This window comes from Prionailurus bengalensis, chromosome B2 (assembly GCF_016509475.1).
Source record: "Prionailurus bengalensis isolate Pbe53 chromosome B2, Fcat_Pben_1.1_paternal_pri, whole genome shotgun sequence".
Lineage (NCBI taxonomy): Eukaryota > Metazoa > Chordata > Mammalia > Carnivora > Felidae > Prionailurus > Prionailurus bengalensis.
In genome coordinates this window covers 12,241,527-13,394,959 of record NC_057349.1, presented here as the reverse complement: position 1 = coordinate 13,394,959, position 1,153,433 = coordinate 12,241,527, and the positions used below count along the sequence as shown (strand labels likewise).

The following is a 1,153,433-nucleotide window of genomic DNA, read 5'->3' as shown; positions in this document are numbered from 1 at the left end:
CAGAGCCTGGAGCCTGTTTCCGATTCTGTGTCTCCCTCTCTCTCTGCCCCTCCCCCGTTCATGCTCTGTCTCTCTCTGTCGCAAAAATAAATAAAAACGTGGAAAAAAAAGAAAAAAAAATTCGCATTGACCAACTAGGGGCAGGGGTGGATGGAACGAGGCCTGGCCTTACCACAACCTGTTATTACTACCTCATGTTTATAGCAAACGAACTCCACCTTTGGACCAACTGCAAATTGCACCTATGTCATGCTTATTCAGTGATGTTCACGCGAGATTTTTCTGACCAGGCATGCGGTCCCATCATGACTTCTCATTCCATGCAAAGAATGGAGTCTAAGTTGCTTTGCCGACCTTAGTTCTCAATATCCTGGCCCTTCGGTCAAATTATGCACTTTTAGCGAGCATTCATATAATTGTCTCATTGAAAATCCTAGAAGCTGATTTGCTACATCACTGAAGCCTGTACTGATGTCTAATAAGTATTTGAAAAGGATCATCAGGAAAGAATCTCTCTTCCGGTCTACCTGCCTGCCAGGAGAAACAGGCAAATTGTCTTGTTTTTTGTTAAGCCAAGCCAACGGAAACAATTCTTTCTGATTCAGATTCCCTCCAGAGCATTCCTTTTGCAAGTTTACAGATGAATAAACCTCACGTTCTAATTAGGACCCATCGACCTCCTAATCAGCTCGTGAGGTACTGAAAAGCAACCCTCTATTAGTCGTTTCTGGCAAGGGCACTAACTTTCTGGAAAGAACCTGTTTTCTCCCGGTTCAGAGCTGTCCTCTGGATTTAGGGATGTTTGCATGTTTGCGGGAGCTTGGTAAACAGTCTATTTTGACACACTTCAGCTGCTGGCAGCTTCACACCAGGATCCTCACCAGGTCTGCAGACTGAGAAGTGAATTCATTAACGCCTGTCAGGCAGGGTCCTCCACTGGTCCAGAGATATCAGGAACTGGGACCCCTAGAACATGCTGGAACACGTCCTGGAAGCCTCAATGTTGGATGGCTTGGAAAACAAGCCCTTATTCTTCTCGTTGACAGGAATATTGTTGTGGGGTCGTGGAGCCCAAAGGTCAAGAAAGAATTTTTGAGACTTGTGCGGTGCAACTTAGTAAGTTTACTTAAGTAGCACAGGGACAGGACCTTTGGCAGAAGTGGCTGCATTTTTGCTGTATGAAGCTTGCGGTTATATGCAAGGGGGAGGGGACGTGCAGGGAGTATTAAGTCATAAATGTCTTCTTCACATTTCTACCCATAAAACCACTTTCAGGAGATTTCTCTGTTGTTTATCATTCAGTTCGATATTAACTATCAGTGAGATATACAGGCAGTCATGAGACCCTTTAAGAATGTCGAAACCAGCATGTGGTTGATCCGTATTGGAACTAGGCAGTCTATCGGTCAACCATCTGGGCTAAAGGTGAACATTGTTTCTGCTTCTGTCCCTCATCAATATCTCTCTTTACACAGTGTCTGTTGAACTTCATGTTTCATAAAGAGGCCCAGCAATTTTGCCTGTAAAAAGTCCCCCATAGCTGCCTCTCTCTCCATTTCTATCTCACCATCAGGTTTAATATTCTACTAGGTTGTGTGGGTAAAGCCATCCCACCTGGCAAATAGCTACTGGTGACTTCCCCCAGCCCGTGCCAGCCCTTGGCCACTCACTGGGACCCAGCACACCATGGGTTAATACCCCAGTGGTTGGGAGCTCTAGGACTGCTCTATCTGGGTCCTTACTACCTGTGGTGGGGTGAAAAGTATCCCCCAGAGGGAGATAGCTTACTTTAAGAGGCAGAGCTGTGACTGGCAAAGGACGTAATCCTTTGTGATCGGGAGATTTGGTTGGATTATCTGGGTGGGCACTAAGAGCGATCACATCTACCCCTATCAAAGGGAGACAGAAGGAGATTCGACAGACGTCGCAGGAGGAGACTATCAGAAGGCAACGGAGAGATTTGAAGATGCTGGCCTCGACATTTGGTCTGAGGTAGCCCCAAGCCAGAGCAGGCCAAGCCACCGGAAGTGGAGAGACAAGGAACGGATCTTCCCCTAAAGCCTCTGGATGGTGTGTGGTCCTCCTGGCACCTTGATTTCAGACCTCTAGTCCCAAGAACTTTGAGATAGTAAGTTACTCTTGTTTTAAGCCACCCAGTTTGCGGTCATTTGTTACAGCAGCTTTAGGAAAGGGGAAACACCACCTCTCACCTGATTCGTGTCATCCTGGCACTGACTTCTCGGGGTCTAGTTCTTGCATGGTTTTCGAAAGCTTTTGCTTTGTTTTTTTTGTTTTTTTTTTAGAGAGAGAGCGAGAGAACAAGTGTGAGCGGGGGAGAGGGAGAAAGAGAGAGACCCCTAAGCAGGCTCCACGCTCAGCACAGAGCCCGACGTGAGGCTCGATCCCACGACCCTAGAATTGCAAACTGAGTCGAAATCAAGAGTCAGATGCTCGACCGACAGAGCCACCCAGGCGCCCCTCGAAACTTTCTATAAAAGTTTGGTCCTCTCTAATTGAAACAGCTTTCGTTTCCATTCGCAATAAAAATAGTAATGCTAGTCTGTGGAGTGCTTTTTTGTGCGTGCTGAGCACTTTACAGAAAGTATTACATTTCCTCCTTCCGACAGCACCTTTGCTTTATAGACGAGGAAACCAGGACACAAAGAAGTTAAATGTCTCTCTGTGTGAGTGGCAGTAAGGCAGGCACATTTGTGTTCTCAGCCACCTGCTCTAGTGCTCTGTCCATGTCCCCTGCCCAGGACACTAGTGGGGCTGAGACTCTTGTTCCCCCATTTCTTTGTCAAATACTCACCATCCTTCCAGATTCAGTGTATGTTCCACCATGTCCTGGGACCTCTCTTAAACACCCGTCCATTGCCCAGCTCTGAACTCTCTGGAACTTGTAGGTAGAGTCTCTTTCAGAAACTATGGAAATTAGATTCTGCTTTGTAGTTTTTAAAAGCCAAAACACCATTGTGTAAAACAATATACCATGTAGACAAAGATTTTATTTTATTTTAAGTTTATTTACTCATTTTGAGGGTGGGGAAGAAAGAGAGGGAGAGAGAGAATTGTTAGCGGGTTCCATGCTGTCAGCACAGAGCCCAGTTCGGGGCTCGAACTCACAAACCCTGATATCATGCTCTGAGCCAAAATCAAGAGTCAGACGCTCAATCGAATGAGCCAACCAGGTACCCCCAAGTAGAGAAAGATTTCAACGTTTATTTATTTTTGGGACAGAGAGAGACAGAGCATGAACGGGGGAGGGGCAGAGAGAGAGGGAGACACAGAATCAGAAACAGGCTCCAGGCTCTGAGCCATCAGCCCAGAGCCCGATGCGGGGCTCGAACTCATGGACCGCGAGATGGTGACCTGGCTGAAGTCGGATGCTTAACCGACTGCGCCACCCAGGCGCCCCGAGAAAGATTTCAAAAATACAAACCCAGGCCTGGCTGGCTCAGGGGAAGGGTGATATTTAACAAATCAGTTCCATGTGGTGTATTGTTTAATCGATTCTGTGTGGGGTACTCCTGAAGTCTCATGTGATTGTTGAGGACCTGAGTAGGGGAGGGCGGGACCATGGCAACATGGTTTATTCACAGCTTTTCTTGATAGGCCTCGTACAATCTTGGGGACAGGGTTGCTGTGTAATGAAGGTTGGACACTAGCTCTTAGCCTTGACTATGTTAGGTAGTTATGCTATACATTTTTTTATTGGTCTACCTTGTTGGATTTGTCCCTGATATCTGTGGAGGTTCTCTCAGAAACATAGCAATAATACAGCATCAACTTATTCAAACACATTTTAAGCCTTAAAATTTTTTTTTCCAGTGATCACATTTAAAAAGTAAAAAGAAACAAGTGAGATTAATGTTATTTAATCCGGTAAATCCAAAATACAATCATTTCAACATGGGATCAATATAAAAATTGTTGAGACATCTTACTTTTTTTTCTTATGTCAAGTCTTCAAAATACAGAGTGAAATACTTCCACTCCATGGAAATTGGGATGAGCCGAATTTCAGGGGTTCAACAGCCACATATCAGCGAATGCAGTTCCAGAATTACTTAAAACTTTTTTTTAGAATGCCATATTTCGAAGTTCTGTTCTTTTATAAAATGCTTTTTTAAAGACAGAACAAGATACATGCATTTTTTCTTTTCTTTTCTTTTCTTTTCTTTTCTTTTCTTTCTTTTTTTTCAAATTCTCAGGTTAGTTAACATACAGTGTAGTCTTGGCTTCAGGAGTAGAACCCAGTGATTCATCTCTGAGCTATGACACCCAGCACTCATCCCAACAGGTGCCCTCCTTAATGCCCATCCCCCATCTAGTCCTCCCCTCCAGCAACCCTCAGTTCGTTCTCTGCATTTAAGAGTCTCCTATGGTTTACCTTTTATTGATGTGCATTTTCTATTCACTGTAAAAACCTTGGAAAATGCAGAAAATCACAAAAAATAAAACAAAACTTCACAGTATTCTACTTCCAGGGTTTTATTTCTAAACATAACTAAAAATATATAAATTAGGGGTGCCTGGGTAGCTCAGTCAGTTAAGCATCTGACTTAGGCTCAGGTCATGATCCTGTGGTCTGTGGGTTCCAGCCCCACTTGGGGCTCTGTGCTGACAGCTCAGAGCCTGGAGCCTGCTTTGGATTCTGTGTCTCCTTCTCTCTCTGCCCCTCCTCTACTCATGCTCTGTCTCTGTCTCTCTCAAAAATAAATGTTAAAAAAAAATTAAATATATATATATATATATATCTTTTTAAAATTTAGAATCATTCTGTTAGTACTGTTTTGTAATGCTTTGGCTCAGAAATACAGTTCTTCCCTGAAGTTTTGAGGTTGCCACACATGTGTTGGTTTTTTTCTCTAAGTAGATTTTAAGCCTAGCAGACAGAGGTCATATTTCATACTATGTCTACATACCTCAGAGAATATGGCTGGATATATGGAACTAACTCAATAAACACCTGAATGGACCAGAACAATGTTTATTAATCAACAAATATTTATCAAGTGGGATTGGCTTCTCATACCTCTTGGTTAACAATAAGCTGGATTTGAGATTTGACTAACTCCAACAGAGCATCTCATTTCAGCTTGGAATAACCCTCTGAACTTGGAGGTAAGAGCTTGCTGCTTACTCAGTAGTAACTAAACATGGGGTGATCCATTAAAGCTCTCTGGGCCTTGTTTTCTTTTTTGTTGTTGTTTATTTATTTTGAGAGTGACAGAGAGAGAGGGAGAGTGCAAGCAGGGGAGGGGCAGAGAGAGAGGGAGAGAGAGAGAATCTGAAGCAAGCTCTGTGCTGTCATCACAGAGCCCGACACAGGGCTCGATCCCACAGACTGTGAGATCACGACCTAAAGCGAAATTAAGAGTCAGACACGTAACTGACTGAGTTACGCGTGCCCCTCACAGCCTCATTTTCCAACTGTGTAGGTGAGACATGTGTGCTTGTCTGCCTTATTAATTCTCTCAGCTCTCCCAGGGCTCGGGGTGAATGAAATGGCATGGTACATGCAATAACACTCTACAAAATAAGGAGGTGTGTTCTCATTCATCTTTCTAACCTTGTGACGCTGTGTGAAATGTGCTCTTGAAGATGCAGAAAATTTGTCCCCAGCCACTGGCTGCATCCAAAATGCAAGATTATAGACTCCAAATTTGTGAGTATTTCTATTACTTTTAAATGATTATGGTTGAATAATATGTGGTTCCTAGGAGAAATTTAGAATCAACGTTTAGAAATTTTAACCATATTTACATTAATTTCTTAAATGCAGTTTGCTCACTGCTCATCCTTAGCCCCCTAAATCATGACTTTCATTTTCAAATTTTTAAATTTCTTACTTTGTGACTATCTTAGATAAGATTGTTCTAGAAAACCATGGGGTGTGGTAAAATCTTATAGGTCTTTCATGTCTGAAATACAAATGTTTTTTATATTGCAGTTGACAGATAAAATACAGGATCTCAGTTACATTTGAATTTCAGATAAACAATGAATATATTTTTTAGGATAAGTAGTACCAAATATTACACGGAGCATACTTATCCTAAAAACATATACACTGTTTATCTGAAATTCAAATGTAACTGAGTGTCATATCAATGTTTTTATTTACTAATTGAGTATAGAATTCTTGAACCCAAGAATTCTGTTGAACCCAAGAATTCTAGGCTTTGCCTCTCAAAATTGAGAATAATGCACCATTATTTTCTAAATGGCACTGCAGAATCTGATTTTTGTATTTATTTGGTCAACTTGTCCTTTTTTCCCCTTCCGAACACCTTTAGGGAACTTTCTCTATTTTTGTAGCATAAAATATTTTTACGGACATTTAGGCACTTCAGGCCTTTCATCGAGGCTCTCATAAAGTTTCTACAGCTCCTGAAATTATATTGCCTGGCTTGTAGCTAATCTTCCTGACTTATTTTAAACTTTTCTGCCCCCACTCTTTCTGTATGAGTCTGAACTCTTTGAAGATATCCATGGTATATTTGTAGCTCTGAATCTGTAAGCCATAGAATAGTGAGAGAGAGCTGTAGAAATGTTGGCTGAAAGAACAGATGAATAAATAAGGGCTGACCGTTAGGACTGGCCACACATTTTTCAAAGTCCTACACGCAGGGTAGCTAAGTCAATGCACACTAGTTATTGAACAATATGAAGATACACCCTTACAACCGTCCTCTGACATAAGGAACACTCTTGAGAATGAAGGAATGGATGCTGGTTTCAAGGAAAGGGGCAATTAAAATAGTCTCCATTCCTGGTAGGGAGATAAGATGTAGAAAAAAAAAATCTAATTAAGAATTGCAGACTAAGGGCTTTTATTTATTCCAGAGCAGAGGGAAACTCGTGTTTCATGTTATCACCCTTGCTGAGAGGCCCAGGAATTTGAGAAAATAATGTTTCCCACTTGACAGTGAATGACGTTGCCCCCACAACACCCCAGCTCTTGAGAGTCCTGGGATTAAGGGCCAGACTGTCCCAAAAGAGGGGTGTGAAAGATGACTGACTTAGGAGGCCATCAGCATGTTGGGAGAGAACAAAATGCCCTTTGATGTGTGACTGAAGCCCTGAGTCAGAGATCTCATACCCAGTCTTAGACCCCTGAAGCCAAAGCGTAGGTGGGTTTTGCTGTGTCGATCCGCTCTGAGGTTCTACATCCTGTGAAGAGTGAAGTGCTCAGCTTCATCCACCTTGTTCAAATAGTTCTGTTAAGTTCTGTGAATAAGACTTTTCTTGACTGCTTACATTTTAGCACAAACTGATTTCCTTTCGGGCCATAAAAAGAAATATTCTTTAAATGATCGAATCTTAGCTGTTAACCTCGGTCAGATTTAGGGCGATCGTGATTTGGTTCCCAACTGCCTCACATTCCTTCATCAGCTTATCATGTTTTCAGTCATGTGAATATCCCACGGCATCTGATTTCCCACGAGATGCTATCCTTTAAGAACTAAGCAACTATAGAAACAATGGTCAAGTTCCCAGTTTTCTAGAATTCCAACCTAGAGTTGTCTTCTTATTTTTTAAAATATATTTTTAATGTTTATTTTTGAGAGCGGGGGAGGGGCAGAGAGAGAGGGAGACACAGAATCTGAAGCAGGCTCCAGGCTCTGAGCACACAGCCTGATGCGGGGCTCAAACTCACAAACCGCGAGATCATGACCTGAGCCCAAGTCGGACACTTAACCGACTGAGACACCCAGGCACCCCTGGAGTTGTCTTCTGAAACCGAACTTGAGCTCAGGGCCATCTTGTATGCAAACCCTTAAATGTTGGTTGCTACCGTGAGAAGGTCCTCTTATGATTGAAAAGATTGAGTGATTTCAAGGACCCAGGAGGAAAGCTCTCCCACCCCTAGCCCTGTGCCACTATTCTTCCTGATCAAGTAAGAGAAGGTCAAGTCCTTGAGCAGCACCACTGCCAGTTTGTGTATTTGGGGATGGGAATGTCATACTAAGGGCTTTTAGTAGGCATGCGTGTGTATGTATGTGTACATACAGGCATAGAACACAACATTGATAACAAATCACAGGAATGAGTTACACAACTAGAGAAACTGGATCAGACCCAAGGTGGCATCTTTTATTTTACCTCTAGAGATGTGCCTCGATCAGAACCAAAGTCTTGGCATATCTGACCATTTATTGAACCGCTGCCTGTTTTGTTGAATTGAGAGATTTGTTCTGGAGAGGACAAGAAGGAAGGTGCTGGGATCTGCCAGCTTGAAGGTGTTTGGCAACACTGAGGAGAACATATAGTGTTGTAGGGCAAAGAAGTTATTTCTGACTCATAGGACTAAGTCTTGCTTGTGTGGAACATCATGTAAAGTGTGATATTTTACCATGCACTTCCGGGTCATGGAGGACCCATTGTTCTATGCTTGCTATCTTGAGGGGCATGGTCTAGCTGTTAATGACACCATGAATATGCATGAAGGGAGGTCAAGCAGATGGGTCTGACATTTAAGAAGAAATAAAAGTCATCTTTAATGGATTTGACTATAGCTACTGTAAGCAGGCACCCCAAAGTAACATAAATACACAGGATAAAATATGTATAGATGGGTTTTGTGATTCCCTCACCTTGTTAAGCAGAAAAAGTAATTTGCTTCTTGATCAGAAGTGGGAGAGAATGTGTGCATTATCGCATGGCCCCAGACCACCCAAGCACTGACTGTTCCCTCTCTTCCCATTCCATTCCCCATGATTGATCTATTGAGTACAAAGTAGTCGAGGAGCTGAAAACTGCTGAATTTGGGGGAAATGTCATTTGGTTTTTTAATCTAGGAATTATTGTATATGGTACTGAGGACTCCTTTCAAGGCCGGGAAGGTGGATGATTCCAGCCAAGTTAATTCTTTTTTTTCTTTTTTTAATTTTTTTTTAAACGTGTATTCATTTTTGAGACAGAGAGAGACAGAGCATGAACGGGGGAAAGTCAGAGAGAGAGGGAGACACAGAATCTGAAACAGGCTCCAGGCTCTGAGCCGTCAGCACAGAGCCCGACGCGGGGCTCGAACTCACGGACTGTGAGATCATGACCTGAGCCGAAGTCGGACGCCCAGCCGACTGAGCCACCCAGGCGCCCCCAGCCAAGTCAATTCTTGAAAGCACGACTTGAACAGAGAAGAGATCAGACAGGCTAAGAGAAAAAAAAGCTGGGCCTGGTGTTGTCCAGAAAGGTCGTCGAGTTTTGGAAAATCACAGGATACCACAGTGGTTGGAAGAGAAGGGTTGGCTAAAGGGAAACGCTGTGCAGTATCTGATGTCTGGGCCTCCGGAGGGCTCGTATGCAAAGCCAGTTCAGGATGTCCCGGTCAGGTTTGGGGTAATGAGATATGACTGGGCACAAGGGGAAACCAAACCTCCTCGACTTGTTTCCGTGGCGCAGGACAGCCGACAACGCGAGGGGAAGGTCTGGTGAGGAAGAGCAAGGCCCTGCAAGGGACCAAAAGACACTTGGGTGAGAAGCCAGGCATGCAAGGTGCGTTGGGAACCCAGACAATGAATGACTGGGTACCAGAGAGTCACAGTCAGGACAGGAAGACAGGAAGTGCCTGCACTCCAGGAACAGCGTGCAGACGTGGCATGCCCAGGTCGGGGGCGGAACCCATGACACAAGAAGTGAGAAGTCTCAGCGGCAAGTTGACAATAGGACCAATAGCGACAACGCGAATAACCACAGCTAACACGTACTGAGTCGTAACCATGTACTGGGGAACTGCTCGACCCTTCCGCTAGGCCTTACGGAGGCCTAGAGGGACAAAGTGTATGGTCAAGGTGACACAGGACCAAGTGGCAGAGCTGGGATTTGAACTCAGGTTCGCCTCACTCCTGAGCTCATGAGCCTCTCCGTCTTCAGGATGGCTCCTCGTAGAAGCTCCCTCCCTGAGGTTCTGTGACGGCCTGGGCCCACAGCAGAGATGGCATACAGGTAGATGGCAAAAGATCAGTGCTGCTCCCCAAATTAACCTAAGTATCCCCAAATGCTTATGGAAAAAACACTCTAATCTGGGGCGCCTGGGTGGCTCAGTCGGTTAAGCGGCCGACTTCGGCTCAGGTCACGATCTCGCGGTCTGTGAATTTGAGCCCCGCATTGGGCTCTGGGCTGACGGTTTAGAGCCCGGAGCCTGCTTCCGATTCTGTGTCTCCCTCTCTCTCTGCCCCTCCCCCGTTCATGCTCTGTCTCTGTCTCAAAATCAATAAAAACGTTAAAAAAAAAAGTTAAAGACTCTAACCTAAAAAATCCCTGAAAAGTAATCACTCCACCATACTCAACATTGGTGAAAATATGTTTAGAACTCTATCTCTGTCTGCAGGGTAGACATAAAACAATTAAAATATGAAGCGATATATTGCTGGGGACCACGTGATGTGGGTTATGGGTTGAACTGTGTCCTCCCAGAAGATATGTTGAGGTGCCATCCTCCAAGAATGTGATCTGGTTTGGAAATGGGGTTTTTGCAGACGCAGGCAAGTTAAGAGGAGGTGCCAATGAATTAGAGCAGGCCCCAAATCCAAAGACTGTTGTCCTTTCCAGAGAGGGTTGGGAACACAGAGGAAGGCTGTGCGAAGTGGGGGCTGAGACTGCACTTATGCTTCCAAAAACCAAGGAACCCCAAGGATTGCCAGCAACCAGCAGAAGCTGGAAGACTCAAGGATGCGTTTCTGCCCTGGAGACGTCGGAGGAAACACGGCCCTGCCGACACCCTGATTTGGGACTTCTTGCCTCCTGTGCTGTGAGAGAATATATTTCTGTTGTTTTTAAGGCACCGAGTTCGTCGTCATCTTACCGCATCCCTGACGGGCAGAGGCGAATTGATAAAATCTTCTTGAAAGCAACTCACCAAATGTATCAAAGCCTTGAAAGTTTATCTTCTCAGGATCCCTAACAATCTATCCTAAAATGTTGTTTATAGATGGAGATGCAGAAAAGCTTTATTTATAATTTGTGGTTGCATTCTGTATATTTTTCCGAAGGAAACAACCTAGTAGCTGATAAGAAGGAATGCTTGAGGAGACCATGGTATGTTCATAGGATAAGATGTTATACAACCATTAACACATTTTATTTATTTATACATTAAAATTTTCTTCAATTTTTTAAATGTTTTTTAGAATTTATCCTTGAGAGAGAGAGAGAGAGAGAACAAGCAGGGGAGGGGCAGAGAGAGAGGGAGACACAGAATCCAAAGCAGGCTCCCGGCTCTGAGCTGTCAGCATAGAGCCTGACACGGGGCACGAACTCAAGAACCACGAGGATCAGGACCAGAGCCAAAGTCAGACGCTTAACCGACTGAGCCACCCAGATACCCCAAGACATTTTAAAAACAGATTTTAGTGATATGGGAAAATATATTTTATTTTATTTTATTTTTATTTTATTTTTTAAATTAACGTTTATTTATTTTTGAGACAGAGAGGGACAGAGCATGAACAGGAGAGGGGCAGAGAGAGAGGGAGACACAGAATCGGAAGCAGGCTCCAGGCTCTGAGCCGTCAGCCCAGAGCCCGACGCGGGGCTCGAACTCACAGACCGTGAGATCGTGACCTGAGCTGAAGTCGGACACTTAACCGACTGAGCCACCCAGACGCCCCTGGGAAAATATATTTTAAATGAAAATAAAAATCAAGAAATAGAATATTCCATTCAATATGATTTAACTTTGTTAAAATATGCAAGGGGGAAAAACTGGAAGGAAATCTGTCAAAAGATTAATGGTTATTATCTTTGGGTTTGGGGACTATGGGTGACAATTTTTTCCTTATGTCCTTTGGTATTTTGAAAATTATCTGTAACAAGTGTATATTTGTATAATGAGAAAAAGAGCTTGGAGCTTGTAAGGAAAACGTACAGGAATTGTTATTAGAGGCTTCAAAAGGAAATGTCAGGGCGCCTGGGTGGCTCAGTCAGTTAAGCATCCGACTTCGGCTCAGGTCATGATCTCACAGTTCGTGAGTTCAAGCCCTGCGTCGGGTTCTGTGCTGACAGCTCAGAGCCCGGAGCCTGCTTTGGATTCTGTGTCTCCCTCTCTCTCTGCCCCTCCCCTGCTCACGCTGTGTCTCCTTCTCTCTCAAAAAATAAATAATAAAACACTTCAAAAAATTAAAAAGACAAAGGAAATGTCAACTGAAAACTCACCTGTGAAGAGTGGAAATGTGTCATTGTTATCTACACTGATGGTATAATGGGGGGTAACTGGTTTTTAATATCAACAATGGTAATGATGCTTATGGTTACCCAGAGGTTTACAGCACCTTATGGGGCTTATAACCTGCAAAACATTTTCATCTGACATCCGTTATCTCATTTGATGAGTTAAAAGGACTTGGTATCGTTGTACTTTTTTAAAGTGTTTATGCATTTTTGAGACGGAGATTTGGGGAAAGACGGGGGGGGGGGGCGCAGAGGATCCTAAGTGGGCTCTGAGCAGCGAACCCGATGTGGGGCTTGAGCTCACAATCCGTGAGATCACGATTTGCACCGAAGTTAGATGCTCGATAGATTGAGCCACCCAGTTGCCCCTCATTATACTTACCCTATGGAGGACGCTGAATCTGGAGAGCATGGTCGAACCTGGCTCTTCAGGTGCAGCTGGTCTCACATGACCCGGATGTGGCCTGGGCTCTGCTTCCCACTGGTGCAAGCATGAGCCCAGTGGGTCCCAGCTCCATCATCTACAAAATAGGAGAGATGCACAAAAGGTCCCTTCTGGCTCTCAAATCCTTATGATTTTTAAAACCCTAAAACCTTTAAAATCCTAAAACCCACGAGGTCTTGACCAATGGAGATCTGCCTTGGCAGCCTTTAGCTTTTGGATTCTCCTGATTTCTTCCCAGAGATAAGATAATGGTATAAATTTAAAATGTTCTCTCTCTCTCTCTCTCTCTCTCTCTCTTTCCTCCCTTCTGCTTCAAGCAGAAATTCCTGAAATATCCTTTTTATCTCTCTGTGAATGCTAAATAAGCAAAGCTTCGTGGATGTGAATTTCATACTTTTCCAGCTGACCCTTCTTATGCACAGAGGCTGTGGAAACATCAATACCTTCACAGGCAGTGATTTATTGATTGCAGTGTCTCAGTGACAGGGCGCAGGGCCACTACGAAATAGACTCCCAGCCTTACTGTGCTGTCTCTGGGACCTGACAGCTTCTCATCGGACAGGCGGTCCCCCAGTCTGGCTGCCTCCTCTCTCTTGTCTCCTATTACTCAAATAATAGCATCATAAAGTTGAAAGACTGGTGGGGAGCTTGAGAAGTGGGCTCACCTAGCCCTGGGACGGGGGTGAGGCTTGCTCCTAAATCATCCCCAGCTTTCTTCCCTTATGGAAGCCCTTGTCATTTGATAACTAGCTTCAGGGCCAGAGGAGAAGGCGTCAGAATATAAAGCAAGGCTCCCACTTCCCACATGCCATTTGTGTCTGAGTATAAATTATAAAGGGCACTTTAATTCCGCGTCCCGGTTTCCAGCAGTCCAGGGACTCGGCTCTAATGGATTCATCTGAAATTGCATTAGCTTCAGCCCCATTATTCCTGCTCTGTTTCGCTAGCTTGCCTGGAGGAGGCTGATAAATTGAGTCCTGCCAATCAGATCACTTGGGTTGCCTCAGGGGAGGGTTTCGAGGGCTTCTCTCAAACTTTGGTATTCATTCATAAGCATCTATTAAGTGCTTACTAAGTGCGAGGCAAAATCCAGGACCTTTACTTTCCCTTCGTTCTTTCCTCCTTCCCTTCCATCTTTCCTTAGAAAATGTTGTTTGAGCCCCTACTTAGCGTGTGACAGATGCAATGGAGATACAATGACAAATTATAGACAGTCACTGCCAAGGAGGAGCTCACAGTAGGTGGGGGCAGAGCGGGGGAGGTAGACATGAATAAATATGAGGCGGCATGGCGGAGAGGGGAGAATCCCCCGTCAGTCAGACCCACTGGGTGTGAATTCCTGCTCTGGCCCTCGTTAGCCCTGTGGTCTTGTGACAGGACATGTCACTTCTCAGAGCTATTTCCTTATGTGTAAAAGAGAGAGAGTTATACCCCTCTCAGAAGGTGGGCATTGAGCTTAAATAGTATCATGTATATAAAGCATGTAATACAGAAATCTGGGTCATACTAGGTATCAGTAAATATTGGTTTCCTTCTCTCTCAGATAATTATAATAATGTAACATGGCGAGTGTTAGGATAATCAGAGTTGTATGTCCCTGAAGCAAGAGAGAGGCCTTGGGCTCTGAGCACCCACTTAGTCAGGGTCACAATGGGGGTTGGTGGTGAGGTAGGTGTGCCATAGGGGGCTAATGTCATGGCCACGGGAGTTTGATGAGCTTCCTGGGCTCAGACAATGAGTCCGTGGAGAAACTGACTGATGCTTCAACCTCGCGCTAAGATTTATAAGCAATTCACTTGCTAGGTAGTGTCCTCAAAGGAGGAGGAGCTCACCTTGAGGAGAGAGAGAGTGGAAAGGCACGGTCTGGTTTGGGATACTGGCTAGGGATGACAAGGAAGAAAGCTTCTGAGGGTGGTGGTCAAAGTGTTCCCTGGTCTCACCTCCTGAATGTGTCAGGTTCCTCCAGCGTGGCTGAGCTGTGAGGAGGCAAACAAGGAACTTAAAGGAAAAAACTTAAATCACAAGAGGTGCTGCTGGAAGCTCCCTTTTGTGGTCCAAGAGGGTTTAGCAAGAGCCAGAGGAGGACAATTGTGCTCTGACACAAGCACGGTTGCAGACTAAGCTAACAACAGTGAGGTTATAAGCTGCCTTCAGGATGGTGAAGGTGGGGCCACGGGCACACCACCTGTGTAACAGCAGTGCCATCTATCTATGCAGTGACCAGGGGGCCAGGGATCGAGCATCTGGGTTACAGGGGAAAAGAGCAAATGGCATAAAATGCAGAAGCAGAAGACCGTCATGGCGGTTCAGGGATACATGGTAGACACCCTAGGGATTTCTCCAAACAAAATGAAGGTACTTGAACTTGACAAGCCATTGGAGTACTTGTCAAGGCTCCAGTCACTGCTGAGGCCTCTGCCCTTAGAACTCCTATGACCATAACTGTGTGGCCTCGGTGAGAGTACCTGACCTGAGGAAATCATTTTAAAAGCCTTCCAGAGGCCTCCAAGGTGGCCTGGGCTTGACAATTGGAATCTCAGTTGCTGAGAGTATGAATGTGGGCGAGGGAGATATTTGGCAGTTGGTAGAGCTGCAGATAGGGATAGATCTGGAGAGAAACACACATAGAAAGAATGACTGAGCTCTAGAATGAGCTTCATGACCTCTAGGTGCTGATGGGACAACAAGACAACTCCATCCCCATTTCCCATTGGTTCCTAAACAAACTCTCAGCTCTAGTCTCCATAAGTCTCTGCTGTACTACTCCTCAGTCCTCTATGGATTTGGTTCTTTGTCTGGAATGTTGGGAGTCATTGTTACCAGTGTTAATAGCCTTAAAAACATTCACCTACAGAGTGTTTGTCTCAACCCCCAATGCCTAAATTTGTTGGTAGGTGTAAGAGCAAGTGACTCTCATCCAGACGATCCATAGCCTTCCAGTGTATCTCCAGGATGCCAAGGCCCAGGAAAACCTGTGTTAATATAAAGGTTCTAGGTACCAGAGAGATCTGGCTGCTTGAGACGTCCAGAAGGAAGTCTCTCAAAGGAGGTTTCATTTTCTAGAAGTCCAACAAGGGATGCTAGTTTGGGTAGTGGTGAAGTGAGGTGGGACTCCAGCTTGTGCAAAGGTATGGAGGTAGGAGAGCTCATGTCATGTGGAGAAAGAACTGTTCTGTGTGTGTTGGGGGTGTGGTGGGAGGTGAGGTGGGGAAGGTGGGTTGGGCTGAGCCACGAAAGGCCCTGAGCTCATGGGCTTTATTCTGGAGGCAAGGAGACACTGGGGCGGCTTTTAGTCAGAGGAGTTTTCCATATGGCAAGGCAACTCTGGCTGTTGGTTGTTGGTCGTGGCCCCATATGGAAGGCAGGAGGACCACTTGGAAGCTCATGAGACAATTCCAGTAAAACAGGATGAGCCCCTTGATCTTGCCCGCAGCAATTGCTTACTCAACACGTCTCCGGAGGCAAGGGAAACAAAAGCAAAAATGAACTACTGGGACCTCATCAAAATAAAAAGCTTCTGCACAGCGAAGGAAATAATCAGCAAAACTAAAAGGCAACCGATGGAATGGGAGAAGGTATTTGCAAATGACATATCAGATAAAGGGTTAGTATCCAAAATCTACAAAGAACTTACCAAACTCAACACCCAAAAAACAAATAATCCAGTGAAGAAATGGGCAAAAGACATGAATAGACACTTCTCCAAAGAAGACATCCAGATGACCAACCGACACATGGACAAATGCTCAACATCACTCATCATCAGGGAAATACAAACCAAAATCACAATGAGATACCACCTTACACCTGTCAGAATAGCTAACATTAACAACTAAGGCAACAACAGATATTGGCGAGGATGCGGAGAAAGAGGATCTCTTTTGCATTGTTGGTGGGAATGCAAGCTGGTGCAGCCACTCTGGAAAACAGTATGGAGGTTTCTCCAAAAACTAGAAATAGAACTACTCTCCAACCCAGCAATTGCACTACTAGGCATTTATCCACGGGATATAGGTGTGCTGTTTCGAAGGGACACATGCACCCCGATGTTTATAGCAGCACTATCGACAATAGCCAAAGTATGGAAAGAGCCCAAATATCCATCGATGGATGAATGGATAAAGATGTGGTATTTATATACAATGGAGTATTACTCGGCAATCAAAAAGAATGAAATCTTGCCATTTGCAACTACGTGGATGGAGCTGGAGGGTATTATGCTAAGTGAAATTAGTCAGTCAGAGAAAGACAAAAATCATAGGACTTTACTCCTATGAGGACTTTATGAGACAAAACAGATGAACATAAGGGAAGGGAAACAAAAATAATATAAAAACGGGGCGGGGGGGACAAAACAGAAGAGACGCTTAAATTCAGAGAACAAACTGAGGGTTGCTGGAAGGGTTGTGGGAGGGGGGGATGGGCTAAATGAGTAAGGGGCACTAAGGAATCTACTGAAATCATTGCTTCACTATATACTAACTAATTTGGATGTAAATTTTTAAAAAATAAAAAATAAAGTTAAAAAACAAAAACACCAGGATGAGCCCCTGAACTGAGGGAATGTCAGTGGAGGGTGAAGAGGAACAAGCCCGGGTAGGATTCAGAAAGTAGCAATGACATGACCTGATGAATGGCTGCAAGTTGGGGGTCTGGGGAGGGGGGTGGGAGGCAGATGGAGGCACTGAGGTCAGGATGACAGGGATGAAGTGAGGTGAGACTGAGGTGAGGATGACTCCAGGTTTCTCTGTAGGGCAGCAGGAGCACAGTGGTGCTGTAAACCCAAAGAAACATTTCAGGAGGAAGAACAAGATTTGAGGAAAAGTTTTCCCTCAGTTTGGGAAACGTCGAGTTGGCGATATGCCTAGGACACCACAGTACAGATGCTGATAGCAGTAGGGAATACCATCCCGGGATTCAAGAGAGCTGGGAGCAGGGGGTGTGGATTTGGGGGTCATTGGTGTGTATGTGGTTTAAGTCACGGGAAAACATGGGATCATTAGGGAAGAGGTCTGAGATGGTGACAGGACAAGAGGTCCCAGCCAAACCCCATCAACATGAATAAAATCAGGTGGTGACTCAGGTGATGGCCGGAATCTGTAAGACCCTATTGCCCTGAACAAATGGAATGGAGAGAGGCACGTTGAACTGTTTCAGCCTGGGCTTTGTGAGCTTGAGCCCTTTGCTCTGCAGGTTTAGAAACTTGACTTTATTACTTCACCCAAGGGGTGAACTGATCGAGATCTTAGTGTTTAATTTATTTAAAAAATTTTTTTAATGTTTATTTATTTTTGAGACAGAGAGAGACAGGGCATGAACGGGGTAGGGTCAGAGAGAGAGGGAGACACAGAATCCGAAGCAGGCTCCAGGCCCTGAGCTGTCAGCACAGAGCCCGACGTGGGGCTCGAACCCATGAACTGCGAGATCATGACCTGAGTCGAAGTCGGATGCTTAACTGGCTGAGCCACCCAGGCACCCCTCTTAGTGTTTAATTTAAATAACCAAACTCGAGGGGCACCTGGATGGCTCAGTTGGTTAAGTGTCCTACTCTTGATTTCAGCCTGGGTCATAATCTCATGGTTTGTGAGTCTGAGCGAGCCCCACATTGGGCTCTGCGCTGGTGATCTAGAGCCTGCTTGGGATTCTGTCTCTCTCTCGCTCTCTGCTCCTTCCCCACTTGCTATCTTTCTCTCAAAATAAATAATAAACAACTTAAAATAAATAAACAACCAAACTCAAACTGGGGTTCCACACTGGAATGGGGTTCTATTAATTCACAAGGGGAAGTGCAAAGAGGCACAAAAGTCTTCAAGTACTGATTAAAAGGATATAAATTCTAAACTCATTGCTCGGTGTGCTACCTTGGTTCAAGGTGGAGAGAGTTCTGGTAAAAAAAAAACTAGTATTTTCAGTCTTCAGCGAAGGGAATTCTATACACTAATAGTGTATCTGGAGGCTCCCCCAAATAAGAGTGATAAAACTTAGTAAGTTAAATAGATTTGCTAAAATCTTGTGGAGATTCACAAGACACGTTTGCATTAAAAACTAAGAAGTCCTGGAGTCAAGTGACCTGTTACGTCTAACCCATCATTTCCAAATCCTTTGTCCATAGAACTCTCTCCCTGTGACACAGACCCTCATTTCTGGCCTGGAACTATCTGTCTGTATGATTGGTAGCCCCTCTTGGATGTGTAAGATGTGTCAGACTTAACATACTCAGAAACAGACCCTTGATGTTTGCCTATCCAAGCCTACTTTCATCTTCCTTATCTTAGTGGCAACTCCCTTCTCCAGTTTCTTGGTTCCTAAGTCTTGGGAGCTCCTTGCTTGTTTCTAATTGGTTATATGCAAAAACTCAGCACATCCTATTGGCTCCATGAAAACATATCCCAAATCTGATCACTGCTCACCTGTTCTGTTTCAGCCATCCTAGTCCGACTGTCACCATCTTCTTCCTGGATTATTGTATCAGCCACTTAACTCATCTACTTCCGTCCTTGCTTCCCCTAGTCTGCTCTCTATACATCAGCTTTTATTTTTTTATGAACTTTTTTTAAAATTTAAATTTAAGTGAGTTAACATACAGTGAAATATTGGTTTCAGGGGTAGAATTCAGTGCGTCATCACTTACATTCAACATGCAGTGCTCATCACAAGTGCCCTCCTTAATACCATTACCCTAAAACGTGACATGACTATGTCATTCCTCTCCTCAAAATCTTCCAATGGCAGTCACAATAAAAGCCAGAACCCTTACAGTGGCCTTTGAGACCCTATCTGATCTGGCCCTCTGTTACCTCTCTGACCTCATCTCCTACCACTTACTTCTTTGGTCATTGTGTTCCAGTCACCCTGATCTCCTGCCCCAGGGCCTTTGCTCTTGCTGTTTCCTCTGCCTTAAAATGTTCTTCCTCAGACATCAGCATGGCTCACTCCCTCACTTCATTAGGGCCTTTGTTCAAATGAGCACTCGTTAGATAAGCATTTCCTCACCATCTTATTTAAAAAATTTTTTTTAATGTTTATTTATTTCTGAGACAGAGCATGAGTGGGGAAGGGGCAGAGAGAGAGAGGGAGACACAGAATCCGAAGCAGGCTCCAGGCTCTCAGCTGTCAGCACAGAGCCCAACACGGGGCTCAAACTCACAAACTGTGAGATCATGACCTAAGCCAAAGTCGGTCGCTCAACCCACTGAGCCACCCAGGCGCCCCATCTTCACCATCTTATTTAAAATATATCTCCTTTGTGTTTCTTCACATCATTTATCAGTATGTCAGTGTGTGTGTGTGTGTGTGTGTGTGTGTGTGTATGTGTGTGTGTATCTGCCTGCCCCCTTCCCCAGGATATAAGCTCCATGAGAAGAGACTGTTGTATCCCCAATACTAGTATTTAGAAAGGTGTATGGTATGCAATAAATGTTTTGTTGAATAACTGATTAAGGAACAACTCCCATTTTTAGGTCTGCAGAACACACATTGGGAAACTGGTTTAGACGTTTGGTGCCTGCTCTGAGCTGTGGTATAGAGTTGGAGAAGGCCTTCCTAAAATGGTGCCTCTAAACGTTGGTTTGCAGACATGGGTCTCTTCCATTTAAAACATGCTGCACTGTGAAAGATTAAAACTGGGGTGGGGGGATTTAAAATAAGGCATCAAAAAGGACCAGAGTCAGTTGATCTGGACGTTAACCAACACTTACAATTGGTTTGGGGTGAATGTCTACAGGCATCTCAAGTGGAGCTCCTAACCTTGCCATATATTGGTTTCTTTGTTTATTGTCTTTCCCCCCTCGCTGGAGCGAGGGTCCAACAAGGGTTTGTGTTGCTCGGTGCATTCCCAGTGCCTAAAAAGTGCCCAACATGTAATAGGTGCCTTTAGATACTGACCACTTTTTGGTACTCTTTCTGTGCTACCTGGTAAAGACTTATTCTTTGCTTCATGACTTACTCACTGTATGGTTTTTACTTATGATGCTCAATATGTACATTTGAACATACTCATTCAGTAGCCAGTTAATATTTATTGAAGTACCTATGGTAGTGCTGGGAATTTGTGAAGTAGTAATTCTGTCCCATAAGGAGCCACTTAGTCTCCAGGATGTCTTGTACTTAAAAGCAGGAAAGGTCTATATAAGTTTTTTTCCTGAAGAAATAATTAAAACTAGGTAAAAGTTCTATCTGATGCTTTCTTGACTCTCATGGAAGAGAAAAACAGCATGTACCAAATATGTGGGGAAAAATGAGCAAAAGGAGAGAGTCTGACTTGTTAGAAAGAAGCCCATCGACCCAATCAAAGGAGGGATGTGAGACTTGGAGCACAGTGAAGCGAAGCTCTAATCAACGTTCTTGCAAGAGCAGGTGTCTGAGAGACAGGCACACTTGAGACAGTTACAGCAGACAATTTATTTCCTAGCAGGCAAGTTCCTCCCCTGGTTCCTTACCGGCTGAGTACTACAGAGGTTACAGCCTTACCCAGAACTCATCTACACCCATGTAAGGCAAAAAGTAGTCTGATTTGAAAAATGGACATTCCCTGAGGTGATGCAGAGGCTTTCAGTCCCTCCTCCCTTTGTTGTTTGGCACATGCTCATTGCAAAGCCCGTGAAAATAAGCCTATGAAACAGAGAGGGGAAGAAGAACCAGGAAGTGAAGTGTCTAAGGGTTTGGGACTCCATTGTGGGGGGCGGGGAGGGGTTGTACATATTTCCAATAGATTGTAAACCTATTGTTAACTTGACAGCACGGCTTTTATGTGGTATTTCTGAAAATGAATCATGTCCCTTACTTCCCACAGACTTAAAGTGAAATATGACTTACCAAAGGAATTATAAAACCAGCCAAGGAACTCATACTCATCACATAAAAGATGCTCGCTCTGTCCCCTCCCAACCTCCCCTGCCTGGTGATGATTTGAAAGCCCATTAACCTCATTTGAACTGAGATGTAAGACAATCGCCCCAAACTCTGATCTTAATAAAAGCACAGGTACCACAGGTACCCCACTGCTGCTCAAAGTTCCAAATCACCTTTAATACCTGTTTACGTTCAATTTGAATATTTTGTTCTTGATGTGCTCTGAACTTCCGGTTATACTACACCCCTGGGAAAAAGGGAAATTGTTTTTTTATGAGAAAGCTGATTTTCAGTTATTAGAGTTAAGAAGAAAATCTTATAAACTTTTCTTCCTAAGCACATAGCTATACCTTTGAGAGAAACTTTGCTCCTTTGCGAAGCCGGGAAAAGAACACAATATCCTGAATGAATCCAACCCGAAGATGCCAAACGGTGATCTACGGACTTTAAAAAGGAGATCAGAGGGTGGAGCCAACATTCTACTTTCGTTATTTAAATGTAGGGGGTTATCAGTGTCGTAAGTTATGCAAGAGGGAGTGATGGAGTCATCGAGTGTCTTCATTATCCTTGTTGACCAGATTTGGGCTGGTTGTGGGATGGGGATAGGAAGTCACTCTCTGGTAATAATATCAAGTGCATGGATAATCAGGGCTCCCCAGGACCATCAACACTGACATGCAAGGGTATAAAGGCCAATGCTTTCTTTAAATGTGGTTTCTCCTCTTATTTCTCCATAGTACTCAGGGGACACCTTTGGTGATTAAAAATGGAATGACTTAATATGATTTTAGTGTGCTGAGAAACTCTTCCATTAGCCTTGACTGCCAGTGTTTTGGTAAGAACCTTGTTACAAAAATGCCAAGAGTAGGGACTTCTCTGCCTTCTCTGTATCAAGGCTAAACAGTAACGGTTTGGGGCGCCTGGGTGGCTCAGTCGGTTAAGCATCCAACTTTGGCTCAGGTCATTATCTCGCAGTCCGTGGGTTCGGGCCCCGCGTCGGGCTCTGTGCTGACAGCTCAGAGCCTGGAGCCTGTTTCAGATTCTGTGTCTCCCTCTTTCTCTGACCCTCCCCTGTTCATGCTCTCTCTCTGTCTCAAAAATAAATAAATGTTAAAAAAAAATTTTTTTTAAATTAAACAGCAATGGTTTAAATGGTTAAAGCCAATCTCTTTCTCTCTCTCTCTACACACACACACACACACACACACACACACACACACACGTTATTGTTAGAGCAGTTTTACGTTTATCACAAAATGGAAAGGAAGGAAATCTGTATTCAATAATAAGAATAGCACCATGTAGTAGGTTCCCGGGGCTGCTGTACCAAGGTCCCATACATTTGGTGACTTCAAACAAGAGACATTTACTCCTTCAGTTTGGAGACTAGAAGTTCCAAATCTAGCAGGGCTGTGCTCCCTCTGGGAACTCTCGGGAGAATCTGTCCTTTGTCTCCTCTAATTTCTGGTGATTGTCAACATTCTTTGACTTGTGGCCACATACTCCAATCTCTGCCTCCATGGTCATATTACTTGCTCCTCTTCTGTGTTATCTGCCCATCTGCCTCATTCTTATAAGGACACATGACTGCATAATTCAGGATGAAGTGAGAGAATCTCCTCATTTCAAGATTCTGAAGTTCATTATTGCATCTGCAAAGACTTTTCTTCCAAATATAGTCACATTCAGAGGTTCTTGGGATTAGGGCATGCACATAATTTTGTGGAGGACCACTTATTCAACCCAGTACACATCAAATATTTATTGATCTCTGTGTGTTCCTTAAGTCAGTCTTGCTAGCAGCTTTTAAATTAGCATTCATTCCGAGCCTTCATAAATCATAACTCCTTTGGGGAGAGCTGCCAAAGATAAGACTAGATTAAAATTCTGAAAAGGAGAATAGTTTATAGAGGGAGTTAGAAACTCATAATCAATAGTCAGATCAGAGGCAGGAAATTAACATTGGTTAAGTATCTTCTGTCATTCACTTTCAAATGTGGTCTCATTCAATTGTCATTACAAATCTATGATGTACTTATTTTAACCCACACTCTGTAAATGAGGACATGGATGCTCGAGGAGCTGGGTAACATTCCCAAGTCCCACCAACTACAAGGGGAAGCACCAGGATTCAAGGTGAAACCCTGGCTCTTATCTTGGCAAATGTGTTTCCTCATGTTGGGGGAGTTTTGGGGTACATCTGAGACCCCTGAGCCAGCTGTCACTGGCACATGCCTGTGTGCTCCCTCTGCTGGGGTCCCTAGTGAGGAGAAGAGGGCAGGGCTCTTAGGGCCTTCACAAAAAGTTGGGTCCTTGGTCTAGGCTAATACTTCCCAGATTTTGTATTAGGATAGGAGAGGAAAGAAATAATTATAAACAGTATTCCTCCCTGCCATCCATGTATCATCCATGCATGATTACTATCATTGTATCTCCATAACTAGGCAACTGAACAGGAAGAACAGGCATGGAATATCCAAATATGATTTTTCAGGGCAGGTGATTGAGTGAAGATGTATAAAGGTATTAGCATGACAATTTTGTAATCCGTTTCTTTCTCAATAAATCAAAAACAAAACACAACAAAGCCCAAAAGGCAATACATTGTGCGTGTGTGTGTGTGTGTGTGTGTGTGTGTATGAAAACTAATCATGACACTTTGGATTTTAAAATGAGTATACATACTTTGGTGGGTTAAAAAGAAAAACAAATACAACACACTAGAAGATACACAATTTTGTTTTTTAGAATGAACATGTAAGCATGAAACTTGAACATATTTTGTTGGGCAAGAAAAGTTTTTCATTTCAACTGCAAAACAATGGAGAGAGCCTCCTCCCTTCAAAAAACCTTTTTTTTTAATGTTTACTTATTTTTGAGAGAGGGAGAGACAGTGCAAGCTGGGGATGGGCAGAGAGAGAGAGGGAGACACAGAATCCAAAGCAGACTCCAGGCTCTGAGCTGTCTGCACGGAGCCCAATGCGGGGCTTGAACTCCCAAACCATGAGATCATGACCTAAGCCAAAGTCAGATGCGTAACCCCCTGAGCCATCCAGGTGCCCCTAAAGCCTCCTCACTTTTAGAGATAATTGAATAACATCAACATCTAGCATTTGAAGGTAGAGTCCTTAACAATAGGAAGATAGTGCAACCTGCCTGAGAGGGACTTGTGTTTAATGAGAAAGTCCTTGGTGGCCCAGCCTTTAGTAAAGCCACATTTCCTGCTAGATGGAGGTTAAATCTTTGGAATTACTGAACAGTTTTCTCTTTTCAACAATCATTAAGCAGAGTAGTCCGTTTTTTAATTAGACTTAAATGTATGAATCACTAATGGCTTAATGACAGACATGTTTAATCATCAGTCCCCTCATTTGTTCTAGAAAGCCTTAGACTATTCCTGGGGTCCTTGGTGAGAGCATGTAAAGACTGTGGGAGTTAGAGAATTGAGTTTTTCCACATCATCTTGTAGATAAAGGCACAATCTTATTGAATGTCTCTTTATAGGCAAGACATACTGTTGATACCTTAAGGGACTTGGATACCTACAAAAGGACAACATCCAATAGGTTGGCTTCATTACCTGCTCCCTCACCCTCCTGGGTCCAGTCCCTAGAAGTATTTCACTTTTCATCTGGATGCTTGCGGAAGCTATCAACCAATGAACCAATCAAGGTGGGTTCCGATAAAGCTTGGACCCTTCTGAGCATATTTAAATCCTATTAGTGGATTTTTCAGGAGAAGAGGCTTTTCGGAGCTGGAGAGAAGAAGACGTAATGGTGCAATGACAGATGTGGGGGTCATGCTTTCTGACAGGAGAGCTAACGTGGGGAGCTTTCTCTAACTAGAAGCTGACTGAGCTGGCTCTTCTGAAAACAGTAGCTGTGGCCACGACTGAAATGTCAGTTTCATACTTGGTCCATGAGAAAAGGACGCTGGTCATTTTAGTCATCTTTACACAATGTATGATCCTTGATGTCCATAAGCCCAGAGGGGAAAAAATACTTCACAAATAGAGTCTCTCTCTATTCCTGATGGCTTAAGGTGCTCTAAAACCATTGTGCATAGAGCTGGGGCAAGATCAGTCCCCTGGAATCTATGGCTATCAGCTAGGTTGATGGTGTCTTCCCAAGTTGGAAAAAGGTCCTAAGACATGACTATACTTTTAACATATATTGTGTAGATAAGTATGTCACTGAGAGGCTATTTACATTTAAGATATAGGTTCATGTAGTAATAGTAATAGGTAACACTTACAGAGAAGTTATCTGGAATTATTTTTTCCTTCCAACAACCCTATGATAAGGTATTAGTATCCTCATTTTACAGACAAGGAAACAGAAACAGAGAGGTTAAATAACTTGTGGAAGGTCACACAACTGGCGAGTAGAAGAGTTGGTCCCCAAGCCCATTCTCTTAACAATACATAGTCCTAAAAATTCACATACATAATCTATGTGATTCTTACCTTTAGTTGCATAATTGATTTTGCCAAATGGACAGAGGCGTTGAACAGGGGTAAGGTGGACAGCAGGGAGGTACCAAAGGATGGCCTCCTGGGCCAGATAGATATTTGCTGATATCCTGGGTCCAACACATACAATTTCTGGAGCTTCAGCAAACTACCTAATGTCTTGATCTCAGTTTGCTTGTCCATAAAACGGGGACAATAAGAGTACATAACTCATAGGTTTGTACTGGTTATATGTGCTGTGATGATACTTAATGTTTATTGAATGCTTATTTTTGTGTCAACTATAAGATGCATGGAAGTGATTGGCCTCTCCCTTGGCGGGAGATAAGCATTTACATAAGTTGCTATTATTCATATTTTCTTATTACATATTAAACCCATTTTTTAAAATTTTTAAATGTTTTTAATTTTTTTTTTATTTTTGAGAGAGAGAGAGAGAGAGAGAGAGAGAGAGAACATGAGTGGGGAAGGGGCAGAGAGAGAGGGAGACACAGAATCCAAAGCAGGCTCCAGGCTCCGAGCTGTCAGCACAGAGCCTGACGCAGGGTCCGAACCCATGAGCCCTGAGATCATGACCTGAGCTGAAGTCAGATGCTCAAGGGATGAACCACCCAGGCACCACCCTCCCCATGTTAAACCCATTTGGACAAACTTCAAGGGATCCTATGATACTTTTGGTATATTGGACTTCTGACTCATTGGGTATGGTTTTTAATAAGTGGGCCAGGGATAGAGTGTAGAAATCTCTTTTGTTATGTGCAATTTCACCTGTAATTTATTTTCCATTTTAATCTAATGCATAATTGAACACACTTTTTAGAGTCTCACATTCCACATTGCCTCTATTATTCTCAGAAATACTTTGTCTTTGTCATAGGGTATTACGAAATCTAGCTAAATCTACAGCTCCCTGAGAACTTGATAAACAGGCTCATTTTTCTTCACAGATTAGTAAGAAGGAGGGAATCCGCTTTGAACCCTGATTCTTATCTACCGTTTAGGGGAAAAACTACAGTTAAAGTAACTTGAAACCATACCCATAGTTCCCTCTTGGGCAAAATGATGGGGTAACACTACTGTCTTCAGGGATACTCAAGAGCTACAATAAAAGACTTTATTCTCTAATCCACTTTATGATCCATTCTTGGCAAGAAGTACTTTCTACCTTTTGAACTGTCGGATTCTTGGGTTGAGCAACTTGGGTACAGCTTTTTGATTATGTATTCGGTTCCTTCCCAGCTTACAGAGTGATTTCACATTAGCGGCGTGATTCATCAAGGGGAGAGCCATCCTAAGGCACAAGCCTAAATTATAGAGGCAGCCCTGAGGTATAAACGAAATCATGGCAGAATTACAGATGTAATGAAGTTGGGTGAGCCCGCTATTACCTGTAGGAAAGATCCTCATCTGATAGCTTGGGAAAGCTGGCTCCAGCACCCCATTATATTAAGGGGGCTTCTGTTTCTATACTTCTAGGTCAGGGAGCCCCATTTCTTAGTAAGCATCACAGTAGCTAGAACTGTACCCCCTAAAGAAGTAACCAAGTTTGGGTCACTATCATTAAGCGTCAAGCCTAGTCGGGGTCACCCTGAAACCAACTAGTTGGGTAATGTTTGCCCTCTTCTTTCTGGTTAGCGCTTCTAAGCCCTATTTTCTTGTCCCTCCCTACCCGCCCCGAGACACTTGATACTTAAATATTCTTCCTAAGTCCTTCAGCAAAGCCAGCTCTTGACCCCTTTAATCAAACATCAGGAATGTGCTAGTATCTTCTTAAGGCTTTGCTTCTTTCTGTCCTGACTCTTTACTCTGCAGAGACCACATCCTTGAAGAAAAGGCTGGGAGAAAAGTGATGGAGAAGCAACTGGACCAGAAGACTGGACTTTAGATCTGCTATCTAGCAGGCATGGCACTCACTTGTCCATTCAGCCTCAGTTTCCTTATCTGTCAAATGGCTAGATTGGAGAATCTGCATTAAAAATTTTTTCAAATGTTTATTTTATTTTTGAGAGAGAGAGAGTGAGAACAGGAGAGGGGCAGAGAGAGAGGGAGACACAGAATCTGAAGCAGGATCCAGGCTCCAAGCTGTCAGCACAGAGCCCGATGCGGGGCTCGAACCCATGAACCGCGAGATCATGACCTGAGCTGAAGTCAGATGCTTAACTGACAGCCACCCAGGTGCCCCAGAGAATCTGGATTTTTATAACTCACAGGCTCATGGATCATTAGTAACATTCATTCTAGAGAAGAGGAAATCAAAACATGAAAAAAAAAATTCCAACTCTGATGTTTTGTGATCCTAACAGTGAGAGTTAGACTCTCAACTCATGAGGGAACATTTAGAGGCATCGTTACACCATCCCTAAATATACATCTCATCACGGGCAAGGGGATGGGGGAGAAGAACGGGCTTCTAAGTTCATGTCTTCTAAGTGTCTTCTAAGTTTATGCTTGTTACCTCCAGGATTCTTACCACTGTTCTATGAAAGAGATATTATCACTGATGCACAGGTGAGGAAATTGATACTTAGGACTTGCCCAAGGCTAGCAAAGGGCGGAGTCTATCCACACTCCCTTTCTGTGTCCACCGCAGGACTAGTCCTGAGCATCAAACTTGATTGAAAGATAATTCCGAGCAAATTCCCATCATTCCGGAAGCAGGAAGTCCCAGCTGTCTTGTTTACCATTCCCAATCATTGTGTAGTGTTCAAAGAGCCTGGGTATCTCTACCCTTTGGCATACAAGTGCAGCAAGCATGTGCTAGTACCTGAGATGGTGGTCAGGGGCACGTCTTACCTGAGCCAGCTTCACCCATAAGGGGCTGGTGGGTGACCAGCCAGTGCTGTTGAAAGTGAGGGGGAAGGTCTCCTCTTCACCCCATTCTTTCCCTGCTAGGATGGCCAACGTGTCCCAATTTGCCTAGGATGGCCTTGATTTTTTTAAGTTTGAGATTTTGAGAGACAGAGAGACAGAGCACATGAGTGGAGAAGGGAGAGAGAGAGAATCCCAAGCAGGCTCCGCACCGCCAGCACAGAGCCCGATGTAGGACTCGAACCCACCAACTGTGAGATCGTGACCTGAGCGGATGCTTAACCAACGGAGCCACCCAGTCACCTCCGAGCTGCTTATTTAACCAGGAACTACGGTTAGTGGTTCTCCTCAGCCAAGCCGGGAAAGTCAGGGAGTTAAAATTATAAAGTACAAACTCTAACGTAACTGTGCACACACAGAGAATGCTTTGCTGTGCCCTTTCTAACAGAAAGAAGGAACAGGGATTTCCAGAATTCACGCAACAGAAACGAGGACCTCCTAGAGAGAAGAAAAGAGATTTGGCATTTGTTAAATACTATGCCAGGCATTTAACATATTCTATTTAATTTGGTTCCTGCCCCCCTCCTGTGTCTTTTGTACAGGTGGGGAAACTGAGGCTCAGACCCAAGGAGAGGTTACAGGCTTGGTCAGGTTCATATGGCTGTCAGACTCCATGCTTTATCCCCTATACTAACTGGAGGTTGGGACACAGAGAAGGGGCTTCACTAGTTGGCCTGAGGGAGGCCCTGGGTTTAAAGGAATAACCTGTTAATTTTTGTGACTAGGGAAGCCTACCCAAGGGACAGTTTGTTAGCGCAGCTTTGTTCACCAGGAGGCAACACCAACCCACATGTGGATGCCAAAGACCAAATGTGTTCAGACAGCACTGGGTAGTGCTGGAAGATCAGGAATTAGTGCTTAGAGATGGCCAAGCAAAGTTCCCCAGGAAGCCCGTAACGGGGGTCCCAACTGTGACTGAGCGTCGGAAAAGGTGGGGTGGGGCTTCAGCCAACACCAGGCTATTCTTACCCTCTGGAGATTCTGACTCAGTGGATCGCAGGCAGAAAAGAAGGGTGAAGTTTAACAAGCTGGTTCAGCCACTGCCTAAAGCCTACTGCTTTACAAGACAAACCATCGATTCAGAAAACGAGGCTTGCATCCGATTTTTCTCGGCCGCAGGCTAACTTCTGAAGGACAATTTTAAGTCTTAAACGTCTTCTGTGATGGCGAGAAAGGATACGTTGCCCCACGGGTGGCGAAGACATAGTTCAGCACTCATTTAGAACCTCTGTGCCTTAGTTTCCCCAAATGCACAATAAAGGGATGTCTGAAAGTGCTTTTCTGACATTGCATGAAATTAAACACGTACACACGGTACTATGAGCTCTTGGGAGGAGAGAAGCTGCGGCTATTCTTTTTAAAACAGCACTTTACCGTAGCCGTTACATGAAGTGCCACTGTTTTGTTCTTGACTATCTTGAAGAGAAGATACAGCTCTTGAGTCATGAAGCTCATAAAAAATCTCTTTAATTATTCATGTGACCATTACTTTGAACCATGTGCATCATTCTCCTGCGCTCTCAGAGGAAAAGAGGCCGGCAAGACTCCTCCCCGACCCCACACACGTGTTAGGTAGCCCTGACTCTGTCCTCGTGGTTAGAGGGACCAATTATCAACCAGTCCTAATTCTCAGGAAGCGGATACAGGAAGTCGTAACAGAGTCCCTGGTGTGGAAGTGGACATTGTCTCAAGTTCATTTAGAACTTGGGAAACTACAGTGTATTTAAACTGGGAAGGGCACCGGCATGGCTCAGTCGGTTAAGTGTCCGACTTTGGCTCAGGTCACGATCTCGCAGTTCGTGGGTTCGGGCCCCGTGTCGGGCTCTGAGCAGAGAGTGTGGAGCCTGAAGCCTGTTTCGGATTCTGTGTCTCCTTCTCTCTCTGCCCCTCCCCCGCTTGTGCTCTCTCTTTCTTCCTCAAAAATAAATATCAATAAAAATAAAATAAACAGATCAGTTTCCCTCTTCTCCCCCACATCCGTAAAATACCATTTATCCAGAGAGATGCCCAAAGTCCTGAACAAAGAAGGTGATAGAATTTAGTGATGCAGTTTAGTAATGGGTGTTTGGGGAAATACACCCAGCGAAGAAAAATTATTTCCCTGTTTCAGTGAGACCTGGGGTCTGGAAAAAGAACAGTCTCCCTTATCAACTGGCTTGGTGGGGAAAAGGGGACACTCAGCTTTAAGTCAGATTGGTGGCTGTTGGGACCTAGTAAGGCTGGGGCTGGTGGAAAGGTGGCAGGGATAGGATTGCTGGCTCTCCAGTTTTGGGTTGGAGACTTTCGGGTAAGAGGAAACGGGAAATGGGAAGACGCAGTGAGTTGCCCGGTGGGTGAAGATACATCCATCGGAACCCGTGAATGTGAATTTACTTGAAAAAGAGAGTCTTTACAGATGTACTTTATGTTAAGCATCTCTAGGAGAGATCCTCCTGGATTAGAACAGGACCTAAGTCCAACGGCAAATGTTCTTAGTAGAGGAGGAGGGAAAACCCAGGGAAAACTGTGTGATCATAGAAGCAGAGATTGGATTCAGCATCCAGAAGCTGGAAGCATTAAGGAAGGAGTCCTGCCTCGAGCTTTTGGAGGGAGCGTGGCAATATGGACACCTTGATTTTGGACTTCCAGCCTCTAGAACTCTGAGAATAAACTTCTGTTGTGTGAAGGCACCCAGTGTGTGGTAATTGATCATGGAGCCCGAGGAAATCAACACATTGGGTGAGAAGATGTGGGGAACCAGCTTTGCATAGACCCTCCTCTCTCTCATCCACGTACACAAGTTATCTACAAGTCTCCAATCTGATGAATTCTATGTCATTAAAGAACACACTTTTTTTTTCTTCCTATAAGAGCAAATTCAAGAAAAACACATGTTTGAGGCCATGTACTTTTCATCCCAAAACAATTTTTTTTGTTGTTGTAAAATGCTATAATGATCTAGGAAGATGCTCATGAGATACTGTTAGGAGAAAATAGCAGGTTTTGAAGATAGTATTTATAGAACTATACCATTTTTGTCAAAAAAGTACACAAACTTAGGAGGATATACTTAAAACATCAGTGGCTATCTATAGATCCTAGGTGATTTTTCTTTTTTTTTTTTTAGCTCATAAATATGTTTTTAAATTTATTTTTTAAGTTTTTTTTTTAAGTTTATGTCTTTATTTTGAGAGAGAGAAAGAGCATGCACAACTGGGGGAGGGACAGAGAGAGAGGGAGAGAGAGAGAATCCCAAGCAGGCTCCACACGGTCAGCGAGGAGCCCGACACAGGGCTCGATCTCACAAACCGTGAAATCATGACCTGAGTTGAAATCAAGAGTTGGACACTCAACTGAATGAGCCACCCACGTGCCCCTTAATTATGTTTTCTTTAACACATGTACTACTTCTGAAATCAAAATACTTTTTGAAGTAAAACAGATAGCTCCTAAATCTGTATCTACAACTAAATGTTCCTAAGATGTTCCTAAACTTTAGTCCTTTGCCTTCAGTGATCTCTCTATAGAAATGAGTTCTGTTCCTTCCTTCTGTCATTAATATAATTATTTCTCCCCCGTCACCCAGACCTAAAAACTTATAGTCTGAATAAGCACCCTTTATAACTTTAGCATACCTAAGTGTTCAAAATTGTAGAATAGTAAATAGTCTCAGAAGCAAAAAAAATCTATATATCTATATCTATATATCTATATCTATCTTTTCTTTTACAATCAGAAAACTTATTGTTTTTATTTCTTACCAAGATCATGGTGACTCTTGTACTCATGGCTTTAATCAACTTCACGCAAATGACTCTCAGATTTCCACCTCAAATCTTTGCCTCTCCTCTGACTGCTTGCCCACCTTCCTCCTGCAGATTTTCGCTTGGATATCCCAAAGGCAGCTGAACTCAACATGCCCCAACCCACACTCATCACCCCTTATCCCCCCAACCTGGGGATTTGCCATCTTGGTGAATGGTTCTGCAAGTTACACGAGCTAGAAATGTAGATACCATCCTTCGTCGCTAACTCTCTCTACCCTTTTATTTCCAATTTGTCGCCAGGTCCAATGACTTTCTTCCTTCTAAATATCTCTCAGATCTGGTCATTATGGTTTAAACTCCCATCTCTCACCTGTACTATTGCAATGGTCTCTTAACTGGTCTTCCACGTCAATCTTGCCCCGTGTTCCATTCTTTATACTGTAGCCAGAGAGACTGTCTCAAAAGGCAAGCCTGTTAATGCCATCCTTCTGCTTTTCAGGACGTGCCCCTCCCCCCTCCCCCCAATTGCTTGAATGATAGAAAACAAAGACACAAGCCAACAAAGGGCAAGTCCTGAACATGGGCTGCAAGGTTCTGCGTTGACCTTGAGAACTTGGTCCCAAAACTCTCTACCTCCTAACCTTCTCTATCCCAGTCACACTAACTTCTTCCAATCTCTCCTACTTGCCCATGGTCCTTTCTACCACAGGGCCTTTGCACATACTTTCCTCTCCCTCTCTGCTTAATTGACTTCTATTTATCCCTCAGATCTGAGGTCAATCCTTCCCTGACCTTCCTCATCCCCACATCCTCTGCCGGGTTTTGTATACTCCTCTCCTCCTTAGCACGGGCCACATGAAAGCTTCAACTAGTGGCTCAGTAAAGCACTTCAAAGTCCTGGCATGAAAGTTTGGAGGCCGTGATATTTGGAAACAGGATGCCAAAGCGGGGGTGTGAAGTTGGTTTTTCTGGACCCAAAGTATCTCTTTCTCCCTGTTTCACAAATGGGAGAGTGCTTCAGGCTGGCAGGCCACTCCTGGGAAGAGAAAGATCCTCCCGGGGGCAAACTCAGACTCTTCGGCAATTTCACGAGAATTACTGTCATCAAGGAAACAACTTCTAGGTGGCACCCTGGAAGTTGGAAGATTTGAAGCCTGATGGAAGATTTTGTTCTAATTTTATGTTTCTGACGATCCATGTGCACATAGGATGTGGTGGTGTCTTTTTGTCTTCAACAAAAGCTATTTTTAACTGACAATGCAGTTTTGCTTTGATAGAATCTCAGCACCCTGTCAAGCAAGGATGAGAGGCTAGCAGGCCCAGGAGGTGTTGTCGGGCCTGCCGAGGGGCAGAGGCCGTCAGGAGGGTACTGATCTCCTGGTGCCAGACACGGGGTGCCCGGGGAGGTGAGCCGGGCTCTGGAAGGAAGGCCCTGGTGCTTGTATTATCATGCGAACAAATCCCACCTTTGCATCTCATCCGGAAGTGTCTTTTCCAGTCTTACGTGACTTCCTGGTTTGATCAGCAGTTGTCCCCTGGGTGTCCTTTCTCCTGCTTCCAACACTGCACATTTTCAACCGTCTGGCATGTCGCGTGCTAAAGGGCCTTGCGAGTGACACGATCATTCTGGGTGTGCCAGTCCCTCTCCATTTGCCCTGTTCCCACACCCATTCTCTGCCCCGCTCTGCTTCGCTCTGGGCCTGGGAAGGCCAGCCCCTAAGAACTGCCTCGCCTGGGCTGCCCCGCCTTCCAAATCCCCGTTGTGTTCAGCCAATGGGAAGCATGCAGGGGCGGGGCAGTGGGGCAGAAGACAGAGGTCCGCATGCTTCCATCCTTGTGCTGTGACGTGACCGTCCTCTCTGTGACCACAGCCCTCTCCTCAGGCCACCATGTTGCTCCTGTCTGTGCTTGCTTGTCCCTGTAGACAGGTTTCTTTAGCTCTGGCCACACCTCCCTCAAAGTCTCTCCAGCTAAACCGCCTGAATGGAATTCTGTCTCCTTCTGCGAGCTCAACTGATGGTGTGGAATATGCTGTATTCAAGAAGGTTCCACATACCCGAGTTCATGACGTTCCCCCCAGAAATTTCACTGTCTCCGTGCAGATCGTTTAGTCACAGCTGCCCCTCGGCCTTCACACCTCATCTCCGGTGGTCTTTCCCTCTTGCCTCACGGCCTCCCAACCTGCCCTGCTTCTCACGCTCCCAGGGCTTTTCTCTCCCACTGAGCTCTCTCCTTGGAAAGTAGATTTTCAGTGAACCGCAGAAGGGTCTTGTCACCCTACCCGCTCTTTTTTCTCTAGGTTCTGTTATGGGGTGAGGCCCAGCATAAGGAAGTTCCATCAGCCCCTGGGGTTGGTGTCTGTCTCTCACGTCTGTTCCTTTCCTTCATGATCAGCCAGTTCCCCATCGTGGCTTTTTGATCTCCCCCCCACCCGCTGCACCCCCACTGCCTCCCCTTTCCCGCTACCTGGTCTCCGACCCGTGTCCTCGTCCACTTCGGTCCGTGCCCCGTTGCTTCTGAAGCTGTCATTCCTCACAGAACACAGTGACCGTGGCCCTACTGCCTGTGGATCAGAGTACAGCCCCCTCAGACGGTGCACTGGCTTGTCTTCCCGGTCTTGTCTCTTGTAACTTCTCGAGATGATGCAGACCACACCCTATGTTCCCAGAACAAATCTCCCCTCTTCCTGCCTTTGCTGACACTCTTTCATTTAAAAAAAAAAATTAATGTTTATTTATTTTTGAGGGAGAGAGAGAGACAGAGTGCGAGCAGGGGAGGGGCGGAGAGAGAGGGAGACACGGAATCCGAAGCAGGATCCAGGCTCGGAGCTGTCAGCACAGAGCCCGATGCGGGGCTAGAACTCACAAACCACGAGATCATGATCTGAGCTGAAATCAGATGCTTAACCGACTGAGCCACCCAGGCGCCTGTCTTTTTTTTTTCTTAAGTGAATTTATTTATTTTGAGAGGGAGAGAATCCCAAGCAGGCTCCACACTGTCAGTGCAGAGCCTGACACGGGGCTCAAACTCCTGAACCGTGAGATCATGACCTGAGGGGAAACCAAGAGCCGGATGCTTAATTGACTGAGCCACCCAGGTGCCCCTTTGCTGACACTCTTCCCTCCCTATGGCATGTTCCTTCTTTCAGCTCAGCAGACAGAAAGCCTACCTGATTTTTGGCTCATGTCGAAAGCCTCTTCTGCCATGACGTTCTGCCCAATCTCACCAGCCACAAGCAAGCAAGCCCCTTCCTGCCCTGAGCTCCCGGCTTACAACTCACATTTACCAAGTTCGAGCTCACCTGGCTTGTGCACGTGTTTCCTCTCTACTAGCTGACCAATAGGAAATTAAATCATGCAGGGAAAAGTCACCTCACCTGGAACTGGGAGATGGCACTCCAAAGTCAACCTGCTTATTAACCTCGGAGAGGATTTCATCTTTCTGGATTTATGTTTCCTCATCGCTAAAGTGAAGTGGTTGAACTGAGTCTCCTTGGAGGTTTCCACCAGCACTGAGACTCTACAAACTTTCCCTCTGACCTCCAAAGTATAGCCTTTGAGGTCCATTTATCTTCTGTCCTTGCTTCTGCCTCTTCTGTGAAGGGGATGAGAATTGGACAACCGGGCATCATTTTAGTAGCCGGAGGGCTACCCAGTGATGGGGAGGGCGCTACAATCCAGGGTAACAGCCTTGGTTTGGGTGAGCAGGTTGGAGTTTGCATCCAGCTCCGTGTTTTTTAGCTGTGCAAACTGGGGCGACTATTTAAGCTTTGTATATTTCAGTTGCCTCATTTACCAAACGGGGATGAAATGGCATCTACCCCACAGGGTTGCTGACCGATGAAGACAGATAACTGAATGGAAGTCCTCAGTCTGCTGCTTCATGACAAACGCTCAATAAATAGAAGCATGGGCAGTGCAGACCTGCCTCCTACCAGACAACCTGTGGAAACTGTTTAACTAGGAGAGAGACTCAAGCATATGGTTCTCCATGCTGGATGCACTTTAGACTCATCTGGGGGGCTTTGAAAACCTTCCATTGCCTGGGCCCCAGGTGAAATGGATAGAATCAGAGTGTCAGGAGAGTGGGGAGCTCTGGCATCAGTATTGTTTGAGAAGCTCTCCAGGTTATTCTAACTTGTGGTCAAGGCTGTGAACCATTGTTCTAATGAGTATTTCATTGACCCCAGGAGAGGAAAATCCACGTGTTGAATAAATCATTCTTAAGTCATGCTTCAGAAAAGTTTGAGTTACTTGGGAAAAGAAAAGTTCTACTTCCCCAGTTCAGGGTCAGTAATAAAACTCATGTCCACTTCTTCGGCTCTTCCTGGTAGGTATAGTTATAGAGCCAGCTGCCTGGCTAGAAATGGCACTTATGTAATAACTAGGGTGACTCATCCCCTCCAACATTTGAAGTCGTTGTAAAGGTGTCCAAGTCCCCCAACATTCTAATGGGTGGTAGGGGTTTCAAATTCAACAGCTCTAGTCAACTACTTTCTTCAGGTCCCCGTTCTGAACTGTCCCTTAACAGAGCATCACCATGGAAAACAGGTTTTTCTGCTTGAGGGCCAACCCTTCTTGTGAAAATTTGTACCTGTTATCTTTTGATTACGATCAATGGGAGAGGTGGTGAACAATTGAGATTTGTATCCATGGAAAATGTGTATAGGATCTGGATTTCGATCCATCTTAGGGGAGGCACAGCACTTTCTCTGAATCTGTTAAAGTTTTCTGGTGATATTAAGATACTTGCCCCCTTTTGGGAAGAAGGGAAGAAACCACCTCCATTTCCGGAATATTTGTTCAATGCTGAGTAAGCAGGTGTCCAAATATGAGAAAGTAAAATTATTATCTTTCATTTTGGGGGTGCTCCAGAGGAAGGAAACAAAGAGCAGTTCAAGCCTATTCAAGACTGGAGTAGGAAGGTACAGAGCCCTGGGTGCGGGGTCTGCACCCTGGGTTTCTATCCCACCGAAGAGCAGGGGTCCCCACAACCCAGTTGGGTGTCTACGGTGTCCCTCTTCTCGATCCTAACGATTTCTGAGACACTCCCACCATCTGGCACTATGGCCTTCAGAGAATATGGAGAAAATGGAGAGGAAGCGAGAGGGAGCCAGATGGGAGAGGAATGTGGGAACACAAGGACACGGGGGTTGCCTCTGCTGGAGACCCACCTAGTCCTGCAGGGAGGAGCTGCTCTCAGCAAGTGTGGTGGCTTTGTCGTGTGTTAGGTTGGCTGGGCTGTACTACCTGTCCCAGAATTCCCTTCCTTGCATGTTTCCAGTTAGGGTGGGCCCCAGAGACATTTTACATAAGACTGGGGGGCATCCATATCGTCTTTGTACTTGGCAGTCAATGCCACGACAACCCCTCCACATGATCAGTTACCTGCTGGCTCATCTCACTGTGGCCAGCAGACACTTCACTCAGTTTTTCCAACACCGGGACGGGTGGGTGTGTGGCTCCATGAAAAAGGGGCCTCGCTTCTGAGTCCTGTGGGATACCCCATCCTCATGGAGGTTGCGTTTCAAGCTGTCCTGTGGGTTCTGGCTTGTCCTCAATGTCCCCCACTGTCGTCATTCAGGCTACTATGACAGAATGCCATCGACTGGGGGCTTTAAGCTACAGACATGTATTTCTTACAGCTCTGGAGGCTGGAAGTCCAAGATCAGGGGACCAGCATTGCTGGGTTCTGGTGAGAACCTCTATCTGGCCCATAGCCAGCCACCTCCTTGTTGTGTCCTCACATCTTCCTTGTGCCCTTTCTTACAAGGGCACTAATCACATTCACGAGGGCTCCACCCTCCTGACACAATTACCTTCCAAAGGGGAAGCATTGGGGATTAGGTTTCCACATACGCATTTTGAGGGATACACACATTCGGTCCATAGCACTCTGCATCGTCTCTCCCTCCCAGGCTCTCTGAGCTGCAAGCTGCAATTTCCAGCATCAGATGCAGAGGAACAGCTTTACAGAGACTATCTCACCAACAGCTACAATTGCGTAAGGTCAGATTCCTATAACTAATGTACGTGTGTGTGCGTGTATGCATGTGTCGATAGTCTGGGGGCTCTGCTCTGACTGAGCCCTGAATCAGCAGGAATGAATGGAGGGGACTGTGGCATAAAGGGCCAGCACCCTTCCCCTGCACTGGCAGATCTGGCTCCTGCAAGGTCTAAGGGTGGACTGGACTCTAAGCCACGCCAGTCCTCCCAGGGTGTCTTAAGAACTAGAACTGGGAGGGTCACTCTCTGCCTGTGTAGTAGCTGTGGGAAGCACAGCTTACACCTTAGAGTCAAGGTCAAAGCATAATTTTAGCTCTGATTCAGCCCCCGGCCAGAGGGGCAGAAGTCCCGAATGGGGACAGCCGTGTGCAAGCATTGAAATAGCTTGGGTTTGTCTCTAGGAGACCCTGGCCAGCTGGGCAAGTCCTTAGCTTTTGCTCTCCCAGTGTTTACATCTTCCAGTGCTTCTGATAAATTCCAAAACAATCTGGGGATGTCACAGAAACGGGAGTCTCAAATCTTTGTTTGCTATCGTACTTTGTTTTCGAACAAGTCATTTGGGGTTCTCTTTCTATGTGGGCCCTGGGTGGCCTCTCAGTTTTGTCTGTGGCTGATAGTGCTCTGTGGTTGTACAAATATTCCGAAGGAGCCAAAAAGAGCTACGGCCGCAGCGAGTGGAACCTGTCTGGCGGGTTGAGCATTGATATGTCTGGTTACCGCTTCGAACATTTAGGCTGACGTGAAATGCAGCCTGCTGCATGAAGATCACTTCACGGAGTTGTAAAGAAGAAGGACACCAGGCTATTGTTATGGGCCCCTAAAGTCTAGCCCTATAAATGTGAACAATTGAGTTTGGCTGCATACCGCGGAAAAATTAAAAGAAAAACAGGGACATCAGCGTTCAGACATTTTTGTGTCTCGTAATGAGAAATCTGGAAATAGGCGGTTGAAGGCTCTATGAAGCATCAGAAACCTAGACCCTTTCTAGCTTCTTTTTTTTTTTTTAATTTTTTTTTCAACGTTTATTTATTTTTGGGACAGAGAGAGACAGAGCATGAACGGGGGAGGGGCAGAGAGAGAGGGAGACACAGAATCGGAAACAGGCTCCAGGCTCTGAGCCATCAGCCCAGAGCCCGACGCGGGGCTCGAACTCATGGACCGCGAGATCGTGACCTGGCTGAAGTCGGGCGCTCAACCGACTGCGCCACCCAGGCGCCCCCTTTCTAGCTTCTTAATCCATTATTCTTAGAGCTTTGGTTCTCAGGCTTATAAAATAGTTGCAGAAGCTTAGATGCAGGAAGAAGGAGGGGCTAAGGGGAAGAGAATTCTTGGCAGCTGATTAAACCTTCTCCTCCCCGATGGTTAATTGCAGGTGTCAACTCGAAAGAGCCATGGGCGCCTAGATCAGGGCTCCCCTGCTGTCTGAAAGTACAGCATTCCTCTAAAGCCGTTCATAAGCTGAAGTGGCACAAAGTGAAGGACATCCTGGGACGCCCAGGTGGCTCCGTCGGTTAAGCATCTGACTTCAGCTCAGGTCATGATCTCACGGTTCCAGGATTCAAGCCCTGCAACGGGCTCTCTGCTGACAGTTCGGAGCCTGGAGCCTGCTTCGGATTCTGTGTCTCCTTCTCTCTCTCCCCTGCTCGTGCTCTGTCTCTCTCTCTCTCTCTCTCTCAAAAATAAATAGACATTAAAAAAAAAAAAGTGAAGGGCATCCTGTTTTTGAAAATTTCCATTACGCCTCTTCATTCTAAAACTTTTTTTTTTAACGTTTTTATTTACTTTTCAGAGACAGAGAAGGAGCATGAGTGGGGGAGGGGCAGAGAGAGAGATGGAGACACAGAATCTGAAGCTGACTCCAGGCTCTGAGCCGTCAACATGGGGCTTGAACTCACGAACCATGAGATCCTGACCTGAGCTGAAGTCGGGCGCTCCCCTCTTCACTTTAATGGAAGACCTACATTATTAGTACAATAACGTGGGGGTTTTTTGGGTCTTTTTTGTTTGTTTTTGTTTTGTTTCTTCTTTTTCTTTTTCTTTCTTTCTTTCTTTCTTTCTTTCTTTCTTTCTTCCTTCCTTCCTTCCTTTTCTTTCTTTCTTTCTTTCTTTCTTTCTTTCTTTCTTTCTTTCTTTCTTTCTTTCTTTCTTTCTTGAAAAAGCGAAAATCCTCTTGGGATATCTTTCAGCAAGTGAAAACAGATGCTAAACAGGTACTTGCTTAGTACCTGCAAAAAGGTAGCCATCTGCAAGACAAAGTGTTCTCACCAGCCCCTGACCGTGCTGGCACCCTGATCTCAGACTTTCAGCCTCCAGAACTGTGAGAAAATAAGTATGTGTCGTGTAAGCCACCCAGTCCGTGGTATTTTTTTGTTATGGCAGCCTGAGTGGACTCATATACACTCCCAATACTAAATACAAGCATCAACAAAAATGAATACACGTAGAATAAATAAGTAGTGGTGAGGGCAAGAGGATAGCAGATGCTAGGGGTGTTGTCTGCTCTTGAGGAAGGAGTGTCAACGTTTGGAGAGGTGACTTTGCGGAGACTTGAGTGGGGGAAGGGAGTGAGACATTGTCGAGGTGCAGAAGTGCTCCCGGCAGAAGGAACAGCGAGCCCAGAGTCCACGAGGGAGGAGTCTGCGGTGTGGCTGGAGCAGGAGGAGCACAGGGCAGAGTATTAGGCTATGAGGATGGAGACAGAGGCAGCGGGCCAGGTCCAGTGGTGGAAGGACTTGGGGTTCTAAGTATGATGTGAAATCATAGGAAAGTTAGGGCAGGAGAGTGGTGGTGTGGTCTGAACTCCATTTTAGAAAGATCACTCTGGCTGCCCTGTGGAAAACAGAGCCATGTGCAGCCAAGTCTAATAGGATGACTCAGGATGGGGGTTGGCCATGCTTGGAAGGCCAACCATGTGATCAGAAGTCGGGGCTTTGAGCCACGTGGTACCAACCCAATCGCCTGACCTTGGGGAGTGGAGAGTGGCTGGAGATTGAGTTCAATCGTGTGGCCAGTGATTCAATCAACCCTGCTTACCACGGAAGCTCAGCAGAATTTCCTGGTTGGCGAATGCATCGACGCACTGGGAAGCCGACCTACCCTGATTCTATAGGCGAGGGCTCACAAGCTTGCTTTCAGGGCCCTCCCAGGCCTGGCTCTACGTGTCTCTTCATTTGGCTTGTCTGACTTGGATCCTTTGCAATAAAACTGGAATCAGAAGTATAGTGCTTTCTAGAGTTCTGTGAGTCCTAGTGAATTATCAACACCGAGTACTGTGGAACATCTGAATTTGTAGCAAATTGGTCAGAAAGGGGTCCTGGGGATCCCTGGACCTGCAGCCGTCATGTGGGGGACTGAGCCCTTAACTGGTGGGGTCTGCACTAACTCCATGTGGTTAGCTTCAGAATTGATTGCAATAGTGCAGGGGCCCCTTAGTAGCACAGGTGAGTGGGAGTTTGGTGGTGTGGTAGGGGGGGAAGCTTGATTGTAAAAGGTTTAGAAGGAGAATATGAAGAAGAAAGTGGAGAGCCAAATATAGACAACTGCCCTGGGACATTTTATTAGGAAGAGGAACAGAATTATAGTGAACCCCCTCAAATGTTGATTATTAATTTACAAGAATTAAAATCGTAGACCAGCATTCAGAAGAGTTGTTTTGAAAGAGGCAGGTACGTGTTGGGTGGTCACGATTAACAAGTTGTATGGGTACCGAATGGAAGAGAGGCAGAGGAAGAATATTGGGAAAGGCACAAGAGTTGGGATTTTTGAATGGCACAGTTGATCTGAGGACAAAGGAAGGAGAGGTACAGGGCAGGGGAGAGCAGTGAGAAGAAACAGATCCCAAGGTAGGGGGGGAAGGTGGAGGATGGGGAGGAGGAAGTCCAGACAGCAGATGGGCTCTGAGGGTTCCAGGCACCAGAAAAACCCGAGCAAAAGAACCAGTTTACAAGTGATCAGCTGGGCTTCTCAGCTTTAACTGGCTCTGGGGTGACCAAGAGTGAGGAGTTTGTACTAAGTGAACTATGAGTTTGTGCCTCTCACATAGTGTTCCCAGCACAGTACTCGGCCTAGCCTGGATGTTCACTAAATGCTTGTCGAAGGAATGAAGCTTTACTATGCTACCTACTTTGTTTACCCCCTACACCATGCCTTCAGAACATCTATGTGGGAATTTAAATATCAGGACAATTTCCATTGGGTGGAGAAAGTGCTTGAAAGTCAAAACCAGATCATTTGCCCGGGATTTTTAAAAAGCCAATTCCCGAACGTGGATGACCCCTCAAGTCTTTGCCAACACAAGATTCTCTGGTTTTGTGATCTCTAGAGAGGCCAAGAGAAATCATAAGGATGATGATAATTAGAATGTCAATAATCAACACACGCTGCCTACTTAATAGTGCTTGGCACCTTGGTAAACTACAGGCATGCATTCTTTCACTTAATCATACCTATGAGGTAGGTGCCATTATCACACCCATTTTACAGATTAGGAGACTGAAGTACAGAAAGAATAAGTGACTTGCTCAAAGTGGTCCACCTGTAAGTGGTAAAGCCTTGACATGGAGGCTTCTTTTTTTTTTTTCTAAGTTTATTTATTTTGAGAGAGAGAGAGCACAATCAGGGGAAGGGCAGAGAGAGAAGGAAAGAGAATCCCAAGCAGGCTCCATGTTGTCAGCCTGGAGCCCAACTTGGGCTCAAACTCACGACTGTAAGATCATGACCTGAACTGAAATCAAGAGCTGAACACGCAGCTGACTGAGCCACGCAGGCGCACCAACATGAAGGCTATCTGAACGACCAGGCCAGTGGTTCCACTCGACTGCACATTGGAGTCACTTGGGAACTTTGAAACCCCCTGGTCCAGCGTTACACTCAGATCGATGAAATCAGCGTGTCTTGGCGTTAGTTCAAAACCTACTTAGGAGTTTTCAGGTGTCGTCTGAAACCAGCCCCTTCCTGGGAGACTAGGGAGAAACCACAGAAAAAGGCAGACACTCCAGATTGGTAGGTGGCCGGTTGAATGAGCAAGGAAACTTACATTTGAGGCTTGTCCGGGGCGTCCTGCCGAGGAGATCTCCACATCCGCCAGCCGAGTCCTTAAAGTTTCTAGACAGGCCTTAACTGGGTTCAGTCATATATATCATCCAGATGGTCTCAGCAACATCATACTCTCTCAAGGTTATGTCCTTGGAACAGCCCCCACCATGGGAGTGGTAAGCATAGCGTACTGTTACCAGGACAGGATAATGTGTTAGGGAGCCTCTGATGGCCCAGGTCCAGCTCAAGGATCAGCTGGTGGTCATACCCTCTTGATTATCTCCTCAAATACTTGGGTGGGAGCCAGGTGCCGGTTTTGTTTAAAGGTTCCCAGGTGATTCCAGTGTGCAACAAAATTTGGGAACGACTTCTTAGATTATATTGCTTTTCACAAGTAGGGGCCAATGGAAGTCACCCAAGTGTCCATCAATAGATGGATGGATAAAGAAGATGTTGTCTATACACAGTGGAATATTACTCGGCCATAAAAGAGAATGAGACAACATGGATGGACCCTGAGGGAATTATGCTAAGTGAAATAAATCAGAGGAAAACAAATCCCATATGATTTCACTTAGAGGAGGAATCTAAAAGACAAAGCAAACAAAAAGCAGAAATGGCCCCATAGATACAGAGAATAAACTGATGGTTTCCAGAGTGGGGGAGGGCAAGGAGAGTGGGAGGGACAGGCTTACAGTTATGCCATGAAGAAGTCACGGGAATAAAAGGCACAGCATAGGGAATATTGTCAATGGTATTATAATAGCATTGCATGGCGACAGATGGTGGCTATACTTGTGAGTGTTGTATCGAGAAAGTGAATTACTATATTGCACACCTGCGAATAATGTAGCATTGCGGGTCAACTCTACTTCAATTAAAAAAAAAATAGAGGCCAAGTGCTTGACTGGGGGATGCAGAGGGGAATACTAACCTTTTCCTGCTCCTTAGGTACAGGGCAGAGCATCCCGGGTGGGAGATATCCTGAGCTGAGAGAAGGCATTCCTTGGGTGGGGTGCCAGGTGTCCCTTCCAGTTACAAGTTCTCGTCCCTATTCTGCAGGATCCATGGAGGACAAGCTGAAATATTACAGAAGAGAGGCTGAGGTGGATATATGATTTATTATCGTTGTTATTTTTGTCATCATTCTACAATTTAGATGAGCCAGAACAGTTGTGTTCATTTTAATAAGCTAATGAGTACAGCGGGAGAGCCTCCCCCAGCGACTCACGGTGATGTATTGCATTAAATGTTAACTGCCGAGACCAGAAAGTTAAAAAGAAAAAAAAAAAAAAGATACCACGCTCACTTTCCCTGTAATCGCCCCTGCAGGGAAATGGCTCAGCTTGAGCTGAATATTCCTGCTGAACATTTAGCCTATAAACTCGGCCTTGTAGTTTACGAAGAGTCCAGCCAGAGAGACCAGGAATGGCTCTCCATCAGTGTGCCCGTGAAGAAATTTGAAGGATAGGGCTTGTCTGGGTTGCGGTGGGGTAGCAAGTTCAGGCCATCTATTATGGCCAATAAAACAAAGCAGACAGCTGGAGGGTCATGGAAATCACAAGGTGGTTGGCACCATCTGTGAGATTTCAGGGCACTGAGTACAGAATGGCTTTGCGGTGAGGGTGAGAGGTTATGTGCTAGACGACGTGAGACATACAAATAATGGTTTCCAAAAAGCACGTGATATCCACACTCAGGGGCGAGGCACGTACACACTGGCTTGTGGGTACCTTGTGGGGAACACTGCCTGTCACAGAACAGCCTGGCCTCTTCCTGTCCTCACACATGTGTTTGCCCTCTGTTCTAATGGGGGGAGTGTTCTATTTCTGGAACCTTCTCTGGCAATGGCAGTGGGGCTGAGAGGTAGGCATGGAGTACCTGGGCTATCTACATGGTAGGGCAGACTTACCTTTTAGGGTAAAGGAGGGGGCGTTATCTATTAGCATCTGTGTTAGTTTCTTATTGTTGTCTAGCAATAACCATACGTTTAACAGCTTAAAACAACACGCATTGATGAATTCAGTCTATAGGTCAGAAATTTGGGTGCAGCATATGTGGGTTCTCTGCTCAGGGTTTCTTTCACAAAGCTAAAATCAAGGTACCAGCCAGGCTGTGGTCTCAACAGGAGGCTCGACTAAGGAAGAATCTCTTCCAATGCCCATTCAGGTTGTTGGTAGAATGCCTCCCAGCTGGTGGCCACCTGCATCCTTTACCTTGTGGCCCTCTCTATCTTCAAAAGCAGCAGTGGAGAATGTCCTTCACAGTTCAACTCTGTCTTGCCGAGAGTAGTCCTGTCACTTTTAAGGTTACCTGATAAGGTCTGGCCCACCAAAGATAATCTCCCTTTCTTAGGGTCAGTTGATTTGGGACCTAAATTCCATCTGCAAAAATCCCTTCACAGAAGTACTTAGATTATCGTTTGGTCAAATGACTGGGAGGTGTGTGTCCACCCAGGGGCAACAGAATTTTGGGAGCCATCTAAGAATTCTGCCTACATAGCGTCTTAGACAAAGTTCCTGAAAGTGTGTTAGAGAGTGTGGGCAGCGTATGGGTGCGATAGTGGGGCCATTCCTGGGCACATCCCCATCCCTGAGGTTTCTTCTTGCACAATCCTTGAACCCTACTGCTTGGTCTATGAAGAGAGTCTCAGCATTAGCGATAACATCTTCACACACTTGTATTTGTTTTATGCGTGGATCACGGAAATGCTAAAAACACCTCACTAAGGAGACCTAAGGCCAAGCTTTCCAATCCCTCTCCCGAGGGGCAATTAGTGAGGGAGAAGAGCTGTTGCCTTTGCAGGAGGAGAAATACGGAAACATTTTAATGGAAATGGCTTTATTATACCCCCCACTTAGCAATTGTACATCACACAGTGAAACAATGAGCTTCAAAATACATCAGAGGGCAGGTTTTTAAAAAAAAAATTTTTTTTTTCAACGTTTATTTATTTTTGGGACAGAGAGAGACAGAGCACGAACGGGGGAGGGGCAGAGAGAGAGGGAGACACAGAATCGGAAACAGGCTCCAGGCTCTGAGCCGTCAGCCCAGAGCCCGACGCGGGGCTCGAACTCACGGACCGCGAGATGGTGACCTGGCTGAAGTCGGACGCTTAACCGACTGCGCCACCCAGGCGCCCCACGCTTATTCATCTTTGATTCACTCATGTATTTCTTTTATTTTTTTTTAATTTTATTTTGAGAGAGAGAGACAGAGAGACGGAGAGAGAGAGAGAGAGAGAGAGAGAGAGAGACAGCTAGGATAAGAGGAGCAGAGAGAGAGAATTTCCAAGCAGGGTCTGCACTGTCAGCACAGAGCCTGACGTGGGGCTTGAACTCACAAACTGGGAGGTCATGACCTGGGCTGAAACCAAGAGCTGGACACCTAACCGACTGAGCCAGCCAGGTGCCCCTTGATTCACTCACTCAGTAAACGTCAGACATTGGGCTAGATGCTGGTGTACAAACATGTTTCCTCCCCTCGAAGAGCTTGCATTAGTGGGAGGAGCCACCACCGCCCAGTGGTGGGAGCTCGAAGCAATACCCACGGGAGGTGGTGAGGTCTGACGCTCGCACCTGATTCCAACTGGGAAGGTGGGTCAGGATGGCCACGCTGAACCTCAGAGGGGACGAGAACCCTGTGACACTTATCTGCCCACTTTTAGGTGCAAAACAAAGCGACCCAACCAAAGGCGGGGGAGGGCGCGTCCTCACCGGCGTCGCGGGCAGTCCTGTTTCCCTCCCGGAGCACTTTCTGCAGTGGCTCTCAAACTCCAGTGTGCTTCAGGCACCCAGGGAGAGCTTGATCAAACAGACTGCGGTGTCCCACCCAAGGTCCTGATTGTTCCGTCGGTCCTGGTGGGGCCTGAGACTTTGCATTTGTAACGAGAGCCAGGCCATGCTAACGCTGCCGGGTCTGATAGAACTACTGCTCTGTAGCTTGCTGTCATTCACCTCTGTGGATGGTGCGGGCCGAGGGTTCACAAAGCATCGGCTGGTTGGTAATTTTACAACGGACGTTGATGAATTTGGCCTTGGAAGCAACTCACTAGGGTGAAGAATGGCTACCCAGAGGAGAGGGCCAGAAGTTTTCCTCCAGGGTCATGAGTGGTTAGGATTTGGGGAAGCTTGTGATCGAAGAGGAGGCCGTTTGCCTGCCTGCGACCTCCCGTATGCCTATGTTGGCGACGGAGCAAAAGATAAAGCGCTCGGCATTACCCCACGTGACCCGGAGGTGATTAATACTCGGAGCTCCTCGAGCAGGAAAGGTGGGCATGCAAGATGCAATTAAGATGATAAAGAACCCCTAGAAGCAATGCTTAGCAGCAAGCTGGGGACGCTAAGCTGACGAAGGGGAGAGCTACTGCCTGTCTCTGGCTCTGCCGAGACCGCTTAGGAGATACGGAGATGAGGCTCGTGATTCTGCCGGGCTCATCAGGACAGAGAAAAAAATGTACCTGGAAAGGTTATTTTCAAGACGTGGGCATTTCTTCGTCTGTCTCCCTGGAAGGATGGAGCCCCGGCAGTCACCGATAACGATGATGAGGGTTGCAGCGCGTGGGGGGTGGAAAAAGCGATTTGGTTTAAGTTCAGGCTGTGGCTGGCTTGGCTCGTAATTGATGGAGGGAAGTAAATGACCCGAAGGAGGTACTCAGGGTGATTCATAAGTCTTGTGTGAAAGTCTATGGCAGCACAGGTTACACACACAGGGCCAGCCCTGCCGAGCGGGAGGAAATCATTTCTGGTGCCGCTTCGCGTCCCCTTTCGGTCCTCCTTCTGCTATTCGGCCCCCCTGACCTCTCTCCAGGGCCACGTAGAGGCTCCTCTGCCCCATAAAAATCCTCATTCCTTCGGCAAACTGTTGCATAATAATTAATTAGACACCAGATGACCAAACGGTGATTTAATGCATCTATTAGGTAAATGTCTTCGCTCCAATAAATAACCCTATAATGGTGACAGGGAAGCAGAGGGGTGGAACAGGTAGTGCCTTTGGCCCTTCTGGGGTCCCCTGGCAGATTAACGAGTCAGATTTTCAGGGCAAATGAGCCCTCTGAGCGTATGTCTACTGATGGTGTTGATGGTTGCAGGAGCTGTGCTTATGTTGATAGGAATAACAGCCAGCCCGCACCGTGTCAAGCACTATTTATTTTCTTCTTAAATTTTCCTAGCAACCCTTTGAAGAAGATATGTATTATTATCCCCATTTTGTAAAAGAGAGGAAACAGGAGGCACAGACATGTTCAGGAACTTTCCCAAGGTCATTTGGCCGGTAAGTGGTCAAGGCAGGGTCCGAAACCAGATGCCCTCCATGTAGCCCCTGCTCTACCTGCCTAACGTCGCCTCACACACCTCTCTTCCCTGCTGCAAGTCTGTGAATATGCCAGTTCCCCATCCCTTGTTCCCCCGTCCTTCCCTCTATGAGTGCTGTGACTTTATTTGTCTTATTATGTCCTGTCTCTGAAGGATCTAGAAAAGTATTGGGCACCGAGTGGAAAATGATGTATGTTGAATAAATGAAGGAACTGGTGAAAATTTCAATCGGGAATTTTTCTATCATTGAATCGCTTAACATTTCCCACTTGAGCCAGCAAGACTTTAACAAATGTTACCACCACGAATGCCTGATGTTAAAAAGAGTTGGCCTATAAGTGTTTGACTATAGAAGCATCGAACAGACGCTTATGTTTATAAGAGGGAAAAGATTTTGCATCATCTAGAACTCTGTCACTGTTCTTTCCCAAACATTTTAGGATCTGGAAAGGATAGAGTGTCAACGAGGGCCAACAGAGCAGGTGCAGGGCTGGGACATAGTAAGGAAAGCGCCATGAATTTGCATATAGAAAGCATGCGTGAGTCTGTATCTACACAAATGCCCATGAACAGTGTTTGGACATTAGCGTGTCGTGTTGTGTGCGTGTGCGTGTGTGTGTGTGTGTGTGTATGTGTGTGTATTATCTCTCAGGGTCTGGTCAGGAAATGGAATCCACATGAGTGACTTTTTTGTTTTTAGGTTTACTTATTTATTTTGAGAATGAGAGAGAGTGAGCAGGGGAGGGGCAGAGAGAGAGGGAGAGACAGAGATGCAGAGAGAGAGAGAGAGAGAGAGAATCCCAAGCAGGCTCCACATGGAGCCCAATGTGGGGCTTGAACTCAAGAACCATGAGATCATGACCTGAGCTGAAACCAAGAGTTAGATGCTTAACTGACTGAGCCACCCAGGTGCCCCTACATGAGTTACTTTAATAGACAGAATTTGCTATAAGGAATTGATCCAACAGCTGTTGGTTAGGCAGAAAAAGTGAAAAGAGAACACACATGTAACCCAATATTAGCACAGAACACACATGTAACCCAATACTAGCAGGAGGTGGCTGGAAGCTCTTGGGCTGGGAGAATAAGGGGAGATGGTAAGGTCTCCAGAACCTGGAAGCTTGGATGGGGACCACGTAAGTGACAGACTCCTGAGGAGGAAACACTGCCTGACTGCTGCTGGTACCACAAGAGGTGGGAGTTGGGACTCAGGTCTCTGGGGAGGGTTCTTCCCAGCAGGTTCGGGCTCCTGAGAGCAGAGGTGAGGGTTTTGTGAGCCAGATTCTGGGAGAGGGAAAGCAAGCTGGTAAGTGGAGCCACCTGCTTCTAGAATCGACCTGCTGGTGCCAGGATGAAGGGCAGGAAGAGAAAGTCCTTCTTCTCCCATGGTCTTGCAGCCTTCACTCAATCCCACCAACTGCTAGAGCCTAACAGGAAGGAAGCTGGCAGGGGACAGAGTTGGTCAAGTTCTGGCCCCCGTATTCCTGCACAAATTGTAGAAGGGAGTTTAGAGTTGAACGTCAACACTTTATAACAGCCAGACAAAGGCTCTTTGCCATGGCCATGGTCCTCGTGCACCCTTTTCAGGAGAGTAAGCATGTCTTTGGACCTGCCTTGTGCACCAAGATGCTTATCACCAACCTCACTTGAAGGTTCCATGTCAAAGAACACCTTTCTGTAGTCCAGTCCTCACCGAACAGAAGATGTGTCTATCTATCCTTTACTCTCAACGACACAACATTTATCCAGTTAAATAACAGTAAAATAGCTAACAATTATTGATTACAGAGGCCACCGTCCTCTGTTGGACACTGGGAAGAAGTATCGCTGAACTCTGCTGCCCGAGGTCGGCTGCGTGTTGACGTCCATCTTCCCAGCACGTGTGAATTCATTACCCAGTTCAAAGGACTTGCAGACATGATTAAGTGAAGAGTCTTGAGACGAAGAGGTGATCCTGGGTGGCTGGGGGAGCCCACTGTAATCACAATGCTGTTTATGAGAGGTGGCAGGCAATCAGGTGGTCATGGACCCGGAGACAGGAGTGACGGGGCCACGGGGTAGGGAACAGTAGCTAAAACAATAGCTAAATAAAATAGCTAACAATTATTGATAGGTAGTTTTCCACATACCTAATATTTACAAATATTATCCCATGTAATTCCCATGGTAATTCTCTCAAAGGGTAATGTTATTATCTCCTATTTCTGGATGGGAAACTGAGGTACACAGGAATTAAGCAATTGACCCAATTTTCTAACTTTATATGTGGCTAAGGTCCAAGACCTGTGCTCTTATCTTTTCTACTTTATTGCTTCTAATCGTTTAGTGAATAGACGTCTAGACTGGCACTTAGCTGACGTAGGCACTAGAACAGAGTCGTGGTTGGAGCAAGGACTTCAGAGCCACAGGAAGATGGGATCAAGTCTGAGGTACAGTTTCTTGCTAAATGAGTGGCACTGGACAAATGGATGAACCTTACTACACCTTAGTTTCCTCATCCTGAACAGGGGAGAAAGATAGTATTTGCCGCCAAGGTTATTTTTAAGGATTAAGTGAGATAACTCACAGAAATCACTCAGTATCTCTTGTGACTAACAAGTTTTAATAGCAGATAGCTACTTAAAAATTATTCTCTTGCCCCATGTTCATCTGTTTTGTTTCTTAAACTCCACATTTGAGAGAAATCATGTATCTGTCTTTCTCTGACTGACTTATTTCGCTTCACATAATACCCTCTAGTTTCATCCACATTGTTGCAAATGGCAAGATTTCATTCTTTTTGATCGCCGAGTAATACTCCATTGTGTGTGTGTGTGTGTGTGTATATATATATATATATATATATATATATATATATACCACGTCTTCTTTATCCACTTATCAGTCAATAGATATTTGGGCTCCTTCCATAATTTGGCTATTGCTGATAGTGCTGCTAAAAACATTGGGGTGCATGTGCCCCTTCGAATCAGCATTTGTGTAACCTTTGGATAAATACCTAGTAGTGCAATTGCTGGGCCGTAGGGTAGTTCTATTTTTAACTTTTTGAGGAACCTCCACACTGTTTTCCAGAGTGGCTGCACCAGTTTGCATCCATCCCCACCAGCGGTGCAAAAGCTTTCTGCTTTCTCTGCATCCTCGCCAATGTCTGTCCTTTCCGGAGTTGTTAGTTTTAGCCATTTCGACAAGCGCGAGGCGTCATCTCATTGTGGTTTTGATTTGTAATTCCCTGATGACGAGTGACACGGAGCATCTTGTTATGTGTCTGTTGGCCATTCGGATGTCTTCTTCGGAAAACTGTCTGTTCACGTCTTCTGCCCGTTTCTTCACTGGATTATTTGTTTTTTAAGGGGAAGAAAAATAATATAAGATAAAAACAGAGAGGGAGGCAAACCATAAGAGACTCTTAAAGACAGAGAACAAACTGAGGGTTGCTGGAGGGGAGGTGGGTGGGGGATGGGCTAGATGGGGGATGGGCATTAAGGAGGACGCTTGTCGGGACGAGCACTGGGTGTCACAGGTAAGTGGTGAATCACTAAATTCTACTCCTGAAACCAATACTACACTCTATGTTAAATACATTGAATTTAAATTGAAAAAATAAGAATAAGTAGAAAAAGTATTCTCGTTATTTTCCACTGTAGAAGGGAAACCCTTTGTACTTCGGCCGTAGTGCCTGAGAAAGGTGGTGGTTGGTGGTCAACTTCTGAGGTGGACTGCTGGCCAATGGTTGGACCATTGGGCAGGTCCAGCCTCACGGGCCCCTGTGATCTTGGAGGAGCTGGAGGCTGAAGCCTCTTCCAGAAGGAAGAAGGGCAGAAGCTGATGGGTGGGTATCTGCAACAGGTCACATTTGCAATACGCAGAGGGCAGGACACAGCAAATGGCACCACCGTCCTCTGTTGGACACTGGGAAGAAGTGTCGCTGAACTCTGCTGCCCGAGGTCGGCTGCGTGTTGACGTCCATCTTCCCAGCACGTGTGAATTCATTACCCAGTTCAAAGGACTTGCAGACATGATTAAGTGAAGAGTCTTGAGACGAAGAGGTGATCCTGGGTGGCTGGGGGAGCCCACTGTAATCACAGTGCTGTTTATGAGAGGTGGCAGGCAATCAGGTGGTCATGGACCCGGAGACAGGAGTGACGGGGCCACGGGGTAGGGAACACGGGTGGCCTCTAGCATACGTGAGAGGCACACGGACGGATGCTCCCCCTGCCGGGGTCCTCAGAAAGACCCAGTCCTGCCAACGCTTTGTGTTTAGCTCCGTAAGACTCATTTGGGACTTCTCACCTTTGGAGCTTCAAGACAATAAATTTGTGTTGTGTGAAGTCACTACGTTTGTGGTAACTTGTCACTGCGGCAACGGGAAATGAATACGCTCTCCGGCTGACTCAATCACCCCTTCTCGATTGCTTTCAACCTCTGCGCTCTGTCTGCACCTGTATCACTGCCCATATCAGACCCGACTGTGTTTGTCTGCTTTCCCGTTTCTCTCTCTATGAGACAGATAGTGAAAATTCTTTGAGGGAAGGCGCCTCGAAAGCCTCCCCTATCAGAGGCCTTAGTACATAACAGGCTACATAAATGTGGGTGACCTGCATAAATGTGGATGGACAGGCATGGCCACCCATCTCTCTCTTAAGTCATTTTTTTTAATGTTTATTTATTTTTGAGACACACACACACACACAGAGCATGAGCAGGGGAGGGGCAGAGAGAGAGGGAGACACAGAATCCGAAGCACGCTCCAAGCTCTGTGCTGACAGCAGAGAGCCCGATGCGGGACTCGAACTCACAAACTGCGAGATCATGACCTGAACTGAAGTCGGACGCTTAACCAACTGAGCCACCCAGGCACACCCCCCCCCCCATCACCCTTAAGCCATCTTAAGTCTGTGACTCTCTTATAGGACCTTCCTAAGTTACCCTCATTGACTTAAAGCACTAAAGACAGTGTCAAGAATAAAAAAAACTATACTCTGGGGGCACCTGGGTGGCTTCGTCGGTTGAGCATCCAAATATTGATTTCAGCTCAGGTCATGATCTCATGGTTTATGATTTCGAGTCCCACATCGGGCTCTGCGCTGACAGTGTGAAGGCTGCTTGGGATTCTCTCTCTGCCCCTCCCCTGCTCTCAGGCTCTCTCAAAATAAATAAACTAAAAAAGAAAAAAAGAAAAACTATACTCTGAACTTATACCCAAGAAAACAACAGCATCCTTACTCCCTTTGCTATTTTGCTGGCCATGGTCAACTTAAAGTTCAAAGCAATAATCCTTCACTGATAGAGCTAGACTACAGAGGAGAGTAGGAAGAGAGAGAAAACGCGCAGAGCTACTTAGAAGAGGAGTATTAAACCAAATATAAGTGAAGCAAGAAGTGATCAGAATATGCAGCACCTGTTATTTTAAGGAAAATAAATTCATGAGATTCAGATTTCAGCATGACAGAGGAAAAAAAGGGATGTTTTTCGCATTCGCCACGAGATGTTCAGCAAGACAAATCTGTCACAGGATGGGGGAAGAGGTCACACGGGAGCCAACGGAAAGTCGTGGATGGAATTCGCTCTGTCACACGGCATCATCTCAATTAAAATATTACCGGGGGACTGTCATTTAGACTCATCTTTCCAGGGTCTTTTCTATAGAACATTGACAGGGCTGATTTATTCAGTAGGAGAACCTCTGAAATCTTCCCATTAGGTTTGCAGTCTGAGATAATTAATGTGTGAAATGGTCTATTGCCTCTGTTTTGACAGGAGCTGTCTCAGATGGACGGGGCTGGATAGTAAACAAAGCAAGGAGTCCTCTGGGATGTCCAGAGTTTGTGTTATTCTACTGGATGGCGCCACATCTGGGATTCTTTTTATGCCACATGGGGGTCACAAGCGCCTGGAGCCCTTGAATCCAGTCCTCTGTTGAGTCCTCCCTACGACGAGGTGTTAGTGATGGGCCATGAGCTGGTGGAAGGAGTGTGGTCTGGGGGGGAATGGCAGGGACAAATCATGCTTAAGAGCGAGTGCTGGGTAGAGGGTGGGCTCATATACCAGCAATGGGGGGCATGAGGCAGGGGGGGAAACCAGATTTATTTGTAATGACTGCCAATTTCCATGGTGTAAATATTCCTACCATGGCTGATTTCAACTGGCTAGCAACATTCCCGGAAATTTAATGGCCAGCTCTTGCTAGCCAGTACAAACAGCTGTGGCATACCACTGCGGGGGGGGGGGGGGTGTTGCTAATGGTAGGCGTCACGGGGAGCACGTGACAGGCAGAAATCCAAATTGAGAAGTTACAGGGATAGCCTATACAGGCAGGCGTAAAGCCTGAGCTTGTCTGGCAGAGTGTGTGTATGGACACCTGACCCACGATTTGTGGTCATTGCCATGTTTTTGCATCTGGCCGGCAAGTGGACATATGGCTAGAGTCTCCAGAACTTCTGGGAAGAGCCAGGAGAGGATATACTGAAGCTGGGTAATAACAGCAGTGACCTTGTTTTGCTCGTCTACTACGTGCCCAATGCCATACTTGCCTAAGTTACTTTTAACCTCCCTGACACTGGACAAAGCCGGTGTCGTTATTGGCATTTCTTTGTTGAGGCAGGTGAGGTGGAAAGGGGTTAAGTACCTGCCTGACATTGTACTGCTAATAAGTAGCAAAGACTAGGATTGGCATCTGGGTCTGTCTGAAGTCAGCTGCTCCCCTCAAATGAGGTGCGAATGGGGTAGAAGTTAGACAAAGTATCCCAGCTACTGGACTTCCTTTCCTAAGGGGTGGTGTCTCAAGCTTGCATCAAAGGAAGGTGAGATTCTCGGGCTCTAATTCACTGGGTTTGGCGTGGGGGGCAGCACCCGGGGCCATAGATGATCCGGCAGTCAGGTGCCAGTCAGCTAAAGTTTTCGGGACTGACCCCATTTGTAGCAAGGCTGTGAACCCCACCGGTGGGGTTTTAGGGAGCTGGATATGGCCACAAAGGGGAGGGGGCTGGCAGGAATGAGGCAGAGTGTCAGAAGCACAGCTGGGAAGAGTGGGGTTCAGGACAGAGTTCCCAGCCAGGAAGGAAGTGGACAGTGGGAGGGAGTTTCAGGTATGTGAGAGGTGTGGCCCCCCAAGTGGAGAGTGACCTGTGACCACACGGAGCTGTGATCCCCCAACCCTCTTTCCCAAGTTACAGAGGCTGTTGTCAGGGAATTGTTAATGAACCAAAAGAATAATCATGGATAATGATTATGGATCATTATGGATAATCAATATGGATAAACATCAGCTCCAGGGTCCTTGAGGGACTGAGCTTCTAATCTAATAGCACGGTTGACCTTGATCTCTTGTAGCTGATCAAATCGCCACTACATAATAGTCATTGTGTGTGTGGAGCTTCCCGGAGCTTTCCTGGGCTCTGGGAAGAGTGGAGACAGAATGATTCTGTCCTGGCTCCCAGCAAAGGTCTGACCCCTGTGCCTTGGTGGTGGCCGTGGAGGGGTTGGAGGTACAGTGAAGATTCTGGAAATCCCTATGGGTTATAGGTGCTCTCAATCCGTGGTTCCCCGAGGTATAACTACTATCCTGTGGGCATTTTATTAATATTTGAAAAACAAAGAATTTTGTACTTAAAAGGAGAACTGGAAGTAGAAGGCAATAACTGAGACAATCAAACACTTTAAAAGCAAACGGTTTTCATTAATTGATAATGGGCAACTTGGGACTTCTTCCCAAAGCCCTGGTGTACGTGTGTGCATGTACGCACGTGTCTGCCTGTATGTATGTGTGCATGCATCTATATGCATACAGGTGTATGCATCTATGTGCCTATACATATATGTGCATATGTATGCATGTGCACGCGTGTATGTGTGTATGCATGTGTATGCATCTGTGTATATACATGTATGTGTATGTATGTGCATGCACGTGTGTATTTATGTATGCTTGTGTGTCCATGTGTGAAAGGGGAGAGAGAGAAGGAAGGGGAGGGAGAGGAGAAGAGATGTGACACAGGACTTGGCCATGGGGCTGTGTGGAAGGCCTAGCAGGGAGAACATTGGCAAGACAGTAGGGAAAGAGCAAGATGCAGGCAAAACAGAGTGACAATTCAGTGTGGGGTCGGAAGAACTGTTGGTTGGTCCCGTGTTTCTTGTGTTTCTCAATGGCCTTCTGGTCCCCAGAGGGCCTGGCTCTTTGGGGACCATCAGGAATCCATACCAGGTCCAGACATCCAGAAGGGAATGGAGAAGGCTTTGGGGTTGAAGGTCTTTACTCATAGACAGTAGGGTTAAGGGGACGCCAGGAGGCCCCCAAGCTCTGGCAGACTTGAATTGCTCTCTGCTGGACGGACATGGGCTTAGCTCAGTGGCAGGCAGTCTCGGGGCAGAAAGGAGGGGATAGGGCACTCTCTGCAGCCTCTGGGCCATCACCCCACAGAGACTGCCTGGCCCGCGCCCAGCGGAGCCGAGGGTCAGGATGGATCAGAGGATCCAAGGCAACTCCATCAACTCCACTCTTCCAACAGATCTTCATTGCCACGCCGCATTCAAGCCCCACACATTTCATTTGTTCTTGCGAGGTGGGAATGTCAAAAACTGGAAGCTAGTCCCTTCCTTAAATATTTTTATTTAGTTTTAGCATTTTAAAAATATTTCTCAAAATCTAGTTTTACATGCATTACGTGAAAAGAGGTTCATTTAAACGCTGTATTTACATGAATGACGGCAAATGAAAGATTGTAAGAGAAATAATATTTCAATTTCACATGAAAACTGAATATCCTAATTCTGGGGAAAATTTTATGACAAAACAAGACATCCAGCATAGAACAAATCATTTCTTTCAAGTCCTAGAGAAATGTACCAAATGCGTGCAAAGAAAGATAGCTTTAAAATAGCCTGCTTCAGAGTGCAATCATCTTAAGTATTGTCTTGCAGGTTGATTAACAGAAAAGAACTGGGTGGTGAATCTGTTCTCTGTCTGAACAGGGCACTTTATCACCATTCTATTTTTTTTTCTTTTAAAATGATAGGCTTTGAACCACTGGGTATTTACGCAAAGAATATGAAAACACCCATTTGAAAAGCTATAGGCACCCCTATGTTTATTGCAGCATTATCTGTAATAGTCAAATTATGGAAGCAACCCATGTGTCCATTGATTGATGAATGGGTAAAGAAGAGAATTAAACACGTAATGGAATATTACTCAGCCGCAAAGAAGAAGGAAATCTTGCCATTTACAACAACATGGATGGAGCTAGAGAGTATAACGCCAAGGGAAATAAGTCAGAGAAGACAAATGCCATGTGATTTCACTCACATGTGGAATTTAAGAAACAAAACATATGGACAAAGGAGAGAAAAAGAGGCAACCCCAAACAACTGACTCTTAACTACAGAGAACAAACAGATGGTTACAAACAGACGGAAGGGGGGATAAGTGACACAGGGGAAGGAGATGAAGAAGAAGATGAGCACTGGGTCATGTATTGAATTGTTGAATCACTATATCGTACACTTGAAACAAATATGGCACTGTTATATTATACTGTTATACTACAGTTAACGCTGCTAACTAGACAGGAATTAAAATTACAAAAATAAACGAAGTATCAGATTTTTGAATAGACGTTTTCAAATCATTAACACAGTGTTCTCATAGCTTTATTATAATTTCATTGGTCACAAGAGCTATTTGCATTCATGGTAAAGCAATTGCAAAACATAAAAATGAAAAATAAACTCTCCCTCAAAAGAATGAAAAGTAAAACCCTACATAATCTCCGCACCCTGAGTTAATTACTGTGCAAAATTGCTTACCTTCCAGTCTTTTTTCCATTATTATTTTTTAAACAAAATGAGGGTCATGACCCACACTGAGTTCTTTGTATTAGTTGTTCCTTGGATAATCTGTAACATTTCCCTCGGTGTTAAATACTTTTTATAAATATAATTTTTGAAGGTGATATAAATTACTTAGCCGTTCTCTAATTCTTTTTTTGGCTAAAATTTTTTTAAATGTTTATTTACTTTTGAGAGACAGAGACAGAGCAAGAGTGGGGAGGGGCAGAGAGACAGGGAGATGCAGAAGTCAAAGCAGGCTCCAGGCTCTGAGCTGTCAGCCCAGAGCCCGATGTGGGGCTCGAACTCAAGGACCACGAGATCATGACCTGAGCCGAAGTGAGATGCTTAACCGACTGAGCCACTCAGGTGCCCCAGCCCTTCCCTAATTCTTAACCATTTTTTGTTTCATATTTTGCAATCATGAAAATGCTATGATAAATATTCTTGTCCAAAGATCTTTGAGTGAATCTTGGTTATCAGGATACATTTCTCGAGGAACAGCTGGGTCATATGGAATGAAGAAAGACCTGGCGAATGTCACTCAGGTCTTTCTAGACCTGTGAAGCCACAGACTTAAAATCCTCAGTGTGCTTTGAGAATTAAACGGCTCGAGTAAGATATCCAACTGTCCTGGCCAAAGGGATCATCTCTTGTGGAGGAGCACTGCAGATCAACGCCCCTTTGACTTAGCTTAAAGCAAAGCAGTGCCTGCAACTGGGTTGAACAAGGAGGTTGCCTTGGAGCACTCTAGAGGCGAGTCCTCCCAGGGCCATTGAGAGACTCACCTGTTGCTGATCTCACAGGTGCTCCTGCACCTTTTCAAGAAGCCGCCAGAATTCACAAGCCAGGAGGAGGTCGACTCAGTGGGCAAAGGGTCTGTAAAGTGGGAGGCGGTTTGCCTTGGGCTCACCCACCATAGTCCTGAAGACCTGTATGTTTTAAGGTTTATTTATTTTTGAGACAGAGAGAGAGAGAGGGAGGGAGGGAGAGAGAGAATGAGAGAGTGCGAGCAGGGGAGAGGCAGAGAGAGAGGGAGACAGAGGATCCGAAGCAAGCTCTGTGCTGACAGCAGTGAGTCTGACGTGAGGCTCGAACTCACAAATTGTGAAATCATGACTTGAGCCGAAGTCCGACGCTTAACCAACTGAGCCACCCAGGCACCCCCCGAAGATTTGTACTGGGGTGCATTTTCAAAATATAAAAGGCAATAAAATCAGCATTCAGCATCCAAAAAAAAAATAAATAAATAAATAAAGGGCTTTTACTGGCCTGGCCTGAGGACCCCTTCTCTTACCTGAGTAGCTGAGTTACTAGAGTTCCCCGTACAGCTTCCTTTTCCTCTCTAGCAAATTAAGGAGGTTTCAGAGGGTGCCTCACTTTGGTTGGGTCCCTCAGACACGTGGGCACCCTGACTACCAATGTGCCCTGGGGGTGCTGCTAAGCGGCTCTTTTCTGCTCCGGGTTTCTGGGGCTTGCTTTCCCACCCATCTAACCTCTACTGACTGAGGGGCCCCCTTGCAGAGAACCTTGGGGAGTGAGCTATCACCGCCTTTGTGCTGAGGATCTCTGGTTTCAAATGAAGCATCCCCCCTCCCACCCCCAGAACATCCCAGGTGGCTGGATCTGGACAGGGCCGCATGCTTGCATACTTATGATGTGCTCAGAATTGTTGTCTCCTCCATTTGGAGACCCTGTTGCCTGACCAGTCTGGTTTTTCTTCCTTGTGGGAGATTTCCTTCCAAGGACACTGTGTTTGCTGTGAAAACTCAATTTCAGACGGCCCCATGGAAGTTTGCCAGACATGTCTGAACTTCGGATGAGGACATATTCTGGATATTTCCAAGATAGCTTCTAGCCTCCCCAGTAAATCAGAGAATACAAACAAATATTAGGGGAGAAAGGTGTTGCCAGGGATATTCCAATCTCTGACCCCGTCAGCAGTACTTGTCTCTGTTATCTGTGTCACTAAATTGTTTTTTGGAAAGGATGCACACATGCACATCTCTCACAGAAACACCTGCTTCTCTAAGCCATCAAAAGTATTAAACACCATTGCTGAAAAATGGAATTTGTCAATTTGGAGGCAACAAATAGTATCTGGTTATTCTTATTGGCATTCAGTTAGTTACTGGTCAATTCGAATGCTTCTTCAAATGTTTACGGTGTCACTGTTTTTCTTCATTTGGCAATGATTTGCTCTTTTCTTTTGCTTAGTTTTTAAAATCCTGAAATAGACATCTTTGCCTCGTTAACTTTTATGTTGTCAGGATGTTAATTAACCATCTGTTCATCAGGTGGGATACTTTCAGTTGCAAACCAACAGAGAAATGAAGGGATTCGTAATTTCATCAATAAGAAGACCCAAGTAGGGCAGCTCGAAATTGGTTACTTCGGGGACTTTGGCAGCATGAAGGACCCAGGTTCTTTCTGTCTTTCCACCGTTCTATCCATGACAAATCGCCTTGGTCTCAGCTTCGTGCCTTCACGAACTGGAGATAATGGCTTGAAACTCTAGAAATCACCTCCTCATCACAACACCCAGAGGCAGAGAGAGTCTCTTTTCCTCCATGAGTCTCTTTTCAAGGCAAGCAGACATCCCTTTCTATCCCATTGGCCAGAACCGCATCACATGCCCGGGATGACAGTTATGCACCAAGGTGACCACTGTGATGGGCTGAGATCAGTCAGCACTTGACCGTGAAGCTCACTGCTGGAGGACTGGATACTTCAACGAAACAAAGGGACCCTTAGCCGGGAAGATTGGGGGAACGACCTTTGGATTTACTTCTAACAGTATCTGCCACACCACTACTTTCGTACGTCAAATTCTGGTTTTGAAACAAAAGAGTGGCACATCTGAGACCTTTCTCAGAGCAGAGGTCACGACGTCACAAAGTCTCTTCGTTGTGAACATGCGATCCTTAGCCGAGGTGCCTGCACCTTATTGGAGGTCAGAAGGTTGATTCCTGAGCTCCATTAGAGTGGTCCCTCCACGTGGCTCAGACTCCCTCAGCTTACTAGTCAAGGTACTAAGATCAAGGAATCTGAAAACGTTTCCTTTTCTCCTAACAACTGCTTGGCATTTCTCAAAAACTTCGTGCCCTGTGGGAAGCATGACGTATATACCCAGCGCTCACTGAGACCAACTCAGACACCTGTAATGATCCTCGACTTGCTTGGCAGGTGTGTGTTTCCTTTAGCTGCTGAACCAATGGGCCATAAACTTACTGGCTAAAGATGACAAGGATTTGTCGTCTCACAGTTCTGAGGGTCAGGTTAATCCTATCAGGTTAAGATATGGGTGTTCACAGGGCTGCGCTCCTTTTGGAGGCCCTTTGAAAAACCTATACCTTTGCCTTTTCCAGCTTTTTCCAGCTACTCGAGGTTGCCTACATTCTTCAGCTCACGGCTCCTTCATTTTTCTTTAAATTACCAACGGTAGGTTGAGCCTTCCCCACACTCTGACCTTCTCTTCTGCTCTCCATCCTCCACATTCAAGACCATGGTGGTGACTTTGGGCCCATCCAGATAACCCAAGATATCTGATTAGCAGGTCAAGGTCACTTGATTAGCAGTCTTAATTTCATCTGCAATGTGAATCCCCCTCTGCTGTGTAAGCCAATAAGTTCACAGGTTCCGGGGTAAGAAACATGGAAATCTTTGGGGGGAGTCATTGTTCTGTAGGTAGGAAAACAATTTCCTTTCCTTCTCTATAATATTTGCTTCTTGTTATGGCGGTATTTGTTTAAAAAAATTTTTTTAATATTTATTCATTTTTGAGAGAGAGAGAGAGAGAGAGAGAGACAGAGCATGAGCAGGGGAGGGACAGAGAGAGAAGGAGACGCAGAATCCGAAGCGGGCTCCAGGCTCTGAGCCGTCAGCACAGAGCCCCACTCGAGGCTCGAACTCACGGACCGCGAGATCATGACCTGAGCCGAAGTCGGACGCTTCACCGACTGAGCCACCCAGGCACCCCGTTCCTGTGGTATTTGTAATTCTCAGAGTTTCATAGGATCCTTCTGGCCTCAAACTAGTGCAGCTTCAGTGTTCTAGAGGCCATTTCATTAAATGTCCTCTGGGCCCATAAGGGCTGTGCCGCTGGTTTTTCGCTGAAGACACAAAATTTGAAATCAGATCAGAGAGCAGAAGCATCTCTTCTTTCTGCTTTCTAAGCCTCTGCTCCTCATAGCGTCAATATTTCTGTGCAGTTGCCCGTTATAGAATCCTCATCCCACGGTGCTCCTATTTAGGGCTGTACTATATGCATTCATTCCTTTTTCGTATGGCCTCCTTGTCGGAATAAATCCATCTGGGAGCAGAGAGTGTACTTTCTCCTTTTTGGCTTCCTTTTTTCGAGAGTCTGTGGAAACTGCTTAAACTGCTTAACTGTTAGCCCAGCTCCTGGCTGGGACAGATCACCCAAGCTGCCTTCATATTAGAAACTGTCTTAGGCTATTTCAACAGGTGAGAAACGATCCCCTTTCTCTCTTTTCCTCTGTCCTTCCCAATCTCATTGGCTATGACAACATGCTTTCTCATCACTCCATCATCCAAACTGATCATGCTGGAAAACAGAATACTTACACGAGAAGGGCCATGGCAACTGAGAATTCATAAAGAAACAGAAAACAGATGTAAATCGTGCACAGTCTGCCATCGTGCACACTTTGCACTTGACCTGTATTGATTGTCAGTGGTCCAGGAAGCCCTGACGATGGAAGTTAATTCCCTATTTTGGACTCTTCGGTGTTAGCATTTGGGTCCCAGTCACCAAAAGATGTCCACATAGAAAGCTCAATGAGCTGTGACCTCATAACTCAGACCAAAACCTCTGCTCTTTTAGTGATCTAAATTTAGCTGAGTGTAGATTCTTTTGTGACTGGGTTAGAGGAGGTCAGAACCTCATGTCTGAAACATGGCTCAGTATCACATCAGAAAGAATCACCATGTTCGAATCATGCTGATTTCATGACTTTTACAAAAGGATGTGGAGTCATTGCTGCAGAATCTATTTGGGGTTCCTATAACCCAGCGGTGGGGGTGGGCATCTGACTCCCCCTGGATGCATTTGAATAATGAGTCACTGGCTTCTGAAGATGCTCTGTTTGGTGCTTAGTGCCTACATATTTTTTGAAAATCTAAATCCAACAAAGGTTTCTTTCTTTCTTTTTTTTTTTGGTAAGCATCTCTGCTTCTTAAACCAAACAACTGGTTTTCATGAACTCCCAGGCCTCTAAGAATCCTTTCCAGCTAAATAGTGCAAAAGGCACCTGAAGTTCCTTCCACAGTCAACAAGAAGCCTGAACATGAGCTAGAAAGGGTAGGTCTAGAATGGGACAAGGCCTGGCCTCTTTCTTTGCCTCTCTCCCCCTGGCCTGACAGGCGTGGTGGGTCAGCTCTGTGCGATCAGTCAGCGCTGTTCCCAGACATTATTTTCTGACCATTTATTCAACTCTCTTCCCATCATGTCATCTCTTGGTTCCCTGTAATTACCCAGCAGTGTGCATCTGGGCTGTCAACAGGATCTTCTGAGTGAAATATAGCTAAATAAATTTCCGTAATGAGGAAGGACCACAGTAGAAGGGGAAGCTCTACCAATCCCTTTAACGGTTCTGCTTGGCCTCACTCTCACAAGACGGCTTGTTTATTCATCGCTATACTAATAAGATGGTGTTCCAACGAGGGTGAGATTCTCACCTGGCGTTTCAAATCAAGCCCACACTCCCAGCCAGGAACCCCTGTGTTAATGTAAGATGTGGAAACCAGCATCGAGAATATGGAGAAGACTCTATTCTTGATCAGATATTTATGAGAAGGGGCTTTGCCAGCTTGATTCCTTCCTGTTCCAGGCATTTAAAATGTGTCTCTCTGTTGGCTGACATATGATTTTGTGGGTATTAGGAGAGCTCAGCCTACTATGCTGTCCTTAGGGGAGGACCTCTTGTTCCCCGTGGGAGGCAGAAAAACGGTCCTCCATGGATGTCCGTGTCCTAATTCCTAGAACCTACGACTATGTTACTTTGCATGGCGAAGGGAATTTCACAAATATAATTTAGGTTAAAGACCTTGAGATGGGAATGTTATCCTGGATCACCTGGGAGGGCCCGGTGTAATCATGAGGGTTCTTGTAAGGGAAAGAAGGAGGTAGAAGAATAGAAGTTGGTACGATGCAGTTGTAGGCTGGTGGCCACGAGCCCAGGTGGACAGGCAACCTCTAGAAATCAGAAAAGGCAAGGGAACAGATTCTCTCCTATAGCTTCCAGAAGGAACACAGCCCTTCTGACATCTTGATTTTGGCCCAGTGAAAGCCCTTTGCGAATTCGGACCTCCAGAACCGGAAGCTCATAAATTTGTTTTGCTTTAGGCCCCTAAATTTATGGTGTTTTGTAACAGTGGCAAGAGGAAACAAATGCATTCCCCTCCCCCCCTCCCCCGCATTGACACGGGTTGTAATTAGGCTCGTTTAGTGGCAACACCTGAACACCTGAAACAAGGAGATGTTTATGCTCAGGAGACCAGTGCCCAGAAGCCCACCCACCAGGAAGAGCAGGATTGGAGATGGTTCCGGGACCTCAGCAGGAGACCCGGTGGCTCCTGGCCTGACTGGGCTACTGGGTGAGTCTGGTTCTCCTTTCTAGCTGGCTTATTCTCCCCTCCCCCCATGTTTTCTGTGTTCTGTTTTTTTTTTCCTGGTCTCTGTTGCTTTTCAGCTTTTTCTCCCTCATAATTTGGCCCTGAGAATGATGCATCGTGGCTGCAACTCTATTCCCTTAGCTTCAGGTTCCCTGTTATCTGCTCCACTCTTTTATTTTTTAACGTTTATTTATTTATTTTGAGAAAGACAGTGAGCACACGGGGCAGGGGCAGAGAGAGAGGGAGAGAGAGAGAGAATCCCAAGCAGGATCCATGCCGTCAGTGCAGAGCCCAAGCATGGGGCTGGATCTCATGAATGGAGAGATCGTGAGCTGAGCTGAAATCAAGAGTCGGACGCTTAACCGGCTGAGCCATCCAGGTGCCCCTGAACCATTCTTTCAGTATGCCTTAGTTCACATTCCCGAGGACAACCTGACTGACCCAGCCCAATTACCGTACTGGACCATATCATGGGTCAGCCTACATGTGGGCTGTCCTTAGATAGAGTACCACTCCTATTCAGAGTGATGCTGAGACATGGGGCTGCCTGAGAGCTATGTCTTTACTGGGGCATGGCTGGCCAGAAGGGGCAGCGGGTGGGTGGAAGGAGGGGGTGCTGATGATAGTTACTGAAGCCAATTTAGGGCACAAATAATGACGTGGGACATTGATTTTCTTTCTGAATCAATAGTGGAGAGGCAAGTTTATATGGAATTTGTCGCTGATTAATTGTAAGGAGCCTTGGAAGGCATCTGGGTCAGCCACCTCCCCTTCTCCCTCTCTTGCTGACTCTCGAAGCAAGAATGAATATTCATTTTCCGTCCCCATGAAGCTGTGGATTTCAAAGGCAATTAGCAAGGTAATACTAAGGCAGTGCTGGTTGTAGAGTTCGGTCAATGGCATAAAAGACCAAATCAGGAAGGATCATGGCCAAGGAACAAAAGAAAACCAACAACTAATATCTGTGAAGCTGCTGCTCTATGCCAGATACTGTTATAGGTACTTGAGCTATACCTGTGAGCAAAACAGCTCCCTCCTGGGGCTGGCATTCTAGAAAGAAGAGGGGAATACCATCATCATCATCGTCAAAATCCCCTCAGTAAAGCTGGCCGTTCGCTCAGTACCCAGTCCCAGGCACCAGCAGGAGATCTGGACAAGCTTGTGGAAGATCCGAGGAGACAAGCAGTTGCTAGTGGGCCAGGAGGTCAAGGCAGGTGTCAAGGGCAGCGAGCCCCAGTGCTGGGGGCATTGCTGCCACCAGGTAATGGAGCACCTTCCGGAAGGCATGAGGTCATGGGCATTGTGGAGAGGACCTGGACGGCTGGAGGATGATGGTAAAAGAGATGTGGTGGTGAGGAATAAGATTCAGAAATAAAGTCTCTGTTTCCCAAAAACTCTTATTCTGAGAATCTCTGTTGTAGTACCGGGGAGCTTAGGAAGCTCAGGCAGGTGGGAAGGATGCAGAAACGAGGGCATAAATTCGGAGGCTCGGTTTCTGAAGGATAAGATGAGAACCCAGCCTAGGGTCAGAGCAGAATCAGCAGCACGACCCGCTTAGCCACGGAACCCTGAGCTGCTGCCCTCAGGGACTCCCCAATCTACCCCCAGGGGAGTCTGGAGCGGACAGAGCTTGAAACACACAAGCCAGGCGCGTAGGCCTCGTGGTCCCGGCTGTGCCAACGGGAACAGGGCAGGAATCTGGACAGGTGCTTGCCATCGGCCTGGTCCTCGGGTGCCCTTTCCTTGTGTTCCCAGTTCAGATTGCCAGAGAGCAACAAACAGCAAGTCTAATACTTCTTCCTTACAGCCAGACCTCCAAATATTTGATTTTTTTAAATGTTTATTTATTTTTGAGAGAGACAGAGCACAAGCAGGGGAGGGGTAGAAAGTGAGGGAGACACAGAATCGGAAGCAGGCTCCGGGCTCTGAGCTGTCAGCACAGAGCCCAACACGGGGCTCGAACCCATGGACCACGAGATCATGACCTGGGCCAAAGTCGGATGCCCCACCGACTGAGCCACCCAGGTGTCCTTGAATATCCAAATATTTAAGGGCCCTTATCATAGTACCCTGGGCTGTGGTTTTCCAGTCGTGGCAGGGGGGCCTGCGTACCCTCCCTGATGTGAATCCTACCGTCCGCTATGGAAAGGAGAGGAAAGCAGACTTCCTCCTTCTGAGGCTGGTTTAGGGCCCGCCGTTCTGCGCACTCCCTTTCTGTTCTCTGTTGGCAGCCCTTTCGGGCATCTCTGTAAAATTATCCATGCAATTTGCAAACCCTCCTTGAGACTTCTCTTTTTCAGGCTGCATACGTCTAGTGCCCTCCCTGACTCCTCAGGTGCACTTAGAAGCTTCCAGAACCTTCACGAATCTAGATCCCTTTCCCCAGATAAACTGTGTTTTGTCAGTGTGTGCTCTGTGCCTGTAAGTGGTCTGACCAGGACAGACCGTCACCTATCACCTTGTCTGGTCTGGAGTCCTGGGGGTACCCTGGGTATCACTCCTCAGTGGCTGCCCACCCTCCTATCTACATGTTTGGCATTCATCAGCTCATTCTCTAAATACTTACTGACTCCTAACTATGAGCATCAATGGGAAGCCTTTTATTTTAAGGCCTGGGTTAAAAGGGAAAAGTGAAGCACAGTCTTCATCCCGAAGGCCGCTGGGGAACGTGGGAGAGATGGAAAAGAAGGCATGATGGGCTTTACTTGGTTACAATTTGGTAAATGCTGAGGTAGGGGTATATATAGAAGGGGAGGGGCAGGTAATTCTCCCAAGAGAGGTTGGAGAGGACTTTTTCCTGACGAATTTGTTCAACCAGCCCTGCACTCTGGTCCCTCCTGTGAGACCTGAGGGTAAGGACTTGCCTCTACCCATCCTCCTCCATTTTCTCTCGTTGAACATGATGGAGTCAGACCCAAATGTTTCCAAGGTCCCCTCGTGTTTCAGCCCAGGTTCCGATCATGGTTTTCCATTGCTTCTGATTTTGTACCCTTCTCCTGGGGCTCAGGATGCATTTTTTTTTTTGTGAAAGCACATTTTCCAGATGGAGATAAAGGATGCTTTGTTGGGTGCACAACAGCACTTTGAAGTCTGAGAGTACCATTTCTCAGAGGAATGCGTATGGTCTTTGGGATCAAATCTTTATTCTTCTAGGATTCAGAAAAATCTGCCCCCCCAAAACACCTTTGCTTTGCAGCTTCTTCTTTTTTATTTTGAAAGATAGAGAGAGAGAATGTGAGCGGGGAGGGACAGAGGATCTACAGCAGGGTCTGAAGGGGGCTTTGTGTTGACAGCAGAAAGCCCAACAAGGGGCTTGAACTCACGAACCATGAGATCGTGACCTGAGCCAAAGTTGGAGGTTTAGCCGACTGAGCCACCCAGGTGCCCCTGCTTTATGGCTTCTATTTCACAGTGGGATCCTTAAGCCTGGCCACTAATTCTGGCAACACCCTACTCTCTCATCCTGGAGTAGCACAGGTGTTTGCTTCCATCTGGCCTACATTTTCATCTCATCGACATGTCCGGGTTTTGTTTTGTTTTGTTTTAACTTTTCAAACCTCACCCAGTGTGGTGTGTTTATGTGCTCTGGGTGCTGCATGGGAAGTAGAAGCTAAGTGCTATTTAAAACACACCCTAGAGCTTGTGGTCTAGGACAGTGGATTTGGAACATGGCCTCTTGGGAAGTCGAGAACGTTCTATTAACTTTTCCATGAACTTTTACTTATGTTCCCCTCATAATATATTTCCATTCTGGCCAGACATCCACAGCTCACCTAGATAAAAATTAATGTGGAAGATTTCCAAAGTTGAAAATGCCACGTTAATTTTTTTTTTTATTTTTAGAGAATTTGTTTTCTTCTCCTGTTCCCCTAAACTGTTTATCATTTCCTCTTCTTTTTGGTAAAGGGGATTGATCTCTCTTTCCTTAATGCCGTAGATCTAAATTTCCCATCAGTGAAACATTGCTTGATCTTTAAAAATTTGAACATATACTCTAAAGAGTCTTTTAAAAAGTTTTTAATGTTTATTATATTTGAGAGAGAAAGAGAATGACAGAATGTGAGTGGGGGAAGGGCAGCGAGAGAGGGAGACACAGAATCTGAAGCAGGCTCCAGGCTCCGAGCTGTCAGCATAGAGCCCGATGTGGGGCTCGAACCGACAAACCATAAGATCATGACCTGAACTGAAGTCAGACGCTTAACCGACTGAGCCACTCAGGTGCCCCTGAAGAGTCTTAATTACTGTTGCTAATGTCTTTTGACCCAGATTCCCTCCACTCGTCCTCTTTGACATGATGTGTATCCTTCCAGGACACTTGGATTTCTAGATCTTACTCAAGGCATCACTGAGACTCTGGTTATTGGGCACCCACCCCTCTCTGATTCTAGATATTTCAGAGTGTCTAGATATTTCTTCCTTCTACATTTAGGAATTTTGAGAGCGTGGTTTGTTATTTCAGATTTTTCTTAAATTATAGTAATTTCCAATTTGGGAGCTTTAACTGTTTTTCCTAGCACCCCCAGCTCTCCCTTGAACGTGCTCTTTGACATATGGAGAATTTCAGGTTTTTGAGAGAAAGCAAAGGAAGGATTCCAGTCGGCTCTGGAGCGCTCCCTGTGATCCTTTTGATTACGTCTTTGTCTTTTAAGCCTTTTATCCTTATCCTCCAAAAGGTTATTGTGACCTTCAGTTAACAACTTCAAGTGGAATCAAAGAAATATCGCATTACTTTACTTGCCATTCTCTCTGTCTGAACGGGAGCCTGAGTACATTAATATGCTGTGCTGGCCGCTGTTCTGTAAAAATAAACAACAATGGAAAACCCAGACTCGGTAGAGATAGTTTGTAATTGTCTAGAGCTGGACGTAATGTGCATTTCTTGTCAAAAGGAACTAGAAAGTTTTTGAAAGGTCGAGTCTGTTCCGTAGATGCTAAACTGCTCTGCTCTGGGGGCCCACCTACTTGCTCTCTTCCTTATTTTCTTTATTTATTATTGAGAGACAGAGACAGAGACAGAGACAGAGAGAGCACGCGAGCTAGTGGGGGAGGGGCAGAAAGAGAGGAAGACAGAGAATCCGAAGCAGGCTTCTCGCTATCAGCGCAAATGGAACTGCAGGCAGTACGAAGTGGGGCTCAAACTCACCACCTGAGCCAAAGTCGGACATTCCCTTCCTTCTTGTTGTGTTATCTCTTACTGCTACGTATGCTGCTGGACTTTCGATGGCTTCCTTTTCTATTTTTAGATAACTACTTTGACACCCTTTCCTACCCTGAGAACTGTGCGCATTGGAAAAGTGACTTGGGATTCCAGAGAGGGCTCTGTTTGGGGTACAGATTTTCCACTTTGCTCCTCTTCCTGGAGATCGGGGGAGAGGACCCCACCAGCTAATGGCCCCACCACGAATGTCCCCTTATCTTCTCAAGTCTGACATTTCATGGAGGAGGAAATTCTTACTCTGCTGGTTTGGGCAGAGCTGAACTCACCAAGGAGTAGAAAACTATTAAAGTGACACGTGGAAGAGGGTACAGAGCAGTGTCATGGTGTACCCGGGATGGCGACATGATGCGTATTTGCCAGTGCAGTGCTCTCTGTGAGTGTTTTCTTCTCATTTTCTTACGGTTTAGGACTCTGAGACTACTCAACTTGACCTCAGAAGACTCCATGTTATATTAGGAAGAACACAAAAGGAGACCCAGGTGCTAATCCTGGCTTCATAAACCGTAGCATGCCGTGTCGATGCTGGTGGTCATTGTTACTTTTAACAACATTAGCTACCAGCGTAGTGAGTGCCTACTATGGGTTAAGCTTCCTTACGTGCATTAGCTCATGTAATCCTCGTGGCAGCCCTTTAAAGGAATTGTTTTATTATCCTCGTATAGTAGGAGAGGAAACCGAGTTTGGGGAGGTTGAGTGACTTATCCAACACCACATGTCTCAGTGGTATTTGAACCCAGCGTTGTCTGAGTAATTGTTTTATATATTTGGGGGCTCCGGTATTCGGCGCATAGACATTTATAATTGTTAGCTCTTCCTGATGGATAGACCCTGTAACTGTTATATAATGTCCTTCTTCATCTCTTGTTACAGCCTTTAATTTAAAGTCTAGTTTGTCTGATATAAGTATGGCTACTCCAGCTTTCTTTTGGCTTCCAGTCGCATGATAAATAGTTCTCCATCCCCTCACTCTCAATCTAAAGGTGTCCTCCGGTCTAAAATGAGTCTCTTGTAGACGGCAAATAGATGGGTCTTGTTTTTTTATCCATTCTGATACCCTATGTCTTTTGGTTGGCGCATTTAATCCATTTACATTCAGTGTTACTATAGAAAGATACGGGTTTAGAGTCATTGTGATGTCTGTATGTTTTATGCTTGTAGTGATGTCTCTGGGACTTTGTCTCACAGGGTCCCCCTTAGGATCTCTTGTAGGGCTGGTTTAGTGGTGACAAATTCCTTCAGTTTTTGTTTGTTTGGGAAGACCTTTATCTCTCCTTCTATTCTAAATGACAGACTTGCTGGATAAAGGATTCTCGGCTGCATATTTTTTCTGTCTAGCACCCTGAAAATCTTGTGCCAATTCTTTCTGGCCTGCCAAGTTTCAAAAGAGAGATCAGTCACGAGTCTTATAGGTCTCCCTTTATATGTGAGGGCACGTTTACCCCTTGCTGCTTTCAGAATTTTCTCTTTATCCTTGTATTTTGCCAGTTTCACTATGATATGTTGTGCAGAAGATCGATTCAAGTTACGTCTGAAGGGAGTTCTCTGTGCCTCTTGGATTTCAATGCCTTTTTCCTTCCCCAGTTCAGGGAAGTTCTCAGCTATTATTTCTTCAAGTACCCCTTCAGCACCTTTCCCTCGCTCTTCCTCCTCTGGGATACCAATTATGCGTATATTATTTCTTTTTAGTGTATCACTGAATTCTCTAATTTTCCCCTCATACTCCTGGATTTTTTTATCTCTCTTTTTCTCAGCTTCCTCTTTTTCCATAACTTTATCTTCTAGTTCAGCTATTCTCTCCTCTGCCTCTTCAAGCCGAGCTGTGGTGGTTTCCATTTTGTTATGCATTTCGTTTAAAGCGTTTTTCAGCTCCTCGTGACTGTTCCTTAGTCCCTTGATCTCTGTAGCAAGAGATTCTCTGCTGTCCTGTATACTGTTTTCAAGCCCAGCGATTAATTTTATGACTATTATTCTAAATTCACTTTCTGTTATATTATTTAAATCCTTTTTGATCAGCTCATTAGCTGTTGTTATTTCCTGGAGATTCTTCTGAGGGGAATTCTTCTGCTTGGTCATTTTGGATAGTCCCTGGCATGGTGAGGACCTGCAGGGCACTTCCCCGGTGCTGTGGCGTATAACTGGAGTTGGTGGGCGGGGCCGCAATCGGACCTGATGTCTGCCCCCAGCCCACCGCTGGGGCCACAGTCAGACTGGTGTGTGCCTTCTCTTCCCCTCTCCTAGGGGCGGGATTCACTGTGGGGTGGCGTGGCCCGTGTGGGCCACTTGCACACTGCCAGGCTTGTGATGCTGGGGATCTGGCGTATTAGCTGGGGTGGGTAGGCAAGGTGCTCGGGGGCAGGAGGGGCAGGCTTAGATCGCTTCTCCTTAGGTGATCCACTTCAGGAGGGGCCCTGTGGCAGCGGGAGGGAGTCAGATCCGCTGCCGGAGGTTTGGCTCCGCAGAAGCGCAGAGTTGGGTGTTTGCGCGGAGCGAGCAAGTTCCCTGGCAGGAACCGGTTCTCTTTGGGATTTTGGCTGGGGGATGGGCGGGGGAGATGGCGCTGGCGAGCGCCTTTGTTCCCCACCAAACTGAGCTCTGTCGTCAGGGGGCTCAGCAGCTCTCCCTCCCTTTGTCCTCCAGCCTTCCCGCTTTCCGAGCAGAGCTGTTCACTTATGACCTCCCAGACGCTAAGTCGCGCTTGTTGTGGGAACACAGTCCGCCCGGCCCCTCCGCTTTTGCCAGCCAGACTCGGGGGCTCTGCTTGGCCGGCGAGCCGCCCCTCCGCCCCGGCTCCCTCCCGCCAGTCCGTGGAGCGCGCACCGCCTCGCCGCCCTTCCTACCCTCTTCCGTGGGCCTCTCGTCTGCGTTTGGCTCCGGCGACTCCGTTCTGCTAATCCTCTGGCGGTTTTCTGGGTTATTTAGGCAGGTGTAGATGGAATCTAAGTGATCAGCGGGACGCGCGGTGAGCCCAGCGTCCTCCTAAGCCGCCATCTTGCCGCCCCTCGAACCCAGCGTTGTCTGATCACAGAGGATCCACCCGTTACCACCCAACCTCGCACTTTCTCTAGTGTTAGTGATACCTCTAATAAGAATAAGAGTAACCCGTATCAGTAAACGCTGCGTGGTCATCTATTTTCTCCCTCTCAACATTGGTAGAACCCATCATTTAACTTTGGAGCTAAAATGAATCTGAATGATCACTTAGGGCAGCCTCCTCTATTTACAATCGAGGAAACTAAGACCCCTAGAGAGGTAGCACCTTTCCTAAGCTGACAGTAAACCCCAGAGCTGACACCTGACCTCTGAATGATCTTGACTATGTGTGTGTGAGCTCTATTTCCTCGTCTCTTCTCATTCACTGGGAGATTCCACTTGGCCCCTCTTCTTGGAATTCTCTGCTTATTCCATTCCTTTTACAGGGATCACAGATTTCACACCTTGGATGGAGGCTAGGGACTCATGCTGTTTTAAGAAGGAAATCACTCCTGGTCTTGTCCAGTCTTCTTATGACTCAGGTTTGCCAGGTAGGTGACTTGTACCTGACCTTTGCAAATTATGGTTTCTCAAAAGGAGTGCACTCACTCCATATTGTATCATTTGATTGCCCTCTGGGGCCTCTTGTGTTGCTCTGGCAGTTTCCACTACAGTCTTCATGATGGGCCAGAACTGACCCTTGAGACATGATAGTCCAACATATGGAAGGCCTCTGACTGTGAATCCTCGCATCAGATGGGGTACCATCTGCTGCAAAGAACAGGAAAGAATCAGAAAGCCCAGACCCAACAGGCTTAAACAATAAGATATTTGCTATCAAATCAATCAAGAGGTCTACACAGAGGGGCATTCTGCTGATGGCCAGTTCAGTGGTTCTATAACATCGTTAAGGACCCATGTTCTTCCCATCTTTCTGATCTGCCGATCTGTGTGCCATGCAGCTTCCTTCATGCTTTCAAAATAGCAACGGTAGCTCCAGGCTTCCTATCATGTTGGCTCATGTTGGCTAATGTCCACTGGCAGAAATGGGGACAGTGGCAAGGAAGCCATTCCCCAGAATCATTCCCTGCTCACTGGCCAGAATAGGGTCATGTGTCGTTTCCCAAGTCCATCCCTAGTAAGGGAAGGGCATTACCATGAGTGGGTTAAGCTAATTAAGATTTACCCCATGGAGTTTAGATGGGTCCAGAGGTCTTCCAGAGGAATGTGGATGCTTGATTAACATTGGGGTTCTGATGGCAAAGAAGAAGGGGATATGGAGACCGATTGGGTCTCTTGAAATGTTACCGTACTGGAATCATTTGAAAACTAAAAAGTCAAGCATTTTTGCATTATGTAATTTGTCATTTCTCTTTGCCCAATTATATCAAAAAACTCTGCCAGAAAATTAAGAAATTTTACTATTAAATTAAGAAAACCGTTCAGAGCACCTGGTGGCTCAGTCAGTTAAACGTCTGACTTCGCCTCAGGTCATGATCTCACGGTTCGTGGGTTCAAGCCCCATGTCGGACTCTGTGCTGACAGCTCAGAGCCTGGAGCCCACTTCTGATTCTGTGTCTCCCTCTCTCTTTGCCCCTCTCCTGCTCACAGTCTGTCTCTCTCTCAAAAATAAATAAACATTAAACAAATTTTTTTAAAAATTCGAAAAAATGATTAATGCATGGCAAGGATGTACTGAAACACTCTTACTCATTAGGGACAGCACTATAAACGACATTCAACCTTTTGGAAAGCCACTTGGCAAGATGTGTCAAGATGCGAAAATAACTTTTTGACCTAATAATTCTGTTTCTGGGTAGCTATTCTTGGGAGTCAGTTCAGACGAAGGGGAGAACTATCAACATGTGGATACTAATCCCAATGTAATTCAGGGTAACACAAATTTGGCAACAACTACCCGGGAAGTTTCATGGTGGAAAAGTCTTGGACTTGGAATTGGACAAATGTGGCTGCATATCTGGCTTTACTGCCTCCTTGTGGCAGACCTCTGAACTTGTTAATGGTGGTCATGTATTTGACGAATGGCGTTGAGGATTAAAGAAAATGCATGCAGAGCCCTAATTCCATAGTAAGCACATGATAAGGGCTACACACACAAACACACACACACACACACACACACACACACACACACACACACCCCTTCTGAAATCAAGGTTATCTCCTTTATAGATTATGCAGCCATTAAAATTTATATTAAAGAAGATTTTCAGAGCCAGCAGATAAACTGTTGATACCATAATAAAAAAATGAAAAATCAGGATACAAAATTACTACCAAGTTAAAAGAAAATCGAATGCAGTAAAAACAGAGCACTGGCCAGCATGCTAATAAGGTTATGTCAGGCTTATTAGGATGATAGACAATTTCCCCTCATTTTTTCCTGATATTCCAGTATTATATTTACAGTGGACGTGATTATTTTTAACACAAAGGTACAAAAATTTACCCAGAAGCCTCTTTAATGTTTCCTTCTTCCTCATTCTTTTCTATGAACACATCTGAGTAAATTCTTCCACCGTGTTTTGGTGAACTAGTCTGGATTTATCCAGACCCTTTCTGCATCGGTAGATACATTTTCATCTTTTTCGAAGAAAGTTCTCTTCTTCTGTTTCCTCTTTTCTGGCCTTCTCTGTGCTCCTTGGCCTCGTGTTGTTGGTGGGCCTGCCCCTCCCCCAGCATCCCTCTGTCAATATTTTCTGTGGGCTCCTCATTGGTCCCCCATACAGATTTTGTCTTTTAAATCGTCTCGCATTGATTCTACTTCTCACCGCTGGCTTCACGTCTTTTTCCCCACAACTGCCCATCAATCGTGTCTATCTGGAAGGCTGAGAAGGTCTTTCTGTTCATTAATTACGTGGCTTACCTTCACCTGTTCTCTCCTGTCTAGAAAATTACTTATCTCTACACACCCTTCACGAGAATATTGAGACATGCACAGATTGATGGGAGAGCCGAAGGACAAGGTCAGAATGCAGTTAGGAGCCAGGGGAAGCTGAGCGGCTTCAAGGTCATGCCACAGAGACAGTCCGGTTGGGGGAACACTCCTGCTGGCGATCGTCACTGCTGCACACTGTCACTGAAAGCGGGATTCGAGCTGCCCCCTGGGCTTCTTGCGCTTGACTGAGAGTCAGAATCGGAGGTTGGAGAATCAGGCGAGCTGCGCCTAGGTCTGGTGTCCACAGCCTTGCTGCCGTGGGTGGGGAGAAGGGTGCGGGAGGGGGCTGCCAAGACTCACATAAAGCGGTGGGGAGAGGGGGTCCCCCACATGGAAAGCAAGCCCAGATCCTGGGCAGAAAACAAATAAATAGACAAAACCAGCCACCCTCTCTGCCCTTGTTAGAATCGTAACATCCATAAGACCTACGTCTGACTTTAGCATTGTTAGATACCTTTCAAGCAGAATCCGTCCATGCAGGATTTTCTTTCTGCCTCTTCACCAGCGATTCTCTAGCTCTGGCATTGTAGTATGAGGAGAAATGATGTCTTTGACCTCCTTATTACAATGACCTTGCTTCACAGAGGGCTTTGTTTTTATCTCTGTCCACAGAAGCAGCTTTTTCCGTGATGGCTTTCTCCATGCCTGATTCTTAACCAGCCTGTCTGTCTCCTCGTCTGTTCGGGCCACCCAACACACACCATGAAGCATGTGTGGTAACTGTTTTACCTGTTCACTGCGTGTTGCCTTTTCCCTGTTACACTGTAAGCTCCTTGAGGGCAGATACTGCCCCTCATTGTTTTAGCCTCAGCACCTGTGACAGAGCCTGGCATGTAGAATGCATCGAATAAATGCCAGTTGAGTGAATGGAAACATAAATCTCCCTTCCCTTTGTATCTTTTTTTTTTTCTTGGTAACCATTTTATTTTTAAGTCATCTCTACACCCAACGCGGGGCTCAAACTCACAACCCCAGGATCAAGAGTCACGTGCTCCAGTGACTGAGACAGCCGGGCACACCATCCCTCTGTATCTTTTGTTCAGGGTTGTCAAGTGAGCATGTCCTAGATTTCCTGCAAACATCGGCAGTGAAATTTCCTTTCTTTCTTTCTTTCTTTCTTTCTTTCTTTCTTTCTTTCTTTCTTTCTTTCTTTCTTTCTGAAGAATCCTCATTAATCAACTCACTAGAGATGGTTCATTTGCGTACCATTGTGAACCTTTCTTGATAATTCCTTCTTAAATCATAGATGACTCATTGTCAAGCCGCCTCCCAATTTGGGTTCAGAGAAAGATAATTCTAGTACTGCCTTCAGAGCTATCACATGCTTCTTGAAATGCCATTAAAAAAAGAAAGAAAGAAAGAAAGAAAGAAAGAAAGAAAGAAAAGAAAGAGAAAGAAAGAAAGAAAGAAAGAAAAGAAAAGAAAAGAAAAAGAAAGAAACAAAGAAAGAAACAAAGAAAGAAGGAAGGAAGGAAGGAAGGAAGGAAAGAAAGAAAGGCACCACGGTGCAAATTTCTTCTCGCAAAGACCAAAGCAAATCCTCACATAAAACTTTTTGGGTCTTAAATATCTGTCTCTTGGTAACTTTTCTATTTTCAAGTGCAAACATAAGGGAGTGGAGATTTAAGCTTCTGCCGAGGCCAGATCTACTGCTGGCATCAGCTTCTCTGCTGACTGTGGGGCGGCTCCCTGGTGGATGGCCCCCTTTTCCGGCTGCCACGGGGTTTCTGTCAAACGCTTAGTGGAGAAAAACTATGCGTGTCTGCTTTGCCCCGGAGGATGTGTGCTATGGCCTTTTCTCAGTCAAGCAATTCTCCGCCCTGTCTTTCTAGAACAAAGCTTTATAAGGACTCCATTTACTGTTCTCAGATGGAGATCTTGCGACACATAGGCTACCCACACATACGATTTTTAAAAACATCAAAATATTATTTTCACTGGAATCTAAGGAAGACAGAAAAGGAGATTAATTTATAACACACGTGTATTTCAACCAGAAGTATTGAGTGTTTGGCACAACCACTGTGGAAGGCAGAATGAAGCAGTCAGATGCGTCACCTGTCAGCGTGACCGTGTGACAACTATCGGAACAGGTGGGTGGGGGTGTGTTGTGTATGGACTGGTGCATAACTCTTGGTTAAAGTCCAAACAAAACTAAGAGCTCCTCTTGATTCATAGAGTCGGTGCATTCTTCGAAAATGCACTGATTAAAAACCATGCCAAAAAAATATTTGGGGCTTTTATGTGAAACAGAGTAGAAGTCTCTGCTCAGAAAATTAGAAATGTTTCTCCCATTGTTTTTAATTATGAAAAATTTGAAACATGTAAAAGAGTTAAAAGAATAGCAAAAAATACTGATGTATATACCCTCCAACCAAGTTCAGCCTTTTTTTTTTTTTTTTTTTTTCTCTCTCTCTAGATTCATTTGAAAGTGGTTGCAGAGGAGCGCCTGGGTGGCTCAGTCGGGTAAGTGTCCAACTTTGGCTCAGGTCACGATCTCCCGGTTCATGAGCTTGAGCCCCCCGTCGGGCTCTGTGCTGACCGCTTGGAGCCTGGAGCCTGCTTCCGATTCTGTGTCTCCTTCTCTCTCTGCCCCTCCCCTGCTCACACTCTGTCTCTCTGTCTCTCAAAAATAAATAAATATTAAAAAATTTTTTTAGAAAGTGGTTTTAGAAACATTAGAAAATTTTTTTAGAAAGCAGATATCACAATTTATTGCCGTATGCAACTTGTAAGAGTAAGGGCATTTTCTCTCATATGTGTAATTCTGTTATCACACCTAAGCAATTAACAACAGTTTCGTAATCTTATCTAAGATCGAGTCTAGGTGCAAAATTCTCTGGTTGACTAGAAAATTACTTTCAAAGCTGTGATTTAAAAAAATCAGGATCCAACCAACATTAATCTGTTGTATTTGTTTATATGTTTTACTAGTTTCTTTTAGTCTAGAACAATCCCTCTACCTTTTTCTCCCCCCATGAGATACATACATTTGGAAGAATCCAAGCCATTTGTCTTGTAGAACGTGCCACATTCTGAGTCTTGTAACTTTCTGACATAACTCTGCCATTAATCTTTGGAGCAACTTTGCTTTTCTCTCCCTAGAATTGGGATTTTCCATTTATCCAAAGATCTCTATTTTTTTTTAGTGGGGTACACATTTTAGAAACCAAAATCTGGGAAGCAGGTGTGATCATCGTTTTGAGGGTGTCCCTGTCAGTGGATAGAGCTAGGGTTACGTCAGCATTTTTCATAATTGAGTTCATATGCTATTTTCAGTTCAAATGAAATATTCCCAAGATTTTCCCTTTATTGTATATATTTGTATCTCTTTTATTAAGCTGAAAATTTTTATTTCTAATAGCTTTTATTTTTAATAGCTTTAACTTATTTACTGTCTTCTATAATATTTGAAAAAATCCTTAAAAATATGATATCAATAGTACTACTGACAATAAATCTTCTCAATCAAGTTTAAGATCTTTACAATTAATTTTGCCTTTAGAGGGGTGCCTGGATGGCTAAGTTGGTTGAGCGTCTGACTCTTGATTTCGGCTCAGGTCATGATCTCATGGTTCGTGAGATCGAGCCCTGAAAGGGGCTTTGTGCTGGAGGCGTGGAGCCTTTTGGGATTCTCTCTCTCCCTCTTTCTCTGTCCCCCCGCCCCCCCCAGCCCCCTGCAAAGTAAATAAACATTTAAAAATTTTTTACATGACCCTAAGAATGAATGAATTGTCAGAGAAATTTGTTCAAAAGTTACCAGGAAAAAAAAAAGTTACTAGAAAGAATTGTCTTTGCCATTAGTTTTATGTTATGGTGATGGTTGTGTTCATTGTTTCTCCTTGTATTCAGTTTTGATTTTTACTTTTGATTTATTTTTTTTAAAAATAGAGAGAGAAAGCGAGTGCACGAGAGGGGGAGGGACAGAGAGAGAAAGGGACAGAGGATCCAAAGCAGGCTCTGAGCACAGAGTTCGACGTGGAGCTCAAACTCCTGAACCATGAGATCATGACCTGAGCCGAAGGTGGACACTTAACCAACCAAGCCACCCAGGTGCCCCCAAACTATAACTATTTAAAAGTTATTCTCAGAGAAGCCTTGCCCCCTTTCCCACACATTGCACGCTGTTTTCCACCTACAACTACCCATGAGTAATGATGTTCCTTTTTGGCAAATCCTTCTCTCTTTATCCCTCTTAATATGAAAATGTATTGTACCAAATGACGTAGATATTCATAGATAACTTGAAGTCACTCTGTGTCAATCTTCTTACATGTTTTTTTATGGCCGTATCGCGCTCTATTATATAGATGTACCTTAGCGTTCTGACCAGTTTGAAACATTTGTATGGTTTCCAACCTTTTAAAAAAAATTTTTTTTTAACATTTATTTATTTTCGAGACAGAGAGAGACAGAGCATGAACGGGGGAGGGTCAGAGAGGGAGACACAGAATCTGAAACAGGCTCCAGGCTCTGAGCTGTCAGCACAGGGTCCGACGCGGGGCTCGAACTCACGGACTGCGAGATCATGACCTGAGCTGAAGTCGGCCGCTTAACCGACTGAGCCACCCAGGCGCCCCCCAACCTTTTTTAAAAAAGTTACAACTAACGCTACAACACATTACCCTGCGCACATGTTGATCTGCATCGGTATGGTTGTAACTTGAGAGTGCTTGTTTACAAGTAGGATTGCTTGGGTCGAAGGTGTAGCATTTTAGATGTTGTCATGTTCTTCCCCATAGAAATGTCACCATTTTGCCTTCTCACGAGCTATGTGTGACAGAATGTGATAAACAACTTTTCCATCTACACAAACATCCACCACTATACTTTAAAAGCCACAAGGGATGTGGGATGGTTCTTTATCGGGTCCTGTGTCTCCACCTGCTAACTGCCAGGAGCCACCCTCACATTGTGCCAACCCAAGACTCCAGCATACGTTTGCAAAATGTCCCGGTGAGAACCTTGCTCCAGATTACACTAAAAAATTACCCTTTGGATTAAGGCAGGTCTCCAGAGAGCTGTGTACCTGGACAACGTGTTTTTTGTTTGTTTGTTTGTTTGTTTGTTTGTTTGTTATTACTAAATGGCACCTGGCGTTATTCTATTTGCCCACATGGATGGACGTGATGTGAAGCGACCATATGATGCTTCTCCTTGTAACTTCTGTAGAGATTCTCTTGCTCTCATCATCCCCCGGGCAATGTCTCCAAGGATGCTTTGAGGAGTTTTATTTCTCTTATTTCTCCTGCCATTGTCTTCTGATCATGAGGCACAAACTTGACCTTGCTCTCTGGTTTGTAATAGATGCTAGACCAATCCGTGTTCTACTTCTAGCTATGATTTACGTTTTGGAGATGAACCTCTCACCCTGGATTCATCTAATTTTCCTGTGCACTTAATTTCTCTTGGTTCTCCTGATTTATCAATTTTAAAATCAGTGGGATTATATGATGTTTTAAGTGGCACTAAAGAAATAAAAATTAAACACCACCCCCCTCCCGGGATTATTGTTAGGATTTTGCATGTAGAGGACCTAGCCCATGCCTGGCTGGGAGTAGGAGAACATTACATTTTTGTCCCTATGTCTTGCCATTCTCTTTCCCCCGCAGCACACCCCAACCCCCTCCCCCATCAAAGACCTGCTCCCTGTGACTAAAGACAATGTTTGTGAATTATCTGGGTCCTCTGCCTGCCTGTTTATTCAGGTCTCCAGACAGGCTTTTGAATGTGAGCAAAATAGATTAAATAAGTGCTTCTGTACTACAGGCTACATAGGATGTTACTTTCTCTGCAATAATCTTTTTTTTTCCCTTTAAAGAATGGATAGATGTTCTTATATCTGACTTCATATGTAAGTATCAGTGTATTAGACAGGATTCTCCAGGGAAACAGAACCAATAGAATGTATATATAAAGAGACTTGTTATAAGGAATTAGCTCATGCAATTATGGAGGCTGACAAGTCCCAGGATCTTCAGTCGGCAGACCCAGGGGAGTGGATGATATCAGCTCCTATCTGAGTCTGAAGGTCTGAAGACTAAGAGAACCTATGGCAGATTTCTAGGTAAAGTTTGTAGGTTCAAGACCCAGGAAGGGTAGATGTTTCAGTTCGAGTCTGAAGACAGTAAAAGCTGATACCCCAGCCCAACATAATTCAGGTAGGAGGAGTTTCCTCTTATTCAGCCTTTCTGTTCCATCCAGGCCTTCAACTGATTGAGTGAGGCCCATCCTTGTAGGGAGGGCAATCTTCTCTACTCAGTTTACCAATTCAAATGTTAATCTCATCTGGAAGCATCTTCCCAGATCCCCTCAGACTAATGTTTGTCCATGTGTTTGGGCAACCTGGGGCCCAGTCAAGTTGATGTAAAATTAACCATGACGATGAAGATCTCTGTGGGTCCAGAGTATAGCAGCTGCAATCTTAGGAAAGAACACCTTGCAGGTGGTTTATTGTAGCTGACCGCTCCCCCCCCCCCCCCATCCTTCTTTACCCTAGGCTTTGTCTTTTTACCCCCTCCTGCTGTCGTCTGGCTCGGATGACTTAGAACACTGCAGCCCCTATTTAGCCACAACACGACTTGGTTGGCTTCGTTACAATCATGATATTTTCTGGGAATGTACGCCCTTTTCACTCTGCTTGGTAATTTTACCGTAAACTCAAGCCAGCAGTTTCCTCTTATTTTTTATCCTAGAGATTTCTGTCCAAATGCATCATTTATTACCTTGTGTCCAAGATACGTTTCACACTCTTCAATCTCAGAAATCTGAAATCCCGGAGAATTTCTTGCAGAGAGCCCCGGGAGTCCTTGCTGATGCTGTCACTGGATTTTTCCCCTGACACGGAGCCCTCCAAGTAAAAAATGCTTCCTGCCTTCAAGCAACAGACACACTCCTTGTGGGCGTCCAGGAGGGGATGGGATCTTCACATTCAAAAGCTTTTTTCGACTGAGCACCACGCACAAATAACAGCTTCTGGTGCTCATGCCATTCAGGCATTGTAAATTATCTTCTTGTCATGGATAAATGATGCTTGTGGTACATTAGTAGTTTCTATGAATTAAAAAAAAACACATTTTATGGTCTTGCATTTGTTAAAAGTCTAAAGTCCCCTTGCTTCACATTATAGATTTTTCTTTTTTTTAAGGGCAGAAAGGACCTTGTAGTTTTTCTGGTAACTCAGGCTGCAGAGCGAAGTGACTAAAGCCACATGGCTGGTTACGGACAACGCTGGGAACGGCACTCGGGTATTCTGGTTTTCACCACATTGCACGGTCTGCCAAATGACTTACTGATGGTTGGTGGTGTTCGAAAATACCTCTTTTCCCACCTTCCTTCCTTGCAGAATTTATTTCTTTTGATGATCTGAGACAGGGAGACAGAGAGAGAGAGAGAGAGAGAGAGGGTGGGAGAGAGAGAGAGAGAATGAGTGAGCACAAGTGGGAGGGGCAGAGAAAGAGGGAGACACAGAATCCGAAGCAGGCTCCAGGGTCCAAGCTGTCAGAGCAGAGCCAGACGCGGGGCTGAACCCACGAACCGTGAGATCATGACCTGAACTGAAGTTGTATGCTTAACCCACTGAGCCACCCAGGCGCCCCTCTTCTGACAATCTTGAAGTGGCAGACTGGCATTGGTTTTGCATTTTTTTGAAAGCCAAAAGTAGGGTTTGGGTATACCGGAGATGGAATCATGAGCTTCTGAAATACAGGAGCCATATAAAGTTAAATAAACAAACAAACAAATACACATAGTGTGAAGTAAAGAAGTGTCGGCAGACGAGCTAGCCTTGCAGTTCAAGACCTCCCCCTGAAATTGCACTGAAACCTGAGGAAGGGATTGCGTAAGACTAGGACCCATCAATTGGCTGCTGTCCCAGAAACATTTTACTTTTGTTGACGTTAAGAGATAGTGACCAAACTGGTGATTTAGCTCCCTTTCTCTTCGTTGGGCGGGATGCATGGAGAGGGTCCTGGGGTTCTTGTTTTGTGAGGGGGAGAGCTGTAGAAGATAGCAGAAGCTCAGAACTACCTTCTCCTCCTGGTCTGCACACTTCAAGATGTCTCTATCCACATTTGTTGGAGGACCTTAGGATAGAGATTGCTTCCCAGCAGCCATGGTACCTGTCCAACCACTGGGGATCTCCTAAGAAAGGTGACATATGGGCATATATGTCACAAATGGGTAGACATTTGTTACTAGTTCTGCAAACTATACAGTCTAATAGAGGAGCATGTCCGAAACCCATGTTGACCTGGGATTTAGCGGACTCTCACAGATGTCTGGTTTTCTTTTTTGAACTTGGGACTTCATAATTTTCTTGCAGTGTTTTTTTTCCCCCCATGTGCTTTAAAGTATTTTGTTTTTCGAGTACATCCAATTAACTTATTTTCCAAAATAATAGGAGGAACTCGCCATGCAAGCAATAAGAAAATGTTTTCTGAAAATGAATAATTCCAGGACTGTTTCTAGGACAACCAGGAGGATAAAATAAAATGATACAGCAGCAGCTGGGAAAATGGAATTAGTGTAATTCTAGAAAGAACTAGTATGTTTTAAAATTACAAGTTACCAAACTGGTATCTTGGGAACTTAATAATTCCAGTCACATTTAAATAAGTGCCCTGGGTCATTTATTGTTGCCAGTTCTATATGATAGGCATCGTGCAAGTATAAAATGGAATGTTATAGAAATAGAATATGAATTCCTTCTTTTTCTAAGATTAATTCAGTGTTTCCTGAGATCACGGGTTTATGCACAAGCTATTCTTTCTTTGGTAGTGTGTTAGAAAATTATCATATGGGTGACACAATGTCCTTTCTGTGGTTTATATATACAATGGAATACTACTTGGCAACGAGAAAGAATGAAATCCTGCCATTTGCAGCAACGTGGACGGAACTGGAAGGTATTATGCTGAGTGAAATAAGTCAACCAGAGAAAGACAGATATCATATGTTTTCACTCATATGTGGATCTTGAGAAACTTAACAGAGACCATGGGGGAAGGGAAGAGGGGAAAAAATAGCTACAAAGAGAGAGGGAGGGAGGCAAACCATAAAAGACTCTTAAATACAGAGAACAAACTGAGGGTGGATGGGGGATGGGGGAGAGTGGAAAGTGGGTGATGGGCATTGAAGAGCGCACTTGTTGGGATGAGCACTGGGTGTTGTATGTAAACGATGAATCACGGGAATCTACCCCCAAAACCAAGGGCACACGGTCCACACTGTATGTTAGCCAACTTGAGGATAAATTATATTTAGAAAAATAAAAAATAAATCCCTCAAAAAAAAGTCCTTTCTGAGGTATTTTGCTGAAGCAGTATTATCAGTATTATTTTGCTAGCAGGAGTCTTAAAACACACAAACATCATAATTAAGTGGGAAATGTAGTAGAGGGCTACACAGAGCTAATTTTTGAAAACTAGCAAGTTGTCGATAGATTGTAACAGGCAAAAATCCCAAAACGTAATGAATCTCCACACTGTGCGCCTTAAACTTGCACAACGTTGTGTGTCAGTTACATCTCAATAAAACTGGGGGTGGGGTGGGGAAGTCGTGACCCATGAAAAATGGGCAGAATTTGGAGCGCCAGGGCGGATCAGTTGGTTCAGCGCCTGACTTCGGCTCAGGTCGTGATCTCACATTTTGTGGGTTCGAGCCCCGCACGGTGGATTTGAGCCCACGTCAGGTTCTGTGCTGACAGCTCAGAGCCTGGAGCCTGCTTTGGATTCTGTCTCCTTCTATCTCTGCTCCTCCCCCACCATTCTCTCAAAATAAATAAATGTTGAAAACATTTTTTTAAATGGGCAGAATTCTTTCTTACATTTAGAGATAAGTTTCACGCTCAAACTAAATGTTATCTTTTCTGTTATGTTACATGTATCCGGCTTATCAGACCAGCTTAATAGAGTGCAAGCAGCAATTTGCTTTACAATGTTCTACCTCTGCTTCTGCAAACTGATGCTCTCGACTGGTTCCTTCCTGCCACCGAATACAAACTTGGGCGGGTCCGAGAACTTTTCCAGTCCTTTTCATGACAGGTCACATTCAGGAAAGAAATCCAGTTCTGTGCAAAGTCTCATTCGATAATCTGCTGTTCCAGCTGGGACCTGGCTGGGGGTGGGAAGGCAGGGAGAGCGAGGTGGGTCAGCTGCTCTGTGTCCTTTCCCTGCGCCTCATTCCTGCTCACCAGGCAGCATCGGGCCCCTCCAGGGCTGCGGGAGGGGGAAGGGCTAAGTGGCATGAGGGTTTTGCTCCCCTGGTACAGTTCTAGAATGTTGGGCCCCTGGATGGCACAGTCCAGATGCTGACTTCCCTCACTCGCGGGCTCCTGAGGGACTCTTTCGGAGGATCTCCAAATGCCACTCCTTGATGTGGGCAGTGCCTCCCTGGCTGGCCGCCTAGGAGCTCCCTCAGTGCCTGCCTTCAAGGGCCCACCCTCTCCTGTGGCCACCTGGCCTCTCCAGACCCTTCTCATAGGAGTCACCCCCCCAAGGTGACCCAGCTTCTTCTGCAGGGTCCATCTTGGCCCCACGGGATCTCAAGCATCTTGGGCTCTCCAGTTTGGAAATGCAGGCCACTCTCAGCTCAACAATTTCCTCCCCAGGCAGGAGACAAGTACTAGACCTGTGCTTCTCCAATTCTAGGAACAGACCAGCTCTCAGAATGGCTCACTTAAGGCTCTCAGAACGACTTACTCTAAAAATAGCTCAGGAAAGATTTCTTTGTACTATATTGGTAATTTTTCCATACATTTGAAATTGTTTCAAAACTCAAAAAGAAGCACATACATACAACACACATGCAAATACATATTCTAAAAACATAATGAGGATATACATCATACACAAGCCTTTAACCTGGGTTTGTCAATTAATAGTATGTTTAAAAATTACAACATTAATACATGAAATACGTATGATCATTTAAAAAGCATATACAGTTCATTGTAGGCAGATAACATCATCTAAGTAATTAAACTTCGTGTACTTTTATATCATCTATATTCTTTTAATATAACAAATTGTGCTACAATAAAAAGTAGATTTGGACAAAGATACCATTGTTACACATAATAAAATTCAGGGGGAATTCAGGGGTCTGATTTCTCTGCAAATTTGCTAAGCTATAAGGAGCCCATAGTGTAGTGTTAGTTATGGACTATTATCCATGAAAGCTGGAGAGGACTGGCTTTTCTTTGCTTCAGAGTTCTTTCCGACAAGTCTCGCTTACTTTGCAAGTGACATCTCAACGCTGTGAATTTTCTCCCACTTAAAAACCTAACACAAAATTCCTTTAAACGCTGTCAGAAGGCATTAGATCCTGAATACAGTCATTGGGTCCATGATCAGAATGTTGTCGGTGCCAATGGGTTATAATAAGAAAACAGAAGTGACCTTGGACATGGAACACGCCAGGCGCTCAGCTTTCTTCTACGAATGTGTTCAAGAAAAGCATCCTCATGTGCCAGGTCTTTTAGAATACATCGCTGACTATGTCAGTAGAATTCTCTCAATGCCCCATGTTCAACGACTAAGCTGTTGGGCCCCAGATCGGCTGAAAATTGTGATAATGATACTCTACACTTATGTGGTGGCTTATATGTTTCAAAGCCTTTTGTTTTTATTGCCTAATCCAATCCTTACAAACTCCCTGAGAGGGGATGGGGGAAGATATTATCTTTCTCATTTCATTGATGAGGGAAGCGACAATGACAATGCTCCAACTAAGTCACAGTGCTAAGAAGAGATGTACTCCTCACCCCACAAGCTGCCCCCACCTCACGTTTTCATCCGGGACTGCTGTCACCCAGGTGTGCAAAGATTTCCTTCCTCCCTGCCTCCTTCCCTCCTTCTTTCCTTCCTTCCTTCCTTCCTTTTTTTTTTCATTTTTGTTTATCCCTTTTCACACCCTATATATTATCATCACCTGCCCATCCTATTTCCAAACCATATTCCAAATCTATTCTGTCTTCTCTATCTCTACCACATGGACCTCTGTCCAAACCGGCATCATCTCTCAGCTGAATGACAGCAACAGCTTGCCCACCTGGCCCCTGTTTCCACTTTCTCCACCCCATGGTCGATTTTTCATATGGCAGCCAGGTGACCTTCCCAACTCACATCAGCTTCTATTCCTTCTCTGCTCAGAACCCTTTAATTGCCCTTTGAATAAACTCTAAAGAGATCTTTACCCAGGCTGACCATACGCAAACCCAACATGGCCTCTGTCTGTCTCTGACCTTGTCTCCCCATCTGACCCTCTCCCCATCTCCCCTCTGACCTGCTCCCCATCTGTATCTCCCATCATTTCCCACCTGCCCTAGTCATGCTTATCTGTCTCTGTTACTAGAACAAACCAAACTCACTCCTGTTGCAGAGTCTTTCCTGACCTGAAATTCTCTGGCCTCAGTCCTTCCTCTAGCTTTTTCTCATCATCCAAGTCTCTGCTTGAAGGCTGCTTCTTTAGAGAAGTCCTCCCTGACCACCTCATCTGAAGGGGGCCTTGTCACTTTTGGTCATATTACTCTGCAGGACCCATACTTTGTTTATTCGTTTATTGTCTATTTTGATTGACTAAATATACTCCTATTTATTTAACAAGCATTTATATTCACTACTATGAGCCTGGGATTATCTAGATGTTTTAGCAACATTAGCTATTTAATCTTCGTAATGGCCCTTATATACTTTTCTCAGATGAGGAAATGAAGGCACAGAAACTTCTTCAAGGTCACCTAGCTCACAAGTGACAAAACGAAGACTAGATCCAAACAGTTTGGCTTGAGAGTCCTTGCTCTTGGCTGGGGGTCTTGTCTATCGTGTTTATGAATGCCCATCATGGAGAACAGTGCTTGGCTCAGAGTAGGCACTCAGCAAGTATTCGTTGAACATCTGAACGATTTCCTGGTTCATCTGGAGGCCCTGACACCAGATCCCCATGAGTATATCTTGGGTGTACCCTACCATCTGTCTGATCCTCAGACCCCTGGTGTTATGCGGCAACTGGACTAGCTAACATTTTGTGCAATATTTGGACATAACTTCATCTTCAGCCAGAGTCATGTTTGAAACTAAAGTAATCATCTGCCTGAAATCTATCTACACAATGACAACTAACATTCACATGGTGATGTAATTTCTATAGTGCTCTACACATGCATCTTCTCATTTAACAGTGGTCAAAGGTAAGACACCATACCAAACCCCTTCGGAGGATGAAATGAGACCGAAACACTCATTACTATCAGCTCAGCAGGTTAATGTAATAGCTTTTCACCTGCAGTTAAATCCAGACGAGAGCAACTACGTGCTGTGACTTTGCCTGTGTCTGTAAGATCCCTGAGGAACATTTACCTGGATTAGTAACACTACTTTTGAGTTTGCAGGTTAGATCTTACTGAGAATGTCCAGTTGTGGCTAACAACAATGCAAACAGTGGAGGGAATTAGATCTTATCGCAAGGCCAGGTCAAGCCAATTTATCAAATAATGGTATATTTCTACCATTCTATACTTCCCTCTTGTTTTCACAGAGCACTCCCATCATTACACCGCCATTGAACAACCCTGGAGCATTCTCCCTGTCTCTTCAGCCTGCCGTCTCCTAGTTAGCCTGTGCTCTGACCATTTCTAACTGCACCCCTTCCCCTAACACTTCCCTTTCCTGTGGATTTACTAACTGAGCGACTAGTTCTGGTAACGGTCAGTTCCAGACACAAAAGTCACCTCCCTCCTTGATCACTTCAATCCATGGTGTTTTCATTTTACGCTATCGTCACAGTCTGCCTCACTGGGTGACAGGCACCAGGAACCCAGCCTAGTTCAGTGTTAAGAACAGGGGCTTTGATGGCAAACGGCCTTGGTTCAGCTCTTTGCTCAACCACTTACTAGAAGCACAAACTTTGGCATAGTACTTTGTGTTTTCTTTAAAAAAATTTTTTTTAAATGTTTATTTTTGAGAGAGAGAGAGAGAGAGAGAGAGAGAGCACGAGTGGGGGAGGGGAAGAGAGAAGGAGACACAGAATCTGAAGTAGGTTCCAGGCTCCGGATTGTCAGCACAGAGCCCGATGTGGGGCTCAAACTCACAAACTGCAAGAGCATGACCTGAGTTGAAGTCGGATGTTTAACCGATAGAGCCACCCAGGCGCCCCAGAACTTTGCCTTTTCTGTGCCACCATGTCGTCTCTAAAATGGGGATAACATAGCACCTGCCTCAACAACTAATCTGTTGTTAGTACATAGAAAGCACTTAGAGCACTGCCCAGCCCAATGTAAGTTACATATCAGTATCATTGTTGGTAACAGTGATAGGTCTGGTACCCATTGCGTCTCTTGCATATATAATCAGCATCCAATAAACATGTGTTGGGGACATTGGTTTCCTTCATTACAGTTCTCAATGGATTAAAGAATTATTCATCTCAGACAATCCTATACCACAAAGCACTTAACAGACCCTTAAAGCAAATTTGTAGAAGAATCACAATTTTTGCAATAATAGAAATAAAGCATGGTATTGTGAAATTTAATAACTGGTTTTTTTTTTTTCAGTGAGAGAGATGAAATTGTTCATAATCTTTTAATAAGATGTCTCTGTCTACCTGTTTAGAGTTGTGGGCTGGTGCCCACATCCAAATATCACCCATTACCTTGAAGGTCATCAGGACTGGTGGTAAGGTTTGGTGACTTTCTTAGATGATACCAGAAATGAAGGAGAATTGACTCATCCATCCAGTTAGGTTGGTTAAGTCTAGCTGATATCAGATGAACTGCAGATTACCTAAATACCTGAGTGTGAAATTAAATGTTTATTATTTTATACACTGAGATGTTGGAGTTTCTGTTGGGCAGAAGTGTTATAGTAAAAAAGTGCCTAGTATGGAAATCGGTACTAGGAGTGGAGTATCGCCTAAGACAAAGGTCAGCGGCTTTAAGTTCAACCAACACATAGTAAGGAGACAATAACAGAGGTTACGTATTGGTGAGCCATATTATGTGGTGGCAAAACACTTGGCAACATTGTCACCTGTCAAAATTGGAAAGACAAAAACAAAAACAACAAGAAGAAAACCTGACGAATTTGTGAGGAGGGTAAAGGTGGTTTTGAGGCAGAATGTAGATCATGTGAGCCGGTGGTTATAATTTGTACATGATAAAATACTAAAAGAAAGAGATCAGAAGATAACTGGTTGATTTGAAAACAGAATAGAGAAGAAAGAGAGAGTCCAGGAATTTTGAAACTCTTAGGCCTAACTAACAAACCTGTTTCTCATCTCCAACTGTTATACAGCCCAGAATTTGTGATCCCCAAAGACCGCCAGGGAGCTGAGTCCGATGCAAAAGCAAAGAGCCTTTATTCGAGCTAGCTCGAGCTCAGTCCCCTACCTGCACTGAGGCAGAGGTGAGATACCAGAGAGAGAGGGAGTTTCAAAAGCACAAAGGTTTTATAGGGGTCTAGGGGCAGTTGGTGAGGCTGTGGCCTCAGCCGATTGGCTGGGGAAGGGTTGTGGCCTCAGCCGATTGGCTGGGGAAGGGTCGGAGTCCCATTACACAGGTCGCCGGGTGTGTTTTGATGGGGAAGTTTGAACGGGTGAGTGGGAGGTTACTCAAGGGGAGGAGGCGTGGTCTGAGGTTTCTGTGATTTTCCGGAAAGGGGCCATGTCGGGGACATAGTCACTCAAGATGGAGGACTCAACAAGATGGAGTCAGCCGGTGTAGGTCTACTCTTTCACAACCAGCAAAAGAGAAAATTGAGAAGTCCTTTTGAGTTTGAAAAACCTGCTAAGTTTCAACCTCCAGGAAAAGACCAAATCAAGCTTTTAAAAGATCCTGGAAAGGATTAAAAATTAAAAAAAAAATTGACCTAATAGAATTTTGTCCAGTGGGATACAATGGACCCATAGAAGCTTGATATATCAAAGTGACTCTTAAGAATATTGGATGTCTCACAACAAATTGTGGGTATAACTTTTGTTGCATGCAAAAGTCTAGAGTAAAATACAAAAAAAAAAAAAACCAAAAAAAAACCCCAAAAAACAAAAACCAAAAAAACCAAAAAACAAAAAAACCAAAACTGAAAACAACAAAACTTTTGAGTGAGCTATCTTGCACAAAGCACCCTAGGCTGTTCTAAAAGACACGGTGACTTTTCAAGACATAAAAAGATCTAAAGAAGCATCCAGGAAGGTAGGGTAACCAACTCATTATAGTCTGCTTGGGACTTTCATAGCTTTGGTACTGAAAATCTTGCAATCCAGGAACACTCTCAGTCCCAGAAAAACTTGGATAGCTGGTCAACCTCCAAAGAGGGCACATTCTACCATGCTATCTCTATGTAGCCAAGGAAAACAATGAAGGAAGGAAGGAACACCAGACAGAGAGAAGCCTCAAGAGCCATGGAGAACAGTGGAGGTGGAACTTATTCCCAGGAAGCAGAATCAAAGCTTAATGAAAGACCATTTCCTATCCGTTAAGGTAGAGGGACCTGATGTCAGAATTGCTGCGGACTCCTGACTATTCACGTCCTTCCTTGACCCACCTTGCTCAAGAGCAATGGTTTCATTCACTCCCCACTCTGTGTTGGAAAAATGGCAGACCCCATTTGGAATTCTGCCAGAGATCTGTCATGAGCTAAACGATAGGCCCAGACAAACTATAAAATGGGGGTTATTGTAGTGGCACATGGTTACCACGTGTCCTACTTTTATTTCTGTAGCAGTATTAACAACCTGGAGCTGAAGACCCGATTCCTCTTTGTTCCCTTGATATTTATGATTCACAAAAGAGAGCATTAGAGCAGGCTGTCCGGAGCAATTTGGTATGAATCATGTCTATTTGAATTGTTTGTACCAGTCAGCTGATGTGTCTGAGTTGCCTCATGCCTGATCTGTGTAGGGTGTCTCTCACTTATGCACAGCCCCCCTGGGCTAATCTGCTGTGGTTCAGGTGGTAAGTAGCTGACTCTACCTCCCTAAGATGCTAAGAACACCTAAGACCTGGGGTGCCTGGGGGGCTCAATTGGTTAAGTGTCCAACTTCAGCTCAGGTCATGATCTCACAGCTTGTGAGTTCGAGCCCCACATCGGGCTCTGTGCTGACAGCTCAGAGCCTGGAGTCTGCTTTAGATTCTATGTCTCCCTCTCTTTCTGCCCCTCCCCTGCTCATGCTCTGTCTCTCTCTGTCTCAAAAATAAATAAAAACATTAAAAAAAAAAAAGAACACCTAAGACAGGAAGAAATATTGGGATATATTCCTCAAGAGGAGACTCTGTTTTTAGTATACACTTTTTGACCCCTTCAATATAGTCTTTGAATAAATCCCTTAAAGAAAGGGATAGTGACATAGACATTTTATGCATCCAACAAGATCGAGAGGTGAAGAAAGAAAGTTTTGGGTCACTGGGGCCTTGCACTGGTTGTGTCATTCATATGAGTAAAACCAACTGAGATGTGGGAGGGACAGTGCTATGTTATAAAATTTCATTCCATTTTCTTCTTCCTGGGTGTGTGTGTGTGTGTGTGTGTGTATACATATATACATATTTTCTTCCTGGGTGTGTGTGTGTGTATATATATATATATATATATATATATTTCCTTGTCTCTTTTATAATTAGACCTGGCCATCTGACTGGGTTTTGGGCAATAGCTGTTAAGACCCCCATGTCTTCTTCCACCTCCTCCATATTCTCTCTCCACTTCCAGAGCTCCTTTCCATGACAGCTGCCCGCCATGTTTTAGGTAGCAGCTCTGCATGATGAAAGGCACTCAGACCCCTGATTTACTGCCTGAAGGAGAGACTCCCAGGAGAGCTGTCTGGCCGGCCTTGGACCACCATGTGGGAGGGGATAAACCTGTATTGCGTTAAGCCACGGAGATTTGGGGGCGGTTTGTCACACCTACAAGCATTGGTTATCTTGACTATTATAAAAGGCCAAGGGAACGAAAATGGAGATGCCACCATACAGTTTCCTCTTACTTCAGATCCAACAACTGGTTTAAGGTGACGTTACTCCACTGACATCAGGATTTGTCACACATGTGTAAGCGATTGGCTTCACAGCTCTTGGTTTGCAGTTGGGTAATTCAGAGAAGGAAAGTGTACCTGATATGAGCAGCCGAGGTCAAGAATATAAAAATATTTACATATAAGAATCTAAAAACAATGACAGCAGCGGTATAGGTTGTTTCATACTCTTCTAGGCTTTGGGGCAGCTATTCACACCCAGCCCCTGAGATCTCCCTCCACATTCTTGTTCCTGTTCTTTGTTGGTCCCCAGAGGACCCATTCTCAAAGTATGATGCATTTATTTCTCTCTTGTCAGAAACAAACATTAAACAGCCCCTACTGGCGTGCTGAGAGCTTAAACGAGTCTGGAAGTCTTGCTGAGGCAAAGATTTTAAATGTATCTTAAAGCCCTAATAAGGCCCTTAACAAGCAACAAAAAGAAACCCACTCTCCAAAGCATTGACCTGGAAGTGTGTTTTTGTTGCTTAAATTATGATTACAACCTTCCGAGCTACGTCTTATTAATGAGTTCTAAATGGAAGTATTTATCTCAGGAGGAAGTAGTGTTTCTTCCTCTCATCCCTGGTGACAAACGAAACATACTAATTGATATGAAGCTGATTTTTTTAAGAGACAGGAAAGCCCTGAGGCCTTTGTCACAATGACAGTTGTCGCTGGAGCCATTACAGGACTGTCAGATCAGGGCTGAAAACAGGCTACTCTCTTTTTACAGCGTCCCTAGAGTACATGATTTTGCCATGCTTTCGTGGATCACACACGCACGAGGAAGAGTTTTCCTTCTTTACTGGGCCTTATTACCTGCATGGGGACCTTGGGGAGCTCTGGGGAATGCCCTTCTCCTTTATGTTTTATGGGAAATTTCATATTACTTAATGACGTTGCCTCCAATTTCATCAATTAGACATTGGATATAGGAGATCAGGTAATCTCCTCAAAAATGGGATAAACTAGCACAAAAGGAAGACAAAGGTCTATCGTTAATGCATACAGAGAATATACAAATCAAAGAGGGACAAATAGATCAATTGGAAGACAAAAAGAAAAAAAGAGAGGGACATGAAAATTTGAAAATACCAAGGGCCAATGAAAATCTTTTTTTTTTTTTTCCTTTATGCTGTGCCTTTTATCGCTGTGACTTGTACGTTCCGTAACTGGAAGCCTGTGTCTCTCTCTCCCCTACACTTATTTTGCTCATCTCCTTACCCCCGTTCCCTCTGACAACCATCAGTGTGTTCTCTGTATTTACAGGTCTGATTCTGCTCTTTGTTTGTTTATTCTTTTTTTTTTTTAAGATTCCGCATATGCGTAGAATCACATGATACTTGTCTTTCTCCCTCTGACTTATTTCGCTTAGCATGATATCCTCTAGGTCCATCCATGTTGTCACAAATGGCACAGTCTCATCCTTTTTATGGCTGAGTAATATTCCACTGAGTGTGTGTGTATGCGTGTATCACCAAAGATCTCCAAAGATCTTTTATGAAAAAGAAAATAAATGAGCTGTAACGTAAATGACAAGAAGGGAAATAGTCCCTTATCTCCAATCAAATTGGAAGAAATTTTCTTTTTTACAGTAACAACTTAGTGATATTGAAGGTGTGGGAAAGTAAGCATTTTCCACACACTGCTTGTTCCAGAGCAGAGTAAATTAGAGGATTCTTTGGAAATATTTATCCAAGATCGTAAAAATGGAATATCCAACTCTCCCCCCGCCATAGAAATTTATCCTAAGGAATAAATGTGAATGTTTATAAAGATTTATCTAAGAGATGTTTATTGTGGAATTATCTAAAATAATAGTATTGGGAAACAACCAAAAAAGTCAACAATGGGGAATTGGTAAGATAAATTATATTGTATCCACATGATAGAATGCAAGAGTCATTAAAAATGATATTCAAGGGGCACCTGGGTGGCTCAGTCAGTTAAGCATCGGACTCTTGGTTTCGGCTCAGGTCATGATCTCACAGCTCTTGAGTTCGAGCCCTGCATCAGGCTCTGCACTGATAACATGGGTCTGCTTGGGATTCTGTCTCCCTCTCTCTCTCTCTCTCTCTGTCCCTCCTGTGCTCTCTCTTTCTTTCTCTCTCTCCCAAAATAAATAAGTAAACTTAAAAAAAAATGTTATCCTAATGATATTTTAAGATACCAATGATCTGAGAAAATGTTTCTGACATATCGTTAAGTGAAAATGTCAAGTGGCAAAACAATGTTACCACAATTTAGAAAAAGAAAAAGAAAAAGAAAAAGAAAGCATATTTATTTACATAGAAAACATATTGAAAGAATACACACCAAAATGTTAGTAGTTAGTAGTTTTAATTTCAGTGTGATGGAGTTTTTCTCTCCCTGTGTGTGTACGTGTGTGTGTTGTGGTTTTTTTGTATCTTTTGGCATTTCCAACATGGGACTTGTATTTCTCTAATAATCAGATAAAAAGCTTCCCCACCCCATGTTTTAAATGTGACAACTTCTCTGAGAAGGCTCAGGTGGAAAGTCACTTGTGTAGCCACTTGTAATGGGGTTGGCTGGCTTGTTTTTTGCCAACGCTTCATGTTTAAGAGTTGAGAAAGAGAGAGAAGAGAATAAAAGAAGTCATTCAGGAACATTTGGGAAGAAGCAGGCCAGAAGCTCCAGGGGGCCGTGGGTCTAGGGTTCAAAGAGGGAGAAAGACCCACAGGTGGGAAAGGAGTAGAGACAAGATGGTGGGAAAGGCCAAAGAAACCTTGTCTGCAGTAGATACAATGCTCCCCCTCTAAGGCCAGCTTTTAATGCTTCATTTATATTCCCAGTGCCCATCGGGGATATGCAGGTAACGTGTTCTCTCTTTTTTAAAAGGTATGCATAAAAAATAGGTATTACCTTGGGCTACTGCTGAACAAGGGTATGTCTGTAGGTGCCTTTTTCTTTCCCTCATATCTTAAGTTTTATAAAAGGTTAATTAGGAATTGGACGTAAGCAGGAGCAGTGAACTATTTTAGTTGGAAACAAGAGAGAACTAATAGAAAGGGAAATTCCTTGTTCTCTGCTGTGGCAAATTGAGTTGCCAGCCAGGGGAACGGGTGAACTGACCTGACAGGATCTTTTTCAGCTCTGGGGCGATTTGCTTTCTTAGCGCTCAACTTGTCAGTGTCCCCGATTCATTCTGATTCATTCCATACGAAGGTCATATTACAAAGTAAATGCTGGGGCCTCACTAGGCCTGGATTTCTGATATTACCTACAGTATACCTTGGCAAGTAAAGAAATCATGTTCTTTACTTATTGGGAAAAGGTGTCTTTCAATATACAGATCTTTCTTGACTCATGATGGGGTTATGTTCCAATAAACACAAAAACATTGTAAGTTGAAAATATTGTTAAGTTGAAAAGTATTGGGAAAGTATGGGAAAATCATCTAACACAGAGCCCATTTGATAAGAAAGTACTGAGCATCTCACGTAATTTATTGAATGCTGTACTGAAAGTGAACAACAGAGTGGCTGCATGGGACGGAGTGATTGTCAGTGTATTGGTCCTTCACCCTCATGATTGCAAGGCTTTCTGGGAGCTACGGCTGTCCAGACTCATGCAAGAGTTGTAACACATATCACTAGTCCAGGAAAGGATCCAAATTCAAAATTCAAAGTACAGTTTCTACTGAATGTGGTCACTTTCACACGATTATAAAGTCCAAAAATTATAAGTTGAACCATCCCAAGTCAGTTATTGAGTAATAGAGAAAGTGATGGAGAAGCTGGAGGGGTCAACAAGCATGTATACAAGTCTGAAAACCCTGTCTCATATGGAACAATGGAAGGAACGAGGCTCTTTTGCCCAGGAAACGAAGCTTTAGTGGGCACGTGATCGTTGTGCTCTGTTCATTTAAGAGACGTTGTGAGAAAGAGAGGGTAGGTTTGCCCGGTTCAGTTTCAAAGAGCAGAAAGGAGGACCAGAGGCTATTAGGATGCTGGCTGTGTTTCAAGAATAAGAAAATTCTAACAGCAGCAATTGCCCAACAACGGGATTTGTGATCAGGAGTAGAAACCAGGAGTTTCTATCTTGACCCTTGTTGTGGGTTGGCTTCCATGGAGGCAGACTGAGAGACAGAGATTCTGAAGAAGGTTATTGGGGGTATTCTTGGGATCAGTAATCGTGGGAGGGAGGAAGCAGGATTAAGCAAAGGAAGATGAACAGAGGTGTTGGACAATGCAAAGCTTAACTGATACTACAGAGAGCTCTGAACATAACAGGGTCTTTGAGAGTCGTCCTGAGTTTGAGTGAAAGGGCCCAGCCTTTATGCCAGCAGCCATGAGCTTGGATATGGGGGCTCTTTTCAGCTGAAGACTGTTTTATGTTTGTATGGGTATCTAAGTAGCTCATCACAGCATTTGTCATGATGTGGGAAAGGTTAGGAATTTTAAACAAGACATAACAAGTGATACATAGTAAAGAAAATATTGATTTGGCCATATTAAAATAAGAACGTTTAGTTTTCAAAAGATGCCAGTACAGAAAATACAAAGAATACTTACAATCTGGGGGAAGATTTTAACACGTACAACCAAGAAAGGATTAATGTCAAGAATATATATATATATATATATATATATATATATATATAAAATGAAAGAATAAACAATACAGTAAGAAAATGGGCCAGTCATGAACAGCCATATTATATAAGGAAAACCATATTTGGCCAATAAACACATAAAAAGATGTTTAATTTTATTAGTGACTAGAGAAATGTAAGTCAAGTTCACAGTGAGAAACAATTTTATATGCATTCGGTTGGTAAACATTAAGAAAGCTGATGATGCAGGCATTGGAGGGTATGTGGATAGACAGAATTTCTTATATGTTGTTGGTAGGAGTGAAAATTGTTATAATAATCACTTTGGAAGAACAGTTTGGCATTACCTTGAAAATTAAATATTCACATGTTATATTACTCAGCAATTCTGCCTATAGGTATACTCCTGCACATGTACAAGAATAGACATAGGGGCACTATTTGTAATAGCAAAATCCTAGAAACAACCCAAATTCCCACTAAATAAAGTACATGTACACAATGGAATATTACAGAGCAGTGAAATTAAATGAACTACACCCAGCAGTATGGATGAGTCTAAGCAATTTGATATTCAGTGAAAAAACTAAATCCTAGAATATTAATTACAGTGTGGCACTCTTTTTATGAAGTCAAAAGGCAAACTAATATATTTGGGGAGCACATATATATGTGAAATATGTAAACACGAGAGAACAATAAATAATATTGTGCCTCTGGGTCCAAAAAAGGAGGAAGTGAAGCAGGAGAAATAGGAAGGGAAAATAAACCCAAGCTATTGTTGGAGTGGTTCAAGGAGAGGCCAAAGGTTCCATGTCAGGGGCGTGATGCTAGTAATTTCCTTTAAAAACCACGCAGAGCTATAAGGGGCTGCTTACTAACCTTTATCGTTATTCTCTTCTCCACGTGGAGACCCTGGAACCCCAAAGGCAACTTACAGTGCATATCTCCCGTTCCTCAAATTAGTCTATTGTCCTCCACTAAATGACCTGCTGAGTGACATTTAAGCCACCTTCCAGATGGAGACACTTGTCTGTGTTTTGATTATTCCCAGTGACTTCACAATAGTAACGGAAAGGTCCTTGAGAGTTTTGTTCTTGGTTTTTTTTTTTTTATTATTATGGGAGAGTGCGCTCTGCTGCCCTGTGTTTACTTCTGGGTAACAGACCCAGCTGTGTTGTAATTTCAAGTCTTGGGACGTCAGAATGTCTTCCAAGTGGAATGGGTGCTTCAAAAACTGGGGCATTTTCTTATACTTGGAGGTATTCAAAAGAATAAAAAGGAGCATTTGGAGGATGTTACTGAGAACATTTGAAGCAGGCAAGCTTTTTAAAAAATGTTTATTTATTTATTTTTTATTTATTTATTGCGGGGGGTGGGGGATGGGCAGAGAGAGAAGGAGAAAGAGAATCCCAAGCAGGCTCCGCATTGTCAGTGCAAAGCCGGACGTGAGGCTTGATCCCACAAGCCATGAGATCATGACCCGAGCTGAAATTAAGAGTCCGATGATGCTTAACCGACTGAGCCATCCAGACACCCCTGAAATAGATAACTTTTTTTTATTAAAAAATTTTTTTTAATGTTTATGTATTTTTGAGAGAGAGAAAAAGACAGAGCGTGAGTGGGTGAGGGGCAGAGAGAGAGGGAGGCACAGAATCTGAAGCAGGCTCTAGGCTCTGAGCTGTCAGCACAGAACCCAGTGAGGGGCTCGAACCCACGAACCGGAAGACCTGAGCCGAAGTCGGATGCTTAATTGACTGAGCCACCCAGGTGCCCCTGAAACAGATAACCTCTAAGGCACCTTCTAACTCAGGAAATGAGCCCAGGTCAACTGTCTTCCAGAGGACAGTCAGAGCAGTGTGCCTTTCGATTGAGTGGCATTTGAAGCTCTACCCATCCCCCATTCTCCAGTTAGCAATTCTGTCATAAGTTAATAGCCTGTCCCATTAGCTTAGATTATAGCAGTAATTAGATATCTGGCATATGGGTATTTATGAGCCTTCAAAGTAAGGGCCAAGAAATCACAAGACCAAACCGTTTTTATCAGCTTCTCCCCTCCCCTGCAACAAAATCCCATAGTCACGGAGGTAAAGACAAAATAAGAAATGTGTTTGGTACCCTTCATGCATGTGACTATTTCTTAAGGTAACAAGCACCCTTAATTGATCTTGACAGCTAGAAAGTCGTTCATTCAGGTTATTCTTTCTCACAGTTTTTATTGGGCATCTTTTTTGGATTCCAGGCTTCTCTGGATGAGCTTGTGATTTGATTGTCTTATCGGGGAACATTACTCATTAAAAATAAATGTACAGAGAGCTTTAGAGATTGAAATTTCATGTTTTATTTGTTGAAAAGAAAGAGGTCATGTCAACTAATCAACCTCAACATCCGTAAATGCAATTCCCAAGCCTCTGAAAGCGGGGTGTAAAAAAGAGATTACAAAACCCAACTCATTAACGAGTCCTGAGGGAGACTCCTTGAATGTGTGGGTAAGGTAGGGTTCCACTGAATACAGACTGACCATCCTGGTGGTCCCACTATGCATGCCTGGGTGCATCCAACAAGATGACTGATTTTGAAAAATTTTACGCTGGGAGCCAAGATAGTTTAGTTGCATTTATGTAAACATTCTGTTTGTACAGCAAAAATAGGAAATGACTCCTTCTAGGGAGATCACGACTTTCTATGATCTCCTTTGTTATCTTTTTCTCCTCTAGCATGGTGTTCAGTAGGGAAGGAAAGGCAGGGGTTTTGAATTAAGAACAAAAAAGAAAGTGAGCTTCTGATTAGTTCTGTTACTTATTAGTTTCATGACTTTAATAAGATATTTTAGGGGCATCTGGGTGGCTCAGTCGGTTGAGTGTCTGACTTCGGCTCAGGTCGTGATCTTGTGGTTTGTGAGTTTGAGCCCCACGTCAAGCTCTGTGCTGACAGTTCAGAGCCTGGAGCTTGCTTCTGAGTCTGTGTCTCTTTCTGTCTCTCTCTACCCCTCCTCCATTTGTACTTTGTCTATTTCAAAAATAAATAAACATTAAAAAAACTAAAAAAAAAAGATTTTACAGCTTTGAGCCTTATTCGTTTTTAAAATCAGAAAAATAATTATGGTCATCCAATAGATTTATATGAGAAATAAAATCAGTTATCTATGTTGTTTAGAATTCACTTTGCTCTAGAAATTATTTAAGGTAACTTATAAACAAGCCTCTATTCAACACACACACACACACACACACACACATACAACCATACATGTCACATATGGATGCCTATGACTTATACATATACTGTATGTGAATGTGGCACACATTAAAAACACAGATAAAATATGAAAGGAAAACAAAGGTGGAAACATATACTGAAGACAGAAATGAGAATAAAAATATGAGTGGAATACAAATTTGGTTCTCATCTTTAGAGCAGGTAGCAAAAAAATAAAATAAAATAAAAGGAATCTAGTCTGTAGAACACTTCACAGTGTCCATAATATAAAAAGAAACCAGTTGTCCAAGAAAACTACCAAACATCATTGGCTCCAAAACCAGGAAGAACATTTTTCCATATAAAGAAGACAGTGCATGAGGTGATGGGCAAAATCTTTGACAATGATCTTACAGTAAATACAATGATGGGCTTCATAGGGTTGTTTGCTATATTGATGTTTTGATGGCATTACACCAAAGTAAAATACAACTAGAAAAATAAATCAAAACATGTAAAAGTTGCATAGAATGTATTTCTAGATATCCTGCACCTTGATGATGTAGCTTGTCCATCTGGGAGAATGGATGAATAGTATATATATTTCAAGTAATCTTCTTAAACTAAGTAAGACAACGTATGTTGATAAGCCTATAAACAACAAAGGCCTGCAGAACGATGCATGATCATTCTTCTGGAACAATGCTTACCAGAAATCTAGCTTTTCCCCCTACTTGTGGACCTGCCATGATTGTAAAACGACTCGATAGACTTACCTCTGATAAAGTTGGCTCATAAAAACTTAAAGTATTATCCTTCTTAGAAATATCTGCATTTAAATAAGCAACTCTTGAACATCCCAAACCCCTAAAGGTCCAAAGGAATGAGTATTTTTTTTAAGTTTATTTATACTTTTGAGAGAGAGAGAGAGCATTGGGGAGGGGCAGAGAGGGAGAGGGAGAGAGAGAGAATCCCAAACAGGCTCTGAACTGTCAGTACAGAGCCCAATCTGGAGCTTAAACTCACAAACCATGAGACCATGACCTGAGCTGAAATCAAGAGTTGGACACTTAACCAACTGAGTCACCCAGGTGCCTCAAAAGGGATGAGTCTTTAATGGGAATGCTTTTTTCACAATGACAGGAGGAATAGGAGGGAGGTATTTTTTTTTCTGGCATTTTGCTATCCCCATACATGATCATTGGCTCCACTACCTATAAACTGTGTGTATTTTTAATTTTCAAAGTTTTAGAAACACTTTCCATTTTCTAAGGCAAAAGCTTTCATTGGCTGCATCTTCTAAGACAACTGTTGCTAATGGAATGCAGTTACTAGTAGGTCCTTAATGATTCCAGGGTGATTTTGCCTTGAATACATCTTATTTTGTTTCCAATGGCAATGTCCCGTTCAGAGTAAGGTCTGATGGGAACAAGCTGTTTTCAAATGAATTTCCTCTCTGTAAACAGCTCTTACCATTCATTTCACTAAAAGGTTTCTTCTAATTAAAGCTCATTATTTAAAAAAATTCACTGTCAATCTATGTATTAGGTAGGAAAACGCTCTGAAAATGAAATACCTGGCTGTGTCACAAAAGAAAACGAATTCTTCAAACTGTGACTGGCTTTAGAAAGAGATTGCTATCTGGAAAGCTGACCAATACTGTCTGTGTATCCATCCATGAATGTATGATCATCAGTCTGGAGTGGGAGCTGTCATTCCAACCGGTTTCATGAAAAAGATCGCAATAAGCAAGCTGACATCTTTTATGATGACCCCTGCACTCACAATATCTTCAGCTGACAATTACTCACCTGTCAGTCTCAGAACCCTTCCTATTAAAAAAATACACCAACCACTTAGTTATGTTAGACTGAGAGTCTACGTGTTCAGCTGAAATTCATCAATGTTAACAGCAGCACAAACCAGACCATAGATTGGCTCTGTACGTCCTTCTAAATAAAGAAGAGCTTCTTAGAGGCTGAAATAGTGTCTCTTTCAAGGAAAAGTGTTGTTTTTAACCAATCTGTCTGTATCCATTTTACCCAGAGAAATCGTTATTCACGGGGTCGGTGGGGGGGTGGGGTGGGGAGAAAGGGGGCATCGCTGAGTGAAAGGCTGAAAATCGTTAAGAAGAAACATTCACTCCAATTCCCTGGGGCCCTGGTGAATACAGAATGAGTCCAGGAAAAGAGTGAGAGTGTGAATGGTCATCAAATTAATGGCCAGTTGGGAAGCTCCTGTATCCTAGGTGGGAAGGGGGTGTGTTAATTGGGTTCCAATCAGGACACAGAAAGCACATGGTAACTCAAACAGGGAGAATCTGATATAAGGTATGATTAAATCATGATGGAGTAACTATAAGGATCTAAAGATAACTGCAAAGGGTACCACAGGGCTAAGGAAGAGTATCCAAGGAAGGATAAATCCAGGAGGGTGCCCTTCCCCAAGCTTGAGGTTCAGATCTTACTAGAGAAGGTATAGTTGAAACTTATTGGGAAAAAAAAAAAAAAAGGTATGCAGGGTGCAAGTGAGTTGGGCGGGGGCACAGAGAGAGTTTGGACGCCATCGTGAGCATAAAACTGGATTGCTTGGTGTCCACACTAGGAGGGCCATGGGAAGGGGGTCACAGCCCCAGGCAGGACTGCAGTCATGGAGAGATTGTAGACGTGCAGCTGGGGCAGAACACCACCGGGTGTCCCCGCACACAAGCCCCATAACAGACCATACAAGAAGAGCAAGAAAAGTAAACAACGGAAACCAGAACCAGGAAGAGAAACCTCCTTCCTCCCGCAGCTTCCTTGCGGTGCTCTCTACTGACAAGGCTTATATCACATGCAGTGTAAAGGAGGAAAGCTCGCCAAGTCCAATCTATTCTGGCAGAGCAGGTACTGGAGGGCGAATTTGGAGCAGAGAAGCAATGCATGAGAACTGGCTCATTTGTGACGATACAGAACATCTCCCGAAAGCCATGAGAAGGTAGGGAGGGGGAGGGAGACAGCAGTCCCACCCACCTCATATGCCAAAGGAATTGGCCTTGGTGCTGTTGTATAAACGCAGAGGTTGGCGGAAGCTGGTCTGTATGGATCATGCGATACACAGCACTGATGGTCTGCACGGGCCAAGTTGAGCAGCCAGTCTATACACTGAAGTAATTGCTCATCAAATGGATTAATTTTGTTCCCGATTGCATACGTGAGGTCCCACTCTGTGTATTGCCATTGCCCAAAAATATCGATCAGATCGGCCAAGTCAGGGAAGAAGTCAGCGGGTTGCTACGGGTCAGATCAACAATGGGTTGATCTTTCATCTTTCAGAGAGCCGATGCAGAACTGATCAGACGGCTTACCTCTGCAACAGTTAAATAGGCCTCTGCACTTGGGGAGGGCTGTGAGGGAAGTGAAGGGGGGCACAGAGATGGCTTTGACAAATGGTACTAAAACAGTCCGAGCCTCAAAAAATGGTAGCTTATAATGCCCCCTCCCTGCCTTCCCATTACCATGGCAACATGAGACCACTCCACAGGTTGTCCATTTGTAGACTCTCCTTGACATTCGTCTCAACCCGATTTCAACCCGGATGGCAATGCTAGAGGGGAGGGAGTGGCGGGGGGGGGAGGGAGGAGGTTGGGGGGGTGAGTCAGACCTGGGTCCTCACGCTTAGGCATTGTGGAGCCCTTCACCCTTCCGTGTGTGCCAGGCTCCAAGTCTCCAGAGGCTCTTTCTGCTCCCCAGGAGCACTCAGAGCTGTGTGGTACTGAGCCATCAAGATGTGCTCCAAATTGGAAATGCATTTTTTTTAAATTAAAATAAAGAGAAAAAGCACCAAGGGGGATAATAATGGGAACAGCACGTGGGAACACACGGTTGCTTAGACAGCAGCGTGACTGCCTTTGGTTGGGAACAGAGAAACAGTCAAAAACATCTTTCATTGATCCTAACAGGCTGCAGCCAATTTGTTGAAAAATATTACACCTCGTGAGTGTGGGTCTTTTCAGTTTTACAGACAGAAAAATTCATACCAAAATTAAAAAAAAAAAATATGTTGGGTCTCAGTGACTTAGTTTGGGTCTATAAAGCTATAGAGTGATGGAGAGTGGTGGTAAGTAATTATTTGTTTAATATAATCAGCTTAGGTAAATCATTTTAAAGTATCAAACTGTGTGTGTGTGTACATATGCATATATACATGTATATATACCTGCATATCTGTATCTATATAATACATGCACGGCTTAGGCTTTCTAAATAATTACCCAAGTGACAAAGTAAATGTAATCTCAGTGAATTAAAACATTAAAGTTTGGTTTTACCAGAGGTTATTCACAAGGAATGGTTAAAAATTGTTAAAGCATAAGAGACTGTTAAAAACTGAGAACAAACTGAGGGTTGATGGGGGGTGGGAGGGAGGAGAGGGTGGGCGATGGGTATTGAGGAGGGCACCTTTTGGGATGAGCACTGGGTGTTGTATGGAAACCAATTTGACAATAAATTTCATATATTAAAAAAATAAATAAATAAAATAAAAAAAATACTCCAAAAAAAATTGTTAAAGGAATCCATTATTCAACCATTAATAGTTACCAGCAGAAGGAAGTTTTTTGCTGTTTTTTTTTTTTTTTTTTTGTATGTGTGGGTGACATTCTAGAAAATGACTTTTGTGGTGACATTCTGTTGAATCACAGACTGAACTGATTGATAACAGGACTTAGTAGGAGCACGGGGTTTTTTCATAAGTGAATTATATTTAGAAGATAATTATGTTCGGAAGCCTTTTCTGTTTTCAGATTTCATTAAGCCCCGTGGGGTCTTGCAGAATTACTTGTCTAGAATCATCAATGAAGAAGAATAAATGGTAGGTCCGTGACAGGCCTGAGTATTTTTCTCTCAAGACAAGTGGATCACTCATGGGTGAGCCCGGCTGTTGAACCGTGGCGCATGTGGGGGCCGTGGAGGCCCGGCTGGAGAGAGGTGTGAAGAGGCTTGTGGAATGTGCTGGAACTGTCACGGTCCTCCCGCATGCCACACCACGTTCCTGCCTCATAACGACGCTGTGACACAAATGAAAGTCAATGTTTTGACTTTCGGTGAAAGTCAATGAAAGAAATGTTTTCATTTTGTGGACGAGGAAAACCCAGAAAGGTCGAGGGATTTTGATGCCCAAGGCCACACAGCTGACATGTGACAGAGCCGGGATCAGAAGCCCCATCTTCAAACTACAAATGCTGCCTTCTTTCCGCTTCACCGCAGTCACCCGGAGTCCCTGAGTTCCTTCTCAAGTTGTAAATTTTTTTTTTCAACGTTTATTTATTTTTGGGACAGAGAGAGACAGAGCATGATCAAGTTGTAAATTTTTATTATTATTTTTAAATCCGTGGACGAATGCATGGGAATTCATGGTAAATGGGTGGTGTAGTTCATTTTATGAGGATGAATGCCTTCCTTCATCGCTAAATAATAAGAAGAAACTCCAGATGTTTTCATTAAAAAGTATTTAGTAAAAATGCCTGAAGAGTTCTTTATAAATCAGAGTTAAATGAAAGAGATTAAATATCAATAAAGAGGGCATTCGATCAGGTCTCATGGACGGATGAGGTTTGGTTCTATTTCTAAGGACATGCTAGGTAAATGAAAGAGACCTTGACTTGCCCTAGTAAGTCAGCATGCAATATCAACCTTTAGCTAAAAGTGTGCCTGGAAAATCAAGTGGCCATGTCCTGAATGTGAGATGTATTTGGCTTGAGCCCTCATGGGATGGAGAGGGAATGGAGAAAGAGAAAACCATTTGTTCATGCTTCTTAGCTTTTTCCTTGCAAAGAAACAAGGGCCAATGGCTTTAGGAGTCATGGTAGGAAACAACGCCCTGGGCATAAATAAAAAATGTTGTTTGGGGTTGTAAGTGGAAATGACTCCCCGCTTTACTAGCTAATGATTGACTTCTCAGCAACCTGGATAAAAGTGATTTGGGGGGTGCCTGGGCGGCTCAGTCGGTTGAGCCTCCAACTTCAGTTCAGCTCACAATCTTGGGGTTCGTGGATTGGGGGACCTGTATCGGGTGGTCTGGAGCCTGCTTGGGATTCTTTCTCTCCCTCTCTCTCTCTCTCTACCCCTTCCCCACTTGTGCCCTCTCTCTCTCTCTTTCTCTCTCTCAAAATAAATGAATAAACTTAAATTTTAAAGTGATTCGAAATGGACTGTTACACTGGGTGAGAAGAAAACCCAAAGCCTTGGCCCCACAGCCAACCAATAATGGCACAGACCAAAGTGTATGTACTTAGTGTTTCCTGTACCCCAGGCTGTGCCAATCTTGTTACATGGGAGAACCCATTTAAGACTCCAGAACAATGCTATGAGGGAGTTAATATTATTTTCTCCATTCCGTAGAGGGGATGGTTGAGGCTTAGAACTGGCTTATGATTTCATTTACTGAAGCAGCTGGCTTATGATTTTGTCACCCTCCTCCTTTTCTTCCCCCTCCTCCCCCCTGCCCCTTCATCTCTGTCCTTCCCCTTCCTCCCCCTTCTCTCCCTCCTTCCCCCCTCCCTCCTTCTCCCTCCTCCCCTTCCCCATCTCTCCCCCTTCTCCCCCCTCTGCCGCCTCCTTCCCCTCCTCTCCCTCCTCCCTCCTCCTCCTCCTCCCACTCCTCTTCCTCCTCCTTCTTCATCATTGTCTTCATTGTCATCGTTTGAAATGCCAGCTTTTCTCTGTTCCTTTAAAGACCTGTTGTGCTATGATTCCATATTGTTGTCTTCAGGATTAAAACCTAGACGGAAAGGTGCTTCTGTTTTGGTGTAGTAGATCAACTCTGAGCCTTTTTCCTTTGATGACCTCAGATATAATAAGGGTTTGGGAGCTGAGGCTGGTTGTGAAGAGAGGTTGGCGAAACGGATACAGCTGTGGAGTCTTAAGTGAGGGCACCGGGGACCCCAATGCCAGGGGGAAATAGCAGGTCAGGAGGCGGCAGTCAGGATGACTTGAGATGCTCTCAGAAGCCAGTGACAAAAGGGAGGGAATGAGCCATACTTAGAGTTCCTGTAGCTTCACCTGAGGACAAAGAGGGAGCTGATTGGGTGCTCAGGCAGCCAAATACAGGTGTTTAAAGTGAGTTCCTCCCTCTTGCACTGTTGGTGGGAATGCAAATTGGTGCAGCCGCCCTGGAAAGCAGTGTGGAGGTTCCTCAGAAAATTAAAAATAGACCTACCCTATGACCCAGCAATAGCACTGCTAGGAATTTATCCAAGGGATACAGGAGTACTGATGCATAGGGCCACTTGTACCCCAATGTTCATAACAGCACTCTCAACAATAGCCAAATTATGGAAAGAGCCTAAATGTCCATCAACTGATGAATGGGTAAAGAAATTGTGGTTTATATACACAATGGAATATTACGTGGCAATGAGAAAAAATGAAATATGGCCTTTTGTAGCAACGTGGATGGAACTGGAGAGTGTGATGCTAAGTGAAATAAGCCATACAGAGAAAGACAGATACCATATGGTTTCACTCTTATGTGGATCCTGAGAAACTTAACAGGAACCCATGGGGGAGGGGAAGGAAAAAAAAAAAGAGGTTAGAATGGGAGAGAGCCAAAGCATAAGAGACTGTTAAAAACTGAGAACAAACTGAGGGTTGATGGGGGGTGGGAGGGAGGAGAGGGTGGGTGATGGGTATTGAGGAGGGCACCTTTTGGGATGAGCACTGGGTGTTGTATGGAAACCAATTTGTCAATAAATTTCATAAAAAAATAAAAATAAAAATAAAAAATAAAAAAATAAAATAAATAAATAAAGTGAGTTCCTTGTCACAACCCTGCCCGGTTTATGTGGGACCCCATTGCTTCTTGTTTTTTGACGTCTTCATACTCCTCCCAAAAGTATGCCGTCATTTTTTGTAAAAAGAAGTTGAAGTGATTTAAACTTGTTTTGAGATGCCTTCTGGGAATTTCAATACACCTTCCTAGGCACCTAGAGACACACTACAGGTGGATTTAAAGTGATAGTCTGCCATCAGTGTTTTGTTCTCGGTGACCTTAGCTGAACTTAGGAAGAATCTCAGCCTTTGAAACTGTTTACTGCTCTGTCTGAAGCGAGTCGAAGCATTAAACACAACATGTGCTGTTACCACCCCAGACTCCTTGGAGACCCCTGGGGCACTTCCTAGGAACCCCTAGAGTTCTGGAGAGCAAAGTTTGAGAACTATTTCCTTGAAGAAAGAACATCTGTTTGTTGGTAGCCACTGGAAAGATGTCTGAAAGCTTGTCTGTTACCTTGCCCTTGAAAGCTGTAGAAAATTGTCTCACATTTCATATGCCCAAAGGTATAATACGTGCATAATTATGGATGAACTGTCTTTGCATAAATTTTCAACTATTAAAGCAATTAATGATTAATGACTAGATTAGGGAAGATGCTCAGTCTCTTCTGGAATCTTAAACCCATCACCCTTTACTGAAAACAGTAGATCAAAAGGACATTCAGGAAGTATCTGGTTGAGGGTAGAAGACTGTTAGAAAGAAGGAATTCTAGGGGCACCTGGGTGACTCAGTCGGTTAAGCATCCAACTTTGGCTCGGGTCATGATCTCACAGTTCATGAGCTCGAGCCCCACGTTGGGCTCTGTGCTGACAGCTCAGAGCCTGGAGCCTTCTTTGGATTCTGTATCTCCCTCTCTCTCTGCCCCTCCCCTGCTCATGCTCTGTTTCTCTCTCTCTCAAAATTAAATTAATATTAAAAAAATTTTTTTAAAAAGAAAGGAGGAATTCTGGTGCCAACAGTTTTATTGTGAGATATGTGACATTAACAGAGCACAACTGAAATGAAAAAAGGACAGATTAAAAAACATTCACACTTAGGGGCTCCTGGGTGGCTCAGCTGGTTAAGCGTCCAACTCTTGGTTTTGGCTCAGGTCGTGATCTCATGGTTTGTGAGTTCAAGCCCCACATTGGGCTCCATGCTGACAGCACAGAGCCTGCTTGGGATTCTCTCTTTCCCTCTCTCTGCCCCTCCCTTGCTCATGCTCATGCTCTCTCTCCCAGAAAAAATACTTACGCTTAATATCAGGGCAAAAATAAGAGTATCTTAGAGATAACCATTTTTAAACGTCCACATATTAGCCATATTAGCCTTGAATACAAAGGTTTTAAAAATCTTGAGCAGGATTTGACTGGGCTTAGTGTCTAATCTTGGAGTGTGTAGTTAGTAATTTTTACATAATCTATATGTGTCTACAGAAGATGTGTCAATATACAAGTTATTTAATTTAGTAACCAATCCACTTGAATCAAAATGTTCCAAAATGTTCATTTTTGAGATGGATAATCCACAGATTGGCCATAAATACAAATGTGAACATACTTCCCTGAACTGTAGCCAAATTGCAGGTCTCTAGGGAATATTTAGGAAAACTCTCTTTGACTCTTAATTATTTAACTGGAAAATGGTGCTGGTTCGCTTTTAAATTTGCCCTCTTTACTATCTTGTTATCCCCACCACATCAATAGTGTGGATACAATTTTCACATTCATCAATGTGGCTGCATTCGACTCTTTGTCCTGATTTAAATTTCTACTTTCTTTCCCACATTGTGACCAGTGCAATAATATAGTTGTAAGGGGCTATTAATGCTAGCCAATGGCCGTATCGCGTATATCATGGCATACGGCGACATTTGAAAATCCCTAATCATATCACACACACAGAAAGTTTTTTCTATTATCATTAGACTCAGAAAGACTGGCCAGAGATTGTTCTTCTCTCTGCATAACTTACAAATTCATGGAGCGTCAGCTCCGTGATAACCATAAAATGAGGGTTAGGAACATCTACCTTCTACAGTTATCCTGAGGATAAATGAAGTAAGGTAAGAAAAAGTACCATCGTAAACCCCAAGGACGATCAAAATGAATCGTGGAAATGGAAAGACAGAAACACGGGAGACAAGTGAGGCTGTAGCCACACAAAAAAGCCCCTCCCGCTCCTGCTGTCACAGAGCTCCCCTTTGATGGCTCAGGCTCACGTGCCCTAATGAGAACGTGTGTAAAGTTGCCATGGTTTCCAGGTTTCGAAGGCAGCTCTTGTGTCTCCTGCAAGCCCGGAGGAGCAGCCTGGGGAAGCACTACAAATACCTGAAGACTAAAACACAGTTCTGGGCAAAGCACCTGAAGTTTTACAAGCTTTGTAGGATAACTTTGTTCAGTTCTGACACAAATAGAATGCACCACGATCGAATTTCTCTTAACGCTTCCTAAGGAAATGCAGGAAGTCACCTCATGAGGTTGCTTAGAAGTTGTCGGTCAGCCTTGCTGTCTCTTCCTCTCCTTTTGTCTGGCAAAAACAATGCCGCGAAGCAAAAACCTACCAGTGACTCAAGGCCAAGAATTCTGGCTTTTAAGGTTGAAGGTGTTTTCGAGTGACCCTGGTCGAATAGGTTGGGCTTTGGGGAAGAGGAGGGTATGGAAATGGCCGGAAGCAGAAACAGAATGAAGCCAGTGTAATATTATAGATAAACTGAATATCAAGGGTTTTAAAAACCCAAATTGTCACTTGGGTGATTATGGTGATTTGTTTCCAAAAGAGTAAGTGGTCAGAAGAGAAGGTTGACCAGTCACCTTCTAGCCACTGTTGCCACTTCTGAGCCTGTGTTCCTCCCAGGAGAGCTTTCTCGTGATCTTTCTACCTGGCCAACTCCTACTCATGCTTCAAGACCCAATTCCAGTTTCATCTGGTAGGGCCACATGAGCATAGCATGACCTCTTGCTCCTTGGGATCCCTGTCATACCTATCTAAGTCACCCAGGTGACTCTTAGTCATGTGACATCTTTAATTACTATTTTACTTTTCACGTGCACATCTCTTAACTGCTCAGTTAGGCACACGCTTCTTGAGCGCTGGAAAAGAACATGGTCTTTCAAGACTATGTGCACAGGAAATGCTTTTAAATTAACACGGGTTGAGTTGACAGAAAAGTTTCAAAGGTGGCTGGATAACATTTTCCCAGCAGGTAAACATAAAATTCCAATCAGAATTCTACTATTTGGGATGCCAGAATATGATTTAAATGGCTGACTTGGTCATGGGAACACAGGTCTCCCAAAAAGGACAGAGGCTGCTGTTAAGTATCAGAAGGTCAGAGAAGGAGAGGATTGATTTCCTTTGGTTTCAGAAAAGGAACCGAGAAACCAGCCTGTTTTGCTCACATGTCAAAGAACTGCATTTCTAACTTCTACGTGCGGATCGACTTCTACCCTGGATTTGGACGTACGTCGAATTTAGAGACATCTGAAGCAAACTACTTAATTATTTCCACTCTGGTTCATAAGGAAAGAAGAATTTGGGGGCTACACATGAAGCCCCGATCAGTTTTCCATGGAAAATCTTTGAAGAGCATTGTTTTTATCAAGGATCCCTGGAAGAACTTGTACATTTGTGGGGACGAGATTGGCTGAAAGAGGGCTTGAAATCAGAAACCTCGATTCAAACCTCTGGCTTTTCAGTATGAGATTACCCCTCTCTCTCTGATTCATTCTCTGGTTCCTTCCTACATTTACTCTGTTTTCTAGAGACTGCCCAGTTCCTGTTTTAACCCAGTTTACTTGCATTTTGGGGTAACTGTGACAATTTATTCAGTTCTCTAATTTGGGAGCATCAGTTGACTTTTTAAGTCGTGTCTTTCACGTGTGATTTGGGAAACTTCTTCTTTAGAAGGTCTTTCCTCAATTATCCCAGAATCTGCGAGTTGGAAGGGATTGGTTTTATAACCAATCATGCTTGATTCAGGCAGCTCTCTGCCTGGCAGGAATCCCGTGAGCCTTGAGCCCATGGGGGAAAAAAACAAAAACAAAAACAAAAACAAAAAAACACACCAATTATATTTAGAATTACAAATCTTCTCAAACCCAGAAAAATGTCTAGTAGACACACAGCATTCTACAGGCATATAAGAATGAGAATCCTGGAAGAGATTGAGATCCTTCAAGGATTATTTTTTTTCTTAAACATGACTTTTTATCCTAGCTCATTCCTAATTTATTCTGAAAAATTTCCAGGGACGAAAAATTCACTACCTCCTCCAGCCTTGTTCTAATCTCGACAGCCCTTGAAATCAGAAAATTATGTGAAGCCTAAACTCTTACCGCAGTCTCTGCCTGACCTCCCTTGTTTTGTCTTCACTGGAGCCTAGAATGTTCAGTTACCCATGCATCAGAGGCAACCCATTGTGGGCAGCTCTGGGGGTTTAAAAATTCTGGCATGGGCCATTTTGTTTGATCTCTTCTCTCGGAATGAAGACGACTTTCTCCTGGTATCTCCTGAGCTGTGTTATACAGGCCACCTGCTCTGGTCTGTTTTGTCTCCCGCTGTTCCCTGAACATTTCTATCCCGCGTGTTCCTCTCTCTGTGTTTTCTTCATGCTGTGTCCCCATCCGGTGCGCCTTGCTTCTTTGTCTCACCACTAGGGTATAAACGCCAGGAGTTTATAAGCAGGGACTTTGTCTCTTTGCTCACAGCTGTATCGTTAAGTGGTTCCAACTGTGGGGCATTCCACACCTACTGGTTAAGCGACATTTAAAAACTGATACTCAAGTTCTACCCAAACATCCACACCCTTCTCTAGGGAAAGAGAAGAGCATAGCCCTTCATTCAACACAATTAAATGCGTGCCTGTGACATATCCAATATTGTGCTCCTATATTTGCACTCACACATTTGTTTAGTTGTTCCCTCCTTCAAATTGCAGGCTTCCTTCATGTGATGAATGAGCTTCCCGCTATTGTGGGTGAGTGAAAATATTGGTCTCAATAACACATCAAGGTAATGTTCTCCAATTCCAGACCCAGGTCACAAAGAGGTAATAGAGACTTGGCATTTCTTTTTTTTTTTTTTTTTAATTTTTTTTTTTCAACGTTTATTTATTTTTGGGACAGAGAGAGACAGAGCATGAACGGGGGAGGGGCAGAGAGCGAGGGAGACACAGAATCGGAAACAGGCTCCAGGCTCCGAGCCATCAGCCCAGAGCCCGATGCGGGGCTCGAACTTCCGGACCACGAGATCGTGACCTGGCTGAAGTCGGACGCTTAACCGACTGCGCCACCCAGGCGCCCCGAGACTTGGCATTTCTTGAAGGTTTGGCATATTTATGTAATGAGCACTCATATACGACTTACCGTTCTAAGGGCTTTGTAAATCGTAGCTCATTTAATTCTTGCATCCCATGAGTCAGATACAATCACTCTTGTTGTCTTACAAGTAAGACTACTGAGGCACAGAGACATTAAGTAACTTGCCCCAAATCCCACAGCTAGCAGAGCCAGGATTCAAAGTCCAGCAGCGTGGCTTTCAAGCCTGGGCTTTAACCACTATACCACACTGCCTTCTTGGTGTGCTGCTAATTCAGGCCTTACATTCCTACCTCTGCTGGGTGGGACCACCTTCTGTGTTCTGGAACGCTACCCTCTGTCCGTGCACGCACTGGTATTAAGATTCAAAAGCCCCCGGTCGCCTTTTTTCTTTCTCAACCCACAATCAGCAGTTTCCAGACTGGCTTTCGCCTACTCCTGTTATCTTGCGACCGTGAACGCAGCAAATATAGCTTGTTCATCTCCCCTCCCTCCCTCCGTGGTCCAGACCCAGTGCAGTGCTCTGGGCATCGTAGGTGTTTAATGGGTATTTATTAAATAAATACACGTGTTTAAAGAATTGTTCCTGTTCTTTTTAAAAGCAAATTGATCATAAAAGTTTAAAAAAAACACTGAAGTTCGAGGCGCCCGGGTGGCTCGGGTGGTTGAGTGTTCGACTTCGGCTCAGGTCATGATCTCACGGTTTGTGGGTTCACGCCTCACGTCAGGGTCTGTGCTGACAGCTCAGAGCCTGGAGCCTGCTTTGGGTTCTGTCTCCCTCTCTCTCTGCCATCTCCTCCCATCTCCTCTTGTGCTCTCTCTCTCTCTCAAAAATAAATAAACATTAAAAAAAAAAAAACCACTGAAGTTCACCTGTCACTTCTAAGATGGAGTCCAGAGAAAGTAAATAAATGATCCACTCCAGCTGTGGGAACAGGCCAGGGTAGGCACCCAGAGAGTCCTCAAACCTGGAGACTGAGCCGTCTTTAACATACGAGGGAGGTGGTTGTTCAGTGGCACAGTGGCCAATGGATAAAAAGTTGTGTTTAAGGAGAAGGATAGAATATAACATAAGAGGAGAGTTTCCTCTGTGGCGACTTTGATAACATGGTAAACCTTTATGGCATTTTTTTGATAATTTGCATTTGAGAATGTCTGTGGTAGATTAAAAATGGCCCCAAATCCTTGCCTACTCTCATTCAGCGGTGGGGTCTAATTTCCCTTGTCTTGAGTCTGGGCTGGACTTTAGTGGCATGTGTGACTGATCGCATGCAGGGGAGGTGATGCCATGTGACTTCCCTGCCTAGGTCGGCAGGAGCCTTTTGGCTTCCATATTGGCCTCTGGGAACACTGGCTCTTGGAGCCCAGCCACCATGCTGTGAGGAAGCCTGAGCAGCCCACAGAGAGGCCAACACAGAGAGGGGCCAAGGTCCACAGCCAGCACCGACTTGCCAGTCATGTGGACAAGTCATCCCGGAGCGGACCCTGCAGCCCCACTGGAGACACCCCCGTGGACCAGAGATGCCCTGGCCTGGCAGGGCCTTCCCCAACTCCTGACTGAAAAACATTGTGAGCATAATGAAAGAGTTGTTTGAGCCACAAGCTTAAAAGGCAACCAAGAAAAATGGCAGCAATATCATAAAGATCACAGTGAGAAGCAGCTACAAACAGCCCATCAAAGAGTTTTTCACTGCGTGTGTTATTTCCCCCAAGCATGCCCACTAACACTACATATTTAACTTGCCCTCACCGCCGGAGTCGTGTGGAACTTTGGAAAGAAACGGTTCGTTTCTAGGTCATAGTTCAAATCTGTCAAAGGAAGGCAAAAAACAAAAACCAAACAACAACAACAACAACAACAAAACAACAAACAAAAAACCCCACAAAAAACCAAAACCACCCACGACTCTTTTCCTAGCTTCAAATTGTGAGGAGATTAAAATGTGACAGTGTGCCCTTAAAAAATTCAACACACAATCCCACAGTTCCTTTAAACCCAGATCTATGACATCTAGAGAAACCTAGGCCTTTTAGATCAATGATTTCAGAGGAATGTTATGCAGCCGACGTAGGGCAACCCCCTGATCTAAGAGGCAGAACAAGACTGTTTTTCCACTTGTAACCCTCAAAGCCTATGATTAAGAGTTGATTCATTTGTCTTTGTAAGATCCTCTTTTAAAATGCAAATATCCCGGGAGAGTTAGCACAGTAACAGTTACTATAGCTCTCAGCCATTCATACGTTAGACCCAGTAAGTAAAATTCTAGTTCACTGTGTAAGCATAGGGGGACAAAGGGTGACTCTTTCTGAGGAACATCCAGAGGACACAGGGAGGCAGAGGAGAAAGTTTGGGACACAGCAAGGTGTACAAAAAGTGAGGTGGGAAGTGTCTGAGAGTTTCTCCTACTTTAATGGCGTCTTTCGACTGATCAAAGCTTCTGGGACTTATAAGAACCTTGGCTAGATATAGGCTCAGAAAGGGTTAAACAGGACGCCAAGAGGACTGGGTTGTTTCCTCCAATTATTACCTCTGTAGGGTCTCATCACATTCTTCCTCCTCCCAATTTCATCTCCTTTCTGGCCCCTTTAAAGTGGGAAGATTCCACTAATGCTCTTTGAAATTGGATTTTCTTGACCTCTTGGTGACTGTTATTATCAGCTAAACAGAACATTCCTGTCTTTGCTCTCCTCACATGGCCACAAATGCTCCTGGCCTTATAGCTTGTCCGCTCATTATCAGGATATTCACAGAATAGTCAGAAACCCTAAAAGAGATAGTTAAACAGATTTTTTCCTTGAGGCTTGCACAAGATGTCTTCTGACTGACTAGGGACGCTCCATCACTTCCCAAATCCTTTGGGGACACAGAAGGAAAAGTATTTTTGCACCGTGGTTCAGATGATACATGTTCATAGATTTATTTTTATATTTTACTTATATATGTATATAAAATATTTATTTTATAATATGTATTCATTTATTTTTATTATAATTGAATTCTTATTATGAATATTATATTATGAATATTAATAATGTTATTGTTATTTATTATGTTTATTTATTATGAATATAAATTTACATGGTTCTTTTTTTCTTTTTTAAGTGTTTATTTATTTTTGAGAGAGAGAGAGAGAGAGAGAGAGAGAGTGCGAGTGGGGGAGGGGCAGAGAAAGTGGGAGACACAGAATGGGAAGCAGGCTCCAGGCTCTGAACTGTCAGCACAGAGCCCAGTGCGGGGCTTAAGCTCACGAACCATGAAATCATGACCTGAGCTGAAGTTGGACACTTAACCGACTGAGCCACCCAGGCGTCCCCAAATTTACATGGTTCTAATTCTTTCCTCATTGATTGTTTCATTTCCCCTTATGGCTAATTAGTCACAAAGCAAAGACTATTCTGAGAAACAGGGGGTATTTCCCCTCGCAGTGCCTCACCCCACACGCTTCGCGAAGGTCCTTCCGTAAAGAGGAGCCTATTATATTGGTGTTCATCTCTTTGAAGGGAGGGAGGCAGGACACGTGGAGTTTGAGGCTGCCCTTTTATCAGGGTACTTTCCTTCCTTTTATTTTTCTCCAGCCTTACGCACTCTGGCGGAGACTACAATATCTGAGCTCTCCTTGGGGCACACAGTTAGACCACATTTCCCACCCTGCGGTGTCCATGCCAGGACATGGGACTGATTCTTGCCAATGTGGCTCCTCCCGCAGAGGAGAAATATGTGGCTTGCCTGCCCAGGTCTGTCTTCGACATGCTTTCCATCTTTCCTTATGCATCTGATGAATGGAGAGAACTCAGGCAGGGCCACAGTTTCACAGGCGCCTGGGTTCCCAAAAGATCGCACGGAACAGACCTCTCCATTGACCACACTGGAATGTGACTCGACTGAGAAACTTTACGGTACTAAATCACCTTGTGTTGGCAATGAAGCCTATCCTTACTAATAACTGTCAACCTTTCCCTCCTCTCCTCACCTATTCTCCCTGGCCAGGTGCTTGTGTGATCCTCCAGTGCTGAGGCCATTGCGTCTCCTAATGACTAACACCCAAAATTATTTGTTCATGGCTCTCCAAGCTGTTAGTTCCTTAAAGGCAGGAGACATGTACTGTTCTTCTTTGTATCTTTACTGTCTTTTATGCAGCGAGCTACATAAATGAATATGTAAGGTGCTATGAATAAGTGTGCTATTAAGATAGATCCTTCTTGATATATTCACCATCAAGCTGGGGAGGCAAGATGTATATATATGTATATATGTGTGTGTATATATATATATGTAAGTGAGTATAAGGGAAATGCCAGGGGTGTGCACGGAAAATAATTGCAGTAGTAGATCAGAGGAAGGAGCAAATATACAGCCTGGCGTGGTTGGGGATGTTTTCACACCAGAGAGTAGAGGTGAGCTACTCTTTGCAGGGTGGGTAGAATTCTAAGAGGTGGAGAAGATTGGAGAAATCCTAGAAAAGGTCAAAGAGTCACCCAGTGACATTAAAATAATTCCGACAGGCGTAAGGACACCTGACATCTAGGTGTGCATCATTCTTCCAGAAGTGAGGCCCAAGGCCAGTCAACTCATCAGCAAGATGATACTTCTCTTTGCCTCCTGGTGTGTCACGCTTTTATGTAAGTTTTTGAAACAACTCTCTTGATTTGTGTCTCCATAAGATACACCAATATCGTTACTGATAGTATTGTCCATACCCTGCATGTCATTGTCTTTTCCATGGATCAGCGGAGTTTTACCTGGCTTTCGCCCCTCTTTGTCCATCTATGAGTACTTTAAATTTGCAGTCTTGGTCCCATTTGGAACAAAGAGCTTAAGTGTAAAAAATATCGGCTGTCTACAACCAAGAGAGAGCTGTTGGTTCATTAGGGGAGAAGGGGCTAGTGGTTCATTGGTAGTTTTCAGATGAAGACTATACTAGGAATGCAAATGAAACAAGGCCAAGTTGATTGTCGTCCAGGAAGAAGCCTAGACAGAGAGACAGCTGGAGAGAGGGACAGTCATCAGGAAGGGAGTGGACGGAAGAGAATGCTGGGACTCCAACGAGGACTTTGGAGGGATCATCTCTGAGAGCCTCTTTCCATGTTTTTTTTTTTAACTGGATCCATCCTTTTTTTTTTATGCCCAGCATCCCGGCCCCCACCCTTCACCTTGCCCAAAGCCACTGGAGTGCTCCACGTCGGGTTCCAGGGGCTTTATTTCTGTATTGGACATGGTGGTGACTGTGGGGCCCAGGCAAGAGAAATGGAATATTTATATACAAATGTAGTTATGAAATTCTTTTACATTTTCTATTTTATTCTTCGGTGCCCTTGGAAACTCAATACGGTCTGTTCCAGATGTGCAGTCACAGCTTTCTCTGTCTCCTAGAGCACTGTGGTTCCCACCATCCATCTGGCCCACAGCAAAGTCTGACTTGCTCCGAGGTTTACTTCCTGCAAGAACTTTTTCCTTCCTCTGTGACACCCATGGCCCTGCTCCTGCATCTATATGATGTGGCATAGTTTTTACCCATTTCTCTTCCCAACAGACTCTGACCCTTTGATCCTCTTTGATGGAGGGGAGTTTGGTTGTTGTTGCTGTTGTTGTTGTTGTTGTTGTTGTTGTTGTTGTTGTTGTTTTATGACTGTCATATCCCTGGTGAATGGGACCATGTCTGGCATATGCTATAGATCTTCAACAACCACTTGCTGCCTGAGTGGCTGGTGATGCTATGAACTGACAAATAAATGGCATTCCCTTCAAGGCAAGGCTTGTGTCCCTGGCAGTCCACATGTTCTCTGAACAGAGTTTAAACTTGGTGGATCCTCTTAAAAAAATTTTTTTTAATGTGTATTTATTTTTGAGAGAAAGAGAGAGACAGAGTGTGAGCAGGGGAGGGGCAGAGAAAGAGGGAGACACAGAATCCGAAGCAGGCTCCAGGCTCCAAGCTGTCAGCACAGAGCCCAACGCGGGGCTCAAACCCACGGACTGGGAGATCACGACCTGAGCTGAAGGTAGACGCTTAACTGAGCCACCCAGGCGCCCCGAAATTCAGTGGATATGCTTAACAATGATCTTTGGAACTAGTGCTTAGGGGACGAGTTGTGTGTTCTCTCCTTATTTCTTTATTCGTTGTGTCCAACTTACCCCCCAAAAGGACTTAAAGTAGCTGAACATTAGGAGTAAAGTTTGTTCCTCAACTATTCTACAGCTTGCAGGATGGCTCTTTTGAGTTTTTAGGAGCCAGCTGGTGTGACTGCCACTTTTATGAGGGAGCCAGAAACCATCAGCCCTTCAGCGATGCGCTCTTGGGTTGGGGCGTTTGCATGATTTAGCCCACACACATTCCCCATGCTGAGTGGGGCAGCCCATTTACGTGGGAGGGAACACACAGTTAAATGATGCTTTTTCATATCCTGTCACAACTACATGTTTAGCAGGACACTCAATACCAAATAACAGACGGGCCCTAAAAGTCACTCATCAGCTTTAGACCCATTTCTAGCAGCATTCGAACCTTTTTAAAAAAAGATCTCGTGCCCCTTAAAAGCAGAAGCCATGCTTTGAAGCTCCGTGTACGGTCAATGCCTGTAGTCATGTTCAAATTTATGGGATTATAAGGCCAGGTCTTTGCCCGCCCTAAAAGTTGGAGTCCAGCTTAAATCACCATGGTTTGCCGATTTAAATCACAAGAGCTCTGACTAATAAGCTCACAACTTCCCTTTTGTACACGGGCTGAAATGTTCCTTTCCTCATTTATGCCCTTCCCCCGCCCTTGTTTTTCTCTTCACATCAACACAATTGTCGAGTTGCTATATTTTACCTTAAATATCATCCACCCAGGGCATCCAGGGAGCACCAGTGGATGCGGTTTCCCTGGCTGATGGCCAGCCTCTGAGGAGCCATCGTTCCTGAGGGAACACGTCCACCTCTGTGGGTTTATTGTGTGAAAAGTTGCTCTTTCCATTAAGTCCTCTTAATGACGGAAAACGAATCTATCTTGCTTTGTGCTTTAAACCGGCTGCCCCGTGTGCTTGGGCCACATGTGCACGGTTGTCTATACAGCCAAACAATGGGCCTCTGTGGTGTTTTGTGCTACATAGAAAGTAATGTTTTCATTTTCTCTCCTGATAGAATGGATCCAGGCAACCCCGGGCACCACTGTAAGTGGGTTCAAATCAGATGGTTCAGCCTCCCCAATCCCTCTCCTGTTTTGAGCCATCACATCTCCTCACCCATCCAGGGTTCCCCCAACCATCTCCTGTCCCCTCCAAAAGAAGAAGATGTTGAACTCCTAACCCCCAGGACCTCAGAATATGACCTTATTTGGACACAGGATCCTTAGAGAGGTAATCAAGTTAAAATGAGGTCAATGGGGTGGGTCCTTATCCAGTACGACTGGTGTCCTTACTAGAAGGGGCTATTGGACACAGAGACAGACACGCACAGAGGGAAGATGATGTGAAAACACACAGGGAGAAGACCGGCATGTGACCAGGGCCGTGCATCTACAAGCCAAGGGACGCCAAGGATCGCCAGCAAATGGTAGAAGCTAGTACACACAAGGATGGGTGCTCCCTTGGAGAGGTCAGAGGGATCATGGCCCTGCTGACACCTTGAATTCCGACTTCCAGCCTCAGAACTGCGAGAGGATAAATTTATGTTGTCTTAAACCGTTCAGTGTGTGGTACCTTGTTATACCAGTTCATAGAAATGAATACTTTCTCTTCCCCTCCCTCAGAGTCTGCAGAGGCCCCACAGTTAGGCTCCACTGTGGCCTTATAAGTGGCAATCTTTCTTTGCCCTCCAGGCTCAATGCATGCCAGTCTTTCTTTCTTTCTTTCTTTCTTTCTTTCTTTCTTTCTTTCTTTCTTTCTTTTTAAATATTTATTTCTTTATTTTGAGATAGAGAGTGTGACTGGGGTAGGGACAGAGAGAGAGAGAGAGAGAGAGAGAATCCCAGGCAGGCTCTGTGGAGCTGTCAGCACAGAACCTGAGGCAGGGCTCGATCCCATGACCGTGGGATCGTGACCTGAACTGAAATCACGAGTCAGACGCTTAACGTACTGAGCCATCCAGCTGCTCCAAAGCTCGCCAGTCTTAAGTCCCGCTTGCCCATGGCCTTGTCCTTTTGGGGATGATGACGTAATAATGAAGCAACTATCTATAGCAAATGCACAGGAGAGCGTGAATGGTGGTTCATGACAGATTAACGCTACCTTTCCCAGGTTGTATGTAGCAATTACCAGAGGTTTCTTAGGAAGAACGACTTACACTGACGTTTCTCAAACTGAAGTCAGAGGTCCCTCTGAGCGTTCCGTAATCTTGCGTTTTTATCTTCAAGACGATCCAAAAAAATGTTGATTAGTTTTCTAGCTATAACATAAAACTTGTTTTGCTGTAGTCCTTACAGTGGGATGTAATTTTTATAGAAGACATTTTTTATTTCTTACTTTTACTTTTTCCAGCTTTACTGAGGTACAACTGATGAATAAAAGTTGCACTCATTTACAGAGCATGACGTGATGTTTTGATGTATACGTACATTGGGAAATGATTACTGCCCTCGAGCTAATGGACATAACCATATCCTCACATAGTTACCTTTTATTTTTCTTAAAGTTAGGTTTTGATGAAAAAGAATGAAATCTGAACATTGGCAACAACATGGATGGGACTAGAGGCTGTCATGCTGAGCGAAATAAATCAGTCAGAGAACGATAAATATCATATGATTTCACTCCATATGTGGAACTTGAGAAACTCAACAGATGACCATAGGGGAAGGGAAGGAAAAATAAGATACAGAGAGGGAGGCGAACCATAAGAGACTCTTAAATACAGAGAACAAACTGAGGGTTGCTGGAGGGATGGTGGGTGGGGGATGGGCGAGATGGGTGATGGGTATTAAAGAGGGCTTAATGAGCACTGGGTGCTGTTAGATGAATCATGGGGTTCTAATCCTGGAGCTAAGACCACACTGTATGGAACCAACTTCAATCTGAATTAAAGCGAACAAACAAACAAAAAAAGGATCAATTTTTCCCAGACCGGAGTTTGCAAGACACTTGGCTTTCCTTTACAAAGGGGCCGTTTGGGGCGCCTGGGTGGCTCAGTCGGTTAAGCATCCGACTTCGGCTTGGGTCACGATCTTGCAGTCCGTGAGTTCGAGCCCCGCGTCGGGCTCTGGGCTGATGGCTCAGAGCCTGGAGCCTGCTTCCGATTCTGTGTCTCTCTCTCTCTCTGCCCCTTCCCCGTTCATGCTCTGTCTCTCTCTGTCTCAAAAATAAATAAAACGTTAAAAAAAAAAAACTAAAAAGGGGCGGTTTATGTCTCAAAATTGAGAAATACTGCACTCCACGAGGGATCTAGTCAGAGGGGAAGTGAGCTGACAGGTGGAACTTCCCTCTTAACCACTTGCCTGTTCTGATGCTGAGCTGGACCTCATTTGGTGCTGAGCCAAATTTTCTAGCTCATTATTAGCTATTACATGGACGTAGGCATTCGCTTGAGGTTTTTAGAACCTAAGAAGATTGTTCACTTGTCTCTCTGCCCACTTCAGCTGCCTTTCTAAATGACATTCTCTTCTCCCTGACCGCCCCTCATGGAGCAGATAGGCCGCGAGCTACTTTTAAAATCGATCATTCAGGGTCTTGGAGGCGGCAAGACGGGGCAGAAGTTCCCTGGAGTATTTTGAAGTAAACTTCAAATTACAAATGAAGAGACCGAAGGAGTGGGAGCAGGGACATACGTGGATGGGCTGTATTCCAGCCCTGCTTCACCTTTAGGAAAATTACTTCCCCGGCAGAAGACTTGAGTTCACCTGCTGGGAAAGCTCTTGGGAATGAGGGTGAGTCCTCATTGGGGGGTGAGTCCCCTGACTCCGAGTCTGGTGGGAAGGTTCCCCGAGGCACCCTGCGTGTGTGGGTGTGTTGGGCAAGAACCCCCTTCTCCAGGCCTCGTCCCCTCCCTCTGGGCATCACAGGCCACGAATGAAGATGCACAGCCTCTGTTAGCAGGGAGGGAAGGACCCAGGTGGGCGGGGTGGCCTTGGGCTCACGGGAAGCCCTCTGAAGGCCTCCTTCCCACGGCCCATCCAGGGCAGAGAGCTTCAGGAGGTGCCAGGAGCAAGTCTGCGTGAGCAGGCTACACTCTGTCAGGGTGTGGACGCTTGACCCGGATGTTTGTGGAACAAAACGATAAACCGCATAAAGGCTTATCGTGAGATTCCTAACTATTCTACATTTTCAAAGAAGGCCAGGCAGTTGCTAGGCATTAGGCCTTCAGAAGGGCTTTGTAGGAGCCGTAGGTCATTTTTGCTTTCTCTTCTTCTCATCATGGAAAACAGCGATGCACGCAGGCCACCTTGGAAAGGCCCTCTTCCCGGACCTCTTAGGCCTCAGCCGAGGAATGATAATAAATTATGTCATCTTTTGCCACGTCCTGGAAAATCTGTCTTAAGCACACACACACACACACACACACACACGCACACACGCACACAATCCCCACAGTGTTTCATTAAAACACAATATTTACACATATTCTCATACGCTTTTTGTGATGTGATTTTTTTCATCACGTGTATTAGGTTTTGATTAAACGCTGATCAGGGGACACAGAGTTTCAGTGAGGCAAGATGAGTAAATTATAGAGATCTGCTGTACAACATGGTACCCATAGTCAATACTACTGGATTATAGGGGCGCCTGGGTGGCTCAGTCGGTTGAGTGTCTGACTTCGACTCAGGTTATGATCTCACGGTTTGTGAGTTCGAGCCCCGCGTCGGGCTCTGTGCTGACCGCTCAGAGCCTGGAGCCTGCTTGGGATTCTGCGTCTCCCTCTCTCTCTGTCCCTCCCCTACTCGTGCTCTGTCTCTCACTAATAAATTCACGTTACGAGAATGCTGTATTATATACTCAAAAAGTCGTTAAGAAGGTAGATCTCACGTGAAGTTTCTTACCACAATTGCATGACAAAGCATAACAGCATAACATAACAACATAACATACCACAGCAAACATAATACAACAACATAGCATAACATAAAACATAACAACACAATGTAACATACTGTAATGTAACAAGTATATTCAACAAAAAGTTAGCTTTCTCCTTTCCCAGTTTTTCAGGATTTCTCTTCAGAAGCAACCAATATATCCTTCCAGATATGTTTTCATGCTCCGACAGATATACATATGTGTCAGTGAATGTATGTGTAGTTTTTACATACATGGGAGAATACTTTGCTTTATTCACTTAAGAACACATCTAAGAGCTCTTTTCATGCGTGCACAGAATGATCTCCTTTTTAAAATTTTTATACTATGGGTCGTGCAGTGAACATCTCGTACACACATCTCTTATCAGCTGTGAGGATTTGTTTGCGTGGTATGTTTCTAGCAGTGAAAGTGTTACATCAAAGGCTTTTTTATTTTGATAGCTATTGACAAATATCTATTGATAGCTATTGACAAATATCTCCCTCTAAAGAGAGTATGTCAATTTATATTCCCTGCCGCTCTGCTGTCTTACCAGTGCTGTACGTTTTCAACTTCTTGATCTTTGTAAAATATACAGTAAACAAATATATCTCAAGCAATTTTCTTGCTTCTAGGTCACTATTCACTTTGAAGCTAGAGTGGTCTTTCTCAGATGTAAGTCCAATCTTGTAAGTCAGCTGTATGGAACTCTTCCGTGGCTCCTTAGTGTCCTTGGGATAAAATTTCATTTCCTTAACTGGTTCACAAGGTCCTCAGGGTTTGGGCGCCTGCTCAGGTCTCCACTATCATTCCTTACCTCTTCCCACTCTGCGCTCCATGTTTCAGCCTCGCTAGAATGCAACGGCTTCCTCAGACAGATCTCACTCTCTCCCTCACCTCATCCAAGCCTCTTCTCCATGCTCCTCCCTCCTGAGGACACTCTTCCCTTCCTGTCTCCCCTCCTCTGGCTCACTCCTACTCATCATTCTAGCTTAGATGTGGCACCCACAGTGTTATAATGGGGAATCCCTTAGCTGTCTGAACTTCAGTTTTTAACTTATGGAACATTTGGTACGCACATAAAATAACGTATGCAATTTTTATGTAAGTTATGAAGCGTAATCATAAAAACAAACATCTATGCATCTACCAACTCACCTTAAGAACCAGATGGCTGCTACCATTGTACTGTGTGCTACTTTCCTGTCCAACACTGCTCTTACCACACTGCATCATAACGGGCTCTATACTTGTCTGTATTTCCCACTGTAGCGTCAGTCCTGGGCCACAGTTCTCTGTCTGACTTGTGCATAGTGATATCCTAGGGTCAAGTGTAGGAGTTGATAAACTGCAGTCACTTGACAACATTTAAAAATGAATTTTATTAATATCTAAAGAACCTGTCTTCCTTATGTACGATGGAATTTTATTCCGCCGTAAATAATGAGGAAATCACACCATTGCGAGAATGTGGATGAATCTTGAAGATATGCCAAGTGAAATAAATTAGACAGAGAAAGACAAGATCTCATTTATATATAAAATCCAAAAAAAAACCCCTCTCAAAACTCCGCAACAAAACCTTCCCAAACCAAACTTACAGAAAAAGAATTCAGACTTGTGGTTACCAGAAGAGGCGAGTAGGGTGGAGGAGTATTGGAGAAAGGTGGCCAAAAGGTACAAACTTCCAGTTATAAGTTGAAGAAGTAATAGGGATGTAACGTCCAACTTGATGACTAGTTAACGTTACTGTGTGATTTGTAGGGAATTTGATAAGAGAATAAATCCTACGAGTCCCTGTGACAAGGAAAATAATTTTCTTGTATCCATGCGAGATGACGGATGTTAGCTGAACCTCTTTGGTAACTACTTCACAATATATGCAAAGCAAACCCTCATGCTGTATGTGCCTTAAACTGGTACAGTGATACATGTCAACTATTTCTCAACAAAACTGGAAAAATCCTATCTGGAAAGGGGACTACTAAAAAAAAAAAGTAGAAAAAGAACCTGGCTCCTAGAAAACTGGTCAGTTACGAAAACCTACCGTTCATTCGTTCTGTACTTTGGGTCATTTTCCCAAGGTTGGGGATCAGTTTGTACAGCTTACGCCTTCTTCTCTGGCTCCTTTTGTGAACTAGCCTGCTAGGACATATTTCTTTTCTTTTTTTTTTTCTGGTTACTATTGTTCATTTAAAATTTCTTTTTTTTTTTTTTTTTTTTAATTTTTTTTTTCAACATTTATTTATTTTTGGGACAGAGAGAGACAGAGCATGAACGGGGGAGGGGCAGAGAGAGAGGGAGACACAGAATCGGAAGCAGGCTCCAGGCTCCGAGCCATCAGCCCAGAGCCTGACGCGGGGCTCGAACTCGCGGACCGGGAGATCGTGACCTGGCTGAAGTCGGACGCTTAACCGACTGCGCCACCCAGGCGCCCCTCATTTAAAATTTCAAATCATGTGTCAACAAGGGAAAATAGTTCCTGACTTACCAGTGATCTACATTAATGTTGTAATTCCAGAGCGAATGAGCTGACCCGTCGATGGTAATAAGCAGATTCAGTTACTGTCCAAAGCTAAAAATGTCACTCTTGATGCTGATTTTACAAATTAAATGCTACCAAGTACGTGAATTAAATAAGGAAATGTATCACTCATGAAAGTTAGATCAAGATAATAATAGTAACTCAATTTAAGGAGGGCCGACCGCGTGTCAGGCACACTGTAGATTTCATTGCTGACCTTCACCAGAATCCTGCAAAGGTAGGAAGGGTTGAGTTTTCATTTGCAGATGAGATGCTAAGCATGGACGTGACAGAGCTGGAATTTAGATCCAGGTCTTTGATTTCCCAGACCCAACACCAACCTCTTTCCCCCATATCATGTTGCATCTCAGACAACAGCATAACTAGAAGAACACAAAGCCATTTTAAAGTATTTTATTTATTCTTTAAAGTGACCCTGGTCTATCATTTACTTTTATTTTTTTATTTTTTTTAATGTTTATTCATTTTTGAGAGAGAGAGAGAGAGAGAGAGACAGAGTGTGAATGGACGAGGGGAAGAGAGAGAGGGAGACACAGAATCTGAAGCAGACTCCAGGCTCTGAGCTATCAGACCAGAGCCTGACTCGGGGCTTGAACTCACAAACTGTGAGATCATGACCTGAGTTGAAGTCGGATGCTTAGCTGACTGAGCCACCCAGGTGCCCCTGGTCTTTAATTTTGTAAAAATTATTTTTTTGTTTTTGAATGATTATCTTCACTACTTTCTACAAGGTACTGAATATTTACTAAAAGGAACAGAAAAAAAGGAGAGAAAAATCACTTTGCTTTTAATGATTCTTGGTTCTATGTGGGCATTCATTGCTTCTTTTTTTTTTAACTTTATTTTTTATTTTTTAAAATTTACATCCAAATTAGTCAGCATATAGTGAAGCAATGATTTCAGGAGTAGATTCCTTAGTGCCCCTTCCCCATTTAGCCCATCCCCCTTCCCACCACCCCTCCAGCAACCCTCAGTTTGTTCTCCATATTTATCAGTCTCTTCTGTTTTGTCCCCTTCCCTGTTTTTATATTATTTTTGTTTCCCTTCCTTTATGTTCATCTGTTTTGTCTCTTAAAGTCCTCATATGAGTGAAGTCATATGATTTTTCTTCCTCTGACTAATTTCACTTAGCATAATACCCTCCAGTTCCATCCACGTAGTTGCAAATGGCAAGATTTCATGCTTTTTGATTGCCGAGTAATACTCCGTTGTATATATATACCACATCTTCTTTATCCATTCATCCATCGATGGACATTTGGACTCTTTCCATACTTTGGCTATTGTCGATAGTGCTGCTATAAACATGGGGGTGCATGTGTCCCTTTGAAACAGCACAACTGTATCCCGTGGATAAATGCCTAGTAGTGCAATTGCTGGGTCATAGGGTAGTTCTATTTTCAGTTTTTTGAGGAGCCTCCATACTGTTTTCCAGAGTGTCTGCACCAGTTTGCATTCCCATAAGCAGGGCAAAAGAGATCCTCTTTCTCCTCATCCTCACCAACATCTGTTGTTGCCTGAGTTGTTAATGTTAGCCGTTCTGACAGGGGTGAGATGGTGTCTCACTGTGGTTTGGATTTGTATTTCCCTGATGATGAGCGATGTTGAGCATTTTTTCATGTGTCGGTCGGCCATCTGGATGTCTTCCTTGGAGAAGTATCTATTCCTGTCTTTGGGCATTCATTGCTTCTTTCACCCAAAAGATATATGAGTGCCTACTATATGCAAGGGAGTAAAACAGACAAAAAAAGTCTCTGCTCTCATGGAACTTACATTCCAACAAGGGGACACTGACCACATGTGTAGTAATAGGTGCTAGATGGAAAAGCAAAGCAAGATAAGGCAATGAGAAAGGGCAAGTCTAGATGTTTCCTAAAAAGACGAGTTCTCATGAGCTCTCCTCGATAAGATGATATTTGAGTAGTGTCTTCAGTGAAGGGAAGGAAAGAATCAATGAAGATATTGGGGGTGGAAGGTAGGGAGGGGGGAGTGTTCCCAGGCAAGGTGCGCTTGGCTCCATGTACAATTTATGCTTAATTTGTAGAATACCCCAAGCTCTAATCCTGCTGTTTACATGGAATAATAGGTTCTCTTCTATTTTATAGAGCTTATGGGTTGACAATATTACCTTAAGTCCTCAAAGCAATTACAGTAGTTTCTCTGTACTTCAAGGCTTCCACTGGCTCTTGGCACTTCAACAAAAATGAAGATTCACCCTTGCCTGTTTCCTGTTGACTTTGAATGAGGAGAAGATTGTTCAACCACCCGCTTCTCGCTTAACAAGGTCCAGCAGAGGTGGAGGGTGGGAAGCTTAATGCGATGGCATCTATCTATGGCATGGAAATAGGGCTATTTTGGTTATTGTTAAGGGCTTGGAAGTCAGGGGAACTCAGCACAGTTGTATTTATCAGGCAGAAAGATGAAATTCTCATAGGTATTAGGAGTAAAGCCATTCAAAGCATTTGTGTATTTCTATCCCTTCAAGCAAGCTGGGGTATATCAGACCAATACCGCATGGGGTAGTCTAAGCAAAATGAAAAACTCCAAGGGGTTTTCTCTGTGGGGGCAGCCCATCAAAGACAGAAGGTCATCCAGGGCCAGGTGTCAAGTATTCTGGAAGAGGCACCAGAGAAAGAAAGAGAGGGTTTCCACACAAGGTGGGTGGAAGGGAAGGGAGGGAAGCTGCTTAGTGGGAAACAAATCAAGCATATCTAATAGAAAATTGCACAATAAAAAGAACAGAGAACCAAGAGTGCCAAGTAGAAAGCAAGTTAAGTGCGTACACTGGGAAACCGGCAAATGGAATGGGATGGGACCCGGTGGATTAAGAAGGCTTATTCATGAAAAGAACCATGACTTAAAATGTAGCTAGACTCTAGCTTCAGACTCTAGTCACAGGACTACAGAGCTCTGGTTAAGGTGGGTGGAAACCACCTCCCAGCCACGTTCACTGGCGTGTCTGCAAAAACAGAATTGGGACAACGAGGAAAATCTGGAGAGGAACAAGCTGCTGTTTGTATTCCGCCAGCTCATGTGCGTTGCTCCAATTTAGTCTTGCTGAACAAGTGCCGACCCGTAGGAAGATGAGTGGTGTTTTCTACTCAATTAATCATTAAGGCGCTCTCCCAAAGGAACCATCTGTCAATAAGATGCATTGGAAATCATGGTAGGAGACAACGCACTATTAAACAGTGGAATGAGGTGAACTTTCAGCTCACTTTCAAGGTCTCGGAGGAGAACAAGTAAAACAGAATGCTTCTGAAGACCCTTGGAGCCCCATGTTGTTGAATTTCTCTTTCTCTCTCTCTCTCTCTCCCTCCCTCTCTCTTCCTCTCTCCCTCTCTCTCTCCCTTTCTCTTTCTCTCTCCCTCCCTCTCTCTCCGTTTTGTCTTTCACCCCCCCTTTCTTCCTCCCTCTGCAACTAGCAACATTTATGAAGAGCTAGTGAAAAAATTTTGCAGGTTATGCCTTCTCAAATCAAGTTTCCCCTGGGTTATTAATCAGATAGACTCAGTGAGAGAATCCTATTGATGATAATGACCATGATAATAAAAGTAATTGCCAACATTTGCATGGATCATTATGGTTCTGTATAGTCCTTTCATCTACGCGGTCATATTTAATCTCCACGAGGACATTTAGGTATTATATATCCCCGTTTTAGGCACAACAAAGCTGGCTTAGGTCATGCTGCCAGACTTTGGTAGAGGTCAGAAGAGCAGAACTGTTGCATCGGTGTGGGACCATAGCCTCTATCTCCGGCTTTCCTCTCTGTCCTGGCCAAGAAAGAGCTCCTGACACCGACGTTGATCTTCTCTCTCTCTTCATGGGAACGCTTAGTGTCCCAGATCTCCACTTACAGTTCCCACATAACTTCTTTATGATCCCAGGGGTTGGGAGACAAAGACATAGCTCACCCAGTTTTGGGTGGAGCTGAACATCCCCAGCGTCCTGCTGCCAGGCACAACAGGCAACAGTAAAAAAGGACCCATCAATTTCTCAGGCTGGCTTCCCGGAAGTTGGGACCCTTGCTCCCAAAGCAGACTCAGGTCCTGTGGGTGACAGCTCTGTGTCCTGTACTTCCGTCAGCCCTCACATCCCATCCTTTTCCTCTTGCCAGAACACAAACCCTTTGAATCAGTGTTTCTCAAAGTACTCAGTAGAATATTCTAGAAGATATTATGAGGCGGTGGAATGGTGGAGGGGGTGATGGGAGGACTCTGTGATGAAACGAGCTTGGGAAATGCTCTGGAAGATTTATATGTCCATTAGTATATGCAAGGTTCTGAGAAATCCTCAGTAAATAACTTTAATTTCATTTATTTCTGTGATTCTGAACCTCTTTCTTTCCTATAACCACAGTTAATATCAAATGGAACATTTCTTTACCCATTCCTAAGTTGCATGATTATGGAACATTCTAAAATATGCCAGAGCCCAGGCTGTTTTGGAAATGCATGGCTCCCTGTACACCATTTGATGTAGAGTAGAGCCGACAGTTGAGGTATTTTGTTTTTTAGGAGTCAAGGTGCACTATATGTATAAAAGAATGAAACTATGAGCAATTAAACAACCATGTTCATTAACCATTTGAGAACAGTAGTTTCCTTACAATTAGAATCACCAAAGAAGCTTTAAAAATTGTGATGTACCCAGACCCATTAAATCAGAAACTGCGTGGGGCGCCTGGGTGGCTCAGTCGGTTGAGCGTCCGACTTCGGCTCAGGTCACGATCTCATGGTCCGTGAGTTCGAGTCCCATGTCGGGCTCTGTGCTGACAGCTCAGACCCTGGAGCCTGCTTCCGATTCTGTGTCTCCCTCTCTCTCTGCTCCTCCCCTGCTCATGCTCTGTCTCAAAAATAAATAAACATTTAAAAAAAAAATCAGAAACTGGGTATGTGACCTGGGCTTTAGTATTTTTTTTTTAAGTGTATTTATTTATTTTGAGAGAGAGGGAGAGGGAGGGGCGGAAAGAGAGGGAGAGAGAATCCCAAGCGTGCTCTGCTCAGCAGAACCCAATGTGGGCCTCGAGCCCATGAACCGCGAGATCATGACCTGAGCCGAAATCAAGAGTCGGATGCTTAACCAACTGAGCCACCCAGGTGCCGCCCGGGCTTTAGTAATTTTAAAAGTGCTCCAGATGATTTCAATGTGCAGCCAGAGTTGAGAACCGAGGGTATAAACAATTATTCGAAAGCAAAGAGCATATGTCGTGCTAGCAGTTTCTGGGGGCTTACCTGTGCCACTTGAAAATTGTTCATGGCTTTACAAACTATCCCCCCTCCTGCCAAGAGTAACACAAATGCTAGAGACTTGGCTTATCATTTTACCATTCTAATTGGTAAACATGCGTTTCTAATATGCCTGTGATTGGTTTGATTATACATAAATAGGTTTGGCTATGTATATTGCAGAAGGCTCCAGATGTGAAGTTTTAATGATCCCATCATGTGGCAATTTAGTTCAAGGTGGACAAAGACAGGTTATAATGAAAGACCCTGAAAGAGCGGGCATGTGAAATGGGTTTGGGGTTATGTACAACGTAATTGGCCTACGAACCAACTACTCAGAGTGCTGAGTACTTCGTGGGAAATAGCACCCTTCAAGAATGACTTGTATGAACGTACAGATCAGTGGCTGTGAACTAAAACTCAGGTTATTTTGATCACCCAAGAGAGCCATGAGGAAAGAGTTGACACTCAAGGTGGGATGAGGTCAGGAATTGTACGGAGCTTAGAATTCTCAAGAAACGGTAGACCTGAGGGAGAGCATACAGTGAGTTCTGAGTAATCAGGAATAAAAATAATGACATTTCCTACATGCCAGGCTATATTCTAAGTGTTCTATCTGTATTTCATTTCACCCTCCATTTTGAGGGCGGTACAGTTACTATCCTCATTTTCCTGATGAGGACACTACGGAGATGAGCTGAGCTAATGTATGCAAAGTGCTTTGCACTGAAGCTGGGACATGACCAACATCCAATAGTGCTAGCTCCTATATTTTGGATCGTGGAATCATAGAAGGTTAGGATTGAGAAGGACTTCAGAGATCATTAGTGAGACTCATCATTTTGTTCCCCAAAAAGAAAGTAGGCAAAGGAAACACCACTGTGACCATCAGAGAATTCAATGCCCGAGACTTGGCTGGGATGCCATGTCAAGGGTGCCGAGGAAAACCCATTTACCAAATCGCGCGCTGAAGATATCCCCACTCTTTGCCCCTCATGGCTCGCATCCTGCAATTAGATTTGCCACAAGTCCTTGAAGCTGTGGCCATAAAGCACCGCCTCGACTGTCTGCTTGGGCTCACCCTGGAATGAAGGTACCGATGAGCGTGGAAGACGGGGAAGGAACGGTCTCTCCTTCCCCACCCGTCCACAGGGCCAAGAAGAACGATTTAGAATGATGAAACATACACAGGTATGGCACACAGGTTACCGGTGGTACAGGAGTTGCTCCCTGTGTTTATTCATTCCCTGGGCAACTATTTATAGGACAGGGCTAACATTTTTTGAGCAAGCACCATATGGTAGCTGCTGTACTGTGCTTCCCACATCGCTTTTTCAGGAATGAAGGCATCCCCTGCTGTTGGGAGTGCCCTTGGTAAGCAGCTGTCAACTGGATTGCTCCAATTCTCTCTGAGGAATGCCTTAAAGAGAACAACCTTGCCTGAGGCTACTTTACTAATCCTTTCTAGGATTGCCCTCAGCCAATGACTAATGGGAGTGGGGGGAGGGCACAGAGAGGTGGGGGTGGGGTGGGAGGAGGCAATAAGGGCATTTCTCTCTTACCCACACAGGTCAGTTCTGCAAGGTTGTCCCATGCTTAGAACTCCCTGCGGGACAGACCCTTGCTTTCAACCCTTGCCAATCCCTGTTCTCAGCACATTCATTCATTAATTCAACAAATACTTATAGAGCACTTTTTTTCAAAGTTTATTTATTTATTTTGAAAGAGAGAGCAAGAGAGAACATGTGTAGAAGTTTGGGGAGAGAGAGAATCCCAAGCAGGCTCTGTGCTATTAGTGTGGAGCCCCCCCCCCCCCCCCCCCCCGCAGGGCTCGATCTCATGAACCGTGAGATCACAACCTGAGCCCATGCCAAGAGTTGGACACTTAACCAACTGAGCCTCCCAGGCGCCCCTGTCGAGTACTTTCTACGTGCCAGAATGTGCAAGCAACAGTACACAGGAAACATATTCCAGAATGGACTCTGCACCACATTCATGATGCAAAATATGTCCCCGGGGCTGAAAGGAATCTAGCAGAATATTAATATAAATTCCTTGCCAAGGTCCCTGCTGAGAAAAAAATGTAGAGACTCCATTTAATCACTACTTGAAGGAGACAAATAACAGGAACTGATCCACATCATATTAAATGCATTAATTCCCCCAGAACCAATTGAAAAAGGAGTTGTCAATAGATAACATCATTTGAACACAATGGTTTACTTTGGTGGAAGTCCCAGGTAACATCTGAAGTCTATCTGTGTGGAATAAACCTTGTTGCCTTATCCTACAAGAATCAGTAACATGGGTATTCCAAGTTCAAAGGGAGGGTCAGCTGAGTGTTATGCACACTGTGTTTTGTGGGAAGTTATGGCAGGATTAATAATAACAGAAGTCTCTATATAAATAATACATAAAACATGTTATGTGTATGCCAGTGTTTTAGTAAAATAACATTATTCTACAATTAAAAAATAAGCTCTATGAGAACTGAAATGTTGATCCATTGCTATTATGATTTTTACATATGTTTTCCTAATTATGATACAAAGGCAAACTGATTTTTAAGTTTTTATTTCTTTATTCATTTAAGCAATCTCTACACCCAATGCAGGGCTCAAACTCACGACCCTGAGATCAAGAGTCGCTCGCTTTTCCAACTGGGCCAGCCAGGCGCCCCTAGACAAACTGACTTTTGTTCTTCGGCCCAGTTTTATTTCCATGGTGAGGAAGCAAGAAGATTCAATTTATTCAAGGTGAAGAGGGAGAAAATGGTCACTTCATTTGGTGCTCTGCGGAAAGATTTCTATAATCAATCACAAAATTTAATAGTGTCTGCTCTTAGAGATGGTATTGCAAAGATTATACCACCTGATGTTTGTCTCGTGGTTTAAGAATTGTTCCTGTGGGGCACCTGGGTGGCTCAGTCGGTTAGGTGTCCCACCTTGGGTCAGGTCGTGATCTCGCAGTTGGTGGGTTCGAGCCCGGCATCGGGCTCTGTGCTGATAGCTCAGAGCCTGGAGCCTGCTTCGGATTCGGTGTCTCCCTCTCTCTGCCCCTTCCCCGCTCACGCTCTGTCTCTTTCTCTCAAAAATAAATAACCATTAACAAAACAAAACGAAACCAAGAATTGTTCCGGCAATTGAGGCACATTGCCACCAGGGGAGACAGGTGGGTCAGTTGAATCAAGCCCCAAAATATTTCGTTTTTTCTGTGATTCAAGATCATGGCTCTCTGATTAATTCACTCTCCCTCTAAACAGTAATAATACAATCTCAAATTTTAAGTAACCTATATATTTTTGAAACCATAAAAATAAGCTCTCTTTAAGCAACACGCTCCGCTCCTGAAAGCAGGATTTGGCCAACGTTTTCCATGAAGGGCCAGAGAATCCATATTTTAGGCCTTGGGAGCCACGTGGGCTCCATTGGAACCATTCAACTGGGCTCTTACAACCTCAAGGTAGCCACGGGCAATATGTCAACGAATGAGTGTGGCTATATTCCAATAAAACTTTATTTACAAAACCAGCAGTGGGCTGGGTTGGGCCCATGGACATGGTTTGCTGATCCTTACCTTAAAATAAGCACCACAGGGGCGCCTGGGTGGCGCAGTCGGTTAAGCGCCCGACTTCAGCCAGGTCAAGATCTCTCGGTCCTGGAGTTCGAGCCCCGCGTCAGGCTCCGGGCTGATGGCTCAGAGCCTGGAGCCTGTTTCCGATTCTGTGTCTCCCTCTCTCTCTGCCCCTCCCCCGTTCATGCTCTGTCTCTCTCTGTCCCAAAAATAAATAAACGTTGAAAAAAAAAATAAGCACCACAAATTCAATTGCCTCTGGTGAATCAGGTGCCGGGATGGGGGCTGGGGCGGGGTCTGTGACAAATCAGGGACCACACATTCCATTTCAGAGCTGACCCCACTCAGCCAGGCAGAATGTGTGAATCTGGCCACGCAGAATGTGAGCCTAGTGAGGCCAGGTCTTTGTATTTCCAAACAGCTGGAAATCCAGGTTTTTATGTGATAGTTTCCAATTTTTAAAATTTGTCAGTTTATTCAGACAAGCACCACCTTGGGGACCCAGAAGGACAGCTCGGCAGACGGCATCTGGCCCTGTGGCGTAGCTTCCGGTGCAGAGTAATTTAAAAAAATTTTTTTTCAACGTTTATTTTTATTTTTGGGACAGAGAGAGACAGAGCATGAATGGGGGAGGGGCAGAGAGAGAGGGAGACACAGAATCGGAAACAGGCTCCAGGCTCTGAGCCATCAGCCCAGAGCCTGACGCGGGGCTCGAACTCACGGACCGCGAGATCGTGACCTGAGCTGAAGTCGGACGCTTAACCGACTGCGCCACCCAGGCGCCCCCAGAGTAATTTTTAAAATTAAGCAACATGCTCGGGGCGCCTGGGTGGCTCAGTCGGTTGAGCGGCCAGGTTCGGCTCAGGTCATGATCTCTCCGTCGGTGAGTTCGAGCCCTGTGACACGCTGGCTGCCGTCAGCAGAGCCGCTTTGGATCCTCTGCACCCCCCCCCCCCCCCCCCCCCCCCCGCCTCTCTCTGCACCTCCCTGCTTGTACTTTCACTCTCTCAAAAGTAAATAAACATTAAAACAAAAAAAAAATAATAAAATCAGGCAATGTGCTCAAGATACAGATATAGGGGCGCCTGGGTGGCGCAGTCGGTTAAGCGTCCGACTTCAGCCAGGTCACGATCTCGCGGTCTGTGAGTTCGAGCCCCGCGTCGGGCTCTGGGCTGATGGCTCAGAGCCTGGAGCCTGTTTCCGATTCTGTGTCTCCCTCTCTCTCTGCCCCTCCCCCGTTCATGCTCTGTCTCTCTCTGTCTCAAAAATAAATAAACGTTAAAAAAAAAATTTAAAAAAAAGATACAGATACAGAGATTTCTACCATTTTTAAAAAATGGAATTAATTTGACGCGTAACGTTGTGTACGTTTAAGGTGTGCAGAACGTTACTTTGCTACATTCGTGTATTATAATATGACTGCCCAGGTAGTGATATTGATCATATTATGCAATTAAAGTACAATATTATTGTCTCTATTCATTATACTGTGCATCAGATCTCTGGCTTATTTACCGCTCGTTAACAGTGTCCTTCTAACTGTAAGCAGACAGTTACACAACGCTGATTAAGCGTCACGCCCTGTTATAAGTGCTCTATACATATCCGCTTACAAATTAAAGGATCGCTGGACCCTCCTAACAACAACCTTGTAGGGTAAATGCTACTACGATTTTACCTCCAGCAAAGAGAGGTTCAGTAACTTGACCCAGGTCACACAGCAAGCCCACGGCAGAGATGGGATTTGAACCTCAGACAGCGTGAAGGTGGCATCCGTGCATGGAAAGTTCTGTGCAGTAACTGCCTCCCTTCTGGGGCTCCCATCCTCTTCCCCCCCCCATCCTCCCCCCCCCCCGCCCCCCCACACTAAGCTTCAGCAGTAGCAATTGAAAGAGAGAGAGAGACCCTTGTTTCTCTTCTAACTGAACTCAGGCCTCTAAAGTCAGGGTCCCCAGGCAGGCACCTGTGCAATGGTGGCTTTGGGGAAAAGTCACGTCTGAGTTGTCTTCTTCATTGGCCATCTTGAGGCGAACTCCCCAGCCAGTGTCGACTCAGGGACCCAGGTCATTCCATTACTTGTGTTTATATTGTATTATTATGCAATAATAATATATATAATATATATAATATATTATATATATAATATTATATTATATATAATAATATATATAATTAATATAATATAATTATATATTATATATAATATTATATTATATATAATAATATATATTATATATATAATAATAAATAATAATTATTTTTTTTTGTAAAGCCCTACTCTGCTCTGGAATTTGGATTCATCTACATACAATATTTGGTTTAATTATTTATTCATCTTGCTTTTTAAATTTGGCCTTCTATGACTCAAGCACATGACTTCAGATCTGTGTGGAAAGATTTTTTTTTTTCCCTTAATGTCACAGTACCGAATTTAGGAAAAGAAAATTAAATAGAAATTGAAAATAATTTTAAAAGGACAAGAGGGGCACCTGGGTGGCTCAGTCAGTTAAGCATCCAACTTCAGCTCAGATCATGATCTTGAGGTTCGTGGGTTCGAGCCCCATGTCGGGCTCTGTGCTGACAGCTCGGAGCCTGGAGCCTGCTTCAGATTCTGTGTCTCCCTCTCTCTCTGCTCCTCTCCCACTCGTGTTCTGTGTCTCTCTCTCTCTCTCAAAAATAAAAATAAACATTAAAAAAAAAAGGACAACAAGAATTCATATATGAGTTTGGTGGAGAGCAGTTTTGAGAGAGAAGTGTGAATTCTTATTTCCTCTAGCAAATAAAAGGAAAGTGTAAATTAGGTCCACGTATCACTTTTCTGAGATGCAGCTAGAAGTTTTACTGCTGATTTTTGAAGGTATTCTGTAATTTCAGCTGCAAAGGAAGGAGGCCAAACAAATAATAGTCCCTCTTTTTAAATGCAAATACCTCTGGGAGGCCGGTGGAGCTTTCTCCCATACACGATTCAAGATGTAATGCGGTATTCTGCAAGGCTTTCCTTCCAGCCCAGGGAAGCAGGATCTTAATGGGAAAGGAAAATAGTTTTAGTATTCTGGGGTTACGTCAGGCTGATGGCAAGAATGGATGTGGTTTTATGATAGAAGTGGGGTTTTCCTGGAACTCTCCCAGTTTTAAAAACGGCAAGTCCCAGATCCCAGGAATCTTCTCAATCCCAGGCAAACTGGGACACTTGGCGACCCAAAAATCTTTGGATAATATTCCTGATTTCCTGTACTTAACTTTTGCTTGCAGTGTGGCCCCCAGGCTCTGAATCATCCCCTTTGGTGTTTTGCAAACTTCCTGGATGGCCAGAATCACCTAGGCGCTCATTCAGAGATTTGGGGGAGGTGCTGGGAATCTGGGGATTCACCAAGGACACAGGGGAAGTTTGGAAAACACAGGTTAGGCCACACTCAGGGGCAGCACAAAGGCCATCCCTCCAATAATCAGGAGACCGAGAAGTGATCCCCACATGTTGTGGCCTGACTTGGACTTTGCTGGTAACCAGGTTTCTTGGGGGTTCCACACTCACAAATATCAGGGACTGTCTCTGAATCTTTGTCCAGAGGCTGACCCTCCCTGCCGGCTGACGAAGGTCTCGTATTTCCTGTCTTTCTGAGTCTCTGAAGTGCCTCTTTCTGGGAGCTCTATATTCTGTCCTTACATTCTAACATCACCTGCCTGCCGTCAGCCTCTGTGCATAACTGCCGATGGGACATCATCCTACCTCCACCTGCAGATGCCGTCTCCTTCCTGGAAGTCTCCACAGGTGGCCTCTTCTGGTTTTTTCCACAGTGTTTAAACTGTTTCTGTGTGCACATTTTAAGGAATTCAATACCATGAGAAGGATGCAAAAGACACAGGGTACTATTGAAGGGTGTGAGGCCCTGAGCTGACTGCTGAACTTGAATTCCAGCCGTATGACCTTGGGTCTCCATGGCTAACCTGTTAAGTGGGGATAATAATGGTACTAACTTGATTACGTTGCTGGCAGGGTTAAATGAGATGATACCTGTAAAGCATTTAGCACAGTGCCTAACATTACACTTTCTGTAAATATTAGTTTTCATCCTCATTGTATTATTATTACTCGTGTTGTCAACATCATTATTGTCACAATTATTTTTACTAGGAGGCCGGAGAAAGGTACAGAAGATAAGATAGGAGGAGGTCCTTTATCTTTTTAAAGAATTGGTGAGGGCTTCCTCTACACCTTGGAATTTAAAAATTTTTTTAATGTTTATTTATTTTTGAGAGAGACAGAGACAGAATGCGAGTGGGTTAGGGGCAGACAGAGAGGGAGACACAGAAGCAGAAGCAGGCTCCGGGCTCTGAGCTGTCAGCCCAGAGCTCAACGCGGGGCTCGATCTCACCGGCTGTGAGATGATGACCTGAGCCGATGTCGGACACTCAACCGACGGAGCCACCCAGGCGCCCCTACACCTTGGAATTTTAAAGGAGCATTCTTCTTCTTCATCTTGTCACCCCTCCATACCATACTCAAAGATTATAGCCGACGTATTTTTGAAAGGAATACCAGGATATATGAACCGGCCATTTGGTGGGAAGGAGTTAGTATCCAAACCCTTCTAGGAAATTCTGGCTATCTCATCACTGTATGTTTGACCTCTGCGTAGAGGACCAAGAATTTGGGCTAAGATTACTAGGTACAGTAAAGATATAATGGATGTATGGAGGTGGGCCGATCCTCCATACATCTATGGTGGCAGATGTATGAACCCAGGGTGGTTCATATGGTGGGCCGATCTATGAACCCAGGCCCTGTGGCACCGTGAGGTCCACAGAGCCACTCACACCTGTATTTTGAGGATATAACCCACTGCTAGGTAGCCACTGACTGTATCATGTTGTGCCCTAACTCTGTGCACTGGAGAATTCTTCAAAGAGAAAACACTAAACTCCAGTCAACTCATCTTTCATTTCATATCAAAGAAACCCAATCAGATTATTTTTTCCCAGGGAAACCTATTATGAGAGGAATAATCTTGCCTTTTAGCCCCTTCTCGAGGATGAATAGGATTCATCTTATTTATAACACTAACATGAAAGGCAAGGCCCGCTGCAGATGAAAGAAAGACAATTGCCTCAGCAGAACACTTCAGAAGCGTGCAGCATGGCTGATGGTGTGGCTGGTTTTCCAACTTCTCTCCAGATGTGAGGGCTACAAGTACCAATTATACTGGCAAGTTCAAGAAGCACCGAGTGCTCCCAAGAGTGATTTTCACAACATACACTCTTGACTTCTGGTCTTTTCCATTGCTACGATCCTCACCAGCACTTCAGGCTTTCCAGCACGGGTAAGTAGCATTCACATACCATGTTCTACAGATTCCACGGTGCAGATTGCATGGGTGTTACACATTTAGAAGGGATGAGCCCAAGGGGCGCCTGGGTGGCCCAGTCGGCTGAGCGACCGACTTCACCTCAGGTCATGATCTCACGGTTTGTGAGTTCGAGCCCCATGTCGGGCTCTGTGCTGACAACTCTGAGCCGGGAGCCTGCTTCAGATTCTGTGTCTCCCTCCCTCTCTGCCCCTCCCCTACTCGTGCTCTGGCTCTCTCGGTCTCAGAAATAAACATTTAAAAATTAAAAAAAAAAAAAAAAAAGAAGGGATGAGCCCTACCCATTGTGTGCCTGAGGTTCTCGGTCGGAATTTTGAGGTAAGTAAAGGAGGTCAGGGGATTCCACCTCCCGGGGACCCCAAATATCAAAGACCTTTCGCCAGAATGACACATGGTGTTATTTTCATCAGAGGTGTGCTTTTCCAAGGCAGAGGTGAAAGCCCCTCAGCGTCACCAACGGTAAGACCGTGTGTCCTTGGCCAGGTTCCATGGTTTGGGAACGAAGAGGTGCTCCCCTTGAGGCATAGATAGCAGCTCTGGAGGGGTCCGTGTTGCTCCCTGAAGGTCCTCTAAGCTCACCGACAGGTGGCGCCTTCTGTGTTGTCTGTTAAACCCACGCGTCCACACGGCCTTGTCTTCCTCTGCGGCGCCAACGGGTCCCTAGAGTTTAACGTTTAGTACGCACGAGGTGTTTGTAGCCTCCACAGCTAGACTGTAGACTCCTTGGGGGCAGAGACCGTGTGCGGCCCTTCTTGGCGTCTCCCCCAGACCCTATCACTCCAGTGGGTGAAGATGAAGATGATGATGTCGCTGAGGCACAGCAGTGGCTAACATTCACGGATCGCCAAACGGGGCGCTGAGTGCCTTTGGTGGGTCTTTTCACTTCATCCCCACAGGACCCCTTTGACGTACAGATGAAGAATCTGGAGCTGAAAAGGGTTACGTGACTCGCTAAGGCCACTGTGCTGGGTTTGCCTAGTGTCCTCCGAAGTTCATGTCCCCGTGGGACCTGTGAACGTGAGCTTATGCGGAAGCAGGGGCTCTGCAGACTTGATTAGTTCAGTGGAGGTGAAGTTGTAGAGGGGGGAAAAAGGGCTTTCCTCTACCCTGCTAAGTTCTCAGCTGGGGACCCCATGACGAAAGACAGATAAATAAAGACGAGCAGAAGTTTATTAACATGTACCTGTCGTGTGTCCAGGGGAGAGACTGAGGGAAAAATAAGGAACTCTCAGAGGTGGCTTAGAACTTAGGCGTAAATACTGCCTTCTGCAGAAACAAAAGACAGAAGGGGCTGGTTACGGGGAGGTGACCAGGAAAAGCTTTAGGGTGGGCCCTAAATCCAATGGCTGGTGTCCTTATAAAAGGAGGGAACTTTGGACACAGACATATGAGGACACACACAGGTATAAAGAGACACACCGAAGTTATGCTATCACAACCGAGGCATGCCAGGATTGCTGGCCTCCACTAGAAGCTGAGAGAGAGCCCGGGACAGCTCCCTCAGAGCTCCCAAAGGTACCGACCCTGCCGACACCTCGATTTCAGACCTCTGGGCTCCAGAACTCCTCGTGAATAAACTTCTGTTGCTGTCAGGCACCTGGGTTGTGGCAATTTGCTATGGCGGCCTTTGCAAACGAATTCAGTCTCATCGGCATCCAATAAAGACTTGGCTGCTGACGTGGGCGGTGACCTAAACCAGCCTGTCACCCAGCTCCCTCCTCTGAGGGAGCTGCCTGGTGTTGACTGCCATGAGAATACGATACCGTAACGTTTTTGCCACAGCACGATCCTTGGCAGTCTCCATGCTCTGTTGTTTGTGTTAAAGCTTTTCACGAAGTGCAGAGACGCAAGTGTACCGTCTGTGTGGAACACCTCTGGAAGCCTCGACAAAGCACTGGTCATTGAGATCGTCTCTGGGGATGGGGGTGGGGGGGACCTACCCTGCCCTGTATACTTTTTGTATTGCTGAATTGAGTCCCCAGTGCACGCAGTACCTAGTTTTTAAAGTAACCTTTGTAAGTCATGACGAGCCGTGTGATAGCTATTGCTCATGACCCCCGTTCCTCTTCCTCTCTCCATGTCTCGTGCTTGCTGTAGTCCTTGGTAAAGCAGAGCGTAGGGCACACCAGGCATCAGGCGCTGGAGGCCCCGGGACGAGGAGATTATTCCAGCTCAAGCGTTCGGTACGTATCTCTCGCACATACTGTGCCCTCCTGATCCGTGCTTCGGTGCCATTTCTTGCCGGTGTCTTTGTTTCGTGTGTAAAGCGAAGCAAGATGGGTCCATGTTCCATAGGGTCAGAACCTCCACTCGTGTGTCAAATAGCTCATAAGGTGCAAAGATGCTGAGTGCCCAGGGTGGTGCCGACCCAACAGCAGGTCTCAGCTGAGATGCACTGACTCGGAGAGCTGGAGCCCTGCCCCAATTCCTGTTGGATTCAGGCTTCCCCACCCTCCCCTTTACTCAGCTGGGCTAAGCTCCAGGCAGCTTCCCTGGGTGGCTTGGTAACCCCAGAGGGAGTGTGAGCATGTGGGGACAGCAGCACCCAGAAAGCATTCCGCCCACTCCCCCACTCCCCATCCCTCTTCGGCCAATCCTCCAGAACGTACGAAATATCAAGCAGGGTGATCGGATCAGGAATGGGTGTGCTCATGGTGGCTGGAAATGCCGAAGGCAGCACACGCAGGAGCATAAAGGAGGAGCGAAAAGTATTTCCAGCACGTTGAGGTGGAATCGTGCTCGCTTCGGCCTCCTCACCCTCTTTCCCACTTAGCCTTTCAGCGAGCGAATTGTGCTGCCCCCACCAGCCCGGCCCCTCTAATGTGCTGTAATGTATGGCATTGGCAATGGATGAAAAGGTCGTGCAAGCAGTTTTGGATGCTGGTCTCTGAGGAAGCAGATGTTTCCATGAGGAGGTCAGTGCAAAGTTATCGGGAGGCCTGCCAGCGTCCCCCACCCAGACTGGCTCCCGCTTGGATCTCCCTTGCTCTGGCCTCGTACCAGACATGAACCACTAACCCGGTTTTAACTCACCAAATTGTATGTTTTTCTGCTCTCGGCCTTTCCTTTGGCAATCATCTTTCCCCCCACGTACCCATGTTGGCTCGAAAGGAAATTTGAATAGGGAAGAAATCAAATCTCCGCTCCACTACAAAGCAGACAGGAGTTGGAGAGGTTGGAAAGTGTTCCCAATTAGAGGACAGAGGGAAAAAAAAAACAAACGTGTGAGAGGCAGGCTATTGGGAAATGGTTTTCATTGATTCAGAAAGTCACCTAATAGAAAGAACCAGTCCGTCAGACATGCTAAACGGGCATCGGTGTGGGTTCAGAACAAAGATGGCAGCTAGGAGCCGGAAAGCGCACACTTGTGCGGGTCTGAGCCAGAAAGTAGGTCTGCTTACAGAGGGCTGGGTCCGCCCGGGAGCAGAGGTGAGGGCCAGTGAGACCGGATTGAGCATCGCTCTTCTGGAATCCATTGTGCCTGGGACACCTGTCTGTTTGAGATAAGAGAGAGGCCCGGGAAGGTGGAGGAATCAGCGTTTTCCCTGGTTAGGCCAGATTTCGGGTTGGCTTTTCCTAACAAACAGCTGCGTGGCTTTCGTCCCCAGTGTAATGACTGATAACGTTATTTGTTTAAGTACTAATGTGCGTCGTGTTACATACGTGTAAAACCCCACTGAATCGTCTCAGCCAGCCGGGAACTCGTCACAATGACAGCTTCACTTCATAGATTGGCAAACGGGTCCGAAGTTAAGGCGTCAGCTTCTAATGATTCGTGGCTGGCTCCCGAGAGTCCGGAATCAGAAGGCTGTGCGGCTTCCATTTGCCTAGTGGGTTCTTTATCACAGAAACGGCAGCACCCACTCATCGGTTGCGGAAACCAGTTCTACTCAGATTCTACCCCGTGCTGAGTGCAGGGTGCTGGCGGGGGGAGGCGGGGGACCCACACGCGAATGGAAAGGTTCGGGCTGCCATGAGCCCACCTGCTGCTGGAGAAGACAGACTCAGACCCGGGAGTGATGGGAAGGCCGGGGGGAGCTGTATGGGATCCCCGGAGATCCTCCCGAGTTAGCCTGGCAGGAGCGGTGTCAGGAAGGGGGTCCCTGAAGAAGGGAGATCTCAGGAAGGGGAAACGAGGGGGCAGAACTCTGGGGACAGCCTGCGTGTCGTGGGTGACGTGTGTGTGGCGTGTGTAGCCTGGGAGGCGGGGGTGGGTGTATATTTGTGTGATGTGAGGGGTGTGTGTGTGTGTGTGAGTGTATGTGTGTGTGAAGCGGATACGTGTTTAGTACGTTCAGTATATGTATGTTTTTATGTGTGTGTTAATATACAGCATGTGAAAATATACAGGTAATACACAGGTAAATGTACAGCATGTGAAATATAGCGGGTGGGTGTTTGAGGGTGGTGTGAGATGTGTGTGTGCGTGGGGGGCGTCTTTAAGATGTATGTAAAAGGCGGTCAGAATAGATCACCCCAAAATATGCCACTTTGGCATAAGGATTAATTTGAACCAAAGGCACTTGGGAAGAAACAGCCACCAGAAAAACTCTCCGCCGTCTTCCTCTCTGTCTGAAGGCAGAGCATAAAATTCCCTTTGTGAAGGGGTCTCCCCTCCTCCCTCCCGTACGAGGAAGGGGACAATGAATCTTAGCGCGGGAGACAGCACTGAGATGGGTCCGCGTGAACGGAACCTTACTAAACAACCCTTATCTCCCATTAGTTCCCCCCCCTCCCCATTTATTCGCTTTCCCTCAATTTACTGCCCCTAAAAGCCTAGACCCCTTTTCCTTTGTCCTGTCACTCTTACACAAATTTATTGCTCTTTGTTAAAATGATATATAAACCCTGGGGTCTAACTGCTTCTTTGGATCTTCACTATTTTTCCGTGAAGGTCTCTGTACGCATACATAATAAACCGTTTCTCCTGTTAACCTGTCTTTTATCGGTTTATTCATAGATCTCAACTGCTGAACCTGAGAGTGGAGACAAAGTGTTTCCTGCATATGGGTGGGGGTGTGTGTGAGGAATGTGTATGTGTCAAGTGGGTATGTATGTGTGTGGTACGTGAGGTAAGGTATATGCGGGGTGTGTATGTGTGTGTGTGTGTGTGTGTGTGTGGTATGATGTGTGTGTATGTGAGGGGGGGATGTGAAGAATGCGAGGTGTATGTGGGTCTCTGAGGTATAAATGTGGGGGAGGGTGTATGAGATACAGATGGGTGTGTGTATCGTCTGAGGGGTGTGCCTGTGAGGTGTAGGTGCATGGGAGGGGGGTATATCTGTGTATGTGAGGTATGTGTGAGGTATGTGTGTGTCTCTGAGGTATAGGTGTGAGGGGGAGGTGTGTCTGAGATGTCGATGCGTGTACGTTTGTGTATGGTGTGAGGTACATGTGTTTGAGGGGCGTGTGTACGTGAGGAGGCTACGCAAGCACAGTGTGTGAGGGGGGTGTGTCTCTGGCAGGTACATGTGGAGTGTGTGTACATGTGTGTGTGTGGCAGAGAGAGAAGTCTACAAGCGGATCCACACAGCCAGAGTCAAGCGGGGTCAGGAAGTGAGAAGACGTGGGGTCGGAAGGTGAAGGCTACGTGAGGAGAAGCGAACCGCGTGGTGATGCCAGCTTTGGCGTGAAACACGCTCGTGAGACGGAGGGGTTATTTTTCTCCCTGGAGCACCTCAAGAGAGGAAGGCCATAAAGGAAGACCTAAAACTAAGTGGAGAACCCAGTGAGAGGGGCAGGGAGGGCTGGGGAGCGTTTAGTTTCTGGGCGGCGCCAAGTTCTACAGGCCTCCATCGCGCACTGACGTCAGCAGATGTCAGCCAGGGAGAGCTCCTCCGGGCCCCAGGGCCATAGGCAGCAGGCAAGATGGCGCTGGTGGCTACAGTCTTGAGTTCAAAACCACTTCCTCCGCCCATTGACTGTGTGGTTTGGGGCAAACAGGCTCACATTTCTGAGCCTCACTTTCTTCACCTGGGAAGTGGAGATAAAGGCGGGCCTTGAAGGGGTGTTGTCAACCCTGGGGGCACCGGAATGGTCTCCACCGATCTCAATGGGTGTTAGGAAATTCTCAAAGGACATAAATTTCAATTAAATTTAATTCAAGTATTTGTAGAAGTTACAAGGGATGGATGAGTCCAATGGCACATTCTAAATTTTAATACATATTAAAAAGTAGTCAAGGCACACCCTGTCTCCCTCCCCACAGCTTCAACAATGATACTTTAAAAATCACTATTATGAAGTTTTGAAGTAATGAAGTTTGGGGTGTTTTATGCAGAAAATGAATGAGAATACTAATCATTTGGCCCAGAGAGGTTTACAGGTTTCTTTAAGGAAAATGGCGTTTCTTCTAACCATTGATAAGGTTATTTTTATTTTTTTAATTAATTTATTTAATATTTTGAGAGAGAGAGAGAGAGAGAGAGAGAGAGCAAGTGGGGGAGAGGGGCAGAGGGGAGAAAGAGAGAGAGAAAGAGAGAGAATCCCAAGCAGAACCCATGCTCAGTGTGGAACCCCATGCAGGGTTCCATCCCACAAACCCGGGATCATGACCTGAACCGAATGAATCAAGAGTCAGATGCTTAACCAACTGAACCACGCAGGTGCCCCGCGGTAGGGTTATTTTGAAGGAAGATAGGGAGCTATGCTTTCTGGGGTAAGAGGCTGAAATGGGAATTTCATTCTTTTTTTATTTTTTTTAATTTTGTTAACGTTTATTTTATTTTTGAGACAGAGAGAGACAGAGCGTGAACAGGGGAGGGTCAGAGAGAGGGAGACACAGAATCCGAAACAGGCTCCAGGCTCTGAGCTGTCAGCACAGAGCCCGCCCGACGCGGGGCTCACAGACCGCGAGATCATGACCTGAGCTGAAGTCCACCGCTTAACTGACTGAGCCACCTAGGCCCCCCTTCATTGTTTTTTTAAAAGGCCAATTTGAAAATGAATGACTTTTATTCCCAGAGAAGGAACCCTCCGAGCGTCTTAGGACTGTAGCGTGGCCCCACTGTAATCACAGAGGTCAGGCTTACTTTAGAAGAGTTGCATCGTTTAAGACGGAATACGTGTGACCATTGATTTCGTAGAGAATCCAACTGAGGTACGGGGAAGAGTTTGGCATGCCTGGTCATCAAGCCTGGATAAAATGATAAATTGGATTAAAAAAATACCAAGAGGCTGTATTACTTATCTATTGCTGTGTCACAAATTATCCCCAAATCTAGCAGCTTAAGACAACACACATTTATTGTTTCACACAAATTTTGACGGTCAGGAATCTGGGAGCAGTGTAGCTGGGTTCTAGCCCAGGGTCTGTTTTGAGATTGTGGTCAGGATGTCGATACAAGGCAGGGCTGCAGTCATCTGAAGGCTTGCGGGGGCTGCAAGACCCACTCCCCAACTCATTCGATTGGCCGCAGGCCTCACTTCCCCACCACATGGCTCTGTCCGTAGGACTGCGCCTGACCTGGCCGCTGGCTTCCTCGAAGGACGCAGAAGCTACAGTGTCTTTAACAAGCTAATCTTAGAAGCCACACAGCACGACTTCTGCTGTGTTCTCTTGGTCACACAGACCAGCCCTCCTACAATGTCATCGGGGGGCTGCACAAGGGTGTAAGTACCAAGAGGTCGGGCTGTTCTGCCTCTTGGGAGCATGATGACACTTCCCGACGCTAGACCACTTTGAAGCCTGACTCAGCCACTTATTAGCTGAGTGACCTGAGGCAAGTTACTTACATGCCTCGTGCCTCCGTTTTTCTCATTTCTAAAATAGAAATGCTTGCGCCCATCTCAAGTGAACCACCGGGAACGATGCCTGGCGCCATATAAACACCACATTTGCGCGTGAGCTCTTACTCTCGCTTTCCATCCTCATGGCCTTAGCCTTCGGTTCTTCCTCAACTCCATGTTCATGCCTTGCTTCCTTCCTTCTCCCTTGCAAAAAACTTCCTTTACGATGCCTCATTTATACTGATGGATAACAGCGTTGAAATCTTACCCCTTCCGGGCATGTTTTCATATTAAGTGGGAATAATGTCTTGAGCTTAAGGGGGAAGCTGCCAACTGTGTACGCAAGAAGGACTTTGGAGAGGTGGTTGGGCTTTTCTATTCTCTGGAATCTCCCCTCTGAAAACAATACACATATTGGCGTATGTCCCAGAGTATATATGAATAGAGTCCTAGTAACTAATAATCTGTGGCTAACAGATATTTCAGAAATGTCTTAGAAAGACTAGCACTGAGGTTTCTTAAGTCAGTATATGTTAAGCTAGAATTGTGTGTGTGTGTGTGTGTGTGTGTGTGTGTAGTCAGTGTATCTTTAACTGGAAATACACACACACACACACACCCTTCAAAAGGAATATGTGGGGGGTGCCTGGGTGGCGCAGTCGGTTAAGCGTCCGACTTCAGCCAGGTCACGATCTCGCGGTCCGTGAGTTCGAGCCCCTCGTCGGGCTCTGGGCTGATGGCTCGGAGCCTGGAGCCTGTTTCCAATTCTGTGTCTCCCTCTCCCTCTGCCCCTCCCCCGTTCATGCTCTGTCTCTCTCTGTCCCAAAAATAAATAAATGTTGAAAAAAAAATTAAAAAAAAAAAAAGGAATATGTGGGGGATGGTTGAAATAGGTGAAAGGGATTAAGAGTACACTGACCTTGGGGCGCCTGGGTGGCTCAGTTGGTTGAGCGTCCACCTTCAGCTCAGGTCATGATCTCGCAGTTCGTGGGTTCGAGCCCCTCATCGGGCTCTGTGCTGACAGCTCAGAGCCTGGAGCCTGCTTTCAATTCTGTGTCTCCCTCTCTCACTGCCCCTTCCCTATTCACGTTCTGTCCCTCTCTCTCTCTCAAAAATAAACAAACATTAAAAAAAAATTAAGAGTCCACTTACCTTGATGAGCAATGAGTAGGTGTACAGAATTGTTGAATCACTATATTTTACGCTAGAAACTAATATAACACATGTATGTTAATTATACTGGAATTTAAAAAATAAATAAAAATTTGAGAAGACATGTGTCTGTCTACAAGGGCAAAATCTTTTTTTAAGTTTATTTATTTTGAGAGAGAGAGCATGCATGCATGAGGGGGGGAGGAGCAGAGAGAGAGAGAGAGAGAGAGAGAGAGAATCCCAAGCAGGCTCTGCACCATCAACGCTGAGACCAATGTAGTGCCAGGGCTCGAACTCATGAACCATGAGATCGTGATCTGAGCCCCAATCAGTCGTTGGACGCTTAACCTACTGAGCCACCCAGGTGCCCCTATTTCTGATTTTTAAATGAACACTAAGAAATGAGATTCGCACACAACATGTGCTGATATATAAATGCGTATTTTCTCCAGCTCTCCGTTATGACAAAAGATGGAGAAAGAATGAGAAAATAAGGAAGAAAAGCAGGAAAGTGCCACTGAAAGTAGGTGACATGAAAACAGAGGGTTCTGAGGGGCTGCGTGAGCCTTTCTTCACACCTCTTATCAACGTGCAGAATTTGACCAGTGCCCTAGCCCCGAACAATAAAAGCCACAAAGATTTGTGAGTTCATGTATCCCCTGGCAACACCTTATCTTTCTTGGCCTCTCTTCAGGTCCTTGGGGCACGCAGCAATTATCTAAAACTTCAAAGCAAGAACATTTCTCTCCTTTGCTCTACCTTCTTTTTTTTTTGCATGTTCTGGGTTAGGATAATATTCCGTGTGTGTGTGTGTGTGTGTGTGCACACGCACGTGTGTGTGCCAGGCATGACCTATTGTTTCCTGGCCTCAGAATGGAAACCAGCGACTTGATCAGGTTTGAAAAGTGATCTGGTTTCACTGCAGTGAGTAATTACTTCAATATGCCCTACTGAGGTCTAATTTGGTGATTTCTTAGACAGGTTTTTATGGGGAGGAAGGCAGTTGTTTAGTCCCCTGGCCGTTCCAGGGGGCCGTGCCAGAGTGGGCTGGGTTCTTCTGCCTGTGAAACTGTGTTAGCCTTGATAAGGCCTTGGACCAAGCTGTCCCGGGCTCTTGTTAGGAAGAACCAAATGTTAAAAAAACACAAGGCCTTTCGGTTCTGACAGGCAGCCCACCCCACCTCCACCCTAACTGGTCTTTCCTGTTATACACAGGACTGAGCAAACTTTGGAAATCACCAAGGGGCAGTGATAACAACCCCACCTTGTGCCCATGTGATGTGGGCATGTGCGATCCTACAGTCGTAACATTTTATATCCTCATACCCAATCTCATTTGAAAACATCAGCCGTACAAGTTTGATAAGGTCAGTGCCACTCCCATTTTGGGGATCAAGACTGTGAAAAAAGGCTCAAGGAGGGTCAGAAAATGCCCACCCAGTGAGTTAGTTGCCGATCAGGGGCTAGACTCTACCGAAAATCTAACTGGAAGCAGGGCAGGAGCCTAAGAAAGTTCTGTGGCATTCCCTTACCAATGTCAAAACAGAGTGCCTGAGAAGAAGGTTCCATATCATGAAAAGACCACTCGGCCGCTGGACTTTAAGACCACGAGGACTTAATCCTTACTTCTACCCTGCATGAGACTGGATATGGGGTCTTTAGTTGCTACAAGTTTTCAGGCTCCTGTTTTGTGCTGAGGAACCAACAGACGAGACCTGGGCTGGGACTTTTTATCCCTCAGACAGGCCCCGTCGTTCCTGAGTGGCATCTCTCCTTTTTCTCCCAGTGGAGGGAGACCCCCCTAATGGTTTATGGAGTATCAGACGGTCAATAAGTGTCTCATAAGTAGGGCTGCCCTGTTTAGCGACTAGAAATACAGATTGCCTACTTAAATTTGAATTTTAAATAAACTACAAAAAGTGTCTTCATAGGAGTACGTCCTAAATGTTGTGTTGTATCTGGCAACAACTCAAAACTGGATAAATACAAGATAAATTTTGAGTTGTCTGCAAGTAAGTGTTGTTATGGTAGGCATCTAATATTCTTTAGATTCTATACCTAAAATTTTTAAAAAGTATATTTTAAAAAGTATGCTTTTTGTTTTAAAAAGTATATTTATTATTATTATTATTTTAAGTTTATTGTTTATTTTGAGAGAGAGGGAGAGACAGGGAGAGAGAATCCCAAGCAGGCTGCACGCTGTCAGCACAGACCCGACATAGGACTCAACTGTGAGATCATGACCTGAGCTGAAGTCAAGAGTCAGACGCTTAACGGACCGAGCTACCCAGGTGCCCCAGTATATTTACTTTAAATATTATTTTGTATTAAAAAGTATTTTTTTTTTGCCATCTTCTGATAACACAGTTCTGAGCTTCAAATAATTAAATTGAAATTGTAAATCTCTGCTTGTGAATTCAAGTTCTAATTTGTTAACGACTGTCTCTTCTGCATCTGAATTTATTGGATATCAGGAGTCTAATTAACTCATCAAGAGAAATTGAATTTCATTGTTGACTTGAAACACCTGAGTCCTTAAACATGGTGCTCTAAATTCGCTAACGCTAAAATCAAAACTTACAGCAGAAAGGGGAAAAATGATACCGCCTATTGGTGAGATGAAGACATACCGTTTACACAATTAAATGAGGTGTATGTGATCATTTCCATGGCAACAAGTCATATGGAGGCATTCAGAGTAGGAGGAGATCAAAGGTTTGGTTTAATGGAAGGTTTGCATATGGAGATTTCAAAAAATTGAACAAAATTGTAATGTTTATAACAGAAGGTATGAAAGCTAATACATATCCAGAGTTGTTATAGCCTGCCCTCAATATGGCTCATCAATTGAAACCTACATTTTGCTTGAAAAACAAGGTCGAAAAAAAGTGCAAAAGTATCCTGGCAGGCTCTGAGAAGTGCCTGTAAGCCTGGAGAACGGCTTTAAAGCCTGGTGTTTTATGTCAGGTACGGTTGTCAACTCTGGTTCAATTGCACACATCCTCACTGCACTATGATTCATGTAGACGGCCATAGTTTATTGCTTTGTACCGGCTACAACCTCACACGGTATTCGGACTTCAAATTCAAGTCCACCTCACTCAAGAGCGGGAAAGTACAGTGGATATTTATGAACAATAATAGAACTCCACTCCTGGGAAGTGAATCGATGATCACCATAACCGTGGAGGTAGAGTGCTGTGGTTAAGCCATCTCCACGGCCACGGGGATTCATCGATTCATCAAGTCAACAACTGTTCAGTGAGAGTCCTCCGGGTGTCAGGTACTCTTACAGACACTGCGATTTGTTAAGAAAGATTTAAAAAATCCCTACGTGATGGGAGGATTATAGTCTAGTGAGGGGAGGTTAACAGTCAAAGCCACTCATTAGTTCATTCCATAGACAGTATTCATTGAGCCCCTGGCTCAACAGGTCCCAGGCCCTGTTGTAGACACTGAGCTATAGTAATCAACAACACAGACAATGCTCCTTGCCTCATGGAACTTATATCATAGTGGGAGGACCCAGACAACAAACTTAACGAGTCAGTAAATATATGTTAGGAGGTGATATATGGTATGGGAAAACCAGAGCAGGATAAGGAAAAAGACAGATTTTGGGGGTGGGAGGGTGAGGCGTATGATTATAGATGGGATAGCCAGGGAAGGCCTCACTGACAGTGGAACATTTGAGTACAGGCCTGACAAAGTAAGACAGGGAATCTCGGGACGTGAGCCTTCTTTGGTCAGGACAGGCATATGATCGAAGGCAGGCAGATCACAGTCTCTTTCAGGGACTTTTCAACCAAAGCTGACCCACGCCCACCATTTTTTCTCTGCCTCCCAAACTGTAGAGAGGGAAGCCTGGATCTGCTAAAAACTGTGCCCCCTACCTCGTGAGCAAATGGTGATGGAGTACGGAGGAAGAAGAGATAGGAAATGAGAAGGTCGTTCTAAGGAGTTGGAAACCCTGGGTCATGCAGGCCCCAGGGGCCAGCTCTGCTCCTGTCTCTTCAGCAGCTGGGCTACGTGAGCCAACATTTTCCTTGTTTTTACTTCAGTTAACTCCAGCTGAGTCTCTGTAACAGACGAGCAGAGGGTGACCACATGGAGGTGAACCCCTCGCCATTCTGGAGCAGAGGTATCAGCATCTGCTGGAGATAACTGACCTGAGAGCACCGGCTCTCCATCGCTGGCCCCTCATGCAAGAAAGCAGGTGTATCAGAGGTCCTGCCCAGAGCAACGTTCCCTGGACATTTCATATGTAGGGGTTGTGAGTTTTCAGGCAAAAAAAAAAAAAAAAATCGGACTGACCACTTTTTATTTAGTCCAATGAGGGCACAAGAAAATAAATAAATAAACCAGCTACCAACCACTTGCGCCATCATTTCCTACAAGATGGGGGCATTTTCAAACCCCACAGCGGGAGGGCGTAGTCCAGAATAAAGGGTAGTATTGTGAATGGAAGAAAATAGTGTTACAAAAGACTCACTTTATTTTTGTTTCACCAAGGACCGGGGTAAGTTCCTCGGAAGCCAGTCCCGGTATTCAGAACTGATGCTCTAAAGCACATGCACAGAGACCTTCGGGGAAGAAACCAAGACAAAAGAGCCTGGTTACTCTTTCCTAGTTGGGTGACTTGTTTCATTCAACATTAAATCTCATAGGCACAAGCGTTTTGCCGCTGGCCAAGAATCGCTTTGCCTTGTGGGGGGCGGGGGGGCAGATAGAATATTGACCTTCTATTGTTGGGGAAAAGAGAGGGAACAGAGTGTTTTGCTGGCCTGGGATATTTGTTCCTCTAGGACTGTCCTGTTAAGAATTTGCTCAACCTGCTGGAGAGATGGTCCAATTTGATGAACTTGATATATGACCTTTCATATGGGTCCCCAGATCCCAAATAATCTCTAATTGCTCACCTGTGTTACCTCCTGAGAACTTCCTTTTTCCCGAGGACTCTTGTTTTCTGAGTGCTGCATTGTGCTATCCCAGATGTTGGCAAATATTTTTTGTCAAGGGCTTTTTTTAAGATTTTTTTTTTTTTTTAGTGTTTATTTATTTTTGAGAGACAGAGACAGAGACAAAGCATGAGTGGGGAAGGGGCAGAGAGAGAGAGAGAGAGAGAGACATAGAATCTGAAGCAGGCTCCAGACTCTCAGCTGTCAGCACAGAGCTCAAAACGGGGCTTGAACTCAGGAGCTGTGAGATCATGACCTGAGGTGAAGCCGGCCGCTCAACCGACTGGGCCCCCCAGGCGCCCCCAGATAGTACACGTTTTAAGCTTTGGGGGCCACACCATCGCTATTGCAACTACATAACTCTGTTGATGTGGTTCAAAAGCAGCCATAGTTGGCACGTGTTCCGATAAAAATTCATTTACAAAAACAAATGGAAGGCCAGACTTGGCCTACAGGCCATAGTTGGCCAACTTGTGCGTATACCTTGTTTTAAATGTACAATTTAACCTTTCTCTTCCTGCTAAAGATGTTGATGAAAATTGTTACCTTTACACAGGGACGGAGAGAGGGCGGATGAAGTCGTTCTCTTATTAATACCTTAGAATCTGGGGGCTTCCCCTATAATCTGACTATAAGGACCTCATGCCACATTTATTCTCTATAAAATAGAACCCCAATATTTTCATTAGGTGGGTTTATCTTGTGAACTTTAAAGGATTTTTCAAACCAGGTAATCAATTCAGCGTTCTTGTGATGAACTGACTATATCACCTCTTAAATTTATATGTTGAAGTCCTAACCCTCAGGGCCTCAGAATGTGACCTTATTTGGAAATAGGGCTGCTGCGGATGTAATCAATTAAGTTAAAATGAGGTGATACCAGAGTAGGTTGGGCCCTAACCCAATATGACAGGTGCCTTATAAAAAGGGGACATTTTGACACATATGTGCACAGGGGAATGCCAGTGAAGCCTGGAGCTACGCTACCACAAGCCAAGGAACTACCAAAAACTTGAAGAAAGGCCTAGAGTGATCCTTTTCTGGTGCCTTCAGAGGGAACATGACCTTGCCGAGCCCTTGACTTCCACCTCGGACTTCCAGTTTCTAGAACTGTAAGGGAATCAATGTCTGTGGTTTGAAGCATTCAGTGTGTAGTACTTTGTTATAGCAGCCCTAAGAAATGAATTTAAGTCTCATGAAAAAGGCAGACCCAATGTAGACCCATCATGGAGCTCACCTCTCACAATGGACATGTCAGTAACAACAAGATAGAAGGTTGGGCATTTTCTAAAGCACATGATCTGGGATTACAGAATGAAAAAGGGTTGTCGGTCTCCTCCTGGGTTGATCCAGTTTTACTAGAAGATGCTGTTAATGCCTTACTGGGAAGGAGGGCTTTCTTTCCAAGTACAAAGCTCGAGGCCAGCGCACTTGGAAGGCCCCCTGGTCAGAGGTGAGGTGACACTAAGGTGTCTCCCTCATGTGTTCTGGTCACCTTATTTCCATCAGTGCCTCTGCCTTGCTGTTGGGCTTTGTTCTTTAATCCTTAAGGTAGTTTTTGATCATTTAAAAAATTTCTAATTTCTCTGATACCAAGATACACAGAAGTAGCAAAAAATATGGTAGAGTAAACTTAAATGTGATTCACACAGTCAAATCTATTTTAAAAATCTAACAGATTCTTGGTCTCTCTCGGCTGTAAGTATGCGTTCTTCAAACGAGCCTTCTGCCCAGACCATGGGAAGAAGAGGTTTGCTCAGATTTATCTTTCCCTTAATACATGTACCAGGGACACACCCTTCAGGGCAAAATTCTGCCTGTCTTTAAGCCTCACTGGACAATTTCAAACACCAGCAACTCTTCCAAAATAAGAATACAAGATGGCCCTCTAGATAGCTAAGCTGGCACAACCCGGGTACCGTTATCATTCTTCCGTTCCACAAACGTTGACTGGACTTTGAATACAGATCCTACTGTTCCCATCACCATTTTGCAAGCATTCCAAAGGGAGTATTTGCTGAAGTTTACATGGCCAATTATAAAAGAGGCCTATAATTCAACAGACACCTAGCATCAATCCTTTTAGATGTCACCTCAACTCAGCACGGTCCACTAGGATCTTCATAAAAGGATGCTCTGTCACAAGTTCAGCATCGTGAGCTCAGTCTCACCTCACTTTGCCATTTCCCCATTTTTCCCTCTTGGTTTCACCAGATTCTCTGGCCTGACACGTGCCAATCTCAAGGCTTGACTGGGAAGCACAGGGAGTTGCCCATTAATGTTCCCCCATCAATATTATTTCTGTGCCCCTTGGTCCCATCCTGGCTTCCCTTCACAGCACACAGCTGAAGTCCATCCCACTTAGGCATCATTATTTGTATGTTATAATATGTTCTTTTTTTAAGTTTTTTTTTTTTAATATTTTATTCATTTTGAGAGGTGGAGGATGAGGAACAGAGAGAGAGGAGAGAGAGAGAGAGAGAGAGAGAGAGAGAATCTCAAGCAAGTTATTTGCACTGTCAGCACAGAGCCCAACATGGGGCTTGAATGTGAGATCATGATCTGAGCCAAAATTAAGAGTTGGACACTTAACCAACTGAGCCTACCCAGGCACCCCTGTTATAATATGTTCTTATCCCTCCTTCTTCTCACCTTCTGAACACTCCAAACTCGTGGCCCATTTTTGTAGACACATGTTCCTTGACAGCTGCAAGAAAGGAAGTATGAGACAAATGGAAGTTACAGCTGGTGGCTTGGAAGTTGGGCAAAGATGGTCCTCTGTCTGTGTGAATGCATTTGTTCTATGAGCAGAAAGGTCTGGTAGAATTTGTGTTGCCCATCAACAGAGGGCATATGTTTTACACATGCTTTTATCGCTGTACATGTCACAAGTGAACTAAATTACTCGTTCTCATGCCTGCTTTCCCTATTACAGAATGTCAATGACTTCATTTTCCCCCCCTTAACTTAAAGGCCTTGAAGGGTCTTTGCTGGAGGAAAGCTAGAACAGTAGATGGTTAAAGCTTTGAGAAGATCTGATACATTTTTCTCATTCTCCTACAAGGAAACTGAGGCTTAGTTGAGTCAGTGGCAAATCTAGAACTTAAATATTCTGACCTTGCTCAGCAGAGATTAGGGAATGTCTGATGGCTTTGGAATCATATTCATCTGTGCTCAAAGCCTGATAACTGGATGACCTTGGGAAAATTATCTCTTTCAATCTTTGTTTTCTCATCTGTAGAAAGAGAATCCTACAGTGATAGTTACTTCAAAAAGTTGTTATGAGAAATAAATGATATAATACATGTAAAGTGTCTAGTACAACCCTCATTCACTTTTTGCCAATTCTCTCTATCCTGTGCCCATCCACTCCCATGTGAGTACTGAAAAGAATTCTATGCTCATCTCACTATTTTATATGGGCTTCTTAACATTTGATTGCTTAAACCAGTGGTAAAAGCTTTTGCTCTGGAGTCAGCATTTTCCAGACAGCACATGGATTAGCTGCATGGCTACCTCCCAGGAAACAATGGAAGTTTCCATGCATTAAAAAAAAAGTAATAGGTTCTGGGCCATATTAGGAAACCTGGAATCAAATCTTCTTCCTGAGTGGGAATTGAAGGTTCTTTTCCATGGGAATCAGTACAGTGCAGTGGTTTGGAACATGGCTTCAAGCCAAACAAACATGACCTTGAATCCCAGCTCTGCCCCTTATTAATTGTATGGAGTTGGATAAGTTATTTAGTCTCTGCATGTCTAAATCTATTCTTCTAAAAATGAGAATACAGTAATATCTTCTTTGAAGTTGGCTGTAAAGATTAAATGAGATCAGGTACATGGAAGACCTGGAATTTGGTGAGCACTCAGTAATGGTGAGTGTAGTGTTATCATGATTTCTGTTAGAAGCTGATTCATAAACCAAGTCATGTGCACGCTAAATCTCAGTGGGAAAAAAATCCCATCTTAATACTCTTAACTCTTTGGATTTGCCACTGGTTTTAAAGACCTTGAAGTCAATATTTTTTCATCACAATTATTTTGAACTGGGCCAGGTATTATGATTAGAGAGAAAATTGAGACCAGAATCTCTGTCCCCAAATGCCGTAATCCATTTGGACAGAAGATAGATGATGTTTTACTTGACAAAAGGCTGAATTTGGAGTCAGGGAACTAGGGTTCTAATCTCAAAGCTACCATTAACAAATTATGTGTTATCAAACAAATTGCTATTGGTTTTGCTTCAGTGTTCTTAAATATACTATGAGGTGGTTGGACTAGATGTTCTCTGAAGAATTTTCCAGCACCAACAATCATTTTTATATTCATCCAATAATTTAATCTGTTTGGGGTGCTGGAGATACAGAAGTAAACAAAATAGACAAATCCCTGACCTCATGGGGGTTACATTCTGGTGTTAAAGACAGAAAGTAAACAGAACATGGGAGAAAACATCTAATACGTCATATGATGACAAAGGCCATGGGGAAAACACAGCTGAGGTGGGAGAGAGAAAGTGCTGGTACAGGTTGGGAGCTGGCTGTAATTTTAAATAGCATGGCCAGCAAACATCTCACACAGAAGGTGATATTTCATCAAAGCCTCAAAAGGCTGCAAAGACCTATGTGTCTACTGGGGGAAACGCCTTCCAGATAGATGAAACAGTAGAAGAGTATAGAAGGAGCACACCTGGCATAGGTAGAGAAATAAAGAGGTTAGTGTGAATGGAACAGAGTGAGGGAAGTGGAGGAAAGAAGAGAGAGGACAGTGGTGAGGGGAGGCCAAATCCTGTAGGGTCTTGAAGTCATTGTACAGATGCTGGTTTTGCTCTCAGTAAAATGGCAGCTATTGATGGGTGGAACAGAGGAATGATTTAATTTGACTTGTGTCCTAAACGGAAGCCTCCAGCTACTGTGTAGAGAATAGTTTATAGGGGAGCAAAGAACAACAGTCAAGATGAAACATGATGATAACTTGGATCAGGATGTGGGCAGAAGACGAATTGAGAAGGGTAACTGAGTCTCGGGATATGTTTTGAAGGTAGAGCTGACAGGATTTGCTGTTGGGTTGGATTGGGAGTTGAATATGAAATAAAGAGACGAGTCAAGGACACATCAAGAGTTCTGGGCTTTGACTGGGGCAACTGGAAGGATGTAGTTGACATTGATTGAGATAGAGCAAGTTTGTGGTGGGGTGGGGGGACCAGGAGTTGGATTTTGGGAGAGCTACATTTCAGATGTCAATTAGCTATTCACATAGGCAGCTTGACATATGAGCCTGGAGTTCAGGGGGAGAGAGCTAAATCTAGATGTCATCAACTTATAGAAGGCATTTATAACCATGAGACTGGATGCAAATACTGAGGAAGTGACTGTAGATAGAGAAGAAAAGAAGTCCAAGTCCAACACCCAGGGTCTCCACTAGTAAAGGGGCAAGAAGATGAAGAGAAAACAGCAAAGGTGATGGGTGAGAAGTGGTGGTTGACCAATGGGTAGAAGGAAATGCAAGAGAGTATGATGTCCTAGAAGCCAGAACTACAAAGTGTCCCCAGGAGTCTATAATTCTAGTATCTAAAAGAATCTGAAGAGATGAGATGGCCATCACGAATTCATGCATAGGCAATTAGAACCCATTGTTGCCTGAAGTTCCTGAGAGCTTAAGGTGGGGCTGGTATTAGTCTTAGGTAGGGGGGAAGGATCAAAAGGAACCGTTTATGGATTTATCCTTCATCGTTTTCTAAGCAGGTTATACCTGGAACTGACAAACAGACTGTGGTCCTACAATGAGGTATGAATCAGAGACCAGAATAGAATTTGATGAAAGAAAACAGAAATTAACATTCTGGATCAAAATTCCTCTCAACTACAAGCTGTTAATTTTTATTCCTGTGCTTCTTTACACACACTGTTAATTATTTCTTGGTCAAAAACTCACTGCCGGGTAATGCCTAAGAGGCTTAGCTGTTCCTCAAATTCTTTTGAAATGCTGAGTTCCAAGTTATGAAAGTTTTGTCTCCTAGAAGGGCATCTGAAGATGAAAGTCAGCCTCTCTCCCCTTTGGCAATGAATTATGTTGGCCTCTCTTATTATTCCCTCAATTTTAAGAAATGGAAACTCTTTCACAATGTTTAATGGGCTCTTCACATGTTATTTCACGCACCATTAACATAACTGGATAATAAAATTGATGTTTAAAATACCCTATTTATTCCATGCAAGGTGTGAATATGCAGTGACCACGATTAACCAAAGACAAAAGAAGAGGGCAGGAGGAAAGCCATCTAATGTGACCCAAGAACCGCCCTGGAGCACAGGAAGTGGGTGCCTTGACATTTGTTTGGGAAAAATGCAGTTATAATAATTACTATTTATGTTCTACGCCCATCCCCTTACTCATCCTTCACATAAATCATAAGAGACAATATTGCCCTCATTTTCTTGAAGAGACCCTTCAGATTGAGTGGACTACTTACATCCCTTGTTGGAAGTGGTGTATTATGGACTGAATTACGTCCACCACCACCCCCCAACCAAAGTCATATGTTGAAGTCTTAACCTCCCAAGTGCCTTAGAATGTAACTGTGTTGAGAAGTACAGTTTGCAGAGCAACCCGGCCTCCCATCGGAGAGCAGAGAAGATACGCAGGAAGAGAGAGTGACTGTGTGGCTCCAAACCAGAGACATGACAGATAAATTACCTGGTACTATCTGCTCCATGTCCTGCCCTCGGGTTCTGGGAAGGTCTCTGTATTCGTCCAACTGGTGTCCTTTGCTGTCTCTTGAGTGAGTGGATTCTCTTCCCTGCAACCAAACAGTTGCTTGCTGAATCAGCCTTTCTTTGAGATCCAGTGCACCAGAGGGCTTCTGAGTGAATCTCGCACAGCCCAGAAGCCTCCTGAATGTACAGGATGTCACTTGTTCACAACAGCTTTGTTAACCCTACAGATGTGTATTAGACACTATTAGTCAGGGTTCTCCAGAGAAACAGGAACAGCAGGGAATCGGGCCACAGTGCCTAGGAGGCAAGATTTGGGATTAACTATCATGGCATCCTGGACAGTGCTAGTGATGGGGCCGGAAAGGAGGAAGCATGGACGAAAACCGTGGCTGGGCTAGAATCCACTCCACTGGTTATTAAAGGAGGGGCCCTTGTGACCATGGGTTCTGAGACCAGACCGAATGAATAATGGTGCCAGTCACAGGCACACACAACCAGGAGGAGAAATGTCTGGTTTTGAAGGGGAGAAGGAGGAACCTGCAGACTTGCACCTCACACAGGGCATTCTGCCACATGTCCACCACGACACTGAACTTTGTTCTATGTCCCCTGTCCCTGGTTCCTTCTTCACCAATACCGTCGCCATTTTCCATCTCACTCGCTCCTCTGATAATATGCCGGGGGCAGATCTAAGTTTTGTGCAGACTGAAGCTTATACAACTTGAAGGGTCCTTTTTGAGGCAAAGAACACAAAATTAGAAGCAGGGTCTTAGAAGGGGTCTGTGCAAGTGAGGAGCCCTGAAGTTGAAGCTTTATAGTTGCATTATTCATTTTATGGCGAGTCTAACTTCGAACACCACGTCAGCTATGAAACATGCTCACTCACATAAGCTCTTATTTATTTGGAGAACTCTCTTTGCTTTTCTCTTGTGGAGAAACTCCTAGAAAACAAAGAGGATGCTTCTTCCATGTGCTATGTGGCAGGTTCATGGCTAATATTGTGATCTAATAGCATACAGTATCCCTGCTTAAAGCCAGACTTTGAGGCATGCTTTTGGAATTTAAAAGTTCTTGAGCCAGGGTGCCTGGGTGGCTCAGTTGGTTAAGTGTCCGGCTTTGGCTCAGATCACGATCTCACAGTTTGTGGGTTTGAGCCCCAGGTCGGGCTCTGGGCTGACAGCTCAGAGCCTGGAGCCTGCTTCGGATTCTGTGTCTCCCTCTCTCTCTGCCCCTCCCCTGATCACGCTCTGTCTCTGTCTGTCTCTCAAAAATAAATAAGCATTAAATATTATTTTTAAAAAATTCTTGAGCCTTACAAGTGGATTAAGGAATGGCTAAAAAAGGACCCCTGGATATTGGGGGTCCAAGAGGAGGATGCAGTGTGGGACTGCCAATGGGGAAGGTTGATAAAAGGAGGGGAAAGAGGAGGGGAATCCTAAAATGGCAGAGAAACCCAGAAGTAATTGGGTTCACCCAAATGTGGTTAAGATAATGTTTTCTGCAATCAGGCAGAAAGTAAAGCTTGAAATGATGACTAAATTTAGTTGTAGGAATGAAAAACAGGTTCAATTTCTTGCTCACCCAAATATAAGGCTTGCAAATTTGTACCCACTCTGTATATCAAGACCATGACCACTTCCTATAAGTGGTGAGATGGTAAGGATGCCTGAACTGGTACTTTTGCCCAAGGCTCTGGTTCTCTTACTGGAAACTTCTCTGGGCTCTCTCAAATGACGTGTTCACTTTTCAGAACACTTTTTTTGGAGCCTACTTTGCTTAGCATGTGCTGCATGGCATTGCATGCTGAGGTGACAGATGCATCTCAGAGAAGATTCCTTCCTTTAGGATCTCATAATCAGGGAGACTAACTTGCATGAAACAGGAAACAATACAAGACTGAAATACTAAAGGGAATAGAGTGTAAGTGTCGTTAGAATTCAGAAGAGGATGGGGTGCCTGGGTAGCTCAGTTGGTTAAGTATCTGACTCTTTTATTTATTTATTTTTTTTATTAAAAAAATTTTTTTTAACGTTTATTTATTTTTGAGACAGAGAAAGACAGAGCATGAATGGGGGAGGGTCAGAGAGAGGGAGACACAGAATCTGAAACAGGCTCCAGGCTCTGAGCTGTCAGCACAGAGCCCGACGCGGGGCTCGAACTCACGGACCGTGAGATCATGACCTGAGCTGAAGTCGGCCGCTTAACCGACTGAGCCACCCAGGCGCCCCCCTTTTTTTTTTAAATTTTTTTCAGCATGATGGGGAAATTGTTAGAAATGCTGAAGGGCACCTGGGTGGCTCAGTCCCTTGAGCGTCCGACTTCGGCTCAGGTCATGATCTCGCGGTCCGTGAGTTCAAGCCCTGCATCGGGCTCTGTGCTGACAGCTCAGAGCCTGGAGCCTGTTTCAGATTCTGTGTCTCCCTCTCTCTGACCCTCCCCCATTCATGTTCTGTCTCTCTGTCTCAAAAATAAATAAACGTTTAAAAAAAAAAAAGAAATGCTGAATCTCAGGTACCACTCCAGACCTAATGGATCAGAGTCTACGTTTTCACAATCTCTTCAGCCTCTTATAAATACTTTAAAGTTTGAGAAGCACTACTCCAGGAGATTTGGTTCACAAGCTAAGTTTTAGAGAATGAGTGAAGTTTGTAGAAGCTTCATATTTATTGACCTTAGACTTCTTTATGCTCAGTATTTACCTTTCAGTAAATGCAATACTCCATCTAGCCTTGGTATCAAAATCTCTTTTAATTTGTAAAGGGAAGCCTGGATAAGGTTGGGGGGGTTTCATACAGAATGAGGATGGAATTCCAAAGAGGAAGGCCATTTGGAACAACTAGTGAGCTGAATTGGAAGACTTGAAAATACAAGAATAAAACTTAACCTGTTCTTCTGAATGCAGACACTTATTTGAAAACTTATATATATTTTTTAAGATTTATTTTTCCATTTTTTAATTAAAAATAGAACTACTTTATGACCCAGCAATTGCACTACTAAGCATTGATCCACGGGATACAGGTGTGCTGTTTCGAAGGGACACATGCATCCCAATGTGTATAGCAGCACTATCGACAACAGCCAAAGTATGGAAAGAGCCCAAATGTCCATCGATGGATGAATGGATAGAGAAGACGTGGCTTATATATACAATGGAGTGTTACTCAGCAATCAGAAAGGATGAAATCTTGCCATTTGCAACTACGTGGATGGAACTAGAGGGTATTATGCTAAGCGAGATTAGTCAGTCAGAGAAAGACAAATATCATATGACTAAATTCATATGAGAACTTTAAGAGACAAAACAGATGAACATAAGGGAAGGGAAGCAAAAATAATATAAAAACAAGGAGAAGGACAAAACATAAGAGACTCTTAAATATAGAGAACAAACAGAGGGTTACTGGAGGGCTTGTGGGAGGAGGGATGGGCTAAATGCATAAGGGGCATTAAGGAATCTACTCCTGAAATCATTGTTGCACCTTGTGCAACTTGGATGTAAATTACAAAAATAAATAAGTAAATTATAGAAAGAAAAAAAAGATTTATTTTTCCATTTTTATTGTACTTATTTATTTTTAAATTTATTTATTTATTTTAGAGACAGAGAAAGTGCAAACATGGGAGAGGAGCAGAGGGAGAGAGAGAGAATTCCAAGCAGGCTCTATGCTTAGCATGGAGCCTGATTTGGGCCTGATCCCATGACCCTGGCATCATGACCTGAGCCCAAATTAAGAGTCGAATGTTCAACGGACTAAGCCACCCAGGAATCCTAATTCATTTTCATTTTTAGAAAGAGAGAGAGAGTGAACATATGTGAACAAGGAAGAGGGGCATGGGGGAAGAGAGAGAGAGAGAGAGAGAGAGAGAGAGAGAGAATCTTAAGTAGGCTTCATGCTCAGCACAGAACATGATGTGGGGCTTGATCTCAAGATCCTGGGATCATGACTTGAGCTGAAATCAAGAGTTGGATGCTCAACCGACTGAGTCACCCAGGCGCCCTGAAAAAATTTATATTTGTAACCACCCTGTCCTGCATTTGGTAACCCCAAAAGCACTTCTGCTAGGATAGATGTAAGAAGTCCTCTTGGAAACATCCAGACTTCTCAAATTTAATCTTGTTTCTGATGGAATGTAGCAGTCCATATCAAAGGCTTGCATGAGAAGTTTCCTTTCCCGGTTAACTGGTTGGCATCTCTAAGTGCTGGAGTTTTATAGAGCATGCCTTCTTCCCTTTGGTAGAAGAACTTAAAAATTTTAATCTGTTTTGTCTGTGTTTGGCCAAAGAGAAATAAAAATATTAATGATTCTGGTAGATACTTGGAGGTTTTGGTTTTCTTTCAGATTTGTATCCTGTTGTCTCCCTCCACGGGTGTCTCAATTTGACCCCAAACTACTCGTCCCTCCCCTTCTCCCCTTCATTACCTCCCACTCCTTCCCTCCTTCTAGATCTCCCTCCTCTGTCTTATCTCCCACTGGAGATCTTAAGTCATCTCTACTGCAGCCACATTGTTCCCCCCACACACTAGCTGGGTGCCATGCTGTAGTTGTTTTTTCTATGAGATTGCCATTCCATTCCCTTCTCTGAAGTTCAGATGTCACGTTCCAGCTGGCAGGACTTATCACACATCTGGACCTCAAGGCATTTCTTCTGTGCCCCTCTAATGCCCCATAGGACTTTCACACCTCTGACACTGCAATATGTGCTTTTGTCTTCAGTGTCTTGTTAGACTGTAAACTCCTTGCACACAAGGATTTTTACCTCATTTAGCTTTGTATCCATACAATGTCTGGCGAGAGCAGGTACTTAGCAAAGAGCAGATGTTTCATAAATCATGGTTGAATAAATTAATAATGATAGTTAGAAAGATGACCAAAAGAGATTTCTGACAGTGGGGAAAAAAAGGCAACATGGACATGAATCCTGAGGGGCAGGAGAGGTGCCTTGAAGTATATTTAGAACAGGGGCCCGCAGGTGTTTTCTGTAAATAATTTAGGATTTATGTGCCATCCTGTCTCTGTCCCAACTATTCAACTCTGCCATTGTATTGTGAAAGCAGCCATAGACTCTGGGTAAACGAATGGATATTGTTGTGTTTTAATAAACTTTGTTTATGGACACTGAATTTTGAATTTTATATAATGTTCATGTGTCACTAAATATTCTTCTTTAAAAATTTTTTCCAGCCGTTTAAAACCTTAAAAACTGGGGCGCCTGGGTGGCTCAGTCGGTTAAGCAGCCGGCTTCGGCTCAGGTCATGATCTCGCGGTCCGTGAGTTCGAGCCCCGCGTCGGGCTCCGTGCTGACAGCTCCGAGCCTGGAGCCTGTTTCAGATTCTGTGTCTCCCTCTCTCTGACCCTCCCCTGTTCATGCTCTGTCTCTCCCTGTCTCAAAAATAAATAAAACGTTAAAAAAAAAACCTTAAAAACTATCACTAGCTGGCAGGCAGTGGAAAATTGGGGTGAGTAGATTTGGCTGTCAGGCCATAGTTTGCTGATCCCTGATTTAGAACAATAATTAAAATGTTGCAATTAAAGAAGATTCACATCAAAGTTTTTATGTCGGCCAAAAGGACAATGATTGAGTAAACTGTAGTATAATCACTTATGAAATTCTTTGCAGCCAATTAAAATAAAGACTATGTTGCAATAGGGAAAATACTATGATAAATGGCAAGTTGAATAAAGCAGGCCTGAAAATTATGTCTACTCTGATTATGACTATGTTGAATGAATCTTGAATAAACTATCTGCAAATTATGTATGCACAGGGATTGAAAGGGAAAATGAAGGCTGTTTGATTTGTATGAAGTTGGGATTGCGGGTAATTTGTTTTTGTTTCTGCTTCAATGTGAGCATCAAGCTGCCTTCCAATTCTCGGCTTCTATGATGCCATTGAGATTTAGCTCAAATTAGTTCATCAGGAGAGTTCCCTGTGCAGACAAAGAAGGAAGAGAACCTAATTTAGGCTTATCAGAGGCGAGAAGAGTTTTCAGTAGTGTTCCAGTTAACTACAGCTGCATAACAAACACCCCCACACTTAGTAGCCTTAACCATTTTTTTTATACTCATGTATTCTGTGGGTCAGAAACTCAAGGGAGACCCAGTAACAATGGCGTGTCTCTACCTTATGATGTATGTGACCCCACTGGGAAGACCAGAATGTCTGCAGGTGACTTGAATGGCTGGGGGCCGGAGGATCCACTTCTGGGATGGCTTCTTCACTACCCACCTGGAGCCCTGGCAGGAATGGCTCTGAGGATAGTATATTAGTTTGTTAGGCTGCCATAATAAAGTACCAAACTTGGGTGGCTTCAACAACGGAAATTTATTGCCTCATGGTCCTGGAGGCTAACAGTACAAGCCCAAGGAGTAGGCAGGTCTTGTTCTTTCTGAGGGCTGTGAACAAAAATCCATTTCATGCCTTCCTCCCAGCCGCTGGTGGTTCTCTGGCCATCTTTGGCATTCCTTGGCCTATAGATGCACATGCTGATCTCTGCTTTCGTATTCACGTGGTGTTCTCCTGTGCACATGTATGTCTCCAAATTGCCCCCTTTTGTAAGAACACCAGCATTATTGGTGTAAGGCCCACCTAATGACCTCATCTTGAATGGATCATCTGCAAAAACTTCGTTTTTAAATAAGGTCACACTCACCAGTATTGGGACCTAGGACTTCAACGTCTTTGCGGGGATATAGGTCAACCCATAACGGAGAGGCTCAGCTAGCACTGTCCACAGCAGTGCCTACACATGACCCGTCCATGAGGCATGAAGCTGGGTTTTGAGAGGGACCATTCCTAAAGCGAACGTTTCAGATGAACCAGATAGAAGTAAATGGTCTTTGATGGACTAGCTGGGGGTGCCATCCTCTATTGGTAAAGCAGTCATAAGCTTGCCCAAATTCAAGAAGAGGGACATTAGACCTCACTCCAGAGGGAAAGAGTAACAAAGAATTTGCAGTTATTAACAAAAAATAGTCTAAGTAGGGATTGTTAACAGAGGGTTTATGGACCCAGCAGGAATCCACAGATGGTTTCCAAAGGTCTGAGAAGCCACGGAAGTTATGCAATGTATGTATCAGCCTGCATTCTATTTTTCTGCGACATGGGTCTGCAGTGCTCATTCTATGTTCAAGAGGGTCTATGACCTCCAAAATGACTAGAAAGTTCTGGAATATTGGACCCATCTGCTGCTTCTATTCAGAAAAGGACACTCTTCCCTCTCTCTAACTCAGAAAATGTTTTCTCTCTCTGGCTTGGCATTAGCACCAGCCTTTCTCCTTCCCTGAGGCAGCTTCTGCCATCTGCCAAATGATGTCGCTTTGTGACCCTGGTGTCCTTGACACTGTTCAGAAGCCTTAGAGGGAGGTCCTCAGCAATCCCAGCATGCTCAGAGATGGATCGAAAAGCAGCCTGTCTCCTAAGTTCCCGGACCTGGGAGGTGGGACATCTCCCACTGGCAGCCTAGACAACCGTACAGGGGTGGCTGTTTCTGTTCTCCCAACCTGGTTCATGCCTCTGTGCTATTTGTATACCTGCCTAGCTCCTCCCCTAGCTAACAAACTCCTTTGCGAGCAAAAAACTGTCTTATCTCTCTTTTATTAAAAAATATTTAGTACCGTGTTTTGGATATGATCATGCTCACAATGATTGGTAGTTTTAAAATCATCAAAATTGAGCTGTAGAAAGTAGAACAGGCCCCCAGGGACTCTGATGCCAGCTTTGGGCATAAGGGTGCTGGGTCAATTCGTGTTAGGACACAGAGCATCAAGGGCTCACCCTGCTTAGGAAGGTCTCCTTTAAAGGAAGATGTCAGCTGTAAACAGTGGGTTTGAAAAGGGGTATTTGGGGAGTTGGCTTGCTTCCCAATCCTAGCTCTGTCACCAACAATCTGCGGGACACTGGCCAAGGCATGTCTGTATGGCACAGTGCAACCTGGGGTGAAGCTTGGCTCTCCGACGTAGTAGCTGTGAGAAAGACAGCTGGTGTATCCGGTAAGTGGCTAAATGTCTGGCCCCTAAAGCCAGGCTACCTGGGTTTGTGTCCTAGCTCCTCCCCGGATCGCCTGTGACCTTGGGCATCAACAAACCTCCTGAGGCCTCAGCTGTCTCATCTGTAAAATGCCAATGTCACGAGCTCACCAGCCTCCATGAGCGCCCCCCTACCCCCATGCCCTAGGCACGCTACCAAGTGCTTCACATGTATTCCCCCCTTTGCTCCTCAGGAACAACCCAATAGCTAGGTGGTGTTGCTACCCCACTTACCCACGGTACAACGGAAGCCCAGAGGGGGTAGCCAGCCTACAGTCACACCACCGTCGAAGGGCCCAGCTGGCATTTGAACCGGGCAGTCGGGTTCCCCATGTCTCTCCCCTTAACTATGTTACCACCCAGCTTCCTTAAGTTGTTTTGCACGTAGTAACGACTCAAGCAGTGTTGGCTGTTGGTAATGATCATCCTCATCTGTAGGGTGGGGATGATCCTATCCAATTTGTCAGTAGACAGGACACAGATAAAGCACTAAGCTGTACACGTGAGACTGGGGCGGTTGTGTTTGTTGTCTCTGGTGCCGGCCACGTGGCAAGTGGAGGGGCCACCGTCCCGACAACATAGACTCGGGGACCAGGACCTCACATTGGGTGCTAAGCCTGTATTGCTTGGTGTTTTCTAGCTTGCATGGTGTTTTGCTCATGGCAGATGCTCAAAAATATGGCTTAGGGGCGCCTGGGTGGCTTAGTCCGTTAAGCATCCAACTCTTGATTTCTGCTCTGCTCATGATCTTGTGGTTCATGAGTTCGAGCCCCACATCGGGCTCTGCACTGACAGCGTGGAGCCTGCGTGGGGTTCTCTCTCTCCCTCTTTTTCTGCCCCTCCCCTACTTGCTGTCTTTCTTTCTCTCAAAATAAATACATAAACATTAAAAAATTTTAAATATGGTTTATTCATTTCTCCAAGAATTAGAGAATTCCTCCCACTCTTGTCTAGGCTACATTGGAAGAAGGTGTGAGAGAAAATGTAGTAAGTCCTGGGGCAGAAATAATATTGATTCCACCCCTGATTCTAGTCCCTGCTCCAGGTAGAAACTCACTCTTTATGCAATATATAAGCCTCCCAGACACCCACTTAATGCCAATTTCTATTTAATCGGTGCATGGATGTTGCTGCCCCTTATTAACGCATGACAGCTGTTGCCCTGTTCTTCTGTTGCCTGTGTAGACCGATACTGTCTGCCTTACACTTCTGGCCGTGACAGGCTTGGGACCATGTCTTTTTACCTACAGTCAGTGGCGTAATGCCAAGTATCAGGCTGAAAAACATTTCTTGGCTGATTCAGCAGCTGCCCATCCTGTTGGAGGTAAAGTCAGTCCCGGTTAGTTCCCACCTCGATTTCTGACTTGTGGCAAGTCACCTGGACACGATACTATTATGGTCTTCTTACCAGAGTATCTTTTTTTTAATTATTTGGTGGCCAGGGCCCCTGTATAGAAGACATGACTGCTTATATGATAGAGCAAGGGGATCTGGTTCATAGCAGACCTTGGCGGAGCGGGCTTATCAGGGAGTCGAGGCAAGTGGTGTTAAATAAGCACTCGCCGTAGTCAAGTATCAGGCTGAGAGCTTTCCAAATGCAATGTGAATGGCAGGCCGGCTCTTGGAGGACCAGTGGTCTGTGGGAGGTGGGGCACTGCCCGTTCCTGCTTTCAGGGACATGCACTAGATCGACAAGTTACTGCCCCGGCCTTTAGCCCCTGGCCTTTTTCACCCTTTCCCCTGGAGGAGAAATGAGGGGTCTGATGGTGGGCTCAGTCACTGGTTCATGGTTTTTAGCGTAGACCGCCTAAGAGCAATCGTAAAATATCAAGTCATAAGCCCTATAACTTGTAAATGTTAATGTATTTGGGAAAGCGGCGGGGGGAGGGGGTCTCTGCAGACACAATTAAGTTAAGGATTCTGAAGTAATGGATGGAACTGTCGGATCAGTATGTCGTAGACCAGAAACGAATATAACCTTGTACGTCAATTATACTTAAATGATAACAATAATGATAAAAGTTAAGGATTCTGAGCTACAGGGTATTAGTATCCGTCAGCTTGGATGCCATCATCATGGCAGCTTGGCATCATGGCAGCTTGGATGCCATAACATCATACCACATCCGGGTAGCTTAAACAACAGAACTTTAGTCCTCATGGTTCTGGAGAACACAAGTCCACAATCAACGTGCTGGTGGGGCTCCTTGCTCCCCAGGTCCTCCTCCTTGGCTTGGGTATGGCCGGCTCCTCCCTGTGTCCTCACGTGGACTTCCCTCTGTGGGCATGCATCCCCGGTGTCCCTTCCTCTTCTTGTAAGGACACAAGTCCCACTGGATTAGGGCCCCACCCGTAAGACGTTATTTACCCTTAATGACTTATTCTTAAAGCCCTTATCTTCAAATAGAGTCACGTTGGGTGCTAGAGGTTCAACAAAATACTTTTACAAGGGGTACTATTCAGTCATAACAGGAGATGATCCTGGATTTTCGAGGTGGGCACGAAATGCCATCTCGAGTGTCCTTGTAAGATAGAGGCGGGGGGATTTGAGGCAAACACAGCGGAGAAGGCACAGGAAGAGGCGACAGCAATGTGGCCATGGTAGGGAACATGGGCCTGCTGACACCTTGAGTTTGGACTCTGGCATCCAAAGCTGTGAGAGAATACATTTCTGTAGTTTTATTTTTTTTTAATTTTTTTTTCAACGTTTATTTATTTTTGGGACAGAGAGAGACAGAGCATGAACGGGGGAGGGGCAGAGAGAGAGAGGGAGACACAGAATCGGAAACAGGCTCCAGGCTCTGAGCCATCAGCCCAGAGCCTGACGCGGGGCTCGAACTCACGGACCGCGAGATCGTGACCTGGCTGAAGTCGGACGCTTAACCGACTGCGCCACCCAGGCGCCCCTTCTTTTTTTTTTTTTTTTTTAATTTTTTTTTTTCAACGTTTATTTATTTTACATTTCTGTAGTTTTAAGCCACCCGGTTCTGTGACCGCAGCCTCAAGAAACGAGTACCGTCGGGTAGTGTTGTTCACAGCCTGAGACCTGGAGCTTTGGCCTTTTGTTTCTGTCTCTGTCCTTGTCCAGAGGGAGGTGTCAGTTCTCGATACACGTGCCTACTCTATAGACCAGAATTTTCTCTCATGTGGGTTGTCCCAGAGTCTAGGCTGGGGGGTGGGAGCGGAAGCTGCAGGGCTGAGAGCCATCACAGGCCCCTTTGGTCCCTTACCGTGGCCACATCCTGCAACCTGGCTTCATCAGGATAAAGCTCAAATTCTGAGCTTCATTGGTCTGATCCTATGCAATTCTCAATTGGTACCAAGGAGGGGGATGTTTTTCTGAATCCCCTTAAAAGTCCTAACAGAATGCATGGGATATGGGTCTGTGGACTGGCTCTTTTTTTTTTTTTTTAATTTTTTTTTAATGTTTATTTATTTTTGAGACAGAGAGAGACAGAGCATGAACAGGGGAGGGGCAGAGAGAGAGGGAGACACAGAATCTGAAACAGGCTCCAGGCTCTGAGCTGTCAGCACAGAGGCCAACGCGGGGCTCGAACTCATGGACCGCGAGACCGTGACCTGAGCCGAAGTCGGCCGCTTAACCGACTGAGCCACCCAGGCGCCCCAGACTGGCTCTTTTGTAGACAGAAAGTGGCCTCCCAGGACCCCTGCCTGATGAAAGGCAGGGGTGGAAATTGATAAGGGGCTCTCCGGCCCAATACCCCTTGGATTCAGATCTGGTCTCTGACCTTTTCTAGCCGTGCCACTGTGAGCAGATTCATTTTTCTCCCTACTCACTTCTCCCATCTTATGAAACCGGGACAAATAAGAACCCCTACCCTCCTAGGTGTGAGCATTAAACAAAGTAATTCATATAAAGCACTTTGCACAGCTTGGGGACTAAGATCCATAGCAAGCCCCCAGTAGCTGGGAGCTATTATGCTCTGGAAAAATAGTCTAGAGAAATGGAAAAAAAAGAAGTTGCTTTCAGATGCAGATTTAAAATCTCATTCCCTAGACGTGCTTGGATAAAACTCGGCAGCATTTAAATGTCTGGCCTGAGACGTTGCTGAGGTGACCGGTAATGACTCAAGGCCTTGGGAGGGTGAGGAGAAAGGACATCACAGGGATATGCAGGGGGGAAGCCTCACTAATAAGACTCCTGTTTCAGCCATTAAGGGAGACGGTGAAGCTTGGGCATCGGCCGCGAAGCAAAGAGGTCTTTGCCGGCTTCTTATCCCCGTGTTTGAGTTAACGTTATGTTAAACTTATCAAGACAGCATCAGACGGGAGTCACATTCCTCCATTTCCAATATTCAGAAGTTCTAGGAAAGAGGGGAGGATCGTTTATTCAGTAACTCAACACATATTTATCAAGTGCCTGCTGGGTGGCTTTTATCAATGTACTCTTACAGCAGAGCACCTGGTAGGTACCCAGTGCAGTGAACAAATGAAATTCTGAGCGAGCGGGTGAATAAACTTCCTCAGCAAGCGAGTAGGCGTGTCCCAGCTACGCAAAACATCTCAAACCACAGCACATATCATTAAAAAGGAGAGAGGGGCTCCTGGGTAGCTCAGTTGCCTAAGCGTCCGACTTTTGGCTTTGGTCATGATCTCAAGGTTCGTGAGATCGAGCCCCACATCAGGTTCTGCGCTGACAGCACAGAGCCTGCTTGGGATTCTCTCTCCTTCTCTCTCTGCCCCTCCCCTACTTTCTCTCTCAAAGTAAATAAATAAACATTAAAGTAAATAAAGGGGATAGATCTAGGACATAAAAAAATGGGCTCACAGCTCTGCTCACTGTCCAAGGTTTCCTGCTACAGGAAGTGGAGTGAGGGAGTAGTAAGGGCCAGGATGTCCCTCCTCAGCAGCGTCCCTCTCAGACATGAGAGCATCCATTTTGCAGAGAGATGATATGCACAGGAACAGGTAACAGAAGCTTCAGGGTCACTCAACATCCTTAACTTGTGTGCTTGCTCTCAGCTCCTCCTGGGGCAGGATCCAACCCAAAGTCCGAGAGATGGCATTACAAAGCCACAGGCAGTGATTCCATACAGGAAGTGATGAAGATGACTTCCGGAGTAGAGGGCAACATCTCAGGACCCCTCCCTCGGGCGGGCTGTGGTCCGCGTGACTGTGCGCTTCCTCTCCTGAGGCTGACATGGTAACGTTTGATGTAAGTGAAATTGAGAAGTACCTTGAATAAAATTGCTGTTTTCTTCTGAGGTCCGTTTGCAGCTTGTTTATCCCTCCAGGGACTTGCTGAATTTGGCTCCAAGACTGTGTTTTGAGACTATTAAAAGACTTTCTTAAAAACACTGGCAAAAACACGTAACTGCATAGACTGTCTTAAAAACGCTGGCAAAAACACGTAACTGCATGGGGCTGGCAGAATCCTGGCTATCAGCGAAATCTTGAGGTGTGGGGCAAAGTTTCCAGAAGAAGAGCGCTTCTGGGAGGGGAGAGCACCTTACAGAGGAAGCACTCACGGAGCGCGAGTGTGACGCAGAAGTGCGCGGCTTATGGGGGATCGAGGCCAAGGAAGGCCCTGGAAGTTTCCATTAGGCTTGCAAGGAAGTAGATATTAAATGAGAAGGATGGGGTTGAGTAGAGAAAAGAGGCCGAGTGAAAAAGGAAAAACAATAGGAAGGGAGGGTAGAAAGAGAGAATAAGAAGCAGAGCAAGAGGAGACATAGCGGCAAGAAGACAAGTTGAATCCTCTATCTCCTTCAAACTTAATTTTTTTAAATTTTCACTTTATTTTCTTTTTCTTTTTGTCTTTTGTTTTGTTTTTATTTATTTTATTAAAAAAATTTTTTTTGAAGTTTTGAGGGGGGGAGGGGCAGAGAGAGAGGGAGACGCAGAATCCGAAGCTGGCTCTGGGCTCCGAGCCTGACGCGGGGCTCGAACCCACGAACGGTGAGATCGTGACCTGAGCCGAAGTCGGACGCTCAACCAACTGAGCCACCGGGGTGCCTCCCCTCAAAACTTTTTAAAGCACAGCATTGGCATCTCCAAGAGCCCATCTGATCCCGAGGGATTGACTTCGAGCCCAAGGAAGCACATATCGCTGCTGACTCCTGACGTTCAATGCTGTGTTCCTCTCACCAAATTATGGCGTGTGACCAGGCGGCAAGAAACCTTGCTGATTACCACATGAGGGTGGGATCGTTTAGATTACCGCACGAGGAAGAGCGAGGTCAAGTAGTGACCTTTGCCGCAGCGGCAATAGCATTTATTCTGCGCCAGGCGCCGTGCAAGGGATGCAAGGGCACCATTCTGGGGATGCCCGTGGCTGTCAGGAAGACCCAGGACTTGCCTTCAGCGAGATCACCGGCCAGAGAGCATGATGCACGTGGAATGAACCACTGAGATTTGAAACCGAGAAGTGTCACATTCGTATTTGTATTTTACTAAGTGCGCTGGCTATGTTGCGAGGAATGCAAGAAAAGGTGCAGAGACCCTGACTGGGGTGAGAATAGCAGTGATGGTTCAGGTGAGAGACGAGTGCCACATGGGAGAGAGAGTAGTGGATGGAATTAAAATATATTTGGGGCGGAACTGGCATGAATTGGGTACAGACTGGAGGAGAACGGCTCAGGGGCGTTACTCCTCATTTCAGACTTGGCCAGCTGGGTAGAGGGAGCGCTATTGGCAGAAACACGGGATATTAGGAGAGAAGTAGCCTGCTGGGGAAGCAACGAGCTCCGGGATATTGGCTCACTTGACCTCTATTCTACACTCCTTCTAGCGGCCCATCCAGCCCTCCAGAGTCTCAACAGCCCAAACCACCTTTCCCACACTCCCTCGCAGTTAAGTCTTCAAATGTGGTTTAGGTCCATTGATACAGTCATCGATGTAATATAGGGAAGCTATACCCACGTGGGTCTTGAATTCAAAATGGAGACCGCAGATCCCAAAGCGTCCCTCCTGCTCGCGCAAATCAAGCGGGTATAAGAGGCCCTGGGTCAAGTGATTCCAGCCACAGCTGCTTCACAGCTATGCCAGAACTAAGCCCTTTGGGGGGCAGAGGATTTCTAATTCCTCAGCTTCCTGCTGTGGCGAAGATGACATTTCTCCTGGAGGGTTAGTTCTGTAGTGTTATTCCGGGTGTCATTCCTGGACACCTTGCCCAGAGCCTTTTCCAGTTTCTCCCACAAGTTTTAAGCACGCAGTTCCTTATAGAAGTCCCCGTTGGCTTGAAAGGTATAGAATGGCTCATGCTATCAGCAGCTGAAACTTAACGGACGTAGAAGAAATAAGTCTGAACCTGCAAGACAGCCAGATATAAACATGTGGAATGACCTCCAATGCATGCATGGGTCTGCGGTTTAGGAGAAAAGACTGGACTGGCTTTTCTGAATTGTTGGCATATGGATTGTAATGGGTGAGGTCATTCAGGGAGGCATTGCCAAGAAAGAGTTTGAGCGGTGAGAAGAAAGGAGGGCCTAGGACAGGACCTTTGAAAATACCAGTTTTTAAGGGATAGTTAGAAATGTAAGTTGGCCATTGGAAGAAGATGGTGGGACGAAAATCAGGGGGTACTGGTGTCAGAAGCCAGAGGTGGAAAGTGGGTCTACAGGAACGGAGCAGCTTGGCAGATGCTTCCAGAAGGTCAAGCAAAGTGAGGGCTAAACATGTCTGCTGAATCCGGTCTTTGGTGACCTTGGCAAGATCAGTTTTGATGGCAGTGTTGGGAATAGTGTTCAAATTAAAAGCATTCAGGAATGAGGGAGAGAGAAGAAAATAGATACCATGGGGGTAGGCAGTCTTTTAAAGAGCGTTGACCATCCTTAGAGGTGATGTGAGTTCAAAGGCAGGCAGCCATTTTTTAAATCCGCCGTCAAGCTAACCACTCGCCATGGTGGAGCATTAGTGAGACCTTATGGGACATTGTATTGCATATTTCATCCAAACAGTGGATCTCTCGTGTTGGAGAAAGAAGTACATGTTTTCTGGTTATGAGATGCAGTTAGGAGAGAGCTGGAAGAGAGGTAAGGTGGAGCAGAGGGGATATATATGCACTTTAATAGCAGAGACCATAGGCAAGGTGGGATCCTGATGGTTTTCCACAGAGGTAGGACGGGGTTGATACATCTGATTCCACAGAGGTAGGACGGGGGGTAGATACATCAAGAATTAGCTGTCGTGGGCGGGAAGTCCCAGGACATAGGGTCTGATAATATTTACTCTCTGTGCAATAATAGACAAAATTCTCTTCTACGGTTTGTGGAGGCTGAGGATAAGAGATTTTAAGAGAGTGGAGGGGTCTTTTTTGTTTAAGTTTATTTATTTATTTTGAGAGCAGTGGGGGGCGGGGAATGAGTGGGGGAAGGAAGGGCAGAGAAAGAAGGAGAGAGAGAGAGAGAGAGAGAGAGAGAGAGAGAGAATCCCGTGCAAGCTCTGCAACTGTCAGCACAGAGCCTGACGTGGGGCTCAAACCCGTGAACCACGAGATCATGCCCTGAGCTGAAACCGAGTCAGACGCTGAAGGGACTGAGCGACCCCGCTGCCCCTAGGAGAGTGAAGAAGGTCTTCATGGTCAACTTGTAGAATGCCAGAGTGAGCTCACTAGCTTGCCGTCAGGGTCAGCAGCCTGTTTGGGTTTAATGACGAGGAACTGACAGCAAGATCGATCCGTCCAAGTGTGAGATTGTTCCCAGCAGCACCCAGATCCCTGCTCCTGGCAGAAAGCAGAGGGTCAGCCCTAGTCATCCAGGCCTGGGGTGTTCTCAGGCAGACGTGATGGAGGGACAACGGCAAGGAAACTGCTGAGAGGACAAACCAGAGATTCTCAGTGGAGGGGAGGGGGTACCACCCTGGCCTGGTGTCTGAAGCAGGTAGAGATGTTTTTGATTGTCACGATGAAGGAGAAGACCATCGGAATTTAGTGGGCAGGAGCCGAGGGTGCCACATGTCCTGCGGTGCTTTAACAAATACTTGTCTTCCCAAACGACCAACGTCCACGTTGATAAACACAGAAACTGAGGGATCGTGGACTCTGATCAATCCAAATAGATAGGGAGGTAAAGACAAGAGACGGAAAGAAGGCAGGTCAAAGAACAGGAAGGTGTGAGCAGGAGATCAGACCTAGGGGGGAGAGTCTGAGCGTGCAAACCCGCAGGATTCGAGGGTGCAGTCAGACCGTGGGGCGTCTGAACCCCTGATGTCAGTGGCGGGACGGTTCCCAGTGACGCATCATAAATGGTGCATCAGGACGTCTTCAAGAGATACCTGAGCCGTGCGTCTCTGGGGCCACCACACAGGGCTGGCGGACATCATGTGGCCATGGAAGCTCCGAGAGGACAAGGGTGCAGAGGCATACATTTGCTTTGTGTAATATTTTATTCCTAACGCCTCGGCACATTCATGCTTTCACGCAAAAGTTTGCCAAATGGACGAATGAACGAATGTCACGAACCCGAGAGAGTAGCGTACAGGGTTTAAGCCTCATTGTAAAGGTTACGTTCCAAATCCATCACTTACTAAGTTATCTTAGGACAATTATCATTAGATGGGGATGGTGATAAATAGCTCCTATTTTAGGGGTCTTGGTGAGGATTCAGAGACACTTCGGGAAGAAGGTGCAGCACAGCGTCTGGAAAACGGCATCCCATAAATGTTCACTATTAATAGTATGATGATTTCTTCCCGTGATCCTTTGCAAGAAAGTCTTTTACTGTAGCAACAAATAGAAACGTGTTCAGACAGTTGGACTCTGGGGACTTCTTTTACCTTCCACGTTAGACTCTGCTCCCGGAAAGCGATGAGTCCATGCTTCTGTTGCTTTGTAAATCTTAGTACTTAGGACAATGTTCTCAGTACAGTCATTATATCCATCCTACAGAGAGAATAAAGGCAAAACGAAGGGACAGTCACTTAGCAGACATCATTATAGACTCGGCTGAGCGGGTTTTTGAATGAGGGGAATAAGAACATGCATGTATCACGGCTGGAGCAGGGTGGATTTCACCAATCAGAGATAAACATCACCCTGGAGCCACGTTTTCTCTGCCAGGAAGAGGAAGCAGCTTGCTGTCCCTGGTGAACAAAAGCTGTGCTTGCGTGAATATCTCTAGAGGGAAATGTTTGTCCATTAAGACTGGTAATTAAAGGCTCCCAATAAACCAAGTCCCGTTACTCAGCCTAAGGAGCTGCCTCGATAGCGTCTGGCACAGTGTCAAATGTCTGCTTAGCACAGAGCTGGGATTGAAGTTGTCCCATCCCTGGGGGCGGGACCTGAGCTGGGCATCCACGGAGATCTGTGTGCAGGGTTCCCCCGCACAGGGTCTGACCGGAAAGACGCAGGTCCTTACCTTTCCCAAGTTTCATTGGTCTCTTCTCCAAATACGTACACAGGCTTAAGAACAGGGTTGTGTCAATTGCATGACTCAGTCAACGTTATAACAGTTCATTGTTGGGATCTCCGCGGACAACATGAGCCCCACGCAGGTTAAAATCTCTCAAGCCTGAGGACGTCTGATGACAGCCATCCTTCACTAGACTGCAGGAGAGTCTGTTAGAGTCAAAGTTCACGTAGTGGCGCCTGGGTGGCTCAGTCGGTTACGTGTCCCAACTTCGGCTCAGGTCATGATCTCGCGGTTGGCGAGTTCGAGCCCCACATCGGGCTCTGTGCTGACCGCTCAGAGCCTGGAGCCTGTTTCGGATTCTGTGCCTCCCTCTCTCTCTCTGCCCCTCCCCGGCTCACACTCTGTGTCTCTCTGTCTCTCTCTCTCTCAAAATAAATAAACATTAAAAAAATTGTTAAAGAATCAAAGTTCACGTAAAGTAACACCGATCATTTCCTCCTGCATGAGATAGAGCCTGTGTTTGGTGCTTCACAGCTATTTGGCTGCTCAGTTGTGCTCACTGGGCAGGCGAATAACACTTAACCACCTTAGCTTTGTAAAACGCCTTCCACTTTGCAAAGCACGTTCACCCACAGCATCTAATTTGCGTTTTACCGTAAGGTGTTGTTTCTTAGGGATAGTATACATATTAAAAGCAGCCATTAGTTGCTAACTTATTGACTGCTCTCTGTGCACCGGGCTCTGTTTTAAGCGCGTGGCAAGCAGGGTGATCAGTGGAAATAGAGAACCCAAAAGAATGAAAAGATCCTGGCTTGGCTTTGCACATACTCCATTTTATGTGTTAGCCAGGGGGACCTCGGGGCGACCTCAGGGTGGCATTTTTACACATTCTCTTGCTAAGAAAAAAAAATCTTGCTTCCTACAGCTAATTTCAATATTCTCTATCACACTTTGCATGGTTTTCAAGGCTTTCCATGATCTAGGTCCTTTACTGTGTTATTCCGGATGAGCCAAATCACTGTCAGGAAGAAGAGCTGCTGACATTTACGGGACACGTGCACGTGGCTGGCCTGGCGGGATGCCGTTTCTAGACGTCGTCTCGTTTAATCCTCACAACTCCCTACATGAGGTGGGTAGAATTACTATCTGTGTTTGAGGCATAAGGAGGTTAAGTGACGTGCCCAAGGTCGCTCAGCTGGCATGTGGCAGGCTGGGAATCTAATCCGGGTGGCGTGGCTCTCAGTCCCCACCCTGGGCTGTGTGGCTGATGGACCACGGCATTCTTTCCTGTCCAACATGGACCCAACTTGAGAGGTGTGGGTGGGCGAACCAAAGCAACACCTGTTTGCTCTAGGGAGACATCGGTGACCTCTTGAGGAAGCCACTCCTCAGTCATCACTGTCCAAGATCAGCGCTGTTTTCATTATAGCGTTTTGTCATGACAAGTGTGGCCTCCCAAGCCAGACTACCAACGCATGTCGGAAGATGCAGGGGTCAATGCTCTGGGTTTTTTTTTTTTTTGAAATTAAACTTTTTGGGGGTTGGTTAGCCACTAATTAAAACCCATTTTTTACTGTCTTCTATGAAAATGCTTATTCTCTTATCCAGAGGGGAAGAACCCCCCAGAAGCCATAATGTGGTTGGACCTCCTGCCCTACCAGCTGGACATTAGTGGGTTAAACACCTGGGGGCAGAGCTCGCTTTTCCGCATTCCACTGTCCTGGCGCTGGCCGTCAGCCCTTCGGCTGCCCCATATTCCCACTGGTTTGGCCTTCCTGGGGAGGCTGGTTTGGGGAGCGGTCAGCCTTAGAGTGGGGCCACGCACCTGCTCCTGTCCTTCACCTAGGAGCTTCCTCACATGCTTATCATTCATCATGAAAGGCAGGACCCTTTAATTCTGGACAATGGAATAAAACGCGCTGTCCCGCATGTTGGACAACTGGGCAAACGTTCTTTCTCTAGGAGAGTACGAGATATTTCTCACACTGAGGAAAAGCTACTCAGCCTGAGGCCTCCTGATTTCCTCCCATGGAAATGAAATTACTGGCTTATAAAAGAACATTCCTGAAATTATCCCTGAAAAAGCATCATTCACTGTCTTGTGGGCTACGAGTCTTGTCCTGCCTGCCTGATTATCTCTGTCGCCTTATTTGTTTTTAGGTTTAAAAAATTTTCAGGGGGAGCGCCTGGGTGGCTCAATCGGTTAAGTGTCTGACTTCGGCTCAGGTCATGATCTCGTAGTTCTTGGGTTCGAGCCCCACGTCTGGCTCTGTGCTGACAGCTCAGAACCTGGAGCCTGCTTCAGATTCTGTGTCTCCCTCTCTCTGCCCCTCTTCCGGTCAATAAATAAACGTTAAAAAGATTAAGCATTTTTTAAAAAAAATTATAGCTTATCACTAGTTTTAAAAGCTTCATGGAGGTGGGAAGTGGTTTTTCTGTAGGAGAGACTGTTAACATTGCCGAGGGTGACCTCCACTGACCCTGAGAACAGAACTGAAAAAGCTGGCCTCCCCACTTCTGACCACTTTCAAAGCGCTTAGTTAGTTAGACTGTAGGAACCTGTTAGTGCCCTGCACCACAAAGCCAAACACTAATCCAGATGATCACATCTGATGTGGTTGCTGAAGACGCAGCCTCTCTGAGACTTGAAATCTCTCTTGTTTAAACGACCCTAGAAAATGACGCTTGGGGCCCCCGGGTAGCTCACTCACTTAAATGTCTGACTCTTTTTTTTTTTTTAATGTTTTTATTTATTTTCGAGACAGAGAGAGACAGAGCACGAGCAGGGGAGGGGCAGAGAGAGAAAGAGACTCCAGGCTCCGAGCTGTCAGCACAGAGCCTGACACGGGGCTCGAACTCACAAGCCTTGAGATCATGACCTGAACTGAAGTCGGATGCTTAACTTACTGAGCCACCCAGGCGCCCCCAAACATCTGACCTTTGATTTGCGCTCTGGTCATGATCTCACGGTTTGTGAGTTTGAACTCCACATCGAGCTCTGTGCTGGCAGAGTAGAGCCTGCTTGGGATTCTCTCTCCCAGTCTCTCTGCCCCACCTTCTCTCTCTCTCTCTCTCTCTCTCTGTCTCTCTCTCTGTCTCGCTCTCTCAAAAGTAGGAAACATTAAAAAAAGGAAAATGACCCTAAAAACATGCATATACACACATGTAGACATACACACACAACTAATACACCCCGACCTAATCAGAGCTCCAAAAAGCACCAAAACCCTGCACTGCACACAAATTCATTTACTCTAAAACCCAGCAGTTCTCAACCTTGGCTGCACATTACAATTCCCTGGGGGGCTTTTGAAATACTGATGCCCAGGACCCACCTTAGAGGTTCCAATTTAACAGTTCTGGGTGGAACAGGGTGACCAGCCATCCCTGTTTGCTGGGGATGGAGTGCTCCTGGGATGTGGGAATTTCAGTGCTGAAACAAAGGACATCACAGGGATCCAGGACAAATTGGTCCCCCTGGGTGGATATGGGTTCCCTTTGTAAGTGTCCCTTGTGATTGTAATGTGCAGTCAGTGTTGAGAGTCACTGGGCTAAATCCTTAAACTTAGTCCATACCCCAGGTTAGGTAACTTAAGACTTGAAAATACCTCGGGGCGCCTGGGTGGCTCAGCTGGTTAAGCGTCTGACTTCACCTCAGGTCACGATCTTGCGGTCACGTGAGTTCGAGCCCCGAGTCGGGCTCTGTGCTGACAGCTCAGAGCCTGGAGCTGCTTCAGGTTTCTGTGTCTCCCTCTCTCTCTCTCTCTGCCCCTCCCCTGCTTGCACTCTGTCTCTCTCTCAATAATAAACATAAAAAGATTTTGTTAAAAAAAGGCTTGAAAATATTTTACTCTTTTCTAGAGGATTCTTTTTAAATACTACTGCTACTAACGAGGCCCTTTGTAAATGAGAAGTCCTGGCCAAATGGCACCCTTCCCTCCCCCTGGAGAGTCCCAAGGGAATCACCATGCGCAGAGAGCAGCTCGCCTATTTTCTCCTCTCACTGGGCTCAAATCCACACACTAAGCCCCTCTGTGGAGGTGGGGAGCCACTACAGAGTTGATTATTTTACAATTTAAGAAGACTCTGGGGGGGGGCATGTTTGCCCAGGAGACCAGCATTCCAAACTGGGTCACTGCAAGCTGGAGTCGTCAGCCCCAACCAGTGGGAAATGCCAGGCGGCTCTTCCTCCTCTACTTTCCAGTTACTTGGCTTACAAATGACTGGTTTCCATCCAACACGGCTTACAATAATGGCTTGTTTGTATCATCCATTCTCCTTCCCCCAGTATCCTATTCAGTCACTTGGGAAGCTTTTAAAACTGCCAAAAATGGGCTTAGATGCCCCAGCCCAGCCCCAGAGCAAATCAGTCGGAAGCTCAGAGGGTTGGGACCCAGGCCGCACTGTCTGAAAGCTCCCACAAGTGACTGTGATGTGATCACGACGTTGGGGCCCTGGTTCTCAAAGTATGTTCCCTAGCCAGCTGCGTCAGCAACCCCTGGGACTCGTTAGACATGCAAATTCTCGGGCCCCATGCTGGACAGGTTGAATCAGAAACTCTGGGGATGGGTCCCAGCAGTTTGAATGAGACTTCGAGGTGATTCTCATGCATGATAAAGCTTGAGAACCAGTTTAGATGACAAAGTGGTGTTTTTAAAAACATTTTTTTTAAGTTTTTGAATTTATGTATTTGGAGAGTGAGAGAGGAAGAGAGAGCATGAGCGGGGAGGGGGGGCAGAGAGAGGGAGAGAGAGGATCCCAAGCGGGCTCTGGGCTCTCAGCGCAGATCTCGATGCGGGGCTCACACTCACGAACTGGGAGATCATGACCTGAACCACAAACAAGAATTGGACGCTTAACTGACCGAGCCACCCAGACGCCAAAGTGGTACTTGAAAAAAATTGGCCGAGGTACTTAAGCTATTAACTGTTGCAATGAAGCAAAGGAGACAAATTATTTGGTCACTAATAATTAAGTCTTCTGCTTTCCTATCGTTTTATATAGGGAGCAGATTTCTGGACTTAACCTACTGTGACTTCATCTTACAAGCCTGGAGCTGCCAGGAGAAAATTATGCCCCAAACAGGTTTAACTAGAGAGTTACTGGGTTGGAGTTCCCCAGGGAAATCTTCGATATTACAGGATGGGGTGTTTATGATATAGAATTGAGGGCAGATGACCTAAATTCTTTCTAAGCGGGCAAGGTCAAGGGAAACAGTGGAGGGTGGAGAAGTAGGAAGGTGAAGGAAACAGGGTGGTCAGCAGCGATCTGACCCAAAAGGAAAGAAAGCAAACATGACTTGTTCTCCATTCGGGAGAATTACTAGAATTTTAGAATCTGAGATCTTCTGGCCCAAGAGGGACTGAAAGGCACCAATGAGTATTTTTGAACTGGGGAGGTTCAAAGGCCTGTCCCCTCCTGTCTTCCCACCCCCTCTAATTTATAGACCCAAATCACAGAAGATAGATGACTTTGTACATGCATTAGTCAGTTCTTGCAAGTTGGGTATCCAGAATGTCATTTTTTTTTTCTAAATAAAAATCAAAGACTATCAGGTGGTGAATTAATGCTTATTTGGACATGGATTCACTTATATATATTTTACTTCAACGTTTTTTTTTTTTTTTATTTATTTTTGGGACAGAGAGAGACAGAGCATGAACGGGGGAGGGGCAGAGAGAGAGGGAGACACAGAATCGGAAACAGGCTCCAGGCTCCGAGCCATCAGCCCAGAGCCTGACGCGGGGCTCGAACTCACGGACCGCGAGATCGTGACCTGGCTGAAGTCGGACGCTCAACCGACTGCGCCACCCAGGCGCCCCCACTTATATATATTTTAATTCTCATAACAGTGCTAAGTACCATTGACCCGTGTTCCAAATGAAAACCCAAAGGTCAGAGACATGAAGCAAACAATTTACCCAGTAGTTAAACGACAGAGCTAAGATTCTAACTGAGGTCTGTCCAACCCCAAGAACTATGTTTACTTCCTTGGTCCAGAAAGATGTAAACTGGGGCCCAGAGTGTTATAGCCAGCTGGCAGTTGTACACCCAAATACAACACAAGACGATGAGTCAGAAGCTTCACTCCTATAGGGAGACGTTGTTGAGGGGCAGTTCTGTACGGTATGGGTATGTCTACGCTATGTGTGACAGTCTTCTGTCCCAGACTCTGCTTTCGAGGATGTTTGTTTAGCAAAGATAGAGGTCTCTTCAGCAAAGAGGGCAAATTTGTTTCCTGACCAGGATAAAAAAGAGATAATATCTCCCTCAAGGGCAAAGGCTGGGCAAGTTTGCTAGTTCCCCACTCTGTAAAATTCGGGCTTTCAACTTGAACTCCCCACTGAGTGCACAGCGGCCATCCAGCTAGGCCCACCTCCACACTGGGAATTGGGGGACAGGGAGAATGGGCGTGGCCCTGAGTAATAAAGTCTTTTATCTCTGACCCCGGAGTCTCCTGTCTCTACCAGCATCTGTGAAACGAGGGCAGGTTAACTTGTTAGCGTGCAAACAGGGTAGACCCACAGAGGGTTGAAAGTTCTTGATGGTGATGCCAACACCTCAGTATAGATACGTAGCAATACATTGTACTCCACCCCCTTAGGGCTGAGCAAACGCAGCCAGCTGATTCGAGTGTACCTCTTAGAGCTTCCCACTTATTCTCACGCTCCTGTCCCCCGCCTCCCTGTGGTTACTGAGTCTGAGCAGTGACTGGAATTGACAGGTGGGAATTAGGAAGACAGCGGTGGCAGACGTTGACTTCAAAGGGACCCAAGGCTCACATGGGTACCAAACTGAAGCCCCATGGTCACCGAATCAGAGTGAGAGCGACTTCAGTTGTTGAGACCAGTTTCCACTCAACTTTTTTAGAACCGCTTGTCATCCACACGATGGAAGCTCAGACCTAAAAGGAAAAGTGAAAGCGACACAATATTCGCCCGCTCACGATTTCTTCTCTCTCGTCCCAGTCTTGTCCTCTGAAAACACGGAGACTGCGACACTACCCCGCTTCCACAACCCCACCGCGCCTCATTCCAGGCACGCCTTCTTGGACATCGTGATCAGACCCCTTACGATTCTAATCCTTCTCCCCTGAAGAGGCCCCATTTTGTCTGTCTCTTTGTCTAGGTCCTTAAAGAAAAAGTTATTTGGTTTTTTTTGTTTTTTTTTTTTAATTTTTTTTCAACGTTTTAAATTTATTTTTGGGACAGAGAGAGACAGAGCATGAACGGGGGAGGGGCAGAGAGAGAGGGAGACACAGAATCGGAAACAGGCTCCAGGCTCTGAGCCATCAGCCCAGAGCCTGATGCGGGGCTCGCACTCCCGGACCGCAAGATCATGACCTAGCTGAAGTCGGACGCTTTACTGACTGCGCCACCCAGGCGCCCCTAGTTATTTGGTTTTTGAGGTAATGCCTGCATACAGTACAAGACTCAAAAGATACAAATACGTTTTCTTTCCACTCAGTCCTCAGTCACCTGCTCTCCTCCACCAACCACTCTTACGAGTTTCTTGTTCTTTTCTTCTAAAGATACTCTCTGTAGATTCAATGGTCATTGGATGGGCTGAACACAGAGAACACAACCAGAAAACAGCCTTCCCTTTTTTCCTCCGTTACTACCTTTAAACACATTCGGAAGAAGTTTGTCTTCTTCCTTCTTGCTGGCTGATCAGTCCCAATTCTCTAGGCATTTAAAGCCCTTTTTTCAAGTATAAGATTGACATTTCAGTCGTACATTGAAAACAAGATTCCCCCTTCCCTCCAGCTCAGACTGCACCTTCAGAGGAGGGGCCAGAGGCAGGGGAGTAGAGTATGGGTTGTTACCTCCGCTGCTTCTGGTTCCTCCAGGATCGGGGTAGAGTAGTGGGGATAGAGTCTGCTTCATGAGTGCTGTCCTATTGGTCATTGATACCCTCTGTGCCTGTGGGCTATGCATCTATGTAGGCTCATAGCAGGGCACATAGTAAGCGCTCTACAAGTATGAAATGCATGAATACATTTGTCAGCGGGTGAATAAACCCAGCAACTTGACGGATGTATTGAGATTGACAAAAAATTGCAAAAAGGACCCAAAATGTGCATGCACAGTTCTGGTCGCTGCAGCAAGTTCCAGGGAGGAAAAAAAAAATGATTGATATCACGTTCAAGCTATCACACGAAACCCACAATGACCTTCTAGAAAATGGGACATCCAGGACTGTGTTAACATAACAGTAGGGCAGAGGATACTGGAACTCTGTATTAATACTCCTTATTTTGAAATTTATAGTTTTCAGTCAAGTTCTCTCATCTTGCACATAAATAGGTATCTTTCAGCCCAAAACCAGACTTTATGTTCATTCTTACTAAATTTATCCTTTTTAGTTTTGACTAAAACTAATGGTTTTAGTCAAACTGATGGTTTGTGAGTTCAAGCCCCGCATCGGGCGCTCTGCCGTTAGCACAGAGCCTGCTTTCTATCCTCTGTCCCCACCCCCCTCTCTCTCTGCCCCTCCCCTGCTGGTGCTCTCTATCTCCCTCCCTCCTTCTCTCTCTCTCTAAAATAAATAAAGATTAAAAATATTCTCCTTTTCTGTGGTTTATGATAAAATCCAAGATGGTGGTATTGTCCTAATACTTCTCTTTATTGTCCCACACTTCTTTTACTTGAGAGAGAGAAGTAAGTCTCATCTGGGAACTCTCCTTCTTTCTCAACAATGGGGTCACCAAGGCCATGTAACAGGACAGCCCTTCTCACCCTCTAAAACATCCCCTTCTGTTTGTCTACTGTATCTCCATGAATGTTTTTCCTTTGAGGCTGCTCTTTACGCAATTTATTATAATCTGGACAAAACCCTGTGTGTGTGCATGGGCGTGTGTGTGTGTGTGTGTGTGTGTGTGTCTATAGAGTATAATTTTCCCTGTAAGGCAGGCCTTCTCCACCACCGTGCCCCCCGCCCCCACCTCATGTGACTAATTTGGAGCAGTTTGTGGGTATGGAGAGGGTGGAGTGGGGCACAGAGGCTCTAAATAATCTGGACAGTTTGGAGCAAACCAAGGCTGATTTTGGGTCCCCGTGAGACGTAGAACGAGAGAGAGAGAGAGAGAGAGAGAGAGAGAGAGAGCGCTTCATTCTCCGGAACTTTGGATGGAGGACTCTGTGAGAAGCCAAGTGCAGATCCCTGGAGCAGAACTGCTGTAGGCAAGTTCATTCCGCAGCAGGTGAATTTCGTCCTTGAGGTCTGCATTCCAACCAGACCTTCTTTCTAGACATCTGAGATGACCTTTTCTTTCATTGCAGGGGAAATAGCCTAAAATTCTTATTCGCCTAAGGTGTTCATCCTTCTCTGTGCTTTTAAATCTCAAGGGACAAAGAGAAAAGACTCTTTGATGGCAGGATTTCAGGCATCCATACCAGATGGGAGCGTTTGGGCATGTGGGTGAGTCTTCCTGGAGTGTTTCCCATGTCACACTAGAGTTCACTGCCCAACCCTTCGTGGCTTTCATTACCGACGAGAAAACTAAACTCCTAAAGAGATGTAATGTATGACACCTTTCCTGGAGCAACAGTTGTGACAAGACAAATGGAAGGCACTGTAGCCCTGTTCTATTGTTCGCATATACCCTCAATTTTTTTTAATGTTTATTTATTTTGAGAAAGAGAGAGAGAGAGCAGATACGTGTGAGAGCAGGAGAGGAACAGAGAGAGAGAGAGAAAGGGAGGGAGAGAGAGAATCCCAAGCAGGCTCCATGATCAGCTCAGAGCCTGACTCGGGGCTCAATCCTACGTACCGTGAGATCATGACCTAAGCCCAAATCAAGAGTCAGGCACTTAACCGATTGAACCACCCAGGCACGCCAACCCTGATTTTTTTAAAGCGTCAGCCAACCTCCAGAGTCAGGGCCAGCTGCCTTCACTCACCACAGTTTCATCACTGGAGCTTGTAGGTCTGTGAAAGTGCCCTCATCTTGACACTGGCCTTTTCAGGTCCTCCTGGGCCCCGAGGGAACCTCTGAGCTCCAGATTCTTGCTCAGCCAGTGGGAATGGACTGAAAGGTGAGGTAAGGTTTCTCACGAGTGCTTATTGCTTGCTGGCTCAAAAGTGATCTTGACTGTTTTTCTTAGGAAAAATCCTTGGTAGCTAAGGGAAAGGGGGGGGGGTGCGGATGCTAAGGAGGACTGAGTTGGTGGGAATATAGTCACTCTGGACTTCTGAGTCTTGACTCCTCAACTCAACAGCCAGCAGATTCGACCCTTGTGAACTGCCGGGTAAACAAGTTGACTCTTCCCTGACATCCGGGAACCGGGTGTGGGGGAGGTAGGACTAGCTATTTTGCAAACTAATCTGCTAAAATATCTAAGAATTAGCCAAGTTGCTAGACGTGAGGAAAGCCCATTACAGAGTACCACATACACTAACGTAAGCACCAGCCACAAGATCTTGTTAAAATGCCGTGTTCGGTGGTCTGGTTGGATTGAGATGCAAGGTTTTTAATTTCCAACAAGCTTCCAGGGGACTCGGAAGCTGCTGGTCCACGAACCACACCATGAGTAGCAAGGACATATGACCCCTGAGCAATCTGTTTTTGCTAGACAGTCTGTTAGGGCCGTGGCCACTGGTATGGGCTAAATGTGTCCGAATTCATATGTTGAAGCCTTGACCCCTCAGAGGTGGGACCTCTAAGGGAGTAATTAAGGTGAAATGAGTCAGAAGGGTGGGATTCTGATGCAACAGAATTAGTGTTTTCATGAGAAGAGAGACAGAGAGCTTTTCGCCCACCTTCCACGGCCCTTGTCTCCAGCATGAGCACAGAGGAAAGGCCATTTCAGATGTAAAGGAAAAACTCAATGGTCTGCCAGCGGGTCCCTTTTACTTTTATATAGAACGCTCACACAGTGCTCTGGTCACCAAATGTGTAGAGGTTTTCCCCACACCAAGCAATTCTCTGCAATACCAGCTGAGCATCCTACGATTTAACTAAACTCTGACACTATCTACCTGGTAGTGTCCGATCCCACAGCCTAAGGGCTCATTCTCATAAGATCCTTCCATCCTACTTAAGATGCCATTTGCAAGGAGTTACCCTCAGGTTACCCACAACTTCTGTTTGGCTACAGATTGGAGGTTCCCATGACCCCCCCCCCCCTCAGTTTTGATTAATTTGCTAAAGAGGCTCACAAGAACTCAGGAAGCACTTAACTTACGTTTACCAGTTCATTAAAGGTGACGGTAAAGGACACCAACGGACAGCCACATGAAGAGATACAAAGGACAAGGCCTGGGAAGGTCCCGAGCTCAGGAGCTTGAAGCCACCTTAGAGTCGGGGTATGTCACCTCCCAGTGTGGATATGTTCATCCGCCTGAAAGCTCCCTAAACCTTGTACTATTGGATTTTTTTTTTCCTGAGGCTTTCCATGTAGGCGTGATCAATTATTAACTCCACTTCCAGCCCCTCTCCCCTCTTTGGAGGATGGGGTGTGGGGTTGAAAATTCTAGGATTCTTGGGGCGCCTGGGTGGCGCAGTCGGTTAAGTGTCCGGCTTCAGCCAGGTCACGATCTTGCAGTCCGTGAGTTCGAGCCCTGCATCAGGCTCTGGGCTGATGGCTCAGAGCCTGGAGCCTGTTTCCAATTCTGTGTCTCCCTCTCTCTCTGCCCCTCCCCCATTCATGCTCTGTCTCTCTCTGTCCCAAAAATAAATAAACGTTAAAAAAAAATTTTATTTAAAAGAAAATTCTAGGATTCTAATCATGGCTTAGTCTTTCTGTTGACCAGCCCCCAACTAGGAGCCACCTAGGATCCCACCCAAGGCCATCTCAATAGAACAAAACATGATTCTGGTGCTCTTATCATTCAGGAAATTACAAGGGTTTTAGGAGCCGTGTGTCAAAAACTGTGGTCAGAGGCAAATATTAGAACAGTAGATTCTCCTAGTGTTCTCATCACTTAGGCAATCACAAGGGTTTCAGGAGCTTCTGTGCCAGGAACTGAGGGCAGAGACCAGTTTATATTTTCTACTACCTCACAGGAAGACATGGCAAGAAGCTAGCCATCTGTAATTAGGAAGAGAGCTCTCGCCAGGAAGTGAACGTGATGCCGCCGTGATCTTGGACTGCCAGCTTCCCCAACTGTGATCAAATAAATATCTGCCATATAACCTACCCAGTCCATGGTATTTCATTACGGCAGCCTGAGCAGGCTAATATAGCCACTATGTGCCCACCTCGGATGTTCTGGCCTTATACCATTTGGGGAGTTCTGTGGAAGCAGAAAGACTCCTGTGCTCTATGACCTGACAAGTAACAATCTCTAAGCCCGGACAGGCTGGAGGCTCCCTGCAATTTATCACAGCGTTATGCACCAATTCACTCTCTCATTAAAGTCGGTGGATCTCAACCGTGGCTGCACGTTAGAATAAACTGAGCTTTAATAAAATACCCACGCCTGAATCCCACCCCCCAAGACTCTGATTTAATTCGTCTGGTGTACGGCCTGGGCATCAGGATTTTTATTTAAGTCTCCAAAGTGATTCTAAGGTGGAGAGCCACTGCTCCAAGTGAACAAGTTAGGAGCAAGAAATGGGTTGCGGTCAGCGTGTACTCTCTGCGAGGCAAAGAGTACAGCTGTCTGTCTGTAGGTGTGGGTATAAGAAGGGGTTGGCAGAGCAGGATGGATAGGCTGTGGGAACAAAGGCCATCACCCCAGAGTCCCAAAAGGAACAAGAAGCGGTCAGGTTAGTTTCCTGCAAAAAGTTCTGCCTGCCACAGATGTCCTGTCTCCTTTGTGATAAAAGGTTAAAGAGCCTTCAGGGGCGCCTGAGTGGCTCAGTGGGTTAAGCGTCTGACTCTTGGTTTAGGCTCAGGTTATGATCTCGTGATTTTGTGGGTTCTAGCCCCGAGTCGGGCTCTGTGCTGACATCACGGAGCTGCCTGGATTTCTCGCTTTCTCTCCTCTCTTTCTGCCCCTCCCCTACTCACACTGTCTCTGTCTCTCTCGAAATAAATACATAAGCTTAAAAAAATCAAAAGGCTAAAGAACCTGCAAAACCAGGTGGAATGTGTCCTTTTAGTTAGTAAGAAGTAAGGCCTTGCTGGGTAATTCCAAACCTTGACAATTAAAGAACCCTAGCTCCCCCAAACTGTCGGAGCCAGCCTCCCGCTCAATACAACGCTCCACATCCACTTTCTTCTGACATAAGACCAAATTTCTCCTAAAAACACCAACTTGCAGTTACTATTTCAGTAGACAGTGCCTCACAGGGGATAAGACTGTCTGTTCTACTTCTTCTTGGACCTAACTCTCTGAGTCCCTCCCCTACGCTGAATCACCAGAGTTCGGACGGTCCTCGAAGAGAAAGTTTCAATCGGGCACCAAAGGAAAAGCGATAGCAAAAGGAATGATCCTCTCTTCCTCCCTTTGTTTGTTTCCTTTGTATCTCCATTTACCGAGGTTGAACCATGTTGCTCCTACCGTATCATGTTATCCTTCGGTGAGCTCTGGGATGGGGTTACGTGCTCTGAAACTGGGCCACATTTTTTTATCCGTAACTAAGGAACAAGAGAATGCCAGCACCCGTCCAACTTACGCGTGGCGTAAACTGATCCCACTTGGCAAGCTTCGATGCACAATGCCCGGGTTTATTGTGGTAGCTGACGCAGCATGCCCAGGTAGCAGGCGTGTCTGTGAGCTGGACTGAAGACCCGACAGACGCAAACATCGCTAATTCAGAAGCGATTTGTCTTCTGCTTAGCGGGAGCAGCGAATTGGATATCCAGCATCTGGTCTATAGCAAACGTTTAACATACCGTACCCCATTTCATTCCTACAGCAACCTATGAGAATGAATATTATTATGATTTTATTTTGCAGCTGGGGGAACTGAGGTTCTGAGATGTTAAATAATTTCTTGGCCCAAGGTCTTGGCAATATATGGCTGGGCCATTACACTCCAGTGCTCTTGGAAAAAGCCTGATCTTCGCCATTTTAGGGGAGAAGGAGTTAGGCTCCAAGTCTAACCTGTGGGATGTTTCTGAACAGGAACAGTTTCCAGCTTGCCCAGCTGCTGTATGTCTCTCCATGATCTTTGCTGTTGTTTTTTTTTAATTTTTTTTTAATTTTTTTTAATGTTTATTCATCTTTGAGAGACAGAAGGAGACAGAGCATGAGTGGGGAAGGGGCAGAGAGAGGGAGACACAGAATCCGAAGCAGGCTCCAGGCTCCGAGCTGTCAGCACGGAGCCCGATACGGGGCTCAAACTCGCGAACTGAGAGATCATGACCTGAGTCGAAGTCGGATGCTCAACCAACTGAGCCACCCAGACACCCCTCAGTGATCTTTGTTTTTAATTGTTTTTTTCCAAGACGGTCATGAGCCTCATCGTTATTGGGCATCATGGGATCCCATGTATGGGATCTGATAGGTCTGATCAATCAGGTCTCAGAATTTACAGTCATTGCCAGGCTTTGGGATAGAACCCTTCTTTTCCTTTAACCTTTCGAAGCCCTTTTCAGGAAGCAGTTAAGCAGACCTAAAATTACACGTGAAATCAGAGGACTTAAAAAAAAAATCACCTCTATTTTTTTTTTCTCTTTTTCTTCTCACAACAAAATATACATGTGAGTACTTTTCCCTTTCCTGAAATAAACAGCCCCCTCTCATCAACCTCTGGTGCCAACTTCACCAGGATGTGTATTAACACACGGCTGGCTGGAGTTCTGCAATAGCTTATCATCATTTCTATTTAAGAACATAATGAAAATGCAGCGATCTTAAAGTCACACTGCTTGGAATAAGGTGGGATCCTCGATCGGCATGGAGGCCTCTGTGACCCGGTTCATCGGAAGGTGCTTGGTTGGAATGGGTTTTGCACTGGCGCCTCTGACCGGTCTCCTCTGGACCACTGTTCTTGGTATCTCTATGACAAGGTCAGTGAGGGTTAGGCTTGTAGTTTGGAAATAATAGCTCCGGATCAGGATCAAATCTTATGCTCTGTGCAACTGAAGGAGGTAATTAATGGAGTGTGCCCCAAAGTAGGTGAAGTTGATACCTTCCATTTGAGAGGCCCCACTAAGGCCCCAGAGACCTCAAGATACCTTTCTTGTTGACTTACTTTGGCTCATCTTGCCCCCTTCTTACCTGGGCTGAAGTTATTCTGATTACCTGTTTATACAATCCCAGTACCTGTGAATGTGACCTTATTTGGGAATGCAGGTGTAATCAAGTTAAGATGAGGTCATACTGGAGTAGCATGGGTCCTAATCTAATATGACTAGTGTCCGTATAAGAAGAGAAGAGACACAGAGGCACACAGGGAGGATATCAGGTGCTGATAGAGGCAGAGACTGGAGTGATGTGTGTATAAGCCAAGCTATGTCAAGAATGGCCGGCAATACCAGAGGCTAAGAGAAAGGCATGGAACAGATTCTCCCCTAGAGCCTTCAGAGAGAGGATGGCCCTGCTGATACTTGGGTCTCACACTTCCTGAACTATGAGGGAACACACTTCTGTTGTGTGGAGCCGTGAGGTTGTGGTCATTTAAGGCAATATTAGGGAACCAATACAGGCAGGCAGGAGAGGCTGGCTTGACGTAGGTGTGGTGAGTTTCCATGGAAATAGGAAGCGGGGTGCTGTCTCCTCTGGTTGTAGGTCAGGGTCGGAGCCACCAACAGCTCCGTGTGGGTAATTTTCAGGCCTGGGGTTTGTTCCAACCTGGGAGAAGCTGCTGCAAGCTATGCAGGAATCTGCCAAGGCTCTGGGGCATTACCTTCAGGAGGAGCCAGAGATCAATGAGCAGAACTGAACAATTTGCAGTGTTCAGGATCATGTGCTTGGGTGGATGCCTCCAAAAAAGAAAGATGGCCTCTCGTTGTCTATTGCACAACTGTGCCTCGGCCCATTTGCCTGCCAAGAGACAGAACAGGTCAACTCTTCCTCCTGTGAAATCTAGGACTTAACTGACCCAACGTCTATCCCTTGTCTACTTGGTCTTGTGCCACTTTCCTTAGGGTTAACCTACATTTTCCATTTTGGTTTTTCCACCACAGGCACTGCCTACCTTTCTGTGTATGGCCTGCTGGGAAGATAGTTCAGGGAGCTGGTTTAGCTCCCTTTTGTCTACTCTTTCCATGAGGTGCCCAGTAAATGTTGGTTAATAGATTCTTATTTTTCATCCAGAAACAGACGTGTTTTTTTTTTTTTAATTTTTTTTTTTTAATTTTTTTTTCAATGTTTTTATTTTATTTTTGGGACAGAGAGAGATAGAGCATGAATGGGGGAGGGGCAGAGAGAGAGGGAGACACAGAATCGGAAACAGGCTCCAGGCTCCGAGCCATCAGCCCAGAGCCTGACGCGGGGCTCGAACTCCCGGACCGCGAGATCGTGACCTGGCTGAAGTCGGACGCTTAACCGACTGCGCCACCCAGGCGCCCCGAAACAGACGTGTTTGGAAGCGAATGCTGTGGTGCGTTATCCAGAATGTCTTTCAGGACGGAGGCATTTATTCTCCCAGTTGGCCAGGTGTGTGGAGCAAGGTGAGTCCTTCCCCAGGATTGCCTTTACCTGAAGCAAGCAAGTTATTTAATGAGTGGTCAGTCTAGGAGTGCAAAGGCCCACCCCCTCGCCTCAAATCTGAAGGGTCATCCCAGTTCCCAGGCTCCCCACAGGACTGGCTGAGGCCTTCGCTACAGTCACATCAACGTTTGACTCCTCCTTTGCCCAGTCCTGCTCTCCTGGCTTTCATACGGGTCTTGTTCCTGAGAACACCCCCCTGAAACACCTCCTGCCCCCAAATCACAGAGTCTGTTTTCCAGGAAACCTGAACTAACAGATCTTTCAATTTGATAATATGGGAGGAAGAAATATATTAACCATACTTATACATATAGATATAAAATCTGAAATGCATAGACCTGTAGGCGGTAAAATAAAATGGCACCGTGTCTCTGCATTGTCTCCATTCTTGGCCTAATGGCTGGATCTTCAAGGTTCTACTGCTCCCCAGGGGCCCATGAGTTCTGAGCCCAGTGTGGCTGGTCAGTAAACACTCACTGAATACCGTAATGGCTGAGTGTTCATGGAGTTCAGCTTAGGCCTAGGATGGGCTAAATATCTTTGCAAGAGGTTTTTGTTGTTGTTGTTGTGGTTGTGGTTGTGGTTGTTGTTGTTGTTTTGCCTCTTTGTAATCTGGAGGAGAGTCTTTGGAGGGCTATTAATTTCCTAGGGCTGCTGTAATAAAGTATCGCAAACTGAGTGGCCCAAACAGCAGACATTTATCGTTTCACAGTTCTGGAGAATGGAGGTCTGAAATCCAGGTGTCAGTTAGGGAAGGATCCGTTCCGTGTTTCTCCCCTAGCTTCCGGCTGGTTTGTTGGCAATCTTTGGCATTCTTCAGTTAATGGACACATCACCCTGGTTTCCAGTTTAATGTTCACATGGCATTCTCCCCATGTGTGTTTCTTTTTTTTTTTTTTTTTTAATTTTTTTTAACGTTTATTTATTTTTGGGACAGAGAGAGACAGAGCATGAACGGGGGAGGGGCAGAGAGAGAGGGAGACACAGAATCAGAAACAGGCTCCAGGCTCCGAGCCATCAGCCCAGAGCCTGACGCGGGGCTCGAACTCACGGACCGCGAGATCGTGACCTGGCTGAAGTCGGACGCTCAACCGACTGCGCCACCCAGGCGCCCCCCCATGTGTGTTTCTATGTCCAAAGTTTCCCTTTTCATACACCAGATATTGGATTAAGGGCCCACTTTACGTCAGTATGACCCCATCCTAACATAACTAACTATATCTTCAATGGCCCTATTTCCAAATAAGGTCACTTTCTGAGCTATTAATGGTTAGGACTTCAATGTATAAATTTGGGGGGCAGGAGAACACACAATCTAACCCATAACAAGGCTCCTCTCTATAACCATTTCTATGGAGGTTCTAGTTTTTGGTTCTGAAATCCCAGATTTTCTGCCATGCTCCACGGTAGACATTTAAAAAGTAAGATCCTTTGATTACTTTCTCTGGCACTGATAGTTCAATCGTGTGCCGCAAAGTTTCACCTTTGCTTTCACTGGGCTTCCTCTGCTTCTTTTGAGCACATTCCTAATCACCTACCAGAATGTAATTGTTGAAAAGTCACCCATGTCTATGTCACCAGCCTTTGTCCCTAAGTTTTTGCTGTCTATATAATTGCGATTTCTCCCACCAGGCGTGTCCTTCTCCCTCCAAGAATCCTCAATCTGCCCTCCTCCCCAGTATCTCCGCAGAGTGGTCCTCCACCTTGACTGCTTATGGAATCACCTACCTGGGAAGGTTTTGCAAATCCCGTTGCCCAGGCTCCGCCCAGCACCGTCCCCTCCACCGCCCACTTCCCCAGGTCATCCAATGCGCAGCCCAGGTTGAGAACCACCGCTCTGTGCCTCTCTGCCATGGGTGTTATCTGTGTTATAGATAGTTTCCTACCTGTCCCATGAACTACAATTCTGATTATATCCCTACTTTAGAAAACTAGGTAGTTTTGCATTTCAAAAATTTTAGTAAAGCCTTTCTGTATTTTTTTCTTTGCTCTTCACAAACAGTTTTATGTCACAGCTACTCAAGAGCAGAAGGCAGAGTGGCCTCCATAAAAGGTTGTTTGTTCCCAGGAGTGATATTGACAAATATGTAACAAGCAGAGGCACTGACCAATCAGATCACTGGCAGCACTAAACTGGGGAGGGGAAAGGAGGATGACTCATCATTCTTATCGTTCTTGGCTTGCTTAAGAGTAATGGGGGACGGAGGTCCCCAAGAGATGAAACCAGAGGTCCCCAAAGCTATTCTGCCGCCTGAGCAGAGGGGGACCACAGGTATGGCCCCCAGAACTCTGAGAACCAAGCAAGATAGAAACCGTCCACCTTGAATTAATTTACTTAAGGTTTTACCCCCTAAAATTATGACTCATACCCTTTTCTGATGCTTTTGTGGTGTTGTTGCCTGGGAAAACATGTCCCAGGCTTACCTTCACTCTATAGCATAACCAAGGCTGGGTTCAGAGGTTTACTTTGTTTCCTTCTCCAGCATGACACATGAATAGAGAGGTTCAGAGTCTAGATCTTTTATTTTTTTAACCTGGACCTTGGGAAGTGAAAGACAGGTTTATCCTCCTTCATTGCTGGTCAATTGCTTTGACCTCTTGACTTTGCATCTAGCCAAGAATTCCTCCATGGGCAGGTTCGGGATTGCCCCATTGAGCAAATGTTGATTTAACCTTTTGGGTCTCCTGACATTATTACGGAGTCCATTCCACTGGGGACTAAGTTGTGAAAAGAGGGAGAATCTCATTTTTGTTTCTTGTTTGTTATTCAAAGAGTATTTACAGGAAATTGCAATATTGCTTTTCTATATGAATCAGTCACTGTATGGCCACTTTCAGAAGCTACAAGTAGAGAAAAGATATTCTTGGTTTTAGAAAGATGGTTCTAATGCCCTATTTCTGTTTTTCAATTTCCTGTTTCATGCTTAAGGAGATTATTTTTGCTGTCTGTTAATTTTGCTACAAAATGTTATTTACATTAAATAACAAAGACCAAAAATTAATTCAGTCAGCATTGTGCCTTTCCTCTCATGACTTCCAATGATTTTTAAAATAAATCACATAGACGGGGTTTATTTTTTTGCTTATTTTCTTTTTCTTTCCAGTTTTTGAAAAAAAAAACTTCTTGATAAAATAAAAACACACATTTGGGGCTCCTGGGTGGCTCAGTCGGTCGAGTGTCCAACTTCAGCTCAGGTCATGATCTCGCAGTTCGCGAGTTCGAGCCCCACATCGGGCTCTGTGCTGACAGCTCGGAGTCTGGAGCCTGATTTGGATTCTGTGTCTCCCACTCTCTGCTCCTCCCCCACTCGTGCTCTCTCTCTCTCTCTCTCTCTCTCTCTCACAGAAATAAAGAAACTTAAAAAGTAAAATAAAATCAAAATAAATAAAAACACACATCTAACATTAAATGTCCTTAAAACCTTAAAAGTCCAGAACAGGATATGATCACACAATAAATAAAAACCGTTCGGTCCAAAGAAACACATTCTCCTTTTACAAAGTTGATGTGGTTTCCACCGTGATCCGCACAACTTGTCTGTTGCATTTCCAACATTTCTGCTGCCAGAACGTATCTGCTGACTGAAGTTAATTCTGTTAAATGGTATTTTCCGAAAGTTTTCCTTTTGTACTTTCCAATTTGGTTTAATTTGGAGAAAGAACATTCACTGCAGATAGAACGACAACGAAAGAGCATATTTTAGTAAAACTCGTATACATGCCACTCTGTTTTATAATAAATGTTTCAGCAAATTTCCAGATATTCATCAGCTTTTGACTATCACTTGTTAATGAGTTTACGCAAAGCAATAATACTTTGGTGAGTGATTCATTACTCACTTGAATTTTTTTGTGCCTTCTGAGTGTTTATCATAATGCATCTTTTATTTTTTATTTTTTTTAACATTTATTTATTTTTGAGACAGAGAGAGACAGGGCGTGAATAGGGGAGGGTCAGAGAGAGAGGGAGACACAGAAGCTGAAACAGGCTCCAGGCTCTGAGCAGTCAGCACAGAGCCCGACGCGGGGCTTGAACTCACAGACCGCGAGATCATGACCTGAGCCGAAGTCGGTTGCTTAACCGACTGAGCCACCCAGGCGCCCCCGTAATGAATCTTTTAAATAATGATTTTATTAAAGGCAACTTCAACCAAAGAATAGTTTTGCTGATTTTGAGCTGCATATCACAATATTGCCATGATATTGACTTGATGAGGTTTTGTGTTTCGGATTCCTTTTCAAATTAGGAAGGTAATATTTGCTCAGGTTTTTTGGGAGGTTCAGATGGCTCCCCAGCCACTCTCTTTGATTAAAGTTTTTTTAAAGTGTCTTTTTAAATATAACACATACATGAAACGGCATAAATCCTAAGTGTACAACTCAGTGATTTATACCAAAGTGAACACCTCAGTGAACAACAATGTTTTTGGAACTGCTTTTTGACAAACACTGAGGCTTTTGTATTTATATTCAAATACATATTCACTTAATTTTTCTCTTATATTAGTCAGGCCTTCTGGGAGATATGCTTTGCTTTGATTCACTATGTCCCTAATTTTGTCTTCAACTGCTTCTATCCCATCATTTAACCCCTTTATTGAATTTTTTTTTAAGTTCTGATAAACATTTTCAATTTCTAACCATTCTTTCTTTTCTCCATTTGATCCCCTTTGCCCCCATAGCAGCCAGTACTTGCTTTAAAGAGACAATAGCCAGTGAAATCGCTCTGAGGATGACAAGGTATCTCTCATGATTTCTTTTTGTCTGTTTCGCCAGAGGCCACCCTGTGTTCAAAACAGTCTTTATTTTGCCTCTTGTTCCTTTCCCTTAAATGTCTAGCGATCCTTTGTTGACTGCGTATGTGAGCGATTCAACATAGGTTGACAGAGTGGATTTCGCTCATAGCTGTGCTTCCTGAGAAGGCAATTTCCCGAATCGGAAAGTGGGTGACAGCTCTGTGGGAGGGCAGGTTCACCATGGGCAAGCTCCCAGTTTGCAGGCACGTCTGTGCGTGGAGCCAGGAGGGAGGCCCTGAGCGGCCCAGCCATTCTGTGGTTTGTTGATGATGGGTTACCTACCCTGTTCCCTGCCCTACCCACGTTCATTCTTTTTACCCGCTGGCTGCAAACTTGGAGCCTCTGTAGGTGGGGATCACCATCACATCTTTTCACTTGCGTGTTTTGCCTTGTGTACCCCTCTCCTCTGATACCCTGCTGTGGTCCTGCTTGCTTCCTGGCTCCCAGACGTTTCTCCAAATCCCTGAAATTTCTGCTGATGACATCCTATTCGTGTCCAGCATTCTAATGGACATAGCCATCCTTTAAATGTCTTTGTCGACATCGCGATAGGAACTTGGGAGGAAGGGTAGACAAATACACATGCGCCATCAGCCATTTTGATCTGGATTGTACTTACAGGCCTCAAAATATTTTATTCGGTCAATAAGGCATTTCTATGTTTCCCTAAGACAGAAAGAAAAGATAGAATTATGTTCGTTTTTCTAGTGGAAAAACTGCCAGTCCAAAATGTCGGAACGAATGATGCATTATCACCTTACCCTTCTATGAGAGTAGCATAATTATAAGATGCTTAGTCTTTGAGTCGGGCGACCTAGGGTAGACTCTTGGTCCACCACTTACTAACTAGGTGACACTTACTAACAAGGTGACAACGTGCAATTACTTACGCTCTCTGCACCTCAGTTTTCTTGTCTGTAAAGTAGAGATAATGATACCTTCTTTTCAGGATGTTAGGAAGATCTGAGTACTTAGCCTAGTACCACATGGGGTACTAATCTATAAACAGTAACCAGAAGAACAGCAGCTATAGTAACATTGCTATCATCCCAGTCAAAAGAGACATTCTCCCTGCTATTCTATCTTTTCTAGCCATTATTGTTCTAATTACTCAGAATTATTAGACCTTTATGGGTTTGAGTTTTGTTTGGATGACCTTCGACCTCCGACTCTGGTTTAATCTCCAGATTGCAGGGAGCGTGGTGAAGATAAGAGAGAACAAATTAAACACAGGTGACGGAACAGCATGAACATAATAATAATGCTTTATGTTTTTATAGCAAATGTTTTCTAGCCCTTATCTCATTTCTTCCTTCAAAACATTACGATGTGTGTAGTTTAGGTATTTATTGGACATTTATGCAATTCTCCCCCCCCTTTTTTTTTTGAGCAAGTGAACTTGCTGAGCCTCTGTTGTGGAGGAGAGCAATCATTTCCCTAACTAACATGGGATTTGCAAATGACCCATTGAAATCCAGCGTATTTCTCTTGATACTGGGGTCTTTGTCCTAAATGACCGAACGCTTCATTTTAAGAACTAAGACAGATGTGCTTCGGTAAGTATCTTGTGGAAAGCACTGTCCTATGCTAAGAGTGTACATGTTTTTGGACTCTTAGTTTTTTCCTATTGGGGCAATCTTCCACGGAACTTTACTATCGAAAACAGGTGGAAATGGGAGCTGCCTTCCTTAAGGAGAGTCTGGGAGGCTGAACTCTGCCCGGCAGGTGCCACGTTTGCCTCCACTCACCGCCAGCATAGTGGCTACAGGGTCACATCTTCACACTTGTAGGGCTCTAGGGAACAGTTAGAAAACCACTGATCTGATTTATCCTAAAGATGAGTTTTCTGGTTAATATGAAAAAGCTACCATTTTTGAGTGCCACGTGTAAATGCCCAACCAACATGCCCAATAGTTTTCATCCTCCCAGTAACCACTCCTGGAAGACGTTTACTCTGTCATTATACAGTTAAGGACACCACGGTTCAAAGAGATGACTAAGGTAACCAACATCCCACAGCTAGTAAACGGAGGTGTTGGCTTTTTACTCACAACTGGCTGCAAATACTAGGTCTTTCTCCTGCCTCAGAATAAATGAGGAAATCTCTAAGTCCTCTCTGGCAATATAATTTTATGATTTTAAGATTCTTTTAAAAATAAAAGTATAGGGGCGCCTGGGTGGCTGAGTCAGTTAAGCGTTCGACTTCGGCTCAGGTCATGATCAACTTTGGCTCAGGTCATGATCTCACAGCTCGTGGGTTGGAGCCCCACGTCCAGCTCTGTGCTGACAGCTCAGAGCCTGGAACCTGTTTCAGATCCTGTGTCTGCCTCTCTCTCTGTGCCCCTCCCCTGCTCACACTCGGTCTCTCGCCATCTCCCTCAAAAAAATAAGAGTATAAAACATTGATCAAAACAATAAATGTGGAGCTAAAGAAGGCATTAGTAGAACAAACAAAAATGAAACTTGAGCGGAGACAGACGGATCCATCATAACTAGCTAGCCTGTTTTCTCTGACCAATGGGCCTTTCTAGATTTATTGTAGTGAGAAGCATCGTTTTAGATGTCTCCTTTCCAAGCAGTTTTGCTTGATTTCATCTTTTTCAACACGAACCCTTGTGTCTCACGTTTCTGCTCACGGCCATTGGGTCCTGTTTCATTTGTAATTGATGGTCTTTCAGACCCATTCTGTCCATTTCTTAATTTTCAGGACTCTCTGCAAAAGCATCGCGCTAAGTGTGCAGAGGCATCACCGCTGCCTCTCCGGTGAAAATGAGGGAGACGTGCAGGGAAGAGGTCGCAGGGAGGGCTGTGTCTATAGCACCATTACCTATTGGCAAGAGTGAAGGTACATTCTGCCGACCCGATTTCACTGTGGGAACATAGACCTAGTAACAGCACCTCATTGCATAGGAGCCTGTCTTGAGTGTTTATGGAAATAATAAACAGTGTTTCACAAAAAGAGGGGAAAGGCCCCTTCTACCCACAATCTTTCCCCTTTTGTCTGCACCTTGGACCGGGAGTCGTGTGGGTCAAAATCCTCCTGAGACAAAACTCTGGGGCTGTGTTGGTTTCCTAAGGCTGCCATGAAGAAGTACTTAAAACAACAGAACTTTATTCCCTCACAGGTCTAGAGGCCGGAAGTCTGAAATCAAGATGCTGGCAGGGCTCCCTCTGAAAGCTGTAGGTGAGGATCCTTCCTCCCTTGTCCCAGCTTCTGACAGGTTGTTGGCAATCCTTGGCATTCCTTGTTTTTTTAGCTACGGCACTCCCGTCTCTGCCTCCATTGTCACATGGCCATTTCCTTGTTTCTCTCACTTCTTTTAAGGACCCCAGTCATATTGGACTAAGGGCCCATTTTACTCCAGTATGACGTCATCTCAACTAATTGCATCTGCAACGACCCTATTTCCAAACGAGGTCACCTTCTGAGGTACAAGAGGTTAGGGCTTCAACATATCCTTCGGGGGGACATAAGTCAACCCATAACAAGGATGGACAGGACAATTGTGGCACTCTAGGAGAAGAGTTTTGGCTGAAGAGGACAGGTGAAACAAAGAGAGGACTTTCCTCACAAGTCTCTGTGAAAAGTTGGGGTTGTAAGGCAGTGAATGAAGTACAAAAGCTGGGAGAGGAGAGGGAAGGGGAGAGAGGCGGACGCTCCAGTGGCTAAGGGAACTTGCTTACTATGACTCTGTGCCCATCGAACAAGATGGAGACATGACGCAGACCTTGATCCCACATCACTTCAATCCCCATGATACATGGCCCAGGCAAGTGGGAAGAATAGGGCAAGGGTAGATAATTCAGTTGGTTGGAAAAAGAATATTTGAAAGTAGCTGCCACTTGGGGTAAAAGTAACAGACTTCGGCTACCATGTCTGATGACATCATTGGATACTGGTGCAGTTAAACCCAGAAGCCAAGTTGCAAAACCGGCGCGTACAGGGTGATGCCTTATGGTCAGGGTGTTCGTAAAAGGACTTAGGAGGAAAATCATCCAGAAAAAGCACAGGCACATGTGTCCTGATCACACATTTCTGTTAGATAAAGAACCCCAATTCAAGACACAATCTAAGAGCTTTCAGAATAACTAAGGCAGCTTTGGGGGAAAGTCCCATAATCAATATGTAGAGATAAGCCTAAGAAGACATGCTGTGTATCTCCTTCCTTCGGACACTGAGTGGCTCAAGAAGTCTCTGTTTCCCATCCCCGCCTTGGTATTTGGATGATGATGGGTCCTCGCTGGCTGTCAAATACACAAAATCTGACTTCACTAAAAATAAGGCAGGGTATATACTGAGAAGTAACAATAAGGAGAGAAATCAGTAAAGGGGAGCATTTCACCTACAAACGTAGATACTATTGTCCTCACATTAAAAATGTGATAAGAATCAATAGAAAGACAAACAGAGCAGAATTAAGAGTGCAGACAGAGACACAGGAATACATTTAAGATATGATAAAAATGGTATCTCAAACATATGGGGAAAGTTTGACTTCTTAACAAAGGTTCTTTATTATCAGACAACTTGACTATCAGACAACTGAAGAGTCTCTTGGAAAACTATATAAATGGATCTCTACATCACATGAAATACCAGGGAAAACTCCAAATGAGTTTAGAGGTAGCAGTGCAAAATATAAACCCATTTGTTTTTCTGAGAAAATTTGGGGAATTTCCGATGTAGCAGCTGGGAAGCCTTTCTGTGACTCAGTATTCAGAAGAAGTAAAGGAAAAGATCGGCAAACCTACCCAAGTACAAATACACTCCTTGGTGTGGCAAAAACCAAAAGACAAATGACAACCTGGGGAAAATATTTGCAATTTAATAATGGACTAAGCGCCTCATAGTTGGAACATTCTTAAATCATCATCAACTCTAAAAGAAAACTGACAGAAAAATGGCAAAATGCACAAGCAGATAATTCATAGGAAAATACCAGGCAATAGCATATGAAAAAACATTCAACGGGACTTCTAATAAAAGAAATTCAGATTAAAATTATACTGAGGTATTTCTCACCTGTGGGATTGGTAAAAAATTGAACAATACATTCAAGTTGGAGCTTCTGACACTTCGCGTATTGTAGACGAGAGTATAAAATGATACAACCTCTATGGGCAGGGGCATAGCAACATTTAACAAAATTCCAAATGCATTTATCCTTTGGCTCTGCTTCTCAGGAGACTCCCAAAATACACCTCCAGCCATACAAAGCAAGTTTGCACAAAGCCGTTAATTGCAGAATTATCTGTGATAGCAAAGGATTGGCAGTGCACAGGGCCATTAGTGAGGTTTTGGATAATAAACTAGTAAAAGGGACGAGAACACAGTGGACTACTTGAGAGCCACATAAAAAGAATGAAAAAGAGTCCTACAGACAGAGAGCGTTCTCCAGGATACATTGCTACGTGAAAAAAGGTGCAAAACAGTGCTGTGCTATGCTGTATTTGTCTATGAAGTCAGAGGAAATCAGAATATAAATATACACGTATAAATATATTATTTATGCATTCGTGCACGTGTGTATGTTTATGTGTTCTGGTTCTTTGGCAGAAAGAAACCCAGGAGCTGTAGTCACCTACAACAGATGTGGGGAGGGGCCTGAGGTAGAGGAGATGGGAATACAAGGGAGACATCTCTGCGAAAGCCTTTTTATATGGATTTGATCTTGAACCATTCAAATGTGTTATACAGTGAAAAGCAAAATGAAGCAAAAAAGAAAACAAATGAACATGTCAACTAGGCTATTGAAGCAATCATCAGAACCAGAGAGATTCTTTTTTGTGTTCTTGGGTTGTTGTTTTTTTTTTTTTAAATCTTCTTAGAACAGAGAGATTCTTGGGTTGAAATTGGCTCCATAAAATGATAAGTACCAGATAATACCTCTGGTACTCACCGACCTCTGGAAATGTCAGTAAATACAGAGAACGAGAGCTCAGTTCAGGTGCCCAATGACGGGCATTCGGCCAGCTCTGGAATTGTCTGGAAGGATGGAGGATAAAGACTGCTGACTCTGGAGACGGGGTAGACTTGGGTTTGAATCTGCCGTTTCCCACTTCCCAGGAGAGCAGTGGGGTCTCTCTGAGCCTGTTTCCTCATCTGTAAAGGAACTGTAGTAACACCTTTCCCACAGGTACTGTAAGGCTTACGTGAAATAGCGCACAGTGAGCTCCCTGGTCCACACAGATTAGCCTCTCCCTCCTCTTTGAGGAAGGACAGACAGAGCACAGAAAGAAGAGATGACCATGAGGTCCGGTGACCTCTAGCCTAGGAAGGAGAGGGTCTGAAGAAGAAAGTGCACTTTTTTTTTTTACGGTGTATCTATAAAATTTAGGTTCCATTCCCCCAGACTCTGTGAACACGGCAGACAGAAGGTTCTTGTAGGGGGCAGGCAGAGGCATTTGTAGAGCAATACACTGTGTAGAGAGACGAGACTGAGAACACCTGCTCAGGGACCCAGAGTTAAAGCCAGTCCCTTCTGGCCTCCTCTGTCTGCTTCCTTCTTCCTCTACAGTAGGGTTTCCCTTCTTCTCTGGAATTCTCCAGAAACAGCTGGAAAGGAATTCAGATCCCTTTGTTTTCTTTTGACCTCCGACTCATACAAGTGACTCGGTGTCTGCAACTGGGGAAGGAATGAGCTTTGAAAAGTGCCCGCAGATTTTTAAGTCTTTGAGCTCAGTCTGGATGCTACCGGGGACTAGACCTGGGGTTATTTTTTTCACTGATATAATTTTGTCTCAGGAAGAGGCTGAGACACAGAAGTCCCAGTTCCTGGGGCTGTCAAAGGTGTCTGCAGCCTAGGGACAAAGTACGGCTGGGGATGCCAACTGGAAGCAAATGTAGCTCCTGGTTTTGGTTGCAAAGTTGCTGCCCGTAGAAGCTGATGGCAGGTGGACAATTACTTTTTGAGTTCGACCGATTAAGGAAAAATTTTTTAAAATCTCTAGAACATTTAGGTAAATTAATCTTAAAGTCAGACTCATTCATTCACTCACTCACTCATTCATTCATCAAAGAAACCTGTATTGTGTATCTATTCTATCGGCTTGCATTCGGGTTGGGAAGATAGAAACTAAGGAACCTACCTGATTAAGGTATTTGTCCCAGTCGAGAGGAGAGTTCACTTCAAGGGGGATGTCAGATTCTTAGGTTTGGAAGGACTCTTCGATATCATCCCACCTCACCCCTTGTGCTACAGACCGAGATGCTGAAACCCAGAGCAATTCTACCCAAGCAATACAGCTAAGTAAGGGCAGAGCCTAGGATAGGCTCGGGGCCCTCAGCCCTGTTTCCATCACGATCTTTTCAACGAGTGCGTGAGAAGGAATAAAAAAAGGCTGGGAAGTACATATGTATTTGGTATGGTGGAAAAGGTAAATCGATGACTTCGTGTTTTCTTCCTTAAAATTCTGGAAGAAGAGAATTCTTTGAGGCCAGGTGCCGGGTGGGTAGGGAAAACGCATTGAATTAATCATTTCATGATTCACTCACAAGTATGGGCTTCTTGGGAGAACATCCACTAAGATCGCGAAGGAAGGCTTCAATGTACTCTGCCACGCTAAGGAAAAATGAGTCACCTCACTCTCTCACATACTGGTTTCCTTTTCAAAATATGTCTCTCTGAATAAAAAGGCCCAGCTCTCATGGTTGAACTTGGATTCACTTGGTCTCTATGGCAACCACAGCAAATCCCCACAAGTCACAGGAAAAGGGCACTTGACATCCTGAAGCATAATAGACAAACCCTTTCTATCGTAGCCACCCCTCTCCCCGCTAGAAGGGAAGGCGACACTATCAGATACACATTCCAGTGCGGCCAAATCAAAACCCTCCTGCCCCCAGCCGGATCCTTGAATCTGTTGCCGAGTCATCAGAAAACCACCACTTGTGAAAACAACCACTTGCGAAAACCACCACTTGCGACAGCTTCCGATGGCCCTCTGACGCTCTCCCCTACCACCCTCACCCCCAGCCCAAACAGAATCGGATGTAGTTACAGTGTAGATGTATCAGAAATTGGTTTGACCGGATCAGACAGACAGTGCAAATGAGCAGTGGCTGTAACGCATGAGGTTTGATTCTTTCCCATGAAGAGTCTGGAGGAAGGCAGCCTAGCACATCCACAGCTGCTCAACAAAGCCGTTAGGGAAACGAGGCTCCTTCCGGTACACTGAGCCACTGCCCGTCCGTAGGGATGACTCCTCATAGTGCACAAGCTATCACGGCCTCAACCCAGGTGGATGGCGCGAAGGGTGGGTGCCTCCTGTCTCTTAGGGAGGTTTTACTACAATCGCCACACGACGTTTGCACCGACATCTCGTGAACCGGCACTTAACTACTTGGTTACACCTGGCTTCAGGGGAGGAAGGGCCATACGTCTCGATTTCTGAGAGCCTTGCGCCCATTTCCAAAGCAGGAGTTGTATCATGAGGACAGAGGGGAGCCAGCGTGAGCTGCGGTCCCTGGCATCAGGTGTGATCTGCGTTCTTGAAGAGCTGCGTGAACACTTCCTTGCATCTCAGTCCAAACCGAGGCTCAGTTTTAGCTCCTGGCTCTGGTTCACAAGCCTGCTGCTTAAGATTGTCTTCGTAGAGGGGCACCTGGGTGGCTCAGTCGGTTGAGCGTCCGACTTCGGCTCGGGTCATGATCTCACGGTCTGTGAGTTCGAGCCCTGCATCGGGCTCTGGGCTGATGGCTCAGAGCCTGGAGCCTGCTTCCGATTCTGTGTCTCCCTCTCTCTCTGCCCCTTCCCTGCTCATGCTCTGTCTCTCTCTGTCTCAAAAATAAATAAAAACATTAAGAAAAAAATTAAAAGAAAAAAGATCGTCTTCGTATAATGACGGGCTAGTGACCTCGGGTCACAGTACTGGTGGGGAGATTACCTCTCAGTGTAGAGGCAGCAGTATGATGAAGTGGAGGGAAGCTCCCCCTGCCCCCGTGGACCACTGGCGAACGGCACCAGAGTTGGAGCTTGGGTGCCAGCCGCTGATGGGGAGGTGGCAAAACCGAGACTTCAGAACCTGGTGGCCCAGATACCAGGGGCCTCAGGGACACGGAGACAGCATTTTCTACTGGGTTATTTATGGGCTAATCCCATTTATCTCTCCCCCAGGTGAGAGAGGGTCATATTTTCGGGCACTCTGGGATTTACAGCTTCCAGGAAGGCCCTAGCAAAACAACTTAGAATATCACTTTTCAGCTTTGAAGTTTCAAAAGGGAGTTTCGAACTTTTAGCAGAAATGATAGGTGGTCACGGGGCCCTTGGGGACCCAGTCGCTGAAGCATCTTTCGGCCCAGGGTGTGAACTCACGGTACCTGAGACGGAGCCCCACGTCGGGCTCTGTGCCGACAGCGTGGAGCCTACTTGAAATTCTCTCTTCCTCTCTCTCTGCCCCTCCCCTGTTTGTACTCTCCCTCTCCCAAAATAAATAAATAAACTTAAAAAAAAAAAAGAAATAATAGGTTGTCAGAGAGAGTTTTTGTGCCTCTATGTCTGCCTCCCAGGTGCTGAAAGAAAATGCTTCTGTCTTAGCAACAGCTCTGGGGAAAATGTTTGATCCTGAAGACACAAAAGCCAGCGGGCTCAGCTCTTAGCTGTCAAGTCCGTCCGGGGACAGGAAGGAGTGTCAGGGAGGAGGATAGCAGAGGAGCAGGGACAGAGGGCTGCACCCTGCTGCCCTTGGCCCAGTCTGCAAGGCAGGGGGCCGCGGAGCCCCCACGTCAGTGTGGGAAATGTGTCCTGAGTTTCCCCTGGGGCTCTGAGGGGCGGTAGGCACCTGTGATGTCTCCTGATGTAGGAGAGGAGATGTGACAGCATGGAACAGCTGGGGAGGTGGGCCGGAGGTGGTCTCATAGACGTCCCTGCAGAGTGATGGGGCACAGGGAAGGCAGGGTTTTCTCAAGGGGCTGAATGACAGGGGACTTGAGGTCAGTGCCCTAAGGACAAGGCGATCCATGCAGCACAAACCCAGTCCAACGGACGCCCCCCCCCCACCCCCATGCCTCTCCTCTTCATGATCTTCCCTGGATTTAGATGCAATCTCCACCCCGACCCCAAGGGGAGTTGGGGCAAGTTCCGAACTGATTCAGTTTAAAGCTAAAATGACTCAAAACTCTGAATCGCCAAGTCATTTCTACCACCAGGAAGTATCGAGCTCAATCCAAAAACCAAGGACACTGATGATAAAACAAAGAATGTCCCATATTTGGCACTCCTGAGTTTATGGCCGGAGAAATTTGAACCGGCTACCAAACTATATATCAACCAGCTTATTAAAAAAAAATTGGACTTTCCTTCATAAATCTTTATGAATAATTGGGGTTTTTTGCTAATGGATAAATTTTAGCAAATACTGTTTAGTCAGGCGTTATTCACATTTGTGGATAAACAACTGTGGAAAGAAAGAAACCTAACCAGGCGAGGATCTTCCAAGGCGGGGGAAACAATCAGCTCATCAAGGATCCCCGGAGGAGATCCCGCCCCGGGCCTCCACGGGGTCCCAGTTATCCCTAAACCGTTGCTGGTTGAGCCCCAGGATTGCATTTCGTTTTCCTGTCATGAAGAAACCTCAGACTCTGTGTAACTGGAGGGAACCGGGGGATCTTCCCCAGGTCTGGGGGCTCCTGCTTCTGTCACTTAATTGGGGTGACTCCCTTCATCCGCTGGCCGCGACACTCAGACCCTTGCATCACCTCTCTTTTTTTGTATTTTAAAAAAATTTTTTTAATGTCTTATTTATTTTTGAGAGAGCACAAGTGGGAGAGGGGCAGCGAGAGAGGGACGGAGGATCTGAAGTGGGCTCCGTGCTGACAGCAGAAAGCCCGACGCGGGGCTCGAACTCACGAACCACGAGATCATGACCCGAGCTGAAGTCGGACACTCAAGTGACTGAGCCACCCAGGCGCCCCTCATGCGTCACCTCTCTTAACCTCTGTTCTCTTGGGATATGTGTCCTTTCTGCATGGACATGTTGTAGGAATTAACATCATTCTCAGCACGTGGCACATAGTGGGTGCCCGTTAGTGTCTCCCTCCTTTCTCTGCGTCTCTTCTGGAGTGGAGAGGGCTGAGAGTTTCCTCCACCCCCAATTCCTACTGGAATCTGTGAATAGAATTTGCTAAAGATCTGACACACTTTGGGGCCTCCACAAAACGGTATATTCACACATCACTTTCGGTTTTTAAAAGATCTGAATGTCAGGCTTCTCTTTAGGGGGAATCCTGGGGACCCTTGATTTTTCTCAAAGGGAACAGTGATTTGTCAGTCAGATAAGTGTGTCCAAGCTAATTGACGTTCAAGAGCCCATTGTTTCTACGGTAAGTATCGAATTATGTGAGACAAAGATCAGAACACGGCTTCTAACTTCCCAATGGATGCTAAAATTAGCTGGGATACTATGGTTTCATTATCTGGAGCAGGGGTGAGGAGACTTAAAAAAATCTAGCTGGGGGCTACTCAAAGTCAAGCCAGGTCTGTTTAAATAAATAGCAACTAAATGTAGTGGGTCTCTACAAAGAAGGAAAAATAAAACCCATAGAAATCATTACTATACTGGCTATTAAAATAAAGGACACAGAACATAAAGCCCTATTCAACAAATCCGGCAAAACGTAAAACCATATACCGTAAGATTTTGATTATCCGGAGTCCTTGAGAAAGAAGCTGAGAGCAGACTTTTCTATATAGCTCAGGATTTATATCTTCAAGTAATGATTTTTTTTTTTAAGATTTTGAATGGAAAGCCTTGAAAATAGATCACACTTTTGCACACATTATTTTATTTACGTATTTATGTATGTATTTATTTATTCTTCTATTTTGATTCTTTTGTTTATTTATTTATTTTTATTTTGAGAGAGAGCACGTGTTGCGGGGATGGGAGGGGCAGAGGGAGAGAGAGAGAATCCCAGGCAGGTTCCACGCTGGCAGTGCAGAGCCTGACTCGGGGCTCGACCTTACGAGTCATGAGATCGTGACCTGAGCCAAAGTCAAGAGACGGAGGTGTACCAGAGCGAGCCACCCGGGCAGCCTTCTTGCCCACATTATTAAACAGAGTATGAATAGCATAACCTCTTCCTGACTTGAGTTGTCAGTTGTTATTAGCATCAACCATTGTGCGGTCCTGTGTTAATACCACGACGCCCTCGACATCAGTTTGCGTACGTGGGACCGTTTGGCTCCTTATTAGTCGCAGATTTCCGTGTGTTTGTTCGTATCTTCTCTCGCTGGCCGCTGTCACTTCTCACTGCTGTCCTATGTCATCTCGAATACCCTCGTCTCCCTCCTTATCCCTTTCAGTGATTGGCGAGTCAGATTCCAGTTCGTTGAAGCTATTTGTAAACTGGGAGTAAGTTGATTCCGAACGATGGCACAGGTAGTGCAGGAAAAGATTATACCTGGGTCACGGATTTTATATTTAGGAGTCACGGTTGGCTAAAGGCTACTTTTTGCAATAAGCACGGCAGGGCGTGCTGGTGTCCAGGTTGTCCCAGGCCCGGGCTTGCCAGATGGTTGCAAATGTGCTTCCTGGCCGAGCTCTGCAGTCATCCGGAGGCGCCTGGAGCTCTCAGGCCAGCCTCTCTGCCGTGAGCAGCCTTAGTGGTTTGCTCCAGTTTGCTGCACAAATATTACCATTTTTCTGTGTACCTCCTGGTGTGAAAAAAGAAAAATACTGACAAGCACTGCTGTTCGGTGGCAATTCTGGACCACAAAGGGGCCGTGTTCAGGGATACGGATGGTTTACGCTTCTCCCGATCTGTGATCTCCCAGCATGCTTTGCTGAGAGCACACTCTATGTTCTTGTCGCAGTAAACGGGCACATCTATGTGACTGGGTGGTCGGAGAGGTCACTCTCGCCAAGCGACTCACCTAGTCCTCTGTGAGACAACCCAGCTGGTCCTGATATATGGGAATTGGAAAAAAACTACATTCATGCATTCAACCTGTAATTATTGACCACACTGTACTACACTCCAGAGACACCAAAGTGGATCATAGGATACCTCCCCCGGTGAACTTGACAGAGAGATGAATGTGTACAGGAATAATCACAATAGGACGTGCCGAAGGAAAGCCCTGCACAATTCTGGCCTGCGTAAGGGGACACCTGTCCAGCCCTTGATCTCCCCCCCCCAAAATGGGAGGTGAACACAGTGTGGCAACAAGACCTTCAGTCTTGTTTGAGCTCCTGAGCTCACAGTTCCAGTGGTACAACCACTTCTTATGGAATCAGAGGTTCATTAAATAGCTAATCCTGACATCCTACCTGCAGGCCTCCAGTCCAAGTCTCCGGAGGCCCCCACAGCGTCTGACACATTTTGCCACAGCAGGAGAGCAAGTTTAATGCTGGTTCCTATCACACCACAGTTGCAGGCATGAAATCAGAGAGAAAACAGGGCACCACAGTGCAGTTTTCCCCTGAGCCAGGCACCGATCTCCGTTCTTCCTTTCCCTGAAACAGCTCCTTAAGCCTGAAAACTTTCCGCTCTGACTTAGGTTGAGATTTTTGTTGAGCAAGGTCTAGGATGGGACAGATGGACCCGGTCAGGTTAAAAAAAAAAAATCTTAGGCACCCACTGGAATAATAACTCTTGATCTACAAGAATGGGAAGAAATCAAATGGGGGGGGAAGAAGCCAAAGCCAGCGGTGGTGACATCCTCAGTGCCTTGTTTGTGAAAATTCAGAGACATTTTGGGCTTCGAAAGGAAATGTGTTTATGCACAATCTGAAGGTTGTGGTTTCCTTCTTAAAATGATTGGAGATTTCGTTTGGATATAACGGAAGAGGGCTTTGTCCTTTGAATACCTAAACTCTTTAGGTTTAAGCTGGGGGTTTATCCTTTCTGTCCTACACTGATAACAACTGACATTAGTCGAGCATTTGCCAGGAAGTGTGCTGTTTACGTGAATGATCTCTTATTAATCTGAAATACAGGGCGTTATGGATGAGCCACCCTTTATATCGCCTTAGTGTTTCTCGCACTTTGTTGCATGATGAAAGATTCGAGAGATACAAAATAAAGAAAAACAGGGTCTTAATGCAGTATGTGGCATCACTGTTGTCCTGGGGGCTATCTGAAGTCCCAGGTCACTTGCCAACATGAGCACTACTCCTTGAAGTGTGTTTCTCATCCATTCGGATTCTACTTTGTCCCTTATGGAACCTGATAATGTGCAAGCGATGAACTCTGGTCTCTCAGGCTTAGAGAAATTTACTTTGGCTGTAAGGAAGTTTCGTGAGGCAAACATTTTCCAACACTGTGAGCATAATTTTGCGGGTTTTTGCCAGGAAAGGTTGATATTGGAGTCCGGAACATCTGAAGTGCAGGCACTCTTGGGTTAATAAATATTCCACCCATTCAAGCAGCTCAAGGGAATTGTATCGAAAATAGAAGGCTCCTCAGAGGCCTGGAGACCAGAAAGAAATTGCCGAGCTCAGCCTTTCCTTTTCCCGGGGCAACCAGCTCACCTGGAGTGCTCTCTGTCCTCCAAATCACACACCAGCCTTCTCTTGCCTCAGGGCCTTTGCACCTGCTTGACCCTCTGCCTGGAAGACTTTGCCACTTCAGCTCTTTTTAAGCCTAGTTATCCTCATTCTCCATGCCTGGCTCAAAAATCTAGATGCTTCTCCTGACTGCCTGATCTAAAGTAGACCTCCCCTTTAAGTTATCACATTTATTCCAATCTGTAATTATCTGCATAACTCATTTGTTATCTGATCCCCTTGACCCCCACGCAAGACCCATGACAGCAGGGCCTGGGTCCCTCTTGCTCACCGTGTACCCCAACTTCCCAGCACTGTGTGCATCGCTCGATGCTTATTTACCGAGGGAGTGGATGGATTAGTAAATTCATTAGGGTATAAATGGATAATGTTGAATTTAGCTATACTAGCAAAATGGGGTATTAACAGATAGCCCATAAGCCTTACCACATTTATATTATTTATCTGAAGAATGTGCCCCCTATGAATGCAACGTGTGAGTGAGTGGGAGACTACATATAAGAGCAAAGACGGGCTTGCCATAAAGAGAGGAAGAAGCAATATGGAGATATTGGATTTGTCTCTGAAGAAATAGAGTGAAAGTCTGTTCGCCTCGAATAATCTTTAAGCCTGAAAGTATTTCGTCTATCAAAACGTTGTCACTCATCCTTTTTTCCCACTCTCAATATGACTTCTCTGGAGAAAATCGAAATGTCCACCCACATTCCGATTGCCTCATGCATCCCGTAGAAATTGGTGAATTGCACTGCAGGAATTGCACTGCAGGAGGTGTTTAAAAACCTCCCTTTGGAGACCCCTGATTCCGTGGGCTGTTTTAAGGGGGGGCTACTCCTGTCATTAAGTCTTAGGCTTTTGAGTGCACACCAATCTGCGGCTCACACTATAAGCTGTTGGCTACCAGGAAACAAAGCAAACAAATGTAATGTTAATTTGAAAAGCAGGGCTAGGAGGATACTTGTTATGAGTGGTCCAGAATTGTCTGCAGGCTGTGAGAGATTGCCGGAATATGGGCAGATGAGGAAGAGAAGATTGGAGACGTCTGAAAGAAAAAAACAAATAATGTCCTTGGTTCGGAGACCCAGGAGGCTGAGGCCAAGGCCAGGGGGTGGAGAGAAGGGACAAGAGCTACAGTTTTGGAGGTCCTGGAATCTGTGCTTGAAACCCCACTTGTAGCAAGTCACTGGAATTCTCCATAATTTAGGGGCAGGAGATGTGCTATGCTCAGAGTTGAAAGTGGCCTCAGCTGTGTAGGGAGAAAGATGTCCATGATGCCTAAAGTTCTTTTTTTTTAATTTTTAATGTTTGTTTATTTTTGAGAGACAGAGCACGAGCAGGAGAGGGGCAGAGAGAGAGGGAGACACAGAATCGGAGGCAGGCTCCAGGCTCTGAGCTATCAGCGCAGAGCCCAACACGGGGCTCAAACCCACAAACCATGAGATCATGACCTGAGCCCAAGTTGGACATTTAACTGACTGAGCCACCCAGATGCTCCGTGATGCTTAAAGTTTCTTGTGTCAACCTAAGAGTGAGCTGGCAACTAACTCCTTGCCACTGAGCACCCTCTCGGCTCTCAGGGAGCACATTCTTGGGTTACATTCTTACCAACAAAGAGTCAGCCGTCTCTTCTAATGCGACCTAAGTACCATTAAAGAGGTACCAGGTCCAGTAGAGATTCAGAGGGCAAATGCACTTCCAGCTATGGGTCAAAAAGGCTTCAGGAAAGAGCTGGTTCTGAGCGATATGTGGGCCTTTGGTGAAAGGGAAAGGAAGGCATTGGGATTGAGGTGGGGAGCGAAAGGGCAAGAGCAGAGATGCAACATACAGGCAATTGTTAGAGGCTGATGTGAAAACCTGCTCTGTTTGGTTGGGAAGAGAAGACACCAATGGGCCATTGGGGACCATGGGGGGAGGCAGCAATCTCTCCAAGGAGAGGAAAGTGAAAACACAGAGGCTGATGACAAAGGAGACACACTTGAAAAACACCACATTCGCCAACAAGTGATTGGCCTTACCTTCTTTTGAGTGAGGGATTCATTAATTTTCCAACAGATACGTATTGAATTCCCACAACGTTGCTAGGTATTGTCCTTGCTTTGGGGGAGAAGGCCGGGGTTACTATGGACAAAAAAAGTCCCTTCCTTCATGGAGTGGGGAAGATAGGAAGTAAACAAATAGCAAAGTAAGTCAGAAGGTTGTGAACATTAGAGGGGAGAACAGAGCCCGGCCAGGGAATGAGGTATTGGGTAGAGTCCCTGGCATGGGAGCCATTTTGTCTTGCAAAAGCAGACAGGTTCCACTCACTCACTCATTCATTTATTTATTCCTTCACTTTGCTCTTATTTGTTTTTGGCAGACACTGTTCTGGGCACTGGAGCAGAGCTAGAAACAAGACAAGCAAACTCCAGTCCTTAGGGAACTCTTGGGCTAGTGAACAAGCAACAGATACATAAATAATATAAGTTTAAGTAGAAGTGATCATTGTGTGGGACGCCTGGGTGGCTCAGTCGGTTAAGCGTCAGACATCAGCTCAGGTCATAATCTCGTGGTTCATGAGATCGAGCCCCATGTCAGGCTCTGTGCTGACAGCTCAGAGCCTGGAGCCTGCTTCGGATTCTGTGTCTCCCTCTCTCTCTGCCCCTCCCCTGCTCACACTCTGTCTCTCTCTCAAAAACAAATAAACATTAAAAAAAAACAACTTAAAAAAAAAAAGTGATCATTGTGATGGACGAGCAAGTAAGGAATGAGGGAGGTAGTGAGGTGGTGCCTGAACAGAGAAGGAATGAGTCATATGCTCATGGGTGGAGAGTATTCTAGAGAAGACAGAAGAAGGGCAAATGCCCTGAGAGGGACTGAGCTTCAAGTGTCACAGCACAGCAGATTCATGGCTTATGATGTTTTTCCTCCCCTCTCTTTTCTCTCCCTTCTCTTCTTTCAAATACACTCTGCTTCTCAGTAAAGGACCTGAGTAAACCAAGGCACCGTCTTGCTTCAGGTAGAGAGGCAGCGTGACATCAGGGAAGGTGTGACATCCCATAACTCAACTGGCTCACCACGGCGGGACACGTAGCCTGTACTGATGGAGTACCTGAGGCTCAGGTGGATGGAAGGACTGGCCCAGGGTCGCAAAGTGGTGGGGCAAGGACTTGAGCCCAGCTTTTCTGACTTATGATGGCATCTTACAGGGAGACGGTTATGCTGAGAGAGGATACGGACAGATTCTAGATCCCGAAGATGGCCTTGCTACCACAGTGTTGCCCATGGTGGTGACTTGTCCTCCCTGACTGTACATAAAAATCACCTGGCGAGCTTTCAAAACTCCCGATGCCAAGTCTTCCCCCGGGACCAAGGAGAGGTCAACCCGGGCATCAGAACCCCAGATGGTGCCACTGTGCAACCAAGTTTGAGAACCACTCTTTAATGGCAAGGTCAGTTCCAATTGTTAAAAAAGAAAAATCTAATAATTAAGGAACACTCTCTTCCAAAAATGACTGGTAATCGGCTACTTTCTCTCTCTCTCTGGTCACTCTACAGCACTCATTTTTCAAGATAAGGACCTGGGTTAAGTGGGTGCAAACGAATGAATAAAATGTAAAATACATTACTAAGTGAGAAATAAAAGTCATGAATAATGTAAAAGGGGGAAGAGCTAGGGCAGAAAGCAAAGCCAAGAAAATATAAGAAGAGGGTCGCTTGGGGAAGGCTCTGTGGACCTGAATACAAATGGCGAAAGAAAGCTAGTGTGGAAATCTGTCTTGTTGAGACTTCGGAGAAAAAAGGGACTTGGATACCTGAAGGCTATCAGCTCTTAGGAGTGATTGACACGCTCTAGCCATAGGCTATCAGCGCCTCCCCGGGAAAGGAGGTCACAGCCTGGGTCTGCGCAGCGGATCTAGGACTGAGCAGGGACGCTCCATTCTGAGGTGGGGGATGGGGAGAAGGGTTGGGTGTGAGAATCAGAATCTAGGGTGGATGGAGAGGAGAGAGGGGCCTTGGTCAGTTTCAAGCTCTCTGGTGGCTGGACACACTCCCCCTCACTTCCTTCTCTTACTCCCGTCCATCCCTCCACCGAGAATTACTGTCCTGACAAGGGCTCACCCATGGGACCAGCTCCCCTCCAAGCCCCAGCCATCAGACACTTCGCGATTAACACACGGCTTGTGCCATCCAGGCAGCTACCTGGAAGGGCGGCCGGTACTGACCCCACATCGTTGTCACTCAGTGACGGATTCATTCTCATAGTTGCTACCGAAACCTCCCAAAGGGAGGGACATCCGTCCGTGTCCTTTGATCGACAAACCATAAATTCTCTGAGACATTTGCTTCTGGCAGTTTCCCAGCAAGCTCAGGGGTGAGCGAAGAAGTTTTGTAAACCTGAGACATTTTATCAGATGGTAGCCAGTTATTTGCGTCGTGGTTTCAGGACAATACATTGTCCGCTGAGGAGAGGACTTCACTCTGAAAGGTTCATGCGTTTGAACTGGCAATCCTTTATCATCAAATTAATTATGGTTGAAAAGTTGCAAAGGTACATGCAACTTCCGGGTGTTTGGGGAGGTAATTGGAAGCCATTGAGTTTCATAAATGTCCTCTATAAGGTTGTAGTTGAGCTGGGGGGAAGACAGCCAGGTGCATATTTGGATGGATTTTATTCTCAGGTATCGCAAGAGCGATGTGTGTGTGGTTTCCTACTTCAACCTATTTGACCCACAAAAGCCTCCTGAAAGAGAGTTTAGATTAAGAATTTCTCATTATACTCTCTGAAAACCCTGTCTGCAAGTCTAAAATATCGATCTATCTATCTATCTAGTTACTACACAAACCTAGCTGAAAAGGAAAAGTTGGCATAAAAGATCCTTCGGCCTTCTTGGTGTACATTTGTTCATTCTCCGGCAGCGTCCTTCCTTTATAAAATGATATTGTTATGGAATGAATGTTAATGCCCCCACAAGCTCCTCTGTGGAAACCTGACTACCAAATGGGATGGTATTAGGAGATGGGTCCTGTGGGAGGTAATTAGGGCAAGATGAGGCGTGGAGCCTTCAGGGATGGGATCAGCACCCTTATACGAGTCATGAGACAGCTTGCTTCCTGCCTCTGCTCCCTACCGTGTGAGGACACAATGAGAAGTCGGCAGTCTACACCCCAGCAAAGGGCCCTTACCAGAACCTGACCACGCTGGTACCCCAATCTCAGGCTTCCAGGCTCCAGAACTTTGAGAAACAAGCTTCCATTGTTTATAAGCCACCCAGTCTGTGTCGTTTTGTTATAACATCCTGAACTAGAACAGGTATATTTCAGGATGTTCTCAAAGCATTGACTGGAAAGGCAGACGTTATTATCAGAGTGTGGCTAAACAGATACCAACACCCTCAATGATTTACAGTGTTACTATGGTTTCCTGAAAGAAGAAAAAAAAAAGTTCCAAATTGGCAGATTGGCATAAATGGTGCATAATGAGAGATCCTTTTGAGTGCCTAGGATAGCAAATGGGTGCCTTTGATGTGAATGTCTGTAAATGTGCTTTCGACACCTGTGTCTAAATGCGTAAGGCAAATATTGTGGTGCCAAGCCCAGCAGAAATTGCCATAGACACAGAAATTCCCAAACAAACACTTAGCATAACAACTCAACCAAACTAATCATAATGTTCCCATTGAATCATCTAAAATAAGATGAGCTCTCTCTTGCCCGCGCAGAATTAGCCAAGCTCCTTTTCTGCATGATTACATCTCTGGCAGAGATGGGCTTATAACCCGCTTAGTTAAGCATGGCCAATGCCGTGTACTCCTTAATGGGAAAGGAATACCTTGTATCTCTTAAAAACATGACAAGATTGGGAAAAGGGAAAAGGGAGAAGTCACAAGCCACTCGATTGGCAACTAGGAGAAGAGTAAGCCACAGGCTCAGCATTTGGGTACGTGAGTGATCCCTGGATTCAGCCAGAAGAGCCTAGCAAGAAACATGCTTACCGATTAGACATTTGGAACCCCGACGCTACCCAGCCCAAAGTCAAGCCATGCTGTGGGAGTCCCACTGACAGCTGCTACATAGGTTTTAGCTGGGAAAGATCATGCCTTAAGGAGAAATAGTATGGATCTGCAACCTTTTTGATAAAGGGCTAAACACAGTAAACATTTTAGACCTTGCAGGCTATACGCTCTCCATCAGTCCTATCTACTCGGTTCCATTGCAGTGCAAAAGCAGCCATGGACTATATGTAAACTATATGTAAACCGGACGTGTTGTGTTCCAATAAGACTTTATTTACAAAAATAGTCCATGCACCAGGTTTTACTGAAGGCCATACTTTGCCAAACCCCTCTCCCCCATTTATATAATTGAGAATGATATGGATAAGTGGAAGGTGGGTGTGTTCACCAAATTATAGAGCATGATTTGTAGAGGCAGCCTAGGATAGTAGTTAAGAACACAGACTCTGAAGCCTAAATCCAGACCACTTACTAGCTGGATGACCTTGAGCAAGTTCTTAAACTGCTCTATGCCTCACCTCATTTACTTATAAAATGAAGATAACAATAGAAACTTAACCTCGTAGTTTGGGTACATACCAAGGGGACCCTGGGGAAAGAACTCAGGTGCAAGCAATTTATTTGAGAGGCGACCCCAAGAAGGGCAAGTACAGAAGAGGCCAGGGGATGAGATTATGCTGAGGATCCTTGGAGGTATTGTGTAGGTTGGGGAAACCAGCACGTGGTTCTTCGTCCACCAGTAGTCCTCACAGAACTCTCTGCTGTGACCCCAGGGGCCATCAGGATGGACTGAGGACACACGAGTGAGGCAGTCGGGTGTGCCACGCTACCTGCTGGGGTTGTTGCAAAGATGATGTGAATTGGGGGCGCCTGGGTGGCTCCGTCGGTTAAGAGTCCGACTTCAGCTCAGGTCATGATCTCACGGTTTGTGACCTAGAGCCCCACATCAGGCTCTGTGCTGACGGTTCAGAGTCTGGAGCCTGCTTCGGATTCTGTGTCTCCCTCTTTCTCTCTCTGCCCCTCCCCTGCTCGCACTCTGTTTCTCTCTCTCTCTCTCTCTCTGAAAAATAAATAAACCTTTAAAAAATATTAAAAAAAAACAAGAATGATGTGAATTCATATGTGTGAAGTACTTAGAAAAACATGACTGGTATTTGGTTAGTGCCATTTAAGCGATTGCCAGATAAGGATTGGCCTCCTTTGAAGCTGTAGGAAAGAGTCTATGGCACAAGAAAAAGTAAGTTGTTGAAATCATATGTCTCTAAAGATAACACTGGTTGAAAATTTAGCTAAGTTCCACGGTGGATTCTGAAGAAACCCTCGAAATTTTAGGACACATGTAGGTAACTTAGAGGCAGTGACCTTGTGAACTTCGTAAGGTTGAGTTAACACCATATAATTCATATAATGCATAATAATGCATTAGCTGATAATGGTGAATCAGTGTGACCCTAGGAAGGCTGGAGACACGGGAGATCACATAAAACTTACGCCATATTTAATGTATGCGTAGTTGTTACAGTGGCGTGCTCATTAGGTACAGATGATATGCTGTTGCATAAATTACTATAATTTGTAATACTTAAAAAAATTTTAATCCCAGAGTAGTTAACGTACAGCATTATGTTAGTTTAAGATGTACTCTATAATGATTCAACAATTCTGTAAATTACTCAGTGCCCAACATGGTAAGTGTACTCTTGATCCCCATCACCCACTTCACCCATCCCTCTACCCACCTCCCCTCTGGGAGCCATCTGTTTCTTCTCTGCAGTTACAAGTCTGGTTTTCTCAGTTTTTTTCTCCCCCCCCCTCCTTTGTTCATTTGCTCTGTTCCTTAAATTCCACATATGAGTGAAATCAAATGGGAAATGTCTTTCCCTGACTGACTCATTTCGCTTAGCATTGTGCTTTCTAGATCCATGCATGGCATTGCAAACTGCAAGATTTCATCTGGGTTATATGTGCCCCTACATTTATTACAGTATTATTATTTACAATAGCCAAATGAGGGAAGTAGCCCAAGTGTCCACCAATAGATGAACGGAGAAAGGAGATGTGATATATATATACACAGTGGAATCTTGTATTACTCTTATACAAATAAATAAAAATTGTTCGTTTCTCATTCTGTGATCCTCTTGCATCTAAAACTAGGAAACTGGTGATTTTCGCTAATATGGTTTAATCATCATAACCACCTGTGTTCAAGGATGAAGGTTTTGAATTGAATTCCGTGTCGTTTGGGCTTCCCCTGTTTACAACCTTTCTGATCTCAATTCCATTCATTTTCACCTTGCCAGATGTCTCCCACATGCTGTTATCCCTCCTCCCCACTTCTTCATGGAGTTTTGGAGCATGTACACATACATACCCCCTTGCCTTTTCCTGAGTGATCTGTCTGGGGAGGGAGCCACAGCCTTAGTACCATGTTGTGGCAGGCTGGAGAGAAGAATTCCTTGCCAAGAGTGCCTGGGAGAAGCTAGGCAGTGGCAATGAGCCCTGCATCTTTAGGTTCCGGAGTCAAGGTGGATGGGAGGTGAAGCATTGGTCTTCACGGGAAGTAAAGCAGTGAAAAGACAGTCGCCACGTAAGTTGGTTCTTGTTTCCAGGATTCATCAGCAAAAGCTTGGGCAACAATCCTTGGCACGGATCAGGAGCTGTAAGAATAAGCCTTCAACCACGTCCGGAGGCAAGAGGAGTAATCTAGAATGGGAAGAGGAGGAAACAACTACACCTCCTACATGACCTCACCAGGCACCCACGTGACTGAAGTAGAATAATCTTCTGAGACATTTGTAGACAATAACATGTGTCTTAGTCAAAATGCTTTTGGCTGCAAACCAAGACAAAACCAACTGAAAGTTGGAAGTTTTGTATTCTGCAAAAGAAAACATCGAAGACTGCTAAATTCACTGGTTCGAAAAGTGTTCGTCAAGGATCTAGATCCTATTTGCCAATAGGATGTACCATCCCAGCTCTTGGCTTAGCTCTCTCCATGGTTGAAGATGGTGCTACCTCTTCACACATCACGCACGGACATAACCGTATCCGGAGGAAGGAGACCTTGTCTTCAAGGATCTCTCTTTTAAAGTGAGGAAATCTTTCCCAGAAGTCCCCCAGAAGATTTTCTCTCCAATCTCACTGGTCACAATGGACCACAGCTCAGTCTTAAACAATCCACAATCTGATTCATGTGAAAGAAAAGTAGATGCCAAACCAAATTTGGAGCTCTGCCAACAAGGAAGCAAGTGGATTGAATGTTGCCTGACAACCAACAGTAGGATTTTAGAGATACCATGAAGGCTCACCTCATATTTTCCTACTTCTCCCAACCTTTCCTACCTTCCTACAGAGGGATAACACTCCTTTAAACAACAAGAGACATTTTATTCCACAGTTTCAAATGAAAATCACAACAATATAAATATGGCTGGAGACAGAGTGTGAGTTGGATGATTTTCCCTTAAATTGAGAAAGTCTCAGATGCCACCTTTTCCTCTTTGGGAAAAGAAAGAATTTTATTTTTTTTTAATGTTTATTTATTTTTGAGGGAGACAGAGACAGAACGCGAGTGGGTTAGGGGCAGAGACAGAGGGAGACACAGAATCCGAAGCACGCTCCAGGCTCCGAGCTGTGAGCACAGAGCCCGACGCGGGGCTTGAACTCACGAGCTGTGAAATCATGACCTGAGCCAAAGTCAGACACTCAACCGACAGAGCCACCCAGGCACCCCAAAAGAAAGAATTTTAGAAACCAGAAGGGTAGTAGATGCCTGAAGAGGCTGGCATAATTCTCTGCATGAGTATATTTTAAAATACTTACCTTATATAGTGATTATGTAAGTACTTGTGTCTCCCCCATTTTCTGAGCCATTGTGGGCAGGAAAGTACTATTTTTCATTGTACCCCAGCAAGTGCCACAGGCTGGCACATATTTCCTGTCTTGGTGAGCTGCTCACGTGCCATTCTTGGTAGGAACTATGATGAGGAACACTCAGCTCAGTCATGCATCCCAGACATAATTCTCTCTTGTCCTAGTCTGCATGGTTCCACCTCAGGCTGATTCGGCACTTTTTCTTGGTCCCAGTTCTTGATGACATTTTTTTTTCAAGGAGATTTATCCAAATCTAGCGACCCTGCCCCACACATATAGCTGCCCCTTAGACTTGAGTTATTGCTTTATCGCCTCTCCATTCTTCTCATGTCTAACTCCCAACCAGCACCAAGTTCCAGAAGACATCCCTCTGCTTTCTCTTTAACCATCACAGGCTACAGATTAGTTTAGTATCTATGAACTGTTGTCATACTACTATGGTTTTTGTTTTTGTTTGAATGGATCATTTTCTCTTTTCTCCCCCTTTTTTTTTTTCAGGTTCACATTTCCTGCTTTCTCCATCAATCTTCTCCTCTCCAGAGACTCCTGATCCCCATTGTTCTGTTTTTGTCCCTTGCCATTTTATCTATTGTGAAGGAGCCTCCGCCCATTGTGCATTTCCATCAACATGTTAGGGATAATTTGTGTATGCACAAACACAAAATAGACAATGCCGTACTGACAAAAATTATATGTACACTCTGCCCCCGCTCTCACCACCCACGTTAGCGCATATAAACTAGGATCTGCAACAATCATAAATTCAGCAAGTTCTACCAGGTAGAACCCTAATGGTCTTTTCCCTTCTCCTGCTGATCCTGTTTTGTTCCCATGCAAATGGGTGCTGATACTTATGTAAGTTTAAAGGGCTTATCAAGTCCACAAAGGAATCTGACACCCAAGATAAAGTTGTATCCTTAGCTCACCTCGCTGTGCAAAAGCATTGCAAACTCCTCAGTGACGTTAATTCCCATCTGGCCACCCCCACGATAGCTAACCACAGCAGGAGAAATTAGGGAAATGAATTCCAGGCATGCCTTAGGATTTATTTTCTGTGTGAGTTTAAACTGAAGCTTTCACTTTCAATATATATTTGATTTTCAAAATAGGCTGCAGAAGAACCAAATGAATATGACTAACTGTTCCTTTATGGTGTAATAGACCGTTTCAGGCTTCTTGGAGTCTGCTGTGGTTGTTGTTGAATTCATGAGGTTAGGTTATACTTTGCAAAGTTTCTTTAATAGCCTGTATGTGTATTGTGTATATGTTACGGGTTCTTCTCTAGTAGGCTGTGGAGATCAATGTATTAGCAGTGAGTGTATATTCCCAGGGGTGCACGCTTTCTATTCTGGAACCAACGAGAGAACGAGGTGATCAGAGAGGAGGCGTTAGAGCTTACCTAAGGGCATGGAAACCAGTGGTAAGAACATGAGTTTATGGGAACACTTAGTGCCAGTCCCTAAGGGAGTAATTCTATAGACTTTGAAGTTGCGAAGGAACTGGCAGCATCATAGATTTTTCTAATCACCGCAGTGGCTGTGCTAGACTTGCCCAATGCAGTTCTGGGCACAAAAGGATGTACAAACACCCCCTTGTTGAATTGAGCTGAAGCTTAAGGAGAAGGAACAAAGCTCCGTACGTACAGGAGAGGAGGGAGCCTCTGCCCCCTTTCAGAAATGAATTAAATCTCAGTGTTCTGTCTTCCATCCTCTTTGGAGTTGGAAGTCAATTTTCCTAAGGCCAGGGCTTAAAGAGGAAGGAGTGAATTGGGGAGGAAGATTAAGGAAGAGGTTATGAAGATAACAGCTCACATTTACTGGGAACTTACTACAGACTGAATTCTATGATGATGCTTTATGAGGACATCAGGGGAATAAAAAGAAACTCTGGACCCATAAGCTTTTAACTAACCCTGTTCTTTAACTATGAAATTAATTTCTAATGTGTTTTTAGTGTGTTCCAATCTACCCTGGAATTTTAATATAAAGTAGAGGCATTTTAGTTGACTCTTATGCTTAAAAACTCACAGTGAAACAACAGTGAGGGATTTCATTACGCCAAATGGACCGCAGTTATAGCCAGCCTGATGTTGATTTATAAAGCAAAAAAAAAAAATTGACCAGCTAAGTTTTAGCATGGTCTTGGATATTAATCATAGTTGTCCTGAAAATGACTTATTCCAACTAGCCTGCCTTCCATTCTCCTCTGTGGCAGGAAGTACTTCTTGCCCCCCTGCGTGGGGCTGAGCAGCAGAGAGAGACTTGCTCATTCATTCAAGAAAGATTTCCTGGGTCTTATTAAGCACCATGCAGTATGCTAAGCACAGAGGGTACAACATGAATACAATTAACTCCCTTCTCCTCGGGAGCTTGTGTCTGGAAAGGAACACAGATATGCAAACAAGTAACGTCAACGCAGGTGAAAAATTTTCAAATAGAGGAATTATCAAGTGTCAGAAGCATGTAAGAGGAGCATTTAATCCAGACTTTGAGAGAGGAAAGGAAGAGAAGGCGGCGGGGCGAGCATCCTCAGCAAAGAACCGACAGATGAATTAGCAGGAAGCCAGGAGTGGGAGCCGGGACATTCCAAGGCCCCAAGGTCATGGCTGTAGACAGGAAGGAACAAAAAACAATGGCAGAGTCCCACAGTGAAATGGGATGTTGGTGTGGCCATTCGGGCCATGTTCCTAAGGGCAATACGACAATCACCATGAATCCAGGTGGTGGATTGAATAATTGAAAAGGCTGTCCAAGGAATGAGGGCACTGGGCCTGTGAAATGTGTCTCCTGTGTCTGCGGCACGAGTCTCACTACTTCAGGCTCACGACACACACTTGCACATAGTCGACTATGTGAATCAAAGAAAACGCACCCCTGAACCTAACATTTAGTACTATGTGCACATGTCCATAAGTGTGGGCCTAGTTACTAGTGAGCTCCTGGGTAACTGAGCATAAACTATAATCAATAGTATTCCTACGGAGTGAAGCCAATTTGCTTTTCGCGTCTCACTCTGTTATGTCCCAAATATCTATAATCAATGAAATGTCATCAACCCTTCCTCACCTCATGCTCAAGTGATTATATGCAGATTAAAACTCAAAACCCCAATATCTTGTTTCCTAGAACCCAGGGTTCCTCCGCCATCACTTCTCGTGCTCTGTGTTGACGTAACTTACACGTGAGAGAATCAAAAAGTGAAGTATGGCCAAACAACAACAGTCTAATAAGGTGGAAAGTAGACAGATTTTGGAACCCTAATTGCTTTGGGACGTAGCATTTTTTTTAATGTTTATTTTTTATTTTTGAGAGTGCGAGAGAGTGAACACAAGCAGGGGAGGGGTAGAGAGTGAGAGGGAGACCCAGAATCCGAAGCAGGCTCCAGGCTCCAAGCTGTCAGCGCAGAGCCCGGTGCGGGGCTCGAACTCACAAACCGTGAGATCGTGACCTGAGCCGAAGTCAGATGCTCAACGGACCGAGCTACCCAGGCGCTCCTGGGACGTAGCAGTTTTATGTTGAGGGATGGGAAATAACCACGTTGTAAAAGGCTTCTCAGGGAAGGCCAGAGACCGTCCTGACACCTAGAAACAGGAGGGCTTGTGTGGTCATGAATGGGCCTTTTGCGCAGTCATTCTCTATCAGGCTTTTCTCTTCTCTTTTAGTGCGTGCTTTTACACTACAGGAGAGTCGTGCCTTCAACGATGGCATCGATGGTCCCGTTCATAACAATTATGGGCAAGAAACCCCAAATCAATGGAAATGCAGTGAGCGAAGGCTTGATTTCAAAGATTGCGATCCCAACGGTGGCAAATATGGAAGATGAGATTTGTGGCATTTGCATGTGGACTCGAATACAGGCTTGATTAGGCAGAGCTGGTGTAGGGCTCACGGAAGGCAGGGTACCAGAGGAACTAGCCCCAGACAGGCTGTGGAAGCACAGGGCCCAGCATCAAAGCAGGACGGGCTTTCTGCCCCCGCTCTGAGTGATGAGTTTCATGCTTACACCACCGGTCAGGGAAGCACCGTTAGCAGGAGAACAACACAGCAGTTGAACCTGAACATTACTTCACGTTGGCTGTGTCTCTCCCTGCATACGGCGGGATGCTGTGGCCAGTCTTCTTCATCGCTTTTGCTCCTTTTGTCCCCTGGCGGTCTGAAGTTATGCTACACATGGCAATCGACGTCAGCAAGAGAAACAATTTTGTCGTCTTTTGGATCCTTTTTGCTCCAAGTGTGGACTACAGATTAGCATCACTTGAACGCTTGTCAGAAATGCAGAATCTCAGGCCCTACCCACAGCTACTGACTCCAAATCTCTATTGTAGGGGCACCTGGGCGGCCCGGTGCGCCCAGACTCTTGACTTCAGTTTATGATCCCAGGGTTGTGGGATCAACCCCCACGGTGGGCTCTGCGCTGGGCGTGAAGCTTGTTCAAGATTCTCTCCCTCTGCCCTCTCCCCGACTTGTGCATTCTCTCCCTCTCTTTCAAAAAAAAAATCTCTATTTTAACAAGAAACCAGGTGGTTCCTATGCTGTGGATGAGCCCCTTGAAAGAAACTGGAGCACCTTGTGTGGCTCTGAGAAGTCACCGTTACCGTCATCCTCCAGAACAGAGCCAGGCATGAAATCCTCGCAACCTTCATGGCAAAGGGCACCTGCCAGATGGAACCAGGACACTGAGAGGAGGGAAGTGGGGCAGGAAGAGGGAAACACGGGGAGAGGAATGTGAAGGGTCTTCCAGGAGCACCCTGAGGCTGACTCTGAATGAACTAGAGGTAAGTCAGTGTGATAGGTAAGGATCTGAACCATTCTCCGGACCCTTCTTTATTTGTAATCGGCCTCTTGTAGAACTGCCTTTTCCTGTGTGTGCGCCATTTTACCTTCTCTTGAGGCATGACAACTTTCAAGTTGTCTGAGGCTAACTTAGCCCTTTTCCAGAAAAGAAAAAAAAAGGTAGCTTCGCAGTAAGAACCCATATTTTGCGGACTCTCGCTGCTCCCTGCTGCTGCAGGGTCTAAGCCCTCTACAGTCTTTTCTCTAAAACTGCCTGACAGGGTTTCCCAAAGGGGCTGCACAGGTGCTTCCAAACTGTTACCGTGTGACAGCTGTAGAACCTCCTGGCATCACCTGGGTAGAGCCACTGTTCCTAGGGAGAGTTGCCTATGTGGACATGGCTGCCACTTCTGTGGATTTCACTGTGTCTGGAGATGCTCTGGACCCCTCGACCCCCATTGCTAGAAGCTGAAGTCCCTAAGGGGCAGGAGCCAAGTGAAGAGGGCATACGCTTTGTAGGAGAGTGACCGAACCCCTTACCATGATGTGCTATAAAATCTTTAGTTTTTACCCCAATCCCATCCCTTCCTAAGATTCAGACCATCTCCATTAGACCCAGCCCGGGGAGGTCCTTGTTACGTTGAGACTTTATGAGTGGGTCGGGTTTATTGGGTGAGATCGAGTCCACAAGTTCTTTGCTTACTCCCACACGCAAGTAGGCTCTCGGGGGGGCCTCCCCACCAATCCACCACAAATGCTCAGACATTTCTTAATCCTGGTGATTCCACAAAGCTGAAGCTGAAGCTGGGACTCCCATTACCTACAAACTACTATCTTAGAGAAGAATCCCTTCCACAGCATGGATTCAGTTCTCTTAACTGAAGTGTTTTTAAGATGCACTAAACATTTTTTACATGTCTATTTATTTATTTATTTCGAGAGGGGAAGGGAAAGGCAGAGAGAGAGAGAGAGTCCCAAGCAGGCTCTGTGCTGTTAGCACAGACCCCAATGTGGGGCTCGATCTCATGAACTATGAGATCATGACCTGAGTCGAAATCAAGAGCCAGATGCTTAACCAACTGAGCCACCCAGTTGCCCCAAGATTTTTTAAAACATTTAAAGGCATCAGGGAATTCTCAAGAGTTTCTCATTGCTGCAACACCACCAGGTCCACCTCTCATTCTGTGGTCTTCTCCTTACCCACGCTCTCCCGTCCCAGCCCCGGGTGCAGGGCCTCAGCGGGCTTCTGTCTCTTCCTGCTGGCGGCCAGTGGCCGCTCTGTCCCTGCGTGTTCTCTTTCTCCCAAGACTGACTGCCTAAAGGGAAGGTGTTCACACAAATATTCCAACTTCTTGCTGTACCTGAAGACTACCACACAGATGGTGCACACTTTAAGAGTTTTATTGTGAATCCCTTTGAGGAAACAGACATGGGGAAACAAAACTAAAAGTGTAGGAAAGTTATAAGATCTTACAATCTTCTTACCGTTTTACCACCTGGATAATAAGATGATACTAATAATATTTATTGAGCTCTTGCTACATGCTCATTTCTCCTGAGCATTATCTAAAGGAAACGTTGCAGTTGAATCAGGGTCTATGATTATCCCCATTTTGCAAAGCAGACAACTGAGTTTCCTAGAGACGAAAATCCTTGCCTGACATCACCTGGCAGGTGCATGATTGTGCCGTTACCCTTCACGCTGTAATGCTTTTGTACCTTCGGTCTTCCTTTTAATTCGCTTCTGAAATGGCATCTGGATGCCCCCATAGACCTCTTCCCCTGTTTCTATCCTCAGAGTTGTGCACAACCAAAATCTTCACCATCCATCGGCACCCCCATCAACTTCTAGCGGGAGATCTCTCCCGGGAACCAACAGTAGTGTCCCGCGAGATGTCCATACGTCTTTCATCTACTAAAACAAAGGAAGTCTGTGTTAAATACTTTTGGAAAGTACTGGGTTAAGCATAGTTTGAGAGATTTCTTTTTCTTTAAGTTTATTTATTTTTGAGACAGCGAGGGAACGAGTGGGGGGAAGGGGTAGAGAGGGAGAGAGACAGAGAGAATACCAAGCGAGCTCCATGCCATCAGCACAGAGCCTGGTGCAGGGTTTGAAGCCACGAACCAGGTTGGAACCCATGAACCATGAGATTGTGACCTGAGCTGAGATCAAGAGTCGGACACTCAACTGACTGAGCCACCCGGGCACCCCGAGAGATTTCGTTTCTGATGGCAACTATTGTGTGTAGATCTAGCCATTGCAACCATGTTTTGTTTTTCTTCCTGACCTCTTGCTCACACGGGGCAGACCCCCAGCGACCAATAGGCCCATGCTTCGAGAACCTCATGATGCAGACGCAAGCACCTGGCAGCGTGTGAAAGTGAAGATTCTGGTTCAGCGGGTCTGGGATAGGGCTGAATTTCTGCATTTTAACAAGTTCCCAGATGCTGCAGATGCTGCTGGTCTGAGGGCCACACTTTGAACGGTGAGGCCGTAGAAATCAGGTTGGTCAGTGATGCTCATGGAAAGCATGCCAGCAAAAGTCTTCTCAATGGAACCTCATTGGGTAAATTGGGTAAAATTGGGTAAAAACAGGTTTTAAGCAGGTGTTTTGCATCTGTGAGGTCTTCGGGTGCCCCTCCTCATTCCTCCCTGTGGATAATTCTCCACTATCCCTCTGTTACTGTTTAGAAGAGATACCCGAATACAGGTAGCTGGGAGGCCAGGCATAGCCATGGCCGACATTTTCACTGTGGGCCTCAAACGGGCTCCCTGGGTTGGTGGCCTCCTTTATAAATTGGCTCCTGACCAGAACGCAGTCCAGCTTGGATGGGTTGCCCCAGGCCGTAGCTCTCAGCATATGCAGCCCTGCCTCATCCTCCTGAGGGCCGCCAAAGCCCTCTTGAGAATCAGCAAATGGCTGCTTCCTTTTTGGTCCAGTCCCATCTGGTCAGCTGAACTTTGCCAAAGCAGGTTTCCCTGCAGAATCAACCACCAGCGCAGTATCCTTTTAGAGGCAAGGAGAACCCTCACTTGATCATACCCACACACCTCCTTCTCCATTACTTTCCCCTCCTATCCGCTGATTTTTTATTCAGGCCGCAGAAGAACCAGATGCTCACCTCTGGTCCAGCAAAACGCTTTTCCGGAAATGGAATATTGATGTTTTCTGCCTGTATCAGCATGTGTTCCCACAGACTCTGCTTTTGGGGAGACCCAATTTGGACATGATTTCTCATCTGTAAACCTCTCAGTGAGCTCTAAGTTTGGAGTGAAAGAGAACGAGTTAGCCTGCAGACCCAGTGTCCCCTCTGCTCCTGCTCTAGCCCGAAACCGCTCTGTGGCCAAGATCGTGTCCCTTCCCTTCTTTGACACTTTGCCACCCCGCATGAGGAACAGTGAGTCCTACCTTGCAGGGTAGGTACGTGGATGACCAAAGGACCTGGCACAGAGTGGGCTATCCCGCCAGACGGCATCCAGCTACCGTCGGCCATGATTTTTACTTCGACTACATTTCATTGGCTTATGTTTGACGAGACTCTAGGAAGCTGTCCCAGGGCCCTCTTTGCTGTCAAGAGAATGTGACTTTCTGACGGCCTGGCAGACATAGGCTGAGGACAGTCTGAGTGTGACCCCGTCATCCCCACTGGTCACCAGGATCAACGTATCTCATCCAGTTGACTTCCTCCTCAAGCGTCCTTGAGACCATTCCTACCTGTGAAGCGAAGGCAGCAAAGGAAACTGAGGGCCTCACCCTGGCTGTCCCTTACTGAGCTTTCTGGGTCCCCTTCGCCGTGTGCCAACTGTCCTCCTTAATTTGTTGCCTGGCTTTTGAAGTTCGGGGTTGCCACCAGCCACCTCCCAAGGAACCATCTGACTACCTCCTTCCCTGAGGGCCAAGTATCCCCAACACATCAGACACAGGCAGGTACACACATACACACACACCCCCACACACCAGTCCCACACAGACACAGATACGCACATGTATATACCACACACACTCTCTCACACAACATACACACACACACCACACTCACACATACAGACCCACGTGTATATGGCACACCACACCCCCCCACGCACGCATACCACAGGCACACAAACCACCCTCACAAGACACACACACATGGGCAAACAGAATTGCCCACCACCGATGCATTCGTCCTCCTTTTATTCTTAACCAGTTAGCCCTGGAAATTTGCATGCAGTGTTTCAGAAAGCTCATAAACAAAAGTAACGTAGTTTTCTCCAAGTTTCAAATCCCAATGTCCAAATCTCCTATCAGAACTTTAAAGAAAAGTAATCAGTCTCACGATCAAATACAAAACAAATGTGTTTAGTTAAACAGGCTAGCTCCGAGCTTAAAGGAGACCCAAATATGAATGCGTTGAGAATAATGTTACATTATGGAATATTTCCCTCCCACATTCCCAGGGCCGTTCTCGAGACCTCTCCACCTTCTCGCTAGCTTCTGTTTAGCTCTGCCACTGGTCAGAGAAAACACAATTATCTGTCTACACATAATGTGTCCCGAGTTCCTCCACCATATCCACACAAGAAGGGCAGAAGAAAACTCAGAAGAAAATGCAGAGTTTATTTCATGTAAGCCATGCCACCCAGAATCTGAGGCCTCGGGTTTGAGGTCCTGATCTGTTACATACCAACTGGGAGATTTGGAAAATCGGCTTAATCTCTCTGAGCCTCAGCAAAGGAGGATAACAATACTTACTTGATAGTGTTTGTGTGAAGAAAAAACTAAAATAATATTTCTAAAGGCACTTGAAGGACTCGAATATTGCCTGACCTAGTGATATGTTATTTATGAGAGTCCCTTGGCATCTCTAGTGTATATATGTACATATTTACTTATACACAAAAAACTTATGTATCTATATTTTATATAAGTTTTTCAAACACTCTGATTTCTCTAACATGCTAAGACCACGGTCTCATAATCACCCACACTTTGTAAGGCATAGAACAAATAACAGCATTTTATTTCAACTGCCATTTTGCTTTTCATCACTGGAAACTGAACAGTGTTGAAATGGAAAATTTGGGATAGCCTGCTCAGACCATTTGATTCTCAAATATAATAAAACACTTCTTAAAAAAAAAAAACACCCTTAAACTAATGCCACTAGAAAAAAAAAAAAACCTGCAGCTAAAAGTGATTCCTGCTCCTGAACATTCTTCCAATCAAGTCAACTAACAGATTGTCTTCAGATAGGTGCCATGTGAATAAATGAGACATTACAAAAAGATCAGCACATCTTTTGTCTTAGCTTTTGCAATCAGATGGTTACTTGAACTTCATCGAATCATAAGTGATTTCCTTTTCCCCAAGTTTAAGCGTAAGCACATCCTTCTTCTGTCTTGTTTTTGATTTTCCTTTGGAGCATCCCATGGAAGTAACATCAAAGTGATATAAAGTTTATCCTTTCTGCCACCATGCTCTTATGTGATAGTCTGATGGACGAGACATACGTTTCTGTTCTCAGTTCTAACAATATTGAGCCCCCATAGCCAAGAATTGATTATAAATAGTTAATTAAGAATTCTAGGAGGAAACATCTCATAGAATCGGTGATTGGCTTTAAAATTAAGTAGGAGAACATGTGCTCGGATGCTCACCCTTGATGAGGCACCTCCTTTGTAAGGGGTCCCTATGCTTTCCTGGGAGCAAAACACCCTTAGATCCCTGGCCAGCTAAGAGATGAGCCTCGGTGCCATGATCTTTTTCTAGGACGCGTACCTGGAGGGCGAGGGTGGCGTGGGTTTTTCAATCACGTAAACACTTAGGTGAAGTCAGAGTTCCTTGGCTGTAACACAAAGCGGGTCTTCACTACATTTAAGGATGGTTGGCTGACCTTCTTCCATTTTTCTATGCCAAGTGCAGAGCAGTAACTCAATTAACATTTTCATTTCGATCGAATTAGTGATCTTGCTCTTGACCTTGTACTCGGAGACCTGAATCATGGGGGGTTAATTTAGCTGAGAATATAGCCTTTTGCCATATTCATAACTAATGTATGAGCAGACTTAGGGGAAAAACATGAAAAACTAAAAGACTATAAGATCCATGTCTGGTCCTAGAGAAAGCTAGAATTAAAAATAATTAAAAATAATTCAGGGGATGGGCTTAGGTCTTATTCCTCCTCCTTTTCCACCTCCCCTTCCTCTTCTTCTCTTTCTCTTTCTCCTTCTCCTCCTCCCTCTCTGCTCCCCCTCCCTGTCCTCCTCCTCCTCCTCCTCCTCCTCCTTCTCCTTCTCTTTCTTCTTCTTCTTCAGAACTTTTAAGATCTACTCTCTTAGCAAGGTTCAAGTACACAATACAGTATTGTTAGCTATCGTCCCCATGCAGTATGTTAGATCTCCAAAACTTATTCGTCTTGCAGCTGGATGTCTGTATCACGTTATATTTTATATGGATTTTCCAATGTTGTAAGAGATCTTTTTGAAGATTCCCTTAAATTTTTTTTGACATACAAAACATTGAAATTTTCTTTGAAATACTAAAAGGCTAGAGGTGAAATGCTACACTGTATCCATGGTATAACAACGGTGCTATTGTTTTTTGCACGATGAAGGGAGATGTAAGGTAGATAGGAGAACGGGATGTTAGTTCTAGAAGGGACTTCGGAGGTCACCTGAACGCTCCCATTGTACAGGTGAGAAGCTGAGGCCTGGAGAGCATTTATAACTTGCCAGGATCACGTCCAGTTCTCCTATATAATTCAAAAATTTTTATGAACCATAGTTATATCATATAATAATTATATAACATTGTTTTTAATACATTTATTTTTTTAAATTTTTTTTCAACATTTATTTATTTTTGGGACAGAGAGAGACAGAGCATGAACGGGGGAGGGGCAGAGAGAGAGGGAGACACAGAATTGGAAACAGGCTCCAGGCTCTGAGCCATCAGCCCAGAGCCTGCCGCGGGGCTCGAACTCACGGACCGCGAGCTCGTGACCTGGCTGAAGTCGGACGCTTAACCGACTGCACCACCCAGGTGCCCCTGTTTTTAATACATTTAAACAAATTTACTGTAATTGACATTTATTAAATTATATGATTTGCCTTATATGCTTTGACAAAGCTAAAGACTGAAAAATGGATTATCACACAGAGGCCCCTTCCTCTGCCCAGGAATCGCACTTGACGTGATGGATCCTGACTTGTTGATTTCCCTCCAGTGTTCAAAGCATTGGGCTATGTCTCACTGCTTGGGATAACAAAGCATCTCATTTGTCTTCCGAACACAATTTACTTAAGAAGCTTGCTAGAAACTGTTCCCAAACTGAGATATAAAAGATTTTGCTAGAAAATAAATATTTAAAATAGGAGGTTGTTGGATTTCCATTTCTCAGGATTCTGGAAAAATACAACATGTATCCTACTTCCCGAATCCGGAGATAAAACTTCACTGGTTCTTTTCACGTAAGAAAGTTCATGGAAAGAAAGATTCAAAGCAATCATAAGCCCAAGAGGGTGTGTTTGATTGCCTTTTGTTTTTATTTTCTCTTAAACACACACTGATTCTAAAATATATTTGTTCATCTCGAAAGTCACAAGCAGTCAAGAACAGTCTAAAGAACAAAGTGGGAGGATTCTCCCTACCAGTCATCAAAACTTACATAGAATGACAAGAGCAGGTGTGGGACTGTTGCAGTGACAGACAATCCGATGGAACAGAACCGAACCCTAAAACAGTTCACCTGGATACGAGCACCAGATTTTGACAAAACCGACAGGGCAGAATGGAGAAGGCTGAGTGTTTCAGTGAGTGGTGCTGGGTCAGTTAACGTCCACTTGGAAAAGCAAATGTGACCCCTCTCTCGTGTCAGAGACAAAAATCCATTCCAGGTAGCTTATTAACTAAAATGAAATATGGTAACAAAGGTTTCAGAAGATGAGGCAGAGATTTCCTGAGTGAAATGCAAATAGCCTATCTGGGAAAAAGTGACAAAGATTAAGTTGGATTACGGCAAAAAATAGGAGCGTATGTTCATCAAAACACACAACTGAGAAAATGAAAGGCAAGCAGAAAAATAGAAGATATGTGCTATATTCAGAATATATCCAGAATTTCTACAACTAAATAAGGCAAAGACAAGCAACTCTGTGTGCATATTCAGCGAGATGCTTTTCCTGTGGAGAGTAAGTCCATTCCTGCTCGGAATAGTTGGAGCTCATTTTGGGGGAGGATTGTGTTTCCCAGTCCTGGGATACTGTCTATTTCTGAATGTAAGCTGTAGATTCAAAATAAAGGATGTAATAGCCCCGTGATGGTAAAGACAAAGAAACAGGTCTCGTATGTGATTCTGGTGTTTTGATTTGTGTTCAAAACTGAAAACAAGAAAACAGCACAAACGGCAAGGTGTACTTTTGTTTGGAGAAGGGCAAACTTTACCTCATAAGTGAACTATTTTATGGAATTTGAACACGATTATTTTTATTTTTTTTTAACATTCATTTATTTTTGGGAGAGAGAGAGAGAGAGAGAGAGAGAGACAGCAGGGGAGAGGCAGGGGAGACACAGAATCTGAAACAGGCTCCAGGCTCTGAGCGGTCAGCACAGAGCCCGACGTGGGGCTCGAACTCACAGACCGTGAGATCATGACCTGAATGGAAGTCGGACGCTTAACCGACTGAGCCACCCAGGCACCCCGAATTTGAACACTAGTTTTGAAATGCAAAGTTATTATTTTTAATTGTTCGTTGATTTTTAAACTAAAGAACAAATCGGTTAGATTATTAGTGCTGATAATTTTGTAATCACTTCTGAAATTAATCTTGTCACGTAGAGAAAGTATCAGAGATATTGTCCAGGTGTCCAATACTCTACATATTCCATGGCCTTAGGCTCAAAAGATGTGCAAGACCTCTACCCAAAAAGCTATACAATGTGTTGGGAGTTATTAAAGATGTAGAGAGGTGGAGGGATGTATTCTGGTGAAGGATTGAAAGATAATTACTGTCATCTGTTAACTCTCCCCAAATCGTTTATTATAAAGTCAAATCAAAATCCCCTTAATTTTTTTTAATTCTCGAGTTAGTTAACATACAGTGTGATCTCAGGAGGAGAACCCAGTGATTTATCGCTTACCTATGACACCCAGTGCTCATCTCGAAAAGTGCCCTCCTTAATGCCCATCCCCCATTTAACCCATCCCCGCACCTGCCTTCTCTCCAGTAACACTCAGCTTGTTCTCTGTATTTAAGAGTCTGTTATGGTTCCCCCCACCTCTGTTTTTATATTATTTTTCCTTCCCTTCCCTTCCCTTATGTTCGTCTGTGAAGTTTCTCAAGTTCCACATGAGTGAAGTCACATGATATCTGCCTTTCTCTGACCTGTTTCGCTTAGCATAATACCCTCCAGTTCCATCCAGGTTGCTGCAAATGGCAAGATTTCATTCCTTTTCATCGCCAAGTAGTATTCCACTGTCTCCACACACCACATCCTCTTAATCTGTTCATCAGTTGATGGACATTTGGGATCTTTCCATAATTTGGCTGTTGTTGATAGCACTGCTCTAAACATGGGGGTGCATGTGCCCCTTCGAATCAGCATTTTTGTATCCTTTGGATAAATTCCTAGCAATGCAGTTGCTGGGTCAAGTTTGTAATGGACTATAAAAGAATATAAATAAATTTTAACACAATAAATTTTAACACAAAATTGAAACGATGTGCTTACCAAAAGTCACTATTAACAGACTAAAAAGATAAGCCAAGGAATGGGCGAGGTATTTGAAATACATGTAATTGACAACTAACTCATATCCAGAATACATAAACCTTGAACCAACGAATCCAAAAAGCCAGACACAATATAATGCATTCTGAGTGATTCTCGCTGGAGCATTCTAGAGATTGATTCCCGTTTCCAGCAGTGAATGTATAACTTAGTGTTCATTAGGTGTATGATCTAATGTTATTATTTATGTTCTGGAAGGGTCAAGAATAGGTAGGGTAAGCCATAGCTTTACCCAAAGTGGGCATGCTATGATAAAAGCCTGTATAAATCATCTTAAATATTGCATATTAGGTTTTAGTTCATTTCACTGGAAAGCTTTGCCTTTTTCTATAAATAAGAAAGGTATCCTGCTTTTTTTCTGTACCAAAATGCACTTGCTCTGCATGAATAGAATGACTTTTTTCCAGAACAGAGACTTTAAGATTCTGAAATCATTAATGCTGATGTTTTCATAAATGACAAACGACCCCAGTGTTGTAGGCAGGTATAACTTACCGTTTGATGTTTCGGTTTAATCCAGCTTTCGTTGATACAAACTCTTTTTGATATAACATAAGGAGGGGGGGAATGAAAGATACTTTCTCCTTGGAAAGTCAAATATTTAGTCAAGTTTAAAAAGTATGTGCACGAGCCCCATAGCAATAGTAATGAATGATAAAAGCCATTCTCCAAGGATTTAGTATAGCACGGTCATTTTTCATCTCTATTATTTTTTTGTCATTTCTTTTAAAAATCCAGCCCATTGCCTTTTCATGTTATTACGTATGGCTTCTTTTTCCCCCCTCAAGATTTCTGGGCTGTTGCTATAGCAAAAATAATGATGAAATTTTGCCTAATGTTCTTTTGCTCTTGAGCTTCAAACGAACAACTGTGTGGTGCATCCTGCATTTGCCATATTGACCACGGTAGGTCTTATTTATGTAAGAGAGGAAGGTCTCCTCAGCGCTTCGCCAATCCATTTATTTTGAGGAAGAGTAACTGTACCCGGTGAGCACCCGTTTCCCCATTCCTACAGTCCATATTCACTGGGAAGAAGAATAAAGTTTTAAGCTGAATTCATAGGGTGCCATTTCCATATGTTTCTCCTAAATTTAGTCAGTGATCCCGGCAGAGTGCTTAGGGATGCTTTAACATAACTAGACGGTATCTTGTGCTCATTTATTCTATAAATATTTATCATCGCCTACCATCAGCCAGGAGTAGGCCAGGTACCACGGATGCAATGTGGAAAAGACAGACATGGTCTCTGCCCTCATAGGAAACATGAGCTCCTATCAGACACAGAAAAGTTCACCGTAGTGACCCAAATGTTACAAAGGCACGGGGAATTATTGAAGCATCGGGAGGGTCACCTGATCCAATCTTAGAGAATCGGGGAAGGCTTCCTGAAAGAGGCAGTAGCTAAACACAGACACGACGAGTAGAAATTAAGCGGGCAAGAATGAATCAAAGGGAGAACGTCAGGTCTTCAACTGGAGTGTGGCTTTCAGAGGTGTGGGGGCGGGGGCTGTGTGCCAGGATGGGGCCAGAGAGCACGCAGGGCCAGATTTTGAAGGATCTTGCAAGCGGAGACGAAAACTTTGGGTTTGACGATCGGTGCAATAGGAAGCCACCGAAACTGCTGGGTGTGTGAGCTGTATCTGGCACCAGAAGGGGCTCCGGAGGGACAGAATCTTAAGGCTGATTCTCTGTGTCAGTGGCTGATCCATTTCAATGCCACTGGGGAGTGACAGGCCCCTCCGGGGCTGTCATTTGAGCGCAAGTGGATGAATTTTCGTGCTTGGAGAATTGCGTGGCACCGTCTGAATCGCTGAACGGCACAAAGAGCGGGTAGGGTGGTGGTTGACACAGCTTTGGAATGAACCCTGTTTCACTCAGCTGGGAATTTTCCTCTCGTGCACTCAGCTTTAGAGTGAATTTAGAGGGAGGAAACTAATGAGTAGGCTGGGTCCGCACGGGGAGAGTTCAGGACGTTGGTCACCGTGGTCTTTCCAGAGTCTCTCTGGCAGTTGCCGGGAATAATATCATCATGGCTGCACAGAGAAAGGATCGTTTGTAAGGCGCGTTGTCTCCTGGCCTCCTGGTCTCCTGTGCTGGGGGCAGTTGGGAGGCAGGTCACGGTTCCGGAAGCAGGGTGCAGCACCACTCTGGGGTGCTCAGAGAATTGTGTTCTTCACCACAGTGTAGGCTTAGATGGAACACAAACTTCAGTGCAGACCCTCCATCAAATCCTTGGGGCTGTTCCATTGAGGGAGACTCCAATATGGCGTCCTCCCTCCAGGCTGCCCCCACTCCAGGGCAGTGGCTTCCTAGAGCGCCGGTGCTCCCACGTTTCTCCACGCCTCAAACACTACCCATGACACCGGTGACAGTGCCTCTCAGCTTTAACTGCATGTTAGGGTCACCTGGACAGAATTCTAAATCCCAGTGCTCGCAACCATTGAATCCCCAAAAGGAACTAGAATCATGATTGACCCCTTGACCGACTTTTGGGAATGTGGCTCTCAGAGTACCCTTTATGTAATGACTGGTGGTTTTGTTACCTACACCTACAGCGATGAGACATGCCACACTAGCCTGTCAGGTTGCTCTTCACAAGCATCAAGATTCCTGGGGCGCCTGGGTGGTGTTTAAGCGTCTGACTTCGGCTCAGGTCACGATCTCGCAGGTCGTAAATTCGAGCCCTGCATTGGGCTCTGTGCTGACAGCTTGGAACCTGAAGCCTGCTTCGGATCCCATGTCTTCCTCTTTCTCTACCCCTCTCTGACTCTTACTCTGTCTCTCTTTCTCTCAAAAATAAATACACATTAAAAAAAAGATTGATGACATATACCTGATTTTCTGTTTACGGCCTTGAGTTTCTGTCGTCATGGCTGGATACATAGCAGGAGATGCCTATGAGACCAGCCCCCAGACTCACAGGGGCCTCCCCGGACAGAGACATATCACATATGTCCCCATATTTCTATGTGTACCCATCTAGTTCCAGAAGGGAAATGACGCAGAAGCCCATGCCTGAACTCTCTGGACTCCACTGATGCAAACCTTTTCCCTGCTGCTTTTGCTCGGTATCAACGCTATGATAAACCAGAGCCATGAGTATAAGATGCTTTTCATGAATGAATACATGAATGCAACGAACAATGAAATGAAATGGCCATCAGACACATGCGTTGTCTCTTTTCCAGTGACGAAGGAGTAAATCTGTATTAAGGTGACTTTACTATAAACTGTAAAACCCCTCTAACAAAGATGGCCTCCTCTCAGGGAAACATTTAACATATATGATCAGAGAGAACTTAAGGAATGCCTGAGTGTTTCCAATCTTGGATACCTCTTTTCTTACTTGGCTCCAAAGAAACACTTCTTGGAGACCAGAATCTTCCCATCAGATTGCTGGCCAAACAGGCATACTTCCCTAGTGCCTGTTCTACTCACCTGTGGTGGTGTGACGGGGACAGTTTCCTGCCCAGGAAGAAAAAAATGCTGCAGTCTCGTGCCACATCCCCCATCACAGAGCAAGTCAGACATCTACAGCAGGTGAGTTACCTGACTGCACGTGCAGGTGGTGGAGAAGGGCTTAGAAATGGACGGAAATGATTTCCACCGGGTCCGCTGACGGAGGCTAGAGTCACTGGGAACGGGAAAAGACAAGGTAGCCGTGCTTCTGAATCTGTGCAACTATGTCCCGGACCCTGTTCACACGTTTCACAGGGAGGATGTGGCAGGAGGGGAGATGGAATCGGTGAGTTTTTGATGGGTATGACCTTCAGGCGTAAAGAAGGTGAGAGCGGCGAAGGAGAGCAGATGTTATAAAGTGTATAGCCCTTTGCAAGATCCTTACTGATGCTCATACTCAATGATCTTGAGTTAAAGTTTTTAAAGACCTTTCACCAGATTCCTCCGTCCTCTGTGTTTCAAGAAGCTCGGCAGATATTTCTTCCCGAGGTTGACATTTTCATCAGAAGAGAAAGCCTGGGGAGTTTGATGATAGCTGATCACATGACTCCTGGATAACCAGCATGGGCTTTCCCCTCTTGGTTCTCCTCTAATTAAGTGATCACAGCCACCTCTCTTGATATGTCTGCAAGGGGCCGGAGACAGTTGGCAACTAATCTGTCGGTCGTGCAGAGGACACAAATGGGCTGGGTCAAAGTAGTGGCCAGGAGTCTTCTCTTCACTTCACATTATTCATCCGGGGTTCGGTCCGCAGGCTTGAAAAGGAGGGTACAAGACATTGTAAATATATACTATCTAGGAGACTTACCATGTTCTATTCTAGGCAAAAGATCTGAAATTCGAGTTGTTCGGTAGTAATGAAAATGAATCTTCACACAGGCCCAGAAATACTAAGGAAAGCTATGAATAATAAATTTGGGTGAGTCAATATTATTTTGATTGTGCTAGAATAACTCATTACATAAAGGAATTCTGTGATGAATATTTCTGCGGAATGAGAAAACATCCTGTTGGGTTTCTCCACATTTTATTTTTAAAATTTTTTTTAAAGTTTATTTATTTATTTTGGGAGACAGAGAGAGCAGGGGAGGAGCAGAGAAAGAGGGGGAGAGAGAGAAAATGCCAAGCAGGCTCCACGCTGCCAGTGGAAAGCCGGATGTGGGGCTCGAACTCATGAACCGTGAGATCATGACCTGAGCCGAAATCAAGGGTTTGGCTCCCTGCATTTCAAACTGTTTTACAATTTTTCAGAAGGTTGTGTGTACCACTAAGCACACTATTAGACAAAAGATGTTGAATGTTCGGTTGTCGTTGTTGTCCCTTTGTCTATCTCCTCTGGGATACTGAAGGCATGATGACAGACCTGAGTGACTGCAAATCAGAGAATTATTTTTTGTGCTTATCTATAATGGCATGGAACACAGTTATGCCACAGAAGTTCCCTATGCAGGTAACAAACAAATCAATCGAAAATCATCCGAGCATTCCCGTCCAGAGCTGTCAAGTGTAGAAAGCAGTTAGGTGACCCTGCCAGGTGGTCAAGCATCAGTGACTCCTCTCCTCTTCCTGTGTCCTGTTCAACCTAAGGCATGTTTATTTCAGACCTCCGGGGACGGGTACCAAAACGGGATCTTCACCGGACGCCGTGCTGGGAAGTACAAAGACACCTTTGGCCTTAAAGCACACATGCTGTAATTAGATCGACTCTTTGCAGAAATCCAGGTGGAGGGCACACAGGTACAAACCTAAACCGTGCACAGCTTGAGCTTTCCAAAGTAAAACAGAGAATAGGGAACAAGCCAGCAAAGTGCTGTGGGTGACCCTCCTGGAGTCCGTGGAGCGTCACTATGGCCAGATGTTACTGCTTTGTCCTTGTTATAGACAAGGAAACAGAGGGCGTCCAAGGTTAAACCACTTGTCCACAGGCATAGCTGGGAAGTGACAGTGTTGGGAGTTGAAGCCAGAGGATCCGCTTCCAGAGTCAGTGTTCTACCCAGGATGACCTCGCTGGAGCGGCCACATCGATTTCAGCTCAGCACTAAGCTCTGATTTCCTTTCGGATCCCCTTGTAGGTGTGGATCCTTTGTATGTAAGGATTTTTCAGCGTCTAGGCTTGCTGATTATATATGCATGTAAAATATCTCTCATCTGTGCATATGTGCCCTTTCATCCTTCTCAAATGCCTTGCAAAAGAAAGGTGATGGGTGTCTCTTGTTTCACTACCTATTCATTACCCCTGATATCAGACAATATTTTTAGTCCCGAGACAGTCTTCATTTCATCGGTCTTGAGGCAATGAGTTGGAGAGAGGAGAGTCCCCGCTGATCCCTGTCATAACTGATAAGTTCCACTGGGACAGAAAGCCCTGGCTGGCTTCTCAGACTTCTAAATTAGGTTCATAAAAGGGCACTGGGTTCCAACAGCAAACAGCGCATCTTCCTTCTAATTCCATTTTTAGACCAAACAATTGTACCAGAGCCCTGCAATGCCCAAACCTAAATCTTATTCTTAATTTTGATCGCCTCAGTGAGTATTATGGTTCCAGCGGCAAAGAACCAGGTTTGCCACTGGAGCCAAAACTTAGGTGAAAATAACCTGCAAGTAGTCTCTGAATGCCTATTATGTGTTTATCGCTAGCGATGGAAATACGGATGGGATATTGACCCTCTCAACGCAGGGGAGAAATCAGATAGTGACTATTACAACACCAACCACGTGTGCAGAAGAAATTCCCAAGGATTTTTCTCAGTCCTTTCTTCGCTATGTTTTCCCTCTCCCGTGACTTCCTACCACTCATCCCCCTATATCACGTTATGCACCCTGAAACTTTATGCTCGCCACTGGCTTTCCTGGGCCACCTGGCATGATTTCCTTTGAAGACCTCAATTTTTCCATAGCAGCCAGGTTCCTGACCTGCCCCAATCCTACTCAACAAAACCCAGTTTTCCTGTGTTCTACTTCCTCAAGCAGTCAGTAAGCTGGTCCAAAGATGTTAATTTCTAACAAAGGTCAAACAATCATTTATGCATTAACAGTCATTTATTAAATCTTGAGCAAATGCTGACAAAGACAATCGTCTCTGAAAGACATGAACATATGGGTAAGGAGCTGGAGTTTGAAAAGTGTCTACTGGGCTTTTTCACATGAGATTCCCAATCCTATCACAATGTCCAATTTGAAATACTCACCATTTATTCTGGACCTTCCGGAGACTTCTCTGATCTGTATGCACTTTCATTGGAGAATTTTATTTTCCTCTCCAAAGATGGATTTTGTTAGTCAAGGCATCAGCAGCAAGTTTAAATTTGCATTTTAAATTTAGAATGATTTATTTTCAATGAAAGGTGCATCGCTGCTGCAGTCAGTCTAGCAGGGACAATAGGACAAAAGATTTATGAGAGAATATTAGACATGTGAGCTTCCCAACAAAGGAAGAGATTGGCACATTCGATTTTATCATATAAAATCTCTGTCTGACAAAAGATTCCATAAACAAAATTAAGTGACAAACAACAGATCTAGAAACAGTACTTGAAACGTACATAATCAGAGGGTTAGCAGTCAGACTTTACGAGAAGCTCCCTGCATTCAATAAACGAAGAACGAACAACCTAATTTATATGTGGCAAAAAATAGCACTCAGAGAAAAACACAAGTGATTCATAAGCACATGAGAAGAAGCCTGACTTAACTAAGCAAAGCCACGTGAGCTTTCTGAGTATCGGATCGGCAAAATGAGATTAACACTGAGTGTTATCATTGGTGAACAGCACATCAGTTGTCACTATAAAGTGGGAGAGTCAACTGGCCCCACTTCTCTGTAGAGCAATTTGGCAACCTTTATCAGAAATGTAAGTCAAAAATGTAAGTCAGCAAACCCTCCAAGGATCTATCTGGCATAAATACTTGCCAAAGTGGACTAACGGTAGCCTCATCATAGTGAAGTCTTGAGAGGCGCCTGGATGGCTCAGTTGGTTAAGCATCTGACTGTTGATTTCGACTCAGGTCATGATTTTGTGGTTCGTGAGTTCACGCCCTGCATCAGGCTCTGTGCTGACAGTACGTAACCTGCTTGAGATTGCCTCTCTCCCTCTCTCTCTGCCCCTCCCCTGTTCATGCTCTCTCTCTCTCTCTCTCTCTCTCTTTCAACATAAATAAATGATTTCTTAAAAAGGATAAAAATAATGAAGTCTTGAAAACAATCTCAATGTTGGCCAACAGTTACGCATAACATCCACGCCATGCATGCAAAGAAGCTGAAAAATGAGTAAGGGTATACTTACATGGAAGAATGTCCCTTTCTTTATTTTTTAAAGGGCAACATGTCCACGATTTATATTTTTGTAAATAACAACACTATTATATATGTGGACGTAAGTATGGGCGTGTGTTCATAGAAAAAGTGTCTAGATGAGGCAAACTATTGGCAGGGACCTTTCGGGAGGAACCTGAGATAGTGACAAGGCAGTATTTTCTTCCAAATTAATCTCCAAGTTGGATTTTTAAAAATTACTTTCATTTTTAACATACTTTAAGAAAACAGATTCTAGAATGTTCTTACAAAGTGGTATACCAAAATACACCGACTCCATTATAGTGTTGTTATGTTCTAGAATTCCTATATTTCTTTAAATACCCCCACTGATAATGCACATTTACCCACCATTCTCACTGAGTATTTAAAATGCTGGAAAGCACACTGCGCTGTAAGTCAGGACATGAGTTCGAGCTTGTGTTCCGTCATGACCCAGCTGTCTGATTGCAGACCACTCGCTCCACCCCTTCTGAATCTCTTAGAGTTCAAAGTTGACCAAGATGAGTTGTTTTCTAATTTTGGTCCCCACAGACACAAGGGTTTTTCTCCACACACAGCCCCCCATCACTCTGCTTTACAGCTCTGTTTCTCTCTCCTAACGTTTTGTCTGATTTCTGAGCAAAAGTCATTTGAAAATATCCAGTAGAAATTACGTTAAGGCTCCTTGAAGAGCAAATAGTTCTTGAGTCTATGAAATCCAGGCTCTGTTCAGGGGATGCGGACTCTTCAGTCAGTCCTTAGATCACTCCGGCTAAGAAGCTGCTTGTTTTCCCCTTACATCAGGCCAGAAGCACAGACCTCCTTTGTTTTCTCCAGAACATAAAGTTGGACTGTTGAGGCTCTAACAGAGATGCATGAGAAGAAACAAAGTACATGCATCAGAAAGGAAAGGGGCAGAGTGGGCTGCTGGGGAAAGGGAAAATTCTGATCCCCCCTTTCTTCCAACAGCCATTGGGCCAGTTGGCATTACCCCTGGCATGATGATTTTGCTTTGCTCATGAACATACTCTGTTCAGAAATAATAGTTGGTGGCGAGCCCCAAGGATCCATTCATCGGGGAGCTGTATTTCATGCTGTACAGTTAAAGGTCAGACCAGAAACCAGCAGTAGCTCTTAATCGGGAGCTGTGGGGGGAGACAACCCAATCTTCCCTCTCAACGCCAATGAAATCGAGGGCCTGCATTCAGGGTCAGCCCCATGCATCCCAGCAAGCTGGGTAAAATTTAACATCGGGGGTCCTTTTCTTTGACTTAGGTGAAGAGACCAAACTAAGAATTTCTAGGGAGTCCTAAATGGATATAGACGTAGCAGACTTAGAGCAGATGTTATTGTACCTTTTCTGCCCATCCCATCCTTTAAAGGATGTTACAAACGCCACTAACCTCACCGCTGTAGCACCACGGTCTGCATCACGAGGTAAAAAGCCATGAAACTGCTCACGAGGTGAAGGAGAATGCCAAGACTCAGCACACACTGGTCATACTCCCCTTTCACAACCCAGGGACGATCTACAAGGCCACGTTACAGGTGAAACAGGCACAATGTATGAGACCACGTTAGAGGTAAAACAGCCAGATGGGTTATTTATTTTGTCATCCTATGTTTTCCCTCAGGTAAGTCTTCAGACCCAGTTTAAAAATCACAGACTAAATCTACTCAGCTTCAACTCTTTGAATTTCCCCGTTGCCTTTCAACACTTCGATATACACTGCATTTTGCCGGAATTAGCTCTTACTCTGTGGCTTTGTGTAATTGAAAGAGGGGTCTGTCTCCTATCCTCTTGTATCCCGTCAGAGACCCAAATGAAATGCTAACAGCCAATAGATTGAGTCTAAAATGGTTTTTGCCATTGAAAAGACAAGCTACAGTTTAGAAGCAATCTAACATATGTTATATCATTAAATACGCATATTAAATAGGACAGTGTAAATAGGTGAGTCAGACACTTTATAGCGCGATCTACAAAGGAAGGGGAGAGTAGATAGATGGGAACTACCCCCGTGATTAAAATAAAAATAAATTTGCATCGCCACATGGCTACCACGTAAACAAATTAAAAACTTTTTTTTAACATTTATTTATTTTTGAGAGACAGAGAGATAGACTGCGAGCAGGGGAGGGGCAGAGAGAGAGAGAGGGAGACACAGAATCTGAAACAGGCTCCAGGCTCCGAGCTGTCAGCACAGAGCCCAACGCGAGGCTCGAACCCACGAACCGTAAGATCATGATCTGATGCAGAAGTCGGACGCTTAACTGACTGAGCCACCCAGCTGCCCCAACAATTTTTAAGCACCTCCAATGTATCCGGTTTGGTATAATTTTTTTACTGACACAATAATGCTGAGAAACAAACCACCCCAGAACTCAGTGGCTTGAAAGGCTAAATATGTAGCTCAATGGTCTATTGATTAGTGACTTGGATTGGGCTCAGTTGGGTGGTTCTTCTCATCCAGGCTCAGCCCACTCACTTGTCTGGGGGCTGTGTGGTTATCAGGTGTCAGCCAGGGTAGAGTTACCTGGGTCATGGGTCACTCATCCTCCGGGAGGCTAGCCTCGGCATGTTTCCGTGGTTGTGGCAGAAAGCAAGAGCCAGAGCGAGTTCTAACATCCAGCTGCTTTAACAGGCTTCTGCTGGTAGCATGTTTGCTAACTGGCCATGTTTCCTACTGGCCAAAGAGCATTGTGTGACTGAGCCCAGAGGCAGGGCGGGAGAGCACTACAAAGTTATAGGGTAAAGAATTTGCATACTTGAAGAAATAATGATCGAGGCCATAAATGCCATCTCCCCACAGATTCTGTTCTAGTTTAATTGATTCCATCTTATTTGACTTCACAGTAAGTTCTACTATCCCCATTTAGCAGATTTGAATACTAAGGAGGAGAGAGAAAGGCTATCCTTCTGTAACTGATAGAGGCACTACTTCTGCTCTGATATATGATCTTCTGTCTCCACACATTTTGGAGTGTCTTGAACCTTGCCTATTTACAAAAAATTTTTTGAAAAATTATGGCAAGGAAAAAGAGAGAGAAAGAGAGACAGGGAAGACTTACAAATAGAGAATGGCAACGTTACGAACGAAGAATTTCGTTTCCTTATCCCACTGGGTTGTGATTCCTTTCCGAAAGGGATGAGCCAAGAATATGTAAGTCATACCCAAAGAAAAGATCAAAGAAAAGAAAACAAAGTGCTGAGAGTTAATGATCCAAGAATTCTGGATAAATAATGTGGCTGAGAAAAGAAAAGGGAAAGAAAAGAAAAGAAAAGAAAAGAAAAGAAAAGAAAAGAAAAGGGAAAGAAAAGAAGAAAGAAAGAAAGAAAAGAGAAAAGAAGAGAAAAAGAAAACAAATCTTACTGAGTTCATTGACACCCAAAAAGAATACCAATTGGGTTTTTTTGAGTGGGAACTAGTCAAAATGACTCTAAACATGTGTAAAACTAATAAGAATAGCCAAGAACATCCTGAAACATCAGAGTATTGGAAAGTCATTTGCCTTTCCATATATTGTAACACATTATAAAGTTACAGCAATTTTTAAAGTGGCACTGCCACATGAACTGACAGAGCAACAGATAGACCTAGAAAGGATGAAAGGAGACCGGAATCCAATATAGGAATTTGGAACACAATAAAGGTGACAATTCAAATCAGTGAGGAAATGACGGATTACTTAATAAGTGATTCTGTGATAACTGAATAGTCGTCTCAAAATTTTATTGTCTTTCTGCGACACCTTATACTAAAAATTTTTTTACATCTGTCAAAGTGTCAAAAGTGAAATGAAACGGTAATAGTATGAGAACAAAACATGAGTATATTTTAAAGTTAATTTCAGTGGGGAGGTCTTTTTAGGTTCGACACAAAACTCCAATCCCACCAGACACCAGCTGAGGGACTGTGGAATATACCTCAGAATTATCCCATTGGGGTATGAGGAAACCGAGTGATTAATCCAGAACTCCTGGGGCATTAACTCCCAGCACTTATGGCTATTGCAAGAAACCTTCACAGTAGGCCAAGTAGTAGGAGAGGACACCAAGGGCATCTGGTAAGTTTGGGAAGCAAACATTGCGTGTGAATGTCATTCGTTAGGTGAAATGGTGGTGCTCGTGAAATCTTATTTTGGGAAGAATAGCACCATATGTCTCTTGCTTGTTCAAAGCACATGGAACATCTTATAAGATGGCCCTCCAAATTGGGAAAGCTGTGGTCTCTCAGCTTCCCTCATAATTGGATCTTCCAAAGACTGTTCTACCATTTTTAAGGTCAGCTTTTCCTCGGTGATAGGACTCATGGTAGGACCAGTAAATCCCACACGTATGAGGTCATTGACTCTCTCTCTCTCTCTCTCTCTCTCTCTCTCTTTTTGCAGGAAAATGACTTCCTTGTTCAGAAACAATACCACGTGGGACACCCTACCTCCTTTAGATCACCTGTCTGGCTTGGGGCCACACTTATGACCAGCAGCTTGAAGCCTCACTTGGCACTAGGTTGGAGCATTGTGCCTCTTTCTTTCTTTCTTTTTTTTTTTAATTTTTTTAACATTTATTTATTTTTGAGACAGAGAGAGACAGAGCATGAACGGGGGAGGGGCAGAGAGAGAGGGAGACACAGAATCGGAAGCAGGCTCCAGGCTCTGAGCCATCAGCCCAGAGCCCGACGCGGGGCTTGAACTCACGGACCGCGAGATCACGACCTGAGCTGAAGTCGGACGCTTAACCGACTGAGCCACCCAGGTGCCCCATGTGCCTCTTTCTTAATGGCAGAAAGTGCAAGATGATGCCAGTTGTGTTTCACTTTGGGGCATATCTTGGATGCCTCACATCACTAAGCCTCAAGACTCTTTACTGAGACTCATTTTGAGGTTTCTAAGTGTTCATGGGATTTATCACCCGCCCTCTGGCACATACATGTTTTATCAAGACATCCACAAGACATGAGGCTTTTTTTTTTCTCAATTAGCATGATCTGATCAATATAGTGGAACAGAGTGATGTCGTATGGGACAGTAAGGTGATCAAGGTCCCTACAAAGTAGATCAAAGCAACCAGCTAGATGCCAGTGAGGATGCATTGCTGTTGGATAAAAGCAAACTATATTGAGTGGTATCTGTTTACCGGTTAGGAAAAAAGTGTTTGCCAGATTGACATCCGTATATCAGACTCCAGAGACTGGGTTGATTTGCTCCATAAAAACAGATCACATCTGTAACAGCTTCTGCAAGGAAAGCTACTACCCAGCTAAGTTCCCTAGGTCTCCAGCACTTCTGCACAGGCCAGAGAGATGAGGTCAAATCAATTCCCACGTATTCTCCAGGACCTTGGTGTGGGCGATAATTCTGCAGCTTCTCCTAGAACGTGGTAGTTCACAACGGGAGGGGGGCGGGTTCCCTTCAGCCCCCCTTTTCCCTCATTCCATGAGTCAGAGGACAAATGAGGAATTCCTTTGATTGCCGAATTCTTCATTCGTGAACTGGGGAAATAAACACAGGGTGCGTTTGACCAGTAGACTTGTCCCCAGGGTCTCCGAGAAACTCTGGGATGCTTGTGGTACCCACACAACATTGCTTCTGATCAAGGGACCCATTTTACCGCGAGAAAAATAATGAGCTTGCGAGCATGGGTATCCAGACAGCGTCCAGAATTGCCCCCAAATCCGGTAACCCTCTTCCCCCAGGGCACATGCACCCTGGTAAGTAGCTGCAGAAATGTTTAAGGAAGGCTCGGGGGTTGATAGATACATATATGTGGGAATGTTACAGGTCCTTTTTTATTTTTTTTTTAATTTTTTTTTCAACGTTTTTATTTATTTCTGGGACAGAGAGAGACAGAGCATGAATGGGGGAGGGGCAGAGAGAGAGGGAGACACAGAATCGGAAACAGGCTCCAGGCTCTGAGCCATCAGCCCAGAGCCCGAGGCGGGGCTCGAACTCCCGGACCGCGAGATCGTGACCTGGCTGAAGTCGGACGCTTAACCGACTGCGCCACTCAGGCGCCCCTACAGGTCCTTTTTTAAATAGAACCCCCTTTTTAAAGGAACACAGCCTCCTGTGTGTTTCGGTTTCTAAAGTCTGTGAACTGGCTCAGGGAAATTAGGTGGAGAACCTGAGTGTCTTCTGGTAGAAGTCACCAGACCAAAGGTTTCATCAGCTATACAAACCAAATCAGACTTTGGTGGGTTTCCCATCTATTTCCATCTTAAGGATACATGATCAATTGTCCACCACAAAAGGCCTCTGAAGGCAAAACCCTTCAGATCACGGTTCTGGCCCTGCTGCCTGTTGCGGTGACCACATTCACCTTAGCTTTCATGGTTACCTTGGCCTCTGTCACTCTGGGATCTCGCCATCCCGGCCGTGATCAGGAATCTTATTCCAATGGCAGCCCCTCCTACGTTCACCCCCCAGCCTCGCTGTCAGAGCCACTTTTATGTCTAGAATGCTGCAAGGGAGTCTGGGACATCCGTTTTTAGTGCTCTAACTCCTGTGATACAGGAAGCGGCCGGGATAAGTGCAGAGTCCAGTGGGCCAGACCCTGACAAAGAGAGAAGGGGCATTTTCTGTGTGAATTGGGAGAAAAGACTGAGCTTGTGTTTATGAATAAGGTGACGAATGGATTACGAGCGCGTGTGGGATGTACAAAGCTTCGCGAGTCTGAACAGGCTGGGAACATGCCCTTTTGTAAAAATGGCCTTTTGAGCGCCTCAAAAATAAGTATAAGAAAACACGCATGGTCCCATAAAGCAGAGACCTATCACATATGAACCTTTGCAGCTGGCAAAATTCATGTTTGTAAGGAACATTTCCTGGTGTGAGGAAGTGCTGATTACGTCGCAGAGTGAAAACAGCAGTTTTCAATTCATGTGTCTGAGTGTGCGTATGCACGCATATACTGTATACACGTGCCTTACACACTCAAATACTGGTAGGCAGGACTTCAAACTGCCAAAAACAGTAGTGTAACTACAAATGATAAATGGTTTCTTTTTTCTTTTTTCAAAAATCTTTGGCAATTCCTTACATCATTCTGAAAGTTAGCATCACTTTCACACAAAATATTATACACAAATGTTATACAACAAGATGTGGGATAGCTAATGGACGAGTTCTGGCGCAAGTCTAAAAAAGGCGAGTGTCATCATCCTTCTGGAGCCCTAGAATTTGTTTGCTTGCATAGTGTTTAAAAAAAAAGAGAGAAAGAAAGAAACACCTTAAGAACTAGGCTCAGGGTTAGGTGAATTCTATGGAAATCCATTTGCAACCCACTGACCCAGTCCAGCCCATCATTTGCCAGATGAAGAGATCTCGGGAGGTAAGGGGCTGATCGTTCTTCTCTATAACCGAGGGTCAGATGAGAGGACGTCCCCACAATACCATCCAGTACAGGGCCAGGTGCTTCTCATCACCATTCAAGACATGAAGTCAAAGGTAGAGGGGAGAACTCTGTCCCAAAGGACGGTGAAAGGACAAAGCCAGAGGTCAAAGCTACATCGTCCCCTCGAAAGGCCGGAAGGCAGATACAGAGTGTGAGGGTCAGGTGTGGATTTTCTGAGGCTCCCACAATAGCTTGCGAAAGTGTCACAGGTTAGTTTGGGGAGTTGGAACGGGGCAGGCGTACGATAGCTGGCTGAAGGTCACATGATCCTTAGGACGGGAAAGCAGGTGCCTTGACTCAATAGGATGGCCTGGTTAAAACACACGCATACACACACACACACACACACACACACACAGAGGCCTGCCCGCAAGCAAACCACATATGCTTCATGTCCGATATCCACTTTATTGGAACTGTCCTTACTCGGGCCCTAAGTGACAATGTCACTGCCAGTCCAGTGGACAACTGCATTCAGCTCCCCACTCCGTCTCTCCTTAGACCTTTCTTTTGGTCATCCTCTCTGAGCTTGACCACCCTCTCCCATAGCATCTAGGTAGCATGTAGCTCGGGCGATCAAACTTTCGTGGGCCGATAGGGACCCCTTCCTGGACGACTTGGGGGAGGGGAGGGTGGAATTGTACACAGATGGCCCTTAAATTACAGATTGAGAAGCAACGAACAATACAGCAAAGGTTCTCATGGTCTCCAGCTCAGATCTTTCTCCTGAGCTCAAGGCCTAAACTCTCAACCACCTGATTAATTCGGACACATCCTGTCACCTTGAATTCACATGCTCTTACCCACTCGCCCCTCTTAAGCTTTCTTTGTCTCCTCCACATTCACCCCGAGACTCCCAACTCAGTGACCACTGGTCCTGCAAAGCAGCTGAGCTGTTCCTTTATGTCACCTGAGCCCCTGCCAGCCTGGCCCAAGAGCAACCTCCCCAACTAGAATGACTGTCACTGCATTTTTAAACATGGAGATGTTTCTTCTTCAAAATATTCTGCTGCCAGCTCTTAAACCAACAGTTTTTTCCACCTGTGGCATCTCATTACCTGGCTTTTCTGAAATTGCTTTAACATCAGCCACAGTCTGACCACAATACTATTTTCCCTTCCTCTAGTGAGGGCGGTTGAACACAGTAACACTCTAGTACTAATGAGGCCGGGTTCCGTTCAATCCTCCTGAGTGTTGGTTAGCTTTGTACTGGTCCCAGGTGGCAACTCTGCCTCCTCCCTTGGGCTAGCTATCTTGCCAAGGCGTGTTGTTTGTTACAAGGGAGGCCAGTGTGGGGGGAAGGAAGACAGAAAGAGAGGGGGTGGAGAGACCTTTTTCTCATTAACCCTAACACATCCCCAAACTAGCAACTAGAACCCATCATCCACCGAGAGTTCTGGTGAGTGGATGTTATGATAATAGGCAGTGGCTCCTGGTGTCCTGGGGATGTGGGGCGGGGGGTGGGGTTGGGGAGGCTCCTTGGTAAAATTGGGTTGGTTCCTTGTGAAATCTCCTTTTAGACAAGACAGCAGTCTGTGCTTGTCCTTGGCTATGAGTAGCACTTTCTGCTGATGATAGCCTCAGAGTAATTATGCTTTCCACTTTAAAATTCAGAATCTAAGACCTTACATGTATCACAAATGGACAGATCAAAGGCAGAACAGAGCACTTGCTTCACTCGGAAACAGGTAAGGGCAGCATATTGATTTCTACATAAAAATTTTTATTTCTATTTATTTGTTTATTTTAATGTTTATTTATTTTGAGAGAGAGAAAAAGAGAGGTAACGCTGAGCAGGGGAGGGGCAGAGAGAGAGAATCCCGAGCAGGCTCCACACTGTCAGCACAAAGCCTGACTTGGGGCTCAAACCCACAAACTGTGAGATCATGACCTGAGCTGAGATCAAGAGTCAGACGCTTAACCAACTGAGCCACCCAGGCACCCCCTAAATAAAACCATTTGAAAAGTCATTCAGCCATCATTTAGTTATGGGTAGCGATCAGTAAGGCTGCTGCTCTAACGGCCATTCCCTGGCCAACAGGGAATGAACGAATTACTGAAAATATTTTATTGATATGATTTGTGGAAATCATTTTTTTAAATTAAAAAAAATTTTGTTTATTTTTTGAGAGACAGAGAGAGAGAGAGACAGAGAGAGCACAAACAGGGGAGAGGCAGAGAAAGAGGAGGCACAGAATCTGAAGCAGGTTCCAGGCTCTGAGCTGTCAGCACAGAGCCCGACGTGGGGCTCAAACTCACCAACCGTGAGATCATGACCCGAGCCAAAGTTGGATGTTCAACCGACTGAGCTACCCAGGAGCCCCCATTTTGAAGATAATTACAAACTTTGGGAACTTACGTTTTTATGATCAGGTACAGAAACCAGGAATTTGGTGTTTTAAATATCTCCAACAGTACCTTTAACAGTAATTAAATTACATTAATTATTACATATTACTATGATCTTATAGTAATACTTTCTAGTAAATTCAGTTTTGCTAACGACATCAGTGCAAGAGAAAAGGCCTGTATATTTCTCTAGGAGTTTCCTCACCTCTAGAGATATCTGGGTGATTTTGAGGAACAAACTACCAGTAGGGTCCCTGGTTTTAGCTTCCATTAAATGAAAGAATTCATATTTCTAGACCCCTCCATTGCTAACACTTTATGACCCCTTTGACAAAAAATAATTTTTTTTTCAGTAGAACTAGCAATACAACTTGTTCCAATGAATATGACATATACCTTAAAGCTTCCCTGCCATCCTTATGTTGGGTGAATTCAAAACTGCTCATTAAGCATCAAGCAGTGGTCCTCTTTTGCATTGTGGATCCTTTTGAGAAGCTGATAGAAGCTGTAAAACTTCTCCTCAGCTTGGAAAACAAGGAGTCTAATGTACAAACACACCACACGGTACCTATGATTGTAGAAAATCCGTTGACCTCCTGAGGCCCGATGGACTTTGTAAAGGATCACAGACTCCAGTTTTAAACACGTTTCTCCCTGGCCCAAACTCTCTGTGGCCCCACCGGCCCTGGAACGGAGAGCACATTGTTCAGCACGGCCTGCGGGTCCCCACCTACTCTCCTACCTCATTGCTTAGGACTCCCCAAAGGCCACTTCTGTCCAAATAGACACGGGCTATTCCCCTGTGATTCCCACCTCCGAGCCTTTCCATCGGTTTCCCCATTGCCTGGATGTCTGCCTTCCCCCCAGTCTCCTCTGTTCTCTCTGCACTGTCCGCACGTAAGATCCAATGTTACCTCCTCCACGAAGCCTTCTCTGAGCCTTTTTGCCAGATGCGATCAGGCCTTTCTTATAGCTCCACGGCACCTTATTATCATACGTTCACTTAGTTCCTTAACCTGTATTTACAATGACGCATTGTATTTGCAATGATGTATTTTGCAGTGATGCCCTGTACAAGTCCCTAATGAAAGATTATTGAATGAATGAATGAATGAATGATTGAATGATAATGGTGAAAGTCTAACTGGATAGGAAGGAATAGACCTGAGACACTATGAAGTGATCTGAACAATCAGATGCAAATGATCAGCCCTGGCCCGGGGGCCAGGACTCCAGAGTTCCAGCCCCTGTCCAACCACCCCTTTACTGTGTGACCTCAAGTGAGCCGTTTAATGCTCATTTCAATGCTCACTTTGCTTGTGTAAATTACATGGAATATATATTGTGTCCCTTTAAACTGTTAAGTAATACGCAATGTCAAATTATATATTCCTATCATCATTCTCCACGTGACAATCCAAAAGGAAATGGAGACACCGATTGATCCAAATATAGGTAGCTCAACTATTTTAGCTACCTTGACTTTTGCCAAGCTTTATAGGCATTCGCAAATTTAGGCTAATGTCAAGTGTTTCAGAATGTGACCACCTTTGCTTTCCCGTGAAATTGGTTTTTAAGTTTATTTTTATTTATTTTGAGAAAGATACAGAGAGCAAGCGGGGGGGGGGGGGGTAGTGGTGGGGGCAGAGAGAGAAGGACACAGAATCCCAAGCAGGCTCCACGCTGTCAGCTTTCAGCACAGAGCCCGACGCGGGGCTTGAACTCATGAACCGTGAGATCACGGCCTGAGCCAAAATCAAGAGTCAGACACCTAACCAACTGAGCCCCCCAGGCGCCCCCCTCCGTGAATTTTTTTTAATCCAAGTATCTAAACGCAGTCAAAGCCTGTTACAAATCAGTGGATCCAATCAGGCTTTATTGCAGCCATCCTTAACACGGAGTCCTCGCACTGAAGGTCCGTCAACGTGCTACAGAAAGTTCCAAAAAGTCTCTGGAATTCTATGCTAAATGATATGGATCTGCGTTTCAGTGTTCAAGAAAGGAGTCAGTAGCTCTCATCAATCCCTCAGAGGGGCCCATGACCGCAAAAAGTTTAAGAATTACGATTCAAGTTTAAGTGAAGCTAGAAAGTTCATTGGATTCCCACTTGCCTAACATAACGCTAGGACTAGGGCCCAACGGTTTGTGTGAATGGACATCTAGCCAGAAGGATGTTAACAGTTGTTCAGGGAAGCGTTTAAAAGGGCCTGAGTCGGGGGTGGCAGTGGAAACAGAAAGCAAAGAGGGAATGTAAGAGGCATCTCTAGACAGCGAATCCCACCCCCCATGTGCTCTGTCACGGACGGACTGTCACAGATACGGCAGCCTCTTCTGTCACTGGGCATTTTTAGCTCTGTCATGTCTCTCTAGGTGCAGGGGTTCCATTTTCCTTCTGGCCTCATATCTTTCTGAAGCTTAATACATAAATATTTCGGGGCGCCTGGGTGGCGCAGTCAGTTAAGCGTTCCGACTTCAGCCAGGTCACGATCTCGCGGTCCGTGAGTTCGAGCCCCGCGTCAGGCTCTGGGCTGATGGCTCAGAGCCTGGGGCCTGTTTCCGATTCTGTGTCTCCCTCTCTCTCTGCCCCTTGCCCGTTCATGCTCTGTCTCTCTCTGTCCCAAAAATAAATAAACGTTGAAAAAAAAATATTTCATTCCTCATTTTGGAAGGATATCTTGAGACTTCTGATGTACGAGTGAAGAGTAAAAAAATGCTCTGCCGAGTCTGGTTGGGGAAGAAGTTATGGAGAAAAGAAGACCCAACTCTGGGAGAAAGTGGCCTGAGAAGCTACCGAGGGAAAAGACTTCTGGGAGAGAGAGAAAGGAGAGAGATGAAGCTTCAGGAAAACAAAACTCTGGAGAAGGGCAAGTATGTTAAAAGAAAAGGAAGACGCTCTGCCCTGGGTATGCAGTGCCACCCTTTACATGCTTTGGTAGAATCCACATCACGCAGATTGGCATAAATCCATGGGCTAGACTACTGGTTTTCAGTCTTGCCTACTCATTATCGTCACTTGAGGAACTTGGAATAAATACCCAGCGTGTTGGTCCCATCCCGGAGACGCCGATATAGTTGGTCTCAAGCGGGGCCTCAGCATCAGTATTTTGTAAAAGTTCCGCAGGTGATCTGATGGGATTTGAAAACTGATGGATTTAGGGTCCAGGGCCTGGGATAGCATTTTTCAGTCCTACTCTGACTCCACTCCTCAGAATCATCTGGGGAGCTTTGAAATAATACAAATGCACCGCTCCACCTCAGACTGATTAAATCAGCATCCTTGTGCCTTAGAGTTTTTTTTTCCAAAATTCCCAGGAGATCCTGATGCAACATGAGGTTGGAGAACCACTGACTCTAGAAGAAAATCATACCAGGGCCTTAAATGCAGGATGAATCCATCAAGACACCATATAACTAATTCCATGTCCTTGGTGTCTCACTCTCAAAAGGCATTTATTGGCATTTTATTTCCATGCCAAGTAAATGAAAAAGACAGAGCCAACCCAATGTTGGCTGGATGAAAAAGAAGCGAAGTGTTTGGGATGAGAGAAAATAGCCAGCAGTCTTTGCTCTGCTTAAAGAATAGTGCTTTAGGATTGGCTTCCTATTCAAAAGATTTCAGGGGTGTCTGGGTGGCTCCGTCAGTTAAGCTTCTGACTCTTGATTTTGACTCAGGTTGTTATCTCTCAGTTCGTGAGCTTGAGCCCCACAACGGGCTCTGTGCTGACAACACGGAGCCTGCTTGGGATCCTCTCTCTCCCCCTCTCTGCCCCTCCCCTGCTCACCCATGCTGTCTCTCTCTCTCTCTCTTTCTCAAAATAAATAAATGCACACACAAAAAAGAGATTTCCAAGTGGTAATAGAGCTCTGGTTTTACAGGGTAAAAAGAAACAAAAAACCATCTTCAGAAGAGCTGAGAACCTTCCCATATTGGTGCGGTATAAAATCCGAAGGCTGTTGTTCCCCAGCAAGAAGGCCTCCCCATAACTCACCACACTGTAGCCAGGGACATTTTTCACTCCTTCTGTATTTGGGGCTCAGATTCATACACAAGCATGCATACACACACACACACACACACACACGCACACATGCACACACATCATTTCTTGGATATACTCACAAGCCCGCACACACACATGCACACGTTCACAAACACGATTTCTTTCAGCTGATTCTGCATTTTCTGCTCTTGTCCATAATCTATGGAAGCAGTTGACTGTTAACCACAGTGACTGTTCCATTTAATAGGGCAATGAAACAGGTTGCCGGCAAGCCATAAAGGCTCTTTGGTTCAAAGAAAATGCCAGCGTTTGGGGTTTTGGCGGAATTAGCTCCTTTCTTGCAGAGCACAGAACTATAATTACATAATGCACCTTCATTTTGCCACCCTGAAAGCTGCCGGTGGACCATGTGTTTAAGACAGCGACACCATGATTATCCTCAAAGTACCCGAATTCTAATCATAAATTTCCAGTGCTGTGGCTCCAGCATGAAAAAGAAAACAGGAAGAAAGAGGTACGAATCAACAGTCCAACCCTGAGAACTGAATAGAGCCAGTGAGAGCCCGTGGGCCATTCTAGAAACAAGGAAGATGGTCTTTATTCTAAAACAGCTTGGACTTAGCCCCAAAGCCAAGAGACCGATGCCACGGAGTTAAGATCAGGTTGATTATCAATATATTCACGTAGCAGGAAGTATATGGATAGGAAAAATGCCTTTCTTCTGACACATGGAAGATAATTCAGTCAGGATTTGTTTTGTTTTGTTTTGCCATAGCAAAGTAATAAGTAAAATGAAAACCTTAATCACAAAGCCAACTGCCTTGAGAGAAGTTTTTTTTAAATTGAGTATGAATACAACGGCAGAGTTTTACACTGCTTTCGAAAAACACTACCTACTTTGATTCAGTAATGAAAATGAGTATGTTTCCCGGACCGTGGTTACTTTTGCTCTGCTTCTGTGAGTCAGGACGAGAGGGCAATTCAATCAGCGGGAATTTATCGACCGGGTTGGGGGGAGAGCAGAAACCATGCAGCGGGGGACCATGTGGTGAAAGGCACGGGGGCAGGAAGGAGCAGAGCAGTGTGGCAGGACTCTAGTGAGACTCCTCCAACAGCCACGCAGCCCTGGAGAAGCGGTGTCATCTCTGTGCCTCAGTTTACTCATCCATAAAATGGGAAATACTGACTGTCGCTACTTCATGCAGCTGTTAGGATCCCGTGAGTAAATGCACGTAAAGGGCCTCGCGGTCCTCAATAAACGTTAGGATCTGTGAGTCGTCTGTGACCAGCCTTCTTCTATCTCCTGCATCCACCCAGGCTCATCACCAAGAATGAGGGCCATCGTCACAATCTCTCTCACTTCCCCTCTGCCTTTTAAATTTCCGCGGCTGCTTTCCTAGTTCAGGCAGGTCCTCACTACTTCTGATCTGAAACCCGGTAGAAAAACCTCCACGCTGACGTCCTCCCCCCTGCAGCCCGCTGCGTGCACGGAGGCCAAGTGGAGCTTTAGGATCCCCAGTCGCCGCCCTCCCTCATGCAAAAAGCTGTGAGCGCCCAGCGCCCACAGAATGAAGCTCCTGGCGCAACGCTGTCCATCTTTCGGCTCCGACAGGCTTCCCAGCCCTGTCTCCCCCTGCACTCCCTCCTGTCCTCTGTACTCCAAGACTGAGCACCAGGCGGGTATCTGAACGAAGCGCTGGGCGTGTCTCTCCACACTGTCTCCTGTCCTCCCCCTGGGCCACCTCCTGGCTGCCCCTGCCCCCCTTCTCTCCGCCCCACTTCCCCCCCACTACCCCACCTGGGCGCCTCCCCTGGCTCAAATCAGACCCATTCTTTAGGTTGGAGCTTAGATGCCACGTATCTATGAATGGGCTTTGTTCCATCTCAGCAAACAGATCGTGTTTCCTCCTTGAATCATTACAGCTATTTCTCTAAAATGATTTTCTCCCCGCCGCAGACAGCCACCTGTGTTTATGCAACCCTCCCCTCGCGGCCGTGAGCTTCCTCAGGGCCTGGCCCGGTGCCTCATTTACCTTTGTCTCAGCTCCAATACCTGACCTCCACTGGAACGCCTAGCCTATCTCGAGAGCTCAGTAAATAATTATGGAATGAAAGATGTTCATCACCACCAGAAGTTACTGATTTTGCAATGACGAAACACACACACACACACACACACACACACACAAATGATTGGAATAACCAGCCTTGAGAGGCCAAGACTAAGAATTTGAGAATATATTTCCAGCCCCGAAATGAGGCCCCTTGGCCTGTAGATAATCATTTCGAGGGGGGTGGGCAGACAGTGCCAGGTAGCCTCTTAAAGCACATGGAAGATATTCCTGAAGAAATTCTTTGCCCTTTGTCCTAATTTTTAATGAGTTTTCCCAGGCTCCGGGTTCCTAGCAGAGAGTAGAATATTCAGCGATAAACACCCTGGTCTTGACGACATGTATGTTTTCCATAGAAAAAGTAACAAATTGGTAGTTTGGTCTGCAGGTCAGTCCCGTGTGGAATCTCCACCCAAGGACCTGATCACTGCTGGCAAAGTGCCAATGGGTTCTAGACATACAGGCAGCTAAGGCTTTGTCCCATACTTGGATGTCCTACTCGGGTCCTAGAAGAAAGAATGAAGGACCAAAACAAACAACAGATGACAAAAGAAAAAACCCTTGGGGCACCTGGGTGGCGCAGTCGGTTAAGCGTCCGACTTCAGCCAGGTCACGATCTCGCGGTCCGGGAGTTCGAGCCTCGCGTCAGGCTCTGGGCTGATGGCTCGGAGCCTGGAGCCTGTTTCCGATTCTGTGTCTCCCTCTCTCTCTGCCCCTCCCCCGTTCATGCTCTGTCTCTCTCTGCCCCAAAAATAAATAAACGTTGAAAAAAAAAATAAAGAAAGAAATAAATAAAAAAGAAAAAAAAAAAGAAAAAACCCTTTAAGAGCCTACTTATTTTATTAAAATAAATCCAAATTCTCCTTTGGGCCTCAGACTACTTCTGGATCTTCTGATTCACTCCCAGGCTCTGCAAATCATCAATCCTGCTCTTTCCACACTCCACGCAGCCCTGAGTCTAAAGACTGAAAGAGAGTACGGGCCTGGGGCAGGGAGGTTACTTAGAGCAACCTAGCGACCTAGCAAGTGCCTTCTGCCATCCCAGGCCCTCCGTCTTTCCCTCAGAACCCTCTGTGCTCTGGCCGGTCTTCCCGGCTTTCATTGACCCACCTCCACGCTTTTCATGGGCTCCGTTTGTCTCTAGATGGGAGTCTCTGAATGTCAGCCTGTGTGTGTCTGCGTGCATCTGTCTCTGCTAATCTGCGACGCTATTAAAATCTTGGGATTGTATAGATCAATATGCAAATTTATGCAACAACTAATGCGCAATTTAGCATTTTACTTTTGAGCCAAAAGATGACACGGGACTACCTACAATGGTTTTCTTTCCCCCAGAAAACTTTTGCTTATGACAAAAATCGTCTCTGCAGCTTCTTGGTGTAGCCATTGTCCCTGGTGCTGTTTTAGCCAGGCACACGGAATGATACGGGCACAACATCTTGGAGTTGCCCCTCAAAATTAAAGCATAAAAGAAAAGTGTACAAACTGCTAGCATACGGAAGCCAGGAAGGGAAACTTTAAACTGAAGACACTGAGTGTAATCATTTTTAAATGGCACTATGTGAGCTGGGAAATATTTTGCTAACCAGCCCTTAGAGAATTGAGCTCTATACTAGAGAAGGAGAAATCAATAATCTTAAATGACCTGAAAAGAAAGCAAATATGTGGCAACGCTCATACACACCACAGAATTAATGAGCAAAGCAGCTGAAGGTTGGTACCTGGGCCCGTGTATCTATAAGAATAGATTTTTCGTGAATGTGAGGTCCTTTTATTTCCTATTTATTTTATTGCACAATAAATCAAGAGATTTAAAGGAGCTGGGTATTTTGTGAACTTCATTGTCTAGAAAAGCATCAAAAGAGGTTTTCTATTCCCAGTTTTCTGCATTTACCCTTCAAGGAGGATCAAGGTCATTTCTCACTGCTGGGACACCCCCACTCTGCCTGGACAGACACTTAAGTTAATGGCTCAGAGACTGTGGTTCTTTGTCAACTAGTTTCAAATTCATGATGTGTAAGCTATTCTCAAGGAAAGTCTGACCCATCCAAGCAGGAAGCTCCAAGCCCCTAGGGGAAGTGAAAAGAGACTTGAGGTGCCTTTTGATGCAAGGGAGGTTGATGACCAGGAGTGGAAGGTAAATGGGACAGGAAGTGACAGCCTCTGCTCTGCATTTACCTCCAGAGATTTTTGCCATGCAATTGGCTCTGTAACACATCCAATTTCTTTTCTCTGCCTCTTTTTCTCTCCTTAGGCTCAGTTGGTTCTAGATTCCCATTAGTCAGGGCTGTCAGGGCTTTCACAAAGTGTCAGTTAGATCCCTTTGGGTGATATGGACCAAAAAGCCAACCATTATAAGTTTAACCAAGTCAGACTTTATTAGCTGAGTGAACGATGCAGACATCAACAGAGCTGGCTGGGCAGAGACTTGAGGAAGACATCAAGGGCCCAGGGTCCTTCTAGTTTCTTGCTCCACTGTCCGTCCTGTGTGCTTTTGTCCCAAGGACTGCAAGATACGTACTCCACATGCAGACTTGGTGTCTTCGTCATATGCAGGAGGAAGGGGAATGAGAAGAAGGGAAGGGGCAGGTGCCAGCTGAGACTGTTCCTCTTGATCAGAGACACAGCAGCTGTCCTAGAGGCCCTGCCCCATAGACTTCAATTATGCTCATTCAATCTGGCTCAACGTGGCCACTCCTAGCCTAAGGGAGTGAGCGTTTTGAACCGGGTACATCATTAGTCTAAATAAATGTACATTTCTCTCCATAAAAAGAGAAGAAATGGGTTTGAGTAAGTAACTGGTTCATCCAGAATCCTTGGGGTACACTTGTCACATGCAGGTAGTGGTACAGGACGTTATATGAAATGGAGAGGTTTTAAAACCACCGGATTGCTTATTGCATAAGCACCACAGGAATTGGGGAGAGGGCAGGAAGCCTGTAGACTTGGTACTTTCCGCAATAGAGATCTACAAGGTGAAAAGTATTTCCCGTACAGAAGGATATCCAACAGCATCGTCTCTAGGTAAATGTAAATCAAAACCACCATGAGATACCATTTTGCACCCCCTAGGATGGCTGCGATCAAAAAAAAAAAATGCAGAAAATGACCAGTTGTTGGTAAGGACGTGCAGGAATTGCACTGTCGGTGGGAATGTAAGTGACACAGCCACCATGCAAAGAGTTGGGTGGTTTCTCAAAAGGTTAAACATACGACCCAGCCAGGTGACGCAGCAATTCCGCTCCTCAGTATAGACCCCAAAGAATTGAAAATGGGAACTCGAACAGATACTGTATGCCAATATTCAGGGCAGCATTATTTCCAGTAGCCAAAACTTGGAACTATCCCAGTGTTCGCCAACAAATGAATGCATAAACTAAATGTGTTACATAGGTACAATGGGATATTATTATGCCATAAAAAAGAACGAAGTTCTGATGCATGAAAGGAAACACGTTGAAAACGTTATGCTAACGGAAATAAACCTGACACAAAAAGACAAATAGTGTATGATTCCACTTATGTGAAATATCGAGAATAGGCAAATTTATAGAGACAGAAAGTAGGTTAGAGGTTAGCAGGGCTGGGGAGATGGGGAACGGGTGCATGGTTAGTTATTGCGTGATGATTGCAGTCTATGTTTTGGGTGGTGAAAATGATTTGGACTAGAGAGTGGTGACAGTTGCACAATATTGTGAATGTAATTAATGCCACTGAATTGTGCACTTAAAAAATGATTAAAATTGGGGCGCCTGGGTGGCGCAGTCGGTTAAGCATCCGACTTCAGCCAGGTCACCATCTCGCGGTCCGTGAGTTCGAGCCCCGCGTCAGGCTCTGGGCTGATGGCTCGGAGCCTGGAGCCTGTTTCCGATTCTGTGTCTCCCTCTCTCTCTGCCCCTCCCCCGTTCATGCTCTGTCTCTCTCTGTCCCAAAAATAAATAAATGTTGAAAAAAAAATTTAAAAAAATGATTAAAATGGCAGTTTTTGTTACATGTATTTTATATAACACAAATTTAAATTTTTTTAATGTTTTATATTTATTTTTGAGACAGAGAGAGACTGAGCATGAGCCGGGGGGGGGGGGGCCTGGGGGGCAGAGAGAGAGGAAGGCACAGAATCTGAAGCTGGTTAACCAACTGAGCCACCCAGGTGCCCTGAAATCTCTCATTTTCTTAAAGTTTAACTTTGAGGAATACAAACAGAGACAGAAATTCTTCTTTTTTAAAGTCTATTTATTTTGAGAGAGAGAGAAAGAGAGAGCATGAGTGGGGGAGGGACAGAAAGAGAGGGAAAGAGAGAGAGAATCCCAAGCCGACTCCACACTCAGCACAGAGCCCAGTGTGGGGCTTGATCTCATGACCGTGAGATCATGACCTGAGCCAAAACCAAGAGTCAGGCATTTAACCGACTGAGCCACCCAGGCGCCCTAAGACAGGAATTCTTATAAATATTATTTCGGATAATAAACATAATGGTTTCTTGGAAACTGACCAATATGAACAACTGGGCCAGGATGGATGGTGAAAGGGGATCCAAGGCCATGAAGGAGCAGACAGGGAGAGAAAATCAAGAACAGAAGCAGGATAGGGGTGTGGGGGGTGCTCAGTCGGTTAAGTGCCAGACTTCAGCTCAGGTCATGATCTCATGGTTCATGAGTTCGAGCCCTGCGTCAGTGCTGACAGCTCAGAGCCTGGAGCCTACTTTAATTTCTGTGTCTCCCTCTCTCTCTGCCCCTCCCCCACTTGTTCTCTCTCTCTCTCTCTCTCTCTCTCTCTCTCTCTCTCTCTCTCTCAAAAATAAATAAACATTTTAAAAAATTAAAAAAAGAAGAACAGAAGCAGGATAGAGGCATTGCTCTCAGCCATGCCTGGGGAAGGTCTCCCCTTCTCCCTGCTGGGGGATTGCCAGAAAGCACCAGGAACACTGTACCCCATTCTGTGCATGCTGTATGGTGGGTTTTGCATTATAAACCATTCGGAAAACTCCATGCAGTTCTAGAGTGGGAATCTGCTCTGCTCAAGGTATAATTAAGATCTGAACCACAACCCAAACTGGCCACCACCACTAACATTCTGGTGTCCAGGCTGGTAGGGTAGGCAAGCAACAGCCTTTATAGAATGGATTCTCAGTGGGGCTCCTGGGCGGCTCCGTTGGTTAAGTGTCTGAGTCTTGATTCGGGCTCAGGTCATTATCTCACCATTGTGACATGGGGTGGCTCATGGGGTGGGGCTCTGCATTGGACTGGAGACTGTTTGAGATGCTTTCTCTCCCGCTCCCTCTGCCTCTCCCCCAGTTGTAGGCACGCGCTCTCTCTCCCTTAAAAAAAAAAAAAAATGGATTCTTAGCAATGAGTGCCAAATGACCAAAGAGAAAGCAAAGGAAGAAATTAAATAGAAAGAAGGAAAGAGAGAGCCACATGCAATGTTGAAGTACTATTTATACCATTTGATGCTTTTGTAGGGCCTCCGGAAAACCTCCACCTTTAACATAAAAGACAAGCCCCGTGGGCAAATTGTCGATTTGCGGGTTGTTTAAAATATAACTTCAAAACCAAAATACAAGAAAGCGGATTTTGAATCGTTTACTGAACAAAAATAAAAGAAACCATGAAGTGAGTATTATTTAACGTTGTAAAGGCAATATCCTTGAAACAGGGATAATTAGATGTTCACAATAGAAATCTCAACCCAATGTGCTAATGCAGTCTCCACAGTAAAATCTCAATAATTTAAATCCCACTAAAGCATGCAAGAACTGAGCTAAACTTTACCTTTGTGCCATCTACAAAGAAACAGATTGCTTAGCAAATTAAATATGAATAAGGTTTTGGGAGGGTTATTTAACTTATCGGGAAAGCAAAACACCCTTCCTAGCACTATTTGCCTTTAATGTACTAATTACGGTAAAAATTGAAAGCTGTGTTAGTATATTACTGGCTAAAACTTGACTTATTTTAAAATGCAGTGTTGAGTAATTCAGATCATGCTTCTTTATTATTTTTTTTAATGTTTTATTATTTATTTTTGGGAGACAGAGAGATAGAGTGTGAGCAGGGGAGGGGCAGAGAGAGAAGGAGACACAGAATCCGAAGCAGGCTCCAGGCTCTGAGCTGTCAGCACAGAGCCCGATGGGGGACTCGAACTCACGGACCGCGAGATTATGACCTGAGCCGAAGTCCTATGCTTGCAACACACCAAGGCTCCTTTCCTCTACAGTGACACCTGTGTGTGCACACTCCGCGACATGGCCTCCTGGAGCAGAGCTCTGGGGTCACCTACCTGTCCTCAGAAGCTGCTCGGCCCCTCTCACACTGCTTTTCTGGGAGGGCTGAGCGAGGAGGACGCCCACCCCAAAAGCAGCGCCTAAAGACAAAAGAACGAAGGGAAGGAGATGTCTGGCTCTGGCGCATTGTTTTCTTTGGGAATTAAAGAAATTGAGACGATGTATCCAGAAGTTAGTTGTCTCCTCCAATCTGGATAATCGAGCTGCACTGAATCCCCCTGGGGAAAGCAAAATGGGAAAGCTTGAGCTCTAGCTGCTTCCCCAAATCAAAAGTACTCCCTGGCAGGTGAGTCTCTCCCCAAGACAAACAGATATGGGGAAACACATCAGAAACATAAAAACAAAAACAGGAGCACCTGGGTGGCTCAGTCGGTTGAGCGGTTGAGCGTCTGACTTCGGCTCAGGTCATGATCTCACGGTTTGTGGGTTTGAACCCAGCGTCGGGCTCTGTGCTGACAGCTTGGAGCCCGGAGCCCTGCTTTGGATTCTGTGTCTCCCCCTCTCTGCCCCCTACCCCCACTCACACTCTGTCTCTCTCTCCTTCAAAAATAAATAAACATCAAAAAAAATTTTTTTAACATAAAACAAACAAAAAACAACAAAAAAACCCAAACAAAAAACTAAAAAACAAAAACAAAAACAAACAAAACAAAAAAAACGGGGCACCTGGGTGGCTCAGTTGGTTAAGCGTCCAACTCTTGGTTTCAGCTCAGGTCCTGATCTCATGGTTCATGAGTTTGAGCCCTGCATCGGGCTCTGCACTGTTGTTTGAGACTCTCTCGCTCTCTCTCTCTCTGCCCCTACCCCACTCATGCTGTCTCTGTCTCTCTCAAATAAATAAACTTAAAAAAAAATTTTTTAAAAACATAAAAAAATCCCCACAACATCACTAATCATTAGGAAAAGGCAAATCAAAAGCACAGTGAGATAACCACTCTCATCCATTAAAATGGCTATCATTAAAAAAAAAAAACAAAACAAACACACACACACACAACAACAACAACAACCCAAATATTGGTGAGGATGCGGAGACACTGAGTCCTCAGTGCCAGGTCGGAATGTAAAATAGTGCAGCAGCTGTGGAAAACAGTATGGTGGCTCTTCAAAAAATTACACACAGAACTACCGTATGATCCAGAAATACCCCTTCTGGGCAAGTACCCAAAGGAATTGAAAGCAGGGCCTCAACCGATATGTGCGCGCTGGGCTCATAGCCACACTATTCTCACTGGCCGAAAGGTAGAAACAACCGATTGTTGCATGGATAGACAAGATGTGATCTAGCCATACAATGCAATAGTATTCAGCCATGAAAAGGAAAGAAATTCTGACACCTGCTACAACGTGGCGAAACTTGGAAGACACTGTGCTGAGGGAAAGAAGCCCGACACAAAAGGACAAATGTTACATGATTCCATTTCTATGAGGCACCTAGAGCAGTCGAATTCATAGAGACGAAAGGTAAGAATGATGGTTTCAGGGGCCAGGGGAAGGGGGTAATCAGAAGGGATTGTTTAATAGATGCTTCTATTGGGATGATAGAAGGGTTCTAGAGAGGGATAGCTATGATGATTCCACAATCATGCCAACGTACTCAGGGCCACCGAATTGTACACTTAACTAGGGTTAGAATCATAAACTTTATGTTATGTATGTTTCACCATCCGGTCCATTTGCAAAGGAGAAAATCACACTGAGAATTGTTTCGACTTCTTCCGTACAATCAAAAGTTAACTCCTCTTCATTTTTACTGGCTGAAATGTCTGTCAAAGAATGTATTTGGGGTATCATATCTTATCATAAAATCAGTTTGGGAATTCGGAACATCAAAGGAAATGATATAACTTACGGCTAATCTGGGTAAAACATTTTTTTTTGTTTTATTCGCAGCGACCATGTCAGCTCTTGCCCCGAGGAGGATAATGCCTGGGGGAGTGTTCTATGTCAAGGCTATGTGGGGTAAAGGAACCTCGCAGGAAGGTGAGCCAACACAGAGCATGCCAACAAGAATGCCAAACGGGCAGGGGAGGAGAATAGAGCCGTGACAGGGTCAACACGTATGTGGGCCACAGTGCAGGCTCAGGTGAACATTCCTGGGATGGGCCTGCTGTTTTGCACACCACTTGTGCCCTGACTTCTTTATAACTGCGTTTTGTCACCTTTCAGGAGGCCAATCTAGTCAGTGTTTGTCAAATCCAGTTTAAAATAGACTTACCTCTTATCCTTCTTATCTACACAGAATCAATAATTTCAAAAACTGGAAAAAAATAAAGCCTGGGTGGCCACTCTTGTCGAAAACTCCAGACGTGGCATTCAGGCGGAAAGGAAACGCTTTCAAGTAGGGTGATTCATGTATTTTATGCAGACAACCGTGGCGTGTTACCTAACGCGGTTCGAGAACGTCTTTGACCTTGTTTGAAGAACCGGTAGTTCTAATCTTTTGAGGCTGAAATATGGGCCATTTCTGACACTGCCGTAGACTCTCTGTGGCCAGTTGGGTAACGGAGATGACAGATTTTAAATAGTCATGTGTGGGCCCAAGAAACGAAGGGACTTAACAAATACACTGGGATCATAATACCTAACGAGATGATGTTTATGGGAGCCATTATTTTTGGTGAGTGCTATTGCTGTCCTCTATTCGACGGTTTTTCGAGTCTTCATTAGAAGCCTCAACGAAGGTAAATGATTTTTCATCCTTGGGATGTGCCACAGAGTTTCCCGCTCAGCCTTCTGTCAACATCTAAATCGGCATCAGGATAGGATTATCACTTCGGTTTTCGTGTGGCTCTCTGGCTCAGGGAGATTTTTGCTGCTTTTGCAAAAATTTAAATAACCAACACTCTTCAAAGAGCCAAGAACTTCCCACAATTTCACTTTGTCTCTTTTATTCCTGCAACATGACTTTGGCAAATGGTGACGAGGAGCATAAGTTTAAGTGTTGGTCCTCGGAACCAGGCCTTATTGTTCTGAAAGACGTCTACATTTCTTTTTTTTTAATTTTTTTAATTTTTAATTTTTAATTGTTAATTGTTAATATTTAATTTATTATTATTTTTTTAATTTACATCCAAGTTAGTTAGCATATAGTGCAACAATGATTTCAGGAGTAGATTCCTTAATGCCCCTTATATTTAGCCCATCCCCCACTCCCACAACCTCTCCAGTAACCCTCAGATTCTTTTCTATATTTAAGAGTCTCTTATGTTTTGTCCCCCTCCCTGTTTTTATATTATTTTTGTTTCCCTTCCTTTACGTTCATCTTTTTTGTCTCTTAAAGTCCTCATATGAGTGAAGTCATACGATATTTGTCTTTCTCTGACTAATTTCACTTAGCATAATACCCTCCAGTTCTGTCCATGTAGTTGCAAATGGCAAGGTTTCATTCTTTTTGATTGCCGAGTAATACTCCATTGTGTATATATACCACATCTTCTTTATCCATTCATCCATCGAGGGGCATTTGGGCTCTTTCCATACTTTGGCTATTGTCGATAGTGCTGCTATAAACATGGGGGTGCTTGTGTCCCTTCGAAACAGCACACCTGTATCCTTGGATAACTACCTAGTAGTGCAATTGCTGGGTCGTAGGGTAGATCTATTTTTAATTTTTTGAGGAACCTCCATACTGTTTTCCAGAGTGGCCGCACCAGTTTGCATTCCCATCAGCAGTGCAAAAGAGATCCTCTTTCTCCACATCCTTGCCAACATCTGTTGTTGCCTGAGTTGTTAATGTTCGCCATTCTGACAGGTGTCAGGTGGTATCTCATTGTGGTTTGGATTTGTATTTCCCTGATGATGAGCGATGTTGAGCATCTTTTCATGTGTCAGTTGGCCATCTGGATGTCTTCCTTGGAGAAGTGTCTATGCATGTCTTTCGCCCATTTCTTCACTGGATTATTTCTTTTTTGGGTGTTGAGTTTGATAAGTTCTTTATGGATTTTGGATACTAACCCTTTATCTGACATGTCTTTTGCAAATATCTTCTCCCATTCTGTCGGTTGCCTTTTAGTTTTGCTGATTGTTTCCTTCGCTGTGCAGAAGCCTTTTATTTTGATGAGGTCCCAATAGTTCTTTTTGCTTTTGTTTCCCTTGCCTCTGGAGACGTGTTGAGTAAGAAGTTGCTGGGGCCAAGATCAAAGAGGTTTTTGCCTGCTTTCTCCTCGAGGATTTTGATGGCTTCCTGTCTACATCCATTTTGAGTTTATTTTTGTGGATCATGTAAGAAAGTGGTCCAGGTTCATTCTTCTGCATGTTGCTGTACAGTTTTCCCAGCACCACTTGCTGAAGAGACTGTCTTTATTCCATTAGATATTCTTTCCTGCTTTGTCAAAGATCAGTTGGCCATACGTTTGTGGGTCCATGTCTGGGTTCTCTATTTCTGTTTCATTGTTCTGAGTGTCTGTTTTTGTGCCAAGATATCTACATTTCTTGCAGCTTCTCTTCCTGAGCCTTGAAAGCTGGCCAAAAAAAAAAAAGTGTGTGTGTGTGTGTGCGTGTTTTTTGTTGTTATTGCTGGTGGTGGTGGTGGTTTGTTTTGTTTTGTTTTTTTGCTAGGACAGAAATTACTAAGAGGTTTTCCATGTCTGGCAATATTGTAGGTATGTTACTCCAGGAAAGCTTCCCTGTGAAGCAACTGAAAATGTTGGATAAGGTTCTTTAAAAAAAAAAATTACTGAAAAGATGCATTATTGAGCTGGCAATAAAGAAAGGGCTCTACCGGAGGCCAAGCAGAAAGCAAAAGCAGAAATGTAGGGAGGTAAGCATGCACGTAAACTGGCTGTCTCCTTGGGAGCAGGGGCCGACCCTGGGGACTTGAAGCTTCTGCTTTGACAGCTGCATGGGGCGCAGGGACAAACAGAGAAAGGCAAGAGCTCACCTAAAGTGGGAATCTAATAATAGAGACCATGCATAAAACTGGGATGTCAAGGGACTGCTCTCATTGTAAAGGTCTACCAGAAATACACTTACCTTGCAGATGGAGGCAGTAAGGAAAAATGCTACTTCCAGCTTGGCTTTGGGTAGAAGGGAGACAAGTTTGACTCCAAGTAGAAAGGTGAATCTTTTGCAGATTTGCTGCTCAAATTCACTATACTTGTGTTGTCCTACAGACTTCAAGCTAATAAGTTTTCTTCAAGTGTCATGGGTTGGTAATGCCTACTGCAGCCTAGAAGAAGCCAATATAAATACTTGCTGGGTAAGCCAAAAGGAATTACCTACAGAAGCTCAAAGGATTTCTACAAATAATGCATGAACTTATAGACACTCACACATGCCCAAATACACACACACACACACACACACTACAAAGATGAGCTTCCACTTACAATGTGCAAGAGCCAGCAGAAACAACACACAGCGAAATCAAGCTCCCAATAATGTTTGATGTTGGACAAAGACTACAAATGGAGTATGATTTAATTGTTTGAGGGTATAAAACAGGGATTCAAAGTATAAATAAATAATAAAATAATAGAAACAAGGAAAGGAAAGAAATATTTATTTTATTCATAGGAATAGAATAAAATATAAAGCTTAAAGGACTCACTGCCAGGAGGATTGGCCTAATTTAAGAAAAAATTCATGAAGTAAAAACTAGATTTGAAGAAATTACTCAAAATGCAGCATGGAGAGTCAGAGCTGAAATATGGCAGATTGGTTAGGGTCATGAAGAATGGCATGAGAAGACCTGATATACATCTAATCACAGGTTATTGATGGAGAGAATGAAAGAGAGGGAACATTGAAAGAGATGGCTTCTAAAATTGTTGCAAGATACCCATCTCCACATTCAGAAACCAAAGGAGGTATAGTGGCTACGTATTAGCTGCTTAAAAACAATAACCATTCATTGAGGAAGTACTACGTGCCAGGCACCGTGACAGCACTGGATAGATGGAGTGATTTCACAATCACAGGTTGCCCTTGCAAAAATGTGTCCTTATCTTTATAAGACTCAGTACAATGATGTGTCGCTAAGCCAGATTCTAACGGGTGCAAATACTCAATCCGGTTGCCTCCACGTGAACTCAATCTGTTTCAATGACTTCTAAGTCAATTCAGGCTTGCCAGTAGGTCACATTCACGTTGAAATGCCCCTCTGGCCCATTCCCTCCCTTCTCTCCTGGAGGTGCCTATAGGAAAGGAGCTGTCAGCTTCTGGGTCTTAGTCAGCAGGTCTCAACCCTGGCCACCCATTAACATCAACCCAGGTGGTTTTGAAATATGCCAAAGCCAATTCTCCGCCATTCAGACCTTCAGATCTCAAAGGGCTGGAATAAAGCCCAGGCATCTGTATTTTTAAACATTCCACAAGGCTGGAAATCACGGATGTAACCCTACGTGGGCCTTCTACTGTTGATAAGGTCAACCTTATCTCATCCGGCTGTCACCCCTGACTGAGCACCAGCCTTCTCAAACTGTAATGTGTATAGGAGCCCCCGGGGGGAGGGTTTTAAATCATGGATTCTGAATAGAAGGTCTGGGATGGGACCCGAGGGTTTGCATTTCTAACACATACCCGGGTGTTGCTGATGTTGCTGGTCTGCAGACCGCACTTTGAGTGAGCGGCAAGGGTGTGCAGAACAAACTGGATCAGCGGGTTCCCCACCTTGATTCCACGCTGAAATTATACGGGTAGATTGAAAACATAGTGATGCCTGCATTATCATCCTCAGAGATGGTGATTAACTGGAACGGGCCATGGGCCAGGCACTGGGAACTTTAGAAGCCCCCAGAGGCTCCGCTCTAAATAATGAGGTGGTGTAATAGTTAATTTCATGTGTCAACTTGACTGGATCACAGGATGCCCAGATAGCTCGTTAAACATTATTTCAGGACGTGCCTATGGGGGTGTTTGGGAAAGAGATCAGCATTTGAACCGGGAAGAAGAGTAAAGTGCATTGCCCTCCCCAGTGTGGGCGGCATCATCTAATGTGTTGGGGCCTGGATGGAACAAAGAGGTGGGAGAAGGGAGGATTTGCCCTCTCTGCCTCACTGCTGCACTGAGCCATCAGTCTCCCCAGCGCTCAGGCCCTTCCACTCAGACCGGAATCTACACCATCTCTGGCTCTTGAGCTTTCAAACTACAGCACCAGCCGTCCTGGGGCTTCCGCCTGAAGGTGGAACGTCATGGGACTTCTCAGCCTCTGTAATCATGTGAGCCAATACTTTGTAATAAATCTCTTTCCCAATACCACTACCTATCTCCTGTTGGTTCTGTTTCTCCGGAGAACCGTAATGCACCCAGGCAATCCGCGGATGCTCACTCTGTCCCCCTTGGCTCTTGGCCACCTGCCCCACCTCATCCTTGCTCCCCCTCTAAGACCCTCGGCAGGCCCGGTGGCCCGTCATTACCGTTTCTCTCTCTCCCACTCAGGTAGTGCTTTCCTCCCACTTGGGACCCTGGAAACGCTGGGATGGGCCACAACCCCCGCCTCCTCGTGTGGAACATACCCATTCTTCACCAGCCTTCAGCCAAAGGACGCTGGGACTTCTCGAAGAATCTATAGGGAAGGGGAATTCTCTACTCTCAGATCCCCGAACTTCTCTTGGAACCTTTTCCTGCCTCTCACGCTTCCTCCTGGCAAGAGGCAGAGACCCGTCCCTGAGTTTTCTCGATTTGTTTGCCCTTCCACTCTTGCCTTCCACTTCAGTCCAGAGAGAGCGCCTTTCATCTAGCTGAGCGTGGAAAGCAGGGAATATCTTTTCTTCCTGTTGACATCCCCCGTCACACCTGTTTTATGTTACAACGTCCAGGTGCCTTTTCAACGTAAGAGCAAGGTTAGTACCAAAACACAGAGAATGTGTGTAACCTAGTCAAGGACACGCAGGCAACTCACGCTCATGTCTCCACGCCTGAGTTGTCACACCCGCCTTCCTGTCGCTATGCCCTGGGTTTCCTCAGTTGGCAGTGGGTACCTTGAAACTACACAGAGACTCTCCACACGTACCTCAAAATGCTTCTGGGAGCCAAGGCTGGGGAGGAGAATAGATCCAACAATCAGAGGAAAGAAAACGTTCTCTTTCCCTTTGTTTTCAGCCGTTCTTACACAACCGTTGCATGCATGAGCGCAAAAGGTATGACTCCCCAGAACCTTCTAGGACTTTAGTTCCGGCAGTGAACTGAAAAAAAAAATTTTGGAACATCTTTTCAAAAGACTAAGGAGTTAATTGTAGTCTACACATCAAACCTCAGTTCAAAGCCTCTCTTCTTTTTTTTTTTTTTAAAGTGTATTTATTTATTTTGGGAGAGAGAGAGAGAGCACAAATGGGGGAGGGGCAGAGAGAGAGAGGGAATCCCAAGCAGGCTCCGCACTGTTAGCACAGAGCCTGACGTGGGGCCTGAACTCACGAACCGCAGGTCATGACCTGAGCCGAAGTTGGACGCTTCACCTACTGAGCCATTCAGGTGCCCCCAAAACCTCTCTTCTGACGCTAAGTGTTCCTGGTGCTGTATTATATATGAAAAATATGACATAAAATTGTCGATGTTCTAATGAAGATTACAGGGGAAATAAAGCTTTGTGGCCACATTAGAAGTAACTACTTAGCATCATAAATTCTTTTTCCCTTAACAGTCATTAGATTGTCAGGCTCTAATCAACAGTGATTTGAACTCAGCTATGAGTCAAAGATACTCCTATAACTTATTTTATATATATTCTGGTTTACTTGAGACAAAGAATGATGTTGGCTAATTCCAGCCGTGTCTACGCGCGGCAACTGTTTTCGGGCGAACAATACAGGATAGCTGGGGAAAAAATGTGCTTTTTTTCTTTGGCTATTCTACAAATCCTGAGTACAAGGAAAGACACAATATGAGCATATTTGGAAACAGATAAAATTCACATCTTTATGAAACCTCTTGGGAGTCAAAACGCAAGTCCTTAAAAACAGCAAATTCTGGAACAAATCTTTTCAGAACCAGAAGTGTTGTTTTGCAGGAAGCTTTGTTACCCTCACTTCTTTCCCAGAAGCTGGGGGACGTTACGGATGGCAGGGCGAGGAGTAATCCGGTAATGAACGTCTTGTCGACTCAGGGGCTCCCGCAGTGACAGCAGCTAATGAAGCTAAGAAAACCCCTGGGTCCGTGAAGGGTTCACCTCATTGTTAACCAGAGGAAGAGAGCGAGATTATTTTCTATACGTTCATGTGTCAGAGAAATAATTGGGTCATAAGCCTCTCCTTACTACAATGTATAACATGCTATCTTCAGTGTTCGATGTGAACAGTTAATGTTCTCCTTGTAATAACTATACGCATCCAGGTGCCTGAGTCTGTATCTTTTCAGTGGCTAACATTTCAGGTACCTCTCTTTGTGGCATGATCAAGAAATATTAACACGGTGCCAGTGAAAAAAAAGCCATTCTTTATATTTATGACGCTTTTGACAGGTTCAAAGCATGTCCCCTTCATCTGTACATGGCCCTTAAACATACACGTATATTTTTCCTGCTTCAGACATTTTCTTATCAGGAATTAAGTGACTTCAGGGCGCCTGAGTGGCTCAGTCAGTTAAACATCCCAACTCTTCATCCCAGCTTGGGTCACGATCTCGCCACTTGTGAGATCGAGCCCCGCACTGGGCTCTGTGCTGACCATGGAGAGCCTGCTTGGGCTTCTCTCCTCCTCTCTCTGCCCCTCCCCTGCTCACATTCTCTCTCTCTCTCTCTCAAAATAATAAATAAATACACAAATAAGTAAGTAAACTTAAGAGTGTTGAAAGAGAAAGGAAATGAGAGTCAACGTGTTCACGTGCTAACGAGAAATTATGGGTACTTAGATCCTATTGCCAAATTTGGGGTGACAACGTCATGGGACAGCAGGACTGAGAACTACCTGCATATAATGGTGTTCTAGGGGATTTTCTGCAGGCCTCTGCTTTCTCCCCCCACAGTAACACCTGGAAGGAAATGGATTGATCCGTGTTATGGTGGGCGAACCTCTCCTAGGCCCTGCTGTGAGAATCCATTACTCCTCTGACACTTCTGAAGCCCTGTATCCCCAGCACCTTCAATTTAGGGCTGCCTGCTCAATCGCAGTGGCTCAGCCCCAGCCGACATGGTCTTATTCGTATCTTCTACTTACGTTTATTGCAGTGGATTATAATCACCTACTAGAATACGAGCTCAGGAATTCCGTGAGCTCAGGAGCTGTGTCTAATTTGTGATTATATCCTTAATACTTAGAACTGAGCCTGGCGCACAATAGACGCTCTGAGAATGAATCTCTGTAAATTCATTTGTAAATGCATGAATGAGTAGATGGCCACGACGGAAAGATCGGGAGGCGGTGGATACGCCAAATCTGTCTCTTAGGATGCTTTCAGCTTCAGGCAACAGAGAGCCTGACCAAAGCCGTTTCTGAGCTCACCGACTCAGCAGTTCCATCACAGCAGCCAGGCCGGGGGCCCTTCTCATCTCTTGGTCCGCCCTCCATGGTGTCTTCTTCATTCTGGTTCCTTCACGGGTGCTGGGTGGTTTCCTGGAAGAAGAAAGTCTCCATGAGTCTCTGTTCAAGTTTGGAAAAAGAGCGAAAGAGAGAGAGAGTGCCAAGAGTCCTTCCCGTCTGCCTGATTGGGCCCAACATGCCACGTGCCCACCTGTCAATCCGTATCTGATAACTGGGGCCTGGGTTCCTGAGTCCAGGGGTGGGGATTACCATGACCGATTGAAACTGATCAGATTCTGGCGACGCCTGGGTGGTTCAGTCAGCGGAGTGTCCAACTTTGGCTCCAGTCGTGATCTCACGGATCACGGGTTCGAGCCCCACGTCGGGCTCTGTGCTGACAGCTCAGAGCCTGGAGCCTGCTTCGGGTTCTGTCTCCCTCTCTCTCTGTCCCTCCCCAGCTCGCTCTTTCTCTCTCTCTCTCTCAAAAATAAATAAGCATTGAAAAAAACTTTTAACTGATTGGGTTCTGGGATGCCTGGGTGGCTCAGTTGGTCAGTTGTCCGACTCTTGATTACAGCTCCGGTCATGGTTTCATGGTTCGTAAGATTGAGCCCCACATCAGGAGCTTTGTCAGCACAGAACCTGCTTGGGATTCCCTCCCTCTCTCTGTGCCCCTCCCCCGCTTGTGTTCTCTCTCTCTCTCTCTCTCTCTCTCTCTCTCAAAATAAAGAAATAAACTTAAAAAATATATAAGATAAAAAATAAAATGATCACGTTCTGTGCTGAGACAGAGAGCAATTCTCCAAACCTCTTTGCTCTTCCTCAGTGGCTGGAGACTGGGGGGTGTTGAGGGATCAGTCACAACATCTGCCCTTAGGGGTGCAGGTGCCAGTAAAGATTTAGATACATCATTGGTTTCTGAATAAAGTGATAGTTGTCACATTTTTCCAATCAGTGCTGACTTTTCACAAGTATGAAAAATTCTACATCAAATGTTCCTGCGACATCTTTGTAATGCCCCTCAACGTGTGAACAAGTCTGGAGCTTGGGGGTCCAGAAGGCACGATCTACTTTCTTAATAGATACAGACGAGCTCAAACCCAACACAAAATGGGGATCTCCCGCTTCTACTCCCCCACCTCCCACCAGATCTGAAATCTCAGGCAGAGAACATGGGGGTGAGGAAGTCAGGGAGCAGCGTGAAGACAGCAGAGAGAGTTATCTGCATGGAAGGAAGAGATAGAAAATGAAATGAACAGACAGGGCGGGACTGCCACCAGGACCCAGCCCGCGCCCCCCACCCCCCAACCAAGTCTGAGACAAGAAACACAAGGAGGAGCTTGGACACCTGTCTTTGGGACACAAAACCTCACCCACCGGTAAAAACACAGAGAATGAACCAAATAAATGTACCGAACACAGCCGGTAGTAACAATTTCACTTCGTTATGGGTGGGCCACTGAGGTCCTGGGATTAAAAGTTCCCCCTGTCACTGTATCTGGGAGATAGTACAGGTTAACTAATGATTACAAGGCACTTGAGGGTTTCTACTCACAAACACTTTCTTGTTTCTTGTCTGCCTTATTCTGCGTGCAGGGACTGTTACCGCCCATTTTAGAGCAGATGAGACCGACATCCGGGACTAACCCAGAGCTGTTGGTGCCACAGCTCATGCTCCTGTGTCACCAGGCTCTGAAGAAGAAAAACAAATTATCCGAATTTGGGGTAAATGTTTAATAGTAGTGAAGGGAGGAAATGCTCAAAAGTTTAGCTTGTCTAGAAGCTTTTGTCCCTCCAAATGTGTTCCATGGACCAGCAGTATCAGTGTCACCTGAGTCCTTGCTAGACATGAATTTCAGGGGCACCCAGGCGGCTCAGTCGGTTAAGCGTCTGACTTCAGCTCGGGTCATGATCTCACGGTTCGTGGGTTCGAGCCCTGTGTTGGGCTCTGTGCTGACGGCTCAGAGCCTGGAGCCTGCTTCGGAGTCTGTGTCCCCCTCTCTTTTTGCCCACCCTACTGCCTGTGCTCTGTCTCTCAGAAATGAATAAACCTTAAAAAAGAAAAGTTAAAGAAAAATAAATAAATGAATTTCATGGGCACCTGGGTGGCTCAGTTGGTGAAGCGTCCTACTCTTGATTTTGGCTCGGGTCACGATCTCCCAGTTCATGGGATCGAGCCCCACGTCAGGCTCTGTGCTGACAGGGTGGAACCTGCTTGGGATTCTCTCTCTGTCCCTCTCGCTCTCTGCCCCTCCCCCACTCACATGCATGCTTTCTCTCTCAAAATAAATAAACATAAAAAATTTTAAATAAAAAAAGAAAGAAAGAAATTTCAGACCCTGCCCCAGACCTAGCTGAACAGAATCTGAATTTTGACAACGTCCCAGGAGCTGGGAAAGCACATGCAAGTGTGAGAGTGCTTGCCCTCAGGGGCGTCTGGAATACCAGAGACGAGGAGTGGGAGACTAAGGGGCAGGGCAGACCACGAAGATAATGCGTGGGTGGACCTGGGGGTTGGGGTGTAACAGGATGCTTTCCGGGGACAGGGGTCAGTGATGAGAACTAGACAGTCTCACAGCCCAGACTGAGGTCTCACATATTAGCATCTGCCTCTGTGTCCGGAAACTTCTATGCTGTCTACACTAATAAAGCACTCCCTGGGAGATGCCTCTTGACATATTTCTGTTGGTGCAAGGTTGGCAGGTCACTTTTTCAGGGCTTCCCTGGTCTGCACTTTGCTCGTGCAAAGCCTGTTACCGTGACTGGAAAAACATTCGCGGGACGCCTGGGTGGCGCAGTCGGTTAAGCGTCCGACTTCAGCCAGGTCACGATCTCGCGGTCCGTGGGTTCGAGCCCCGCGTCGGGCTCTGGGCTGATGGCTCAAAGCCTGGAGCCTGTTTCCGATTCTGTGTCTCCCTCTCTCTCTGCCCCTCCCCCGTTCATGCTCTGTCTCTCTCTGTCCCAAAAATAAATAAACATTGAAAAAAAAATTAAAAAAAAAAAAAAAACATTCGCAAACTGCAGGATAAACCCCAGGCAACAGCTAAAGAGACTTTTAGATTTTCTTCTTTCCTGTCTTACATAAAAGGAGACGCAGGACTGTTTCCTTCTACGGAAATGGTAACGAATGTGACCCAACATCACCACTTCCCAAAGCAAGTTGAGCACCACCACGTCTTTCCAAGAACTCAAAGGTGATCGGATCCCAGCATGCAAAGCACGCAAAACTCAACACTAACCGTGGAAATGAAAGCTTCCAAGAAAATTGGACGTTAATCACAGCTCTGTAAAGCTGGCAGAGAGAAATCCGTGGTCAGGGAGGGGCCCGTCGTATACCAGAGAACCAAAGACTCTAAGCAGTGGTCCTTTTCCGAGTTCACACAACGAATGAGGTTTCACTTCTGTGCTTTGCCAAAACTCTCCCGAAAAGACAGATTTCTAAAAAACAAAGTCTCCTCCATAAAGAGCCCTTTCACCTAAGCAAAACTTTCATTTCTGCTTTTGCAACCCTCTTTTGCCCTTTTGTGCTTTGTCCTGAAATCTTATAAACCAAGATTTGGCCCTTCTTTAATGCATGGCCTGTGATGTTTTTGGCCCCCGAATTTCCTTTAGAAAAATAAAGTGACTATGCAGCCCAGTTCTATCGCACAGGGCGGAGAGACTATTTTTCTATGAAGGCCTAGGATGTAGACTTTTCCCGATAAAGGCAGGTACCTGTGCACAGCTGTGTCCGAGCAAAGTCTAACAAAGGAAGACAATGGAGTGCCACGCTGCTTTTTTTTAACTAACTGCTTGAGAGACCACAGTTTGAGGGTATAGACTCCACTCTAAAGAGATACAATTTTGATTGCCTTTGAGCACACATGAACTCAAGTTTGGCTGATCAAATGGTGTCTGATAAAGGGTCTTCAAGGACTTGTTTTAGTAAATAAATAAGGATGAAGTGTAATCATCACAGTTCACTGACTAATATTCTGCAACATGCCTGATTTCTTTCCTAATAATCCTGCCTCTACAGGAGCACGTTTCTCAAGCTTATTCACCTAAGTAATTTAACAATTCTCCATTTAATTTTTTTATACTGTTAATTTGCTTACTAAAGCATGCTTTCAACCTCACCACGTTAGAGTCAGGGTTTAAATTTTTTTTAATGTTTTTATTTATTTTTGAAGGAGAGAGAGAGAGAGAGAGAGAGAGAGAGAATGAGCAGGGGAGGGGCAGAGAGAGAGGGAGACACAGAATCCAAAGGTGGCTCCAGGCTCTGAGCTGTCAGCACAGGGCCCCACGCGGGGCTCGAACCCACGAACGGTGAGATCGTGACCTGAGCCGAAGTCGGACGCTTAAGGGACTGAGCCCCCCCGGGTGCCCCTACAGTCAAGGTTTAGAGAGAATTTATGCATAGGCTGGATCTGCAGCTTGGTGCTAACTCGGCCTTTAGTCAAGTTGTGCTTTTGTGGAGGAAAAAATGAAAAGACCCAGGTTGCAGACAAATTGTTTACCCTGACTGATTTTATTTGTACCTCGGTTTGGGATTGATACATCCCCCAAAAGACTGTGCTAGGCTAAAGTAGGTTTTAAGTGTGTGAAATTGCTTTTCATAAACAGAAAGCACTATTCAAATGTTGGTTATTATTGCTATTTTGAAATCTGGATTGCTGAAGCCCAAGTTAATGAGATTTTTCTTTTTTTTTTTAACGTATGAAAAGAACTTGTTTTGTCAGATTTTTTTCCAGGGTGAATCATTCCTTGTGGGTAAGGAAGCCAGTCCCAATTCCGAGTTCTCTACCTTTTTCAGGTCTCAAGAGTGGCACCCTGTTTGCAACGTGGGGGTTCATTCAGGGGGTTTAGAAAAACAAACTCACCTCTCCTGGGGGACCCAACTAATGTCTGGTGTGATTCCTTCATCTCAAGTGTTTCTCTGCCTCTTCTGATCGACCAGAGCCTGCATTTAGATTAAATTCAACAATTACTGAAAACCCCTCAGAGAAAAGACCGCTTTGGGGGGCCTGGGGGGAAGGAGTGACAAGGTGGTGGGATCCCAGGAGGAGAAAGAGCCGAAGGGCAGATCCCACAGGGCACCTACCCCGTGTCCGGGAATTCACAGTCTGGGAAAACAGACACACCCTGGATAGTCACATCCTAGGAGGCAAGTAATGGTAAGTGCAAAATAGAGATATGGAATGTTGAATGTGCAGAAAGGAGAGATTAATTCTGACTAGAAGAGTCTAGGAGAGCGTTTTGGAGCAGATGGGAGTCTAGCTGAGTCCTGAAAATGTACAGTGTGGGGGGGAGAGATTAGATTTGTAACTAGATCCAGGCTGGTGAGTCTGGGGTGGATTGGGAGGATACAAGCCAGGCCAAGGAAGTTGCAACATGGGATGGACTATTAAAGAAGTAGAAATATGCATCCCTAAGCTGAGGTGTGCAAAATATCATACTTTTTTGCTCTGTGGAAATCCACTCAACCCAGACTCGGAGCCGCTGTGCCACCAAGCAGGTGGGAAACCCCATGGGTGGGTGCCCTCCCCTCTCTTGGGTTACCTAGAAGTGTCGGGTGCTTGTGAGGTCCACAGATAATAGGGCAGAAAGACCACAATCATCACTGAGGTCTTCACGGTCAAAGCCTGAGTGGTCATGTCAACAATTGCTACTTCCACTTGGAGAGTGAGAAGCCTCTGGGCACCTGACGGGCCAGCTTCTCTGGAGGTGCCATGCGGCCACGTATCCCCGAGGCCCCTCACCTTCCTGGAACCCACCCGAGGAGCAGTCGCTCCAAGAGCTCTGCCACCGCTCCCCGTTGGGGAAATAACTCCCTCTCCCCGCTTGCTACCTTCAAAGGCAGTACTTTCACCCTTGTCCTGCCTCAGGGACCCCTCGTATCATTATATTTGTCAGCACAGGCTGATATAGACAAAGCATCTTAAACAACAGACATTTGCATTCTTGGGATTCTAGAGGCTGGGAAGTCCAAGATTGAGGTCCGGGCAAATTAGGTTCCTAGCGGGAGCCCTCCTCCTGGCTTGTGGACAGCCGCCTTCTCACTGTGTCCTTACACGGACTTTCCTCAGTGTGTGCACTTAGAAAGAGAGAGAGCTCTCTATCTCTTCCTCTTCTTACAAGGGCACTAATCCCATCATGAGGGCCCCATCCTGGCAACGGCATCTAAATCTAACCATCCCCCCAAGGCCCTACCTCTAAACACAATCATATTGGGGATTGGGTCTTCGACATATGAATTTTGGAGGGATACAGACATTCAGTCCATATGAAGAATGTATCCAAGAAGCCCAGGCTTTTGCAAATGGCAGGAGTGCTGTTGGCTCTGCCCTGAAAGGAATAGTAATTCCCCCATTGGAAACAGGGGTGGACGGGTGGAAATACAGAGAACAAAACTCAAGGTAATAATGTCTCAGGAAAGAAATCAGCCGTGTGATTATAGCTTTGTTCACATGGCTGTATTTCGTTGTTTTTCCAATTCTTCATTTGGATCAATGTATGACGTGTGCCATAAGGCCTATAAACAGGCTTTACATCTTTTCATCCTCGGTGGCGCTTCGGCAAGTTATATGATCAGAGAAAGCACTTATGAATATTTGCTGAATGACCAGTAATGAATATTCTCCCTGCCTGCCCGGCACATGACCAATGGCTAACCCACTATGGAGAAGAGTCTGATTCTCACGAACATAAACATGACCAGCCGTTGTCCCAACACACACGCGCACACACACACGCACACACACCAAAGAACACATACGTAAGAAATTCAAAGTCACAGGAGAGTTTCTTATTTTGTATGCGATTTCCTTTTCAGTGTCACAGGATGCTGAACTTCATACTTATTATCACTGCAGAAAGGTTCTAATTTGCTCCGCGGCCTTCACCCAGGAAACTGACCCAACAGGAAAGTTATCGGATGCGGCAGAAAGACCGTGCTCCCTTGAAGCCACATTTCCAAAGACGGCTGTGATTGGGAGTCTAGAAGGGCAGTAAAAAGGACTCTCAGATCCTTATAGCCAAGCACAACTATAAGAGCCCCTTCTCTCTCACATAGGCACACCCAGATATATAGCTACCTACAGGGGCTGACTAAACGCTTAGGTGGAGTTTGGTTGCATTTCCTGACCAATTGCTGCAAACTTGGTGAATTAAACCAACAGAGTTGTATTCTCTCACACGTTTGGGGGCCAGAAATCTGAAACTAATGGGCTAAAATCAAAGTGTCATAGGGCCCACTCATTCCAGAGGTTCTAGGCTCTGTCCCTTGCCCCTTTTAGTTTTTGCTGGCTCTGGCATTCTGTGGTGTGACCGAATCACTCTCATCCTCAAGGAGCAGAAATCTCACCCTACTCTGCCTTCACATCACTTTATCCTCCGTGGGTGTCAAATCTGGTTCTGTCTCCCTCTTAGAAAAATACAGATGACTGCATTTAGGACTACCTGGATAATAGAGGGTAATCTCCCTATCTCAAGATCCTTAACTTAATCACACCTGCAAGGCCCCCTTTCGTGCCACGTAAGGTAATACAGGTTCCACAGATTAGGGTATGGATATTCTGTGGCAGCCCCTTTCCAGTCTACCATCGAGGTGTCCTTATGACTCCCTATCATAATTATTAATGGGATGATTATCTAGTATGTAGACTATTTCAGCTTCTGCTTTTCTTTCTCCATTTGGTTTTTTTTTTTTTTTTTTTTTTGGCCCTTTTTTGGCCACATGATCCTAGGAGTTGGGAGATGAAACTCAAAGAAGTCAATCTAGCAATGACCAGCTCTGATAAAAGATTGATGAAGAATTTCATCAATTGACTAAATGAAAATAACATTACCTGGGATGTGTTTATTCTTTGCCCAATTGAGCTCAGAGAATCAAAGATCAATGATATGCACAGAGCAGAGAACCCAGAGGTAGAGCAAATAAACCCTTCATTTCCTTTTTGTATCTTCTGTAGGCTTTTATACTGGTAGTTTAGCAAATTGCAAATTAATGATCCATGAAAAAGGAGATTGTGAAATTCTGACCTGAGGGGCAGTTTCTGTTTCTGACTGTTTACTCTGGATTTACTTCAACCAGTCACTTAACTCCATGGCGAGAAGTTTGAAAAATGAAAAGAGTGATTATATTTATCTTCTTTTTATTACATCAGGATCCTTTAAAGGTAACAGATAACATGGATTCCGATTCTTTTTGTAGAAAAGCTCCAGAAAATAAAATATGCAAAGTGCTTTTGTGCTTCCAATGGAATATTTAAAACCGCGGGCTTAAATATTTGTAAATTCATTCATTCCATTTATCTGTTTATTCAGCAGCCATTTACCCAGTGCCAGCCACGTACCTGCTGCTGTTCCGATTGCTGGGTACCTTGAAAGCCTGAGTGTGCCTTGTAGTACTCTTAAAGCATAGTTTAAATACCGGGAGAATCTAATTTAATTCATGTAAGTTGGTTTGCACTTCTAAGAAGAAAGGTGTTAGAGAGATCTGAGTCAATATCGGCCGTCACTTGCCCCTCTGAATTTCAGGCAGCATTAACAAGCATGTACCGAGGATAACAGTGCTTCTTTCCAGTTCCTTCCAGCCCGGCTGCACCAGAAAATAGCTCTGGAGCTGCCACGCTCAATCAACTAGGATGGGGACTGGAAGGCATGCCTCTGGAGGGTTTAAAGTTAGGTTTCAACAGGCCTATGTGAAATAAAGATCTGGTCAATTAACCAGTTGATTGAATCAATGACGATGGCCAATCAAAATTACCCTAAGCCTGGAAAATGCCTTTTTGCCCAAATAATCCACCTTATTGGACTTATACATCAATCAAGCGAGTAATGATGATTATCAGGTTATCAGTTTAACTAAGTGCATGTGATTTAGGGCTGGGTAGACACAAACTCAAATTTTGCCTAGATGTAGACTCGCTTTCTTTTGTGACTCCATCATGACCCCACTCTGCGTGCTTATAATTTTTATTAGAAACAAGTTTCTATTATGATGATAAGCTTATTTCCTTCTTTTTAAAGTTATTTATTTATTTTGAGAGAGAGAGAGAGAGAAAGCAAGAGTGCAAGTGTGCATGAGCTCATCGGTCGGGGATGGACAGAGAGAGAGGGAGAGACAGAATCCCAAGCAGATTCCTGGCTGTCAGTGCAGAGCCCTGGCAGGGCTCGATCTCGCCAACTGTGACATCACGATGTGAGCCGAAATCAAGAGTCAGACGCTTAACCGGCCGAGCCACCCAGGCACCCCTGTTTCTTTCTTTATTGAAAGTCTTTGTTTACTTTCAGTCAGTACTAGGACGGTTGAATTTCATAATTGCTTTGGTACGTACAAAAAACAAGAAGCAAATGAATGTAACTTTCAAAATCAAGCTAGCAATTGAGAGGAGGTGTTAGGAATGACATTTCGGCATCCTGCCATTGAGAGTGTGTGTGACCAGAAGACGGGAATTCTCTCCTGTTTAGTATGACTGATTATTTTGGGGGGAGGCAAGGTGACCTACTGATTCCCTCATTTCTTCTGTTTTTTAAAAAAAAAATTTTTTTAGGTCTATTTCTTTTGAGAGAGAGATCAAGTGAGAGAGTACAGGGGAGGGGCAGAGCAAGAGAGAGAGAGAGAGAGAGAGAGAGAGAGAGAGAGAATCCCTCCAGGGTCCATGCTGTCAGCACAAAACCTGACTCAGGGCTGGAACTCGTGCACTGTGAGATGACCTGAGCCGAGATCAAGAGTCAGACGCTTACCTGACTGAGCCACCCAGGCGCCTGTCTTCTCTTTCTGTTTAAAAAAGTGTGAAGTGACTATCAATCTAACTCGAGCATAGTTTTTAAATATCGAGACAAAAATACTAAGGCACCACCTTGATTCAAACATCTTCTCTACTTTTTACTAAGAATTTTATATTCTCGAAATCGGACGATTCGGTGCTACCTATTTGCTCACAGGGTTTGAGAAAACCGTTGAGTACCAATATGTACTCGCTGGGACACAGTCCTCAGTTCCCATTCTTTGATGGTCTTCCTTTCCTTCCTCCCCAGGTGATAGTTTTATTATTTAGCTCTAATATGCTGGATGGAGGCCGCCCAGATGACCTGGCAGGGCTGGGAAGGATTAGGTCCTGCATGGATGTAACCGTGGGGGCAGCGGGGAGGGCGGTAAGGACTCTGGGACGGAGCAGAAATGAGCAGAAACTGGTCCTGCCCGTTGCTAGCTACATGGCCAGGGCCAACAGATGTGCCCTTTCTGCTTCCAATTTCTCCACCGTAAAACATAGATAGTAGTAAGTACAGCGATCACTGAGCAGGTGTAGTGGGTCAGACGAGAGTACAGTAAAACCGTAGATTGTGAGTACCTTGTTCTGCAAGTGTTCTGCAAGGCGAGCAAAGACTTCTAATAAATGTTAACTTGATAAATGAGCCACGTCGTGCAACATGAGTCATACGTGATGCCAGATGTCACATGCTCACGACCGAGCCAGTGGTTCTTGGGATGCACTTTGATATACGAGTGCTTTGGATTGCAAGCATGTTTCTGGAATGAGTCATGCTCGCAAACCAAGGTTGTACTGTATTTCCCTGAGGTGCACGGTAAGTGCTGACTTTATAGGGCTTGTCTGTGCCCTGCGTCTTCAGCCTCAACCAGCCCTCCACACCTTGAGAAGAAGTAAGTAGAAGCAGGCTATCCAATTGGACAGAAACCCTTTCTCTATCAGTCCTATACTTTGTCTCTGGTTAACATGCGTTGGGTTAATGGAGCTCAGGTTTCACCTTTTCCACTTGAGCGTGAATTCCTTAAGGGTGCGGATTTTGCCATGTGGGTCTTCGTACGGCCACCACCTTACACTTTACGTTTGTTCCACAAGTGTGTGTTAAAATGAGATGAAACAAAATGGATGCAGTACCCACCAGAAGCTGTTTCTTTTTCAGATATGAGGATAGATGAATTTATGCATTCATGTGCGCATCAGATTATATTGAGGATTTTTTATGTGAAAGATCCCAAGCCCCTTTCACGGACAGCAAGGCACTTCAGATACACAGAAACTTCCTACTGAGCCCACGAGGAAAAAGAAACAGCATTTTTAATGACCTGTCTAAGGGAAGTCAGCTGTTTAAATGCCTTCACCCTGTAGAACGCTATCTAGGTATGTATCTTACCAGGACCTTGTCTTCCATTTAGGGCTTGGGGCAAAGCACCGGTCAGCTCCAGCTGAGGTTTCCATTGTGTTGAAGAACTTATTCCCAATTTGCATTGCCTTGAGGAACTCAGAAAACTTCTCTGTTGTTTTTATCACTCTGGTTGGCCACATCCCTTACCTGTCTTCTCTGCTATCTTGCTTTGTATCTCTTGGCAGACTATTTACTCCAGACTGTCTTTGCACTGGGTCCTCTGAGAAAGGAACTCACTTGATAGGGAAGAAGCACTTACTAGGCCCTAGTTGTTATTCGAAGCACTTTGCACTTAGTAACCCACATTCACCCTCTGAAGGAGGTATTAACGCCCCCATTTTGCAAACGAGAAAACTAAGGCTAAGCAACTTGCTGGAAGCCCCATATCTGGTAAACAGAGAACCTGGAGTCGGAACCCAGGCTTTCTAGTAGAGTCAATGCCTGTATCACCAACACGCTCCTGCCACGGCGGATCTGCTACATTTAGAGCGTAATCTATAGGCAGACAAGGCCTGCAAATGCTAGTGGGGAAGTTCTCTGAACACCACCAGGACTCTATGAGAACCTTCTAGATAATCTGCAAGCCTAGGGGGAGCCCATGCCTCTGCTGTGCACCATGATGCCTACATCAGTACCATGGGTACTTGCAAAATATGGACCTATGATTTGACTCAAAAGAGAGAGAGAGTCACGTCTTCGTGGTTGCAACCAGCAGACCTCCCTCTATGAGATAAGGCATTCCTTTATAGTGTCAGTGTTGTTTTTCTATATATCCTCCTATTCAACATAATATGGTGATATTCTCAAACAGAGTACATGTGTTTGCCGCACAAAGTGTATTACTCATGGCCCCTTTATTTATACTGGTTTATTGTAATTTAAATTGGCTGCTGTTTTAGCTTGACATTCAGCTGCTTGCAATCCTAGTTAGCCAATATAAACTAAGGAGTCTGAAGACAAAACCCAGATTCTTGTTTCCGATACGTATGTTGATAGAGTGATTTGGTATGGGGGTGTCAGTTGGATTACTTCAATTTCTGTTACCTAAATATCTCAAGAAGAAATAGAGTCTGTTTCAGTCTTATCTTGTAGACTGTTATAAAACCAGATGAGATCATGTCTGTAAACTGCTTTGAGTCCTTTGGCGGAAAATACATTGTAAACAATGTATCCTCATGTTATACATAATAACTCTGCCCTGTAAGGAGCTCGAAAGCACCTTACACGAAATGGGATTTGGAAATTAATGTCAGTCTCCTTTGCACTTGTCTCTGAAAATAGCAAATCTTCTAAATCAAGAAATGGAAAGTTCCAGGGACAAGTGTAGACTGTTAGAATAATTTCCTTTATTTGAAGTTCTTCCCCAAACTAAACAAATAAAACCAACTGTGTGTGTGTGTGTGTGTATGTGACTCCCTCATGGAACATAACTGGATCCACTGATTTCAGGAACTCTTCAATTGCTGTATAATCAGGAAGGGGGAAGCTTCCTTCTGTTACCTTTCTGGGGTTGCTGTGTTTGACCTACCTGCTATATTGTATTCCTATCAAGCACATCAGGATGTGCCCTGAGACTCATTCTACGTTTGCAGAATGAACTGATGAGCAAGCCAATATTCAAGATAATCTGACTGGCAATAATGTCACAAATATGTGACAACCTTTTAACCGTATTAGATCCTGGCATGGTGGGAATTTGCAGAGGCCTATTCTGGGCCTGTTGGGTCCGTACCTGGGATCCGGTCATTGTCTGCGCCCCTGGAGGCAATGTCAACAAGCAGCACCATTGCCACGACTGGGTGGCAAGGCAGGCTCTGGGAATCCTGCCAGAACCTTCTCAGAGGTCACAGTTCAGATGTAAAGTGGGGGTGAGAACCAAAGGAACAACCAAGGACCTGGCACGCAGAAGCCCACACAGACTTAGCAGAACATTCTACGCCCACTTCAAAGGACTTCTTCACCTACCTGCTTGGCCAGAGGCTTTCACTGCTAGGCAACTTACAGGCACCAGGCAAACTCTGGCCAAATATTTTGGGCAAATAGAAGCCACTGTACAAATTAGTATGGGAACTATTTGCTTTATGCAGTGGAATGAAACCTGGGACCAGTACTTTCTTTAATAGTGATGTTATTCCCTCTAGGACTTTCTAAATTTGTGTCTCGGTAGATTTCGTTAAAACGGAGCAAAGTCACTCAACAGGACAGATACGAGGGGCAGGCTGATATGAACGGAAAACTACCTGCAGGGCCATCTGGGAGATGTTGATAACACCAACGAGGCAATCCAAGGTAGGCCAAAGTTCTGTGTGTGTCGGGGAGGAGCGGGGAGGGGATGTGCTCAACACAAGGTCAGAGTAGGGGGAGCCTGGCCAGTAGGAAAGATCATTGTTGTCCATTTCACAATTCGACCTTGGGACCTGGATGGGGATGGCCCTGAAGAGGCTTGCATTTCCTCTACTTTCAGGCAAAAGTGGACTCTCCCATTTAAATTCTAAGGCTGAAAACAAAGGCCTTAACCATCCCATTCAAAATATGCCACCTTATAAAATAAATGTATTTGATCGAGCCAGGTGAGATTGCCACTGCTTAACTCTGTAACCTTTAAAAGTTTGAAGTTCAAACTGACATTCCTGCTAACTTTTGCTATTTAATCATATGGGTGTTGCTGGTTTATTTATGTATCAGTGGAAGAAACAAGAAACTAGCAAATGCAAACACATCTGTTCGATGACATGTCTGACATGGGAACTATCAGTAGAATGACTCTGTAAGTTGTGACCTCAAGTCAAGCCAAGCCATGTAAAGAATCCAACATTCAATTGAATTTAATTTTAACGTCTTTAAGTGTTGCGTGGTCTTAAAAATGGGAAAGGATGAAGGGCTCGTCAAGTTCCAAGTCTTTAAAAATGGCGTCTCTTAGGATCCCATCAGGTTCAAAGGCGTAGAGGTAGAAAGAGAATGATGTTTATGTATCTTGGGGGCCTATGAACCTGCCGCAGGCTCCTGGTGGTAGACAGAAGAACAGGTCCTGTGTTTAACTGGAATCCAGCAGAGGAGAAAGTGATCACTCTGCTCTTGAACTTGAAGAACCATGGACAAAACAACTATAAATAGGGTAAGCCCCACCTTGAAGTCACAAAGGAGAACGCAGGCAGCTTCCCACCTAACTGTCTACTACAAGAGATCAGTATGGAACAAAATCAGTCACAAGTGGCCTTGAGGCCCTTCAAGGTGCGATGACGAAAATGCAGGCTACTTTTCAAAGGGCTCTAGAGGTCAGATCAGGCTTTAGTTCTCTCTCACCTCTTGTTGTCCAGCACCTGGAAGGTCCTTGCTGTCATCGTCAATGATCACATATATTCCAAGTCCTTTCCATGCCCAAGGGTGGGCTTCCAGGCCAATGCTGGACTCTCCCTAACATAGCCATACTGGCCAGGAAACTGTGGCTACAGAGATTCTGGAAAAAGGCCACCTTGGTCCCAGTGGACTGTGCCCTATGAAATTCTCTTGACCATCCTCAGAGACACAGGAATCTCGTTGTGAATCAACCCCCACTACTTTCAGAGACCCTGGGATAACAAGCCACAACCACAACCGAACTGCTATTGAAATAAGATGAGGCTAGTATTCCAAAATATTAAAAAAAAAAAACAAAAACAGTCTGGCCATTGGTATAAATAGACTTATTTATTATCCTCCTGCTGGGGAGATAAACTCACGCACAAACCACCATTAAGGGGTTGACAAACCGTATTAAAATGTAATATGGACTCAGAACAATTTTTAGTAATCTGTGAGATCACTATCAATTGGTTTATGATGTCCTATACATCAGATATTGACACGGAAATACATGTAAAATAACTTCATTAAAGTTTTTCTTCATTGTTCCTTTTGAAAATAAAAGTTGAGGCTGACTTGTGCAAATTTGGAGTATCACTTAGGACCTCAGAAAGCCTAGAGGCGCCTGGGTGGCTCAGTCGGTTAAGCCTCCGACTCTTGGTTTCGGCTCAGGTCATGATCTCATGGTTTGTGAGATCGAGGCCCGTGTCCAGCTTAAGACTCTCTCTCTATCTCTCTCTCTGCTCCTTCCATGCTAGCACATGGTCTCTCATTCAAAATAAACAAATAAACATTTAAAAAAGAAGAAGAAGAAAGCCTAGAGGCCTCTCCCCACCCCCACAGCCTTGTGGCAGTTCAGACTAAGAGGTAAGGTGGCATGCACCCATGACTGAACCCAAAGCACAACCAAGCAATGAAGGGCTGTGTAGGAGGCAGAACACATAACCTCAGGGTTTCCCCAGGAACCAAGAAATCGCCCCGCTAACACCCATTGCAGGGTGCCTAAGTTTTTCTTACAGCTGTAGTTTGCTGCTCCCTTAATGGAAGGTCCTTTTCCCTTTCCTCACCTTGACCACATTCCTCAAGTGTCTCTTCCACTTGATGGAGAATAATTACAATCCTGGAAAGGTATGATCAGAGCTCCATGACTCTACAGATATAAGTGTGTAAATTTGCACACCCAGGGGTAGGGTGATGAGGGAAACCGGCCCCTCCATGATCAAAATAACTTGATAACACCTATCCTGTAGCCTAAATGTTGACAACACAATTACCAAAAATATTTCTGATATTTTACTTTCTCAGGGTCATCTTTGTTCTTCCGCAAATGCCTCTACACGTTGCTGTCCAGTTCTCCCAGCACCATTTGTAAAAAAAAAAAAAGTCTTTTTTCCATTGGATACTCTTTCCTGTTTTGTCAAAGATTAGTTGGCCATACATTTGTGGGTCCAATTCTGGGTCCTCTATTCTATTCCATCGGTCTATGTGTCTGTTTTTGTGCCAACACCATACTGTCTTGATGATTACAGCTTTGTAGTAGAGGCTAAAGTCTGGGATTGTGATGCCTCATACTTTGGTTTTCTTCTTCAGTATTACTTTGGCCATTCAGGGTCTTTTGTGGTTCCATACAAATTTTAGGATTATTTGCTTGAGAAACTTAACAGAAGACCATGGGGAAAGAGAAGGTGAAAAAAATTAGTTAAAAACAGAGAGGGAGGGAGGCAAACCATAAGAGACTCTTAAATACAGAGAACAAACTGAGGGTTGATGGGGGGCTGGGGAGAGGGGAAAGTGGGTGATGGGCACTGAGGAGGGCACCTGTTGGGACGAGCCCTGGATGTTGTATGGAACCAAATTTGACTATAAATTATATGAAAACAACCCCCACCATGGCCCCCTTTCTCTTAAAATGTATACCTGAGTCTTTTTACAGATATAGATCTCACCTTGCTTATCACCCTGGATTTCAAAATGTAGGCTTGACTCTGGTTTCAAAATTTGTGCTAGAGTTTTTTTAATATGTTTGTTAACCTGTGATTACAAAGACCTGAGTAACTTCCCTTGTGAGCTGCAGAACAATTTCCAGAAAGGAGGTGAGGAAGGCATCGTAGGTTGTATTTGAAATAGAACCCTTGCAACACCAAGGTGCTGAGAATCGAGTTGAAATTGTGACCTGGCTCCCAACTGTAGATGCCCCCTCGCTTATTCCTACATGCAGATTTTTTTTTCTTAGAGAAAGGCAAAAGCCATATATATACTTTTAAATTCACTAGTAGCAGTAGTGTTTGCTAGCATAGAGCTTTAAAAGACCTTCAAAGCTTACTTAACGTGCTCACAAATCCAAAGCATGAAGGTGTGAATAAAAGTGGTGTGGAGAGCCATTCCCCTTGGGAAGTTACATTCACATTACAAGTTGGTAAAAGTCGATGTCAGACGGGCTCAAAAGGTTTTTCAATAGCCAGAGTGAGGGCAACGGGCAAAATCACTTAATAAGTCCGGTTGTTTATGACATCATTCAGTCATTCATTCATTCGACATTGACAGGTTGCCTTCCGTGGGCCAGACCCCAGTCCCAGCACCATAGCTGGTAAGGCGAAACACGGAATAACTTTTGAAAGTTCTAAATGACAAGTGAAATAATGGAAAGATATATGAAACATGACTAGCGCCAGGGGCGTCTGGGTGGCTCAGTCAGCTGAACGTCTGACTTCGGCTCAGGTGGTGATCCCCCGGTTCTTGAGTTTGAGCTGGAGCCCCCCATTGGGTTCTCTGCTATTAGCACAGAGCCTGCCTGTCTCGGATCCTCTGTCCACACCCCCCCCCCTCTCTGCCCCTCCCTCACTTGCACGTGCGTGCGTTCTGCTCTGTCTCAAAAATAAACAAACTTTTTTTTTTTAAGAGTAGCACAGAGAAAAGATTGCTTAATTCCACTCGGGAGAAATTACTCAGAGAAGACCTTTGGCTACTTCAACTGATTTAAAGAATGAGAAATTTTTTCCCCTGGATTTTAGAGGGAGGGAAAGAAGAGATTCTCGACAGAGACAGGTGCATGCTTCCGTGCATGGACACAAGGTTCAGCGTGGCACATTTATGAAATTTTCCACTATCCCTGGAACAAAGTGTGCAAAGGAGAGAGTAGCAATAGATCAGGCTGAAGTTTTAGTTAATATCCAACCTTAAGTCAAAGGTACTTTCGAAGCAATGGAAGCTGTGGAAGGTTTTCAAATAGGCATGCTCCGGTCAGATTTTCGTTCAGAAACTTCAGTCTGGTGACGTTCTGGGGTGCCGGGTTAGAAGGGGGAAGAAACAGAGAGACAATCAGTGTCAAAGAGGTTGAGGCCTAAGCTAAGGCTGGGGAAGGAAGAATATGCATTCAGTAAATATTTGGGAGTGAGGATTGACAGGCTTTGCAACAATCGAGGACTAATGCAGTTTGCCAAGCAGACAGTCAGGGTAACCTGCCAGTGTTTCAGATAGTGGCTCGCACCCACCATGATAGGCAAGGCTGGTGTTTCTCGCACAGTTGTAGGGAAGAACGAGTTTTTCCTTTTTTATTTCCAGCGTGTGAAACACAATTTGGGATTCCGCCCACTGCACGGGACACTATGTTGCTTGTACCATATGCAACTCACCACGTGATTTTGTAAGTACTCAAATGGGTTATACTCTGTTCAGTGCAATGAATCCACTTAAATATAATGGTGTCAGATTGGTGTGAGAGCTGGTATTAACAAGCAAATTCCCTCTCAAATTTCTGTACGTCTTTTCTTGTTCACCAACAATAACAGGGTTCATCAATCAGCTCGTTCGTGGACTACACTTGAAGCAGCTACATTATGATCAAGATAAATTTTAAACAGTCCCCAAATGTCAGTGGCTTAACACAATAGATGTGTGTTCCCCACTCACTGCCCACTTGACTGTCTGAGGTGGGTTCTCCCGTTTGGTGCACGGTTGTCCTCTACCTGGTGACTCAGGGACCCAGGTTCCTTCCATATTTAGGCCCACCATCTTCTAGGGCATCTTCTTGGACTAGATCCATCTGGGAAAAAGGAAAGAAGTTGGAAGGCAAACATGCACTTCTCAAAAACTGTGGCTGGAATGGCACCTATCACTTCCGCCCACACCCCAAGGGTGAGAACTCAGTCACACGACCCCCCCCCCAACAGCAAGGGAGGCTGGGAAATGTAGTCCAGCAGTACACCCAGGAAGAGGAGGAAGTGGACTTGGGAGGAACAGCCCAAAGACTTCCGCGTGGCTACTCCGGATGATACTCTGATGAATGCTAACAAACCACTCAATTCCTTCCACAGAATGTGTTTGGCCGCGATTACAGTGAGACCGAAGAGACGTAACTCAGAGTAGCTCAAGGTTTCCCCACCGTTCTGCGCTTTAACAAATTTCACAGCTTTGTTCAGATCGTGGGCACTTCTAATATAAGTAAAAGCTCATCTATGACTTGTGCACAAGGCTTAAGTACATGCTTAATTAAATACACAGGAGGTACCACATGCATCCGCATGGAAACTCAGAGGTATAATCTACCGGCTCTCACCGTGCGGGGCTAGATGCTTTTTATATGAGCTCCTAGATGTACTATCTTTATATCACTACGCATGGCTTTTATTTCACGTCTTTATTTGGCCATCTTACAAATCAAAAGCCTATCTCGAGCATGGATCACGTTGATCGCTCCTTCAGGACATATCAGGGACTTCACGAGAGGAACAAGGCCATTTCACTACAGCAAATCAGAGCCTCCCAAATTGTTCAAGGTGGTTTTAGGCTTATTTGTCCTACACGCAGTCACTGACTAGATAGCCTCCTGGCTCATCGGTTTTATTGGTTTTAGTTTTTACAGCTAAATCCTTCATGTTTCACAGCAAACTTAATGTATCATTTAAAATGTCACCAAAATAAGGAAATGTAGAAATGTCACCACTGCTGTCTGTCTTCTCCTTACTCCTTTCCTTAATTCCACAATTAGTTTCGTGTGTTACCTTTCCATTTTCTCTGTAGTTCCCTAAAAAATGGAGTGAAGGCCAATTTTTTTTTAATTTTCTTTTATTTAAATCCAAGCTAGTTAACATAGAGTGTAATAATGGTTTCAGGAGTAGAATTTAGTGATTCGCCACTTACCTGTGACACCCAGTGCTCCTCCCGACAAGCGCCCTCCTTAATGCCCATCCCCCATCTAGCCCATCCCCCACCCACCTCCCTTCCAGCAACCCTCAGTTTGTTCTCTGTATTTAAGAGCCTCTTGTCGTTCGCCTCCCTCTGTGTTTTTATCTTATTTTTACTTCCCTTCCCCTATGTTCATCTGTTGTGTTTCTCAAATTCCACATATGAGTAAAATCATGTGGTACTGGTCTTTGTCTGACTGACTTATTTCGCTCAGCACCATACCCTCCAGTTCCATCCACATGATTGCAAATGGCAAGATTGCGTTCTCTTTGGTCACAGACTGCTGCCCTCCGAAACCACCTCCTTGTGCCTCTCAGTGACAAGCCATCGAATGTTCTGGTATGATCGCTCAGAAGAGGGCAGAGCTCGCTGGAGGAGCTCTCCATCTCCCCCCTTCCCCACGCGTGAGCTCTGTGACGTGGTCGAGTCACTGAATCTGAGCCCGGATTCCTCTTCTGTCAGATGCGGGCCGCCTCACAGGGCTGTTGACTTAAATAACCCTTCACAGGGAGCCAGGCATGTGGCGAGCACTCAATGGGAGGTGGCCCTGCCACTGTGGTGGCGACTCATGCCCACGCACTCGAGAGCCCAAGCCCCGCTCTGCTCTCTTTAAGCAGCAGAGGGGCCCTGTAGCTCCCTTTCCTCCAGCTGCTGCTCTGAGGAAGTGATGGGAGAAAGCTGAAGCGGTTACCCTCTCGCCATGTGGTGGGGTGTATCCGTTTCCTGTGGCACCTGTCACAACACCACAAACCGGGTGGCTAAAAATAACAGACGTGCATTCTCTCTCGGTTTTGGAAGCTAGAAGTCTGAAATCAAGGTGTCTGACAGGGTTGGTTTCCACCAAAGGCTCTGGAGAGACTCTGTTTCATGCTTCTCGCCTACTTTCTGGCGGTTGCTGAGGTCCTCAGCTGTCCTTGGTTTGTAGGCCCATCACTCCACTCTCGGTCTCCATCTTTAGAAGGCGTTCTCTTCTGTGTGTGTGTGTGTCTGTCTGTCTGTCAGTCTGTCCGTGTGCTCTTCTTTTAAAGACCCCAGTCACTGGAATCGAACCCTCCCCAGTCGAGGACGAACTCAACCCAGTTACATTTGCAAGAACCCTTTTCCCAAGTGAGGTCACATTCACAGGTTCTGGGGATGAGGACTTCAGTGCATCTTCCTGTATCTACTAGTCTATCTACCACCCAAACCGTAACAGAGACGGGCAAAGAAACAGTTATTGTTTCGGTTCAGTGTCTGATGTCCTTTGGTGGAATGTCCTCCACCCTTTGCCTTGGCAAAGGCATAGTGGAGACGAGAGAGCACGTCCCATAGAAAAGTTGAGCTCAGTTCATCTATCCTAAGAACCACTCAGACCAGTTCCTCTGAAATCAGAGCAGTGCTTGGCAGGATCTTGGGTAAGAGTTTATTTCCCTGTTTGTTTTTTTCCTCAACAAGTTCTGAAGGAGAGGACCCAGTGCTGTCCACCAGCAACCTCTATATCTTCTTCCCTTGGTTCTGTCTTGACTCACAGCATGAAAATAAAAGAGCATATGGAAATCCCTGCTGCCCTGTGGGGTAGGAAATTGTCCCCGTGAAAGATGCTGTCTTCTTCCAATGCTGCCCCGTTCCAGTAGGGAGAAGGTCAAGGGGTTCACCACATGGTGTCTTTATTAAAGCCTAATCAAGTATCTGAATTAACACTCTAGCTTTAGGTCAGAATGGGTAAGACTTCCTGGTTATGCTCGTCAACACCCAAAGGTTGATGTCCATTGCCACACCTCAATTATTTGATTTTCCTCTTCTCCGTAAAACTCTTCTATGTTCAGGGGTGCCTGCGTGGCTCAGTTGGTTAAGTGCCGGACTTCAGCTCAGTCCATGAGTTCGAGCCCCACATCAGGCTCTGTGCTGGCAGCTCGGAGCCTAGACCCAGCTTTGGAGTCTGTGTCTCTTGCCCTCTGCCCCTCCCCCGTGCTCACTGTCTGTCTCTCTCTCTCTCAAAAATAAATAAAAGTATTAAAAACATTTAAAAAAATATCTTCTTTGCCCGTCATGAGAAATAACATGTGGAAAGAAAGACACCCAGGGCATTAAAAATATCAAAATATTTGCACGCGTAATTTTCAGTCTTTCTGATTATTTAAAATAAAAAGAATCACTTTGAGATTCTGAAATCTGAAGTCTGAATTGTGAGCACACGTCAAGATTTGGGGATGGAGACCAGGTGCCTGTAGCAGCTGTACCCATTTTATCCAGATCAGCAACAACCCAAAAGCCTTTGGTAGTAACCCTCGCTGGCAAGTCGTCTTAAAATCTATGAAAATAAAGGGACTCGCCTCTCCAAATTCACTTTAGGCACTAGTATAATCGCTGTGAAAATGATCTTATCTTGCAGATAATCAAAGGAAAGGGAGCCCCGGTGTCTGTATCGCTGGCTTGAATATAACTGTTCAGCCTTTCTTTGTAAATGGCAGGAGAAGAATAAAAGGCGAACAGCACGGGTTTCTTTGCAAGGAGTAATGCACTTGTATTTCCCATCCGTAGCTCACTGGGTACTTTCAAATTGCTTAGGACCTTTCCGAAGGGCCATATTCACATCAAAACACTTTGACCAAATGAAGGTGTAATCAATACCAACCTTTCAGCCCAGTTGGGCAACAATATCTGATCTCAAGTACAAGTGTGAAGTCATCCTACCAAAGATTAAAGCCGATAGACGGTAGAGTTGTAGGTCAATCTCGCTTCAAAGCTGAGACTGAAAGTCCAACGAAAGACCAAGAGGTGTGTGAAGTCTAGCAGGTTAAAGGTCTCACCACCGCTATCGAATGAAAGAAGAAAGTCCGAGCCAAAGCTTTGGCGGACATATGTCAACCATGACAGTAAGAGGTAAGAGATAAATTTTGATGTTGCTCTACTTAGTCCCTTCCTGCTGCTACAAGAAAAATACAGTAGATGAAGAGTCTTACAAAGAACAGACACATATTTCTTACAATTCTAAAGGCTGGGAAGTCCACGGTCAAGGTGCTGGCAGAATCAGTGTCTGGTGAGGACTCACATCCCAGGTCAGATGCCTGTTTTCATTGCAATTTCACATAGTGGAAGGGACGGAAGCCTCTGGGATCTTTTAAAAGAGCCTTAATACCATTCATGAGGGCTCCGCCTTCGAGACCTAAATACCTCTCAGAGGCTCCGCTTCCTAATACCATTTTGTTGGGGCTTAAGATTTCAAAACATGAATTTTGGAGGAGACGCAAACATTCAGTCTATAACATGTCCCGAATCTATTCCAAGAAATTCTTAGTTTTCCCTAACGTTCAGAGATCTTTCAGATGGCATCAGCACGATTAACACACAAACATTAGACTAAGCAAGAAAATGTTGTGTCCGTTGAAAATATAACATTTTAGCTTTTCTTAGATCCTTCGAAAGATTGTTAATGTATTTATGGTCACATGAAATGTCCAAAGGAAGACAGTTACTTATACAGGAAGCCAACTTATTATTGGTACTTTTTTCATATGATAAAACTTACCAAAAAACAAAACCATGACTCTTGTAAGAACAAATAATAAAACATCTGAAAGCACAGAATACCTCCCCTTTTAAAAACATCGTTCTAAATTAGGAGACTAGAATTGTCTTAAAACTGAGTTGTTTTCTGTTGAATCACTATATTGTACACCTGAAACTAATATTACACTGTATGTTAACTAACTGGAATTTAAATAAAAACTTTCTTAAGAAGAAAAAAGACCTGCATTGTTTTCTCTTTAAAACATTTTTTTTCTAATGTTTATTTATTTTTGAGAGAGAGACAGAGTGCAAGCAGGAGAGGGGCAGAGAGAGAGAGAGAGAGAGAGAGGGAGACACAGAATCCAAAGCAGGCTCCAGGTTCTGAGCTGTCAGCACAGAGCCCGACATGGGGCTCGAACTCACAGACCACGAGATCACGACCTGAGCCGAATTCGAATGCTTAACCGACTGAGCCACCCAGGCATCCTGTGTTTTCTCTTTTAATCTAATATATTGCTGACATTTATGGCTAAGGGAGAACTGACTAAAATTTACCATGTAGAGAAAGAATAAAGATTGTAAATAAGCATTTTATTAAGCATTTAAAGCCTAGGCATTGACAAGCCCCTCTCTCTCTCTCTCTCTCTCTATATATATATATATATATACACACACATATATATATATAGTTTTTATATTATATATAGTTTATATATATTATAGTTTATATATATGCATATATATGTGTATATGTATATACATGTATATATATGTGTATATGTGTGTATGTGTATATGCATATATATGTGTATATATGTGTATGTGTATATGCATATATATGTGTATATGTGTGTATGTGTATATGCATATATATGTGTATATGTGTGTATGTGTATATGCATATATATGTGTATATGTGTGTATGTGTATATGCATATATATGTGTATATGTGTGTATGTGTATATGCATATATATGTGTATATGTGTGTATGTGTATATGCATATTTATGTGTATATATGTATATATGCATATATATGTATGCATATATATATGTATGTATATATATGCATGCATACATACACACACACACACACACACACACACATATATATTATAGTCAGGTAGATGGTAGCTAATGAGGGGAACCATTCCAAGGTGAGTTTTAGATGATATCTTAATTCATCATTGCCTTCAGGCTACCATGTGATATATGGAGATGAATTATTTATTTCTATTTATTTACCATGAGAATGTTTTCCATTATAGTGCTTTAAAGGGCGGGAGAATATTTTTCTTTGGCAGGCATAAAAAGCCAAACATTATCAGTCAAAACTTGTTGTGGTACAAGCATACAGATCACAGAAACATACTGTGCGGTCATTTCTATTCTTATTTTCTGTAGAGTAAATGGAAAAGAACAGACTAAATGGTCACCTCGCTGGCCTCCTCCCCAACAGATGTTCTGGCAGATGTCTGAGGAAGCACATGGTAAGTCTGTTACCTGGGCATCTTTCTGACGTTTGGTGTTTCTGATGCTCTGATGTTCAGGGTTCGCTATTGGTCCTGGGTCTCTGGAGCATGGGACAAGGGGTCTGATCACACTGTGACCTGATTTCAATCAGTGCACGTTGGGGTGTCCCAGCTGGAGGTTTTGTGAATTGTCATTCCAGCTTGCAAATGACAGTCTTTTCCAATGAGGACTGAGTTTTATTGCTGGCAAATTCAAAGCAGTGACTGATACAATCATAGCTGGCAAGAAGTTTCTCTTTTATTCAGGCCACTGTTTATTTTAGCATTTAGGAATGTTAATTTCCTGAAGTAGACTGGGAATCGTTGGTTATGGGTGCAGCAACAATGATAGTGAGAATTTTGTTGAGCCCTTCGGGTTTTGGTAAGGAAACCCAATAAGAGAACGATCTTCTCGTGTCCTGCAAGGTGATTTGGTCTCACTCTGCCTGAAGAAGCAAAATTCTGCATGCTAATTTCTGTCTTAATTGCTGCCCCTAGATGAACATCAAGTTAATGAAGTATTGTATTATGACAATCATGTGTTGCAAATGTACTAACCTGATCTGACAGGGGAAGGAGGAGGGTAGGAGTGATCCTTACGTGAATTCAGGGGTTTATTTGTAAACCACGTAGACTGTGCCTGTGTCATTAAAGACTAACGGCCTCATTCCAAGGTAGAGTTAAGAGTAGGTTTACTTACCGCTAAGCTGCTAAGGTTGTACTCAGAGAGTAGGCTTGCTCTAGGAGAGACACCAAGCAGGCCGAGGGTGGGAGGGGGGGCCATCCTGAAGGCCAGCAGGCACATCTCAGCACCCCTGCAACAGGTCTCGGCAGGTGCCTCACAGCGGCTCAGACTGGGTGACAGCTTTATCACCTCAGTCTGTCCTGGAGAGAGAGGGCCACTAATTCTCCCTATTTACGAAGTCATTTGTCACTGAGAATCCCCAGGCATAAGCAATCCACCAGTCTTTTATGAATATATTGCTATACGCTAAACACACTCTTCAGGTTTTAATATAGCATTTGCAACTAAATTTAAACTGTTGCCCTAGATTCAAGCTGCCCCGGCAGGCTGTAGGCTGTATACGTTAGGCTTCCCAGCTTCAGCTAAATCAGGATAGTCTCCCCACCAAAGGAAAGAAGTCTGTCACAAAGTGGTATTTGTTTGAGAAAAATGCAGGCCCCCCACGGCCAACTCTCGGGACTCTTCCGCCAAGACACAGAGTTAACATCAAAGTTTTTAGAGTCGCAACGGACTTTTCGAGAGTGCAGTAAAACCTTGCATCGTGCGTAACTTGTTCTGTGATTATTCTGCAAGACGAGCAAATATTTCTAATGAATTTTAACTTGATAAACGAGTGATGTCTTGCAACACCAGTCATACCTGATGCCGAACGTCCCATGATCACAACTGAGCCAATGGTTCTTGAAATTTGCTTTGATATACGAGTGCTTTGGATTACAAGCACGTTTCTGGAATGAATTATGCTCGCACACTGGGGTCTTACTATACCAGTTCCCGTGGCAAGACCAATGAAGGCGCACCTTCCCCAGCTGTTTCCACTGAGTACAACCTAATAGTGGCATCATGTAGGAAAGCTTGACCACTTCAGCTTAAGAGGCATTAAAATCACTTTCGGATGAAAGCCGTGTTAATTCAGAAACTCCCATACAGTTGCATATATGGTAGGTGATTAAGGCCTGAATTCCTTCTGAGGAGATGGAAGGAAGCAGTCGGATATGCTGGAGACAATTCTAGACTTGGGAGCCATGGTTCTTCGGGTGGTCCCAAACTCATGGATCTTAGCCAAGTGCATCTCAATTCGTAGGCCTGGCTTCCCGGTCTGAACAATGAGAAATTATGTCTGGGCCCCTTAAGATGAGACTCTGCTCTAAAACTCTAGGAATACCTAATTATACTGTAGCCTGGAAAAAATGTATGGCATTTCATTTTCAAGTCTTACATCTAGAAATAGACTCTCCAAGTTCCTGTTGCTTGTTGAGTCAATTTTCGCATAGAGGAACTTCCACAGTAATATTGTAGAGGGACAGTCCCTCGGGGCAGAAATGCAGAACTCTACATTTTTGCGTGTTTGCACTGTCTTTTTCATAAGACTGTTTCTTCTTCCTTTTACTTTTGAACATTAAAATATTGTTAAGGTACGTGGCTCGGGTGAGTGTCCAACTCTTGATTTCAGCTCAGGTCATGATCCTTGGTTCGTGGGATCGAACTCCGTGTCAGAGTCTGCACTGACTATGGAGCCTGCTTAATATTTTCTCTCTCTCTTTCTCTCTCTCTCTCTCAAACAAAATAAAAATAACAAATAACAAAATAAAACATTGTTAACAGCTATGTCAGCCAGCGGGCAACAATGGTGACCCAGGGTAGGGTTTGACTGCGTGAGAAAGACAACCCTTCTGGAATGTTTCTCCCTCCTGTCGTAAATTTTGGATTTTACAACAAGGTTAGTGGTAAGTAGACATTTTTAACCAATCACAGGAGGTTAATACACACACACATATGGATGTATGAACATGTGCATATGTGCATATGTATGTGTATGTATAAAAGCCACTCTAATTTTCATCAGAAGTTAGAGCAAATTGGGCACCTGGGTAGCTCAGTCAGTTAAGCATCTGACTTCGGCTCAGGTCACGATCTCATAGTTCTTGGGTTCGAGCCCCGCATCGAGCTCTGTGCCAACAGCTCAGAGCCTGGAGCCTGCTTTGGATTCTGTGTCTCCCTCTCTCTGCCCCTCCCCTGCTCGTGCTATGTCTCTCTCTGTCTGTCAAAAATGAATAAACGTTAAAAATATTTTTTTACAAGAAGTTAGAGCAAATTACCACGCCCCACTTAAATAAAGCTCTAAACAATGTGTCAGGCAAAGCATATCATATTTATATAACAGAAGCGTCAACGGGCAAAGGTCTAAAACCACAAGATACCGTATTGCAATCAAGACATTAAACCCTCTTCTTAAATCTCTACCCGTTTCATTTCAGACCCCAGTAAACCAGCCTTGCTTTTACCGGTCTTATAAGCTGTGAAAAGATTTGGCCTGGGGCGCCTGGGTGGCGCAGTCGGTTAAGCGTCCGACTTCAGCCAGGTCACGATCTCGCGGTCCAGGAGTTCGAGCCCCGCGTCAGGCTGGGCTGATGGCTCAGAGCCTGGAGCCTGTTTCCGATTCTGTGTCTCCCTCTCTCTCTGCCCCTCCCCCGTTCATGCTCTGTCTCTCTCTGTCCCAAAAATAAATAAACGTTGAAAAAAAAAAATTTAAAAAAAAAGAAAAGATTTGGCCTGAGTTTCCTAGGAGATTTTGTCCTGAGAAGGTTCCCCACGGTCTCCGTATCATTGGGGAAATCTCACATTTAAGAAGGCTGCTGTAAAGCAAGTGTAGATTTGGAGAAGCAGGGACTCTCTTCCCCCAACCCTACACAACTCCAGACTTTTCTTGGGGGGGGGGGGAGGGAGGTGTGCACACACACGTGTGTGTTTCCCCCTCTTTTTTTTTAGCTTAAGCCAACAAAAGCAGTACGTGCCAACTATTTAGTTACAATTCCAACGTACCCAGATAAGATTCAATAAAAATAGCGTAACCTGTCCTCTCACAGTAGCTATAACGCCAGCCTCGAAGTTATACTCAGCGCCTGCCGGAAGTCACAATTATTCCTAATCTGAGTGGAATCCTACTCCCGTGCCTATAAAATGGAACCACTTTTCACATCGATAGTAGTATTGTGCATGCCGCATGCCAATATTCATGTCATTCTTTGAATGCGCTAGATACTTTGTGGAGCGTTCAGTACTGCAACACCAAAACCCCAAATAAATGAATAAATGAATGAATTATGGCAACGGCTGTCACAGGCACCCTCTCATACACATTAGCTTCATCTACACTTGGCTTCTTTGCATTCCCTTCGGAAGCCGACCCTGCAATGTGTAGAGTCCAAACACTATGCGAGCCTCTAGCCATATTTCCTTTCCGTGCCAAGCTACGGGAAAAATGGGCAGACCGTGGGGGGTGCCTGGGTGGCTCAGTCAGTTAGTTGAGCATCCGACTCTTGATTTCAGCTCAGGTCATGATCCCAGGGTCGTGGGATTGAGCCCCGCCTTGGGCTCCACGCTGAGTGTGGAACCAGCTTGATATTCTTTCTTCATCCCTTTGCCCCTCTTCCCCCACTTACATGCTCTCTCTCTTTCTAAAAAAAAAATTTTTTTTTTGTAGACTGTGTTAATGTGTATAAATAGGGTCAAAATTTATACAGCAGGAATCCAACGTGCACACAAAGAAACATTTTCTTTAATTGATCTTATCTTGCTCGTGAGCTCCAACGTGCATCATTTCTGTCAATTAAAAAGTGACTTTTTTTTTTTTTAACATACTGTGCACAAGAGGTTTACTGTAGCAGGCCTGAGGCTGCTATCTTTAGAAAGGCCTGCTTGCAAGGTGGGTCTTTGGCTGACATCTGGGAATTTGGATTTGGAAAGGGTTTCCCACCATTCTCGGCTCTAGTAAGAACGACTCTGTGCCCATATCTCTTATGCAGACAATATGGTTTATGCTGAACACCTGCTTTCCTTTGGGGAGACTGAAATTTTGGTACCTGCCAGGCAGAGGGTGCCCAGGGGACCAAAGCACAATAAAAAGCCTGGGCACCGTATCTGTAGTGAAATTTCCTGGGAGACAACATTACACGTGTGCTGTGACATCTCACTGCTGGAGGAATTTAGCACAGCCTGTGCGTCTACACCGGGAGAAGATCCCGCGAAGCTTGTGTCTGGCTTCCCCCGACTTTGTCCCACGTCCCAGGAATCCCTTCACTGCTGTGGTCGGTCTCAGCGGTGAGTACTCACTGTCTGCTGAGCTCTCCCAGTCATCCTAGTGAATCACCAAACCCGGGAGCGGTCTTGGGAACCCCCAACACACACGTGATCACTGAGTGTGTCCCGTGTGCCAAGCACTTTTTCTAGCAGCAGAGGATATATAGGCAAGCAAAACTGCCCCCATGGAGTTTCCACTCTCTTTGGAGGGTCTGTTATTTTATACAAATAAACAAGCAACGTAGACGGTGTGTTGATTGTAGGAAGTTCAGGAAAGGAGTATGGGATGTCAACTTTGGGGCCTTCTGCTTTGAAGAGGGAATCAGAGAAGGCTTTCAGAGAAGAACTGAAGGAGATAAGGAAGTGAGTCATGGGAAAATCTAATGCCAGAACTCTCTAGGCAGAAGGCATGGCTGGTGCAAAGGTCCTGAGGTGCACGACTGTCCAGTTCAGGAACAGCAAGGAAACCAGCACGGCTACAGGGCTGTGAACCCTAGCAAGAGTGGTAGGAGGTGGGTCAGGGAGCACTGGGGACTGCCAGCACTCTGGCTTTTTTTCTCAGGGAGACAGAGAGCCATTAAAGGGTTAGGAGCAGGAGAGTGATTCTAAAAGATTTGCTTTTCAAAGCACGATTGTGGCTATTTATGGAGGGTACAGTGGGGGGCAGCAAACGCAGCAGGCAAGATGGTTAGAAAGCCAGCTACAGCCCAGGACTTGCAGATGGATTAGGTGCGGGTGTGACAAAGAGTCGGTGATGACTCCAGGGCTCCCCCCAAGCACTCGATGACGTTGCCAATCACTGGGCTGGGGAAACTGAGGAAGGAGCAGGAACGGTCGGGGAGCGGGAACACGAGAGAATCGGGAATTTTGCTCCTGGATGCGTTAAGTCTGAGATGCCTAACAGTCTAGTGGAGATGGACAATCATTATGTCCACTTTGTAGATGAGGAAACTGAGGCACGGAGAGGTTAAGTGACTTCCTCAGGGTCCCACTCGCCGTCAGCAAAACTAAAATTACTTGCCCTTGGTGACAGCATAAACACATGTTAATCATAAATATATCAACGTCATTTAAGGAAGAGCGATAGAATATGACAAATACAGTCTCATCAAAACAAATACTGCTGTCGTTGACACGCTGTGGTTTATCAGTATACGGTTGGCAGCTGAGTGGTCTCCTAAAGCCCGATTTTCCCCAGAGAGTTGTCTGTTGGGAACAGAAATCCTGGGACTGTGCACTGCCATTTGACATGCCCTAAAGCCTCGGCTCCAGGAATGATAAGCCAATAATACAATCAGGAGAATGAATGGAGGGGAGAAAAGACAAAAGACACTTACTTAAATTTTTTAATGTTTTATTTTATATCTGAGAGAGAGAGAGAGAGAGAGAGAGAGAGAGAGAGACAGGACAGGACAAGCAGGGGAAGGGCAGAGAGACGGAGACAGAATCTGAAGCAGGCTCCAGGCGGTCAGCACAGAGCCCGTTTCGGGCAGTGACACCATGACCTGACACTTAACCGACTGAGCCGCCCAGGCACCCCAAAAGATGCGTATTTAAAAACCTCAGAAGGCTTCCCCATTAGGAGAGGACATAGGCGGTGCTGTTTCTGTTTGCAAAATGTTGGAGACATCCTGCAGGCCCAGATAGGAAGGTGATAAAATTAACTTTGGTATATCTGTGCAAGAAAGAATTATGTTGTGCAAAAAAGAATGGAGAAGACCTTTATGGGTTGACAAAGAGGGATATGCAGAATATGTTTTTTAGCAAAAGCAGCAAAGTGTAAAACAATGTCCTACAGCACGTTACTTTTTATGTAGGAAACAAGGAAAATAAAAATAAATGTAAGAACTTGTTTGATTTGCAAAAATAACACGGAAAAGATATACGGGGAAAATGAATCATATTAGGGAAAGCCCTAAAAAAAAGGAAAACACAAAGGAACATACGTGCATTTCAAATGAATAGCAAACCACCCTGAGGGGGGTGGGAGGAGGGAACTTTTGAACACAGTGTTTCAATTATACACGCTCCATCTAAAGACAGAGGGAGCTCTAAACAAATTTTGGGCTCTAGGGGCGCCTGGATGGCTCAGTCGGTTAAGCGCTGGACTCTTGGTTTGGGCTCAGGTCAGGATCTCACAGTTGGTGAATTCAAGTCCCGCATGAGGCTCTGCCCTGACAGCGTGGAGCCTACTTGGGATTCTCTCTCTCCCCCCCCCCCACCTCTCTCTGCCCGCCCCCTGCTTGTTCCCTCTCACTCTCCCCCAAAAGAAATATATACACTTAAAAAAATGTTTTTGAACTCGGGTTAGTAGGTTTGCTTTTGCAGTGGAATTGGGACTGAGCAGAGGGGAAGAACCAGACATGGTCGCTCCGCCCTTTTGCAGAGAAAAAGATACGTTGCAAGGCGCCAAGCCAGAAGAGGAGAGACAGTTTCTCAAAGCCACCTCCCCTAAGGGTTGGGGCTGGGTGGATTTAAGCATAAGGGTCATGATGTCATTGGGTACGTAGGTAGAATGGAATACGCTGATTGGATATGGAGGAAAGGGCGGAGCCTCCTTTCTGAGCATGTGCATTCAAGAATCATGGCTCTTCACGGGATACAGGTTGGTCAAATGGCAATGTAAGCGTGACCAGGGCAGTGGAGCTCAGGGCGTGTTGTCACTGAGGTCACTTTCCTTCACTCCTGGTCCTTTCTGCTCAACTGCAAGAATTCTTCCCCGTTTGCTCTAGTCACAGCTAGTCCTGTTGCTGATGGGTCAACTATGCAAAAAAAAAAAAAAAAAAAGCCTCGTGAATCAATCAGGTTAACCAGAGTTTCCTTGGGGGGCAGAACAGTCAAACATTTGTTAACTTAAGCAGCCAGTTTCATAGTGGTTCGGCCATACTTCCAGTGAATTCCAGGACTGAGCCTAGATTGACAGTGGGTGCTGGGCTTCCCATTATCAGAAGTGGGAGTTACAAATAAAGAAGGGAAATTACAGACTGAGACTTGTGGTGCTGGGTTGAAATTGGAGGTATCACTATAAACTTTAAGATAGGTAAGTAGATGGATGGATGGATGGATGAATGGATGGATGGCAGACCGATAGAGATAAGCACGTATGTGGATTTGGCATGAACACTCCATGCTGCCCAGACTCCTCTCAGGACTGTGGGATTTATTGCCAAAAATGCAAGGGAATGCTGTTGACTAACAGCTCTCAGCTGTCAGCCCTCTTCAGAATTGCCTGGCTTCGTGACCTCTTCTCTTGGCAGCCTGTGTCCAGTGAATGATGGATGGAAGGATATAAAGGCTGAACCTCTCACCCCCGCCCAGAACAACTCTGAAGGACTCTCCAGCATCAGCGCTCCCCTGGGGTCAGCTGAGGCCTTGTAGATACCACATCAGAGCCTGTTTCTCCCTTTGCACAATCCTGCTTCCCTTGCAATACAGAGGATTTCCTCCCTAGAGTGCTCCCTGTTAACCTTTCTGCTCACTAATGTCTGTCTCGGGGTTTTTTCTTTTATTTTTTTTTTGATGTTTATTTATTTTTGAGAGAGAGAGAGTGTGTGAGCAGGAGAGGGACAGAGAGAGGGAGACACAGAATCCAAAGCAGGCTCCAGGCTCCGAGCTGTCAGCACTGAGCCTGACGCAGGGCTCGAACTCATGAACCGCAAGTTCATGACCTGAGCCAAAGTCAGACGCTTAACCTACTGAGCCACCTAGGCACCCGTCTGAGGGTTTGATTCTCAGGGAACTCGACCTGCAACACATACACACACACACACACACACACACACACACACATCCTAGCTCTGTCTGCTGAAATGGCTAAGAAGAAAAGACACCCAGTAACAGTGAGCACACCTCGTGACCATTTATTTTTAGCTGTTATTCTCCACTAAAACGAATAAGGACTCCTTGAAGAAATGGCCAATTCCAGGGTTGGAAAAGAAAATAAAAGATGAGCCTGAAATATCTTGCATCAGACAGAAGTGTTTGTTCAAAGAAGGATAAGACCACATCAAAAGGACACATGAAACAGCTTGAGGGATTGCCACTGGCCAATTCTGGCATAATTTTAATGTTGAAATAAATAATATTAATAACAAATCGTGAACCGCTGAATGAGATAGGAATCTACAAGTCTCCACCGTTATAAGTAAGTAAATGAATGAATGAATGAATGAATGAGAAGGAAAATCTCTTCACTGTAGTAGAATGCCAACAAATAAATGTAGAAGAAATGATGGAAGTAGAAAAGTCATTGGACAAACAGCAAAGCAATGAGTGGTTAATTCAAGCAAGAATCATTGATGGATGCTAAAAATTACCGGCGAGAGTTTGGTGACGAATAGGATATCTACATAATTTCGCAATATCCTCCCATAAGATACTTACTGATTACAAAGGGGAAATAGTAGCTTTATAGAGGGAAACTGGGTAGACGCCACCTCAACAAAGTGACCAATATTAACATCACCCATAATGGGACAGGTTGACATCCTGCCCTCTGAATGAATGCATCGAGAACGTGACATCATTTTAGTGGTATCCTAAAAAATGCACAACCTCAATCTAATCTGAAGAAACATTAGATATGCCCAATTGAGAGCCATTCTGCAAAGTAACCGGCCTGTACTTGTCAACAATATCAAGGTCATAGAATGTACAGAGTGGGGATCTACTCCAGATTAAAGAAAAGCTGAAGCTATTTGCCAGTCTATGATCCCAGATTTCACCCTGGACCAGATTCTTTTCTTCTATTTTATCTTATTTTTGCTCTAAAGGACATTATGGGGATCATTGGCAAGGTTTTAATAAAGTGTGCTGATTAGGTAATATTTATTAATTTCAGTTCCTGATTTTAATGAGTTATGCTGTGGTTATTTAAGACAATGCCCTTGTTCTTGGGAAATATATACTGAATGAAGTGTTGAAGGATAAGGGGACATGCCTGCAATCTATTCTCAAATAGTATAAAAAAAATCACATGCACACACACACACACACACACACAGACTAATGAAGCAAATACAGTAAAATGCTGACAACTGGGTAATTTGGCTGAAGGGCAAATGGAACAGTTTTTGTATAAGGAGCTCTTTGTATTGTTTTTGCAACTTCCTGCATTTCTGAAATTATTTCAAGCTAAAAAAAATTAAAACTTGGGGGAAACTTTTGAATATCCTACTTGATAGCCTACAAAACTGAGGAGATTGGCCATTGGGGAAAATGAAGTGCTTAAGACAAAATGTTTAAAAGCTTGAGGATGTATTACTCATTAAGATAACAAATCTGAATGAGCTGAATCAGAAAATTAAATGAGTATGCTGGACCAAATTTTCAGTATTTCACTCTATACAAAGGTGCCATTTCAGGGGTGTTTGGTTGGCTCCGTTGGTTAGGCGTCTGATTCTTGGTTTCGACTCAGGTTGTGATCTCACGGTTCATGGGTTCAAGCCCCGTGTCAGGCTCTGTGCTGTCAATGTGGAGCCTGCTTGGGATTCTCTCTCTCCCTCTCTCTCTCTCTCTCTCTGCCCCTCTCCTGCTCGTACTTTCTCTCTTTCTCAAAATAAATAAATAAACATGAAAAGAACAAGCAAAAAACCCAACCAAGGTGCCATTTCAGATTGCATGCCATATAGCCTATGGTGTGATGCCAAAAACATTTTAAAATATTGTCTTTGGAAATGCAGAGGATAATTATACATATCCACTAAATTATTGCAACTGAAGTGACTTGCTATAGTCTGGGGATTCTTAATATATTTCTTCAACATTATTGTGAAGGTGATTTGACATTTTTATTTGTATGAAGTTTTTTACTTCAATATGGAAAAGGACACGCAGAAATAATCTTAATAGACATTCTCACGCAGTCTCTGCACAGACATTTTAAGATAAGTAATACATTTAATAATTCATTTAAAGGAGAGAAGGAAATATCACTGAAATAAGGGCGCAGCGTTATCTGAATGTTTTATGCAATTATTGTAATTAATATTTAATTCTTTGTATGTGTGAAGTTCATTTTGGCAAATATGTAACTTTGCTATCTCTGGAGTCTGTGTTGATAGTCTTATTTTTTTTTCCACTAAAAATAATTACATTAACTTGGTATACATGATCATAGTCAAGGGATTAAGGTTATCAGTAAGCCACGTTGGTATCTTGTATCTCCTGATATGATACAATGAGATTGGCACTTCACCTCTGTACATCAGACAAACTCCCACTGAGGGGCATTCGACAAAATACCCAACCAGCACCCTTCAAAACTGTCAAGGTCATGAAAAATGAAGAGAGTCAGAAAAACTTTCACAGATCAGGGGAGACTAAGGGTACCTGACTACTAAATGCAATGTGGCATTGTAAAGGCATTCCTGGCAGAGAAAAAGAACGTTAGTGGGAAAACTGGTGGAAAAAAAAAATGTCTACAGTTTCATGAATAGAAATGTACCAATGTCAGTTTCTTAGTTGTGACAAACATACCATGCTAACATTGGGTAAAGAGTATACGGAAACCCTCTGTACTATCTTTGCAAATTATTCTAAAATAACAAGTTTATGGGGCGCCTGGGTGGCGCAGTCGGTTAAGCGTCCGACTTCAGCCAGGTCACGATCTTGCAGTCCGTGAGTTCGAGCCCCGCGTCAGGCTCTGGGCTGATGGCTCAGAACCTGGAGCCTGTTTCCGATTCTGTGTCTCCTTCTCTCTCTGCCCCTCCCCCGTTCATGCTCTGTCTCTCTCTGTCCCAAAAATAAATAAACGTTGAAAAAAAAAATTTTTTTTTAAAAAATAAAAAATAAAAATAAAATAACAAGTTTATTTTAAAATGATTCCATTAATAGGAATCTATTCATGAGGTTGCTAGAATACAACTTGCTTTGCAAATTGAACATTTAATAACTCAAAAATAATTTAATGTACCCCTACTATTTGTCGAATAGTTCTGAAAGGACTAATTTAGCCTGCTGAATGCATTACGAAACAATGAGAACTCAGATTACATTAGCCCAGATGACATCCCATTCTCTACATTCTAGACCAGAGGAGAAAAATTTTTGTAAGCTTTGGTTGGAGGTGGAGGAAACCAGATAATGAAACTACAGATGTAAAATAACAATCAGTAATGATTCTATTCACTAAGAGTTTTGAAGAATATCAACTATTCAGAGTTGGATTGGTGGCCCAGAAAATAACCTCTGATTGAGGGGGAAAAGGCCAGGCTATTAGATTCTTTTTCACAAAGAGAGGGGAAAGCTGTTCTTTTTTTTTAACCACACGTAAAGGTCACAAAGATAAGATGCTTTGCTTCCTCACATCTGTATAACTTTAGAATGTGCATCAGCTCACCCTTTAGAAAACCTGTATAATGTACGATTTAAGTCACAATCAGGACTGAAAAAGGAATGACGGGCTTTTACTGATAGGAAAAGATAAAATAGGAGGGGAAAATTCTGGGAATGGAATAATTTTAAAGAATTATGTAATTATAGAACCCTGCATTTACCCTTAAGGTCCGTAGTGCTAGCTCAAAGAAACCATTTAGCCTACGTCTATCTTGCTATAGGTCCTTTTTTTGTTTGTTAAAGTTAAAAGTCTAGCTGGGTCCCCAAATAATGAGACTGCCATCATAACGGTTTAGTGATTTCTTTTAAGTAATTATATAGTAGAAATAGCCTTGATATAGAACTACAGTCCATGTTTGATCATCTAGATTTATCTAGATTGAGTTATAGTTTCTACATATGGCCTGAAAGTGCTTTTCTGCTGTTTAGCTAACATGCCACCTCCTTGGATTACATTAGTAGCCGTGACTTTGCTGAATGAACTGGGGTCCCCATGGAGGATACCTTTGACAGACCCCCTTTCCAAGAGCCCAAGGCAGAAGTTCTTTAGGACAGATGCATCACATTCAATAAAATGACAAATCAAATCCAATAAGAACAAATGTAGCCCAGGTTTAATGTTGTCTCACATGGTAATAGAAAAAGAAACGAAAATATGACAACACCACAGCCCCAAACCTCTGGGACGCAGCAAAGGCGGTCATAAGAGGAAAGTATATAGCAATCCAGGCCTTCCTAAAGAAGGAAGAAAGGTCTCAGATACACAACCTAACCTTACACCTTAAAGAGCTGGAAAAAGAACAGCAAATAAAACCCCACACGAGCAGAAGACAGGAAATAATAAAGATTAGAACAGAAATCAATGCTACCGAAACAAAACAAAACAAAACAAAACAAAACGGTAGAACAGATCAATGACACCAGGAGCTGGTTCTTTGAAAGAATTAACAAAATGGATCAACCCCTAGTCAGTTTGATCAAAAAGAAAAAGGAAAGGACCCAAATAAATAAAATCAAGAATGAAAGAGGAGAGATCACCACCAACACTGCAGAAACACAAACAACAATGAGGGAATATTATGAGCAATTATATGTCAATAAATTGGGCAATCTGGAAGAAATGGACAAATTCCTAGAAACATATAAACTACAAAAGCTGAAGCAGGAAGAAAGCTGGATGGCTCTCCAAGGGAATTCTACCAAACAGATGAGGAAGAGTTAACACTCATTCTTTTGAAGCTGTTTCAAAAACTAGAAATGCAAGGAAAATGGGCTAAACGGGCAAGGGGCATTAAGGAGGACACTTGCTGGGATGCGCACTGGGCGTGATATGCAGGGGATGAATTACTGGATTGTACTCCTGAAAGCATTATTGCACCATACATTAACTAACTTGGATATAAATTTTAAAATAAGTAAATATATAAATGATTTTTAAAAACGAAAGGAAAATATAAATGTGAAACCAGCAGAGTTGAAGGGAAGGGAACACAGCGTGAGATCGGAAAATTAGGGTCTAACCATAGCCCGCTAGGAAGACGGGCCTGAAGATCCCCGACATCTAGAAAGATCTGCTGTGCTCTGGAGTAGCTCCTTTCTTGAAAAGAAGCCATTGCTGTGTGCTCACCCCACTCTGCGAGCAGGCCAGAAGTTGGCTGTAATGAAATGTAGGAAGACTTGGGACCTTGGCCTTGGTTAGGGAAGAAATTAGCGCTCCACTGGTGACTGCTAGCAAACATTTAGGGAAGAATTAACACCAATTCTACCAAGGGGAGGGGACAATACTCATCTCGTTCTATGAGGCCAAGGTCATCCTGATGCCAAAACCAGACAAAGACATTACAAGAAAAGACAACTGTAAACCAATCTTCCTGATGAGCATAGACGCAAAAATCTTTTACATGACATTATAAAATCAAATCCAGCAATATGGAAAAGAGAATTAGGTCTGTTTGTAATTCCTTTAAAATTACAAAAAAAAAAAAGATGGTAATTTATTTCCAACATCAAAACAAGTCTTATTTATGCCTCGTACAATGTTATGTAATTCATTCTTCTGAAAGGAAATATTGTCACTTTTCCTTTGTGCGGGATGGTGGAGCTTCCTTTAAAGGCCACCGATGCCTCTATGGTGGTCACTCAGAGACTTGGCAGAAAGAACCTGGCATCCTTTATGACTCTTAAAGAGGATATGCACATGGCATATGCTATCATCCAGAGCATATTTTATAATTTTATATCATTTTATCACATTCCGTTATGTACTTTAATCCTCTGAACTTTTAGTGGGTGCCCGGGTGGCTCAGTCGGTGAAGCATCCAACTCTGGATCTCGGCTCAGGTCATGATCTCATGGTTCATGAGTTTGAGCCCTGCGTCCGGCCCCTCGCTGACAGCATGGAGCCTGCTTGGGACTCTCTCTCCCTCTCTCCCTGACCCTTCCCTGCTTGCGCTCTTACTCTCTCTCTCTCTCTCTCTCAAAATAAATAAATACACTTAAAAATAAAAGAAACAGGGGCGCCTGGGTGGCGCAGTCGGTTAAGCGTCCGACTTCAGCCAGGTCACGATCTCGCGGTCCGGGAGTTCGAGCCCCGCGTCAGGCTCTGGGCTGACGGCTCGGAGCCTGGAGCCTGTTTCGATTCTGTGTCTCCCTCTCTCTCTGCCCCTCCCCCGTTCATGCTCTGTCTCTCTCTGTCCCAAAAATAAATAAACGTTGAAAAAAATTTTTTTAAAAATAAAAGAAACAGAACCTTAAGCATATCTTCTGCTGTACCTTAAGGAAAACATGTCTGCTTTATATTCCAATAGCGCTTTCATGTAACTTATCTCATTTAAATCTTATAACAACCCAGTATCAACAGAGGACAGGTATGACTCCATTTACAGCTCTGAAAACTGAGCCTCAGGTTGTGACATTGGTACCTCTTGCAGGGTCAGCACTAAAATCCACATGAGTGCATCGTCCTCGCCCATCAAGCTGAAAGTTAGCAATCTACGCTGACCATGTTTCCATTTTACCTGTGTGGGTGTTGCGTAAAAGACTCTAAGTGAGAACTTGCCGCAGAATGATCTTCCAGTCAAGGAACAGGAACTATAGCAGGCTAGATTACAAATGACCTACTGCTTATCTTAGCTCATAAGTCCTTAGAGAAAGCATCGTTTTATTTCTCTCCGAAGAAATGGGAGGCATTGCCATATCAAGATATACACTTGGTGTATGTGTATATATAAAGACACATCCTTCAGGGCGCCTGGGTGGCGCAGTCAGTTAAGCGTCCGACTTCAGCCGGGTCACGATCTCGCGGTCCGTGAGTTTGAGCCCCGCGTGGGGCTCTGGGCTGATGGCTCGGAGCCTGGAGCCTGTTTCCGATTCTGTGTCTCCCTCTCTCTCTGCCCCTCCCCCGTTCATGCTCTGTCTCTCTCTGTCCCAAAAATAAATAAACGTTGAAAAAAAAAAAAAAAAGACACATCCTTCAACATGAAAATCTCTTTGGCCTGATCGAGCTTGCTCCTGCTTTTTTACCTGAAACTACATGTGGGTGTTATAGGAATAACCCCCAAATGTCCTGCTTTAATATCTGTCCTGGGGCACTGAGATGATATTATTATAATTAACAGGGTTCAAAGGATTTTCAGGTAATTAGAATGTATGGTGCTTAAAAAAAAAAAAAAAAAAAGAAACCTGAGTTTAGTAGAGTTTAAAGACTGTAAGAACTCCCTAGTACTTTTTCAGTAACCTACTTGTCCAAGTATAAGTACCTGTTAGGCATTATTTGGGGAAATAACCTGAATACTTAATTAGTACCTTTAGTTGACAGATCAGGTAGAATAATATTAATATTTATCCTTTGAAGTGCAAGTCGTGGAGTTTGAGTCTATGCATAGTGGAGGCCCACATCCAAGTTTTATTTCTTTGGTTCGTTTAAAATACCTCATTAAGAGGCACCTGGGTGGCTCAGTCGGCTGGGCGTCCAGCTTCGGCTCAGGTCATGGTCTGGCTGTTCGTGAGTTCCAGCCCCGCATTGGGCTCTGTGCTGACAGCTCGGAGCCTGGAGCCTGCTTCGGATTCTGTGTCTCCCTCTCTCGGCCCCTCCCCTGCTCACACTCTGTCTCTCTCTTTCTCTGTGTGTGTGTGTCTCTCTCAAAGATAAATAAACACTAAAAAGGAAAAAAAATTTAAAAACCTCATTAATTATTTAAGTAATGCTATGGAAGTATAACACTCCACTATTTTTAAGTATTATTTCTAGATAACGGAGGCAATGGCCACTCATTTAAATCAAGTTCTAAAATAAAGACTATTAGGTAGCTCTTTTCTATTATAATTTCTTCTTATAAATTCCTGCCAGTCAAGACAATCACAGCCCACATTTGGGTGTATTTCCTCCCGGGTTATGTTCCTGCGTGGATTTGGTGTGTGTTTTACATTCTACTGATATTATTGGTTCTTGACCTTGGATGCGCAGTGAAGAAAGGAGGGAGAAAGGAGCATCCTAAAGAAAGAGTCCTAAAGAGAAAGGTCATCCTAAAAGACTCTGTCGGCTCCATTGGCAACTCGGAGCCAGTCCTGTCTGGGCATCCTGTCTGTTCTCTTCTTACGTTACTCTGGTTGACTCTGGAGGTTGCTGAGCCCCCCACCCCGTACTGTTGACTCTCGAGAGGCTTGCAGGAGAATCTTCGTCTTTGTGCAACATGGAAGCAAAGGCTGAGAGCGCCTGAGAGTCAGCCCGGGCTGAGGTTTTCAAAACCACCTACACAGGACTTGCCTACTCTGGGCCAGTGATGCTGGCAAACTTTTCCCGCTTCTGAGGCAGACGTGACACTTCCTTTTCCATAACCACAATGAGGGGAAGGAGAGCTGAAGACAGGAACGCAAGCAGATTGCCGAAGGGCAGCAAAGCATTGCTATCAACTGGCCACCGTCTCGTGAGCAGGGAAGGTGGAAAAGTTCCTGAGACCACAGGATCTGTATTGTCCCAATGATGAGAGAAGCAACGGTGAGCAATGAAGTCTTTTCCTGGTTGATTTCTTTTTTTTTTTTTTCTTTAATTTTTTTTAATGCTTATTTATTTTTGAGAGAGAGAGACAGACAGACAGAATGTGAGCAGGGGAGGGGCAGAGAGAGAGAGAGAGGGAGACACAGAATCCGAAGCAGGCTCCAGGCTCCGAGCCGTCAGCACAGAGCCCAACGCAAGGGCTGGAACTCACAAACCTTGAGATCGGACTTGAGTGGAAGTCGGATGCTTAACCCACTGAGCCACCCAGGCGCTCCTGGTTGGATTTCGTTTAATCACAGTATCCAGTGAGGGCTTGTGTAGCTCTGAAAATGCTGCGTCTTGAAGGTTAGGCCAGTGAGGAATGGCCAACCCCAACAACGTTGACTTTCAACCCGTCTGATTGGAATTTGATCACAGCCATCAAATTGTCACTGCAATGAAAGGCACAAATCTTAACCTCTTTCCTTAGGGCCTCCAAGTAAGAGTCCAAGCCTGAAAGCCTCTTACATGACAAGTGATTTAGAAAACAGCAAAAGCATGTAAAACACCATGGGCTTTTATAAAATGTTTACCCTTCTTTTGAATGCATGTTATATGGTGTTGCATACGTTACATGGTGTTATATGGTTACATGCTGGGTTTTGTTGTTTGTTTGTTGTTTGGAATTTTTTTTTTTTTTTGCTTTTACCTAAAAAATGATCATTCTTAAATTGAGGGATATTCTACAAGATCTGTACTCTTCACAATGCCCATGAGACACTGACAAACTGTTCCAGGTCAAAGGAAGGTAAGGAGACTTGATATCTGAACCCAATGCATTATCCGGAGTTTTTCTTTTGCCAGAAAAGACAGTAATGGAACAATTGCTGAAATATGAATAAGGTCTGGGTGTTAAACCATAGATATGCACCCATGTGAACTTCCTGGTTAGGATAATCACATGTGATTCTGTAGGATAATATCCTTATTTGGGGATATAGATAAAAATTTTCCAGTAATAAAACCTAATTTTTAAAACCTTAAAAAATGTGTTAAAGGGTCTTGTTAACATTACCTATGAATTGCAAGGCACCGCTGTGAATAAAGATAGTTTTAATTATTGATAATATATGTTTTGCTATCCATGACATACACCAAAATCCTAATGGCAAAACAATTTTCCATTTTTAATATGTAACAATCTAACTCGTCTGACTCTATGAATATCTCCAATCTGCTCAGTGATCCGGTAGCAGGAATTATACCCCAAGAGAACTGATTTACACATCAGGACACCAAATGGATGCTAAAGACACACAACATAGGTGAGAATTTAAAGGGATATCATTTTACCGCTGTACATCTGAATATCACTTTTTCTCTTCTGAGTATTTTTGCCTATATTATTTCATTTTATACCTTGCATTCATGTTCTATCTTAGGTTTGCAGTTTTTCTAGTAAGTGTTTTTACAGCTGGATGAAATTTAAAAAATAAAATAAAATATATAGATATAGATATATGAAGCTGCTTAAAAATAACTACAGATGAGATTATACACACACACACACACACTCACACACACATACGTATATTTAAAGTTGGTTAAAAATAACTACAATCTGAGAAAGACCTCTGACTGATGGGGGCTGGCAAAGGGAGAGGAGAATTGTATGATTCTCAAAGCACCCAGAAGTACTCCTGATTCTTCATCTATCACAATCCTCAGATCTGACACCTGCCTTGGGCAATCTGTCTATGATAAATCAAAATGTCTTTTAGCCACAACAAGAACAGCGATATCAACCCAAGTGGAATCTTGTTTTTATGAGTACTATTTGCCCTAATCTATTACAATGAAGCTAATTAGAGTTTTGTATTACAAGTCTTTCCATCTAAATTATACCCTGAGATAAAGAGATTTGGTGTTTAAACATTTTCTTCATTGTATTTACCATTGGTGGCCAGATTCTGAGCAAAAGGTGGGGAAAAAAAAGATTTTTTTAGGTTGATAGAAAAGAAAAAAAGTAACAATGGATTTTAATTTTCAGTATATGGAAGGGAAAATGGTTCAAATGTAAGGATTTCGAACTGAGATAATCCGACAATTATTTGTATTTTAAGTCTCCTGGACTTTATTTTTAAAATCTGAGGGAAATACGTGCAGTGATTTTTAATAATGGATGTGATTCAGATTCCGATGTCACTTGTCTGGTTAACTCCCTCCTTACCCCCAAGTTCATCTCCTCTCCCCCTGCTGTGGCCACACCCCCTTCAAAGGCTTTTGTGCTGACACTTCCTTTTCCAGGAAGGCTTTCCCCACAGATAGTCTGTCCATCTGACCATCCCTGGGATTCTTTTTTTTTTTTCAAGTAATCTCTACAACCCAAAGTGGGGCTCAAACTCACAACCCCCAGATCAAGAGATGAACCCACTATACTGACTAAGCCAGACGGGCACCCCTTGCATTCTTTAAGTTTTGTTTCTGTAACTTACTCCATGAGCCTTTCATGGCCAATCTATCCAAAATTGCAAACCATACCCCATCCTTCACCTTCCTGTTTCCTGTCTCCCTTCCCTGCTTCACTTTTTTATTCAGCATTTACAGTTTACTTGCTTATCCTGTTTATGGCCTGTTTCCTGGAATGTAAGTTTCACGAGGCAGCTTTGTTCTTTGCTCTATCACCAATGCCTGGCATATCATTCATTTGTTGAATACATGAGTGAATGTTGAAGACCAAATGAAGATTTGTAGCAGTGAGTAGTAATAATAATAATAATAATAACAATAAGCAAATTTATGAACCTGGCACTGCCCAAGCTATCAGTTATAGGTATCTTGTTGGCTGGTTTGTTTATCTTGACCCTTTTACTGCTCTTAGTGTGGACAAATACAATTCACAGTAGTGAATTCCAGAGCATACTTGCCCCTCGACACTTGCACATCCTGTAAACATGTGCTAGAGAGAACTGTACTTTAGCTAACAAGTTACTACACTGCTCAGTGAAAATCTGAACCAAACCCCCATTGATGAGCTCTTCATAGCTGGTTCCCCAAGTCAACATTAATAGACATATATTTGAGTTTACTCATTATATGCAAATAGATTAAGATGGGAAATGCATGTGGGGATATACAGAGTTGCTGTATTTCTGAATGCTATGGATTTTAATCCACACTAGTTATAGTGTCCCCCAAATTTCACATGTTGAAGCCCTACACCTCAATGTGACGGTATTTGGAGGTGAGGCCTTTGGAGGTGATTAGATTTACATGAGGTCAGATGGGTGCGACCCTCATCATGGGATTAGTGTCTTTATGAGAAGACACATCAGAAAGCTTGCTTCTCTCTCTCTCTCTCTCTCTCTCTCTCTCTCTCTCTCTCTCTCTCTACCATGTGGATACAGGAAGAGAGCAAACCAGAAACTGACCATGCTGTCACCTTGACCTTGGACTTCCCAGCCTCCAGAACTGTGAGAGGATGCATTTCTGTCACTTAAACCACCCAGTCTACAGTGTGTTGTTATGGCCTGAGGGGACTAAGACATTGACCAAAATTACAAACAACACCGTGCAAGATGAGAAATAAGGAGTAAACATCCCACGTAGTGAGGGCAGCTGGAATTTTCACCTTTGTCTAGAATTATTCCCTTATAATTACTATTATTGCCACCACACTGGCCCTGTGGGCGTCCTATTTACTTTAGAACTCAGACCCAAGTGAAGTCCTGAGGCCATTCTCACCATAATCTGCATAAAGCTAGCACAGGGCTGGGCTGGCTGTTTGGGCAAGTTTTACAAATGAGCAAGAGATAACCAAGCATGACTATGCAAAAACTAGGTAGGTCAGTTCAAGGCCTGGTTTGCTCTCTGGGCCTCACGGTACCCATTAGGCATAGCTCTTGGTGACACCAAGCATCAGACCAACCACTGAGGAGCACACGCGTGGATGCCTCTTCTCCCAGAAGCCTGGAAGCAAGGAAGGGCAGGATCTCCAGCTTGCACCGGTCTGGGCAATGCTTACAACACCCACCTAATCACTGCTGGGTTTCTGAGCTCCTGTACTGAAATGTCTGTTGTGGAGGGAAACGTAGGGCGAGGGACTGAAGTCCAGATCCCTTGTGGGAGAAGCAGGACTTCTTCCCCTCACTCTGGCCTGCCATGGCTTCCCGTTCCCAGGAATTCTGAACAGAGAAGAGAGGAGAAGGCCATGCTGGAGCGTGCTTGTTACTTATAGCCAGCCACTGAGGGGCCGCCAGGGAGGAATTAGACCTGTTTTCAGGTCATTTTCAAAGAATCACCATCTCTGAGGGCACCGCAAGAACAAAATATTGAATAACTGACAGGGGGGGAAGATTTGCATATCAAGCGATATAAACAATGCAAATGTCCTGGGAGGAGCTGGTGGAATTGAGGTTTCCTAAGAAGTTGCCTCTTTCCAAAGCACTCATCGTTTTCATTACCTTGTTTTCAATGTTGTTGTTTCCTCCGACAGATGTAGCTGATTTTCCTGTTCTTCTGGAGTTCCTATAGCATTTCTAACAGTCGTCACTTTTTCTCTGGAAAGTTGGTGCTCTCTAAACGTGCCGCCGAATCTTGGGAACGGCCACCCCCACCAAGTTCTGTGTCACATCCACGCACACAATGCATCATGGTGACCCTTCTGTCTTTTACAGCAAGGCATGCCCGGATGGTACGAGGGACAGAGGAGAGGTGTCATTACGGATCAGCTGGTTAGAACGCCACCAGTTGGGATAGCTTTGCGAGTTTAAGCCTTGGGCTGATTGGGTCTGTTCTGTGTTTCCTGGCTCCCAACTGCGTCCCCAGTATCCACCCAGTTTCATTCAAGGTCAGAATGATGGCGAACCCTCCTGTTGTGGGGAACCAGCACCTGCGTGTCACCGGACTTGAGAGGCAACTGTAAAAGCACACTTCTAACCATTGACCGTCCCCATCAATAAGAGTTAGGTATTAAAATATTAAACAAAACATTTTTGTGGTTACCCAAATTGTACCGGGTTGGAAATGATTTCCCAACTCTGAGCATCTCTCAGCTAAATGATCCATGCCACAGAAGTAAGCATGATCACAAAACGTGACATTTCAGGGCACACCAGCAGTGAGAAGGAAAACACATAGAAGAAGGAGTATTTTCAGCTGAGACACGTTAATAGTTGGAATCTTTTCCACGAAGTTTTTTCTTTCTGTTTATGATTGTCGTGACATTCATAATATTAGCTTTAGATGGGGAACTTCCCATCCCACGCATCCCTTGCTCTCTTGATACACCCAGGAGTCCATGGGCAGTATTTGATGACATCATAATCAAGATTTAAAGCACATTGCATGCAGAGAATGAAGGTAAAACATCAAGGGGTGCCTGGGTGGCTCAGTCGGTTGAGCGCCGGACTCCGGCTCAGGTCATGATCTCACAGCTCGTGAGTTCGAGCCCCGAGTCGGGCTCTGTGCTGACAGCTCGGAGCCTGGAGCCTGTTTAGGATTCTGTGTCTCCCTCTCTCTCTGCCCCTTTCCTTCTCATGCTCTCTCTCTCTCTCTCTCTCTCTCTCTCTCCTTCAAAAATAAACATTAAAAAAAAGAAAGAAAGTGAAACATCAGTACCAACCGGAAATGCCTGACAAAGTTATAGGCGCCTCATTTCTTTTCTCCCTTCTATTCTTCTGTCTTTTCCAAGTAGTCTTCCATGAACATGAACTATTCTCACAACTAAAATAAAATCATTTAAACTGCACGGTAACGAAGACGGAACCATTATATATGTTCCAGATTTTGTAATACAGGGCGTTGCCTCTTCTGTCTCCGGTTTTTCCTCTACTCAAACAGACAGTTTTGGAAACGAGACGCTCCGCTTTGATGGTAGGCCAGGATCAAATTAAACCACTCCTGATTTTACAAGCCTAATATTTCAAATGGGAGAGACTTCAGCTCACTCAACACATTCTAACCCACTTGTGCTTGACGAAGCATTGCTTATGAGAATAATCAGCTTGAATAATGTGCGAGAGCAGAAAGACAGCTTTTTAGGAAGCCACTAATTGTTCTTCCCTCGACGCTCCCGCAGATGAAGGTGGAAAGGTAAAGAGAAGGGCCTTTCCTCTGACCCAGCGGAGGGTGTCTGCAGCTGCATGGGCAGTGTTGGGGTAGAAATAAGCACAGGTATCCAGTGGGCCAGGTCAGACCTCGCGCCCAACCAGAAGAAAAATTTTGCAGCCAGTCAACCATCACATCACATCCTTCAAATGTTATCTAGTGTTCAGTCTTGAGCCCTAGTGTAGGAGACAGAAAAACTGTAGTGCTTAGGTGTGTTCCAACAGCCAGGGTTCCACTGCTTTAGCCAACTCTACCACTGAGTTACAGTTTCTATTTCAAAATTCTAGGGGCGCCTGGGTGGCTCAGTCCGTTAAGCGTCCAACTTCGGCTCAGGTCATGATCTCGCAGTTCATGAGTTCGAGCCCCGCATCGGGCTCTGTGCTGACAGCTCGGAACCTGGAACCTGTTTCAGATTCTGTGTCTCCCTCTCTCTCTGTCCCTCCTCTCTGTCTCAAAAATAAATAAACATTAAAAAAAATCAAAATTCTACCTTCGTGCAGATGATCCTTTTACTTGGCTGGTTAATTTTAATCCTTTAAAAGGTGATAGCCAATTGCTAGCAAAAGAAAGCAGACACAGATAAGAGGTAGCACCTCTCTGGGTAATTCAGATCGGCTTCGGTCACTGCATCACCCAATGCAGTTACCACCCCCAGGCGAAGGTATTCAGCGTCTCTTATTTTGCAGTTAGACCCAGCTGGGGCTTGAAACTGGCTCCAGACGTTTAGTAGCATTACCAGATGGTGGGATCCTCTTAGGAAGTAATTCTGTAGGCTTTCTATTCCCTAACCAGGTCTTTGAACATAATGTGCGTTCCCACCCAGTCACCAGCAAACTCCAGCCTTCTTGTTCCCTAACTAACCAGTCTGTCCCTATCTCTACTCTAGGAAGAAATTAGGAAAGAAAGAGAGGGACCAGAGACAGAGAAAAGAGAAGGGGGGAGGGAGAGAGGAAAAGAGAGAGGGGAAATTATGGTCTCATATTTTCTGTGTATACTAGTAGACTATATTATTTTTCTTCTCAGTCGTCAGGATTTCTTCCACCTCCTCAAGTACATTTTCATGTTTTTAGCTTTGTTTAGTTCTAAGAAATATTTCTCTTCCTCAGTCTTACCTGGTGATTCTTTTATTATTATTGAAATATAATTAGCATACAGTGTTATATTTGTTTCAAGAGTACAATATAGTGATTCAACAATTCTATACATTACGCAGTGCTCGTCACGACAAAAGTGCCCTTAATCCCCTTTATCTATTTCACCCATGCCCCCACCCACCTTCCTGATGATTCTTTTTTTTTTTTTTTAACGTTTATTTATTTTTGAGACAGAGAGAGACAGAGCATGGACGGGGGAGGGGCAGAGAGAGAGGGAGACACAGAATCGGAAACAGGCTCCAGGCTCTGAGCCATCAGCCCAGAGCCTGACGCGGGGCTCGAACTCAAGGACCGCGAGATTGTGACCTGGCTGAAGTCGGACGCTTAACCGACTGCGCCCCCCAGGCGCCCCAATGATTCTTAATTTCAAAAACAATTGGAATCTTTATCAACCATCCACTGCAGGACATAAGCTGGGTTTGGATTAGATATATCCCTGCCAAAACCAAAAATATAAGTTATTTTTAAACTAGTTTCTCAACAAAACAAGTATTTGGCTTTGGTTTTTGCTTACTTGGGTTTTGTTTGTTGTTGTTGTTTTTATTTTATTTTTGTTTTTTTTAATTTTTTGTTGTTTTGTATCTTTGTTTTCGACCAATATTTCTCCCTTTCTATTCATTTCCGCACCTTGTCCGCATTGATTTTGTGAGCTTCCAAAATCTGTGCACTCGATTGCCTTTTGCTTAAGTGAGCCAACTTTTGGTTAGCTGGCTTTGGGTGAGCCAGCTAATTGCCTATAAATAAAACTATTACCCAATACACCTGGATCCCATCTTGGTCCTCACTCTTCTTCCTGTCCTAAAGTTGGTAGTGATTAAGCATAGATGAGATAACAATGATCCAGATATGGTCTCTCTTATAAATTTCCCAGTCAGTAAACTGGAATTAAGGAAATGAGGAACAGGAGTTGACACAAGAGGAGAATATTTCAACAGCACAGTGTAGCGAAGTGTATTCGAAAGACACAAAGAAAGCAGCGTCAGTGCACCTGTCTGCCTGCCGCACTGGTGGGGGTACTGGGGGTAACCTTTGACTCCTTACAGGTTTACCCATAGTTGGTGTGTGTTAGTGAAAGACTGTGATAGGATCCTTCCCTGGAGCCTTCTGCTATGATGCCCTTCCTATTTCTTTAGCAATTAAGGCCACTGGGACAGAGATCATTGAGACTCAGGAAAAGAGGTAAGGACAGAAGCCACTGGCAGGCAATAACAGCTGACATTATAGATCTCCCTGCAAATACAGGGTCATTCAAATGCCCTCCTGGACATGTCTCTTACAGTTCTTCATAGCAATGCTGGGCAGGGGAGGGCAGAGCAGATATTGGGGTTTCTACTTTACTGTTGAAAACACTGAACTTCAGAGAGATGAAGTAGGTTTTTCAAGGGTCCGGGGCTGAAACCCCATCTTTTCATTTCTCCTATGAAGAAACCAAAGAGGTAGGCTAACTAATGTACTGAGAAAGAGGAACCAGTGAAGAGCTGTAGGCCTTAAATTGTTAATAGCTACTACTGAGGTTATACCACCTGTTCGGTTCTGAGATAAGTCCCTAACCTTCAAGATGGGGATAACATCTGGTTGCCTGAGAAAAGGGACTGGCAGCACAGCAAGTGATCAATTAACGTTTAATGAATGAATAACACATGAGACAAGATGCGCTACCCCGAGAGAGGGCCTTAGAGCCCTGTAAGGTGTTTTGATTGAGCACAACCAGTAAATAGAAGCCTCCAGGGAGGATTTATACAGAAGCACTAGATCAAGTTCCCTGGCTCATTGGTCCACTGCAAAAACTTTCATGCTCAGGTTTTGTTTTTCCACGGACGAGGTCTAAAATGAGGAGCAGCCATTCCGCCTTCCAACAACCCACCGTGGCAAACCCCAGGGGAAGACGGTTTGCTTTTGGCGTTGGGGTTGCTCGCTTTCCTTTTTATGTTCACCTCCCGAAATGCGTTCCGCGATCGACCCAAGGCTGCTGAAAAACAGCGGCAGCTCGGGGGCGGCGCATCGCCATACATTCCAGCCCGAAAGAGAGGCGCCCCCGCCTCCGCGCGCCGGGCGGCCGCCCGCTCCGAGCAGCGTCGCCCAGCGGGCAGAGGCGGCGGGTACGTCCCTTCCCGTCCCGGGGCCGCCCTCCTCCCGCAAGCCCTTGGCGTCCGCAAGCTGCCACCTCCCCAGGCGGCCCGGGGAAACTCGGCCGGCGCTGGCAGGTCGGGCCGCGGCCGAGCGGACGCCGCTATTGGCCGGCGGGGCGGCGGAGGAGGGGCGGGGCCGCCGTGATTGGCGGGAGCCCCAGCCGGAGGGGGCGGGGCCACTATATCAGAGGAGTCCCTGTAGCGCCGCAGGCAGTCGGGCTGCTGGAGTGCGGCGCCGCCGCGGAGACCCGGGCAGCCGGCGGGCGGGCGGGCTGGCGAGGGGGTGGCGGGGAGGGCGCGGGGGGCGCGGAGCACGGGTCTGCGGCGCTGCAGCCTCCCGAGGGCCAGCCTCGCCGAGCCCGGGGCTGGGTCTGAGCGGTGGCGAGGCGGCAGCCCCGCGCACACCAAAGAGGAGGCGGCTGTGGCGGCAGCGGCGGCCCCAGCCATGCTGTGCTATGTGACGAGGCCGGACGCGGTGCTGATGGAGGTGGAGGTGGAGGCGAAAGCCAACGGCGAGGACTGCCTCAACCAGGTGACGACGAGGGGCCAGGCGGGGGCCCCGGCCGGTCCCCCGAGGCGGAGGGGCCTCGCGGCGGCGCCGGGCTCCGGAGCTCGCCGCCTGCCAGGGGGCGGGAGGCGCTGCGGCGGCGGCCGGGGGGGGGGGCGGTTTGGGGGGGGGGGAGCGCGCCCCAGGCGCCCGGCCCACCCCCCCCCCGTTCCTCCCCGTGGCCGTGGGGCACGCGGTCCCCGCACGCTGGGAGCGCGTGGTTGGGGGGGGGGAAGCTCCCACCCTGCCCCCCACCCCACTCCCAGTCCCGCACTTTCCCGGAAGAAGGCGGTCCAGCCCACCTGCCGCAGGTGTGTGCCTGATGCCGCCTTTCGGGTCCCCGCGGGGCCTGGCAGCGCCACCCGAGTCCCGAGATGAGGTGGCTGCTGGCCGGCGCTGGTCCCTGGGGTTGCTTGGCAGACAAGCCCGGCCCTTGTCTCTTGCTGCTTCTGAAATGGACCGTTCACCTGCACCTGCCGGTTTGCGGGGCTCGAGAGGACCTTGGGTTTTTGGTCATCCACCCCTCCGTTGTCTTTAAAGCTCGTGTTTCCTAAGGAGTAAAGAAGAATGGTTCCAAACAGTGCATATGGGTATGACAGACAGCAAATTTGATCTCCAGTGGGACGCCATGCCCTGAAAACCCCCCAGACCTGAGATGTTTGGAAAACCTCTTTTAACAAGCTTCGCTGACACTTGTGGCGTGTTTCCTCGGCGTGTTTGTTTTTTTGGAGTCCAGATGGTTAAAATTGTCCAGATAATCTGCCAGATCAGCTGTGCAGATTGTGCTGGTGGAGGGAATTCCCGTGATGGGAATAAGAGGGAAAATACCCCGTAGCTTCCTTTCCTCAGCCTTTCTGGAAGGCTGGTTTTAAGGACTCCTTTTTCTCTACTGCAATCGACCATCTCCTCGGTGTTAACCGAAGCACAAGCTCACTATTGGTGTAGGAACACTGGAAGCTTAGAACTTTGTTGTTACAGCTTTAAGGCAAGAATTGTAACACCTTCCTTGAACTTTGCAAAAAGTAGGCAGGGATCTTAGACCCAGATGGAGTCCTTGAGTTTTGCTTTGACTACATGGACTGTTTGCTCATCCATGCTGCATTCATTTTTGTTTTAGGTGTGCAGGCGGTTGGGAATTATAGAAGTTGATTATTTTGGACTGCAGTTTACGGGTAGCAAAGGTGAAAGTTTATGGCTAAATCTGAGAAATCGGATCTCCCAGCAGATGGATGGGCTAGCCCCTTACCGGCTCAAACTGAGAGTCAAGTTCTTCGTGGAACCTCATCTCATCTTACAGGAGCAGACTAGGTAAAGTGATGCTGAACTAAACCAATGTCAACCAGACCTTTGATTCCGTTGAGAAAGGGCCGTTGCACCTCCCCAGAGATGTTCACAGGCAAATTTGTTCGCTGCAGAGTGAGTTGGTTCATAACTGAGAAGTTTTGCACGGCACAGCCCTTTTGTCGAGGTGAACAGGGAGCCGCCTAGTTGGCCTGGGGTACATTTTCTAGCTCTTCCTGTGGTTTTTCTTGTCTTTATAAACAACGAGGGAGCAGGGTTGAAGTCTTACTAACACTCAGGATCAGTGCCACGGCACAGGAGGGAAAAAAAATTAGAAACCCAACTGACTTCCTGATAGCAGCATCTAATGCCCGATAGTAACCTCTGTCTCGGCAGTGTTAATACAGGTCATTGTAGACTGTTCTAACAGAAAGCAGGAAACAGTTCCTCTTGGGTTACTTAAACTTAGTCAACTTCAGCCTAGTGTCAGATTACAATATGCAGCAAAGAGCTCTGTCCCACTTAATGCAGATTTCTTTTTTTAACTTTTTACGTTTCTTGAAAACTTAGTAAGAACACTTTGTAAGGTGTAGCCAATCTCCAGCCCACAAACATGTTTACGCGTGATTGTTTAGACTGTTAAATTTATCTTCTAGAAAACCACCAGTAGCGGTAGGCAACTAGGGCATGCGGTTTCCTTTTTCCAACAGAAATGTTTTCTCTCCTGGACTGACTGTAATACTTCTCAAGGATGAGCCAGATTAGGAAAGTAGTGTCCAGTATTTATTGCTGAAATGCAAGAGACCTAAATCTTAGAGTGGCATGTAAACAAACAAACAAACAATGACCAAAAAGAAAAAAAAAATGACTTTTAAACACAACAAACTCTGGGTCTAAATTCTAGTATTTTCCATAATCCTTTGGTTTGGAAAGTTGCCCTTACACATGAGAAATGTGAGTGTGACAATCTTGAGAAATGGTAAGTGAGCAAAACCCTTTAAGAGTTGTTAGCATGTGGTTTGTTTGTTTACTTAAGAACTGATAGAAACATCTTTTGAGATACTGTTTGAATTGGAAATCTCTCCTTGTTGCTGCATTTTCAAAGCTGAAGGAGATGTTCAATTTTTTTTTTTGTTTTCTGAGACAAGCTAGTATATTGAATTCTCAGTGCTCCTGAAAATGTCTTGAAAAATATTCACATGATTGCATGTTTAAGGATGTCTTAGCTGTGTATGTTAATCAGAATAAGTTGGTTTGGGGGGGGGTGGTTTGGTTTTGGGTATTTGTCTGACTTAAAGCTGATTTGTGAAAGTTTCCACTGTGCCCTTCAGTGTGATAAATTGGAATAGAGTAAAAGGATACAGAAACACACGTATATATTATAACATATTGGAGTTTTCATTGTGTGGTTCTGTCATGATTTCGCAATAATTTCTGGGCCTCCAGAGGCAAATCCATTTTGATGATACAAATTTATTTTTTAAACCTGCAGAGGCTTAGAGGACCAAATACATCATTTAAACAAAGGCTGAGGTCATAATAGTATGATACATTTATATTATGAATGGTTACAGACTTTAAAATTTGCCACTAGATGGTCTTTACCTGTGCTTTTTTTTTGCAAGTGAGTTAATAACCATTATCAAGTCCATTTTATTTATGCAAGATATTCTGTGAATTAGAATTGAAATAAAATTTCCTGTTACATTGACTCAATTGACTTTAACTCCTGAGACTCATGCCTCATAGCACTCTGAGAAGGCACATACCTAGTTAGCCCAGGTAATTTTAATTGATCTTAGTTCCTTTTGAAATCTTATTGAAAAATCAGTGTGATCTAAGCATTTGACTTGCTTTTAAAATATTGGCGAATATTACTTGTTTTCAGGAGGCTTGCCCAAAATGCAGAATTTGAAGAAAATGCCTCCTCAAGTTTATACAGCATTCTGCTTTTAATAGCTAAAGCAATTTGTAATTAGCATTTGTGCCTTTTCATTAGGATGAGAAGTTGTCCTGGGTCCAAAAAAGTCACAATTAGCGTTGTTTTTATGTACATGATACGACAGAGCACAATTACTTATTTTCCCTAGCGTCATGTTAGCCAGATAAAGCTGGCTGGTAAACTTTTTGATGTTTAACAGTTCATTATAAAATATTTATGTAAGATGCCGTGAAAATAAAATAGATCTGCGTGTGTTGTCCGTAAGCCCAGCTTTGCCAGTTCGGTTATGAGTGGTGATTTTGTACCATCTCGAAGTCAAGTCATGAGGGTACGTTTAGTATATATACTGAAAAGTGTCTGGACAGTTTATTAAATGGGGCTGAAATATCCTGGCCAAATTGGCCTCTGTGGAGAATTAAAGCAATGTACTCACAGTAGAGCTGGTCTAAGTGGGGGCAGTGAATCTGTTAGTTTGCAAGAGACTAGGGAGGCTGCTGGGGAATAGGCTGGAGGGCCTGTTTGTAACTGGAGACTGGGGGGGAGGGCGGCGGTGGAGTGGGGAGCCGAGGTGGGGGGTGGCAGAGGCCCTGCATTCTCAGTGCAGCCCAGCCCCCAACTACCAGGGTATACAGACTTCCAAGACTGAGTACCCCCCCCCCCCAACCCCACTTCATTTCTCTTAAAAGGCCAAGAAGAGCTTGTCTCTAAATTTTTTTTTTTTCAACGTTTTTATTTTTATTTTTGGGACAGAGAGAGACAGAGCATGAACGGGGGAGGGGCAGAGAGAGAGGGAGACACAGAATCGGAAACAGGCTCCAGGCTCTGAGCCATCAGCCCAGAGCCCGACGCGGGGCTCGAACTCACGGACCGCAAGATCGTGACCTGGCTGAAGTCAGACGCTTAACCGACTGCACCACCCAGGCGCCCCAAGAGCTTGTCTCTAAAATCCCCTCTAGCAGTAATTTTTTTTTTCCTTTGCTTCTGCTTCCCCTCTATTTTCCTTCATGTTTCCCTAAGTATATTTTTCCGAAAACAAAAAACAAAAAACACCCAACTGTATCACATGTCTGCTTAGATTGATACAGTTAATCTGGGCTCTGATTTGGCCTAATTTTAGATTCTTTACCCAGATTATTACGTTTGCCTTTGAATGAGGGTCTGGAAAGTAACCAGAGAGTCTTGTCCAGACTCAGCTGGCACATTTGAGAGACAGAGGCAAGCAGGTATATCCAGCAGATGTTTGCCGTGCTGTGCATTGAAACAAAAAGTGAAACTAATGTATTTTGGAAGTAGATCTGAAATAATTATGATCTTTGAAATTCTTGCCTTTCAGAGGCTCTCAGTTAGTCACAGCAATTCAGACCAGATTTTGTCAACATTTTCACAGCCAGAGGTTAGAGAATTATATGCTTCATCTTCAGAGATGGTGATCATACCATCCACGGCCAATAAAATCTGTTTCTCCGGAACTTTGCCGCATTTTAGCAGAGTTCTGTGGTCTTTGTACTCGGGCTTCGTTAAGACTCAATGACACCCGAATTCTTTCCCAGAAAACAGCCTCAATACAAGGGTTCCATGAGTCCTGAACTAACTGTTCAGGGAGATGCTGTAATGCTGAGCGTTGAGTCTCATCAAGATTTCAGTGATGCGAGCGAGGGGTGTTGAGTTTGACTTGTCCCTTGTTAAATCCTGCCGTCTCCCAGGCTCCACTCATTCATCACTCCTTTGAAAAGCATCCGCTGGGCCCTGCTCAGGAGACTGAAGTGTCCCAAGGCATCACGTAGCTTTCCTTTATAGCATCTAATGAGCGTATAATGCTACCGTTTACCTATGTGACAATTTGTTTATTGTCAGCTACTCTAATAATTTAAATTCATGAAGCAGGGGACTGATCAACATCGTATCTCCAGAGTCTAGCAAGTGCCTGGTGCATAAACATTTGGTGAAACAATGAATTAAGAAATTAGAGATAAATAGAGGTGGAGTTAACGGACACAGATAATATGAGTTTCCTTAGTGAACTGATGTTCGCCAGTTTGCTCCTATGAACTGAAAAGTTTAAGACTGTCTGAGAGACGTCTCACCATTAAAAAATGTATTGTAGGGATTATTCTCTGTTGAGGATTTGCTCAGTGCTTGGCATTCGTTTGCTTCCTTCCTTCGGCCTCTCCACTTCACCCCAAGCCATTTGTTTCTTGTGGCTGTTAGTTCTCATCTAAAATAAGCTACCACTTGCCTGGACCTTCTGTGAAGTTCAGATAGTTTTCAAGCTAGAGGCTCTCTTAAATCTAATTTTCAACCAATTTATAGGTTCTAAGCACTTCCTAAACCCAATTTTTCCCTTTCTCGCAACAAAAATCACTTAGATGTCAAGATCTAGAGAAGATAGCACCGTTGAAATCCACAGAGCAAATGCCACATGCAACCATGGGCAGATTTGAGGTGGTAATCTTGAACGTGTTCCGACCGAATCATACGGATCTCAGCCAGGGCCTGCAATGATGTTCGAGATCTTTCAACACATTGTCACTGTTGGTAAAGGTTGCTTAACATAATTTACCTTTTAGGATTCACGATGGGTAGGATGTCACAACAATATTTATCTGCTATAAAGGTGTCACTGTGTTTTACATATCAACTCTGTGCCTAAGAGTAGAATGGCACATTCCCTTTGTGTTTTTTTTTGTTTTTTTTTAATGACCAAACTCAAAATAGGCCCCAGGAAAGTAAGACAAACTTGTATATTGTTTCCAGAAAGAATTGATTAGATTTCTGAATTCTAATTTATCTATTAACTCTTTCTTTTTGCTCAGAGTGTAGGCTGTTTGCATTATTGTCTGTTTATGTTAGCCACAGATCTCCCATCTGGGCACATTCAGTATCTTCATCAGTGTCTCGTGCTTGTATATTTGTATGAAGGATCCAAAGAACATTATTGATTTTTCATGCAACCCAAGTGAACTTTTAATTTTAAATATGTAGTTTTAAATAAAACTTGACTCTTTAGATGGCACATAGGGTCAGACTCCAGGGGCACCAGGCACACTTAATTCTCTGAGTCCTGCCCCCACTATAGCCTGCCTCCAGACCTCTCCTCAATCTAGAATGGCATTCACTACAATCTAGACCCTTGGGAGAGATTGTAGCTAACACTTTTAAACTACAGGATTGCTGGATTGTTGCTTGCCTGGGTCAGGTATCTGTTGTGAGCGAGTAATCCTGTTTTTTCCAAGTGCTTCTGGTGTGGGTTGTCATCGCTTTTGATGTTGGGGATTTCCCTCACCACCCCCCCCCCCCCCCCCGTATCTTTTAAATGCTTTGGAACCTTAGGAAAAGCGAATTTGTCCATGGTTCCCATTTTGCATTTGGGGCTTTGAGAAGGATTCCCTTAAGCTGAATAGAGACTTGGCTTGGTCATTACTTGGCCATGACTTTTTCTCAGTTGCAAGCCTTCTATGGAGTGGAAGAGATCTGATAGTTCATTTGAGGTGTAAGAAGCTATTCATTTGAATTCTTAACCTTGACCCTAAGGATTTTCACTAGTGTTATTTCCTCAACCTCTTATGAAAATTTCCAAACATGCAGGTAAGTTGAAGATTTTCGCAGTGAACACCAATACCCCCATCTAGATTCTACTGTTAACCACTTAATCAGTTTAATATGCTTGCTTTATTACACGTTTATTTCTGATGCTTTTCAAAATAAGTTGTGGATACATACACTTCCCCCTAAATACTTCAGTATGCATATCATTAAGTAGAGCTCCATATTTGTCTACAGTTCTTTTTTTTTTCTTTTGATAAAATATTTACATATGATGAAATGCACAGAATCCTAATTATACCGTTTGCTGAGTTGTAACAAACAGATGTGTCTGTTTAAACAAAATCCTTATTAAGATGTAGAATATTACCGGCACTGCAGAAAGTTCCCTCAGGCCCATCTGCAGTCAGTCCTCGCCCCCCGCCTTCCCTCCCGCCCCTCCACAAACAGGATTTGTTTTTCCAGCATAGATCTACTTCACACACATGGCATCACGCAGTGTCTGGCTTCTTTTGTTCATTATGTATTTTTTAGAGATTCATCATACTGATATATATCGATGGCTTGTTCATTGCTAGATAGTATTTCACCCTACGAATATACTACTGCTTGTTGACCCGTCCTTCTATTGATGAACACCTGTTTTCCAGCTATTGTGAGTAAAGCTGCTGTGAACATTGCAAGTACAATCTTTTGTAGACCTGTGTCTTCATTTCTCTTGAGTAAATCTAAGAATGGGAAAGCTGGATCGCAGAGGAGGTGGTGGTTTAGTTTTGTTTTTAACTTTTTTTTAATGTTTATTTTTGAGAGAGAGAGTGAGTGCAAGAGTGTGAGTGGGGGAGGAGCAGAGAGAGGGGGAGACACAGAATCCAAAGCAGACCCCAGTCTCTGAGCTGTCAGCACAGAGTCTGACACAGGGCTCAAACCCATGAACCATGAGCTCATGACCTGAGCTGAAGTCGGACGCTTAACCGACTGAGCCACCCAGGTGCCCTGGATTTGTCTCTCTTGATCAATAATGTTAAACACTTTTGTCATGTGCTTATTGACCTTTCCTACATCTTCTTTTGTGAAGTATCTATTCAGGTCATTTACCCGTTTTTACCGAGTTGTTACCTTTGTTTTTGAGCCATACCTATTCTTTTTTTTTTTTTTTTTTTCCCAACGTTTATTTTATTTTTGGGACAGAGAGAGACAGAGCACGAACGGGGGAGGGGCAGAGAGAGAGGGAGACACAGAATCGGAAACAGGCTCCAGGCTCTGAGCCATCAGCCCAGAGCCTGCCGCGGGGCTCGAACTCACGGACCGCGAGATCGTGACCTGGCTGAAGTCGGACGCTTAACCGACTGCGCCATCCAGGCGCCCCTACCTATTCTTTATATATACCAGTTCTTTGTCAGAGATACGTCTTGTAAATGTATTTTCTCCTGGGGCTTGCCTGTTTTCTTAATGCCTTTTGATGAGTAGAAATGTTTGATGTTGGTCAAGTCTAATGTATCAGTTTTTCTCCCTTATGATTCTTGCTGTGTCCTGAGAAACCTTGGCCTACCTTCCTCCCCCCAAGTCATGGAGCTGTTCTCCAATGTGTCCTTCTAAAAGTGTTACGGTTTTAACTTTTACGTTTAGGCCTACAGGCCATCAGGAACTGCTTTTTGTTTCGGTGGAATTTAAGATCCAAAACAAAAACATGTATAGTAATTTTTTCTTATTTGATAGGGTTTTTTTAGGTTTTTATCCAGTAATCTCTACACCCAGTGTAGGGCTCGGATTCATGATCCCAAGATCAAGAGTCACATGCTCTACCAACTGAGCCAGCCAGGTGTCCCCTTTTTCTATTCGATAGTTTTTAAGTGTGATTTGGCAGTTAGTTTGGTTTAAAACAAACTGATATGGTTAAATGGCTCATTGGACTGAGGCAGACACACTCTGGGATGATCTCAGAGGGGGTCTAACTGGGTGGGGAACACACCAGCCATCACCAACGGATGGGATGGCCAGGTTCAGTGAGTCAGGTCTCGGGAAGAAATGCTGTTCATAGATTCTTAGCCATTTGAAAGATGTTTTAGGTCAGTTACTTAAATGCGGAGTCTAATAGTGAATGTGGATATAGTTGATTTACATTTGTGTCACAAGAAAGTTCTTCAAAATGATGTCACTGGGAAGATACTGGAGGGCAGTGATTGGGCATAACTGCCTATGGTGGACAGGTCAGTGACTCCCGTTGGTTTGCAGAAGGTTCTGCTTTGATTATCAGATGATTTCTTTATGAGACAAATCAGTGTTCAGGGGACAGTTCTCTGCTTACAGTCGTTAAAACATAAATGACCTAACTGTATTCCTTAAAACTGTGGAAAGGAATTAATTTTTACAGTAGAGGAAATTTGAGGTACTCTGAAACAAATGTATTAAGGATATGTGACTTTTTTTTTTTTTAATGAGACTGGGGCGTTTCCGTCATACTGTTTGTTTTCAAATCTTCCATAAGGCTACAACACGGAGTTCATCTCTACCCATGATGCAAAGTTAGCCAGAATGTTTCACTTTGGGCCTCCAACCAATCCACTCGTCCACCGACCTTATCCACCTTCTTAGTAACTGAGTAAAACCTTGAACAACCAGGCAGCCAGAAGAATAGAAAATGCAGTTTGAGCCTATGTCTGCAGGACATATTCACATTTACTTAAGACAAAGAAGTTTTTTTTTTTTTTCCCAAAGGCTTTCTGTTTGTGATTCTAGCCTCAAGTGAATTAGATAGGTCTACCGCTTTTGATCTTTAGATAAAAAAAACTAAAAAAAATTCACTGCAGGCAAGACCTCTTTGTCCACATCTGCTTGTTTTGATATTATCAGTAACCTTTCACCCACTTTACAAAATAAAAAAAGGGATGGGGAAGAATCCATGAACCAGAAAGTTACAGAGCAGATGGTTCAAGAGAAAATGATTGGGGGAAAAAATACTTGTTTAAAAATCACCCCAGGGGCCCCTGGGTGGCTCAGTCGGTTAAGCGTCTGACTTCAGCTCAGGTCATGATCTCACAGTTCATGAGATTTAGCCCCGCGTCGGGCTCTGTGCTGATGGCTCAGAGCCTGGATCCTGCTTCGGATTCTGTGTCTCCCTCTCTCTGTCTGCCCCCCGCCCCATGGTGTCTCTGTCTCTCAAAAATAAATAAACATTAAAAAAAAAAAATCACCCCACTAACTGTTGAGCCATCCCTGGATTTCTTATCAGAATGTCTCCAAGCTCTGTCATCTTCCCTGTTAGAAAGAGCATGTTAAATAGAGTCTGCTGATGGCTCACTACAGCTGGTGACCTTTGCTGTCACTGCTCCATGGTGCCGTTCTCCTAGAGAACATAAAAATTTGTCACCCCAAAACCAGTTTGTGTCTGGAGTTAACTGTGATAGGGATATGCACCTTCACAGGAAAAAGCTGTAAGTTCCATCTAAAATAGGATCTATCAGATATGTTCATACTGTAACCCCAGGGTAGGGCTTGGCACAGAGGCAATGAATGACAAATATTTGTTGACTCAAAACGAAAAGGTTGTTTTATAGCCATGAAATTGGCAAAATGCAGGAAGAACCGTATCGGAGACTTGACGTAAATAGTAAAGGGGAGGATTCTTCCACTCACAGGGTATCGATTGCATTTCGGCCTAGAATGTGGAGTACGTACAAAAGGCCGGTTGTTCTCCTCCGTTTAAAAAATTCTGACCCACAGGCCTAGAAAAGATTGGCGTTCGGTCTCACCCTGCTGACCACCTGTTAATACTCTGTTACTGCTTTTTTGCCTGATTTCGGCAGCTGCCTCTCCAGAAGCGGGTGTGGACAGTTTGGAAAAAGAAATCGGATAGACTTAGCAAGTCTTCTGTTGCAGGCTACACACAACTCTTTCATAAAGCAGAAGACTAGTCTCTAGGTTGATCGTGGGGCAATACGTGAAAAGACCTTTCCACACGAGCAGAGATCAGATTTAGAAGACTTGTTTTTTGGATTCCCCCTTAAAATCCTACAGCACACCATTTCTTCTTTAAGCACGTATTCAGATTTGTGTCTCCTACAAACACAGCCCCAGCGAAGAGAGACAGATCCGTTCACCAAGATGAAGTTTACCAAATGGTCATCTAAAAAAGGCTTTCGAAGGCCAAAGCCGCATCGTGACGCCGACATCCCGTGGGGAATGCCCGCCCTCCGCTGCTCAGATAGCTGTCTCAGGACGAGTTATTTTCGTGCTTATTTCTTTGCCCCGGTAGGGACCCCCTCCTCAGTTTAGCAGCGTGTCAGAAATACTTTAAAGACTAACAGATGTTTGGGTTAATAAAAACCATGCTTCTCTCCTTTCAGTGCTGTTATGCATTCTTACTGTGATTTCTTCATCGGGGCTCTCGGTAAAGACAACCCTGCAGTATTTGGCGGAGTGTGATCATTTTAAATATTTCTTTATCATTCTAGAACACACAAAACATTGAATTCAAACATCTCTTCAAGGAAGATTAACGGCTCTTGCCTGCCTGACATCGTGAGACTGTCCGTAGAGCGCCTCCTTGTGTGTCTCAGCCCCTCTTCCCTTGGCTTTTCTTTCACTGCGCATGTTGTTCCCTCCACCGGGGACGTCAGACGTAAGACGAGAGTATAAATAAAAGCATAAAAGCAGTGTTAAGGATACCCAGCTCAAGCGGGAAGCTGGGCTTACGAGCCCTATTCAGAGCAGTGTTAGAGCTTTACTGCTGGTCGTAATTCAGTTGTTAGTGGAAGGAATATTGTGGCATTTAAGCAAGTTTGAGAGGCTATAACAAGTCATCAAAGGAAGGTTATACCTGTACGTTTGCCAGAGACCAATTTTATCATCTAGACTGGCCTGTCGCAGTTTGGATGCTCCGTTGAGAATCTTGGCGGAGCTGGATTGGCAGGCAACCTACGTGGAGTTTCCTAGGAGTTTCTAAGTCTGACGTACCTCACAGTGAACGGAGCGTAGTGTCCTATGCGACTGGGGCAGGCACACAAGGACTGCAACTTAGGTAGGGAAAGAAACTGACTACAGGCAATGTGCAGTTTTACATCCATTCGTAGAGCTCTGTGGTGCCAGGGACACTTAAGACATCCACTTATGTGCAGCTAACTGGTAGAAAATCAGAATATGTCAAATACTGTAAGAGAGGAATAAACAGCTTGCAGGTGATGTGGACAAAAAGGTATCTAAGTGAGGGGACAAAAAGAATACCCCGCAGGACACAGGGAACAGCCAAGACGAGAGTCGTGGAGACGTGAGCGTGCTTGGCCTTTCCAGGAAGAGGAATTGTCCCTTTCCCAGGGCACAGTGGCTGGAGGGAATGGTGGGTTGTGTGGCTGGACATCGGGGGCCACACCCACAGAAGCGTGGGTACACGCCAACAGCACGCTTCCTCGGCAAACAGTCGGGATCCCTCGAAGGATTATTTATTTACTTTAATGTTTATTTTTGAGAGAGATGGCACGAGCAGGGGAGGAGCAGAGAGAGGGGGAGACACAGAATGGGAAGCAGGCTTCAGGCTCCGAGCTGTCGGCACAGAGCCCGACGCGGGGCTGGAACTCACGAACCGTGAGATCATGACCTGAGCTGAAGTGGGGCGCTTAACCCAGGCACCCCTCCCTTGAAGGATTTTGAGCGGAGAGATAGCAAGCTTATCCCAGAAGCAAGTAGCTTGGAAGGTAGATTAGCAGAGTCGAGAGAGATCAGCTTTGGGGAGATTGTAAATTCTCTGACAGTTGAGAGCCACAAGTAGGACATCTGAGGTAAAAATGGGAAGAGTACAACTGGATTTAAGGAGTTTTCAGAGACAGAAAGTAGGTGGGAATAAAATGAAGAATCAAAAGTGGGTCTTGGGGTAAGATAATAAACGAGTCTCTGGTTTTCACTGGGAGAAAAGTGGGTTTGGGAAGGAAAACAGGGAGTTTGGTTTTGAACAGTGAAATCAGGATACTGAACATCCAAGTGGAGACGTCTGTAAGCAGTTGGACATCTGACTATGATGCTTACAGTGGTTGGGGCAAAGACTAGAGATTTGGGGGTCATTTGAATAAAGGTGAGGATCTAAGATACCGAGTCCATGTCAAGATCAAGTTTATGTGAACAGAATTTCTTTTAAAAAAAATGAAATGCGGAAACCTCTGTGAGATTATTTTGTATGTGCTAAATTGAATATTCCTGAGCTTGTCTCAGATTTGTTTTGTCTGAGTTACGCTTTTTATTCCGGAGAAACGAAAGTCCTTAGATTTATTTTGCCTTCATACTAAAAACAAAACAAAACAAAAAAAAATGTTTTTTAGTGGTGAGCGTTTTCAGGGTGGCTTTTTAAGTGACTGTGTGTTCCTTACCGAAAAGGGATTGTGAGATTGCACATCAAGCTAGTCCCCCGGTTGACCTTGACATCAGGCTAGTCCCCAGGGTAACCTCATTGTCACGTTGCTTTGCAGGCATATCTTTTTCTTGCATATCAAGGAGACCCTCCTGGCCGGCCACCTCCAGTGTTCCCCGGAGCAGGCAGTGGAACTCAGCGCCCTCCTGGCCCAAACCAAGTTCGGAGACTATAATCAGAACACTGCCAAGTACAGCTACGAGGAGCTCTGTGCAAAGGAACTCTCCAGTGCCACCTTGAACAGGTGAGGCCGCTGTGGAGGTGACTGTTTACATTCATAGATCTAGTGAATTTATACATGTTTCCCAAAGAATATGAATCTACGGTATATATACAGATATTTGGTAAGGTTAAGACTAGGCCATTACCCAGTTTAGCCAAGTTGTTTTCTAAAGAGTCTCAGCCTTCCTTCTGAGAGATTTACAGGCACAAAACAATGCACCTAAATCTATGCCCTTATATAAAATGCTATGGAATGGGAATTTTTTAAATCTCTGAACTCTTAAGAATGCAAATCTCTGGGTGGCTCAGTCGGTTAAGTGGCCGACTTCTGCTCAGGTCATGATCTCACGGTTCGTGGGTTCGAGCCCCAAGTTGGGCTTTGTGCTGACAGCTCAGAGCCTGGAGCCTGCTTCCCATTCTGTGTCTCCCTCTCTCTCTGCCCCTCCCCTGCTCCTGCTCTCTCTCCCAAAAATAAACATTAAAAAAAAAATCTAAAAATGCAGGTCTCTTCAAAAGTCTGTCATGTCTATTAGTATTTTCTTCACCCAGCAAAGACTAAACAAAGAGGCCAAAATAGGTGTTATCTCAGTTATCTGTTCTTGGGGGACAAGTTACCCCAAAACTTAGTGGCTTAATAACTATATATCACACTCCTGTGGGTCAGGAATCTGGCCATGGCTTGACTGGGTTCTCTGGATCAAGACCTTTCACGAGGCTGCAGGCAGGCTGTTGGTAGAGTTCAGTGTCATCTGAAGGCTCAGCCGAAGGAGGGGTCCCCTTCCGCGTTGACTCTTGTGGCGTGTTGGCAGGGCCTTATTCCCTCACCGCATGGGCCTCTCGAAGGGGCTGTTTCGTAACGAGGTGGCTGGCTCCCCCCAGGACCAGCAGTCCAAGTCAGAGCAAGAGAGAACACCCAAGACAGAGGTCAGTGTCTTTTTAGAACTTATCTCAGAAGTGACATCTCACCACTTTTGCCATATTCTGTTCATTAGAAGCAAGTTATGAATCCAGCCAGTGATCAACACAACAGGCACTCAGCACTCAGGTGAAGGGATTCGCACAAGAGTGTGAATACCAGGAGGTGGGGATCTTCAAGGACTATGTTAGAGGCTGTCTGCCGCAGTAGACAGAATAAATCCTGCCGATGATCTGATCAACCTCTTAGAATGCTATATATTTTTTTTTAATGTTTGTTTATTTTTGAGGAGGGTGGGGAGAATGAGTGGGGGAGGGACAGAGAGAAAGAAGGAGACACAGAATTAGAAGCAGGTTCCAGGCTCTGAGCGATCAGCACAGAGCCCGGTACAGGGCTTGAACTTACAAACCACGAGATCATGACCTGAACCAAAGCTGGACACTTAACTGACCCGACTGTGCCTCCCAGACACCCCTATAATGCTATATTATAATGAAACTTACAAAGTAGACCCTTGCCTGAGAAGTACCTACATACAAAACGTCTCATGTATATTTTTAGAGATTTTCCATAATTCTTCCAATTCACCTCTATCCGGCCTCTCTACTTGCTTTTTTACTAAAATGTCTAATAGTTGAGATCTGGAGCAGTGTCTTAGAAGTATATTATTACAAATTTGCTAAACAAATGAAACGTCATTGCTATATCGCTTTAAGTGTTACACATAAACGGCAGCGTCTGTATGATTCACTAGGGAAAATGATACAGATTTCCTCTCTAAGGACCACGGGCGTTAATCTGCCCACGCCTCTCTGCCCTTTTGGCATCCTGCAGCATTGTGGCAAAGCATAAGGAGCTGGAGGGGACCGGCCAGGCTTCTGCCGAATACCAGGTGTTACAAATCGTGTCCACGATGGAAAACTATGGCATAGAGTGGCATTCCGTGAGGGACAGCGAAGGGCAGAAGCTCCTCATCGGGGTCGGACCTGAAGGAATCTCCATTTGCAAAGACGACTTTTGCCCAATTAATAGGTAACGTACCTACGTCTTCCATTTTGTTTCAGCCCCGAATGTGCATATATCCCTTTGTAGCTCTGATTATTAAAATAGATAAAGCTGGAAAGGGATTTGCTAGACAGTTAGCTATGCTTTGGGGATGAAATGTTTCCTTTTGGGTACGTATATTAATTTGAGTCAGGCCTCGATAACCATTGAATTACTCTTTAAACTACAAACTCAAGTGTATTGATGTGGCAGTTCATATTTTTTAAGTACGTTCACTGCTGTAAAACTCGCGTTTCCACCTACACACACGTACGCACACACGCGCGCATCACTCCCAACACTTCTGTCCACAACTGGTTTCCAACGCGCCTCCACGACTAGCGAGCCAAGTGCTTACTAGGAGTCCTAGAGAGATCTCATTCTCCTGCGGGGTCCTGAGCACAGGAGAGTCCTACGAAAGGGCACACACCCTGACGGGCCTCTCCTTCCGGACTTGCTCACCTTCTCGTCCCGTGTTTCAGGATTGCTTACCCGGTGGTCCAGATGGCCACCCAGTCGGGGAAGAACGTGTACTTGACCGTCACCAAGGAGTCCGGAAACAGCGTCGTGCTCTTGTTCAAGATGATCAGCACCAGGGCCGCCAGCGGGCTCTACCGGGCGATAACGGAGACACACGCTTTCTACAGGCACGTAGCGCTCCGTCCCCACAGCCCAAGCGTCTGTCTGCAGCTCTAAGTTTTCGGGTGCCACCAAGGGGCCTACGGTTTCTGGGATCGCCGTGTCCACGAATCTTGTTCAGAATTCAAGAAATCCACCGCTCTCGAACATTTTGTTCGTTCTATTCTGCGTGGCGGTGGGGGCCTTCTCAACGTGGTGCTGCTTTTACCACAGAACGTGCGTGGGAGTGAGCTGCACCGACCCCTTCCCCCCGCTTCTCTTGCCTTCTTTCCTCACGGCAGCTCCTCTCCCGGGAGCTCTGAGTGGTCGGACCCGTCCCACGACGGCTTTAACGCATCCCCACAGGATGACCTAACCGTCCTTGTGGGGGAGCCGCTATCCCGATTCCTCACTCCATAGTACAAGGATTTTTTTTTTTTTTTTTTTTTTTTACTGACAGTAGCAATACCCTCGTTTCAGAAGGTGCTTTAAGGTAGACTTGTGATTTGACCCAAATATTTGAGAAATTGAAGCTAAGAAATTTAATTGCCATCTTAACCTTTTTTTATGTTAAGGTAGACACACACATCTTGGAGCAGAACAGAAAATTGGTAGAAATTTTTAACATAAAAGCCAGGACTCGAAAGAAGAAAATGTCCTTTTTTCCTCGCCACAAGCTGTTTTTGACGACTGCTTGTGTCCCCGGAGGTGAGGGTGCGCGCTCACTGTTTCTGCGTGTATCACTCCTTCGTCAAGGTCCTTTGGGGACACTGGAGAAACCCGGAGGTAGAATCATGAAAATGTTTAGCACAGATACCACTGGAAGAATTTACTTGCAGGCATGCGCACAAGAATATAAATGTCTGCTGCCACAGAATATTCTCATTCACGGCAGCATTTGAAGGTCTGAGTCACAGAAGTGCCCGGGCTTGTAGGTATTGACGTGCCGCGTCTCCCTGCAGGTGCGACACGGTGACCAGCGCCGTCATGATGCAGTACAGCCGAGACCTGAAGGGCCACTTGGCGTCTCTGTTTCTGAATGAGAATATCAACCTCGGCAAGAAGTACGTCTTCGATATCAAAAGAACGTCTAAGGAGGTGTACGACCACGCCAGGAGAGCCCTGTACAACGCCGGCGTCGTGGACCTCGTTTCGAGAAGCGACCCCAGCCCTCCGAACTCCCCGCTCCAGTCCTCGGACAGCGGCCTGACCTGCACCAGCTGTGAGGGCCTCAGCTGCCAGCAGACCAGGGCGCTCCAGGAGAAGCTGCGGAAGCTGAAGGAGGCCATGCTGTGCATGGTGTGCTGCGAGGAGGAGATCAACTCCGCCTTCTGCCCCTGCGGCCACACTGTGTGCTGTGAGGGCTGCGCCGCCCAGCTGCAGGTGAGGGGTGCTCGGCGGCCCTCCCCCGGCGGGCGGGCTCTCTCCCCGCTGTGAGCGGGGCTCCTGAGCCCCTGCCGCGTGCCAGGTGCAAGCCGGAGGGCCCCGCCACGCCCGGCTAGGGTCCCCGCGTCCGGGGACCCCAGAGGTGTTGCTCTAAGGGGACATCTTGGATCGCCGTAGTATTTGCCACAGTGTAACTGCCGTAAACCGTAGGCTTTTTTCAGGTTCTGGGAACGAGGCTCAGATTCACAGGGCAGCGCGTCTCAGTCAGTGGGGTGACCGGGGGCTAGAACCCAGGCCTCCCGAGCACTGGGTCAGGACTTGCAGCTTCCATTTGTGTCTCTTCCCGCTTCCCAACGCTTAGGATGATGGTTTTTGTTTTGTTTCGTTTTTTAAGTTTGTTTATTCTCATTTTTTTAATTAAAAAAAATTTTTTTTAAGTTCATTTATTTATTTTGAGAGAGGGAGAGTTGAGGGGCGGAGAGAGGGAGAGAGAGAATCCCAAGCGGGCTCTGTGCTGTCAGCCCAGGGCCCAACACAGGGCTCCAACCCACAAACTGTGAGATCATGACCTGAGCCGAAATCCAGAGTCAGAAGCTTAACCGACTGGGCCACCCAGCCTCCTCAGGAGGATGGTCTTTATTATTTACTTAAAATACTTGAAAAAGAATACTTAAGAGGTTTTAGTTACAGCTACCTTGTCGTTATCCATGGGTGGATTGTTTGCTCTGTGATTATCTGTGATTAATTTTCTTTGATGGCTCCATATGCCTCTAGGGGGCATCTTGGATTGGCCTTTAGTAAGTCAAACTAATTTTATTATCAGTACAAAAAATAAAAGTCATGCATGTTTTCCTTTCTTGCACCTTACATTTCCTCTTACAATAATTTTTTCTGTTCGTTTTCATTTCTAAGAACTGTTTGCTTAATGTCAGTGTGGTTTTATTTAACAGAAGCCCTCAATACATTTAAAAATTTTTAAATAGTAGGAGGGGAGGCGCCTGGGTGGCTCAGTCAGTTAAGCGTCTGACTTCATCTCACGTCACGATCTCACAGTTCACGGGTTCAAGCCCCGCATCAGGCTCTGTGCTGACAGCTCGGAGCCTGGAGCCTGCTTCGGATTCTGTGTCTCCCTCTCTCTCTGCCCCTCCCTGACTCATGCTCTGTCTCCCTCTCAAAAATAAATAAAACATTTTTAAAAATAAATTTAAAAAAGCCCTAAATATCCAGTCCTTCAAAAGCTGCTAATTTCAGAACTATTTTTAGGGTCCTATAATGAGCCATCAGGATGCCTTTGTCTTTCTGAAGAGTAGATCATTCTACTACAAGGAGTTATTTCTCCAGAAGCAGTCACGGATTTGCCTTTTTTCCACCTACTTGGTCTGATCCCCATGCCTAAGGCTCCCCTGTGGGGGGGGGGGGGGCCCGGGCCGGAGGTGGGGGGAAAGGTGGGGGAGGGACAGTGCTTGCTGAGAAGCCAGCCGGGGATGTGGCGCTGTGACCTGCGACTTGGAGCAGAGCCATGTTCACTGGCCACGTGGCATTAACCCAGTGACGCTGGTCTGAGTCAGCCAGCCGCCCAGACTCCGGAAGGGTCTCCGATTTCCTGCCTCACTGCCAGAAGGGGTTACAGTCGGCCCCTGGAGGGACCACAGCCTTCTTGCACGGCAGTAGTTCTTCAGCAGCCACTCGTTGTGCCTGGTTTAGCGCGTGACTGCAAACCTAACTAATTGCCTGCACTTCATACTTTTCCCCAATATTCTGAGCCCCTTGTAAGGTATAGAATTTCAAGCCCGTTAGAAAACAAAGACCTCTACCAGTGGAGAGCTAGAAATAATTGTGACCACCACTTAACTAGCAAACGGAACAGAGTAGGCGCCACACGTGAAACTGAAGACCCATCCTTGAAGGTGTCCTAACAAATACTGTTGGCTTCTCTTTTCCAGTCCTGTCCGGTCTGCAGGTCGCGGGTGGAACACGTGCAACACGTCTACCTACCGACCCACACCAGTCTCCTCAACCTCACCGTGATCTGACGTGTCGTGCACTTAACTGGACAAGCCACGCTTCCGTGAACTGCACTATTACTTAAACTAAAAAACGATCGTGGAGAAAATAAGTACTCTGACACCCATCTGCCATGCAGTGTTTAAAAAAGAAAAGAAAAAAAAAAAGGAAGACTCAAAAGAATATTCCTCCCCATCAAAACAAACCATGCGTAGAATCCGCACCTGCAGTGGTGGGGACCAGGAAGGGTTCTGGGACACAGACATGTTCCTTGGGCTCATTCTTCTTATGATCAAGTAAAGGAATAAGTCAAATCTTTGATGTCAGTTAAGTGGCAGCATAGCCAAAAAGTTGGGTACCCTTTAGGAAAGGATATTGTTAAGTCTCCTTAATGTATCCCAAGGTAAGTTTCCTACTTGCAGCAAATTTTGTAAGAATTCGTTTTAAGAATTTACTTGGTTCTTTTTGTACGGTCATGGAGCTCTGAACATTTTAATAGGAAATTTTTCTTAAGGAAACCGTCATTTTAATGTCATTTCTGTTTTTATAACTTGGTCGAGAATGATTGGAAGGCAAACAGGCGCAAAGATCAATTCTGCGACTTGTAAAAGGTTGATCACCAGGTTGCCCGAGGTAAACCGGTCTGGCTGGTGGAAAACCGGTCACTCCGTGTGCACGGCTTCCTCTTCCCTCCCCGTCTCCTCACCCCCACGTCTTGCGATTTATAAGACGCTACCGGTCTGGTAAGAAGATTTCTGTGGAGCAGTCCTCACTCCTTGGGCTCTTGAGTTGGTGGAGTAGATCATTGAAGTTGAAGAGGGAACCCGCGTTCCTCGGAAAGCCAAGTGTTGCTCGCGGAGATGAAGCTTCCCAGTGTACAAACCGGGGGGTTCTCCACTTCTCCCCAAAACTCCAGCTTCATCCGGTGGGGTCGCTTTTGCTTGAGCCATCGAGCCTTTACAGCCTTATCATAGGTATCTTAGAGATTGTATGCTTTTTGTTTCTGTTTTTTTTTTTTTTTCGTAAGTGCTTACGTATTAACGTTCAGTTGTCCCCTCCCTACGTCTCAGAGGGGTTTGGAGCTTCTTCGTTTCTTTGTTCTTAATCAAGTTATCCACTCCCACTTGGGCATTTTGGACGCTGGTCAGCTTGTGGGTTTTCTAGGACGTCGGGACACCTAGATGACCTTATTGGGTGCAATACTAGCTAAGTTAAAGCTAGGAACCTACACTGTCACTTTACTGAGATTTCCGAGTATACTTTTCATATTGCCTTAATGTAGCAGTAATGTGTTTATGCATTTGTTTCTTTGCACAGACATTTTGTCAAATATTAAAACTCTACTTTTTTATGGCACATATTAGCACATAAGCCTTTATTCCAAGAGGTATTTATTTTTTCACTTGTAAAAAAAAAAATAATGTTTCCACATAAAGAACTCTGTTATATCCTCAAGGACTTCTGTCTTTTGTATTCAGGATAATAAAGACTTTAAAGCAAACATGGCTGTTGGAGTCATCACAGTTTTTGTCATTGAAGCCAGTTGTCTTCACTAAAAAAAAAAAAAGCATTGGTGACATCACGCTTGGTATCTATTGTGGTCATATATGGAAAACTTGAAAACGTTGGGGGTATCGGCTCTAATCGAGAACATTCATCCACTTATTCACTCCTCTGCTTTCTGGTCTAGGATTGAAATGTAGGCGAAAACGGAGTTATCTCTGTAAGCAGATGCAAAGTAAAAATTGGGGATGGGACCAGAAGGTGTTGGAGGAGAGGAATGGCAGAAGTGGGAGGTAACAATTTAATTTTTTAATGTTTATTTTTGAGAGAGAGCACGAGTGGGGGAGGGGCAGAGAGCGAGGGAGACACAGAATCCGAAGCAGGCTCCAGGCTCCGAGCTCTCAGCACAGAGCCCGAGGCGGGGCTCAAACCCAAGAATTGTGAGATCATGACCTGAGCCAAAGTCGGACGATTAACCGACTGAGCCACCCAGGCGCCCCTGGAAGGTAACGATTTAGACCCAGATGATGCAGCTAGTTAGTTGCCTGGACAGATGAGTACCTGTCGGGGTCTGAACAGTAACGGTCTCAGGGGACAGACTCTGGGAATATACTTTGTGGGATGCCTCGCTGCTGCTGCTGGGATCTGCTGTAAGCATGCCCGGGTGTGCTCATTTGTGCTGCTGGGTGTCGTCTAGAACGCGGCACGTTATATATGTAACCGATAATTAGCTGTAGCAGTTGAAGGATGTGATTTCAACTGCAACAGAAGTTCAGTCCGGCACAAGTACGATCATTGCCAGAAAATAACCTTTTAAAAGTTGAGAGATGGGCATTTATTTTCTACGATTCCTGTACCTGATTCAGTCTTCCGTCGATTTCTAGCCATCCTTCGTTCATTGAGTACGTAAGTCATCCTTGCATGCTGGAAATTTAACGAGGATCAAGACGTGATTCGTCTGTCACTGCTTCACATAGAGAGGTTAAATACTCAAAATCATAAGACTATGAGGAGGAGCTGTGGCGGGGTCAAGGAGCTGGATAGCTAGAAGGGGGCGTAAAACGTGGCAGTCCATAGGAGGTCCAGGTTCTGGGAAAGAGTGGGTCTATTTTGAGAAGTGAGGAGATGCTACAAGTTCCCAGACCATAGTGAGCCGTGGGCACGTGTGAGACAAGCATGTGGACCTTATAGGTGGAGGCCAACGCACGTTGGGTGGCGTGTGAAATAACAGGATGGTGCTGGAGGAGGAGGCTGGGTCAGAGACGCGTTGTGGTCTTGCATTTTCAGTGGGAGGGCATGGGTAGGCATAGAGGAGACGGCCATGGAGAGGCTGAGTTAAACAATATGGCAGAAGGGCGTCGCTGTGGCTCAGTTGGTTGAGCGTCCACCTCTTGATTTCGGCTCAGATCACAGTCTCACAGTCGTGGGATCGAGTCTCACGTTGGGCTCTGCACTGAGCATGAAGCCTGCTTAAGATTCTCTCTCTCAAATAAAAATGAAATGGCAGAGAGGAATAAATGGAGAGACTGAAGCCTCAAGAGGCTGTTCTGTCAAAAGACACAAGTTACAAGGGTTACAAGTCCACCCAGTACTGTCAGTGAGGAGCCCAAGGCAGGTCCTGAACCCACGAACCACGAGATCATGACCTGAGCTGAAACCAAGAGGCAATCACTTAACCGCCTGAGCCACCCAGGCACCTCAGGCCAAAGCTTTAGTACAGTTCTCCCAAGCAGTGGAAGAAAGCCTCGATGGAGTTTGAGTATAATCACCATCTAAGACAAAAGGCAGCCGTTTTTGTCTTTCTCCTTGCTCATCACGAGTGCCTTCTCGCAGAACTTCTAAAACACCACAGATGACTTTTATTCATGTTTGCAGAGTCTCTTTGAAATGGGTTTGCTTAAAAACTGCAAGATATTGGGGCGCCTGGGTGGCACAGTCGGTTAAGCGTCCGACTTCAGCCAGGTCATGATCTCGCGGTCCGTGAGTTTGAGCCCCATATCAGGCTCTGGGCTGATGGCTCAGAGCCTGGAGCCTGTTTCCGATTCTGTGTCTCCCTCTCTCTCTGCCCCTCCCCCGTTCATGCTCTGTCTCTGTCCCAAAACTAAACGTTGAAAAAAATAAATAAATAAATAAAATAAATAAAAACTGCAAGATATTAAAGAGTTAGCCCTATGCCTTTTAAAACCGAAACTGCGTCAGGAGCACCCAAACGATGCACATTTGACACACGTGCTCGTGGCTTAAAGAAAAAATTCATTCCAAGCAAACGCTGAACACCCGCTGTTCATAAAGCTTGCGCGAACGCTGAGGAGGAGAAAAACCTTGAAGGCGTGAGGACGCTATCAGGGAGCGATTCTTCTAGTTGAGAAGAAAATTCCTACACGTGTTTATGAAACAGATGAATGGTTCTAAGACCAAAAATAATAATCCGTAGGCATATGTGTGTATAGACCTCTATTACACGTATATTACATATATATGTATTCTTAACCATTTTTCCTCCCTGATCCTGTTCCTGAATACTTAGATCGTTGTAGGCTGGGTGAGTTGGGGAAGGCTTTTTGAAGTAGGTAAGTTGTTCTTTGTGTTGAAGTGGGTACAGAATTTAGGTTGGCGGGAAGGAAAATAAAGCTCAAGAATGGGGAAGAGCCCGTGGGCGAGAAGCACAGGATAGAAGGAACAGAGAGGGAGAAGTGGAGCCAGTTCATGAAGAGTCTTGACTTGCTGGAATAAAGGTGATTTGGTAAGTGTGTAAAAGCTGTAGTGAGGTCTTTCTTCCTCTGTTGATTCGCCCAGCTTTTTATTCATTAACTTGGACATCGATTTATCAGCTCGGCAAATATTTATTAAGCACCGAGGATAGATCAAGCTCTCTCTTACAGGTCCGGAGCGGTGGTTCTCAACCAGGGGCCGTTTTCTCCCCCCCCCCCCCAGGAGGCCACGGGCAATGTCTGGAGATGGTTTTAATTGTCACACTGGGGATGGGGTGCTACTTGCATTTAGGGAGTGGGGGTCAGGGATGATTCCCACAACAAGGAATGTTCCAGCCCCGGATGTCAATGGTGCTGCTGTTGAGAAACCCTGGGCTAGAAGGTACAAATGTCAGAGAGAAAGTCCTTGCCCTCTAGGGTTACCGGGGGGAGGGGACACCGTAAGCTAATAATTCCAGCACACTAAGGTCCACAGTGAAAAGAGTACTGGGTTATTTTGAAAGGGCAGGACACTATGCCATCAATTCTGTTTGGGGTTGGAAAGATTTCTGGAAGAAAGTCACATTGGAGATGAACCTTCAAAGATGAGTACAAGGTTGGTTTCCCGGATGGGGAAGGTGGGTGGGAGGAGGTTGTTCAAAAAGGTGGCCTGTTTGGGACCTAGCGGGTGGCTGGGTGTAATTGGAGTTCCAGGTCTGTGGTGGGATGGATTGAGGCCCAATGGTGAGAGATGACGTTAGGTTGGGGCATAACACATCCAGGAGGGTGCTATGGGCCCCGCCCATCCCTACCCCAGCCCTACTTGATAAGAAGGTCAATGTCCACAAAGGTCACACAAAGGAACCTAAAAGTAGCTGGGTTCTGGGATTCTGTTCACACCACTCTCGTCTGCAGATTTTATTTCCGCATCTGGGCTCTGGTAAGTGTGCGTCCTCTGAGCTTTGAGTAAAGGTAATAGCAAAATAGAGCTCTCGCTAATAATTTGCCCTAGAGATGGAAGCTGTCAGATAATCATTCAGAATTTAAAACCTCATTTCAATATTCCTTCAGATGAAGAAAATGGTAAGATAAAAATATAGCAGGGCTTATTAGCACCGCCTTACCCATTTTCCCCCTAAATGGTTAGAACATGCTGCCTTTCCCTGCTCTTTACCTCAGCGTTTCCGTTATTAAAGCTGTCTATTTCTCAGTTCTAAATCCTAGGAGGATTTCCCCCCATGAATTTAACATGACTGACGAAGCCTGCTCCAGGGTAAAACTTTACTGCAAATTATCTAACTCAGACGAGGCCTCGTAATAAAGAGACCGAAAAGGAATCACGGCCCTTTTGTGGCTTCAAATGTGGAGTTACCTTTCTCCTTCACCCCCAATTTCATGATTATGCATAATGGAAGTAGGCCGGCTTTGTAAAAAGATTACACGCAACAAATGTCCTTTGTGTTCAAAACCAGGGCTCCGCTGCTGCATATGGCCAGGAGAGCGTGCGAGTGAGCGGTACGGGGTGGAGGAGAGCGACAAGGCCACCATTTGTAAGCTTCTTCAAGGGCCGTCCCTACACGTGTGGAACGATGCTCACGCGCGCTGGGCAGGTACGGCCCTTAGAGTCAAGGCAGCACCTTCCGGAATGGTACTCAGGTTATCTATTCGAGTCCAACTCCCTACCGTGTCTGACCATGGCCTTCCTGGGTTTTAGGTATTCTATAAGCTCTACCAAAGCAAGTGTAACCTCCACAAATGAACCAGTTACACTGGAAAAGGAAACTGGAAGCAGCATTATAAACCTCAGTGCCTCCTCTTTCCCCTCTTTGTAGGAGAACGTGTAAGGTGTACGTACGTAAGGTATAAAACGTAGTATCTAGTCTGGGGGAGCCATGACCTCCCCTCACCTGGGTTTGGTTCCAGACCACCTCACAATAAATGGAATATCACAATCAAGTGAGTCAGATGAATGTTTTTGGTTTCCCATATAGAAGTTCTATTAACACCCTACTGTGGTCTATTAAGTGTACAATAGCACATGTCTAAAAAAAAAACAACGTACCTACCTTCATTTTAAAACACCACTAGGGGCGCCTGGGTGGCTCAGGTTCCAACTCTTGATCTCACCGTTCCCACGCTCCAGCCCGGAGTTGGGCTCTGCGCAGGCAGCATGGAGCCTGCTTGGAATTCTCTCCCTCCCTCTCTCTGTCTGCCCCTTCCCCACATGCTCTCATGCTCTCTCAAAATATGTAAACACTAAAAAAAATTTACCACTAAAATTTGCTAGCTATTATCTGAGCTTTTGGCGAGATGCAGTCTTTTTGCTGGTGGTGGGTCTGGACTTCACATTGATGGCTGCTGACAGATGGGGTGGCTGTGGCCATTTCTTAATATAGCTGTGAAGTTTGCCATGTCGGTTCTTTTTTTCAGTAGTGAGTTCTCTGTAGCATGCGATGCTATTTGATAGCATTTGACCCACAAGTAGAACTTCGTTCAGAATTGGACTCCATCCCTGCTTTCAAACCCTGACGCCGCTTTCTCAACTACATTTATATAATATTCAAAACCTTTTGTTGCCATTTCAACCGTCTTCACAGCATCGTCACCAGGAGTCGCTCCATCTCCAGAAGCCACTTTCTTTGCTCGTCCCTAACACACACTTCCTCATCTGTTCGGGTTTTGTTATGAGATTGCAGCCATTCAAACATAAGAATGATGATGGGGCGCCTGGGTGGCGCAGTCGGTTAAGCGTCCGACTTCAGCCAGGTCACGATCTCGCGGTCTGTGAGTTCGAGCCCCACGTCAGGCTCTGGGCTGATGGCTCGGAGCCTGGAGCCTGTTTCCGATTCTGTGTCTCCCTCTCTCTCTGCCCCTCCCCCGTTCATGCTCTGTCTCTCTCTGTCCCAAAAATAAATAAAAAATGTTGAAAAAAAAATTAAAAAAAAAAACATAAGAATGATGAGAAGTTGGAAATATTGTGAGAGACTTGCCAGAATGTGACGGAGACAAAGTGAGCAAATGCTGTCGGCAAGTGATGTCGATAGACTGGTTGCCACAAACGTTCCATTTGTAAAAAACGCGATACCTGTGATGCGCAATAAAGCAAAGCAAAAAAAAACCAAAAAACCAAAACAAAACGAGGTATGCCTGTAACTGATTCTAGAAAGCCTTTCCTGTCTCCCTATCACCGTGATGTTTGAAAGCTCTTTTCCTTTGGAGAAGAAGCCAAGCCTCCCGACAGCTTTCTAATATTTACGGACAGAACCTGAGAATCTTCGGTAGGGTCCCGCTCAGCACGCACAAGGGGAATAAAGGCCCAATGCTAGATGCTAGGCAGTTCCCCTACCCTTCCAGGAATCGGCCTTTTCCATCCCCACCCCATACCTGTGAAGCAGGTGCTCTTTGGGACCTTCTTTATACATAAGGACCAGAAAGATGAAGCGACTTCTCAAGGCCACGGAGCTAGGAAAAGGGAGAACCAGGAGTGTAATTGTGAGGCTGTGATTTATCATAAGAAATATATATATGGTCTTCGTCCTGTTTCTGCCACAGGGCTCCTAAAGCCCTTGGAATTTCCTGAGAGATGAGACTGACCAGGGTGTCTTCTGTCATGTTAATGGCGACCTTTGGAAAGCACCTAAGAATGGGGGGCTGGTTGCCAGGTGACCCAAGCTTGTGATTCCTACACCCTGAACTCCGGGGAGTGGGAGGGGGTGGAAAAAGAGTAGGACCAGAGGGTGAATCAATCACCAATAGCCAATGAGTTAATCAATGACGCCTATTATAATGAAGTCTCTATAGAATCCCAGAAGGACAGGGTTTACAGAGCTGCTGGGCTGATGAAAACAGGCAGACGTGGGGAGCATGGTGTGCTTGGGAGGGCTTGGAGGCTCTGCGTCCTTCCCCACACCTTGCCCTAAGCATCTGAGTTCTATCCTTTTATAATAAACCACTAATCTAGTAAGTAGAATGCTCCTCTGAGTTCTGTGAGCTGCTGTAGCAAATTAAACCTGAAGAAGGAGTTACAGGAACCACTGGTTTACAGCCAGTCACGCAGAAGCACAGTCACAGCCTGGGCTCGCAATTGGCATCCCTAATTGGAGGGGGTCATTGGAACCGCCAGTTTGTAGCTGGCCATCAGAAGCACAGGGAACAGCCTGGGCTTATGACTGGCGTCTGAAGGGGTGGGTGAGGGTCGTCTTGCAGGACTGAACCCTCAACCTGTGGGATCTGAGGTTGTCCCCAGGTGGTTAAGTGTCAGAATTGACTCGAATTCCTGGTGTTTTGTGGGAAGCACCCTCCCGCTCAACACCCACGTTGGAATTGGCGCCGGAACCAATTTACAAATGCAGGCCACTGGACGGCTTAAGCCCCACCCAACGCTGTTGCAAAATGACACATGGCCTCGGATGGTTTCACACGGAACATCTGAAGCCACAGAATGGCCATAAACTGTTCAGCTTGTTTCGGTTGGCTTTGTTTTTTTCTAAGGAGTGTAACTAACAGCCCCCGTTTTCTCCACCCCCGTGAGCTGGAAGGTCTAGTTCTTGAGTGTGATCTTCCTCATTTTTGGTTCTCACACTTTCCCTTTGTAGCAGCCCAGTGCCGCCGGGGAAGCAATTTCACAGCCATATTTTTTAGCAACTCCCGTGTTTTTGTAGGGGGAAGAAAATCCTTCGACAGCAAGAAGGCGTACAGGTAGAGCCAAATGGGATTAGGATTCTGGGATTTCCAGCCCTGTGTTTTTGAAAGCGTCCTGAAAACAACTGAAGGATTTAAGCCTTGGCAAGCCTTTGCACTTCCAAAGTATCAATGCTAATACCCATTTCTTTGCCAGCCCTCTTCAACTGGCTTCAAATTTCCACCACTAATCCCTGGGGAGAGAACCAGAGCATGGGCTGGTAGGGGCTTTGAGTCAGAGGGGGGACCCTACGTGCCTCACAAGCTCTTTCTGCAACCACAGTGAGCCGCCCCCCGCCAAGGGTACCCCCTGTTCCAGTCCCACACCCCCTGGGAAAAAGGCCAAATTATTAGAGCCAACTCCACAAAACATTCCTGAGAAATGGATACTTCACTCAAGACTTGAAGGAGAGTTGGGGAAAGAGTACATCATACTTACAGCGTGGCCAAAATGTCTAAAATTGCCCACGGAGGCATCTCTGTTCTTCCTTTCATTATAAACACCCACAAAGAGAGGAGAAAAGACAATGAGCCTCAATAAATACAGGGAAGGAAAGGGGCGCCTGGGTGGCTCAGTCAGTTAAGCGTCCGACTCTTGGTTTCGGCTCAGGTCATGATCTCAGGGTTTGTGAGTTCAAGTCCCACGTGGGGCTCTGCACTGACAGTGCAGAGTCTGCTTGGGATTTCTCTCTCTCTCTCTGCCCCTCCCCAGCTTGCTCTCTCTCTCTCTCTCAAAAAACAAGCGTATTTTTTTTCATAAGGAAAGGAAAATGGGGAAGAAGAGAAAGCACAAGGAGATAGAAGACATCTTTCTTTAAATTCAGATGAACCAAATACCTTCGTTGGCTGAGTTAGCAAAAGGGGAGTAAACGGGGGGATAATAATTAAATGATTTTGTGAAATGGAAGTATTTGCTTCTGCTCTTCTCTGTGGCGCTCTCTGTTATAAATCATGATGGCAAATTGCAACGTCAGGGGAGTGAAGATGGTAGGATTCATTCCTTTCTGTAGTTCTCTGACCATCTGTAGGCAATTTGTCCAGAGAAGACACAAGCCGCACCTCTCAACGCGAGCGTCCACTGAGGCTTGGTGCAAGAAATCCCTACGAGTTGCCAGTAGATCTCAAGCTTTGCAGCTCCCAGGTTGCTCAGCCACAGTGTCAAAGAAGAAGCTGTGAATCTGCCTGGCCTGGCCCCAGTTTACTGCCCTTGCCCTTGAATATCCGTGGCTGGGGAATGAAAGATCACGTTTGCATATAAATGTCCACTTTTATCCTGAATCGTCTGAGTAATAAGACCGTGCCGCCTGTTGTTTAAGGGAAACCAAAGACTTTTCCTGTCTCGATATGCCACTAGGGGTCAGCCACCAGGGCCAGCGCCCCTCCAGGTGTGTCCCTGTCCCCTGAGGAGACATCCCGCTGGCACACCATCACCTGTAAACACGTCTGCTGAGGGCACTGCCTGCATAAAACACTCAGTACACACACCCCCGCCCCCACTGCATGCAGAGCTCAACCCATAGCCCTTTGCTATCAAAACCGCCCATCACTTGGCCTCTCTATACCTTTCCAGACTGTTCCTGTTCTACCTGTTATCCCAGCCCACTGTTGAGACTGGAGCAAGCCGTTCAGTGCCCTTGAATGTGCTTAGACCCCTTCTTTCCTCACTCCTGGACCTCTAATGTCTCCTAATGCCCAAGGAACTTCGTGTCCCCACAGTGTGGCCAGTCCGTTCACCTGGCCTCACTTCTCTCCAGGGCCAGATTAACGCTCACCACTTGTTTTCCACGAATCTCTCCTCCTCTGTTAAAAAGAATTTCTTCTCGGGGCGCCTGGGTGGCTCAATCAGTTAAGTGTCCGACTCTTGATTTCAGCTCAGATCATGATCCCAGGGCCATGAGACTGAGCCCTGTGTCAGACTCTACACCGGGCATGGAGCCTGCCTAAGGTTCTCTCTCCCTCTCGGGGCGCCTGGGTGGCTCAGTCGGTTGAGGGGCCGACTCGGTTTTGGCTCTCGTGATCTCACGGTTCATGAGTTTGAGTCCTGTGTTCGGTCGGCTCTGTGCTGACAGCCTAGAGCCTGCTTGGGACTCTCTCTCTCCCCCTCTCTCTGTCCCTCTTCCACTCACGTTCTCTCTCTCAAAATAAATAAACTTAAAAATAATTCTCTGTCCCTCTCTCTCTGCCCTTCCCCTGCTCATACTTGCACTCCCACTCTCTCTCTCTCTCTCTCTCTCTCTCTCTCTCTCTCTCAAAAAAAAAAAAAAAAAAGAAAAATTCTTCTTCCATAGTAAACCCAGAGCACTTTGGACCGACACACAGCACCAGAAAGGTTTCGTCCTTTAATACACATGCCTAGATCACAAGAGCTGCTCTGTTGTGCCCTTATGTAGCACACCGCACATTTGCTTATTTACTTCTTTATCGTCTGTCTCCCCCACCAGAAAGTACAGACATTTTGTCTCATCTCTTTACCGCTGTATCTCCAATGCCTAGGACAGTGCCTGGCAGATAGTAAGTGTTCCATCAGCATTTGGTGACTGAACGTGTGAATGACTCACGGGAGCCCTGCGGTCCCAGTCTGTCCTCATCTCTCCATTGCCCGGGAGGGGCCGGCACAGGGCTTTGCCCACGCTTCTTGGATCCCACCGGATTGAAGAGCCAGCCACCTGCACCTGGCCGTGAACATCTCCTCGACTTGCAGGAGGGGACGTGGGTTTAACCGCAAGTACAAAGCTGGGGTGCAGCGAGGCGGGCAGGTGCAATGGAGGGCAAGGCTTCCGCTGGAAAACTTGGGGTTCATGGGGAGCCCTAACCGCCAGCTCTCACTGCGAAGGGGAAGCCAGTCACGCGAAGAACCCCCTCATGGAAGAGAACCAAGGAAGAAGGTGCTGGACAACATTTTCCTTCCTCGTTCACTTCGATCAGCTCCCTCAGAGACGGTGGCAAGGCGGCCAGACCCAGCACCCGTGCGCTGTCAGACCAGTGGCTGTGCTCCCACGCCCACGGAACCCAGAAAGAAAGAGAAACCTGGTCTCCGGCCACAAGGCTCCTCTCCGCATGGGCCATCACGTCGCCTCTCCAAGGATCTTCAGGATTACCGCTTAGGAACGCTCAGCGTCGCAGGCCTGACTCCTGGCCAACGCTCCCAATTTGGAAGGCTGATCCTCCTGATGGAGCAAAAGTACAGCCATTCCCCCCACCTCGGAGCGAGGGCCACGGAAGAGCCAAGCAATTTCACCTCCACCGCTGCCTGGCTGCTTGTGTCCAATTCAGCCACTTGATCCGGAGAAGACAGACCTTTCCCCCTACACACTTGCAACTTTCAGGGTGGTTACATCATCGTCTCCTGCCACACCTCAGGTAGCGTGGGGGGCCCCCTCCTTTCTTCCTGAGGAATCCAGCAAAAATATATTCAAATAGAGCATGTTTATAAGAATCACCAACATCACTTCCAACAGAATTGTCCTATTTAAACGTATATATTTATTATCTATTTATATATGTCAACTCCCTTCTAGTTACAGGGCTATTTAAATTATCCCTGAGGTGCTCTTCCTCCCCTCCTCCTTTTTCTTTTTCTCTTTTTTCTTCTTCTCGCTCTTCCTCTTCCCCCTCCACACCCCCTCTCCCTCCCCACCCCCGTCCTCCTCCTCCTCCTCGTCTGCAGTTATTCTGCAAAGATTAAATGAGATAACACTCGTACGGCACTTAGCACAGCACCTAGAATATAATATTCTGTCCATGCGCAGTGAATAAATTCATAAACTGACATCTATCCTCCAAACCATTGGTCTAGACCTGCTGCATTTCTGAGACAGTGGGTCTTCTTCTTCTTCTTCTTCTTTTAATGTTTATTTATTTATTTTGAGAGACAGAGGGAGGGGCAGAGAGAGAGAGGGAGAGAGAACCCCAAGCCTGACCCGGGACTCGAACTCCAGAACCGTGAGATCACCACCTGAGCCGAAATCGAGAGTCGGGTGCTTAACCGACTGAGCCACCCAGGCGCCCTGTCACGCTTCAAGGACTTGTACATTGACTGTTAACGATTTTCCTGCACATTCCTGTGATTCTCCAATCGACGTAAGTAAAGCATCATGAGGCAGGAGAGATGTTTGCTACTTTTCCCAAAGGTACTCTACGGGCAAGCACCGATCCCCAGCAGCAAAGACAAGTGCTTGGAGCCCAGCTCCCTGGGAGAAAGCGATCCGGGATAGATGACAGTGGCTGTAGCCAGAGCTGGGCTCATTCCTGGGACACTAAACGCTGTGAGTTTTGTTGCACAAGGCTGAAAAGCTGCTCTCGCCAGGCAGTCTTGGTGTGTCAATTTTAGCTACTGTGTTTGCTGTCGTACTGTAATCAGGTGATCTTACAATTGTATTTACTGTGTTCGAACTCATCACAGAGGCCCCGCCCATCTCCTGAAACAGTTGGTCACGATCATCCGCCTGCCATGATAAAGATCAAAAAGCAAACCCCAGCTAGCCCCGTGCCATCCTGAGGCCAGCTCGTCCTCTCTGGAACACCGCCCCCCTGCAGACTCCGCTTTCCTCTTTGGACTGGAAGCAGGTCCTGAATCTGCAGAGATGACTCAGACGACCCCAGCTGGCTAGCGGAGGGGTGACAAGAAGGAGGGATAAAACAAATCCAGGGTTGTGAGTCCTGGGGAGCGAAGTGAGCCATCAGCTCAACCCCGGGGCAGCAATCAGAAATGGCTCTTTGGGTGACATACACAGTCACAAGGACGAGATCAGCTATGGGTCCAGAGCGGGGGTCCCTCCCTGGTGCAAGCCCCCCAAACCAGCTGTGAACCTCCCTCTGCACATTGCCTGGTTGCCCTCCTGGAAGGAGGTTCAGAGAAGGGGAAGGCTGTGAGAACCATGAGTCTCTCCCGCTTGTTTATACCACGAGAGTAAGTCCATGCTGGCGGATCATAAACCTACCTCCTGCTTTCTAGGTCTTGATGGTAGAGGTGGTGGTTACACATCTCTCTACACCTGCCAAAACCCACAGAACCGCGCGCCCTGGAGAGTGACTGCTATCATGTGTGAGATAAGAGAGAGGGAGCATGGCACGCGCCAGTGTTGCCTAGACAACGCCTTTCTCCCACACCCACCTGGCTTCGTTACTAACAAAATCCTGATTTTATTCAGGCATCTATTTGGTTTCGGGGAGACTGGACCCTCCTTGCCTCTTAAAGATACATCTTGATTACTCTAAACCATTTGATAAGCCAATTCCTCTTGTCACTGATTGGCTAAGAATGGCATTTCAAAAAGTGTTGTTAATGTCTATTTACTTTTGAGAGTGAGAGAGAGACAGAGTGCGAGCGGGGGAGGGGCAGAGAGAGAGAGAGAGACCCAGAAGCTGAAGCAGGCTCCAGGCTCCGAGCGGTCAGCACAGAGCCCGACGCGGGGGTCGAACTCACGAGCCGTGAGATCATGACCCGAGCCAAGGTCGGACGCTTAACCCAAGCCCAAGTTGGACAGAGCCACCCGGGGGGGCCCCTGCTAAGAATGGCATTTGATAGAATTCTTGGTAATCCAAAATGGGAAGGTCTGGAAGTTTCTGCCCAGATTCTGTTTCCTCTTTAAGTAGGGGCTGAAGGGACAGTCATGTGCCTTTTGGTACTTACTGTCCTTTTCTGGCTTTTGACATGATGTAAAGATGTGATGCTCCGAGCAGCTACACAATTTTGTGACAATCGGGGGAGCAGGACGTACAGAGAGATTGGCAGACCACACGGGTGGAAAGAATCTAGGTCAGCCTGACAGCACCGGGCAGCTGAGCTCACTGATCCCGAGACCAGCCTCGCCTACCACCTCCGGACTTCCTGTCACCGGTGGTGATCCGTTTTTTTCTTATTCTTGAAGCTGCTTTATTTGGTTTTCCCATTCCCTACAGCCCAACGCATCATGATTAACACCCTGGTCCCATGCTGTGAGAAATGGCTCAGGCGTCCTCCTGTAAGAGTGTATCCAAAAACCAACACATGGAACACAGGGCAGGAACCTGTTAAACCATTGCCAAGATAGACTGTGTTTGTTTCGCTGAAGACACGGGCTCTCACTTACAAGTTGGCTTTTGCTACCTGTGGAACCACTGGTACCTCATTCAGCCCATAATAAATGCTAGAAACTTCAGCCAACAATACCTTTAAAGCTGAGAATTTTATCTTGGTTTCTACTTAGACAATTTGTTGTGATCGTCTGACAAATGTCCTTTTTCTCCTCTTTTTTTGGCCTCTTTCCTGTTGGATGCGGAACACCCTATGTTAGTTCCTCGGACGATCAGCCTCTTGTGAGGCGGCTCTCAGCGGGCCCTTCGGATTCTGCCTTTGTGTTGTATTTACCTGTCTGGAGCTTCGTCTTTCTTTGGTATTTGTTTTCATCTGAAGACTCTATATTCTTCCTTTCCTTCTCGGCTTGACCTTACATGAAACCAAGGTTGTTCACCGAAAGCTGTGTTTAAGAATAAATGTTAAGAAAGGGTGCCTGGGTGGCTCAGTCGGTTGAGCGTCCGACTTCAGCTCAGGTCACGATCTCGGTCCGTGAGTTCGAGCCCCGCGTCGGGCTCTGGGCTGATGGCTCGGAGCCTGGAGCCTGCTTCCGATTCTGTGTCTCCATCTCTCTCTGCCCCTCCCCCGTTCATGCTCTGTCTCTCTCTGTCTCAAAAATAAATAAACGTAAAAAAAAAAATTAAAAAAAAAAGCGTAAATGTTAAGAAAGGGCGCCTGGGTGGCTCCGTCGGTTAAGCGTCTGTTGGGCTCCAGTCGTGACCTTGAAGTTCGTGAGTTCCAGCCCTGTATTGGGATCTCTGCTGTCAGCGCGGGGCCCTCTAGGATCCTCTGTTCCCCTCAGAGCCAGCTTCACATCCTCTCTCTCCCTCTCTCTGCACCTCCTCCGCTCTTGCGTATGTGCTCTCTCTCTCAAAAATAAACATTTTTTCTGAAAAAGAATAAATGTTTAAAAAAATAATCTTTACATTTTTTTTACCTTTAAAAAAGCCATTTCATTCATTGCCTGATCATTTCCTTTTTATTTTTCATGGTTTTCTCTTGACTGAAAACGTTTCTTATCTAGGGTCATTGGAAGTCTCTTTATTGCCATTGAACTTATTTCGGATTAGACATCTTTGTCCTCAGATTTGATTGTCTCCTTATTAATCTGGCAGGACAGGCTCCTCCCCTGGCCTTCCTTCCTAACTGTAAGATGAACAATTATCTGCCACCCGTGTCCTGCAGGCAATGTGCCAAGGGGGCAATACATCAAGCAGCCACCGTTTTGCAGAACCGGACCTTTTCCCTAATCTCTCCCCCAAAGGCCTCCTGTAATAATTTGTTGCGTGGATGCTCAAGAATTGAAATCGTTTTGAATTAAATCAAACTGGACTTTTATAGTCACGACGAGATAGCAGGTGACATGGGGCTGTTTTGGAACACACGGATAAAGGACACCAACGCTAGCCACACCTTGAGACCCCAGGAGCTATACTCAAGCAACCTGGGACGGTCAAGGGCTGAACGTTTATTATGTGGGTCACCTAGTTCTAGTTCACTGCTTCACCCTTGTCTTGCTGACACCACTGGTGTTTTCATTGCGATATCTGAAATGTCATCGTAAAAAATCTAGCCGGCATAAATTAATTAGTTAAACGCCAGGCGTTTGACCCTAATGAGTCAAGGTTTGGCGATGTTGAAAAGATTTGCAATATCTAGTGTCTTCTTAGCCTTCCTGGGGCAGGAGGGAGGATGGAATTTGTAGGGAAATTCTCACAAGGTCCGCTCAGTATATTATTACCTTTTAAATTTGTTTGATATTTATTTATGTTTGAGAGACAGACAGAGCATGAGGGGGGAGGGGCAGAGAGCGAGGGAGACACAGAATCCGAAGCGGGCTCCAGGCTCCGAGCTGTCAGCACAGAGCCTGATGCGGGGCTCGAACTCAGGGACCGTGAGATCACAGCCTCAGCTGAAGTCGGGCTCTCAACCAACTGAGCCACCCAGGTGCCCCTGTTAATTATTAGTTTTTGACTGCAGTATGAGAGCATTATAACACTTTGTGAAAGTCATTGGCACTTTATAATATTAATATATGATGATTATATTATAATAATATGTTTTTAGAACTTTATAATGTTTAATAACATTACAAAATGTTATTATGAGAACACGTGTTCTACAGAATGCACATCAGAAATCCTTCTAGCTGTGATTTGACTTTTCCAACCTTTCACTTTTCTTTTTCTTTCTTTCAGCAAGCCAGGTGGTCAATACTCCTTTGCAATGAATTTGTCACTTGGATCGCTTTGTTTTGTAAATTCTTTAAAGAGGAAATTGGTAGGATCCTAGCATTTCTATGAATCAGGGAACACGATTCAGGCATGTTGACAAGATATAAAATAACTGAAGATCTGTCTTGCGTCGGGTTTTGGATCGTCCACAGCTTAAACCGGAGAGGCGTTTCTAAAGGGATGCTGATCTAGTCAATCTCTCCTCTTTTGTTTTAAGGAGTGAAACGATCAGGGTGGTCAGGAGAGAAATACGTAAGGGAATAAATACCACCACCTCTCACGGCAGGTGGGCCTGACCAGGAAAAACAAGCATTAAAATGCTCCATCAGGGCAAAGGGGACGCAGAGAACAGTCTGGATAGTTCCAGACCTCTGGTGCTTGGTTCACCTCGGGGAACCTCACGGACAGAAGATGCGGGTTCTCACAACAGTTGAGGGCTGCCTGGTTAAGAGTCAGGTCTCGTGATCTCGTGCGTAGCAATTCCTGTTTTAAAACGGAAGACCCAGACGCCAATGTGATCCTGTCTTCAGGCTCGAAGAGAAGTAAAATGCTGGTTTAATCTAATACATAAGTAAAAGGAAGAAAATCCTCTCCAGAGAGTAGGAGATGTTCATGGCTCCATTGTACTTCCCGACTGTAAATGTGTGAAAGAAACTTCCAGAGGAAAAGCCTGCCCCAGAGTAGCCTTTTAAAAATGTTAAACCACTCTACTTTGGAAACCCAGATAAAAGGCTCTGTACCCCAAGCTATTTCTCTGTTCCTTTTCCCTGAGCTATACCCCCTGGGTAATAGTTTCTTCCGTCGGCTTTGTCCAACAGAACGTTTCATGTGGCTACTGCCTCGTCACGGTAATCAGAAGGGCACGGAGTTAAATTTGGCCTTTGGAAAACAACCCGGATGATGACTGCCTGTAATTGCATAAATGTTTAAATCACAACTGTATTTTAATTTACTCTAAGGGAAGTGAAACTTAGCACAGCGCTTACGCAATGCCTCTCCTTGTAAGTGGCCGCCCTGTCCTCCAGACAACCTCAGATCCTGCAACCATGATCAGGAACATAGCAGGTGCTTTAAAAAATATTTAATAGATGAATGAATGAATGCATGAATGTTTAAGAATGTGCTTGGTCTGATCCTAAAACAACTTTATTTTTTTTCCTGTTTAGAAAGTCACCCTTTTAAGTCGGCTTCTTTTTGAAGTGTTTATTTGAAAAGCATGTTAATACTGAAGAATAATTAATAACAGAAGATAATGAGCGATGTGACTTCTTTAACACTGCTCTCCTTTCTCAAATAAATGCCTGGTATATGGCTCTCCAGAGACCGATAGAACAAAGCCAGCTGCCATGAAAGTATCTGGTGACTTTTTTTCCTCCTTAAACTCCCTGGGATTCAGAGCGAGGCCACAGTTTTCATGGCCTCAGGGTCCCCACGCCAGTGTCCGTGGAGAATCTTTCCTCCTGAGTCTAGATTCCTTGACCAAAGCCTGAAGTCCCAGCTCACCTTTCTAGCCTTCATGATAAATCCCTTCCTCCCCATCCCCCCACAGTCCCCAGGTTTATCTCCAATCCCGTTTATGAAAATAAAAAAGTGTGCTTGGTCTTTACCACTTGACGCAAAATGTTTTAACTGTATGCTTTGCGCTGCCTCCAGGAATACAACCTCTGCACACTTTACCAGATCTTACTTTGAAGTGCTCTCTGGAGTCAGCCAAGCAAATGGGAAAAGTCTAAGTAAACCGGGATTCAAGAACTTGAGCCAGTCAATGACTGGGTGACCCTCAGGGCTAGAATTTGCCTGACCCAGGGGAGAAGGTGGCTCCGAGAGATAGGCTTTTAGATCAAGGCAGGGGGAGGTTGCTGACCACCATTGTGGGGGGGGGGGTTGGAAAGGAGTGTCTTAGGCACCCACTGAAGGAGAGGAGGAAACCCTTAACCCCTGAGGTAGCACTTCCTCGTATTTATTTGTTTATTGGCCATGTGGAGGGCCCCTGCACATTCTGGGGAGGCTCAGAGTCTGGGAAGGTGTGCAGTGGGGTGCAGGGGTGCGGGAGGACCCCATTCCCCACTCACCACCTCCCTGTCTTTTCCCATCCACACTTCTCACTGTTACAAAATCACACTCTGTTCTAACCTTTGGTCTTCTGGACCTCCTTCTTCCCGCATGGAGAATCTGGAATCCCCAAATGGCAAGAACGCTAGAATTCAAATATAATATAATTATTCATTTGCTTTATCTCAGAAAACACACACAACCAGTTCAGAATAATCATGCCAACACAGTCCCCAACAATATGACTCTTGCAAACAGTTTAAGATACTTTGTTTGTTGGCATGTTTGTTTGTGGGCTTTGGAAGATCTTCTTTTTCTTAGCGTGTATTTCACTAGGGACGTACTATCAAACTCTCGTGTGCAAAATCCCTAAGAATAATTTCCACCGTGTAATTTTGCCACCACATGAATGGATATACATTCGTGCTTTTTTTTTTTTATTATTTCAATTCTTAGGGATTGTTACTTTCAATTTAAAAGTTTTCAATAACTTTCAGATTTTGCAATCGTGGAAAATACTTACAGGGTTCCGAAGTCTGTTGTTTCGGAGAAATCTAGCGTCTATCCTTCTAACCCTTCCCTAGCAAAAATGCCATGATGTTTTTAATGTCTCACCCTCCATTTTGTGTTTGTGTTTAAATATCAACAGATGATGTGTACATGCGTCTGTGTGTGGATGTGTGTCCTAGTTCTTAAACAATATCAGACCCTACATCATTCGTCCATCTGGATTTTCTCACCTAAAATGCGTCCTGGAGATGACTCCCTACTGGCGTAGAGAGGTGTACCTCTGTACTTTGTAAAGCCGCATAGCACTCTGTTACGTGGGCACGCCCTGGCTTATTCAACCACTTTCCCAATGATCAACCTTTGGTTTCTTTCCAGCCTTTAGCTATTGAAAGTAGCCCAGCAATGACAAGCCTGTCCATATGTCTTTTTACGTTTTCTGGGTAATCTTTGGCCGGGGGTGGGGAGGTGGGAGCAATTGCTGGGTCAAAGAATGAATGTGCATGTCATTTTGCCAGACATTACCAATTTCCCCTCTATATGGGTTCGCTCTCTCTCTGTTTTTTACATCTAATCTTCCAGACTCTGCATGCTTCCCCACAGCATTACCGATATAGTATGTTGTTAGATTTTCGATTTTTGCTAATCTTTTAGGGAGCAAGGGATCCCAGCCGACTTGTGATATGCATTCCTCTTTTGGGTAAGTTTGGGCAGCATTTCATACAATTAAAAGCCATTTTCATTTCTTTTTCAGTGAACTCTCTATTTCTCTAGTACCTTTTGTCCATAGCAGGTTGTCCAGGATAATCACGATCATGGAAACACTCTACACCTGTGTTATCTAATTCAGGAGCCACGAATCTCATGTGCTGTAGAATATTTGACATGTGGCTGGTGCAGCTGAGGAACTGAATTTTTTGTTTTATGTCCCTTTCATGAATTTTAATTCAAATAACCACACGTGACTATTGACAGCTGCGTTAGATAACACAGGGTTTTGGTCTAGTCTGTCTTCTTAGAAGCTCTTGCAATCTGGGCACCTGGGCACGAAATCTGGGCACGAAAACTCTTGTTTTCGACTCAAGTCATGATCTCACAGTTTTGTGAGTTCAAGTCCCGCGTTGGGCTCTGAGCTGACAATGTGGAACCTGCTTAGGATTCTCTCTCTCTCTCTCTCTCTCTCTCTGCCCCTCCCCCACTCGGGCTGTCTCAGTCTCTCTCAAAAATAAATAAGTAAACTTAAAAAAAAAAAAAAGAGGCTCTTGGTCTATTAGTGGGTGTTAGCTCCCAGCATCTGAGAAGTAGCCTGCACGGCTGGACCTCAGCACTGCCCGAAGTTTGCCCAGTACTGACGGCTAGACCTGACTGTTCTGTTGGCCATTAACAAGCTCAAAGAGCACCAACATCAGACAAGGCCACTCTGCAGCCATGATGAAGTGAGACCCAGCCAAACAAAATACCACCAGCGGAGGATTTTGTCTAAGCACAGACAAAAAGAAGTTTACCGTGCAAACCACAAAAATGCCACCCATCTTCGTGTCCCGGCTGACAATAGTCCCTGCTGCTCTCCTACCAATTGTAGCTTTTGCCTTGATTCATTTTCCCATCTTAAAGATAAGGTTTATTAAAAAAAAAATTCCAGGGGCGCCTGGGTGGCGCAGTCGGCTAAGCGTCCGACTTCAGCCAGGTCACGATCTCGCGGTCCGGGAGTTCGAGCCCCGCGTCGGGCTCTGGGCTGACGGCTCAGAGCCTGGAGCCTGTTTCCGATTCTGTGTCTCCCTCTCTCTCTGCCCCTCCCCCGTTCATGCTCTGTCTCTCTCTGTCCCAGAAATAAATAAACGTTGAAAAAAAAATTTAAAAAAAAATTCCAGTGATAGATTTGCTCCTTTTTTTCCTGAAAACGTCTAGGGCAGAGCAACACCCCACTTCCTCAAACCCCTCCCAAGGTGCTTCACCAAGGCTCAATCCTATCCTCTAGCTTGCCTCTCACCTCAGTGTCGGGTTTTGTTGCAAGGAGCCTAACTTTTTTTTTTAATGTTTATTTATTTTTGAGAGAGAGAGACAGAGACAGAGAGAGACAGAGCATGAGCAGGGGAGGGGCAGAGGGAGGGGGAGACAGAATCCAAAGCAGGCTCCAGGCTCTGAGCTGTCAGCACAGAGCCCAACGCGGGGCTCGAACCCACGAACCGTGAGATCATGGCCTGAGCCGAAGTTGGATGCTTAACCGACTGAGCCACCCAGGCGTCCCGCAAGAAGCCTAAAGTATCCACAGACGTGAATTTGGTGGTCTTTGGGTAGGAGGCACTGACAGTGCTTTGTGACATGAGGTGCTGATAATCTTTCCCAGCTTGTCATTTTCTGCTTTACATCATGGAAGGGGTCTTTTACTATGCACATTTGTATTTTGACGACACTTTTAAATTTCTAAAATTGTTCTGGATTCTGAATCACAATAAAAGAAATGTCTCCCCCTCCCAGGCTATAAAGAAATGCATTCCTATTTAGTACCGGTATGGTTTCATTTTTTAAAATTTTGATCTTTGATTCCTTTGGAATATACACAGATTTACAGTGTGAAAAAGACGTAACTTTTTCTATATGGTCACTTAATTATCCCAACACCACTAATAAAAAGCTGGGGTGCCTGGGTTGGCTCAGTCAGTTAAGCATTAGACTTCAGCTCACGTCATGATCTCACAGTTCATGGGTTGAAGGCCCCATCAGGCTCTGTGCTGACTGCTCAGAGCCTGGAGCCTGCTTCAGATTCTGTCTCTCTCTCTCTCTCTCCCCATTCCCCTCTCTCTCTCTCTCTCTCAAAAATAAATAAACATTAAAAACTTTTTTTTAAATCCAAGTTTTCCTCTCTGATTTGAGATTCCCCTTTCATTGCATCCTATATTTGTGTATTAATTAAGTCTATTTCTGTATTTTCTCTTTTCTTCCATTAGTCTATCTGTCTGTTCACGTGCAGTACCACACTGTTTCAATGTAGAAGCTTCATGATATGTTACTTCTGGAAGGGCTTAGCCCTCATCTGCTTTTTTGTTGGGTTCGGAGCGGGGTCCTGACTTTTTTTTTTTTTTTTTGCCTTTCTAGATGAATGTACAATCAAATTGTATTGCTCTAGTGCAAGCTCCAATGTTAATTTTATTGGGGTTGCATTGAATTTATAAAGCAACTTAGCGAGAATGGCATATTTCTAATGCTGAGCCCTTTTACCCAAGAACACAGTATGTCTTTACACTCGTTCAGGCCCTCCTTTGTATATTTAACAATATTTTATAGTTGGCCTCATATAAATTCAAAGTATTTAGGCTCATGCCTGGGTTTTTGTTTTTGATTTTGCCCTCTTACTCTCGAAAACAGTGTCTTCTCTTTTATTATTATCTCCTGTATGCTTTTAGTTAATATATAAGAAGGTTATTGGTTTTTATATGTTAATTTTAGAGTCTGAAACTCTATTAAATTTTTATCATTTAAAGGAGTTTTTCATTAGTTCTTGGGATATGTCTGTGCAAAATCATGTGCCTGCAGAGTTTTGCCTCCTCCTCCTCCTTTCCAATTTTAAAAAAAAAAAATTTTTTTTAACGTTTATTTATTTTTGAGACAGAGAGAGACAGAGCATGAATGGGGGAGGGTCAGAGAGAGGGAGACACAGAATCGGAAACAGGCTCCAGGCTCCGAGCTGTCAGCACAGAGCCCGACGCGGGGCTCGAACTCACAGACTGTGAGATCATGACCTGAGCCGAAGTTGGACGCTTAACTGACCGAGCCACCCAGGTGCCCCTCTCCTTTCCAATTTTTATCCTTCTAATCACTTTTTCTTGTCTAAGTGTATTGGCCAGTACCTCCAGCTCGGTATTAAACAGTAGTCAAGATAATGGGCATCCTTGTCTTGTTCCTTACTATACTGGAAAATTCTTGGTGTTACCACATTAATTAAGATGCTGGTTTTTGAGCTAAAGCATGCACACACACACACACACGCACACATGCACACACGCGCACACACACAAAATCGTATAAAGGAAGTAGTCAATTTCTATTTTATTAAATATTTTTAACCTGAATAAAAGTTAACTTTATCAAATGCCATCTCTCTGGAGATGACATGAGAAGATACAAATCTTTCTCATTAGCTCTCTCTCTCTCTCTTTTTAATGTTTATTTGTTTATTTTGAGGGGGAGAGAGAGGAGAGTGGGAGAGAAACTGAGAGAGAGAGAGAGAGAGAGAGAGAGAGAGAGAATCTCAAGCAGGTTCCATGCTGTCAGCGCAGAGCCTGACATGGGGCTCAATCCCACGAACAGCGAGATCATGACCTGAACCAAAATCAAGAGTCTGATGCTTCACTGACTGAAGCACCCAGGCGTCCCTCTTTAGTTCTCTTAATATACAGAATTATATTAAATTTTCCAATGATGATGGAATTTTCCAATGATGAATTTTCCAAAGATGGCTTCCTTAGAAGAAATCTCGCTGGTCTGTGATGTTATTTTTCATGAGCTGCTATACTATGTGTTTTACTATTGTACTTAAGATTTATGCAATGATATTCAACAGTGATATTGGTCGAGGGTTCTCTTTCTGATGCAACCTAGTGTACTTTTTAGTACAGTCTTTCCAAATTTCAGTTCTGCTGGAAGGTATGGAAACAGCACCATATTAAAGATAAACCTGATTCCTGTAGCAACTACAATTAAGAATAGAAAGGGCACAAATTATTTCAGGAAAAAAAAAAACCAACAGATCCCCAGTTTCACAGGGAAAGAGAATTTATATGCCATTTGTGTTTGTGACTAAAATAATCCGCTGCTATTGTTTAATGTCTTAACTCTGCACAGCGGCTATAATTAGAAGTGAGTTCTACACACACCTTTCCTTCCAGCAGATAGTGCCAAGCACATCTGCAGCGTCTAAAAACGCTTTTATTCTTTTGCAGAGTAAACAGCAAAAGGTGCTTGAAGGCAAATAATAATAACCGTGCGGGGCACGGGAGCGACACGTGCCCAGAGAGAGTTTCTTGCTGCCTAAAGCCATGTACTTGACTTTGAAGAGAGCTAAAGATAGGACTATCTGATGTTCAGAAGTCAAGATGAAACAGTTAAGGAGCTTCCTCCTCATAATCCATAACCCTAGTCGAATCTTGAGGAAAACACCCGCTGAATCCTAACTGAAGAACATTCTGCAGGATTCCTGACCAGTCCCCCTCAAAAACTGTCAAGGTCATCGAAAACGTGGAAGGCCTGAGAAACTCTCACAGCCAAGAGAGATAAAGACTAAATGTAATGTGGTTTCCTGGACGACTTACTAGAACAGAAAAAGGACTTTAGGTAAAAACTGAGAAAATACCAATAAATGATGGGCTCTAGTTAATAAGAAGAACACTGGTTCATTAATTGGGCCAAATGTACCCTACAAATGTGTGATGTTAATAATAGAGGAAGATGGGTATGGGGCATATGGCGACTCTCTACTATCTTCACAATTTTTCTGTAAACTTAAAACTCTTCTAAAATTAAGAGTATATATTTAAAAATTAAGGAAGCATACAACACAACATGGGCACACTTTTCCTCTAGATGCCAAAAAAAATGGGGAACCGGGCCAACAGGCGTGTGAAAAGGTGCCCAACGTCACTCATCATCGGGGAAATGCCAATCAAAGCCACGATGGGCTATCGCTGCCCACCTGTCCGAACCCTGCTGTCAAAAACACGAGGGACAACAGTGGTGAGGAAGATGTGGGGGGGAACGAACCGTTGAGCACTGTCGGTGGGGACGTCGGGGGGGGGCAACCACTGTGGACACCAGTATGGAGGTTCCTCAAAAACCTGAAACGAGAGCTCACGTATGATCCCAGCAGTTCTGTTTCCGGGCAGACAGTCAGAGGAAATTAAAACAGGATTTCCAGTTAATATCTGCACCCAACCCCCCTTCACTGCAGCATTATTCACCACAGCCAAGACGTGGAAACAACCTCAGGGTGTGTCAGTGGACGCGTGGATAAAGAAGACGTGCGTGTGTGTATATGCACAACGCAACATTTTCGGGCCACGAGAAAGAAGGGAATTCTGCCATTTGCCAAAACACGGATGGACCTTCGGGGTAACAGGCTGACAGAGAAAGACAAAACGCCGTGTGGAATCTTAGAACACCAAACAGCGGGGAAACAGATCGGTGGTTTCCAGAGGCAGGAGATGGGCGGAGGGGCGAACGGGTGAAGGTGGTCAAAAGGTACAAACTTCCAGTCGTACGTGAAATAAATCCTGGGTCTATAACAGACGGCATGGTGACCCTGGGTACCAATGCTGGGTGCACTTTGAAAGCTACCGAGGCGGTAGATCTTAGAAGTTCTCACCGCACAAGAAAGTGGGCAAGTATGTGAGGCGACGGGCGTTCAGTGAAGTTATGATAGTAATCGTTTTGCGATATACGCATATATCAAATCCTTGTGTTGTATAACCTTAAAGTAATGCAAAGTTACAGGTCCGTTATACCTCAATAAAACTGGAAAGATGTAAAATTATGTTCTTGAATTCCCCGTCGGTGTTTACAAACCACCCACTAGTGTCAGCTCCGAGAGCAGTCTGGTTTGCATTTACAGGTACATTTAGGGTTCTTTTGGAGAAGGAGAGTAGCAGGGGGAGTGAAATGGGGAAGCAGCTTGGAAGAAAACCAAGATGCAGAATCAGAGTCCCACAAGGGTCCTGTCCTGAGCACTCGCCGTGCTCTTTGTGTTTCTCTGTTCCTTTTCTGTCTCTCCTTTTCTTTATTATCTTGGGGACTTGCTGGGTCAAGCGTGCTAGGCAGAAGTCTGCGGGAGGCTGCCTTCTGGTCCGTCTGTGGCGGCCCCAGGTCATGACCACACTCCTCAGGTTCCTGTTTATCATTGGCCCCTGTTTTCCAGTCTGTCCCAGAAAACATCTCGGTTCAAACCTGCCCCCTGGCTTCTGAGCCGGTATTTTCCAAGAGCCTTAGCTTTTATTGCCCTGTTGGTCTGCTTGCCCGACGACACCGAGATAAAGCCCTCTTGTCCTTCGGTGAGCAGCCTGGAGTCACCACCCAGAAGATGTCACTGACACGTCCCCAAGATGTCTTTAAAGAGAAAGCAGGCCCAAATCCTCACATGGGTCTCAAAACGTGTTTGCCCTGTTCTCGGGGGCCTTTTCCGGATGTGGTGCTCGTTCAGAAAAACCACAACAAAATCCATTGCAGAAGAAATACTCATTTCAACCAGGAAGCACAACTATCCTGAGTTTTGTGACATGTCATGGCACTCAAGTCAAAAGACCCCAACGTCATCAGGGCCTAGACGTCTCGAACAGTAGCTATTGTCACAACTGCTGCGGGGCCTGGGGCGTAGAGATTCCTGGTGCCGGCTGAATGTTTCAGTTCACCAGACACCTTCACCTTGGCTGTGGAAGGTCCTCAAGACCCTTGAGTGCCCTTTCATCGTGCCTTCTGATTCCATTCAGTGCTTTCCGGTCACATTTTTGGTGAGTTGAATGAAAAAAGGACAGTTTGTGGTTTGATGCTGTGCAAGACCATGAGTCTGTGTGGATAACACAAAAATGATTTAAAAAAAATTTTTTTAATGTTTATTTATTTGTGAGAGAGACAGCGTGTGAGTGGGGGAGGGACAGAGAGAGAGGGAGACACAGAATCCGAAGCAGGCTCCAGACTCCGAGCTGTCAGCACAGAGCCCGACGCGGGGCTCGAACCCACGAACCGCGAGATCATGACCGGAGCTGAAGTCAGACGCTTCACCGACTGAACCACCCAGGCGCCCCGAAAATGTTTTTAAAAGGAGGAAATTCTCTCACTCTTTTGGGGATACTGACCCAGGGCTGCCAGGCTTTTACAGAGAGTAACTCTCTCCGGTGTTCAAACGGTCGCAGCATGACCTAATGGGTTTTTGCCGTTAACATTTTATTAAGGAATATTTCAAATTTGTCTATACGAAAGTAGAAAGAATAGTCTAATGGACCTCTGGCCACAACAATTGTCCCCTTGAGGCCAGTTGCACTGGACATGTTCTTCCAACCACTCCCTGCACACTCCCACCCCCCTTATTCTGAAACAAATCCAAGAATCTAACCTCATCTAGAAATATTTCATACGCATCTCCAAAGGATTAGGATTCTTTTTTTAAAAATAAGGTACAAACAGGGGCGCCTGGGTGGCGCAGTCGGTTAAGCCTCCGACTTCAGCCAGGTCACGATCTCACGGTCCGTGAGTTCGAGCCCCGCGTCAGGCTCTGGGCTGATGGCTCGGAGCCTGGAGCCTGTTTCCGATTCTGTGTCTCCCTCTCTCTCTGCCCCTCCCCCGTTCATGCTCTGTCTCTCTCTGTCCCAAAAATAAAATAAAAAAACGTTGAAAAAAAAATAAGGTACAAACAGAGAGGGAGGCAAACCAGAAGAGACTCTTAAATACAGGGAACACACTGAGGGTTGCTGGAGGGGAGGAGGGTGGGGGATGGGCTAGATGGGGGATGGGCCTTAAGGAGGGCACTTGTCGGGATGAGCGCTGGGTGTCATAGGTCAGAGACGAATCACTGGGTTCTACTCCTGAAGCCCAGACTACACTGTATGTTAACCCACTTGAATTTAAATACATAAATTAAAAAAAGAATACAACCACTGTTCTGTTATCACATCTAACCGGGAGACAGAAAATCCTTAATATGTTCAAATATCCAGTCAGTGTCCAAATTTGCCCATTACCTCATAACTATTTTTCTTTGTCGTAGTTAACATACATTTTGTTTTAGTCTGGATCAAAATTAGATCCATACATTACAACAGGTTGTCATGTCTCTTAAGTCTCTTTGTAAAGTTCTCTTTATCTCTCCGGCAGGTGTGTGTGAGGTTTTTTTTGTTTCTTTGTTGTTTGGTTTTTTCAAGGGAAACTATTTTCTCCACTGTCTGGAAAGACTGGAATTTTTCCGCAGTCTAGCTTTTGCTGTCTATGTCCTCTTGACGTTGTTCAACATTTTATTCCATCGCCCTACTTTTATCCCTCCTTGGAAAAGGAGGTAGATGAGGTGAAGGAAAGATCTAGAACTGGCCCTCAAGGACAGCAGATTATATTGAATATGTTCTCCCTTTGAAAAGACAGCTGTCCCTGGTGTTGGGAGGTGTTTCACTTCTTTTTTTTTTTTTTTCCACCACGACTCTGGCCGCCTACCGGGTCACTCCCTAATTTGTCTGGACGGTTGGAAGGATGGCAGTAAATTCCAGAACACAAGCAAACCTGCCTATTTATTTTCCAGAGTGTTAAATACAAACACTCAGACCTTGAGTTTCAAGCAACCAGCATTTGCCCATGCAATGTGCACTTTTCTTTGCAATACCATTGGTTTATTTTAAATAACCTATTCGGACTCGCTCACCCAACCCCCACCCCTGCTGGCCATTAACCCAGCTACAGGAAACAAAAAAAAAAAAGGACAAGAAAAACTGAGATACTTAGTCCATTGCCACATGAGTCCGTTTAGGCTACTTTACAGAATCTCAATGCAAACAACCTGCAACGTTGACCCTGAAATGACACAACACAGAAGGCACACCCTCCTGTACCAGGCGTCCCCTCAATTTCCCCTCAATTTCCAAATGGTTTCATTAAAAAGAAATGGACCAGAATTGTTGAGAAGGAGATGCTGGTCTGATTCCCTGTTTGGGATTTGGTTCAGACCCGTGGGCCACACCCTTTAACAATGAGCCGATAGAACATTGAAGTCAAAAAATTCGGACTGTTGTCCAAACACCCTAGATTTCCTATCCTATTGTCGGCCTGTTATCAGTTCAGTTCTATAAAGTCCTAGGGAGTTATTTTTTCCTCTCTCCTTAAGCAAGGTCTGGCCATTGAGAGCCTGGAGCGGCATCTGGAAGAGGAGCTTCTCGGAGCACTTCCTAGAAGCTTTTGTTCTGCCCACATCGTGCAGGCTTAACTAAGTCCTCTCCAAGGACCCCATCCTCGGGGCTTCTGGGTCACCCCATAGGACACTGCTCTTTTTCACCGCCTTCCTCAACACACAGGGTCTCTATTCTCTCTCCTCACTGGGTTGCACTTGGGCTATGGAGTCTTGGTTAGTCAAAGGAAAATAATAGCAGGTCAAGGAACCTGCCCTCATTGTGTTACTTCTAAAACACAGGGCATCTCTTGAATTAGAACACGAGAAAGGGCTGCCTGGGTGGCTCAGTCGGTTGGGCGGCCGACTTCGGCTCAGGTCATGATCTCACTGGTCGTGGGTTCGAGCCCCACGTCGGGCTTTGCGCTGGCAGCTCGGAGCCCGGAGCCTGCTTCGGATTCGGTGGCTCCCTCTCTCTCTACCCCTCCCCTGCTCATGCTCTGTCTCTCTCTGTCTCTCAATAATAAATAAACGTTAAAGAATTTTTTTTTCAAAATTAAAAAAAAATAATAATAACGCAAGAGAAATGAAAAGAAATGGATTTCTACCAGGATCCAGCTCCTCAGGGGAAGCTGGCTCTGTGAGGAATGTGAGCCCTACCCCAGCCTACCATTGTGCTGGGGACTCATGACCTCTGTGCTCAAGGCCTCCACTCCAGGCAAAATGTACTAACTCAGTACAGTGGTGAATAGTGGTCATGTTCTGAGATTTTATTTTTTTAATTTTTTTAATGTTTATGTATTTTTGAGAGAGAGAGAGAGAGAGAGAGAGAGTGTGCGTGTGTAAGTGGGGGAGGGGAAGAGAGAGAGGGAGACACAGAATCTGACACAGGCTCCAGGCTCCGAGCTGTCAGCACAGAGCCCGACGCGGGGCTCGAACTCACCAACCGCGAGAACCTGAAGTCAGACACTTCACCAACCGAGCCACCCAAACACCCTGATGTTCTGAGATTTTAAAAACCTGGAATGAAATTCTACTTCTGCCATTTATGGCCTTTCCGACTTTGGGCAACGTTGCCTCTCAAAATCTCCATGTTCTCACCTGCAAATAAGGAAATTGAGATGTATACTTTACACATATGTAAAAAAAAACAAACTATAGTTTGGGGGATAAACATGAAATAGCAAATCCAGCCTACATCAGTAATATTAGATCCGAAATTTCCTCCCTTCCCCCACTCCCAAAAGGTAATAAAGAAAACTATTTATGAGTCCGTAAGATGAATTAGTCTGCCATAGCTTTTCCAAGTGTAGCAGAGCAGAAATGCAACAAATAATAGGTTTGTTGAGCGGGGAGAGGCTGGGGCGCAGAACTGTAGGATCAACCCTCCCTGAGTCTATGGGGATTTTTAAGTTAGAGGATGACAAGAAGGGACTAAAATGGCAAAAACAGAGAGAAAGCCGTAGAAAGTGAGGCAGGTAGGGGTGCCTGGGTGGGTCAGTCGGTGAAGCGTCCGACTTCGGCTCAGGTCATGATCTTTCCAGTCCATGAGTTTGAGCCCTGCCTCGGGCTCTGTGCTGACAGCTCGGAGCCTGGACCCGGCTTCGGATTCTGTGTCCCCGCGTCTCTCTGCCCCTCCCTCACTCGTGTTCTGTGTTGCTCTGTCTCTCAAAAATAAATAAATGTTAAAATTTTTTTTTTTTTTTTTTTTAAAAACAGAAAGTGAGGCAGGTAGACTTCAAAGGCAAACATGCTCTGTGTTTTCCAAGCTACTCGCCCCTGCTAGTCTTGGTTCCGTCCCTCGGGTCTACCTTTTGGGAGACGTTCAAAACTACACATGAGTGAGGAAGAAAAAAATACTCTGGTTGATGTATTATTGCCATTTTGAAGACAATTTAAGATAGAGGTTTCAAAGCTTTCAGCTAGTTTTCCTTGGCCAATGAATCTTTTATATATAACAAGTGAGAACATCAAAATATTATAGGATGAATTGGAACAGCTAGACCTGGTTTCTCTGGGGAAAACAAGCCAGCTCTTCCGAACGATCCAGCCAAACATCTTCGAGAATGAGTCATTCCACCCTGAGAGTACGTAAAGTTGCACCCCTCAGGCAAGTACAGGAGAAGAGAATTAACCTAAATTTATTTCCGTGGAAGTAGAAATATGTTGGAATCCAGTTTTACTGAAATGTTTGAAATACGCCACTTAGTGTGGGTAGTCTCCTTAGAGCTATAGATTGGCTTTATAAAACATCCCACTCTTTATTTTTTATTTTATTTTTTTTAAGTTTTTTATTTAGACTCCAGTTAGTTAACATACAGTATAATATTATTTTCAGGTGTACAAGACAGTGATTCAACACTTCCAAACAGCACCGTGTGCCCATCGCAAGTGCCCTCCCTAGCTCCCATCACCCGTTTAACTCATCTCCCTACCCACCTGCCCTGCGGTAACCATCAGTTTATTCTCTATAGTTAAGAGTCTTGTTTCTTGGTTTGCCTCTCCCTCGCTCATTTTTTTCTCATTTGTTTTGTTTCTTAAATTCCACATGTGAGTGAAATCACACGGTACTTGTCTTTCTCTGAGTAATTTATTTCACTTAGCATAGCACTCTCTAGCTTCATCCATGTGCTGTAAATGGCAAGATTTTGTTCTTTTTTACAGCTGAGTAATATTCCATTATATATTGATATAGATATAGATATAGATGTAGATGTAGATGTAGATGTAGATATAGATGTAGATGTAGATATAGATAGATATAGATATAGATATAGATATAGATATAGATTCTTTTTCCATTCGTCACTCAATGGACACTTGGGCTGTTTCCATAACTGGTGAATGTAAATAATGCTGCTATGCACATCAGGGTGCATGTATCCCTTTGAATTAGTATTTTTGTATTCTTTGGGTAAATATCTAGTAGCATGATTGCTGGGTCTAGGGTGGTTTTATTTTTAACTTTTTGAGGAAACTCCATACTGTTTTCCACAGTGGATGTACCAGTTTGCACTCCCACCAACAACACATGAAGGTTCCTTTTTCTCCATATCCTCACCAACCCCTATTGTTCCTTGCGTTGTTGATTTTAGCCATTCTGACAGGTGTGAGATGATATGTCATTTTAGTTTTGATTTGCATTTCCGTGATGATGAGTCACGTTGAGCATCTTTTCATGTGTCTCTTGGCCATCTTAATGTCTTCTTTGGAGAAATGTCTGCTCAAGTCTTCTGCTCATTTTTCAATGGCATTACTCATCTTTGGGTGTTGGGTCGTATCAGTTCTTCATGTATTTTGGGGACTAACCTTTTAACAGATAATGTCATTTGCACTTTTTAGCTGAGGACTCTTCTGTCCATCAACAACTTGTGCAAGGTCAATAGGTCAGCAGGTAGCTTAACCACGAGTCCACCTGTAGCCTGCCAGTTCCAAAATCCGTGCTCTTTATATTGCAGTGCTCTGCCTGGCCGTGACAACCAATGAACAGCATGTGAAAAAGTGCTCAGTTGGCACTTCCATTCTTTTGTCACAACTTGTAATGCAGCTCGTCATTTTAGTGACTGGTCCCGCCCATCATTTAAGGGTCAGAGGTTCTAAAAGCATCCCCTGCGAGGGTAGAGTTAGAGAGGGACACAGCAGTTTCTGAAAGTAACGCCCACACTCACACACTCACATTTAAATACACAATAAATAGAACACGCATAGGATTCAGGATTCAAGGCTATATGGGAAAGGAAACTATATCTAATAGTTCTACATTAAATGGGGAGATAAGTATTATAGGAGTAAACTACATCTAAAAGGTCTATGTTAAAGAGGGGACAGGGGCACCTGGGTGGCTCAGTCAGTTGAGCATCCAACTTCGGCTCAGGTCATGATCTCACAGTTCATGAGTTCAAGTCCCAAATTGGGTTCTCTGCTCTCAATACAGAGCTTGCTTTGCATCCTCTGACCCCCTTTCTCTCTGCCCCTCCCCCACTTGCATTTCTCTCTCTCTCTCTCTCTCTTTCTCAAAAATAAGCAAAACATTTTAAAAAATAAAGAGGGGACAAGTATTATAGGTCCTCCCTCCCCAAATAGTAAGGAGATGTAGTGAGAGAACTGAAATTACAGAAACAGAAGATTGGGAGAAAGAAGTGAAATCGGGAAGAGTTGTTGTATCCGTAAGCAGAGAACAGAAGCCTGGTTAGCAAATTCCAGCTGAGCGTTTTGCACACAGTAGGTACTCAACAAACCTCTGTAGAATGACTGATTCAACTTGGCCATCCGATAAGCAGTCTTAGTTTACCATGCATGCAATTGACTTGGCTACAGCGGTTGTTTTTTTAGAAGAAAGTTGGCTGACCCGAATGTATACTACTGTGGTCTAGTTAAGGCAACAAGTAAGAATAGTAGGTGGAGCCTGCCTGTCAGTGTAGGGTGTTCCGTGTCCCCATTCCTGAGGTGAACTGGAGTCTTTATCAGAGCCCTGAGCCAAGTCCATCCAAAGACATAGCTCAGGACACATCGAGAAGTGTTTTTCAGAGCCTGGCTGCTCGCACCACCAAAGTAATGTGAAAAATAATCTGTAGATCTTCAAAATCTATCCAGGGTTCGTGTCTGGGAATTGGCATTCTAGGATGGGTTGACTGCCAGAAAGACAAGATCTAGTACGTCCACTCCTTGGGACACCAGTGCTTGTAGACTACTGTTGTCCTCCTTTTTTCTCTTTTTTCTTTTGCAGATCTTTTTTTTTTAACTTCAGTTTTTCTTTTTTAAAATTTACATCCAAATTAGTTAGTATATAGCGAAGCAATGATTTCAGCAGATTCCTTAATGCCCCTTCCCCATTTAACCCATCCCCCCTCCCACCACCCCTCCAGCAACCCTCAGTTTGTTCTCCATATTTGTGAGTCTCTTTTCTTTTGTCCCTCTCCCTGTTTTTATGTCATTTTTGTTTCCCTTCCCTTATGTTCATCTGTTTTGTCTCGTAAAGTCCTCACAGGAGTGAAGTCATATGATTTTTGTCTTTCTCTAACTAATTTCACTTAGCATAATACCCTCCAGTTCCATCCATGTAGCTGCAAATGGCAAGATTTCATTCTTTTTGATTGCCGAGTAATACTCCATTGTATATGTATATACCACATCTTCTTTATCCATTCATCCATCGATGGACATTTGGGCTCTTTCCATACTTTGGCTATTGTGGATAGTGCTGCTATAAACATGGGGGGGCATGTGTCCCTTCGAAACAGCACACCTGTATCCCTTGGATAAATACCTAGTAGTGCAATTGCTGGGTCGTAGGGTAGTTCTATTTTTAGCTTTTTGGGAAACCTCCATCCTGTTTCCTAGAGTGGCTGCACCAGCTTGCATTCCCACCGACAATGCAAAAGAGATCCTCTTTCTCCGCATCCTCGCCAACATCTGTTGTTGCCTGAGTTGTTAATGTTATCCATTCTGACAGGTGTCAGGTGGTATCTCATTGTGTTTTTGATTTGTATTTCCCTGATGATGAATGATGTTGAGCATTTTTTCATGTGTCAGTTGGCCATCTGGATGTCTTCCTTGGAGAAGTGTCTATTCATGTCTTTTGCCCATTTCTTCACTGGATTATTTGTTTTTTGGATGTTGAGTTTGATAAGTTCTTTGTAGATTTTGGATATTAACCCTTTATCTGACATGTCATTTGCAAATATCTTCTCCCATTCTGTCGGTTGCCTTTTAGTTTTGCTGATTGTTTCCTTCGCTGTGCAGAAGCTTTTTATTGTGATGAGGTCCCAGTAGTTCATTTTTGCTTTTGTTTCCCTTGCCTCCGGAGATGTGTTGAGTAAGAAATTGCTGCACCCAAGATCAAAGAGGTTTTTGCCTGCTTTCTCCTCGAGGATTTTGATGGCTTCCTGTCTTACATTGAGGTCTTTCATCCACTTTGAGTTTATTTTTGTGTCTGGTGTAAGAAAGTGGTCCAGGTTCATTCTTCTGCATGTCACTGTCCAGTTTTCCCAGCACCACTTGCTGAAGAGATCGTCTTTATTCCATTGGAGATTCTTTCTTGCTTTGTGAAAGATTAGTTGGCCATACGTTTGTGGGCCCATTTCTGGGTTCTCTATTCTATTCCATCGATCTGAGTTTCTGTTCTTGTGCCAGTACCATACTGTCTTGATGACTACAGCTTTGTAGTGTAGCTTGAAGTCTGGGATTGTGATGTCTTCTGCTTTGGTTTTCTTCTTCAAAATTGCTTTGGCTATTCAGGGTCTTTCCTGGTTCCATACAAATGTTAGGATTATTTGTTCTAGCTCTGTGAAGAATGATGGTGTTACTTTGATAGGGATCGTGTTGAATATGTAGATTGCTTTGGGTAGTATTGACATTTTAACAACATTTTTTCTTCCTATCCAGGAGCATGGAATCTTTTTCCATTACTTTGTGTTTTCTTCAATTTCTTTCATCAGCTTTCTATAGTTTTCAGTGTATAGATTTTTTACCTCTTTAGTTAGATTTATTCCTAGGTATTTTATGGTTTTTTGTGCAACTGTAAATGGGATTGATTCCTTGATTTCTCTTTCTGTTGCTTCATTGTTGGTGTATAGGAATGCAACCGATTTCTGTGCATTGATATTATATCCTGCAACTTTGATGAATTCGTGAATCAGTTCTAGCAGCTTTTTGGTGGAATCTTTTGGGTTTTCCATATAGAGTATCATGTCATCTGCGAAGAGTGAAAGTTTGACCTCCTTCTGGCTGATTTGGATGCCTTTTATTTCTTTGTGTTGTCTGATTACAGAGGCTAAGACTTCCAATACTATGTTGAATGACAGTGGTGAGAGTGGACATCCCTGTCTTGTTCCTGACCTTAGGGGGAAAGCTCTCAGTTTTTCCCCATTGAGGATGATATTAGCATTGGGTTGCTCGTATATGGCTTTTATCATCTCGAGGTATGATCCTTCTCTCTCTACTTTCTTGAGGGTTTTTATCAAGAAAGGATGTTGTATTTTGTCAAATGCTTTCTCTACATCTATTGGGAGGATCATATGGTTCTTGTCCTTTCTTTTATTGATGTGATGAATCATGTTAATTGTTTTGCAGATATTGAACCAGCCCTGCATCCCAGGTATAAATCCCACTTGGTCGTGGTGAATCATTTTTTTAATGTATTGTTGGATCCGGTTGGCTAATATCCTGTTGAGGATTTTTGCATCCATGTTTATCAGGGAAATTGGTCTATAGTTCTTTTTAGTGGGGTCTCTGTCTGGTTTTGGAATCAGGGTAATGCTGGGTTCATAGAAAGAGTTTGGAAATTTTCCCTCCATTATTATTTTTTTGGAACAGTTTCAAGAGAATAGGTGTTAACTCTTCCTTAAATGTTTGGTAGAAGTCCCCTGGAAAGCCATCTGGCCCTGGACTCTTGTTTTTTGGCAGATTTTTTTTGTTGCTAATTCGATTTCCTTACTGGTTACGGGCCTGTTCAAATTTTGTATTTCTCCCTGTTTCAGTTTTGGTAGTGTATATGTTTCTAGGAACTTGTCCATTTCTTCCAGATTGGCATATTCCATTTTATTGGCATAAAATTGCTCATAATATTCTCTTATTATTGTTTTATTTCTGTTGTGTTGGTTGTGATTTCTCCTCTTTCATTCTTGATTTTACTTATTTGGGTCTTTTCCTTTTTCTTCTTGATCAAACTGGCTAGTGGTTTATCAATTTTGTTAATTCTTTCAAAGAACCAGCTTCTGGTTTCATTGATGCAAAACTTATTTTTAAGCAAGAGATGCTTCCCAAACACGTTTTTCTCTTAAATTAAAAAAAAAGGTATATACTATAAGAAATCTAATCTATATGCTTGTTTACTCATCAAACTGATGCCTGGTTGATGGCAGTTGATACTCTACCATCTTCTCATTAAAAACAGGAAATTCTATTTTTCTCACGGTGCACAAATTAAAACTTGAAGACATTTGAATTTGGTTTGAAATGTGTTTACCTAAACTTTCAAGTTAGGTCTAAACTAAAATAAGCATTCTGTAAGCCTTGCTTTCAATCTCATGCTTGGTCTTCAGAGCTCCTTGACATACACAATACACCTTTTACTGAAAATCAGGGAAAAGGTGCTACTGAAACCACAAAGAAACAGTCAACTTCCTTTGAGTTCTGTCAATTAACTCTTTAAGACCCTACAAGGGTAACTTGAAGACTAGTTGTCATTCCTGTCGTAAAAACTGGTTGGAACTTTTACCACTGCCTAGAGGCCATTGAACTGAACTGCAAAAACAGGAAAAAAATGTTTATTAAAGTGGCTGTGAACTCCCAGCCTTATCATTTGTTTTCCATTACTGAATGTTATCGACATAATATTAGATTCTTGGAAGAAACAAATGATTCGCAGAAAGTAAGTAGTTTCCAACCTCCCACAGAATGGAGAAGACCACCTGGAAAAATAGGTTGTTCTGAGCACGTTCGTGACTTGAATTAAAGTTGTCATGTCCTGTACCAGCAACTATGTTTTGAAGATGTGCGTTCAACATCTGCTCCAAAGTGGCAGTCCTCAATACCATCGTCTCACATCCTGGTGGAGGATAGCTTGGGAGACAAACAGAAATGAGTATGTTGGGATTCAACCTTTTTATGGCTGTAGACTCCTACCACATCATTCTTTATAGGCGAGAACCTAGATCAGGTCCATTCTTGATGTATTTAGGCAAGAGCAGAAGGTGAGGCACAAGACGCAGATTTAATGTTTCCCATGATTTTATTTCCTTGAAAAAAAAACCCTATTTTTAACGGTTTAGGGAGCAGATAAAAAACCTTCCATCTGAGACCTTCTCTCCCATCTGAGACTTTTGAGGGGAGGAAAAGGAAAAAAAAGGAATAAGTTTCTTCTGTGAGCTACTTTAAAAGAATTGTGTCATCTATGATTTATTCTTTGCCTCTGACTCAGGGTTTCGGTTCGTTTGGCATCGGCACAGGCATTAGTCTTAACTAAGGTTGCTGGCGACTCTGGAGCCACCTCAAGTTTACTGGGGGTTTGATGCCCATCCTCTCTGTGGAACACTGGCAAAAAATTGTTCTGAGCCGTTGGATACCAAGATTCTTCCCACGATCAGATAAGCCTTCTTTGTTTAAGTTCGTTTACTTATTTATTTTAGTAATCTTCACACTCCGCACAGGGCTTGAACTCAAGATCTGAAGATCAAGAGTTGTACACTCTTCAAACCGAGCCAGCCAGGTATCCCTCAGATAAAACTTCTGATGGAGGTTCTGGAATTGACTCCTCTCTGCATTTGAGTTTTAGAATCTGTGGCTTATGGAAAAGACTGTTTTTTAAGCTGGAGGAAATGTCACCAGTCCATAAGTACTTAATAAATAACCATTAGGATCCTCTATGGAGACCAGAGAATCCTGCGGACACCTATTCTCTCTCTCTCTCGCTCTTGCTCACTCTCTCTCTCTAGCCTTCTCTTATTTGTCTGTATCTTCTTGGAAAGAGCTTGTACACATGTCTGGTCCTCCAGGTTTTGCACCTGCTGCCCAAGGGATGGGCCCCTGGATCACCTAGCTCTGAGAGCCAATGGGGCTTGCGTTCATGAGTCCCACAGGACTGTAGCACAGAAGCAAGCTGTTATTAATGAGCACAAGAACAACTCCCCTCCCCCATGGATATAAACCTGGGCCAAGTATAGATAGAACAAGCAAAAATACCCATCTCCAAATTTCTCCTTGGAAGGGGCCTGACTACATATTTTCTTAGATACTGTCTATGGGCTTGGGTTCCAATAATTTTGCACATAGATACTCACTGTGATGCTGTCCCTTTGGGACACTGATAGGTCTTGGCATACCCTCAACTACTGGGAAGTACCAAGAACAAAGAAGGCAGTTTGAACAATCACTATCATGAAAGTGAGACAACCAAGAGCTCAGACCAGGCTAATTGCCAGGGTTCGTCTCCTACACAAGACCAAACTGTCAGGACCAGAAGAGATAACTGTTTTCTCTAATGCACAAAAACCAATGGAGAGTTAAAGAAAATGAAGAAACAGAGGAATATGTTCCAAATAAAGAACATGACAAAACTCCAGAACAGACCTTAATGAAACATAGATGAGTGATAGACAATTCAAAATAATAATCATAAGGTGCTCACTAAGCTCCAGAGAACAAGGTATGGACAAAGTGAGATTACAACCGAGAGATATAAAATATAAAAATGTACCAAACACTAACCAAATAAGTCAATCAGAGAAAGACAAATACCATATGATCTCACTCACTTGTGGAATTTAAGAAACAAAACAAATAAGCAAAGAAAAAAAGGGGAGAGACAAACCAAGAAATAGATTCTTAACAATAGAGAACAGATGGTTACCAGAGGGGAGGTGGATGGAGGAATGAGTGAAATAGGGGATGGGGATTCAAAAGTATGTTTATCATGATGAAAAATAAAATAAAATAAAATTGATTTTAAAATGTACCAAATGGAAATCACAGAGCTGATTTATAGAAAATCTCAACAGAGGGGTGCTTGGGTGGCTCAGTTGGTTAAGCATCTGATTTCAGCTCAGGTCATGATCTCACAGTTTGTGGGGTTGAGCCCCATGTTGGGATCTGTGCTGACAGCTCAGAGCCTGAAGACTGCTTCGGATTCTGGGTCTCCCTCTCTCTATGCCCCTCCCCTGTCATGCTCTGTCTCTCAAAAATAAGTTAAACATTAAGAAATTAAAAAAAAAATCAATAGAGAGTTTCAACATCAGACTAGATCAAGCAAAGAAAGTATCACTGAACTTAATACAGGGCAGTGGGATTCATCTACTCAAAGGAGAGGAAAAGAGAGTTAAAACAGCTTAAGGGGTTTATGATACATTATCAACCAGACAAATATATATATTATAGGGGTCCCAAAGAAGAAGAGAGAAAGAGGTAGAAAGTTTATTCAAAGATATAATAGTTGAAAACTTCCCTAGCCTGGGGGAAAGAAACAGATATTCAAATCCAGGGAGCCCAGAGGGTTCCAAATAAAATGAATCCTAACAAACCCACACAAAGACACATTAAGAGTAAATTTGCAAAAATGTGTTACATATATGGGAACCCCATATTTTATTTTTATTTCATAAAAATATCAGCAGAGTGTTCAACAGAAACTTCACAAACCAGAAGGGAGTGGCATGATATATTCAAAGTGCTGAAAGAAAAAAGTTGCCAGCCAAGAGTACTCTATCCAGTAAAGTTATCCCTCAGAATTGAAGGAGAGATAAAGAGTTTTTCAGAGAAGCAAAATCTGAAGCTTGTCACCGTTAGAGCAGTCTGACGATAAATGTTATGGGGGGGTGGTTAAGCTGAAACAAAAAGATACAAATTTTAACAAGAAAATACACAAAAGGATATATCTCACTGGTAAAAGCTAATATATACTGTTAGTCAATTACATCTCAATAGAACTAAGGAAAAAGTAAATATATGATTAAATTCAGAATATTCAAATGTAATGGTGGTGGGTAAATCACTTACAACTCCAATGTGAAGGTTAAAAGACAAGAGAATTAAAAATAACTATAACTACAATAATTTGTTAATGGATACACCATGTAAAAAGATGTATGTTGTGACCTCAAAGCTATAAAGTGGAGGTGGGAACGTATAAGTGTAGAGTTCTGTATTCATTTGAAGTCAAGTTATCAGCTTAAAATAGACTGTTATTAATATAAAATGTCTTAGTAAAATAAAATAAACGGCCATCAGAGGACCATTACAGTGCCAGCTGGTGGTCCAGCCCCTCGCCCAGAAAAGCCTATTCTGAACGTTGTTGAGAGTAGCTATGTGCATAGGCTATGTAGAGAGTGAGAATGGAGAGGGCACATATAACTTTTTGTGTCTTACAGATGCTGTGTGTGGTATAATGAAATGACTGTTCCACATCCCATGTGATTTGAGGCTAGTGAGCAAAACTGACAAGTAGACTTTGCAAGAAGCACTTTTCTTCCCAATTGGATGATTTCAAAATAAACTGCTTACAGATGGTTTTCATTGCACGTAACCGGAAAGTGTCAACTCTTGGCAGATTTGCCCACTTTTGTGTCTGGGACTTAGTGGGCTATTGAATGGTCTTCTGTGGTTAGAAGCTCTCTCCTTTTATAGCAATGCCAGGGGCAGAGTTGGCTCTAGGGATAGGAGAACATTTCTTCTTTCCACTCAAGAAAAATGTCTTCTACCCAATGTGCTTCTTTGAAATACAAGGACAATACAGTTCACTGAGACATTCTGCTAGTAATTAACTGCCTTGGGGGCCTGGGGAACTCAGATGGGAGCTCAGCATCCTTCTTTCATTTACAGGGAAACCGTTCAGACCCCCTTAGATAAAAGCACCAAGAGTGGCCCCTGGAAAGAATTAGTATTCTTCAGAAACAAGAGCTGAAAGAAACAGTCAGGAGGTGTGAGGCATCTCTTTCAAATTAATCAAAATGGGAACAGCAAGGAAGATGCAGTGGGAGAGATTTAGACATGTTCTATGATCACAAGGAACCCTCAGTAAGTTATATCCAGATAAAAGGAGGGGAAAAAAGAGAGAAAGAATACCACAAGAATGTCAGAGTGTCAAGTGAGTCTCAATTGGGTAAGACTTACATTGATTGGGTTGGAATTACGTGAGGGGGAGGGTGTCTTGAGTCACCCTTAATGATTCTAAGCCTAGACTAGGACAAAACAGAAGGGCCAATGTTATTACGGAAAGAGAGATTCTCAGAGAGGTCTCCTCAACCATGGAAAAGCCGGGACAAGCCGGCTTGGGCAGGTCATTTGACTCAAAGGAAACTTTGCAATCCATGAGGGAAGCCAGAAAGGACAAGGTAGGAGATAAGAAGTCTCCCAGAGAATCCAATGCCTTGGTGCCAATCTCAAGATGCACAGCCTAATTTAGAAACCCCCTTCCATTTTTTAAAGAGGTGGACTAAAACCCACGGGGGCTTTTGAACAGAAATGCCCAAAAAACTTCATTTTTTTTTTTTTGGTTGATCTGAGGATAGGAGGAAGAAGAAAAAAACTCTGTAAAAGTACCTTGGACTTTATTACATGAGGAGTTAATATTTCTCTAGGGTTCAAATGAAGTGTTTGTTCCTCTGTGATGATGGTGATTGGTGGTCAGGATTATTACAACTAATTGGTAACCACTGCAGACATGAAGCATCCAAACCAAGGGCTCTGAGGAATTTTGTGTTTTCATCTTATAGGGTTATAGTACTTCAAACTGCACCAGTCCCTAGACACCCCCTTAAAACACACGGTCAGATTCTCTTAAATACTGAGAACAAACTGAGGGTTGATGTGGGGTGGGAGGGAGGGGTGGGTGGGTGATGGGCATTGAGGAGGGCACCTGTTGGGATGAGCACTGGGTGTTGTATGGAAACCAATTTGACAATAAATTATATTTAATTAAAAAAAACAGAAATGCTGTTTGCATATGCAGAAACAAAGACACACATTGTTAAGTGAGAGATACAGGGACACCCAGAGTGCCATTTGCCTGAGGACGTTGTCTCATGACTTGTCCTGTTAAAATCACCCCTGAATACAGCCCTCCCAACCCTCCTCCTTCTGGTAGTTATGTGTTAATGAGGCCCAGCTGTCCTGCGGACTTTTAATGCTGTTTGTTTGGGCCTATGCTAACCTCACATTAGTGAAATGGCCTGGTCTTAAGTGTATAGAGGACAGGAATGTCACTGGGCAGGGGGGACGTGCCTGGATAGACGGCCACCTATGTCCATGAGTTCCTATGTCACTGAGAAGACTGGATTCCCTGCCTGGTTTTCCATCTTTAGTATTTAACTGTCCTTTCTAAAAGATCAGCCTCCCTTTTCATGTCCCACCACAGAAACCACGAAGAGTTATAGATTCTTTCAGTTGAAAAAGTGATATGGAATTAAGCGTTCTCAGCTTGACAGCTGTCCTGTCTTCCCCGTAGCCCAGATGCTTGGCCAATAATAGTGACCCAAAACTGCACCTCTGTCAGAACTTTCCAACAGGTCCTGACCCTTGGGGAGCCCAAGAAAAGTGTGGTCACTCTGTCCAGTTTCCCATTCTTTTCTGGATTCGTAAAAATTAAATTTTAATTGAATTTAGGTGAAATACATTGAATTGAAATATTTAAAATGATGGCTGATTCATGCTTGGGTAACGTTTATTCGTGCAACAAAACCCTGCTGCCATGAAGCTCATGGTCAAGTAAAGGTCCCTCAGAAAAGATGCCCAAGGGGGTGGAGAAAGCATTTAGAAACCCAAGGAAAATAATGCCCAAACTTCGCAAATACGAATGACGGGGTCAACCTTATCAGAGCAATAGAGAGGGAGCCATATTGGAGCCAACAAAAAAATTACATCTAAAATTCAGCAACTTGAAATTGTTTAAATTTTATTTACTGAGGCTTATGTTTCTACACAACCAAAGGCTTTCCAAAAAGAGCTACATCAAAGGGATCTTGGGCAAATGCTTGAAAATAAGGAGGCTTTGAAAGCAAAGCACGTATTATGCGGTAGGCTGTTCATTTTGGTTTTGGGTGGAATCATTTCCAGACACACAGACCATCTGAGTTCATAAAATAAATGCTTGAGCTCCAGCGGTACGGCCTTTGAGCAGATGTCACTATTTTATTCAGTCCAGAACATCAACTTGCAAGGACACAAACAAGCCTGGAGGCCCAACTTCCGGCTTCCTAAGTAAGGCTTTTGGTGGACTCAGAGGTCTCGGATAGGAAACGGGGCGGAATACCCCTCTGGCCTCAACCTGCCAGCTTGATTCGGAGCCTTTGGCAGCATTGACTGAATCCCGGCACCATCACAAAGCCCAAAGGAACAGCGGCTCATTCGGAGCAGACGGCAGAAAGACCAGACGGGAGACCTGCTCTGATACTCTGCTGACTTTCCCCAGCAGAATTTCTGCCACAGTTAAAACAAAAACGCTTTCCTTTTGCTTGGTGGAAGCGATGTCAGCTTCTGGGAGTCTGACACGTGTGTGTATTTTGGAGATGGGGGAGGAATGACCCTGCACTAATAGTCTTAGAATATTTGGAAACTCAAAGACACAGACAAATTGAGTCCAAAAGGTCTAGGGCATTTCGTTGGATGTGGTAATCACTTTGGTCTCTTTTTATGAACTCTAGACTCCAGTTCATACACTGCCCTCTATCTAATCTAAGAACATTCAGACCCAATGAATGAGCTCAATAAATGTTTGATGAAGGAATGAATGAATGAATGAATGAACGAATGTTGGCCTTTATTTGGTAGAAACCAGCCAATATCATACGTGCTCAGTGAACGTTTCAGGGGTGTTTTGAGCCATTCTCCTTTTGAAGCTCCATAAGTAATAATCCTAAAATAAACTTATCTTCAAACCCAGCTTGAAGGACCAGTGAAATGAGCCCCAAATAGAAGCACAAGGTCTAGATTAAGTCGCAAACTGAGTAATAAGTTCAGCCGCTACCACTTGTGGGCCATAGCTTGGCAATAAACAGATTGGGCTCTTCTGAGAAACAGGGGTAGCTTGACGACCAGAAGCCTGGGGTCAAGAACCAAAAAGAGTCTGTGTCCTTTCTGCTCAGTCGAAAAGCCCTGCCCCGCTTTCTCCGGAAAACATGTGCCTCTTCTCGTTTCCATTGCTTTCCTCTTGCTATTTCAAACCCTTGGAGCGCCCTCCCCTAGAATCTCTGCCTGCTGAAACCCGACTCACGCTTCACTGTCCAGCTTTCTCAGAAGCTGCTTCCTTCACGGGTCCTTTCCAGCCTGAAGTGATTTTCGTCTTTTGAGCCTTTGTGATGCCTTTATATCTTAGGATACTTAGGTATTTCTCCACACTGATGTTAGGAAGCTTGCCTTATCCATCCTGCTAGATTGTAAAATCCTGGAGAAAAAAAATACACATATTTTTTTACATATGTGTGTGCATAAACCTTCTTAATATGTATCAATAATAGTGCAAACCATTATTACAATTATTCAAACCTCCCTTGCCTGCTATAGTCTCAGGAACACAATGGATGTCAAGTTGTCAATGGATATGAATTCGATAAACTAAGCACCCATGGCTGGCACAGGGAAAGACCCAGCCATAGAAGGGCCAGTCAACGTTCCTCTAAGGATGTCATTTCTTGGAGCCCACTCATGCAATCAGGATGCTAACAGCCTCCCTGCCCACTGCTGCCCAGAGACCCGATAAACTTCATTCTATGGCCTGAGAGAATCCAAAGGTCTGCACAATTTCTGCAAATCCCTTTCTTCCCCCCAAGTTTATTTATTTATTTTGAGAGAGAGTGACAGGGAGAAGCAGGCAGGGAGGGGCAGAGAGAGAGGGAGAGAGAATCCCAAGCAGGCTCGGTGCCGTCAGCACAGAGCCCAACGCGGGGCTTGAACCCACAAACGGCCAGATCGTGACCCGGGCTGACACGAAGAGCCGGAAGCTTAACCGACTGAGCCACCCAGGCGCCCCAACTCCTGCACATCCTTGCACCTCATTTCCTCCTGCCCTTCTCAGTTTCAATGCTCTCACCTGCAGGACTGCGTCCTCTGTGCGCATCAGTTTGTCAAGCCGTCTCTTCTCTCGGTTCGACATGAAGTTTCACCCAAGCACGGATCTCTGATTCTTCCGTAGACTTTATTCACATTGCAGTCCAGGGGCATTCTGGCAAATTCGGACTTCTCTGCCACCCCGTCTCCCCTCAGCCATCATGCTGGATCATAAAGCCATCCCTCCTCCCTTGCCTTATCCAGACAACTGCCCGTGCCAGGTCCCATGGGGGGTCTCACCTACCACCTCAGAGGGCTTATTAAAGTATTTCTTCTAGACCTACACAATACTCTTGCAAAAAGAATTCCAGGGATGTTTTCTCCATTCATTGCCTGCCAATATGCCAAGATCGTATTGGACTATGGTATAAAGAACCTGCTTGGTGGCTTCTGCTTTTCCATTTGCCTAGAACCAGATCAATCTGCCTTGCTGTTTCCGCTTTTTCAGTCTGGTCTTTGTTGTTTCCAATTCTCAGCTCCTAGCTCTTGCTTCATTCATTCATTTATCTGAGATACATTTATCGCCAGCCTATGGCGTGCCAAGTATTTATCTCACAAAAACCGACAACACAGCTTCCCTGTCTCTGGGAACCTGATTAAAACTGAGCCTGACTTACCCATTGGCTCACCTGGTCCAAGGGAAAGAGTTCTAGGTGTTTCCTCTTGCACGGTGATTGTCCCCTACTCCAACCTGAGACTCAGTGGCCAAGTTCCAAATTCCTTATGCGTTCGGTAGGCACTTGGGCAACTTGGGGCTTCAGTGTCTCATGTCATAGAAGAAATGAGGCTTAACACCAGCTGAATATTAGCCCAGAGGAAATAGCTGAATCCCAACAGAACTAGTTGAAAGGAAAAGAAAAGGCTAATTTATTCGATCCTTTTGGAATAGATGAAAATACTCTGAAAACAGCCTTCCTTTCGTGACCTTTGAAGCGTTCCTATTAAGATCAAATATTTCTCTTCCTTGAAGATAAATCCTTTCCTTCAAATATCCTTGAAATGTTTGGTCAACATCTAGACCTAAAACACTGTGTACCTTCGGTGGTTATCAAAGAAGGAGCCAAATGTTTTGAAATGCTTATAATATTTTTTATTGCAGCACAATTGACATACACTATTGTTTCATTTCCAGGTATGCGACATAACGATTGGGCATTTATAGGCATTACAAAATGATCGCCATGATTAGTCACCATCTGTTACTACATGAAATTATTATAGTATTACTGACTATATTCCCTATGCTGTACTTTACAGCCCTGTGACTGATTTATTTTCTAACTGCAAGTTTATAATCCCCTTCACCTCTTTCGCCCATCCCCCCCCCCCGCCCCTTCCCCTCTGGCAATGACCTGTAATATTTTTAAATCACCTGATCAAGATCAAACTTTCCTCCTGATTTCCTGCGTTGGTTGAAAGAAGAAAACACGCTTATGTTTAGAAATAGAGTCCTGGCACTGTGGACGAAAGAACGCGTGGGAATTACTAGGTAAGTATTTCCTTTGTACCAAGAGCCATGGTAGGCAGTTGATGGGCTATTTCATTTACTCCCGAGGGAATGTCCCTTCCAAGTAGCTCGTGTTGCTTTGCTGTCCCCACTTCGGGGATAAGGAGACTGAGGGGGAGAGTGAGTCAGACCCAAAGATCATTCTCTTTACTGATGGTTCATTTTATTTATTTGTTTATTTTTAAAGTTTATTTATTTATTTTGAGAGAGAGAGAGAGTGCAGGTGAATGGGGGAGGGGCTGAGAGAGAGAGAGAGAGAGAGAGAGCGCCCAAGCAGGCTCCGTGCTGTCAGCGCAGAGCCCTGTGCAGGGCTCGAACTCAGAAGCCCAGAGATCATGACTTGAGCCAAAACCAAGAATCGGTCGCTGAACCGATTGAGCCACCCAGGCGCCACATGCTGTAACTCATTTGAAACAGGGAGTTTATTTCTCTCCTTACAGAATTAACTTCTGAGATCGTGAACCCCCAACCCCCACCCTCAAATGCCGAATTCCAAAGATGCTTTGTCTGCAAATTTTTAACTGTAACTCATAATTTTACACGTCGCTTCCTTTGTCTGAGGATTATAGTTAAGACACATGCAGTTGTAGAAGAAAATATAATTCTCACATTTCCTTAGGTAGGGTCAAAGAACTGTAGATGGGGTTGTTGACAGTCCTTTACTATCCAACTCTTACTCTATTTCGTGTTAAATGACATCGCTAACCTACAGCTGAAAAAATGCATCATTTCAAAATTCAAAGAGTTTCTAGAGGTTGTCTGCTTCAGCGTTTCTCAAATGTTGGTTTGTACACAGGCTACATCAGAATCATTTGGTGAGTGTTTTGAAAACACAGATTCCTGGGGGTGCCTGGGTGGCTCGATCAGTTAAGCATCCGACTTCAGCTCAGGTCATGATCTCACCGCATCGGGCTCTGTGCTGACAGCTCAGAGCCTGGAGCCTGCTTCAGATTCTGTCTCCGACTCTCTCTCTGCTCCTCCCCTGCTCTCTCTCTCTCTCTCTCAAATATAATTAAACATTAAAAAAAAAATTTAAATACAGATCCCTGGGCCTTTGCCTTAGGCCTTCTTTTAAAAGCTTCAAGGCAGGATGACGGGAATCTGAATTTAAAATTTTTTAAATTGATCCTCAGGCATATCTAAATCAGAAGAATCCCTTCCAGCACACCCCCTAACACGTCAGCGGGCAGCCTCATGGCAGACACATGCAGGAGAGAATTTACAGCCTCAGAGGAAACTTGTTTTTTAATGGGATCACACTATTGCTTTCTTTCTTTTTTTTTTTTTTAATTTTTTTTTTTAACGTTTATTTATTTTTGAGACAGAGAGAGACAGAGCATGAACGGGGGAGGGTCAGAGAGAGAGGGAGACATAGAATCCGAAACAGGCTCCAGGCTCTGGGCGGTCAGCACAGAGCCCGACGCAGGGCTCGAACTCACGGACCGCGAGATTGTGACCTGAGCCGAAGTCGGCCGCTTAACCGACTGAGCCACCCAGGCGCCCCACACTATTGCTTTCTTAACTTAAAATATGACACCTTAAAACTTTCATTCATTAGTTCCCATTTCTGCCCTCTAAAGATACACAGAGCACATGAAATCCCTTAGAACGTGAGCATTCAAATATTCCAAGACAGCTAATACAGTTCCCGTTAGGCTTTTTCTTCTCTGGGCTAACGTCATTCTTTAATCTTTTTCTTTTTTTTTTTTTAAGTTGATTTATTTTGAGAGGGGGAGGGGCAGAGAGAGAGAGAAAGAGAGAGAGGGAGAGAGAGAATCCCAAGCAGGCTCCACACTGTCAGCACAGAGCCCAATGCGGGGCTCTGTCCCACAACTATGAGACTGTGACCTGAGCCGAAACCAGGAGTCAGACGCTTAAATGGCTGAGCTACCCAGGCGCCCCGTAATCTTTTCTTATAAGTCACAAATTCCATAACCTTTTTCCTATCACAAAGACAGTTCATAGAAGATCAAATCTGAGTGACCGATGTATATAAAAATTAACTAATATCAGAGCGTGCAAATTAAAATAACAGTGTCGTATTTTTTACACCCATCAGAATGGCAAAACTTAAAGAGAAATCCTATTTATTGTTTGTAGCGATGGAGGGAGAAGAGTATTCTTTTATATTTCTGGTGAAAATGTGCAGGCAAACAGACTTTTTTGGAAAACAATCTGGCCACCTGTGCCGAAGTGAAAATATATATACACTTCGCCCCAAGAATCCCACTCCTGACAACGTATCCCATAGAAATAAACTTATGTACCAAAAAAAGAAAAAAAAAAAGCCAAGTTTTGGCAAGAGCGTGGAACAATTCGAAACTATTATATACTCCTGGTAGATGTGTAAATGGATGTAGCCACCTTGAAAACCTGTTTGCCAGTGTCTTGTAAATCTGAACGTACTTATGCCCTGTGAGGTGGCAATACTATATTCTGTACGTGCCCACAGAAGCGTGTCATACGTTCACCGGAAGAAATGTATAAGAATGTTGTCTGCGGCACCATTCATATAAACCCAAGGCCAGAAGCTGCCCCAACAGTCATGAGGTGTAGACTGAAGAGGCTAATTGTCATATTCATTTAATAGTATGCTGCACAAGATAAGGATGAGCACATTATAACTCCAGACATCAATGTGCATGGATCTCACAAAAGAAGCCAGGCATGCTAGAGCACGCATGCCTAACCCCATTTGTATATAGTTAAAAATAACACAGAATTCAGAGAAATCAGGAGGGTAGATGTTAATGACCACAAGAAAGTATGATGAATGCTTCCTACGAGCAGGCAAGATTCTGTTTCTTGACCTGGGTGCTGGTTATATGCGTATGTTAGTTTTTAAAAATGCATAGGATGTTTAAAACATCGTTATTAGAGAAGAGTTATAAATAAAAGAGTCAGTAAAATGATCCGTAGAAGGATAGTGAGTAAATTATTATATATCTGCATTATAGATATTATGCAGTCACTAGAATGAGTGAATTGGTGCCATACCAAATGATTTTAAAAGATTTTCATGAGATAATATTGGATACGAAAAGGAAGATGAAAATAATTATCTATTTCTCATCCCCTTTTCGCAAAGCAAAAAGTAACCAAAGCAAGAAGAGCATCGTATACATTAAACATTTCATCCTCGACAATCCCGTAGTCTTGGTAGGATTATTATTCTCATTTGTAGATGAAGAAACAGAAGCAAGAAAGACTAAGTGGGTCACTCAAAGTTGCAATGCTGGTACATGGCAGAAATTGTAGAAGCTAGAAATTCCTCCCATTTCAATATGGAGACACGTGGAGAACTCTTGCCTTCCATATTGACCCATGAACCAAAATTCTTTCGAAACGGATGCTCCGTAAGGTGCAAAGCCAGCTAATATTACATCCGGTGAATGTTTAAATGTCTTTCCACATGACTAATCATAGCTAATGGATGTGGGGCACTTAGCATGAGTCAAGCACAGGCCTAAGTCTTTTACTTACCTTTCCATTAGACAGCCTGACCGCACATGAATAGTTCTGATCACCTCCATCCTAGAGATCAGCACTGAAGCCTGGGCCTTGTCTTCCCCAGCCGGTCCCCTCACCCGCTAGGTGCACCTGTGCTCCTATCCAGGACTTCAGGGAAATCACGTCTTCTAAAGTCAACTGATCTCAGTCCATGTCCCATTGTCTTACCAGCTGTGGGACCTTCAGCAAGTTAGTTAGCTTCCGTGTCAAATTCTATAAATGGGAACCTAGTGGAGTTGTGAGGAAAAGCGAGATGAGGAATTTGAATCAGGAGCATCCTATCGGGCACATTTCTAGGCCACCAATAAATGTTAGTGTCCGCTTCAACAAGAAATAGCCTTCCACTGTCCTATTCCAGTTTCATGAGAGTCCGTCATGATGGAGAACTCATCGTTTTCTTTAATTCTTAAACCTGTAGCCGTATGACAGGTTTGCAGCACAAAGATGACTGTTCAAGTTCTTTAGAGTCAATATGAACGCCACTTACTGAGAAGTGCTGTGCACGAGACGTTGTACTATGTGCTCGATAAGTCTCATCTAAGTCTCCTGGCTGTAAAAGGCAGTTGATACTCATATAGGTACCCTGTATTCACCCCAGCTGCCTTCCGGTGTGCTTTCCTCCGCTTTGGAGGCTGGAAAGCTAAACACTGCATTTTCCAGACGGCCTTGTGTCTGGGGTTCTGTCCGGGATTTTGGATTCCCCGGTCGGATGAGATTTGGAAACTGGGAATGAGATGGGAGGCTCCCACCTGCTGGTTCCATAGGCCGTAGGGTGGTGGAGGCAGGCACTTCCCACGGGCAGCATCGGCAGAGGCCCCTGTATCCAGTCTTAGCTACCTGGTGCTAAGAAGCAGGACGCACAGCATTCATTTTACTGGTAGTCATCGTAGCAAGCATGGTGAGACAGCAACGGCCAGCCTCCTAACCTTGGGTGGCTTCCTAACTGCAAGGTCCCCTGGCTCATGAAGGTGGTGTAGCTCAGGGGCTCAGGGCTTCCTGATCCAAGAAGAGGAAGTAGTTCCCTTAGACTTGTTTGTGAGGCGTGGCTTTGGGGCGTCTGCTCCTTCGGGTGTCTCGATCAATCGGTAAGCCTCTTGCTATTTCTTCCTGTGCAAATACGCTAGCATGGATTCTTTTCTCTGCAACTAAACCCTGGCCAACATAGTAGGTGTTGTTCTGGTTATTCTGTAAGTGTGAGGACAGGCCCAGAAGGGCGAACTTGCTCAACTGATCTTCGGCCTGGTGTATTTATACTCTCTGAAGCTGGAATCGTGACATGGCGCCAACTTTGGTGAGGACTTTTTGTAGACTTGAAATCCAAGGGGACTCAACTGGGTCTGGTGGTGTGAGGCGTGGAAACTCCTCGCTCTGGACTTCTCACTGGGAACACGTAGGAAACATGCCCTCAGGGGCAGAAATAATACTCGGTACCTATGTGTTTCAGATGTATCTCCACGGTATTTCCCTTCTGAGAATGTGTCTATCTTACCGCTAACGTGGGAAAATTAACCCACTGGTAAATAACTGTGCCTAGATTAGTGCTCTTGGCTCAGATTTCAGATGTGTCTGATCAATAAATCCTAATTATATTGAATGTCTGTTTCTTTTCATTTCATCCAGGTCAAGCTCAGATCCCGTCTGCTCATTCATTCATTCCGTGAGTATTGAAAGCCTACAACAGAGCCAGAGCTGTTGGGGGTAATAAACAGGCGAGTAAGCCATGTTCCCTACCCTCTAGGAACTCAGCCTTTGGAGAGATAGCCATATCAATAAACATGCAAAATATGCAAGATGAAGTGGGCTGTCCCGCGGTTACTTCCCGAGTCAGAGGAAGAGAAAACAACGCGTTCTCTCTGGAGGAATCACGGAAGACCTTCCACCCTTAACGGGAGGTAAATACAAAAACGCAAGAACCATTAAGGAGAAGAGTGCTTTCTGCTGCATCAGTTACAGAAGGGAGCATCTGAGGCAAGGCTTGGTCGGTAGCAGGTCGGTTTTCTTTTTTAATACAAAGCAGATTTATTTGCATGTCCAGCAACGAGGATTAGAATACTAGATAAAAAGGAAAGCAGTCTTCTGACCAAGGGAGAAGATCAAGATTCTTAAGGAGCTGACTTTGGGACCTGCTGTAATGAGAAGGACTTGCTACGTTGCCTTCAGAGGTTAAGTCTCTTCCCCTGACATTTCCACAGGCTTTTCAAATACTGGGCCAGCTCTGCTAATTCCTTCTAATAGCCAAGATGGTCTTAGTATTAGTATTTGTATTCGTATTCGTATTAGTGTTAGTATTAACATTAGTACTCCAGGCAATCTGTGTTCTTCATCTGTTATTCCAGGTATCGCGAGAATCGAGGCTTGCATTGTTGGTTTTAATTCATGCTTAGCTCAGACAATGACCTATAAATGTGCCTGCTTCAGTAACCCACGTCTCTATAGGCTGATAATTCATTCTAATGGACTTAACTTTTGGGCCTGGGTTTGTGAAGTCACCTACAGGTCTCTTAAATTATTTCTTAAAACGTTTTATTCTGGAAAAATTTAAACTTACAGAAGAATTTCAAGAATAATATAAAGAACTCCCCTGTCCCTTTGACCCACATTCACCTGTTATCACCAATTTTTAATTTTCACCGCGGACGCGCACTGGCGTGGACTCTCGTTCTGTCTCTGCGTGCACACGCGCACACACACACATCAATTTTTTCCTGGCTCATTTGGGAACGCTTTGCAGACATCGTGTCCTTTTACCACTTTTACTGAGTGTGTCTTTTCTAAGGGCAAAGCAGTTATCAAACCGGGAAATTGAATATTGACGTAATACTTTAACCTACAATCTTATGACAATTTCACCGAGTGTGTTAATAACGTCTTCCAAAGTAATTTTGGTGTGCTATACGGTCCAACAACACACTGATATTCTTTAGAGGCTCTAGGAAACCAATACATTATTTCTGAAAACATTTAGCTGTCACGAATTAATTTATTTTTCATGTGGGCTTTACATAAACTTTATTCAAGGGTAGACTTTTTTTTTTTTTTTATAGAGATCAGGCCGGTCTTAAAAGGACCAGGCGTGCGAAGGTGATTTCCCTTATCCATTCACTGCAATGTCAAATTGTTCTTTCGAATGGGGAAAAAAAAGGGGGTGGGGGAAGATTTGGAAAGATTTCTGTTTGTTGTATGCCAGCGGCTCTTTAATAAGTAAAAGAAAACAAACTTGTTTCCCACTTGTCTGTCAAGTTCCTGGCCTGTGGGCCCTCTGTTTTCTCAATTAGGTGCAGAATCTTGACTGCTGAATGGACATTCTTCAACCTGAGCTGACCATTTGAAATTTAAAATTAGCAATGTAATTATATTTACTGGGCCACTGATTGAAGGGAAATTGCACTCAGCTGATGAATTTGCACGTTGTAAAATGGGTCACGGCAGCAGATGGCCTTCCAAGAAGCAAAAAATAACTTTGGAGTTGGTTGCTCTTCCCCTGGCTTCCTTAGTTGAACCCTGCTGCATGAGAGTTTGAATGCTCAAATCAGGTCAGGGAAATTTGGGGTGTCAGGACACATCATCAAGAGGAGCTATGAGTTGTAGAAGAATAACATTTTGATCTTAAAATCAATCTCCATATATTGAATTCTGAATATTAAATTAATGCTAGGCAGGACACCATAAGTAGCTTTTATTTGTTAGGTGCTCACTATCGCAGACACTATTCTAGATCATTCTAGATCATTTACGTGCATTGATTTGTTCAATCGGTACCATAAACCTGTGAGTAATGATTAGTATAGGCTGCGTTTTGCAAATGAGAAAACAGATTCACAGGGTAGACTGGCCACGTTCAAAATAAATGCTTTTCTCTCTTGTCAAATGAAATATTGAATTAAAACCCTAGGAGATTGTGTCTATATGAAGCTCTGAAAGTCCAGATTTAGATCATGTTTTCTAAATTCCATCTGCCACTTTTAAAAAAAGAGGGGGAGACACCTTAAAGAAATGACCCATTCCAGGTCTGGTGCTGGAAATGTACAAGACGAGCCTAGAATATCTCGTGATACCAAATACCAAGAAGTGTATCAAAAACTGTGGAGATTGTGTCACATGGAATTGGAAGCTCTTACTGGACAAAGAGGGACACGTTTGAGCAACAATAAGAATGATAATTAAAATAGATTTAAACATGTAGAGTATGTTTATTTAAACACACCCAAAATATCTAAACCGATCAGTTCCTAATAATACCTAATAATACCCAAACAGCAATCCACTGATACTCTTTTTTTTTAAGTTTATTTATTTATTTTGAAAGAGAGACAAAGTGCGAGTGGGGGAGGAGCAGAGGGAGAGGGAGAGAAAATCCCCAGCAGGCTCTGCACTGTCACTGCAGTGTCCAACTTGGAGGTCGAACTCCGGAATCGTGAGGGCCTGAGCCGAAGTCAGCCGCTTAACCACCTGAGGCACCCAGGCAGCCCAATACGCTGATATTTTTTCAAGGCAATAGGGAACCAATGCACTATTTTTGAAAACTGATGAGTAGAGAGAAAAACATCAAACCTTTCTTCCTGCCTTTCCCATAGGAACTGTATCTTAGTGTAACCAGGTATTTAACAAGAGGAAGTTTCTTTTTACAGCAGTAATCTAGCTGATAAATGAAGAAGAAATACTAGAAACATATCACAGTTTGAAACTTCTGATGAATTACTGTCTTTAGGCAATGATCAACCGTGGCCAATGGCAGCAAAGGACATTATCTGCCCCTCGGTGGGAGTATCCACACTACCTGTATAATAGTCCTGCCAGAAAAACCAAACAGAAACTGTTCAAACTCCTGTATTTTATAAGAAATAGAGGGCAGAGGAACATGCCTACTGACACCATGAGGGTGCCATCCAAACTAGAGGAAATTCAGGACCAATGAGCCTTGTTGTTGTTGTTGTTTTAAACAACATTAAGCATTAAAAGTGAGCCTTCATAAAAAGGCTTGAGAAATGATTAATCAATGAGGGGTGTCTGGCTGGCTCAGTCTGTGGAGCATGTGACTCTTGATCTTGGGGTTGTGGGTTTAAGACCCATGTTGGGTGTAGGGTTGCTTAAAACTAAGATCTTAAAAAAAAAATTATTCACCAATGATAATATATAGACCTTATTTTAAACAAACTATAAAACAAAAATCAGAACATTTATAGGCAATCAGGAAAATAGGAACACTGATGATATTATGGATTTATAGGTGGATTTTTCAGGATATGATGATGATATTGTAATTATGTTTAAAAAGGAGAGTCCTTATCTTTAGAGATACATATTGAAATATTTTCAGATGAAATCATATGATGTCTGAGATTAGCTTCAAAATATTTGTGACTGGTTGGGGAAATGGGTGGTGATATCAACAGAAAAGATAACTAATGACAGTTGTTGAGCTGGGTGAGAAGTACAAGGAATTCACTACATTTTTTCTCTACTTTTCATATGTTTGAAATATTCAATAATAGAAGGATATTTTTAAGGTAGCTCATACATATAAAAATGGGCATTTATTTGTGGCAAACAGCCCAAATATTCACCAACTGATGAATGAATAAAGAAAATGTGGGGGCACCTGGCTGGCTCAGTCAGTGGAACATGCAACTCTTGATCTCAAGGTTGTGAGTTTGAGTCCCACGTTGGGTGTAGAGATTCCTTAAAAATAAATCTTTAAGGGGTACCTGGGTGGCTCAGTCACTCAAGCTTCAGACTTCGGCTCAGGTCATGATCTCGCAGTCCGTGAGTTCGAGCCCTGCATCGGGCTCGGTGCGGACAGCTCAGAACCTAGAGCCTGCTTCAGATTCTGTCTCCCTCTCTCTGCCCCTCCCCTGCTTGTGCTCTCTCTCTCTCTCTCTCTCTCTCACTCAAAAATTAATAAACATTAAAAAAAATAAAAATAAAAAAATAAATCTTTAAAAAAGAAAACGTGGTCTAGCCATGCAATGGGATATTATTAAGCCATATTAAGCCATGAAAAGGAGTGAGGTAATGATTGAGGTCGCAACAGGGATGAATCTTGAAAGCACCATGCTAAGTGAAAGAAACCAGTCATAAATAATGACATACATCATGATTCCATTTATACAAAATGCGCCTGACAGACAAATCCATTAAAGCAGAAAGAGCTGGGATGAGGGCAAGGAAGGGGGAATAACTGAGAATGGGGATTCAAAAAGTGTTTCTTTTGAGGGTGATGAAACATTTTACATTAATTGTTGTGATGGGTGCATGACTGTTGATATGCTAAAAATGGCTGAACTGTGCATTTCAAGTGGGTACATTGCATGGGGTGTGAGTGGTAACTCAATAACGCTATCTTAAAAAGTCTGACCTGGAGATTCTAGAGAACAACTCTCTTTTACAGGCATTTGAGGAGATAGAGGAACACGTTAAATGACACCAGCAAGCTCACAGGCGAGTACAGAGTATAAGACGTTCTGCAAGACAACTAACCCAGATTCTGCAGGAAAGAAAAAAAGAAGGTACACGACTCTGGGTTACAGGAGACATAAAAGGTGTAATAATCCAATGTGCTGTGCGACCTCGCCTGAACGCTAACAAGAATTTTTTTCAACATTATTGGGCAACGATGATTATGAGCTTGGGATTGGGTGACACGAGAAAAGTGACTGTAAATTTTGTGGGGAGCGATAATGACACTGGGTCTTTTGGAAAATATCCTTATCTTTAGAGAGGTAGAAGAAATATGCAAGGTGTTAGCAATTTGGTTTAAAAGTTGGTTTTGAAAATATTTTAGCCAATAAAAGGGGACAAAGAAGTGAAACAAAAGGGTAAACATTTTTTTGAATTATAGCTGAATCTGGGTGATAGGTATTCTATTCTTTCTTGCTTGCTCATGTTTGAAGTAGAACATGTAAAAACAATAGAAGAAAAACAGGAAGAGGAGGAGGAGGAGAAGAGAAATTATGATTATCAACATACATTTGGTATTTTATGTATTGGAGACTTTTTTTAAAGTTCAGTTTTGCAATATTTTTTAAAAAAAAATTTTTTTAACGTTTATTTATTTTTGAGACAGAGAGAGACAGAGCATGAACAGGGGAGGGTCAGAAAGAGAGGGAGACACAGAATCCGAAGCAGGCTCCAGGCTTTGAGCTGTCAGCACAGAGCCCGATGCGAGTCTCGAACCCACGGACCTGAGATCATGACCTGAGCCGAAGTCGGACACTTAACCGACTGAGCCACCCAGGCGCCCCAATTTTGCAATATTTTTAAGTTCAATTCAATATACTTATTTCTTAAGAGGTACTTAAGTACTTGAGACAGTTTTGTGTAACTCTAACCATCAAAGTACCTAGAAAGGAAATAAAATACAAGACATTTAAAAATGGTGGCCTATTAGAATGATGTATTCGATTGAAATGTTTTAAGTTTCTAGGAGAAAACAAATATTACTGAACGTTCTCTCAAAAGTTATTAGAAATATGAGTTTCGCATAAATAAAATGATAGAATTTCTAAAATAAACTATGATTTTGAAGTTACAATGTTAATAATTGAATATGAATTCTTAGAGGACAAACCAACCTGAACAATCATTTCTGCACACAAAAGCTACCCTTGAGGGCACTAAAAACTCACATCAGTGGTGCCGTTTAAAGAAGAAGAAGAAAATAACAGTGCACCCATCCTTCCTCGTGTTTTTATATTGCTGGATTGAATCTTCATATTTAAAATTTTTTAATGTGTATTTATTTTTGAGAGAGAGAGGGACAGAGACAGGGCGCAAGCAGGGGAGGGGCAGAGAGAGAGGGAGACACAGAATCCAAGGCAGGCTCCGGGCTCCGAGCTGTCAGCACAGAGCCTGACACGGGGCTCAAGCTCACAGAAAAGGAGATCATGACCTGAGCCAAGGTCAGATGCTCAGCTGACTAAGCCACCCAGGTGCCCCGAATCTTCTTCTTTTTTTTTTTTTAATGTTAGTTATTTTTAAGACAGAGACAAAGAGCCAAATGCGGAGGGGCAGAGAGAGAGAGAAGACAGAGGATCCAAGGCGGGTTCCGGGCTCTGAGCGGTCAGCACAGAGCCTTATGTGGGGCTCAAACTCGTCAACCACGAGATCATGACCTGAGCCAAAGTCCAACGCTCAACCGACTGAGCCGCCCAGGTGCCCCCTGAATCTTTATATTTTCAATGTATCTTCGTACATGTTGGATGTACAAAGGCCAAAAGAACAGAGACTTCACTGTGACAGAGCTGTATTTCTCTCTCTCCCCTCATGGTTTAAACAGTCCAGGCGGATGTGGGGCCTTCGTGATGTCATGAGCCAGGGTCGATCTTGTCCTACCGACCTCCGTTCATGGCTTCCATCCACGATGTCAGATGGCTCACACACGTCTCACCACTGCCTCCATACTCGGGCCAGCAGAAAGAAGGAATATTAAAGGTGTGACCTGATGGGAGAAGACATTCCCTCTCCCAGCATCCTCTTCCTCATTATTTGTTTTTTCCCCTACCAGTTCTAGGTTTGCCCTATTCTTGTTTTTCTAGGCTCTAGAGTTGAATCTTTATTTTCAGTCTCTCCTGACTTCTAATGGATAGATTTTTTTTTTTCAACGTTTATTTATTTTTGGGACAGAGAGAGACAGAGCATGAACGGGGGAGGGGCAGAGAGAGAGGGAGACACAGAATCGGAAACAGGCTCCAGGCTCCGAGGCATCAGCCCAGAGCCCGACGCGGGGCTCGAACTCACGGACCGCGAGATCGTGACCTGGCTGAAGTCGGACGCTTAATCGACTGCGCCACCCAGGCACCCCATAATGGATAGATTTATATCTACCACTTAAACAGTATCCTGTTCTTAATATGCAGCAATTTTCACTTTGTAAAGAACTCCCAATATTTTAAAATTTCCAGTGATAGTGTTTGTTTAAAGGAATGTGTTTCATTTCTAAGATTTTTAATTGATTCTTTTTCGTATCTTCCCGTATTATTTATATTTGCCTGATTTTTAGAAATAGCATTTCTTTTTTAATGTGTGTGGTTAGTACAACTTTATATGGATATGAATGTATATATACATACTACATGCAACGCAAATTATAGCAAATCCAGACAGAACTTAAAGCAATCTTAGTGTCTAATATTAATAGAATTGTTTAAATTATTGTTCTCAAATGATAACACAGCATGCAACCGTTTAAAAATAACTGTAAAGTAACCACATTATATATAGTCCTAATAAAATATTTGGCAGACTTTTACTAAAATAATAAGTGAAATAATGTGAAAATAATTCACATTAGAAATATAATTTCTTGGGACACCTGGCTGGCTCATTGGTTAAGCGTCTGACTTGGCTCAGGTCATGGTCTCACGGTCTGTGAGGTCAAGCCCCTTGTCCGGCTCTGTGCTGACAACTTGGAGCCTGGAGCTTGCTTCCGGTTCTATGTCTCCCTGTCTCTCTCTGCCCCTCCCCTGCTCGCACCCTGTCTCTCTTTCAAAAATGAACATTTAGAGAAAAGAAATATAATTTCTTATTCTGCTTCATCAATATAATTTATTTATCTCTCTGAGCGTTCCCGGCATATCTTCTTCAGGACATCCTTTACAAATTTATCCAGGATCAATTTACTTTCTGATTGTTAATTTTGGAAGCTATTTTTGTGGTTGTGTTTTTCACACAGTTCGGGATGTTTTGGAATTTTGATTTGCAGGCTAATCTTGTCTTTGACTTTTTTTCTCACGTTGTTCTTTCTGGGCCGACCCCGCTGTGTCTAAGGAGTTGGCGATTGCCTTCATTATAGTCTGAATGGGTCTGGCTCGCCCTTTGATGATATTGTTGAAATAGACACAGATGGAAGCTCTCCCTAGTGTCTAGTTAAGAGGCTGCGTCTATGCCCATCCACCTCCCAGACATACCATATTTTATACATCATTCCATTGGGCAGCATTTTTCAATACAATTGACCCCTGAATAACATAACAATTAGACGCACCAACTGCCGTCACCACCCCCAGCACAGTAGAAAATTCGCCTATAGCTTTTGACTTCCCCCAAACTTAACTGCTAACAGCCGACTGTTGACTGGAAGCTTACATAAACAGTCCATTAGCACATACTTTATAATTTATATGTATTATATACTGTATTCTTACAATAATGTGAGCTAGAGAAAATAAAAGCTGAAGAAAATCATAAGGAAGAGAAAATACATTTACGGGACTGTACTGTATTTATTTTTTTAAAAAATCCATGTATAAGTGGACCTGTGAAGTTCAAACCCATGTTGTTCAAGAGTCAACTGTAGGTTCTTTTCTTGAGTCAGAGCCCTAGCCTGACTTCAAGCAATGAGTCTATCCCTAGCCTCCCAATTTATGGGAATCATCGACAGAACCACTTACCTTTCAGGAGCCGAGCCTTTTTGCTACCCTTTAAGCTTGCATTCCTGCAGGGCAGTGGCCAGTGACTGCACTTCCTGTTTATTGTTCTGTGTTTTTGTTCTGCCATTGGTCTATGGAAATGTGTATCTCCATGGAGATGTTGGGACCATAAACATGGCTGACTAAGTAAACAGAAATTTTGTGTCTGCCAAAATCTATTTTCTCAGTTTTCAAGGCACAAAACTAGACTACATTTTTTAACATCCTTTGCAATGAGGTATGGCCATATGACTGAGTTGTGGCTAAGGAATGTGGGCAGAAGTGATACATGACATTTTTAGGCCTGTCTCAAAAAAGCTCCCACATCACGTTCTACGTTCCCCTTTTCGCCTGGTCATTGGCTGGAAGTGAAAGACTCCTAAGAGACGGGGGAGCCACAAAACAGAAGGAGCATGGGTGCCCGAATCACTGCATGGAAGGCAGCTCCCCGATCATCCGGTTGAAATTTACACGAGTGAGAAAGAAATTCTTACCGTACTACCCCATTGAGATCTCAGAGTTTGTCAGGTACAGTGGTCAGCGTTACCCTTCACCATGCACAATGCCTTTCTAATTTTGTTTTTATATTTACATATTTTCAATTTTCTATAGCATCATTACATGTTTGGAAAAGACAAGAGACCTCACAGAGTGAATATACAATGCCGTGTGGGCCGGATTTCCGATCATTCACTTCGAATCAACTCCACATACAACTTTCTGCTGCAGATCAAGACAAGGATCGGTCATACGGAAACGTGAAATGGTATTGTCTTTGAAAACTCATCGCAACGTTTCTCGGGGCGCCTGGGTGGCTCAGTCGGTTAAGCGTCCGACTTCAGCTCAGGTCACGATCTCATGGTCCGTGAGTTCAAGCCCCACGTGGGGCTCTGGGCTGATGGCTCAGAGGCTGGAGCCTGCTTCCGATTCTGTGTCTCCCTCTCTCCCTGCCCCTCCCCATTCATGCTCTGTCTCTCTCTGTCTCAAAAATAAATAAAAACGTTAAAAACAATTTTAAGAAAACTCATCGCAACATTTCTGTGAGTTTCATCTTCACCACTATAACAATGACACTGCACTTGGACAAAGACATAGCTGTTAGCAGCCTTTGATTCCTTTACTGTTATCTTAGGAAGTATCAAGTCACAGACTCTTCGACACAACTCTTAACCAGTTTCAAACTAAATCTACCAGTTTCATGGCCAAAGACGTGTTTTTGCCAACCCCCTTTAAATATATGCTGTGGCAGGCCCCCAAGGTACAATCTGCCTGAATACAGTGGACACTCTGAATGCACACTGAGAATTGTGCTGTTCCATAGTGGAGGAGAGCTGCGCTGGTTTATTAAGAATATAAAAGGAGTCATGAATCACCTTGACCACTCTGACGGTAAGTTCTTCTTGGCGGCTTGAACATAGGCCTGCCCTTCCGTTGACGCCCTGTGGCATCTCAGGAGCATACCAACTATGTCGTCTTGAGACTTCTGTTTAGACATGACAGCAGAAGTAAATGCCTCTCTGCCTGTCAAGTCCGATGCTGTCACAGAGCATCTCCCCCGGGGGTCTTTCGAATTCAGACTCTCTCCTCCCAGCCATCCTCTCACGTGTTTGCTTCAAATTGTTTTTGGCATCACCGCACGGTTTCCTAACAGCAATTTTGCGGACCATTGTACTCTGGGGCGCGACTCCCTTTGTGGGTGCGTCGGCAGTTAAAAGAGAAGATTCTCCCACGCGGTGTTACCGTAGGGAGTTTCCGCGATCTCTTTGCGTTTTTCTCAATAAATTTTGTTTTTTACTTGTTGCACTTCTGTTTCTGTAGAGCTCCCCACGGCCTTCCTGGCCTAATTTTTGGGGCAATCCTTTGTTGTTTTGTTTTGTTTTGTTTTGTTTTGTTTCTGCTAGAGACTCTAACCAGGGCCAGATAGCTTTAAGGAATCTGTGCTTTCGTGTTCATGTAGACTTTTCTGGGAAGGAGGCCTATACATTTTATTTGAATCTCAAAGGCAACTGGGACCAAAGAGGTTTAAGGACTGTTATTATTGTCAAACAATTTTTTTTTTCTCCCTGTAACATCCCAGGGGTGTGGAGGGGAAGAGGCCCTCAGGATCAGTTATGTGAGTTTACGACAAACCTTGTGTTTGGTGGGTGTTTCTGTCGACCTTAACAGTGAAAATGTAGCTAGCTCTTTGAACCTCGAGTTTTCTTCAATTTGATAACAATGAGAAAAAGCAAGAGCAAGCTTAAAGACTTAAGACTGAAATACGACTCCTGTTCTGTTTTCATCGCAATTAAGCTCTTTGATGTTGAATTAAGTGGGGGTATTAGAGGAATAGACAAGGGTCTTGGCCTGGGGAAGTGCTATCTGTGAAAAGCCCAGTTGCAACTCTTTACGAATCCTAATTACAAATTTATTTAAAAATTTTTTTTTCAACATTTATTTATTTTTTGGGGGACAGAGAGAGACAGAGCATGAACGGGGGAGGGGCAGAGAGAGAGGGAGACACAGAATCGGAAACTGGCTCCAGGCTCCGAGCCATCAGCCCAGAGCCTGACGCGGGGCTCGAACTCCCGGACCGCGAGATCGTGACCTGGCTGAAGTCGGACGCTTAACCGACTGCGCCACCCAGGCGCCCCCCTAATTACAAATTTAAAGTAGAATTGCCATAATTTTATTACATGCATTGTATAAACTTAAAAAGATATAAGTGGTCACTAATAAAGGAAAGTGAGAGAAGTTAACGAAGAGATTACAATTCAAAGTAATGGTCTTAATCAGCCCTAAGCCTAAGTGTATTAATAGAAAAGAGTTCGTTCCCTTCAAGGAACCTTAACTCGAGATTTTTTTTTTAACTCAGAGCCCTCTTCTGCCACTAACGTTAGGAGAGGTCACCCCCACTTTCCTCTCCGATGGTTATGCCAGCTTCTCCCGTGGAGTGATATGTTCTCTTGCCATTTCCATGACTTCCTTAGGGTTTGGCCTCCCCAAACGTCCTCACGCCTCCGTATTTTTACTTCTTCTCTCTGGGCATTTGTAATCGACCCCCTTAAGTCATCATTACAAAGCCTTTGATCATGTTCGGAGGCCCAGCAGCTGGCTGGGGCTTCCATCCCGCTGCCCACACACCAGCAGCCCTGGGCGAGGCCTCACGGAGCCCAGATGTTTCTTCAAGGTCCGCGTCCTCGCTGGACTCTCCTTGCGGTCAACATCCCTGCAGCTGGCTGCTCTCGCTCCCTGTCTCCTCCTCGCGAGCACTGCCACATGGAGATTCCCTGAGTAAATGTGCCGGGGAGACCTCATGGCGGTAGTCGTCCAAGATACTGCGCACCTAGAACGGAGAAGGAAATCCCTCTCAATGAGCCCCAGATTCTATTTTAACCACGCAGTTGGCTCCCTTTCCCCGATCAGATAGTTTATGGGACCTGTTAACCTGTAGTAAGATTGTTTTCCTCTCCTTCCATTCTTTCTACTGGTTGGTCTCAGCAGAGCAGCAACATCACCAAAAATCAGGCAACTTGGAAAGAGGAGGAGAGGCACCAGGCCAGGGAATCCGTGAGGTGGATAGTCAGCCCCTGAATAATCAGGGTCATGTTGTGCAGTAAACAGCCACCCCCGCCCCCACCTCCCTGGGAGCCAACAGCAAGGCCCCCCGCCGAAAACTCTCCCGGCTGGAGACCTGAGAGATTCCCTTCTGCACACATCCTGCCCCTCCCCCCAGCCCCACTGAGCATTCAGGACTCCAGACCATTCTCCTTCGGCTCAGACCAACCTCTCCTCACCGTGAGCGGATTTTCTGGGCTGGGATGTGAACACGGCTCACCGGCTCAGACTTTGCCAAAGCACCGCCTCTTGTCCCTCTTGTCGCTCTGAGTTTGCTCCAGTGAGCGGGCTTGACATGTGCTGGCAAAGCCAGGCGGTGGCACTCAGAGACAGGGGCATTTGAAACCACATTTTTTGCCTCATTAGAGCCATTCTACCAATGTTGCTCCCCATGCCATTCAACCTATTTTCAAGCCATTTTCTCAATGGTGCACTTCAGCGAGATCGGGGTGGATTTTGCTAAGAACTGGATCATGTCCAGAAGCCCCGTGAAAGCCAGTTTATTCTCAGGCTCCGGCAAGCCTCTGAATGGCCTCTGCACCCTCGCGGTCTCCCACACAAAGCCGGCCCCGCACGGTTTGCCCACGAAGCAAGATGTTTATTTCATCTTGTTTCTGAAGTTGCTGAAGCCGCAGCGTTGGCCCCAGGGAGGGAGAGGGCTCTGTTTCCCCCCTCACGGCAAACAGCCACCACAAATATGTACAAACTCAGAGATCTCTTTCGATGTCTTTCCCAGCCCAGCCACTCAGAGGAGTGCTGAAGGCACAGAAAGGCGGAAAGGGCCCAGCAAAACACGTCTGACTGGGAGCTTTCCTCGTTAATTAGGTTGGCTCCAGAATTTGTCGACTCCGAGTCTGAAGAGAAAATAGCTCAGTTGCTTGGCACACTGAAAAAGCAGTGATTTTCTTCTCTGTTTCAGCCTGCAGAAGGGGGCAGGGTGGATGGTGGGAAGGAGCCGGGAGGCTTGTCCAGGTTGTAGATTCCTCTGCAGCCAGAACTGCAGCCTGCCCCCTGCATCCACAGATTCCTCTGTGGCTGGCCTAGCCCCGGCTAGACATTAGCCCCGGCAGAAAGGGTTCCATGTTGAAAGTTGCTCACTTGTCTTTCTTTCCTGGTGTCCCAACCCCCCATCGGGAACAGGGTAGTGACCTGGCCTAGCACATGCCTGTTTAGTGCCTGATACGTTTTGTTACTCTGCTGAAATATATTCTGGGAAGTGCGTATCTCTCGATTTGGGTGGTGGGCTGAATACTAAGCATTTAACCGCACAGTTAAAGGAGTCGGAGCACCTAATTCAGCCTCCTGTGATGGCAAATAACAGAAATCCAGCTCCTTAGACGGCTGAGGCAAAGCTAAGGCCTTAGCCAAGGCAGTTAGGCAAAAATGAAATAAAGGAATGCAGATTAGAAAGGAAGAAGATAAACTATCTCTATTTTCAGATGATACAATCTGGAAAATAGAACATCCTAAGAAATCCACTGAAAACTTTTTAAATTAAAAAGTGAATTCAACAAATCTGCAGAATAAAAGATCAATATAAAAATCTATTGTATTTCTATGCTGCATCAATGGACAAACCAAAAGTGAAATTAAGAAAAGAATTTCATTTATAATAGCATGAAACAGAATAAAATACTTAGGAAGAAATTTAACAACAACAGCAGCAACAAGAAAAGGATAAAACCTATACTCTGAAGACTAAAAAATGCTGTTGAAAGAAATTAAGAAAGAAAGAAAAATGTGGAGAGACCCTTCATGTTCATGGGTCAAAAGACAACATTGTAAAGATGGCCGTTTTTCCCAAATTGATGTATAGGTTCAGTGTGATTCCCATCATATCCCAGCTGACTTCTTTGTAGAAATTGGCAAGCTGGTTCTAAAATTCATATTGAAATCCGAGGAGCCAGAGTAGCCAAAGTGATCTTGAAAAAAAGGACAAAGTTGGAGGAGACACCAACTTCAACGTTTATCACAAAGCTACAGTAATCAAGACAGTATGGTACTGGCATAAGGACAGATGTATAGATCAATAGAATTGAGAGTCCAGAAATAAACCCTCATATTTATAGTCGAATGACTTTCATCAAGAGTGCCAAGATCATCCAAGACCATTCATTAGGGGAAAAAAGTCTTTTCAACATATGATGCTGGGACAATGGATGTACATGTGTGAAAACTTTTTTAATAATTTGGACCCTGACCTCACACCATATACAAATCAGACCAGATCAAAAACCTATCTGTGATAACTAAAATTATAAAACTCTTAGAAGAAAACATCCGTGTAAATTTTTGTGACCTTGGGTTAGGCAATGGTTTCTTTGATGTGACACCAAAAGCATAAGCAATTAAAGAAAAAATAGATAAACTGGACATAATTAAATTTGAAAACTTTTGTGTCCCAAAATATACTAGTGAGAAAGTAAAGAGATAAACCCACAGGATGAAAGAAAATTTTTATAAATCTTGTATCTGGTAGGGGGCTTATATCTAATAACATAAAAAGAATGAATACAACTCAACAACAAAAAGACCAATAACCCAATTTAAAAAGCAGACAAAGGATGTGAAGAGACATTTCTTCAAAGAAGATATATGAAGAGCCAATAGGCACATGAAAATATGCTCAACACTATCAACCATCAGGAAATACAGACCAAAATCAAAACCACAGTTAAATAGCACTTAACACCCACCAAGATGGCTAAGGAAAGAAAGAAAGAAAGAAAGAAAGAAAGAGAAAAGTTCTCAACAAAGTGGGAAAAATTGGATCCCTCATACATTTCTGGCTGGAGTATGAAATAGTACAATTGCTTTGGCAACAGTCTGGCAGTTCCTCAAACATAGAGTTGCCATATGACCCAGCAACTCCACTCTCAGGGAAATACCCAAGAGAGGTGAAAACACATGTGCACATAAAATTTTATACACCAATATTCACAGCAACATGGTTCATAATAGCAGAAAGGTAGAAACAGCCCAAATGTTCATCAACAACTGTATTAGTCAGGGTTCTCCAGGGAACAGAACCAAAAGGATGGATGGATGGATAGATAGATGATAGATAGATAGAAGATAAAGAGGAGATTTACTGTAGAAATTGGCTGAGATGGTTCTGGAGCTAGAAAAATCCCATAACATGCTGCTTGCAGAGGCTGGAGAACCAGGAAAGCCAGAGGTATCATTCAGTCCAGGGCCAAAGGCTTGAGATCCATGAGGCCTCCAGTGTAAGTCCCAGGGTTTGAAGGCCCAAGAACCAGGCACTCTGATGTCCTAAGCAAGAAGATGGGGGGGGCCCAGCTCAGGAAGAAAGGGAAAATTCGTCTTCCTCTGCCTTTTTGTTCTATTCAGACTCCCAATGAGCTACATGATGGCTGCCCACACTGGTAAGGGCAGATCTTCTTGACCCAGTCTACTGACTTCAAATGCTAACATCTTCTGGAAACACTTTGACGCACCCAGAAACGACGCCTCACCGGCCATTTGGCCCTCCCTTAGTCCAGTCATGTTGACACAAAATTAAGCATCAAACGGATAAATAATATAGTATTTCTATATAATAGAATATCTTTCAGCCTCAAGAAGTCAGAAAAAGAAAGAAAAGTGCTACAACATTGATGATTCTTGAAAACCATACACTCAGTGAAAGAAGTCAGTAAGAAAGGTCCATATATTGTATGACTCCATTTATATCAAATGCATAGAAGAAACAAATCAATCGACACAGAAAGTCAATTATTGGTTGCTTAGGGCTGGAAGGGATGGAGTAGGGGAACGGGGAGTGGTGGCTAAGGAGTGAGGGATTTCTTTTTCGGGTAATGAAAATCGCTTAAAATTGATTGTGATGATGGATGCAAAACTCTGTGAATATACCAAAAGCCATTAAATTATATACTTTGAGGGGCGCCTGGGCGGCGCAGTCGGTTAAGCGTCCGACTTCAGCCAGGTCACGATCTCGCGGTCCGTGAGTTCGAGCCCCGCGTCAGGCTCTGGGCTGATGGCTCAGAGCCTGGAGCCTGTTTCCGATTCTGTGTCTCCCTCTCTCTCTGCCCCTCCCCCGTTCATGCTCTGTCTCTCTCTGTCCCAAAAATAAATAAACGTTGAAAAAAAAATTATATACTTTGAATGGGTGAACTGTATGGTATGTGGATTATATCCCAATAAAAATATCAAAAAAGAAAGAAAAGAAATCAACATATGTTTTGCACATGAAACTAATGTATTGTTGTATGTCAACTGTACTTCAATAAAAATAAAAATTAGAAGGAAAAAAAAAAAAGAAACCAACAAACAATAGCCGGAGTCTCTGCCCTGTGATTTTTTTTTTTCAACATTTATTTATTTTTGGGACAGAGAGAGACAGAGCATGAACGGGGGAGGGGCGGAGAGAGAGGGAGACACAGAATCGGAAACAGGCTCCAGGCTCCGAGCCATCAGCCCAGAGCCCGACGCGGGGCTCGAACTCAGGGACCGCGAGATCGTGACCTGGCTGAAGTCGGACGCTTAACCGACTGCGCCACCCAGGCGCCCCTGCCCTGTGATTTTTTTAAGTTTGTTTATTTATTTTGAGAGAGAGAGAGAGAAAGAGAGAGGAGAGGGGCAGAGAGAGAGAGGAAATCAATAATCCCAGTCAGACTCTGCGCAGTTAGCAGAGTCCGATGCGGGGCTCGAACCCACAAACCCTGAGATCATAACCTGAGCTGAAGTCAAGAGTCTGACACTTAACTGACTGAGCCACCCAGGCGCCCCGCTGCCCTATGATTCACACTAGAGAGTTAGAGTCCATAGACCATCCCCGCAGGCTTGCATATTTAATGTTTTTATAGGGCTCTCTTTTCCTTCAAGAAAACTCTAGAAAGGGCATCTAGAAACCTAAGGGACTAAGCAGAGTGGTGGTAAAGGAACCTCAATCAGTTCAGAAATCCGAAGGCCTCAGATTCTCTGGAGCTCAGGGGAGAGGGACAGGGACCCCAGTGCAGGGCAGTCATTTTAAAGTCCAGAACCTTACAGTATAACTGGGAAAATGATGAGCTGGTGTTTTAAAATGGAATTGAAGTTTCCAACAGAAAAGCACCACATCACCTCGATCGTCTAACATCAACCTGTCCTTGCAAGGGCTGTGAAGGATGGGGCCACGGGCTGCAAGTATTTGGGTGAACCAATGAGGTTGTCGTGTTTGGAGGTCAAAAATGGCTGCATGTCAGCAATGTCATGGTTCAACCATGGTGTTGTCGATGAGAACACAGGTGCTAACGGGACGCCCCTGCACCTGAGCCTTTCTGCGCGAGGGCCTGTCATTAGACAGTTCTAGCTCACACTTTTGGGTTTGTGCAAGATTCCGGTAGCTCTGGCATGGCAGAAAGCTGACCACAGGTAAAGACACCTGCAAGCTTACCCCCGTTCCCAGCCAGAATATCTTCAGCGTTTACAACACTAACAGTACATTCCGGCATAGCCTGGACTCCAAAGGATTAGCTCAACCTCGTGGACAATGTATCCATAACGATCACCCTGACAATGTTCCACGTGGGCGATGGCATTTCTAGAGTTGAAAGAAACCTCGGGATTATGGCCTCATGTCATTAAGAAGGCAACTGGACAGGTGAGAAGGGCTGCACAGGTGAAGGTCAAGGATGTCGTAAGACCTGTGTAGGCCCCCTCCCACATCACGTGATCAAACATATTAAAGTGTGCTCTCTTCAGATTTAATTCTTACTCTAAAAAGTTGACACGATTTTCATCATTTTGCTTTAAAAGTCATTTGGTTGTCGGGGCGCCTGGGTGGCTCAGTTGGTTGAGTGCCTGACTCCTGATTTCAGCTCAGGCTGTGATCTCACAATTTTGTGAGTTCAAGCCCTGCATGGGGCTCGGCACCGACAGTATAGAGCCTGCTTGGGATTCTCCCTCTCTCCCTCTCTATCTGCCCCTCCCCGGCTTGCACTCTCTCTGCTTCTCTCAAAATAGATAAATAAACTTAAAAAAAAAACCCACTTGGCTATGAATAACACATCATGTATAATTAACAGTGATTTCTCAGTGATTATTGAGGCTACTTGGGAATTCTTCTAAACTGAGAAACTCTAGCCCAAGAAACTCTTCTCAAATTATGGATTCAAAGGGGCACCTGGGTGGCAGTTGTTTAAGCAACCAACTTTAGCTCAGGTAATGATCTCACTGTTCGTGGGTTCGAGCCCCAAGTCGGGCTCTGTGCTGACAGCTCAGAGTCTGAAGCCTTCTTCAGATTCTGTGTCTCCCTCTCTCTCCGCTCCTCCCTCGCTCAAGGTCTGTCTCTCAAAAATAAAATAAACATTTAAAATTTTTTTTAAATCATGGATTTAAAAAATATATCATCTAGGTTATCTGGGTAGCTCATACTGTTAAGCATCTGACTTCCTCTGGCTTAGGCTCAGGTCATGACCTCACGGTTCATGAGTTCGAGTCCTGCATGGGGTGAGCTGGTGCTCCTCTTTGGGTGAGCCCTGCTTCTCTCTCCCTCTCTCTGTCCCTCACTCACTTGCACCCTCTCTCTCTCTCTTTCCAAAAAAAAATATACATATCTAAAAATTAATGAATCAGACACAACAACATATTTTTTAGAGACAAATGTTTTTCTGCTTGGCAATGTTTTCTTTTGAATTTGAGGGTGGTATTCTTTTTTCCAGTTCCATCTTGTTTAGATGTTTTTAAAAAGCTCATGGGCTCCAAAACTGCCCTTCTCTTGCATGAAAGAGAACGTGCGTGAGTGAGTTGACTTGCCCAGGAGGCCGCAGTTAGGAGGGGGAGAGCCACAGCTGGACCTCAGCCCTTGACTTCCAAGAAGTTTTCCCTTCCAACACTTCTGTGTGCACCGTGCGTGCTTTGTGTGTATAAGGTCAATGGCACCCATGTCTTATTGGAATATTCTTATTCTCCTCTGTGCCTTGAAAACTCTCCTGGGTTCGTAGAGAGAGTGGTCTCATTTGGAGCTCATGAAAGCCAAAGTTGATTTTGTGTTGTTGTTGTCCTTTGTTCTCAAGGCTCAGGCTAGCGGACGTGGACAAAATGCTTGCCGGACCTTACTTCCTGCATGGTTCCCCAGCTCCCCGGAGACTTGAATCTCAAATAAATGTTTCTGTCAGGAGGCTGAGCTCCCAGCTGCGCAAATTGGTCACAGATGTAATTGCATTTGCCCTCTGCCCTGGAGGAAAACACGCCTGTGGTTGGGGGTGTAGACGTCTCAGAATGAAAGACATGACTCCTGACTCTGGGTAATAGCCATGAAGCCCAAAATAAGCTACCATAGAGACAAGGCCACAGTGTTCCAGATGTACAGGACTGTTGCTAGCCAGACTCCTGGCGTGGACAGCCAGTCACCAAACTGGGGCTGTTTCATTGGCCAGCCGGACGTAATTAAGAGCCAAGCTTTTCCATTGGCAGCTCATGCTTCCAAGCATGACTCCAACCTCCCTTGACCCCCTCCCCGATGCCCACAGGACCTCTGCGAACAGCTCCGATTCCAAAGTCCTTGAATGGTGGGCAACGACAGCCCAGGACACGAACACTGCCATGTTGCAACTGCTGGAATTGAATGAAAATGAACAGCAGCAAGTACTGAGCCCCCCGCCCCCCCGCCCCAGTACCTGAAGATCTTAACACCGATTTGATTTAACCCCACATCAGTTCAGGAGTGTCCGGCACAGAAATCGGACCCGGGAGACCACAGCAGGAGGCAATATGGCCGCGTCAGACCATCTGTTTGGAAATTTGAAGCCCTGGACATGGAAGGCTGTCCGGGTCGGGGGCGCGCCTGGGTGGCTCAGTCGATTAAGCATCTGACCCTTGATTTGGCTCAAGTCACGATCTCACAGTTCGTGGGTTTGAGCCCCATGTTGGGCTCCGCGCTCTCCCCCGCTCACACACTCTCTCTCTCTGTCTCTCAAAATAAATAAATATTAAAAAGAAAAAGAAAAGAAAAAAGAAGGTTGTCCAGGATGGAGAGGCAGGGCCAGTCTGTACTTCACTGGGATAGAAAGCAGGAAAAACAGTGCCCGACAATCCCTGGAAATACTGGAAAAGGGTCTTACGTCATGCCGATCTCCCCAGCTAGTTTTCTAGGGATCACGGACCAGACAATTGAGACTTTTGTTCGGGAGCTGCTGGCTAGAAAACCTCCAGGAGACCAAAGATTGGTTTGAATGAACTTTTGAACAAAGTTCAAGGAAGCTTCCTATTTCTGGAGTTTTCACTCATTAGAGAACTGGCCAGTAGATAGGTACTCCAAGCACTGGAACAGAATAGGGTTCTCTGTGCCACCATTGTGAGGGGTCGTGGCTAAGGGTGCTGGGTCTGGGGTCAGTCTGTCTGGGTTTGAATTCCTTCTCTACCATTTATTAAGCTTGTGGCTTTGAGGTTTTAATCTCCTTGGCATCTCAATCTCTTCATTTGTAAAACGGGAATAATAGAAGTCCATACTTCATAGAGATGCCAGGAGCCAACATAAAATAATCCATGCAAAGTGCTTTGAAGGGAACCTTGCACAGAGGGGAGGAGCAGGAAGAGGGGCTCAGGAAAGGACGGGGGAGAGGGAGGGGAAGAGAGAAACAAGAAATTATTTTTTAAGTTTTATTTATTTATTTAGGTGTTGAGAGAGAGTGTGCACAAGCGGGGAAGGGGCAGAGAGAGAGGGAGAAAATTCCAAGCAGGCTCTGCACTGTCAGTACAGAACCCCATGCGGGGCTCAAACCCGCAAACTGTAAGATCATAGCCTGAGCTAAAATCAAGAGTCGGACACTTAACCAACTGAGCCCCCCAGGCGTCCCAAGAAAACTTTGTTGAGTGCCCATGCTTTTTATGTTCCAAGCACTTTGCTTTTGCACCACTGACCTCACCCTCACAACAACACTGAGTACGTTGTTATCCCTGTTACAGAAGAGGAAACTGAGATTCAGCAAGATGGTATTAATGTGTCCAATGTCACACTGGCAGTTACGGCAGAGTCCGTATTCAGACTTCTGTCTGTCTGACTCCATAACCCCAACTCTATGATGTGCTCTCCATGCCTTCTGCCTCCCAACTGGGGTACAGCTCACCTTGGGGGAAAATAACACAGGTCAGGATCATTTAGGAGAATCTGTTCTGGGTCCCGAACATCCACGAGTACTCTTAAGAGCAAGCCGAGGTCAAGGCCTCCCTTTTGACCCTGACGCTTTTCTCTCTTTGCCAAAGAAAGGCTTCCCTCTTTCGCATGCAGAATCCTATCTAGGGTTGTGGTGCTGAGGCGTAAAACTTGCTGGGGAGGCCAAAAGGAAAGGGACAATTTGAATAATTGAATAACTGGGTAATAAATGTTTTACAGTTCCATTTGCAATTCGTTTTCAGCGAAAGTGAAGGGGTATCTACCAGACATGTTAGCTGAGAAGGAGATCACTGAAAGGAATTTCTGGCAAGAGATCACCATGTGATTCTTAGCATATAACTCGGAGTTCAAGAAATGAAGTAATTTGCTATAACAAAAACATATCAGTTCTCATCCAATTAGGTCTACGAACTAGTCTTTTTCAGTGTTTGCACTTACTTATAAAAGTAGGAATAGGAATAGAATGAATGCTTAACCATGGCTCAGAGTTCAAAAATAGGTAAGTAATATTCACTCATAGATCTATGAATTGATTGCGGGGCGGGGGGGGGGGGACACTCATGCATACATGAACTTGCAATGAAATTTTACTTTTTCTGTATAGTTATCACTTTCCAAGCACACAAAATGTATAGGTTGATCAATAATATAATAGTAAGTTAATAGCAGCCAAGCCAGATTCATTTTTCACATCTTAACCTTTAGTTACAGAAACGTAAAAAATTAATTTTATATTTTTGTGGGGAAAAAAATGTAATAGTGTGATTAGTAAAATATCCTGAAGTATAAAACGTATGATTATAACAGATATAATTCTATGAGGAAGTGAAATTGAGAAAGTGAGAATTTCCAGGAGAAGAAGCAGTGATTTAAAATTTATTTTAAGGGGCGCCTGGGTGGCGCAGTCGGTTAAGCGTCCGACTTCAGCCAGGTCACGATCTCGCGGTCTGGGAGTTCGAGCCCCGCGTCGGGCTCTGGGCTGATGGCTCAGAGCCTGGAGCCTGTTTCGGATTCTGTGTCTCCCTCTCTCTCTGCCCCTCCCCCGTTCATGCTCTGTCTCTCTCTGTCCCAAAAATAAACGTTGAAAAAAAAATTAAATTTATTTTAAAATTTCAGTAGTCTGAATACAGCAGACTGGACATTTCTCTTTTTTTTTGCAACAATTTAAAATTTACAATGAAAATTTTTAGATGTCAGTCTAATGCAAGGAATCAGCTAGTATGTCAAAATTGTGATATGTGAGCAGAAATGTTTGAAAATGACTGATCTATATTCTGTGTGTGTGTGTGTGTGTGTGTGTGTGTGATTATTCCATTGAGCCAAATATAGAAGAATCCAAGTCTTATTTTCTAGATTTTGTTCTCTATGGCAGGAATCCCCAGTCTTTTCTTAGTGTTAGGGACTGAATTGTGTTCCCCTGAAATGCACACATTGAACCCCTAAACCCCTATGTGATGATATTTTGAGATAGGGTCTCCAGGAAGGCAATTAAGGTTAAATAAGGTCACACAGATGGCATCTTAACCTGATGGGACTGCTGTCATTAGAAGAAGAAGAAGAGATTCTGTGTCTCCCCCTCTCTATACCCCTCCCCTGCTCACGCTCTGTGCCTCTCAGTCTCTCAATAATAAATCAACGTTAAAAAAAATTTTTTTAAAAAGACGAGGAAGTGATGCCAAAGATCTCTCTCTCCACATGCACACAGAGGAAAGGCCAGGTGAGGACACAGCGGGAAGGTGGCCAACAGCACGACAGGAGGTGGGACCTCACTAGAAACCTAGCCTGTCAGCCCCTTGATCTGAGATGTCCAGCCTCCGAACTTGAGAAAATAAATGTCTGTTGTTTAAGCCACTCAGTCTGTGGTGTTTTGTTAAAGTGGCCCCAGCAGACAGGTCCACCCAAGGGATCACTTGGAAGGAAATACTGATGATGCAAGCTGCTGGCAGCTACAGGTGAGGCAGGGTTATTCATTGGGCTTTAAGGTCAAGATTCCCCAGCAGCAGGTGATCAGACTGCTGGCAAACACGGGACTCCTGCATCATAAGGTTCCCCTGAAGACACCAGGGCATCTAGAGAGCTTGTTGTGGGCAGGATCGCTGGGGAACACTGCACAGAGGACGCGGGGTGGGAAATGAAGAACGGGAGGGGTCTAGGAATGCATTCGGGATGGCAAGACAGTATGAGCCACGGCTCAGGAGAGGCGAGGCCGGGGCTGTGCCAACAACAGACCTGCTGGCCTGGGGCAAGCTTTGCCAGCTGAGCAGTGACAGCCTGTGTCCCTAACTCCCTCCTTCCGAGTTTCACCAGTGCAGCCACGTTGAAAGGGCCCGCAGTTGCTTTGTGCGCGACGCTTTGCCCTCCTATTGGATTTAAACTCTACCAGGACGAGGTAGAGTTTTACCTGCTGGGATCTTCTGCTCCTCTGCATTTCTGTCTGAGTGTGGAGGCGATCCCACCCTCTCGTGACTTTATTTGTCAGCTCGGCACACTCTCTTTTATTTCTATATCCTTTAGGACAGCGTGGGCATCTGCCCACTACCTCAAATTCCATCCTGTAAGTCCTTCCCTCACCAACTCTCTCAGTCGCTTTGTGGGCATCACGCAGCCTGTGAATATTCTAGAAGCCATTGGACTGTACACCTTAAAATGGGAGGTTTTATGGATATGAATGATATCTCAATAAAACAATTAGGTTATATTGAAACAAAATCATCCTTATGAAAGACACAGCTAAGAAATAGATTAAAGTACAGAATAATTATTGTCCTGTCGGGATCAAATTTTAATGTTTAGGTAATCAGTGTAAAGAAGTTTTACTATATTTTTTGTCATGTAAAAGGAAAACCCATTAGTAAATAATTAAACGAAGATCGTAGGAACATGGAGGAAATGAAAGGAACAAAGAGTAGGGTGCCTGGATGGCTCCCTTGGTGGAGCACGTGAATTCTTGATCTTGGAGTCGTAAGTTCGAGCCCCATGTGGAGCATAGAGATTACCTACAAAAATAAATAAATAAAAAGAAAGGAATGAAGGACATTCCTGTAGGGACATGTCTGGGTAAAGGGAAAAAGGGTAGAAGGGTGGAGGAAGAGTGTGAGGGAGCCAGGAGGAAGCTCTCTATCTGGGAGGAAAATAAATGCTAGCCAAATGAATAAAGTTTCCCATTTCTGTATCACAGTAAATGGGAAGTTAACAGCAATTGCTTGCATTAACATTTGAACAAATTTTCGCACTGCTGTTCCTGCCAGTGTAGCCAATTTTAAAGACTAAACCATCTTGTTTGGGATAGGAGCTTGCAAAGGGAACGAAGAAGAATTCTGAAAACACACGCGGAAGGCATGTGAGGATGAGTGGGCACGTTATAAAGTTGGAACCAGAAAACACGTTGATGGTGTAGTGATTACAATCCCTGAGTAAGCACAAAAAACGCACACAAGGATTTAATACACCATGGATTAACAGAATTTTTTGAGCTGAAAAATTCTTGAGAGAACATTATTGATTAATTTCCTCAGTTAAGAGATGGGAAAATCAAACTCCTCTGCTGGGAAGAGGAAGAACATATACTTTTCCCTATTCCTTCTGCTGAGTACAATGGAAACCTCTGGACATTATATATAAGACAAACATAAGCAAACTCTGAAAGGTGGAGAGAGGAAGGCAGGCCGGGAGGAACCTCAGGACCAAAGGAAGGACACAGTGGTGGCTTCCCTGGGGTGTCTTTCTTCCTCGTGTATCCCACACTCAGAGCTGAAGAAGTCAGAAAACTCTGAAACTTCAACAAAGAGAAGAGAAGGCAGAACAAAAGCCTGCTCTCCCTGGCAAAAGGACCAGGAAGGGGGTAGCCTAGAAAGTCAGAAAACATTTAGATAATAATGGTCTTCTCCAGCCAAACGCCACAGAAAACTCCGTGACCACACCCCCACCATGCCAACAAAGGCCAAGAGGAGACCCTAGACTTCCACGTCCCCCAGACTGTAACGAGGCACCCCCAAGCCCCCTTCCAACACATAGGGGTGGTCAGAAAAGGGCAAGTATGGAGCCAGGACTTTCATCCCCACCCATCCGCCAACACTGTGTCCATGGACATATGGAGAGCATTCTACCCCAGCCAGCACTGATGAAGTACCCCTCTCCCTTCCCACTGGGATGGTATCAGAGGAGGCTCAGTGGAGAGCCAGGACTGTCACCACTACCCAGAGGTAATGAGGCCACCACACCCTCACCCCACCTCCACTATGAGCCAACACAATTAAATCTTAGAAGTTCTCGTCACAAGAAAAAAGATTTTTTTTTGCTACTTATGGTAACAGATGTTAACTAGACTTATTGTGGTGATCGTTTCACAATGTATACAAATAACAAGTCATTCTATTGTGTCCTGGAAACTAATATACCATTATACGTCAGTTATACAGTCATAAAAGGAATAAAAAAAAGAAATTATCCACCTTGAACAAGAGAGAGGAAAGAGACTAAAGAGGTAGGAGGAGGAGGAGAAGGAGGAGGGGGAGGGGTCGGAGGGAGAGGGAGTGTGGAGGGGGGAGAGGAAGAGGGAGAAGAAGAAAAAAAAGAAAAAGAGAAAGGAGGAAGAGAGAAGAGCACCTCAGGGATAATTTAAATGCCCCTGTAACTAGAAGAGAGTCGAATTTGTAATTTAAAAACTCTAAAAGAACAAATCTCCAGGCCCAGAAACGTTCACTGGAGAATTCGTTCAAACAAGAGCCAACAGTAATTCTATACAATCTGTTCCAGAAAATAGAAGAGGAGGGATCACTTCCCAATTCATTTTATGAAACAAGTATTACCCTGTCAACAAAAGCAAAGACAGTGTAAAAAGAAAAAAAACTACAGATAAGTATCCCTCACGAACAGAGATGCAAAAAATTTTAACAAAATACAGGCTTCGCAAATGGAATTTAGCAACATATAAACAGAGCTGTAGGACAAGCGGGGCTTAGTCCAAGGATGTCAGGCTTGATTCAATATTCAAAAATTAACCAGTGTCCACCATATTAGCAGGCTAACAAATAAAAACCACATGATTGTGCCAGTCTACGTAGGAAAAAAAATTTAACAAGACTCAACACACTCATGATAAAAATACTTGGAAAAATACGAATGCAGAGGAACTTCCTCAACTTAACTTTTTCAATCTACCAGAAGCTACAGCAAACCTTACACTTAATGATGAAAGACTGCTTTCCCCTTTTTTGGATGTCTGCTCTCTCACTTTTATTCAACATAGTGCTGCAAGTTGCAGCCAGTATAATAAAGCGAGAAAAGAAAAGGAATACAGTTTGGAAAGGAAGTAATAAAACATTCCCTATTTGCAGATGACATAATTATCTGTAGAAAATTCCAAGGAATCCACAAAAACATCCCTAGAAGTAATAAGTGAGTTCAGCAAGATTCCAGAATACAAGATAAACATGCAAAAAATCACATTTCCATATACTAGCAATGAACACATGGACATCAAAATTAAAATACAATACTGTTTATAATCACTCAAAGAACTGAAATACTTAGGCATAAATGTAACAAAATATGTATAGGATTTGTATGCTGAAAACTACAAAATGCTGATTAAAAAAATAAAGATCTAACTAAATTCAGAGATATACCATGCTCATGGATTGGAAAACTCACTAAAGTAGCAAAGTCATTTCTCCCAAATTCATATATAGACTTAACACATTTCCTATCAAAATGCAAGCAAGAATCTTTATAGATATAAGACAAGATTATTCTAAAATTTATATGAAAAGGCAAATAAATTAAAATAGCTAAAACAATCTGGAAAAAGAAGAAAGTAGGAGGAACCAGTAACTGATCTCAAGACATTATATAGTTACAGTAATCAAGACCATGTGGTTTTGGGGTGACTACAGTTGAGAATACTGTATCCTATACTTGAAAGTTGCCAAGTGAGTAAATCTTAAAAGTTCTCATCCTAGACACACACACACACACACACACACACACACAAGTAACTAGGTGAGGTGATGGATGTGTTACCCAAATTTAACACAGTAATCATTTCATAATACATACTTCTATCAAATCATCGCGTCATACACTTTAAACTTACACAGTGTTATATGTCAATATCTCAGTATAGTTGGAGGAAAAAAGGAGAAAAGAATAATATGAAAAAGCTAAATAAATTATGGTTTATTAAAAAAAAGACTATATGGTATTGGTGAAATATGGGCACATAGATCAATGACACAATAAACAACCCAGAAATAGACTCAAACAAATATGTCCAAGTGATTTTTGACAAATGCAGAAGAGCAATTCAATGTAAGAAAAAGTTTTTTCAACAAACGGTGCTGGAGAAATTGGATATCCATGGGCAAACAAACTGATCTTTAACCTAAGTCTCCGCACTTTGTATGAAATTAACTCAAAACGGATCTTTGATTTACATGTAAAACATCAAATCATAAAACTTTTAGTTAAAAAACATCGGAGAGGGGTGCCTGGGTGGTTCAGTCGGTTGAGCATCCGACTTCGGCTCAGGTCATGATCTCGCGGTCTGTGAGTTCGAGCCCCGCGTCGGACTCTGTGCTGACAGCTCGGAGCCTGGAACCTGCTTCGGATGCTGTGTCTCCCTCTCTCTCTGCCCCTCCCCCACTCATGCTCTGTCTCTCTCTCTCTCCATCAAAAATAAATGAACATTAAAAAAAAAGATATTAAAAAAAATCAGAGAAAGTCTTCAGGATGTACAGCTAGGTAGAGTGTTCTCAGACTCAACACCAAAAGCATGATTCATAAAAGGAAAAATTGACAAATTGGACTTCATCAAAATTAAAAATTTTGCTCCATGAAGGACCTTGTTATGAGGATGAAGAGACAAACTAGAGACAGGGAGTAAATATTGGCAAACCACATATTTGACAAAGGATTTATATAGAAAGTACGCAAAGAACTCTCCACATTCAGGGCGCCTGGGTAGCTCAGTTGGTTAAGCATCCAGCTCTTGGTTTCGGCTCAGGTCATGATCTCACAGCTTCATAGATTTGAGCCCCACATCAGGCTCCACACTAACAGTGCAGAGCCTGCTTGGGATCCTCTCTCTCCCTCTCTCTGTGCCCTTCCCCCACTTGCACTGTCTCTGTCTCTCTCAAAATAAAGAAATGAACTTAAAAAACAAAAAAGAACCTTCCACGTTCAACAGTGAAAAAGAAGAAGACACATAGATGGCCCATAAGCACATGAAAGTGTGTTTGACATCATTAGCCGTTAGGGAAATGCAAAGTAAAACCACAGTGAGATCACTCCACACCCATCAGAATAACTAAAATAACAAATAGTGGCAACAGGAAATGCTGTTGAGGATGCAGAGAAACTTGACTGCTCGTACGTCGCTGGTGGGAACGCAAAATGGTCCAGTCACTCTGGAAAACAGTCCGGCTGCCTCTTAAAAAATTAAACATGCAACTATCATATGACCCAGCAACTGTACTCCTGGACATTTGTCCCAGAGAAATGAAAACTTATGTTCATGCACAAACCTACCTACAAATGTTTTTCGTAGTTTTATTGTAAACATCTCACGAGCAAAGGAAGTTTAAAAGGCTGATAGGATCTCAATAGCCATAGAGCACTCAACATTAACCGTCTACACGGAGGGTAGACTAGTTGACCGGTAGGCAGGACTTCAAATTTACAATATTATGATTTTGGGTAAAGAGCTCTCTTCCAGGCCTATGGGAGAATATAAAAAACAAGTGGCCTTGACTTCCAAAAGTCTCACTTGAAAGGCCGGAGCAAACAAGGCTGGAGTTCGGCATACCACTGCAACCGAAGCCCTCTGTGGGAATGGTGATATAGATCAAAATGAATCGAGAGGAGGTCGCCTGAAAATTAGCCGTGTGTCACAGATAACAAGTAGAGTTTCTGTCAAGGAAAATGCAAGTTGAGACTTTAAGTGAAGTGATCATTTCTGGAACCTAGGGATCAAGGATGAGGCTTGTGTTCTGGAGGTGGAAAGGGATGGACAGATCAGACTGAGACGGGCAGAGAGGACAGGCTGGCTGCCTCAAAGTCACCGGGCCATCACCAGGTGGGGTTTCCCTTTTTTGCAGAGCTTGATAGCGCTTTATGGTCATTCTCCAAAATTTCCAACTCCCAGTTCTTTCTTTTGCTTGTGTTGGGAGTTTGTTCAAGTTTCTCAGGAAGTATGTATGTAGTGACAATTCCCCACCCGCTGTCCCTTCAAATATTCCTGTCTGAAGGAAGGATCATAACCCACCTCTACTTCTGACCCTCGTCTGGTCCTTGTTTCAGATGTTTTCAATGCAATAATCTCTAGAACACTGGGACACGAGGCGAGGGTAAGAGAATGTCAGTGACCTTTAACCCTTTAAAACCTATTTCCCTTCTTTTCTTCCCTACAGTATTCAGTAGATCTATTTCACCAAAGTTCTTTTGGTCCTTTTACTCCTACAGAGTTTATTTATTTTGTTTCTTTTTCTTTTTTTAGATCAGCGTTTGCCTTTCCTCCTCAGTAGAATCTGCATTTCCTTGATGACTGCCAGCCATGAGCACGGGGTGGGGCTCACCCTATATGTCTGCCCTATTTGTCTAGTAAATCATATTGGGATTCTGGGTGCTTTCCTACTAAGGCAGCTCATCTAGGGCATTGGCTCTACTGAGTCCTTTTCTGATCCTTGCTTGCATTTAGACTTCTGCCCACTGCCCAGCCGTAACAACCTTCATCAATATCCCGTTAATTTACTAGCATGAACCCGTCATCAATTCTGTTAAGGATCACACGGTGCCACTCTTGTACAAAGAGAGCACTTCACTAAAACGACCACAAAATATTACTAACATGTGGACACAACAGACGCAGATGATTGCAACTTGGAGCTTCTAAAATACGGTAGTTGGGGAGGTTTTTTTTGTTTGTTTTTTTCAAGTGTCAAAGTGCCCTCTAGTGGTGTATACGGTACACTAACCCACAGTGTCTGTTCTCCAGAGCAAAGGGAAGTCAAGTTGCAAAGATACCACTTTGGGAGATACCCATTGGAAGCCTGGCTATCTGAATCCTATTTTCAATTTCTTCCAGAAACCCTAAGGTTCAGGCAGAATGTGATACATCAAGATTTAAGGTAATTAAAAGAAGCCTCTGGCATCCAAGACCAGGAAGAAATAATGAATACCGAGAGGCTATGTAAAATGAAATCGCTTCCATTGTATGCTAAGGATAAGCAATCTTGGCATTTCTTGCCAGCCTGCTCAGAAAAATTGAGCTCTGGTAGCAGTTTTTCAGCCAGGAGTGACACGGCTTGATTGGTTAATGATTTATTGCTTTATTACACACTGACCTAGAGGGAGCATCTCCACTAAGCCACTTTTTCAATTTGGTGACAGATAACCAACCAGGAAGAAATATTCCTGCCTGAATTCTTTGAGAAACATGGGTATTCAAGTTCTTCTTGTACAGGGAACAAGATTGTGCCCTGTTCATTAATACCCTAAAAGCCAGTATAATTTATCTATGGTTGATTAGGAACTTTAAATATGGTAATTGAGTTCTTACAAAAGGGCAGCACAGTCTTCTGGAAATCATACTGGCCTGAAAGCACAGAGGTACGAACTATTGTATGACCTCTGCCACAAACCAGGTGACTTAAGTCCTATAACATCTCTGGGCCTCAGTTTCTCCTCCAATAAATGAAAGAACCACATGAAATTTGTTACTTTTTCCCGCTATAAAGTGATCTCATTTATAAAAATCATTTGGCAGAATTTTGAAGTAATATGTTTGTGTTTTGGGTGTGTATTTCTCTCATCAACCCCAGGACGCCCTTCCCTGGCCCATTCCTGAACAGAAACCAAGATTCAAAGAACCAGCTAAACTAAGGAGGAGACTAGGACGCTAACCCTGAAGGCCTGCTTTCCTCTCGCTGAATCTAGAATACATAGGGGCTGCGGGAAGAGGAAATGAAGGGGTGAGTTACTCTAATGAGAAAGAAACAGCCAGGATGGGTGGGGCTAGGAGATAGCAAAGGGGTGGCAAAAGAGCTTTCCAGCTTTTGCATATTAGGACCCAAAGAGGAAGGGACTCGAAAACTCAAGTCTCCTTGCCTGGGGACCCATGCTGACTCACTGCCCATGAACAGCCCAGTCCCCCACACAGTACTCTGTCCTGAATAGAGGTGAGGCATGAGGGGTCACTTTCTCCACCTCTATCCCTGACCATGGAAGGGCTAAAGAGAATGAGCCGGGCACGTCTCCAAGAAGAGGGGTAGCAGGGTCATTTCACGGGCTTGGGAACCCCAATCTTCTGTGTGCAGGTGTACTCAGTAATACTAACAATGGAACCAGAGATCCCGACTGTTGTCAAGCAATCATGTTTCTTTTTTCAGATGGGAAGTGTCTTTGGTTAGGGAATGAGTTTCTGCTCCCGATTAAGTGAATCATCGCCTAAGAATCTCAGGCTCCGTTCATCCCTGAGAACTCTTCCAGATGTGAAATAAAATTATTCTAAGACTCTTTGAAAGCTCAGGTTATTACATGTCAGGCCTGAAATCAAGCTTAATTGTATCAGAATTTTTACTACGCGAGATAGGACGTGAGATGGAGAGCTGGCCACCCGAAACGTGGAACTCACTTTTTTCTATGACCGGGCTGCCTGTAGTGAGTGTTTATGGTTTAAGTTGCTCGATGTCGCTGTAGAGACAGGGCGGATGACACGAAATAATGTTAATACTAATATAAACATACTAAAAGACTATATTCAATCAAACACACCAGACGCTACAAAAAAATTCGAGGTATCTTGAATTCGATTAGAGATAGAAGACATAATGCATCAACAACCCACCCCCAAAAGGGAGGTTGACTCATCACCAAAGAAAAAGTGAGTAAATACACATATTTGTAAATGTTCAAGGTGTTCAAGGAAGACTTCCTACAAGGCAGAATTTTCATTTGACGACGTTGTCTTTATGTTTTAAGAGAGGTTGAAAGAAGGCAGAGGAATCAATAGAATCTTCCTGGGGCGGGGGGGAGGGGGGGGGACAGGGAAGAGGAGCCGTTTCCAGGGCAACAAGGGAGAAGAAATGGTATGATGAAGGGAGGCAGCGTTTGGCCGATGCAGTGATAGAGGCGAGAGAAAACAGTTGCAGGCCAGACCCTCGGCCCAACTGAGACACTGGAAACACGTGACTCAGGTCTCTACAGCTTCTGCTCAAGGCTCCAGACTCCCCTCCTCTCGGAGACAAGAGACTGAGACCTGGGAAGAGTAAAATGTATATGAAAGTCTATATTTAATCTTTAACATGTGTGGACATTTCACACTGCTCATTAATTCACCTGAGTTCATTTTCATATAAAACAATATTAACGATAATGTATTATGATAGCTGCCATTTTTTAAATGCTGTGTTCCAGGCACAATGATAAAGACCTTATATATATAAATATAATATAATATAAAAATAAATATATGAATAATATACAAATAAATATTATATAAATATTATATTATAATATATATTAATATAAAGATTAAGTAATATATTATATAATATATATTATATAATTATATTATATATTATAATATATAATATATAATATGATTATATAATTATTATATCATATATAATTATATTATATTATATTATATTATATATAATAAGATTGAAAAATAAAATTATATATATTATATATAATTATATAATTATATTATATATTAATATAAGGATTAAATAATATAATATATATTATATATTATATATAAATATATATTTTTTATATGTATATATAAAAATATATTTTTTTAATTTCTAAGAAAATTTGGCTCTGTAACATATATATTATATTATTTAATCCTCCCAGTAAACCCCTTGATAGAAATGTAAGTATTATCTACATTTTCATATGAGAAAAGAGAGGCTCAGACAGGATGTGGAACTTGCTTAGCATCCCACAGCTAGCAAGTGACAAAGCTGAGTTTCAGACCCACGTGTGTCCTGCCAGCACAATGACCTTGAAAATTGGGACCTTCAGTCAGATAAAGCTGTGAGAGTAATCCAAAATTCAATTAGCTACCATTTTGGTGTCTGTTAAGAGTAGCATGGTCTTAAGAGGCAGGAAGTTTGTGAGAACAATTTTAAGACTCTATCAAGTTCAAAGGTCTCTCAAGTTGGGCAGAAAAGACGTTTAAAAGTCTTAAGAGAAAAATAATCAGACCGAGGAAGTAGTCTGGATGCAGATGGCAGGCTTCCATGGGTACACCCAGATATCCCCAGGCATGGGAACATATGAGCTACTGACAAGTTCTTGTGTGCCCGTTATAGACCATGATTAGAGCTCAGTACATTCCATCACAGTCACCCACAGAAATGCTAACAATTGCTGGCTGTTTTACAACCTCGGGCAAGTTGAGGCGCTATCCAAAAAGTTACATGGGGGGCGCCTGGGTGGCGCAGTCGGTTAAGCGTCCGACTTCAGCCAGGTCACGATCTCGCGGTTTGTGAGTTCGAGCCCCGCGTCAGGCTCTGGGCTGATGGCTCAGAGCCTGGAGCCTGTTTCCGATTCTGTGTCTCCCTCTCTCTCTGCCCCTCCCCCGTTCATGCTCTGTCTCTCTCTGTCCCAAAAATAAAAAATAAAAACGTTGGAAAAAAAAATTAAAAAAAAAAAAGTTACATGGGAAGTTAACCCTTGACATTGTGTAGGAACATAAAGTTCTCCTAGGAACCATGGCAAGCAAACATATTTAGAAATAATTATTACAGAAGTAATTGCTAAGTTTAAGTGCATTAAAACGTGTTACCTGCCAATATTTAAAATGACTGAGGGAATCAAAACTGTAGTATTAATGTTCTGAGCTAAGCAAAAACGTGTGGATATTTAGTATTTAGGTATTTTTAATTTCTAAAGAAAATTTGGCTCTGTAATTCCAACTTGAAATAGATACCGGAGTATATTTGTTAAGGTGACGTTTATGAAAAATAAAAACGTCAAAAAGAGCACTAACTTAAACAAGAAACAAGTTGATTTCTCTCTTATAATCAAGAAGTCCAGAAGCCACGCTCCCAGGGCTGGGATGGGCTCCACGGTGAATGACAGAGACACTGCTCCTTCTGTCTTGTTGCTCCACTGAAGTCACACGGGGAGCGAGACAGGCACCATGACATCCTAATTGCAGCCAGCAGGAAACAGGAAGGAAGGAGGACATGTGTCTTACCTTCAGGAACGCTTCCTGGACTTTCAAAAACAACTTTCTTTTTACATATTGTATAAGTCAGCTAGGACCGCCATAACAAAGGAATAGCCTCATAGTTCCGCAGGCTGAAATTCCAAGACCACAGTGTCAGCAGGATTGTTGCTTCTGAGGCTTCTGCCCTTGACTCACAGGGGGTCCTCTCTTCTCTGCACCTCCAAATCGACCCACTTTCTCGTAAGGACACCAGCACATTGGATTGGAGCCCACCCTGATGACCTCATTGAACCACAATTACCTCCTTAAAACCCTGTCTCCAAATAAAGGCACTTTCTAAGGTGCTGGGGCTGGGATTTCACCATACGAATCCGTGGGGCAGGGACACGAGTTAGCCCAAAACGGTACTTATAGAAAGGACTTGGTCACATGGCCACATCTCTGTACAAGAGAGGCCGGAAACTGCAGTCTATTTTGTAGCCCATGACACGTAGCCAGATGAAAGTCAAGGACTCTAGACCCGTGGGGAAAAGAGACAAAATAAATGTTGGGGAACAAGCAGCCTTCATCATACCTGGATTTGTAACTTTGGGTTGAACACTTACTGTGTTTATAGACGATGGTTTAAGAGAACTTCAGATTCACTATGTTTATAAGGTTTGCTGTATATATATTAGCTCTATTGGAGTAATTTAAGTACTTGGGAAGGTTGTATTTGCTATGATAGAAAACTATAATACTTGAAAAGGAAGTCACCTTTTTGATTTAATAGATCAAAGGTTAAACTGCTCGTGGGTGTTGAAGTTTGCAGATGGGACCAAGTATAAGTCAAAGTCTCGTGGGGAAATCGGGCCTCCACAATCAACAAAACTTCTTGTCACATACTCTAAAAGTTAAAAGTCTCAGCCAATGAGGAAATTAGTAGGGTTTTACTCCCCCAGATAATATCATAACCCCTGTATCAAAACTCAGTATTCCTCTCCCAAGGAACCGTTAAAATCTCATATAGATCCTAGATACTTTGCTGATGAATACCATATTTCAAATGGATGTTGAAAGTACCCTTTTCAATAATAGCCTTTCTGAAGCTTGCTAACTTATGTCTGAAAAAATCACCTGCTGGGGATCAGTACCTTGTTTTCGTTATCTGAACCTCATAAGACACTTCCACCTCCGCTCATCAAAAAGAGGACCTACGTAGGGGTGCCCGGGTGGCTCAGTTGGTTGAATGTCCCACTTTGGCTCAGGTCACGATCTCTCGGTCTGTGAGTTTGAGCCCCGTGTTGGGCTCTGTGCTGACAGCTCAGAGCCTGGAGCCTGCTTTGGATTCTGTGCCTCCCACTCTCGCTGCCCTCCCCTGCTCATGCTCTCCCTCAATAAATAAATAATAAACATTAAAAACACTTTTTTTTTTAATGAAATTTATTGACAATTTGGTTTCCATACAACACCAGTGCTCATCCCAAAAGGTGCCCTCCTCAATACCCATCACCCACCCTCTCCTCCCTCCCACCCCCCATCAACCCTCAGTTTGTTCTCAGTTTTTAACAGTCTCTTATGCTTTGGCTCTCTCCCATTCTAACCTCTTTTTTTTTTTTTCCTTCCCCTCCCCCATGGGTTCCTGTTAAGTTTCTCAGGATCCACATAAGAGTGAAACCATATGGTATCTGTCTTTCTCTGTATGGCTTATTTCACTTAGCATCACACTCTCCAGTTCCATCCACGTTGCTACAAAAGGCCATATTTCATTTTTTCTCATTGCCACGTAATATTCCATTGTGTATATAAACCACAATTTCTTTATCCATTCATCAGTTGATGGACCTAAAAACACTTTTTTAAAAGAGGACCTAAGAAGGATATGGAATGCTTACTTGTTTAAGAAGGACAGTTCCCTACCAGTTAATTGACATTCTCTACTGAAGAAGATTTAGGCGAAACAGATTCTGGAACAACTCAGATAATCCAGAAATTAAGCTATACAAAAGGTTTCACATGAAATTTCTGGGTCTGGTTTGGCAGGGTGACACCTGGCATTGTCTAGTAATTGAACAAAATTTTGTGTTTTACTTTTACATTCTCTGATTATATTGTATAGCATTCTTAATTGACTGTGGGAATTTTATATTTGTATATCCCTAAGTCAGTAGATATTTCTATAAACCCAAATGCCTCTGGAGAGATTGGAGTTCTGCACGAGGTTTGTGTAGTTCAAAGAAGGGCACAGATCGGGTGCCCGGGTGGCTCAGTCGGTTGGGTGTCTGACTCTAGATTTCAGATCATGTCATGATCTCATGGTCATGGAATCAAGCCCCACATTGGACTCTGAGCTGAGCACAGAGCCTGCTTAAGATTTTCTCCCTCTGCCCCTTTTCCCTGCTTATCCACTCTCTCTTTCTCTCTAAAGTTAAAAAAAAAAAAAGATAATAATAAGGGCATAGATAAATCTGGACACAGGTAAAATCTGACCTATTGGTCAAAGGAGGATTTCAGTCCAAACTTCAAGAACTGAATTTTTACATATTATTCTTTGCTAATTATGTGCAGTTTAATACTTCTAGGTATGTCCTTCTTAGCCCTGCAGGAAATTTTAAAAATTGACTAGGACCAGATAACACTAATTGGGAGAATCATTTAGATATGTCCATTGTAAACCTTGGCAGGACATGATATATTAACTTAATAGGACAATGTTGTATTTTATAAAATGAAGAAAACCCAGTAGCTCAGAAAAGAGTGTGGGGTGAATTTTAAATATTTATGAATGGGACTGGCTTTAGTAGAATTTACAAAATAATATTAAATAGGTAGAAATACTGGGGTTTTTTTAAAATTTTTTTAAATGTTTATTTCTGAGACAGAGAGAGACAGAGCATGAGTGGGGGAGGCGCAGAGAGAGAGGGAGACACAGAATCCGAAGCAGGTTCCAGGCTCCGAGCTGTCAGCACAGAAGCCCCCGACTCAGGGCTCAAACTCACAAACCGTGAGATCACGACCTGAGCCGAAGTCGGACGCTTAACCAACTGAGCCACCCAGGCGCCCCTCTAGAAATGTTTTAAATAGGTTGTAGATTTGGTTTGTTGAAATGGAAGTCACGCATATATAAATCAAGTCTTGTATTTATAATTATGTATTCTATCATCGTAGCACAAACAAACGATAGTGAGCCGTAACCCTTCTGGATATCTCCAGGGGGTCTGGTGGAGCGGACTCTTCTCTTGAATCTGGTAGCTGATTATCTCCAGCCAGAAAAGAACCGTGAGCGTAGGAGCCAAAAGACTCCACCTCCTAGGAAATAGAACTATGCCCTGTTTGGGTGCTGACTCCCTAACATCCGAAGGGAGCTAAAGTAGCTGGACTGAACTGTCTACCAGATGAGTAATTACAGAGCCATCTAGAATGAGTGATTATCTGTGACTCCAGAACAAAATAATTTAATGGAATGTCTTGCACAGGATACACTCTAAAGACAAAAGAATGGTGTAAAAATTCTTGAACGTCAGCCAGCAATGTTATTCTTGTCTTGTGTTTTTAATTGACACTATTGTTTGTATTTTTTTCAAAACAAATAAGAAATTGTCTTTGTTTTTTTAGGAATAAACGTCTTTTTTTTTTTTAACGTTTATTTATGTTTGAGAGAGAGAGAAGGGGACAAAGCACGAGTGGGGGAGGGAATGAGAGAGAGAGGGAGACACAGAATCCGAAGCAGGATCCAGGTTCTGAGCTGTCAGCACAGAGCCCGATACGGGGCTCTAACCCACAAACCGTGAGATCATGACCTGAGCTGAAGTCAGAAGGTTAACCGACTGAACCACCCAGGTGTCCCTGGAATAAACATTTTCTATACAAGAGAAAAGAGTGAATAATTTTAAAAGCAAGAATTTAAGAAGAATCAATATGAAAATATGCCTGTATATACAGTATATACCTACACATATAATTGTATGATGAATAATATGTGTAACTTTTATATAATACATAATATCAATATAAGATACAACATAGTATTCATATGTAATTAAAAATTTTTTTTTAATTTTTGAGATAGAGACAGAGCATGAGTGGAGGAGGGACAGAGAGAGAGGGAGGCACAGAATCCAAAGCGGGCTCCAGGCTCTGAGCTGTCAGCACAGAGTTGGACGTGGAGCTCGAATTCACAGACAGCAAGATCATGACCTGAGCTGAAGTCAGATGCTTAAGCGACTGAGCCACCCGGTGCCCCCTATGTAATTGTTTTAGGTGTCTGAACAGTCCATGAAAAAGATGCTCCACAATGCAAAATTGTACTTAAGATTCATGACCATGTAACACTCTGTTCTACTACAAAGGCTCTTTGGAGAAATGCTTGATTCCATCTCTGGGGCAGAGATACAGAAATAGGGCTGGAAGATCTCGTATGGGCAAACAGGACAGTTTTCGAAGATAAATGGTCGTATGAAAAGGTCCCACTTGCCAAAGCTGATAGAGTACAAGCTTCAAAAAGAGGATAATGCCTGTGCCCTCTGGTATTCATTAATTTGAATTTCATTCATTTGAAAAACTACCAGCTCTATGCGGATATGCAAAAAGTGAGAATTGAAAGAAATTTAAAAAAAATTTTTTTAATGTTTATTTGTTCTTGAGAGAGAAAGCATAAGCAGAGGAGGGGCAGAGAGAGAGAGGGAGGGACACCGAATCTGAGAGCCTCCTCTCTGTCAGCACAGAGCCCAACGCGGGGCTCGAACTCACAAGCCGTGAGGTCAATGACCTGAGTCGAAGTTGGATGCTTAACTGACTGAGCCACCCAGGCGCCTGAAAAGAAAAATTTTTTTAACTTGTAAAAGCAAGTGAATAGAATAGAATACACTTTTCCTGAGCCTGGTCATCGACTTATTTATTATACCAAGGAAGAATACAGGAAGTAGAAAATATAAATATTTCTATTAAAAAGCTTTGTCTGACTGAAAGAGAACATCACTTGACCAGCTGCATAAATCATAACCTCAAGTCAGTGAAAATCACATAAAAACACAAAATTTAATTGTATATAATGTTCAATGTCTGAAAGGGCTATCTATGTCTTCTCTTTTCTTAAAAAAGGAGAGAATGGGAGGTTCCAGGAGGCCTGGAGGTCTTTAAACTTGGTAGGAACCCATCAAGTTCAAAGGTCTTCCAGTTTACAGGAAAGTACGTTCACATGTCTTAAATGTATTAAGACGGTCGGGGCTGGAGCCCCCTTCCTATGCCTCCTGAAGGAGACAGAAGAATCAGGTCATGTGTATAACTAAAATCCAGAGTAGAGGAATGAGTGACCACTGTCCTCTTTGGTATAGAACCATCCAGCAACAACAAGAATCAGCACGTTCCATCGGGGTCACCAATGAGAAATTGGCCTTCAGACTTAAATCTCTCTCAGTAGAGAATGTCAGTTAACCAGTAGAGTCACCATCTTCCTTAAATAAGGTTTGTCTGGTTTTGTTTTTCTGCCCTGGGGATAGTTAGAGTTAAGTATAGTGATGCCTAAGAGAATCAGAACATTAGTCTCAGTATATTTGTGTTGAGAAGGCATATATCTGCATATTTGGTATTTTATGTGCATGTAGTGTGTGAGAGGATTTTTTGCCTAGATGCTAGCCTTTTCAATACAATGTAAAGCCTGTATTTGTGCGATTGATTTAGCCATGTGGGTTGTTTTTGTTTTTGTTTTTTAGTTTACTTATTTTGTGTGCGAGCAGGGGAGGGGCAGAGAGAGAGGGAGAGAGAGAATCCCAAGTAGGATCCATGCTGTCAGCACAGAGCCTCATACGGGGCTGGATTTCACGAAGTGGGAGATCATGACCTGAGCCAAAACCAAGAGTCGGGTGCTTAACCGGCTGAGCCACCCAGGCATCCCAAGCCATAGGGTTTTAAGGTGAAATCGTCCCAAGTCATGCTCAGTATTAAAACATCTAAAAGAACTTCAGGTTTACTTCAGTTTGTTGGATTTATAACAATTACTGTGTACTTGGGAAGGCTTTGTCTGGTAAGCCATGTCAACGATGGCTCAAAAGGAAAATGCTTCGGGTGATACAGCTGCTGAAGACATTTCCCCCACCCAACGTCAGCCCTCAACCTCAGCACCTGGAGATATCCGCATCCAGCCCCTACCTCCCATTTGCAAGACAGGGCCTGTTCTAGAAAAGGCTTCTTGAGCTCCAGCAGGCTGCTTCCTCCATCTGTTCACGAATTCTAGGAATAGCCAGGTAGGATTTTCACGGCCCCTCTGTCCTCCTCCCTGTCCAAGACAATGAAAAACACTCAGTGGCATGCTTGAGCAAAAAGGTGACAAGGGAACAGATCAAAAATGCTTCCTTGTGTGTAGTTTTTCCAATCCAGCAACTTCTCATTACGTGCTTGGCCCTCTTTATGCCCCCTTTAATTCAAGGCAGCCAGTCCAATCACCACATGGCACTCAACTGTGAGATTACGATACCTGACCCCCTCCCCACCTTGCAAATTGACTCTCTTAACCTTCCTTGGTCAATAAGATAGTCTCCTGTCTTAGCTGTAATACTTCTAGTCTCTGGATAGCCCGAGGCTTTCCCCTGCAGGAAGGAAGGCAACTACTTATTATTACAGCAAAAAATGCTCCAGGAATAGTCTCGCCTGGGAATTACCTTGCTAGGAAATGTCTGTTAACGTGGACTTGGCCCAGAATTCTCATTCTAAAGCACCTATTTTCCCACATGTATGCAGTATTGACCGTGTAACTTGTAACATCCTCAGAGTCCTAACAAGGTAGAAAGGAAAAACAAAAAACGAAGAGCTCAATGCAAAGATTAAGTAAATCTGCTGTAAGTGACCCGAGTCCCTTCTGATGACCATGATGAACAGGGAGCCACAATTCAGCAGACGGGTTGTCATGGATGAGCCATCGCGACTTCGGCCCATAGTCCAGTCTAGCACCCAGAGGGACACGCTGATGTCATGATCAAAAGTCCCCTTCTCGGGGCGCCTGGGTGGCTCAGTTGGTTAAGCGTCGGACTCTTGGTTTCAGCTCAGGTCGTGATCTCACAGTGTGTGAGTTCGAGTCCCACCCTGGGCAATGCGGAACCTGCTTGGGATTCTGTCTCCCTCTCTCTGCCCCTCTGCTCACCACCACCCCCCCCCCAAAAAATTCACTTCTGGAGCGCCTGGGTGGCTCCTTGGTTAAGCATCCAACTTCAGCTCAAGTCATGATCTCACAGTTTGTGAGTTGGAGCCCTGCGTTGGGCTCTGTGCTGACAGCTCTGAGCCGGGAGCCTGCTTCGGATTCTGTGTCTCCCTTACTCTGTCCCTCCCCTACTCACACACTCTCTCTCTCTCTCAAAAGTAAGTAAACCTGAAAAAAAGTTAAAAAAAAATTTTTTTTAATTAAAACAATTCCAAAAAAAATTCACTTCTCCTCTAAGTTCCTTTGCAGTAAGGGTGTGGGTGCCCAAACATGGTTGTTCCTGCTGGGATGCTGATTCTATGTAAAGGAATTTTGTTTGGAGGGTAGGGACCAGAGGATAACTGCCTCTCTCCAGATAAGCAGAGGCCTATAGATTTTTCTTAATCACCCTTCGGGGCTATGTAGTCAACCTCAGCACCCCTGGGGATGGAGGCATCTCATTGCAAGTCTGCTCCGTGATGGAGACCAGAGACCAGCACAACCCCAACCGTGTCATCACCAACACTACAAAAGGTGGGTTCCACTGGTCCGCAAATCACATAAGGGAGGTGGGTTTCCACACCTTGAGGCACCTTCAGCCTAGAAGGTAAAGAGAGCCATCCTGTTCCCTCCTGGCTGAGGGAAGTCCACGGTGAACACTGAAAGCCTTGCACGGAGGCTTCAGGACAAGTGGCACAAACTAGAAAGCCACTGGACAAATATTGGTTAGGAGTCCTATCATCTCCACCTCGTAATTTGCTGCTGGGGACCAGGGCGAAGTGCAAAATTAAAGAAGCACTCGCTCTCAGGGGCCGGGGTGCTGACCACACAGATCTCCTCCTTCCCCACCTCTCTCCATGTCTACTGCCTGCAGAGATCCCTGCATTCGGTCCCCAGGGCCGCCGTAGCAGGTGCCACAAACTGAAGGTGGCTTCGGACAACTGACATTTATTCTCTCACAGCTCTGGAGGCTGGAAGTTCAAGATCAAGGGGTCAGTGAGGTTGGTTCCTTCTGAAGCCTCCGAGGGAGAATCTGTGTCGTGGTCCTCCATAGCTCCTGGGGACCGCGGGCAATGCGTCGTACTCTTCGGCTGTAGACGTGTCACTCCCATCTCTGCCTTCGTCCTCACCTGGCCCTCTCCTTCTGTCTCTGTCTCGTCTTACAAGTTCACCAGCTACACTGGATGAAGCCCACCCTCATGACCTTGTCTTAACCTGACCACATCTGCAAAGACCCTATTCCCAAAAAAGGTCACATTTATTCACAGCTCCTGGGGGGTTGGGACTTCAACGTATCTTATTAGGGGGACAGAATTCAGCGTGTAACAATCTCTTACAGGTGAACAAGTCTAATCCTTGGGAAGGCACATCAGTGGCCAATTTCAGTTCTCCATCAGTGAGCGGCAAATCACCCCAAAACTTACTTGTCTAAACCTTTTTGTTTGCCCACAGTTCTGCATCTGGGCTGGGTTCCGCTCAGAAGTCCTTCTTCTGTCTTGTCAGTGGTCACTCACACGGCCGCACCCAGCTGGTAGGTCAGACGGGAGCTGGACTCAGCTGGGAAGGCTGGGCTTCCGTCTGTCCATTTACTCTCAGGGCTTTGCTTTCTTCGAGTGACCTCCCTGTGGTCTCTGCAGCAGGGGAGTGGACTTTTTAACAGTCCCGAGAGGACTAAAGAGAAACTGCCACACCTCCTTGAGGCTTAGATCCGGAGGTGGGCACAGCATCATTTCTGTCGCATTCTATGGATTAAAGCAATTCCCAGGGCCAGCCCAGGTTCCAGGAGAAGGGGAAACTCAAGGGCATGAAACCAAGAGGAGTGAGTTATTTGAGGCCACCAGGATTAGCTTGTGGTAGCGTGACAAATTATAGGTATAAATCCTATGCACTTCTACATCCAAAAGAGGGACACGTGATAGGGAGATTAACCCCTTCCCTTTGGATCAGCGAACTTCCACATTAAATAGTCTAAAAATCAAAAATGCAGCTAATGGAGAGACATCCTTAATGTTTTCCTCCTCCAGGAAAATAGCTTAACTAAAGGTACCAGATCCAATCCCAATGTCTATATGGTGAGGTGGAGAGGGAGGTGGGGGCGGTTTGCGCCCCACCAGGCAATTCCCATAGGTTAAGGGCAACATCCTACAAGGCCACTTCAGACACCAGTCACAAGAGAGGTTAACACCTGTGCTCTGACCGACCAGTTCTAGAGATTCCGACAACAACCTTCCTTGGATTGGAATGCTATTCTAGAGCGACTCACAGAACTCTGAGAAACATTTCACTTACTAGGTTACCAGTTCTTACCAAAGTTATGAGAAGAGGATATTACTCTAACAGCAGAGGGTTTTTTCCCACATATTTTTCAAATGAATGCTGGTGGGCCAAGTTGTCGTGGTGTTAGTTTTCATTTGATAAACTTTTTAAATGATATAACAGTTTCACTTGAAATAAGCCAGGAATGACACCTTTTGCAGCTAAACTGATGATTAAAATTTTTAGATATCAGTTACAAACATGCAGAAGGAGGGGTGCCTGGCTGGCTCGGTCGGTAGAACACTTGACTCTTGATCTTGAAGCTGTGAGTTGGAACCCCCGCGCTGGGTGTAGAGATTACTCAAAACAATACACAGGAGGATACACAGCTTTATAAAATTTTGGAGCCATGCTTGAAACAAAATTTGAAGGTGACAGTTTGTATCTAGCTAGGGCACGGTTTCTATACCCGACGCTATTGAAATTTGGGGTCAGATGCTTCTTTGTGGCGAGGGGCGTCCTTTGCATTCCAAGGTATTCAGCAACATCCCTGGCCTCTACCTTCCAGATACAACTAGCATTCCACGTTCCCAGTTGCGACAACCACAAATGTCTCTAGACTTTGTCAAATATCCCAGAGGAAGCACAGTTGTTCCCGGTAGAGAACCACTGATCTGGGGGTAAATCTACCCCCAAAATGCTTTTCTTGTCTTTCTGCTTCCACTCTGTTCAAAGTTATGAGTTGTCTAGAAAACATTTGCAGCAGCCCTAGAATCTCCTCAGTCCTATGTCCAAGCATAAGGGAAGTGGCCAAGAAACGACAACTGATACCAGAACCCGTTGACTAATTTATTTTTTCCGCCTGCCCCTGATATGCATGTGTGTTCATGACCCCTGATAAAATTGAATTCAATTCTGATAAAGAATGAGAAACTTGAGTTAGCAGTACTCAGGGCTCTTTCGTGCCTAACTACTTTATGCCAGATATTATAATCGCTACATGAACACACACACACACACACACACACACACACACAAACAATCCGACATGTCCAGAAGAATAGAAATTGAGATTTCTCGGAGATCAAATCTTACTGGTTCTTAAACAAATGGGACACTTTTAGTTCTTGAGAAGTGAGAGGTAAAGGGGGAAAGATTTCATGAATCACTAGAAGCAAAGATAAAGGCAACTTATTATGGAATGGCCCAGAAGTCAGTCAGCTGGGTAGGAAAAAAAATAAAAAAGGCAACCATCTTGTTTTACACATTCTGCGCCTGGACCAGCTTGAGCTGAGTGGTGAGGTCTTCCTTCATTAACACCAGACAGGCGACATCATAGTCTCGTTCAATGTCTGCAGAGGCCAGATGCTATGTGGCTATTTAGCTGCTTTTTGTCTGACTTTGGGCCTGTTTTTCTTGCTGCCTGTTTAACAACTGCAGCCCTGCAAAGACAAGAACACAGGGCAGAAAGTAAGCTCTTGATCTGGAAAGTGTAGAGAAGCTAATTATTCAGATACCCATAGGATTATGTGAGGAGTCAGGAGACCAGATTTGATTTGAGTTTGTCCCCTCTGGTACTGGAAGGAAAAAACAAACAAACAAACAACTCTGTTCCTTGGGAAACCCGGAGGAGTTCACTGCTTGGTTTCTTACTGTGCTCTGCTTTCGGAAAAGGACCCCTTCCCTCTTAAAACGATAATAAATGGAAAGCAGGTCGAGAAAAGATGACAACAACGTTGAAATCCTCCCTCCTGCTTGCGTTCTTGCTCCTTTTTGTCCTCCAAATGTTCGTAACCTCCAAGGAATAAAAAGCAAATTAGTTGTTGAGCTGCACAAGAGCTGGAAGGAAAGCTTAAGTCTCCCTGCTGGAGACCCAGGCCACCTTGTGGGTGAGGGGCAAGAACGCAACGGGCCTCGCATCCAGCCGATAGCAGACTTTAGAAACCTGAGCAGGGGATCTCCTTTTGCCAAAGCCGTCAAGAACACCAGGCGATGCTTTAGAATGGGGAGAGACAGGGTAAACCATGAGACACAGCACTGAAGAAGACTGAGCTAATGGCATAAACCAGTCTCCCTGCAGTTCAGGCGAGAATTATCACCCAGAGACGAGAGGCATCTTTTATACGAAAAGATCCTAATATTTTACATAGTTTACCAAACATGCCCCCACATACTCCGAGCCTTTGTCATTCTGTTTGCTCCCTCTCCAAGACACCCTTCTGCCTAAAATGGGTCTTCAGTGCTCCTGGCTTCTGTTAACAAGTCCCAGAGACCCAGTCTAGAAGTAGGAATTCGATTGGGTTGTTTTTTGTTTCAAGTTTCTTCGTGGCATTGGAGAGCGTCGCTATGTGAATCAATGAATCAGTAAATGCAGAACGAGATTGTCATCATCAACGATGTGGAGTTAAACGGGGACAGAGGCCTTTAGGGAAAAAGGGAGGGGACACTGATTTATGCCCAACCTCGTATAGTAAAGGTCAGTGTGGTCTGGAAAAAAAGAAAAGCATTTCTCCTATGAAAAGCTCTTAAGTTCTGTAACACTTAACCTTAACCGGCTGAGTAATATTAACAGTCAGGGGGGCGCCTGGGTGGCTCGGTCAGTTAAGCGTCCAACTTCGGCTCAGGTCATGATCTCACGGTCCGTGAGTTCGAGCCCCGCGTCGGGCTCTGTGCTGACGGCTCAGAGCCTGGAGCCTGTTACAGATTCTGTGTCTCCCTCTCTCTCTGCCCCTCCCCTGTTCATGCTCTGTCTCTCTCTGTCTCAAAAATAAATAAACGTTAAAAAAAAAAAAAGTCAGGGTAGAAGTTGATCATACAGCCATAATTAAGAGCTAGGGAATCATTCAGAAGTTGTAAGTAAGTGTCTGTAGAGACCAGGCAAGCAAAATAAATGTGTAAATCAGGCTGGGGGGTAATAACACTGGGAACTTGGGGAGCCTACTCTGAACGGGAAAATATATGATCTGTCGCCTGCAGGTGCTTTCTTTCTTTTTTATTTTTAATGTTTATTTATTTCTGAGACAGAGAGAAACAGAGCAAGGGGGTGGGGGGGGGTGGAGAGGGAGACACAGAATCCCAAGCAGGCTCCAGGCTCTGAGCTGTCAGCACAGAGCCTGACGCGGGGCTCGAATTCACAAACTGTGAAATCATGACCTGAGCAGAAGTTGGTCACTCAACCGACTGAGCCACCCAGCGCCCCCTGCAGGCACCTTCAATTACAGAAAGAAAGAAAGGGGGGAAAGGTGGGAAAACAAACAAACAAACAAACAAACAAAACACAGCGTGGACTAAACAAGATAGGTCTGGTTTAGGTTAAGAGGGTGAGTTTGTAACACTGGCTCTTTCTTAGTCCCTGGAGGGTTCCACCCTAAAATTAGTACCTGAATGAAATCTTTGAGGACAGGTTAAGAATTTGTCCCATTGATGGAAACTGCTTGGTGACTCAAGTGAAGAACTATTTGCTGAGTTATATTATTGAGTCTTTTATCCTACTGAATTGTTCTCCCTGCTGTGGGTTAGCTTACAGATGATTGTTATCAGAAAGGGTCCTGCAAAATTCTTCATGTTTCCATCTCTGGGATGGTGACCATTCGTTCCGTCCCACAGTGCTTTTTATGTGTGGATATTGGATCCTCCTCCCACTGTTTTGGTCCCTCGAAATCTGAGCGCCAAACCTGTAGGACTTTTTCAGCTTCTTGCGAGGAGCAGGTGATACAGTTCTCTGTGGAAAATTAACCCCTGGCTTTTACTTATTCTCCTAATATGATTTTCCCGTCTCCTTAATCCCCTGATCTATTTATCCTTTTGATAAGATTTTTTTTTTTTTTTTTTAATTTGCTGTGCCATTTCAAATCCATCGGGAGTTAAGCATAGATTCACTGCATTGGATGGAAACTTCTAAAACCTACCTGGACTATTTCTCAGGAAATGGCCATGGCCTTGTGACCACGTTCTTCCACATCCCAAACTGCTGCTTTTGAAGAACAGGGTCAAGGGCACCCGGGTGGCTCAGTCAGTTAAGTGTCCAACTCTTGGTTTTGACTCAGCTCATGAGCTCATGGTTCGTGGGTTCAAGCCCCATGTCAGGCTCTGTGCTGACAGAGCAGAGCCTGCTTGGGATTCTCCCTCTCCCTTTCTCTCTGCCCCGCCCCTGCTCACTCATGTGCTGTCTCTCAAATAAACTTTTTAAAAAAAATTTTTTTAAAGAAGAGGGTCAATGTGGGGTGTCAGGAATGAAGTGTTTTATATCAATGAGATGCGTTTTTTAAAACAAATTATTTACGGCATTTGTTTTGTTTTGGTGGTAATTTTTGTTGTAGTAAAATACACACTACAATTTTCAAGTTTACAATTCAGCAACATTATGGACATTTACAATGTCATGCAACCGTCACTATTTCCTCCAGAAAATTTTCCTCATCCCCAGCAGAACTCAGTACCCTTAAAACAACGACTGCCCATTCCTCTCTCCTCCTAGCCCCTACCAACCCCTATTCTCCCTTCTGTCTCTATGAAGTTGCCTATTCTGGTTTCCTCATGTAAGTGGAATCACATATTAGTCCTTTTGTGACTGGTTTATTTCACTTAGCACAAGGTTCCTAAGGTTCATCGTATTGTAGCCTGTGTCAGACTTTCCTTTCCTTCTTTTTAAAAGAACGTATATACCGCTTTGTGTTTATCCATTTGTTCTGCTGGTGGACTTTGGGGATGTTTCCGGCTTTTGGCTGTTGTGAATAATGCTATAAGGAACATTCCCAATACTTTTGGTTCTTTAGGGTTGTGGCAGAAGATTCAAAATGAAGAAAGCATGGCTCAACGTGTCATTTAAAAAAAATTGTAATGTCTATTTATTTGAGAGAGAGAGAGAGAGCGAGAGAGCAGGGCAGGGGCAGAGAGTGAGGGAGACACAGAGTCCGGGCTCCGGGCTATGAGCTGTCAGCACAGAGCCTGACGCAGGGCTTGAACTCTGAATGGCAAGATCATGACCTGGGCTGCAGTCAGACGCTTAACCGACTGAGCCACCCAGGCACCCCTTAAAGTGTCACTTTTAGGAGTTAGGGGCACAGGGAGGTGGGATTTAGGCGTACCTTCTATCCCAAATTCTTCAAGTTGCTGCTGACTTCAGCTAAAAGCCAAGGCATCCGCTGCATGTTATAATCAACAGAAGTGGACTTTCTGCCCGGCACTAGCCCTAGCAACCAATCACGTAGCGAGTACTGTAACGGTAGCTACACCAGCACCAATCACATGTCATTCAAAACAGCTTATGCAAATTCCCTCTGTCCTCTTTTAAAAGCTCGAAAGCCCTTTCTCCGGAGCTTGCTTTCAATTTCAGTCGCCGCTGTGTCTGCCCGATCACAATCCCTAAGCCCCCAAATAAAGGCACCCGTTTTATTTTGCAGCTTCCAGTTTTGCCTTTTGTTGGTCGACAGAGTATTTACTGGAACTACTGGATCGTATGGTTATTCTAGGTTTACCTTTTGAGGAACCACCACAAATATTTTCCATAGCGACTGAACCATGTTACAGTCCTTCCCACAAGCGATATACGTCTTCTGATTTTTTGACATCCTCACCATCATTTTCCGTTTTTCAAATAATAGGCATCCTAATAGGTGTGGCATGCTATGTCCAAGATAATTAATTGAAGGGGTCTCTCTACCCAATTCAACATGACCTTTTGTCTTAATTTGGGAGGCACTACAGGTAAGAGTATTTGCCTGGAGGTAGTCTGAAATCAGGCAAAGACCTGGTTTGAGTAGCTTTCTTTTCCCCCTTTGGTTCTCCATCTGTTGAATGGGAGTAAAAATAGGCTGTAGCTCATAGATAGGTTTTTATAATCAAAGGAGGCAGTGCACCTCAAAGGTTTAGTACAGGGGCAGATAGAGAGAATCACTCAAGAAAGAGAAAGGGCTAGCAGCCATACTTAATCAAATGTGACTTTCCTTCAAACGTGTATGTGACAAATGACCCAGATGGCCCAGTCACTGTTCATCTGTAAATTTTACTGATTAAGTGATCATTGTCAAGTTCTAGCCTCTGGTTGATGACGGACCAGGTCATATGGATCAACCCTTCCTCGAAAAATCATGAAAAACACGAAATTACTAACCACAACCTTAAGTTTGTTTGGCATGGTAGAGCCCAAGAGACAGTGGGAAGTTCGTGAGCCAATTTTTGGCTGTACCTAGAGGAAGAGACACATTATTGGAGCACCAAGCCTCTCATGTGCCTGAGAGCATCTGCTGACACCCTTCACCTTGGCTTCAGTTCAGCAGCTATAGGTGAAAGAATGCAGTCAAGGCCCAGGTCCCACACGAGGAAGAGGGTCTGACAGATGACCCTGCCCATGCTAAATTGGGACCCCAAAGGACCACACCATCAGAATTAGGATGAAGGGGGTGTACACGAAGTCTTAAAGTCTCCCTACTTCTCTGATGAGTACCAAGATGGCTGTCTGACCACCGAGCAGAATGGAGGACCAGAAAGGAAAGAGGGGGGAGATCCCTGAGACGTCCCTTAAAGCAAGAACAGAGAGATGTGCACGTGAATCCTTTGCAGACGCAACAGAGACCAGAAGGCAGTGAAGAAAGATTTTCAATACGCTGAGAAAATAACTACCAAGCCAGAATTCTACACCTGGGAAAAATATCTTTCAAACAATGAGGACAAAATAAAGACGTGTTCAGATAAACAAAAATTGAGAGTTCACATCTAGCAAACGCTCACTCAAGAAAATTCTGAAGAATATTCTTCAGAATAAGAGAGGCGAGAAGGAATAAAGTGGTAAATATGTGAGCCAAGGTAACTAGAGGGTAACTTCAAACACACACACACACACACACACACACACACACACACACAATGATATTACCTACTGAGCTGTTGGGGTAAAATATGTAAATGAAAAAGACTCAAAATATCACACAAAAGCAGCGGATAAGTCAGGAATGGGATAGATGGACTTCAGAGGTTCTGAGCTCCTTGTATTATTTGGAGATGGGGTAGAAAGTTTTTAACAAAACATGGATGTTAACAAGTTCATCACACATGTTATAATTTTTAGTAACTGAATTCTAGAAGCACTACATGACATCCAGATCAGCACAGGAGGGAAGAAACAAATCGCTAAAATTTCTCAGTCCTGAGTGCTAAAATTAGTAGGAGAGGGGTGCCTGGCTGGCTCTGTCACACGGTAGACCCTGTGACCCTTGATCTTGGGGTCATGAGTTTGAGCCCCACATTGGGTGTAGAGATTACTAAAAATGACATATACACCTTAAAAAATTCGTAGAAGAAACTTAAATGAGTAGAATGGATAGTTGTATAGCTTCCAAATATATCTCCCCCAAATTATTTACTGATTACTGTGGCAATTTTCACATATATTTACAAATACTTTGGCACTCTTTCCGCCAAGAGATCGAGCTAAATCCCCTCTCCTTGAGTATGGGCTGGACTCAGAGACTCGCTTCTAGTAGATATGGTGTGGAAAAGAGAAAACGATCACCTCCCAGTGGGAAAACCTGGAAGACATCACCTGAACCATGTCTACAAAGTTCACATTGCCAGTAACAAGTTATATTGATATTATGAGCCCCTGATAGAGCGCCATGATTGCAGGTTGCCTCTGTGGTATTCTTCACAAGAAACCCATAACCCAAGTCTAATATTAAGAAAATACCAGGTTGGGGCGCCTGGGGGGCTCAGTCTGTTAAGCATCCGACTTTAGCTCAAGCCATGATCTTGCCGTTCACGGGCTTGAGCCCTGTGTCTGGCTCTGTGCTGACAGCTCGGAGCCTGGAGCCCGTTTCAGATTCTATGTCTCCCTCTCTCTCTGCCCCTCCCCAGCTCATGTTCTGTCTCTCTTTCTCTCTCTCTCTCTGTCAAAAATAAAGATTAAAAAAATTAAAAAATAATAAAAAAAATTTAAAAAGCTTAAAAAATTCTCAACTGAGTTCCAAAGGAAAGCAAAAAAAGAACACAGAATAGGTAGACTAAGAAAGTACAATAAAATGGAAGATTATAATGAAAATGAACCAGTAACTTCTTTAAACGCAAGTGGAAAAAGATTACCCATCTGGGGGGAAAAAAAAAAACCAGCATCCAAAAAATGTTATCTAAAGAGACAAATCTAAAATATAGAAATACAAAAAGATCGAAAGTAAAACAGCGGAGAAATGTTATATATTGTGTGTTTTATATAATATATAATATGTATTGTTATATATTGTTATATATAATATAATATATAAAACATATAACACGAATGCAAATTTTATTTTATTTGTAAGTTTATTTATTTTGAGAGAGACAGAGACAGCAAGAGTGGGGAGGGGCAGAGAGAGAGAGAACCCCAAGCAGGCTGAGCTGCCAGTGCAGAGCCTGACTTGGGGCTCAAACTCACAAAACTGTGAGATCATGACCTGAGCGGAAACCAAGAGTTGAGCCTTAACTGACCGAGCCACCCAGGTGCCCCAAACAAATACAAAAATTTTTAAAGCTATTATAGCTATATTAACATCAAACTAAATGATCGTGAAGGCAAAAAATATTAGTAGAGATTTCTTGTAATGTTTTATTTATTTATTTTGAGAGAGAGAGAGAGAGAGAGAGAGAGCATGAGCAGGGGAGGGGCGGAGAGAGAGAGGGAGAGAGAGAATCCAAAGCAGGCACCTTGCTGTCAGCACAGAGCCAGATACAGAGCTCAATCTCATGAACGTGACATCATGACCTGAGCCGAAATCAAGAGTCAGACCCTTAACTGATTGAGCCACCCAGGCGCTTCAGTAGAGAATTTTTTAAGTTGCTTCCTAATGATAAAGGTTCAATTCAGCAGCTGGACATTACAATTTAAAATGTCATATATGGAATAACAGAGCCTCAAAAAATATAAAGCAAACATTAACAGAACAGAAAAGAGAACAAGACAAATCCACAAGTACTAAATATGATTTTAATATACTTCTCAGTAACTAATAGAACAGGCTTTTTAAAAACCAGCAAACATGTAAGAGATTTGAATAAAACATATTCTTCATCTAATCAGCATATTTCTTTTTTTTAATGTTTATTCATTTATTTTGAGAGAGAGAGAGAGAGAGAGCATGTGTAAGCGAGTGAGTGAGTGAAGGAGGGCGGGGGGGGGGGGGTCGTAGAGAGAGAATCCCAAGCAGGCTCTGTGCTGTCAGCACAGAGCCCCGTGGGGGTTCGATCAGTGAGATCGTGATCTAAGCCAAAATCAAGTAAACTGCTTAACCAACTGAGCCACCCAGTCACCTTTAATCAGTATTTTTTAAAACACTGCACTGAAGAGATCCAGAATTACACACTTTTTAGGCAAATATTTGAGCATTGTTCAAAATTTCAAATTCGATTATGTTCTAGACCATAAAGCAAGTTTCAACAAACTTCAAAATGTTGACCTCATAGTGTATTTTCTTTCTTTCTTTCTTTCTTTCTTTCTTTCTTTCAACATTCATTCATTTTAGAGACAGCTTCAGCAGGCAGAGGGACAGAGAGAGGAAGACAGAAACCGAAGCACGCTCCAGTCTCTGAGCTGTCCGCACAGAGCCCGACGTGGGGCTCCAACTCATGAACCGAAACGTGAGATCATGATTTGAGCCGAAGTCAGACACTCAACTGACTGAGCCACCCGGGCACCCCTGTAGTGCATTTTCTTAACATACAGCAATTAAGCTCTAGATAAATTAAAAAAAAAAAAATTAATCCCTATAAGTGAGAAATCTAGAAACTTTTGTTTGTTTTTAATATTTTTAAATAATTTAAAATTTTTAAAATTATTATTAAATAATTCATGGGTCAATAAAGATATATTAGAGAATAGAAGACTAGAAAGTTTGAACTAGAAATTCATGAAAGTATTACAAATCAGATTCACAGGTTGCAGATAAAGCAGCCTTTGGTGGGAAATTTTTAACATCAAAAGCAAATATTAGAAAAGAAGAAAGACAAAATGAATAAGCTAAGCGTGTACCACAAGAACTCAAAATAAGAACCAAACAGGGGTGCTGGCTGGCTCAGTCGGCAGAGTGTGAAAATCTTGATCTCGGGGTCATGAGTTCAAGCCCCATATTGGGGGGTAGAGATTACATTAAAAAATAAAATATTGAAAAAAGGAAAAAAAGAGAAAAAAACAAAACAAGCCCAAATAGAAGGAAAGATTAAGGCTGGTATGGACATCCTGTTTCCTTACAATGGTAACAAATTTACAAGACGCTGATGCTTCCTGGCTTCTCAGCTGTTAATAGAGACATTATCTTGCAGTGCCCTGGCTTATAGCAAAAGGTTGGGTGGGAAATACATATTTAAAATACAATAGGATCTCACTCTCTGTATTTCGAATTATGTTTAAAAATTTAAATCTTGGGGCGCCTGGGTGGCTCAGTCGGTTAAGCTCCTGACTCTTGATTTCAGCGCAGGTCATGACCTCACACCTCGTGAGATCGAGGCCCGGGTTGGGCTCCTCCCTGACAGTGCGGAGCCCCCTTGGAATTCTCATTCTCTCCCTCTCTCCCTGCCCCTCCCCCACTCACACGGTCCCTGCCTCTCTCAAAATAAGTAAATAAACTTAAAAAAAAATTTTTTTTAATCTTGTGACAAGTGTTGATTAAGATATGGATCAATGGAAATGTTCATCCGCTGCTGGGAGGCGCGGTGATTGTCCTAACCGCCTAGAAAAAGAGTTTGAGGGGCACCTGGGTGGCTCAGTCGGTTAAGCTTCCGACTTCGGCTCAGGTCATGATCTCACAGCTCGTGAGTTCAAGCCCCGCATCAGACTCTGTGCTGACAGCTCAGAGCCTGGAGCCTGTTTCAGATTCTGTGTCTCCCTCTTTCTGTGACCCTCCCCTGTTCATGCTCTGTCTCTCTCTGTCTCAAAAATAAATAAACGTTAAAAAAAAATTTTTTTTTAAAAAAAGAAAAAGAGTTTGGTATTATCCAGCGATACATAAATAAATATATCCAGCAAAACATAAATATATTTTACAGTGGTCCCCCTTTACCTGTAGGGGATACGCTCCAAGACCCCTACAGGATGCCTGAAACCGTGGGTAGCACCGAACCCCATACCCAGTACGTTTTTCTTACATAGACATACCTACGATAAAGTTTCACGGATAAATTAGGCCCAGGAAGAGATCGACCACCGTAACGAGTAATAAAATAGAACACCTGCACAATATACTGCAATAAAAGTCACGTGAACGTGGTCTCTCTCGAAATGGCTTATTGGGCTGTACTCCCCTTTCTTCTTGTGATGTGAGGTGCTAAAATGCCTACGTGCTGAGAGGCAGTGAGGTGAATGGCGTAGGCGTCGTGATGTCGCCTTATGCTGCCACCGCCCAGGTGCCATATCAGAGGGAAGATCGCCTGCTTCCAAACCACAGTTGACCGCGTGTGACTGAAACGGCAGAAAGCAAGACCGCCAATACGGGGCAGTGGCTCTACCACAAATTCAGTTTAATTGGAGAACTCAAGTTTGGCTTTGTAGGCAAAGCTCAGATTAAAACAATTCACCGCCTTAACTGAAAGGAAGAGGAAAATCATATAATCGTCTCAAAGAAAAAGCCTTTGATGAAATTCTAGATCCATTCAAGATACGTCTTTCAACACACAGAAATAAAGTTTTCTTTTTCCTTTTTTTAAAGTTCATTTATTTATCTTGAGGGAGAGAGGAAGCACAAGCCGGGGAGCGACAGAGAGAGAGAGAGAGAGAAGGAGAGAGAGAGAATCCCAAGCAGGCTCCATGCCTCGGGTGCAGAGCCTGCTGTGGGGCTCGAACTCACCAACTGTGAGATTATGATCTGAGCAGAAACCAAGAGTCGAACGCTCAACTGACTGAGCCACCCAGGCGCCCCAGAAATAAAATTTTCTTAATCTGAGAAGTATGTGCATACGTATATCGAGTATGATATTTAATGCTGATTTATCGAAGCTCCCCCTGCAATCAGAAATAAGGATGAGAATATCCACTGTCACCATTTTTTTTCTTATCATTTCCCTGGAGTTCTTGGCCCAGATCCCCCTTCGAGAATGCAGGACGCATTCCCCAGCTCCTGGGAGTGGGGTCAACAGACAACCTTCAGCCATCTGCCTCCTGTGGATGTTGCCTTGGTTGAAGAGAGACACCTCCCTCAAAATCACGCCTCCTTCCGGGCAGTTCTGCAGGCAATGACTGGTCAAGGTGGGGCTAAAAGAACCAACCCCCATGCCCCAAGTTTGGACACACCTGAAGGGTTATCCTTGCTTTAGAACTTTCCATAAACCCGGTGTGGCCTCCGCTAAGGCTGCCTCACAGCTCAACTTCTCAATCTCATTTCCTCCCCTTCCAGCCCCTTGCGTGCTGCTGTCCCCCTCAGAGTCTGCTTCCCAGGGAGCCAAGTACAACTGAGTCACAGTCAGGGCAAGATGGAAGGAGGGAGGTAAGGGAGAGTGGGAGGGAGGGAGGAAGGGAGACAAGGTAGAAGGTTGGGTGCTGTAAATATTTTCTTTCTTGGCCTGGATGTTGGTTACACATGTGTTTACTTCATGCTATTGAAGCTGCATACTTAAGTGAATGACCGTTGACCTGGCTCATCTTTGCCTTTTTATTTAATCCTGGAAACTTCTTATATCTGTTTAGCTCTGATTTGGGATGCAGTTGTCCAGGCATGACAACATGTTATGAAAAGCACATTCTTCATAATTATTATTAGTTGGACACACAAAGAAAGCAAAAAAGAGAATGATTTCAGCCCATTTCTGAAGTTTACCCACTTAGGATCATGTGAGGTTACAAAGCGTACTTATTTTTTTAGGGGCGCCTGGGTGGCTCGGTCGGTTAAGTGTCCGACTGGGCTCAGGTCATGATCTCACGGGTCATGAGTTCGAGCCCCACATCAGGCTCTGTGCTGACAGCTCAGAGCCTGGAGCCTGCTTCAGATTTTGTGTCTCCCTCTCTCTCTGTCCCTCCCCTACTTGCATTCTGTCTCTCTCTCTCAAAAATAAATATTTAAAAAAAATTTGAGTATATTTGTTATTGAAAGAGAGAGTGCACCCATGTCTGTGTGAGTGGAAGAAGGGCAGATAAAGAGGAAAGGAAAGGATCCCAGGCAGGCTCTGCACTGTCAGGGCAAAGCATGACGGGGGCTCAAACTTACGAACTGTGAGTTCTTGACCTGAGTCAAAGTCAGGAGTCAGACGCTTCACCAACTGAGCCACCCAGGTGCCACACGGATCATGTGAGGTCGAACTGAATAGTATAGCAGAAGGAATATTTAACCTTTGGTGCCAGAAACCTGAGTTCAAATCCTGGTAGGATGTTCATTCCTTCACCTTAATGAGCCTCAGTTTCCTCATCTATAAAATGGATACAACCATATCTTTATCAAGAGATAACTGACATTAAATAAGTTAAATCTGAGGGCTTTTTTTTTTTTTCTGGTGCCCTGAGTGTAGTTTTTGTGTGCAGGAGAAAAAAAAAAATCTTCAAATGACTATATTGATTTGACAACTAATATACAATTTGTTAAATTAATAACATTTTTTAAATCTTAAATGCTTTAAGCTTTCAAATTCCACTTCCTAATCATATTATTCTATTTATAAGTTTAGCAAATTTTACCGTGAAGAAGCTTTTGAAAATGTTTAGTCCTATTTATAAATTTAATTAAATTTCTTCAAACATGTTACACCGCATATTTAAATTTAATATATTCAATTTCCTTTTAGTACTTCAATTGTTTGACTTAACAGATAAAAACGTCCTATGTATTTAAATAACTCATAAATCTAATAAATTAAAATTCTCAATAGGTTGAGCCTCATGTTCTCGTGAATATTCTAGCTGTGCACACAAACTTGGTAAGATTATAACTTAAAATAGCAAATTATATGGGAGAAAATATAATTCTCTACTTTTTAGCTGAGATCCTTGTAATAAAAGTCAGATTAGCAAGAGAAAAACAAACAGAAGTTTATTAACATTTATACCTCACATATACGTGGGGGATCCCAGGGAAAAGTGAGTGCCTCTCCGAGGGGGCTTTAGAGTTCAGGCTTAAGTACCATATTAATAGGGAAAGGGGAGGGGAGGTGCAGGTGTCTTAGTAAATGATTTTTAGGAAAGATGAGTGGGCCCGTAGAAGAATAGGTAGGAGTTTTGTGACAAAGTCTGTCTGGGTGTGGTATGGACTTCTAGTCTCCTTCTCTGGTAAGACACAATCTTCACTGTTTAATTAAACTCCAGGGGAAGGAGGCTTAGGGACTTAGGACGGTTGAATTCCTGTTGGAGGGTCTTTAAGAGAAAGACCTCTCCCTGTATTTGTTGTTTCAGGTGTCTATACTTCAAAATCATCAGGATGCCTAGTTGACACATTTGGGATAGAAATGTTCTAACGTCTATGTTCATATATTGGGGTGGCATATTCTGTTACCCTTCAAAATCTAATTCATTTATTCAATTTCACATTTTATTTATTTTTTTTTAATGTTTATTTATTTTTAAGAGAGAGACAGAGTGCCAGCCGAGGAGGGGCAGAGAGAGAGGGGGACACAGAATCCGAAGCAGGCTCCAGGCTCTGAGCTGTCAGCACAGAGCCCAACGCGGGGCTTGAAGTCACGGACCGCGAGATCATGACCTGAGCCGAAGTCGGACGCTTAACCGACTGAGCCACCCAGGCACCCCAATTGCACATTTTAAATTGAAGTCACCAGGTCGACCCATTGTTCTCAAAGGTCAAATTCTCCTAAATGTAAATACTTAAAATACACTATGTACAAATGCTCAAAAGAAAAATACTAATACGGGTTTGATACTCTGAAATATTTCTGTATTTAATTCTAAATCCTCCTGGGGTGGCAAGATGCTTGTCTAGAAAGAAAGCTATAATCTCATGCAACTACTTGGGCCACATTCCCACAGAGCTTAGCACTTTCCTTCTCAGCTTGCTAAAATGTCTAAGAACCACAGTTCATGGCCAGGGCATGAATGGATCCTTGTTTGTAACCCTGAGAGAACATACTCGATTCTCTGCCTAGTTGCTGGGGAGGGCCTGTAACTCCAAGGGAAGCTTAGAAGCCCAGGTTTCTGGATGTAAGGACTTCATGCAGATGGGTAATAGAATAGTGTTTCTAGGGGCAAAAGAGATGGGCAGCCATCCAGGGAATCATTTAGTATCAAAAGACATTAAGAGAGGGGGCAGGAGAGACAGGCAAAGAGACAGATATCAAGAATGGAGACATGCCCAGTCACAATCGCCTGCCCAGGTTCTAGAGCTGGACCAGTTTTTACATCCAGAATCCACTGAGAAAGGCTATGTCCCAGGGAGGGAGGACCTTGCAACCCCAAAGCAAATGTTTACAGTGGTGATGCCCCAGGCCTTGTCCTAAGGGATCTACAGTCATTGACTTAAGTAGCAATACACTGGGAAAAGTGGAAAACCCAGATCTTTCAGGGCACCAGGATGGCTCAGTCAGTTAAGTGTTGGACTCTTGATTTTGGCTCAGGTCGTGATCTTACGGTTTGTGAGATCAAGTCCCGCGTGGGGCTCTGTGCTGACAGCATGGAGGCTGCTTGGGATTCTCTGTCTCTGTCTCTCTCTCTCTCAAAATAGATAAATAGATGTTAAAAAAAAGAAAGAAAGAAAGAAAGAAAGAAAGAAAGAAAGAAAGAAAGAAAGAAAATAAAGAAAAGAAAAGAAAACCCAGAACTTTCAAGGTCAGTGGGATACAGAGTTTGAACTAACACTCATAGGAGCCCTATCATATCATCGTTTCCTGTTTGAGTGGGTGGGGTGGGGGTGTGGTTAAGAATCGGCAGCATCACACATTGGGTCCACCCAGAGACACTTAACTCAAAGAACGCATAATCCAAACTGTGCAAACCCTAGGGAATGGAGTACGAGAATAAAATAAGATATAAAGGCAAAACAAGAATCTTGTATTTAAAAAAATATATAACTAGGGGCGCCTTGGAGGCTCAGTCGGTTAAGTGTCCGACTTCAGCTCAGGTCATGATTTCATGGTTCGTGGGTTCGGGCCCCATGTCAGGCTCTGTGCTGACAGCTCGGAGTCTGGGGCCTGTTTCGGATTCTGTGCCTCCCTCTTTCTCACTCTCTCTCTCTCAAAAATAAAAATAAACATTAAAAAAATTTAAAATATATATTATATATATCATATATATTTATAATATTATAATATTATATATTATAATTTTATAATTATAATAAATTAAAATTAATAAATTATAATGATAATTATATTATATATATTAAATATTATATAATATATATAACTAAAAAATATATATATATATATAAAACTAAAGGTGTAAAAGACTGAGAGTCTATATAATAGTGATGTGGATGTGGGAAGGTTGTTTCATGGCTAAAGTTTGATATGGACACATTGTGTTTGGGAGAAAGATAAAGATAGTAATTTCAGACCGTCTCCAACAACTATATTTATGCGTGCATGTCAAAATTTGTACGTGATAAAAATATCTTGATGTTAACTTAATTATGTAGTTTTAACAACTAATGTTTTCATATAGCCCCAAACTCCAAATGACATTAAAAAACTCTCTTCTTTTCTCTAATCTCTCTCAATCCTCACAGTGTCTTATAGATGAGCATTTTTATCAATTTCTGTCTTAGTTAATTTTGTTTTAACGTAGCCTGGTCTTTATTCTATTTTCATAAGGTTGTTAATCTAGTTAGATCCATTGCTGTTACTGATCTATACTGGGTTTTTAAATACTGTCTTATTTGTTCTTTTTTTTATGTCTATCCTTTTTCTTTTTGTAAATATAGCAAAACGTGAATATGTATGCTCACTTTTGCCTCTTCATTTCTCGAAGATAGCATACTATACAGATTGTTTTGCCTTTGACATTTTTTTGCTTTATGTGTCAAAAATTTCAAGAACAATCACCAAAGATTAGAGCTACTATCTGTAGCTTCCACACAAATGGCAAAAAAGTGGGAAGGGGCTGAGAATAGGAAAAATTTCAAAACAAAAGTGAAAAACAGTCAGGAAGACAAGGGGGGCAGTGAGATGAAGGAAAAATAGGGCCATAAACAAAACCCATAAAATAAGACAGTTTTAAAAAAAACAAATCCAACGTAGAGGAGTGCTCCTAACATATCTAAGTTGTTTTCCTAACAGCACATGTGTGAAATTTTCCACTTCATACCCTCCGACTCCATTGCAGATTGAAATTGTTTCACAACTAAAAAGAGCTTAAAAACAATGAAAGGCGGGGGCGCCTGGGTGGCTCAGTTGGTTCAGCGGCTGACTTTTGCTCAGGTCATGATCTTGCGGTTCGTGAGTTTGAGCCCCACATCGGGCTGTCTGCGGTCCGTGCAGAGCCTGCTTTGGATCCTCTGTCTCCTTTCTCTGCCCCTCCCTGCTTGTGCTCTCTCTCTCCCTCTCTCTCAAAAACAAATAAACATTAAAAAACAAAACAGAACAATGAAAGGTGGAGCTACCCCAGAAGGGTACATGAGAGAGAATACTTAGTGACCCTTGGTTTAATCCTTTGTTGTTGGTTTTGATCAATTTAAAGTCTTCCTCAATTTTTCCTGGCCAAAGAAAGCAACCCAAAACAAAACTTAAAGGAGGCGTCCGAGGCAAAACGAACAGATAAAATTATAGGCTCTGGTATAGTTTCAAAACATAAGGAAGAACAAAAATGAGTTAAAATTTCAGCACAACAGGTAAAACTCAAGAGGCATTCTGACTGTAGGAGACCCTGCTCTAAAACTTGCCCTGAGCACTGCCCAGAGCTACATGGACGTTGTTTAAGGGGGCCCATACTCTGGAGAGAATGCGGAAGGGAAGAAGAGGTCGACAGATTTGAAGCAAAATCTCTGCCCATCAGAGAGGATATGGGACAGTCCCTGGTTGTGCTGACACGCAGAGGTGGGTCTCTGATTTTACTGTGTATTGGGCTGGAAATAAGAAGCCTTCGCCGTGGTCATTTCCCTGAGCAGCTCTCCTGGTGGTCGTCGACAGGCAAAGCAAATAAAGAAATACATGCGTTTTCTGGTTGAAATCCAGACGCGAAGCTGGAGCCTTTGACTTGAGAATCCTAAGGGAGAGAGGGAAATGGAAATAAAAACAACGTAAAAAAGATTCCACTATGACCAGGATTTGCATCTTAATCTTGATGTGCTGAGCCAAAGTCACTATCTACATTTGGGGGAGAAATAAAAAGAAATGAAGAGCATCTCACCTTGCCGTCTCCCCCAAGTTTTCGTTGCCGTGATGGTGATGGTAACTGTCCTTCATGGAAAACCATAATTACAGTCCAATGAATGTAAGGAGTGTAGGTAAGGAAACGATAAAGTTCATTCATGTATTGAGACCCACAAAGTGGAGGCCCAGTGACCTGGCCCTCATCACAAATTTAAACCTAAGTCATGGGGCGCCTGGGTGGCTCAGTCGAAATCAAGCATCCGAGTCTTGATTTCAGTTCAGGTCATGATCTCACAGTTTGTGAGTTCGAGCCCTGCGGTGAGCTCTGCACTGCCAGCGTGGAGCCTGCTTGGTATTCTCTCTCTCTCTCTCTCTCTCTCTCTCTCTCTCTCTCCCTGCTCCTGCCCCGCTCATGCACATGTGAGTGCACTCTCTCTCTTAAAATAAATAAATAAATACTTAAAAATAATAAACCTAAGTCAGCCTGATCTTACGGGAAACACCTGTCAAGGACACTTCGTGTAAACCAGTCACCATCCTCTAACTCCACTTTAGTGAGCTCACCTGAGGAAATTGGGCCTCATAAGGAAATCTCCGACCTCCCAGCCAATCATGCCCTGTTCCCTGAGTTCCCTCTTCTAAAGCTCCATAAACCTCTGATGTGCTCCAGATCCCTCGGGAATAGTGCTCCACTTGCACAGGAAGCACTGAACTCCCTCAACCCACGGGTTATTTTCCTTTGAGTAAAGGACATTCAGCTCCTTCCTAAAATTGTTTAAGCTTTATCATTTGGCAGAATGATGGTTAAGAGTGCTTGAGTGCGTGTGTCCACGGAGAATCGAATGGTGAAGGAGATTAGTTCTATCCCATCTTGATAAAAATCACATCATCTTTTCAAAAAGGTAGACTCTTGGAAATAATGCTGTGAGTCCCCTTTTCAAAGACTCATCTGAATGTCTTTTCAGAGATATACTTCACCTTTGGTTCTCAAATGTGTTCTTTAATTGCTTTTCAAATGTGCACCGTAAGTCTCTTCACCCGTGGATGGAAGGGCCTTCCTCCTTTCTGCACCCCCCCCCCAAAATTTCTGGAACCGTGTATGTTTGCATGTGTGAGGGAGAAAGGCGGTATTGTGTAGTTTTCAACTCTACAAGGGAAGTCATATGTTGATACGTTGATTAACTAAAGTGAAGTTGTCAGCCAACTTCGGGAGAGTGGTTGGTCCTTTTATTTCTTGCCTCTTGAAGATTTTTGTTGTTGTTAACAGCAAAAACCATATTAAACTATACTCACCCTATGATTCAACTTAGAGGACACTCTGGAAGTGGGTGGGAAGAGTATGAAGGGGGAGCACAAGGGAGATCTTGGCGGTGATGGAACAGTTCTGTCTCTTGACTGTGGTGCTGGTGACAGGCATCTACATATGCGATAAAGTGACACAGAACTATCCAAACAATGTTAACTTCCAGGTTTTGATACTACCCTATGGCTTTTAAAAAATGTTTATTTATTTATTTGAAAGGGAGATAGAGAGACAGGGAGAGAGTGTGGGTGAGCAGGGGAGAGGCAGAGAGAGGGGAAAAAAAAAAGAGAATCTCAGGCAGGCTCCACTCTGTTAGCGCAGAGCCCAACTTGGGGCTGGATCCGCGTGACCCGTTGTGAGATCATGACCTGAGCAAGGGATCGAGAGTTGGGCCCTTTATCCACTGAGCTACCCAGGTGCCCCGATATTACGCTATAGTTACATGGAATGTAACCAGTGGGGGAAACTGGGTAAAGGGTAGATGTGATCTCTGTATTGTGATCTCTGTCTTGTAACTTTCTGTGAATCCATAACTGTTAGAAAATAAAACTTAACACCTACACACAGTAAATGAAGACACTTAACATGACCAGTAATGAAAAGACCTGTCTATGTCTTCTGATATGAGGTAAGAGACGTATGTAAGGCATAACCTATGTTGCAATCTTGTCAAAAAAATTTAACCTGAACCTGATGATGAGGCAACAAGCAGACAAATCCTGAACATGAGACATTCTTCAAAACCTGGCTCATCCTCTTCCCCAAACTCAGGGTCATGAAAGACAACAACAAAGACATAGGGACTCTTCTAAATTAATAGAGACTAAAGAAATGTGATCAGCAACCATAATTCATAAACTTTGATCAGACCTTGAAGCAAGAAAGGAAAACAAAACATTGCTGTAAAAGATAGTTTGAGACGATGGGGGAAATTTAATATAGAAAGTATATTAGATGCGGTTCTTAATTTAAATTTAAATTTTCTTAAACATGATAAGGGTGTTTTGGTTATGTAAGAGAATGATCTTATCCTCAGATCCTTGAATGTTGAAATACTTAGGATAAACTATCGTGATGCCTGCAATCTATTTTTAAATGGTTATTTATATGTTTGTATGCATCTATATGTATGTGTATATCTGTGTGCGTGTGTGTGTGTGTGTGTGTGTGTAAGTTTTCTAGGGTTTCAGAACAAAATACCACAGACTGGGTGGTTTAAACAACAGCAATTTATGTTCTCATAGTCTGGAGGCTTTAAGTCCAAGATCAAGGCGTTGTTGGTGTTAGTTTTGTTAGGGAGGAAAAATTCCTCCTCTACCCTTCTTGGTTCTCTGGCTGGTTTAATAATCAAGTTAACATTAGAGAGGTTAACTGGAGAAAACAAACAATTTCATACCTATGGGAGCCCCATATACATGAGAGGTTCAAAGACGGAAAGTTAAAATGAGGTTTATATGCCATTGTGAGCTAACAAATGGGGTAGGGGCCTGTGGCTCCAAAGGGGCGGGGGGGGGGGCGGGCGGTGGGAATTCACAGGACAACAGGAAGAACAGATGTTTGGTAATTAAATGTCTGCCCTGCCAGGTAAAGTTCATCTCTGGTAAGAACATTATTCTGGGAAAGACCCCCAAGTTAAATTCTTCTAGGTACTTATGGGAGGGGAAAAAGGTTTTCTTAAGCCTGCCAGGCCTTGATTGTCTTCAGCTCAAAAATAGTCCACATGTCAAAGTGGCACACTTTGGGGACACTTGTTCTGAACCCCTTCAGTTTCTTCTGAGGCCTCTCTTCTTGGCTTGGAGATGGCCGTCTTCTCCCTGTGTCTTCACATCATTTTTCCTCTGTATGTGCCTTGGTCTAATTTCCTCCTATTAAGGACAACAGTGCTGTTGGATTGGGGCCTACCCTACTGGCCTCATTTTAACTTGATGACTTCTTTAAAGATTCTATGCTTAAATACAATCATATTCTGAGGTGCCAGGGGCTAGGACTTCCACATATGAATTTTAGAGACATATAATTCAGCCCAGAACAATATATATTAGAGATAAATACAATAAAAAAAAAATACCAATTGTTAACAAGTAGTGAATCTAAATGAGGCTTATACAGGTAGTCCCTACACTATTCTTCGACTTCTCTGCAGCTTTATAATTTTTCAAAATAAAAAATAAAAATTAAAGCAAAATAAATAAAAGAAGCATTTGGAAAAGAACCAAACTTGTCATAGACACTATTACTTAAAAATACTTTGCCCCTCCCCTGAGGGGGAATTGTCCTTTCTGGCCCCATCGGTTGATATGGGGAACTCTAGACCTGTCCTGTGGACAGAAAAGGCAAGAAGGAAAGAAAACACTGTAGGATACTGTCAGCTGAAAAGGAGAAGTGAGCCGTGACAAGCTCAAAACTGTCAAAAAAAAGATGAGTTTATTCATGAATATCAGGGGAATTGGGATCAGGACACGCAAACTATACAGGAAGCTAGAGTCGGGTCCGTTGAGGGCTTGAGGTGGGCAGTAGGTAAGGATAGGGGGTGTAAAGAGAAAAGAATTCAGTTGGAGTCTGATAAAATCAAAAACAAATGGAGACCAGCTTTGAAAATTCCTTGGGCAAACAAAACCGGTCCAGTCACACAAACAACGCTCAATTCAGCTTCTTTGCTGAGATCAACCTGACCTAAGTCGTTTCTTGTTTTCTGTAAACGGGACATTTATGGAAAACCAGTCTTCCAACCCTTAAGTCTTGTTGTCCTGACAGCACATGTGTGAGATTTTCCGCTTTATATCCCCCAACTCCATTGCAGGTTGAAGCTCTTTCACAGTACTGGGAATACCGTAAATACCTTTTACTTGAAGCTCTGCTGTCCGTGGGTACCTGTCGTACGAATACACGCACATGAACTTTGGAACAGTGACTGCTTTGGAGCAAGAGGAAGAGGAAGGGCAAGTGGGGTGCACAGTGGAGTCCGTTTTTCACTTCTTTTAAAAAAGTAACCTTCCTTGGGGCGCCTGGGTGGCACAGACGGTTAAGCGTCCGACTTCAGCCAGGTCAAGATCTCGCGGTCCGGGAGTTCGAGCCCCAGGTCGGGCTCTGGGCTGATGGCTCGGAGCCTGGAGCCTACTTCCGATTCTGTGTCTCCCTCTCTCTCTGCCCCTCCCCCGTTCATGCTCTGTCTCTCTCTGTCCCAAAAATAAATAAAAGACGTTGAAAAAAAAAAAACTTTAAAAAATAAATAAATAAAATAAAAAAGTAACCTTCCAGGGGCACCTGGGTGGCTCAGTCGGTTGAGCGTCCGACTTCAGCTCAGGTCATGATTTCACAATCTGTGAGTTCGAGCCCCACATCAGACTCTGTGCTGACAGCTCGGAGCCTGGAGCCTGCTTCGGATTCTGTGTCTCCCTCCCTCTCTGCCCCTCCCCTGCTCATGCTCTGTCTCTCTCTGTCTCAAAAATAAATAAAAACATTAAAGAGAAAATAAAAATAAATAAAAAAATAAAAAATAACTTTCCGAAACAGAGGTGGCAAAATGCTAAGATTTGTTAAAGTAAAATAATTAAGAACAGATTTATCCACAGGTCGGGTGAAATCGCCACCTCCGTGCAGATGTAATGTAATAAGGTGCATGTAGTAAGGTGATACTCACGGTGCCGTCCGGCAGACACACAGTCAATCCTCAACTATTCACAGATTCTGTATTTACAGCATGTGTTTGTAACTCCTAGATCAATACTCCCTGCAGTTCTTGGTCGTCTGGGGACGTGCAGAGAGGCAAAAAATTTGCTTTGCACAACTCACAAGTTCCCGGCTGAGGCTGAACAAGGTGATGTTTCGCCTTCTTGCTTCAGCTCTCAAACGGTGAGCGAGTGTCTTTTTTGCGGTCTACTTAATGCCACATTTTCGACATTTTTATGCCCTTTCTTGGTAATGTGGTTGTGTAAAATGGCTTCAAGCATAATGCTGAGCACCGTCGAGTGTCTGTAAGCGTGACGGGGCTGCAATGTGTCTTGTGGAGCAAATATGTGCGTTTCCGTAAGTTTCTTTTGGGCATGAGATCCAGCGCCGTTGCTTGTGAGTCCAATGGTGATGCATCAGCACTAGATATTAAACGAGGCATTTTTAAACAGAAACACGAATAAAGCAAGGCTATGTATCGATTTGCTCATAAAAATGTGGTGGCCACAGAGGTCTTCGAGAAGCTAACCCTGTATTTCCTCTGGGGGTAGCAGGTCAGTGTTTGGAAATTCGGGGTCTGAGGTGACTTTAGAGAACATGACTACCGTAAATAATGAGAAGCGACTACCGAGAAGTCCTAATTTGGAAGTGATGGTGGCCGGTGCCCGGAGAGTTCTTGCACAGGATTTGTAATTGATAGGACGCAATTAGGGTAGTACTTGGTTTCCTAACACAGGATCTAAATTGGGCACAGTAGGAAAGGAGAAGGATAATGCAGAGATGGGGCTTCATGGCTAACACGGCATTCTGAGCCAATACTTTAAGAATAACAATGGCCCCAGAATAAACCTGGCTGTGCGTTGGCACCCCATTTGACTTTTTAAAAAAAATCTGTAGATTACAGAGGAAAGAAAAAAAAATAGTGGAATAGCATTTTAAAGAAATATTAAGATACACAATAGCAAACATCTGCCGTCCACAGGGACTTAAGATCAGTGATGAGTCCAAACTGGAAACCAGTGAAAGGAATCTGTCCTCTATTTCTTAAAATTGTCTAGTTCAGCAATTCTGAGTAAGAACACGGGTGCTGGTCCCTGGTGGGTGTTCAGTAAATACCAGTAATGTGAAAATGCTATTGTCTAGCCCTTTTTTACTTTTGCTACTTTGATCTTGTTTTAATAAGACATTTCTGGGGGCACCCGGCTCAGTTAGTTAAGCGTCTGACTTCAGCTCAGGTCATGATCTCGCAGTCTGTGAGTTCAAGCTCCGCATCAAGCTCTGTGCTGACAGCTCAGAGCCTGGAACCTGCTTCCAATTCTGTGTCTCCCTTTCTCTCTGCACCTCTCCCACTCACGCTCTGTCTGTTTCTCTCAAAAATAAATAAGCATTAAGAAAATTAAAAAAAAACTATAAAGCATTTCCGCACCCGGGCAACTATATGGATACTGGTTAGGATTTGGGTCTCTGGGAGCAGATATATCTTTCCCTTCATCTTGAAGCCAATTAAATAATTGATCCACATGCCTCAGTTTCCACATTTGTAAACTTAATGCATAAGATTTTTTGCAGATTAAATGATATAATATACGACAAATACTTACTTAGGATGCCTAGAGCATAGTAATTATTCAACAAAAGCTAGCTAGTATTATCGTAAGTTTTTACAACTGTCATGGGCTTTCTCATTCAAGAATATGGCATCTGGGGGCACCTGGGTGGTTCAGCCGGTTAAGTGGCTGACTCTGGCTCAGGTCATGATCTCACCGGTTGGTGGGTTCGAGGCCCAGGTCGGGCTCTTTGCTGCTAGCCTGGAGCCTGCTTCAGATTCTGTGTCTTCAGTTTCTCTCTGCCCCTCCCCCACTTGTACTCTGTCTCTCTCAAAAATAAATAAACATTAAAAAAATTAAATGAATGTGACATCTGGCCTGTATACAGCAGCTGTTCATATTTAAAGAACTTTATAGACAATAACTCTGCTTTAAAAAAATAACTTTGCACTCACTTGCTTTGATATGTTCAAACAGGCTAACTAGAACAGTCAGCAGGCTCAAGGTTGGTCAAAGAACTTCCTGAAGGAATAGAAGAAATGACTTCCTTTTTGTTTCTTTCCTTCTTTCCTTTTTCCTTTCAAGGAAAATGCACTTAAATGTCACCTTTATTAGCTGTATTTTGGTAATCCGATACCTTGCAGGCAGGTACCTTTCCTGAACTACTAATTTTTTTTGTTCTCTATATAGTGTTGATTCTCATTTCAAGCACACATTAAAGCTCTTCATAGTTTCTTCGTTTTTTATTTTGGTTTTTTAGTTTATTTATTTATTTAGAGAGAGAGAGACAGAATTCCAAGCAGGCTCTGCACTGACAATGTGGAGCCTGATGTGGGGCTTGATCTCACCAACTGTGAGATCATGACCTGAGCCGAAATCAAGAGTTGGACGCTTAACCGCCTGAGCCACCCAGGCGCCCCTATATGTTCTTACCTAGAGAATTTGTGCAGAGCTGAAAGTAAAAACCCACAACACTTCCTGCCTTTTGTGAAGGCCTAAACACATGGAGGAGATTGTGTTGGGTGTCCCCAGGGTAGGCGGGGCGGGGGTGGGGAGTGGGAGAGAAAGTCAGCATGTTACCGAGGACATGGGTGAGGCAGAAAAGGGCACTATTCTTCTGGATTCGGGGAAGAAGTGTGGGTTTTCTGCAAACCTGCTCCTTCCCTATTCAGCAGCTGGGAGATGTGGCACAGAGAGCAAGGAGGGAGCCCCTGGCATAGGTTCCTAGTCTCAGCAAAATGCCTTTGCCCACAAGGAGCAAAGAAGCATCAGAGCCACAGGACCATAGGGACCTTGGGAACTGAGACAATGGGACCACTAGTGTGGCCAATGACGGATGCAGAGTCAGCTTCCATCCTTTGTCGCTGCAAGACCCACACACCTGGTGTAGAGGAGGCCCCGGTGACGAGTGGAAACGAAACCCTGCCTTCATCTCAGCAAGACAGGAAGCTAGAAACCAAGTCCAAGTTATCTGAAAGAAAGTAAAGAGGAACAGATTTCTGACACACGGAGTTTGTGGTCTGAGATTTACAAGGACCGCACGCCCAAAGGAGGGGCGGGATGGCCTCCTACATGGCTCTGGAAGCAGAGAGAAACTGTCACCTGTGGGCATGTGGCTGTATTTATCTGAAAATGTAATTATTTTGGCGTGTTACTAAATATTTCAAGGTATTTGACTTTGTTAGAAAAAAAAAAGGGGGGACTTCAGGGGTGCCCAGGTGGCTCCATTGGTTGAGTGTCTGACTTCGGCTCGGGTCATGATCTCATGGTTCGTGAGTTCGAGCCCCACATTGGGCTCCATGCTGACAGCTGTCAGCCTGGAGCCTGCTTCGGATTCTGTGTCTTCCTCTTTCTCTGTCCGTCCTCCGCTCCTGCTCTGTCTCTGTCTCTCAAAAATAAATAAACGTTAAAAAAAAAAAAGGTGTCTTCAGTGGTAGAAATTATGGCAATATCAAGAAAGGCAAAGTCAAAGTAATCTTTCAGATAACATTGCCTAGGCTGGAAACAAAATTTAGTTAAGAAATGGAGACCTTACCTCAGAGAAAAATGTGCAAGAAAACATTTCCAATAAACTGGCCGAACTGGCCGAACGCCATGTTAACATGTAAAGGCAAACTCTTCAGGGGATTTTAATTTGCAGATTATTTTCTTCCCTTCTACGTGATGGTCAACACTGAAATTTTTTTTTTGTTTTCTTTTTTTAATTTTCTTTTTTATGTTTACATAAAATTTACATCCAAATTAGTTAGTATATGGTGCAACATGGTTTCAGGATTTTTTTTTTCTTTTCTTTTTTTTTAATTCTAGTTTTTATTTTTTAAAATTTACATGCAAATTAGTTAACACTGACGATTTTAATCAAAAGAAATGAGATCAATAGGGCACCTGGGTGGCTTCGTCGGCTAAGCGTCCAACTCTTGATTTTGGCTCCGGTCATGATCTCATGGTCAGTGAGATTGTGCCTCATGCTGGGCTCTGTGCTGACAGGGCGGAGCCTGATTGAGATTCTATCTCTCCCTCTCTCTCTGCCCCTCTCTCCCATTCATGTACAAACACCCTTTCTCTCTTTCTCAAAATAAATAAATAAACTTAAAAAAAAAAAAAAAGAAATGAGATCACCAGGATGATGATTATACCAGACTAATTTTGACTCATTGTAATAATAACAACCTTTAGAATAATACAATGATAAGTTTTAATTTCTAGTGTTATCTTAAAGGTAGAATCATATCCTACAGGCAATTCCTTTCGTTGTGGTGTTGTATCTAGTAGTCTAAATGCTGTTGTGATGCCATTGGCTTGTCTAATTAAATCAGTTAAATAAGCACGCACACACGTGTACATGCAAATCTCCGTGCCCCCAAAAGACAAGCAAATTAAATTTATATTTAGTTTCTCTGTACAAAGCGAGGCACTGTTCTCAGCATATATTATCAATCAGGGGCCGAGAACTTACATGACTATGAATGTGCCAGGAAGGTTGAGTTAATTGTCATCAGAGCCATTAGAGACCCTCTGCCCCATCTAAGGAGACAACATTGGTGACCTCTAGCAGACGGTGTTTTTCTGAGGGGATGATGACCCAATTAGGACAGGCCTCCCAATTTCTAAAAGTGAGCTAGTCATTCAGATTTTCAGTGTAAAAATTCTCAGTGTTTAGCTGTTGGCAGCTAGTTCAAAAATGTTGGGGTGCCTGGGTGGCTCGGTTGGTTAGGCGTCCAACTCTTAGTTTTGACTCAGGTCATGATCTCACAGTTCGTGAGTTTGAGCCCGGCGTCGGGCTTTGCACTGACCGTGTGGAGCCTGCTTGGGATTCTCTCTCCCTCCCTCTCTGTCCCTCCCACGTTCATGCTCTCAAAGTAAATAAATAAACATTTTTGAAAACGTTAAAAAGTTCTCTGTTCGTTGGCCAAACCAAGCGTACCTTCCGTGGGCTGTCAGCTGCGGCCTCTGCTATGAATTACATTATATTAATGTTATTGACAATTCACAAGGTTTAGATAGCCATGTGCTTCAAGTGTGTGTGTGTGTCTGTGTGTGTGTGTGTGTGTGTGTGTGTGTGTAGGAGGGAAGTCTGTAGTGTGTTGAAGGGTCAAGAAATAGAGGGAAGAAGACAGAAGCTGTGGTTTTGCTTTTATACCCTAAGACCTTCAGAATTTATATGCAGCCCTGCTCTATGTCTGCTTAGCCCTTAATCAAAGACCCCCTGAGAAGCCCAGCACATAGATGGTATCTGGAACGCAAGGTTGGATGGGACCCCATGCCTGGCCCCTGTGGAGTGTGGATCAGTGTTCGATACCAATCTGCAAAGCTCTTCATAAGGTGCGCAGTCCCCCAGAATCTCAGCTCCAGAAACTTCCGATACTGTCATGGAGGTATGTCATCCTCCTCCAGAAATCTCTTTCCTGGGAAATCAGAAGAACCTTTTATCAGTACTTCATGACTGGTGTTACATGTCTGGGGCTAGGGTGAAGCAAACGAGGCATCCGGGGTTCAAAACGTAAGAGGACTGGTAGGATATTCTTTGGCCACAGAAAGGAATGGAATAGGGTGTGTGCTACCATGTAGACGACCCTGGAAAATATGCTAAATGAAAGAAGCCAATGACAAAGGCCATACAGTATATATTCCATTCATATGAAATGTTCAGAATAGGAAAATCCAGAGAGACAGAAAGTTAATGGGTGGCTGCCTGAAATTATGGGGGTGGGGGCAAAGTGCGTAAATGGGCAGTGGCCGCGAGTGGGTGTTGCATTTCTTTTTGGGGTGATGCGAAAGTTCTGAAACGTATCATGGTGATCGAAGCACAGCTCTGAATAGACTAAAAAGGACTGACGTGTGCACTTTAGAAAAGTGAATTGTCTGGTGTGTGAACTCTATCTCAATAAGGCCTTTATAAAAATAATAAACAAGCAATAGAGACACAGATCCCACTCTTGGGAAGACGCAGTTTTGGGGCCGGAAAAGGAAAATTTAAGGATGCATCGTTCCTTGTGTGATCCTGAGAGAGGCCCCCCTCAGCTCCTGGCTTGTCTGGACCTCCTGTGGTCCTGAGCAGTTATCTTAATTCTGAGTTCAGATTCAAATTGAACTAGTGTTTCTCCAAGCAGCTACCATTTCTCCACCTCTGGGTTCTACTTCATTTTTCTTTTTCCTGCAAACGTGCAGTCACTGATTCACTCTCCAGAGGATCACACACTTTATGCCAGATCTCAGCTATGCAATACAAATAAGATGTTTGACCTTGGGAAACTTAGAATCTGGGTGGGGAGTGGGGAGGGGCTCTTAGCCTTTTTCTTGTGACAAGAGATACGTTTGGAGGACTTCTCGGATTCTTTTCTTTAATCGTGCAAAAACAATCGAATACGGTCTCTTAGTACAAAATTTTTCAAAAAAAAAAAAAAAAGAAACAGAAATTTTCTTAAAAAGCTAACTAAAATTGCAAACCTGAGAATAATATATATATTTTTTATTGTGTGTGAGAGAGAAAGCAAGCACGTGGGAGGGGCAAAGAGAAAGGGAGAAAGAGAATCCCATGCAGGCTCCTTACTGTCATCTACCCTGACATGGGACTTGAACCCACTAACTGTGAGATCATGAGCCGAAATCCAGAGTAGGACACTTAACCAACTGAGCCACCGAGGCGCCCCCTGAGAGTAATATTTTTAAGTGCATCACGTAAAACACACAAGACTGCCAAGGAAACTAATTATATTGCAATACAGGTATTAAATACAAACAAACTGGGCTGTAGTATTTGTGAGAAGTAATGAAGATGATTCATTTTCAGAAATACAAAATAAAAGCTGTGCTGTCTAGTTAACAGTAGGTTTAAAACCTATTGGAATCCCCACCCAACAATGGGGTCCCAAACCCTTAGACGCTTCGCTCCCTGATTCTTCTTCCCCTCTCCGTTTTGCACGCAGGCTTATTTTCAGGGGCTTTGCAACCAGCATGCGCCAAAGAACAAACGGAGGAGGGACTGAAAGTCTCTGTGTCACCTCAGGGAATGTACGTTTGTTTCAATCAGACTACCTTTTGCCTTACATGGGCATAAGCGACATCTGGGTAAGGCTGTAACCACTGTAGTACTCAGCCAATGAGGAACCAGGGGAGGGACTTACCTCTATAGTATTCAGCCAATGAGGAACCAGGGGAGGGACTTGCCTGCTAGGAGATACACTGTCTGCTGTAACTGCCTCCAGTGTGCCTGTCCATCAGACACCTGCTCTTGCAAGAATGTTGATTAAAGCCTGGCTTCGCTGTGCTCTGAGTCTCGGCATCCTTCCTCTGATTGGGTGGATGAGCTTACTTCTAACAGTATTTTACATACTCCTTTAGTAATGCATTAAATGACAAGATCTGATGGCATATTTAATAGCTACCATACTTTTGAAGTAGAGAGGAGAGGTCTCAATGATTATAAAGAGGGATGAAAATATCTGTGACATGATGAGAGAGTCATAGGTGGTGTTAGTAAACTATTGTCCGTTGCCCACATTCACAATTGTAGGCAATGCTAAATTTCAATGAGAAGTTAGTGACAATACAGACATAACTTTTTTCCCACTCAAGTTCTCAGATCCCTTGAACTTAGAGACCTCTTGGGGTTTTAGACCCAAGGTGAAGAACCTTTGGGGGGTAGTGGGGACACTCTGTGACATGTTGTGACAATGTAGCCTGGGGGAAGCATGGAAGTGAAGAGTCAGCTTTGGGTTTGAGTGCTGATTTACCCCAGCTAACTTTACAATCTGCGCTTTTGTAGCCTCAGCACCCTCACCTGTAAAGAGGAGATAGTGATAGCGACCATCTCCTAGTGTCATCGAGTGGAAGAACTAAAAAATAACACACATAGAACACTTGGTACAATGTCTGGCCTGGGGAACAACCGGTGTTATATATGAGTTATTTGCATCCCTGTGGGCAGATCTCAGAAATAGCCATTCAGGTATTTTGACTCAAAACAAACAAACAAACAAACAAACAAAACCATTGAATTTAGCCAAAGTGCAAATTTAAAAACTTGTTTCTTTGTTGAGTTTATATAGTCTACTTAAAAATGTTATTCTACATCTACCAAATGGTAACAATCACCTTTAAAAGTCTTTGAATATCTATTACTCAGTCCATTTACAACTTTAAGTACTTTCATTTATTATACTTTTTTTTAAAGATTTTATTTTTAAGTAATCTCTACACACCACGTGGGGCTTGAACTCACAATCCCGAGATTAAGAGTCACATGCTCTTCCGACTGAGCCAGTCAGGCATTCCCCCCCCCCCCTTACTTTGGTTTTTGATTAGAAACTCATAATCAGATTAGGCTTTTTTTATTATTTTATTATTTTTAAGCTTATTTATTTATTTTGAGAGACAGAGAGAGAGAATGAGAGAGAGAGAGAGAGAGAGAGAGAGAGAGAGAATGAGTGGGGGAGGGGCAGAGTCAGGGGGAGAGAATTCCAAGCAGGCTCCATGCTGACGCAGCACAGAGCCCGACTCAGGGCTTGAACTCACAAACTGTGAGATCATGACCTGAGAGTCGAATGCTTAACTGACTGAGTCACCCAGGAGCCCCCAGATTAGGTTCTTAGATTAGGTTCCTCTTTACCATTTTGGAATAAGTAGCACATCTGCCTGGCTCCCAGCGGTTTGACAAGGGCCATAAAAATTTCACTGACCCAACTAATTATGGTAACTTTCATTCTCTCCCTGATAACTTTCATTTCCTTCCCTGAAACTTTAAGAACCTCCCATGGGGCGAGGACAGTGAGAGCAAGCAGATTGAGAGCAAGTGGGATGGGCGAAGGCCTCTGTAATTTGCAGACATTTGTGCTAAATGAAGGCTGTGATGTATCTTTCCGGTGAGCCATACCGAATATGAGTTCACTGAGAACAGCCAGAGGCTGCGGTCGTCTGCAAGAAAGTGAAAGACGATTCCTGCCTTTAGCAACGTACTTAGAGGCTAGAAAGTAGAAGGCACATAACGTAACATGCGACCCTTATTAGTTATCGTTTACTGAGCAACTAGGGGACATACATTTCTTTTTGCCTGTGTATGCACACTTTATTTTTTTTAAGTTTTTATTTTGATTCCAGTTAGTTAACAGTGTTATATTAGCTTCAGGCGATTCAATAATTCAGGGTACATAAATTGTGTGTGTGTGCGTGTGTGTGTGTGTGTGCCTGTGCGTGCAAATACACACACACACCCCCCTTTAGTCTCACAAAAGCCTGGGAGATGACATTAAGCCTTTTTCTTCTTTCTCTTTTAACCTATGAAAAAACTGAGGTTTAAAAGAGTAAAGCGACTCCCCGGAAGTTCACCCAGCTAGCAAGCAGTGGGAGTCAGCTTTTGAACCCCCACAGGGGGTTTTTGCCTCAGGGCAAAAGCGGCCTTAGTTAAGGTTGCAGTAAGTTCTAACGACCGAGCAATTTATATTTAACTTTAAGGCCACCATGGGCAAGTCATTTCCTTAATGTGATCCTCATTTGCCTTATCTGCAAAGTGGTTCCCTCTTCAGTGGGTTGTTCTGAATGACTCAGAAGGTGCAGGCCTAGCATTTAAGCACATCCTTAATGTATAATAAAGGCTCCCGGCTGTCAAGTCAACAAGTGAGTTAAAAATAAACTGACATGACAGGCAACCCTCAGAGGGGAGTCGGGTCCCTCAAAGTCCAGGATCTGCACTGACTAGCCACTTCACCGCTTTTATTCTAACAAACATACCCCTGACATCCAAAGGGGATACAAAAAATGGCCTCATCCCCGGGGTCGCCAAATAGATTTACCTGCCCACAATCTTCTCCTTAATTCTATCCAACTTCCCCAGGATTTATTCTTTTGGCATGCCAGAGGTCTGACTCAGCACTTGATGGGCACACAGGGCTTGAAATTAGAGAAAGAAGCAAAACCTCCCAGGAGCGGCCTTTTCCCTCAAGGGAGGCAGGCACAGGCCAAGTCTCCTCCCTATGGGGGTGGGGGGAGGGGAGACCTCGGTGACCCACGTGACGATGCGCATTCCCCCGGCCTCCCCGACCGACCCCAGCCAGTTCGGTCACCGCAACCAACAAGTCTGTAAGCGGGAGCGAGGAAGGTTTGTTAAAAATGTCACGCTGAGCCACGGGTCTGTCCCTACCCCGCCATCCCCCTCCCCCCCGCCCCCACCACTGCCCAGAGCGGGAGCGGGGCGGGCCCAGGGAGCGCGCGGGCGGGTGGGGCGCGACTGCCGCTTCGCGGGGCCTTAAGGGCGCAAGGTGCGCGCCCCTTGGTCGGCTAGCGGCCACACGCGGGAAGCCCCGCCCCCTCCCCGCCCCTCCCTTCGCCCCGCCCACAGCCCATGCCCCACCTCCCGCCCCGCCCCCGCGCCCCGCCCCGCCCCCCTCCCCCCGCCCGGGCCGCCCCCCCCCCCGCCGCCCGGCGCCCGAGCTGCAGGAAGGAGCTGCCAGCTCTAGCCGGGCTTGCCTCAGCGCGCGGATCTGCACCATGCCCCGCATAGATGCAGATCTGAAGCTGGACTTTAAGGATGTCCTGCTCCGACCCAAGCGAAGCAGCCTCAGGAGCCGAGCCGAGGTGGGCCCCTTCGAGAGCCGCAGTGAGGGTGGGATTTGTTTTCCGCGTAGCTGGGGTGGGGGAGGACGGTGGGAGGAGGAGGGATGTGCTTAACCCAGCCGGCTTTTCCGTGTGTCTCTTGGTGGATGGGAGGCTGACCCCCTTGGCCCTCCCCATCTGCTGAGAGAGGGGAAAGCCGGCTGGTTCCCCGCCAGGACTTGAGGTGTCTTTAAGGGACCCAGCTCCGGCGTAAAATTCTAGATACGTCCGGCTGAGTGGGCTGGGGGAAGTACACGGTAGGCTAGACCACAGAGGAACAAAGATCAAGTGGCCGGCAGATTTAGAAAGAATGGGAGGGTGGCTGGAGGGGTGCACGTAGGGCAGAAATGACAAGAGTGGAGCCCAAGTGTAAAGGAGAGGACGACAGCGACGAAGAGCTTTGTGATTTTGGCATTGTCTCTTAGTGCGGAGAACCGACTGCCGCGTTAGTATCAGCTCCGGCAATGGAATTTTTTAAAAAAACCACTGAAAAACAGGCGGATTCCAGAGCGGCAAAAGTTCAGGGTTTACTTTCCACGTTTCAGTGACCTTGCTGGGAGTGAGGCTGGGGACGCGTGCCTGGCGCCACTCGACTTACTGGACAGCTGTAGGGAGGCAGAAAACACCCCAGCACAGGTGCGAGGGTGAGAGGCAGATTGGACCCCCTGGGCAGTTTGGCTGGTTCTGTGTCCATGAGGTCGAAGACTGGCTATGGCTCCGAGTGAGAGGGGAAGGTGCTGCCCCGGCTGGGGCTGAGGAAGGTCACAGCCTGAAGGATAAACTAGTTGCACGGAAGGAGTCCCCTGGAGGAGGGTGTGCTGGTGACCGGGGCGCTGCCTGGCTTCTGAGAGCTGGAGAAGGAGGTGAGGAAGTGACTCCGTGTGGAGGTGGGGTCCGTCCGCAGGAGTAAACAGGAGGAGGCCAAGCCAGCACACTCTTCCAAAGGCTCCGCTCCACGAGACCATAAATAAATCCTCTTGCAAGAACTCTGCTGCCCGCCTGTGCCTGTGCCCGGGCCCAACCGCAGTGCCTGGGGTTGCCAGCCGAGGGCTTGTTTGGATTAAAGACGTGTCCTGTTTTAGCCGGTGACCAGAACAAGACACCTCAAGCAGGAGGGTTGGCAGCCGGACCCAGAGACCCGTAGAGGGTGGGTCTGGACAGGACTTCAGGAGGCCGGGAATGGCTAGCCCTTATCACCCTAGATGGGACGACCCTCTTCCTGTCCTTCCTCGTGTCCTTAAAGGTGCTAAAAGAGTGGCCGACTTTTGAAAGAAAAACAAATGGTTTGGGTGATAGGTAGCCACTGCCTAAGGCCAGAACAAGACAGGAGGTGGGGCTTCTGGGCAGACAGATAAAGTGGTGGCCTCAACATTCTTTCAGTATTTGTTCGGAATCCACTTAGGAGAGAGAAACTTACTAAGCCAAATGGGTGTTTAAAACAAGGATATATTGTACGTATTTTCTGAGCCAGAAAGGATCTGGAGAAGGTAGAACATGTAGAATTTAGGTAATAGAATGAATTACTCTTTTCCAGAGAATAGTATGATGTCCTGCATCATTTGGTTTCATACTTTGAGCCGATTGAAACTGTTAATGTCCCAGCTTCCAATGGCACCTTGCAATCTACGTGTCCACATTGCAGTGAGAACTCTGTGCCCTTGGGAAATGTTTTCACAGTTCCATTTCTGTGGGAGTTTGCCAGCTCTGGGCATGGAAACCTAAGTTAACTGGCTTGCCTTTCCAGTTGGTTCCCCTAATAGCGTAGGTGCCTGGCTGATTGTGTCCCACAATCTGCCTGCTTTAGTTGATGTTGAGGGATCTAGTTAGCCCTAGACCTAAGCAGGCTTCCAGTCCCCTCTCAGTGTTTTCTCAGTTTGCTTGTGGATGCCTGAAATGTCTTACAGGGAGTTAAAAACTTTTCGTTGTGCCATCAGATATAAGCCTAAAATGTGTGCCCCCCTGCATGCAAATTGAAAACAAATTTGAAAGTGGCAAATGACAGTCTTTGAGCCTAACCAGAGAGCAGAGCTGAGTGGAGCCAGGAGAGAAAACATACCCTGTAAGAGCAGAGTCTGGCTCTGGGAAGGGAGTTTCGACTCTTGACAAGATTTATCACAGCGACGGTTTTTTGCTAAGAGCCAGGCCTGGTGTTGGATATCAGCCAGTGAGCAGAAAATGGAGAGAGAGGCAGAATGATCACCCACTTAGATGTTCTAGTATTCCGGTAAGGGCATTTCCGCAAATGTAAACATAAAATGAAGTTGAGGTCAGCTCCCAGCGGCAAAGGGTCCAGGTGGAGGTGGCCCAGGTGGCCTTCCTGTGATTGTGCCAGACGGGCAGTCGTCTCTCAGCTGTCCACTCTTTGCATTTACACACATCTTCACAAGCCCCTGGTACAGGAGAATAAAGTCCCACAGGGCTCCTTGGGGACGGTTGGGTAATCCATTCAAAGGAAGTCACGTGTAAGCACAAACTTTGGCTTTATCTGATGCACGGGGGACATCCAGACATTCCTTGACTCCCCGAGCAGTTCTTCCTGAGAACCCATTTCTGGCTCTGATGTCCCACCTGAGCCCTTAAGCTAGGGTAAGATTTAAAAAAAAAAAAAGAACAAAAAACAAATTTACTAACACAGCCATAGCTTTGGAAGTCAGGCCACGAGGAAATTTGCAGTAGAGAATTGGCCACTTGTCCTAGGACAGAGAAGACACGACACAGTGAGAAGAATTCAGTCTTCTTTTAAAACTCTCTAGTGATTTTTTTTCACCAGTGGTCCAGGGAGAGGCAGATCGGCTCCAGAAAGGTCTGGTCAACCCTCAGGGGTCCACTGCACGTTGGCCTGCAGGGGATCAGAGCACGGCAGTGGAGAGGATATTTGGCTGGGAGCAAGCTGACCTGAATTTTAGCTCAGGCTGTGCACTACTTTGTCTTCAGTACCTTGGCGCTATGTTAGTTTCACAGGGCAGCTGTAACAAAGTACCAGAAAACGAGGTGGCTTACACAATAGAAATGTATTGTCTCCCGCTCCAGGAGGCGAGGAGCCGCAGATCAGAATGTCCATGGGCTGGATCCTTCTGAGTGCGGTGAAGGAGAGTCTGTGACATTTCTCTCTCCTATTTTTCTGGTTGTTTACACACAATCTTGGGTGTTCCTTGGCTCATAGATGCATAGTTCCTATCTCTGCCTTCATCTTTACATGATGTTCTCCCTCTCTGTGTGTGTCTGTGTCCAGATTTTCCCATTTTGAGAACACCAGTCATGTTGGGATGGGGACCCTGTTGTGCTGACCTCGTCTTACCTTGATTGTCGGCGAAGACCTTATTACGGATCTTTTATCCTTTCGGGAGACACAGCTCAAACCATAGCAGCCTCTATGAAATTAGAGGGTGTGAGTAGAATTGTTCTTAATGGATGCTTCAGAATCACCTAAGGAGACACTCCAAAATACACACACTGTCTCCAGCACAAAGGTTCTCAGTAAGTTTGGAGCGGCTTGAGCATATGTGTTTTGGAAATCCTCCTGTGCTGATTCTCATGTGCACACAGACGCTGGGCTAACCGCTGGGGTCTTTTCCATTTGGAGAAGCCCGCGGCTGTCTGGTAATGTACAGCCGCCCGAGCTTCCCGAAATCCTGGCAGCTGGTGGCGAGGCCTGCAAGGGACAGAACTCATGCACAGAGCTGGGCTGGGGCTCACCAAGCATTGCCCTGAGAAAGGCTGGGGGCCGAGCTACAATAACATTCTTACTTCTTGGTCAGACGTTAATTTATTCCACACTTTTGAAGCCACTCTCTAGAACTATAAAGATAAGAGGGGGGTGTGCCTGGGTGGCTCTGTCGGTTAAGCATCCGACTTCAGCTCAGGTCACGTTCCTGTGGTTCATGAGTTCGAGCCCCGCGTCGGGCTCTGTGCTTCAGCTCAGGGCCTGGAGCCTGCTTCGGATTCTCTCTCTCTCTCTCTCTCTCTCTGCCCCTTCCCCGCTCGCACTCTGTCTCTCTGTCTCTCAAAAATGAATAAACGTTAAAAAAAAAAAAGATAAGAGGGATTGTCCCTGTAGACTTACCATTTATAGGTGAGATGGGTAATGGATCCTTTATTTATTTATTTTTTTTTAAATTTTTTTTTTTCCAACGTTTATTTATTTTTGGGACAGAGAGAGACAGAGCATGAATGGGGGAGGGGCAGAGAGAGAGGGAGACACAGAATCGGAAACAGGCTCCAGGCTCCGAGCCATCAGCCCAGAGCCCGACGCGGGGCTCGAACTCCCGGACCGCGAGATCGTGACCTGGCTGAAGTCGGACGCTTAACCGACTGCGCCACCCAGGCGCCCCTGGATCCTTTATTTAATAAGAGCATTGCTTAAACAGTGCCACCTATAGATCTAGGCAAAAGGGGCCCTGCCCCACACCCCACCTCTGCTCCCTTATACCCTCCTCACTGGACAGGGCCAGAGGGCCATGCCTTTTCATGAAGGCCGTGTTCCAGGGACTCAGAGTCCTGGATTTCCTTGCCCAGATGACTGCAGGCTAATTCCAAGGCTTGCAAGGAAGGGCCCCTTCCCAGGCTGTGTTTTCCCAGGGACCTGCCGTGATGCAGGTGTGCTCAACTCCAACCTCAGGCAGTGGCCAGGCAGCAGCTGTTTGGGAGAATGGATGTGTGTGTGCATGGAGCTTCGTGTGCAGACTGGGGGGTCTGTGTGTGCACATCAAGATTTGGGTGGGACGAGAAGAGGGTGTGGACCGGAGGCCAGGGGCTCGCTCCCCATGACACGATGTTCTGGTACTTTCCAGGTCATTAATGTTTGTCAAGGTTTGACACAATGTAGAAGGCTTATGCTTATGTAGAAGCCTGTTAGCTCGATCATAACGTTGAGATATTTAGGAATGTGGTAGGTGGGTCTCCATTCATGCCTTTTTTTTTTTTAATTTTTTTTAACGTTTATTCATTTTTGAGAGTGAGAGACACAGAGCATGAGCAGGGGAGGGGGAGAGAGAGAGGGAGACACAGAATCCGAAGCAGGCCCCAGGCTCTGAGTTGTCAGCACGGAGCCCGATGCGGGGCTCGAACTCAAGAACCACGAGAACCTGACCTGAGCTGAAGTCGGATGCTTAACCGACGGAGCCACCCAGGCGCCCCTCCATTTGTGCTTTTGGCCCCCAAATGTTGGGCTGTGGGACTGACTTTGATGAAGGTGTGTTTAAAGGGCAGGAGAAACATGCATTTTTGAGGTGGGGGAGGGATAGTGCATTACTTTGTGTTCCCTTGCAAATCAGGCTTAGCACAGTGGGAATTTGGAGGTGCTGTAGTTGGTACATTGACCAGCTGTGGCAGATTAAATACCAAGTTTTGTTCCCAGGAGGCTGGAATATTTAAAATATCTATTTCTTTTAGTGAACAACAGGTGTATTTGGGGGGCGGGTGTGTGTCTTTGTGTGGGTAAGATCAGGGAAGATTAGTTAAAACATTTTTTAGGGGTGCCTGGGTAGCTCAGTCAGTTGAGCACCTGACTTCAGCTCAGGTCATGGTCTCGTGGTTTGTGAGTTTGAGCCTTGCCTTGGGCGCTGTGCTGACAGTTCTCTCTCTCAAAAATAAAATAAACATTAAAAAAATTTTTAAAAATGCATAATATTAGTTTCAGATGTACAATATGGTAATTCAACAATCCCATACATCACCTGCTGCTCATCATAGCAAGTGCACTCTTAATCCCCATCACCTGTTTAACCCATCCCCCCCTCCCACCTCCCCTCTGGGAACCATCAGTTTGTTCTCCAGAGTTAAGAGTCTGTTTCTTGGTTTGCTGCTCTCTCTCGCTCGCTCTCTCTCCCATTTTCCTTTGTTCATTTGTTTTGTTTCTTAAATTCCTCGTATGAGTGAAATCGTGTCTTTCTCTTACTGTCTTATTTACTCAGCGTGACACATGTTGTTGCACGTGGCAAGATTTCGCTCTTTTATAAGGCTGAATAATATTCCCTTGTGTATATAAACCACGTCTTCTTTGTCCATTCATCAGCTGAGGGGCAGTCGGGCTGTTTCCATAGTTTGGCTGTTGTAAATACCGCTGTTGCAAACACTGGGGCGCGGGTATCCCTTTGAATTAGTGTTTTTGTATTTCTTTGGGTACATACTCAACAGTGCAATTGCTGAATCTTTGGTGGTTCTGTTTTTAGCTTTTTGAGGCAGCTCCTCACTGTTTTCCAGAGTGGCTGCACCCGTTCACATTCCCACCAGCAGTGCAGGAGGGTTCCTTTTTCTCCACATCCTCACCAACATCTGTTGTTTCTTGTCTTTTTCAGTGTAGCCTTTCTGACAGGTGTGAGGCGATATCTCATTGTAGTTCTGATGTGTATTTCCCTGATAGTGAGCGATGATGAGCATCTTTTCATGTGTCTCTCGGCCATCCGCATGTCTTCTTTAGGAAAATGTCTGTTCGGGGGCTCTGCCCATTTTTAATTGGATTATTCATCGTATGGGTGTCGGGGTGTATAAGTTCTTTATGGATTTTGGATACTAACCCTTTATCGAATATGTCACTTGCAAATCTCTTCTTCCATTCCCTAGGTCGCCTTTTAGTTTTGTCGATTGTTTCCTTCGCTCTGCAGAGGCTTTTTATTTTGTACTCTCCATATGTACTCCCAATAGTTTATTTTTACTTGGGGAAGACAATTTTATTTCTCATTCTTAGAATTAAGGATTGCATGGAATCTACCATAGGAAGACGAAAAATAAGGGCAGGAGTTCACCGTCAAGGCTGATCTTTTTCCAGGGAGGGCTCTGTTTTTTCCATACTGCTGATAGGTTTTGGGGTGCCGGGAAAAGCCCATTGCGAGCTCAGCTGGGTTCAGAATGTGGCTGCCCTCCCCGTGCGTCTTGGGAGGAGTATGAATGATTTGAGACCAAGAAATTCAGATTATTTGAAGCCTGCCAAGCCAGAATGGTGGAGTGCCATTAGCACAGAGGGTTGCAATTAATAGACCCCTTCGGTTATCTCTCAGAATGTAGATCTAACTTGCTTCGCTGAAGTCCAGCCAAGGGTCATAATGAAGGAAGTAGAGAAAGCCATAAGCTGCCTCACCTGTCAGGAAGTTCCTGCGTCTCATTTCCCCTCGGCTTTGCTGTTTAAGGCCGGTGCAGACATAGGACACCATTCACCCAGGAAGCCTGCTGGGAGCTGTGTAGAGAGCAAGCACGGAAGGCCAAGTGACGTGTCCCATGGTGTTTTTTGACATGTTGATTGCAAAGTGAAAGTTGCCTTAGGGACGGACACCTGGGGGGCTCTGTCGGTTAAGCAGTTAAGCGTCAGACTCTTGGTTTCAGCGCAGGTCATGATCTCCTGGTTTGTGAGTTCGAGCCCCACACTGGACTCTGTGCTGACAATGCAGAGCCTGCTTAGGATTCTGTCTCCCCTCTCTCTTCCCCTCCCCTACTTGTTCTCTCTCTCTCTCTCTCTCTCAGTAAATGGGTAAACTTAAAAAAAAGTTGCCTCAAATGAAAAGAGAAGGAACTAGACCAACAGTGGTAAGGAATGATTATTGCTGATCTATTCAGTGATTAATGGCTGATATATTCATATATGTATATATTATTGGTGATCTGTCCAGGATTAATGTAGGTTGAAATCACTTCAGAGACCAGAGATCCACCCCTGTGTGTCTCCTGCCAGTTCTCCTGGGGAAGCACCTGCTTTCAGGATGATCCTGGGTCCCTCACGGTCCAGCCCAGGGGACAAACAGTGCTGAGTAGGTACGACAGGAAATATAACACAAGATATCCGAACTCAGCTGAGATGCCACGTGAGGTGTGGAGGCACCCTAGGGATTCGCAACAGTGAAAAGGGGCTTCGGAAGGGGAGGAGGTGATGTTCCTGAGATCACTCCCTGACAGCTGGAACCGAGGCCACGCAGGCCGAGGCAGAGGCGAGGCGTTCTGGGAGAACGGCGCTGACTGCATACAGGCCCTCCTCCCTTGTTCCGCACGGTCCTGCACTTTCCCACTCACTTTCTCCATTGGCTGAACCCGGCCAGAAACCAACCTGGGCATCGGAGCCTGCAGGGGCAGGGGGTGACCTTCCTGTGGTAAGGGGGGGGCGGGAAAAGGGTGAAGAATAAACCTGTGAGTAGGCAGGTCTCGGATCTGCCTGGGACAAAGAAGGGGTTCTGACTCTGTTAGCTCTTGGCGCGTGCCTAGCAGACTTTTGCTGCGCCCACCATCCTGGCTTACCTGTCCTGGATCCCCGACCGCTGGGGCTGGGTTAGACACGACGAAGTTGGAGTGACAGGAGAATTGGAGGGCCCTCCCTCCACCATTTGCGCGTCAAAGGAACAAGTGTGTGTTTGCTTAGACACCTGGCTCCCTGTACTTCCTCTCAGCTCTTTGAAGGATGCTCAGAATTACAAAGCAAGCTGAGAAGGTTGACAGGTTAAGGGATTCATGGTTTGCAGCTCGCTGTGGGTGAATTTGGAGTGTCTGCTTCTCTCGGTGGGTGAGAATTAAAGGGAAAGTCATGCCTTTGAAGGGATGGAGGTGAAGGGTGGAGCGGATTTTCCCAGGAGGGGAATGGTCCCTCCGGTGCCTGGAAGTGGGGAAATGTAGCATGCGTGTGGGTGTTTAGGGCCAGGATGGATGGGGCTGGGGGCGGAAGGTGGCAGGCAGTGGGTTGGGAGCACAGCTGAAGGAGAGAGCTTCCGATTCTGAGGTTTGGATCGATGGTGGGCCACCAGTGCCTTGTACTGCGTTGGCTTTGTCCCTGGATGACCACCTGTTACTCTGACTCCTCAGGAGCTCTCCTGTTTTGGGGCCACGTGGCTCAGCCCCTAAGAGACCAACGGACCGAGGGACACGCACTTGCTTTTTGTTGTTCGCCCTTGCTCCAAACTCTAGAAGTTCTTCACGGATCACTTGAAGAGCACTTCGTTTCTGTTTCCCTTTTTGCCAATTAGGTGGATCTTGAGCGTACCTTCACGTTTCGGAACTCGAAGCAGACCTACTCGGGGATCCCCATCATTGTGGCCAACATGGACACCGTGGGGACATTCGAGATGGCAGCAGTGATGTCACAGGTAGGATGACTCTACTGCTCACCCTGGACAGGTGGTCAGGAGCCCAGCCCGGACTCGCTCAGACACAAAGAAGAGGAGAAAACTGAGACATTCCGGATCATTTACTGTGGCCGAACTATTCGGTTCTGAGTCTGATGGCTGCCGGGAGGTACTTCTTTTCTTTTCCGTCAGAAGACAGAGTCTGGACTTGGCGTTCAAGGAGATGGCTTAGGTCTGCACCCGTTTCTTCCTTGAAAATGCTCCTGGTAGTTTTAGAAACTAGAGATATTGTCAAGTGAGGCTAGTGTCGTGTTATAGAAGAGTGACCTTGCCTTTAAAATTAAGGCAGGGGGCACCTGGGTGGCTCAGTTGGTTGAGAGTGTTGACTTCGGCTCAGGTCACAATCTCACAGTTCATGAGTTCAAGCCCCACATGGGGCTCTCTGCTGTCAGCCTGTCAGCGCAGAGCCCGCTTAGGATCCTCTGTCCCATCTCCCTCGGCCCCTCCCCAGCTTGCGCTCTCCCAAAAATAAGTAAATATTTACAAAAATAAAATAAATTAGGGCAGACCCGCCTTTGTATGCAGTCTGTGCAATAGCGTTTATTACCTAATTATGTACGAAACACTTATGGGGCACTGATGTGCCAGCCAGTGGATACAACGTGTGTAATGTTGTGACAGCTCCTCCCTGTGTGTTCCTTTTCCTGACGGGGAAACTGAGGCAGAGAGGAAGAGGAGAAGTCACTTGGCTCAGGGCATCCAGTCGGGTAGAGACAGAGCCAAGATTCAAACCCAGACTGACTCCTAAATAAGGGATTTGCCTCCCAACTCACACGGACAGGTAACAACCTAACAGACCTAACCACACAAGGTCCATTTTAGCCAGTTAACTAGTCTCATCTCCTATAAGGGGAAGAGTTAGTAGCCAGGCCTTGGGAAAAATAAAAGAAAAGCCATTTGTGGGCAGGACCTTTGTCCCACACGGCTACGTCCGAGATGCAACACACCTTATTCATCTGAGATGTGAAATGTTTGCTTCCGACGTGCACAGAGTGTGTGTGTCTATTTCCATTGATAATGCCTGCCAAGGGAAAAGATAAATCCAATTAGTTGAAAGAGCTTCTCGCTGTGGGCAGCAAGCCAAACCTCAGGAGGTGTTAGGATTCATTATTAGCCAGTGATTAGAAGGAAGATTTTGAAACAAATTATGAATTCGCAAAGTGGAATCGGGGGTGGTCTGTCTGACTCCGTGATCAGTTCTATTCAGTCCCCACCGAGTTTCGACCCGGAGGCTAGTGAATTCATTGCTAAAGGAATTTGTTTTTGTTTTTTGGTTTTTTTTCCTCCTTGTCTTTTCCTTGCCCTGCTCTGTGATCAGCCATTGCTACTAATGAATTCTGTATTAGTATAAGAGTGGGTGGGATCAGGGAGCAATGAGTAATCCTGATTAATTATCAGATTACTAGTCCTTGAAGAATATAGAGCTTGCTGTGCCCTGCCCATTTTGACAGGAAGGAAGGACTCACCATTCTTGAGACAAGGTACGCTGAGAATACAGTGAAATAGCATACGCTGAAACCATGTGTGGACACTGTGAGCTTTCTCTTTCTAGGATCCACTGAGACAGTGTGCGTTAATAAAGCCATGGAATTTTAGAATGGGAAATTGTAGATGGGGAAGTCAACCCAGGGAAGTTAGGAGAGGGTCCTGACAGAGAAGGAACCCGAGCTCTGCAGTCAGATAGACGTTTGATTCGGGCCTTTGCCCTCCTTTGGCCAAGCAGCTGTTAAATTCCTTAAGCTCCGTTTCTGTCCGTGAAGCCAGAGTTACTGTATGAGGTTGCTTGAGGGGGTAAATGGCACGAAATGGTGTGCAGGGTGCTTGGGAGCAAAGTGTCGATGTTGGATCGGGTTGATAGTCCTAGATTGGGGATTGTAAGTTACAGAATTTCCTCCCTCCCGCCCTCACTCAAAAATACCAACAACCGCCCGTGTTTAGCAAGACATGTTTAGATCATGAACGCAAAGAAAAGCTTTCAGGTGTCAGTTGAGGTTCTTTTGGATTGGCTTAAGCAGCAGGTGGCCCTCGGGCGACCCTTAGGGGCAGGGCAGCTGCTGTCCTCAGCTCTGTGCCTGACTCAGGTGGTGGGCCTGGACAGGGTTCTGAGAACTCTTCCCTTTCCCTCCCTCCCCGGCCTCCGGGCAGGGCCTCCTGAGTCCGGAAGGCAGTGTTGTCCCATCGGATTAGAATGGAAAACGCGGTTTTGTGATTTCACTGGTCACACCTTGTCTGTTTTTGGTTCTTAGCATATTTAAAGCAAATCAAGCGTGAACATCAGGAACGCCTAATGCTTCTGTGTCGTGGGGTCACCCCTGCCACACGGAGGCAGGAGAGCTGACTCATTTGACTTCTTGCGCTGATGGTGCTGTTTTGTTCCCTAGCACTCCATGTTTACGGCAATTCATAAGCACTACGCCCTGGATGAATGGAAGCTCTTTGCTGCTAATCACCCAGAATGTCTGCCGGTAAGACTACACCCTGGTTATAAATTCCACTGCTTGCAGGGGTGGGGAGACAGACTTCAGGGTAGTCGAGAGGATTTGACCTGCAGACAGACATGCGGAGTCCTTAGAGCTCTGGGGAGAGGCGGTAGTGGGCCCCTGACCCTCCAGAACATTCCGCCGAGGGAAAAAGCCGGGCACGAAAATCTGTGTCTGTTTACATGAAATGGCAAACCAGGCCAGCCTACAGAGACAAAGTAGATTTTGGTGGTTGCCTAAGGCGGGCAGGGGGCGGGAATTTGAGGGTGAGGGCTAAAGCGTGTGGGAGCGACCGAGGTTCTGGGGTGACACGTGTTTTAAAATCGTGAGGGCGGATGCGTGACTCTGAATATGCCAGAAACTCTTGGACTGCACTCTCTAACGGGGTGAGCTGTGAGGTGTGTAATTATATCCCAATAAAGCTGTTATTAAAAAAAAAAAAAGGCAGTTTGAAAATAAGGAAAATCCCTATTATTATGTAACGCACCTGACTTGGCACCTGGCACATCCCGAGCCAGTGCCAGCAGAGAAGTCTCTTGGCATTGGAGTCGCTCTCCCCTGTGATCAGATCATGTGTGATTGGAAAATGACTTCATACGGTGCTGCTTTTGAGCTTATTACACTGCTCTCTTTTTCCCGTCCCCGGCTGTGCTGCGTGGAGATTGTGGGTTCGCGAGAAGGTGGTTTGGGCGATACAAAATTCCGGCTTGCTGCCAGATCTTTTCATTTTTTTTCCCCACGTTGTGTTTGAATGAATTATAATTGTGCCACCTTCTTCCCTTCTCTGTAAGGAGTTCGGAGAGCAATGATTTTTTTTTTTTTTTTTTTTTTTTGGTCATACCTCTGACTCCTGTATGGGAGTTTCTGGCAACGTGTTCTAAGCTGGCAGCCTGACCTTCGTGACCAACTGTGATCGTTTGACTTCCTACTCTGCCTCCGTGCCCCCCCCCCCCCACCAAATTAAAAGGCGAATTGAAAAGGGGAAAATGTCAAATGCTCGGTGACACGGAGACAAATGAACCAATGTTGAGTTTCACTTGCCAGACTTTAACAGCAACGAAAGGGAAAATGGGAAAGGCAGCCTTGCTCTCGTGGGAGGGAGGGATGGGGCCGGAGCTGGTCAGAATGTCAGCGGGAGCAGTGAAAACGGGTGTCGACGCAAAGAACGAGAATACACGCGTATCGAGTGACTGGGCTGTTTACGCTCAGTATCTGGGTTGTCACTACATTGTTGTGATTTGGGGGGAGCCACAAAGGATACTCAGATAGGTCCCCCATCTGTGACTTCTGGCTTTAGAGAAGTGACATAAAATATAAAAGGAGAGATGCCGACTCCTGGGCACAATCCCATGGCTTAGTGGCACCAAGGCACAAATGACTAAAAACAAATTTTTTTTTTCCCCAGGGAGCAGATTTTCACAGGAGCAGGGGGGGTGGGTTGGAGAGCGTCGGTGCTGTGGAGGTTGGGGAAGAGGGTGTTTTCCCCGAGGGGCGGGCGGTGGCTCCAGATGTGAACAGGGACAGGTGCGGCTGGGAAGGATCGTTTTAGGCTCGTGGGTTCTTGCACCGTTTGGACGTTTTCCCCTTTTAATAGGAACCCCGAGTCTTGGAGCTCTTTGTGTAGGTTACGACTTGCATGTTGTGAAATTATCGTATTGGGAGTAAAAATGAAAATAAGAAGGATGGGGCGCCTGGGTGGCTCAGTCGGGAAAGCGTCCAACGTCGGCTCTCATGGTTTGCGAGTTCGAGCCCCACGTCGGGCTCTGGGCTGGCAGCGTAGAGCCTGCTTGGGATTCTCTCTCTTCATCTGTCTGCCCCACCCTCCCCCCCACCTCTCTAAAAATAAATACGTAAACTTGAGAAAAAGACAGAGGAAGGAGTTCTGTCCGAGGAGTTTGAGACATCTTCCCCTCCCTCCCTTGCTATACGAGATGCTCAGTGACGGCCGCAGCTTCAGCAGGAGGAAGCCTGTGTTGACTGGCCACGTCTTAGTCTTCTGCTTCTCCTCATCTCCTAGAAGAGAGTTCACACCAGCAGCTCCACGGTTCAGAGTTCCACATGGCTTGAAGAAACCAAGGAAAAGCCAAGGACTAGGTTTCCTGAATAATTAGAGATGTAGTTACCCGAGGGGCGCCTGGGTGGCTCAGTAGGGTGGGCGCCCGACTTTGATCTCAGCTCAGACCGTGATCTCGCAGTTTGTGAGTTTGAGCCCCGAATCAGGCTCTCTGCTGTAGGCGCAGAGCCCGCTTTGGCTCCTCTGCCCCCCTCTCTCTGTGCTTCTCCCCCACTGGCGCTTTCTCTCTCAAAAATAAACATTAAAAAAAACAATGTACTTACTGGAAGATTCTGTGGCCGAGGTTCAAGGTTAAGGATATATGCACTTTAATGGGGGGAAAGGTAACTGAAGCAAAGTGTAGTTAACCTAATGAATGGATCACGAGTCTCCCTTACCTCTGCTGTTGTGTTTCTTTTTTTTTTTTTTTTGAAACATTTATTCATTATTGAGAGGGAGAGACTGAGCATGATCAGGGGAGGGGCAGAGAGTGGGGAGACACAGAATCCGAAGCAGGCTCCAGGCTCTGAGCGGTCAGCACAGAGCCTGAGGCGGGGCTCGAGCTCACCAACCGGGAGATCATGACCTGAGCCGAAGTTGGACGCCCAGCCGACTGAGCCACCCAGGCGCCCCTGCTGTTGTGTTTCTTGAGCAGATCTGCCGTGTGTGTATTTGACCTGGGTACACCTCAAAGAATCACTGCACCGTCCTCAGCATAGGCGAGTGGGGGGGGGTGGGGGGCAGGGTCTGCCTTTGAATGCTACTTACTCCTCAGGCCTTGCTCTTCCCCGTGTGTTTTGGTACAGCACGTAGCCGTGAGTTCGGGCAGCGGGAAGAGCGATCTGGAAAAGATGAGCAGCATCTTGGAAGCCGTGCCGCAGGTCAAGTTTATCTGCCTGGACGTGGCCAATGGGTACTCAGAACATTTTGTGGAATTCGTGAAGCTGGTGCGTGCCAGATTTCCAGAACACACTATCATGGTAGGTATGGCGGAGGGCTCTCCGGGAGGGGGGGGGGGGCGGAGGGGAGCAGAGAGAGGCTTGCTCCGTGTGCGGGGCGGGGGGGGCTGTGTCGGTGCTTTCTTGTTGAGACGAGTGGAGAATCCTCATGAAGAGGCGGCGATGGAAGGTCTGCAGACTGGCTCCCCATAAAAACTAGAATCCAGATCAACGTTACAGGGTGTTGGCTTTTTATCTCTGCTAAATGTTATCAAATGTTTCTTACCGTGTGTGCCCCTTGAACAAAGGTCTTCTGTGACCCTCTTTACTTAAGGAGTTTATTTTTAAAAAATGAGAACAATGAGAGGTGCCCGAGCGGCTCAGTCGGTGAAGCGTCCGACTCTTGATTTTAGCTCAGGCCGTGATCTCGTGGTTCGTGAGCTCGAGCCCCGCATCAGGCTCCACGCTAACAGTGCGGAGCCTGCTTAAGAGTCTCTCTCTACCCTTCCTTGCTTGCGTGGGCATGCTCTCCCTTTCTCTAAATAACATTAAAAAAAAAAAAAAAGAAAACAATGAAACTGGGGTTAGGTTGCCACCTTTTTAGGTCATCTGTACCCCTCTCCTAATTTTCCAGTGGAAAATTCTACCAGAGCAGTTGAAGTGCCTCATGGGAACGGTAGCCGGCCGGTTGGAGTATTGCTTTGTCTACGACCCTTATTCTCGACTTTGCCTGTCTTTTGTGTCCCTTCCTAATTAGGAGCACCTTCGCCGGTCAGAAAGTGTGTTTGTGGTTGCCAGCAAAGGTGGATTGACCGAAAAAGGGACCGGAGGCTCTTGAGTTAAAATTGGGCTTTTGGAAAATCTGTGTCGTAATTGTGCGTGTCTTTACTGTCTTAGGTACCGTGACGATTACAGAGCGGCCACTAGGTAATTTCCCTGTGTCTCCGTTGTTTTAAACTCTGAATTTTATTTCTCCTCGTATCTCGGCATCGTAAGGAAGTTGGCACCCAGGAATTATTTCTGTTAGTGGAGTTAAATCTGTTAAGAATTGACAAGGATTTTTGAGTGTGTATTTTCATGCTTTCCAATTACAGGAGAAGAAAGAATCAAGAGTTGCCCCAAGGTCGATCAGCAGTACAGTAGGAGAAGTTGGGTGGGAGACTGAAAAATTCATTTTACCCTCCCTAATAGTGCTGCGGTGTCATTGCTTTCATCCGTAACGGTAATACTGCTTATTGAATACCTAGTAGGTTTTAGAAAGTTCGCATCTGTTCTTTCTCTTCTGTTAAGAGTGGGAACCGCTATCCCAGATGTATCCCAGATGAGGAATCTTAGGCTCTGATCTGCTCATACACTTGGAGTTTTCACAAGGTCATACCGATGTGGAACAGCTAAGCTGGGGTTTGAAGCCGGGTCTGTTGGTGTCTAATATCTGGTGTCCTGAGGCTCTTCTGTGGTGACCGCCATCGGTGGTAACTTTTGCTCACGCCAGAGCGAGTAAAAGGCTGGACTCCCGGGACTGCGGAAGCCCCAGCCCTTCAGCTGAGACCTGTAGCCCTAAACAGTATGGGGTATTAAATGTAGATTGTGTGAAACACTGCCTGCGTGGCAGGAGAAAGAGCGTGACAAATATGTCTTGAGGAGACCTTTGTTCATTCCTTGTGGAGAGAAGAAGATCGGGCATTCCTTAGGTTTCTGCTTGGAGGTGGTGGCGTGGTCTAGATCATTCCAGATCTTTCCAGGTTACCTCCAGTGTGTCAGTTGTGCTGGGGATAGAAGCGACTGATAAACCTGGGACGTCGTCCTTTACCTCCACTGGCAGGAGAGTTCCGAAGGGTCAGGCATGAGAAATGACACGGATTTAGTAAGGCGACTCAGTGGTTCCCCTTTCTTTCTCTTTAGTAATCCTTGCCTTAAGTTGTGAAATATGACATACCTACAGAAAAGTGCTTAGAACCTGAGTGTTTCATAAATAGTCCTAGCCTAAGCAAGCCTTCCAGTGTACCTACGTCCAGAAGCCCCTACTCCCACCCAAGAGGGCTGTCCCCCTCCGGACTCTAGTGATCTCTTCCTTCCTTGCATGTCTCTGGTCTCACCACCACTGATCTCTTCTTAACACTGTTTAATCGTGCCTGGTTTTGCCCCTTGTGTAAACGGTAACCCCGCCCGCATGGCTCTTGTGTCGTCTTTTGCTCCGTAGCATATGGAGACGCAGCCGCATGGTTTTATGGAAGCCGCAGGGCAGGTATGCTGTTCCTGCTGGAACAAATCCGTAATTCTGTCTCCCACACGTCTCCCTTGCCCCTCCCCCTTGCTCTACTTTGCCACCGGTTGGAACACCCTGAGAATCGCTAACTGAGTGCCCCTGGAGTTGGTGGGAGCTCAGCCACCCGGGGGAAGTCACCTCACCTTCTGAGTCTCATTTTCCGCACCGACAGAAAGGAGGTCGAGGATAATAACAGGCAGACAATGACGGAGGGGGTCACACGGCGTGGGGTTCACACACAGTTGTTTGTCGGTTGTGAGGACCGTTGGGGGCATATGCCCTGAGCACTGAGGTAGACGTGGAAGGTTGATAGGGAAGAAAATGGAAGGTGGGATGGGAAGATTATTCGTTTTTGTTTTAAGAAGGCAGAGAAAACACGGGCCCCTTCTTTCAAAAGGATAAGTGATCGCAGAAATCAGTTGGGGGCTCCTGGGTGGCTCGGTCAGTTAAGTGTCCGACTTCGGCTCAGCTCACGATCTCAAGGTTCTTGAGTTCGAGCCCCATGTTGGGCTCTGTGTTGGTGGTTCGGAGCCTGGAACCTCCTTCAGATTCTGTGTCTCCCTCTCTCTCTCTCTCTCTCTCTCTGCCCCTCCCCTGCCCGCACTCTGTCTCTGTCTCTCTCTCTGTCGAAAATAAATAAACATTAAAAAAAATGTGCTGTGCTCCAGTGGGCTATGAGTTTTAGCTCACAGCTGGTCCTGCCGACAGCTGAGGCAAGCTGCCCGCTGTGGAGCCCAGGGAGCCTGTGTTCCAGCCCTCAGGGTTGCAGACAAGGGGACAGGGGCAGTGCAGGAGGAGGGAGGCTGCCAATACAAGGGAAGGGGCAGTGTCATGAGTACAGAGCCCCAGGGTTGCTATGGGGATGAGGCTGGGGCGGGGGGGGGGGGGGGGAGAGACTGGCGCAGAGTTCCCACGGCCCTGTGGGCACCCACCACAAGCAAGTGCCCCTTTAGCGTCTGCTGGTTGGCTCTGGGATGTGTTTTTATTGTTCTTGTTGGTTTCCCCAGCAATGAACGGGGGACGTTGGCAAGGTAGGTGGTTATTTCTAAGGCCTTCTTTGCTTGCGCTGACCCTTGAAATCTGCCATTCGTTTGGAAACCTCCAGGACTCTTAACACCCTTGGTTTGGGGAAGTGTAATTTCTCTCATGGCTTTTGGATGCATTACCATTTGTCCAGGGTTTTGGAACTGAAGAGTCTGTAATATGGATGCTGAGTGTCATGATCGTTCCAATGCGGTGAACAGAAGAGGTACTCAGAAACGGTCTTGGTAGGGGTGCCTGGGTGGCTCGGTTGGTTAAGTGTCCGACTCTTGACTTCAGCTCAGGTCACGACACTTCATGAGAGCGAGCCCCGTGTTGGGCTGTGCACTCATAGCACGGAGCCTGTCTGGAATTCTCTCTCCCTCTCTCTCTGCCCCTCCCCTGCTTGTGCTCTCTCTCTCTCAAAACAAAGATTAAAAAAGAAAAGAAGAAGAAATGGTCTTGGTAGGGGCGCCTGGGTGGCTCAGTCGGTTAAGTGTCTGGCTCTTGATTTCAGCTCAGGTCATGATCTCACCCTTCGTGAGATCGAGCCCCATGTCAGGCTTTGTGCTCACAGCACAGAGCCTGCTTGGGATTCTCTCTCCCTCTCTCTCTCTCTCTCTCTGCCCCTCCCCTGCTTGCACTCTCCCTCTCTCAAAATAAATAAATAAAGATTAGAAAAACAAAAGAAAAGAAATGGTCTTGGTAGCAGCTGGCAGTTCAGGATGTGTGCATTCGGAGCAAGGGCTTATCTGTTGCTCCCTGTTTCCTGTGCGTTCCGGATTTATGTGCACACCCCTTTTCCTTGCCTTTCAGCTAAGGCACTCCCTGCCACTTGTAAGGAGGGAAAAAGCAGGGATTTTTAGAACACTTTGGCAGAGAAGGGTCCTGTAGAAGTGCTGGCTGTTAGAACGGTGTGGTAAGTCCTAGAGCCATTTATTTGCCTGGTGGCTTCCAGAGAGGAAAGAGAATGATGCCTACCGGGTGCTGTAGAAAAAGGCACTGAGTGTGGATGAGACCCTGCTCTTGGAATCCTGTCAAATCTTGGAGCATGGTTACGAGCACCTGCTCTTACTGACGTGAAACTCCATTTCAGAGAGCTTAGGGAACTTTCTGAGGATCTCACAGCCAGCGCGAGGTGAGCCCGGGGTCCAGAGCCAAGCGGTCTGCCTCCGGGACCTGAGATCTTCCGGTTGTACCACACTGCCCACCGGAAACCAAGCCCGCTGAAAAAATGCTTTTGTGATGGTGCTTCTTTCTGACTTTGTCCGGAGGAGGTAGGTCTGTGACACCTGACCCGTTCAGAGTAGACTGGAGACCTAGCTGCACGCCCCGGGGCAATGCCACGTTAGCCACCGTTGACCGGTGCCCAGGTAGCCGTGGGCACAGCCTCCTGGTTTCTGTGCATGGCCAGTGGCCCAGTTACCTGTCTGCATTCTTGCGGTGGCACTCACGGTCACCTCCTGAGCTGTCCTTCTTCCCGAAGAGGCGGACGCTCTTTAGAATTCCCTGCGGGTTGTCAGCCGTGGGCAGTCTTACTCGTTGAAGTAGCAGAAGTGGTCATGGCTGACGGACCATAACCTCTCAGGCCGAGTTGCCTGGATGTCCTGTTTTCGCCGTCTTTCCGGAACCGTGGCGGAAACCCACGCAGGGCCTCGGATCCAGGTGATGCCTGAGAGCCCCATAGCAAACTCAGTTTAATGTGCCGTGAAAGATGGTTATTGCCTTGATAGCGTCTCCTATTCCTGCTTCCGCGGGTAGGTGTAGAGACACATGCGAGTGCTTGGGAGAAGGTACTGGCATCAGCATTCCATCACCTTCTACGGGAAGTTGGCAGGCCGTGGCCTACGGCTCTTTGCAGGCCCCTGCCTTATCTCCTCCTAGAGAAAGGACTTTTCTTGGCAGAGGGACTCAGAAGAGCCAGTCAAAACTGGGTAGAGAAGTTATTGTTTCATTTACTTCAAAAAAATTTTTAACGTTTATTTTTGAGAGAGCGAGCACGAGAGTGGGGAGGGGCAGAGAGAGAGGGAGACCCAGAACCAGAAGCAGGTTCCAGGCTCCGAGCTGTCAGCACAGAGCCCGATGCGGGGCTCGAGCTCACCAACTGTGAGATCGTGACCTGAGCCGAAGTTGGACGCTTAACCGACGGAGCCACCCAGGCGCCCCGAGAAGTTATTTTCTAGTAGGTACGCACCTTCAGTTTGGGATGATGAAAAGTTGTAGGAACAGATGGTGGTGATGTCTGCACAGCAGTGTGAATGTATTCAGTGCCACTGAATTGTCTGCTTAAAAATAGCTAAAATTAAAAATAGCTAAAAACAGTATTTTAGGTTATGTACATTTGACCACATTGAAGTCTTAAAAAGTAACAATATACAGAAACCATTCTTTTTTTTTTAATGTTATTTATTTATTTATTTATTTTTTTAAAATTTTTTCAACGTTTATTTATTTTGGGACAGAGAGAGACAGAGCATGAACGGGGGAGGGGCAGAGAGAGAGGGAGACACAGAATCGGAAACAGGCTCCAGGCTCTGAGCCATCGGCCCAGAGCCTGACGCGGGGCTCGAACTCACGGACCGCGAGATCGTGACCTGGCTGAAGTTGGACGCTTAACCGACTGCGCCACCCAGGGGCCCCTAATGTTGTTTATTTTTGAGAGAGAGAGAGAGAGAGAGAGAGAGAAAGAGATCGCGCATAGGGGAGGGGGAGAAAGAGAGAGTCCCAAACAGGCTTCGGGCCGTCAGTGCAGAGCCTGACACAGGGCTCGATTTCATGACTGTTGAAATCATGACCTGAGCGCAAGTCAAGAGTCGGACACTCAACCGACTGAGCCATCCAGGCACCCCAATACAGAAACCATTCTTATTTTGTTTTATTTTATTTTATTTTATTTTATTTTATTTTATTTATTTTTATTTTATCTTATTTTAATAATAATTTATTTTATTTAATTTTAATTTATTTTATTTAATTTTAATTTATTTTATTTTATTTTAATGTATTTTATTTTATTTTAATGTATTTTATTTTAATGTATTTTATTTATTTATTTATTTATTTATTTATTTATTTATTTATTTTAAGAAACCATTCTTAAGTGGAGGGACCAACATTTTACTGAGCACCAACTGAGAGCTGGGCTCTGTCTAGGAATTGAATAGAACTTTCTTTGTAAACCTTATCGTGACAGCACCAAGTGGGTGTGGTTAGTCCCGCTTCATAGCAGGATAAAGGGAGACTCAGAGTTACTTCTTAGTTACTTGGTAAGTGTGGGGCCCTAGTCTACCCCAGGTCTTTCTGAACTCATGCTGCCTTAGATCTCTGGGTCTGCAGGGAAGCTGGAAACATTAGGGCAAAACAGTCCTGGTTTGGGTTTTTGCCTGAGGATCTCTCTAATCTTGTTGCTTTTTGCAGCCTTTTCTCTGGGCCCCCATGCTTCTCCTTGACCCGGAGGGGCGGTGGTTGCTGGCAGAGCAGGGGTGGGGTCCTGGACGTGCTCAGCCTCCCCTAGGAGAGAGGTGCCTGGCGGCAATGGCCTGCCTGGTTTGGTGCCCCCTCCCCCGCCCCCCCCCCCCACCTCCCCGGGAAGGTCCGGAACCTGTGCTTTGTCTCGAGTGCCAGGAGATGAGCATGTGCTGTGGACGCAGCCATGTCCAGTCACGCTATCTGTGCCACATAGGCGGTGGGCTGGACCCTCGCTAATCACCCTGGCCCGTGCCACACCCCTGCATCATCCCCACATCACCCCTGAGTCACCCCCATGCACAGCTTCCTGGGCGGGGACTGTGGCCATTCCTGGGCTAGAGGGTGTCTCGTTGCCATTTTCATTTCTGATTTTGTCTTTCTCCTTTTCCCCTTAGTTTTGCCTTTCTTGGTTTCCAATTTGATGGGCCAGCTTTAGGCACCTGCAAGTGGAAACTCACCTGTCCTCCTTTTTTTTTAAATTTTTTTTCAGTATGTTTTTTATGGTTATTTATTTATTTTGAGAGGGTGAGCGTGAGCAGAGGAGGGGCAGAGAGAGAGAGAGAAAGAGAGAGAGAATCCCAAGGAGGCTCCATGCTGTTTGCGCAGAGCCCAATGTGGGGCTTGAACCCACAAACCATGAGATCATGACCTGAGCCAAAACCAACAGTCGGATGCTTAACTGACTGAGCCACCCAGGGGCCCCTTGTTGATTTTAACAAAATTGAGATCTTACTATTTCCTTCTCTTCCCCCTAACATCATACTGAAATCGGTTAAGCATTTTCCAATGCCATCTAAGCAACCTTAAAAACATCACGTAGGTGGGAAAACACCAGGTTGTTGAACGATTCCCATTTTGGGTAGTAGATTTGCAGTTTTGTACTGTTACAAATAAATAATATACATCCTTGTCGTTAAATCTTTGACGTCAGCTATGATTACTCCCTCGGGAGAGAATTTTGGGAGTACACTTACTAGATCAGAGGATGTATGTAGTTCTGCATTTGTTCCATATGGACAATTGCTTTCCGGGAAAACTTGTACGAAAGTAGACATTGCACCAGCAGAGAAAGATGATATCTGTTTCCTCCTTAGTATTTAATGTTTATAGTCGTTGATATTTTAAGTGAAAGGTAGTACCTCGCTGGCATCTGAATCTAAATTGGATTCTGCGTGAGAGTGAGCGCTTTCCCTGTGTTTATTGGCCACTTTAATGTATTTATTTATTTATTTATTTATTTATTTATTTATTTAATAAATAATGTCCTTTGTCAGTTCTTCTGTGAGCTGTTAGCATTTTTTTTTTTTTTTGAAGACTTGGGAGAGCTTTTATAATGTTAGTTCACCCTTTGTCCTGCATAAGGGATTATTTTTCTCTGCTATGTTATTTGCCTCTTAGTTTTGTCGGTTGTATGAAATGTGTGTGTTTGTAGGCACACATGTATCTTTCACTTTTATGCTTCTTACAGGTATTCAAGGCATTCTAAATCTGGGAGGATTCCACTTATAATTTAACTCTTAAATCCGTCAGAAGCTGGTTTTGGGGGCAAGCGTGAACATTAATCTATATCTCGTTTCCGGAAGATCCCTTTCCCCAGTTCTGTCTGTGGGAACCTGGTTCTGTCCCTCAGTGACGTGCAATGCCCCCCACCCTGTTATTGTACCTGGTATTCTCAATGCTCTGGTCCTGTTTCTGGAGCATCCAGCGTTTTCCATTGTCAGATGTTGTTGGATCAGAGCAGCTTTGAGCCTTCCTCATTAACCTTTCCAAGATATTTTATACAGAGTTAAAAGTCACTCTGTCTAGGTTAAAAAAAGAAAACCTGCTCCCCCACCTCCCCCCCCCCCCCCCCCCCCCCACTGCCGGGAATGAATTCACTGAAAAGATACTGGGGCTTCAAAGCAAAAAAAAAAAAAAAAAAAAGAGTAACATGAGTGGGGATGCATTTCCCAAAATAAGACTTTGTACAGTTGTGAAAATTCAGTCAGGCATCTTGCCAAGTATCCTGTGTACCAGCTGAAGAATCCGCAGGGCAGTGAGTCGTAATGAAAAGGGCTATTTTCGTGCTCCCAGGCCCCTGCGGTGAAAGAACTTGTACAATGTCCAAACCAGATGCATCTTTCTGGTTTTTAGCTTCCGCCGCGTCCTGGTGTGCATGTTTATTGTGGGGGCCGCGGCCTCATGTGAAGTCGGAGCATGCTCCAGGCCTGTGGTCGCTAAAGTCTCATCTGCCCTTTCATATCCGGGTGGGAAGCACCGGCCTTGGGGCGGACCCCCAGGCGTCTTCCCATCCGTGAGCCGGTGAGACGATCGCGGGGTTTCCTAAGCCTGAGCCCCTAGAGTTCCTTAAAGGTCCTTCAGGGGTTTTTTATAGTCTCCAAAACATGTTATTCCCAACAGCAAATATTATGATCATCTGAAAGAGCCTCTCCTTGCTTATTTTATGCATTTGGGTTCTCCGTGAGATTTTGTTTTGTCCACCCTGGGCACGTTCAGAAGCTCTGACCTGGATCATCTCGGGTCTTTTGTGGTTCTAACGTGACAGCTTGCGTACCTTCTCCTGCTGTTAGCAAACCCAAATGTGGTATGAGGTGTTGAGAGTCTGTGTTCCTAGTCATCAGAGAAGGGAACCAGGGGAACATCCCTTCCCGCCGACTTGAGATTTCATCTAGAATCAGGAATTGAGTCCATTGTTTCCCCTCCCCCCCTCTTTTGGGCCCCAGGCGGTGTTGTGGCTTCGGGGCATGCGCCGCTGTGTGTCCAGGTACGGGGTTCTTCATTCGCGCATCTTTGTATCACCAGGAGTAGCTTGTGACTGCGGGCTGTGTGCTTTTCTGTCTCAGGCCGGGAACGTGGTGACAGGGGAGATGGTGGAAGAGCTTATTCTTTCTGGAGCAGACATAATCAAAGTGGGCGTCGGACCAGGTAAGGCTTGCTGGGAAGGCCAGCAGAGGCTGTGTGCAGGGCACTGGGATGGGGGGCTTAGGGACACTGGAGATGGCCAGAAGGGAGCCCGTGGGTGACCCCGCCACTAGGGTGAAGCACATGGCTTCTGGAAGTATCCCACCTGAGCTTCCAGAAGGTCTTGTAGGAAATGTCACTGGGCTGCCACCGGGGAACGTCCCGAAGGAGCCGGGATGTGGGTTGAACGTGAGGTCCTGGCTTCAGAGCGTTAACGCGGAAGAAGAGGATGCAGATTTCGTTAATGATCCTATATTCCTTGAGGAGGAAGGTGAGGGGGCGAAGAATCGTGGGGACGGTTAATGGACATGAACGCCTCCAGTTTACATGAAGGTCTGAGGGACCCCAGACATTGCACATAGTAGGCATGCAGCTCTGAGGCCGCATTTGAACTTGACCCATGGCCCGGTCAGTTACTACTCCCGGCTCCTCACCTGATACATAATGCATCTTGGATTTTGCCCATATTCTCTTAGGCATTTTCTCCTAGAACCACCCATTGGCATCTTGAGTGGAGGAACAAGGCAGAGCCTTTCTGTCCTTCTATTGGGTGGTGCCATTTTCTCTTGGGGCCAGTTGGTGTTCGCCTTCCCCTTTGGCTACGCGTGAACACGAACTTTCATGTTTTCATATTCTTCCTTGCACATCCATTCCTAAACAAACACTAACATTGGAGAGAAGGAAAGAACATATACATTTTCAGCTGGGAATAAAAAATAGCAAAGATTTTTTTTAAAAAATATCACCCATTCAAACAAACACTACCCAAAAAGGAAACAAACCATAAAGCAATGCGAGAAGAGTGTGGGAACTCACAGAAGGCATCGTTGGGTTGTGACTTGGCACAGTTACAGCCTTGCGGGAACGGGATGTGTATGAAGAGTCCTGTAGGCTCATCAAAGTACTTGAGTGTTTAACGTACAGGGAAATGGTCAACATTGGGCTTTTGATGGTGCCACACAAGCCAATTGATAACGTCTTCTGAGCAAGAGGAAAGCACCTTTGGTCTTTACTGAGTGTTGGTCATTGAAAAGTCAAAGAGAGGATAAGACCCAGTTCTTAGTTATAAGGAGCTCCCCACTTAGGATGTCATTGACTGGGCTAATAATAGAATTGGTTCCCAGTAGCCCAGGGCACTCACCAGTCACCTGCTTAATCAGAAATCCGTATTCCCGGATGTGTGCTAGCCGCCATTGTGCTGGGCAGGTGCTGTCCAGGATATGAAGGTGTGTGAGAAGTCTACTCGGCTCTCAAAGAGCCTTTTTTGATGTAATCTTGAGCGTTCAGCTGCATTTGTTTCCTTCATGCACATCCTCTGTGTATACATGCTGTTTCCCCAGAAGATTTATTGTCTTTCCGTTATCCCTGTGTGGGCCGCCCTCCCCGCCCTCCCAGCCCTGGCAGGGCTGTCTATAAAAGCAGAAAGGACTCTCTGAACAGAGTAGGGAGCTTTTCCAGAATGGCTTCTTTAAATTCGTTGCAGATGATTGTTCAATTTCATGAATTCTTTAGCGTAAAAACACTGGGTTTTCTCTAAGTGAATGACAGCATTAACAATGAGCACCCTGGCCCTGTACCTGGGAGGAGAAACATGTCTCCAGCTTCTCCTTTTGACCTGAGCATTAATCAAGACCATTCCCATGCCTTGTTTGACGGCCATTTCCAAGAAAGGTGATCGGCCTACCCTCTGTAGGTCTCTCACTGGGCAGAGCTCTGGGCCCCTGCAGCACGTCCCTGCCTTCCCGCAAGGATCTAGCAGTGGAGTGGGAGAGAAGGCGAGAAGCCAGTTATGAAGCAGAAATTACGAAATGAATTCCGCCTTGCACAATGCAGGGCTGGTGGCTGGGGCAGCGTGTGCCTGGTGGGGAGAAGAGCTCACTGGCTTCGGGATTGCGGCAGCACCTGTTGTAAGGATAGACGTCAAGAGATGTATTCTGCCCTGGATGGGTGCAGGAGGAAAGGGGGACCCCCCGCGCCTCTGGCTTTCTTGCTGAATCCAGTCCTGGAAGTATAAACACAGTTCTCTGTCTGATCCTGTCCTTGAGGATGCCGGGAGAGATTTGGGAGGGGGGGGGGGGCGGTGCATGAAAGGACTGGTGGTGGTGGAGAGTCAGGACAGGAGGAAGGCGTTCTAGGCACCTTGTCCCCAAGCGTCATGGCAGTGGAGTTCAAGCCCCGTCCACTGAGCTGTGAAGCATGCGGGTGACTCATCTATCTGAAGTTCACGCATTCTTTCGGCGACTATTTATAGCCCCCTTGCTATGTACAAGGCTCTGTTCTCAGCGCTGGATCTGCAACAATGAATATCCATGGAGCTTACCATCCAGCAGAGAAAACAGATCCCCTGCATTCTTACACAAATCATTATTTAAATGCTTCTTTTGAAGCGAGTGCTGTGTCAGAACAACAACTCCCCTGAGGTGGTGACATTTAAGATGAAGCCTGAAAGATGAGAAGGGCTGGCAGGACCGGGGGCTTGGTTCACAGGGAGCGCTGGACGGAGAGAACATCGCGTACAGAGGATCCCCGAGGTGGGGAGAAACTCGTTCTGCCGGAGGAGCTGGAAGGTCGGCGTGGCCGGCGTCTGGGGAGCAGGAGGGACGGAGAGGTGGCAGGGGAGGGCGGCAGGTGGACATTCGGGAGTTCAGTCCGGGTGATCTTGGGGTGTAGGGGGTGCTAACTTGTTGGGAGGGAGGGACGGGACTTGAGCAGGGGTACGTGTGCTCGAGATGGTGGTGCTCTTGGCATGACTCGGCCTGGGCATAGCTGGATAATACCCGGCTGACCCCCGTCAGCCAGGACTGGGGTTGACGGTGGGAAAGGCAGAGGGCAGAGGTCAAAGGGGGCAGAGGGCTTCAGGAGGCTTCCTGACACGGAAGCGGACCCCACAGGCCAGGCTGGACGGGAGCTCTGGAGAGGGTGGGCCATCGCGAAGCCCAAGAGGCCGGGGCCGGTCGACAGACCTGGGTGGGAGAGGGTGCAGGAATGGGGTGGGTGCGGCTCCCTCTTCTCCAGGGCTGCCTGCTAGCCCCGCGGGCCCCGTGGCATCCCATTGCAACCTCAGGCTGCTGATTTCGTAGGCGAGGCTGTGAGGCTCGGAGAAGTTAGAGATTGACCAACGGTGCAGGTAGAGAGGCCATGGGAGGAGACTGAGGGGTCCCTGGAAGTATACTGTGGCTGTGAGGGGAAGTGAGGGACGTGGGAAGGGTCGGAGCGTACACAGGGACGGTCTGTGGCCATGCGGTGGGGGCTGATGGCACAGGTGAGTGACAGCGACAGGGGGTGGGGAGAGGGCGTCCCCGGCAGCCGCAGTTGACGGCGGTGAGGACCGGAAGGGACGAGGCCAGATGGTGTGGTTCTAACCACCCGCCCCGCCTCCACGGAAAGAAAGTTCACCGCCACCCCCTCCCCGCCGGCACTGCCGGTGTTGGAGGCTCGTTCTTAACCGTCTCTCTTTGGGCCCCGCTCCTCCCACCATCCAGGCTCTGTGTGTACCACCCGCACCAAGACCGGGGTGGGCTACCCCCAACTGAGTGCCGTGATCGAGTGTGCGGACTCCGCCCACGGCCTGAAGGGGCACATCATCTCCGTAAGTGCCCGGCGGGGCAGGGGGGGTGCACGTGGGAACACCTCGGGGCTTCGGGGAGGCCCCTGCTCCTTGACCCTTCATCCACTTGGCATCCCGTGGGCTTGGCAGTGAGCCGGGCACCTTGGTCACAGCGGTGACATCTGGCGGAGACCCAGGCCCTGCTCCCCAGGCACATTAGTCACTAACAACTCAAGGCCGTAGGCAGCAGGATGGGGGCTACGCGGGGAGCTTTGAGAGAACGAGGGAGCCGCAAATTAGTTGGCTACAAAGCACCCCAACCTGGGTGGATCAAACGAGAGAAAAACTCCCCGTCTCCCCGTCGGGGAGGCCAGAGGTCTGAGATCGAGGTATCCGCGGGGTCACGAGGGCCGTGGGGGAGCCTCTGTTCCCAGCCTCTGGAGCTTCTGGTGGTTTCTCGGCTGGTGGCACCATAGCCTCGTGTTCCTGTGGCGTCTGCCCCGTGTGCATGCGTGTGTCCATGTTTCCCCTTTGTGGGAGGACTCCAGTTGTGTCGGATTAGGGACGCACCCTCCTCCAGGACGACTTCATGTTAGCTAGTCCCACCTGCAGTGCTGTGAAATGCTGCCAGTGACAGGTCACCGGAGTGAGGGCCGATGCAGTGGCTTGGTGGGGGCAGAAGTTACATTTCTGTGGGCTCAGAAAAGACGGGAAGGGGTGAGGGGAGGCAGGGAGCGTGATCTAGCAGCTCTTCCAGGAAGCTCCCGGGAGGACTGCGGCGTGGTGCTCAGCCTCTAAACATCAAGGATCGAGTGAGTGAATGAATGCCGAGTTAAAAGCTGTCCTCACCTCAGCTGTGGTTCTACACTACCTTTACTGCTGTGGTGACTGCCATGCAGACAGTCACAGAGACGGTCCCCTGCTCTTCCCTTCCAGATAAGATGCTCGAGGGGCGCCTGGGTGGCTCAGTCGGTTAAGCGTCCGACATGGGCTCGGGTCATGATCTCGCAGTTTGTGAGTTCGAGCCCCGAGTCGGGCTCTGTGCTGACACTTGCTCAGAGCCTGGAGGCTGCTCCAGATTCTGTCTCTCCCTTTCTCTCTGCCCCTTCCCCACTCTGTCCCTCCAAAATAAATAGACATTAAAAAAAATTAAAAAAAAAAGATGCTCGGAACAGGACAACATGTGGGATATAATCTGAAAGACAACCACAGTTTCCACTTATGTGGATGTTTTTATAAATACGTGTATATACACACACACGTATAAATTTGTACGTACGTATAAAATAAATATAAACGTATAAAATATATTACATACTTACATAAAAATATATGTAATGTATAATTACCATATAATTAAATATATAATCAAGAATATATAATGTAAATATAAAAATACACGTTCCCTTAGTATACATTCATTACATTATATACAGTTAGGTACATACTCCACTTATGTGCATGTTTTATATACGTAACATGTTTATTTTGCATTTATGTTTATAAAAATCACATATGTGTAATTTTCTTTACAAATTCTGAATTAGTGGCATGATTTTAGTGGTCCTGTAACACTGTTGACTCTTTTCAGTGTTCGGTTGCTCAGCTGGGCTCCCACGTTAAATAATTGATAGGTGATTTAAAAACAACACACAAATGCGTCAAACAAATTACATATCCCTGCAGAATGATGTCGTGTTGGTTTCAGCTCAGCACTTCGGCATGTTGATGTTTGATTTCCGGACTTGCTTTGGGGACATAATAACACTCTTTAAAAACCCCTACGTGCATACTCCCTCGTGTCGAGCCTCACCGTGGCAATTGGGTTGCTGTCGCTGTTGCTTCCCCAGAGCTGGGGTCCTGTCCTTACCTTGCAGTCCAGTGCAGTGTCCTCCTCCTAATTCTTCGTGCAAGTTTTTCGTCCATCCGTCCATCCGATCAGCAAGTGTTTATGGAACATCTACTGTGTGGAATAAATGACAGGTTTATTGGTTGCTGACAGTTGTAAGGACCTCCATTCATTACCCCTTCCCTGAGCGCTTGTCCCGGGGCCCAGATGAACACCCGTTCACTGTGACGTAAAGCCCTTTGCTGAATGCGGTGACCCAGCTCCCTGAGATCCTCAAACTGCGTCAGTCTCCAGTATGATGTAGGGCAGTGGTCCTTAGGTCCCCACTTTGGCCTTGTTTTGGGCTGGCTACGTGAGAGTCACCACAGAAGCTTTCTTAAAAAGATATCCCTGGACCCCATCTTAGCAAATTCGACTCTTCAGAAGTTGGCCACAAAAGCACCATGTGTAATTTAGTCGTGAATCTCTATTACATGATAATTTTCACCATTAAGAGTCTTCATCAAAATACGGACCCCGGGGGCACCTGGGTGGTCCAGTTAGTTGAGCATCCAGCTTCAGCTCAGGTCATGATCTCACGGGTCATGAGTTCGAGCCCCACATCAGGCTCTGTGCTGACAGCTCAGAGCCTGGAGCCTGCTTCGGGTTCTGTGTCTCCCTCTCTCTCTGCCCTCCCCCACTCGCACTCTGACTCTCTCTCTCTCTCTCTCTCTCAGAAATAAATAAACTTTTATGGACCCCGTATCATATATATTTCTTGAATGGCCACCATATCCAAGGTCAGTGAATGTCCAATGAATGGTTCCGCTATGAACGTGTTCTGAGTTCCCCATACTTGTGTCCTTCTGGAAACTTCACACCTGCTTAGTTGATGGCTCATTTTTGCTCTGTTTGCACACCAGCCACTGAAAATCAACTTGGGGTCTGTTTATACAGCACCACCTCATTGACAGTTCACCTTAGCGGTTTCCTCAGTGTAGTGCCCAGACAAGCAGCATCAGTATCAACTGAGAACTTGTTAGAAATTCTCGGGCCTGGCTCAGACCTACAGCATCGGCAGCTCTGAAGGCGAGGCCCAGGTGTCCGTCTTAAGAAGCCCTCCAGGAAACTGTGATGCGCTCTCAACTTTGAGAACCACTGGTTTCTGTAGTGGAGGCTCCGCTACCCTGCTTGGGTCAGGTTTTATCGGCCGGTCCCCAGGGAACAGCTTCTCTGACTTTTGTCAGTTAGTGATAGTGACAGCCCAGGCTTGTGGTCCTGGTGCTTCGAGGCTCTCAGTAATGGTGGGAGATTTCTCAGATGGGGTCAGAAGTTCCGTTTGTGGCCAGAAAACCAGGTGAAGTTCACAGACTCGCGTGGGGTCGGTACCCTTGAGCTGAGCTCATTCCTCCTGGCTAGCTGAGTGTCTTGGGGTTCAGCAGCCATTTCTTCCACTGTCCCTTTGATAGGGTTTCACAAGTAGGTTTCTCTCGCTTGCCAGCCATCCCTAAACCCCCTGCAAACCCATCAGATATTTTGGATCTGCTACTCTGTCCGGTTTCCTTCCAGCTGTCTCATTCTACACTTTAGTTGCTGAACTTGCACATCCACGCCGTTGAAATTCAGAACAGGAAGCCACAGCATGGGGCTCTTAGCAGGCGCGTACACTCAAGAGGCTGGACTTGAATTAGGTTTCTATTTATTATGGCCCACATGGGGTTCTAAGAGGCAGAGAGCATAAATTCAGGACGCCCCCTGCGTAGGTGAAGATTAAAGTGTGACTGAGTTTTGTCTTGCCACTGTCAGCTAGGGACATCACACAAAAGAGGATTTTAATGGTGGAAACAGACCTAGAGGAAGGAATGGCTCTTATTTATTGAGCATCTATTACCTTCCTGGCACAAATCACTTATAATTTCTAATCTTTGGAACAGCCTGGAGAACTAGCTGTTATTGTCACGTGACAGGTGTATTGGTCAGAGTTCTCTAGAGAACCAGAACCAATAGGGTGTGTGTGTGTGTGTGTGTGTGTGTGTGTGTGGCAAGAGAGGAGGGGGAGGGAGTATTCATTATAAGGAACTGGTTCATGTGATTATGGGGGAGTGAGAAGCCCCAAGATCTACAGGGTGAGTTGCTAAGCCAGGCATCTAGGAAAGCTGATGGTCTAGTGATAGTCTGAGTGGGAGTCTGAAGGCCTGAGAACCAGGAAGAGCTGACGGTTTCATTTCAGTTGGGAGTTAAAAGGTAGGAAAAAGCCCCTGTCCCAGTTCAGAGGCAGTCACTCAGGAAAAATCCACTTGAGGAGGGTCGGCCCTTTTGTTCCATTCAAATCTTCAACTGATGAGATGGGGCCCACCCACTTCCTTTTCTCCATCTACCAATTGAAATGTTAATCTCATTAAAAAAAAAACAAAACAAAACCCTCCTGGGGCCCCTGGGTGGTTCCATCAGTTAAGTGTCTGTCTTTGGCCCAGGTCATGATTTCACAGTTTGTGAGTTCGAGCCCCACATTGGGCTGTCTGCTGTCAGCACAGAGCCTGCTTCCGATCCTCTGTCCCCCTCTCTCGCCCACCCCCACCCCACACACTCTTGCATGCTCTCTCTTTCGAAAATAAACACATACACACAAAACAACTCTTCCAGAAACACCCAGACTTTTCTAGGCACTCCGTGGCCCAGTCTAGCTGATACATAAAGTTAGCCATCAGAACCAGGGGAGGAACGAAAGCCTCGGGATCTTAAGTGACTTGTTCAACATCACTGCTGGCAATGGCAGAGCCAGCACTCACACAGAGGTCTGTTATCTCCAGTACTCCATCCAATCTTCCCTTGACTATCCCCCGCCCCCTGCCCCACTCAGCTTGGAAAATGAAGGAGGCTCAAGGAGAGTGGAAAAAAAAGACTTGCTGAAGTCACAGAAGATGCAGGGTGGGGACAGGACCCCGTCGGTTTTCCATTCCAGTGTGCGGGGAGACATCACCTTCCTCTGTTCTTCCAGCTAGTCCTTCCCCACACAGCCCCCACGCATGCCTTCCGGTGGGGAGAGGACAGTCCCCGGAGCACTAAGGTTAGAAGGGGAGCTTCGAACAACCACTGAGTTCGCTTCCCCCCCCCCCCCCCCCCCCCCGATAACCCAGCAAACCTGGACTGGTGCTTCACAGGACCTAGAAAGAAGTCCTGGGATTAAGTTGACTGGGATCATGGTTGTTTCTTCTAACTCAAGCTCCAGCATTTTCTTTTTCTTTTTCTTTTTCTTTTTCTTTTTCTTTTTCTTTTTCTTTTTAATGTTTATTTTTGAGAGAGAGTGAGTGTGAGCGGGGTGGCAAAGCAGAGAGAGAGGGAGACAGAGGATCTAAAGCAGGCTCTGTGCTGAGCAGAGAGCCCAGTGTGGGGCTCGAACGCACAAACTGTGAGATCATGACCTGAGCCAAAATCAAGAGTTGGATGCTTAACCAGCTGAGCCAGCCAGGGGCTCCCCAAAAGCTCCAGTGGTTTTTTGTTTGTTTGTTTGTTTGTTTCAATTTTTTTTAACGTTTTATTTATTTTTGAGACAGAGAGAGACAGCATGAACGGGGGAGGGGCAAAGAGAGAGGGAGACACAGAATCAGAAGCAGGCTCCAGGCTCTGAGCCATCAGGCCAGAGCCCGACGCGGGGCTCGAACCCACGGACCGCGAGATCGTGACCTGAGCTGAAGTCGGACGCTTAACCGACTGAGCCACCCAGGCGCCCCAAAGCTCCAGCGTTCTAATGAGCACATTTTATGAAGACCGAGAGAGCATGCTTATCAAGACTCAGGAGGCCCTGCATCAGGAAGGGCCGGTAACAGTAAGGATCCAGATGGTTCGGAGTAGTCCCCAACCCTCTCCTTCTCTGTACTCGGTCACTAGTACTCACATTCACCCACGGACCGTCTGCGGGGATGAAAAGATGGTTCAGCAAATCTCCGATAATCTTAATGGTTTAATATAGCACTTTAGGAGCAGTTAGACCATTCTTTAGAAAGACCTAAACAGAGTGGGGCACCTGGGTGGCTCAGTCGGTTAAGCATCCGACTCTTGATTTTGGGTCAGGTCGTGATCCGGTTTGTGAGTTTGAGCCCCACATTGGGCTCTGCACTGGCAGCACAGGGCCTGCTTTGGGATTCTATCTCCCTCTCTCTCTCTCTCTGCCCTCCTCTCCCTGCTCTCTCTCTCTTTCAAAATAAATAAATAAACATTTAAAAATTAAAAAGACAAAGATCTAAACAAAGAAATGTCAGGTAATTGAATTTTTTTGACGCCTGAAAAATTCCTCCCCCCCCCCCCAAACAGGTTTAGCCTACAAAAAGTGAGAAAATACAGATAAACATGAAGATTACTAGAAGTGCTGTCCTCTTAAGATAACCACCACCACTGCTCCTGTTCTGATAAGGGTGATTCTAGACGTTTTTAGAGTGTACTCAACCGGGGCTCTAACCTTGTTCTTCCATTGGTAGAGCTGTGTGACCTGGGGCAAGTCACCCAACCTTCCTGAGCCCCCCTCATGCTTCCCTCCACCCACAAAATATCAACTTTATGTTCTTGTGGTGTTCGAATAGAAAAATGAAGGTTGTAGCACCCCCCTGGCCCATAGTAGGTGCTTGATTTGCATTCCCTCTGTGTCTTCCTTACTTGCTTCACCAGCCTCCACTTGAGAGAAGAGCCAGGTTTTTTTTTATTTTAATTTTTTTAGTGTTAATTTGTTTTTGAGAGGCAGAAAGTGCGAGTGGGGTAGGGGCAGAGAGAGAGGGAGACACAGAATCCAAAGCAGGCTCCAGGCTCCGAGCTGTCAGCACAGAGCCCGACGCGGGGCTCGAACTCACAGACCGCGAGATCATGACCTGAGCCGAAGTCGGACCCTCACCCGACCGAGCCACCCAGGCGCCCCCAGGGAAGAGCAGGTATTTTTAAGAAGAAGAGGTAGGCTGACGCTTCACAGATCAAGTTCCTACCGCTTATGTCATGTGATGCTTTTTCTACTAAAGTGTAATGTTAACACTCTGGAACAACAAAAACAAGAGGCTCTTCCAATATTGGCACCTTGTTTCTGATAACCTCCCAGCAGCTGTGAATGTTTATAAGTGAAAGCGAATGCGTGTTTTAGATTGTAGAGATTTGCCCCGGCTCCCCTACCTCCCGGGTACATGAAAGGGTGCTTTGAAAAACTTTTGCAAATTACCTGGAAATGATAGCAGGGAGCAGCCTCCTTTGCCCTAAAGCATTATGTGACGTTGGATTGCACTGGGTTAAATGCACAGTCTGGCTTGTTTGGGCTGCGTTGTCTCTTTACAAACGCGCCGAACAGAAGATGCCGTAAGTGTGATTTCCCCTCCGTGACACGTCATGGAGCCCTCTTTTTTTCTACAGAATTTTTTTTTAATGTTTACTTATTTTAGAGAGGGAGAGAGAAAGAGAGGAAATGCACAAGCGGGGGAGGGGCAGAGAGAGAGGGAGACACAGAATCCGAAGCAGGCCCCAGGCTCTGAGCCATCAGCACAGAGCCCGATGCAGGGCTGGAACTCACGGACCGTGAGATCGTGACCTGAGCCGAAGTTGGACGCTTCACCGACTGAGCCCCCCAGGTGCCCCATCACGAAGTCCTCTCAACTGTGGGCATCTTGTCTTGGCCCATCCTGGGGAGAGAAGAGCTCCTTTTCGAGGGTCCCAGTAGCCCAGGGCCTCATCACTAACCACAAAAATGCAGAAGTGTGGGGCCCCACTCGAGACACCCTGGCAGTCCATGGCGACTCACAAGCAAGTGAGTACAAGACTTGGGGAGTGTGTGTGTGTGTGTGTGTGTGTGTGTGTGTGGTGCTGTAAGTCAGATAACGTCCAGCTTCATGGGAACATGAATTTGTTTACTCTTCTGAGGTCATAAGTTTGAAACCCTGTCATGTGAAACTGGTTTTGATAACGAGATAAAGCACTTAAAAATCGGCAGGACGAGCGAAGGGCATACAGGGGGCTTGTACCTTTGATAGAGAAAGTAGACATGCTGAAGTTTGGAAGCACCGACACGAGGTACAATCCCAAGTCCTGTCACTGTCTTCGCACAGACGGCTTGGCCACGTCACTTCCACGGAGACACTACTTCTGAAATGACCGTTCGTTCCTCAGCACCCTGTGGCCCTCTGGGATCTGAGAAGCTGCTCGTGAATACAGGCATACCTTGTTTATTGCACCAAGCTTCGGTGCTCTTCTTAGATACCACGCTTGTTTATTTGTTTTTTGTTTTGTTTTGTTTTTACAAATTGAAGGTTTATGGCAACCCGCCAATGGGCGAGTATGTTGGCACCATTTTTCCAATGGCATCTGCCTGCTTGGCGTCTCTGTGCCGCCTTTTGGTTCATTCTCCCCGAATGTCAAACTTTTTCATTATTATATTGGTGTCTGATCTGTGATCAGCGGTCCCGGCTTGCCGAGAAAGCTCAGGGGATGTTTAGCGTTTTTTAGCAATAAAGTACATTTTAATGAAGGTGTGCACCTTTTTTTGAGAATGTAAGGCTGTTGCACAGTTGGTAGACTACAGGGCACCGTACGTGTAGCTGTTCTACGCGCTGAGAAACCAGAAAACTCACTGGACTTGCTTTGTTGGGGTATTCGCTTTACTGCAGCGGTCTGGAACTCAAAGCAGCAATGTTCCCGAGGTGTGCCTGTAACAGACTTGACTGAGGAAGCATTTGTACTCGGTAAAGATTCGTAAAGAAAGAAGACAAGCTTTCCACACCTACCTTTTGATCCAACTGCAAAGAAGTAATGAAGCAGAAATGGAGTTCTAGTTCCTAGAGGGAACTTAAAAAAGGGGGGAATTCAGGGGCGCCTGGGTGGCTCAGTCGGTGAAGCGTCCGACTTCGGCTCAGGTCATGATCTCGCGGTTGGTGAGTTCGAGCCCCACGTCGGGCTCTGTGCTGACAGCTCAGAGCCTGGAGCCTGCTTCGGATTCTGTGTCTCCCTCTCTCCCTGCCCCTCCTCTGCTCACACTGTGTGTGTGTGTGTGTGTGTGTGTGTGTGTGTGTCAAAAAAAAAATAAGAATAATAAAACATTAAAAAAAAGGGGGGTGGGAATTGAGTCACAGAGACACCATGCTCTCCGTCGGAGGAGCTGTTCATGAAGCGGTTCATCTCCGTTCACTAGATGCCCCCCAAATCCAGGGGCGCACACACCTTCCCGCCAGTTGTGACCTAAGGTGGCCTGGGCAGCCTGTGTTTTCTGTGTCCTTCCCAAGGCTGGCGTGACGCCTTTGCGGGCGGGTCCCGCCTCCCGGCTCTGACCTCAGGGCTCGGCTGTCACGCCAGCCCTCGGCACGGGCCTGCCCCTGCTGCCCCTGGGCCTTTGCTTCTTTGCCTCTCTGTCTGTGGGGTCTGGCTGCAACTCCCGGCCACCGTCGCCGTCCTCCTTGGACTCCTGCATCGAAGAGCAGGCAGCAGCCTGTGTCTGTAGGGACGCGCCTTGGGCTCTGCGTCCTGGAAGCCTCGCACCGCGTTGCTGGTGTGTAAACATAACCCCCGTGGCTGGACCTGCCGGGCGGCCCTAGGTGACCGTCCCGCAGGCATTAGCCCCAGGCGTGTGCCCTCCGTGGGTGGCGAGGGGGATCCAGGGTGCATGTTTGATTGTAAGTTAACTGGGCACGATTCGTGAAGATGAGCGGGAGGTGCGTGGAGCGGCTGGAATCACGCAGGAGCTAACTCAGTGTCCTTTCCCTGGCTCTTCAAATAATCCCGCTCTTGTCCTAAATAAACCTCACCTCCCGCCAGGCAGGAGGGAAAGGTGACTGCTTGGATGAGCAATGAATTCGGAAGGCCCAGGCCCGGCGTGTTGTGTGAGGGGCTGGCGGGGGGCGAGGTCTCAGAGCGGCTCCTGCCCCGGGCTTCCAGGGCAAGGCAGACCCCGAGGGGGAACACGGCAGGGTTTTGAGGGGGGCGACGGAAGGTGCAAACAGAAGGTGCAAACGGGAGCAAACTGAGTCAGAACACGGTAACCCGGGAGTGCTGGGTCGGGCTCTGAGGGTCGCTGTTTTTGGCTGGGGGCTTGCCCTTGGCTGGGGGTGCGCCCGGATAGCACCTCCGGATGACCGAGGCACCCCAGGGGAGGGGACATCCTGGCTGAGCACCCCGCTGACGCCCTCTCCTTGCTTTTTCCTCTTCGAAGGACGGAGGCTGCACTTGTCCAGGAGATGTCGCCAAAGCCTTTGGTAAGGGGACAGGGAGGGAGGGCAGGGAGCTCCCCCAGAGCTTTGATGGGAATCTGAATGAAGAGGCGGGGCGTGTTGGGGAAATTCTGAGCCTGTGCTGAGTTTCCTATCCCTGGATTTCGGCCCCGATTGGCCACAATCCCCATGTGGGCTTGGTTCTGGTTGGTGGCTGAGCAGACCCAGCCGGCATCCTGGGGTATAGACGCGGGTGACATCCTTACAAGCCAGGTGTAGAAGGCTCAGGGTGTCGGGGAAGAAGCCAGTATCGGGCCCAGAGTGACCTCAGGGAGGGTCTCCAGGACTGAAGTAGGGGGAATCTTTTGGGAGGGACCAGAGCCCCCACCCCCGCCCCCACCCCAGCACTTTGTCCCCAGAGGCCGAGGCCCCTGTTTCCCAGCAGGGGACAGCCGGGGCCACCTGGCTTTTCCTTGGGAAAGCAATAGGCAGGCAGCGCCTCCCCGTGCTGTGCCCTCCGTTCGCCACTCGCCCGTGGCCAACTGCGTCCGTCAGTCAGAGCTGGTTCATCAAGCATGTTGGTTATGGAAGGGAACCTAGGGGGCATCTCTGTGTAATCCAGGGTGCCTACTTGATAGTTGAGGCCGAGGCCCTGAGAAGTGAGTGACGAGGTCGGGGTCCCACAGGCCGCTGCAGAGCAGGGAGAGTCAGGACCCCCCCTACACTACTGGGCTCACCCCCGTTAGCCAAAGACGTTTTTGTTACTGATTTTTACACTCAGTGTACTTGCTGCCTGGGTGCTCCGGCTTGGGCTCCCCACACAGAGTAGGAGCTGGCACTCCTGGTCGGTAAGTGACTGGTCGTTAAGATGCCCGGTAGATAACAGTTCCTGGTTTGGGGGATCCCCTCTGGTGGTCAGTGGGAGGCCTGGCTGGATGCTAGTTTTCCTCTGCCCCCTTAAGGTCATGGCAGGAGGGGCCAAGGATCCAGCATTCAAGTTAGGGACCCTGGAGTGAAGGACCTGTAAGTCTTGCCACCAGGTAGAAGGGGCCCGTTGTGTGTGGCTTGTCTGATGTCAGGCCAGGGGGCCAGCCCCACAGGGCCTGGTTCTCTGAGACGCTGAACAGAAGGCCCCGGCCTGCCTAATGCAGATCCCACAGTCCTCCCGTAAGTGTGCCCATGACCTGATGGAAGAGGTCAGGACCACTTTTCAGGGGTTCCTATGCTTGCTGCTCCTCCTTGCCCTTTATCCTAATTACTGAATCCATCTGAACCCTGATGTCGTCATGTTCTGGATGTAAACCCTCCATAGGCCTCAGAAGTTCATAGTCAGTGGAGATACTGCACAGCCATCCGGGAACGGGATGGGGAACGGTGAGATTTCTAGTTCTTCGGCATACGCCTTTTCCTTTCTTGACAACTAGTTACTCTAGGTCGACCGTGTGCCGTGCCCTGTGATAAACACTGGAGAGGCAGCTTCGGTGCCATATGTGTGTAGTATTTAGGTTTCTTTTTTTTTTTTTCTTTTAATTTTTTTTTTAAACATTTATTTATTATTGAGAGACAGGGAGAGACAGAGCATGAGCAGGGGAGGGGCCGAGAGACGGGGAGACACAGAATCCAAAGCAGGTTCCAGGCTCTGAGCTGTCAGCACAGAGCCCGACGCGGGGCTCGAACCCACAACCGCGAGATCATGACCTAAGCCAAAGTCGGACACTTAACTGACAGAGCCACCCAGGAGCCCCAGGTTTCTCTTCTTAATACCCCGTCTCCAGGGTAGGAGTTTCAGTCTGTTCTGAGGTCTTTCGTGATCGACACAGGCAGAGTGTGAGAGTGCTGATGGCCCAAGGTAGACCAGATGTCTGTTGGGAACACCAGAGGAGTGACTGTGGAGGAGATTAGGCAACACGCTGGAGAAAATGCTGCCCCATTCTCAAGGCTGCTCTGATGACCAGACTTAGACCTCTGCTTGGAAGGTGGTCAAGTTGACCGTCAGTTACCATCAAGGATTTTCTAGTGCGTTAGCCCCCGATCATCAGTGGTGGGCAGCATTTCTCTCTCTGGGTGTCCAGTGCCCATCTTCACTTCTTAACTTTCTCCAAAAAGGGAGAGGTTGAACTCTCCACTTGATTATCGCTAGGAGCAAAGGAAGGGTGAGTTGGAGCGGCACATAGATCCTTCTAGAGCCGATTTTCTCTGAGTGGTTTTCTCTGAGCTCTTCTGCCTTCTTCTTGTCCTCACTGTTGGGAGTTTAGGGGCCGGAGCCGATTTTGTCATGCTGGGAGGGATGTTTTCGGGCCACACTGAGTGTGCCGGAGAGGTGATTGAGAAGAACGGGCAGAAACTCAAGCTCTTCTACGGGATGAGCTCCGAAACCGCGATGAAGAAACACGCAGGAGGGGTCGCCGAATACAGGTAAGGGGAAGCGCCAGCGCCCTGCCCTCTGTGGCTGAGGCCTCACATTTACAGAAACAGGACGGAAGCAGGTCTCGAATATCAGTTCTGTTGATACCGATGGGCCGTGGGAGGGAGCTAGAGAACGTACCCTGCTTCTTTCTAAGCAGTCCCAGTTTTTATCCAGCCAGCATTTGCTGTGTTGGGGGCCCTCCAAAGGACGTGCAGAGCAGAAGTCTCTTGGCACGGGGGGCGGGAAATGTGACGAGGGGGCGACCAGTCTGGGAGGTGACACTCCAGATTTCCAGGGGATGGGCAGGAATGTGTTTGCCCTGTCCTTCCGATTGGGCCTTTGCTCGGCCAGCCCTGTAACTGCCAGTCTCTCGCCTGGAATAAGTTCAGGCTGCAAGCACTGGGCTGAAGAATGGGTTTCCCGTTGCTTGTGAAACAGGTGTGGTGCACGGCGTTGCGTGGAGGTCAGGCCTTTCCGGAAGGGTGCCGTGTTTCCCCTGCAGTGGGACCGTCCACAGCCTCCACGCTCTGATGGTTGACACAGGCAGCATTTTTAGCCATTTAATTGTGTCACTCCCCGCAGAAGGCACGCTGACTCCTGCCTTTTTGTTTTACAAACCCACGATCCCAAGAGATAGATAACCTGGCTATTTTCTGTGTCGCCTCCATTTTACGTGTCTGCATGTGTGTTTTAAGAGCCTTAGGACAGCACATAATCATTGCCTGGCCCTGTTCCATAGAAGCTGCTATTACTTCTCGTTGGCATTAGCCTGATGACAAGTCCCACTAAGCGGACAGGACAGAAGGTCTTGCGTCCATGGAAACTCAAGCCCTCGCTGCTGGACACCCTCCATTTCTTACGTTCAGCCCATACTTGAAAGCTTCTCTAGAGAATCTGGGATGCAGAGGTGTTGTGGGAGAGTGCGATCGAGCCAGAGGGAAGATCCCAGAACCCCGCTGAGATTCATGGGCGGGCAGGTGGGAGGTGTGGGGGACTCCGCCAGAGTTCCGCGCTTCTGTGGGATCCGTTCTCTCCAGTCTTTTTCTCCTTTGGAAGAGGAAACTCCGTCACGATGATGTTGCAGCCTAGGGAAGGCAGGGTGGGGAACAGGAATAGGGGACCACGCTTCTACCATCATCCTGGAAACTTGGGTTAGAACAGGAGGACGCTGTCCCTCCCACGTGGTGCCCGATGGGAGAGGTGGCATGGTTCGTGAGGGTGGGCAGGGTGAGGATTACTGCCTCGGTGGCACCCCGGACCTCTGGCCCAGAAGCTTCACGCTTTACCAGCAACCACCCTCCCTACCCAGGGGCCTGTGCGGTGTCTGCTGGGTGCTGGTACGTTAAGCGGAGCCATTGTGGTTCGGCAACAGCTAGACGCTTCGCCTGGAGTACATTTATTGCCCTCTAGCTGTTGCATCCGTTTTGGGTTCCAAGGAAAGTAGACAGGGAAGGGCAGACCAGGTTATAGCACACACGGAAGCCAAGGAGCCGAAAGAAAAACCCATCTGTAATTTCAGCAGGGTTTAGGCAAAACGAAAATAGAAGACTCCAGCATATCAAGACTGTTCTGGAAGCCGATTAGACAAGAAAGGGAAGTGCCGAAGGAATTAGAACCTCAATCTGGAGGCAGCCTGGGCCCTGCGGGCTGCATCTGTTTTTTTTTCCGTCTCTCTCTGTCTCTCTGCCTCCCTCCCTCTTTCTTTCTCTTTTTTTCCCTGGCAGTTTACAGTCTTCTCACAAGAATGGTCCCCCTTTGACGTTGTATTTAATTAAGGTAGCGCTGTTTATGCCTTGCTGCTTCCTTCCCAGCCATTAACCATTTAGTCCTCACGCTGTCCCTGGGAGACAGATCAAAGTACCTTCGTTTTACGGATGAGAAGACTTGGGCTTCAGCAATAAGTGACTTGCACGAGGTGCCATCACCAGGTAGCAGAGAAGCAACGATGAGAGTCTGGATGATTTCCAACAAGCCCCGGGCAGGCCATGCAAATCTCTTGTAAAAAGCAAAATGGCAGTCACTGTGGGCGCATGGGCAGAGATGTTGGTCCCTGGTCACAGAGCGTGGTGATGTGAATCGTCTTGGGAGTGGCCAGTGACGGGCTCCGTGAGCTTGGTGCTCTGAACCAGCCCTGAGGCCAGCTTGGTCTAGTCAGTGGTTTAAGCGGGTAGATTTCATTGCACTTAAGGGTAGCCTTCGATGTGTGGATTTCAGCGCAACAAGAGTTAATGCTGTTTTGAAATCCTAGGTAATGAATTTCTGATTGAGAGATGCTATCTTTTCTTGTTGAAGAGACCAGGAAAGAAGAGTCCACCGTTTGGTTAATTGTCAGAATTTCCAGATTGCCCGAGCCTTAGATGAAGGCTAGAGTTTTGCATAGATTGGAGATTTCCTTCTTGTATTGTATAGTCCAGAAGCAAGTCTGGACTGTATGTCCATGCAGCCTAACAGGGCTTGAGTTGTCCATTTTGTGGATCTTCCTTGACTTACGGGGCTATGTCCTGATAAACCCCTCTTAAGGTAAAAATATCGTAAACTGAAACCCATTTAATACACCTAGCCCATCGGACGTCATAGCTCAGCCTAGCCCACCTTACGTGTGCTCAGAACACTCACGTTAGCGTTCGGTTGGGTAGAATCTTCTAACACGATGCCTTTTTAATAAGGAAGTGTTGAATGTCTCGTGTCATTTGTCAAATACCCTAGTGCAAAACAGTATATACAGGTCGTACGGGTGCAGGGTGGCTGGTCACTGTATTGGGACCGTTCACCCCTCACGATCCCGGGGCTGACGTAGCTGCGGCCATCAGTGGCCTGCATCACAGGTGAGGATTGTCCAAGTCCGGAATGTGATGTATGGTTTCTGCTGAATGCGCATTGCTTTCACACCACGGCGGAGTCAAACCGTGGTACGTGGGAGACTGTCTGCATGGATATCTCCTTCACCTCTTAATTGTAGGCAGTTGGCGGGGAGGCTGTTCAGGAGGTAATCTGCCACGTCTGTTCTTCCCCTTGGGCATGTGGGGCTCGGGGTCAACTGGGCACCGGTGTAGGGATTAAGGAGGAGTAGCAAGGAGCAGAGTGGAGGCTACTGCCGAGAAGGTCACTTCTTCCAAGGCTGCTGATGAGGACTTCCTTTTCCAGACGCTCCCGGTGGCCAGCAGCGAGGCTGTGCGTTTCGCATGGGAGGCACGCATTCATCTGAGATGCTGGTGTGGCCGGCTCGGCATTTGTAGCAAATGTGGGACTGGGGTCAGAGGGTGTGGCACGGAGCTACCTGAGTGCCTTGGGGGCTGTGTCAAGGGCTAAAGCTGGGAGTCATTACAGCTGGGTTCTTACGGGGGGAGGAAACAACCGATAAGAAAGAAAAGCTTCCTTTTTCTTCCAGAGCTTCCGAGGGCAAGACCGTGGAAGTGCCTTACAAAGGGGACGTAGAAAACACTATTCTGGATATTCTTGGGGGACTGAGGTCCACGTGCACTTACGTGGGGGCCGCCAAACTCAAGGAGCTCAGCAGGAGGGCGACGTTCATCCGGGTGACGCAACAGCACAACACGGTGTTCAGCTAACCTTGAGGATGCGGTGACTTCTGGCTCACGGGAGCTTCCACGCACACCTGCTCTCCCACTTCCTCCTGTGACATCAGAGATTCTGGCTGCTCCTGAATGTTGGACTCCTGCCTCCTGCTCCCCCACCTGCCGTCCGGAGGCTTTGGGGCTCCCCTAGTGCCTTCCGGGGCCCCGGAAGCAGGGCGCTGACCGGGTCTGTGGTCAGAGCCCAGCTGCCTGGAACTCACAACCTCATTGTTCAACTCCCCTTTTCCTTCCTTCCTTCCTTCCTTCCTTTTTTAAAGAAAAATGGTTTTACTTTAATATAATGCAATTATCTTAAGACTTGGAGTGCTGGAGTTTGCCTTTGCAGGAAGCAGGTTGTCAAGGGAGCTGGGGGTTTTCTACCTACTTCCCATGCTTAGCTCTTAGCACAGAGGGGAGGCGAGGGGAGGGGAGAGGAGGGGATGGGAGGGGAGGGCGGCCAGGCCTGTCAGGGTAACCCTCCAACCCCCCTCTGCTTTCGGTTGCTGGAAAAGAACCAAAAGCACCCGACCGGAACTTGGAGACTTGGCTTCGTGCAGATACTCATGAGGCATGGCGGCATGTTTTCACCACCTGCGTTACACGTGCCTTCTGGGAACAGGTATCTGTCACCATAAGGTCGATGCTGCTTTGAGGACACTGTCCCTGTCCCGGTTTTTCATTGCGTTTTGTTTTCCCTTCATCTCCTCCCTCCTCCGTCTCGACCTGTCAGGCTGGCCTCTCTCTTAGATCGTAAGTTATTTTGGAGCTCCGTGGGATGTTTGGTGGAAAGGTCACCCACCAAAACCTGGGCAAGTGGAATCCCGCTGAAAGACCACAAACACCTTGACCTGTGGCTGCCCGAAAGTCATTGACTTCAATGAGGAGTGAGAATTATTCCCTTCTCGGGGCCATCGATATTCTCAAGAAAGGTATTCTTGTAAAGTGGTCAGTTCACTGGTGACAATGGTATTTTCTGGGAGAAAGGACCCGGGCCTTGGAGGAGTGTCCCACTATGGCACTTCTTGAAACCGTGAACGTGGATTTGTTAACAGTGGCCACTTCTTTTGAGGCATTGCTTGAGGATTAAGACTGGACAATATATGCAGACCAGGATGTTTCACTTTCTTTTCTTTTAAACAAGGTTTAGAGAAGCAGATGCGAGAGTGCATTTTCCTTTAAAAAATTAAGTGACTCTCCTGGAATAGAGAAGGATCACACAGTGCTACCGTGGTAAGGACCCCGATGTCCACGGTGACGGACACCATACAAAGAATCCATCGAAACCATCATGTTCCAGGAAACTATCCATCCGTTTGTAGTTTTCTAAGAACGCATTTATGGGTTCAGCACCTTCAAGGCTGTTGTAAACTTTTCGCCCCTGACTCCATTAGGAATAGTTATTGTACTTGTGGAAACGTGAATTGGCTACACGTTTGAGAGATGAGGAGGGTCCGGAGGCTGTTTCAACATAGAGCAAGATGTGGGGTTTTGCTGGAGGCACCCCATGTTTTCCGTTTGCTTGTCTGAGGTTTGAGTCCCACACTGTTCCTGTGGAAGATGGTTTCTACTCAAGCTCGTGAGTTTAAGAGCTTCTCTGTTGCAATAAGGGAGAGAAGTAAAAGGGAGATCTTAAAGAAATCCATGCAAAATGTACTAGCGGTAGTAAGGGAACTTTCTGGGCACCCCTTGCTTAGCCTGGGCTCACCACTGTCCCCCTCTTACATCCGGCTGTGGTGCTACACACAGAGGGGTCTGGGACGGGGATGCCCATCAACCCAGTAGGGGCTGTGGTCTTTGCAGAGGCCTGTGCCTGCCTTATCCATCTTGTGTAAAGATTTTGTACCCTCTCTGCTCTTGGTTTCCACCTGCTGGAGGCAGGTCCCTTGCTGAGCTAGTGTTGAGGGAAGCGAATCACCCGGAAGCAGAGATTTTGCAAAAAGCTCCTCGAAGGCCCCGTCGTGCTTTGCCTTCATACGTGCATCTCTGCCTCCAGTAGCGTTGGGCCCCGGGGAGCCCCGGATGGGGTATCAGGTGCGGCGCTGGGTGCCCGAGTGCTCAACCGCCAGCCCCCAGGCCCTCCGGTGCAGGAGTGGGTGCCGGAAGGTGTCCGCGAGTGAGACGCCGTTCACCAAGGGCCGTTCCTGCTATGCATCTGGTGGTTTCGAGGCCCGTCCCACTGCCGCACGTGAAACCGCTTTTCCCCTCGTGTGAACATTTGAGCCAAGTCTGTAGCCACTGGGCCTCAACCTCTCAGAACCGTAAGCATCGAGTATTACATCAGCGGGGAAGGCGGTGATTCAGGCTTTCCCCAGACTTGCCCGTAGCACGTGGCACGTCCGTCCAGACCGCCCTGGAGGGAGGGGCAGGACCCCCTCGCGGGTTGCAAGGTCCCCCGGATCCCCCCCCCCCCCCCCGGTGCCGTGAGCACCGTGAGCACTAATGCTCACAGCTCATCGGGGCCTCAATGCCAAGTCCCCAGAGGAGAGTCTTGGCGAGCTCCCCGCCCCCACCTAACCAGGAAGACAGCAAGAGGAAAGGGGTCACCCGCTCCTCCCTGGGCTCAGTGAGAACCCTGAATTTAGCAACTGAGAACTCCCTTCCGTCTCTGCAGAAGGATTTGATAGCCACACGTGCAGATGGGGGCCGGGGGGGGGGGGCGCCGCCGCCGGCATGGGTCCCCGGGGAATTAGTTTCTGGGGTAACTAAGCCGCCATCTCCTTCAGAGCGGACACAGGGGAAACCTACCGAGCAGCGCTCTTGAGACAAATGGGGGCTCCTTTTCCGCATGCCAGGAGGTCCCCCTGGCTTGCTGCGTTTTTTTTTTAACAGGCATGAGCTAAAGGAAATCCGAAGGAACTTTCCACCTTGGGACCACTAACCAGTGTGTAGCAAGGCCACTGGAGTCCCGTGAAGCTGCCAAATGCTGTCCAGAAACAAAGATCTCTTGTAAACAGCATTGTTCAGCTAGCAGGAAATAAACGTGAACTGAATAAGCCCAAAGCGGGTGTTGAAACGTGCCTTTTATCTCAGGCTCTCATCTCCTGCATGGCCAAGCCTTCCTCCCCACCTCCCCGAAAAGCATTCCTAGGAAGGGCAATGCCTTGCATCCACTCCCCACTGCAACGGGACCCGGCGATCACAGCGGGGCTAATTCTGGCGAGGGGGCGGGGGTTACCATGCTTTTCTCAACCTTTGTCTTGAAACACCTGACAGAGGCAAGGACACACGTTTGCAATTGGCACTGTTATTTTTATTAGTACGAGTATACTGAAACAATAAACTTGTACTGGTATACAGACAATTTGTTTAAAACAATTTTGTTCAAATTTTGAATCAAACATTGTTTTCTTATAATAATGAAATAATTTCTACCTAGAAAACCTGCAAGCACCATCAAAGAAAGGGACCATAAAATTCAATAAACAGACTCGAGTGTATCCTACAAATAGACACACCACGATTAGAAAATAGAATATGAATTCTTCCATTTTTTTTTTAATATTTGTTTTAAAAAAGCTAGTGCAAGTACAATATTTTACACTGGAATTACAGAGAGTATGCACGCATATGGAAAAAAGTTCTGTCACAATAAAAGCTCTTAACTATGTATGCACTTAAAAGTTTTCTTTTCAGTAAGGTGCAAAACATTCCTTCCCTAGTTCTCTGTACTGGCCGTGTCAGTCTGATATTGCCCCAAAGTTCTGGTGTCTCTTTTCCCTTGGCCGGTGGGAGGCATACGATTGGAAGTTTGGTGGGTAATGATCTGATAGTAAAACAGTGATACGAATCTCAGAGATGGCTCTGGGGCCAGGGCCCCACTGGCCAGAAGTTGGGACTGTCTTAAACCAAGGCCACCACGAACACTGGCAGGGCTCTCCCGAGACCTCCATTCACTTGACCCTAAATGGGTTTACAGGTGAACACCGAGCCGGAAGAAACCACCCCAAAAGGGCAGTATTCGCGGGACCGAATGTATAGGTGTCAACCTAAATGTTCACGGACTGAACAGTTGACCCCATTCCTGGACCAGATAATAAGAGCAGTGGTTCCTGGAAGAACCAGAGGAAACGTACACGCCCAGCTTCTTGATAACGGCCGTGTAAAGACACAGCTCTAAGCCAGCGTCAGTCACGTCAGACTTGATATTCCCGGAGGACGGTATATTAGCCCGGCAAGGAATGCTGTAAGCAGCACTTCCAACGCAAACCTTCAGACTGGCCATGGAAAAGGAGACCGGCTCGTTGGCCATCCAGACAGCAAACAAACGAAACTAAAGGGGAAGAAAACTTGGGTGAAGTCTTCGATTATCTGCAGTGGAAGACTCGAGTCCTTTCGGATAAGAAAAGTGACGGAAATTCTTAGAGACTGTTGCTGTGTCGATTCTACCTATTGGCCAAATGCACTTAATCTTAATACAGCTGAACCATTTGTACGCAAGTCACGAAGGACGTGAAAAACTGAAGCCGCTGTTCCCTCCCGCCATCGTACAGGTGAATGTCAGCTACCAGAAACGTTGCATTGAATGGGAAGGGAGGGGCTGAGATTCTGAATTTAAGAACGGTAGGTGGGTTTGTTCAATGTCCCCACAGCTGTCCAGTTTCTGCTGGCTGCTTTGTGTCTGGGACAGAATAGGACTCTTCTGAGAAGTTGTTCCGTGTTTTACTGGGTATTTTGGCCTCAAGATTAAAGAAAAAAACCCCCAAATTAAAGTAAAATGAAGCATTGCAATTGAAATTCTTGTTTATACCCCCCATTTAAATGAGGTGCGGGGGGGGGGGTGGCGGAGAAAGAAGGCTGAACTTTTCTTTTTTTTTCGTTTTTTTTTTTTTTTTTTTTGTCCTCATAATGAGTTCTGTTTTACTGGTAGCTAGGATCCCTTGTTACAAACACTTCTTGTTCAGGATTATATTCTTTGGGTTTATTGAAACAGGAAGTGCTGACAATGTGAAACAAGATCTCTGAAGAAAAAGGAGTTGCAATGGCTTGAGAGTTTAAACCAAGAAAGGAGCTCAGAGAAGTACTTTCAGCACAGGAATGAACAGTATTCTCAAATTTCAGAATACAGAGTTGCCCTCCCTCCGAAGAGGGCTCTATGTAACAAAAACATAAAGGAAGCGTAGGTATAGTTTAAGAGCCTTTTACCTAGTAATTCTTCCAGGCCATAACCACACAAGTCTGATAATTTTAGACATGACAAATTTCTATATACAAAAAAAAAAAAAAACCAACAAAAAAACAAAAAAAAAAAACCAACATGTAACTTTCAACCTTTATGCTTTTTTTCTGTTTTTACAAACAAGGTATGAAACTCATTGTTTCAACAGATCCATGTCTTTCGAACACTGAATGAATCATTTCGACATTCATTTTTCTTTTGTGCAATTTTTGAAAACATTACCTGTACTCCTCAAAGTGAGTGCTTCAAAATTTTTTCTTCTTCAGCTTCTCAAATTAGGTGTACATTTAAAAAAAAAGAGAGAGAGAGAGAGAGAGAGAGAGAAAGAAAAAATTCCCACAAGGTATAGTGCTACAAGAAAAGATCCTATCCGTAAGGTAACGTATTTGAAGCGAGGTCATCTATGTAAAAGAAATCTCAGCTCCGGAGTGGAGGTGTGCAAATTCTTTGGAGTTTCCCTATCAACAGAAACACAACACTGTCCGTGGAAAAGAGAGGAAACCAACCCAACAATAGCATAGGCATGTGCTTTATAAAAAAGTATATTTTCTGTATAGTTATTACTTGATGTGTTCCTAAATTCTCTATTTCAGAAAATCTGGGTTAAAAACACAAAGGTGGAAGCAAAGGCCCCCACTTCACTTTAAAAAATAAAAAGCATAATTTCCTTTCCTTTTATATCACCGCTGAAGGCGCCGGATTGGGCCACGAGACTGCGGGCCCTTCTTCCACCTGGAATCATCATGGGTGACCAGGAAATAGAAATGCAAAGGGTTCTGGGAGAGAACAGACCAGTTTGTTGAGCTGCGTGCGGTTCACGAAACAGTAGCCATGACAACCAACACGGCTCACAAAGCCTGGCCTCCTGTCCAAGAACTCTGCTGTTTCTCCCACATCTGAAATACATGGCATTAGTGTCTTCAAAAGCATTTTGAGATTTTTTTTTTTCCTCTATGAAAGAAATAGGTTTCCTTAGTAGTCACAGATGTTAAAGGGTATTGTCAATTGTTTCCTTAAAAAACAGACAAAAAAAAAATTCCAAAGCTACAACAACAAAAATAAATTTTGGCAACACATTTCAGTAAAGATCAAACTATGTGCAAAGAGTAAATTGTATGATTACTAGGAGCTACCGTTCATCTTGAACATGCAGCATTATATTGCAATCTATGCAGTATCTAAGGAGTAATCCACAAGATGCAGGAAATCCAAACATTCCTTGAAATTGTACAAGCCTCCTCCACAGCAAAGTGCTGCTTCTGGACACGTCAGTGTACCACACACACACCAGCCCCGTCCCTGAGTAAGAGGTGAGAAAGGTTCCGCAGAGTTCCTTGTAGGGGAAAAGGGGGTGCTGCCACTTCCTGGTGGGGGGAAAACCCAACACACTCACCTAACAGAAAACATAGCGGGTCACAAGTCAGACTTAGAAATGGGATCCACAGCAACGAAAAAAAAAAAATCCAATCCTCCCACACCCAACTGGGTTGAGTTGGGCAAAACAAAACAAAACAAAAAATTGACCGACATCGAAAATGATTCTGAAAGTCCAAACAAAAATGCAATTTGGATTTCCACTTTAAAAGGTTTGAGGTAAGTGGCATCCATCTTTGTATCTCCCCCCGCCCCCGCAATGTGGCCCAAACAAACTGAAATAATTCTTACGTTAAACATTCTAAGGAACAGTCCTTTAATGTATTTAGAAATCCCTAGAAAGAGAGGTTCTTGATTGTTGGTTTCTTTTTTTTTTTTTTCTTTTCGCCCTGACTGATTTCTTGGTGATTGTGTTCCACTGTAAACGCAAAAGGCCTGCTGTTATTAGTTTAGAAATGGAAAACAGGAAAGAAAGAACGGAAGATGGTTGTCAGTAGATATTGCCAAGCGGACATAGTACAGAGGCACATGGCTGGTCCTTGTGAGCTGCACGGCACTGAAGAATTTCTATGCTTCTCATTGTCATGTTTGCTACACAGGAGCTGGCCAATGTCTGCCAACAAGAGGAGGTTCCCTGTCCTTGGGATGTTCTTCCTATTTGAAGGGAAAGCTGCCACTAAAGAGTGGTGACCATTGTTCAAAGGGGCCCCTCCATGGCCACTGGCTGCATGTTCAGAGCGCATACACACACATCGGGCCACACTTCCCACCCGTGCTCTGAGGCACAGCTCAAAGTCTCCAGGACACAGACCCGAGGAGGGACCCACCTGCTCTGGAAAACACCTTGGAGAATGGGTGGATCTTGGTTCTCTTTGCTCCACGGTGTGCCTCAGAAATGAATCTATCTGCTTCCTCCCCACACTGCACATTCACTATTCTTCACGGTGACAGAGGGACTCAAGCGGGCCCCCTAGCCTTCCTTTATTGGCTCTTTCTGCAACAGGGTGACATACATATGGGGCTCCTGAAAGCTCCCCTCCCCAGCACTCAGCATCCGTGGTGGGGAGCTCACGGCGGGAGCTGCTCTCCTTCCCGGTTCCTTCCCTCCAGCCCTTCTCTGGCCAGAACGGGGAAGACGGGCCGGATGGGGAATGAGCTTTAACTAGAGCACACTGGTCGGACCTGTTGGCACGGGAAGTGTTGCACACACTAAAAAAGCAAGAGCGTGAAATGGGATGATGTTTAGAAAGAACCAATTATTTAAGAATTCCTATACCTGAAATAGAAGCACAAAAATTATGATGGTGTTCCTATTGCTCCGAACCGTGTTATGTTTTCCCATTTTTAGTGTTGGTGTTGAGGATCCAGTTAGCACAATACTGGAAGTGGAGTCGAAAGGCGGTGATGTGTGTTTCTGCGTCCGCGGGAGTTTCTGTGAATAGTGGTATTGAGGAGGACGAAGTGTATATGGCAGCCCCATATTCCTCTTACCATGAAAGGTTACAAAACAAAAAGAAAAACGAAACCTAAAATCGCAAGTGCCCTGAGCAGAATATATGGAAGATTAAGCAAGGTCTCTGAGCAGAAACTTTAGAAACAAAAACAAAAACAAAAACCAGCTCTAAACAAGCAACATGACCGCAAGAATGGGCTCGCCCAGCCCTCTGCTAGCATGCTGAGAGGATAATGAAATCCAAAGAAAGTTCTAGCTATTCTAAACCTATGCGAATGTTTTTGGTACACCCCAGAAAATGGTTTATAAATGTCATTAAGTTCTTGTAAGAGCGAAGTGTAATGAGATACTCGATAGCCAAAATGTGGGTTGATATTAGAAATTATTTTTTTAATTTGTAAAATGGAGGAAGTACTACTTTCAGCAGTAAAAGAAAAATCCGATGAAGTATTTGTTCGGATAAGTTGCAGCCACTCCAAGTGAGAATCTTTAAAAATTTCTCGTTACTTATAAAACCTTATTATTGTCATTTTTTTAAAGCACTTTAAGACACACGCCCCAAACCCACACACAATATTTCAGGTCTCTGGGGACGAAAGGCTTAAACTGTGAAATACCCTTTCTGGGTTTGTACCAAACATTGAATCTCGATTTGATTTCAGATGGAAAAAAAAAAAAAGTCATTCTGAAAATAACATGGATAACAACAATAGAGTAATTAAAAAAAACTTGCTCACATGTATAAATGTCTTTATGGAAAACTCTCTCAATGAGTCTGAAGAAAATTCTCAGAGTTGTCCTGCTAAGACCTGTTTTTTTTTTTGTTTTGTTTTTGTTTTTTTTGTGTTTTTTTGTGTTTTTTTGGTTTTTTTTTTTTTTTTGTGACAGATGTAGAAAGACCAAAATGAATTCTGAAAGGAACATAACCTTATAAAATGGCCTAGAGTTTAGGCAGGTTAGAAAGTAATTTTGCTACATTTATTTATGCTCGTTCAGTCCCTCAAACCTTTCCCACAATGTTATTGGATAAAAAATGCAGGAATATCACACAAATTATAAACTCAAGATGTGCAAATCGCAAGGTTTTTTAAAAGTTCATCTTACAAAGAAAAACACTGGACAAAAATGAGTATTCTTTTTTCCATCCCTTTTCTCTCAGTTTCTCTGCCAGCTCTGCATATATGCCTTTACTTCTTTCTCAAACATCAAAGTGAAAAGTACATCCTGTCAGGCTGTACTTGGGGGTCATTCATTGTCACATACTAGTTCATAATTCACATTCATCCCTTTAAACCACATTGAAACTTCCAAGATCTTGCTCGTGAGAAACTCTGCAGACCTGAAATGTAGTTACAGTGTTGAAAAAAAAAAAAAAAAAAAGAAAGCAACTTATATATTTTTTTTGTTTTGTTTTGTTTTTTCTTCCCAAAGAGTTTAAAGGGAGATACAGTACTTGTTGAATGATAGACCAAGATGCTTGGTAATAAAGTGTGAACAGCATTTTAAGTGCTTAGAGATAGTAATATATATATGTTCATCTTCAAAATCTAATTCCTCACGTCACACTGGAATCTGAAAAAAAGTGGCACCCGTGGCACCCGAGTTGTCCATAGTCATGAACTATAAACAGTACTAGAGTTAAAAGACCAGATTTTGCAAACCCAATGAGGAGCGCTTCCGCGGCTCTCGGCAGGGCGGTTTGAGCGAAGTCAATGTGATAACCTGATTGGTTTTCCTAACACTGCACAGAATCCAGAGTGGGCGGTCCGCTCCCCCGCAGCGCCCCGCCCCCGCCCCGCCCCCGCCCCCCGCCCCGCGGAGCGCCCAGCTGCGCTGCCCACCGTGACACCCGGGCGACATCACTGCACTTGGTAAAGCAGAAACGAAATCCCACGTGTGGCAGTTGCTCTAAAAAAATATCAGTGCAGTCAGGCCCCATAGGGGGAAATATATCTCTATAGGATTAAAAGTTGCTTTTATTGTAAAATATGTTGGAGGGGAAAAAAAAAAAAGGTCCTTTTACACGGTTGGCTTTCCGTCTGCTGTCGGACGCCTCTCTAGCAGGCCCTGCACCCGGGTTCCTGATGTTTGCTTTGCACGTGAGGCCCTGGCCAGGACCCTGCCCTGCTGGCGGGACCTCCAGGCCAGTACCAGAGAGAGGGAGGCAGAGGGAGGCAGAGGGAAGGAGACACCCTCCACCCCCGCCTTGCACCCGCGCCCCCCAAGTGCACGCCCACACGCCCCCTTCCTCCCCTCCCCGGCAGCTCCCTGCCCGCAGAACCTGCACAGGAAACCGGCGGAAGTCAGCGCCCGGGCCGCGGCTTCCCCGCAGCTGGAAAAGGCAGGTGCTCGGAAGCCACGTTCCTTTCTCCCAGGACGCCCGGAGCCCGCGCGGGCCCTGCCCTTCCCCCCTCCCCCCCCACCTGCCGCTGTCACTCCTGGAAAAGCATGTGCCCCGGTCTCCTGCTGCAACACCAGCTGTAACTCTAATGACAAGGTTATAACAGAAACCTAAAGAGGGTAACATGTAAATACTGTGTTATTTAGCCTACAGTACAGTAATCTGGATACAAATGAGAAGGGAGAGCCGAATTTCCTTTCCCCACGCTGCCTCTACTTGCCTACGTTAGACCGGCCTTCGATGCAAATCTTAACCTCCTGAGGGATTAGAGAAGGTTTAGGAAGAGTCAAAGGTGGCTCGTCTTCCGACTTCTCCAGTTTGCGGGTCTCCGGCGCCGACCACCTCCTCTTCCTGGTTGCCGTGGGCTTGCTGGGTTCGATTTTGGTGAGCAGGGACGCTGCAGGCAATGCTATTTTTTCTGGAAACTTGAGTTCGCCGTTCTCGGCCAGCATCGGGGCGCTTCCCTGGTTGATGCCGTTCTCCTGCTCCGTGTACCTGTGTCTGCTGCCCGCCAGGCTGTCCGTCTTTGAATGCTTCAGCAGGACGCTGGCCGGATCCACGGGCGGGCCCTTTTTAACAGAGCCGTTCTTCAGGTTCTTGAGGGTCAGTGAGATGCAGACATCCCCAACAGAGAGTTTGGAACACGGCAGATCAAAGAGCTGGCTGGTTCTCTCTGGACAGCAGGATGACCATCCCTGTCCAAACACAAAAAAAGGGTACTCTACCAAAACCTCCACGCTGACCTGCGGAGACAGTGAGAGACAGAGGGCAAAGAAGAAGGAAACAAATGAAGACAGTTTAGTCTTGTTTTAATTCATACACGCCCACGTGCCTAAGCCAAAGGGGGGCGGGGGAGGGAATAAGACTGTTCCACGATCCTCATCCGCCAACACACGCAAATGAGGCCCTTAATTTTTTTGCTGTACCTGTATTTACCATATATAGGTGCTGGGTAGAAGCCAGTAAAAAAAAAAAAAAAAAAAGTCCATTTAGTGTTCACAGGATCATTTTACTGAGTATCAGCTCTATAGCTGGCCTCCCTTAAAACAAATGGATCGGCCCCCAAGGGCAATGGAACAGGTGCTCAGTGTTCAGCCCTGGAGCACAAGATACAGCCTTGCACTTTTTCCGCTCACTGGGCAAATGCCACTCTCACGTGTGACAGAGCTGATTAGGAATCAGAATGAGGCTGTATGTAAGGTCCACCAGGCAGCACTTAACCTGTTTATATCACTGTATCCCTGGCCCCTAAAAGGAGACCTGGTGTATGGCTGAAGCTTAATAAATATTTATCGGATAAATGAGCCGTGTACTCAAAACCTGGGGACAGCAGAGCCGGTGAAGGCTGGAGGAAACAGGCAGGGCTTCTCCGTTTTCCTGGGACCCCGAAGGCTGGGCAGCATTTCGAGAGGATTGAGGGGTGGGCAGTGTTGGGGAGAGGGTAAACTGGGCAGAGAGAGCAAGTACTTGGCCCGTCCAAGGTCAAGTTCCAGGTACTCAAATCAGGCTGTACATTGGTCTGAAAACGACTCCCCAAAATGGGGGGCGCTCACTACCCTCCCCAAAGCTGCTGTTTCCTCTGCCACCATGTGCTATGCATGCACTATGCTAAGTAAATAAGGCTGAAAAAGTCCTGGTCCCAGAGTAGGTCACAATCAAGCAGGCAGAAGAGGTCCAGGAACGTAGTAACTGCCAATCAAGGTGGCGCGTGGGGTGATAATACTTTACTACAATATGAAGTTGTTGGAGGGCAGAGAAAAGGCATAGACCGGTTTGAAGAAGAGGTGATTAAGGAAGTCGAATACACTGTGCTAAGTTTTAAAAAATAATCAGGGTGGAGTACAGGTGTGGATGCAAGGAGAAGACATTCCTGGAAGTGGAGACACATGAACAAAAGGCAAGGAGACAGTGGGTGTAGGGGTTTGCAAACTGTCCAGTGAAGGTCTTACTGTTGCCATTAAGTAAGGCGGGGAAGGTTCAGGGAAAGGGTGACAGTCTAGAGATTTAAACCTGGTGTTTAGGGCTATTTTCCTCCAAGGGCATTTGCACATTCCAAACCGGAATAGTTTCAAAACCAAGTGGTCTGGACTTTTTGTAATCTCAAGAGCATGGTGGGGGTGGGGAGGAGAAGGGAATGAAATTCAGGGTACCCTTCAGGTATATCAAGGGGATGCTCTCTGGTGAGCTCCACTCTTTTGGGCTGTGACTCCAAAGTGCTCTACACTCTAGAAGTGAGGTGAGCCAGAAGCAGACAGGCCTTCTCAAAGTCTGAAGCTCAGATTTTAATCATCCTAGCCCCTAAAATCAGGGTAAGGTCTGAATTGTTTCCAAGTAAAAATAATTATTTGCAATTATTTCCAAATAAAAGGCATTCAATTAAAAAAGAGGGATGAGGTCCACGAATAGACCGGAAGACGTGAATAAAAAACCAGTAGAAACAATAGATAATAGAAACAGACCCTCGGGGGCTTCTGATGTAGGATCATCAGATACGCAGACATTAAAATGACCTAGACTCAGGTCGTGATCTCACCATTTGTGAGTTTGAGCCCTGAATCGGGCTCTGCGCTGACAGTGGGGGCTGCTTAGGATTCTGTCTCCTTCTCTCTGCCCCTCCCTCCTCAAAAATAAACAAGCATTTTTTAAAAAGACTTAAAAAAGGGGGGTTCCTGGGTGGCTCAGTGGGCATCATGATCTCACAGGTTTGTGAGATTGAGCCCTGCATCTGGTTCTGCACTGACAGCGTGAAGGCTGATTGGGATTCTCTCTCTCCCTCTCTCTCTCTGCTCCTCCCCTGCTCATGGACACAGACTCTCTCTCTCTCTCAAAAATAAACTTCAAAAAATATTAAAAAAAATAACCTATGCTTATAGTATTTAAGGAGATTAAAGACAAGCTTGAGGATTTTGGTAGAGATCTAGAACCTGTGTTCCGAAGATCCATGGAAATTCTAGAATGAAGAAACATATATTCACTAAAATCAAAAATGCAATGAATTTTACAACAATAAATGTGGCTGATGACAGAACCTATGAACTGGATTCCTGAATTTGAGCTTCGGAAGAAACCATGCAGAACGAGACACAGAGACACAAAAATCACGGACACAGAGGACATAGGAGAGACTCAGAAGACACATGGAGAAGACCCAACAGACAAATAAATTGCATTCCACCTGGAGGAGAGAGAGATCACGGGGCCGAAGTGACATTTTTTAGGAGATAACTGCTAAAAATTTTCCAAAATTGGTATGAGACAACAATCCACAGATTCAAGAAGGTCTAACCCATAAGTAGGAAAAATATTTTTATTTTTGTAAATTATTTTCACGTTCATTTATTTTTGGGTGAGAGAGGGAGACAGAGTGCAAACAGGGAAGGGGCAGAGAGAGAGGGAGGCACAGGATCGGAAGCAGGCTCCAGGCTCTGAGCTGTCAGTACAGAGCCCGATGCGGAGCTTGAACCCACAGACCGTGAGATCGTGACCTGAGCCGAAGTCTGACGCTTAACCAACTGAGCCCCCAGGCTCCCCAAGGGACTATTTTAAGTATCATGTTCCTTCTTATCCGTATCAAAACTCACATTCAACGATGAGTTCTGGGTTGCAAAAGAGGATTTGTTTTTCCCACTTGTCTAAGTCTTTGTCGATGAGCTAAGCAAGCCCAACATCAAGTGCAAAGATTACAGGTGGGGAATTTTTGATGTGTGTTCATATTCAAGCAGAGATCAGAAAAGCCCAACCGAAAGAACTTGGCAGTGAAAGCGACAATTGTGGACTGAACACAAGTTCTTTTTAAAACGGCTATTTTGAAGATTGTGATTCCGACTTTGGAAGAACTAAGATGACTGACAGTGGGAGGAATCACATGACATTCCTTAAACGAAAAAGTTACTGACAAAAAAAATAGAACTGTTTTGTCCAGAAGACAATGGAATATCCTTAAAGCACTAAAGAAAAAGAATTGCCAACCAAGTATTCTATAGTGAGCAAAAGGATCCCTCAGGAATGAAGGCAAAAGAAAGACATTTTCCAGATGAATAGTAATTAAGAGAATTCACCACCAGAGATCTGCACTAAAGAAAACGCTACGGAGTATTCTTTAGGTAGAGCAAAAAAATCAATCTAGGTGGAAGTTTGTAGATGCAGGGAAGAACGAAGAACAATGAAAATGATAGATGGAGGTAAATCAAAATAATATTGACTGTAATAATATTAAAAACATTCTGTTGAATTTTATACACAGGCACACATACACAAACATATAAGTAATTAAAATACCCCCCAAACCTAGGGGCGCCTGGGTGGCTCAGTTGGTTAAGCTTCTGACTCTTGATTTTGGCTCAGGTCATGAGCTCATGGTTTGTGAGTTTGAGCCCGTGTCAGGCTCTGGGCTGACAGTGCAGAGCCTGCTTGGGATTCTCTCTCTCTCTCTCTCTCTCTCGCTCGCTCGCTCTTAAAATAAATAAATAAACTTAAAAAATAATGAAATATCCCCAAACCTCCAAAGTAGCACATTTCCATGTAATTTATATGGATGGTGGCTTTCTAGTTTATCTAATTTTTTTTGATAACTACGATTTATCTGGTTCTACACACACTTATTAGGTGATATACTTTATTTGCTCCATAAAAGGCATAGTATTTATAGAGGGGACAACTGGAGTGAATTTATATGCAAGCTTATTACTATAGCGTGCGTGTGAACGGGAGCCCATATAAATGTGCATATTATCGGGGGGGAAAACTTCATTGTTCTGGGCTATTTTAATAATGTAAAGAGAGCTAAAGATTCTTGAATGTCCACTACCTGTCAAACATTTAGGTACGGACTTCACAAAAAATACTTTGTTTATGCTCACAATAGACTAGTGAAAAAAGGTACTATTGTTCCGATTTTACAAATAAGAAACTATATCTCCAACAGATTAGAGCACTTGCCTAACATCCTAGCTGTAAGATCATGGAATAGTGATTTAATCCCAGTCTTTGGCCCTCCAAACCCATTTTCTTTTCATATGCTCCCGATTTCTGCCCCTGTGAACAAAGCTATTATAGTCCCACTAAAAGAGAGGAATTTAACATTCCCACTCCCCCCAACAGTGGTAAATGTTTACTTGAAATAAATAAGATCCAATGGCATGAAATAAATCGTGGATTTATTTCATCATTCAGAAAATTGTGAAGTACTGGGGGCCTTATATCTACTTATACAATTCTAGTCTCCCTACATAAGTGGGTGATGAGGCTGCTATTCACTTACAGAATTGCATTACACCACGCATACATGTATATTTGCATATATGTATGTACAAATGTACCTACAAGTTACAGTATCATATCAGGACGCCCACTGAGTTCCAAATGGGAAGGACCCACTTGGAGCTGGCTCCATAAATCCCATCCCAAACCTCTTAGAGCGTTAACATGATCCAGAAGGAACAAATCCTGCTTCAAGTGGGGATTCTTTAAAAAACATTTTTTTAAGTTTATTTATTTTTGAGAGAGAGAGGGAGAGACAGAGCACAAGCAGGGGAGAGGCAGAGGGAGAGGGAGACACAGAATCCGAAGCAGGCTCCAGGCTCTGAGCTGTCAGCACAGAGCCCGATGCGGGGCTCGAACTCACGAAGTGTGAGATCACGACCTGAGCTGAAGTCGGACGCTTAACCGACGGAGCCACCCAGGTGCCCCTCAAGTGGGGATTCTTTAGCTGCAACTGAAAGTCACAGAAACAACGTTCTCAAGTGTAAATACCTCATAAGAATCTATTTGTTTCCTGTTGGGATGAGCACTGGGTGTTGTATGGAAACCAATTTGACAATAAATTTATATAACATATATTCTATATAAATTATGTGTGTGTGTGTGTGTGTGTGTGTGTGTGTATGTATGTATATATTTTAAAAAAAGAACGTATTTGCTTATCTCTGCCTAACACCAGTCGGAGGTAATGTGATGTTCCTAATATCATAAATCCTATTTCTAAACACAATGGCCTCTTTTTTGCCTTTGCCTTTTCCTAGATGATCCCTTCCACTGGGTGGAGTCTGTCTCCTTGCTGACAGACAGCCCAACATCTACTAATGGACAGATTCCTGGTGTGGGAGCCATATTCTAGAAACTCCTCAGAGCAGCCAAGAGTTCATATTCTGAATATAACATTTACTGTCTACGCGTAAACCAATCTCACTGCAAACGTCTACATGTTACCAAGTATCTGTTGACTAATTTTTAAGAAGAGCTTGTCTTCGAGGCCTTTATAAGAGGTAACATCACTGACGATTCCAACAGCTATGACGCAGATCCATATGCTTCCCATCATACACACCGTAATGTTTGGGGGCATTTTGAAAGCCCTTCATTACTCTTTCATCTCAAAACTCCAAAGGCAAGTCTTAGAATTAAATGCTGCAACGTGGTCTATAACTTGAACAGCCTAACCTAAAAACTCATGTAAGAAAAGAGAGGAGGAGAGAGGAGAATATTTGAGATGTGGACTAAAGGGCTGATGATAATAGAATTTATTTCTAACTGGATAGGTTTGGGAAAATCTTCTCTACCCCTTCAAAGGCTTGCTCTTGGTCCCTTCCTCCTAAATTCTGGCTTTGGTTCTTCCCAGAGAAGCTCTGCTATCCTGGGAAAAGATGCCACATCGCCCATCCTCAGCTGGGTCTATGCAAATTAGGGGAGAAAGACTATTCAATAGGGGTGTCTGAGCGGCTCGGTCGGTTAAGCGTCCAACTTTGGCTCAGGTCATGATCTCACAGCTGGTGGGTTCGAGCCCCGTATCGCATCGGGCTCTGTGCTGACAGCTCAGAGCCTGGAGCCTGCTTCGGAATCTGTGTCTCCCTCCCTCCCTCTCTCTCTCTCTCTCTCTCTCTCTGTGTCTCTGTCCCTTCCCCACTCGCACTTTGTCTCTTAAAAATAAATAAATATTAACCAAAAAAAGGCTATTCGATAATCTGATCATTGTAAGCAGTGGACTTGCATGGCTTAGGCCAAATGTTCTTTTTGTCCTTACTAATTACTTATCCTCGCTAAGATTTATCCTCACTAATTACATAGACTGAATTATCTAGATAATGCATTTTTTTTTGTCTGCATATATGTGCCCTAAAATAAGAATTTTCTCTCTCTTTGGTGAAAGTCAAACTCTTGTTGCACATATCTCAAATAAGCACACTACAGTATTCATAACACACCTATTCTTATCGCATAATTGGGTTTGTCAGAAGGATGTAAGCATTCTTAAAGGTTAACTGATCATTAATAGTTCCTGAAGAAATCACACCAAGGGATTTTTCCATGAGAATACACGTGGGAAGGTCTACCTGCTTGAAATTCCCTTGACGAAGAGCATTATCTACCTCAAAGCACGCCCCCATTGCCAACAGGTACTGGTTTCCATATGAAACATAGATGGTGGGATTCGGTGACATGATGTTACTTTAAACCAGAACAACGACTATGTGAACTGCTTGCCCTGGAGACCCATGTGGGTCTTGCCTACGGTACCAAGAGCTTCAAAATATTACTGATCAAGGATTCACACTCCAGAGGTTGCAGTCACGTTCACTACGTAACCCAGAGCCCCTGCTACGTGTTAAGGACTGGAGAAGAGTTCCTGGGGTTAAAGATCCAGTTCTCGCCTTCAGTGGGGAGGCAGGACGTGCACATGAAACAAGTAACTTCACAGGGCGTAGTTGGATAGTGGCAACCATGTTAGCTGATGGCGTCCACTTGGGTGTCTATGGGCCACTCAAGCTTTACGTGTCCAAGATAGACCTCCTGATGTGCCTTTGCCCAATGACGCCTGCTCTGTTCTTCCCCCTCTCCGTGAATGGCATCCCGATCTTCCAGGGGTTCAAGTCAAAGGCGTGGGAGTGACAATGTACTGGGCTCTTTAGCACACGGCACACCTCCAAATTACAAGCAAATCCTGTTGGTTCCCTCTTCCAAATATATGCAGAACGAGACCATTTCTTACTGCCTCCACCACCACTGCCTTGGCTAAGCCAGCTTCTCCCTGGCAGAAAAAGCTGCCATGACCAGCCCAACGTGGCCTGCGTGTGCCCCTGCCCCTACTCACTGCACTATAGTGACACTTGTCTCCTTGTTGATCCTTTAACTCTAAAGACACTTGAGCATCTGGGTCTGGGCATTGGATGTTCCCTCCATGTGGAGTCCTTTCTGCCCTGTGGACCATGGTCTTCCATTCCCCTTTTCAGAGACAGCTTCACTGACCATTATTTAAAGTAATGACCCCCCCGTCCCTAGTATCCGTACCCTCTCTGGGCTGTCTTATTTTTTCTCCTACCACTTCTTATCTTTTGGTGCATTAGTTAAAAAATTTGCTTATTGGGCACCTGGGCGGCTCAGTCGGTTGAGAGTCCGGCTTCAGCTCAGGTCATGATCTTGCAGTTCGTGGGATCGAGTCCTGTGTCAGGCTCTGTGCTGACAGCTCAGAGCCTGGAGCCTGCTTCAGATTCTGTGTCTCCCCCTCTCTCTCTGCCTCTTCTCCGCTAATGCTCTTTCTCTCTCAATAATAAATAAACGTTAAAAAATAAAAAAATAAATAGAAACAAAATACAAATTTGCTTATACATTTGTTTGCCTGTTTTACCGACTCCCTCAGGATCCCTTAAGACCATACGCTCCGGCGAGGGGGGGGGGATGCTGAGATGTTGCCTGTTTTGTTCAATTGTTCTATCCCCAGAGTGTGGGGATACTTTCTGGCATGTTCAGCCCCCTGTTTGCTTCCCGTGTGTAAAAACACTGCAATGCCACCGCTGGCCAACAGAGGTCAATGTTTAGACACTGAAAGGCTCTGCCTGACCTTGCTTGTTTTCACCAGCTGGGACTAAATTGGACTTTCGTCCTCCCCAGGGAGAGGAGCAGAACCTTCCCTGGGTCTGGCTCCCCGCTGAACAGGCAGCTTTCTGGGCTGAGCGATAGCTGCCTTAACTCATCACTCCCCTGTCAGGCTGGTCATGACCTCACCGAATCATACTTCAGTTACCTTCTCTCCACTCTTGGGTTCCCTTTTGCTCTTTCAGAGGGGCTGACGATCACTAATTCATTTGATGATCATGTCGGGGTGCAAACGGTCTCTGATTAAACCCCAACGAAACTATATTCAGGAGGGCAGTGTCATATACAACCGAAGCACGTTACATAACTTCTGGCAGCTCGCCACAGCCCATTTTTTTTCAACCCATAAATACATTCTTTCCCAAACACTTTGAGCAGTCTGCAGGATAAAATGTGACCATGAATAGCTTTTGTCCTATGTCAGCTTGAGGCCCCTCTGCCTTTCATGTCTGGAGGCCTTGTAGCCAGCACCCTCCTTTTTAGGGGCGAGTTACCTCTCATCCTCTCCCACCCTTTCCTGCCCTCCTCCTGCTGCGGCAGGCACACCCCTTTGCTCGCTCCCCCCCACCTCTTCAGCCCCCTCCAACCAACCTCTAAAACAATCCCCTCCGATTTCTGTTCAGGATGGGCGAATCGAGACAGGGAGGCAACGCAGCCTCACTTCTGGGCTGATGAGTATTTATTCAATGTCACCTTCCTGGTCTGGCTAATGACTGGCTTTTGAAGATCATTTTTAGCTCCTCTGTGTGTAAGTGTAATAAATTCCTTTAACTACTTAGTCAACTACCAGTGCATCTAAACACTGCATGCAGAGCCGCATATTTATGCCGTTTGGTTGTCTCTTTCTATCTTAGATTGGTGCTCTGTCTCTATACACACATATGTACATATCACCAAAAACAAGATATAAAGAAAACAAAACGTCTGTTGTTTAAATATGTCTCCCCTTTCCTCCACAAGAATTCCCTGTCTCCACAAATGTGAAGGACATCTGTTTTACAAAACATTTTTGCTTGGCACTGGCCCAAACTCCGCCGATACCCGGGATCAATGAGATCTCTCAGAGGCTGGGCTTCCACGAACATGTCTTGCTTTGGGTGAAATTATTGCGCTGGGACTCGCCAACTTCGTGCGCAAGTGAAATTCTCGATCCTGTTTTACCAGCAGGAGAAAAAAAAAAAAGCACCCATCTACTTTCCTTGAAGGCCAGTGTGCGTGACTACCTACATTCTTAACCTCCAGAAAAATCAGAAAACGCTGGAGTGATGATCCACTTAGCAGGGCTAAGTGAGAGACCCACTTATTTCGGTGTTTAAAAATCACTAATAAAAGCAGTCACAACTCTTCAGTCGAGTGGAAGAATATCGAGTGTTCTATTTTTTTTTTTTAATTTTTTTTAACGTTTATTTATTTTTGAGACAGAGAGAGACAGAGCATGAACGGGGGAGGGGCAGAGAGAGAGGGAGACACAGAATCGGAAGCAGGCTCCAGGCTCCGAGCCATCAGCCCAGAGCCCGACGCGGGGCTCGAACTCACGGACCGTGAGATCGTGACCTGAGCCGAAGTCGGATGCTCAACCGACTGAGCCACCCAGGCACCCCTCGAGTGTTCTATTTAAACATTTAATCACATTAAACACAGAACCTGACTCAGGCTTTGGTGGAAACATTGCAGGGTTTTCAGTAAACCCACACCCTGGTTCAGAGACACCCCCAGACACACATCCTGAACGATACGTTGGGTTCTTCTCAAACCCTACAGCCTGACTCCCAGAGCCTCCTCTGCGGGGGAGGCCCCTTTAGGATCTGACTCAACAGGTCACTGGGGTGACAGATTCTACCCCACTTGCCGCCCCCCCCCCCCCCCCCCCGCCCCGGGGTCTTAAAAAGCGTGCCTTAGGAAAACAACATGTTATTCAGGGCTAAAAAGAAATGCCGTATCAAAGCCACTAAAAGATATAGAAGAACCTTAAATGCGTATTGCCAAGGGAAAGAAGCCAGTCTGAAAAGGCTACATACTGTGTGATTCCAGCTATATGACATTCTGGAAAAGGCAGAACTACAGACGTGTGAAAAGATCAGTGGTTGTCAGGGCTCCAGGACGGGGGTGGAGACAGGGAGCACACATAGGTGAAACATAGATCTTGGGGGCAGCGAAACTACTCTGGATGATACAGGAATGCCGAATACATGACATTAGGTATTTGCCAAAACCACAGAATGTAGAGCACAAAGAGTGAGCCCTCATGAAAGCTACTGACTTAGGTTCATAATCACTGGCTCGACTACCGTAACCAACGTACTACATAGAAGCAAGATTTTAATAACAGGGGAAACTATGTGTCTGGGAATCCGTGTACTTTCTGCTCCACCGCCCCCCGCCCCCCAAACTTAAAACTACTTTCAACAATAAAGCCTAATTAACTAAAAACCGGCTATAAGCAACAACGAGAGGCTGCTTCAAAAATATACGTAAGACCACCTGGTTGGGGGCACTGATACCACGCATAGGCTAAAGGAGAGCATTTTTCCTTTTTTTTTTTTTTTTTTTTAAAGGGGACGCAGACACATAAACAAATTGTGGTTTGATGCTACTTCTCTGCCGGAGCCTTTCTGGCACTCACGCAGAGAGGAGGATTAGCACCAATAACCGGACCACAGGTCCAGCTCCAGGCTTTGGCACAGAGGGCGGTCACTATCTATTTTTTTGATACATTAGGATTCATTCCCACCAAGCCCCACACGTGAAATGTTGGCGGGTCGGCTTGCCTTGGCTGCTAGGGGACTCGGCAGACTTCTGTGCTGCTCGCACGAGGGCCCTGGCGATTTTTAGGCACCAGCTAATCCATTAAAGCACAATGCTACCACTGATGAGTCACACAACACAGCCATCAAGTTAGAAAGAGGGGAATGAGGGGGGCCTGGGTGGCTCAGTCGGTGAAGCGTCCGACTTCGGCTCAGGTCATGATCTCGCGGTCCGTGAGTTCAAGCCCCGCATCGGGCTCTGTGCTGACGGCTCGGAGCCTGGAGCCTGCTTTTGGATTCCGTGTCTCCCTCTCTCTCTGCTTCTCCCAGCTCACTCTCTTTCTCTCTTTCTCTGCCTCAAAAATAAATAAACGTTAAAAAAATTAAGATAAAATTTACTACAGTTCCTTTGTGCCAGTTTTGTGTCCCTCTTTAGCAAAGTTGAGCCTGGGCAGCCCGAGACAGGGGTGTGGGGAGACTGCTCACAGACAGAACACATTTGCCAGATGGAACCGGAAGCCTCCCCGGGAGGGGCCGTCCTGGGCAGGGGCTCCCCCGGCGGGCACCTGGCACAAGAGAGGTGCCTGAAACCTCCATTTCTGGGTCTCTTACTGCGTGGATGGCGGGGCCACCAATGCATCCCTCCAGTCCAGCTCATGCTCAGAAAAATACAGTTGGTCTCTATGCATACTGGCTAGCAGGTCATTCAGGCTTCCTTGGAGGAATTGTGGTAGGGTGCTCAGGGGGGGCCACTCATGGGAATACACCCCAGGAATACAGGCAGGGTAAAAACGGCTTATTGCGCGTGTTAAGAGAACGTCACCCTTCTTTCTGGACTTTTTCTAGGCTGCCTCCCCTTCCATAAATTCTTTTTATTTTATTTTTAAGTTTTTAACATTTATTTATTTTTGAGAGACAGAGACAGAGCATGAGCGGGGGAGGCGCAGAGCGAGAGAGGGAGACACAGAATCCAAGGCTCCGAGCTGTCAGCACAGGGCCCGATGAGGGAGGGGCTCGAACCCATGAACTGCGAGATCATGACCTGAGCCGAAGTCGGACGCTTGAACTGACTGAGCCACCCAGGCGCGCCCCATAAATTGTTTTCAGAGCATGAAGCCTTTCATTTATTTTTCCGAAGCTAACTTTTCGCTTCTCAGGGCCAAAGCCACATAAGTTGGAAGAAGGGAGGGACAGTAATATTCTCAAGGGCCCGCTGGGCGTTACGTATTGTGCTGGTTCCTTTGAACACGTTTTCTTTAATCCTTACAACAACCCTAATTCCTCCCACCACGAGAGCCGACTGGAAGGCTGAGACAACATACACGGTAAAGTATCTGTGCACTCACTTGTGCCCAATGTGCACAAGGTCCCTGCACTATTGTTGGAGTGGAAGACCGATCTGACTCAGGTACTTTGACCTGCAGATCCTGCATCTTCCCACGCTAACTTGCTTCCCACGCAGAGGACGCCCCATTCTCTTAGCGAACCTCGCTGGCTCACGCTGGTGCCGGGGGTCCCCTCTGGGACTCGCCACAGACTTACAGGCTCCATCCTGGAAAAGATTTTCAAGTGGATCGTTGTATTTGGGAGTGAGGCCCGAGGAAAGCGATTCTGCCGTCCACTGGGGCTGTTACGCAGGATCACCAAGCATGAGGGCTGCGGCGGGGGGGGGGGGGGTCTCCTGTCTGGGGTGCAATGTGCTACCTGTGCTGCAGAACATGAGGAAGGAGACCCAGAGTGGCCACCGAGAGGCCGGATCGCACCTGAAGTTCCCTTTGTCTTCTCCCACGGCGGCGGGCTGGGCACAGGGGGCAAAGACGCTGCCTGGGCAGAGAGAATGACCACGCCGGATATGGCAGAGCCGCGGGGACAGGGACAAACAGGCAGCAGTATTTTTCTCCTACGCTGCCTCGTTTGCAGCTTCCGCTGGAGACGACACTGGGGGCGTCTTGCTACAACAGTAATTAGTTCGGCTCCTCCAAATAATCAGCCAAACGAGAAACCTCTCAGTTTCACACGGGCTGGTTTGGTTCCCATGAGGTCTTGGTGCCGATTACGAGCACGAGGTCAGCAGAGATGCCCTCAGTGTCCCCGTGTGGATTTTTGGCTCGCCGGGCCAAGGTGGGTAGTTTCTAGAAGCTCTGAGCTGTGAGGCAGGAAAGCCCAGGATCCCAAAAAGAGAGTGGGCCCCTCGTACGAGGAATCATTTGCCTGTCTCGGGGATGAGAAAAACCATGGCTCAAGGGGAGAGCAACACGTCTCGTAGGCGACCAGGCCCGGGCCGTCCCCACCATGGCGCACTGCGTCCAAAGGGGAGGCTCGTGGTAGACTGCCTGAGGTCAAGCAGCCCTTCCACGCAGGATTGAAAGCCCGGAGTCATAGAGCCATCCATCTGGGGTGTAGAAAACCATCCCTCCTCCCACCACTTCCCCAATCAATTTGGTGATTTTTTTTTGCTAGTTAAGTTAAACAATTTGCACATTCCGACATCTCCCCGTGGGTGCAAGCGTTAGTGATTTCTAGCCAGTCGAGGAGACACGGCTGATTCTCCAGGCCTGGGTGGGGGCAGAACAATCCTCAGCGCCACACGGATGAGGGAGGAAGGTTCTCGGCCCTTGGAACGTAAATTACATCCAGATACCACTTCCCTGGCTCCCCTCCTCCTTCCCCCCCTCTCGCTTTCTCTCTGATTCTCTCCTGTCACCAGTGGCAAACACAGCTGGTGGAGTATTTTAGCAGTGATGATGTCAGCCTGTTTCTGATAGGCTTCTGGGGAAAGCGACACATCAGTGGCTGCGTTGGGGGGCCTTGCGCTTTTGTTTTTACAGCTCAAAAACCAAGTCACCTTTTGAGCAGGCCGCGGCCCTTCCCGGCACGCGACACCCCCGCGCGGGGCTGCCCGGACAGACCTGCGAACAGGCCATGATAAATCTCCTACCTCCTCCTTTGCACCTTGGTCGTGTGTAGGCAACGAGACCCGTGGTCTGGCTGCCGGAGGAAGTGGGACTCACAGGGAAGCCGGTGACTCTATCATGCGAGCGTCCGTTCTGCAAAGTATCGGGCAGGGAAAACATAGAGATGCTTCCTCTCCAGAACTGCCTGGTTGGTTCGAGAGCTAAAGAGGCCTGGGAAGCCCTTGGCCATGAGAACGGCTGGAGCCGTTCTGTATTCTCAGGGTGAAAGAGGTTCACATGCAAACCAGGAGCATTTCCAAGTAACGCCTCTTCCTGTGCCTTCCCCCGTTCACAGTAACGCTTTAAGGACTAAAGGTGCCATGAGAAAACACATTCACTTGCATTCCTGTTTATTTCCATGCTTCACCTGGAGCCTGTTACAAGACAACTCATTTTTTCCTCCCAGTGCCCACCTCCAACACTACACAGGCAGGAGGGAGAGAGCGGCAACCACAGACGGGGAGGGAGTTCAAAATAATGACGCCGCTTAAAGAAAAGTCCTGCTGTTTTGCATTTTTTTTTTTTTTAATCTGAACTTTGAGACATCTTACTTGGTCCCGAACCAAAGACCGTAAGCCTATAGTGACGCTGTACCATAAAAAAGAAATCTTTGGGGGCTAAAAGCTCTTGGCATCGCAGGCCCCCTGACACTGTGCGAGACCTGACATCTATCTGGTCACTCCCAAGCCCTTCTGGAAAACCCTCGAAAATCCCCCCTCCCCTAAAACTTGATCTCTTAAAAGTCTGCCCCAAACAATTTAAACCATGAATTAGTCTTATTTATTTATTTATTTATTTATTTATTTATTTATTTCTTATTTTTGACTGTCCCAAATATCAGCTATACTATGACCATTTTCAACTCAAACGTGAGGGAGGCGCTGCCACCTCCGGGGTTTTTCAAAGTCCTCAATGGAAACATTCCCAGGAGATCTGGGCTCAACGGCCGAGGAAGCTCCCAGCCTGGAGGCCACACCTGCCGGACTCGAAGCCACCTGGACAGTGCTTTATATCAATGGGCCACGGAATAAAGGTGTTCAGGTGACTTAAGAGAGTTAAAAGAGTGCACGGAAGGAGCCCACGGAAATTAAGAGAGTCAATAACAGTTCCAGGCTTTAACTTGACTCACCACGACTGCGTTTACTGCTGGTGGTTCCTGTTTACTACGAGCCCAGGAGATCACCTGGGATTCTGGGACTATGTTAACCGTGCCTTTTACTTTCGACCTTCCGATGCTTTGACATCTCGGAGGCTTGCTGCCTCTAGAGGGGATGCCCCTCCCAGGGTTAGCTGATTCCTTGCCTGGGAGAGACATCTTCACATGCAAACCAAAAACCCACACCCCCAACCACCGCCTCTACTGGGCTTTCACCTCGGGGCCCCTATCCACCTGCCCCAATCACCCCAGGCCCAGGTAGCAGACACCCAGGGGCAGCTCTGCCCCAGAGCCCCCTGAAATTATCCACACCAGCCAATCCTAAGCCTGCTCGTTCCTTCCCACAATAAAGGCTCTTGCCCATGTTCCCTCCTCGTCTCCCTGCCTCCTGACTGACTCTGGCGATTCCCCATGTGGCGTGCCCATCTTCTTGGGATCCGAGTAGAACAAGCCACCTTTCAATGGCGGCTGTGCCCCCCATCTGTCAGCCTCCCCACACCTAAAGAGTAATAACATTTTAAAACACGGATGTTGGAATGGGACGTGGGGACTCTGACCGTCTAAGGTGCCCACCCGGACCAGCACTGCCTTTTCCTGGCAGAGAAGAAGGGCACAGTGACCCCTAGAAAGGCTTGAGCCTGCCGGCCGCGTTTCTCACTCAAGGTTCCTCATCTAAACTACAGAATAAAAAACAAAAACAAAAACAAAAACACACCCACGAGTGATTTTTCCAGTCTTCCGGAGGATGGTACCTTTCCTAAGCCCTCCGGTCTAGGAGCACAGAAGTGAATTCCTTACAAACAAGTGCCTTGGGGCGTTGGGGCTTAGAACCTGGCTGGGAAAGGTGATGGTCCTGCAGAGTCTAGGGGTGAAGGAAAACCCTCAATTCTCCGCACAGCCCATTGCAGTCTGCCTCTTGGAAGAGGCTCATGTTGCCAGGGAAACCAGGGAGGACCGCATGACTGTGTGTGTGTGTGTGCAGAGGGAGGGGGTGAAGGTTACCTGTGCTCGGTGCTCCCCGACAGCAAACTGTATCACCGCCACGCCGGGGTGGTGGCTGTCCTCGATCCTCTCCACGGTGCTGGAGTCGATCTTCAGGTCGCTGCTGATCTCGGCGCTCTGGATGAAGTCTTCTGTCTTCAAGTCCTCCACCTTCTTCAGCTCCCCGTTGGCCAACTGGATGATGGAGCCTTTCATGAAGTAGGGGGGCAGCGTGGGGGGCGCGGCGGTGGGGGACGCCACGGACTGCACCACGGGCAGGTGGATCTGGGCCTGCACCATGGCTGGGTAGGCGGCCTGCGTGGCCAGGGCCTCCGGGCTGAAGTTCTCGTTCTTGGGGAGGGCGGTGGTGACGAACGTGTGAGGCACTGCCGCAAACTGGGGCGACGACGTGGCGATGGCGGGGGCGGCTCCCGAGCCCTCCACGTCGGCGCCGCCGACCGGGATGAGCAGGGGCTGCGTGCCGGGGATCACCAGGTGCTGGGGCAGGCTGCCGGCGTACGTGATCGCCTGCTGCTGGCTGCTCAGGTAGCCGATGACCGGCGCTTGGGTCCCCGCGTAGAAGGCGGTGGCCGGCAGTCCGACCGGGAGTGGCTCCGAGGCGCTGTGTGTGGTCTGGATGACCGTGTGGGGGGACAGCGTGGCGACGGCGGCGGCCTTCACGCCTTCGGGGCCCAGGGCCTGTTGGGGTGACAGCGCGTAGGACCGGTGCCCGGGCTTCCCTAGATGCAGGCCGCTTTTGTCGTTGAGGGTGGAGGGCGAGGCCTCCCGGTGCGTGACCGGCTGCACCTCCAGGTCGGCGGCGGGCGCGCTGCTGGTGGGCAGGACCATCACAGAGGCCCGGACCCCCGAGGAGTCCCGACCGCCGTAGTCCGCGGCGCTCGGGTGCACCACCACGTGCCTGGACTCGTACGGGTGAGGAAGCGACTTCCCCTTCACCAGGCCCAGGTCGGCGGAGCTCGGGGCCCCGTACCTGCGGCCCTTCTCCATCTCGCCGTTCAGGAGCTCCTTGGCCTGCATGGCCTGCAGCCTGCCGCTGTCGGCTTTCTTGGCGGCCTCCCGCGGGACGAAGTGGCCGCCGGAGTCGGTGTATTGCACTACGACCTGGGGGGAGGGCCCCAGGGTGAGCGTGTGTGGGATCATCGTCTGGTGCGGGTGCAGGTGGACGGGGATGGCCGGAGGGGACGCCGTGCGCCCGGCGCTCTGCGGAGAGCTGGAGATGTGCACGTACTGGTTTTGCTGGGTGGGAGGGGGGGACCCCGGGGGGCCGAGCCCCGACGTCCTGCCCAGGTGCTGCTGCTCAGCCTTGTGTCCCGAGGCTTGGCTCAGACTGCCCATGTTGGCCAGCAGAGTGGAATAGGCTTCCAGCTGGGAGCGCTGGGATGGAGTGGTGGCCCCCGCGGCCGAGGCCACGGCACTGGTGACGGGGCTGGCCGTCGGGGAGATCAGCTGCGAAGGGATGAACCCGGCGTAGGGCCCGCTGTACTGGGAGGACCCGATGAACTGGAAAGTGTGCGGCAGGTGAGCGTACTGCACGGGGGACACCGGCGTCCCCGACTGCGGGGGAGGGTACGCGGCGGGCAGCGTGGTGGTCGCCGGCACGGACCTGGGCGCGCTGGGCGGGGAGTAGTCCAGCCCCGCGGACAGCGCTTTGTGTAAACCTATTCCCTGCTGTAAACCCAGCTCCACCGGGGCCCCCGCCGGGCCGTGCCTGCCGCCCCCGTGGCCGCGGCCCCCCGGGTTGCCGGGGAGCCATGCCACGGCCTCCGCCCGGTGGTTGTCGCTGGGCGCCGCGGCGGCCTTCTCCTCCGAAGGCCGGCTGGTGGCGGGGATCTCGCGCTTCTTGGGAGGCAGGCATTCGTTGCTCCGCTCTTGGTTGGATTTCATTTTTCGCCGTCCCCCCTCCACGGTGACTGTTTCACTGTCTGGCTGGCTCTGGTTTTAGTCTGATACATGGAAAGTCACATTTGATTTCTGTAGGGGATCCAGGCTCTTCATGAGGAATCATCTCCCCGTGGGTGCGATCGGCCCGCAGCAGCTCTGGAATCTGGGAAGAGGCAGACAGGGTGGGGGGCGAGGGGAAGAGGAGGGAAAGGAAATCAGAACATCAGACTGAGACTAGGCCTCTGGCTTCCACGTGAATTCCCCAAAACCTGATCACGGGCCCCAGCATTGAAGCCCATGAAAACACTCGCCACGTTGGAGAGCACATCAGGTAGACGCGAGGATAACCGGGAGGTCAGAACTCACAGCAGATACCTTCTGATGGCATGAACAGCTCCCCCTAAGACCCTCTGCGTTTCTCAATACCCTCTCTCCCTATTTTCTTTTCTTCTAACGGGGGAGATGATTTGGTTCTTAAATTTCCTTTTCAGAAATGCTGGTCCCTTCTTTACCTCTTTGCCTTGCTGGGAAATCCAAAGAAGCCCACAGGAAGGGTGACCTTAGGGGAAGTCGGCCTCAGATGCAGGTGCTGGGAAGGAGCAGGTGAGGAGTGGGGGAGGGGTCCCAGGCCACCTTCAGGTGTAAGGTCTGGGGTTGGCGGAGGTTGGGGGCGGGGGGGGGGGGGAGTAGTCTCAGGCCATCTTCAGGAATAAGGTCGGGGGTGGGGGGGGGTAGTGCCGGGTCAGCTTCAGGTGTAAGGTCTGATGCCTCACCTGCCGGGGCTCCTACTCAAAGGTTCAAAGGTTCTGCCTGACTCAGGGTCCATACTCTGGTCCAAAGCCACTCTCTCTTCCCTCGCACACATGCACAATACCACATGCCAACTCAGCAGAGGCAGCCAAAAATAATCTTGTTCTCTACAAGTTTCCAAAGAATTCCCAGTACAGCTACTCATAGGGTAACAGAAAGCCAAAAGAAATCTGTGAGACAGTTAAAAAATGAATATGGTTATGGTTTTACACACACAAAAAAAGTGCGCTAATAGGGAGGCTATGTTGAAGGTTTCTCCTTCATGACGGTTATTCTTTCTTTCTTTCTGTCTCTCTCTCTCTCTCTCTCTCTCTCTCTCCATGTAGTCTCTGAATTTTCTCTTCACACCAGCTCCCTCCCTTTCTCCTGGGAAAAGGCCAACCCGCCATTAACCCTAGAGATGAAACCTCTTTTCAGATCCATCAGCCCCATGCGCCTCAATCGCGATCTATAAATAGTGGGCTGGGAGCCAGTTACATACATATATCTCAGTCCCTCGGTGGCCGGTGAACTTGGAGTCACCGTGACTGTGTGGGCAGATGGACACCCACTGGCAACAGGCAGCACATCAGTGGGACTAACAGGAACCGGGCTAATGAGCAGATGCGAGTGCCCCTTGCAGGCACCAGCTGTAGACACAAGCACTGTCACGTGCGGGCATCCTGGGAAACTGAGGCACGGGGCTTTGGGTTTTAGCATTTCTCCTACCCAGACCCTCTTTTCCACAATCTGATTTTATAAACATTTTTTAATCTTTATTTATTTTTGAGAGAGAGAGAGAGAGAGAGAGAGAGAGAGAGACTGAGCATGAGTGGGGGAGGGGCAGAGAGAGAGGGAGACACAGAATCCCAAGCAGGCTCCAGGCTCCGAGCTGTCAGCACAGAGCCTGACGTGGGGCTTGAACTCATGAACTGTGAGATCATGACCTGAGCCAAAGTCGGACGCTTAACAGACTGAGCCACCCAGGCTTTACTTATTTTATTTATTTGGTGTTTTTTCTTAACTTTCTTTTATTTTTCAGAGAGAGACAGCACAAGTGGGGGAGGAGCAGAGAGAGAGGGGACACGACTACCCGAAACCGGCTCAGCGCTGACCGCAGAGGGCCTGACAAGGGGCTCAAACCCACGGACCGCAAGGCCGTGAACTGAGCGGAGGTCAGACGCCTCACCGACTGAACCACCCGGGCGCCCCTTCTACACTCTGATTTTCAAACAAGCACAACAAGGCAGCAAGCAGCCTTCGGCATCTGGTCCTCGCTGACGCTGAAGCAATGGGGCATCCCCACCGTCACACGGCCTCTTTTCTCTCCTCTTGCCTGTCCCAGCTTATCCCCATCTCTCCTATGTAGCTGCACTACCCCAGCCTAATCGGCAACCTTTTTTTTTTTTTTTGGCCAATGATTTTAGCGGCCGTTGTTACTCTTGCTTCAACATCGTTGCCAAACATCGCGATAAAAAGATTATTCAAAAGACAGTGCCTGACCTCAATGGTTGTGGTCAGGGGCACACGAGGTGGAAGTTTGTAAATTTGGGGTCTCAACATCAAAGGCCATTTCAATAAGAACAGGGTTTCTCATTTGACAGGAGAGGCACTTTAAAGCCTGGGATGGAAACAAAAAACAAAGTGCAAAGATCTAGTACGTTCATGCCGGAGAAATACCTGCGTTGAAGAAATGATGTCACTTATATCTCCTCCCGACCTAGGGCTTTTATACGTTCAGAATAACCGTGCTCTGTGTAGCCTTCTTTTATAAACAGCGCAGCCCATAATTTACGCACAATATTTGCAAATCAATCAGGGGGCCAGTGCTACGTTTAAAACAATGACAGAATAAAATTAAATCACAAACTTCTAAAAAAAAATCAGTTGCCCCTTCTGGCTGCTTAACAAGTGCTGACAATGATCTTTTAGCTGTAGATCTCAAGAGTCACTTAAAGAATTGTATAACTCCCACTTTCCCACATCAACTAGCAAAGTCATTTAGAGCCACTCAAAGCAAACCGGTCCACGCGCCCCCTGCTGGTTCCACAGTAGCACTGCTCCAATAAAACCCCACAGGATTTCATTAGGGATGTTCATGCAAGAGTGATATGTCAGAATCCAAAATGAGAACATTTGCATATAGTAGGCCCAGCCAGTAAGGGAATAGGTTAATTAGCCCAAGGCAGCTCGAGGGAAGAAAAAGCAGCAGCATAAAAGTCCTTTCAAAGCCAAGCAAAATGTCAAACACATTCAGAAGAGGTCCATTAGCAATGCAAATGTAAAATTGCCTGTACAACCGAATGCACAATACCCCAAACCAGAAACCCCCTCTGAAGGTACTTCTTAAAGAGCCCGGCTTTAGAGAATCTGAAAAGGAATGCTGACTTGGTGCTCAGTAGTGCCTTAGTTTATTTATAGTGTTTATTTGAGAGACGCTGGCTTAGCTGGCCCTAAAGATCTCTGTACAGACTCCAGGGCTGGTCTTCTGCTAATGGACCACCGGGACATATTGGCCTTAATGCACAGATTCAAATTTATTCTTCTGAAAAGCGAGCCATTGATAAATGTCTTTTGCAGATAATACTAACGATAAATCAGGGATCCAGAGATGACCACGGGAGCTGGAGCGACCTAGAGCCAGACTGATACAAATTTCAACCCATCCTCCTCCTCCGTTTAGAATTTAGAATGTCTCCTCTTTGCCACTGCAGCTTGGAGGAGACGGGGCTCTCCAATTCCGGGACATGTGTCCCATCTCCGTGCCCACGAGCTCTGTACTATCTGAAGCTGCCATCAGGAAGCACTGCCAGGGGAGGGATCGAGTCTTGCTGTATTTTCAGAGAACCACTAGAGGGCGCCACAGTTTGCCACCAGGTCCCCGGTAACGGGATTTGGTTCTTCATGGAATTGAAAGAACGGGGGGTATATAACATGAAGGTGGAAAAGCAGAGAGAGGAAAAGGAAGGGAGAGAGAAAGAGATTTAAAAAAAAAAAAAAGAGAGAAAAAGAGAAAAAAAGGAGAGTGGAATTTTTGCCTTGTAGGGTCTTTTTCTAGCTGCAGACAAATGGCCTCTGTGTCCCTAACCACCTTCTTGGGGCTGAAACACAATAGTTTAGCTGGGCCCCTGGGGGGCTCACTTCTGGACGAACAACAGAAAGATTTCTTCACGACATGAGGCCACACACTATTTTCTAAACGCTAAGTTCCCAAAGAACCACATACACACATCTTATTGTTCAAACATTATTGTTAAGAAAGTTACTGGATGAATCGAGACAAAGTTATTAAGGGTTTAACCACATACGGAATCTCGGCTCTGAATGCACTTATCTTAAGCATCTTTATATCTACATTTTAACCTATTGCCCTATTCGTATCTTACCGTTTAACTCAGTGTAATAAGGCTTTGCTCTCCAGCGTGCAGGCCTCAAACCAGCGACACCAGTAGCCCCGACAGCTTTAGAAATGTAGGACCCCAGACCCCACCCAGCCCTCCTGATTTAGAATCTGCATTTTAACAAGATTGCCAGATGATTCATATGCACAGGAAGGTTTCAGAAACTCAGGTATGAGATTAAATTTTCTAATCATAAGCTTCTAAGCAAATTAAACTTCTCTAGCCTCTCTTTCTGATGAAGGGGGTGTTGAGAAAGCAAACGCAGACTGGATGGAGCCTTGGCGATAAGCAGCTAATATTTAGGAAATATGCCGGTGTTTATTTGGGGGTCACTGAGACTCAATAGAGTTCTCAGTAACAAATGCTCCTTTTCTTCCTGTTCTTTGTGTCTTCACAAAATATATGGAAACGCACTTTTTATTATTTTTTTTTTAATTTTTTTTTCAACGTTTATTTATTTTTGGGACAGAGAGAGACAGAGCATGAACGGGGGAGGGGCAGAGAGAGAGGGAGACACAGAATCGGAAACAGGCTCCAGGCTCTGAGCCATCAGCCCAGAGCCCGACGCGGGGCTCGAACTCCCGGACCGCGAGATCGTGACCTGGCTGAAGTCGGACGCTTAACCGACTGCGCCACCCAGGCACCCCTGGAAACGCACTTTAAAAAAGCTGTTATCATCAATTTTATATGAGACTCAATCATCAAGACGCAAAACAAAATTTAACAAAAGAAGCCCCACACTTACGTCTTCGCTGCAATTCAAAAAAACTTCCCCCATTACGGTCTTTCAGAAATGATAGGAAAATGAGATGCTTCTGAGCTGGAGGATGTGGGAATGTGTCCCCATGGAGTCCAAGTCCTGTAAATAACAACTGCTTTCAACGGGAGCCACTCCTAGGAGTTGGATACATACAGTCCTAAAACTGCTCTCCCGGGTCATGGCTGTAAACGGAACTGCTCTGCCCGGCACACCCAACTGTGTGAGTTTCCGAGCTTGAGCGGACCCCAGGGCTGTGGGACACGCACGTCTGTGCACGAGAGAGGCATGAACTGATGAATCTGGGTCAGTTCTGGAAAAACTGCAGGACCATTTAGGAGACAGAACGCCTGGCCATGACGGGAGGTCACCGGGGCTCCGCCAGGATTCTCGAAGTCCTGGCTTGCCAGTGTCCTTTCTGTTCACTCCACACAGTTCTTCATTCAGGTTAACTATGAAAAGCAGGCCTAACTCTGTCATCCGTGGGGCTTCAGGATGGAGAGAGGTGAGGGTGGGATGACCACACAATTAGCTACCTTCACAGTGGATGGGACAAGCGTGCCCCGAGGGAAGCGGGTCACAGATTCATTCATCAGAGACTCACCTTAGTTCAAACATGGACAGTGGGCTCTAACTGTTCAGTGTCAGTGTGGAGCAAATAGTATGCCAGAACTCTATTTTTAGTTCTATTCTGCCCAACATTTTATTAGCGTTAAAAAAATCGTCTTCAGAGGGAACAGAAAGCTAGAAGAGACGTTTTCTAGATTATTGCGATTAATATTCAGACATAGGTATCCTCCACTTTGTCAAAGTTTGCCTTACGCTTGGCTCTTACTAAAGACCTACGTTAGCACCTGCTTTTGCAAACCAAAAGCATTCCAAAGAGGATTTTGCTTTTGCAAAAAAGGCGAAAAGCAAAAAAAAAAAAAAAAAAAAAAAAAAAAAAAAAAAAAAAAAAACCAACAAAAAAACAAAACAAAACAAAAAAAACCCCAGCCTTCAGCACCTGTCTTGCCGTGAGCTGTTGTGGAGGCAGCGCGCACCCTGAACAGTGTGAGTAGCGCCACCAAGCGCCTTTCTGGGGAACTACACCCAGCCTCTCAGCATCCAGCGGCCATAGTTTGAACTGTGTTCTTTGAGCATCTGGGCTTTATCGGGATTTACTTGGTGCATCTGTTAGCAAGATGTGTCCTAAGGTATCAGAAAAGCCTAAGAGAGGTTATTTTGGGGGGTCTGGGAATGCTACAACGTTATCCAGGTAAATTAATGGTAATTACTTCTTCGCTTAATGCCATTTGGGCTTACAAGAGCTTTCATAGGAACACTCTGCTTTCCAACAGCGGGAGGGGAACCTATACATCCTCAGAAGCTGGGAGTGATGGCACAAAACCAAGAAAATTAAGATTGCTGAGAATAAATGTAAATGCTTGCCCTCAGTTTCAACAGCTCAATTCATTCGATAGCAGGGGCTGGAGAGATCTGGCCTCAGATTGGTTCAAATGAAGGAGCCTAGCGATTTTTTGTTTGACCATACATTTCATATGAACCAACAGTTTGGTGTGGTGCCTGCAAGGCTGGAGTGATTCTGAGCTTCACTGATAACGCAACATTCAGAATAAAAGGGATAAATCCTGCAACATCATATTTTGGTAAAAGTACAGTCCAAGTACTGAGGCAGGGGGTCAGGGCACAACGGAGTGGGTCCAGGGTGGACCGACTGGGTCATTGAGAGGTCTGGACACAAGGCAGGCAAGTAACAGCGGAGGCAGCTGAGGATATATGGCCCGGGGAAGCACGGGAGAAACCGGAACATAACAGCAATGCTCAGTCTCTACGGGGCTGTCCCCAGAAGGCAGGAGCACAGAACTCAGCCCCAGATTACTTGAGTAGGTACAGTGAAAATCAGCAAGTAGTTAGAACTGTTAAGAATAGGTTGGGCAGCCTAATGGGGCGGGGATCCCTGTGTCGCCCCAAGGGTTGAGACTGAGTTTGGAGACTGATGGTCCCAGATAAGTGGAGGAGACCCCTGTCCTGCCCAGGTGCTCATGCTCCCTATTTTTATGTATTTTTTTCATTACAAAGATTTTGAGACCGTGATTTCACCCGTGTCAAGCTGGCTTGCTCATAAGCCTAGCCCACTTTCCAACTTTCTTTTTGCTGTGTCCTCAGTGCAGAGCGATTATATGCTCTCTCTGTTCCGCCTGGCATAGAGCTTCACGGCGCAGGCCTCCTGCTCCAAAATGAGGTGGCTTCTGGAGAGAACGAAGGGTCCACTCCAGGTCCCTTTAGGCCAGAGGCCACTGGAGAGGTGAGCACAACTTTGCAGAAGAGGCCGCTAGCTATCCCCCCACACACGCGGGCCCCCCTTCTCTCCTCTGCCTCTTGTGACGCGGACCTTGCCCTTCACAGAAGTGCGGCGAGCGTGAAGAGAAACACCAAAGAATAACAGCTTACCATCCGCAATCTACACAAGTGCTTGAGGACATAAGGAAAAGGTACAAGGGTACCTTAATTTGCACCACTAACAAGATAGGGCAGTGGACTGAACAGAGGACCCCCAAAAGGTATGGCCATCTGGAAGTGATGAGTGCGACTTTACTTGGAATAAAAGGGAATGTGTTTCAGGATCTTGGGATGAGATGATGACAGATTGTCCAGGTGAGCCCTCCATCCAATGACAAGTCTCCTTGTAAGAGAAAGGCAGAGAAAGGTTTGAGACACACAGATACACGGCACCATATGAAGACGGAAGGAGAGACAATGGGGTTTTACGGCCCCAAGCCAAGGAACACTTGAAGCCCCCTGCAGCCGGAGAGGTCAAGGACAGATCCTCCCTAAGAGCCTCTGGTGGGAGCAGCATCCTGTCAACGCCTTGATTTCAGACATCTGGCCCCCAAAATTGTGCGATGAATTTCTCCCGTTTTATAAGCCCCCACGTTTGTGGTAATTTGTTAGGCAGCCCTAGGACATTAACACGAATGGCTTCCATTTATCCATCATCTAACATAGGTCAATAACTCGACTTAAGCATCTTACTTACCCCTTGCAACAAACTCTTTTTAAAACAATTTTTTTTAACATTTATTCATTTTTGAGAGGGAGAGAGACAGAGCACAAGTGGGGGAGGGGCAGAGAAAGAGGGATTCGCAGAATCTGAAGCAGGCTCCAGGCTCCGGGCTGTCAGCACAGAGCCCGACGCGGGGCTCGAACTCATGGACTGAGAGATCACGACCTGAGCTGAGGTTGGACGCCTGACTGACTGAGCCACCCAGGCGTCCCTACAATCTCTTGAGGTTTGTATTTTCATCTCTAGTTTTTCAGCGGGGGACACAGGCTTGGTTAAGGCCTCACAGTCAGAGGAGAAGCCAGCACTGGAAACCACTTTTTTATTCTTTCCAACCATGATGTCGGGCAGACGGATGCACGGGGTTGCACCATGGTGATGGGAACCGGATGGCAAAGCTTCCACGTGGGAAAGACAGGATGCACAGGGACGAGAGGGGGAAAGACGGCCACGGAGCCTGGGCACGGAAGCCGGCGCTAATCTCGGACTGCAGCTGACCACGTGGTACTCAGTGCCACGGGCTGGGGTGACTAAGGAGGAGAGATCTGGATCCTGTCACCTCACAGGTGAGCCGGGGACCCCCAGCACCACCCGGCTCCCTGCTCAATGCCACCCACCCAGTTCTGATCTGGATCATAGTAGAACTGAGACCCCCGAGACCACATCCCGCGTGGCTCAGAATCGTGGACACGAACACCCTCTCTCCCCGTCTAGTGCCACAAAAAGTAAGTTCAAGTCTGCACTCCAGGTGCACGTGTCCTCCCCCTCAGTGGCCACAATGCGTACGACAGGGCGGCTCCCTCCGAGGCAGTGCCTGGCTGTGGAGACAGGGATGTGCCCCATCGGATGGGATCTTAGTAGGATAAGGAAACGGTCCAGCTCTCCATATTAGCAGCACCGTGAAGAATAGTCGGGGGGGCTCTGCTCACGTGTAGGTTTTTTTTTTTGGCAACGACGCGGCCCCATTTGGGTGCCCCCTGGCTGGGGCCACATCTAAAGACTAGGAGTCTTTCCTCCGATTGAAAGCCCTGACCGAGATGTTGGAGGGGAACCCTCAAGACGCAGGGCCGCTCTGGCTGTTCTTCTCCCACTGAAGTCCTCCGCCCGGCAAGTAGCTAAACCGCCGTGTCCCTTGTCCCTAAGTGGGGCTCCGCTATTTCCTACTGCTGTCAGCAACACGGAGGGACGGCCTTCACCAAGCTTAGGCGAAAGCTTTTCTCAGATTCCTGGCTTCTGCCATTACTGCCCCTGGCCAACACGAGGACACGGAGACCAGGCGGTGTTTTTAGTGGGTTCTGCCTCCCTGTGGACACACGAGGGGATCTGCCACGCGGGTGGGGTCCACCGCGTGGGGACATGGCGCATGTTCGCGCGCTGGAGGACAGGATGTGCGAAAGAGGAGGGGGAGAGGGGCGAGGCCGGCAGCTGGGCTGTGCTGTCCCTGGAAGTCGGCTCATGTGGAATGTCACTGCCGCATCTGGGTAGCCAGAGTCCCCTGGCAGCCTGCCCACGCTGGGATTCCTGGAAAGGCTCAAGACGGAAAAATAATCACTTGGAGGGATAACCATCTGGGTTGAAACTGGTCCCAAATGAATTGTCCAACAGAGTTTGAGTTTGTAAGAAAAGCTGGAAATGCCTTTCTGTCACGACCTTCCCCGGCTCAATACACAAGCAAATACCTTTCTGCTTTCAAGTGTCCCGTGTGCCAGACTAGCCACCCTGGGACACCCAAGTCTCTGTTTCTTCACCTCTCTGGCTGAAGGCTGGGGACAGTCAGATGCACGGGCACTTGCCGGCACTCTGCACTTGGTGGTTCTCGCCTAGCCCCAGAGTGACCTGCTCGGAGAGCAGCGGTGCTAGGCCCCTCTGTGGTCTCATCCCGGGGACGGCTGCGACAGGTGCAGATAAACACAGTTAGAGTCGGGGCTGGAAGGACAAGAATCTGCATTTTTTTTAAGAAGAAGAAGAACGAGGAGGAGGGAAATCATGAATTTGGGGAGACTATGTGAAATCGACAAATATTCTGTTTTCTGCAATCAAGTTGGCTAGGCATTCAAATGTTTACTTATTTTTGAGAGAGCACGAGTGGGGGAGGGGCAGCGGGAGGGGGACAGGGGATCCGAGGCGGGCTCTGTGCTGACAGCAGCAAGCCCGATACAGGGCTCGAACTCACGAACCGCGAGATCAAGACCTGAGCCGAAGGTGGACGCTCAGCCGACTGAGTCACCCAGATGCCCCTCATTTTTTGACTGTCAATTTAATGTTCTTAGCCCTACAGGGGTATAGCTCAGTACAGAATTCACGCGGTGCCCACATCCATTGGCATACCTGGAATATCAGGATACGGATTAACGTTATTATGGAACTACCGACAGGAAGGTAACACATCCACATTATTATTACTCCCACTAAGAAGGACAGAGATAATAAGAAGAATAAGCTATGGGCGGTAGACTGTAGGTTCTCAACCCGGCTTCACCCCTAAGTGCCTATGTAACATGTTTTCTCTTTCAACGTAATCTTTATCTTACTCAAATTATACATGTGCCCAGTGTAGGGAGGCGGGTGTTTCAACAGTGTGTGATGCTGTAATCAATATCTCTGCCAATTAAATGGGCACATGCACAGTGCTTGGCAGAATGCACGCCCTCAATAAATGGTAGCCATCGTCGTTATAATTCAGCAAATGCTTTCTTGTCAGTTCCCAGTTCTTTCCCACACTTGTCTGCTGCTAATCGCTCCTGCTTCCACACTCAAATCCAATAGAGGACCTTCCAACTAGCAATCCTTTCAAACATCTGGGGTTTCTTCCCTCACGCTGTGATTTATACAAAAGAGAAAGTCACGGATAACTGACAATTTGTTTTCTTTCTTCAGTTGATCAAGGGAATGATAATCGGTCCCAATGCACAGGCCCTCCTCCTTCACACCAAAGAGCGTGCAAGCAACTCAACATATACAAGTAGAATAAACACAAAGGGGGTTTGCTAACCTCAGGCTATAGGCATTTCCTGGTAAAGGGTAAGTGTATGGGTTCCTTCTTCCACTCCGCCTGCTTTTCCACAATACTTCTTGGATGAGTAATCCCCAAAAGGCGTGGTGGGGAAATGCAGAATCTTTTTCCACATCCCACAGGAAGGCTGCCAGCTGTCTCCTTGCACACACTCTCCTAAGTCTTGCTACATGGCACAAAGGAAAGCACCAGAAGTCGCTAGAGGAGGCTTCGATTCTACCAGGCGCCAGGGGCTGGATCTCTGGGAGATCAGATGGTCCAAGTGTATGAACAGAGAATGTGAAAATCCCCATCAAGTCAGAAAAATGCCTTTCTGCGACTAAGGCATTCTAAGAGGGTCTCAAAGCATTCATTGCCCTTGATGTGGCTGGATGAAAGGGAAGTGGAAACCCCTGGATAATCCATAAACTAACAAAGCATTCCTCCAGGGTAGTAAATGTTGGTTTCCCTTCTACGGTTGTTTTCCAGTCTCTGGGATACTGTACAGTCTTTCAGTCTTCTCGACTGCAAAAGCCCTGAGACGTCCTGGGACCCAGCCTCCCCAAGGCAAAGCAGGCACGACACAGGTCACTGAGTCTGTCTTTGTATAAGGCTACAGGAATGCTTTACACACAAGCAACAACCCGTGTATGATCGTCCTGTTGTAAAGACAAGGGGGTGATACTCAGGGTGTAAGCGATTTGCCTAAGGCTTACGTGGTTCATAAATGGCAGAAATAAGATGAAAATCTTGGTGTATCTATACACAAACCTGGGTTCCAACTCTTGGATTGTGAGTGGATCTGCTGGTATGTAGTGCAGGAGTAACCTTACTCAAAAACAGGTCTGGCCTCAGCTACCAGGCTTCTGGGATGTCCTGCCGGATAGGAGCATGTGTGTTTCCCTGGGGCGCGGGGCGGGGGGAAGGTTGGCCTCCAGACAGCCTAACCTTGTGACTTAGGATGGGGGCTTTGGGCCGTGCAGTATCATTCCAACATCTGGAGGAACAAACCATTAAAGGTATTCACCCCACCTCCAGGAGGGGCTGGAGACAAAGAGCAGCCATGTGGATGCTATGTGATTCAACTCCAATAAAAACTCTAGACACCGAGACTTGAGTGAACTTCCCTGGGGGCAATATTCCATGGGTACACACTGTGAACGGGGGAGGTTAACACCCTCTAGCTCCATGGGGAGAAACTCAGAATCTTTGGGCCCCTCCGGAGTCTGCCCTATATGCCTCTTCCCCTGGCTGATTTCAGTCTGTATCCTTTCTCTGTGGTCATCTGTAACTGTGAGTAAAAGAGCTTCCCGTGAGTTTTGTGAGTGCTTCTAGTGAATTATGGAACCTGAGAGTGGTTTGGGGAACCCCCCTCTCCCAGAGTTGTAACTTGTGTCAGAATCGAGGGAAGTCTTGTGGGAACTGTTCTGACTTTCTACTTGGCCCATAAACTCCTTCTTATACTTTGTGACGATTATACACGTAAGAGAAACAGATCAAGTAACAGACATAATAAATGAAGTCCACCAGGGTTCATGGGTGAGAACAAATCATTAACCAAAGATTAGATCCGTCCAAATCTAACAGTGGCCAGGCAAATGAGTGGAACAGAAAGGTAGGTGCTCCTACCTACATGCTACCCAGCATCATCCAATCTGGGCCAGGGCCCAGTCAAGAAAGCCTCCCCACGGCAGTTATCCAATGGTAAGAGGATTGAGTGGTTCAAGGTTTTTTAGGTCCAGAGTCGGGAGTATTGGAGCAATGGGGGAAACCCACCAGCTAACTCACTGGTGTCTCAGTCTTCCCAGTCTGCTGAATGAACTGACTTACTGGACATCTCCCATGGCCACCGGGTATCGACCATCCCACCAGACCAAGTGGAGGGCTGGGCCCCATCACCTGCCTCTCCAGATTGTTGACGAAGCGCTTCTGATAGAACACAAAGGAAGTCATGCCTGTGCCTGGGACAGTACTGTTTCACTGTGTTCTTGGTTCTGTGTGCAATAACAGGTGTCCCAGAGGCAGCAACTGTGGGCTGGGACAAGACATCCGGGAGCCTTGGTCTCAGCGCCTTACTCGCTGCACCTGCAGATCAAGAAGTCAACCCTCGCTGCACATTAGACTCACCCAGGTTGCTTTCAAAAACAATACCAACGTCCCGACTCGCTCTAGACAGCTAAATCAGAATCCGCCTAGACCGCAGGGCCCAGCATTGGCATTTTCAAAGATGCACCAGGGGCTTCTAACATGCAGCCAGAGGTGAGATCAGACATACGATCTTCGTTCCATGCGAAGTCCACTCCTTGGCAGAATGCCTCCACGATGCTTAAAGACAGCCTCCGATCGTCTACCCCCCCCTCCACTAACATAAAAACGATGTTCTCACCTCCTCTGACTGCGTTTAGAAATTACATGTCTGCAGTGAGATGCTACCACATACCCATTAGAACAGCCCTGACTTAAACAAAAGGGAAACAACAAGCTTTGGAGAAGACATGGAGAAACCGGGACCCTCGCGCCTCGCTGGTGGGACTGCCTGTAACGTGGTGCGGCTGCTGTGGAAAACTCTGGTGGTTCCTCGCGAAGTTAAATGTAGAATCATCATGTGACCCAGCAAGTCTACTTGGAGGCGCACACCCAAAGGAACTGAGAGCGGAGACTCGAATGATGCTTTATGCCAGCGTGCATAGCAGCATCTTTCCCAGTAGACAAAAGGTAGAGATGTCTAGAATGTCCATCCACAGAGACGTGGATACACAAAATGTGGCCTGGCCGTACAACGGACGATTTCTTACTCAGGCTTCAAAGGGAAGGGAATTCTGATCCGTGCTACGAGATGGGTGGATCTGGAGCCACCGTGCTCAGCGAAAGAAGCCTGATGCAGAAGGGCAGATAGTGTATAATTCTCCTTATAGGAGGGACTTAGAACGGGCACATTCACAGCGACGGAAAGTAGAACTGAGGTTACCGGGGTGGGAGAAGGGGAGGGGAGCTACTGTTCCGCATGCCTACAGAGTTGGTCCGGGATGACGACGATGTTCTGGAGACGGAGAGCGGTGATGGTTGCTTGAAAACGCGAACGTGCCTCGTGTCGCCGAGATGCTTAGAAGTGGTTAAAATGGGGGATTTTATGTCATGTATATTTTATCACAATAAAAGGGAATTTTTCAAAATGACAAGTCACGGTCTTAAAAAGTCTGAAGCTTCAAGCGCAGTTTCGTTTTTCAACTTGGCAGGGCCCCTGCCTCCTAGTGTTGCCTGGAGGCCCACGGCTGGCAAAAATACCTTCTAGAGGCAGCCTGCTTTCCCTGGCCGGACGTCAGGGCCTCTTTCAAAGCCCTCCACGTGGTAATGCACTTTTCCACAGCCCCAAGGGCAACTATGAGTGAGAAAAAGTTAAGGAGCATCAATTTCGGGGGGCATCGCCCCCCGAGCTCCCTACCCTGCCATTGCTGGCTCAGGACGGCGGGCCGGCTGGCATCCCCACCCCCTACGTCCCCCCTGTACCTTATCGCCCGGGTATGTCAGCCCCACCCTCTGCATCAGGGACACCGAGCCGTGGTGAAGGGCCACTGAGTAAATATTTTCAGCTCTGTGGGCCATGCGGTCTCCGGCACAACTCGACCCTTTGCTGTGGCGTGAAAGTGCGGCAGATAATACGTACGCGAGCGGGCGCAGCTGCGTCCCGTTCCAACCCTCAAACTTGCCTGGCTCCAGGCCTTTGGGGATGCGTCCTCCATCTGCTCGGAGCTGCTCCCACGCCAGCCACTACCCCTCCACAGGGCGCCCTGCTGGCTGTCTCCTAATCCGGTGGTGCCCACATCGCGAGTGCCCAGACGGCCCAGATGCCAGTGGCCTGGGAACCACACTTTGAGAACCACTGTTCTCCGTTATCTTTCACGCGTCTCTTTACACATCACTTGCCGTAGGTTCTTCCCACCCCCAGCCCGTATCCTGTGCCTCTCCTTAGTGTCCTTGGACGTGCTGCCCTATTTTACCAGAAACACGCAGTCCGACAGCTGTCTGCTTGGCTACCTCCCCGGCGGGCCCCTAGGCTGCCACTGGCCACCCCTCCACGCCTTTGACCATTGCAGACACCCTGTGACTTTCTTCGGTCAACATTCCTGAAACCTCAGCAAAGCCACGTAAGACCACACCGCGGTCTTGTCCATCTCCGTCTCTAAGGCTTACCAATACTTACGTAACTACCACAGTCTCTTTATTTTTTAAGTTTATTTACTTATTTTGAGAGAGAGTGTGAGTGTGTGTGTGTGTGTGTGTGTGTGAGCAAGGGAGGGGCAGAGAGAATGGAAGAGAGAGAGCAAGGGAGAGGGAGAGGGAGAATCCCAAGCAGGCTCCGTACTGTCAGTGCAGAGCCCAAGTTGGGGCTCGATCTCACGAACCCTAACTATTGAAGTCTTTTTTTTTAAGTTCATTTATTTTGAGAGAGAGAGAGTGTGTGTGGGAGCAAAGGAGGGGCAGAGAGAGGGGGAGAGACAGAGAATCCCAAGCAGGCTCCGCACTGTCCGCACACAGCCCAGTGAGGTGCTTGAATCCATGAACCATGAGATCAAGACCTGAGCCGAAATCAGGAGTTAGAGGCTTAACCGACTGAGCCACCCAGGCGCCCCATAACTACCATAGTCTTACTCTGGGGCACTCACTGCACTTTTAAACTTGTTTTCATGCGTCCTCCTCGTTAGATTACAAACCTCCCCCCTGCCGGCCCCGTGCTGGGCACAGACTGCAATTTCATACCCTCGACATTCTAGGGTTGCTGTCCTGTCTTGGTTGGTTCATCGTTCTCATGCTCTGTCAGCCTACTGCCATTTGGTCTTTCTTACAAGTTGGCTACCAAGAGGCAAAACGTTTCCGGATCTTTTCTCCTAGGTTTTCGGATGTAACGACACAGTGTTGGATCAAAAATTGAACTCGGGACAGAGAACATAAAATACTGTGCGTTTGAAAAGCATCTGCACTCAGAGATTCCATTGCAAACACAAAGTCTCATGTGAGATTATTAACCTCCAATCCTTCCTGTGGCAGGAAGTACAGGGACACCATGTGAGATGTTGTTAAAGATGTGTGCTAGATGAGGCGGCCTCTGAAAATCCACATCCAATTACCCAAAACTATGTCCAGATTGTCCTACCATCAATTCCAAGGAAATGCTTCTGGTAGTCTTTGGATTTACTGGAAGGCATACGTATTTACAAAGACAACCGTTCTATTGAAACCAGCCTAAAGCACGCAGAGGAAGGACAGGGAGACAAGCTGTAAATCAGCCAAGATAAGAATTTTCTCTGAAACAAAATGTTTGTTTTCAAATGAGGGGTATGACTCACGCTCCGTGAATGGGTGGCTGGGTTCTGACCCTCCACAGATGGATTGTTCATTTTGAAAAAAGCAGAGCGAGCGGGAAACCCACTTTCTCCCTTCCTTTATCTCAGAATGAGGCTGAAGAGTGGGGCCCCAGATGTCCGAGTCGCGTCCAGTGACCAGCAAAATGCACCATGGGCTGACTGGCTACCTGCAGCTGTTTTCAATCAAAAAGCTGAATAATTACTGCGGCCTCTCCTGGGGCTCCCGTGCGGCCAGCACGAAGCTGGTGGAGCAGTGAGGACGCTGAATGAACTGCCAGAAACCCTACAGAATTCAGCTGCCAAACTCCTCCTCCTCCCCCTGGCTCAGCGTCATGAACTTAATCAGGTATTCATTCAACAACAGTTTTTTACGCTCTCCCCGGAAGGATGCCAGCGCCCTCTAAAGCGAGGCCCAGCGTCAAATCGACGGCATTTGGCAGGAAGAGGTCAGGGGCAGTGTTAGGTTCTTTTATTTAACTTAGGGCCCAGGAACAAGGGAATCACCCTTCTCCGCGGTACCTCTTGGACGTGCGGCGAAGGAGACGTTACGACGAAAAGCTGGTCAAAGAGAAGAAATGCTCTGCCTATCCTACGATGGTTTCTAGTTGTCCTTGCCGGGCCATCAACACGTGGTGGGACCGTGGCGTCGCACAGATCTAGGCTCGACTTCCGGCTTTTGACATTTGGTCGTTGGTGACTTTAGGGGAGCTGTTCAACTTTCTAAGCTTTGATTTCCTCTTTAAGAACATGGAGATAATAATAAACCCTATCTCGCAGAGTTATTATGGAAGTGCGTGGGGGGCATGTGGTCAGTTCTTAGCCGACGGGCTGGAGTATCTCGAAATAAGTTACCTCTAGCAATGCCCAGCTTTCCAGCATCAGATGACCTCCTCCTGGGGACTTGAGGACACAGGCGTGGGATCCTAACTGCCACACTTATAATTCTGATTCCATTACCCACCAGCTGTGTTTCTGTCCCTCCATCTCTAAGGTGGGAATAATACCAACATTCACCTCATAGGCTTGCTGTGAGTTCACCCACGGAAAGAACCTAATTCAGGGCCTGACATATCGCAAGAACTATAAATGTTGGCTGTTGATGTTACGATTATCTCTTGAGAAGGGCCTCCTTCACTCAGGTCACATTTTCATGCGTATTACAAAACTACTTTCCTCTCTTGAGCTCTTTCCCCGGTTACTTTGTGAATCACATGCACCCGTCGATTCCGGCAAAGATGTTAGGTAAAACCATCTCTATTTAAAAGGTGCCTTGCCTCACCTCCGTTAACGAGGGATTTTAAGTCTGAGCGTTTCAGAAAGTTTACTAACTCTCTAAAATTGTCTTCTAGGAAATAATCCCTGCTGGTGCCCTGATAAGTTTTTCTCCTTAACTGGGCCAAAGCCTTGTCTGCAAAACAAATGGTCAATGACATCGACATTCCAAAACAAAATCCAAATGCACTCATGTTTTAAATTTGGGCTGGTGTGTCTTATTTGCCTTTTATTCCTGCAGTATAAATAGAAGCTTTGGGGCTTCTTTGAACATAGAGCACAGGACACTCTTTAGGCACAATGACTCAGTACTAATGAAATCAATCTCTTTCCTATTTGACCACTTTAGAACACCCATCCCCTCACCAGAATCTCGGTCACATTACAAATGCACACACACACACACACACACACACACACACACACAATGGCTGGCTATTTTAGTTAAGGCCCTAATAGGAAAGCTGGCAGCATAGGAGGACCATAATCTAAACAGGCAATAAAATGTTTAATGAACAAATGAAACGCAACAAAGCCAGTCCATGCCCTGTTAACAAGAGAGTTCGTTTTCCTTATGAATACTGTGGCCTCGGAAGATAATCTCTCTGAGCCTCCGTTTCCTCATCTGTAACACGGAAACAATAATGATTTCAAAAGATCGCTGTGAGATGAAGCAGGACAACGCACGTGAGAAAGTACAATGTTTATCACAAAAAAAATCCGAATATGTTTTCTTATATGAACTTGAGTTGCAAACCTTTGACTGCCTGTAGTGAATTTCCACGTGGATGCTCTAACTTTCCCTATCACGCCTCTCAAACCAGCGTCCATTCTGGTTCCGTATTGGTCCAGTGGTTTTGCCCCATTTCCCCAGGCATAAGAACAGTTCCTCACTTTTGGTGCCTCCCTACCACTTAACTCCTAGGTTCACTGACTCCCCTAAGTTTGCCAGCCTTTCTTCAAAATATCGCAGCCACTGGGCATAAAAGCCTGGCATCTCCCACTTCTTTCCGTACCCACGGTGCAGTAAGGAACCTGGCCTTGCCCAGAGAAAGAGCTAGGCTTTGCTCGTGGCTTCGGGACGTCCCCTATGTCATACTTGATAGGAGTGCCTCTGCTCAGGACGAGGGCTTTGAGTCACAGCAAGTTACATAAGCCAAGCCTCTACTTCCTCGTCTTAAAATGGGGATAAACGGAATGCTTGGGTGGCTCAGTTGGTTAACTGCCCGACTCTTGATTTCGGCTCAGGTCACATCTCCTGGTTCGTGGGATCAAGCCCCACGTTGGGCTCTGCTCGGACAGTGTGGAGCCTGCTTGGGATTCTCTCTCTCTCCCTCTCTCTTCCCCTCCCCGCCTCTTAAAACAAATAAATAAACTTAAAAAATGGGGGTAAACAGACCTATCCTGCAGAATTAGGGTGAGCATTAAGTGAGGTACTACGGATTAAGCACTTCACACAGTGCGTAAGCACGGACTGTGCATGACATACGTATTGGCTAAGAAATGTTTCCTACATCAACATCGGTTCTTTTTTCCTTTATAGTTACAAGGTGAAGGAAACGGTCTGCGTGCTCTGATAATTCTGCCTCCAAGTGTGTCCATTTTGACTTCTGTTGTTCTTCTTCTAACAAATCTGTTTTTCCTGATTGACATTAAAAAAATTTTTTTTAATGTTTATTTATTTTTGAGAGAGACAGAGACAGAAGGCGCGTGGGTTAGGGGCAGAGAGAGGGAGACACAGAATCCGAAGCAGGCTCCAGGCCCCGAGCTGTCAGCACAGAGCCCGACGTGGGGCTTGAACTCAAGAACTGTGAGATCATGACCTGAGCCGAAGTCGGATGCTCAACAGACTGAGCCACCCAGGCACCCCTTCCTGATTGATATTTTAAAAGTTCTGCTTCCTTCTTTAATATGCGGGATCGATAAGTGTTCCTTATAACGTAATTCCAACAGAGTGACGTCAACCTGGGCCTCCCTTCTGTGTTTCAGTGTGGACCCATCAGCACCCCCTGGTTTCGTGACATAAACTACGGAGCTTCAGATGTGTGCCGAGGGCCACCCCATTCCTGTTCTTTTATAGACTATACCTTTGGTGGGGAAACGCAAGGAAAAGCCTTTAGTTCAGTGTGAGATAATTTATTAAAACAGGTTAGGCTTTTCCTATAAAAATGTATAAAATACATACACAAAATATGTATGTATGTATTATATGTGAAATATAGTATATATCATATACAATACAAAAATAGACATTTTATATATAATATATTGCACATGCGATATAAAAATATGTGACACAAATATCATATATATTCATATACGATATAAAAGATATATACTATATTTTATATATAACATATACTATAAAACATATCTATTTTATATTATACAAAACTTTTTCATAAGCCCATGTCTCAACATTTGGGATCTTGGGGCACCTGGGTGGCTCGGTCAGTTAAACGTCCAACTTTGGCTCAGGTCGTGATCTCATGGTTTGTGAGTATGAGCCCCACATCGAGCTCTTTGTTGTCAAGCACAGAGCCCACTTCCTCTGTCCCACCCTCTCTGCTTCTCCCCAGCTCTCGCTCTCTCTCAAAAATAAATAAACGTTAAAAAAATTGGGATCCTTCCCTTTTCTATAGTTTCAAAAAAATCTCTAGTTTGCTTCCATTTTGCTCTGGTTAACTCATGGGATGGGGGAGGGGTGGTAAAAACCAGGAACAGGCAGTGACCGAATCGATCAGTGGCATTTCCAAGGTAAACGATTCCACAAACCCATCATAAACATATAGTAAGACAGACACATGGTTAGCCTCTGAGAACTTCGCACAAAGCTCTCCACTGGGCACCAGAAGGGACCAACTGGGGAGGCGTGCACAAACCTTGAACAGCTGGGCATGAGTAATGTGTTAGACGGGTGGGTTTTGTTTCCTGTTTCACGGCTGATTTGAAACTTCCCTCAAGGACAGTGTGCACGATGAAATTTTCATTAAATGCATGGACTTATAAGCTCCCTCATAAAGCCATGACATTTCTAGATCACCACTGTGCATGAGAACAGGACAGTGAAGTTTCTCTGAGTTGATCATCAGAAACTCTGGTGACCTTATACAAATACACCTTCTCTGTAGCTTTCCCAGATGTAGCTGATCTGGGCTGGGCCCCAGGAATCTATATTTTTAAAAACTCCCCTGGTGATTCTGATTAGCAGCTAAGTTTGGGTACCTCCTACACATGGGTACACATGGTTCTTAACCTTGGCAGCTTGTCAGAATCACCTGGGGAGATTTTCAACAGTCCTGCTAGTCAGGCTCCACCCAAACCAACATGTCCTAAGGCCTGGGGGGGGGGGGGGGGGACGGGAACCAGGCACACGGAATCTCGGCTAAGACTGAGAATCACTGCATCAGACTCTAAGATCCCTGAGGGACGCACACGTTCATGTACATAGCGCCCCCTCCCTAGTGTCTAGGACAGTGCCTGACGTGCGGTAGGCACCCCACAATACAGCCAGGGACGCTTTGGTTTTAAAGCATAGAAGTGTTCCAACTAGAGAAAAACACGAATGAAATAGTGAGTTCCAGGCCAGCCTATAAACGTACTGAGCTCCAATCCTATTTGTTGACCTGTATGGGCTTTGCTTTTCTTGAACTTTGCTTTCCTTAGAGAGCAAAAGCTAGTGTGTGTGTGCGTGTGTGTGTGCGTGTGTGTGTGTGTGTGTGATGTTTAGAGGAGAACTTAATTTCTTATGACTGGGGGGAGAAGGGGGCAGAGTTCAGAAAAGAGCCCTGAGTTGCCCAGAGGTCAGCGTCTGGATCAGGAGGAAAGCCTAGCTGGTGCCTGATGCCACACGGGCTCTTTCCCCAATTTGTGACAGGAACAAGGACTACTCCACGCAAGAGCCAGGGCTCTGGCTTCTCCGATGGGCAGGAATTCTTGCGGACCAGGTGCCACGTTCCAGCTTCCGGTCAGAAGCACAGACCAGAATGTAATCGGAGGCCCGGCCACCAGCCCCTGCCAGCCCCACGCTCCTGTGTCCTGTGACACATCCAACTTTGGCAAACCCTGAGCCTCCAAATCCTGCTGTGCACATCTTGGCCTTTCTTCTCCCTCCCTCGATAAGAACAGGTATTTATTTTAACGGCGAAGACTTCCGTTACAGACAGTGTTCAACTGCCTTGAAACTCGCTGCAAACGAAATAGAAAAACATAAATAAATAAAAGGAACGTCCAGGGCCTTTTCCTTTGGACGGATCCGGTTTGCTGAGAGCAGGATGCAGTCCACTCTGCTGCCCACGGATGCCACTACATGTCCACGACCTCGTGCACGGAGCACCTCAGTCAGGGGCGCGAAGTCACGGTAATTCAACCTTCGGGAAAACCGCAGTGGCAACTGCCTGCCATCTTCCCTTTTCCCCAGTGCTGAGAACACCTACTCTTGGAGACAGGTGACTCATCTGCCGCCTTCCTAGCGGGCTCTTCTAAGTTAAGAAACAAAAAAGAGCAGCTTCGGCCCTGGTGGATGAGCTCGGCGGGGAAGAGGAAGCCTCATCCAGGCGCAAGGCATGACTTTTCCCTTCCTGCTCCACGAATCCTCACCATCCTCCAGACTGGCAACTTGAGCTGCACCCCCCACCCCCCCCCCCGCCATGTTCTCCAAACACCACAAACACCCCCAGCTCCAAATGCCACTTCTTAAAAATAGCAGATTGAGGGCTTACTCTGGGTGTGCCATTGATGGGGCTCACTCCTTCCCTGGAATCACTCTCCATTTCTCCTCCTGAGAGCTCGACTCACATATACACTGAAGGAAGTCACTTAGGCGCGTTGCCTCGAACGCACCTGTTGCTTACAACATCATGTGACTTGGATGCGAATCAGTGAATACCTGGGTTTATTGTTTTATTTTTAATTTTTTTAATGTTTATTTTTTTCAGAGAGAGAGAGAGCACATGAGCAGGGAAGCAGAGAGAGAGAGGGAGACACAGAATCTGAAGCAGGCTCCAGGATCCGAGCTGTCAGCACAGAGCCCGTAGAGGGGCTTGAACCCACGAACCGTGAGATCATGACCTGAGCCGAAATCAAGTCGGACGCTTAATGGACTGACCCAGCCAGGCACCCCTACGTGGATTTCTTATCTGGACACATGGGAAGCATCCAAGGAGTGACTCCCTTCTCCCTCCTATATTTCCTGCCCACAGTGTGCAAAATACATCCAACACTCTTTGGACAGAAGAATCAGGAACTAAGCAGTCGCACAAGTCATGGATTCTCTACCTCTTCCCTGCTCATCCCATGACTTGGAAGGCTCCACATAAAAAGTTTTTCTGACCTAATTTGACCTTCGCTGGAAAATGGCTCCACTGTTCTCTCTCACTGAGTTTCAAAGCAGAGGTGAAATGAAAACAGGGCTGTATTTGATTCTGAGCATAATCTCTTTGCTGTTGGCAATGTTCTGGGAATAGTAACGTACTTTGCCGTTAGATGAATAAATTTTTCAAAATCTATAGTCAGGGCTCAAATAATTGTGAGCATTTTTCTCCATAGTGTTTTTCAATTTTCCTTGGCAGAAAACTGGCAGAGAGGTGACTTAAATTACAATACCTCAGTTACTCATCTTGTAAACTGCCAAGAACAGTGTGACCTCTCCTGAAACAAATAAATAAATAAATAAATAAATAAATAAATAAATATCATAAGGGTAAATGAGATGATGCCAGGAAAGTTGCCGGAAATTCCTTGCAGGAAAGCATGTCATGTGTGCATAACTCTGGGTTATCTGGGTTTTTCTTAAAATCCTAGAAGGAGCCTTCTCCTCTGGGGAGGAGCCTGGGTGGCTCAGTCAGTTGAGCATCCACCTCTTAATTTCAGCTCAGGTCATTATCTCACGGTTCGTGAGTTCAAGCCCCTCATCGGGCTCTGCTCTGATAGTGCAGAGCCTGCTTAGGATTCTCTCTCTCTCTCACTGCCCCTCCCCGACTTGCGTGTGTGTGTGTGTATGTGTGTGTGTGCATATTTGTGTGCCCTCTCTCTCAAATAAATAAACATTAAAAAAATTTTTCTCTAGGGGCGCCTGGGTGGCGCAGTCGGTTAAGCGTCCGACTTCAGCCAGGTCACGATCTCGCGGTCCGTGAGTTCGAGCCCCGCATCGGGCTCTGGGCTGATGGCTCAGAGCCTGGAGCCTGTTTCCAATTCTGTGTCTCCCTCTCTCTCTGCCCCTCCCCCGTTCATGCTCTGTCTCTCTCTGTCCCAAAAATAAATAAACGTTGAAAAAAAAATTTTTTTTTCTCTAATAAAATAAAAATCCCAGCATAGTAACAGAGTTAAACTTCTTTAGGACCAGATTTCTCTTTGAAATGGCAGCTCAAAGACAATAAGCTAATTTTCAAATTAGGCATTTGTCAAACATTTTTAGGAAGATCAATCTTGAGCAAACAAAATTTGGATTGTATTCAGGAAACACATAAAAACCCCAAGCCCCTCCTGTATTTGGTGTTGCTGTTCCGGAGGTCCAGATTGCAAGAACAGGAATCACGGAATAACCAATACGGAGGGTTACGTGTGACAGTAAAACAGGATGTAACACCATCCCCTTTTATCATTTTCGTCAGCATTTCAAATGCTGGTATCAGCATACAGCCAAGAAACCCAGATCTCTAAGGAATTCCTACAAATTCCACACAGGCTTTTCTTTGGTTAGTTACTCCATTTATAAACCTCTTACTTTATAGGTGGCAAAACCGAGGCCCAGAGAGATAGTGCCTATTATTAAGGTCAAACAGCTTTAGAGTGTGTTTTAATTAAAGGGAGAATCAAGACTAGAGTTCCATGTCTCCAACTCCTACTTTATCGCGCCTTTCACTCTACGCAGAAGGTACTTTGCACCTGTCTCACTACCCAGAAGCCTCTGGCCAAGTCACTGTAGGCTCCTACGGTCTTGACTAACGTAGCTATGGCAAGTATGGAAAAGAGGGTAAGGATTAGCAGGGCTCAGTGAGTTCCTGGAAGAAGCTGAATTGAAGCCATAGGAAGAGGGTGCTCAAAGGGGAATATGAAAGGCACAAGCATTATCAGATGAATAAAATGAAAAGGATACTATTCTGGAGGAGGGGAAGGTAATCAATTTAAGACTCATTCCGATTTACAAGGCTCTAAGACAAACAGATAGCACTCATCCAGGGGGATGGGGAGCAGCTAAGGAGACCAACACTTCATGCCAGTGTCCCAGGAGGGAAGTTGAGGCAGGGAGAGCAGAGAAAAGGAAGGGAAAACACCTAACTTTGGTTAAAGAGAGGAAAAACAGGGGGGGCGCCTGGGTGGCGCAGTCGGTTAAGCGTCCGACTTCAGCCAGGTCACGATCTCGCGGTCCGGGAGTTCGAGCCCCGCGTCGGGCTCTGGGCTGATGGCTCAGAGCCTGGAGCCTGTTTCCGATTCTGTGTCTCCCTCTCTCTCTGCCCCTCCCCCGTTCATGCTCTGTCTCCCTCTGTCCCAAAAATAAATAAACGTTGAAAAAAAAAAAGAGAGGAAAAACAGTCAAGAAGGTGGAACAAAACTAAGGCCATCATCTATCTATCTATCTATCTATCTATCTATCTACATACATACATATTTTTTTGAGAGAGTGTGAGCAGGGTAGGGGCAGAGACAGAGGATCCAAAGTGGGCTCTGTGCGGACAGCAGCTAGCCCTGACGCTGGGCTCAAACTCACAAACTGTGAGATCATGACCTGAGCCGAAGTCGGATGCTCAACCGACTGAACCACCCAGGCGCCCAAGGCCATCAACTATGTTAAATGTTGCAGAGAAACTAGAAAGACATGGCCTAAGAAAGTCCACTGGATTAGACAAGGGGTTCTTAACCCATGCTGAACATTATAAGCACTGGTGAGCTTCTAGAAGATACTAACCCAGAATGTGCATTAATGACCACTGGATTAAGCTGTGTGGACACAGATGACTTCAAAGAGAACAGTTTATAGTCTTACTTTAAAGTAGGAGAATGTGGGGCGCCTGGGTGGCGCAGTCGGTTAAGCGTCCGACTTCAGCCAGGTCACGATCTCGCGGATCTCGCGGTCCGGGAGTTCGAGCCCCGCGTCGGGCTCTGGGCTGATGGCTCAGAGCCTGGAGCCTGTTTCCGATTCTGTGTCTCCCTCTCTCTCTGCCCCTCCCCCGTTCATGCTCTGTCTCTCTCTGTCCCTAAAAAAAAAATAAATAAATAAAAATAAAGTAGGAGAATGGATACACCAAGTGGAAATGTGTTTTCCAGCCCCTAGATTCAGTGGCTAAATTTGCATTATTGATTATCCTATTTTAAAGTTACATATGTCAACGGAAAATTATGTGCTTGAGTAAGATTCAGCATTTGAAAATCTCATGCTTGGGATTACGCTGGCTGGAGCCTCCCGCAGCATCAAGCCAATGCTTGAATAAGAAGATGGGCTTTGTGCAAGTGCCCTGAAAGCCAGGAAAACACGGTTATGTTTCAATTTAAGGGAAGTAAACCTCTTGGAAAACATGGTGCCTGCGGTTTGCTCTCTCTTCAACTGGTTTTAAGCCCAGGGCTCGCTCCTGGGAACCCTTTGCCCAATCTCAACTCTGCTGATGGTAACCTACTTAATGAGAGATGATGCAGATCATGATTAGGGAGCCGCTCTAGCAAGTTTATATCTGAAAAGGTACAGTGGGGGCCACACACACACACACACACACACACACACACAATTAGATGTCTGTCTCCACCATCCCAACACATCCTTACCTACATTCTAGATTCTAGAATAGCCCCGTCCATTGGTTATGGAATGACACATCAAGACACAAAGTCTGAATCCAGCAGGTGAGAACATCTTTGCTGACTCTAGGTAAATGACTCCCAGACTAGCGGCTTCTTCGTGTACAACATGCATTTAACTTACTGTAGGCAATGGAAGGGCTCAGTAGCTAGTATTTCTGGGCCCCTGTGGGAAGCAAGTAATGCCATATCCAAAGACAAGAAGTTTCTAAAGGGCAAGAGGAATAGTTAGGAGGATGGCTTTATATAGGGACATTAAATTCAGAGCCAACAAGGGAATACTGATTATTATAAAATCTGGAGTAATGGAGGGGGGGGGCTGCGGAGAAGACAAAGAAAGAAGACAGAACTCAATGTTTCATTCAGTTCTGTTTTGAAACAGGACTCAGAAAGGATATTGTGCCATTTGGTATTAATTATTTTGGTTCGTGCACATGGCTAATTATTTCTACAGCATTTAAGATCTCTGTAAAACAAACATATTTTGCACATACACACCCACCTTTTAAAATATGCCTTTCATCCCCTCTTCCAGGGCTTTGAGGAGATATCTGATGGATTGTTTTAGGGACAGCTCTTGGGAATAAAAGTAGATTGTATGCTAAAAATGTAACTGGCCCCTAAAACTTGTATAAACAAATTAAGGAAAAAGACATTGCAGCATTTAGGGTATAAACAAAATGACTCTCAACTTCAACCTGCATATTTAAAAAAAAAGTGTTCAGTAATAAATTCACTCCTAGAAGTTTCCACTGTCCTCTCTCTTTCCAAACTTCTCCTCTTCCCACGTTCCCCCAGCTGTCTTCACATCAGACTTCATGTCATTTGGTTGCCTGGTTTGAGCTCATTACGTGAATCATTAGATTTGATTTTTCTGTGGGGCCAACCTCGAGTCAGGATCTCCTCATCCTAAATGGTCAGTGTTTCTGTACTCCCTGGAGTCATCCACGGGAGGGTTTCACTGTGTGCACCCAAGCCTCGAGGGAACAGTTCCACACCCAGCATCATCACCCGGCGAATGCTGAGTGACTCCAGAAGATTCCATGGATTCCTTGACCCGAATCAGCCCCGTTAATGACCATCTGTAGCACCTCGTGCTCTGCGGAACCAGAGCAGAAACTGGAGAGGACGACGGAGGTCGTTCTTGCCTAAGCCCCCTATGAATCAGCCGTGATTCTGGAGAAACAGAGTAGCGAGTTCTCCTGAGTGGATGCCATTGGAGGCCGGGCTCTGAGGAACCATTTGTAACCACCTGGAGCTTTAGGCTCCCAGAGCAAGAAGCTGGTTTTCGGCTTGGTATCTCAGAAAAAGGGCAGAGTTGGCATCAGGGAACGTTCCAGGGAAGCCGCCGAGGTGTCCGCTTGTTAGCACTGTCTTCAAACGCTCACACTCTCCTGCTGGTCCTGGCCCCCACCTGCCTCTCACCGCCTCGGCCTCCATCACCGCCATCCTCACTTCATTCCTGTCTGGCCCCTCCCCTGTTACCACCCCTCCTCTCCAGAGCAAAACGAAAGACATAATGTCCCCGTGGCTCTTCCCGCCAGCAGCACCACAGAGATGTTGCTGGCGTTTCTTCTTCTTTTTTTTTAAATGTTTATTTTTGAGAGCATGCACGTGGGGGAGGGGCAGAGAGAGGGGGGACAGAGGGTCCAAAGCGGGCTCTGCGCTGACAACAGCCAGCCCGATGTGGGGCCCGACCTCACAAAATACGAGATCGTGACCTGGGCCAAAGTTGGACGCTCAACCGACTGAGGCACCCAGGTGCTGCCCTGTCATGTCTTTTTAAGTGGAGGGTGATGTGGGGGCAGAGAAACACTTGTGAAGCTTCTGTGGCTCCAGTGAGATTTCTGATCGTGTTTGAGAGACTATAATGTGAGTATCTTGCTCCTACTCTGGCTACACGAGCTTCTCCGTTTAGGCATATATATTAGACGCAGTTTATGTATATCGGTTTAAGTTCCGGCACTTACTTTAATCCCCTACCTGCTCATTTGACAAGCCTTTCTTGAATGCCTGCCATGCATTAATGACAAGAAGCAGGAGTAGTAACAACTCGATCTATAAAGCACTTACTATATGCTAGTTAGTGTTTTCTGGGGAACAGCTCTTTTAAGTAAGCATTCTCCCAGTTGCCATTATAATATCTGATATATCGTAACAAAGAGAGAGCCACAGCATATATATATATATATATATATATATATATATGTTGCCTCCTTGTAACAGTATCTTCCCTGTTTCTATCTCTGCCTGCTTTTCTCATCTCCCCTTACCACCTTATCTCACCTCTAAGAGAGTTTTTCCGGGAAGACGAATGCTCGCTACATGCCTAGTTCACAGGGTTAGAAATACAAAGGGAGGGACACGGGAAACAGAATGCACCAAACTCTAGACTCTCAGCTCCCCGAGGGCAAGATTACGCCTTTGCCGCTCCCCGATCCTAACACCGTCGACACAGCGCCCCATACATGCCGGACGGGCACACACTGAACATGTGTCACGCCAATGAATCCCATAACGTGCTTAATATCGTGTCTTGTAATAATCCTAACTGCTTACGAATATTTGCTGACCGGGCTTTTCCGGTGCCTCCACTGAAGGCCACAAAACAAATCTAGAGGTTGACGCAAGGTTCTGCTAAGTGCGACACGGGACGCGGCCGTGGTATAAATAAACCAAAGCCAGCGCTTTCTGACATGAATTGATCTGTTCGGCATGGGCGGTCTAGCCACAGAAGCAGCCGAAGCGTTCCTCCATACATTCCTCCACATATTATTAACATACTGAAAACATGTTTCTATTTCCACCATATCAAACCAGCTGATTTTCACTGTATTCTCAAATATTGCCCGTATGTGCCTCCTCTCAACCAGCCTTCTCTCCATTCTGCTTTGCTTCTTGGGTTGGCCTGGGGTGGAGAGTGGAGTTAGGAGTTTGTAAGCAATTTTTTAAATGTTTATTTATTTTTTGAGAGAGAGAGAGAGAGAGAGAGAGAGAGAGACTGCAAATGGGGGAGGGGCAGAGAGAGAGGGAGACACAGAATCGGAAGCAGGCTCCAGGTTCTGAGCCATCAGCACAGAGCCAGACGTGGGGATCGAACCCGTGAGCTGTGAGATCATGACCTGAGCTAAAATCAAGAGTCGGACGCTTAACCCACTGAGCCACCCAGGCGCTCGGAGGTTACAACATTTCATGTTACCCACGTAAAGGGTGACAGGATTCAGATGAGGGGTTGGCTGAGACAACTCCCAGCACCACAGGTCGCTGACTTTGGGGCCCCGACGCCTGATGAGATCTTTTTGCGGGGTGACTTTGAAATACAGCCCCTACCTAATATGGCCAAGCTGAAGGGAATTTCTCGGGGCATCCACGTGAGGCAGGCCCTAGAAATCATTCTGATGATGAGACAAGGCATTTCGGCAGCAGGAGTTAGCTTTAATTTCCAAGCTCAGAACTTGAAAGTGTCTGGTTCCCTAAGTTCGATAGCTAGAGTCTATTAAATGAGGACCCCGCATGATGACTTAAGACCTGTTGGCGTTTTAATTACACGAAACACTGGCACTTGGGTGGCTGACACACCGCGAGTCTGACTCCCCAGTTTACAAAAAACAATTCCCCAAGTTGAACAGCCTATAGTTGACTACGCGTGGGGCACCATGTTTGAAACGATTTCATGCCAAAGTTCTAGATGTTTTTAGGCCGTGAGAATAAGGATGGCTTGCCTCTACGTCTCAAAGATACTTGTGCCTCTAATGTTGCAGGGACCCAGGTTTTTAGCCCGATAGAAAGTTATGGCAGAAGATAAATACCACACTGTTCATTAGTAACCCTTTTATTTTCATCCCATTTATGACAGTAGAAGGGTCCGTTCATTGGTGTTGACAAACGTTGTATGAACGAGGGGGACCATTACAATTGTGGGATAGGACATAGAACCTGACCTGGTGCCCTGTCTCCTTCAAATCAGAACGGAGGGGGCAGAGGGAAACACAGTGACTGAATGTAGCTCCTCCTGTCTTTCCGGCATGATGGGTGCTAAGCTAGAAGTGTGCACGGGTGGGAAGAAAGCACAGATGTGTTGTCTCAGCACTGAGATGTTTTTTTTTTTTTTTAATATTTGTTTTTGAGAAAGAGAGAGAGACAGTGTGAGCAGGGGAGGGGCAGAGAGAGAGGGAGACACAGAATCTGAAGCAGGCTCCAGGCTCCAAGCTGTCAGCACAGAGCCCAATGCAGGGCTCGAACCCACAACCTGTGAGATCATGACCTGAGCCGAAGTCAGACGCTCAACCAACTGAGCCACCCAGGAGCCCCTGTTTTTGTTTTTGTTTTTGTTTTTTGTTAATAGTAGAACAAGCAGGACTCAAATGCATGGTTGATTTTCTTCTTTTGTTTTTCTTTTATGTATTCTTTTCAAGTGTATTTATTTATTTTCAGACAGAGATAGGTGAGTGGGGCAGAGGGAGAGGGAGAGAGAGGGAGAGAGAGAGAGAGAGAGAGAGAGAGAGAGAGAGATTGAGAATCCCAAGCAGGTTCCACACTGCTATCAACACAGAGCCCAACACGGGGCTCCAACCCACGAACCGTGAGCTCATGACCTGAGCTGAAATCAAGAGTCGGGCGCTTAACCTGCTGAGCACCCCCCAGGTGCCTCTGCATGACTGGTTTTCAGTATTTGCTTTATACTCCAGAAACATCTAAATGACATTTGGGGGTTTAACCTAGCTAGCCAGATCTGTGCGTGGAAGAAAATTATGACAAAACCAAATGGAAAATTTCTTGAAAAATTATTTCACTTTTCATCTCTTTGTCAATCCTGCTCAATTCATAGAACAGACTGTCGTCCAGAGAGTGCATTCAATGCTGCCAATGGTTTAGAGCCGTGTCTGGGTAAGACCGTGGGAATCTTGCTGGACCCAAGCAATCTGGGTTGACCTCATATTTAAGTGATCTTTTCCTTCCCTTTCTCCCGCTCTAGGAACCTCCTGGAGCTTCTCTGCATTTACACAGAATTACTTCCGTCTGCATCTAGACATTAATCCCATGCACTCACATACCTGCCTGGGCTGGATCCCCCGACAGTCCTATCTATGTCCGCTCCCCATCTCCACCAGTGTGAAAAAGAAAATTATTTTCTGCTTCTTCATTTGTTCTTCTGAGTGCCAACTCTTTCTGACCTTTTCTCAGCATCAGGGATTATGTTTATTTTTGTGGCTAAATCTTGATCAGACCAACAATACCCTTTACAGACACAATCTCAGATATTCACCTTTTATTCCTGAGGCGGCTTCGCTGAGGTATGGAAAAGGGGACCTCTATGATGAGTTTTCCTGACATGTCTGCCTGTTAAAAACAACAATAAGAACGGTGCTGACAGCACCTCCACCTTCCTGACCGCTTGCCCTCCTGGAGGTTAGCTGGATGCTGGCAGTTTCCTAGGAAACGACATTATATCACACAAGCAATTCACATGAATTCAGAAACTGTCCCCTAGCTGAATTCCGGCTCGGGCACCCTAGCAGCTGACCTCTTTGTTACCACCAGGTGCAGGAACGGACTTAGAATATAACAAAAGGGACGTTTGGATTCTGTCGATTGATCAAGAAATCTCACACACTTGAACATACGCATGCAGCAGATGAAACAGACCTAAACCTTCAAGCAACCCACGTGTACCACAGGCACAAACATCCTGTGGAGATTCTGGCCCAGAATAGAAGACTTCTAGTTTCCATCAGCTACTAAAATGGGGGACTTTAAAAAATATGAATGTGTGATTTCTTTTTCTCTTTTGCTTTCTAGAATGATCTTATGCATAGATCCCAAACCAGCGAGCTGTAACTTTTAGTGATCTTCTCTCGCCTTTATGCTGAGGGAACCCTTCCCTTTCTCCTTCAGCCTTGCATCCGTCTCGACGGACAAGCCATGTAGCATAACACAACAGTGTTGCAATTATTAGTGGCCTTTGTGACCCCAAGTAACCTTAGCAGATGCAAACAACTCTTCTGGAAAGCTAGCACACCCTTCCCGGTCACTATTAATCATAGGGAGTGTTGAAGGTGTGGGGTAACGCTGTGTATGCTGACAGTGGGTTGGGGGGAAGGAAGAGGGACAAGGGCAGCTATAAATTGCTGAGTGACTGCGTTTATATTCATCACGCCTTGCAGAAGAGATGCTCTCTCTCTCTCTCTCTCTCTCTCTCTCTCTCTCACACACACACACACACACGCACACAATCGACCAAAGGATTCTGATCCCAAGACTGAAAATACAATCCCAGGTCTCAATAAAAGGTATGGCCAATGAGGTTCGAGGTGTCCCATTTGTACACATTCAGCATACATTCAGACTTGGCTACATATGTCACATATTCCCCAGAAATATGGGATTATGGCTTTTTGAGCTAAAAACCTATGGCTAATCATTGTTTGCCCAATATCCATTCTCTCCCCTTTCCTTGGGAGTAGAAACCTTGATTTTGAACCAGACATATGGCTGTGCAGCCAGACATTTTGATCTTTATCCTCCCTTGCAGCAGTAAACAAAAGTAAACAAAAGTGTGCTATGGGACCTTGGGCAAGTATCCTTGAAAAGAGGTCTAGGCCCTTCTTCTCCCTTCCTTCTTCCCATTTGCTGGAATGCTAACGTGAAGGCTGGAGCTTAGGCAGCCATTTTGTGCATGAGAAATATACTAAAGATGGCAGAACAGAACGACAGAATTGAGCCTGGGTAGCTGCCATATGTTTCCTGGAATCCTACCTCCCAACCTCTTTTACGTGAGGGAGAAATAAGCATCTATGTTTTTTAGCCTTTACGTGTGTGTGTGTGCGTGTGCACGCGCACGTGTGTGTGTGCGTGCACGTGCGTGACATGGAGCTGTACCTAATTCTATAACAAATAGACCTTAGAGGTCATAATAGACTTCATTTCACAGATAAGGAGCCTAATGATTAAAGATCAACTGTGATAAATGTCTCAATCAGGGAAGCAGAGTTGGCAAATTAATTACACTTCTGTTTAATCTTCTACTTCTAAAGATAGATGATGGAGGTTCTATTTTATATGCCCATCAGTATTTGTTAAATGAATATGGTTTTATATTTCACCTGCCTGTGAATTTCTCAACCTCCAAGGCTTCCAATTGGCTAAATCACACGTTTTCAAGACGTAAGATATTAAAAACAACAAACAAAAAAACAAAAAACTGAGAAGGCATAGTACTGGACTGATGTGCGAACATTTCCTTTCCTGCTATGTTCATCAGCTGGTACCTGTCTTCATCTGTACCCTAGTGTTTAACGTATAAAACTATGTTGATTTGCCCTGATGCTTCAGGAAGCAAATAATTTCAAATTTGGGGGATGAGTCAGGATCTGAGATGTTAAAAGGTATCTTTGCTTCACTACATATGCAAGATAACCAATATGCTATAGCCATGAAGCAGCCCTAGATGCTTTTGCAGAATAGGCCTCTGAAACTAACGGACAGCACGAAACCAACAACAGTCACTTATCGAATTCAATTAACGGGGGAAAAAAAATCAGCTGTCTCTTCCTGGTGCGTCCCCTTTCACGTACCCTACAATCGTGGCTCCCACAAATCACTCAGTGGCCATTAAAAGCAGAAGGGAGTTTACTTCCTCTGTGTTATACCAACTCTGGATCACCTGCCCACCCTACAACTCCACTCTTGTTGCTTTGCAATATTCAAAACGAAAATGGCAACAGAGGGAAACGTCACGTCTCTCATTCCGCTCCCTTTCCAGTAATATCTCCACCCATCCAGGTGGACAATAAACCCAATCTCCAACACACGTTCTTCTGCGCCCTAGTTACGGCCCCCACATCTGGAAGGACAATGAGCCACGGAGCCCCAGAGTCATAACCTCACGGTGTGTGATCCCTTTCACGTATCCGGTGAATGCCCGTGGGTGGGGTTAACCTCGAACACTTGCAGGCATCTATGGTCCCACTGTTGGCTTCTGACCGATTATAGGCATTTAAAGATGTGCAAAAGGGCGTCACGTCTTCGAGACCCTCCACCCCCACACCATCTCTGATAAATCTCCCAACATGTACTTAAATGCCAGCTTACCTTAACGATAAAACTGCCTTTCTTTATTTCATCCCACCAGGACCGAACCCTTGACTTGAGACTGTTTGCCTTAGAAAATGAGTTTTCTCTACCCCTGCAAAGGAGAGCTGCTGTGTATAATGGTCTCTGAAATGCTAACACAAACCGAGAAATCACCTGTCACGAACTATGAGGCCATTAGTTATGAAGAGCAATACTGATATTTACCTTCTGACTCTTCACGCTGGAGGGCAAAGCAGAGAAAAACCTGGATTTTCCTGGCTCCTGTGCCAGATAGAGAGACCATCTGCGTCTTCCCCCTTCTGCCTTTGCGGGCGGGGAAATAACGCTAGCGGTGATAATAACGTCGTGATTATCATTCAGAGCACTTCCACACGCATTATTATCTGATTTGCTCCTCCCAGGAATCCTGCACGAGGTGGGTATTATGAATATTACAGTGTCCAGAAGAGGGAATTGATGCAGAAGGTTAAATAATATGCTCCAGGCAACCAGACGGAGAACGGCAGGGCCGACACATCAACTGTCAAGTTCGTGAGGCGCCTTTCTTTCCACATTAACCCCCTGGACACATTTTAAAAATGTAACTGTTTTCCATTTGGGTCCACTCTTCTCTTCACTAATAACCAAAGACCTGAGAGGTATACATCTGTTAAAGACCAGAAGCTACTGTAACTGCTCTCCTGTTGGTTTTACAAAGTCTCAAGAGAAGACACTAAAAACTGAGGAACGCTGGGGGGCCTGGGTGGCTCAGTCGGTTGAGCGCCCAGCTTCGGCTCAGGTCATGATCTCGCGGTTTGTGAGTTCGAGCCCCGCGTCGGGCTCTGTGCCGACCACGCAGAGCCCGCTTATGATCCCCTGTCCCCCTCTCTCTGCCCCTCCCCCACTTGCTCTCTCTCTCAAAAATAAACACACAGACAAAAACCTGAGTAATGTCACGAAAGCCCCTGGTAAACAAACAGGGTCTTTACAAATGTTGAGACACCTGTGAGAGAAGAAATGACAACTTTTTTTCTCAGCTGTCTTGGTGGGGTGGGCAAAATAGGTGATGGGGATATGAGCACAGAGCAAGGCACAGAAGTGCAGCATCCCTAGTCTATGCCTGAAACTAACATAACATCAGATGTTGACTATGCTGAAATTAAAATAAAAAGCTTAACACTGTATGTTAACTACGATGGGATTAAAATACAAAAATAAAAACCCCACACATTTCTACTGTACAACTTAAACATTTTTTAAGTGTATCTATTTATTTTGAGAGAGACAGAGACAGTGTGAGCAGGGGAGGGGCAGAGAGGGAGAGTCAGAGAGAGAATCCCAAGCGGGCTCCCTGTTGTTGGCTCACAGGGCTCGAACTCACGAACTATAAGATTGTGGCCTGAGCCAAAACCAAGAGTCGGTGGCTTAACTGACTGAGCCACCCAGGCGCCCGCAACTTAAACTCTTCTGCTTTTTCTGATATAAAAACAAAATGTGCGGGGGGCGCCTGGGTGGCTCAGTCGGTTAAGCGTCCGACTTCGGCTCAGGTCACGATCTCGCGGTCTGTGAGTTCGAGCCCCGTGTCGGGCTCTGGGCTGATGGCTCGGAGCCTGGAGTCTGCTTCCGATTCTGTGTCTCCCTCTCTCTCTGCCCCTCCCCCGTTCATGCTCTGTCTCTCTCTGTCTCAAAAAATAAATAAACGTTAAAAAAAAATTTTTTTTTAAATAAAAACAAAATGTGCTCATATTTGGAAATATGAGAAACTTAAAAAAATAAATTGGCATGTATGTAATCTATGTGTAATCTATATTTAAAGCCCCCACAGATCTATACATATATTTGCAAAATTGGAACAATTCTGAATACGTTTTATTTTATTTATTTATTTATTAAAAAAATTTTTTTAACATTTATTTATTTTTGAGAGACAGACGGACACAGAGCATGAGCAGGGGACGGGCAGAGAGAGAGAGGGAGACACAGCATCCGAAGCAGGCTCCAGGCTCCGAGCTGTCAGCACAGAGCCTGACGCGGGGCTCGAACTCAGGGGCCACGAGATCATGACCTGAGCCGAAGTCGGACGCTTAACCGACTGAGCCACCCAGGCGCCCCAATTCTGGATACATTTTAAACTCTACTTTCCTCCACTTAACATTGTATTACTAAAATTACGGGATGCAATCAACTAGTTTTTTAGATTAGTTAAAGGAGGGATAAAATAAAAGTGGAAAAAAACCCTCAGCACAGTTTGTAACTAATTGTCAAATTCAAAAGCACTTGGCAAATGGTAAGTAATTTTGGCATATAAATGAATGGAGTCAAACCTTAATTAGTCCAGCAAATACTAACTTGAGTCCCAAGCAGCTGAAGGCTGTTTTCCAAAAGGCAGCCTTGGGGGTGGCGGGTGAGACAGTGTCCCTAAGGTTTGGGAGCTTATATTCTGGAGCCTCAGAAATCGGAGAAATGCAATATATTTGAGTAGAGCTTTCACACTAACTAGGAAGATTGGTTTTACATAGCAAATGAATGGTATAAACCCTACTCTAAGAATAGTATTTAATTTACTTACAAGAAGGAACCATCAAAAAATACCCAACGGCACACAAATGTTTTGTTAACTAAAAATAAGTGTCTTTTCAAACACCTATAGGTGCTAAGTATGAGCCAATACAGGAATAAAAATGATGTAGTTGCATTCCATTTAAGCTTTTGACTTTCTCTAAGCATGTGAATGAGTGAGGGTTTATTGTACCAAATAAAAACTGATGATATGTTCTGTAGATGCTGATATTTCTAATCAACACTAGCTGCATTTCGGCTGGTCAGGTAAGAGGAAATGTGACAGCAAAAGATAAGCAATACGCTAATCTGTTTTTTTTAAGCCAATATTTACTTTGTTAAAAAATTTTTCATGTTTATTTATTTTTGAAGGAGACAGAGACAGAGCATGAGCAGTGCAGGGGCAGAGAGAGAGGGAGACACAGAACCCAAAGCAGGCTCCAGGCTCTGAGCTGTCAGCACAGAGCCCGACGCGGGGCTCGAACCCACAAACGGAGAGACCATGACCTGAGCCGAAGTTGGATGCTTAACTGACTGAGCCACCCAGGTGCCCCCAAACTGTGAGGTTTTTGGTTTTTTTTTTAATCTTTACTCATTTTTGAGAGACAGAGAGACAGAGTGCAAGTGAGAGAGGGGCAGAGACAGAGGGAGACACAGAGTCTGAAGCAGGCTCCAGGCTCTGAGTTGTCAGCACAGAGCCTGATGCGGGACTTGAACCCACGAACTGTGAGATCGTGACCTGAGCCACCCAGGCGCCCCTTTAAGCCAATATTTAAACTGAATTGATATACATGTTTTAATTTGTTTTAATCCCAAGTGTCCCAAATTTACACATTTCTTTGACTTCTTTCCTTGCTGGGCCATATGATACTAAAAGATTTCTGTACTATAATGGCTCGGATTAAATCTAGGGCTGGCCAGAGTCCCTAAGCCTCCGTGTAATGTCGTTGATAGACATTAAAAAAAATCAGATTAAAAAAAAAGAAATCAAGCAGTCACACCATTTTCCAAACCTACCCACTTCTCTTTTGTACAACTGGAAAGAATATCAGAAAACCAGAAAGGTGAACACCTAAAGTGAATGCCAAGAAGGAGACCGTGCTTTGGAGGAAAGCTTCGCGTGGAGCCTGTACCCTCTCAAGCCCCTTCCCTCACCAGACCCGAGGCCAGACCAACGAGAAAGGGGGGAAAAGGCAATTAAAAGAAGCATAAGATGCAGAGAGAAAGAAGAGAAAAACGAAGAGGCTGAGAGTGAATAGGAGAGGAGCCCACGGGTGGCATGGATGGGGGAGCTGACAGTTCAAAGCCCTGAGGCACAGAAATGCAGTATGATTCTATTTAGTCCATCACACCTCTAGCCCTCAATTATCCATTTGGATAAAGTGGATTCCATTTGGTAATGGCTGGCAGTAGCTGTCACGTCTTAAGTGGTAAGGGCCCACGTGCACAATCAGTGGACTCCTTTAGCACGTGGGGAAGACGGCTATGGAAGAGTGGAGAATTAGGGATAGGAGCTTTATGGGGCCGGAAGGGGGCATGTGACATGAGGCAGGACAAGAGGCCCGAGTGGAGAAGGGTACGGGGCTTTGAGAGTGCTCCGGTAACTTCTCCTTCAAGGAGGCTCAGGGGGTGTCCTGGGCATTTTACATGAGCACATCTGTTTCAGGCACATTCTATTCCTAGAGACCTGCAACCTACACCTGCCTTCTTGTACCCATAATGGCTTGGTAGTGTGGTTTCTACTCGTAAATGGTTCAGACACCGGGTGCAAATGAGCGAACAGTTGTTATTTGTGCCTTAGTTTTCCCGATGATACGGTTTTTACTTACTTTATCTTCTATCTGCTTCGTGGTCATGTTAATGTGCATGGGCAAAAGGCAATTAGTAGCGATTGCCAAGGGAAAAGGGAAAAGGGAAAAGGCAAATGACCTTCTGATCTGGGCCACCCATGTTTCTCGGTAAAGGAGCCAGGGCCATTCCGGGGCTGGAAGTCATGTCTTTATCAGGTCAATAGCATTACATCCAGATTGGCTCTGTGTATCCATTCTAATTCCATATGAGCTTTGCACCGCTCCTCCTGTTGTTGATAACAACCTGGTCACAGATCAACACGCAATATCAGTGTTTTTCTGTAAAGAGAGACAACCTTTTACCTGCGTCACCATGACGTGAACCCTGTGATGACACATTGCAATGACATTCTAAAGATGCTGACAATCACCTGTTTTAACCTTGACATCAACAAGATGGATCAACAGTCTTGACTTGTTTTAAACTTGTTTTAATTCGACATCAACAAATTCTTTAGCAGCTGATAGGTATCTAGAGTGGCACCGGAAGCTTTTAGGATGGGGGCACACACAACACAGACCCACACAGACACACAAAGACCCTGGGCCTGTTCAAAAGGGACTTACGATTCTGATGAAGAAAGGCTCGCACAGAACAAAATCGGAGCACCGCACTGCACAGTACCGTCGATTAGCAAGCTAGAGGGTTTATGAGAAGTTACAGTGGCCTAACAACTTTTCTTCCGATGAAACCATCGTTCAAGCCTGCTTAAACATCGAATCTGGTTTCCCACAACTGATTAACCTGAAAATGGTTTAGCACAACACTAATCCTCTAATTGAACAATCTATAAATGCCCTCCATAACAAGTTCCACAGAGCCCTCTCTTGGACTCACAGCAACGAGGCACATCCAGCATGTTATCCGATGCTCGTTTTAATGAGCACCTCTGGACCTTAATGAAATATCATAGGTCCAAGTGAGCATCAATTAAAGAGAAAATGTCTCAGAAGGTATAGACGGCGATGCATCATCAATGGCGACCTACTCCGGGCTGGCAGTGCTGAGCGGACACCTGTGTGGTTTGGGGGGTAAGGTGCCCCCTTAACCAGCGGCCCTCACCTCTGTCTGACACGGAGATGAGCGGGGAGCCTGGGATAAAAGGTGCGAAGCCCAGCACACACACACATTATGGGAATATTGTTGGAGGAGAAGCTTCGAAAGGAGGGAAATCCGTCTGGACGACATACATAATAACACCTTTGGTGAAATCCGCCCATTTTCTTCTGTTTTCCCAAGGAAAAGAGGAGAGCGGGACATTAGCCCGAGCCCCCGAAGCCGTCTAACTTCGCAGAGATACAAAAAGCCTGCCTCGTTTCATGGCACCGGTGAGCCCTGCTAACTTCGCCTTCCGAGGAACACATTTTTGGCCGCGGGGGAACGGGCACCCACTCCCGACCTGCCTGGGGACTCTGCAGACGCGCCCTGGAGGGAAGAGGTGGGGGAAGGCAGCCCCCGGGCAAAAGGAGGCATTCCTCCTCCCCGCCGCCCCCCGCAAGCAGAGCCTGGACGAGCTCAGACCCCACCACCACATCAAAGGGCAAACAAAAACTCTGGCATTAGCGGGGAGGCACAAGGATTTGGAAGGGATACGTTACTGCCCGGGCTGGACCTCACTGACTCCCATGACTAAGCCACCTCACACAGAAAACTGGTTTTATTTTTTCCCCAGGCGCAAACAGTTAAACTTTAGGAACGACAGCCCTGTTACCTAGGGTCCAAAGCAAATATCTGCAGAAGTGTCCCTGAGGAAACGGCGGTCCACAATTCCGCAGCTCTTTTACCTACCACAGATGCTGGTGCGTGTCCCCAGCGCGCCGAATGTCCCTCTTTTGGGGGACTTTTGGGGGGATCTGGATAGGACCTTTTATTAAATCTTGGACCATGGGAAAGGCTGGGGCCGTATCCATTTCTTTTGATCTGTAAACGGATGTTGGGCAAATTCAACGGCATCACAGGTGTCTTCGTTTTTCCCTGTTCATTGCCGTCCTATGTAGCTAGTTTAAGGGCTCTCTCTAACCCAGATTTTAGCTTCCCTTGCCCTATTCGGAGTTGGCATCACCTGGGTGAGACCAACATGGCTCTGAGATCCAAAATAGTCCAAGAGACGAGCTTTGGAAAACGCACTCCGAGAAAGGCCCATGGCCATGGCCACGGTTGTCTTCTCCCACAACAATGAAGACTGCACAGGGAAGGAAGAAGAGCCTGACAAAAATGGATTCTCTGTCCAATTAGCTATAGGTTTTTCCAGTAGGGCTTTCTTCAAACCCTTGTACACTTTGCTGCCATCCACAAACCCTGGGCACTGGTTTCTTGCCCCCACAGCCCTGCTGTCTGCAGAATGGCACATAGCACACTAAAAGCACACTTATTATTAGATTTTCTGCATGGTTACATAAGCCTACAAAAGGGGAAAATGTAAATGATTCAGGAAGATATTCTTCATGTGGTTCTCATGAAATCTTTAATATCTTAAGACTTAGGAAGGCCCTCCTGGCAAGATACAATCAATTTTCATGCTTCATTAGGAAAAGAGTCCTTTCAGTAATGTTAAGAAAATGGCTATAGGCAAGAGAGGAAAAAACTACTCTCCGGACTGAACAAAACCCCAAGGCACTTTGGACTAGATCCTTCCTTCGCGCCCACAGCATACCTGAAATGAAAAGGAACGTTCGCGGAGGGTCGGCGGGGATTACATTTTGACCGGCCTGTCTACCCACAGAATTGCACGCAACCAGCAGAACTCCTCATCGGTCGGCATATGAAACTGAACGGACCGTGGGCTACGCCGACCACAGTGCTCCCCCGCCAGAAAACACAGCAATGACAGGACAGGCACAGCCGACCGGGGGCTTGTGTGCCGGAAGGGGCGAGGGCAGCACTGGGGAGACATCACCCACACACCGAGCTCCTTCAAAGGCAAAAGCAGATCGCGCCAGCTTGTTCCTTTCCTTTTGATTTGGAAACTACAGCTTCTCAAGACCCAGTTTCCCTTCATTTCATACAAACCAAGAGTACAAAAATAAATTTCTTAAGAGCGCCATTGACATTATTTTCTCTGACACTGGAATAATCAGCTGGCAAACCCTGCATTCACTTTTTTTCTTAGCCAAATGTTGGCACCGAAGTCTCCTTTTCGGTCTCCAAACAACCTGTCTTTAGTACTGTCCAGTCTAAAAGCCCCTGTCCTACTGTGGTGACATTCACTCAAGGAAGCTACGTGGCGTGGAGTCCTACAGATGGTGAAAAGTGAGGAACACACAGAAACACCTGCCGAAAGCAATCTACTTTCCAATTTGTTTAAGTCACTCCTTCATTCATCCATTCACACTCCTATCAGCTTATGTCCAGTGTCCTCAAGAACTGTACCACGTAAATCCCTGCATATTTAAATAAACAAAGTCAAGGGGCGCCTGGGTGGCTCGGTCGGTTAAGCGTCCGACTTCGGCTCAGGTCATGATCTCGCGGTCCGTGAGTTTGAGCCCCGCGTCGGGCTCTGTGCTGACAGCTCAGAGCCTGGAGCCTGTTTCCGATTCTGTGTCTCCCTCTCTCTCTGCCCCTCCCCTGTTCATGCTCTGTCTCTGTCTCAAAAATAAATAAATGTTAAAAAAAAAAAACAAAGTCAAAACGAACCCCGTGTATAATTACAAATGAGCAACATATCCTTGTTTCTGCCAAATGCCACGAAACACGCTGACCTCAGAGGAAGTGGGTTTGAAACAACTCCACTGGACGCGTCACACCCTCAAAAGGCTCAGGTGCGCAAGTCAGCCGATTGGTCACGTGACCATGTTCCGCGCTCATCGTTCTCAAGTTCATTTCCCGATGGAAATCCAGGCTACTGCTCTTCCTGCTGGCAAAGATCTAAAGCCAAAGGTCCTGCCTTTCTGTGTAAAACTTAAGTGCAGGATTTGAAAAGAGCTTCCTTCTTCCCTCTGTCCTTCCAATCACCGTTGGATTCCACGGGCCGGGAGAGGCGCTGGAGGGTCACACATGAACAGGTGACATTCCCTGCTCTCCAGGAGCCTATCATCATGCGGGGGGTGGGCGTGGGGGGCGACAGGCACCAAACGAACCGTCACAGTTCTCTGTGTCCAGGCTGCTCCAGTGGACGTAGGAGATGCCCTAGCATCAGCTGTATCACTTTGAGTCCCCCGCGACACTTCAGAACAGCGCAATGCAGGCACAGAGTAGGGAATCATTCATTCATTCGGTTGGCTTATCAGTGACCACATACTAACCATCTACTACGTGCAAGCCAGGCATTGTGCCAGGTACGAGGGCAACGGAGATGGATAAAGTGCAGGGTAATAAATGACTCCCGAGGTACCAACGAAAGGCTGGTAGGAAAGCCAAGGCGTTAGTGAGTTGCTCTGTCTACAAGTGTATGGGACACGTCCAGATGGGTCATTCGGGGAGATCTCCTCCAGCTGGGTCTGGAAGGCATATACTTACTAAGTGGCTTAGGAAGCACGGAGAGAGGCAGCAAGGGAAAGTAAGGAAGAAGGAACAAAGAAAGGACACAGGAGGCACAGCAGGGACTGTGTCTGTGTGCCCGGTGGGCGGGGCGATGTTTCTGTGTCCCAAGGCCGTGCGTTGGTTGGGCTGAAGGATTCTGCACAAGCCCGGACCTATACTTCTCTGACTTCACTCAGGATGTCATCCAGGCATCATCACCGTCTCGTGAGCTCCCTTGCTGGGCGAGCACAGCTCCCCGCTTCTTAGAACAGAGAAAGGCACAGACGTGGGGACCGTGACGCGCATGCCCAGGGAGTGGAGACTCCATTTCTCATCTGCTCACAAATTTCAGTGAGTGTCTACTATGTACCGAGTGGACTAAGAGTACGAAAAATTAGGATTAATAATCCTTTAATAGCATGAGGCTTCAAACACTGCGCCCTCGCTCCAGACTTACTCAGAGGCTTGGTTATTCACGGTCTCATACCCCTGCAGGTCCCTGCGTCTAGATCTCCGTGTTTGGGCTCTTCCAGGGAGAGAGTAAGGAATCGGCCTCCATGTGATGTTTTTTATAAAAGCTTCTCTACCTGAAAATGCCAGACACATTTCAGATGTCAAATCTAACGTGGTGCTCAGGGTGGGTGACTGATCCATGTGAAGGCTCTTCAGTGGGAGTAGAAACCTGTCTGGCTGATTGTCTTTTCTGCACACGCGCATTCAAATGTTCACAGGCTTGTGGGCCAGAAATAGCTGCTGGGGGAGTGTGACATTACATCACAGACTGGGGAAGGCCCTGTTACCCGAAATCAATGAATGCTTGTTATGCCCCTCCCCAAAAGGGGACTCTGTTGAATGCAGGGCCGCTAGAGTCAGCCTGAACCCCCAAACTGTCCCTTGCGGGGCACTGTTACGGGTTGAATCGTGCCCCCCCCCCCCGATTCGTATGTTGAAGTCCTACCCCTTAGTACCTCAGAATGGGGCTGTATTTGGAAGTGGTGTCATTGCAGAAGTCACTCGTTACAACGAGGCCATCTCAGAGTAGGATGGGTCCCTCTGCACTATAGCTGGTGCCCTTGTAAATTGGCAACATCTGGACAGACACACACGGGGAAGATTCGGGTCATACCGTCCACAAGCCAAAGAGCTACCTTCCAGAAGCCAGCGGGGAGACCCGGAACAGGTCCTTCCCTAGCACCTTCAGAGAGGGAGCATGGCCCTGTCACACCTCGATTTATACTTCCGGGCTCCAGAAATGGGAAAGAAGAAATTTCTGTTCTTTAAGCCACTGTTTGTGGTGCTTTGTGAAAGCCTCCCTGCAAAACTAATCCAGGCATAGAATAGTGCTGTGTGCGTGTACAGGAATGACTTCATCGCCTAGTGACTGGAATTCAGTTATCAAGTAATCATATCAACACTGTTGGGTTCCTCTCAGCCTATCCTGTGCCCATTCGCCCACGCTACAGAATTCTTATTGAAAGCCCGAGACAGGTGCATTATAGAGTGGCTTGAGCTGCCTCTCTATCAGTCAGGTTGCCCACACTGGGCATGACAGTGAACTCCATTATTTCTCGGGTATGTACCACACTACCTCCTAGTTTGAGAAGGTTCCGATGGTCAGACGGATATGGAGGGTCATTATTCCATATTTGATCTAAGGGCCACTGATGTTTCTATACTCATCTATGTCTACACTTACAGCTTTCAATTTGAAAGTTTTTTCAGTTTATTTATTTTGAGAGAGAGAGAATGAATAAGGGAGGAGCAGAGAGAGAGAGAGAGAGAGAGAGAGAGAGAATCCCAAGTAAGCTCTGGGCTGTCAGCACAGAGTCCAATGAGGTGCTTGAATCCATGAACTATGAGATTAAGACCTGAACTGAAATCAGGAGTTGGATGCTTGACCGACTGAGCCACCCAGACGCCCCTACGCTTACAGCTTGAAAACACTGAGGAATACAGAATGGAAGCTTATTCAGAATGGATCAAACAGCCTGACTTTGGGTTTCACTATTTGGTAATTGGCTTTAAAAATTTTTTTTAATGTTTATTTATTTCTGAGACAGAGACAGAGCATGAGTGGGGGAGGAACAGAGAGAAAGGGAGACACAGAATCTGAAGCAGGCTCTAGGCTCCGAGCTATCAGTACAGAGCCTGACGCGGGGCTCGAACCCACAGACTGCGAGGTCATGCCCTGAGTTGAAGTCGGACGCTCAACCGACTGAGCCACCCAGGGGCCCCGGTAATTGGCTTTTAGTAGCGATTTTATCCAGTCAGGAACCAAAGTTCCCTTGAAAGTTTCTGCTTTTTCGGGAAACAGGGTTAGCTAAAAAATTAATAATGCAAAGAAGCGAGGGGTAGGGTAGGGTAAGAGGACAACGATGTTTTAAACGATCATTAAACTGTATTTAAAAACTGAGCCTGGGTGGCTCAGTCGGTTAAGCATCCGACTCTCGATTTTGGCTCAGGTCATGATCTCACAGTTCGTGAGATCGAGCCCCGTGTCAGGGTCTGTGCTGACAGCACAGAGCCTGCTTGGGATTCATTCTCTCTCTCTTTCTCTCTCTCTCTCTCTCTTTCTCTCTCTCTCTCTCTCTCTCTCTCTCTCTCCTGCTCTGTCTCTCTCAAAATAAATCCAAAACTCTTTTAAAGCAGTTTCCCGATTTCTCTTCCTCCATGACAGCACAAACACTGACTTCAACATCTGTACCTGTATCCCATGTACAGGTGGAGGCTTGCATGGTCTGGGTCCCATCTAAAAGAAAGAGAAATCGGACACCCACAAGAGCTGGTGTCAAGCTTTTAGGTCTCGACCCAAGCTTTCTGGGGAGGCGTGGAGAACAGAGGTGGATGGGAGGGCGGGGTCACAGGAAGGTGGGGAGCCTCGACACGGGTCCCTGCACAGAAGGACGTCCCAAAAAGCCTTTATGTACCTCTCTTCCCGAACTCCATTTCACATGGTAATCATGCGTCAGCCTGCCCCCCACCTCACCCCACTCTCTCTCTCTCACGGTCCCTCACCACCACCCCTGCCCCATTCATCACCTTTTCTTTCCCTTGGGGGCAATTTGGCCTAATCTCAGCTTCATCATTCACCTTTCTGACCTCACAACAAATCGCAGCCCAAACAAGCCCGGAACTAGTCCTCTCAAGACGGCAAGGAAGGGAGAGGATTGCAAATATTTACAATTTGTAATTGTTTTTCTTTTATTCGTGGCACATTCTGTATTAATGCAGACCGGGCTGGAAGACTTCTACTTTGGAATACTCCATCCCACCAAACTTGTTCCAGCCGAACTCTGCGTGCTACTAAATTCACTCTTCCTTCCCTCCCCCACCCTCCAAACGATAAAATTCAGTCTTTCACTTAACGGGGAGAGGCAGTGGAGCTTCGGGTGCTCCTAGGAAATCCTCGATACATTTCATCCCTTATTGATGATAATTAATATTGGATTTATATTCAAATAGTTCACCGCTTATTAACACATAATTCTTAAAATGTAAGTCTCCCCCCCTCCCCCTCCACTTTCCTGTTTACGGTCATTAGATCATTCCACTAAGAGCTTTGCCTAAACAATTTATTCATTTAACATTTAAGTGCCAAACACTTAGCTAGTAACCTGGAGACAAAGAAGAGTAAGACACTGCCATCCCTGCCTTAAATGGAGGGAGGGATTATACAGGAGGAAACCCATCTGACTCGGGGCACTCTTTCGGCCCAGTAAGGGCCAATGCACCTGCACGTCAAGAAAAGATTGACTAAAAAAAAAAAAAAGAAGTTAGAGTGGGAGAGAGCCAAAGCATAAGAGACTCTTAAAAACTGAGATCAAACTGAGGGTTGATGGGGGGTGGGAGGGAGGGGAGGGTGGGCGATGCGTACGGAAGAGGGCATCTTTTGGGATGAGCACTGGGTGTTGTATGGAAACCAATTGGACAATAAATTTCACATATTAAAAATAAATAAACATTGGGGCGCCTGGGTGGCGCAGTCGGTTAAGCATCTGACTTCAGCCAGGTCACGATCTTGCGGTCCGTGAGTTCGAGCCCCGTGTCGGGCTCTGGGCTGATGGCTCGGAGCCTGGAGCCTGTTTCTGATTCTGTGTCTCCCTCTCTCTCTGCCCCTCCCCCGTTCATGCTGTGTCTCTCTCTGTCCCAAAAATAAATAAACGTTGAAAAAAAATTAAAAAAAAAAAATAAATAAACATTAAAAAACGTTTTTTTAAACTGAAAACAGAAAAGAAAAGATTAGTCATGGAAAAGGTTATGGATGCGATGCCCGGTACAGAATATTTGACTTCCCTTTCATGAGCATGGGATTCTCATTTCAATCGAGGAATTACCCACATAAAGAGAAAACCCGGGGCTACCATACTCAGCTGTGATCGGAAGACTAGCAAACGCCAATTCATGACAGCGATTTTCAAACGGTCGTGGTCGTTACTACCACGTAGTGATTATTCCATAACGTAGATGGGCTTTATTCTCTTTGCACTCCGTCTTAACTTCTACTCGGTACGCCCAGGTAATTCGAGAGGCTCGTGTGCCTTATTGCAATTTATATAATGATATTTTGACACCGCGACTTGAATGTCAAAGATTATTCAATCTCTTTCACTACCGGGAAGAGACTGAGCTTTGTCAAATGTATCTGCCTCTCCTGGCTTTCTCTATATATCTCCAACAAAGCTTTCAGCAATACTCTTCCACTGATTGTTTGGGACACGGACCCTAATCATGATAAAAGAACTGAACACGGGGTGGGTCCCCAGAGGGTTCCTCGGAATGGATGGCCGTGAGATAGAAACTAGAGCAAATGACACGGAAGGCAAGGAGTAGGAGAGGGTGGTATCGCTTCCGAGCCATTCCTACTTAGTTCAGCCTTCAGACTTTACGCACCGAACACGTGTTCGCTGACTGCCTGCTCCCTACCAGACACGAGAAATAGAAGATCTGAAAGACACAGCCCTTGTTAGCAACGAGCTCGGTGTGCTTCATGGGTGGGACGTACAGGACGGCTCGGTGAGACCAGGAGGGAGAGGTCAGGGTGGATTCCTTGCAGGTGACAGCGATGTGGGGTTTTGGAGAATAAAAATAAACCAAGGAGGAAACAGCTCCAGACAGAGGAAGGAGCAAGTGCAAAGGCAGGTGAGGGAACGTGTCACGTTTGGGGAAATACATGTGCGAAGAGTCTAGGAGGGGAGAGAGGAACGGGTCAGTGGTCTTTCCCGCCCCTCCTCCTGAAGGTCACAGACCATCTCTGAAGGGTTCAGCTGGGACATTTTTAATATTAAAAAGGCCACTCTGGTCACAGGGTAGAGGATGGGGAGGAGGGGACCAAGTTCTACAGGCAGGGAGAATGGCCAGGAGGATCTTGCCGCATGCTATCGGGGTATCACAAATTCCAGCCTGGGGCAGAGGAGAGGAGCCACGGAGGAGAGAGACTGCACAGGCAGAATCCACACCACGGTTAGCGAATGGTGCACGGGGACGCACGAACGAGCAAGACGGGGCTTCTGGCTGGCTGGTGCCATTCACACGGGGATACGGGAGAGCTGACGTAATCACGTCTTTCTAACCCGGTGACTTCACGTCCCATTTTACCTTTAGGATGAAAAGTTTAAGATTTTTCACTTGGTAGTGAAGTCTGTCAACGATCCACTACTCACTCAGTCCACATCAGCTGATCTGGCGAGCTGAACAGACACACAAAAACGACTTTCTCCATCTGACGACACATCCGCATTTTCTGAATTACTAGCTTGTCTTCGTGAACGAAGAGAAATGTCTTGTAACTTATTCAAAGAATAAGATAAGTGCAAACATTTCCCTGATAAGGCGCTAATCTCAAACACATTCTCTCTCCTGATAGAGGGCTCCCGTCCATTCGTCTGATTATCGCCTGTTCCTATCTTGGTTAGGGTCTCTGTCCTCTCCTTCACCCTGAAGGCTATCAATCTTCCCCCAAGATAAGGAAGGTCTAGGTAGAAACAGATACTTTGGGGTTCCAAGAGGACAAAGCCGTAATCCTCAAACACAAGGACACATTCCAGGCTCTACAACAGTCTGCGTTATTAGACTTTATTTTTTCCAGTAACGAAGCCACAATTCAGGAATCTATGCAAAACTAATGAAGTGAACTCCACCAAGTTCCCATCAATCACTCCTTCTTGCCATCCTGCCCTTCCTGAGGTGACGATGTGCCATCTGCTTGTAAGGGCTATCGACACCGAGTTCTCTGCATTTACTCCCTCTGGTGCTTCGGAGACGGCTGGGGAGCCGTGACAGCCCGTTAACTGTGAAAAATGGGAGTTCAGGACTGGAGGTGGCTGAGAACATTTTAACATATCTGCAAAGGCACGAGATAGTTAGGACGGTTATGCTGCGATCTTAAACATTCCCTTTCAGATCAGACGGAGCCCTTAACACAAAACTTCTGCATAAGAGAAACAAGGAGAAATCTATGATCAAACGACACATTGTGGGAAGGTGGCGCTCCTCCAGAAAGTCGAGAGAGCAAATGTGAGCACTCCCTGACCTATCCTGACCTGCTCCACCAGGCCACCTGGGCTGAGTCTCTGACACTGATAAGTCCCGGGGGGAAGGAGAAATACCCTTTGTAAGGAGTACAACGGAGGCAGAAATAAAAGAAATAAAGACGTGCACTTCAAGAATTCAGGATGTACATGTAGAGCGATTAGCATAGCTCCTTAGGCTAATAGACTGGCTCCAAGGGGGAATAGGCCACCACTCACTCCCTTGTATTACTTTTACAGAGATCTGTTTCCCAGCTGGGGCTAAGTTATTCCTTTGAGGACCAGGGCCACATCTTCATCATCAGAGTATGATGCGTCTAACAGCACCCGACATAGAATAAATGCTTAATAAACGTTAGTTTGTTAAATAAATGCATTGGGAACAAGGGATCGAGCAAGTCTCCGAGTTACAGGTGGATTAGGAAGATGAATGGCTCCGTGGTGGTCGTGGACCAGCACTTAAACTAACCAAGAGTCCTGTGCCAAGTTTGTGCACCTGGATGAAGCAGAACCAAGGTCCTCCCTCCCTCAGTAAACCGCTGTTGCTCTCTGTAGGGTCATCAGAGAGCTTGGCGACAGCCCCTCTGGAGACACACATACGACTGAGCGCTGAATCAAAGAGACAAGTTAGAGAGATCAGAACTTCCTCCCTCCTACGCTCGGGGTCCGATCTCTCCACTGGCTGCTGGGGCAGAGGCAGCGCTGTGTTACTCCCGTTGAGAGTCGAACTCAGACTGTGCCTGCCAGTGAGTCTCAACCAAGGAGGGTGTTAACTTCCCAGGGACATCTGAAAGGGAATGGGGGTATTCTGGATTCTCACGATAACTCGGGGGACGTGACTAGAATGTAGTGGGCGGGGACAAACGAGGGTACTATTTGTACTGTAATGAACAAGACAGTGTGCGTGGCTCAGGACCGTCCTGCCTGCTTTGTTGGGAGACACGCAATTTAAATTCCTTCCAGAACAGAAAGTACCGTCCTAGGGTCCTTCTGTATTTCATCCTTCTCTCTTCATAAAATACGTAGGTTATCAGACATTCCCTTTCAAGGTCTCACACCAGCGGACTGTCTATAATAGTACTATTGACAGCCAACAGTTACTGAGCACTCAGTCCATGCCAGGTGACATATATCTAATACATAACTGAATCTTTGCGACAACAAATTTGGTAGGTATTCTCTTTTAACTGCCATGAGTAAACTCATCCGGAGAGAAAAAAAGCTCCAAGAAGTGCAGCAGCCAAGATGTGAACCCAGGTTCCCATAACCTCGAGTCCCTAGACGTGACCATTAGACAATGATCCTGGTTTTCATGTTGGTATGAACTCCAAGCTTGGTATGCATGGGAGGGAGGCTGGGGATGCCGAGGAGCTGGGGCAGAGACTTGACCATGGATGGAGTCCCCTAACCAAAGAGCCTGCAGCCAAGGTGAAAGGGACTATAGGTCCCCATGCAGTGCTGTCGACCGCCATCATGGGAAGAACTCCATCAGCAGCAAGGGCGCACAGCTCAACAGGTGTATTTCATCGACTTTGTGCCAAAGTCCCTGCTACCCAAGTACAGAACTTCCCTGAGAGCAATTCTTCACCTAAAAACACATGAACATCCTGGAAACAACAGAGGATCCAACATTTTTTCCTTTCAACAGCAGCAGATCATATCTATTTCCATAAGATGTATGGACTCTCTCAAGACCCAAGTGCACAAGGAGGTAGACTTCTGAATTCAGGTGCAGGCAAATGCTGTTACTTCGAATTAAATATGTTATTTCAGGTCTGGTGTGTACCTTTCAGGGGAAGCCCGCTGTTGTTACCACTGGGAATTTCACAAGTGCCTTTTTACTGCCATGTTACGGACTGTACCAGAAAGCTGGCATGATTCAACGGGACTAGGAAAAAAGGAGACACCAGGGGCCGCGTCCTTACCGAAGCTCAGCTAGTGGAATGTTGCATGACCTCAAGTAACTTGGTGTCCAATTCTCAGGCCTCTGCCCACGGGTTACTAGACTTTTCTAATCTAAGATGATCTGTATTCTGCCGCCTCTGTGGCTAGTTCACAGGCTTGTGGTGGGGATCAAATCAAAGAACAGTGTGCAGGCAAGTAAACTGGAGATACGACTGTGAGAAATACAGTATCATCGGCACGGTTTTTTTCAAAAGCAGAGAGGAGAGTCTCCACTCGGCTTGGTTTATAACGCCCACCTGACCAATGCTACCTTCATTTGCTGAACTACCATTCGTCATCCTTCTTTTTTCCTGAGCCCAGTGTGCCTAGATTGAAAAGGCATCAGAGGGAAGTCTGGGTGGCTCAGTCGGGTGAGCGTCCGACTCTTGATTTCGAGTTCCTTTCTGTCTTGAGCGCCCTTAATTTTCTTGTCCTCCTCGAGGCTGTAAAGCCCCTGAATGAATGGAGAGGAGGCAGCGGTCTTGGTTTCTCAGCTTATTGGTCATCCTTTCACTACAAGAACTACCCAGCAGATAATACGCTAGCATGTGACACATCTTCTGTTCATTTTCCTTCTGGAGGACAAAGAAACAGCAGCCAAGAGGGGAGGGTCAATGGGAAGCACTAGCCAAACACGCAGGAGTCCCATGACTAACACGGGCATTGCATTTGCTCTATTCCAAACGAGTGGGACTATCCCACGCGTTTCCTTGCTGCAAGAAACGTATAGACTGTGAGTTTGCCAACTCCGTAGTTCACAGCGGAGGCAAGAGAGGCTCGCTCAAGGGGATGTAACAAAGTACAGGGGCAATGTTTGGCTAACCTGAGCTTCCCCGACTTTAAACTAGCAACTGGTCGGAACCTGTAGACTCAAGGGTGCACTCATGCTAGTCCTGGAAGTAGGAGATTCTTGACCCATAATGCCAAACTCTTGGTTCACTTCCCAAGGACTTCTGGCAACGGAAGTCTTTATTTCTGAACTCTGGTGTTCTCATTACCACGTCTTCAGGATCTGTTGCCCCACCGCCTTCCTGACTAATCTCTGTTACCCTCCATCACCTGGACCTTGGACCCCACTGGGGTATGCATGCGTATATACATTTTGGGGGTATATCCCTTTGTACGCATGCGTATATACATTTTGGGGGTATATCCCTTTGTACGATATGCATGCAAATAACTTCCTCTCATAGACTAATCTGTTTTTTAGATGCCTGACTTTACACTGTATCCGTAGCTACTCAGCCCTGAAACAAATGAACTCTGGCCTTGCTCCCTAGTTCAGAACCTGGGCTGTCAGACCCTCTGGGTGCACCTTAGCTGCTGTCTCTTTTCAGTTTTGGCTTCTCACCTCCACTTATACCTTCGTTATCTGTGGTAGTGGCAGTAATCCATTCCTTCCTTAAATTTTAATTCCAGTGTAATTAACAAACAGCATTACATTGGTTTTAGGTGTAGAATGTACTGATTCAACAATTCTATTCATTACTCAGAGCTCATCACGACAAGTGCCCTCCTTAGTCCCCATCACCTATTTCACTCATCTGCCCACCCACCTTCCCTCTGGCAAACATCAGTTTGTTCCCTATAGTTAAGAGTCTGTTTTGGTTTGTCTCTTTTTTCTTGTTTGTTTGTTTTATTTCTTAAATTCCGCATATGAGTGAAATCATATGGTATCTGTCTTTCTCTGATTGACTTATTTTGCTTAGCATAATACCCTCTGTAGCCATTCACGGTGTTGCAAATGGCGGCAGTAATCCATTCTTAAAAAGCAAGGTGACAGACTCAAGGTATCAAACACACACACACACACACACACACACACACACAGGCAAGCACCAGAGATTGTATAGTAATGCATGGTAGACAGGAGACCGGAAGGGTGGGTTCTCATTCTGGTCCCACTCCGTAGCAGCACCCCAGATGTAAGATGGTTCCAATACTACAAGTCCTGTCTTCTGCTCCCCAGAAACATTGGGAAGAACATAAAATGATTGCTATGAAGGTCTTTTGAAAACAATAAACGCTGTTGAGATTAAAACTATCATAGCTATGGATTACTATTATAGTTTTTTTTTTTTAAAGCAACTTTTCTTTGAATTACTCATGATGCAGCAGCAGCATAATCCTCCCCCATCAAGACCAGGCTCTGTTCAATGAGACGCTTGTAGGCATGGCCGCCCATCAGAATCACCGCCATGCCTTGTAGTAAACACAGATTCTCAGACATTTTCAATCATCCGTGAAGCCTGAATTATTAACACTGATGCAAAGGAAATGGCATTAAAAACGAGTTCCCCAAAGGATGCTGGTCACTTAGGCTTAGGACACACTTTTTAAAAATAACAAGTTTCTCTGTGACTGAAGAAACTTAAGTATGATTCACATATTTGTTATCTGTTCCTTCCTGCAGGGGATATCAGTTTAAATGTAGGTTTTCTAACGGGTACTTTGGAGTCTAAAAGAGTTGAACTCTGGAGTGAGTCTTCTGGAAGGCACTAGAAGGTTCTGGAAAAGCAGTGTGCCCCATGAATCTGTATGCATGGAGTGTGTGCATGGCAACGGCTGACGACAGGGCTTTACCACAGCCTCCATGCCTCTCACCCCTGTAGACTCTTCTCTGTCCTCCAGGCCCAGCAGCCCAGAGAGGAGACGTCAGCACCCTTGGCCTGAGCCTGGTGTTCCCACCTGGCCTCTGGTGGCCCAGCCTCTTCTCTGCCCAGAAGTCTGGGGATTGATTCCTCCAGTGGAAACCCTGCAGCCACGTCACCAAGATCAGTGGCCCCTGCACAATGACTCTAGTGAGAGGGCCTGGCAGGGGAGAAAAGCAGAGCTCAGCAGCAGGAAACTCTGATCCCTCAAAGGAAACATGGAATAATGGTGATCAAGAATATGCCAGAAAGTTCTGCTCGCCTGGTCGGCAGTAGAAATGATACTAGCTAACCCTCATCAATAACCTTGCCACCGCCCTCTTTTCAGATGGCTGCTTTTAGGCTCTTCAGTTTGGGGAAATTCCGATGTTACCAGCAGAGACATGACACGTGGGGAGGGTTGTGAAGAGCAAAGACAGAACTCAGACTGCCCAGCTGATACCCACAGACGTGGAAATGGACGAGTCTTAAAAGTCAGCTAGACCTGAATGACATTATAGCAGCTGCAAACTGGATAACGGCCAGTCATAAATTAAGTGTTCCTAAAATGGCCGGACTTCCTGCCTCCCCTTTGGAATCCTATTGCCTGAAGTTCTTCTTCTTCTTCTTCTTCTTTTTTTTAAAGTTTATTTTTGAGAGAGAGAGAGAGAAAGCAAATGCAAGCGGGGGAGGGGCAGAGAGAGAGAGGAGACAGAGAATCCAAAGCAGGATCTGTGTTGTCAGTTCAGAGCCAATGTAGGGTTCGAACTCACGAACCGTGAGATCATGACCGGAGCCACCCGGGTGCCCCCTGGCGCTTGAAGTTCTGTTCATGACCACTTTATGCGTACCGATTTACTAGACATCTTCCCGGCCCATTCTTTATCTCTAAAATCACCAGTCAGTGGTTCGCAAAGTGTGGTCCTCAGAGCCAAGAGCATCATGATCGCAGGGAAACTTGTTAGAAGCGCACGTTTTTAGGCCTTAACTTCAAACCTATCGAATCAGAAACTCCGGGGTGGGGTCGGGCAATCTGTATTTTAACAAGCCCTCGAGGTGATGCTCCTCAGCTCATAACTTGAGTGCCACTGTCCTAGGAAATCACATGGTTTCCCTCCCCTTAACATAAACACACCCAAAGGAAATAACCATTTTTTTTTTCGAGAATCTTCAAATTCTTAAAACATTCTATCTGAGTGAATTCATAAGCAAAACACAATAGCATACTGACATTTTTGCTGGATGAAGGCTATTTTTTTTAGAACTACTAAAATATCATGTATCTCCCCAATACGGAAACAGCATATGACTTACAAATCATTAAATAGGACAATTATGGATAAGTGGCTTTCTTTTCCTTTTTTTTTTTTGTACTTTTTAAAAAATTTATTTTAAATCCAAGTTAGTCAACATATAGTGTAATAATGATTTCAGGAATAGAATTTAGTGATTCGTCGCCTACCTGTAAGTTGCTTTATTTTAAAATGCTGACTCTCCTGCTACGTTATCTGACTGCAAATACATCTACCGAATTCACGATAGATGGCCAGTGCAAACGCTAGTTGTGAGCCTATGGCATTAATGTTTTAAGTCCTGCTCAGGAAAACAAAATGAAATTCTTGGCTTACACATGTGACTGAATAAAGAAATTTTTTTTTTTGCAATCAATCTACAATATAGGACTATAAATTTTCCATGTGGATTCTAACATGGGACCCTGCCCTTTCTGGTACCCACCCCCCTCCTACCCCCTTAATCTATACTTGGCCCAGATCTCATGGGTCTATGCATTTCTTCAGTTTTCTTACACACTTGTCTTCAAGGTAAGTTCAATGCCTGAAACACATCTAGGAGTAAGTTAATAATTCAGTATCTGAAATATCGGTTTTGTTGGCTTTTAGACCTTGTGATGGTTTTGAGTATGAAGGCTGCTTTTACATTTTTTCCCTCTGTTTCGAGCTAGGCTTCCCAAATTCTCCACAGTCACAGTGTGGCTGGTCAGACATGAGGTAGCTATCCTATCACCTCTGGTTACGGGAGAAGGCACCGGTCATCCTAGGTCCCTTCCCCAAGTGTGTCCATCATGAATGAGCTAAAAGTTTAATCCTTTGTTCCCCCCCAAACCATTGCCTCCTGGATCTTTCAGGACAGCTAAAACAAACAAACAAACAAACAAACAAACAAACAAACGACACTGTACTTTTCTCTCTTTGGGAATATTTTCTAGATTCTTGTCTTAAGGACCAACAAAGAGAATAAGAGTTCCTACTAAATTCAGTTCTAAGTCTTCACTGTCTTTCCAACAATTAAAAAACCGAAACTATTTCAAATACTAACCTTAATAACTAGACCCATAAGCCACACTCATAAACCAATACTCATTTTGTTAACCAAAGAGAAATGTACTAGAAAACGTGGGACGAGGAACGGACAGCTCATCCAAAATCCATGGAAATAAAAACCCATTTATGGCTGCACTTTCCATGCTGGTTTTCCAGGATGGTCCTGAACTTGCTGGGTCATGGTACAATGGTGCTTTTACGTAGCTGCCGACGAGAAAGGGTGTCTTGTTGGCCCCAGCTTGTACTAGCCTGCGAGAGGGGACTTAAAATTTTCAAGCCTTGTGTTAGACGCAGCCATTATTAAAAATTAAATTATATAAACTTACAGTTGAACAAGTTATATTAAAAACTCATCAATCCCCAATGATTTTACTCTATTTTGCTATTATTACTGTACTTTATTCTTACTATGTGTGACTTTATTTGCTCTTCAGTTGAGGTGAATTCCATCAACCTGTGGGATGGAAATACGTATGTAATGGTGAGCTACTATGCGTCCTTCCCAACCTCACATTCGATGATGTCATGTCAGCTGCGTTGGAATTGGTCACCGTGGGAATGTTCACAGCACAGAAATCAGCAAATGCTATTAATCCGAACTCCCGGTGTCCCCTCACCAGTAGCTAAATCTTGTATCAGCCCACTATGGCATTCATTCCAGCTTTCCCTTAAGGGGACTAGAACTCTTCCTCGTGGGGGCCAGGGCTAGCAGAACTGTAGGCCTGGTGACCTTTCCATCACTACACGCATGGCACGTTCCACCCAACCGCATACCCAAGTCAGAACGGGCTTCGGGTTTCCAATTAATCTACCGATGATTTACTATTTCCATTATCTGCTTTGAAATCAGTCTGACTCAGAAATGGAATTATGCATGCATCAGCAAGAACTCACACGAGAACAGTATCTGCAGGGAAAAATAATGCCACTTGACATTTGTGTAATCCCTCCTAATGTTCTCATAATTTCGCGGATTATCTTTATGAGTCTGCATAACCACCACTGTGTTGTTTCATTGGCTCCATTTAACAGATGAAGAATGTGAGGTTAGGCGACCCCTCCAAGGTCATGTATCCAGTCGGTTGCCCTGCTGGGACTCAACACCCAGAAATCCAAATTCAGGGCTCGTTAGACTCCATCGCAGATTACTGCTTTTATGTTGATCTGCTTTGAAAACGGGAATTTTTCAGACGATCAACATCTGAGTTCACTTTTTCCCTCCTTCCTTCGGTTAGCAACGTAGCCAACGATGATGCACCCATCCATCTCTATGTTTATGAATAAAGACCTCCCCCCGCCCAGCACCCCTGCTCCCTAGTTTGGCAGAAACTACATCTACACTGCCGTCATGTCCTAGATAAATCAGATCCAAACACACTTTGGTTTGAATTCCTAAAGATGCTGTAGGCATGTGGGAAGAATCAGGAAGTGTTTTATACTTGGGATCTAAATTGTGCAAATCAGGGGGGAAGGTCTATAATATCCCATTTAAATCAAATTAGAACAGTCAATAAAGAAGCCAGGTTTTATACTCAGTGGTGAAAACAGATACACATGCGTGTGTCTGTGTGTGTATGCTCGTGTGTGTGAATAGTTTGTGTTAGATACACACATCCACACGCCATGAGGGCAAAACACGCCATACACACATACGTACACACATACACACGTGCGTGCTTGTGTGTGCATATGTATGTGATAGTTGTTTTCTCCATCCCGAGGAAGCTAAACACCAAAACAGGGGAAAAAATTGCCGCCCTTTATCAGCTATGTACACATTTTCTCCTTGCAATATGTCTAAAATGATTTTATGACTAAATCCTGGGAAAAAATGTGAAGAATGCCTGGCTAGATACATGCTTTTCCAGTAAAAACACAACATCGCTTATTAACTGTAGCACTTGGAGGAGGCTTTCGACATGATGTACATTTTTGTTTTAGCTTGAGACAAAATCCTGTTTGGATTTAAGTTTTCTTTGGCTTTAAGAGAAAGTTTCACCGATGGTACACTGTGGGCCTTCGGGCCTCCAGTTCACGTTCACCAGCAGAGGACAGATTAAGTGCTAGTCCGTTAAAATGACTCAGTCCTGAGACTCCAGCCAGGGTTAAAACCTTGAGATGTTTTCTCAACACATTAAGCAGAAATAACTGTAACAACGCAAACAGCAAACCCATCTGTCCCCTTGTCAGGACTTTTGAGACTGTCAACTGACCGACCTTGTGGCTGGAAAGCATTTGAGAGGAAAAGTTAAAGGCGGCAGCACTTAACGGAAACAAAGAAATTCTTAGAGGTCATTGGTGAATTACTAAGATGGGGATCCTGAGAATAGATGACAGAGTTTCCAGTTTCTCTCACAATTTTGGTGGGTGTGTGGGGATGACTTACAATCATGTTTGGTGACTTAGCCAACATTTTCTTGGAAAGAAATTTCCCTACTGTTCTACTAAAGCTGTAAGTAAATGGGGGCCGAGGTGCTGGTCTGTGCTGAGGACACTTTACAGTAGTTCAGGCTGTCAAATTAAAAGCAAACACTTTCTCAGCATTTCCGAAGGCTGAAAGAGTGAAAAATGTGTTGTCTTCTAAGTATATCAGGGTTAAGTCATTTCTTGGCCTCACGGCTCCAGAAGACAGGATGGAGGTGTGTATGGTGGGGGTGGGGGGTGGGGAAATCACCTCATTCTCCCTCTAACCCACTGGTTCTCAACCAGGGGCAGTGTTGTCCCCCACGAGGGACACTTGGCAATGTGTGCAGACATGTATGGTTGTCACGGATGAAGGGAGGTGCCCACCAGCATCCAACAGGTAGAGGCCTGGGTGTGATCCTCAATATCCTCCAAGGCACAGGATGACCCCTCCCCCAATGGCCACCCCACAGAGACTTATCTGGTCCCAATGTCAGCAGTGCGGTTGCTGAGGTATTTCTCCAAAGGAGACGTACAGTTGACCAACAGACACATGAAAAGATGCTCAACCTCACACACCCTCAGGGAAATGCAAATCAAAATCACAATGACAAATCACCTCACACCTGTCAGGATGGCTACAATAACAAAAACCCAAGAAACAACGGGTGGTGTTGAAGGTAGAGAAAAAGGAACCCTCGTGCGCTGTTGGTGGGAATGAAAACTGGGGTGGCCACTGTGGAACACAGTACGGAGGTTCCTCGAAACATTAAAACTAGAAGTACCATACGATCCAGTAATTCGACTTCTGCGTTATTTACCCAAAGAACATGAAAACACTAATTTGAAAAGATACAGGCGAGCCTATGTTTACTGCAACATTATTTATTTACAATGGTCAAACTATGGAAACAGCCCAAGTGTCCATCAATAGATTAATGGATAAGGAAGATATGGTATATATATATATATATATATATATATATATATATATACATATACATACAGTGGAATATTACTCAGCCATAAAAAAGAATGAAATCTTGCAATCTGCAACAACATGGATGGGTCTGGAGGGTATAATCCTAAGTGAAATAAGTCAGAGAAAGACAAATACCTTATGATTCCACACAGACGTGGAATTTAAGAATCAAAACGAATGAAGAAAAAAAAGTCAGTTAAGCGTCTGACGTCAGCTCAGGTCACGATCTCACGATCCGTGGGTTCGAGCCCCGCGTCGGGCTCGGTGCTGACGGCTCGGAGCCTGGAGCCTGCTTCGGATTCTGTGTCTCCCTCTCTCTCTCTGCCCCTCCCCTGCTCGTGCTCTGTCTCTCTCTCTCTCAACAATAAACATTTTTTTAAAAATTAAAAAAAAGGAAGATGTAGTAAAAAGCAGCTCTCCCTCTCCTGCCTACAACTTTTCTGGAATCCTGCAGGGACTACTGTCCATCCTACGGCACCTGTAGGCTGAGGCAGTTCGCCCTTCTCAGCCCCATGCAGGGGCTTGTACCCTCCTGTGAAACTCCCTTCTCTTCTGACTCCACAGCCGGCCCCGTGACATGCCATTTTCTCCTATTTATTGCTTCAAGGTACCCATTTTCAGGTCGCTTTCAGCCTTGGCAGATGCTCTGGAGACCTGGCTGATGGCATTCCTATCGGGCCTCACCCCAACCGTGCAATGTTTCAGTGACCACACGGACGGGCATCTTATGCAAGGACTCCCGGTTCCTTAATCTTTTCTGTTCCTTAATGTCTCCCCTTCAGATCATTCATTCATTCATTCATCAAACATTATGGTGCGCCTCTTTCGTACCCGACTCTGTGCGAAACATATCAAAAACACCATGTTGTTTTTCTAGACTCAAAGAGATTACAGGCTAGACGAGGAAGGGGAAAGAAAGTCTGTATTTCGGTGCCAGCAAGGAGTTTCAAGAATCACAAGCCAGAGAAAGGTTCAAAGACGATCATGGTCTGTTCTTTGCTAGGGTGGGATATTTTGGCCATGTTTGTTGGCTAATACTCTAACCCAATAGTTCCCACACACTGGTCTGAGAACCAGGCCCAATCCATGGAAACAAAGAAAGATGATGACAATATAGTAACTTTATCATAACACTAAACTTCTATGATTTATTCTGAAACTATGTTATTCTCATTTAGGGATGTCAAAATATTCTTTCCTTTTAAAAAACATTAGGTAAGTTACTTTTAACTTTTTAAATGTTTATTTATTTATTTTGAGAGATTAAAAATTTTTTTTTTCATGTTTATTTTTTTTGAGAGAGAAAGAGAGGCAGAGAGACAGGGAGAGGGAGAATCCCCAGCAGCCTCAGAGCCTGATGCAGGGCTTGATCCCACAAACTGTGAGATGGTGACCAGAGCTGAAATCAAGAGTAGAATGCTCAATTGAATGGGCCACCCAGGTGCCCCGAGAAAAGTTATGTTATTTTATTATTATTTTTTTTAACGTTTATTTATTATTGAGAGACAGAGAGAGACAGAGCATGAGCATGGGAGGGGCAGAGAGAGGAGGAGACACAGAATCCGAAGCAGGCTCCAGGCTCCGAGCGGTCAGCACAGAGCCAACGCGGGGCTCGAACCCACGAGCCTCGAGATCATGACCTGAGCCGAAGTCAGACGCTTAACCAACTGAGCCACCCAGGCACCCCTAGAAAAGTTATTTTAAAGTGTCCTTATATAAGACAAATATTTGACATATGTATGTTAGTTCCCACTAATGAAAAAACCTCACCCTTGAAATCTACCAGTGGCTCTCGAAGCCTGCCTACGAGAACATCCTTCTATGGGAGACAGTCTGTGTGCAGGAGGGTTAATGAGACTGGCTTTGAAGCCACATACGCATGGCTCTTCACATAAGATGGAGAGATGACCAGTTGTTCTTGATAAAAATGGGGGGACTGACGGAAATTAGGAGAGTCCTCCAATGCCTCGAAGCAACCCCTTGTTACCACCTCTAATGAAACATACATGTCTACAGAGGAGTTCAAGAAGTTGGTGTCACCCCCCTTCCTGGGGACGGTGGGGCTCAGGACCCTGGGGACGGTGGCAGAAGTCTCAACATTAAGAGTTAAGAGGTTAAGAGTCCTTGAAACTATATGGGCTTTGGGTTTTATTCGTGGGGGAGGAGTTTTCTCTTCGGAACGCCGTCCTCCCTCTGCACCCTGGAATGCAAGCTTGGGGCTGGCTCTGACAGGGGGGACGCCTCCCTCCCGGCAAGGTCAGCTTCTCTCGGTCATAGAGAGAAAGCTTCCCGTGGATACTCTCCTCCTTGGGGTTATCTTCCCACCTCTTCTCTCGATGAGGGTGGCTCTATTCTGGGGGGCAGACATAGGACGGTGAGCCTGTGACGACAGCACTCATAGGGGCTGGGTTGCGTGGTGAGGACCTTAGGTCTGAGGGACCCAAGGGGGTCCCTGCGCCTCCCCCTCCCCGCCACGTATGTGCTCTCCTTGTGTTTTCTTTTTTCCGGTTTTGTATTCGCTTTTTCTTTCTTCTTCAACTTTTTATTTACATTCTAGTTAGTTAACACACCGTGTAATCTTGTTTGCCGGAGTAGAATTTAGTTACTCATCACTTATATCTAACACCCAGGGCTCCAAACGAGCGCCCTCCTCAATATCCTTCCTCGTGTTGTCATGGCAGGAAGTCTACCGTATTCTGGCTCCCCGACCACTCTCTCTTCACGTCCCTTGCTCTTTCCTCCTCTGCTACAGTGAAGCCTGTCCCCGGGGTCTACAACATTCCTAGCCCCGGGCTTTCTCTGGGTGGCCTCCTCCACACAGAATGCGACTACTCACCCTGGACTGAAGGCCCCCCGTGTCACTGACCAGATTCGCATTCCCGGCTGCTTGTGCCGCGCCTGGTTGTCTGTCTCTTAAAGCCCAGAAACCTTCAAAACGGCACTCAGCCTCTTCCTCTCCCAGCCTGCATCATCTTTACCTCTCGCATCTTTATTATGTTTGTAACTGGCCGAGTAGCGTGCCATGTGCCGGGGGAAAAAAGTAAGGAAGCAAAAGAATTCAATTTTGTAAAAAATCAGATAAGCAAAAAATAATTTTTGAAGATACTGAAAAGTCTAAGCGCTTCCTGTTCGCATGCATCTCTCTCTCACGCCGGACACATGAATGCATTTTCCTTTCTGAACGAACGTCCACTTTATAGAAATTTGATTCCCTTTTTTAAACTCTTTTTTAATGTTTATTTATTTTTGAGCGAGAGGGAGAGACAGCACGAGCAGGGGAGGGGCAGAGAGAGAGAGGGAGGGAGACCCAGAATCCGAAACAGGCTCCAGGCGCTGAGCTGTCAGCACAGCCCGGTGCGGGGCTCGAACTCACGGACCATGAGATCATGACCTGAGCCGAAGTCGGATGCTTAACCGAGTGAGCCACCTAGGCGCCCCTGGAAACTTGATTTCCTAACTAGAATCTAATTTTGGAAGATATCGTCCCAAAGCCTCACAACCCTGAGTTTCATTAGAAGCAGGGTATGGAGTAGAGAAGGAAACAAGGGGGAAAAATGCGTGGAGGAAGTTCTAAAGTCGGTGTTGACCTCTGAGCTCTCTTCCCCTGCCACCTTGGCGGCTTCTCACAAATGCATAAAAATTGGGGTGAAACGGATATATAACTTCTAAGTTATCAGGACAATAAGTTTGGTTAGCCAAACAGGAAGCTTACTTCATTAGTAGTGTGCTCCTGCGAATGGGGCTCATCTTCCTCATTCACTAGGCATGCGAAGCATGTTGTCATTATTTGGACAGTCACTATCTCCATAAGTCAAGCAGATGGGGAGAGGTGGGACTTTACCCTGACGAGAGTTTAACGCTTCCAAGGCCAGCAGAAACTACTTAAACACCAAGACTTCTTCTTCTAGGATACGACACTCGTGTCGTCCCAAGTGTGGTAACTGGGAGATCTGTGGCTGGGACTATTTTATTTTATCTTATTTATTTATTTATTTATTTATTTATTTATTTATTTTTACTGTTTATTTATTTTTGAGACAGAGAGAGACAAAGCATGAACGGGGGAGGGTCAGAACGAGAGGGAGGCACAGAATCCGAAGCAGGCTCCAGGCTCTGAGCTGTCAGCACAGAGCCCGACGCGGGGCTCGAACTCACAGACCGTGAGATCATGATCTGAACCAAAGTCAGAAGCTCAACCGACTGACCCACCCAGGCGTCCCAATTTTATCTTATTTCATTTTCTTTTTATCTGAGTATAGTTGACACTGAGGCTTTTATTTTATTTTATTTTTTTAATGTTTATTTATTATTGAGAGACAGAGAGAGACAGAGCATGAGCATAGGGAACATAGGAGGGGCAGAGAGAGGGGGAGACACAGGATCTGAAGGAGGCTCCAGGCTCTAAGCTGTCAGCACCGAGCCCAAGGCGGGGCTCGAACTCAAAAACTGCGAAATCATGACCTGAGCCCAAGTCGGACGCTTAACCAACTGCACCACGCAGGCTCCCCACACTGAGGCTTTTATTTTAGTTGGAGCAGACGAGATGATGAAAAGGTCTGATCACCACCAGAAGTGACCTTGGCAGGTTTTGCCTCCCTCTAGTAGGAAGAGTGCCCACTGGTGGAAACATTTTGAGTCTCTAGTTAGAGGAAATTATCGGTATTGACTTTTAACTGTTCAGTTCCAGACAGTTGCAATAAAAGTATCATGTTTAAATCTCACCAACGTAACTGGGTATTTTTTCCCCCTCAGGGCCAAGAGCTGTGTTCTAGGGATCCCTAGATTGCAGAATCTCCGGCTGCTACTTTTTCTCCATCACCAGCTGACCCCAAGGCTGAAGAAAAGAAGACCTCCCTATGCTGCCTGTTATCTGTTTCTTGCTCTAACACTTGCTGGTCACTTACTTCCCTGGGATTGAGAGCATTCTCTTTGCAGAGAATTATTAATGACTGTTTCCCTTTCTTTCTATTTGCCCTTTTCACGTAGTTTCGTAAAACAGGTAGTGTTTATTGGTCAGAAAGAGCGTATAGTTTTGCTAGAACTTGTTTTTAAGAATGGTTGAAAACAATTGAAATTGTTTTAAAAAACAACCGGCTTAGAGCAATTTTCCGGTTAATAATACGCACACAACCCGCGAGCCAAGCACAACAGAAGAGGAGAGACAAGAGAGAACATAAAACATTACTTATGAGATCCTCCCCACGGTTTAGGATCACGTCTGTAATCCATGCGAGGCTTCGCTGGAACAAATTATGAAAGCTGTTTCCCCTTTCAAGTGAGAATCATTTACATGGGCTCAGACCTCTCCCGTTCTCATCTGTTCGACTCCTGCGCTCGCTGACATTAAGCAGGAGCAGAGAACGTCTGATGTCAGCCCCGGCTCCTGCTGTGTTCCGGGTTATTGTCTTTCCCTTTGCACAAAATGAAGGGGGCAATGCGGCATGGCAAAAGTTGGGGCCTCGGAGTGTCTAAGCTTTCTGCGGGATTGAGCATGAGAATTATTTTTGTTCCCTGGCATCCAGCGATGTCTTACCTCTACAGAAAAATTTTACCATGCCCTACACCTTTCTTCTTGCCAACCTAATGAGGGAGGTGGTTTTAACCCAGGCTGATTTCCAATTTGTAGATAAAGGATTGCCAATGACTCTATGAAAAGAGTGTTTTGTTTTGTGGATTTTACGTACATGTATAGGTGCATACGTGTACGTACATAGAGAAACATATTATGATGCACACACACACCCCCACACACTCAGAAAGATTGGGGCTCTAGGGGCGTCTGGGTGGCTCAGTCTGTTGAGTGTCTGACTCTTGGTTTCGGCTCAGCTCATGATCTCACGGTTTGTGAGTTCAAGGCCCGTGTTGGGCTCTGTGCTGACAGCGCGGAGCCTGCTTGGGATTCTGTCTCTCTCCCTCTCGCTCTGCCCCTCCCCTGCTCATGCTCTCTGTCTCTCCCAAAATAAATAAACTTAAAAATAAATTGAAAAAAAAAGAAAGATTGGGGCTCTGGCATGAAGTAGAACTTTGCCAGATCCCAAACCCGGCAGAGCGCATCTAACTTTGGACATGCACGCTGCCTTCACACCAGAACCATAAACACAGAAGGCATTTAGGGCCGCCTCATACGACAGCAGGCAGTAGAACGGAATCCCAGGGCCTTGGCTTCCCAGGAGAAAGATTGGGCTTCTTCCATTTTCTAAAGAAGGGGAGGTGACAGGCTCTCTGAGCTAAGCCACTTTCACAGCACACTTACTATGCTGTTCCTCAGTGCCATCTCTGACTGCCTTGTCATCCTCCCGTGTCCCCCCACTTCTCCTGGTCCTAAAAGCAGCACAGACATGCAGAGTGGCCGGTCTACAGCTTCTGGGGACGCACATGACATTTCAGGGCTCCGTGTGCAGCTCTTGGAGTAAGTGCAAAGAAAATAAAATACTCTCCCTGCTACGATTAAAAGAATAATGATCTTCGTTAAAAAAAAAAAAAGCTTAAAGTAAATATGACAACGTAGTGACACTGGAGGGAGCTCTCAACATCTAGTGATAGGAAAAAATGCTAAAATTAAATACTCTAAAATTAAAAAGAGAAGTTAAGGTTTGGGAGGCTCGTGTGCTGAAGTCTGGCTTGCGCTGGTCGCTGTGTCCATACGGACGTGGGTCCAGAGCACCAGACAATTAACGATATCAATACAGATGTATTGTATTGATCTGGGGGGGGAGAGACAAGAAAACTATCCCCAACTCAGGACTCCTTAGCCAAAAAGGAAGGCCAATTATTCTTGGCTTCTACATGACCTCTGAAAAGCATACCCTGGCATCTTTTCCTAGAAAGTTATTTTAAGTACTTAAGAGACAGAAGAACATAACAAAAGGATCAGAGAAAGTGAGCCTTGTTGCAAGGGGGCACAGTTTTGCTCTCCCGTTTCCCACCGGAAGGTGAGGTGAGAGGAAAGGCTCTCTGGTCCCACTCTTCCCGCAAAGCCCCCCGTGATGGAGGAATGGCTCACATCTGCCTTCTGGTCCCAAAGATGACAGGCTCTGACCCGATAGGCTCCGTGATATCCGTGTGAGGGGACATTTCGACACTCTCGGGGCTCTCACACTCAGCCCCCCTGCTTGACGCTGAAATGCGAGCTGGCTGGAGCAGGGCAGAGCCTGCCTGGCACTGTCCCTTCCTCGGTTACCATCCCCGGGTTGTGTTCAAGCAGTGTCCCCAGCCCCAGCCTGTGTGCACATGCACACACTTCAATAGGCAGTTCTTTTTTTTTTTTTTTTTTTTTTAACGTTTACTTTTGAGAGACAGAGAGAGGCAGAGTGCATGTGGGGCAGGAGCAGGGAGACAGGGAGACACAGAATCCGAAGCAGGTTCCAGGCTCCCAGCTGTCAGCACAGAACCCCACGCGGGGCTCAAACTCGTGAACCGTGAGATCATGACCTGAGCCGAAGTCGGACGCTCAGCCGACTGAACCACCCAGGCGCCCCTCAAGGAGGCAGTTCTGATGCATTTCCTGTGAAATGCATCTCTGATAGTCCATCCTTCAGCCCCAGGGGTAGGACGGCAAGCAAGGGGCTGTTCATCCAGGCTGGGAAGAGTGTTCAGCCTAGACGCACGCCCTATATCTTATATTCATAACGATCACTTCTCCACTCACCCGGCTCGGGTCTCGGAAACTCCCCTTCTTCGCTTAACGATATTTACTGAGCACCTAAAACATAATCCACCGCACTAGATTCGGAAGGTGTCATGGCATATGTCTAATTTCTCAGAAGCAAGACTTTCTCATTTGGGCTTCTCAGAATACCAAATGCAACCCGCCAACGAGAAATCACATTCGCACAACCCCTTCCCCGCCCTGGAGTCAGAGTGTGATCCAGGTGGGAAGAGCGTTTGCCTTTAAGCGCCTCTCAGCACAGACGACAGAAGAGAAATCTGCTCTGGGTTAATAAGTACATCACAGGCACCCAAAACTTAATGTCAACCTCTGATTAAAGACACGGTCTCTACTCTTAAGGAGCTGTCTATTTATAGCATCCTAATAAAAGCTGAAAGTCCTAGCTGTGATGCTACAAGCGACTATACGGTTGGAGCATAATAGTTAGGTTATTATGCCATTTTGTGTTTTATCCGAAACATCTTTATTTTAATTTCCCGACCCAGGGATTTTGACTCCAGTTAATGCCGGTTTGACGGTGTCTCTCCAATGTCCATTATGATGTCACATACCTTGTGGATGGAAATTATCCGTGCTGTAATTCAAAAATGCTCTCAGGGAGCCGGGCACAGAAATCAAACAGACTGGTAATACAGGAAGCAATAAAACAATCTGTTTGTAAAGCCAAGGTTCCATAAAGTGTTAGACTAGGAGAGCTCTCAGAGATGAACTATCCCAAACTCTCCCTCGGGCGGCTGAAGCGGCCAAGGTTGCTGGTTGCCATGGCTGGCTGGAGGATGGCCGGGGCCATAACCACAGCTCCTGCCCTCTATTCTTCCCGTCTTCAGCCCTGGCTGATACTGATGATACCCTGTGCAAAATCCTGCTAATGTCCTTTACGGGACACTTACGAGACCAGTGCTGCTACGAAGGCAGTACGTTTACTGGAGGTGACAGAGACGCAGAAAATGGTGAAAGGCACTGGGACTGGGGGCTAAAGCTGTGCTTCCGGGCTTTACCTTTGCTTCCTACTTCTTCATGAGAGGAGAGTGCATTAACCAGCACAGGAGGGACCATTTGTGACGCGTGCTGTCCATGCTGGGAGAGGAAAGGCCACAAAGAGATGTTTGGGGCGTGCTTTCTCTTGCTTTAATTTTTTTTTTTTTTTTGAGACAAAGAGAGACAGAGCATGAGCAGGGGAGGGGCAGAGAGAGAGCGAGACACAGAATCCGAAGCAGGCTCCAGGCTCTGAGCGGTCAGCACAGAGCCCGACATGGGGCTCCAACTCACACACTGGGAGGTCACGACTGAGCTGAAGTCAGACGCTTAACCGCCTGAGCCACCCAGGCGCCTCTTTTAAATTTCTTTTTAATGTTTTTTTTTTAATTTGCTTTCTCTTGCTTTAAATGCAGACGGAGTTGATGGTTCTTAAAACCTCTCCCCCTCCTCACTGCCTGTCGTCTGTCTCTTCCTTTCTTTTCTCCTTCTGCAGTTTTCCTTGACTGAATTAAAACAAGAAACTAAAGAAATGGAAAGCTTGGAGGAATAATGAGGTAAGCGGGATTTCTGGACTCCTTTCCTTTCTAAATTAATCATACCCAGAAGCACCCAGGTTGAATAATTTCTCAAGAACCTAAAGGAAGCTTCCAGCTAGCTCTGTACTGATTTACTACCAGACGGCTACTACCTGGGCCATCTTCTCTTTAAGGTCAATGGGAACTGAGTGAGCTCAAACCTAACGAATATTCTGCATTCGTAACCTCTGAAGGCACCACCAGACCATCCACAGGACAGAATCAGATTGGTGAAACGTCACGGCAGGAGGAGGTCAGAGATCGGCAATGAGGAAGTCACGTGACGTGCCCGAGGTCACAGAGGAGGTGGCAAGAATGACTGTAAACTTGGCTTAAGGTAAAGGCACTACCCTTTCCCCAAAGTTGTAACTTCAGGTTCCTGAAATAAGTACACTATTAAAATATTCTTTGAAAAAAAGCGTTCTCCCCTAAGGTCATGTCTTTGCGATCCCAAATAACACGGATGGGGCACCTGGGTGGCTCAGCTGGTGAAGCGTCCGACTTCAGCCCAGGTCATGATCTCACGGTCTGTGGGTTCGCGCCCCACGTTGGGCTCTGTGCTGACAGCTCAGAGCCTGGAGCCTGCTTTGGATTGTGTCTCCCTCTCTCTCTGCCCCTCCCCCACTCTCACTCTGTCTCACTCTGTCACTCAAAAATAAATAAATGTAAAAAAAAGTTGAGAAAAAAAGTTGAAAATAACATGAACGGAACGAATCGGTACTGATGTGCGAACGGATGGCCACTAGAATGAACGGTAGTAACTCCTCTCCCGTGGCACACTGAGATCCCTGAGAGATGTCCTTCTCCCGGTCAGTCGGTCCTCAGGAGTACGTCCCGCATATGTATTGCCCTTTGGATGCTGAAGATGGTTTCATTCACGGTATCCTGTTTACTTGTATGTCAACTCAGTTAGACACCGCAGGGTGCTTAGTGAAAACTATACTCCAGCTGAAGCTGAAAAGCAAGGCGATGACGAAGATGCCCACGGGCACAGCCCTGTTAGCTCGCTGTGGACGGAGGGTGGAAGCCCGTGCTCTGAAATCCCAGATGAGTAGGTCCCCATCATTGGATCACACGTGGCCAGGAGCCCCACGGGGGCTGCATTCCCACTGTGAATCCCGGCAAGTCTGGGTAGCACGAGAGGCGGGTGGATCGATGTTCTATCTGTGCGGAGGCTGTTTGATGCGGAGAAAAAGAGACAGTCGCTGCCAGTAAACCTGGTAAGAACGTCACATGGAACCTGAAGTTCAGTCATTGTTGGACCTTCTCAGCAGCTTGCATTTTAGGAAGGATCTGACCCTGGGTAGAGGGGTCAAGTGAGAGATATTGAAGGGGGGGGGCACAGTGCTGTCCATAAAAAGGGATAAACGTTGGGCACATCTACCAAGCCAGCCTCTTGGGGATGGGAGTGGGAGGGAATAGTAGCCTCGTGAAGAACACGAGGCTGCCACGTTCTGTGGTCTGAAAAGCGAATTTTTTAACACTCAGGAGTGGAGGGGACACCCTGCACTACCCCTATCTCTGCTTGGCCAGGGAGTAAACGAATGACCCATCACCAACCGTTTTGACATCCACGGGAAGAAACGGGCCGAAGAAACATCCCAGAAGGGTGTCTAAAGGCCAGACCATGAACACAGAGAGATGGAGGGAGGAGAGTGGGGGAGGGGGCACCACGGGGCTGGAACCTGAGTTTGGAAGGTGTTTATGAGAACCTGGGTGACACCCCAGGAATATGCAGAAGGACACATACACTGTGGGGGTGGATGGGAGATTGGAGAGGAAAGTGTTATATCACAGGTAACTCAATGAGTATTCCTGCAATGTAGCCTCAGTATGGGATAGCCTTGTGAAATCTGAGTTAGTGTCTCTTCTAAGCAGATTGTTTAAAATTTTTTTTACAATTTTTATTTATTTTTGAGAGAGAGAGAGAGAGAGAGACAGAGACAGAACATGAGTGATGGAGGGGCAGAGAGAGAGGGAGACACAGAATCGGAAGCAGGCTCCAGGCTCCCAGCTGTCAGCACAGAGCCCGACGCGGGGCTCGCACTCACGAACCACAAGATCATGACGTGAGCCAAAGTTGGACACTTAACCGACTGAGCCACCCAGGTGCCCCAAGTTCTAAATAGATCATTTGAAATAACAGCCTCACCAAAGCATTTCACATTTTCTCTCTCTCATCCCTACATTCTACTACTGGGAAACATGTTAATAAAACAGCTGTTGTCCGAAACGTTTTCCTTCATCAAATGGGTATCCTGAAGATGAGGAGGAGGAGGAATGTGATGATGGCAACAAAACTTAGCAATGACTTAGGCGTCATCATCAGGTAGACTCTGTTTAAGATCATTGTCACTTAATTGTTATCAGATCCTCCATGGTTTCGATGCACAGAAAATGACGATAATGTGGGGAAACAGCTTGTCCAAATTCGCACAGCTAGCAGGTAGCTGAAGTAGAACTTGAACGCGGTGTGTCTAGTTCCAACACCTCGTTCTCACCTTGGAACCCGGCAGAAAGTCTGGCACGCAGTAGGCGCTTAATAAATACTGGTTGTGGAACAGATGAAGTGGCCACAACAATACAGAGGCTCTAACCCCGCGGTAACCGAACGGCACCGTAAGTTCCATTCTTCACCTAAATCGGTTAAATATACCTCCGGCATTTAACACAAGAGAAACAGTCATTATAATCGAACAATGTCACCGGATCGATACTTTCTGCTAAGGAATAAATGACTCTGACTTGCTGGTGACATTTATTTTCCAAAACGAACTCCACTTGGCCCCGACGTTTACAAACCAGCAGGAGGCGGTTACCTGGAAAAGTTGCTCTGCTCTACAGAATTGCCTTTGCTTTGCTTTCGCCCTCTCTGTGCAAAGCACAACAATAACAAAAGCGAATAAAAAAAAAGAACCGCATGATAATTGTAATTGTCTTTGTGCACCTACTTTTTAAGACTGATGAAGAATCTGACTTGTGGTTTATGTAATTTATTAAGCTGGTTTACGGAAGTCTAAGGTTGTTCTGAGACCATTTTCAAAGCTTCTAGACATGCAGGCCCGTCTTGGCCACTCGGTCTCACATACCTTGGCCTATGGTTTTTAAACAACTGCCCGTCTTCTAGAAGTCCCACACAATTGTAACCCGCTGCTGGCCTTCTGCGGGGGCTGCGTCTGGGCTGACACTATGTTGTTGGATGAGAAGAAGCTAAAACAAGGCCCAGGTTCAAGTTGGCTCTAAAGCATGTTTTCAGCATCTGAAAACTACCCTTCAAGAACTGAGCTTGCGTTCCCGTTCTCTGGCTGTGGAGCCAAGATCAAATCACCAAAAAACGTCAAACCTTGAAAACTGAATGAAGACCTTTAAAAAAAAATGTTTACTTATTTATTTTGAGATAGGGCAGGTGAGCAGGGAAGGGGCAGAGAGAGAGAGAGAGAGAGAGAGAGAGAAAGAGAGAGAAAGAGAGAATCCCAAGCAGGCTCCATGCCGTCAGCACAGAGCCCGACTCGGGGCTCGATCCCACGAACCGTGAGATCACGACCTGAGCCAAAACGAAGAGTCCGACGCTGAACCGACTGAGCCACCCAAGCGCCCCATGTAGGAAGAGCTTTAACGGAATGGTGTCTATGAAGCAGAAGATGACATCGGGGCAGGTGTGTAGGGACCTGGGTCCTGGTATCACCTCAGCCTCTGATTTGCTGTGGCTCCGGGCAAGTCACAACCTCTAGCTACCTTCCTTACCCTTTCTTACCACTTGCAATTTTGAAATACCATGACTCCACTTTGTACTTAATTGAGGCCTCTTCCCTGAAGGAATTTATAATCTAGTTGATGACAGAAGACCCACTACCATCAGCCAATTACACAATCAAGCAAGTGCTGAAAGTCCTTTCACGTAGGAGAGCCTGAGATGACCCCTGAAGAGTAAATCTGATGTGCAAAGGTCAGGCGCGGGAGGACATTCCTCGCTGATGCCCGCATGGGATTTCTGACTAAGACTCGCTTCACAGACTCTGGCAGGCTGTTTCTGAGGTAGCTACGTTTTGGAGATTATGATTCAACCAGTGGTTTGTCTAAACCTGTGTCGGGGGATGCCTTCTAACATATCCCCGCTCCGAGCCAACTGTATCTGCACAACATTCGAGTACATAAGAACCCAAATATAATACAACTCCGCAGTGCAATCCTTTGCTTTACTAAATTATGCATTGTTTTCCAAAGTCTTTATCATGAGTTCCCTTTAAATCGGGAACCCCCAGTGAGCGACAAGCATCTTAAGAATCACCTAGATTGAGGTCACACACAGCATCCATAGGGGAAAGTGCGTTTGAGTTAAAGGTTCTCCCAGTGTTAACTGTCCTTTTCTTGGATGAGAATGGCCAGTGCTGAAGAAGGAAAATACTTGGAAAATAAAAGTCTAGAAGATGCTTGCCGATATTCGTCTCTACGCCTGAAGAAAATGATTGTACGTTGTGCATAACCAAAAATAATTACACATAAATAATTTTCGTGTCTTGTGGACTCTGGGCTCTGGCTGTCCCTATTCATCTTACTGATACCACATGGTACTTCAACGCCGATATTGAATGAAAGTCAGTGACAGATCTGTAACAAATGAGTAAGCAGGCAAACGACGGGAGCTTCCGGGCCCTCTTCAGAGGCAGTGACAAAGCTCTTGAGGCTGTGGCTGTTGCTGCAACCTGCAGAAATTTTACACACAGTCGAGCTCACGGGGACCTTCTACTTTCCTAGGAAGCACTGATGTCGTAGGCTAGGTGTTTAAGACGTCAGCAGAGGGGACGGGGGTAAGGATGGGAGGAAGGACACAGGATGGCCGATATGCAGACCAGTGAGGAGGTTCGAGGTGACCGAGCTCCTGCCCGTGACTGACCTGTAAAAAGACGAATGCCATTGCCTGCTAAGGATACTGCTGGCTCACAGCGCGAAGGAAGGGGGCTCCCCTGTCATTCCACGTCCTGGCTTAGACACAGTACATGCTTTTCCTTGATACCCTCAGAAAGATGTGATTTCTCCACCCACTGAAGCCCACTATCTCCTGATTCATAACATAGGATTCAATTTGCCCTTGTGTTTCTATGTCTTGTTCACATAGGTGGCTTGTCTCCCTAAGTGGACTGTCAGCCTTCTTGAGGCTCACTTGTATACTTTCACTCGTTTCCCTGTCTCCCAGGATCTTGTGCTGGGGAGCCAATAAATGTTAGTTGAGTACGCGACTAAATGCGTGAAATACAGGTTTGCTGAGATCAGGGCGGTAAGCATGCTGTTGGATCTTGCATGCAGATTCTCAGATTTGATCATCTGCTGAAGTTAATAGGAATGTTGATTCCTTGAACTGTGAACTACAGAATACAAAACTCTGCCAATGAAAAAGCCTCTCCTTCTGCTGTTCATGCTTCTAGGCATCCGGTCTAGATCTTGCATCCAAAGACTCAAAGTTAGGAGATCTAGTTTGAAATAAGTCAGAGACGCTATTACGATTAACGCACTGCCTCAGGCAGCCTCCTGTGTGTCCTTATTTCCGAAGAGGTTAATACTGCAGTCCGTTCCTCCTTATTTCAGAAGCCCCTTAGAGCATTGTAACCAGACGGCACACACTCCTTCTCTGCCCAGATTTACACTACTTGAGATGTCCCTTTCCAAAAACAAAACAACAAAATAAAACTCCACCAAGTAGCTAAACTATATTCAAATATCCATAGAATTCTATCCATGGCAACAGTCTCAGGCTTCCAGAAATTTAATTTCCAGGGTCCCCCACCTCAATGGACAATAGAAGAAAATGGGCCTCACTGTCACAAACTTCAGCACCTCTCAAGGAACTAATTAAATCTCCTAGGATGCCCTCACCCACACCCTAAGAAATTTGAGGGGTGTGCAAAATCCAAACCCAATTCAACACCATCACAACAAAAGCCCTTTACTTAGACAAAGCCTCATCTTGGATTTCTTTGTCTCTTTCCCCCTACAGACTAGTAAATTTTCAAATTCCCCAAAGGTCATGAGTTTGGCAATGGAACAATGGCATCCCGGGGGGGGAACGCCTGGGTGAGGGACTCTGCTGCCCTCTGGGCCACACGGCGGGGCTGTTGTCTCTCTTGAGAGCTGCAGGCGTCATCAAAGGGGGAAACTCGGTCTCTGGGGTCGGGGTGAACGCTGGATACCTGCCACGCAGGTGGGTAGGCACAGAACCAGACCTTCTGGCATCGAGGTCCTGCCCCGCCATGACTGCCCGGGGAAGGAACATCCTAACCACCCTCCGGCATTAGGGTGATAAGGTTTCTGTCTGTTCAGAAGAGGAAAAGAGTCATCTCAACCCCCCACCCCAACCAGCTTGGAAATGAAGAAGGGGGAAGGAAAACAGTACTTAGTAAGCACTTTGTTTCAATGTGCCAATCACTATGCTGCGTGTTTTGGATCTCATCTGCACACGGCCCTACAGAGTAGGAACAATTCCTGCATTTCAAGACAAAATGAAGCTCCAAAGAACAGCCTCGAAAGGGCACGGCTAATATATCATGGATGCAGGATTCAAACCCAGGCCTGTCTGGTTCTTAAATCCATGTTCTTACCTCACACCATGCTGCGTCTCAAAAGGAAAGACTGGTTTTTAGGTGCGAAATAGGCCAATAGCTTGGCCATTTTGTAGGAGGGAAGATTCATGACTCATCCTTTTTGTTACCAGCTGGGGCTTAACATCCGCTTACTCTGAATTTGACCCTTCTGTCCTGTGGGCTCACAGCCACACCATGAGAGCCCAGGAAGAGAAGCCTGGTTAGCGGTTAGATCACATGCAACAAATGTTTAAGGGATGGTTGAGTGTGAATGTGAATCTAGGGGTGACAGAATAAATGAATGAATGAAACTGATGAGGCCATTCCAGGGCGAAGTTGGCAATCTTGGGTCTCATGAAAGCAATGCATCTTTTTTTTTTTTTTTAATTTTAAATGTTGGTTTATTTCTTTTTCGTTTTTTTTTTTTAATGTTAATTTATTTTTGAAAGAGAGAGAGAGACAGACTGACAAAGCGTACGTGGGGGAGGGGCAGAAAGAGAGGGAGACACAGAATCCGAAGCAGGCTCCGGGCTCCCAGCTCTCAGCACAGAGCCCGAAGCGGGGCTCGAACTCATCAGCCGTGAGATCATGACCTGAGCCGAAGTCGGAGGCTTCACAGACTAAGCCACCTGGGCAGCCCAAGTCTTTTTGTTTTCGTTGTTAAATACGACGTTGATTGTTTACAGCAGAGATGCTTAATGTAAGGGGTAAAAATTGAACTGCTTTCTGTAGCCTAAAAGGAGCTAATTAAAGTGTGGCCAGTCAGAGATTACATACTCAGAGGTGTCCCAAAGGCCCCTGGATTCGCACGGCACAGATAGTCTCACTCCCCGCTAACACTTCTACTGGGTGTTAGATACTTGATACGGAAGTGATTTCCACCCTTCTCCCTCTCTCACTGCTCGGGGAATCCTGGTCAATTCCTAGGTTGACCGTGCACTAAATGAGGTGGCGAGACAGACACATCTAGCCCAACCGAACCATCAGAACGTGAGGTCACGGTGCTTATCGGACCCCGTGAAAATCCATCCGCCCCATTCTGGTATGATCACTGTAGTGCCTAAGCCATGGCCCTCACTCTCTCCACTCAGAATTCACTTTAAGCTATTATAAGGAAGCCAAAGATAAAACAGCTTCTGCATAATGAAACACTAATCCCCGGAGTGTGACGCCCACGACACAAATGAATGCTAGACAGAAGATAACCAAATGTCTAGACTTATTCATAGTTCAACTCGGCACTCGTGGCTGCCTCAGCTTATAAACCATAAACCGGTTTAAAAATACACAACGGAACAACAACAACAACAACAAAGGGCTACACCCAGCAGCACCTCTTTATTTGGGCCTCTTGATTTGAGTTCATTTGTACTTATTTATCTATCCAAACACAGGCACGCCTTCGAAAGCTGATACCAGCTTCCTGAAAATAATATGCAGTGGGAAGCTTCTGGAAGTGATGATGACCTTTCTTCTTTCTTTTCATAAATATACTGGTAGACTGGAATATTTCCTAACAAGCCCCCCCCCCCTTTTTTTTTCCTGGCTCTTGAAAATTAAGTTAATAAGATTGCACGATTTAAAGGATCTGTGGATTTGTGTTCAGCACAATGGACTGCAAGTCTGGCTCTCTGGATTCTAGAATGATAATGTCAGCTATAATTGGCTGAGTATATTATATCTCAGGCATTACACCAGGAGCCCAGAACATGACCTCATTTCATTTTATAACAGCTCTCTAAGGTACCCATTCTCCCACCTAGGATACCAACTGTGCCCTCTGTCAAATTACCTTCTGCCTTGGTTTCTCCAACAGAAATAATAATTTTAAAACAGGAAGGCTTAAATAAAATAAAACGATGGCCAATTAATTAATATTAAGCAGCGAGACAACAGTTGCTATATGCGTATATAATTCTAACATGAACAATTCATTTTTCTTTTATGTCTTTGTCAAGAGAGCTCTTAAAACATAATTTCTAATAAAAGTAAAAACGGAATTCAAATTCCTAAGATCACTCTGGCAGAAGTTAGATATTGCTATGGAAGGCCTTATTCATTTGTATCCCAATGGAATGTACTGATTCCTGCAGGGGAGGCCTTTAACATTTACATTTCATTATGCAGGCGAAAGAGAGACCCATGAATGAGACTTTCAGGAGCCTGGAGTCCCCTACTCCAGCCTTGGGAAAGAGCTAGGCCACTGCATGTGACAACTTTAACTTACCTTTGACTGTTTAATGAAGACGAGGTAAGTTAAGTAACATTTTTCTTAATGGAAAAAAAAAAAACCCACGAAAGCCCTTAGTTATTGCCCAAAGAAATGTTCAAACCTTATCTGTTCCACTGTTATCTAGAGCTTTCCTGTTCTAAGTATGGAACAAAATGGATTCTGAGAGTCTCCTTCCCTCTTATCTCTTCTAGAAGCAAGAATTCTCTAAAGGCACGACAGGGAAGGAGGGAACATTTTGAATCATTTTTTTCCCTCTCTTCAAGCGAGTGCAAGGAGAATCGTGCATGGTGAGGGGACACAGGGCCAGCACCGAAGTCACTTATGTAAGTAATAATGACTTCCACCCAGAACAATCTAAATTAGAGAGATTATACTGGCCCAATAACTAATGTCACATTACACACTTACTTTCCTTTGTATCCTCTATCTGTGTGGCCTTTGATAGACAAAGTTTTTGCTATAACCATGGAATATACAACAGGGCAACCGCAGAGTATTATACAACAGGGCAATCTGTGAGATATAAGAGGAATGACTACATTACGGGGCTGTCGCAGAGATTCAATGAGACAACGCACAAAGAGCACTTGAAAGAGTGCCGGTACGTCCTAAGTATTCCATACACGCCAACTATGGTTCTTATTCCTCTCAGTATATAGAATTCTATTTAACAGAGGGCAGACCCGCCGAATCCCATCCCATTTTCAACCTATTTCTTTCAAGGCTCCTTTCTCTTTCTCCTTGTGTTATGGCTATGTCCGCCTTCCTCCAGTAGACCTTCAGTGTTTGGAAAGCAGAAACCCTACCTCATTTCTCACTGTATACTCAGGAGAATGTGGCCTAGCCCCTCGCACCGTATAGGCCTTTAACAAGTTTTGATGGAATACACAAACGGATACATGAGTGAACAAATTAATATACGTTGGAAAACGCCAATCATTTCCAAGCCACGATCCTTAAGGGAAATCAGAATGACAAAGCATTTGATTATATGTCTCTTCAATAAATAAAAGGAGTGACAACTTTTTTAATGGCTTTCCTTGTTTTGTTTCAGTTTATGAATACTACATCTAGCTACCAAAAAGCTGATGCCATTTGGGTTTGAAGAACAAAGCCATGACTCTTCCCCAAAGAAGGCTAATCATACATCATCAACATCTTCTACTTACAGGATACTACCACTCGATGCAACAGTACACGGAGATCTAAGTCTAATAAATAAGTAGATATGCAGCAAAACAATATAGCCAAACTCCATATGACATTATTGAACATACACTGGCAATGATGATCAGTTCAAGACAAACCATATTCAGTAAAATTTATATACATGTGTACTTTTTGACAACTTACAGACTGTTATAGAAAGACAGGACTACATAAATCTAGCATGGAATAATGATTTGCAGCAACCGGTTGGGGACTTCTAAATTTTAGCTCGTTATCAGGAAGAGACAAATGTGAGCAAAATGGGACATCTATGTTTAGAATATGATTCTCCAGTTTTCCACCTGCTACTACCCTAATTCATCCTTTAAGACTTGGTTCAAAAATCAACTTCTCAGAAGCCCTTTATGTCAATTCCATCTTTAACCTCAGTGCTCTTGAGGTTAAAAACTATGTGAATGAATGAATGAATGAATGAATGAATGAATGAAAAGGTGGAGAAGTGAGCTGGGGTGATTAACGGAAGCATGTCCTGAATTGTTCTGGTTCAGCAAAAGATTCAGAAGTGAACATTGTAACAGAGCTCTGAAAAGATATTTGGCACATAATAGGTGCTCAAATGTTCATTAAATGGAAGAATTAATGGAGAATTCTTCCTGCTCAACTGTTTATGTCTAGAAGATGCAATTTCTGAAATTATTTTCATTGCCAAAGTAGATATTGTTCCCTTGTGCTATTATGTGCTTCCTCTAAACTATGAATCCCTGGTTCCTTGTAAAAAGTTTTAGTTTTTGTACAGAAATGGATTTTGTTTTGGCCACACTAAGCAGTGCTTCTTTGCTCAGGCACATTAACCACCCACTCCCGCCCCTGAAAAAGCACAGAGGCTTTCAGAAATGTGTGGCCTTTGGAATAAAGGAGGACGTGCAGAGATCCACTGTAATGCATGGCATGGCATAAGTCAAATCAAAGAAGAAACAGAGAAGCAAGGATCGCTCGTGAGATTTGGACTCAGAATAAAATCGTAGGTGCTAACGGTAACGATCTCGTGTCAAGGACATAACAAACTTCTATCAGTTCCTTGGACAGACAGAATCGGTTTGATGTGGACCTAAGTCATGGTGTGGACTTTTGCCCACTTGTTCTTACTTCAGGACCTTCTGGGGGATGGAATTTACCACACGGCATCTGGGTGGGAACCTCATGTTTGCCCGCAGCCTGGGACTTTATTCCTGCTCTGCCCACAGATGATTCACTGGTCAGCCCTCACTGAACCAGCTCCTCCTTTACCAGCTGTGATGTTGTTTAAGTGATGCCGCCTCCCACCCAAAGTCCCTGCTTCCTCTTCTATTGAATGAGGATAATAAGAGTACATATGCTTCACAATTGTCATGAGGTTCTGATGAGCTGATACACGCAGCTATGTTAGCGTGGTGCCTGGCACATTATAATGTGCCAATAAATGTTATCTAGTAGAATCATTATTGTATTTCATAACCAAGCCTCCACTCGTTTGCCCATTACTTATCCCATTTTTTTAGCGTATTTTATATTTTTAAAAGTAATATTCAGGATGAATGATTGAAGATACCCACATGGCTTGCCATAAGGACTACTCTCCTCCCTTGTCGGGTGCTGTGCTATGCACGGAAGGTGCCATTCTCAGAAGCTGTGAGACCCAGGATGGACCACATTCTATGCTTTCCTTTAAAGAAAATCGGCAAATGGGAGTGCCTGGGTGGCTCCGTCGGTTGAGCGTCCGACTTCAGCTCAGGTCACGATCTGATGTTTCATGAGTTCGAGCCCCACATCGAGCCCTGTGCTGACAGCTTGGAGCCCGGAGCCTGTTTCGGATTTTGCGTCTCCCTGTCTCTCTGCCCCTCCTCTGTTCGTGCTCGCTCTTTCTCTCTCAAAATTAATAAATATTAAAAAAAAAGAAATCAGCAAATATGACAACAAAGGGTGCAAGGGGAGCCTTGAGGAGAAAGGGATATGAGGGAAACACGGCTGGATGTGTGTGCTGAGCAGCTGGCCATGTGTACCGCTGAGGTCCAAGATGCAAGCAAGGTTAGGCCGGGAGGGAGGCAGAGACACAGCGGAAGGAATCGTGGGCTTTCTGCCAGCATCTGGCAAAGTCCACATCTCTCCTCCCATCCAGCCTCACTCCCAGCAGAGGGCAGTGGAAGCCTGTGGGGTGTGTGTGTGTGTTTAGGGGGGGCAGATAATTGACCAGTAACCGCTGCTTATCCCATTGTCTACAGCCCTTTGAAAGAGACAGCCCTCATTCGTTGGTCTAGTTGGCCACCATCAGAGGGCATTTAGTTTCGGTGCAGAGAAATATAAGGACCAGGGATGGTTCGGGGTGATGGCGCATTTTATATAACATATATACACACACACACCACATCGCTGCCTTGGAGGATATAGCCCGCAAATATTCTGCTGCAACGTCAGAGTGCCCTTACAATGATGGAAAGCCACACGTTAATGCCAATTAGGTAGATCCCCACGAAATAATTTGAACCAAATGGGAATTACAACAGCACCGGTGTTCCCCATAAACACCGAGTTGGAGTGTTCTATGCTGAATTTTACTTCTGTGTTATGAAGACGGCCGCTGATACGGTGGTATGACTTCTGCCGTCTCTGGGGACCTTCAAACAAATGAGCTATCTTGTAAGCCAGTCCCAGAATGCCAGCTTCCTGAATAAATACTAAGATGCATTTACTATTTGTGTCACTTAAGAGGTTGAGGATGGGGGGAGGGGAACGATTCCAAACACATGCACATTTTAATTTAACAACAGCTCAGCTATTAGTACGGGGTCCAGTTGATGCTTGGACAATGTGGGGGGTCAGAGGCACCAACTTCATGCCACCCCGTAGTTGAAAATCCACAGGTGACTTTGACTCCCCCGAAACTTAACTACGAAGAGCTTACTGTTGACCGGAAGCTTTATTGATAACATAGACAGTCAATTAATACCTATGTCATACGTATTGTATGTACTACCTATTGTATTCCGACAGTAAGGTTAGCTAGAGAAAAGAAAACGTTATTAAGAAAAGCGTAAGGAAGAGAAAATACATTTACAGTGCTGCACTGTATATACTGAAGACAAGTCATGCCTAAGTGGACCCGTGCAGTTCAAACCCGCGTTGTTCAAGGGGCAACTGTATTAGGAAGACTGTCCTAGAAGCTGTGCTGGTGTCCTGAGTAAGTCTACACAGCATGCATACAGGCAGACAGCCATAAATGATGTTGTTACTCTGCCCCAAAGGGATAAAACTCAGACCCAAACAATCCAGTTAGTCGTACCCTGGAGCGGGCTAATTTGTATTCACTGTGACAAGTCTTTCCTCTCAGACCTGAAGTAATTATTAGAAAGTGAGAAAACAGACATTACTTTTGGGAAGCTGGGACGTGGCTTTATATTCTAAGTTGCCACCAGATAGAATGACCCATAAAAATAACTTGGAAGGCTATTACCTTACAACCAGAGCATATAAAATCTGATAGTTACAGACTGTGCCCCTGTCATGTGTATTTTAATTAAAGGTTTAAACTGCTAAGAGACAAAAACTGAAAACATGTACATAATCCATCTAATTTTGCATAATTTCTCGTTAGTTGCATAGCTGCTTGTCACCCTGTCTGACCCCGATTTCCATGTGATGTGTGCACATTTCCTGGCTGGGGGCGTAAAAACCCCTTTTGCTGGGTACAACGATTGCTATGATTTCCTCTCGACGCGCACGTGAAACCGGAAGGTTCCCAGCTGGAATTTAGTGGAAGCACATTTAGGACAGGGGGCCACTTGGTATTTATTTACGAGGTTCATCCAATTCAAGCGGCCAGGGGAACGTGAGCTTTTTGTTGTTGTTGTTCCTGGCCTTCTTGCTCTAGGTTTGTATCTAATATGGTGTGGGAGGACATCAGTCTACACGCCCTTGAGAGGGCGAGATTATTCGCACTAAAACTAACACGGCACATATCACCCGCGTATCAACCAGCGGTGTCGTTTTAACATTAGCAAGGGCAGAGCAGGAAAAAAAAAAAAGAAACAAAATCACTTAGTGCACTAACAGTTACATTTGCCCGCCCCTCCTGGGATAAACCAGGACTAAAATAAGTAAATTAAATTTTTTTTTAACATTTATTTATTTTTGAGAGACAGAGAGAGACAGAGCATGAGCAGGGGAGGGGCAGAGAGAGAGGGAGACACAGAATCTGAAACAGGATCCAGGCTCCGAGCTGTCAGCACAGAGCCCGACGCGCGGCTCGAACCCACAAACCATGAGATCATGACCTGAGCTGACGTCAGACGCCCAACTGACTGAGCCACCCAGATGCCCCTAAAATAGGTAAATTTTAAATAATAGATAAACAAGACTCTGAGATTACGAGGTGAAAAGGGATGTGTAAGTGTTCAGACTTCTTGGGTTTGAGTCTTTCTGTTTCCTCTGAAAAAGGCGTTTTTCAAAACATGGATTGAGGGGCACCTGGGTGGCTAAGTCGGTTAAGTGTCTGACTTGGTGTCAGCTTATGTCATGATCTCGCGGTTCGTGAGTTCGAGCCCCACATTGGGCTCTGTGCTCATGGTGCAGAGCCTGCTTGGGATTCTTTCTCTCTCCCTCTCTCTCTGCCCCCTCCCTGTTCTCTCTCTCTCTCTCTCTCTAAGAAAATAAACTTTAAAAAAAAGTATTTTGAACACAAAAAACCATAGAGTTAAACACCAGGCTGCCTCCTATATATACAGGTCATTCATTGTATTATATGATGAGGTTATACACAATCCCAAGGGCGAGGGCAAGGTCAAACACACATGCATATGGGGGAGGAGTGAGTGTGCGAACGTAGGCTCACATTCCTACAGACCAAGCGGGAAGTCATTGGGACAACCACCAGTACGACAAATTAAACTCGGCCACAATCGAGTCCCACCGGAACCTTCCAAACCTTTGTCTGAAAATACCGGATGCTCCGAGACAGCTAATACATGGCTGCGTTTAGTGCTGTTCTTCCTCCTTGACTTGCACAGCTCCCCACTTCTTGGAGACACTTGACAAAGAAGGGTTCTGAGCCTCTGTAACCTGGTGAGGAGCATCCGTGAGTCCTGTTCCTGTCTCTAGAGCGAACTCTCTAGAGCGGCAACATTAAGAGGCCTCGCCAGTCGCTGAGCAAATAAAAAATGGACACCATCCAACTAGCTACATTTTCGTCCTTCATGATGAAGACCCAGTTGTGACTCCTCCTCCTCCCCAGGTGGGCAAATACGACACAAAAATGAACACATGGTAACAGCAGTTGCAGGGGAGAGATGTTTCTTTGATCTGTGTCACCTCTGTCCCCTCCGCTTTCCTGACTGGGACCAATGAGGTCTCATTTCAGTTCTTTCATATTTTTACAGGCCAGAGGGAAACCAGAGATGTTAAAGGTTCACGATGGGAAAAAAAAAAGTATTTCCAGTAAGGTGCTTTAAAGAAAAAGTATTGTCTTAGCAATTTTGAAGTTTACAATACAGTATTGATGACTATGTAATCAGTATGCTGTGCAACGGGTCTCTAGAACTTATTTATCTACAAGTGGTTGCAAGTTTGGAGCCTTCAACAACGTCTCTCCAGTCCTCCTCCAGCCCCTGGTAACCACCATTCTGCTCTTCGTAGACCCTACAAAGACCCTGTTCTTACCACACAGAGAAGAAATGATAATTATGGGAGGTGATAGAGGTGTTAGTTAATTATGGTGGGAATCAGACTGTCAAATGTAAATGTGTCAAATCAACATGTCCCACTGCAAAGCGTAAATGTATCAAATGCACCTTGAACTTGCAGGAGGCTATGTGTACAATTGTGTCTCAACAAAAAGAAGAGTATTGTCATCTGACCTGTGATCTGATTCAGGTAATGAATTTTGGAGAGGGAACTCTAAAATTCATTTTTTTTTAATTTTTAAAAAATGTTTATTTACTTTTGAGAGAGAGAGAGAGAGAGAGAGAGAGAGAGAAAAGGTGAGTAGGGGAGGGGCAGAGAGAGAGGGAGACACAGAATCCGAAGCGGGCTCCAGGCTCTGAGCTGTCAGCACGGAGCCCGACGCGGGGCTCGAACCCATGAACCACGAGATGGTGACCTGAGCTGAAGTCGGATGCTTAACCGACCGAGCCACCCAGGCACCCAAAAATTCATTTTTAATGAAGGGACATTGAGTGATAGGGCTTGGGGATGGAGAGAATCCTTATAATCACACACCAATCTCTGAATAATATTTTCTTTGTTAATCGAAAGTCTGAAAACTGAAATGCCATCTCTGATGTATTACTGTTCGAGTATGATCTCAACAGTCCTGAAAGCAGGTGGTGAGCACCGCCTAGAACTCAGGTTTGCTGGCTTTCCATTTCTTTTGTGACTGTTGCTCTGAGGTAATTGCTGCTATAAGGCAAATCAGAGCTACGGGTTCAAAAGAAGGCAGGCGAGAAGCACATGAGTGTGTGTGTGTGTGTGTGTGTGTGTGCGCGTGCACGCACGCACACGCAAGTGTGTAGGGGTGGGCTGCACCCACAATTGTTCCGTCATCTGCAACCATCCACACAGCCCATGTGGATAATCACAGTTGACTTTTCAGCCTTGTTGGGAGCCTGACTTTACTGACTGTACCTCTCTATTTGACCCCGGCGGCATGGGCCAAGTTTGTCTATGTAGTATCGATATGGCGTTGACTTATTTCCAGGCTTTGCCCATTGTTCCAGGCACAGGGACACAACAGATCATGCCACACAACCAACTGGCTATTCCGTGGAGAATCAACTGGAATTCTCCATGTTGTCCTTACCTCCACATTAGAAGGTAGAGCTGCCCCAAAGGGTGGTCAGGGGAATGTTCACAGAAGCCTCTGGAGGATCTCCCTGGGCATGGCTTTGTGAAAGAGAGAATCGGCTAGGCTCTCTGAATGGGTTAGGAGTCAAGGTGAAGAGGAAAAGAGAGACATGTTCTAGGGGTGATGGGAGTGTGGGTGCTCCATGACTCCCTTAAGGAGCCATCCAGGACCTTCAAGACGATTCAGAGGTGCTCCAGTCTGGCTGGAAGCAGCCCCGCTGTTGGTCCTATGTCTCCTCTGAAGACCTTCCAGGACCATCTGATGGGGCCAGGTCTGGGTCGGCAGCTCCCTGTTATACTGTGTACCCAGGGCCTCCTATGAACGCGAATTTCCAGATGCATCTGTGGACTCTACGTCTGTGCCCATTACGTATAACAGTAATCAACTCAACACAGAACAATATCCTCGCTATTGCCTTTCTTCATCTAAAATGCTGCAAAGCACTAGATCTCCTAACTCTTTCATATTTTAAAGATGCTTGATGTCAGGGTTCCATGGACCAGCTCCAAACCAAATATCCTCAGGTGCCTTCTGTCTTAGGACCCCTCCATACCCGCAAACTTCACCTTCAGGGAAAAAGGGAGCCCGCGTTGCCTCACTGTGCCAAGCTGCTCACCAAAAGTGACCCAACAGGCACCTGCTTTCCTCACTCAAGTGTACTTGTTCAAAATGTCTTTCTGGACAGTGGCATTTTAACAGTGTCTACCCCTTAACATACGGTCTAGAAATGTTCCAAACATATTACGGTAGACAAAGTCTAGCTATAGGTCCTGCTTACCCAGTGGCGAACCACAGAAAAGTATAATTCATGCTCCCTAGACGCTGTAGCTTCTCCATACTTTCTTAAGAATTCTGCCGACTTTTCCTTCTCCTTCCAAAGAGCAGATTTCAGATGTTTTTATAAAATCTTTCCATCGTAAAACGGGTCCCTAAAGCTTCGGCGTGGACATTTCTCTTGTAAATCCCAAGAGTTTATTATCAGATTTGCTTTTTGGTCCTCACGATACCCATCCTATTTGTGCAACTCACTTTCCAAAATTTAGGAATGAGAAGTCACGTGGGAGAGGTGGCAGGACCGAGACATTGGTCCCCCCCCCACCACATACACACACACACCATGTGCCCGTCACATGCTCCCTTGTTCAACTGCAAACATGGCGGCAAGGTCACGGGTGGTGGCCCATGTCCCATAACCTGTTTGCCAGCGAGCAATGACCCTGTGTTCCGGAAAGAAGAGAGAGTGTTCACCATTTCGGCATGGTGACATTACAGTCAGATTTCCAAGCTAGCCTCAGATGCTCACGGACCGCTATTAACCACGGTCTGCCGCAAGCATATGGGGAAAGACAGGCTGGAGTGGATCACAAGGGAAGACTCAATGGCATATTTGCCCACAACGCTGCTACAGTAGCATAGCTTAGAGAGAGTGAGAGGCAAGGCATTCATCCGCTATTTCATTCTGGAAGGAGGATCATTTTGGGGGAAATCTGCAAAACCTTGTGAGGACAGAAGGCAACATTGCTTTCAAGTCATGAGTAATGAGCCGTTTGGTAGGAAGGAAGTCGATTCTGTCATTCATTCTGACAGGGCTTCTTCACAGAAAAGGAGGGGGGCTGAGGGCGGGGGGCAGGGAGGGGGCTGGCTGGGGAGGCGGGGAGAGAGGACAGAAGGGTGAAGCCAGCCAGGCAAATGAGAATGAGAAATTGCAATTATGGACCTTATGGAGAAGCTGCTGGTAAGCCACTCTGGCCAAAGGAAAATGTTGACTGGACCAGTTTCGGAGGGAAACAGACAGCCCTTCTGGAAGCAGATGGATGACAACTCTCTGGGAGGAGGCTGTGTTGTTCATGTGCGAAATGGTCTTAGCCAAAGAGTAAAAGTGCCAAGCCATGTGTGTAAGCAGGAGCCACCTGGCCTTCGTGTGGTGGAGGAGCGGCGTGTGTGTGTGTGTGTGTGTGTGTGTGTGTGTGTGTAGGATGGCAAGACTTTGGCAACAAACCTCTAGCTGAAAACTCCAGACCATTAAACCAAGCAGGTCTTCATTTGTCTCTCTCTCCCTCTCTCCTCCTCTCCCTCTCCCTCTCCCTCTCTCTCTCTCTCTCTCTCTCTCTCTCTCTTTCTCCTTTTTTCTTTCTTTCTCTCTCTCTCTCTTTCTCCTCCTTTTCTTTCTTTCTCCAGCCAGCACTCTCCCCCTGCTTTAACCCTTCCCCACGTCTGCATGCATCTTGTCTTATGAAACCATAAAATTGAGAAAAAAACCCAATAGTAAAAGATCCAATTCGAGGCAGGATTCAGATTAAGTGAGTAGAAATAATCTGCTGGCAAAGGACAGATTCGGAACAAGCCCCTGTATATCCTCACCTGAAGCACCCTCCCCGCTCCCCACCCCGAGTCTATCCTCATAGACTGGGTTTCCTGGGTGGGTGGGTGGGTGGGTGGGTGTAGGAAAAACGGCAGGGGTTGGGGGAGGATTTTGGTGGAAGTGGATGGTCCAGGTCCAGAGGTGGCCTCTGATGGGGCCATGTCGTCTCCAGGGCAGATAGGATAGACATCCCCCACCAGCGTTTCTCCACCTCGGTGCTACCGACATTTTGTACTGGCTAATCCTGCTGTGGGGGGACTGCCCTGTGCATGACGGATGTCGTGGGGGGTGAACTCAGAACCACTGAGATAAGCTTCATGGAGGGTTGGCTGGTTTCAAGGGGAAACTACTCTCTTGTTTCTTGCATGAAGGTTAAACACACGCACGCACACGCACACGCATGCAAGCACTCAAAACCACACTCTCACACATCCAATATTATTACAAAGGCCCGAAGAAAAGGTCGCTCTCAGTTCTGATTTTTTCTCATACTTTCTTCTACCTGATGTGTGGTGAATGCATCTAAAGCTGGGGCCACAGCATCAAGGGTTCCATTTTTAAAGTGACCTTAACTGCCTCCGCTGTTTAGGGCCTTAAGCCCCAGAAGCCTGGATGGAAACATTCAGGCAGGATACAACTCCCGTTCTTTCATTCAGCTTCTGCAAAATAATGTTGCATACATATGCATGCCTTATAATCGGGCTCTGCTAACTGTCTGCACCCAAAAGAGAAAGCAGACGTATAAAGACGATTGAAAATGTATTCCACAGGGCTCTGAGGTTGTTTTGAAAGACTCTTGATTCCTCACAGATTTTCAGTGACTAGAGGGATGGGGGGCTGTAGGAGGCTTGCTGCACTCTGAATTATTTAGCTGACTCAAATGAACAGATTTCACATTGCTCAATGTACCTGATACTGACATTGCTGTTTACGGATCGGGTCTTTTCTGCGTGTAGCGTGAGAGCATACGAGCATAAACAAGACACGGCCCGTCTTCTCCTGTATGCTGGGACTACCAGCAGCCAATGTCTCTTAAGTGCTCAGGCACCGTTGTAACACCTTGGCTTTCATCCAAGCCTTGCAACAAGTTTGTGAGGTAGCTCCTCTTCAGCCAAGTTTGCAAGGGAGGAAACTAGACGGAGAAGGTAACCGTGTAGCCCAATTCCAGTGCTAGTAGATGGCAGAGGGCGGATTTGAACCCCGGGCAGGCTCACGCCAGCGCCTGCACGTCTAACTGGCATGCCGGGCTGCCCTTTTCTGCTCCGGCGGTCACACAGCCAACTACGCTCTCAGGCAGGCAGTGCTAAGCGTCATAAATAGCAAAGGAGTCTAAAAAAAAATTAAAATGGGATCTGGTAACCCAAAGGAGGGACAGGCTGGCTTTGTGGTTAGATGGGCTTGTGGAGCAGACAGGTGTTGAGTGGGGATGCTGAAGTCTGGAGGGGGTGCTTCGTGGGCTGGGTCGGAATGAAGGGGAACACGGATGTGAACGCGTAGGGAACGTCGGAATTACGACGGGAGTCAGGCGTGGCTGGAACATGGGCTACCGACGGGGGGCGGAGGGAAGAAAGGCTGGGGAGGCTGACAGAGATCACCCTGGCTACCAGTCCCTGCACCTGCTTCCTCCTCGTCTTGTGCGGGGAGCTTGGGGGTTTCTGGTGAAGAGAGGGCACCTGCTGAGCTGTGGCTGTGGTATGCCTCGCTTCTTAAGAACCTTAGATTTCAACTCTGCCCCATTACCCCTTCTCCACAAAGAGACAACCCGTCTTGTAAACGCCTTTTCCTGCACTGACTGGACGGACCCCACGTCTCCCACTGGCACGGGCAGACACGCAAAGATAGCCGACGACACGGTGCTCGAGAGATGCCGAGAGCCCTTTCAGCAGAACAAAACAACAGTGTCAGAACTTCTCTTAGGACAGGACCCGAGTTGCACAGTTTAGTCCCATTCGATCCGCGTAAGAACCGCAAGCACAACCGTTACCCTGTCGCCCTTGACAAGTGGAGAAACCGAGGCAGAAACGGCTAAGGGGGCCCTTTGCCAAGGTCACACAGTGAGACAGTGTGCCGGCTGGGGCCCACACCTCGGTCTTCAATTCCCATTGGAAGCTAACTGTGGATGGATCGGGGTGAAGGGGCCATCTGCCCACCACTGCATTTTCAAACGTGAGCCAGTGTTTCTCATTTCATTGTCCAGGTCATAGCAACTATTGAAATAAAGCTATACGGTTAGTTCAACATCAATCAAAAAGGAGAGAGAGAAGGAAGGAAGGGAGGGAGGGAGGAAGGAAGGAAGGAAGGAGGGAGGGAGGGAGGGAGGAAGGAAGGAAGGAAGGAAGAGGGAGGGATGGAGGGAGGGAGGGAGGAAGGAAGGAAGGAAGAGGGAGGGAGGGAGGAAGGAAGGAAGGAAGGAAGGAAGGAAGGAAGGAAGAGGGAGGGAGGAAGGAAGGGAGGAAGGAAGGAAGGAAGGAAGGAAGGAAGGAAGGAAGGAAGGAAGAGGGAGGGAGAGAGGAAGGAAGGGAGGGAGGAAGGAAGGAAGGGAGGAAGGAAGGGAAGAAGGAAGGAAGGGAGGATAGAACAAAACAGGAAAAGACCCTGAGTTATTGAGAGCCCAGCCCATGGTCTGCAAAGCTGACAGTTATTATGCGTAATTAACACAAAGCAAGGTTCTGTATACACACTATCTCCAGACATGTTTTTGAAACAAGGGTTTTGCCTTTTACCACCAATAATTTGTCTTGTTGTATGTTGTTACTTACACAGATGTTCCATAATTTTTTGCATATGGCTCAGCCAAAGAAAGCGTTTTCCCCTTCCATTTTTGGGAAAGATGAGATTGCCTGTGTGAGGGAGAGAAGAACGTCTAGTTTTTACATAATTTCTATGGTGATGAGGGGTTGGGGGTGGCTGGGGTGTGTGTGTGTGTGTGTGTGTGTGTGTGCATGTGAGTGTTGTGGTGTGTGTGTGTGTGTGTGTGTGTGTGTGGTGACAGGATCCTCCACCCAATCCTACAACTGCATCTTATCGGACTCTCTTCACGAAGCCATTCCTACAGGACTGGGGAGTCCTATGTACATGCAGGTTAATGGCATTTGCTGGGATAACACATTATCAAAAGCCTCTCTAAAAAGGGCCTGAATATTTACTGAAGAAAAAAGAGGCGGGAGAGATGGGAATACATGGGAGAATTTTTCTCTTTCTTGGCAGTCTTCACAACTGAACACATCAGAGCCTCCCGTGTTTCTGTGACGGCCCTCCGTGCAGTCCAGTATGCACATATACGGTATCAGAGGACAACGCTGCCCGGCGATTTCTCGGGAAGGAGGATGTGTCTATGCGGATGTGGTTTATTTTCAGGGGGTGGGAGTGGTGGGGGGTGCACATATCAGAGGGAGGGGTGAGATGAAATCCAAGGATACTGGGGTTTTTACAAGAGAGAAATCCAACTGGCTGGAGGGATGGGGGGGTGGCGAGGGCAGATTTAAAAAAATATATACATTTTCTCTTTTATTGCGATACCACCAATTGAGAGAACATTCTGCTGGGGGAGATGTCTGCCAACGACTTCTAATTCAGTTTGTTCTACCCGTTTTATTTTTAAACCCAAGTGCAGATTTTATCCCTGGAATGTTATAGAATTGGTGTGGGCAGAAATGGGCAAATTTACTTCAGAGGTGTTTTATAACAACTTGGAAAAGACCCTCTAAAATTCTCCAAGTACATTTCAGGGGTGAATTTCATTTCCTTTCTCTTCTTCAGAAAGCTACTTCGATTTTTTTTTAAAAATTTGCACTTTACAAAGTAAAACATGGTGATAATTTTGAAAGCATTTCAAGATAATGGCACTATTAGGTGTTTACTATAAGCGAGGTAGTTGGGAGTAGATTGCATACTCTCATTTAATCTCCCTACCACCTTATTATGCCATTTATGGGTGAGAAACCAACGTAGGGAGGGATGCCAGAGCTGAGTTCAAATCCCGGTCCTGACAATATCAGAATCCTTCTTAGCCACTATGCAAGTATGCTTCCATGTATCAATGTCTGGCACTTTGTACTATTAACCAGGCTACTTATTATTCCAACAGGATGGTGGCAAAGGCAGATTTCCTTAGCTTCCTTTTCTGATGACACCCTGATGCAGCCGAAGGAGGCTTGCAAAATCTATCCAGTCTCTGAGCAGGAGTTTTGGGGGGGTGAGCATGATGGTAACAAGAGAGTGTCAGAATTGGTGAGTGAGTGAGTGACGTGTGTGTGTGTGTGTGTGTGTGTGTGTGTGTACTTTGAAATGCCACAGCACCAGTACCAAAAATTGCTTGTCCTACCTTGGCAACATTAAAGAGCGGTAGAATGTCCCTCCCAACCCCCGTCCTCCAAAAGTAGAATGTCCCTCCCAACCCCCGTCCTCCAAAAGTATTTACTTCAAAAATCGATTTCCTCTGTCACTATTTATCGCAGCATTTTGCTCAGTGGTTCTGAGAAACCGCATGGAAAATCACAATGTTACACTTGTTAAATTGACCCTGCAGGGCTCGACCGCTAGTACATGCATCATCCCAAGAGGTAAAAAGGCAAGTCTGCCAGGCTCATGCTGAGAATATCATCATGAAACCAACAAGGATATGCAAATCTGTCTGTTCTATAGCTCATTTGCATAGTTTTTCATTGGTTTTGTAGAACCTCTATACTAAATGTCAATTTCCTTTTCTTTCCTAAAGCTTATTAGCTGTGTGTGATGTTTACAGCTTGAAGACCAAACAGATTTAATAGGTAAAACATTTAAACGGTATAATTAAAAAGCATGTGAGAGGCTCTGATGTAGATCAAACGCATAGATATACTTGTGCTGTTAAAATATGCTTTCCAAGTTTGGAAGATGCAGAGGCTTTATACATGTCTGTGCACGCATAAGCTCCACCACAAAATTTGCTTAACCTATTTTTTTTTTCTGCAACGATCTAGAAAAAGCAGAGAGATGTGCTTACAAACTACTAAGGGCTTGAACCTAGTTGCTGAGTACACATTTTACTCACAACGAAATCTGAATGGAAGTCTGCCAACGTCTGGGCCGACGTTCAAACACTCTGAGTTTCTATGTATTCCAATCTCTCAAAACTAATGTTTTAAAACTCTTTTGATATTTTCTGAGGCACTACAGAGCTAAATCCTCACCTCTCAGTTCAGAGTAACATGCAACAATCATATTCTGCTCTAAAGATGTGCAAAGGCCTTTCACCGTGCAGCGTTTAACTTCCTCCACAGCGTCAATACAACGAACACGTGATGGGTTTTGACCCAAATTATTTTCCTTTGTGCATCAGATTTGGGAGCTGGGTGAAAAGAGGCAGGTCTGGAGAGATCTTGGAAACATCTATGAAGACTGAAAAAATAATTATCTAAATGGGAGGCAAAAAACATCTTATTTTCTTTTTTGCATTCCATGTGGGCAGGCTGAGCACATACCTACTACTGGTCATTAGTTCATAATGGCTCTACCAGAAGGTAATTGGTGATCCACACCTTTGGAGCACTTCTTCACTGGCAACGTTAATACAATTAGCGGATAAACCAAGTTCCGCGTGGACCGCGGGGGGAAACGGCTGTACAATATCAAGTTAAACTTTATATCTGGCCTTTAAGGAAGAAAAGGAAAGCCAAGTGGCCTTAGGAGATCTTAGAGGCGGTAAATAACTGAGACCTGCCGCTACAAACAAAGAGAGATGTCTTTCCAGGTTAAACATCGCCTTGCCACACGGAGCCCAGGGGAGGCTGCCATAAAACACCGTTGTCATGTTTTAGCGCCTTTGGGGCCACGGGCACATTCGTGCTTGATGGAATTCAGCTGTGCAGCTCCTTACTGTCAAACACAGTCCATCCTGTTTTAAGTTCTTTCTTCGGTCTAACGTGATGGGCAGCGGGACGAAACAGGTTGGATTAAACAGCATGAAAGAGAACGAAAATAGGAACAGTTCTCAAACAGAAGCAGAACTAGAGATGCTGCGGCCGCAGTCTGCAGACCCAGGTCTTGATGGCTCTCCGAGGAATTATTTCCAAAGCCCAGGTAAGCCACAGATGGGCTCTGTGCCCCTGTTTCCTCATCTGGGAGACGAGGGTCACCACACATCCTCTAACCTCAGAGAATCTTTGAAAAGTGAAAAGTGCCGTGAACACGGATGCCAAACTATTATCTCAGAATTCAATGTGCCCAAATCCGATGGAAACAAGTGAGACCCTAAATTGATTTGATACCTCATGCTCTGAGCTGCATTTTCCAAAAGCCTTTGAAAACTGGCATTTATAATATTTTGTGGGTCTATCCTTTTCCGTGTTCAGAAACATGTGCACACATCAAAACAGACCCAGTTAAATCTGAATTATCCAGTGGGGGATTATCCAAGATTCTTACTGTTTCTCCCTTTTCCTGTTGCCCATTTTTTAGATTCTCTGGCAATTCCTCCATGATTAAGGAAAAGCATGCAAATCAATCAATCCTCTTCCTTATGCACTGTAATTTCAATTATCTGTGTTGCCTCAGCCTCTATTGGCACGGATAAGTGAGGACGTGCTATTTGTACTCACAGTTGGATGTAAACATTTGTCTGCATTGTCAGGAAATGAAGCAGTGGCATAAATTAACTTAATCTCTCCACCTTCTTTTTTTTTACGTTTATTTTTGAGACAGAGAGACAGACCGACACACAGAGTGTGAGTGGGGGAGGGGCAGAGAGCAAGGGAGACACAGAAACCAAAGCAGAAGGCTCCAGGCTCCGAGCTGTCAGCACAGAGCCTGACGCGGGGCTCAAACCCACAAACTGTGCGATCGTGACCTGAGCCGAAGTCTGGTGCTTAACCGACTGAGCCACCCAGGTGCCCGTTTCTTTGCCTTCTTAAAACTTTGCTTACTGAATGGATATTTTTCTAAGATTTCTTTTTTTAATCTTTTTTTTAGAAAGTTTATTTATTGAGAGAGAGAGAGAGAGAGACAGAGAGCACAAGCAGGGGAGGGGCAGAGAGAAGGAGAGACAAAATCCCAAGCAGGCTCCACGCCGTGAGCGCAGAGCCCGATGCGGGGCTCCAACTCATGCCCCGTGAGATCACAACCTGAGTCGAGACCAAGAGTCAGATGCTTAACCCACTGAGCCACCCAGATACCCCAAAGATTTCTTTCCTAGTTTTATATCTACATACCTGCCTTCTAAAATGGAGAATAACGAACAAATTTTAACCTTTCTTTGATGACTCAGCACTAGAAATAACCATCTATTTGTTATGGGTCTATACAGCACAGTTTTCTTTTTTTTTAATTTTTTTTTCCAACGTTTATTTATTTTTGGGACAGAGAGAGACAGAGCATGAACGGGGGAGGGGCAGAGAGAGAGGGAGACACAGAATCGGAAACAGGCTCCAGGCTCTGAGCCATCATCAGCCCAGAGCCCGACGCGGGGCTTCGAACTCCCGGGCCGCGAGATCGTGACCTGGCTGAAGTCGGACGCTTAACCGACTGCGCCACCCAGGCGCCCCTACAACACAGTTTTCTATCTGCTTTTGAATATTCTTCTCACTTCCTCTCAGCCTTCTTTTTTCATCCAACAAATCAAATACGTGCGGACTGTCTCCTATAGGTCAAGCGCTAAGCTGTCAGGGGGTACGGGCTGAATGAAGAAAACTGGCAGGGTCCTACACTCATAGAGCTTCCATTCTGGTCGGGCAGGAAAGATACGACGTGATGGCACAAATAGATAAGCTTATATGTGAAAACAGCTCTCAGAGAAACGTGCAGGGTGATGGGGAATCGCCCGGCATGGTGGAAGGAGGTCGGCGAAGTGGGCGATCCTAGAGGGGGGTGGAAGCAGGGAGGATGGGGAGAAGTAGGTAGATCCAAAAGATATTTAAGACACGGGACCAGTAGGACCTGGTGGCAGAGGCAGAGGAAAATAGAGAAGAACACTTCAAGGATGGCTTTTGGGCGTCTGTCCTGGGTAACCAGAGGATGCCCGTGGCCGAGGTAGAGAACGGGACCAAGATGAGATTTGGTGGGAGGGAGAGGGTTATAACTTTGGCCCTGAACATGTCCAGCAAAGGTGCCTTTGTGATATCTAAATGGAGCTCGCTGCCAGGCGGGCCGCCGGGTAGAGAGGCCCGAGGTTGTGGAGAAATCTGGCCTGAAGGTACAGATGCGGGAATCTGCGTCCATCGTGGAGCTGGGCGTTGGGATGAGATCGTCGGGGGTGAAAACGGAACCGGAGGAGAGAAGTGGCCCAAGGCCGAGGACGCGAGGAGCGCTGGCACGTGGGCGTAGAGAGCATGCAGAGGAGGAATGCTGAAAACGGCCTTCGGGAGAACGGACCAGAAGGGGGAGAATGGGCATCAGAAGAGAATGGCGTGAAGGACGCCAAGGGAGGAAGGTGTTGTGGAAAGCAGGGAATGAGCGGCACTGGCCAGGCGGTTGAGAGATCAAGTCAGAAGAGACCGGTAAGGGCACACAACACATCCAAGGACGCGGAGATCACAGACGACCTCCGCAGGAGACGGGAGTGTGGACTGGAGTGGGAAAGGGCCCAGCCGGAGCCAGCGGGGCACATATGGCTTGTCTTTTACCTGGGGCAGCAGAGGGTGAGGCTCTGCAGTCGGCCACGGTCAGGCTCATGTCTGGCCGCTCCCACTGACCTATGAGATTGAAGGCAAATGCTGGATTTCTCTAGAGCTCCATTTTCTCGTTTGTACAAGGAGAGAGATAACCTACCTACGGGGCTGTTGGGAGACTTAAGAAACACAAATCACTTCGCCCAGTGCCTGACGCGTAGTAGTTGTTCAATAAGTGCCAGTCTTTTATTGCCGTCCACGCTCTCTTAACCAATTTATTTGTTGAGGACCTACGCGTCAGGCATTGCATTAGACGCTGGGACGGAATGATCAACAACAACAAAAACTAATTACCCACCCTCACGGAAATAAACACACACACAGTTTCACCATGAAATACTTTCCGTTAAATGGTGGTACATGCTAAGGAGAAAGATAAAGGAAAAGGAGTTAGGGCAGGGGTCTAGAACACAATTTTCCAAAGTCTGTCAAGAGACGCTTCATAGGAAGGGCGCCTGGGTGGCTCAGTCGGTTAAGCATCCAACTCCAGCCCAGGCCACGATCTCATGGTTCATGCGTTCAAGCCCGTGTCGGGCTCTGTGCTGGCAGCTCGGAGCCTGCTTTGGATTCTGAGTCTCCCTCTCTCTCTGCCCCTCCCCTACTTGTGCTCTGTATCTCTCTCTCTCTCTCTCTCAAAAATAAATAAACATAAAAAAATTAAAAAAATAAAAGAGGCTCCATGGAGACAGTGACACTTGAGCAAAAGCCTCGAGAAAATGAAGAAAGCAATGTGGTGTCTTAAGGAAGAGCATTTCAGGTTGAAGGAACTGAAGGCGCAAATGTCCCGGGGTAGGCCCCTGCCTGACATGGTAAGAAAGGAGCATCGAGGTGGGGGCTGGTGTGGCTGGGGCTGGGGCTTGCTAAGTTGGGTGGGGTGGGGGGGGAGGGAAGAGAGCAGGAAATGAAGTCAGGGGCCGGGACAGGGGTGGCTATGATGCGCTCTTTTGGCCATAATACGGTCTCTGGTTCTTCTTCGACATGAACGGTCAGGCCATTAGCAGGTTTTGATCAGAGGAGCGACCAGGCCTGAACTCTGTTTTAACACGTCCTTTCTGGAGGCTGTGTTGAGGATACGCTTTACGGCAGCAAAGGTAGAAGCACAGAGACCAGCGAGGAGGCTACTACAATATTCCAGGCCAGAGGTAAGGGTGGTGTGGGGGTTGTGCAGGAGACAGAGGAGTCAAGGGAGGCCTCAGAGCCTTTGGCCAGAGCAGATGGAAGGAGGGGGCTGCCATTTCCTGAGGTGGGAAGAGTGGGAGCGGCCGGTGAGGGAGAAGGGCAAGGGCGCATACTAATGGGGGTGCTTGCCGGGTGGGGGGATATCGGAGTCTGACACCGAAAGGAGAGGGCAGGCTGGAGAAGCTGTCAGCTTTGAGACGGTTTTGAGAGATCAGCGGGAAAGCCGAAGAGGTCTGAGGACTGAGCTCCGGGGCTGCCGAATGTCGAGAATCCACCTGCTGCTGCCCTCACCGTTCCGCTCGGTAACAGGTGCGCGGGCTGCGTGGAAGGTTCTGGCCACGGCCGAGGGGCATCAAACCGCACACGCAAACGTCACACACGTGAGGGCTGCGCAGCACAGGTGCGTGGCGGACTTCCGTCTCCTTCAGGGGACGCTCGTGTTTGTCACATGCCCCGTGTACTAAGCTGTCGAGCAGACCGCCAGTCAGCTGGGCCACAGGAAGTAGAGGCCAGAGGTGGCTGGTGAGCAAAGGGACGATTCATAACCCCGTTCGCTACTCTGCTGCCAAACACTTAACAGAACGGACGAGACTCCCGGAGAGTTTTGCTGTACGATTTGCCAGCGAGAAACACAGAAAATCGTAACTCCTCGTGTTTTCTTCCTGTTCTTACATGATTTCATTAGCGTATAAAGGATTGGTACTCCTCTTTGTTCCAGCGCACGTGAGGATGTGCTTTCTGTCCACTGCTTCCTAAATGGCTGAGTAGGATTTGGCCATGACCGAGGAAGCTGAGCGGCAGACGGTACAGAAGAGCTCCCTGCATCTAGAAACGCATTGCCCACAGGGCCTTCTTGTCCAGGAGCGGATGCCACACTAACTGTGGCCCTGCTGACATCCGCACTCACGGCACGGCAGCGTGCTAGCTGGAGAGGCGGTGACCGTGGCCAAGGGCTCCTTAGAGGTCGTGCTTAGAGGGCCTGAAACGCCTGCCATCTGCAGAGCCAAGAGAGAGAACCACGGATGCTGTTGAAGAGCCTCTGGCTGAATTAAACAGCTCTTCTTTATCTGTCCTCCCTTCCTGTCCCTATTTAAAATATTACGAGTGCGACACATCACAGGGCTCTGATTCGGAACACAGCACAGAAAATGCCAGCTCTTGGGTCAGGTTTCAGAGTTATAAAGAGGAAGGTAAAGAGGATGTTCAATCTCTCTGTCTTAGAAATAGTCGATTTTAGTTAAAAATGAGAAGCCCAGGGGCACCAGGGTGGCTCAGTCGGTTAAATGTCTGACTTCAGCTCAGGTCATGATCTCACGGTCCGTGAGTTCGAGCCCCGCATGGGGCTCTGTGCCGACAGCTCAGAGCCTGGAGCCTGCTTCCGATTCTGTGTCTCCCTTACCCTGCCCCTCCCCCACTCACACTCTTTCTGTCTCTCTGTCCCTCCTTCAAAAATAAACACACATTAAAAAAAAATTTTTTTTTTTATTTAAAAAAAATTTTTTTTTTTAACGTTTATTTATTTTTGGGACAGAGAGAGACAGAACATGAACGGGGGAGGGGCAGAAAGAGAGGGAGACACAGAATCGGAAACAGGCTCCAGGCTCTGAGCCATCAGCCCAGAGCCTGACGCGGGGCTCGAACTCACAGACCGCGAGATCGTGACCTGGCTGAAGTCGGACGCTTAACCGACTGCGCCACCCAGGCGCCCCCCAAAAAAATTTTTTTTTAAATGAGAAGCCTAGTCATCTTTAGCAGTGAACTAAAGAATGCCAGGTTATTTTCCCTCCGTAGACTCTCATACTCCGAGCATATATAATTATATGACTAGCCCGCTCTACTGTTTACATTGTTTGTTTTATGCCAGAATGATTTTCACTTAAAAACCCATCAAGGAGGATGCCAGAAAAATATTTAAGAAACAGACAAATTCATTAACAGCCCTTGTTAGGTGAGCGGGCTACCGAGAAACTCTTAAAATAATACGATGCAGAAAACAGGTTGGTGGTTACGTGGAGAATGCCCTCCAGCCTGGCACCTGGGAGGCACTCGGTCAATGCCGAATGAAGAAAGAACTCTGTGAGAGGAAGAAGCAATTCGAGTTGCTATTCTAGTCTCTCACATAAGATGGGAATAAAGCTGAACAGAATCATTAATGGAATTTAATAAAGGAAGCCTCCCAAAGAGGAAAATCCAAAGTTCTCCTTTCATTACCGAATTTCTCAGATTCTCAGTGGATCTAAATTTAAACTCACAGGAAGCGGACCCTTTGCCAAAAGGTGCCAAAGGTAACAGACGCTACGGACTTTGCTGATCCTGTCTTCCACGCCATGAAGGGCCTCAAAGAATTTGAAAAGCACAAAATAGAAAAAAGTGTATCATTTTCTTTTCTGTAAACCTATCCAGCTATTAAAAGCCAAGAGGGAAAATGTGATGGTTAATGGCAATTGGGCAACTACATTGGCAAAGTTTTAACAAGTCGCTTTGGGGAGGCAGGAACTTGCCGGGGTGTCGGGTTATCGGAGAGAGAAAGGGGCAGAGAATGACTTACCCGCCCAGATCGTTTGAATGTGTACCAGAAAGATCCAATGGGTTTTTTTTTCTTCTACCACAGAGCTACTATTTACTGAGAGTCCACAATCCTAACTCATCCTTAACCCTGACATACCTTGTATCTTTGAATGGTTTATGAGCTACTGACCTTGGTAATTTAGAAATGACATATGTAACAATGTCAGTGATACCTCTGTAGGAGAGAGTTGGAGAAAAGGCAGTGAGTAAGCTTTATGGTAAGCCCCAAATCTCCAAAAGACCCTCGCTGGAAGATAAGCAATCTGGTGAGCTATTTGGGGCCCAGCAACAAAACTGGCCAGGAGTCCCACAGAATCCAGTTCATGGGGTGAAAGGAAGAGACCACAGGAGGGTCTAAAAGTGTCTGAGTGATGGGGCGCCTGGGTGGCGCAGTCGGTTAAGCGTCCGACTTCAGCCAGGTCACGATCTCGCGGTCCGTGAGTTCGAGCCCCGCGTCAGGCTCTGGGCTGATGGCTCGCAGCCTGGAGCCTGTTTCCGATTCTGTGTCTCCCTCTCTCTCTGCCCCTCCTCTGTTCATGCTCTGTCTCTCTCTGTCCCAAAAATAAATAAACGTTGAAAAAAAAAATTAAAAAAAAAAGTGTCTGAGTGGTATGGAGCTGATAATCTGTTAAGATCAAGGGGTGCCTGGGTGGCTCAGTCAGGTAAGCGTCTGACGCTTGGTTTTAGCTCAGGTCACCATCTGCCGGTTCGTGGGTTCAAACCCCGCATGGGGCTCTGTGCTGGTGGTGCGGAACCTGCTTGGGACTCTCTCTCTTTCCCTCTCTCTCTGCCCCTCTGCTGCTCATGCTCTCTCTCTCAAAATAAATAAACTTAAAAAAAAATCAATAAAACAAAGCTTCTTCCTAGGAGTCAACTACTGAGTTGAGGAAAAACTTTTGAGAGCAAAATCCACCTTGAGCGAGGTCAAAGAAAAGCAAGGGGACAGATGAAAGGATACAAGTGGAGGGAAGCCAAGGAGACAGCTAAGAATGTCCGAACCTTATTTTGTCATTTCACGGGAACAACAGAAGAGGGAGCTCTAGAGCTGAGTAGCCAGAAAAGCTTTTCTGGCCTACCCCTTGGCCCTAAATTCAGGGACATTCATTTCACTTAAGAATGCGCGCCAAATAGGATCGTGGTCAAATCCAATGCACAGTTATTATGAGTAAAAGAAAAGGAATAAAAATCAGAGTAACCTGCTTCCCACAGAGACATGCCCCCAAACACATGAAATCTTCAAATTAATACTTCAAAAGAACTAAAAGAAACTTGAGAAAACAAAACAAGTTAACAAGGGAACACAAATCTAATCAAAAACTCAGAAATGAAGTGATTGGGGAAAAGCAGTGTTTGGATACAAGGGCAGTAGAACCAAGGAAGTATTTAAGTAAAAGAAAAAAAAATAATTTAGAAATAAAGACTAAACAGGAAGAAACATAAGAGGGAACACACACAACAGAGAATGCCCAAGAAGTATTAGAACATGGAAAGAGGGGCTCCTGGGTGGCTCAGTCGGTTAAATATCTGACTCTTGATTTCGGCTCAGGTCATGATCTCAGGATTCGTGACTTTGAGCCCCACATCAAGCTCTGTGCTGACAGCATGAAGCCTGCTTGGGATCCTCTCTCTCTCTCTCTCTGCCTCTCCCCCACTCATGCTGTCTCTGTCTCTCTCAAAAAAATAAATAAACTTTGAAAAAAATTAAAAAGAAGAACCTGGAAAGAAAAAAGAGTTTGGGACATCAAAAAGAAACAAAGAAAAAGATAGAAAGGATTCAAGACAAAGCCTCTGAAATAGAAGACGGGCAAAGAAAATCAAACCTAACATTCCAGTAAGAGTCTTCAAAAGCAAAGCCAAGTGATAAAACAGACAAATACTTAAAACTGTAACTCAAGAGGACTTTCCAGAAGTAGAAAAAGATTTGAAACTATATATTTAGAGGACACACCATGGAAAAACTGACCTAGAAAAAAGATTAAAAAAAAATCCTTTGGATAATCGATAATTGAGGCAAAATGACCAAGTCATTCACTTGTCACAGAGAGAAAATTAGAGTCAACCGACTTTTCAAGAGTCAGGCTTTATGGTAGAAGTCCAGAGAGTGACACTCCGGAAAGGCAACCCAGCCAAGGATTTTACACCCAGCCAAAATGACCTTCAAGTCAACAGCAATCTGTTATGAATCTGTAAAGGCCTAGGGAGGAGTTATTATTCCCAGAGTCCTTCCTTAATTATCCATGAGGGAGAAGGTGCAGACAATCAGAGTGGCTGGAAAGGCACGGATGTAAGGATGGGTGAGCATTAAACACATGATCAGCTATGGGTCTATTTCTCAAAGATGACCAAGGAGGACAGTACTGTTATATATATATATATATATATAACAGTATACAATATAGAGTATGGTTATCTACTCTGACCATGTAGGCAGTTTAATGATTTTAAAAAAAAAACATGGGGGACCGTGTGAAAGAGAACGAGCTCATGGATACAGATCTAAGTGGGAGTAGAGCATAGTACTTCAAATCAAACCACAGAAAGAGGAGGGAAGAGGAAAGAAAGGGCTACTAGAAATTTCAATATCACTCATAGCAGGGAACCAAAAGGTAATACCTAAAAAAAAGAGTGTAGTTCATTAAGGGTATTATATTAAGGAACTTATAAATATGTTCACTGAGGCAAAAAATATAAAAACCTACCTGAATAATAGAATTGCTTATGCTGAAAAAATGAAGGATATATAAAAAATGGTTATGCATAGAGAAAAGAGAAAAGAGAGTGAAAGGGACAGGAATGTGTAACAGATTTCAGTGACCTCGCCTGCTTTTGTGGCTTTGATTTTTAGGAAAATTTAAATATTTTCTCACACTTATTGAACAAAAATAATTTTCTCAGTGTCTCCTTTAAAAGTCTCAGATAGGGGTGCCTGGGTGGCTCAGTCCATTGAACACCCAACTTCGGCTCAGGTCATGGTCTTGTGATTCATGGGTTTGAGCCCCGCATCGGAGTCTCTGCTGAGCCCACTTTGAATCCTCTGTCCCCCCCCCCTCTCTGCCCCTTCCCTGCTCACGCTCTCTCTCTCTCAAAATAAATTAATTAAAAAAAATTTTTTTTAAGTCTCAGATAAAATTAAGTCAGTGGATGTAAACATATATCCAGTTACAAACACACCAAGAGGAACTAATCCAAGTGACGTGAACACATTATAACGTAACTGCTTATCCCCCACTCGCTGGACTAAAAGCTAAATCAAAACCAAATAGAAAAAAAAGTTACAAGTTAAAAGCGACCATATTGGTGGGCGGGAGGGTCGCGGGTATTTTTATTTGGAAATAGTAGTGAGTGTAGTGGGAGACAAAGTAGATGAGTAAATTATGTCCGGGTGATTGAGAATCGCTATTTGTAGCTTAAGAGAAAGGAAACTGATGTAAGATGAATGAGGTTAAGAAAAGCCTCATGGTACATCAGGGGAAACTCATGATGTATTTTATTTTAGAAAATACACACAGACCCCATAATACATATACACAAACACATACACATACACATGAAAGAAGTTTCCTACCTCTCTGTGCCCACTGACAAAACTCAGATGCAATGACTAGCCCTGTGGCCCAGACTGTGGTCTCCAAATACCATTTCTCACTGAAAGGAACCAGGTTTTCCTTGGAAAAGAAGCTGATCTCAGGCTTGGAGCAGGAATGTACAGGATGAGCCTGGAGCATCCTGTCACATCAGAAAAGCAAGGAAACTATCAAATACAGCTAGTACTATATTACCAGGACTCAGCAGTGAAACTGAGTAGGTTTTCAATCAATGGTCAAATATTAGGCCATTTGAGTAACAATAACGGTAATAATAACTATGATGACCAGGTATGTTTAAAGCCCTACGTTCACAGCAGTAATACTTTTAGGAAATGGTGACTTGGGAGGACATCACGAAGAAAAATTATTTTGCAAACTGGTAAAGAAAGGGAAAGAATCAAGTATTAGTCTGGCCTTTTATATAGAACCTGGAGCACTGAGAAAACACATAGCAGACAGATGAGGGGAAGTTTCTCTTCGTGAACAATGATTCCTTCTAAGACGTGAACAGAGAATAACAGAGTTCGACTATGACCATTTGCCATCTCTAATAAACTTATGAATGTGGACAAAGATCTCCATCTCCTGATGGAAATACACCACACAATGCCAGCTATGAAGTTGTCAGGCAAAGCAAAGCAAACAATGCCTCTAGAACTTCCTAGCAATTCCTAGGAAATGCCGGAGACAGAGGAACATGTTTAACAACACCACAGGGATGCACTCATCAAAATCCAGATGGTGGGAAACTCTACTGAACAAATGGTCTGCTTTCCTCAACAGAAAACATGGCAACATGAAAAAAGATGGGAGTTGAAACCAATAGTTTAAAAGAGCCTTAAGAGACAGAAATATTATTTATATCTGGATTCAAGTAAACTGTAAAAGAAAAAAACCCCATAAAACACAGAAACCCTGCAACATAACAGAAACCTGTATTTATAAGACAACTAAAGAAATATAAACACTGGATATTAGATGATGTTAAGGAATCGCTGTGATGATGCTATTGTGGTTTTGTATAAAAGAAAGAACCCCGATTGTTTATATAGATGCTAAAATATTGGGGCACCTGGGTGGCTCACTCGTTTAAGTGTCCAACTTTGGTGCAGGTCATGATCTCGCTGTTCATGGGTTCGAGCCGCGCGTCAGGCTCTGTGCAGACAGCTCAGAGCCTGGAGCCTGCTTCAGATTCTGTGTCTCCCTCTCTTTCTCCCTCTCTCTCTGCACCCCCACTCACACCCTGTCTCTGTCTCTCAAAAATAAACATTAAAAAATACTAAAATATTTATGATGTTTGGAATTTGCCTCAAAATAATCTAGATGCAGGGATGGTGTAGATGACACTAGGTTCGTAGCTGCTGAAGTGATGAGGGCATGGGAATTCATTTGACCATTTCTCTACTTTTGGACACGTTTGATATTTTCTATAATACAGCGTTAACGTGCCTTCAGGAAGTCAGCAGTGTTTCTCAAACGTGCTTTTCCACAGCTGTCCCTTGGAGTATTTACTAAAGTCACATTTCCTACATCCGAACACTGGGGGTTCTTAATAAAATTAAAAGTATGCCCAACCCTAGATTTCTGAATCAGAACACCTGGGAGTAAAGCCCAGAAAACCGTATTTTAAATACACTATGTGTCATCTGTGCATCGCATTTTGCCTTTAAGTATTTGCATAAAATAAATTACTACAGTTTTCAAAGGGTGTTACATAATAGTTATCATTACCCTTAGATTGGACAACAGTACAATCTAAAAATGATTTTTCCTACTAAAAGAACCTTAGAGTAACCGAAAATATCCTTCACACACTATTGTTTAACTTCAGTAAAATGTTTTTTCTCCGTGTCATATGTCAACCGACAAGTGACTTGAAAAATGTTATTATGAGAGTAGGGCAATAGATCATGCTTTCTAATGTCTGCTCAGCACTTGGGGTTAATAAACTAGAGGAAAGAGCTCAATGTAACTTGGACAAAGTCACAAAAATATGCCTCTTTTATGGAAACCAAGCCAAGGACAAAAGATAAGCAAAATCTTTATTAAAAAAAAAAACAAAAAAACAGTAGGTGATCCTGAACCCAGTTACCGCGTCATTCAAGAACTATCCCTAGAATCACAAGACCTATTTTCCAAAAAGAGGGTTCTCTATCCTTGACACAAAGTACACGCTTCTTTCCGATAATGGCACTTCTCACTAGAAGCTGGCGGTTTGTTGAATGACTGTCTCTTCAGTAAGCAAACAGCTTGCCAGGATGATGAACAATGAAAACTAGACCTCAGTGGCAAAGGTACTGCTAAAGAACACAGGAGCAGAAAGGGACAGAGTCAGCACTCAGTAAGCACTCAGTAACTAGCACTGAGGTGCTAGTTAGAGTCTTAGAAGCTCTGTATAGGATTTCTATTTTAAGTCTTACTGAAGCGTCTAGCTTTTACACTTGTTTCAAAACCCCAAGCATTCTACCAAGCAGCTTCGGAGCACATGCATTTTGTTTATAAATTATATTTCTCACTATTTAGTAACTATAATTAAGAAAAAAAAGCACTCCACACCTTGTACAGTAGGATATTACTTCATGCAGGAGTTAGCTTCTAACATTCTTACCCAGCGCAAAGTATATGGGGTTTAAATTATCTCTGAGGTATATATATACATACATACATACACACACACACACACACATATGTGTGTGTATATATATACATATATACACACACATATATATGAGAGGGAGAGAGAGAGAGAGAGAGAGAGAGAGAGAGAGACTCCCAAGCAGGATCCACGCTCAGTACAGAGCCCAATGCAGAGCTCGATCCCACAACCCTGGGATCACGACATGAGCTGAAACCAGGAGTCGGATGCTCAATCGACTGAGCCACTCAGGCACCCCTATCCCTGAGGTTTTAAGGTGTAAATCAGATCCTAGTGGTCTTCTACTCAAACCTTCCAGAGGCTTCCAACCACATTCATGGTGAAATCTACAGTCCTGGTCCTCGTCAAGGCTTAGAAGGCCTTATAGGATCTGATCCCAACTATGTGATACCCCTCACCCACTCACCCATGCCCCCGCCCCCCCCCCCCCCCGCAACACATACAAATTTATTTCCTGCCTACCTCCTTCCTTTGCTCTGCTCTGACATACCAGCTTCCCTGTTCTTTTTTCATGGGTCAGACACAACCCTGTTCCTACCTAGAGCGCTTCTCCTCTGGCAAACCACAAAATGCGTCCCCTTCATTCAGGTCTCCGCTCACACGTCTCTCTCTGATCACCCTAAGAGAGCAGGCTCCCTCTGTCTCTTCTTATCTAACTGTACATTTTCTCCAGAGCCTTCTTCACAGCAGACACTATATCGTGCATTTCTTTTAAAATTTTTTTTTACGTTTATTTATTTTTGAGACAGAGAGAGACAGAGCATGAACGGGGGAGGGGCAGAGAGAGAGGGAGACACAGAATCGGAAGCAGGCTCCAGGCTCCGAGCCATCAGCCCAGAGCCCGACGTGGGGCTCGAACTCACGGACCGCGAGATCGTGACCCGGGCTGAAGTCGGACGCTCAACCGACTGAGCCACCCAGGCGCCCCTATCGTGCATTTCTTGTTTGCTTAATGTTTGTCTTTACCCTAGAGTGATAATTCTGGAAGGCAGGAGTTGTGCTCACTGCTCCAACCCAGCATCCATACAGTCCTTGCACAGAGAAGCCACTCAATAAGGATTAATGTGTGAAGAGATGTCCCCTGTATTGCCCACCACGAATAGTAGAAAAGGTTCTTTTTTATACCGCCCTGTCCCCTAACTGTCATGAACAGTCAAGTTTGAAAACCACTGGGCTAGACTAAGGCACAAGAGGAAATCTACATCAGATGTGTGTGTAGGCATCCAAACCATCCAAACCACTTTAACAACCCAACTGGAGAGGAATCGAAAGTGTTCTTGCCGGTGTGCAGTGTTTCCTTAATTCCATTTTGATAGTAAGTCTATCTTCAATATTTACTAGATTTTGTTGTGCAGATTAAAGGAGACAATAGTAGAGTTCTCCAGAATGAGACTCTCAGTCACCCTGGTAGTTAACACGAAACTTCCATTATGACATGGAATGACTTCCATTATGACAGCCAGATGACTAACTGGCTGACGGGTACAGCCAGGTTTGTTGAGATCCCAAAGCAAAGCTTCTCCTGTCACCTCAATGCATATATTTGCCACCCTTTAAGTAGAAACACTGCAACCTGCCCTCGTTTTTTCCCTTCTTATTTTTAGCACATAAACTTAAGGGCCTCCTATGTCCACTCACGTGGAATTTCACCAGTAGGCACCCTGGTGTAGCATGAGTGCCTCATACTCCATTACTGGCTCAGGCCAGACAACACAGCCCGAGTTCTTGTCCTTGGTGGCTTTTGGCACGTAACAATACGTCAGTAAGCATAGCGCGCAAAACGGTGCGGCGAAGTGATTTATTGGCCACGAGGTGTCAAAGGTAACATGCATATGGTGGGCCAATTGTCAGTGACGAAATCCCAAGCCAGAGGGCACTCGCCATGAAAAACAAGGTAAATTTGTGGCTTCTGAAACTGAATAGACACTGAAGAGCATCTCATTAATGTTACAATTTGAACAGTGTTTTCTGTCTCTGATGGAAAATTTCAGAGTGGCCAAGGAAGCTATCATTGGTTCCCCACATTGCAAGCTTACCAATTACAGAATGCAAATTGTTTCATAGTGTTAATGGCTTCAACTTTAAAAGGAGCCACTTCTACTCTTCCTTTTGTGTTAAGTGAATACGTCTTAAATAAGTTTAGGTGAAAAAAATATCCCGAGATTGCAAGGTATCTGCTTGAAAAAAACACCCTAAAATACACTGTTCTTATTTGCAACTCCTTAGTTTAGGGAACCAGGATTTCTCAGTAACGTGCAACAATATTAAAAAAGAAAAAACAAACTACTCCCAACAAAAGGGGATAAATTGGAAACTGAGCTTAGAGAAGCCTGCAGCTGTCATCTGTAACACTGATTTCAAATTTCTGGGTTCATCACAAAGCCTCATTGTTCTTTCTTCTTGGTTTTAGAAGTCAGCATTATACATTGAGATCTAACAAACATTATACTACCAACATTTTGCCTTAGCAGTTTTATATGTTGAGGTTTCACGCAACATTGCGTTTGAAAAAGAAGCTGATACTAAAAATATTTGTAAATCATCAAGTAAAGGCAAAGAATGATATCTGAACCTGGGGGTGATTGTTGCGACGGCTACGTAATGCCTCAATGCAGGAAAGAAGAACAAAAGAAGAAAAATGAGTTTTATGGAACTTTTCCTCCACATGATAGCGAACACTTGGATGTAAGTCGTGTATCGAACCATACCGTCTTCGGGTTTGGAGTTGAGTAGGCAAAGCGCTGGGGCCATCGTTGATGTGACATGTGTTTACCCACGTGGATAGGTTCCCAGGGAGTAGGAGAGTGGGGGTAGAAATCATTTCATCTGCCAGTGATTAAGCGGTTCCTGCCATCTCCCTTCCCCATCGAGTGCTCTCTGATTCAAGGGAGGGAATGTGCTGTGGTGGAGAGGACATGGGTTATTACTCTGAGAGACTCAGGGTCAAAGCCAGTACGTTTATTATTAGCAGGGTAACTCTGAGCTGAGTCACTTCCGTTTTGTTGAGCCTCTTTTACGTGCAACACAGAGATGGCAATACTCACCCAAGAGTTTGTCGAGATGCCTTTATATTTCATAAAAAAAAATCATACACACAAGTCATCTAGCCCCTTGCTAAGTATTCAGTGAATAGCTTCTGAGCTCTTCTTGGGACCTGGTAGAAATGCTGACTAGGCTGCTCCAGCCACAGGGATCAAATTTCTATCTTGGGAACGGACTTCTCAGGTGAGGGATACAGCGAGCACCATTCCTAAGCATCATGAGAGGCCCTTCCAGGAATCCAGCCATGGGTCCCACTGCAGCAGTCATCTGTGACTGTGACTGTGACCTCAGTCACCTGATCCAAGAGACAAAGAGATACGGGAGGTGAGAGAGCAGGGGCTTCAGAAGGGCAGATTCCCTCAAGGCCAAGGAACAAGGCCATGCAGGGCAAGATGGCGGCTCCACAATGATTACCAGTCACGAATCAAAGGGCCATGGAGAATTTTTCTTTTGCTTAAATCAGAGTCAGTCTCCTCTAAGCATTAAATGAGAGCACCTTCTCTTCACATTTACAAGCAAGCGTTTGCCACTTCAGCTGTACAAATTATATAGGATTGAAAATAGTATAGCTGAGAGAAACGAGGAGTTTGTAATTAGAGTTCTTTATTTTCCCCCTTCTCAGAGCAAACAGGAACAAAGTGAACTGAAACATGGTCGTTTAAAAGGTTAAAAGGTTGTCATCCCCTCCCCCCGCCATGTCCTATCTTTAGACTTGCTTTCTTTGCCTTTCTAAGATGCCAAAGGTATGTTTCCTCTGCCACTACAAGACGCTGTGAGCACAACACAGGCACAAAGGTGGCTGTGTCCCTCAGCATCATGGGCACGGTCCTCCACGCAGGGGACCAAACATCAAGCCACTCACAGATTCTCTTTCCTTCTCTGTACAAGTCGTGAGCTTGTAATATGGCTAATGTGTAAGATGGACGCTTACTATAGCGAGGAGAATCTGCAAACAGCATTCAATCAGATCCATAGAGAGAAGGCTTGGACTTTGGTGGAAGAGAAGCACGATGTGAAGACTGGGAGCTTCCTGGGGCCAAGAATTATATTTCCTTCTCCTGGCATAGGGCCTGCTGCTGGCATTCAGTAAATATTTAGGGAATCAATAAATTCAGGGTATGACCATGTGATGTCCAGATACAGTTGAGAATCCATAACAGCTCATGAATGGCATCTTATCAGAAAATAAACCTCTCCAGCCGTAGAGAGTCTAAAATGAAATTCCAGGGGGACACCTGAGTGGTTCAGTTGGTTGAGTTTCTGACTTTGGCTCAGGTCATGATCTTGTAGTTCATGGGTTAGAGCCCCGTGTCGGGCTCTATACTGACAGCTTGGAGCCTGGAGCCTGCTTCAGGTTCTGTCTCCTTCTCTCTCCGCCCCTCGTCTGCTCATGCTCAGTCCCTTTCTGTCTCTCAAAAAGAAACACGTTACCAAAAGATGAAATCCCAGCTGACAAAATGGGAAAGATTTAGAGGTATCTATCTCGTGGCCCAATGACCGTGGATCAGTCTTCAGAGGAAAAATGGATCTTTCGTGGAAAAAAAAAAAAAAAAAAAAAAAAGCAGTAGGAGGGTAGTTTCTGAAAACTCATTTGTGAATCGAAACGAGGACAGACCAAGTGACTTAACATTCAGATAAAAGAGTAAAAAAAGAAGAGATATTGCTGACTTCTTTCCCTCTCACTGGTGTGAAATTTTAAAGGCATACTTTGCTGTCAAATGGATGACATCAAATGAATTTAAAGTATCTATAGAAACCTGCCTGTTCATCCCTCTTGTTCTCAAAGTACATCATCCGTTCTCATCTCATTTCACCTCACCAAGTTTTACAACAGCATGTACGTTTTTGCTTTTATCACTTTATCTTTCGAAAATGTTACACACAATTAATTCACATTAAAACCCCACTCCTAATTCAGCACCTCAAGATACGGAGTTTAAAGATTCTCGCTAGAGTTTAGCGCAAGCCTGCTTTTCGCTGGCTGCCTTTTTTTTTTTTTTAACAATTTTTTTTTAATTTTTTTTTTCAACGTTTATTTTTGGGACAGAGAGAGACAGAGCATGAACGGGGGAGGGGCAGAGAGAGAGGGAGACACAGAATCGGAAACAGGCTCCAGGCTCCGAGCCATCAGCCCAGAGCCCGATGCGGGGCTCGAACTCACGGACCGCGAGATCGTGACCTGGCTGAAGTCGGACGCTTAACCGACTGCGCCACCCAGGCACCCCTTTTTTTTCTTTTTAAGGTTTAGGAATGTTTACCTCATTGAGGCGCCTTTAAATTTACTTTATCACCATCATTTGCATCAAGTAACATACTGATTGGGAGTAATCTAGTCTTTAAGGTGAATCTAGATGAAACTTTATCACGTTTGGTGCAGAAGAAAGTCCTTGAGATTTGCAGTCAGAACATTAAAGCGTCTGGGTTCAAGGCCTGTCTCTGCCACGTGCCGTTTGTGCAATCTTACACGACTGTGTCGCTTCTCTGAGCGTCACTTGGATTGGTTATTCAAATGGGGCTGAAAGGAAGGACTGGTCTAAGCAGCGCTCTGGGGGTTACATCAGCGCAAGGCAGTAAGTAAGCTTTATGAACTGTATATGAATTACGTCATTTTTGTCATCACCATCGTCCTCATCATAATCGTCATCCTCATTATCACCATCACCTGGACTTAAAAATAATTCAAAGGGGAGAGGGTAAGAAGGAACCAAAAGGAGCCCCTACTCTGTGCCCTGAATCGTGGGGTAGCCAGTACGCGCGTCACGTCACTGCGGGCCACAGCAGGGGCCCTATTACCTACACACAAATTTACTTCTGTTGTATAGAAGCAAATCACATTTCCAACTCTAGAAACTGAGGCCCAGAGAAGATTAAGTAACATGCTCAATGAATTTAGAATTCTGGTATGTTTCACGAATTAAACGGATAACTATTTATCGAACACCGTTTCAGGTGTATAGATAGAACAGTGAGCTAAGCAGACGGCGGACAATGAACTGGGTTCTTTTGCATTCCAAATCACTATTTTCCCCACTCCATGTTATATCAATACATCCTGGCTCCCTCTCTTCTCTCCTCCCTCTGCCCAGGGCTCTGGAGTGTCAGGGTTCAAGGCAGCCCAAGGGCTAGGTGATCAACACTCTGACATACAGGTAGCCTATGTGTGACACACTGGCTTGAGAAGCTCTGCATTATCTATTCTGTAGTCTAGAAATGTCTAGAAATGTCTAGAAATGTCACTCGTGTATTGATTTCCTCCCATGTTTAATTATTATTGCATTTGTGTTATATGCAATTCCCACTATTATATGCAAATCAGCTTATACTCTTTTATTGCCATAGACTTAATGTTTTTATCAGGTCAGCAAGATGAAGTTAAAATGACTTTTGTAGTCGGTAGGTAAAACCAAACAGGCATCAAAGCAACATTTTAAAAATACGCTTTTAAATCACAGCAGAGAGTGAAACGAATTAAAGCAAAGAAATTAAAAAATAAGCAAATGATCTGAACAGACACCTCACTAAAGAAGACCCATGGATGGGAAATAAACATATGAAAAGATGCTCCCCACATCACAGGGCATCAGAAAGTCTAAAATTAAAACAACAACAAAACACCACTACACGCCTATTAGAAGGGCCAAAATCCAGACTGACAATGTCAAATGCTGGCGAACATGTGGAGTAACAGGAACTCTCACGCGTTGGTGGTGGGAATGCAAAGTGGTATAATTTGGCAGATTCGTACAAAATGAAACATAATTTTACTATACGGTTCAGCAATCACACTACTTGGTCTTTATTCAAAGGAGGTGAAACGTATGTCCACACAAAAATCTGCTCTTGAGTGTTTACAGAAGCTTCATCCATAACTGCCAAAGCTTGGAAGCAACCAAGATGTCCTTCGGTCGATGAATGGATAAATAAATCATGGTACATCCATGCAATGGAATATTATTCAGTAATAAGATGAAACAAGCTACTAAGCTACGAAAAGACACGGGGGAATCTTAAATGCATATTACTAAGTGAAAGAAGCCAATCTGAAAAGGCCACATACTGTAGAAGTCCAACTACATGACATTCTGGAAAAGGCAAAACTAAGGTAACAGTACAAAGATCAGGGCTTCGGGGGTTGGAAGGCAGGGATGAAGAGATGGAACATAAGGGATCTTCAGGGCAGGGAAACTATTCTGCGTGATATCTTAGTGCTGGATACACATCATCACACCTCTGTCAAAACCCATGGAACATACCCCAGAAAAGACTGAACCATACTGTAAACTAGGGACTTCAGTTAAAAATAATATATCAATATTGGTTCATACAAATGCATCATTCTACTGCAAGGTGTTAATAACAAGGGACACTCTGTGGGGGAAGGAGGCAGGGAATGTGGGAAATCTCTGTGCTTTCCAATCAATTTTTCTACAAACCCCAAATGCCTCTGAAGAAATAGAGTCTGTAAATTAAAACATTTAAAAAACAAAACAAGACAAACAAAACAAAACTCTGCACTCAGCTACTTGAAGTTTTTCCCACAGAGGTCCTTCCAGATATTGCCTAGAGCCAAGTGAAATTAACCAGATAAGACGCCATCAAGACACCATCAAGATGACTCCGAGACATGGTTTGAAGGACCAGAAGTGACTGGTCTACGTGTCGAGAACTAGGAAGACATGGAGTCAGGCGGGGGTGTCTGCATGGGTGGGGAGATGTCCTCAGAAGAGTAGTTGAGTAGCACAGAGCTCTGTGCTGGACTGAGAGAGAAAGGTCACACATTAAATACATAAAGTCACAAGGAAAATTATTGGAGGTAAAGGCTGGAGGTGCTGAACTGCAATTCGGAGTTTAAAATGGAATCTGAAAGGCAAACAGGGTGACTCCAGACAACTGGGAAGGGCCATAATGGAATCAGTACAGTATTCAAGGAAGGGTCTCTGCTAGGTCCAGGCTACCTGGAAACACGAGAGACAGGGAGCCCCCGCCACACGTGAGGCCACCATCACCAGTCCAGTGGAAGGGAAACAGAAGATACTGAGGATCTAAGGGAAAGTGTAATTTCTAGGAAAAGACATGGTGAGCTGCGATAAACAAATCAACGGAAAAGTAGTAATTTCTCAAAAGTCCCGACTATGAGGAAGGAAGTCAAGAGTGTAACACTCTGTCAAGTAAGGTTCCTACATCTCTTCTCGCCGAGATTTCCCATCCGACTGCCAGAGGAGCAGAGCAAGATGTCTGCGATAAAGACGAGCATGAAAAAGAAAAACAGGGAGGAGAGAGGGGACGTACAACTGGCTAAGTCGGAGGACGTGCCCTTTTCTATCCATGTCGTAAAAATACTTTCCCATGCCATAAAAATATTTTCAAGATCTGTATTTAGGGGTGTCTCGTGACTCATTTGGCTAAGCTTCTGACCCTTGATTTTGGCTCAGGTTATGACCTCATGGTTCGTGAGTTCGAGCCCCACATCGGACTCTGCTCTGTCAGCACAGAGGCTGCTTGAGATTCTCTCTCTCCCTCTCTCTCTCTGTCCTTCCCCTGCTTGAGCTCTCTTTCTCAAAATAAATAATTTTTTTTAAAAAGATCTGTATTCATTAACAAGGGAAGATGTTCATGACATATTATGAAGTCAGAAAAAGTTGCCAAAAATATATCAATGATCCTGTGAAGTATAATTCCAGTTTCTAAAGTTACACGTAGAGTAAAACCGTGGATTGCGAGTCACTTGTTCTTCGAGTGTTTTGCAAGAAGAGCAACCACGTCTAATAAATGTTAACTTGATAAACGAGCAATGTCTTGTAATATGAGTCGTACGTGATGCCGAACATTCCATGATCACAACTGAGCCAATGGTTCTTGAAATTCGCTTTGATATATGAGTGCTTTGGATTACAAGTGTGTTTTCAGAATGACTTATGCTCACAAACCAAGGTTTTACTGTATTTATTTGTGTATATACAGAAAACAGTCTGTCAGAAAACAACCCCAAATGCTAACGGTGGTGAACGTCTATGGGTGACAACACCACGGCGGACTTTTTATGCTCCTGCTCTGTATTTTCCTAACTCCTCTTCGAGTGATTGCAAAGATTACTTGGGAAAGACTAATGTTTTCAGTGAAAAGAGTTAACACTCTTTCCATCCCATCATTCAAGTTCCCCATAATGTTCTCCTTGTTAAGAGCCGAGTAGTCAACGCCTTACATAAAAGCTAACGCTTGCTTTAGATCGGCGGTACTGCCTCTCATGACACAAATTACGTCAACAGCCACATCTTGATGCATAAGGGAAAAAAAGGAATGGAAATTCCAAGGACGTACAGTCACGAAAAGTAATGGCATGAGCAGCGAGCCCAGCAGCAAAGGAAAATGCCTTGGGGAGAGTTGAGACAGAGCCCCCCACACTCCTAGCATTTGTTTCCCTGACTCTGGAGGAGGTGTCTTGATTAGTCTATTTAAAAAGTTGTTATTGTAAAAAAAAAAAATCCTAGCTAAAATTAACAGTAAAGTGCACAAGATACGCAGAAACACCCCATGATGCAAATTATTTATGAAGATACTGTAGCAGCATGACCAGGAATTGGCATGACTCACAGTTACTCTACAACAGAGACGTGCTCCCCATCAACAAACCAGAGGGATGTGCGTTCCAGTCACCAATGTCGGATTTTCAGGTTTGTTCTGAGATATCCATCAAACCGTTGCTTTAAATCCTGAGCGGGGAGTGGAGGTCCTCGGGGTGGGGAGGGGGTGTACGGAAGATGTGTCCCAGCGGCACTGTTTTTAAAGATAGATTAGATCTACCATTTTCCCTAAGCAGTTTCATCTTGAAATCTGTTACAGGAAGTACCTTTAATCAAAAGCCATCTGTTTCGAATACTCCCTTTCTATGGGCATAGATTCACAATAGCTATTTAACGGTAGTTCATTTTTTAGGCACATTGCTAGTATCTTTCCTGCAGCTTTCAATTCTGTTGTGATCAAATAGGAGTATGAGAAAGCCAGAAGACTTAGAACAGTTGGCTTTGACCTTTCTCACCTGCGCTAACAACCCCGTCCCAAAGTTTAATAGGAGAAGGTGAACTATTGCCCTAAAGGAAGACTAAAGATTGTCTGAAGATCCCATGTATTCATGTCTTTTCTGTTCCCTCTGAAACACGGATATGCTCTTGGTAAGATATTCGATTTCCGGTTCAACCTAGTGACCACCAAATAGTTTCACTCTGTTTACCTACCAAATGGGGAGTTGTAGCAATGGCAATCGTCACAGAATAACGGTGCCAATGACAATATAAATGAGGACAATAATTTGTCTCAATAGCCTTGATAGTAACATCCTTGAGAACTAATAAACTCTGAGGCTAGAACTTAAAGTAATAATTTAGGTTAGGACTAATAAATTAGTTTATAAGGCAATAACCGTTACCTTATAAGGGGGGAAGTACTATCTAATGGTTATCAGAATAACTTCTGTTTGTAAGGGAGTCGCTGAGGGATTAATGAACTGTCACTGAAACCAGGAAGCCAGTGTATGTTACCCCTGGGCCATGAGTTGCTAGTATACACGGACGTACACAGTTACAAATCAACCCGGAGGAGCACATTAACTGAAGCAGTCAAACCTTCATGCCCTTTCTGAGGGGACGGAGGTTAGCAACATGCTAAGTGGATGTATGCGTTTCTAAGATGTATGTGACTGATGTCGGAAATACTGCAATTCAGAGCACCCAGAAGCTCAGTGCTACTTAAGAATGCATACCAAACGGTCCTTCAGCGGCAAGGGGGAAGCATAGACCATTAGAAGTCACTTCTAGAAGGTAGAGGGGACATAGATGGCCACCTTGTTGTCTTACTTTTGAACAGAAGAACAGAAACTTACTTAGACTGATGCTTCTTCTGAGCAGAAGCACAAAAAACTAGGTAGGTTGGTGATAGAAAACTACATGAGAGGTGGATCCTTGCTTCTAGACGAAGGCTTTGCACCTACAAGTGCAGGAAGGTTGATCTGAAGGTTTCTAAAATCTGCCAAACCTCTGCAGCGGATAAAGTTGCTCTTTGCCTACCCAAAACTTCTAGAAAGGCAGCATTTTTAAGGTTCAATCACAGACACGGAGTGAGCAGTCAAAAAAATATCTGATGAATGAATGAATGAATGAATGAATGAATGAATGGTTTATTTCGAGCTGTCTGTGTGTGACATTTTACCGAAGCCTGAAAAACCAACATCAAACAACGGACAAGGGTCCTGTCCTTAAGAAACTTCTATTCTACAGAAGAGGCAAACTGTAATAAGCAATTTTAATATGGCTGTGACACTTGTAGAAATAAGGCAAGGCTATAAATAAGGAGCAAACCGTGGAGGCGGGATGGGCAGAGGAAATTCCTAAGATAGGATCCGACTAAACTAATTCACACCAAGGTGAGAATATCTTACCAGTGACCTCTGCCACTGGATCAGTAGGATTTTGATAGAAAACAACAGGAAGTTTTAGTCAATACTTGAAGACCAGGACCGGTGGCATTTCAGGTATGCGGTAAGAGACTGGCCAAGAAGATACTTCACGTGAGGTCAGCAGGTGGAAGTTCTACCTCGTTCTATCATAAGAAAGGGTTCAAAGAGGGTAGGTATGTGTCTCCTTCGAGCAGTTGCATTTAGCAAGCACATAAAAGGAAGCCGATGGAGGTCTTGAGCAGATATTTGCACACGCGTGTTCACAGCAGCAAAGAGAGGAAGCAGCCCAAGTGTTCACTGATGGACCAAATGTGGTCTGTCTATCCATACAGTGGAATACTACTCAACCTTAAAAAGGAAGGACATTCTGGGGAGCCTGGGTGGCTCAGTCGGTTAAGCATCTGACTCTTGATTTTGGCTCAGGTCATGATCTCACGATTCACGAGATCAAGCACAGAGCCTGCTTGGGACTCTCTCTTTCCCTCTTTCTGCCCCTCCCCGCTTGCTCGCTCTCTCTCTCTCTCTCTCTCTCTCTCGCTCTCTCTCTCTCAAAAATAAATAAATACATGAAATTATTATTAAGTTATTAGTTATTTTATCTGAAGAGTGATAGTATAGAGGTCAGAATGGGTAGTATACGTATTGATCAGGTGGGTAGCTGCCTGCTTCATAATAGGTTGGAAACAAATGATACCCAGAAGATTTCCTCCAGGATTGGCTGAAATTCCTGCATTAAACAAATTCAACCCTTAGGTCCCCAAGCCCTTGCAAAATGCAAATATCCTGGCCAAAGTCCCTATCAGCTTCATGTGTGATTTCTCCACAGGTCAACCCAGGTACATGAACTGATTTCAGGCACTTGAGGGGAGGGGCCAGATTGGGTCTGAAAAGGAGAAGAGGAAGATATAACACTGACTGCAGACTCTAGAACCGCTGAGATCAGATTGTGCCTACTTGGAAATTTTCCCCACACCATAGATGACCTTTTGCCATGGGTTTTCATACAATTTGTGGCTCCTTATTCGGACACTCACCCTTCCATCTGAAAGATCCCCAGCAATAAAAACAAACAAACGAACGAACGAACAAACAAAAGGTATGACTTAACACCTAGAGTTTTATCAGAAGATCAACACAACTTCCGCCCAATATTTTCGACCATGGTGACCTATTTTATCACAGAAACTGATCTGAGTTTTCAGTTTCATCAACTGAAATACGGTAGTCAAATTTAAGATCAAGTTGGGATAAGTAAATACACAGGTCTCCAGAGCTTTGCATTTCTGAGTTCGCTGCAGCAAGTAGGCGGAGCTTGAAGACTCCAGGTCTGTGAACGATGTACCGATGAGACAGACAGACCGGATCGGAGGGCCTTTTATGTCAAATGAAAACTGCAGCTCACGGCGATCCTTGTGGCCGGATTACAGAGTGAGACTAGACAGCTAGTTGAGCACAAGGCTGCCATGTTCTCTGGAGTCATCCCAAGCCTCCCGGCTGCCGGCCTTGAGATTACAATGACTGCCTCTGTGCATTAACCCAAGAAGCAATCCAGGGTATCTTTGAAAAAAGTCCCACTCAGCCCGACTTCACTGTATTATTAACATTTCTAAATAATAAACAACAGGACGTGGTTCTGATCAAAGTGCTGACCTTCCTTGTGCCCTACTCTGGTCTCCCGTGGATCAGCGTGACCGCATCACTTAAAGTACAGGTGGGTGAGGAAAGAAGCTGACAGAACGTAGTGGAATGATACACAGGTGGCAGAAGGTACACACACCTGCATCATCATCCCGCTTTCAAAATAAGATTCTATTTGCTTCCTCTATACTCTATATACTCCAGGACGGACTGAATACATATTTATAAAGGGACACACATTATTTGGATTAACAGTCCATGCGACACCTCATATACGGTCACGGCTCTGTACAGAAGAAGCACGGGAGTTGGATGTTCCTTCGGTCACCCATACTGTTCTGCTCTCTCCTTCACGGGTTCTCCTCTAGTCTCTGTGCTGGAAGCCGGACCAGACGGAGCACAATGCACCAAATCTTTCTTTTAGTATCAAATGCAATGAGTCCGTGTCTATGCGATGATCTGCTATTAAAGCAAATAGGCAGGATTAGGGATTCCAAAACATGCCATGTTTTCATTTCTATGTCACGGGAGTATGCCGCCGGCCAAATCTGGGCACTTTAAATTACAAGGTCTCCCGCTGCACGTTTCTTTATCAGTCCTCCATGTAATTGTTTGACTAAGACTCTGATACAAACACCTAACATGCTTGCTGTTTCTCAGCAGGAAAAAAAAAAATGCCTTCGGCCTTTGACCCAACACTGGGGTTCCTCAAACCCTTTCCTGTCCTTGCAAACACATCCCATTGAGGTATCAGTGCCTGCCGGTAACAGCTGGCACGTACAGGCGCTAAACCGCGCGGCCGTGCAGAGCAGTGCCCCCCGACTGAAGTCGATGCGGACATAACGCTCCCCTACCAGTGAGCACGAAATGAAGAGCTCATATGGCCAAGGGTCCTCACCGGAAGGTGATTTATAAAAGGCTGTTGGAACGCTTTAAATGGGGAAGACATGGGACTCAGCTCACCAAGTGCTCCACCTGCCCTCACCGGATCACATTCTGGGTTTTTAGTTTGCCTTCCTGTCTTCCTCTATCCCCTCGTTTTCCAAGTATTCTCAGTTATATGGTTAAGGATGGTGTCCATCACGCAAGGACAGAAGAAATCAGGGACCATCTGCGGCAGCCTGCACCGCCCTGCCGACACTCTTCTGTATTATTATTTTTTTTCTTTTTTTACTGAAAAGTTTGAAAGAAAACATGGCAAATTACTGTCTCCTTCATGCACATTTCGGCGCCCCTCTCCCCACTTTTTATCTATAAAAGATAATTACTTTCAGCATTTGAGTTACAGTCCGAGGCCTGAAACATCCCGTCGTCCCCACCCCACCCTGATATCGGGCACCTTCAGTGACAACAAACTGGCCCCCAAACGTATCGGTGAAAAACCACAAGTTCTCACTCTCGGTGACTCGAATTAGTGAAATGAAACAGTCGTTTCTATTTTAGTAGTTATAAAGAGTTACACTTCATAGTACAGTTAAAAGGTCAGTTCTAGAAATTAATGGGTGAGACCTGGTCCCGTCAGAGGGCAGAGAAGGATTTTTTTACAGTGCCCGACGGCCCTTGGAACACACTGTCTGTGTGGGGGTCGCTGGGAGACCTGCTGGAAAGAAGAGTCTTCAAAGGGGATGACGTCGTAAATCGCTCGCCAGGAGACGGCACTTTCAGAGATGGTCTTTCAATAAACCCACTGGCAGATACTTGGGAATCCCAGTCCACAGGGGTCTGGCGGGAGCGAGCCAGTGAGTGGCTGATGTGATAAATGCTGCCAGCAAGATCCAACTCCCTCAAGGTGTTCTGAGTTCTGCAGACTTCATACGTCTAGGGCTCGTGACCTGCACCTCTGTCTTCCTGGACCTACCTCGGAGGACCGCCGCCCTTTGTCTGGTCATGCTGTTTAGAAAGCATATGTCAACTTGGAACCAGCTCTCAGCTACAGCACTTCTGCCTTCCCCGAGCTACCCCTGGGACATCTTTTTGGAAACGCCCCTCAGTAGTCCGGGCTAAGAAATGCTTTCAGGCTTTTGCCATCCAACCACGTTTTTGTCGATCTTATTGACTGGGTCAACATCCTGATTAAAATCCTTTGACGACTCTTCTCCGGTCTTCCAGACAGACTCCCAGCATCTCGGCAGAGCTTCCTGAGAAGGCACTTCACCGTCTGGCCTCCTAGCCTGACGCTTCTGGCCGGCTCTGCTTTAGCCACTCTGGATTAGTTGTGGTTCCAATGCACCAGCTTCTCTCCTTACCCCTGAGCTCATCGCACATTGTCCACCATGCAACAAAGCTGCTGTCTCCCTCCTCCCTTGAATCTGGGCTCATTAGGCGGCTGGCTTTGGCCAAAGGGAGATGAGCAAGGCTCTTGCCAGCAGAGGCTGCAAGGCACTTGTGTGCTGGGGTCTGTCCTCTCTTGCTGTCCTTGGGACCCCTGAGATCGTGATATGAAGAAGCTCAGACAGGCGCACTGGCGAACGACAGGCCACGTGGAGCAGGCACAAGCCATCCCAGATGAAGCTTGCCTCTCCTTCAGCAGCTAGACGTCGGGATGAGGTCATCATGGTTCAACCGGTCTGAGCCAAGTGGGCTGGATTAGAAGAGCCCAGTTGACATGCAGCATCACAAGAAATATGTTTGTCATAGGAAGCCACTAAATGTTGGGGTTGTTTGTTACACAGTATGTACATACCAATATACTCTCTTTGTTTCCTGCCTAACACCCACCCATTCTTCAAGTCTGAGGATGAAGGCCTCTCTGACTCTGGAAGTTGCCAGACTGGTCTGCATCCATAGCATCCTGTGGGTACCACTGATGGAGCACTTGCAACAGTATAAAGTGGTTGCCTATTTTCTCATCCCTCCTAGTAACGGAAAGCTCCTTCAGCCATTGCAGATGTCCTCCTTAGAACACACACTCAGCAAACATTTGCTGAAAGAAGAGACAGGAATGTGTATATCTATCTTCTGGATTTTTCTATCTTGCACTCAAAAGAACTGCACTAGGTCATTTTTACCTACCGGCACCTAGATATGGTAACTACACAAAAATATATAATAATGTTTTTCTTTTTTAGAGTTTCACTCATCTCAATAGCCTTTGGGAATCTCCCTACTCTTTTTATAGACGAGACTATCATATCTTCCAAACCTACTGGGCCTTTCAGTTTGACTAATATGAAAAAAATCACCTAAAATTCCAAGGGCCCTCAGCAGATATGCACATGGATAAATCTGACCAGTGTTATCACCTACACCCTCGTAACTAATCTACCATGGCTGTCAAAGTAGCAGAAGGTTTTAACAGTACGTAACTGATTTCACTATCAATGCAACGACATTGACGGTTAATGACAATTGATATTGCAGAAGGACCATTTCTACGACAAAGAGACCAGCAAATAGTAGTTCTTTACCTGTTCATTTCAGCAACACATCATGATAAATTCTCTTCTGTGAAGTTTATCATCCTACAGCTGGCACAGTTACTAGGGAGCAATCACTGGGCCAAAACAACATGTTATCTCATTTAATTCTCTCAGCAATCTTGCAAGGTGGGTCTGACCAACCCTATTTTAAAGGAAAGGGGAACAGAACTCGGGGAAGTTGGGCAATTTCCCAAGGACACACAGATAACGAGTGGCAGGTCTGGGATTTGAGCCCAAATAGGATTCCAAATGTCTCTTATTTGGAATAATACCTTTAAGTCTAATACCGTTGAGTGGGAGTGATAACTATCTTCCTTTGGAAGACAAGGAAATACAGGCACAGAGAGCGCTTGCTCATGGTCGCAGAGGGGCGGGAATGGGAGGAGACCCCAGATGTCCATTCTTAGCCTGATGCTCCCGCTCCTGGACCGAACCCAAGGCATCTCTAGCCTTTCCTTAGTTATTACCATTTACAGTCATGCCTACCTCTGTGACTGACAACAACAAACTCAAGAGAGCCTACTGTGAATCTAGGTAGGCTGTGAAAACAAACATATGAAGCAGGAGGTTCATGAGGCCTAATTGGGTATCATCTGCCATACCCAGTTTCTTAAAAAATAAGCAATCGTCAAACCTTGGGGTGCCTGGGTGGCTCAGTCAGCTGAGCATCTGACTTCGGCTCAGGTCACGAGCTCACGGTTTGTGAGTGTGAGCCCCAGGTCGGGCTCTGTGCTGACAGTGCAAAGCCTGCTTGGGATTCTCTGTCTCCCTCTCTTTCTGCTGCTCTGCTGCTCACTCTCTTTCTCTCTCTCTCTCTCCCCACCCTCCCAGGGTCCCTGGGTGGCTCAGTCAGTTGAGTGTCTGACTCTTGATTTCAGCTCAGGTCATGATCCCAGGGGTATGGGATCGAGCCCTATGTCAGGTTCCATGCTCAGCATGGAGCTTAAAGATTCTCTCTCTCTTCTTCTGCCCCTCTCCCCTGCTCTCTCTCTCTCTAAAATAAAGATAATTAAAAAAAAAGATTCTCTCTCTTCCTCTGTCCCCCTTCCCCACTCACGTTCTCTCTCAAATAAAGAAAAAAACAAAAATAAAAATAAATTAAAAAAAAACCCACTTCAACAACTTAAATGATGACCTTTTGGGCACACCACCCACTATCAAATAGAACTGAATTATTTTATTTGTTAAGAAACATGTTGGGGACATAGGATGCTCTGAGAGTATAAACAGCTACCTGCATGCTTCTTTTTTGTCCCCAAATCATTTCTCTTAATTCTAGTCCTGGATCTTCAACATCTATCCTTATTCCAGGTAGGGAAGAGGGAATCAGCATCTGCCGAGTGTATAAAAGCTGCGCTGAAAACGTTCAGTGACCCCAGAACTGGTTTCCCCGGCATGGAGACGCAGTACCATACGGTTACATCTTAGACAATATGGTCATTCAGTGGAGGAAATGATCAGAGGTTTCTGACAGCGCAGAAATTCTCTCAGTAATGAAAGGAAAAGTACTAATGATACTTCATATCATTTGTAAGTTTCAAATGTCCCGGGGACATCCCATTTATCAGATTCCCTCGCTTTCCATCTCTCAGTAAGGTTTCCAAGTAGACCTGCCCTTAGCTCTTTCTTCGTGAAACATGTCCTAACATCTCCGTGCTAACACAGACAGAAGCAACCCTAGGAGAAAATGTCATCCAGAGTCATTGGCTGGGAGCCTCCACAATGAAGTGCCTATAGAATAAACTCCCCAAGGCATCCAATGTCAATTGGTGGCCCAACTTTAGACTTCATCTAGACAAGGCCAACTAGGTGAGAGACTTTAAGATATAATACTCAGGATTTCTACGTTCTTCTGGATCCAAATCAGAAAAGGGGAAAAAAAATCATTGGGCGCCAATTCATTTTGACATAAAGGGAGGAAGAGAGTAATTAAGAAGAAGAGGACAAGGTTAGTAGTGTTCCTTTTCAATGCTGGGTACGTGGATCAATTACAGGAGCACAGCAAGGAAGCTCTGGTTACACCCGGCTGCTTTCAGGCCAGAAGGGTCAACAGGAAAAGGAACCAAGATCCAACGCCGTGGTGTTTCCCTCTATGCTCCCTCTCCTGACCCGATTCCTCGCAAACAGCTCCCCGTGTCCCCAACTCTGAACGCCAGTGCTGATGAACGACCAGAACATTAACCCAACTCACAAGCAAAACTGATACCATCCAATGTTCTGAGATGGACTAGTATCCTGGCCTGGCAGTCCCCACGTTCACCTGGACTACCCACTCATCGGTCGGTTATTCGTCATGCATGCTATCTGTATCAGAACGACCACGTGGTCCGCAATCCTCAGTAAGGGACAGTCCCAGGATACTGACATCCCTTCCTGGAGGCCTTCCCAGATGAAGGAAATGGAAACTCCTCCACGAGCAACGTGACTGCCAACTCCCTCCTGACCCCCCGGAGGCCACCGTCTTCCACTGCCACTCCCTCGCCTGCCTTTAGAGAAGTGCCAGCCCGCAGGTTGCTAGGATAAGGTGGCGTCATTGCTGGGGCACAGAAATAGATCGCCAGAGTGCTGGGAACCTGGATTTCCAACTCCAATGACAGCAACAAGACACCATTTGGCAGCTAATCTCCTCTACTAAAGGGAGCGACAGACTGACAGGACCCATCGCCCTCACCTTGACATGCTATCTTTTCATCTACACTTGTGCCCTGCGTGCTGGTGACAGAGTAGGGGCAAGAAACTCACTTCACAGAAAGGCCGAATGACTCTACTATGAATTATGGGAGCCGGTAGACGGACGCAGTCACCCACGGACATTTGTATGGTTAATTTCTCAGTGTCCTGAAAACGGGGGGAGGGAGCTTGTTCACAAGCAGAAGCGTGAGACCCAGAAAACAGGTAGAGCAACTGAGGTTGCCAAAAGGAAGGGAAAAGAAATCTGTTTGTACAGGCCACAGCTGTCCCCTTTCTGAACAATAACATCCTAATCTCGTGCCCCCTTTTCTTGGCGAACAAAGAAGAAAAGGCAAAGAAGACTGGAAAACTAGGGCTTGCCATGGTAGAAGAAGGGAGCAGTCTTTGTGCCCAGCTCTCTTTGTTCCGCAGAGTCAGTTTTACAATGCTTATAACGGGTAGCAACTCGTAGAAGCCCAGGGCATTAAGACTGCCTATTCAAGTCTTGGATTTTAGCCCTGGAGAAATTACAATTTTTCAGCTCTATGCAAACTACAAAGGCTGGCGAAGAAAAAAAGGAAAATGAAATGAAGAGCAAACTAACGGAAATTTTAGAAAACTATTCTAGAAAAACTGTTTTCATTTCTAGATGCACAGAGTGCAGCGTCTCAAAGTCCACGAGGACAGCCGTTGTGCAGGCTGAAAGGTCCAGGTACTCGTGCAAGGGTCCTATGCAGGGAATTCGGCCGGCATGGTGGACAAGCCTCATCCTGGCCCGACACTTGAGGCCAGAAGGAAGATGGTGAGCAAGATGTGTGTTGTAAAGACACAGGGAAAGACGTGGAATTTCTACATGGAAGAAGATGGCTCAGAGTCCAAAGGGTGACAAGAACTTGCCTGAGTTTTAGAAATGGAAGATTCTAAAAAGATTGCCACTTGTATCCCATTAAAATTTCCATGGGGGAAGGGGTTCTACTTAAGTCATTTTAGAACATAAGCACAAATAGAAAAAAAAAAGAAAGACTGAAAAACCAACTTCCTCCAACACAGGCTTCAAACAATGAATTTTACTATGCCACCTAAAAAGCATTTAAAAAATTTTTTTAATGTTTATTTATTTTCGAAAGAGAGAGTGAGAGAGACAGAGAGCAAGTGGGGGAGGGGCAGAGAGAGAGGGAGACACAGAATCCGAAGCAGGCTCAAGGCTCCGAGCCGTCGGCGCAGAGCCCGACTCGGGGCTCGAACCCATGAACCATGAGATCATGACCTGAGCCGAAGTCGGACGCTTAACTGACCGAGCCACCCAGACACCCCTAAAAAGCATTTTATACTTGTTGAAAATTACTTTTTCTGAATCAGGCAAACATATGTATTTAGGTGCCTGCAAAAAGTTAGCTTAATGTTCAAGAGGTACAGGTGATGAGTTAATTCTTTCCAGAAGATTCCACTTAGCACGATTTACTGTATAGCTACCACTTGACATTTAACATGAATATTCATCAGGGGAGTGGTTACATGATTTTCTGGTACTTGACAAATGATTGTTTTACCAAAGTGAAAAACTGGGGAGAATTAAAAGAACAAAGTTATCTTTCTCTTGGTCTTTTTTGACATCGGTCCCAAGGAACAATTTCTTTGCTGGTGAGAAAGAACCAATAGATTTTGTTCGGGCTTTCTGACAAAACAACGTTATTTTGTTCCTATTTGCGCCTCACTTTTCTGTAGGGAGGCAAAAGAAAACAACACTCTTTTAGGGGTTCAAAGTCTAAGGTATGATATAGTGTGTAAGAAATAAGTAACATCAGTCATATTTTAATAAAGACGATGGATCCGATCAACCTCGGAGATGTCCAGGAACATGGGACTTGCTTGATCTCTATCTGAAAGAATTGTCAGAGGCTATTTCCCTCCTGGGACAGCCCCACTAGCTAGTCACTGCTTTGGTGAACAAGGATTCCTCACCAGTGGGTGCTTCAAAAAACACCCCTCGAGAAGTATTTTTACTTCTGGTGTGGTTTCTGTCTTCAAGTTCAAGTTCAAAACACTATACTTACTTGGGTTGAAGGGCATCATTTCTTTAAGTGACCCGAGGGCTTGCTTCAGCTTTTGCAAATAAACATCTAAGACTGATCCTAAAGGAGAATGGTTCTCTGATGCTAGAAATCCCCACTCTATGTCTTTGTTGGCTGTCTTACCACATCGTTTCTGACGGAGAGAACTTTCTGACCATGAAGTCTCGTTTGCCCAGACGCAGGAGCAGGTAAGTAAGAGACTAGCTGTATCCGCTCTCCCTCCCTTGCCTTCTCAAAGCACACACAGACATCGGGCTAAAGTCCTGCCCTTTGCTTCAAGGTCTAATTCTGATGTGCATCAGTGCTTGAAGCCTTCCCTGAAAACCCAGCTCTGAACACCCTTACCCACCATCCCTTCTGGGGCACCTGACTCCCATGCCAAGTGCATAGCCCCCCACCCAGGGCTCCGTCAGCAAAGTCTCCGAGAGCAGCAAATATCGATTACACATCACTGTTTCCCTAACGGACTTCAGCACACCTTGGCACACAGCAGTCTTTTAATAAGTATCCTTTAGTTAGTGAATTCCAATCTTAAAGAGAACACAAAGCCTTTTAACCTCCGCACTACTCGGCTGGAAAGCAGCCTCACCAGGTCGCGGACGTGTCCTTTCCCCAACAGAGCACGAATATTGTAGAAGATGCACGGGCATTAATCTTTGCTTCCGCAACGTCTGGGTGTCCTGTGTATCTCTCTCTCTCTCCTCCCCGAGATGCAGAGATGCCGGGGGGGGGGGGGCGCTGAGGGCTGGGGGAAAATGAAGCCAAGGGGAAGGGGTGTGCCTGGAACGTGCTGGACTCAGGAAGCACCTCTGACATCAACTCTCAGAAGCAGTCGCTCCTGCGAAGGGCCTGCCGAAGGGGCAACGGCCAGGAGCTAGTGAGACCACCACTAAGACGTGGTTAAAGGAAGTCCGAGAAGTGCAGAGAAAAGGCTGAAAACGCCGGGAGACCCGAGGCCACACAAGACGGCCCCGAGTACTTGCGCAGAATGGCTCAGTCAGAGCCTTTACAACATGCACTCCCATCCCCAGGACCGTCCACAGCAAGGACTAAAAGCATCGAGAGGGGCTCCTCATTATTCTCACAGCAAGATCTCCCCTTCTCCCCTGATTCCCCCTATCTACTTCAGGGTTTGGGATTTTTTTTTTCTTTTTTATGATAGTGCTAGAGAATTTGGTGTCACAGATGGCAAATCTAAAAGGTACAAATTGACAGACACGCGGGAAATTCCCAAATCACTCTTATCAGAGCGCGTGGATGTAATTCCCTCACTCTGGGGATTAGAAATTCAGCTGCCGCTTTTCAAAGCTTAGGAAGACAGCATAATGCTGTCTAAATAGGCACACAGGTGTTTGTTTTGGCCTTCCCGTTTCTTCCGAGGAAAAACGTAACTCTTGCACTCAGAAGTTCTTTGGCAAAAGGGGTCAAGAAACCCACAAAAATCCAAGAAGCCTTTGTTGTTGTCATCCTCAAAAGCCATGTAGGATGATGCCGCCCTAAGAAAGCCTTTGGGAATTCCCTCTCTCACACCGTGGAGCCGATGAATGGACCTAACTGGTATGGGCATACTATTTCCTTGACCCAATTTGTGCATCATCCAGAAGTGAAGGAAATGTAAATGATGCTATTCAGTAAATGGTGAGTTTCTTTTTAGGTAGATCCTGTCCTTCAAGCCTGGCTCCCGCTTTGGGAACAAGTGTAAACATCGAAGGTAATGAAATGGTGTGACGGTAAGAGACAAAACCACCACCATTCACAGAAAGCCAGGTCAGGCGGCTCAAAAACAACTGATGAAGCGAACCACTCAAATGGAAAATGAGAGGAAATACACAAGGTGCGGCACCATGCAGGATTTTTTTTTAAGTATCAGAAAATCCCCAAACTCTATTGATAGTTCTATAAAACATTTTTTAAAACAAATTGTTTCCTTTCCCACATTTACTTATACCCATCACAGACATTTAGTGTCTATTTCTAAGGAAAAGAAAATAGATGATCTCTCCAGGCCACCCCCCTACATGATGAAACGACTGTCAGATTCAAGCAAGTCTCATGAGAACCGTGTTTATATTCCCTTTTCTAAGGGGCAACTAACACTTTTCTTAGATACTCAGTCAACTATTTACTGAGTACCCACTCAGTACTCAGCCACAGGTGTTGTGGATCCATCTGATAATAACGATGATGATGATAATAATAATAATAATAATAATAATAATAATAATATCCCTGCTTTCATGGGGCTTACAGTCTGGTTGAGGAAATGGACAATTAACAAGTAAATATGTAATACATAGGTGATTCAAAGGAAAATGAAGTAGGCTAGCAAGCACAGAGGGACGAGGTGGGTGCTACACAGGTCAGGAGAGGCTGCTCTGAAAGGTAACTCGAGAAGCAGAAAAGCTTAAGAAAGAAATAGAGATCATCACTGCCTCCTTGCATGTCCGCAAAGCAATATTTGAGTGGAGGGGGACAGTTTTTAAAAAGTTACTTTCAAAAGTGGCTCGTATTTAATTTTCAAAAAAACCAATGACTTGTGGTTTAAATGACGAAATTTAAATTTAAGTGACTACATTTAATTTAAACGACTGATTTAAATGACTAAAACTGTACTCGTAGAAGGCACTCAAATGAACACCTTTGAGTTGTCCTACGGTATCTGGGAGGGTCCTGTGGAAAGGATGTCATGATGATGATAAACTCACACTCTATCTATCTATCTATCTATCTATCTATCTATCTATCTATCGTGGGTTTTTTGCCATATGATTATGCTCAACATTTTATAAAGCAGTTATATGCACCTGGGTGGTATAGTTGGTTAGGCACCTGACTCTCGATCTCCGCTCAGGTCAGGATCTCACAGTTTGTGAGTTTGAGCACTGATGGAGCAGAGCCCGCTTGGGATTCTGTCTCTCCCCCTCTGCCCCTCCCAGGTGTGCTCTCTCTCTCTCTCTCTCTCTCTCTCTCTCTCAAAATGAAGAAATAAACTTAAAAAAAAAAAAGCGGTTGTAAATTGAAGTCGTGCCAAATCATTGACTTTTAGAAGCCAAACGGGGCAAAAGCAAGGTCCAGCCTGCCTCCTCCAAGCTGATACATTATGCAACGTGACATGTAGGGCAGGAAGAACCACCAGAGGCCACTTAACTCAACTTTCTCATGTTACTCCTCCTAAATCAGGCCCCTGGGGCTCTAGGGGTTCCAAAGTTCCAAGGTTAGCTGCAACATCATGCAGAAAACCCGGATCTCCTGACCCGTAGGTAAGTTTTCCTTACCATCCCCTTCTTGTACAAAGATACCACAGTCTGAGACACTTCCAGGAGCGACGTTCATCTGCCAGAAAGACGGTGGCAGATTTGAGAGGCGGTTAGTGGCAACAGGCCGAGGGGTCCTGCAGAGGCAATATGTCTGTGGCGCAATCTGCAAGGAATTCTGAGGACAGAAGCCGCGCATCCCAATAGCTGCTATGACAGTTCCTCCAATGTTTCTCTACATTCCGACACCATCTATGTGCGAGCACACGTTCTTTGAAAATCTCCTGTCTTCCCTACGGCATAGGCTTTCGGACACCAAGGACCCCAAAGTATGAACTCAATGTAAAAAAGCGCTAGGATCCTAAAAGTTAACTGATGGCCAAGATGACTCATTGCACAACTTGCTGAAAAACTGGGACCCTGCCCCCCTGCCACTCCCTACAAAGCAAATGCAGTCTGGAAGAGGAAGTCCTAAGCTCTGAAGGAGTTCACTAGAATTTAGTACTTTCTTCCTTTCTCACAACACACTCCCTTCACAGAAGGATTTTAAAATTACTTTAGTTGGCCATGTGGCATCTTCAATTTTACACTTCAGAACTTCTTTGAAAACCTCATTTAATGTTTGGGGTTTGACAGGGTATCACATGAGCATTTCAAAGCAACGGTTTAAAAAAAAAAACCCCACCAGATTTGAAACAAAAGCTATTTTGATTTTAGTATCTGCATTATTCATTTAAATGTAACCTGAAACCTAGAGCGTTTTTTTCCATAAGACACTTGTTTCCTGAGATGAAAACTCTTTCTAAAATATCACCAGAGATAAAGAAGTCACCAAAAGTGTATTCTCAAGGCCACCTGATTGGGAAGATCATTTCTAGTAAAATGCACTACTACTCTAGGATCCAAATGATTCCTTAATAGTGACAGAAAGTTAAAAACAATTTTTTCAATGTTTATTTTTGAGAGAGAGAGAGAAAGAGAGAGACAGAGCGAGAGTGGGGGGGGGCGGTCAGAGAGAGAGGGAGACATAGAATCCGAAACAGGCTCCAGGCTCTGACCTGTCAGCACAGAGCCCGACGTGGGGCTTGAACTCATGAACCGCGAGATCATGACCTGAGCTGAAGTCGGACGCTCAACCGACTGAGCCACCCAGGTACCCCAACAGTGACAGAAATTTTTACAATAAGAGAGATTTTTTAGTAAGTATTCAAGTGCCTTACACAACACTGTGCCCTTTACAGGGACCCCAAACGAAGATGTCAACCTATCGATTAACAGGTTATTTGTTGTTGCATATAGATGTACAAAATAAAAGAGTAACGTATAGACTTAACAAAATAACACTTCATGGGGGGTAGTGACTTGCCAAAGGTTTCAGACTTTCTTGACCTGAACCATAGGACCAGGAATCGAGTTCGGGTCTGTTGATTCTGGGAGCTATATATTTTCACCAGAACCAGCATGATCACATGCACGAAATGCTAACACACTAAAACTCCAGTGTTTTCCACCAGTGACATGTGGCACTGGGAGATTTTAAATTTAATAAGCTTATTTTAATAGGACAATTTAACTCTGAGGAAATACAGATAAAGCAGCATATTTTAATACAAATGTTCAGAAAACCATGAAATAAAAAAAATGCAGTGGAAATTTTATTTTTCAGTGTCAATGCTTTCCCTCCCTGATAGACGCACTCCTCCCGCTGCAGTATCTTACTCTTTCAAAATCATTTGTGCAACTGGAAAAATAGAGGTGAAAAAAATCCCTGGAAAACTTCCTGACTGAATTATTAAGAAGCCAAAAAGAGGGGCGCCTGGGTGGCTCAGTCAGTTAAGCATCCAGCTTTGGCTTGGGTCATGATCTCACGGTTTATGAGTTCGAGCCCCATATGGGGCTCTGGGCTGACAGCTCGGAGCCTGGAGCCTGCTTCGGATTCTGGGTCTCCTTCTCTCTGCCCCTCCCTCACTCATGCTCTGTCTCCCTCTCTCTCTTTCTCAAAAACTAAACATTAAAAAAATTTTTTTGAATAAGCTAAAAACTTATTATATAAAATTACATATGTATACATACACACAAATATATGTATTTATGTATATTTAATATATACACAAATACATGATATATATTAAATATGTATGTATATAAATATGCATGTATGTATTTTACACACACACACACACACACACACACGCAGAGTCCTGGTCAAAGCTAGTTCTTAGTTTTCTAAAACTTGAAGACAATACATTGACAGCCAATCCTGGGTTTCCTGCAGCTGTATTCTTTCCCCCATTAAAACTTTGTCAACTTCTTTCTTTTCTTTTTTGGACACAATTTAGCAATGAGGTAAAATCTCCAGAAAGCAACACAGCTGGTCCAATTCCTGAGTTTTGTGGCGGATAAGCTCCTTGATATCCATAGTGTGCTATCTCTTCAACTCCTCGATACTAAAGTTCCTTGTGAAAAGCAACCCGCAGCTGATACGTTACTAACCCCCAAATCCTGCCCCTGCACCTTAATACCAACCAGTAAATCAGCCCGTTTTGAATAAGAGAAGCACCCAAAAACCACCGAGTGTATTTGCATACCTCAGATTTTTGAAAGCCAGGAAAAAAAAAAAAATTCATTCCAGAAAAAAACTTCACATAAATAAACATAATTGCTGGGTGGAAATCCCGGTTGCTGATCCTTAGCCCAGAGGATTTGACTCCCTACCCACCAACCTAAAAGAATCGTAATAGCCCAGGTGAAAGAGTTTGCTCTGAACCTGACACTGCATAAGTGTACCAGGAGAAAGGGCGTTCCAACAGCGAAAGGAATCACTATATTCGTCTCTTGTACACCAGACGTAGATAATGAGCAGTGCCCCACAGAAGCCGAGAGAAAGACAGGCTCACGGCAAAGAAAGACAGAACCACTCCTCTAAAAAAAGAAATTAATTGGATGATCACTTAGAACTCATGCTAATACCCCTTCATCGCCCTGGCTCAGTGACATCCAATGATTCACAAAACCTTCCAAGGCAAGCCACCGCAGCGCTCTGGTTAACTTACAACATTCACTGTGCGCTGTTCACAGGTAGCCCTGGCTTATCCTTCACCATGGAGACTTCCCACAAGACGCTGGAGTGCTCCCGGCTCAGGCGTGTTCTTTCTTCCTTCCAGAGGAGTGAGAAATACCTAGCACGGGAGTAGCAGAAAAGAAGAAAAAGAAAAAGGTAAATGCATCATCCAATCACTCCTTATCTCAACAAAAGAAGTCTCGCGATCAGATCAATTAGACTGACAGCTCACCAGAGACCATTTTCCAGTACCCTTGCCTTCAAAGAGAAATTTAGTATCTTTGCCCCTGACCCAGGAGACACAGCGTGGTCTGGCCAGCCTTCTCCCCCCGGGTCGCCCGCGACCCTCCCTGCCCTGTCCCTACCCGCAACCCCCGCCCCCCCCCCCCACCACTGCCACCCATAAAGTTGAAGACAATTCTGGGAGACTTCTGATGCAATCCCAGCTGAGATGCAAATTTGCAACACAGCCTCAAAACATGCCAGTTGATTTCACTCTCTGCAAAAGGGAGGGAGCTAGGACCATCACCTTCTGCTGTTTTCATACCTCACTGGGTTGTTGCAAAGATCAGTAGGATCACTCTTGCAAAGTACTCACAGTTCCCGGGAAGAAAGGCACTATGTAAACGCCAAGTATTATTAGTGGTCATAAGCCTGTTACTGAGCTCGGAGCCAGGATTTAAAAGCCAGTTTTGGCCAGGCACCAACAGTCAACTATCCCTGGGGCACCGAAACGTGCAAAAGTCTGCACGGGCCGCTGTGCTACAACTCCCCTTCCATTGAGGGGTCCAGGGAGGCCCAAGGACCGGAAGCAGAGCTGTCGGGAGGCTCAGAGAGAGAGAGAAAGTGCAGGCTGGATGAGAGCCGGAAGCAAAGGGAAGGGGGGAGTGGAAGGTGGGTGACTGAGGCATGTGCAGGCGCATCGTTATTTGGTCCCTGCCACACGGCTCCCTCCGATTGCTGGTTTACAGGGTTTAGTGAGCTGGAGGTTTGCAGGGCTGTGAAATTTTCCACTTGGCTGTCTGCCATTCCCGCCCACCGAGGATAACACTTCCACACATACACAGAAGAGGCACGCTGAGGCCCTGCTGGAGAAGGACGGGAGAATTTTTGTTTGTTTGTTGCTTTTAAAGAAAAGACCTATTCATATCCTGATCCTTAATGTTTTCCACACCTGGACTTCTTGATTTTTTTCCCCTCCTTTAGGACAGAGCCAGGAACAGCTTTCGCCGGGCCAATAGTATCACATTATTTTGACCTGCGTATTCTCGAGGAGCGTGCTTGAGGTACAGGGACTTACATGAGTGGTCTCGGGGACGACGAGGCACGTAGGACCGAAGCGCTACGCCAGACCCCTGTCTGCTTCCCAATCATCCACAGGCGGCTGCCACGTTTCCCTCTTAAAGCCAGAAGGGCGCCCCGAGCGAGGGCGGGACCCAGTCCTGGCACTGTGGGGGTGACGCTATTTTTAAGGGCAACGTGTGGTCCTCATCTCAGAAAGAGGCCAAAATGAATGACAGCGAATCAGATTGAGAATCCGTAAAACACTGCCAAGTATACCTCAGATGAACTTAAAAAAAAAAAACTGTCCCCCAAAAAGTTAGGACAGAAGGGAGAAAGGAGGTGTCTGCTATTATAATTAACCTGGGCTCTCATAGTGACTGCAGTTTACCAAGCGTTTTCTTCTTCTTCTTTTTCTTTTTTTTTTTAATTGAGTTATAAGCGATGCACCATATTATATGAGTTTCAGGTATACAGCGTGCTTTCTTATTCATTCATTCACCGGACAAGTTTTTCCTTGGTGCTTACTCTACTCACCGACTTCTACGTTCATAATGGTGAACAAAATAGACCGGGACCGTGCCTTTAAGGAGCTCACTGCCTCAAGAGGGACAGACGTGACAGAATGAGTGCTCTCCACTGTTAGTTTATGTGTCGAATCTGAGGATCGGAGAGGCATGGAAAAGAAGGCATCAAGGAAAAAAGAAACACTGTGATTTGCCATCATAATGGGAGTCCCTCACTTAGGAGGGGCTTAGGAAGGCTTCTCTTACAACACTAACAGAGGTGAGCAGAAGTTTGCCAGGTATAGAAAACAGCCTCTGGGTTGTGTGATCCGACTGGAGCTGCACGACTAATGTCTGGTATTTTATCTTTTTTTTTGTTTTTTCCTGCCATTTCAACTGGGTCTCCTTTATCAACAAATGGGCAAGAGAACTGCTCTCGATACCTTGAAATAAGAGCCGTGCCTTCTTTCCGACTGCCAGGCCGTCGGAACAACAAACACTAGGAATTTCTGCTGGAGGAGCACAGTTCAGTGCAGGTAGGATACCTGATGTGACAGGAAAGGAACGGCTGGTTTCCTAATGCATCGCACGTCACCCCGTCATCACAGCGAAATAAAAGGAAGCTCTCTGTTAGCACCTGCGTGCCACAGCTGGAGTTAAGAAAGCCCTCCCCCCGAAACAGCTAAAAACGGATCACGTTCCGTGCAAACTTCTGGAAAAATTCTCCTAGTGACTTGGAGGAGGTTCCAAACTTGCTGGCTTCTGCTTCCCTATCAAGTGGTTTCCACTGGCTCTCTCTTGGACTCAAACAGCATTTATGCCCACCTTCAAGAGTGCCCTGTGAGGCTTTTCATTTGGTTCTCGGTTTAGTTATCGGTGTATTTACCCAGGTAAGCTCCACGATGCAAAGCAGTAAAAAGCAGCGGAAATGTTGTGTTCATCTGAAGTGTTTTCTTAAATTTTTTTTTTTTTTCAACGTTTATTTACTTTTGGGACAGAGAGAGACAGAGCATGAACGGGGGAGGGGCAGAGAGAGAGGGAGACACAGAATCGGAAACAGGCTCCAGGCTCCGAGCCATCAGCCCAGAGCCCGACGCGGGGCTCGAACTCACGGACCGCGAGATCGTGACCTGGCTGAAGTCGGTCGCTTAACCGACTGCGCCACCCAGGCGCCCCGATCTGAAGTGTTTTCTTGTTCCCTATCAACTCCAGTCTGGTACAACTCACTCCTTCCACTAAGGAAAATCAGTTAATTCGCCTTCTTCATCCTGCAAAACTGAGGTATCCTCAGACAGGTTCATTCATGTTCTCCCCATGAATGAAGTGAGCTCGAAAGTGTTCGGAACAAATAGGCCAAACTTCTACTCAAGTCTCGTCCCATTTAAGGCATCCAGGACAAAATGCGATGCCTCCTACAAGTTTCTCATATAACCAACAACTTTAATGATCCTTCAAGTTCAAAGTCTCGAAATAGAAATCCTCACTTTGACTTAGCAGTTTTGACAAACTTTAGCAAACTGGGAAAGAAAAGAGAGACAGCAGGAAAGAGGCCTTCTTGAAACTGAGTGTCCAATACTGCGCCATCAGACGTGGGAAATTATGCGAGGCTGACAGTTTCATCGTCTGTCCAGAGAAGAAAATGACTCATGGCCAATGTCTCCTTCCCCTGACTGCCCACACCACTTACAGTCTCTTCCACATTATTTTGACTCAAGGTCCTTTTCAATTCAGCACTCCATTAGACTGTCTTTCTATACTCCGCTGGCTTGACTTAAGTCTTGAAGGCTTAAAAAGTTTATAAACTCCTTGATGAAAGAAACCTTGACTTTCTTTTGCAGCCTCCTAACAGTATCTAGTAGGAGAGCCTGAATTTAAAAGAAATGATCCATATCCAAAACCTGTTCTACGACTTAACCCTTACTCCAAAGGAATCGCCACTCCATAGCTATAATTTAAGCCTTTCTCACCGGTCTCCGGCCTCCACGGACCCACAAGGGCCTACGCGATCATCCTACCATCCACATGAAAGCCCTCCGTGAACTACAGAACAATTAAGCTGTAACTTCACCTTCTCTCTGTTGTTCTTCCACTCCATTACATTTTGACTCATTAGTGGCTTTTGAACAGTTGCCGTATATAGCCTTGCTTCTCATAGCTTCCCAAAGCCACCGTCAAGGAAACCCCAGTGGATTATGGAGGCGGGGGGTGGAGGCATGGATGGTCTGAAGCAGTGGCTCTCGAATTTCAACCACCATCAGAAACACCAGGAGGTCGCAGATGCCTGCGCCCCCCCCCCCAATTTCTGATTCATTAGACCCAGAGTGGGGCCAGAGAATGCGCATTCCCAACAAGTTCCCAAGTGATGATGGTGCTGCTGGGCCACGGACCACACTTTGAGAACCACTGCTCTAAAGGTAAGCCTTTTGGTCAATGACATGGGCAGACAGAGACGAAGAATCTTTTGGGTGCATTTAATCACTGTAAGATGGCCATACTGGAAAGAATCATACCTGTCTATTCTAGACAGACGGCAATCGGCCCCAAAACCAAAAAGGCCCACGTACCTCATAATCTGGGGAACGTTTTTGTTGCTTCAGTCTTGGACTGTTAGCCCGCTGTCTTCCCGCCGGCTCCAGGTTCCGTTAGGGCCAATTCTGTCATTCATGTCTCCACCGGTCTCTTCCCTCTCTACCAGAAACTTCTTGGCCTAGACATACCCAGCCACTGCTATCCCTAGGAGACCTTCCAACAGTCTCCGCTATGTTCCCGAATAGCTGTTGTCTCTCTCCTGTTCACTGATGTTCAAGTGTGGTATAAATTCATGTCAGTATTTCACCAGGTGCAGCTTAACCTGTCTCCTAAAAGCAGGGGCCTTTTCCTAACAGACTTTCTTCTAGTATTTGGTACAGCTCATCCATAGTTCTTGGAGTTTTCTTTTACTTTTACTGAGCAGACTGGCGGTTTTGCCTGAACAGCATCTTTCTGGAACAATTCCCCCATTCTTTTGTCATCCGAACTGGGGTGACCTCGTGCCTTGGGTGCCGGAGGGGCACGTGACCCATTTCTGGAAGATCAGAACACGTATCCCTCTCACCATGATGGCTGATTTTAGGAACAGGCAATCAGAGCCAACCAGAGGCCTCTCCTCAGACTGGCTGGAATGTGAAAATATGTACTCCCAAAAGCTTGTGAGGAAAGCCCTTTTGAGAACGAGGCTCTGTGACAGGGAACAAGGCTGAACGACACAAAGTGTGAGTCCTGACAACACTGAGGTCCCTTCACTCCAGCCATGCCAAAAGTTCGATTTACCCCCAGACATTTTAGTTTTGTTGTGGCCCCCTAGATGGCCCTCTGCCCTAGTGGACACACACCTTCTCCCAGTTATTCGATCAAGCACTAACCCAGGTGCTGCCATTTTGCAGCTAACATTAAGGTCTCAGATCAGTCGACCTTGAAAGAGAAAGACTATCCTTGGTGGGCCTGACCTAATCAGGTGAGCCCTTCCAGGGGACAGGCTGTTCCAAGAATGAGATTCAAAATGAGAGGACATATGGGGAGAGGGGGCAGCACCCCATGGCAAGTTTCTGGAGATGGACACCAGGTGCTGAGAGTGGCACCCAGCCTATAGCCAGCACTAGAAAGGGGGCCTCAGTCCTATGACCACAAGGAAATAAGCTCTGCCAATAATCATGCGAGTTTGAAGAGGGATGGTGAGCCCCACATGAGAATGCAGTCCAACCAACACCTTGAATTCAGCTTTATGAAACCCTGTGTGGAGCATCCAGCTAAGCGCTGGTATCTGCCGAAGCCACAATAACATGGGTGTGGTTTTAAGCTACTAAGTTATGTTAATTTTTTAGGCAGCAATAGAAAATGAATACATACATGATACAATAATTTTTTTTTTTTTTTTTTTTTTTTGCTTAAATCACTTCGAGTTTTATTTTATCTATTGGTCTCTTGCAACCAAAATATCCCAGGACTCTTTTTTAAGTTTTTAAGTTTTATTAATTATTTTCGAAAGAGAGAGAAACAGAGTGCAAGTGGGGGAGGGGCCGAGAGAGGGGGAGACACAGAATCCGAAGCAGGCTCTGGGCTCTGAGCGGTCAGCACAGAGCCCGACGCGGGGCTCGAACTCACAGACCTGGAGATCATGACCTGAGCCGAAGTCGGATGCTTCACCCACTGAGCCACCCAGGCGCCCCGAAAATATCCTAGGACTCTTGATTCCTCTAAGATGGAACTAATCTGATGTTCCTCACGTTCTCCTGCTCCTCCTTCTTGGCTTTTGCCCCTTCTTGTTATTCCTTCTAACCCTAAGGTATGCATTTCCCGAGGTTATACGCTCAGCCCTCTTTTCTTTCTGTGATAATTTCCATTTATTGCATATAGTTCTTAAATCCGTATCCTTGGCCCTGGCAGCCCCCCACCCCCACCCCCACCCCCACCCCACAGGTGCTGGATACACGCAGTAGAAATAAATGATGTCTGTTTCAAAACTTCCCATTTCCCCACCTCAAACCAACCTTCCTCTTTTATTTCTGACTCTTGGTAAAGGGCATCATTGTCTTCTCTTCCTTCCTCTGTCTATGGGTTGTCAAGTCTTCCCAAGACTGCACCCCATCCCCACACTGCCATGCCGACTCAGACTCGACTCTTTTTGCCTTCAGTCTTTTCCCTCTGAGTCATCGCCATTGGGTCACACTTCTGAAATCGTCCACAATCTGACGGTAAGACCCTCACAGTTTGGTCCCAGCATGTCTTCTGGCTTCATTTCCGGTCTTCCCCCTGGTGCACACTGTCCCGGCCAGACTGTGCTGTTCCTTCATCTCCGAGAGCCCACATTTCTACTCCACAGGTCATAATTCAAGCCACACCTACACAGACCTACTCCAGTCCTACCCCTCCTCGTTCCTGCCATTTTGCAACTTTCTCAATCGGAAGTACAGCAGCACCACCCTTAGGCACAATTTTGCTTTCTTGCGCAGTTCGAGTTCCCCACAGTCCATCTGGGAGCAGATGATCTTTCTTCCGATGTAAAGCCAGAAGGTCAGCAGTAGCCTAAAGGCCGCGTCATGGCACCTACGTCACTTGCCTCACTGCATCTCATCACAGAGACATTTTATCATCTCACGTCATCACAGGAAGGGTGAGTACAGGACACGGAGATATTTTGAGAGACAGAGACCGCGTGCACATAACTTTTATTACAGCATATTAGAATTACTCTACTTTGTTATTAGCTATTGTTATCAATTTCTTACTGTGCCTGATTTATAAATGAAACTTTGGGGCGCCTGGGTGGCGCAGTCGGTTAAGCGTCCGACTTCAGCCAGGTCACGATCTCGCGGTCCGGGAGTTCGAGCCCCGCGTCGGGCTCTGGGCTGATGGCTCAGAACCTGGAGCCTGTTTCCGATTCTGTGTCTCCCTCTCTCTCTGCCCCTCCCCCGTTCATGCTCTGTCTCTCTCTGTCCCAAAAATAAATAAACGTGGAAAAAAAAATAAATGAAACTTTATCATAATTATGTACATATAGGAAAAACCAGTATATACAGGGTTCAGTACTATCCATGGACTTGGGCATTCACTGGGGGTGTTGGAGTATATCCCCTGTGGGTAACAGGCCACTACTGTGCTTTTTTGAAAATGTGAACTCCAGTAGGTTTTTTTATCCTTTCTCCTTAGCATACTAATAATTGTATTCCTTATGCTAAGACAGGTACCACTTCCCTAGGCAAACTGCACCAAACTCTACGTAGGCAGGGTTTATAACCTGCCTCTCTGTAAGCCTCATGGTGCTTTTACAAATGCTAAACACTTGATAAAAGCTTGTTTTTATCAAGCTTTTAACTGGCTGAGAACGTGGCATTTTACTTTCACTCTGACATGTCCTCAAGTCTCTTTACTCCGCGGTTCCCAAATAGGAGAGCTCCCTTTCTGGTGACTTGGGAGAAACATCATTACGTAAGCCTCTATGGAAACTGCTCCGTCAATGAAATGTTCTGTAAGAGCCTCCTTTTCCAACTCAGGACTAAAGCTGGCTCTTTGTATTTTCTTTCTGAGGAAGAAAGAGAAGCCACCGGGGCTGCTGGAAGTCGCTTCCTTGGGATGAGCGCGCACAGCCCAGCAGGTCCGGAGTCTCTGTCTCCACTCTCAAAGGAGCCTAAGCGTCAGTCATGAAGGGCCGACAGCTTCTCTTTCCCTGAAAGGCAATGTCAGTGCAGAACTTTCCGGAGAGTAGAGGTACCCAGCCAGATTTCAGGAAAAGCTACAGGGAGGGGTAGGGTGGGATGTGGCCCAAACCGAAGGTATTCTGTTGAATCTGATTGATTCCTCGTATCATGGGATCCCTATTCAATCAATGTTTGATGATTTGATGATTTGTCCATTATAAATTCTTTTTCCATACTGGTAATCCTTGGATATCTAGCATGCCTTTGGGACATTCTCTACCGATATTAACTGGTTTGTGTTTAGGCAGTAAAAACTAAGATTAGTATGTGCCTAAAGAACACAAAATCAGAGAGATAAATACGCTGAGAAAAATCCTACGATCCAACTTAAAAAATCATAATTCGTGTTGGTCATGCCACTGTTTCCTCCTGCAGAAGAGCTTATCACACAAAGTAAAGCTTTACCCGCACACATTCAGACTCGGCAGGTGTCTGTATTTGTATGCAGGTTACATCTCCTAACGGGTACAGAGCAAAGTTTGCTAGGAAATATAATTATGCATCCAGAGAAAAGTACGTCTGCATAGAAAAAAAAAATAAAATGAAAATACCTATGAGAAATACCTAATCTGCATTGAAGAGCTGTCGATAAACGACATCTCTAGGAAACTGTAATTTTCAAGACCAAGATGGCTCTTGCTCCTAATCGACAATTTCTTCCCAGCCCTGTTTGTTGAAAACCTTGCTCATGAGGGGTTGCTGGAGCCCAGCAGAAGGCACTTGGCCCGGGACACAAAGGAATCTTGCTCAAGAAGCCCGGACACCACACTGAGGCTACACATTCTCTGGGTTACAAGTCTGTTTCACACCACCATGAGTCATCACACGGCTTCTCCCTGAAGGAGTTTTATTCATGCCTGCTTGAGAAGGGCAGTGTTTAGTTTGGGTGTCGCAGAAGGGCTCGGTAAAAATGGGGAAGGTGGGGACAAAGCCGGTGCTTCATGTGTCGATCATTTACAAAGCCGCTACAAATTATGAGCAGTTATGGGCCATCCGCAGCCTTTGTGAGGAGTGCTCTGACTTTCAATGTCTGCCCTTCTCGCTCTAGGACAAAATTTAGTAAATGAGAACAAGATTTAGAACAAAATGAGTAAAAATTCTAAGAAAGAGATTTCAATATTTCCCTCTTGTTCTCTTTTTGACATACTATGAAGAGGTATATGATGACATCTACGAGCATTTTATTTGGTCTGACTTCACAAGATACCAAATGATGGGTCAAAGTACAAAGACGAGACAGAATCCACATATCCCTCCAGCTCCGTACTTTTGAACAGACACACATAGTAATGGAACTCACCAAAGGTATTAAAAACCAGAACTCTGGAAGCATCCTATCAAAGCCACAACTTCCTTTTGATTTAAGGAAATACTACTACGTAAATGCACGGCTAACAACCAGGACCTCAAATCATGCTTTAGAGGTTCTAATATGGTGGGGTGCCTGGGTGGCTCAGTCAGTTAAGCACCTGACTCCTGATTTCAGCTCAGGTCGTGATCTCACAGTCGCAGGATCAAGCCCCCCCCCCATTGGGCTCTGTGCTACTTAAGATCCTCTCTCCTTCTCTCTCTGCCGCTCTTCCCCTCTCTCTCTCTCTCTCTCTCTCTCTCTCTTAACATAAATAACTAAACATTAAAAAAGAGAAGTTCTAGTATGGTTACATGATTAAAAGCTATTCAAAGACTTTTTAAAAACAGAATTATTTTTCCCAAACTCCAAATCAGCGACCCAACTTTTGCATCGTGTTTGGATGAGAGAACTTTCCGTAATTATATTAAGTGAACCTCATTTGTCTCCTTTTTGGTCTGTCTCATTGAATTGATAAAGCCAACAAATATAATGACCCTATATTTTAGTCTCTTTTCTCCTACTATTCCAGGTAGCTCTCTCCTTGTTTAAATATTACAACCTTCTGATGCAATCAGAACAAAAGGACTGCAAGACAAAAGTGTTATTGAGAACTTCTCTCCTTCTGGAGGAGGCTTACTAAAACTATTCTAGCTTAAAACTGAGATTTCAACGGTCTCAGCTGTAAACAGCAAGGAACAGAAATGCCACTTGGCATTAAATCTAGGGATTACCTGTTGAAACACCAAAGGCAGGTATACTTTGATGTGGGTTATTTGGTGCCGGGGAAGTACCAAGAAATACAATTATTCTTTTGCTGTGAATCTGGAAGTGAAGGCTCGATGCCGTATTTGAAGCACAGATCCATTATGTGTTGGTGGTGGGGAACACGGAGTGGGGGGCAGGGGCGGCTTAAGAGCAAGTTCAAGGACACATGCCTGCCAGAGCCCGATCACAAGTAATGCTGTATAAAGAAATCCCTCCTATTCCACTTGCTACATTGTGTTAAGCCCCAAGAAAGGGAAATAGCAGCTACTATTTTCTGAGCAAAGGACCCCAGCAAGACACAGCCACGAATTGCCTGCAGGGTCCTGAAAGTCCGTCAAAACACCGGATGATCAGGTTTCATCAGAAATCCCAAGGAGTTTCTTGACATACTGAACACCCTAAAAGTTTTCTGCATCTCTTTAAAAATAAATATTAAAAACTCCAGAGACTTATACCAACATGTTTGTCACACGGGCCAAGAACACACATTCTCAGGGAACAGCACCCCGCCCCCCCCCCTCACTCATTTCTATCAGAAAAAAGAACAAGAGGTTTTCTCCCCTCCTCCTTCATTCTCCGGGTTTAGGGTTTATCCTCAGATCATGGCTCAGGGGATTCTCATACTTAACAACTCCCAATATATCAAAAGAGGAGAAAAATCTCTCGCTCCTTAATTGTTTTGTCGAATAAGCTCTCAAAAGTTCATTTTTGTTACCTTTTTTCAGGCAAAATAAGAGGCCTTTTACCAAAATTCTATTGCTAAAACAATGGAATTCTCCTGGGAATGACTTCGTTATGGAAATGAAGTGACAGCTTCTTTTATCTAGCCAGGCAGAAAGTCTGCATTTATAAAAGGCATTCAGAGCTCTCAAGTGCTGTGTGTGGGCGGGCATAAAATGCTATTTTTAATTCAGATTGCAGCATCCCTCCTATACAGGTCTTTCAAATAATCATAATCATAATAATACTGATCTACGAAGAAGAAAAAAAAAAGATTCCCATTTCTGCTGACCCCGGCAGAAAAAGAGAGGAAAGAAAAAAGAAAAGAGAAAGAAAAAGAAACAAATTAGGAGAATGATGAATATAGCTTCCTTCCACCGTGGACCCCTCAGTAGGCTCAGAGATCAATCTCTAAAGCTATCAGACCTGACTATCTATTATCCAGAATTAAAAGCACTTAAGCTCTGTGAGTAACAGCATTACATCTCACACAAATTTACATTTTTGTACGTGTGACTTTCACTGTGAGTTTACAGGAATCACCTGTGCCTGCCGGGAAATGCCACGTGACTTCTTCCATCTGTTCTCAAGAGTGAACAGTCCTTGGTGAGGCGGTGACGGATGAGTCCAGCTACGTGGCAGGGCCACAGTGGAAACCTGACTTCTAATTCCAAACACTGGAAGGTCCATTGGAGGGAAAAACGTATAGGATCAGAGTGGAATCACAAGGATAATGCATGGAACAAGGCCCCTGGTAATGGCTAAGTGACTGGCTTAAGACCCACACCAGCAGGATTAGAGATTACTGAACAGAGGCGGTTAGAGAGAGATTTTGCAATTGAAGTGAAATTCACATACCATGATTCATTTTTAAAGTGTGCAAGAAAGTGGTTTTTGCCGTTATCTCATTCCAGAAGATTTTCATCATCTCAAAAAGAAACTTCATTTCCACCTCCTCTCCGCTCATGACAACCGCTAATCTACTTTCTGTTCTCTGGATCTGCCTACCCTGGATGTTGCATATAAATGGTATCATAAAATATACGACTTCTTGGTGACTGGCTTCTTTCACTTAGCATAATGTTTTCAGGATCCATCGTGTTGAAGCACCTATCAGTACTGCATTCCCTTCCTGGCTACAGACTGGCTACACTCCAGCGTATATACAGACCATATTTTGTGTATCCATTAATCAGCTAATGGACATCCGGGTTATTTCTACTCTGGGGCTATTATAAAGAATGCTACGATGAACAACCGTATACATATTTTTGTTTGAATGCTTGTTTTCAATTCTCTTGGGTGTCCACCTCGCAGGGGAATTGCTGGGTCGTATGGTATTCTATGTTCAACATTTTGAGGGGCTGCCATACTTTTTTCCATGGTGGCTGCCCCATTTTACAGAAATGTATGAAGTTTCCAATCTCTTCTCTTTGCCAACACTTGTTATTCTCCTGATCTTTTTCATTATGGCTAACCTAATGGGTATGGAGTGGGATCTCACTGTGGTTTGGACTGCACTTTCATAACCACTAATGATGTGGAACGTCTTACCAACGTGTCTGTTGGCCATTTGCAGATCTTCTTTGGAGAAGGGTCTTTCCGCGGCCTTTGTCCATTTAAAAATTGGGTTGTTTGTCTTTTTGTTGTTCAGTTCTAAGAGTTCTTTATCTATTCTGGAGACCAGACTCTTATCAGATACATGATTTGCAAATATTTTTCTCCCATTCTGTGGGCTGTCTTTTGACTTTCTTGATAATGTCTTTTGAGTCACAAAAGCTTTTGATTTTGATGGAGTCCCATTTATCTGTTTTGTTGCTGTTGTTGCTTTAGACTTCAGTGTAATATCTAAGAACCCATTGCCAAACCCACGGTCATGAAGACCCACTCCTTTGTTTTCTTCTAAGAGTTTTATAGCTTAGTTCTTACACTTAGGCTGTTGGCCCATCGTAATTAATCTTTTGTTTATGGTATGAAGGAGCCAACTTCACTTAAAAAAATTTTTTTTTAATGTTTATTTTTGAGAGAGAGAGAGAGAGAGAGAGACAGAGTGTGAGCAGGGGAAGGGCAGAGAAAGAGGGAGACTCAGAATCCGAAGCAGGCTCCAGGCTCTGAGCTGTCAGCACAGAGCCCAATGTGGGGCTTGAACTCATGAACCACGAGTTCATGACTTGAGCCAAAGTCGGACGCTTAACTGACTGAGCCACCCAGTGCCCCTAACTTCATTTTTTTATATGTGTCTCATCTGTCCCTTCCCATTGTCCCAGCACCATTTGTTGAAAAGAGGTCAAAGAGGTATTGAGTATGGAATTATTTTAGTCTGTTCTCTTTAAAGAAGGCTTGTTTGTTGTTGAAAAACAATTCTGCAAATTCACTTAACCGACTTTTTGGTGACAGTGAATACATCCCAATACATTTTGAAGATGTAACAAATTTTCAAGAGTCCTGACCCACCAGGACCACAATCCTGAACTTTCAGGGAAGTCAACCGGCTCTTGGGTGGTACTTTTGCAGGGACTAATTTCCAAAAGCAGCAAGTAGCTTGAAATCACTTGGTTTTCTATTATTTTGGTTCGTTTGTTTCTGTGTCTATTCCCCTCTAGTGAGCTGCTTCTGTCCTTAGATTATCTAGACGCCTCTGTTCTCTTTCCCACCCCAATACCAATTAAATTGGTTCTTCGGCGAGAACGTAATAACTCTAATTTATAGTAAGTCACTTCTAGTATGATGTACAAGTCCCTGTTTTAAGCAAAAAGGGCTAAAGTTTAGAATTCCAGGTATCATCCATTCAACCACTAGAAGAACGAGAGACTCAAATCCCCTTAAAGCATCGTTTCTCAAACTTGGCTGCACCGTGTGATCGCCTGGGGAGCTTTATAAATCCTGATGCCTGGGATCCACTTGCAGACACCCTCACTTAATTGGTCTGGGGTGCAGCCCAGGCAATGGGATTCTTTTTTTTAAAAGATAATTTATTGTGAAATTTGTTTCCATACAACACCCAGTGCTCATCCCAACAAGTGCCCTCCTTCCTGCCCATCACCCACTTTCCCCTCTTCCCCACCCCCCATCTACCCTTAGTTTGTTCTTAGTCCTTAAGAGTCTCTTATGGTTTGCCTCCGTCCCTTCCTGTAACTTTTTCCCCCCTTCCCCTCCCCCATGGTCTTCTGTTAAGTTTCTCAAGATCCACATATGAGTGAAAACATATGGTATCTGTCTTTCTCTGCCTGGTTTATTTCACTTAGCATAATACCCTCCAGTTCCATCCATGTTGCTGCAAATGGCCAGATTTCATTCTTTCTCATTTACAAGTAGTATTCCATTGTATATATAAACCACATCTTCTTTATCCATTCATCAGTTGATGGACATTTAGGCTCTTTTCATAATTTGGCTATTGTTGAAAAAAACTGATCCCATTCACGACTACACCCAGAACCATAAAATACCTAGAAATAAATTTAACCAAAGATGTAAAAGATCTGTATGCTGAACACTATAGAAAGCTTATGAAGGAAATTGAAGAAGATACAAAGAAATGGAAAAACATTCCATGCTCATGGATTGGAAGAATATTGTTAAAATGTCAACACGACCCAAAGCAATCTACACATTCAATGCAATCCCAATCAAAATTGCACCGGCATTCTTCTCGAAACTAGAACAAACGATCCTAAAATTTGTAGGAAAGCACAAAAGACTCTGAACAGCCAGGCAATGGGATTCTAATGTGCAGCCAAAGCAGAGAGCCAGTGCCCTAAAGTCAGTCACCAAAAATGGCTCCTTACTCCCTCCTCCCCGCCCCCCCCCCCGCCACCGCCGACTTCAAAGCCAGCCCCTGGTGCCACCTTGCACACCTACAATGCGTTAGGGACGTACATTCTTCCTTTTTTCTTTTTTTTAAGTTTTATAATCTCAGATCAGAAACAACAAAACTGAATTTCCTCCATTGGTTCTCATTTAATCTTCCCCAAAACCCTGTTTGTTACGATTCCCCATGACCAAAGACAAAGCAAACTCTGAGAGATTAAGCAACAGCCCGGCCATGAAACTTGCAAGTGGCAGACAAATGGACTTCGATGCAATCTTGTCAACCCCAAAGTCCGTGTCGTTTAAGCCCTCCCAGTAATTTGAAAAGGGCCAAGTGTTATGGGTATGGTCGTATAAATTGGTACCGAGATCCACAAAGGGAGCGGCAATTTCGTATCTTCCATCCAGCACTCGTCTTCCGGGATGGGGCTGGGGGCTGTATCCTCGCTCAAGAGTATGGTGGGCACTGCCCCTGATATTTACTGTTCTTTCTATGTGCCACGGGTGTGTGTGTGTGTGTGTGTGTGTGTGTGTGTGTCCATACAAGGGAAGTAAGCCTCAGGGGTATATCTGAATTCAGGAAGCTACAACATGATTCCAAAAATGCACCTGGGGCGGGTTTTCAGAGACAGCCAGGAAGCAATAATTCTTTCCAGTATCTGGTAAGATTGGCAACGGGCAATGAAATGCCTTTATTATGGCACCAAAATAACAAACACTGAGGGGACTAACACTTCATTCATTTGCGCATTTAATCTGGTGCCTACATATGATTACAAAACTCCCATCGGCTGAAAACAGCAAGGCCGAAGGAGATGAGGCACAAAGCTTCAATCCTCAAGTAGTCAGGTTCTTGAAGTGGCGAGGGTACAACTTCAATCTGATACCCCCGATACCCGGATGCTGAAGTCCGGGACACAATAACAAACCTCTGCACGATAGCAGAATCAAGTTAGAATTGTCAAAATACATCGGGAATGGTGGTAAAGGCTTGAAGCGGAGTTTCAAGGCACTTTTCCTTTCTCTATCACGTGCACTCAAATGTGTGGATCTGGGGATGAATGCTTGTGTGCACATACGTAAGAGTGCACGTGTGTGCACACAGGCACACACACACACACACAACAGGCACGAAGGAAAAACACATTTCAGTCCTGTCATTTTTCATAGGCCTAATGTACTTATCCTGAAGAAAAGAGGTGGTGGATGACAAGGCTACTATTCTCTGCCTGCACACGAGAGGAGGCTGGGAGAATTTCCGCACGATAGATTCAGATGCTAGAAGGCAATAAGGATTTGCTGGAGGTTTTCTTGTTTTCTGATTTTTAGTATTATTTTTTTATGTTGATTTATTTTTGAGAGCGAGAGACAGAGTGTGAGCGGGGGAGGGGCAGAGAGAGAGGGAGACACGGAATCCCAAGCGGGCTCCAGGCTCCGAGCTGTCAGCACGGAGCCCCACATGGGGCTCGAACCCATGAGCCGCGAGATCATGACCTGAGCCGAAGTCGGACGCCTAACCGCCTGAGCCACCCAGGCGCCCCTGCTGAAGGTTTCCTTAGACCAGTCTCAGAAGTTCCTCAGATGAGAAAAGTTTTCACAAGTGGGAGCTGTACCTGCTCATCTCCTAATTGTGGTGAATCTGTCAACGTTCTTTCCAGTATATCAAGACTTGACTCTTCAAAATCATTCTCTGTGTGCTCTGAATTGCTGTACTTATAAGCTAACTACTTCTCAAAGTGCTGTTTAAAAACTGACATCTTCCACCACATTTCAGGCTAAGAATGTATCTAAATTTGCCAAGTCTCATTGGTTCTTCTGAGAGAGCTACTTTAAAAAATATACTTGACAGCCAATCTCTTAAAAATGATTTGTGCAGAAATCGTGTTCAAATTACTTTATGCCAAGACATTTAAGAGAGAATGTGGTTTTCTTTGTAATAGGCTAAAAATAATCATATCCTTTATCTTCAACTGAACATGTACATATGTTGTATAAGCTGTTGCATTTAAACAAATTGAAAACAGTAGGATTCTGGCTATAGTCCATAAAGAAACAAAACTTGCCCAGAATATCATTTCAAGCATTAAAAAAAAAAAATACAATTAAGTGTTATTTTCTACAAAGTTCAATCCTACATACAGAATCAGAGTTGTCAACCAGGTCTGAGGCAGCAAGTGATAAAAGTTAGTATCTCAACAACACACTGGAAATTGAGAAAAAAGTAACCAGGGCAGTCCAATTTTTACATAAGGAAAAAGAGAATAAGAGGAACGTTCGTTTATATTTCTACAAATTTCTTTTGAGTTAGTGGGCAACATACTATTTAAATTGACCCCATGGCAACAGTACCTAAATCATCTCCCTAAAATAATTCGCCCTGAACATTTCACTGAACGTGCATCATGTGCAAAGGGCCACTAGGTGAGGTGCGTGGTTCAGAAATGGATAAAACATACCCATCGCTTTGAATACAGGATATTGACTTTTGAAACAAGAAAACTACTTGCAACCAATTCTAAGAAGTTCTGGTAAATTTTCATCACCAACGGCGATTTTTTCCAAATGTATGATTTGCTTTGTGTTTTTAGCCAGAATCCTGTCTTCAAACGAAATCCTGCATAGAAATGCACCATGCAGTTGAAAATCCACATATAATTTTAATTCCCTGCAGACTTAAGTACTAACAGCCTAGTGCTGACTGGAAACCTTACCAAAAGAGTCAATTGACACATGTTTTGTGTGCTGTATTTACTATATACTGTATTCTCTTATTTGTTTGAATGTTTATTTATTTTTGAGAGACAGAGTGTAAACAGGAGACGGGCAAAGAGAGGGAGACACAGAATCCAAAGCAGGCTCCAGTCTCAGAGCTGTGAGCACAGAGCCCAACGCGGGGCTCGAACCCACAAACAGTGAGATCATAACCCGAGCCGGAGTCGGACGCTTAAGCGACTGAACCACCCAGGTGCCCCTATATACTGTATTCTTACAATAAAATAAGATAGAGGAAGAAAATGTTATTAAGAAAATCACAAAGAAAAGAAAATACATTTACAGTGCTGTGCTGTAAAAAAAATCCGTAAGTGGACCCACAGCTTCAACCTGTGTTTTTCAAAGATCAACTGTACATAAAACAAATAAAATTGAGGCTATTCACGTTGACCTACTGGTTCCTCCACCTCTCCACCCATCACAACCAAGGACTTCGGAAGGCAGACCCCTGGGGGTTTGGAGGCTTTGAGGAATCCTTAGGCCACTTGAGAATGTGATCTGACCTCCAGCGGTCTGAGGAGTCCATACTCCTTAAACATGGTGTACGGGACCTTCTATGCTTTGCTCCTTTGTTTCGCAGCCTTACGAGCTCATCACCTCACCAGTCACATGATGCATCACGAGTGATGGAATACCAACTGTTCACTGCACACACTGTGTCCCGTGTTGTTTGTTTCCCATGTTTTGTCCATGTTATTCCTCAGAAAGTGATCCCATTAGGTCTCTCATCTACGTGGTAAGTACCAAGACACCCCACTGCTCCGCACAGTTAGATACCATCTTAACTCCGGATATGCATTCAGTTTTGCCCCTGAAAATATATATAAATATAAATATAAAGAGTATATTGTATTTATAGTTGTACTCCAGCTTTTAGCTCAGGTCTTGGTGTAGAATAGGGGCATAATAAATGTTGAGTGAATGAATAAAGATGGATAGATGGGTGGATGAATGGATGGAAGGATGGATGGATAGATGGATAGATGGATGGATAGATGGATGGATGGATGGACGGATGGACGGATGGATGGATGGACAGATGGATGGATGGACAGATGGATGGATGGATGGATGGATGGATGGATGGATGGATAGATGGATGGATGGATGGATGGATGGATAGACGGATGGATGGATGGATGGATGGATGGATGGATGGATGGACGGATAGATGGATGGATGGATGGACAGATGGATGGATGGACGGATAGATGGATGGATGGATGGAAGGATGGATGGATAGATGGATGGATAGACAGATGGATGGATGGACGGATGGACGGACGGATAGATGGATGGATGGATAGACAGATGGATGGATGGATGGATGGATGGATGGACGGACGGATAGATGGATGGATGGATGGACGGATGGATGGATGGACGGATGGACGGATGGATGGATGGATGGATGGACGGATGGATGGATGGATGGATAGATGACATGGCTTGCTGCATTTTAATCAAACTGGTGGAAAACATTTATAGAAATACACATACCCATATATATGTAAATACATGTTTTTTAAAAAAATATCAAATACACATAAAATTTACCATCTTAAACTTTTTTAGGTGTGTAGTTCAGTGGCATTAAGTACATTCATGCTGTATACAACCATCACCACCATCCGTCTCCAGAATTCTTCATTTTGCAAAACTGAAATTCTTATACGTACATACATTTAAGAAATTCTCAGTAATGTAGCTTAATGATCTAGAGTGTGGAACACCCAGCTTCTTCACTTCCCTTTTGCCCCCACCTGCTATATATCTCAGGCCTTTTCATCCACACTTAGGATGTTCCTAAGTGAGAAATGTGGTCAATGTGGTTGAGGCATGTGGTCAATGAAACTCCTAGCCAGTAGTTCAGCTACTAGCTAGGAGTTTAGGTTGTTCAAAGTGAATTTTCTAAATTGCTTTCCTAAGCCCTCCCTGATTCTTATTAACATGAATTGTTAAGAGTCAGCTTTCACCCCTGGGACTGTCCTGGGCTTCACAGAAAGCATGCCTTTAAGGATCACGTGTGTAAAAGAGCCTATATATAACACAAGCAGCTTAAATGTGATACCCACGTGATTTTACTTTTCATATTTTGACATTTCTGAACTTAGAAATTGTTTCGCATAAGAAGAGTACATAAAAAAGTGGTAACAGTTTTCTATTTCTCCTGCTCCACGCCCCCCCCCCCCAAACGAATTATTACATCTGTGGTGCATCTTATATAATCAGGGCATCAGGGAAATTAGAGCAAGCTGGGAAGCATTTCGTATTTGCACAGAAAGACTTCTGGTTTAGAATGCTGACATACCGTGATTGCACTTTCAATCCTACACTTAGAGGAATATAAAGACAGAAAAGGGCTGGAAAGGGTGAAAAGTCACTCTGGTGAATGGAGGAAGGCCGGCAATGGGCAGCAGGTGACCGGGACACCGGGCTGGGATCCAGTGCCGACTGCCAGCCCGTGAAAATCTCTCCACTGCTCCGGCTCCAGGTCCCCCATGTATAAATTACATGGGGCAAATTAAAATTAAAACAGGGTGAAGCTCTTCCTGACCTCCTTCCCACGCCAGTGTTTAACAGCTCTCTGACCCTGTGCGAGAATCCCCACCGGGAAAAGAGCAAAAGGGCCAACTGGTCTCCTTTGCACGGTTGGTTCTGGCTCTAGATAATGGGGAGAGCCCACCTCCTCCTGCGTTCAGCTCTCCTACTCCCACTTTTGAAGCACTGTGATTCTTGTCCTGCTTCCCAACTTGGATCATTATTACTGCTCTCTAATTCATGGCAGCCAATTACGTACTCTCTCCAGGGAACCGAGGTCGCTGTGTGAGGGGCCAAAACCCCACCAGACACAATCTAAAGTGCTCCCTCCCAGCTGTGGTCAGCCTGGATACCTAGATACACCTGAGGAAGCCCCTGAGTCCTTGCCCGAAAAAAGGCATCATATCGGTGGCCCGGAAGCCAACCTTCTTAACGGTGGAGTATGCCTATCCTGTGCCAAGCTTAACCCACCAGCACTGTACCAACCAGGCTCTCCTTCACCAAGAAGCAAGCAAATGGTGTGAAAAAGGTCCCCATCGGTTGTGCCCAGGGGTCCTGGTATCAGCACCAGTGTTGAGTATTCTATCATTAGGTCAGGCTGGACATCCTAAAACTTAGTTAAAAGTTAGTAAGAGAGAGAGCACACGTAGGCTTCACCTGAGAAGAAAAGTGCACTGGCAGCATGTAAAATAGAAAATTAAATACAGTGAGGAGATCTGGAAATTTCCCCCTTGCAAAAAAAAAAGGGGGGGGTGATTTAACATGAACACAAGCCAGATTTGCTGAAAAAGCAGTCTCTGTTTCTCAACAAACGGAAGCTGTTTACAGAGCACTTGAATTTCCTGAAACACCGTCCTATAACTGACCCCTGTGCATTGCTACAAGGCCCCTATTCTCGCTGGTTTGCTCAGCGAGAACCAACAATATAAAGAAAGCAAATTAGGGTCTCAGGGATGATTTAAGAAGGTCGAGACATAAACTACGACACTTTTATCTTTTAAACATTAAAATTTTTTTTTTCACATTTATTTATCTTTGAGAGACAGAAACAGAGTGTGAGCAGGGGAGGGGCAGAGAGAGAGGGAGACACAGAATCCGAAGCAGGCTCCCGGCTCCGAGCTGTCGGCACAGAGCCCGACGCGGGGCTCGAACCCACGAACCACAAGATCACGACCTGAGACGAAGTCAGATGCTTAACCGACTGAGCAACCCAGGCGCCCCTAAACATTTAAGTCATTTCAGTCTTGCTTCACACAAATGAGTTCCCAAAAACCTCTGCTTTCTGTGGGCGGGGGGATGGGTGAGGTAGGGGGAGGCGATTAAGAGTATACTTCTCAAGATGAGCACAGGGTCATGTATGGAAGTGTTGAATCACTATACTGTTCACCTGGAACTAATATAAAATTCTCTGCTTTCTCTTAAAAGCCTCCACATGCCCAGAGACGGTGGATGCTGTTACCATGAAAAGCACACCGTCCCGCTGACTCCCCTGAGAAATGCTCCTCGGTTCATGACTCTCCTTTTCACTTCCTCTGCGGGACAGTGCCTCGTCCCAGGCTGAGAGAGAGCATCATGGTTTTGGCAGGGAACTGACTGAAAATCTTGGCATCGGGGTTTACTATAAGCTGAGTTTACACGGGAACGGAAGAACACTGGAAGCCCTGGAAAAATGAGAAATATTTCCAGGGTAACACAGAAGTTGTCCTTTTAGCTGGGGATTTGTTTTCATTTGTTCACATGCTGTGACTCATCATCGGAGTACCACAGAGCGGGCAGTATCCTTTCAGGTCCACCCTTTCATTAAGCACTGAATCGGATGAAGGCAGAGTTTTAAGGAACACTGTCCTGTGGGGGGGGGGGGTTCTAAAATGTTCTTCTCTAGTACGGTTTTATTCAATATTCTTATATAAGCAAAGTTGATGCTCTCCCCATATCCGTTCCCCATTTTTTATTTATTTACTTTTAAGTAGGCTCCATGAGCAGAGCAGAGCCCAACACAGGGCTTGAACTCACGACCCTAAGATCTAAACCTGAGTTGAGATCAAGAGTCAGAAGCTTAACCGACTGACACACCAGGCACCCCAACTCCTGAGCATATTAGTATTTTTTTTAAGTTTTACTTATTTAAATAATCTCTAACACCCAACATGGGGCTCGACTCATGACCCCGAGATCAACAGCGGCACGTTCTTCCAACTAAGCCAGCCAGGCGCCCTTGCCCCTTCCCCGTGTTTTTTTTTTTTTTTTTTTTAATTTCCAGAAAATATGCCATTCTTGTGTAGGTCAGACCACCAGCAGTCGTTCAGAAAAGGATGACTTTAGTGTTAATTCTTCCCCTCACTCATTGAATGGTAGCTAAGGCATTCAAATTCTCTGGAAAGCAGAAGCCATTTCTATGCTGAGTTAAAAAATATGAATGTCTTATTCAGAGGTGTTAAGAGGATTGATGAGTTACTGTTAGTAAATCACTTTGCAATTCCCAGGTCAAAGATGTGAAATGAACATTATCATTAGTTGTTTCAGTGGAATTTCAATGACGAACTATGGTCTAGTGGGCCTCATTAGGGTAAAAAAAAAGCCCATAACTTTGAGATAAGAGGGAGAACTTTGTCTGCAGTACTCATTTTCACCTAAGTGAGGAAAGCTCATGTTCATGATTATTAAAAATATCATCCTATACCATGTAATAAATTGATACAGGTAAAAGTTAACCAAAGGATGTATGGATGGATGAATGGATGGATAGATGGGTAGATGGATGGCTAGACAAATGGCCAGCTGGCAACTGAACACATATACTCCTCCATGTTATTATGGCTACCTCTTTAGAACGCTGCCTTCCCAATCCAAATTATCACTGTCGAAGATCGTCGTGCTTTAAGTCTTAGAATATGATGGATTTCAATCATGGAATCAAATCGATGAGTTTGGTGTTGGAAACTGACCATACAGATTTGTCCGGTTTTTGAAATAACACAAACCCTTTTGGTTTACTATCTGTTGCTTTTCTTCCCTTTGTTGCCAAACTGATTGAAAGATTTTCTATTATATTATACTTAGAAATTCTGATCTCTAGGAGATGCTTGAAATTAATGAATAAATAAATGGATGAACAGATAGGTATGAGGCATCCCTCAGTCACAGTTTTAAAGATCAGAAAGAACCTTGAAAGATTTCTCATACCTCTAGGAAAGACTAAACTTCAAACATACCAGATGAGTATTTTTTTTAATGTTTATTTTTGACAGAGAGAGAGACAGAGCATGAGTGGGGGAGGGGCAGAGAGAGAGGGAGACACAAGAATCTGAAGCAGGCTCCAGGCTCCGAGCGGTCAGCACAGACCCTACGTGGGGCTCCAACTCAGACTGCGAGATCATGACCTGAGCCAAAGTCGGACGCTCAACCAACTGAGCCACCCAGGCGCCCCTAGATGAGTATTATTCTTAACAAACATTTATGAGAAATGAGCTCATTCACTATATTCGTGTTTAAGGACTTTTACTTACACTTGAGTCTGACAAGTTTATCTTTTATCATGTATGCCTGATATACGGTAAGGTTTTTCCCAAAAGCACCGCTCAGAAAAGAATGACTTCCCTTAATTTTTGAGTCTTTCTAAAGCTTATCATATTATTTGCTGCTCAATAAATATTTTATTTGAAACCACAAAGTTCTCTTTATGTAAAACACACTCCCTTGAAACCTGTGGGACCAACTGCTGGTTTCGCACACCTATAAAAGTCACCTAACAGAATTTTTTTTTTTAAGAAGAGAAAATACATTTAACTCGGAACTATTCTTGGGAGTATGACTTTACAGTCACAAATACTGGATGTCATTATGAATTTAAAAAGCCTTTTAAAGATTGCTTTCAAAAGCAACATGGTAAGTGGTAGTTGTATATAATTCGTGAATACATACTCATTGGAAGAATGGAGAAAAAAGTCTCTTAATAATATCAGTTGGGACCCGTGTTACAGTAATAATCCCCAGAATACCATACCTCCCCTATGTCTGTGATCACATTAATTGTGTGAGCTTGGCTATGCGATTTGGTTTTGGCCAGAAAACTATAAAAATATAATCCATACATATAGAAAGAGGTACTTGGGGCTGGGAATAAAATTTCTGATAGCATCACACACGCATTCAAAAACACAGCACATCTTAAATGGCAGAAATGGAAGTCGAGACGATGTGATTTAGAAAGCTAACTATATGAGATGACTCACAAAGTGGTTCATAAGATGATGAAGATACAGCATTGTAGATGAAGGTTCTAAATGAATTACTTCACACAATAGGAAAGTAGAAAAAAGGACTATTTCTACATTCATCTACATATGACCTCAAACATGTTTGTGAGACTGAATAGTTTAAGTACAAATCTGATTGTTTCATCAAAGTCTCTAAGTTCTTAAATGTTTCCAGTCAGGTTGACACAAAAACCCATTGAAAAAAATGGAAGATGGCTTAAATTTGAACTTTATGGTGTATCTCAGGCCAGATCTCTTCTTGATGTGGAGACCCGAAGACTCAGCCGCCTACCTGAAATGCCCACTCAAAATAACTCTCGCCACCTCACGTCCACTGGAATGGCCACCATCAAAAAGAGAAAATGGGGCGCCTGGGTGGCTTGGTCGGTTAAGCGTCCGACTTCGGCTCAGGTCATCATCTCACGGTCCGTGAGTTCGAGCCCCGCGTCGGGCTCTGTGCTGACAGCTCCGAGCCTGGAGCCTGCTTCAGATTCTGCGTCTCCCTCTCTCTCTGCCCCTCCCCTGCTCATGCTCTGTCTCAAAAATAAATAAACATTAAAAAAATTTAAAAAAAAAACAGAAAATAACTGTTTGTGAGCATGTGGAGCGATTGGAACCCAGTGCACCTGCTGGTGAGAATATAAAATGGTGCAGCCACTTTGGGAAACAGTATGGAGGTTCCTCAAAAAATTAAAAATAGAATTACCATATGACCCAGCAATTCTACTTCCGGGTATATGCCCCAAAGAATTGAAAGCAGGATCTTGAGGCGGTATCTGACCGCCCACGTTCACAGCATTATTCACAACAGCCAAACAGAGGAAGCAACCCAAGTGTCCATCAATGGACAAATAAAAGGAAACTCTGACATATGTTACAATAGGGATGAACCTTGAGGCCGCCACGCTAACTGAAATAAGCCAGACCCAAAAGCACAAATAACGCATGATTCCACTTACGTGAGGGATTAAGAGTAGTCAAACTGATAGAGACAGAAAGTAGAGTAGTGGCTGACCAGGGGCTGGGGGAGGGAGGAAGGGTAGTTATTGTTTGATGAATACGGGCGTTAAGTTTTGCAAGATGAAGAGAGTTCTGGAGACGGAATGCACAAGATCGATGTACTCAGCGCTACTGAACTTACATCCAGGAATGATGTAAGATGGCTAATTTTACACTGGGAGTACTGTACTGCAGCTTTTTGTTTTTGTTTTTGTTTTTTCTAAGTCTCATGTAGAGGCGCCTAGATGGCTCAGTCGTTTCAGCATCCGACTTTGGCTCAGATCATGATCGCACGGTTTGTGGGTTTGCGCCCCGCGTCGGGCTCTGCGCTGACCCCTCGGAGCCTGGAGCCTGCTTCTGATTCTGTGCCTCCCTCTTTTTCTCGGCTCCTCCCCCACTCGCGCTCTGTCTCTCAAAAATAAATAAAATGTTGAAATTGGAAACAAATTTTTTTAAGAGTCTCACGTAAACTCAACATTTTCAAAAATCTGCCACGTGCCTGTGCCCCCGCCCCCCGCCCCCCGCCGTGTCTGTGAATGGCACATTCATTTCGTCAGCTCCTCAAGCCAGAAGCCTGGGAATTCTCCTGGTGAGCATGTCCTTACCTTCGTTCAGATCAAAACTCTGCAAAGTTCTGCCAAGCTGGCCTCGAGAATGAACTGTATCGTGAACCCATCTACTCCTCTGTCACGTTACTGCCACCAATCAAGTCCAAACCACTGTCACTTCTTATCTGGTCAACTGCAGGTTTTCTACTCTGCTTCCCTGCTTTTCTTGTCACTTCCCAATCCACCTTGCATGTTCAGACGCTTGCATAAATTCCCAGGCACGCAGGACAAAATCAGATTTCCTTTCCAGATCCAAAGCTCTGCACTATCCACGGCTTGTCACTCTAACGTCATCGTCTCCTACTCTTCTCCTAACTCGCTCTAGCCTCCAGCCATACAGGTTCAAGTTCACGATCTCTGGATGCACCGGGGACTTCTCACCTCAGGACCTTTGCATATTCTATACTCTCTGCCTGCACTCTAACTCCCATACTATGCCCCTTCTCATACTCAGTTTAATGTCCTCTCCTACGAGGGCCTTTCTTTAACCGCCTAATCTAAATTGGAGCCATCCCTCCCACCCTGTTCTTCTTTCTCATGTGTGACTGTTCCCTCTCCTTCATTTCTAATTATACTTATTTGTGTACATATTTATCCCCGTTTCTTCCAGTAGAGTAGAAGCTCCCGGGAGCAACATGGCACAAATAAATTTAGAGAGAATGATGTCCGTGAAAAGGGTCATGAAAAGAGTAAAGCAGGCTAAGAGGACTAGTTGCTATTTGAGACAGGACAGACAAGGAAAGCCTCTTGGAAGTGACACTTGTGTGTTCACCCAGGTCATTTTTCTGCTCAGACGTGCACAACAGCTCATCTGACTCTCCCATTTATGGTCACTGTGCAACCGTATTTCTGACCATCCAGGACCCTTCTGGGAGCCTTCTGATCCTTCTCTCTCCACACCCTCTCTACCCTCCATTCTTCCAGATGCGAATATTCATCATGCTGTCTGTCCTATCCCTTCCTGTCTGGAAAATGACATCACTCCCCACTCCAGTCTATCCTCCCAGTTTCAATCAATTTACCTTCTTGGTTCAAAACCCCTTGTTGCTGGTTCCTCTTTGCTTCCTGAATTAAGTCCAGACTTTTCATCCTGGACTACCTGACAGTCCACACTAGCACTTCAACTTGCCTTTCCGACTGTATCTCACGCTTCCCCCATCACAGGCAAATGGGCTGCGTCTTAGCCCCCACACATACTCTTCATTTTCCAGAATCTGTGCTTTTTGACTCATTTGCCCTTGCCACACCCACCTCCCTATCCCTGTTGCGAATTACCCCATATCTCAAGTCCAATTTCAAAATCACTTCGACACGAAGATGTTCCCGCTCTTCCCGATCAGAAGTGATCATAGAACGCATGTTTTCGATTTTATCATACATATTGTCACATTCTGTCTTAAGGCCATAATTACTTGCAAACTTTCTCCAGTCCCTTTACCGGCACAGACTGACTGTCTGTCTCCATCATTGATCACCTTGTTATTCACCTATCACTTCGTTGTGCTGTGGTCCCGGGACCAGCGGCACTGATATCATCTGGGACTGTCTTAGACATGCAGGATCTTAGACTCCACTTTGGACCCGTAAGAGTCAGAAGCTGCATTTCATAAGATTCCTAGGTGCTTCCTACGTACATGACCAAGCTCACAGGATCCACTCAGTAGCCACTTCTCCAGTTGAATTGACTGGAAAAACAAAGTATCAAAACCAAAACATGATTTACATAATTCATTCAAAGATAATTGCGAGTGACTAATGCTTTCCCTATATAAAACCATATCAAAGCTATATAGACAGCAGACGGTTAACGATATCAACCTTCTGAGGAAGGAAAACAAATTGTGCGTTGGCCAACTAAATGGCTGAGAACGTTTTGCGGTTTCATGAAGCGTGTCTATTTGTGGGTGGGAAGCCAGCACAGGGCTGGCCCGCTACTGCCAGTGGCATAATTCTCCTCCTGTAATGCATCAGTTGGCTGTGAAAATATTCACATTGAAGTTTTAGACTCCTGTGTCACATCCAGCAGGTTTAGAATTCAGATGTGCCGTAGTAAGACGTACCCCGATTTGACGGAACGATAGCATTCCTTTCTCTGCTCTGTTAACAAAGCTTGTGATTTCTTTTTCCTACACGATAGACAAATCACAGTCAGGAGACAGACTTGAGCGGACACATACTCAACCACTGTGAAGGGGGCGTTTCACGTGGGGAGGATCCGGGGAGTTGTGGAAGCCGGGAAAGGCCTCCGAAAAGGGCACCATGCTGGCCGCTAGAGGGCACGACAACGCGAACACAATCCTGGACCCATCCCTCCCACGCAAGGCTATTTTGCTGGTGAATTAACAACTCCCGCCTCCTAAATGGGCAGGGAGCTCACGGCTTCGGGGACGCGGACACAACACCTAACCTCGTTTGTCTTTGAACACAATGGCTGCTGAAGTGAGTAAGCCTGAAGTGGAGCATCCAGCAGGACTGGGGGCTGACAGGCAACACTGCCTTCAGGTGGCTGTTTCCACCCTTCAGACGTCCACAGCCTTCCGGGATCCCTTTTCTCCCTCGGAATCACCTCAGCAGCAACGACCGAAAAGCACACGACTTCCATCTCCTCTCAGGACTGCGTACGCGTGTTCTCAGACGTTCGGGCTGATCTTACGTCTACTGCGAAAGTGCTTCCCGGGGAGCAGGGGTCAGGGCAGTGAGGGCAGGAGGCCTGGAGCCACAGCGCTAGCTCTGAGGGGGACCAGGGGGAAGTGAGCATGTCCGTCCGAGGCCTCAGTGGCTGCCCTGCCAGGCAGCCTGGCTTCCTCCTGCTCCGAGCTCCTAAGGGCGAGGCTCTGACTTCTCCTCCGTCTTGCTCTTCACCAGGCCCCTCGAATCTCTGTGCAGACTCTGGGGTTTCATCACCGGGCGGGGTGCCCTTGAGGCGGCCAGATGGTAGCTGGCAGCACAAGGCAGGAGGGCTGCCCTCCACTGGGCCTCAGGGTGGTGGGGATGCCCTTCCCCTCAAAGCCAGCTCCTCAGAAGTTCTGCCCCCACGCCGCACGACAAAGGGCTCTGCCACAGAGTTTTCATACATACTTCTCCTTCCCCAGAAAGCACCATTTGTTTGAGAACCCGTAAATAGCTCCCGCAGAAGACACAATTTGCTCGAAATGCTTTGGAGCCGCGCAATACATTATGCTGACAGCACCAGGAAATAGCAGAACGCGAAAACAGGAACATCTCCCGTCACCTCTCAACTCCAGGGAATGGAGTGCACGTTAAATGGAAACCAAAGCCAGCGCTGTGCTTACTGGGCGCTCTGCTAGGAGCCTGCACCCCGCACTCCGAGGATGAAGTCGGCACACCCATTTTCTTCATACTAAATGAAAAAAAAAAAAACCAACCCCCCAAAAAACAACACAGCACTTCCAAGCTCCAAGCACTTGAGAGGCCCTCCCTTTTAAGACAGAAACAAGTTTAGAAGGCAAGCTTTTTTATTGTTTTCTTCCCAATATGTCCCACAAAGGCCAAGAGGACCAGAAGGGGCTGAGGAATGTGTGCAGCGGGCCCTGCGACCCGCTTTCTCAGGGTCCCGTCCACGGGTCTCCAGACACCATGAGCGACGGCAGGGCAGGGCGGGCACCAAAGCCGGAAGCCTCGGCGGAAGGCACCACAGCGACGGGGACGGTGGCTCGGACCCTGTGCCCACCGCCATCGGCACCCAACCGGAAGTGAGTAACAAGCGTCGCTTTCTAGGAATGCGGTGGCTGGCATCACGTGCCCTCCTTCCGCGTGGGTTTGTTCCGGCCAAACAGGACACAGCAGAGGCGCGGGTGAGGGCCCCGTCGGGCTCAAGCTGCGCGTGTCTTCGGCATCAGTCCTTTCAGCGCGAGCATACTGCAGAGGTGCGGCCAACGGTGGGGGGTGGGGGGGGGCGTCCAGAGTCCCCTCTGTGCCGATCTAATCTCAGGTCTCAAGGTTTCAGCTCCTGACTTGAGGAAGACATATTAAATACCCAGCAACGTGTTGATCTTCGTTAAACCACGAACGGCCTCTCAGACACACCCTGACGGGACACAGGTTACCGTTCGTCCCGATGGAAAGCGATCAAAAGCCCCCAGATGCTTTGGTGAGCTTGCTCGCCAGCCCGACCCGGCTTTACTTTCCACGTAGACTACATCAAAAGAATACAGATATCACTGGAGACTCGGGACGCTTCAAGTCTCCAGGGCTAGTGCGAAACTGCCCCTCGAAGCTACAGAAGATGGGGGACAAAAATTAAAGCCGGCTTCTACCTTCTCCTGCAACACACAATACCGAAGTCTAGTCATAGGTTAGCCATGCGTCTAAAGATACACCTCCCCCTGAGATGAGAGAAGGTCCCGATCATCTAGCTCCTCCAAAGGAACTTACTTAGAGATCAGTCGAACGACTCATGGAGAATTAAGGGGCCCATAAGAGGCACTGGAAAGACCTGGAAGGCCATGTGTCTGCCACGGCCAGGGGGCCCTATGCCTTGCCCAGCTGTAGGAAGGGGGAGGGGCTGTGTAGAAGACAGCAGCAAGGAAAGCAGGAGGGTCTAACCAACACCCACGGCATCAGGAGGGCCAAGGGCATCTGCGGGAGAGGGCAGAGACTTCAAAGCCCTCCTGCTCTGTTACGCTTCCTGCACCTCTGGCCAAGGTGCCTGCTTCACAGAGCAGGGGGAAAGGACGAGGAGTTAGGAGTTCTCTTCTCCCCCGGTAGCATGTGGCTGGCATCAGCCGACGTTCAGGAAAAAGAGATGTGGGGGTAATGGAGCCCGGGCACTCTTCTCCGGCTCCTCTGAGCTAAGAGTTGCTGCCTGCGGGCTGCACACCGCCTCACCTTGTCTCATTCGACTGTCCTCTGTCCCTAGACACCTGCACCCATGCGAGGGGACGTGACGAACCCTAGCAAGGATAACGGCATGCGGTGCCTTCCTCCTCTCTGCCGTCCGTCACACAGCATTCTCTCTCCTGTCTCTCAAATCAAGCCTGGCTCTCCCGTCGGACCAGAAGGACTGAGGAAGCAGTGCGCGGTGGCCTTGCGAGGCTCAGCAAAACCGTGCAAGAGCTGGACTAACCAGCAAAACACCCCCACTCGTCTCCCAGAGCCGTGGGGAGGCTGTGTCTAACAGCAAGGCAAGCCAGCGGGAGCCAGAGAGGTTTCACGGCGTGGGCCGGGAGCCCCCCTCTTCTTGGGGGTGAGACGCAGAACCACACATCGAATTTTACTTTGCTGGCCCACATTTCCACCACTTTGTCTCCACTAGAGGGCCAGGATGGCGACGAAATTTCAGCCTAACACTGTGTTTGCTGCCGATTTAAGATTTAAGCCTAGACCTCCTGGAGGGAGGGGCAGGGGAAGGAAGAGATCGTGGAAAGGCGGGGGTGACCACGATAATGCAGTCACTCCAAGAGGCTCGCGTCGGTCCACGGTTATGCTGTGGTTCTACCTGGGAAGCCCCAACCCACGGAATGACACTGAGATAAGCCCAAAACCTACAGAAGGGAGGACACCTTGCACAGCCCGTTTCTTCTGTCCAAGTGATCACGCTGTTGTCGCTCGGCTCTTTTTTCCAGCGTCTCCCCAATCTGTCCCTTCATTACGCCCCCACATGAGCTCTCAAAATCTCAGCTCCTTATGCTTGTTAATAACCTCCTCACCGGGGCCTCCGTGTCTGGTTTCCTCCCCACCACCTCGGGGGCCGTGAACACAGCGGTAAAGCTCATCTCGCTGCAACACGGTCGGTCACATCACCGGCTTGCTCAGAAACCTCCGGGGACCACCAACCCCCGATTCAGGACCCTCTCCACAGCACTGCCCCGTTCATGTGTACACACTGACAGGCAGAGGGCTCAGCCCCCTCCCTGTCCACCACCCCCACCCCACACCGGGAATAAACAAGCACCGTTTTCTAGGATTGGTTAGCGGTCACGATCACGGGAGCCTCCTTGGGCGCTGGTTTCTCTTGGCCAACTGCTACGTAGCGAGATGTGGTCGAGAGACCCATTCTTTGGTCTGACACGTGCGCTGTGACCTCCACACTACCTTCCCAAGGCAGTTTTCTGCTTTCTTTCCATACGCTCTCCATCCTGTATTGATTCATACATACAGCTTCCAGTTTCTTTTTCACATGCAGCTGCCGTGTGCTTCGCTCAGTATATGTTTTGCTCCTGTCTGAACCCCGCTCCAGTCCCCGCTCCGGTTGGGAGCTGGGCTGCCGCGTACCCGCCAGGACCCTAGGAGGCGAGGCAGCGGGTGAAGGTGTGAGCCTGATACAGGAGAGAGACGGTGCGGCGTGGTCAAAGACACCCGGGCTGGAATCATGGAAGCACTCTGGACAGATTAACTGCTCCCTCCCTCATTAAGTTTCTTAATTTTTAAATAAGGGCAGTGATCCCTACCTCATTCAAGAAGAACAAAGCAAGGGGCGCCTGGGTGGCTCGGTTGGACTTCGGCTCAGGTCACGATCCCGCGGTCTGTGGGTTCGGGCCCCGCGTCGGGCTCGGTGCTGACAGCTCAGAGCCCGGAGCCTGCTTCAGATTCTGTGTGTGTGTCTCTCTCTCTGCCCCTCCCCCATTCATGCTCTGTCTCTGTCCCTCTCTCAAAAATAAAGATTAAAAAAATTGAAAAAAAAAAAAAAGAACAAGGCAAGAAAAGGCAGGCTGACACCAGACAACACGTGAACTGTGAAGCCACGCTGTGGACAGTTAGACAGCGGTGTGGTTAAGAGGCGGGGCTGAAGGTTGGGCGTGAGCCCAACCACCGGCCCTACTGGATATAATCTGCCCATGTCTTAATGATGTTCCATTCACCATGGCTCATTAATGCTAGCTATATGGTGGCTTGTTCGCATGTTCTTTTAAGTTTAGTAAAACCCTCTGACCAAGTCTGGGCTTCCGGGCGCCATATGCATTTATAAATACCATCAGGCGTGAGTGACAGTTCGTTCCTATGCTCACTCCTTCTTTCAGCCTGCAAATATTCATGGAGCACCTACTGTGTGCTGGGTGGGAGAGAGACAAAAATGAACGAGAGGGCGAGAATGATACGAGCTGTATAAAAAGCTGGAAGCAGTGTCTTGGGCACAGCAGATGGCGTGTGTCGCTTCCAGGGCAAAGCTCTGAAGCGTTTCATTGCTGGTGCAAATGTCCAGCTTCTCCCTCTTCCCTGCGATCACGAAGGAGACCGCTAGGCAGCCGCATAAGAAGAGCAGAGCAGGCTGCATCACAGGGCGATGCCTGGAGGACTGGAGACTCACCGGATCCACAGCGGACCCTGCAGGAGTGAAAGCTAAACTTGTGAAGACTATCGGGTTGACTCTTCACGCAGCACAGCCCCGCCCTACCCTGACTAATACAACAGCTTCCGTTTTCTCTAATGTTACCATCTGGCAAACAAGCATGTGTACTAATGCCCCGTGATGGTTCTCCTATGGACCGCCCTTAATTTCTTTAAATCTCCTTGACGTTGCCTGGGATCATGCCCTGTCCTTCCAACAAGGCTGGAGCCCTCCATATACAGTCACCTTGGTTTACACTTCTGGGGTTCTCCTCTTTACCCTCCAGCTCACATCCCCACCATTCCCTCCAAATTTGGGCATGAGCCTTAAACACAGCAACTGTTTAATTCATGACTAATGACTTCATATTTTAGGAAATAATCAGGAAATATTAGGAATAATTCCCTAATATTGGGAAATCATTCCCCCAATATAATGGCAGTTGTTTATTTTCATTAACCAATACCACTATGCTGGCTGGCATGGATAATTATGAATTAAGCTTGATAGCTACAGTAAGACTTTAGGGATTCATGTGTGGATTTACTGCAGCCCTGGCCTCAGGATTCTGTGTCAACCATGGCCAATCACAGGTTGTTTGCTAATCGTTTCTTCCTCACTGATTTTGTGGATCCCAGTGTCTGTGGCCCTATCACATGAGATCGGTCTGGGCTTCTAGGATTCTCATTCATTCGTTTAAGCATACAATCATTCTCCGAGAGTCAGCAGAGGAGAACAGCTATGGCATCAACTAGCTGTGAGAACCTTACTAGTCACCTTATCTCTTTGCGTGCCGTCCGTTTGCCCCCCTGTAAGGCAGGAGTTAAAAACGCATCTCAGGGCGACTGGGTAGCTCAGTCAGTTAATCTTCCGACTCTTGATTTCAGCTCAGGTCGTGACCCCAAGGTTCATGGGATCAAGCCCCGCATCGGGCTTCGAGCAGACAGCACGGAGCTCGCTTGGGATTTTCTCTCCCTCTCCTCTCTCTCTGCCCCTCCCCGTTCATGCACATGCACTTTTTTCTCCCTCTCTCTCTCTCTCAAAATAAATAAACTAAAAAAAAAAATGTATCTTGCAAAGTGGTTGTAAGAATCATACCAGCTATATATATATATATATATATATATATATATATATATATATAAGGTACTGGGAAAGTGGTTGTCAGTACTAGAATATAGTGGTTCCTGGCATGGTGTAAGTACTCTGAATGCTAATACGATTATTTACTGAGCACCTACTATATGGCAGATATTAGAGGGACAAGGATGAATAAGAACAAGAGGCTGTCCCATCCCCAAGGAGTTTAAAATCTAGTAACAGTGATAAATATATAAGCAAATAAGTGAACCGAAGGGTCCAAGAGCCAGAGAGAGAGAGAGACAGAGAATAAACGCATGCACACACTCACACGGCAGATACCGTCCCACGCGCACACATGGACACACACACGCACACACACGTGCCGTGTGCAACTGCCGGCAACTGGTGAGCTACACACAAGAAGGTGCTCCTTCCCCTCGGAAGAAGGGAAGCCAGGAAGGGCTCTGCAGAGAACACGAAAGCTGGACCGAGTCTCCTGGGACGAGCGGGTATTTGCCAGGCAGGGGAGGGCACGGGGGCATCCAGGCAATCAAGGCACGTGAGAAGAGGCGTAAGACCCCACTGACTCATCTAACAGATATTTATCAAACGCTACCTATGAACTTGGCACAGCGTTAAGTACATGGATGCGGCAGTTGAGGACACTGACGGGGTTTTTGCCTTCAGTGAGCTAACATTCTAATCGAGGAGATGAACAGGAAACCCAGTAAACAAGTCTATAAATCAAAGAGCTATGGAGAAAACACAGTGGCTCCGATGTCTGGAGTGAGGCTGGGGATGGCTCGCCCAGAGTAGTGCGCACAGCATGAGAGGTGTAAGCAGAGCCACTGTCCCCTCGGTCGTCCATGCCGGGTTTTTCCCCGAACCTCCTCTCACCCCACTGGCTGGACTTCATCTACCACCGAGTAGACTCAAAATTTTGAGCACGCTTTCCTTCCTTCTTCCCGCAGACAGTGGCCCACAGACTCACAATCTTCCTGCGGGTGGACTGTTCTAGACCCAGACTGGGGACGAGGGAGCGGGAGGCCCATGTCTGGCTTTCAACCTGAGACACAGCTTCTGACTCCGTCGCTGTTAGCTGTCACACAGGTGCATCTTGGCCTCCATGTGCCTTATCGTGCTGAGTCTCATTTCTCTGCTGCCGCGGAACTTGGGAAGGGAAGGGCACTCTTATTAAGATAAAAGTTTTCATCCGATAAAAACCTTCCCTCCCTCAACAGACCTCAAAACTAAATTAGGAACCACTATCCTCATCTATCAAACCTGTCACCTTAATGAAAAAAATCTTTCAAATCTTTTACTTAATAGCTCCAAAGACATTGCCAGGGGTGTGTCTGAGAAGTCTGCCCCGAATGGTATAATAAGGCAAATTCAATAGCGGGAGCAAATACTGGGGGATGGGGGGAGAACAGGGACGATTTCAGCACCCGCATCAAACCCCAGGGCACCCACTTCATGGGTGGCAGCCACAAGAAGGAAGATGAGAGAATGTGAAATCTTTACATTTACCTTCTGACTGCATATCTACACGTTTTTTTACAACCACGCTAGAAAAAGAATTCCTTGAATTTATCTTTTCTCTGACGAATTCAAAAGCACTTTCCATGTGTTCGCACGCTTGATTCACAACTTCCTTATGAGACAGGATGGGACTAGAATGTTATCAGGAAGAAATATTCATGGCCTGGTTACTATCTACAGGGCTCGGTTCTGAGCATTAGGGAACTGGAAGAAAGAAAGAAGGAAAGAAAGAGAGAAAGAGAGAAAAGGAAGGAAGGAAGAAGGAAGGAAGGAAGGAAGGGAGGAAGGAAGGAAGAAAAGAAAGGAAGGAAGGAAGGAAGGAAGGAAGGAAGGAAGGAAGACAAAGATTAAGATGATTGGTTCCTGACCTTGAATGCCCTACCCTCTATCTGAAAGACTGCTCAGATCCCCAAAGCATTATGCATGAAAAAAGGAAATACAAGACACCTGTCAAATAGATGGTAAAGATTTTTAAAAATGCTCCGGGAGTTCAGGGGAAAGGAACATCTGTTGAAATCAAGAGTGATTACAATGGTTTCATGGAGGAGTTCTACATTATTATTATTATTTTTTAATATTTATTTTTGAGAGAGAGAGAGAGACACACACACAGAGCATGGGCAGGGGAGGGGCAGAGAGAGAGAGAGAGAGAGCGAGAGCGAGACACAGAATCCGAAGCAGGCTCCAGGCTCCGAGCCGTCAGCACAGAACCTGACGGGAGGCTTGAACGCATGAACTGCGAGATCATGACCCGAGCCGAAGTCAGACGCTTAACCGATGGAGCCCGCCAGGCGCCCCTCACGGGGAAGTTTATAGACAGGAAAACATCAGAGAGAGGTTAAAACCCCAGCTACACGTGCTGGAGGAACCACACTCAGAGACTGCACCTCTGGTGGAAGCTGCTAGAAAATCAGCGATGCGCCCTGGACTTCTTCGTGCAGTCCTACTGCGCCTGGCCTCCTGGCATCACACTCTACCCTGGAAAGCTCTGAGGAGCACAGTAAAAGGGTTCTCTGTTTCCCTAGATTTCCCACTCGCTCCGGTCCACTGCCCACTTTCCAGCCAGAAGCAGGACGGGGACCGTAGGCGAGCGTGAACAGCAGGGTCAGTTAGTAACAATCACGCAGTCCCGACGTGCTGAAGGAGGGGGGAGGCCGGCCCGGGTGAGGAGCGGGGGATCCAAAGGGGCATCGGGGCTGTGCTCATCCTGCCCCGGGATACGCTGGCTGCCACGGTCATTATATTTTTTCTGGCTGCACAGACATGTTGCTATGGAACCGATACTTGCCATTGCGACTTGGCCTCGAGCAAAGAAAATCACATCACTGGCAAGCGCGTTTCCCTGGATTTCCCTTAAAGGGATACCATCGACGGCACTGCTCCAGCTCGGAAACAACAACAGTATTGTTCCAGGGTCCAGCCCTCCGCATACCATGAAACGGAGCCCAGCCGCTCATGTTCTACAAGGTGTCCACGCACGTGGCACGTGGGCCTACGTGGTCCAAACCCCAAGTGTGGGGACCGGCCCCTACCCGCTTTTTAAGTAGGAAACGCATGGCTTCCATTTCTGTTCAATTTCCCTGCAACTGGTCACAGTCAACAGGCTGCAGTATTTGGGGGGATGATTTGATGCCTCCTGATTGTCAGCTTCGCGCCATTCGTGACCCCGGTGGGGACCGAGTAGCCCAAGTGGTCTGCCCCCCCCCCCAGCTTTACCGTTCTCGCTTCAGGCCTCACTAGCAGCTGCTTGCTTGCTTGCTCTCTCTCCCTCCCTCCCTCTTTCTTTCTTTTTCTTCCTTTCTCTCTCTCCCTCCCTCCCTCTTTCTTTCTTTTTCTTTCTCTCTCTCCCTCCCTCCCTCTTTCTTTCTCTCTCTCCCTCCCTCTTTCTTTTTCTTTCTTTCTCTCTCTCTCTCCCTCCCTCTTTCTTTCTTTCTTTTTCTTTCTCTCTCTCCCTCCCTCCCTCTTTCTTTTTCTTTCTTTCTCTCTCTCTCTCCCTCCCTCTTTCTTTCTTTCTTTTTCTTTCTCTCTCTCTCTCCCTCCCTCTTTCTTTCTCTCTCTCTCTTTCTTTCTTTCTTTCTTCTTCCTCTTTCTTTCTCCCTCTTTCTTTCTTTCTTTCTTTTTCTTTCTTTATCTCTTTCTTTCTTTCTTTCTTTCTTTCTTTCTTTCTTTCTTTCTTTTTCTTTCTCTCCCTCTTTTTCTTTCTTTCTTTCCTTCCTCTTTCTTTCTTTCTTTCTTTCTTTCTTTCTTTCTTTCTTTCCTTCTTTTTCTCTTTCTTTCTTCCTCTTTCTTTCTTTCCTTCTTTCTTTCTCTAAATGAAAAGTACAAAGCAGGTGTGGGATCTGGCCCTTCCCCACGTTGCTGAGGCCCTTAACTGCCATCTATCTTAGTCTTATCCATTTCTTGATCCCACAGAGACCCTTGGGTTCTCCAGGAAGCAGGGACCTCACGTCCCCACATTATATACGGTGGTGTGTGCTCTGGGGATAAAGCTGTTGGGCTTTTCTTGGGTAAGATGAGAATATGGAAACCTGCAAGTTGCGCCCCCTAACAAATACACATTCCTGCGCTCCGTGCATCTGGGGACGGGACAGGAGGGTCAGGATTAGGGTAGGAAGCAGATGATCGCCAGTGAAGTAGCAAAGCCATGTTCCCGATTCCATTAGAAATCAAACCGTCTCCGTCCCCGATACAAAGCCATCGAGTTCCTTAATGATGACCCCCGTTAGGGTGGAAAGGAAGCTCCCACTCATTACGATAAGGTGATTAAGTTGCCAAGTGGGACAAAACAATAGACACAGCTTCTCAATACTACACTTGGACCATCCCGCGCTGAGACGGAATGCTTTGGAAATACGCGCATTTGGCTCTCCGACCCCAATGAACCCGGTCCAGAGCCAGCTCTAGCACAGGCACCCTTGCAAGGACCGCAGATCAGCCCGCCTTCTGGGGTTCCGGAGGACGATCACTGTCTCACTCCTGTCTCCATCGTACTCCACAACAGCACTCTCATGTGAGAACCAGTACAACCTTTTTTTTTTTAATGACGAAATGTTTCTCCGGAAGTGTCTATGACTGCAGGTCAAATCTGTACTGCACCATCAGGAACTTGTTAGGCATTACTCTGCAGGTGCAGACAGTCTCGGGGGGTGGGGGGGGGTGCAGGTCCGCAGCTGGCCAGCAGGCACCTGCAGGTGCAGCACGGCTTCTAGCTGCAGAACAGACGCACCGCTGAGTCTGGGCTCGTGTCGTGGCACTGGGGACGCGGCGGTTTGGGAGGCGCAAAGGAAAACATCGCCTCCCAGATGAGGTCTGTGACAGGAGTGTCCCGGGTACGCCCGCCCGGCCAACCCCTCTCGGTAGTAGCCAGGGAGGATTCCTAGAAAGTTAAATAGTTAAACAGCATCCCTCTTGATAGGTGCCTTGGAGGGATATTATCAGGTCAAACCACCTGCAGCCTTGTATCCTCAGAAAGGAGATCCCAAAGACGGTGCTGTGCCGGGTGGGGTCGGGTCGGGGGCGGGCGGGGGGGAAGCAGGGGAAACCACCACGCAGCTGGGAGTCAAGTGCATCTCATCACTCCAGCTCTACCGCTGTCTGAGAAGCCCCTGGACAGAGGATACGAAGCCCTCTGGGCCTCAGTTGCCCCATCTGTGCACAGGACCTTTGCCAGATGGGCTCTAAGGTCCCATGTACTGTTCACATCCTATTATTCCCTGTCACAATACTCATGACACAGTGTGTCATATGAACAAAACGGACGGTTTCTCCTTGCCCACGGCTGTATTTCTGTGCAAGTCATGGGGGGAAAAAAGAGAGCCTTCTCTCTTAATCCTCTCTGCTAGCTGCACAAGGTAACAGTGACGAAGGTAATAATTCATAAGAGGCAAAACATGCGTGTGCCAAAAAGAAACGGCAGAAAGATAGGAGAGAGAAGCCTTCCCTTCTGAAGGCAAGAGATCTGAGCCTTTTAGTTCCAAGTGGGAGAAACTTCTAGAGAACACCTGCTATGGAGCACTTTTTCTTGGAGCATCCCAATAACCGGATAAAATCTTGATGTGAAAATATAATTAAAAATACATACACATTATGAAAGATAAAGTAAAAATATAGAAAAGAGTCAAAGGGTCACTCACCCTATGAAAACGGCAGACTGGTTTCTTTTCACCAAGAAAAAGGACTAATTTCTTTGGAAAACTGGAAGAGAAAAAGATTTTAAATGAACAACATGAAGTCTGTATTAGAGGTCAGTGCAGGTGTGCAGGCCTAGAAATTATAAAAAATCCCCGCTCCCAGCACTTGGGCACTTAGTAGGTGCATGGCAATTGTCTGATGGATGGTGGGCATCTGATAGTTTGGGCAACCACATGGATTTCGAAAACAGGAGCTTTCAATGTTTAATATGCAGAAAGTAAGCATGTGCATGATTTTTTTTTTAAGATTTATTTATTTTTCAGAGAGAGAGCACAAGCAGGGAAGGGGCAGAAAGGGAGAGAATATCCGAAGCAGGCTCTGAGCTGACAGCGGTGAGCCCGACGCGGGCCTCGAACCCATGAACTGTGAGATCATGACGTGAGCCGAAGTCGGGTGCTAAACGGACTGAGCCACCCAGGCGCCCCGTGCAAGATTCCTTTATCACAAAATGCACGAACCTCGTGACGTATATGGTGGTGCCCGGGAAACCATTTTTCAGGTGGACTGTCTGTGGTCCCACAGTGGGGCTAACTGAAAATGCCTTAATGAAGGGAACCCGTAACTGCCCTGTGCCCTCTCCCCACACCCCTTCCCCACCACAAAATGTACACCCACAACTCCGTGCACCCCCCCGCCCCGAAGTCAGTAACCCCACAGGGATCTGTAATTGGGTTCCTATGGGAATGTGGGCTTGGTCGAGAGGCACTGGAGGCCACATCTCGGGCCGACTGAGTAATCCCACGAAGAAGCCACGGCGTTTTGGGATCAAGTGTGGGAAAGAACGGAGAGGATGTGAATGTTGGAAGTGGAAGCCTGAAAGACGAAGGGAGATCAGGGGTGACTTCAACAGGCTGTGTAATCTCTGTCACATAAGGAACTCTGCTCAAGATCCAAGTTTTTACAAATTTCCAGAGACTGTTTCAAAGACGCCTTTGCAGGCTTAGGAGGGAACGTGAGGCAGAGCTGGTCTAGCTCCGAGAGTGGCAAGTTTCACATGATCCCAGAGCATTTGGGAGTAAGTCTACGAGCTGGAAGAAGCCACTGCTTGGTTCTCCTCTCTTGCCCTACAAGGAAGAGAGCGCTGTGGCCGTTCAGACAGTAGGGACAGTCTTCTCCTCAGGACACCCACGGGTGGCAGATTCCCAGACCCAGTGTCTCAGAATCTCCAAGGCGCACCTCCCAGCCACAGAGAGAGAAACCTGCCTCCTAGACTTTCAGGCTGTGCTGGGGGACGGGAGGGCTCCCCAGACCATGTGGTTCTGCCTCTGGAGAAGTTCACGGTCTACCTGAAAACACTCCAGGGTAACAACGCAAGAGCAAAAGAGGGTTCAACGCTGGTGCCATCTCTCAGCACCTTCTTTTTAAAGCAACACTTTAATAATCCGCTAACATAAATTAACCGTTTTCATCCTCACGGTGGCAAGATGTCTACAGTCAGAACCACAGGGATCAGAAAAGCTGATTTTTGGAGTCAGACCCGAGTCGGTATCTCAGGTCAGTCGCACATCAGCTGTGGGACTCAAGGCGCATACACGCTCAGGACCCTTTCTTTCCTCAGGGGCAATACTTGTACCCACCGTGTATCACGTTTCAAGCTCTTGGTGGGTGCTCGGGACGTAGAAGGCACTTGGGAAAAAGAAAACGCTTTGACGCTAGGTGACACAACACATTTCTCTGTCTGCAACAATCCAGAAGACACAGGAGAGATTTTTATAATTTCGTAATTTATCAAAATGTGAGCACCTGTATTGCATTCTCTTTCTCTGCAACCCCTCAAAATTAGATGAGACAAATGAGAGCAAAGTAGAACATTTACCGTGAACAATTAGATAATATACACGAGGAAACAGCCCAAAGGAAGCAAATCAGCAGGCCCCACTAACAATCACTATGCACATTTTGGCTCACAAGGCTCTAGGCTCTCTCCTACACTCAAGTGCACAGAATTTATTAGACGTATACTTAAATAAATAAAATTATATACATACTTATTGTTTAGTCATAGCATACTATGGTAGTATTCACATTGTTTTTCAGCCTGATAATATTTTACTTATTATATTACAAACCTCTTTTCCTATCAATAAATCCATCCCCATCATAATTCTTTTTAATTTTTCAGTTTAAAAATGTTATTTCTTTCAAAGCAGGCTTCACGCCCGGTGTGGCGCCCAATGTGGGGCTCAGACTCACAACCCTGAGATCGACACCTGAACTGAGATCAAGTGTCATATGCTTAACTGACTGAGCCACCCAGGCGTCCCACCATCAAAATTCTTTTTTTTTTTTTTTTTAATTTTTTTTCAACGTTTATTTATTTTTGGGACAGAGAGAGACAGAGCATGAACGGGGGAGGGGCAGACAGAGAGGGAGACACAGAATCGGAAACAGGCTCCAGGCTCCGAGCCATCAGCCCAGAGCCCGCCGCGGGGCTCGAACTCACGGACCGCGAGATCGTGACCTGGCTGAAGTCGGATGCTTAACCGACTGCGCCACCCAGGCGCCCCATCAAAATTCTTAAACTACAAGAGCAGCGCGTGGAAAGAATGAACCACTCGATAAACAGGGGCTAAATGTACAGTCTACCAAAGTGCCCCACATTTATGAGAAATGTGGTACAGAGTCTACCAAAGTGCCCCACATTTATGAGAAATGTGGTACCACGTGTGGTAGCACATGGTTCTTTCCTTTGACATTTTTGTCAAGATACAGAAAAAGCAGAGAATATAAACACCAGAGGTCTTCACGAAAAATTGTTTGGGTTTGAGTGGGTGTCCCTTAGAAGACTACAAACCGGCCCTAACACCACAGGGAATAATATCACAAAGGACAGCATTCGGTGAGTTTCCAATCTACTGGAAGGGGACAACACTTCAAAGCCCGGGGCCAATGATGGATAGAGGTGTCTACTCCAGCTACAAAATCGTAAGTGTGTCCTGTTTCAGTGTGATGACGGTAAAGTTACTTCATGACAGAAAGGTAAACTGAACATTGTAGATCCTTGAGTGGATCTGGGCTTAAAAATCATCACCGCGTTACATAAACTTCAAAACCTGAAAAACAATCAGAATTTACCATGTTTAGAAAACGTCTAGAGGTGGAGTGTTTGTGCAGCCTCCATATTTGTAATCTAGCTTCCTTCTTGAAGGGAATGGTTGAGTTGCTAAAGCATACGTGATACGGTTTTGCTCGAGTTGCACGACACATCCTCGTCCCTGATTGAGAAAATCGTGCCATACCTCGAAATGCGACGGACTGGCAAAATTGTAGGAAAATCCTGCTTTTGAGGGGAGGCTCGGGAGTGGACGTATCCCCACAACCGGCAAAGAGCACGGGTGCTAATTCCTCCTCCAGTCGTTAACGTAATCAACCCTTCTAAGGATTGCCAGCCCTGCCGGGACAAGCAGGCAGGACGTGGGGGACTGGCAGGGAGCAGCAGAGAAAGACAGGACTTAACTGTGGCAGCAGAGGAATGCCAGCTCTGACACCAACTGGGAAATCCCAGAGAGACCAAACGTGAAGAAACAAAGAAGAGAGACATCACCGTCTGACTTCTGAAACAGCCAATGAACAGGCGCGAGGCCACTTTGCATTCTACCTTCCAACCAAAGTTCCCCAAACTTCACCCATCCCCTGTCCAGCTGATGCAATTTTTAGGGGAAGTGACCGTCTGTGAAGGACTCATGCTCTTGGAAGAGACTTCTACTGTTCTGTCTTGACCACACAAAGAGTCAACATTAGGAGATAAGAACACAGATCTTAAATTTTAGCCCTGGATGGAATCTGAAAAACATCTCCTCCGCTACTCACACTAGGGCCTTTCTAGCACAGAGTATGGGCTGTGTGACTCTTAACAGATCTCCTTTGATGGCAAAATTCAGGAGCCAGTGAGCTGTCCCTAGATCTGACAGTGAACGTCTTATAAGAACAGAGGTTTCGCTTTGCTTAACTCTTTTGTGGTCTCTGCTTTCTCCATGAGAAAGAACCAGAGGGCCGGGCCACGTTGTATGCTATGCTGTGTCTCCAAGGCTAAATGATGCACGTTCTTAAATTTGCTTTCAAAGGGTCCTTCCTATCTTCTGATGGTGCACGTGGGGTGGCCCAATACTCATTCTGTATCTCAGACCTGTAGAGACATGGAAAATTGTGCCTTAAATTCTAACATCTTCGTCCAACTGCATACCTCTGGCAATGACGATCTAGCCAGGAAAACTGTGCTAATACTCTATGTCCCGCACGTACAATCTATTTTTGGACTACTGACTTTGGAAATGCGTATCTTCTCATTGTACGATCATGTAGCATCATCCTAGGCAATCACACTGGATTCCTAAATATTAGCTACAAGCACGTACTGAGTGTCCTGGCACCACGCATGTGGATTTTTATAAGAAAAGCTGCAGTAAAATAGCATTCTGTGCAACACACACCAAAGAGCACTTACTTTCACCAAATAAGCAGAAACTCCTTTTTCGGGTTGTTGTGGTTGTTTTTAATGTTTATTTATTTTTGAGAGAGACAGATCATGAGCAGGGGAGGGGCAGAGAGAGGGGGGGCGGGGAGACACAGAAAGCAAAGCAGGCTCCAGGCTCTGAGCTGTCAGCACAGAGCCCGACGCGGGGCTCGAACTCATGGACTGGGAGATCATGACCTGAGCCGAAGTTGGACACTGAACCGCCTGAGCCACCCGGGCGCCCCTCAGGTTGTTTAATGGAGGCAGCAAGCAAGGATGCCCGAACAAAAGTTATCCAGGGCGTGCGGTGGTACGCAGTGCTTTAGTCGCCCAACAGGTGCCAGGCAAGCATTCTCCAGGCAGAACAGCAGGACCAAAGTGCTGACAGTTGCAGCGACACAAAATGTAGCCTTGGCAAGTTGGTCTAACAATTACTTTGCATCATTCTGATTATGAGCCACAAGCATGCAATCAACAGCACAGAGACGATCTTAAATGATCTCCATCAGCATTTTACTTTACTTATCAAAGCGTGGCAGATGGAACACACTCTCATCTGACCTCAACGCAATGTTAATGACCCAGACACAAAGAATGCCAAGGAACAACGGCGGTGCGAGAGCACTGGCCTTGCTGGGGGCCATTGGTTACAATAGATGCACTTTATTTCGTTCAGTTTTTCCATTTATTACCTCACCGTAGAAAAAGTAATATTTGTGCGTTTCTCATCTGGTAAATTTATCCACAGTCTAACTCAACGTAAAGATTTAAGTAAGTTTACAGATTCCTCCAGACTGAATATTGTGTGTCATGCATCGCTCTACAAGGAGCACATCCCGTATTCCAAAATGCATTTTGTGGGTACACATCTCCCCCACTAAACTGCAGCCCAGCTCCGAGAGCCTGGAATTTACATCATTTATTTCTGTTTTCCCTACACCTAGCCCAGTGCCTGGCATATAAAATACGCAGAAATGAATGACTTCTCACCGGGCCATAAACAAGAAGGCATGCACGAATGACACCAAGTTGTGCTGAGAAGTCCCTAGAACTTCAAGGGGCAAGATCTGAATTGCAGAACTTATCTTCACATTGGAATGGTAAATACATACGAAGAAATATAGTGGGGATCTGCTCTTGGGAAGTAAAAATATACAAATATCAAAACAAAAACATACCCTTCTACCGAGGGAAGAAAATCATTTGCAAAACGGCCCTCCCACTAGATCTAACCTCAACAGCAAAGCCTATAACAGAAGAGGGGGATAGTATCTGGGGATTGGTTTTCAAGAAGAGTAATTATAATCACAATAGGTTGGAGTACCAGCTCTTGGAGAGAAATACTGATTGCTAGATTATGGGGGAGATTTTTCCTTCTCAAAAAGTAAAGAAAAAGGACCACAAAGTTCTTAATATATCAGCACTATTACAACTAATGCCTATCACTTCACCGACACATTTCAGTTGGGGCGGTAAGATTCCATGAAATGGGACAGAGATTATGTATTTGCCTTTATTAAAAAAATTTTTTTTTCTGGGGCGCCTGGGTGGCGCAGTCGGGTAAGCGTCCGACTTCAGCCAGGTCACGATCTCGCGGTCCGTGAGTTCGAGCCTCGCGGCGGGCTCTGGGCTGATGGCTCGGAGCCTGGAGCCTGTTTCCGATTCTGTGTCTCCCTCTCTCTCTGCCCCTTGCCCGTTCATGCTCTGTCTCTCTCTGTCCCAAAAATAAATAAACGTTAAAAAAATTTAAAAAAAAAAAATTTTTTTTCTATGTTTATTTTTGAGAGAGAGAGACACACACACACACACACACACACACACACACACACACACACAGAATCCGAAGCAGGCTCCAGGCTCTGATCTGTCAGCACAGAGCCGGATGCGGGACTCAAACTCATGAACTGCGAGATCATGAGCTGAGCCGAAGTCAGATGCCCAAAAGACTGAGACACCCAAGCACTCCTATATTTTGCCTTTAGATAAATATCATATCTGCAATAAAATGTGACATCTCGCCAGGTGCATCCATTATCGGGATCCTATTTGGATTATACAAATGACTGCCCTCCCAACCACTGTGTATAAGAAAAGGTTTTCAGGTAGATGCTACTCCCAGCCTGATGGTTTCTTGGGTATCTGTGTTTGTGAGGGTGTGTGTGTGGTGGTGTGTGTGTGTGGGGGGGGATTTTCTAGTGGTCTCAAAGGATATTATATACAATGTAATAAAGTAATATATACAATATCTTTTAAAAAAGGTTTTTTTAATGTTTTATTTATTTTTGAGAGAGAGAGAGACAGAGTATGAGTGGGGGAAGGGCAGAGGGAGAGGGAGACACAGAATCTGAAGCAGGTTCCAGGCTCCCAGCTGTCGGCACAGAGCCTGACATGGGACTCGAACCCACGAACCGTGAGATCATGACCTGAGCTGAAGCTGACGCTTAATGACCCAGGCACCCCTCTATACAATATCTTATACCCAATGTTTACTGTTCTTGAATTGCCAAAACACACTACGTAGACTTTTCAAAGGCAGTGTCCATATACCTGAACGATTCTTCGAGCAGTTAGTGTAAGTTTATTGTAAGCAACGCCAAAAGGCTAAACAGAAGACGAAATAAAGTCAGCAGGCAGCAGGATCTCAAAATTCCGGAGCCGGCAGTCACTGCCTTAGCAAAGCCGCCCCTCTGACTTGGGGGGAGGGAGCAAGAGAAGCCGATGCTATTTTTAGGGTGAAAGGCGGCATGTTTCTCATGCTCTACACTTTAGGGCCCTGTCCGGGCTGCAGCCTCGGTCACTGAGTTAGAGACCAAGGCTCCTTCACCAAAGTTCAATATGAATAGGACCTGGCAAGGGGGAAAGGGAAGAGTTAGATACTCCGGCTTTCAAATGTGCTGCCTGTGGCAGGGACGTTTCAGGCACATCGGGCAGTGGCACAGGAGGTGCCCCGATCAAATCACAAAGGCCTTAAGGACACAATTTTGGGACACATATAGCTGGAGTTCAGGAAATACTTTAAAAGCTGTAATACTCGTATCTATGTGATCTTTATAGTTTTCAAAGTGCTCACTATAGAATGAAAACGCAGTGTCAACATCTCTGTATCATAGACAGGACGTTTAACATGGACCTTTCAAGTGTCGACAACAGCCAAGGGCTGGCAAACTTTTTCAGGAAACGGCCAGGTAGCAAATGTTTCAGGGCCCGATGATCTCCATCGCGACCACTCAGCTCCGCCCACTGCGACACGGCAGAAGCCACAGACAATAGGATCCCGATGGGCGTGGCTGTGTTGCAATAAAAACTTTATTTACAAAAACGGGTACAGGTGGGAATTGGCCCACAGGCCAGGGTTTGTCAACCCCTGGTCCAGAATATCATGATGCTGGGAAATGGTAAGACCTCATCTCTGCTTCTCCTCTTCCTCAAAATAGATTGTGTTTTCGTTTATGTGAACATTAACAAAGGGAACGTCACTCAAGTGGACTTGGGAGACTAGAAGGGGAGCTGTACTACTCAACATCAATCGTAGGAAAATTGTCCATTACAGACCCCAAGGCGAGAATCAGCAGCAGGAAAGAATCAACAATCACGGGTCCCACCAGGGGAAGATGCACCTCACAGCTCTGGCTAGCACTCAACCACCCCTCGAACACTCAGCCAGTGAGAAACGCTCATGACCTTGAACTCGTGCTCTTCTCCAATAGATTTTCATCCCAAACAACTCCTCCCAACGTCCTCCTGTTCCATAAAATAACGTCCCTTTCTTTTGTGTGCTGGACTTGCCCATGGTTTGGCCGTAGCTTCCATGCCCCCAACAGCTGCTCTTTGCTATTTCCAATAAACCCATTTTTGCCAACAAAGAACTGAAAGTTTTATTTTTAAGGTGAATACCTCAGCACAAAGTTAGATGGCAATAACATCCAGTAGTCAAAAGCTGTGAATGACTTAGGTTGGCGGTATCCACCGTTAGACTTCCCCCACAATAAGCAGCAAGGGCAAATTTTTTCAGTATGAGGTGGAGTTTTACAGACCGGCAAGTCTCCGTGCATTATCCCTGCATTAACGTACGTGCAAATAGAATAGGCTGTCCCACAGAACGTCAGATAAATGTCTAGTAGCCTCTTGAAGTAGTGTACTATCCAGGTAATCAAGACGAGAGCTGTGCAACCACAAAAAACAAACAACCTGATTAAAAACTGGGCAAAGGAATTGAATGGACATTCCTCCCCAGAAGACATACAAACGGCCAACCGGCACATGAAAAGCTGCTCGATATCTCTCGTCCTTAGGCGAGTGCAGATCAAACCCACAATGAGACCATTCACACCCCAGGAGGATGGCTATACACATGACAACAACAAACACAAAGCAATGAAAACAGAAGACAACACGTGTTGGCCAGGATGTGGAAAAATCGTAACCCTCGCGCACGGCCGGTGAGAACGAGAAATGGTGCACTGGCTGTGCAAAACAGGATGGAGGTCCTTCCAAAAATTCAGCGCGGAATTACCACACGGTCCAGCAATCCCACTTCTGGATGTGTGCCCGAAAGGTGTGCAAGCTGGGGGTTGAACACCTGTTTGCGTATACCCAGGTTTACGGCAGCACGATGCACAAAACCCACAAGGCAGAAGCAGCGGCTCAAGTGTGAATAAAGAAAACATGGTAGATAATTCAACGGAATACTATTCAGCCTTAAATAGGCCAGAAACTCTGACACGGGCCACAACATGCACAAACCCCGAGGACGTTTGCTGAGTGAAATGAGCCAGCCACAAAAAGACAAACACTGCATGATTCCACCTGTATGCGGTACCCAGAATAGTAAAAGCCATAGAGATAAAAAGTGGAGCAGGGGATGCCTGGAGGTGGTGGCGGGAGGGGTGAATGGGGATTTACTGCTTAATGAGTCCAGAGTTTCAGTTTGGGAAGATGAAAAGCATTCTGGAGATAGATGGAGGGGGACAGCTGCACAACAGTGTGAATGTACTTGATGGCCATGAACTGCTACTTAAAAATAGTAAATTCTAGGGGCGCCTGGGTGGCTCAGTCGGTGAAGCGTCCGACTTCGGCTCAGGTGAGGATCTCGCAGTCCGTGAGTTCGAGCCCCGCGTCGGGCTCTGTACTGACCACTCAGAGCCTGGAACCTGCTTCGGATTCTGTGTGTCCCTCTCTCTGTCCCACCCCTGCTGGCATTCTCCCTCTCTCTCGCTCTCTCTCTTAAAAATAAATATGAAAAAAAACAGAAAATTCGATGTTACATACATTTTCTCACAATTAAAAAAAAGAAAAAAACAACTTTGTGAGCACTTGGCCCTCCATGGGAGCTTTTCAAATGATCTCTTTGGACCAGGAAAACCCAAAGACAGCCAAGTGAGCCTTGCCTGAGATGGCTGGATGATGGCAGGCCGCTAAGGAACTTGAGGGTTCTCGGAAATCAGTTAAAATGTGAGGGCCTTCACATCTAGGAATCATTTGGACCAAAAGAGAATATGAGGGCTTCTGTGATTCAGGGGAACTCCGCACGGATTTGTGATATGGGCAGGATTCATGCAATATTCTGAGTGCCATATCCCCAGAGACGCGACTCGACAGTGGGTCAGGAGGAGGGTCGATTACAGGCAGGAGTAAAAGTTAGGGACGGAAGGCCACAGGGAAGGGCAAAGAAAGGTAAAAGAAATCCCTGTAATGAAGGCAAAGCAACCCCATCTTTTATGAGAACAGTGAAAAACTCACAACCTCCAGGTAAGAGGAAGTCTCTGTCTCCATCCCTAACCTCGCTCTCCTTGGTCACACATGTGTGACCACCTTTCACGGACTGGCATGAAATGTAAGCTCTTCTGAGTCTAATTCTGCAGAACACTTAATACCGCATAGCACGCCTAAGAGGTGACCTCATGAAAACTATCTTTATTTCACGTTATTCCAGGATTACTCAGGTGTCATCCTTGCAAAAGTCAAGCTAACACGGGGCTGCATTACCTGCGCCAGTCATGAGGCCGAGTCATGGTTTCTCAGCCAGAGGAAGATGAAACCACTTCTTCCCACAGTTTCGATGCGAAGTAGGAAGATACCTCCAAGCTAGCCCAGCCCTAAGAGAGGAGAAAAGTCTGGCAGCCACGTTGTTGATACACGACATTAGTGACTACCCTTAGGTGAGGACGACTCTTCCCACACTACACAAACCAGATAGAAGGCTGTGTCATTTCCAGCTCAGTTATGCAGAATGACCATGAGAGTGTCCATATACCTCAACTACCCACAACGTTTTCTGGTGACCAGAGTTTTAACCAACCTGTAGTAGAACAGAGTTTTCATCGGAGGGCACACATCTCTATTAGAACCATTTTTACAGTCCTTGTCAGGGAATTCAAAGCAGGAAACAGAAACGTGTATATGCAAAAAAAAAAAAAAAAAGAAAAAAGAAAAAAAAAAAAAAGAAAAAAAAAGACATGCAGGGTAAGGGTTTATGCCAGATGTTTAGACAGCTAAAGCCAGTAACGTGCAGAAAAATGTTCAATAACTAGCTGGAGGGGACAGAAGAGCCGTGATCTGTAGTGTTTGCAGGTATCTGTAGTCTAAACATTCCTACCACGGCCGATTTTAAGCATGCAATATAATGCCCACCTGCTCTCAAAATTCCTCAAAACCTAAGAGTTGGCTTGTGAGCGGCAGCATGAACTGGCTCCAACACACCACTGGCTGAAACCCGTTTCCCTCATCCCGCCAAGATCCATAAACCCCGTTTCGTATCTAAAATAACCACCCCCCACCAAGCTAAAGTCCATCATTAATCACGCCTCTTTCCATCTACCAAAAGATATCTGTTCTCACCGCCACATCTTTTTCTTTTCTTTTGTTTTTTAAGTCTCCTCCTCTGGAATAAAGCTCACTCAAGTCCAATCTTATGTAGGGAGGCTTCTTCAACTGCTCTGAGACAGCACTGGCTCTTGTCTATTTGGAATTTCTACAGCGCTTACGGTCTACTGTCCTCTCACTGGATTCTAGGAGGCCGGGTTCCATGAGGGCAGGGGACGTTCTCACAGTGCTAACTAAGCACAGCGCAGGGTCTGACCCGGCCTGAACTGAATGCAACCCGCTGGCATGACTGGTGGGGCCGACTATCCAGGCAGTTCCGGTGAGCTAGCTCACCAGCTGCTCACCCGTGTGCAAGCCAAACTCTCACAAAAGGAGGCAGGGAACGAATACTTGTTGAGCGTTAAAATTTCTCCAAGCCCGGGTACCCGGAACTTGGTTCCCAACACCATTCCTCAATCAAAGGAATCGGGGCTAACTGGAGAAATGGCCGATTCCAAGATGGTGGCAGGGAACAGTCAAGGTGAGCATGAAGATGTTCAGAAACAAAAACACAAAGGGTATCAAAGGGAGACAGGAGACAGAATCCCTCATGTTCTTGAAAGAGCTGCCAATGCCCCAAACTCGCGCAACTGGCCCAACAAAGCACACAGCGTTGTACTAGATCATAACCTGAAGTAGAAAACAAACGCCCACGAGTTCATACTGATAAAGAAATGACTGAATAAATAAGACACCAGTCTCCTTGGTGTGGGTTCTTTCCCAAGATGGGGGCGTGCGTGAAAAGAGTAACTTTAGAATGTCGAAACCTGACAAACACCACCTCAGCTGGGCGAGATCAAGCACCAGGTGATCATGGGAAGTCACGCTGAGGGTAGGCGCCCTTGACGTCTACGCTCTGTAGACGGCGATGTCCCAACTCTGAGAAATGCTCATCAGTCATTTTGTAGAATGCCCCTCAAGTGGGGTTTTTCTAATCATAACAAAAACATAGGAAAAACCCCATTTGAGGGGCATTCCAGAAAACGACCGATTGGCACTCCTCAGAATTGTCAAGGTCATCAAAAACAAGTCAGAGAAACTGTCACGTTCAGCGGAGCCGAAGGAGACACGATGGGGAATGCACTGTGGTTTCCTGAAGGGATCCTAGCACAGAAAAGGGACGTCAGGTGAAAATTACGGAAATGTGAATGAAATAGGGACGACTGACTTACTATGACGACGACGACTATCACTAACGAACTGCACTCTTGTCAAGTGACTTACATGGATTATTTTGCTTAATCCCCACAATGCTGTTAAATGGCTCCACTCCCCTTTTACAGAGGACGACAACCTCGCTCTAACTATCCACCCCAAGGTAACAGAGTTAGTCACTCGTGGAACTCAAGGTGAAACTCACAATGAATTCTTCTACGACTTTCAGAAGTTTGAACTTCATGAATCTTCACAACAGCCCCATAAAGCCAGGTAGCTGGCTTTTTTTACGCGAGAGGAAACCTTACGAGGAGGATGCTGGGTGAGTTACTCAGGGTGGCACAGCCCCTACGTGGCACAACCAGAATCCAAATGACAAGGGACTTGCATCCTAAGGACCCAAAACAACACACGTGGTATCTCCGTTAAGAACCTGCCTTGCAGCATCGGCCTCACGATGCGCTATTGAAATAAAAGATAACGGTAACCACAGCAAACACTGAAGAAAGAGTATATAGTATGTGCCGGTTACTTTACAGCTTCGCCCTCCCAACAACCCAGAGAGATAGGTTCTATTATGATCCCCATTGTACAGATGGGAACACTGAGGCACAAGGAGGTGAAATCAGGTGAATAGATGGGTACTAAGTGTACAACTCTTTCAACTTCTCTGGATGTTTCAAATTATGTTTAAAGGAGCCTCTCGTGAACCATTGTGCCTGGTCATCATAAAAAGGCTTCTCAGGGATTGTTTATTTGACCCAAATTTATACGTATCTGATTATTTTTTTTGGCATCCCACTTTTTAAAAATTAGTTTCCTGATTTCTCCTTTTAACTTCTTTTACCTGAAAGCTTCCTCCCACCCACCCCGCAGTGAGAGACGTACATCTTGCCAATGTGCTGTAATTAGGCTGTTAAGTAACCGACTTGAGGCCAATGTTCATTCATTAGGGAAAAAAGAAAAAAAAAAAGCCATACGTAACACGAGTTCTAGGCTCTGCAGAGCGTTAAACTTCACACGGACCCTCCAATCATCTTCGGGGCTTGGATGAATTTCAACACTGTCCTTATCATAGACCAAAAAAATACATCATTGTTGTTGCAGTCGGTAAACATCTCAGTTAAGTGGCACGTTTATCATGCATTTATTTCTTTCACCATTTGCATGAAGTTGCTCATTTACTCACTCTACCTGCGATTCGTACTTGGGCCTCAGCTACCTGAGGACCTCTTCTTGGTTTGCTTCACATGAGGTTTTTCTGGAGATAGGAGTCAATGAAATGATTTAGAAAAAAAAAAAAAAGTGCCTCTTCCGATTCCAATATCAGATTGTTACTATCTTTTGTAAAAGTTAAAATCTGTTCCGGATCGTTTTAGGTGTGCACGGTCCTGAGTTCAGACGCGTGGCCAATTCATCAGTGCTGACAAATGTTAAGACTGCCCGGGGTTTTGTCTTGCTTTCCCACCCCGCAAATCAACAGCTTCCCCCTACGGCCCCAAGAAAGGAGCGTTTCCGTTCTGCCGGGCGAGGCCACCACGGGCCAGCACCAGCTCTCTGCTGACCTCAGAGAAGGGCTCCGAGTGCAAGAGTAGCTGTGGCTCGGAAACACGCTCCCATCGGAAAAGAAGCATGGTCCGGGCCCCAAACAGACTCTGCTGGCAGAGAAAGTCTCACTTCTCAGGAGGCATGTGCACTTCTCAGTCTGCCAACCTGATCGTGGTGAGCTGTAGGCAGCTGCACAAACCGGCCAGATGGGTGCATTTGGTGAAAGCCCTTTGAAGTCATTACATTCCTCTGATCTGCACACGAAATATGCCCACCGGGGACAAGAATTCCCTGCTTTCTCTGCACCTCCACGACCCGGACTCCCCATGACAGTGAGAAGCTCGAAGTGCTCAGGGTACCAACTTCGGAGCCAACGCCGGCGGGGGGGCCTGGAGGCCTTGGACAAACTTCTTAACCTCAGCGTGCTCAGACACAGAAGTTGCAAAACAACGGTTAAAGGGTTAATATGTTGACCAGCACTCCACAAGGATACTGGCACAAAGTTAAGTACTGTACCGGCATTTGCTATTAGAGACAAACGTCCAAACAGTTCACTGTTATCAGTGATTCCAAAGTAATGAACCCGACCACCCCCCCACCCACCCCCCACCCCCCGCCTCACTGTCCTTCACCTGCCCACCCATCCAGGGTCGGCTCATTTAAGACCCGCACCGATTCCAATGTCATAAGGCCTGGTCACCCAGGGCAGCGGTAGCAGCAGACAGAAACCCTTATTTGCAAGACTAATGTGCTTCTCCAGATGAAATGTATAGCTAACTGTGCAGTCCACTTCTCCTTTTCTTAATAAGGGTTTTTCACATGCAGATTTTATCATCATGCTTACTTCCTCTCTTTTCTTGTAGTATTAAACATCTTTTCCCTTTCAGCTCTGTCCCACCCTACTGTTGAATTTTAAAAAAGGAAAGAAAAAGCAAACCAGCCAACTAGCTCGGAGGCCTCAGTATTTTGCTCTCAACTTCACACTGCTGATAATACACGCTGCCGTGGCAGTTTAACGGAGAATTGGGATCTGATGAGAAAAGATGAGAGAGGGACGCAGATCAAGGAACTCCCGAAAACCAGCCCCAAATAGTGTCACCAAGGCCTGGTGGCCTCCGAGCTTATTAAACAGACCGCCTCTCACTAAGGGGCATGCAATTCGCCTGCAGTCCTTGCTTTAAAACTATTAGGTCACCCTCACACCGGATTACCTTTAAACAAGGACATTCTGTAACCAGGGATCCACCTAGGTGGCTTAGTCATCCGATGGGCCTCAAGGTCACCGGCTTGAGTAACAGGATGAGAATGACCTCATTCACCCACTATAGAGCCGTTATGTCACCAATCAATACGGGAGGCCTCTGAACATCACCAACAAAGACTTCTCGAGGGAGCACCTTGCACACATCAGAAGCAAATTGCACCCTTAAAGGCAGATGACACACAGAACACAGAAAGACCCGTTCCGCAAAGCAACAGCCTTTGTTTGGTTTGGGAGAAGCAGCACTCCAGCCCCGGAAACAGGGAGAGAGAAGAGAGAATCCGTACAACAGAAACAGAGCGCTGTCTGCACTCTCTCTCTGACGTGACATTTCCCCCCACTTTCCCTCTTGAACACAGGATGCATCTTCTGGGGTCTCACCAGGCAGGAGGGAAGACAAAAACGGAGGTATAATTACTGGGGGCTGTGATGCGGGGGACCAAGAAACAGCAGCCCTCCGCCAAGAACCGATCCCACAATGCACTGGCGGAGAAACCAGTCACGCTGACCGTCACAGACACTGGAGACGGCTTGCTCTGTCATTGTTCGATTTAATTTACAAACGTTAACTCATCTGGCCCTCCCATCAACCCGCGGCAATAGGTGCTATTATCGTTCCCATTGCACAGACGGGGAACACTGAGGCACGAGGAAGTGAAGCAAGGTGCCTAAAATGTCACACAGGCCGCAGAGTCACCAACAGCAGCAACAGGCACCAGGGGAAGTTACTTTTGTGGGTTTTTGCACGTGCTCCATCCTTTTTGTGAATAACTATCCCACATATTTAATCCCGAAATGCTCTCCTGTCAGAGAGAGAGGTGTTCGACCTATCTCCGTGGAATGAAGGTGGGAGTAACTGACTCTAATTAGTCCTTAAATCACTCCGTGAGGCAGACCGAGGGCATACAAGTAACCTCGGCCTCAGGTAAGAAAAAGGAAGTGCAGGGAATCCAAAGGACTTGTCTTGGGCCACATGGCTTTATTTCTGACTTTTTTTCATACCGCTTTAAATACGAGCTCTTGCGCGACTTACCGGCGGTTCTTGGGTCTTCCAAAGCTGCGAAAGGTTTTGAAGAACGCAAAATCTTTTTGCCTACACTCAGAACAGAACGGAGGTGAAGGAGGCGCTAGTCTGGTGGACGGAGGCTGGGGCCGGCCCCCCAGCCCACGGGGCTCCGCGGAGTGTAGCCGGAGAAGCAGCATGGCCCGCACCACTGCCAGCACCCCGGCCCCAGCAAAGCACAGGAGCAGACGGGACTCTGCCCCAAGCCCCCTGGATCTTGGGCGGAGGACGACCAACCATTCCAAGTCCCATGGGTAGAGGACGGCATTCTCTCTCCCTCCTACCCGGTTCTCCTCCCTCTCAATAGACATGGGGCTCAGAGACACCCTTTCCTGGCCTCCTTTCTCGCGCACCTCTTTGCGTTTCCTTCTTTGGGGCTGTTCTGTATCTGTTCCCTTTTCGGTCTTGGGGGTTTCCCCGGCTGATCACTGGAAACGGGGCAACCTCTTGTGACCTACTTTTTCATCACCAACCGGAGCAGAGGAGGGCCGGCTGTGCTCGGGGACCTTTCTGGGTCTCTCTAGGCCTGGGCACCGTGGATGAAGTCTGGGATTCTTCGAAGTGGGAGACTTGACCCCAACAGCGGTGGCCAAGCCGGTCGGGGGGAGGGCGCAGTTTCACAAGGACGGGACTGCAGGCAAATCTGTGTCCTGTCGCCCTGCATCTCAGTAGGCAGAAGGCGCTGGGCATCACGGATCATCAGAGCCCGAGGGCACCTCTGTGCCTTCAGTCCAGCTTCCGCAGTCGACAAACAGGGAAGCTGTGTCCCACCCACACTGGGCGACTTAGCTCAGGGTCTGCAATCGGCACGGGTTGAACGAGGGATTTCTGACCTCCTGCCCCTGAGCACCCGAAACCATAAAGGGCAAACGTAGGGCGTGAACAGAAGGACCTTCGTGAGATGCCAAATGATGCAAGATGGTAAGATGCTCAGGTTCCGGATTCATATACGCATCTGTGTAAACTTCTCTCTCAAGGCCCTTTATGGAAAATAAAATACATCCTACTGCCCAGAATCACCCGAAGGCTTACCAAGTGTTTTAAGGCCCTCTGATGCAAAGTGCAACACCGAGAGATTAAAAAAAAAAAGATAACCCTTTCCCGGCTGCCCACGTCTCTCTGGAACGTGTGATGGGTGAATGGGGAAGAGACCCGAGAGGCGCCCAGGCCTCCCAGGGGCCCCCTGCTTCTGCCTGAATGTGAGACACAGCCGCCCGATCATTAGCATACCAGATTTGCATTCACTCCAGATGAGATTTCATCACCGCATCATATTTATTCATCCCTTAATATAAATCCAAATTGCTCTCTCCAAATAGCAGAGAGCACTGTGCTTCGGTAAGGGGAAAGCGAAAAATGATCGCGGTAAGAGATACACAGCGTTTTCTCCTCCTCTCCCTCCCCCGTGCTGTGCCCTTCCCTGCCTCATCCCAGGGCTCAGAAGACACGCCTCGGTCTTTGGTTGTCTCACGGTAGAGGGGCTCTCGGCGAAGGGAAAATACGGTAGCCCTCAGCCCTCCCAAATACTGTGGGAGCCCCTCGTCAGTCCCAGTGGAGGTGAGCCCCGGTGCCCTCCCAGCAGCCAAATGTAACTCTCTAGCAGACCAAAGGCTACAACCTCTTAAGGAAGACAATCTTGGGGCGCTTGGGGGGCTCAGTCGGTTAAGCGTCCGACTCTTGATTTCAACTCAGGCCATGATCTCACAGTTCGTGGGATCAAGCCCTGCCTCGGGCTCTGCACTGACAGTAGGGAGCCTGCTTGGGATTCTCTCTCTCCCTCTCCCTCTCTGCCCTTACCTGCTCTCTCTCTCAAAATAAGTACATAAACTTAAAAAAATAAACAAAGAAGACAATCATGTGTCTGAACCTGGAAAAGTCTGCTTGGAAATAAAGAACTGTTTTTTTTTTTTTAACAGAAGTGAGGCATTAACATAGGATGTCCACAAATGGCCTTTGGGAATGCCAGCACACAGAGTTCAGGAAATGAAGGAGACACAAAGCACACAGGGCCACATTGCTTTCTGCTTGTCCCTTTCGACCGTGGCCACCACCTCCTTCTGCCGGGGAAGTGGCATATCACGGGAACACTGCTTTGCCTGAGAAGAAATTTATGGTGCCTTGTCTTGTGAAGGGACAATTAGTAGCATTATCTAGAAGGGTACATTCTAGGGGCACCTGGGTGGCTCAGTCAGTTGAGCGTCCGACTTCGGCTCAGGTCATGATCTCACAGTTCGTGAGTTCAAGCCCCGCGTCGGGCTCTGTGCTGCCGGCTCAGAGCCTGGAGCCTGCTTCGGATTCCGTGTCTCCCTCTCTCTCTCTGCCCCTTCCTCACTTGCGCTCTGTCTCTCTCTGTCTCTCAAAAATAAATAAACATTAAGAAAAAAAAAAAAAACGTTAGCAGGGTACATTCCCGAGTGTTGTTTCTGATTCTTTTTAGGTGGGGACCGGACATGCACTTCCCCCATGTGCCAGCGTGTATTTTTAAAACAGTACAAATCTTAAGAGAAATCCCTCTTATCGGCCTGCGTGTATGCTAAGGGAAGGTTCGCGTAAGACTCCTTACGGGAAAGCACACTCCAAGAAAAAGACTGGCCAATTACCTGTAAACTGAACTCCTAACTGTGCCTTGAACCAGGGCATATGTGACAAATTTTATCCAGTAATTGTGTTTTCATGGGTCCTAACCACTATGATTTCACTATGATTTCTTTCTCAAGAAAGAGTCCAAGGATGGTCAGACTTCAGAGGAATTTAGACGGTTTCGAGGGTCTTCAGAAGTTCACGTTCAAGCTGAAAATGGACCCTTAAAAATTAACCCTAACTTCTGGGTCTGGGGCTAGATACCAATGACTTCCCACAGGGTAACTGAAGATACTGGGAGCTGGCTTCCCTAGCTTCCAGGACTGGAGCCAAAAGCAACAGAGGTTGTCACCCCTGAACCCTAACTCCACTACAGCATGTGAAAAACCTCACAAAATACAACGTCCTGACCAAGAATTCCTCTTCATGACGGGCCTGAAATATTCAAGACGTTCAGGGAAACATTAGGGAATTGGACCGCGAGTTAGGAAATTCCAGTCCCGGGTCTGCCACCAGCTCGCGGCTGGGCCTGAGCAAGTCCCAGAACCTCTCCGGGCCTCCGCGTGGAGGTCAGCAAAGCCAGGGAGTTCACGGATTTCTAAAGTCACCCGCATTCTCTGAGCCTCTGCTTCCAAGCTTCTTGTCTTTCCCTTTGCCAGCAGGGACCGAGAGTGTTAGAAAGGTTGTGCCTCTGACCCCAGAGGAATGTGACAAGGGCCTTCCTTGCATTGTTCCCACAGTGACCAGCGCCAGCTGTCCAGGCAGGCCGGCCAAGTTATGGCGCACGACTGGGGCCGCTGTGTGGACTCCCCCCACCCTCCAGGCCTCCCCACTTCCTCGGGGCCCTCGTCTGCAGGTGGGCACCCTCCCCGGAACACAACAATGGGTCTGTGATCTTTAATAAACAACAGTTGAGGGTTTAAAATCTGGAGTGCAGCCATGATGGCCTGAGGCTCCCCCTGATCTCAGCGGGAGGGGTGCAGGTAAGTCTTTGCTTCTCCACATCTCCGAACCTACCCCTGGAGGGGACAACGGGGTCAGTGCACCTAGAGACGGCAGGCAGTTTTCCAAGCATGCTGGCATGCGATGATGTGAAGGGAAGTCCTGCCAAAAGAAGGGACTCCGGTGAGAGATCTCCACCAGAGACTCTTGGGGTGAGCCCCGATTTGCAAACAGGCAGTTCTGAGCAGGTGTGGCGATGAAGAGTTTCCTTTTTGCCTGCAGCCTTGTGTCTGAGATACTAATAAGGGAAGATCACTGGAAAGCATTACCATTATTTTTAGCTTTTCTAAGGGAGGGAGGAGTTTTTTGAAAGGGCAAAATGGAAAGGAATTTAGGGCAAGGGTGTGTGTGGGGAGAGAGGAGAAAAGATTAGGAAAAAGAAGGACTTGCAGGAGACACACACAGCTCCTTCCTCCTTCCTTGACCGATGGCTGCGGCCAAGACCACATCGAGGACGTTAGGTCCACATATCTGGAGGCAAAGACGTGCCCGGAAGGAAATCACTTTTCTCTACGCATGGCAAACGTGTACTTCACCCTGTGGGATGTCTTTTGGGTTTTTTTGTTTTTTTTTATCTTTTAAATGTAGCAGATGAGGCCAGTCACAGAAGCCTTCTTGGAAAAGGGCTTTAAAATTCATGCTGGATTTGAATGTGGCTCCAGCACAAACCCCAAAGAAATACCCTGTCTGGATGTACAGAGATCATGAATGTTCCAGATTCATAGGAGATGGAGAAATTCTTCCTAAATGACCTTACAACTTTAAAATAGCAAGGTGGAGGGGCGCCTGGGCAGCTCAGTCGGTTAAGCGTCCGGCTTCAGCTCAGGTCATCTCACGGTTTGCGGGTTCGAGCCCCACGTCGGGCTCTGTGCTGACAGCTCGGAGCCTGGAGCCTGCTTCGGATTCTGTGTTCTCTCTCTCTCTCTCTCTCTCTCTCTCTCTCTCTCTCTCTTCCACTGCTCACGCCCTGTGTCCTTCTTTCAAAAATAAATAAACATTAAAAAATATTTTTTAAATAACAAGGTGGAGTCCAGCAGCTTCTGGGGTGACCAAAATATGGGCCAAGAACATAACATTTCAAGGGAGGATTTCTTTTCTTTTCCTTCTTCCTTTTTTCTTTTTTTTCTTTTTTCTTTTTTCTTTTTTTTTTTTTTTTTGGCAATAGGTAGTACAAAGTCTCCTTAATGAGCTGCAAAAGCTAAGGCATGAATTCCTCAATTCAGAGGCCTGGTAATTGCTGAAACCACAGCCCAAATGCCACCTGGTTCCTAAGAATCCTTCTAAAACACAGACCGCTTCACCACGACCTGTTTGCCTGCTACAATTTTTGAAGCAAGATCGCAACACAGTCAAGTCCTCAACCCTGCGGCGTGGCCGACCCGGCCCCGGAGCTGACAAAGGAACACGAGATTGGGTGTCCCACGTCCAAAATAGGACCGAACGGGCATTTGTGCTCTAGGAGAAGAGTGGCTGTATTTTGTTTAATGGAACTAAATTTGTGCCCATTTAAATCACGAGCAGGTGGCACTCAGTAGCAAAGGAAGCCCTGAAAATATTCACATTCAGTGAATGCAGTCTTATGTATAATTAGCTGAAATTTTATTTTAAAGTACTCTAATCTTTTGTACTTTTTTTTTTTTTTTTTTTTTTTACAATTCAAACTGGTGAGGAACAGAGAGCAGCTTCTGAACGTATTATGAAAGCACACAGCCACTGTATTATCTGTACATGTTTTAAAAAACAAAACAAAAAATGGGGAAGGCATCCGAAAGTCTCTAATAGCACATATGTCAGGATCACACCGGCGGGAAGGGCACGCTTTCTTCCAGAGGAATGAGTCTGTTGTTCGGGAGAGATAAGTGAGCTCCACAATAGCATCCAGGAGAAGAGCGGACGGGAAGAATGAAAGGTATCCATTCTGGAAGCCTAACATTCCCTCTCGACGGGTTCGTGGAAAATTTCAAACGAGTCCCAAAGAACGACAGAGCACCAGACTTTCCCACCCCGGGCTGGGAAGTGGTCCTCTTGCCTGGGGTCAAATGTCATTCAAGCACCCCTGTCTCTCTCGCCCTCGCAACCCCCTGGGCGGTAATAACATGAGTACAGAAAGCAAGCATCGCACTGGTTAGAAGTCACAAAAATCCTACACTTTAATCTAATTTTCATCTTAATTTGCCACTTTTCTGAGCCTTAATTGTCCCAGCGATTAAGCGGAGATATGAAACCGCCACTAAGAGATACAATTACTTCTGACACATTCATAACAGTTACTTGCAACTTGTCACAGTTATTGTTAATGTGTTTTCGTAGCTTTTGGGATGAGCTGTTAGAAGCCAGGAAACTCCTCTCCGAGGTGAAGTCCCCTATGTTAAGATGCTGGGGGAGGGCACACATAATTATTATGTAACTGTACCCTGAGAGCATTTCCATGACAAGTTTATTTATTTTTCACATATAAATTAGAACCAACTATTTCAACATGTTGAAATGAGAGTTTCTATGAAAAACAAATGTTTTGTAGAATATAAATCAACATTTCCCAAAGAGGAAAGCGGCACAGGCCCTCTCCCTGGGGGGAATTCTAGCATCTTTCAGAGAAAGAACAGGCAAGTCTGAGGAAAGTGAAAAGAAAAAAAAGAAACATTCCCTCTCTTTGTCCAGGGCTTGCCAAACCCCTAACGGAAGGGGACATACAAGAGAACAGCAAATGTTCTCAAGGAAGTGTCTAAGACTGGAAAAATAATAAGCGAATGCAGGGCTTTATGTAAATGACAAGAATACGTGGCAACTGGTTATGGGGGGAGGGGACTATCACGTTTAAGAAACCCCATGCGAAGTCAGCCCCAGACCTTGAGATGAGGCTTTAAATGCACTCACTTTTGGGGGCGCCTGGGTGGCTCAGTCGGTTGGGCGGCTGACTTCGGCTCAGGTCATGATCTCACCGTTCGTGGGTTCGAGCCCCGTGTCGGGCTCTGTGCTGGCAGCTTGGAGCCTGGAGCCCGCTTCGGATTCTGTGTCTCCCTCTCTCTCTACCCCTCCCCTGCTCACGCTCTGTGTCTCTCTGTCTCTCAATAATAAATAAATGTTAAAGAACAAAACATTTTTAACTGCACTTGCTTTCAAAAGCCAAACCCCAGAAAGTCTTCTCATTTTTACTATATGCTGGCAACAAATTCACTCCATGTATAACCTCACCCTAAAACCCAAACGATGGGCCCAGTGTCATGGAAAAGCAGCCGGGTCTGGGGAAATGGTCCCCCACCTTGGTTTCCTGGAGCTGCCGTAAGAAAGCACCACACGCTGGGGGGGGCTGAGCCAGCACACATTTATTTCTCACAGTTCTGGAGGCTGGGAGTCCGTCAAGATGGCGGCATGGTGGGTTCCTTCTGGGGCCAAGACAGAAGGACCTGTTCCAGGCCTGTCTCCGCTAGCTTCTGGTGGTTGGCAGGCCATCTTTGGCATTCCTTGGCTTGTCACAGCATAACTCCAGCCTCAACGTGGCATTCTCCCAGCACCTCTATCTTGATGCCCACACTTCCTCTTTTCCTTCAATCTTTTTTAAATGTTTATTTATTTTTGAGAGAGAGAGAGACAGAGAATGAGCGGGGGAGGAGCAGAGAGGGAGGGAGACACAGAATCCGAATCTGTGCTGACAGACACAGAATCTGTGCTGACAGCCCGACGCGGGGCTCGAACTCACAAACGGTGAGATCATGACCTGAGCCGAAGTCGGACGCTTAACCGACTGAGCCACCCAGGCACCCCATCAAATTTCCTCCTTTTACAAGGACAGCAGTCGTGTTAGACGAGGGTCCATCCTAATGAGCTGATTTTTACTGGATCATCTGCAAAGACCCTATTTCCAAATAAGGCCACCTGCACAGTCACCGGGGTTAGGACTCCCAACGTCTTTCGGAGGGATGCAGTTCAACACGTAACACCACCTTATCCCCACCCAACTTAAGAGAGGTAAAGGGGGGGGAAGCCGAACCGGCTCCCATGAGGTCCCTCTTGTCCCACAATGCGTGCCACCAGTGTTTTAGGCTATCCACCACTGCTCGCAGGGAACACTCAGGAATAGACACTCCAAGCCTATGGACACACACACCCTAGCAAACCGTCACTTGGCTTTACCGTGTTATCCAGGCCGTTTCCACTACCTTCCCACCTGCACCTGTTCTCAGCTTTGGCCACATGGCTGCCGGGCTATCTGCCTGTCAACCTGGTCCCTTTCCACCTCGGGATTGGACAGAAGTCATCCGCGGCCTCTGACAATTTTGCATCCTCCTCTACATGTTCGGCTCTCCCGCTCCTGTTTTCATTTCACCCTTTTTACGTTTGGGGCAAGCCGAGACGTATCTCAGAAAAGGGAGTCAAAATATACTTTTGACCTATTTCTATAGCCAGCATGACGACGGGGGCACGGGAGAGCCCATCATGGTCATTGTGAAGTATGCTCTTTTGCGGTTTACAAAGCATCTTGCAAGTATGATCGTTGCAGAAAACAATTATTCAACAACTCTAATCGACAGCGGCCATGTCAATGATTCCCAGTTTATAAAGGAGGAAACGGAAGCTTAAAAGGGTTAGGTAATTCAGTCATGGGCACCCAGCTAGTAAATCGCAGAGCCGAAATACGGACTCCTGTCTTCTGACAGCAGGTTCTGGTTTTTTATACAACACATAATATGACATAATCTGCATGAAATCATCAAGAAGGATTGAAAGTTGCTTGCTGACTACAAGCAGTGCGTTTATATGTTTACATTCCGCATTTTAAGGCATTTTTCAAAATGTTTTTTTAATGTTAGGTTTTATTTATCCTTGTAAAAACGAGGTCGAGTTACTCTTAGGCCCATTTTACAGATGATCAATGAAGGCAGAGGTTATGTAATTTGCCCAAACAAACCAATGAGGTGACAGTGGAGCCAGAATAAGAATTTCTGTACACAGGGGCGCCTGGGTGGCTCAGTCGGTTACGCATCCGACTTTGGCCCAGGTCACGGCCTCACCGTTCGTGAGTTCGAGCCCCGTGTTGGGCTCTATGCTGACCACTCGGAATCTGGAGCCTGCTTCGGATTCTGTGTCTCCCTCCCTCTCTGCCCCTCCCCTGCTCACGCCCCGTCTCGGTCTAAAAAATAAACAAACACTTAAAAAATTAAGGAAAAAAAGAATTTCCGCATACTAATGCAAAAATGGGTACGTATGACTTTACAAAAAGGATAATTCAGTATCAACATCCTCGGAGACACGTGAAACTGCAAAGAAAATAATGTAACCTGAAGGATAAGAAGAAAAACTTTGGATACATTTCCGTATGTTTGACTACAGGAAGAAGCAGCACATGTGTGTGTCAGGATGGACGTCCCACCTGCACTGTGACAGGGGCCAGTGTAGATCACCTCAGACGTCCCTTAAGTTGGTAAAAGGCTATTCCAAGCAAATCACACAAGATCTGTGACTGGTGACGGAGAATATACTCTCCAGATCATGGCAGACCACAGATTCCCTTTGGTCTTTCACCCAAATTCGTGAGACAAGGCTTCCAGAAGGAAGCGGAAGGTGAGGTAACTTCACCCCAATTCGCGAGACAAGGCTTCCAGAAGGAAGTGGAAGGTGAGGTAACTTCACCCCAATTCGCGAGACAAGGCTTCCAGAAGGAAGTGGAAGGTGAGGTAACTTCACCCCAATTCGCGAGACAAGGCTTCCAGAAGGAAGTGGAAGGTGAGGTAACTAACGGCTTTAGAAGAGAGAGGTGACAAACGTGTCACCCCCCATGTGGTCACCAGACCACTGTGGCTGGAAGTGCGTGTGGGGGGAGGCGGTGGCAGGAGATGAGATGGAAAGCGAACGGGGAGGCCACCTTGGGAGGGTCTCAAAGGCCTTCCTGAGTAATTGCAAGGACTCTGTCAAACGTGAAGGTGCTTCCCAAGGGTTTGAGCAGGGGAATGACCCCATCAGATACATCTGCTGCTGTTGCCTCTGAGGGAGGGACTCGCAAACCCACAAGTCCGGCCCTGACCGCTCTTCCAAGATCCAGAGACGTTTTTCAGAACGCCCGCTGGGCATCTCGACACGGCGATCCTGCTCGCACTGGGCGTGTTAGAGCTCTACGGGCTTTTCCAGCTCTAACGTTCTGTGACTCTACCAAACGTGGCGGGTCTGAAAAATCGACATTTCCCTTGAGGAGACTGAAAATAAACGAGTAACAGAGAAGTCATGTTCAAGAGGCAGAGCAAAAAGAGCAGTGTCTTTAATTGGAAAAAAAAAAAAGAAAAAACTCTGTGTTAGTCATTCCTCTCTAACTTGTGCCTGGGCTCTTAACTACAGGATGCATCTAAGCGTGTTCAAGAAGGCACGCGTGTGCATAGGTGGTGGGAGGGCTGGGGCGGTGTCGCTAGGCACCATCCAAGGACACACGCGCTCCACGACAAGACGCGATGGCTTTCTTGCCCATCAAAGCTGCCACCTTGCACCTGCAGAGGCTGGCTCTAGAAACAGAATAAGACTCTTGAACTGCTACATGTTTTAAGCATCCCACGCCCCTGAACCCAAAACAACTCGCACTCCTCGCTCTAAGCAACTCACTCCATTTCTAAACAGCAAGTAGCCCCTGAATTCCCAAGAGACTATGTGGTAGGGCGTTTCCTCCCAAAGACAGACGAAGAATCTCCGAGATACCGTTTAGGAGGAATAAATGTGTTTTCCCGTTACACTGCCGTTCTGCTACTTCAAAAGAAACAACAGTGTGAAAATCTTTGCTTTCCCAGAGAGGACGCACATTAATTCATACAGTGGGTTTTGAATAAGGCATCATTTATAAGGTAGAAGAATTCTGCTGCTCTTTTCCGGACACAGCTTCCAAACACAAAAATCTAGAGTGTAGGTGGCCTGCCTCTCCACACGCCGAATTTAGAAAGACACTCATACTCTCCACAAGCCCACCTCCATCGGCCCACGTTCAACGTGCGTCTTGGCTGTGGCAGAAGCCATTGCGGTCCACTATCCAAGCCCCGATCAGAATGTCGTCTCATGGGGGGGGGGGGGGGGGTCTCACCCTTACGTCTCATCTGGCTGGTCCACACTGGTGCCGTTCAAACACACTCTGGGTTTCCACAACTGTCCGCCATCCCTCATGCTCAGGACAGCACCTCCATCAGACGCTGAATTCTCACTGGGGGCAACTTGACTTGGGCTCCTCTGTCCAAGGGTGAGGCCGCCCCGTGTGTTCCAGATGACAGAATACTAAGTTGTTAAAAACCACACAGAGCAAAACGGCTTCGATTTCAGGAACGTTCCCTGTGGCAACTGCACATATACCAATACCCGTAGATCTCTTCAGGGATATTATTCAGATTCCATTCCTTCGGGCCATGGGCCTCTGGGATTTGGGCTTCTTGGTCAATTGACAATATCAAGACACACAGTAAAAACAAAACAAAACAAAACAAAACACCACAGTTTGGGTCTGAGGAGAACACTGGCCCTGTCGACTCACATCATGGCCGCCAAGCATACGTTCCACATACTGCATGACCCAAAGGCCATTTTGATGGACTTATTAAAAGTCCGTAATAAATCCATAGCAAAATCCATACTATGCCCATTTTTTGAGGTAAAAACCATCACCCCCAAACTCTCTAAGGTATATCTTATTCCTCTTCCTATTTAGGAAACTGTCTGAATTTTCATCATGGTCTCCCACAGCCTTCCAAGTGAGAATCAGGTGTCCCTCCTAGATGCTTCCACTATACTCTCTCATGCTATCGATCACCAGGTATTGTAATTGACTAGTCACTTGTTCCTCTGCTACAATAACCATAATGTAGCATCACAGGGTAGGGACCAGTTTCCTCTTGTCCTGCTTTAGCATCTTTAGTCCTTGGCACCCTATTTGGCACACAGTGGTATCTCAAAAAATATTAGTCGACGGGATGAATATAAAACCCAGTGTTTTATTTATTCCTCCAGTCCATGGTCAATACCACCATCTCCTACTCCACTTGGCACTGACCGTGGTCCTCCATGGCCCATGGCCACAGTTACTGCCTGTGGCCATCCTAACTAGGAAAGCATCATCTCCCCTGAATGAGACAGTGATGACACTGTCTCTGCAGTGATGAGACTTTGCTCTGCTCAAAGTCAATCAGGAGCTAACAGCTTTAATAGCTTTCTCCTTTGAGAGACCGAGGAGGCTTGCAAGAATCTTTAAAAAGGGAAAGCTTTGAAAGAAAGTGTGAGCAAAGCCTATAGCATTTAGGGCTGGGAACAATCATCCCTCTGAACATACACCATTTTTTGGTGGGAGAGGGCAACCCAGTGAGTAGTAATTTTCATGCAGTTCTAGGCTAGTGCCCTTTACGTAAGATCTCTTCTAGAACACTGACGCTTGCACGATGCACTGTAAGTAGATTAGGGTATGTTTATGCCACGACACGCACGGTTGAAGATAATTTAACCGAGGGTGAAAAATAACTTGGGGGGGGAATGATCAAATCCACATGAGAATACGCTATAAATTGTAAAGCAAGTGAATCATGGAAAATGGCGATCCGGGCAAAATGACAGCTTTTGTTCAAGTCCACCCAGAAGTCTTTCTTGAAAAGCCTACTATGTGCTCAGCACAGAGCCACGACTTGTGGGGAATATGGAAGAAATCATTGCCACGGTTCAGAGCCCCTTCCCTCCCGCCAGTTCCTAAACCCGCCCCACAGACACCAAGGCTAGGTCTCAAAAATGTGAATGCAGCTGTGCCCTCATGTTTCCAGCCACCACCATCGTAGCCACACTCCGAGCGTGACAAAGAAGACCCTACACAACCCGAGGGCTGCCACTGCTCCGTCCCGCTGCCCACCTCTTCTCACCACCTCGGCCATCGTCTCTTACTAACGCTTCCCTGGGTTTCAGACTCCTTGACTCCCTGAAGCCTACGCCCTTGAAAATGCTGGCCTTCTCTGCATTCCCTAGACCACATTGCCTGCTTTTTCCTCATAACTCATCTCTCTGAGACATCTTTCCTATAAACACTTCTCCATTCCAGTCCTGGATGTGATTCCCTTTATGAGCTTCCCCAGTACTCTCTGCGTATCAGGGTCATGGCACTTGACACATGGAATTCTTCCTTCTTTCCCTCTGCCCTTGCTTCCTCTGGCCTGTCTATAAACACTTATGGAGCAACTGCTCTCCACAAGGCCCCAGGCTGTACTAGACGTGTGCATCGCTAAGAAATCTGCACAAATCCTGAATCGGAGGCATGACTTCAGACGAGCAGCTAAACTCACTCGGAAAGCTCCAGTAGCTTGGTCGAGTTCACACAGTCAGCAAACGGCAGATGCTTCTGCTCCAAGCTCTTTCCTCCTCAGCACCCAATAAGAAGGTGAGAAACACGCTCGAGACATGTGCCCAGAGCGGGGATTTCCTGCGATGCGAAAGTCACATCCGGGGCTCTGGCGTGAGGCCAGCAGATGCCGGTCAGGGGTGGGCATGTCCTCTGGGTGGGCATACCCACGCGGTCTGTTCACTCCCCGCGACTTTCTCTTTCCTGCATATCGTACAGACGATGGCACAGTGAGTCCCCAGAATCACCCGTCAGTTTCTGTAATTTGTAGAGCCAGTCTAAACTCCTTTGGTTTTTAACCACAACTCACCAACTCTGTATATTAAATGTTTCCAACCAGCATCAAAGCCTCAACTGTCACTGTCTTCTGTTTGTTTTCGAGCTGTGCTAATGCAAGGGACAGTCCGTCCTAGTACTTATTACTAATGTCAGGTTCAGGGTTAGCACATAAAATACCTCTCCGGTTTCTTTGCGAGAGATCCAAACACTTTCTTAATGGCAACATCAAAAAGAATCAACATGTAAACATGTTTGAACAGGAATTCCTTTTCCCTTCAAGGATTTCTCAATATTTGGAACTCCTTACTCGTCAGTTCTGCTTACAAACGGCAAAAGATTTCACTATTTCTGCTTAGCCTTTTCTGAAACCCTTTATCGTATGTGCTGACAATCAGGGTTTTGACCTCAGAAATACTTTGCTGTATCATATGGCTTAATCGGGGGGGGGGGGGGGTTGGGACAGTAAAGAAAATGACATTTTTACCTCTTCTTCCTTTCTGTCTCTTTCTCCCTCCTCTCCCCCATATCTCCTTTAGCAAAAGCCCTCATTTAATCCTCACGGATTGGTAAATATGGTGTTACATGCTCGTATAGCTTCTTAGCCTTTTCACTTGATTGGAAAAAGAACAATAGCACGAGGTTGGAGTGTAGCTGCTACCTTCCTCCTTTACAGCATGGACTTCCCACTCAAACTCCTCAGTGCTGGTGAGGAAAATCAGCCTACCACCCCATCCCTGCGGGAGAGTTAGGAGAGCAACCTTCACCTCTGCAAACAATTCAGTCAGACCCAGTGCTTCCAAATTGCTTTCTGCTCATTGGAAAGCCCTGCAAACACCAAATGGGCATTAAACATGCCCAACCCCAAAGGCAGCCTCGCTGTTAATGGGGAAACATCAGAAGCATTCCATTAACATTAGAAACACCACCAGGCTGTCCACCATCATCGCTGTGATTTAACACTGTTCTGGTGGAATTAGCCAATTTAATTATCAAGGAGAAAGAAAAAAAGGGGTATAAAATCGGAAAAAGAGGCAGTAAAATCATTATTTGCATATGCTGTGGCTGCAAATCTGAGCGAGCCAGTTGAACAGCAATGGTAGACAATTAGAGAATCCCGTAAGGTAATTAACAAAAGTCATATGCAAAAATCAGTAGCCTTCCTCAATGACAGCCAGTAAAAAGATGTCCCCACTTTTCATGGCAGCGAAAATATAAAGTACCTAGACGATAAACTGGATGAGAAATAGGCAAGAAAAACAATTAAATACTACTGAGGAACATAAAAATCCTAGAAAGCACCGTGAAAATATGATGCTAAGTAGAAGAAGCCAGTCATAGAGGACTAAATGTGATACGATTCTCCTTATATGAAGGCTTCCAAATAGGCACAACCAATGAAGAAAGCAGATTAGTGGTTACTGAGGGCTGGGGAGGGAGGGTATGGGGTATGCTGATGGGGACGGGGTTTCTTTGAGGGATGATGAAAACGTTTTGAAATTAGATTGTGGTGATGGTTACATAACTCTGTAAATGCACTAAAACCACTAAATAGTGCACATTAAAAGAGTACATTGTATGGTACGTGTATTATACCTCAATAAAAGGTATGACTTAAAAAATACTCAGCAAAAACCCAGGAGACCATTTTTTTTAAATATAATGTTCGACTGGAGAAGGCCTAAGTAGATCAAAAAGTTAAAAGCCAAAAAAAAAAAAAAAATCTGATAAGGCAACGTAATTTTAAAAACAAATCCCGCATGAAAAAAAATAGATCAAAAAAAGAAACAGATAAATAAAAAAAGTACAAGACAAAAGGACTAGTTTTCTTGAGCTCCTAAGTGCCCCTAAAAATCGATTCGATGGAAAGACCAAAAACCCAGTGAAACACACGCAATGAATGTGAACGTACATGTTTTAGAAAAGCAAATGAGAATGGCACTTAAACATGTGAAAACATATTCAATCATCGCTATAATGAGCAGAGTCACATTAAAAGCTACTAAAAGATAGTATTTTTTCACCTCTTGGGTTGGCAAAGACCACAAAGTTTAATCACACTGTCTGTGGAGAAAAGGCACACTCACGCAGCTCTAGTGGGAGCACGCATTGGTACAGAGCGCCAAATTGGAGGGCAATTTGGCAAGGTTTACCAAAATTAAAGCTGCACATGCCTTTTGATTCCACTTGAGTAATTTCTCCTCCAGAGATCCTTGCTGACATATCAAATGCTATTTATAGAAAGTAATTCACCGAAGCTTTGTTCATAGTAGCAGATAATTGGAAACACGCAGAAGTCCGTCAATGTGGGACTCAATAAAGTGTGGCAGGACCATACAATGGAATACAATTTAGATATTATAAAGAATAAGGCTACTCTCTACGTTCTAACAAAAAGATACTCCAGGATACACAGTTAGGTTAAAAAAAAAAAAAAGGCAAAGAGCAGAACAGTTTGTGTGGTGTAAACATTGTTTAAAAAAAACAAGAACCCAGTTTTGCTTATATAGTTATAAAATAATCCGAACGGTATTTCAAAATAACGGTAATGGTAAGAAAGAAAATGTTAATGGAGCTTGCTTCCAGGAGCGGATTTGGATGCCTCGGAGACAGAAACAAGAGACTTAGTTTTCTGTGGACATCTACTGTGCCCCTTCTATACATTTAGTGATTTAAGACAAATCTGTGGTTAAAAGAAAGAAAACAAGTATGGCAAGGACACGGATACGAAATGAACAAAATATGGGATCTAATTTTCAAGAGATCTGGGAGTTATTTTTAATATAGGCATATTTAAGAAAAACATAGTTATACGAAAGTCCTCCTAAGTGACCATCCAGGAGACCAATTCAACTTCTGCAAAACAGATGCATTCCGTGAAGCTTCTTATATGTGGGGCTTTTGTAAGGCCACCCTCCCCCACCCCGGCGCCCCCATACCTCCAGAGTGGGCAGGACTACCCTCCAAGACCAGATGGATTTTCACAATTCATTCATAATTCATTCAAATGGGGCTGCTGCGACAGCTGGACGCGTCCCAACTAGGTAGGTTTGTTTAGATTTATCCTCAGGATACAAAACAGACCAATTTTGCCTATTTCTACTCACTTGAATTATTAAGTCTCTCATTGGCCATCGGTTACCTTCAGAATAAAACAGCTGTAAAAATGTCCTGATAAACACTGTAGTGAATTCACCAGACATTCCCTTAATGTGCTCGTTCTAAAGGGGGGGGGGGAGGAGGGTAAAGATAGAAGGATGGGCACCCATCTGTACCCACCCGCCCCCCCTCCGACTCCCCTCCGAAGGAGCCCCGTGCACTCAGGCAGACCAGCCTGGTGAGCAGTGACGGGCCAGCCAAAGTGAAGGGTTTCAGACTCCACCAAAACTCCTAATTTTACCTCTCTCGCGGAGCCTGTAGCAAATCCATTTGTTTGTAACCTCTTCTGTCAAGTGGAACGTTCGGATTCCCTTCGACGCACATCTATCATCACAAAAGAGCGGGCAAGGCTTCCCCTGTATGCCTCCTTAGCCATGACAGCCATGAGCGCGGGGGTTGCTGAAATTCACAGGTAACCCCCAACTTTATTTTAGTCCAAAATCTATCCTCTCCTACAGATGAGACAAATGACATTTTTATGTTCTCTTCCACGTTCATGAAGGAGGGAACGGGAGTGAGAATTAGTGTAGCTTGTATATGACTTAGAGAAACTGCTGAAAGCATAAGATCGGAAGAATTCTATAAACTCTTGGGTAGCCTCCAAAAAGACTCCTCTGAGTTCCTGATGCCTTGGGTATCTGGTGTGGCGTATCTGATACTGGAGGTCAGACCCACTGGAACGCCTGAGCCGTGGGACTGGCACAGAACTGAAGAGAAGAGACAGGTGAAGGATTTACATCTCGAGATTTCCAAAAAACAAGAGGAATAAATATTCTTGTGCAGAAGGCAGGAGTGATGATAGGTTTTGAAGAGACTGGGAAGGGGAGGACGGGGGAGGGGAGAAAAAGCAGGCGGCCCCAGGCTGTGCCCAGAGAAGGGAGTGGCCTTGTTTGAGATTCTGAGATTTCGACAGGTGCATAGCAGGTTGGATCGAATTGATAAACAGGTCATGGGTGCGGCAGTATGTGCGGGTCTGGCACGAAGGAGGTGAGGTTAAGGTGAGGAGACAGAGAGCGGGGGCCCCTGGATGGCTCAGTCGGTTGAGCGTCCGACTTCGGCTCAGGCCGTGATCTCATCATGGTTTGTGAGTTCGAGTCGACTCTGTGCTGTTATCACCAGAACCCAGTTTGGATCCTGTCTCTCTCTCTCTCTCTCTGTCTCTCTCTCTGTCTCTCAAAAATAAATAAACATTAAAAAATGTAATAATAATAAAAAGAGCCAGGCTGGAAGTGAGCACCTCACTCAAACAGAGAGGGAAATGGTCATTCTGTCAAGGAAGGGGGGGGGCACCCGATAAAGAGTCTTGAACCACATTTCTTACTTTCCACGGCCAAGTCAGAGGGAGGCTCATGAAAAGAAGAACGCTCTGAGAGGTGAACAGGTGCCTGAACAGGTGGGTTAATCTTCTGATGAGGAAGGCAGCAGAGAGTTCTTCGATTAAGAGAGCAATGGATACGGGTCCAAATCCCAGCTCCTCCCACATCCCGGCTGCATAGCTTCAGGCTTTAGGGGAGCCCGGAGCCCGTCGAAACCCCCTCCATGGTGTCTGGAAAGTAAGGCCATCTGAGAAATGCCGGAACACATGTGGGGTGCTTAGGAGAGAGTCTGGTGGTTGGTGATTAGTAAACAAATTAATCTTGCTTACTACAACCCACCTTCTTCAGGAAAATTATTTTGAGGAGAGTGAGATAGATAAGAAGAGACCGTAGTGAAGCAAACCGATGTATGAAAAGGAAAAAAAAATCATTTAATATCTTCTTTTTTTTTAATTTTTTTAATGTTTATTTATTTTTGAGACAGAGAGAGACAGAGCATGAATGGGGGAGGGTCAGAGAGAGAGGGAGACACAGAATCTGAAACAGGCTCCAGGCCCTGAGCTGTCAGCACAGAGCCCGACTCGGGGCTCGAACTCACAGACCGTGAAATCGTGACCTGAGCCGAAGTCGGCTGCTTAACCGACTGAGCCACCCAGGCACCCCCATTTAATGTCTTCTAAGCAACACAGATGGGCCGCCTGGGTGGCTCGGTCAGTTAAGCGTTCGACTCTTGATTTTGGCTCAGGTCATGATCTCACGGTTCATGAGATCGAGTCCCGTGTCGGAAACCTGCTTGGGATTCTCTCTCTCCCTCTCTCTCTGTCCCCTTCCCCCCCCCCCCCCCGCACTGTGCACACGCTCTCTCTTTCTTTCGTAAATAAACTTGGAAAAAAAGTAAGCTGCACAGAGAAATGAAAACATGCCCACACAGAAGCTAGTTTGGGAACGTTCACAGCAGCATCATTCGTGTAACACCAAAAGTAGAAGCACTTCCAATGGTTATCAGTGGAATATTATTCAGTCAGAGCAAGGAAGGGCTGCAGAAACCAGCCACCGACCTGCTACCTGCCACCGTGAGGATGGAGCTTGGAAACATCATCTAAGTGAAAGACGCTGGGCACAAAAGCCCACATCCCGTGTGATCCTATTTATACGAAATGTCTAGGAGAGTCCAAGCTACAAAGAGAGAAAACAGATGGGTGGTTGTCAGGAGCTGGGGGTGAAGGCTTGGGGGAAAATGGGAAGTGACTGCTAATGTCTAGAAGGTTTCCTTCGGGGGCAGGTGACAAAGGCACAACTCTGTGAATGTAGCGAAACGACCTGCCAGACAGCCCTTCACGTTGCCTGCTTCCCATTTCCTGAATAAAGAATATTTGTCTTCCCTGGGGGGGGAGGTCCTGACGGGTAGAGCATATGCCAGGTAGAATTTCAGCCCTTTCTTTAACTATGAATATCAGAAGATATCGATCCTTTTCCTCTGGAGACACTGTCAGGTGGGTGCCCGAGAGCTTACTTCGCTTTTTCTTTCTATCTGCTTCTTTCAATCCTGGCTACTGCCAGGATTCTGTTCCCCCATGAGCACAGTGGCTAAAAATCAATGTCTGCTTGATCTTCCCAGGCAAAAGCTTTGAAGTGGACAGGCCTTTTCATACCCAGTTTAAAGCTTATGAAAAAATACTGAGGGGGTGCTCTGGAGCCTTGCCTTCTGGCTTCTCCAAACCATGGGCACGGGGTACCTAAAAGCCATGCCTTCTCCAAACTACTCTGGTTAACAGGCACCATGATTTTCTTCAGGGAATAAAAATTGCCAGGATAATGTACTGAAGAACCACAGCCCATGGCCCATTTGATGTCTGATTTATCTGATAAACACGCCAATAACTGCCTGCACCGCGACCTCCATAGTATTATTGGTTCCAGGAAGTCCACCTTTTCCCCACGAGGCAACAGTGATTTTCAGGGAATACTCAAACTAAGAAATCAGAATGCCAATTTACTCATTTGCAGTAATAATCATCATCACAGTAACAACAACAATTATTATTATTTCGGCATGACTCTGTAAAGTCTCTGGGTAATGTTGGCTTTTGACCCCCCCCAACTCCTCCCCCCCCCCAACACACACACACAAACAGCCTTTACTCTCCGAGCATTCCAGAAATCAACTACGAAAGCATTTCTCAAAGACTTTCATCGAAAACCACTTTAATACACAGGGTTAATGAAGTCTCTTTAAAGGTCAAGAACGTCTCTTCGTATGTTTCAGCTTTGATGTTCAGGGCTGAAGACACAACACAAATGATTAAGTGCCACGTTTTATAACAGGTTACTCTGCTCAATGGCGTGTCAGCTGTAAAAGATAAATTTCTACTAAGACAAGCATGTTCAGTGACTGTCACGTAGCCCATTGGGCCCAATTTTCATGAAGAAGTTCCCACCCCACTTGGTATGTTTCATCTACAAATGAATCCAAGCAGTATCACTGCTGAAAACTACAGGCTCTTTTTCTCTGGCAGGGCGCTGGCGGGGGGTAGGAGGGTGGGGGCGAAGTGTCCAGAAAGAGAGAAAAAATATTTTTCATGACATTGGAAATTAAGAGCAGATTATATAAGATTTAAGGTGAATAACAACAATAAAGCTTTCGCGTCTCTCCAGATATCTAGAAAGCTGTAAACTTGAGCTGGTCATAAAACAGAAATCCATTAAACTTAATTATTTCTCTTCTAACTTTCAGCATTTCATGTTTTTGCATCCAGAAAGAAGTGCAAGCTCCTATTCTGCTTTTGTTTGGATAAGGAGGAGAAATTCAGATGATATCAGGTTTCCGGTGGGGTCTTAAAGAGGTAGCTTCAAGAGTTCTCCCTTAATTAATGATTTTTGTTGGCCTTTTAAAACTCTGGATTCCTCACCCTTCTTTCCCTGCCAGATACTCCCTTATAGTAGTGGAGTAACTTCTAGCTACTCTCAAAACATTATAAGCAGTGTACCTATGGGAAAATATACGTTGTCTTTTACATGTTTTGACAGTCAATGCTCAGTAATAACCTGACAGTATTTAATTATAATGCCTGACTTTTCCGCACTACTCTACAGTTCATAAAGGGCTTTCTTTCACGCTCACGGGGGCTTCTTTGTGTTAAACTACAGCTTGGCAGTTCAGCTTCTGTAAAATCCTTTCAAAGGTATTAGTCAATGACTGATCATTTAATATAAAGGTGTCCTGAAATCTACAAGGACAATTTGGGGGAAAGTGATCACAGTCTGGAGAGGGCCGGAAGATCATGACATCAAAATTATTCTCATAGTTTTGACAGGAAAGAAAAATCAGCCAAAGATACAACAGAATACATAAACTTGAAACTAAAAGGAAATGTTTCTAGCCAGGGCCACAGTACGGTTTTAAACAGAAGGGGAAGACCATTAAACATGACTGCTAGTCACTAAATTTTAACTACACCAGTATCGGAATCTGAGCCTCAAGTGCAAAGCAGATTAAGAGCCGAAACAGTTTCCTACCATTGCAGGGGTGCATTGTGAGGGGGGAACAAAGTATTCTTTTTAATACAGCAGCACATCACCTTGACAATCTATGACAATCTTGCCCTGTCCTAGGCATTCTATTTCTGCTTTCTAACAGAACAGCATCAGTAACATCTGTGATCATATTCTGTCAGCTGCTCTGCTAAGAGCAGAATTTTTTACTTGGATATGGGTTGTACGCTTCCTAAGAAGGAGCATCTCTACGACCAGGGTTTTTACCTTTTTGCATTACAATATGATGCCACCAAGAACAGCTCTGTGCATGCATTACACCTACAAACAGATTTGCAATAAACAAAGTTTGTAATCTGCAAATTGGCTCCATGAACAAATAACTGACTCATCGGGTATTTGTAAAAGCAAATATAAAAATCCACGAATTATGTATGTCTATGTGTCGACAAACCATAAAATGCTCAGAACTTTTGCTTTTACGTTAAGGCATGTTGTTTTGATGTGTCAGATTTTCCCCCTGTACGCGTGGAACACATACGCAAAAGGGAATTATAAACTTCAGCGTTCTTTAACCTTTACAAACCAACACAGTAATTACATTGCAAGATATCTGACAACCCGGGGTAATACAAGAAAAGCATTCTTTCTTTCCCCTACTTCCTTTAAATCGTTCTCAATTTTTCTACAATTTACAGACTCCCTGCACAAAAGATTTTCACAGCCGTGAATCCTACTAAAGATAAATTGGTAGATAAAATGAAATCACCATTCCAATTCACAAGAATAGTTGAGGCACCTCCAAAGGAAATGTTTCTCCAAACATACAGTATTAAATTTTAAGAGCAAGGCTATCATGAAAACGAATGCAGAGAAGAGTAAACATAAGTTAGCTTGACAAGCCCGTACTGATAAAGCACAGATAAATGTTATCTCTGGGTTACCAGCCCAGTACAAGCAGTCCTCAATTTATGAATGAGCTGTGTACAGAAAGTTCATTTGTAAGTCAGTTGGTTGGAACCCCAAACTCGTTTTCTCAGAGAAGCAAAGTTTATAAATAGTGCTCCGTTTTGTAGGAAGGCAAACAAGGGCTATTAAGCCCGTGATGCAGACAAATTTCGGTACTGACAGCTCTCAAGCAAGCTGTTCCTGTGGCGGGCAGGGAACAGGAGGTACAGGAATCAAGAGCAGGTCGGGGAGAAGAAGGACATTTCTTCTTCTTGACCTGGAACTTCCTAAGTTTTTCTGGCATCTGCCTGCCTCTCTCATTTATTTATTTATTTATTTATTTATTTATTTATGCTTTTAATGTTTATTTTTGAGAGAGAGAGACACACACACACAGAGTGTGAGCTGGGGAGGGGCAGAGAGAGAGGGAGACACAGAATCCGAAGCAGGCTCTAGGCTCCGAGCTGTCAACACAGAGCCCGATGTGGGTCTCAAACCCATGAACCGTGAGATCATGACCTGAGCCAAAGTCGGACGCTTAACTGACTGAGTGACCCAGGTGCCCCTGCCTTCCTCTCTGTATAGACTTCCTCCCACCCCCCAACTTTGCCCCAACCCCCCATCGAAATACTTCATCCCAACCTATGTAATAGAGCACCGAAAGAATTTTATATAGTTAACCCCCACCCCCCTTCCCCAAACTCCCCTTCTTGTTTTTTGTCATGTGACATCAAAAGCTTACCAATAGTTCAGTTCAGTAAACACCTGTTTCAGAGTTTGGTGGGAGATACAAGCTCCGGAGAGCGGAATGGGGCTACAACGCAGCCCTGAGGACAGAACACAGACACTGGGACATTTGGAAGGACTGAGATGATTTCAGGAATTCCTCTGGAATTTAGTTATGTCAATAGGACTAGGCTCCCAGATGGTGCAGTTCGAAGAACTTCGGTAGAAGCGGTTTCCTCACCAATTGGCACAGATAAAGCCCAGGATGGTGGTGAGGATGCCATCCTCTAGTGGCCGTGTTTAGAAGCTTCCTCGTCTTTCCATGTGGGGCCACTCATGATTACTTGCTCTTTCCGCCCCCCTTCCCTCCGCCGCTGAAGATGACATCAGGGAATGTGTGTTCAGAGGAAGACAGTGTGAAGGACAAAGGGTCCTGGGGCACCTGGGTGGCTCAGTGGGTTAAGCGTCCATGAAACTTGGGCTCAGGTCATGATCTCACACATGGTTGACGAGTTCGAGCCCCGTGTGGGGCTCTGTGCTGACACCTCATTGCCTGGAGACTGCTTCCGATTCTGTGTCTCCCTCTCTCTCTGTCCCTCCCCCTCTCACTCTGTCTCTCTCTCTTCCTCAAAAATAAGTAAACATTAAAAAAGTATGTTAAAAAAAAAAGGGTCCTGACACACCGACTCAGCAGGCCCCCGATTTTCCCAGGACAGGGGTGGGGTGTCCTGGAAATACCCGGTACTCAATGCAGGTATGCCCCCAGGGCACGGCTGGACCGGATGTAAAGGCTGACATCAGGCTCGAGAAGGTACCCAGCTGTGGCAGAGGCTGGTAAGTGTTCCACACACTTCCCTGACCTCCCAAGCGTTAAGGTTGGCATTTCCCGGCATTCCCCGCGGTTAGGTGTGCCCACCTGAGTAAATCTGGCCAAGGGAACATGAACGAGAACGTAACAAGCCTCCAGCGAGATCTTTCACTGCCTCACTTCCCCCACAACTGCTGGTCAAACTGGCTGCAGAGGAACCTTCTGGTCTCCCACTGACCTTAGGGAACAGCTGAGCCATAAGATGGAAAGACCCTGGGTCTGGGGATCATCACCAGGTGGAGGTCTCCACCCCCACCTGTGAACACCGGAAGTGAACTCTGACAAGCTGGGGTGTTGGAATGCCACATTCTTGCTCTCCGTGTCCTCTCTGCTCTGCTGCATCTCAGGAAAAGGTCCTTTATGTCGACCTACCCTGAAAAATCTACGCAGATGGTGTCTCTCTAAAATGAATGGCCCCACACTGCTGAGCTGTTATAATGCTTCCAGTTTTCTACTTCCTTCACTGTGGTTGATATATTTTAAAACATGAGAAACCCCTCTCCTTCCATCGAATCTACTTGGGGAACTGGGTAAGTAAACTAGTTACATCATTAACCCTACTTTAAGTGCCCTGCTCAGCCAACCAGACTCTGGGCATCTCAGGGCCTCACCCACAGAGCCAAGAGCAGGATTTTTTTTTTTTTTTAATCAGCCATTTTTCTCTTTCCTAGGAAGTCTTTTTCCCATTATTTGCAGATTTCATGAGTAGGTTAGGGTCGCAAAAGCATGTGTACTGGGCAAGAAAACCAGGATCATGTTGTTGTCATGACAAAATTCACACAAGTGACAGCACTTGAAAGTTGTTAAAACAGCTTGCTCGCTTCATTCTCATTCATTTAACTTACTTTTAATGCGAAAGGGGAGATAATAGTGGAGACAGTGAAGAAAGGAAGGAATGTGTAACCACACCCACCTCTTGCTCTGTTAAGTCTCCCCCTTATTTCATTATTCAATGCCACAGGGGACGGCACAAACTCTAAATTCAGATCTAACCTTAAACAGATTTTGTTCATTCCTAAAACTTGGCTTTCTATGCTTGTTTCTTCCACGGCAATTATCTGGCACTTTCCACCCTCGTCTCTCTGTTGCATTTGTAAAAGGTCCACTAGATTACATGACCACGTGCTTCCCGTGCTTCCCGTGGGGCGTCCTAAAAAATAAAAGAGTCTCTCTCTGTCTCAAAAATAAATAAACGTTAAAAAAAAATTTTTTTTAAATAAATAAAAGAACTAATCTGCATAACACGCGCCTAAGAACTCTGTGACAAAGGATAGTCCGGTAAGTTTCTCAATGCCTAAGAGGCTCTGCTGCGGGGTCACCAGGCTGAGGTTCTGTCTGCCTTCGCCTCACAACTTTCGAGAATAAGTCCGGAATGGTTCCCTGAGCTCAGCATATGACTCCCACTTCTGCCACCAAAGGACAAGTGGACGCCCACCGTAGGAAATGCACTTTACTCAATTGCACCAGCCGCTCTGAGAAGGGGGTCGTGCAGACTGGCCTGTATTATACGGCGCTGTGGAAAGACTCATGGGGCAGGGTAAGCACCTGTACATGGAACCTTCCTATAGAACCATTACAATTTAACGCAATTCAATTTAGAACTGCAATTACAATTTAGAACTATGTTCCCTATGAAAACAATACCGAAGTCGACACAAAGAACATAAAAAGGCCCTCTACCCTCCTAGGTTGCACGTATAGGCTTCCGCAACGGGCCCGCAGAGGGGACCTCGTGGTCACCTCGCAGAGTGCTCTGCCACTACCAGGGTCGACTCTATAAAAGACGAACTCCTTCTTACATTACACACAAGATGTCTATTCGTATGAAGAGACACATTGCCATTTAAACCATGTCTTAAATACAGCGTAGGCCATTCACATTTCACGGAGCGTTCTCGCCATTCAGAAGATACCTGCAGCTTAAGTTAACGTGCTGCAAAGGTGACACAGGATGCTTCGTTCTGGACCCGAATCAGAACCACCTCAATTCCACGCTTGCCACGATACAAGTGACCTCCATTTACAGTTAACCGTAAAAGGGGTTAACTTTCTCTTGAGTTTCCTATTCTCAGTAAAATGCCTATTTAACCTGATCACTGATAGATACCAAAAAGGGGGTCAGTGCTCAGTTTTTAAGAAACATAACTGAAATGTCAACTGTGAGAGCAATGGACATTTTTGTATAGCCATTTTTGAGGGATGGGTGGAAATTTGTGAAGTCTCTGATGAACACAAAGGAATAAAGGATACAGAAACCCCGTCCTAAGAAACACGGAGAAGGGACAAGCCCAAGAGAAGAATAACATAGCCAAACCCGTCCAGGAGAACATTAATTAAGGGTCTGCTCAATGGGCACCAGTATATAAAACAAGTCCCCAAGACATAGTGCCTGAAGAGCAGGAGCTCGAAACTTCAGCACACAAACGTAACTTTCCATTTTTTCTTCCGTCAAGGTCATCGTGCTTTTACGGTATTTTAGCTTTCGTATTTGGGACCGCTGGGACCCAGGGATCTCTATCTTGGCAGAGTTAAAAGAGTACGTGTGAGCTTTTCCTAAGTAGAATGGTGATTTACTAGAGAGAGTTTTTTGGTGAGTAGAGTCTGAACAGTAGGCTTGACATCTTTATTAAGCACAGAAAAGCGCCAACTTGAAAAATATCCTAACGCAGTTCACGGCTGCTGCTAGGAAGACAGAATCCCCTCCCTTCTTTTTAACTGGAGGACAGAGACACCCCCCCCCCCCACCGCCGCCCCCGCCACCATATGTGGGTCTGAGCCGGTCATCTGTGAAGTCATTCAGTCCAGCTCGAGCCATGGGCTTTCCTGCTTGTGTTTCATAGGGAAACATCGCATTTACACTCTTCTTCATCCTCCTTTACCTAGAATACAGAATGCCTCAACGTAGGCACTGAAATATCTGCTGAATGAATTATGTCAATTACGGACACCAGCGGCACCTGTCCTGTGAGCTTGACCCGGGAATCATCTTTGTGACTTCTCCCTCCTCGTGCCCCACATCCACCCATCACGACGTTCTAGGAGTCTCCCTCTTGACATGCTTTTAGATACGATGCCTGCTCCTCTTCTGATTCCCCACCCCTCCCACTCCAGGCCTCGGACGAATTGCTTCTCACGACGTATTTCTTTGTTGCTGCTATTTTTTCACTTCATTGTCATACACTTAACTCTGCAATCCAGCTAGATGTGGAGGGGAGTAAGGAAAAAACACGAAACCTGCTGAACTGTATGCACGAGAGCACAAAGATTACAGGATATTTCGAGCAGGTGGGGGTGAGGGGGTGCTCTCCTGAGCCGCAGAAGAAACGGTCGGGTGGTTAAGATAAAACACGAGTTAGACTTTTTAGATCTGCTCAGTCAGCAACGGTGACCTTCTTGCTGGTCTTGCCGTCCCTGGACCCAAAGCCTTCCGCAGCCTTCCACAAGATTCCTGCCCTCCCTCACCTTGCCAAAGACCACACGCTTACCATCCAACCACTCAGTCTTGGCAGCGCACATGAAAAACTGGGAACCGTTTGTGTTGGGTCCAGCATTTGCCGCGGACGAGATGCCAGGACCCGTGTGCTTCGGCATGAGATTCTCATCATCAAGTTTCTCCCCAGAGGCGGATTTGCTGCCAGTGCCATTATGGCGTGTGACGTCACCTCCCCGGCACGTAAATCCCAGAATAATCCTGTGAAGGCAGGAACCTTTATACCCAAATCCTTTCTCCCCTTGCTTTGTCTACAAACAGCTCGAAGGAGACGCCGCCCATAGGCTCCCCAGCCATGGCGATGGTGGAAACTACAGTGGAGTTGACCATCTCTGGGTGGCGGCTCCAGGGCGTCGTCATCTGCAAGGTCTCATTACCTATTTCTAACTCCTAACTCACCTGGCCTCCTCTTTCCCAAATCCCAGCCACCTGGATACCCTGTCACCGATTTCCCATGTGTACTGTCTCATGGCGGCACTTTCTGGACAAGAACTTGGAACTCTGTGTCACCTCCCCGTCTGCCACATCTTCATGACCCTCTGCTCTGTCTTCCCCACAGGGGCCAGCTTTCTTTCCTGCTGCTCTCCAGCAATGACACCCACATCCCTCGGCCAGCCTCTCCACCTACCCCACCCAGATCGCCTGCGTCCCTCCCTCGAGCCTGTGTCCCTGCTCTCCCTGCTCCTGGACCCATCCCTGTGTGTCCCCCCCTCCCCCCGTCATCTCTACACCTCCTCTCAAGGCGCTTCTCCTATGAAACCTGTCCTGACCCCTGTGCCCCCAGCCATGCCCCCTTCTTCTCAGCGCTCAATGACCCTCACGTGCCCCCCCCCCCCCGCCACGCATTCTCGGTTGCACGCTGTCACCTATTGTTCCGCAATTGCTTCTTGCGGATTGGTGTTGTGTCCTCAGCTAGATTTTCACAAAGATAAATTTAGATTTATAGACAGTTGCAAAAATAGTACACACTTGCCTTGTCCCTAACACTAGGCGTTCCTTTATGTTCAAGTCTTACATAATCATAGGATATTAAACGTGGTCATCACAGAATTTATGACGATGTCACCAGTTTTCCACTCATGTCCTTTTTGTGTCTAGGCTTTCAAATGACATGGACACATCCTGTCTCTTGGGTCTCCTTTCACCTGAAAGGGTCTCCTTTCAACCCTTCCTTATCGTTAAGACCATGACACTTCCGGAGAGTACTCGTCAGCTGTTTTCTAGAATGTCCTTCGACTGGGTTGGGTATTTTCTCTTGAGGAGAGTGGGATTACACATGACTGGGAAGAACACCACGGCAGTCGCCTGAGCCGGGGGGGCCTTCTCAGCATTTCCTGTGAAGGGGCATACAATGTCAAATATGGTTTCCTGGTAATGCTAACCCTGATCGCTCAGTGGAGGCATGTCTGCGAGCATTCTCCAGGTAGAGAGACCTATTCCTTTTTGTAATTACTAAATGTTCTGGAGGGAGATACTTTAAAACGCTACAAGTATCCCGTTTCTGCTTAATCGTTTGCCCGCCAATCCTAGCATCCATCCGTGGAACTTTCCTGTGGCATTTACTGCGAGGAGTTCTCATGATGCCTCTCATGTATTTATTTACTAACTTGAATTCTTCCGTAAGGAGAATTCTTTTGCCTCACTTATTTATTTATTCATTCAATTATCTATTGATATCACTATGGACTCATGGGTTCTTCTTTGGGGTTGTAATCCAATATGATTTCCTCACTCAGCCTGTCCTAACCCTCAGCCAGATTTTTATACGACATCAGAGCAGATTTGGCCATGTCTTATACTTCTTACACATTCCCTCGGGTCTAAGACAATGCTAGGTACACAGTAGGTGTCAGATTCAGTGACTGACTGATTGAGTGACTGATTCATTCGACAAGTAATGTTCAGGGCCTTGCCTTCTGTGCTAGAGCTACAACAAATAAAACAATTTCTTCTCTCAAGCGGTTTACAGTCTAGTGAACAGGGACTCGTAGGTGTTCACACGAGTGAGCACCTACGAGTCCCTCACTCGTAGGTGAATACCTACGAGTCCCTGATAAAAAGTATTTGGAGGAGTAAAGCAATAGCTCAAATGGGAATATGGTAAACTCTACCTGGAGAAAGAAGTCTACGGTGAGAGACAGGCAGAAAAAACTTAAAAAAAAAAATAACAGTATTCAAGGGGCGTGCCTGGGTGGCTCAGTCAGTTAAACCTCCGACCTCAGCTCGGGTCGCGATCTCACGGTTCGTGAGTTCGAGCCCCGCGTCGGGCTCTGTGGTGACAGCTCAGAGCCTGGAGCCAGCTTCTGCTTCTGTGTCTCCCTCTCTCTCTCCCCCCCCCCCCCCCCCCCCCCGGCTCACTTGCTTGCATGCTCGCTCTCTCTCAAAAATAAGCATTAAAAAAAAGAAAAAAAGAAAAAGAAAAGCAGTATTCTGCTCACTCTATAAAAGCAAGTGTGCACATAAAATATCTAAAGACAAATACTGTAACACAGTTAGCAGGTGTAGGCTGCCCCTGCATCTTCTAGACTAATTCTTAAAATCAAGCCTCAAGGGCACGCTTTTTAGGAAGATTTAATGTAGTAAACACAGACTCTTTATATAGCGACTATGTGCTTTCCTAGGAAAATTGGAAAGAGCTAAAGTAAAAAAGTCTGAGGAGCCATTTGTCTTAATCCAGTTTCCAAATCCAATTTCATAGTTTTTATGCCTTCACAGGGAATCATGAAGAATACGTAAGAAGCACCATCGATCAAAGATGGGCTCCCGAAGTTTCTTCACTTAATTCGATTTTCTCGCGCCGCTCCTCCTGTATTTCCCGAACAAAGCGCTTCTTTTCTGCGTGTGATAGTTCAGACCTGCGAATGTCCTCGGGAATAATAAACAAACAATCAGGGCACGTTTTCTGCCGCAGAGAGCACACTCTGTAACATTCTTCATCCAAAGCATTTTGAACTCCAAGCCAGCAGGGCTACAATACGAAAATACCCGGCCGGTATTCCAAGAGCTGCCAACAATAGAGAATTTGTATCTTTCAACACTTACTGACACTTAAACCTGTTAATATGTGACTCCTACTATTGTTCTAAATGATGAACAGGCAAAGACTCTCCCCCCACACCCAGTGTTAGTTGCATCGTGCACTTGGGTTGCAACAGTAAAGGCTGCCGGAAGGCATTTTACTTTCACGGTTTCCTGTCACCCTTTCTCATTATCGTCAACGTGTCCTCTCCGTGTTGGGATGTACAGAACAGAGGCGCACGTGTGTTGTGTCTGTGGCTATCCCCGCAAATGCACGCATATTCACGGATGCACACACAAATACGCTCAGATGCATACAGACGGATCCCCGCGCTCACATCCACTCAGAAATCGAGCTTGCTCCCCTGCCTGCCACGCATGTCACACACAAACGGCATCCAGGTCCAGTGGTCTTCCTTCTGTTACCTTTGGGAGGGGATTAAGATAAAAAGCTAAAAAAAAAAAAAAAAGAAAAAAGAAAAAGAAAAGGAAAGCCAAGTAGACACTTCATGGAGTCTGTGATGAAGACACAGAAACCAATGAAGACAGATGGGCTGCTGGCGGCATAAAGGAAAGTTCGGCACGTCAGCCCACACTCTGCAGGGATTTACCCAGCCTAACCTTCTCCGTTTCGAGCCTTTGTCCTTCAGCCTCCTACTTATCTTCCTCTTGTAGTTAGCCCACCGACCCCATCCCCGTCTCTCCCTGGACCTCCCGCAATGGGGACTATTTCTTTTTTTAATTTTTTTTTTGGTAACCTTCATTTATTTTTGAGAGAGAGACAGAGTATGAGTGGGGGAGGACAGAGAGAGAGGGAGACACAGAATCCGAAGCAGCCTCCAGACTCTGAGCTGTCAGCACGGAGCCCGACACGGGGCTCGAACTCACGAACGGTGAGATCACGACCTGAGCCGAAGTCGGACGCTCAACCGACTGGGCCACCCAGGTGCCCAGAATTCTTTCACTTTACGCTGTCATTCGAGGTTTCCTTGGAGAAAACATTTACTGTACAATCACGCGGTGGAAAAGCTCAATGGAGAGTGGATGGCTCTCTTATGGAACTCACTGGGAAATTCTTGGAAAAATCCTATAGACACAGAAGAATTTCTGGGCCAGAAAAATGAGGAGCAGAAAATATAATTCATGAATATATTTAAATTTTTACACAGTGAAATCTGCCTGTCCGTGACTGGCTCTCGAGGGTTATTCTCCCAGGGGATCAGGCCCCCGGAGCCTTCTCCACACTGTCAGCACAGAGCACATTTACTGTCATAGCACGGGGAGGGCTTCAGAGTTCACAAAACATTTTCTTTTTTTTTCTTTTCTTTTTTTTTTTTCACAAAACATTTTCTATGCACCACCTCACTTGATCTTGACCATACCCCGTTAGATACAATTATCTCCATTTCATAGATTACCAAAAAAAAAAAAAAAAAAAAAAAAATCCCTCTGATTTTAAGTGATTTCCCTGTGATCACAGAGTTAATAAGTTGCACAACTGAATTTCAAAACCAGAATTTCTGATGCAAAACCTTTTTTTTTTTCCCCAGGCATGAATTTTATTTAATTGTCCTTGAATTCATTGGTTCCATTTTTATATACTCTGCTCATTGCCTAAAGACTGTATTTGTTTCGAAATGAAACTAATCCTTTAAGTCCTATTTTTCTTTTTCTTTTTTAATTTTTTATAAAGTTTATTTATTTTGAGAGAGAGAAAGCACGAGTGGGTAAGGGGCAGAGAGAGGAGAGAGCAAGAATCCCAAGCAGGCTCCGCACCAGCAGCGTGGAGCCCGACACGGGCCTTGAACCCACAAAGCATCATCGCGTAGCCCCTATATTTCTTTTTAAAGGTCTCTCTTTTCTGGTTAAATTAAAATGCCCATGTTCCTTTAACACCTGCTTCCTTTATCCCCCGGAACCTCCCTTTTGAGAGATCTGAGGTCCTATTATCTAATGATCTGATTATTTCTGGGTTGACAAACCTTTGCTTTTTACATTACTATTATCCTTTTGAGAGACCCGAGGTCCTATTATCTAATGATCTGATTATTTCTGGGTTGACAAACCTTTGCTTTTTAAATTATTATTATCCTTGCACACACTGCCCAGTATTTTTCAATTTGACCACTGCTACTCCCATGTTCTTACTCTACTAGTTCTCAGAAAGGTTACTTCCACCCCAGAAAATCTAAAGAGCTCTACATTTTTATTCACCTGCCTTTGTGTATCATGCACATTTCTTGAATTTTCCTTCCCGGCCACTGTTGTTATAAAGACCCTTGAACTAAACAGAAGGGTTGTCTGGTCCTGCCAGTTGACCCTTCCTGAGCCATTCAAAAGGTGCCTTAACGGAAGGGCTTCTCAGCATAGTTCGTTCTGATGTCATAAATACTGAACATGATATAATCCTACACGGGAGGCAAAAGTAGTTCTAAGCAGACAGATCTATTTACGTGCCAACACAGCCTGATAATTAGACCACTAGGAAAAGAGAGCCAGAAAATCCCGACATGACAGCTTAACGGGACACCGGACAAGACCCCTCTTCGGTGTGCGTGTAGGAAATTCTTCACTGAGGTCAGCACAGCGCTTCCGGTGCTACGGTCCACGCTGTCTCAACCGCAGAGATGCTCGGATTCCGGGCGTACCACCCCTCCCTTCTTGCCACCCAACTCCACTTTCCTGCCGTTTTAATTGGATTATTTTGGAATCTGCTATTTCTGTCTCACTCCCTTCCCCAAACTGTCATATAAGTGCCGCAGCCTGACTATTACTCAGCTGCCAAAATTCATTCCAGAGATGGCTGTATTTCAGCGGTAAGTGATGTCCCGCTGTGCCGTCTGAACACTAGCTTAAGGGGTTAAGCATCTGGGGGGGGGTGCCTTTGTGTAGGAAAGGGGGTGCTTGGTTTTATTCTGTCTTGCCGTCATCAGTGGAGGAGCAGGTTATCAGCTCCCCCTGAGCAAGGAGGGGGGAACACACCAGAAAACACTTGAGGCACATATTCAAGTGCACTAAGACATAAAAGATATAGACAATGACTTACAGGTTCTTTTCTACAGGATCTTCAAAGCCTTAAAACATCTGGAATGTAAGATGATCATTTTTAGAAGGGAGGAAGAAGCCTCAGAGAGTAACCCATTCACGTTACAGATATAAAACTGGGAGGCACTGAACCTAAGTCCAGTTAGAACGTCCTTGGCCTTGGGTACTTTGTTCAAAGTCCTCCTGGTCCCAAGGCCAAGGACGTTCTAACTGGACTTAGGTTCATCCACAGACACACTCGGAGGATCACATCTCTGCCCGTGGGACCAAAGACAGCCCCGGTTTCTAAAGCATGGGATATCAGCACTAAATTTCTTATTCTGTTTGGTTAACATTTATTTGTTTCAGAGACTCAGGATCAAAGTTGATCTCTACCAGCAAGAACCCAGAGTGTAAAACAGAGGGAGAAACAGAGTAGAAATAGTGGCGGTAAATAGTTCCGGGCCAGGAAATGTGGAAAGGTTTGTATGTATATAATCTTCACAGGGACGTGCTGTCCTCACTTTAAAGAAAAGAAAAATGGGGGAGAGAGAAGACAGAGTCTTTTTGAAGAGAAAACAGGAGGGACCACATATAGCTGCCAAGTCATAAAAACTACCTTCCCAAATTTTACTAAAACATTTATGAAAACCTAAATAAATGTCATTGATACATTGCTCATTTAATCTAAAGAGATGACCTTTCTAGATACTGCTTGGTACATAGGGGCATGAGTCTGTTGTTTATTACTAACTCAAACAAAAAGGTACATCACTCCCAAGAAGCTCTATAATTTCCAAATCTTACAATAATAATGGTTCTTTCAATAGTCAATGGTTCACTGTTTGGACACGGGCAAAATGAAAGGCATTAGGATTTGGAGGGGGTCTTGAGTCAGGGAGGAAAGGGGACTAGGGGAATCTACATGCCTCCTTCCACCTCCAAATCCTGCAACATCAGAAGCTGTGATAGTGAACATTCTAGAATTTAGAAAACATATCTAAATGCTTCATCTCATTTGATAAACTCTAAGAGGAAAAAAAAAAAGACAGTACTCTGAAAAGTACCCCAGAATACTGACACTTTGAGATTTCTACTATTCATTGCTTACACGTGGGACATAACAGTTTGCCAACAATATGGAGAGCAGCATCGTGTATCAGAGGGGAGGGAATCCTGCAGCATTTCACCTGAGGGTCCCAAAAGACAACATGGCGGGCTTTGGTGTCAACCATTTTCTAACGTGTTTTACTCCGTCAGATGACACAATATTCTACCTTATTTCATGAGGTAAAAGAACTATGTGATTGCACACTGACACAGTAAATCACATTATTTATAAGGCTTTCAAAGAATAAAGTGCTTTATACAGAAGTCTGGTAAATTGTTTCAGAAACTCTAATATACTCCAAAATCGTTTTGAAAAGCTATGCCTACATCTAAAACACTATGTACTCTTGAGTCTTTGTCTCTACGTTTTTCATTTTGCCATGAAACACATCATTAAGTGTTTCAAAATAATACCTTCCCCCAAACTGGCTATGAATTATGGAGGCTTTTTTTTTCAGGAACTGGAGTGGAAAAGGGAAGAACATATTTATGCTGAAAGATAAGTGTTGAGGAGATCTCTATTGTAAATATTTAATGACTATCAATAGGGTTTTCTTAACCATGGAAATGTGCATTACGAAACCCAGAATGCACAGTATATGCCTGTGTGGGGTGGCTGGGTGGGTTGGGGCGTGGGATAAACAATTGAATTGGGCTTGTCAGAGAAAGAAAAAGCTTTGAGGTAAAGTGTAAGGTAGAGCCCCAGAAGACAGCAGTTGACCAGGGAAAGACAAAATAGAGAAAAAGCCTCCCCCACCCCCCATGATAGTCAACCCAAAGCTAGAAATGTAGCCATTACCAAAGCCATGTTGCGGGCCAAAGAAGACAAAAGAAATCTCTGAGTGGATTTTATTTCTTAAGAGACCACAAAAGCACCCACAAATGGAGGGAAGAAGGCAAAAAGAACCATAATCCCACAAACAAGCAGAGGGGAAGAGCACCAAGTCCTGGGGAGGCCAAGGTGGGACAACTGATGTGGAACTTAAATCTGTTTAAAGTTAATAACATGAAGTTAATTATGCTTGTGCACAGAAGGTAGAGTTCATTATATACTCAATCTCACCCTGCAACATGAATTATGGTGGATACGGCAAGAAAAAGGAGGTGGTTAGTCAAAGTTAGAGTAAGGTAAGCAGGTGCGGGTAAGGCAACCATTCTTCCTTGGGGTGGTGGCTGAACAAAGAAAGTTCCGCCATATAGCAGGAGCCAGCCACTCTGCCATCTGACGGGTTTATACAGTCACAGACTAAGGCACATCCGTTTCACAATTGCTTACAACATGGTTTGCCACTAGCGGGCGCTATTTAGACTACCTACCCTAAGGGGTCAATCGTTGCCTGAATTTCGCTGGCCCTGACCGTGGGCACTCAAGCAGGGTTCTAGAGCTGCCTCCTCTCCTCACCATCTTCCTTCCCAATCTGGCCCCGCTGTCCATAACCACAACCTCACTGCCAGTTGCTGACTGCTTTCTGGTTCTTTCTGCCTTCCGGATCGATGGGTCTTTCTCCATTGGTTTCTCTCATTTCAGATGCACTCTACGCTTTCTTTGAGAATGGCCCAGTTCAGCTCTGTGTTCACTCAAACTAGGTTATGATGCTCTCGACTGTCCCTCCCTTAGAAATGTGAACTCACTTCGGGCAGGCCTCATGGCTTGTCTGTTCCATTCCAGATCCCCAAAGCTTAGAACCTTACTCGTTCATACCAGCCCTCCCCAAAGAGGTATTTGCTAATGAATAAATTAGCAATGAGTGATACATGAATTAGTCATGAGTGATACACGACTGAATGGGGTTAGAAGTCAAAGACATCGTCTCGGTTTCTTGCGGTTCAAACACTGTGCTGTCGCTCCGCACTGGCAGAGCCCTGAGGCACCCCACAGGCCCTGGGGGGACCGTACGGATGGAGTTTGCAATGGTGATTTGGCCTGGCCTTGCAGATAGGTTTTCTACGTGATTGCAAACATGGTGTGGTTATGGAGACCATCAAAAATGGCGGGACCACAGGGGCGAGGCTATGGCACAGTTACATGTGGTTAAACATCCCCCCGCTCGTCTGCCTCCCTAGAGACAGCCATTCTGGTAAGCCCTTGGCCATCAACAGGCCTGCACTTGTGCACACCGGCAGAAGAACTGTTTCCTCCTCTCTGTTTGAGTCCCTGTTGATTCTGTAGTTTAGGAGGAACGGGAGCGCTGTCCAAATACCAAACGTTCCATATGTTTACCTAATTGCCGTTCTCACCACCATGAACGTGCAGCCGTCCTACCTACACTCACGAAGCATCTCCCTGGAGTCTGGCAGGACGTTATGAATTCTTTTCCTGACCTATATTTACCGACACAATTGCTGTCCTCTCTCCCTTTGCGAACTTACTCATTTTGTCGAGATGCCCTATGTCTGTGTATAAATGCAAGTTTAACTCTCTTCTTCACTCTTATCATCATTTATGGGAGGAGAATTTGTGAGCCATTAAAGAGGACTTCTTAAGATAGACTGTCTTAATTCGGAATTCAGATGGTCCTCCTTCTATTGAAAACGACAGAGCTGCTCAAATTAAGACTGCCCACGTGGGCCAAAGCAAAGGTGACGTCTGCACACACAAGAGCCGCAAGGGCAGGCGGTGAAACGCATTCACCGAAGCCAGTCAAGTTGCCTGGTGTCTGTCTCCTTAACGCCAAATAATCCTTGGCCTCTTTTTACTTCTATGTTTCAACCGTCTGATGCGCCCCAAGGATGGAGGGGTCTCACAACTCAACGGTTTTCCCTCCTGTGTTTATGCGGGATGAAGCATAGGTTTCCTGAGAGCTGGTGGTCTCTCGCTCTACCCCCTCTTTCATTGAATTAGGGAAAGGAAGCTTATTTCAAGGGGGAAAGAGATGAGGCTGGGAGGTCGTGCACGGAGCCAGACAGTTGGAGACTCTCCGTGTGCAGCTCAAAGGGTCCAGGAAGCCTGCCGGAGGCGAGGTGCTCGCTGTAGCTCAGAAGCAAGGCAACAAGCAGCTGGGAGAAGGTTCTGGTCTCACGCAAGGGCTGTTCCTTTTTTTTTTTTAAGTATAATTTATTGTCAGATTGGTTTCCCTACAGCACCCAGTGCTCCTCCCAACAGGTGCCCTCCTCAACGCCCATCACCCATTTCCCCCTCCCCCCCCACTCCCTATCAACCCTCAGTTTGTTCTCGGTCCTTATGAGTCTCTTATGGTTTGCCTCCCTCCCTCTCTAACTTTTTTTCCCCTTCCCTTCCCCCATGGTCTTCTGTTAAGTTTCTCTGGATCCACATATGAATGAAAACATACGGTACGTCTTTCGCTACCTGACTTCTTTCGCTTAGCATAACACCCTCCAGTTCCATCCACGTTGCTGCAAATGGCCAGATTTCATTCTTTCTCATACGCAAGGGCTGTTCCAAGGGTCCCACTGGCCAGGTGACACGGATGGATGTCACAGCTCCGTGGTAAATGGGTCTCTGGCTTACAGATTTTGGTCAGTTCCTCCGAGACTGGGATTACCCCATTAATTCAAATTAAGGCCATTCAGAAATATACTAAAGTTTTTTGGGGGCAGGGAGGATATCAGAGAAGGATGAAAAGAAAGAGGAAGAAAAACAATAATTTTACAAGCCTGGATGACACTATTGGTTAAGTGTCATATTTTGCTTTATTTTTACTTCTACCATGACCATTTTCTGCTATCATTAAATATTGTTTTCTAACAGGCTTTTTTAAGTTTACATTTTTACTTTGAGAGAGAGAGAGAGCATGAGTTGGGGAGACGCAGAGAGAGAGGAAGAGAGAGAATCCCAAGTAGGCTCCGTGCTGTCAGCACAGAGCCGACCTGGGCTCAATCTCATGAACCGTGAGATCATGACCTGAGCCGAAATCAAGAGTCAGATACTTAGCCGACTGAGCCACCCAGGAGCCCCTTGAAACAGGATTTTTAACCATTTTCAACATTTCACATATATTTTGTTGCAACACCACCCTCTGGCATGGGTGCTATCATTATCTACATTTTATAACCTTAGACACTCGAGATGTAAGGTAACTTGCTCAACGTTACGCCTCAACAAAATAGCAAAGCTGGACTATGAACCCAAGCAGTCCGGAGCCTACATATGGTCTTTTCTACCATGATCTACAACCTCTGAATCATATGGAGCTAGCATAATTATATTCAGTCATGCTCCCAATGTTGGACATGTGTGTGTATTTAATTTGAGTCTAATTTCTGATCCATGTTTAATGTGGACCATTCATTAGTTTTTCTCAAGAATGGAAAAACGAAGTTTCCCATTGAAACAGTATTGTTCTCCAGCGATATCATGGCTGTTGAAAACTACTTGGCCAAAGAGAAGAGGAAAACTTAAAATTCCGTATGACCCTTCCATGCCGTCTTGAATTAAGCATTATTTCTCAACTGTCAAAAACCAGTACGTTTTAAACATGCTGCTGTCCACGGGAGAAAAGTTCTTCAAAATAGTATGACTTACAAATTTACAAATCAATGCCTCCCTACAAAAAAAAAAAAAATAACAACACATGGAAATACCATTTCTCATCATCATTTGGCAAGACTCTCTGTTTTCAACATTTTCAGCACTGGCAAAGTTGTATGGAAACAGGTACTTTCATATGCTGCCTCTGGAAATATAAACTGGTATGATTTTATTAGAAAGTCATTTGGCAACACGTATCAAAAGGTCTTAATACTTGGAACACTTTTAAGCTCTGAAATTTACTGGTAAGGGAGTATCCTAAGGAAGCCACTAGGAATGGCAACGAATATAAAGCTATAAGAACATTCTTGGTCGCATAAGAGCCGAAAAAGAAAACCATAAACCCTAAATGTCCGGTGACCAATTAGATGTATTTTAGGATATGTATTCAACGGTACACGATATATTATTATAATACTATATAAACGCTAAAAATCGTGCTGTAGATATATATCTGTTGGTATGAAAAGACGTGCATTATTCCACTTTTAAGAGGAACAGAAAGGTTAGGTAACAGCACATACTGTAGTGTTCCTGACTACCATCCAATGGTAGTCTCTCTAGCTGAATTTATGCACACCATCATCAGAAATACCTCTTTCTTACCAGTGCCTTACCATCCATCCTAATCAGTGATCTCAAAATAATTAGCAGCTGCTTTCTCTCCCACAAAAGAGCGAGGGTTCCGTTTTTGTAAGACACAGAAAGAGTCAACAGGTGGCGACTATGTGAATCTACAGAGATTTTACATTTACATGGTGTGTTTCCGTGTCCCTGAGAACAGACAGCCAGACCTCCCCGCCACCATCTTGGGGGCCTGACAATTAAGCGACAGTTACTACGGGGGACGGATTGTGGAGGTTTTACCTGTAACATGTGCTTTCATCACAATGGAGAAACATAAGCAGTCAGTTCTTTCCCAGCAGATCTTTCTGCGCAGATTCTGCCTGAGTAGCAACAGTGGCAGTAGAGAAAGTCACTGGAAAATGCCTAGACCTGTAATTATAAACACAATTTCCCACTGAGTTAGGCAGCTCTCTGTGTCCTTCATTCACATTAGAGGAAGTCACAGAAAAGAGAAACACAGGTGCACAGTCTCTCCCCCTGCCCCCCCCCCCCACACACCTCTTATGGCACAATGTCAAAAACTCAGCAAGCAGACCCATAGTAGGTCCGCATCTCCAGGGATGAGAGGATTCCGGCCAGGGGTTGTCACCCAGCACCCCATCTTCTAACCTCGGGGATGTCACCATCAAGATGATGTGGCTCCTTCCCTTCCTTCCCTGACTAATGATTCCAAAACTTCAGAGAAATTAAAAGACAAAAAAATAGTTCTCCAGAAAATGTCAGAACCATGACTGAATTGGATGGTTCCCTAAGATTCCTTCCAGACACAAAGTGAAGCGAATTCAGTACCTGTTTTCACCATAAGAGCCTGACTTCCACTTTTGCAAGGAGAAGTGTCTCTCTGTTGATGATTCAGGGGCCGCACAGTAGTGGTGATAAAATTCAAAGTCATCGCTAACATTCATTGAACACTCCCCAAGTTCGTGGCGTTATGCACACTACTCCACTCTATGGCACCCTTCCAAGTGGCCACCAATCATTATTATCTCTGTTATTGACAAGAAACCTGACAGTTTCTACAGCTAGTAGATATTACAGCTAGGATTTAAGCCACTAGTGTTCACAGAAGCCATGCTTATGATTACAGTGCTATACCATATCTCCAAAACTGATCTTGCTATCAACATTCCTGTGTTTGTCACAAAAAAATTGAATATCAAATCATCACCCTATTTTCCCCAGAGCTGGTATGTTATGTAGGTCTCAGCATCACTAAGTCTTCTTGGATGTGGCTGTCCCATCCATTCTAACTCCCAAGATAAATTGAAATCAACATGTTCCTATTTCAATCAAGAGCAAATGTATAGTTATTTCGGTAAATTAAAAATGCCATCTAATCCCAAATCCAGATGCTGAACCACAAAGGAAAAACCTAAAATCCAAAGTCCTCCCTAAACTGGCTACATTTTATTGGAAAGAAGACAGATTAATAAAATCTGTCTCAGATTAATTAAAATCTAAGATTAATAAAATCAAGAGCCATATGTGAATCTTTAATTTAAGACATGGAAGACGGGGTGCCTGGGTGGCTCAGTCGGTTAAGCGTCCGACTGCAACTCAGGTCATGATCTCATGGTCTGTGAGTTCCAGCCCCGCGTTGGGCTCTGTGCCGACAGCCCGGAGCCTGGAGCCTGCTTGGGATTCTGTGTCTCCCTCTCTCTCTGCCTCTTCCGCATTCATGCTCTCTCTCTCTCTCAAAAACAAAAACAATCTTCAAGTCATGGAAGTCAAGAGAGAAATTTCTATACATTATAATATGCCTATGGGTTGGTTTAAAAAAATACTTAAAACATTTTTAGCTACTTACAGATTCTATCTACTACAAGTTTTAAAATCATTGCAACACAGAATAGATGGGAGCATATCAAGAAAGCAGCAAAGTTATTTCTGGGTCCTACATGAATTTCCCTTTCGGACATGTGTATATATACACACAGGTTTTATCTGCACTATTCTGGTTATGCCTCTGTGCTTCGTGCATGCCGCTACCTTTGCTTAGCAAAGGCCATTTGCCGACTGGAAAATGCCAACTCATTCTTCAAGACCAACTTCAAACCTCCATTTCTTGTGATGTCCACTCCCCCCAACCTGTTTTCTGGAAATCCAAGCAACAGATTCTACCCTCTCCTATTGTCTTGGCTCAGCAATGGGCTACATCTTCCTCTCCCAAATGATGCCCCACAAGCAACTACCCAGTCATGGATTCCACCATCAGCACACACCCTCCTGCCTCTCCCCTATACCACCATCGCTGTTCTAGGCCACCAACCAGCACAGCTCATCGGGACTATTGCACTGGTCTCCCTGCCCCCACTCCTGCCACCCACCCTGCAGCCCATTCTCCTGCCTAAAGCAAGGCAGTGGCTTTCCACTGAGCCAGATTCTTAGTGTGGCCTCCAGGGCCCAGTATGGTCCAGTCCTCATGTTCCAGCCTGCACTCCAGCTTTTCCAGCCTGCTTTTAATTCTCTAAAAGCACTTTGCTCTCCTAGGCCTCAGGGCCTTTGCACATGATCTCCTCTTTTCTCCGAGTCACCCTCTTCAGATCACCTTGTATTCTTTTCCCCTTCAGATCTCAGCTCAGCCCTCCTCCTCGCGGAGAAGCCTTTCTGGCCTCCATGGCCAGGTCACTACCTCCTACCACACGCTTTGACAGAAGCACTGTCCCTTTATATACCAGTCAGCTGGGTTTTTTTTAAGTTTATTTTATTTATTTTGAGAGGAGAGAGAGAGTGTGTGTGAGCAGGAGAGGGGCAGAGAGAGAAGGAGCGAGAGAAAATCCTAAGCAGGCTCCGTGATGTCAGCACAGAGCTTGAACCCACGAACCATGAGATCGTGACCTGAGCCAAAATCACGAGTCGAGCTCAACTCCAACTGAGTCACCCACGTGCTCCTATATGTCACCTTTATAATTTTACTTTTTTTTTTCTAGATTTGTTGATTATTGCTTGTTTCTCCTACCTACTAGTAAGCTCTAGGAAAGGAAAACTGTGTACACTCTTGTCTATTCCTTTTATCCTCTGTATTCAACACATGCTTGGCACATTATAGACACTCAGTAGAAATCTGCTGAATGAATAAATGAGAAAAGGAAGGAGGAAGGGAAAGAAGAAGAACATCCCTTAATAGTGTTTGCTGAATTAATTTGCTGATGGCATTTCAAGACACAGAATGGAAGGCCTGCCTTCCTTTGGACAGCATGCCAGGCTCCTTGTGATCCTCCCCGGCCAGCTGTGTCACACCTCCAGTCACCCTGGCCACTCAGCACTTCTGAATCCTTGTGGCCTCCTGACCTGACCAGCCCTGCCTTGCTCCTGGCTCCTGTCCACACCCTGGTCCCATCTGTCCCCTCTGCACATCATCTTTCTAAACTCATTCTTCAGGTCTCAGAGACAGGACTCCTTTCTGTGAAGACCTCTCTAATACTTTGGGAAGCCGGTGCCCTCTTTCCCCATTTTTCTGCAACACCCTGGACCTTTCCCTATCAAGGCAATGGTCACATTTCCTTGTACTTGTATCTTAAATGAGTCCACTTCTCCCAATACACTGAAAGTCCCTTAAAGGTAAGGGAGGGGTGTTACCTCATCAACCATCTCCAGAGATTAGCACAGCAGCCTATAACACACAGTCTATAAATCAATATTTGTTGAATGAACACACACACACACACACACACATATACACACATATCTATTATATATGCGTACAAATTTCATATGTTAAACCTTCAGAGTTGAATATTTGAAATATATTATTATTATTATTATTATTATTATTATTATTATTATTTTAAGGTTTATTTATTTTTGAGAGATAAAGACAGAGCATGAAAAGGGGAGGGGCCAAGAGAGGTGGAGTCAGAATCTCAAGCAGACTCCAGGCTCTGAGCTGTCAGCACAGAGCCCGATGTGGGGCTTGAACTTGCAAATCAGATCATGACTCATGAGATCGTGATCTGAGCCGAAGTTGGATGCTTAACTGACTGAGCCACCCAGGCACCCCTGAAATACATTATTAATATAGTATATTTTAATTATTATTCAATGCCGTGAGACACAATGGTTATCACTTCATCTGTAAAGTGGACATAGGGACACACTCCTGTAACTGAGCAGTTGGGGCAAGTGAATGGAGTAAGTAAAAAGTTTAGCACAGAGCTCAGCATTCTAGAAGCACTCTATAAATATTAATTGCATAATCATTATCACTATCAACATCATCATTAGGGCAACCAAGTTGAATTTACAATCCATGCTTCAAAATTTAATAGTTTTATTGGCCAACGTTTTGTCCTATTAAAACATTAATTAGCATTAGCATCTCGGCAAGACCATAAAAGTGGCTAAAATTTGCATCTAGCAAGCTAAGGAAAAGGAAGAGTCTTACTATCGCTGAAGGACAAATTATTGTTTTAGTAATCGGCCATGTATGTGTAAGTTACAAAAGCATCAACAGAAAAGAAGTCTCTCTGTACAAAACCCATCTATAAAATCTAAATGATAGAAACAAATATTATCATTCAAATGCTATAAACATTTAGCTGAAATAATTAGAATTGCTTACTGTAAATTATTTCTTTTGCTAAAAAAAAAAAAAACCCAGAGCAAAAACCAAGATAGAGATTCATCCTTTTCTTTTAATTACTGGACAGAATAATGTGATTTTATAAATTGTATTATGTATTTGCTCGATGAATATGCCATAAAACGTTTGATTTCATAGCAAACACATTTCATGTGTCATTGTGATTTAGAATTGCTGAAATTTAATGAAATAGACTATGCAGAAGAGGGGAAAACAGGCAAGGCAGTTTTTTGCAACAGTTTTTTGGAAAAAAAAATAATGTGAGGATGAATTGTTTACAAGTGCTACCAGAATATTCTCTTGCATATTGGCCAAATGTAAATAATGAATATTAAAGTATTTTGTATACTGAATGCTCTTTGAGATATAAGGTACTATCATTATTGCATTTTGAGATTTCTATTCTCAGTTCATCTTTATCACTGTGACAAATGATAAAACCCACAGCAAGAGAGATTTCTAATTGGGGCTTAACCATCATTTGAAATGTACGAGAGTCACAAAGGGAAAATATTATAAAAATGCTAAATTCTTAACTTCTAATTGTTTTACCACTAGAATAGTAATCTACTTTTTTTTTTTTAATTTTTTTTTCAACGTTTATTTATTTTTGGGACAGAGAGAGCCAGAGCATGAACGGGGGAGGGGCAGAGAGAGAGGGAGACACAGAATCTGAAGCAGGCTCCAGGCTCTGAGCCATCGGCCCAGAGCCTGACGCGGGGCTCGAACTCCTGGACCGCAAGATCGTGACCTGGCTGAAGTCGGACGCTTAACCCACTGCGCCACCCAGGCGCCCCAATAGTAAACTACTTTTAAACTGAGTTATACTTCCATTCATCGGTCATCACCACTGAGCACTTTAACATAATGCAGATAAGTTGTTCTTTGCAACATAATTAGGATGGAAAGGTAAAACAAACTGAGCAAAAAAAAAAAAAAGTCTATTTACTTAGATAATTTTTTTTTTTAATTTGAGAGAGAGAGAGAGAGCAAGCAGGGGAGGGGGCAGAGGGAGAAAGAGAGAGTCTTAATCAAGCTCCATGTTCCACGGAGAGCCCAACGTGGAGCTCAATCCCACAACCCTGGGACCATGACCTGGCGTTGAAACCAACCAAGAGTTAGATGCTCAACCAACTGAACCACCAAGGTGCCCCTTTACTTAGACAATTTTTATCTGAATTTACTATTAACTTAATGATCATGATGCTTATGTTCGTGTCATAAAATCCACTGACATCTTGGAAATTCCTAAGGCAAAATTCCTCCCTATTTATTATGCCGGTGCCTCAGTTGGGAATGTCCTTCTCAGTCGTTCAAATGTTACTCTTCCTTTAAGATCTAGCTCAGCCATCACCTATCCTGTGACATGCTCCCACACAGACCGCATTTGTCCTGCCATGTAATGTTTTCCTGTCTCAACTGTGAGCTCCTGAGAGTCACTGACCATCTCTCTGCATTTTTTCCTAACAGCCTACACAGTTCTCTCAGTAGACACTGGCTCAATGTGTCAATGAATATACACACTTTGATACTCTTAACACCCTGGCGAAAAGGTCACTAATTGTGATCTAAAGTTAAAGGTTAAAGTGTAAAAAAAAAAAAAAAATTTCCATTTTTAGTGAAATGAAACTCTTAGCCTTTTCACTTCCAGATGCATCGACGTTACATAAATGATGTTGAAACTATTTCAGAAAATAGCCACGCTGCATTCCTGTCTGAGAATTAGTCTGAAAGATATCAAGCCACCCAGGGGCCTCTGGGTGTTCCCATGACAAATGTTCAGTGGGGTATTGATTCCACACATTCATTTAATGGAAATCGAGAGTAAGGTTCAACCTCCACAAGCCAGCTTGTCACATCTTATTCTGTTCAGCCGCTTAAGAATAAGCTGAAGGTTCTCCGGAGAGGTCTGCTCCCCCCCCCCCCCACCCCGCCCCAGAACTGGCTAGCACTTCAGCGATGATGTGTCTCAGCAGCAGAGAACCTCGGTCCTCAAGCACAGCTCCGGCTTCCATTTTCCATTTTCATCGTAATTCTTTCTCCCACATGGACCAATTTCTCACGTATCCGCGGTGAATGCTGCAAGCCTGAACCTTTGAGCCTGTGACAGTTTGCCTGGCCGCGTAACATATTACATCATCACACACATGCCGAATCCTACCTCGCTAGAAAGGCCACATCCCGCTCGGAAAGAAAACAGTGGGCAGGAAAAGAACAAGTTTCTCGTAATAACCCATCCAAGCTGATTGTCCACATTTGGAACCATTCGGCACTCTTGGGACAGTAAATGCAGATTTTCCAAGAGGTCACCCAGGCTTACTTGCTGGGTCCGCCTTCCTCCACGCCCCAAGAATTTCTAAGCATTCATTGGAAGAGGAGGAGAGGGGGCTTCTGTGTCCTCTGTCGCATTCCACTTAGTGGTTATTGTCAGCTTTGCTCTATATCCTTGGCCACACAAATGACCCCAGAGGTTTCACTGCGAGACCACACCTTCTAACCACCCCTGTGCGATGTCAAGTCACTGGAGACTATAATATGAGACAGGTAGACTGTGGAAGCAATACGAGAAAATTCTGGCTTACGTTATACGTTATCACCTTAACAATATCTGTATTTTTGAAACACAGCGACTATAGGTAACACTGCCCTATAGTAATATATGAAAGTGGTTACGAGTAAATCCTGAGTTCTTTTCACAGGTAAAAAAAAAAAATATGTTTTCTTCTTTCTCTTTATTTTTTTTTCTATATGAGATAATGGATGCTAACTAAACTTATTCTGGTAATCATTTCACGATGTATGTAAGTCAGGCTGTAATACTGTATGCCCTAAACTTATACAGCACCGTATGTCAATTATAGCTCAATAAAAATGGGGAAAGAATTCAATCCAAAAACTATCTATTTTCATTATGTACAATTTGAAACCTACAAAAGAGTGAATGCAATGTTTATATAATCTATGAAGCATTAACAAAAGAACGTTCATTAGTCTACTGTCCTATGTAAGACGTTGCTGGGATTGCCGCATATACCTCTTTGGTATTTCTCTAAGCTCTTCTCCTGCCTCTTCTCCAGGGGTAACCACAACCCTGCATTTTGTATGTATCACTCCGTAAAATATACACTTTAGTGTTGGTGTTTTATAGTGTATCATACTGTATGCAGCCTTCTGTGGCTAATGTTTTTTTTATTTTTCCCCACATAAAGCTGTTTCTAATATTTAACTATGGTGTTGCAATTGCCTGTGCTTTATGCATTTTTACTGGTGTATAATATTCCCTTGTATGAATGTTTCAATATGGTTCTACTGATGGCTTTTAAAATATTTTAGTTTCTAGTGTTACTTTTAATTTTTCTTTCTATTATAAACAATGAGGTTTCCATTGGAAACAATACACATAAGCCAAGTTTCTCTGGGGATACTTACTGCCTACGAATGGACTGGCTGGGTCACAAGGTTCGTGAACATGCATCTTACATAAGGCTGCCAAACTGTCTTCCCAAATAGGTATGCCAATCTACACTCCTACTAGAGGTGCACATCATCATTGTTTAAACTGTTACATCATATTAAAATCAAGAAGGAGATTTTTTTTAATGTTTTATTATTTATTTTAGAGACAGAGACAGACAGACAGAGTGCCAGCAGAAGAGGGGCAGAGAGAGAGGGAGACACAGAATCTGAAGCAGGCTCCAGGCTCTGAGCTGTCAGCACAGAGCCTGATGCAGGGCTCGAACCCACGAACCGTGAGATCATAACCTGAGCCAAAGTCTGATGCTCAACCAACTGAGCCACCCAGTTGCCCCTGCTTTTTTTTTTTTTTTAACGCTTATTTACTTTTGAGACAGAGCGAGTGCAGGGGAGGGGCAGAAAGAGAGAGGGACAGAGGATCTGAAGCAGGCTCTGGGCTGAACTCACAAACTAGGAGATCATGACCTGAGCCAAAGTCACATGCTTAACCAACTGAGCCACCCAGGTGCCCCATCCCAACTGTTCAATTCTTAAGCAAGATGGCTGCCGAAGGTGTCAGAGAATGCTTTAGAATAAATACATTAGGTTCCGGGGACCATAACTGCCCACTTGGAACAGGAAGTCATGTACAAAACTTAAAATACACAAAGCTATGGCAAATTGAGAGAATTCCTTATTTCCTTCAATATTAGAGAGGAACAGATAACCAAAACAGATAAAGAAAAGACTTATTAGCTTTTATTTTAGAATAGGAATTTTTTTTTTAAACCTTTGTTCCTAGGTTTTGACAGGTGTAAGCTTAGAGGAAAAGGTTTCTTCCTTCTCCAAAAGACCAAGGTCAGAGCTTGAGGCTTCTGACCCCTTTGGTCCTGGCTCAGAGTATGAACTCCACACCAGCCAGTTCTAGATTTTTCCCTGCAGTATGCCAACACACCTGGCGGGGTTTGAGCAAGACAACTCCATGGCAGACACTGAAGTGAATCGCGAGAGGAACTAGTCTACCTTCTGTAACTAACACGAACGGAAGTCTATGAAATACAGTCAGCTTTTGGCCAATAGTGTTGTCCATAGTTTCGACTTTCTTCCCCACAGCCAGCTGTTATCAGTAGTAGCCACTACCTGAATGTTAAATTATCTTCACCATGTTTCCACATTCTTTCTCCATTCTGGTTAGCCTCAAAAAGCAAGGAAGGACATGTCTGAGAGCAGGCAGCACGAGGCCTTCAACTATATGGTGGATGTCTCTGAACATTAGATGTGATAATAAAAGTAAAACAAATAACTACGTGTTATTAGAGCCTGTTAAGTCACCTACTTGAGTTTTGGGGGGGTTTGGGGGTTTTGGGGGTTTTTTGGGGGTTTTTTTTGGTTTTTTTGTTTTGTTTTGTTTTTGCCTCTACAGTGATGTCTTTGATTCTTATTATATTCTCTCCCTGTTTTAATTAGGTAAGGCCAAGGGGCCTTATAGCAATCACACCAGTGGTGCCTTCTCTTTTTAGGCCAATAAGCTGGAACCTGGCCAGGCAGCATTAAAGGAGTGACTCTTTCCTTCTTGGTCAAGAAAGCTCTCCAACTCCCAGTTACTTTCTGCTGCAAGTGTGGTAAACAAAGCAATCCTATTCTGACGTTTAGTATCTGCTGCTGGATGTCCACAAATATGGGGGGGGGGGGGGGGGGGGAATGTGTCTGTAACCTCAGGTGAAACTCAGATTATGAGACAACTTTCAAGATGGGCAAACATATTAAAATCACATTTTTTAAAAGATTTTATTTTTAGGTAATCTCTACACCCAGCATGAGCTTGAACCCACAACCCCAAGGTCAAGAGTCACAGGTTCTACAGACTGAGCCAGCCAGCCACCCCTAAAATTACATTTTAAAGGATCCCTTTGGGGGCACCTAGGTGGCTCAGTCAGTTAAGCAGTGGGTCTTCCCCTCAGGTCATGATCTCACAGTCTATGAGTTCTAGCCCCGCTGGAGCTGCCTGCTGTCAACACAGAGCCTGCTTCAAATCCTCTGTTTCCCCCCCCCCCCCCTGCCCGTCCCCTGCTCTCTCTCTCTTTCTCTCTCAAAAATAAAATAAACATTAAAAAATAATTATAAAGGATCCCTTTGTAACACTGATACATAAAGATCCTCTTAAAACGACCATTTTCCACAACTACAAAAAGCTTTCATCTACAATGAGTCTGTATTCCGATGTTACAAGTGTGTCTGGCTTTTTATTCCGCGACTAGGTTACCTTTTCGGGAAAATGATTGTACTTGGTGTAAGTGCTTAATGAGGTCCTAATTAGTCCTCCTCCCAAACCCTTCCACTCCTACGGGAAATGAGGTCAGAGAGCAATTCCAGGCCCACAGCATCAGGTGGAGGTTACCACAGCGGCACAAAGGGGAGCCCTTCCCCGAGACCCATCTGCAGCGAGGGCCATGCCCTTCACCGTCAGGCGCGGAGTACAAAAGGGCTAAGCACTGATTACAAGAGCTTTGCAAAGGAGCTGTTCCAACAAGCAGGACCACCCACCCGCTCGCTCGTCTCGGCTCCTCCCCTCCCGGCCTGGCTGCCCCGCCCCGCCCCCTGATTGGCTGGCCGCTCGGCCCCGGCGCACACCTCCGGGGCGCGCGGCGCAGGGCGGGGCCTCGGCGCTCCCTCCCCGGCGGCCCTCCGCCCGCCCCCCGTGCATCCCCGCACCCACACGGGAGCGCCACCGCTCCGGGACGCGAGCCGGCAGCGGCAACGTGGCAGGCTGCCAGCGGCTTGAGCTCCTACTCCTTTCTACGAGAGGCATGGTGAGCAAATTAGAGGTTATAAACACCTCCGGTGGAAGGAGGAAAATTCCTTTGGGCTCAGTAAGGGAACTTCGTCAGCGGCGGGCGTCTCGGGGGTATAAGACGGATGTGCTCACCCACGCCCCTTAGCCCTGCTGGGCACGTAGGGACCGCACCTTCTGCTGGTCACAGTTCCGGCAGCAGGGCAGAAAAATGTTTCCTGGGGAAGAATGGCTCTCGAGGCCCCCTGATGAACAACATAAAGCCGTTTTCAATGTAACGGAACGCACACTCCTAAATGGAGTGCTGCCGAATCCACCGTGAGCGAGAAGGCTGGGAGTAAAATATTTGGGGTTCCCGATCTCGGTTCAAGTTTTATTAGGAAACCAGAAAAGCACACGTCTCTGGCCAGCACGGCAAAGAGAAGGGAGTTCTCAACTGTGCTGGATATTGAAGCAAGCAGTCTAGGATTAAGTAAAAGAAGCAGAGTCAATTAAGAATGATGCTTTGATGCATGGAACATAGCTTGTCACACCTTGCAGGGGCTGGTCGCCAGTGTGGGATGGTTTTAAGATCACAGCCCTCCAGCACCTTCCTGATACCTGAAACTCTATCATTAGAATCTTTCCTTTGGCTTAAAGATTCTCTTTCTCTTTAAATTTCAGAATAATATGCTACCTTGGAAGCGAAGTATCCAGATAGTCAAAAAAAGGAACACACACACACACACACACACACACACACACGGAAAGGGAACAGGTTTTGAATCAAAGCTGAGTATTAATCTTAGTTTTACCGCTACCAGTTGTGTAACTTCAGGGAAGTTACTTATTAACTTGACTCCCAAGTTCATCAGCTGTGAAATGAGACAAACACCTATCTCAGAAAGCTGATGCCAAGCTAAAGTTCAATTGTGTATATAACATGTGGCCCAAACCACACTCATAGCAGACATTGGGCCACTGGTTTTCCTCTCCTTATGTAAAGAGCAGGTCAGAACAAGGGCGTAAGTGAGAACAACAGGAGGAAGCTGGCTTCTGGACTTGGAAGTGATGAGAAGGTCAGCAGACATGGAGACGGGGGCAGCAGGGAGCAAAGGGCACCTGGGGCCAGGTAATGGAATCTGTTTCACGAATGTGAGATCGGTTCTGCTGCAGGGCATATGGTGGCCACAAGGTGACATTTATTTGCAATGCTGACTGGCTGGCGAGAACATGAATTTAGAAGCTGCCTTCCACAAAGAGCCACACCTCACCCCTCCCAGGGCTCTCCCTTGCTTGGTGTCCAGCTGGGGCAATGAGGTGTTGGGGTGCATGTCAACAGTTGTGCTACCACGTCACCTGCAAGAGGGTGGGAGCAGGTGAAACTATGACCAGATGGCCGGCAGGCAAGCCAGGAGAAGATACCAAGTGCAATTTCCAACTTGCTGAAGCCCAGTGATGGCAGCCAGGTTCCACTGACCCACAGGCCAGGTGAGTGGGGCTGGAGACCTCCCTACTGAGTTACGGAGGACTGGCCCCACCGCAAACTGTGTAGCCGAAGATGGTTTCCTTTTCCGATGCATCAGCACCTTCACACTTAGGGATCCTCCCTTATCTCCCACGGAAGAGCCAGCCATCATTGGCTAGCAAAGCACGAACTAAGCAATTTCACGATCACTCAGGTGAATGAGCTACACAGAGGGGGCTAAAAATGGTAGGAGGGGAGGGGCTCTAGAGCAGGCTGCTGCAGACTGTATTTTCACCATGAGAAGACTTCTGAAACCCAGAAGACCATTAAGCAGAAGGCAGACCCTCTAGAAATTCCCTCCTGTAACTGCTGCCGATAAAAACAAGCTTAACCTGAATAATAAAAAGGGAGGAGGTATTTTTAGTAATAAACAGTAACAGCTAACACAACAGTGACATTATTTAGAAATGTTAATAGGTCAAGACTTCGGCTCTTCCGTTCCCCCCGAAAGGCCTATCTGGAACCCCAGCGGTGGGTACAGCACGGTCTGGAGGCCACACATCTGACAGCGGTCGTTGCTGGAGTGTTACTGGGCTGTGACTCGGGTACTTACGCTTTTGCAAAATTTCAAAATGCAGAACGGAGAAACGATAATGGTACACGGTAATCATGTACATGGTTTATGGTGCTTTTTTCTCTTATGCAGTTGCAGTGAATTAAGGGCCGTTGTTTTCTATTTGATAATCAAAATGAACAACCTTGGGATCATTTATTCCGTGTATTATCTGTAATAAATGTTTTAAATTCCAGTTGACCTTTTCCTAACCCCCTGGTATAGGGCTTTTTCTTCCTCCTTTATTTATTTTTTTTTAACATTTATTTATTTTTGAGAAAGAGAGACAGAGCACGAGCAAGGGAGGGGCAGAAATAGAGGGAGACAGAGAATCCGAAGCAGGTTCCAGGCTCTGGGCTGTCAGTACAGAGCCTGACGCAAGGCTCAAACCCAGGAACCGTGAGATCGTGACCTGAGCTGAAGTCGATGCTTAAACGACTGAGCCATCCAGGCGCCCCTTCTTCCTTCCTATGATGAGCCGTGTGCACAAGGAATGTGACATAATTGTAATACCAGTGTGAGCAAAACCATAAAGGAAGGTGTATAAAAGCATCATACCATGCTTCCCAAAGCCAAGGGAAATGATTTTGGTGTATACACATTGCTGATTATACTCCATCAGTACAGATAATTAAAAGTTGACTATATAATATTATAAAACGGCAGGCACAACTTTTTGAAAATTTCTCCCTGGTATTAGCAATGCAAAAACACCGACTTGAATGTTCAACGCTAATCAAATTCATCTCTTCTTAAGAGCAGTGTATAATAAATGGGTAGCCTAAAAGGAATGCTTTGAACAGAATGCTTCACTATTGTCTGATTATTCTAAATTTAAAACTCCCAACAAAGGAAAGGATTATTCTTCTTGAGGTTCAAGATTCACAAGGATTTGGTAATGAAATTCCTTTAGGAGAGCAAATAAAAAAATTGCTATCTACAAGCTGCCAGTGTTTTCTGTCTGCTGTGTTTTTAAATCAAAGTCACCATTCATTCAACAACAAATGTTTGTTTGAATAAATGAATGAAAGAAAAGGGCCTCAAAATACTTCACAAGTGTAATCACCTATAAGTTATGAATCAGGCAGCAACTTTAATCATCCCCAAGAGCACAGGCTGAGACAAGTTAAATGTCAGCTCTCACCAAGCAGGCCAAAGCCAGACCTGGAAACTGAAGCCATGTCCTTTGATTCTTAGAAAATGACCCAGCTGTTAGAGCCTGTTGCTAAGCTGCCTCACTGCAAACTCTCAATTCAATTTGGAATGCACGTTATCTAGGCCAGGTGAGGTAAGATTAAGGAAGCGTAACAAAGCCGGGCTTGTTCCAGAAATTATACAGGTAGTCCAAAAAAAAAAAAAAAGGGGGGGGGGGGTGAAAAGAAAAGAAAAAAAAAACCCGATCCAAATGCTAAAACTGAACACATAATTCTTAATATTAGTGTCTTCACTCTAATGAGGCACAGAGAGCAAACTGCTCAGTGCCAGAATTGATTTTATACCAAGAGAGGAAGAAAACAATGTGCAGGCAGGATACTGGATAACAGGTAGAACCCAGGGCTCCCCAGGGGGCTGCCAGTTGATTCTTCCAGCAGCATTGCTAACACCCCGCTGTTTCCATTCTGACCTTCTAACAGGATGCGGGGGCCCCAACGCTTAAAATCTATTTGTTTCAATAACTCAGAGGAGAAATACAACTAGAAGGTTCTGTCCAAGTGGGGATCTGTTTTGCAAGTAGAGAATTCTCATGCGTGTCACAGTGAGAGGCTTCTCGGGTAATGCATGAATCTTAAAGTCTTCAAGTTCCATGCCAAGGAAATGAAAGGAGCTAATATTACCCCCACCCTCAACTATCCTTTGGGAGCTCAGCATAAGCAAAGTAACTCCCTAACGTCTATGCTTCTGATCCCAGAGGAAGGTGAAGCAGAGCTGTGCTGACCCAAATCGGAAAGTAGGTAAAGTTTGTCTACAGGATCTTTCCCCTTTGGTCCCCCTAAGGTGCCTCCCCTGAGGCCCTAGGGGTTTCTGCTCTGTAATTCTTTTCCACCCCTACCCCGTCAGCATTCACACCAGTGAAACACAGTTTCAGTATGAATATACTTCAATCATTGTTTTGCCCTCTGAAAAAATATCTGTCCTCTCAGACTTTTGATTTTTAAACTGAAGAATCAAAAGCTTTACTTTCCTTAAAGTTCCAGCCCGGGCCAGCAGCCAACATTCTGCATTGGGAGACAGATTACAGTAACTCCCTTATTTTTTTTAAAGGAAAGTTTATTTATTTTGCGAGAGAGAGCGTGTGGGAGCAGAGGGGGGGCAGAGAGACAGGGAGAAAGAATCGCAAGCAGGCTCCACGCTATGAGCGCAGAGCCGGATGTGGGGCTCGATCTCATGAACGGTGCTGCGATGGTGACCTGACCCTAATCAAGAGCCGGACAGCCGCCCACGTGCCCCGTAATTCCCTTAGTTTTAAAAGTTTATTTCACTTCATCTTAAGGCCCGCCGTAATGATGGAAATATGATGAAATCACAAGCTGGGGTCATACCCCGCTATGACCATGGGTAAACTCTGTGAGACTCAAAGTTATGCATTTGTAAAGCAGGAATTATTACAATATAATGGAATATGATATAATTATGAGATCATGAGTATAAAGAGGCTGGCACGTTGCTATCTTAGGGAATACACACTACCCTCAGAAGGGACACTGGGGTTCCCAAGTGTACGTGGGTGCCCGGGGCTGACTGAGCCACAGTCAGTTACCCAGAATCACTGGGAACTGTAAGAGCCTGGTTCTCACCAGCTTGTGGCCTCTGCCCCAGAGCCAGGCACCCCCTGAAGGCAGGTCTGGGGTTATTCCTTCTCTCAGCTACCATTCTCCCTGGCTCTTTCCCTGCCTCAGAGCCTGTAAGCCCTTCTCTACAACTCCCCTCCCCTCCCTGTGCCCCCTGGGGGCAGAGCAGCATCCCTCACTGCGCCCCGCCTCTCCCCAGTCCCACCCTCCGTCCTGTAATAGAATTTTCAAGGCAGAACCTCCCAACAGCCCCACGGTTGAGTTTACCCAGCCTTGAGCCCCTGGCAGTCAAAACAGAATCTAAAACAAATTTCCACAAGGAAAGGCAAGTTTTGAGATGAGCGGGTGACCCAGCAGGGAGAGAGGCCCCACCCCACCATAAATGGGGTGAGCTCACCGAAGCACTAGGCTTGACTCAGGCTTTGTTGGGACGTCTGAGCTGAGTCTCACAAATCAAGTATAAACGCTGTGGCAGAGGTTTACAGAGGCAAGAGAGGGCCTGAGCGCGAGAACGGAATGAGGAGGTTCCTCCAGAACAGTCAGAAGCAAGGGAGGCGTGGGGGCCAAGTGGGGCAAAGGGGCTGCCAGGGAGAGGAAGTTCTGGGGTGAAGGCGAAGTAGCACCCGGGCTGGAGAAGCGATGAGCCCAGGGGGGCTCCCACAGGCAAGATTCACGGCAGGCAGCGTGTAGGGTGCTGGCGGGCAGCACGGCCGTAACACGAGAGACGTGGCTTGGTCCCCATTGGTCCCTGCGTCTGGGTTTTCTCTAGGGTGGCACCAGGAGGCACAATCTCCCCAAAAAGAACAGGACCTGGTGGGAAGGGGCCATGGAAGCTGAACCCACACACCAGGGGTCTGCTTGTCCAGTCCTCTGCTAGGATTAGACTTCATGAAGGGGAGGTTGGTAAAGGCCCTTTAACCAGATCTGAACAATGGGGAGGAGTTGCAGAGGTGTCCTAAGAGCCCCTCAATAAAAAGATAATGGGATAAGGACAATGCTTCACACTTAGGTTCTGGAAGAGGAGGATACAGAGAAGCCCAACTATCAGAGGTGGAACCCCGGACGTCTGCGTGTTATATGTAAATTGCATGCACATGTATGTATCATATTACATATCGTATCAGGAGAAAGAAAACCCACTGTTTATAGATCTTAGTAAACAAATCAGTGAAAAATGATTACAAGTCATTTCCATTGTGTAAAAATTATACAAACCGTAGTCACTTACGTGAACTGCTCCCACTAATAGCCAATTACCATGCAGCACATTATCAGTGAAATGTTATCATGAGCTATGTGTTCCATTAACTCCCTTGTGTACGTCACATTTTATGACAATGCTAAATTCTGTTTTGTATGTTCAGGCTTCTTGTTTTCTGGTGCATGTGACTGCAGAATCTGGGCACTAGAAGGGACCTTAGGGAGATCCCTTACTCTCGACCTTTCGTTTCACAGATGTGGACGCTTGGAGAGGGTACAGCTCTCCCAGAGCCGCAAGAGAACCAGTTTAGAACGAGGCTGGCTGGAGATACAGCTCATGATCTTGGCACTACCTCAGGGCTTATCCTTACAGCTTAGACAGCACAGAGGGACACAACCCCCTCCCCCTCATTCTGTAGGACCATTTGCTCACAATTCAGGGTTACTGAAGGAGCATGGGAAATAGGTATGATGTTTGGGGAAAGGGGGAAGCTTGGGAATAAAGATGCTGGAACTCTTGGTTAAGGGACTTTGGGAGGACGTGCTCTTTAGAAGAACTCAGTCTTTGTTAAAATCAATAACCAATACAGTGCAGTAGAAAAAAATGTAGGTTATTGGGGCGCCTCGGTGGCTCAGTCAGTTGAGCATCCAACTCTTGATTTCGGCTCTGGTCATGATCTCAGGGTCATGGGATCAGACCGGTGTTGGGCTCTGCGTGAGTATGAAGCCTGCTTAAGGTGTTTTCCTCTCTCCCTCTGCCCCTCTCCCCTGCTCATGCTCTCTCTCTAAAATTAAAAAAAAGAAAAAGAAAACGTGTAGGTTATCAAGTCAGAGATCCCAGGATGAGCCTCAAAGCCTACTAGCGAGGCGGCCTAGGACAAGTTATAGAAACTTTCCAAGTCTACATTTCCTTAACCATACATAAATGGGCAGGATGATGATACTTAGGCAAATGAGTTGCGACAGGGGATGAAATTATTAAGAACAACTAGCACAATACCTATGCTCAATCAATATTCAATAACCAACCAAGGCCACTAAGAAAGCCCCACCTTTAAACACATGTGGTGGATACCTGGATGTGTAAAGTGTTTCCAAGGCCAAGTGTATGTTAGTTCACGGATAACCTTGGAAAGCACATTCCAAAGTGTCAGTGTTACATTCATGTCCAATCCTGGGGTGGGAAGTCTAAGGCGCCAAGTGAGCCAAGTGTGTTTCCATCTGACATGTCAAAACACATGAAAATGCACCCATCTGCCTGATGCAACCATGGTCTATCATTAGGAAATACCGCTCGCTTTACATCAAAATGTGTTCCCAGAAAACAAAGATACCACAGGTCAAGGGGATCTCCATATCATTCCTTCTGGATCTGTAAGGATGGTTCCTCGCTCATTTGTCACATCCAAATCTATAAGAAATTGATCAGAGATCCTACTGTGGTCAACTGCAGGACTGCAGCTCACGACAGGTGCTTCTGGGGCATCCAGGAGAGGTGTTTTTTTTTTTTTCTAATTTTAAACATTTATATATTTTTGAGAGACTGAGCACGAGTGGCAGAGAGGCAGAGAGAGAGAGGGAGACACAGGCTCCGGGCTCTAAGCTGTCAGCTCACAGCCCGACGCAGGGCTCGCACCCACAAACCATGAGATCATGACCTGAGCTGAAGTCGGTTGCTTAGCCGACTGAGTCCAGGTCTGCTCCACCGAGCCCCAGCATGCTGCCCTCCCTCTGTTCTAGAACTGTCTGTGACCGGGTGTTCCAGCAAGCAGGCAAACCGGCTCTACCTATGTGGCTGCTCTCACTCCCTCCCTCCCCCTCACTCTCTCTCTCTCCGAGATTTCTCTTTTTCTGAGTCACCTTCATTGACAATAACGGAAAGAAAATACAAGTCAATAAATAAAGCTCCTCAGAGCCATTAAGACCCTGGCCCCTCCTCTGCACCCCCCCACCCCCACCCCCGCCGTGTCCTTCCCTACAATTTAGTTGCTTCTGACTCCACTGTGTTCAGATGTGGAAAGAACGATTTCTCCACTCTTGTTCAAAGACATGGGACACTACTGTTCTTTGTTTCCTTAAAAATATGCCGGCATGCTTGCTCTCCCTCGTAGGAGAGGTCTTGCAAGGATCACCGAAGCTTCTGGAGGGAAGCAACCACGTGCTAGGCTGAAAAACCAGAACCCAGATGCCAAATGCTGCCAGGAAGAGTGCAAAGGGTGAAATGGACATCGCTCTGAATCATAAACATGACTGCAGGCCAAGTGACTTGGGTGTTCTTCTGTACCTAATTGGACCATGCAGCTTCACACACATGGGGACTATTACAGAGGTACAGGTGCGGCTTACTATAAACAAAGACTGTGTGTCTGACAATTTATGTGCGAGTCTAACTTTTGTAAGTTACTTTACGTGCTGAGTGTCCTGGGGGAGTTCATTATTGAAGAGAACTCCATAAATGTTTTCCACAATTTAAAGTTGTCTCCATCTGTGTTTTGGAAATTTAGTTCCTTAAGTATCTGATTTTCTTTTTTTTTATATACGAATTTATTTTTAAGTAATCTCTACACCCAACGCAGGGCTTGAACTCACAACCCCGAGATCAAGAGTCACGTGCTCCACCAACGGAGCCACCCACGTGCCCCCTAAATATCGGATTTTCTTCAAGAAGTCTCTCCTCTTGCCCCCCTCTCTCTGCCTTCAGAGCACATTATCGATCTCAACGTCACTAACAAAAGAATGTAAATATAGGGGAAAATATGCTCCCGTCAGTGCTGGAAAATAGAGAAAGGCACCAGACACCTGCCATCATTTTTAAGACAGTTTTCCTTGATAGAACATACAAAGCATAACATAAAAGGCTGATCCAGAAATGTGACCTGTGACTCTCCTTCTTGAAAAAGTAGTTCAGCACCATGAGAAGAAAACAAGCAACCTTGGGCCAATAAAGACTTGTAGATAAAACAACATAAAACATCCAAGAAATGAAGGAAGAAGCTGATTCTGAAAAAGATTTACTGCTGGAAATAGAAATAAGTTTCAAGCAAGATGTGATTTTTGCTTGAAAAATGAAAAAAAGGTCGGGGGAGAAAACCCAGACTCTGGAACAAAACACGAAAGATTAAGGTAAGACACGTGAATGAAACCAAAAAGAAATGGACTGAATTACAAAAAAATTACGGATTTTTTTCAACTGTCCATTTTCAAAAGTATCATTTAAAGCTACCTTAGGACCAACAACAAGGAAAGACAAACTCAAAAGTCAAATCAGTGATGTCAAGAACAGACTTCAAGAACTATACCAAAGGGAGCACAAGAAGACAACAACGTAGACTATGATGGATATTGAAGACAGAACAGGAAGCCAAGATATAGGTATTTGTGGTTCCTGGAGTAATCAGAACAAATACCACAGGAGCAATTATTAAAGACATCATGTAAGAAAACTTTTCTGAGTTGAAGAAATACCTGATTCCCAGACAAAAAAAAAAAAAGCAAAAAAACAAAAGCTCACTCTGTACTAGAAAACAAATGAATGAAAACAGACACAGACACATAGATCCATGTATATGCACATATATAAATTACAGAAAACAGTCTTCTATTTACTTTCCAGTGAAACGTTTGAATTTTGAGGTCAAAGTAAGAAGATCACTAGCATCCAATGAGGAAAGGAAAAAATACAGGCACCCAGGTTATAAGACGGAAGAAAAATCACGCTGGCCTTAGACTTGTAGTTGACAATGGAAGGAATAAACCAACCAGCGGCACAGCCCTGATGGTGAAGAATTTTGATACAGGAATTGTAACAAAGCAAGTTTTCTGTGAAGGTATGAGAGCTAAAAAGTGATGCGAAGAATCACTAAGAAAATGAACTTCATAAAAATATTATACAGTTGACCCTTAAGCAACACCTATGGAGCTGAAAATCTGCATATAAATTTGACTTTCCCAAAACTTAACTACTTACTAATAGCCTACTGTTGACTGAAAGCCTTACTGATACCATCAACAGTCAATTAACACAGACTTCGTCTTTGAATCATATACTGTCTTCTTACAATAAAGTAAGGAACAGAAAAAGACAATGTTATTAAGAAAAGCATAGGGAAGAGAAAATACATTCACAGGAAAACATCTGCATATAAATGGATCTGCACAGTTCAAACCCATGTTCCTCAAGGGTTAACTGCACTTGAAGAAGCTCTCTAGTCAACCAAAAATTTAATTCAAAAAACAAGGGGGCGCCTGGGTGGCACAGTCGGTTAAGCGGCCGACTTCAGCCAGGTCACGATCTCGCGGTCCGTGAGTTCGAGCCCCGCGTCAGGCTCTGGGCTGATGGCTCGGAGCCTGGAGCCTGTTTCCGATTCTGTGTCTCCCTCTCTCTCTGCCCCTCCCCCGTTCATGCTCTGTCTCTCTCTGTCCCAAAAATAAATAAAAACGTGGAAGAAAAAAAAATTAAAAAAAAAAACAAGATAAAGGGGCAGTTATGCTTTCATATACTTTATAATATGTAGTCAAGCCACAAAAACAGCAAACAACCGAATATAGTTAGAAAACGATACAGGTTATCTAGGTAATTCTTACAAGAAAATTTGTACCACATTTACAAAATAATAATCAGTTCAATCAAAATATTTGAAAGGAAAGGAGAATCCCAAAGGAGATCAAAAATGTGTTAATCTCATCTCACACAAAGTATGGTCAAAAGCTTCTTGACATCGCCCTTACAGAAATACATTTTTTTCTCAAATGTAATTAGATAACTAAAAAATGAAACATTCTAACTTGAAAACTGTCAGAGGGTAAGTCTCGTCACGCAAAATGGAAAATGGGAGAAACCTCAAGGAATCATAAAAGGAAAAAGAATAAACAATGCCAAAAATGAGAACAAGTAGAACAACGTAGAAGGTAGGTATTAATTCTCTTTCAAGAAGGAAAGGGTCTCGGGGCGCCTGGTGGCGCAGTCAGTTAGGCGTCCGGCTTCAGCTCAGGTCACGATCTCGCGGTCTGTGAGTTCGAGCCCTGCGTCAGGCTCTGGGCTGATGGCTCGGAGCCTGGAGCCTGTTTCCGATTCTGTGTCTCCCTCTCTCTCTGCCCCTCCCCGGTTCATGCTCTGACTCTCTCTGTCCCAAAAATAAATAAACGTTGAAAAAAAAAATTAAAAAAAAAAAAAGAAGGAAAGGGTCTCAGGTGGAATCATAAATTAAGAATGACCTCTATGCCACCTGCAAGAAAGTTCTAAAAGTGACAAGAGGGGCGCCCGGGGGGCTCAGTCAGTTAAGCGTCCGACTTTGGCTCAGGTCATGATCTCACGGTCTGTAAATTCAAACCCTGTGTCGGGCTCTGTGCTGATAGCTCGGAGCCTGGAGCCTCCTTCAGATCCCGTGTGTGTGTGTGTCTCTCTCTCTGCCCCTCCCCTGCTCATGCTCTGTCTATGTCTGTTTCTCAAAAATAAATAAACATTGAAAAAGAATTTTTCCTAAGTGAAAAGAAAGAGGACTGGGGCAAAGGAACACTAGGACACTGCATATCGAAAAGCAATGTTAGGGGCACCTGGCTCGCTCAGTCAGTAGAGCATTTGACTCTTGACCTCAGGGTCGTGAGTTCAAGCCCCAGGTTGGGCATAGCGTTTATTTAAGGTAAATTAAAGTATTAAAAAATAAATATAATGGAACTAAAAAAAAAAAAAGAAAAGCGATACATGAAAATAAAATCAGAATTAAATATTTAATGCATTAAACAGGAGTATTGGTTTTTACTGACAAGGGGTACATGCAAAAGAAATGCTAACTTCGTATGTGCCAAGCTAGGTAACATAGGACAGAAACATGTAAAGAAAGATAAGCAGAGACTGAGAGTCATGCAATGGTGTTGTGAACGTGTACCCCACTGCCTTCCGTCTTTGGAAAAGTAAGCAGATGGAAATGTAATAAGAGTCTAGGGAAGCAGGGTAAAATAATAAGGCTCATCTTATGACTACATCAACCTGGTAATTACAGCATGCACCTTCTATATAGAGACCCCTGGAACATCAGCAGAAGTCAATCACGTACGGAGACATCGAGGAAACCTGACTACACCTCAGTATTCCATGATCACAACGCAGTGAACTTCAACGAGTAGAGAGAAGCATAAACAATTCAAATAAACATGTACACTTACAAAACGTTCTTCGAAACAGGTGAGAGCCTAAGAAATGCTAAATTCTGCAACTGCAGATTGAGACCATAGAGATAAGGATCACATTATATATTAAAGTGTAGGCAGTCCACACTCCAGCAAATACCTTACATATCTTCATCATTAAGAAGATCCTTACGGGGCGCCTGGGTGGCGCAGTCGGTTAAGTGTCCGACTTCAGCCAGGTCACGATCTCGCAGTCCGTGAGTTCGAGCCCCGCGTCGGGCTCTGGGCTGATGGCTCGGAGCCTGGAGCCTGTTTCCGATTCTGTGTCTCCCTCTCTCTCTGCCCCTCCCCCGTTCATGCTCTGTCTCTCTCTGTCCCAAAAATAAATAAACATTGAAAAAAAAAATTTAAAAAAAAAAGAAGATCCTTAAAAGAGCAATCCACTCAAGAAATTAGAAAAGGGAAATACACCTAGGGAAAGCAAAATGAAGACAGAGCACACAAAAATAAATGACAGAAACGAACTCAAAATTTCAAATAGAAAAGATGTCAAAAGGTGGCCCTTGAAAATATCCAAAAAACAGACTAGATTTATTGCTCGTTAAGCTAATGTTCCAAAGAATTGATCAACTAAACCAAATTAAAAGGGACTAGAATAAAACCAAAAATATTGAAGATATTTTTTAATTTTAAGAGTATGTAAAAAAAAAGAATATGTAAATTTGGCTCTGTGTTAATGAAATGTTAAATACAGAAATGGCAGATACCCTAGAAAAATTTAAATCTTTAGTATTAATTTGAGAAGTAAAAATCTTGATCAGGAAAATATTGTGTGTATTAAGCAGGGCCCGGGGGGGATGGGCTTTCATCCTGAGTTAAATAAGGACCTGAGTTTAGGGTGTCTGGGTGACTCAGTCAGTTAAGCATCTGATCAGCTCAGCTCATGATCTCATAGTTCATGGGTTCGAGCCCCGTGGTCAGGCTCTGTGCTGACAGCTCAGAGCCTGGAGCCTGTTTCAGATTCTGTGTCTTGCTCTCTCCCTGCCCCTCCCCGCTAACGCTCTGTGTGTATCTCTCTCTCTCTCTCTCTCTCTCTCTCTCTCTCTCAAAAATCAATAAACATTAATAAAAAAAATAAGGACCTGAGTTAAATAATTTGGGGGACAAGTAATTTCAAAACCTCCAGGCATGATACAGAGATTATACAGAGATTATGTACATAGAGATTATACATTATGCCATTCACAGCATCGCTGGTTCAATAGAAAAAGTTATTACTGAAAATGTTAAAAAGACATTTAAAAAAATTGGCGTATTGAAGGGGGAAGGGGTGGGAAGGGGTGGGAAGGGGTGGGAAGGGGTACTGAAAATTGGAACAGAATACTACTTTATTTGCCACCATAAATCTGTCTGCCATAAACCAATAGCCAACATCTTATTCAAAGTTAAAAGAAAGAGTCAATAATTAAATTCAGTAATGAAGTCAGTGTACCCGCTCTACCATTGTTATTTAACATGACATTGGGATGTCCTAGACGAAATGAAAGTTAAGAACGTTAAAATGAAGGAGGCAATATTTTCATTATTAGAAATGCTATGATTGCCTATTTAGACCGTCTAAAGGAATCAGCTGAAAGACTACTACAACTCTGTGAGGTCAAGAAGATGGCCAGTTATTACAAGATGTATGTGTACACATGCACGGAACAAGCATTTATATATATGATACACACACACACACACACACACACACAGAGGGAGTTTTTGTATAAACCAGCAATGAGCTAAAAATATGAGAGAAATAATGACCAAGTGCACAATTCTATAAAATCTCTAAGAAAAATTAACAAGAACTGTTCAAGTCCTATGAAAATAGACAACACTTCACCGAGGGGCAAATACAAGTCTTGAATGAGACTAACTACCCAGATCCAAACTTGCAAAAGTGTAAAGACTTCAATTCTCTCCAGATTAACTTACAATCTGTGACCATTAAAATGTATTTTGAAAAGACGTTTTACAATCTGACCAAATTGGCCTTATGTTTACATGGAAGAATAAATAGGCTAAAAATAGCTAAGGACTCTTGGAAAAAGAAAGTTCTATGGAAGAATCCAAGACTGTACATGTTAAAAACTGATGAAAGCCATGGGACCAAACTAACATGCAAAACCACAAAGATAGAGAGAACAGAATATAAAGCTCAGAAATATACCCAAGTTCCTAAAAGTACTTAGTACATGATAAAGACAGTGTTTCCTACGAGTAGGGTAAAAGAGTATGAAATAAATGGCGTGTGAAAACTGATGAGCTATTTGGCAAGATTCATCTGATCCTCATGCCTGAGATCACACATCAAAATAAGCTCTAAATATAAACTACAAGACAATAAAAAAAACTAGAACAAATTATAGGTGAATATTCATCTGATCCTAGTGCATGGGAGGCTTTTTTTTAGGTCTACAAGAAAAAAAAAATATGTTGGACTACGTACGTTTTGAATATCTGTATGTGAAGTTCACCATGAATAAAATTCAAAGGAAAATATCAAAGTGGGAAAAATATTTTAACATCATGAACTAAGAGTTAACATCCTTATTCAAAATGAACACATATATAAGTAAAAAATATATGTCCTAATACAAAAAATTAGCAAAGAACATAGTTGGTTTAAAAAAAAAAAAAAAAAAAAATATATATATATATATATATATATATATATAACAGAAAATGTATGAAAAAAATGTCCAACCTCGCTCAAAACCACACACAAAAGAAAATTAAGACAAGATGTAATTTTGAACTTCTCAAATTGGCAAGGTTTTTGATTCTGTGTTTTTATTACAGCACTTAGTGCTGTCCGAGAATGCAGACACATGGACATTCCTTTTCACGGTTGATGAGTGCTAAAATATAGTACTTTAATAATAATGTATCAAAATCTTAAAAAGGCTCTTACTGTTAGAGCCCACAGTTCCGGTTCTAAAGATTCATCCTAAAAAAACAATCAGAGATGTTCAAAAAAGATACATGTTCAAGGACATGTATGGCACAGTATATCGCTAGTGACTGCAAAAAATCTGGAGAATTAAATGCTCAACACATCAGATTACTTGTGTAAATTCTAGTATCTATAGGAGATGTAAAACTATATAGGCAATAAAATCATGCTATGTGGGATTGAAAATGGCCTAGTGACACGCTCCCCTTATATGGGCCAGTGGTACAATCAGCATGATGCCAGTTAGAAGAGGGCATATGACTAGAAATACGAAATATGTTCACGGTTATCTTACGAGTGATCTGCCTTTCACTTTTTTTTCCCCCTGTTTTTCCAGGTTTCTAAAATGAATATACACCATTTCTGTGATCAGGGAAACAACGGCACAGGATCTGGAGTCAGACTGCTTAGATTCAAATTCAGAGCTCTGTCACTCTGCAACCTTGGGCACATTGTTTATCCTCTCCGAGTCTCAACTTCCTCATCCATCAACTGGGACGAATAACAATAACTACCTCACGGGGTTGCTGTGACCATTGAATTTTACAATGTATGTAAAGTGTTTAGTATGGTATCTGGACCATAATAAGTGCTCATTAAAAATTAGTATTATTTTGACTTTAAAGCAAGAGTAGCCACCTCCAAACTTTTCCGACAGAAGCGATTTTGTATGGGCTTATTCCTATGCCAAAGAAAAAGCAGAAATTGTCCATGGTTGTAGATTTAAAATGCTCATTATTCATATTCATTCCCTCTCTCCTCTCTCTCTGCCCCTGTCTCCCTCTTTCCCTTTCTCTCTCCCTCCCTCCTCTCTCTCCCTCCCCTTTTTCTCATCCCCTTCTCCCTTCCCCCACCTCTCTCTCTCTCTCTCTCTCTCTCTCTCACACACACACACACACACACACACACACACACCAGGATTCTGGCAAGTTTGAGCAATAGTTAATACACATCCTCAACAGAGATCATTTGAGCCCTGTGGGCAGTCCACCATGGCCAACCAAGGTCAAAAAAGATGGTTTTGATGAGGAAGCCAGATAACCTAGGAGAACAGAGGCTGCTGATAATCAGTTGGCCAATGTGTGGTCCCAGAAAAGGCTTTCACTCTCCGTGGCATAGACAGGCTTACAGCAGGGTGAGCAAAGCACGGAGGGAAAGACAGCTGGGCTGTGGAAGGAACCCCCAAAAGGGAGTAGGTACAGCCAGGTTCTAGGACGGCCACCCACGTCACCCGCCAGCCAAGCATAGAGTCCTGCGAGACTATGCTTCTCCTCACTGACCACAGAACTCTCAGGGGCCCCCCTCAACCTCTGAGGTTCTGTTAAAAAGGTGACAACGTCAGCTCCTAACCCTAGTTGTTTTGGTTTTTTTTTTAACTTTAGAGCCCGCTCCTAGCTCCCAAAACAAGTCAAAGAAAATTAAAAGAAGAAATAAAGCATTCCGGGTGCCCCTCATATTTATTTTGCTTTCCCCATCCATGTTATTTTCGTGAATCTAGCAGAAAGTGACAAAATCTAGAAAGTGACACATGAGCGCAGATTACAAGGCAGCACATGTCCAGGCAAGGTCATTAGATGCCATCAGAAATGGTCTAAGGACACATGCATTCGGAAGATAACGCAGCTCAGCGGGTTATCTAGAAATCGTTCTACTCAGAGTCCTGTCTGCTGCTCTCACACACCCGCTGTGGTCTCAGAGCCCCGACAACTGCACTAAACACGGCGTGGGAGGCTGGAGAAGGCAATATGGACAAAAAAGAATTTTTTTTTTTTTTTTTTTTTGCTGAATCTGAAATGTGGAAGGAATCTCTGCATACGTGAGACAGAGCCCTAAAAGGGGCCATAACTATTCGTTATAAAGGTATGTTTGGGGAATTCAACAATTGATGATTCGATCATCTGAAAAGATGGAAAGATGCTCTTATGCAAAAAAAAAAAAAAAGTCACATCAGCATCAGGGACAGATGACAGAAGGCAGAAAAGGAGAGCCAGGACTAGGCTTTGGTGTCAGGTGCTCTGCCTTTGAATTCCAGCCCCCACCACTCACCAGCTGGGTGCATATGGGCAAGGGGGTTAAGATATCAGACCCTCCATTTTTAAAAGTACTTAGAATGACAGTAGCAGTATCTGTCTCAAAGAGTTACTGGAATGATTCAGTCAGTCATTCACTCACTGTGTAATAATTGAGCCTTGAGATATGCCAGCCCAGTGCCAGACGCCGAGACAAGAGTGACTGAAGCAGGCACAGCCCCCACTTACATCAACTCTAAGCCTCTTAGATTTTAGTGGAAGAAGGGAGACAAAAAAACACATCGAAGTGCAATAGAGAAAAAAATTAAACCAGTTAAAGGAATGGAAAGCGATGGGGGTGTTTACACCCCCTGGGAAGGGTTACTTCTCAGTTAAAGTGACATTTGAGCAAAGATCCGGATCAAGTAAGAGGGTGAGTCATGAGGCCAGGGGGTGGAGGGGGGTGTGGGGGAGGAGGATCAAGTCAAGGGACGAGTAAGGCAAAGACCCTGAGGCGGGAACAGGCTTGCATTCGATGCGACATGTGCAAGTAGCTATAAGCTCAGAGCTTGCAAAAGCATGTGCCCTGATGATGATGGGGGTGATGATGATGGTGGATGGCGGTGGGGTGGTCTCACAATGACATCCAAACAAGCAGAATACAAGGGATGTGAGAATGGGCACCACCCTTGTCAACAAAAGTAATAAAGTGACAAAATTAGTACCGAATACAGGAAGTACTGATTAGGATCTTGACTAATTTTCATTTATTAAAAACTACAGCTCTATTTTTAGGTATATCCGTCAATCTAACATCATTCAAGAAAAGCTCCTCTGAAAATTCTATTTCAGGAATGTAAATTATTTGAAATAAAAATATTCTGCATGCATGATTTGTTTGTTACCCAGCCGTCCTTCTGTTGGGTTTTAGTCTGCTAACCGTGTGTACGTGGAATTTTCAACAGTTACTATGTAGGGTACTTTGAAATTTCATAGGAGCCTTTAAGTGGCAGAAAGAGCTAGTAGGTTTTCATTTCCACCTCAGCTCGGAGGGAAAAGGGTTTTAATGGATGTCTTTCTAGGCTTTCAGCCTTTTCTTAACTGTCTCGGGATGAAATTCTACTTTACTTGTTTAGTTATGCATATGTTCAGAATTTTACAAACAGAGTCATTCATATTGTATGAATTTTTCTTCAACCTACTTTTTCTTGGGGAACGGGGGGGACTTAATATCAGGTTGTTGAAATTCACCTGGATTGTTCTACACACTTTTAGATCACTCATTTTCGTTGTTGCACAATATTCTTTGATTATATCTCAATTTTCTTATCCATACTACTTTGATAAACATTTGGGTGGTTTGGTTGTATTTTTTTTCTAATGTTTATTTATTCTCGGGGCGGGGGGGGGAGGGGCAAAGAGAGCGGGAGACACAGAATCGGAAGCAGGCTCCAGGCTCTGAGCTGGCGGCACAGAGCCCGATGCGGGGCTCGAACTCACGAACCGAGAGATTATGACCCGAGCCAAAGTCGGATGCTTAACTGCCTGAGCCACCCAGGCACCCCTGGGTGTATTTTTTTAAACCATTAGTAATATAAGGAAAGCTGTGATGGACGGCATGCATGTTTTCTGGTACATTCGTAAAGAAGTTCTTCTAGGGAATAAATTTAGAAGCAAAACTGCCGAGTCAGAGTAGAACACATTTATCTTTACTGGATAATGTTCAACTGTTACCTAAATGTTTACACAAATTAACACTCCCCCCCAGCAATATACACGCACGAAATGCCATTTTTCTTAGACCAAAATATCCCCTCTGACCCTGGGAATTCCAGATCTCAAATAACCCAAGTGCCCATCCATCCATTTATTGCCTTAGCCAATTCAAAACTGGTCTTTGAACAAATCCAGACTCGGAAAGAATGTCAGTTGTGTTGAATTTCTGGCTAACTCATCACAATCAATTTGCACGCAAACAAATCCCTCACAAGAACTACCAATAAATAATCACACACTGCTGGAGCCATGATGTAAAAGAAAGATGTTTCAATAAAGCAGACAGGCTTAAAACTATTTTGGCTAGGGGCGCCTGGGTGGCTCAGTCGGTTAAGCGCCTGACTTCAGCTCAGGTCACGATCTCGCGGTCCGTGAGTTCGAGCCCCAAGTCGGGCTCTGGGCTGACGGCTCAGAGCCTGGAGCCTGCTTCCAATTCTGTGTCTCCCTCTCTCTCTGCCCCTCCCCCGTTCATGCTCTGTCTCTCTCTGTCTCAAAAATAAATAAAACGTTAAAAAAAAATTAAAAACAAAACAAAACAAAACTATTTTGGCTACCTGAATTCATCTGAACCAAGCCAATAATCTAGATATTTGCCCCTAGCCTTCTGTTCCTTTTATTTCACGGCATTTTTAAGAATCTTTTTTTTTAAGTTTATTTATTTATTTTGAGAGAGAGAAAGTACGAGCAGGGGGAGGGGCAGAGAGGGAGAGAGAGAATCCCAAGCAGGCTCTGTGCTGTCAGCACAGAGCCTGACGTGAGGCTGGAACTCACGAACTGTGAGATCAAGAGCTGAGCGGAAATCAAGAGTCAGAGGCTTAGCCGACTGAGCCACCAGGAGCCCCTATTCCATGACATTTTTATAACTAGATTTGTCCGATAAAAGGCATGTGTGCATTGCATTTTTGAGAACTAAGAGAAAAGTACTGGATTTACTCTCTTCAAAAATATAGGAGTCATGAATACACTAAAACCCACAGAATTGTACATTTTAAAGAGATGAATTTTAATAGTATGTGAATTATACCTCAATAAAGCTGTTACTAAAAAGTGCATCAGGGGGCGCCTGGGTGACTCAGTCTGTTGGGCGGCTGACTACAGCCTAGGTCATGATCTCACAGTCTGTGAGTTCAAGCCCCGCGTCGGTCTCTATCCTGAGAGCTCAGAGCCTGGAGCCTATTCTGTGTCTCCGTCTCTCTGCCCCTCCCCTGCTTGCTCTCTGTCTCTCTCTCTCAAAAATAATGAACAATAATAAAAAAAAAGTGCATCAGCTAAGCAAAATAAGCCAGACACAAAAGAACAAATCCTTTATGATTCCTTTATGTGAAGTACCTAAAACAGTCAAATTCATAGACACAGAAAACAGAAGGTGGTTGCCAGGAGGCGGGGGGAGGAGAGAATAGGGAGTTAGCGTTTTCATGGGTACGGTTTCTGTTTTGCAAAACCAAGAGTTCTGGAGACGGCTGGCGGGGATAGTATGAATGTGCTTAATGCCACTGAACTGGGCACTGAAAAATGGTTTAGCTGGTAAATTGTATGGTATGTGTAGTTTGCACTAATATATATATATATATATATATATATATATATATATATATGACACTAATATACCGATATGTACACAGCGTGTGTGTCTCTCAGAGGTAGTGGGGGCTGTGTTTTGTTTCAGTCTTAGGCTATTGTTCAAGCAAAGACAAGGTTTCTTTTTCCATGAAGTCACATAGATCGCGCACCCCAGACTGAGCTCTTTACCGCTTTCCTTATTTCTTCGAGCGATCCTGAATTTCGGCACACAGATGCTACGACACCATATAGTGTGGGTCAGAAGAATGTGCCACGGTTCCGAAAACGCTAACGTACCCCCAAGGGGACGCAGTCACACCTGCGACGTAACTTAAACTCCTGAATTTTTTGACTTCTGCAGGTTTACGTTCTCATCACCCTGCAGCCACACCCTTTTCTGCCACTGACCCTCCGAGGCATCTCTCATCGCTTGACATCATCTCTGCCGTGAAATGCTTGCTCTCGAGCAGCCTGAGGTTCGGAAGACACTTTCCAAAACGTTAAACAATAAAAACCGTCGACGGTCACTGGCAGTGGTGAAACGGGCGAGCCTCCTTCGATGCTGTCTCTGTGCCTAGAACCGCTTGCCCCGTCCTGCTCCCACGGGGATCCAGCGAGCTGTATCTCCCCCTTCTCTCCCAGCTCACCTTAATTCGCTTCTCTGGGATTCTGTAATGAAGGCAGCTATGACTACAGAAGCGGAGAAGAGAGTACTCTGCCCCCCGGGGGACAGGGAACAAGTGTTAATTTATGTCGGTAGGTCCCAAAATGGTAAACCGTGTGGATTACATTGCTACTGCATGTCTGTGCCATAACCTGCATCTGTCTTCCCGTCTTTAAGAACCTTCCAGGGCTCCTGATAAAGGATGACAGGCCAGGCTGGGAGAGGGGTGGGGGTGGGGGGCAGAGGATTTGAGGATGGCATATCTATCACTTACGTGGCACTGAGTCAGGCAGACAACGTGTGACTCATCAGGTTCCTGCTCAGAAGCCCACAGTCTCTCTGGGAGCTACTCATAATAGACCGTTTTTCAATCAGCACACGTTTATTCAGCAAATATTTACTGAAGACCTACTAAATGCCAGGCACTGTGCCTGACATCAGGGACAAAAATAGGACTACGACGTGGTCTCCGTAGAGACAGATGGGTGGGGCATCGTATCGAACCGTTTCATCGCGAGACACGGCTGGTCAGAAGAGCGGCTCTGCCCTCTCCAATACATACATACATGCATACATACAAGAAGTAAATAAAATGCACCGGGCACACATAAGGAATCCAGTCAGTGAGTGACCATTCTGGCCATGAAAGAACATATTTGGAAAGAACACAGCAATAGCTTGTGAGGCTTTCCTCTTCAGAACTATGGTTACCAAGCATTCCAGACACGCGAATGTTCCAACACCCATTGAGAGGCAAATGGGAGTTTGCCACCATGGAAGATTTGAATAGAAATAAGCGATTTTTAGTAAAGATCCAGAGATGGCACCTGTATTTCCCGTCTCGGAACAGACTTAACGAAGCCCTTTTTTATGTACGTCTGCCTCCCCGGATGGCCCCCATCCCCCGAAAAGACAGGGAGTGAGTTTCTAGTGCCCAGTTTTCCCCCGTGACAAGCACCATGCCACGGTGCACGTGGCAACAGCATTTTAAATTAGCTGGCTGCATATGATAGTCAAGTTGACATCTGAAACGCTGCTGGAATGGACAATTTAAGGACTGGATGATGAATATAATCCATAAGGCACCAATGAATGCATTTAATTAATGAATCAAATCAATTCATGTAGACTGTCATGGGCTGAACCGTGTCCCCCCCCACCCAAATGTATGTGTCGGAAGTCTGAACTTCCCCAGTATCTCGCAAGGTGACTGTATTTGGAGACAGGACGTTTAAGGAGGTAATGAAGGTAAAATCTGGTCAAATGGGTGGGGTCCCAATCTAGTGTGACTGGTGTCCTTATAAGAGGCGATCAGGACACACAGTCTGGAAAGGAAGCCCACATGAGCACAGAGGGAGAAGACGGGCGTCTCCAAGCCGAAGAGCGAGACCTCAGGAGGAACCAGTCTTGCTGACATCTTGATCTTGGACTCCCGGCCTCCGGAGCTGTGAGACATATATTTCTGCTGTTTAAGCCACTCAGTCTGTGCTACTCCGTTATGGCCGCCCTCACAGACAAGTACAGATACTAAGGGCAGAGCTATGACCTTGCACACGGTCACTGTGGGAAAGACCCAAAAGGGTGAACGTGAAGTGGCAGAAAGAGTGCTAAGGACAGGAATCGGGAGCCCACGGAGCCACTTCTGGCTCGAGCCTGATCTCTTTCTTGATCAAGCCCAGTTTTACTTCACGTCTGCTTCCTCCTTTCTTCTTTTTAATGTTTGTTTATTTACTTTTGAGAGAGAGAGAGAGACAGAGACAGAGAGACAGCAGGGAAGGGGCAGAGAAAGAAGGAGACACAGAATCCCAAGAAGGCTTAGTGCTGTCAGCGCAGAGCCCAGCACGGGGCTCGAACTCACGAACTGCGAGATCATGACCTGAGCCGCAATCAAGTTGGACGCTTGACGGACTGAGCCACCCAGACGTGCCTCTCTGCTCCTTTTAAGATACAAGGGTAGATCTCAGGAGAACCCAGTTTCAGATGCTACTATGTAGTGAACTAGGTGCTGTTTTCTCGGATATGACAGAAACGACAGTGAAGTGTGTGTTTTTCCTTCACTACGTTCAGCCACGAAAGGCTGGAGCCTTCCCAGCTGCTTCTTGAACCTTTCTCCCAGCATCAGCCAACATCGCTCCAACCAGAAGATCCTCTTTCGGCAAGCGTCCGAGCCCAGAGGGGATCCCCGTGCGACTCAGCTCTGCTGGGCCACCCCAGCACCCGGGGGACATCAATTTGGAGGCAGTAGGTTGAAGTCACGTGAAGAAGTGACAAGAACGAGCAGAAAAACGTCTCCGCACCTTGTGTGAATGTTAGCGTGTGCCAGCCAGAAAAGACGCGCTTATTCTGAGCAAAGACCTTAATGAGCCCTACAAACAGAAATTACTACAATGGGACAATAGGTACCTTAATTCATTCTTTTCTCCAGCAATCTTAGCACTAACGATTACAAAATCTTCCACAGCAGCACGGCTAAGACAAAGACACAATCACACACCCACGGTACAATCTCTGTAGAGACACACACTGGACTGTCTGTCCAGCAGCATTTGTTTTTCTAGAAACTGCCTATCCACACAGGTGGGAACAGTCCTGTTCATACTACATGACCCAAACCCCAGATACACTGTGGACTGTTGGTTGTGGTTTGGGGTTGGTTTTGTTTTGTAGCACAAAGGTCCAGCCCCCACCCTCCCCTAAAATCCATGAGAGCCTCCCGGGTCCTTGGCCAAAGCCCCATTTCTCTGAAGCTGCCTCTGATGAGTTTCCCTTACTGGCCATAAAAAGAGTTCAAATTAGTAAAACCATACTTCAAAGACCAACAGAAAAGCAGTAACTTAAAAAAAAAATAACAAAAACCTAAGGAAGTGTTTTTAAGGTTTATCAATGTCGCTTGCTTAGAGCCTTTGCAACCCCCTAGTAGAAAGGATCATTGAACAGGAAAAACTCCTGACCATTTATTCGACGTTACAAAGTTTAGGATGAGGATACATCCCGAGGGTGTGGCTGCCACGTTTTTCCCGCCACGTAAGCCCTGATCACTGACAGGATCACGGAGCTGAACGGGGCTTAGAACTCTTGCCTACCAAGGCAATTGCCTCCTCCCAACTGTGGGCTTCTCCTCACGAGGTGCTCTCTCTTTAATTCTTTCAACCAGCATCTGGGGACCCCTGTATTTTGTGACCCTCTTGCTGGGGGTCAGAAGCAAACAGGAGCTGAACGGGGCTTAGAACTCTTGCCTACCAAGGCAATTGCCTCCTCCCAACTGTGGGCTTCTCCTCACGAGGTGCTCTCTCTTTAATTCTTTCAACCAGCATCTGGGGACCCCTGTATTTTGTGACCCTCTTGCTGGGGGTCAGAAGCAAACAGGAGAAAAAGCCATATATGCCCTCAAGGAGAGTTCTTCCTAATGAAGGACACAAGTCATTGCTGCGAGGCCAATTGATAGAACCAGTCATGCCATCCAACAACACAGTTCACCTGCAGATAAAGAAACTTAAAGGTCTAAGTGGGTAGATGACAGTGTGGGCCAAACGTATGGACAAACTCATGGTGAAGTAGTTTAGTAGGGTGATCAACAGGGGATTCGTTGGGGAACAGCTAACAGAAGTGATCACATCAAAGCAAAGGATGACATCGGAGCATAAAGGTGCAGAGAACCTAGTCCTGGGTACCAATCTAGAACCTTCCTTACCATAGCACTTCACGTTCATCTGTAAGTCCGCACTTGAGAGCATTCTGACATTCGAGGCATGCATTATTAAAAATGAGCTTCCTGGGTAGTAAACTAACATTTGAACAGTTCACGAAACCACAAACACTAGACTACGGAGGAAAGAGATAATGACACTTGTCGCAAGATATCAAGAAGACACGGCAATAAAAGGAATCTGTTCACAGAGAGAATGATTCTAAATACAAAATGGTCAGATTGATACTTAGAAGTGTGGCTATTAATAGAAATAATATTAGAGAGGTTTCATTATGTAAATGGCTTATATGGCTGCCAGAAATGTACCGGGTAGTAATTTGCATTTTTTTTTTTTTTTTTGCTGTAACAGAAATTTCAAGGATTTCTTTCGCTGAATTATGAGGGACCCTTTCGCCGGTATGCCACAGCTTGTGTAACCGCAGTAAAAAAGACCACCTGTGCTCTTAGTTGCCCTTAGATAATAATACATGCTCTTAGAAACGAATAATAATTAGGTAGTTTTTTGTGCCAGGCACTGTGCTGACTGCTCTATGGGCAGCAATCCTATGAGGCACAATGATTCTCCCCATTGTACCTTTCAAAGAGAGGAGGCTTGCAGCAACCTGTCCAGAGTGTCGCAATTAGCAAGTGATGGATGTTGGATCTGAACTTTGTCTCTCTGACCCCAAGCCCGTGACTCCCCCCACTGCCATGGACAGCAATGGTCCAAGATCTGGCAGCGTCGTGAGCATAGTGTTTCATACAGAGACCTTCGAGGTAGAAATAGGCTAGAAAGGTGGGCACTTCCGATCACCCCTGGTCACAAATCTCAGTGTCTGCTCCCACTCAACAGCACCCATATTTGCCACCTGAGACCCCTGGATATTGGTGCCGCATTCTGGGCAGCTCCTGCTATGGCACAGACCACAGGTGTCACAGGTCCAAAGCTAAATCCTCCCAGTTCCCCCCCAACCCCCCCGCCGCCCGCTCCACACAGGCCCCGGAGCTACATGCTTCTCCCCACCACCTCTCGTTGAGATCCTTGGCTTCATGATCCCCATTTCTGCGGACTCTCCCTTCTTCATTTCTCAGTCATTCAACTCAGTGACCTGAAATCCCAAGGTGATGGTAAAACGCTCATCTTAGCCACAAAACTTCATTAGAAGGGCTAATCAATAACAGTTTTGTTTCAGATACATCTATTTACCGCCCCCCCCCGTACACACCCTTTGAGAAATTTTGCAATTTGCCATAAAATAACTAAAAATCGAGCATCAGAAGGAAAGAGGAAGGGAAGTTCAAAAATAGCCAGTTCATGCTTGAAAATCGAGTGTGAGTTTAACGACAGGCACGGCTGGTTTAGAATCCTCGCTCTCTTACTCTTCTTAGCCTTTGTCTTGCATCGTCTGTAAATCAAAAGCAACAGTGTTCATCTCCTGGGTGTGATGAGGTTTAACTGGGAGGTCATAAGCAATGCTCCTAACGGGGGGTCCGGCACAAGGTAAAGTTCCTTTCTCTTCTACCCTTTGGTCGACGAGGAGGGGACTATGGGCCCTGCCTCCCCACGTAACCGCCTGCCACTGGCCCGTGTTCCACAGGCTGGAGACACTCTTCCTGGGGCAGCGAGAGAGGCACCGAGTCAGTCTCGTCACCTCTTAGGGGTGACACTGCAAAGTCTGCTCATCCGTCGAAACCTCCCCACAGAGCCGTAAATGAGGAGCTCCTGTGGCAATACGCACGAGAGCCTGATAAATTAAGATAGGAGGTAAGCACGAGGTAACTCTAGTATTTCCTGGAGACTGGTGGGCAGAAGGGAGACAGGAAGTCCTTGCTCTCCAGAGTTCTGATCTGAATGCCTAGAGGCAAGAGTCTTGTCAACGACCCGGAACCACGGAACCACGGAGCCACTGAACTTTCTCAGGGTCATGCTACCAAGCAGAGCAAGACTCCATAATGAAGCCCAGGGATGAGGGGTGGAGAGGCGGCAAGGGTCCCGCGGGTGGAGGGGGCCCTCACTGCTGCTGCATCCACAGAGCTCCAAAAGGCAGGAGGGGCTTTAAGGAAAAAGACAAAAAACTAGAGTTGCCATGTCAACACTAGAGTTTCACAAACAGCGACCTGGACAGAAACTAGAAAATGTAAAATTGCTCAACAGTCTAACAATCTGAAGGTCAAAGAAAAGCGCGTTTTTCAAAAAGTGGGAAACAGATGAGGAATGTAAATACATTAAGTACTCATGTTTATTCTTTATTTTATTTTTATGATTTTTATTTTTTTAATAAAACGTACCGTCAAGTTGGCTAACATACGGTGTATATACTGGGTGCTCTGGGTTTTGGGGGTAGATTCCCGTGGTTCCTCGCTTACCTACAACCCCCAGTGCTCATCCCAACAAGTGCCCTCCTCAGTGCCCATCACCCTTTCTCCCCCTCCCCTGCCCCTCCCCCATCAACTCTTAGTTTGTTCTCTGTATTTTAGAGTCTCTTATGGTTTGCCTGAATCTCTCATTGATATATAATCATCTTATAAAGAAACTTTCAAGAGGCACGTATAACCCGCTAACTTGACTACTTCATAAGATTTTCTCGTTTGACAGATTCCGAGATCTAAGGCACGGCCATAAGTCTTTTCCAAACAAGGAGGACTACAGATAAAGTAATTAGTCAATTAATTAATTCGACACACAAACCAGCCATTGACAAGCCTGGAGAAATCCCTCCCCACGTTGTCTTTGTTTCTTTTCAAGGTTTGGAGGGGAAAACCGTTGAAACAAACATGACCAACTACCCACACAATTCTTCATTTTAATGTTTTCTCCCCAAGCACCCACAAATCCAGGTCACCTCAGTTTGCTTCCAGTTCTGGCCCAAGTTCAAATCTCTTACCTGAAGCCCACCACCTGGAGCCCTGGAGGAGCCACCACTGCCTATGTGTGTTCACCAACAAGATGTTGCTACACACCCCTCCCCGAGAGGCACCTGCCACGCTCAGTGTGTAATGTGGCTTCCGGGGCAAGGCAGACGTGTCCGAAAAGACAAACATCCCAAGCTGCCCGTGGCAGGGAGGGGGGTTAGAGCAAATATGTCGAGCAACTTCAAGTGACTATAGACCTAAGACCTGAAGCTAATTAATGGAAATCCGAGCAAAGACGGTGACAGCTCAAGGCAGGAGTGTGAGGCTCGTGTCATTTGGTAAAGAGAACCCAAGAAGAAATCTCCTAAGGGCAGGACATTAACACCTGCACCTTACTTCCTTTGCAGACTTACACGTTTCTGTTAGAAACACGTCTCTACACTCCAGAGGGATTTTATAAGGTGTTGACCTGCTACTAATTACAGCAATGCCTACACCACAGCTAACAAAACAGCTCCTCGCTCGTTTGATTCTGATCACACGCAGGGATGTTCTTCCCTCCAACTGAACGGACCTGTTTGCCGTCTGCCTTCTTTACCTTCCATCCTCACAGGCAATCACCTCTAGCTTGAAATGCCCTTTTGCCTTCACATCACACGATCATGACACTTCCCTTCCTACAAAACACCGTTGAAACCACTCTCTCATTTAATCCCATCTAAACTAACCCGGACTCGTTCTGGCATCCGCGCCAGACTTGGCACTTCGCACTAACAAAGATTGCCCTTAGTGGAAAAGTTAATCCTGCACACGTCACTACACCTGTCACTCGGCCCAAGTCACTTCTCCTTCCTGGGCCTCAGTTCTGTCATCCGTAGAGCGTAGATAATAATGATCCCCAATCTCTTAGAGTTGTGAGAATCAGACGTTTGTTTTTCATCGCTGTGTTATGTTTGCAGACACGCACATTTAGTGCGTATAAAGTGCTTCTTCGCCCGGTACGTGGGTACACAGTAAGCACTCAGAAAATGTCTAATGCTTGCATTCGCATGCTATTATTACTGTCTTGTGCTTACAGCCGCACTGGTCCGATAAACTCTCGGGAGAAGGAACTATTCTCACACGCTGCCCAGAAATTGAGGATGTGACCAAGTTCACTGTTAACTAAACAACAACATAGCAACCTGGCAAGGACTCCCGGCTCTTCACATTCAACCTACTCTGCTGACTACAAAAGTGCACCCGCACGTTGTGAGCGCAGACGAAAACACACACAATCGTGCCTGATTCTCGAAGCGGGACAGTTCGCAAAGAATTTCAGCGGGGCTTCGGCATGAGGAAGGTAATCTCCCAAGGCCCATGAGCACCTCCAGAAGCATCCTGAAGGGACAAATGAAGGCGAGGTGAGAATGTGAGGGGTGAGGAGGCAAGGAGGCCAGCACAGCCTCAACCGCAAAGCCTCCTGCACTAAGAGAAAGGTGAAGAGCACAGGCCACGCAAAGGGAAACAGGGCTCCTTGGGAGATGTGGTGCAAGTCACTTGCCCAGGGCTCAACCCTAACCTCAAGCAGCGCTCAGTTCCTCCAGTAAAAGTCGCTTGCCCATGGACACAGATGCACATCTGAATTTACACCAGGGCTGTTTCTCCCTTGCGTGCCAGACCCCCATTTACATACCTGCCCCCTTCCACCTGTTGTGTGTCTATTCTTACCCTTCTCGTTTCCCATGTAAATCTGATGTCGCTTAATCCTCAGACACGGAATGGCACTGGTGAAGGGAACCTCCGAGGATGATCCAGGCTACTGCCCTCCTCTCGCAGAGGAGGGAACTGTTCCAGAAAGGTTAGTAACTTTCCAAAGGTCACAAAATTTGTGGTATGGCAAAAACTGAAACCTAGATGGTGACCACGCCCTCTTCCCGAAGCAAGCGCGTTTCTAACTCTACATCATTCCATCTGCTTCCTTCTCCCCCTTCTGGGCCCTCTACTGTGCCTAAGTCACCTAGATAAGTTTCGTTGTCAAACAGGCCATTGGAACAGGCCTCCTTTTTCAGGTAGGACAAAATATATTTGGCTATTTTGTGCTCTGTGGTCACTCTGCTCCGCATCATGCATGGGGACCTTCTGTCTGCACCGACTGTCATTCACCCTTAACGGTCTATGACATCACACCTCCTTACGATATTTGACTCAGAAAAGATTTAAATGGTTCATGAGTATCATTAATTAATTTAAAACCATTTTAGAGGCAAATACTTTATTCTTCTCTTTAAAAAAAAAAATGGGCTCTGTTTAATTGGAGTCACTTCTTCCCAGGTCACAGCAGTGCTATTTCAGTAGGAAAGGTCATCATAGCTTGAACACCAGGTACATTTAAAACAAATAATCCAAACCAAATTAGCTTTTATGCCTAACAATAGACTGGGAATCATAAAACAACTCTTTGGGAGAGGAGGAAAGAAATTAATTTTCTGCACTAGGAATCAACAGCTGTTTGTCAAATCAAAGTCACCCGTAACAAGTGACTCCTTAGCAAGGAAAATTATTTACCTTCAAATAACCATGTCAAGCTAGGGGGGAAAAAAAACGTTTCACAAAATAGCCACTAAATTCCTTCTTCTTTACATGGCACAGGGAGAAGGTCAGAAGCTATGCAGTTCTACTGTACTATATTCCTAAGAAACTCTGATATCCCGTCCACGGCTCCAGGCAGACAGCAAGTTGGGGGAAGGGAGATTCCCAGGAATATGTGAATCATAACTGTTAGTCATCGCTTCGGGAAATTTAGGACATAATCACTATCAGTTAAACATATTATTTATTTGCTAAATGTCCAAGATACAAATTTCCTTGGAAACAACTGGTATGATACCAGAGGCTCTACATAGACCGTTAATGTTCCTGTTTTGTGAGCTGGCACATTTGGGGGGAATTTCACAAATAACATGAAGGAGAAGTGAATTTATGTAATTACCATATGGACAGGCATGGTTTCTACATATGCTTAATCAGGGGCGGATCCAATGTGTGGGGTCTGAAGCTTATAAAGTTAGGCAAGCAACGGGAGAGAGTATTGGTGGGGTGAGTATCTTTAAGAAAGAGTTCACAAAAATTACCAACCTAGAATTCAACCCCAGGCCCTAGGAAGGGCCTGTGCGGGCTGAAGCGTCGCTAGCTCTGAGACAAGTGTGGCTGGTCCGTGACACAATCAGGCGCAGGCACACATCACGAGGGTGGGGCCACTGCCAATGGCCAACATCTACCCAATTCCCTATAGTCCTCTGACACTATACTGAATTACCTATGTGCACATTTTTGCTGAGCTCAAGTAGGTAAACAGAAAGGTTTGCATATGATGGTTTAGATGAGCTATTAAACGAATCTCAGTATGTGGCTTTACTACCTTGTCAGGAAAACCTCCTGTCCCACAGTAATTTCTTAAGCACCGATGCCTCATCTGTGGAAACCCATCGAAGGGTTCCTAAGAGAGTGTCTCAGGTCAGCATCGCAGTGCAACTAACCTCAGCGGTTCTACTTCAGTGTGGCCGAGGTGGGGAAGGACAGCGTGGAGCGGTCCAGCACAGCGCCCCTGAACTGAATGGCCTTAGGTCTGGGTTCAGTCAGAGCCGGGGAAAGGGCCTTCTGCAACATGACGTTCTGCCTCGCCCCACACCAGGTCTCCAGTGCAGGGAGAGCACCCCAGTACCTCTTAATTACGGCCAGACAAAATGAGAAGGGAGAGGACTCTCTGAGCACCTCAACACTGAATCAATCCATGGAACCTTTCACGAGAAGAAAAAGATGTACCTTGACAGAAGATTCGAGCATCACAGGCTTCTGGGATCTGAAGCACATTTCTACCTTAGCACAGCAGAAAGTCATCACTGTTCCCTTAACTTTCAGGAAGCAGATTAGACCTTTCTGGGCTTTCTTGCTGAAGGCTCTTGGAGCCCCAGGGTGCCAGGGAAGTGTGGCTTAGCCCAGGAGCAGCAATCCCCAGAATAGGAAACTGAAAATAACACATTCGCTCTGACACGCCAACCCACTACTTTTAATTGCGGCTCATTAAAGATGTAAATAGAAGAAGACTTATGTTCACCTCTACTACAATTTCACCGCTGCAGTAAAGTTACAACGCTTCTGTTTCTATGCAGAAAGGAACACTTCTGCTTTGTGCAACATCTCCGCAAGCAGAGGGCTGTGATTCACCCGTTTTCCAACGGCAGTCATCACGTGTTTCGGCTGGCTGTTGGACAGAGGCAAGGAGACGGGAGTGATTGACTTAAAAAGCAGCGAAAAGAAGAAGAAAAGACAAGTCAGTCTACAGATGGTGGCTGGCAAATTCCGAATTCTTCCTAGGAGGCATTACAGACACGCAAGCCTGCCTGTCGAAATTCTGCAGAGAATTCAGGCTGAAGAGGGGCAACACCCGAGTAAGGGAGAATCAATTCCAACGAGGAATGCCTCTGAGGCATCTAATTTTTGTTTTACCAACGTTATTTTCTCCCACTGCGCGTGAAAAATTTTTCTACGTCTTCTGTTTACTCCTACTCCTCGTTTTCAACTGAGGTATGATCAGCATACAATGTCGTATCCATTTCAGGTGTATGACATGTTGATTCGACGGTTCTATACATCACTCAGGGCTCACCATGACGAGTGCGGTCACCATCTGCCACCACACAACGCGATTACGATAGTACTGGCTACATCCCCTATGCTGCACGCACTTTTCAATCTCTGTGACTTACTTATTTTATAACTGAAAGCTTGTTGCTTACTCATATTCTTATAGGACCTAGCTTCCTATATTAGAATGAGAATTATATCTTAATGATAATTATGAATCCAATAAGGCATTAAAAGTGAATGCATGAGACAAGTTTATTTGAAACGCTGTTAAGAATAAATTAAGGGCCAGACACAAAAAGACACATATTGTGTAATTCCAGGTGTATGTGGGAGCTAAGATAGGCAAACTTGTCAAGGTAGAAAGTAAAGTGGAGGTGACTAGGAGCTGAGGAGAGAAAGGAATGGGGAGTTGGTGTTTAATAGGCTCAGTCAGTTAAGCATCCGACTTCGGCCGAGGCCATGATCTTGCGGTTCATGGGTTCGAGCCCCGCGTCTGGCTCTGTGCTGACAGCTCAGAGCCTGAAGCCTGTTTCAGATTCTGTGTGTGTGTGTGTGTGTGTGTGTGTGTGTGTGTGTGTGTGTCTGCCCCTCCCCTGCTCTCACTCTTTCTCCATCTCAAAAATAAACATTAAAAAAATTTTTTTAAGCAATTAAAAATATATAATTAAAAATCAAATTAAGGACACTTTGAAAGTGGGGTGTTAGGGTGGCTAGGTCTCTGAGACAGAGTACCGTTAGCTCGCTGCCTCTCCCAAGTGGATGAAGGCATTGCCAGGCAATCCCCATGGGGATGCTCACCAGGAAAACAGAGAAAACCCTGTCCATTCCTGCAAAGTGGGCACAGCAGCAGGTGAGCTAACTCCTGATCTTTGGTACCAGTATTAGGCGTCAAGTGTTTACAAGTCCTGATTCAAACGCATTAAGCACATCTGATGTTTTGGAGAATCTTACTGAAGATTAATTTCATGGAGCAGATAACCACTCCAAACCTTGTCAAGCTGGGTTTTGGATTTGGGCTGCATTTACATAATGTGTGCCTGTAGGTTCACGGACCATGACCTTTGATTGTTGGACTTAAACTTCCCCTTTCAGTAAATGTCACTGCAAATTCCCGGCAGCATTTGAAAGCACATGCTGTCTGCCTGTTGCTAAGTGTTTTCTAGTATAATAAATTTGGTGCCAATCAAATGGAAGAAGCAAAGTGCTTCCCTTAAATATCCAGGGTGCTTGCAATGTACTCACCCCCAGACTCTGTTTTACTGTGAAGGGTGACTTCACTCTGCGTGGTACCCAACACGGGATGCCGGGCTCTTCCAAGTGGATAATTTGATGGGCTCCTAGAAATGGCCACCTGCCAGCCACATCATTTAGAAGGATACTGGTCCTGAAGAAGCTGAAAATAATTTCTTTCCCATCAACTTCTACCAAGTAGATTAGGTCCTTGTGGGCTTTCGTTTCTCTGAAATCAACAGAGTGCTACCAAAGTGGCCTTAAACCAGTGGCGGTGGGGGGGGGGGAAGCGTCAAGCGGATTGGAAATCAGAAGTGGTTTGACAGGCAGGAGTGAAGACAGAGTACAGGCAAGGGGATCAGGGCGTCCAGGATTCAAATCCCAGCTGTGGTTCCTGCAAGCTGTGTGACCGTCTTCAGCACCAATAACTCCTCCACCATGATAACGTATAATTTAAATGTAAAAGTCATACTCATTATCTTTAAGATATTTTGTGAGGATCAGAGGAGAAGAAACACATACGGGCACAAAGGAAATAGTTTATTAACTCTCTCTTCTTAGCTTTCCTCTTTAAAAGGGAAAATGTACCAGAAGCGCCTCCAAAGTTTTGTTGAGGAAGCTTTTTTTTTTTTTTAATTTTTTTTTTCAACGTTTATTTATTTTTGGGACAGAGAGAGACAGAGCATGAACGGGGGAGGGGCAGAGAGAGAGGGAGACACAGAATCGGAAACAGGCTCCAGGCTCTGAGCCATCGGCCCAGAGCCCGACGCGGGGCTCGAACTCACGGACCGCGAGATCGTGACCTGGCTGAAGTCGGACGCTTAACCGACTGCGCCACCCAGGCGCCCCGAGGAAGCTTTTATTTTTTTAAATTTTTTTTTTTTCAACGTTTATTTATTTTTGGGACAGAGAGAGACAGAGCATGAACGGGGGAGGGGCAGAGAGAGAGGGAGACACAGAATCGGAAACAGGCTCCAGGCTCTGAGCCATCAGCCCAGAGCCCGACGCGGGGCTCGAACTCACGGACCGCGAGATCGTGACCTGGCTGAAGTCGGACGCTTAACCGACTGCGCCACCCAGGCGCCCCCCGAGGAAGCTTTTAAAATAGACTCTGGGGCACCTGGGTGGCTCAGCTGGTTAAGCGGTCGACTTCGACTCAGGTCGTGATCTCGAGGTTCGGGAGTTGGAGCCCCTCGTCGGACTCTGCTGACAGTCCAGAGCCTGGAGCCTGCTTGGGATTCCTGTGTCTCCCTCTCTCTCTGCCCTTCCCCGGTTGGTGTTCTGTCTCTCAAAAAAATGAATAACGGTAAAAAACAAATAAATAAAATAGACTCCACCAGTGTTTATGGGGTCTCCACCACGCTGAAGGTCAGCGACACTCCTTGAGGGAACATGCGGCGGTGTGAGACCTGTCTTTAACTACAGGGAACTTCGAGGCTATCAGAGCAGGTGAGTAAATCGGTGCCAAGTCTGATCATGACCTTCTCCTGTTCCACAACCTTCAATGAATGGCTCTCCACCACTTAAGATCAAATTCCAACCCTGAGTATGGGGTTAAACCCACTGTTTTCACCTGTAAAATGGGGCTGTGTTGCAGGGAGTTGTAAAGCACACTCACAGAATCTGCTGTAAGGCAGCTGCTCCATTAAGAGTTCACACTAATCATTATTATTACCGTCTTTATTCAAGCAGCCCCGCTCCTCCCCAATCTCTCATCGTTCTCTCTCACCCACCTCACACGGGGCCCGAGCCGGTCCACGACGTGCCCTCTTCCTTCTCCTCGCTTTCGTTCCTCACCCTCCTACCATTCGGGATCCTAGCCATATTTCAAAGTCTAGCTCCAAACCCCTCCGCCACGTCCTCACCACTTTATAGCTGGACCAGCCGTCTCACCCCTTTGCGTTCCCACAGCGTTTTCTCACCCTCCCGGACCGCTCTCTGTCACACGCTGCGCCTCCCCTAACAGAGCAAAGACGCATGAATTCAGTTGGGAGGAAGGCACCAAGAACAAAGGCTGGAAAATTTTTATTACAAACTGAGTAACAGTCTAACTGGATACCATGAAAGTAATAGGACCATAACGGCTAACGTTTTGTGCGTGCGTGTGTGTGTGTGTGTGTGTGTATTTAATGGAAGTGTAGTTGACGTACATTGATATACCAGTTTCAGATACACATATTTCCTGGTGCATCTTCTAAACAGCCAAATGGTCAGGCTTTTAAATGAATACAAAGCAGGCATCTGGGCAGCTCAGTCGCTTAAACATCCGACCTTGGCTCAGGTCACTATCTCATGGTTCGTGAGTTCGAGCCCCAAGTTGGGCTCTCTGCTGTCGGCAAGGAGCCCACTTCAGATCCTCTGTCTCCCTCTCTCTCTGTCCCTCCCCTGCTCCCCCCCCCTCAAAAATAAAGAGACATTAAAAACATAAAATAAAAACAAATGAATGCAAGGCTCAGAACAGAAAAATAACAAATTCAGCAAAGGTTCTTCACTGTGCAGAACAGACAAAGATCAACTTCTAGGAGATGCTGCGAAGTGATACGGTATTTAAGGTTTTGTTAGTCGGTCAATCAGCACATGTTGTTGGCTGATCAATTTCTAAATTTGTTCTTCCAACAGTAGTTCAACGTTTGTCATAATTTCATGGGCAAGCAAACTGAAGGTCAGGTAGGAATATCACGCAGAAAAAGTGGCAAATCTTAAACTGAAATTCTCTATCCCGACTTACTGACGCTAACCAAAACATTAATAGGAAAAATATATATGGCATGTATAATATATATTATAAAACAATATACACTATTAAACAGCCTTCCCCTAATGTCAAAATATTGTTTAAAAAGATGGGTAACATGCCTCGCACATTGATCTCCATTAAATACCATTCTGAATTCCTTGCTCACAAGTGCAAATGATGATTTTTTTTAGTGGCATTTTTAACATGTGATATTAAAAAAACCTCCTCCTCCCTTTGCAAAGGAACTTTTGAGGATGCCAAATTAATTTTGGAGATGACTTTTCATTTTGTTTCAGCCAAGATATTTTTTTCTCCTTTGCAATTTTAACCAAACAGAATTCTTAGAAACGAAAAAATAGTAACAAGTATATTTCTAGAGTAGAATAGCCTTTCAGAATTGAAAATGTTATATCAATCCTTTAATGTTACCCAGTCTTGGCTTTTTCAATCCCCTTCAGGAAAAAATACCACATATTCATATTATGTTGCCAATACTGGATGTGTCATTTCTGTGGATTTCTGATTTGGCCGATATGATTTTTTCATGACATAGAACAGTAAAAAGCAATTTCTAGTAACTTCACAAATATGGCTCCTGAGGAGCTGAAGTGATTCTACCTGATGTTAGAATTTTCAAATACCAAAGATTCACTCTACTGGTTTACTTAAAATGGTATGATGCTGAGTCCGGTGACTTTCATAAAAATCGTTTAACCTAAAACATCAACTTTTTATAATTTTAACAACACCATAATTAGCACTGAGATGTCTGAAACATTTTAAATCTTACTTGAAGGATTACTTGTCTATTTTTTTTTTTTAGTAGGTTTCACACCCTGCACGGAGACCAACCCGGAGCTTGACCTCACGACCCCAAGACCCGAGCTGAGATCAAGAGTCAGACTTCATCAGCCACCCAGGCACCCCCTACTTGTATACTTCTAAATGAGTTGTCTCTTTTTACCTTTGGTAAATATTTATTAAGCCATACTGTGCACAGGAATGGATTCACTACTTAGAATACAAGGTTTAAAATAGACCAATCTCCACCCTTGTGGGTCATCCACAGAGATGGCTGAAAAATCAAAGAACTGCCATCCATAGAGCTCACATAGGAAGAGAGGACATTGCCATCAGGCATCAGTGAATGATGTTCACTGGGTAGAGAAACAGAATTTCAGGCAGAAGAATCAACATGAAAAAGTCATGGCTGCTAAAGCACGCAGTATATTTAGAAAGGCAAGAAGTGTCATGTGGGGAGATGGGAGGGAGGGACGAGATTTCGATGGTGACTTGGTAATGAATTCCCAGGGATCTTGAATGTCATGCAGTTAAGTCACCATTTTATCTTGTAGGGAAAGGGAAGCTAACAAAATCCTTCAAATCTTTCCTTTTACTTCATCATATTCATTCATTGCGATGGAAAACACCAGAGGAGTATTATTTCTAAAGAAAAGTACCAACCGCTCTAATCCTACAAACATCTTAATTTTTGCTTTCCTTACTTCCAGGCTTTGTTGACAGGCACAGGCACACATTTCATCATGATTTTGTAATCAATGCGAATCGATGCGTAATCGATCATAAACACAAGTTTGAAGTCTGAGTTCGATCCTTAACATGAAAGGATCCATACTTGCGCAGGCCGTCAAGGGTTTTTAGGAATGAGAGTGATTCAACCAGACCCTTATCTTTGGGAAGGAAAGTCTCAAAACAGTAGGATGAATGGAATACAGGAAGAAAGACCTAAGGCAAATGTAGTCTCTGGGCAGTGCCTGCAGCGGTCGGGCAAGGGATGGTAACGACAGCAACAGAACAAGAGCAGAGGAATGGAGAAGAGTGGGAAGACTGTGAAGTAATAAGCAAGAGGTAAAACTCTAGCAGGTGGTCAAGGGCCGAAGCGTTGGAAGAGGAGATGGTGTCCAGCATCAATGACTGGCTGGTCGCTGATCCTGTTTCTTTAAACAAGGAACCCATAAAGGGAGACGGGGCAGAGACAGGAGCGGGTGTAGACTCAAGTTGGAGGTACCTATGACACCCAACCAGAACCATCTGGGAGGAAGTTGGAAGCCAATGGTCTTAAACTCCAGGGAGGAAGAGAGAGCAACGTTAGTCATTAGAGTGGAATGGATAATGAAGCCACGATGTGATGATGCCTTCAGGGAAAGCATGTGCAGTAAGGAACTCTGATGAGTTTCTTTTCAGTTTTCACGCCAACCGTGTGCAAATGTGGCAGTTTAATCCTAATTTCTTTTGATGCACCGCAAACACCTCCTTTCAAAGCTTTCAAACTGTCACCAAGGAAGGGTACCTTCCAAGTTAATCACCATCTGTTTTGATGATGCCTATTATAAGGCAATTCACTGCATTTCCTGAACTGGTGTGGTTTCACTCAGTTACACAAAACCACATCGCTTCTCTGAAGGACTGGTACAATGAGCCCATGATAGTTATCAGCAAGAAGAGAGGGTTATAACACATCACCCGGAAGGCATGCTTAGTACTGCTTTACAGAGAACATCAGCTTGGGTGCATGACGGCTGTCTAACTTCTCTAGGCTAGAAAGCCTTTAAAGAGCTTTCCAGTGATGGTCTTCAGGGAGGGTACTGGACTGACTGTTCCCTATTTATATCTGCCTTGCAAAAGCAGCGCCGATGATTTAGGAAGCCATTTGGAAAATCTGCAGTTCTCGAGAATGCCTCGTGGTAAACAACACAAGTGATGTAGTCAAACGTTCTTTTAGAACCAGCGCTCCTCTTTCCCAACCACGGATGACTACTCATCAGGAAAAATTCCACGCACTGTTAAGGACCTCCAAAATAGCAATGCCTTTGGTAGTTCACTAAAATTGCATGCCTTATAATTTCTTTAATTTTGCCCCTCGTCATGCCTCCACTTTAAAACCTTTAATGAAGTCTCAAGACACTGATGTCAACACCTGTATGTTTCTCTCCCGTGACCGACGGCCTGTGCACCTGGCTCCTGCATCACAGAGGCAGGCTTCACCCCCCACTGAACCGGAAGAGGCTACAGAGAGGACATCTAGGCAGATTTCGACCAAGCACGTGAGCCAAAGCCTCTTTTGCTCTCAGCATTGCTTCGGAAACCTGGGCTCTCTTTTCTCCCCTTAGCTGAAAATGAGGAAAAAACCCCATTCCCAACCCATTCTGTTATACCTTCTTGCTCTCCAAACCCCCCATCAGCAAAATTATTCGGACACGTGGGAGAAGACGCTTCCTGTCACTGCGCCTGAATGTGCCTTGCAACACAAACGTAATTCAAGACTGGCACAACTTCTCTTAAGTAACACTGTGTGTGACTAAGCAAGAGTGAAAACATACAAAAAGTTGCAAAAAAAAAAAAAAAAGGTTTGGGGCACCTGGGTGGCTCAGTCGGTTGAGCGTCCGACTCTTGATCTCGGCTCAGGTCACGATCTCACGGTTTGTGAGTTCAAGCCTCACGTCGGGCTCTGCGCTGACAGCGTGGAGCCTTCTTAGGATTCTTCTCTCCCTCCCTCTCTACACCCCCTCTCAAAATAAGTAAATAAACCTTAAAACATATTAGAGAAAATGTTTAAAAAAATGTTTAATGGTAGTGGTTGTGTTAAATTTTTTTTAATGTTTTATTTATTTTTGAGATAGAGAGAGACAACATGAGCAGGGAATGGGCAGAGACAGAGGGAGACACAGAATCCGAAGCAGGCTCCAGGCTCCGAGCTGTCAGCACAGAGCCTGATGTGGGGCTCGAACTCGTCAATTGCGAGATCATGACCTGAGACGAAGTCGGACGCTCAACCCACTGAGCCACCCAGGCGCTCCCGTAGTTGTGTTCACAGCTGGTACGTTTCCCGATTAGCCCACTGGTTCCCGTACAGGCTGGCTGGGCTTCCAAGAGCTCTTTGGTTGGGTTTCTGTCAGATCTCGTCCCAGGGCCGGACCCACCAGCAAGGGCATCAGGAGTTGCACTAGAAGCCAATCTCCTCTACCAGGCTCGCCCTTGCTGGAGCAAGCGGAGAAGGGAAGGAGGGGGCCCGTGTCACCACGCGGTCTGTTGTCATCAGATTCAAATTCTGAATCTGCTGCTGGCACCGGGGCTGCTTTGATGTCTGTCCACTGCAGCTTAACTTTATTGCTTTCAGCAATGGGATCGCTCTCCTGCCACCAAAGTGGACAACCTCCGAGCCCTAACAGCTGAAAGAAAGAGCATTCAAAACATACTGCCAAGGGCAGCAGGCGTGGCCTTGGGATCCGAGGATAAAGCAATCAAGGTCAGCCCAGCGCTGCTCCCACCTCAGCTCTGTCTCCTGCCCTGACACTCCGGTCCCTGTCCCCAGAGTTGACGTTACTGCTGGGCTGCACGTGGGCAGGGGCTGCTCCATGAATAGGGACAGGCAGGGTCACGGCGTGAAGAGGAGATATAAAAAGAAGGCTTCCGGAAGAGCCTCCGACCTAGGGGACTACACATTTAGCCAAAACGAGGTTTCTAAGGGTTCAGAGAATATGCAGACTTCACATCCCAAAAAGGCTAGGGCGACTGAAGAGCAAGTGCAACCATCACAGCAGGATGCTGTTTAGATCAGCAAGCAAATATGTCCTGGGTATCTGTGATGCGCTCAGATCTAGACCCTATGCCGCGCGTGAGGAGGTAGGTACAGGGGAGGATGAAGAGGTAAGCTCAGGCAGTTTTCACAAACCTCTGTGCGCTCAAGAGTTGTCTGCGGTGAGTTTCTCGGGCTCGACATCCCCAGAAATTCTGACTCATCGAGCCTGGTGTTGCTGAATCTGCTGCTTTGTATGCCCAGGTGATTCTGCTGCAGGAGGTCCTGGGGCTAGACCACCTTTGAGGAACTGTGGGCTCGGATGTGATCCCTGCCCTCCAGCAGCCTGCAACCCAGATGGGGTGGCAGCAAACACCCACAAAGCAATAGGTAGCCATACATATTTTTTTTTTTTTTATGGTGCAAGTTCTAAATGTTATAGGAGCTCATAGAGGCCAGAGCATTCTGGGAAGGCTTTGTGAATGTGAGCCGGGCTCAGTGGTCAGGCAGGACCTGGAGAGAAAGAGACAGCCCCAGGCAGTCGTCTTAAACAAACTTCCCGACTCAGTGTGACACGGGGACCGTGGCACACAGTATTAGTGAAGAGAAAGACAGGAGTTAGAAGGCGGCCACCAAGCAGGTAAATAGGCTTTATACGTTGAGTGCAGGGAGGAGACTGTCACCAGGAGAAAGAATCATAACACTGGCGTTTCCAGATAACACTGTGTTCACATTTTCATCCCACCGCATTCATGTGGTTTCCTGCACTTCGTAATTTAACATTTGTCAGAGGGGGGAAAAATGCTGTTATGAAACCCAAATAATGCACCACTCTGAGGCAGACAGCAGGCTGCTAACAAGAGTGATATGTGAGCATCATTTAAAGTGTCATTCAGAGCTCTGTTCTGAACAGGGATGTTCAGTAAGAAAGAAAAATAATCAATCCTGTTCAACATAAGACAAAGTTTGGGGCTTCGTGGCATTCAGAGACTGGCAGATAACCCGTAAGATAGTGACAGCCAACAGAGAAGGAAGAGGGAGATCCACGACAGAAAAATAAAGGACGATATTACATCATACTATACCGTATTATATCACATTGCATTACATTCATATAACAACGTGCCACGTTGTCTTTAATGCCGCAAGACATTACTAACCACAGACACCGCAAGGCCTCTCTGACCAAAGGGTTGGTTCGCAAGATCGTAGGGAGAAGGAGGGAGAAGGGCCCCCCCTCCACCAAGTGCCTGGCCCCTCTTCTCCACACTGGCCCGTCCAGCGAGCACCACCCCTGCCAAAGATCACTTGCCAAGGGTTCACAACTGATTTGGCTGAGCGAGAACCCAAGGGTCTAATTATTGCATTAATTTCACTAGAGTCAGCTGCGGGATTTTAGAGCCGCAAGAGACCATGAAGGCGTGCACTGGCATTTTTACAGGTGACTCATTCCGCGAGGACGAGTAAGTTGTCCAAGGTCACCAAGAGAGATGTGCAGAAGTAGCTTCCGTGTGAGGACCGTGCCCAAGAAGTACAACCAACGAGGCTGATCAACCTTCCTTGGAAAAACGACAATATTTTTGTGTCTCGTTGGGAACTTATCTGTCCTTTGCTAACAGTTTGGAGCATTTGAATTCTGCCTCCAGACCAAGGCTGTCATTCAGGGCTCCACGTACGGTTTTTAAAAGGTGCTCAGTAATTATTTACTGAGCAAGACGGAAACTCCCAACACTTCTCACCTTGCCCATCCCGATACTCCACTACGGGGTAACAAATCTGCCTTCAGAGTGAATCGAGGGTCTCGGGTGTGCTTAATTCCTTATGCTCTCAGCTAAAAGGAATGTCTGGAAGGTGTAGTCTGTTGGTTGTTTGTGTGTACAGTTGTTGGTTTGTTTGTTTGTTCCGGTCTTCTCTAACCACAAATGCATTGTCCTCAGATCCCACTACTCTGCAAATTTCAGAAACACACTGAGTAAATTTAGTTGCTCTCTGGGCTTTTCATCAACAGTCTCTCAAACATCCTGTCGCTTGGGTTGTGGAGGAACAGCCATGCCCTTAAAAAAAAATGTCCTGAGCCACCAAATAAACGATAGTTGATGACATCTAAAGCTAACGAATGCCAAGTCCTTTGGAAGACTTACCCACAACCATTCGTGTTTCAAGACCATTCATACAGGCTGAAGTCCACTCTTTCTTCCTCATGGCCTGGGGAAGCAGTGCATCAGAGGCCTCAGAATAAACTCGTTCATTTTGCTCCAGTATGCTACAGGAAAAGAAAATAAAACAAGTCAGAATGAAAAATGCCACTTCAAGCAGTTAGTTGATATTCAGGGGGAAATCCCTGACCTCTCTCAGATGTATTCTTTATAACCTCAAACAAGCATGTTCATGATCAGAACGAAGCTATCACACGACTGATCTATCTATGGTACCCTGAATACTAGAGGTGGGAAGGGAGAAGGGGAAAGAAAACGGAACACCTGTCGGATAGGTACCGTATTTTGAAAGCTGGGATATAAACCACCAGCAATGTGCTTACAGAATTTCAAGTTTACTAACTGAAATAAATATATAAAGAAGGATTCCTTACGTTTAATAATTAGAGATAACTGATGGGCAGTTATCAAGGATACAAAGGGGAGAAAGTTTCGTGTCAAATCAAAAGTCATCTGATTCTGCCCATTAAAGACTCAGACTCACTGAGCCAACATTAACATCTTTAAACACAGGGCGGTTAGGACTGAACAACAACAACAAAAAAGAGACAGGGTCAGAAAGAGGAAACTTTCTATTTTGCACCGGAAACAGGTAATTTAATCGATGGGTGTTCATGCCGAGTCTCGATACAACTTGATCAAGAACTGCCCCCCGCCCAAGCTGGAAAACGGCATTTACTTTACACGCTAAATATGAAACGAATGGTTAAAATGCGCATGCCTCTCTACCCCTCCTCAGAGGTGCCAACAAAGCATACACATGAGAACCGTGTGTGACAAGATGGCTTTGGAGAGTCCTCTTCTGCCTTGTGACTTATAACAGTCACCTGTCACGGGGTTTTGTTCGAGCTCTTCCCATGCTCTAACAAGTCCCCCCCACTGCTGGTTTTTTTTTTTGACATTGACCATTTGAGCCTGGAAACGGCCTTCCAAAACCGTCTGCAGCCTTTTCTAGCCCTTTAGGAGCTCTTCCTCATCTGTTTTGCAAACATACAGCGAGACCACCATCCGGTTCTCTCACCAGGATGACTGCAACCCACTTGTGACTCCGAACTCCACGTGTGTGCAAAGGTCCTGCGGCCACTGCCAGGTCACTATCCGATGACCCAGCTGTAAGAGAGCGGATATATACTTTCCTGTCTCACAAGGTGACTGCGTGAATTACCGATTCCTTGAGAGCCTTCTGAAGCCATCGCTTGATAAAATACTCAACGTGTTCGAAAAGACCTTTTGGGGGGAGGGGGTTGTGTCTTGTCTGTGGTTAAGTTCGTGTAGGCACTCAGAACTTTTGAGGAGGAAGAGAAAGCTGCTCTGGGGTAATGCTTAAACGAGCGAGTTGAGTTGAAGCCCATTATATTTTCAGTCTAGTTGGAAGAGTGGCTGCCTGAAAATGGCAAAGTCTTTTTTATTTTCTTGATGCTATCAATACCCACCGAAAGTGGGGCTGTCACGATTTTTATTAGCCTCTAGAGCAGCTTTTTCATGCAATGTAACTCAGCTCCCACTCAAATGTGTAACAGCAACATACTGCTAACAAATCAACACAAGCCAGGAAGTTCAGAGCACGACAAACTGTCTTTAGCTTACCGTTTGGGTAAAAACAGAATTTGAAAGGGAAGAGGAGGATTTAGGCAAGCCCACTGCGAGTTATTGGTATCAATCCTCTTTTGCTAAAAATAAATTACTGCCTTTCTTTCGTTTGTTACCCGCTCTCCAGCTCGGTGGTTTCGACCTGGAGGGGTCTCTGTCGTCGAGTTCAAGATTCTTCCGCAAAGGAAGCTGCCGGCCCAGGGAGGCTGAGAGCACACAGCAGGTTCATCTGCGCCTTGACCAGACTCTGGGTGGAATCACTCGTGCCCACTGCTCACTGACTGCCACGTATGGTGTTGGTTCAAAGTTTACCAGAAGCCCTCTTTCTCTCTCTTTCTCTGTGCTATTTCTGCCTAAAGAAAGACATTGGCTTCTGGATTCTATCTTGGCACCAGGTGGTAGTAAAATCATCCAGGAGAGAAAGCACGGCTCCCTCATTAGCTCAGAGCCCTTCCTTGGCTGCCAGAGCCAAGGGGCAAGTCCACACGGGGCAAGTCACACGTCTTGTGGAGGAGGAAAAAAAAGGGAGGGACGGGGACGGATCTCGGTGACACGATTTCCCACTCTTATCTCTGTAGATGTGAAGGAGTTGAAGCAATTCGTTTTGTGATTTCTAGTCGACCCTCAATGACACACCGTGCACCAGGTATGAGACCGTTTTTGTCAAAAGGAAACCACTGAACATTCTATCCACTTCCTTTCAAGCGAGAATTTCAACATACTTCCATCTTCCAGCAAACTCTTCAGCAGGGCCGCTAATGCCAATAACCAACAAAACACCGCAAAACAACCAACCAACAAAACAGTTTAATCTCCTTTGCATACCCATTCTTGTTCGCCAGTGGAAGCTATAAACAGAGATAAGACCAAAAGTCTAGACAGAAGAAAAGAACACCAGGGGACTACAGCATTCACAGATACGCCTGCATGCTGAAAGTTACCTGGATAAACAAGGATCTCAATCCAGATGATATCCTTACAGGGTCTGAAATTCGATAAGCATTTTTGTGATAATTTTCTCAACAGCTCTAAGCAGCGACAGCAAAGTATATCAACACGTGTCAGAAACAGTGGCCTAAAAGCAATGAGGATTTTTTTTTTTCCCTTTCTTTTCATCTGAGTTTTGCAGCTAACTGGATTTTTCTTTTTCTTTTTTTTTTCTTTTTTTTTTCAACGTTTATTTATTTTTGGGACAGAGAGAGACAGAGCATGAACGGGGGAGGGGCAGAGAGAGAGGGAGACACAGAATCGGAAACAGGCTCCAGGCTCTGAGCCATCAGCCCAGAGCCCGACGCGGGGCTCGAACTCCCGGACCGCGAGATCGTGACCTGGCTGAAGTCGGTCGCTTAACCGACTGCGCCACCCAGGCGCCCCTAACTGGATTTTTCAATTTAAGTCACAATCTCCCAGGTAGAATTAGTTCCTTATCTCTCATATAAAGGGACACAAGTAACTGTTCTCCATAATTAATTCCCAACTAGAATTCAAGTTGTTTTTGCATGTATTTGAGTATCCCACATCAAATGAAATCTCTAAATTGTATCTTATAGGACCTGTTAGGAATATCACTATTCTAAAATTCAACAATTAGACTGCATGGGGAAAAAAACTACCAGGTTCGTGGTGGAATACCATGCCAGTGGGGAATGGGTGTTCTGTTCAATATATAGTGACAGGAAAATTAGCTCATTTTTGGAAAGAGTCAGATCCCCATCTTACATGATTCAGAAAATAGATTCCAGATAAATTAAGCAATTAAACATACAAATACGTGCTTTCACAGACATATGTATATGGGTATTTATTATACAAACATCATTTTATACAATTAAATACAGGAAAATAATTTTATAATCACAAGAGGCCTTGTAGGCCATTGCATAGACTTTCGCTTTTTACTCCAGGTGACAGGAGAAGACACTAGAGAATTGTGAATGAGTAGTCTAATGATCTTCCTTATGTTTAAGGGATCATTCTGTCTGCTGTGAAGAACAGGCCCTAAGGGGACAATGCTGAAGACAGGGAGCCCAGGTAGGTTACTGCGAAAATTCAGGTGAGACACCCAACACGTGGACTGGGGGAGGAGGTAGTGAGAACTGGTGAGATCCTGGATATATTTTGAAAGTCAAGTTGACAAGGGGTGTAAGAGCAACAAAAGAGTTAAGGAGGATAGTTCAAATTTTTGACCAGATCATCTGTAAGAACAGAGTTGCCATTCACCAAACAGAAAAGATCGTGGGAAAAGCAGGTGCTGGGGACCCCATTTTTGCATGTTAGGTTTAAGATGCCTATTAGACATCCTTAGATACCAAGTAGATGGTAGGATACGGAAGTCTAAAATACCCTCCCCTTGAGTATGGACTGGATTGAGTCACTCTCGTCTAGCAAGCAGAGGCTGGCAAAGGCAACAGGTGCCATTTCCAAGATTAGGTGACTACACGACTGGCATCCATCTTGAATGTCCTGACACATTCTCTCTTGGGTCACCCACCAATGCCAGGCTGTGAGGCCAGCCTGTGGAGGGGCCCTTGTGGTCTGGTAGCATCTGTACGAATGAGCTTGGAGGCAGATCCCAACCTCACCCCCACCCCATCCTTCAGATGAGGCTGCAGCCTGGGCTAATTAATGGCTTGACTGCAACCTTACGGGGGCCCCAAGCCACAGACATGGATCAAAGATGTGCCTTGGCTCCTACTCACAGAAACTGTGAGATAGTAAGTATTTGTTATTTGAAACGCCCAAGTTGCAGGGTAATTTATAACACAGCAGTAGATAACTAATACAGTCATAATGTGTTAAGATGCTGTTCCACGAATTTTATACGACTTTTTACAGTTGGAGAAACAGTTGCAAGGAAGTTACATCGCCTGCCCAACACCACACGTAACGTGACGGAGGTGAGACTCCAACGCGGGCCATCTGACTCCAGAGCTGAAGCTCTCTGTGGATGCATGACCGGACCCCTCCAGGATAACCTTTGCCACCTCGTATGTGCATACCTAAAATATGACTCTCCCTTGCAGGAAGTGTTAACATCATAGAGTTTATATAAACAATGGCCAAGTGCATCTTTATCAAACTTCTTACCCTGTCACGTAGTTCTGTGATTCTATTTTCAATCTCCCAAATACCTGAACGATACATACTGAGCCGTCAAAGAAGATGGAAAGGTGGCCCCTTGCCATTTGAAGAGTAACCTCCATCTGGTTCTTCAATTTCAGTCTGGTTAATCTGGTTAATTTAACTATGAGAGAATTTCCAGCATAGTTTACAAAATGCTCTAATATAAATTCCGATAGACTGAATGTCCTTTTGCACATTTAAAGACCTCTCACTAAAACTGCTCAATGCTAAGAAAACACCAAGACGCTGGATAAGACAGCCACGGTATTTCTGCCTGAATTTTTTTTCTTTTTTTTTACAGAATAAGGGACAATCAATTTTCAGTTGCCAATGGACAGTCACCAAGGATTCAACAAATACGAAGTTTCTAAGTAGGAACTGGCAAGGCCAAAACATAAAGAACAAAAGCTTTTGAACTACATAATGTACAATAACTATCATCCTTTTCATGGTTACAACAAATTAAGACTTTTCCATTCTTCCCCCAACACAGACATGAAATACAGAAAGTGAAAGACGTGACCTCTGTACCTCTGTCTCATTACAAATTTAGAACGTCGCTGTTGTCAGAAAGGAACTGTTGCTGGTTATTGTAGCGTCCTTATTTTTTAGGAGGACAATGTCCATCAAGTGCAGCCAGGAGCATGTTCCTCATCCACACTGTGGAAGCCTTTTCTCTTGTTTTAGCTGTTACAATTATGCCCACAACCAATGGAAACCAAAGAACTAGAAGGAAAGAATCATAAGAAATTAAAAAAAACAAAAACAAAAAACACCTGCCATTTATAAACCTTTCTGTTACGAAGAGCGACTATGTTTTAGAAAGACATATGATGTATCAGCACAGGTGTGTGTATATATATGTATATGTATATATGTGTGTGTGTGTATATATATATACATATATATATATATATATATATGTTCCATATATATATATATATATATATATATATATATCCATTTAAAAATACCAAACAGTAGCGACAGGTCCCTGGCTAGGCTGCAATTTGGACAATTTGTGTGGAAATGGCATGACTCTGTCTTGTGACACAAAGAGCAGATGCTACCGATTAACAGACAAAAATGTCTCAAAGACTTGTGCAAACGTATGAATTTGCATCGTGAAGTCAGCTTTGCCGATTATAAGCCAAATAGTATAAAGTGATGAAGGATGCGTGGTTTTTCTTTTTAAAAAGAGAGTCAGTGAGATCAATTGGTAAACTTTCATGGGCTTTCCTCTAAGTAACACATGGATTTGAAGGAAAGTACTTGATGAATCTTGCTTTTTATGTTTAAGAAATGGGGGAGAGGGTAGTATATGGCATGTATTGGCCGGTGTGTTCAATGGGACGACATATTCCATGGTGAAATGTCATGCTATGCTAAAAATAAAACAAGGACTAAAAAGATTCAGATGCATTTGGGAAACACTTTTGAGGGGCTCTGGTGTATTGATATGTATTGTAAGTCTCAGAGAAGCATGCATCTTGGCCCCAAACACATTTGACCACAGGACAATTTTCCCAGGAGACGTAAGCAACTGGCAGATACACACTGACCAACATGCACCCTAGGACCCAATATGCCAAGCCAGTGGTTCTCAAACTTTTGGTCCCAAGTCCCCTTTGCACCCCTAAAATGTATTGAGGACCCCAAAGAGCTTTTAACGAGGCAGACGATATTGAACAACAGCCGCTGTGTTACAAATTAAAACAGTTTTGAACTACGTTAAAATTCATTCATTTGCTACAAATGATAATAGACCCACTGCATGTTACATAAAATAGCGTCTCTTCATAAAAAGCAACTACATTTTCCAAGACAAAAAAGGTTATTAAGAAGAGTGACAATGATTTGAACTTCTGCAAATCTCTTTCATATCTGGCTTAACGGAGAAAAGTTAAGTTTTCAAATGTGCCTCTGCATTTAATTTCTTGTTCTATAGTGTTTGCTTGAAGTATAGGCTGGCTGTGGCCATGACATGAACTCCGAAGGGCCAGGAGGAAAGGGCACACTGTCAAGAAAACACCTGTGGGGCGCCTGGGTGGCTCAGTCGGTTAAGCGGCCGACTTCGGCTCAGGTCATGATCTCGTGGTCCGTGAGTTCGAGCCCCGCGTCGGGCTCTGTGCTGACTGCTCAGAACCTGGAGCCTGTTTCAGATTCTGTGTCTCCCTCTCTCTGACCCTCCCCCGTTCATGCTCTGTCTCTCCCTGTCTCAAAAATAAAGAAAACGTAAAAAAAAATTAAAAAAAAAAAACACCTGTTTACTTGGATTCTTCCAGGTAAGACTGTGTGAAAGGGGTACCCTTTAGACTTCTTTAGCAAATGCTTTTTTTTTTTAAGTTTATTTATTTTTGAGAGACAGACAGAGGTTGAGTGGGGGGGAAGGAGCAGAGAGAGACAGGGAGACACAGAATCTGAAGCAGACTCCAGGCTCTGAGCTGTCAGCACGGAGCCAGGTGCCCCTAAATAAACATCTTTTTAAATGTTTATTTATTTTTGAGAAGAGAGAGAGAGAGAGAGAGGGAGAGCATGTGCACGAGCGTGCAAGCAGGGGAGGGGCAGAGAGAGAGGGAGACACAGAATCCGAAGCAAAGCAGGCTCCAGGCTCTGAGCTGTGAGCACAGAGCCCGACGTGGGGCTCAGACTCACGAACCTTGAGATCATGACCTGAGCTGAGGTCAGATGCTGAACCGACTGAGCCACCCAGGTGCCCCAGCAAATGCTTTCTTTTAATAATCCAGGTCTTAATAATCTGGTAAGGCTCTACTTTCGCTGAAGGCAATGAACTTTTTAAGTGCCCTGAGAAAGATTCAGAAAGGCCTGTTGCATGAAATCAGTTAACAAAGTAAGTATGTAATTATAAACCATTAACTACTTATTAAGAATGACTAAAGAACACTGGCTATCTTTGGGTGTTAACGTACACATGTAATGATAATAATAATAATAATAATAGCTAATATTTGAATGTTAAGCCCTCAAATTACATTATCTCCTTGTAGCCTTAAAATCACCCTCAGTGGTAGACACTTCTGTTTTCTATTTTGAGACTATCATTTATTCTCAAGTTTACTTATTTTGAGACAGGGAGAGTGAGCAGGGGGAGGGGCCGAGAGACAGGGAGAGAGGGAGAGAATCCCAAGCAGGCTCCACACTGTGGTCTAGAGCCTGACGTGGGGCTCCATCCCACGAACTGTGAGATCGTGCCCTGAGCCGAAATCAAGACTTGGACACCCGACTGACTGAGCTGCCCAGGCGCCCCCCACCCCCCGTTATTCTATTTGTAATAAATGAAGAAATATAGGTGAATGGAGTGAAGTAATGTACTCAACGTGCAAACTAACTAGCTAACAGATTCAGGACTCCAACTTCTGTCTGACGCCAACGATTCTCTCTTAACTCCTCGTTTCCAGCTCACGGTCACGGTTAAGGAATCCAGATTCTTCCTCTGGCCGTGATTCCAAAAAAAATAAATAAAAATAAATCATGAAATGCCTTCTTCATTTTCCTGTTTCAAAGTGAGTAGCTGCTCGATGAATTAGTTCGGAGCCCACACTAACGAATGTGTATAACAGGAACATCCTTCCGCCTCCCAAAGCACACCGTCCACATCATCCCGCGGAAAAAAGAAGTCTCACTCAAAAGCCACATACGTTGGATGCTTGAAGTCCGCTCTGCTGATTCTTAAAAAGTCATGCGGACGCAGCACCCGTAATGATGCTCTGTGAAGAAAACCCGAGGTCCCTTCAGCCCGTGTCCTCTCTTTATTCCTCTGAAAGCACATTTATGAAAACAGAGGCAATGAAAACGCCAGTCATCTCTAAGGCACCACAATAAGGCAAGGAGAAAATGCAGGCAGACGTCGTTTTACTGGACTTCGCTTTAGGGCTCTGATCAGATATTTTATTTTTTACCAACTGAAGGTTGGCGGTAACCCTGCCTCAAGCACGTCTATCGGCGCTGTTTTTCCAGCAGTATTTGTTGGTGTCGTATCTCCGGGTCACATGTTGGGAATTCTCCTATCTTTCAAATTTTTTCATGATTATTATGTCTGTTAGGATGATCTGTGGTCACTGAAAGCTCAGATGACGGTTAGCATTTTTTAGCAAGACAGTATTTTTAAATTAAGATATACATATCGTTTTCGAGGCGAGATGCTATTGCACACTCAGTAGTCGACAGTATAGTATAAACTGTTATGTACTAGGAACCCACCAATTCATCCGACTCATTATTTATTTCTTTTAAGTTGTTTTTTAACATTTATTTATTTTTGAGAGAGAGACAGTGTGAGAGTGGGGAAGGGCCAGAGAGAGAGGGAGACGCAGAATCCGAAGCACGCTCCAGGCTCCGAGCTGTCAGCACAGAGCCCGATGTGGGGCTTGAACTCATGAACCTTGAGATCGTGACCTGAGCCGAAGTCAGAGGGACACTTAACTGACTGACCCACCCAGGCGCCCCCATCTGACTCATTTTATGGTGACATTTGCTTCACTGCAGTGGTCCAGACCCAGACACGAAATACCTCATGTATGTCTGTATTAATTGCCCTTTTCAAGTGCTTTCTAAATCCTTAGCAACCCTGGGTCACCATGCACCTCTGGCCATTATGTCTCTAACCTCAATGGCTTTCCTTCTGCTACCCCAGAATCACTGAAAACATACTGAATAACTTCCTAGATCAGTGTTAGTCATTTTCCAACTCCCAGTTCAAGACAGCTGCCCTTCCAGAACTACTCCAGCCCTCTTTCCTCCAAGCGCCTTGGGCAGGAAACCCCACCCACATGGGCTTACTTGTGTACTCCCTCACAGCGGGGAATATGGCTTCACCAGTATGACTCTCGTCTTGCACACCTATAAGCAGATGGCAAATGCTCTCAAGAACTTCTGGAGAAGCTCACAGCACTTCCCGAGTGCCGAACACAACGTATCAGGCTTGCTTGTATTTTTCGTGATCGGGTGGAGACTGAAGAACATAGGAGTGTAATTTTATGTCCGTTTTATTTTTAAACGTCTTTAGATCCTTCAGTCCCAAGATTAGACAAAATTAGCAGTGTCATTCAGCCAGAAATTTTAGGTATTTTTTAAAGAGAAAAAGAGTAGTCTGCAGGGCAATCAATGGTGTTCACTGAAAACTCCATGCCAGTTTATTTGTGACATTCTCAGAGTAGACAGAATTAGGTCCATCCTAATGTGAATTGATTTTAGAAGAAAGCAGGAGAGTATACTAACTCTTGTCAAAAAAAAAAAAGGTGGATTTGGGGTACACCCAGAAATCCATTGATTGCGTCTTGCCCTTTCTAAAGGCTCAGCCATTCTTTTTTTTTTTATTATTATTTTAATATTTATTTTTGAGAGAGAGAGAGAGAGAGAGAGAGGGAGAGACAGAGTGTGAGTGGGGGAGGGGCAAAGAGAGAGGGGGAGACACAGAATCCGAAGCAGGCTCCAGGCTCCGAGCTGTCAGCACAGAGCCCGACGTGGGGCTTGAACTCACAAACTGCAAGATCAGGACCGGGGCCGAAGTCGGACGCTTAACCGACTGAGCCACCCAGGCGCCCCAGACTCAGCCATTCTTAATGACATCCATTACGTGCACTTTCGGGTCCCATTGAAGTGTTCCGTATCTCTGCTTTCAATATGAGTACCCAAACTGGCGTGGAGCTTTTGAATGAATACGTCTGTGGTCCACAGACCACAGAACACAGAAGATTCCAACTCATTCTCTCGGCGCCCTAATTACTCTTGGCAAAATTATGCTCCATACTTTGTATGGATGCAATGATCTAATATCAAGTCACAATAACACCTGGTAATCCTTCTATACTATGTCAGCCTTACAAGGCATTTCATTCTCCTCCAAAACCGCCCTTTCTCTCAAACCCAAAAAATCCCTCCAACCCCCAAAATTGGACACTGTGTATATATGCAAGTGATAGGGTTAGGATCAGGCCTGATTTGGTTTTTGTTTTTTCTTTTTTTTTTTTTTTAATTTTTTTTCAACATTTATTTTTGGGACAGAGAGAGACAGAGCATGAACGGGGGAGGGGCAGAGAGAGAGGGAGACACAGAATCGGAAACAGGCTCCAGGTTCCGAGCCATCAGCCCAGAGCCCGACGTGGGGCTCGAACTCACCGACCTCGAGATCGTGACCTGGCTGAAGTCGGACGCTCAACCGACGGCGCCACCCAGGCGCCCCGGTTTTTGTTTTTTTCTTTTTGTTTTTTTTTGTTTTTGTTATTTTTGTTTTCACCATGCCCAAACCTCTGCACAGAAGTCAAGCCCAGGAAGCCACTGTAATGGTTCATCTTTAGTTATCTAACTTAAATATTGGGTTTCCATTTGTGAGCTCCATCACTGGATTAACAGAACCATGCAAATTTTGGCCTTCCTCTGAAACTTAACAGCCCCGATCTTCACGCTTTTTATCATTCTTGGTGGAAATTTTCAACAACCACAAAGGTGGGGAAAAGGGTGTGTGGCCGACTGACTTCTTAGTCATATTTCCTGATGTTGCCATTTTAGTATATTTTAAATATTTACTTAGGGCAACATTTAAGTAATTATAGTTTATGAAGCACTGTCCTCTTCTGTCCTCTTTTTCTGTCTTGGTAGACCCCTCAGTGTGCTGCTCCACAAAAAAAAAAAAAAAAAAAAAAAAAGGGCTGATGTTCTCATTTGGTGAGCACTTCTCCCAATGCTCTTGAAATCTGAAGTGAGCAATCTTAGGTTGGGAAAAACTTGTATAATTTTTTAATGTTTTTTTAAATTTATTTTTGAAAGAGAGATAGACAGAGTGTGAGATGGGGAGGGGAAGAGAGAGAGGGAGACACAGAATCCGAAGCAGGCTCCAGGCTCTGAGCTGTCGGCACAGAGCCCGACGTGGGACTCCAACTCGTCAACCGCGAGATCGTGACCTGAGCCGAAGTGGGACACTCAACCGACTGAGCCACCCAGGCGCCCCTGAGGCTGGCAAAAATTTTAAACCGTCTTTCACATTATACACTGGGACAGCTCTAAACTGACACTTCCTTTTTGCCTCCCTCCACGTTCACGTTGGTGGCGTCCACACAGCCCTGAGCAGCTGACCCTCAGACCACCCAAGTGAAGCCGAAGGAGCCACTGGCTTTGACTCCCAACCAAGAAAGGGTACGTTACGGATCAAAAAGAAAAGCAGTAAAGCAGTGGTGGGTGGTGAGAAAGACTCTGAGGTCCCGTCACTCTTAGGGATCCACTGAGCCTGTTCCCTGGTCCCCTGACATCACTGAGTTGCCCAAACGGAGAACTCCAGATTCAGCACTTTGCCTTCCCCCATATTTCACAAGTGAGCTGGTTCCAAATCCTGTCAATTCTACTTCTTGGTCACACTACTGGAGTCTTTCCCTTCCCACTCCTCTGGAATGCAAACTGGTGCAGCCATTCCGGAAAACAGTGTGGAGGTTCCTCAAAAAATTAAAAACAGAACTACCTTATGACCCAGCAATGGCACTACTAGGTGTTTATCCAAAAGATACAAAAATGCTGATTTGAAGGGGCAGGTGCACCCCAATGTTTTCAGCAGCGCTATCAACAACAGCCAAAGTGGGGCGCCTGGGTGGCGCAGTCGGTTAAGCGTCCGACTTCAGCCAGGTCACGATCTCGCAGTCCGTGAGTTCGAGCCCCGCGTCGGGCTCTGGGCTGATGGCTCAGAGCCTGGAGCCTGTTTCCGATTCTGTGTCTCCCTCTCTCTCTGCCCCTCCCCCGTTCATGCTCTGTCTCTCTCTGTCCCCAAAAAAATAAATAAACGTTGAAAAAAAAAATTTTTTTTAAATAAAAAAAAAAAAAAAAACAATAGCCAAAGCATGGAAAGAGCCCAAATGTCCATCGACTGATGAATGGATAAAGAAGATGTGGTTTATATATCCAATGGATACTACTGGGTGATTAAAAAGAATGAATTCTTGCCATTTGCAACAACGTGGAGGGAACCAGAGTGTGTTATGCTAAGTGAAATACGTCAGAGAAAGATAAATATCCTCTGACTTCACTCATATGTGGAATTTAAGATACAAAACAGATGAACGTAAGAGAAGGGAAGGAAAAATAAGATAAAAACAGGGAGGGAGACAAACCATAAGACACTCCTAAATACACAGAACAAACTGAGGGCTGCTGGAGGGGAGGAGGGTGGGGCATGGGCTAGATGGGGGATGGGCATTAAGCAGGGCCCTTGTTGGGAGGAGCACTGGCTGTTGTATGTGAGAGACGAATCACTGGATTCTGCTCCTGAAACCAATAGGACACTGAAAGTCAATTAACTCAAATTTAAATAAATAAATTTTACAAAATGAAAAACTGAAAAAAAAAAAAAAAAGATCTGGAGAAAACAGATGTGGAGAATGTGAAGACCAAGAACCAACATTTCATTCACAGATATTTTGTTGTTGTTGTTTTCTGGGTTTTCTTGGTTCATCTGTATTTGGGGTCAGGTTTTTTTTTTTTTTAATCAATTTGATTTTTAATCACGAAGAATAATCCTAGAAGCACGTCCTGTTAACCCATTGCCAAGCTGCATTGACACGTTTCATGACTGCTTGAAAGGCCATGTATTAAAAACACTACCAGAAGGCAAGTTAAAGAAAAGAAAAATATAATGATCTGGGATATTTTTTTTAAAGCAGTTACTGGAGCGCCTGGGCGGCTCAGTCGGTTGAGCGTCCGACTTCGGCTCAGGTCATGATCTCACGGTTCATGGGTTTGAGCCCCGCGTCGGGCTCTGTGCCGACAGCTCAGAGCCTGGAGCCTTCTTCAGATTCTGTGTCTTCCTCTCTCTCTCTCTGCCCTTCCCCTGCTCACACTCTGTCAATCTCTCTCTCGAAAAATAAATAAACATTAAAAAAAAATTTTTTTAAGCAGTTACTAAAACAGAAACAAATGTTATTTTAAATCTCTGGCTCACTGTAAACTGACAAGATATGAATATGAATTCTACCAAGTAATATATAACAACTGCTTCTCACCACAACCACATGCCAGCAACTCAAGTCTACATTTCATTTGGATATTACATGCGGAGCGTATCATCTAGATTACAAACCACCCTCATCCGAGTGGATGTACTCCAGCTAATGTTTGAGATCATGACATGATTAGCTTTAAAAAGCCGAGTAGAAAACTATTCTTAAATTTGGTTCTACAAGAAGTCACTGCAAAGTTTTAAATATCTAAAACCAGTGAGAATATCCGAAAAACTGTAAGACGATGCCATCATCGTCTCAATGTTAGTCAAGTCATAACACATTTCTTTTATGGGTGCTTTGGAAGGAAATTCTGCCAAACGCTTGTCTGAAGTAGAGCAGAAAAGTATCTGCTATGGATCATGCCCTCGGGAAGGGTATCGTCCACGTGGGAAGACAGTATATACACAAATGACACCACCTCTTTGCAGGAGGGTAAGAGAATCCGAGAAAAGCTCTGGAAATTTAGAAGAGGAAGCCATTTTATGTGGGAGAGGGTCTCAGGGAAGGATCCACAGAGATGGTGGGCCTTCAGGATTAGATGGATTGGCATTGTAAACTCATGTTTTCATACCTAAAACGAAAGTCCCAGGAAAAGGTCAAACGAATCAGTTTGTCCCTAGAGCTAACATCTACAGAGTAACTTCTGGGTGTTAAGAAATGGACAAATGTTGGGGCGCCTGGGTGGCTCGGTCGGTTACGCATCCAACTTCACGTCAGGTCATGATCTCACGGTCCGTGACTTCGAGCCCCACGTCAGGCTCTGGGCTGATGGCTCAGAGCCTGGAGCCTGCTTCCGATTCTGTGTCTCCCTCTCTCTCTGCCCCTCCCCCGTTCATGCTCTCTCTCTGTCTCAAAAATAAATAAATGTTAAAAAAAAATTTTTTTTTAATAAAAAAAATAAAAGAAATGCACAAATGTTATCTCCAAACAACCTCCTAATGATAGCCTGGTTGTAACGGATTCAAAAAGAACTCAGAGACTCATTGACATTCTCAAGAGTCATTAGTTTTTGTTAAACACTAGTAAGCCAGGGGCGCCTGGGTGACTTTGTCGGTTAAGTGTCCGACTTCAGTTCAGGTCGTGATTTCATGGTTCATGAGTTCGAGTCCCACATCAGGCTCTGTGTGGACAGCTCAGAGCCTGGAGCCTGCTTCGGATTCCATGTCTCCCTCTCTCTCTGACCCTCCCCTGCTTGCACTCTGTTTCTCTCTCAAAAAAATGTAAATACTAAAAAACAAAACAAAACAAAAAAACATTAGTAAGCCAAAATGGTGTTTAGATCAACACTTAACAATTAATCACACAGAGAGGATGACAGTCTTAAGAACAACGAAAGGTCAAAATCACTATGTATCTTGAATATGAACACAGCCTAATACAATAAGGATTTGGACATGCAAAAAACAAATCACATGCCCCCCCCCAATATAACTGAAGTGACAAGAATGTCATGGATTTCAAATATTTACTCTGTCCTCTAACATCAATATTATGCAACAATTTCATTTTGCACTGAATTATTAAAATACATACTTGCTTTAAAACAGTTATTCACATTGTGTTTCTCAAAATGTGACCCAAGAACCTTTTATGTCAAATGCATCACAGGAGAGTGCTTATTAAAAATGCAACCCCCAGACCTACCCCTGACCCACTTAATCAGGCTCCTTGGGCCCAGGAGTCTGAATTTTTAACAGGTCCTCTCCTTACCCCCAAGCGATAACTACCTGTACATGTAAGTGCTCAAACTCCTTGTCTGTCTGTCGTACCCTTCCCCACCCATCTCCCACTCCTTTTCTTTCACTGCACGGTGTCTTTGCAAATTTAAAATATTTTTTTAACGCTTATTTAGTTTTGACAGACAGAGGCAGAGCGCAAACAGGGGAGGAGCAGAGACAGGGGGAGACACAGAATCCGAAGCAGGTTCCAGGCTCTGAGCTGTCCGCACAGAGCCTGATGTGGTGCTCGAACCCACGGACCGCGGGATCACGACCTGAGCTGAAGTCAGATACTTAACCGACTGAGCCAACCAGGTGCCCCGTGTCTTTACCAATTTAAACAATTACTTTTCAACGTTGTCCAAATCTTCCGTGTCACACTACACTGGCTAAGAGAAAAATTGTTTCTAAAGCACTGAAATTATACCACTAAAAAGAGGATTTCAGTAGTCCCACCCCCCTTTTCCAGGGAGGATACGTTCCTAGCCCCCCACTGGATGCCTAAAACCTCAGACAGTATCAAACTCTACATATACGTTTTTTTTTCTATACGTATATGCCAATGATAAAGCTTATTTTTTACTGAGTTATAATTAACATATTACATTACTTTCAGCTGTACAAGACAGTGATGCAATATTTTTTTTTAATTTTTTTTAATGTTTATGTATTTTTGACAGGGAGAGAGACAGAGGATGAGTGGGGGAGGGGCAAAGAGTGAGGGAGACACAGAATCCGAAGCAGGCTCCAGGCTCCGAGCTGTCAGCACAGAGCCCGACGCGGGGCTCGAACTCACAGACCAAGAGATCATGACCTGAGCTGAAGTCGGACGCTCAACCGACTGAGCCACCCAGGCGCCCCATGATGCAATATTTTCCTACGTGAGGAAATGATCACCACGACAGGTCTAGACATCATCTGTCGCAACACAAAGTTATTTCAATATTATTGACTATATTCTCTATGACGTACGTTACATACCTGTGACTTACTTATTTTCTAACTGAAAGCCTGTACCTCTTAATCCCCTTCACCTATTTCAACCATCTGCCCACATCCCTCCCCTCTGATAACCACCACTTTGTTCTCTTTATCTGTTTTCTGTATTTGTTCACTTTGTTTTTTAGATTCTACATACAAGTGAAATCATACTAAAAAAAAGTTTTTGAAATAAGTGAAGCCATACTGTATTTGTCTTTCTTGGTCTGATTTATTTCACTTAGCAGAATATCCTCTACATCCAACCATGCTGTCACAAATGGCAAGATTCCATTCTTTTTTATGGTTGAATAATATCTCCCTGCATGCATATATCCTTTATCCCTTCATCCATTGATGGGTATAAGGGTTGTTTCCGTGCCTCGGCTATTGTACATAATGCTGCAATGGACACAGGGGTAAAAATATCTTTTCTTATTAGTGTTTTTGTTTTCTTTGGATAAATACCCAGAAATGGAATGGCTGGACCCTATGGTTCTATTTTTCATTTTCTGAGGAACCTCCATACTGTTTCCCGAAGTGGGTACGGCAATGTTCATTTCCACCAACCCTGCACGAGCGTTCCCTTTTCTCCACATCTTTGCCAATACTTGTTACTTCTTGCATTTTTGATAATAGCCATTCTGACAGGTGGGAGATGGTATCTCATTGTGGTTCTGATTTGCATTTCCCTAAAATGATTAGTGGCACCGAGCATCTTTTCATGCATCTGTTGGCAATCTGGATGTCTTCATTGGGAAAACGTCCATTCAGGTCTCCTGCCCATTTTTTGATCAGGTTGTTTGCTTTTTTTGTTACTGAGCTACATGAGTTTTTCACATATTTTGGATATCAACCCCTTATCAGAGATACCATTTGCAAGTACCTTCTCTCATTCGATAGGTTGCCTTTTTGTCTTGTTGATGGTTTCCTTCGCTGCGCAAAAGCTTTTGTTTGACGTAGTCCCATTTGTTTATTTTTGGTTTTGTTGCCCTTGCCTGAGGAAACAGATCCACAACATATTGCTGAGACCAATGCCAAAGAGCTTAACTGCCTATGTTTTCATCTGGAAGTTTTATGATTGTAGATCTTACATTTAAGTCTTTAATTCAATTTGAGTTTGTATATGGCATGGAAAATGGTCTCCTTTCATTCTCTTGCATGTAACTGTCCAGTTTCCCCAACACCATTTATTCAAGAGACTGTCTTTTCCCCAGATACGTTCTTGCCTCCTTTGTTGTAGATTAATTCACTATATAAGTGGGGGGTTATTTCTGAGCTCTCTTATCTGTTCCATTGGCCTGTATGTCTGTTTTTGTGTCAGTACCATACTGTTGTGATTTCTGTAGCTTTGCGGTATAGTTTGATATCAGAGGGAGTGTAATGCCTCCAGCTTTGTTCTCCTTTCTCAAGACTGCTTAGTTTATTCGAGGTATTTTTTGGTTCCATACACATTTTAGGATTTTTGTTATAGTTCTGTGAAAAATGCCATTGGTATTTTGTTAGAAATTGTACTGAATCTATAGATTGCTTTGGGTAGTATAGACATTTTAACAATATTAATTCTCCCAATCCATTAGCACAGTGTATCTTTCCATTTATTGGTGTCATCTCTAATTTCTTTCACCAATGTCTTATAGCTTTTAGACTACAGATCTTTCACTTCTTTGGTTAAATGTATTCGTAGGTATTGTATTCTTTTTTATGCAATCGTAAATGGGATTGTTTTAATCGCTCTGATAGTTCATTATTAACATATAGAACACATATGTTTCAATAACATACAGAAACACAACAGACATCTGTATATTAATTTTGTGTCCTGTAACTTTACTAAATTCATGTATTAGTTCTAAAAGTTTTTTGATGGAGGCTTTAGGATTCTCTATGCATAGTATCATGTCATCTGTAAACAGCAACAGTTTTCTCTTCTTTTTAATTTGGATGCTTTTTATTTCTTTTTATTGCCTAATTGCTGTGACCAAGATTTCTAATATTATGTTGAATAAAAGTGACTAGAGTAGGCAACCTTGTCTTGTTCCTATTCTTAGAGAAAAAGCTTTCAGCTTCTCGCCATACAGTATGATATTAGCTATGGGTTTGTCATATTTTCTTGAGGTACATTGCCTCTATGCTTGCTTTGGTGACAGTTTGTATCCTAAAAGAATGCCGAATTTTGTCAAATGCTTTTTCTACGTCTATTGAGATTATCATATAATTTTTATCCTGTGTTTTATAAATGTGGTCTATCATGTTGATTGATTTGTAGATGTGAAATCATCCTTACATCCCTATAATAAATCCCATTTGGTCATGGTCCATGATCCTTTGTCCTTCTTTTTCTATTTCTTTAACTATAACATTAGATTGTCTATTTGAGATTTTTCTTGTTTCTTGATGTAGGCCTGTATCACTACAGGATCCCTCTTAGAACTGCTTTTGCTCTATCCCAAAGATTTTGGAATGTTGTGTTTCCATTTTCATTTGTCTAGAGTATTTTTTGACCTCCTCTTTGATTTCACCCATTGTTTCATAGTGTGTTGTCAATCCTGTGTTTTTTCCAGTTTTCTTCTTATAATTAATTTCTAGTTTCATACATTGTAGTCAGAGAAGATACCTGATATGATTTTAATCTTCTTAAATTTATTGAGACTTATATTGTGCCCTACCATGTGATCTATCCTGGAGAATGTTCCATGTGCACTTGAAAAGAATCTGTATTCTGCTGTTTTTGGATAGAATATTCTATTAAGTCCATCCACCTGATACAATGTATCATTTAAGGTCAATGTTTCTTTATTTCTATTTGTTTGGATGATCTATGTATTAATGTAAATGGGTATTAAAGTCCACTACAATTATTATATTGCTGTCTATTTCTCCCATTACTTCTGTTAATATTTGCTTAATATATTTAGATGCTTCTATGTTGGGTGCATAAATGTTTACAAATGATTTCTCATCTTTTTTGGACTCTGACCCCTTTATCAGTATGTAATACCCTTCTTTGTCTTTTGTTACAGTCTTTGTTTCAAAATCTATTTTGTCTCATAAAAGCGTTACTACCTCAGCTTTCTTTCCATTTCCTTTTGCATGGCATATCCATTCCTTCACTTTTAGTCTGTGTGTGTCTTTAGATTTGAAGTGAGTCTTTCATAAGTGGCACACAGAAGGGTCTTATTTGTTTATCCATGCAGCCACTCTATGTCTTTTGATTAGAGAATTTAGTTCATTTACATTTAGAGTAATTATTGGAAAGTACATACTTACTGCCATTTTGATTACTGTTTTCTGGCTGCTTCTGTCGTTCTGTACCTTTTTCCTTCTCTCCCTTGTGGTTCGATTGCTTTCTTTGGTGTTATGTTTAGATGCCTTTTTTTTTTTGCTTTTGTGTATTTCAAATAAGTTTTTTCTTTGTGATTACAGTACATTTTATGTATGTAATAGTCTCTTTTGACAGTAACTTAAGTGTGAACGCATTCCAAAGTTTTATATTTTTACCCCCTCCCATTATTTTACATTTTTGATGACACATTTTACACCTTTTTACTTTATGTCTCCCTTAATTATTATTGTATTTTTAATTAATTTTGCTACTTTTGTCTTTACCCTTCATACTTGCTTTATAAGTGGTTAATCCACTACTTTTATTTTGTATTTACCTTCTCCTGTAAGATTTTTACATTAGTATGTTTTCTTACTTATTACTAATGATTAATTAGTGCCTTTTCTTTTTAGATCAGAGAAGTCCTTTTAATATTTCTTCTAAGGCTAATTTAGTAGCGATGAACTCCTTTAGCTTTTGCTTATCTTGAAAACTCCTAATCTCTCCTTCAATTCTGAGTGATAATCTTGCTCGGTAGAGATTTCGAGTTTTAACAATTTTTTTCCTTTTTGCGCTTGGAATATGTCACACCATTCCCTTCTGACCTGTAAAGTTTCTGCCAAAAAAAAAATCTTCTGATAGTTTTATGGGGTTTCCTTTGTGTGTAATACTTTGCTTTTATTCCTGTTTTTAAGATTCTCTCTTTATTCTTCACTTTTACTCTTTTAATGTGTGTTGGTATGTTTCTGTTTGTATTCATATTATTTGGAATTCTCGGGGCTTCCCGAACCTGAATGTCTGTTTCTTTCCTCAGATTAGGGAAGTCTTCAGCCATTATTTCTTCAAATAATTATTCTGGCCCTTTCTCTCTTTCTTCTCCCTTTGGAACTCCTATAATGCAAATGTTATTCCACTTAATCATGTCCCAGAGGTCTCTTAAGATATCCCCATTTCTTTCATTCTTTTTTCATTTTGCTACTCATTTTCATTTTCATTCTGCCTGGGTATTTCTCATTGCTTTGTCTTCCAGCTTACTGATCCATGCTTCTATTTCATCCATTCTATTGTTGAACCCTCTAGTGTATTTTTTCAGTTCCGTTACAACTTCTGTTTGGTACTTGCTTATGTTTTCTATCCCTTCGTTGAAGTTCTTGTGGTGTTCATCTATTCTTCTTCTGAGATAAGTGAGCATCTCTATGACCATGACTTTGAACTCCTTATCAGGTAGACTGCTTATTTCCATTTCATTAAGGTCTTTTTCTGGGGATTTGCCTTGTTCTTTAGATCGGAACACATTCCTCTGTCTCTTCGTTTTGCCTATCCCTCTATTGGTCTTTGCGTATCAGGAGAGTTAACTACCTCCTTCAGTTGTGGAGTGGTCTTGTGTAGTGAATGTTCCATGTGGCCCCAAAGCTCAATCTTCCCTGGCTACCAGAGCCAGGTGCTCTGTGGTCATCAGGGCCATGGCTGCTGCATGGGGAACGTGCGGCTTGGCACTTACCAGCTCAACTATGACCTACCCACTGCAAAGGGAGGACAGGGCTTGGGGCACTCGCCTGGACCCAACGGTGGCTGAGCCACTGTGCAGGGAAAGGAGGGTTCAAGCCACTTGCCTGTCCATTTGAGGTTCTGTCTCTGTGCGGGGTGGGCCAGGCTCAGAGTGGCCATCCAGGCTGATCATGGCTTGGTTGCTGTAAAGGGAGGGTGGGGCTCAGGGTGCTCGCCAGCCCGACTGTGGCACACCCACTACATGGGGAGACCAGGGCTTGGGGCACTTATCCCACCTGGTTTAGGCTCAGCGGCTGCACAGGTTGGGTGGGGCTCAGGGTATGAGACTAGCCCTGCTGAGGCTCTGGTGCTGTGTGAGGTAGGCAGGGCACGGGGCAGTCATGCCAGCTTGGTTATGTTGTAGTGTGGGTACAGCGCACCCTCCAGTTCTGGCAGGCCAAACAAAGGGTGTCAAAAATGGCGCCTGTTGGCTCTTTCACCGGCAAGATAGAACGACGTTGCAAAACTATCATCTGTCAATATTTCCATCCCCCCCCCCCCATATAGTCCCTGCAGGATCTTGCCTCTCCAGCAGCAGCTTTAATGTAAGTGGGTCTCCTTCACTCATGGTCTAAGTGCTTTTCGGTCTGTGGATTTCGTGCTGAATCTCTGGGAAAGTGGGTTTGCACATGAGCCCTTAAAGAACAAGATCTCCATTCCTTAGAGTTCTATAATTCTCCTGGCCTTAATCCCCACTGATTTTCAAAACCCGAAGCTTAGGGGGCTTGTGTTTCTGGATTCAGCCCTCAAGGTCAGCATGCTTGATGTGGGGCACAATCCCTTCGGTCTTCAAGCGAGCGTTCACAACTGGGGGTCCTTCTAGCTTCTATGGTCACCGTGTCCGGGCTGGGGTCCCAACTGGGCTGTGCCTCTGCCTCTCCTACCCTGCACTCCATGTGTCTCTTTTGTGTTTTGTTGCAGAGGGACTGTTCACCTAACTCTCAAGTGCTTTTCGGAAAAAAAATTACAGATGTAGCTGTGTGTTTTTTGCGTCCGTGGGAGGAGGTAAGTTCAGGGTCTTCCTAACCCGCCATCTTAAAACCATGTCTTCTAATCAAGTTTCATTTATAAATCAGGCACAGTAAGAGCAACAACAACTAACAACAGAACGACTATAACCATATGATGTAATAAGAGTTATGTGATGTGGTCTCTCTCTCAAAATGCCTTATCGGTTGGGCACCCGCCCTTCTTCCCATGATGACGTGAGATGGTAAAATGCCCGTGTGATGAGATGCAGTGAGGTCAATGACATCGACACTGCGATGCAGCGTGAGGCTAATGCTGACCTTCCGAAGACAGGCCAGAGGAGGGCCATCTGCTCCTGGGGGGACTACTCTATTTCAAGCAATTCTCATAATTCCTCTTTTTTTTTTTTTTTTGGCTTATTTATTTATTTTGAGAGACAGAGAGAGAGAGAGAGAGAGAGAGAGCTCAAGTGGGGGAGGGGCAGAGAGAGAGAGAGAGAGAGAAAGAGAGAGAATCCCAAGCAAGCTCCATGCTGCCAGCAAGGAGCCGGACGCCAGGCTTGATCTCACGAACCGTGAGGTCAAAGCCTGAACCAAAGCCAAGAGTCGGACGCTTAACCGACTGAGCCACCCAGGCGCCCCATAATTCCTCTTTTTCTATACATCTAGCTTGAGTCAGCAAAATCCGGTGCTGTTAAAATGCTTTGGGTTCTGTGATAGGCTTAATAATGCCCCACCAAAAAATGTCCACATATTGATGTCCGTAACGTGTGAATGTTACCTTCCACGGACAAAAAGAATGTCACGGATGTGATGCACTTCAGAATCTTGGGGTGAACGCCCCAGATTATACAGGTGGGCCCAGTGCGATCACAAGGGTTCCCAGGAGCAGAAGAGGGAGGCAGAAGGACAGAGCAAAGGGAGAGGTGACCACAGGAGACGGTCCAGGGAGAGGCAGTGTTGCCGGCTTTGAAGATGGAGAAAAAGGTCACAAGCCAAGGAATTACAAGAGGCCCCTCCGAACCGAAAAGGGCAATGATGCGGATTCACCCATAAGGAGCTGAGCCCTGCCGATGCTTTGACGTTAGCCTGGGGAGACCTGGGTTGGATTTCTGATCTACAAAACTGTAAGATAATAAATCTGTGTTGTTTTAAGCCACAAGCTTATGCTAATTTGTTGCACTAGCCATAAAAACTAATGCAGGCTCTCGGAAGAAAACAAAACAAAACAAAACAAAACAAAACACAACACTCAGGTTACCTCTAACCCTAAGGCCATGGCCCAGCAGCCCACACACTTTCGGTCTTCCCAAACACGTAAAGACAGAATCCCAAATATTCCCTCGGGCACAACAGAGCTATGGACCAAATAGTTTCAAACATTTCCTTTACCCACTTCTGCCCTCACTCTGCTCTTCCCATTCTCACCGGTGGCTTCTCTTCCCACCGTCGACCGTGACAGACTGGTTTATCACCTTGAAAACTACAAAGAGGAGAGGGTCGAAGCCAGGGTTTCTCAGCTCCAGCACTACTGACATTTGGGGCCAGATAATTCTTTTGTTGTGGGGACTGTTCTGTGCACAGCAGGGTACTGAGCAGTATCCCTGCCCTCTACCCACTTGATGCCAATAGAACCACCCCCCGCCCCACTTAGGACAACCCAAGATGGCTGCAGACATCGCCAAGTGTCCTCGGAGGCAGGGAGAAATGGCCCCCGGCTGGGATCCACTGGTCCCACGCATACATCTGTTTACCTAGCGCTTGGCAGCTGTCTCCATCGGTCCCTCCAGTGGAGAAAGAAGACTCCAGCATGGATGCAGATATATTCTTACATCGCAGCTGGTCTCATTCAAACCAGTTTCCCATGAATTCAGTCTGTTTGGCATTTTAAAACAGTTCTAAGTCAAAACTCAACCACAGGCTTTTTTAATGGCCCCACCACACTTATTCCCAGCCACAGTCAACGGAAACATGGCTGTTCCACGATGACCCACAACCCAACCCTGCCAGTGAGCTCACAATCCATTCTGCCGCTAGAAAGGCTAAAAGCTTGCTATGTGACTGTTACCAGTAACTTTCTAAAGCCCTGTGCAACTTTATTACCTAAACCTCATTAATAAAAGTCCTTTCCATCAGAAGGTTTAACACGGTGTAAATCAAATAGGAGATGACTGGAAGTCTGATTGATGACAGGACAGATGTTTGGGAGTCAGATCTTGGGAAACAGCCATTGTCCTGGAATAGGAAGCCAGTCTACCAGAGAAACAGATAATGTCCTCTGCGAGTCCTAAGAAAATGAGTTAAACAAAGATGTTAAAAGACCCTGCTTTATGTAAATCTTAATTCTGCTCAGACTTGAGCATTTCAATTCCAAAATAACAAAACAGTAAATGGGAAACACAGCTCCTGTTCTTCCCGGAATCTGAAACACAACTACCAGCTTCCAACACGGGATGTTAAATTCAAAGGATCATTAACTATTAGTCTGATCGAAAGCCACAGCCACACTGAGCCCTGTGAAGTCTCAATGGAGGTGACTGAGCTGCACAGATTGGTGACTTTACAGAATGTTCTTCCAGGAATGTTAGCAGACACATTCCTGGTACCTACGAGTAACCAAACAACTTAACTACAATCTTTGTAGATTAATCTTCCATCAACTACTGCCATATCAATCCTAAGACTAGAATTCCACATTCTTCTCTCAGAGGCCTTCCTCCAGGTATACAGTGTTCTTATAAAGCCTGCAAATATCACAGGACTCTAAAGATCTAAGAGCCAAGGTCCTGAACCAAATACCATACTTCTTATGGATTCTACCCCCACTTTTTCGTAATGATACTGGCCTTATGGCAGTCAACGCTGGTAACCACAGGTGCATTTTCCACTCATTTCAAAGATGTGAAATTCAAGCATTCATGGCAAGCAGCACATAAGAGGAGAGAGGGGGCAGGGAAAGAGTTTTCAGGGAGAGATGAACATTATATGCCTTTTAAAACAGGGGTGCGGCACACCGCCAGGGACGCGAATGATGGGATAGGGGTGGGGAGTAAAGAAACTTGGACATCATTAAACATTGTCCCTAATATGCAAAACCAACTTCCAAAGTGCTGCATTATGAATGAAAACATCGAGACAGGTAACAGCACGGAGCCTCTGTCTCCAACCAGGCTACGCTCATCAAACCAGTAATGACTCCAGCACAGTAGTGATAAAGTAGCAAGTGTGGGTGAGTTTGCAATCTGCTGAAACTACCCACACTCCCCGCTTTTATATGGCTAGTTGAGAAGAGCCGGGGAATGCTCTTAAGTGGATTCAGCTACGGGTTTTAAGTCCTTGCCAGATTTAATATCCCACAACTATAAATTTTTATTTTGAAAGTTACTCAGGTATACGACACACTTCTATAAAAATAATGTATAAAGTAGCTCCTTATTTCCAAACCCACAATTACCAGCATAGGAAACCAACTCTTGTGGGTCTTAGCACTGGTTTTATATATCCTTTTAGTTGTCAGGGAAATTGAAACACCTTATTTCCTCATTCAACAGCTGCTGGGTGCCTACTCTGTGCTAGACCCTGAGAATATATGTGAATAAAATATGGTCCCCGCACTCTCCATCTAGTGGTGGGACAACAGACAATTGCGAAGGGTGAGCCACAGCTATAAAAGAAGAAAACAGTAGAAGTGGCAGAATGGATATGTTTTCTGTAAAAAGAATATCAATTTGGGTTTCTTACCCTGATTCCCAAGTCACAAATTGTATTTTCTATCATGGATTTCTCATGGTAACAAAAGAATTGTAGCATGATTCTTTTTGGTTGGAAACATCTCCCCGACAAATTTAGCTATACCACTGGCCTCTATTCTGGAACACTCAGCTGACAAAGAAAAGTTTTACACCAGCATCAATGGCTGATCGTCTATTCCATCACAATATCTGGAATATCATGTCCCTTTTGTCCTGTGTTCAAGCACCCTCTACAATATTTTGTCACATTTTAGATCTGCGTATTTATCTCATTTTGCTATTTTCTTTTCACTGACCAGCTAGAAGCATTTTAAAAATCAATGACTAATGTCTGAGTGGCCATGGTGCGCAGAGCACCATGGGAAGTGTAAAAACGAACCAGATTCTGCCCTTGTCCTTAAAGAAGCTTTCCACCCTTAGTCAGGGAGGCAGATGTGTAAACAAACAATAAGGTGTGAATCAAGGAGAATGTGGTGGGGGCTGGGAAATGACCACGAACTTTGCAAGTGGAGGGTTCCAAGCTCAAATAGAGGTATTACTTAGGTATGTATGGGGGGGGGAAGGAGTCTCCGCCTTTAAAAAAAAATTTTTTTAACATTAATTCATTTTTGAGAGACAGAGAGAGACAGAGTGTAAGTGGGGGAGGGGCAGAGAGAGAGGGAGACACAGAATCCGAAGCAGGCTCCAGGCTCCGAGCTGTGAGCACAGAGCCCGACCCGGGGCTCGAACCCACGAACCGTGAGATCATGACCTGAGCCGAAGTCGGACGCTCAACCAACTGAGCCACCCAAGATGCCCCAGGAAGTCTTCTACTTTTAAATCCCCTCCCCAGAATGAAAATCCCACCTAGTAAGGGGACAGACAGGCACACAGCCCTTAGCCCTGAATGCTTACTTGTAAAATTCAAATACACTACCACGTTTGATTAGCATAATACTTTGACGCAATTATTGTTCAGCCCTTGCCTCACTGTCTCTCCACGCTCTCATCACTGGGTTTGGAGTGGTTTCGTCAGTTTTTGTCACAAAGGGCTAGGGCTCTAAAACCTATAATGCTAGGATTTTTCTCATTTACTTTATTTTACTTGTATCCTGCTTTGCTCACACCTGTGCTTCACTGAGGGATACTCTTCAGTTAAATGTAACATGAACACTTTCCTTTCAAGCAGCTAATTCGTTTTAAGCAGCTAAAACATTCACCTTCATTTGTTTTTTCACTGGCTGGCTAATTGCCAAGGTGAGCAAATGACAAGGAAATTTTGATATAACTGTTCACAATTTGCTAGTACTGCATCCATCGCCACGACCTATATTCTGTATTTACGATTCCCTCTAAACTGTCGGTGAAATTTTTAAAAAACTCAATGGTAGTCTGAAAGTGCTCGCTGCGTCGTGAGATATTTTTCTTCTTGCAACTTTGACACATCCATGGCTGTTTGTCTAAAAAGACCTGCTGTTTGAGCCAAAATGTTGTTTGCTTGTTCGTGTTTCTAAATTCTGGCAATAACTTTCAATGTATCTTTCCCTCGCCTTCTTTCTTCCTAATCCGGCTTCTGGTTGTCTAGTTTCTTTTCTTTCCATTTTTGAGAAAAGATAATTGTTTATATCACATAGGTCTTAATCAACTACCAAATATCTTTGGTTATTTAGGGAAAATCTTATTTTCAAATTCTTACTAACAAGGCCCTTTTCTATGCTGTATCAGTTATTATCATGTTTATCCTATCTTATACTAGAAGGTGGCTCTTAGGCCAAAATGTTACTTTCTTATCTACAGATGGTTTGATATGCTTTGTGGCACAGAGAACCTGGCTGTCTTTTGGCTGGTATTCTTTTCCAGCTAAAAATGGGAAACCGAAGACAGAAAGCTGAGGAGGAACACAGGTAGGGAATTTAGATCAACTTTTACAGAATACTTGGATTATTTAATTCTTTTCTAAGAGATCTGAATGTTCAGTATACTAGTCATTTTCTGATTTGAATATAACCACTATTTTAATTTCACACACACACACGCACACACACAAATCTGTGGGATTTACTCCACCAAAAAGGAGGGAGGGAAGAAGGAAAGGAAAGTCGAAAGGAGAGAGGAGGAAAAAACAGTCGAATACAGTTTTTATGTGGAAGGTTAAGTTCAAAAGTTAAGCAAAAGTCACACAGAATCGGAATTAACTGAGAATCCCTTAACTTTCCTGTAAGACACTGCAAACATGATTTTGTGCACACAACTCTTTATAGTAACTCTCACGCACACTGGAGTCCAACAGGAAGAATTCGCTGGAGGTCCGCACAGAAATGTCTGAAGATCCAACCATCCCTCTTTTATTTTTAAATTTTTTTTTAATCTTTACTTACTTTGAGAGAGAGGGTGTGTGTGTGTGTGTGAGTGAGGAACAGAGAGAGAGGGAGACACAGAATCCGAAGCAGGTTCCAGGCCCCCAGCTGTCGGCACAGAGCCCGATGCGGGGGCTCAAACCCACAAACCGCGAGATCACGACCTGAGTCGAAGTCGGACACTTAACCAACTGAGCCACCCAGGCCCCCTAACCACCCTCTTTTAAAATAGGCATTCCATCTCTGAAATTAAATGCAAGGATTAGGCAAAGAACGCTAAAGCGTCAGTGCTTTCCAGCAGACTTTGCTCCGTTCTGTTGTAATATTAAGCTTCTTTAACCTTAATGCATATTAATACATTTATTATCGTGGTAGTTGAAGTGGCTTCATATCTTGAGTTCTTAATGTAGAGGTATTAAGAGTAACTTTAAAAATAACTCCTTTAAAAAAATTGTAATCCAGTTGTTATGTAAAAAAAAAATTAAAAATAATACACATAATAAAGCCCTAACAAAGTGAGTAGCATTTTAAGAAGTATGGGAGGATGCTGTCCTGCCTCCCTGCTCTGAACCCAGCTTTTCTGGCGAGAGCAGCCCCCGAAATGGCCCGTGTGGCGGGTCAGGGCGCACAGCTGCAGGCAGCCTTGGGTCAAGGTGATGACCTTGACATCTATTGCTTTCAAGAGCCCCCCAAAGGCCCATCAGCCCCCCAAACATTCCTCTAATCCTTCCCTTTCTTTTCCCTTCCCAACCCACAGTGTGCTGAGCTCCAAAAGAAATTCTCAACCGCTATACTTTTCCAAAACACACATTCCTCCGGCAGAGCTCACAAGTTACGATACAAACATCAAACTGTGTAGGGCCGTTCACCCGATCCTCTGAGGAAGAAAGGCCCAGAGCAGTTTCAACACAAGGGTGAGGCCACGTCACCCAAGACAGGGAGTGAAGGACGACAGAGTCCGGAAGGCATGGAAAACCGGTTACTGTCTTACGCTCCAACAGCTTACAACTTAAGATGAAACAAACAAAAAAAATAATACCGACGAGTGGCCTCTCACTACAGCACATAAAGAAGCCTGTCAGCCTGTAATCCCTAAACAGCCAGAAAGAAGTTCAAACATGAACCATGAATGTGGGACGCGGGACGTGTGAAAGAACTCTTTCATTTTTTCCTTTATGAATGAACAGGCATGTGTCTTATTCGAGAAAACCCGTCGCTAATGATTCCTTTTCGGATGCTCTGAGTTATTACGTCAATGAGAGGCTAGCTTCTAGGGGGCTGAGCGATGTCGTCAAACATTTAGACATCAGATGAGTGGTCAAGCTAAGAGACAGAAAATTCCGCACGTGAAAAGACTGGGCAGGGGATGCGATACAGAACTTAGGGGACATCTAACACATTCCAAAGGAAAGAAGACGTGAGAGTATGTCCACTATCACTCCTCGACTGGACAGTGCTCCTGGGAGACGCCTGGGTCCTCCCTGGAATACTCAGTCCCTGCCCCAACTCTGTGCATCTTGGCGGGACGTTTTGGAAGGAAAAGGGCCACTGAGGACGAGAGAACAAGAATCTGTGTCAACAGCAAACGTGCCGGGGTAAGCCACGGGGTCCCGCCTGATGGCCTATCCTAAGAAACCACGCCCAGGGTGTGCCCAGAGGGGACACCCAAGAGGAGACAGGCTTCCTCCCCAAAGCTGTCACACTCAGGAGTGTTTAGAGGAAAGGGAAAAAGTTGCAAGGCGTACAACATCCACATCAGGGAATACCAAGTAAAGCCAATTAGGACGGCTGCAGGCTCATGCATATGAAAAGGGACACACGGCATCAGTGAGCAGAAATAATGCTCGGGGTCTGTGGGAACGCTCTCGCGGCAACGCATCAAAGGCTGCACACCTCCGTCTTTCTAATTCCCATTAGCTCACCCTTGTCCGGATGAAAAGAGCTCAGTGAATCAATTGCTTCTGTTGAACTGTTTATATATTTTTCGAGTCCTGATTAGGCCATTAGTCACCAGAGCATAGCGCACAGCAAACTAGAGCACCTGCAATTATACAACTTCCCAAGAACACGCAGAGAGCATTCGCAGTGAGACCACAGTGGCAGCAAAATGTGAAATGGAGATTATTTGTCAGCAGTTTTCAGAACCGTGCCCTTAAATGCCAAATGAAATATATGCATGGCAGATAACAGAAGCTGCAGCGGGGGCGGGGAGGGGAGGGGGAGAAGGAGGAACCAGGAAAGCACCAACATTTACTCTTCCGAACCCAGACGAGCCCTGAAAATGAAACCTGCTCTGGGCAACAAAACGAGTCCCCATCGCACAGGTTTCGACGTCTTCTCTCCTCTCTGATGGGAACGCTGGTAAGAGCCTCGATCGAACACAACCACCAAAGGTAAAGAACAACGGACTCTGGAATCGGTGTCGGCGAGCTGCTCGTTCTTCAGAGGGTCCCCCACGCCTGACAACATCCGTGTCTGAACGCGGCGAACATCGGGTCCCACGGGAAGAGCCTGCTTCTCCTCTCGGCTGCTTGTTCTCATTTTTCACAGTCGCGATCAGCAAAAATCATGCGATCGTGTATTTGAGGATTTCCCATTCACACTAAGACAGGACATCTCTAGAAGGAAAAGAAGGGATGATGTAAACGTGCCACTTCCTCTCCTTCAGCAGGACGCTGAGCTGCTTTCCCGCACACGGCCTGGGCCACACCGGTGGCCAAGTTGTTGTTTTTGTTTTTGTTTTTGTTTTCAGTCTGCAAGGGGTCAGCTACTCGAAGCCTCCCGGCAGAGAAACGGGAAATCACGGATCACGGGAAATGGGTCAAGGGCTCTCCATTTACTGTACAAGTAATAACACAAGCAACAACTTTCCGAAGAGTGTTTTATAGTATTTTTCATGGCAAGGCTGTTACTCTCCGGTCCGTTAATTCTCACTTTGCAGCTTCTATTCATAAGCTTTATATGTATTTATTTGTTGGGTTATACATTTTAGCTGAACTTGGAATGACAGTTATTTTTAAGAGGCTGCCAACACGGGTCAGGAGGCAGCTGAGGAACCTGGCTCGCAGTGGCTCTGGCATAAGGAACCCTGACAGCCAAAACCAACCAGAAAGCTGATGAGCTCCAGGTTTCCAAAGCGCCAGTGGAAAGGCATCCTTCCCTCTGCTCTCTTCCATACGGCTCTTGCAAAGGAAAAAAAAAAAAAAAAATTCTTTACCAAAAAGGATTCCTTCTGTCACGCAACCAACCACGTCCTTGTGTGTTCCGAGTGCAGATCTGGAGGTGCGCGTGTGAGTCCGGGCGAAAGCAAGATGCCGCGGTCTTCACCTTGGACGCAGACAGGGTGGAGGGCGGACGCGGTGCCCTGAGGGCCAGTGCCCCGCAGGCATCAGGGCACAGCTGCTTTCTGGCTTCGCGGCCCTGGGTTCCTCCACTGACAGCCTTCCAAAAACTAATCGCAGCCGTTAGGAGAAAGAGGGCAGTTTCTCAGCATCAGTGCCTTGAAGGTTATCGCGACTCTCCTCCTCTGTCGACCGTCCTGCAGGCACCTGTGACGCGGAGCCCTCCTTCATGTTCGGAAGGCACAGACGCTCAGGAGACAGACTGCTCATTCCTCATCAGACAGCTGAAGACCCGCGTCCTCTGCCTCGCATGTTTTTGGAGATTTTAGTCGGCAGGGTCCGGGGGCTCCCTGACGCTGTTGGTGACAGGCAGACTCTTGGATGTAGGCTTGGGACAAACAAACCTTTCACGGGAGCCCTTAAAAACAGACAGCGTTCTGTCTGAATTTTTGAACCCCGTTCTAGTACAAACATGCTTGGCATCTAGTGCCAGAGACTTTTCTTCTTGGCAAACGGCTCCGCCGCCACCATGGATGTTACCGTTTCGGGTCCCGGCAACCTTGCTCTCTTCCCCTGCTCCCCGTCCCCTTCCCCTTGAGATGTTATCTGCGCCCAGGCTGCAGGGGTGGGTGCCGACGAGCTGTCACAGCCGCCGGCAGGGACAGGGTTCCCGGCACACTGCTCCCAGCACCTCCTTGGTCCGGCATGCTGACGGGGGGCTGCTTCTTTCATCGTTTGTCTGTTACTCTGACGCAGACCACGGGGTCAACAAACCCAGCCCATGACTGATCACGTGAAGACTCCAGAGGTCACCCTCCACTCCAGGGACTTCCTTCATTCCTGTGTCCTAGTGTCTCTCAAGGAGAGATGGGAGAGAGAAATAACCTTTGCGCTGCTCTCCTCTCCATGCCTCTGGAAAGACCTTCGAGTTCTCCGACAGTAAACAAGCAGCAGCCCTTGGAAATGACCTAAACCATACCCCCCCCCCCCATCTGAAAGCGCTCTTTCGTAGAGACTCAACTTACGGGATTGCTTCCTGCTGACCAACGACCATTTCTTTTTGAGGGATTGGCTGAAATGTAAGAGTTGGAAATGGTCTTAAAGATCAGTTGATTTAGGGGTCCCATGACCTGGAAACGCCTAGGAGCCTACTATAACACAGTTTCCTGGGCTTCAACCTCCCTCCCCACCCCCAAGCCCTGGGCTAATTCGGGAGACACCTGGTGGAGGGTCCAGAACTTCCCAGGGGTTCTGAAGCCACATCTGGAAACCACGGACATAATGCAACTTCCTCATGTTTCCTAAGGCCCAGAGAAGTTGGGTTACTTGCCAAAGGCCACACAGCAGTTAATGACAAGCCTGACCTCGACGCAGTGCCTGGTGTGGCCAGATGCCCGTGACGTTCGTGACCTGTGGTCAGTACTGGGTATTCAGTAAAGCTTTAGCCACTTAGGCCCTGCTGTCACAGATAATGACTTCCTATGGCTATATAATTCAATGTCTTTGAATTTATTACATAACCTATAAATTTTTAGTAGTAGACGCAAGTGAAGTGTCACCCTTTTCTTTTTAAGGTTGAGGTTTTTTCTTCTTCTTTTAAAGTTTTTTTTTTTTAATTTATTTTGAGAGAACTGTCAGCACAGAGCCTGATGTGGGGCTTGAACTTACGAACCGTGAGATCATGACCTGAGCTGAAACCAAGAGTCGGACGCTTAGCCGACCGAGCCACCCAGGTGTCCCCAAGTGTCACCTTTCTTAAATTAGGGGTGTTTTATAAAAAAACAAATTACAGATTCTTCATTCATCCACCTTCATATTCTAGAGGTGATAGAGGTCTCATAGAAAGCAAAGGAGAAGTGCACTGAATGAAATCTTCTGACCAAGGAAATGGTCAATGAACAAAGTATTTGTTAACTTCTATAAATAACATACACACGCACACACACACACAAACACACAACTACCCTTCAAACTCTGGCTCCAGGAATCACTTTTTTTTTTTTTAAGTTTATTTATTTTTGAGAGAGACAAACAGAGAGAGAGCTCACGAGCAGGGCAGAGAAAGAGGGAGAAAGAGAATCCCAAACAACTACCCTTCAACCTCTGGCTCCAGGCATCACTTTTTTTTTGTTTAAGCTTACTTATTTATTTATTTTTAAGAGAGAAAGAGAGAGAGAGAGATCACGAGCAGGGCAGAGAAGGAGAGAGAGAAAAGAATCCCAAGCAGGCTCCAAGTGCTGTCATCACAGAGCCTGACACAGGGCTCAGTCTCACGAACTGCAAGATCATGACCTGGGCCTAAATCAAGAGGCGCTTAACCGACTGAGCCACCCAGACGCCCCTCCAAGAATCGCTCCTTGCATGGAAAGAACTTAACTGCGTCCCCTGTTGATGTCGGGTGAACGGGTCGGTGCACTCACTGTTAATTCTGTTCCCTATGGTACTCCATGTCCTTCCCAGTGCCATTTGTACAGTCGCTCGAATATAAAATGATCGTAAAATAAACTCTACAATGCAGGCTTTTGCCGAATGACAGTGGCTCTCCACCTCACCATCCCCCAGCCCTGTTATTGAGAATGAGTGGGTACGGGTGCTGGGTTTCCCCTTTTCTGGTGAGGAACAACTGAATGAGTAACTAGTGAGGGCACCACAGGTAGTTTCCCCACCCACAGACCCTGCTGAAAGCAATGCACAATATTGCTGCTACACCCACACCACACACAAAAAAACTCACCGCTTTTAAAGTCGAATTCTTCTACAAGATCCAGCGGGACTCACTCCCTGTGAGAAGCTGAAGGAGAGAATACTGCTTTTTTTGTTGTTAACTGTAAGGTGTATCAATGTCTAGTTAAATCTGAGCCTAAGGTATATAGCTCATATAAAATGTTTATAGGTGATGAAAGAAGAAAGAAAGAAAGAAAGAAAGAGGGAGAGAGAGAGAAAGAAAGAGGGAGAAAGAAAGAAAGAAAGAAAGAAAGAAAGAAAGAAAGAAAGAAAGGGAGAGAGAGAAAGAAAGAGGGAGAGAGAAAGAAAGAAAGAAAGAAAGAAAGAAAGAAAGAAAGAAAGAAAGAAAGAAAAACTTAGAGTTTGCATCAAAATCAATTGGGAAACAGAGGGCCCAGTCACTGTTCAACCTTTAAACTGTTAAAAGCTAAAACATTCTCCAAGTGTTACTAAGCCCTCAAACAACAGGATAATTTCACAAGGCAAGGGTGTTTTCCTTTTCAACAAATTCTTTAAGAAAGAGCGGAAAGCAGCGGCTTGACCTCTACCTGACTATTGGTCAGCTCTGTTCTACATACAAACTCTTAAAAACAGAATGCTTCCATGGATGAGTACATTCATAAGAAGTAGACGATTAATACAATCTTCTATAAATTTTATGTGTTTCTGGTAATTAAAACAATATCATAATATAGATTTCCTGAATTGAAATTTCTTTACCTTTGAAGAATCTTCCATTACACGCGTGCAAATTCCCCAAACGTGCAAATTGAAAAGAATACCCAAAATAGGTTGACTTTTCGTTTCTTGGTAGTTATCTTGCAGGGCATGATGGCACAGGCACTACCATTTTCAGTAATCATTTGCTACACAGAGTATATATAAGCATCCCAGAATATATAACACAGCGCCTACAACTGAAAAACCGTATCAGATTCTGAAATATATGATGTATCTTTCTCAACTTCCAACCTTAGACTTTTCTGAAGTAGTATGTCCAGAGGCGTGAAAAAACAGAGGCCATTTCAAATCCGGTAACACACCATGAATTAGTGAATTATCTTAACAGTTCTTTCCCTAATTAAGACCAGTAAGAAAGGCATCCATCCAATATTCCAACAGACAGCCAAAGTTTCTGGTTGTATAATTATTCACCTCCTAGGGGTCCACCTCAAAGGCATGCGAGACACAGGTTTATGAACATTATGTAGAAAAGAGACGTTTATGTAAAATGAAATTACTTCGGACAGGCAGACTTCTCTGAAATAAAGATCCTTGGCCACTAGAACCGCTTGATTTTGCACTCTTAGGCTAGAAACAAAAAAAGCTTAAAAAATATATTCATACGGGAAGCCAATTTTTCCATCAATTAACAAGCAGGAGGCCTTACAAGCATTTTAAGGCAAGATTTTTGTTTAAGTCCTAAAATACAAGCACAGCCTCCCCAGACTTTTTTTTTAATGTAATTTATTTAAAGACGTCAACGAAGTCAACCAGATAAACAACAAATATTTACCGAGAACCTTCCATGCGGCCAAGATGATGCTTCGAAGTCCCAAGTACTTTCAGGATACTTACAAAACTATTTAACTTTATAAACTATCTCCATAAATAACACAGCCTCCCAAAATGTGCACGGGGCTATCATTCCATCTAGTTTCTACGATGACACTGTAGCCTTGGATGGAATTACAATCTTCACGGGAACAATCAGGGCACATGCTCAGGGAGTCCATGATGAACTCAGTTTCTAAAACAATACAGCCACCAAGCCATTGGCATGTAATTACAACCAGGAAGTCAAGTTCTCTGCTGGCTACTGTAGGAAGTAGGGACACGTACTTTCAACTGAAAGTGCCCTTCACCTCACTGTAGCAAAATCTATATAACATATCTGAAAAACTTCTTCTTTCCCAAAATTAAACTTTCTACTTTGGGGATGAGAAAATCTCCACAAGGGGCTAACTGGTAAATGTGCTCTCGATCAGTAAGGACAAGACCTTCTAGCTACTCTCAGTAAAATCTTAGAATCTTTGATATCACCTTCATACTCCTACTAAACTGTAAACTCTAAAAAGTTCAATGTATTAAGAAATGGGGGGGGGGGGAAGCATGCTCAAGAGTCCTAGGAGATGATTGGCATTTCTTCTAATTCTTTGGGACTAGCCTGACATTTATTAACATAAACAAAGCAAAATGCCTTGTGCCTGTAAGAGGGAAAAAAAATAAAGATTTATCTACAGAGATTGAACTCGGGGCTGTACAAAAATGAACTCAGAAACAGACCCAGAATTTCCCTGGGAAAACAAAAGACAATGACACTATGAATCAGCATTTTTCCTCAGGCAGCCTAGAATAAAAGAAGAAACACACACACACACACACACACACACACACACACGATAACAAACACCATGAGGAAGATGAATACAAATTTAATCTAGATATTTGTATTTAGGACACATATGATTTCCTTGATATTTGCACGCCTTTATCATAACTTTATTTGGTACTTGGAGAGGTCACCAAAACTCTGTTAAGTCAGTATTGCCATAGCAACCAGGAGACCAAAAAAAAAAAATTCTCCACCAGAAATCCTCACCAAATAAAATATAAACTGTACTTTCATACGGCCACTTTAAAATGAAACTGTACTTTCATACGGCCACTTTAACACCTGTCCTTGAAATCCCAGTTCACCAAGGGACCTCTTGTGGATTACGTGTCCCTGGGTTCCTATATCACTGACTTGAGAACTTTCTAATAACATTAGCTCTTAAATTCATTTTCAAGCTCCGGGGATTCGTGTAGACTGTAACACAGTGGCTATCTAAAGTAAAAAGAATCAAGACAGGAGGGGGGAAAATACTGATTAATTTCCACGACAATGAGACATATCATTTATTAGCTTTACTTAAAAAACCTTCTTGTTGAAAAGAAATGCAACGTCTGTCTCTTGGGAGTCTATCCTTCCCTATAACCTGAGAAACACATGTTTAGTGCCAAGTAAATGAAGAAAGAATTCTTGAAACAGCTCTGAAGTCACAGAAAGAATAAAGGCTCTAAGCTCGGCTCCAGAGGCAAGGATTACCAAGTTAACAGTTCAATGCTTCCCTAGCTGGAGACGTCTTTATCGATGACAGGCCAAAAGCCCAACTCTGGCCTTCTCCATAGAGCACCAGCGAAAGTACTGTTTAACACTGAAGGCTGAGAATTTTTCCCAAGTTGTAACATCCCGTTGGATGGAATATGGCCAGCTGGATGCAACATAACACAGCAAACCAAAAATATAAGGGTAATGGGGAAAAGAGGGAATTCTTTATAGGTCTGCTTTCCACAAAACATTCTGGGTGGCGTCCACTCTGCTTCCCTCCCGTTCAGTGACAAATGGGGTTACCTAAAAAGTAATGCCCTTCCAAAACTACCAATAAAGTACTTCATAAAATTAAATTCAGTATCTTGAGATTCCCACTAATGATATCCCTGACAACCACCAAAAGCTGGTTAGACAGCTTTCTCTTTTTTCTAGGTGCTTTACTGAAAGGAAATACGGGGAATAGATGTGCTTAGTGATGTGTGTGTGTGTGTGTGTGTGTGTGTGTGTGTGTGTGTTGAAACACACGACCCTCCCTATATGCAGAGGGCATTTCCTGTCTGGCATATTTTAGAGCAAATCAAGACAATACTCATTCTTTAAGACAAAGCTTGAGTGCCAGGCAGTGCTATGGCACTGCAATGCATGAGGTCTGCTGAAGTCAGAGGAAAGCAAGTTTGGGGCCTGGAGCTGTTCTATTCCAGATGGAGAAGACTAGAAAAGAAGATGAACCGGGTTGGCCATTAAACAAATTTTTCAATAAATTCCTCATCTCTTTCCTCGTTTAGAGTTTTTACCCACTACAGGAGAGCAAGATAAAACAAACAAAAAATGGTACTATTCAGGATGCCTAAGGCAACATGGAAGGATCCGGTTGTTTTGTTGGTTTTTTTTTAATTTTTTTTTTTAACGTTTATTTATTTTTGAGACAGAGAGAGACACAGCATGAACGGGGGAGGGGCAGAGAGAGAGGGAGACACAGAATCAGAAGCAGGCTCCAGGCTCTGAGCCATCAGCCCAGAGCCCAACGCGGGGCTCGAACTCACGGACCGCAAGATCGTGACCTGAGCCGAAGTCAGACGCTTAACCGACTGAGCCACCCAGGCGCCCCGGATCCGGTTGTTTTTTAAAAGCATTATTTGTGCTCCAACTGAATAACCTCTGAGAGGAAGAAGATGATCCTTGATGTGCTTGGCCACGATCTTCAATACTCAATTCTTACCGCAACTTGACTTTGTCCAGTACGTATGCCCAATACCGCTATGCCTCCTCCCAGAAACTAGATACACGAAGGGCATTTATTCATTCACATTACCAAAGAGATTAGCTCCAAAGTTCTCTCAAACGTTTTACAGCTTTCCAGCAGCATCTCATTCTTCACAGGTAATTAACCTCTTGATGGGCTTAGAGCAGCAACAGTGTTAGAAGCCACAACACATCGATGATAAGTTATAAACCAGGGGAGAGGATAATTGGAAAATAGATTTCCAGGCTCCTTGGAAAATATATTCCCATTTATTGAAATAAGTACACTCAACTTTTCAGGAACAGGTGACTCACAGAACTGCAGAACTGGCAGGAACCTTAGCAAATCTTTCTGTTTCAGCTCCTTATCCCAATAATGAGAAAATGGAGACGCAAAGAGAGTGACTTGTCCAGAAAGATTGAACTCAACACAAATTTGGTCAGAGCTCAAGGAAGACCTGGCTACACAACGTGGCATCCTCTCTCCCACCACCTTCGTAGATGGCGCTGGCCCAGTTCAAACAACCCATGTGTCCTGCCTTTGGGTCGCCCAAATGACGTATTAGGAAAGGTCTAGGAAATAGCGACTAAGCTTTCAAAACTAAGAATGAGACAAAAGAATGAGGGAAGGGAAGAAGGGAGACAAAGAGACTCAAATTACAACCTACTGGAGTGTTCGCAGACATTACCCGTGTCTTTCATTCCAATTAAATGCACTGAAAAAAATGGGATGCACCCGTGGAGTGTTCCATAGTGATGATGGTGATGTCTGGTGGGAACGTCCCAGTAGGCGTTACAGTCCCAAATCATTATCTGCTCTTTTCCTCACGGCCATCTTCAAGTAGAGTGGAAAAGCTCCCCCAGCGCAAGAACCCTGTCTGCTTTTGCTCGTTATTACGTTCCCTCAACCTACAGAGTATGTGGCACAAAGTGAGTACTCTGTAAAATTCACTGAAAGAAGGAATATAAACTCCTATGAGGCAAGAGGAAGAGAGATGTCGTAGCTCCTAAGTACAGATGCAGTGCTGTGAAAAAATGCCCATTTAAAATGTAAAAAAAAAAAAAAATGTTAAAAGATGGGGGGGTATCTATAATAAAAATGAGGTATGTTAAAAGTATAAAGCACCTACTAAGCAGTTACTGCCAGTTACATCTATGAAGTAGGTACCACGGGGACGCCAATAGAGTTCCTGCTTTAGAAAGAGCTTCTGGCCTGAAGCTCACGGTCAAGAAAGCACAGTGAAGGATGGTAAATAATCACGGAGAGGATCACCTTGCACAAACAGATCAAAACCAAGCAAGTGTGGCTGGAGTGGAGGACAAACGGAAGCTGTAGGCGCTGTGTGTTCAGACGGAGTAAAAGGGGTTACCGTGTATTTTCTAAGGAGCTCTGTGCAGTTTGTATCATGGGCCTGCTGGCAACCATAGACAGCAACCTTGCTCTCCCCACCTTTAAGTTCGAGCTTCTATTTTATCACCGTCACAAAGGAACTATACGACAAATAATATGGATCATTATTTTGGGTTCTCAGACAACTTGCTGGCTCTCTAATGCTGTGAAGTTGTAAGTCAAGACAAGTGCAGCTGGGTATAATAATATTAACAAATACAATGATCACAGCTGCCTATTTTAATGACTCAGAAAGACAGTATATCTAATTAATACACACATGTTGGGGCGCCTGGGTGGCGCAGTCGGTTAAGCGTCCGACTTCAGCCAGGTCACGATCTCGCGGTCCGGGAGTTCGAGCCCCGCGTCAGGCTCTGGGCTGATGGCTCAGAGCCTGGAGCCTGTTTCCGATTCTGTGTCTCCCTCTCTCTCTGCCCCTCCCCCGTTCATGCTCTGTCTCTCTCTGTCCCAAAAATAAATAAACGTTGAAAAAAAAATTTTTAAAAAAATACACACATGTTCACGTAAAGGGAAACAAATATGATAACTTTAATATGGTTTTGGCCACTGTGACTATAATAATAATAATAATAAATAATAATAATAATAATAATAATAATAGAAACTATTTTTAAAAATAAAGGCCATGGAACAAGCACTGTATTAGGTGCTTTCTCTCGGCTGAGCCCACACTGGTGGATCTGCACAGAGTGGCAGTGTGGCATGAAAGGGAGAGCCCGGGCCACGCAGCCCCAAGCTCCTGGGTTCAAATTTCAGCTCAGCCATCATAGTTGCATGCCCTCACCTGTGTGTGTCAGAGTCCTCATCTCTAAACATGGGAGCCATAATAATATTCAAAGAACCAATATCCACCCACACATAGGGCTTTTGTGAAAATTAAATGAGCTAACAAATACATCACAGAGAACACAGTAGGCACTAAAAATATTACACTGCACAAAGTTTTAGTATCCTTTGGAATGCTTACAAGAACACTGAATTCTGGACTCAAGTGGCCACAGCCACCTACATACTATGGGGATCTTGGCCAAGTCACTGAAACTGTAAAAATGGGATGCCAGGTGCCATGTTTCCTTCCTAGAATTGTCGTAAGAATCAAATAATGGGTGACAAGTTATGTGAGAGAGCTTTAGACACTAAAGAGTGCTCTATCTAAACTACCACGTCCATGGGGATGATTATCGTCAACTTTCAACCTCTCAAAACCAACGAGCTCATCTTTTATCACATCCTCTCCTGCCTGAGAATTTAACATCAAGCATCTTCCAAAGTCTTGACATTGGACTCCCTGTGATAACAGAACAAATGTCTGGTCATCCAGAACTCAATCGGATGGAACTCTATTATCTGCCTCCTTCTGCACACCCACCGCGAGAAGGTAATTGATGTTCACCATGACCCCAGAGCACTCCGAGACTCCGAAGTACCTTCAGGGAAAGATTAAATTATATTCAGCCTAGTTTATTATAAAGTGTATTTAATTATACTCAGATTCTGTGAAAATTGGTGACCTACGAAAAGCACAGGCAGTAAGTCACAGGCTCTCTCTGGTAACCGGAAGCCTGCTCTCCCTGTCCAAACTCCAATCACCCTTTAGCAGAGTTTACTGTAAGACACAGCCCACCCTAGGGCAGGAAAAACTGGGAATCCAGCATGCTAATTATAAAAGTCAAAAGAACCTTGCCCTGCCTAATCCTCAAGGACCACCAATGTGCAGAAATATTACTGTCAAAATCTTAAAACAATGAAAAATGTAAACTATGTAAGATTGCTACATGTTTCGAATGATTTTGATTTTGCTAATAATGAATTTAAACACTTGAACAGCAATAATGTGAATATATCATTTATATGTATTATTATAGCACTTACAAGTGTGAAAACAGATCAGTAACGGTGAATATTACGCTCTTTAGAGTGGTAAAATGACATTGTGTTTATTAAGTTTTGCCTCTTGTTTTAAAGAAATTAGGTGTAGGCAATGAGGCATCCAATACAAAAATAAAGCTATACTGGGGCGCCTGGGTGGCTGAATCGGTTAAGCGTCCAACTTCGGCTCAGGTCATGATCTCACAGTTCGTGGGTTCGAGCCCCGTGTCAGGCTCTGTGTTGACAGCTCAGAGCCTGAAGCCTGCTTTGAATTCTGTCTCTCTCTCTCTCTCTCTCTCTTTCTCTCTCTGTTCCTCCCCCACTCACACATTCTCTCTCTCTCTCTCTCTTTCTCTCTCTGTTCCTCCCCCACTCACACATTCTCTCTCTCTCTCTCTCTTTCTCTCTCTGTTCCTCCCCCACTCACACACACTCTCTCTCTCTCTCTCTCTCAAAAATAAATAAAGCTTAGGGGCGCCTGGGTGGCGCAGTTGGTTAAGCGTCCGACTTCAGCCAGGTCACGATCTCACGGTCCGTGAGTTCGAGCCCCGCGTCAGGCTCTGGGCTGATGGCTCAGAGCCTGGAGCCTGTTTCCGATTCTGTGTCTCCCTCTCTCTCTGCCCCTCCCCCATTCATGCTCTGTCTCTCTGTCCCAAAAATAAATAAACGTTGAAAATAAATAAATAAATAAATAAAGCTTAAAAAAATAAAAAAACATAATAAAGTTATACTGTATTAGGGTTGTGAAACTATGGCTACTTGCCTTTGTTAAAATTATTTCAATGTTGTTACATTACCTCACAAATGCGAGTCTTGAATACCATATATCAGTGTTAGGAGAAAAAGCACTGGTTGTGAATTATAACCCTCCATTCAATATATGGCTTCCTTCTGGAGAATTCCTCCTGAGAGGGGCCTCTCACCTCTGCTTGAACATCTCAGGTGATGGAGGTTTCATTACCTCATCAATCAGCTTGTTCTATTTTTAAGGCAGCCCTGATGTTAGAATGTTCTTCCTCCAGTGGCAGAACTCTTAATTCTCTTTACCTTTAACTTCCCTTCTGCTCTTAGTTCTTATTTGGGTCCTTGGGAACCACTTCAGTAAGTGATTTCACTTCCCATCAGGTCCTTTGCTAGCCTCACTCATTCTACCAGTCGAGTAACAAACTGCTTCTACTCACATTGTTCACTGTTGTTCTATAAGCCACAGTGGCCATTCTTCATAACCATGTGCCATCAGCTGAAGGGCCTTTGGCACCAAGGACCTATGCAGACTACATCCAAGTGGATGGACATGGCCCTGAGGGACCATGGGGCTTGGTGGGCTTTCCTGGGACCCAGCTATGGCATACGCTATTTCTTTTTTTTTTTTTTTTTTTTTTTTAACATTTATTTATTTGTGAGACAGAGAGAGAGACAGAGCATGAACGGGGGAGGGGCAGAGAGAGAGGGAGACACAGAATCGGAAGCAGGCTCCAGGCTCTGAGCCATCAGCCCAGAGCCCGACGCGGGGCTCGAACTCAGGGACCGCGAGATCGTGACCTGAGCCGAAGTCAGACGCTCAACCGACTGAGCCACCCAGGCACCCCATGGCATACGTTATTTCTATGAAAAAGATATTTTGAGTTCCTAAGGTCAGATTTATATTCATTCTGTATCCACTTTGGGGGGAAATATGTTTCTCACACACACACACACACACGCACACACTCATGCACACGGAATAATTTATTACTCTGTCCTCTTACCTACATTGTGAGCCCAGTGAGTGTTGTGGTGTGTGCATAAAATTCCCCAGCTCCTCTCCTGGCTGGAAGAAGCAAAGTGGGAGAGCTGCACACCCATGCTCTTCAGACTGTCACCTCTCCCCTGCCTCCTGGGATAATGGAGCTGAAGAGAGAGGAAGGCACAGGTACCCCAGGAGTTTCTACCCACGAACCCTGACATGCCAGCCAGGCAATCCCCTGTCTGGGATGAAGATTGCTTCTGAAACTTCTGGTCTACCCCCAACAGGTCTCCCATTCGGTCTCGTAGTAAACGCTGAAGTCCTAGACCACCATCTTGTTACAGATTCAACTCGAACCAAGATTAGTTTAAAGCACAGAAGGGATCATATTTATTTTTATTATTTTATCCAGTGCCGATCTGGGCTGTTACTAAATAAAAACCGTCATGCACACTGGCAGCCCTTACTTTTACATAATAACATCCTATTCCTCCCTGCCTGGCGCAGCCTTCAGCATCCAGAACGTGGCCGTGACCACCATGGGCCAAGGTGGTACGTAGGGAAAGCAACAGGTGAGAATCCAGGTACCCAATCCAGGCTAGTGATTTTATAAGCTTGGTTCTCCGGTTTCCCTTAAGTTTACAACAGATCAGACAGGCAAATAAAAGGAGCTCTAAAGACACGGCAACCAAGAAAAGTGAATGGGACAGAGGCCGTGACATCAGGAAGAATCACGAGCTTCTGGGGCATCATAACGTACTACATCAGTGCAATCGTTTCAGAGAAATGACAATAAATCTCCAAGAAAAAGGTTACATTAATGTCCACTATCCTGTACTCTATTTAAGAAACCTTATACCTCATTTTACAATAATTTCTTCCTGAAAATGTTGAGGTGGTTGGGTTTGTTTTTTTTTTTTCTTCCTTCTAACAATGTCTGCACCGGATGCATTTAAATATGCTGACTACGTATACCCTCTGAAAGCAGTTAATTCCAGGAGTACACAAAATTAAATATTTAAATCTCTACTAGAGAAACATGAGGGAACAGAAGTGAATAATCATTAAGGAACTCAAAGGAATTATAGTGTTGCATTCTTTGGTGGAAAGGAACACGCGCATGAAAGAAAGAAATATGCCTTCTGATCTGCTGGTCAGAGGTCTGCCTGTCATGAAGCTCCTAGTTTTAGGTAAACCAAGGGAGTTTTGAAACCTCTGTCGTAGGAATAGTGGAAAAAGGGGTTTCTCTCCTTCTCGTATTCAAGGGAAAGGTAGTTGTTTTTTTTTTAACGTTTATTTATTTTTGAGACAGAGAGAGAGACAGAGCATGAACGGGGGAGGGGCAGAGAGAGAGGGAGACACAGAATCGGAAGCAGGCTCCAGGCTCTGAGCTGTCAGCCCAGAGCCCGACGCGGGGCTCGAACTCACAGACCGCGAGATCACGACCTGAGCCGAAGTCAGACGCTTAACCGACTGAGCCACCCAGGCGCCCCGGGAAAGGTAGTTTTGACCCTAAAAGCTAAGAGAGGGGAGACGAGGGACATCGTTAGTGCAATAGACTCTCAGCTCTTAAAGTCTCTTTAACATCTTTGCTGTATGGAGAGGATACCTCTGTTAGTACGAGTTTTAAGGAAATTCCAAACTTGGTGACTCCTTTCTAAGACACTGCACAGGGGCACCTGTATAGCACCCACACCTGCATCGTATTAAAGTGGACACCCGCAGCAGGACGAGGAGGGAGCGGGAAGAAGGATGCACCCAACCACACGTTTTCTTTTAACTGGATCTCACCGACAGCACATACGTATGTGAGGTGATTCCGTTTTGGATTGCTAATTGGGAAAATTCCTCAGCATACTGTTAACACAGTATCACATATTAAGGGCAAAATAATTCCACGTACAAGGATGTTCCCAAACTGTTACAATCTCCCCTTGGACTTCCCTAAGACCTTCCCTGCTTTCCATTCTCTTCAGATCCCAGTTACTGTGGTGCTATTTAGAATATGGCTATTTAACAGCATTTTTCCCCTCTTTTTTTTTTTTTTTTTTTTTTTTGCACTTAAGTCTTTTAAATTTTTTTGTGGTCTCTGAAGAGCTAAGCCTGATTTTTTTCCTTTTTAAAAATTCCTTTTTTCTATGTTTTTCCCCCTGTAGTTGCCCCCAACTCCCCAAATCTCTCATAGTAGATGCAAAACTCTCACTAGGCTTAATCCTCAGATGTTTTGGGAGCACCTGGGTGGCTCAGTCAGCTGAGTGTCTGACTTTGGCTCAGGTCACAACCTCATGGCTCATGAGTTCGGGCCCCATGCTGGGCTCCGTGCTGACAGCTCAGAGCCTGAAGCCTGTTTCAGTTCTGTGTCTCCCCCTCTCTCTGCCCCTCCCCCCCCAAAATAAGTAAACATTAAAAAAAAAAAAACATGTTTTCAATGTACTCATGTAGTGAGTAGGTGACCTACCTCCACCAAAGGGACCAAACATTTCTGCCCTGGGACTTTCTAATACACTTCTAACAAAGCCCAATGGAGATCAAACAACATCTTCGTAACACCTAAGGCCGAATAAATAATCATGTCCTTATAGGCAATGGGTATTGTTGTCACCAATCCAAAGCCACGGCACTCCGGCACTCGGTGCCCCAGCTACTAGGAGGAGACCCACGGGGCCCCCGGGAGCTCTGGCCAGGGGACAGAAGGAGGTCCCTTCCTGAGCACGTACTGCCCACCCTGCACACACATCTTTTACCCTTCATGACTTCCTATGGCTATGAGCACCAGGAGACAATGTTTGCCCCTTCCGATCATCTCTCCCCAAGGCACCGCGAGAGACAATGTCACAGAGGTAATGGCGCAGGGGGAATAGTAACCACTTCTGCCTCCACGGGATTAACTTTTCATCTGCACTGGAAATGGACTATGTTCGTGATTCATTTGAACAGGGCCCAGAACCTCCAATTCTACACACATCACTCAGTCATTAGTGCCTTGCAGCGAAGAAGGGTGTCACTGATAAATTATCTGAGCAACTTGCATGGACCACGGGAGTAAGAACGTGCTTGACGCCCCTCCCTCCACCTCTCCCACTCTGTCCCCCAAGACCTGGGAGGTAATGCTTCATTGTTCTCCATCCACACTTAACACACCCCTGGGCTTTTCTTAAACAGATAAACCTTGTTCTAAAGAAGATTAAAACTTCCAGATAGGGCACACTGACAATCATTAAAGACTGTTTTGGCATGTGTAAATACACTCTCCACGTTACGTGGTAATGAGATTTCATGGAGGGAGGTTTGAAATAATACACTTTCAAGACCCAACCATTTCAGAAATAATCCCAATAACAGAAAAAGATCCTAGCTGGAGCTAAAAACTTATGCCCAATGAAGAAAAACAGTAAAGTAGGAGTCTCTGGAGAGCTGGGTTTTTAGCCCAGCCCTCACACAAACAAGCTGTGTGTTGTAAGGTTGGTCACTTAACCTCACTATGCCTCAGATTTCTCATCTGTAAAATTAGAACATTCAGTTAGATTAAAACCCTTTCAACTCTAAAATTCAGATTCTATGATTGTCCTTCCAGCTTAATAAAACAAAATACAGTGATCCATACTGCCTTTTTTTTTTCAACGAAGCAAATTAAAAAAAAAAAAAAAAAAAACAGCAGGAAAGCTCAAATACACCAAGAAAATACAACCGGAGAGGAATGAAAATTTAATTTGTGCAACAGAAGGTCTGTCCAGAAATTAGTACCTGATCTTTACTTCCAGAAAAAAAAAGTCCCCTTTCTGTTTTCTTCTATGCAATGTTCAGTTCACCACTAGACAAGAAACATTCCGTGCCTGCTGAAATGCATCTGGATTTGCTGATGGGTTGTGTTCAAGGATTCAGCAGCACCATGGCAGAAAGCAACCTCTCTGTTCTTCCCTGTTACCACTACGTTTAAAAGACCAACAAAACTGCTCCGAAATACACAGGCCAAGATCTTTCTGTCGTCTGTCTGCAACGGTTACAAACTACAGGCTAATCTCGGCATCTGTGACCTCACCACCCAACGTTTTACAAATTGAGTAACTACTTCCCCGTCCGTTACTACTCAAATGATAAAAGTGAAAATAAAAAGGGGGAGCAGGGCGCTGCAAGTTAGGAGCGAGTGAGGACGCAAAAGGAGACCAAACAGGTCTAACTGAATTCAGAGACACATTCCAGGTGGATTTCGGGGAGGGCTGAACCACCGTTTGCTTTTTGATGGCTTTACCTCTGGCTCCTCGCTGCGAAGCCTGGGAACTGTTTGTGGGTCACAGTAAACAGGGTTCTGGAGCACAATGTGACTTCCAGGGAGAGAGCTAAGCCAGACCACAGCCCGCCAGCCAGCAGGACAGATACTAAAAGGTGATAAGGAGAAAAAGAGGCACGTCTTTTCATGAACGAACGTGAGACCTCGCCGACTTCCTTCGACTTCCCCAAGTGAAATGTCAGGTTCACATGATTTTGAAGAATCAACTGTGTTGCCTCTTAGAAGACAAACATGCAAAAATTCAGTACCTGACCGCATAGATTTTGTTCATCGGCGTTAAAAAAAAAAAAAAAAAAAAGTTTCCCAGGAGGAAGCAACACAGTCCAAAGCTTAAAAAAATAAAATTCTTAATCTGCTCAGGATGAAACACACTGCTTAAAATAAACTGAATGACACCTAAAATGATCTGCTGAATGAAAAGAAACGTTCTTCTCAGTCAAAAAAATAAGCTATTAGGCAGCAGTGGGAGCTTACTCTTGTCTTCTTCAATTACATTTTTACGAAACACACGTGGCAGATAGTGCATGCTTTTTAGCCTCTCTCTCCCAATCCCGGGGTCGTCTCGGACTTTCCCCGCGGCTGCCGGCCAAGCTGATGGTCTGGGCAGGCTCTTGACAGCGAAGGTGTCTTAAAGGTACCCTTTAAGAATGAGCTCGGGCAAGGATTCGGGAATGGACTTCTTCCTCTGTATCTGGGGTACAGACTGAGAAAACACTCCCTGTTCCGCCTGTGTGGTTATTATGTTTCTGCCGAGTGCACATCTCGCTGTGCTCTGGCCTCCCCCTCCCTCCTGCCCTCCCTCCCCGGGGCCATTCCCGGCTGATCAAAGAGGGCGGGAGGGAGGGGAGGGCCAAGTTTAACCTTACCAGGAGATCGGGTTGTCTGGTGCCCGGCAGAAGTCCCGAGATAACGCCTGAATCGTGGCCATTTACACAGCAGCACAAGGCTTACATGGCCGACCCAAACAATATACCCCAGCTCCCCCCCGAGCTCCCCGTCAGTCCTCCGGCTTCCTAACCACCTCCCACAGACCTCCGATGTGGGCAGGAGGAGGTGAGAACTGCCTGCGGGTGGGCCCTGGGAGGCAGGAGAGGCTGGAGAGGAGACGGAACAGGCAGGCCGGCCCCCGAGGGTGTGCAGTGGTAAGCTGACATTGTGTTTTTAACTGCAAGGCTCTGCTTCCTCAAGTTTTCACCTAATTTCCCTAAGTGGGAAACAGATCTTAAGAAGCAAGAGCAACTGTCTGGAAAAGCCCAACTGGGGAAAAACAAGGATCACCTTTAAACTTTGGTTTTACTACAATCAGCAGAAGAAACGGGGGTGGGGGAGAAAGAAGGAAGATCCTGGGTATAGTGATATCCGAACACAGGCAGGACAGGAGTGAATGTCAGCGTCTAAGGTCATGGCTGGTAAACAATAAGGTTGTGATTTTCTTGCTTAAAACAAATTCCTGTTTGAAGACGCCATTAAAAAAAAAAAAAATCCAGACACAGAAACCACACAGAGAAAGAGAAAGAGAGAGAGAGAGAGAGAGAGAGAGAGAGATTACCCTAAAAATAAACCGCCAATGAATTTTTTATACCACATTTTGAAACTAAAGACCGACTAACCCAGGGCAGTGGTCTCAGGGGACAGAGCACCTGGGCTCTGGACCCAGCTAAGCAAGCCATTGTCCCTCTGGACTATTCATTTCTTAATCTAAAAACAGGGGAATGGAGTGAACCATCTTCAAATTCCCTTCCAACTCTGAAATTCACGTTACAGCCTCCTAGAACAGTATCACAGCTAGGTTTAAACAAAAGCACGTGAATAAGAAAAAACCCTTGGCACCTACCAGCTCCATTCTAATGTTACGATGGGCTCTGGGGCTAGGGGTGATGCTTCTTTGCCTCCTAAGGTGCTTAATTTGGGAAACCTGCACCTCAAATCAAAAAGAACAGAGGGAAAATGGGTGACGGGCATTGAGGAGGGCACTTGTTGGGATGAGCGCTGGGTGTTGTATGTAAGCCAATTTGACAATAAATTATATTCATAAAAAAAATAAAATAATTACCCAAGGGAAAAATAAGTAAATAAAAAATAAAAAGAACAAATGTAGGACAGCTGTGACATCCACCACTGTGAAGGGCTTTGATGTCCCGGAACCCCACATTAGCAACAGTTAACGTGGCCGAGTTTTATGCCATGTATATTTCAGCACAATAAAAAAAAAAAATGAAATCTATATAAAAGGGGAAATTACGATGCAGCCCACGCTGGAGGAATGCTCCGGAGGTGGGCACTGCATTAAAAATAATAATTATTAAAAAAAAAAAAAAAACATGGCGTTTGGTTTTCATTTCCGATTTTAATGTGGTCTCCGGGGTCTGCTGAGTACAGCTTCTACTTCTACCCAGGTAGGAGAGAAAAGGCTCACTTGCTGTTTCACAGAGCGGTTCCTCCCCTGTCTTTGCTGCCCTCTCCCCTTCCCCACAAACCCTGTCTGTCATCCTCCAAAATCTGTCAAGTGCTACAAATCACTCCTAAAAGCCCTGGGAGGCACCCCCTCGAAGAATCTGCACAGATCAAAATCTCAAGTGCTTGCCTGCCTAGGGACTGCTGTAATTTGAGGTGTTGCTTCCTTTTAAAGAATAAAAAGCAGATGTTCTGAGCTGATGAAAGTAAATGTCCTTTCAACACGTCTCTTTCTCTCGCACTTGAAACTCTTAACCAGCAAGAAGTGCTTCTCACACTCCGGCAGGTCATTTCTGCACTTTTTGCTTTTGCTTTGAAGTCGCAGCGCAGTGGGACTCTACACCTGGGGTACAAGGATTCCTGACAGCCTCCTGAGGGCACCCCAAACAAGGGCGTGTGGGCAGAGAGCTGCCCCGATCCAACTGGTGGCACCAAGGACGGCCGCCTGCCTGCGTCACAGCTAACGGAATCCAATGCTTCTTGGCAATCTTGACATGAAGTCTCAAAGCCACATACACAGGCTTAGTCATCTCCAGACTCCTGCACAAATATATACCTGAGAACTCACTCTGCAAGGGGGAGGGAAGGCAGTACCAAAGGGACCAGTGAATTAAGAGACCTAATCCTAGCTCCACCAGCACGTTGGAAGCCTCACGAACCCTCCGGGTCTCTTCTCTCTATAAAATGCGCAGAGTGGACCAAAGCCCTCAGAGCGCGTGTGATAGACAGACTATGGCACAACTACCCACAGCAATTCACACAGCAAGCCAAAGTCGAGGTAGCGACTAGAAGGGTAAGGGGAAAGCAAGGATCAACAGTGAGTAATGAAATCGATAGCACTGGCTTCCAGATCCACCTGAAACGATCAGTAAACTCGACCATCTTGCCCAGCTCCGTATGAGGTTCTGCGGAGATGTGGAAGGAAGTCTGGTCTTTAGTGAAACGCAGACGCAGACGCTGAAGTGCAGTCATGGAAGGGAAGAAAATCAAGTAAGTGAAACAACTAGTTCAATTCTTCCATCTAGTACACAAAGAGGCCGCAGAGGCCCCTTCTGAGGTCCAGAGCTGTTTCTCCAAGCACATGCTGGACACCTCCACCTGGAAGCCCCACTCAGCTCTTCTGCCGGGCTCCCCAGGGCACCGAGTGGTGCCGCGGTCCACCCAGCTCTCCAAACCAGAAGGCCCTGCCCTCTCACTCACCTCCAAGGTCTGATTCACCTTCGGGTCCTTAGATCTTGCCTCATTAACATCCCTCCAATCTGCTTTCTCTTACACGCCTGTCATCTCCACGGTCACCACAAGCTTCCTGAGAATAAGGGGCCTGAGTGTCCTGGCCCACGCGGGATCCCCGGCACACAGGCCGGCGATTAGCATGGAGCAGGTGCTCCACGGTCGTTAAATAAACATTCCTCTGTCACCTGAATTTCTAGAACTGTTTCCTCTTTGGTCTCCTGTCCACCACCTGCTCCCTTATCATGCCACATACACAGCACTGGAAAAATGAGGTTTCTAAACCACACATGTGACTTTTCACAGCCCTGTCTCTGGTCCTCCAGTGGACTTGGGGGTTTGCATTACATTCCGGATAAAATCCAGGGTCCCGTGTTTGCACACAAGGTCCCTCCTGACCTAGCCCTTGAACCTCTCCAGCGCTGTCAGGCCTGACTCACTGATCTGCTTGTTGCTCCTTCTGTCTGTCCATACACCATTCTGCGTTTTTTTTTTTTTTTCTGGTCTCTCTTTGCACAGGCTGTCTAAATCACTCCTCGTTCTCAAAAGCTTAGTTTGAAGGGCATGTGTTCTGAAAGCCTGCTCTGACTCCCTTTTCCCCAGTCTGATTTAGGTGCTCCTTCTCTGGGGTGCTGTGCTCTGTGCAGGTATTCATGAAATATTTGTGAAATTAATGAAGAATGGAGGAAGAGAACATGGGAAGGAGGAGGGGGGAGGAAGGGGGAGGAAGAGGGGGGGGAGAATGGAAGAGAGAGAGAACAGCTCAAAAAGAGAGAGAGAGAGAGAGAGAGAGAGAGAGAGAGAGAGAGAGAGAGAAAGAAGCCCCTGAAAAGATTGTTTCTTAAAAGGTTAAGGAAACTAGTTAGTGTCAGAAATGGGACAAAAATCCAGGCCTCCTAGTGGCGCCTGGGTGGCTCAGTCAGTTGAGCGTCTGACTTCGGCTCAGGTTATGATCTCATGGCTCGAGAGTCTGAGCCCAGCACTGGGCTCTGTGCTGATGGCGTGGAGCCTACTTTGGATCGTCTGTCCCCCCCACCCCCACCTCTGCCCCTTCTCTCTCTCTCGAAAATAAATAAATCTTTGAAAAAAAAAAGATTCAAGGCCTCCTAATTTTCTCTGATGGATCTTCTTCCTCCAAATCCATTCTATAAATGTTTTTCCAAGGATCTCTTCTCTTTCTCCCCCTGTCACGTCTTGCTAGAAGGCCCCCTATAGTTTTACTAACTACTCTCAAAACCCTGTCTTCTATCAGCTCCAGACGGATATACCCAATTATCTGCTACCTAGATGTCTCATCGGCAATTCAAATTCAAAATGACAAGGAATACAAATAAAAGAATTATATTATCCCCTGCTCTCCAATGCAAAAACAACAAAAACACTTCTAGAGCACCTGCCGCCTTCCTACGCCCCTTCATACAGCCATTGAGACAGAAATGTGGAAATCAGCCGTCCGGTTTTTACATGATCATTTCTATACCAGGATATGTCATGTAGTCTACATGTTTTACCTCACTTAACCCTGCCAGCAAAACTCTAGTAAGAAATCGTGTGACTGAAGGGGCGCCTGGGTGGCTCAGTCGGTTAAGCGTCCGACTTCAGCTCAGGTCACGGATCTCCTGGTCCGTGAGTTCGAGCCCCGCGTCGGGCTCTGGGCTGATGGCTCGGAGCCTGGAGCCTGCTTCCGATTCTGTGTCTCCCTCTCTCTCTGCCCCTCCCCCGTTCATGCTCTGTCTCTCTCTGTCTCAAAAATAAATAAACATTAAAAAAAAAAAAAGAAATCGTGTGACTGGAACTTGAAAAATAAAGAAATGTAACATATTTACCACTCAGGCTTAGCTCCATCGACTTCTTTCTCCCACACGCCTCAAGTACAAACACATCGATCCTTCCACGGAACTTCCACTATCATAAACTCTTCTGCACTACTGCAGAAAACCCCTAGAGGTACCTCTGTCTCCGATGTTACCCCAATGAAATCTACCCTTCACTTTGCCAGAAGCATTAACTTTCTTAAAGATCAAGTCAAGTCACTTCTGGTTTCAAACAAGCTGGGGGAGTTGCACAGGCTGCGGACTGATACCCATCTCAGAGTGTTGGCCATTAACAAACACTAGTAGTCAGGGAAACTCTTGGAGAAACTCAGAAGGGTAGAAATTTGGAAAAACAGCAGTCTGAGACAGGAGAGGTCTAATGGTTATGAGGTGGGGGTAACTGGGGGAACAATGTAGTCACTATAAGTCTTAGAGAAAGCTAAGTTTAGGTTAAGATAAAAGTAAGAATAATTATACGAATAATATAAAATATCTTCTTTTAAATTAGCCAAAGAAAATTCAATCTAGCCAAAGGAAGGAAGGAAAGGATTAAAAAAAAGCAGCAGCAGCAGCAGCAAAAATAAATGGCACGTAGAAAACATTAGAGCTAAAAAAAATGTCTTATTAATAAAAGTAATTATAATTGGGTATAAAGTCACTACTCAAGTAACAGTAATACTGCATCCAAACTATATACAATATGTGGGGGAAAAACAGTGATCCATTTAAAATGAAGTGTTGGAGTGCCTGGGTGGCGCAGTCGGTTAAGCGTCTGACTTCAGCCAGGTCACGATCTCGCGGTCTGTGAGTTCAAGCCCCGCGTCAGGCTCTGGGCTGATGGCTCGGAGCCTGGAGCCTGTTTCCGATTCTGTGTCTCCCTCTCTCTCTGCCCCTCCCCCGTTCATGCTCTGTCTCTCTCTGTCCCAAAAATAAATAAACGTTGAAAAAAAATTTTTTTAATATTAAAAAATAATAATAATAATAAAAAAATAAAGGGTATATTCATTAGGTAGACATGATAATCCTAAAAGAGGATGCACCTACTAACAGAAAAGAAGAAAAATTTTCCGATCAGTCATCTAGGAAGAGGAGAGCAAATTAAACCCAAAGGATGGACAAAGAAGGAAAAAATAAAGATGAGAGCAGAAATCAATGAATCTGAAAACAAGCAGCAGTTCATTCTTTGAAAAGATTAATAAAATTGATCAACTTCCAGCCAGACTAATCACAAAAGTAAAAAGAAAAAAAAAATAATCAATATGAGAAGTGAAAAGGGGGATATTTTCAGAGATCCTACAGACATGAAATAGACAGTGAGGAAACATTATAAATAACTTGATGGCAATAAATTTGACAACCTAGATGAAAGGAATAATGTCTTGACAAATGGAAAACATGATTTACCAAAATATAACAAAGCATAAATTAAAAATGTGGATAGTTTGCTCTCTGTGAAGAAACTGAATTCATTATCAAAATCCCCGGCACCATGATGTAACCGTTGTGTATCCTGACTGTGGCAGAAGGTATACAACTCTATGTATGTGTTACAACTCAGAGAACTGTTCACCAAAAGAAAAAAGAACACTTTCCTGTATGTTTTTAATCACAGTGTCGTACTTTTAGAACCTTTGCACAAAGAAAACTCTAGGCCCAATGGTTTCACTACTGAATTGCACATCTTTTTAAAAAGAAATAAAATATCACAAAAAATTATTTTAGAAAATGGTGAAGACAGCAATAGTCTGCCACACATTTTATGAGGCCAACATAACACCAACACTTAATAAACCTAGTAAATACTATACAAGGAAAGAAGATTAGAGATAAATATTCTTTTTTAAATCTTTTTAAAAAATGTTTATTTTTGAGAGAGAGAAAGAGAGACAGAGCACGAGTGGGGAGAGGGGCAGAGAGAGAGGGAGACACAGAATCCCAGGCAAACGCCAGGCTCCGAGCTGTCAGCACAGAGCCTGACGCGAGCCCAACGTGAGCCCAATGCGAGGCTTCACCTCACAAACCACAATATCATGACCTGAGCCAAAGTCGGACACTTAACCGACTGAGCCACACGGGTGCCCCATAGGGATAAATATTCTTAATGGTCCCAGTTGTAAATATACATAATAAGATATTAAAAGAATAGGTAAAAAGAATAGTGATAACTATCAGTAACTTTTTCTGATCCCAGAAACTGAAGGTTAGTTTAACATTTAAAATCAATCAATGTAATTCACCATATAGAGGAGAAAAGCTATAGGACATCTTATTAGATGCAAAAAAAGAACTACATGAAATTCAAAATCCTTTGCTGATAGCAACAAATAAATCAACATCCCTCAGAAAATCAGGAATAGAAGGAAACGTCTTCAAGCCAATCAAGGACAACTATGAAAAACTCAGAGTTAACATGACAGTTAATGGTGAAAGGGTGAAAGCTTTCCCCTTAAGATAAGGAACATGGTTATGTGCCCTCACTAGTAAGTGAATTTAGCAGTCCATAAGATACAAGGTCAATTAACAAAAATCAGTTGTATTTCTTATCTAAACATTAAAAATTTTGAAAATGAGATTCTATAAAAAATAAATTTATTATAGCATCAAAAAACATAAAATACAGTTAAATTTTACTAAAAAAAACCCATTCAATGCCTCTGCAAAAATGAGGAAATGCTATTGAGAGAAATTAATAAATAAAAGCACAGAGAGATATAGTATATTTTCAGATTGGAAGTTCTCAAAATTGTTAATAGGTCAATTGTCCTCAAGTTGATTTCTCATAGTTCAATGCAATCCAAACAAACTTCTAAAAGAATTTGTTGTTAGCCGTACAATTTGTTTTATTTTGTTTGGTTTTTAAGTTCTTATTTTAATTCCAGTTAGTTAACATGCAGTGTTATACCCTGTGCCCATCACCAAAAGTGCACTTAAAAAGCATTTTTTTTAATTCCAAGTCAATGCTAAAATGTATACGGAATTCTAAAAAGCTAGAACGCCCAAAATAATCTTGAAAAAGAACAAAGTTAGAGGACTCACACTGCAGCCTTGCAACAAAGCTATTTTAATCAAGTCAGTACAGTACTGACATTAGTACAGCATGTGGATCAATGGAATTGAAGAGTCTTGAAACAAAACAAAGACGGTCACTTGAGTTCTAACAAAGGCAATTTGATGAGGACAGAAAATATTTTCCATAAGTGTTTTATACATTCCAATAAATGTATGCAAACAATTTTGAATCTTGATCCCTACCTCACACCATACATTAAAACTAATTTGAGATAGGTCATATATTTAAATAGTAAGGCTAAATTTAAAAGCTTCTGGGAGAAAACAGTAGAATATCTTAGTAACCAGAGGGTAAGCAAAAAGCTATAAAGACATAGAAAAAATATATGTATCTTAATAGATTATATATTATAATTCATTCATATTAAAAACTCTTTATCCGAAAGTGCAGTTAAAAAATGAAAAAAGGAACCAGAGATAACACTGGGGGGGATATGTGGTCATACATATATCAGACAAAGGACTTATATCCAGGATATATATAGAACTCTTACACATCCAAAAATAAAGGCAACCAACTCAATTTTTTTAAACGGTCAGGGGACTGGAACAGACACTAAACATATGGCCAAAAACCATATTTTAAAAAAAGGGGGGGGGTGCTCAACATCATTAGCCATCAGGAAATGCAATTAAAACCATGTGATACTTCATGTAGCCACTAGAATAGCTAAAATTAAAAAGAACGAGAACAATAAATATTGGTAGGGTTCGGAGTGACTGGGACTTTAATACCCTTGTAGCATACAACTGCTACAACCACTTGCTTCACGAGAAGTTTCTTATAAAGTTACACACCTTACCCTATGTCCCACTTAATCCACTCCAAAGAGAAATAAAAACATATATCCACAAAAAGACTTGGACGAGAGCATTTATAGCTGTTCCCTTCAAAATAGTCAAAATGTGCAAACAACCCACATATCTGTGAACAGGTGAATGGATAAACTGTAGCATCCACACACAGTGGCATACTGGCCAGCATTTTAAAAAATAATGAAGTCTTGATGCATGCAACAATGAGGGTGAATCTGCAAAATGTGTTGAACAAAAGAAGGCATTTACAGGAAAACACACACTGCATGATTCCACTTGTATGGAGTTTGAGAACAGACAAAACTCATTATGGCCTAAGAAGTCAGAGGCTGGATACGGGGCCATGGGAATTGACAGGAAGGAGGAATAAAGACTCTCTGGAGTGATGGAAGCATCCTACATCCAGATTAGGGTGCTAAGCAGAGGCACCCATTTATCAAAACTCATTGAACTGCACCTTTAAGATAGATGTTGTATTTCAGTGTATGTAAATTCTGTCCGCATCAAAATGAAATGTATTCATTAAAAGAAAAGACGAACCTTCCATCTGGAGGGTCTGCCTGGGGATAAAGAAACAGTGAACAGAGACATGCTTCAGTAAAAAAGGCCATACAAGGGAGCCGGTAAGCGAGAAAAGCCAAAGGCAGAGGCACAATAGTGGTCTGGCAGAGTAAGAAGAGAAACAGAGAAAACTGAGTCAGAAGGGGAAGGTACAGGCCAAACAGGAAGACACGAGTGAACTGAGCATTAGAAGTAGAAACTAAGAAACATATAACTGTGTTTCAAAATAGCCCGGCTACCACATTAAATCCAAACAAGGAGCCGAGGCTATTTTATTTGGAAACTGTCCTCTTCTTCCCTCAATAACTCCGTTAATCAAATCAGAAGCAAGAAGAGAGGCATTCAGTAAAAGTATGAATCTGAACTCATCCTTTTTTTTTTTTTTTTTTTAAGTCCACCACCTTTCATAGAATACCCTCCCGGAGCGAACATCCTGCCTGTGGCGCCTGATCATCAATAAACATCTCGATGTTACCGTAGTTCGCCATTTATATCACTTATGTATACATGCTACAGTAATGAGATTCACAATCTATTCATTCCCTTAGTAAGTGAATGAACCTACGATCACGAGTCCCTCGAGGGAGTCTCCTAGTTAACTGAAGCCCAAACTGGCCTCAGGAACCAGAGATAACATTTCCCCTCCTTCCAGTTGAATTAATAAGACAAGCGGGAGATGACTCACACACACAGTTGATGAAGCAATGAATGCCAACTCTCCCCCGCTTACTCATCCCCTCCAGTGAAAGAATCACATAGAAGTATTAACCCTGGCTGAAAAAAGAGATGCCACGGGAGAAAATTAAACGTTACCACACACCAGAGCCATAAGGGATGAGTCAGAGGGTTCCTGTCCAAACCTTCTGAATCTGGAGGGTCGTCTACACGATTAGTCGTCTACACTGCGCTAATCAGTGCTGCTTCCTCTATCTCAGCTTAACAATGCTGGGTTTACAGGAATAGCTTTCTGAGACATTCCTACAAAATTAGCTTACTCACTGCATTTTTAAAAAGGAGAACAGAGCCAAAGACATCGCTGGCCTCTGGTGCACACACACGTATGAATACAATCGTCTCCGCGTTCTGAGCTGATGGGGGGTAGTAAGTTTGCCGATGTTACGTAGGGTTACGGAGGCGAGAACCGCTTGACCCAAAAGTCATTTTGTGTTTCCACAGACTGAGGTATCATGAGAGAACCAAACGTTCAGGAAAAGGAACGAAATCTCAGAAAACATCCAGTTTGGGTGATTTTGGTGTGCGTGCATGGGAGGGGTAGTGAATACTGAGTAATTCAGTGATGTGCTTTTTCACAGTGTATACAGTTCTCCCACCTGCCCGCTACCCGCCCTCACCCTTCAAGTGTGGCCTCTGGGACAGCAGCACCAGTATCATGGGGGATGTGTTAGAAATGCATATTCTCGGGGCTCCTGGGTGAGATCAAGTGGGTCAGTCGGTTAAGTGTCTCTTGATCTCAGCTCCGGTCTCAATCTCCGGGTCCTGAGTTCAAGTTCCACACTGGATCGTGCCTACTTAAAAAAATGCATATTCTCAGGCCTCACTCTATAAAATCAGAAACCCTGAGCGGGGAGGCAGGGATCCGTAGTAGCACAAGCCCTCCAGGTGATTCTGACACCTGCTCAGTTAGAAACCCACCTGCCCCCAGGGCAAGCCTTTCTGACCCACCATCTCTGAACCCCACATCTCTGTGCTGGATGGACAGCAAGGTCATCTGGAGTTTATCACACTGGGGTCCAGAGAGCTGCTGTCACGTGTCCATAACCACAACGCTGACGAGCAGCCAAGCCAGCACTGAAAACAACTCATATGCATGGCATTTTATAATCCGTTCAAAATGGATTTCCAAAATACCCCTGTGAGGTGGTCAGAACTCTTACCGATTATTCCTCACTCACACATGAAGAATCTGGGCTCAGGGAGGCTAGTGACTTAGTCAAGCCTATTACAAAACCAAGTAACAGAGCTGAGACCAGACCCCCCATTTCCTGATTTCTGGATCTGTGCTCTCGCTGCTCACGGTGAACGTTTCGGCACCTCGGCGGTGTATGCCCATGCATGTGCACAAACACCCACGCGTGTGAGAATCTGCAGACTGAGAGACGATGGTAAATAACAAAAATCATATGTCTTAGCCTGGACTCGAATTTCACATTAAAAATAATTCAATAAAACGTAATAGTCAAATTTTGACTGGCCCCATCAGCACGTATGACTGCTACTCTGATTTCTCACTGCCACCCACCTTTATGAGCTAGCCCCCATATCCCTAGATATAGAACACCATCTGACTGAATTGAGACACAGTTGGGAAGGCACCCATTACCACTAGCATTTGTAAACAGCTACTCAAAAAGACAGGAACAGCAAATTCCCTGAAGCCCTTCTGATCTGTTCCTTTCTGTTGTTGGTTTCCTTTTTAGCACTTATTAAAAATACATATATTCATTTTGGAAAATACAGAAATGACAAAGAAGGAAATAAAAATCTCTCAGATGACACTTAACACTTATGCTGTCTGACTTTTTCTAAGCATAGGCGCTTAAATATTTAATATGTAAATTTCAGCTCATTTTTTTTTTTTAAATTGGAATATGCCACGCATTGCCTTGTATACATTCTTTTGAAAGTTCTAGTATGGGTATAGGCTAAATGGCAGGGCTCTGCTAAACCCTAATGAAAGGAGGTACTTCTGTGCTAATTCTAGTTTCAACATGTTCCAGGGAGGAGTTCATTAATTCATTAAACTAATAAAAGAAATTTACCCTGGGTGAATTCTTATCTAGATCAATTCCAGGAATTAAGAGCCATGGAACTTGCCAGATAATTCACAGGATACGGTGCCAGGAAGTCATGCCATTAGGTTTCGCCAAACTCTAATCTCTGCCCGGTCCCTCGCTTTAGGTATGAACAGAAGTGGCTTCTTTCGCTTTCCACATCATTGCCGAAGGTGGATGTACACTTTCCCATCCTCTCCAGGCCCCCTCCTCTGCCCTAATCCAGGCCTCCATTATTTCTCACTTGGATAACGAAAAGGTCTTACAACTCCCCCCTGTCGGCTCATCCTCCATATTGGGTCAGATCTAAGGCACATGTGCCCATACCACTAAAACCAGTAAGCATCGCTCGGCACCAACCTCTCGCTACAGGCTTTTCCCACATGTATGGTATCTCTGTACCAATCTGAAAAGGCAAATGTTGCCCTTAGAGGGCAAGACTCTAAAGCTTGCAGAGATTAAACAACTTGATACTCAAAGTCACACAGCCAATAAAATTTGTAGCAGCTTGACTCTGGAACCTGGGCCATTCACTTACTCAAAAAATTTCATGACTGTCCATAGCGGCAGTTCCTAACATTGTTTTTTAATCAAAAATTTTGGGGGCGCCTGGGTGGCTCGGTCGGTTAAGCGTCTGACTTCGGCTCAGGTCATGATCTCGCGGTCTGTGAGTTCGAGCCCCGCGTCGGGCTCTGTGCCGACAGCTCAGAGCCTGGAGCCTGTTTCAGATTCTGTGTCTCCCTCTCTCTGACCCTCCCCCATTCATGCTCTGTCTCTCTCTGTCTCAAAAATAAATAAACGTTAAAAAAAAAAATTAAAAAAAAAAAAAATTTTGGACACTTCGGGCAATTACTTGTAGTCAATATCTATTTTTATTCAGTATCTAGTGATCAAGAAAATATCCAATAAGCAAAAAGATGCTATTGATTTATAATAGTATCAATGAAGTATTTATTTATAATGAATTATAGTTATTTAATAATTATTTATCAACTTATTAATAAATAGTGTAAATTTATAGTTTATAACACTTCAAATGAGTTTTTGGTTGATGAATCATAGTATCAGCCAGCTACATATATTGGGGAGAAAGCTGTTTCTATATTTGTGGTATTAATTATTAAATCGAAACATGCTGCTCAAGATGGCCCTCTTTTATAAGAACTGTGGTTGCCCACGTGTTCTGGAATCTATAGGCCAGAAACTTCCAGAATGTAAACTACACATCCTTATCACGAAATGCCATGGGCTCCACAATTTGGCCCCAATCTACCTTTCCAACTCTCTCACTATGGTCGACAAGTAGTCCCAAATTCATGCCTAGAGGGCCCCAGGCCATTTCTCCCGCCTTTCTCTGCCTGCAAGACTCCCAGCTCAAACATCTCTAATTCTTTGAAGCCACTCTGACAACACCACTACCTCCTTAAGGCCAAATTAACACCATCCTTCCTCTACAGGATCACAGCCTTGTTTTGTGCACGGCCCTATCAGAACACCCTGCAAAAAACCACGTGCAAATATCTGACCATTCTCATCCACACTTCCTGTGGGTAAAGGCATTATTTGTTCATCCATGTCCCTAGCCCTTATCTCCGTTCCTAGATCTGGGAGGTATTATTTGTAAGATTAATAAATGAATATCAATGCCAGCCTGGCTGGCGATTTTATCTGGTGAAGTCAGTTTGGAAGGCAGGGCCGGCTACGAAAGAAGCGAAATTTCGTTATGTTGTAATGGCTGATGGCTTGTAAACGGTAAAGCTCACAGTGTTCCTCCTCCAAAAGTAGGGGCCAAAAACTCACACTAGGAACCAGAAGGTTTGAATTCAGCTTCTAGCTCTCCCACTAACCAGCTCTGTGACCTTAAGGCAAGTCACATTCTTTCTCTGATCCCTCCATCTGTTTACTGTATGGGGGGGGGGGGGCAGCAGGCGGGTGGGGGGGGGTACTTCTAGTTCCTACTTGCAGCAATTATGACTTGCAAATTCTACAGACCAGGGTTGGCAAACATGTTCTGAAAAGGACCCAAGAGTAAGTGTTTCAGGCTGTGCTGGCCTCCAGCCTCTTTCGCAACTACTCAACTCAGGGCTGTGGTTGTAGTGCGAAAGCACCCGTAGACGGCAGATCAATGAATGGGCATGGCTGCGTTCCAATAAAACTTTATTTACAAAAACAGCTGGCAGGCTGGATTTGGCCAGCAGGCCATAGCGTGCCTACCCCTGCTCTGGACGAATGCCTCCATATTGCTAAGCCACTCACAGCGCTTGATCTGAAGGGATAACTCGTGGAATGTTTATCCTAAAGTCACCAAGGGACTTACTCTTTCCCCGCTGGGAACCTGGAAATGGGGAAAAGGGATGGCCTGGTCAGAGGTTTACAGCAAGAACAAGATGTAGTGGATTAGAATGTGCACAAAGCCAACTGAAAAAAGAAAAGCATCATCCCCACCATTACCACCCCTACCCCCTGGGCCCTGGACAGGAGCCGATGAAAAGACGATGTCCTCAAAAGGGAAGTATAGTCATTAAAGCTAATGCCAAGGTTGTTGGGGGGAGGGAGTCGGCTTCACTGGCAAGGCCACCCTGCCGAGAGGTCTCCTGGGACTTATAGCCATTGATCAGCGTTTCTGATCCCGTTAGAGACACCAGGCTTCTCCTGCCATGAGCAGAGCACCAAGCTGTGCCAGCGTGGGGCCACTCAACAGTAACACCACGCTCCCTTGTTTGACTCCCCGCTCACCAAGCGACCACTTGCCTCCACGCGATATCCCTTCAGGAAACATCATGTGCCGAGACACGACTGCTACCTGCATCCAGGTAGCAATTTCTCAGGATGAATCCACAAAGCAGCTTCCAGCTAGGATTTATTTACATTCCCACGTGGCCGGACCCAGAGACAGAATGTGCTGATCAAGTGGACCTAAGAATACGTAAATGACGTCTTGCGTTGTGAATTAACTCCCTGGCACAGTCACGCCATGCCAGGCTCACGTGACGTAGCTCCCTGAGTCCGGCGTGGCGAGGCCTGGACACAGACCTGCAACCATCTCTGGGCTGAAGGGCCGAGGCGGCCGCCAGGGCGGGGAGATCAGGCGGCCCTCTGCGGCGACTAACACACCCCTTCCATGTCTGCTCGTTTTTGACGGATTTCCCCAGTGCCTCCTGGGACAACAGGCCAAAGAACTCAATGCTTCGGGACAAAGTTTCACGTCTGCGTCCCTGTGAGTGGATGTGGACTGGAAACCAGCACCAGATTTAAAGAAGTCATCTAAAAACCAGAGCCAAGTTAGTAAGAGCCAACAGCAATGCCCCGGTAGAGCTGCCACAATCGGGTGCAATCGAGTTTACGTTCTTTTTTTTTTTTTGAAAGAAACCTAAAGCATGGTGAAGGCTTAATGATGTCCAGAAAATGCTAGCCCTTTTGTCCTACTAAGCTGAAAAACAAAGGCTCAGTACGGGAGTTGGAAAAGTTTTAGCCACAAAAATGTAACAGTGAATTTTTTTTTTTCTATTAATATGCCCGGGGCAAAATGAAAGAGAGGGCACGAGAAGGTCACTACCTGCTTCCCTAAATCATGCCAGGATGTGTGAGGCCCAACGCCCCCAGCCCGAGGAGGGCCATCAGAGCTAAGGGCAGACTCTGCGAGGAAGAACCAAGCTCCTCCTTTCCTGTGAACTGTGACCCAATCTACTCTCCTCCCTCTGTTCCAGAACTTCTACCCTAGAGGTCATTCTCATACTCACAGAAGAACCGCTTGGAGCAAGGAAGCTGCTAGTTCTCAAGGAAAACGCTTACTTCCACATTTCGCACTGTTTCTCTGGAAATGGACTGTCTGGTTGCACAATCCAACCAGGAATTAAATATTATGTGCTCGCTCGTAAGTTACCAAGACGTAAACGCACAGCTACAGCAGAGAACTGCGAAGAGGTTTAACACTGCGATTGGGGTGAGAAAGAACATTTCCCCCCGCTGTTTGGTCTTTAGATAGGTTTGCCCTTGACCGTAACATGCCCACATACGTGTGTGCACGTGATGTATCTATACGAGGATAATCATGCACTTTTGTTCTTCATATGTCACTTGGGATTTGCAGGCAGGACCATCATAAGTGCATGTACGTAGCAAGATAAAACTCTCATTGTCTATGTATTTCTAGGCATCATCATTTTAGAGGTGGCGTTTTGGGGGGTTTTTTGGTTTTGTTTTGGTTTGGGGGGTATTTGTTCCCCCGCTGTCCACTCTACTTCTTAAGGACTGGGTATAATCTCCCATCCCATTTATCGCAGTGCCTGGCACACCATGAGTACAAATTTTGTGGCTGACCTCACATTATCAATTCCAATTAAGAGAAATCCAGCCTTTCAAGTGAATCTTACAACATCAGCAAAAAGCCACACAACAGAAAATTTTAGTGCCCTGCAGCTCTCTATCTTCTCATATAGAAAAGTATTAAGCATTCCTACCTCAAAAACTCCCCCAGGGCAGAGTAAACACGCCTGTATTTCCAGATTCCCCCAAAGCACAGGATAAAAGACCAACTTTACTCCATTCGTGCAAATTGAGAGATCACCTTTTGCATTCACGCTAAACAGCTAAATGTAGTAGCAGGCTGTCAAAAACTGTCAAGAGAAATAATTATTGATTGGAGCAGTGAAATTAAAAAAAAAAAAAAAATGAATGTAGGTTAATAAATGAGGATGGCTTTAAGAATAAGCACATCATCCCAAACTAGAAAAATCAGTGACTCTGCCAATCAGGCCTGCCGGGCTTAGAATATAAGATTTCAAAGGAAACGATGATATTTACGAAATAACAGCCAACCACACACGGCCTTTATGACAGCCGGCGAGAGCTGAGCCAGATTCTCCTCATGGCCCCGTCTTACTGGCTTGCCTTCTTCTTCTGGCCCTGATCGAAATACCAGGTGGTCATCAGTCTGTGATGGTCATACTAATGGACTGAGTCACCGTCTCTGCTCCATGAAAACCCTCCCCTTAGGGAGGTGGAAGTGAGGGCGTCAGACGCTAACCATGTCTAGGCTGACAAAGCTCAAACTTGCATCTTGCTACATACGTCCAAGTACATCTCCATTGCTCACAGTTCGCATGTCCAAAACAGAACTCCGGATGTCACCACTGCTGCACCAACCTGGTCCTAAACCAGCCTTCCCCCTTCTGGGTGAAAGGCACTGCCCCCCTGCACCTTTCTCTTTTCCTTCCTTGCTACTTACTCCATCAACAAACTCCCTCTGTGTCACCCGTGATGCAGACAGAAATCTACCCGTTTCTTTCCATCGCTGCCCCTGCCTGGATCACTGAGATAGCTTCCCAGATGGTCACCCTGGTGGATTCTTCATTGTCTGTAACCATTTCCCCATATCACCAGAGCCATCCTTTTCAAATACAGGAGATGCCATCCTCCCTCTGCTTCAACACCCTCAGTGGTTCCTGTCATGGGAGCCATTGGGGAACTCAGTGGTTCCTGAAAGGTGGATTGCAGACAGACATCCTAGAACCCGTAATAGGGTTAAGGATCTTGAGATGAGATCATCCCGGGTTACCTGCATGGGCCCTAAGTCCAATGACCAGTGTCCTCAAAAGAGACAGAAAAAAAGCCCAAACAAACAAACAAACAAAACCAGGGCACAGACACAGAGGAAGAGGCCATGTGAAGACAGAGGCAGAGACCTGGAGTGATACTCCCAATAGTCAAGCAATGTTGGAGACACAGGAAGATGGACCAGGGAAGGACAGACTCTCCCCTGGAGACTTCAGAGGGAGTACGGCCCTGCAGACATCCTGATTTCTGACTTGTGCTCTTTGGAACAATGACAGGACAAATTTCTGCCGTTTTAAGCCACCAAGTTTGTGACATATTTGTTAGGGCTGCCCAAGGAAACGAATTCTCCCATCCCATTTAGAACGAAATCCAAGACCTTCTGTGTCTAGCTCTAGATTCAAAGTCTCCTTCTGACCTCAAGGCCTTAGCCTGGCCATTCTCTCAACAGGGAAGGCTCTTCTCCGGATTCTCACGTCTCACCCCTCCGTCACCATCCCAATCTTCCAGTGCTGGCTTCTGTACATCATAAGTCACAGCCTCTGAACAAATGCCGCATCCTACCCAAACAATCCCCCTCCCTGTCGCCATCATTCTCTCTCCCCTACCATACCTTGTTCTCTTTGTTTCTCTGGAAATGCACAGGCTTACTCTGTGGTCAGTGTCCCCAGTGAGGAGGTAAGCTCTCTGAGGGCAGGGACCTATACAACATCCGTTCCCTGTTATAACCCCAGTGCATACAACTACGCTTGGCCCAGCGTAGGGCCAGTCAATAAGTATCTGGTTGGATGGGAATGAATAAAGTATCTTCCTTTTGTTCCACTAATTACAAAAGCCTGACTTGGGGCGCCTGGGTGGCTCTGTCGGTTGAGCAAACTGACTTCTGCTCAGGTCATGATCTCACGGTTCGTGGGTTCGAGCCCAGCGTCAGGCTCTGTGCTGACAGCTCAGAACCTGGAGCCTGCTTTGGATTCTGTGTCTCCCTCTCTCTCTGCCTCTCCCCCTCCTCGTGCTCGGTCTCTCTCATCTCTCAAAAATAAATAAACGTTAAAAAAAAAAAAAGCCTGACTTGATAACACCAACAAGACGTATTACCTTCAGCTTTTCTCCCTGTTTAACCAAGCAGGCTCCTATTGTTTTTGAGAATATCTGAGGGTTACAAGCACTCCCTGATTCTCCCCTATGAAAACTCAGTTCATCAAAAGGTGGCTTTTCCACTTTCATTATCTAGATCAAGGTAAAGCACTGTGTAAAGGAGAAGTTTCAATGCCTTCCCCAGCAGCCTTGTGACCTCAGGTAAATATCTGCCCTCCCTGAGTCTGTAGAGAGAAACGCTAAAAGTCACTATGTCCCCAGGACTGCTCTGAGAAGCTACCGAGGTAATTTGCCCAACAAAAGATTTCTGCAGATATGGGGCAGGCCAGGTACGGGGCCGGCATGGTGAGAACAGCTAGAATCCAGACAAGGAACATCTGCCCTTATCAGCTGTACATCTAAGTTCAGTTTTGCAAACTGTCAAGTGTGCGAACGTAAAGGTACAGGAGAGTTGTGCTTGACACATCGAGCGGATAACCAGATCTTTATTTCCATACCACGTTAAGTCTTCTGGCTCCGCACAGTTCTTGATACGAATGTAAACCAGAAGCCAGTTCTCTAAAGATTGCTATTACCGTCTTCACTCGATCATGCACACGTTTTCCCAAACGCGGCTCATCTGTCTCACACTGGGCAGTTTCCAATACAAGAAACACGCAGAGCTACAGCGAACAAGGGTGCAGCATCTCGTCGGCTCAAAATGCAGATGCTACGAGCCCTGAGACGTGGCTTTTCCCATTATTTCAAAGTACACAAATTGGTTTAAGTACCTCCCGGGGATGCGTGCGGGGCCAGCTTGGTGTGACCGTGCCGTGGGCCGTTTTGATAGAACAAAAAAGGTAGCCTGTGGCCTGCTCTCTGTACCTCAGCCTTAATATCCTCTCCACAAAGGGCTGTATATCTCTTCATTGTAAACGAGAGCCTCTTACTGACCTTCTGAGGGACACACAATCCTTTGGGGATCTGACGAAAGCTGCACCCGTCTCCCCAGAAAAACGCACGCCCGTGTGACGTCACTCTGTGTTGTGAGTCGGTCACTTGGAGCCACGGGAGCTCCAAGAGCCCCGCGAGCAGGAGTGAAGACTCCCGACCACCTTAGCGTGGCGTCAGGCAAACGAGCTCCGTCACACGGCCCCCTCCCCTGGTCACCCCACGAACCAGGCCGCGCCAGCTGAGCTGGGGGGAACGCAAGACGGGTGGTAAGGATCCCAGGCTCTCGTTAGGGGTTCTCCCTACTGTCTGCGCGCTGTGAACCAGCGAGGGGATGTGCCCTTATCAACCGCGGCTGCCCGGCGCCCCCCACGGGCCCAGGCTCCAACCGGCGGGAATGGCTGGGGAAGGTACAAGAAACAAAGAATCTTGAACTTTCCATTTTACTAAAACGTCTTGTTCTCTTTTATTTTTATTTATTTAGTATTTTTTAAATGTTTATTTTTGAGAGAGAGAGAGAGAGAGAGAGAAAGAGAGAGACAGAGCCCGACGCGGGGCTCGAACTCCCGGACCGCGAGCCGAAGTCGGAGGCTCAACCGACTGAGCCACCCAGGCACCCCTCTTCTTGTTCTCTTTTAAATCCAAAATGTACTTTTATGTTGGGCGTGTGTGGAGTGATGAGGAAAAATAATACATTTAAATGGATAAGCCTAATTAAAAACAAGGTTTTTTATTTCTCCCTTTTTGTTCAACAAAACTGATTCTGTACGCTGAGCCCTGTAACAATTGCTTTTCTTGGCTCTGTGGGTGCTGAACCCCTAGTAAATAATGAAAAAAAATTCCAAAATAACAGGAAAAGTCTAAAATTACACAGAGAAAATACGTCAAATGACAAAGCCTCTGAGTCATTACCGTTACCATACCTGACTCTATATCAGCCTCACCAAACACTAATCATACTTCTGCAATAAGAATGTAGGTTCTCGGGGCGCCTGGGTGGCTCAGTCGGTTGGGTGGCCGACTTCGGCTCAGGTCATGATCTCGCGGTCCGTGAGTTCGAGCCCCGCATCGGGCTCTGTGCTGACAGCTCAGAGCCTGGAGCCCGTTTCAGATTCTGTGTCTTCTTCTCTCTCTGACCCTCTCCCGTTCATGCTCTGTCTCTCCCTGTCTCAAAAATAAATAAAACATTTAAAAAAAAAAAAGAATGTAGGTTCTGTAACTCAGCTTCTTGAGGAAGTTGAAGCATCTAACTTGCTAAAGCCGAGCAGACACTGTTACTTCCCTCATTCCATGTACACAGCACAATACGAGTTTCCTACTCTGCTCCAAAAGGCGTTATGTTCAGGAGCTTTTTTTTTTTCTTCCTTAAAAAAAAAAAAAAAAAGGAAGATTTTTCTTCCAAAGAAGGTATAAAGCGTTTTTATGTAAAAACATTGTGCATTATCATGCATAATGTTGTCTTTAAATAATGCTGGTATGCTACATTTAAAATATTTAAGGTTAGGGGCACCCGGGTGGCTCATTCGGTTGAGTGTCCGACTTTGGCTCAGGTCACAATCAGACGGTTCATGAGTTGGAGCCCCACGTCAGGCTCCATGCTGACAGCTCAGAGCCTGAAGCCTGCTTCAGATTCTGTATCTATCTTCCTTTCTCTCTGTGCCCCTCCCCTGCTCATGCTCTGTCTCTCTATGTTCTCAAAAAAAAAAAAAAAAAAAAGAAGAAGAAGAAGACATGTTAAAATATTTAAGGCTACATTTATATAAACATTTATATAAGCTTCTTAGAAATAAAGAAGAATTCTGCTAAGGATTAAAAGTCAGTGCCATGATTTATAAATGATTTCCACTAAAAATTCGAAACTTTGAATTCTTTAACATTACTTTTCAATATAGAAGAGGTCATTCCTTCAAGAAACAGATGGCATACTTATCTTTCTTTCCTACTTCAGCATCTCACATGTGCTATCTCTGGGGACATTTGCACTTTATAAAAAAGATACCTTTTGGGGATTCGTTAAAAGGTAGTCTACCCTGATGCAGCTAAAATGAGTTCAATTACCCACAGTTTACAAAAATCTTACTGCTCTAGAGCAACCAAATTATTACTTAATCCTAAAAGAAGGACCAAGAGAAAAACACTCAAATACGATCTTTTATAGATAAAATAAAATTGTGCCATGTATCATCCCTTTAGCCAAACCTTTTAGTTATAAATCTAGCAAATTTTCCTGCGTAGGCTGAATTTCCTTAAGCTTTTCTGGACAAATCCCTGCATTCAACAGAATAAGTTCCAATGTGTAGTCAGAAAAGATGCTCTGGAGCATTAAGATAATTACACAATTTTAACTTCTAACTATATATGTATTTTTAATTAATGACATAGTGTACTTCCTTGCTTAGAAGTTAATTTAAATTACAAAGCATCTGACTTAAAAATTCCTGAACCCAACTTGAAGACACAGAACAGATGAACACAAGGGAAGGGAAGCAAAAATAATATAAAAACAGGGAGGGGGACAAAACGTAAGAGACTCTTACATAGGGAGAATGAACAGAGGGTTACTGGAGGGGGTCTGGGAGGGGGGATGGGCTAAATGGGTCAGCGGCATTAAGGAATCTACTCCTGAAATCACTGTTGCACTAGATGCTAACTAACTTGGATGGAAATTAAAAAAATAAAATGAAAATAAAACAAAATTCCTGAACCCAAAAGCCATTAAAAGAAACCACTCATGAGTCAAGCAGCTTCACTAAATATTTATTGCAGTATTAACATTTCTCTAATATGAAAGTTTCTGGCCATCATGTAATTTCCAGTTTGTGCCCATTTTTACTCCACGGTGTTTTTTAGCATAAAACCGAAGCATGTTGATTCTGGTACAAATCATAAAAAAGACTATGAGGAGGGTTCAAAGTAACCTCAAGCACGATGACTTCACGTTCAAAAGATTTTTCTCATGTTAATAACATTTAAATCTTTGCCTCTGTCTGACTCACATGCCTCAGACTAGAAGTTTAGCCCAATCAGCTATTCCAGACAGGTGAGGAAAGAGCTTCATTGTCCTGAGCACAAAATGAACGGCACTCCCTTTCAGCTGACTCAAGGCCAAGTATGGACAAACTTCATGAGAATCTGAAACAGGTGAGGAGGAAAAACAAAATTCCGAGCCCCAACCCGGGAGTTAAGAATCGACAGAAAGTCCATGAAATCTCAGCAAGCGTTTCAATTGCCTTCCTGGCGAACGCGAAATCCGGAGCCCCAAGGCTTTCGGATTCTGTGGGCATCAAAGTTTTCTTCCAAGCATGCACGGTGATGAAAAGAGTGACCATATCTTTCCTGACAGAGGCCTCTTAGCAGACCAAGGGTTCGCGCTGGGAGGTTGTAAAGTTTACTCCATCCACACGACCGGAACAAGGAACCACATCAATAGGGCAGAAGTAGCCACTGGAGCGGTCTGTTTACTACCTGGCTCCCATCTAAAAATTCCAATGGGACAGCGAATGGGACAGACCAGGCTGATACATGGATGTGCAATGCTCAGCTCGGGAAGCACCGTCTCTCAGCTGTGCTGATTCAAGTCCTTCCCACCAAGGCCTGGGCCCAGGTGCTAGAGGAAATGGAGAAGTCCAGGGCAAGGTGGGGTTCCCAACCCAATACAGCTCATTTTATTGAGACCAATGTGTTGACTAACTTAGGGTCCACAGGGAGGGAAGGAAGGTCGGATGACTACAAATAAGAATTACCGATTAAATTTTGAAGCGTACAAGTGCCGTATGGTTTTGTATCACAGTCTCTTGGATAATGAAGACAGACAGCACATTCTTGTAGGGTTTGGGGTTTTTTTTTTCGGTTTTTGGTTTTTGCTTCTGTTTTCTTTTATTGCTTTAAATGTTGTATCTTGCTAGTACCTGGACAACACTGGACTCCTTCTTTAGAGCCTGAGTATGAAAGCTGAGTATTTCTGTTTATTCAGATTTCCAGATCTGCTATTTCTTACTCCACTACCCCATGTTTTCATTCCAGAGGAGTGTGATTGTTAATTTGTTATTGCGAGTTCCTTAAGGAGTCAAAACATCCAGAGAAAAGCATGAACTACACGGCAAGAAAGGCTAGAAAATGTCTCAACAGCATGGAAATGACTCACTGCCTAAAGATATGGAGGCTTAAGAAACACTCTCCCCCCTTCAATTCAAGGCAAATTTGTTCAGAAGAAACAAACCACAGCTCAGTCCAGTTTTCAAATCAGAATCTGCGTTCAGAAAAACATCTTAGTTGAAATATCCTGTGAAAAATCGTTTTAAACTATTTTTCTTCCTTTCTCCAATCAATGAGGTCAATCATCACTTGCACCCAGTGTACATATTTGGCCAGTACCTACTCCCACATTCTCTCTTCTAACGGTATTTCTGCCCAGATAAGGGAGGGAACCATCCCTACAAATGGACTACATTTATTGCGACATTTTTCTGCACCATTTTAAAAGAAGGAAAAAAAAAAAAACCCCACCAAAGTGAAGCCTAAGCATTTCTAAGAGAGAAAACTCAATAAATACAGACCTTATTTTTATCAACTCAGATCCAAGTAAACAAGGAGCAAATTCAAATGATTGGTAAATATTTGGTAAATAAAGGCAACTGATGTTTCTGTACCCTCCTGACCTCTTGTTCCTCCAAGGCCTCCTCCCCACATACATTTTTCCTTCTGGTCATAACATAAAAAACTTCAATCACTGGATTAAAATGAAATACTAAAAAGAACCTTCTTATACTCTGTGAACCACAAAAAGTTGGGGGGGGGAGTCCCACCAATATTTTAAAAATCTTTTCTTCAGGGGTGACTGGGTGGCTCAGTCGGTTAAGTGCCTGACTTCGGCTCAGGTCGTGATCTCACGGTTTGTGAGTTCGAGCCCCACGTCGGGCTCTGTGCTGTCAGCTCAGAGCCTGGAGCTGCTTCGGATTCTGTGTCTCCCTCTCTCTCTGCTCCTCCTCCTCCCCCACTCATACTCTGTCTTTCTCTCTCTCTCAAAAATAGACATCAAAAATTTTTTAAATACATTTTCTTCAACTGCTGATCACATGGAACCCTTTTTTAAAATAAAAGATTCCATATATATCTTGGTGTTGCTGCTAAACTGAAAACATCTAAGTTTGTGGGACTTGTCTTTGAGGATAATGCCAATTATCATTCTAAAATGCAAATGTCTAAGACCTCCTGAACCTGATTATGTATGACACAGAATAATTTCTTAACAGGGTCCTATTTCAGGTAGATGTCCCAAGAGTTCAAGCCATATGGAGCCTAATTAGACAGTGAACATGCTCCCTCCTTGGTTTGAACTAGTATAACAAATAATATTTCAAAAGCTCTCTCTTCCAGGAAGTAGTAATAGTTTGAAAAAAACAGTGGTTTATTCCCCCAAATTTTTCTCAATTACGAAGCCACTGCTCTGATGTTATAATATGTACAAAGATGGTTACAAACATAAGTAAGTGGCCAAATTCTGTTCCATCTCTCTCTGTCTCCTCCTTCCCTCCCTCCCTCTGTTCCCGGTAAATTATGATCAGTAAGTTCAAAGTCTTTCACAATTGTTTAAAATTCTCAAATATCTGTAAAACCATAAAGTAAACAGACACTTTAAATACGATAAAAGAGCAAGCAATTTTGAATCTGGGCATAGCTATTAGAAAAAAGGAGGGGCGCCTGGGTGGCTCAGCAGTTGGGCTCCAACTTCAGCTCAGGTCACGATCTCACAGTCTGTGGGTTCGAGCCCTGCGTCGGGCTCTGTGCTGACAGCTTGGAGCCTGGAGCCTTCTTTGGATTCTGTGTCTCCCTCTCTCTCTGCCCCTCCCCCACTCATGTCCTCTCTCTCTCTCTCTCTCTCAAAAATAAATAAATGTAAAAAATTTTTTTTGAAGATATGAGAAAAAAGGAATAAATGAAACATCCAAGTAATTCCAAAGACAGGATGCTGAACATTTCAACCACTATATATATATGAATTCCCCTAATAGACCAAAAAATAATGTGCTCGGCACATTTGGTTCAGACAAGACACCTAACATGACTAAGAAAACAAGTCCAAATTATGAACTTTTAAAAAGAAATAAAAATTTAAATCTGTTAACTACCTAGAGGAAAACTTCAAAATGATTAACGAATTATTTAATGATTAGACTATGAGAGCTTATATATTAATATTATATGATTACATATGTGGTCTAATATATGAAATATACTAGGAAGCATGCAAACAAGAACTTTTCTTTTTGCTTATTTTGAGAGACAGAAAAAGCAATTGGGGGGTGGCAGCGAGAGGGGGAGAGAGAGAATCCCAACGCAGGGCTCGAACCCATGAACTGTGAGCTCACGACCTGAGCCAAAATCAAGAGTCAGATGCCCAACCAACTGAGCCACCAAGGGGCCCCTCAAACAAGAACTTCCAAAGTGCCTTCTTAGGTACTCTTTTCCTTTCTTATTATGTACTCTTAACATTTAGTAGTCTGTGATATTCTCTGTGCTACTTTTTAGCACAGAGAATCTTTTCTCATAGACAAATGACTGTATTGAAGTCCGACGTGGATACAAATTCAGACCCTGAAAGGATCAAAATTAACAAAACCTCCGTCCAATGGAAGTGAAAAGTTCATCATATAGACCATTTCCTCCATTCACCAAGCAGAGATGCTATTGGGTATGAAAATAACCCCAGCCATCATAATGGCACAGCTTGAGAAAGGACATTCGTTCATTTATTTGACACGTCATTATTCACCATTTAGTACTCTAAAATGAAGCTGCGGGGGAAGAAGCTCAAGGTCCAGCCCCTACCTGAGCAGGCTCTGAGGATTAGGGACCGAATGCCTCGAGCACACTGAGAGCATTGGAGAGAGGAGAGTGCGTCCCCATCACCACCTTCCCCCCCACCCCCGCCCCCTGGTCCCTGCCCCTTGCTCTTTCTGCCTCACCGCCCTGGGTGCCCAGAGGTGGCACGAACCTCCAGTCACATGGGAAGCAAGACATCTGAGTAACCAAGCAAGGCAATAACTGCTGTGATAAAACTAAGGGCAGTAGGGAGGCAGACTGGTTTGGGCTGAAACAGCTGGGGACACCGTTCTGTCCTGGAAAAAGGGAGGCTCATGCCAGACGTCCACAGTGGAACAGAACACTGAGAGGTGAAGGTGGAGGGCCCAGGGAATAATACGAGCAAGCCTGGTGTTCAGAAACACATGTACAGACAACGTTGGAGACCTGGGGTAGACACCAGGATTGGCCCACGCTCTCTGCCACCCTCGGGCAGCCTCTCACCAACCCTACGTCCGCCATCTTCCAAATGCCTGGTATCTTGCCCTAAATGCTACACAAACAAATTAGAAAACTCTAAAGGAGAACAAAAACATAATGATAGGGTAAAGCACGAACAGCATTTACCAGCTGCCAAGTGCAGAGAGTGCACGTATTGACTGATTTCATCCTGACCAGGTTACGATCCCCACTTTCCAGAGGAAAAAAACTGAGGCAGAGAGAGTAAGTGAGCAGGCCAAGCTGGTAAATGGCAGGGCTGGTATTCAAATTAAGGAGATATCACAACTCTGGCAAACCCAACTACAACCGACCACACAGCATAAGCTCCCAACAAGCTTGGATAGCAGCTTTGGAATAGCTTAGGACCTCATCCCCCATCACAGGGCTCTGATTCCTTCTGGTTCCCTTTCTGACAAATCAGTTGTAATTGCTAAAGATTCTGCAGGCTGCTGTCACACCTCCAGGGTTACTTCCAAAAGTCTGTAAGAGCCGATCCACATGGATGGTTCCTTAGGTACCTCAGCAATCCAACATGGCGGCCGTCTGAGAAACTCTGAGACAAGCCCTTCTCCTGAGTGATGGCTGCCATCTGGCAACCGAGAATGCATTTCAAAGACATCTTCCCGTGCTGTGCAAAGTATCTGGTCACAGAATTCTTTATCAGTAGAACCAGGATTAAAAGTTGTGACCTCTGTCTCCTCTCTCGCCCTATTCTCCCAAGTTGTGTGTTTATATTTTTTGCAAAGCAGCCAGAGGAAAACATCAAAAGGAACCTTCCTGTGGGGTTAGCAGTAAATGAATAACGGCTGGACAGAGAGAGCAAAGAGAAAGTGAGTCACGGGTGCTGTGTTAAACCTATAGTCCTTCTCTGGCTTACTCTGAAACGTTCTCTCCCCTATACGGGGAGCTGTGGGCTGTAGATTTACTCACCCCAAACGCCATCTCCGACTCCGGAGTCAGGATCTTATTAGTAAGCGTTGAAAGCTCGTGGCCTTTCCTTCAAATTGAGGCACTTCGACTTCTGGGACCTAAGTCCTTTTTACAACAACGTGACTCAAATGAGGCAGTAACTACAGTGGCTTGACCAGGGCGATGTGGTTTAGCGCTGTTATGTAAGCTCGCTGCCACCTGATGCTGGGAAGGTCAGCAAGTGGCGGGGGGTGGGGGGGGGGACCACCTGTCAGCTACTGGTTCGCTGAGATCCCACTGCCTCGTGTGACCGTGTGGCACTCTGGGTACCTTCAACCAAAAAAGCACCTCCTTTTGATTATCAATCGCAATGGCTGTATTTTAATGTCTCCTATGGATTCTGGCCCTGGCAGCCAGGCCCTGATGCACCGGGAAGGGGAGACAGGCCCTTTGGGTATAAATCACACGGAATACTTAAGGACCAAGCGCTTAGCAGTGTGTTCGGCACATATCGGGACGTCATCAGTGTTGGTTATTTTTCTTCTTTTCTTCCCCAGTAAATGAAAAGCCAGTTAGATGATCTCAGAGGTAGGAACAGACTAAAAGAAGTGAACTTTTAAATGAATAGGACCTTAGAATTCCTTTTAAAAAAATAAAATGAAATGGCTCTGTGTAATCAAGTGAACTGTGGTACTGCTCGATTATAATCTGAATTACAACATGGTAAATGAAAATCCCTTTCATGGGGGGAACTTAGAGAAAAGGGTGTATGAACACAAAGCTTTCTGAGTTAGAGGGTAAAACAATGCCTATACATACTTTTTAATTCTACAAAATACAGGAAGACCACTATAAGAAACCTCCTACCTTCCTTAGGAGCCATGTGTACTAAGACTTTTGTGAACAGCACCCCACAAGGCTCACATTCATGCTCGCTGCTCTTTTCCAATAAAAATCTCCTCCAAGTTTTCCTTTTTTGTGAACTTCGGCGATTGCCTCCCCACTGGCTATACACAACCACACATATCTTTCAGAAGTTAATTGAAGCATAGAGAAGTTAAACATGATTTATTCAAGGTCAAATCTCAAGTCGGTGGAAAAGCCATAAATATAGCCTCTTTGCTGCTGAGTGTTCTGGGTGCTGGGCCATCCTGCCTGGTGAAGTTTTGACTTCTGATTGCTATTTTCAAAATTCCCTGGAGTGCTTAAAAGCAGCTCATGTTGACAAGATAGAAGGAAGAAGCTTTTACAAATTTCATTAATATTGCACAATTTCACATTCCTGGACCTATCACGCAGGCCAATTCGTTTTTTACATACGCATTTAAAACCCCCTTTAAAACAGTGTATAACTGACTCAAATACATATGAATGGGAGAGGGTTTAGGAGCCTAAAATATACCCTATTTTTTCCCGTTAGATACAGCTGAATCACAATGCATGGTAAACAGTCTGAGCGAAAAGAAACGTCCTGCGCCTAAGAGCCTCACTACAAGAGACTCCATTCTGAGACCCGCATAAACGCGGAAACTTAGTGCCTGGCAAGGGTGAAGAGAGGACTCTGGAGGGCGAGATGCATTCAGGGAGGAAAACATCACAAGTACTGAGCAGCACTGAGAAAGGAGAGCACTAAAGCTGTCATTAAAAAAAAAAAACATTCACAAGCATGTGCAGATTAAACAGATAACAAGAGAGGTTTTGGTTTTTTGTGTGTTTTTTTTCTTTTTTTATAAAAAGAGAGGTCATTCCTCTGGCTTTCAGGACCTTAAAAAATAAACCAGACCAACCAATAGCTTGGGAGGCTTTGACCCCTGGTGGAGGCGGCTGTGGGCAAGATTCGTGCCTTAAAACCAAGAGAAATCTAATCTCTGGGAGTTGTTTCATTTTGCTTTCTGCTACCATACTTGAAGACTACTTGATTGAACAAATGAGCTTTTTTTTTTTTTTTCTCCTCTCTCCTGGTATCTCTCTATCGTGAAACACTCATTTGCCATTTAATTTTTAGATAATCATGCTGGCTGGTTTTTGCCTGCCTCTGTCTCCCATCTACCCCCACCCCACCTACACTGGCATTCTCTGTGGTCAAAGAATCTGTTTCAGTATTAGTGTTCAATATAACAAATGTCAAGTAAACACTCGATACATTTCCTGTGCTATTTAAAGCATCTCAAGCAATTATTTGCTCTAAAGTATTAAACTGTACATTTTCTTAGCTGGTGCCAATTCCTACAGTAAGAGCTGTCACAGAACCGTACTCAGAACACTCAAACGCAGCTTTTAAATCGGCTACACTCTTAGGCTGCGTTTGCCAAGAGTTTTCTAGTTTCCAAATTTTTAAGGCGTGTTTCTTGAGACAGTGCACAGAACTGCAACAAAGCGTCATCTGCAGCTTCTTCACTTCGTATTTGAAGCTTCTTAACAGGCCCATACGTATCTTTCGACGTAGATCTGTCTCTGCGCAAAACGGGTAAGAGGCAGAACCTTAGGCAGACACTCACACTTCAGCCTCATTACTGTAAGTGCTGATTATCCCAAGCCAAAAACGTGACCACGGAAAATGTCACTACAAATGATAGAGCTCTAAATCAAACAGCTGGTCCATAAGAGGCTCTTCTAACCCTAGTTCTACAGAGGGCGCCTACTGTAATCCTATACTACATCACATACTACACTATAGTATATTGTTATATTTGGACATACACGTGCGTGCTGCACTAGAAAAATATTAAGACAAACGTAGAAATGTGTATGTGCAAATAATTACACGCAGATTTTTGCACGAGCCTTTATAAGCGTTTTTATCTTTAGCTAGATGGGGTTCTTTTTTCGCTTTTTAAATTCGTTACAGGGGCGCCTGGGTGGCTCAGTCAGTTAAGCGTCCGACTTCAGCTCAGGTCCTGATCTCACTGTTTGTGGGTTCAAGCCCCATGTTGGGCTCTGTGGCGACAGCTCAGAGCCTAGAGCCTTCTTCAGATTCTGTGTCTGTCTTCTCTCTCTGCCCCTCCCCTGCTCACACTCTGTCTCTCAAAAATAAATAAACATTAAAAAAAAAATTTAATAATTTTGTAAGAATATATAAAAAAATAAATTCATTCCAGATTTTTATAATTACCCAAGACTAGCCTAAAAGTAACATTAATTCTAAAATCCTTAAGAGCTAAGACTGCATTCAATTACCACCTCCTCCTACAGAACCGTCCAGTCCTTGGAAAATTACTCATGCAACCGAGTACGACTTACAAACAAACAAACAAAAAAACCAAAAAATCTCCTGGCTCATTTTTTTTTTTAACATAGTTAGTTATTAGACTCTATTTTCCAACTGATGAAAAGAATTACACCGTTCCCACCAGGCCAGAACCCAATCTGATTCTTGCATACTATCCCAGGTATTTCTACTGGCTGAAAGACTGCATTGAAGCATTAAGGGACAACAAGGCTATACTATCTACACATGTTCCAGTCGATAGTGTTTGACGGTGTCATGACGTGCCCTCACGCGGGTTACCGAAAATGTACTGCTATTTTAAGATTCACACCATCAAGGAACCACACGTCTACAGAGCTAGTATTTGTGAATTATGACCCCGAGAAGCATTTTAGCAATCTGCCACCAGAGTCTTATTAAGTCACCCCCTCCCGTGGTGTGCTGGTGTCTTTGTCACGGGCCCTCCGAAGCACATCTTGCTCGGAGGCAGATGTGTGTCACTCGAGCACGACAAAGAGATGATCATCTCAGCGAGAATCCCCAACACCAGCCATGACACCTCTGCCTGGAAGCCCAGCAGAGAACACCCTCCCGAACCTTCTTCTGCAGGTCTGGCTTGGTTCCTCTATGCTCCGAGACAGCAAGGCAAGAAAAGGGAGAAGAAGTAAGAGGAATGGCAGAGCAGGGAAGAGAGACAAGAACAAGGAAGGAAGAATAATCATCTGGCATGGTTGCATTTTCTGGTGCACTTTTGTTAGAAATATTTTAAAACATTGCTTCTCTTTAGGGAAAATTTTCTGAGGCAGGGGGTGGGGAGGTAACGGGCTAGGGGAGGGATCCATATGGAGGTCATCAAATTCATGGTAAATTTTTCTTAAGTTTATTTATGCATTTTTGAGAGAGAGAGAGAGAGAGAAAGCAAACACACGAGCAGGGAAGGAGCAGAGAGAGAGAGAGAGAGAGAGAGAGAATCCCAAGCAGGCTCCGTGCTGTCAGCACAGAGCCTGATACAGGGCTCGAACTCACAAACCACTGGATCATGACCTGAGTTGAAACCAAGAGTCTGACACTTAACTGAGCCACCCAAGTGCCCCAAATTCACGGTAATTTTTAAACTCAGGTAGAGAGTTACTTGAGTGCTCACCGAATCCCTACTTTTTCAATACTTCACCTGTTTCGTGAGGACGCTTTTGCATATACTCAAGGCTTACAACACGATTTTGTAAGTCCCACAACGACATGGGTGGTAGGCAGTAAAGTAGAATTAGTCAACAGCACAGAGGCTGAAGTTAAGACGGTATGAGTTGAATCCCAGTCCTCCCGCTTACTAGTTCTCTGACCTTGGGCAAGCTACTAACCCCGTTACCTTACGTATAAAGTGGAGATAATAACTACCCCCCTAGGTTCACCGTGAGGATTAACTGATTAGCACAGTGACTAATACAGCCTAAATCCTCAGTGTGCCTGCCAGCCAGCCACGATTATCCATAAAAGAATCGGTTCCCTGCTCAGTGATCTCCATCGAGTGCATACACTGTTTCGTGTGTTTTCAATCACGAATCTGGTAAATGCATTTCTGCTCACTGGATGATTTACTGAGTAAATCATTCATCTGTTCATCAATAATGTATTGGTATCAACAATCAAATGCGGTTTCAGTTGAATTCCTTATGTCCGTGTAGAAGATGCCCAAATGAATGAAGAAAACAGACTTAGCAGACCCACAAGGAAAGTGGGAGCAACCTGAGTATCCAGGTATGGCTTCAGAGGAGTCAAATGCATCAGTAGTGTTAGCCAAGTCGTATAAGAGAAGACCAACCCAACATTAACTTGAAAGCTTTTTTTTTTTTTTACATTTTTAAGTGTTTATTTATTTGGAGACATAGAGAGAAAGGGAGAGAGAGAGAGAGAGAGAGAGAGAGAATCCTAAGCAGGCTCCGTGCCATCAGCGCAGAGCTCGACGTGGGGCTCGATCCCACAAACCGTGAGATCACGATCTGAGCCGAAATCAAAAGTCGGAAGTTCAACTAACTGAGCCACCAAGGCGCCCCAACATTAACTTTCAAGTTTAAAGACATCTATCATTCACTTTTACATGTATCCGGAGTTCACAAAAGAAGTTAAATCCTAATGTCTTACAGTGACAAAGAATAACAATTAGCGAGATCCATTTAAATCTCTTTGAAAGCTGTCCCCCCCAAGTTAACCCTCGCCTCCAAGTAATACTGAAAGGACATCACAGATTAATTTGTTTGAAGCCACAGGCTACAATTTAACTGCTCCTTCTTAAAACAGCGCCTCGCACACAGTAGGTTTACAAGAAATGAACAAGATTAAGTTGATGGTAAAATGACAAGGCTAGACTGAAAGATGCATGTGGTCCCTCCAACATCATGAATGACAAAGCGTCTAAATGATCAAACGATTACCAACTTTGGTGGATCTTTACAGCTAAACTCAAGAATTCACTGCTACTTAAATTTTTTTTGATGTTTTTTTATTTTTGAGAGAGAGAGAGAGAGAGAGAGAGAGAGAGAGAGAGCGAGCAGGAGAGGGACAGTGAGAGGGAGACACAGAATCCAAAGCAGGCTCCAGGCTCCTGGCTGTCAGCACAGAGCCCGACATGGGGCTCGAACTCACAAACCGTGAGATCGTGACCTGAGCCGAAGTCAGACACTTAACCGACTGAGCCACCCAGGAGCCCCTCACTGCTACTTTACTAATGAAGTTTATGGAAGATCTTCCTTCATTTCAATTAATGCGAGCATGATCAAACCACAGCTGTCAATCTCACTGCTTCATTTATTATCATAGTATTAAGAATATGCCAAGGCTCTGAGTTTCTAGAAGCATAACGAAATTGGTGACTGAGAAATATGTATGTTTCAGAGCCAAAGGAATGAAATTAAGACATTTCCTTTTTTTTTCCTGTTAATAATTTCGAATCTCCCATTGGTGTATTTTTTAAGCATTAGTTGTTATTTAATACAGTGTCTCTCCTGGGAGGAAAAAAAAAAATCAACCTAAACATAAGAGTTTTCCAGGAATAAAAACAGATAGTTACAATAGAAAAATACCAGAGGGAAATAGTCTTTATATTACACAGCAATTAAAACCTTATAAACAAAAACTCTATTTTTAAAGGCATATCATAGCTGCAGAACTGGCCAAAACTCAACATGTTTAATGAGATACGGATTCCTGGTAAGAACAAAGGAAAATCCAAGTTGAAGAGTTAGATTTCTCTCAAAATCACTCACTCACATGTCTGTCCCTATGTCATAAAGTGTTTAGGAGGGTGATGTATACTCCCAGGCCTAAATCCCTTTCTGGAGAGCAGGAACTCCTGTCTGTCACATTCCACACTGAAACAGATTCGCGTACATATCTAAGAACAGCTCCTAAAAGTCATTAGCAGAGGTTGTTTGTAAGTAGGAAGTCAAAAGACAAGAATCAGAAGGCAAAAAGACTTCAAAGTCAAAATGTAACGCTCTCTAATTTTCTGAGTCACGTGCTAAGAGAAAAACTTTCATTAAAAAGAAAAGCCAGACCATTCCTCCTTCACAGAAACCTACAACTTAAAAAAAAAAAAAAAAAAAAACGTATACACAAGACACCTGCATTTGCTTGCCTGTTTCTTGCCAGTGACATATATATATATATATATATATATATATATATATATATACACACACACGTGTATATATATATATATATATATATATATATATGATGAGCTAACCAGCCAAACCTTCAGAGCAATGAATTACATGCAGTCACACACATACACTCTCGCACACAAGAGAGCAAAGCTGACGCTATTTGAACATCATGAAATATTTTCCTAACTGTACACAGATGGAAATACAGACTTTTCTGCCAACTGCCTGGTTCAGAAACTTTGCTCTATTTTTAATTATTTGGTTCAGAGGACCCGTTTGTGATTAACTCCTGTGTTGGATGGCAAAGGAAGTCGATTCCTGACCCACAGCAAAGAACACGGAGAGAAGCTTAATTATTTTTAAACAGCTAGTGGAATACTGTAAACTATGCACAGGGACAACTAATTTGTCAAAGACCTGTTGATGCGTGCCGCGGTTCGAAACTGCAGAGGGTAACAGTAAAACAGAAAAAAAAAAAAAAACCAGGAGGTATTTAGGAAGGGACACCAAAATGAAGTTCCTGATGACAAATATATTCTCATCTTAGAGAAGTAACAACGGAGTGAGAAATAGAAAGGAAGAAATTAGTTGTGTTGCAAGGACTCATCTTATTAGCGCTGAAAGTTTCAGTTTTGACTACGAGGACGGTGAATGAAATGCCAAAGCTTTAAGCACAGGAAATGGACTCAGATACAAGGAGGAGGTGGTCAGGAAACTCTAACCATAGAATTCAGAGTCGCACACTAGAAGTGCTGAGCAAGATAAAAATCCCAGAAGAGAAGTAGAAAGAGAAGCAATGGTCCAGCCATAAGACAGAAAAGATAGCTGAGGTAAGAATGAGCAGATTAGAAGTGTTTTATATTTTTCAGAACCGTGTATTTTTAAAAAAAAAAAAAAAACTGTTTCCAAATAGAAAATAAAAAACCCAAATAGCAAACTAGTACAAACACAGAAAGGAAACACAACATAAGGCATCCAGTTAAGAATCTTGAAGGTAGAAGAGAATTAAGACCTAACAAACTTTTATACCTAGAGAAGCTTTCTTTTGATCAATACCCCTAAAATTTCAAGGCGTTCTGTATTTAAGTCTTTGATGCACTTGGGAAAACATCATATGCCACTGAACCATAGGCCACAGAGAGCCAAAGTACTTCAACAGTTAACAGTTATTGCTGAAAATTACATTTACAGGGGTGCCTGGATGGCTCAGTGGGTTAAGTGTCCGACTTCGGCTCAGGTCATGATCTCATAGTCCGTGAGTTTGAGCCCTGCATCGGGCTCTGTGCTGACGGCTCAGAGCCTGGAACCTGCTTCTGGTTCTGTGTCTCCCTCTCTCTCTGCCCCCCCCCCCCCCCGCTTGCACCCTGTCTCTCTCTCTCTCTCAAAAATAAATAAACATTAAAAAAACAACTAAAAGATTACATTTATAATGAGTGCAGGATCAATGCCAGAATGGTCTGGGAATTGAAACAAAACAAAACAGAACAACAAACACCTAATTTCTCCTTAAGAAGGTCTACAATTGGGGAATTAAAAAAAAAAAAAAAGAACATCCTTTGTGGGGGAGGGAAGTCCTAATTCTGAAGTTCAGCTTCCTAAATCACTAACACCAGCTACCAGCTTTCAGCGGGGTTGAATGACAGAGCGAGACCCCAGAAGGACACATCCATAGTTGTGACCAATTAGGAAATTTCACAATTTCACTGTTGGAAGCAATTCAGGGAGCCATCACGAGGAGAAACAAAAAAAAAAGGGTGGTCCAAAATAAAGTTAATTCCTGTTAATATATATTCCTATTCCTCCTTCTCTACTAGGTAAGAGTATATGTAAGCATATACGTGTTGGCAAGAGACTAGAAGTTAAAAAACATTTTTTTTTTTTTAAAAAAAGCACATCTGGGGCGCCTGGGTGGCTCAGTCAGTTGAGCGTCTGACTTCAGCTCAGGTCATGATCTTACAGTTCATGGGTTCAGGCCCCGCGTCGGGCTCTGTGCTGACAGCTCAGAGCCTGGAGCCTGCTTCCGATTCTGTGTCTCCCTCTCTCTCTGCCCCTCCCCTGCTCATGCTCTGTCTCTCTCTGTCTCAAAAATAAATAAAAACATTTTTAAAAATTAAAAAAAAAAAGCACATCTATGAGTGAATTATTTATAGTTGCAAATGGTTGCATAATATCAACCTGGTATTTATTACTATGGGCCACGGGCCATGGCATAGAAATGTTTTATCTCACTTAGAAATATTTCTATTTGCTGCAACAATAGCCACTGTGTTGAGATGGGATTTGACCTGTGTCTTTGTCCATAAAACAACCCTATAAAATATGTAAACACGAATTCAATTTTCTTTAAGTCGAGAAAAGCAAAAATATGGTTGTCAGAACAAGAACAGCTTTCTGTGGGATATTCTAGTTAAATGAAAGCTATTCAACTTGAATCAATTGCTTTTCCATTCTCCAATACACAGCAGATTTATATTTCAGAAGGTTCTTGACAGAGAACAAAATGTTACTGAAATATCTCTTCCATTCCTATTGTCCTACATAACATTCCACGGGCTGAACTCGAACAAGGGGCATATATTGGTCAGATTCTGTTCGCACTGTTTCTATTCTACTTTTGTCTTTGTTGCAAGTTCTCAGTTTTGACTCTTTCATGGCAAAAAACATTCCTAGCCACCTTTTGGCTGCATTACCATTAAAAAAAAAATTTTTTTTAAACCTACATTTTTATTCTGTACCATGCTTAAGTGTATATAACTTTTTAAAATGGGCTACTTAAGTCAACGACAGACCGTCTCTTTATATCTGCTTATGTAAAAACTAGAAATCCAGGGAGAAAATCATTCCAATCCGACAACCCACACGTTTGTACGCAAAACCAATCGCTCAAGTATTTAAAAGCTAGGGAGACAGACTAGAGGCTAGCACGGACACGTCCGTTCAAGATGAATTTATCCTCCGTTGCCTCCACTCCAGGTAACCCCAGGACTACGCCTGGGGGTTAACGCCAAGCTAGAAAGAATGGATCGGTGCCTGTTTTTGAGCATATCTGTGTAAAGACTCAACACGAGCTCAAGAGGCAGTTGTGGGTCTGGAGTGACAGAAGGTATATAGCTGCAAGCTGATGGGGGAAGATATTCAACACTGTCCTAGCCATTTAATGACTAAACCTGAGCCAGCTCAGAATCGGTCGGAAACAGATTTCAGACAACGGGAGAGAGCTAAAACACTGGTGCTCAGGGATGATGTCCGAGAGGAGGTCTCTGAAGCTGGGTGTCATCCTTTAGGGTGGCCCAGAATAAAATGGTGACGCATTATGCCTCCTGGCGAGCTCATATCTACTTTGAACGGCCAAGACACCAAGTCCCGTGGACTTCCAACGAAGATCTTGGGGCAAGAAGAGATGTCCACCAGCACTCTCTGTGACCTGTTAGAGAGAAACATTCTTAGCTACTCCAACACCAAGCAAAACTCCCCCGCCAGGCTCTATCACCTTGACTCCTAGGAAAAAGCTGTAAAGAGACTGAGGAGGGGATGCCTAAAAGAGAGGCCCTCTGTCATGTTTGCAAGACCACTCATGAGGATTCCGCATACAAAATCTAGCTTCAGTACGGTCTCCAAGTGAATCACACTCGAGGTATTTCTGAAACCAACAGCACGGCCATCGGGCACCAAATTACTTCTGCAAAGAAGGAAAAGGCTTCATCACAGTGATTCTATTCGCTCCTGGCACCAAGAGACGGATGACGATTTTTACTGCATGATTAACCTCTACAGGTCGTAGGACAGTAGATCCTCATCACGGAACTAATTCAATGTCCTGCGCTGGCTCTGTTCAGCCCAGGACGTACAAATCTGAATCACAGGGGGCTGCGTGAGCTTCCTCCTACCCTCTCGGTGACGTCCCGCAGAAAGAGAGTAGGCACCTTCGGGGACAGAAGTGATCTGAGTGCAACGGCCCCCCATCCATTCTCAGAGAAGATGGCATCGTTTTGAAGATTCCATATACGAGATCGGTTTGACTTCCTGACGTTTCTACCCTTGCCGACACGGATGCGTTAAAGAAAACACAGCTCTAGAAGCTTAGCTTTAAAGGTCCAGTGGCTACACAAGGAAACAGCACTCTCTGTCCATCAAGTTTAGGTTCAGGCACTGTAAAAACATCTAACATCTAAATTTACGATACAACGTCTTAGGATCAGGGCTGCATATATTCAAGGGCCCGGACTCTTCTAACTTCTCACCACCGTCTCAAAACTGCTCTATCAGGCCGCATCAGTAAGCAAAGTTATGTCTTTTCAGACCACAAGTTCAGGGACACAACTGCATAAGTCCTGGGGTGTCTTGGCTGTGCAAGGAGACGGTAAACAGAGCTGAACTCCAAGTCCGGATGCCGGGGTCACGGCACAGCCCACATGGGCTCCGACCACCAGCACCCAGCACCTCGGTCGACCTCTCGCATTCTGCTTCCTCCCCGGGAAACTGAGGATGATCGTCTCCACTCAAGGAGTCATTAAGACGGTCCAGTGAAACGATTTACCCGAGGCACCCCCGAATTCCGCGACAGGTGATTTACCAGCTGCAGCAGACCCCACGGCACACTAGCCACGGTGCGTGGTCCACATGATTGTGCTTTTTGTAAGGCTGTATTTAGTAAAACAGAGGCTCAGGCTGCAAAACATCCCCAAGACAAAAGGGTAGTTTTGACTAGTCCTACAAGAGAAACAGGAAAACACAGGACTTTTCATCCCGGTGAAGTCTTTGAACACCCTGCACGTTTAAAATGGAAAAGTTAAAAAAAGGAAATTGTTTCCTGAGCCTTCAGGGCAAAGAGTGAAAAGTGCACCGTTTAGAGACCGAAACCCTGAGATTAGTCAGGTCACCGAATGTTCTCTGCACAGCAGAATAGCAAACAGCTAGTGTTTGTTCATTTCCATAGATTAATAACCCTCTCTCCAGAACCTAAATAAGAAATGAGCTGCATCGTTCTGTTTGAAGAAGCCTCCTATACTACTGGTGAGACTTGTGCTTCAAAGTTGCCCTCATAAAGACTCTTTCATTTTTTTTTAATTTTTTAATGTTTATTTATTTTTGAGAGGGAGAGCGACACAGAGTGCTAGAGGGGGAAGGGCAGAGAGAGAAGGAGACACAGAATCTGAAGCAGGCTCCGGGCTCCGAGCTGTCAGCACAGAGCCGGATGCAGGGCTCGAACTCACGAACTCTGAGATCATGACCTGAGCCAAAGTCCAGCACTTAACCGACTGAGCCACCCAAGGCACTCCAAAGACTCCCTCATTTTAACATTGCTTCTTCCTCCCCATTGGCCTATTCTGATCTCCAGGATGACAAAAATGGATCTGAAGCTTGAAGGGAGGGACAAAAAAGAAATGAGTCTCCCTCCCTAATAAAATCAATTGATTTTATTGATTTTTAAATTTTTTTTAATTTTTACTTATTTATTTTTTTAACATTTATTTATTTTTTGAGAGGGAGAGACAGAGCACAACCAAGGCGGGGGGGGGGGGGGGGGGGGGGGGGGGGGGGGCGGGCGCAGAGAGACTGGAGACACAGAATCCGAAGCAGGCTCCAGGCTCTGAGCTGTCAGCACAGAGCACAAGGCTGGGCTCAAACTCACAAACCACGAGTTTATGACCTGAGCCCAAGTCGGACGTTTAACCAACTGAGCCACCCAGGCACCCTATCGATTTTTTTACATAGTAACTTCATTTGGAGGACACCGAAATGGGGGAAAAAATACAACCTGTTCCTTCTGAGGAGCAGCGAGAGATACAAAGGGTTACAGACGCTTCATTAGAACAGCAAAGCGAGGGGCGCCTGGGTGGCGCAGTCGGTTAAGCGTCCGACTTCAGCCAGGTCACGATCTCGCGGTCCGTGAGTTCGAGCCCCGCGTCGGGCTCTGGGCTGATGGCTCAGAGCCTGGAGCCTGTTTCCGATTCTGTGTCTCCCTCTCTCTCTGCCCCTCCCCCGTTCATGCTCTGTCTCTCTCTGTCCCAAAAATAAATTAAAAAAAAAAAAAAGTTGAAAAAAAAAATAACAGCAAAGCGAAAATAAAACAGAAGATTGGGCCTTCCATGCTGTCTCCATATTTCATTCAAACTGAAAAGAAAGCCAGGTTTTATGGAAGAAGATTTTTTGAATCAATAACCAGATCATCTTTTCTCCTACCAATAAGACAATAAACTTGTCTTAAGGGCCTATGACCTCTTATAAAAGGAAAAACAAACAAACAAAACTGCTAATCTTATGAAAAGTGGCAGGTCAGAGGTCAGAGCACCAGACGCAGCAAAAGGAAACATTGTTTTCCCAGCTCCTTCTATAAAGGCTGTCGCTCCCCTCCTCCCCCCCCCCCCAAAAACTGCAGCTTGGGGTCACAGTGGGCTGCAGGGGCCAGGAAAGACCCAGAGGTGAACTGAACAGGAGCTGTGAAAAGAAAAAAGCAATCGAAACAAAATTCATCCAGAGTCTCTTCTACACCCCCTTGGAACTTTCCAGAGCAAAGCAAGGTAAAAAGGGCTTTGGAGCACGTCCTTGTAGGGGCGCCCCATCACATGAGGCGGCCATGCTTCAGTTTCTATACCCTGTCCACATCTGTCAGAACCTCTGTCAGAAATATACAGTCCCGCACATCAATGACCACAAATGACCTTCTACCCAGGAAGGGTGGCCTCACCCACCACCAGCAGGCAACTTCTGGATGAGCTCGTATGCAAGAGGGAGGAGGCGATGGCCATCTGGCCAGCCAACTCAAAGGGGCACAGATACCATGGGCAGACTGCTGCCCAACCCCATCACGGGTGGGTTACACAGAGGGTACGGGGTTCCCCAGTCCGTGTGGTGGTCTACCTCAACTTGACCAACCTTGTTTAGGATTCCAGAACCACTCTCTTCCAGGTAAAATCATCTCCTCCCCAGGAGCTTCCACCTGAGTTGGGAGACTGGGGTCACAAGAGGACTTAAGGCCAGAGAACAGGTGTTAGGGAGGCGAATCTCAAATTCATTCATTCATTCAACACCCGCTAGCTGTGTTTCTAAGAATCCTTACATCATCGAAATTCAATAGGAATTTTTTCAATACAAAGAAAGACAGTTTTAAACGTTAAAAGACAAAGCAATTTTTGCCTACGTTGATTTTCAATAATAATAGCGTTTTGTGTGGTGATCTGTGTAGTACGATGAAATTTAGATACACTGAGCCAATCCAGCCTTCTATTCCACATAGTTTTTGTTCTGGAAAAGTCATCATCCGCCCTTTCTTGATTCTTTCTTTCTCCTTAGCACACACAGCCTTCTTACACGTTTTTGTCACCTTTATCACCCGTGTTGCGATGGACAGAGCCACTCCAGCAAACTCTGTCCGCAACTTTGTCCTCTAGACTCCATGCTGGTTCCATGGATAAGTCATGGTATATCTTAATAGATGGAATCACATCCAGTTTGGATCCGAGAAACCCACATTATAGGGGAAATGCTTATATATTCATTGCAGGCCTGCGAGATCCCAAATGCCAAGAATTGGCGGCGGGGGGGGGGGGGGGGTCCTTGCTGTCACCGAGCTGGGAAAGGGGAGGACAAAGTGTTATGAAAGGGCTGGGAGAACAGGGTGCTGGGAGCCCAGATTGTCAGCACATAACCTAGTCCCAGGGCTCCCTGGGGAAAAGACTCGGTTGAGACTTAGGAATTAGGGGAACTTAGCCAGAAAGACAGGAGTGAGCAGGCAGATGTCAAGGAAGGGGGCGCAGCATGACTAAAAGCTGGGACACAGGAGAAAAAGGTGCTTTTAGGCAAGCGATGCTGTGGGACTAAAAAGAAGTGAACGGGGGCAGCAGATGCAGGGGCTAGAGACGAGCGAGGTCCCCCAGCTTGCAGCGTCAGGCTACAGGCTCTGGACTCATCCCGAGCACCACGAACAACCAGGGAGGAGAGAAAGAAAACAGATGCAAACAGACCTCTAGTTGGGAGAAACGTGCATCTTGGCTCCAGAGAGGAAAATGGGTTGGACCAGCACAAGAGGACATCTAGAGAGGCCACGTAGGGCATATATCACATCCCCGCCGAGCCACTAGCCCAAGTTCAGACCTTGAGACCAGACTTCCCAAAGCTCAATACCCAGAAAACCATTTGCAGCCACCTGCCCCAAGAGCTCTCTCCGGGGAAGAGTGGAAACAGGAAGGAAGCAGGGTAGCAGGGAGCCTCTCTAGTCTCACGTGGACGAAAATCAGCCCTCCGACCAATGAGCCCCCTCCTCAGCATGGGGGCCTGTCAGCTAAATGAGCAAAAGGTTTGAAGAACCCCAACCCAGGATCTTTGATAATGGCTCCGTTTCACCAGGCCCCAAACTCCCGACTGACAGCTCAGGCCCAAGGGAGGGAGCACAGTTCCCAGCAGCGCCGCTGGCCGGCCGGTGCACAACATGAGCTCCCCTTCCAGGTGGCCCTGGGTACGATCACAGAAGAGACGAGAGAGGTCATATAAAAACTTGAACTTCCACACAAAGAAAAGTAATTCGATGGAAGGAAAAGAAAAGCAGACTGCAAAGATGGCCACAGAGGAAGGACCGACATCTACAACACACGAAGAGTTCATACACAGATTAGAAAACACCAAGACTGGGGCGCCTGGGTGGCTCAGTCGGTTGGGCGTCCGACTTCGGCTCAGGTCATGATCTCGCGGTCCGTGAGTTCGAGCCCCGCATCGGGCTCTGTGCTGACGGCTCAGAGCCTGGAGCCTGCTTCGGATTCTGTGTCTCCCTCTCTCTCTGACCCTCCCCCATTTATGCTCTGTCTCTCTCTGTCTTAAAAATAAATAAACATAAAAAAAAAAAAAAAAAAGAAAGAAAGAAAACACCAAGACTTCCACTGGTTAACTGTGTAAAAGGAAATTAGTAAATTAACATATATGGAAATGAGTAAAGAAACATGCTATCTCTGAGAGGGACCGAAGGAATACGAAGTTCAAAACCAAGAAGCCTGCTGAAGTATCCAAAAAAGAGCAGGTCCCACAGAAAATGAAATTGGAGCAAGACACATTCCTGTATCGTTAGTAACAATGCACACTGGTCCAGGCCTTCTAGAAAGCAACTCAGAGCCTCTCCCCCCAACGAAGGTAGTTTACCTTCTGCTGTGACTGCATCCCAAGTAACTACGTATGTGTACAAAGATATGCACAGCTGCTTTATAACAGTAAATAACTAGAAACAAGGCGGATGTCCACACATAATATGGAACTTCAATTAAGATAAAACAATTTGACAGAGCAGCACACGATCCTTGCCAGGGATCGCTGCAAAGTGCAGGTTACGAATGAGAATGTTTACGCTACATGAAAACAAAAGCAAAGCTGAGAAAAGTTATGTGTTAAATATAATCCAGAACGAGAAAACAACACATTGAGGTGAGGATGATTTAGGAACTGGTGGGATAAAAGGGAACTTTTGCTTTTATTGGTTTTCTTTTATTGGTCCGACGTATATAGGCAATGGATGTTTAAAACGTAGTATTTCTATCAATAATCATGAAGGAGCAAACACCCTCTTCTGTGGAGCAGATCAAACCGTGGGGAACATCTGCCCGAATTGGGGTACTCAGACCTTCCCAAGTTTTAAAGGCCTGTGTGGGATTCAAATCCTGACCACGAGGGGGCTCGGAGGGGCTCCTGCTAGCCCGAGTACCTCCAAACACACAGCTCTTCCCTTTGCTTTCATTTCCCCCACCCCCCTCCCCAGTTATTAAATTCTATGCCTTCCTCTTCTTTCTTTTCATTATGCATTGAGATGCTACCATATGAAATATATGTGGGAAAATGCTCATTGGATCCTTCCAACAATCCTGTAAGATAGATGGCATCGTCTTACGTGCCCATTTTTCAGATGAGGGCACTGAGGATCACAGATTTAAGCAATGTGGCCCGGCCCCCACACCTAAGGAGCCAGAGCCCGAACTCAAATCTCAACCTCCCTCTTTCCAAAGCCCTCGCTTGCAACCACCCTAAGAACTCTTTCTTCCCTGCCTCTCTGCCTGCGTAACAAACCAAACTACCCAAGGCTCTGCTGTGTCCCCTCTTCTCTTTGTTCTAGCTGCCTAAAGAAACTGGTTAAACTGTAACGAATCCAGAGGTATCCTATGAACTGCTTATAAATTAACCAGTAAGATAAGGTAATGCGGCCCACACTGATTGGGAAAGCTGATGCACAACAGAAACGGAATTACCTTCAGACACAAGCCTGCACGTGCAGGTAAAAACCAAATGACGTCCAAAGGAGTTCTACTCCCAAATCAAGAGCAGACTATGACCCTTGACATTACTGCAGAGAGAGCAGGGTTTTCTGCGCTCTGCCTGCCTGCAGAAACCAATTCCACAATCAGCTGAAAGTTTCTTTCCGCTCACAACGCAGCCCCCACTCCAGAAGCGGGGAAGCAAGAACAGTAAAAAGGAACAGAGGAAGTATCAAGGTATGAAACTAACATAGATAGGGTGACAAATGGTTGTAGGCACCACGTATGACTCATTCTATAAATAATGACGCGATAATCGCTAAAGATGTAAATTCTAATTAAATCCGAAACCTAACAAAGTCAAACAACAGCAAATGATGTTTGACAGAGCAAAGGTCTTAGGGGAGCCAAGAGGAAGAAATACAATGAAATCTATGCGGGGAACTGCCCAGCGTTAGAGAAGGGACCTGAGCCATCAGGTTGTTCACCGCCCTGTTTACTGCAGATGGGGAAACTGAGGCCCAGCAAGGTGGATTGAGCATCCCAAGTCACCTTGGGGCAGGTCAGGAAACAGCAGCAACTCGGTCCCCGAACTAGCGGTCCTTCTGCCTTTCCCGGACCACACGCACCCTGCCTTAGACTGGAAAGCCATTCCATTTCAAATCACATTTTCGAAAGAGCATTAAGCATTCTGTAAATATTAAGTTCCTTTTTAACAATTTTCAAACGCACAGGGGCACATTTTGAAAAGGGGCCTGGTTTTGATTTCTTTTGGAAAATTGCACACCGCTCGGCGTCTAACCTCGTATTGAGTGAAATATTAACAGGCCATATAATGGTTTCAGTGTTCCTTCAGCAAAGCTAAACAGAATTCAAAAAAACATATCCCCCAGGCCTACAGTGGAGTTTCTGGAGCACACATTAAACTCCACGCTCTGCTCTACAAGCCCATCACTGTTAAGTAACTCATCAGAAAATAAAGAGGGAATTACCAAAGGGGAATTGCCAAGCAATTAGTTCTCTGAAGCAGATGACATACTAGTGCTGGAGGGAGGAGCTTCTCGGTTAGTCATATGTCAGCGTCAGAGCCTCCTAATCTGTAAATAAAAATGCATCACGTATGATTACAGCTGGGATGTGGGCTGGGGCTGCCAGGCGAGTGCACGGATAGTAAATCCCAAGTCCTCTGCGTTCCGTGCATCTATAAAGCGAGAGACGTTGCCTCTCAAGGCATTTTTTTTTTTTAAGTCCTGTAAGTTTCATTCAACGTAAGAAAGACAGACCGGTCTCCCCTAAGCGGGCTAAGACAAAAGTGATCTTTATCCTTTCTCTATCCTTCTGACGTGGGTCGGTTAAGATTCATCCACCTGTCCAGATGAGGAGAAAAAAGTGAGAGATTGGGAGGGGCGCGGACAGGAGGGGACAGGAGACCCGGGGCTTCCTGACGGCCACCCGGACGAAAGCACGACCTCCTTTCACCGCCCGTTTTGCTCTTAGAGCTTACATCCAGTGCCAGCCCACCACCTAGCAAACTGCAGAGATGAATACTTTGTATCTGCCAAATCTTGCAAGCTGAGCCATGACCCAGGGAAGCTTTGGGAAGAGTCAAAAGTTCATCGTCTCACTGGGACTCTTGACGCTGAACCGCATTTGAAGCCCAGCTCAAGCCAATCCCCTGCGACACAGATAAGCCCGGTGCCACTGCCATCGCTCTTTTCAATTAATAATTATTCAAAGTGCGTAGGAACTTCAGGGAGGTATGAGGACGAGTGAAAAAAAAACACGGTAACACCTCCAGGATGGCCTGGGGGCAACACTGAGCTGACAGGCCAGCATCCAAACATCCAAATGGAAGGCTCAGCACGCAGGAACCCTTCCCTGACCTGGACCTCGTGGAAGATGCTACAGCCCTATCGTGATTTTTTAAATATTAAAGAGACGCCCTCCCTTCTAGACTCAACTGTAAGCTTCTTACACACGGGGCTCAGGGCTTAAGAGTCAATGCATGGCTGCAGCTAAGAGTACAGGGTGGGGGGCGCCTGCGTGGCTCAGTCGGTTAAGCATCCGAGTCTTGATCTCAGTTCAGGTCATGATCTCACAGTTCGTGGGATCGAGCCCTGCATTGGGCTCTGTGCTAACAGCAAGAAGTCTGCTTGGGATAGTCTCTCCCTCCCCCGCCCTCTCTCCCTCTGTCTCTGTCGCACTCCCCAGATTGCGCTGTCTCAAAATAAATCAATAAACTTAAAAACAAACAAAAAAAGAAGAGTACAGGGTGGAATCCAAGCATGACTTCACCACTTAACAGCTAATCAACCCTGGGCAGGTTACTTCTCCTCTCGGTGCCTTGATTTCCTCATTCACATAATGGATAATAACAGTACCTACCTCCAAGGACTGCAGTAAGGATGAGATGAGTTAATACACACTTAGTGGGAACGGCTCACCATCTCTGTATTTCTTTCAGAGCCCAGCTGGCATAATGCCTGTCACATATTAGATGCTCATTAAAGATGTGCAGACAGAATGATCTGCCCCTGAAGTGGTTTTTTCCAGCCCTCTCACTCCTGTCCTAACCTTCTTGTCTTTTATGGAAGGTAGGAAACTCACTGCCTCATTGTGAGCTAGTCTGGGGAATAGAGACAACCCATCTAAATAACTCAGGTCAAAGAAAAACATCTTGAATGATCCTCTAGTCTTCTCTAATTATATTAAAACCGACTGCCCACTAACAGAACTGCAACCAGATCATCTCCAGCCATGTCTTCTTAGCATCTTTTCATCCCAGAGTCAAAGCTCACTCGCTCTGTCTTTCTTCATTTTCTATAAAGTATAAATGGGAAGCCAAATTGCTCCGAAAGCTGTGCCTCACGTGCGTGCGTGTGTGCGTGTGTGCGTGTGTGTGTGTGTGTGTCACATTTAGAAGAGTCCACATAAAGCCTCCCGGAAAGCCTTGAAAGTTACAAAACACACCCATATTAATGTGATTTATCAAACAAAGTACAGTAGATGACTTTCCACAGGTGAACAAGTGCTCCAGAGCTGGGTGGATGGAGCAATGTGGTTTCCGCCTATCACATGAGATGAATAAATAAATCAACGGTGGGAAAGATCAAAAGAAATGCTGGAATTGTTCTTAGTACGTACAGGGCTTCACTGAAAATCTTAATAAAACTGTTTAGAGGAAAATAGAAGGGTCGTTTGTTTAAATGAAAAGAGATGCTGCGTGCACTGAATTTCAAAAGTGGCATTCATTGTCATACACACATTAGATTTAGCTACAATTAGCTCAGGTTTCTCTCTCTTTCTTTCCTTTCTTCCTTCCCTCTTTCTTTCCTTCCTTCCTTCCTTCCCTCCCTTCCCTTCCTTTCCTTCCCTCCTTCCTTCCTTCCTTCCTTCCTTCCTTCCTTCCTTCCTTCCTTAAGGTCTTAAAGGAAGAAAGGTTTGCACATGATTTCATTGAGTTGCAGTTCAGTCCTCGGCAAGGCATCTGAGATTCCAGGGAGAGGACCCCGTTATCCCCCCAGGCGCCCTCCAGCCTGTCACCAGCCTTCCCTTCCCCTCAGGTTTCAAGGCCAAGCACCCGAAGGCCGTGCTGCACCCACGCGCCGCTGCCTCCCGCCTCTTCCCACGTGCACTTCACGCCTGCTGACAGCAGCCCCGAAACACGGCCCTCCTCGCTTCCCGCCTGGCGAACTTCCTGCGGGCGCAAGAACTCCCCATGGCAAAGTCGGCTCTGCGGCTCCTCCAAGCTTCTCTCCAGACCTGACCTCTGCCCGCAATTTTACCCCCACCCTGTCTACAACGCAGACGCCCCCCCTGCACCTGTGCTTCGGCCAGAATGGCCTCGTCAGTGACGTCCCAGGCACTTGCACGGGTCTTCCCCTGCTCCAGCCGCCTCTCCCCACAGAAATGCTGGCCAGCCTTCAAGAGCTGAACTCCGACGAGCCCTCCTCCTCCCGGTCTTTCCTCGCCATCCCACTCGGCGTCACTGTGAACTCCTTCCATATCAGAACGTAACCCCGGTAAGAGCAAGACACCCCATTCTATTTTGCGTAAGGTCTTGCCGGGCATTTCTCCTCGCCCCTACCTGACCACGAAGAAGGCAGCCTCGTTCTGGGAGCTCTTACTCGTTTTCATTCCCACAGCACCGGGTAGTAGTTTAAAAAAAGATGCAGTGAATGAATGAATGAATCATTTCTTTACACAGAGAGCGCCTGGGAACCAGCGAGGTCACAGCCAGCCGTATCACATGCACAAAGGAAGCAGAACCAGAAATACTTGCAGCCTAGGTTTTAATTAAAAAACAAAAACAACTTAATGACTATAACAGAATACCGCACGAATGGTACTGTGCCCCTTCTTGGGTTCAGCCATCAATTGTGAGGATTATAAAGGGGCCGTTTTTTATGCAAAATGTTTAGATAATGCTTCTAAGCTTCCTTTCAATGCAATCACAGAAAATGTCAGCCGCTTAAAACTCAAGGTGACTCTGCACTATGTTGGTAATACAATACGTATTCATAAGACACTTGGACTTGCTTAATATACTATAAAAACCTCGGTGTCTTCTCAGCTGCACATACTGACCAAGAGCTAGGACTTTCTGATGCCCGTTTTTTTTTTTCCACAGTAAAATTCTCTTGTAAACATCGCACGTTAAAAAAAAAAAACATGCGTGTGTTTTAACCACGTATGCAATCAAACTACTTCTCCCCAAAACTTGAAGGTGAGGATTCTCTGCCTAGCATATCAAATGATAATACCCCAAACAGATAAAGCAGTGGTGAGGCATCTCACCCCTTTCCATGCAGCTGACACTTGCAGACCTTAAGAGGCTTAGCTTTTGCATGTAACTCCGGGGAGAGGGGGGGTATTCTATTATTCTATTTCCTTTGAAACAACCCCTCCCTGGACCGCAGCCAATAAAATGTAAAGGACCCCGTTCGTATTTCTCAAGGATACAGTGTTTGGGATAACTGCCTCCCTCCTCTGCCCCATCCCCCAAGAGGACCTTACTGACGACCCTTTCTGCAACTCAGGTTTTCATTCATTTTTACTCAGACCACAAATCACTTCATCTGTGCACGCAACTTCTCAGTTCACCCTGCGACAACATAAAAACAATACGTGTGCATTCTATCGCAGCAACAGGGTGGGGCTGACACAAAATTCAGAAAAATAAATAAAAGGCTCGTTTGCTTTGCAAAGCTGCAAATGTCTACAGCGTTGGTCCAAAGATCAAGGTACAAGTGTATTTACTTGTTCCTAGTCATGTACGGTCCAGGAGCAACCATCAGAAAACAAGAACATTACAATCATCCTGTCGAGAGAAAAGTTACACGATCACAAAGATAAAACTTATGTGCAGAGCTCGCTTCGGCAGCACGTATGCCAAGATAACTTAGGTTCACAGATCACAAACCACAAGCTAGGCACTATCCTACCCAGCAAATGCGTATTTCATTCCATTCTTACAGCAGCCCTAGAAAACAGTTCTAATCTTATCTCCACCTTATACACGAAGACACTGAGGCACAGAAAGGTTCTAGGGCTTTCCAGGACACAATGGCAGTTCCACAGGCAGGCAGGCTGCTTCTGGAGCCGGTGCTCTTATCCCAGATGCCACGGAATTTATCCGCAGCTTAAAAACTGGATCTTAGGTGTAGAGGGGGGAGCTCTTTATTTAAAGAAAGCTGGTGAATCATTTTCTTTTCTAATTCTTTTTAACGTTTATTTATTTTTGAGACAGAGAGAGAGAGAGAGAGAGAGAGAGAGAGTGCGTGAGCAGGGAAGGGGCAGAGAGAGAGGGAGACACAGAATCCGAAGCAGGCTCCGGGCTCCGAGCTGTCAACACAGAGCCCGACGCGGGGCTCGACCTCACAAACTGTGAGATCATGACCTGAGCCCAAGTTGGGCACTTAACCGACAAAGCCACCCAGGTACTCCTGGTGAATCATTTTTAAAATGAACATTTTGGTAAAGCAAATATCCGCCTCCTAACAAATCAGTTGCACAGCCAGATTTGGATACGTGAGGTATATAGGAACAACAGACCCGCGTCCTGCCTGGTAAGCAAATGGCACGTGACCAGGAAGAGCTGCCCAGAGACCACCTCGTCCAGAAGTTCTCAAACATGCAGAGCATCACTATGATTCCGAGAGACCATTGAGGTTCATTTGGATTCAGGAGGTGGAGCCCCAATCCTTTCCCCCCCCCCCTCTTTTTAAACCCTCCAGGTGATTCCGTTGCCCAGCCAGGCTTGGGAACCTCTGAAAGAGTCCAGCAGGACTGTTCCCAAAGTAAACAGAAAGAGGAGATCTATGTCATAATCTCCTTTGGTTGCACCCACCAGTGCTCTCAAAGCCCTCTTGCCCCAACTTCTGTCTAACTTCCACGTCTCCCGATTTTGTTTAGGCAGGATCCTCTTGTCCTCTCTTCAACACAGAACCATGAGTCATCAACGCTGTTTACACCCTGTGTCGGCATGACTCTCCAGGCCAGAAAAATTTACTGTACGTGAGGCAATCAGGAAGTTGTAAAATCCAAACAGACACAAAGAAATTCAAGATTCGACAAATCCTGGCTGCCGCTGAACAAATGGGCCTCTGTCTCCCCACACCTGAATCGCTGTACCACGAAAACCGTGACTTAAGGTAACAGTTGGGTAGAAAAACAGTCTCACCGCATTATGTAAAGGGGACGACAAAGACGATGGGACTCAAGCCTACCACACAACGCTCAACCGGCTCCAGCTCAAACGTGGACTTCTTCAGGAACCACATAAATCAAACCAACAGGAGAGACATTGAAGCCAAGTTTTTAAAAAGTCTCGCGGCAATTTCTCAACCTCCCTCTGGATCTGGTGTGCAAAGGCAGTTACGACAAACAGTCTACAGCGTGCAAAGGCGTGGGTACTAGGTGACTTTCCGGGTCAGACCTTATCCTCAGATGGAACCTAGATGAGCGTAGCAAAAACTCTCACCTGACACGGGATGCACTTCCCTTGAGTGGCCGTGGAGCAGGAGACGGTCTTACAAGGATGACACACAGGTCCCCAGCTTGCACCGACCGGCCTGGCGACTTTCTGCACGATGCTCCTGCGGTGGTCGAGGGGGTGCGGGAGAAGAAATCCACAATGAGAAGCAGAACAGACGGCTTCAAAAAAAAAAAAAAACAGTTCCACCTTAAACTGTCTGTACACCGAAACCCAGACCCTCAAGGACATCAAATGTTTGCATTTTCGTGTTACGGAAACTACGGTTACCAGCCAGTCCAAAAGGCAGGTCTGGTTTTATCCAACAGGGCTCGGAGGGAGGCCAACCCACAAAAAGGTCATCCTTTCAATCAAATTAAGAGCTTGGTCGCCCCATTTGAGCCACGAACTGGCATTCTTTTCTCTAATGATCCTAACCAATCATCTGATAAACACATGCTGGTCATCACAGCGATAACTGGTGAAATGGGCATGAATTGAATAGTAATCGAGCCAAAGTCTAATTTTAATATGGCATATATTACTATCAACATGCAACTAGAAAGGCAGTCATGGGACAGCACAGTCATCAGCATACTGGTCTAATGGGATAGAAAAATGTATCAAGTGCAGAAAACACTGTAAAAGTATGCACATGTTCCGCGAGACTTTCCGCTGAACTTGAAATTATTTACTTATTGACTATAGGTCTATTTCATTTTCACGTTGCCACAATGCCTTGCGCATGGTTAAGTAAAAATTAATCCACCGTATAATGAATGAGTGAATGTGTGAATGGATGAATGAAAGAATGAATGAATCTTCCATATACCTTTCCATCAGGGAGCCTGGTGCTTGTAGTTTTTGTGAGGTAAAGACCTAAGCATAGAAATGGAAGAAGTTGAGGACTTGATCTGCTCACAGAGTTTTCAGCCCTATGAAAATACTGTTTTCAAATACTGATCATCCCCAATGGTCCACATTAAGTAGAAAGAATCAGTAGCACGGTTGTAAACTAACCCCCAAACTGGTCATTGCTGGGCAGACTTTCCCTCTCTGATTAGCTGTTTGGGCTAATTTTAAATTTAGTTTGGGTTTCCTAAGCCCACGCCAGGTAACAGAAGTAGGGAGAAAGCCCAGGATTATATTGGATGTAAGAAAGAAACTATTCTGGAGTTATGAATACAATCTCCAACGTGAATAATCCGTAAACAGGTAAATGAGCCAATTATCCTTGGATGGCAACACATCTCGGTAGCCATGACTATTCTCATCCACACACACTCACTATTTTTAAGAGGACGGCCCAGCTGGAAAGGAAACTAATCTCGATCGCTTTCCAACACGTTTCAAAGTAACGAAGAGTAGCCAAAGCGTTCTTCCTTCTAACGAGGCCGTTCACCAAGTATTTATTTAAGCGTCTATTGCATGCCCCGGACTGATAATGCAAAAGAAGTTTTCTAGCCATTGGTTTCTCCACACGTAATCCGTGAGTGCGGAAAAGTAGGTAAGCTGTTCTAGATTCCAGTATCTTTGAAATCCTTACAAGACTCCACTAAGTCTGTCCCTCCACCAAGAAGCCTGCTGCGTGACACATATAAATGGTGGCCAAGTTAAAGAGAAGCTCACCAAATTCGATTTCCTCTTACACAGTACCTGCTTTCTTGTTTCTTTCTAGTAACCTCTCAAATGAAGCATCAACCTACTGGACAATCATTTCTGAGCAAGACGCAGGCACCGTGGATTTGCAGAGAGCACTCGCTTGACGAGCTAACAGTGAGTGTTTGCTGGTGTATCTGTGTGTGTGCACACAGTCCTATTTACATATCACCCGGCAGATAAGGTTTTATAGAGTCCAAATTACAGTCTCCTCCTATTCTGCTGAAGTGCACAGAACAGTCAAACATGATGCAAAGGCTGTAAAATATTAATTTACCCTCACACTGGTATGCCTGCTTCTTTCCCAGGTATTTGTGGTGCTGCACCAGTTAGAGTAATTAACAGAGTTGACATAACTTGCTGTTCCCTCAGAGGGAAGAAACCCAAGAACAACAGCGAGGCAGGGTGGATTCACTGCAGAAACATACAAACAAGATACGAAAAATAATAAATAAAGAAATAACCTATAGCATGTTTTCTACAACACACACACTAAAAATAGAGCCCTTCGTATTTCAAAAGCACAGCAGAACCACCTAACACAGTTCCGCGAATAGCGGAAGACTGCTAAGAAAGATGGCCTGAATAAAACTGATGTGATAGTAAAGAAGAAATAATATATAAATAAATAAGAGTTCCTCTTAGCCTGAATCAAAAGAGCCTGATCAGGGGAACCTCTGCCCCCTTAAGTCTCAAATTCTGATTACACTACAATGAATTTTCCGACAAGTCATTTTCAGGTAGGATGTATCATTTTTGCTTGCATTATGGCAATTACCACTGCATTTTCATTACTCCGCAAACGATATGCATTAAAAGTTATAGAAAAATCAATGAGACGTTTCTGCTAACATCGAACGTATCAAAGAAAATACAATGCTTGTCGCTCTTTTGTCTGCGATAGTTCTAAACATGTTTTAGTACATTTGGGATGCTAATCTGCACTACAAACATTGACAATACACTAGCCTGACAAGTTCATGTCTATCAGGATTACAAAACATATTACTACACTGATAAAGACAACAATACATCATTTATGAAACAGGGATAAGATTTTACAAACTGCCTCCACAAATAAAGATTATTTACCTAAAATCTTTTTCTTACACATATTTCTTCAAAACCCTGATCCAATTACAACTCTTTCAGCCAACATTTAAAAATATTCTCCAGGGGCACCAGGGTGGCTCAGCTGGCAACGGGTCGGACTACGGGTTTCAGCTCATGTCATCATCCCACGCTTCCTGGGTTCAACCCCCGCATCGGTCTCCACACTGTCAGTGCACAGCCTGCTTGGAATTCTCTCTCTCTCCTCCTCTCACTGCCCCTCCTCTGCTTGTGCTCTCTCCCTCTGTCTCTCTTTCTCTCCCTCTCTCTCAAAATAAATAAATAAAAAAAATTTAATTCTCTAAATCAGCAATCAGCATGCTCACTATTATATCATCCCTTAAAGAAATTTTGAATGAGCATTTTATTGAACTGAATTCGATGAAACTAAAATGTGAACAGCAGAATTGCGGACTGCAAAATTCATTCTTAAAAATGAGCAGTCCTGTGGGTAATGCCCTAGGACAGAAATTACGATCTCTGCTGAGATTTCTACAATTCATTTATTTTCAATGCTTTTAACAAAATAAGGAGGGCCTGCTTCTGGTAACCTTGAAAGTATGACCGGAATTAAACCCATTCTTTGAAGCAGTTAAGCTTGTACATATCTGAATCTCTCACAGAAGCCAATCATTCAAATTACTGAATAACTCTGAAAAGAAAAAGCAATGGAAATCAAATTAGTTAGGGCCACCCCAAAAATGATATCCTGTCTCTCGCCCTATGCCCCATCACATACGCAAGATTTTTAAGTTGTTCAGAGTCTCAACCATGTTGTTACGTACACACAACTGTAGTTGAAAGAATTAACATTCACCCCTATACACTCATTTCCCGGGTTTTCATAAAATATGTTTATTGACTAACTTCTCCCAGGAAACAAAATGAGCCGCTGTTACAGTGTGTCAGTAATCAGCCAACTGTCATTCAAGGTAACTGCAAAAGTAAAATCCACTTGACATTTCAGAATGGAAATAAATAAATAAATAAAGGCATATTACACAAAAGGAATGTAAGTCCTTATACTCTACAATGACAATAAATACTGGACTCGCTGAAATGTGTTTACTAATGTTTCACTACTCTCATAAGGCTGGCCTTGCCCAAGACTCACAGCCACTGAAATGCAAGGCCATCTACAGGCACTTGATATATAATCTGGTGGTTAAAGAGTTTGTCTTGAATCTTTCTTCAAGCCTGAAAGACAATTCAGAGGCCCGGGAGCCTAGCTATAATATTTCCGACAAAGTATCACTTCTGTTACCCAAACCCTCTTAAAACGAAATCCAGACAGGAAAATACTGACTTTCACAGTTCCCAATCAACCAACATTTTTCATACTTATTTTAGCATTCAAAAATGCATTCACATTTTACTGCAAGTGAAGAGATCTTCTATATGCTGCAAATATAACCTAGGACCTCCAAAGCATGTAAAACTCAAACTTCTGGACCTTATTTCATATCCTTGCTTCCCATCTATTTACAGCCTAGAAAAAAATAGCTCCTTTTAACTTAACCACAGCAACACTTGATCTGAACAGGCCACAATCAAGTTACCCAGGGCATAAACCCACTAAACGGGGAGAGAGCCGTAAACCTCCACCCCCCCCCCCCCCACGGGAAGGAATCCTACCCTAGGGGAAAGTAAGGGTTTACCAATTTAGCTATGGGGCTGTAAAACTCTAAACCCACTGGCAGGATCACAACCAAATCAAGACACTATTATTCTCAGTTACTTTTTCTTCCAAACAGCAGGATTATTAAAATATTCCCGCTTAGGTGGATTTCCTGAGGAACAGAAAGCTTCAGCAACCAAAGCTACTTTTCTTTCCTTTTTCTCTGTTATTCTTCTCTGCCTAGCGGACTTAATGAGGTAGTGTCCTAATGCAAAGAGTAAACTACTGCTCTCTGAATTATTAAACGCTGATTAAATTATATCTCAAAATACAGTACAAGCTGTTTATTGTGCAAAAGCACCACCCGTGGTCAGTCTACTAGCTACAGGCCTGTATCATCTCTCACCGGAGAGAAAAACCTTTGAACTTACTATCACAGATGTAAAAGATGCTGGATGGCTAAGAGGTCCAAATTAAAAATGTATACATTCAAAAAAAAAATGCATCCATTCAGCCATTAAAAATCAAATGGCTCCTGCAGTCAGTTATTATATTCTTGTTATTATAATGGCTCTTCTAACAGTAAACTTCTGAAATGTGACAATGTGGATATGCTTCCTAAATCAATCACTTGTGCAGAGTTAAATCCTTCAGAAAACCAGTCCTGTAGGTGCTTTCACACCTGAAGGGGTTAAGGGCCCGCAAGGCCAAAGGCACCAGACTGCAAAAGAAATGTCGCTTTAGAAACTCTGGAAGGTTTCTCACAAGTACCAAATACTTGTTGATCTGTTCACAATAAACATCAGCAGGAGTGCCAGGTTCCTTTCACTGTCTGGGGAGATGCATTTCCATCCTGCACCGGGCAAGAACAGCTTGTTGGTCTCCTTTATAAAAGTTGAGTAGCTTAGAAGCCTCATTCAGTGTCGCCCGTCCAAAGGACTGAAAGCAGCAGCAACTGAAATAGTGAAGCCTCTCCTCTGACTTGAGCAGCACAAATACTGGGCATAAAACACTTGGAGTATAGTCCAGGCACAAGACAAACCCACCTGAATGGACGAGGAACACTGTCTGTTGCCATGGCAGCCCGATCTAATTACAGGAGTGATCAGGGCCGGAGTAAGTGCAGGGAAAACCTATACCGCTGACACGTATCTACATGATGAGAAAGACAGGCGGGCGGGAGGTTCAGGGGAGCCCTTCAACCTCTGCCGGTCCTAGAAGGTGGCTTTCAAGCGCATTTGTCTGCGGAGCTGCTAAAATATTGACTGATGCATGCACAGTTGGAGGGCAATCAGAGGAGATTAAATGCCACAGCATTAGCTCTTGTGGTGCAATCCCCTTCCAAGAGTTCATGTGCAGGATTTTCTCAACCTTCTCTTGGGTGGTTTCCTCAAACATAGGCTTCATGCCACACTCAAAAAAAAAAAAAAAAAAAAAAAAAAAAGCCCAAGTAGCAAACTACAAATACACCACAGGGTGGGCTTAACGGGGGCTTCTAGGAACTGCAGGGCTCCTTCCAAACAGAAAAGGCTTAACCAACACCGTCGGAAAAGTAACGAGCTGTGCCTAAAAATAACCATCAAGTAACTACCCACTGCTCTGCACGATATGTAACGACAATGTTTAAATATTAAGAACAGCCTGCATTACAAAACACAAATGTCATTGAGATGTGACTACTAGATTGCCAAAGGAGGAACTTATTTGCATATACACATTCCCGTGCACGTAGGAAAGGATGTGCAGGGCGTATGCCACTCTAAGCCAGTAGTTTTTATTCTGTGGGCGCAATAGGGTCTTCCAATTTTTGCTAATTGTATCTTGTGGCTCGCACAGGGAAGCTCAGAATCTCTTCGGGGACGGCACCAGTTTGGAGGAGTCCCTACTGCACAGCATACGGTAAACAAAATAAAAATAGCTTGCCGTTCTCGTTAGCCACATCGCGCATTATATAACCAGCTTCCGACTGGCTTTTTTTTTTCTTTGCCCTTACTACTCTTCAGCAATTTCTCAATCTCCCCAAGTATTTATATTACCTTCTTATCTGCAGGATTATATACTAAGAAAGCAAAACAAAACAGAACGGCCACGGGGTTGAACCGGACCCCACGGTCCTTGGACACTGATTTTTTTTTTTTTTTTTTTGGTTTGGTTTTGCTTTCTGGCAAGATCTCCACCACCACCCTACTAACACCCCCCCACTAAGGTCCTCGCTCAGTCTCCCTAGAAAAACCTGAATTGTTCCATCGCTCCCAGTCAGCCCCCTACGTGGTCGGAAATAAAATGAAAGCACAAGCCCCGGAGTTTAGGAAGGAGGCCTGAGGGCTGGGGGTGGGGTGGGGTGGGGTGGGGGTAGGGCTGGGGAGGGGTCGGGGCGCCGCAGAGTCAGCCAAGTGGCCACCGAGGGGCCGCTCCCCACCGCGACGGGCCTCGCCGCCCCCCTTCCGCGCGCGCGCACGCACACACAGACACACACACACACACACACACACACACACACACACACACACACTCACTCACACACGCACGCACTCACTCACTCACACTCACGCCGCGCTCCGCCGCCGCCTCACCTCTCGCTCCGCCCGGCCGGCCCCTTCCCTGCCCCCTGCGGGACCGGCCTGCTGACAGCGCTGGAACCACGTAGGAGGCGGCGGCGGCGGCGGCCGCGGGAGTGGCGGAGTCTCCGGCCCGGCCCAGAGTGAGCGAGCAGCGGGGCTCCAGGGCGCATCCCAATCCCCGCAGCGCCTCCTCCGCCGCCGCCGCCTCCTCCTTCCCCTCCTCCTGGCTTCATTCACCCTCCCAGCAGCCGCGCAGCCGCTCACTCCCGGCGCCGGCGGGGCAGCGCCCGCCGCCGCTCCTCCGCTCCGGCCGCGCGGGCGCTGGCGGGGGCGCCGGCTCCGGGCTGGGGCGCTCGCGGGCTCGCGGCTCCGGGCGGCGGCCGCCGCACATGATCAGGAAGCGGCCGCACCAACAGGGCGGCGGTGGCGGCGGCGGCGGCGGCGGCGGCGGCGGCAGCAGGGCCGCCGCCGCCACTCCAGCCGCGCGCCCGGCACCCGCGCGTCGGCTTCCCCCCGCGCCCACCCCTCCGCGCCCCCCGCGCTCCCACCGCCCGGCGCCCGGCCGCGCGCAGAGTCCCGGCCCGTAGCCGCGCACCCGGCGAGGCCAGCCTCCGCCAGGGAGACCCCCCGCCCCGGGCTCCGAGGCCCGGGCGGCCACCCGCGGCGGGGGAGGGGGGAGCCCAACCCTCCTGCAGACCCACTCGCTCCGCCGCCCTCCGAGGGGAGAGGGCTGGGGAGGGTGCGGCGGGAGAGGAGGGCAGCGCGACCCCCGGCCGCCGCCGCCGCCGCCTACCCCTACGCCACCTCGAGGGAGGGGGACACGGTTCTCCGCACTCGCGGCCGGACCAGCAGCCGCCGGAGCGGGGCGCCGCCGCCGCTCTCCCCGCCCGCGCCCGCGCCCGCACCCCCAACCCGGGCGCGCCCCCTCGCCTGGCGGGCGCCCACCGGCCCGGCAGCCCCCTGCCGTCCGTCCCTGCGCCCCGAGCGGGGGTGTCGGCCCGGGAGGCTGGAGCGGGAGAAGGTTGTATGTACACACACACACACACACACATACACACACACAACACAACACAACACGACGCGTCGATTTCCCTTCGCTCCTCTTCCAGCTGTTTTCTGTGCCGGCGACTGGGGTTTGGGGTTTGTTTGCTGGTTGTTGCTTTTGCCCCTCTCGGGAGAGCAGCGGTAGGGGTAAAATTTTAATCTAAATAAGGGGCGAAGGGGATGGGGGAGGGGGGAGAAAGAATCAGAGGAGAAAAAATAGCCACTTACTGTAAAGTGTAAATGGATCTGGGGTTGCGTGGGGAAGGGGGGGCAGAGGGAGAGAAACAGTGTCTTGCGGCTGCTGTAGCTCTGGTGGCTGCTCCGCGGGGCTCGTTTTGGATCCCCCTGCAGTGAAACAGGTCCTGTACGGCTCCGCCACTGTAGTAGAAATGATGTCTGCGGTATACTCTGCTCTCTCCTCCTCCTCCTCCTCCTCCTCCTCCTCCTCCTCGTCCTCCTCCTCCTCGTCCTCCTCCTCCTCCTCCTCCCCCCCCTGCTCCCCTCCCCTCCCTCCTCCCTCCGCCCGTCCGCCCTCCCTCCCTCGCGCTCTCTCGCGCTCGCTCGCTCGCTCGCTCCAGTATGTAAATGTGTAATAGAAGCCAAATATGGAGCAGTTGGCTGCCGCCGCCGCAGCTCAAGGATCCGACTTGGGGGTGGGGGGGGCACCCTCTGGCGGGCGGCAGGGCGAGCCGCTCGGAGCACCGAGAGCGCACGGCGCGGCGGCCGGCCGGCCGGCGCCCTTAACCCTTGGCTGCGCGCTGCCGGGGCTCCGCGGCCCCCCGGGAGGCGGCGCGTGGCCCGAACCGGCTCGGCAGCTGGGGGGGAGGGGAAGGGGGGCGGGGGGGGGGGCGACTCAGGCCGGAGGGGACGCTTCTTCCAGGTTTGGGAAAGGGGCGGGGAGCTGAAGCGATGAGGTAATTTTAGCGGTGACCGGTCGGTCCTCGCGCGCCTCCCCGGGCCCCTGCACCTAGTTGGAGGGGACCGAGCGACCGCGGGGTGCAACTCGGGGCGCCCTGGAGGACTCTCCGAGGGGTGTCGGGCTTCAGCTCCGAGCCAGCGAAGTACCCCAGGGGGAGGAATGGGGGGGGGGGTCGAGTCTGATCCCGACGTGCCCTTCGTCCCAGGCGCGCCGGGAATCGTCCGAGAGGACTAACTCGGATCGCCGTGCACGTTAGCCCTCCAAGCCGGTTTCGTTCCGGAACCAGGACCACGGGGCTGCGGGGATTGCCTCGGCGTGCAACTCAGGAAAGTTTGAAGGGTCCCCTCCCCCGCATGTGCACCGTCACCTTCCCTGCCAGGGAAAGCGGGTGCCCTCCCTGCCACCCCCCCCCCCCCGCCACCTCCTTTTCGTTTCCTGCAGGTCTGCAAATCTGCCCTGGGTACTGGAGTACCCAGCTCCCGCCTTGGAAGACGACCCGCGCACTCCACTCGCAGCTAATTCGGGATCATTAATTTAATCGGAAATGAGGTAACCAGTGCAGGAGATACAGAAAGCAAACCGAGCATCAAATGGCAGTTCTGGTGAATCCACGCTGAAGAACTTCCTCTGCGCTCAATTTTCAAGCGCGGTTCTCAACTGCCCACCACCCCGCCCCCTCCGCGTGTACCACCGCTGGGTGCTAGCATCCCGGGGAGGAAATCTTATGTGGAAGGGTGCACCTTGCCAACAGGTGTGGCACCTGGAGGAAGAGAAGGCACATCCATGCGGAAGGGAGCTCGGTGCGGCGTTCTCCCTGCTGCAGATAATTCTGGAAGACCAGTAGGTGTCGGGGCAGCATTTGACCTCTTTCAGGTGCTTAGAACCAAGTGTCTAGAAACACGATCTTTCCACGTAAGTTTCTCTCTGCAAGCCACCACTATTGACTGTAAGCTGTATCTGAGAAACCTTTGGCTGAGTTTGCTTATGACCTAACGGTTAGTCACCAACCGAAGCAGGGTACAGAATCACCCAGAGAAATGTGTCAGCTTTGAAACAACTGTATCGTAGAGCCAACGTGCTCCAGAAATAAAAATAAGCCTAACAACTAGGAAGGTGTGGAGCCCCGGAAATAATTTTTTTCTGGCATTTTGAAATATCATGCACATATACGTGGCTATTTAAATAAGACTACTGTTCACTCTTACTCGTTTCTACAACTTTTTCTTTTTCTTTTTTTTTTTCCATTTAAAAAGCAATGCTTGTTGCAGTTTAAACCCCAGGTTGGTCTAAAGTGGCATTGTTGGTCTCATTACAGCCTCTAGTGGACAGTTAAAAACAGTTTCCTGAAAAGGCTCTTCCTGGTGTTTTGTTGTTGACAAGCATCGTCAAGGTGAAGGCTAATATCTCAGAACGTAAGTGGGGAGTAGCTCCTCCCTTCCCCTGCTTGGCCGAGTGGGCTCCTGAAAGGATCAGAAGCAGTTGGTTCAGCACCCGAAGAGACGTATGCTTTGTGCTGCAGGTATATAATTATTACTGGCCTGCGAATAAACAGAGAGCTTCTGCTCCTCGTTTCTGTTTGAGACAGCTTTCATAAAAACTAACTTCATCTAAAATATTTTTGTAACAGAAAATATTGGTTGCCATGTTTTTGGCTTAGCCGAGGTGTTTTTTATTCTGACTGCCCAATCCACCTCCACTCTATTTTTAGACATCTTCCATTGAGAGTATTTTCAGCCAAAAACAGCTAATATTTTAATTATTACATTGACACAGGCAGTTAATTTAAGTTATTTTAACAACCTTAAACAAATTAAAACACATAACTCAGATTAGAGTTAGTCAATTAATTTAAATATTCCCTTAAGGAGGCTAAATATGTATATTACCCAAACAGTAAAGACAATTAATAAGAAATGTGTCATTTCCTTTCTTAGCCATTAAGATTAAAGCCATAAACTGCCATGAAAGTCTGTAACTGTTCCTTCCTGCGAGGTCTCGCTTAAATGGTATTCTCGCGATACAGTTTCATTACCTTTAGTGTTGAAACGTTTTCTTTTCAGACGGCCAACAATCACAAATAACTGACTCTTTATAAACAAGATTTTCTGATGGAGATAAAGCCTCAGGGAAAGAGCAGGGCTTTCAAGAAGTTAGTAGCAAGTATATGCTACTATGGTCCTATTCATCTACCTGCTATTGTATTCATATAAGCTCAAGTCACATTTCAAAATTAAAGGAAATCGAGAGATAAGGCCTGCTGAGCCTTACCCCTACTCTGTGTCCTGCGTTGCTCAAACACCGTGGAAAATCATTTTTATCCCCTATATCTACTTCGTTGTTTTGATAGTATCTACTTTTGAGGGCTATTGGGTAAATACGATATCCTATAATTATGTATTACATTTTGCTTCGAAAAGCCTCATCTTCAGAGCCGTGGCAGCATCCGGGAGCTTTTTGGAAATTCAGTGTGAGAGTTCCACCCCAGACCTACTGAATTGCAATCTGCCTTTTAACCAGCAACCCTGATGATTCCTAAGCACACTGTAGTATGAAGAATGCCGTCTGTACCACAGGGCTCTGTCTAGGTGAATTGGCCCACAGACGCAGAACATAATTCTTCTATTTATTCCTCTTTTGTCCCCTCCCCTTTTAACTAATTTGCACTTTTTAACGAAACATTATTACATTTAATGCTTTGGCCAAATGGTACCGTATTTCAGAAAAGCCCCAATTGAATGCAAACGTCTGCATGATCATTGCCAAGTGGATACTCTGAGGAGTGTCCTGGGGTCTTGAATGTGAAGGTTTTCTTCACGGCAGCAGAGGGAGCACAAGAGTGCTTAATAAAACAAGCTTACAAGCCCTCCAAATGGTAAAGGATTTTAAAGCCTAGTATATGTTTTCATCAGAAGTAGCCTCTTCCATAGTTCATAACAAAACAAAACAAAGCCAAGCAAACGCAAACAGCTTACCAGGTTATAACAACTAAATAATCGAACAGGCGGGAAGTTAAATAGAATACAGATACACTTATTTTGAGTTTGAGACTTCGTTTTTTTTTAAAAAGTGGACTTCAAAAGTCATACCTCGAAAAATTCCCCTAGCTTTCCTCCAGTCAAAAATAAAGATAAACATGACCATTTCACAATATATGCAACTCAAACCATCATGTGGTACCCCTTAAACTTACACACTGATGTATGTCGATTACTTCTCCGTAAAACTAGGGAAAAAATAGTGCGCTACAGAATAAGGTAACTCTAAGAATAGCTCCTGTTTGTTTTAAAAACGTCCGTTAACCCAACACTACTTCAGATAAATCGGTTTCGTCCCGGAGGCAAATATGTTGGTAAAAGGATGTGTGCTTTTCACCATGTTTCACTCTCACGGTAACGTGGGGAGGGGACTATCCTTAATGTTTGCACTGGTGAGTACTTACATTTCAATTACATCTATACAGCATTTCATACGTCCCACAGCCTTCTGTGTCGCATCTTCAAACACTCCTGGGCGGTGGAGAAGACATGAGAAAGCCAAGCCTCAATAAAGTTGTGGAAACAGCTTGTGCTTTCGTGGCGTTGGTCATTTAATTGCTATAATGATCCACTGAGGTGTTCAGAAATAAGGGAGAACACAGAGACATTAAAGATTTGGCAGCATGTTTTTTGTAGTCTTAAAGATTTTCCCAAGTTACTAGATAGTGAATATTTAATAGGTGAATATTTAAATAAGACACTTATGAACAGAGACTCAGTCTTAATTCTCCAGCTGCTTTTTATGTATTTATCATTCATTTGCCTGGCAGTGATTTATTGCACATCTACAATAATCAGGCCCTATATATGAGAATATAGATGAGTAAGAAATCTCTGTCTGCAAGGAATTCCCACCATGACAAGTCTTATCTTTTGAAACTGTCCATTTTTACCACGATGAAACGTCAAGTCTCAGAGTCAACTGGTCCACCACCTCCCCACATCATTATACTCGTCAGACTTACAAATGTGAGAATCAAATACTAAAGTCTTAAAAATTTGGCAAAGGGGGAGGGCAGTTTGCATAACTCTTCAGCAAAATCTGACTTACAAGCTAATATTAATATTTCAAATTTGTATAAACAAAGATACGATGTGCATTTTATCCGAATGTCTTTCCTGTCAAAAACTCACATGAGTAAATACAAATGGTAAACATTTATTTTTTTCCTTTTCAAAAATTGTTAAAAAGCCTCTCCTCCTACGTTAAAGAAGGATTTGCCAAGTTTCTGCCTGGAGCCATTTGTTATGGCTATGTAATAAATCCTGGAAAGTTTGACTTTTTAATGGAAACACTGACAGACCTTTGACCACGCTATTATAGGGAGGGTGTGATCCTACATGTGTCATTTTAAAATCTGAGCAAATCAGAGTATACTTGCAGAACGAATACGCCTTCCTTAGATTGCACTCTGAAACAAAAAGCTGGGGCGACCGGAAAAGTAAAATAAACTAAAAACAAAAGTGAAAACTGCTCACACAATAGACTCTGAGGTCAGCTCACCACACCCAAACTAAAGTCACTGGGCTCTGTGCATAGCAGAGACTCTGAAAGATCCTGAATCATCTTTTTTGACTTTCCACCAAACTGTAGCAGGACTGGTTTGGGGCAATGCAGATGACATCACCAATAGTCAAGAGGGAAATGAAGCCCTCTGTATTACACATCTGCCAGCAGTTTGTAACTTACCAGTACACACATTAGGCAATTTTAAATAAGATCCTGTCTCCAATTAGAAATAAAAACAAATGCCCCAGTACGGGTCCGCCCTCCAAATTGTAGCCACTATCCAGTGTGGCTATTCAGGACTTGAATAGTTCAAATCGAGATATGTTGTAAGTATGAAATATACCTTGGGTTTAAAAGCCTTAGTATGTACGTGCACATACACATGCATATACATGCATGCACACGCATATATACACCTCAATACTTACGTGTTGATTAAATGTTGGAATGAAAATATTCTGTATATATTAGATTAAATAAAATACAGCGTTATAATTAATTTTACATGTTTCTTTTTTTCTTTGTAATGTAGTTACCATAAAATTTGAAATTATGCATGGGGATGGAGTGCATATTGTATTTCCAAATGGACAGCACGAGTAAGAGATAATAGGACTACAGAGGTACAGGAATTAGTTCTAAGAACCCACAATTGGAGACATTAGGATTCCGGCATGACTCTCGGTAGTAGTGTAGTCAATAATTATTTTCTACCTTCCAGAGGTGTCCCCCTTGCACTATATTATATAACACACGGATCTTATCCCTGGTTAAAATGACCCCTGAGAGCAAGCCGTGATCTCACTGGTAGACCGACCTAGTATGGGCCTGCAAGACCAAAATTTGTTGGGCTCACCTGTGACTAGGTCTTTGGTCTTTTCTGGGAGGATCTCAATTACTTTGCCACCGTGGGAGAAGCTTATGCTCTGTTTTAGAAAATACAAGGATTCTAGAGTTATAGCTGGTTTTGCTGTGGAGGCTAGATGGTTTCGCTAAACGGTGTTGATACCTTCTAGTGACAGAGGGGTATTGATAATGACAATTATATAATTGTTGCTTAACTTGAAAAAAAAATCAAGGCCACCAAAAGGAAATCTATTTCATAAAAAAAAAAAAACCACTTTCTAATACATTCAGCACAATAGAGTGTGTCAAAAGGAAATGAGATGATTTTTAGCCACTATTACTTATTTTTGCAAGCAAGACCTAGATAAATTTTCATCACTGTAACTCTGACCAAGATTGAATGTAATGCGGTGACCTACGAAAAATCAGAATTTATGGTCTTTAAGCATCGAAAGAACACAGCTCTTATAATATGAAAAGAAAACGAACATTTTAAGACTTGCAATGAGTGAGTTGAACTTTGTTTGCTGTTGGCTGGGAGCACTTGGAAATCTATTAAAAGCATTTCATTAACCACTTGGCATCTTGTTTCCTCAAAAGAAATACATTTTCCAAATTAAAATCAAAGCCCCAAACCGCCACTGTTTGAATTTAAGGTAGTGCCAGTTGATGGGTTGTACATGTTAAGCTTAGTTAGAATGCCTTCAAAATAAGATCATGGGCAACAGGCTAAAAAAAACAAACATCAAATTGTTATGGAAGCTCTCTGTTATTCCAACGTCACGACATCAAAATACACTAGCCATTAAGTTCTCTCGCTCTATTTTTGAGTCAATACGGGCAACGGGAAACGGACCCAAATGAGGGTCCGAGTGTAAGAAAATTCTTTCATGAGGGTCTTACCAAGTTCACCCCCTTGCAGAAAGGCAGGGTTAGAGAAGACTGCTTTGGCAAACTTTGCTTTTTGACACAAATAACCAGAGTTCGCGGGGGAAACTGGCCTGCCGGCGCGGGGGATTTCGCCGAGGGCTGTCTGCTGTCTGCAGAACCCTTTTCTGCCAGGCCCTCTCTGCAAGTCTGTTGGCAGATTTCGGGGCGCTCTCAAGACTGGAGCCTGAAGACGCAGATGTGCTTGGTGTCTGTGGCACAGACACAGAAGGAAAACTACCGCCACGGAGGCTTCCTGACAGGGCAGAATAATAGCACTCAACCTTCAACTGTAAATTACAAACAATCCCTTTTTAAGTACGAGACGAAGGCACAGAATGGAAGGCCCTGTCGGCCAGAGTGCGAGTAAATCAAGTACAAGAAGACAAATTGTTCCCTCATCCCACTACAGCCAGATTTTTATTCTGCTAACTGTACTGTCATCAGAGAGCCTTTCTTCTCTGTCAGAGACAAAGAGAAATTAATACATTGTAGTTCTAATAAACATGCCAGGCATCTGATGCTTCTCTCCTGAACGCCAAGCAGGCGACCTGATCTGTTTCGCGGCCCTTCCCCCCAGCCCCTGGCTTAAAAGTTGTAGCCTCAATACCAATAGTAAGAACACGTGATCCCATCACTCCCAGAGCTAGCGTTTTTCTGCAGTCAATTTCATAATTACGGCGCTCCGCCTCCCGGCTCAGCACTTCCTTCCCCCTCACTGTCCTCTCTCCCCCACCCCCAGCCATGAATCATCATGCATTTAAAGAGACTTAGGTGACCCCGTGTGAACTTTCCTGGCATCCTGTGCATTCTTATGCCAAAAAAGGGGAGTCGCTCTATGACAGAATCCCAGCCAGATCCCCATGCAGATGTCAGAAGCAAGGAGCTTGGGTGCTTATCTGGGAAGATCAGCGAGGAGTTAAATTTCCTAGATCATGGTGGTGATTCAGAATTGCCTATCTCAGTTCATGATCAGGTTTTTAAGAACCCGGTTCAGCCCTTTCTGCAGAAAGGAATATATCAGAGAAAAAAATGTTGGCAGATCTCCTTATGCAATCAGGGCAGAGGAATTTATACCACATTCAGCCCTTTGATTTCTCCAGATCTGGCTGAGGGGTGGGGTTTCCATATTTGTGTTTTGGCAAATGTGCCCGATCATTGACTCCTCCCTCTATATTCTCCTAGTGTTCTTCCAGGTTATCGGGTGTGTATTTGTGCATTTATTAAAACCAGAAGCATTTTACCCCTTCATTTTTGTAACACTGTTTCTGAGTAATGCAGATTAAGTAGACACTCTCAGCCTTGCCTTTAAAGGCTTTTCACCCTGCTTACGGAGGTAAAGAGAGGAACACTGAAATCACATTGTGCTTTTGCGTGTGCTTTATGTCTGCATGGGAGGCCCTCTCTCCTCCCTGCACCCCTTCTTTGCATGGTGATTTATCCACATACTCTGAGATCCTGCCCAAGCATCAACACTTCTGTGAAGTCTTTCCTGATGATCACAAGAGTCTGTGTTCTGCCCAATGTGTGAGTCAGAGAAGTGCTATTTTCTTATTCTTTTTATTTATACAATATTTTTTTAAAACCCTGACAGAGAAAAAAAAAAACAACAAAAAAAAAACCCCACCAGGGCCATATGCACAGATGGAAAGTGAGAGCGTCTCTTATCCGAACACTTCCTGTTACTCCCAAACCCATCTGACCTCTGCTTATAATTTTCAGCATGCGACTGTTTTCTTTTTGTCCATTCCTCCACTAAGGTGACATCTCCCCGCGGGTCAGTTCTTTATGTGAGCTCCCATTGCCCTCTGTTGCAGGTTGGATTAGATCCCCCCAAAAAGATGTACTGAAGTCCTCACCCCAGTATCTGTGAATGTGGCTTTATTTGCCAATGGGGTCACGGATGTAATTCGTTTAAATGAGGTCTTGCTGGGTTAGGGTGATCCCTAAATCCAGTAAGACTGCTGTCCTCATAAGAGTAGGAGAAACACGGACACACAGAGTAGACACAGAGAAGAAGGCCAAGCAAAGACAGAGGTGGAGACTGGTGTTAGACTGCCATCAGCCAAGGAAAGGCAAGAATTGCCAGCAAGCACCAGAAGCTAGAAGAGACAAGGAAGGACCCTTCCCTAGAGCCCCAGGGGGAGCATCGCCCTGCAGACACCTTGACTTTGGACATCGAGCTTCCAGAACTATGAGAGAATCAATTTCTCTTGTTTCATGCCACCCAATGTGTAGTCATTGGTTACAGCACCCACAGGAAACTAAGACACCCCCTTTCTGAGATCCATGATTCCAGGTTTGTTGTGTTCTTTTTCTTCTCTTTATTTATCTCTGTGGTCATATCTCTTTCTTGTGTAGATACAGGTAATCAGTTCTGGATGTATGGTTGGTCTTTTGCTCATGACTGTACCAATAAACAGAGGGTCCAATGGGATAGGAGAGTTGTCAGGAGAGTTCCAGAACGACCTGCCCATCATCGCAGAGAAGGCTGGCTCTTGGCCCCAGGCACAGAGGTCCCCGGAGGTCTGAGGCAGCACAGTGTGCTCCCCAGTGGGCCTCTGCTCAAAAGTCTTCCACGGGCTTCCTTATCTCGCTCTGCCAGGTTCCAGAATGTACCAACAGCTTCCTGCTACAGAAGGGTTATTTCAGTCTGTTAAGCGTCCGACTCTTGATTGTGGCTCAGATCATGATCTCACCATTCCTGGGAAGGAGCCCCACACCAGGCTCTGTGCTGACAGTGCGGAACCTGCTTGAGATTCTCTCTCCCTCCCTCTCTCTCTGCCCCTCCTGCTCTCTCTGTCTCCATCTCTCTCTCAAAAAAAAAAAAAAAGTGTATTCCTGTGTGTGGAGTAGGGTGAGGAGAAGTTTAAAAAACCAAATTAATTGTTAATTCACATTAATTAAATAATTAGTTAATTGGCTTTAAGTAAATATGACCAAAACACTGTTACTTGCTTTTTTTTTTTTGATTGTTCATTGGAGTGTTATAAAAACGCTTATGAAAACCTCAGTCTTTCTGATTCTCATCTTTTCAAAGAAAGACTGAAAAGTCATGTATTTCAAGCAGTTTTCCCCAGCAGATAGGAGGCCCGAAGCATAAGCCCAGAATCCGGAGTTATCTATTCTCAGAGTCGCCACGCGGTGTAGGCTACAGTTCTTGCATCCAAACCTCAGTAAGTGGTCAACTCCATCCTTCCGCCTGTTGGGGTCAAAAAGCATCTTGACTCCCGTCTTTCTTTCATACCCCGCATCTAATCTGCCCCCAAATCCAACTGGCTCTACCTTCAAAATATATCCAGAATCTCATCATTTCTCACCACTCGGACTGCTACCCTTCAAGCTAAAACACCACCAAACTTCATCAGAATTATTGCACTAAGTTGTCTCTCTGCTTCTGCCATTACCAGCCTGCACCATAGCTGATTGCGCCACGTGATGCCACGATGCGGCCCAGAAGCGTCCAATGGCTCTACTCTACTCCTCTTGCAGCCAAAGTCCTCCCCCACGATGCCCCACACAATCAGGACGCCCTCAATCTTTCAGATCCTGTATCCTATCACTCTCTCCTTGCTCCCAGGGCTCCACCCTCATTGTCGTCTTCACTGGTCCTCAAGTAAGCCAGGCACTCTCCTGCCTCGGGGCCTTTCGGCTTGCTGGTCCCTCGGCTTGAGATGCTTTTCCGTGAATCTCCACATGGCTTACTTCTTCACCTTCTTCAGTGCTTTTCTCTTAAAGAAAAACACAAAGTTGGGGCGCCCGGGTGGCGCAGTCGGTGGAGCGTCCGACTTCAGCCAGGTCACGATCTCGCGGTCCGGGAGTTCGAGTCCCGCGTCAGGCTCTGGGCTGATGGCTCAGAGCCTGGAGCCTGCTTCCGATTCTGTGTCTCCCTCTCTCTCTCTGCCCCTCCCCCGTTCATGCTCTGTCTCTCTCTGTCCCAAAAATAAATAAACGTTGAAAAAAAAATTTTTTTTAAGAAAAACACAAGGGTCCGGAGAAGCCTAATGTGACCCACCCGACTTAAAATTATACCCTCTGACTTTCCTGGTCCATTTTGCCTCCTCTATTATCCCATAAAAGCATTACCTTAAAACAGTCTGTGTCATTTTCTTTTTTTTTTAATTTTTTATTTTTGTTCACTGTCAGGAGATCAGGGATTTTTGTCTGTCTTATTCACTGATAAAACCCACATGCCCAGAACAGTGCCTGGCACACCATAGACGTTCATCAAAGATGTATCAGCTGTTAAGTGAATTAATGAAGCAATATTTTTCAAGACCTACTACGTACAAAGCCCTGTAAGGCCCAACAAAAGCAATTATGTCATTAGAAGCTAACCCAAAACAAATGCCAAGCTACGGTACATATTCTATTTACTTGATCTTTGACTTAATTATATCTGATATAGCCCATAAAGCCGAGTCAGAATGAGCTGAATTTCAAAATCAGGCTTGGATTCATGAAGAAATTCAAAAAATAAAAAAATTCAAAAACAGAACTGAAGAGAACTTATGAACCTGACAGCAAGTTTTGAGAAACTATTTTGAGAAAAATAGTAGCATAGCTACGGTTTCTAATAATCATAATAAAAATGACCATTTATCAAGTTCTTAGTCTATGCTGGGAAACATGGTAAGAGCTTTGTAAATGTCATCTCATCTAATCCCATCAGGTAAAGATCATGCTTCCCATTTTGGTTTTTTTGCTTTTTGTTTTTAAATTTTTTTTTTAAACGTTTATTTTTGAGAGTGAGAGAGACAGAGCATGAGCGGGCGAGGGGTAGAGAGAGAGAGAGAGAGACCCAGAATCCGAAGCAGGCTCCAGACTCTGAGCTGTCAGCACAGAGCCCGACGTGGGGCTTGAACTCACAAGCCGTGAGATCATGACCTGAACCGAAGTCGGACGCTCAACCGACTGAGCCACCCAGGCGCCCCATGATTCCCATTTTGTAGGTGATTAAACTGAGGCTTGAAGTTTAAGGGACCTGCCCAAGGTCCAAGGTCACCTAGCACCAGTTTCAAGGTGAAGTTGCCCACCTATGCAGCCTGAGAATTTTTAACAAATCATTACCTGAGTGAAATAGAACAGTTAGAGTCATAATACCTCATTGCAATATTTTGACTAAGACCACACTTTTAATACCAATCTCTATTTATTTTTGTAGTTTATTTATTTTGAGAGAGAGAGACAGAGAGCGAGAGAGAAAGGCAGAGAGAGAGGGAGAAAGAATCCCAAGCAGACTCCACACTGTCAGTGCAGAGCCCAATGTGGGGCTTGAACCCACGGAACTGTGAGGTCATGACCTGAGCCAAAACCAAGACTCGGAGGCTTAACCGACTGAGCCACCCAGGCGCTCCCCAATCTCTATTTATTAGATTTTATTTTTGAGCGAATAATATGTATACCTCAGAAATTAAAGCTAGTGATTTTTATTGAGAACTGAGCGTTCCTACATTAACCAAATGGCTTCGGATCAAAGCTAGCTAGTTTCCCAACTAACAAAACGATACTCCAGCTTACGATGTTTACCTATGCTACCACATGGCCGCAAATGGATCTCACTGAAGTCCATGGGCACATTCCTAGGTCCTATTAGAAATGTTGGTTCCCATCCGGCACATCCTGTCATGATCAGGATTAATAGATTGTAAAGGACCACCATGACTTCCCAAGCTTAATGTAAGGACTTAGCTTCCTTTCAGTGAGCCCATGTTTGACTTTACGTGCTCTACCTCAGAGCTTTCTAGCTCATGCCCAGAGCTCAAGGGTCAGATCTGAAAGTGACCTGGCCATAAAAAAAAATAATAAAATAAAATAAAATAAAATAAAATAAAATAAAATAAAATAAAAGGTGTGAAACACTATGAACTCTTCCCAGACTCATTCCATTTTCTATATGAAGGAAAAGAAATGCTCTAGACCCTGAAATAGTCCCAGAGTTCAACACTCTGGGGAATTTGAAAGAAGAGAAGAAAAAAAAAAAAAAAAAAGCCTTGCCTTTCCAAACATGTGAAGAGAGAACTCTGCTCTCTGAGCATGGAAGGAAGGAAGACCCTATTTGCGGCTGCAGTAGAGGAAAAGAAAAAAAGCCCCACAAGGAAACTACCAACAGATGGTAAATACATTTTTAATTCTTCTGTCATACTGTGTGGACTTGTGCACATTTGTCCTGCTGTGTTAGGCTCCCGAAATAGCTAGGCATGGAATTGCAGAACAGTTCTGCTGTAATTTGAGATTTAGGAAACCATGCTGGCTGACAAAACAGGAAGGGCTCTGAGTAGGGATTGCGTGGATTTGCTCCCCGTTTGCAGCTCCGCACGGGGCATCCGCTGTGGTTCAGAGTGCGGGAAAATCCTCTCGCGTGTCAGGTCTCAGGGCTAACGCTTTAAAACTTACCGTTTCAAATTGTCCTCTGAGCTCTAGTTACAATGCTTAGAGTTGACATTAGCCCTATGCTAACTCTCAAAGGTTGAAAGGAGTGAGATCCATTTACTTAGGGATCCCAAGTCCTCCAGGGAGCCACACAAACATATATGGCAGCCCAGAGTTCCACACCTAGCCTTTCTCAAACTCTTCACGTTGATATTATAATGTGCCCATAGAACACCAGGGGACTTCCAATGCCTGAAGAAGGACCCGTTAGGATAACGGATTGCTCTAAGACGAACGTAAGGAGATCAGATGCTGAACATATTCGGTTGACTCTGCATCTGAGAAGGGACCGGAGAGTGGGTACCAGGACTGAGTTAGGTTTCCAATCCCAGCACCGTCTCTCAGTGCATCCGCAAGAAAGAGAAAGTGTTGATGAGCCCAACTGGATGTAGAATAATGTGGAAAGAGTGTTCTATTACTTAATCATAGTCTAGAAATACACCTTATACAATACCATATTATTAGAGCTGGAAGGATACTTACAGAATCTAGTTCAATTTTTTCATTTTATAGACAGGAATCTGGGCCAAAGAATTGCAGGAAATTGGCAAAGATTACGCAACTAGTTGGTGGCAAATGCAGTACTGGGACCTGAGACATTTATTTCTCAGTTCAATGCTCGTTCTATTGAGCAGCCACAGAAGGTGGACGTTTCTGTGACAAGCAAAATCCAATTCTAGAAAACCTTTCTCATGGTAATCCTCACTCGTGGGTCCTTATAAAGCAAGACGATGGAATCCCTGGTCTGTTTATGTTTGGGAAACGAGTTGATACTCTTTCCGGGTAAGGTTTCAAGCTGAAATATATTTGTTAATTTCTGTCCTTAAACCCCCGTGGATTGTGTTGAGATTATATAGCCGTCACATGATTTGGCACAGCCGGGATCCTCTTTTTATGAAATAGCAGAGGAGATTGGTTGATAGGGATTAAAAAGCATTGGCAAAAGAGAACAATAACTTTCTACCCAGTGCCTTCCCGGTCTAAGAATTTCTCTCGTAGCCTCAACCGGAGAAAGGAATGGGAAGTAGGGGTGGGGGCAAGAGTAGGAAAGGGTTTTTTTTTATCTCCTTCATGAAGGCAAGCACAAAAAAGCATGTTGGCACTGTTCAATTTGATGAAATCTTGATTTCAAATAGTTTAAGTTTCTACAAGATTAACCGTATTCTTATTAAAAATGACTTATACGCTCATAGGTATTTTTACCAATGGGTACCTACGTAGTTCACTATTAAAAACGTAATTCTCAATCAACTATTGAAGAAATGTTATCCTCCCCTGTTCTTTTAGAAAGTTAATCAGTAAGCTCGTCATTATCGGGGTTGGCAATGAGGTCTCCTAAATTTTGCAGTTCTACTCAGCATTCTTGATATGTCATTTTTTGCACCTGATTTCAGCAATGTTTTGTTCGACTTTTGTGATGGAAAAATGTTTTACCTGTTGTGTTCAAACATGGCATTCTTTGTTTTGAGAATCAGTTTGACCATTTAGAGCTTTCTTGCTAAATTTGCTGGCTATGTCCATGGTCTACTGACATATTTGTGGGTGGGAGAGGGCAGAATTATCTTCAGTGAATTATTATTATTTTTTTAACGTTTATTTATTTTTGAGACAGAGAGAGACAGAGCGTGAACAGGGGAGGAGCAGAGAGAGAGGGAGACACAGAATCGGAAGCAGGCTCCAGGCTCTGAGCTGTCAGCACAGAGCTCGACGCGGGGCTCGAACTCACGGAACGTGAGATCGTGACCTGAGCCGAAGTCGGACGCTTAACCGACCGAGCCACCCAGGCACCCCTTCAGTGAATTATTTTGAGGAGAGCAGTAATGAAAGCACACGCTAGGTGGTTTCATTCCTGTGATCCAAATTTGATTATCTAGCTAATATCACTAGGGACATTTGAAGCTGTAATAATTACATCTCAAGGCCTGAAGAAAAAAAAAGAAGAAGAAAAATTACATTTACTACGCATTCACACACAGCCTTTCAGAGAGCTACTATCAGAGAGCCTGTCTGGCTATCTTGAAAACATAGATTCATATCAGATCCCACTCTAAGAGTTCAAGCTCAGCTGACACTTTGCTCTGGAAGAAAGAAAGAAAGAAAGAAAGAAAGAAAGAAAGAAAGAAAAGAAGAAAGGAAAGGAAAAGAAAAGAAAGGAAAGAAGGAAGGAAGGAAGGAAGGAGGGAAGGAGGGAAGGAAGGAAGAGAGAAAGAAAGGAAAAAAGAAAGGAAGAAAGTGGGGTCCTGGAAGCTAGATTTAAGCAATTGCTTTTGTAGAAGGGTTTAGCATTGCTTATTTGAAAGAGTAAAAAAATATAAACTGTTGATTTCACCTTTCCTTTTGGAGGACAGTTTTAGGAATTTTTTTTTCCCCTAGAAAGTTTTGAGGCTATGATTCATGCTAAAAGTGCCGTGTTCCATTATGTACCAACACAGCTTTGAAGTTGTCCCTGCTTTTAGGTCAAGGGCTCTCCCTGTGGCCACATGCCAGTTTCATCCTTGGACTCTCATGATCCTCGGAAATAAATCAACTTTTCAGTAAAATCCTGTGACAGCTATATTCTACATAAAAGTGTGGAGCCTGGGGATGTGATGCAGTTTTGCATTTTCGGTGGGCAAGAAGGGAGAGAACACGTTCATTATCACTGAGAGACGATTCCGAGTGGAGTCATTATTACAGAGATCAGCATAGCTCTACAGGTATCACACTCACCCTCCATATAATCTTTCTAACCTATAACCTTTCTATAATCTTTGTTTGTGGAAACAACAAAAATACAAACGGCCCTAAAGTGTTCTAATCCATGCGTGGCATTGGTCAGTACATTCCACAAGTTGAAAGTGTTGAAAGATCAGATCCTTTAGGTCAGTATCTCTTCCTTGTGATGAGAAAGGAAGAAAATGAACAAAGTTACGCTTACACATAGCGGCATGGATGAATTTCACAATGATGGGGGGGGGGCGGGGAGAGGCTAGACACAAAATAATGTATACTGGATTGTTCCATTCCCACGATGGTCAAAAACACACAGAACTGAGGGCCGCCTGGGTGGCTCAGTCATTAAGCGTCTGACTTTAGCTCAGGTCATGATCTCACACTCCATGAGTTCGAGCCCCACACCAGGCTCTGTGCTGACGGCTCAGCCTGGAGCCTGCTTCAGATTCTGGGTCTCCCTCTCCCTCTGTCCCTCCCCCGTTTGCACTCTGTCTCTCTCTCTCAAAAATAAAATAAAAACGTTGAGAAGATAAAAAGAACACACACAAATCTTATCACGTTAGAAAAATAACACCCTCATTGGGAAGCCCAAGTTTAAGAGATATTAGAATAGCATTTTGCCTAATTAAGCCATTTTGCTAATTAAACACATATAGATATTTATTATAGAGAAAAAGAGAAAATTCAGATAAGCTAAAGGAAAAAATTACATAAAACTTGAGTGCAGGGCAGGAGGAACTCTCACACACTGCTACCGGGAAGGTTGATGGCTGCTGCTGTTCTTGGATAACTGTTCGGCATTATCTATGAAAGTTAGCGATATGCATATCTGGTGACCCAGATTCCCACCCATGGATGTATACCCAATAGTAACACGGGCACGTGGATACCTGAAGAATAGCAACTCCCTATTCCTAACAGCCCCAAACTGAAAGCAAGCCAGACTGCCCGTCAACAGTAGAGTGAACAAATACAATGGGTACATCTAACCTTGGAATACCAAATAGCATTGAAGATGGGTTCACCACAGTACTGTCAGCAGCATGGATAAAATTGAGAAACTTAAGGTTAAGAGATAGAAGCCAGAGGCAAAAAAAAATAATAATAATAATAAAAAAAAAAAAAAAATATATATATATAGTCAGTACATTCCACAAGTTGAAACAGTGTTGATATATATATATATACACACACATATATATATATATACACATATATATATACACATATATATATACACATATATATATATACATATATATGTATATATATGTTCTCCCATGTATCTAAAGTTCAAAAAAACATTAAAAGATACAGTTAATTTTACAGTATTCATAGTATTGAGTGATATATACCTAGGTGGTGAAACTAAAAAAAAGACACACAAAAAAAGAGATTATCATAAACCTAAGGGCAACAGTGGCCTCTTGGGAAGAGGGCGGGTTGAGATTGGGAAGCGATGGAGAGAGGGCTTCTGGGCTATGTTCTATTTCTTAACCTGAGTAGCAGTCATGTGAGCGTTCACTTTACAAGAATGTATTAAATTAAACTTTTTTAAAAATTTTTTTAATGTTTCTTCATTTGTGAGAGACAGAGAGAGAGAGAGCATGAGAGGGGAAGGGGCAGAGAGAGAGGGAGACGCAGAATCCAAAGCAGCTCCAGGCTCTGAGCTGCCAGCACAGAGCCCGATGCGGGGCTCGAACTCACGAACCGCGAGATCGTGACCTGAGCCGAAGTCGGACGCTTAACCGACCGAGCCACCCAGGCGCCCCTAAATTAAACTTTTATATATCATGCACTTTCCCAAATGTGTGTTATATTTCACAATAAAAAAAAGATATAAAAGTCACATGAAACCCAATTACTCTGAGATAGTTAATAATTTAACATTTTAATGTGTATAATGCCAAACCGTCTTTAATCCAATATATGCGTTTTTTCCCGTATTTCTTTATAGGCCTTTTTTTTTTTTTTTTTAATGATATGACCTCCCAGAAGAATTCCTTTTCAGGGTTGTTTTTTTGTTTTGTTTTGTTTTTGGCCATTTCCACTTAATTTTAACTAAGAGTAAATATCATACAAGCTCTATGCCCCTTTGGAAGCCTAAAGCCACAGAGTGGCTTTCAGGAAATTAGGTTGCTTTAGCCTAAGCTACATTGATTCATAAACCAATCTGCAGGATTTTGCTGTAGCTCATGGGAGACTTTTCCTTCTTGTTAATAATGCTGCTGCTTCAAAAGAGAAAAGCCTCTTTCCACCTCTTCAGAGTGCGATCTTTTCAAAAGGAAAGGCCAGGCAGTGGAGGGGAGGGGGTGGGGGTTAAAGGCCAGCAGGGGAGTGGTCTGGAGGCTTGAGGCAGAGGAGGGGTCATCCTACAACTTACCACAAAACATGTCATGCTGAGCCCATGCTGAGCCTGGCCTAGGCAACATTAGGAAGCAGATTTTCAAAATGATCTAGGATGTGTTTTGTTTTAAGGCCAAAGTAGTTCTGTTGCTTTTCCTCGCCCTCTGGGGGCAGTTCAAGGGCTCTACCCTGTGCCTGGAACGTGTTTCCCTCCCCTCCCCCCCCCCCCCCCCCCCCCCCCCCCCCGTCTCCAGTCCCCTCCACCATTCTTCACCCTTTTCATTATTTTACCTGTTACGTGGCTAAAGAACCACTCTGTGACCATCCGAACCTGGGTAGTGGCCCCACGAGAGCTCACGGCACTCTGGACTCACCACGTCCCAGCATTTGTCGCCCTATGTTGAAATTTCCTCTTTTTTAAAAAAAATTTTTTTTTCAACGTTTATTTATTTTGGGGACAGAGAGAGACAGAGCGTGAACGGGGGAGGGGCAGAGAGAGAGGGAGACACAGAATCGGAAACAGGCTCCAGGCTCTGAGCCATCAGCCCAGAGCCCGACGCGGGGCTCGAACTCCCGGACCGCGAGATCGTGACCTGGCTGAGGTCGGACGCCCAACCGACTGCGCCACCCAGGCGCCCCTGAAATTTCCTCTTTCCTTGTCCACAGATCCTCTGCTTATCTGTAAGCCTCATGAGCACAAGGACAGTGTCTCTTTCACCGTCGTGACTCTGGCCCTGGTGCCTATTGGCGCTCAGTAAGTGTAGTCATGGAATACATGGGAAACAGTGTGTAAGGAGATGGGCCACGGGGAGTGCAGAGGTGATATAAAGGAGGCATGCTCTCTTTACCTGTTGAGCACAAGTGGCTTCAGTAATCCAGCCACGCTAACATGGGTCGGTACAAAGTTCTAAAATCTGTAACTGCTCCGTTTCAAACACTGACCAAAGAGCGGTATGCACGTGTATAGGTTTCGATACTTGGTTAAGCACGTTCACTTACTATCTTGTACAATTCCTTAAAAAAAAATTTTTTTTAATGTTTATTTATTTTTGGGAGAGACAGAAAGAGAGCAAGGAAGGAGCAGAGAGTGAGGGAGACACAGAATCTGAAGCAGGCTTCAGGATTTGAGCTGTCAGCACAGAGCCTGTCTTGGGGCTCAAGCCCGCGAACCAGGAGATTATGACCTGAGCCGAAGCGGGATGCTTAACCCACTGAGCCACCCAGGCGCCCCTATCTTGTACGATTCTAACAACAAATCCTCCAAGGTGAGCTGGGAATCTATTACTCTCACCATTTGGTAGGTTGAAACACTGAGAGAGCTTAAATAACCAGCCCTATATTATATGATTAGTTTCCAGTGTAAGCCAGGAAATAGTGACCCCTTTTGCTGGAAGTGGAAACTATCCAGTGGAGACTATATACAGATCTATTTTTGGGGAATAAGGATATAAAATAAATATGTGAGGCCATTCTGATTTTTTAAAAGCTTTTAGTAGATATTTCCCTTTTTTCAAAGCATTAAATGTTTCTTGGTTTTTTGTTTGTTTTGGCTTATTTTTTAATCACGAAATGAGTACATATTTGGTGTAGGAAATCAAAAGAGCACAATAAAATTGAAATCACTTATGATCACGTTAAACAGAGCTATAACTATTGTTATGCCATTTTAATAACTGACTATGTATTAAGTCCTAAGCTCTTGTAGAGTGAAAACTCCCCTCCCACACCCTAGTCTTTTTTTTTTTTTCCTCCTTTTTCCCACACTGTATTCTTTAGCTCCAAAATTTTCCCAGTTATTCTTGGCCATTTGCTTTGTTACTGAAATTTTAGAATTAGGTTGTATTAAAAATCAATTGAGATTTCTGTTGGATTGGCATTATGTTTATGGATTAATTGGAGTAGAATTAAATTTTTTTAAATTTTTTTACTCCATCGCTTTCTTTCTTTCATAAACATGGTACGGTTCTCCTTAATTTGGGTCTGTTTTAATGTCTTCTTAAAAATATGGCACGCTTCAGGAATTTGCATGTGATCTTTGCGCAGGGTTCGTGATAATCTCTGTATCATTCCAATTTTAGTATATGTGCTGTTGAAGTGAGCACTCAGAAGACACTTCTTCACTGCCTGAGGATATCAGGGGGGAAAGGGAAGAGGTCACATGCTCTTTACTCTCTATAGGAAACGGTGACTCAAAAAGACATTAATCTGGATTGATTGTGTTTATCAAACATACAAGCATTTAGTTGTGTGTTGACAATGGGAACAATGATTTTGGCTTTTGTTACCGTGGTCTATTTTCTGAACAAAAGCTCTTTTTCCGTTGGTGGTCTCGACAGAAGAAATGCAGCAGGACAAGGGTGCCCGGGGGGGCTCAGTCGGTTAAGCGTTGGACTTTGGCTCGGGCCGTGATCTCGTGGTTCATACATTCGAGCCCCACGTCTGACAGCTCAGAGCCTGGAGCCTGCTTCGGATTCTGTGTCTCCCTCTCTCTCTGCCCCTCCCTCGCTCTCATTCTGTCTCTCTCTTTCTCAAAAATAAAAACATTAAAATAAATCAATAAATAATTTAAAAATTAAAAAAAAAAAAAAAGAAATGCACTAGGACAAAGGAGTTGGGAGGATGGGGGGTGGGGGGGAAGGAAAGCCAGGAAAAGAAGATGGTCAGACTTGACAATGAGGAGGGTGGGGGAAGAGGGACGTGTTGCTCTCGCAGGTGTCATGGCTGGGAGCGGTGGCGGGGAGGGAAGCGAATTCACAGCAAGTTTGGACTCTCAGTTTTGCTGCTCTAGCAAATCAGCAGCATCACTTGGGCTCTTGTTAGAAATTCAGACTATTGGCCCCAATCGCACCTATCCAATCAGAATTTGCATTTTAACAAGATCCCAGGTAATTCTTCTGCACGTTCAAGCTCCAGAAGCTCTTAGTCGCCCCCAAGCAGTCAGAGCCAGTCCTGATCAGTGTCATCAGCCTGAGACCTATTAATAGACGGAATGGCTTTGGTTGCCTAGAGACCTGGAAATCTGGTTCCTGGTGTCGACTCGGGAGTCTCAGAGTTCTTTGATCATTTTGGCCAAAGCCTTGTGACCTGAGTCGGCCTCAGTTTCTCTGCTAGGCATTTTAGCTCTGTGCAGCGGTTGGATGCTTGCCCTGGACCCCTGCTTCCTCTGCTCTGCCAAACCCTTGCTCTCTTCCCCTTCTCTTCAGAAGCAGGATGTGATTTCCTACTCTCTTCTCAGTTTCTGGCGGGGGGCCTGCTGCGACCGGACCAATCACCTGGAACCGTGCCTGATTTTGAGGATCGTCACCTGGACTTCTTCCAGAACTGTGTTCTGCTGGCAGAGAGGACTCACTCAGATATCCAAATAGCCTGGCCCGATCTGAGCTAGTCGTGCCCTTTGACCGCCGCTCACCGGCCTGCCTCGCTGCCTCCTGGGGACAGGCCAGCTTCTGAAGACAGGCTCTGGACCCTGTCCCCCCACTGGATCCTGGCTTCTTCCTCCTTCCCACGGTCTGTGTCGATGTGGTCACAGCCTGTCCTGCACCCAAGGAGGCCAGCAGAGACCAAGGGAAGCAGGCTTCAGTCCCTTCTCTCTCTTAGCATTTACGACCAGGGCTCCACGGACCTGCTTCCAAGTGCGCCTTGATAGTTCAAACAGTGCCCTTGGAGCCTGTTAGGTAACAGATATTCTGAAAGTCCTAGAAGACTACTGAGTACAACTGTGCTCAGCGCTTTTGTGTAACTTGCACTCACGGTCCTTTCTCCAGAGCGGAGAAAAAAAATCTTCTTTGCTGCCTGACTTATTTTATAGAAACAGGCCAACCCATATAGAAGCTCAATCATTTGTCTGGTTACCATGTAACCATTTCACTTTGAGAGTTGTATACCTCCTGCCATGCTCAATTTATGGCGGAACATTATACAATGTGTGTCACACCTGCTGCTGTGTTTCAACGTTTATTTATTATTGAGAGACAGAGAGAGACAGAGCATGAGCAGGGGAGGGGCAGAGAGAGGGGGAGACACAGAATCCCAAGCAGGTTCCGGGCTCTGAGCTGTCAGCACAGCGCCCGACGTGGGGCTCGAACTCACAAACCGCCAGATCATGACCTGAGCCGAAGTCAGATGCTCAGGCGACTGAGCCACACAGCCCCCCCACCCCCGACCTGCCGCTGCGTTTTAAGCCAGCGCAGATTCAGAATGCCATGCAGTTCGAACCAGTCGTGCTGGCTATCAGTTATAGAGGACAGTTTCTCAATAAACGCTACTCTCCGTTAATGAATACCAGAGAGCGCCGACTGTCTCTTTAAGACTGTTGCATCATCTTCATTCCAAAGAACTATTCTTACGGTGATTTAAAAAAGAAAGGAAGAAAACAGGAAGAAAAAAGTGTGGCAGCACCCACAGTAGCTAAGTAATGGTGTGGGTGTTGTTTCCATTATTTACATACACAACACTTCCACAAGAATCCAAATGTCTTACAGAAGAAAATACAATACAAATTGCAAAAAAAAAAAAAAAATGCAGCAACACAGTAAGACATAAGGAAAACAATTACCCAAAAGAAGATTCAATTTGGCATAAATCGTTGGCACGGAAAGAATGGGTAGGTGTCCAGTGACCCCGTTTGCACGTGCAAAGGTAGCGGGTACCTGTGTTCGCCACGTCCAGAGAAGAAGTCGCACATCAGATACAGGTAAAAGTAGTCATAAGAAAGGTCTGAAAGCATTCTGAGAAATACTTGCAATGTGATGAAGTGACTCCCCATTTCCGAATGTCCATCACAATCTCATTAAGTTAGCCAGGATGGAGAAGTTCACGATTTTCCAGAAGGCGCTCTTGGCCAACCAAACTCAAAGGGCCTGGGAAGAAGTTACTCACGACTAGAAAAAAGACAAATGGGCAGGAAATAGAATATACATATGCATTAACAGCTCGTTGCAACCTTCTAAAGGTCCACCTTTCCTCAGCATAGATTTCAGTTGACGAATCATGAAGAAATTGTATTTGAAGTTTCTGCTAAAAAAAGAAAAACCAACTTTGATGGATATTACGGGGAAGGTTCTCCTTTACTTGCTTTCCGTTGCACGTCTGCCGTTCCGTCATCATTGGAACGAAATTCCAACCGACCGCTTGAACTTTCGGGAAAAGGGAAATCCGGTACGGGGTTGGGGAGGAGGCAGTCCCAGGAAAAATATCTCAAATGTTGCAGAGGCCTCGAAATGGATAATTATCTAGAACGACATATCACTACGAGTGCTGCTACAACTTCGGCATGCGTAGTTAGAGTCAAACCCCTCAAAATTACAACGTCGTTTGTCTTTTTTGAATCTCTTTTGGTTTCACAAGTCACGTGGCAAAAATCAAAACATACTACGTCATACCACTCCGGATGCCGCTGCGGAAAAAGCGTCCGCTCGCCCATCTCGAGGGTAGCTACTATTAGTTTGCGTCGATTCTCCCATACGATGCATAACCGTGCTTATTAAGCTGTTTGAATGCTGCTTTTGTCATAGTCCTCTATGAACATGACTCTTGCTATGCGGTGAAACCCAGAGGTACTATTTCCATGGGCTTTTCGGTAATTAATGTAATCCCTCCATCAAAAAAAATTACCGGGGAGAGAAACGTGCCACATGGTATATGCACTGATTTTGAACCTTTCTACAGAATATATTTCAGTATCGGTATTGGACTGTAGAGTGTACCCCCCCCTTCCCCAAACCCAAGCCCACCCGGAACCTGTGATCATGACCTTATTTGGAAATAAGGTCTTTGCAGAGGTAATCAAGTTACGATGATGTCATAGTGGGTTAGGATGGGCCCTAAATCCAATGACTGATGTCTTTATAAGAAGGCCATGCAGAGGGGGGCACCTGGGTGGCCCAGTACGTTGAGCATGCGACTCCTGATTCCCGCTAAGGTCATAATCGCAAGGTCATGGGTTTGAGTCCCATGTCAGACTCTGAGCTGAATGTGGAGTCTACTTGGGATCCTCTCTCTGTCTCTCTCTGAAAAAAAAAAAAAAAAGAGAAGAAGGCCACGCAGAGACACAGACATATAGGGGAATCCTCATGTGAAGACAGAGGCAGAGATTGAGGCAGTGCAGTCACAAGCCAAAGATTGCCAGTAACCACCAAAAGCTAAGAGACTTAGAGCAGATTCTATCTCAGAGCCTTTGGAGGGATGTGGCCTTGTTAACGCTTTAATTTCAGACTGTGGCCTCCGGGACTGTGACATATAAGTGCTGTTGCTTCCAACACCCTGTTGGTGGTATTTTATCATGGCAGCTCCAAGAAGCTCAGACGAGGCCCCGTTTCCAGATTATGCAAATAATGTCATACGAAAATTCATATGAACTTTCTCTTAGGTAAGGAAACCAGGGGGAGGACAAGGCTACTTGTCACAGTGACCCAGTGAATGCAGACCAAAAATGGGATGAGGGATTGGCCATCGCAACATTGCAAGGCAGGTATAATGTAAAAGAATCAAACGTTTCAGCTAAAGCACCGAGGCGTCGATATCACATTTTTAAGGGAGGTGGGAGACCTTCATTTGCAAAATTTGCAAAGGAGGTTGTCAAAAGCTGATGACGTGGCTTTGCGGCTTCTTACATAAATCAGAAAGTACATTAAGAAGGAGAATTAGGGGTGCAAGGAAAGGGTTGGTTTGCACAGAGTAGTCTTGTGTGTTGGGTGTTTGTCCCCCTTGCCCTCCCAAGGCTTCAGGAGCAAAGAAAGTGTGAGTGATTCCCTTGGACAAGACGTGGACCACCCATGAGAGAAAGCAGGCAGGAGGGTATCTTGTGTCCTTTCTGAGAGGGTCATCTGGATGGGGGACCAGAAGAAGAAAAAAAAAAAAAAGACTGGCGTTGGTGCCAGACTCCCGCGGTCTGAGGGAAGAGGAAGTGATCAGCCATATGAAGACATCTCCATCTGTCGACAGGGTTAGAAAAACCCTACCCTGCAGTGTCTTGAAACCCCAACTAGAGAGAGGCAACTCTGAATGCTTGTCGAGGCCAGAGAAGACAAGGGAGAGATTTGCTTCTCTGCCTTCCCCAGCTTCCTCCCACTGCTCCAACCCGAGAGAGGAGTGAAATCCCCGTTAGAAAGATGAAAGATGCAGGGATGGGGAAAAGTGAGGCCACGGGCTGCTCTTCTCACCGGGTTGCAGCCTTTTGTAGGCGGCTGAGCCGAGGAAGGGAGAAGTCTAAGTGCGAAAACAAATTGATGTTGCTACTGCGACCCGAAGCTAGACATGCCGATGACTGGCCAAAGGACATTTTATGACCCGGAAGCGACTAGAGAATAAAATGTTGGTCTAAATTTCATCCAAGAGCAGAGAAAGTGTTCACTCCGGGGAATACATTTGAAGTCTTGCTTTATGATTGATTACATCCTATGAGTCATGCTTGTTCAATGTAGTAGTTACATAACCATTTCTAAATGCAACTGAATAGAACGGCTCTTAGTGCCTTCTATACAGTTTTCCCCTATGAAGCCACTGCATTTCTATCTGGAGTGTGGAAAATTAGACAGGAAATGGTCTTCACAGAGAATCGTGTCCTTGGAACGTGTTGTTTCTCAGCACTTGTGAAATGTCTAAGCTGAAAAGCATGATATGCTTGGTACACATCAGGTAATCAATAAATGTTGAATTAATGACAAAAATGAATGGGCAGGGAAGAGAAGCCTTGATTGCCTAGGGTCTTTATAAACCCAGGCTATCCCCAAATTCTTTTCTGGTAGAGAAAGAAAGATCCTAAGTCGGTGACTTCTGAAAAGTTCCTACCAGACATGTATGGTCACCATATAAGAAATGATAAAACCTTAGCCTTCCTTCCTAGAAGGAAGTTTAGGAGATGATTTAGTGCAACCTGTTCATTTTACAGACAAAGGCCCAAAGAAGCAAAATAATTCGATTCTAATCACTTTTTCCAGGGGTGTCAATACCGGCCCTGGAAAAGCTGATAGCTGACTCATGGATAGCGACAGCCTTTGTTCCTGAGCTCCTTTGCCAGCTGGGCTTTGTTCGAGTGAGAGCTTATATTCTCTTTGTTAGTTTTCTCATCAATAAAAGAAGTTGCACCAAATTGCTTTCACGTAATAAGCAAACACAAAGTATCTGCTTGTGCTCAGGGCTGCACCATAAACTTGGCATTGAGTGAGGAGTTGGGAATGAGCTGCTGCCCTTGAGAAGCTTATAGCCACGTCAAGGAGACAGACCGGTAAGAAACCATGACCTCTGACCATGTTGGCTAAGGGTGGAGAAAGAGGTGAACACTGTGGAGATATTTAGGAAAAACACCTAATCTAGCCAAAGGGTCATGGAAAGCTTGCTAGAAAGGAGGTGACATCTAAGCTGAGTCTTGAAAATGTGGACAATCTGGGGCACATAGGGGGCTCAGCCGGTTCAGCATCCCACTTTGGCTCAGGTCATGATCTCCTGGTTCGTGGGTTCGAGCCCCGAGACGGGCTCTGTGCTGACAGCTCGGAGCCTGGAGCCTGCTTCAGATTCTGTGTCTCCCTCTCTCTCTGCCCCTCCTCCACTCGTGCTCTGTCTCTGTCTCTCTCTCTCAAAAATCAACAGATGTTAAAAAGAAATGTGGAAATTTAATAAGCAGGGTGTGTCCACAGAACCCTAAGTGCTATGGAGGTATCGCTGAGTACAAGGGGGAAGGGAGAGAGGGGTCAAACCAGAGAGATAAGCTGGTGTCCAAGCATGAAGGGATTTCTGTGCTCCATCAAGGTGTGTAGAGCTTACAGGAAGTCTATCAGAAACTACTAAAATCTTTTGCAAGGGACTAATGAGACCTGATTTCTGACTCAAAACGATCAGTCTGGCTCCAGGACGGAGAATGGTTTTAAAGGAGATAACATAGGCAGAGAGCCCAGCTGAGAAACCATTGAAATAATCTAGATAAGAAAAATGGCAGCAGAGATGGGAAAGGCAGAAGAATTTCAGAGCATCACGCTATGGACTGAATTACGTACCCTTCCCCCACAATGCATTGACGCCCTAAGGCCCAATATGATGGTATTTGGAGGTGGGGCCTTGGGAGATGATTAGGTTTAGATGAGGTGGGGGGGAGGCCCTCACGAGGAGATCTGTGTCTGTATAAGAAGTGACCCCGGAGAGGTTGCACTTTATCTCTACCAGGCGAGGACACTGTAAGAAGGCAGCCCTCTATAAGCCTGGAAGGGAGTCCTCACCAGAAACTGACCATGACCGATTTGGGACTTCTCGCCTTCAGAACTGTGAAACAATAAATGTCTGTGTTCAAACCGCCCAGTTCGTGGTATTGTGTTATGGCAGCCAGGGCTGGCTGACACACCACGGGAGTAGGATGAAGGATGTGGAAATGTATTCCTTATAGAGAAAAGGAGGAGCGTCAAGGATGGGATGGGTGTCCAGGCTTAGTGTGTAAAGAGAGCAGAGAAGTGGGCCTGAAACAGTGAGAAGTGGCAGAGGCAGGAGGAAATGACTAGAGACCGGCGAGTAGGCAGAGACATTAAGGGAAAGCAAAAGAGGCCGAGAGAAGGGCATGTTTTTCAAAAAGAAGAGATGTTCAATTGTGCAAATACGATAAAGATGTCAAGTAAGATAAGGCTGAAAGATGTCCGCTGGCTTCAGCAATGAAATGCCTTTGGAGATGTTGGAGAGAACTGCTTCCACATTGTGAGGACAGAGACCAGGCTGCACTTGAAGGAGGGAATGGGTTGTCGGGACGCATAAGCAGCCAGCACGGAAAGCGCATTCAAGAATCCTGGCTTTGAAGTGAGGGAGAGAGGTGGAGAGGTAATGAGAGGGGAAGCAAGGAGAATTTTGTGTTACGCTCAAAGACAAGGTTTTTAGGAGCGATGGTGTTGAGGAAGAAGCAGGGGAGAGGCGATGATTGATGAGTAAGGTTACCGAGTGTGCCGGCCATGATGAGCCATGTAGCTCGGATGCAGGGACTGGCTTTCGAAGGAGGGACTTCCTCCTTTCATCATGGGAAGGTAGTAAGAATGGGCACAGACACCTGCAAAATTGTAGGTATAGAGTCATTCCTTCCTGCTGGCTTCTGTTTTCCCCATGAAGGAGCAGATGAGAGTGAGGTATGTGGGGACATATCAGGACAGGGGACTGGAGGAGGTGGCTCCAATAACTGTTGTGGGAAAGGGGAGGGAGAGAGCGGGAGAGCTGAAAGAAGGAAGTAGGGTAGAGCACAACGTGTCTTTATTGGTTTATTTACAAACAGTGTGAAGTCAACTGGGAGAATCAGGGGGAGGGAGTCAGTCTGGACCATCCAAATGTGGAGTAATCTCTGGGTCAGTCTGGATCATGAAGGATGCCTCTTCCATTTTTTTTTTTTTTTTTTTTTTTTTGCTGTCCCTTGGTAATGGTTCCTTGATTCCTCAAGGAAGCCTGCCTTTTGTGAGGGCAGATGGATTCTGATGGGCACAGGGGTCATACAAGGGCTGGGGCCCCCTCAGTTTGTGAAAACCTGCATGATTTCACATGCATGATTCTGATCACATGCGTGATTGCCCTCCGTATCTTGGGATCCCAGTATTAACGTTGGTGTCGCCTGCCTGGCCATCCTCATATACAAAGAAAAGCTGTGCGCAGACATGGTCAGACACAGAGAACATCCAGATGCTCCCTTGCTTTTGTAGGTCCTTAGATGCCATCACTTCACAAAATACTTTACAGTTTAGATTCTGACGCTGCAAGAACATTGGTAGCTGTCCAAAGTAGTGCTGGAACAGTTGGGCACTTGTTGAGAAAAAACAAACAAACAAACAAACAAACAAACAAACAAGTCTTGGGGCGCCTGGGTGGCTCAGTAGGTTGAGCGTCTGACTCTTGGTTTCAGCTCAGGTCATGATCCCAGAGTCATGGGATCGAGCCCTGCATCAGGCTCTGCACTGAGCATGGAGCCTGCTTAAGATTCTTTCTCTCTCCCTCTGCCCCTCTCTCCTACTCTCTTTCTCTCTCTTAAAAACAAAAACAAAAACAAAAAGAACAGCCTCGAACTTATACAATAATCAATTCAAAATGGAAATACATATGTAAACAAAATAACCCATAAACCTATATACTTCTGAAAAAAAAATAGAACATCTTTGGAATCTAGGGCTAGGCAAAGAACTCTTAGACTTGATACCAAAAGTATGATCCACAAAACAAAAAATGGATAAAGTAGACTTCATCACATTTTAAAATTTCACTGTGTAAAGACCCTATTAGGAAGATGAAAAGACTTGGTACAGATGATGAGAAAATATTTGCAAACAACATATTCAACAAAGGACTGGAATCTGGAATATATAAAGAACTCCAAGAACTCAACTGTAACAAATAAACAATCCAATTAGAAAATGGGCAAAAGGTGGGGGCACCTGGGTGGCTCAGTCAGTTGAGCGTCTGACTTCGTCTCAGGTCATAATTTCACGGTCTGTGAGTTCGAGCCCCGCATCGGGCTCTGTGCTGACAGCTCAGAGCCTGGAGTCTCCTTCGGATTCTGTGTCTCCCTCTCTCTCCCTGCCCCTCCCCCTCTCTCTCTCTCTCTCTCTCTCTCTCTCAAAAAATAAGTAAACATTAAAAAAATTAAAAAAAAGAAAAGAAAATGGGCAAAAGGCATGAATCAACACTTCACCAAAGGGTCCATACAAATGGCAAACAAGCATATGAAAATATGTTCGGCACGATTAGCCATTAGGAAAATACAAATTGAAGCCACGCAATATCCCTGCACCTCTATCAGAACAAAAAACAGTGACACTTCCAAATGCTGCTGAGGAGGTGAAGAAATTGGATCCCTCGTACATTTGATAACTGCGAATAGTCCAGCCATTCTAGAAAACAGTTTATGGTTGCTTTAAACAATTAATATATAACCACCGTAGGACAGAGATAGTGCCCTCTTGAGCATTCCTCCCATAGAAACAAAAACTTAAATTCACACAAAAACCTGTCTGTGAATATTTACAACAACCTTACTTGAAATAGTCCCGAACGGTAAGCAACATGGATGTCCTTCGACGGGTGAATGGCTAACCAAAACCATAGCTCATCCATGCCGTGGAACCCTACTCAACAGTAATAAGAATGAACTATTAACGTAGGCGGCAATCTGGATGAACGTCCAGAGAATTATGCTGAGTTAGAAGAGACAATCCCAAAAGGTTACATGCTGTAAGGGTCGGTTTATATAATATATCTAAACTGGCAAGATTATAGAAATGGAGAAACAATTAGGGACCCTAGGTTGCTAGGCTCAAGGAGGGGATGGAGGTATAGAGAAGCTGGTGTGGTTATAAGAGGCCACGATGAGGAGTCCTTGCAGGGACAGATATTCTTTGCCTGATTGTATCAGTTAACAACCTGGTTGTGATAGCACAGTATTGTCTTGCAAAATGGGAGTGAACTGGCTAAAGGGCACATGGGATCTCTGCATTGTTTCTTACCACCTCACGTGAATCTACAATGATCTCAAAACAAAAATAATTAGTCTAGGCCGGGCTGGGTGGCTCAGTCGGTTGGGCGTCCGACTTCGGCTCAGGTCACGATCTCACGGTCCGTGGATTCGAGCCCCGTGTTGGGCTCTGTGCTGACAGCTCGGGGCCTGGAGCCTGCTTTGGATTCTGGGTCTCCCTCTCTCTCTGCCCCTTTCCCACTCATGCTCTTTCTCTCAAAGATAAATAAACGTTAAAAAAAAATTAGTCTAAAAAGTTAAGTGCTGCATAGATCACCCCAACAGATACTGAATCACCAGGACTATGGGAGGACTTGGATGGAACCAGAAATGCTGCCTGGGAGTCATCTCTTACCCACTTTCTGCCACCACCTCCAAGCTAGTACTGTTTTCCAAAGGGCGCTGAGCCCAAGGCTGGAGTTTTCCTAAAGATCTGAGGTCACCTTGACACTCTGCCCCAGGGAAACATCTCCTGGCCGTTTAGTCCTTCGTATTCTCCATTATCTGGATGTCTCAAAGGCCCCGATGCCCTAGGTTTGGGGGGAAAAAAAAAGAGGCCTTTATGGTTGAAGATTTCCACCAAGGCTCAGATGCTATTAGGGGCAGGGACCAGCATACCACCCTGAGGTCAGCCTGGACCAGCTGCTCCTTTGTGGTCACCAGTGCGTAAAGCACCCCAGTTTTACCATGTTCCGGGAGAGTTCCAGCAATAGTTCAAAGGACCTTTCTCTTCTGCCATAGAACCTGCTGTGTCTTCCATATGACCGAATGTTTACTTTATAGAGTCTGAGTCAGCCCACATTGACGGGGAGTTGAACTTTGAATTGGCAGGGTTTGAACTTGAAGGAAGCTAAACTGGTAGAGACTGAGATATTGTTATGTAAAAAGTCTAGGTTGTTTCTACTGGCCCGGTGAGGTGGGATAGGTGGCTTATGAGGTCACTTACAAGCAAATAAAGACGCTACCTTTACTATGCACACCACAGTGAAGACGGAGCATCCTTGCAACCCTACAACATTCCTAACCCCGCCTGCTATAATGAATGCCTTGTTCTCTAATTCTATACCTTCATAGCACTGACCTGGCAGAGTTCTTACCCCATTGAATACACCTCCCTGAGCAGCCCTGAGCCTGTTTTCTTTAAAAATTTTTTTTTTTATTTCATTTTTGGGACAGAGAGAGACAGAGCATCAACGGGGGAGGGGCAGAGAGAGAGGGAGACACAGAATCGGAAGCAGGCTCCAGGCTCCGAGCCGTCAGCCCAGAGCCCGACGCGGGGCTCGAACTCACGGACCGCGAGATCGTGACCTGGCTGAAGTCGGACGTTTAACCGACTGCGCCACCCAGGCGCCCCGAGCCTGTTTTCTTATATGTAAAATGAGACACAGGTATTTGAAAAATCTGTAAGAATTCTTCCGGGTCTTAAAACTTCTGACCCTAGGAATGGCCTTATCTTCCAGCGCTGCCTTGCAAAACTGTCATTGCAGCGAGTTAAAAATAAAACTGTATCAAACCAGAATTTATTTGGGGGAGGGGGGGTAGTGGGAAGCAAGTCTTTCGGTAAGAAAACAGTACATCAGTGGATCGCTTTGTTGGGAAAAGTAGGCCCCAGTCCTTCATCGGAAGGAAGAGTGGAGGATAAAATATAGGATGAATTATGGTGTTTAAGCAAATGAAGGTAATTTGGGTTTTTCTGCCTCTCTCCCCGGAGGAAAAAGGCAGGGAGGCAGCAAAGAGGAGAATGAAGGGACAACAAGGCAGGACACCTGGAGGAGTATTAAAACCAAGGACTGGTGAACGATGCCAAGTGGAGGCAGGAACGGGGAGGCCGTGACGCGGAGGGCTGGACCTCGAGTCCGGATACAGGCCAGTCTGACCTCCATCTGACCCCCGCCAGGGGAGGAGGGAGGGTGGGTGAGGATCCCATCTGATATCTGGCTTACTTACCCTTTTTCATTTACCACTTTCTCTAGGAAACCTTGGCTGAGCCTTTTCATATGGTGACCTATCCCCTTTTCCACATTTTTACCAACTTTGGTAAGATACTTAGCCTACTCTGCCCTGATTTAGAGTTATTTGCATTTCCGCCTGACAGAGCCCACTCACTGGATTGCGAACCCTGCGGGGACTCTAGCCGCCTGGTGGCAAACATAGTAAGAGCCCAATAGTAATTTATTGAATGAAATTTGCTTCTTAGCCTTTCTCCTCTATTCTCCTGGGGGCTTTTAGATGGAATGAGTCAAACCGTTGAGACACAGCAAATAATAATAATGACAATGAGCGGGAACATAAAAGGTATTTCTTATTTGAAAAAAAAAAAAAATTTTTTTTCCGGAGTGCCTTGCAAGCAGGAAATCATATATATGTGATCGGGGTGGGGTGGCGTGAGGGACTGAGCCTTAATATTGAACCACCAGCTCTTTGATCCCATCTTCAACTGACAAAGATGCACACGGTGTAGACATTCATCCCCCAGGTAAAATTGTACGGATGTCTCAGGGAACGCTGCAGGAACAAACTTTAACCTCATGACTTCTATTATTTGGTAATAAAAGGCTTAAAGCACAATGTGAGCTTTTTTTAGATGCTAAGTTCCATGTGAGTGATGTGTTGTTAATTTCATATTAATGCAGGGTGCCAGCAGACCTCAGCGCAGAATCTAAAGAAGAAAATCACTTTCCTGCCGCTCTGACACCCGGTGACCGGCCTGAGCTTATTTTTTGCCATCTCCTGGATGAAATGAACATCCTTCCCACAATGATGCAGTATAGATATTTCCAACACATGGACCAGTCCTCCCCACTGGCAATCATGGAACGAAAGAGAATTCCTTGCTAAACCATAGTTCTGTCACCAGCGACTACGAAGCCCCTACTAAGCATTAATTGATATTTGTACCCTCACTTCTTCCTTCTCTTTGTGACTGAGACCTCGTAACACCGTGTTTTTCTTATTTCTATGCATCGAATATAGCTTCCTGCTTTCCTTTCGGCATCTTCCTGGGATCTGGGCATTAGGAGATGCTATACTTGGATTCCCCACTGAAAAGCTGACAACACTCTATTGTCTGCTTACGAATGATCTTCCTTGTATGGAAGATGATAAAGCAAAATCTAATCACAGCTATGTCCCCAAACACACTTCAGGTTTGTTTGCCTACATCTTTGGAAGGCTTCAAAAATTTTCACCCTTCCTTGATATTGAATTAGAATTCTCTCCTTCCTCATCATGGTATGTCCCTCCCCCTAGAGGTGATGGAATGTTCCTTCCCTGCTCTTGCCCAGTCACAACCGTCTCTACTATAGCTACTGATGATGTATCTTCTTTCTTCTAGGTCTGTCTTATAGTATTTCCTTTTACGACCACTGAATTCAATGTGGTTCTTTAAACAGGTGATATGTAGGACAGAGAGGAAGAAAGAGAAGAAGGGAAGAAGGGTCACCACGTACGCCAGACCACCTGGACAGGAGAGGGACCCTTTGTGAATTTCTGGTTCTATGGTCTTTGCTCAAAAACTTGAAAAACTTCAGGACGGAGGGAAAATAGAAGCTCGGGAATTTTTAGCAGTAGGTGAGCGGTCTCTTCGTCAGGCAAAGGATGGCTTAGTCCACGTGAAATGTTCAAGCGTCTTATGGCTTGTCTGAGCATCCAAACCTTCACCCCTTCTTTACTCTTTTTCCTTCCCCTCTTTGTATTCATTATTCTTGTGGCTGATCTAGTGAAAGTTAAGCAGATGTTCTAAATAGAAACATTTACAAAACTTCAAGGGGGGAAAAGAGGAGGAAGATGTGGCACTACAATCAAGGGCGTGAAGACACTCTCTTGTCTTTGTTTGCACCTCCATATTCCTTTAGGGCTGCCCCGCTCTTGAGTGACACGTCACGTAGCACCGCATGCATGCAGGTGTTTAATACATTAATGACTATTAGCGACTGATGAGAGAGAACCTCACAAAGCCTACGACATTTCACTTGGTCTGTAAAATGAAAACAGAAACCACTTCCACTCTTTTGGGGGAAAAAAATATGGACGTGTCTACTCAGCCACATTAGACGTGTCCATCCCCCATGGCTAAGCTGCCTGCAGAGCCCTCTCTCCATCATTAGGACTCTTCCCCAGGTTCAGACACTAACAGACATGTAGCCTCCTGACTCTGTCTTCCTTTACTGGCCCTTCTCTCTTTCTCAGCCCTTGGCTCTCCTCTTCTCTCCTCTCCTCTCCTCTCCTCTCCTCTCCTCTCCTCTCCTCTAGTTGGCTCCACTCCTGCATCCAAGAGGACATTCTCAGTGCAGGGCTTGGTGGCCCAGCAGACATGCCTACTGTCCCACCAGAGGAGTGTGGGTCTTTTTTTTTGCCTGGAAGCCATCAAGTCTCAGGCACAGCCATCTCCATTCAGCATTTTAAATTAAAACTGCCAGGGTGAGGCTTGTGTGAGTGTTCCTGCTGATATAAATTGTCAGCTTCATTGTAGCTTCTATTCTTATATCTGTCAGCTAAAAGGCCCCAAGGAGTTAGATTGAAGAAAGAGACAATAGTCTGCCAAAGATAACGTAAGGATCCGGCCTGGCCCATATGGTGAGTATAGTCAGTAACTGTTGTGTGTCGAACTCATGTTATAATTCTATTGCTTTCCCCCTCTTTCTCATCCCCCCCCCCATGCAGTTTGCCCTCAGAGCAAGTGGGAGGGGGCCAGTGCCAGCAACAGCGAGCCTAAGATGCACGCAAGAGATTCAGAACACACTTCAGGATAGGTACAAGATTTGCTCATCTTTTCCTGTTTTAAAACCCTTAGAGCGCATTTTTGCCAACATTTACCAGCGTGCTACCAACTGTGAATTTATGTGAAGAATCATGCTTAGCATTTCGGGGTGACGATTCCATTTTTAACATTTTGCTCGGTCTTTCTTTCAGGAAAGTTTTTCCAGCCCTCAACTGATCGCAGTCCATAAACCAAGGTCTGAAAAAGACCGGAATGCCCGGAGGAAACTGAAGGTAGTGGGTTTCACAGGAGCCCTTGGCAACTGAGGGGACTTCAGAGTGGAGAATCGTGGGGGCAGGGCGGGGGGGGGGGGAATGTCTTTATGCCTTTAAAAAATCCAAATAAACAGGGAGAGAAGCGCTCTGAGCAGCAGGTCAGAATTGCCCTAGAACATCACAGGTTTGAACTGCACAGGTCCATGTACGTGTGGATTTTTTATAGTACAGTACGTAAATGCATTTTTTAGAAAGTTTATTTATTTTGAGAGAGAGAGAGAGAGAGAGCAAGTGGGAAAGGGGCAGAGAGGGAGGGAGGGAGAGAGGATCAAGGAGGCTTCACGCTCCGCGTGAAGCCCAATGCAGGGCGCGATACCACAACAGTGAGATTATGACCTGAGCTAGACCCGACTCAGATACTCAACCAACTGAGCCAGCCAGGCACCCCATAGTGCAGTACTTAAATGTATTTTGTCTTCCTTATGATTTTCTTAATAACATTTTCTTTTCTCTAGCTTACTTTATTGTTAGAACACAGCATATAATACATATAACATACATAATCCATGTTAATTCAGTGTTTATGTTATGGGTAAGGCTTCTCGTGAACAGTAGGCTATCAGCTAAGGTTCTAGGGAATCAAAAGTTATAGGAGGATTTTCAACTTTATAGGGGTCAGCGCCCCTAACCCCCATCCCCGTTTTGTTCAAGGGTCAACTGTATATACTTTTAAATGGACTTTACAGATAAATCCCGAGTATTCCATTTTAAGTTCAAATATGAGCTAAAGTAGAATTTCTCCCTTCCTTCGTATTTCATAACAACCCAAGCTGATTCAACACAAATAAATGACTATGCCGTAAGCATCCTGAGGGAAAAGCTGATAAGCCAGACTCTATTCTCTTCATATGTGTATAAACAAATACTTCACTTAAAAAAAAATCTTATCAGATGGTAAGCGCTTGGAATTTGCCTATTCTGAATTCAGGGCAGCTGCTTTGGAAAATAAAAAAGTCATTTTTAAGCTGATTCATGAGTACTGATAAATCCCTTAGATTGAACGCTGCCTTCCTTTTTTGGTGGGCAGTCCTGAGGGCAGGGGGAGAATAGGATTATCTAGAGTCATCAGTGCAAGTGGTGGAGGTAAGGTAATCGCCAACATTTCTGTTCCCTTCCCCCGCCCCCGGTTTCTTCCTTTCCCACGCCCCAGAACCATCTATGGTGGTTTCCAAAGCCAGATACTCAGAGTAAACTGAACCTGGGTGGAAGGGAGGCTTAGCCAACGCTCCACGTGGGGGGCCAAGGTCCCGGCCTCGGGAGGCCCCTGATCTGTCATTCAGCTTTGAGTCCCTGTGCTCTCTCCTGGCCTTGCCCTGGAAAGCACACAGCCGGCTGCAGCTGGGCTCGGGCTCTACCTCGCGTTCCTGTTTATTACTACTTCAGCTGTTTGCTGCAGGGAGACAGGCAGAGTCCTGCTCTGATTGGCTGCCTTTCTCTGACGTAAACAGCAGGCTCAGCCAATCAATAGCCCGCACTCCAAGAGCAGAAAGATGAATTGTAACAGCCAAGGCCCTGGGAATTAAAAAAAAAAAAAAAAAGAGCAACCCCTCCCCAACCCCCTCCCCCAATCAAAACCGTACACAAGGCTCCTGGAGGAGGGAGGGAGGGGGAGAGAGAGAGAGAGAGAGAGAGAGAGAGAGAGAGAGAGAGACTGAGACTGCTCTCTCCTGCTGGAAGCCCTCTGGGCAGGCCTGTTTGCACCCCAACTCCTTGGCGCTCGGCCGAGTTCACACCATTTTCAAAGTAGGTCATTCCAAGTAATCCCAGCAGAGGAGGGATACGCCGTCAGCCACAGTCCACAGAGCCTGCGAGGAGGTCCAGACCTTGCAGTGGAGGCTGGAACGTGACGCCGGTCCGCCTGGTGGGAGGCGGCTACTGCGAGGTGCTTCCTCGCCTTCCTCGAACAGCCGCCAGACAGGCTTGCTTTTAAACAAATCCACTCTCTCGGCCGTTTACAATTGGTCAGGGACTAATACTCTGGACAAATCTCTAGCAGGACTTCGCTCCTAACCTGAATGAAAATTCGCTGTGAGAAGGATGATGTCATCTTGATTCAGCTCTTTGTTCTTCGTGTTGGGAAAATTCATTGTTATTTATGAGGCTAGCGAGTTTCAGTGTCTACGAAGACACTGGTACCCCCAAGGAGAACGCAAGTAGAAATAAATAGATGCATGCAGCATTTTCCGAAATAACATATTGAGGAATATGCATATAAAACAAGTGGATGTATCATTCAAAACATAAACCTCATACATGCTCTTAAGTACATGAAACCCTTACACTGTAATTCATGCAGATACTGAAAAAAAGGTAAACTCCACTTTCTTGATCAATGACATGCATAGACACGTGTCAAATAATGGTGAAAAGGTATATGTCTTTTTTAAACATGACCTGCCTTCAGGTATCATCTGTAAGTTTCCTTTGCTGTGCTGTTTCCTCAGCTTGTGCTAACCCCCCTCTCCTCTTCTGGCAAAACATACCCACCTCTACAACCCCTCTCAAATTCTTCCTCTTTAGGAACTCTCTGGCTCCTGATTTTCAGTGATGATTTCTCTCCATTCGGAACCCTTGCAGCAATGAAAGAAACCCACAACACACACCTAGGAATAGCTTATGTATGATGTGGCTAATTGTTTGTTACACCGTAACTCCTGGAAAGCCAGGGCCGATATCTGGTATTTCAATAGTACATCATAGGTACTTAGCATACATATCGCTTTCAAGACAAAGGGAGAACACTAACATTTATTGAATGCCTCCTAGGTACCAGCTACTGTGCTGAGATTTCTATCAATTTTCAGAAATTATTATTTAGAACACGTTAACAGCCTTAGAACAGAAGATTTGCTTTCCACCATTTTAAAGATAAGGAAGCAGAGGCTTAGAACAGTTACATAACTTACCCAGGATCAAACAGCCAATGAACAGAGGAGCCAAGATTCAAACACAGCCATCAGACTCCCTGCTCTCTCTGCTACTCCCCCCCCCCCCCCCGATGATTCTCAATCTTGGCTGATTAGCTTCTAGATATTTCAGATGCCTAGGCCCCCCCGTCTGAAGGTTTTGATTCAGATTTCTAATCCCAGGAGAGCAGGGAAGTGTTTATGTCCTTAACTGCTCTGAGGCCAGCAATGCCTTGTCTATAGTAGCAGTCAGTACATGTTTGTTAGATGAATAAGTGAATTCAAAACATCTAGAACGGTGGTATTCAGGCCAGGCATATTAGAAATCACCTGGAGAGCTGATTAAGCAATGCCTCTCTCCAGGCCCTTCCCCCAGAGATTCTGATGCAATTGGTCCCGGGTGGGGCCGCCTGGCAGGTATCCTGGTTTTCAAAAACTCCCCAGGCGATTCACATGTGCAGCCCAGGCTGAGAACCATTGGTTTAGAGTGAGGTCATGGGATCTGCACATTTTATAAAGCTCCACAGGTAATTTTGATCGGCAGCCGGGGTTGAGAACTACCGCCTACACACTATGCTGCCTCTTTCTGGGTTTTATAAATGGGAAAGCATTACTTTCTAAAAATAATTCTGTCAACAAGTATGGGCTGTGCTCACCCGTGCACAAAAGCGTCCCCATTTGGGGGACATTACAGAAGAAACAATAGAGCCTGCTGTCACCTGATTTCCAATCTGTAACCAGCTCAGCGCTAACTTGTTCTTTGATCTTTATCTGTCATGCACTGGTTGGAGAGTGATCTATGAAACTGACAGACTAGAAATCTTGTTTTGTAGGCAGAAGAAGGAGGCTATCTTGTCTACTGAGCTAAAGGATAGCTTTTAACCTCCATGAGCCTCAGTAATCAATTTGTGTGAATGTTCAAGCACTGATGTGCATATTTTCCCTTACAAATACATGGGGAGAGATTGGGGAAGAAACAGTATTGAAATGCACAGCTGCCTGGCAGTTGAGACATGGGCAAGAGGGAAAAAGAATAAAGACCATGACTCTTTGTGAGCCCCAGACGTGGTTAGTAACACTTCTTATCACCTGGAAATCAAGGAAAATGACGTGCCGTGGGCTTATGTGTTGTTAGGTTTAGCATTTCTTAAAATGCATTATCCAGAACGTATCTGAAAACAATTTAATATGGGGGAGGGATCTTATTACTTGTTATAATGAGCCCAACCAACCCTGACCCATTAAACATTTTGTAAAAGTCATATTGCCATTGTGTAATTATTATGAGCACATAAACAATAGCTACTGTTAGGAATCAAGGAACGGGAGCATTTTAAAGAGCTAGGTATTTTACAGTCAGGGAAAGCCACTTTTTATACACACCATGAAATTTGTATGCCATTAGTAATAAGTGACTTTCATTGAGCACTTAACCGTGCCTGGCAGTCTTTGACAAGCTCTTAACGCATTCTCTTGTAATCTTACCACAAAAAGATGAACTAGGTACTATTGTAATCTCTTTTCACAGATAAGACAACTGAGGCACAGAGGGGCTAAGTAACTTGCTCAAGGACCCACAGCAAGTAAACCGGAATTCGAACTCATTCGGTCTGATTTCGTAGCTGATGGTTTTCACCAGTATCCGTTAGAAATACTGTTTTCTCCATGCTGATGTTATTATGCTGTTTTCAGAAATTGTATCTTTTTTCATTTTATGTGACCATGCCATGCAGTAATCAGAGAAAATAGATTTCCAGAAGGAAGGAAGTATTGCTCAGTCCCAAATTTAATTCCATACTCCCTCCTTTAGTTTTTACTACTAAACACAATTCCCAAAATACCATTCTTACAGAATTGAAATGCAGTTCAATAAATATGTTAAGCATCAATTCGTGTAAGGTTACCACACAGGATTAGAAAATACAGCCCTTGTCTTTAGGACCAAAAAAAAAAAAAAACCCACAACATTTTTTTTTAAATGTTTATTCATTTTTGAGAGACAGAGAGAGACAGAACATGAGCAGAGGAGGGGCAGAGAGAGAGGGGAACACAGAATCCGAAGCAGGCTCCAGGCTCTGAGCTGTCAGCACAGAGCCCGATGAGGGACTCCAACTAACAAAATGAACCAGGAGATCATGACCTGAGCCAAAGTCAGACTGACTGAGCCAACCAGGCACCCCAGGAATCTTTTAGAAATGCAGACAGATCCTGGCATCCCATCCCCATTTACAATCCTTTTTTTTTCTTTTTCTCTCCTCATACGGTTCCAAATCCACAACCCAACCTTGGAGACCCTGCATGATTTGGTTCCTCCCCATTTTCAAGGTCCACGTCTCTCCCCTCACCCTCCTGGGGGTGAGTTTCAACGATATGAGGTTTCTCTTGGAAACTTTGATGCGCCATTTTTTTTTTTTTTTTTTCCAATGACAGAGTCTCCGAAGCACTGTTCGCATTAGGTCACACGCATCCCTCCCTGCCCACTCCTGTAGCTGGAAACCCTCTGCATCCCGCAGATTTCAGCTTGAACATCGCTTTCTCAGAAAAGCCTTCCTTGATGGTGGGAACCAATGCTCACGCAGAACCACCTCATCTTAACTTGATTACGTCTTCAAAGACTACGTCTTCAAAGACCTCGTTCCCAAGTTGGCTCACATTCACAGGGCCTGGAGGCTAGGACCCGAACACAGCTTTGGGGGCGACGCAATTCAACCCACAACCCCTAAACGTATAAAACCGATTTCTTCCCTCCTTCCTTCTATTTTATATAGAAAATGTTGGCGCTTGTTGGCATCCTTCCTTTCTTCTGTTTTGGTCCATCAGGCTCCAGGTCTGTCATTTTCGTTGGTGGCTGTTAACTTTACAATTCAGTCTTTCGATTATAGAATATAATAAGTCAAGACTGTGGCTGAACTGGAAGCAGAAGTAGTATCTCCCCGTGTTAGTGTTAACAGCTCTTTTAGAATTTGTCTAGCAGGTTTTCCGGTCTTTACCGGGAGACCCCCCACCCCCCACCCCCCCCCCAAAAAAAGAAGTTGTATCTCCCAGAGGTGGCTATGGTAGCGGATAGGATTTTGCACTTTCCCTTCTTAGGAAGAGGGTGAGGGTGTCTTCGTCTTAGCTGGAATAGTTGCATGCCGTTGGGCAGATGCGTGATGCTGTCCCTGTCCATAGAGTGATGAGGGGAGTGCCTGGTAACCAAAGGGTAGACCATCCCAGTTATCCGCGGGAGACTGATGGGGTTTGAACGAAAGAGAAAAGAAGCCATTTTTTGTTTCCTGCTTCTGATGGAGCTTCCAGAAGCTCCTGGGTGCCTACTCGGTCAGGGCAGTTCTAGCACTTGTAGCAGCAGAGTGTGCCCTGCCCTCACAGAGCTCTGACCTTGGCAGTGGTGGTGACAATGGTAGGTAACTGTGGGCTCCTGCCTCTTTAGTGTGAGTAGGGGCTCTTGGCTTACTTCTTCCATTCCTTCTCTGATGTTCTCCCTTGCTTTACGCAGATCTGAGTTTCTGACCTAGATCGTTGTCCATCTTTTCAAAGGATCTCTTGTAACCTTTCTTGCAAGGCAGGTCTACTTGTGACAAATTTCCTTAATTTTTATTTGTCTGAGAAAGTCATGACTTTACGTTGGAAGGATCATTTCATGTGGCAGAGAATTCTAGTTTGGTGGATTTTTCTTTCAACACTGAAAATATTTCACTCCACTCTCCTCTTGCATGGTTTCTGAAAGGAAGTCTGATATAATTCTTGTCCTTGTTCCTCTGCAGGTAAGTTAACAAAAAATAAATCTCTGGCTTCTTTCAAGATTTCCTCTTTGTTTTTCATTTCCTACAGTTTGAATATGATATGCGTAGGTGTCGAATTTTGGGTATTTATCTTACTTGGTGTTCTCTCAGCTCCCTGCATCTGTGGTTTGGTGTCATTAATTTTGGAAAATTCTCTCGCTATTACTGAAAATTTTTTTTCAATTGTCACCCAGTTCTTGGATAGTCTGTTCTGCCTTTTCAATTTTTTCTTCTCCTTGCATTACAGCTCTGGAAGTTTTCACTGACGTATCTTCAAGCTCACCGATTCTTTCCTTAGCGGTGTCCAGTTCCCTGAGGAGCCCATCAAAGACATTCTTCATTTTTGTTACAGTGTTTTAGCTTTCTGGGGTTTACCTTTGACTCTTTCTTTGAGTTTCCATCTCTCTGTTTACATCACCCACCTTCCGTGTTGTCTCCCTTTCCTGTTAGAGCCCTTAACATATTGACCACTGTTATTTCTAAATTCCCATTCTGATAATTCTCAACTCTGTCACGTTGGAGTCTGGTTCTGAGGCTTGCTTTGTCACTTCAGACCATGGTTTGTGCCTTAAATTACGCCTTGTATTTTGTTGTTGTCGTTGAAAGCTGGACATGATATGTGGGGTGAAAGACACTGAGATAGTTCGACGTTTGACATGAGGTTTTGTGTGAATCTGGCCAGCAGTTAGGCTGTGTTTACCCTTTGCTGTATCTATGGCATCAGAGGGTGAAACTCCCTCCGGGGTCACTGTTTTTGTCTGCCCCATTGTCTCTGGGTTTTCCTAGAGACTCCTTAAATGGGGTCACAGGCCTGCAGGTCTGTAATCACCGTTATTATACAGAAGCCCTGATTGATGTGGTGGGAAGGTGTGGGGGCAGGGAAAGTGTTTTTCAGTCCCGTCTTTAGGTCTTCCTTCCAGGGAGCCAGAGTTGGGTATTTCCCTTCCCCTGGTGGGTTACGTTCTGGCAAAACCCCCCTCGGTTACATCCGGTTACAGTTTCTCTCGAGGGCAGGCTTTTCTGAGGAGAATAGAATGCTTTGGGCTTCTTTAAAAATGTTTACTCCTTCACTCCCACTCCCCAACCGGAAGCAGGAGGGGATTTTCCACCCATCTTCACTGTGGGAACCTGGTGGGGCTCCTGGGTTTAAAACTCAGGAAAGCGGGTGGGAGGCCTTTGGGACCAGGCCCCGCAGAAGTTCTTAACCCCCAGTCTAGAGCACTCAGAGCCTCCAGTAACTGGTCCATTATAGTCTAAGTGTTCCTACAGATGCTGGCTCCGGCTGTGCACTTCTGTTCCATGTCAGCTGTGATTCTCTGTGTCTGTCTGTCTGTCTCTCCAGTTTTGGGGACAGCAGTTTGCTCTGCGACCTCAGTTCTCTGGTGGATCCCAGAAGAGTCACTGAATTTTAGCTTGTTCCACTTTCTTCTCGTTGGGAGGACAGGGGTGACCATTTTCCAGCTCTTTGCAGGTTGGCCTGGAAACGGGAAATTCAAATACAACTTTTCAAGTTTATCTTAGAAAACCTGAAAAATGCAGAAAATTATTAAGTAGAAAATACAAATCTCCAATAATTCCACTACACAGAGATACTCACGGTAAACTATGGGTAGATATTTTTTTCCTATGCCTATGTGTATGCAGGTGTAATATATGGAACATAGTTTTTAGAAGAATTAGTCTATACATAGTTTCACAGCTTTCTTTACTCACAAAATTACAGGCTCTATACTTCCCCATGTCAGGAAAGGTTCTATATTTAATACTGTTATTAATTGCAAATATTGCAAAATATGTAGTCGTATTTAAATGGAGATAACGTAGCAGAGAGGCTAGGTTCATAAATTCCGGGGTTAGATTGCCTGGCTCAAACCCTAGTCTTTCTGCTCATAAGCTCCATGATCTTGGTTAACTTCTGTCACCTCTCTATGCCTCAGTTTCTCACCTGTTAAATAGAAACAACAATCCTCACTGATGTGAGATTGAGTAGGATAATCACGATTATTAGAACAATCACTTAGAACAGTGGCTTATTGAATCGTTCATTACATGTCTCTGGCAAATTTAATTTTAAAAGAATCTATTTTGTGAGGCACCCGGGTGGCTCAGTGGGTTGAGCATCCAACTTCAGCTCAGGTCATGATCTCAGGATTCATGAGTTTGAGGCCCTCATTGGGCTCTGTGTTATCAGCACAGAGCCTGCTTCAGATATTCTGTCCCTCGCTCTCTCTGCCCCCCTCCCTCTCCTGCTCACGCTCTTTCTTAAAAATAAACAAACATTTAAAAATAAAATAAAATAATCTGTTTTGCATCTTGTTTGTGTATAGAAATGCAAAATATTTTAGTGCATGCCACAGTGTACTTGCTCTGTAGTCATTTTCCGTGGGGGCAAGAAGGCACATTGGTGAACGAAGCTGGCTTGCCAACTTCGGTTGCTTCTCTTCCCTTTGTCACACCATTGTGTCGTTATTACATCATTTCCATTTTACGGTTAAAGACGGTCTCACGCAAACCAGAAGCATGCAAAAAGCACTAAGCACACCCATACACACCACCACATACCAAAATGACACACACAAGCAAGCAAACATAACTGTAAACAAGCTATAACTTCAAACTCTCAAAAACACATTTTCCCCCAAGCTCAACATTCCTTTGAGTCTTTGTAATTTTCTTACGTCATTAATATCTCACTGCCATGTAAATTCTATGCCACGTAAAGCCTTTTGTTTGTGGGTTCTACTTATAGTAGAAGTGATTTTCCAAATGCAGCAGATCACTCACCTTTCGTAAGCCCCACGCTCTGTATAGCACAGCTTATCCATGTCTGTTAGCGTAGAGGAGACCACTGCCCACCGGACCCCACCAATCTAATAAAAACCCACGAGAGTCTTATTTTCGTGCTCCCCTTATCTGTTATCTCTCACATTCAATTAGCTGCCACGTTCCTGTGGGTTCTTCTTCCTCTGGGATGTCTTCCAAATCCATCTCTTCTGGTACTATCTTAACACAGGCCCCCATCCCTTGCCACCTGGCCTATTATAATAGTCTCCAGGCTGTTCTTCTTGCCTCCAGATTTTCCCTGTTCAAAACCTCTCACCACAACACTTTGACCTCCTCAAAATACTAATCTGATCATTGAACTCTCCCGGTTAAAGGTGAAGTCCAAATGCTTTTGTGTATCATTCAAAGCCCCCTCGCATTCCTAGTCTCGTTTCCAGCTTCATCTGATGGCAATCCTTCCCGCTCCCAATTCACCCTCTGGGTTACCCTGCCCCCTGTGGCAGCCCCTATTTTTCTCTACTTTATCCTTCAGAGCTGGTTTGATGTCACCGCCTCCAGGAAGTCTTCTTTTTCCTTTTCCTTTTTAGGCAGAGTAGATCGCTCCATTTTTGGGTGCTTTGTCAGGGGGTTTCATATAATAAGACCCACTTGGTACCATATTACAGAGCAGATGTGACCTTCTATATTCCCTGCTGCGTCTGAGCTCTGAGGGCAGAAACCATGGGACTTTCACCTCTGTGACCCCCCTTCGCCTCCCAAACCCAAATAAGTAATATGTGGTCAAGAAAGGTTTTCGAATAATTGGCATTCATGCAAGCCTAATTTGAGATGGTGTGGGAAAGGGGGGGAGGGAGAGGGGCAGAGGGAGAGAGAGAGAACCTTAAGTAGGCTCCACATTCAGGGTGGAGCCCAACATGGGGCTCGATCCCACAATCTTGGGGTCATGACCTGAGCTGAAATCAAGAGTCAGATGCTCAACTGACTGAACCACCCAGGCGTCCTGAGATGCTGTATATTCTTAAAGGAAAACATAGAATTAATTTAGGAACTTAGTGTCTGTTGTTTTTGTTGTCATTACACTTCTGAGAGTTTCAGGGATGAAAAGTTGTGTTACACTGGGGCAGGATCCTCTAATTAGTACTCTTGCTGGCCTGAAAATGGCAATCCTTCTGCCTGAAGGCTTCGGATACACACATTAAAGGAAGTAAACACAGGGAGGGTCCCCGGACGCAAGTTGGCTCAATATTCTCATTATAAAACAGATGAAGAGATGGGACCTGGAGAGGTTAATGGTCTTGGCCAAAGTGAATGGAGGAGAGAAGCAGAATTGAGAATTCATTCTAATTCAGACTCTTTTTCATTAAGTCAGAGCTTAAAAAAAACAAAAGCTGTGATTAAGACTTTTGCTAATTCAAGTTAGTCTTTTCCCCAAGTAAGCTGAATTAAGGAGCTATAGTTATAGCTGATTTTTTTTCAACCTGCACAGTTTTCATTAGAAAGTACTGACCCACATATAGTCAGGTGAGAACGGACCTTATTGTCTGTTCTCATTACCTATCACTGGAGGATGCTGGTAAAGTGAAATAAGATACTCCCCTTGAACTTGAAAATATCGACTTCACAACACTCAGAATGCATACATAACTGGTAGCACCAGCTGTATGAGTCACTTGAGAAGGAAGGTCCAGGGGTGCCTGGGCGGCTCAGTCGGTTAAGCCTTCCGACTCTGTTTTGGCTCAAGTCATGATCTCAGGGCTCATGGTTCAAGCCCCACATGGGGCTGCATGCTGACAGTTCAGAGCTTGCTTGGGATTCTCTCTCTTTTCCTCTCTCTCTCTGCCCTTCCCCTGCTCATGCCCCCCCCACCCCCACCCCTCTCTCAAAATAAATAAACTTAAAAAAAAAAAAAGAAGGTCTGAAAGACAAGACCATCCATACCACTTGAAATGACTTGCTTAGAATTTCAGGGATGTGACCAGAATGTGATTTTACTAAGCTGGTCACTTATACCGTATCATAGAATACGGCCCGTTCAGATTCTTTTAAGGTAGAGGGAAAGAATTGTGTTTATCCAGTATTATCCAGGGCCTAACACATGGGATCTAGCATTTATGAGCATCGAGATCACTACAGAGGGATATACTCCACAGTACGACAATGACAGTTCATTCATGGCCTAATTAAAGTCTCTCTAGAGGCAATCCAGCCATCCCTCCGTGTGTTGATTCTGTGCATCTCAAACAATCTTCTGGTTCCAAATGGACTTTCCTGATGTTGAGAAGTGGGCAATGTAGATGATAAACGTTGAATTTCCAACCATAAGAAAAGTTGAGAAGTGGGCAATGTAGATGATAAACGTTGAATTTCCAACCATAAGGAAAAAAAAATAGCTTCTATTAGAAACTTTTAAAGTGATGTTATGGTTTATCCATCAGTCTCTTATGAGGTTGGTTAATGTGAACCAGAACTCCTGCATCTGGGTATGCTGAAAAAAAAACCCTAACATGCCCAGATCTGCTGAAGCTGAAGACCAGACTTTGGCATGCCTTGCTTACTGTAGGAAACTGCTAAGGACTGGGTAGCCAGAGGCAGTTTTGTGTCTCTTCTCTCTAACTGCAGCCCAAGACTGGTACTGTCTTTTAAGTCGAAAGGAATCACTAAAACATGATAAAGATGGGGATTTATTGATATTATTTCTAATACTGACCTGCACTGTAGTTAGACATTTATATATTCTGCTATCCTCTCTTCCTTCTTCCCTGGGACCCAAATTAAGTTGTCCTCCCAAGGCACCAGGGGTGGGTCACATGACCACCAGGAAAATTAGTTGGTCAGAGAAAGACAAATAGCATATGATTTCACTCATATGTGGAATTTAAGAAACAAAATGAACCAGAACAACAAAAGAGAGACAAGCAAAAGCATACCAGACTCTTAACTATAGAGAACAAACTGGTGGTTCCCAGAGAGGAGGTGGGTGGGGGGATGGGTGAAAGAGGTGACAGGGATCAACAGTGCACTTATCTTGATGAATAACGTACAGAATTGTTGAATCATTATATTGCACACCTGAAACTAGTGTGACACTGTATGTTAATTAGGCTGGGAAAAAAGGAGAAAGAAAGAAAGAAAGAAAGAAAGAAAGAAAGAAAGAAAGAAAGAAAGAAAGAAAAGAAAGAAAGAAAAGGAAAGAAAGAAAAGAAAAAGAAAGGGAAAGAGGAAGGAAGGAAGGAAAGAGAAAGAAAGAGAGGAAAGAAGGAAAGAAGAGAGGAAGAAAGGAAGAGAGGAAGGAAGGAAGAGAAGGAAAGAAAGAAAGAAAGAAAGAAAAAGAGAAAGAAAGAGAGAGAGAGAGAGAGACAAGGATCTCATTAGCCATTGTGAATGGGGAGGAGGGAAGGAAGGATTGAGCTCTTTGAACTAGTACCTCTGGTCTACGGACCTGCATTCATACTCCTCAGTGTTCTTATTCAAATAGCATTTGCAATGTGTTGTGAGAGGACAAGAGATTGAGAAGCACTTGTAACTAATCTTAACTCACAAGAGAAGAGAAAGCACCAAAGGGGCTGGGCAGCCGCACCATTTTTCTCTTGAATTCCTATTGGGTTAAGGCCCCAAACCCTACGTTGGACCTTTAGGCCGCCCCCTCCTACTCAGCAGTGTCTGTGTTTAGCTCACTTTTCCAACACCATGAATTAAACCACTACTCCCAGGGAAGAAGAGGCCATGGGTGCCAAACCGTAGTTTTCCCACCAGAAGCCACCCATCTCTGCGTCTCTCAACTTTTCAAGGAGACTCCGGTGCATCACATGCAGAGAGAGACCGGGCACATTTGTTCCTTGGTACACATACCAAGGGCCATGAGATGGGACGAGTTCAACATATGCTTCTCTGGTGTTGTCTTCTGGGGTTTTTTGTTACGTTTTTCAGAAATACGAGTGGATAAATAAACACACAAATAAATAAATCACTGAAAATCTCCTGGGTATTGAAATATGTTAGGCAAATGCCACAATGTTTTTATTAGACAAAATAGATGTCTACGGCTGAGGCACCCAGGTTTGTTCCAAGAGCTAAATAGGCCTGGAAAAAGAGCCTTCGTTTGGGCAAAAATTAGACTGTGACCAACCACATAGAAAATTCTGCCTTGTAAAGGGTTTACTTTCTGATTTTTTTTAAGCTCTCCACAAATAGAGCTTTATGAGGAGAATATCCAGAAGTCTTTAGTAAAGTTATAGAAACAAATTAGAACCATAGAACCCAATATGGGCTAATCATGAAACATGAAAAAGCTATCTTTTTTTTTTTTTTTGGATATTTTCTCTTATCCTTCTTTAATTCGGATTATGTACCACCATTATTTGTCTACACTAAATGCCACAAGTATTTTGCTTTATGTGCAATTTACCAAATGTACAATATACTGAGTTTTCTGTGTAGCGGAGAATTACAGCACCGATTCCCTTTCTGGATACTGTCAGGGCTAAGTGCCTGTACTTTAGCCCAGAGTAGAAACATAGCCACTCACACACAGATGACGGTGTCTCCAAGTTATCAGAAGGGTTTGCTCGGTGTTATATACAACTATTGAGAACAACCTGAAATGAGGCATCTCTGAACAAAGACTACCAATTCTCAGTATTTGTACCATCTTTCTAGGATCGTCGATGCAGAACTCTAAAATAATCCGGGGGTAAAGGATGGAAGAGAACTGAAGCCATAAAAAGGATGGTGCACGTGGCAGAGGGAAGTGAGTGGCCATGTGAAGTGAGAATCCAGTCCCGTGGCTTCCGTAGTCCAAGATCTCCATTTATCAGACGTGCGACTTCCCACCATTCACTAAAACTCCCAGCCGCAATTTCTTCAGGAGCAAAACAGTCCCGAGACCACGGTTGGTCCTTTCTCACGAAAGTTTCGAATCTATGACTGTTATAAAAGTACTTTGTAAACCACGACCGGCAGGCATTATGGTAAAACCGTGGCTCGCGAGCAACTTGTTCTGCGCGTGTTCCGCAAGACGCGCAAACAGGTCTCATAAATTTTAACTTGATAAACGAGCGACGTCTCGTCGTTCAAGTTGTACGTGACGCCGAACATCACAGGATCGCAACTGAGCCAATGGTTCTTGACATTCGCTTTGATCTACAAGTGCTTTGGGTTACAAGCGTGTTTCCGGAACGAGTTATGCTCGCCAAGCCAGGTTTTACTGGATTTAACTTTAAACATAAAAAAGAAAGAAAACCAGCTCTACAGTTTATGGAGCATTTCCTACATGCCCAGCGTTTTACCAGGTGTTTTGCATGCTTTTGTTTCTTCCCACAACCCCATGCAGGAAGCATCCTTATTCACGTATTAGGACAGAATTGTCGCTCACATCTCCCAAGGCTTTCTTTGCCTTCTTGTTGCCAGGTAGTGTCATCTCCGTTCTCCACTTTCGGCTCTGGGGCTGCTGGGTTGCTGAGAAGAAACCCCAGGCACCTTGCACTTGACTTTATCTCCTCTATTGCGTGGCACCGTGTGTGTAGCAGCTTGGCACAGCCAGCGGGAGAAAGCGTTGAGTTAATCGTTAACTTTGTTTTCTTCCACTCTTCGCAAATGTGCCAGACAATGAAAATTGACCGTGACCTTTCGGTTAAAAGGAGGTGGAGCCTGAAATGATGGCACAGTCCCCCGAGGCAATGACCTACAGTGTTGCAAGTACTTCTCGTGTCCTCAGACTCTGACTTGTCCCTCCTGGCCCTTCTCTGCAGGTGTTTCTGTTCCCTGTGGCTCTTACCAGGGTGGGGTTGGTTTTTTGCTCATGTGCTGAAATATAGCAGCCAACTCGCAATAGAGAATAAGGTTTGTTCTGGGTGCTCTCCTGTCTATACCGACTGGATCAAAGGGAGATCGATCTGGAATCCACTTAGCGTCCTCCCAGATGGTAAGCTTGCTTCCAGATGGCACACGTAATAGGAGAGAAAGAACTCACTGCACATCATCATAGCACCCGGGAAGGCCCTGTGACCTTATTTCTTTCAGGATTCTTCAGGATTCAGAATAATTTTGCCTGCTTTAGATTTTCACAGAAAGTGTTTCCTCTTCCTGAATCTCGGACTGAAATCAGGGGTCTTCAGAGAGTGATGGTGTTATGTCTATCCACACACTGACCATCCATAACTACACTTACGGACTGTGGCTGGATTCATCATCTGTTAGGAGTCTACGTGAATTTGACCAAGCCGTTATCAAACTCCACAGGGCATTCGGGGGCTTTTGTTACCAAAGTGCTAGCCACTGGATGCAAAGCTAATATTTGGTGGATCCTTAAAAAATGGATGACTTTTCACGAAAACTGCACTGTCCCGGGTGTATCACCAACTTAATAAATGATAATTCCCACTGGCAAGATGCGAGACCCTGAGAAAATCACAGGGATATGTCTCAGAAGAGGCCACATGGTGGGCTCTCCTATGAACCACGGGTGGAAGCCGGACATTTGGAACCTGGGGTCCTAGGCAAGCAATTTCAGACAGGACGCATCCTGCCTCATTAGCTTTGTTCCTACCCTTGTAAATGCGCTTTGCCCCAGACTTCCCCACGCGTAGCTTTGTGTGGCCTGGACAGTTCTATTCATTCAACCAAGAAACAAATGCTTATTCATTTTATTGGGGGCCTACTATGTGACAAGCTCTGGGCGTGGAGCTAGGGACACAGGATCGTGATAGTCAGCAAACTTCTGGTGGAGCCTGGACCGTCCCTGCTGTCACTGGCCAGGCACTTGTCCTCTCTTGATTCTTGGCTGAACTTCTCTTCAACGCGCATTGGCCAGTTCCCTCCAGGACCCCTTCTTCCCCCACACCCAACCCTGGGGCAGACGGGGTTGCTCTGTGGAATTTGTACCTCTGCTCTGAACTTGCTCCTGCTGTCTATAAACCTCAGTGCAGTCAATAAGGGGTCACCAAGGGGCAACCCCAGTTGAACCCATAAGCTACGTGAGCTCGCTCACAGCCCTTTGGCAGTCGACCCAGGAACAAAAGTTCTGGACCCTGACGAAAGTTCTTGAGGCCCTGGATCCATAGACTGGTTAGTAGGTCATTTAACCTTATTTGTTTTTTTTCTCCTAGCCAGTCAGAGATTACAAGCATTCATATGCAGGTCAGGGGCCAAAAATACTGTGGTCAGGGTAGAGTGGTGAGTGAGAGGTCCCTACGTGCTCACCAACACTTGCTCTGGAAAGGCCACAGACAGGGCCCTTCAGCACTCCTGTGACTTTGCACCGTGATTTGAGCCGTTCGCATGGCCCGAGCCCTTAGGGATGCAGATGCCATACGTGTGAAATTGTGTGATTTATACAGGAAATATTTAGATTATATTGGCAATGTCTACGGAGATAGGGCTTGCTAAGCAAATTAAAGGAATTCCTATCTTTTTTTTTTACACCAAACTCAAAGCAAAACAACAACACCCCCAGGATGGGGGCCAGAGAATGCACACAAAAATTTATACTAAGAGAATAAACAGTTTTTAAGTACCCTGGAACTCTCTGTAAACACCTCTTCAGGTACAAGCAACTATAAATAACTTTTATCTGTTACTAGGCAAACACCTTGTGGGAACATTTGGTTATTTTCTGTCCACTTCTTATTTCTAAAAGGGCTAGCTTTGGGGCGCCTGGGTGGCTCAGTCGGCTGAGTGTCCGACTTCGGCTCAGGTCATGATCTCGTGGTTCTTGAGTTCGAGCCCCGCGTCGGGCTCTGTGCTGACAGCTCAGAGCCTGGAGCCTGCTTCGCATTCTGGGTCTCCTCCTCTCTCGGCCCCTCCCATGCTCATGCTTTGTCTCTGTCTCTCAATAATAAATGAACGTTAAGAAAGAACAAAAATTTAAAAGAGCTAGCTTTGGTGGACCGATTGCAATAAAGCATATTTCTTCAATAATTCCGATGGGCTTTGCTCCCCACCCCTGCTGCATCATTCTGAAATTGGTGAAGGTGTATCGTCGTCATAGAGAACCAGTTAGAAGGTGCTTTGAGGTCATTTAGCCTCCAGGCAGAGCTGTCCCTAAAACTATTTTAGACCTTTGGTGGCTTGTATCATTATCCTGCTATCTGTAAAACCATTACGATGAAATGATGTCACCGTATGTCAACCGCGTTTTATTTTTGCAAAGTGCTTTAAAACCCTCATTTTTATTATTCCCTAGGCAGTCCTGAAATTACAACTTCCTGTTTTCTTTTTTTAAATTTTTTTAAACGTTTATTTATTTTTGAGACAGAGAGAGACACAGCATGAACAGGGGAGGGGCAGAGAGAGAGGGAGACACAGAATCTGAAACAGGCTCCAGGCTCCGAGCGGTCAGCCCAGAGCCCGACGCGGGGCTCGAACTCCCGGACCGTGAGATCGTGACCTGAGCCGAAGTCGGACGCTTAACCCACCGAGCCACCCAGGCGCCCCTCAATTTCCTGTTTTCAGTTGGGGAGCCTGAGGCACAGTGAGAACCTCTGATGGGATGGATTTACACAACCCTTGCCTTTCGCGGCCCAGTGGAAGAGAAGAGCATGGGACACACCCCCCCATCCTGTTTGCCCGTTCGAGTGTGTTTCGAAGCACGACTCTTCTCTCCCCTTTGAGCCCTTGGGAGTATGTTCTCCAGCCTCGAGAGGATGTCCTGGTTCCCAAGGGGCTCAGAACACCGCCACCCCCTGCTGATGTGGAAACTGCCAGGTGGGAGAGGGAAAGAGCAGGAAGAAAGCTCCATAAGGATGGGAGGGACTCAGGAAGCGCTGCCTCTCAGGCAACTGTCCGTGCAAAAGCAGGGCAAGGCTGCCCTTAGCAACTACTTTGACAGGAGCGAGGTGCCGGTCCGGAAACAATAAAGCTAATTTTTGTGGAGGGCGTGCTAATCAGGCAACGGGCGGAACGCCGTCTTGTACCATCGTCACCTGAGCCACGGAAGTCAGTGGTGTCACCATTTCCTTTCTGCAGGTGAGGAAGCCAAGGCATAAAGACAGGAAGTCATTTGCTTAAGCTCACAGGGTCCATGAGCTCGGCTGACTCATGACCGGGCTGCCTGTCCCGGGAACCCAGGTAGGGGAGCGGGAACAAAGCAGCGGAAATTTCTGGGCTTGGGGTTGCCCAGAAGTACATGGCCGACCATTTGTGCCAGATCCATAACGGGCCACCAGATAAAGCTTTCTGAGTGTCAGCTCTGGGGATTGTTGGAGTCTGTGTCATTATTTTCACTTTTTTTTTTAAATTTTATTTATTTATTTTTTGGGGCATAACACTTATTTGCAGAGAGCCTAAAGCCCTTGGATAGGCATGGTGCTTATTCCCAGAATAAGCATGTCTGTTGGCAGAACTTAGAAGCGTGCGTGTCACAGTCCAGATAGGTGTGCCGAAGGCCAACGTTGAAACACTAAAAATGGAAAACCCACCCCTCTGGGGTTTCTATTCATTCACTCAGAAATAATCAGAATGTGAGCAGCTGGGCACAACGTTAACCAGCAGGACACGGAGGTGAACATTACGGGTTTGGTCCCTCTGTCATGGAGTTTATAGCCTGGGACAGGGGTTGGCCGACTCTAGCTGCGGGCCAACAGCTGCCTGTTGGTGTAAATAAAGTTTTATTGGCACATAGCCACCCTCACCCACTCCCATATTGCCTGTGGCCAACTTTGCACTAAAACAGCAGAGTTGAGTCATTGCAACAGAGGCAGAATGGCCAGCAAAGTCTGAAATATTTACTATCCGGCCCTTTCTGGGAAACGTTTGCCAACCCCTGTCCTAGGATAACATTTATTTTTCAAGCCTGGAAATTTTTCTTTTGGAAGAACACATTTATTTACCCTCATCCTGGTCATCCGTTAAGATTCTTCACTAGCCAGTTTGCTTCCTATGAAGACAAGGGTCATCCCTGACGCTGAGAAAAACAGGAAATTATAATAACAAAGGAACCACCAACATTTACTGAGCCACTCGCCCTGCAGGGCCCTAAGCACGGCCCCTGGATTACATCTACCTGTTCCCATAATAACTCTATGCAGGAAGCATGGGTATTAGCCCCATTTTACAGATGGAGGCTGCTGGTTGAGTAACCTGGCCAAAATTCGGGGATAAAAGGCGCGGTACTGGGATTTAATGAGTCACTGCCAACCGGGCACACACTCTTCCCCACTGCTCTACACTGGAACAGGCGGTGGGGTGTGGGGGTCACGTCCAAGCAGGTGGGAGAGGAGGGCCTCCCCCTGGGAAGGGGTCACGCACTGCTGGCCCGGTGTGTGCTGGGCCTATTTTTAGCCCTAACGAAAATCCTCCTGCAAGAGAGGACGAGGCCTGCTCTCTCTCTTGCTTCCTGCGCTCAGACAGGCTCTCCGGTTGGAGGGGGACGCAATCTCCGAACCACGCTCCCAGCTTCACTGTAATTAAGCTGCTTCGCAGACGTGGATGTGTCTAATGCCTCTGCTAATGCTGATCCGTGGGGGAGGCTCTGAAACTCGGCGGGGGGAAAAAAAAAATAGAAGCACTGATTCGTTTTGTCAGAAAGAAGAAACAGCAAGGAGCCCCTGTAGAGTTTATTCCTCCATCACTGTCTTGGGGATTCCCAAGACCCTAACTGCTGTGTTCTTCCGTTTTCTTCTGATAACCCCTGAATTCCTTCTCCCCAGCCCCAGAATATTGTTGCCTTTCCCACAACAAGGTTTTTTTTTTTTTTTTTTCTAAAATTTGAAGACCCCTCCTGGGGTTCTTACAGTGTAAGCAGGACCACAAAAACCCCGCCAGGGTGACTCCCCTGTCTGAGTAGGGGAGGGTACTTCATTGAGTTCAGGAACAGAGGAGAGATGTCTCTATTACTTCTATATCTTCCCAGGCCTCACAAAGGCATAACCCCGAGGTTACTCACCCTCCCTTTATGAACGTGACGTTAGCTGGTGACCGTCTGGGGAGTTCTGCTCACGCTGTGATTGTCCACAAACAATCATGGATCCCATTCACAGGACCTGGTCCAAATGTAGTTTGCCCTGAGAACGTGTGCACTTTTCTGTGTCTCCCATGCACTGGGGCAATTGGGACATGGGTTGTAGCCTTGAGTGGTCTAGAAAACCAGAACCACCCCCAACGGAAGCCCTCCGCTGTCTTGGGAGCTGACACTGCCATAGCCCCGTGGTGCCTGCACACGGTCATTTGCCCCCAGTCCCCTTTGCTCCCGAAGGGCCGGTGCTGCAGGTCCCACAATAAGACACTCACCCCATGAGCCAACTTAGGTATTCCTTGTTTCAGACGGAAGCCTGAGTTCTGTCTTAACCGCAAGTTATAGCCACAAGTAGAACGAGCCAACGTATAGCGTCTCTAAAATATGCACGGAATTACAGAAAAGTAAAAGGTACCTACTTTTAGGCCCGACAAGCTAGTCACTCCGTAGAATTAGGCACCGCAATCTCTACCGCTCTGTAAAATCTTTGGGAGGCCTTGCATTTCATATGCAAGCACTGTCAGCAAAGCCATTCCTAGAACATTTAAATAGACTGTCTCTATAGAGTTGGCCAGCCAGCCAGCATTGGAGGAGTTGGGACATAATTGTGTCTTCCATAAAATGAAGCTCTGTTCTAAGGAGGGAATGTGGCCAAGACGCCAGGTACGTCTCGCGTCTTCTTTCTATCTTGGCCACCTCGAGCCACGACACCTTCCAGGCCACCCGTTCGCTGCTGATGTTTCTGTCTTCCATGAAGTGCCTCTCTTCTCTCAGAGCTCACGGGTAACTCTCACGGCCAGGATATAGATTTCATTTTTTCTCCAAGATTTTATTTAGGACACACTTGGGGGATCTTGCATAACCTCTCTGGAAAGAAGTTTGCAAAATATAATGATCTTGTCATCTGCTTTACTTTCTTTCTTTCTTTTTTTTTTTCTTAGCTCAAAATAATTAAATTAACAGAAAAGATTCAAGCTTTCTCGTTTAAATTTGTGCCAAATTGATTCAAAGTTAAGGTATTTTTGAAAGGGTTATCTAATTGAATCTCAAACGGCTCTTGCTAATGCTTCGCTCTAGTTCTGATCCCAGCCACCCTGTCAGTCTTTGAGAAGCTAAGGGGCCAGTTAATAAAGAAGGTGAGGGAAACAACAGGACGGAAAAGGAATTAGAAGATAGATTACATTCATGCCCTTTATGCCGTGTCTTCAACATAACAGTCCCTGAGAAAAAGACATTTGAAAGAAATAGAGGGCCACTCCCAATGATATCTCTTGATCATACTTATCATGAGATGCTGCCATGCACAGTTGTTCACTCTGAGCACTGCACAACTCAGAATCTGTGTGTATGGACTCAACAACGGACATTTATTCTGACTCCGGGCTCCCTACCCTCCTCCCTAGCTGTGATCTATTCTCAGTCCTCTTTTAGCCACTCTAGCTATCATCCCAGTCTGGCACAGCCAGCCACCTGGAGGCCCATCCCCACAACAACTCCTCTGCTAGGTTTGCCCCACTCTGAACACAGAAACTTGGACACTCGCTATGCTCCCGGCAATGCCTAGTGACTTCTCAGGGCAGACCTGGCTCCCAGCCAGGACTCAGCATCTTGGGTCCTCAAGGAATGTCTTGCTTATGCTTTTATTTCCAGTTGTGTCCCTATCCCCAGACCCCAGGCTTTGCTGTCAGTCCCACTTTGTCCCGGGAATGTCTGTGGAAACAGGGGAAGGGTTTCCAGAATTTTCCTCTATGTAGAAGGTGGAGGTACAGAAAAGAGGAAAGAAGAAGGGAATACTAAAGTTGTCTCCAAAAGACCCAAACCTGGGCCCATTCTGGCCCGCCCTGTCTGATACTGGTCTGACCTTAATATAGTTTTCATCATGGAAACTGCTGTGCCTGTCTTTTGTCTTTATATAAAAGTGTTTTGAAATGGTCCTTTCATTAAAATTCACTTGCCAATAGAGAGATATCAATGTATTTGATTCAGCTACAAATACTCTTTGGCCACCTCTAGAAGTCTCGCTTTGTCCTGTGGAGCTGTTCACCACAACAGCCTTTTCTGGTCCTTTCCTCCCTCCCTCCCTTTCTCTCTCTCTCTCTCTCTCTCTCCTTCCTTCCTTCCTTCGCCCTTCTTCCCTCCCTCCTTCCCTCTCTCTTTTTTCCTTTCTTCCTCCCTCCCTCTCTCCCTCTTCTTTCTTTCTTTCTTTCTTTCTTTCTTTCTTTCTTTCTTTCTTTCTTCTCTTTCCTCTTTTTTCAAGGACCAGGGATCTTTTCTCTAGAGCTGAAAGGTGCTTCAAGAACTCATCCAATTTGGCACCTTGCATTGAGGTCAATAAGATAGTGTTATCCCAATTTTATACAAGAGATAACAAGCCCAGGGAGAAAAGGAAACTGGCTTCACTTACACGAATTCAAAGAAGCCATAAGCTACTGTTCTTAACCGTGGCTGGGAATGAGAATCACCTGGGGATGAAGCTTCCAGAGCAATCAGAATCTCTAAGGATTGTGCTTCTTGAAACTAACCTGCTCGGAATTCATTTCAGAAGCTTCTGGAGTCTGGGTGAAAATACAGATGGCTGGGCCTCCCCTGATCAGGAGGTCTGGGTGGATCAGAGAACGTGCGCCTGTAACCCGTTTCCAGGGAAGCTGATACTGAGGCTGAGAGTGTGGGGCCCCCGCCGTGGGAACCATCGGTGGTGGCGAATGCCTTTACTGGTGAGTTAGCAAGAGATTCTGGCTCGGAGGTGAGTCGGGGATCCTTGGCCCACTTCAAAATGCTCCAGAAGTCTCTGGTCGGTGACCCAGCAGCTCTGGCCCGCGGGGAGAGCTTCAGGTTCCCCACAGCTGACCGACAGGAAGGGTGCTGGACTAGAGGACCCTCTGTCTCCTTCAGCAACTTCTCAGTCTTTGGCCTCAGCACCGCCCTTCATCTCGTGCCCTTTTTCCCAGGGCTCTGCCATACTTCTGGTGGCCGGGCATCCAAGGACCCTCCCGCACACCCTCGGGCTGTGTGCTGTGTTGCCCACCCCTAACTGACGCCTCCCTTCACATCCCGTGGCTGGGTGGCCCTGCAGAGGGCGTGCCCATCTCCCAGCCCTGTCTTAGCCTTCCCGCCCTGTGTTATTTGTTGACAATATTCACCGGCCGGTGGCTAGGTCTTCTTGCGTCCTGTGTGCTTTCCTTATGGGGGCTAATCTAATCTTGATCATTTCTGCTTCAAACATCCAGATTCCCTATGGGGAATCACTAACCAGATTTCATATTTGGGTCTGAGAGGTATCTCTTTTCCAGTCCGTTTGCTGAACAGAGCTGATGAGCTTACTTAATTCATTCACCCATTTGGCGAACATTTATTGAGTGCCTAGTGTGACTGGCACTATCCTACATTTAAAGATAAGGAGAGAGGGGCGCCTGGGTGGCTCAATCGGTTGATTGACCCACTTCGGCTCAGGTCACGATCTCCCGGTTTGTGAGTTCGAGCCCCGTGTCAGGCTCTCTGCTGACAGCTCAGAGCCTGGAGCCGGCTTCGGATTCTGTGTCTCCCTCTCTCTCTCTGCCCCTCCCCCGCTCACACTCTGCCTCTCTCTCTCTCTTTGTCAAAAACAAAGAAACATTAAAGATAAGGAGAGAAATAAGACACATTTCCTTCCCTCCAGGAGCAGTAGTGGAGATAGGCTTGCACCACAAACTCCAGTTCACCATGACCGGGCCAAAATAGAACCATGTGCCAGATATGACGGTGTGATATGGGGCTGGAGGGTGCAGTTCAACTCTCGGCCCTGGCTGAGGTTGTCGAGCCCTTCGTTTCCCCTGGACTTGACCTTGCAGGTTTCTAATCATTACTGTTTGGCGATACAAGGTTGATTTCTAAAAGCAGGGACGATAGCCCAGGCAAAAGGACAGAGAATCGTTCCCTAGCAGCAGTGTTCTCTGCGGGGATCACGGAAAATTTGCAAGTCAGAAGGGTTTCAAGTGGAACTTAAAGGGTTAAGAGGGGAAGGGGTTCCAGACAGAAGTGTGAAATGGGAGGAGGGACCTCAGGGTCAGGGGCACAGCCACAGAGTGGGGTGTGGGAGTAGGTGAAGGAGGGCTCACCACGGAATGGGGGGGAAGGGTTCTCTTAAGTAAGGGAAGAGCTTAGAAGCTGGGACTGCCCTTCCTCTGCCCGGGTCTGTCCCCACCACGTGGTCTCACCCCTCTACGCTGCTCTGCTCTGCTCGCATGTTCCACGGTGGCTCGCATATGAAAACAGAGACCGCAGCTGGCCCCCAGCCGAGGAGGTAACTCTTGGGGTGGCCCCAGCACCTAAAAACGCCTCGGGGCTGTTGAAGGTGATGTCAGAAACCAAGAAAATCCAGCCCTCTGAAAGGACACCCTGGGAAGTGTTGCCAAGGACCCAGGAGCGGGGGAGGGGCTGACCTGAGAGATGGGTGTGGAAAAGCCACCGGGGGTCTGTCACCGGGTGGTGACAAATTAGGCAACATCCCGAGATGCGTGCAGAAGAAGACGGAGAGATGAGGATCCTTTCATTACTTTCAACAATTTGCTGGTCTTTTCTGGGATACAAGGTGCTTCATTCTCTGCTGCGGATACGATTAAGTGGGATTTTTTTGTAAATAGAATCCTTTGAACACTCCGTTTAGGGGAGTTGCTATTTGAAGGCAAAAGATAGCCAATCTTATCTAAAGGAGGAATTCTCCTGTGAAATGAATAATCACATCCTATTTTACCTGTTTCTAAGGATTAAATTAAAAAAAGGTTTTTTGGGGGGCGCTTGAGTGGCTCAGTCGGTTAAGCATCCAACTTTGGCTCAGGTCATGATCCCCCAGTTCGCGAGTTCAAGCCCCGTGTCGGGCTCTGTGCTGACAGCTCGGAGCCTGAAGCCTGCTTGGGATTCTGTGTCTCCCTCTTTCTCTGCCCCACCCCTGCTCACCCACCAGCTCCCCAATTTTTTATTTTTTAAAAATATTTTTCATGTTTATTTATTTCTGAGGGAGAGAAAGAGAGAAACAGAGTGTGAGCAGGGGAGGGGCAGAGAGAGAGAGGCAGACAGAATCCGAAGCAGGCTCCAGGCTCTGAGCCATCAGCACAGAGCCTGACGAGGGACTCAAACTCACAAACCGTGAGATCACGACCTGAGCTGAAGTTGGATGCTCAACTAACTGAGGTGCCCCAATTTTTAAAAAAATTTAAATCCAAGTTAGTTAACATACAGTGTAAGAATGATTTCAGGAATGGAATTTAGTAATTCATCACTTACATGTAACACCCAGTGCTCATCCCAACAAGCATCCTCCTTAATATGCCCATCAGCCATTTAGCCCATCCCCCCACCCAAAACCCCTCCAGCAACCCTCAGTTTGGTCTCTGTATGTAAGAGTCTCTTATGGTTTCTCTCCCTCTCTGTTTTTCTATTCTTTTTGCTTCCCTTCCCTTATGTTAATCTGTTTTGTATCTTTAATTCAACATGAGTGAAGTTATGTGGTATTTTTCTTTCTCTGGCTGACTTATTTTGCTTAGCATAATACACTCTAGTTCCATCCACGTTGTTGCAAATGGCACGATGTCATTCTTTTTGATAGCCAAGCAATATTTCCAAGTCTATCTATCTATCTATCTATCTATCTATCTATCTATCGATACCACATCTTCTTTATCCATTCATCTGTCGATGGACATTTGGACTCTTTCCATACTTTGGTTACTGTTGATAGCGCTGCTATAAACATGGGGGTGCATGTGCCCCTTTGAATCAGCATTTTTGTATCCTTTGGATAAATTCCTAGGAGTGCAATTGCTGGGTCATAGGGTAGTTCTATGTTAATTTCTTGAGGAACCTCCACACTGTTTCCCAAATCCTAAGCCCAAATGTGTTTTATCTATTCCCAGCTCTACCGTGAAAGAGGTTCGGAGAAAAGCACTAGCCCTTCGTACTGGAAAAACTATTTAAGAGAAAAAATGGAAAGACTTGGGACTCTCAGGGTGGGGAAGAGAGAATACTAGAGAGAAAGATGAACAGTAGCTTAAAATATGACCAATGCAGTGCTGTCCAATAGAAATATATGCGAGCTGCCTAAGTCATGTTGAGTTTCCTCATCACCATATTACACAAAGTAAAAAAAAAAAAAAGGTAAAAATAATTTTAATAATGTATTTTCTTTAACTCAATGTATCTGAAATATTATTTCAATATGTAATCCATATGAATTTATTTTAATCAGCTATTTTACATTCTTCACAGTAAGTCTTAAGAAGGTGGTGTGTTTCTTTTATAATCAGGCATTTCAGCTTGGACAAGCCCCATTTCCCGGCTCCAGTGGTCGCCTGTGGCTAAGTGACTACGTGATGGACAGTTCATGTCTAGGGTGATGAGTGGCCCGGATGGCTGTTCTGAGTATCCTTGAGGAGGAAACCCCATGGAGTTTAAGTTGGGCAGATGAAACTGGCGATAAAAATATGGAGGCCTGGGTGCCACCATCTTGGGAATTCTGGCTTCATTGGTCTGGCTGGGGCCAGGGCATTACTAGTTTTTAAAAGTTCCCCTAGCAATTCTAATGCGTGGTCAGGACTGAGACCCACTGGGGTAGGGGAAGAATTTCTACCACATGAGAACACTTACACATGTAATGTTTTTTTAACATTAATTTATTTTTGAGAGACAGAGAGAGACAGAGAATGAACAGGGAATGAACAGGGAAGGGGCAGAGAGAGAGGGAGACACAGAATCTGAAGCAGGCTCCAGGCTGAGTTGTCAGCACAGAGGCCGACGCATGATCAAACCCATGATCGTGGGTTCATGACCCGAGCCGAAGTTGGACAACCGACGAAACCACCCAGGTGCCCTGGCACTTACACATTCAAATGAAAGCTGCAGTAGGGAGGGAATTTCCACCATCTCTTGTGTCCAAATTTAAGAACCAGAAGGAAACTGTAAGATTACCATGGAGTCTACCTCTTGTCTGACAAACGATGGAAGGCCAGCCTCGGGTATCCCTGTTTGGTGCTTATTGATGATTTTGTTTGCTTGCTTGCTTGCTTATTTGTTTACATCCGCGACACCTCCCTCCCCCTTTTTCTTTTTCAGCCTGCGTGAGATTTTCAAGCCCCTTTCTGTTTGAGTCGAACCTGGAGGTAAGTGTTGATGGTTCTCAAAGCCCCACCCACTTCTGAACGGCTACAGGTTGTCTTCTCATACGTGGCATCCAGGTACCTCAACATTGGACGCTGCCGCTGGGCACACAGGTTGAGGGACTGGGGTCTCTGCGGGGGTTCCCATCCATATCTCTGCTCATGGGAGGAACTCTCTCCATTCCCTTTGCCATCCTCCTCTCCATTTCAGCGAGGCAGAGGAGGGTCTGGACCTGTGGGTGTGATTTAGGACCCACATCTGCAGGGCTGTTGTCATTTTCCAAGCTCCTGCTCACATAATGGGCAATTTCTGCCAGCAAGTTAAATATTTAGAAATCAGGGACATACTCTATTGCCAAAGAAGCATGGCTTTAACGAAGGTCCTATGTGGGGTCTCATGTGTTGGACAAAGCCCTGGGTAGAGTTGATGCATCAGTGTTATTTGCAGTGTGGAGAGACTTCGGTGCAGAGAACCCCGCCGCCCACCCCGCCCCCCGCTCCCCCCAGAGGGAGACAGGCTCTGCGCTGAAAACCAACTTTGTCAGGAGCTCAGATAACAGCTTCCTCACTGAGGGTACCTAGGCTCCTTCAATTCTTCCCTTATACGACAGTAAATCGCTGTCATGCTCGCTCTTATTTCTAAAAGTGGGTCAGTCTTCAGTGCTCGCCTTTCAGTTTCTGGGAAATGTCTACTGTCTTCTATCCTCTTGTTTAGCAGCTCAGGCCAAAGAGAATGAAAGAGACAGAGCCTCGCCACTGAGGTCATCAAAAGAGTAAGCTGGGACTTTCGTCCTTTGCTCCTTCGGGCTTTGAAACGGATTTGTATGAGACCAGGTTTGTACTAGGAAGGTGTAGACATGGCTTGTTATTTAGCTTATCGATCGCCGGTTCTAATAGGCCATAAACGCAGATCCTTACGAATCTTCCCCATATTCCTTTAAAAACCCCAAGCCCGTGATGATGGCCGGTCTGGACCCCTCTCTGAGGATCCCGGGGGAGCTTCACCGGCGATGAATGCGGGAACCCCGGAACAGAACAAATTGGTCTCATAAGCAACAAGTGACAGCCTTTCTGAATACAGCTGCTTTCTTCATTAGAAAACTAAAAATAGCCCCAATCATTGCAGGCTGGTTTCACTTTAAGCCTTCTGCCACATCCACTTGCCTGCTTCATTCAGGGCTTCTGCGTGGCTATGACACCGTGATACTATTTCAGACGAAAAGTGCATTGAAGAAACGTTTCCTTTCCCTCCCCCACGTTCACTCCAGATGTCCTCGACTGTCCACGCTGTTTCATATTAGGGGAACTCACGGGCATCTTCCGGCATCCCTGCCACCCCCATCTGCCTCACCCGTTTTTGGAAAAATAAACACCATCCACACCGAGAGCAAGAAATTACCGTTATGAGGATTTTTTTTTTCTTCTGCAGTGAAATGTTCATTACATGCGTGATGTTCTATGGATAGCTCATGGAATCTTGACTACAACTACCCTTTCCAGCTCAGATTCAGCTGGCTGACTGTGACCAATGGCAAAGCCAGTTTCCTTTGCAGCATTAAAAAGTGATCCGGAAACACAATGTGGAGGCAGCCTATGTGAGCAGGTCAGTCTGGGGGAAGCTGGGAGAACAGACACTTAGCCCCTGCCCTTCTCTTTCTTGCCTCCCAGAGGAAATTGGATTTGCCTTGTGCCTGAGGGTGGTGCCGTGATTATGGTAAGGTGGGTTCCTCGCGTGGCTTGGAGCAGCCTGGCTGTTATGTTCCCCCCTCTCTGCACTCAAGGTATTGAGAGAATGAAGCATAAAATGCCAAAAAAATTAGGGGAAGAGCAAAAGACATCAGCCCGCTGCTTAATCGTATCCATTTACAAAAGGCACACTCAACAAAACAGACACAGGGACCCATGACGGGAATCCTTTAGACTCGAAATACGGAAAACAAGCCTCAGCCTTCAATTGGACCACACTGTATGCACATTTGATGTATATACAAAAGTAGGGTTTTAATGGCTTTAATAGAACTGAAAATCCTAAAGATGAGAGTTAATGTTGCTATGGAAACTTTTACATGTCTTGACTGCAGAACTCCTAGTTTAAATTTGCAAACTTAGTATCACATTAGCTTTTTTCACATTGGATTTCTGGTTGGTCTTTTAAGAAGATAAAAGGAGAAAAACTACATGTCATACTAATACTTCTTGTTATACTCACAGCCAGAGGAGAGGTGGCTTATGATCATTTGACACATTTTTTTTTCTTTTTTGTCTGCACAGGAAACATCCTCAAAAGAGCTTACATAAGGGCTATGTGGGGTGAAGATTTTATAGTGAGGCATGACGAATTCAGTTCCAAATTTTTCAAAATTCGAATGAGTTCCTTTTTTCGTAGAATTAAGGGTTCAGGGGCGCCTGGGTGGCGCAGTCGGTTAAGCGTCCGACTTCAGCCAGGTCACGATCTCGCGGTCCGGGAGTTCGAGCCCCGCGTCGGGCTCTGGGCTGATGGCTCGGAGCCTGGAGCCTGTTTCCGATTCTGTGTCTCCCTCTCTCTCTGCCTCTCCCCCGTTCATGCTCTGTCTCTCTCTGTCCCAAAAATAAATAAACGTTGAAAAAAAAAAATTTAGAATTAAGGGTTCAAAGGATGGACCGACATAAATCAGGGGGTTCATAGTTTAAAAATCCCCAGAGTTACAGAGCTCAAAGTCCTACAAAGAGCAGAGAAAGTTCTGGAACACGACACTCAAAGGCATGGTGATGCCTGAAGCCGGTGTTCATTCTCAGCCACCACGCACGGCCCTCGGAAATTGGACCCCACGTGAGTAAGAGCAACGTGAGAAAGAGTGCCCGTTGAAGACTTGTGGAGTGATGACTCAGAAAGCTTGAGTATCCCTTGCCTGCCCTCTCTCCATCATCTCTTCCCTCGCTGTCAGCCCCCTCGCCTCAGCCATGGGGGCTCGTCCGTAGGTTTGGCCAACTGGAAGGCTCGTAAGCTTTAGAGTCAGGCAGAACTGTATGTAAAGGTGGTCCCACCGTGGGGCAGATCATTTAACAACTCTGAGCTTCAGTGTCCTCACCAAATGGAAGTGATAAATGCTCACACCACATGGATGCCAGAAATGATCGGGGTAGTATTTGCAAAATACTCAGTACTTTCCCTGGAGCACAGCAAGTCCTCAACGAATTCGTTTTCCTCCCGTTGAAATGTGCCCATCCTTGGCACCTTCGCGGCCGTGAAGGGGCAAGCTCGACCCAGGTTGCATCCACTGAGGTCGTGTGGAGGGGACACAAATTCCCTCCTCTTGTCTCATCCCACTAGTACATACGTGGATTGCTTTTACCTAAGCTGCACAGATAATCTGTTTATGAAATTCATTCGCTTGTGCTGTGATGGCCTTGTCTTGTTCCCTACTGTGTACTCAGGGTCTAGCATAATAAATACTTGTCAGAGGCAAGGGCGAGATGTGGGGCATGGGGCACATACAATTAGGCGGAGGCTCTATTTTAAAAAGTTAAAAATATATAAATGTAGAATCAGGTTCAGGGCTTAGGAAGGGGCCCGTGCAAGTGTGGCACCTAAAGGTAAAGCTTAGAAGGCTTCACGGAAAATTTACCTTTGTCCAAAGAGGCGAACGTGGTCCTGAGCACTCACGAATGAGCACCTGCCTTTTGGTGACCTTATACTGTGTCGTTGCCTTGCTTTGGTCCTATGACAATTTGGTTTAGGTCTGTTACTTGAGGGGCAGGCTAATGATGGAAAGTCATTATACCCACAAGGTACGTATGTTGAGGTGGTGTGGATGAACAGACATGAGGCCAGAGTCTCATAAAAAAATTTAGAATCTGGCTTCTATCAATAACCTACGTATTCGTCTGCTTGGGTTACCATAACAAAATACCACAGACTGGCTGGCTCAAACAACAGAAATGTATTTCTCATAGTTCTGAAGGCTGGGAAGTCCAAGATCAAGGCACTGGCTAACTTGGTTTCTGGTGAGAGCCCTCTTCCTGGCGTTTAGATGGTCCCCTTTTCACTGTGTCTTCATGTCTTTTCTTCTGTGAATTCTCAGAGAGAGAGAGAGAGAGAGAGAAGAAAGGAGAGAGAGGAAGAGAGAGAGAGAGATAGAATTCTTTTTTTTCTAGAAGGCCATCAGCCCTACTGGGGTAGAGCTCCACCCACATGATCTCATTTAACTTTAATTACCTCCTAAAAATGTTACTCCCAAATACAATCCTATTGGGGGTTAGGGCTTCACTTAGGAATTTGGTAGGGTACACAAGTTAGCCCATGGCACTTGTGAGGCCTGCTTCTGGCTTCACCTTAGCTCTCATTTGAGAACTCACCTCTTTGGGCTCTAATAGACTCATCAGATATGGGGATAATATCAGAGCAAGGTGGGGGAGAATAATTATCTCTAGGAGATAGAACCAAAATGGCACCTTGCCTAGAACAACAATCCCAACGGGCATGTTGAGACCGTGCAAGATTTTGAAAGGAGATACCAGGCTGGTCACAGAGATACAATTTCCTTGGTTCCTGATGAAACTTTGGTTCTTTCCCTTCCTGCTCATTGTCTTTCTTTTTTCTTCCTTCCTTCCTTCCTTCCTTCCTTCCTGTTTTCCTTTTCTTCCCTTCTCCTTCCATTTTCAATATTATAGTCAGACACGGTGGTTCTTGGCACTTTTAGCGATGGTCATCTGCTTTTGATTTCCCCAAAATGAAAGAGTTGACTTACGGACGAGCAAGGAGCAGGAGAGCAGAGAGGGCAGAATAGATGGGGGAGGGAGGAGGTGCGAGGTCGGGTGATGTGAGTGCAAGACAAGACAAACAAGGGTGTCATGGCATGGGGGTGTGAGGCTGGAGGGGTGGGCGCCAGCAGAGAGCGAGAAATTTCCCAAGTGATAACTCTGGGTCTCAAGTTTCTCATTAGTTAAAAAAAAAAAAAAAAAAAAAGCTAGAGTAGAAAAAGTAGAAAATCCCCGAGGTGCCCTCGATCTCTAATATACCTTTCTACCTTCCCTTTCCGGGGGAGTGGAATTGATAAGCAAAACCCTTTGTGTACCTTATGCGAAAATCATTATGCAAATTCAAAGCATTGCTCAAATTAATTCTAATGAGGTTCAAGGGGAAAAACAAGTAACAACCAAAACTCTTTAATAAAGTGTTCTAAAAAGAAAAAAAGAATTATCGCCCACTTCTGCACTTCCTGCTTTTGGCAGGGACTAGAAGTGGAAATCTGAAGACACTGTGAGACAGTCTGTTCTCATGGTATTTCTAGCTGAGAACAGGAAGGAGGGGAAATCTCATATGAGTGAGAGAGCCTGTTTTTCAGTGATGAGCAGGCCAAAGAAGTTTCACTGGGCAATCAAGCTTGACAGCACCTCTGAGAGTTTTACCTTTATTTGGTCAACATCACCCACTTTGTCCGCAGCCAGTCTCCCCGAGGCTCCGCCGTAGGTGCTGGAGACCCAGGCGGAAGCAATGCGGCCCCTGCCCTTCTGGAGTGTACAACCCGAGCTGGAAGGATGAGGCATCTGGAAATGAAAAATTATTACAATGCTAAGCAGCACGTGCCCCGTGCTGACTTGGCCATGCAGACACTGCTAAGAAGGAGCCGTCCGCACGCTTCCCCAAATCCTTCATTAGCTTGCCTTGCTCTCTGCCTTACCATTGGGCTCTTCTGGCTCATCACGGGAGTGTTCTGCACCTTTAAGGCAAAACATGTTTCTCAATTCCTTAAGCTCTCTGGCCCGGCTCGAGTCACAACAGACTGTCCTGTGTGTGATCCCAGTGAGTCACTGAAGCTGAATCACGTTAACAATAAGCGTGTAATGATTAATGCATATTGATTGGCTGGGTGGGCTGGAACCAGAAAGGTCCCGTCTGGACTAGTTGCTTTGTCCCTAATTACCTGCCATGTGCACCGGCGTCTAAACTTGCCACAGACGTTCCAGGGAACGCCCTTGGTCACTGTGACTCCAGTTGGATCTCATAAATCTCCTAATGGCATCTTTACAACCAGGGCCAGTCAAGGGCTCAGGTAGAGTGATGGGCACCCCCTCCCTCTCCCCACCCCTGCGGAGAACACAGAACCCCTGGTGGGAGAGCATCTCTCTCACTCACTGAGGGGGACTGTTCCTGGAAAAAGATGAAAAAGATGTGATTTCTCTTTGAAATAATGCACTGATGAGGATTATGTTGTGAACAAGGGACTAATCCTCAGTGTTTTATTGAAATGGCCCCCAATACCATGTTTAATCAACTATTTATGTAAACCTGGGTGATATGCCTTTCCAGTGAATAGGAAGATGCTTACAAAAGTGTATGTAAATTAGACAGATACTGGGGGAGCCTATCGCACTGTGTTTGCTATGACATTTTAACCTAAGTGGCTGCTTCGTGCCCCGGAAAGGAGGATGTCTCCATGTTCCATGGTGGCGTGGACTTCAGGATTTCTCCTGGTTAATTGTGTCTGCATCTCTGAGAAAACCTATGATCGTTTTATGCATTTTTATTTATTTCCTCTTGGGACCATGAAAATGAATGAGACGCAAACTCAGCCATCGGAAGACCAAACAATCTAGCGAGTAAGGTGAACAGGCATCCCAACAACACAGAGTGGGCGAAGAGGGCATTGGGTGGGGAACTTTGCAGAATGGGAGTCCAGTGTAGAATGTGATCATCTTCAACGTCCAGACTGAAATACTGGAATCAGAGAATCCTTTTTTATTTATTAAAAAAATTTTTTTAATGTTTATTTATTTTTGAGACAGAGAGAGAGGGAGAGACAGAGGGAGGGAAGGTAGAGAGAGACAGAGACACAGAATCTGAACTGGCTCCAAGTTCCAAGCTGTCTGCACCGATCGCGACGTGGGGCTCGAACCCACAGAGCACGAGGTCGTGACCTGAGCTGAAGTTGGACACTTAATCGACTGAGCCACCCAGGCGCCCCAGGGAATCCTTTTTTAAAATATATTTTTTTGGGGCGCCTGGGTGGCGCAGTCGGTTAAGCGTCCGACTTCAGCCAGGTCACGATCTCGCGGTCTGTGAGTTCGAGCCCCGCATCGGGCTCTGGGCTGATGGCTCGGAGCCTGGAGCCTGTTTCCGATTCTGCGTCTCCCTCTCTCTCTGCCCTTCCCCCGTTCATGCTCTGTCTCTCTCTGTCCCAAAAATAAATAAACGTTGAAAAAAAAATTTTTTTTAAAAATATATTTTTTTGATCACAAGTTCATTGTAGGCAATCTATAAACTAGAGAAAGGCCCAAATATGGAAGTAAAAATTCCTCTAACATTGCCCAGCGATAACCACTGTCAAATGTTGCTACTCGGGTCATTCTACTCAGTTTTCTATGCATACCTAGGAATGTGAAAATGACAGTAGGATCACATTGTAGACTGCTTTACAAACTGTTCATGTAACAACATGCTGTGGCGTATACCACGGTTACTTTCCCCTCACAATTTCATGTCCTCTTACTCCAAGATTTTTAACGGTTTTATAATCTGTCACCTATGAATGCACAGCATTTGATGTATCCACGCGCCTAGAGTAGGACATTAACATTGTTTTCAGCGTTTCACTAATATAAGCAATGCGGTGATGAGCATCTTTGTGTATCTGTGCATCTTACTGATTTTTTCCTCAGAATACATTCCCTAAATATAGAATTGACAGATTATAGGTATGAAAATCCAAGCCCATGGCCAATACTACGATTGCAAAAGGCAAGCTGAGAAATGGACCCATGTATTTCAGCAACGCTGGTGGCTTTGCTTTATGATTTCCTTTATATTGTGTAAACATTGATCCGAGAGATAAAAATGGTCATTCTGGGTCTACCAGCAGAAAGCTCTCCTAGATTTTGGCTGCCATTTTATCCACACTAGCAACTTGACTCTGAATTCGCCTGACACAACTTGTTTTACCTGCCTTTAGCAGGCACGAACAGACCCTTACCTACAATTTGCTGTCTTCCGATTCCTTCCTACATTATTACTTCCCAGGGTCAAAAATCACAGTTCTTTCTGATATGCAACCACACTCAAGAAGAAACAGTTGAGTTTGATAATACAGCCACAGTATCCAAAACAAAAGTTTTAGCTCAGCTATACGCATGATGCATTAATTTTTAAAAGCTCTTACAACCCCCCTGTAGAGCACTTCATGTTAGTGGCCGTCTTTAGGGTGAAAACATCACATTTGACTATAGGCTAAGGACACCGATATTTTCACAAACATACTGGGAGATACGCATCTGAAATGAGGTGGCCAAAGGCCCCTTACTCATATCGTTTTAGAGGTTGGCTTTCAGAATTGTCAGTTGAGGAGAACGGTGAGTAATTCTCTGTTTCCACCTCAGGGTTTCAGCACCCTCGCTGGTTCTGTTCAGTCCCTGGTTTCACTGCTTCAACGTATCGTTTGTCAGTGCCTGTTCCGTGCCTGGAACGTGACCCAGTCGGTGTCCTCATAAGCTCGCAGTGTCGTGCAGGAATGGGTAAGTAAAAAAAGCTTTGATAACACAGTATCCTAATTCTTAGGACAGGGATAAATGTACTATAGGAGAGACCTGGAGACTGGGGTTGACATGAAGCACAAGATGGCGGCTGAGGGGTTCTGTAGGGCCAGCCAGAACCACGAGACGAGGGAGCACATGCTGTGTGGTGCAGCCTTGCCCCGTGCTTGGGGGAGCCTGGGGCCAGAGCGTCTCCAGAGCACAGATGGAAGCCACTTTCCATCTGTGGCAGTATATAAAAGGTGTAAATCAGGTTAAGACGCTCTTAACTAAAATATAGCTTCAGATGGACAAAGCCGAAAAGATACGTGCAAAGCTATGGTTTCATATGGTAGAGAGTTGGAAGCCTCTAAAGCAGTTGGATTCAATTATTGTTGTTCGTCTAAGGATGTTCTGCTGATGGGCTGGCAACGTTTGGGTGAGTACGAGAGGGTGTATATGATCTTGGGCACAACAGTGATTGTGTCCGGTGTGGGACTGGGGGCGTGAAGAGGGACCTTTTACTTCTTCATTTAGGCAACTTTTAAGAGACATGATGAGACTACAGGTGATTTTCTTTTCTTTTCCTCTGCTTGTCTCTATTTTCCAAATTTCTAAAATAATCATATGTTGCTTATATAATTGGGGAAAAAAAAACTAAAAGGAAAGAAAAGGCAAGACTAGAAAACCATTCTAGGATGGGAAAGTGTCTCATTGCGCTGAAGTTCCAGAAAAAGTGGTGCTTCAGCTCTGAGGCCTGCGCGATTTGAACCATTCACTGCAGTGAATCCTGGGAACGCCAGGCATTTTTCAAGAGGTCATGGTGGAGTTGGAGAGATGCCCGACTCTCTCATATCAAAAAATGGCAGAGAATCTGTATTTTTAAAGAACATGTACAGCCGTAGAACTTATTGCCTGACCTTTCTAGGCATATTATTTTTACAAAGAATCTGTTTATTTTTCAATGACTTCAGACACTGCAGAGTATGGATTATTTTTATAATGAGATATTGCATTTACTCGGCGACCTCAACGTTTCAAAGTGCTTCATATCAATCCTCACATTTTGGCCTTCTAATAACCCCAGGAGGCTGGAAAATGTTATCTCCCTTTTCCAGGAAGGAAAATGAGGCTCAAAAACCTGAGACTGAGTGCACATGTCACAACAGTTCCTGATGGGACAAGGACAGAGTATAGTTCTCTTTAATCTGAGTCCCATTCTTATGCCACTGCTATTAATAAACTTACATGTTGGGTTTTTAAACATATGCATATTTTTCAGAAATTTTTGTAAATATTCCCACTGTTGTTTGTTTCTTCTTTTACTTTTTTTATCTTATTTATTTTGAGAGAGACAGAGAGAGAGAGAGAGAATGCACACAAGTGGGGGAGGGGCAGAGAAAAGGAGAGAGAGAGAGAGAGAGAGAGAATCTCCAGCATGCTCCACACTGCCAGCACAGAGCCAGACGCAGGGCTCGAACTCACAAAACTGTGAGATTACGATCTGAGCCGAAACCAACAGTCCCACACGTAACTGCCTGAGCCACCCAGGTATACCTGTTTGTTTCTTTTAAAATAGAAGTTATCTTTAAAAGGCAGCTAACATTTCTCTATGAGCTACTCAAGAATACTCAGCACCCTTTTAAGACACGCCTGACTCCCTGTAAGTAATTCCATAAATAAGGATCTTTATAGAAACTGCTAATTAGCGCTAAGTACCTTTAGAGATGCCTTCGGGCTACTGTCCAGAGATGCACTGTGTGTGTGTGTGTGTGTGTGTGTGTGTGTGTGTCGGGCGGGGGGTGGGGTGGTGGTGGTTATAATACTTTCCCCTCAGGGACTCAGCTGATTTTCTGTGATGATGAGAGACCAGAAGATTATTTTACTCAGCGCTTAAAATACACATAAGTATTACGTTAATATTATTACAGGATAAACAGTATCCCATTTACTGAATCTATTTCTTCAACTGGGATCACTTTGAAATGGCCAGCATTTACCCATTTCTGTGGGAAATAATGCTGCCTTGCGTTTTTGAAAGTCGCTAAGAGAGTAGATCTTTAAAGTCCTCATTACAAGAAAAAGATTTTTTTTTTTTTTGGTAACTATGTATGGTGATAAATGTCAGCTGGACTTACTGTGGTAATTATTTGGCAATATAATATTGATTCATTACATCTGCAATATAATATCAAATACAAATATTGAATCATTATATTAGTATATTATGTTCTATGTCAGTTGCACCTCAATAAAAACAAAACAACGCTTAGGTGCTTTTTCAAAGTTAATAAATCTATGGTGCTATATAAAAAAAGGTAATTTGATGTTTGTAATATACATTTTTATAAATTAGTATTTTATTAATTTCAGAATATTGTGGTTCAAAATGTTTATAGGTTAACCAATGGCTTATTTGTCATGGTTTTAGTGAGATTTATGTAGAGTAAAAGTCCAAAGGACTCATTCCCAAACCACACCCCACCACACAAACCAACAGCCATAATTGACTGAGGCTGTTGGTCATGACAAGCTAAAAAAAAAAAAAAATTCACCAGACCAAAAATTACAAAACCAAACCAAAAGTCTCATGCAAATGTATTTTAATTCTATTTCAAAATCTTCAAGTAAATCTGGAACTTCAGGTAAAAGGCTATCACTCAGTCAAAACACAACAAGACCAACAAACAAAACTGAGCCCTCTATTTCCAGAATATGGAGATACATAATGAAGTCCCCCTGTAATGGAACCAGAGTTTTGCTAGGAAGAGACCTGTGTTTGATCCAAACAACAGATCCATCACGGAACTATTTTCTAGCCAACAAAACAGAGCAATTTAGAGAACCAAGGATGTAATTTCAGTCTTGTAAAGAAGTCTCGGGAAGTCTTTAATAGTTCCATAGACAACCCTGGTTTTAAGGTTCAAAGACCCTTTGGTCACGCAGAATCCTGGGTCAGCAAAGGCCGGTGCTCACTGGAATAGCTGCTTCAGGAGATGGTGATGTCTGTTTCAGAGAGGAAATGTAGAACCCAACTCCCCACAGCAAATCACTGCTCGAGTGCCTCTCAGACTTTGGAGCTCACCTTACTGTCTACTACCTCTCTCGCCTACGGACTTAAGGTTGCTGGGTCAGAAGGAGGAGGAAAGCCACCAAGGAGGACAAATACTGAGTAATTGCACTCATATAAGGTAACTAAAATAGTCAAACCCAGGGGCGCCTGGGGTGGCTCAGTCAGTTGAGCGTCCGACTTCAGCTCAGGTCACGATCTCGGCGTCCGTGAGTTCGAGCCCCGCGTCGGGCTCGCTGCTGTCAGCGTGGAGCCCCCCTCAGTTCCCCCACCTCCCTCTCTCTTGCCCCATCCCTGCTCACGCTCTCTATCGAAGTGAAAGAGTGAAAACGATAAATAAATAAAAATAAAATGAGCTGGTCCAACCCGGAGAAGCAGAGAGCTGGGGGCAAAGTGGAGAAGGACACGGGAAGGTGGTAATCGGTGGGCGTAAAGCTTCAGTAATGCAAGGTGAAACGAATTGTGGAGATCTGCCCTATGACTCTGTGCCTAGCGGTGTGAGCATCATACACTTAAAAATCTGTCAAGAGAGTAGGTCTCATGTTGAGTATTCTTATCACAATAAAATAAAAATCTTTTTTAAAAAGGGACGTGAGAGCCGATCGAATAGGAAAAATGTCAGGAAGACCAGTAACTAAAAGGACATAAAAAAGAACGTTCAAGGCAGGTAGTGTGTGCCATCGGGGCATTGCCTGAGTGTAATGACTCCATTCAGAGAGCTAAAGTCACTCAAGTCACTGGGGGGATCTACAAGGCGGGGCACTCACTCCTCCAGCAGGCAGACCTTTGCTCGCCTTTGTTTATGAGGCCGGGCAGGATACATGGAATCCTGCATTACCACTACCCAGAAGCAGCCAAGTTTACAATCTAACCACACTCTTCCAGTCCCGTGTGGCTGTCTCACCATGGGGCATTGATCAGGCACTTGCCCGAAGAGTAAGATCATGGAGAAGATCTGGAGAAGCTTGTGATTTTATAACCCTACTAATGACCTTAACGCTATCTCTTTGACCTTTCCTGCCAACGTGGACACGCCCCTGGTGGAGATATTCTGGGACATACATGGCTTTTCTGCTTGTCTGTCTGAAAGGGAATAGCATTTTAACTGTAACAGTATGATCATTGCTTCTGACAGATTGGAGTTTAAAAAAATCACTAAACATAAACACCAGACTTCTTTTCCCCGAGGGCAGAATTCAACAGTTACACAGGCAAATACATTTTATTCCTATACATTCATTTTATTCATATCCTTATCATAATTACGTTGACACATTAATATAATTAATCTGCCCTGTTGGAGAAATTAGCAGAGCCTCCCAGTCTTGGAAAAGGAGGGCAGGCTTCTTCCATTGACTGATTTCATGTCTGTTTCGACCAGTAGCAAAATAATTATAGTAAAAAGCTCCAGCAGACCTTAGCATTTGCAAGGCAGGGTCATAATTGAACTAAAACTGTTAAGAAATATGAGAAGATCAGCTTTCCACTGCCCTTAGCATTTGTGGAACACAGGGGAAATATTAGCGTATCTGTTATTTTAAGTGGGCGCCAGCAATTTAGAAAGCTAAAAGCAGCTATATCTAAGCCTTTTAAGTTTTCTTAGTCATTGACTCATGTTCTGTCCTCTCGGTTGATGGCAACCTGACTTTTAGCCAAGCAAACAATAAGCTAGGAGCATAAACAAGATTGGTCCCTCTCATTTTCACAGTTGAGGTGCATACTTAGCAAAATCTATGAATGTCTGCGGATTTATGTGCCCTACATCTATGAGCACCACATCACAGCTGTTTAAAAATCTAGTAACCTCAGGAGTTACTCTTCAAGAGCAGGCTGTAAACCTTTGCAGAGTTATTTTGGCATAACAGATACAGTTTGCAGGGAGATTTAAACACGATTATAGCTCATAACTGTCAACAAGTAACACAAAGCCTCCTTCCCTTAATCAGAAAATCTGAACTTCAGGTGTTGAAATGTAGTGGGGAACGGCACCCATCTGCCAGAACTGCCTGACAACCCAGAACACCCTCTGAGGATCAGCAGCCTTGCAAAATCTGTATGGAGGCCCAGCTCTCTTTGCTCCTGCGTTCTGGAATTTCCAGGAAGCTGGCTTCCCACACTTAACTGGGAAGTGAGGGTGGGATGTCTGGGGGGGGCCAGCATGGAAGCTTAAAGCTGACACCTGTCAACCCGCAAAGCCGGTCATAGCACCCCAATGAATTAATGAGCATTAGGATGACTCCCACAGCCCTCACCAGATTGTGTCTCATTGGCCCCACCCACAAAGGCACGTTGTGGTTCATGGTAAAAACTGGCTTGTGTGAAGTTATTGGCAGATGTCCCAAACCTTGACCTCCACCTAGAATTTCCTAATGCCATAAGGTAATAGAATAAGCCAGTCCGCGCAGAATGGTATGTATGTGTATTAGGCTAAATCTAATTTTAAATTACTAATCCAGTTGAGCCACACAGCTCACATTACAGGGGAGGCAGGATTTAGCGTCGCATATGTAGAGACTCAAGAAAATTTGTTATGTACATGAACCGTAAGTACACAGCGCTCACACGGCGGTGACCTCAATGCTCACAGTCCCTCACAGAGCTCTAAGGCTAGTGAGGGAGAAGAGGCGATTCTACAGAATTCTTTGACCGCAAACGGCAAACGCAAACATAAAAACCTTCCACAGTGCTGTAAGATCAGACCAGAGGTACACCCAACTCCGGTGTGCAGAACTGGGAAGACGGCCGGGAGAAAAGTCCTATCAGAAGGCTGTGTGGGTGTTAGCTGTTGGGGTGTCTGAGGGGAAGGAAGGATGTTGCGCTCAGGGAGCCCATGCTTGGAGGCAAGACCCGGTTAGCGGTTAGTCACGAGGGCCTCCTGAAGTCTCACTGGGAGGTTTGGGGTTTAACGAAAGAACGGTGGGAGCCGTTGAAGGTTTTAAGCAGCTGAGTGATCTGTTCAGATCTGGATTTTAGAAAAGTCATTCTCCGTGTGGAACTTACTGCATGCGGAGAGTCATATCGACGCTCTCTACTTAACATTTTGCAGACGATGAGGACTAGAGCTGGGTGCATTATCTTCTTATAGTACGGGAGTATAATATTGGCATGATTCCGTAATGCACGTTGTTATGCTGTAAATGACCGTGGTGCATATAAAATCATAATAATTATAAATAACATGATTAAATTACTATTTAAGCATATATTTAATTCTTTGCATATAATTACTTATTACGTAATTATTTAAATACACATTCACTGAATATATATTAGTTAAAGTATAAATGTTATTAGTTATGTAAAACAATAATGATAATAATACAAATTATTATCCATAGTATAAATAACATTTATTACGAGCTCTTAGAATGCCAGAGACTAAGCTTTTTATTAATTATCTAATGGAATTCCTTTGGAAAGTAATTTTCTCCAGCTTGATCGAGTGAGTGCGTGCGTGCTCTGAAACTTCGTGCTTAGCAACCAGGCCACTGGAGGCCAGACATGTCAGGCAACTAAGGCCACCTAGTTTGCATGTATGTAGACACTGGATGCCAGTGTCGCTTCTTGCTGAAGGCGTGTGCGCCACATTTCAGCCCGGTGGTTGAAGGAACTTTAAATGAAGTCCTATTCGTGTCCCCGTTTTATGGAGGAGGGTGTGGAGGCTTAGATTTAAATCACTCGCGTAGGTCATCAGAGAAGCCAAGGGCAGGGGCAAAGTCGCAGCGCCGGCTGTTAAATTAGAGGAACGTCCCACCCAACCTAGCTCATCAGAGGGAACGAGAATTAAAAACGTGGACTTCGGGACATCGGAATATCTTCATTTTAGTGAAGAGCCTTTTGGAAAAGGTGAACTAAACCTACAAAGAGGGTGACAAGATTCGCTTTGTATCGGGGATGGCAGGTGGTGAGCGGCTTTCCCACTACCGTTCGACCGGAAACGGAATCTGGACAGTTCGGCCAGTGGCATATCTGACCTATGTAATAATATAACAAGCATACGTGGAATTTTATCCCAGTGACACAACGGAAGTGGCTTCTTCCCCAGTATATTCTACCAGCCTTAATTATGTTTTACTAGTGCATGTTCCTATTTGGGAGATTGTGTATCACCTTCCTAACCACATGTGAGATGATTGCTTTAGCAGAAGATAACATGCTCTTGTTAATTGCCTGCTTATCTGGGCTGACATTTCTAAACCCACACAGAAAGCCCATAACTTTCTGCTGGAGAATATTTCAGTACCGCTAAATGAGCATAGAACTGTTGACATACTAAATAAAAGGGTTGACTCACATGTTACCCTGGAACCAGCGTTGTATTCTTAGATGGTGTCACCTTACAGAGCTCCCGTTGTCCTTAAAAAGAATCTGCCTCCTCCTGGACTCCCATGAACTTCTCTCCATCCTGTCCGTCTGAAATCTGGAGGCATGCTAAATGGTAACAACAGAAAATGAGACGTTGTCATGTGGGAAAATGAAGCAAGATAGACTAAAGAAAGCAGAGAACTTCCTCGAGAATAATTGGATTGAACGTCTTATTCATAGAACAGGCTCGAAGCGGAGGGGAAGACAAAATTGATTTTTGTGTGGCTTACTGGCTGTGCCCGCAGAAACCAAGCCCTCCTCCTGCCTCTGCGGCAGCTGGGCTACGGATCACCACGCCGTGCTGGTCCCTCAGCTTCTCCTCCTGTGACAGTCCTTTCTCCCCTCTTCAGCTCTGGTTGTAGCACAGGCCACAAATAAATTGCTAACATTTAAGTGCATCTGTTGCAAAGACAGAAGCACAGAGGACACTGGGGAAATTTCAAACCAAATTTCAGGACTGAGCTCATAAAAGCATGCACCATCTGTGGAATTTTGCTCATATGCATCCCTATAATGGAGGGGGGCAATGGAGAAGGGAAAACAGAGAAAGGATTGTAGTAACTGCATTGAAAATTAAAAGTCTCTCGGCTCAGATCTGTTCCCAGGTGGCGCTGGGACCAGGCAGAATCTCTGTGCCTTTCCTCACACTGAGCCCTCCGGCCTCTGGGGACTGACCTGCCTGGATAGGCAGGTTACCTCAAATTCATTGTGCCCCTGTGTGTCTACACACAGCCTCCTACCTACCCCTTTCCTGGTCCTGTGCAAATATTCAAGCCTTTCCATCTTTCTTCCTGCTGGTTTGCTTGAGGCTGGGACCGAGTCTCCCTCATTCTCTCTTATTGTCCCCGTGGCAAAAACGGGAACAACAACAACAAGGACAACAACAACAAACCCCAGATCATTTTCTGATAAGCACTTTACATTTCTATAGTGCCGGAAAAGGGAAGTTCCTTCAGAATCCCTTTATAGATGATCGCTCTCATTGTCTAAGAAGCTTTTCATTGTTTGCGATTTCCATTTCCCTGAACAGTTCGGGGCACTTTGGAAAAAAAATTTCTATTCAGCACTTTTCCACTCATAATTCAACGAAAAAAGAGTCATGCAGTATAATAAAGATAATTAGCTCTGACTGAAAATTATAAGCTTGCCACCACAGAGCCCCTCCACCGCGCACAGTATCCATTTATCGTTTTGTGTACTCTCTGTCAACGCTAATCGCTACTTCTGTAATTACTAACCTGTTGGAAGAACAAAGGAAAATGGAATGCAGTACTTAAATAAATAACACTGTTCCTTCCAATACCATCTCAATAAAACTCTTTGAGAACAGAATCTGTCTTTCCAACCTCCCAGTAAAAAAAAAAAAACAAAGCAAAAAAAACCCCCAAAAAAACAACCCCCCCCCCAAAACAAAACTGTTGCTGTGTGTCCACAAAAGTATGATCAGCTATTATAGGAATGATTTTCCGTGCGTATGTATGGAAGTAGGGCTTGGATTTCTTTCACTGAGATTCTTGTAAAATAAAGATGGCTCGGAGGGATGATCTCATGCTTAATAAGGTTCAACATTCGTGCAGCGCGGTTCCTCTTTATTAATTTGTTAACCTTGGCACGGTGTGGGAAGGACCGCTGTGTAAATGACCATATGCTTCCCCTGTTAATGCGTCTTAATCCAGACGAGCAGACACTTGTCCTCTCCCTCGGAGAAGAGATGTTGCAGGTCATGCCAAACCGAAGTGGAGAAATACGGAGACAAATACAGTTCTCTTTTTAGAGGTGCTGCACATTGGGAAATTTTTAAAGCACAGGTTCTAATTTGCATTCATTTCATCCCCCGTTTACTTGCTTATCCCTCTTGATTCTGCCCATGATTTTTTTTTTTTTCCCTTCTACACCCGCTGTGGACCCGAGTCTACCAGGAAAGAATGCACGCTCTTTTGGACCCTGCATGAACAAAGAGGGTTGTGGATTCTGGCTTTTCCACGATAGTAGAAGCTACTGTCTCAACTCACCAGCCTCCCTCTGGAGAGAACTCTGGGACCTCAGAAATAGCAGGTGTACATACACGGAAAGAAGTACCTATGCCAGACTGGATGTAGTTAGATGAATGTATTCTTCAACCCAAGTGGTGTTCCTCCCTTCATGTCTTATCGAGAGATTTAAATGAGCAATGTTGTGAAAGCGATCGCTGGGACATTGTCATTAATCTGTGAAGAATTAGAGAGAACGAGGAATGTTCAAAGACTGAGAAGCCGTTCTGATTTCCAGGAAGGGAATGAAAGTGAATTCTGGCCAAGATGCTAAAATAGGTTATTTACAGAAGAAGCTGTGATCACCAGGAACTAACACTGATTCACCGAGAACAAATCATGGCAAAGACAATTGATTTCTCTCGTTGATAATGTATTAGGCTTGCAGATAAGGAAATAGCATAGACTTTTGGACTTTCATTCTTAGTCTGTATTTGGACCTTCACAAAATCACTCATCATAATCTTGTTGAGGAGTTGGCAGATTATTAGCTGAATATTGATAATAGCCATTATTATTCGTATTACAATCAAGCCAAGAAAACTGAACGTATTTAGAGAGAAGAAAACCAGGCAGTGCAGAATTAGGCAATATATCTACAAGAAACAATAGGGCAAAACAGATTTTTTTGTGGCAGAACAGGAAATGTCTTTATTTTTTTTAATTTTATTTTAAAGACAGAGAGAGAGAGAGAATGTGAGTGGGGAGAAGGGTAGAGGGAGAGAGAGAGAATCTTTGATCCCATGACCCTGGGATCATGACCTGAGCTGAAATCAAGAGGTGGACACTCAACCAACTGAGACACCCAGGTGCCCTGGAAATGTCTTTAAATATATATATAATTATTATGCAGAACAGTGTTGAGACTTCTGTATGGCAGCATGGAGTAGCACTTGGACCACGTTGGGACTCACGTTCTAGTTCAATCAATGGAGCTATCCAAAGTTAGAACAGGTTGCCTCAGAAGGTTCAGTGAATACTCCGTTATTGCACAAGCCGTAAGGACTACATGGATAATCAAGGAAAATGACCTTGGCGGTGGCTACTTTACAACAGATTAGAATCATACGGTCTTCATCCCCTTTACATATCACCTGCTCTTAACTCCCTTCTAGGCAAGCCAAAGCCTGAGGCTGTGTCCTTGTCAGAGTTTTAGGACGAGGGGTTGAGCACGCGTTGTACTGGTCTAGTCTAGGACTCCTGGGTGTGGTTCGAAAAGGAACTGGACACTACATTTTGGACGAAGGCCATCTTGGGGAGTTCCAAAGTACTCTGGAAAAGATCATTGAAAGGACAGGGGGAGGACCTCATCAGAAGCAGAGTCTGTAACTGGGTTTGGGCGGCACATGGCTAGTGTGGAATGCAGGGACGGACAGAAGTCTATGGCAACGTCTGCGAACAGAGGCAGGAAACCTTGAGGGAGGTCTTCCCTAGACTTGTCTTCTCAATGGCAGACAGCTCTTCGGGACCCAGAGACAGTTGCAAAATTATCACACGTCCTCCTCACGGCTATGTTTCTGGGTGGACGGGGAACACACTTGTGTCCTCGTTGGTCAGAATAAGAACCTCAGAATAATGTACAATTATTCTGCGGCAGGTGTGAGAACACAGATAGCAGGCCAACAATTACAGAAAAATGTATCTTACCTCCGGGGCATCCTCTTGTGTTGAATTCGATAATTTCTGCAGCCATAGGTAACTGTAAATCCTTAGAGGTCTTTGGATCCCCCCTCCCCTCCGGCCCCCGTAGGCCTACCTATCTGATATGGTTTTGAGTTGAGTTCGTCATGCTGCCAGTTCTTTTCTTGGATTCTTTCTTAATATCATATTAGATGGACCTTCATTTGCCCCTGTTTATAATTACAGACTAAAGGAAATTGTCCTAGCTTCTGAGGAGTGGGACATTTACAGTTACTCATTTGCAATTAGACAGCATACAGCTATCAGTCTAAAAGTAAGCTGATGAGTTCTTTATTAGTCCGCAACCAGATCCCCAATGGAGGCTGGGCCTGGCTGTTTGGGAGTATTTTGGCTTACTAAATTGCCTGGGCACCACTGTAATTATTTTGGAAAGAAAACTCTCCCCCACATTTACATTTCTCTCTTTAAAGGCAAACAATCTGCTGAATCATTTATTGCGGTTAATCAAATATTGCCACTAAGAAACCAGCACTTGTCCTCCTAAAAATGATTTTTTTTTTCAAACCGGTAAAGGCAGAGCTACATAATAATAGATTAACAAAAAGATATGAATATGTAAAGAAGGCAAACTAATCACTCCGAGGCATAAATTATTTCAAAGAAAAACCAAATGACTGTGTGTGATAATGAGAAGAGCATTTTTGACTTTGCAACCATTCTTTTTTTTTCCTAATGTTTATTTATTTTTGAGACAGAGAGAGACAGAGCATGAGCGGGGGAGGGGCAGAGAGAGAGGGAGACCCAGAATCCGAAGCAGGGTCCAGGCCCTGAGCTGTCAGCACAGAGCCCGACGCGGGGCTCAAAGTCACGAACCGTGAGATCATGACCTGAGCTGAAATCAGATGCTTAACCGACTGAGCCACCCAGGCGCCCCTCTTTTTTTTTTCTTAAGTGAATTTATTTATTTTGAGAGGGAGAGAATCCCAAGCAGGCTCCACACTGTCAGCACAGAGCCCGACGCGGGGCCCAAACTCACGAACCACGAGATCGTGACCTGAGCTGAAGTCAGAAGCTAAACCGACTGAGCCACCCAGGCGCCCCTGACTTTGCAACCATTCTAAGTGGGGCATTGTGCTCCTTGGAACACGAGTCTTTGCTTCCCAAAGGCTGTTGAGGCTTGCGTTGAATTAGGGAAATGAGGCAGGATTTTTTGGCAGAGTTTTCTTCTCACCTTAGTTGAGCATTTGATGAGCTGTCAGAGGGGAAGGAGGCTCTAAATCTTAATTCCTGGGACCCCTGTTGTGCTTGTTTTATGGGGGCATTAGGAAGTCTTGGAAGTCTGTTATTGTTTAATCTGTTTAGTATAGGTAATTATGTAAAGAGGAAGGCAATTCTGAAAACCTTGTGGGACAAAGACAATCGAAAGGTTCAGTTTAAACAAGACTCTCAGGAACAGAAAGTGGAACTTCCCTTTTAGCTTCTTTACTCTGCCTCTAAATGCCTTCTTCTTCCTTTTCCATTAATCCCGCGCAACAGACATGTTCTTTCTCAACTTCCAGTTTACTCAGATAGATATCTCACTGCCCCATATCGCACTAATTGATGGAACTATGGGATTATCTCGTTCTTTTATACGACGTAATGTGGGAGATACAAAAATTTTTTAGATACACTCCTCATCTAGTTTACAAGCCTATACCTGTGTAAAGGGAGAGCCAAAGAGATGAGCAGATAATTCAGCGCCAAACAATGGTAAGTTCCTGGCACTTGGTGCAGACCATTAGAGCTGTATAAATTCAAAAAAAGAGAGCCTCTTTGGTCTCAGGCAGTCAGGCAAGGCTTCCTGAAGATGAGCACTGAGTTGAGCAATCCATGGTGGCTCAAGTTCACACTGAAGGCAAGTTCATGAAACTGTACCCAAGAGGCTTGCACAAGTGTTACTCAAATGTGGCCATTTAATTGCAAAATGACTCAGCCCAGCTGCTACATACTTAGTTATTTGTGGGCACTCAACACTCTTTGTTCTCTGTCTATGCCCCAGAGCACCTAAATGGACCCATTGGTATAGTATTGTGCTGTCACTCTAGTTGGATTCAGGATGGGAGGCCAGATCTAGGTGAGCCAAGGCAAGGGAGAAACAATCATGGAAGGTTGTTTCTCTGAAAAGAGTTGAGTTGCCAGGAGCACAACACAGTTAGAAATCAAAACAAAGGCAAGAGGATAGAACTCAACGAATAAACTGGAACCAGGTGGATCAAGGCACCAACAATCAGGGAGACATGAGGTGCTAGGCATATGGACTCCTCAAAACTAAGTTCGCCTTCCGGAGAACTGTCTCACGGACTTCGTGTTGGAATAAAACTATGGCAAGAATTACATAGTCTCGATTCCGAAATAGGGAAGGATTAGTTAGAAGAGGAAGTAATTAGATTATGCTGGTGTAGTGAAGTATTTGGGGCAAAACATGGAGAATAACCTTCACGCTCGGTTGTGCTTTTGGGGTCTCATAGTTTACAGAGGTCAATTCCGTAAGAAAGCAAGAAATACATGTTATATTTAAAAATTGGTTGTGGGGGAAAGAAGTCATATTGGTTCTGAAATCTGCAAACTGGGGCTCTCAGAGTGCTGAGGTTTGATCTAATCAGCCCCCCTCATCCCCCGCTGAAATACCCAGTGCCTGCTGGAACTTTCTGGATAGGCTAACTACAGTATTCATTTCCTCAATGTAGGCAGACCTTATGATTTTCAATGAAAGTGCTCATGTAAGACCTTTAAAACCAAGACCTGCGTGTTCTTCATGAAAATGTAAGAGTCCGTGACATTTAGGGTAACAGAAGGAGTTGCTCTGATATTCTTCGCTAAATTTACAAGATTTGGCTAAAACCCCAAGCGTCTGTCCTATCACAGTGGCGTATTAGTCACTCTTTGAGAGATTTAACGCGCTGTATTCTGCAGTGTATGGTCAATGCCGTGAACTATAGGACTGGTGGGCAGATCCATTGCCCAGATTCAAGCTCAAGCCACTTAAAAACATTTTTTTTTTCCCCACTGCTGGCTCTACAGAGTTAACATTTAGTTTAATTGAGCTGAGACCTAAGCATTCAAATCTTTTGTAAGAGGAAGCGCCGAATAACAGAAGGGAATCATAGAGTGTCCCTTACGGTTAGAACAGTCTTCTAAAGATGGCCTCGCGTGGCATTCTCAACACGTTTTCTCGCTGGTTCTGAAGCTGGCACACGTATTATCAGAAGAAAGGTTCTGAGACCGAATGATTTGTGGGACATTAAATAAGCAAAGCCAAAAGCGTTTCTTTGCTGTAGGACTTCTTAGAACCTTTTGTATACTAATACAGGTTATGGATCAAGAGGATCACAGGCACATGTCCCTGACACATTTTTTTTTTCCAGTTTATGGACATAGAGTTCTGAGAGAGGCTGATTTGTTTTCTTTTCAGAAAAGCAAGCAAGCCCCAGAGCGGTCCAGGGCTTTGCCTAAAGTTCTCAAACCCTCCTACATGGAAACAGCTCTAGAACGATCCACTCGAATGATAGACCACCATGGAGGTGTCACACGGACTGGAAAACGGAAGGACAAAGATGGTGACCATTTCTGAAAAAATTAATGGCTACGGATTTGAAGTTTTGACACACATCTGGAAAGAGGCCAGAGACAGAGGAAGTATGCTGGCCAGACTGGATCAGTGCATATGATCTGTCGGCTGACGCAGAGCCCTGGCCGAGGCAGCTCCCGCACCACACAAGCTCACCTTCGGCCATCTTCGTATTGACCATGACTTACGTGGATATTTTGGCTCCAACGAGAAGACTGGATGGATATCGGGAAGGAGTCGTGGACCTTCACTGAAAAGAGAGCGTTATTCTCTAATAATGAACATTTGTGGTGGCTTGTAAATCTTCTGGGAGATAGATAACACGGTGTCTATTAGTAACACGCTTTTGTTTGTTTTAAATTTTGCGCTGGAATATATTTCCAAGCATGTCTGGAAGAATACTATTAGAGAGGGACTTTACTTTTCATTAATAATTTTAGGAGAAAAAGTTTATAGTAGGATTTGTGACCCACAGATCCCAAAGTGTTGCATAAATAACACAGGAAACTGCAAAATGATCTTATGTAAAGTCACTCCACAAGATGCATGTTTAATTAGCACCTACTAATAGAACAGATGCATGTGAAATTATTTAGGGTGACATGTGCTATTCTGAACAATACGATATCAGCGCAGGATGCCAAGGGCAAGCAACATAACCTGTTTTTAATTGAGCATTTTATCACCAAACAGAATAAGAGACAGCTTGTGTTTTATATATTTCTGTAGTACATCATTATCCAACAATAAATGCAAAAATAAATTACAAAAACCCCAAACTTCAAGCAGGAAAAAATTTAAAGGCACAGGTTTTTGTTTGTTTGGTTTTTTTTTTTTTTTTGGGGATTTAGCCGTTCAAGGATTTTACATGAAAACTAAGAAGTGACTCAAGAGCATGCTAGTTATTTTAAAAGCAAAACTTTAGTGCTTTCCTTTCAACTTGACCACATTATTTTCAATCCATTTTAAGAACTACCTTTGAAGAATAGCCCAGAGCGTTCTTAAAGATCTGACTCTCAAATTCAGAATTTATTTGGACTTTGTAAAAACTCAAAAAAGAAGCTTTCTTTTAGTTGAAGAAGGTTGTTTTCACACGCACACAGACACACACACACACACACACACACACAGCGTCAAGGAAACGACTGGCAAATCAGATGGTAAAAAATAGCTAGAAGGGAATACATAGGAGGACTGACCTCAGGGGGTTTTAGTCTCCAGGACGATTCTGGAAACTTCTGTGTTAGGTCTTTTTAATCAATCTTTGGCAACAGCTCTGAAATTCATGATTAGAATGAATGTCAACAGCAGTCCTGAAGGGGGAGAAACCCCACAGAGTATGGCTTCTGAAGATATAAAGATGGAAGGGTCAAAGGGCAGCAGCTCCTACTTGCCTTGAGACCATTCGTAGCAGTGACTATAGTTTATTGTTTGTATCTGACCCTCTTCTCTTTTTTAGTTCAGGACCGGCTGTGTCACCTCTTTCTTACCCAGCCACTGCCTCTTTTTTTTTTGCCCCATCTCCCTACCCTTTCCACCTGTCCCTGCCGTTACAAGCCACAGCCGAGCTGCCGGTAGCCCCAGCCCTGCTGCCCCAGAGCAGGAGCCCAACATGAATCTACCGCTGGGCTGAAATGTGTGAAAGAATCTCAATCTTGTTCTGATCTGTAAGGACTGTGGCTTGAGAAATCAGTAAGAAATTTGTTCCCTCCTTCCCCCATGCGACAGTCAGGACATATTTTAGGTGCCTACTCTATTCAAGGTGTTGAGCTGGGTGCTATCTGGTCAAACAGATAAACAGATAATAATGGCTCCTTGAAACCTCTAGGAGGTTATAGCTTAGTAAGCAATATAATGGGAATTTTTTAGGGGATGATAAAGGAGCTAAGATGAGAACCTACAGATGTGTGATTTCCTCTTGAAGTCGATTGGAACACGGGATCCTGGCCTTACGTGTGAGGTATATGCTGTTGTTATCACTGTTGCTTGCATATCATACATGTTTTTGGTTAAATATCTCTAAGGTAGTTGTGGATACATATGGTACCCTCGTGTCCTTTGCAATAGAAATGATTTACTCACATCTGTCCTAGAAAGGATTCGAAATGGCATATACAGATAAACTGAACTTTTATCTACATCAACATGAATGCATTTTTTTAATGTTTATTTATTTATTTTGGGGAGGGGACAGGTAGAGAGAGAGAGAGAGAGGGAGAGAGAGAGAGAATCCCAGGCAGGCTCCACGCGTCAGTGCAGAGCCTGACATGGTGTTCCATCCCACGAACCCTGAGATCATGACCTGAGCTAAAATCAAGAGTCAGGCACTCAACCGATTTAGCCACCCAGCCCCCCCAACATGAAAGTATTATAAATGCAAAAGCACCACTAAATGGGAATATACAGGCACGCCTCAGAGATACTGTGGGTTGGGTTCCAGACCACTGCAATGAAGCAAATATTGCAATAAAGCAAGTCGGATGAATTTTTTGGTTTCCCAGTGCACATAAAAGTTCTGTTCACACTATACTGTAGTCTATTTTTTTTTTAATTTTTTTTTTCAACGTTTTATTTATTTTTGGGACAGAGGGAGACAGAGCATGAACAGGGGAGGGGCAGAGAGAGAGGGAGACACAGAATCGGAAACAGGCTCCAGGCTCTGAGCCATCAGCCCAGAGCCTGACGCGGGGCTCGAACTCACGGACCGCGAGATCGTGACCTGGCTGAAGTCGGACGCTTAACCGACTGCGCCACCCGGGCGCCCCATATACTGCAGTCTATTAAGTGTGCAATAGCATCGTCTCTAAAAAATGTACGTATTAAAAAATACTTTACTGCTAAAAAATGGTAAATATCATCTGAACTTTCAGCAGGTCACAATCTCTCTGCCGGTGGGAGGTCTTGCCTCAGTGTTGATGGGTACTGACTGGTCAGGGTGGCTGTTCCAAGTTCTTAAAATAAGACAACAGTGAAGTGTGCCGCGTCCATTAGCTCATTTACTTTTCCTTTCACGATCTCTCTGTAGCTTGTGATGCCGTTTGATAGCATCGTACCTACGGTAGAACTTCTTTCGGAATTGGAGTTCATCCTCTCAGACCCTGTTGCTGCTTTCTCCAACCGAGTTTATGGAATAGTCTAATCCCTTGTTGTCCTTTCAACAATCTTCACAGCATCGTCACTGGGAGTAGATTCAATTGCAAGAAATCACATTCTTTTTCATCCCTAAGAAGCACATCCGCATCCCTTCAGGTTTGATCATGAGGTGGCTGCCATTCCGCCCCATCGTCAGGCTTCACTTCTAACTCTAGTTTTCTTGCTGTTTCCACCACATCTGCCTACTCTATTCAAGGTGTTGAGCTGAATTCAGGTCACTGAATTCACTGAATTCAGCCACTTCCTCCCCTGAAGCCCCAACCCCCTCAAAGTCATCCATGAGGGTTGGAATCAACTTCTTCCAAAATTCCTGTTCATGTTGATATTTTAGCCTCTTCCAATGAATGATGAGTGTTCTGAATGACATCTAGCATGGTGAATCCTTTCCAGAAGGTTTTCAATGGACTTTGCCAGATACATCAGAGCACTCACTGTCTCTGGTAGCTGGAGCCTTACAAAATGTATTTCTTAAATAATGAGACTTGCAAGTCAAAATGGCTCCCTGATCCTTGGGCTGCAGAATGGATGTTGTGTTAATAGGCATGGAAACAGCATTAATCTCCTTGTCCACCTCCATCTGAGCTCTTGGGTGACCAGGCACACTGTCAACGAGCAGTGATCTTTTGAAAGGATTCTTTTTTCCTGAGCAGTAGGTCTCAGCAATGGGCTTAAACTATTCAGCAAACCATGTTGTAAACAGATGTGCTGTCATCCGGCCTTGTTGTTCCGTTTCTAGAGCACAGGCAGAGTAAATTTAGCACCATTCTTAAGGGCCCTAGGATGTTTGTTATGGTAAATAAGCATTGGCGTCAACTTTAAGTCACCAGCTCATTAGCCCCTAACGAGAGAGTCAGCCTCAGCCTGGGCTTTGAAGCTTTGAAACCAGCCAATTACTCCTCTCTAGTCAGGAAAGCCTCGATGGCATCTTCTGCCAATAAAAGGCTGTTTTGTTTACATTGAAAATCTGTTCAGTGTAGCCACCTTCATTAACCACCTTAGCTGGATCTTCTGGATAATTTGCGGTAGCTTCCACATCAGCACTGGCTGCTTCACCTTGCACTTTGATGTCATGGAGACGGCTTCTTTCTTAAACCTCATGAACCAACCTCTGCTGGCTTCAAACATTCCTTCCACAGCTTCCTTACCTCTCTCAGCTTTCATAGAAGTGAAGACAGTGAGGGCCTTGTTCTGGGTTAGGCTTTGACTCCAGGGAATGTTGTGGCTGGTTTGATTATCTGTCCAGACCACTCGAACCTTCTCCGTATGAGCAACAGGGTCTATTTTGCTTTCTTATCATTTGTGTGTTCACCGGAGTGGCACTTTTAAGAACTTTTCCTCTGCACACACAACTTGGCTGACTGGCACAAGAAGCCTAGCTTTTGGCCCATGTTAGCTTTATTTTTTATTAAAAAAAAGTGTTTTTAATGTTTATTTTGAGAGAGAGAGAGACAGACAGAGTGCGAGCAAGAGAGGGGCAGAGAGGGAGAGGGAACACAGAATTGGAAGCGGGCTCCAGGCTCCGAGCTGTCAGCATAGAGTCCGACGTGGGGCTCAGACCCACGAGCTGTGAGATCATGACTTGAGCCGCGGTCGGACCCTCAGCCGACTGAGCCACCCAGGCGCCCCTGGCCCATCTTGGCTTGAGACACGCCTTCCTCACTGAGTGTAACCACTTCTAGCCTTTGATTTAGTGTGAGAGATGAGTGGCCCTTTCTTCCACTTGAACACTTAGAGACCATCATCATAACGTTATTAATTGGCCTCATTTCAATATTTTCATGTCTTAGAAGATAGGGACGTTCCAGAAGAGGGAGAGAGATGGGGAAACAACCAGTCAGTGGAGCCGTCAGAGTGCACACGACATGTTTTAAGTCCGCCATCTCGTATGGGTGTGGTTCATGGGCCCCCAAACAATTACCAATAGTCACTTCAAGGATCGCTGATCGGAGATGACGATAACAAATATAATAATAATGAAACAGTTTGAAATATTGTGAGAGTTGCACACATGTGACACAGAGACACAAAGTGAGCGAATCTTGTTGGAAAAATGACACAAAAAGACTTGCTTGATGCAGGGCTGTCACAAGCCTTTAATCTGTAAACAACGACAACAACAACAAAACAACCCACTGTCTGTAAAGCACAATAAACCCAAGTGCAATAAAAGGAGGTATGTCTGTAGTGATGAATTCTTTGGTAAACTGAAAAGTGCTTTTGAAATGTTAATATTAGCTTCATAAGTGCTCTGGCTTAAAATCCTGGATTTGTGTGTGTTTGGTACTCCAAAAGTACGCCATAGCTATGCATATTTCTTAGTTGAAAAAATCTGACACTGACTTAAGACTTTGCGTCTCAAATTCCGTATAAATTTCATATACCACCCTCATTTTTCCTTTCACTTCACTTTTCCCATTCATTTCACCTGTTTTGCTTTTTTTCTCCTGATACTGTAAGCCTCTGTATAACGTGCCCTAAATCCTTTCTGTGTCTAGATGAGATATTACTAAACAAAATATAACCGTTTATCTTCCTTCTCTTTATTTTTTAAAAATTTTTTGAATGTTTTATTTATTTTTGAGACAGAGGGAGACAGAGCACGAGCGGGGGAGGGGCAGAGAGGGAGGGAGACACAGAATCGGAAACAGGTTCCAGGCTCTGAGCCATCAGCCCAGAGCCCGATGCGGGGCTCGAACTCACGGACCGCGAGATCATGACCTGAGCCGAAGTCAGACGCTCAACCGACTGAGCCACCCAGGCGCCCTTCTTCCTTCTCTTTATGATACAACATATTCTTATGTTGATATGCAAGACTCAGGGCAGAGGCAGGAGAACCCTCTTCGATTCGATGGTGCCATTAAAAGTCAATCATTGGGCACTGGCAAAGCCCTGTTAGGTTTGTAATTTCCGAACAGTCACTTTCTGTTAAAGCCCCGTGCCTTTTGTGGCCCTAGAAAGCAGGGCACACACATTTTCCCTCTCAAGGAGATGATTAACTTGTTATGTAGGAAGGGGGTTTCCCATATAGCTATTGCATATGAAGCAGAAAAAAAAAAAAAAAAATCCAGCCTGCCAGCTAGCCTCCCCGAACAGCAGAGGCCGAGCAAACAACATTTTCAAACCTTTTATGTATCAACAGAATAAAATATTTTGAAGACACAAAAGTCACATATGGCTATCCCAGAATATCACAATCCATGAATATGGGTGTTATTGTTTTTTGTTCTGCAAGAAAGCTTCACACGCTCTTTCACAGATATGCCCAGTATAGCTTGATTCATAATAGATTCATAATAGATGCTGAAAGATAAGCACACCAACTGCCTGTAAAGTAGTTACCCATGTTTTCTTTGCTGATGACAAAGCCCGCGGCATTTTCTTTGCCTTGGAGTGGGGCTAGGGAAATCTAACTACTAATCTGAAAAGCAGATGGGACAAATGTTTGAAATTGAATATAGCTGTGTGAAGAGGTGACTTCTTTACCTCAGTGAGTCCTTTGGGAAGTACTTTTTTTTTTTTTTAATAGTGATTTTTTTCCCACTGGAATATGAATGGAAGGGAGAAATCTGCAAAATCCTTTAGAATGCTTTGAAGGAAGTTACAATAAAAAAACCACATACAGGTAGTGTAAAGCCAATATGATATATATTGGCTTTTGAAACACAGAAAATCCAAGTTACCCAAAAACCTGAGTTCTGACTGCCACCCGTTGACTAGCTGTGTGACCCTGGACTTTGTGTGTTCATCATCTGGCTCATTCAGTCCATCAGAATTTAGTAGGGTGTTCAAGGCACCAGTCTGGATAGAGGATTCATGAGACAGAGACCCAGTGCTCTTGGAACTTGAAGTTACTAGCCTCTAAGAGAGAGAGAGAAGATATTTACAAAGTCAGATTATAGAGTGGTAAAACCAAGTACAATAGGAGTTTAGAAGTTTGAACATCTTGTAAGGTCTTTCTGAGCTTTATAATGCTGTACCAACATTGTCTTGACTAGGAAGACAATTTTACTCTTTCTGACTTCCTGCCTTAAGAAATCATTGACTAATGAATAGATTGATCATATCAGGAATGGGTCATGATTCTTACAAACTTTGTGGTAGAGACAGTAAGGGTTAACAGGAGGCAGCACTGGGTCTCCATGTGGGGACAGGGAGTGGGGTTGGAAAATGAAGCTCACCATCCAGGCAAGTAGTTGTGAGTGCGGAATCCAAAAAGAGATGGCCAAGCACCCCAATAATTGGCCAACTCTGCGTGAAAAATTCAGAGCGGGAGACATAGTCAAGCAAGACAGAGCAGACAAGTAACTGATATGGAAGAAGGTTATCAGAAAAAGAAAAAAGCTTACAGCTTCCGAAAGGGGCTTCATGCCCCGCCCCCCCTGCCCCGCTACACACGGACATGCACATGCACACGCGCACACACACACGAGTCAGCAGATGGGAGAGTGGGGGGAGAGATTGAGAGAGATTATAGGAATTGGCAAACTGGAGAACCAGGGAAGCTGGTAGTATAATTCAGTCCAAGTCCAAAGACCTGAGAACCAGGAGAGCCAATGCCTGAAGGCAGAAGAAAATAGATGTCCCATCTCAGGCAGAGAGAGAAAATTTACCCTTCTTCCTCCTTTTTATCCTATTTGGGCCCTCAATGGATTGGATGATACTCATCCCAATGGATGAAGGCAACGTTCTTTACTCAATGTACCAGGCCATATGCTAACATCTTCTAGGTGGTTGGGATGAAAGATGGCGGCATAGGAGGATGCTGGGCTCACCTTGTCCTGCTGATCGCTTTAATTCCACCCACATCTGCTTAAACAGCCCAGAAAGCCGCCAGAAGACTAGCCGAACGGACTCTCCGGAGCCAAGTGTAGACAAGAGGCCCACGGAAGAGGGTAGGAAGGGTGGAGGGGTGGAGAGGTGGTGCGTGCTCCATGGGCTGGCGGGAGGGAACCAGGGCGGTGGAGGGGCAGCCCACCTGGCAAGGTAGAGCCCCCGAGTCTGACTTGCAAAAGTAGAGGGGGTGGACTACATGAGTTCTGACAGCCAGCGGGACTTAACAGCTGGAATGTTAAAAGACAACAGCTCTGCTCAGAGAGTGGGAGGGTGAGAGGACACCGGGGGGAGAGGTGCTGAGCCCTGGAAGCCAGAGCTCAGCTCAGCAGGCAACAAAGGCACTGGCCAGCGCCATCTCCCTCTCCCACCCCCCAGCCGAAATCCCAAAGGGAACCAGTTCCCATCACCGAATTTGCTTGCACCGCACAAACATCCAATGCTGTGCTTCTGTGGATCTATCCCTCTGATGGGTCTACCTCCCTCCCGGTGCTGCAGGGCCCCTCCCACAGGGGACCACAGATGGCAAAGCAAGCTGAGCCTGCCCCTCCCGCCCCTGTGCACCTTGTGGATCCACCCGGGCTAATACGCCAGATCCCATCAAAGCAGCACCACCAGCCCGGCAGGGTGCAAGCAGCCCAGACAGGGGCCACACCACCCACAGTGAGTCCTGTGCCTGGGAGAGGGAAAGATGAGGTACACACCAGTCTGACTGTGGCCCCAGCGGTGGGCTGGGGACAGACATTGGGCCTGACTGTGGCCCTGCCCACCAACACAAGTTACTCTGGACAGCACAGGGGAAGTGCCCTGCAGTTTTGAGCCACCCCAGGAACTACCCAAAATGACAAAATGGAAGAACTCTCCTCAAAAGAAGCTCCAGGAAGTAGAGACAGCTAATGAATTGATCAAAAACGATTTAAGCAATGTAACAGAAAATGAATTTAAAATAATAGTCATAAAATTAATCGCTGGGCTTGAAAAAAGTATAGAGGACAGCAGAGAATCTATTGCTACAGAGATCAGGGGACTAAGAAACAGTCACGAGGAGCTAATAAATGCTATAAATGAGGTGCAAAATAAAACGGAGGTGACCACAGCTCTGACTGAAGAGACAGAGGAAAAATAGGTGAATTAGAAGGTAAAATTATGGAAAAAGAGGAAGCTGAGAAAGAGATAAAAAAAATCCAGGAGTATGAGGGACAATTAGAGAACTAAGTGATACAATGAAATGGAACAATATCTGTATAATAGGAATTCCAGAACAGGAAGAGAGAGAGAAAGGGTCTGAAGGTGTACTTGAACAAATCATAGCTAAGAACTCCCTTCAGATGTAACTTGAATTGGTCTTCTGCACAACATAGCATAGTGAAACTGGCAAAATACAAGGATAAGAGAAAATTCTGAAAGCAGCTAGGGATAAACAGGTTCTAACTTACAAAGGGAGACCCATAAGACTAGTGGCAGACCTATCTACTGAAACTTGGCAGACCAAGAAAGAATGACAGGAAATCTTCAATGTGATGAACAGAAAAAATATGCAGCCGAGAGTCCTTTATCCAGCAAGTCTGTCATTCAGAATAGAAGGAGAGATAAAGATCTTCCCAAACGAACAAAAACTGAAGGAATTCGTCACCACTAAACCAGCCCTACAAGAGACCCTAAGGGGGTCTGTGAGTGAAATGTTCCAAGGACCACAAAGGACCAGAGACATCATTGCAAGCATGAAACCTACAGACATCACAATGATTCTAAACCCATATCTTTCTATAATAACACTGAATGTAAATGGGCTAAATGCTCCAACCAAAAGACATAGGGTATCAGAATGGATAAAAAAACAAGATCCATCTATTTGCTGTCTACAAGAGACTTATTTTAGACCTGAGGACACCTTCAGATTGAAAGTGAGGGGATGGGGAACTATCTATCATGCTACTGGAAGTCAAAAGAAAGCTGGAGTAGCCATACTTATATCAGACAAACTAGACTTTAAATTAAAGGCTGTAGGGGCGCCTGGGTGGCGCAGTCGGTTAAGCGTCCGACTTCAGCCAGGTCACGATCTCGCGGTCCGTGAGTTCGAGCCCCGCGTCGGGCTCTGGGCTGATGGCTCAGAGCCTGGAGCCTGTTTCCGATTCTGTGTCTCCCTCTCTCTCTGCCCCTCTCCCGTTCATGCTCTGTCTCTCTCTGTCCCAAAATAAATAAACGTTGAAAAAAAATTAAAAAAAAATAAATTAAAGGCTGTAACAAGAGATGAAGAAGGGCATTATATAATAATTACAGGGTCTATCCATCAGGAAGAGCTAACAGTTATGAATGTCTATGCACCAAATACAGGAGCCTCCAAATATATAAAACAATTAATCACAAACATAAGCAACCTTATTGACAAGAATGTGGTAATTGCAGGGGACTTTAATACTCCACCTATAGCAATGGATAGATCATCTAGACACAGGATCAATAAAGAAACAAGGGCCCTGAATGATACATTGGATCAGATGGACTTGACAGATATATTTAGAACTCTGCATCCCAAAGCAACAGAATATAATTTGTTCTCAAGTACACATAGAACATTCTCCATGATAGATCACATAGTGGGTCACAAAACAGCCTTCGTAAGTATACAAGAATTGAGACCATACCATGCACACTTTCAGACCACAATGCTATGAAACTTGAAATCAACCACAGGAAAAAGTCTGGAAAACCTCCAAAAGCATGGAGGTTAAAGAACACCCTACTAAATAATGAATGGGTCAACAGGCAATTAGAGAAGAAATTATAAAATATATGGAAGCCAGTGAAAATGAAAATACAACAATGAAAATGCTTTGGGATGCAGCAAAGGCAGTCCTGAGAGGAAAACACATTGCAATCCAGGCCTATCTCAAGAAACAAGAAAAATCCCAAATACAAATTCTAACAGCACACCTAAAGGAAATAGAAGCAGAACAGCAAAGATACACCAAACCCAGCAGAAGAAGAGAGATAATAAATATCAGAGCAGAAATAAACAATATAGAATCTGAAGAAACTGTAGAGCAGATCAATGAAACCAAGAGTTGGTTTTTTGAAAAAATAAACAAAATTGATAAACCTCTAGCCAGGCTTCTCAAAAAGAAAAGAGAGAGGACCCAAATAGATAAAATCATTAATGAAAATGGAATTATTACAACCAATCCTTCAGAAATACAAGCAATTATCAGGGAATACTATGAAAAATTATATGCCAACAAACTGGACAACGTGGAAGAAACGGACAAATTCCTAAGCACCCACACACTTCCAAAACTCAAACAGGAAGAAATAGAAAACTTGAACAGACCCATAACCAGTGAAGAAATTGACCCATAACCAGTGAAGAAATTGAATCAGTTATCAAAAATCTCCAAACAAATGAGAGTCCAGGACCAGATGGCTTCCCTGGGGAATTCTACCAGACATTTAAAGCAGAGAGAATACCTATCCTTCTCAAACTTTTCCAAAAAATTGAAATGGAAGGAAAACTTCTGGACTCATTCTATGAAGCCAGCATTACTTTGATTCCTAAACCAGACAGAGACCCAGCAAAAAAAGAGAACTACAGGCCAATATCCCTGATGAATATGGATGCAAAAATTCTCAATAAGATACTAGCAAATCGAATTCAACAGTATATAAAAAGAATTATTCACCATGATCAAGTGGGATTCATCCCTGGGCCGCGGGGCTGGTTCAACATTCACAAATCAATCAATGTGATGCATCACATTAATAAAAGAAAAGAACCATATGATCCTGTCAATTGATGCAGAAAAAGCATTTGACAAAATTCAGCAACCTTTCTTAATAAAAACCCTCAAGAAAGTCGGGGTAAAAGGAACATACTTAAACATCATAAAAGCCATTTATGAAAATCCCACAGCAAATATCATCCTCAATGAGAAAAAACTGAGAGCTTTCCCTCCGAGATCAGGAACACGGCAGGGATGTCCACTCTCACTGTTGTGGTTTAACATAGTGTTGGAAGTTCTAGCATCAGCAATCAGACAACAAAAGGAAATCAAAGGCATCAAAATTGGCAAAGATGAAGTTAAGCTTTCACTTTTTGCAGATGACATGATATTATACATGGAAAACCCGATAGACTCCACAAAAGTCTGCTAGAACTGATACATGAATTCAGCAAAATCACAGGACAAAAAAATCAATGTACGGAAATCAGTTGCATTCTTATACACTACTAATGAAGCAACAGAAAGACAAATAAAGAAACTGATCCCATTCACAATTGCACCAAGAAGCATAAAGTACCTAGGAATAAATCTAACCAAAGATGTAAAAGATCTGTATGCTGAAAACTATAGAAAGCTTATGAAGGAAATTGAAGAAGATATAAAGAAATGGAAAACATTCCATGCTCATGGATTGGAAGAATAAATATTGTTAAAATTTCAATATTACCCAAAGCTATCTACACATTCAGTGCAATCCCAATCAAAATTGCACCAGCATTCTTCTCAAAGCTCGAAAAAACAATCCTAAAATTTGTATGGAACCAAAAAACACCCCGAATAGCCAAAGTAATTTTGAAGAAAACCATAGCAGGAGGCATCAGAATCCCAGACTTTAGCCTCTACTACAAAGCTGTAATCATCAAGACAGCATGATATTGGCACAACAACAGACACATAGACCAATGGAATAGAATAGAAACTCCAGAATTAGACCCACAAAAGTATGGCCAACTCATCTTTGACAAAGCAGAAAAGAATATCCCATGGAAAAAAGACGGTCTCTTTAACAAATGGTGCTGGGAGAACTGGACAGCAACATGCAGAAGGTTGAAACTAGACCACTTTCTCACACCATTCACAAAAATAAACTCAAAATGGATACAGGACCTGAATGTGAGACAGGAAACCATCAAAACCCTAGAGGAGAAAGCAGGAAAAAACCTCTCTGACCTCAGCCGCAGCAATTTCTTATTTGACACATCTCCAAAGACGAGGGAATTAAAAGCAAAAATGAACTATTGGGACCTCATGAAGATAAAAACCTTCTGCACTGCAAAAGAAACAATCAACGAAACTAAAAGACAACCGACAGAATGGGAAAAAATATTTGCAAATGACATATCGGACAAAGGGCTAGTATCCAAAATCTACAAAGAACTCACCAAACTCCACACCCGAAAAACAAATAATCCAATGAAGAAATGGGCAGAAAACATGAATAGACACTTCTCTAAAGAAGACATCCAGATGGCCAACAGGCACATGAAAAGATGCTCAACGTCACTCCTCATCAGGGAAATACAAATCAAAACCACACTGAGATATCACCTCACACCAGTAGGAGTGGCTAAAACAAACAAATCAGGAGACTATAGATGTTGGAGAGGATGTGGAGAAACGGGAACCCTCTTGCACTGTTGGTGGGAATGCAAAATGGTGCAGCTGCTCTGGGAAATAGTGTGGAGGTTCCTCAAAAAATTAAAATTAGATCTACCCTACGACCCAGCAACAGCACTGCTAGGAGTTTACCCAAGGGATACAGGAGTGCTGATGAATAGGGGCACTTGTACCCCAATGTTTATAGCAGCACTCTCAACAATGGCCAAATTATGGAAAGAGTCTAAATGTCCACCAAGTGATAAATGGATAAAGAAATTGTGGTTTATATACAGAATGGAATACTACAAGGCAATGAGAAAGAATGAAATATGGCCCTTTGTAGCAACGTGGATGGAACTGGAGAGTGTGATGCTAAGTGAGAAAAGTCATACAGAGAAAGACAGATACCATATGTTTTCACTCTCATGTGGATCCTGAGAAACCTAACAGAAGACCATGGGGCAGGGGGAGAAAAAAAAAAAAAGGTTAGAGAGGGAGGGAGCCAAAACATAAGAGACTCTTTAAAACTGAGAACAAACTGAGGGTTGATGGGGGGTGGGAGGGAGGGGTGGGTGGGTGATGGGTATTGAGGAGGGCACCTGTTGGGATGAGCACTGGGTGTTGTACAGAAACCAATTTGACAATAAATTTCATATAAAAAAAAATAATGTCTTCTAGAAACACCCCCCCAGACAAACTCAGAAAGAACATTCTTCCAGCTACCTGGGCATCCCTTAGCCCATTCAAATTGAAAATAAATGACCCATCACAAGTGTTAAGAGAAAGTTTACTAGGAGCTTCGTATAAGTTTCCTTGCCCCTAACAGAGATGTGCAGAAGAGCTACCCTTCCTTCCCTCTGATCTTGTAGTGCACTGACATGAGAACTGATACTATTATAACCATTTCACTGCCTGCTTCAGCATAAGGAGCAGGGAGCAGGACAGAGCCGTGGGATCATAAGGAGACAGGCTAGGATCTGCAAGAAGTCATATGTCAGACCTGGCTGACCTCTAGACTTCCAATCAAGGGAGCCAATAAAATTCTTTATTAAGCCAGTTACCTTGGATTTTCTGTCGCTTGCAGCCAAAAGCATTTTATTTAATATAGTCCTTCAAGTGGGGGCGATTTCCTTATCTGCAAGCTAGTTTACAAATCACATTTGATTCTATAGGATTCTAAAAGCAGAAACAAGCTATTGAAAAGAGTCCGTTTAAAAATATTGAGCCTGCTTCAATTTGGAGGCTATGTGCAATAGAACCATGGACCAGATGTGGCTTCTAGCCCTGGTTCTGCCACCAACTACCTGTATGTGACAGTCCATCTGAATCTTCTGCTTCTCTTCTGTAGAATGAGGTGTTTGAGTTACATCTTCCGTAGATTCTTCCCAGCTCGAAACAATTTCTTTATAAAAATTCATCAAATTCGACAGTACTGGTAAAAGCACTTATATTTCAGGCGTTTTCTCAGGCACCAGGAATAGAACATTGACACATGGTTCCCATGGCCATGGAGCCTGGAGTCTGTTGGTGGTTCCACTCCGTCCAGAGCAACCAAACTGACCGATGGTTAACAGAATGGGGACTGAGCTAGACGGTGTTCTTGATGTGTCTGTCTGAGGCAGACTAAGACACCATCAGGACTGTTTTGGTCTGAACAGATGAAGTCAGGGAGAAATAAGATTTACATGAGGAACGTAAACGCAGACCAATTACTCATCTTTTTTTTTCCCCTAAAAACAATTCTTGAAGCTCAAAATAGGAAAACTTAAGACAAATAAACAGAAAAGAAATTTAACTTTCCCCTGTAACTGAGAATCTGAGGGCTAGGACACTGTGGACGGCCTTGTAATGTGCTCCAGCTTAAAATCTGGGTTTCTGGATTTGGGGTTATGGGTTTTCTGGAGAGAAATTCTTAACCTCTTTGCACCTTCTCTGCCTAGGATAGAGAATAAGTAGACTGTGGTCACTGATTGCCTACCCCACACTCCTTAAAGGATACAGGGTGGTGGGAGGTCTCTGAGAATGTACCTAGCCAGTTCGCAGCAGGGCTCCAAGGGTCTGTGAAGACCCCTGCATCTCTACCCACCACAATATCCAACATGGAGGACTCTCCACAGCATCTCCTATTTGTGATGGCTCTGACCATGGGGACTCCACAGGGCAACTTCCAGATGGAGTGCCTTTCTTTCCTTGAGATCTTCACAGCTCTTGCTGCTGTTGGCCACACCCCAAAGGTTGCCTGCGGACAATGCCAGCTGTGGTAGAAAGAACACAAACCTTGGAATGAAAGAGCCTGGAGCTTGAGTTCCATGTCTATCATTGACACATGATGTGAACTTGAGCAAGTTATTTTACCGTCTTTGAGCCTCAATTTCTATACCAGTAAGTTGGGAATAATACTCTATACTGTTGTGAGTACTACCTTGACAGCATATGCAAAATATCTAGTAAAGTGCCTGGCAAAGAAAATGTTCAAGAAATGCTGCCTCACTTCTTCTTCCCGGAATCCCTCATTAGCTGGTCAACCAGAAATTACTGACCAGAAATTATAACCAGAAATTATAATCTCAGGATTATAAAACATCCTGAGAGCTGCAGTTGAAAAGCAGGTCTGGGTGACATCTCAGGATGTCCCATTCCTTCTGCGTCCTCTTCCCTCCCTCCCCCCCTCCTTTATCTGACTCTAACGCAGTAAGTAACTCCTTCCAAGTCCTCTTTATAGTGCCTTGCCCCCAGAGGAGACATGAATGTGCATATAGATCACCTCCCAGGGGTGGCCACTGTTCCCAAGAGAGGTACAAACTCACATCACTTGAATGGTGGATGGATGACCTTGGTTTAGGGTACATTTGAATAGGAAATGCGACAAATGTGGTAACAGTTTCATTCAACAGAAAATACAGGATATTATTTTATATGATTTTAAGAGATTTAGCTGGATTCACTGAAGACGAAACTCAATAGGTTACCAAAAGAATGTTCTCAGGAACATCTTCAACCTTGGAAGTTACAAATATAGTGGTAACTTCTTGTCATCATTTCCTAAGAATGTTATTCCACGATATCGCCATAGCTCTGCGACGAAAGGACAAAGCGAATGGTTTCCCGTACTGATGGATTTTTATTCTTGCATTCATTAAAAATATACTACATGGCAGCATGGTTAGACTCTCCACCTTCTGCTGTGAAGACATAAAGATGGGTCAGAAATGGACACTATTGTTAAGAAATTTCAAGGCAAATGGTTTTAGAACATTGGGATTCTATCACGCATTTTGAAAACCTTTCTCTTTTTTTAGGTAAGCTCCATGCCTAACGTGAGGCTTGAACTCACGACCCTGAGATCAAGCGTCATATGTTCTACTGACTGAACCATCCAGGCACCCCCATTTTGGAAACCGTTCTAATGGGTACAATATTGGACCGATAATTGTATTCCTTAGATTGCTAAAAGTCTATAAGCTGCAGAAACTTCAGTCTTTCTGTATATAAAGTGAAAACAAGATAGAGAGCTGTTGAGTGGTAGTCCTCAGGATAAAATCGATGTGACACTACTGAGAAGTAAAATATCAACTTTGCTGTCATTTAATAACAAAGATATGTATTTCTCGGCCAGGAGCATTCTCTTTAGCTCTTGTCACCATATAGGACATAGAGGACGCTCTCCCTGCTGTTTCCTAGAAAAGAAAAATCATTGAACTCAGGGCTGAGTGTCAACAGGTTGGCAGGTCTTTGGGTAAATATAATGGAAGAAAATAAAATCAAAAGAAATATGGAAATTATAAAATATTTTTCTATAGCATGGAGCCCTACTGTGCTATAAGGCTTTTGTTTCATTAATGCATTGACAAGACAGGAAAAATATTTATTGCATAACAGTTTTTTTGCAATGAAAATGACACCTTGCTAGAGCAACGAAAAGACAAAATCACATTTCAGTTGGAAACAAATATATAACCCAAGCTACACTTATCCTGTGGTCTGTCACACCCAGGAATTTCAGGTGATGTAAGAATAACTAGTCGTGTCCCATTCTGGAGTCCTGAGGGCAAGAAGGAGGAAACGAATAAGGCAGTAGAATAGAGGCAGTGAGTGAGGCTCACAAGAAACTAAGCCCAGCGAGCTAGGAGCCATCTTGAACCTCTGACAACCTGTCAGTCTTCTGTGCTCATATCTTAATACCTACCATGGATCATAGGGAAATAAGCAATAACACTTCTGTAAATTTATGCTTAGCCATCAGTGGCTACAAACAGTGGCATCAGGGTAAATTCTGTCTTCTTCTACCTCTGGCATCTTTCCTAACAGATTTCTAAAAATGCTCAACTGTCACTTCATTAACATACAGGTGTTTGAGAATCCGTTGTTCCATTGTCTCATCAAAACCTACAGGCATCCACAACCCCCTATGCGTGCCTGTCTGGAATTTGCAAAGATGAATGCCCTGGGCACAAACCTGTAAACTAGGGCAACATTCAAGGGGTAATGATGGTCATAGGAGATATTAGCATCTGAAGGCACAGGATAAACTTCATAGTGTTAGGGGCGCCTGGGTGGCGCAGTCCGTGAAGCTTCTGACTTCAGCCAGGTCACGATCTCCCGGTCCGGGAGTTCGAGCCCCGCGTTGGGCTCTGGGCTGATGGCTCAGAGCCTGGAACCTGTTTCCGATTCTGTGTCTCCCTCTCTCTCTGCCCCTCCCCCGTTCATGCTCTGTCTCTCTCTGTCCCAAAAATAAATAAACGTTGAAAAAAAAATTTTTTTTAAACTTCATGGTGTTTGTTTTGCCAGTTTTCCCCAAAGATTTGATTGACAAAATATATATTTTAAAATGTTTATTTATTTTTGAGAGACACAGAGACAGAATGCGAGTGAGTTAGGGGCAGAGAGAGAGAGAGAGAGGGAGACACAGAATCTGAAGCAGGCTCCAGGCTCTGAGCTGTCAGCACAGGGCCCGACGCGGGGCTCGAACCCACGAGCTGCGAGATCATGACCTGAGCCAAAGTCGGATGCTCAACGAACTAAGCCACCGAGCGCCCCTGATTGACAGAATATTTTAATTTTAATACAAACATAGTGTGTGTGTGTGGGTGTGGGTGTGTGTGTGCGTGCGCGTGCGCACATGCACGTACATGCCCATGTGCGATAAAAATCTTGTAGCAATTTTAAAGATAAAACAAGAAACTTAAAAATGTTTCAGGCTTACCTGTGACTGCTTCAAGTTCTGATCTCGGACCCTAAGATGTATTCGTTCATTCTTCTTTGCCATTAGGGGATACTTCAGTAGAAATATTTAAAACCCACTTCCCAAAAGAATATAATTTGCTTCCCCCCACCATACCAGCCCTCTGTTATACCCTCAAACACTCCACCCACCCCAATATTAGTAAGTGGAGAGTTGTTGCTGAGTTGTTTTGAGAGCCACAAGGTGAAGATGAGTTTTGCAAGGTGTATGAGGGGACAGGGCAGGGGAGGGGGAAAGAATGTGAAATAATGGAGGGAAGTGTGCCCTCCGAGCAGTGAGAATAAAAACTGACCTCCTCACATCATTAGAGTGAGTAAAATTACATCTCTACTTCTCTGGGAAGAACTTTTAAGGTAGGGGATGGCGTTTTCCAATTCTGGGGAATCAAATTAGCTCCTCAAGTTTCAAACTTCATAGAAACCACTGCAGCGAGTAGAAGATGGAAGCGTGCGATGGGGAGACTTTTATTCCCTCGATTTATCTGTTCTTTGTTTTGGCTCCTAACTGGGTCATTGTATTGGCAGGGGGCCTTCAGTTTCAAACTGTGTCTTTTCACTGTTTCCAGTCATTTTCATTGAAGGGGAAACCTTCCTCTTTAATGAAGGCTCCCAACAACCTGTTATCTCGAAGAAATCTTAGTTAGAAATGGGTCATCCTTAGAAAGAATCTGAAGGAGGGGTGGGTGGGAGGAGGGAAGAACTTCGAGAAAGGAGGTCAAATCACACTGGTAAAACTAGCAGTATGGAGATGAGTTGTCCCGCAGAATCTTTCTTCGCTCCCTAACGCAACTGTCGTCACATGAGTCCCAGTAATTGTCATGGGGAGGGCTGCAATTGTTTAATCCATGTATACCAGAAACATTTATTTTCTCCCTATACATGTTGGCACGACTGCTGGAGATAAAAAGATGAATGACTTTTTTTTTTTTTTCAAAGAAGCTCATTGTCTAGAGGGTAACCAACACATAAACAGATAATCATAAAGGGATAAAAGGTGGTGAAAGAGGCAGACTGTTGGTCACTGCGGGAGCTCCAAAAAGATCACTCAACTGAACTGGTAGTGATCCTGGTGAACGAGATGGTGGCTTCCAGGAGGAGAAGAGAGCTAAGAATGATCTGACGCCTGTTTACTTCTTCAATTCATCCAATTCCATTCTTTCCCTATTCACTACCCTGCAGCCCTAATGGCTTCTCTTTTTGTTCTTCGAACATGCTATGCTCTTTCTCAGCTCAGCATCCTTCCCCTTGCTGTTCCCTTTTCTAGGACTCTTCCTGCCCTTGGCTTGACTGTTTCCTTCTCATTATGTATTCACATCCACCACCACCTCCTTGGACAGGCCTTTCCCCAGCACCCTAGCTAAAGTGTTGTGCGTTTGTTCAGATTGGTCAGGCTGTGGTCACAAATAAACTCCAAAGTGTAGACTGGCTTAAGTACAGTGAAGTTTAATTGTCACTTTTGCAATAATCCAAGGTGGGTGTTCATAGCTGGCAAGTGGCTGTCCTGATGCAAGGATTCAAAGAGCCATCTTGTGGCCATGCTATCTCCTTGAGCCTCATCCACCTGGCAGAATGGAGGGGACATACCTATGTCTTGAAAACTTTGACCCAGAAATGACACGTATCTCTTCCAGTTGTATTCTATTGCCTGAAATGGCCAGGCCTGGATGTGAAAAGAGGCTGAGAAATGTAGTCTAGTTGTGTGCATAGGAAAAAGAGGAAAGAGACACGTGAAGACCTGTTAGGGCAGTTGTGTGAATGCTACTGTGTACCCCTCCCCATTAACTCACGTCACATCATCTCGCCATTCCCTTTGTGGCCCTTGCTTCAGACCTGCCATCATCTGGTTTATTGATTTCCTTTCTTGTTACATTGGTTCCCTCCGTCCGAGTGTGTTTTGTGAAGGTAGGGATCTTGTCTGCTTAGTTTAATGCCGGGTCACCCCTCATAACAGAGTATTTGATGCCCAATAGTGAAAGACAACATGGTAACAACGGGCCGATTGTGGACAGATAAGTAGGAGAGGAAAGTCCGGGAAAGCTTGGGCATGTGTATGGGCAGTGGAAGAGGAAAGAAGGGCCTTCCAGACAGAGAGGGGTAGCTGTAGCAATGTCATAGAGGTGGGAAATAGCACAATGAGTGCAATTACCTGCATTGGATTCTAAATGCCTGAGTTAAGAAGGGGTTGTTGATGGTGCCGGAGACATAAAGAGGAGCCCACCTTGTGCTCCTCTCCTTCTTCAAGGACCTTTAATACTTAACTTTAGTTCTCTAATTTCCATATTTCGCAAGCCTCAAGAGGTTCCTTTTTTCTGTAACATACTCCTAAATTTTCCTTTTGTTATTGATCTCTTGTTTTCATTTCTAGTTTCAGTCCATTGTGGTTGGAGTTGAGACTTTGTATTTTTTTTTTTTGTCAATCTTTTGACATTAACGAAGGCTAGTCTTATGGCCTAAGATACAGTCTATACTATAGAGGATTACATGTGTACTTGTGAAAATGTGTATGCTCCTGTTTGCGGATGGAATGTTCCATAAATGTCTGTTAACTTGAGTTGGTTTATGCTGTTGTTCATGACGGTTATTTCCTATTGACCTTCTGCTTGGTTGTTTTATCCATTATTGAAAACGGGGTATTGAAGTTTTCAACTATTGCTATAGAATTGTATATTCCTCTTTCAATCCAGTCAACGTTTGCTTTATGTAATTTGGAGCTCTGTTGTGATGTACTGATCTGATATGTTTACAGTTGTTACAGCTCCTTGATGGATTAACCTTTATGCCAATATATATCTTTTTTTGGCTCTTGTAACAATTTTTTTTCTTAACTAAAGTCCATTTTGTCTGATATTAGTACAGCCATCCCAGCTCTCTTTCGTTTACTATTTTCGTGGACTATCTTTTTCTATCCTCCATTTTAGATCTATTTGCATCCTTGAATTTAAATTGTGTTTCCTGTAGATTGCATATAGTTGTATCTTGTATTTTCATCCAGTCTGACAATCTCCACCTTTGGACTACATTGTTTAATTCGTTCACATTGAATAGTATCATCTGCCCTTTCACTGTTTTATTTGCCATATTTTCGTATATCTTTGTTGTGCCTCTGTTCTGCCTTTCTTGTTTTCTCCTTGTATTAACTGACTATTTTCTAATGTACCATTTAATTCCTGTAATAATTTTTTTCACCATACTTTTTGAGTTTTTTCCTTGTGGTTGCTCTACAACTTACTCTATACACCTTAACTCATCAGAATCAGTTTCCAGGTTTATACTAAATTCCAGTGAGATATACAAATATTACTCCTATATAGCTCTTTTCCCATGCCTGCTTTTGTGGTATTATTGCTATACATATTACATAGGTAAATGTTACAACCCCCAAAATACATTATTATAATGATTACTTTAAAAAATTTTATGTCTTTTTAAAAGGAAAATAAAGGAGATAAAATTACATAGTTATAGCTTTTAAAAATATTAGCATTCTTATTTATTACTTCTGATTCTTTTCATTTGTTCTTATGAATTCAAATTACCATCTGGACTCACTTCCTTTAGTTCAACACAGCTTTGTTTCCACCCACTTCCTTTGTGCTTTTATTGGCAAAGATGTTACATTTCTATGTGTTATAGGGCCAACAATACATCATATACATATTATGTGTAAACCAAAAAAATTGCTTTTAAAATCAGTACAGAGAGGAAAGGAGAAGACATTTGCAGACACTGGAAGGAGGAGATGGTCTTTTATAATTACACAATGATATTTATTGGTGCTCTTTGTTTATTTGTGTGGTTTCAAATTACCATCTGGGTACTTGCTTTTAGCCTGAAGTTACTTGGGTTTTTTTGTTTGTTTTTTTAGTATTAACAAAATACTAAATTCCCCTTAGTATTCTGTCTTCTAGCTAAACTTTTTTGATTTTGTTTATCTGGGAATTTCTTTATTTCACATTCATTTTTGAAAGATAGCTTGGCTAGATATTGGATTCTTGATTGACAGTTTTTTTTCTTTGAGCACTTTGCATATATTACTTCATTACCTTTTAACCTTTGCTGTTTCTGATGAGAAGTTAACTATAAATCTTGTTGAGGTTCCCTTGAAAGTGACAAGACAATTTTTCTCTTGCTGCTTTCAAGATTTGTGTCTTCGGTCTTTGGTCTTCAGCATTTTTACTATAATGTGTCTGTCTGTGAATTTTTTTTTTTTTCGTTTTAACTACTTAGCCTTCACTGAACTTTCTGGATGTATTGATTAATGTTTTTCAATAAATTTGGGGAGTTGGGGGGACATTATTTGTCCAGATATTTTTTCTTCTCCTTTCTTTTCTCTTTCTCTAGTACTCCCATTGCACGTATGTTGGTGCACTTAGTAGTGTTCCCTATTTCTCAGAGGCTCTGTTCACTTTTCTTCATTTTTCCCCCTCTCTGTTCTTTGAATTACATACTCTCTATTGCTCTATCTTCTAGTTAGGTAATTCTTTCTTCTGTCAGTTCAAATCTACTCTTGAGTCCCTCTAGTGAAATTTCACGTTGGTCCATTGTACTTTTCAACTTCCATCATTTGTGCTTGGTTCCTTTTTTGTCATTTCTATCTCTTTACTAATATTTGATGTGACATTATCATCATACCTTCCTTTACTTCTTTAACTATGGTTTCCTTTAGTTTTCTGAACACATTTGTAATGGTTACTTTGAGGCCTTTGTGAAATCCAACATCGTGTTGCTCTCATAGGCAGTTTCTGTTGCCTCATTGTTTTTCCAATGCATGGTTTACACTTTCCTGTTTCTCTTCAGACCTCATAATCTTTTGTTTGAAACTGGACATTTTAGGCAATATGTTGTGGCAATTCTGCATATTGTATTTCTCATCCTCCCAGGCTGGCTAATTCTTATTTATTTGTTTAGCAACGGCTTGATTCTTTCAGTAAAGTCTATTCTCCTCTCTGTCCCCAGTGTTAAGACTCTGGTGTTCTTCACAGGATGTAGCTTTGGGTAAGCCTACAGTCACTTTGAAATGAAAGTGGTTTTGGCAAAGTGGCAGGGTTTTCTTTAGCTATCTCTTTCACTAGACACACCCAGCTTTTAAACCCCACCAACTTCCAGGATTCTCTCCCTAGTTCTCTTCAGCAAACTAACAGGTCTGTAGTTAACTCTCTATCTTTAGAGAAACTACCAATGTTCTCTCAACTGCCTTTCACCAAAAATCCATTGTTTTTGAGAATGTTCTTAGGCTTAAACTTCTCCACACTCTGTTGCAAAAGAAATCCACTCCTTTAGGAAGAGATTGGAGCTTTTTGCTTTGTGGTCTGCTTCTCTATCTGGTTAAAATCTGGGGATAGAAATGGGAAGAATGGCGTGCTTCTTTTTGAGTGACACCTCATCCATTTTGGGGGTTGAGTGATTGGTGAAGGATGATGGGGCCAGTAGCCTTAGACCTTATGAATTGTTACAAGGGTAATCAGGGATGTAGTCCACTCAGTAGCACTGTATACCCAAGGTGGAGACTCCATCCCCAAAGTGCAGGCTGGCTGGAAGAAAGGACTTCTCCCACCTCTTGTCTACCCTCACCTCTTAACCTCAGCAATAGGTAGGTGGGGACAGGATGAGAGATGTTGGCATCCCCCTCTGACTAGGAACTGGGGAGAGAGGGATCCTTGTGTTCTTGGCTGCACCTGTCTACAGCACAGTTTTCATCTCACTGAGCTTGGGAAGATGGGAGGAGGAAGTGATGTTGGTCCACAGATCAGACTGTCACTGTTTTCACTGAGTTTATTAGATTTTCTGCATTAATGTTTCTTGGTTTGCTGTATACCCTTACAACGCTTTCCAGAGACTTTCAGTGATTCTTTTGTTGTTTTTATTTTATTGTTTAAAATAACTTTGACCAGTTTCATTGGGGAGCAGGTTCATAGAACTCTTTGTGTTCTCATGCCAAAAACAGATCCCTAGTCCCTACCCCTGAATCTGGCATATAGTATGTGCTTACACTGTATATTGAACAAATGGATGGATGGATAGATGGATAGGTGGATGAGTGATAACCAGGAAGTGGGATTGTTAATTGTATGTGTATCTTTGTGTATCTGTAAATGTGTTTCTGGATGAGATTAACATTTGAGTCAGTCAACAGATGCCTAACGTGGCGGGCCTCATACAATCAGTTGGAGTCCTGAGTAGAACACAAAAGTTGACCCTTTGTCAACTAAGAGGGAATTCTCCCTGTCTATCTGTCTTTGAACTGGGATGTTGCTTTTTTCTGCCTTCTAATTGAAACTGAAACATGGGCTCTTCCTGGGTCTTGAGCCTACCCATCTTCAGACTGGAACTCCATTATCTATCCTTGTTCTTAGGCTTTCCAACTCAAGCTGTTGATGGCAGCTGGCTTTCCTGGACTTCTAGCTTGCTGATTTCAGATCTTAGGACTAGTCTGCCTCCATAACTGCATGAGCCAATTCTTTATAATAAACTTTATCTATCCATCCATCCATCCTTTATCTATGTATCTCTCTGTCTATCCATCTCCCATTAGTCTGTATCTCTGGAGAACCCTGACTAATTCAGGAAGGAATATGCCAAGAACTAACATTTTTTGACATATTTAGATATGCCAAGATTAACATTCTTGGCACTTAGGGAATTTCATGACACAGTCTCTTTGGGTATCATAGTACTAAAAGTAGCATCTTCACTATATGCATTATTTCCTTTGGATCATTAAGTTAGGATATCTAATTATATTTCTCTTTAAAAAAAAAAAAGACCCCTTTCCAAATCAATTACTCCTCGATTACCCAAAAGAAATCAGTGATAATCATATCCATTATTGGTGTTTATTTCAAGTGTTACTTTCAAAGCATGTGTAATTTATATTAAAATATAAATAGTGTAGACAAGTGGGCAACACATACTAAGTTCTGTTTTTCAACCTGACTTCTTGAGAGTTAAGTTGGTTTTGTTTAAAAAATAATCTTCCCCAAAGCTTTTGAGAAATCACAATAAAATAGCAGTTGAGAGAGTGGCATTTTTATATTATGTGCCTCAGTAAATGAAAGTCTCAGCTGAATAATTTCTAATCTGCATTAGCATGCGCCTCCCTCTCTCTTTTGTATTACATCCACACAGATCCTATTATCTGATCCTACAGAGACCTTGTTTAGAGTACACAAAACTTCCCTGGAGGGTTTTCCATTTAAAGCAAAAGAACCAGATCGACAGTGCTGTAGTGCAAATGCCCCAGAACGATGCAAAGCCTAGGATTGATTTCCATTGTGGGAGATTGTATGGCAGTTTTCTGCTCACCAGCCTCAGTTCAAACTCGGCACTGAGGCTAAGCCAAGAACTGAGAACTGGCTTCTGAGAACATCAGGGAAACAACAGCCTTTGCTCAACCATCTATTTTTTGCCCAGTTTTAACACTGAGGGGCTTAGGAAGGGAACCGACAACACTTTCAATGTGAGGCTTATTCAATGTTTCTGTGTTGCTACAATTAAGCGTTTCAGAAGCGTACGTGCTGCCTTTCAGTTCAAACCCGATCGTCCATTCTGACAGGTCACAGACAAAACCCAGGATAAGGAAAATCTATCTTGATCACAGGATCCAGACACACCAGTCTGGTGTAGATCGGAACAGAAGACAACCACCCAAATGCTGCTTTAAATTTCATTTTCCTCAAATATTGAGTTCATATTGAAACCGAGCGTACCAAGTGTGAATTTTGCTAAGAATAGCACTCTCAGTGTTACGTGAAATCTGCACAAGTTTCTCCAGGTAATTGTGAAGTCCTAACACATTATGGCCCGTGTTCACTTCTTTTCCTATACATTCAGACACTAGCTTATGCATTATCCTATCTACCTAAACAAAATGAAGGGGATAGTTGTGGAGATTATCTAGTGAGATAGAAATTTAAGGAAAAATGACTTTCAAAGATCTGGACAATTAAGGGGAGAGTGATGTAAATTATTTTAAGTACCCAATCTCAGTTTACCTTGAACACCTTCTCACTCTGTTTTCTTTTTGTGCCATTACCATTAAAATGATCAGTGATCTAGTCTTCATAGATTTCACTCAAGGTACAGCGAGCCCAAGCGATTTTCTCTGAAGCTATGGTTTGAAAGAGAATCTTTGCTTTCTCAAGCATCGTGGTAGAATAATTTCCTCCCATTGCCCAGATTTGGCCCCCATTCAGTAACTTTCCTGAGGATAAAACATTAGAGAAAACGTAATAATTACATGCCCATTTTCAATTTCTGTCTAGTTTTTCTGCCCTGAAGCCCAAACATCAAATGGTCGTGTGTGAAGTAAAACATTCAAAGCACCCTGTGGTGGGCTAACAGTCCCCAGAAATGTCCATTCTTTCAACCTGGGAACAGGTGAATAAGTAACCTTCCATGGAGACAGGAACTTTGCAGATGTGACTCAGGTAAAGATTTTGAGATGAGATTATCTTGGATTATCTGGCTGGGTCCACCATCACCCCAGGGTCTTTGTAAGAGGTGGTATGGGGACAGGGTGCGGTAGAGTCAGAGAAGGAGATACAATGATGAAAAGTGAGGTAGGAGTGCAGTGGGACTGTGAATCAAGGAATTGTAGCACTCTCTAAAAGCTGGAATAGTCAAGGAAATAGATCCTCCCCTAGAACCTCTAGAAGGAACAGAGCCCTGTGACACCATTTTAGGCTTCTGATCTCCAGATAATTAAATTGTGCTGTGCTGAGGCACCACGTTTATGATGATTTGTTACAGCAGCAATAAGAAAGGAACATTACACTCCTCCCCCATTTTGGCCCTACAGAAAGAATCAGCCTAATGAGCCATCACTCCTTGCCATCTTCCCCTTGGTGCTTCAGAGCAGAGCTCTGCAACTGGGCTAGAAGTGGCAGCCAGCCTTCCAAAACTGTACTCACAATTTGGTGTCACATGCATTTCTCTGGGAAAGGAATCCATAGATGTCCTCAGATTAGCAAAGCGATCTGCGAGCTCAAAATTTTAAATGTTGCCCTTGATTGGGCAGTTCCGACTTCACATCTAAACCCCCGGCAGGCTGTGGCTGGAGTAAAAGAAAAATGTGAGGAAGAGAACTTTTAACATATCTTTGCTCCTTCGTAAGTGGTCCTTCCTCCACTCCTGGGGATGAGGCTTGGTGGGGTTTTTCTCTGGGCTGGCGCTCTCACGTGTCCTGGAGGGGACCCTCTTGTTTCTTACGCGAGCCAAAGTCTACCCCTCAGAAGGAAACCCTAGCTATCAATGATGTCACTGAGCACGGGGCTGGGTGATTCTGCAGTGCCCCTCACCGCTCTGCCAGGCACGGTGGCAATGGTGGCGATGGTGGTGTGGACAGAAGTGTCCGTGGGAGCAGAGCATCACTCAGTGACTCTGTGTGCCCTTCGGATGACGTCTTGGCTGTTACATAGAGTATGTGACGTGTAGCCCTTTCCCATGCCTGTAAGGCTGTGGGCAGGGAGCAGCAGAGAAGGTTTCTCCTCTCTAGTCTTCAAGTGATGTATTACTAATACAGTCTCAGACGCAAAATGGGAGAAACAAACCATACTGAAATAGAAACACGGTGCGCTCTGAAAAGGCTTCTATTTACCGTCAGTGCTAAGCAAAGCAGAGATGAAGTTTCTACCCTCCATTGTGTAGCAGTTGTGACTCTGGCTATAATGAGCGCAATTCTATTCCATTGTTATTCGACGGTGCCCGCCAGCCAGGACATCCGCTTTACATCTGCTGCACCTTTAAGTAGTGACATGTGGGGAAATTGCTGTCTTGTTTGTGTCAGACAGCCATTTACCCCTAAAATACTCACTGTTATTCCAAATTTAATAAATGCCCACTGGGTATTGGGCGATGTCCAAACACATGGACAGTCCCTGCCCACACACGTGCGTGTGCCAAAGAAAGTTGGCAATCGGTGCCGCGATATGCTTCTCTGACCATTGCGGATGGCATTCTTCTGAAACAAAGGGTGTCAACAACAACTCAGCTGTAGATTTCTTCCAAGAAAGCTGTAAAAGAAACTGAATGCATTTTGTTTGCTTAGCAGCAAAGTATGAAAGAACCCATAACAATGACTTGACGTGCACGCAAAACCGTCGCGGTTGCCAAGAACTTTCACACTGACTCTTGTGTCTTGACTTTTGCCATTTTTTGAGTACTCAGGGCGGATGTTACTATCGTCCCAAGGATATGGGTCTCCAAGAGGTTGAGGGACTTGTCCAAGGAGAATATGCCGGCAAATGGCAGAGCCAGGACCAAAATTCACCGGGCTCTTCTGATTCCGATTTCAGCAGCTTCCCACCCCTACTCCAGACATCATAATGTCTCCCACCCGGCGAGGAGCTTGCGACTAGAAATGATGAGATCTTGTGTTTTGATCCTGCTTCCTTTCATGCCACAGGAGAGCCCAGGGAAAATCACTTATATTGTCTTTTTCATTAGTGAAAAGTTTACTTCACACCGTCTTTGTGTGTACATCGGTAACTACTGAAGTTTTGGGACACATAAGGCAACCAGATAAATAGTTAAATAGAATTAAAATTCTCTTTGGCTGTGCATATCTTTGAAAATGGCAGCATTTTTAAAAAATAGAGTTTTGCTGTTAGGCACTAAGTTGATTTAAACATTTAGAATCACCTTTAGTCATATAGTCTGTGTGTGTGTGTGCGCATGTGTGTGTAACATTACTGAGTTCCCTAGAGCTCCACAGAACATGAATAAACATATGGACTGTTCTCTTACACCTACCCCACAAGTCTGAGTATTGAGGATTTATATAGTTAGAGACTATGTGGTGTAAATATGTATAAATTTATATTGTGTTAATTTATGGCATGCAGTACAGAAGGCTGTTTGCAAGTTGCAATGTACTTCTTCCCACGTTTCTGCTGAAATATTCATCTCTGGGTTCCTTCCCCACGTTTTCCTTTGTCTCCCCACAGATGTTCAGGCAGCTTGTTTTCAGGGGAGCGAATATGTCTTGGAAATGTGCTTACTGAATGCAGTTCAGGTGAGGAATACACTCTCTCTATCAGCATTTGGCCGAAGGAGGCTCACACGTTCCCTTCAGTCCTGCTCACTCCTATTATGAAGGCAATTGCTCTGAGCAGCCACACTCTGGATGAATCTTGCGCCCTGGCCTGATGACCTTAAATGTCCAAGGAGCTCTAAGTAGGCGAGGAGCATTTCATTATATGTAAAAGGAAAAAAGAAAACCCCAAACCACACAAACACCCTAAATCACCCCTACAAGCTGAATTTTTATCACAGGAGCTCCAGGATAGCCTGTCCCTAGTTATTTGTGGTTATATTAAGAGGAAAGAATAGTCATAGATGAATGAAGTTCACAGAGTACTCACAAACCACATCTTATCTGACCTGCTTTTTCACCAGCTCAACCTGCTAAAAAGTATGCATATTGACTTATTTGAGTTAATCAATAGTTTCTTTCCTGGTCCTCCAACGGGGAGGTGTGCTAATGGGTAGGGGATGATTGAGAAGGAGGCAGTGGGCGGGAAGAGGAAGAAAAACAAAGCCCCAAGTGTCAACAGTCCCTGAATGATCAAAAACTGGCTGTAAATGGAAAGAGGTTTGAATCACCCATGAGTGCTTTGAGGCAAGGTGACTGCCTGTGCAGATAATATCTGTTTTTCTAAATTTAGGAAAAATTAGTACTTTTAGATTGTTCAACTGCTCTTCCTCTGCCCTTAGAGTGGCACTGCTTATAAATTTGAGGGTAGACCTCTTGAGGGAATAATGGAATTACGTACCATAGGGATTATACAAGGATTCGTTGATCGATAGAATTGCTCTGCAGAAATGTGTCAAGCACTAAGAATTCACTACTCCTCAAAATGACCCCTTAATGGCAAACCAACATTTGCATAATCCCTTAACATTCTGAAACTTTCTCTCCTCTTTCTTTCTTCCTTCCTTCCTTCTTTCTTCTTTCTTTCCTTCTTTCTTCTTCTTTCTTTCATGCATTGTCTCTCCACTCCTCCTGACAATCTGGTAAGGTTCAAACTTTTTAACAGGGAAAAAAGGAAACCTGAAGAAGCTAAAGCAAACATCCTAAGGCCACACACTTGGAAAAGAGCACAGCCAGAAATCAAACCCTGGTCATTTTTGCCAAGTTAAGGACACTGATTGGTGCACTCTCCCATTCTGATATGGGTGGGGGAAAAAAACCACCTATGTCTAAATGTTTATTTAAATCTAAGTTTTGCCAGCTCATCTGGTGTTTCTGTCACATTTCCTCAATGTTCTGAATTTCTCCAGACTTTATTATTCCACATCAGGCACAGCCAGTGAGAACTTGGGTATACACGTCTAGCTTGGAAAGAAGGTTCATATCTGAGAGTAATAGAAAGTAAAAGCAATAAAAAGGTGTTTGGGTGGATTTGGTTTTAGAGTTGTTTAAATGCCAGGGTAGTGTTTGAACTTTAAGTAATGAGAAGCCATAGGAAGATTTTGAAAAATAATGAACACCTGCTAAGACAAATACACAAATTCACAAAGCTCTTCAAGTACAGTCTCTCAGGGAATGCTCCCAACAATCCTTCAAGGAAGGTACAACATTATTATCACACTGTTACATTTCGGAAAGATGAGGCTTAGAGAAGAGGTGATGTGACTAGATTAGGTATCCAGTCAATGATGAAATGGGGTCTCCAGGCTAAATAGTAAATGGTACTTTTACTAAATGGTACGTTTGATCAAAGAGTGGCTTGTAGAATGTAAAATATATGAAAAGGAGGGAAATATTTAGAAACTATTGCGGAGACTCATGCAGTAGCCATGTAGGCAAAGGGGGTGGTCTCTAGATCTAAAAGTAGGTTCTACTCATCCATGTGTCTTTCTTTTCATCTGACAGATAGATGAGTAATTGACTTCATTTACCAAACAGTCTGAGCAACGTAAAATCATGCTACTCATCTGAGCTGAAAAATATTCTCTATTTTCCAGAAAGTCTCTGAACACCATGTGTGAGGGAACACGACAGAATAGAAACTGATTATGCAAAATGTGTGAGAGAGAACTGCAGTGCTTGGTGACATGTGGCAGCTTTGCTGGGAAGAGAGAGCCGTGGAACTCAGTGCTGTCTCAAGCTGAATGCTGTGTGTCATAAGCTGAATGGCAGGAAAGGGTTAAAGGATGAGTTTGTGGGCTCTTGGCTCATGGCCTCTGAGGCATTCACATGCTGCACATACATGCAAGAATAGGTCTCAAGAGACTACACTCAGTCGACACACTCACATAGAGGTAAAGGGGGAAACGCCATTCCTTTGTTTGTTTGTTTAACGCTATGTTCCAAGGTCTTTATTTTGGGTTTCTGGGTTTTGTAGACCTAAAGGTATGAATATTCCATTAAAGCCTCTACACTCCATGTAAAAATTGCAAAAACTCTTAGGAAGATTGTATTAGCTCGCGTTCTCCAGAGAAATAGAACCAATAAGCTATCTATCTATCTATCTATCTATCATCTATTTCTATCTCGTTATTTATCTACCTATTGATTTATTATAAGGAATTGCCTCCTGCAATCATAGAAGCAAAGAAGCCCCAAGATCTACCGTCAGCAAGCTGGAGACCCAGGAGAGCCAATGGTGTAAGTTCTAGTCCAAAAGCTGGTAGGCTCAAGACCCAAGAAGAGCCAATGTTTCAGTTTGAGTCTGAAGGCAGGGAAAAAATTGATGTCCAGCTGAAGGCAGTTAGTTTGTCCCTCTTAGTCATTTTGTTCTATTCAGGTCCCCAGCTGACTGAATGACTCTCATCCACATTGGAGATGGCAATCTGCTTTACTCAGTCTACAGATTCAGGTGTTAATTTCATCCAGAAACATCCTCACAGAAACACTTGGACTAATGCTTGACTAAGTAGCCACTCCATGGCCCAGTCAAGTTGACACAAAAACCAAGCATCACAAGAAGGAAAACCAGTAAAATTTTGGACATATGAGGAGTGGGAACATGCAGGGATAAAAGTTTTCACAAACTTGAGAATTTCAGACAGAGCAAAGAATCAAAATGGCGTTCTAAAGATAAGCCTCAGTTTGCCTAGTGAAATTGTCCTGCTCAGGGAGCTATCCAGGGTACTAGGCTGCTTCCACCTCTGGTTCTTCCTGACCTGGACACCAGAGCCTTCTGTTTTGTGACTCACAACAAGCCTGTACTTTGGACTTGGCTGGAGTGCTAATTCCAGCGTCCACCCTCATCTGCATTTTGCTGGATGTCATCGATCTCAGTAACAACTGCTTGCAAGCATCAAAGTTAGTCTGGTTTTGATAACCAACTGTACCCAATACTGCCTTCACAGTGGTTTTTAATAAGTGACAGCCTGTTCCTAAGATAGTTTTTTAACAACATTGGACACACAGGGACACCACCACCATCATTATCAGACTATGCAGGCATGAGGTTCATACTTTTAGACGGATACTTGCATAAGCACATCGGAACGTATGTACAATACGTCAGATCTTGCTTTATTGTGATCTAACAAACAAATATGAGTTGTATCCACAGATTACTTTAATTCAGACATGGGCACATATATATAGAATCTTGTAGCAATCAGTATAGAAAAGCATATGTTATCAGGAAGATTTGAAAAAAATATAGAATGAACTCAGTAGATTGATGTCTAATGTCTATCCTGGCTATGGGGAAAAGTACAATGAGAAAATGATGGTAGCTTCTAGGACAGGCTGGTGAGTTGAGCTTAGGAATCTTAGTCCCTGCATCTTAATCTTGTTGAATATAAACAGTTGAATGTCAAGAGATACGTCTCAAATTGAAGGGGCTCTCAATAGTCTGGTCTTGGAAAAGTTAAACAAAAAATAATTAAGAATAGTAATGAAATGTAAACCATTGAAAAAATAAGAAATCATGCATCCATGCTGGTAATAAATAGATAAATAAATAATTCAGAAAGAAGAGAGGACTCTTGCTTACAGATGAATGCCAGAGACCAACTAGTAAAAGTTCAAAAGCCATTTTGCAAGCATCATGGTAAAAATTGAATCAGGCAAGAAGCATTACTGAATGATACATTTCATAGGAAAATGTGAGAAGCAGGATATTTCCATGGTCTTAAAGTGATGTGTGCACATGTGTGTATGTTTGTGTGTATGTGGAAAAGGGAGAGAGAGAAAGTAAAAGAGCAAGAGAGATCCAGATATGTACATAGAGATCCCTTCAACTTTTTGGCAGAAAAATGTTGGGAAAGAGCCATCAGAGAGAATGCTGAACAACTCCCAAGATCACATAGGACTGAGAATAGACCACATTCACACCAATCAGAAGGGAGAAACTTGATAATAAGTGGGCATTGGGTACAGAGCTCAGAGGTTGCTGTACCTAGAAGTGGAGCTAAATTAGCCCTAGACTAACAGCCTCTGTGCCTTTGCCCTAGCAAAGGTTAAAAAAAAAGCCTTAAAAGGAATGAACTGATCTGAAGCTACTTACCTACATGTCAGTGTCAGAACAAAGTCCCACACTAAGTGAACACAACACAATTCAGCACCCAATAATGTTTACAATGTCCAGTATCTAACAAAAATATTAAGATGCATTCCAAGTAGCAGGGGAATATGACTCAAGAAAAAATAATAATCAATAGAACCAACCTAGAAATAATAGAGATGATGGGATCAGCAGACAAGGACATCAAGGCAGCTATTATAAATCTTATAAATATGGTCAAGGATATTAAGGAAAACATGCACATGATGAGGTGAGAAAGGAAAGATTAAAAAAAGAACAAAATGGAAATTTTAGAAATGAAAAACACTGTACTTGAAATGAAAATTATAGTGAATAGGATTAACAGCAGATTGGATATTGCAGTGAACTTGGAAACACAGCAATAGAAACTCCTAAAATAAAACAGAATTTTTTTAAAGCCTAGAAAAAGTGAAAAGAGAATCAGTGCCCTGTGAGAAATATCAAGACGTTTGACAAACATAATTGGAATCCCAAAACAGAGGAAAGAAAGAAGGAATAAGAAAATATTTGAAGAAACCTTGCCTAAATATTTTTTAAACTTGATGAAAAGTACAAACGTACAGCTCCAAGAAGCCTACTGAACCCAAGCATGGAGAAAACTATATGAGAGCACATTATAAACAAATTGTTTAAAACCGGGAACAAAGGGATGCCTGGGTGGCTCAGTTGGTTAAGCATCTGACTCTTGATCTCAGCTCAGGTCATGATCTCCCAGTTTGTGAGTTCAAGCCCCACATCCAGCTCTGTGCTGATGGTGCAAAACCTTCTTGGGATTCTATCCCTCCTTCTCTCTACCTCTCCCCCACTTGTGCTCACTCTCTTTCTCAAATAAAAAAAAACAAATATAAAATTTTTAAAAAATAAAAAATAAAACCAGTAATAAAAAGGAAACCCTGAAAGCAGTGGGCGGGGGTGAGGGGATGGGTGGGGGAGAAACATTATGTGCAGAAGAACAAAATAAAGATGATAACAGACTTCCTGTCAGAAACAATTCAAGCTAGACAACAGTGGGGCAACATCTTTAAAGTTGACAGGGAGGAAACCTGTCAACCTAGAATTCTATACTCAGAAAAATATCCTTCAAAAATAAAGGCAAAATAAAGACTTTTCAGACAAATAAAAGCTGAGGGACTTTTTTGCCAACAGAACTGCACCACAAGAATTTTAAATAACATTCTTTAGGTAGAGGACATTACTTAGATGGAAATTTGGATGTATATTCAAAAATGAAGAAACAAACAGGACAAGAAAAGTATGTGGGTAAAAGACAATGTCTCATTATTTTAAAGTGTCTTTAAGAGATGACCAATTTTTAAAGCAAAATTAATAGAAATCTATTTTTGGGTTGATAACATATATCAAAGTCAAATATTTGACAACAGTATGCTAAAAGACAGGAGAGTGGAAATAAAATTTGAAACTCTTACATTATACATGAAGTGATATAATTCTACTTGAAGATAGACTATGGTGAATGAAAGATGTATATTATAAACCTTGGGGGAAAGCACTGAAAATAAAACAAGAGAAGCTGGCAATAGTGGAGATGAAATGGAATCCTGAAAAATAGTTAATCCAAAAGAAGTCAGGAAAGGGGAAAGGTTACCAAGAATATATGGAATAGAAAATAACTAGCAAGGCGATAGATTTAATCCCAATAAAATAAGAAATTATATCAAATTCAAATGGTCTACACATTCCAATTAACAGGCAGAGATTGTCAGACTAGATCACAAAGGAAGACCTGACTGTACACTATGTATGAAAAACTCATTTTGAATTTAAAAATGCATATAGGTTAAAAGTGAAAGCATGGGACAGATCATGAAAATACCAACTAAAGGTGCTATACTGATGAGTTATATTAATGTCCAAACAGTAGACTTCGGAACAAGAAATATTATGAAGGGTAAAGAGAAATATTTCATAATGGCGAATGGATCATTTCAAGGAGGAAGACATAAGAATCCTAAATATATATGCACTTCACAACACAGCAAAACACACAAAGTTAAGATTGATAGAGCTGAAAGAGGAAATAGGCAAATCCACAATTATAGTCAGTGTTTCCAACACCTGTCTCTCAATGACTGATAGACCCACTAAGCAGAAAATCTGTAAGAGTTTAGAAAACTTGAACAACACTAATAACCAGATTGACCTAACTGACATTTATGGAATATGTGATTCTACATGAGCAGAATCAACATTCCTAGAGACGGCATAGGGAACATTCATCAAGATATACCATAGCCTGGGCTATCACACAACTCTTATTAAATCTTAAAAAGATTGGAATCATACAAAATATGTCCTCTGACTACAAAATAGATTTTTGGAATTCACTGAAATAAAATTTAACCTTTATATACTGACATATTTTCTAATATAACCCGAACTACTCATTTAGTTGTCAAAAAAATCAGAAACACAATTCAAACTAACTGAAGCAAAAAGGGAATGAATTGGCTTATGCGGCTGAAAAGAAGTTTGGGGTAGCTCACAAAGCTGAAGAGAAATCTATAAGACAGGAACATAGGGACTAACATTTAGGCCTTGATGTCATAGATCTTTGCCCCATTCTTTCTCTCATATACACTGCACTCTGCTTAGAATCATTCTAAGGACAGTCCCATCATTGTGGTGGGAAAATAGCCCCACATTGGTGTTGTCTCGTTCAGCAATTCCAATGTCTGTGTGTCGGGCCCAGCAAGGGACTCCGATTTGCCAAGCTTTGTTCACATGGCTACCCCCGTAGTGGGTAGGCAGGCTCTGAGAGGAAGAGAATGAGGGGGGATATCTTGTTGGGAGGTTAGAAACCAAAAATTACCAGTGTCTACCGCAAGAGAATTGTCTGAAAAAGAAGCTATGGTTGATCTGAATATTTTTCTCCTTCCCTTCCTCCTTCCCTCCTTCCTTCCTTCCTTCCTCCTTCCTTCCTTCTTCCTTCCTTCCTTCCTTCCTTCCTTCCTTCCTTCCTTCCTTCCCTCCTCCCTCCTTCCCTCCTTCCTTCCTTCCCTCCTCCCTCCTTCCCTCCTTCCTTCCTTCCCTCCTCCCTCCTTCCCTCCTTCCTTCCTTCCCTCCTTCCTTCCTTCCTTCCTTCCTTCCTTCCTTCCTTCCTTTTCTTTCTTTCATCTCAATTTTCAAAGCTTAGATGCTCAGAAACTAAAAAAGTTCTAATAGGTCAACCAAAAAGTTATGAAAGATAGTAATCACGTCTTCTCCAAGCATGGGCCCCTACCAACAACTGGGTGTCGAGAAGTGGATTTTGTCATCAAAGAGAAGGAGATAAAGACAGGAATAGTAACCCATATATGTGCTCTACAAAGGTGGTTAAAGAGCTCAAGGGGAGAGCTTTGTTTATTCTAGATGGTTGATACACCCGATTAAGAGGTCATGCCTGCCTCTAAACCCACTTGGCTGTAAAAAATGAACGATCTCTGTGAGACCTACTTCTCTTCCTGACTCCGTGTTTTTGGATTTGCAGATAGAGACCTCCTCTCTATCTTCCTGCTTAAACCACCCCTCCAACCTGTTTCTGAAAGAACCATTTGGTAAGGGAGCTTTCTCTCCTTCCTCTATAAAATGCCAGCAAAAGTAGGGTCCATTCTTTCATACCTTTGCTGAGCTCATTCTAAAACGGTATTCAAGGAGCTACTGACTAGATGTATTAGTTTCCTATTGGTGCTACAAAAACTACAGTTACCACAGTTTTAGTTGCTTAAAACAACACAAATTTAATCTCTTACATTTCTCAAGGTCAGACGTTTGAAATTGGCCTTTAAATTTTGTTTTTAAATTTCTATTTATTTGTTTTGAGAGAGAGAGAGAGAGAGAGCCAGAGAGGGGCAGAGAGAGAGAGGGAGAGAGAATCCTAAGCAGCCTCCACTCAGTCAGTGCAGAGCCTGATGTGGGCCTTGATCCCACAAACCATGAGATCATGACCTGAGCCAAAATCAAGAGTTGGCTGCTTAACCAACAGAGCCCCTCAGGTGCCCCTGAAATGGGTCTTAAGTCCTATCTCTTTCTTATTCTTTGCCTCCTGCCTCCCTCTTATAAAGACTTTTGTAATTATATCAGGACCACTCAGATAATCCAGAATAACCCGACAGTATCACAATACTTAACTTAATCACATCTTTAAAATGCCTTTTGCTACATAAAGTAGCATTCACAGGTGTGAGGATTAAGATGCATACATCTTTGGGGGCCATTTTCTGTCTAAACACACTAGCATGAAGAGCATTCTAGGCTTTTCAGTCTTTTCTGGGAATCCGTAATTTCACTTTATCTGGTTTTCCACATCATCCAGAGAAAGCTCACAGGACTTGGTATTTGGCTTGCAACTGACACTGTGCTTGTCTTTGCCTCTATCTTTCTATGCCTTCCCTGAAATGTTCTGAAGGTTTGGGCATAGAATGGGTCCTATTTCTGTGGTGTAGTGGTAAGTTCCACGGATGGGCTTTACCTTATGGTTATAGTCCATTCTTGTCACCAAGGAGGTAAAGTTCTGCAACCAAGTAGGAAAGAATATTAGGGACTAATTGACTACAAGGAGTTAGGCTCATCCAAGCTAGCTCGAACTCAGGATATCTTTTGGAAAGACACTTTTGGAAACTGCTAACCTGACAGAACCAGGGACTATGTTCGGGTTCAATGTTACTGTCTCTCTGTCTCTCAGTTTCTCTGTGCCCTGACCCCAGATTGACTTTCTGAGCAGCTGTAACACAGGCTGAGACACAAATGGCTAATACCAGCTTTTTCTCACCTGGGAGTTCAACACAGACCAACTGAGTATCTTTGAATCCCAACTCTTGGTTTCTGGGAGACAGTACCTGACTGCCTCAGCCTGGGTTGGTGTCTAACTCTGTTCTACTCAACTGTGACCAAGAGTGAAAGGAATAAGGCTTGGGGATCCATTGCACTCAGCTAGGTCTATATGGTGAGACCGTTAGAAGGAAGGGGTGGATAGTTCCCTAAGAAGGAAGTGTGGGCGCAGGGAGGAAAGGGCTGGTATTCCCCAGCAGATGTCTTCCATATCTTGGGAGGAGGACATCTGGACTTCCCACTCAAATGAGAGAGAACAACACCAACACCAGGTCTTGTGGTGTAGAATAAAAGGACAAGGTGCTGAAGATATATCTCCACATTCCTCGTTTCAGATTCAACTCCTGCCTCTTCTGATGCTAATTCTACTGGGGATTATACCCCTTGTGCCCATGCTTCCTGTGGTAGAGTCACCTTGCTGCTCACAGAGAAATCTGTGGTTTTTTTCCAGGCTACATCATGACTGGGAAGTAGCTGCTCACCTGGTAATTGCCCAAGTTTTCCAGCTTCTTTGGATTTAGATGCGGCCACATGGCCGGGCTCTCCATAATGAAACGTGAATGGATGAGGTCAATTAGAACTTCTCATGGGACACCCAGGCTCTTCTCCAGTTGGCTGTTGGTTTCCAAGGATTCAAGCCCTACTTTACGGAAGGACTATGATGTGGAAGGAGCCTGGGACCCTTCATCACCACTGGAGGAAATCTGTCCACCCACCAGGAAACCTTCACTGGATTGTTAAATGACTATAAATTAACTCCTGTTGTGCTAAGCCACTGATGTTTTATAATTCACTTATGACTACTAATACTTCAAAATTCTTCTAATTCAACAAGGAACAGCTTCAGAGAATTGTTAGAATTCCCTGTGTCTCCACCTAAGAAGGAACATCCATTTCTGCTGAACTCTATAAGCCAATGGAGTGGCAAATGATTGCGTATACTTTGTTCAGCAGGGTTAATTACTGTGATCCTTGTTCCTAGGGAAACACACAAAAATCAGGAAAGAAGTTGCCTCCATGCTTCCCTCCAAAACAAAGGAATAAATTATATATATACTATACTATATAACATATATATTATATATAATATAATATAATAATTACATACTATATATATTATATACAATATATGTTATATACTATATATATATTATATACAATATATGTTCTTTTTTGCAGGAGTAGCACTGCATTGCAAAGAGCAATGAAGACCATTTTGAAAATTTGCTTGTGAGTTTAAAATTCTTAGGTTTACCACTGAGTCACCCATTTGCTAAATAATAAATCATCAGAGTGAGAAAAAAACCCCTCTGATTTCTCTGTGGTTACAGAAACTATTAATTATTCTGTGTAGACAAGCCAGTTTGAAGAATTGAGGGGATGTATTGTGATTCATGTGTTTGTAAGTAAGGGTTGGAAAACTGCCAACTTTGGGGCGCCTGGGTGGCTCATTTAAGTGTCCAACTCTGGATTTCAGCTCAGATGAAGCCTGCTTGGGATTCTCTCTTGCTCTCTCTCTGCCCCTACTCTGCTCTCTCTCTCTCTCTCAAAATAAATAAACTTAAAAAAAGAAAGAAAGCTGCCGACTTTTATTTACTTTTATTTATGTTGGTAAAAGGCAGTCTGCAGGCCATAGGAAGGGAAGGAACAGCTTACTAGGGAATTGGGGGGCAATTTCACAGGCTGATAATCAATTTCAAAGGACTGCAACATACAATGGATAAGAGGAAGACTGGAAAGAGGTGAGGGGCAGGAGTCTTTACAGAAGGAGAGAGGACTCCTCTGTGCCACGGGAGAAACATTGATTCGTTTCAGTGATTCTCAATTTATAAATGAGTCACACTTCAAGTTCATTGCCATTTATTCCTCTAATAAATGCTTATATTGCCTCATATACTAGCATGGTTACAGCTTTGGAGGTAAAATGATAAATAAGATAAAGGTCTTGCCGTGAGAACAGGTATACTACTCCTGATATATAAACAAATAATTGCGATACAAGAGAGATCTCATAACAAAAGTATGAAAGTCAGTTGTTTGGAACAAAGAACATGCGTTCCTTAATAAATAAAGTTATTAAAAATGGCTGGAATATAAAACCGATGGGCCAAAGCCTGTCTGATCCATAATGTATCTAAACCACGGTGAAAAGGGATTATTTCAGCTACATCTTACTTTTATCTTACTCTCTCGTCTTCACAAAAGATTAAGGCAAAGTAGGCAGTCCTAAGCATGAGTAATCTGTTATCATTCTATATTTAAATAAAATAAAATCTGTACCTATCACTTGCTTCTCCAGCGCTTCCGTATTGGAGGACTCCATTGTAATAAATGAGCTGTACAAATTATTTTCCAGGTGGCGCCCAGCCTTCGCTTGAGTGAGGGAAACTGGCCTTTGTTGAGCAAACCTAGATCCTCGAGTGGGAGTGTCTGGAGGCTGGCAGTTTTGGAAGTGGGTGTCAGGGTACCTCTGAGCTCAGAGTATGTGAACTCCAGCGTCATCCCAGCTGGTATAGTAAACAAGAAGATGGTTATGGGAAGCTGCTTCAGTCAGCCTTCTGGCGGGAGACAGATGGCACGGTCCACTGGGATTTTGAGAAACGTTATAGAAGAAACTATTTACAGAGGTGTGAGCAGGGCTACAGGAACCAACAAGCAATGTTGAGGCACTCAGAGGCTGACAGTACTGGGAAGCTATTACATATCGGGGTCTGCAAGGGAGTATTAGTCAGGGTTCTCCAGAGGAAAAGGACCAGTAAGATATGTATGTACATGTGGATGGATGGACGGATGGATGGATGCACTTATACATGTACTATAAGGAATATTGGTTCATGCAGTTTTGGAGGCCAAGAAGTCCTAAGATCTGCAGTGGGCGACCTGGATACCCAGAAGAACCAATGGGTCTTCATCTGAGTCAGTCTGAGACTGAAGGCCTGAGAAGCCAGAGAGCTGATGGTGTCGTTCCAGTCCTAGTCTGTGTCCAAAAGTAGGAGAAGACTGAAGTCTCGGCTCGAAGGCAGTCAGGTAGAGAGAAAGAATTCTTTTTTATTCATTCTTTTAGTTTACTCAGGCCCTTCAAGTGATTGGATGAGACCCACCCACAGTGAGGTGAACAATCTCCTTTACACAGTCTACTGTGTCAAATGTCTATCTCATCTATAAACATCCTCATGGACGAGAGAGATATCCAGCTTCTATCAGAACAACTCCCAGGAAGGGAAGAAGAGAGGTGAATGAACACCCTGATCTTTCTCTCTGTACCCCTCATCCCCTGCCAGTGCCTCCCAATGGCCCAACCCAACCAAAAGCCCATGGACCATGGAATCTGAGTCAGTGCTCTGGAGAGAGGTCAGCCTCCTGGGGCTCAGAGCAGGCAGACAAAAGAGAATAGTTTGGGGGGAGGGGCAAATGGAGACTGCCGGACTCAGCAATGTCACAGATTTTTTTTTTTTTTTGGAAGTACAGGTTTCCCCTGCTGTCTGAAAGTAGAGTTTCCATGAAAACTTTCGAAAGCTAAAATGGCATAAAATGAAGACGCAATTGCCATTAATTTATATGTAAAAAATTTCAAGCATTTCCAGGCCCCCCAAATAATATCTCTTATCCTTTCCTGATATCTTAGGACGCATCTTGCTAATAGATGTGCAGAATAGATGGAGATAAAGGCAGATGTTCACAGACACAGTTGAAAGCTACGGAGGTTTGATGCTGAGATGCTGAGGGTAGGAGGAGAAGTTGCTTGGTGGGCCCATTCTTGTTGCTCCCAGGGCACACTGCGTCCATAATGGCTCCCTGCAAAAGATGCCAAATGCTATTTTCACTTTTTGCCTTTTTTCATATAAGCGAGACATTCTTCAGATTTCTTTTGGTTAGTGGAAGCAGATACCAGCGTAGGTCTGTTGTAAGAGCAAAGTGGTGGAACGCAAACTTTCGAAGAGTGGGGGATACCTGTGTCTAGCAAGGAAAATTCTGGAAAAAAAAAAAAAGACTGTTGCTCATGGCCGGGGATGGCTCAGTGTTAGTCTCAAATGTTCAACAATGTTAAGTATTTAACACAAGGGGGACTTATTTTGTACCCCATATATAATATTTGGGGCATACCAATTGCATACAGATGCATTTATTAGTTATAAATATGTAATTCTGAGAATATTTGTGTATACCTATCTCCTTTCTTCTTTGAGGCTTTAAGCTATTGCAGGGAAAACATTGCCTTAGAATTTTGTTTCCCCAACGGTGCCTTGAACATGGTAGGTGTTCCATCAATATTTGCTCAAGTACTGTTCAACTTTTTTTCTTTGAATCAAATAGAAACTATTGAAATGAAATATAAAACAAAACAAAACAAAACAAGAAAGGTCTGCTAAGTGTCATATAGAATCAGCCAAGGAGATTTTTGGCACAGCAGGTAGTGAGGAGAGAACTAAATCGCTTAGTCTAAGACTTCTTAGAGCGCATTCATTCAACAAATATTTACGGAGCACCCATGCTGTGCCAAACACTGTGTCAGGCTCTTGAGATGCAAAGATAACATTTTCAAGGAAGAGACCTATTAAGCACATGAACCACTTGGTTTTTTATGGCATGCAACCAGCCAATTGACACTATTAAAAAGAATGCCACGGGCCCAAAATGGTATAGGCCGAGTCACCAAACCAAGGCTTAATGCAGAAAACTGATGGCACTTTCAACCTCGCCAAGAACTGTGTAGCCTTTACTGATCAGTCAGGAATTTTCTGGTCAATGCCAATAATGTAACCGGCCACCTGGGCCTTCTCCATCCCCCAAAGGACGATGAGGTAATCCACCTACTAAGACCCTTCTGTCCCCAAATGAAGGCAGCCTCACCTGAAATAATCCCTTTTTCTGTTTATGACTTCCTTGACCTGCCTTTAAAATTTTTTTTTTCAACGTTTATTTATTTTTGGGACAGAGACAGAGCATGAACGGGGGAGGGCTAAAGAGAGAGGGAGACACAGAATCGGAAACAGGCTCCAGGCTCTGAGCCATCAGCCCAGAGTCTGACGCGGGGCTCGAACTCCCGGACCGCGAGATCGTGACCTGGCTGAAGTCGGACGCTTAACCTACTGCGCCACCCAGGCGCCCCTTGACCTGCCTTTAAAAAACCTTTCCCTTTCTATAGCCCTTTGGAGCTCACCCCTACTCACTAGATGTGATACTTCCTGATTCATGAATCGTTTAATAAAGCCAATTAGATCCTCAAATGGAATTTTTTTTTTAACACCACACAGCAGATTGGATCAGCCTTATAGATGTCTGAATCTGTTATACCAATGAAATGGGTTGTTGTGATCTGTTTATTTCAGGCATGCAGGAACACCCTTCCTTTTGCTGTCTACAGCCCTATTGCAGGTTTATTCCTGGACAGAACTTGGGTTTGCTGTAATACAGACGCAGTGCTATGGGTCATGGCCACACGAGTTGTATAAAGTTACGTTAGATGCTGAATCACTTACTCACAGCTAGTCCTAAGACCTGGGCCCAGTAATGAAGGGTCCTTGCACATGAAGAGTCCAAGTAAAAATCACAGTACACAGAACAGTTAAGCTTTCTGTAGCAATGTCAAATGCCGGCACATCCCTTGGGGAAGCATCTTTTATATTTGCAGACGAAACAATGTCCCCATCCACCAACTTCAGTTGGCTTTCCCTTCTGGGCCTCATGGCCTGAAAAACTGTTATTTAGGAGCCAAGAATATTCAATGGGGAAAGGATAGTCTCTTCAATAAATGGTGTTGGGAAAACAGGACAACCACAGGCAAAAGAATGAAATTAGACCCTTATCTTACACCATCCGTGAAAATTAACTTGAAATGGATTAAAAGCTCTGATATTGTGACTTATAATAAGAAATACGTATTTGACCTTTGTCCTGTCTCTAGCCTACAGCTCCAAAAACCCTTGAAATTTCCTTAGGAGAGACATACAGGTGTCCACTGTGATGTAAACGCTGGCCTTTGGAAAGCCCCTTAGCTAGCCTAAAAATGAAGGCTGGTTGTCAAGGGGCCCAACCACGTGGTGAGAGAGCTGGAATTTTCAGTCCCACCCCTAGATCTGGGGAGGGGAGACAGGCTATAGATTGAGTTGTCTTGAATAGTCAATTTAATCAATTCTATGTGACAGATCCTCCATGAAAACCTAAAGAGAGAGGGTTCAGAGAGCTTCCAGGTTGGTGGACAGGTGGAGGAGCTCAGAGAACTGCACGCCTGGAGAGGGTTTGGAGCTGTGAGCCATACCTTGCCCTGAGCATCTCTTCCCGGGCTGTTCCTGAGTTATGTATTTTTAGAATAAACCAGTAAGCTAGTCAGTAAAATATTTCTCCAAGTTTTGGGAGCTACTCTAGCAAATTACTTTAACCCAAGGAAGGGGTTGCTGGAATCTTTGATCTACAGACGGTTGGCCAGAAGCTGAGGGGACAACCTGGATCTGGGGTTGGTCCCTGAAGGCTGTAGTAGGAGAGGGACCATGTTAGAGGGCTGACCTCTCAACCTGTGAGTTACCTCCAAGTAGACAGTGTCAGAATTAAATTGAGTTGAACTGTAGGATACCCAGCTGGTGGCAGAAAATTGCTTGGTGGCGTGGAACACACACACACACACCTGGAAAGACTTAAATATAAGATATATATATATATATTCATATACATATACATATATATACATATACATAGAACTTCTAGAAGAAAACAGGGACAAAGCTCCCTGACCTTGGTCATGGCAATGATTTTTTGGATATGACAGCAAAGGCACACACACGCACACACACACACACACACACACACACAGGAAAAATTACGTCAAAACTACATCTTTTGCTTGTGTGCAGCAAAAGACAGAATCAATAAAATGCAAAGGCAATCTATGGAAAGGGAGAAAATGGCTGCAGATCATATCTTTGATAAAGGGTTAATATCTAAAATATAACAAGAACTTGTACGACTGAATAACAAAAAAATCCAAATAATCCAATTTAGAAGTGGGCAAACGTCCTGAAGAGACATTTTTCCAAAGAGGGGTGCCTGGGTGCTCAATTGGTTAAGTGTCTGACTTCTGCTCAGGTCATGATCTTGTGGTCTGTGCGCTCGAGCCCCGTGTTGGGCTCTGTGCCGACAGCTCAGAGCCTGGAGCCTGTTTTGGATTCTGTGTCTCCTTCTCTCTCTCTCTCTCTGCTTCTCCCCACCCCCCTCAAAAATAAATAAACATTAAAAAAAAAAAAAAAAACCACAGTGAAATATCACCTCACACTTGTTAGAATAGCTATTACCCAGAAGACAAGAGAAGAAAGTGTTAGCAAGGATGTGGAGCAAAGGGAACCTTTCTGCACTGTTGATAGGAATGTAAACTGGTGCAGTCACAGTCAAAAACATTATGGAGGTTCTTTAGAAAGTTAAAAATAGAACTACCATATGATCCAGCAATCCTACTTCTGGGTATCTATCCAAAGGAAATGAAAACAGGATACTGAAGAGATATCCACATTCCCATGTTCATTGCAGCATTATTCGCAATAACCAAATATGGAAACAACCTAAGTATCCATCAGCGGATGATTGGATAAAGAAGATTATATATATATATATATATATATATATATATAGGCACTATGTTAAGTGAAGTAAGTCAGAGAAAGACAAATACTGTATAACTTATACATGAATTAAACAGCTCAACTCATAGAACCAGAGAGTAAAATGGAGCCGTGGAGGGTGGGAGGGAATAGGGAGATGTTGGCCAATGGGTACAAACTTCCAGTTGTAAGATGAATAAGTTCTGGGGATCTAATGTACAGCATGGTGATTATAGTTAATAATACTGCATTATAGGCAGTATTGATAGTTGTTTAGAGGATAGATCTTAAATGCGCTCAACACAAAAAAGGAATGGCAATTATGTGACAGGATGGGGGTGTTAGCTACTTTACGCTGGTAATCCTGTTGCAATATGTAAGTGTATTAAATCAACACACCATACACCTTAAACCTACACAATGTTATATGTCAAGTATGTGTTAATAAGGCTGGGAATACGGTGAAGAAAAGCTACTGTTTATCTGAGTGGGTTCTCTCAGAGCAATACAGCACTGTCTTCCAACTTCCTTTTCTAGAACCCTGTCTTGCTCCCATAGTGCTTGGAAAGTGGATTGGAGTCCCCTGCTGTTGGTGTCAAACAGCAATTCTTTTAAGTTGCTCTATTATAAATGCTGCTCAGACATTTTGAGTCAAAACTGTGAAGTATCCCTTCTTGCCTTCCCATTATCCATTCTATTACTAGATTTAAGACTTGTGAATAATCCCATATGTGACCTTGGTTAGAGGATTCTTTTTTTAACCAGGACAAAAACCAATTGAGTGATCTCTTCATGTAGGGTGTGCAAGTAGTTGAATATCCTACATACTTTTAAAGAGCTTTACTATTTGATCTTAAAATATTCCGTAACAGGATGGAATATATTTTCTTCAGAATTTAACTTTATGTTCATTATATCTATTACGGGCTACGAGACATATTATTGAACTAATGACGAATTACTGAACTAATGTCAAAGTTTTATGTTGAGTAGCGTCTATCTGAATGGAAAATTTGTCCACTTCCTTCATGTGATTACTAGTAACATATTTTAATTAACTTGCTGATATGCTCATTAGTTGCACTTCTGGTTTAAAAATGAGAACACCGATGACATTTCTTCCTTCTCTACTTCAGATTTGTTGAATCCAATCAATGTAGCTTTTATTATATATTATATATTATATATATTTATATATATATTATATAATATAATATATTATAATATCTAGTAATATATATAATATATAGTAATATATAAAACCATATATATATTATATATATATAATAAAACCATTATATATATAATATATATAATATCTAGTAATATATATAATATATATAATAGATATATAATATCTAGTAATATATATAATATATATATTATATAATATATATAATATATATCATAAGATTTTTGAGATATTTTTATTCTTATTTTTCCCCACAACCAGCCCCCAATACAGTAACTTACATATAAGAAACACTCCCACAAATGTTAGCGGAACTGATTTCTTTGAAAGTGTAGCGTTCAGTAGCAGAAGTTAAATATTCAATATAAGGCTTGAAAGGTAAATTTGAGGAAATTTCTCAGGAAGTATAATAAGGAGACATTGGTACGGAAAATAGAAAAGTAAATTAGCGGGTCTAAATAGATTCATAAAAGTTCTAGTAATCAAGAAAAATAAATGAAAGGGGGATATTATGAACCAAATTATTCAAGGGCATTTTCAAGACCTGAAAAACATGTGTTTATAGCTTTAAAGGGCCCAATTGACAGCTAAAACAAGTGAAGAAAAAGTTCACATCGACTCATGTAATAGTGAAATTTTAGAACCTGGAATTGGAGGTAAGCATAAAGACTGCTATGGGAAAGAGAGGGAAAGACCAAGGATTAGTAATCATACGGAGCGGGGCTTTTGAACAGCAAAATCAGCAGCTATAACAACAAAATGGTGCTTTGAAAATTCTGAGGAAAAATTGGTCCAACCTAGAATTCCACACAACAAAGCTATTATTAATCAAGTTTCAGAAGAAAAAAAAAAATGCTTTCTGACCACAAGATCTCAAAAGTCTACTTTCCACATATCCTTTCTCATGAAGCGACGGAAGGATATGCTCCACCCAAGCAAGAGAGTAAACCAATAAAGAGGAAGGCACTAGTAGATGTAGGCAACAGGAGATGAAAACAGGAACAAAGGGACTTCCTAGTGTGGTGATGAAAAGAAGATCCAGGATGAAAGCTACATTTGAGGCCTAGGGGCCCAGACTTCACATTGATATCAGGAAGTTAGAAAGTTCCAGGAGAGATACTGATGAGGAAAAAATAAAACCATTACGATTCCTTATGTTTTGCTCATGCTAAGATCACTTATTTAACATCTATAGAGGAACACTAAGGGCAAAAAAGTCATGGTATATAGAAAAGTACAGGAAAATACTAAGACAATGATAAATTTTAGAAAACTAAAGCTTGGTGTAAGAAAGTAAATAAATCACATTTTGAATCTCAATTTGAATAATTTAAATATTAACATAATCGTGATTACTGGGAACATGAAGAAAAGGCAAGTATGTATGTGTACGTGTATAAGAGAGAAAGTGTGAGAGAGCTAAATTTCCATCTCCATAAAAGAAAGACAACAATTAGTAGTTAAATGTAAAAAACATAAAATAATAGTATACACCTATTGTTTAAAAATATTTTGGGGCTGCCTGGGTGGCTCAGTCAGATGAGCATCCGACTCTTGATTTCTACTCACTCATGATCTCATAGCCCCATGTTGGGCTCCAGGCTGAGCATGGAACCTGCTTGGGATTCTTTCTTTCCCTCTCTTTCTGCCCCTTCCTGGTTCATGTGTGCATGCTATCTCTTTTTCTGTCTCTTTCTCTCTCTCTCTCTCTCTTAAAAAAATACATAATAAAAATATTGTGGTAAATATAAAAAGAAACAGAAGAGTTGAAAGTAGTTATCTCCACAAGACAGTAGAACTCACAAGTGGGGGTTAGTGGAGCTGAGTAGAAAATAAAAATGAAATTAAAAGTTATGTCATGGTTTCCTCCAAATTCATGAAACTATATTCATATTATATATGTACATATATAACTGTATAGTTACAACTATAAACTCTATATAATATGCATAACTATATAACTATATAGTTTGAAAGAACTGCTAAATTACCCTTAATAACAGAAATATTTGAAACTAATATCCAAACATAGGATTGCACGCACACACACGTATATCACCTAGGTATGTACTGTTTAATATTAGAGACACTAGTCACATGTGCTCTCGAGCACTGGAAATGTACTAGTCCAAACTGAGATGTGCTATACCCTGGATTTTGAAGACCTTGTAGAAAAAAACAAAACAAAACAAAACAAAAAAACAACAAAACGGTGTAAAGTATCTCAATACTATTTTTTCATTGAAAAAATTTGGATAAGAAATTTATCATTGATCTATGCTCTAACAAATTCTTAAGTGTACAATACCATTTTGTTCCCTACAGGCACCACGTTGTGCAGCAGATCTCCAGAAATCATTCATTTTGCATAATTGAAACTTTATGCCTGTTGAACAAAATCCCAGCTCCTCTCCACCCAACTGCTGACAAACAACATTGTCCTCTCTGCTTCTGTCAGTCTTGAGGATCTTAGATGCCTCGTATGAATGGAATCGTGCAGTATGTGTCTTATCACGGGCCTATTTCATTTAGTGTAATGTCCTTTAGTTTTATTCATTTTGTCACGTATGGCAGGGTTTCCTTCTTTTTAAAGGCTAAATAGTATTCCATTGTATATATATGCACCACATTTTCTTTTTCCATTTCTCTATCGATGTACATTTGGGTTGTTTCCCTATCCTGGCTATTGTGAATAATGTTGCAATGAACATCAGAGTACAGGTAGTTCTGATTTCAAGGCTTTTGGTAAAAATCCAGAAGTGAGATTTTTGTTCTATTTTTTATTTTTTGAAAAAAACCTTTATACTAGTTTCTATAGTGACTGCACCATTTTACGTTTCCACTAGCAATGTACAAGGGTGAAAGAATTTTTTTTAAAGTACAAATAAGTGGAAAGAAATTCTATGTTCATTCCAAGTGCCCCAGAAGACTTAATATCTTTAAAATATCCATACTACCCAAAGCAATCTACAGATTCAGTGCCATCCCTATCAGAATCCCTAGGGCAGGGGCACCTGAGTGGTTAAGTGTCAGACTTCGGCTCAGGTCATGATCTCATAGTTCGTGAGTTTGAGCCCTGCATCAGGCCCTGTGCTGACAGCTCTGAGTCTGGAGCCTGCTTCAGATTCTGTGTCTCCTTCTCTGTCTCTTCCCCTTCCAGGCTCATGCACGTGCTCTCCGCCCCACCCCCCGTCAAAAATAAAAACATTAAAAAAATCTCTATGCCATTTTTTACAGAAATAGAAAGAATAGTCCTGAAATTCATATGGAACCACCAAAGACCTCAAATAGTCAGGGAAATCCTAAGAAAGAAGAACAAAGCTGGAGACATCACACTCCTTTATTTCAAAATATATTACAAAGCGACAGTAATTAAACCAACATGGTACTGGCATTAAGACAGACATATAGACCAATGGAAGAGAATGGGGAGTCTAGAAGTAAATTCATGCACAACAAGGGTGCCAAGAACACACAAGGGGGAAAGGATAATCTCTAACAAATGGTGTTGGGAAAACTGGATGTCCACATGCAAAAGAATGAAATTGGACCCTTACCTTATGCTACACACAAAAAGTAATTCAAAATGGATTAAAGACTTAAACATAAGACTGGAAACTGTAAAATTCTTAGAAGAAAACATAGAGGGAAATCTTTGACATGAGTCTTAGCAATGATTTTTTAGATAGGACACCAAAACCACAGGCAACACAAGCAAAAAATGGACAAGTGGGACCACAGCAGACTAAAAAGTATCTGCATAACAAAGCAAAGTTCATCAACAAAAGGAAAAGACAACCTTTGGAATGGTTCTCCCATGTCACAAACCCTATATCTGATAAGGGGCTAATATCACTACTGTACTTTTATATTGATTTGATGGTAATATTTGCGGTATATTGGGTTTAGTAAAATAAATAATTACATCTGTTTTACCTGCTACTTTTTCTTTTTGTTAAATGTGGCTACTAGAAAATTTAAAATCACACACGTGGTGCTCTTCCCGCCATCTTGGAGGCTGTGGAGGCCTAGAAACAAGACTCCTAAAACCACAAATATGGGTGGAAGGCTGTGGTCCAACGCCATTTTTGCTGGCTATGAGCAACGGTCTCCAGAACCAGAAGGAGCACCCAGCTCTTGTTAAAATTAAAGGTGTTTATGCTCCAGATGCAACTCAATTCCAGTAGGCAAGCGATGTGCTCATGTGTACAAAGAACAACGCAGTGGCTCCTAGTGGCAAACTGAACAAAACCAGAGTAACCTGGGGAGAGTATCTTGTGCACATGGAAAACAGTGACATGGATCCTGTCAAATTCCAAAGCCATCTTCCTGCTAAAGCCACTGGCCACAGGGACGCCTGGGTGGCTCAGTCGGTTAAGCGTTCGACCTCGGCTCAGGTCATGATCTTGCAGTCTATGGGTTCGAGCCCCACGTCGGGCTCTGTGCTGACAGCTCGGACCCTGGAGCCTGCTTCAGATTCTGTGTCTCCCTCTCTCTCTGCCCCTCCCCCAGTCATGCTCTCTCTCTGTCTCAAAAATAAATAAACATGAAAAAAAAATTTTTTAATAAATAAAGCCATTGGCCACAGAATCCGTGTGATGTTGTATCCCTCAAAGACTTAACCTTACTAAAAAATAAATAGCGGTGTAGATTTTAAACAGATTAATTAATTAATTAATTAACAAACATAAACTACATATGTGGCTTGCTTTATATATTTTTTGATTCCTTATGCCTTCAGTGTAGCAACCATATTTTATCCATTTATTTACATTTAGAATGATGCCTGGCCTATTTGGGGTGATTAAAAAAATGTTTGTTTAAGGAAGTAATGAACACCACAAGGATCTTTAGGATTGTGATCGGTCCGGACGCTCACTGCACATAACAGAAAAATCTCTAAATACCAGTGGTTCGAATAATTTGGATGTTTAGTTTTCACAGAGGAGAAGTTCAGAGCCAGGCCATCGAGAATGATACCATGACTCCACAAACCCACAAGGGACAGAGGCTCGTCCAGCTTTCTGCAACTTGTTTTCAAATATGCTCATCAGATGTAGAATTGCAAATTATGCTGACATAAACTACAAGTAAATCTGTGTTTACCTCCATTATAATCCATTTTAGTGCAAGAGCTTCTATGGGGCGTAGATCTCGGAGAGCATCCAGATCCATTGTTTCCGAAATATTTGCACTTAAAAGGGAAGCGTTTTAACTTAGGTACCTAGAGGGATGTGCAGTTAGCATGTCTTAAAGCCTCTCCTTCAAATATCAGATGTTCCAAGCAAGCTATTGCCAAGGGCTGGATCAGAGGCGGGACTGAATCTCCCAGGAGTGCCTGTAGAGCTATGTTTTGTGCTGTTGATTAAAGAGAGAGCCAGATGCTTTAGGTAACAGGTGTGCAGGTGGAAAAGCCGACGTTCTGTTGTGCAAATTTAGTATCCTGACTGGTATGCTAGCCCAGATGGGGGGGGGGGGGCTACCATATTTGTGTTCAGTTGATAACAGGGTGTCTGTACAAAGCCAGTTTTTACTCAGAAAAAAGAGGCTTGAGTCGAGTCAAGCAGTTGAACAAGAATTTGGTTATGGATCTAAGAGTGGATGAGTGTTTTAGACTGATAAAAAGCAGGCGGAACAATCTAGCAGTTTCAACCATCAAATAACCTAACTGGGTAGAAAAATGGTAGACCCTGAAGAGTTAGCCATGAAACATATTCCAATATATGTTCTGAATAAGTCAACTTGAGGGTAAGAGTTTTGTCTACTTGAACTCTGGAGACAGTGTAGTATCTTCTGTGATTACGGTTTTTGTTTATTTAATGTTCAGGTAGCCTGGTAGCAAATTTCACTCATACTATAACTTGGGTGTATGGTGTAAATTCAACTCTTTCTGCTTTTTCCCCCCAAGACTTCACCTGTGCTGTTACTCTACCATAGAGCTTTTGCCCTGGCCAGAAAGGATGGAAATGGTATCCTCTCTCCACTTAGAAGAACTGTATGAAATAGGTTCTTCAAACTTGGCTAGTGCCACACTAAAGGACAAAATAAAGAATTTGAAGCATCTCCTGTCAAGAAAATTGCTTGGATGGGGTGCCGGGGTGGCTCCGTTAGTTAAGCGTCCGACTTCGTCTCAGGTCATGATCTCATGGTTCGTGAGTTCGAGTCCCGTGTTGAGCTCTGTGCTGACAGCTCAGAAACCGGAACCTGCTTCCGATTCCGTGTCTCCCTTCCTCTGTTCCTGCCCTGCTCATGCTCTCTCTCTCTCTCTCTCTCTCTCTCAAAAATAAAGATAAGAAACTGCTTTTAAGTAAAAAAGATACGAGCTTGGATTGCTTGGCTAATGCTGCATAATCCTTTGGATGTCAGAAACTAAACGTTACTGCAGTATTTCTCTTTGAATCCTATTTGTGATATATTCTCTTATTTCTTTAGGTAGATGGATTTCCAGGGAAGTCAGATGAAGGTCGTTTATTTATTAAGGCAAATGAGGAAATTGCACTGAACTTTTAAAAAACATGACCACCCTTTCAGCTAATCCCTACCTACTTGGTTGTAGCAGCTCGTTGTTGGCATGATCTGGGATACCTAGATTGTAAGTCTTCTGAGAGCAAAGATCCTGATTATTGTTTCCCACTGTACCCCAAGCTCCTAGGATACTACTTTAGGGACTCAGTAATCAAGCAGTAAACATTTTTTGAATGAATGGATAAACCATGAAGAATTTGGAATCTATATCCAGATGGAACAGATTAACCCAAAGATGACTCATATTCATCTAAGTCCAAGAAAATTCATTTCCTGTAATGTTGAGAAGAAAGTGGATGTAGACCATTGAAGAGATGAATTGTAAACCAATGAGTCTCTAATTTGGGGCAGATGCAGAACACTTCAAATTAAATGCTATGTGGATAGCACTTTGAAAATATCCTGAATGAACTATGTCTGACGAGAACATTAGGGGAAACAATTTGGCAAAACTCGGGGGCCGTGCATAAAATGGTGTAGAACTTAATACACACACGCGCGTGCGTGCTCTCGCATACACAATCTCTGAATTACATCAGTAGATCATATCAAAGTCAATATCCTTCTTGTGCTGTGTACTATAGTTTGACAAAATGTTACTATTGGGGGAAACTGGGCAAAGTGTGCAAGGAATCTCTCTGGATCATTTTTTACAACTTAAAACTGCATGTAAACCTACAATTATTTCAATAAAATTCCAATAAAAGCAAAACATAATAATAATAATTACTATAATTATAATAACAGTAAAGGTGTGACAGTTGGGTGGCTCAGTCAGTTAAGCGTCTGACTTTAGCTCATGATCTTTAGGTCATGATCTCAAGGTTCGTGGGTTCAAGTCCCTCATGGGGCTCTCTGCTGCCAGCACAGAGGCCTCTTTGGATCCTCTGTCCCCCTCTCTCTCTGACCCTTCCCCACTGGTTCTCGTCTCAATCTCAAAATAGGTAGATAAACTTTAAATAATAATAATTAAGAAGAAGAAGGGAGAAGAGACCATGGTGAGAGTACTCATCAAAACTGCCAAGAACATCAAAAATTGGGAACCACCAAATCAAGATGGGAAAAAGCAAGTTCAACCACACTTTTGGGAGCTTTCTCAGCTTTAGATGATGGAGCAGATGCCAAAAATGAATATTCTTTCCAGAGTCAAAACTAAGATCCACAAAATATTAAGAGATTACAGAGGATTTAAAGTCAAGAGAAAGAATTCCTGAAGTCAAGGAAGTCTGATGTTGTAGGGGGCACATCAGAGGGGGGCTAATCTTCATACCTACATTTATTATTGGCCCTGACACTTAAACTGAATTGTCACTGCCGAGGTCTATGTAATCCAGTTTTGTAAAAGGATGTTTTCCCTTTTAACCTTGCCAGTTTTTTCCTTTTCCTTGTTAAAAGTATTTATTAAACTAGAATATAGGATTATCTAAACAGGGCAGTCAAGATAGCTTTTCTACAGTTTATCTGTAATTCGCTTTTCTACAGTTTATCTGTAAATCGACCTTGGTTAGGTCGATTGAGGTAGGTTTAAAGACCATGCTTTAAATCTTTTTTTTTTTTTTAATGTTTATTTTTGAGAAAGAGGGAGAGACAGAGCACAAACAGGGGAGGGACAGAGAAAGGAGGGAACACAGAATACAAAGCAGGCTCCAGGCTCTGAGCTGCCAGCCCAGAGCCCAATGTGGGGCTTGAACTCATGGCCATGAGATCATGACCTGAGCTGAAGTTGGACGTTTAACCAACTGAGCCACCCAGGCACCCCCATGTTTTAAATCTTTTGTTCATCTCCTGTTAGCTTTCTATTTATTTACTTATTTACTTATTCATTCATTTATATTTAACTTCAAGTTAGTTAACATACAGTGTGGTCTTAGCTTCAGGAGTACAGCCCAGTGATTCATCTCTTACATATGACATGCAGTGATCACCCTCCCCCCCTTAATGTCCATCACCCATTTAACCCATCCCCCCACTCAGCTCCCCTCCAACCTTCATTTTGTTCTCTGTATTTAGGAGTCTCTTGTGGTTTGCCTCCCTCTCTGTTTTTATCTTATTTTGTCTTACCTCCCCTATGTTTATTTGTTGAGTTTCTCAAATTCCACATATGAGTGAAATCATATGATATCTATCTTTCTCTGACTGACTTATTTCACTTATGATAACACCATCTAGATCCATCCATGTTGTTGCAAATGGCAAGATTTCACTCTTTTTCATCTCCGAGTAGTATTCCATTGTATATATATAAATATATATATATATATATATATATATATATATATACATCCTGTCTTCCTTATCCATTCATCAGTTGATGGACATTTGGGCCCTTTCCATAATTTGGCTATTGTTGAAAGTGCTGCTATAAATATTGGGGTGCATGTGCCCCTTTGGATCAGCATTTTTTGTAACATTTGGATAAATTCCTAGTAGTGCAATTGCTGAGTCATAGGGTAGTTCTATTTTTAAGTTTCTGAGGAACCTCCGTACTGTTTTCCAGAGTGGCTGCACCAGTTTGCATTCCCACCAACAGTGCAAAAGGGTCCTATTAACTTTCTTATTCCATAGTCCTACATGTTTAGTTTTATGTATAACTAAATTCACTCATTTTTAGTGTTGTCTTGTTGCAATAAGTGTTAGATATAACAAGATGGAAAATTCCTTCAATTTGATGGCATAACAAAATCAAAGTTTTCATTTGTCTGTTATCCTTTAAAGCTGTCCATGCACGCATTCCGATTTTATATACATGCAGCAATACTATAACTCTAACTGTAAATTGTTCATTTTTACCTAGCATCATACCACACGGATTTTCCATTTTTGTTCCAAGGATTCATTCATTCATCTTCTATTCATTTAATTAACATTTCTAATTATTAACAGGCACCTGCCACTGTGGTTAGGGTAAGTTTGAGGGGGAATCTAATGTCTTTTAACCCAGTTTAAAATATCCATTTTGAAATAAGAGAGAAAGAAAAGAAAACAGAGAAAAGCCAAGAAGTAAAGATTACTTAATAGTCAGTGATATTCACTCTTGATTAGAGACATAAGCAAATTTTATACCACATTCACCCAATATGCCATCCGTGAGTCACCATGGTATCTCTTTAATCCTTGTTGATTCATGCAGACATGTCTGGTGAAATGACCAATAGGGACGAATCTTCACTCTTCTTGTTTTCTGTAGATGAAATTTTAAAGGACCGTTGCCAGACCTGTCATTTAGTTTCCCAACAAGTGTTCAGTAAGCTAATGTAGGCTGAAAACTGTCAAAGCGATTCCACACATTAAAGCAATCTGTGTGCCCATTAGTAGGTAGGATTGATATATAATGATAGACCAGGCTGATCCCATCAGGAAGCTGGGCCAGAATTAGGAGTACATTCTTGCTATCTGAATAAAATGAGTTATGGTCACCTGATATTCTGCAACTGACCTTCTGATGACAGTAAAAATCAATGTAGCCAGAGGTTTTGCTTCCACTAGAATCCCTCTGCCTTGAAGCTTGAGAAGAATACGAGGAGGAGGTGGAGATTCAGATAAGGAAGAATATATTCTGAAACATGAGGCATTCTGTAAGTGGGTGACATTAAAGTCTAAAAGAAACATTATAAAGTCAGAATGTTTGCTTTTCCATGTTGCCCCATGTAAGACAAAGATGAATTGTCACCCAAGGACTCTCTTCAACGCTATCAGTGTCAAAAGAAAAGCAATACTTCTCTTTGAGGACTTGACCTTAAATAGCTCTGGGGTTGGGTAGGCCTAACTTATCACGGCCAAGCAAAGCAGTAGAGGGCCTACCAGTCCATCTGAAGAGGGAAGGTCTTGCAAAAGTGTAATGCAGACGCAGGCCAGGAAAGTGTTTTGTGACTGCTGAGAAAAAGATTGGCTGAGGGTTAGGGTTAAGCTTCCCAGGGAGAGATGAACAGAACAATTTGCTTGCGAGTTTCTACTGCTGAGAATGCTATCACACAAGATTCTACCTCATGAGGAGAATCTTGGTTAAAACCTTGACCCTTTCATTCGGTTTACTTTCAGTGTGACAGCCTCTCGCTCATCCTCAGGAAGGCATATAGAAGACCTTGACCTTTCTTACCTGGACTCCTTGGCTCAATTTCTTCTCTTGGGAGGTGAGTTTAGCATTATTGGATGTGTGCAGCATCTCAGTCCTGGAAAGGCTGCGCAGTTCTGGGCAGGTTCTGGTTGTGAAAGAAAGGTATGGGTCTTGTGTAGGGTGGGTGTGTCAGCACACCCAGTGTGCTCCATTTTAGAGGTAGTAGAGGGGCTGACAGTGTCTTTAGCTCCTTTCTTTTTGCTTTTCACACTGAGAAGAGGGTAGAGTGATTGGCATAAAAGACTTTTGAAGTCTCAGTTTGGGGAGAAGGGATTCAATTTACCCAGCCCAATGTACCCAACTACAACTAAAGGCTGGTAGTTGTTAGGAGAATTCGAATAGCATTGGGAACTGTCCCCTTGTGTCTCTGAGGCTGAGGAACATAGAATTGTTTATGAAATAAAATCTCTGGAATGCTATTACTGATGGGTGCTTTCTGGGCATGACTGCTCATATACTTGTTCCTCAACCCACAACAGGGGCTTATTGGAAAGTGTGGATGATGCTAGAAAAGTATAGAGAGATAATTTTGAATTTTAGTGTACATGTTCTGATAAGGTAAGAGCTGATCATCCTAGGTTATAAAAGCAATATTTTTACAAGAGCTCACTGGAATGACTGTTGCACTTGGGCTTTTGTTCTTCTTTGGAATATTTTGGTCTATCATGTTTCTTGCCAGGGACTGTGATTTCAGATGTGGAGGCATCAGCCTTCCTCAGGGGACTGTCTCTGTGATTGGGAGATCTTTTAGATCTGTTATAAATGACCTGACTCCTTGTGGCTGTTACAATAACCAAACAAGTCCTATATTCACTAAAACAGGTCAGAGCTAAGAAGAAATGGCCCTACCACTAATGTGAGCAAGTTCTATCTGATTTAAAACCAACCAATCAACCAACCAACCAACCAACGAACTAACCAATAATACTGTAAAGGACAGGTTTAAGCCATACACCAAAGTCTTTGGCTGAGATTTCCAATGGAGATCTCCAAGGAGCCTGGCAATTCAGCTGATGGGAGCTGATTTACAGCTACAATGAAATAAATCTGCAAGGGAAAGGTAGTTACAGCTTGGAGTGAGATGGGGCATGGACAGCTGATTCAGCTAATCTCTCCGTCAGGCCAGCTGCATTCAAAATTTGGACCAGGCAACACGCACTTCTTTCCTTCTCACTGAGGTTCTCATCCCCTTTTCCCCTCTCCTGCATAGGACCTCAAAGTGCTTTGACTTACTTGACAGACTAAAGGTTGTAAAGTGAGAGTTTATTGATCTTACTTCCAACAAAACATTGATCATTTTCATTAAACAATATGCCTAAAATCTGGTATGTTGCAAGTAATGCATTTGTACTTTGCCTCTTTGTAATACGTTAAATATGCAGTTAAGAAGGAAGCCAACTTCTCCGGCTCAGTTAGAGCCTACACAAGTTATCTGAATCAAACTACAACACATATTCAGACATCAAAAAAAGTCCTCAGAAAAATAAAAATCTAGGATTCTCAAAACTTCAGGAAGCTGAAACTATTTTGTTTTGTTTTGTTTTGTTCATATTCTTTCTCCTTAGAAGAGTATCAGGTCATCATTATAAATAATTTTAAAATTTGGGAAAGGATGAAGAAGAAGGAAAAACTCCATTTGAATCCACTTACAATAATGGCGTCAAAAAGAATAAAATACCTAGGAATAAATTCATCAAAAAGTATAAGACTTATGTACTGAAGACTAAAGGGCATTATTGAAAGAAATTAAAGAAAACCTAACTGAATGAAAAACATCCCATCCCATGTTCATGGATCAGAAGTCTTAATATCATTAAAGTGGTAATACTCCCCAAACTGATCTACAGATTCAATGTAATCTGTATCAGAATCCCAGTTGCTTTTTGTTGGGCAGAAAGAGATAAACTGAACCCAGAATTCATATGGAAATTCAAGAAACCCCAAATAGCCAAAACAATCTTGAGAAAGGAAAACAAAGTTAAAGGACTCAGACATCCCAAGTTCAAAATTTAGTACAAAGCTACAATAATCAAGACAGTGAGGCACTGGCATAAGTCTGTGCATACAGATCAATGGGATAGAACTGAGAGTACAGAATTAAACACTGACATTTCTGAATTTGTGATCAACTGATTTTTGACAAGGGTGCCAAGACCATTCAAAGGGGGAAAAATAGTCTTTTCAACAAATGGTGCTTGGACAACTGGACAGCCATGAAAAAGAATAAAATTTGACTCTTTCCTCAAACAATATACAAATATAAACTCAAAATGGATTACAGACCTATGTATAGGAGTGAAACTATAAAACTCTTTGAAGAAAACACAGGCATAAATTTTGACCTTAGATTAGGCAATGAATTCTTAGAAATAACACCTAAACCGCAAGCAACAAAATAAAATACAATGGAGCTTAGTCAAAATTTAAAACTTTTGTGCTTCAAAGGACACTATCAAGAAAATGAAATGGGGGAAAATATTTGAAATCATATATCTGATAAGGGCCTGGTATGTAGAATATATAAAGAACTTCTGTAACTCAATAATGAAAAGACAAATACCCTAATTGAAAATAGGTAAAAGACCTGAATAGATATTTATCTGAAGAAGACATGTAGCCGTAATTTGGGTATATGGCGGGTTCAATTCTAGACCACTGCAATAAAGCAAGAATTACCAAAAGGTGACACAGAGACAAGAAACAAGCAAATGCTACAGGAAAAAAATGATGCTGATGGACTTGCTAGATGCAGGGCACCACAAAACTCCAATTTCTAAAACGAGCAGTGTCTTTGAAGGGCAATAAAACGAATCTTGTACAAATGGCTAATAATGCATGAAAAGACATACAGCATCCTTAGTCACCTGGGAAATGTAAATCAAAACCACAGTGAGGTGCCATTTCACATCCCCTAGGATGACTAATATGAAAACGATGGACAAGGAAAACAGATGTGGAGACACTGGAACCCTCATACACTGATCTTGCAATGGTGTAGCCACTTTGGAAACCAGCTTGGTAGTTCCTTAAACTGTTGAACACAGAGTCATTATGTAAGTCAGCGATTCTACTCCTGGGTATAGACCCAGGAAAATTGAAAATATATGTCCACGTATAACTTGCACACAAATGTTCCTAGAAGAATTATTCATAATAGTCAAAAAGTTGAAGTAGCAACAATATCGATCAACTAATGAATGGATAAATGACGATGGGGCAGATTCAGGCAGTAGATTCTACAATAAAAAGAAGAGAAATACTGCTCTACGCTAAAACATAGATGAACCTTGAAAACCTTATGCTAAATGAAAGAAGCCAGTCACAAAAGTCCATATACTCTGTGATTCTATTTATGCGTAATTTCCAGAATAGATGAATCCGTAGAGATGGAGAGTAGATTAGTGATTGTTAGGGGCTGGGTCTAGGGAACAATGGGAGACTGACTGTGATGTGTACAGAGTTTCTTTTTGTGCTGATGAGATGTCCTAATATTAGGTATTGTTGATAGTACACACCTCTGTGCACTAAACCACACTGAATTTTATACTTTAAAAATGTGAATTTTCTAGTATGTAAATTATATCTCGATAAATTGATTAGAAAAAAAAATGAATTAATCATCACTTAAAAAAATCGAATCGATTTTTTTACGTTCATTTATTTATTTTTGAGAGAGACAGAGAAAGAGTGAGCAGGAGAGCAGCAGAGAGAGACGGAGGGGCAGAGAGAGAGGGAAAATCCCAAGCAAGCTCCATAATGTCAGGTCAGAGCCCAAGGTGGGGCTTGAACCCATGAAACTGTGAGATCATAACCTTAGCTGAAACCAAGAGTCAGATTGTTAACTGACTGAGCCACCCAGGGGCCCCTTAATCATCACTTTTAAATAAAAGTGGCATTTGTGAAAAAAATAATAACTGAATCTAAGAAAGACCATATTACATACTAATAGAGCTAACCAACTCTTAACATGTTGGGGTACATATATAGTCTTTCATACACACATGCACACACACAAACACACATTATTTCCACAAAATTTTTAGCAGTGTGCTTTTTTTCAAGCAACAGCATAACTTTTCTTCCAGGGACACCAAATAGTCTAAAGGTGGGAGGAGTACAATTAGGGATACTCAGGCTGAGTATAATACTTAGTTGAACATTTTTAATTTTATTTTTTAAATGTTTAGTTATTTTTTAGAGAGAGAGAGAGTGTGTGATCAGGGGAGGGGCAGAGAGAGAGGGAGACACAGAATCTGAAGCAGGCTTCAGGCTCTGAGCCGTCAGCACAGAGCCCGACGTGGGGCTCGAACCCACGAACTGTGAGATCGTGATAAGAGCCGAAGTCGGAGGCTAAACTGACTGAGCCACCCAGGGGTCCCAAACACTTTTTTATTTTAATACTTACCTGTTTATGTTATTGTGTACTGAAAAATATAATTAGCACATCAAACTCATGTCACAGATATCATTGTTTAGGACGAGATGGATGGGAATATGTGTTTTAAAAACTCAATTGAAGGGCGCCTGGATGGCTCAGTCTGTTGAGCATCCGACTCTTGATTTCAGCTCAGGTCATGATCCAAGGTCATGAGGTGGAGGCTCGTTGAGCACGGAGCCTGCTTAAGATTCTCTCTCTCTCCCTCTCCCTCTGTTCCTCTCCCCAACTCTCTTCCTCAACCCCCCCCCTTCAAAAAACGGATTCAATTTAAAGAAACATATTAAGTATGTAATAGAGAAGCAGAACATAGGGCAAAAACTGTGAAGTGACACTGAAATAACTAGTTTGAAAAAAACTATTCCAACATATTATTTTTAATCACATCATAGTATTGTGCTGCACGGATATAACATCACTCAATCTCTATTGACAGGCCATTGGGTTGTTTACAACTACGAGTTATACTGTTGAGCATCTCCACGGCCCAGTTGGTGCCCTGCTTGCCAAGCCTGGCCAGGAGTGGGTCACTGAGGAAGAGGAAGCCAGTGAAAGCCTTTCTAGGGATCCTTGAAAGCAGATTCCCTTGGTAAAGGTTTGCTTGTATACATTCAGAATGTAAATTTACCCAATGGATGCACTGAGCATATTTGCAAGCTGCATATTCTCATAGTGAGGAAGGAGAAAAGATGGTCGGCAAAAACTATGATGGGTTCAACCACTTCCCTTCCTTTTTTCCCCCTCACCTCCCTGCTCTGCCCTCTCCAGCATTCATAGCCTGATGGGTCCTGAAAAAGTGATCAGGAAAACTTGGGGCTGATCCCACAAGAGACCCCCGCCCCTTCTCATTGCAATCTCTTCCTGCCACCCCCTCCGCAAGTAAATGGGCTCGGAACAGCGAGCCCACTTTGGAAAACCAGCTCTAAGGAGGACAAAATGCCTGATCTGTGTTTAAAAGGCAACACCATGTATTTAGAAATAACCTGCTTTCAGGAAATTCAGAACAATCTTCTTAAAGTTATGCTGGAGCTAGCCAATTTCTCTTTTAGGGTCACTTGTTTGTATTAATAGAAATCCATCTGCATAAAGTGACAGTCTACGTTCCTGTTCCCCCGCCTGTCACCAGATGGAGACTTGGTCAATGTGGGATGCTGTCTTTCACACAGATGCGAGCATATATAAAAAGACAAGTTATTGGTGGAAATTATAATAGATGGAGATTAGGACCATTCTAAAACAGACTTGGATCTCTGCTTTTGACACAGGAAATGTTGTTTACACCATTTCTGTAGGGTTGCCTAAAATATACCAGTTCCACGCTAAAGATAATTGCTTACACTACTTACTAACAGATAATGCATTCTTCCGAGTAAGTTTAAAAAAAAAAGGAAAGAAAGAAAGAAAGAGAAACCCTTCCAGTTAACAGTTATTTATTTATTTATCCTTTGTACTCACCTTTCCTCCCCTATAGAGTTGTTGTCGTCGTTTTAACTGATAAAAGCAACAGAAGCGAGCAGGAGACGGTGTGCCCTTCTAGGAGCCAGGTGGCTAGAGCGCACCTCTCTCCTTCTTTCCCTCTGCACCCAACCCCAGGCTACTGGCTCTGCTACGTCAAACATCCAGAGACACTCTTGGGCAGCTGGATGCAAATGGGGCCTGAAGCTCTGTTAGAGTCCTGGCAGAAAGATGAAGGAAATAGGGCACAGATTTCCATCGCCATGACCTGGCCGAGCATCTGGGGAAAAAGGAGCAGGCCTACGGGCTGAGCACCAGGAAGCAGCTGATCCTGGGCAAAGCGTGCAACTTTCTCGCACCCTATTGTATTTTTCGTTTGTTTGTTTGGGTTTATTTATTTATTGTGAGAGACAGAGAGTGAATGCGTTGGGGAGGCTCAGAGAGAGAAGGAGAAAAAGGATCCTAAGCAAGCGCTGCGCTGTCAGCATGGAACCTGACGGGGGGCTTGAACCTGTGAACTGTGAGATCATGACTGGTGCTGAAATCAAGAGTCAGATCCTTAACCGACTGAGCCATCCAAGCACTTCACTCTCACCCCATTTTATACAGCAGTCAGAAGCCGCCTTGCCTTTTGTTTCCTAGAGGATCCTACTCTACAAACAAACCAATGATTTCCAGGCACGTCCTGGGCATCCGAGCACCTGTCAATGCACAGCGTCCCTGTGTTTTCCCAGGTCTATTATCCTGGCTTTTCCTAGAGTTTCTTGATCTGTTTCCCAGACTCCCCCACTCTGCAGGATCACAGCCCACTTGTCGAGAGCTCTCATGATCCATCCAGAATCTTGACAGCCCTTTGTTTCCTCCATTCCAGAACCCTTGTTGGAGGATCCAGAATAGGTTAGGATTACCTTTGACCATAGAAATGATTACAGCAGTTTAGCCAAACAGAGGTCGATTTTTCTTCTCTACCTGGAACTCCAGAGAGGGCAGTGGCCTTGGCTCTCTGAATCTGCCCCAGGATGACCTGGTCCACCATCCTCAAGGTTTGCTTTTCATCTTTGGGGCTCCAAGATGGCTTTTCCACCCCCAGACCTCCAATCCATTTCCAGGCAGGTTGAAAGATGAAGGACTAAAGGCATAAGTCAGCTGAGTCTGTCCTTTTTATTTTATCAAGAAAAAAAAATTTTTCAGAAAGTGTCACCCAAAAGACTCTTGCTTTCAACCTATTGGCCAATAATGAGTAACACAGCCCTTTCTGTATTAAGAGAGTTTGAGGAAGTGAATGTTTTGACCTGGATACTCTGTAGCCCCAGACAACATTTGGGTTTTATTTTGAGGAAGACAAAGAGATTGGATATTGGGTAACTTTGCAACCAGCCATCTCCACCACAAACCAAGTCCAAGGGAAACACTGGACAACCTGAATGATAATGATTCCATGTCCTTGACTTCTGCATTACCTCTACCTGGCAGCTTCTATACCCACCTCTGATCAGAACTTTCTTTTCTTTTCTTTCTTTCTTTCTTTCTTTCTTTCTTTCTTTCTTTCTTTCTTCCTTAACGTTTACTTATTATTGAGAGACAGAGCATGAGCATGAGCGTGGGAGGGGCAAAGACAGGGGGAGACACAAAATCCAAAGCAGGCTCCAGGCTCCGAGCTGTCAGCACAGAGCCTGACGTAAGGCTCAAACTCACAAACCGTGAGGTCATGACCTGAGCCGAAGTTGGACACTTAACCAACTGAACCACCCAGGTGTCCCAAGAACTTTCTTGCTAGTGCTGGTGACTGGAACACTTAATCCCTCTAGACACAATATCAGGCTGTTGGCTGCAGCCCTCAGCAGCTAAGTTCCATGACATTTACCTTCTTTTTTTCCCCAACCAGCTCATGCAAGCTCATGCAAGCTCACGGCTTGTGGCTAGGACTGCAGGAGTTTATGCCAATACAGGGTCTCAAACATGGTGGAAATCAATGAGGATTGGGGGAATCAAGGAGCCTTTAATTCACAGAAGGCGACATAGAAATCCTGGGAGCTAGGAAATACGAATGATAAGTAAAACTTTTCCATTCTTACTTAAACCTCCATCCCAACCCCAAAGCCAACTTTTTTGATTTGCTTCTGGGATATCCTGCAGAAAATTGCTAACCCTTTACAAACCTAAATGGTAGAATTGCTCTAAGCGTGACACAATTGGGTGTATACTGAACACTTGTTCTGTAACCTGATTATTTTTCAATGAATGCTATATTCTGAATATTTTTCCAGGCCGGTTCATAGAGATCTGGCTGAATCTGCTTGGTGTTATATGGATGTACTGAAACTTCTTAAATGATTCTCCTACTGAAGGGCATTTAGCTCGCTTCCATTTGTTACCCACAATGCTGCAGTGCACAGTTCTCCACAATGGACTTTAATCACCTCTGTGAGTATGTGTGTTGGACAATTTCCTACAAGTGTAATAGAAATTCACATTTACTGAAAAGAATGAAATTGGGATTGTCCCAGAAAATCTTGGTTGCATAGGCACAATAATTAAAACTATTTTCTGCTCACAAACAGCCATGTAGATCTAAGTGAGGACTGATTTTCCCATTCACCACAAGCTACAAGCGAAAACTCAGGAAAATTCCTCTCTTTTTTGGTTTCTCCTCAGGGAACATTTAAAGGATATTCTTGCCCCAGAAAAATCCACAAGTTAATAAAAAAATATAAGATTTCTTAGTATTACACTTTTGCAAAGTGCAGAGCATTAGTGGGCATGGGGATTTAAATAATTCAAAAGGGAAAACAAAACAAAACACTTAGCCTGAAAATAGCCAGAAGACTGAACCAAACGTGTTGTGGGCTTTCTTTCTATGTTTACTATACTGAAGGATGCCATTCTTACTAGAAAATTGGGGGAGGAACTATTTCAATATTAAAAGAAACCTGTATATGTCCTGTGTATAATTTCAAATTTGTATAATTTAAAAAAAACACACACAACAAGAGAATTTGAAGATATTTTAGTCTTGCTACACATCAGTCTATGACCCTGGTCTCCTAGGCATTTATCTCTGCATTTAGGGGTGTGTCTATGTCAAAGTTTCACTGGACAAGCGCATTGATTTTTCTTTCCATCCCTCATTTGGTAAGAATGTGTGCCCGTATGTGTGCATAAACAGATTTAAAAGAACATTACAAGGGCCTTTATAGTCAAGTGGCAAACGCAGAGCTGATAGCAGAGGTGATTTGTTAGCGTCACACATTACTCCGTGTTGAAGTTAAGAAATATCGACGTCTAAGGTAGTAAAATTAGATGTGAGCTTTGAAAGTTGTGGATGGTTTGACCCTGACTGATTTTAGGTCAAGACAGAGTAGACTGTCAGATTTTGAAAAAAAAAAAAAGAAAAAGAAAAAAAATATATATATATTAAGTATTTAAAAGAAATGGTGAACAAAATTTTCTGTCCATTTCAAAAGGACTTTCATGATGTCTCCAAGCATTTGTTGAAACCAGAAGTATGGCATTTCATAGGCCATTTCTTAAAGCTTTAAATTTCTCTGTCATGCTCAAGGCCCATGGAATTACAGTTATTTCTTTTACCTGTCCTGATGTTATGTAAAAGTAAACCCTTTACCTTCTTTGCCTTTGTTCAGTGTCCCTTTTTATAAAGATGAATGATGACCTTGTGACTTCTGAACACCGGTGATAGGTTATTTCAGGACTTTTTTCCTCAATAGAGCAGACTTTTTTTTTTTTTCTTTTTAACCTTTTATCTATTTTGGAGTTAAGCATTGGCAGTATTCTCCTGCCCTCTTACTTTGGGAATGACCAAAAAAAAAAGAAAAGAAAAGAAAAGAAATCAGCTTCTTAAACGGATTATCTTTTTAGGTTTTTTTTTTTTTTTGTCTTTCCTTTTATACCTAAAGCTCTTCGTCCTTCTCTAGGTTTTTGTTTCTGTTTCCATCTGAAATCTATTTTATTTGGTGGTCAGTCGATGCGCATTCCATTTCTGTTTCCAGAGTTACTGTGATTTTCGACATCCTTTCACAAGGAGGGACACTGAGGCACCAAAGGCAATAACGGGTTTCACGGTGTCCTCGACTCAGGGTTTGATGGAACAGAGATCACATGCAGAGATTTTCATTCCAACCATGCTCTCCACCTTGATTCGGAACTGACTCCCTCTGAACGTCTCATACTTCAAATGATGGGGTCATAATTGGTGAGTGAAATAACTAGCTGGAGAGGCAGGAGTAGGGGTTGTATTCAGCCTTAGACACTCAGGAAGGGCTAGGCAAACATTGGGTTAACTTTCACAATAGCTCCTTCATCTTGTGGGAGGAGATGACCAGCCTCTTCAATGATGTTAACCAACCATCCAGGCTCACTCAACCAATCTCTGGTCTTCTATTTCAGCAAATCTGTATCTCGCAGTCCTGAATTAGAGGAAGCATGGATTTCAGAGGGAGAGCTGGAAAGATCTGGATTTTAGTCCGGTCCAATTACTGTGAGAGTTGAAGCAGTCTCTTTACCTCTTAGTTTTCCCATTTGTACAATAAGGGGTTGGTGTTTCACGCTGAAGTCCCCTTCCAGCCCTGTGTACATTCTGTGAGTCTTCCGAGGAGAATGGCAAAGAATTGTGAGAGTTAGGTCTAAGAAATACCAGTGTTCCTTTTGTCTTCCACTTTTTTTTATCATTTGCTAGTTAGAGTAAATAATTACTTGATTGAGTGGTTTTTTAAAAAGAAGTAATCCATGCTACTCTTTTTTTTTTTCATGTTCATTTATTTGTTTTGAGAGAGAGAGAGCACAAACAGGAAAGGGGGCAGGAGGGAGAGAGAGAAAGAGTCACAAGTCAGTGCGGAGCCCAGCGAGGGGCTCGATCTCATGAACTATGAGATTGTGACCTGAGCCAAAATCAAGAGTCGGACACTTAACCGACTGAACCACCCAGGTGCCCTGGATTCACGCTACTCTTAACGACTGGTAGCATTTTAATTGGTTTACGAAGAAAAAAGGTATCCACTCACTTCGTTCGTGAAAAGTAATGAACTATGAGTACCTTTCGGTTACCACGATAAACCCTCCTAGTAACACAAAGCTGAGTCACACGCAGCCTCTATCCTCAGGTAATACAGCGTCCATGCTAGCTCTCCTATGGCTAGCTGTAATACGAAATGTACAATGAGCAGGATGAATCGGTATGAAAATTCAGGGGAGGGGAAAATTGCTTTCAGTCGGAAGAGCTGGAAAGACTTTAAGGACAGGTTCAGCTCCTGGCACACAGGAAGCATTCAGTAAGTTTATGCTATGGAATGAATGAGGTTACCTGTGAGCCAGGCTGTGGACGATGAGGAGAAATCAGTCATACTGAGACGAGAAAGTAGGCGATCGAGGCAGAGGGAATCGTGTGGACAAAGGTGAAACATTTTGGACACGTGTGGAAAACTGCTAATGTCTAGCCAGATCTGAACATCCCTGTGAGCCCTTTCCTGCAGCTGTGGCCATTTAACCCCTGCTCCCAGCTTGTTGATGAGCTCCTGGACCCTGTGGATATACGTGCCCGTGTGTGTGAGTCTCACATCTGACATTCAGGTGGCCAGGCAAGCCTCGAATGTCCATCAGGCCTTTTCTTGTTTCGGAGCCCCACCGCTGTGCTGATCTCTGGATTTCTGTCCCATTTCCTGGACCGGAACCCGTAGTTAGTAATCAACCCGCATTCCAGCCTCTTTCGGATATAAAGCCCTTGTTTTGTTCTTGGTCTCTCAGCACTTTGAAGACGTTGATCCACGGTCTTCTGGCCTCACTGGTTCCTGAGATGTTCACGGTCCTTCGAATCATTTTCCTCCCGCATGTCGTGTGTCATTTTTCCCTAATAGTTTTCAAGATTTTCTTTTTCATCTTTGGTTTTCAGGAGCTTGATGATGATGTGTCAGGTGTGGTTTACTTTGAGTTAACCATGCTTGGGGTTTCCTGAGCTGCTCTGATCTATAAGTTCATGTCCATCTCCAATTTTGGCAGTTTTCAGCTCTGGTTTCTTTTTTGTCTCTTTCTGGAATTCCCATGACATATACATTCGACCTTTTAATGTGATTCTACAGGTCCCTGAGGGTCTATTTTCATTTTATTTTTTTCCTCCCTGTTCTTTACATTGGATAATTCTTATTGCTCTGTCTTCAAACTCACAGACTCTTTTTCTTCCCTATCATCTCCATTCTGCTGTTGAACTCGCTCACTGAATTTTTCAATTTTCAGATCTTTCATTTCTCAATTGTATCATTGCTGATTAATTCCATTTATCGTTTCTATTTTTCTGCTGAGAACTTGTTTCTTTCTGTCCATTGTAAGTACGTTTACCTTTATTTCATAGGTCGTAGTTATACTAGCTGCTTTAAAACCTCTGCTTGAGAATGTCAACATCTGGGTCATCTCAGGGTTGACATATATATGTTGCTAGTCTTTTCCCTTGAGAATTGGTCACATTTTCTTAGCTGCGTGTATTCTTGAGCAATTTTGGATGTTATCCCGGCCTTCATGAGAACTGTTCTGTAGATTCTTATAATTCTCTGGAAAGTGTTGGGTTTATTTTTTTTTTTTTTATTTTTTGTTTGTTTGTTTGTTTGATTTATCAGACAATGAACTTGGTTCATTCCGGCTGGAAGTGGTGTTTTGCCTTCTGTGGGTGGTGCTTCTAATCTCAGTTCACCTTTTAAAGCCTTTGTTATGCTACTTTCAGTGTGTCCCCTGTGTGCCCCATTCAGAGATTAATCAGAGGCGGGCTGTGGTTCAGCTATCACTTCAGTTCTCAAAGCCTTGGCTGTGCTGTTTTGGGTCTGACTGTGCACGCCCTGTGCGGGGTCATCAACAGAACTGCGGACTCCCCCACCCCGCCCTGCCCCCGTAACTCTCCTCTCCACACTCTGGCCCACGAGGACCCCTTCTCTCAGCTCTCAGTCCAGAAAGTTGGAAATATTATTTCAGTTTTAGCAGCCTCCAGGGCTGACCCCTTCCCAGCTCGGTGCTTGGGGCTGCCCTCAGGGCAAAGCTATGAGAAAAGAGAAAAAGAGAGAGAGAGAGAGGGACAGAGAGAAAGAGAGAGAGAGAGATCTGACAAATTCATTTCCTTGCAGGTCACTTCTCCAAGCTTCAATTTCCATCTCCAATGTGCCTGCTTTGGCTGCATTTTCAGGCTTCAGGTAGTGGCTTCTTGTATTTTGTCCGGAGTTTTTAGATGCAATCTGCGACAGAGGTAAACCGTGGTGCCCTGCTATGCCAGAGATGAAGTCTATTCATGTGGAAAAGAACATCTTCAAGGAGCTTGGAGAGAACAAAGATGACAGCGGGATGGGACAGGTAGGAGGCAGGGTGGAGAGAAGGATGTTTCAGAAAGAGAGGGCTTGCTTGAAGGCCGCGAGCAGAGACCCAGAGGAGAGAGAAAATTATTAGGATGACCCTGCCTCTGTCAAAGATGAAGCGTTGCTAAAAGGACTCTGAAAGTTGGGGACGTGCAGGCAGATTGGGGGGGAAGTGGAAACTCAGAGACCGTGGCCTGTGAGGAAATGAATTTCCCAGGTTTCTTTTCGCTTTCCTTTTCCACGGCTTTGACCTCTAGACAGCCTCAAGCACAGAGCTGGGAAGGAGGGTCCGGGGTGGCAGCTGCTGAAGTTGAGATAATATTCCCATCTTTCTGAGCTGAAGTCCTGGGAGAAGGAGTCCTGGGCCAAGGGGGCCAGTGTGCAGAGAGGAGAGTGCCCGTGGAAGGGGCCTCCGTCGTTGTGTTGATGAGCCCACCCCAGTGCCTGCATGGGTCAGACTACAGGGTCCAGAGAGAGGAGACAAGTTCCGGACATATACGCTGGGTGTGGCTGGGAGAGAAGGAAGGATGCTTCCTTCTCTGAGATGGAGGAAGGGAGGCAAGGATGGAAGATGATCCCCAGAACTTTGGGGGTGAGTAGAAAGAAAGCTGAGTTGGCTGACATCTTACATCCTGCCGAGATCACCTATCAAGGGTGGGGGTGGGGCGGGGCGATTTGAAACCTTGTGATGTTTCCGGGGGCTTGAATGCAGGTGCTGTGCTAGTATTGTTTCATCTCTGACCGTGGCCGGTCATTCTGTTCACTCCCTTTAAACTGCCACTGTTCCCATAGGACCTAAACGTTAGGGCAGAACTCGCCGGGAGGGAACGGGTCTAAACTTAGGTAACATGTGCCTTGCACACTCTCTCCATTTCTAGAGTTGAAAATGGCTCTGGAAAAAAAAAAAAAATCATACAATTATAATATGTGGACCGCAGAAAGAGAGAAGAAAAGTTAGCAATGTTCTGGGAATCATGCCCAGCTCTTTTATGATTCTGAGTAGTAAAGTTACAACATGCCACATGAAATTTGGCAGTGCGTGAGCCGAACCACCGCTCTGTGAAGACCCCTCACTCATCTGTTTCATTTCTTGCCAGACTCAGTCGTTATTAATGAAGAGCGACAGAGCCTCCCACGGCAGGTTTGAGTTAGTTCTGATGTAATGGTCTGTTATCTCTCTTGGAATCACTTCGGATTCCTCCCTTCCGTTTCCTGAAATGGTGCTCTGGTTGTTAGGGAACCAAAATGCCAAGTCACCTTGGATCAAGTTTCCTCTGCCTTTCTCTCCTGGGTACTAAACTCTGGCTCTCCCACTTGCGGAGAAAAGTCATTTAGAGATTTAACGTTGGTTTGATTTCTATTAGCCATGGTACAATATCAACATTTTCCCCCAGGCAAAGGTAAAAATGACACATTTTTTCCATGCGTGGTTTGTGCATGGGTATGTGCTCTAAGACTGTTTTTATTAAAACAAAGCTCTTGCCTGCTTCCTGTGAGAATCAGTGTTTTGTTGTCAGATGATGGGGTTTTGCGTTGTTGTGTTAGAGCCCCCCCCCGGCTGGGGTAGGGTACTGACTGGATTCACGCCGAGTGTATCAGTTAAAGTAATCTCAGATGAAGCTGAGGGCAGAGGAGAGGGAAGAACATTTTAAAGGATTAAAAAAAAAAAAAAAAAAACAATGACATGAAATGGACTATCAACCACAAACCGCCAAGTTGATTAGTGTAAAATTAATAATGTGCTGAGCGATGGTCTCCTCCTGACTTTGGTGGGGATTTAATATATGTTTCACTCACCCAGGTAATCTTGGTTTTTGAAAACGAATTCCAATGTCAAACTAAATAGGACACTATTCTCATTAACGAGTTTTTTTGTCTCAGAAGTCAGAACCCCATGGATGGACTCACAAGTTCTAGAAAGAAACTAAGCTGTAGACACCTAGATATTTAGGGCTGAAAAAAAAAAAAATTTTTAAACCGTCTAGTCCAATTTCTTTCTTTTACAACCAGAATTGGAAACATAAGAGAAGTTAAGCAATGTGCTAAACGTCCCAGAGCTACTGACATAGCCCAAACTCAGACACATGAGTATTCACTGTCTATTGAGCTTTCCACCAGACCACGAAGATTCGAAGGTTTGTGGTGTCTTGGCATCTTTGCTTTGTCTCTTTCGACACAAGAGTTGAAGGTAGTGGAGTGGTGGGCAGAAAGGGGAGTTTACAGACAGAAAGTCCTTGAAAGGGACCCAGTTTCTCAGAAAAGGATGGCTAACGATGTTCATACTGATTTGTTATAAGATTTTCATTCACTCAGGAGGAAGCCAGTGAGCCTCCCTGCTCTGAGGATTCCAGGGGGATTCGGAGATTCCTAAAGCCCTCCGACGTTTAGCGACGATGGACGATGGCAGACCCGTGCCTTCCTTGAGCTCAAAACCCAAATGGCTCCTGTGTCTCCTGCCTGTGCGTCCCCTCCCCCAATGAGCCAAAACGCACAGCTCACTGTTTGATTGACTACGATGGACATATTGCAAAGAGAATTAAGATTTTGTAGGTGCCCTGAGCCTCGGTTAGCATGAAAATTCCCGCTTGAAAACAATCTCCCAAGGAATGCTTTAGGAAAGATGCTGGTGACTTCCAGGCAACTTAGAAGATGCGCATCTTATTACGGTTTCAGTGGGCATCCTCCCTCCTACGTGTATGGTCACCCATCAACACAGGCCAGTCTGACGAAGACAAAACCAGGTAAAAATAGTTTCTCAGGTTTATTTAGAAAGTAACATTCCCCGGGGTTGTGAAAACAGAATGGACGACTGGACATATTCTAAGGCAGGGCTAGTGAAGCAAGGCTGTCTGGATGACCCGAGAAATTCAGTCTCAGGGCTCGGCGGCATGGAATTGAACTAGCCAGCCCCCAAACAGGGCGACCAGGGAGGCTGCCCCCGTGAGGCAAATATCCTGATTGAGGCTGCAGAAAAGAGTTTCTGGGGTTCTCTGGGCACTGTGCCTCACCTCTACCAGACAAAGGCCGCCAGGACAGTGATTCGGGGAAAGAAGGTAGCTCAGCCATGCTAAACAAGGCCCAAGACTCATATATATTTGGCTCTCGGCCTAGGACACACCTCTTGTCTCCCCTGAGATGCTCCTCCTGCATCCATGATACCCCAGCAGCTGCTCTTAAACTTCTTTTTCAACCCGTGACACACATCAGCATTGACGTTGGCTCAGGCCATGATCTCACAGTTCGTGAGTTCGAGCCCCGAGTCGGGCTCTGGGCCGACAGCTCGGAGCCTGGAGCCTGCGGATTCCGTGTCTCATTCTCTCTGTGCCTCTCCCCGACTTGTGCTCTGTCTCTCAAAAATGAATAAATAAATGTAAAAAAAAAAAAATTTTTTTTTAAAGAAATGCACATCTCAGGTCCTGTCCCAGACCTACTGAATCAGAATGTGCATTTGAACAAGATCTCCAGGTGATGGGTTTTACAAGCTCTTGGACAGTCAGAAAACCAGCTGGGAAACGGAAAAATGTCATCAGCCCTGTTGTTTTGGGGGGTCTATATAGATAACAACAAACAACAGATCTGTTGTTTGTTACATAGGTGCATATAACAAACAAATCATCATATTGTGTATATTTTATGTGTACGTATACAATCTGATCTTGTACAAAGAGGCATCCTCTCAGTAAGGAGAAAGCTGAGATTAGCTCTGTAATCAATTTCCTGTACCATCCTATAACTAGCACGGAGCATGCCCTCTCTGCATCACTGTCCCAGGAATTGGTTACGCAGTGATAAGCAAAACACCCACACTTCCTGCAATTTAAGAGCCCAGCAAGAAGCCTTCACGGTAACTAGAAAATGGAGACCGTATCTTCTACCTGCCTGCGTCTACTGAGGGGCCTAAAGCTAAAGCAATACCATAAATGCTCAATAAACGTTGCTCAAATTCTCACGGTAATAGCAGAGTGCCCAGAAATTACCTGAATAATATTTTGCAATCGTTCAAGCTGTTTGGACAAAACGCGTTAGGAAGCTGAAGAGAACGTGGGTTGACCCTTTAATTTCTTCTGTTTCTCCTCATATTATCAAACTTGGAACCATTTGTCAGGTTTTGCTTGTAACTTCTAACTTTCCAAATGTAATGTTACCACGTTTCTCGTTACACATAAGCGATATTTGGTTAAATATTGCCTAAGCCGCGTCTCCATGACAGGGGGAAAAAGAGATTTCAGCAGAAAATAAAGCAAAATATGTTTGGTCGGAACCTGTTCTACTTTTGCTTTTTTCCATATCGGTTTCTACCTTCGTTTCAAAATGTTTGTGTCTGAGGGGAGATTTCCAGACCACAGCCTCTTGGTTGAACAACAGTGACTCAGGTCGCCCACCCTGTCTTATCTTTAATACCGTCTTTGCAAATTAAACAAGAGGAAGATGAAAAGATACTTTGGCTCCATCAGTACAGAATGATTTGAAAACACCAGCCGAGAAAAAAAAAAAAAAATCACCAGGAAATAAAAGCAGAGGGAAAATCACAGAGCTAGAAGGAACCGTGGATAAAATCTAATCTTGTGGGGAGGGAGGGTGGGTTAAGTGAGGGCAACTCCTCACTGTGCCCATGAGGAAAAGGAGGTGGGAAGGGGACATGACTTGCCTAAGGTCAATCATATTTTAGGAAACAAATGGATATGCTTTTAGAGGGATGTCTCTGGTTTTGTAGAAAAGGTTCTCTAGTGAAAGCATTATAGGGATTTTCGTTTCTATGACCGAGGTATATAAAACAGACAGTGAGGTAGGTAATTTTGCCTGCCATCTTTCAAATTCCTTTCTTCTTCTATTCCTCATTTTGACGTTATTCTGTTGTCATTAAAAAAAAAAAAAACATTTATGTTTCTTTATTTCTAAGGGAGACAGACAGAGCATGAGCGGGGAGGGGCAGAGAGAGAGGGAGACACAGAATCCCTAGCAGGCCCCAGGCTCTGAGCTGTCAGCACAGAGCCCGAGGTGGGGCTCAAGCTCACCAACTGTGAGATCATGACCTGAGCCACCCAGGTGCTCCAATGTAATTCTGTTGCCTTTTCTCCAGCTTCTTTTTGCTGATTGTTTTTTGTCTACTAATTTTGTCAATTACTGACAGGTACATTTTAGACTCCAACCATGACTACAGATGTGTTTGTTTCTTCTTTCAATTCTGCCAGTTTGCCTTATGTATTTTGAAATGTGTTTTAAGGTGCATACACATTTAGGATTGTTATGTCTTCTTGGTGAATTGATCTTTCTGTCACTATGCTGTGTTCCTTTTTATCCCTAACAATTTTCCTTTTTTATGAACTCCACTTTGCCTGACTATTTGTGTAGCTATGCAGCCTTCTTTTGATTCGGGTTTGTGTGATTTATCTTTTCTCATCCTTTTACTTTTAACCTACCTTTATCATTATATTTGAAGTGAGTTTCTTGTACACAGCATAGAGATGGGCATTATATAATTGGTGTGCTTAGACAATTCCCATTTAAGATAACTATTGCTGTGTTTAGATTTAGGTCGACATTTTCTTATTTGTTTTCTATTTTATATCTCTTTTTATTCCCCATCTCTGCCTTCTTTGGGATTACTTAAATTTTTTTAATATTCTGTTTTAATTGTTCTATTGTGTATTTGGCTATATTTCCTTGGATTCTTTTGTAGTGGGTTCTCTAGAGATTACAATAACCATACTTAACTTTTTATAGTCTGTTTAGGGTCAATATTTTACCACTTCAAATGGAATTCAGAAACCTTGCCGCTATATAGATTCCTTTGCCTTCTTCCAGTAATGTTATAGGTGTCTTATGTATTATATCTATATATTTCAAAAACCCAATCAGACCTAATCAGTTAGAATTTTGCTTTCAATCAGCTTACATATTTTAAAGGGCTAAAGAAGGGTGAAGGGTAGTCTACTATATCTACCTGTATATATGACATTTTTTGTGACTCTTTCTTCCTTCCTGATGTTATAAATTTCCATTTGATATCATTTCCCTTCTGTCTGAATTTCCTTTTAGAAGGTGTTTTTGTTTTTGTTTTTGTTTTGGTAGGTCTGTTGGTAAGAATTCTCTTAGCTTTCTTCCTTCTGAGAATACTGTTAATTTTCCTTCATTCTTCAAAACTATTTTGCTGCATATAAAATTCTGGATTGATAGTCCTTTCTAAAGAAATGCCATGCTACTTCCTTCCGCTTTCATGATTTCTTAGAGAGCCATAGTCATTGAAATCTTGTTCCCTACAAGAAATGTGTCATTTTTGCTTTGACTGCTTTAATACTGTTTCTTGAGTTTTTAGCAGTTTGATCATGATGTGTCTTGGCATAGATTTCTCTGTGGGGGTTCCCCCTCTACCCCCCAAGCCCCCAACCTCCCTGTTTGGAGTTCCCCAAGCTTCTTGAATCTGTAGGTTTATGTCTTTCACAAAATTCAAGAATTTCAGCAATTCTCTTTTCCAATATTCTTTTTCTGCCCTTCATTGTCTCCTCTCCATCTGGGACTCCAATAACATGAATATTAGACATCTTGATACTGTTACATTGGCCCATAAAGCTCTGTTTATATTTTTTTCAATATTTTGTTAACTCAGTTGTGCAGATATGTGTATGGATATATCTTCAATTTGCTGACTCTCTCCCTTGTCATTCCCATTCTCCTCTTGACCTCATCTACTGCGCTTGTATTTTGGTTATGCTATTTTTCAGGACTAAAATTTTTGTTTAGTTCTTCTTTGAGTTTTGATTTCTTCACTAAGAAATCTACATCCCATTTTTTCCAGCCATTTCACAGGGTTTACTCTTCTTGGAGCACACTTGTCATAGCTGCTTTAAAGTCTTTGCCAAATAACTGCAGCATCTCTGTCACCTCAGTGTTGACGTTTGTTCATTGTCTTTTTCCATTGAAGTTGAGATTTGACTGGTTCTTCTTTGCGTTTCATGCCGACTAAATTTGGGTTTTATCCTGGACATTTTGAATTATGCTATGCAACTCTGAGCCTCATTTAAATCTTGGATAATGTTGAAGTATTTGTTTCATCAGCCAAACAACCTAGTCGGATGCAAGACACAAGTTCTAAACAGTCTCCTGTAGTTTTGATGTTCATCCCATTTTCAAAGCCTTGCATTATTATTCAGACCAGTCCCAGGTGTGCAGCATCCAGTGGTCATTCTGGGACCTGGGCACTAATTTATCCCACAGGTCAGCTCTCAAAGCCTATAAGGTGCTTGTGAGCATCAAATCTCTATGTGTACAGCTTATGGGACCAGAAGTCCATAAACACTTTCATGGGGTCATTTTCTCAAGCTTCTCACTTTCTGCTCTCTCCATGACACATTCCAGTTCCTTGAGGCTCCCCTTTTTGGTCTCCTGGAAGAAAACTGGAGCTTTGTCCGCTCTGTCATGTACTTTCTAAAAAAAAATTTTTTTTAATGTTTATTTATTTTTGAAGGAGAGAGAGAGAGAGAGCACAAGCAGGAGAAGGGGAAGAGAGAAAAGGAGACACAGAATCTGAAGCAGGCTCCAGGCTCTGAGCTGTCCGCACAGAGACCCACATGGGGCTCCAACTCACGAGCCATGAGATCATGACCTGAGCTGAAGTCAGATGCTTAACCAACTGAGCCCTCCAGGAGTCCCACTTTGTCATGTGCTTTCTACAATGTGCCCATTTCCAGGGCCAACAAGTAGGCAAACATATGACAAAAATAAGTTGCAGAGCCCCTCACCCTCCTGGGACCACAGTTCCTCTTAACTGAGAGGAAAGATCCCTCCCTCAGAGTTTTAAATACCTATGGGTCACTAGGGTTAACGGGACTGTCTCCCCCTCTCTCTGTATATTGGGGGACTGTCTCCCCCTCTCTCTGTATCTTGTCCTGTGCTAGAACTGGAGGGATTCTTCTGGAGATCTAGAGGCCAGGCTGCCCCACCACCAAAAAAAAAAAAAAAAAAGTAGACTCATTAATAGTTTAGTGGGACTGAGAAGTTCGGTGTTCTTCCCCAAACCACCTGCTTTTTAACTTACTGCTTCTTACTTATCAGAGCCTTCAAATGGCGGCTCTGTGCAATCTGCTCAAGTTTTATAACTACATTCAGTGGGAGAGATGGGGTGATAGGTGCCTCTCTATCTTACTAGGAATCAGAACCAGAAGCTTTAAAAATACAAAATAAAACAGACACCTAGGTCTCCATCCTAAAGGTTCTGCTTCAATTTTTTAGGAGATAGGGATATGAGCACAAGTTTTATTATTTTTTCAGATAGCCCTTGTGATTTGAATATACTCCAAAGTTGAGAACCTCTGTCGTAAACAAAGATACTTAAGGGCAGATTTTATTTTCGAATTCACAGCCACGTCTTATTACTACCTTCGCCAGACACTCTCCTGGATATTTCAAGGGTTATTTAACTTTATAGAATACGGTTAAGAGTTCACACGGACTTGTGCCTGGTCCTGCATGCCTACTAGGACACTCATGAGTTGTGTGATCTCCCCCAATTTGTTTACCCACCAAGTGTCGGCTATGCATCTGGAAAATGGAGACAATAAGGAAACCTGGTTTTAAGGATCATTGGAAGCATTAAATTACACGATGAATGTAAAGTACGCAGCACAGTACCTGAAATACAGAAAATATTCAACAAATATTAGCAATCAGTACCACTCACATTTTACAGGTGAGAAATTTGAAACACAGACAGCTTCAGTGACTTCCCTAAAGTTTCTTTCTAGTGCTTTTAAAGGTGCATCAACCAGACCCCAAAACACGTGACGAGGCCCTCTGTGGTGACTGAAATGGTTCAGTTTGAAAAAAGTTGGTCCAGTTCAGCTAAAATGCTCATGGGGCTAAGGTGCCTGGCAGGGGGCTCCGTCAGTTAAGCATCTGACTCTTGACTTCAGCCCAGGGCATGATCTCATGGTTCGTGGGTTTGAGCCTCTCCTCCTGCACTGACAGTGCACAGCCTGCCTGGGACTCTCTCTCTCCCTCTCTCTCTGCCCCTCCCCTGCTCGCTCATGCTCGTGCTCCGTGCTCCTTCCCTCTCTCTTTCAAAATAAATAAATAAAGGGGCGCCTGGGTGGCGCAGTCGGTTGAGCGTCCGACTTCAGCCAGGTCACGATCTCGCGGTCCAGGAGTTCGAGCCCCACGTCAGGCTCTGGGCTGATGGCTCGGAGCCTGGAACCTGTTTCCGATTCTGTGTTTCCCTCTCTCTCTGCCCCTCCCCTGTTCATGCTCTGTCTCTCTCTGTCCCAAAAATAAATAAACGTTGAAAAAAAAAATTAAAAAAAAAAAAAATAAATAAATAAAAGATAAAATGCCCATGGATGGCAATTACTGATATGTAGCTTCTGCTAGGAAGTCCAAGTTATAATGACACGCAGGCAGCATCCCGAGTAGAGAGCATTTTTTTTCCCTAGAAACCTTCCTTCAGCGACTCCTTCTTTCCACATGTGCAAATGCTTAAGATTTTCTGTGATGAGAGAGGACAAGGAAATCCCAGACCTGTAATTTCCTCTTCTGCCCCTCCGAGCTCAGAAACGATGATTTTTTTTTGTTTTTTGAAAGCTCTCGGATAGAAAGCGCACAGATTTAGGATTGTGTTCCAAAGCCCCAAGTAAACGATCGCTGGATGCGGGATTCATGGATATTGTACAGTATCTAGTATAAGACAGTATTTGTAATTAATGTACAGCGTTTTATTATCTAGCGGATTTTCAATTAACAAGGAACTTCTCCCGGGTTTTCGAATTAAAAGCTTCAAGTGATATTTTCATGTATTTGCTTCTCCAAATATAAGCTTCATTTCCTTTCTAGTTCTTCCTTTCCTGTAATTCTTAGAACAGAAAAAAAAAAATGTCTTTTTTCTAGTCAGAAGACGTCCTGGTACCTTCCTAGGAGAACTTCTATCTTGCTAATGACTCCCTTTTTGAGAATCAGGAGTGGAGGCTCCCTCTTAACATTTTATCTGCCAATTTATTAATAGCAATAGCTCTTTGGAGGTCTTTATTCCATCATGTAACATTATCCACATCAGAAGCACAACATCTAGAAAAAATTTAATGTACCTTTTAAAACCACACTGTTGAAATATTCACGAGCTGTAAATGTTTTCTCGGTCTGAACGTGTAGGTGGAGGGAGGGGATGTGGTGGTAATAAAGTGGGAGGGGCCAGAGAAGAGCCGCTAAATGTCTCGGGGAAATATGAATCTGTTGATTCTCTGATGCTCAAGGGTAATATTCTCCCAAACCCAGATGTGACATTCAGAACAAATCTAACTTCTGTCACATCTTCACGGACCAGGGACAAGTTCTTGATGTCGTGATTTCTAGGCCTCAACCTTCTAATGGCATCATTGGCTTCTTTGGCCACCATCCCTAGGAGGCGGCCTTGGCAGAGAAGGGTGTCACGTTGTCAACTGCATCTTGATGAAGTCCTATTACGTGGAAACAGGGAGTTGTCGGCAGTAAGACCCAGTGACTATCTCTCTTTGGTGCGGAAACCAGCATGAGCACAGATGACAATATCTTGAGTGGGGAACCTTAGAAATGGTCCATTACAAAGCTGTACTAAGCCAAAGATTTTCTTGGAAACAGTTTAGTGCTTTTGAAGCAGGGTAAGAAATCTTTGGCTCTGAATTGCCCCTGCTAAATGTACACAAAGTCCAGATGACGTTGAACACATAACGTTTCGGCTAATGAAGCCTCTTGGAACAGAAATTTGGAACGGGGTGTGCGGGCTTACATGAGTACAAGCTTATTTTAGAAAAAATACAAATGTACCAAGTTGGGTTTTTTGATGTTCATTTCCTAGCCGTGTAACATGGTGGTCTAAGAGTAGTTATGTCTGGAAAGGAAAAGATCGATGTCCGTAGCTGATCCCAGCCATAGCCCTTGCGGATGGCCCACTCTGGCATTCGGCCAGCCTGCTCTTCCCATTTAGCAGACAATATGGAGGAGGTGAAGCAACTACTATTTAATACATTGAGTCTTGGACCTGCTGTTTATCAACGGAACCCATCTTTTCTCTGAGCCTCGTCTCTAAAACAAGAGCCAAAACAATAACATCTCATTAAGTTATTTAGACAGGAGAGAAAACAGTTAAAAATAACTTTGAGGGGTGCTTGGGTGGCTCAGTTGGTTGAGGGTCTGACTCTTGATTTCGACTCAGGTCATGATTCCAGGGTCGTGGGAATAGCCCTGTGTAGGGCTCCATGGAACCAAAGATATTCTCTCTCTCTCTCTCCCCCACCTCCCCATTTGTGTGCACTCTTTCTCTCTCAAAAAAATAATAATAACAAAATAAAATTTAAAAATAGCTTTGAAAACTATGAAGCTTTAAATAAATGCTGATGATAAGGGCAATAATAAATAATGATAATAAATCACACATCTGCTCACCTGATCCTCACAACAATTGAAGAAACAGACACCATACGTGGTATTTGTCACCAAGCAAGGACTCATTAAAAAATTTTTAAAGGATTTTCAGAAGAAAACCCAGTTTTACTGGGCTTAACGATTTATATATTCTTTGTCTCCTTCATTCATTTAATGTTCAAGTGCATGCATTTTAATTTGCAAATAAAGATTTCAAGCTCCCTGAAGGAAGAACACTTATCTCTCCGATTCATCGGGATGTCTGGTATATTTCAATATATTTAGATATAGTAGTTCTCAACGAGGGGTGATTTTGCCACCTTGGGGACACTTGGCGATGTCCAGAGACACATTTAATTGTCACAATTGGAGAGAGCTCCTGGTATGTAGCTGGTAGGGGGAAGGGATGCTGTTAAACATCTGACAGTGCACAGGACATTCCCGTACAATGAAGAAGTAGCTGGCCGAAAGTGTCGGTAGTGCTGAGGCTGAGAAATCCTGATTTAGATCAATGGAAAAAGCATATATGAATATGGAGAACCTGGGAGGCTCAGTCAGTTAAGCATTGGACTCTTGATTTTGGCTCAAGTCATGATCTCATGGTTCGTGAGTTCAAGCCTCGCATGGGGCTCGGGGCTGATGGTGTGGAGCCTCCCTGCTTGGGACTCTCCCTCTCTGCCCCTCCCATGCTCTCTCTGTCTCTTAAAAAAAATAAATAAACTTAAAAAAAAAACAAAAAACATAGGTGAGGGGCGCCTGGGTGGCTCAGTTGGTTAAGCATCCGACTTCGGATCAGGTCATGATCTCACAGTTCACGGGTTCAAGCCCCGCGTTGGGCTCTGTGCTGACAGCTCAGAGCCTGGAGCCTGCTTTGGATTCTGTGTCTCCCTCTCTCTCTGCCCCTCCCCTGCTTGTACTCTGTCTCTCTCTGTCTCCACAAATGAAAAGTTAAAAAAAAAACATTTTAAAAAAAGAAGAGTTCAAGTTCTTTACCATTTTCTGATTCTAGCCCTCGATCATTCCTTCATGCACCTAATTCCTCCTTCTGTGTTGGAGAAGCCTTCTCTCAGCAGGAATGACAGTGCCTCGTTCACTTCGATGATACAACAACTAACTAGAAAACCGGTGACAAACCTTCTCTCCAAAGTTCATCTCCTCCGCTACTCCTGCAAAAGAGATCTTGCCAAAACAATCTCTTTGAGTAGGTTTTGTTGGCCAAAATGAAAAGAAGAGCCAGTCTCAGCAAGTTTAAAGCATGATTTGTTCCTGGTACTTTTGAACTTTCCATCTTTCTTATTCCTTTTACATGATTTCTGATTTGCTTTTAACTTGTTCTCTCTTCCCAAATTATTCACATTTTTATGGGGAATCCTTAATAATTGCTGGCACGAGGCAGAAACAAGGAGGAGTAGGCAAACAAAGAGTGGAGAGAAGTATCCAATGTAATGTTTCTCAAACATTTTCAATTTCTCCACCAGTATTTCTTGGGCAGAGTTAAGGAATTTGTATTTTTTTTTCTATTAAGAATGATGAAAACTAGTATATAAAACTACAAATAAATACAACCAACAACTAGGGGGCCTGGGTGGCTCTGTTAAGCATCAGACTCTTGATCTCGGCTCAGGTCATGATTTGTGAGATCAAACCCCATGTCGGGCTCTGGATTCTCTCTCTCTCTCTGCGTCTCTCTCTGTGCCTCCCCGGCTCACAATCTCTCTGTGTGTCTCTCAAAATAAGTAAATAAACTTAAAAAAAGAAGGAACAAACCTATGGGAGATGGGAGGAAGAAAGTGGGGAGAGAGAGCCGGGTAAAAAGACACAGAAAAGCTATGATTCACTTTAAATTTTTGAGGGAAAAAAATGTGTATAGCTTTGATTAACAAATGCAAAAATATAAACCTGCTTCAAGTACACATTATCCAAGGAAATGAGAGAATGCATAAGAAAAAAGAGACGGAGAGAAAGAGGAAGAAGAAAGGAAATACCAGGCAAGTGTTTGTGCCCAAAAAGAGAAAGCCAGAGGCATAGGTTAGGGACCAACCTCTTCTAACTACCCAGCTGCTGGTCTCTGCAACATTCATTCCCTTGTCTTGTTGGCTCAAACTTTCTCTCCCTCATAAGGCAACATTTCCAGAGAATACTGTCCATACAGATGTATGGTGGGACTTAGGACATATAAAATGAGAATAATCATTCGTCAGCTTAAAAAAAAATTTTTTTTAATGTTTACTTATTCTTGAGAGAGAGACAGAGTGCGAGCATGGGCAGGGGAGGGGCAGGGAGAGACAGAGACACAGAATCCAAAGCAGGGCTCCAGGCTCTGAGCGGTCGGCACAGAGCCCGACGCGGGGCTCGAACTCACGGACTGTGAGATCATGACCTGAGCCGAAGTCGGATGCTTAATCGACTGAACCCCCCAGGCACCACTGGCTTTTTAATATTTTCTTAACCTTTTCTGGCCTAAGGAAAGACTTTATTCCCTGATTATTCGCCTAGCGGTTCCCTGGCTCTACCCTCCCTCCAAAGCCACCAACAATCTTCTTTCGTTTCATAGCTTGAACTAGGGTGACATAGGCCCTCCCCCTCTACCACTTACAACCTCTAAAATAAATCAACAAAGCACACACACACAGAAGCCAGCTAAAGGGAAGTCAGAAAGAATTTTGTTCAGGTAGAAGCAAAAAATGGTTAATTTCCCCCCCCCCCCCCCCCATATTATTATTGCTTTTCTGCAGTGTTCAATTCTTTGGGGAAAAATGGTTGGCAATTTTATGAATACCTCCCTTCATTCTCTCTCTCTCTCTCTCTCTCTCTCTCTCTCTCTCCAATAATTAGCTTGCTGGCTGAACTGACCAACATTTGAAATAATAGGTCTGTATATTTTTCAGTCATCCGGTGTAGAAATTCCTGGCAAATCAATTGCTCTGCTGTGTGACTGTTGAACGTTAAGTATTTGACCTCCCATTATTTAACATTAAAGACCGTTTTCAATGTGCTGGGTTTACATCACCAAAGCAAAACGTCTTTGCCTAACCAAAGACGGACTGGGCTGTTTCAAGTTTCTAACAATCAGCAACTCTAAGATAAAACATAAATTGACCCTAACACTGAGCAGACAATTGGCAAAACAATTTTGTGAAGAGGTGTTACAAAAATCAGGCAAATCTTTGAGGGAAAGGAATGGGATGTGTATCTTATAATCGTGGTATAGGAAACCTTGAAGTGTCTTGAATGAACTATTCCTATGAAGGGACATTTTCCTGTGAAGGTAAAGGACGGTTCTTTGTTCCCATGCTCCGTGGTAACCTAAGGATGAATAAACCATGTCACGGGAAATCATGTAGAAGTCTTACAAGCCACAATTATGATCTGGTGTGCATCTATGGTTGCCACTTGTGACCTTGTCTCTAGCAGTGTTTCTACTCCTTCAATAGGGAGATGGTTCAAGACTTTGTTGGAAAACGGTTGCCCAGGCCCTCCACGATGATTCCAGACTCTTCTTGCTGCTGCTTTACTTTCTCATTAGATGTTTCTCATTAATGTTTCTCATTAAATCGGTGCTTCAGAGACGGCCATTCCTTCCCAAGATGTTGCATATTGGTGATTGCTGAGATATTGAAATGCTCTTGCTGATGATTCATTCACACCTTCCATAAATATTGATTAAGTGCCTCTTGGACACACAAGAAGACAAATTGCAATCCCCTCAAAGCGTTCGTGGATCCAGCATTTGAACTGGGCAATAATGGATTTTAAAAGGCCCTACTAGAAGGGGCGCCTGGGTGGCTCAGTCGGTTGGGTGTCCGACTTCGGCTCAGGTCATGATCTCGCGGTTTGTGGGTTCGAGCCCTGCGTCGGGCTCTGTGCTGACAGCTCAGAGCCTGGAGCCTGTTCCAGATTCTGTGTCTCCCTCTCTCTCTGCCCCTCCCCCACTCGTGCTCTGTCTGCCTCTGTCTTTCAATAATAAATAAACGTTAAAAATTTTTGAAAAAAAAAAAAGTCCCTACCAGGCTGTATGCTGTATGATTCCAATTATGTGATATCATGGAGAGGGCAGTAAAAAGATTCGGTGGTTTCCAGCAATCGCAGGGGAGGAGAGGACACATAGGTAGAGCACAGAGGATTTTTAGGACAGTCGATCCGCTCTGTGTGAAACTGCAAAGGTGGGTGCATGTCGTTGTATATTTGTCCAAACCAATAGAATCTACAATGCCAAGAGTTAACTCCGATTTTTTTTGGTGCCAGTGTAGGTTTGTCCGTGGTACCAAATGCACCACTCTGACGCAGGGATAGGGCTCGTGACGGACGCTGTGTGTGTGTGTGTGTGTGTGGAGGTAGAGGATGTATGAGAAATCTCTGTCCCTTCCTCTCCACTTTGCTGTGAACCTAAAAGTGCTCTGAAAAGTAAAGTCTAGTCTTAAAAAGTCTACTAGTAAAATGTAGTCGATCTTGGAAAGGGGAAACCTTCCACTGGTCAATTGCTCTGAAGTCTAAGTACCCGCCGATTTATTCAGTGGGTTCCCACTGCCACTAGCAAAGAGCTGGGTATTTGAAGGGGTCTTGGTGAGAGACGATTTTGGTGGGGAGACTTTTAGAAAGGGATCTCTGGGGAATGGAGTGCTATCCAGGGGAAGAAGGCCCAAATAGACCACCGTAGGAAGGCGGTGAGCAGGGGACATTTGTTGGAGGAGGCTGGGTTATGAGGGCGGCAGGGCAACACCTGAATTTGAGCTCCACAAAAGCCAAGGTGGTTCAAAAGACAATGTGACTCAAAACGGATCAAAGACCTAAATATAAGAGCTGAAACTATAAAGCTCTTGGAAGAAAACAGGGGGGTAAAATTTCATGACCTTGGATTTGGCAATGGTTTCTTAAATATGACACCAAAAGCATAAGCAACAAAAGAAAAAAATAGATAAACTGGACTTTGTTAAAATGAAAAACTTTTGTGCATAAAAGGATACCACGGAGAGAGTGAAAAGGCAGCCACAGAACAGGAGAAAACACTTGCAAATCATACATCTTCTAAGCACCTCGTATTCAGAATATACGAAGAACTCTTACAATACAGCGGTAAACAAACAACTCAAAAAATGGGCCTGGTGCTTGAATAGAAATCTCTCCAAAAAAGACAGACAAAAGGCCAACAAGCACATGAAGAGATGTTCAATGTTAGTCGTTAGGGAAATACAAATCAAAGCCATAATATTTCACTCTCACTAAGATGGCTATAATAATAAAAAGAAGAAAGAAAGAAAGAGAAAAAAGGAAAATAACAACCATTGGCAAGAATGTGGAGAATTTGGAACCCTTTAATACATTGCTGGTGGGCACGTAAAATGGGATAGCTGCTATGGAAACATATTTGGTGGCTCATCAATGAGATAAACATACAATTACCACATGACCCAGCAACTCCACTTCTAGGTATGTGCCTCCCCCCAAAGTGAGAACAGTTCTTGAAGGGGCCCCGGGGTGGCTCAGTCAGTTAAGCATCTGACTTTGGCTCAGGTCATGATCTCGTGGTTCGTGAGTTCAAGCCCCGCATCGGGCTCTGCACTGACAGTGCAGAGCCTACTTGGGGTTCCCTCTCTGTCTGTCTCTCTCTCTCTCTCTTTCTTTCTCTCTCTCCCTTTCTCTGCCCCTCCCCCACATGCGCTCTCTCTTTCTCTCTCTCAAAATAAATAAATAAACTGAAAAAAACCCAGTTCTTCAAATACAAACGTGGGCGTGAATATTCATCGCAGTACTATTCACAATAGCCAAAGAGTAGAAACAATCCAAATTTCCTTCAACGGATGAATTAATAGGCGAAAGGTGGTATATCCATACAATAAAATTCATCTGGCCATAAAATGGAATGAAGAACTGACACAGGCTATGGCATGCATGACCCTTGACGACATGAAGCTAAATGAAAAAGCCAGACCAAAAAGGCCACATATTATGTAATCCCACTTACACGAGATCTACGGCATCGGCAAATTCCGAGATGGAAAGCAGGCTGGTGGTTGGCAGAGGCTGGAGGGTAGAGGGCAATGGAGAGGGGCTGATACGGGGTTTGGGGGTAAAATGTAGAACTCGATCATGGTGAAAGAGCAGAGCATTGTGAATGCACTAAATGCCACTGAATTTTACACTTCAAGATGGTTTAGATGGTGAGTCTTACGATGTGTCGATTTTACAACTGAAAAAGTTAGCTTGTTGTCACACCAGAGTCAAACAATGTCTCGATGAACAAAATAAATTAGTAAGTTGATATAGGTGTTGGGAGCTTTTAATTGGAATGATATACAGTTGGCCCCTTGATCAACATGGGAGTTAGGGGTGCTGCCCTCCCCCACCCTATGCAGTCAAAAATCTGCTTACACTTAACTATTAAGAGCCTACTGTTGACCAGAAGCCTTACCAATAACACAAAGAGTTGAGTAACACACACTTTGTATATTGTATGTATTATAAGCTGCATTCTTACAATAAAGTAAGCCAGAGAAAAGAAAATGTCATTAAGAAAGTCCTAAGGATGGGGCGCCTGGGTGGCGCAGTCGGTTAAGCGTCCGACTTCAGCCAGGTCACGATCTCGCGGTCGGTGAGTTCGAGCCCCGCGTCAGGCTCTGGGCTGATGGCTCAGAGCCTGGAGCCTGTTTCCGATTCTGTGTCTCCCTCTCTCTCTGCCCCTGCCCCGTTCATGCTCTGTCTCTCTCTGTCCCAAAAATAAATAAATGTTGAAAAAAAAAAAAAAAGAAAGTCCTAAGGAAGAGAAAACACATGTACAGTACTTCCTAGATTTATGGAAATAAATCTACGTGTAAGTGGACGTGGGTGGTTCAAATTCATGTTCAAGGGCCACTTGTAATGATCTTGTCACTATATCACTTTGCACATAGAAAGTCTAGAATACAGCATAATACTTGCCGTGTAATGCTTGTATGCTTCTACATATACAGATGATCTTAAGTATGTCTAGCAAATGAATAAAAGTCGTTCATGATACGTAATAAAAAATTGCAAGGTGATCATTTACTCTTTTGCCAGGCTCCGCGAAGAGATTTGACAGCCCAGCGCTCTGGTTGCATAGGAACAACAGCGAGCAGGTTGCACAAATGTCTGGCTGCTTCCTGAATTGGGGAGCACACAAGTCTCCACACGGTCCCCATCGTCAAGAAGGCAAAGAGGAATAAGGCCAGGTACCATCCTGATCTTACATAAACCAGAGAAGTTTGTAATGGCGCCTCTTACTTGAGGCAACTACACCCTGGAAAAGCTAGGAAATGATTCCAAGTTCTCACTATAGGGTGTAGAGGAGTCAGGCTCAAGCCTACCCTTTTGCCTAGTTCCTAAGCCTCTCAGCTCCGCCATGTTGCAGTCGAAACCTTCCAGGCAGGTGTTCAAAGCTCTTGACAGCCTAGCACCACCTGTTTAAACACCCATTTCAAAACGTCATAACTTCAATTTCCCACTGTAGTCGGACTGATCTCGCCTTTACCTTATAAACATGGCTTCTTATTCCTAACCGCAAGCCTTCTGCTATTTCCCTTCCTTACTCCGTCTCAGGCTATACGGTCGCTCCTGAACTTCAGAATGCGATTCCAGTCCCACGTCATTCGAGAGAGCTTCTCGAACCACTCCAGTCCTGCCTAATGGACTTTCTTTGAAAAACAAAACCAAAGCACGTTGAGGCTAATTATTTGCATAGCTAATCTGGGCCCTTCACTCCCGTTGGACACAACGGTCCGGTTTTGTCAGCCTCTGTTTAACTTCTTTCTGTAGCAGGCTTTCTCAGCCTCAGCACTATTGACATTTGGGGCCAGGAAATTACTTGTTGCGGGAGCTGTCTCGTGCTTTATAGGATGTTTAGCGACAGCGCTGGCCTCTACCCACTAGATGCCTGTAGCGGTCATCCGCCCCCAGTTGTGACAACCAACAATGTCTCCAGATATTACCAGATGTCTCTGGGGCCAGAGAGGGGCAGCAAAATCTCTCCCGGTTGAGAACCAATCCTGGGGTACCTCTCTGAACCTCAGCAGCAAGAAAGCTGAAAGTTACATTTCTCAGACTCTGCTGTCACTAGGGTGCAGGACAGGAAATTGGTCCTGACAAGTAGGTGAACATATGCTAGACCTGAAAGGTTACAATCAGGTGGAGACTGTCTTCCCTTGCTTCTGGCTGTTTTCAAATGACCAAAAAAAGGGGGTTGTGGAGAAGAAAAATATTTCTGCAGCAATATTCCTTGTCCATTGTCCGTGGTGGTCAGAAGACTGGTGTATGTGTGCGGGGAGAGTGGGGTGAGGTGAGAGCTCCAGGTCTCATTCTCTAGCGTTACGAATGTCAAGAGGCAGTTTCCATAATAGCACACTTCCAGCAGCTTCCTGATTTCTGCTTCCTGATTCCCGAATGGTAGTTATTCAAGTGTGCTCTTGAGCTCAATAGACCTGGTGCTGCCTTCAGAGTGACTAGTTCCTTGGTCATCAGCTTGTCTTGTAACTGAAGCCGGTCCCGAGGGTCAGTTGAGAGTCAACTTTCGAACCTTCCACCATTTTTATGCACCTGGTTCGCTCCATCTATGTTCTTCTGAACGAAAGAAGTGATTTCTCTTCCCTGAGCTGAACCCGTGTAATGCCTTACCTGTGATGATTGGACTCTTTCATGAATTTCCTTCCTTTCTGACTGGTTGAGTTTCCTACAGGGAGAAGTCACTTTTTCTCTCTCATCCGCCTCCCATAATTTCTACCCTGCGCCAGGCTCCAAGTGGGAATTACAAAAGCGATTCGATGAATTTGTGTTTGGCATTCACTAAAAACTTGCTCGATGAATAAAGACTTGGGGAAAAAAAAAAAGATGAAAAAAAGAGACCATCCCTGCAACTTCCCGTTTTTTATCTTCTTCAGTGTGTTACAGAACCTAGCCCTGCACATCTGATCCAGGAAAGAAGCTTCTTCTGGTGTGAAACCGGTGTGAGATTTTCTTCATGATGGGCCTAATCGTGCTCTCCATTCCAGGCAAATGGTCCGGTAAAATACCAGAACACAGTATCTCCATAGAGTAATACCAATCAGGCTTTTGGCTATAGATATCTATTCACTGATGGTTCCCAAACTTGTACATACAAGTGCCTATTTGGTGTCTACATTTGGGTATCTTGTATTCACATTAAATGTCACGTGTGTTAAACCAAACTCCCCTTCTCCTAGCCTGGTCTGACGCTCTGTCTGTCTTCTGCTCCTTAGTAAATGCCACCACCATCCACTCATGTCAAAAACCTGGAAATAATGACCAATCTCCCTTTTCTCTCAACCTCCACTGTCAGACCATCTGCCGTCTTCCATCACTTCCCAATCCTTCACTGGACTCACTGCTTTTACTCTGTCTCCCACATTTCAACACGATCGGATGTTGAGTTCTGGTCTGTATCTTCTCATCAGAATAAAGTCTACACCCTGTAATCCAGGGAGTAAAGCCTTCCGAGATGTAGCCACTCCCAGGACCCCCCAAACTGATTCCTACCCTGTTCTCCCCTTATCCTTATGCCCCAGCCCAGATCTTTTTTTCTGTTCCCTAAACTCCCAAGTTCTTTACTGCCTCGGGGCCTTGGCAACTGCTTATCTCATCCATACTCGGGCTCTTCGCGTGTCTACTTCTTTTCATATTCAAGACCGTAGCTCACATGTCACCCCTCAGACGTGTTTTGCCTGATCATCTCATCCTCAGTAAACTCAACCTTCTAGATCATCCGCTATCACATCACCCTGCTAACTTCCTTGATCTCTCATCACTATCTAAACGACCTGGTCTACTTCTCTATTTTCTGGTTGATTTCTTGTGAGTGCACCCTAGATGTAACCCCCATTACTGCAAGACCATCTGTCTGTCTCACCATTGCATCCTGGCACCTCAGGCAGCACTTGGCCCATTGTAGGTCCTCAGGAAATGGTTGTTGAATGAATGAATGGTTCTTATCCATCTTGTTTTATTGTGGAAAATACATATAAAATTTACCATCTTAACCATGTTCAAGTATTCATTTTACCGGCATTAAGTACATTCACATTGTTATGTACCCATCACTACCATCTGCCTATAGAGCTCTTTCATTTTGAAAATTGGAAAATCTCTACCCATCTCTACCCTGTTCCTCCCTCCCCCAGGCCCTGCTAACTATTGTTCTACTGTCTTTACGAATTTGGCTACTCTAGGAACCTCATATAAGTAGAATCATACTGCATCTGTCTTGATGTGACTTGGTTAGTTGACTTAGCACAATGTTCTCAAGCTTCACCCATGTAGTGGCATGTGACAGAATTTCCTCCTTTTTAATGGCTGAATAATATTTCATTGACATCTACCACATTTTGTTTATCTGTTTATGCATCTATGGATACTTGGGTTGCTTCTACCTTTTGTTGTTGTGAATAATGCTGCTATGAACATGGGTGTGCAATTATCTCTTTGAGACCCTGATTTCTTTGGGGTATATATATCCAGAAAGGTCATTACTGGACTACATGGTAATTCTAGTTTTAATGTGGGGGAACTGCCATACTGTTTTCCATAGCACTGCATCATTTTGCATTCCCATCAACAGTGTACCAGAGTCCCGATTTCTCCACATCCACAACCACATTTGTTATTTTCTACTTTTTTTTTAACAGTAGTCATCCTAATGAGTTTGAGGTGATATCTCATTGTGGTTTTGATTTACATGTCCCTAATGATTGGTAACGTTAAGCATCTTCATGTGCTTGTTGGTCACTTGTATATCTTCTTAGGAGAAAAGTCTGTTCAGGCCCTTTGCCTATTTCTAAATCCGGTTTGTCACTTCTCTTCTTGAGTTGTAGGAGTTCTTTATATATTGTGGATACTAGACCCTTGTCAAATATGCAATTTGCAAATATTTTCTCCCATCCCATGGATTGTCTTTCGATCCTATGGATTATATCCTTTGATGCACAGAGTTTTTAATTTTGATGTAGTCCAAATTATCTATTTTTTCTTATTTGTTTATTTATTTATTTATTTATGAGGAGGGGAGGGGTGAGGGAGAGAGAGAATCTTAAGCACGCTCCATGCCCAGCACGGAGCCCAATGCAGGTCTCCATCTCACAACCCTGCGATCATGACCTGAGCTGAAATCAAGACTGGGATGCTTAACCGACTGAGCCACCCAGGTGCCTCATCTGTTTTTTTTCTTTGTTGTGTGATCTTTTTGTTTCATATCCAGGAAATCATTGCTGAATCCAAAGTCATGAAACTTTTCCCCTGTGTTTCCTCCTAAGAGCTTTGTACTTTTAGGTCTTATACTTAGATCTTTAGTGTACTTTGAATTAATTTGGCTTATGGTATAAGATAATGTTCCAACTTCACACTTTAGCATGTGGATATCCAGTTTCCCCAGCACTATTTGTTGAAAAGATTGTCCTTTCCCCATTGAATGGTCTTGACATTTTGTCAAAAAAAAGTTGACCATTTATAAGAGGGTTTATTCTGGGCTTTCTGTTTTATTTCTTTGGACTCCATACCTTTATGCCAGCACAACACTATTTTGATCACCATGGCTTTGTAGTAAGTAATAGAATCAGAACGTGTAAGATCTCCAACTTTGTTGGTTTTCAGGATTGTTCTGTCTGTTGAGGGTCCCTTGAGATCTCATATGAATATTAGAATGTACTTTTCTATTTCTTTAAAAAAATTTCAGTAGGATCTTGGTAGGGATTATATTGAACCTACAGACCATTTTGGATAGTACTGACATTTTAACAATATTAAGTCTGACATTGAATTTTGTTTCGCAGTATTGTTTAAAGCATTTTTTTTTCATCAATATTCATCAGGGATGTTGGTCTGTGCTTTTCTTGTAGTGTCTTTGTCTGACTTTAGTATTAGGGTAATACTGGCCTCCTAAATTGAGTTTGGGAGTGTTCCCTCCTCTTCAAGTTTTGGATGAGTTTGAGGAGGATTCGTGTAGTTCTTTAAATGTTTAGTAGAAGTTGCCAGTGAAGCCATCTGGGCTTTGCTTTATCGTGAGGTCTTTGATTATTGATTAAATCTCCTTACCAGTTATAGGTCTGTTCAGATTTCCTATTTCTTCATGATTGAATCTTGGTAGACAGTGTGTTTCTATGAATGTGTCCATTATATCTGGGGTATTCAATCTCATGGCATACAATTGATCACAATGCTCTTATCGCCCTTTTTAAAAATTTCTATACCATCAGTGGTCATGATCCTCTTCCAGTTCTGGTTTTAGTTATCTTACTCTTCTCTCTTGTTTGTCTTAGTCAATCTAGCTAATTTTTTCTTTTGGTTGGTCTTTTCAAAGAACCAATTCTTGTTTGGTTTTTTTTTTTTTTTCTCCATGTGTTTTAGACCTCTTGTGTAAAGGGAAGGGAGGGAACAGAAAACAAATACCTCAAATACCTTTAAGAAAATTCGAAACTTGGCCGTGTAGGGAAGGAGAGATTTGTTGAGCGGGAAGTGACATTGTCAGCGCGTAGGTAGGAACTGGCACTACTTCTGGAAAGGATTTTTGGCCTCCAGCCAAGCCTGAAAAGAGAAGCTTTATTGTGCATTTTGTGCAACATAGATAATAAAACAATGAATAGCTTATGTTTACATATGTGCTTATTATGTGCCAGGCATTATTGTAGGCACTTTATATATATTAATTCATTTAATCTTCCTGGCAATCCAGTGAGGTAGGTACTATTATCAATCCCATTTTACAGACGAGTAAACTGAGGCATAGAGCTTAAATCATGGTGAGTAAATGTCAGAACTGTGATTCCCCCTCAGGTGGTCTGGCTTCAGGGATGCTATACACTGCCTCTACTAATAAGTGCATCCTTTTGATGCTGGTATTGGTGATGGATGAAACAGACACTGCAAATTGGTCTTTCCTTTAAAGTTTGCAGGTAGGTCTGAATACTACTTAGAATCTGCCAGTGAGAAGCTTGGAACATGTTAGCCCCGCCTACAAAGCTTGTGCTCAGGGCTTTTGGATCCAGCTCTTCACTGTTCCAGGCTGAGCTCTGTGTATGCTAGCTTTCTTCCCAGTGTCTGGACTTCCATTTAATATCTGTGATGAACAGTCACTTGCCAAGACTTTACAGTCGCTCTGACTCAGCTAACGCCAGCATCATGGCCCTCAATGCCAACATGACACCACGCTGGGCACTTGGGTATGAGTGATCCAGGTTAGGTTAGGTACCTACACTTCTGCCCTTCCCGCCCTCTGTGCTATCTGTCCTATTTTCAGACCTACTGTGCTCCCTTCATGTTGCTGCTCTGGGCTCATTACATCTTTCTAATAAAATCTGACTGCCTTCTCTACATTAAGGCTTGGCCGTTTGATACGGGCCGTGTTTTAAAAGATTAATCCTGTTATTTTAGAGACCAGCAGTAGCTAAAGCAGAGCAGAGTGGGAGCATCAGTGCCTGGTCAGAAACTTCCCGGGGATTGGAGGAGAAGAGGGCGGATGGAAACCTTCCTTGACACATCGCTGGGTTACAGATCTGATGCAATAATCTGTAAACACACACACACATATGCGCCGTAGTCACAGCGGGCTTCTCCCTCCTGCCGGAATACGGAGTCGGGGAAAATATTCAGACCCCGAGCTGGGACATTGCTAGTGAAGGGGAGATTTCAGGTGAGAAGTAAATGTGTAGAGAGGATGCGGTGACCTTTCTTATTTGCAGTGTTTTCATTCTGCAGCTTGCACGGCAGGGACCCTGACATCAGAGGCTCTGATGGCCCGAGGCTGTGTTGGAGAGGAAATAAATGAGCCTGCCCTACTTCCAGAGGCTCTAGTAATGTGTGTGCGGCACGGAAGCTGGGCAGGGCAAGATGTGTGTGGACGAGCGACCTCTAGTGGCCCAAAGTGGGAGTTGCAGCGCCTGCTCTGCCGGGCTCAGGGAGGCTCAGTCAAAACACAGTCAAAACACAGGGTCTACAGAGAAGATCCTGTTTGCCCAGCACCCTCCTGGGCGTTAGGGGGGATTCAAAGGAGTCACAAGCAGGCCGACCTAAGGAGCTTATTATCCTCCGACCTGGGGAAATCAAAACAGCACGTTGTTTCTCTATTGACTTGATGCCGTGGGAGTTTCCAAGCAGGGAGAAGATCACATGGATCAGAGGGAACAGTCCAGGAAGCTGAACCTGGAAAGGCGACTGGACTTCAGATGAAAAGAGGGAGGGCGTTCCGGGATGGGAGAAGAGCACGAACCAAACAAGCAGGAAGAAAAAGCCTGGACGACATACAGCAGAGTTCTCCAGTGAGAAAATCTGACTGTGTGTGTTGGGAGGACTGAATACTAAGCCATGTGGCCAGAAGCCCAAGAAGAGAAGACCCGGCCCTCCGGGCTCTTTGGAAAGGACCCTCTTCAGGTCCTGTGACGACACCCCCCCGGGACTGCAAAGGCGAATGCTCCCCTGGCCAAAGCCTTGATGGGAATGCACGAAGCAGACGGGGTGGAGGATTCTGGCATTTCAGAGATGTCAACTTAAGTTTTAAATTTTGCAGTGATATTTAGCCAGCCTAGAGCCATGAATGCAGTTGGAAGTCGTGGAGCCTGTGGCAAAAAAAAGGGGAGGGCTTGGACCTTCTCACCCCGAGCAGCAGTGACTTGGCCCCCGGCCAGTTGTCGCTGTCAGGAATGTAGACCCGCTTGCCAAATATTCCGAGCCTGCGAGGCAAGTACATTATCTACAATTTCGGGTGAAATCTCTCAATGCTGAAATGTTGGGTCAACTTTTTAAAACATTGTAACGGATCAAACAAAACATTTGGCCCCGCAGGTCGTCGCTTGATGAATTAGGGTTCCATTAATCAAGTGTGTTCTGAAAATGTTTTTAAGACATGGAATTAAACAGACACATTTTACTCTAATTCTCATGATTTGGGGCGGGGAGGGGGGGGAAGCTAAGGACTTTGGGGACTGCCTTATTTTTCATTTTTTATATTTTTTGGTGATTATTTTATTTTATTGTATTTTTGGTGAGAAAGGGAAGTGGTTGGGGGGGGGGTTTGTTTTTTTCCGATGGGGGCCTTGAAAGGAGCCCTGTGCTGCTGTATCTCTGCGGCTCATTAGCAAATTGGAGTCACCTTTCTGAGCCGCTGTTTGTTTTTTACTTGAGGCATAATTGACGTATAACATTACACTAGTTTCCCGTGTACAGCATGATTTGATATTTGCGTATATTGCGAAATGATCACCACGGAAAGTTCTGTGAACATCATCACTACACAGCTACAAATTTTTTCTTCTGGTCATGAGAACCTAAACAATTTTTTTTCTAACGTGTATTCATTCTTGAGAGACAGAGCATGAGCAGGGGAGGGGCAGAGAGAGAGGGAGACACAGAATGTGAAGCAGGCTCCAGGCTCTGAGCTGTCAGCCCAGAGACCGACACAGGGCTCGAACTCACAAACCATGATCTGAGCCGAAGTGGGACGCTTAACCGACTAAGCCGCCCAGGCGCCCCTTATTATTTTTTAATATTTATTTATTTATTTATTTATTGGAGAGAGAGAGAGACAGAGCGGAACCAGGGGAGGGCGGAGAGAGAGGGAGACACAGAATTCGAAGCAGGATCCAGGATCTGAGCCGTCAGCCCAGGGCCCGGTGCGAGGCTCGAACTCACGAACTGTGAGATCAAGGTCATGAGAACTTTAAAGATTTACCCTTAGTCACTCTCAAATGTACAATGCAGTATTATTAACTGTGGTTGCTGTGCCGTCCACGGCATCCCCAGGACTTATTTATTTTATAGTTGGAAGTTTGTACCTTTTTACCCCCTTCACCCATTTCCCCCACCCCTAACCCCCCACCTCTGGCAACCACCGATCTGTCCTCTGGGTCTGTGAGTTCAGTGGTTTATTGTTGTGGTTTTTAGGTTCCACATATAAGTGAGATCATATGGTATCTGAGCCTCTGTTTTCTCATCGATCTAATTAGAGGTCCTTTTGGCTCCACAACGTATGATTCCTAAGGTGCCCCCAAATCTAAAATTCTATGATTCTTATTCTGTGGTGGAAGAGGATGTGTTTGCAGAAGGCTCAGAGAGAGTTTCGTTTGTGTGCTGGGCTCCTCTCATCCTTCGAGGGAGGCAGTGAGGTGTACCAAAGTCTTGGTTAACCTTGGCCCCACGTTAGAATGAACCAGAGAGTTTCGCAACAAACCCAATGCCCAGCCTCATTCTGAACAGCCAGAAAATTGGAGGAGACCCGAGGGATGGGTCCCAGGCATGGGGACGAAAGCCCACTTCCGGCTACACACCCGTGGTTCTCAGGTCCTGGCTGCACATTAAAATCACCAGGCTCTGGGATCTGGCAAACCAAGGCAGTGGCAAACCCACTGGAGCCTGAGGTCGCAGGAAAAATGTGGGCCCCTTTCTACCCTCATCAAAACGTCCTCCCCTAGTTTGGGCCAAGTGGGAGAAAAAGTTAATAAAAGCTCCACAATCAGAAATCGTGACTGTGTAAAATCTGCATTGCGCAATGTCTTCCCTATTGTCAGCCTTCAGCGGCTTGATGGGGCTCAGTGGCCCCACGATGCTGGAATGGCGGGCTGGTTGGAAGCCACTGTTCCTGTTCCACGATAACACAGGGTTGTAAAACACACCAACATCAGCAATCTGTGTTTATTTAAAATCACGGTAGTTCCTGTACCCTGGATATTTTGCAGATGTTAAAAAAATATTGAATTCAAACATTATGTTTTCTTTTTTTTTTTAAGTTTATTTATTTATTTTGAGAGAAGCAGAAAGAGAGAGCAAGCAGGGAAAGGGCAGGGAGAGAGGAGAGGGAGAATCCCAAGCAGGCTCCGGGATGTCAACGTAGAGCCCGACGGGGGGCCTCGAACCCGCGAACCGTGAGCTCATGACCTGAGCTGAAACCAAGAGTTGGGCACTGAACTGCCTGAGCCACCCAGGCGTCTCTCGAATGTTATTTCCCTCGATTACTGATGTGTTTGCCACCCCCTTAAGAAAGTTCTCCACCTGTTCCACCCAATCCCAGATCTGGACCTGGGTTTAAACCCTGCTTCTGCTCGGGTGAGTTACTAATGCGGTCTAAGCCTCGCTTGCTCGTGTGTTAGATGTGGTTAATGCCAGCTCCTGCTTTACAGCACTGCCAGGTTCAAATGAGGTAATGTACTGACGTGCCTAGCACAAAGTGGGAGTGCCCTCACACGCGCTAATGTGCATCGGCTAATATCACGTGCAAAGATTGTGTAATATCACAGTTACCACGGTTCTAATTTGTCTGCTTATTCCAAGAAAGTTGGCTTACCTCGGATTTGTCACTTCTTGGGTATAGGATTAAGGTAGTCTCAACATTATCAAGTGTCTCCAGCCAGGGGCGTTCAAACTCTTCCCTAAGACCCTGAGGATCAAGAAATAACCAGATATTATTTATAGTGGAATAATGATACTACAAATTGCCTGATGGGCATAATTATTTTAATCTATTTTATATAGTTGGCTCTGTGCAAAGTTTATCTTAATCAACTTAAATAAAGCGTTCATAGATTTTATTTGATTTATTTTTAAGTGCTGATTTATTTATTTTGAGAGAGAGAGAGCAGGGAGGGGCAGACAGAGAGGGGGAGAGAGAGAATCCCAAGCGGACTCCACACTGTCAGTGCAGAGCCCTATGTGGGGCTCGAACTCATGATCCTTGAGATCATGACCTGAGCCACAATCAAGAGTCGGATGCTTAACCGACTGAGCCCCCCACCAGGCACCCCAAGCTTTCCATAGATTGTAAATGTTTGAGGACCGCTATTCTAGATCATATTTCTCAAAGTTTAATGTCCTTGAGATTCACCTGGGGGTTTTGTTAAAATTCGGATTTTGTTTCAGCAAGTGTGGGGTGGGGCTTTAGTTCTGTACTGGTTGCAAGTTCCCAAACAGGCTTGGCTACATAATTTGCAGGGTTCACTGCAAATGAAAATACAAGACCCCTTGTTTAAAACCTATTAGCAATTTCAAGATGGCAACGACAAAGCATTAAACCAGGGGCAGAGCCCTTCCAAGTGTGGGGTCCTGGGCTACTCCACGGGTCACGCAACCCCATGAAGCCTGCCTTGCTCCCGGGTGATGCCTATGCGGGGACCCAACAGCATACTTTGGGTATCAGTGGTGTCCAGCAGAACTTTCTGGGATAAGGGAAAGATTCTATGCGTGTGTTATAGCCACTCAGCCACATGGGGCTGCTGAGCCCTTGAAATGTGGCTAGTGTGAGCAAAACTAATGTTTTGTTGAATTTTAATTAGATTTAAATAGCCCCAGATTTCTGACAGCTGTCCCATTGGACAACACAATTTGGTTGTCTACTTTCTCTACAGGATAGTTTCCTACTCAAGCACATTGCCAGTCTCAAAGTTGGTTACACAACATTAGTCAAGGGAAGTCAGACCAGATCTTTTTTCTTTATGCCTTAACAGATCTATATAATCTTTAAAAAAAATTTTTTTTGATAGGTAATGCTATTCCAGATATTCTCATGACAAAGACCTGGCCTAATCGGGGAAATTATTATTTTTTTTTACATTAAAAAAGTTCTATTTAATTTACTGCGGAAAATATTGGCAATTCATATGTTAAAAGGTTCTTGCCTCCTTTCATGGGAAATGACTGACAGCTTTCAGTGCTGGCTGCGTCTTTTAAGACTTAAGTGACTGGCGCTTTTCAGGCAGAAGACACTTTCCTGCAGCCTTGAAGTAGACTTGATTTCCCTGATGTGAAGACAGCTTTCAGGTGTCTGAGCTGCAGCTGGGACTTTTAACCCTCTGTGGTCGGGCATCCTGTTTCTGGGACTGAGACTGAGCCTGCCCAGGAAGTAAGAACAAGAAAACTTCAGCCGGCACCACCAGGCTTGCCGTTATGAAGCACTTCGGTCCTGAAGGATTTTATTATTATTATTTTTTAATGTGGGCTGAGCGAAACCTGCAAATTGCTAAATTGCTCATCTCCAGAGAGGTGTTCTGATTTTCCAACTCTGTTCAAGACTCTAAAGTTTCTTTTTGAAACAGGATTAACTGGACACTCAATGAAAGAGAGAGAGAGAAGGGGGGGGAGGGAGAAGAAAAACTAGAAATGCAACTTCTTGAGTCAAAGAAATAGAAGTAAGAAGATGCTACCAGAATATTCACAGCCCAGGAAAGAGGGAAGGAATGTGGGAAGAGGCTCGCTTAAGGATAACAGCCTCCCAAACCATAGCTCCATCCATCAGGAATTTGTAAGCACCAGAAAAAAACCAGCCCTTGGTTTCTGTGACTGTTTTTTCTTCAGATCTGCAGTTAGTCCGTGGCTCTTGAATCAAAGCATAAAGCACAGGAGGGATTAAACATTCTCCAAATGGGTCAGTGCTTGGTAGCCTCGAGATACACTGTTTAGAATCCTCACTCCTCGAAACAGACCCAGGAACCTATAAGAAGTTAGTAAGTGATAGCACAGCACTGGCCTCAAAGCAAGGGGGCGTTATTCAAAAGCGTTAAGTCAACTGGCCAAACATTTGGGGAAAATAAATATTGCTCAATACTTATACTCTACAACAAAATAAATCCCAGATGGATTAAATATTTATGTGCTACAAGTAAATAAAAACCCAAACCATAAAAGTGAGAGTAGAAGAGTGGAATTTCGGAGTCAGGAGTGTGTGTGTGCTTAATCTGAGCACAGTTGATTCTCCCACTGGCCATGCACGAAGGGTTCCGGGTCTGCAAAATCTACACCGATACCTTTGATTATCTGGTTTCTGGTTTCGCCATGCTAATAGGCATGAAGTTGACTTAAAATGCATTTCTCTGATTACTCATGAGTTTGTACACCTCTTCAAATACCTGTTAGTTTTGGGGGGGTTCCATTTTCATAAAGCGCCTGCTTAATTCTTTTCCGAACTTCCACTGGACTTTCTGTATTTTCCTTCTTGATTTGAGAAGGTTCCTTACATATTTTAGATACGACTCTCTTGTTAATTTAGACACAATGAGTTCCATTTTCTCCCTTGTCATCTAGGAGCTTTATGTCTGTTAGTCTTTGTTGAACAGAAGCCCTTCCTTCCGATGCAATAAATCCGTCTTACACAGATATCTAGTGTTGTTCGTGTGGGACAACTGGAGGCAGTTGGAGTGCCCACTGCTGGGAGAGTGGATGGATTAAATACAGTGCACACGAGGAGGTCTGAGCAGAAAACTGTTAGAAGCAATGGACCAAATGCACACCGAACGTCAAGGGTGATCCTTAAAGACATAATGCCGGCCGACACAAGGAACAGAGTGAGAAATATAACACAATACCATTTATGTCAAGTGAAATGGGTGAACATTATACAACACATATTTAGCAAAAGCGTATGCAAACTAAAAGATCCATATGTAACACACTAGAATGAATATATGGGGGGATTGGAGTAGGACCTGGGGGGGCTCAGTCAGTTACACGTCTGATGCTAGATTTCAGCTCCGGTCATGATCTCACGGTTCGTAGGTTCGAGCTCTGCTTCGGGCTCTGCACTGGCAGTGTGGAGCCTGATTGGGATTCTCTCTCCCTCTCTCTCTGCCCCTTCCCTGCTCTCTCTCTCTCTCTCAAAATAAATAAGTAAGCTTAACAAAAAAAGATAAATAAATAAGAGAGGAACCTGGGATGACTCACCCACTGATAATGTCTTATGAAATGAGGGATAGAATTCCACCTCAGTACCCCACACTCCAATACAGAAGTAGAAAAGATAGAGAAATACTTTTATTGTGCTGGGGTAAGAAGGCTTTCTAATAAAGATGCCAAAGTCAAAACCTATACAGGAATAGGATGATAAACAAATGTAAAAGTATTTTTTAAGTTTATTTATTTATTTTGAGAAGGAGAGGGAGCACAAGCAGGGGAGGGGCAGAGAGACAGGGAGAGAGAGAATCCCAAGCAGGCTCCAAGCTGTCAGCACAGAGCCCGTTGCAGGGCTGGGACTCATCAACAGTGTGATCACGACTTGAGCTGAAATCAAGAGTCGGATGCTGAACCAACTGAGCCACCCAGGCGCCCCTAATACCAAAAATATTTTTATTTTTATTTTTTTAAATTTTTTTTCAACGTTTATTTATTTTTGGGACAGAGAGAGACAGAGCATGAACGGGGGAGGGGCAGAGAGAGAGGGAGACACAGAATCGGAAACAGGCTCCAGGCTCCGAGCCATCAGCCCAGAGTCCGACGCGGGGCTCGAACTCACGGACCGCGAGATCGTGACCTGAACTGAAGTCGGACGCTCAACTGACTGAGCCACCCAGGTGCCCCAAGATTTCATTCTTTTTGATGGCTGAGTAATACTCCATTGTATGTATGTATATGTATACACACAGACACACAGACACACACACACACACACCCCCCACATCTTCTTTATCCATTCATCCATTGATGGACATTTGGGCTCTTTCCAAATGTTTATAGCCCTGCTATAAACATTGGGGTGCATGTGTCCCTTCGAAACAGCACACCTGTATCCCTTGGATAAATACCTAGTAGTGCAGTTGCTGGGTCGTAGGGTAGTTCTATTTTTTTTTTTTAATTTTTTTTTTCAACGTTTATTTATTTTTGGGACAGAGAGAGACAGAGCATGAACGGGGGAGGGGCAGAGAGAGAGGGAGACACAGAATCGGAAACAGGCTCCAGGCTCTGAGCCATCAGCACAGAGCCCGACGCGGGCCTCGAACTCACGGACTGCGAGATCGTGACCTGGCTGAAGTCAGACGCTCAACTGACTGCGCCACCCAGGCGCCCCACCAAAAATATTTTTAACCTGCGGGAAAATATACGTAACAGAATATCTACCGGGGTCACCATTTTTTGAGGAGTACAGTCGGTATAGTATTAACTACTTTGACATTGTCATGCAACCGATCTCCAGAACTCTTTTCGTCTTACAAAACTAAAACTCTGTACTCATTAACAGTTCCCTCTCCCGCCTTCTCCCAGCCCCTGGCAGCCCTCAGTCTACTTTCTGTCTCTATAAGTTTGACCTATCCCAGGTACGTCACACGCGGAGCATCATACGGCGTTTATTCTTCGGTGACTGGCTTATTTCTCGTAGCAGAATGTCAAGTTTCATCCATGTTGTAGCAAGTGTTGGAATTGTTTATCCATTGATGTTGATGGACACTCGGGTTAGTCCCACAATTTGGCTGTTATGAATAATGCTGCTATAGACGTGAAAGTACAGATGTCTCTTCAAGACCCTGCTTTCACCTCTCCTGGGTAGACATCCAGAAGTTGAACTGCTGAACCGTGAGGTAAAAAGAGAATTACTAATTCTATTTTTAATTTTTTGAGGAACGGCCATACTGTTCTCCATATGCTGCTTCATTTTACATTCCCACCAACAATGCGCAAGGGCTCCAATTTCTCCACATCTTCACCAACATTTGCTTTTTTCTGTTTTGTTTTGTTTTATTTTTTTAAAGGTTCATTTATTTGGTAGGGGCAGGCATGGCAGGGGAGGGACAGAGAGACAGGGAGAGAGAGAATCCCAAGCAGGCTCCATGCTGTCAGCACCAAGCCCGACTCAGGGCTTAATCCCATGAACCATGAGATCGTGACCTGAGCCAAAGTCAAGAATCGGCTGTTGAACCGACTGAGCCACCGAGGCGCTCCTGTAGGGGTTTTTCAAATAGTCGTCATCCTAGCGGGTGCGAGGCACATAAAACATTTTTTAAAAAAACGTGAAAAACTGGGAGAAATATTTGCACAATACATGGTTTACACTCCTGATAAAGAAAGAACTCAATAGTCAATAAGAAAAAGATGAATAAGAATTTAAAATGGACTCTGGACATAGCTAGCAACGTAATCAGAGGACAATACACATAGTTAGCCAACTTGCATACATGTACATCCTTTTCAGTAATTAGGGTCATGTAAAGAAAAATAACATGGGGCACCTGGGTGGCTCAGTCGGTTGAGTGGCCGACTCCGGCTCAGGTCATGATCTCGCGGTCCGTGCGTTCGAGCCCCGCATCGGGCTCTGTGCTGACAGCTCAGAGCCTGGAGCCTGCTTCAGATTCTGTGTCTCCCTCTCTCTCTGACCCTCCCCCGTTCATGCTCTGTCTCTCTCTGTCTCAAAAATAAATAAACGTTAAAAAAAAAGGAAAGAAAAGAAAAACAACATGATACCATTTACAGCATGTCAGCTGGCAAAAAATAGGGACAAATGCCAATACTCAGTGATGGTGAAGATACAGAGAAGGATGTGCTCTCATACGACACTAGCTGAGGAAGAGAAGAGAAACTCTGGTTGTCTTCCAATGTTCATTCTCCCCCATTTTCTTTGGTAATAGATTGCTTTTTTTAAAATGTTTATTTGTTTTAGAAAGAGAGAGAGCAAGAGGGGCAGAGAGACAGTGGGACAGAGGATCCGAAGCAAGCTCTGTGCTGAGAACTCACGAACTCACAAACTGTGAGATCCTGACCTGAGCTGCAACCAGGAATCAGACACTTAACTGACTGAGCCACCCTGGCGGTCCCTGGAAGCGTTGTGTAGGAATTCTGGGAAGGTTCCTTACAAGAAAGGAGCAGGATGTTCATTTTTGCTCTTCTGCTTCTTCCTTTTGCTTTAATGGAACATAGCTGTGATGGCAGGCACTCCGGTAGCCATCTTGGACTACGAGATAACTTTGAGGATGGAAATAGTATGATGGCACTGGGAATGCAAGAACTTGAGCATAGCTTTAGGTGTCTGAAACTTGGCCTCCTTGCTGCTATTAGAGCCACCTACAACTCAAACCAACGTTTTATATTCGGCCTCCAACCGGCAGTGGAAAATTCTCACTGTGTGCAGGTGAGTAGGGGGAGTCACACATCTCTAAGGGAGCTCCATCTCCTCTGAAAATTAGAAATTTAAATAACTGAAGGGGTGCCTGGGTGGCTCGGTCGGTTAAACATCCGAGTCTTGGTTTCGGCTCAGGTCACGATCTTAGGGTTTGTGAGTTCAAGTCCCATGTCGGGCTCTGCACTGACAGTGCAGAGCCTGCTTGGGATTCTCTCTCACCCTCTCTCTTTTCCCCTCCCCTTCTCCTCCTCACTCTCTCTTTCTCTCTCAAAATAAATAAACTTAAAAAAAAGAAATATAAATAATTTAAAAGTTTCCAATGGTGCGTTTCGTAAGATTCTAACAAATGTACTTCTCAAGTTACTAAAGCTTAAAGCCGCACTATAACTTCTGGAACGCTCGTGCGATAGGCAACGCTTCCCTTGATTTTAGTCTCACTTTGGCTCCTTGTACACGTGTGTTGGTGTTATACTTTCCATTTATTCTCAAAGCCCTTCTTCCCCCTTTTAATTGGTGTTCTCTGTATGAAGAGAGCTGCCCGTGTGAACTCGCTCCCTGTTCCCCAAAGTCCTGTTGTTTCCAGGAAGCTATAAAAGACGTAGTTGCATCCAAGCAAAGGCATTGGGATAGGTTTTAAAATGGGGGGAACTGGGGTCATTTAGCCGGCAAAAAGAAGAAACTCGGTGCAGGATAGCCATCTTTAAATACCCCGGGGCCTCCAGAAGCAGAGATTATAGAGGTCGAGCTTTCTAGAATGACAGCTATCCATCAATGAGCCCAACTTCCTTGAGAAGTAGCGAGTTCCCTGTCCCTCGAGTTGTTTCTCCCGTCGAGAACATTGCGCCTGTGGGCTGCACCAGGTCAAGGTCCCGTGATGCGCTGGGGTTTTGTGGCCGACTAAACACTCACTTGTCTTATCACGAGATGGAAAGAAGGTCTCAGTGGGAAGTGGGCGTCTGAGGAGGAGGCTTTTAGGGGACATGCCTGGTAGCCCGTGGGGAGCTCAGCACCCTCAGTGTTCTACTTTCCCGTTGACCATCAGCTCCAGCCAGACGGCTCTACCCACTGTCCCCTGGTCCTTCTCCACCATCTAAACTGTCTTCCTCTGCCTACCCAGCCCTAACCAGTTTCCCGCACCTCACTTCCTCCACAGAACCTTCTCGTAGAACACCTGCAGTCCTCCCCGTGTTACTTCACGCAGGTCTGCTTTGACACCCTGGTAGAGACCACCAGGCTCTACACACCTGCCCTCTCACCATTCAGCAGGAAGACGTAAAAGTTGAGAGAATGGCCTTTGGAGTCCGGCCGGAGTGCGAATTCAGGTCCTGCCAATTAACTACCTATTACCACCACTCAGCTTTGCTTTCTTCATCTGTCCGTGGGAGAGGGTGAAACGAATGACAGCTCTTGTTCGCAGTCGGCACAAACTAAGTGCATCAGGTGAATCATCTGTCCTAAGAGGCGGGTGCTCTTTATGTCCTCACTCGCTCACTCATAGGATGGCCGTGAGACACGTGAAATGCTTCACCCCACGCCTGGCACCCTGTTCGCAGACACCTGCAACTCGTATCAGGTCGGTCACGGGATCGAGTGCCATTCTGCCAACGGGAGCCCCAAAGCCACCCGTGTCCCCCTACTGACCACGGTGCCCTCCTGGGAGCTCGCGGGTCGCTCACGTGTCTATATGGGTCGGGAGGGTAAGAACCGGGGGGGGGGGGGGCATTTCTGGGCACCTCCTCCAGAGAGCGGTGAGCACCCCAAGTCGGCGAGGTCGCGATGAACCGAGACGGGGTGTTGGAGAAGCTGAATCCTAGCTGGGCAGCAACCCCATGTCAGGCTGGGAAGGGAGTTCTTCCAGGTGCCAAACGGTGCCTTGGAGAGAAATGACAGGCTGTGGGCGGGACCTCAGACACCGCAGAGCTCCTGGGGCCTCGCAGCCTCCGAGCTTGCCTTGGCAACAGCTCTTCTCCCTGTTCTCTTTTGAAAGGGAATTATGTGACTGCTGGCACCAGGCAATTATCATTTGCGAGGACTTTTTTTTTTCTTGTGTCATGTCAGAGAAAGACGCACACAAACCTTGCCTCCGAACAGTGCATCCAGGAATTACAGGCATAAGCCAATCGAGTTTTAAAAATGATGTTGCCATCTAAATTCTATTAACCCTACAATGCAATCTCCCTGAGACCAAAATATTGCAATTTCCTTCTCTTTTCACCTTCTTTTTTCCCCGTTTAATTTGATTTTTGCTCTCTTTAGAGGATACACAGTAATCGGGTTAAGCCATCGTGTTTTTAGCCTTGTTCTTAGAGCTCCTTCCCCTTCTATTTCAGCTTGTTCTTCGCTTCTCCCTTAATCCACTTTCTGCCCAGTGAACATCCCGAGAAGAACTGGACAGAGAGAAATCATTTTGCCTTGGAAACTTATCAGGTTGAAAAAAATAAACAAGTTGCCGCCCTCCAAAGCTCAGAAAATCACGTTAGCCTAAGGTACCGAGTCTGTTTATTTCCCTTTATCTAAAGGATAGATTTCATTATGAAAGTTGGGCCCGCCTGAATGGCCAAAGGAGCCCCTAACACTAAGGAAGTGCCAGCAATAATAAATGAGAGCGGTTGCGATTGAAATAGTCCAATCTGGATTTCAGAAGGGATTATATTTGTTTTTTTTTTTTGAAGGGCAGTGAATAATATAGGTTTTAAATAATAATTCTGCGACTTCAGCTCTTTCTGAGGGCATGAGGAAATGCTTGCCAACTCCTGAAAGCCCAGACAGTAATTGATTTAACAAGACCGAAGTAATATTGCTTTTTATGCAGCTTAAGGTGTAAACAAATATTTCCTCTTAACACATTTCTAATGTTCGGGATAATAACATTCATCAAATTAGATGAAAACCGACATAACTTTTTGATGAAGGCTAAGTGATCTCTTTCTGACAAATTGTAGTCGCATGCTGCCTTGAAAAGAAGGAAAGGGGCTCTCTGCCCACGAGAGTGAGTCAAACTATCATTTAGGAAAGGAAAATGAAGGAGTAATAACAGTATGGTGATATTCCCATCCTGGCAAGGGGACCCCATGTACGGTTGGTGTAGCTGCAGAGAACCCTATGGTCTGGAATCATTCAAAGAAGCATCTCTGGCAATCGGGAAGCCCCGGTGAGACTCTGCAAGAAAACTCAGGCACTCTTGAAACCAACGGGGTATTGTGCGTCAACTACGTTTCAAACACACGCAGCCAAGAAAGAAAAGAAAAACAACTCAGGCACCCTGACCGGTTTGCTAGCCGGCCATCCTCTTTCTGGCTTCACACACCGGCATGCTGGTGCCCTAGGATTCCGCCACCCCGAGACAAGACAGATTTGATGTTGGGATGACCTTAAAAGGCATCTTTCAGGTACCAAGCCTGCCAGGTTACAGACATCCTTGGTCACAGCTCAAGAATGTGGCCTGGAAAATTCTTCCGTCAGGAAGACTAGACATGAATGAACGGGCAGTTTCTGCAGTCAAAGGGAGAGCCTGTCCTCCAGAGGACGATACAAGTCATTTCATCTACAGGCGCAGGAAAAAAATATACAAACACCCATTAGCAAAATCTTGGTCTTTTTATCAAACTTAATATTAGACTAGTCACTGATGAAGAGACGAATGAATCTGTCCAGATATAAAGAAATAGGAACTGGGGCACCTGGGTGGCTCAGTTGGGTAAACGGCAGATTCTTGATTTGGGTTCAGGTCAGGATCTCAGGGTCATGAGATCAAGCCCCATGACTGGCTCGGCACCCATGGAGCCTGCTTAAGATTCTCTCTCCCCCTCTCTCTTTGCTCCTCTCCCTATTTGTGCTCTCTCTCTCTCTCTAAAATTAATTAGTTAACTAATTTTACTATAAAATGAACAAAATTAAAAGTAGCTCATGCCTCATCCTCAGGCATCGCAACAGGCAAAGTTTTGCTATCAAATCAACGTCAGTGACTGTAAGCAGGCTGCAGAGAAGACCCTTAAAAATGAAAACTGACGGGAAGATTAGACTTGCGCACTTTGGGAAGCAGACACGAACACAATTGCCATTTGCCTCCAAGTGCAGGCAATTTACCTTTGGATTGATGTCAAACGGGGAAAAGTTCAGCCCGAGGACACTTTTCAAAAGAAGTGATCGGCAGTGGAGAACAGGAGAAACAGAGAGAACCAGGGCGGGCGCGTTCAGGGAAGTTCCACCCCAGGTGGGCCTGAGTTTTGATGTGAATGCGACAGTGGAAGGGTCTCATTGAACCAGATCATTCTTCTCATTCCTATTCCCCTACCATTCATCCTGCCAACCTGCCAGTCTTCTAGAGTAGGAACCGCCTCCCTCCTTTCTGGCTTTAGTTGGCAATTCTATCTGAGCACTGAGGTGCTGCTGTAATGTACCCGTAAAATGTCCTGGAAGGGAGGCGTAACCGGCCAAGGTCCACGACCACAAAGAATACTTGAGGATTTTCAGTATAACTGGAGGCCCGGCAGAAAACGTACCTCAAGGCAACTTATGCACGACTGGTGAGGAATCTGTGTCCACCTATTTACTTGTTCGATGGAAATGACGTGTCATTAAAGTTACGTGAAACCAACGTATTCATCTAAGGGTCCTGCTGAATCTTCTCACCTTTATCCATCCCCATTGCCCAGGGAGGGCCTAGATCACACTGCCATCTGCTATTTCAACAAATAAGCCAGAGAAAGGGCCTTGGGTGAGGCGATAGGATGGGGTGCTTTCTCAGGCACCCGGCACCGAGCCTCTTCTCTTTAGCTCCTGGATTAAGCAGAAGCAAACACAGAGGTCATCTCATCCCTCCTTCCTTTTTTTTTTTTTAAGTTAATTTATTTTGAGAGAGGAGAGAGAAAGCAAGTGGGGAAGGGGCAGAGAAGCCCTCACAGCATGGAGCCCGACGCGGGGCTCGATCCCACAACCAGGACATCATGACCTGAGCTGAAATCAAGAGGTGGACGCTCAACCAACTGAGCGATCCAGGCACCCCCCCCCTCCCCAACTTACTTCCCTTTTTAAAGAGGAAGTCAGATGAAGGGGAAAATTCCACCGGGAAAAGAAAATGAAAGTCAAAGTGATAGAGTGGTGGGATTCCACCTGGGGTTCTCATTAATCCTATCTCCTCCCTCGGGAGCTGTTTCTGTTGTAGTGGGGAGATGGCTTCTCTCCCGGCATTCAATTCATTTTGGTCCCTTCCACACCAATTTAAGTTCTCAACTCCCTACACACACAAATACATCTGCCTTTATCTTCATGTGGGGAAGAAAGGAAAGAGTAACTGGGGTGAGTTAGGCAAAGAGAGGATGAGGAGGAAGGCAAAGGAAGCAGATAGGGCAGCAAGGAGAAGTTTGGACCCCTGACCATGAGCAGTGCTGGTCATGAGACTCAGAGGCTCATGACTCAGAGGGTACAATCATATCACAGCCCTTTTATCTGTCCAGCTCGTGGTCTCACTCCCCTCCCTAGGCTTTGTCTTTCTACCTCACTGGGACCTTGTGCACCTGTACTGGGGTGAGGACGAGGGGAAGCTGGGCTTGGAGGGGCAGCAAGGGAAATACAAGAAGAGGAAAGAACCAACGGTGGGAAGGGAAGGGCCACGAACAGTTTCCACGATTCTCCACTTTCTTGACTTTGCCTCCATGTTTACCCTGCATAGCGCATGACTACAAAAGCAAAGATTGCAGATTCAGCAGCCGAGGCATGAAAATTAAAATTGCTCACCTTTGGGGAAGGACACATTTGTGATCGGATAAATGGAATGACTGTGTTCATTCATCAGAGGCTGCTGTGCAATGAATTTCCAACTGGTTAACTTCTAAATAACAGGACTTGGTATAATGAAGGCTGAAGGGTACTTGAGTTTGGTTCTTATAGTGTAAGAAGCGTCAGGATTTGCACTTATTTGAAATTCGGTAGGAAGCTCTTGATATAAAGCAATAGCAATTCCTGACCAGTGGGTCTTTATCTATGTGGACAAATATCTGAGAAATCAATGGCTGAACGTGAAGAGATTACGGCACAGAGAAAAAGAAAAGTCATAGGGACAAACTTGGGTAAGGTTTACCCGAGTGCCACTTAGAGGAGAAGATGCTCTCAGGCTGAGAGGAGCTAGGTCCCCATCTTGGCGAGGGCTATATCCACTTATCAGAATTCTGTGCCATTAAACATTCCAGTCCAGTTTTGATGCCATGCCCGGCAATTCCTCCATGACGATCTGGCTTCCCAGAGAGCTTACCTAAGGGGGAGAGGACACGGATCGGGCCAGTACAAAATTCGGAGCTGTGCCAGAGTTAGATTTCCTATTGTCAATTATACACCTACATGGCGTGCATTTATTTTCATATTCTAATTGCAATTCAAACTGAGTATTCAAACTTGTATTCAAACGAGTCCAAAATGACAATTTACAAAGCTCACTTCTTTCAGAGCCATAGGGAGTAGTCATTATCAAGATCACCAGTTGTTTCCAAATGTGCAGCTCCCAAAAATCAATGGAAGCTAGCATCTACAAGGAAATCAAATTGTAAAAGATGAGTCAATTTTGAAGGCACCTCAAATGAGTCATTTCGCAGGGTTGACTCGACTGGTCGTATATTGGTTTTGAATTTACATACTTTACTTCCCATTAATAATTTCATCTTGCTTTTTAGCCTGCATTTTATGCTGATGGCACAAAACACGTGAGCTTGTCCTTCTAACTTAAAGACATCTCCTTGGGGTAATTATCCAGTCTTTCAGGATTTCTCCCCTGTTTGGTTGATGGGGTCATTCTCTGGGTCTTTCCAGAATTTTGGCCAGCCTGCTTTTTCTAGACATCATGCCGGCACCAGTGTTTATGGCTCTGAGTCTCGCCATTGCCTTTAGAGTCAAGATCTCCACTCCACCTTCTGTGGCCTACTCATCTCAACCCCAGCCTTCTGACAGTCAACCAAGTCCCTAGACTATCTATAGCTCTCAAGAAGTCTCTGAATCTTGGCTCCCCGCCCCCACCGCAGTTGTTGGTCTTGTACCCTTCCCCACCACAGTAGAGCCATGCCACTTAGTTCAGCTTTTATTCCCATCCAAGATGAGAATCATCTTTGAGAAACCCAGATTTTTTGCATCATCCCTTTTTACAAAGTTTTTGAAGTCTCACCATTGCTTTCAAGACGAAGTTTTTTTTAACAAAGCCACTGGAGCTCTGCACAGGCTGCTCCTTTCCTATCCTACCATCACCAGGCTCCATATTCTCTTTGATTCTGACCCCTGCTCCAGCCCTATTGGCCCTCCTTTGGGCTGCACTTCTGTTTGCCTCTCAAATCTCAGTTCCACCATTAAATATTCAATGGACGAATGTGTGGCAGGATATTTAGACATATCCTTTTCATGCCAACGATTTCAAACCTGTTGTTAGCAGCTTTCATCATCTTTTTCCTTAGAGAAACAGGAGCTGAGGATCCAAACTCTGCCCTCGCTCCCTCCTTGCTTTTAGGCATCACCTTAGACCCCGGGACTCTGATAACCATAGTGTAAAAACCACTGATTCAAGCAATAAAGGGTATCTTAAAGAAGAGGAGGACAAGATGACATCTATCTATGCTGCAGGAAGATCACTTTTGCAGCTGTACAAGTTTTCTGAGAGGGGTATCATGCATCGGCCTTGTACCTCTTCAGATCTTTCCAGTCTCTCCTTTCTCTCGTTCCAGCCGCAGCCATGGCAAACAACTGTACTTGGGCTCTGGCTGAGTCAAAGAAGGAACATCCTGATAGTCGTTTGCTTCTCCCAGGGCAACATGCCGCTGGCCTTCTGCCATAGGACCTTCTTGGACCTTCCTGGTGATAACAAGGTGAGGGACTTCACAGGATCCTGCACGGCACTCGCAAATGCTCACCTTGTACACTCCAGGACATTACCGCTCCATGAGGACCATTTGTCCCTTTTTCATTTCAAAAGGATGGTCCCAAGATGGAACTTACGTGGCTTTTCAGAGGATGGTTTTCCAAGATCAAACAATGAGTCGCTCTTAACGATAGCCAATACAGTCATGTTTCTTTGTAGTGACTCTCTCTCCCTTCATGTCTTTCTTCCTGTCCTTCACTACTGCTCCCTTGGCATGTGCTCCCTAAAAAAACAGTGGCCTCTACCTCTGGCTAAGATGGAGAGCCAAGAATCCAAGACAGAGGAATTTCCAGCAGATCCCTGTCAGCGGAAGCCCATTCCTGAGTTTGGATAATTGGTGGCTTTGCCAATAATTTCTGTGAGAGATGACTTAGCCCTCATCACAGGGAGTGGCTATGAGAATGGAGAAGAGGTAGACCAGAAGATATTTTGAAAGGAGAGAAGGTAGAATGTAATGACCAGTTAGATTTGGTCCAGGATGAGCCCTCGGTTTCTAGCGGATGCTCTTGCGTGGGAAGTTCAGTTTTGCACATGCTGTGCTTCAGTAACCTGTGGGGCAATCGTGATGAGATGCCCAGTAGGTGGCTGGAGTTATGGATCTAGAGCTTGGGAAAGAGATCTGAGCCGACCAGGAAGCTGTGCAGCTCTGGGGGATGCCTGAAGTCAAGGAGAGGGTGATCTGGCTCACCCAGAGCAGAGATGTAGAGTAAGAAAGGAGCCAAGGATGTATCCCTGGCATGGAGTGGGGAGTAGGGCGGGATGAAAAAAAGAAGAGCTGTGGAAAAGGAAGGTGAAGTCTGAGATGTACGAATATATGAGTCAGGTGGTGGCTAGCTTATGTGAGAAGAAAAAGACTCAATACATCTTTGCATGGGGAGAAGGAAGATTTCAGAGACAAGGCCAAAGAACTTTGTCCACACAAAATGAACATAGTGGCTCCCAGCTTACCTTAAGATATATAGGTACTAGTCAATATAATATGGCCACTAAACTACGAATCACTTTTAAACTTGGAAACTGGAAAGATTAAACAATATGATCTCTACAGAAACCACAATATTTAGTGGAAAAATGCATATTTCAGAGAGGGGGGGAAAATTAAGCTGCTGGCATAGATGAGGATTTCAGTTTTAGGAACTCCGGTGTAGGGGTTCTTTGGCTGCCTCTAGTCTAGATCCAAATGTCCATTGGAGAGCAGGAGGGATAATTCCTCAGCCTCCTTCTTAGCTTTGTATCCATATTCAAAAACAAAAAATAAGCACTTAAAAACAAACAGGCAACCAGTGTTGTTGTGGAGTTTTGAATGATCATTTACAAAAGGGGCTATTATAGACATTTGGAAAAAAATCCATTTTAATCATGTATTCGGGAACAAACTCAAAAATCCATGAAAGCAAAGTGACTCCTTATTAATTCATTTCAGTAAGTTTAATAAAAGACAACCTGAAACTAATCTAATGTTATTTGTCATTGAGACACATTTATATCTCAATTTAAAAAGAGTTAGGACGTGAGCTAGTTTAAAAAGTGAATGTAACTTTTTCTCTGATATTGGCCATGCCAACATTGTC

The 1,153,433-nt window shown here is 44.9% G+C and overlaps 3 protein-coding genes, 3 long non-coding RNA genes, 3 other non-coding genes and 1 pseudogene across 17 annotated transcripts; 5 read left to right on the top strand and 5 right to left on the bottom strand.

Moving 5' to 3' along the window:
* Positions 1-334,009: 334,009 nt before the first annotated feature.
* LOC122489212 (myosin regulatory light chain interacting protein) lies at positions 334,010-355,125 on the top strand. 2 transcript variants are annotated; one of them, XM_043590772.1, is made up of 7 exons: positions 334,010-334,259; positions 335,497-335,582; positions 347,493-347,678; positions 349,407-349,604; positions 350,099-350,263; positions 351,197-351,617; positions 353,564-355,125. In XM_043590772.1, the coding sequence occupies exons 1-7, from the start codon at positions 334,173-334,175 to the stop codon at positions 353,651-353,653; spliced, it is 1,233 nt and encodes a 410-aa protein (XP_043446707.1). In that variant the 5' UTR covers positions 334,010-334,172; the 3' UTR covers positions 353,654-355,125. The 2 variants fall into 2 exon arrangements, with proteins under 2 accessions (XP_043446707.1, XP_043446706.1); XM_043590771.1 differs by having other exon boundaries at positions 334,011-334,259; positions 335,392-335,582.
* LOC122489213 lies at positions 340,762-343,596 on the bottom strand. Its single transcript, XR_006298866.1, has 2 exons — positions 342,410-343,596; positions 340,762-342,175 (listed from the first exon to the last, which is right to left on the bottom strand). It is a non-coding gene; the product is annotated as an uncharacterized LOC122489213 (long non-coding RNA).
* A 2,147-nt stretch (positions 355,126-357,272) lies between the features above and the next one.
* LOC122489211 lies at positions 357,273-359,773 on the top strand. The gene is made up of 2 exons (XR_006298865.1): positions 357,273-359,090; positions 359,290-359,773. It is a non-coding gene; the product is annotated as an uncharacterized LOC122489211 (long non-coding RNA).
* Positions 359,774-483,680: 123,907 nt separating this feature from the next.
* Positions 483,681-536,763, top strand: GMPR (guanosine monophosphate reductase). Of its 2 annotated transcripts, XM_043590769.1 has the most exons (10): positions 483,681-483,762; positions 484,165-484,238; positions 493,196-493,315; positions 495,736-495,819; positions 498,694-498,867; positions 508,423-508,504; positions 512,023-512,129; positions 522,083-522,125; positions 524,336-524,495; positions 527,876-528,378. In XM_043590769.1, exons 3-10 carry the CDS (start codon positions 493,271-493,273, stop codon positions 528,054-528,056), a joined length of 876 nt encoding a protein of 291 aa, XP_043446704.1. In that variant the 5' UTR covers positions 483,681-483,762; positions 484,165-484,238; positions 493,196-493,270; the 3' UTR covers positions 528,057-528,378. The 2 variants fall into 2 exon arrangements, with proteins under 2 accessions (XP_043446704.1, XP_043446703.1); XM_043590768.1 differs by lacking the exon at positions 483,681-483,762 and having other exon boundaries at positions 484,065-484,238; positions 527,876-536,763.
* ATXN1 (ataxin 1) lies at positions 532,863-950,688 on the bottom strand. Of its 7 annotated transcripts, none has more exons than XM_043590764.1 (9): positions 950,444-950,648; positions 943,056-943,102; positions 942,233-942,347; positions 841,514-841,635; positions 787,928-788,056; positions 731,827-731,887; positions 691,931-692,056; positions 555,191-557,234; positions 532,863-539,209 (listed from the first exon to the last, which is right to left on the bottom strand). In XM_043590764.1, exons 8-9 carry the CDS (start codon positions 557,072-557,074, stop codon positions 538,679-538,681), a joined length of 2,415 nt encoding a protein of 804 aa, XP_043446699.1. In that variant the 5' UTR covers positions 557,075-557,234; positions 691,931-692,056; positions 731,827-731,887; positions 787,928-788,056; positions 841,514-841,635; positions 942,233-942,347; positions 943,056-943,102; positions 950,444-950,648; the 3' UTR covers positions 532,863-538,678. The 7 variants fall into 7 exon arrangements, with proteins under 7 accessions (XP_043446699.1, XP_043446700.1, XP_043446698.1 ...); XM_043590765.1 differs by lacking the exon at positions 950,444-950,648 and adding an exon at positions 949,184-949,504; XM_043590763.1 differs by lacking the exon at positions 943,056-943,102 and having other exon boundaries at positions 950,444-950,688.
* LOC122490712 lies at positions 542,017-542,142 on the bottom strand. Its single transcript, XR_006299245.1, has one exon. It is a non-coding gene; the product is annotated as a small nucleolar RNA SNORA40 (small nucleolar RNA).
* On the bottom strand, positions 772,577-776,026 carry LOC122489209 (annotated as a pseudogene).
* LOC122489210 lies at positions 886,468-891,151 on the top strand. The gene is made up of 2 exons (XR_006298864.1): positions 886,468-886,609; positions 886,839-891,151. It is a non-coding gene; the product is annotated as an uncharacterized LOC122489210 (long non-coding RNA).
* Positions 950,689-970,940: 20,252 nt separating the features above from the next.
* LOC122490667 lies at positions 970,941-971,044 on the bottom strand. Its single transcript, XR_006299209.1, has one exon. It is a non-coding gene; the product is annotated as a U6 spliceosomal RNA (small nuclear RNA).
* Positions 971,045-992,278: 21,234 nt separating this feature from the next.
* Positions 992,279-992,341, top strand: LOC122490694. Its single transcript, XR_006299227.1, has one exon. It is a non-coding gene; the product is annotated as a U7 small nuclear RNA (small nuclear RNA).
* Positions 992,342-1,153,433: the final 161,092 nt, after the last annotated feature.

Coding starts and splice junctions, on each gene's coding strand:
- LOC122489212 (XM_043590771.1), top strand. CDS start 334,173: ATGCTGTGCTATGTGACGAGGCCGGACGCGGTGCTGATGGAGGTGGAG. Junction 335,583..347,492: donor ATCTTACAGGAGCAGACTAG/GTAAAGTGATGC, acceptor GTTGCTTTGCAG/GCATATCTTTTTCTTGCATA. Junction 350,264..351,196: donor GAGACACACGCTTTCTACAG/GCACGTAGCGCT, acceptor GTCTCCCTGCAG/GTGCGACACGGTGACCAGCG.
- GMPR (XM_043590768.1), top strand. CDS start 484,152: ATGCCCCGCATAGATGCAGATCTGAAGCTGGACTTTAAGGATGTCCTG. Junction 498,868..508,422: donor TTCCAGAACACACTATCATG/GTAGGTATGGCG, acceptor TTTCTGTCTCAG/GCCGGGAACGTGGTGACAGG. Junction 508,505..512,022: donor CAAAGTGGGCGTCGGACCAG/GTAAGGCTTGCT, acceptor CCCACCATCCAG/GCTCTGTGTGTACCACCCGC.
- ATXN1 (XM_043590763.1), bottom strand. CDS start 557,074: ATGAAATCCAACCAAGAGCGGAGCAACGAATGCCTGCCTCCCAAGAAG. Junction 539,210..555,190: donor TCGGGGAGCACCGAGCACAG/GTAACCTTCACC, acceptor CTGTCTCCGCAG/GTCAGCGTGGAGGTTTTGGT.